Source organism: Schistocerca cancellata, chromosome 1 (assembly GCF_023864275.1).
Source record: "Schistocerca cancellata isolate TAMUIC-IGC-003103 chromosome 1, iqSchCanc2.1, whole genome shotgun sequence".
In the NCBI taxonomy this organism is placed as follows: Eukaryota; Metazoa; Arthropoda; class Insecta; order Orthoptera; family Acrididae; genus Schistocerca; species Schistocerca cancellata.
The window spans coordinates 219,109,795-220,263,227 of record NC_064626.1 but is presented as its reverse complement, the minus strand read 5'-3'; the positions used below and the strand labels follow the sequence as shown (position 1 = coordinate 220,263,227).

At 42.8% G+C, this 1,153,433-nt stretch overlaps 6 protein-coding genes, 2 non-coding genes and 2 pseudogenes across 14 annotated transcripts; 4 read left to right on the top strand and 6 right to left on the bottom strand.

Moving 5' to 3' along the window:
• Nucleotides 1–196,025: 196,025 nt before the first annotated feature.
• LOC126157726 (WD repeat-containing protein 82-like) lies at nucleotides 196,026–196,973 on the top strand. Its single transcript, XM_049916398.1, has one exon. The coding sequence runs from the start codon at nucleotides 196,026–196,028 to the stop codon at nucleotides 196,971–196,973; it is 948 nt and encodes a 315-aa protein (XP_049772355.1).
• Nucleotides 196,974–253,080: 56,107 nt separating this feature from the next.
• Nucleotides 253,081–302,142, top strand: LOC126169390 (probable maltase). Its single transcript, XM_049920637.1, has 10 exons — nucleotides 253,081–253,703; nucleotides 253,847–254,023; nucleotides 254,113–254,270; nucleotides 254,682–254,807; nucleotides 255,564–255,793; nucleotides 269,406–269,610; nucleotides 281,962–282,136; nucleotides 288,551–288,740; nucleotides 296,914–297,063; nucleotides 301,879–302,142. The coding sequence occupies exons 1-10, from the start codon at nucleotides 253,181–253,183 to the stop codon at nucleotides 301,955–301,957; spliced, it is 2,013 nt and encodes a 670-aa protein (XP_049776594.1). The 5' UTR covers nucleotides 253,081–253,180; the 3' UTR covers nucleotides 301,958–302,142.
• Nucleotides 302,143–316,589: 14,447 nt separating this feature from the next.
• LOC126157246 (uncharacterized) lies at nucleotides 316,590–320,806 on the bottom strand. 4 transcript variants are annotated; one of them, XM_049916379.1, is made up of 3 exons: nucleotides 319,217–319,833; nucleotides 317,926–317,973; nucleotides 316,590–317,841 (listed from the first exon to the last, which is right to left on the bottom strand). In XM_049916379.1, the coding sequence occupies exons 1-3, from the start codon at nucleotides 319,286–319,288 to the stop codon at nucleotides 317,320–317,322; spliced, it is 642 nt and encodes a 213-aa protein (XP_049772336.1). In that variant the 5' UTR covers nucleotides 319,289–319,833; the 3' UTR covers nucleotides 316,590–317,319. The 4 variants fall into 4 exon arrangements, with proteins under 4 accessions (XP_049772336.1, XP_049772344.1, XP_049772323.1 ...); XM_049916387.1 differs by lacking the exon at nucleotides 319,217–319,833 and adding an exon at nucleotides 319,852–320,317 and having other exon boundaries at nucleotides 316,591–317,841; XM_049916366.1 differs by lacking the exon at nucleotides 319,217–319,833 and adding an exon at nucleotides 320,379–320,806 and having other exon boundaries at nucleotides 316,594–317,841.
• Nucleotides 320,807–344,943: 24,137 nt separating this feature from the next.
• On the top strand, nucleotides 344,944–832,510 carry LOC126169332 (spastin). 2 transcript variants are annotated; one of them, XM_049920633.1, is made up of 9 exons: nucleotides 344,944–345,390; nucleotides 775,175–775,345; nucleotides 787,062–787,292; nucleotides 799,793–799,959; nucleotides 802,486–802,677; nucleotides 806,349–806,606; nucleotides 820,811–821,001; nucleotides 825,189–825,382; nucleotides 832,075–832,510. In XM_049920633.1, exons 1-9 carry the CDS (start codon nucleotides 344,961–344,963, stop codon nucleotides 832,236–832,238), a joined length of 1,998 nt encoding a protein of 665 aa, XP_049776590.1. In that variant the 5' UTR covers nucleotides 344,944–344,960; the 3' UTR covers nucleotides 832,239–832,510. The 2 variants fall into 2 exon arrangements, with proteins under 2 accessions (XP_049776590.1, XP_049776591.1); XM_049920634.1 differs by lacking the exon at nucleotides 787,062–787,292.
• Nucleotides 402,799–402,872, bottom strand: Trnat-ugu (transfer RNA threonine (anticodon UGU)). The gene has a single exon. It is a non-coding gene; the product is annotated as a tRNA-Thr (tRNA).
• LOC126095329 (5S ribosomal RNA) lies at nucleotides 507,326–507,443 on the top strand (annotated as a pseudogene).
• On the bottom strand, nucleotides 730,005–730,078 carry Trnat-ugu (transfer RNA threonine (anticodon UGU)). Its single transcript has one exon. It is a non-coding gene; the product is annotated as a tRNA-Thr (tRNA).
• On the bottom strand, nucleotides 832,196–894,674 carry LOC126169358 (mediator of RNA polymerase II transcription subunit 29). 3 transcript variants are annotated; one of them, XR_007535456.1, is made up of 6 exons: nucleotides 894,356–894,674; nucleotides 887,972–888,033; nucleotides 887,810–887,894; nucleotides 883,387–883,588; nucleotides 864,844–865,011; nucleotides 832,196–832,232 (listed from the first exon to the last, which is right to left on the bottom strand). XR_007535456.1 is itself a non-coding variant. In XM_049920636.1 (5 exons), the coding sequence occupies exons 1-5, from the start codon at nucleotides 894,536–894,538 to the stop codon at nucleotides 865,004–865,006; spliced, it is 540 nt and encodes a 179-aa protein (XP_049776593.1). In that variant the 5' UTR covers nucleotides 894,539–894,674; the 3' UTR covers nucleotides 863,783–865,003. The 3 variants fall into 3 exon arrangements, 2 of the variants coding, with proteins under 2 accessions (XP_049776593.1, XP_049776592.1); XM_049920636.1 differs by lacking the exon at nucleotides 832,196–832,232 and having other exon boundaries at nucleotides 863,783–865,011; XM_049920635.1 differs by lacking the exons at nucleotides 832,196–832,232; nucleotides 864,844–865,011 and having other exon boundaries at nucleotides 883,373–883,588.
• Nucleotides 894,675–904,731: 10,057 nt separating this feature from the next.
• Nucleotides 904,732–905,604, bottom strand: LOC126165449 (craniofacial development protein 2-like). The gene has a single exon (XM_049920322.1). The coding sequence runs from the start codon at nucleotides 905,602–905,604 to the stop codon at nucleotides 904,732–904,734; it is 873 nt and encodes a 290-aa protein (XP_049776279.1).
• Nucleotides 905,605–1,074,796: 169,192 nt separating this feature from the next.
• LOC126100427 (5S ribosomal RNA) lies at nucleotides 1,074,797–1,074,914 on the bottom strand (annotated as a pseudogene).
• Between the last annotated feature and the right edge of the window lie 78,519 nt (nucleotides 1,074,915–1,153,433).

Sequence of the window (1,153,433 nt, the reverse complement as noted above, 5' to 3'; positions counted from 1 at the left end):
GTTGCTACAGTCCTTATTCAGTGTTTGCTCCGTAAAAAAATGATATTGTGGCAGAAGAAAATGTCTCGTAGAAGTTGTGAAGAACAAAGACATGTACAGCAGCTTTTAGATGACGTTACGGACATAAGTGATGGATATTATAACTCAGACGAATTTTTACCAGAGGAGACCAGTAACGAAACCGGAAGTTCTGATGATATCACATTAGTGAAGGTAGGAAGAGTTTTATGTCCACATTCAGTCAAAGAACCAGGCTTCACAGCTGTAAAAACCAGGCAACAAAGCATCTCTTAACCGTGTTAGTGCCATAAGTACTGTAGTTGGTTCAGGTTCAATTGAAGTAAGTGTAATATCAGGAAGTTCTGAAGATGACACACTTAGAACAAATTCTAATGAGATTGTCTGGGGGCCAGTTACGTATTAAAATATGAAAAACTTTACATTTATTCATTCCAGTTCTGGTGTAAATGCTTCTGTTGCACTAATTCTCAAAGGCAAGACACCATACGTTTCTTGAAATATTTTGTAACTGATGACATTTTAGAATATGACTCAAAAACTAATTTGTACATGGGAGCAGCCAGACAGGTGTACAGTGTGCTAAGAAAAAATGAATGTATTTGGACGAGAGCAAGCTGCCAAGACATGCAAACAGACTGCATGGAAATGTAAGACTTGACTCATATTTTCGCGTAGTGTTTTTTCATAAAGCACAGTGCATACAGGTGTTAGAGAAAGTGGAATGACCCAAATTTTTGTTTCATTCTTTTGCAATTAGAGTTGAAGAATGTAAATAAAACTATGTATTACTGTGTAAGTAATATGTTAAACTAAATAATAAATAATAAAAAGAAAAGTCCAAAACGAGTGAGCTACATGAGTTATATCTCACGAATGCAAATGTCAATAACTACTCTTGAGCTCTTGAAAACCGTAGGCCACGAACAAGATTTGTTACTGGGGCCATGACCCACTGTAACACAGTCACAGCACTCTCCTGTGAGTTGAAACTACACCACGGAGCATTAAATGGAAAAAATGTCCGAGTTGTATTTACTTCAAGTGGCGCGAAGAGAATACTTCCTGTGAGTTATAATTGACTCACGTCGCAGGCAATGTGCTAGAGTTGGTAGTTTATGGTAAGTGAGATAAAACAAGGCAGATTTCAGTGACTGGAGCATGCGCTGTGCATGACTTAGTTTCTTTTTTGTGATTGTAAATGGCGACTCCTTGGTACTTCTACAAAATCCTTGAGTATATTCACGACAACCCAGTACAGTCTTGGCGAGTGATATTAGTGAGTACATTAATGTTGTATAACCTGTTGTCAAATAACGGTTTACAATCAATTTTTCTGCCGTTTATACCACAGCTCTAAAATTTCTCTTTCCGTTGAATGTGTGCTGCTACCCTCAAGATTTCTTCGAATCGCCCCTATGCAATATTGACGAAATGCTTGAAGCCTTGCGTGTCTTATTTACACCGATCCTCCAATGCAGAATAATAAGCTCCGCGGGTTTCTCTTCGTAAAAAAACTTTGTGCCAAACGCATGTCTTTTGCGTTTATCTTCAGCCAGAATCCAGTTTTTTTTCTGTAATGATAGTAACAGTAATAGTACAAGTGGATGTTTAGAGTCTGAAACTGTTCTCAATATTTTGCAACAGTTGACAATTGTTGTTAAGTCTACAGAACTCACAACACTTCAGATTGTCAATGGTTGTTGGAGTCGGTCTTCAGTGAGGACATACCTTAAGTCGGTACATGAGACAAGTGGGCAGAGGAGGCGAAACGTAAATTTTAGTACATATTCCCTTACATTATGAAATTTGTACCTGGTACAACTACACTAAAAGGCAACGTACAAGCTCTCCTTACAGTTTCTAATCGAAGAAGTTATCATAGCTCTACTCAATGTCTTAACTTCCTTGACTCTTCAACGTGCCACATTACACACTAGCCTTTTGGCTCTCCATTAGGCAGGTGTGAAAGTGCGCGTTTTAAATACTCGCTGAAACATTTGAAATTGGCGCGCATCTTAGCGCCTTTAGCTACAACGCTTTTCTCATAAGACACTGATACGGCTACACAGTGCATATAGTGAAATTGCAGGTTTCTGGAAAGAGTCAGTCGGAGAAATAATACAGTTGTAAGCTCCATGACGTTTATAGTTCTCATTTGTAACCGAGCAAGGAAATTCACTGTTACGTGCATCTTTGCGCATGTGCAGTATAAACAGATTGCAATATTTTTTTAAAAAAGTTTCTTTATTAGACTTCCTAAATGACTCATAAGCTCGACAAAATATCCTTAATATTAAAAAAACATTTATATGATTAAGACGACGACTCTCACGCTCAACAAAGAACAGCATGTTTTGCGATTATTGAGGATACCAAATATCGAAATAGAGGGACCGGTGCTTAGCCTTGTTAGTGTAGTTGAAAGATGGCGAAATTGACAGTTAGTAGACTTTCATATTATCGATATATAGGATATTCGATTATTTTATTGAGGATTATCCGATAGTGATTTTCCAATACATGAGGTACTTGTAGGCATTTTATTTCTCAAGAATTATATTTGGCTGGCGATTTCACAGACAGTAAATAAAAGTGGGCTGAAGGGCACCATGATCTTAACGCAGACTGTAATTATAAGATCCCGGAAGATGAGCACCAATGAGTCTTCGGCGGAGAAGCAGAGAAGATGGCGTCTGTCTCTCGACAGTACACTACACAGGCTCTGTAAAAGGCGCAGATATTAATGGCTCTGAGTCTCGGCAAAACACGGCAGACGAGGTGTGATGGTTCTAAAAGTGTATCTTACCCAAAAATATATATAGGGTGTACACAGTCCGGGAGCACTTTCAGTTGTTTATTGCACAATAACTAAATATTGTACAGAAATCATTTTGAAGAGCAACCCTGAAAGTTTTTTTCATTTTTTTAATGTATACCGCCACAGATAGCTTTGTAATTTGCCGATAGTCAGTGCTAGTCGCAAACATGGCGAGTTCCGGTGCGGAGCGAGCTTTCTGCGTGTTGGATTCGACGAATGGCCTCCCCGATCACCAGATCTCACTCCGTGTGACTTTTTTTCTGTGATTAAAGATCTGGTGTATGTACCGCCTCTACCACGTGATGTAGCAGAGCTCCGGGAGAGTACGAGAAGCGACTGCCACAGTCGACGATGCATTGCTTGGACGGGTATGGCACGAATTCGATTACCTTGCCGGGTCAGTCAAGGTTCGCATATAGAATGTTTAAAAAAAGACTTAAAGAGTTTCTCTTCAAAATCCAATATGTATATCTGTACAATGTTTAGTTCTTCTGCAATAAATAATTGAAAGTGTTCGTGGACTTAATGTACACCCTGTATATGACTGGCAAGGTATTTTTGGGTGGTGGGGGGCAGGGGGGGGGGGGAGAGGGGCAAGAAAGTTGCAGTCTCACACTTACAGAATCCTCAAACCTCGCTCCTTCGAGGCACCGACAGGTCATAGCTAAACACATTCCTTTCTTTAGCTGTAGGCCTCTAGGGGCGAAAATGCGAGAATTTCATTGGTCAGTCTGGCCTGAAGAGTAGTTTTGGAAAATTATTGATATGTGGAGCTCACTCCAGGAGAAATTCGTCATTGGATGACTGCTTGTGAGAAGGGGCGAATATTACGAGGGAAGGCAGGAGGAACTATGGTGACACTTCGTCGACTGCTAGTGAGAGAATCACTTCGGACTCTGCTTACAGAATTCGGTGTGAGTAGTCATTTCACTTTGCAGCTCGAACTGGAGCATGCTGTAAAGTTTGCATTAGATAGCCTTTCGGGACTCACAGGCACTGTCCGATACAATGTCTGCCGACAGCAGCACTGGCGGACAACACGATGACGCAGTAAAAAAAAGTGAGATAAACAACCGACTTCGGGGTGTATAGGTGGCATTGCACTCGGTAAACGTTAGTGTTAAAAGAGCAGGGGAAGATGCCCTACTGGCATGCATAGTTTTGCGAACTCAAAGTTTGGCAGTCGTTTTCGTCACATCACGGAAACGGATCAGTGTGCTAATAATACAGTAACCTAACTATCGGTTCTTGTCTTGAATCTCTACCAACCTTTGTTACCTGTAACTTATAGATTGGCGACTCCATAGAGTGCTGTGCGCACAACGACCATACACATGACGTCAGAAGCAAGGTCAGCGTTGGCCGTAATTTTGATGGTTTATTGACAGCAAAATCGATTTTCGATCACATAATGATCATCTTCAGTGTTGTAGTGTACAAATTAAAACTCATAGGCACTGGTGTCAAGTTATCAGTAACCAAAACTATGAAACGATCACAATTGTGATTCATGTATAAATAAAATAGTACTCTTGTAGAAAAACATTTTATGTCAAAAGCAATTGACACAGCCAATAAGCACTGTCCACAGATTAGACGATTACAACATTTACGTATTTACGATTTTTTGGGACATACAGTGCGATATTTTCTAGCTACCACCTTATCTCCATCTGACACTGTTTGTTCCTTTTCTTTACCAAGAACCTTTCTGATGATCGATCTCACTTACTAGTGAATTCGAGGTTTAAAGATTTAGAGAGATTTTATTGCGGTCAATAATTAACATCGTACTCAAAGTATATAAATTAAGACATGAGCATAAACAGTTTTTCTCATGCAATGTCAGATAATGGAGTCTAACTGGCTTCGTAAAGCGAATCAATGAATTGAGCGATAACTAACTCACTAACAAACAGGTCCTGGGTCTCAACAAGCAGACTGAGGAAGGTTTAGTTTGAAGGTACTAACAGTACGGTGCGGTTAACGGAAGTACTAGAAGTTGAAACCGCCAAATACCCACGTGTCTGTAGTTATGCGTTAAAGTATCTCATCCACGAAAGAAGCGGCTTACAAGGCACTTGTTCGACAAATTCTTGAGTATTGTTAATCAATCTGGGACACTTACCGGATACGATACTGCAGTACCTGTGTTATCCCGAATTACGGTGCATGTTCAAAGGAAATTTGCATCGTAATTCAGAACACAGGCACTGCAATAAGGTATTTATCCGCCGACACGGGGCAAGCGAATTTCAAGTAAAGTGTCTCCCCTGCACAAGATTGTAGACACATGGTCGACGACATGATGAAGTTTGGGTCTAGCCGTGAGTCGTACTCGGATAGCCAACTGGCGTTTTGTGCAGTGCGGAATAAGTAGAGATATTCGGTTGATGCTGTTTACACTCAATAGTTGAAGTTGTGCTGACTAAATCAAAATATGTAAATGATCGTTCAGGCGACATATTTAGCTGGGCTAGCAAATCCGCTTCAGACCTTTGCATAAAACACGAGAGCCAAAACCTGTTTCCGAAACTGTTTTCTTCTTTCGGAAGATGTGTCGCATGTGAACGTAGTGTGTGAAAGCGGCCGAAACCACGTTACAAGTAGCACTTTTTGTGGCGGAAGACGGTTTGGCAACGTCACTCAGGGAGCGATGTCTGTGTTATTGAAGATTGGAGCTGCACTTTTCCATATATGATTTCCAGAAGTCATAGGTGCTTCAAGCTGAAATAACAGCCATTCTGTATGTTCTTTTAGTGTGATTTCATTTTCTATTTTTGTTAAAAGTTAACAAATTTTGTGCAGAAACAGCTCAGACGAGGACCAACTCATTCTTTTATTAGCGCAACGAGAAGAGGGTGTTTGTTGCCTGTATGACATCAATATGAAGAGATAAAGCTTAGGGAATACCATAGACTGTGTACCGAACTGGTCTAATAAAGATTTTTTTTCAGGTACTTTCGTATCTCAAGAGAACGTTTTGAGATAATGACTTACTACTGTTGCCACTCAGATATGAAGTTCTATTTCATTATATAGTGTTCCAATATTCAGCATTCATCCTGTAAAATTTATAAATCATTCTTGCCAGTTTTTGTCTTTCCATAACTACAGACACAAGAAGTCACATTTTCAAGTAGAACCTTCTGCTGTTTACAAGATAGTAAAGCAAGTGTACATTAAAATTTGATATTATTTGAGCAGTGGCATCACTGAATCAGCTAAGCCTGTCGTAGCTACAGACATGTATCCTCAGCTATTTTCTCGTAAAGCAGTTAACTGCACAGTAAGCTGTCGCATTTTCAGAATGGGGCAATATCGTAGACGACTAGCAGCTTTACTTTTGAGTAACTGAACACCTTTGAAGGAAAGAGAACCAACCGACACCTCTGCGGAACTATATTCAATTTCTAATTTTTATTTTTGGGTTATCTGCACATAATTCAGAACGTAAACTCTTTAATGAATGCTAACTGCACAAATTTTTGGGAGCGTTAGCAAAAGTACGAGGATATTTCTTATAATATTGAGAATATTGCTTTACAGTGCACTAAACAAAAGGACTATATATATCTAAAAATTCAGATTTTTAAAACAATCTTTAACCAGTCTGGCAGTAAGAATGTAAACGCTCCCACGTTTATATTCGTAAAAAGTCCTTTGTTTATTAACATTATTGTGTTCGTTGCCTTCTCACTTGCAATGCGATGTCCGTTTATGCTACTGTTACGTCGTTTGGAAAGCGATGGTAAAGTGTGTCGTCGGTTTTGCATCACTTGACTCCTGCACAGACAAACAGTATCGTATGGATAGGGCTTTTTTTTTAGTCAATGAAGGTACATTAGCGCTTAGTGTGATATAGCAAATTAAAATAACAGCGTTAAGAGTAACCACTTTTTTCAAAGTACTGTGTGCTTAATCAAACAGTAAATCACAAAAATATCAGTGTGAGGAGATTACCACTAGTCGCAGGTGTTTATTAATAAATTTTACAGGAAAAACCAGCAGTAGCCGCTTATGCCTGTTAATGTATAACATAGTTGTTTTCTCGCCATGAAGGTTCTCCTTTGGGATGAGATTACAGAAAACCGAGTAATCAATGAAGAATGAATGAATAACATAAAAATAGAGGTTATCAATTCTTCGACAACTAGACAGCGACAGAGAAAATAAGTTCTTTGAGGACGGTATACTGACGGCAGTTGTCGGAAGTAAATTACTTTGCTGTACAGTGACTTCACATAAGAAACTGTGATGTTAATCCCCCGTTTCATCAATCTAGAATTGCGCGACGCTTTGTTCGTACTTTTTTCACAAGACAAACTGCAAAAATATTGAGTGTAACATCACTGTCTCTCCTGAGAAATAGTCGATATACCGATGCAGTAGTTACACTGCGGTAGCTTTGAGATTGTGTTACGTTTGATAATCTGCTGTGAAGCTGATAGTTCTCGCGTTCACCCATAGGTGGCAGGCCGACAGCAGATACCAAATCTTAGGGCACGCGAGCCTGCTGGCTATTGCTCTCCGCGCGTAGTAAGTCCAGTAATTCCATAATATGAGGTATCTGAAAGTATATGGAGTTCCGTCAATAATTAGGCTTCTACTATACAGTTACACATGTAGCAACTTTATCACTTTACATTATTTCTTAAGAAACTGTTTTTGCTTCATCTGCAAAATTTAACAAAATCGAGTTACAAGGATTTCACTGCCAGTCATCGCTGGGTTTATATAAAACTTCGGCGTGCTTCGTCCTAATATTGTTTTCCCGGTGCTCTCCCAGCAAAAGGTTTCTTCACTCGTTCAACAGACGTTTCCCTCCAGTTCCCAAGAGCCCACCCTACCTGGGAACGGGCCTCGCCTTAACGGTTTCTGTCCTTTGTCCGTGGCAAACACGGAGCTCCCCTTCTCCTGCCCTGTCCCAATACACTGCTTTAGCCCATCTCGCACAGGACCACTGCCCCTTGCGAATAGCCAGATCTACCCACTTTACGCTCAAGAGCAGTATTTGGTGTTGTGCTCCACAGTAGGTGCTCAAAACAACGGTCGACAACACAACAAAAAGAAAATATTACTTCCGGAAAACAGCAGTAAACGAAGAGAATATGGCAAAATAACCTCGTTTTCCAAGATCTCAGGAAAGTTTTACAAAGTTTGTCCGGAAATAAATGATGCTATAACATTATACACCACTGACAAAAATCAGATGCCATGCACCAATGAAACAACAAATGTAAGTGAAGTACAAAAAGTTTACTGCGAACACTGCTCTGCAGATTTCATAGGACAGACTGGTGGAAACTTTCAGCAATGCTTTCAGTAACGCATTTAAACAGAGCCACTTTAAAAATCATCTGTAGCACCACACACATATGGGACACAGTTTACGAAATGCATGAAACACACAAAAACCTCTATATCCTCCGTACCACAGTTAAGAGCAAACGGAGTTTCGCTAGAATTGAAAATTTATTCACGTAAAATCAAGATGATGAGTTTACCGACTTCGCAGATTCACTTACTAGATACATATCTCACTAAAATATATGCATAATGTGGTCTGAAATTAACAAGAATGCGTGTGCCATACACTAATATTTAATAGTCTAATATCATTCATAAGGTTATACTTCCAAACATAGCGAGTAGTTTTATCGAAGCATCTTTCTACGTATTTTTTGCTTGACGTTGTGGCGTATATATTGTGCTGTGAATGACAATACGTTATGTGATTCTATTTCTGGACTTCATTTACGCAGCTACCCAGGTAAGAAACGCTCCTACGTATCCAAAACAAATTTACTTGTAGTCATTAGACGAAATGTCATCGTGATCCCTACTGGAAAGATCCTTAGGGAACTATAGCGTAAGATCAGTCACTAACCCTGCTTCTTGGAATTTTATAGGTAAACTTTCGCGGTGTAATGCGTCTTTAGTTAACCGTCTGCCAGTACAGAATTTGCAGCATACCCATGACGCTCTCTCGTGAGCAAAATGAAACTGAGTATTCGTACATCACTTAGTGAATCCCCTGCTAGTCTTGTCTGGTAGTGTTCCCGCACACTTGAGCAATATGTCAGGATGGGTCACAAGAGTGTTTGGTAAGAAGCCTCCTTTGTAGATTGTTTTCTCAGTAACCTGTCAATGAACAGAAGTCTACTACCTGCTTTTCCTACGACTGAGTCCATACGATGATTTATTTCGTAATTACACAAATTTACACACAGGTATTTTATTAGATTTGACGGACTCTACTTAAATTTGTCCATGTTACATGAAATGTTTTGAGAACTGCGACTGTATTTTAATTCTGTGAAATAGCTAGCTATACCCAGCCACGCGTTACTGAGGCTGAGTATGGTAAACTGGAAAAGAGAGAAAAAGAAAGCACATATTTCTAATATGTTGGGGAATTAAATACACGTCCTAATCTCCTCCTCCCCGTACCTGCCCCCCCCCCTCTCTCTCTCTCTCTCTCTCTCTCTCTCTGCCCCCCCCTCTCTCTCTCTCCCTCTGCCCCCCCTCTCTCTCCCTCTCCCCCCTCTCTCTCCCTCTCCCCCCTCTCTCTCCCTCTCCCCCCTCTCTCTCCCTCTCCCCCCTCTCTCTCCCTCTCCCCCCTCTCTCTCCCTCTCCCCCCTCTCTCTCCCTCTCCCCCCTCTCTCTCCCTCTCCCCCCCCTCTCTCTCTCCCCCCTCCCCCTCTCTCTGTCCCCCTCCCCCTCCCCCCTCTCTCTGTCCCCCTCCCTCTCCCCCCTCTCTCTCCCCCTCCCTCCCCCCCCCCTCTCTCTCTCTCTCTCTCTCTCTCTCTCTCTCTCTCTCTCTCTCCCCCTCCCCCCTCCCACCCTCCCCCTCCCCCCCTCTCTCTCTCACTCTCTCTCCCCCTTCCCCCTCCGCCGTCCATACTCTACTCTCCCCCCCTCTCTGTCCATTTTCTTCCACCCCTTTCCATCTTCTCTCTCCCCCCCCTTCCATCTCTCACCTTGAGGACAGTCTTTTGTTACTGCAAATTCAGAGTCTATAGTATTATCCCAACCATAAGACGATAAGCTAGAAATACAACTTCCCTGTCTTTTGTGGAAACCGACTCATAGAAAGAAAACAAAACGTTGTGTATACAGGTGACACGTACGTAAGCATCCTGTCTGATCACCTGCACCCATTAATGTCCATTGTGCATTCCGACGGACTTGGGCAATTCTAGCAAGACAACACGACGCCCCACACGTCCAGAATTGCTACAAAGTGGCTCCAGGAACACTCTTTTGAGTTTAAACACTTTCGCTGGCCACTAAATTCCCCAGACATGTCCGTTATTGAACATGTCTAGGATGCCTTGCAACGTGCTATTCAGACGAAATCTCCACCCACTCGTAGTCTTACAGATATATGGACAACCCTGCAGGATTCATGATATCAATTCGCTCCAGCACTACTTTAAACATTAGTCGAGTCCATGCCACGTCGTGCTGCAACACTTCTGCGTGCTCGCAGGGACACAAGATATGAGGCACGTGTAGCAGTTTCTTTGGCTCTTCGTTGTGTACATGTGGGGGAACATTGTTTCTTAATGGGTGAAATGCCGCGCTATCGTAGTTAAAACTACCTGAGATAAAGGGAGCACACACTCACCTTTCGGATCTGCAGCTCTCGTCCTTTCCGCATTCACAGTTAAACTATGGATATTGCAAAAAGCGGAATCCATATCCTATAAAACCACACATTTTTTGCAGTAGAGCATTTTCTTTCTTATCAGTTTAACAGAAAACCTGTACATTTGTAGTTTAAAAGAATAGTGTCTGAATGTTAAGTAGAGTATCGTTTAAAATTAGAAATAAATCGGTCAAATACTTCTTGATATTTTTGGCAACGTTTCCCTTTTATATATTACATACTTGAAAAACCGCACGTATTCAAATGCAACGTTGTCAAAGTATCCAGTCAGTCGACTGTTTTGCAGGTATAAACATATGCAGGCTGAATTTTGATACATGACGATTTTTACTGCTTATCTTTTTACTAATGTTTTATTAGCAATTAGATAATTGAATATTAGTATGGCTAAAGCAGTAGAAATTATTTCACAAATGACCTACTCTAATTGTCTCTTGATATGGTAGTTAAAATATACTACTTTTGGAGTTTGTGAACGTTTTGGAGGATTGGAACATTTAAAATGATTTCCGATTTTAGCACCACTTATAAATCTTACAAGTATTTCACTTCATATTTGTGCTACTTTTTTAAGATAGAATTTCACTGTAGAGAACGGCATTTCCTGCACAAAAAAAGACTGATGTTACTATAAGTGTCTGTAAGGCCATCAACATACCACGCGAAGAGACCCAGCACACTTATTCGCACACTAAAATTGCTTCTACATTTGTCAGTGACGCTTCACACAACACAATTTGCCGCTTTCTCCCTACCAAGATATCCTCAGTCTGTTCACAAATTTAATTCCATGTATGCAGCTACTGTCATTACATGTTAAATGCAATTGTTTAAACTGTGTAATATTTTGAATTAAAATAAAATTTTAAAAACCAAAAAAGTTGTTGAATTCAGTTTCACTGTACTCGAGGTAACAAAGATTTTCCTCTGGTAATATAGTCGAAGCGTGTATCAATCTCTTTCTAAATATACTCAGATGTTGAGACATTCTCCTGTGTTCATGGAATGTATCTGGATCTGACTGAAAACTCCCATGCAGTGTATTAAACTCTCCAAACGATACAGAGCAAGGTGGACTCGCATAAGGGAGGTTCTCCATGATTTCCCCAAATCGCTTCAGGCAAATGCTGGGATGGTTCCTTTGAAAGGACACGGCCGAATTCCTTCCCCATTCTTCCCTAATCCTATGGGACCGATGACCTCGCTGTTTGGTCGCCTCTCCCAAATAAACCAACCAACCAACGAATCTCAAAACAATTCTCTCTCTGTTTCCTAGAGTGCTTGGAACTTTCCTTCCGCTGAAGAAGTACACTTTCAGAAAAGTATTCTCTTCCAATATGCAAGATCCCCTCACTTCTAAACTGATACTGTTATTAGCTTAGCCGCGAGTCTGTAGAGGGTGGTAAATGTGACGTACAGTATAAGTGGTCAACATTTCCACCCGGAATTTGCGAGTGTAAGTCGGACCTTCCTTGATCCGCCTTGGTGGGTCGTGTCGTCGGATTTCCTATCTGTGCGCGGTACAGCTCTCGTAAATGTCGTCCCGTGCAGATTCTTCATTGGCGCACTGGATGTCTCTGTCGGTGGAAGCTACTTATCTGAAATTGCTGCGAACAACTTTGGGGTATCTATTTACTCGAAATTAACATTCAGAATGCCGTAATATCACCTTTATTCCTGTCAGATCAATTCTGAAACACTCATGTCACAAACTACTCGTAACCGAGAGCATGGCTACCATCGAACAAGACAGGAAGAGCTCTTAACGTCGACTGCCGACTTTGTCGCGCAGTCCGTATCTCTTACTAGTTTCGTCACAGTTCGTGGATTTCCGATCAAGTTCGTACTTACTAAGATATGCATTTGTTAATGAACGGGTGTGAATTTTAACGAGGCAAAATTGTGATAAATAGTTTAACATCCAGAGGCTCCTCCTACTATTCATGTTGTCATAAATGTCTTTAATTATTAAGTATAAACAAATAAAATCGGTGACTTTGGCGCCAAGATGGCGGTACTTCCCGTCATGTTTATTTCCCAGGCTGACGCTTGCTGCTACGGTCCAGCGCCGAGCCCCACCCCACTACGCGCGACATATGGTCGCTTCGTCACCTAGCCAGCCAGCGTGGGAAATGCTCTCCGACTCATGGCCGGCTACGGACTACAGCACTTCCTAACTATCGTGAATACATCAATAAGAGACAATAATTTATTAAAACTGGTAAGAATGTCTTCCTCACATAAGAGGTACCTTACAAATATCAAATCGGTCAGCTGTACGTCCGACTCAATTGTTGTCCGATCTCTGCAGAACGCTACCACACACCGCTGAACAAATAACTTTGACTCAGGACACTACAGCATTGGCTCGTTTTGAGACCATGAAACGTCCTGCACGCTTCTCGCCACGGTGCGCTCAGGCCGTGGCCAGGGTTAAAGCCACTGCTCGCGGTAAACAAACTCCAGGTTCGAATCCGGTCTGGTACAGATTTTGTATTATGACTGCGTATCACTACATCCTAGGTTCAGTAAGTCTGAATCGTATGCACTGATACACGTACGTTGACGCTTCAGCCGCGCTGCTGGCGGCTGGTATATTGAATCTCGCTGCCCGCCGGGCGCCTTGCATTTAAGCTGCTTGTGGTGCCGGGACGGCGAAAAGGGAGAAACAAACTGCTCCGATTTTCAGTTGTTAAAACTCTTGTCAGTATGTAAGACCATGCCACGTCGTTTTATGAATTAATCTTCTCCTTAAACACACTGCTTTTCTTGTGAAACAAAGCCTATCTTCCGTTTCGCGCGTTTTTAGTTCCTAACGTTTGTCAATAGATTTTTGAAAAACAAAATATGCGCTTAAAAGTCTGATTTTTGTATACATGGTAGTACAGCGTTGTAGCTTCTTAGTAAACTTATCTTTTCATAATTCATATCAACCACTGTGAAATGACGCTATTTGCCAACCAATTTACGAATCTACATCTACACCATTCTCCGCAAGCCCCCTAATGGTGTGTGGCGGAGGGTACGTTTTGCACCATTGAGCCCTCCAAACCGTTCCACTCGCGAACAGTGCGTGGGAAGAATCATTATTGTTAAGCCTCTGTATTGGCTCTGATTTTTCGAATTTTCTCCTCATGGTCATTACGCAAGATATTTGAATTAAGAAGTAATAAGTCCGATTCTTCCCGGAAAGTGCTCTCTCGAAAATTCAATAGTAAATATCCCCGTGATGCACAACGCCTCTCTTGTAGCGTCTGCCAGTGGAGTTCGTAGAGCATCTCCGTAACGCTCTCGTGCCGACTAAAAGATACCGTGACGAAACGTGCCGCTCGTAATTGGATCTTCTCTATCTCTTGTATCAGTCATATGGGAACGAAGTTTTCCGCGACGGCACTTTATATATAACATTCTCGGTATTCTTGCCGCGTCAGTTCTGGATAAAATCTCGAGCTTTCGACGATTACCTCCATCGTCATCGTCAGGAGCTGACTGCCTTCAATGCTGCAGCAGTAGCCTTTTTATAGCCCGTGGACGGCTTCTGATTGGTCGGCTATGATTGGTCTGCGATTACGTACTGCTGTTTCAGACGGTGTCACTGTGTGCGCCGGTGGCGCCACCGCTTCCCTTGGAGCGTAAACCTTGGAAGGAACGTCTCTGCTGCTTCTCTGCATCAAGCGCTCGTTTCCATGCACACCTAAGATGAGATGGTATCCGCTATCCCGGTTAAAGTTCTTTTGGCTCATTCTTATTTCAACAGCCTCCTTAATAACACAATCACAGTACGTGGAGACATGGGACAGAATTTTTGTTTCATCGAACAATATTTTATGTTTGTTCGTGAGGCTGTGCTCCGCAGTTGCCGAGTCTTACAGTTCTATATTTCTAACACAGCGTTGGTGTTCTGCACAGCGGTCGGAAACGGTACGAATCGTCTGACCTATATAATTTATTCCACACTCACAGGGTATATTATAAACTCCAGGGACCCTGAGGCCGAGATTGTCCTTAACAGGGCGCATTATCTTAATTTTCTTAGGAGAACGAAAAATCGGTCTTATACCCCGTCTACGCAGGACTCTTCCTATTTTGCTGGAAATAGCGCCACAAAAAGGAAGATCCGCAATCGGTGTTTCATCCTGTGTGTGCAGCAATATACCGCGTGCACCGTAGCCATTCTTCCGAAACACGTACTTCAGATGGTTAATCTCGGACCTTAAGTGATCCTCGTCAGAAACAGTTTCTGCTCTATATACCAACGTGTTCAAAACGGCTCTCTTCTGAGCAGGATGATGTACATTCAGGTATAAATCGGTATGCGTCGGCTTACGGTATACAGAGTGGCCAAGACGCCCGTCCGCCTGTTGTTGTACTAAAACGTCTAAGAAAGGCAGTCGCCTTTCCTTCTCCATCTCGACAGTGAACTGAATGTTCGAATGTATGCTGTTCATGTGTTCCATGAATTGTTCGAGAGCTTCTGTGCCGTGTGGCCAGATCATAAATGTAACGTAGGGACCGCAGACAGATAAATAGTACTCAAGAATGGGTCGAACAAGCGCCTTATAAGCCACCCCCTTCGTGGATAAATTACATTTCCTTAAGATTCTTCCTATGAATCTGAGTCTGGCATCCGCTTTTCCCCGATTATTTGCTTTGTAAAGTCGCTCCGGACAGTTACTCCTAGATATTTTACAGCAGATACTGCTTCCACAGGTTTGTCGTCAATAGCGTAGCTATGCAGCAGTGCATTCCTTTCCTATGCGTGCGCAGCCTGTTACAGTTATTTACATTCAGGGTCAGCTGCCAGGGCCTGTACCATTCATCAATTCTCTGGCGGTCATTCTGGCAAATCGTTACTAATCTTTCGGTGTTGCTACTTCGTTATAGACACTCGCATTATCCGCGGACAGCCTTAAAGAGCATCCAACGATTTCTACTAGATCATCGCTATATATTGTAACGGCCCTGTCACGCTTCCTTAGGGCACACCAGAAATTACCTGTACAACTGTCGATTTTGTTCCTTTAAGAGCGATGTGACGAGTTCTGTCTGCAAGGAAGTCTCGAATCCAGTCACAAATCCGCTCCGATACTCGATAAGCTAGTATTTTTTTTTGCACTAAATGGCAGAGGGGGACGGTCTCAAATGCCTACCGGAAGTCAAGGGATACATCAACGTGAGCGCCATTGTCTACGGTGCTGTGGATCTCGTAGAGGAACAGAGCGAGCTAAGCTTCGCAGGATCTCTGTCTGCTGAATCCATGTTGATTTTTATAGATGAGATTTTCCTTCTCCAAGAACATCACAATTCTTGAGCATAAAACATGCCCCATAATTCTACAACAGATTGACGTCAACGATATAGGTCTACAAAGGTGTGCATCTGCCCTACAGCCCTTCTTAAAAACGGGAATGATCTGCACTTTCTTCCAGTCGCTAGGTACCCTTCGTTACTCTAGCGTTGCTCTAGCGACCTACGATAAATTACTGCTAGAAGAGGAGCAAGTTCTTTGGCATAATCTTTGTAGAATCTTGTAGGTATCTCATCTGATCTGACGTCTTTCCACTACTATGCACTTGTAGTTTTTCTATTCCCCTATCGCTTATCTCAATATCTGCCGTTTAGACGTTCCTACGACTGTTGTAAGGGGGAATCTTGTAGTGAGAAAGTTTGGCAGCGGGTAGTTTACTGTTAGATACTTCTTACCCCATATATTATTACGAGTGAAATGTAGTTAAAAGTACACAAAAGTTTGAGATGGTAGTGACACTAATGTTTCCATTCAAAAGTAAATGCGACTTTTACAGGGTGAAGAAAAATTCGCACATTCGGACTCCGCTGTGCCATGCCTCACATACTAGCGGTGCGAAAATGTCGTTCCCAAAATTCTGTCCTGTGCATATTTCCGGCAGTAAATGGACGTTAAAGACTGGCAATCTGGTAACACTGTAGTCACATGTACGGTAACTGTCACTGTCAGTAAACTGGAGTACTGCTGGATTAGCAAGCAGGAGTTAGTCTCGGTCCAGGCGTTTTTGTTTTTAATGGCAACTTAATTCTGCCATACGATACTGTAGTATAATCCGTATCTGAAGCCACACTTATCCGACATTTACGTAGTACAGTGTTTTGTAACGGCCAAGATAATGAAAACGCAGTCAAACAAGACATAATTGGACAGTTGAAACAAATGATACGTCATAGGGCAGAATAACTATTAGGACAATATCAATTTCTAGATGCTAAAGATGACCACACAGTTACACAACATCTACTACTCACTTTTACTACACGTAGTACATCCAGTCAGATGTAGCATTTTAGCAGCCAAAATAATAGTTTCCATATTAATGACCGCATGACGTTTACAAAAGGATACGTTGTCCTCAGAGTAGATGTTCCAAGCCACATTCCCTGCACGTCTAAACAGTGCACGACCCTCTGGATCATCAGCTCTGGACTCTTCGCAACATGGCTACATCCGCAGATGCACGAGTAGAACGCATTCGCGCTGTCATTTCTTCCACATGGGTCAGCGGAGTAGAATACACACGATTCTTCAAGTGTCCCCACAGGAAGAAATCCAGGGGATTTAGGACAGGTGAACGTGGAGACCATACAACTGGACCCTCTGTCCGAGCGATTTCCCCAGGAATGTTCTGTCTAAATACCGCCGTATATTAATGCAAAAGCGTGGAGATGCACCATCATGTTGGTATCATAACCTCTGCCGAACATGAAATGGAACATCTTCCAGTGCGTCAGGCAAATAGTTTGAGAGGAATGCATGGACCCTTCGTGCAGTCAACTGGTCAAGCAGCAAATAGGGATCCAAACTTCTGTCCCCAATATTCCGGCACTGACGTTGATGCATGAGCGAACTTTATATCCACGGTTGCGGGTGACGTGCGGGTCAATGTCAAACCAATGGTGCTTATTGAAGGCACCATCACAAGTGAACGCTGCTTCATCCGAACATATTACAGTGTTTATGAAGTCGTCGTTGGCTTCCTGTTGTTGTTGTTGTTGTTCACAGAACTGCATCCGCAGACGGCGGTCTGCAGGCTGCAGCCGGCCGCTGTGATCGAGCGGTTCTAGGCGCTTCTGTACGGAATCGCGCTGCTGTTACGGTCGCAGGTTTGAATCCTGCCTCGAGCATGGATGTGTGTGATGTCCTTAGATTAGTTAGGTTTAAGTACGCTACTGGCCATTAAAATTGCTACACCAAGAGGAAATGCAGATGATAAACGGGTATTCATTGGACAAATATATTATACTAGAACTGACATCTGATAACATTTTCACGCAATTTGGGTGCATAGATCCTGAGAAATCATTACCCAGAACAACCACCTCTGCCTGTAATAACAGCCTTGATACGCCTGGGCATTGAGTCAGACAGAGCTTGGATGGCGTGTACAGGTACAGCTGCCCATGCAGCTTCAACACGATACCACAGTTCATCAAGAGTAGTGACTGGCGTATTGCGACGAGCCAGTTGCTGAGCCACCATTGACCAAGCGTTTTCAATTGGGGTTAGATCTGGAGAATGTGCTGGCCAGGGCAGCAGTCGAATATTTTCTGTATCCAGAAGGGCCCGTACAGGACATGCAACATTGGTCGTGCATTATCCTGCTGAAATGTAGAGTTTCGCAGGGATCGAATGACGGGTACAGCCACGGGTCGTAACACATCTGAAATGTAACGTCCACTGTTCAAAGTGCCGTCAATGCGAACAAGAGGTGACCGACACGTGTAACCAATAGCAACCCATAACATCACGCCGGGTGATACGCCAGTGCGGCGATGACGAATACACGCTTCCAATGTGCGTTCACCGCGATGTCGCCAAACACGGATGCGACCATCATGATGCTGTAAACAGTACCTGGATTCATCCGAAAAAAATGACGTTTTGCCATTCGTGCACCCAGGTTCGTCGTTGAGTACTCCATCGCAGGCGCTTCTCTCTGTGGTACAGCGTCAAGGGTAACCGCAGCCACGGTCTCCGAGCTGATAGTCCATGCTGCTGCAAACGTCGTCGAACTGTTCGTCCAGACGGTTGTTGTCTTGCAAACGATCCCCATCTATTGACTCAGGACTCGAGACTTGGCTGCACGATCCGTTACAGCCATGCGGATAAGATGCCTGTCATCTCGACTGCTAGTGATACGAGGCCGTTGGGATCCAGCACGGCGTTGCGTATCACCCTCCTGAACCCAGAGATTCCATATTCTGCTAAGTCATTGGATCTCGACCAACGCGAGCAGCAATGTCACGATACGATAAACCGCAATCGCGATATGCTACAATCCGACCTTTATCAAAGTCGGAAACGTGATAGTACGCATTTCTCATCCTTACACGAGACATCACAACATTTCACCAGGCAACGCAGGTCAACTGCTGTTTGTGTATGAGAAATCGGTTGGAAACTTTCCTCATGTCAGCACGTTGTAGGTGTCGCCACCGTCGTCAACGTTGTGTGAATGCTCTGAAAAGTTAATCATTTGCATATCACAGCATCTTCTTCCTGTCGGGTAAATTTCGCGTCTGTAGCACGTCATCTTCGTGGTGTAGCGATTTTAATGGCCAGTAGTGTAGTTGTAAGTCTAGGGGCTGATGACCTCAGAAGTCACATAGTGCTTACAGCCATTTGAACCATTTTCAAGCTGCAGGTGCTGCGTAAAATAATAAAGGGATGCAGCCCACGCTCGTGCAGCACATGCGTTGCAAGACACGCAGTAACCTTGCTACGCTACATACACCTCGCCGTGGTTCTTGGCGTGTGACCTCCAGACCAGCTACCTCAGTCCCTAGAGTATGGCGAGTCCGTGGATGACCTCTGTCACGCGATGATCGAAGGACAGAACCTCTCTCCCGAAGGCGAAACTCCATACGACGAAACACAATTTTATCTGGATGACGTCGGCCAGGATATCTAGCAGCGTATTCAAGAGCGGCAACACCAGCCCGGTTATCAGACGCACCAAGGACCAGAAGCATATCCACGTATTCACCGCTCGTGTATGCCGTAAGTCTGCCATACTGTTTGAGAATAACACAAGAAGAAAATACGGTATTTGTACGAATGAACGTGGAGTCTAGCACAGGTGCATTACTCCGCTAGCAACTAGTCCCTGTCTGGTGAACAGCGCGATATTATAAACACGTATTAGTCTCAGCGGGCTGTTCCACCTCTTACAGTTTTTGTTCTGCATGATTCATCCCGATACTGCTAACTGTGCAATGTTCGTTTTCGAATTATGCTGTTTCCCTAACTGCAATTGACATGATGTTTCCACATTTCCAACGGTGGTGGTGGTGGTGGTGGTGGTGGTGGTGGTGGTGGTGGTGAAAGGGCAGATCTTGCTCAGAACAGATTTTCAACCTAAAGCCCATAATTCGTCACAGACTTACAAACTCCAAAAATATAGTTGTAACATTTATAGATTTTAAAAAGGCATTTGACTCGGTTGATAGGCAAATACTAGATAAAGTGATCAGAGAATTTGGCATCAAATCTAAATCAGCAAACCTTTTTCGTGAAATGCTCACAGACACCACATCAAAAGTAAAGTTCCGGGGTGAAATATCGAGGGCATTCAACATAAAAACAGGTGTAAGGCAAGGTGATGGCCTGTCTCCAGTCGTCTTTAACTGCTTACTAGAGAAAATAGTAAGAGAATGGAATCAAAAAACTAAAAGAACAGAGGCTATCACCAATCAGACTGGGAACTAAAAAAAAAGGTATTGAAATTCACTGTTTAGCATTTTCGGACGATTTTGCCATTCTTTTTGAAACCCTAACAAATGCTCGAATACAAATCAATCTCTTAGAAGAAATAGCCAACAAAGCAAGTTTAAGAATATCTGTAGAAAATTCTAGATATAAACGTCCGATTATACTGAACGAGTGTGTGCCACAATTTACATTGCAAAAAGCAAACAATTGTTTGTCGTTCACATCCTACAATTGGTAGAATGTATATTTTGTATTTGGAACTAGAAGGATAAATTAATCTGAGACTTTGCTGTGGATGGACTATAATAAAAGCTTCCAACATTGTACCTAATTCCTTTGTAGATGAAGATGAAAAACGGCAGATGCTACAAAATATAATTACATTTGCAGATGTTTCTATGTCTACGTTTGACTTACACGCTTTTGTAGTTCTGGGAAAGCGTAGTACAAAAAAGAGTAAATAATTACATGCTTCAGATCGACTCTATCTCTACTTTGAAAAAACTGTGCATAGCTCTTACGAATAGTAATTATTTTAAGAAATTAATGTATGAAACCAAGGCTAAGAGGAACTTCGTTTTTTGTCCTGATAGTAGAAATCGGTGAATTAAGTATCTGTTTAAAATTGTCACCCATAGCTGTGGTTATTGAATTTTCACTACTGTCTGCGTATAGGCCTCGAGAAACGGTCAACGCGGCACTGCTGGAGTGACCTTGGAGGAGCCAATCACAGCTCAAGCTTCAGGACGTACGGTAATTGTTATGCGCTTCCCGAACATGTTTACCTGGTAGCAGAACAAAATAATTTATTGTATTCTCTTCTTATCTGCAGTGTCTATCGTTCACATTTCACTTACTTGCAACGCTACACTCCATACAAATACAGAAAACACTTCGCAACACTCAAATTTATATTGCAAGTTAACAAATTTCTCCTTCAGAAATGCTTTGCTTGCTATTGCCAGTCTGCATTTTACATTATATCTATTTAATCGATCTGTTATTTTGCTGCACAAACTCCTCCCCTATTTAGAGTATTTTATTTCCTAATCTAATTCCCCCAGCATCCCTTGATTTCATTTGACTCCATTCCATTACCCTTGTTTTACTTTTGTTGTTTATAACTGCTCTTCAAGTATTCATTGTATTCAGCTGCTCTTAAGTCCTTTACTGTCTCTGACAGAAGCACAGTGTCGTCGGCAAACCTCAATATTTTTATTCATTTTACTGAACTTCAATTCCCTTTACAAACCTTTCTTTGGTTTTCCTCACGATTTGCTCAGTATACAGACTGAATAACATCTGGGATAGTCTACGACTCTCTCACTCCTTTTCGACAACTGCTTCCTGTCCATATCCTTCAACTGCAGTCTGGTTTCTGTTCAAGTTGTAACTAAGCTCTCTCCCCCATAATTTTATCTCTGCTACTTTCAAAATTTTAGGACGTATTCCAGTCATCGTCAGAAGCTTCACCTACAAATACAAATGCTATAAACTATGGTTTCTCTTCCTTTAACGTATCTTCTAATGGAACCCATACGGTCAGTATTGCCTACATTTTTCCGACAACCAAACTTCTACCAGCCTTCCCGTTTTTATGAAAACAATAGGTGGTCTCGCAAAAGACAGCGTCAAAGAGTGGAAACGGCTGCTTATACAGTTTCCGTTTTCTGACTTTCTCCGTTTTTAAGAAGAGAAACATCAGCAATGAGAACACAAGTGCATGGCAGCATAAAAAAGATGGTATATATACACTCCTGGAAATTGAAATAAGAACACCGTGAATTCATTGTCCCAGGAAGGGGAAACTTTATTGACACATTCCTGGGGTCAGATACATCACATGATCACACTGACAGAACCACAGGCACATAGACACAGGCAACAGAGCATGCACAATGTCGGCACTAGTACAGTGTATATCCACCTTTCGCAGCAATGCAGGCTGCTATTTCCCATGGAGACGATCGTAGAGATGCTGGATGTAGTCCTGTGGAACGGCTTGCCATGCCATTTCCACCTGGCGCCTCAGTTGGACCAGCGTTCGCGCTGGACGTGCAGACCGCGTGAGACGACGCTTCATCCAGTCCCAAACATGCTCAATGGGGGACAGATCCGGAGATCTTGCTGGCCAGGGTAGTTGACTTACACCTTCTAGAGCACGTTGGGTGGCACGGGATACATGCGGACGTGCATTGTCCTGTTGGAACAGCAAGTTCCCTTGCCGGTCTAGGAATAGTAGAACGATGGGTTCGATGACGGTTTGGATGTACCGTGCACTATTCAGTGTCCCCTCGACGATCACCAGTGGTGTACGGCCAGTGTAGGTGATCGCTCCCCACACCATGATGCCGGGTGTTGGCCCTGTGTGCCTCGGTCGTATGCAGTCCTGATTGTGGCGCTCACCTGCACGGCGCCAAACACGCATACGACCATCATTGGCACCAAGGCAGAAGCGACTCTCATCGCTGAAGACGACACGTCTCCATTCGTCCCTCCATTCACGCCTGTCGCGACACCACTGGAGGCGGGCTGCACGATGTTGGGGCGTGAGCGGAAGACGGCCTAACGGTGTGCGGGACCGTAGCCCAGCTTCATGGAGACGGTTGCGAATGGTCCTCGCCGATACCCCAGGAGCAACAGTGTCCCTAATTTGCTGGGAAGTGGCGGTGCGGTCCCCTACGGCACTGCGTAGGATCCTACGGTCTTGGCGTGCATCCGTGCGTCGCTGCGGTCCGGTCCCAGGTCGACGGGCACGTGCACCTTCCGCCGACCACTGGCGACAACATCGATGTACTGTGGAGACCTCACGCCCCACGTGTTGAGCAATTCGGCGGTACGTCCACCCGGCCTCCCGCATACCCACTATACGCCCTCGCTCAAAGTCCGTCAACTGCACATACGGTTCACGTCCACGCTGTCGCGGCATGCTACCAGTGTTAAAGACTGCGATGGAGCTCCGTATGCCACGGCAAACTGGCTGACACTGACGGCGGCGGTGCACAAATGCTGCGCAGCTAGCGCCATTCGACGGCCAACACCGCGGTTCCTGGTGTGTCCGCTGTGCCGTGCGTGTGATCATTGCTTGTACAGCCCTCTCGCAGTGTCCAGAGCAAGTATGGTGGGTCTGACACACCGGTGTCAATGTGTTCTTTTTTCCATTTCCAGGAGTGTATATACCATCAGTCCGCCTCACCATACCAGCAAGTCTATGGAATAACCGCAGGCATCTTCCATGAAGATATGGGACATGAATAATACGAATTGGGCTGGCACACGTGTTACCTTGCGCGTCTCTGGAAGATCGGAGTGATACGTACTGAATTTGCTCCACAGAAAAGCATGAACTGTGGAAAAAACGTAGAAATAAATTAACTACGTTCATTTCTTATTATGAATGACCAGTTAAAGTCAAAATGTGAATGTTAATTTACACTTCTAAATGATAGTATTGCCTCCAATGTAAAACTAATTAAGGATAAATAAGATAATCGATTTTCCCCCGCATTGTGCAAATAAATATGGTGCATCACTCTCCATGATCAAATGTTCATTAACTAGGAAATCTCATTCATTTATAGCTGGTCTTCCTAAATTATCGTTTGAATAATACAAAGTCATATATGGTAAGAGAACACAAGAACATCAAAACTCGTATTGAAGTGAAAGTGGAGAAATGCTAGGGCAACAAATTTGTTCAATTAGTTAAAGAGAAATTATACTCTTCACAAAAAATTGCGTTAATGGGCAAAGGATTTGTATTATGAACTAAAGCTATAAAGAACTCTAAGCCCGTTAGAACTTTACAGATTGATTACATCAGAAAATTCACAAGGTTATTTTGAGGTAAGATTTCTCAAAAACATTCTGAGCCATCACCGCTGGACACCAGTTGTAGTGTCAAGTGGCGCATTGACAAAGGAAATTCTCAGTCACAGGTGTGAACGAAAAATTCACGACTTGCGGCTGAGCAAAATGACTAAAAGCGAAGAACATACCATCGACATGTAGTGCTAACTTGATAGCCGCCTTAGCGAAGTAAGAACACACATTTCTTTTAAAGTGTACGGAGTTTTTATACATTACGATTTTATGAAATTGTTTTTTCGTGTTGAGCACAAATAGCCTATCATCAGCGGCCACGAGATGATACAGTCGTTATTTATTATTGCAACTGTAAAAAGAATATAAAAACATTGATGAATTTAATTTTCTGAATGTACATTCTTCTTGTTGTATCTAGTAACTACAGGTGGTCTGTTCCACAACTTACGAGTAACTACCTAATGATTGTAAAGTTTTCATATGTTTTCTGCCATTATAAATTTTTTACGCTTACTGTACTGGGACGAAGACGCATGAGCGCACTGCAAGAATAGTGGATAACATCCTCCGTATTTGAAGTAGTTTGTTGTGCTCTTGGTCGCTAGTCGGTCGTGCAGAGTTAGGGCATTCTTTGTAGACGCATAGTAGCGAGCAGATCCGATATTTATATATCTGGGAGAAATTATCTGGAGTACTTTTTATGGAGATGAAAATTCGTTTGTAAAGATTTCCTTGATTGGATCGCTGGATAAGATTTTTTGAGGAATATTTCAAGGTAACCAGTGCACACAAAAGAATGTTTGTCAGAATTATTAATTGAAGGAAATCTTTTCCCTTAGATAACTAACATTCATAAGGGTTAATTTGATATCTTCGTTTTCATTGTGCTTCAAAATAACGCAACTTCTTTAAATGTCTGTAATTTTTGTAATGAGTGATTGTTAGTCTTTTTTGACAACAATCTGAGTTTATTTTCTCAAGAACGCTTTTCTTTAACGTAAAACCCTCCTCTATCATTCTTAGTAAAGTTTTAAATACTTTGTCGTGTGTGCATTGCATCTTACGCCACATGCTGCTATAGATACTTCTGCCAAACAAAGAAAAGTTTAGTAGTGAGTAGATTTTTTTCCTTTAATTGCTGCAATTGCTGATTCCAGTTTGCTTTCGAAAACGTCAGCACACCAGACACAAAAATAACATGCTGAGCGAGAGTTAAGCTACTTTTCTTTCAGGGGAGATCTCACTTTGCATTATTATGAGCAAACAGTTCGTAAACAGAGTTTTCAGGTGTTGTGCTAAATAAGCAGATTTGTTTACAGTGAACAGCGTAGTTATATTCAACAGTTATTTTCTTCCGCGTTGAACAGATATTTCAAGTCAGATATGCGCTTCATGTTTCGTAACTTTCGTAAACTACTTCATTATTCAGTTTCAGTTAAATAGTTTTCACTCAGTACACAGTTTCTTTTGGGATTCAATTAGATTCATTTTCATTATCTCAAATTCAGCATTTCACTAAGATTAAAATTTCCGGAATCCAACAGAAGCTATTGAAGTTTGATTCGCTGAGTAACGAAACATCGGAGACAATCGCAAGGTTTTGTCTAGACAATTTAAGACAACTGCAAATTCCATTAGATAAATTAATCGTTTTCTTGTGGAGACAATACCAATACCAATAATAACCTTGGAGGGCTTCATCGACGCGGCCAGCAGAAAGTGTTTCGCCAAATTAAAGAATAAAAAGGAAAAAAAAATGTAGAAGGAATTGGATGACCCTGCCCATATTCTCCGCAATATTATATGAAACACCTACTTGAAATAATCGTCATGAAAATATTTAATTATTTTTCAATATAAACGGTAACAACAGAGAAACTGAAAGAGTTCTGCTTACACGTTAATGTCATTCATGAGGCTCTTTTGTCTCGCTCAAAAACAAAATGGCTACCGTTAATGCCCGCAGATGATTGAATTCTTAAGCCTTGGATTCTATTAAAAAATTTTTTACGTCAAAGACAGGCCACCTAAAATAATTTCAGATTTTTTTTTCAGTAGTCCGATCAGTGAAATTTACTTCATGTTTATGCAGTCAAACTCGGCTCTGTTTGACAAAAATATAAAAAGCATGGAGAAGAATAAAAGTGTCGATAATTGAAATAAGAAACATATTAATCGACACTCTAAGATGTCTGAATAAAAGAATGACTGCCAATTTTATTGGCATGCAAATCAAGATGATTGTAAACAAATTGAATAATGAGCGCTCTATCCAAGAAATAATTTGATTTCGAAATTTGAGGAGGAGACAATGGCTTCGTATGCCATAGCATTTGATTGCTTAGAGAAATGGCCTGATTTTTTTTTTAAATAAACATCAAGTATTTAACTGGATGACGTTGTCTGAAACCCAAGATAGGGCGATGATTGGAAACACTGTTACATACCAGACTATAAATGGTGTGAAGAGTCCAGGCGACAATTCCTTTCAGGAATACATGAACCTGAAGAGCTTTTTAGAAACAAGACTGTAAGTCTAAACACTCCGTGGAAGAAAGGTGGCTTTACTTTCTTAAGGGAACCGAAAATCCTGAACGCAAATGCCAACATTACGCGAGTGTTTGTTTTCTATTGCCGCACACAGCGCCACTGTGGAAAGAGAACTTGCGCAGTTTTCGGCGCATTGAACTGATGAAAGAAATCAACTGCTGCCAGGGACTGTGGGATCAATCTTACAGTGCAAGTTTAACTACAAGCTGACATGGATTGAGTTTCATAAATACCTAAATGGGAAAAAAGACTTGATGAAAAAGTGAAATCTTCCGAAAAATATGGTGTACCAACTACTTCTGCCTCAATACGTTCCGTGCAGTTGTGTTCTAAATAAAAAAATTACATTAAATTTTTTTACTTCATTTCTGCACCTCCATCTCAGAGAGCCCCGAAGACGTCCCAGCTAGATATGACAGTCCTGGTTTAATTTGAAATCGCGAAATCTGGCAATCCTATCTATATATTTCAGTCCGCAAAGTTCTGTGAACACTGGTTTTTCTGATTCCAGTCTCTCAGACCTTTTCGGGGATTGTGTGTACGGCTTAAACTCTGTATCATACTTTCGCTGTCTCTTGAACGTCTCATTCGCCCACTAGGTCCCTTCCTCACATCATGCTTCGTTCCATCAACTTCACACTTGTCACGGATTTCTGCAGTATTAAGCGTGAAAGCAGTGGTGTTCCAAATTCAACTTTGTAGCGCCGTCGAATCTCACTTACATTTTCTGTTTTCCTGTGTAACTTCAGCTTCCACTCCGTTCTTCAAACCACTGCTTTAATTAAAGAAAGGTTCGGTTTCAAAGACTTTATACATTAGTGTGGAACACCCTGTATGTGCGCTTCAGTGTGTAGAAACTGGTTTTACGTATACTGAACGGCAACGCTAAGATCACAACATACCGCCCACTTCAAAAGTTCGCCGGCGGAGACTGTTGTCGTATAAAACAAACTTATCTGTTTTCGTCTCGAAGTCCGTTGCGGCCGACGCCCACCCAAAGCTGTGTATACACTCTGGCGCCTACACAGCAGCGGCCTACAGCGGTGTTTGTGGACGTTTATGGTTGTTCGACACAACGGTGCGGGGGTGGCGGGCTGCGTTTACACTTCGCGAAGAGCAACCCGCAACAATTTCGCGAGACACGCCCTACGTAGTGTAAACGCACCTTAAGAACTGGAGTCGTCTTATACTGTACCCTAACGATTCGTAATTTGGTTTTCTCCAGAATTCGTCCTGCTGTTATCACTGGCTTGGGGGTGTCCCCTCCCCCATGGGAGGGTATAGGCCAGGTAGGCCCGGTCTTGGACACCGAGAAGAAATGGGGCTCTGGAAGATCTCCATCGGTACTTACCGGAAGTAAACTAGGATCACACACACACACACACACACACACACACACACACACACACACACACACACACACACACACACACACACAAAACAAAAATGATTTACTTGTAATCCGAGGACACTACGAAATCTAGGAGCACTGTCGTTGGCATAGTGTTTGGTTCATTGTTGTTCACTTGAAGGCAGGGTCGCCAACCGTAGGGGAAATCTTCAACGCTTAGCAGAGATTTTTGACCTTCACGGCCTAGCGGAGAAATTCTACAACTATTAAAAATGTATAGATAATTCAGTACTAAGTTAATTTTAATACTTTGGTGATATACAGATTTAACATGTACTGTGCTTGTTGCTTACAGTTTATTCTTTCGGAGATGGATCATCTGATGACATATGAGACGATAACATTTAAGATGTCACATACACTGAATAATACCGCCGACAATTGGCAGTCGACAGTAATGAACGAAACTATAAATTAAAGCGCCAGTTGACACACGAGATAATAAAAACATATTATTAAATCAATTCATTAGAACATGTCATGTGAACTGGACATGTGTGAACTGGATATGGCAACATTAAAGGTATAAGAGGGTACTAAATAATAACCGCTACATCTCGCTGCTCAACAACACAAAAGAAAACGGACTGATGGGCTGCACTTGCGCGAGATGAGAAAAAAATTGAGTAAACAATTATTATGTGAAAAATGGTTAAATAAAGTGATAACACAAAGCGAAATGCGTTATACAGTTCTAGGTGCAAAACGACTTCGTGAACCACTTCGGAAGCTTGAGACACAAGACAACCGTGAGAGCTACGGACCGTACAAGAAGTATTTGTCACATAAGAAGATAGTTTTTAATTCATACCAGTTAGTCAATGGATACTATTACTATTGCACTATTATTGTCATTAAAGTTGTACTTTATGAATTTGAACTTTAAAGCCAGATTAAGTATCCATACCTATTATAAACATGGATGTATGTACGTGCGTGCGTATGTTCCACATCTCGTAAACCACTGGATTGATTTCAGCCATACATGGTACTTAGTGTCAGGCAACAATCGTTGTGCAGGTAAGAATCACCTACCTGTCGTAGTTCACGATATATGGCGTCATAAACAATGATATGTGCGAAAAATTGCAGCATTGTGCATGGCGTTTCAATTTATTACTTCTTTGCTACTGACTATACTTGCAACATATTTTACAGACCGTATCTACATACGCCGCTGAATGTGCCTACAAAATTATAACATTGTGTGACTCCTACAGAGGCGGACAAAAGTATTCAGACACAGGACACATGCGTATCTCACGGTCAATTGTAACTGATGCATACAGGGAATGTGTATCTGCGTATGTGCCATAATGCAGGGAATTTCGAAAGAGATCGACTATGCGAATGTCACCGCACCCTCTAGCTGGAACAATTAGTTCTGTGTTACCATCGCATGCGTGTGTTACACTCGGGACAAAAGGAATCAGACACCGCCTCGTTTGACAAGTTAACCGCAGTCTGAAGGAACAACTCGGAGGCAGCAAGCAGTCAGTGTACGCAAGGCAGCTGTCTCGTACTACAGGAAAGCAAGGTCTCGCAAAAAAAGACCAACGTAGCGCCATGCCCCGTAAAGGTAGGCACCGAGCGAGGTGGCGCAGTGGTTAGCACACTGGACTCGCATTCGGGCGGACGATGGTTCAATCCCGTCTCCGGCCATCCTGATTTAGGTTTTCCATGATTTCCCTAAATCGTTTCAGGCAAATGCCGGGATGGTTCCTTTGAAAGGGCACGGCCGATTTCCTTCCCAATCCTTCCCTAACCCGAGCTTGCGCTCCGTCTCTAATGACCTCGTTGTCGACGGGACGTTAAACACTAACCACCACCACCGTAAAGGTAGGGAAACGGCAATGGAAGAGCGAAGGCTTATTGTGTGGCTGCGTAGTGAGAGAAAATCATATGCAGAAATCGGTAAGGTCGTCAACCGAAGACGAAAAGCTATATGTACAGGGTGTATACGGGCACAAGGAAAAAAAATTCCCGGATTATTCCCGGATTTCTCCCGGATATCCCGTTTAAAAAATACGCTTTTTCCCGGGCGAAAATACACTTTTTCTGTGCTAAGTGACAGTAGGTTTTCCGTAGATTTTCCCTCGGAACTGTAAAACTTATCAATTCTATGAATGGTTAACGTTTTATACAATCACGTAGAACTTACCGGAAAAAAAAAGAAAAGTTTTGGAGAGACTTTTAATTTAAAAAAAAGGAGAGAAGTGTTGGAAAGATTTGCAGCAACATATACGTTCCATATTTTCGTATTACGAAAGTATAAATTCGAATTACACCAAACACAGCGCGTTAGTTTGCGGAGCGTTGAAACCGAGGTTGCGATGTCCTTTTGTAAGCGAGTCATATCTCAAGCCACGAGATCTCGTCAGCCGTTGGCAGCAGCTATTCAGAGCATAGGACACGTGTTATAGTCAGCCAATAGCAAGATCACTGGTTAAATAGCGCGAACACGCAAGAGGAAAAGTTAACGGTTTACATTAATGTACACAGTACCGTATATCTACAAGAAAAGCTAAGCTTTCACATATAATATTAGTCTCTAAGATTAACATGCTACAACAGAAGCTAAGCTTTCACATGTAATATTGATCTTTTTTGCGTGTGTTATATTTTAAGATACATCACACAAATGTGCCAGTAAATTTAAAATTATGACATAAATGTCTCGGCTCGAAATTCTTGTAAGTGGCTGGTCCTCAAACTGTTCAGTTTCGAACGCTCTGTGATTTAGATATCCATCCCACTTTCTCACACGTAAAATAATTCATCTTGCGTAAAAAGAAATTTACTTTGAAAGTAACGCTTTTCTAACCACCGTTCGCAATACTATCCGAAGACTGTTAGAAATAGGTTCGATTTACGTTTCCAGAGAGCGCCAGAAAACAGGCATTATTGTGCGTGTGCAACTGCAGTGGTGCAGGAAGCCCGTATGTTCGTTTGTATAAAGCACTAAAAGAGCTTACATTACACCATAAAAGAAACAGGGCATCAGAGGGTGCTCCAAAGAGCATCGGAATTTCGTAAACCATACTAAAATGCATAATTCGGCTTGAAGTGTGAATTGGCTTTTTCCAGATTCACAATGAAGTAGGTCCCATTTGATATTAAGCTTTTCAGTGTGGTTTTTGGGATGTAAATTTTCTTGGAGTACCAATACTCTACGATCTCATTTTTGGTTCTTTATTATGGCATAATGCCATATATGGCAGAAGATGATAACGTGCACTTGAAATTCAGGGAAAAGTTGGAACTAGCCAATACTGTAGAATGAAACAATTCGTTTCAAATAAAATTATTGCCTCAGCGGAAAGATTAATAAAGCTAAATTTCTTTAGCAAATTTGCAAAAATAACTTCACTGTTCTGCAAGGCGATTAATGCTTGACTGCTACTAACTTGGAAATAAAATAAAATCAGAAAACTGAAATTAATAATATATTTCTGCCCTCCGTAATTATGTGAATGTATATTAATTCACTTGATAGCTCCGGCCACAGAAATCCGTTTTGTTTTCATTTGACTTGGGAGCTGTACACGAAGAGAAACAGTGAAATCACTTAACGTCAACACGTGTCACGTGGAGGTTAACCCCCTCCCAACTATGTGCAAGCGTGAATCTGGCAGCTAGGGCGCGCGAGAAAAATTTTTCTCGTTTGCATCTGGCTGCTTGCTGCTGCTACCGATACAGCTAACAGCCAAACTTCAAGTAGCGGCAGAAGGTACTGCTTATACGCGAGTCAAATGCGCATGCGCAACAGACCGCTGGCAATTGGTCAAACGAACCTAATGTGAACAGTTGTGACGTCATGCTCATAGCATGCAGTTTATTGTTACGAAGAATTACAGTCTGCGCCCTACGGCCTTTGACATATTTTTGCTATTTGCAAACGCTTGTGCGTGCACGGTTTTTTGTTGTTGTAAATTGCACATTTCCTTTGTCACTAAAGTTTTTTTTCCCCTCTCGTTTATATTTTATTGCTGCAGTATCATTCTCCAGCAGCAGGATACAATAACATTCTTTGCTAGAGAATCAATTCTGCAGCCAAAATTAAAAAAAATTTAACTGAAAGCTAAAACAATGAAAAATTGCCGGAATTCCGAAAAATTCCCGGGTTTTTCCCGGTTTTCTCCCGGATGAAAAAATTCCCGGGTTTTTCCCGGATTTCCCGGTTGTCCCGGGTCGTATACACCCTGTATGTAGTATCTTCCAGAAATGGAAAGAGGAAAAAACTCTCGTCAATCGCCCACGACAGGGATGGAACATCTAATGGTGAAAAGCGTCCCACGGACAACGACCCCTGCTTGCTATAGCTTCAGGACTGGCAGAAGGCGTTCGTACCGAAGTTAGTGTCAGAACAATGTGCAGATGCCTGAACAGTGCTAGGTACAATACCTGAGTGCCAAAGCGCAAACCGTCCCTCAGTAAGTGTAACGCAAAAAAGCGGATGGTTTTTGCAGAAAAATTTGTTGGCTAGGATGTGACCTTGTGGGGCAAGATTCTGTGAAGTGATGAATGCAAATTTACTTTGAGCCACGTGGATGGCCACAATTTAGTGTGGCGTCAAGTAAACACAGAGTGGGAGCCCAAAAGCATGCAAGCAATCATCAAACATGGAGGCGGCAGCGTGATGGTGCGGGGATGCATGTCTTCCAGAGATGTTGGCGAGCTTGTCTTTATTGAAAGCACCATGGACAAATTTGTCTATATATACTCAAACAAAATCTGACGAAAAGTGCTGTGAAGTTGGATCTTGGATGTGACTTTTATTTCCAACAAGACGATGATCTTAAGCATACGGCGGAAATTGTCGAACTGTGGATACTATAAAACACGCCTCATTACGCTACCGCAGTCTCCGGACCGCAATCCCATCAGAAAACATCTGGAATGATCTGAAAACGAGACTACACAAACGACATGTGAGCAGTTTGACGGACTTTCGTGCATTGATGGAAGAAGAACGGGCGAATATAGGTTCGGATATAACGAAAAAGGTTGTTTACTCCATGCCACAGAGACTGAGGGCTGTAATACAGAGAAAGGGACGCATCACCAAATACTGACTGCTGAGTGTCTGAATACATTTGTCCATTGTATATTTCGATATTTTTTACTTAAGGCGTGTTTTGTTACTTGTTGTTCTGCGTATATTCTATTGTATCCCGCCCGGAAGGCGGCGCGTGGGTCTGCTCCTGTAAACTGAAAGGTAGGCCGAATGTGGGAAGCGAGTAGGAGCAAATGTAGTAACAATCTCGGTACTGCTTTTAACGTAAAAGTAAATTTAATAGAGAATGTTAGTCAATGACATATACGTAACTTTTGGTTTAAGTCTGTCATGGCTAGCCGCCTATGAAGTAGAAGCCAAGTTGCTGGGTCGTCTGCTCTTGATCAAATGGGCTGAATCTCGTAGAGCTGCACAGCGCCGGCTAGAGGGCGCTGTCGTCGGTGTCAGTGTCGTAGTGCCAACCTAAGAACTTGTACTTACACTGTGGCATCGTAGCTATCGATACCATATATTCAGTTTGACAAATGTATTACTCATTTGTAAAGAATAAAATATAAGTATTGAGTTAAAAACACATTTAAGGTTTACTTCTCTGATTACTCCCAGTGTCTGAAGTATTTTGTCTGCCTCTGCAGAGCAGGAGATATGCCGTCATAAATAATAATTTGCGTGAAAAACTGCGTCATTATGAATGACGTTTTAATACATTTATTCCTTACCACTAAGACACTTCTACAGCCGAGTGCAGGAAATCCCTACATCTGGCCGCGCTTTTGACAGCTTTCAACACAGTCAAGTGCAAACGGCTGTAAACGAACACAATAACCGTCTACACAGCTATGAAGAAGCGTTGCTATAGAGACATTTACAAATGGCGTTGTAGCTCCAGGATATCTAACTAAAAACATTGATTATAAGCAAGCTACGAGTGAAATAAATATTACAGAGAATTTGTATTTTGCATACTATTTTGCTTAATTTGGATACTGTGCTTATACATTTGTATGTTACGCATATTTTCTTGTATGTTTCACAATTTCAACGATGTTTTCACAAATAGGTGAAAATAAATTTTTTCAGTATTACAACAAAAATTCATTTTTTTTTTTGTTTTCGTTTCTAAAAGATAATTGGCAAAATGGATACCTGGGGAACTGCTGAGTTTCTCAGTTAGTATAAGACTTTGCATAGGAATACAGAACACATTAATCTTATTTATGTCAATATAGGAGGAGCTCACTGTTACAGTTTATTATTACCTTAGTTTTCATGTATTTAAACCAAAGAAAGACAGGAGTATTTAGCAGTGGTTGATATAATATTCAGTTTGTTAGTTGCAGCTTATAAATTGTTTCATTTCAGTGCAGCATATTGTAGACACACACAAACTTAGTTTCGAGGATTCAACAACTGCAAAAATACTAACGTGTTGTTCTGTGTTGAATAAGTTACTGTGGAGGAACAAACATTGGAAATGCTGAGAGTCTGTAGGTAGAGGGACAAAGAGCAATTCAGGCTAGTTTGTGAAATTTTACAAAATGTATGTGAGTGATACCTACAAGAGTTTGCCAGTAAACATCAGTTTAGACAAGAACATGTCACTTGTGAATCCAACAATTGCCCTAGTCCTGATACGAAGTATGTGACATAATAGACCTCAATAAGAAGTATGAAACGAAGGTCGATGAACACGAAGCCGTAGAGAGTTACAAACTCGAGGTGTACTTTACTAATAACAGAAAAAAGACCTGCAGATCAAGCTCCATTGTTGTATTGCGTACCCAATTACTGAGGAACATGCCCTTAAGTTTGAAAAGTGTAAGTATCAGCCCTCTGACACAGTCGAACAGATGTCTGAATCTGAATATAGCGGTTGTAAATAAGAAAATTGAAATTGTCTTCGAATGGCTCAATAGTGTAGCTCACACCTTCATTACAGTCTTAAAATAACAAATTTCACAAAAGATTGCATTTTCTTAAATCTGATTCGTGACTGTCAGGTAAAGATAATAAAATGTTGTGTTGAACAAAATATATACAACAAATACTTATATCCAGAAAGTGGAAGATTTATCAGAATTCTAGTAGTCAATTTTATCCAACCTTCTATCCTCACCAAGGGCGAGAAGTTGGTCAGTCTAAATGTGTATGACACTAAGGAAGATAAAAATCCCAGAATATCCTAGAACTAAATTCAACTACCACAAGATGACCAAAATATTGCTCCATTTACAGGTTCACACATTTCACTGCCATTTTAAGAAACATTCAAACATTTCACACATAAAGCTAAAAAAAAATAAAAATAAAAAAATTCAACTTTCACGTATCTTCGCAGTTTCAGATCCATATAAAAAGGAAAGTACTGTCAAACTGCAATTACTAAGCTAACAGCGGCCTTGTGAATGATGCATGATCGTCAAGTTCATAACTGTCGTCCTAGGAGTGTCTGGCCATCAGATGGCCCGGCTAGACATATATGGAATATGCTTGTTTATAGTTTAAGGTCTTTATTTAGCCTATATATAGTCATCAAAAATGGAAAATTCAGTTGGAAATAATGTAACAGATTACTACCATCAAGCGAAACTTGTCGCGTTACAAAGTACAGAAGACAGTAAAACTATAGGAGGACTAGGGAAAAGATAGAAGGAAATATGAAGCCGCAATGAGCAACTGCCTAATCTTTTTGGCACAGGAGTTTTCCTCGGAATGCTATTTTGTCAAATAGTGACACTGTTGCAGAACTGCAGCTGTTCTATGATTCGGAATGTTTGTTGCGTACAGCAGTAACCAGAACAATTTGGCTGTGGTTCATTTTAATCAATTCCCAGTTCGCAATTTATATATTCCTCTTCAGACGGCTTGTATATTTCCTACAAAAATACGCGATATATTGGTGGACTGCCATGAAATAACAGCCTGGAACATTTATTTTCAGTTTTACTCCGACTTCATGTTTTCACATTTACGCAATGTTACTCACTATTATTCACGTTCTTTCGACACAAATTACACTGCCTGACAAAGAAGTGTAGCATCCAGAAGACACCGACGGATATAGAAATGATTACGCTGAGGTGACAAAACTCATGGGATAGCAATATGCACATAAACAAATGGTATAGCGTACACAAAGTATAAAAGGGCAGCGCATTGCCGGGGATGTCATTTGAACTCGGGCGATTTGTGTGGAAAAGTTTCCGACGTGATTATGGCCGCACGATGGGAATCAACATTTTTATCGCAAAACGGTAATTGGGGCTGGACGCATGGGGCATTCCGTTCCGGAAATCGTTAGAGGATTCATTATTACGAGGGGGGGGGGGGGGGGTTATGGGCGCTTTCAATATTTCGAGATTCAGTGTCAAGAGTATGCTGAGAGTACCAAATTTCAGGTACTACATCTCACCACGGACAACGCAGAGGCTGACGGCCTTCAATTAACGACCGAGAGCAGCGGCGTCTGCGTAGTGTTGTTGAGCCGTGGTAAAAAAAATTGCTGTTTTGAAAAGCGCGCTGCAGCGCGTTGTGTGAAAGAGTCGCCCTCCGTTTCTGGCGGTGGCGCCGTGTGGTAATCGCAGCTTTGGTGTCTCCCTCTGATGGGAAAGCGGAAAGGTTGTCTGTTCACGTGCATTTAAGGGGCGCTGTGAACTCTGTAGAGAGGGGAGTGAAGAGGTGGTCGGTGAGTCGAGGCGAGTCTAGTCAGTTGGTCAGCTGGCTAAGTGTGGGGCAGTCAGTGTCTGTCTGTCTGTCTGTCGACTGAGTGCGAGTATGTCTTGTCGTTTGGATCAAACTTTAAGTCAGAAAATGAGAGTCTTGCCACTCCGCCAGTAACAGAACTCAATTAGTGGTCGCCCGGTCGGGGCTGAGTTCCTGCATCTGAGTCTGCGCGTTAGGCCGCCAGTCTGCTCGAGTTGCTCGGAGAACGGTCATTGGCGGTTGGTTTGGTCGGCTGGTTGGTCGCGCACTGAGACACGAGATGACTTTGTAACCTCCCCCTCACTTATCGACCTTAATGACAGTGAAAAATCAAACCGCGTGTACCTAATGGAAATTTGGGGAAAGCAATCGTCACCGAAGTTAATCTGTCGGTAAAGAGGGAGGAAAGGGTTACATCTAAATGAAAGGAAAAATGCAAATGAAACTGGTGGAAATTAATTTTGAAAAGGGGTAAAGTTAATAAAGAAAGTAAATGTGCGGTCGTTACGTTAACAATTAATTGGCGTTAATTAGATATTTGAGATTTGGGGAAAATTACGGTCGCCAGTCCTATGGACAACTACTATAATAACTGAAAATGAAAGATTAATGCACATATAATTAGTACTAAAGGCGTGGCAACTGAAGGTTGACACATGCCGTGTGAGAACTGAATGTTTGTCAGAAGTAATAAATTTCGTTACACTCTGACTTAATTTAGCAAAAGAATTAATAAAACCGGAAAATTGAAAGTTAATTTAGTGACTGAAATTCACAGTGAACTTTGTTTCTGAAGCACAACGAAATTCAATAAAATAAGGTTAGTTTTGGGCTACCTCAACAATCATTTCAGAAGCTACTCGAATCTACGCAATTTAGAAATAAGACACTAACTTTGAACTTGAATTAAATGATTCTGAACAATCAACAATAGTAAAATTTAGTACGTACCAAGCTGAGCTGCAGTCACAGGTAAGCTAAAATATGGTAACAAAACCTGCACTCTTAATTAGTGCTTGTGTAACCTAAATATCGTAGCCAGCTATGAATACCTTAACTGAACTTTGAAATTAAAACAGTGAAATCGAATGATATTACTTTAATGCTGGCGTTTGCATTTCAACGACACTCGAGTTCATTTCGGAAAAGGAAGGGACCCTGCTTGGTAATGCAATTGGGACAATAAGCAACAAAGGTTTATGTTAAGTTGCTGTATTTTAGTGTTGCTAATTGAATAGTTTGAAAAGCTGAGGTCTGCCATACAGTTCTAAAACTTTACGTGCTTTCAGTCTTCCTTGTTGGTTGTTTGAAGGTTTGAAGTTGTCGATCGAGGAGGTGGCGACAGTCACTCTTGTCGGCCGTCGCTGTTGCAGAAGCTGGATGTTGGCGCGCCTTCTTCTCGACACGGTCACCAGGCGAAACGGGCTCTTGATGTGCGCCAGCTAATGCTTCTCGTCCGCAACGCCGTGTCAGTAACTATCGTAGCAAGTCGAGCGCAATTACATGCTGCCAAACCCCGAAAGCGCGGCAACTCGCGGGAGCGTCACACAATACACCTGCTCCACCGCCGTACTCCCGCCAGACTCTGCTCTGCCCGCGCTCCACGCCACAGAGTTAACACTACCAAAGATCCTAAACACTTTGGTTCTCCACACGGCCTATCGATGTAATCGTTCGATAGCATAGTTTTCCCTAGGCAAGACCCAGCGTAAAAATACAAATAGTATTTACAAAACAAGCCAATTATACATCGACATAAATGCATAAATATATTCATACAAATAGTAAAACAATTACAATATATAAAGACACAGAAATGTCATATCTTCAGGTAACAAAATAAGGAAAAAATTCATAGTACAATAGATGGAAATAGGAGAATATCCATTTCCGGCGTTACAACATGTCCGCCTTGAGCGTCGGTGCATGTGAGGTCCCCACGTGAGTCCAGTGGGCAGCGCCGTATAGAAAGGGGTAGTGGCTTCGCGGTTGACACGAGAGCAACAGGAGTGAAACCACGACATCGGGATGGCCGGGGCGAGCTGCTACGGGTGATCGGCGCGCCATCCTGCGTCCGTTGAAGCGGCTGCCAGTGGACGGTTCGGCAGAGCGTTGTGGGTGCTGCGCCAGGTCTTCGCCAGCAATGGCAGTTTATTAGTAATTAAGTGATTGGAGATATGTTGTTTCATTTACTTGTTAAATTCTACTTGTTTTTTTGGTGAGGTCACCAGCCGCTTTGTTTTGGGGTCGTCCCACCATTCTTCTCCGTTTGCCCACCCGCGGGAAGGTGCTTATTATGAATTGGGTGGTCCGTTTTTCCCTTGTGGAACTGGGAAGGTTTAGAGCAATCTGCGGTTCGGGTTGTTTAGTAAACCCCCCGTGTCAGTTGTCAATGCTAATAGACAAGAAACAATGCATGGAGTAACCATAGATATCAATGTGGGACGTACGACGAACATATCTATCAGGACAGTGCGGCGAAATTTGACGTTAATGGGCTAAGGCAGCAAACGACCGACGCGAGTGCCTTAGCTTACAGCCCGACATCGCCTGTAGCACCTCTCCGGGCACGCGACTGTATCGGCTGGAGCCTAGACGACTGGAAAACCGTGGGCTGGTCAGATGAGTCCCGATTTCTGTTGCTAAGAGCTCGTGGTTGTGACGCAGACCCCACGAAATTGTGGACCCAAGTTGTCGACTAGGCGCTGTGCAAGTTGGTGTGGGCTGTGTTTACATGGAATGTACTGAGTCTCCTGGATGTTCAGCTGCTTGGAGATAGCTGGACTTGCATCCTATCGAACATTTATGGAACATAATCGAGAGATCAGTTTGTGCACAACATCCTGCGCCGGCAACACTTTCGCAATGATGGAAGGCTGTAGACGCAGCACGGCTCAATATTTCTGCAGGGGACTTCCAACGACTTCTTGAGCCCAATCCGCGTCGAGTTTCTGCACTCCGGGCAAAACGAGGTCCGACGCGATATTAAGAGGCATCCCATTACTTTTGACACATCAGTACAGAGATGCAATTGTCTGACAGGTAGAACGACTACCAGAGGGCACTAGTGTGGGTCGTGTTTAGTGTTGTACCAGACCTGCTACATTACTTAACGGGCGTGACAGCGTCACGTGGTTGAGTCTTCACTGCGAAGGACATGGAGATGCCGTGAGCTCGTGTGCGACCACATTATCAGCACCAGTCAGTTTGAAGGGGCCACATTGTGAATCTGTGTGGTCGGCTTTTCGAATCGTGCAGTATCCACGTTTGTGGGCCTACTGGATGTGACACTGGCCCGATGATGAGTGGCATAGGAACTTAATGACAGAATCGTCGTCCAGGTTTCCGTTGACCACGTCTCACAACCACAAGCATAAGGGAGGATCGCCGCACTGTGTATCAAGCACTTTGTTATCCATTCACAACTGCGCCTACCACCCGAAAGGAAGTAATGATCTCCCAGCAAAGTTCTACTTCGGAGACCAGAGCCAAGTAGGTTAAACTATGGAGATGCTCTAACGCCGTAAATGTGCAGCCAGCGACTTTTCACTCCGCTATATTGTGGGGATCAAAGCATTGTGAGCAGCGTAGATGTATGGCTGGTTGTTCTTCGAAATTATAATGTAAATTTGCGAAATGATAGTTGCTTGTGTTGCCTACTGATGCACGGACTGAAGCGGTAAGTTAGCTGTTACTTTCTGCAGGTAAATACTTTAGCTAAAATTGTAGTTTTAGTTTAAATGTGGCCATTTCGTTTCGTTGTGTACACTCACTGGCTTCAAAGTTTTATGTTTATAATATGTTGATTCACGAACGACAGCGCAACGATAAGCGTCTCGATCAGGCCACTGCGTCGAAAACATGAGTAACAAACACTATGTTCTAATCTTCTGCAAAGCTGTTACGGATCTAACTTCGACGTCAAGTTTTCGCATCTCAATAGTTTTCATTCATGCAGAATGTAAGTTGCACTTATGATTGTAATGTTTCAGTGTATGATAACTATTTATTTAACAGAATTTGATGTTAGACTTGTTTTCGTTTGGTGCTGACCTCTGCGTCACAGCAGCTGTCCATGCATTATATATCTTACTTCAGCGTTTACCTGTGAGATAACACAGTGAGTTGTCCTTGTAATTTGGCAACAAATCATTACACAAAATTTTTGTCGCGTGAGTTCCTTATTTTGTTCATATATTGCGCTGTTTGCTAAGTGTTACGTCGGAATGTCTTTTTTTTTTTCTCATTTCGGGAACTGCTGTTCCTGAAAGTAGTAACAGTTTCTGTGCATCGGAAACATGAAATGTAACGCTAATACTTTATGCACCTGTTTGTTTTTGTAGTGTTCCCAAAATATATTCCCCTCAGTCCATCCATACCGTCTCTTGATACTGCCGTTCGTATGAGGGGAATGTGGAACATTGTGTGTTAACTACACATGCAGTATTAGGAGGAGTACCTTTCTTCAACAGACAAACTATCTCCTCAAACAGCGGAACAGTAATTTGAATGACGTGATAAAGGCGTTACAAAAGAACTACTAGATATATGAAGACACTACTTCACTGCTTAAGAGTGTGTCAGATGTAAATGAAAAGTGATTATCTCATTGTGCCAACACAAAATGTTCTGTATTTACTACGAATTATGGATCAGATTTGTGATCTTTTATGGTCTATTATGGCTCATGTAGTGAGATTGCTGAAAATGTTTGACCAAAGAAATAAATTAGACGCAAAACGTGAACGCATGGTCCTTGGAAGACAGTGAACTAGGTTTCTGATTAAGTACATTGGTCAGCAAGTTTTAAGTTTCTGGATTTTGAGAAAAGCCACAGGAATACTGTTTTGTTGTAAATAAAATGATTATGTAAGTGGATAACTTATTTGTTGTTGTTGAAATTCCCTTTATAGTAAATCACAACTGAATGAATGTGCAATAGTGATTGTAATGGTAAGTTAAAAATCATAACTGAAATATATATTCCTGATGGTGCAAGACTGTCAAACGAAATTGGTAGTGTATAGAATGATACAAATGTTCTGAGAAGGGGTGGGGGAATGCCTGAGAGAGGTAGAGGATCCATCTGACATTGAACGTACGTCTTCCACTTTAACAGGATTGCTGAAATGCACCTAAGCTTAATTTTCATGTGACGTTGTGTTCTTCCGACAAAAAAAGCATCATTTCAGTGCTGACATTCTTAAAATCGTTCTTTTTGTTAAAAAAACGATCAGAAAGCTCTTGTACCGCAGATTAATACAGCCAGTAGTTAGACTCCAAATAAAACGATCGGCTGTTTTGGCGCGATGTGCTTCATGCTCAGCTAATGAATTTCCCATCAACAAATTACACTGAAGACCCAAAGATCTGGTACACCTGCATAATATTCCCCCCGCGAGCACGCACAAGTACCGCAGCACGACGTGGTATGGACTCGACTAATGTCCGAAGTAGTACTGGAGCGAACTGACACCATGACTCCTGCAGGGCTGTCCATAAATCTGTAATAGTACGAAGGGGTGGAGATCTCTTCTGAATAGCACGTTGCAAGGCATCCCAGATATGCTCAACAATGGTCATGTCTGGGGAGTCTGGTGGCCACCGGAAGTGTTTAAACTCAGAAGAGTGTTCCTGGAGCCACTCTGTAGCAATTCTGGGTATGTGGAGTGTCGCATGACAATGCGAATTGCCCAAGTCCATCGGAATGCATAATGGACATGAATGGATGCAGGTGATCGAGCAGGATGCTTAGGTTCGTGTCACCTGTCGTATCAGGTGTCCCATATCATTCCAACTGCACACGCCCCACACCGTTACAGAGTCTCTACCAGCTTGAACCATCCCCTGCTGACATGCAGGATTCATGGACTCACGAGGTTGTCTCCATACCCGTACACGTTCCATCCGCTCGATACAATTTGAAACGAGACTCGTCCGACCAGGCAACATGTTTCTAGTCGTCAACAGTCCAATGTCGGTGCTGACAGACCCAGGCGAGGCGAAAAGCTTTGTGTCGTGCAGTCATCACGATTAGGCCTTCGGCTCCGAAAGCCCATATGGATGACATTTCGTTGAATGATTCGCATGTTGACACTTGTTGAAGGCCTAGCACAGAAAATCTGAAGCAGTTTGCGGAAGGGCTGCACTTCTGTCACATTGAACGTTTCCCTTCAGTTGTCGTTCAGTTCATGTAGGATCTGTATCCGGCCGCAACGATGTCGGAGATTTGATGTTTTGCCGGATTCCTGATATTCACGGCACGTTCGTGAAATGGTCGTACGGGGAAATCCCCACTTCATTGCTACGTCAGAGAGCTGTGTCCGATCGCTCATGCGCCGACTATAACACCACGTTCACACTCACTTAAATCTTGATAACCTCCCATTGTAGCAGCAGTAATCGATCTGACAGTTGTGCCACACACTCGTTGTCTTACACAGGCGTTGCCGACGGCAGCACCGTATACTGCCTGTTTACATATCTTTGGATTTGGAAATTTGTGGTAAGGTCTTATGGGACCAAACTACTGAGGTCATCGGTCCATAAGCTTAGGCACTACTTAGTCTAACTTTAATGTATGCAAAGGACAACACACACACCCATGCCCGAGGGAGGACTCGAAGCTCCGACGGGGGAGCCGCACGGACCGTGTCAAGGCGCCCAAGTATTTGAATAGGTATGCCAATACCAGTTTCTTTGGCATTTCAGTGTAAGTTCTTAACTGTATAGTTATGGTTCCTTCCACAAAAGTATGGCACATGTAAGTACATATTCATATGTCACATTCAGTTCATTGCCTTTAGGTAGAGAAGTTTCACGCAGGGCTTTAGTGGAGAATCCCATGCTTTGATCTCCGCAATGTGGCGCACTTCCACGCCCCGTGGCATCTCTCTTTATTCTAATCACGTTGACTAGGGTAGCCAGAGTAGGGGATTACCGTCCCATGCGAATGCGTGGTGCCGTGAACGGCAATGGTGTCGATTTGTGTTCAGCAAAGAATCACGTTTCTGCACTAACCCGGATAACCATTGTTACCGAGTATGGTGGTGACCTGTGGAGAGATCCTGGTCTACCAATGTTTTGGGGAGATACTACAATGTTATTCCCGGCGTTGTGATGTGTGGTGGCATCAGGTATGACTTCAGCATTGGTTGATGCCAAATGGTAGGTCATGGACGTGAGGGGTCCTCTTGTGTTACCTCTCATGCCACAGAATCGTGGTGCCATTTATGCCTTTACTAGAGACGGCAAGTTTCACCCAGGGCTTTAGTGGAGACTCTCATGCTTTGATCTCCGCAAGATGGCGCACTTCCACGCCCCATGGGCCATCTCTCTTTATTCCAATCACGTTGACTAGAGTAGCCAGAGTAGGGGATTACCGTCCCATGCATGCGTGGATTCCTTGAACGGGAATGGTGTCGCCCGTCAAGTGCCTCTATGAACTGTCTGTGTGATGTGGAGCTACTCCCGTGGCCAATAGGACATGAGTGGCACCAGCTCGGATGTCAAACTACGTCCCAGTGGCAGTATACAGAATATCAAGGGCCAGTTATAGCAGTTGTGGGCCAGCTTGCCTCAGGACGGGATACAATGCCTTTATGACATCCTTCCCAATTGACTGACTGCCTGCATCCAGGCCAGCGAGGGAGCAACGTCATACCGACATGTAGGCTCACGTGCTTAGTTCTTTGTCAGTTTGACTCGATGTTGTAATCACTGAAACAACATCGCATGCCCTCTCAACCCATCGAGTTTCATTTCGTTTCCTCTTCCCCTTATGGGTGTTCCAGTTTTTTTGTTTTTTTTCTTTTTTTTGTTCTCCGGCGTTGAATCTAGACGGATGTGCTTTGACTTATTTATATCACATGAAGACCACAAACGGATGAGCACTTAAGAAATGAACTGTGTAATAAATATGAAGTTAATACAGGGAAACTAGATACTACACTACTGGCCATTAAAATTGCTACACCAAGAAGAAATGCAGATGATAAACGGGTATTCATTGGACAACTATATTATACTAGAACTGACATTTTGACGCAATTTGGGTGCATAGATCCTCAGAAATCAGTCCCCACAATAAACACCTCTGGCCGTAATAAACGCCTTGATACGCCTGGGCATTGAATGAAACAGAGCTTGGATAGCGTGTACAGTTACAGCTGCCCATGCAGCTTCAACACGATACCACAGTTCATCAAGTGTAGTGACTGGCGTATTGTGACGAGCCAGTTGCTCAGCTACCATTGACCAGACGATTTCAACTGGTGAGAGATCTGGAGAATGTGCTGGCTTGGGCAGCGGTCGAACATTTTCTGTATCCCGAAAGGCCCGTACAGGACCTGCAACAAGCGGTCGTGCATTATCCTGCTGAAATGTAGGGTTTCGCAGGGATCGAATGAAGGGTAGAGCCACGGATGGTAACACATCTGAAATGTAACGTCCACTGTTCAAAGTGCCGTCAGTACGAACAAGAGGTGACCGAGACGTGTAACCAATGACACCCCATACCATCACGCCGGGTGATACGCCAGTATGGCGATGACGAATACACGCTTCCAATGTGCGTTCACCGCGATGTCGCCAAACACTGAAGCCACCATCATGATTCTGTGAACAGAACGTGTATTCATCCGAAAAAATGACGTTTTGCCATTCGTACACCCAGGTTCGTCGTTGAGTACACCATCGCAGGCGCTCCTGTCTGTGATGCAGCATGAAGGGCAACCACAGCCATGGTCTCCGAGCTGATAGTCCATGCTGTTGCAAACGTTGTCGAACTGTTCGTGCAGATGGTTGTTGTCTCTGCAAACGTCAGGGATCGAGACGTGGCTGCACGATCCGTTACAGCCATGCGGATAAGATGCCTCTCATCTCGACTGCTAGTGATACGAGGCCGTTGGGATCCAGCACGGCGTTCCGTATTACCCCCCTGAACCCAGCGATTCCATATTCTGCTAACAGTCATTGGATCTCGACCAACGCGAGCAGCAATGTCGCGATACGATAAACCGCAATCAAGATAGGCTATAATCCGACGTTTATCAAAGTCGGAAACGTGATGGTACGCATTTCTCCTCCTTACACGAGGCATCACAACAACGTTTCACTGGGCAACGCCGGTCAACTGTTGCTTGTCTATGAGGAATTGGTTGGAAACTTTCCTCATGTCAGCACGTTGTAGGTGTCGCTACCGGCGCCAACCTTGTGTGAAATGCTCTGAAAAGCTAATCATTTGCTTATCACAGCATCTTCTTCCTGTCGGTTAAATTTCGCGTCTGTAGCACGTCAGCTTCGTGGTGTAGCAATTTTAATGGTCAGTAGTGTATATTACATGAAGGCCACAAACGGATGAGCACTTAAGAAATGAACTGTGTAATAAAGATGAAATTAGTACAGAGAAACTAAATACTATATTCAGAAGAAAATTCCCAGTTCCCATAAAACAGTAAGTTCACAGCGTATACTACCAATACTAACTTACGGAAGGGAAGTATGAATTTTAAATGCCCAAATAGTTTGAAAACTAAGGGATGCCCAATGTGCACTGAAAAAGCTTCATGTTCTGTACCAAGAAGAAAGGAGCTGTAGACGTTTGTCTACAGCTCCTTTCTTCTTGGTACAGAACATGAAGCTTTTTCAGTGCACGTTGGGCATCCCTTGGCTTTAGTTAGCTGGTTTAGTTAGCTGGTGAGAGCAAGTATATGAGCGTAGGAGGTGACAGTGATTGTTACGAGCGCTAGAATGAAGAAGGGTTGGGCCTATAGCGAGACGAAATTATGGGGAATGAGCTTTGGAAATTCTGTATTAGACGCCTCATTATAAAAAAGACCAGTCGGACGACGTACTGTGAGTTGGAAGAAGACATGAAGAAGCAAGCAGGAAAGAATTGGAAATGTATGGAGTAGATGGAGGAGTCCAGCAGCGGGGGACGATAAATGGCTAATGATGATGATGCTGATGAATCAGAGTTATTTTGTACATTTCTATATTCTCTGTCTCGAGCGGTTGAGCAACTATATACGGCCTGCCTGCCATGAATATGAGCCTGTTGAGCAGGAAGCCTTGCCTTCTTGTCCCATAAACGGTCCCTTAGACAGGTACAGAGATATTTTATTTACTTCTGCAATAGCATGCAAACCATTTCTCTTTAGTCTTCGTACATCCATAGTTGAAATGGAGGACAGTGGGACGTCAGCTGGTATAAATTTATATTAAAAATGAAGAAATTCCTCCAGTTGTATTTAAGGTGTCGATTTTATTTTGGCAACTAGTTTCAACTTTGTAACAACGTCATCTTCAGGCCCATACACTTGTTGACGTCAACTGCGTGCGGCTGATACTAGAAGTCAGTGGTGTGATATGGACGTGCTCCGTGTGGAAGGTGGTTAGTAACCTTTTAACCTTTACTAACCACTGACTTCTAGTATCAGCCGCACGCAGTTGACGTCAATAAGTGTATGGGCCTGAAGATGACGTTGTTACAACGTTGAAACTAGTTGCCAAAATAAAATCGACACCTTAAATACAACTGGAGGAATTTCTTCATTTTTAACATAAATTTTAATACATATTTCTCTTTAGTTACATACATCTACTCAGTAGCCCGTTTACATAACTATAAGCAGAGGGAAAAAGCAGTTAATCACTTGGATTCAGTTAGATAGTGAGTCCACGAGGTTGTGCAGATCCGTCATATCCAGGTTAAGCCTCTCTCTGAGGATTTCATCGCGCAATCCCACCAAATTTTGGGGATACTAATTTCGGTGTTTTACCCCGTGTTTCAACATGTCCCACAGTTATTATATGACGTTCAAGTCAGGTGATTTTGCACGCCAGTCGAGGTGTAATAGTGTGAGGAAGCGTTGAAAAAACCAGTCACATTCTTCCAGTCCAATGAAATTTGATGTTGTCGTCTTGAAAAATAGGGTTTATCAATACCACACTCACCAGGCAGATCTTGACTGATCATTCATAATGTTTAAACGAACATACCGATTCATGTTACTGGTCACCTCAGTGAGGAGCCCAATTTATGATAAGGAAACAACCGAAAAACATCGCAGTCCCACCTCCAATTTGAACCTGACCTAGCACACATTCAGGAGATTAAATGCTTCATTTGGCCTTCGGTGCACTCGACAACGTCCTTTACTTGAATATAGGCAAAAACGTACTACGTCAGACCACATTACGATTCTCAAATCAGTTACTGTCCACATTCAATGATTTCAGTCCATTGAAGACGCGCAGCTTTATGTTCCTGTGAGAATAATTGCCTCTTGCGAGGTGACTGATCCAAATGAAGTTCCCGTCGCAATGATCTCTCGCTAACGTGTTTGGATGGAACTTCATTCACTGCCTATAGCAATTCCTGTCGGATTTGGAAGCGATTTTGATTTACGAATCGTGAAACACGTCTCCGGTCCCTCTGTCAGGATTCTTTCCGATCGCATTCTGACGCGTTTCGTGGCCACGTATTACACTACTGTTTGTAGAGACTTTGAACAGTCCACCAGGAAACAGCAACAAATCCAGCGACTTCACATATCGTATGGCCGTGGACACGACCAAAGACGGTTGCCCCTTTTTTTGCCACTCTGTCACGCCCTTACATTTACCTCTGTTCCCATACAATGTCATCTTGAAACATAAATGTCTCACTCGTCACTACTTTCTCATTCTCAAGTAGAGGCAGCGGTTGAGCACGTGACTCGTCCGCTGCGCCATCTGTAGGGGCTTGACTATTCATCTGTGCTTGCGCACTAAAATGACTAATTTTTTGTCCGTTGAGGTTAAATGTGAAAAATGCCCACTCTTACTGCAGAAGATAGAGTATAACCATTTGCTTTTATTGAAATATGTACGGTCGTTACATCCATCTCCCTTCATTTCTTCTTCTTCTTCTTCTTCAGTTATGTTACTAGGCAAGCAAGCTTAATGTGAAACGAATTGTGAATTTGTTTTCATATGACGGAGAAGTGGCGTCATGTCGTAAGACTAGAGGCTGTAAGCCATACGACTTTGTTTTTATGTGTCGTGTAGTCTCAAGGCTAGTTACGTAATCAAGTGCACTGCTCATACATGTCTGCATTTATAGAGTGTATATGCAGAGGAATACAGGCACCTTATAACAAATGAAGAAAAGGTCGCTCTCTCATATACAGTTTACAGAACAGCACATATTTCATATCTTGTTAGTGAAATATACAAGGAGTAAGACCACTGTAGGATTTTCAAAAAATAATTTTTATTGGCTTAAAAGATGCTTTGAGCCTTCTAAAACCTGAGACAAAAAGTCTAATCCCTTTTAAAAAAAAGCTGTTCTATGGAATACAGACCTCCTCGTCTAGCGCCTCGGATGACCCGAAATGGCCTGTCTGCGACACTCGATACCCTCCGTAATGTCTGGGTATAGTTAGAAGCATTTCAATACGTTATCTTGGCGCCAGCAAGCGTGAGAACGTGTACGAAGACGACAATTCTTACGCTTTGAATCTTGATTTTTGTGTGCTGTATTGACTTTTGATAGTTTATTTGTGATCTTATACTAAACAGTTTTGTCTTTCAAGTAAGAAGTAAGAAAGTGTACTCGGTCAGAAAAGGTACGAAAACGTCGTATACAACTTGGTGCCGAAGCAGTATGTCATCAAAGCGTCCAGAGAATGTATACGAGGCTGAGAGCAATTCGAAAGGAGTCAGCGTCTCTGCTAAAAAATTGACATGCAGTAATCAGGATTTTGATGTGAATTAAGGATTGAGCTATAGGATTATAATTTTTTGCCGTGTTCTCTATTACACTCCTGGAAATGGAAAAAAGAACACATTGACACCGGTGTGTCAGACCCACCATACATGCTCCGGACACTGCGAGAGGGCTGTACAAGCAATGATCACACGCACGGCACAGCGGACACACCAGGAACCGCGGTGTTGGCCGTCGAATGGCGCTAGCTGCGCAGCATTTGTGCACCGCCGCCGTCAGTGTCAGCCAGTTTGCCGTGGCATACGGAGCTCCATCGCAGTCTTTAACACTGGTAGCATGCCGCGACAGTGTGGACGTGAACCGTATGTGCAGTTGACGGACTTTGAGCGAGGGCGTATAGTGGGCATGCGGGAGGCCGGGTGGACGTACCGCCGAATTGCTCAACACGTGGGGCGTGAGGTCTCCACAGTACATCGACGTTGTCGCCAGTGGTCGGCGGAAGGTGCACGTGCCCGTCGACCTGGGACCGGACAGCAGCGACGCACGGATGCACGCCAAGACCGTAGGATCCTACGCAGTGCCGTAGGGGACCGCACCGCCACTTCCCAGCAAATTAGGGACACTGTTGCTCCTGGGGTATCGGCGAGGACCATTCGCAACCGTCTCCATGAAGCTGGGCTACGGTCCCGCACACCGTTAGGCCGTCTTCCGCTCACGCCCCAACATCGTGCAGCCCGCCTCCAGTGGTGTCGCGACAGGCGTGAATGGAGGGACGAATGGAGACGTGTCGTCTTCAGCGATGAGAGTCGCTTCTGCCTTGGTGCCAATGATGGTCGTATGCGTGTTTGGCGCCGTGCAGGTGAGCGCCACAATCAGGACTGCATACGACCGAGGCACACAGGGCCAACACCCGGCATCATGGTGTGGGGAGCGATCTCGTACACTGGCCGTACACCACTGGTGATCGTCGAGGGGACACTGAATAGTGCACGGTACATCCAAACTGTCATCGAACCCATCGTTCTACCATTCCTAGACCGGCAAGGGAACTTGCTGTTCCAACAGGACAATGCACGTCCGCATGTATCCCGTGCCACCCAACGTGCTCTAGGAGGTGTAAGTCAACTACCCTGGCCAGCAAGATCTCCGGATCTGTCCCCCATTGAGCATGTTTGGGACTGGATGAAGCGTCGTCTCACGCGGTCTGCACGTCCAGCACGAACGCTGGTCCAACTGAGGCGCCAGGTGGAAATGGCATGGCAAGCCGTTCCACAGGACTACATCCAGCATCTCTACGATCGTCTCCATGGGAGAATAGCAGCCTGCATTGCTGCGAAAGGTGGATATACACTGTACTAGTGCCGACATTGTGCATGCTCTGTTGCCTGTGTCTATGTGCCTGTGGTTCTGTCAGTGTGATCATGTGATGTATCTGACCCCAGGAATGTGTCAATAAAGTTTCCCCTTCCTGGGACAATGAATTCACGGTGTTCTTATTTCAATTTCCAGGAGTGTATTTCTCAAAATGTTGAATGGAAAATGTGTGCAGTGAAGATATCACGTTGCAAGAACGAAGTTCTCGACGCTTAGGCTTCACAATACTTATTGCTTGTTCGAACTGCCAAGACGTTGTTACACCAAGTACATGAAGTCAACCGTCGAATAGTTCTAGCAGTGCTAAAGGGAATTTTAAAGTTTTGTTCGTTCATGGATTTCCCATGACTGACTTTTCAACCATTCTTTGATAACGTAGTGCATGCGATTTTATAGCAATGGCAAAAATACGACAAGCCAGTTCTTCAATAGCAGATGAATGGTAAGAGTTTTCTAAATGTAGAATTTTTTCATTTGTTCATGTCTATAAGACTTTTCAAAACTTCAAACGGGTTTTTTCTCGGGATATGATGTTTCAAAACGGCACGAAACATAACTCGAACGATTTCAATCTTTTTATTTTAAAATTTAGCCACAACTATGAAACAACATTTCAAATTGATCCACGTCGGAGATTTTCGATTAGTTAATTTAAACAATATTAGTTAACAAATGACTGCCCTGTTTTAGTGGAAATCGAACAGTCGGTAATTACACAAAAATCAATATTTTAAAATCCCCTACTTTTGTCACTAGCTGTTTAGACTGCATAGATTGTTTTTCTTCCAGATTCAAATTGACACCATTTATAGTGCGTGTCACTGTTGGCCTCAAATTCAGCGTACCTCGGGAGAATTGTTGCAGTGTCGCTATTTTATAATATTTTCGGACAAACATTTATGAAATTACATTAACAGCAAATGAAATCTCACAAAGACCAAGCCTGGTGCCGGAAAAACGATGGAAGCACAGCATTCGTTGGATCAGGACAATGGAGCGTCGGGGAGAAGTGTGTAACATGGTGCCTAGGTACTAGTAGCTTCAAGATAAAAAAATTTCGTTATTGTTTTAAGCCATCATTCTTTTGACTACCACAAAGCAGTACTCACAGTACTCCATCATTTCTACGACCTACACGTGCTACTAGAGAGTGCATGACTGAGAGTATTTTGCAGGGGAGACTGGAAGCAGATTGAGGGGCGGGACAAGATGGCTAATCATTTAGTTAAATTCGCCATTAAAATCACCCAATCCAACCAATTTTTAAAGGCTCGACTCCCATGAATCAAACAGCAAGTTTTTCACGCATCTCAATGTTTTTGTTGTCATATCTCTTGAACTATGTGTCTTACAAAGGTACATTCAGTAGTACATACGGTCTGCGGAATTTGTTATTGATAGAGTGATTAGTAATGAAGTACACACTTGCCATTAAAATTGCTACACCAAGAAGAAATGCAGATGATAAACGGGTATTCCTTGGACAAATATATTATACTAGAACTGACATGTGATTACATTTTCACGCAGTTTGGGTGCGTAGTGAAACGTCCCCTTAGAAAAATTGTACATGACTGTGCTTAAACTGACACACAATATTTTTTAGCGCAACGCAATCTGACTTTCAATAATCCCTACAAGAGAATGGCCCTGACTAAATTAACCTATACGTTTCACAAATCACTTACCTCACAAAAATCTTCGTTACACTACTGCAATACAGCGAGCGCCAATACTGCTAGCTAAATAATTCAAACTACTGAAGGCACTAAATACTGATAGGCATAGTTAGCAAATGAAAGATTTTGATAAAGAACAAACAATGTATTTACCTTATAGTGTTCAAAAGTCATAATATATATAGCAGTTCATGACATCCATTCTTACAAATGTACTGTTTCTGATGGACACACGTCCAGATCATCCGCTCTCAAAAATTTGCCATCTCACGTCCCCACATCCACCACTGCTGGCGGCTCACCTCTGCGCAACGCTACGCGCTTTTAGCAGCCAACAGCCCAACACTACAATAGCCAACAACAATGTTAACCAGCCACAGACTGCACACAGCACAGCCAGTGATTTTCATGCAGAGCGCTACGTGGCGTTACCAATATGAAAACCTAAACAGCCTACTTACAATAGATCCTGAGAAATCAGTACCCAGAACAACCACCTCTGGCCGTAATAACGGCCTTGATACGCCTGGGCATTGAGTCAAACAGAGCTTGGATGGCGTGTACAGGTACAGCTGCCCATGTAGCTTCAACACGATACCACAGTTCATCAAGTGTAGTGACTGGCATATTGTGACGGGCCAGTTGCTCAGCCACCATTGACCAGACGTTTTCAATTGGTGAGAGATCTGGAGAATGTGCTGGCTAGGGCACATGTCACCGCGATGTCGCCAAACTCGGATGCGACCATCATGATGCTGTAAAAAGAACCTGGATTCATCAGAAAAAATGACGTTTTGCCATTCGTGCACCCAGGTTCGTCGTTGAGTACACCATCGCAGGCTCCTGTCTGTGATGCAGCGTCAAGGGTAACCGCAGCCTGCTAACAGTCATTGGATCTCGACCAACGCGAGCACCAGTGTCGCGATACGATAAACCGCAATCGTGATCAGCTACAATCCGACCTTTATCGAAGTCGGAAACGTGATGGGACGCATTTCTCCTCCTTACACGAGGCATCACATCATTTCACCAGGCAACGCCGGTCAACTGATGTTGGTGTATGTCGTATGAGAAATCGGTTGGAAACTTTCCTCATGTCAGCACATTGTAGGTGTCGCCACCGGCGCCAACCTTGTGTGAAAGCTCTGAAAAGCTAATCATTTGCATATCACAGCATCTTCTTCCTGTCGGTTAAATTCCGCGCCTGTAGCATGTCATCTTCGTGGTGTAGCAATTTTAATGGCCAGTAGTGTAATAAACTAAAACGCCATGCCAGATGCAACAGTTTTACTGCAGGAACAATGAAAACGTAGTGAGCGATATACTTTTTTCCTTCTTTAATTTTTTTGTGAGGGATGTTGAGGGAGGTGCGAAAGGCTTCAGCGAGAAAAAAGTTTCGAAGAGGTTGGAAATTATATGTAAACTGCAAAGCTCGTTGGAAAGCGCTGTGTTCTCTCGTCCTCAAATACTGGGTGAATACAGTGCAGGTAACTTCCGCACCTCATGTTACTCTGACTTAACATATACAGAGATTGGACTGTGTAAAAAATTGGACTGTAAAGAAACCGGGACTTGGTACGGCCGCTGATGACCGCGCAGTTGAGCGCCCGACAAATCAAACATTATTATATGGGGTTCAAATGTCTCTGAGCACTATGGGACTTAACTTCTAAGGTCATCAGTCCCCTAGAACTTAGAACTACTTAAACCTAACTAACCTAAGGACATCACACGCATCCATGCACACGCATCCATGCCCGAGGCAGGATTCGAACCTGCGACCGTAGCGGTAGAGCGGTTCCAGACTGTAGCGCCGAGAACCGCTCGGCCACCTCGGTCGGCCCAAACATTATCATCATCATTAATATACACAGATGATGTTCATTAACTCACCATCAAGTGACTACAATTACACAGCTTTACAACACACTCTTAGTGAAAGGGAGCAGGGACATGCCACATTTTCCAATCCAATCCGTCTCCCAGCAACACTAGACAGGTCACTGACAACATCACACTTACAAATTAAACAGGTCTCAGCCATATTTATTGAAACGTATTTTACATAAAAATTCATTTAACAAGTGCAAATAAGTATTCAGTAAACTGAAAATTACTCCACTATATAAACACAAGCTCAATGAAGCTATTTTGCCTACTCACAAAGGGGAACTGGACAGCATATGTTGGGAAGGTATAGTCTGTCTACATTGAAAAAAGGGCGGCACCCGTGGTATGAGAATTCACATTTCCTGGAAGAACGCTACAACTGAAAGCATGGCTTAGAATCAATTTCCCCTCAAGCAGTACAGAAGAGTGTGCAGAGATTTACATAGATTCTGTACGTATGCGTATCTTCTGTTAGTATCATTAGATACTACTACGAAAGAAGTAGCTTACAAAACGCTTGTTCGTCCGATTCTTGAGTATTGCTCATCAGTATGGGACCCTTACCAGGTTGGATTAATAGAAGAGATAGACATGATCCAGCGAAAAGCAGCGCGATTCGTCATGGGGACATTTAGTCAGCGCGAGAGCGTTACGGAGATGCTGAACAAGCTCCAGTGGCGGACACTTCAAGAAAGGCGTTACGCAATACGGAGAGGTTTATTATCGAAATTACGAGAGAGCACATTCCGGGAAGAGATGGGCAACATATTACTACCACCCACATATATCTCGCGTAATGATCACAACGAAAAGATCCGAGAAATTAGAGCAAATACGGAGACTTACAAGCAGTCGTTCTTCCCACGCACAATTCGTGAATGGAACAGGGAAGGGAGGATCAGATAGTGGTACAGTAAGTACCCTCCGCCACACACCGTAAGGTGGCTCGCGGAGTATAGATGTAGATGTAGATACTGAAATCTGCATTCCATATAGTGTCAATGTACTTTGTGGAAAATAATACTACTCGGGCATCTCTGCGCAGTGCGTTGGAAGTGATTCATAAGGCGCGCCGCGGAGGGTCAGGTAACTTGTGAAACACACTGTAGTTCTTTCTTGTGATGTAGTGGGGCGGATAGAGGGCCTGTAGTACAAACTCCTGTTAGCAGCTGGTTAACCTCTATTATCGGAATAGTGCGAGGAACGCGTTGTACCAACCCGGAATAGCGTCTAACCGGAGTATAAGATCTGGGTAACTTAACATGCGATTTCGGGCCCAGTTTCACTTGAGAATTAGTTTTGACGATGGCAAGAATAGTGATAGACTCAGACAGTGTCTACCGAATTTTGACAGAATTATTTGTCAGAATGACGAAGGAGAAGGAAGTCCCAATCACTTTGAAAAATATGAAGATTCCGGATTTATATCTAGATTTCGTCCGTTGAAGGAAGACGTAATTCGTCTTTTCGAGCTCGTCCATGTGAAACTGGAGGATGTGACTGACTGATGAGAATAGTTCTGTATTTCGAGCACATATTGTTTATCTGCAGTAATATGCATTTGATATCAGTACTTTGTGAATTATATACTCTCGTGTTATTTATATAAACTAGGTGCATAAAAACAATTCATGCCAAAATGGTCACGTTTATCAGCCCTGTGTTACAACTGCATTAGTATTGTAAAGAACTACGGTACTTGATTTTATCTAGCAGACAGAGCCAAAACAGACATAATCAAGTCTAAAAATGACACCAGTCCTGGGCGCTATTTGTATTAACGCCTTTTTCATTGATGTATTGGGCAACAAATTTATGATCATTAATGTGAAACAACTTTGATGGCACACTAATGTTCCGAGTTCACTCAGCCACATCTGTCTTCTTCTTCTTCTTCTTCTTTCTTGGCTCTACAGCTCATGATGAGCCTTGGCCTCTTCTACAATTTCCTTCCATCCCTCTGCGCAGTGCGTTGGAAGTGATTCATAAGGCCCATCTTCCTAAGATCTTCGATTATTCCATCTTCCCATCTTGCTCTTGGTCAACCACGTCCTCTCTGCCCTCCTGGCTTTCCTTGTAATATTCTTTTTGGTACTTCTGTATCATTCATGCGAGCCACATGTCCCGCCCACCTCAGTCTGGATGATTTCACTATCCTTCTGATGGGTTGGTCTTTGTATATGATATAAAACTCATGGTTGTATCTCCTCCTCCATCTTCCTCTTTCACAGATTGGGCCGATAATTCGTCTAAGTACCTTTCTTTCAAATGCATCCAGTGTTTCAATATCTTTAGTTGTTAATGTCCAGCCTTCAGAGGCATATGTAAGCACTGGTCGTATAAGTGATTTAACATAGTTAATTTCGTGGTGCGAGTCAGGAGCCCTAAGGATAGAAGTCTTGTTAAGGCAAAATAGGCTCTGTTGGCCAGAATTAATCTCTGCTTAATTTCATAGGAGGTATCATTTAGATGTGTAACTGTCGAGCCCAGATACTTGAAATGTTCAACTCTCTCAAATGTATAATTACCCACTGTTATTGCATTTGGCATATTTTCTCTATGTGCTTCTCCAGCTGTCATATATTTTGTTTTTTGTTCGTTAATAATTAACCCCATATTCCTACTGCTCTGTTCAAGAGCTGTAAATGTCTCTTCCATTGCTTTTTGGGTTCTTGCTATTATATATATGTCATCTGCGTAGGCCAGTATCTACACTGATTTATAGAAGATCGTTCCCCTATTCAGAAGGTTAGCATTTCTCATCACCTTCTCCAGGGCGGCATTAAAGAGAAGCCATGCCAATGCATCCCATTGTCGCACTCCATTTTTAATACTCAGTGTGTTGGACATCATTCCTCCTATTCTTACACTACCTTCTGTTTCGCTCATTGTCATTCTCACCAGCCTTACCAACTTTCTAGAGATTCCCAGTTCATCTAGAGCTTGATATAACTGCTCTCTATTTATGCTATCATAAGCTGCTTTGAAATCTATGAAGAGATGATGCGTGCCAACTCCGTATTCGTTTGTTTCTTCCAGGATTTGTCTTAAGGTGAATATCTGATCTATAGTTGACTTCCCAGGAAGGAATCCGCATTGGTACAGCCCTGTCTCCCTCTGTATGATCGGGAGTATTCTGTCGAATAGTATATTAGAGAGTATTTTATATCCCAAATTAAGTAGTGTGATCCCTCTGTAATTGCCACACTCCATCTTATCTCCTTTCTTATACATGGGACTTTGTTGGGGCATTTTCTCCTCTTCCCATTTTCAGAAGGCTTTGTTCCAGCTCTCTGCCTCCTTGCTTAAACAGTTCTGCTGGAATACCATCTGTCCCTGCCGCCTTGTTGTTTTTCAATTTCTTCATGGCAGTTTTCACTTCTTCTATATTTGGTGAGGTAGTGTTGTTTGGGTCCTCTTCTCCATTCGTGTCTGTTGGGTTCCCTGGTATAGTTATTCTAGAGTTGAGGAGACTATCAAAATACCTGCGCCATCTTTTGCATATTCCCTTCCCTTCACTTATTATATTCCCTGTATCATCTTTTATTAAGCTTGTTTTGCTTGGTAGCAAACACAGGTTTCTGTGCCACATTCACCTCTGTATAGAATTTTCTTATTTCATTTTTGCTTCTCATGAGCTCCATTTCATTGACACTTGCTTTCATCAATTCTCTCTTTTTCTTTGGTGAGTCCTCTTTTCAATCTTTGTATTCTTCTACTATCCTCCTCATACAGTGTGATCGCAGTGTCCTTCTGTATGCTTTGTTCTTTTCTTCAGTTACTATTTCGCATTTAGTATCAAACCATGATGGTCTTACTTGACTTGTCCCATTTCCAAGTGTCTCCCTTCCAGATGTCTCCACCGTCGTTTTTATCGCTTCCCACTGATCTTCAATATTGTTATATTCTCCAGCGTTTTCCAGAATCCGAGTTATCTTCTCCTGATACTGTTCTCTTGCTTCCAATGATTCTTAAGTTGTTATATTATATTTCTGTGCCCTGGGTGGTCTCCTTTCACTGCGTTAGATATCCTTGCCCTCACCTGTGCCCATACCAGAAAATATTCTGTATCTATGTTTGGGTCTCTGAGACTCCTCACGTCCAAGTTTCCATCCGGTGAGTTCCATGTTCCCTTATGAATTTCTTTATGTGGGAACAGTGTTGATCCTATTACCATATTTCTAGATGCTGCGAACAGTATAAGCCTTGATGACTAACTGAAAACCTCAGCTGCCGACAGGTGTTGTTGATATACCTCGATGTGGACAGCTGAAAATGTGTGCCCCGACCGGGACTCGAACCGGGATCTCCTGCTTACATGGCAGACGCTCTATCCATCTGAGCCACCGAGGACACAGATGAATAGCGCGACTGCAGGGACTCATCCCTTGCACGCTTCCTGTGAGACTCACATTCCCAACTGTCCACAATTCTACATATGTATTGTACCTTATAGACATTTGCCCACTCACTGGAAGCGTGCAAGGGATGAGTCCCTGCAGTCGCGCTATTCATCTGTGCCCTCGGTGGTTCAGATGGGCGCAGTCTGCCTTCGGCAGTGACACAGTGCGGACCGTGTTGCCTGCCGGCCGCGCTGTACTGCGCGCGCCTGTTTGTTTACGCCGGAGCAGCTTCGCGTGTGCGGTGTTGTGAGTCTAGAACGAGATGGCACACTCGTACAGAAAAACGACTTTGAAGTTCAGTTTTGCGAACGACTACACACGATCAAAGGCACACGAGATTGAACGTTTCTTCAGAGAAGAGGTAAAAATCGATCCACAGGAAATCGTGAGAATCAATTTATCGATCGTTTCTAGCGTCGTCTATGTCAAGCTTGTTGACGAGGCTGCTTGCGAAAGACTTCTACAACGATCACCGAACTGGTATCGTTTCTGTCATGCCGACGGGAATGTTGGTGCGGTAACAGTCGATCACGCGGGAATGGGGTTCCGCACTATACGAGTCTTCGAACTTCCGTTTGAGCTCCCGTCTGAACTTGTTACCGACGCCTTTCGACCATACGGTACAGTTCTATCCCATGTGGCCGAAAAATGGACGAGTTTTACCACGTACCCCGTTTTAAATGGGGTGAGACAAATACGGACTGAACTGCGAAAGCACGTCCCCTCTTATTTGTACATAGGAGGTTGTCGAGCGATTGTAATCTATGATGGGCAACCTCGCACTTGCTCGGGGTGCGGGAAAGAAGGTCACGTCCGCTCGGAATGCCTCCAGCGGCGTTTAGCGCAAACTCCACGGGATGACGTTCAGGCACCACAACAGATGACTGTCTTACCGTTGACCTTTGTGGAAGCCCTGAGAGGCGATGTGAGGGAGATTTCCGATGGGCACCAGCAGCTGCGCCCTATAGAGAACATGGACACCAACGGACTGGAACTCCGACCACCGGTTCCACCACAGCAGCCACAGGACACCACACAAGAGATGCAGCTGACGGCCGCTCCAGGCTCATCCGTGTTGGCTGCCAGTGCTTCCACCGAGAGCGTGATAGGCCAGCCCAAGACGGAGGATACGCAACCCAAACAGCCGATGCGGAAGCAAGGCAACGGAAACAGCGTTCGCCGAAGAGAAGAAAGAAGCGTCGACTGACTTCTGCTGACGATAGCCATAGTCCCGAGGGGACAGTGGATGACAACGACAGTATCGACCTGAGACCAGTGGATTCAACAGATACCGAGATGACGACGCAGGAATTACACAGCGACGATAACTTGAACTCTCCTTCTGTTGACCGGAAGGCAGAAGTGGAGATGACAACTGTCCATCAGAGCGGTGACGACGTTGCCTCCCATCCTTCGACCAGTTCCGGAAGTATGCTGGGGGACTGGGCGCAAGAAATGGACCAACAGGAACAGAATGAAAATACGAACGCGACGATTGAGGATAGTCCTGACCAAAGGCCGGGAGGGGTCGGGAAATGTTGAACAACTTAGTGTGGTGAGGAGCGCCGGGTGTGCAGATAGACGCTTAATGACACCGCCCTACAACTGATGAACACACGCCAGGCGTACCGCATTGCCACGATAAACATTAATGGCATTCGGACACCGCTCAAAATTTAAATGCCGAAAGATATGTTACGCGCTGCGGACGTGGATATTGTACTCCTACAAGAAGTGCGTTTCACATCGCCGCCAGAGTTCTACGGCTACGAGGCATATTATTCAGTGCACGATGAAACTGGATGCGGTGTGGCGATTCTCACCAGGGAAGGAATAGGACTGGAGGACGTCATGTCTCTCCCTTCGGCACGTGGCATAGCGATCACTGTCGACAGCGTTCGTTTCATCAATTTATACGCGCCATCTGGCTCCACAAAACGAAGAGAAAGGACGACCTTTTACACCGAAGAGCTAGCACCGTTGTTCGCTGGACGCTATGATAACTATATAGTGGGCGGCGACTTTAATTGTGTCGTCGACAAAAAGGACCAAGTACCTCATTATGTGCCATGCATGGAACCGCGTGCATTGATTACCGAAATGGCGCTTCTGGATACCTGGGAACTACAGCATGGTGACAGACCGGGTTATACGTTTGTAACGGGACATTCGGCGAGTAGACTTGATAGAGTGTATGTGACACGAGCTCTGCGGACGGCGATACTGGATGCCGAAATCTGGCCAGCGGCTTTTACGGATCATATGGCGTACGTCTGTATGATTTCACTAACGCGTCAGAAGATATGGCGGAGTAAGGGTCACTGGAAAATGAATTGTGCACTTTTACGTGACACTGAATGTCGCCGGACGATAGAGGCGGCCTGGGAGACCTGCGTTCGCCGCCAACGAGCATACACCTCGGTTCTCCAGTGGTGGATTAAATGCGCAAAACCAACGTTCCGGAGAACGTTGATACGATACGGGCAGGACAAATCGCAGTGGAACCGCACGACGGCTGATTTTTATTTTACAGCTCTGAGGGAGCTGATGACCCAACAACCATCGCCGGAAAGGCACACGGCCATGCGCAGGATAAATCCAAGTTATTACAGCTGACGAGACTAAGAATGGAAGGTATAATGGTCCGGGCGAGATTGGCGGACACAGTTGCTGCCGAAACCCCCTCCATGCACCACGTAGTACGTGAACGCCAACGACGACGCAGGACATTGATCGGGGAACTAATCTCTGAAACTGGCCAGCAAGTTGTGCACCAGCGTGATATAGCGCATGTGTTTACTGACTATTTCCGCCAGTTACATGGACTTGTACAAGTGAACCACGAGACACTACATGATGTCATCTCGGAAATGCCAGATAGAGGACCACCACTGGATACAGAGACTTTCATCACGGCGATAACAGAGGACGAGCTGACTGATGCAATTGCCAGGGGAGCTCCGAACAAGTCCCCAGGATAGGACGGCTTCCCAATTGAATTTTACTGTGCCTTTGCATATCTCATGGGACGGACCTGGATTCAGATGTACAACGAACTCCTGTTACCGCAGACTGAGATACCTGCCGAATTCACGGAGGGTATCATCATCCCAATACCCAAACCACGCGGTGGCAGAAGGCCAGGAGATTATAGACAACTCACTCTCTTGAACTGCGACTAGAAGATTTTCGCGCGCATCCTTGGGGCTCGCCTGCGATCTTCAATTTCTGATAGACTCCTCATAGCTCAAACTTGCCTCGGCGGTAAGAGTAACGTACCTACGGCTCTCGGTGACTACCGAGATATCATCGCATTAGCAGCGGCATGCCGAGTGCGTGGGGCACTCGTCGCTATTGACTTCGATCATGCGTTCGACAGAGTGGATCATACCTTTTTGCATGCGGTGAGGGGCAGATTGGGAATTCCACAGGCCTTCATTCTAGTGATCATGCGACTGTTACACAGCGTGTGATTAAAGGTCTCGGTGAATGGAAGGGGCACTGACTACATTGTTATTTCAAGGTCAGTTCGTCAAGGTTGCCCCCTTTCGATATTTTTGTATGCAATGGCTTTGGAACCCTGTCTATATGGTCTCCGAAGACGGTTGGAGGGAGTGCCGTTGCCACAACTGACCTTTCATTGCAGCGCTTATGCTGACGATGTGATGCTGGTGGCACGGACAGGCGAAGAAGTACGTACGGCGTTGGCATGATACAGCGATACGGGATGGCGGCAGGAAGCGTGCTTAATCTACAAAAATCACGCTGCATGAATATCGGTCGAGGATTACAACCGGGGGAGGAAGGCCCGCTCATGTTAGTTAAGACCATAAAATGCCTAGGTATTACGTTCCACACGGATGTGCAGCGGACAGCAGCGGATAACTACCGACGCATATTGAAGCTGATGCGGACAATGCTGCTGTTACAGAAATTAAGAGCGTTGGATATGATTCAGAGTGTGACCTATGTTAACGTATACCTAGCACCGAGACTCACTCACGTAGCGCATGTCCTGCCTTTACCGCGCACAATGGCATCACGGATACAAGCAACTTTCGGAACCTACGTGAGTGTGGGACACCTGTTTAAGATCCAATACACAACGCTTACGCTACCACCTGGAGAGGGTGGACGTAGTCTAGTGAACGTATATGAAAAGGCACGGGCGTTATTCGTCAGTACGATTTTCCGACAGTGGCGCGGTCAATTTCGCAATATCTCGGGTGCGTTGGCCGATGTACTAGCGCCCACTTCAATGCTGCCCCAAGTCAATGTGGGCCATATTTCACCGAAGCTGTCACATTTCAAGTCTTTTTTTTTTTTTTTTTTTTTTTTTTTTTTTTTTTTTTTTTTTTTTTTTTTGGAGCTTAGCTATGTCAGAGATTCCTTCCCAACAACACGACTACCGATGACGCGAGATGTATACCAACTCTTACTGCGCCGGTGTCCCAGGAATACCCTGGAAAAGAAGTACCCAGACAAGAACTGACGACATATATATCGCGTTATATGGAACGTTTACCTCCCAACGTCGGTACGCTCAACATGGTATGTGGTGGTAAATAGGAAGTTCGCAACGAATCAACGGCGGCACGCGATTCATTTGGCAGACACTCCACTATGTTTAGGCTGCGCAACAGTGGACACTGATGAACATCGTTTAGCATGTAGTGGGACGGCTCCAGTGTGGCACTTGGCACAACAGATATTGGCGTTCCTGTTACGCTCCGCCCCTCACACAATTTCGTCAGACACATTTTTGTTCCCCTAAGAATCTTATTTTCCGGTCCAAAAAAACCAATGCAGTGACATGGGTACGGGGAATGGTGGTGGGCTACGTCTATAACGAATCGGAAAAGGACAAAATTGATTTTTGGCATTTTCTCCTGGATGGACACACGAAGCTGCAACAGCATAAGAAATATGGGCAAGACTTCGCTAATTACTTGCGACTTACATTTACCGACCCGCCGGCCAGATGGGGTGTGACGGGTGAGAGATGAGATAGACGAAGAAGCCGAGATAGACACATTTCGAGAAGACGACCCAGTCTTACACCAACGTCTGGAGAACGAGTCGCTAGATGGCTCTCTTGCTCTATCGAACGTCGGGTCGTGAGCAGGTGTCGCCCCCGACACGAATTTCATTTCATTGCTACAGGAGCATGTTTCTTTTGCATTTGTACTATCCGCAATGTCTTCATGTCTTTCATTTGAGCATTTTCAGTTTTATTCATTTCCTTAATTAATTAATTTTCTAATTAGGCACTATTTGTCAACATATGGACATTGTAGACACTATTTATGCGGTAGTACAACAAAATGTATGTCAGCAAAGGTGGTAAGCCTGACATTGGAAATAAATAAATAAATTTAAAAAAAGTGGTAATCGTAATCGTAAAAGATGGATAGAGCGTCTGCCATGTAAGCAGGAGATCCCGGGTTCGAGTCCCGGTAGGGGCACACATTTTCAGCTGTCCACATCGAGGTATATCAACAACACCTGTCGGCAGCTGAGGTTTTCATTTAGTCATCATTTATTCCAGGGAAAAGCTGCACAGTCATCAACAGTAACTGTTCTTTCGACACGCCCGCATCTCGTGGTCGTGCGGTAGCGTTCTCGCTTCCCACGCCCGGGTTCGATTCCCGGCGGAGTCAGGGATTTTCTCTGCCTCGTGATGGCTGGGTGATGTGTGCTGTCCTTAGGTTAGTTAGGTTTAAGTAGTTCTAAGTTCTAGGGGACTGATGACCATAGCTGTTAAGTCCCATAGTGCTCAGAGCCATTTGAACCATTTTTTGTTCTTTCGACAACAAGTTACTGTCTTCGTATATACAGTATAAGCCTTGTTCCTTTGTCGTTACTTGTTGCGTGTTTGTTGTGGGGGCCAATTATTGGTCTATAAATCAGTTCTTTCCCCACCTGAGCGTTAAGGTCTCCAGCTATTATTTTAATATCATGCCCTGGGCACTCATCATATACTCTTTCCAAAGATTCATAGAATACTTCTTTCTCTTCTTCTTCCGATTCTTCTGTTGGTGCATGGGCATTAATGATGGATTAGTTAAAAAGAATTTCCCCTTTATCCTGAGTGTTGATAATCTTGGACTAATGGGTGTAAACCCTATTACCAAATGCTATAATTGGTGGTGTACAACAAATCCTGTCCCCAGCTGGTGATTTCTTTCACTACAGCTATAGAATATATTCGCCTCTTTCTTTTCTAAAACTCCACTCCCTGTCCATCTAATTTCTTGTAGTGCTACTATGCTTCAGACTCATTATTTGATCCAGCATTACTTTCAGTGCTCCTGGTCGATATAGGGATCTCACATTCCAAGTACCAATATATAGATCTGATCTACGCCTTATATTTCTCTTCTTCCTAATTTTCCCTCCTTCGTTTACTTGTATTCCATCCTCTTTGTCCTTTTCCATGCCAGGTCCGTCTTCCTTCATACGTCCGACTTTACTTTGTAGAAGTTTCGCAACAGTTGTTTTTTACAAAGCAGGCTGTCAACCCTGCGTCCAACCCCTACCAGGGGACGGGTGATTTTTAATCAGGGTTTTCTTCCCTTAACCTTTTGGAGAACCAACTCCCAACTGCAAGGCAGCAGTTATTGTTTTGCTAGTTTTGGTCCGCCCCAGGTATTTTATTTCCCCGGTGTCCACCATATCTGGTGAACATTCTCCAATCCGCCACCTGGGGAGGCGCCCGATGGGAGATTAGCAATTCCACACGGGTAGCCACATCCGTAGCGGAAAATATTGCTCGCTCCTCTGCCTTTGTGAGAACAACTTGCATATCTCTTAGTGAAAATGTTAGGACCACAGGTCCATTGCTGTTTCAGAGCAACGAAATTGGCTCTGAGCTAGCATTAGCCCCGTCAACATGTAAATTATTTGTGCTTTTTTTTAAAAAAAAAGTTGTTGAATATAGCTATTGTGTTCCTCAGTTATTAGTGCAACCCTTAATCACATCCGTATCTACTGTATCATAAAATAGTAGTTATCTGTGAGTTATAAGAGCACATGTAGTTCTCATTCTGCTAATAGAAATTTTTAGTTATTGAATCTACATAATCATAACAGTGGAAGGAATGGCTGTCAAGTTATGTTTTTAAATTTCTCTTTATCTGTCACATAAATTGTCTCATGCCATTCCTTTCTTTCTTTCAGAAACGAGTCTGTTGCACCAATGAACCAGCTACTTCTGGTGATTTACTTCTGTCCATAGGAGATTTCATTGTTACTAGCAAGGGAACAGAGAGGTGGATTATTAAAAGGATGTGTACGACACTGAACAACAAGCACAAGAAACAGTTTTGTTAACTATTTTAGTTCTCTGATGTAATTAAATGAAAATAAAATAAACGATGTAACCTCCCCACAAAAATGTAAGAGAAAAATGAGACAATACTTTAACCTCCCAGAGAAATTTTCTTATAATGACAATAATTTGAAATGTCAATTATAATCGTGCTAAGTGTAACCTCCCAAGAAAAATTTGAAAGACAATATTTAAATGTTAACGAGAATAGAACCTAGTCTAACCTACCAGCAAATAAAATAATTTATTGACAATGACAATTAAATGAGAACTAGCAATCTGACCCATGTGTAAGCTCCCCACAAAAATGTAAGTAAATTCAAAAAATGAATGAAATCTCAGTGACAATGAAAACACAAATAGATCGAAATGTCGATCTTTAGGCCCTGATTATACTCAAATTCTTACCTCAGTAATACTGCATCTGCTCTTATTTTTCGCCATAGCTTGGAGGAAATGCATCGCAAATATATTTTTTTTGAATTTAAGGGAAACTTTTCTTTAAGGAAATGCAAGGGAAATATTATCTCAAAAAAGGATTCTTTGTTAAAAATGGTTGCTTTAAAAACGAAATTATTATTGGGGCGATTTTTGAACAAATTAGTTACAGTTAATTTACATTACATTATCAGATGAGCGCAATGCTGCTTCATTACCTTATTTAACAATATACCTCGTCCTGAATCCGGACCATAGAGCCATGTCGACGCCCGCCGACTCGTCACACACAAAAGCTAACTCGCAACTGCATCTACCGACTCCCTACATGCAACTGCTAACTCGCAACAAAACGCTCTCGCGCGCTATTACTCTCTCGCAACTGAACTGACTACATGCTCTCTGGTCAGAGACAATGCCTCGCCATCGCCGCCACACAGCATACGTGTTTCAACGAATATTTTTATACGGAAATAATTTGTTTTAATTTTCCAATCCTAATTTTGAGGGTTATGGATTATGATCTTCTTTTTCGCCAGTACAGTTCTTCCTCCCTTCTCTGGTTCTACTTTTGTTCTCTGGTGCTACTTTTAAAGCATCACCATCTGCAGCTCTGCTAATTCTTTCACATTTGGGATTGGGTATTTTTATTTTGAAAACAAAATTGACAATTTTAAGCTGAGATCATTGTAGAAAAGGAGGAGGAACACTGTGTAGGCGTCACATCTCCACTCACTTCCCTTTTCCACCCCGATTAAACACAGCAGCTAGAGAAGACTGCACAATCTCAAATTATGGATGAAATAGTCACTGTTCCTCAAACATTTAGGGTGAGATACAACAAAAACAGCCTCAAGTTTGCACCTACGCCTTGGGTAGAACTCTACTCCAGCAGAATAAAAAAGACTATGGTTGCTTGTTCATTGCAAATTATTGCATCTTATTCTTCATATATGTCCCCAATACAGTTATTAATAATCTTCACATTATAGAAACAGGAGTTATATATGCCCAAGAACTGCTAAAATGGATGCATAACGATTGTTTAATAGTTCAGCGAAAGTACTTTCTGAAGAACGCCCATTGCTACTGTAATGAATTGCTCATTATAAGATGTAAATACGACAGCAAGCTAGTCAGCAATACCTCTCACAATTGTCAGTAAATCACCCATCTCCAAGGAGTTTTTTGGAGACTGAGAAGACCAGCTATTTCACAAAGCAGACCGAACTTCACAATTGCCACTATATTACACTACTGGCCATTAAAATTGCTACATCAACAAGAAATGCAGATGATAAACGGGTATTCATTGGATAAATATATTATACTAGAACTGACATGTGATTACATTTTCACGCAATTTGGGTGCATTGATCCTGAGAAATCAGTACCCAGAACAACCACCTCTGGCCATAATAACGGCCTTGATACCCCTGGGCATTGAGTCAATGAGAGCTTGGATGGCGTGTATAGGTAAAGCTGCCTATGCAGCTTCAACACGATACCACAGTTCATCAAGAGTAGTGACTGGCGTATTGTGACGAGCCAGTTGCTCGGCCACTATTGACCAGACGTTTTTAATTGGTGAGAGAACTGGAGAATGTGTTGGCCAGGGTAGCAGTCGAACATTTTCTGTATCCAGAAAGGCCCGTACAGGACCTGCAACATGCGGTCGTGCATTATCCTGCTGAAATGTAGGGATTCGCAGGGATCGAATGAAGGGTAGAGCCACGAGTCGTAACACATCTGAAATGTAACGTCCACTGTTCAAAGTGCCGTCAATGCGAACAAGAGGTGACCGAGACGTGGTACCTCATACCATCACGCCGGTTGATACGCCAGTATGGCGATGACGAATACACGCTTCAAATGTGCGTCCACCACGATGTCGCCAAACACGAATGCGACCATCATGATGCTGTAAACAGAACCTGAATTCATCCGAAAAAATGACGTTTTGCCATTATCTTTCAAACGTCCCTATCTGCTGACTCAGGGATCGAGATGTTGCTGCACGATCCGTTACAGCCATGCGGATAAGATGCCTGTCATCTCGACTGCTAGTGATACGAGGCATTCCGTATTACCCTCCTGAACCCACCGATTCCATATTCTGCTAACAGTCGTTGGATCTCGACCAACGCGAGCAGCAATGTCGCGATACGATAAAACGCAATCGCGATAGGCTACAGTCCGACATTTATCAAAGTCGGAAACGTGATGGTACGCATTTCTCCTCCTTACACGAGGCATCACAACAACGTTTCACCAGGCAACGCCGGTCAACTGCCGTTTGTGTATGAGAAATCGGTTGGAAACTTCCCTCATTGTCGTCACCGGCGCCAACGTTGTGTGAATGCTCTGAAAAGCTAATCATTTGCATATCACAGCATCTTCTTCCTGTCGGTTAAATTTCGCGTGTGTAACACGTCATCTTCGTGGTGTAGCAATTTTATTGGCCAGTAGTGTAGGTGCCTACTTACAATTCATCATGTACCATACAGCTACGTTTGATGGAATATTTTGTTGCCTAGGAATGTTACATCTGAATCGAACTGACTGTGCCATCCTTCTTTTGACAACCTTACCACATCGCGTATTTTATTGTACACAACTACAGTCCATGTGTGGGGCATCAAAAATTTGTAGCCTTTGCGACCTCTTCCGATCATAATATTTACGTATTTCTTTCTTCAACAAAAAAGGAAATGGTTCAAATGACTCTGAGCACTATGGGACTTAACTTCTGAGGTCATCAGTCCCCTAGAACTTAGAACTACTGAAACCTAACTAACCTAAGGACATCACACACATCCATGTCCGAGGCAGGATTCGAACCTGCGACCGTAGCGGTCGCGCGGTTTCAAGCTGTAGCTACTAGAACCGGTCGGCCACTCTGGCCGGCGAAAAAGGAAACATAGTGCGTTTTTTGTACGTGCTCTGTCGTTCTATGGGAATTTTCTTGTGAACTGAAACCTGTATACGTTTCCCCACGCTTTATTCGGAAATTTAGAAAGATCGTTTCCTGGTCAAACAACAAATACCTGATCCTTTAACTAATTTCAAGACAGATCGTTATGTTATTCATACAAGTACCTTACAAGCTTAGTTAAGTATTTTGCACTAACGTTTTCACTGCATGAGACCACATCAGTTTTCGTCTCTACTGCACTCTTAAACTCATCGACCAGCCTGTAAGTATCCTCAAGCGAATAGTTTTGCGATAAGGGACGCTGATCGCTCATGTTAGGCACGCTGTTTCTCCAGACGACGTCTAAATAAATATGAAATGATATATACGAAAATACCCAGCTTGCTCTTCAGTCGTTGCTCACCTAACTGGATGGGAATTCGAGGGCAACTAGCGGGGGATAAAATGGCGTCGTACAATATGCTCCAGGTTAACGTGTGGCTAACATATTACTCGATTAGCTATACCTGGATTTATCCTGAGACTGCACAACTGGCCCTTGTCCCAATCGCCTGTTCGGTTTACATATAAAGGAGGGAGTCGGAGGTGCGTTCCCTGACGCGGGTTTTGGGGCACTTGTGATGAACGACAGTTGTGAGGAGCGACATTTATGAGGAGACCCGGCTGAACAGGGACACCAAACAGGTAGCGCACCGTAGTCCTATACTGCTGTGGACACCAAACAGGTGGCTCACCGCAGTTCAGTATTACTGTTGTAAACACGTGGCAAACGCCAAAAGGCGTGCAAAAGAAACGGACACTTCAATTTCTTTTGGTTACACCGAAGAAGTAGGGCCGCTGTTCAGTCTAGGATACGACATCGTCACATCACTGCCGTCACACAGGAGTGCAAAACGATCGCTGCAACGCATCAGGCAAAGAGCATGTGATCTACACAAGATCCGACCGATGCTGCAGGAATATTTCTGCAAGAACATCATTTGCTAATGAATGATTGGAGCAAATATTTACTTGCAGATGACGAACAGGACCAAATTATAGGATATTGGTGTTCGCCAGCGAAAGGGGAAAATTCTGTTTAACAGATTGCAATTCGTTCTTTGTCGATGGAACGTTCAAAAGCTCCAGAAAGCAATTTGGACAGTTATTTATTGTTCATGCCGATATTTCTAGTTCTGAGGAGAAAACAAACACAGTTCCAACCGTGTACGCCTTGCTACCCAGTAAAAAGCGAGAAACGTACGGCCGCTTTTTCACAGCTGTTAAGACCAAATACCTGGATGGCATCCTATAGCTATGATGATGGATTTTGAAGTTGCAATCATCCAATCAGTAACACATTTGTTTCCTGATGCAAAGATTAATGGCTGCAACTACCATTTCAAACAGTGCTTGTGGAGGCAAGTGCAGAATTGCGGCCTTGTTGTTGCCTACAAGGAAAACGAAGAAATTCGTTTCCACATAAGATTGTGTTCCGCTTTGGCTCACATTCCCCTGGACATGTCAGATGATGGGTGGCTATGCATTCAGGGGAGCACGCCAGATAATGAAAAACGGCTGGATTTTTACGACTATTCTGTTGAACAACGGCTGGATAATGAAGACATGCCAAGGGATATATGGAACTGCGCAGGAAGGCGTCACCGCACCAACAGTGTTTCAGAAGGATGGAATCGGACGATAAATACATTAATTTCGAAGGTTCATCCAAACTTTTACTCCCTAGTAAAAATTCTCAGAGAGGACGCAGAATATCATGGGCACCAATTTGACCGACTAGTTTTAAATCTAGGTGGGAAAAGATGAAACAAGTCCGCAATTAAGGCAGATGAGATAGTTTCTAAGGCCCTTACAAGACTCCAAGTTGGCGGCAGTATAAAATCATTTCTTACTTGCGTGGCCAATGCACAGAAATTACAATGAAAAGGAAATGGCTGAAGCTACAGCAACACTTGTAAATATTGAAAAGGGGTTCAGTTCACGCCGATCGCCATATTGTAAAGATTGTAAATAAATATAATGAGGGACGAAGAGAGACTACCTCCTTGTGGTGTTCCCTAGAAACGTCACAAAGTCGGCTAAATGCCTCTTGCAAATGGTAAAAGATACACTAAAGAAGTCTGAAAAGTCATAGCTTTTCTAACAATCAGTATTATTGTGTAGAGAATGTTAGAAACAATGTCTGTTTGAGTGGACATTGAATACATCTTGCTTCAAGACATAAACTGCATTCCTTAACGCTAATTGCTAGCAGGACTCACATTAGACCTCAGTACACTTCCCTCCGTGGTATGGGAAAATTGATGTTTATTTCGAAATAATAAAGAAAAAAGTTTCTACCAAGAACCAAATTCTTTAGTTGGCTCCTCTTAATACATGGTAGAAGGTTGCCACTCCTATGATATCAGATTTTGGGTGAGGGTTTAAAAGATGGAAAACGTTTTCGGTTTCTATAGTTTCTGTAAAATACATCGTTAAATATGAGGTTGAGCGAAAATTATGCACCATGTAAGATTAATCACAACAAAAATTCCAATGAAAAAGGCCTTACGCATAACTGTGCTGCAACTAATGGTTGGTGGGGGCAAAATCAGATCCGATTTCTAATTTGACTAAGGCCACTGTTCCCTGCCCAAAAAAATTCTGAAATAATGTAACCTGGTTGCACTGGAGGAGTGTGAATGCTCCTCGGCAGCTGCCCGGGCCGGCACAAGCCGAGCGCTCAGTCACACCAAGCGGCAGCAGGTAGTGGCCGAGCAGGTAGTGGGGCAGCATTTGCAGCACACCCTGTGCCGGTCCATCAGCATACCGGATTCCAGTTTCTCACAACTGTAGCTTCTCACGTATTAGTACGGCTCTATTGCACTTAGATGAGACATACCCACTTAACACTTATTCTTAACCAACTTAATTTAACAATAAACATTAATCTTATACGATTAAAAGACTATCTTTAATAATCTGCGGTTTTTGCGCCCCCTGTAATGAGGAAACAATTAGTTCTAGAAAACACATGAATGGGACCATTTTTGTAGGATATCTAATGTAATTTAATTTTATACTGGGAAACATTTTCGCTAGTAGTCGCCGTTTTCAAGTTTTTCAAGAATAACATTAAAAGTGACCTTTAAACGTCCTCGCCCTTGCCCCTCGATCATGACGCTCACACGCCACAGGGAAGGAGGTGTGAAGTTGCTCATGACACTCCGCCCTACCACTGTACGAAAATATCCGACGACACGAATTTCATCACCTATTATAACTCTTTTGGTCGTCTATGACTCGGCTAGTAGAGCGAAATGAAGAACCGCGACATTCAAAAAATGGTGCTCCCACTAGCGAAATAAGTGTTGCAAATATCACACAATGCGGCATGAAAACTGCTCAGATTTTTTAAGAACATTTGACTGTAATTCTTCGTCATCATCATCATCATATTCAGTTTAAGATATTAGCCATGACGCCTGTTCTGTCTTTGTGGGTGAGCCTTATTCACGCCATCTCTATTCCTGGGCGGGACGACACCTTCGGATTCGTTTATAAAGCTGGCAAAATAGATATTATTGTACTAAAATAAAACTAATACAACTAGGCACAATATAATAAAAGGCTCTTCTATTAACACACAAACAAAAAATTACAAAATTAATTTATTAAAAAATGTTAAGCCTTAACATTGTCATGCTGCCCTGGTCTCTCGCACCGTTACTTGCCCCTGGCAAGAGACTAACGGAAAATGTCTGGATGCCTCTGTACGAACCCAAGTCTCGGACTGATCCCATGTTAGATATTCGAGAAATGCAACAAACCTGTTGCACAGTGTACACTGTTTCTATAACTTAACCCAAGTTTCTCGAGAGAATCACTTCTGTCTCATTGGTAACTAAGTTCCCAGAGCATCCCTGTTACACTTACGTATGGTTTACACAGACCTGTTAGGATCCTAGCATCGCGTGAGGAATCGCACGATGTATGCTGTCATTCACAGATACCTGGCAACACACCTGTCTTCGATTCGCCTTCCCTGCTACTGATCAGACGTGTTCATTTCATTTAACTTCGCTCGGCAAACCCTCGGCAAACAACTTTTAACAGCCTCTAGTGTTGACTGTAATCAGATGCTAGCGCCTGATTTCTCCTGTTTGCTGACACAGTTACGAAAATTGAGGTAACAATTGCCACCAACACACTTTATGGATATTGCTTCCAGCAAGCATTATAAAGCTACATAAATGCCGACTTTAAAATGCGCTCCAATGTTCTAAATTCATCGTAACCAAACAAATTATAGAAAAAAAAATTGTGAGCGATAACTATAACGTCATTCACAACATATCTGTAGTCAAAAATGGCTCTGAGCACTATGGGACTCAACATCTTAGGTCATAAGTCCCCTAGAACTTAGAACTACTTAAACCTAACTAACCTAAGGACATCACACACACCCATGCCCGAGGCAGGATTCGAACCTGCGACCGTAGCAGTCCCGCGGTTCCGGACTGCAGCGCCAGAACCGCTAGACCACCGCGGCCGGCATTTCTGTAGTCAAAGTAGATAAATAAATAAATAAATAAATATTTTGCCCATATTTTCCATCAGGAATAAAAATTAACATAAAATTTAACAAAGGCAAAATTTCCAATTGGAGTACCAAGAAGACAAAATGCAGCATACAGAGTTATCATGTTAACTTTAAGGAAAATATAAATGATTTTGGGTACAATACTATATATAAATCTACCGAACTACACACATTAATGACGCAAGAATGCCTTTGACAGCATTGGTGATAATCTATTTATCAAAGTGTAAACAAAGGCCAAAAATTAATGAAGAACTGCAAAGTTTCACTCACAACAGAAAACATGGAGAAAATATACTCAATGACAAAGCTCAGACAGTGGCAGTGGACTTTTTAGAAGCTTCTCAAGCATACTAGACGATACATAACAACTTTCACTGCACTCTAGTTTTTAGAAATAGAAATTATGAAAAACTGAACTCAATGGCCTAACCACCAAACCGATTCATTAACAAATAAATATGCTGGAGTCTACGTAATAAGTTTTCTTCGACAAGGCTAAATCCACCCGAAAATGTTCTAAAGGTGTATCTGACCGTATATACGCATCTTTTTCGTATCATTGATTCGCAGTTCAAGCAGGTAATGTTCTTTGATTTACAATCCACTGTAGTTCTACACATGTACGAGCTCTGGACTGTTTAGTTTTTTTTATTGTTTGAATCCTATCCAGTAATGTGAATTTGTGTTTAAACGAAGCCTGTGTTCAGTTATATATGTTGCGTGAAAGTAGTTTTCGGAATGTTTTTATACAATTAAATGAGTACGTTTTATTTCCCCCCCCCCCCCTCTCCTGCCTACGTGGGTGCCACAGACGCACAGCGTCTGAATGCCGTGGAGCAGAGCACCAGATTTCCTCGAGGGTGGCTCAGGCTTCTGGGAACTGTTAAAAGCTTAGAGAGCAGGCAACATAGCGCTGCTCTGAGGTTGACCTTGGTAGGGGGGCTGTGATAGGGGGGGGGGGGGGGGGAATGCACACAGTCAGGCAACACCAGCTTGTCCTCGCTATTCTCTGGCTTCGCCCCCTCCGACACCGAATACCTCGCTCTGGGTTTCTTTGAGCAGCGATCTCTGACTACAAACTGTCTCACCTGCCCGCACGCGCCATTGGCCATTGAACAGTTTGAAATCGTTGCATAATACGCAGCGCTAGTTCTTTAGTTTTCGTCGTACTTGGAGTGACCACGTGGCGCGCTATTTGACAACCAAGAAGTATCTTTATGCGCACAGAAGAAAAACTAATAGACAAAAGTCTTTTCTCATTCTGTACAAGATATTCACTACAATTATCAGCTGTAGAAGTGGGTTTAACTCAAGGGACCATTGACAAGTCGTAAATCAAGTTAGAGACGGAGCAACGAGTACAAATTGCCGTTTTGCTTCGAATACATAGATTTTGACGAAACTAGAGTTTCAGCAAAATCTGTAGTAACTGTCACTGAGAACAGGGCTGTTGTAGTGATGCGTGTGTGAAATTGCTCGGAGGGACAGGAAAACAAACAAATGGATCAGACAAATGATTGCAGTGAAAGACGTGATAACTGTAACGGGAATAAAATTAACGTGAACAAGACTTGTAGTCAGACAATTGGGTGTAGGTGGAACAGGGAGAGACACATAACAAAGAATTGAGGCAATGACCTAGTGTCGGGGAAGGGGGCGGGGGAACACATATGGCTGACGACCGTAACGTATGTCGAAGGGGTTTTTGTTCAGCAGTGTATGATATGGATGATTATGACGACGAAATGATTGTATTATAGTGAATTAATCACACTCACAACGTGTGTTATCATTATTTGTATCTCTACCGTTTCTCAGAAGGGGCAGCAGCAGCATCGCAGTTAATCTATTTACGCTTATTGTCTAACGTTCTTTCGTCCGTTTCTGAGTGTACGGTAACGAAGTTGAATCGACAATGACGTGGATGAAGGTGGGGAAAAACACAGGGTTCATAAAAGCTATCAAATGAACCACACCAGTGAAGCATCCATAAAACATGACATGTTGCCAAGGCCGATTTAGGGCCCAAGCAACACAAGCCGCCACTTGGAACGCCAAGTAGTGCAGGGTGCGAGAGGCGAACAACTGTATGATTTCTGAATGAGGACTTATCACAATTTCTTAGTAGCGGTCGCTTCGGGCGCCAACCTGAGAGGAGCGCCTGCGCTGTGAAAGATTCCTATACAGTGCGTACCACAATTAGTAGCGAAAACTGAAACAGGTAAAATAGCACGTTGGAAAAGGGAAGGAGGGGAGGGGAGGGTGGCAGAGAGAGCGCCTAACAATACGATGCCTGTGTGGAAAAATGGTCTCGAACGGGCACTGCATGTTGTCAACAGAAAAATAAAAATATTTTTACATATTAGACATGGAGTTTGGAAAAAGTATCCTATATTGTTACAGGAGATAGTTCTGGTCAAAACTGAACATAAAAATGCTATAAACATACGCGGTCTGTTCAAAAAATTCAGGAACAATCGTAATTTCGCGCCAATAGTGTGTTGGAGCAAAATGCGGTTAGGATCCCTGCACACGCCTGTGTTTAATCTGCAACTGCCGAAAGTCTCATTGTTGTATGTCTGTGCTGTATCAAGTAGAATGTTGTGTCGCGCAGTTCCGAATTTCGAGATGGCAGAGTTCGAGGAGCAACGCGTCTACATAAAATTTGGCTTGAAACTAAAAAAAATCTTTACAGAGACACACCAAACGACACAGGAAGCGTACGGTGATGAGTGCTTCAGTCGTAGTCGGTGTTACGAATGGTTAACACTGCTTAAAAATGGCCGGACAGAACTTAAAGGAGACCCTTCGACGTCTACCGACGACGCTCATGTCAGAAACAACGAAACTGAGCGTGCCAACCGAGGATTGACTGTCCGAGATATTGCAGAAGAATGTGACACTTGAATTGGATCATGTCATGAAATCCTGACACAGAATCTTGGAATGCAAACTGTTGCCGCCAAGTTCGTCCCATGGCTCAGGAGTCAAGGCCAGAAAGACCTTCGCCTGGTAATCTATGAAGAGCTTTTGGACCGCCTAAATGAGAATGAGATGTTCCTTAAGAGAATCATAACTGGTGATGAGACGTGGGTCTACGGTTATGATGTTGAGACCAAGGTTCAGTCTACGCAACGGGCTGGCAAAAGTTCCCTAAGACCAAAAAAAAGCTCGACAGATCTACATCTACATCTACATGATTACTCTGCAATTCCCATTTAAGTGCTTGGCGGAAGGTTCATCGAACCACAATCATACTATCTCTCTACCATTCCACTCCCGAACAGCGCACGGGAAAAACGAACACCTAAACCTTTCTGTTCAAGCTCTGATTTCTCTTATTTTATTTTGATGATCATTCCTACCTATGTAGGTTGGGCTCAACAAAATATTTTCGCATTCGGAAGAGGAAGTTGGTGACTGAAATTTCGTAAATAGATCTCGCCGCGACGAAAAACGTCTTTGCTTTAATGACTTCCATCCCAATTCGTGTATCATATCTGCCACACTCTCTCCCCTATTACGTGATAATACAAAACGAGCTGCCCTTTTTTGCACCCTTTCGATGTCCTCCGTCAATCCCACCTGGTAAGGATCCCACACCGCGCAGCAATATTCTAACAGAGGACGAACGAGTGTAGTGTAAGCTGTCTCTTTAGTGGACTTGTTGCATCTTCTAAGTGTCCTGTCAATGAAACGCAGCCTTTGGCTCGCCTTCCCCACAATATTATTATATGTGGTCTTTCCAACTGAAGTTGTTCGTAATTTTTACACCCAGGTACTTAGTTGAATTGACAGCCTTGAGAATTGTACTATTTATCGAGTAACCGAATTCCAACAGACTTCTTTTGGAACTCATGTGGATCACCTCACACTTTCCGTTATTTAGCGTCAACAGCCACCTGCCACACCATACAGCAATTTTTTCTAAATCGCTTTGCAACTGACAATGGTCTTCGGATGACCTTACTAGACGGTAAATTACAGCATTATCTGCGAACAACCTAAGAGAACTGCTCAGATTGTCACCCAGGTCATTTATATAGACCAGGAACAGCAGAGGTCCCAGGACGCTTCCCTGGGGAACACCCGATATCATTTCAGTTTTACTCGATGATTTACCGTCTATTACTACGAACTGCGACCTTCCTGACAGGAAATCACGAATCCAGTCGCACAACTGAGACGATACCCCGCAGCTTGATTAGAAGTCAAAACCATACCGATAGTTTTCTTTGACTTTAAAGGATTAGTTCTTTATGAATGCGTGCCATAGGAACAAAGTGTTAATCGATGGTACTATCGGGACGTATTGCGACGCCTTCGAGAAAAAGTGAGAAGGAAAAACAGGAAATGAGCGTTTGGCGTCATTGGCTGGAGGCCTCTTACGGGGCAGGTCCGGCCGCCTTGGTGCAGGTCTTATTACATTCGACGCCACATTGGGCAACCTGCACGCCGGATGGGGATGAAATGATGGTGAAACACAACACCCTGTCCCTGAGTGGAGAGAATCCCCGACCCAGCCGGAAATCGAACCCGGGCCCGTAGGACGGCAATCCGCCATTCTGACCACTTTTTTTTTGTTCGATATAATTTGTTGCGTTTGGTCTGGGCGGACGTCTCAAGACATCCGTTCAAGTTGATCGTTGATTCCTTGACTCAGTTTTTTTATATATTTTTTATTACAGAGAGCAAACAGCTCTCTGACAGAACAAGCTGGGCTACCGTGCCCGTATTTTTTTTTTTTTTTTTTTCGTTGTTGATCGTTGTATTTGGTCGTTGCGGACGTCACATGACATCTGTTCAAGTTCGTTGTTGATCCTTTCACTCAGTTTATTATTACAGGGGCCAACCAGCTCTCTGGCCGAACACGCTGAGCTACTGTGCCGGCTCCACTCAGCTGTCGGGGCGGACAGTGAGAAGGAAATGCGGCGAGACAATGCATGGCTCTTGCGTCACGATAATACACCCGCACATTCATCCCTGTTGGTGCGTGACTTTGTTAGTAGGCTGTTTAGGTTTTTATGTTGGTAAGTCCGCAGCTCGTGGTCGTGCGGTAGCGTTATCGCTTCCCGCGCCCGGGTTCCCGGGTTCGATTACCTGGCGGGGTCAGGGATTTTCTCTGCCTCGTGATGACTGGGTGTTGCGTGATGTCCTTAGGTTAGTTAGGTTTAAGTAGTTCTAAGTTCTAGGGGACTGATGACCATAGATGTTAAGTCCCATAGTGCTTAGAGCCATTTCAACCATTTTAGGTTGGTAACGTCACCTAGCGCTCGTGTGCATTTGATTTCTTTGTTATTGTAATTATGTAAAATTTTTTCAAATATGTATTGTCCACTGCCCAAAACAATTTGTAAAATTTTTGCGGGGAGCATGGGGGCTATGTAAGTAGGCTGTTTAGATTTTTATGTAGGTAACGTCACCTAGCGCTCTGTATGAAAATCACTGGATGTGCTGTATGTAGTCTAGAAGTGTGTCCATCAGAGACAGTAAATTTGTAAGACTGGATGCCATGAACTGATATATATATATATATATATATATATATATATATATATATATATATATATATATATATATATATATAATGACTTTTGAACACTGTTATGGTAAATACATTGTTTGTTCTCTATCAAAATTTGTCATTTGCTAACTATGCCTATCAGTAGTTAGTGCCTTCAGTAGTTAGAATCTTTTATTTAGCTGGCAGTAGTGGCGCTCGCTGTATTGCAGTAGTTCGAGTAACGAAGATTTTTGTGAGGTAAGTGATTTGTGAAAGGTATAGGTTAATGTTAGTCAGGGCCATTCTTTTGTAGGGATTATTGAAAGTCAGATTGCGTTGCGCTAAAAATATTGTGTGTCAGCTTAGTGTTGATCAGAATAGGTAAAGAGCGAAATGTCTGAGTACGTTCAGTTCTGCTCAGCTGTTTAAAAATCAAATAATGTAAGAGGTTTATCGGCACAGTCAAACATTAATTTTTCTAAGGGGACGTTTCAACTTTTGGACAAAACACGAAATCAATGTTCTGCCTCATCCTCTGTATTCAGCAGACCTGACACGTAAGGACTTTTTTTATTTCCAAAGTTGAAAACCCCGTTGAAAGAACGAAGATTTGCAACGATAGACGAGATAAAAGAAAATTCACAGGCGGCGCTTCTCATAAAACAGCAAGAGGGGTACCAAGAGTGCTTCCGGAAGTGAGAACGGTGTTGGGAGCGATGTATCAATTGTGGAGAGGAGTATTTAGGAGACCATGCACAATGGTAAGTCACGGACTGTGTGCGGCGAAGAACTTGCGAGTAACGAAAAGTTCCAGGCCGTAACGAAACGGTACTACGTGTCTCGTGGAATACTCGTTACCCGGTAACGAATACATCTGCATCTACATCCATATTCCGCAAGCCACCTGACAGTGTGTGGCGGAGGGTACCTTGAGTACCTCTATCGATTCTCCCTTCTATTACAGTCTCGTATTGTTCGTGGAAAGAAGGATTTTCGGTATGCCTGTGTGTGGGGTCGAATCTCTCTGATTTTATCCTCATGGTCTCTTCGCGAGATATACGTAGGGGGGAGCAATATACTGCTTGACTCCTCGGTGAAGGTTTGTTCTCGAAAGTTCAACAAAAGCCCGTACCGAGCTACTGAGCGTCTCTCCTGCAGAGTCTTCCACTGGACTTTATCTATCATCTCCGGAACGCTTTCGCGATGCTCTCCATTGGATCTTCTCTATCTCTTCTATCAACCCTATCTGGTACGGATCCCACACTGCTGAGCAGTATTCAAGCAGTGGGCGGATAAGCGTACTGCAACCTACTTTGTTTTTGGATTGCATTTCCTTAGGATTCTTCCAATGAATCTCAGTCTGGCATCTGCTTTACCGACGATCAACTTTATATGATCATTCCATTTTAAATCACTCCTAATGCGTACTCCCAGATAATTTATGGAATTAATTGCTTCCAGTTGCTGACCTGCTATATTGTAGCTAAATGATAAGGGATCTTTCTTTCTACGTATTCGCAGCACATTACACTCGTCTACATTGAGATTCAACTGCCATTCCCTGAACCATGCGTCAATTCGCAGCAGATCCTCCTGCAGTTCAGTACAATTTTCCATTCTTACAACCTCTCGATATACCACAGCATGTGAGTGGCGTTCCTCCTGTTGTGAAGCAGCGAGCGCGCGAGCCGCTGTGAGTCAGAACTAGCAGCTAGCTCTGTGAGATCGTAGGAGCGGAGCGGGCCGAGGGCTAACGAGCTCAATAGCTGGCGATTGACGCGGTCGGTTCGCCGCTGCGCTACCAGACACCGCTGTCTGGGCGAAGGACACCGCGGCGAGAGAGCCAGGGCACGGCAAACACTGCACGGCGCCGACTGCAAACTCGCTGAGCCTGGCAGCGCCGAGCAAACACACTCTATCACGAGTGTCTCGCGTCACAGTAGCTGACGATCCAATTGCGTGAATTCTCTGGTTTCTTCTTCGTTCAAATCTACTATACATCGTACGTATCGTACAGCATGCGTATCTAATATGTTCCAAAACGCTGCTCATAAAAACAGGATTTTCCGGTGCTCATACCTCGGTGATAAAAACGTAAGGTGTGGATGGTCCTTAGGCTAGGGACGATTTGTAGACCCAACAAGAGGATCGTCTTAGTCTCACTACCCTACAGTACAGGGTCGTAGTATGAATATTACACACTTCCTCCTGCTTAGACAAACTGGACAAAGATTGGTTCTTTTTGCATTTGATGTCGTCTATGGTGGGCTTGATGAGATTTACACTATGTGATTAAAAGTATCTGGACACCCACAAAATCATACGTTTTTCATATTAGGTGCATTGTGCTGCCACCTATTGCCAGTTACTCCATATCAGCGACCTCAGTAGTCATTAGACATCGTGAGAGAGCAGAATGGGGCGCTCCACAGAACTCACGGACTTCATGTGGTCAGGTGATTGGGTATCACTTGTATCATACGTCTGTAAGCGAGATTTCCACACTCCTAAACATCAAAATGGTTCAAATGGCTCTGAGCAGTATGGGACTTAACATCTCAGGTCATCAATCCCCTAGAACTTAGAACTACTTAAACCTAACTAACCTAAGGACATCACACACATCCATGCCCGAGGCAGGATTCGAACCTGCGACCGTAGCGGTCGCGCGGTTCCAGACTGAAGCGCCTAGAACCGCTCGGCCTCCCCGGCCGGCAATCCCTAGGTCCACTGTTTCCTATGTGATAGTGAAGCGGAAACGTGAAGGAGCACGTACAGCACAAAAGCGTACAAGCCGACCCCATCTGTTGACTGACAGAGACCACCGACAGGTGAAGATGGTCGTAATGCGTAATAGGCAGACATCTATCCAGACCATCACACAGGAATTCCAAACTGCATCAGAATCCACTGCAAGAACTATGACAAGCTGGAGGTGAGAAAACTTGGATTTCATGGTCGAGCGGCTGTTCATAAGCAACATATCACGCCGGTAAATGCCAAACGACGCCTCGCTTGGTGTCAGGAGCGTAGAAATTGAACGATTGAACAGTGGAAAAACGTTGTGTAGAGTAACGAATCACGGTACACAATGTGGCGTTCCGATGGCAGGTTGTGCTTATGGTGAATGCCCGGTGAACATCATCTGCCGGCGCGTGTAGTGCCAAGAGTAAAATTCGGAGGCTGTGGTGTTATGGTGTTGTGTTTTTCATGGAGGGGCACCCCTTGTTGTTTTGCGTGGCACTATCACAGTTCAGTCCTATACTCATGTTTCAAGCACCTTCTTGCTTCCCACTGTTGAAGAGCAATTCGGGGATGCCGACTGCATCTTTCAACACGATCGAGCACCTGTTCATAATGCACGGATTGTGGCGTAGTGGTTACACGACGATACCGTCCCTGTAATGGACTGGCCTGTAAAGAGTCCTGACCTGAATCCCATAGAACACCTTTGGGATGTCTTGGAACACCGAGTTCGTGCCTGGCCTCACCGACCGACATCGATAACTCTCCTCAGTGCAGCACTCCACGAAGAATGGACTGCCATTCCCTGAGAAGCCTTCCAGCACCTGATTGAACGTATGTCTGCGAGAGTGGAAACTGTCATCAAGGCTAAGTGTGGGCCAACACCATATTTAATTCCAGCATTACCGATGCAGGGCGCCACGAACTTGTAAGCCAGGTGTCCGGAAACTTTTGATCACATAGTGTATGGAGGCACCATTAGTTCATGGGGGGGTTCCTCGGAAAACGATAAGAAAGGATTTCTTTATTATTTATTGCCGGCACCGACGGACCAAAACTCAACAGAGGATTCAAAGACGACTATGCATACCAAAGAGTTGAAATTTTTACGATATATTCCTGTAATCCTGATCTCGAATAGCCTTGAAAATTTTCGACACTTTTTATCCGTTTCCGAGATACAGAGGTTCAAAGTTACTCTAATTGTACATGTAAAATCCGGTGTGAGGCGAAAACATAGTTTATAAAGTGACATAAGTCGGATAAATATGCTGTAAAGTGTCTCCGTTACCATCTTGGAACTCCTTGTTGTAGTAATGAACCAGATGCGATTTTTTTTTTCACGCAGAATCAGGTCTGAGGTGTAAAATTAATTTTGCCTTATTTCAATTTCACGTAAGTAATCGATCAAAATTTCACTGACCAATAGGGTTCATTTCATATGCTGCAGAAGGGAAAAGAAGGGAACCAGTGGTAAAACGCTTCTATTGGAGCACAAAAAATGCGAGTGTGTTCCTGTTTTTTAAAAGACTCTGAGTGAAAAGTGAGTTACCAACTGCCTCATACTACCGTCCTCATCTCCTCTAAAAAATTTGCCAAAAATTTTGGCTTGCGAATATATTAGCGCTTTTTTATGCTGAGGGAGAAGAGGACAGTGCCAGTGGCAAAGAGACTGAAAACTAATAAACACTTAAAGGTAGAAGACGGTGGTTGTGTTACAGAAAGAGGGAAGAAGGCAATGGCAGTGTGAGAGAAAGACTGGAACGCAGTGGCAGCGCAACATAGTTGACAGTGACAGAACAGTGCTAGGAAAAGAGTTGGGCTGAATGAGCGAGTAAGTGAGAGAGGGAAACTGGGAGTGGATGGGTATGTGCGATGTGCAGCTATCATCTTACGTGTATAAGTGAGTTACGGTTAGGGGAGCTTGTCGGAGATCGAAGTGAGTTGCGTGTTTAAGAAAAGCGCGAATATGGTTGCCCGCCAAAATTTTTGAGAAACATTTTAAAGATTGTGAGGAAGGTACGAGGGTAATCTCAAAAGCAAGGTCTCCTATTTTTTTGTAAGTAAACAGACCTGTTTATTTCTACAGTGGTTTACATCAGTTTACTGCTTGACCATTTAGCTATTTTTCGACGTAATCACCATTTCTGTCGATGCATTTTTGTAGACGCTGTGGCATTTTTTCTATGCCCACGTCATACCAGCGCGCCGCCATGCTGTTCAGAAAGTTATGAACCTCTTCTTTCACCTCGTCGTCGGAGTTGAATCGCTTTCCGGCCAAATGTTCTTTTAACCTAGGGAACAAGTGATAGTCACTGGGCGCCAAGTCAGGACTATCGGGTGGGTGAGTGGTTATGTTCCACTGAAACTGTTGCAGGAGAGCAGCGGTTCGCCGAGTGATGTGTGGGCGAGCGTTGTCATGGAGAATGTGTACGCCCTTGCTCAAAATTCCTCTTCTCTTGTTCAGAATTGCCCGTTTGAGTTTTTTCAGTCTCACAGTCACATTCTCCACTTGACCCGTGTATGTGTCGTGATATTGCTGTTCTCACTTCTTTTACAGCTCCACGTCAAATAAAAACAAAACAGATTTCTATGGCGGGGAGCCATCTAGTGAGTTAATATAAAAAACTACTCCCGAACTGGCCATGAAGGCCCAACGGTACTGACCGGCCGCCGTGTCATCATCAGCTCATAGGCGTCACTTAGATGCGGATATGGAGGGGCATGTGGTCAGCACACCGCTCTCCCGGCCGTATGTTAGTTTCTGAGACCGGAGCCGCTACTTCTCAACCAAGTAGCTCCTCAGTTTGCCTCACAAGGGCTGAGTGCACCCCGCTTGCCAACAGTGCTCTGCAGACCGGATGGTCAGTGAATTAATATTCATTCCCGTAATCATGGAAGACTAAAATAAGTTAGTAGTTTCAATATTCTGATTTTGTATTATCTCCACGTTATTAATAATCAACCATTAATTGTCTTAATGAAGTTATTTTTGTCGGTTTGGTAGAGAAATTTGCTTCTATTAATCTTTTCCGCCGAGAAAGTCAATTTATTTGAAACGAAGTGTTTCATTTCACACTATTGGCTAGTTTCGTTCAATTTCAAGACCACATTTTCATTTTCTGGCATGAATGTCATTATACCATAATAAGGAACCAAACAAGAGATAATACAGTATTGGTACTCCAAGACAGTTGGTGTCCTGAAAACCACATAGAAAATTCACACACTGCGCTTCGCGTGGTCAGCAAGAGGCGTACCAAGACTGCTTCCGAAAGTGGAAACGGTATTAGGAGCGGTGTATCAGTTGTGTTGGGGAATATTTCGAAGGAGATCGTGCACAATAAGAAAAAGGTAAGGGTAGAAAAATTTTGTGGACAGAATTCCGGCATTTTTTAAACAAACCGCGTATACTAGGGTAAAACCAAGAAGCCTCATGAAATGAGATGAGTACTTTAAATCAGTATTAGGGAAGGCTAATGAAGGACTTAAATTTGTTGGAAGAGTTCTGCGAAAATGCAATGTTTCTGTAAAGGAAATTAAGTAGGCATGACAACAGACATCAAACGATTTCAGAGACTCATTGGTAGGATCATAACAGACCGCTATGACTGATGCGATAATGTAACAAGAATTCTCAGGGAAAGTAAATGACAATCGTTGGAAGAAAGACGACATAGTTCTCATGAAACCATGTTGGATAAATTTAGAAAACCTGTATTCGAAAAGGGATGTGCTACCATTATGCTGCCACTATCGTTTATCTTACGAGGGGATAGTGAGAATAAGCTGAGACGTAACTGTTTAGTCACATGTCGCTAAGCGACAGTAAATAAATTCTTTACTTTTGTATTATCCTAAATTTTGTGGGTGGACTGGAATTTGAGGTTGCAAAATTTCCCATTGCTGGTGTAAGACGTGTATATTTCTACTGTCTATTGTCAAACCACAATTTATGAAAGGTGTTTATATTTTATGAATAGGATTAAGTAGGAATAATTAATACTTGTCATGTTGGAAATAATTGTGGCAGCAGGAAATGTATGCACAAAAGTATTGTTGGCAGGAGAGACCGCACATTGATATAATTTTAAAAAGGACGCGAGAGACCGCGTGTGGATACATCTTAAGAAAAGAGCGGGAAAGACCGCGCACTGATACATTTTCTAATGGTAGCAGGGATTGTCTGCACCAGAAAGCATTGTTGGCGAGAGAGACCGCACTTTAGCGTTCGTAGGAAGTCAGTAGTAAGCGAGATGTGAAGCGAGTCGGTAGCAGGTCTGAAGCGAGAGGTTGAGAGGAGCAGTGTGTCTGCCAGCCACAAGCTATGATTTACAAGAGATTATAAGCGGATTTACAGAGACATTAGCTAACTATTATCGTAAGAGGAACTAATATTATTGAATTATTTTTTTGAGAAACTCAAAACTATTGAAGGTATGTTTGCGCAATGCGAGTTGTAAGATTATTGTAAAAAGTAAGTCACATTTGAACGTTTGTAAAATCATTTCATTCAGAATATAATTAATTTTTGCCAGCAATATTGCATAACTGATTGTAATCCATCCCAAAAACCATCAACGTAAAACTTTGCAAAATTTTATTGTGTCAAGAAAAAGTTTAACTATGAATTACGTAACGTCAGTCAAATTAATTAAAGAATAATGCCAGCTTTGCTATTAAAGAATAACGTCAGCTTTGGTAATAAATACAGCCACTTATTATGACAGCCCACCAGCAGCTAATAAAGTATAGTAAAACAGAGTAAGTACATTCATGTCGCAGTTCGATACAGAGAGTCAGATGGCGATGCAATAACAGTAAAAAAAGGTAAGGAACAGTTTTGGGTTATTGCAGATAACGACTGAAGGCTACAACGACGACACATTCTATGTTTCGTCGAAATAATCAGAAAATCACTTTTAATAAGCAGCAATTAAATTTGTATGCGAAGATTGGGAAAGAGATTAAATTTCAAAGGGAAGATTTCATTTGTTATTATTAAGCAAGAGATAGAAATCCTAAGAGAAGGTTTCATAGGTTATTGTAGAAGGGAGGGTTGCGTAACAAAAGAGATATAGAGGAGGCGGGAAGGTTTCACTGGAATGTGGTGAGAGGGGTCAGCTGCAAGCTTTAGACTTTGGGTGGTTAAGTAGCGGATATTTGTGAGGCTTTCCCGAATTCCACCAATGACGGTGTAGTCGCGCGGGAAAGCTGCACGTAACGGTGATCCCAGGCCGGGGTACCGCAGAGCGGAAATGAGCTGCATTTCGTGCCCAGACAAATTTTCAGCCAATCAAGGTGAGTCTCTGGTAATTCGTAGAGGACAATGGGACAGCATACAGGCATGAAGTAGTTGAATAATGATAATTACAACCAACAGCTTTATTGTAACTCAACGTCGTTTATTCAAAACATACTACCGGTTTTGACGCCGAAAAGCATCTTCAGGCCTTTGCATATCTGCCATCAACGTATGAACCACAATGACAATGACCAACGGGGTCATGTTATGCCAGAGCGTGCATCCAACTAAGACGAGTACAGCGGGGCTAAAATCAACTGGATTCCGCAACTCCCACCAATGGTTAGACGACTTGACCATTGGTACGCTTGTGACTGGAAGTTACGGTTGGTCAGTTGATTGGTTTATTGGAAGGGACCAAACAGTGAGGTCATCGGTCCCATCGGATTAGGGAAGGATGGGGAAGGAAGTCGGCCGTGTCCTTTCAGAGGAACCATTCCGGCATTTGCCTGAAGTGATTTACGAAAATCACGGGAAACCTAAGTCAGGATGGTCCGACGCGGGTTTGAAGCGTCGTCCTCCCGAATGCGAGTGCAGTGCGCTAGCCGGTGCGCCACCTCGCTCGGTGGAAGTTACAGAATCCATCTGATTTTGGCCCCGCTACACTCGACTTTGTTGTTTACACATGTTGGCGTAACATGCTTTATAAGTTGTAATGTTTCCATTTGAAGACTCCGCTGGTCTTTGTCACTGGTTCAAATGGTTCAAATGACTGAGCACTATGGGACTTAACATCTATGGTCATCAGTCCCATAGAACTTAGAACTACTTAAACCTAACTAACGTAAGGACATCACACAACACCCAGTCATCACGAGGCAGAGAAAATCCCTGACCCCGCCGGGAATCGAACCCGGGATTTGTCACTGGGGTTCGCACTTTTATGGAGATTACGCTTGGGGCCTGAAGATGACGCTTTTCGGTGTCGAAACTGGTAGTATTTTTAGAATAAACGACGTTGGATTGCAGTACAACTGTTGGTTTTAATTATCATTATTGAAGTAAATCAAAGTGAGAGTCTGTCCAGTGTCAACTCAAGTCAGTTAACGGAAATACAACAAAGGCTAGCTGAGAAAATTCTACGGGCTTCCCCTTTATTTTGGAAAGTGCGGTTGTCACGGTGGCAAAACTTGCGAATTCTCCACTCCAACAGGTGCCGTTTGGGAGCGGTGTGGAACGTAGAGAGACGCTATACTTGGTGCTCGGGACCGCGTGTTGACGGTTTGTCGCAGAAATCCCGAGAAGTGTCCAGCCACAGCCTGGGGCTCCTTTGGCTGTTTTTTTTTTTTTTTTGTGTGTAAGTGCCACGTTTAGCGTTTGCGCTGGTTTTCCTCTGTGCAGCGCACAATTTGTGAATTTATTCCGCAGCATGAGTTTAGTACTGGGATCGTGAGTCGATATTCTCCAGTGTTCTTGCATTTGCGAGCTGTCCAGACTTCGAAAAGTCGTTTGACTTTTGAGCAGCAATCTTCGACTAGCATTCATATGCTTTTTTCGTATTTATACCGTGCCTTTAGTATTGATTTGAAGTTGTTCGCTCTATTAATTCAGGTTTTTTTTTTGTAATTTCGCACATGTTAATTTTTATCCTTGATACAGAGAATTGTAACTGTAGTTTACGTTAAGATGAGAAACATTTTTTAAGATCAATAAATGAATATTTAATTTTGAAGGTCTCAGCATCATAATTTTTGTCTTAAAAGTGTCTGATGAGGTGACCCTTTAATATTTTTAAATACCGTCAGCCGGTTCTGTATGACTGAATTGTGGTCTCGCTGTGTCGGCGCTCTAGTGTAAAACAGGTGCCGTTACCAGGAACATTTTTGATTATCCAGGAGAGTTAATTATTTCATTTCTTCTTTACGAATTTTTTTGTTTCGGCTGCATTTTGCACTGCGCAGTGTGAGTGATTATCATTGCCAAATTTATTTTGTTGTTTTGTAAACCCACAAGGTGTAAAATTTCCTTCTTGAGTTTATCGTGCTTTGAGTTTACAAGTGCGGCAGGCAGCTTGCACTAACTGCTGCTGAACTCGGGTCGCTTCAGACGCACCACCACAAATAATACGTGATTAAAACGTAAATACAGTGGAGTCCCGTTAATCCGAACTAACTGGGACCGGACCTTGTTCGGATTACCGATTTGTTCGGATTAGCCGGAATTACGGTGACGAGTTTCTAGAATGAGGGATACCAAGCACATAAGTAGGTTCACCATGGTAACAAATAGGAACAAGTGTGGGAACAATGCCTCACTCTCACTTCCTGCCCTTGTTGTTGTGCATTGTTGAGGCCTTTGTAGTGTCTGAAGTCAGTGCACTGTCAGTTGGCTCGCAAGGCGCTTGGTTATGTTAGTTATCGATCCTTGGCACGCTTAACAGTTGTATTTGTTCAGGTGTCATGGTGTACGTATTTTCGTCATAAGTAAACGGAAACTGCATACTTTAAAGCGGATAGAGAATGAAGAGAATGTATCTAAATTGGCAAAACTGGGTGTTGGAAAAGCAACCGTTTGTGATTGAAAGAAGAACCGAGAGAAGCTTGAACAGTCCTGTGCAACGTCTTCGGGAAAAAACACTCGAAATTTGGCAGACTTTTAAACAGTACCAGCACGATAAAGTGGATGAAGCTCTTTTCCTTTGGTTCAAATCGCTCTGAGCACTATGGGACTGAACTTCTGAGGTCATCAGTTCCCTAGAACTTAGAACTACTTAAACCTAACTAACCTAAGCCCGCATCTCGTGGTCGTGCGGTAGCGTTCTCGCTTCCCACGCCCGGGTTCCCGGGTTCGATTCCCGGCGGGGTCAGGGATTTTCTCTGCTTCGTGATGGCTGGGTGTTGTGTGCTGTCCTTAGGTTAGTTAGGTTTAAGTAGTTCTAAGTTCTAGGGGACTGATGACCATAGCTGTTAAGTCCCATGGTGCTCAGAGCTATTTGAACCATTTTTTAACTAACCTAAGGACATCACACACATCCATGCACGAGGCAGGATTCGAACCTGCGACTGTAGCGGTCGCGCGGTTCCAGACTGTAGCGCCTAGAACCGCTCGGCCACCCCGACCGGCTTTTCCCTTTGGTTTACGCAGGAAAGAGAAAGGGGAACTCCTTTGAGTGGAGCACTGGTTCAGAAGGCTGTTTACCTGAACAAGTTAATGAATGGTGATGAGTCTTTTAGTGCGAGTACGGGTTGCTTGGACAGATTCAAAAAACGTCATGCAATCTGTCAGCTAACAGTTACTGGAGAGAAGCTTTCTTCTGACCATGATGCAGTAAGGAATATGATAAGAGAGGGAAAGTATTCTCCCCAACAAATTTATAACGCTGACGAGACTGGCCTTAACTTTAGGGCATTGCCAACAAAAAGCCTGGCATCAAAAGCAGAAGACCTTGCTCCTGGTTTTAAAATGTGCAAAGATCGTGTGACTTCATTAGCGTGCAGCAACGCTGCTGGTAATGACAAGCTGCCTTTAATGCTGATCGGTAAATCTACTTGGCCCAGAGCTTTTAAAAACTGCAATATGAAGTCCCTGCCCGTATATTATCGCAACCAGGAAAAAGCATGAATGAATAGTAAGCTGTTCAAAGAATGGTTTCACGACCAGTTTGTTTCCTCTGTTCGACGGTTTTCAAAGGAAAATCACTTGTCTCCCCGTGCAATCATTCTGATTGATAAAGCGCCATCTTACCCCAGCACTGAGGAATTATGTGAAATTGTGTCAAAGTTTTTGGCGCCGAATGTCACGCCACTTTTACAGCCGATGGACCAGAGCGTACTGCAAACATTAAAACTGATGTACAGAAAACAGTTTTTAAGAATGCCGATCCAAGATGATAGCATTCCGTTAGTGGACAAAATAAAAAAGACCAATGTGAAGGATATTGTTTATTGGGCCGCTGAGGCATGGCAGAATATTTCTGAAAATACTCTGAGAAAATCGTGGAGAAAACTGTGGACATCTCTTGAATTTTAGGACGACCTAGTTGAAAATGAAGAGGAAAATCTACTACAAATGATACAGACAATCCCTGGATGTGAAGAAGCTAGTGAAGGAGACGTAGATGAGTGGATGGGAGCGGATGGAGCATGTGCGAAGAACCTTACTGATGCTGATTTAGTTGATGCTGTGACTCAAGTCCAGGAAGAAGTGGACAGCTGTGATGGAAGTGACAATGAGCCTGAAAGCGACAAAGGAGAGCTGGTGCCACATAGTGACGCAGCAGAAGCCCTTGACCTCGCGCTACGTTATTCGGAGCAACAGCCCACCGCTGCACCTGCTGATTTGATGATTATGAGACGATGGCGCAACTATGTCATATAACAGACTGTCTTCATTACGCCAAAAAATAATGGCTGAGTTATTGTCATCTAAAAAGTAGGGATATAATGTCCGCTGTATTTTAGTAAGTTTGACAGCTTTTCTTTCATTGTTATGCATTGATTAAACCTAATGTTTTTTTGCCTGTTTTTCTAATACATGTTTACTGTACTGTGTAAATTAAAATAGTGTGTATGTACAGTAGTTTACCGCACAGTTTTCCATACTCAGACTAAAATTTTCATGTTCGGATTAACCGAACGTTCGGACTACCGGGGTTCGGATTAGCGGCACTCTGCTGCATTACAAAACTGAGGGAGATTATCGTACGTACTGAGGCATTTGGACAGTCATTTTTCACTTGCTCAGTGCGCGAACAGAACAGGAAAGAAAATCGACGGCATTATGTACCTTCCGCCATGCACTGAACTGTGGCTTGCGGATTGGTTCGCTGTAACACATAACGCCATATGGCGCGAGACGGGAACACGCAATGGGCCCAGGAACGTTATCGAACGTGATCGTTTTGTTGCTGCAAGTGCTACGGTGCGGTTCGGCACAATTCTGCATCAGTGTACCGATCTCCAAATCTCTGAACACAGTAGACACACGGGTCAATGTTATTGTAGCACTATAGACCAGGGGTCTCCAAATTACGGCCCGCGGGCCGAAACCGGCCCGCGACGGCCGGCAAACCGGCCCGCGTTAGCTGGCCGGACATCCCCGGTATCCGGCCCGCCAAATATTTGACGTGGTACCTATACTGCCAACAAATGAGTTTCTAGGCGTATCGCGACCAATACACCGCGACATTGGCTCTGCTACTCGCTACAAGACTACATAACTAAACTTACTGTTGCACCGCTGGAAATAACAATGCGTTGACATACTCTACCTCTGTTACATCTTGCAGTAATAGTGTTGCTAACAATGATTTTGAGATTTCGTTAACTTTGCACGACGCTTTCGTGAAGAATGTGCAGTGACATACTTTTTTGACAGTGAAATTCGCCAGAATAAAATACGCCAGAATTTCGGTCAGGTACGTCCACCAATCAAAATTATGTAATTAAATAAAAATCGTAGTTCGTTTCAGTGCTAGCGATTCCCACAACCTTAGATTTTTTGCGATTTCATCTTTCCTTTAGCCTTACATTACGGTGATCATAGAGTGCTAGGGTGCTTTAATCCCACTAGGTAGATCTTGGCCCTTATGACTTCGTGGAGGAGTCAGTGTGGCCCTCGGACTAAAAGGTTTGGAGACCCCTGCTATAGACTTTCCCCATCTGCGTCTTTTCAGGGATGCATTCGGCCCTGACTTCATTTCTGTGGACGACAACGCGACCGTATCAAACAACTCTCTTGAAACGAGACGATATTCGGTGAATGGACTAGCCTGCCCGTTACCCTGACTTAAGTCCCATCGGGCACGCGTGGGATGGGCTGGAGAGACGTATTGCAGCGCGTCCTCACCCACCAACAACCATCCAGCAGTTGTCAACCACGCTGGTGGACGAATGGAATGCCGTACCACCAGAACTTCTTACCTACTTTGTGGCTTGCATAAGAACAGTTGCGGAGCACCACACACGTCCTGTGGTGATCCATGCCCCACGTGCTGCAACGTCCTGAGGATCATCATAAATCGCTGTGGTTTCAGTACAATTATTGTATTTAAATAAAAGTGTAATTTCTCACCGTTTCATTGCGTATTTCTTTCAGTTACCTTCTATATGGTACTGCAGCAGTTCTTTATATATTGGTCCAAGTTTCATAGAGCTACGTTACTTGACAATGAGAAATCATGCGGAAGTTACTTTCGTCCTTAAGTTTTGGAAATACGTGTATAGGGTGACTCAGGAGGAGAGGTACAAGCTCTGAGGGATGATATTACTGGTGATTCTGAATGAATAGCTCAAAATGAACATACGCTCTTTTCTTAACTGTATCCGACATACAGCTGTTTGAAAATCACGGGTGACAGTCGCTTGTCCTTCTTCGCCAGCACTCACATCTGGACGCAACCCCAGCGACATTAGGCTGCATACTGCTGTCTTTACTGCGCTACTGGCCATTAAAATTGCTACACCAAGAAGAAATGCAGACGCTAAACGGGTATTCGTTGGACAAATATACACTCCTGGAAACTGAAATAAGAACACCGTGAATTCATTGTCCCAGGAAGGGGAAACTTTATTGACACATTCCTGGGGTCAGATACATCACATGATCACACTGACAGAACCACAGGCACATAGACACAGGCAACAGAGCATGCACAATGTCGGCACTAGTACAGTGTATATCCACCTTTCGCAGCAATGCAGGCTGCTATTCTCCCATGGAGACGATCGTAGAGATGCTGGATGTAGTCCTGTGGAACGGCTTGCCATGCCATTTCCACCTGGCGCCTCAGTTGGACCAGCGTTCGTGCTGGACGTGCAGACCGCGTGAGACGACGCTTCATCCAGTCCCAAACATGCTCAATGGGGGACAGATCCGGAGATCTTGCTGGCCAGGGTAGTTGACTTACACCTTCTAGAGCACATTGGGTGGCACGGGATACATGCGGACGTGCATTGTCCTGTTGGAACAGCAAGTTCCCTTGCCGGTCTAGGAATGGTAGAACGATGGGTTCGATGACGGTTTGGATGTACCGTGCACTATTCAGTGTCCCCTCGACGATCACCAGTGGCGTACGGCCAGTGTAGGAGATCGCTCCCCACACCATGATGCCGGGTGTTGGCCCTGTGTGCCTCGGTCGTATGCAGTCCTGATTGTGGCGCTCACCTGCACGGCGCCAAACACGCATACGACCATCATTGGCACCAAGGCAGAAGCGACTCTCATCGCTGAAGACGACACGTCTCCATTCGTCCCTCCATTCACGCCTGTCGCGACACCACTGGAGGCGGGCTGCACGATGTTGGGGCGTGAGCGGAAGACGGCCTAACGGTGTGCGGGACCGTAGCCCAGCTTCATGGAGACGGTTGCGAATGGTCCTCGCCGATGCCCCAGGAGCAACAGTGTCCCTAATTTGCTGGGAAGTGGCGGTGCGGTCCCCTACGGCACTGCGTAGGATCCTACAGTCTTGGCGTGCATCCGTGCGTCGCTGCGGTCCGGTCCCAGGTCGACGGGCACGTGTACCTTCCGCCGACCACTGGCGACAACATCGATGTACTGTGGAGACCTCACGCCCCACGTGTTGAGCAATTCGGCGGTACGTCCACCCGGCCTCCCGCAAGCCCACTATACGCCCTCGCTCAAAGTCCGTCAACTGCACATACGGTTCACGTCCACGCTGTCGCGGCATGCTACCAGTGTTAAAGACTGCGATGGAGCTCCGTATGCCACGGCAAACTGGCTGACACTGACGGCGGCGGTGCACAAATGCTGCGCAGCTAGCGCCATTCGACGGCCAACACCGCGGTTCCTGGTGTGTCCGCTGTGCCGTGCGTGTGATCATTGCTTGTACAGCCCTCTCGCAGTGTCCGGAGCAAGTATGGTGGGTCTGACACACCGGTGTCAATGTGTTCTTTTTTCCGTTTCCAGGAGTGTATTATACTAGAACTGACATGTGATTACATTTTCACGCAATATTGGTGCATAGATACTGAGAAATCAGTACCCAGAACAACCACCTCTGGCCGTGATAACGGCATTGAGTCAAACAGAGATTGGATGGCGTGTACAGGTACAGCTGCACATACAGCTTCAACACGATACCACAGTTCATCAAGAGTAGTGACTGGCGTATTGTGACTAGCCAGTTGCTCCTACACCATTTAATAGACGTTTTCAATTGGTGACCGATCTGGAGAATGTGCTGGTCAGGGCAGCAGTCGAACATTTTCTGTATCCAGAAAGGCCCGTGCAGGACCTGCAACACGCGGTCATTATCCTACTGAAATATAGGGTTTCGCAGGGATCGAATGAAGGGTAGAGCCACTTCCCAGCAAATTAGGGACACTGTTGCTCCTGGGGTATCGGCGAGGACCATTCGCAACCGTCTCCATGAAGCTGGGCTACGGTCCCGCACACCGTTAGGCCGTCTTCCGCTCACGCCCCAACATCGTGCAGCCCGCCTCCAGTGGTGTCGCGACAGGCGTGAATGGAGGGACGAATGGAGACGTGTCGTCTTCAGCGATGAGAGTCGCTTCTGCCTTGGTGCCAATGATGGTCGTATGCGTGTTTGGCGCCGTGCAGGTGAGCGCCACAATCAGGACTGCATACGACCGAGGCACACAGGGCCAACACCCGGCATCATGGTGTGGGGAGCGATCTCCTACACTGGCCGTACACCACTGGTGATCGTCGAGGGGACACTGAATAGTGCACGGTACATCCAAACCGTCATCGAACCCATCGTTCTACCATTCCTAGACCGGCAAGGGAACTTGCTGTTCCAACAGGACAATGCACGTCCGCATGTATCCCGTGCCACCCAACGTGCTCTAGAAGGTGTAAGTCAACTACCCTGGCCAGCAAGATCTCCGGATCTGTCCCCCATTGAGCATGTTTGGGACTGGATGAAGCGTCGTCTCACGCGGTCTGCACGTCCAGCACGAACGCTGGTCCAACTGAGGCGCCAGGTGGAAATGGCATGGCAAGCCGTTCCACAGGACTACATCCAGCATCTCTACGATCGTCTCCATGGGAGAATAGCAGCCTGCATTGCTGCGAAAGGTGGATATACACTGTACTAGTGCCGACATCGTGCATGCTCTGTTGCCTGTGTCTATGTGCCTGTGGTTCTGTCAGTGTGATCATGTGATGTATCTGACCCCAGGAATGTGTCAATAAAGTTTCCCCTTCCTGGGACGATGAATTCACGGTGTTCTTATTTCAATTTCCAGGAGTGTATATAAATGAACTGGTAGAAAGCGTCGGATGCTCTTTAAGGCTACGCGCAGATGATGCAGTTGTTTATACTAAAGTAGCAACGCCAGAAGATAGTAAGAATTTGCAGAACGACCTGCAGAGAATTGATGAATCACGCAGACTCTGGCAGTTGACCCTGAACGTAAATAAATGTAACATACTGCGCATAAACAGGAAGAGTAATCCACTACTGTACGGCTACACCATTGATGAAAATTGCTGGGGCAGCGTCTGCCGTAAAATATCCAGCCGTAACTACCCAGAGCGGAAAAGCAGACACAAGACTCAGATTCATCGGAATAATCTTAAGGAAATGTAACTCATCCACGAAAGAAGTGGCTTATAAGGCGCTTGCTCGCCCGATTCTTGAGTATTGTTCATCTATCTGGTATCCCTATCAGGTAGGACTGATAGAGGAGATAGAGAAGATCCAACGAAGAGCGGCGCGTTTCGTCACGGGATCGTTTAGCTGGCGAGAGAGCGTTACGCAGATGCTAAACAAACTCCACTGGCAGACGTTACAAGAAAGACGTTGTGCATCACGGAGAGATTTATTATTGAAATTTCGGGACAGCACTTTTCAGGAGGAGTCAAACAACATATTACTTCCCCCTACATATATCTAGCGTATTGACTACGAGGAGAAAATTCGAGCAATTAGAGCCATACTGAGCCTTACCGAGAATCATTCTTCCTACGCACTATTCGCGAGTGGAACAGGGTTGGAGGAATCAGATAGTGGTACCGAAAGTACCCTCCGCCACATACCATTAGGTGGCTTGCGGAGTGTGATGTAGATGCAGATGTAGACTAGCTAAGGAAAAATACTTCTACATACACTCCTGGAAATGGAAAATAAGAACACATTGACACCGGTGTGTCAGACCCACCATACTTGCTCCGGACACTGCGAAAGGGCTGTACAAGCAATGATCACACGCACGACACAGCGGACACACCAGGAACCGCGGTGTTGGCCGTCGAATGGCGCTAGCTGCGCAGCATTTGTGCACCGCCGCCGTCAGTGTCAGCCAGTTTGCCGTGGCATACGGAGCTCCATCGCAGTCTTTAACACTGGTAGCATGCCGCGACAGCGTGGACGTGAACCGTATGTGCGGTTCACGGACTTTGAGCGAGGGCGTATAGTGGGCATGCGGGAGGCCGGGTGGACGTACCGCCGAATTGCTCAACACGTGGGGCATGAGGTCTCCACAGTACATCGATGTTGTCGCCAGTGGTCGGCGGAAGGTGCACGTGCCCGTCGACCTGGGACCGGACCGCAGCGACGCACGGATGCACGCCAAGACCGTAGGATCCTACGCAGTGCCGTAGGGGACCGCACCGCCACTTCCCAGCAAATTAGGGACACTGTTGCTCCTGGGGTATCGGCGAGGACCATTCGCAACGGTCCCGCACACCGTTAGGCCGTCTTCCGCTCACGCCCCAACATCGTGCAGCCCGCCTCCAGTGGTGTCGCGACAGGCGTGAATGGAGGGACGAATGGAGACGTGTCGTCTTCTGCGATGAGAGTCGCTTCTGCCTTGGTGCCAATGATGGTCGTATGCGTGTTTGGCGCCGTGCAGGTGAGCGCCACAATCAGGACTGCATGCGACCGAGGCACACAGGGCCAACACCCGGCATCATGGTGTGGGGAGCGATCTCCTACACTGGCCGTACACCACTGGTGATCGTCGAGGGGACACTGAATAGTGCACGGTACATCCAAACCGTCATCGAACCCATCGTTCTACCATTCCTAGACCGGCAAGGGAACTTGCTGTTCCAACAGGACAATGCACGTCCGCATGTATCCCGTGCCACCCAACGTGCTCTAGAAGGTGTAAGTCAACTACCCTGGCCAGCGAGATCTCCGGATCTGTCCCCCATTGAGAATGTTTGGGACTGGATGAAGCGTCGTCTCACGCGGTCTGCACGTCCAGCACGAACGCTGGCCCAACTGAGGCGCCAGGTGGAAATGGCATGGCAAGCCGTTCCACAGGACTACATCCAGCATCTCTACGATCGTCTCCATGGGAGAATAGCAGCCTGCATTGCTGCGAAAGGTGGATATACACTGTACTAGTGCCGACATTGTGCATGCTCTGTTGCCTGTGTCTATGTGCCTGTGGTTCTGTCAGTGTGATCATGTGATGTATCTGACCCCAGGAATGTGTCAATAAAGTTTCCCCTTCCTGGGACAATGAATTCACGGTGTTCTTATTTCAATTTCCAGGAGTGTACATACCTTTAAGATCCTGACGACTGTTAACTGATTCTTCTACCGTTTTGGGCAGAACGACGAAAGCACAATATTGTGTATGTTCTACAGTATTAATTTATTTCGTTAACCAGCTTTCGCCATCATCAGATTGCAATAGTTACAGCCTGATGGTGGCCTTGTCAGAGAACAACCGGTTAATGAAATAAATTAATACACACACAATATTGAGCTTTTCATTTATATTTCCTGAGATGTATTTTAAGTGTATGTTTCGGCCATTTGTGTTCTATTCTACAGTGATAAATCTACATTTACATACACACTCCGCACGCGGCTGTTGAGTGCATGACAAGGGCTGCTTCCTACCACTGACATTCATTCGCTTCCTCTTCCATTCGCAAATAAAGCGACGGCCGAAGATTTCATACAGTGGAGGAGATTAAACGGAATCGCTGAGTGTACTACTGCGTCTACACCTGCACTTACATACACTACCGGTCAAAAGTTTTTGATAATCAATGACAAAAACTATATGCTTTATTTTAACGTACAAACACCTTATACAAACTAAAGAGAACAACATGATAAGTATTTCCTCTCTTTATCATTAAGTACAATACAATATGACTTAGATTTTAGGCTATTCAAAGTACCCGCCATTTGCCCACAGAAAAGCTATACAAACTCTTTGCATCCTGGATATAAGATTTTGCTGCGTTTATGTAGATATTGCAGTCCAACACGTCTGTAAATTACCCCATATATCTTCAACATTAGATGACCTCAGTTTTCTAACTTCCTGTCAAGTTCATCCCCTAAGAGATCAATGGGATTTAAGTCGAGTGACTGACTTGGCCAAACCATATTCTTCAGTTCTCCACACTTCTCTTTTCTACAGACATATTAGTGATGACATAAAGCACAAGCTTTTCACAGCTCCCAGAAAACCTGAAAAGGGTTATATCTTTCCTACTTCCGAGCACAACAAGAGGGGACGGGTTGAACGCGGACAAGTGCACGATAATCGCTGTGAACAGAATGCATGGCTGGCGTTCTCACAAGTTAAAAAGGGACTTCTTTGCATTAACTGTTCAATTTTTGTGAGTAATAAAACGGTTGGAGGGAATAAATCCATTATCGCCGAGAAACTTGTGACTGAACCACTAACAAAGTTTGCCAAACTTACTGGTAAAGATGGTGACCTTGAGACTCACTCTCATCTCCAGTACCAAGTTGAAGCGTCAACAGATACACAATTTAGAAGCCTTTTTGGGATCATTATCCTGCTGCAGAACAAACCCACGACCGATAAGTCTTTTACAAAATGAAATTGCATTGTTGATCAGTATCCTGTAATATTCTTTCTTTTTTAACGTTCCGCTAGACCACCGGCGGCGGCCGGAGTGGCCGTGGGGTTCTAGGCTCTACAGTTTGAAACCGAGCGACTGCTTCGGTCGCAGGTTCGAATCCTGCCTCGGGCATGGATGTGTGTGATGTCTTTAGGTTAGTTAGGTTTAATTACTTCTAAGTTCTAGGCGACTGATGACCTCAGAAGTTAAGTCGCATAGTGCTCAGAGCCATTTGATCACCGGCTTTATCACCCGTAAAACGTCTCCACACCATGACCGAGACTCTACCATGCTCCACAAATTGGAGTCACACAATTACTCTTCATACGTTCTCTACGAAGTCGACGAACAAACATTCGACGATGGCTTCCACATATTTCAAACTCATATTCGTCCTTGACCTTGGACCATTGCTGCACGCTCCAGTTATTGGGTTACTGTATCCACTGTAATGTTCCCACCATATTATGTTTGCGTACAAACGGTTTCTTGACCGCTATGCAGCCCTTTAACCTTTGTTCATGAAGACGGGGTTGCACTGTTGAGACATAGGTTGGAACTGCTCGCGTACTGTTTACTTCTTTGCGAATTTCAGGCCCAGTAAAAGTGCTCTGTCATTTACTCTGTACACATATGAACTGATCTTCCCTGTGTGATGTTACTCGGAGTCTTCCAGGTCGCGAAACACTTGGTTGGCACCAGTTTGCTTGATCCGCTACAATGCTTACTGTTTTAGTTGGCAGAAGAGCCAACACCGTGTTACTAGAGGAGGCCGAAATACAAGCGTTTTAGCTCACGCAGGCTGGCGTGAGGTGGGAAGAACTATACTGACGTGAGGTCTGGAACATGACAAGGAATTAGAATTCAGAAAGCGGACGTAATTAGTTTGATACTTAACTTTAATCCATTAATGATGAACGTCGCTCTTGACGGTACATGATTCACAATATCAATATCAATAGTAACTGAATATGGCGCCTTGCTAGGTAGTAGCAAATGACGTAGCTGAAGGCTATGCTAAACTGTCGTCTCTGCAAATGAAAGCGTATGTAGACAGTGAACCATCGCTAGCAAAGTCGGCTGTACAACTGGGGCGAGTGCTAGGAAGTCTCTCTAGACCTGCCGTGTGGCGGCGCTCGGTCTGCAATCACTGATAGTGGCGACACGCGGGTTCGACGTATACTAACGGACCGCGGCCGATGTAAAGGCTACCAACTAGCAAGTGTGGTGTCTAGCGGTGACACCACACTTACACCACTGTAGTTTGGACTACGCCAACTTCTGTTGCTATTGCCGTACTACAGTAGTCATCCTGATGCAGAGCTATAATTGCAGCACGTTTTTCATTTTCAGTCTTATCCGAATTCGCTGTTTCTTTGCCAATTTTGGTGTTATTTTCTGCCAATTTTGGTATTACTTTTGCCTAATTCGGTTTTAGGGTTTAGTTTTTACCATCTCCGGTTCAACCTTTTTTTACCAGACTCGTTGTTACCTCTTTTTTGATAGATTCGGTCTTACATTTTTTGCCAAATTTCGTGTAACTTTTTAGCAAGTTAAGTCTTTTTTGCCAATGTATTTATTATTTTTTGCCAATTTCTGTGTTTTTATTACCAGATTTGATTTTTTTGGCAATGTTGGTGTTATTTTTGACGTCACATCGTAGTTCGTTATGAGAAAAATGAACTAATTTTAAGATTATACATGAACCTTACACCGTGAGGAAAAATGAAGGTAAAATGCAATTTCAAGTGTTCGGTTACGAGTACTGGTAAACCGTCATCCTCAGATTTATAACATATTTACGCTGAAAGCGACAAATTTCACGATATTTCGTAAAAATCGTCGATTTCGCTTTATTTCTCAAAAAACCGCCAATTAGTGCTATTTTTCGCGTTATCGTCTTCGTGAAATTTTCGTGTCCCTATCTACTGAGTATGACTAACATACGCCTCAGCAACATTCTAAGATCAGACTCTCAAATGATTTTTAAGCAATGTCCTTTGTAGATTGACCGCATTTTCCCAGTATTCTCTCAATGAAATGAAACATGCCATCTGCTTGGAATGAAGACGCTAAAGTAGGGGGTCAGTGATGCTGCTATTGCTTATAATGATGGCAACATTGGAAGGTTGAAAGTGCTACAGCATATGGGATTTAATCCAGGAGCAAACAGCATTAGAGAACTTGAACGGATGGGAAAGGTTCGAATTGATAAAGCAGAGTATGCAGCACACTTGGCCACTAAGGTGTCCAGAAAGAAGAAAAAACTTGCAAAACGATCAAGAGGATGCTGTACAGTATGGTGCAGGGTGCTTCTGAGTGACTACAGTCTTTTGAAACTTTGGAAGCTATTCCCGAAAATTTACATTTTCTGTTGCATTTTTCCCTAAATCACAGAAATCACTTCGAGTACAGTATTCAAATTTTCAGGGAGTAATAACATACATATCCTGAGTCTACTGAGCTAAAAGAAGAACATAATGTTATGTATAATTAAAATTATATAGGATAACGTACAAAAAAAAGTACACAAAATTTTAACTATGTAATTAAAAAAATTTATTTCCGCAAGCAGTGGCTGAAATGCAATTATTGTAGTTCAGTAGACTGAGAACATACAGTTTAATATCCTGTAAAAGTTTCATGTCAATGACTACAGTGGTTCCTAAAATACAAAGAAGCCAAGTCACTAAATTTAACATTGTCGGGATAGGGCGCTCCAACTGCGCTTAAACATAGTCGGGATTCCCGTGCTGGTGCAGATGTCTGCTGGAGTTAATAAAGGGAGAACTACAGCGGTTGTGACGAGGTAAAGACTTCAGACGTTCGTGCGACAGCTACATGTCATCTCTGGCCGCATTCTGGACACTAGTACGCGACCAGCAAATGAGGATGAATTTTTGACAATGCCAGCTACTCATGCTGGGGGAACGTCAGGAGAAGCCAGCAGGAAGTACAGTATGTCAACTGGAAGACGGGGAGTGCGGGGAGAGGAGGAAGCAAGCATCGGCTGGCGTGGGGCGACGAGCCGTTGAGGGGGGGGGGGGGGGGGACAAGGCACGCCTACCAGTTGCAGTGCTGGCACTACAAATTGCGCGTCATGCTTACACGAAAGCAGACGAAAGGCTTGGAAGTAAAACTCGCTTTAAATGTTGTTCGTAAACGAAACTGAAATCGTCATGTATGTATGTTTGTCTACTATGCGCCCACAAACCATTCATCCGATTGCAATGAAACTATTTGAATCTTCCAATGCTACGCATGCTTTGTCCTGTGTATGTAGCAGCTCTCACTGAATATTTGTAAATGGGGTGAAGCAATTTTTTCTGCTCCCTTTTCCTTTCGCAGCATTCAGTCATACGCGATATAATTTTGCGAGCATCGCTACGTAATACTGGTTTCCTTCTAACCGTAGGCCTACCGGTAGGGGTTGTTGGCGACTCCCGAGATGGGCCAGCAACTACCTCTTCACTCATTTTGATAATGTTTAGCACAACTGCACAATAAAAACACGCAGAACAGTACAGCGCAAAACAATAACGAAGCAGACGACAATGGCTACTTTGTACAACAGTGTCAGCTACGTAATGTTGGCAGCAGTCGAAACTGCGTGCCTACCGAAGCCTCCCGACGTTTACCGACTCTACCGATTCAGGACTAGGGAGAGGTCTGCCATCTAAAAGTTTACACGCTGTACGCCAAGTGCCCACAAAAGCTCCAACAGTTTAGTATTCTGCCATGTTCTTATTCTTCTTCTTCTTCTTATTATTATTATTACTTGCATAAGCACCCGTGTTAAACAGCTGTCACTTTCGTCTACGTCTGTATAAAGTGCATTTTATTTCCATTTTTTCCTTTTTCATCCTCATTTTGACTCTTCGTTACTATGATAGTCTGCGAAGTGTCAGAGTATTTTCATGCAAGCAGACATGTAATCGTAGTGGTCATCAGACAAAATGTGGCGTAATCACATTTTATGAGCCACAAAGTGGTTCGCTACTCCACGATTAACGTTCCGAAAGGTGTTCATATGTTTAAAAAGTTAAAAAAGGTCCTGCAAAGGAACCACTCTAAAATAAATCATTGTTAGTTATCTCGATAACAGTAGATAGCAGATGTACTTAAAACTTATGACACTTGAAAATAGCATCTTTGTATGAATAATAATAATTGGTTCAAATGGCTCTGAGCACTATGGGACTTAACTTTTGAGGTCATCAGTCCCCTAGAACTTAGAACTACCTAAACCTAACTAACCTACGGACATCACACACATCCATGCCCGAGGCAGGAATCGAACCTGCGGCCGTAGCGGTCGCCGGTTCCGGACTGTAGCGCCTTGAACCGCTCGGCCACTCCGGCCGGCGGATAATAATTACGCAGAAATTTCGTCAACGTCAAGAAAAATTAATATTACCGGACCGTCATAACTGAAAACGAGAATAGTGGAGCAAAGTCTCATAACATACTCGCCTATTGTTAAGTCAGGAACCAGAGACTCTAGCGTTAGCATAGCAGCTTCCAGCGGCGGCTTTGCTACACAAAGGACCCCTAAATCCAGTATAAGCCGCTGAGTACACAAACCACGATCCTAGCTTAAGCCGGGTGGCGGTTATTGGATTCCAGCGAGCTTGGCACTGCCTGCAGCAACGAAGATATATTAGAGGGCAAGCAAACACGTTAATCCCGCCCTGTTTGTAAATATACCTGTCCTCTCTTTGTTTAATTGCAGTCTTTCCGTTTTCTCTCTCTCTTCTCTCTTCTCCCGTGCTACTGCGTAACATTCTATGTCCCGTGTCTGGCAAGGTGGAGCATTTATCATTTCGTTATTATAGAAAGATCTAGAAGAAGTGCCGGACAGATTAAAACTGCTCGCCGGCTCGAAACCTCAATACTTGACGCATTAGGGAAGAAACCTTTAAACTAACACAAACACACATCATTACAAATACACTTCCCATGTCATGACAATCGTTTCTGGCGTTTCTTGTGTATATTTTCGTTGTTGTGGTGTACACTATAACGGTCAATTTCTTAAAACTTTTTCTTGAGGGGCAGGAACTCTGTTTTCGGTGGATGTAGTTACCCACATTCTACCTATGCCTCAAATGGATTTGTGACTTTTTTGTGTCACAAATAGTACTGTGGGGTCCAAAAAGAATACCTTTGTTTTAGTTATGAAAAGTAATTTATTTTATTTTGATCACAAATATTTATTCATAAATTTCATATTAGCATATTGTAATATTGTAACTTTATTTGGTATGCTGATAGCGTACTGATGGTCAATAAAAGCGGTTTAAAACTGTGAGCTGTCTGGGGAGATTAACCGTGGATTACTGGGCAACTGTTTCATCAGATATTTAGTCTAGGTTTACCAAGCAGACTAACATTAATGATAATCTTTTAATAGTCATACAAAACCGGTAATATATATATATATATAAAAAGGAGAATTTAAATAAAAGGAAAGAAATCAGTTTATATTTGGAAATTTATTTTAAGATTGTTCATTGAAATTTCAGCATATTATACGTGAGTTATAACTGAGCTGGTGCCTTATTTACGATTAAAAAAAAAAATGTGAGATTGTAATTTTTACGGAACACATAAAATATGGACCCAAGATTGGGAGACTGGATACAACACTGCATTCATAAAATAACACACGAAGAACATTGAAATATAAGCAAGAAGAAATTAACCACAACCAACAGATTCAGTTTTTACCCAAAGAAATTACGTTCATACCACAATCCTGTCCGTCATGTAATTACCACACACTGGTATACTAAATTCATATTAACTCTTTGTGAAGTCTTCGCAAAAAGAATAGCTGAGGGCTACTTTGATGATTACACCACATGCTTCACGTGGTCAACTTGGTTTACACAAAGCGTACAACTCCACAATAATTTTGGTAATTAAAATACATTAGATCGAAAAGCAATTGACAAAAGAAAAACCTTGAACTGGTTACTAACGTCTTACTATTAACCTGATAGGTCAAACAGTTATATAAGCACGTGGTAGTGGTCTCGCAAAGTACACCCCACGTGAGCTGAACATAAAGAAAAGTTGCTATATTGAAAATATAGTCAAGACGAGACGTTATAATCACACAAACATTCGCATTTAAGATTGATGAACTTAGTTAGAGTTACTGATCAACACGTGGTTCCACTTTACTCACAAAGTAGTAACAAAGCAACTACCGCAAAATAATCTGAATTTAACACGAGAATTACACTCCGCTGCACTTAAAGATAGCATTAGATATTTTAGAGCTAAACCTGAAATCAAGGTGATTAAATTTTCAGTTAGGCTGAACTTAAGAAATCCATTGTCCTACGGACTTAACAGACACGCGCTTAGTGCTTACCACTTCAGACGCTCGCCACGGCCACACTGCAACTCCCTACTGCCGAGCGTGCTTCCTGAGGGTGGCTCACAAAGACCAACGGAAGTGGCCAGAGGGGCAGCTTCCTATACCAACATGACAACGGACGGACAGGACCATACTAAGGATAGAAACCTCTTTGCTTTTAGGAAGCGTAGCTACCTGTTCCGACGTTGGTCCTACGGTTCTCTAGCAGACAGCCTTGCCTGCTACCCTCAAGCATGCAACTAGAAATACATATGCTCATTCATCCTCTCACACAAAAGGGAAGGGGGATGACAGTATCTTATCATATACAGTATATAAAAGAAAGCGGATGTAGGTTCCGTATGAGACTGTGTGACATGAATTACATATAAGAATTACATATAAACTGTGCTTTAAAGTGTAGTAGTGTGACAGATCGTTCTTGTTTATGTGTAAAAGTAACACGTTCCACTGCTCAGTCTCCTCCCAGATAGTCAGAAACGCCACAATAAATTTAGACGAGTAATTTATGCCGTAAATGACAACAGATTTAAGAAATTAAACATGAAAGGAATCCAACAGAGACCTTTCAATATATTAGAATGAGAAATATAAGTTTAACACAAAAAACTCAAAATAAATCACAGAAAGAAAACAAGTTTATGTAACGATTCATGGCAACGAAGTGAAATGAAACAAAGATCCGAAGTAGCTTGCTGTATTAGAAATAACGCGAAACAGTAATAGACTGTTGCAAGATAAATATAAAGGATGTGAAAAATTAGCAGCATTTAATGAACTGCGCATACGAATGGGCACACAGTTTTTACAAATGTTCAATATGCATCCAAGTTCTCCTCTCCACACTCTTTACTCATCACTGAGCGACAGATCTGTCAAAATTTCTTCTAACGTATCTCTGGTAAAAATTAAAAAAAGACAATCCCACGTTGCCAAAGGGTTGCATGGGTCTCCCAATCTGCTTGCAAGGCCTTTCAGTGCAGAAACTTCCATGAGCAAGTCGTGGGCTGGTGTTCTCAGACTCCTCTGAAGTTGCACAGCCGATCACTTAAATGTGTTTCTGCAATGGAAATTAGTTGCCTCCTCTCTGTATTCATTTCTCTCTTCATAATCCTATTCGCTTGAGTCACGGCTTTGTTCTGGGCAGTTTCATTTCCTGTATTGTAAGAAGGGTCATTTTCATCTCTGATATCATTTGCGTTTCTACCTTCATCTTATTCTAATGTTTTCTGACTAAATCACGAAAATTTGGATCAATAACTGACATAGGTTCATCAGAGCTCGATCCCGTAGTAACACTGAAAATGAACGTAAACATTAATTAAGCCAAAAATGACACTTAGTTCATAAATAAATTTTGAACACATGATAAACATAAACAGTTACGGTGTCGTGGGGTCAATATGGTACCACTCAAACGTTACAGCTATGTACTGGCGAAGCAGACGACTTGAGGAGCTTCTAGTTTGTCTGCAGGTCGCTTATCAATTTCCGACAAGGTACTGTATGTGGAGGCGACAACAACAGAGTGACGAGCAGAGGAAATGGCAGGTGTGTGCCGTTTCATTGGTATGAGAGAAGGACCACACAAGTCTGTTTGAGGATCGATACGTTTCGCCCTCTATGCTTCACTCTAATGAATCATGGTTAAGAAAAACAATACTATAATTAGTTTTTCCTATACAGCACGGGTGGGCAACCGACAATTGATTAAAAATCCAGCCAGTGAAGGAAATTCGTGGGAGGGAGTACGAGTCGCTTGCAATGTACTCCGCCCGTGATGCAATTCCGAATATTCGCCGTTCTATTGCTCGTATTACTCCACAACGGCTTCTCTATCACACTGCCGATCTAGACTTGTAAACTTTTTAATATGAACAATGAAACGATGGCTTAATTTATTAAGTGTCCAGAAACAGCCCATGTCGGTGTAATCTATCATCAATAGCATTTTTTGACAAATATTTAGAAAATGCTGCTATGGTGTTCGTGGATATTTGCACACTAAATTTCAAACACCCTAATGCCCTGTCTGTGGCAAAAAATCTCAGAATTACTCCTGGCTGCTTGTCGATTGGGATTGCCTGTCTGCAACCGTATTTTGTTTCTCTATTCTTTCTCTTATTGACATGGTAAATAAGTCTTGTATAGAATTACAACACCACTACCTTGAAATTAAAGATTGTTGTTGTTGTTGTTGTGGTCTTCAGTCCTGAGACTGGTTTGATGCAGCTCGCCATGCTACTCTATCCTGTGCAAGCTTCTTCATCTCCCAGTACCTACTGCAACCTACATCCTTCTGAATCTGCTGAGTGTATTATTCTCTTGGTCTCTCTCTACGATTTTTACCTTCCACGCTGCCCTCCAATGCTAAAATTGTGATCCCTCGATGCCTCAGAACATGTCCTACCAACCGATCCCTTCTTCTAGTCAAGTTGTGCCACAAACTTCTCTTCTCCCCAATCCTATTCAATACCTCCTCATTAGTTACGTGATCTACCCACCTTATCTTCAGCATTCTTCTGTAGCACCACATTTCGAAAGCTTCTATTCTCTTCTTGTCCAAACTAGTTATCGTCCATGTTTCACTTCCATACATGGCTACACTCCATACAAATACTTTCAGAAACGACTTCCTGACACTTAAATCTATACTCGATGTTAACAAATTCCTCTTCTTGAGAAACGCTTTCCTTGCCATTGCCAGTCTACATTTTATATCCTCTCTACTTCGACCATCATCGGTTATTTTACTCCCTAAATAGCAAAACTCCTTTACTACTTTAAGTGTCTCATTTCCTAATCTAATTCCCTCAGCATCACCTGACTTAATTTGACTACATTCCATTATCCTCGTTTTGCTTTTGTTGATGTTCATCTTATATCCTCCTTTCCAGACACTGTCCATTCCGTTCAACTGCTCTTCCAAGTCCTTTGCTGTCTCTGACAGAATTACAATGTCATCGGCGAACCTCAAAGTTTTTACTTCTTCTCCATGAATTTTAATACCTACTCCGAATTTTTCTTTTGTTTCCTTTACTGCTTGCTCAATATACAGATTGAATAACATCGGGGAGAGGCTACAACCCTGTCTCACTCCTTTCCCAACCACTTCTTCCCTTTCATGTCCCTCGACTCTTATAACTGCCATCTGGTTTCTGTACAAATTGTAAATAGCCTTTCGCTCCCTGTATTTTACCCCTGCCACCTTCAGAATTTGAAAGAGAGTATTCCAGTCAACATTGTCAAAAGCTTTCTCTAAGTCTACAAATGCTAGAAACGTAGGTTTGCCTTTTCTTAATCTTTCTTCCAAGATAAGTCGTAAGGTCAGTATTGCCTCACGTGTTCCAACATTTCTACGGAATCCAAACTGATCTTCCCCGAGGTCGGCTTCTACCAGTTTTTCCATTCGTCTGTAAAGAATTCGCGTTAGTATTTTGCAGCTGTGACTTATTAAACTGATTGTTCGGTAATTTTCACATCTGTCAACACCTGCTTTCTTTGGGATTGGAATTATTATATTCTTCTTGAAGTCTGAGGGTATTTCGCCTGTCTCATACATCGTGCTCACCAGATGGTAGAGTTTTGTCATGATTGGCTCTCCCGAGGCCATCAGTAGCTCTAATGGAATGTTGTCTACTCCCGGGGCCTTGTTTTGACTCAGGTCTTTCAGTGCTCTGTCAAACTCTTCACGCAGTATCTTATCTCCCATTTCATCTTCATCTACATCCTCTTCCATTTCCATAATATTGTCCTCAAGTACATCGCCCTTGTATAAACCCTCTATATACTCCTTCCACCTTTCTGCTTTCCCTTCTTTGCTTAGAACTGGGTTGCCATCTGAGCTCTTGATATTCATACAAGTGGTTCTCTTCTCTCCAAACGTCTCTTTAATTTTCCTGTAGGCAGTATCTATCTTACCCCTAGTGAGACAAGCCTCTACATCCTTACATTTGTCCTCTAGCCATCCCTGCTTAGCCATTTTGCACTTCCTGTCGATTTCATTTTTGAGACGTTTGTATTCCTTTTCGCCTGCTTCATTTACTGCATTTTTATATTTTCTCCTTTCATCAATTAAATTCAATATTTCTTCTGTTACCCAAGGATTTCTATTAGCCCGCGTCTTTTTACCTACTTGATCCTCTGCTGCCTTCACTACTTCATCCCTCAGAGTTACCCATTCTTCTTCTACTGTATTTCTTTCCCCCATTCCTGTCAATTGTTCCCTAATGCTCTCCCTGAAACTCTCTACAACCTCTGGTTCTTTCAGTTTATCCAGGTCCCATCTCCTTAAATTCCCACCTTTTTGCAGTTTCTTCAGTTTCAATCTGCAGTTCATAACCAATAGATTGTGGTCAGAATCTACATCTGCCCCAGGAAATGTCTTACAATTTAAAACCTGGTTCCTAAATCTCTGTCTTACCATTATATAATCTATCTGAAACCTGTCAGTATCTCCAGGGTTCTTCCATGTATACAGCCTCCTTTCATGATTCTTGAACCAAGTGTTAGCTATGATTAAGTTATGCTCTGTGCAAAATTCTACAAGGCGGCTTCCTCTTTCATTCCTTCCCCCCAATCCATATTCACCTACTATGTTTCCTTCTCTCCCTTTTCCTACTGACGAATTCCAGTCACCCATGACTATTAAATTTTCGTGTCCCTTCACTACCTGAATAATTTCTTTTATCTCGTCATACATTTCATCTATTTCTTCATCATCTGCAGAGCTACTTGGCATATAAACTTGTACTACTGTAGTAGGCATGGGCTTTGTGTCTATCTTGGCAACAATAATGCGTTCACTATGCTGTTTGTAGTAGCTTACCCGCACTCCTATTTTTTTATTCATTATTAAACCTACTCCTGCATTATCCCTACTTGATTTTGTATTTATAACCCTGTAATCACCTGACCAAAAGTCTTGTTCCTCCTGCCACCGAACTTCACTAATTCCCACTATATCTAACTTTAACCTATCCATCTCCCTTTTTAAATTTTCTAACCTACCTGCCCGATTATGGGATCTGACATTCCACGCTCCGATCCTTAGAACGCCAGTTTTCTTTCTCCTGATAACGACGTCCTCCTGAGTAGTCCCCGCCCGGAGATCCGAATGGGGGACTATTTTACCTCCGGAATATTTTACCCAAGAGGACACCATCATCATTTAATCACACAGTAGAGCTGCATGTCCTCGGGAAAAATTACGGCTGTAGTTTCCCCTTGCTTTCAGCCGTTCGCAGTACCAGCACAGCAAGGCCGTTTTGGTTAATGTTACAAGGCCAGATCAGTCAATCATCCATACTGTTGCCCCTGCAACTACTGAAAAGGCTGCTGCCCCTCTTCAGGAACCACATGTTTGTCTGGCCTCTCAACAGATACCCCTCCGTTGTGGTTGCACCTACGGTACGGCCATCTGTATCGCTGAGGCACGCAAGCCTCCCCACCAACGGCAAGGTCCATGGTTCATGGGGGGGAATTAAAGATTATTCGTAGTAAATTAGCTGCAACCAGTTACTTTTATAGACGTTTATTTTTCCATGATGACATTTCAAGATGCTTGGCATCCCATCTTCACATGTTTACGCTTATTTTCGTGTCGTAAAAGTTGTTTCTTTACTAAATGCGTAGCAGAATTTTGCAACGAAAGCTTTTAAGGCAACTGTTGTAAAACATCGCAACTAAAAAAACTGTTCATGGCTCTTAAATAAATGTGAACAGCTGAAGATGGGGTGAACGTTAAATGAACGTACTCTCAAAACAAGTGTTTCGAGGCATAATTTGTGGGCGTGGCGGGTCGGGAAAGGGACGCTGTTCATAACGGTGAGTTGCTCCCTGAACATAAACGTCACGGACGCTTCAGTTCTGGCTTTAGACGCTAAGAGCGCTGCTTTCCGGTCACGTGACGAGAATGCGAACCGCTAGCTTAGTAAGCATGACCCATAATCAGATTTGCGGATCACCAAAGATTCTTGCTCTTTAATGTGCTTTATTAATTTTCATGACACTAATAGTAAGATGCAACTAGAGAGTGAGATAACTGGAACAAAAAGAAACCTTGGTTTCATATTTTGTTGTTTCGTGGCTTAATATAGCAAAACTGCGAATAAAAATCTTAAAAATGGCCTTCGCAATTTCTGTTTTATAACAATTTGTGAGGATCAAATTCAGATTATATCAGTCATCTTCTGGAAGGATTTCATCTTCTTGTTGGTCGAATACCATGTGTAGTTCACTAGCATACATAAATGCGTATTATTTTTCATTCGCGGATGGAAGGTCTATTCTGAGAACAAAATATCTTCTGGAATGCATGTCTGTGTTGAAATATTCGTTATGACTGCAACTTCCTGTCTTGTCTATTGCCAAAGTTTTGTTTATTTGTGCGTAAAAGAGAAATTACATTGAGCGCACTTTTGGTGAAGGATAGACTCTTATTCCAAGCTTGCTGCCTGCCTACATCTTTCGAACTTATTACCCTGTGCCATAGAGATCTTCATATTAATCTGACTAATGCACTGCGAACATTCTGTGCCATCTTCATCCGGTTCCTTGCTTATATTCGGCTTCAGGTTTGCCTATACTCTGATGATGTAACATATTGCATAACTTATAATATATTCCGAACTACGGATTTTTCTATGTAACTGTACTCTATAAAAAATGTGGTAAAGCGACGAAAAAGACGCTTGATGTAGCCTGTATGAATTAACGTTTCTGACCATTGTGGTCCTCCGATCATGTAGCTAGTAAGATATTTTTCAAAAATGTCAGAGGTGACTAAAGATACTTCACATGAGAGAAGCTGTACATTTTGGGTGACTCATCGAAGACTGACTCATGGCCGATCTCAAAATATGCATCTGTCAGTACCTCTCTTCAACATTCTGAATTCCTCAGAAACTCTTCTGTACACACGTCTGGACAAACACTCCTACAGAAGGCGACATTGAGGAGAAGACTTACGAACTGTGTAGGCTTATGAGTTAAAAGGCAGGAGAGTTACGTGGGAAGACAAAAGCTACGAGGTGAATTGATAGTTCCGCATTAATAGGCAAACCGTACAAAAAATTTGTCACTCCGGCCAATGCCGTTTGACACACATGTAGCCTTGTCAATGGCATCAATTAAGAGAGGAACATAGACCACAAGATTTTTCAGGTACGTAGTATCCACCTGAAGCCTCGTGTTGATGATAAATCCTGTACAGTTATTAAATGGTGGGAATATCGACTGGTACGTTTTAGATTGTCCAAGACCAAACTGAAGAGATGTTGATCATTGCATTTTATCCAAGTGTAGCATCGTAGCTTATCGATACTGCTGGAGCCGGCGCCTTGATGAAGATTCCTGCCGGCGCAGCGAGCGGCGTTTTGAACATCGCCACCAACAGGGTGACCTAATCGTTAAAAAACTTCCAGGCCGCCGACCAGTGACTACCTCCAGGAGGGTATTACACTACTGGCCATTGAAATTGCTATACCAAGAAGAAATGCAGATGATAAACGGGTATTCATTGGACAAATATATTATACTAGAACTGACATGTAATTACATTTTCACGCAATTTGGGTGCATAGATCCTGAGAAATCAATACCCTGAACAACCACCTCTGGCCGTAATAACGGCGTTGATACGCCTGAGCGTTGAGTCGAACAGAGCTTGGATGGCGTGTTCAGGTACAGCTGCCCATGCAGCTTCAAGACGATACTACAGTTCATCAAGAGTAGTGACTGGCGTATTGTGACGAGCCAGTTGCTCCGCCACCATTGACCAGACGTTTTCAGTTGGTGAGAGATCTGGAGAATGTGCTGGCCAGGGCAGCAGTCGAACATTTTCTGTATCCAGAAAGGCCCGTACAGGACCTGCAACATGCGCTCGTGTGTTATCCTGCTGAAATGTAGGGTTCGCAGGCATCGAATGAAGGGTAGAGCCACGGATCGTAACACATCTGAAATGTAACGTCCACTGTTCAAAGTGCCGTTAATGCGAACAAGAGTTGATCGAGACGTGTAACCAATGGCACCCCACACTATCACGCTGGATGATACGCCAGTATGGCGATGACGAATACACGCTTCCAATGTGCGTTCACCGCGATGTCGCCAAACACGGATGCGACCATCATGATCCTGTAAACAGAACCTGGATTCATCCGAAAAATGACGTTTTGCCATTCGTGCACCCAGGTTCGTCGTCGAGTACACCATCGCAGGCGCTCCTGTCTGTGATGCAGCGTCTAGGATAACCGCAGCCACGGTCTCCGAGCTGATAGTCCATGCTGCTGAAAACGTCGTCGAACTGTTCGTACAGATGGTTGTAGTCTTGCAAACGTCCCCATCTGTTGACTCAGGGATCGAGACGTGGCTGCACGATCCGTTACAGTCTTGCGGATAACATGCCTGACATCTCGACTGCTAGTGATACGAGGCCGTTGGGATCCAGCACGGCGTTCCGTATTACCCTCCTGAACCCACCGATTCCATATTCTGCTAACAGTCATTGGATCTCGACCAACGCGAGCAGCCATGTCGCGATACGATAAACCGCAATTGCGATAGGCTATAATCCGACCTTTATCAAAGTCGGAAACGTGTTGGGACGCATTTCCCCTCCTTACACGATGCATCACAACAACGTTTCACCAGGCAACGACGGTCAACTGCTGTTTGTGTATTGGAAATCGGTTGGAAACTTTCTTCATGTCAGCACTTTTGTAGGTGTCGCCACCGGCGCCAACCTTGTGTGAATGCTCTGAAAAGCTAATCATTTGCATATCACATCATCTTCTTCCTGTCGGTTAAATTTCGCGTCTGTTGCACGTCATCGTCGTGGTGTAGCAATTTTAATGGCCAGTAGTGTATAAGCGGCGGGCACCTGGGCACCTTTTCTAGTTCGAAATTAGTTTCGTGTTGGTTGTTTGTGTCGAACGTTACACTGCGCTGTTGATAGCTATCTCTACAGACACATGGTGAGTGTACATAGACGCACTCCCTTGATGGGTTTCTGCTTACAGCTAACCGCTGTTGCCACTAGTTGCCAGCACTGCACTGGTTCTTCAGCAACAAGTTTAGTAAAATAAAACTGAGGTGACAAAAGTGATGCGATACCTCGTACGATCATGTCGGACCTCTTTTTGTCGGGCATAGTGCAGCATCTCAACGTGGCATGAAGTCAACAGATCGTTGGAAATCCGTGCTCCTTCTACAGCTGTCCATAACTGCGAAAGTGTTGCCGGTGCAGGATTTTGTGCACGAACTGACCTCTCAGTTATGTCCCATAAATGTTCGATGTATGGCGATGACGGTGGCCAAAGCATTTGCTCGAACTGTCCTGGTGACAGTTCCACCGTTGTTTGGAAACGTGGAGTCCATGAACGTCTGGAAATGGTCTCCAGGTAGCCGAACATAACTATTTCCAATCAATGATCGATTCAACTGCACCAGAGGACCCGGTCCATTCCGTGCAAACACAGCCCACATCATTATGGAGCCACTACCAGCTTCCACAGTGCCTTGTTGGCAATTCGCGTCCGTGACTTCGTGGATTCTGCGCCACATTCGAGTTCTACCACCTGTTATTACCGACTGAAATCGGGACTGATCTGACCAGGCGACATTTTTCCAATCGTCTATGGTCCAACCGACATGGTCACGAGTGCAGAAGAGGGGCCTGCAGGAGATGTGCTGTTAGCAAAGGCACTCGCGTCGATCGTCTGCCGCCACAGCCCATTAGCACCAAATTTCGCCCTGTCCTAAACGAACCGTTTGTCGTACGTTTCACATTGATTTCTCCTGTTATTTCACGCACTGTTGCTTGTCTGTTAGCACTGACAAAACTCTAATCATACGCCGCTGCTACCGACTGTTAAGTGAAGGACGTTGGCTACTGAGTTGTCTGTGGTGAGAGGTAACCCCTGAAATTTGGTGTTCTCGGCACGCTCTTGACACTGCGAATCTCTGAATATTGAATTCCCTAACGAGTTTGGAAATGGAAATCAGGGTTTGGCGTCATTGGCCGGGAATCCCCTTACAGGGCAGGTACGGCCGCCTTTCTGCAGCTCTTATTACATTCGACGCCACACTGGGCGACCTGCGCGCCGGATGAGGATGAAATGGTGATGGGAGACAACACAACACCCAGTCCCTGAGTGAAGAACATCCCCGACCCATCCGGGAATCGAACCCGGGCCCGTAGGACGGCAATCCGTCACGCTGATCACTCAGTTATCGGGGCGGACGATTTTGTAAATGAAATGTGCCAAGCATCTAGCTCTAACTACTATTCCGTGTTCGAAATCTGTTAATTCCCGTCGTGTGGACGTCCCGTCGGAAACTGTTTCACATGAATCACCTGAGTGCAAATGACAGCTCTGTCAATGCATTGCCCTTTTATATCTTGTGTACGCGATACTGTAGCCATCTGCATCAGTGCTTATACGAGGGCTATCCACAAAGTACATTATGTTTCGGAATTAAAAATAAATGAAGTATTGGAAATTTTTTTATTATATACAGATGAAAGCCACACTTAAATACTACTTTTCTACATAGTTGCCATTTAAATTAAGGCACTTATCGTAGCGATGGACGAGCTTGGAAATTCCTTCGCCGTAAAATTCGGCCCCCTGCGCCTTCAACCACGTGGTTAATCAGTTGTTGTTGTTGTTGTTGTGGTCTTCAGTCCTGAGACTGGTTTGATGCAGCTCTCCATGCTACTCTATCCTGTGCAAGCTTCTTCATCTACCAGTATCTACTGCAACCTACATCCTTCTGAATCTGCTTAGTGTATTCATCTCTTGGTCTCCCTCTACGATTTTTACCCTCCACACTGCCCTCCAATGCTAAATTTGTGATCCCTTGATGCCTCAAAACATGTCCTACCAACCGATCCCTTCTTCTAGTCAAGTTGTGCCACAAACTTCTCTTCTCCCCAATCCTATTCAATACCTCCTCATTAGTTACGTGATCTACCCACCTTATCTTCAGCATTCTTCTCTAGCACCACATTTCGAAAGCTTCTATTCTCTTCTTGTCCAAACTAGTTATCGTCCATGTTTCACTTCCATACATGGCTACACTCCATACAAATACTTTCAGAAACGACTTCCTGACACTTAAATCTATACTCGATGTTAACAAATTCCTCTTCTTGAGAAACGCTTTCCTTGCCATTGCCAGTCTACATTTTATATCCTCTCTACTTCGGCCATCATCGGTTACTTTACTCCCTAAATAGCAAAACTCCTTTACTACTTTAAGTGTCTCATTTCCTAATCTAATTCCCTCAGCATCACCCGACTTAATTTGACTACATTCCATTATCCTCGTTTTGCTTTTGTTGATGTTCATCTTATATCCTCCTTTCAAGACACTGTCCATTACGTTCAGCTGCTCTTCCAAGTCCTTTGCTGTCTCTGACAGAATTACAATGTCATCGGCGAACCTCAAAGTTTTTACTTCTTCTCCATGAATTTTAATACCTACTCCGAATTTTTCTTTTGTTTCCTTTACTGCTTGCTCAATATACAGATTGAATAACATCGGGGAGAGGCTACAACCCTGTCTTACTCCTTTCCCAACCACTGCTTCCCTTTCATGCCCCTCGACTCTTATAACTGCCATCTGGTTTCTGTGCAAACTGTAAATAGTCTTTCGCTCCCTGTATTTTACCCCTGCCACCTTCAGAATTTGAAAGAGAGTATTCCAATTAACATTGTCAAAAGCTTTCTCTAAGTGTACAAATGCTAGAAACGTAGGTTTGCCTTTTCTTAATCTTTCTTCCAAGATAAGTCGTAAGGTCAGTATTGCCTCACGTACTCCAACATTTCTACGGAATCCAAACTGATCTTCCCCGAGGTCGGCTTCTATCAGTTTTGCCATTCGTCTGTAAAGAATACGCGTTAGTATTTTGCAGCTGTGACTTATTAAACTGATTGTTCGGTAATTTTCACATCTGTCAACACCTGCTTTCTTTGGGATTGGAATTATTATATTCTTCTTGAAGTCTGAGGGTATTTCGCCTGTCTCATACATCGTGCTCACCAGATGGTAGAGTTTTGTCATGACTGGCTCTCCCGAGGGCATCAGTAGTTCAAATGGAATGTTGTCTACTCCCGGGGCCTTGTTTCGACTCAGGTCTTTCAGTGCTCTGTCAAACTCTTCACGCAGTATCTTATCTCCCATTTCGTCTTCATCTACATCCTCTTCCATTTCCATAATATTGTCCTCAAGTACATCGCCCTTGTTTAAACCCTCTATATACTCCTTCCACCTTTCTGCCTTCCCTTCTTTGCTTAGAACTGGGTTGCCATCTGAGCTCTTGATATTCATACAAGTGGTTCTCTTCTCTCCAAACGTCTCTTTAATTTTCCTGTAGGCAGTATCTATCTTACCCCTAGTGAGACAAGCCTCTACATCCTTACATTTGTCCTCTAGCCATCCCTGCTTAGCCATTTTGCACTTCCTGTCGATATCATTTTTGAGACGTCTGTATTCCTTTTTGCCTGCTTCATTTACTGCATTTTTGTATTTTCTCCTTTCATCAATTAAATTCAATATTTCTTCTGTTACCCAAGGATTTCTATTAGCCCTCGTCTTTTTACCTACTTGATCCTCTGCTGCCTTCACTACTTCATCCCTCAGAGCTACCCATTCTTCTTCTACTGTATTTCTTTCCCCCATTCCTGTCAATTGTTCCCTTATGCTCTCCCTGAAACTCTCTACAACCTCTGGTTCTTTCAGTTTATCCAGGTCCCATCTCCTTAAATTCCCACCTTTTTGCAGTTTCTTCAGTTTCAATCTGCAGTTCATAACCAATAGATTGTGGTCAGAATCCACATCTGCCCCAGGAAATGTCTTACAATTTAAAACCTGGTTCCTAAATCTCTGTCTTACCATTATATAATCTATCTGATAGCTACTAGTATCTCCAGGATTCTTCCAGGTATACAACCTTCTTTTATGATTCTTGAACCAAGTGTTGGCTATGATTAAGTTATGCTCTGTGCAAAATTCTACAAGGCGGCTTCCTCTTTCATTCCTTCCCCCCAATCCATATTCACCTACTATGTTTCCTTCTCTCCCTTTTCCTACTGACGAATTCCAGACACCCATGACTATTAAATTTTCGTCTCCTTTCACTACCTGAATAATTTCTTTTATCTCGTCATACATTTCATCTATTTCTTCATCATCTGCAGAGGTAGTTGGCATATAAACTTGTATTACTGTAGTAGGCATGGGCTTTGTGTCTACCTTGGCCACAATAATGCGTTCACTATGCTGTTTGTAGTAGCTAACCCGCACTCCTATTTTTTTATTCATTATTAAACCTACTCCTGCATTACCCCTATTTGATTTTGTATTTATAACCCTGTAATCACCTGACCAAAAGTCTTGTTCCTCCTGCCACCAAACTTCACTAATTCCCACTATATCTAACTTTAACCTATCCATTTCCCTTTTTAAATTTTCTAACCTACCTGCCCGATTAAGGGATCTGACATTCCACGCTCCGATCCTTAGAACGCCAGTTTTCTTTCTCCTGATAACGACATCCTCTTGAGTAGTCCCCGCCCGGAGATCCGAATGGGGGACTATTTTACCTCCGGAATATTTTACCCAAGAGGACGCCATCATCATTTAATCATACAGTAGAGCTGCATGTCCTCGGGAAAAATTACGGCTGTAGTTTCCCCTTGCTTTCAGCCGTTCGCAGTACCAGCACAGCAAGGCCGTTTTGGTTAATGTTACAAGGCCAGATCAGTCAATCATCCAGACTGTTGCCCCTACAACTACTGAAAAGGCTGCTGCCCCTCTTCAGGAACCACATGTTTGTCTGGCCTCTCAACAGATACCCCTCCGTTGTGGTTGCACCTACGGTACGGCCATCTGTATCGCTGAGGCACGCAAGCCCCCCCACCAGCGGCAAGGTCCATGGCTCATGGTGGGGGGGGGGGGGATCTTGCTGATTCACGACAACGCCCGGGCCCACACGGCAAATGCCACTCGTGAAGTTCTCGAATCTTTAAAGTGGGAGTTGTTTCCTCATCCGCCGTACAGTCCCGACCTGGCACCGAGCGACTTCCACTTATTCCCAGCAATGAAGAAGTGGTTGGCTATGTAGCATTTTGATGACGACGCACAGCTTCAAGAAGAGGTAACCACGTGGTTGAAGGCGCAGGTGGCCGAATTTTACGACGAAGGAATTTCGAAGCTCGTCCATCGCTACGATAAGTGCCTTAATTTAAATGGCAACTATGTAGAAAAGTAGTATTGAAGTGTGGCTTTCATCTGTATATAATAAAAAAAATTTCCAATACTTTATTTATTTATAATTCCAAAACGTAATGTACTTTGTGGATAGCCCTCGTAGCTATCATATGACTTTTGTCACCCCAGTGTATATTTATTCACAGGGAAATTAAAATTTTGCTTGTCTGTTCAAATTCCTTCGGCGACAGATCAATTTGGACACCTTCAACCGAGCGAGGTGGCACAGTGGTTAGCACTCGCATTCAGAAGGACGACAGTTCAATCCCACTTCCGGCCATTTTGATTTAGTTTTCCCGTGATTTCTCTAAATCGCTTTAGGCAAATGCCGGGATGGTTCCTTTGACAGGGCACGGCCGACTTCCTTCCCCATCCTTCCCTAATCCAACGAGAGACTGATGACCTCACTGTTTGGTCTCTTACCCCAAATCAACCCCCCCCCCCCCACCCCACCCACTTTCCACCCACTTACCACTAACAACGTGGATGCAACATTTGGTTCCTCGGAACATAACGATTGGCGACTCGCATCATAACAGTAAGGGACTATGATCAGGTGGGTTAGCGTGAGAGGTGGCATGAGCCCCCTCTCATATTTATATCTTACGATTTTCCTATCTAATTGCATGCAGTGAAAAGTCGCTATTCCTTCACACGCGAACTTCCCACGCAGCGTCTCTCGTCACCCGGGTGGTCCGGTGACAGGCGGGCTCTGCTGATCTGGAAAGCCTTAAGCCGATGGGTGTGAGGAAGTCGAGTGAATGCTTTGTAGACGCCGACATTGTCAAAAGACATGCCCGGAGGGGTCTGAAGTAGCAGCTGGGCTAGAGGTTCCGTTACTTCGCAGAAACTTAGCGAAAACACTTTCTGGCGGGCTACCAGCGAGGCGTGGGAATGACTTGTGTACCCAGGCAGTTGTGGCGGGCAAATTCCCGCGCTTTCTGCAAAATCGTAACTGTGATTGGCTTACTCAGGGCATAGCTCCGTGACGTAGCAAAATCGGCGCAGAAATTGGCGCCAAGAATCTCCATTGGTGGAATGGTACTGTTCCGGCAATGGAGTGGAATTTTCCGCCGGTTTTGGAATTGCTGATTGGAACGGTTAACCACGGCCACTGTCGTGGGGGCGGGAATGTTCTGTGTTCGGTTTTGTACGGGTGCTCTTGTGTGTAGTCGGCTCTCGCCTTTCGGTCGAGGACGTCGAAGCAACCAGCCATCGCCTCCGGTACGCCAGATCGTGTTCTGGCAGTTAAGAAGACAGTTTGGTAAGGTATGTCCGCAGCACCGGCAGACAGGGATTTTCCTAGGTGATAATCAGAGCTCAGCAGAGCGCGCCTGTTCGTCTTTTTCTAACTTTGTTCTGTCTTGTGTAGCAGCAATTAATGTTGGGTTGGCTATGTGTTTTCTCTAAGATTTGAGTTGCAAGGAATTGGCTGCACATACCACTTCGTCATAATTCTCACAATCTAGTTTAGGGACAACTTCACATTCACAGCGTTTGTTTGAGTATCCAATTTGAGCCAATTTGATGTATTGTAAATGTTTCATATGTTTTTGTTTATTATTTTGTGTTTAGTCTTAATAAATCATATTGTTATTTTGGACAGAACTTTCATTCTGTTAATCGGTAGAGCAACCCTATCATTCCTCACTATGTTAATGAAACCTTCGTTTATTTAACTTATTTATCAAATTAAATTATTGCAGGTGCCAAACTCTCTTCTACTCCACTGGCAGGGTTGATTAGAGTCAGTTCGCGTATTTTTTTTTATCCTTGTGCAACAGCAGAAGTCGGAGTTAGAATGGGGGGGGGGGGGCTTAGAGCATCATTTACATATGTAGATTCTAGAAGAATTTAGTGTTAAATACACTGCTTGCCCCGGCACCTCGCAAGCGCACCAGTCGAGATGCGATTCGGGTGCCTGAGTGTTCACCAAACCCGGAATAAAGGCAGTCCAGTGAACACAGGTGCTGCCATTTCGCGAGACAGAACACAGAATACTCTTCATGAAGATGTGGAAGAAACGGCAAGACTTGGTCGCTGGATATGTCGTAATAACGTCTTAGTTCATTTTCACGGTAACTTGCTAACTTGGTCCGAGAGACACGTCCGAAACATCACAGAACAACATCTGGCCTGAATTATACCCTCCACACACTATGAGTAGTGAACCACGTTCTACAGTCCGCTTCAGCACCGTATCGAGGGGATGGCGAGGAGAGCTCCCACCAAGGACGCGTCACAAAGGAGATACAGAAACCCATAAGAAAAAAAAGAGACAGTTTAAGAATGTACTGGGAAAGGTGCGTCAGTTCTCCTACCATTCACCTCCCTCCCTCCGCTCTTATTCAAGCCCATAAGAAAAAAAAAGAGACAGTTTAAGAATGAACTGGGAAAGGTGCGTCAGTTCTCCTCCCTCCCTCCGCTCTTATTCAAGCCCATAAGAAAAAAAAGAGACAGTTTAAGAATGAACTGGGAAAGGTGCGTTAGTTCTCCTACCATTCACCTCCCTCCCTCCGCTCTTATTCCTATCTTCTGCCCGTGAGAAGAGGCCTTTCACTGAATGCCGGACGTTTGCCACCCCGGACATTTGCCACACTTGCCCCTTCGCCAGGTAGCTTGAGTAGCGATCCCTCAGGACGCCCTTCCCCGCACTACCTCTGTCTGCTATCAAACCGCCGTCTCCACATCTTACTCGATACAACCAGTACGTAAGGGACCTTCTTCTTCGACATCTTGGCTAAATACAGAGCTTCTTTTCCGAAATCGAAATATTTATAACTTCTTGGAAACGAAAGCAATACCGACGATTATGTCAGTATGTAATTAGTTCTGCCAAGTATAAATATAGATTCCTCTGTCTGTACGGTAGCTTCCTCTCACGTTTACTGATTGCGATAAAAACAGTCCATCGGCATGGCAGCAACAAGAAAGGAACGATGAAACGAGAATGAAAATGTACACTAATCATTTCTTTTTTATCACTGCATTTGTGCCTACTTTAATTAGTACAACTGCATACCCAAAAGACAATAGGGAAAGAATAAATGGGTTTGTGAACGTTTGAAAAGAAGAACGACATACTCCATATTAATTTACTCTCTAAAAACGTTAGTTAATAAAGTGTAACGGGACAATGTTCAAAACATAACTGAAAACACGTTCACAAAATAGAGATAAGAACATCTATGATCGACATGTCATCTAAACTCGACTTACAATTTTAAAATGTTAGAAATAAGGAAATGAAGTAATACAGAATGCTACACTTGTAACGTACGTTGTTGTTCTACATTGTTTAGTTCTGGTATTTACAGGGTCACAGAGAAAGCATCTTATGTTCTGGGGCGAAAAACCGTAATTGTAATTATCTGCACTACAACAGAAACAAGAAAGACAACTTAAGAAAAAATAATGTAAGCTCACAATCGACTTTAAAGCAGATAGTACCTGTGACTTAGTATGGGCAGAGGTTATATTCGACAACCGGAATAAATTAATAACTGGCTCCTTTTACCGTCCCCGTCTCAGATGAAACAGTTGCTGAACAGTTCAAAGAAAAAGAAAACTTGAGTCTCGTCACAAATAGGTACCCTTCTCATACTATTATAGTTGGCAGTTACTTCAATCTACCTTCCGCATGTTGACAAAAATACATTTTGATACCCTATTGTAAATAGAAAACAACTTCCGTAATTGTTCTAAATGCTTTTTTTAATTATTTTTAACAAATAGTTGACGAGGACATTCAAATTGTTAATGGTTACGAAAACACACTTGACCTCTTAACCACAAATAATCCTGAGCATCACGACGGATACAGGGATTAGTGAACACGCAGTCGTAGAGAGGATCACTTCCGTAACAAAGAAATTCACCAAAACTAAACGCGAAATATATCTATTTATAAAAGCAGCTAAAAATTCGGGTGACGTCTTTCTAAGAGATAGTCTCCAATCCTTCCAAACTATGTAAATGAAGACCATATGTGGCTTAAGTTCAAAGAAATAGTATCAACAGCACTCGAGATACTCATACCAAATAAATTAATAAGAGACGGAACTGATCCCCCATGGTACTCAAAACACGACAGAAAGCTGTTGCAGGAGCACCGCAAAAGGCACGTATAATTTAGACGAACGCAAGATCTCCAAGATTAGTGAAGTTTTACTGAGGCTCGAAATTTGGTGCGGATTTCAATGCGAGATGCATTTAATAGTTTCCACAACGAAACTCGCTCTAGAAATGTGGTGGAAAATCCAAGGAGATACTGGTCCCATGTTAAGTAAACTAGCGGAAAGGCTCAGTAAGTACCTTTACTGCGCGACAGCGACGGTAATGTTACTGATGACAGTGCCACTAAAGTGGAGTTAGTAAATGCATTTTCCGAAATTCCTCCAACAAAGAAGACGAAGTAAATATTCCATAATTCGAAATGAGAACAGCTGCAAACATAATTTAGAAGTAGATACCCCTTGTGTTGCCAAGCAACTGAAATTACACTGTCAGTGACAGAGGAAATCTTTTCAAAAAGTCTCTAATGTATAAGAAAAGTAGGTCTAATACGTTTGTTTCTGATGTTCTTTAGTAACAATTAATTTTCAGTAGTAAGCTCCTTGCTTTTACTGACCTGTTTAAAGATAATCGACAATTTAGTAAGAAATTTTAATTTTTAAAGGACTACATCTAAATGTACTTAAGTAGATTTACATCTACTATAAATGTTTGCAGCTAAACTTAAATAAAAAATATTTGAGGTGCCAAAATTGTCAACCTTAGCGTCAGATCAGTTTTGGGATGTCAATTTTAGGTGCAATTCAGAGGTTCAGTTCCCATTTTCTTTTACGGAAGCGCATACTATCAGTTTAACAAACCATGATATTTTAGGTGATAGTTGCGATTCTGAACCTTCAGAAAATTATTTTAGCACTCACAATTATTTAATAGTATGGTCATAATATTGGAAGGTAGAAAAAAAGTTATCTTAACGTGACAACAATAGGGATACTTTGGTGAGGCTTGAAACACTTTTTAATTTTTACGTTAAGGACTGATTCGCGTCACACTTTGCACAGGCTTTGGATCTCGAAAATGATAAATGACCATCTACCATTCTGGCGTGTGTAAAATCAGCCTAAACACGCTGGACTAATGTACACTCTATTTACAATTACAACTTAATATTAGCTCTGATAATGCTGCTTGAATGTTTTAATAATTTTGTCTCAGTAACCTGCGAGGACTCAGTGGTCTTCATAGTTTTTAATACATTATTTTTAACGTATTTTAGTCCAGTTTCTGAATATGGGCAATGGCTTTCAAGCAAGGCCGAATGTTGCCAGTCTCTTCATAATTCTTTAAGATTCTATCTTGTCGTCCAGGTTCAAGTACTTCTTCTTCCTCTTCTTACCTTCAAGATTCATTTCCAATTTCATGTACATGCAGTTTGTGAGCTCTGCTTCCTTTTTCAAGCACTCCACCAAATAGTTGATTTTAGGATGAGGGTTTCCAATAATACTATTTATTTTGTTGTGCCACCCTTCAACAGCATTCGTCGTTCGGTGCCTTTTTCCGTACATTCCCACATTTATATTGCGATATCTTCATTCTCTAGCCAGTTATACACAAAGTAGTCCAAAAATTGAGAGAACCTTCCGTTATCAGGAGCTTCTGCATGAATCTCAATCCATCCATTGCTTACTTCCTCCGGTTTTACAACTGCCAGCGCTGCACACATGCTGACGTGAAGTCTTAAATCCTCGTTCTAGCGGTACTCCTCAGTTAGACCGAGAACTCGAATTCTTCTCTATAAACTCTTCTTCATATGGAAATAGAATCCATTCATTTCAGTTGTGGGGAAAACTTGACGAATGGCCGATATCGCAGCTGCCTCAAAGTCCACCTTTACTTGTTTAGGACACCACTGTTTTATCAGGACTGCCTGTTTTATCAGACGAAACAGACGAAGATATGTGTCTTTCTTCTTATTAGGGAGCAGTACAAATACAGTAGGAAGAATGTTTGTTCCTTTAATCGGGCCTCCTAAGTCTACGTGTATGGTGTGGTTCTGTGCAAACTGCTTGCTGCATCTCTTAAATGTTCCATCCATAAAAAAATGGGAACATGTTTTTAAACTTTCTTTTCCTTTGCTTCCACTAAAAATCATCATTCTCACCTCCAATCCATCGTCTTCCAGGAGAAAACTACTGCCATCTCCAATTTTTAATAGATCTTCATGAAGATCAGTTTCATAAGAGTTCTTAGGCTCTTATTGGTTCCGCCACTCTTGACTCCATCGACGATGCATGGTTCTCTTCATAGATTCTGAATTAGGCATCACTGTAACAAAGTCATAAACTTTATTATGTAGATTTCCCATTTTATCCGCGTATATCTGCGATAACTGTGTAGTTTCTTCTCGAGACCTTCTCTTCGCTCTTTCCACATGCTTTCTCACTTTCAGAGCTGCATCGTCAGGTAGTCCACAGAGATGTTCTAATACGCTCAACACTTCTCCGTTCCTCGAAAGCAGCTTTCCCTTGCAATGATCCGTTTTTCGGCGTAAGCACATCCATGTAACAACACCTTCTTTAGATTCCCTCTGTTTAAGATACGCATAACCTTTCTAATGATGATGATGATGATGTTTTGGTTTGTGGGGCGCTCAACTGCGTGGTTATCAGCGCCCGTACAATTATCCAATCTTTGCTCAGTCCAATTTCGCCACTTTCCTGGATGATGATGAAATGATGTGGACAACACAAACACCCAGTCATCTCGAGGCACTTTCTAATGAGCAGGAGGCCTGCCCTTGTTCGTTGTAATAACTTCCATACTGATGGTCGCGTTAGGAACTTCGAAAGCAAACTGGGCGGGCGGGTGAGGAGGAGGAGGTGGGGGGGGGGGGAGACAAGGGACCCAACCCTTCTGAGCCGTGGCAAATGTCCGGCGTGGCAACTGTCCGGACACCCTTTCACTCGGTCCCAGACAGAAAATGTAAGATTTTCTCTCACTTTCACTTCTAAACTGTCATTACATTAAAGACATGACTGTTACCGCCGGACATCTGTCGCTAACGTGGCGTAAAACGTGCGCTTGGTTCACACAGCTGCAGTCAAGGAGGTAGTAAGCAGGAAAGAGAAGGAGACATACAGCAGGAATCACCTAAATCTTGCATCGGGAATATTGCGGAAATGGCAAGTGCCGTTGATGTGCGGCTTTTACTGAATTGATTGGTAGTCGTGGGCTCGTACTACTAGCCAATAAACAGAGTGTAATAACACTTACAAAGTGTGTTTCTTGTGCAAACATACACTTTTTCAAATGGAAAGATGTCTGTTCACATTAACAAACTAAAAGTAGAGTAAATTAGAATGTCAGTGGTGTTTGTTGCAGGAGTCTAACGCGAGTCTTTTACGAGATATCGTATTGTGAAAATTTTCCATACTGACACTTGTTTGTGCCGTTGAACCTGCATAGTTGCTAGATACGGTGTCATGTTTGCCTACAGTGTGCTAGTGTGTTCCTTGAGTGCTTTGCGACTTGCTAGTCAATTGGTATGTGACAATCCAAGCGACAGGTTATGAATGGACGATCGGAATTACTAGTGCAGAAAGCCAACTTGTTTATTTTGTATGGGACGTGTAGGATGAATTTAGTTCGTTCTTGTACGGTGTATGCGGCAAGATATCCCAATAGACATCAACTATCTCGGCAATTATTTATCGCTTCTTCAACCAGTTTCGTGAAAGTTACACCTATTACGCCCAGACAAGGTAACAGAAGGAAACAAGTGATGACAGGAGCGGAAGAAAGTTTTTTTTTTTTTATGAGTCAGGCAAGCGTCCTAGGCATTATGCATAGAATAGGTTCCATCCCTATCACATCTCTCTCCGTCAAGAGCTGCATGGAAACGATTATGAGAATCGTGCTAACGTCTGTACCTGGACATCAAAACAGGATACTCCACATGCATCACGTATTTTTTTAGTGACACATTTACCAATTATGGTCAGGTAAATCTCCAAAATATGCACTATTGGTCTGTTGACTATTCTTGTTGGATTCGTCAGATGGAACGTCAGCCTCCTTTAACTGTAAACGTGTATTGCGGGATAGTTTTTCATAGACGAAACACTGGACAAACACAAGTACCGCAGCTCCTAACAGACCATCTTCCACAGATGCTATAAGACGTTCCTCCGCAGATATGGAGGAACCTATGGTACCAATATGGTGGCTGTCCAGTCCATACTGCACGACGTACTATCGCATGGCTTCACGGATTGTTTGTAAACCGTGAGATTGGACCTGTACCTTGGCCGGCTCGTTCTTTGGATTTGACGCCTGATCTTTGGATTTGACGCCTGTAGCCATTTTTCTGTATGAAAAGCTGGAAGACGCTGTCTACAAGGACATATAAACTACACCCGACAATTTGCAACGACGCATTACTGCTGCCTGCTCGTAATCTCCGCTGGAATGCTAGCACGTGCGCAGCAGTCGTTCCATACCAGACTGGAAGGGTGCACCGCCGCTGCCGGTGGTCATTTTGAACACAACCTGTGATGGTCGGTTGCCTCGTTAGTGGTCAGAATTCACGTAACTTGTGTGCGCAGTTCTGTTGTTGTTTAGTGTGTGCAACCGCAGGTATTCTTCAGGTGTCGGTGTGGGAACGTTCCAAAATACGAAATCTCGTAAATGACTCGCACTAGAATCCTACAACAAACAATAATGACATTCTGCTTTGCTGTAGTTTCAGTTTGTTAATGTCAACAGACATTGCTGCATTTAAAAAAGGTGTATGTTTGCACAAAATATACACTTTCTAATTGTTATTACAATCAATCGAGCCCCTGTCTACCAAACCGTTCTGAGAAAACCGTACTTGAATAGCACTTTCCATTTTCTCAATATTTGGGCTGAAAGTTTTGGGTGATTCATCCTGTATAATTCTTTTGTCCCTTCAGCGACTTATTTTGGTGCGGTCACGTTGTGGTTGATACGATCTGGTGTATAAATAAAAAGAAAAAGTTCAGCAGTAATTCTGCTCAGGCTGATTAATAATATTGCGTGAGTTTTTAATCGTTCTGCTTAAAGCAAGAAAATGAAAAGTAAAATTACAATAAAAATCAATTTTCTTGAAAGTCATATTTTCTCAGCTCTTAACTAGAGTCCCTTTTCTTTTATTTCCGGTTAGTAGTTTAGACACTATTAATAATTAGGAGCAAATAAAATCTAAGCTCTGTTTTACATCTTACTAAAACTAATGTACTGAAGCCGCCGTAACCAATAAGATATACCGTAGATTTCGCTTTACTTCACAACATTCTAGGTAATTTGTACTATTCGTAATTTATTAACTGCAGTGACATAATTTGTTGTGTGCAACATTTTTCATCAGTATACTACAGTGAAGTAATATCTTCCAATGATGCTCCACCTTTACTAAAAATCGCAAAATTATAAAATTTCATAACTCTGCACATAAAAATTTCTGGAAAGTTCGTTTTACAAAGGCGTGGGGAGGGGGAGCGCAGGTTTGGTGGTCCTGCCAGGGGCGTAGGATCACCTTGGTGGTTTGTGGTCTGCATTGCTACTAAGAAATCGGCAACCTCTTTCACGATGTGACACGTCCACACACCACGTCATTGCCAAGACGTAGGTCAGTAACGGAGGGTCACAAGACACCAGGGCCAGATTCTACACCATCAACAGACCTACAAAACGAATAGTGTGCTCTTTTAATGGGGAGTCTATTAATGTATGTTTAAATATGTGTCACAAACTTTAGTGATTTGTTCCCGAGGTCAGAACACTACAAAAAAGTTCATACGATATCCTTCGTTAGGCAGTTATTAAATGAAAGCCTTTTAGAGACTACTCATTGTGTAATTTACCACAAATGTGCATTTTTTCTCGCTTCCTTGCTTGCAGTGGGTTACGTCATTTGTTTTGTTTTGTTTTGTCTGACTGTCGCTTGTTCCGTCGTAGAGTGACTTCCATCACAACTCGTCACGACGATTTAATCAATGTCTGGAATTTAAATTTTTTTTAATATAGTGATATGGCTACCCCCCACCCCCGTCAGGCAGACCGTTCGCCGGGTGCCAGTCTTTCAATTTGACGCCACTTGGGCGACCTGCAGTCGATGAGGGTGATACGATGATGATGACAACACCCAGTCCCTGGCCAGAGAAAATTCCCCGACCCAGCCGGGAATCGAATCCGGGCCCAGAGGATTGACAATCCGTCACGCTGACCATTCAGCTACCGGGGGCGGACAATGTTTGAAATGACGCACTATAAATACTACCTTACAGATGGGGATGCGGATGGGGCACGTCAATTCTTTGTTGGACGTTACCCTGGGAGGTGCTTACCTTGTGCAGGAACGTTTGTGCGACTATAGGGACACTCACGAGACTCAGGCTCATATGAGAAGACAGTTGCAGATGGTGGAAAACCGCGCGATGTACGAACACTTGAGCTCGAAGAATGGGTTCTTCATACCATGAATGAAACTCCACTAAGTATTACAAACAGAGGTGTGAGAAAGGAAGACGTTATCACATGACGATCTGGAACATCTTTTGGGACATTTAAACGCTTGATACATTCGACTCCTGTACCCAAGATCGATGTTCTGAAGGAGCGTACCCAAAACGGATTTGACCAGACACGGAAAACACCAAGAGTTTTGCACAGTGCGCGGCACAGTCTGGTGTGCAGGTTCAGGGTGTACAACCAAGCAGAAGGTGGCCATTTCGAGCAATTATTGTAAATATAAACGTGTTTGGTAAACGTATGAGTTTTAGCCATGAATAATGAATCCTTTCATACCTCTCCAATGAAGGATTTTCGGGTCCATGCTCGTACGAATTATCTTTGCAATGTTTTGATATCAAGAACAAATCCCTAAAGTTTTTGATAGACGTTTCTGTATACCATATTTTGTCCGGTGAGCTTACTTCAGTTGATTGTCCGCCCCCGGTAGCTGAATGGTCAGCGTGACGGATTGTCAGTCCTCTGGTCCCGGGTTCTATTCCCGGCTGGGTCGAGGAATTTTCTCCACCCAGGGACTTGGTGTTGTGCTGTCCTCATCATCATCCTATCATCCTCATGACTGCAGGTCACCGAAGTGGCGTCAAATTGAAAGACCGGCACCCGGCGAACGGCCCTAGCCATACGATGAAATAAATGAAAAAAAATTCAGTTGATAAGTGGATCTGGGCTTGAGTGTGAGAGTGGCGAACAGTTTTAATCGGTCAGAGACCTTCATAGCAGCGCATAGTGCAGTGTACCAAAGAAACGCTCTTCAAGATTTCAGTAACTTACTGTCATGAGCAGATGAATCAAACAGACAACTGTTTCGTAAGAGAGAGAGAGAGAGAGAGAGAGAGAGCGCTCCGGGCAAGTCGAGTGGAATAATTGTCGCGTGACGTGGCGCGAATGTCTCCAGACCTGATGCCGGTACTCGACGGTGGAACGCAGGACATGCAAGACCGGCGTTATCACCTCGTGGGCATCTGACGTATCTACAGTAGCGCACGCAGTGGGCATTCCATCTGCTATCGCTTCAGTGGGAGCCCTGAGTATCTCGATTCCTGGAAATCCGCCGCTGACAGAGTCAACCACTGTGGAGAATAATGTGGTGATGACAGAGATCGTCGTTGGGTATCACAGATTATAACAGCGGATAGACGAGACACTGAAACAAATAATTCAGCGATTCAGTGCTGGACAACAACTGCTCAACCACCGACTCATCACAGAAAACACAAGCCACTACGTCTCATATGCAGCTCTGTTCACCGCACAGCAGGTGACGCAGAGGGTAGAAACGGTACAGGAACAATGTGATTGGGAAATGTTACATGGACGGATGAGAGTGGGGTACACTGCTGGCCATGAAAACTGCAACATCACAAAGGATAGCAATTAGCGAAGATGAATAAAATAATTTTGCTTATTAGCCCGTGTTACAACGAAAAACTAAAAACATCTAAAATACCGACATTTCGACCGTCTTGTACAACAGTCCTGTCCAAAGGCACTAACTAGTGGATTATGGAGATGGTCTTCCCCTGTATACTGTCTTATTTCGATTGTCAAGTGAACACCGATGTCACATTCTGGGATACCATGGACAACTCGAAATAAATATTCATCTTTTGGATCTGCAGCTCTTGTCTTTCTTTCCCTGTTTCCAGTTAAATTATTGGATATAGCTCCACCTTACACAACACAGATCAATGCAACATACACTCCTGGAAATTGAAATAAGAACACCGTGAATTCATTGTCCCAGGAAGGGGAAACTTTATTGACACATTCCTGGGGTCAGATACATCACATGATCACACTGACAGAACCACAGGCACATAGACACAGGCAACAGAGCATGCACAATGTCGGCACTAGTACGGTGTATATCCACCTTTCGCAGCAATGCAGGCTGCTATTCTCCCATGGAGACGATCGTAGAGATGCTGGATGTAGTCCTGTGGAACGGCTTGCCATGCCATTTCCACCTGGCGCCTCAGTTGGACCAGCGTTCGTGCTGGACGTGCAGACCGCGTGAGACGACGCTTCATCCAGTCCCAAACATGCTCAATGGGGGACAGATCCGGAGATCTTGCTGGCCAGGGTAGTTGACTTACACCTTCTAGAGCACGTTGGGTGGCACGGGAAACATGCGGACGTGCATTGTCCTGTTGGAACAGCAAGTTCCCTTGCCGGTCTAGGAATGGTAGAACGATGGGTTCGATGACGGTTTGGATGTACCGTGCACTATTCAGTGTCCCCTCGACGATCACGAGTGGTGTACAGCCAGTGTAGGAGATCGCTCCCCACACCATGATGCCGGGTGTTGGCCCTGTGTGCCTCGGTCGTATGCAGTCCTGATTGTGGCGCTCACCTGCACGGCGCCAAACACGCATACGACCATCATTGGCACCAAGGCAGAAGCGACTCTCATCGCTGAAGACGACACGTCTCCATTCGTCCCTCCATTCACGCCTGTCGCGACACCACTGGAGGCGGGCTGCACGATGTTGGGTCGTGAGCGGAAGACGGCCTAACGGTGTGCGGGACCGTAGCCCAGCTTCATGGAGACGGTTGCGAATGGTCCTCGCCGATACCCCAGGAGCAACAGTGTCCCTAATTTGCTGGGAAGTGGCGGTGCGGTCCCTTACGGCACTGCGTAGGATCCTACGGTCTTGGCGTGCATCCGTGCGTCGCTGCGGTCCGGTCCCAGGTCGACGGGCACGTGCACCTTCCGCCGACCACTGGCGACAACATCGATGTACTGTGGAGACCTCACGCCCCACGTGTTGAGCAATTCGGCGGTACGTCCACCCGGCCTCCCGCATGCCCACTATACGCCCTCGCTCAAAGTCCGTCAACTGCACATACGGTTCACGTCCACGCTGTCGCGGCATGCTACCAGTGTTAAAGACTGCGATGGAGCTCCGTATGCCACGGCAAACTGGCTGACACTGACGGCGGCGGTGCACAAATGCTGCGCAGCTAGCGCCATTCGACGGCCAACACCGCGGTTCCTGGTGTGTCCGCTGTGCCGTGCGTGTGATCATTGCTTGTACAGCCCTCTCGCAGTGTCCGGAGCAAGTATGGTGGGTCTGACACACCGGTGTCAATGTGTTATTTTTTCCATTTCCAGGAGTGTACAAACAATGACCACGCGAGATGCAACAGTGCAGCAAGAGACACACAAAGCAAAATGACACATATTCATCTACAATAACAAAACTTGTGCTGTACCTTTTGCATTTCTTGCTTTTATATTTTCCTTTTCTTTAAAGGCAAAGAGAAAAGGTGAAGCGGTAGCGAAACGTAGAGCCTGCGCCTACCGTCATGTATTTTTGATTTTCAAATGTTAAAAAACAAAAGCTGTTTTTTCTGTTCCTCGGTAAGAGGAAGGACTCGCTCTCTACTAATGAACGAAGGTAGACGCACGTTATTTTAGAGCGTAATCATAGGAAGCCAGTTTAGTTATATGGATAAGTGAAAAGTCTGTATTTTTATGTGCATCGAAGAAAAGAATTAGTATTATTTTAATAACTGAAAGATTGTATGAGTCGTTATTCCAAGTAGTACTGTAATAAGAAGAACTGAAGCCCACCTGTGTACTTCGGAGTACTCACGAAGGCCCGATTAAGGCAACATGGACACGGTCAAGATTTTGTAGGTGGATAAGGCGATCGGACGTAGTATTATTAATTGGTGAGCACAAATCTAGAACAAGAAAAAGAATATTTCGTCCATACAGAACTAATATGAACTAATATGAATCCATTTAAAGGCGTAGCACAGCTTATTGTGCTTGTCCGAGTGCCGAAAAATATAATCTCGTTAATTCCATATATATTAACATTTATTATTATTTTTTATTATATTATAAACTATCCACAGAATAGGCACCATATCGAAGAAGCAGAGACCTCAAATAGAATACAAGACAGACAACACAACACAGAAAAAAACTCAGGACACAAGAGACACTCGCAGATAAATTCAACAGCTCAGGAAAATGATAACTCACATGCAACACTTGCCAGTCAGTATACATAGGACAAACATGCAGGAAATTTAAAACAAGATACTGAAAACACCTCAGAGCCCTAAAAAACAACCCATAGCACAGTTGCTGACCACCTAATAGTCCATAACCACCACCCAACTACAATAGCAACAGATTTAAAAATACTGAAATGCAGCCACAGCCTATACCACAATCTAACAAGAGAAGAGAACTTTCACATACAGAAAGCAATAGCAGAAGGCATACAAGCTTTAAATGAGAACCACTCTATAAAGGCACATTCTCTAGTACATTAAAGGAACTTTACAGAAAAGGCAACACACACAGCTAAAGGAGCTTGCACACACACACACACACACACACACACAGAGAGAGAGAGAGAGAGAGAGAGAGAGAGAGAGAGAGAGAGAGAAAGTGAACCAAGTTTGGATTCAGCGCCAAATTCTCTCGGCAACATCGACATCGTAAGAGATTTGGGGATACACAGCGTGGGAAATATAGTAGACAAAGTCGTCATCTGTGGCAACAACAGTAACTGCTTTAACCTGGCTGGTCATCGGGCATCGAGTTGAATCGACCCCGGATGACAGGTGCGGCTACGTCATTCAATGCTGCTTCAGTTCTGTGCCACAGTTTATCAGTTGTAGTGTCTGGTGAATGGCGTGGTTATCTCGACAATTCAGGGCCAGATGTTTTCAGTAGTTGAGGGATGTGAGAAGCGTAGTGGCCTAGGCAATAGCGGAAATGTCTTCTTTATCGCGGTACGTCGGGGCAGCATGGGCAACACGCGGTCTTGCATTATCTTGTTGAAAGAGAACGTCACGGGTAGAGCCACTGACCTTAACAAGTCAGAAATGTAGCAACTGCTATACAAATTACCAGCACTCAAATCAGTGGTGACAGTGTTGTGTACACAGAATCACCCCCATACTCTCACACCAGGTGTGAGATCAGATAGCTAATAAGGAGATATTAAATCGAATCGTAGAGAAAAGAAATTATGGCATAACTTGACTAAGAAGACAGAGTCGGTTGTTAGGACACAATCTAAGACACCAATGAATAGACGGAAGTGGCTCTGAGCACTATGGGACTTAACAGCTATGGTCATCAGTCCCCTAGACCTTAGAACTACTTAAACCTAACTAACCTAAGGACATCACACAACACCCAGTCATCACGAGGCAGAGAAATTCCCTGACCCCGCCGGGAATCGAACCCGGGACCCCGGGCGTGGGAAGCGAGAACGCTACCGCACGACCACGAGCTGCGGACAATAGACGGAAGTGAGGAGGGTAAAAATGGTAAAGGGAGACCAAGGCTTGAAGAGTAGTTATGCAAAGACTTACAAAGGACAGAATTATGTGGAGAGCCGCATCAAAAGAGAGAACGAAGACCACCACCACAACAACAACGACAACAACAAATGATTAGTTACTCTGCTCTCTCTATATATAGGTTAGTTATAGTTTTGTTTGAGCTTGATGTTCTCAAATGAGATGATCAGTTTAATTTAATGGAAATTGGCAGTGTTGAAATTTTTCACCAAAAGGGCAACCATCGTCAGAGAGAGCAACACATCATTTAAACGGTGGGAATAAGGCGTTAATGACGTACCGCTATTGTGTGTGTTATGGCAACGTGGTATGTCCAGTAAAAAGTAATAGGTATGTTACTAACAAATACCCGAGCCAGTAAATATTATTTAGCGAGGTCAGTGTCTAACGGGATCTCCCACAGCATCACTGATCAGAGACGAACGACCGAATCATTCGCAATAATTTCTTGCACGTAATAATAGCAGGACACATTAAAATGATCGGCATCTAATCTTATGGCCACGATTTGGTAGGAGCAATGAGAAATTAATGTCTGAAAGCAATGCACGTTCCTCTATTAAGATGTCTCCACACTGACCTGCCCACTTCGCCGTCTCAGCCATGGCGATCTGAAAAGATGTCAGCTAGTACAGAAACATGTCAATATCCACGCTAGGAGAACTTATTGCTATGAATAACAACAGGATTTTTTTACATTTAAATCAGCGAACATCTATACAGTTACAATACGCGTCTGCTCACTAAGACAAACAGAGGAAGGAAACAGGAAAAATATGCAAAGCTATGCGCTTACCAAAAGGCAAAAGAAAAACTTCATGCATATGTATCGCTGATTTTCTGGAATATACTATTGCGATTAGTTTTCCATTATATGGTTCTTGACTTATAAAGATTTACGTAAGAATTTTAGCTATTCAAAAATAAACTAAAATAAAACGCTCAGCCTCGTGATGCCAATTGAGGAGCTGCTCGACCGAATAGTAGCGGCTTCGGTCAAGGATACCATCATAACGACCGGGAGAGCGGTGTGCTGACCCCACGCCCCTCCCGGAGGATGACACAGCGGTCGGACGGTCCCGGTAGGCCACTCGTGGCCTGAAGACGGAGTGCTTTTTTAGTGCACATACGAGCGAAAAACAGGTTCCTACTGAACATCCATCTGTAACAGTTTCTCTGTTTCTCTTCCATCCCTTTCAGACAAAGTGATAAAGAGGAATTTTGTCAATTTGTGCCAGTTTTTTGCTGCAAGAATTTTAGCAGTAGTATTTTTGCTATCTATTTCTTCTTACGGGGAATCTGTTTTTACAGTCAGTCTTTTTCTTGTAGGTCTCCTAGAGACAGTCAGATTATCTGCACCGTAAAAGTTCTTTACATTATTCCTTGCTTCTGCCATCAGTAATCAATTTTTCTCTCGGCGTAGAGGAATTTTCAACATGCTACAGTTTATATTAAAAGAATTTTGCGTCTATTACAAAGGGCGTTAAAAAAGTTTTGCACAGTCGTCTCTAATGAAATTTTTGCGAACATACTTGGAACATTTAGCTATAAGTTGGTATACAAAAGTATTTTCTTTTATTTACAGGTGAGCCATAATGGACCGTGAAGTAGATGTCAGGTTGCGACAACAGTCGGTGATGGAGTTCCTCTTCAGGACCGATGATGACTCTGCCACATCGGTTCACAGGAAGTTGCTTCCTGTTTATGGGCAGGACACAGTGGATCACAGCAGTATCCAGCAGTGGTAGCAGAGGTTTAAAGAGGGTGATTTCTCTCTACTGGACAATCCACGGTGCGGTAGACCATAGATGGCAGTGACTAATGTGAATAAGGAGACAATTGATCAAATCATCCAAAATGACAGATGCGTGACGATACGACAGCTTGCTGAAATGATTCGTTTGTCATTGGGTAGTGTGGTATCACTGGAACAGTCACTAGGGTACAGAAAAATCTGTGCACGTTGGGTGCCTAGATTATTGACAAGAGAAATGAAAACGATGGGGAAGAATGTGTGCAAGGGTCTCATGAAGACCTTTTCTGAAGAGTGGAAACAGTGTTTTGACGGCGTCATTAACCAGGATGGAACTTGATTGGTTTTGTCCGAACCTGAGAGCAAAACCCAATCCATGGAGTGGCGTCATTCGGGTACCCCTCGGAAGAAGAAACCAGGACTTTCACGAAGAGCAGACCGAGAGGTGATGGCCTCCTTGTCCTGGAATCGGTGTGGTGTCATTTTCATTGACTTTTTGGAACCTGGCTCCACAATTAATCAGGGCCGTTACTGTTATTGGACAAGCTGCGACGTGCCATCAAGATCCACAGACCACAGCTACAGCGTCAGCTCATCAGTGCCAAACCACATGCAGCCATTATGACGTAGGAGAAAATAAGGAAAATGGGTTGGAAAATTGTTCCTCATCCTTCCTACAGTCCGAACTTGGCTCCATGTGATTTTTATATCTTTGGTCGTCTGAAGGCCCACCTGCTCGGTAAAACATTTGATAGTGAGGAATACCTTATTTTCTGTGTCAAGCTATAGTGTAAAAGTCAATCCCCAGAATTTTACCGAAGTGCATTTACATCAGAGATAGAACTTTGGACCAGATGCGTCACAGCTGATGGAAGCTATATTGTGTAGGCTCAATGTACAGCTAAATATTCGTAGTATGTTCAAAAAAAATTTCATTCTCCTCCTGCAAAAAATAAAAATATTGGAGACGACTGTGCAAAACTTTTTCAACGCCCTTTGTATTTATTCACTTCTGGTCACACATTACATCTGCGCTCAATACATTCAGCATTCTCTGTTGATTTAGAAAAACGCACTTTCTCTGTGAAACTTGTTAAGTTCTTCCTGGACACTAACTGTTTAAATACTTTACAGAAATGGCGCAGGGTGACGTCTCGAAAACCACCGATATTTCGACGGGCGAATACCCCATCGTTTTCAAGGTACAAAAAAAGAAGAGTCTTGTTTGCCTGGCAATTTAAACGCGGCGCTAAGCCAGACAGGAAATCAAAAGACGTACAGAAAGAGAATGCACAACGCAAACAACTGAACTATCGCTACAACGCAACCAAGTATGATTAACGTTCGACATTATTGACAGTAAAGCTCTGTCCTCTTGTTGTTTGACCTGGCAGAGAACAGGAATCCAAACATAATTTAAACAAAAACCTCCCGTCTCTATAGGATATGTTAGTAATTTAATTTCAACAGCTTTCGTAATAACGCAATTTCAGTAAGTGGAAGTGCACGCCAGGATCTCTATGTTACTGTATTCCATCTGATGGACATTACCTAGGCAATGTTGTGCAATCGTATATTTCTGGGAAGTCGTAAGCGTGTGTGACACTTATGCTTCATACAACGAGCTTCCTCTCAGAGTATGCGGACACAATAGCGCCTTTCTTAGCAATCATACACAACCGCTCACTTGCGAAAGGTCTGTTCGGAAAGACTGGAAAGTAGCACAGGTCAAACCAATATTCAAGAAAGTAAATAGGAGTAACCCATTGAATTACAGACTGGAAAGTAGCACAGGTCAAACCAATATTCAAGAAAGGAAATAGGAGTAACCCATTGAATTACAGACCCGTATCACTGACCTCAATTTGCAGTAGGATTTTGGAGCATGTACTGTACTCGAACATTATGAATCACCTTGAAGAAAATGACTTATTGATACATAACGCGGATTCAGAAAATATCGTTCTTGTGCAACACAGCTAGCTCTTTATGAAGTAATGAGTGCTGTCGACATGGAATCTCAGATCGATTCCATATTCCTAGATTGGGAGAAGGCTTTTGATACCATTCCTCACAAGCGACTATTAATCAAATTGCGTGCATATGGAGTATCATCTCAGTTGTGTGACTGGATTGGTAATTTCCTCTCAGAGAGAGGCCACAGTACGTAGTGATAGACGTAAATCATCGACTAGTACAGAAGTGATATCTGGCGTTCCGCAAGGTAGTGTCATAGGCTCTCTGCTGTTCCTGATTGTAGGTGATAACCTGAGCAGCTCCCTTAGACTGTTTGCAGATGACCCTGTAATTTAGCGTCTAGTAAAATCATATGACGACCAATTCCAATTACAAAATGATCTAGAGAGCATTTCTTTATTGTGCGAAAAGTGGCAATTAGCACTAAACAAAGAAAAGTGCGAGATCATCCACATGGGTACTAGAAGAAATCCGATAAATTTTGGGTATACGATAAATCGCACAAATCTAAGGACTGTCAATTCAACTAAATACCTAGAAATTACAATTACGAGCAACTTAAATTGGAAAGACCACATAGATAATGCTGTGGGGAAGGCGAAACAAAGACTGCGCTTTGTTGGCAGAACACTTAGAAGACGCGACAAACTCACTAAAGAGACAGCCTACATTACACTTGTCCGTCCTCTGCTGGAATATTGCTGCGCGGTATGGGATCCATACCGGGTAGGATTGACGGAGGTGTAATGTCTCTTGCAGCGGTCTCTCCGCGATATTTTCAGAAATTTTATAAATTATATGTACTATCTCGAAATATCTCTTCTTATCTTACCGATTATCAATGCAAAGTAGTTTCAAGCCCAATTATTCCTTGGAGCGCCCATTTACTCCATGGAATAGCTTCTCTGCTATCTATGTTTTCTCTTATGAAAAGAATGAGGACTTCTTGCCGATTAGCCGTGAAAGGAGGATGTATATGTATGTATTGTTGGGCTAGTCGCCATCTTGATGAGATTCTGTATGAGAAGGAATTTAATACGTGAACTAAACTAAAGTAAGTGTGTTCGCGTATTATTTAACTTATTATTATTGACAGTGTCTGCTTACTACGCTGTGTTGCACGGGATCAGTGGGGAACGTCTGATTTACACTGGACGAATCTGCCGTTTTGTATGCTGAAGATATCCAGTTACTTCAAATAAATAGGCTAACACGGTCTTACCAGCAGATCTACGGTCTTCCCCATGTGATCACCGAAAGTTAATAATTATTACAAATGTTTCCAGGAGATCGACTGACAATTTTCGTCGCACCAAGACTTCGAAATTGCTTCACTGCCTTATGGAATTTAAGTTAAGCTCAATTTAATCAGGATAGAACAGTATTGAACTGTGTGAATGTGATAAGCCTGCTTTGTCAATGAAAATTCCCTTAATATACGCATGTTTTTACTATCCTGATCAGTGAAGCTAAATCAGGCCGGTGTGAGAGAGGTTTTTAAATTTTAGATTCCACAAAAATATATTAAAGAGGACATCGAAAAAGTGTAAAGAAGGGCAGCTCGTTTCATGTTATCGCTCAATAGGGGTGAGAGTGTCACTGATATGACACGCGAGTTGGGGTGGCAGTCACTGAAAGAAAGGCGGTTTTCTTTGCGGCGGGATCTATTTACAAAATTTCAATCACCAACTTTCTCTTCCAAATGCGTAAATATTTTGTGGACACCTACCTACGGAGGGAGAAATGATCATCAAAATAAGAGAAATCAGAGCTCGAACGGAAAGATTTAGGTCTTCCTTTTTCCCACGCGCCATTCTAGAGTGGAATGGCAGAGAAGTAATATGAAAATGGTTTGATGAACCCTCTGCCAGGCACTTGCAGAGTAACTATGTAGACGTAGATGTAGACCTCCAGCGTTCTAATAGCTTGACAGACGTACGACGTGGAACAACTAAAGGGATGCGGTAGGCACACGGCCTACTCAAAACAAGATCAACCTCGACATCTTTTTGCAAATACTGCCTGCACAAAGCAGAAACAGGAGCTGAAAATAACAAAAGGCTTAAATCATGTCTTCTGTTAACCTTGGGCAGAGAGCTGTAATTGCTGCAACAAGAAGAAAGGAAGTGTAGATTGCAAGATCTCGTCAACGATGAGATAATAAGAGGTGTGCTGTAGTTCGCTGAGGCTGACGGAAGATAGTACCGTTGCGGTTTTAAGGAATGTTAATGGCATTTGCCTGTGGTGATTTAGGGAAATCGGGATAGCCAAACGGAATTTTAATTCAGCTTCCTCCTAACAAAGTTTCAGTGACTTCATATCGGCACTGCGTAGTTGGGCGATACCAGACAGCAGTATGACATTTATCCGTATTGCAGCAGTCCACAGATACACCACAGAATTTTTCTCTTTGTGGAAACGATCGAAAAGCACACTAAATGAGCAACCGCTCGGCAGTCCAAACATTTTTCGAAGCGATAGCAAGTAACGCTTGAACGTTGCTGTAGGGAAGGCAATGCAAGGACAATGTGCGGCGTGCGAAGGACAAAATTTGCAGCGGAGTGAAAGTTCTCTCAGTGCCACAGAAAGCTGTCTGCAAACAAGAAAATGACCTTAAGTGTTCATTTCATATTAGTCACCTTGTCATTTAAGTCTGTGGAAACATAAAATAAAAAAATCCGGAAATCCCGATATCCCGGCAATCGAGAATCTCGACGATTTTTGTCTGTTTTCGATATTGATACTCGCAAGATATTGATCCCGGGATTTCCAAGACTTTAAAGATTTTGTTACTTTACGTTTAAATTTTTAGTTAATCTCGTGTTGGCAATTGTAATTTTTCATTTATTTTATTAATTTTGGTTTTATATTAACGTGCTACACAAACTGGCAATTGCGGATGCGTTGACCTCGTCTGCTCTCGTCCCTGTTGCGATTACTGGTAAGATATGACGGAAATCTCCAGAGAAGAAAACAGTGCAGGCCGCCATAGCGCTATTGTTGTTAGACGAATATCCAATTGTTCTATGGAACGTTTCAATGGAAATTTTATGGGATATCGGAATATCTTCTTAAACAATGGAAATGCAATGGTGCATCATTTACCTTTATTACTGCGGTGTGTAGTAAGCCTGCTAACTCTGTTCGCCAGACAAACATTCAAACAAATCGTATTAATGAGTTTTATTACAAAATGAAAATTACAATACGTAACTTTTGCAATTACACAGATCTGTCGCAAGCAAAGGGCGACATACAAAATAAGCAATCTTCTTCAGTATAGACAATTCCCAAGGCTTTGATACGTAGAGAGTACAAGCGAAGTAACTAGAGTTGACACTGCTATAGAACTCATTAATCTTGAAGATGCTATTGAACTGGGCTGTTACCAGTCGGTCGTGGCGCTATGTCCTCTTCACATAGGGCCGTTAGGTCCGGTCAGCGTGCGATTGGCTGACTTCTCACAGCTTTCTATTATCTATCGTTCCCGACTGGGTTGCCGGCGCTTGGCTTCATGCCGTTAACAATTACTGTGCTCTGAAACGTCACAGATGCTGTATGGGTCGTAGGCACAGACTGTCAGTGGGGTAGCTGGGAGGCCTTTTCGCCACTTACCATTAGGTGGGAAAGGCAGCGTTTACACAGTGTCAAGTGAATTCATTTCACTGTAGCTCAGCCAATTAGCACGAAATATTTGTGAATTATATACATAAACCTTCCTCTTGAATCAGTCTACCTATTACTAAAAGTCAGATCAAAAACCCTACAGTAGTTTCCGAGATTTTTGACAGATTAAAAATGTAATGTCAAAAAATGTTTTTTATGTGATATATAATTTTTCGGATTTTTTCCCTTTACTTGCGCTGTGAAGTTTATCTTTTTGCTAAATTTCATGACTAGGTCAACTGGAAGCAGCCTATACGTTCTGATAATTTTACGAATAACAAAAAACTGCCGCATTTTTTGATTACACTGAGTCGGAAGCTTATATTTTTTATACCGCTAAGGGACCGTAGACCTTCGTGTCTGACGCAAATTTCAACTTGATATCTGCACTCGTTCCTGACAAAAAGAGATCGTCACAGTCGGACAGACAGATAGACAGTGATCCTGTCATCTACATCTATGTCTGTGGGTACTCTACAAACATCGCTCAAGTGCCTAGCAGAGGGTTCATTGAACCACCTTCACAGTAATTCTCTATTATTCAACTCCCGAAAAATGCGCGGAAAAAACGAACACCTTTATCTTTCCGTGCGAGTTCTGATTTCCCTTATTTTATTACGATGATCGTTTCCCCCTATGTAGGTCGGCGTCAACAAAATACTTTCACATTCTGGGGAGAAGACTGGTCATTGAAATTTTGTGAGAGGATTCCGCCGAAACAAAACACGCTTTTGTTTTAAAGATGTCCACCCCAAATCCTGTATCATGTCAGTGACACTATTTCCCCTATTTCGCAATAATACAAAACGTGCTGCTCTTCCTTGAACTCTTTCGATGTACTCCGTTAATCCTCTCTGGTAATGGTCTGACACCGCTCAGCAGCACTCCAAAACAAGATGGACAAGCGCAGTGTAGGCAATCTCTTTAGTACATCTGTTACATTTTCTAAGTATTCTGCCAGTAAAACGCAGTTTTTGGTTTGTCTTTTTCTATGTGTAATTTCCAATTTAAGTTGTTCGTTATTGTAATTCTTATGTATTTATTTGAATTTATGGCCTTTAGATTTGACTGATTTGTCGTGAAACCGAAGTTTAACGGATTACTTTTAGCACTCATGTGGATGACCTCACGCTTTGCATTATTTAGGTTCAATTGCCAATTTTTGCACCATACAGATATCTTTTCTGAATCGTTTTGCAATTTGTTTTGATCTTTTGATGAGTTTACTAGGCAATAAACCACAGCATCATCTTTAAACAACCTAAGACGGCTACTCAGATTATCTCCTAAATCATTATACACGAGATGTGTGACTTTATATTTTTCTGAAAAAATATTTATTCATCAATATTCATATTGTTCCCTTCAAAGTAATCCCCCTCGGATACAATACACTTGTGCCAATGGTTCTTCCAATCCTCGAAGCACTTCTCATAAGCGCTTTTTGGTACAGCCTTGAGTACTTCCAGCGACGCAGATTTTATTTCCTCAGTCGTTGAAAGTCTTGGTCCTGTCAAAGGTCTCTTCAATTTTGGGAACGGGAAAAAGTCGCAGGGGGCCATATCCTGTGAATATGGTCGCAGAGGCATGATTGTCGCGTTGTTTTTGGCCAAAAAACCTCTCACAAGCAACGATGAATGAGCAGGCGCATTGTTGTGATGCAACAGCCATTAATTGTTTTTCCACAATTCGGACTTTTTTTGCTTATTTCTTTTCACAAATGGCGCACAACGTCAAGGTAATGCTCTTTATTGACAGTACGACTTTGAGGCAAAAATTCATGATGCACTAAGCCACGGTAACTGAAAAAAAAACAGTGAGCAAAACTTTGACATTTGATCGAACTTGGCGTTCTTTTTTCGGTCTTGGCTCTCCAGTTGGGCTTTCGTCATAACCGTAAACCCATGTTTCGTCACCAGTTATGACCCTTTTAAGCATATCACGATCATCATTGACATCATTCAAGAGCTCATGTGCATTGCTCATGCGTCGATTCTTTTGATCAAAACGGAAGTTTTGGTACAAACTTCTCTGACACACGCCTCATGCCCAAAACATCCGAAAAAATTGCGTGACACTAGCCGACCGATATGCCAGCATATTCAGCAACTTCTCTTACGGTAATCCGACGATTTTCCAAAACAATTTTCTTCACAGCTCCGAGGTTATCATCTGTTACTGATGTGGTGGGACGTCCAGACCGAGGTTCGTCATTGGTATCTTCTCGCCCGTGTTGGAAGAGCTTGTACCACTTGTAAACACATTTTTTTACTTAGAGCAGACTCACCGTGTGCCACTGTCAACATTTCAAGTGTTTTAGAGCACTTGATTCCATTTTTCACACAAAATTTTATGCAAATTATTTGCTCCATTTTTTAAAATAATCGAAACTCGCCGAACACACTAAAACACGTCTAACCTATCTGTCAAAAATAAACAACGTATGCTGTACACTTGAAATTGTGAACATATATTCGGGACATGTTTACCAACATAAAAAAAGATCGGTAATCGAATGTACGTTGCCGGCGCAACTTGAAAAGTGACCTTACTTTTTGAACAGCTCTCGTATATGAGGAACAGCACAGGGACTGTAACACTACCTTGGGGAACGCCAGGGATCACTTCTGTTTTACTCGAGGACTTTCCATCAATTATTACGAGCTACGACCTCTCTGACAGGAAATCACGTATCAAAAATGGTTCAAATGGCTCTGAGCACTATGGGACGTAACATCAGAGGTCATCAGTCCCCTAGAACTTAGAACTACTTAAACCTAACTAACCTAAGGACATCACATACATCCATGCCCGAGGCAGGATTCGAACCTGCGACTGTAGCAGTCGCCCAGTTCCGGACTGAAGCGCCTAGAACCGCTTGGCCACCACGGCCGGCAAATCACGTATCCAGTCTCATAATTGACACGATATTCCATAAGCACGCAATTTCAGTAGAAGCCGCTTATGTGGTAGTGTCAAAAGCCTTTTGGAAATCTAGAAGTACGGAATCAATTTGAAATCCCTTGCCAATAGCAACCAACACTTCGTGTGAGTAAAGAGCCAGTTGTATTTCACAAGAACGATGTTTTCTAAATCCGTGTTGCCTGTGTGTCAATAGACTGTTCTCTTCGAGATAATTCATAATGTTGGAACACAATAAGTTCCAAAATCTTCCTGCGTCAATGATATGCGCCTGTAATTTAGTGGATTACTCCTACTACCTTCTCTGAACATTGCTGTGACCTGTGCAACTTTCCAGTCTTTAGGTACGGATCTTTCGGCGAGCGAACGGTTGTATATCATTGTTACGTACCGAGCTATTGCATCAGCATACTCCGAAAGGAACCTAATTGGTATACAGTCTCGACCAGAAGACTTGCTTTTATTAAGTGATTTAAGTTGCTTCACTACTCCGAGGATATCCAGTTCTAAGTTACTCATGTTGGCAGATGTTCTTGATTCGAATTCTTGAATATTTGCTTCGTCTAATTTGTTGAAGAAAATTCGGAAGGTTTTGTTTAGTAACTCTGCTTTGGCAGCACTGTCGTCGATAGTATTTCCCTTGCTATCTGCCGGCCAGTGTGGCCGTGCGGTTCTAGGCGCTTCAGTCTGGAACCGCGTGACCGCTACGGTCGCAGGTTCGAATCCTGCCTCGGGCATGGATGTGTGTAATGTCCTTAGGTTAGTTAGGTTTAAGTAGTTCTAAGTTCTAGGGGACTAATGACCACAGATGTTAAGTCCCATAGTGCTCAGAGCCATTTGAACCATTTGAACCATTGCTATCTCGCAGAGAAGACATTGAGTGTGTCTTGCCGCTAGCATACTTTACGTACGACCAGAATCTGTTTGGATTTTCTGCCAGTTTCGAGACAAAGTTTCGTCGTGGAAACTATTATAAGCATCTCGCATTTAAGTCCGTGCAAAATTTCGAGCTTGTGTTAAAGATCGTCAATCTTGGAGATTTTGCATTCGTTTGAATCTGGCATGCTTTTTTCGTTGTTTTTGCAACGGTATTCTGACCCGTTTTGTTTACCGAGGGGGAAACAGCTCGGTCGTTTGTTCATTTATTTGGTATAAATCTAGCAATTGCTGTCAACTACTATTTATAACCCCATTACTACAGCTAAATGTCTTGAAGATACAGGAGGTAATTAAAATGCTTTAGTTATCACCCTGAAAAAATAAAGTTGGGAAATTATGTATTTATTTACTTCCAAGTACACGTCTGCAATCCTGGTACACATTGAAATCTGTGCGGCACAGTACCGCAGCACGACGCTAAACAAACCAAAACAAAATAGCGCAATCCACTGATAAAGTGGGGTATCGTGTGGTAATTCGTTTGCTGCGTTTGGAGGAGAACAACCCTGCAGTAATGCATGCTGATTTGCTGGAAGAATACTGCAACAGTGCATACTCAAATGGCACTGTGGTTAGGTGGCGCAGAGCTTCCCATTATGGTCAAACATGTCTGAATAATGAACAAAGTGACATAACATCTGTCTGTGAAGAACCTGGAATCACAAGAGCACTGGAAGACTGGCGTACCATAATCGAGGCGGTCGTGTAAACAGCGAATGTCAGTCACGGACCAGTTCTCAACATCTTGCAGGATATTTCAAACATTCGTTGTGATGTGTGGGTAGTAGAGGTGGCTAATGGAAACAGACATCTACGAAAAGATAACACATTAATAAGTTTATTTAAACTATATAAGTTAATAATCGAGATATACATAACTTTTTATAGTTGTAGATTCTTCTGTGGTGCTCAATTATACGCACACTAAGACAAAAAACCAAGCACCACGAAAGAATTATCCGAATGGGACGGAAACCGGTAGATGAGACATACATGTACAGACAAACAAATGATTACAATTTAAGAAAAACTGGATGATTTATTCAAGGGAAACAACTTCACAAATTAAGGAAGTTGCTCCACATCTGGCCCATATGTACGGAGTTATTCGGCTTAGCATTGATTGATTGACTTGTTAGATGCCCTCCTGAGGGATATCGTGCCAAATGCTGCCAACTGGAGCGTTACATCGTCAAAATTCCGAACTGATTGGACGGTTCTGTCCTTAATGCTCCAAACGTTCTCAATTGGGGAGAGACCTGGCGATCTTGCTGACGAAGGTAGGGTTTGGCAAGAACGAAGACAAGCAGTAGAAACGCACGCCCTGTGCGGGCAGCGTAACCCTGCTGAAACGTAAGACCAGGATCGCCCTCCATCAAAATGGTTCAAATGGTTCTGAGCACTATGGGACTCAACTGCTGAGGTCATTAGTCCCCTAGAACTTAGAACTAGTTAAACCTAACTAACCTAAGGACATCACAAACATCCATGCCCGAGGCAGGATTCGAACCTGCGACCGTAGCGGTCTTGCGGTTCCAGACTGCAGCGCCTTTAACCGCACGGCCACTTCGGCCGGCACCCTCCATCAAAAGCAACAAACGGGACGGAGAATGTCGTCGACGTACCGCTGTGCTGTAACAGTGCCGCAGGTGACAACCGGAGGGGTGTACTCCTGGTAGTCGGGCCATATGGGCGGGCGACAGTCGGGTTAGTATTCCACCGCTGTCGGGGCGTCTCTAGACACGTCTTTTTCCTGGAATCTCATTGACGAATCTCGCTCCGAATTGAGCCCCAATGACCACACTCATTCAGTGGTCCTCCAAAACAACTTACTCCTCTCGCTCGATCATGTTGTCATACCGACTGGTACGAGGCCGAGATTGTTTTGGCTTGGCCTTCCTTGAACTGTTGCACCCACGAACGCACGTTAGACACATCCAAGACACTGTCACCACATGTCTCATCCAGCTGGCGATGAATTTAAATCGGTATCAAACCACCCAAATGGACAAAACGAATAATTTCACGCTGTTCTTGTAATGGAAACGACGCCATTTTAAGTAATGAGAACAGTCCTCATTCTAGGCGCTAGAGGTTGCGTGCCGTACAGTGCTGCCATGTCTGTCACGCATTCACACAACGCATTTTTCTGTTTCCAGTCCTGAGAAAAAAAAATTGGAGGTGTTATAATTCGGATACAATTGGTATTGTTTTTGAGGACATCCAGTGCATTATTTTTCCATGATTCTTAGTAGCTGACTTTGTTTAAAATGAGCTTTACATGGAATCCACGCACAGTGTGCTTCGAAATGATTAACCCGATTTCACATGAGTGTATCTACTGTATGAATGAAGATAGAAACTTGCGGTAAACTGTAATTTATGCTTCTAAACTAAAGGTTCGCTGTTCATGTAGATGCCAGTAGGGGTATACCTGGTGCAGTTATCTCGCTTTTTTGTGTATTACCCAGTGCGTTGGGTTGTTTCACACTCCGCGTGAAGAGATCGAAAATTATATTTTTTTTAAAAGTGAGGCACCGCAGTATTAGCATGTAAGATCGTTTCTTAACAATGAGGTACCTCAATGATCGATTAGTCATTATGTATCTCTCGTGCACCATTAGCCTCCAACGTTGCCAAATCTCACTGTTTGTCATTTTTTCTGGTGTTTGTGAAAGACTCTGTCAATGTTGAAAGAAATATGTTATGGCCCCCTTTCCCATTACTCTGAATTATCATGTGTTGCTATCTTATTATAATCTCTCTAATATGTTTTTCTGTTATCTGATTAATTACTTGAAGAAAGAATAAGTTGGAGCAACTTTCTATTTCTTCTTGATATCGGCAGCCTCTCTCTTCACCTTTTCTTGAAAAATTACTGAAAAGATTCGATGCGTGGATGAGTGATTTTGAATGCACCGGTAATAGCAGTTTCGCTTATTCAGATAGTATCAGTTTCAGTCGGACTTTCCATACATGTCCAGTATTGCGGCTTGCTATTGATCCAGACTTTTCCCCATTTTTTTACACTGAAGAGCAAAAGAAAGTGGTACACCTACCTAATATCCTGTAGGGCCCCACGAGCACTCAGAAATGCCGCAGCAGGACGTGGCATTGACTCGACTAATGTCTGAAGTGGTGCTGGAGGGAACTGACACGTGGATCCTGCAGGGCTGCCCATAAATCAGTAAGAGTACGATGGGGTGGAGATCTTTTCTGAACTGCTCGTTGCAAGGCATCCCAGATATGCTCAATAATTTTCACGTCTGGGGAGTTTGGTGGCCAGAGGAAGTGTTTAAACTCAGAAGAGTGTTCCTGGAGCCACTCTGTAGCAGTTCTGAACGTGTGAGGTGTCGCATTGTCCTGCTGGAATTGCCCAATTCCGTCGGAACGTACAATGGACATGAATGGATGCAGGTGATCAGACAGACTGCTTAAGTACATGTCACCTGTCAGAATCGTATTTAGACGTATCAGGGGTCCCATATCACTCCAACTGCACACGCCTCACACTATTACAAAGCCTCCACCATCTTGAACAGTCCCCTGCTGCCATGTAGGGTCCATGGATTCATGAGGTTGTCTCCACACCTGTACATGTCCATCCGCTCGATACAATTTGCGAGTCTCGCGCGACCAGGCAACACGTTTCCACTCAACAGTGCAATGTCGATGTTTACGGACTCAGGCGAGTTGTAAAGCTTTGTGTCGTTCAGTCATCAAGGGTACACGAGTGCACCTTCGGATCCGAAAGCACATGTCGATGATGTTTCGTTCAATGGTTCGCACGCTGACGCTTGTTGATGGCCCAGCACTGAAATCTGCATCAATTTGCGGAAGGGTTGCCCTTCTGCCATGCTGAACAATTCTCTTCAGTCGTCGTTGGTCCCGTTCTTGCAGGATCTTTTTCCGGCCGCAGCGATGTCAGAGATTTGATGTTTTACCGGATTCCTGATATTCACAGTACACTTGTGAAATGGTCGTATGGGAAAATATTCACTTCATCGCTACCTAGGAGATGCTGTGTCCTATCGCTCGTGCGTCAACTATAACACCACATTCAAACTCATATAAATCTTGATAATCTGCCATTGTAGCAGTAGTAACCGATCTAACATCCGTGTCAGACTCTTGTCTTACATAGGTATTGCCGACCGCAGCGACGTATCTGCCTGTTTACATATCTCTGTATTTGAATACGAATGCTTATACGAGTTTGTTTGAGGCTTCAGTGTAGTTCGTGCCGGTGTGCGCACATTTGCCACGATTTTACCTGCTCCGAAGGGTTGGGTCCCTTGTCTCCCCCCCCCCCCCCCCCCCTCCTCCTCCTCATCGATTACTGAGCCTTTCCTCTGGTTTACTTAACATGGAACCAGAATCTCTGTGGATTTTCCGCCACATTTCTAGAGAGAGTTTCGTTGTGGAAACTATTAAATGCATCTCGCATTGAAATCCGAGCCTCAGTAAAACTTCACCAATCTTGGAGATTTTGCGTTCGTCTAAATTATACTTGCCTTTTTCGGTAATCCTGCAGCAGTTTTCTGTCGTGTTTTGTGTACCATGGGGTATCAGTTCCGTCTCCTATTAATTTATTTGGTATGAATCTCTCGAGTGCTGTTGATACTATTTCTTTGATATGGTCTTCACTTACATAGTTTGGAAGGATTGTAGACTGTCTCTTAGAGGGACATCAACCGAATTTTTAGTTGCTTTTATAAATAGACATATTTTGCGTTTAGTTTTGGTGAATTTCTTTGTTATGGAATTGAGCCTCGCTATGACTGTGTGTTCACTAATCCCTGTATCCGTCGTGATGCTCAGGATTATTTGTGGCTAAGAGGTCAAGTGTGTTTTCGTAACCATTTACAATTTGAATGGCCTCGTGAACTAAATTTTCAAAATAATTAAAAAAAAGAAAGCATTTAGAACAATTACGGAAGTTGTTTTCTATCTACAATAGGGTCTGAAAATGTATTTTTGTCAACATACGGAAGGTAGACTGAAGTCACTGCCAACTATAATCGTATGAATACGGTACCTATTTGTGATGAGACTCAAGTTTTCTTTGAACTGTTCAGCAACTGTTTCATCTGAGACCGGAGGCCGGTAAAAGGAGCCAGTTATTAATTTATTCCGGATGTCGAATATTACCTCTGCCCATACTACACTCCTGGAAATTGAAATAAGAACACCGTGAATTCATTGTCCCAGGAAGGGGAAACTTTATTGACACATTCCTGGGGTCAGATACATCACATGATCACACTGACAGAACCACAGGCACATAGACACAGGCAACAGAGCATGCACAATGTCGGCACTAGTACAGTGTATATCCACCTTTCGCAGCAATGCAGGCTGCTATTCTCCCATGGAGACGATCGTAGAGATGCTGGATGTAGTCCTGTGGAACGGCTTGCCATGCCATTTCCACCTGGCGCCTCAGTTGGACCAGCGTTCATGCTGGACGTGCAGACCGCGTGAGACGACGCTTCATCCAGTCCCAAACATGCTCAATGGGGGACAGATCCGGAGATCTTGCTGGCCAGGGTAGTTGACTTACACCTTCTAGAGCACGTTGGGTGGCACGGGATACATGCGGACGTGCATTGTCCTGTTGGAACAGCAAGTTCCCTTGCCGGTCTAGGAATGGTAGAACGATGGGTTCGATGACGGTTTGGATGTACCGTGCACTATTCAGTGTCCCCTCGACGATCACCAGTGGTGTACGGCCAGTGTAGGAGATCGCTCCCCACACCATGATGCCGGGTGTTGGCCCTGTGTGCCTCGGTCGTATGCAGTCCTGATTGTGGCGCTCACCTGCACGGCGCCAAACACGCATACGACCATCATTGGCACCAAGGCAGAAGCGACTCTCATCGGTGAAGACGACACGTCTCCATTCGTCCCTCCATTCACGCCTGTCGCGACACCACTGGAGGCGGGCTGCACGATGTTGGGGCGTGAGCGGAAGACGGCCTAACGGTGTGCGGGACCGTAGCCCAGCTTCATGGAGACGGTTGCGAATGGTCCTCGCCGATACCCCAGGAGCAACAGTGTCCCTAATTTGCTGGGAAGTGGCGGTGCGGTCCCCTACGGCACTGCGTAGGATCCTACGGTTTTGGCGTGCATCCGTGCGTCGCTGCGGTCCGGTCCCAGGTCGACGGGCACGTGCACCTTCCGCCGACCACTGGCGACAACATCGATGTACTGTGGAGACCTCACGCCCCACGTGTTGAGGAATTCGGCGGTACGTCCACCCGGCCTCCCGCATGCCCACTATACGCCCTCGCTCAAAGTCCGTCAACTGCACATACGGTTCACGTCCACGCTGTCGCGGCATGCTACCAGTGTTAAAGACTGCGATGGAGCTCCGTATGCCACGGCAAACTGGCTGACACTGACGGCGGCGGTGCACAAATGCTGCGCAGCTAGCGCCATTCGACGGCCAACACCGCGGTTCCTGGTGTGTCCGCTGTGCCGTGCGTGTGATCATTGCTTGTACAGCCCTCTCGCAGTGTCCGGAGCAAGTATGGTGGGTCTGACACACCGGTGTCAATGTGTTCTTTTTTCCATTTCCAGGAGTGTATTTGCTTCAATGTCGCTTGTGAGCTAGAACACACATTACATTATTTTTCCTTAAGTTGTGCTTCTTGTTTCTGTGTAGTGCAGATCACTACAATTACGGCTTTTCCCTCCAAAACCTAGGATTCTTTCTCTGTGACCCTCTAAATACCAGAGCTAAACAATGTAGAACAACAACGTACGTCACAAGCATAGCATTCTGTATTACTTCATTTCCTTATTTCTAGCATATTAAAATTGTACGTTGACTTTAGATGACTTGTCAGTCATAGATGTTCTTATCTCTATTTAGTGGACGTATTTGCAGTCATGTTTTGAACATTGTCCCACTCCACTTTATTAACTAATGTTTCGCCGCAAGGGGTATCGCATTTTAGATAGTAAATTAATATGGAGTATACCGTTCTTCTTTTCATACATTCACATACCCATTTCTTCTTTTCTTATTCTCTTTTGGGCATGCAGTTGTAGTAATTAAAGCAGGCACAAATGCGGTGATCAAAAAGAAATGATTAGCGTACATTCGCATTCTCTTTACATCGTTCCTTTCTTGTTGCTCCCATGGCAATGGACTGTTTGTATCGCAATCAGTAAGCGTGAAAGGAAGCTACCGTACAGACAGAGGGATCTATATTTATACTTAGCAGAACTAATTACATACTGACTTAATCGGCGGTATTGCTTTCGTTTCCCAAAAGTTATAAATATTTCGATTTCGGAAAAGAAGCTCTGTATTTGGCCAAGATGTCGAAGATGGCTCAAATGGCTCTGAGGACTATGGGACTCAACATCTTAGGTCATAAGTCCCCTAGAACTTAGAACTACTTAAACCTAACTAACCTAAGGACATCACACACACCCATGCCCGAGGCAGGATTCGAACCTGCGACCGTAGCAGTCCCGCGGTTCCAGACTGCAGCGCCAGAACCGCTAGACCACCGCGGCCGGCAGATGTCGAAGAAGAAGGTTCCTTACGTACTGGTTGTATCGAGTAAGATGTGGAGACGGCGGTTTGAAAGAGGACAGTAGTACGACGAAGGGCGTCCCTTACCTGAGGGATCGCTACTCAAGCTACCTGGCGAAGGGGCAAGTGTGGCAAATGTCCGGCGTGGCAAATGTCCGGCCTTCGTTCGTGCCATTGGCTAGTTCGAGCAACGGAAGTCATCCCCACCATACTGAAAAGGTGACCCGCCCGCCTTCAAGGGATCGTTGGCCGTTTTTTTAAGACGCAAGAGTATCTTGTGCCTGGCGCTGACTCTCAGGTATCACAGTTCTTCGGAAGATCGTTTCGATATAACTTCAGGTTGCCTTATGAAGATTAAATGTTGATTACAGCTAGGAAACAACTTCCTTTTCTCAACTACGTGCCCTGAGATGTTTCTGGTTTATATCGCAGTATTATTTGATTATTTCTCATCCAATGCATGGGCTTGTAATTGTGCTTTGTTTCTAGCACAGATCTGACAACCTGCCTCCAGCAAGTTCGTTTATTAGCTTTTGTGATTTCCCCTGAGCCTAATTATCAATATGTAGCAGTTCGCTAGGCATTAAATTCGTTGGAGTGAGTGACTGCAATGAAATTTTCGTAATATATGCAGATTCGTATGACTTGGGTGACGATCTCTGGTGCTTTGTCGAAACCGTGAAAAGTTCTTAACAGTTCAGTAATTGCTCTCAGCAGTTTATTAGTAGCATTCGTGTGTGTTATTTTTTGGTTTTGTCGCTGTTTCACATCCATTTTTCCCGTATTATGAGCTGGTCCAAATGTCGATCGACCACCATGTGCAACGAAAACCATGTTTTTTTTCTGTTGGACAGCAATTCCATTCGACAGAGCAAATTGTCCTGAATAAAACGAATTGCTGCATGTATGGAGGTGTTTTCAATACTCAGAACCTATGAAATTTAATAAATTTTTTTCCAGAAGGTTCTGAACTGAACTTTCGTCTAATGTTGCTTCCTCTCTTGCAGGTCATGAAGATTTCCTAGTCTGGGATCGTAGGCAGATGTTTTCTGTGACTCCTTTCGTTCGATTGATTACGTGAGCTGTGCGACAGAATTATTCTTCCGTTAGAGATTCCTGGAGTCCGTACGCTAATTCTCTCGTGGGATGTACCTGCTGACATTTATCCTCGAGTAGTAATTAACGACACCCAACATGTGTTGAGAGACCATTCACAATTCAAAAATCCATATCGTGTCAGGCGTGCCATTGGAGTAATCAAAATTTGACAGAAATAGACCTTCATTTACTCATATACATTGTTCTCCCCCCTCTCCCCCCTCCCCTATCTACCTCCCTTTATGGTTCTCCAAAAGATCATTAGTCGAAGTCTTGAAGAGATTACTTTTGTCAGACAGATTTTCGGAAAAAGTAGTACTGTTCCGATGTGCAATATAATAATCCCGTGGCATGGATCTTCACTGTGCAGTCGCAGCAAAGCCTTGACGATATCCATTACTCAATTCAAAAAGACATATTTTTCTAAACTTCTGGGCCAGTTAACAAAGTTTGCTACTGGATTTCGCGACATTGCACACAATGAGCCAGAACCATAAGAAGGAATATGAGTAATTACTCCCTTCCTTTTTGAGAAATTAGTTCATTTACGTAAGTCCATGCTATATGCCAAAAAGAGATAATTTAAAAGATTAAAGTAGTCGTAATAAGGAGGCAGAGTTTGCCCCTCTTAATTAATGAAGCTCGTAGGAAGAAAGACAATACAGCTCTTTTAGCGTGCCTCCCCTTCCAACGATTTTGGGTGAAGTGCAGCCGTTAATAGCAACAACAGGGAATGCATTACGCCAAGGCACACTTGCAAAAGTATGGGCCTACCTAAATATCGTCTGCATGTTTCTTCTGCGTCCGGTGGAGGCACATTGAACAGTTGTAAAAGGTAAACGAAAACGTCGAACCTAGGTGTAACTGTAAAAGATACCCAAGAAATTCGAGTCTTTGTAAGAGAGATACTCTTCTGAAATCGGATGATATTTTGAAGATAAAAACGTTTTAGTCCAATTCGTAAGTTAAAATTGACCCTAACCGCCGCCGCGACCGAACCCAGTTCCCTCTGAACAGCCATAGCGCACGGATCTCCGTGCCGGCACGTTCACAGGAGCTCAGTCCGTCAGTTCACCTGATGATGGCGACGTGTATGATCGCCGAAATATTGTGCCCGTTGGACACTGTAGACCGGCAGTACACCCGTGGATATTTTGATTCCTAACTTTCTATGTCTATTCATGCAGAAGATTTTGTTTTGTGAAATCTGCTGAATCTTTTCGAAGCGCCCTCCATAACCGACATCCTGTTAGCATATAGTAGGAACGTAAATGCATAAAAGCTTAAGGTTTAATGCTCAAACGAAAGGAAGTGATTACAGACAAATCAAAACCTCTAACGAGGCACTTTGTAAAGGAAATGGGCCAAAACCATCGTAAAAGTATTACCCCTTTATTCTTCTTAAACGGTTTAGGGAATACTATAGTGAGAAATGTTACCTATCAAATCATAATGACATACTGCATGGGGGCTTAATTATATATAATGCAAATAATTTTAATTTTTGTAGCTGTCTGTCCGGTTACGCAGTCTCGTAACCGGTTGGCCCTGACTAGTATTACTCCGCAATCTGACTGCATAGAATAACAACAAAGAATGAAAGAAAATTTCCGTTAACACAATTAATTAATTAAGTCCCCAGCAACTATAAAAGCTACGAAACAACAAAGCACAAGTGGAACTGTTCTGTGTGTGGAAGTGTGATTCAACGTACACATCTGGCACGGTTCTTCCTCAATACGACAAGATGCTTTAAACGCCATTTACAATGAAGTAATTAAAAAAAAACAGAAATACTATAATTGCACATAGAAACCAGAATTACACTCTAATACATGAACACAAGCCAGATGCTTTGTTGACTGAACCTGTAACCAAGAAGCATTGTTATTTAGGACATTTGACATAAAAAATAAAAAAATTCTTTACCTTCATATATATTGTCGAAAAATACACTCTGATCATTACAACATCCGCAATCGAACAGCATCGGCTGTGTAGCCCATCAGAACAACTGCACACAACATGCTCACAACTAGTCACGGCTACATCAGAACTCCTACTGCCCACGGCAACTTCTCAACAAGGACTCTCCACGACGACTTCTCAACAAGTACTCTCCACGACGACTTCTCAATAAGCACTGCCAGTGGAGGCGGCTGAATAATACTCTTTGGCGCAATCTCTGGCGCTGTGACTCAGTGTAGCCACCTTTCAATACAAAGTCTCGATATTGTTTATATATACTTTGTTAATTCTTTTATAAGATAAACGAAGATCTACTTCAATGTTGCTTGGTTGATTCGCGGCTGGGGACCAAACAGCGAGCTCATTAGTCGCATCGGATTAGCGAAGGATGGGGAAGTAAAACGGCCGTGCCCTTTCACAGGAACCATCCTGGCATTTGCCTGAAGTGATTTAGGGAAATCGCGGAAAACCTAAATCAGGATGGCCGGACGCGGGTTTGAACCGTCGTCCTCCCGAATGCGAGTCCAGTGTGCTAACCACTGCGCTTCCCCGCCCGGTCTGCTTCAGTGTTTAATTGATTTTGCTCTACTCTAGCAACGGACATATTAAGCATTATTTGCAGCGATGACAGCTTGCGTAAAATGCTTCTCGCAGACACCTCTTTGTCAAGTAAAGAAACAAAACGAGTCCCTAACATATGTAGCAGGCTGCTTGGTGACAACTTACGTTACGTGTTACGTAAACAAGCCAGTGAGAGAAAATAGAGTTCCCAATGGAACAAGATGACCTTTCTCGTTCTCCGGCGACAAGGCCGTCACTGCGAAGAATATCGCAAGCAGTTTCCTCTGATATTCTGTGCGCCGTCGCTGTCTGCAGAACCCGCTGAAACAACAGTTGCACTCATGTTCTCTTTTTTTACTCGCCGCGGTGAAGCTGCATTTACAATCTGTTCTGAAGAACTTTAAACGTATTTTTTTCTACAAGACTAATTGTGGTACCAGACCGACGGAATGAGCATGACCTACAACCGCATTCATATTCTTCAAACCACTGTGAGCTACATGGCGGAGGTATCTCCCATTTTACCACTTATTGGAGCTTCTTCCTGTGAAGCTGCATCTACAATCTGTTCTGAAGAACTTTAAACGTATATTTTTCTACAAGGCTAATTGTGGTACCAGACCGATGGAATGAACATGATCTACAACCACATTCAAATTCCTCAAACCACTGTGAGCTACATGGCGGAGGTATCTCCCACTTTACCACTTATTGGAGCTTCTTCCTGTTCCATCCTCACGAGGAAGAATAATTACTCTAATACTTCTGTGTACACTGTAATTTGTTTGATGTTATCTTCGCAGTCCCCACGGGAGCGATACGTAGACGGATTAGACTAGCTGAAAAACCCGACATTACACGGGTATTCATTTTACCAATTTTCTATTAGGCACGGAAACAGAAAATGAACTGTTTGTATTGTAACATCGACAAAATTTCGCTTCCACGTGTTCATGAAAACATCTTTGAAATTTTGAAACAGTCGTAGAAAGAAATACGCATAATGTACAAATGTAGAAGTACAGTATCGAATTTTTTTTGTAAACGTCTCTATGGCAACGCCTCTTCGTGGGTCTATAGACGGCTATTGTTCTCGCCTACAGCCGTTTGCTCTTCGCAGTTGAAAGCTATCAAAAGCCCTGCCAGATATCAGTGATTTCTCCATCTGGCTTGACTGCAGGAGTATCTTAGTAGTAAAGAATAAATGCACTTTCATGAAAACTTACGCATGATGCGACAGTTTTTCATGCAGCTTAGTGTTTAATAAGTCATATCTTTTGAATATGTGTCGTACAATGGTATATTTGTGTAGGTACATTCAGCAGCATATTTGGATATTGTCTGCGAAATATATTGCGAATATAGTCAGTAGCAAAGAAGTAATAAATTTAAACGTCATGCACACTGCAGCAGATTTCCACGCAGCTCAGTGTTCATGACATCATATCGCCTGATCAATGTGTGATTCCATGATATAATTTTGTAGGTGCATTTAGCGGCGTATGTGCATAGTGTCTGCGAAATTTATTGCGAAGAGAGTTAGTAATAAAGGAGTTATAAACTTAAACGTCATGCGTGATGCGGCAGTTTTTCACACGTCATTTTTTATGACGTCATATCTTTTGAATTATGATAGGTAGGTAGTTCTTAATACCACGGCGATTGTTGGATGACCGTAAGAGATATGTGTACCTAGTTTGGTTGACATCGATCCAGTGGTTTAGGAGGAGATGTGGAACATACGTAGATATTTATAAAATGAATGAATTCCCCATTTAACAATGTTTCTTAAACCTTTGTAAATATGCTTTCACGGCATCGCTTGTGTCTATCTTCAAGCGTCTGCCTGTACCCTGTGACAATTCCTGCTGTCCTTTTTTGTGTGCACACGTTCAATATTCTCTGTTAGGCCTGTTTGGTGTGGCTCCCACACACTTGCACAATGTTACAGGATAATTATCACACCTGCTTGTTCAGAGAAGCTATAGAATAGAAATACATAAACACGAGAATAGTTTCAACAATAAAGTAGAAAGTCTCAAGGTAAAAGAATCGTGGCTTCCCGTGCTCCAGCGAACGACCGTCGCAGGTGGCAAGAGAACCGCAACGGAAATGAACACGGAGAAGCCCTTTGACGTTCGCGCGCCAAGTACACTACTGGTCATTAAAATTGCTACAGCAATAAGAAATGCAGATGATAAACGCGTATCCATTGGACAAATATATTATACTAGAACTGACATGTGATTACATTTTCACAATTTGGGTGCATAGATCCTGCGAAATAAGTACCCAGCCTTGATACGCCTGGACATTGAGTCAAACAGAGCTTGGATGGCGTGTACAGGTACAGCTGCCCATGCAGCTTCAACACGATACCACAGCTCATCAAGAGTAGTGACTGGCGTATTGTGTGGCCATTTGCTCGGCCGCCATTGACCAGACATTTTCAGTTGGTGAGAGATCTGGAGAATGAGCTGGCCAGGGCAGCAGTCGAACATTTTCTGTATCCAGAAAGGCCCGTACAGGACCTGCAACATGCGGTCGAGCGTTATCCTGCTGAAATGTAGGGATTCGCAGGGATCGAATGAAGGGTAGAGCCACGGGTCGTAACACATCTGAAATGTAACGTCCACTGTTCAAAGTACCGTCAATACGAACAAGAGGTGACCAAGACGTGTAACCAATGGCACCCCATACCATCACGCCAGGTGATAACGCCAGTATGGCGATGACGAATACACGCTTCCAATGTGCGTTCACCGCGATGTCGCCAAACACGGATGTGACCATCATGATGCTGTAAGCAGATCCTGGATTCATCCGAAAAAATGACGTTTTGCCATTCGTGCACACAGGTTCGTCGTTGAGTACACCATCGCAACGCTCCTGTCTGTGATGCAGCGTCAAGGGTAAACGCAGCCACGGTCTCCGAGCTGATAGTCCATGCTGCTGAAAACGTCGGCGAACTGTCCGTGCAGATGGTCGTTGTCTTGCAAACGTCCCCATGTGTTGACTCAGGGATCGAGACGTGGCTGTACGATCCGTTACAGCCGTGCGGATAAGATGCCTGTCATCTCGACTGCTAGTGATACGAGGCCGTTGGGATCCAGCACGGCGTTCCGTATTACCCTCCTGAACCCACTGATTCCATATCCTGCTAACAGTCACTGGATCTCGACCAACGCGATCAGCAATGTCGCGATACGATAAACCGCAATCGCAATAGGCTACAATCCGACCTTTATCAAAGTCGGAAACGTGATGGTACGCATTTCTCCTCCTTACACGAGGCATCACAACTACGTTTCGCCATGCAACGCCGGTCAACTACTGTTTGTGTATGAGAAATCGGTTGGAAACTTTCCTTATGTGAGCACGCTGTAGGTGTCGCCACCGGCGCCAACCTTGTGTGAATACTCTCAAAAGCTAATCATTTGCATATCACAGCATCTTCTTCCTGTCCGTTAAATTTCGCGTATGTAGCATGTCATCTTCGTGGTGTACCAATTTCAATGGCTAGTAGTGTAGTTTGTGGCCGCGAGCATGCTCCTGTCCACCACCAGCAATGGAGGGTGAAGCTTTGACAATGCCTGCCACTCGTGCTGGCGAAACGCCAGAAAAACGCCGAAAAACCCGAGACAGAAGCCAAAGGGCAGTTTGTATTACAGGAATGGTCATAAGAATGTTTTGTAAAAAACCTCTTTTGTAGGCTGACTGTATTTTTCCACTGTTCTCGCAGTGAACCGTAATCAGACATTGCATTACTTACGACTTGGTTTATGTGACCATTCTATTTCATATCCCTACAAAATCTTACACCAAGCTATTTGTACGAATTTTCCAGTTAAATAAACCAGATGTAAAACTTTACCAAGTGACCAGACCAAAAATACTTCTAGTCAGTAAGCGTATTTGTAAGGGCGATCAAAAAGTTCCCATTTGAGGGCGTTGCTGCAGCGTATATGCAACATATGCGCGCAGTAAATTCGAAAATGTGATGAATGGCGAAGTTATCGCCAAATTTGTCCAAACACTACCAACGTGCTGTTATTCTTTTCTTGACTGCCGAAGAACAACACCGAAAGACATCAGTCGGAGAATCAGGAATGGAGCAGCATGTCTGTCGACAACCAGCTTTGTGGAATGGTGCGCCAAGTTCCGTGCTGATCGCGATTCGAGACGACAGTCGATCCGGGAGGCCAGTCTCAACTGGGGAACTCAAGAGGGAGACATTCGATCCCCGCCCTATAGCCCTGATCTCTCCCCATGCAAATATCACTTCGGTGCCTTAAAAAAGGTCGCGAAGAGTCGACAATTCCTGTCGGACGAGGATGTGGAGCAGGCAGTTACAAACTTTTTCACGCGGCAGTAAACGATGTCTTACCAAATGGTTATCTTCAATCTGGTGCGTTGATGGGATGATTGCCTCAGTGCTCACGCCGGTTTTGCCACATTGGCATACAGATTCTGGACTGTACGGTCTTCAAACGGAAACTTTTTGATCGTCCCTTGTTGTTGTTGTTGTGGTCTTCAGTCCTGAGACTGGTTTGATGCAGCTCTCCATGCTACTCTATCCTGTGCAAGCTTCTTCATCTCCCAGTATCTACTGCAACCTACATCCTTCTGAATCTGCTTAGTGTATTCATCTCTTGGTCTCCCTCTACGATTTTTACCCTCCACGCTGCCCTCCAATGCTAAATTTGTGATTCCTCGATGCCTCAGAACATGTCCTACCAACCGATCAATTCTTCTAGTCAAGTTGTGCCACAAACTTCTCTTCTCCCCAATCCTATTCAATACCTCCTCATTAGTTACGTGATCTACCCACCTTATCTTCAGCATTCTTCTGTAGCACCACATTTCGAAAGCTTCTATTCTCTTCTTGTCCAAACTAGTTATCGTCCATGTCTCACTTCCATACATGGCTACACTCCATACAAATACTTTCAGAAACGACTTCCTGACACCTAAATCTATATTCGATGTTAACAAATTTCTCTTCTTCAGAAACGCTTCCCTTGCCATTGCCAGTCTACATTTTATATCCTCTCTACTTCGACCATCATCGGTTATTTTACTCCCTAAATAGCAAAACTCCTTTACTACTTTAAGTGTTTCATTTCCTAATCTAATTCCCTCAGCATCACCCGACTTAATTTGACTACATTCCATTATCCTCGTTTTGCTTTTGTTGATGTTCATCTTATATCCTCCTTTCAAGACACTGTCCATTCTGTTCAACTGCTCTTCCAAGTCCTTTGCTGTCTCTGACAGAATTACAATGTCATCGGCGAACCTCAAAGTTTTTACTTCTTCTCCATGAATTTTAATACCTACTCCGAATTTTTCTTTTGTTTCCTTTACTGCTTGCTCAATATACAGATTGAATAACATCGGGGAGAGGCTACAACCCTGTCTCACTCCTTTCCCAACCACTGCTTCCCTTTCATGCCCCTCGACTCTTATAACTGCCATCTGGTTTCTGTACAAATTGTAAATAGCCTTTCGCTCCCTGTATTTTACCCCTGCCACCTTCAGAATTTGAAAGAGAGTATTCCAGTCAACATTGTCAAAAGCTTTCTCTAAGTCTACAAATGCTAGAAATGTAGGTTTGCCTTTTCTTAATCTTTCTTCCAAGATAAGTCGTAAGGTCAGTATTGCCTCACGTGTTCCAACATTTCTACGGAATCCAAACTGATCTTCCCCGAGGTCGGCTTCTACCAGTTTTTCCATTCGTCTGTAAAGAATTCGCATTAGTATTTTGCAGCTGTGACTTATTAAACTGATAGTTCGGTAACTTCCGCATCTGTCAACACCTGCTTTCTTTGGGATTGGAATTATTATATTCTTCTTAAAGTCTGAGGGTATTTCGCCTGTCTCATACATCGTGCTCACCAGATGGTAGAGTTTTGTCATGACTGGCTCTCCCGAGGCCATCAGTAGTTCTAATGGAATGTTGTCTACTCCCGGGGCCTTGTTTTGACTCAGGTCTTTCAGTGCTCTGTCAAACTCTTCACGCAGTATCTTATCTCCCATTTCATCTTCATCTACATCCTCTTCCATTTCCATTATATTGTCCTCAAGTACATCGCCCTTGTATAAACCCTCTATATACTCCTTCCACCTTTCTGCTTTCCCTTCTTTGCTTATAACTGGGTTGCCATCTGAGCTCTTTATATTCATACAAGTGGTTCTCTTCTCTCCAAAGGTCTCTCTAATTTTCCTGTAGGCAGTATCTATCTTACCCCTAGTGAGATAAGCCTCTACATCCTTACATTTGTCCTCTAGCCATCCCTGCTTAGCCATTTTGCACTTCCTGTTGATTTCATTTTTGAGACGTTTGTATTCCTTTTTGCCTGCTTCATTTACTGCATTTTTATATTTTCTCCTTTCATCAATTAAATTCAATATTTCTTCTGTTACCCAAGGATTTCTATTAGCCCGCGTCTTTTTACCTACTTGATCCTCTGCTGCCTTCACCACTTCATCCCTCAGAGCTACCCATTCTTCTTCTACTGTATTTCTTTCCCCCATTCCAGTCAATTGTTCCCTAATGCTCTCCCTGAAACTCTCTACAACCTCTGGTTCTTTCAGTTTATCCAGGTCCCATCTCCTTAAATTCCCACCTTTTTGCAGTTTCTTCAGTTTCAATCTGCAGTTCATAACCAATAGATTGTGGTCAGAATCTACATCTGCCCCAGGAAATGTCTTACAATTTAAAACCTGGTTCCTAAATCTCTGTCTTACCATTATATAATCTATCTGAAACCTGTCAGTATCTCCAGGCTTCTTCCATGTATACAGCCTCCTTTCATGATTCTTGAACCAAGTGTTAGCTATGATTAAGTTGATCGTCCCTTATAAATTCCTATTCAGTCCCTCACTGGCCATAATGGCACCGTAACATAGGGTGACAGAGAGATAGCAGAAATACTGAACTGACTATTCCGCCATTGTTTTATTGCGGAAGAACATGGTACAGTCCTTCCTTTCAATCATCATACGAACGCCGAACTGGCAGGCATTGAGATGTGATCGCGGAATAGAAAATCAACTAAAAACGCTCGGTAGCGGGAAGGCATTTGGACTGCATGAGATACCTGTGATGTTCTACAGACATTATACGAAAAAGCTTGCTCCCGTTCTAAAAGAAGTATATCGTAAGTCGCTGGAACAACGAAGGGTACCAAAAAATCCGGGTCTTTGCCTTTTCAAGAAGGATTGTCGGAAGACGCGCAAAGTTATAGGAGTATATCGTCGAAGTCAATCTGTCGTTGAATTATTGGTCAAGTTCAACATCTACATCTACATCTACATTTATACTCCGCAAGCCACCCAACGGTGTGTGGCGGAGGGCACTTTACATGCCACTGTCATTACCTCGCTTTCCTGTTCCAGTCGCGTATGGTTCGATGGAAAAACGACTGCCGGAAAGCCTCCGTGAGCGCTCAAATCTCTCTAATTTTACATTCGTGATCTCCTCGGGAGGTATAAGTAGGGGGAAGCAATATATTCGATACCTCATCCAGAAACGCACCCTCTCGAAACCCGGACAGCAAACTACACCGCGCCGGCCGTGGTGACAGAGCGGTTCTAGGCGCTACAGTCTGGTACCGCGCGACCGCTACGGTCGCAGGTTCGAATCCTGCCTCGGGCATGGATGTGTGTGATGTCCATAGGCTAGTTAGGTTTAAGTAGTTCTAAGTTCTAGGGGACTGATGACCTCCGAAGTTAGTCCCATAGTGCTCAGATCCATTTGAACCAAACTACACCGCAATGCAGAGCGCCCCTCTTCCAGAGTCGGCCACTTGAGTTTGATAAACATCTCCGTAACGCGATCACGCTTACCAAATAACCCTGTGACGAAACGCGCCGCTCTTCTTTGGATCTTCTCTATCTCCTCTGCCAACACGATCTGGTATGGATCCCACACTGATCAGCAATACTCTAGTATAGTTCGAACGAGTGTTTTGTAAGCCACCTCCTTTGTTGATGGGCTACATTTTCTAAGGACTCTCCCAATGAATCTCAATCTGGCACCCGCCTTACCAAGCATACTCCCAGATATTTTACAGAAGTAACTGCTACCAGTGTTTGTTCCGCTATCTTTTAATCATACAACAAAGGATCCTTCTTTCTATGTATTCGCAATACATTAGATTTGTCTATGTTAAGGGTCAATTGCCACTCCCTGCACCAAGTGCCTATCCACTGCAGATCTTCCTGCATTTCGCTACAGTTTTCTAATGCTGCAACTCCTCTGTATACTACAGCATCATCCGCGAAAAACCGCATGGAACTTCCTACACTATCTACTATGCTTCTGTGCTTATGCATTATGGCTTTTCTGGAGAACGAAAATCGCCTCTATAAAAACAAACATACGTTGCGTAAACAGAGATCTTGCGAACCACAGCTCACTCTGTTCGTCTATGATAACCAGTGTGCGGTAGACTATGGAGCCCAGATTGATCCCGTGTTCCTCGCTTCCGGAAGCCGTCCGATACTGGTCCGCTGTCGTTCAGTGAGAAAAACATTGGCTTACCGAGTATTGCATACATTTGTAACTTTCTAAGAAATAGAATCCAATACGTTGCTCTGTTCGGGATAAAATCTATAGCTGTAAAGGTGGCGCGAATGTTGGTAATGCAGGTAGGTGCGTGTATAGAAATGCCTGTTGTGACTTGGCAACACAGCCAAGTCACTATGCGAGGATGCCGAAACGCACGCGTTAAACTCACGCAGGCTGGCGTGAGGTCTGGAACAGGACAATGTAATTTAATGTAGCAAATAAAGTACGTTGCTGCTGGAATACTTAACTTTAATCCATAATTGGTGTACATCGCTCTTGATGATACATAAGTGCAATCTCAATATACACTGGTAATGGCGCCTTGCTAGGTCGTAGCAAATGACGTAGCTGAGGGCTATGCTAACTATAGTCTCGGCAAATGAGAGTGTATTTGTCAGTGTAGCATCGCTAGCAAGGTCGGCTGTACAACTGGGGCGAGTGCTAGGACGTCTCTCTAGACCTGCCGTGTGGCGGCGCTCGGTCTGCTATCACTGACAGTGGCGACACGCGGGTCCGACGTATACTAACGGACCGCGGCCGATTTAAAGGCTACCACCTAGCAAGTGTTGTGTCTGGCGGTGACACCACAATGCCCCCCTACTGGAATTCAGGAATGCATCGCGCGAGCGTTCACCGCTGTGCCATTTGTCTTTAGAAGTGTTCGACGTGTGGTCAGCGACTCGCGTGTGTTTCCGACTGCACCATGGAGGCCGGGAAGGAGGAATAATGAGGTGGAGTGCGGTTTTTGGCTGCGAGAGGAGTGTCAGGTAGTGAAATTCACGCCCGTATGTCTGCTGCGTATGGCGAACACAGTACCTCATGTGCGCGTTTATGAGTGGAATAAAAGATTTCGAGAAGTTTGGGTGTGATTGAAAGACAGTAGTCTGTCAGGACAGGCTCATCGTGTCATTAACATTATTTTCATTGCTCCGGAGGACAGTGGGAGATATTCGGTTCATGTTGGGCATCAGTCATGACAGAGCACCGGATGTTCCTGAAAATCTCTGCGCAGGGGGTTCCCCACAGCTCGACAGAGAAGCGGAAGTTGAGCAGAATGCCGACATCACTGCAGCTCCTGAAACGGAATCACGATGAACAATATCATTTCCTGTCGGTATTGTCGCGGGAGATGGTGTCATATTTTGAGTCAGAGAGCAAGCATCTTACCCACGAATGAAAGCACATGGATTCACTCCCACCGAAAAGTCGCAAGCCGCGCGCGCCAGCTCCTGGGAAAGTCATGATGGCCTTTTTCTTTGACTTCAAGGGCCCGCTGCTCATTAACACTCTGCAACATGGCGCCACAATTATCGCACAGCAGTACTGGACAGGATACAGTGCAAAAACTGAAGCGCGCCATCAACACTAAACACCCAGGAATGTTGATGAACGGCCTCATTCTGTTGCAGTATAATGCCCTCCAACGTGTTGCCAAGGTGGTTTCGACTACGCTGCGGAAGTTGCGCTGGGGAGCCCCTATACATTCTTCGTACAGTCCCACTCTCTGTGGCTGTATAGATTTTTTAAAGAAAGGTTTACATTTTCGATAGCACCCCCTCTCAAGTACAGTCCAGGCGAGATCACCTGCAGTGAGGGCCTAAAATAAATCCCCAGTGAATGTGCAATGATTAATTAAAATTATGGCCCTGACTAAAAAGTTCTGCATTTGTCTACGTTCAATGTAAGTTCGTGCGCACATGCGAAATGTAAAAGTCTCAATTGTCTAAGAATCATTATGAGTACCAAAGAGTAACTGTCTTACAGCCTTCGTAATCATTTTCTAGTAAAATCAACTGCTTCCGACAATGTTAACCGATAAATTAAAGTCACAGTTCTGATTCAACAGACAACCACGTCGAGCTACGTACGAGGGTAAGTCAATAATTATCCGCAAAGTAGTTATAAAATTTTATGGTAATCAAATAGGAAACTTACAAGCACATCAGTTTTCGACATAGTCACCTTGCGTTTCAACGCACTTGGTCCATCGTTGTACAAGCTTCCTGATGCCCTCATAAAGGAATTTTATCGGTTGAGCTGCGAGCCAGGAATGCACCACTTCTTTCACTGCTTCGTCCGAGGCAAATCGACGGCTCCTTAATGCCTGTTTGAGTGAACCAAACAAGTGATAGAAGGGGCAAAATCGGGACTATATGGAGGATGATCCAGGACTTCAAAGTTTAATGAAAGCGATGTTGGCCTGATATATTCGACGATGCCCTTTGGCCACACTGACTAAAGGATTCTTCTAAGAAATACCACATTAAGATGTATTTGTTCTCTGTTTTCTATGCAGATAACCTGAAGATGCCTAAAAAAGGCGAAACGCGTAGTTAAAAAATAAAAAACTAAAATTGCAACCAAGACTGTTTTTAACCAATACTCAAATTTGAGTTTCTGGAGCGTTTCAGCAGTGTGGGCAGCAGCATGCGGACAGGCATTGTCGTGCAACAACACAACACCTTTTGACAGCAATCCTCGGCGTTTGCTTAGAATTGCAGGCTTTAGCCTGACAGTAAGCATCTCACTGTAACGTACACTGTTTATTGTTGTGCCCCTTTCCCCGCAATGTTCCAGTACTGGACCTTGTGCGTCCCAAAAAACCGTAAGCATCAGTTTTCCTGCTGACGGTTGGGTCTTGAACTTTTTCTTGCACGGCGAATTTGGATTTTAACGGAAGAGAATCATTTCACGTGAACGCTCAATGGTTTCTTCATTTGTGGCGGTAAACGGTCGTCCGGCTCCTTCGTTGTGCGTAACAGGTGTGTGACCATTTCGGAATATTTCAATTCATTCGTAGACTCTCCGTTGTGACAAAACACTGTTCCCGCAGTGTAACGAAAGTCTTCGGTGAATTTAGGCCTTCAGACCTCAAAATAAGGGATCACTGAACGTTGCTTTTCTTTGGTGCAAATAGGCAGCGGAGCAGCCATGATTAACAGCACGGCAGCTATAACGAAACTAACCTAGTAGCTTGAAAATTGCAAAGATATAACAACAAATAAACAAAGCATGTGTCATCAACGTAAAGCGACAGTACTAGGAAAATAAACAAAAATATAACTAAATTGCGGATAATAATTGACTCACCTCGTAGAAAAATCAGTAAACTGATGTAGGTCAGGTTCGATATACTGTCCACAAAACAGTATAAGCAATGCGTCTCGCATATTCCTAGTTATCTTTCACGTAATTCAAGTAAATCAAAACATAAAACAATTTTATCAAAACTGGCCTAGCGCAAAATGAGTGATCCACGTAAATCTATCGAGAATACAATACATCGATTGACTGTGCGTAATTAGATCATTCTTTATGTTTCTTGTTCAGCAGCAATGGGATCCTGACATTCTTTGGCTCCGGTACTGTTGCTCTGCTGCCTTTGGTCATACAGGTGGGTGTGGCAGGTAATTTCTTCTTCGTCAGTACCTCTGGATACTGCATAGCTCGTTGCAGTAACAGCTTTCTGCAGCAATTTTTCACCAACATTAGCACAAATACATTCCCCACTTACAGTTCGCCCGGCCGCTCAGCAACATTGATCGATGAAATATGCTACCTTTACACTGAACACGAGGATTAATATTACATACTGTCGGTCGTGGCAGGTGAACCGTCTCAATTATCTAGTGGGTAACGCCGGATGATCGATGAGGCTTACGATGCTGTTGCTTAGATCAACTGTTTTCAACCTGGGGATAATTACTCCCCCGCTTCCGAGGGGTAAAATGTAATGTTCTGAGGGATAAAAATAAAAGGGCTCAATTGTGTTTCGGTCACGAAACTAAGTTATTTTGAACAGATTATTACTATTATAACTATTTTGTAAGAGTGTAATATTGAATGACCAACGGACTTGCCGCAGTGGTAACACCGGTTCTCGTCAGGTCAGCGAAGTGAAGCACTGCCAAGCTAGGCTAGCGCTTGGATGGGTGACCATCCAGTCTTCCGAGCGCTGTTGGCAAGCAGCGTGCACTCAGCACTTGTGAGGCAAACTGAGGAGCTACTTGTCGAGAAGTAGCGGCTCCGGTCTCGTAAACTGACATACGGCGGGAGAGCGGTGTGTTGACCACATGCTCCGTCATATCCGCATCCAGTGACGCCTGTCGGATAAGGATGACACGCCTGCCGTTTGGCCTTCATGGTCTGTTCGGACGGAGTTTAGTAATATTGATTACATAAGTTAGCGATAATTACTTTTTTTTTCAAAAGCTACCATTAACGTATGACATAGTGTTGTGGTGCTACAGCTTGTGAAACAAATGTATGAGCGTCTTCCTCACATAGTCCACCCACAAGAAACATACTTTGTAAGTGGAGCATTCTGGGTCGAGCTGCCGGAGTTGGAGGACATGTGTTCTTGAGGTGTGCTTGCTTGTGTGAATGAATGGTGTATGTTTCTCTTACTTGTCCTGACAAAGGCTGTGGCCGAAAGGTTATGTTTAAGTGTCTTTTAATTGTGCCTGTCGGCAACTTAACGTGTCATTTCGGGGTTGGGTTGGGTTGTTTGGGGGAAGAGACCAAACATCGAGGTCATCGGTCTCATCGGATTAGGGAAGGATGGGGAAGGAAGTCGGCCGTGCCCTTTCAAAGAAACCATCCCGGCATTTGCCTAGAGCGATTTAGGGAAATCACGGAAAGCCTAAATCAGGATGGCCGGACGCGGGATAACGTGTCATCTTTACGGTAAGTAGCAATATACCTTTCCCTACATTGTTGATATTCCAACATAGAATTCCCATTAGTATTAAATTAATCCATATTTGCCAACGTAAATGGCAGTGCTGAACATCATTATTCTTTGTGTTATAGATTGTGTGATTTAAGCTAAGTCCAAGTAAATGGTCCGTTATTCATTCCGAGAGCAAGCTGAGGTGGTTTTCATCCACAATGAAACACGTGGCAGCGGTCGAGAGGCCACGTGGATTCACAGAGATACTTACCCGGTGGACAGCATCACCCAAATCACGAAGCCTTTGTAACCATTTTTCGCCGTTTGTATGAGCATGGGACTACCCCAATACAAGTTCCACACACGTGGCCCGCCAGCATGCAGCAAGCCAAATGACGGCGTTGTGTACTCTGCATGAAAACCGACATTGTTCTTACCACCTACAACTTGTGCAACTGATATCCCTCCACGAGAAAGGTTTTGACGCTAATGACAATACACCATCGACATAATGGCATTGCATGTTTTTTGTATATATTATTACCACCAACTTTCAAATCGCGCAGTGATCACCATTCAAAGATAAGGGAAATTAGAGCCCGTACTGAGGCGTTCAGACAGTCGTTTTTCCCTCGCGCGATCCGCGAGTGCGACAAATGGGGGAAAATATGACTTTGGCGCGAATTGTGCCCTCCGCCACACACCGCTTGGTGGTTAGCGGAGTATATATGTAGATGTAGATGTAGAAGTTAAAGTTTCCAGACTACGCTTCAGTCTTTCTGGATACGTGAGACCATAAAGCCATTCTGGATATGTGAACATACAAAACAAGCGCCCCCATTCATCAGAGAACCCTCGTCAGTACTTTGAACATGCGTTGTATCTTGTTATGATTAGTATCTGATACTGAACCACGTGTATGACGCAACAGTTTTCACAGAAATTGCGTAGACACACAACGTAGTAAGACAGGTCTTCACAACATACGTGCTTGCGGAGCAAGCTGTGAGCAGCAAGGCGCGAGCACGGAGCAGCGCGAGCACGCTACCACCACTGCCGGACCAGAGCGGAGAGTGGGGAAAGTCACGTGGGGCACACAGCAGCTGCCGCCAGTCAATGTAAATCCGCGGCCACCTGCAGGGATATCACTCATGAATTATTACTGCGACAAATGAAACAAATAAAGGAGAATGTACACATGCCATATAATTTTATTAGCTTAGTGTATGCCTCTACATTCGATTTAATTTGTGAACTGTTACACAATAAAAGGTGTCACTGAAGTGTGGGATTCTCGGTTATCTTGTACTTTTTGCCCTTTACAATTGCGTCTATGTTCGGAGTAATTGTTCTTGTGCATTGTAGGCGCAGCGTGCAGTTTAAATTTCGATCAGACAATACGTTTCTCAGGCGCGTCTTGTTACATTTCATTGCAGAGAACAGTTGTTCACAAACATACGTGGAACCGAACATTGATATTATTGTAGCCGCCAGTTTGTGAAAACGAGGAAATCTATCCTGAGGGAAGTGTCTGTAGAATTCCAAAATGTTTTTCTTGTTCTGAAATTTGTCTCTGTATTCTCTGTCACACTGCAGGTCAATAATTTCTTGCTGCAGCTCAGGACGAATCTGTTAAATATTCGCTGAATATGGAGAGAACAGATCGAAATCACTGTCTAGTGCTGTCAGATCTTGAAAGCGCTGATCAACTAAACTATGTGAATAACGTTCACAGTCTTTGTGAACATCTTGCATGGATGATAATTTAGGAAAATGAGCTAGGTTTCCTGTTTCCAGCTGACTCACCCAAAGTGTCAATTTCATTTTAAAAGCTCGTATTCGATCTATGAAATGAGTAATTAGCAGTTCTTTACCTTGTAGTAAAATGTTCAAAGCATTCAGATGGCTAGTTAAATCTGCTAAGAACGCGAGATCACATTCAAACGTGCGCGCACATTTCCCCTCCCTCCCCTCCCTCCCTACTCCGCGACCTCGCACCTGTTCGCGAGCACGTGCCTGAAGCAGACGCGAGTACTCGCGCTCAAAACCGGCCAGTTGTTAAGCCCTGTAGTAAGATTTTTCGAAAGCCTATGTAGGCCTCATGGCCACTATATTGGTTTTGTCATGCTGCACTTATCTGGAGCCGTTTCATATTACGACGTTCTGCGCAGCAGCTGCGCTATTACGTGTGTCGGTATCTTGAACTCCAACTCCCAGTTCCGTGACCTATCTGCTGAGCCTCATTATCATATGTTTCGCTGTAGGTTTTACAGCACTGTATAGAATGACACGTACATGTTACTGTTTGTGCTAGTTAATTCTAACAGTTTCAACAAATGCTATGCTTATTGTTTACAGGTACTTTGTAGTGGTTCTCGTATGTTACTCAACGCATCTAACAGATCGAGGGAGTGTTCTCGTTTATCCCTCATGCTGAAGTAAGCACTTTTACTGATTGTCAACACTGTATGTGTTTTCGATCGATATCTTATGGCGTAACTGGATGCCTACTCGTAACTACATCTACATATTTAGCTACCGGCCGCTGTGGCCGAGCGGTTCTAGGCGCTTCAGTCCGGAACCGCGCTGCTGCTACGGTCACAGGTTCGAATCCTGCCTCGGGCATGAATGTGTGTGATGTCTTTAGGTTAGTTAGGTTTAAGTGGTTCTAAGTCTAGGAGACTGATGACCTCAGGATGTTAAGTCCCATAGTGCTTAAAGCCATTTGAACCATTTGACCATATTTAGCTGTTCTGTCTTGCCGGTAGTGCTCCTCTGGACATCAGACTGAAAATGATGGCAAAAAAAGAGAAAACGGAGTCATTAACCCCAGCGCAGCTGTACGCCCAGCTGCTAGCACATCAACGGCTTAAACCTAGCAAAAACTTTCTGTGTACCATACTGAGCTTGACCTTTACACCACAACGCACAAGACTGCTTCTGTGGAAAGAAAGAACCGTGCCCGTCATGACTGCCCAACGCATACAGAAGGACCCCTTCCGCGCAACACTGTAGAGTGAACGACACGGAAGTCTCACAACAGAATGCTACCTGATGTTGCAAGGTCCAAAGTAAACATGTGGACATAAAGACACCGTGTGACTGGACATCTGCATACTTCCACTCAACTCTTGCAGTGTGAGCTGCAGTCAGTTACATGCACTATGAAGGATCTACCCACGACTAACCCAGTTTGCTCCGGAGTGGGAAGGAGCACCTGGTCCCCGGCACCAGTCCGCCCGGCGGACTTGTGTCAACGTCCGGTGAGCCGGTCAGTCTGTGGATGGTTTTTAGGCGGTTTTCCATCTGCCTCGGCGAATGCGGGCTGGCTCCCCTTATTTCGCCTCAGCTACCCTATGTCGGCGATTGCTGCGCAAACAAGTTCTCCACGTACGCGTACTCCACCATTACTCTACCACCCAAACATAGGGGCTACACTCGCCTGGTGTGAGACGTTCCCTGGAGGGGTCCACCGGGGGCCGAACTGCACAATAACCCTGGGTTAGGTGTGGGGCGGCGGAGGGGTGAAGTGGACTGCGGTAGTCGTCGTGGGGTTGTGGACCACTGCGGCTGAGGTGGGCACGGAGCCGCTCCGTCGTTTCTAGGTCCCCGGTTAACATACAATACAATACAAACCCAGTTCGCAGTGGACGTGGCCAACTTTTGATCAAAGACAGCCGAATCCAAAACAGTAACAAATATATGAGTAATGTAATCTTCTTAGTAGAGAAGTTTATTTGCCTAAATCGCAGGCTTCTTGACATCTGAAAAAGTAATATAAAATTACAGTGTAATCGTTACAAAAAGAGGTTCTAATACATGTATTACATACCATCTACATACACAGACTACTGTGCCACTGTAGTGCACTGGCATTTAGTCCTGAACATATTTCTGAACAATTGTAACACAAGTAAAAACGGTTATGGAAAATCCAACGTCAAAGTTATATAATATACCCGAGATGAACGTAACACGTAGTGTTATACGACAGAACTGACTGTGGTCCTTTGATATAGAGCCGAAAGGAGGTTCTGAATCAGAAATTCAAACAGTTCGTCGACCGTGTAGGCTGCAGATTCCTCGATTTGTGCCGTGGGGTGGTAGGGTTTCAGGTTCCGCTTAATAGGCCACGGGTTCAGTACACACAGGAAGCGGCTACACTGTTAGCAGAGGCTGTGTGTAGGGAACTGGGTGGTTTTCTGGTTAAAGGGTCTCGGGAAAGAGCAAAAAGGGTTTCAGTCTGCAACAGTTCAGGTCTAACATCGAACAAGGGTTGACGTAGGAATCATATGTGTTATAGTAATAAACTGTCGTAGCAGTGCTCGGAAAGAAATAGAGCTCCAGACGCTAGTAGAGAGCGCTGAAACACAAATCGTTATAGGTACTGAAAGCTGGCTGAAATTGGGAATAAATTCAGCCGAAATTTTTGCAAAGCACCTGACGGTGTTTCAAAAGAATAGATCTAATATTTTTGGTGGTGGTGTGTTTGTTGCTGTTATAAGTAGCCTATCTTGTACCACAATTGAAGTATACAGGGTGATCCATTGATAGTGACCGGGCCAAATATCTCACGAAATAAGCATCAAACGAAAAAACTACAAAGAACGAAACTCGTCTATCTTGAAGGGGGAAACCAGATGGCGCTATGGTTGGCCCGCTAGATGGCGCTGCCACATGTCAAACGGATATCAACTACGTATTTTAAATAGGAACCCCCATTTTTTTTATTACATATTCGTGTAGTACGTAAAGAAATATGAATGTTTTAGTTGGACCACTTTTTTCGCTTTGTGATACATGGCGCTGTAATAGTCGCAAACGTATAAGTACGTGGTATCACGTAACATTCCGCCAGTTTGGATGGTATTTGCTTCGTGATACATTACCCGTGTTAAAATGGACCTTTTACCAATTGCGGAAAAGGTCGATATAGTGTTGATGTATGGCTATTGTGATCAAAATGCCCAACGGGTGTGTGCTATGTGTGCTCCTCGGTATCCTGGACGACATCGTCCAAGTGTCCGGACCGTTCGCCGGATAGTTACGTTATTTAAGGAATGTGAAACGTCAACCACGACCTGCAACAAATGATGATGCCCAAGTAGGTGTTTTAGCTGCTGTCGCGGCTAATCCGAACATCAGTAGCAGACAAATTGCGCGAGAATCGGGAATCTCAAAAAGGTCGGTGTTGTGAATGCTACATCAACATCGATTGCACCTGTACCATATTTCTATGCACCAGGAATTGCATGGCGACGACTTTGAACGTCGTGTACAGTTCTGCCACTGGGCACGAGAGAAATTACGTGACGATGGCAGATTTTTTGCACGCGTTCTATTTAGCGACGAAGCGTCATTCACCAACAGCGTTAACGTAAACCACCATAATATGCACAATTGGGCAACGGAAAATCCACGATGGCTGCGACAAGTGGAACATCAGCGACCTTGGCGGGTTAATGTAAGGTTAGGCATTATGGGAGGAAGGGTAATTGGCCCCCATTTTATCGATTGCAATTTAAATGGTGCAATGTATACTGATTTCCTACGTAATATTCTACCGATGTTACTGCAAGACGTTTCACTGCATAACAGAATGGCGATGTACTTCCAACATGATGGATGTCCGGCACATAGCTCACGTACGGTTGAAGCGGTATTGAATAGCATATTTCATGACAGGTGGATTGGTCGTCGAAGCACCATACTACCATGGCCCGCGTGTTCACCGGATCTGATGTCCCCGGATTTCTTTCTGTGGGGAAAGTTGAAGGATATTTGTTATCGTGATCCACCGATAACGCCTAACAGCATGCGTCAGCGCATTGTCAATTCATATGCGAACATTACGGAATGCGAACTACTCGCTGTTGAGAGAAATGTCGTTACACGTATTGTCAAATGCATTGAGGTTGATGGACATCATTTTGAGCATTATTTGCATTAATGTGGTATTTACAGGTAATCACGCTGTAACAGCATGCGTTCTCAGAAATGATAAGTTCACAAAGGTACATGTATCACAATGGAACAACCGAAATAAAATGTTCAAACGTACCTAAGTTCTGTATTTTAATTTAAAAACCTACCTGTTACCAACTGTTCTTCTAAAATTTTGAGCCATACGTTTGTGACTATTACAGCGCCATCTATCACAAAGCGAAAAAAGTGGTCCAACTAAAACATTCATATTTCTTTACGTACTACACGAATATGTAATAAAAATGAGAGTTCCTATTTAAAAAACGCAGTTGATATCCGTTTGACCTATGGAAGCGCCATCTAGCGGGCCAAGCATAGCGCCATCTGGTCCCCACCTTAAAGCTAGACAAGTTTCGTTCTTTGTAGTTTTTTCGTTTGACGCTTATTTCGTGAGATATTGGGCCCGGTCACGATGAATGGACCACCCTGTATAGCTTCTGTGAGTTAGAATGGATAGGAGTTGTATTTGACAACAAGAAGAAATTCACGAGCGGGTTTGAATAAGTACGCCAACCCATTTTTTATCCTCGGCCGATTTCGCTAGAAAAAAATGCTGATTTTGCTGTCGGACATCGTCGAATATCCCTACTTCAGCTCGTAAGTTTCATGAAGTTTCAGTAGGTGGTAGCATTATACGTAGCCTTCAAAATGGCGTCTATAATGGAGGTGCGATTCAAGCAGATAACTGTCATGAGTTTCTTTTGGCGGAAAACCAGAGTATCGCTGGTATTCATGGGCGCTTGGAGAATGTCTCCTTAGACCTGTTAGTGAACAAAAGTACGGTGAGTCGTTGGGCGAGGCGTCTGTCGTAATAGCATCAAGGTCGCGCAAACCCGTCCTATACCCAGCGTACCGCCCGGCCGCAGACGGTTGTGCTACTCTCAGGAAAGTGAAGAAATAACTACAATGTGTTCGTCACCACAGAAATGCAAACCAATTTCTCCTTCTCCATAACAATGGGAGGCCTCACACAAGTCTGTGCACCGTAGAGGAACTCAAAACTTCATCGGACTGTTCTTCACCATCCACCCTACAGCCCGGATCTCGCACCTTCCGACTTCCATCTGTTTTGCCCAATGGAGGATGCACTCTGCGGAAAGCAGTACGTAGATGATGGGGAGACTACTGATGCAGCAAGACGTTTGCTCTTATGTCGACCAGTAGAGCGGGAGAACGAAATTTTCACTCTACAGTGGAATGTGCAATGATATAAAACTTCTTGCCAGATTAGAATTGTGTGCCAGATCGAGACTCGACCTCGAGACCTTTGCCTTTCACGTGCAAGTGATCTACCGACTGAGCTATCTCACAGCTTTACTCCTGCCAGGACCTCGTCTCCTACCATCCAAACTTCGTAGAAACTCTCCTGCGAAACTTACAGAACTAACACTCCTGGAAGAAAGGATATTGCAGAGACATGGATTAGCCACAGCCTGGGGAAAGTTTCTAGAACGAAATTTCATATCAGTGCACACTCCCCTGCAGAGTGAAAATTTCATTCTGGGGACATCCCCCAGACTGTGGCTAAGTCATGTCTCGACAATACCCTTTCTTCCAGGAGTGCTAGTCTTCCAAATTTTGTAGGAAAGCTTCTGTGAAGTTTAGAAGGTAGGAGAAGACGTACTGGCGGAAATAAGGCTATGAGGACGGTTTGTGAGTCGTGCATGGATAACTCAGTTAGTCGAGCACTTGCTGTAAAAGGCAAAAGTCCCGAGTTCGAGTCTTGGTATGGCACACAGTCCTAATCTCCCAGGAAGTTCCAATAGAGTGGTACTATGCGGGTATAGAGCCCCTCCCAGTAGTGTGGCATAAGAGCGTCGCATTGAATGGAGATAGAATTGAAAAATAGGGCTTTGTAGCCAAAAGAGTGGGGAGTAATATGGTGTATTGGAATCCTGAAAATAAAACTGCTTTCAGGTAAAAAAAAGTATAGCATTATTTATCGAACGCATTTCGTAATTAGTTCCTTTTACCGAACTCCAGACTTAGATGATACAGTCGCTGAACAGTTCAAAGAAGACTTGAATCTCATTTCAAATAGACACCCCATTCATACAATTATACACTCCTGGAAATGGAAAAAAGAACACATTGACACCGGTGTGTCAGACCCACCATACTTGCTCCGGACACTGCGAGAGGGCTGTACAAGCAATGATCACACGCACGGCACAGCGGACACACCAGGAACCGCGGTGTTGGCCGTCGAATGGCGCTAGCTGCGCAGCATTTGTGCACCGCCGCCGTCAGTGTCAGCCAGTTTGCCGTGGCATACGGAGCTCCATCGCAGTCTTTAACACTGGTAGCATGCCGCGACAGCGTGGACGTGAACCGTATGTGCAGTTGACGGACTTTGAGCGAGGGCGTATAGTGGGCATGCGGGAGGCCGGGTGGACGTACCGCCGAATTGCTCAACACGTGGGGCGTGAGGTCTCCACAGTACATCGATGTTGTCGCCAGTGGTCGGCGGAAGGTGCACGTGCCCGTCGACCTGGGACCGGACCGCAGCGACGCACGGATGCACGCCAAGACCGTAGGATCCTACGCAGTGCCGTAGGGGACCGCACCGCCACATCCCAGCAAATTAGGGACACTGTTGCTCCTGGGGTATCGGCGAGGACCATTCGCAACCGTCTCCATGAAGCTGGGCTACGGTCCCGCACACCGTTAGGCCGTCTTCCGCTCACGCCCCAACATCGTGCAGCCCGCCTCCAGTGGTGTCGCGACAGGTGTGAATGGAGGGACGAATGGAGACGTGTCGTCTTCAGCGATGAGAGTCGCTTCTGCCTTGGTGCCAATGATGGTCGTATGCGTGTTTGGCGCCGTGCAGGTGAGCGCCACAATCAGGACTGCATACGACCGAGGCACACAGGGCCAACACCCGGCATCATGGTGTGGGGAGCGATCTCCTACACTGGCCGTACACCACTGGTGATCGTCGAGGGGACACTGAATAGTGCACGGTACATCCAAACCGACATCGAACCCATCGTTCTACCATTCCTAGACCGGCAAGGGAACTTGCTGTCCCAACAGGACAATGCACGTCCGCATGTATCCCGTGCCACCCAACGTGCTCTAGAAGGTGTAAGTCAACTACCCTGGCCAGCAAGATCTCCGGATCTGTCCCCCATTGAGCATGTTTGGGACTGGATGAAGCGTCGTCTCACGCGGTCTGCACGTCCAGCACGAACGCTGGTCCAGCTGAGGCGCCAGGTGGAAATGGCATGGCAAGCCGTTCCACAGGACTACATCCAGCATCTCTACGATCGTCTCCATGGGAGAATAGCAGCCTGCATTGCTGCGAAAGGTGGTTATACACTGTACTAGTGCCGACATTGTGCATGCTCTGTTGCCTGTGTCTATGTGCCTGTGGTTCTGTCAGTGTGATCATGTGATGTATCTGACCCCAGGAATGTGTCAATAAAGTTTCCCCTTCCTGGGACAATGAATTCACGGTGTTCTTATTTCAATTTCCAGGAGTGTATTTGGTGGCGCCTGGATTTGTTGGCGAAATTACACGTTTAATGTCGGTGGCGGGCATAAAGCATAGTCTGAAATCGTAGTAAATGCGTTCTCCGAAAATTATTTTGAACAGTTATTTCAGGAGCCCACTCAACACACGGGGTGTTCCAAAAAGTCTCTCCGCAGTGCCGTATGATTGTTAGCGCGCATGCCGTATGATTGTTCGCTGCCTGGGTTACTTCCCTTCAAGTGGACCCTCTCAACATTCCTCTGTTTCGTTTATCTCAGCAAGCGTCTGTAGTATCGTCCATGGGCGTACCCAGCAAGGGGCAGGGTGGGGGGGGGGGGCAGCTGCACCCCCCCCCCCCCGTAGAAGATATTCGCAGTTTTTTACTAGTTTACTGCTTTATTTAATAAGAAATGCTGCATATTTTCTCCGGTTGTACAAGTGCATTCTTTTATTTAAAATGTTTATTAAAAGCAGTTTTTCACTGGTTTACTGTTTCATTTAATAAGAAGTGCTGTATGTTGTCTCGAGTCCTTGTTTCCTGAGACTAGTATGACCTGCCCCCCCCCCCCCCCCCCTCCCTAGTTCAGATCCTGGGTACGCCCTTGGTATCGTCGGTGTGTGTCGTTACGAATTGGCGTGAACGTTTAGTTCCTTTGTTTGTTTGTTTCTTTTTTGTCACTGTTAAATGGCTAACCATTGAAGAACGTGTTTTTAGTCGAACAAGCGTTCAAAGTTGGCGGTTTCAGTTCGTCGAACATTTAATTTATTTTTCCCGGAGACAACACTCCCACATCGCGATACTGTACGAGATTTGATTAACAAATTTCGAAGTACAGGTTCAGTGACAGATGCACCGAGAAGTGGTTGTCCTAGCGTTTTGTCTGAGGATAAACTACTCGATATTTCCGGTAAAATGTCCATGAGTCCGAACAACTTAGTAAGAAAACTCGCCCAGGAAATCGATGTTAGTGTCGAAACGGCCCACACAGTTGTAAGGAAAAAAATTAGATCTTTTCCCATACAAAGTGACAGTCGTGCAGTAACTGAAAAATACTGATCATGGAAAGAGACTGCATTATTGTCGATGGTTCAAATACTTAGTTCAACAAAATGGAGGGGATACTCTTAATGAAACGTTTTTCACTGACGAGGCGTGGTTTCATTTATCCGGGTACTTGTATTTCACTGAGTTTCATTTCGGTATATTCACTGCAGCATACGGCACGCACGGCTGACAATCATACGGCACTGCGGGGGTACTTTTTGAACATCCCGCATAAATGGTTGAAAACATTCTCGACCTCTTAGCAACAAAGAATCCCAAGCAAATAGGAAACATTATGCCGGGTACAGGTATTAGTGGCCATAAGGACGCTGTAGCGAGACTGAATACCGCAACACGCAAAACAACCGAAAATAAACCCAAAATATATCGATTTTAAAAAGGCAGATAAAAATTTGTCTGACGTCCTTCTAGGAGACAGTGTCCATTCCTTTCGAACTAACTATATGAGCGTAGACCAGATGCGGCTTCAATTCAAGGAAATAGTATGACAATAGCAAGAGACGGAACTAACCCACGATTGTAGACAAAAGAGGCGAGAACACTGTTGCAGAAACAATGAAGAAAGCATGCCAAATGTAAAAGAACATAAAATCTCTAAGGTTAGCAACATATTGCAGAAGCTCGAAATTTAGGGCGATCTTCAATGCGAGATGCTTTTAATAGTTTCCACAACGAAACTCTGTTTCGAAATCAGAGAAAATCCAAAGAGCTTTTTGTTGTATGTGAAGTACACCAGCGGAAAGACACAATCAACAACTTCGCAACAGAGAAGGAAATTTTACCAATGACAGTGCCACCAAAGTGGAGTTACTAAATACAGTTTTCCAAAAGTTCTTCAGCGAAGAAGACGAAGTAAATATTCCCGACTTAGAATCAAGAACGACTGGCTACATAAGTAATAAAGTGAATAAAGGCATCTTAAATCACTTAATAAAGGGATGTCCCTCGGTTCAGATTGTATATCAATTAGATTCCTTTCAGAGTACACCGATGTAATAGCTCCGTACTTAACTCGCTGGACGAAAGATCGGTTCGTAAAATCTGGAAAGTTGCACAGATCGCACCTGTATTCAAGAAAGGAAGTAGGAGTAGTCCGATGAAACAGTGACCCGTATCATTGACGTTGATTTGCAATAGGATTTTGGAAAATATACTGTGTTCGAACATCATGAATTACCTCGAGGAAAACGATCTGTTGACACACAGTCATCATTTTCAGAAAATATCTTTCTTGTGAAACACAATTAGGTCTTTATTCTCACTAAGTAATGAGTGTTATCGACAGGGAATCTCAAATTGATTCTATATTTCAAGATTTTCGGAAGGATTTTATATCGTCTCTCACAAGCGGCTTATAATCAAGTTGTGTGCTTGTGGAGTATCGTCGTGTGCGACTGTATTCGTGATTTCTGTTGGGAATATCACCGTTCGTAATAACTGACGGAATGTCGTCGTGTAAAACATAAGTGACATCTGGCATTCCCCAAGGAAGTGTTATAGGCCCTCTGCTGTTCCTGATCTCTATAAACTATTTAGAAGACAATCTGAGCAGCTATTTTAGACTACTTGCAGATGATATCGTCAGTTACTGTCTAGTAAAGTCATCAGCTGGTTGAAGGCAATTGCAAAATGATTTGAGACAAGATATGTGTATGGAGCGAAAAGTGGCAATTGACCCTGAATAGCGAAAACTGTGAGATCATCTCGACGAGTACTAAAAGAAATCCGTTAAATTTATACTATTGGGTCCCTACCTGATTGGACTGAGAGAGGACATCGAAAAAGTTCAAAGAAGAGCAGCCCGTTTTGTATTATCCCGAAATAGGGGAGAGAGTGTCATGGGTATGATACGGGAGTTGGGGTGGCAATCATTTAAACAAAGGCGTTTTTCTTTGCGGAGATATCTTTTTTGAAATTTCAGTCTCCAGCGTTCTGCTCCGAATGCTCAAATATTTTGCTGGCGTGGACCTACATAGGGTGAAATGATCGCTGTAATAAAATACGAGAAATCTGGTCTCGCACGGAAAGTTTTAAGCGTTTCTCCAGCGCTTTTAGAGACTGGAACGATAGAGAAACTATGTGAAAATGCTTCGAAGAATCCTATGCTAGGCACTTAGTTGGAAATTGCAGAGTAATCATATAGATGCAGATGTAACGCATAAAGTCAAAACTATAGCCTTCGTGACGTTAATGTTTGTGGGGTAACGCACCGACATGATCGGCACCCCTTTCCCAACACGACACGCTAACAAATTGAACCTTAAAACACGTTTTTCTGAGAGTATATTCATTTCATGTTCCCCCTCCCCCCCCCCCCCCCCGCCACCAATCACTTCCGATGTGTACATTTATTTACGTGTCGCGAACACTGTTCACGATACGCAAATAAATGAAGAGATCTGAAGGTGGATTGCTGGTATCTTGCAAGGTCATCATGAAAAATTAACACCTATACAAGAAACTGATTGCAGATAACACAGCCGGCCGGTGTGGCCGTGCGGTTCTAAGCGCGTCAGTTTGGAACCGCGTGACCGCTACGGTCGCAGGTTCGAATCCTGCCTCGGGCATGGATGTGTGTGATGTCCTTAGGTTAGTTAGGTTTAAGTAGTTCTAAGTTCTAGGGGACTTATGACCTAAGATGTTGAGTCCCATAGTGCTCAGAGCCATTTGAACCATTTTGAACCAGATAACACAATATGAATTACCTCCAGTTTCAACAGTTGGAGTGTTGTAATTGCATCCACGATGGACAAGAATGATTTACTGATGTTAATACGACAAAGAACAGAAAAACAAAATACAGTAATGAGACAGGTAATCCCAGTTGACAAACAATTAGGAGTGAAGGCATAAGGGAATCAAAGGCATTAGCTACCAGTGAAATATTCCAATGTATATGAATTCCTAAGGGACTAAACTGCTGAGGTCATCGGTCCCTAGACTTACACACTACTTTAACTTATGGTAAGAACAACGCACACACACCATGCCCGTGGGAGGACTCGAACCTCCGGCAGGAGGGGCCGCGCAATCCGTGACATGAGGTGCCAGTGAGTATTGATTTATATGACAGCGGCAAGGTGAAAATTTACGCCGGACTGGGTTTCGAACCCAGATCAGCTGCTTACTAGGCAGATGTGCTGACCACTACACAAATTCTAATTCTTACGGGAATCGGCGGGAAACCGCGATAAGTGAGGCTAATGAGCAAGACCATTACATCAGTAGTGTATGGTGTAAGTTGACAATTTGGGTCTGTGGAAGGCGTGCTAGGATAGTCCGTGCGATTGTGCTGACTCTATATCCGGATAGTGTAGTGGTCGGCGAATCTGCCCAGGAGACCTGGATTCGAGTCCCAGTCTGGCACATATTTTCAACTTGCCCCATTGATATAGATCACTGCCCACTGCCAGCTTAAGTCTTTAATTGCCTTGTGTCTTGATCACAGCAGCTGCAGGACACGTCCGAAAGGACAGACACCACATATATACATCTGCCTAGCAAGCAGGAGACCTGGATTTGAATCCTGGTCTGGTGCAAATTTTCAACTTGCCACATTGACATAAATCGATGCCCACTTACAGCTAATGCCTTTAATTCCTTTGTATCTTGATTCATAGCTGCAGGATCAACATGGGGTCTGTTCTTTTGGACATGTTGAAAACAGTGAGCCCCACATATATACGTAATTAGGAGTAACTTTGCGAATTGCTTTCGCGGGCCAGATTGAAACAAATCGTGGTCCGGATCCGGCCCGGGGGCCGCTGGTTGCCCACCATTGGCTTCATCGGTTCATGTAATGTGTTAGGTGAATAGCTGAGCTGAGTCATCCTCTATATCATCAGTGACTTTCAATGTACAAACGACGATGATAAGTACACGCGTAATTCCTCTGAGCATGGGAGAAGACAGAGGAATAGCTTCTTTTTTTAAGAATACACCGCCATTTGACTGTATATTACTGTATTTTTCTTCTTTACAATCTATATTTCTGCTTTTACGCCATTATCGAGTACAATGCTAAAAGTTCTTAGACCATTAACATGTCGTATCTGGTAAAGTCAGCCCAAACCAGATAAACAAGACTACCACATGCATTTAAGATGAAACTATTCAAGTGATGTCAGAGAATGTAGACTCTAAAAGACCTGAAATAGTAAATGTATTTACTACGCAGACTGCTGAGAGTGGTAATCCAGCAATTGTCAATATTAAGACACATAAACGAATCCAGCTCCTACTGGATTGGACTATCCTCAACAACATCTCATTATGTCATCTTTAACTGTGACGTAATGGACTCAGGGAACCAATCGAGACTAACAACCTCTATACAAACAGTAAAGAAATTATGAATAGAAAATTTTCTAAAATTATTCCTCCCCTCCCCCCCCCCCCCCTTCCCATACCAGAGAACGACAATTTCAAAAGTCCTCAGACGCCGCAGCGTGAATGTGAACGGCAATGTGCTGTCGAGTGCATTTAGTATTGTGGACCATATGAATTTGAGTGCTATGTTAGAAGCTTTGCATGTACAACCAGCCTCACAGCGCCGCATCAGGCAGAACCGGTAGAGCCACATCAGTCCCTCTCCGCCACTATATCCAGTTTCACCTCAGCGGCGGTTAGGAGGACCTGCACGTCACAGGGACATGCATAACACATCCAGTGTAATACAGTGCCGTAAAAAAGCCCAAAGCTTTCCAGAGGCTGTTTTCTAACACAAAAATTTAGAATAGAGACGGAGCGTTAACGTGCTCTTACGCCATTCCAGAGCATTTACACTATCTGGTCAAAAAGTATTTTACAGCAGACCATTCTTCTCGTGACATTTAGTGGCCAGATGCTTTTGATGAGGCAGCGTATATTCATCCATCTTCTCTCTCTCTCTCTCTCTCTCTCTCTCTCTCTATATATATATATATATATATATATATATATATATATATATATATGCCTTATTAAGGCATATATATATATATGCCTTATTAAGGCAATTTTGAAGCTAGGCCAACGAAAACTGTTGTTTGGTTTCTCAATCAGATACAAAAAAAAACGTGTTTCCGCATTTTTAGAAATTTAACCTCATAGGGGTGAAATAATACGTGAAAGCTGTTTTTCGAAAGTATATCACTAATAAAGAACTACTCAAATATTTTAAAGCTATATCTATGAACAGTGGTATTTCAACTCTTGGTTACAAATAAAAAAATACGTGTATCTGTGTTTCTGGAAACGGAACCCCTAAGTGGGTGAAATAGGAGATGAGATTTTTATGAAAATATTTTATTACGAAAGCATTTTTAAAGTTAAATCTACGAAAATTTCTTCTCCGTTAGAAATAAAAAAGTACGTGTTTCACTGTTTTTGGAAATTCAACCCCTATGGTGGTGAAATGGGGGATGAAAATTTCTATGGCAGTCTTTCACTGTACAAGCATTCTTGAAGCTAAATCTATGAAAATTTGTATTAGGCTTTACTGCTAGAAATAACTCATGTACATATTACTGGTTCTGGAAATTCAACCCCTCAGGGGGTGAAATACAAAATGAAATATTTTATGTAAATATTTAATTGTGAAAGCATTTTTAAAGTTAAATCATTGAAAATTGATGTTTGACTTCTCGGTTGGAGATGAAAAACACGGGTTACACTGTTTTTTGGAAATTCAACACCTAAGCGGGTGAAATAGGGTCAGGCTGATTCACTGACTCATCGCCCAGCCCAAACTGCTAAGGACAGAAACTTGAAGTTTGGAGAGGTTGTGGATCTCATGCTTCAGACATCGCTTAAGAAGGGATTGTTGCTCTTAAGGGAATTTTGAAGCTAGAACTACGAAAACTGGTATTTGGTTTCTCACTCATAAAATAAAAGTCACGTGTTCTGAATTTTTAGAAATTCAACCACTAACGAAATAATATAGTGGGTGAAAGATTTTTGAAAATAATTACTTAAGAACTACTAAAGGATTTTTAAGGCTACTTCTGTGATAACTGGTATTTAGTAGTTAGAAATTAAAAAAAGAAAGAACTTATTGTTTCTGGAAATTAAGCCCCTAAATGAGTGCAACAGGTGATTAAAATTTTTAAGAAAACATTTCGTTACATTAAAAAAAAGTTAAAGCTAATATTATGAAAATTGGTATATAAATATAAAGAAATATTTCTTGGAAGATAAAAGTTGCTATGGAAATATCTCCACAAAAATGCAAATGGAACGATTAACGAAAACTTTGGACTCCAGTTACCAGAATAGATTTTTGGTCAGAAGTACATTCGGAAAAGATCATTCTTATATGGCCTTAATCAGCGTGAGAAGCTTATATGCTGCTGCAATTGGTGAACAACATAAAAATTCGTTTAATAAAAACGAAATAATAACGTTGAAGGGCATACAATCTATGCGAGAGAAGCAGCGGGCGCTAAACTAGTAACTTTATAAAGTGATGGTATTCACTCTAGCTGTTCCTCTCAGCTCTTAGCCCTGTTACTAGTACTTAGCGCCATGTCTAAAATGCGTTTTACTGTATAATTCTATCAGTCTAGTATTAATACTTCTTACCTTTTTATTTTCTTTATTTTCAGCTAATACAGACACTCACATTTTATCTGTTAATATTGCTACTAATGCACAGTACTTATAGTACTTAACTACCACTTAATCTTTATGACTTTACAGAGTGTTTGGAAATTTCCGTTACAAACTCCTAGGACTGGTAGAGGGGCGTGGGTACATTATATTTTGAATAGGAAACTACCGTTTCCGTTCCACGACGGTTTCAGTTCAGATGTGTAATGCGTTCACGAGTGCTGAGGGAACGAGATGTGTCATGGTATGAAAAACCATAGACAAAATGACATATACTACGTCAGATGGTCACCAGATGCATGCAGTGTTTAAATTACGACACGCATGTAGACACATATGCTGGCGCGAGTGCTGGCAGCTATGCTAGAAACTGAAGAGACACCAGGTGGGATAGAGAGTGTGCACCAGAATATGCTCCGTAAATACAATGTCGGTGACAAAGTTGGTGGTCGCTACATCGAGCCGTTGTTGTAATAATTCAGTACTGTTCTTTATGTCTAGTATACTGCGTTCTTTTTTTGTTTCGGTATAATGTAAACATGTAATTTTAAGTGTTATTACAAACAACTGCGCATAAGTAATAAATGGATGTTTTGATATGTTTCCTTTCGAATTGCTACCTAACAATTGCGCTGCATCACACCTAATTCAACTCCTCAAGCAGAAACGGATGAGCTAAACATCTGAGTTGAAATGGCACGTTTCCGAACGTGAGGTCCTATTCAGAATATTATGTACTCACTTCCCTGTGATGTCTGTGCCCACTAGTTGTTACCTGTCACTCTTGGCTCATCTATGTTGGTTTGTCTTAACTTAAGTTTTTGGAGCGAGCAGTGGCTCAGCCAATGAGAAGTGGTGGTGGTTGACTAGACAGCGTGTGCTGAGGTTTTGAAGACAAAGACTTCTATTCTGTCCTGGATTCCGTTCTGTTTAGTACATGTGTGTGGTTCTGTGTAGTAAGGGATGTGGCTGCTCTGAAGGACGCTGAGAAGGAAGGAGACTACACCAAGACTTGCTAATACTGTCTGTTTACGAGTGCCGAAAGTTAGGTAACATTTGCTGCAAATGCGAGCTTGCCAATCCATATTAAAGTGAGGGATTTCTGTCTGTACCAGTTTTGCGTCGTAACCGAACTGAGTAAGTGTGTTCTTCATTCACCTAACATTTCTTTGAATTGCCGTTGGTCTCAGAATATTTCGTAAATGAGGTCTTTGTGTTGCCATGTTATAGCCATCACATCATCCTTGTAGCAGTTGTCATGGTATTTCATGTAAATTTGCTGCATCTTTTGGATTTCAGTCATTGCCAAGTGATACGAAATCTCTTGCATTTATTCACACACTTTCCCATAATTAAATCAATATACAAGGTGGTCCATTGATCGTGACCGGGCCAAATATATCACGAAATAAGCGCCAAAAGAAACAACTACAAAGAACGAAACTCGTCTAGCTTGAAGAGGAAACCAGATGGCGCTATGGTTGGCCCGCTAGATGGCGCTGCCATAGGTCAAACGGATATCAATTGCGTTTATTTTTAATAGGAACCCCCATTTTTTATTAAATATTCGTGTAGTACGTAAAGAAATATTAATGTTTTAGTTGGACCACTTTTTTCACTTTGTGATAGATGGCGCTGTAATAGTCACAAACGTACGTGGTATCACGTAACATTCCGCCAGTGTGGACGGCATTTGCTACGTGATACATTACCCATGTTAAAATGGACCGTTTACCAATTGCGGAAATATTTTTTGATACGCTAAAGATGTTGATAATCAGTTTTCATCTTTCATGAATAGTAATTTTGGCCTCATAAAGTAGCGAACAGCGTATTATTGTGGTCTTATCAACCACTGAGATGAAGGTATGAAATAGGTTTTTATCCGATTGAAATTACGCATTTTTTATTTCTATATTAGCATTTCTAAATGACTTCTGCTACGCTTTATGTATGCTCAGCTAGTTCTTGATCAACAAAAATCAATGTGTACCTAAAAACATTTACAAATTAATAATGCTACAGTTGTAACTATTTTACAAACATTAAGTAGCCTTCAAGTCTCTTGATACACCTGAGCTACTCCAACTTGGATTCCATTGACTGCCATTCAAATTTTCATAAGAGCAATATACCATTGATTTATTTTCAGCCTCTGTGACACATTGAATTCCCAAGCGCAGCATAAAATCTCGGGTCTCGGGTCGGCTTAAACGAGTCATAGTTATCAGCAGGAAGAACTAATTTCAAATATATTTTTACTATCCTACGAAATTGTTTCATCACTGTGTTAAATATACGCACATAGACGTATGTATTCTCTGTTCCTGTAACTTGGATATTTTTGCATACATTTATATTTACAAGTATTAATGTACATGTAAGAGCCAGAGCATGAACGTATGTGCTCAAGTGCACGAGATATAGTCACCAGCTCTGCAGTGAATACACTGTGTGTGTGTGTGTGTGTGTGTGTGTGTGTGTATGTGTGTTGGGACTTAAGGGCGCTCAACGTCGAGGTCATCAGCGCCATTAAAGTATATTGTTATATTTGCCCCTCGTCATTCTAATAATCTTTGTGTATCATGTTAAATGATAGCGGGTGTTAGACTTTGGCATAGGACTGCCAACACAAAATATATATACTGCCTGACAAAAAAAGTGAAGCACCCAAAAGAAATGACCGGATGTCTTGTACACATCATTGGCAGCTATGTAAATTATTAGAGCAGAGCATGAGCTTTGTGAGGTAGAACTGCCACCAGAGTGTATGCCTTGTTGATGTTTAGTGTTGCCATCAGGCTTGGTAGGATATCTGAGGGATTTAATCATCTGGGTATATTGGGTGATCATTGTGAAGGGTGCAGGAATGCCACGTACTTGTGTGTGACAGCATTATCAGTACCTGACAGAGTTTGAAAGGGGCTAGTTCTTGGATGGGTCACCGTCTGGGTCTGCCGAGTTCTTTTGGTGAGTGGTGTGCACTCAGCCCTTGTAAGGCCAATTGAGGAGCTTCTTGATAGAGAAGTACCGGCACAATTACGATTTTTTTTTTAAATTCAGATTTGGGGAGCATTCGGATGTGACAACGGCCCAAGGACGGAGATCATGGAAACGTGAGGGCAGGTATACCCATCGTCAAGGTTCGACTTGACTGCTTCTACCAACACAACGGAGGATCACTTTATTCTGCACCAGACATATCGAACACCTACACATCTGCACTTGCCATCCGAGAACAGGTGATGACTCCCTGCGACATTCTGTATCATCCCGAACCACTGGTCGGAGATTAACGACAGTAAGGCTAGGGAATTGCCGCCTCATGCACAGGCTGCCGTTAACACAACACGAGCAGCTGCGTTTGCAGAGGTACTGTAACCAGAAAGCTGACGAATGCCGTCGGACTGTGTTCAGTGATGAATCGCAGTTCTGCATGATGACGATCTTAGGTGAGTACAACGGCGCATATTTCAATATCATGAAGAGGCACAGCTGTGCTACTCCTGAAGTCGTGGTGTGCAGAGACATCGGGTACGACTTCAGGTCACGGTTGGAAGTGACTGAAGGAACTCTGCTAGCACAACGCTATGTCACAGACACCCTGCATCCTCGTGTGTTACCTCTCATGCGACAGTACTGTGGTGCTATTTTTCAAGAAAATGGTCGGATGCATATGGCACATGTCTCAATTCACTGTCTACGTGCTATTGAGGAACTCCCGTGAGTAGCAAGATACCCAGATCTGTCCCCGACAGTACGTCTGTGGTATCATGTAAGACCCCAACTCCGTCACAGTGTCAGTACCTAGGACGTCAAGATCAACAACAGCTATTACAACAGTTGTGGTACAGCTTGCCTAAGGAAATGATACATCGGTTGTTGACACCCTTCCCGACCAAAGCAGTGCATGCATCCAAGCAAAAGAGGGTGGTTATTCGTAAATATGACTCGGTTTTGTAACAACTGCAATCAGACTGTGAAGTCTCACTTCGTTTCCTGTCCCCATTCTGGCAGTGTGTGTGATAAGAACTTCGTCACCGCTCTTTCAAAAAATTGTTATAAATCCCATATGTGTTTCAGCACAACAAAAAATATTTATTTTTCGATTACATACGCAGTTGAAGCACTTTTGCTCGAGTAACCTGCAAATCTATACAAACTTCAAAGTATCTGCTTCTCTCTATGACAAAGTTTACTCTAGCACGCATATTTCTTCAAATGGCGTTTACTCGTCACCCCCTACGACAATGCTGTAGGTAACTCCAGGCAGCACGCTCGCCGGAAGCTCTGATTTAGTCACGAGCTAACCGTATCCTCTAGGTAGTATAACTTATGTGTGTCCTTTGGTAGTCAGATCTGGAAGCTGGAGATATCTGTAGAGACTGAATAAGACTCCCTCACCGTTCTTTCCACCAACCTGTCGTCTTCTTAAGTTTTGTCCCCAGCGCAGAAGACAGCTCGTCGGTCGTGGGATCTTCTTCGGCAGAGGCTGCTGTGCTGCCAACTTGAACCTGTGATTATGCTTTTTATGGGATGCCACTTGCCCAGGTTAGTCTTCGTATCTACAGAGGGCAAGATCTGTAGTACTGACAATGATGGTATGCGACACTTCTCATTACTGTATCCTGTTTTGTTATATTTCAAATAATCACACATTTTATACTGTCTTTTACAACACTCGAATAGCTTTCTTAATTTAAATGTTGACGGTGTTGAGACAGCAACCAGCCACAAATTTATTTTTAGTTCCTTTATTCAAAAGGTACCATTTCCGGTTTCGAATCATTACGATTCATCGTCAGACGGCTTTCATGGTTTCATTACAACATGTGCTGCGTCTTTTACTGATTAGTTATCGTGACATGTCGGTTTGGAGTACTTGTTTTCATAGTTTTCGTGCAGCAGACAACGTTTGTAGTTTTCGCCGCATTCACATCATTGCATAAATAAACTTGCATATTCAGCGCTTCAGATTTGTCACTGAATGTATTTTCACCACATTTCTATCTTGTACACGTCAATTTGTATCATTGAGCACTTCAGCTTAGTCACAGAACAGACTTCTAACATGCACCGCGTATATTGATAGGTACACAGTGTTTACAAACATATGAATGTCAAAGATGCTTCTGAAATAAATAATTAAACGCACATGTTTAACTTGACGATGATTTCTATCAGAATATTTTAACGATCTGAAGATGACGATAAGCCGAAACCGGTCATAAAGTGTAAAGAAATCTATGTGATCAAGACGGACTTAATGAAAATAAAAGTGCAGTTGTATGAGTATCTGCAGACAAATAGTGTATTTCCAGAATGAACTTTCACTCAGCAATGGAGCTTGTGCTGATATGAAACTTCCTAGCTCGTTAAGGACCGACTGTATAGCGCAGTTGGCCTTAGATTTACACAGAAAATGACCTCAGATCCATCTGGAATCCAAAATCTGCGGTGTATAAACGCATGTATAAACGTTAATCTCAGACAATATCGCCGTGTACTAGAGTCATCTTTGACTGGCGAAATTCCAGTTCACAACGTGGTGATATTACATAGCAACGCTTTTGTTTTGCGCAAATATGCGTTGCAAAAGAATAAGTTGCTATTAACACGAATGTTTCCAGCAAATGCCACTCTCACACTGGTTAAGCTCGAAATATTTATTTCGATCTGCAAGGTTAGGTTAAGGAAATCATCGGCTATGTAAGTAATGGGTGGAGGTAATAACTGATCTCGTAACATTTCTTGGAGACGACTCGTAATTAATGTGGTTAGTTTAATCATTATCGACTATTAGTGGCAAAGCGAGAGAGGAAAATTCAGGGTATTTGCAGTGAAAAGGTAAGTACGTGAAATATGACAGCAGCCAATAACAACTGAACATCTCTGACAAATTTCTAAGTTCGAACAGCAGTAACTACATAATTCGTCTTAAATTGGACTAATATAACAACTACACCTAAGCTGATGCAGAAAACTATTAGAAAATCTACGTAAGTCTGTCAGCAAATACCAGGCGGTTGCTCAGCAATAATACAGAACTCGTGTTTTTGTTCAGTTGACAGTGGTATTATTTACGTACTACGGTGAAGTGGGGATAGGTGTTTTTATGAACATTGATCCTCTCTGATCGGCGTTTCTTCTTTGTTATCTCATAGTTGTGCTGCGGTGAAACTACGAAGCGTTGTTGGATTGTGCATATATTGTTTGATATTCAGTTAAGCTTGCTCTAAACATGAAGTTAGTTGACCACGTTGTTCGAAGTTTTAAGGTAGCGAAAGTATTCCGAGAGAATACAGATAAGATAAGTAGCATTGACTTTTCGTCGAGTGGAGACACATTGATTTCCTGCAGTGAGGATGATCAAATTGTGATATATGATTGTGAGAAGGGGACGCAGGTAAGGACAGTTAACAGCAAGAAATATGGAGTTGACCTCATACATTTTACGCATGCTAAAAACACAGCAATTCACAGTTCAACAAAAGTAGATGATACTATACGATATTTATCCCTTCATGACAATAAGTATATTCGTTACTTTCCGGGACATACGAAGAAAGTTGTCTCGCTATGCATATCCCCTGTGGAAGATACTTTCCTCTCAGGTTCGTTGGACAAAACATTGCGGTTGTGGGATCTTAGATCACCGAACTGCCAAGGACTTATGCATCTGACAGGAAGACCAGTTGCAGCATACGATCCTGAAGGACTCATCTTTGCAGCTGGAATAAACTCTGAACACATTAAACTGTACGATTTAAGATCATTCGATAAAGGGCCATTCATAACTTTTAAACTAAGCCAAGAAAAGGAGTGCGACTGGACTGGGCTAAAATTCAGTCGTGATGGGAAAACAATTTTAATATCTACAAATGGGTCAGTTATCCGACTGATTGATGCCTTCTACGGGACGCCGTTACAGACATTTACCGGTCATTTAAACAACAAAGGAATACCCATAGAAGCGTCTTACAGCCCAGACTCGCAATTTATTTTCAGTGGTTCGACGGATGGCAGAGTTCATGTGTGGAACACAGATACTGGGTATAAAGTTTGTGTCCTTAATGCAGATCACCCGGCTCCTGTCCAGTGCGTGCAATTCAACCCGAAGTACATGATGCTTGCTTCTGCGTGCACAAATATGGCATTTTGGCTTCCAACAATCGATGAAAATTCTTGAATTTGTTGTGCATAGTGCCTGTAAGAAGATAACGACGTGTGTATTAGGTGAAATTTGACTTGAGTACCCGGATACTTTCGAAGGGAAAGCTTTAGTAAAGTATGTCGAAATATTTTTGACAGTAAAATGACGGCGCTTTTCTGTGACGAAGACTTTTAGTGTTTAATTCCATGGAATTTTGTGTTTGAATCGAGGATAAATGTTTCTTAAGATTGTTATATGTATAAGAACGAAATTTTACATATGGCTTAATGTTGTAATGTGTAATAGGTTATGGCATTTTAAATTTGGAAATACTTTCATATACTTAACAGGGGGTACTCTATACACACCAGTAGCTGTGTTCATGTAGGACTCTCTGTCAGTTTTAATGATGGCACACTACTTAGCACAGGTTTCCTGGAACATGAATTTATGTGCTCTGCTCGTAAACACACGGAAAAAGATGTGGTTTTTCAATCCTAGTAGTAAATAGAGTACCACATTTAAACTGTGCTTCCAGATTACTTTCTAAGACTTGCACCTTTCAGAGCAGATGTAAAGATTTCATATGAAAGATGAATCAGAGTGCAGGATAAAACTATGATGTGAAACTACGTCCACACAGTGTGTTTTTGTCATGACTTAAGTTTGTGTTTAGTGGTGGCCAAATATGGAGTGCGTTGATGAATCTTAGAACAGGCGCAATATTATCTCAGTGTGGTACAATTATCCTCAAGCTGTTTTCAAGAGAAATGATATGATGTGCTGACTGCAAGATGCCACTTTCTGTGTGGATGTATGTGAGTGTGTGTGCTGTGCTCTTTTTAAATTCACAGTGCCCCTTTTGTAACTTTAAATGGAAAGCGCTACGACAGTTGTTAGCCTATTAATCAGCATAGAATAACGAAAACTCATTTGATTATCTAAGTAATGGCTTACATCGAGCAATTAGGCCTACCTCCAGGCAAATGCAAATTTCGGTGAGTAATTTGTGACTTCTCCTTGACTAATCTCTACATTTTAAATGACTGAGGACGCTAACTAGCAAGCAGTTAGGGCAGATGGTGAGCCAAATGGCTTAGGATGCTAGTTACCAAGCAGTTGGGGGAAGTGGTCAGCCACTCATTGATTTCAGACTTCTTTTTCCATGTCAACTGTAGCAAAATGGTCAGACACAAATCAAAATTCAAATGAATATTTTTGTGTCTGAACCAGTTCTTCCATCCTTGTGTTGCTTCATTAACAACAAATTCATTGGAAAAATGCTGCCATATTGTAGTACAGGATCTCTTTCCTTTCAGATTTATTTGTGTTGTAAATAGAACTTTAAATATTTTATTATTCTGTTGTCAAATGTTTCAGAAAGCGTTGTGAACATACAATGGTCCTCTGTATAAGATTTACATTTTGCTATGTTGCAGTGGCACTGTTTATATGAATTATTAAAATGATTGATACAGATTCTGCAGTGTCCACATTCAAGGAATGATTGACACAGATTCTGCAGTGTCCACATTCAAGGAAAAACTAAGTTATAACACACACATTTTTAAAACAATGTGATATGTCTTTCACCTCATAAGTACAAAACCTTAACCCTAAAGTTTGTAATATGTGCTTTCTGTTTATGTTGTAATTTTGTCTGTAATTTTGATGACACAGGAAAGTGGCATGATTCACATTTACTGTACCCAGAAGACAGTACCACAGTATGAATGTGTGTTGTACAAGATCTATTACAAGTGCACCATTGGAAATGTGTCTGTAGTTGTTACATTGCCATAACCACAGTGTCAACTTTCATTGCTTCAGATTTCTTTCTGTCACTGAGAGTTTCATTATTGTAAATTTTTTAAAGATCTAAATAACTTTTTGATAACCATCTTAGTATTCCCCTCCCTTCCATCCACCCCTCCCCTTCCCTCCCCCCACATACAAAAATCAAGGTTTGTTAGCTGTCTCTCTTGTGTTGAACTTTTATTACATTCTCTCTTTGTCTCAAGTTCTTGTCAAACCGTTTTGAACACGTCATACATTAATTGTAGATTTAGATGCTAGCTAGTGTGAAGTTAGTGCCTTAAAATTTTGTTATACATGAAAATACATGTATTGCTGCTTTACAATCCTCTTCTCATTATTGGCTGTTTTGTGTAGGGCAGAGATACAAAGAAGAGCCAACTGTTTTTCTCTCTATTCGTTATTTGAGAGCCTTTATACATGTCATATAGTAAGTAAACATGTAGATTATAATTTCATTTCATCAAACTTGTTGAAATGATCACAAAATACGCGAAGCCTTTAGGTCCATGGTGTTTTATTCCGCTATGATTTATTTTTTCTACGTTCGTGCTATGTACTGTGTACAGCCATGTATATCAGTGCTCTTTTGTTGCTGTTTTAAGGTAGTGGATGACAGGAAATCTGTGTCCTTCTTGTCATTTCTTTAAGTTGAAACTGTCTGAAAATGGTTAGAGAACTGAGCCAGTTCCACAGTTGTGTGCATAACATGAGAAGTAAAGTTTTTACCATGGTGTCTGCATATTGGACGAATTGTGTAGGGCAACATTTGGGTTATTTAGACCTCTTTAGAGTTAATTTAATATTAGTCAACATAAACAGCTCAGTGAAATAAAGATACACTTATTGGGCCTAATAAATCTATGACTATTACAAATCTAATTCCAGTCACAAGGATATTTTCTGACAATCATACTAAACTTAGTGGAGAGGATGAGCAATTGTGAAAAATTCAGTAATAATATAATGCACTAAACTCTCTCTCTTTGTGTGAATGTGTGTGTGTGTGTGTGTGCGCGCGCATGTGTGTGTGCATGTATTTGTGTTTGTTTTCTAGCTGTGTATAATACTTCAACAGCACTGACTTATTTGATATACTAGCTAGATATGTTAGATGGTTTCTGTAAAAACAAAAAGGTTCTGAGTTGTCCACATTCTTCATCCCTGTTGTCTATTATTCAGTTTTTGTCAGTACTGAGAAAAATAAATTAAGTAATTCCTGTACTGGAACAAAGTAATGTTGTCTTGTATATAAAATGCAAATATGAGACTTTTAGCTGTGATGTGATGAAATATTAGCATTTGTAGTGTACTCTAAATAATTTGAAGTATATGTATCATTATTAATGCGAATATAATTTTTCCAAGAATAGTTGTATATCTGTGGAAAATTGTAAAATTATCCCTAATTTTGCTGGCAGTAATTCATGTTTCATGAATATGACATTTAGGTAACATGGTGCTTATGTCCAATATTTTTATGTCCACCACTCTCTATATTTATGTTATATAGATTTGCACTTTGTAAGTGATATATTTGGCAGGAATGATACCACAAGTGTAATTTAGATATTGTAGCTTTTATATTTTCTTCTCTTGTTTCCCGTTTTGTGCCACAGTACCATGCATTTTTTTTGTTGCAATAGAGTCTAGTTTGAGTCGTTAAAGTAGATACTCATTAATAAGATGTGTTTGTATTTAACTGAGTCTGTTCATTCCTGTTCATTGTTTCTCATGCTACTTGATAGAACTGTGTGTAAGGATACACAGAATTATCCACATATAACATTGATGCCTATAACTATACTGTTATAGATTCACATTTAGTTTAGGGTAGAAGTAGCAGTGGTGACATGATTCAGCAAGGACCACAGGGTTATTTAAATATCTCAGTCATCCTTAAATCGCATATTTTAGTTATATAAAACATGTATATCATTTGGCAAATTAAATAATTTTACTGTCCATAATTTTATAATTTTCACATACTCATAACTGTACATTGTATATTCTTCCATTATTAAATTTATAGAACACATGTTATTTTGCAAATTTGTGTACAATGGATGTAAAATATTACAAACATAGTGCTGTTCTGCTTAGGTGTTGGTGGCATTTACTACTGATTTATTTAAATAGAAACAGCTACAAAACTGAAATAAATTCACAAAAGTCAGTTTGAAAACATGATTTTCATTGCATTTCTTTTAGTTTGTCTTTATTTTATCTGTTTACCTTCAGTGTTCCCATTCTTATTTCACTTTCCACAAGCATGCTCTATAGTTTTATTTTATATTCGCGCTCAGGGGCCTCTAATCTTGATGTTTCAATAGAGAACAATTTTTTGGGGGGGTGGGGGTGGGGGATGGGGCGACGCGATTCTGACACTACAGGTTATGTAACAGAATCCTGCCTTGCATGTTGTATGTCTGCCTGTAATCAGAGGTCACTTTCAATTAAAACTGCGCGATGTATTGCTGTCACAGTTCACTTTTACTATCGTTCTTCCCAGTTCAACGTAAACATTCTCGCCTTCGTCTCCATTTACAGTGTCATCAACCACATGAAAAATATGTTTATTTGGAGTTAGAGACATCTCTTCATTTGTCATTTACTGATGTGAATGAACTGCAACCTTCACTGTTATTTAAATCTCTATCAGAACAAAAAATGAACAACATCATAACGAATAAATTTGTAAGCTGCTATTTATGCAGCAAATTTGTTTCAAAAAATTTATCTGAGCGTATTAAAATGCATATAAACCATATCCCACAATTTCGGGCTGACAACGAGCATCGTCATCGTAGGGGCTGGAAATAGGAATAAAGTGTGTCTGCAGGGCTGCAACTAACTTCTGTCCATTTTCTGCAAAAACAGGCCTGACGCTACTCCCGACTCCAATTTTAAGCATTTCAATGAAAAATGTTGACGCTGTTTTTCCTCCATTTCACACAGCACATATTACTACGAAAAGATGAAATGTAATAACTGTAGAGGGCATCTTAACATTACACCTTATCATGCACGAATGCTTTCTCGCTCCTGTTCGTAAAATCATCAAGACACTTTTCCAGTCACAGTTAGCTCCTATGTTCAGAGAATTAAAGTCAACGGTAACTTCTTTCCACACTTTTTTTTCTTGGTAGTAGTAAATCGTGTCAGTGTTTTGTTTTTCCCTCCGTTGTGGCTTTATATTGACCATATGCGATTTTCAGAAAAAATCTTTTCATCTGGGGAAAAGTCTGAAGATCACATCTTTTTTCTGGCTACGTCCATCTTTACAACACGACAATTTCGATAATAGATACTGTGTATTTACGAAGTGGAATTAATATCTGAGGTCGAAGTGCAATTCTTCTTCTTTTGGATTTGCAGCTCTTGTATTTCTTCCGTGTTTGCACTTAAATTATTGGATTCAGATTTCGCCTTTTATATAAAACATAGTTTTTTCTTGTTACCCGAACATGTTTCAGCGCCTCTGTGTCATCATCAGTGGGTTTTGTTTATTGGACAATTGTAAAAGTGAACACATTTTAGGTTGTAACAGCTCTAACAAAATGAACTGAACCTAAAGACCGTTTTTATTCGTTTCTGTTGTTACCGTGACTATACATGATGTGGTCTTACAGGACCATATGTGTGCTGTCCTGCACTGATAGCTTGTCATTTGCAAACCAAACAATGTAAATGTGAATTTTATGAGCTAGGTAACGTATCCCTTGATTTTTTGAGTTTTATATTTGGCTCAAAGGTGCTACAACCCTCCTCTGCAACAATGAAAAAGTGTGGCGACATTACCCTCAGTTTTGGCGACGCTTTAAACAGCAAGGTGTCGACACATGCGAGAAAAAAGGTCACAGCTCACATGGTCATGTGAGGTGGAAGATAAATAAATGACGTCACATTGGCACAAAATTTCACCACAATTTTGCCCATTGCACCATGGACGTGTCACACGATGGAAGGGCGTCACGCCCCCTCTTATGAAAACTTGACCATATTTTGAAGCCTATGTGATGGAGGTCAGAAACGCGGGGCCCAGCTTTGAAATCACGCAGTTTTCTTATGGGTGGCTGAGAAAAATAATTGGAACACACTTCCGCTCAGAATCAACAGGAAAATGGCTCGGGGGTCAAGACAATGGACGTCAATGGAACCACCCCTTCCTTTGGGGCATTGATTTCCACAAATTTTGTAGTCGAAAACGACAGTTTGCAGTGCTATGAGGAGCAAGTTGATGTTCTTGTCACCTTTGACGCTGCTGACACACCTCGGATGATTCAAGCCCTAAGGATATTCTGAGCCTGCAGCTCCTTTCATTGTGATCACACCACTTTAGAATTTAGTGTGGCTGCAGTGTTTGCTCAGGTGTACAGGGTGGAACGACTAGGGACCATTCAAAAGCACTCGATGAAATGTGAATGTGATCCATTAGCAGTAAAGGATGCTTGTGTTTTTTCAGCCTTTCTGTTGCGCGCACTGATGTAACGTGATCACCAGGGGAGGGGGATGCATGCGACACAAGCATGAATAAAATGGCAAAGGGTCCCTCTAAGGTTCCTCCAGTTTGGCAACACTGTCGATGCCACCCGCACACCTTGAAGGATTCCTAGGTGCCTGGTGGCACGCATCCCCTTGACACCCTTCGGCTAACGCCCAAACCTCCAGGTGTCAGACCCTCAGATCGGTACCAAACGCTACGTTTCGATACAGTATCAAACAAAACACCGATTTCGTTTGTGCTGTGTGCTGTCGTCCAGTAGAAGATGCGTAAACAGTAATTAAAAGTAATACCAGAACTACAGAGCAAAGGCAAACCATATCTGTGGAGGCTGAATGCGAAGGTCTGTGGGAGGTGAGCTGGTAGAGCGTCAGACTGTTGTGCTAAAGGTCCCGAGTTCAAAAACTAATGATGGGGATTTTATTTAAACAGATTACACAAGAAACTTATATGGGAGAACATTTTTCTGCTACGTAAAAGGACGTTCCAGAGTTCACAGCAATGTTCTTTTGGCAGTCTGCTTTTGCTTCATTAGCTGAAAGTAGCGAACCTGTAATGTACATTTGTATAGGTAACATCACATCCATCTACACAAATGTACTCTATTGGTTTGCTACTTTCAACTAATGAAGTGTTAGCAGACTGCCACAAAAGCATTGCTACAAACACTGGAACGTCCTTTTACATGGCAGAAAAATGTTCTCTCATGTAACAATTTCATGTGTAATCTGTTTAAAAAAACCGCCATCAATGGGCTTCGAACTCGTGATCTTCAGTTCGACGATCTGACGCTATTCCAACCTTTTTTTTTGTATTTGGTCGTAGCGGACGTCACATGACAACCGTTGAAGTTCGTTGTTGATTCCTTCACTCAGTTCTTTATTACAGAGAGCAGATAGCTCTCTGACCAAACACGCTGAGCTACCAAGCTGAATAGCCAACTCACCTACCAGAGATCTGCACATTCGGAGATCACAGATACGGTTTCCCTATACTCCATAGTTCTGGTGTTACTTTTAATTACCGTTTACGTATCTTCTACTGGACGACAGCACACAGCACGAACTAAATCAGTGTTTTGGTTCATACTCCATCCACACACAATGTTTGGTACCGTTATGAGTGTCTGACATCTGAAGGTTTGGGTGTGAGTGGCACTACAATGCTACTCTAGCGCCTATTTGCGAGCATGCAGAATGTGATGAGTGCTCAACTGAGAGGGGAGGGGGGGGGGTGGTGGTAGAGGGACCCTTTGCCATTTTATTCACATGTGTCAATGACGCCGCAGGAGGGTGGAAAACCGGAGGGCTGAAAAAGCATATGGAATCTGTAAAAAAAATATTGTGAACAATTTTTTGTTGATATGGCTGTATGTTGCAGCACACTCACACTGTGCATACTCAATGGTGGGGAGATGTGACCTTCAACACGCTCCAGTCGCCTGCAAGCATTCATTCACGCGAAATAGTTTTTTCGAGGAATCCTGTCGAGTGAGTCGGAGAAAGCACAAAATGCAGCGAACATGACTGAACAGCAGTATGCCATCAAATTTTATGCTCCCACAGGGGGTACTTGTCCACAGCGGAGCTCCAACCTTTGCAGCATCTTTTCCCTTCTATGCTGCATGTCTCTCCTTTTTCCCATCCGTTGAGGAACATGTCTGGGGTGTTATTGGGAATGTTCCGCATTGTCCATCGCTGACATAAGATCAGTCTCACCTTTTTTTTCATTCCATTTACCTTTCTTTGTTTCCCTCCTCCTCTCGTTCCTCCACTTCGGTGTTTGAGGTTCCTCTTTTTCTTCTTCCTCCCTGTGCACTCCTGACGGTCAGCCCACGTGTCCAACGCATAACAGATGACTGGGTATCGCGTAATTCCCAGCTCTGGATCGAAAGGTAGGGTTTGCACATACCCTCTGGTACAGGCCAGGCCCAGGGAGAGATGATTGCCTGAGCTGCTACCTTCACAGATTGCCAATTGTTCCCTTTGTCAGGTGTTCAGGAGGTGTGACCTGAAGTGTGAACAATCACCTAAGGTGGGTGTGTACCCTTGTGAAGGGGGCCCCCAATTGGAAGGAGTATGCCAGCCAAGATGCTGACAATCATGAGGGATTTTCACACAGTGAGCCAATCATCATCACAATCAATGTCTATGAAACATAAACGGAATGAAGCTAACGATTCAAAGACCCTTCCAGCTGCACCACAGTTCCTCGTGGTTTCACGTACTGAAGACAGTCCTTTGCAGTGGTAAATTCGTTTAGTATTCAGAAAGGTGCTGATATAATTGTCGGCCCTGTGAAGTCTTGCTCTTGTTTATGGAGTGTTACTTTGCTTTTTGACACTACTTCTGATTCTCAAGCGCAAAAAATGCTTGCTGTCTTGCTTCTCCATGGCTGTCTTGTTCGCGTCAAGGCCCATAGAACACTGAATTCTTCCTGTGGCTGCTCGACGGTCTGACCAAGGCAGAAATCCAATCATAGCTCTCTGATCAGGGCATTCGGGAGGACTACGGTTCAATCCCGCGTTCGGCCATCCTGATTTAGGTTTTCCGTGATTTCCCTAAATCACTCCAGGCAAATGCCGGGATGGTTCCTCTGAAAGGGCACGGCCGACTTCCTTCCCTAATCCGATGAGACCGATGACCCCGCTGTCTGGTCTCCTTCCCCAAACCAACCAACCAACAATCTGATCAGGGTGTCATTGCCATCCATCAGGTGATGAAAAAGGTAAATTCCTCCTTAGTGCCCACCTGCACTCACCTCTGCTAGAGTAGTGCTTCTGTCCAAGATCAAATCAGGCTATGAAATTATCACAGTCTGACCATACATTACATACTCGATGCAATGCTACCAGTGTCATAATTTCAACCACACTAGAATGTATTGTCGACACCCAGCCAAACATGTAACCTGTGGTAGGAATGGGCACAAGGGTGATTGGCCACCTCCTTCTTCCCACTGTATCAACTGCAATGATGGCCATGCCGCCTCCTTTCGGGATTGTTTCATGTATCTTGATGAGCGGGCTGTCCAGGAAACCTGGGTAAAGGAAAAAGTGCCTTACCCAGTCACTCACAAGTTATTAGCTAGTTGCAAACCCTGTGTTCTCTCGTGTGGCATTTGCAGTTCTGTTCTTGCTACCTCTCGCTCTATGAAGACATGCGACCTCAAATTCAGCTCAGCCCAGTGCCCTGCAGCAGCGAGTCTTCACAGGCTGTCACTCAGCAGTCACTGACGTGACACCCCACCATTTCTTCCTCATCACTCTCTTCCAATGGAACGTTCGTGGCCTTCGGTCCCACGAAGAGGATTTATGGCAGTTTTTAGCATGACAGTGTCCCCTTGCACACTGCCTTCAGGAAACAAATTTGAGTCCTCACGACTGCTTTGAGATCTCACATTTCTTCCCGGTTCGTTTTGACCTTACCCCTGAGGTCGGCATTCCATCTCATGGGGGCGTCATGCTGCTCAAACGAGATTACGTTCATAGTCAACCCACATCCCTGGCTACCCATCTTCAAGCTATTGCAACTCGCCTTTTCCTTCCTCACCTGACTTTTTCCCTCTGTACTATTTGCGTCCCTCCATCATTCGATGTCACGAGGGCAGACTTCCTTCAGCTTACTGGGCAACTTCCTCCCCCATTTCTGCTACTCGGTGACTTTAATCTGCATCATCCCCTTTCGGGTTCTCCCAGAACCTGTCAGAAAGGTGCTCTCTTGGCTGATCCCCTTAATCGACTCAACCTCTTCTGCCTTAACACTGGTGCACCTACATTCCTTTCTGACTCCTTGCACACCTATACCCATTTGGACCTATCCTGCTACACTGCCCAGCTTACCCATCGTCTTTAGTGGTCCATTATTTCTGACACCTACTCGAGCGACCATTTCCCATATGCTATCCGTTTGCTGGCTCCTACCCCACCTGTGTGCACACCCAAACGGCAGCTTACTAAGGATGGCTGGCACCTTTGCTCCTCCCTGGCGACCTTCGAAGAACAAGAATTCCCCAGTTGTGATGACCATGTGGAATATCTCAGAAATGTTATACTTACTGCTGTAAAACGTTCCATTCCTCGCACTTCCTCTTTACCACGCTGCGTCCCAGTCCCTTGGTGGACTGAGGCATGCCGCGATGCAATTCGCGCGTGGAGACGTGCTCTCTGCGTTTGTGACCATCATCCTACAATGGCAAACTGCTTTCATTATAAACAGGTGTGTGTAAAGTGTCATCGCATTTTTTGAGATAGCAAAAAAGCTAGCTGGATTTCATTCACTAGTTCTTTTAACAATTCCATTCCTTCCACTGTCGTGTGGGCCAACCTCCTACGGCTCCCTGGGACCAAGATCCTTTCCCCAATGGCCTGACAGTAGCAGACAATGTCGTCGTGGACCCTGTTGCTATCTCCAACACCTTGGGCCGCCATTCTGCGGGAATTTCGAGCTCTTCCCACTATCATCCTGCCTTCCTCCATCGGAAATGAGCGGAGGAGGCTCGGGTGATACCCTTCTCTTCTCAGAATCGGATTGCTACAATGCCGCCTTTACTATGAGAGAGCTCGATCATGTCCTCAGTTCATACCGATCCTCTGCCCCAGGGCCAGACACTGTCCACATTCAGATGTTGCAGCACCTTTCTCTTGTTGGCAAGCACCTTCTGCTTAATACATACAACCGCATATGGGCAGAGGGCACGTTTGCCAGATATTGGCACCAAGCCACCATCATACCCATAACTAAGCCCAGGAAGGACAAAAAACTTCCATCTAGCTACCGCCCCATCTCTCTCACCAGCTGTGTTTGCAAGGAGGAACATATGATTCGCGCCCGACTGGTACGGTGGATCGAGTCTCGCAATTTACTAACGACTGCACAGTGTGGATTTCGAGTGCGCAGTTGACTATCTCGTTACTTTGTCCACCCATGTCATGAATGGTAAACTGCGGAAATCCCAGACTGTGGCTGTGTTTTCCGATTTGGGGAAGGTCTACAACACCTGCTGGAGAACTGGTATCCTCCATACTCTTTACACCAGGGGCTTCCGTGGCCACCTGTCCCATTTCCTTCAGGAATTTTGTAAAGACCACATTTTCAAGTTTCGTGTGGGTTCTGCCTTGTCGGACACCTTTATCCAGGAAACTGGTGTGCCTCGTCTCCGGTTCCATTTTTGTTGACGATTTTGCCATCTGTTGCAGTTCTCCACAGGCCTGTCTCAATGAGTGGTGTCTTCAGCGATGTCTTGATCGTCTCTGCTCCTGTATGAATTTCTAGCGGCGCAATTGGTTTCTCCCACCATCTTTACATCTTGGGTCTAGTGCTCTTCCGTTCGTTGAAACTACGAAATTCCTGGAGTTCATGCTTGATAGGAAACTCTCTTAGTCCTCCCATGTGCCTTACCTGCCAGCCCACTGTACGTGGTCCCTCAATGTCCTACGTGTTCTCAATGATACTTCCTGGGGTGCAGATCAAACCACCCTCCTCCGTTTGTACCGGTCCATTGTCCATTTGACTATGGGTGCTTTATTAATGTGTCTGCATGACCGTCCCTCTTACGCCATCTCAACACTATCCATCATCGCGGCATCCGTTTTGCCACTGGGGCCTTTTACACTAACCCAGGTGAGAGTCTGTTTGCTGAAGCTGCTGAACTACCACTGTCCTACCGCCGTGACTTTCTCCTCAGCAGGTATGCATGCCGTTTGTCTGACATGCGTGGCCACCCATCCTACGCCTCCTTCTTCGAAGATTCCTTTTATCGTCAGTACGGGGCATGTCCTTCTTCTCTGTTACCTCCTGGAGTCCGCTTTAGGCACTTGCTACGGTGGCTTAACTTCACACTACCTGCAACTTTCCCAGTGGGTGTGAACCCTTCACCACCTTGGCTTCGTAAAGTGGCCCACGTTAACCTTGGTCTTCATTCGCTTACTAAGGACACTACTCCAGCCTCGCTCTGTCGCCTTCACTTTCACGACCTTCGCATGGAAACTCTCGATAGCACCTTAGTGTACACTGATGGCTCTTATACTGACCATGGTGTCGGCTGATCCTTTGTCAATCGGGAAAATCGGGTACGGAGACGTTGGCCATGACTCGGAAAGTTTTCTAGTATGAAACTGTAGTTTTTAAGTGACACAAGCTCTTCAAAGATGGCCGAAGGACTGTGGAGAACAAGCCCCACACTGGAAGGCCATTGATGTGAAGAACCGATGACAACGTGAAATGTGTGTGTGTGAAGTGCTGAATTCAGACTGTCGGTTAAGTTTATGCAAGGTTGGAGATGCAATTGGCATTGATAAGATGACTGTGCACACCATTAGCACCGAAGATTTGGTGATGCAGAAGAGCTGCCCTAAACTCGTCTCGAATGGCTTGACAGATGACCTAAAGCAGAGGCGACTGCCTGCTTGCGAGTAATTTCTGCAATGCATTGAAGAAGACCCCGGCTTTCTGAACAGCAGAATCATGGGAAACGAAACTTGGATATTCGAATACGAACTAGAAACAAAGCTGCAAAGTTCGTAGTGCCACACTGCTACATCAGCTCGTCCAAACAGGCTCGAATGTGCAAATTCAGTCATCTTCCACTCAAAGGGGATTGTCCACTCGAATTTGTACCTGAAGGTCAGAAAATGTTGATTTTACCTAGAAGTGCTAAGAAGACTGAAGAGAAGTCTCAACGGGGTGAGGCCAGCCATCGCCGGAAGTTAGAAATTGAGTCACGACACTGCCCAGTCATACTTGCTCTAAGGTCGCTGACTACGTGACGACAAACGGCATCGCGGCGATTCCCCAACACCCTTACAGTTCCGACTGCACCAGCAGACTATTTCCTATTCCCAAAAGTGAAATCTTCCCTCAAAGGACACCACCAAAGGACCTTAAGTGTCATCAAAGAAGATTGCACCCATGCCCTTGAGGACCTTCTGGAATCCGCTTACCTGGGAGCCTTTGAGTCGTGGAAAAGGCGTTGGGAAACGTGTGTCGTCGCTCAAGGGCTGTGCTTTAATGAAGTTCGAGGCTTTGTAGAAATATCTCAAACAAATCTATTTTTCCGAAAATTTTCCCAATATTTTTTCATAAAAATGTATGTATCAACGCCCTAAGCAAAGGGGTGGTTTCATTCGCTCTCTTTATGCCACCCCCTGACGCCTTTTCGTTTCTATCCTGAGTAGCGGTGTGTCTGAAATTTTTTTCCTCTGCCACCCGTAAGAAAACCGCTTGATTTCAACGCTCGGCGTCCGAGTTCGGACCTCAATCGCAGAGGCGTCAAAAGAAGGGATGAAATGTGGGTAAGAGGGGCTGTGCAACCTTCCCATCTAGTAAAATTTCCACTGTGTCTTTAGACGGAATTGTGGTGAAATTTGGTGTCAGTGTGACATCATTAACTCACCTTATACCGCACATAAACTTCTGAGTTCAGGCCTTTTTTCGCATACGTCGACGTCTTGCTGTTTGAGATGTTGCCGAGGCCGAGGGGGACATTGCAGGGCGCCACGCTTTTGCGCCATTACAGAAGAAGGTTGTTGTTACCTTTGAGGCAAATTTCAAACTTCTGCGTCGCAATGGGAGACAATTACGGGGCTTCGAAAAAGCGACAGTTTAATTGTGTTGGACACTGCAGATGAGCACTGAAACTTGTTCGATGGATTCAAGTTAAGTGTTACACAATAGAGCTAATTCATAACCAGAGTTAAATTTCGTAATTAAGATGAAAATTGATCCCCAGTCAGCGATTTCTGTATAATCGACCCTACATCTGTGTGCCCTGCTGGGACTCGTACCTGGGACCTTTACCTTCGGTGGTTAAGTGCCGTACCGACTGCGCTGTCCAAGCACACCTCACAACCCCTCCTCACTGTTTCACTTTCATTAGTGTCTCTGCAAAGGGTCTAGGTTCGCATCCCTTCCTGGTATACAGTTTCAATGTGCCAGAAAGTTTCAGTTTATTTATTCTGGTGCTGGGTGCATGCAACTGCTGAAATTCGCTTCCTGTCACAACACACATATCGTCTTTTTTCGTTAAACCAGCATGGTATAGAGTGAGGCTATGTGTTTCTCATCTGTTTCTTGCTTACAATCAGCATTCGATGTCTGCATGCACTCCCCACAAGGATTTTTAACTTTGGCACTGATGCTGTAAACTAACAAAAGGGCCAAGAAACAATGTCACAGATAAAATTCGTGTGATACGTGCAGACAGGCAAGACATCTGTTTGTAAGCGAGAAGCAGAAGTTTGAAGTGGATAAAATGCATAGTGTATGGTGACTGAAAACGCATTTTACCATTTGCATACACAGTTACTATGAATCATATATTCATATCAATCAGTGTGAATTATACATTGCCATTTCATGCAGATTCTACTAGTTCAATGCAAATAACGAAACACCACTCAGCAATGCTGACATTGTTATTTATGTAAATGCGCATAACATGCAACTACAAAACTGATTTACGTTACCCTAGTCCTAGTTTCATTATTGACATTCGTCTTTTTCCGCACTTTTATGCATGATATCTTTCATAGTATTAATCGCACAATTCATAAAGGGAGTCTTCATTTGGCTGGTGGAATCACTTGTTTTGGCTTAACTTGTGCAGAAAACCATGAGTTGCGTTCGTTTTACAGCATGTCGGAGTTGGCATTTCGCCTGTATCCATTCTTCCGTCGTTGTGGCCTCGGTTGAGTACAAGTTTTTCCAGTTAGAACTGTGTTTTTTTATGAGTATTTGACGTGTGCTTTCGTGGTCCTTGGTGTTTGGCAGGAGCATCTGCATTCTAATGTCATCTATTTCTATAAAGAAGGTAAGCCAGTCTTGAAGGCTCTGTCTTTCCGTTGCCCAGGATTCGTTTGATATAGCGGGATTTGACTTTCTCCAATGTTACGAGGTCACTGACTTTTAGTATTTCCCAGGTTATATGAATTCCATGAGTTACTATTGGTGCTATGGCCGTTTTAAATAGTGTCATTGCCTTTTATATTGAGAGTTTCTGAAGCTGTTGACTGTTGTAAATTGCTTTTATTGCTGTTGTTGCTCTTTCATTACATGGGTATTGAATGACACCAAAGATGCTTGCAGAGTAACTCAGAGATATTTATGTTTTGCTACCACTTCCAGAGGTTTATTTTAAAGGGCAAGTATGTCTTTTGGTGTGAGTCTACCACCTTCTCTAAAAATCATCTGTTCGATTTTGCTGTGGTTTATTTGTAGGTAACTTTCCAGGGTCCATAATGTAAGTCTGATTAGCACCTTCTTCATTTTCTGTACGTATTATTACTCTGTCATCATATAGTATGAGTGTTGCTGAACTGTCAATAATGATAAGTGTGACGTCATCATGTTGAACAGTGTCAGAATGATCGGATGTCTTTGTAGTACTCCATTTGTTTGTGTTAAATTCTGCTGACATTGAAGTCTTTCAATAGGGTAATGTTTATTGGACGACCATTGTAATTGGCCAGTGGCCTCCGCCGAACGGCAGGTAGCGAGGGAGAATTATTCACCTGCTCCTTCCTCGCCGTTCGCAAGCATTCTTTTCAGCTGCCTACACCAGGGGTATCCAAATACGGCCTGTGGGCCGTATCCAACTCACGAAGGGATTGTGTTAACGGCCGGCGCTTGATCGAAATTTCTTTGGAAATTAGATAGATAGATATTCAGCGATCACAGGCCCTGCAGACCACGCGCTGCTTCCAAAGACTGCCTCCATTCCTTCCTGTTTTGTGCCCGGTTCCACCAAGCGTCTTCAATTCCCAGGTCTGCTAGGTCCTTCGCCAGGTCGTCCAACCAGCGCTGCCTTGGTCGACCAACGGGGCGTTTGGTTTCCCCGCTAGTGCCATCTTCGCCTGTCTTCCATCTGGCATACGGGCTACATGGCCCACCCATTGTATTCTTTTGCTCTTTATCTTCTGTAGGGTAGTTGGTTGTCGCATCAGATCGTAGATTTCCTCGTTTTTCCACCTCCTCCATTCTCCGTTATCTAAAACTGGTCCCCATATCTTCCTCATTACTCTTCTTTCAAATATTAATAGTTTGTTTGTCGCTTAGTCATACTTCATGTTTCTGAACCGTACATTACTGCTCAGCATATCAATGTGTTGTAGATTTTCATCTCAGTGTTCACTGAGATCGATTTAGAGCCGAGCGTCTCTCTGAGGGAATGCATGCATTTCGTTCCCACTGCTATTCTTTCCTTGATGTCCATTCTTATGTTGTTGTCCGTGGTAAACGAAGAACCCAAGTATTTGAACTGGTCTGATCTCTTGAACCTCTTGCCATCTATCTCAAGAAATTCTGCCTGCTCTTGTTCTCTTCCTAATTGCATGAACTCTGTTTTGTCTCGATTCACTTTGAGCCCTACCTTATGTGCATTATTGTCCATTTTCTGGTACATTTCTTTCAACTCGCACTTTGATTATTTCTTTGAAAGTAGCACGTGATTATTCCCACTCGTTCATCTAAGGGAGGTAGCTTTGAGTATTACCTTCATTAGTTCATAAATAACAGAGATGCCACCAGGAGCCCTCTGCCTACAGCTGACTGACATTCCGATCTTGTTTGCAGTGTTATTATTTCAAGTTTTCTTTCTTTCGAATACTTGGTAACATTTATCAAGCTTCTTTTCTTCGAAGACAGAAACTGAAATATTTCTGAATGAGAAAAATAATCTTTGGAAGTCTTGTTGGACAAAGGATGACTACGGATACTAGCTTTCTTGGCTGATGTTGCTCTTAATTTGAGTGAATTGAATGAAAACCTTAGCCGGCAGGTGTGGCCGAGCGGTTCTAGGCGCTACAGTCTGGAACCGCGCGACCGCTACGGTCGCAGGTTCGGATCCTGCCTCGGGCATGGATGTGAGTGATGTCCTTAGGTTAGTTAGGTTTAAGTAGTTCTATGTTCCAGGGGAGTGAGGACCTCAGAAGTCCCATAGTGCTCAGAGCCACTTGAACCATTTTTGAATGAAAACCTTAGAGGGGAGCACAGCATTACATGCGATCTTTGGACAAACGTTAAAGCTTTCAGATAAAAACTGTTACTTCATGAAGACAGACAGCCATGGTGTACGTCATTTGAAAAACCAGCCATGTTTATCAGTTGCAAAACACAAAGACCGTTGCGATGTTGCCATTTCTCGCTCAACAGCACAACATAAAAAGAGAAAACAAGAGAGAGAGAGATGGTTTGTGTGACTACAATTCTCTTGTGAAAATACACTAATGTTCAGAAAAAATAGAACACCTTGAACGACTAGAGATAGCACGTTCATATTCACAGGACTTGTACATTAGTATGTTCTGCAGAAATGATTAGCATTTTAACTACGTCGGCCAGCTTGTTCAAGGTCAACATCGATATCCCGGCAACACTACCTACCGGTAAAATATGCCCGCAGCTCTCGTTGTTGCCATAACCCGAAAGGTAATGGAGCAGTGTGAGTTGAGCTGACGTGCAGGATGCCTCGCAGACGTACGCACGGACCGTACCGTCAAATCAGTGAGTTTCAAGAGGGTGCATTATTGGCATGCGAGAAATATATGCACCCATCCGGGAAAATCTGATTGTTGTCAGCATCTCATTTAAAGTACCAGGGAAGCAGGTTGCTAGCCTTACTTGCCCCGAGTCCAATTGGGATTTACCCCTAACGATTGAGGGACTAACCGGTGGATTTGGTAGTCTTTGCCGTATGAGCACAAAGGTGACCACGACTCAGAATATATCCGAGATGCCCAGCCTTATTCCAAAGTAACTGATATCCCGACTGTCGGGACCACTTACTTGGCCACTCATACGTTGCCCGTGGTTCATGAACTAGGACATGACTACAGGAACCCACACCAAGGGGGCTATGCTCCAGACTGAACGCTGAAAGGCATAATCAGTCTTAAATGATGATGATGATGATGGTGATGATCCGGGAAAATGATGCTCGTGTGGGACGAAGTGTTTCGGCAGTGTAACGGGTGTGTGCAGAATGGTTCACGAAAGGCCGTAGAACACGGCGAGATGGGCCAGGTCGCATCACCCAGACCAATCCCCGAGATCGCCACCTCATCCGAATGGCACTGCAGGGCAGAAGTGCGTCCTCTTCAGAGGAACTGCATCAGATTGTGTTTTCGGACGAATGCAGGATCTATTTGTTTGAAAATGATGGCCGCATTTTGGTTCGCCGCAGACAGGGTGAGTGGGATCACAGTGACTATTCGCACAAGATACACAGTGCCAGCTCAAGGCATTTTGGTGTCGTGTGCTATTGGGTACAACCACAAATCAGAGTTGGTGCGTGTCCAGGGCACTGTGACCATTGTAACCCACGTGAATGACATCCTGCGACCCGTAGCGACACCCTTTCTGCACTACACCCTAGACACCATTTTTCAGCAAGACAATGCACAACCACGTGCTGCAGCACGAACACGTACGTTCTTGGTGTCACAGGATGTTAGCCTTTTGCCCCGACTCGCCAGATCACCAGACTTGACCCCAGACGAAAATGTGTGGGAAATAGTGAAATGACGGGTGCAGTTCTGTGACCCAATGCCAAACGCCGCAGATGAACTGTGGAACGAGGTGAATGCAGCATGGATGGCTATACCACAGGACGCCATTCGCACCTTACACGCGTCGATGCCTTCACGCAGGGACAAGTTATAAGGGCGATGGCTACTAGGCAACAGGACACATGCTGAACCGAGGTGGCTGAAATGCTTATCATTTCTGCAAAACATATTAATGTACATGTCCTGCGAATATGAACATCCTATCTCTAGTCTGCCGGCCGTTGTGGCCGAGCGGTTCTAGGCGCTTCAGTCCAGAACCATGCGGCTGCTACGGTCGCAGGTTCGAATCCTGCCTCGGGCGTGAATGTATGTGATGTCCTTAGGTTAGTTAGTTCTAAGTCTAGGGGACTGATGACCTCAGATGTTAAGTCCCATAGTGCAGAGAGCTATTTTATCTCTAGTCGTTCAACATGTTCTGTTTTGAACATGAGTGTACTACTGATGGCTGCATTTCTGCAATTGTGTTACCACAAATAAAAAGTAGTGTCTCTGTATTAATGGCATTCGGAACAGAAAATTCGTAATTGGCAGTTAGAACCAGTGCGTTAGAACGCTCTTAATAAATTACTTATTTTCTACTTTATCTGACTATTTGTTGCAGTGATGGTGAGGCCAGCGTAGTTCTGTAGTATCGGGATTACCTTCTCAACTTTCTTGGATGCAAATAAGTTATGTAAAAAAGAGAAAAAGAGATACTTCTTTTCTTGTTCTCGTGGTGAATGTGAGATTTGGCACATAGAACGTTGTCCACATCCACTCTTCATATGAGTATCAACCGAACTGCCAACTGTACGTTTACTACTGATCAAGGTATGATCATCTGGAGTATCTTCGTAAGCATGTACCTGATTCGATGAATATTTGATAGAATCCAGTACGTTATACCTGCTGCTAAATGTTCCACAGAAACGAAAGTAACATCGGCTGAGTCCCAAGGGGCGTAACAGGGCCATTTTTCTCAGCATACGCCCGAAAAATATATCAGAAAGGATCAGCGGTATTGTAAGATTGTTCGCTGACGAATTTGTTGTGTGCAGGAAAATGTGAACAAGATTTACACCTAGTACAGTGACAGGCAACTCCCATTAAGCGTGGATAAAAGTAAAATAATGCCCATAGTAAAGAACCCGATAGTGCCGATTATAAGATTACTGGTGAACATTTAGAGTTCGTCAGATAGTGTAAGTGTTCAGGGATAATACTAAAAGCGATATGAAATGAGACGAGCATGTAAAATCAGTATTAGGGAAAGCGAATTAAAGCCTTTGATTGAGAGTTCTGGAAATACAGTTGAGGGGCTGAGAGTACAAGTGGTGCAAGTAACATCACACAAAAAACTAATCTAATCTCGCATTTGTCGAGCTAAAGTGTGAATCTCTTCAGAGTAAAAGAAGTGCAAGCGATTTTCTACATAGTTCTGCGCTCTGTGATGATAAAGTTTAGGCTCTAGGCCAATGCCTGCATTTAGAATGCAACTAGTACAAGTGAAATGGCGGACAGAAGGAAAATTGCTGCAATCTTTAATGAAGCTTCAGATATGCATTTCTTAAAGTAGAGCAATAGCTTAATGTGTATGATTTTAAGACTACTTATAGTAATACTGAATGCATGTTTAAATACACTTTCTTTTGAAATAGTGGATGCATATGTTAACGTAAAATCAACATATGACACAAGAGATCACAAGGTCCTTGAACCTGTGCGTACGTATATGGAACGTGTTAATCCACAGAAACCCTTGAAGTGTGTATTTGTTCCCCTAGAGTGAATGGAAAAATTGAAGAAGATCAGCCGTAGTTTTCCGCAGTGGAAGTGAAAACAAAACTTTCATTCAGTTACAGCCATGGATGCCGTAGCAAAGGACAAAGTTGAATCAGCGAAGAAAATCGTCCCACAGTGCAGTTCAAGTATTCACTAAAACGTGATATTGAGTTTATTGAAGCGGATGTTAGCAGGCATAACACTGGTCGCCCATCAGTACCTCTTCTGCAGCCTTTGCAAGATGAGTGTGACATAACATTTGATAAGTGGAAAAAATCTGGAAATAATGATCTACGTCCCTCCAATTTATCATGGATTCTGTAACAATATATCTCATTCCCAGACAGCAGTTACCACGGATGTAAGAAGGAGGAGTGGAGAAATAAGAGGATATACTGAAAAAAGGGGGACGAGGAAGACTGAAAAATGGACGACACAATAGTGGAGCATCACGAGTGTTGCCCAGAAGAAACACAACAGAAGGATATGATTATGATTCTATAGACACTGACTGTGAGGGTATTGTAGAAAAGGCAACGACTAATCATTTGTTCGAGCCACACCAATAAATTTTCGTTTATGTAATTTTATTTTAGTTGCTATATACGTGTTGTTTTCAGGTTGTTTTATTACTTTTTCATTAATTACGCAATATTCTTGTTTTACAATAAGTATGTATTGTACTACAAGTACCATATCTGTTGTAGGAAAAAAAAATTCAAAATAAAGCACAGTAAAGGAAATGTTTTTGCACTTGTACCTGTTTTACTCCAGAAAGTTTTAAGATGCAAGGCACGTAACTATTTTTAATATCCTACAAAAAATAATGCAATAGCCTCACAATGTCGAACTATAGGCCTACCTATAGCTATACACAGACTAACTGACTAAGAGAAAAAAATCTAATGTTTCGATAGTAAGTCATGTAATTTATAAACAATCATTTAACTTTGGTTGTCATTTACTCAGTTTGCTTCAACAAGCGCTTGTCAATTCATCTGTGAGGGAATCGCATCGTCCTGACGCTACTGCCAGGAATTCTAGAGTATTGTTCCAGTTCTTGGCCGGCCGCTGTGGCCGAGCGGTTCTAGGCGCTTCAGTCCGGAACCGCGCTGCTACTACGGTCGCAGGTTCGAATCCTGCCTCGGGCATGGATGTGTGTGATGTCCTTAGGTTAGTTAGGTTTAAGTAGTTCTAAGTCTAGTGGACTGATGACCTCAGATGTTACGTCCCATAGTGCTTAGAGCCATTTGACCATCCAGTCCTTGGAGTCCGTGTCAAGTAGACACGAGAACAGATACCGACTGATTTCGGAAGATCGACGACAGGATCATGAAAGGTCTTTATTACCTATACGAAAGTGTAACAGAAATACTCGGAGAACTTAAATGGGAATCGTTGGCAGAAAGACGACGTTGAACTCGTGAAACCCTATTGTGTAAATTTGGAGAACAATGCAATAGAACAGAAAATGGATAATAATGGTTCGATGTTCCATCCGTCATGCACTGTACAGTGGCCTGCGCAGTATTTGTGTCTGTGTAGATAATGTTACGCCGTCCGGATAGCCGTTCGCGTTAAAGCGCCGTTTCCGCGACGGGGAGGTGCGCCAGCTCCGGATCGAATCCGCCCGGCGGGTTAAGGCCGAGGGCTGGGGCACCGGCCAGCCTGGATGTAGTTTTTAGGAGGTTTCCCAAATCTCACTAAGTGACTACTGGGCTGGTACCTAACCAACATCTCAGTTACACGATTGGCAAACACTTGGGAAACTGTCGTCCACCGCTCACTTTCAATGCGTAACACGACCTGCAGACATCTTAGGTATACGTTAGGGATGGGAAAAACCCCTACCGGTATTTCTGTTATGAATAACCGGTATTTTTCGATGTTTGATCTCGGTTGTAACAGACGTTTTTATATTTTGTACTAATAAACGAATAACAGCCGAAATGTCAATTAGCCATAGCAGCAGTGCTAAAATTTTTCGTTCTTTTTTGAATGAATCTTGTTTTTTAAAAAAGGAGTAATTTTTATTCGTAAAGTTAGAATTGGTTTGAAATATTCTGCTATAATAACAAATGGGACAGGGATCAGTGCTATTTTAGTAACAATGCCGACAGAAACGAACAACAAACACATGGCATAAGAATTGGTACAGCACTGCTGAGACAATGTTCCCGTTGCCGTGTGTCGTGGCTCAATGTACGCATGTACGTGCAGTATGCAAGACCCACCTGGTGTATGCGGTAGTTTCTCGCTGTCGTCGCTGGACATCCGTTGCACTGCAGAATGACCCTTCTCTGTTAAATATTTTTACGAAGTGGCATAGTGATGAAATACAATGCTTCATTTGCTTTAAAATATTAAAAATTTCCTACAATTCATATAAAATAATACAAGAGGAAATAAATTGAGGCAATAGTACTAAATTAAAAACTTAACAACAAATCATTCATAGTACAGTATACAGTAAAAATAGAAAGTAGATGATCTCCTGCCTGTGTCTACATAATACAAGGTGCATTCAAGTTCTAAGGCCTCCGATTTTTTTTTCTAATTAACTACTCACCCGAAATCGATGAAACTGGCGTTACTTCTCGACGTAATCGCCCTGTAGACGTACACATTTTTCACAACGCTGACGCCATGATTCCATGGCAGCGGCGAAGGCTTCTTTAGGAGTCTGTTTTGACCACTGGAAAATCGCTGAGGCAATAGCAGCACGGCTGGTGAATGTGCGGCCACGGAGAGTGTCTTTCATTGTTGGAAAAAGCCAAAAGTCACTAGGAGCCAGTCAGGTGAGTAGGGAGCATGAGGAATCACTTCAAAGTTGTTATCACGAAGAAACTGTTGCAATGGGTAAGGATTACGCCCTCGCTGTCCCAGAACATGGACACCATCATTTTTTCAGCACTGGCGGTTACCCGAAATTTTTTTGGTGGCGGTGAATCTGTGTGCTTCCATTGAGCTGACTGGCGCTTTGTTTCTGGATTGAAAAACGGCATCCACGTCTCATCCATTGTCACAACCGACGAAAAGAAAGTCCCATTCATGCTGTCGTTGCGCGTCAACATTGCTCGGCGACATGCCACACGGGCAGCCGTGTGGTCGTCCGTCAGCATTCGTGGCACCCACCTGGATGACACTTTTCGCATTATCAGGTCGTCATGCAGGAGTGTGTGCACAGAACCCACAGAAATGCCAACTCTGGAGGCGATCTGTTCAACAGTCGTTCGGCGATCCCCCAAAACAAATCTCTCCACTTTTTCGATCATGTCGTCAGACCGGCTTGTGTGAGCCCGAGGTTGTTTCGGTTTGTTGTCACACGATGTTCTGCCTTCATTAAACTGTCGCACCCATGAACGCACTTTCGACACATCCATAACTCCATCACCACATGTTTCCTTCAACTGTCGATGAGTTTCAATTGGTTTCACACCACGCAAATTCAGAAAATGAATGATTGCACGCTGTTCAAGTAAGGAAACCGTCGCCATTTTAAGTATTTAAAACAGTTCTCATTCTCGCTGCTGGCAGTAAAATTCCATCTGCCGTACGGTGCTGCCATCTCTTGGACGTATTGACAATGGACGCGGCTTCATTTTAAAACAATGCGCATGTTTCTATCTCTTTCCAGTCCGGAGAAAAGAAATCGGAGGCCTTAGAACTTGAATGCGCCTCGTATGCCTTCATGTGCTTGTAGCCATTGAACACGAACAAATTAACATGAAAAACTGAGTTCTTCAAGCTCAGTTTTCACTCTTTATCAAAGACCATTCTCTAACGCCCAAAGAGTGGTATGATCCCCAATTACATCATGAATTTTGAGCAGAATTTCAAAAAATTACAGTCGGTGTAGTAGTATACAGGTGATTTTCTGTACTAATCAACCACTTATCACTCTGCGAGAAAAGTAGTGAACGCTGGACCGACTGTTTTCTTTAACTTGCCGGTTTAATATTTTGGTCTCATGTTTCTTGACACTGAGAGTGTCAAAATTTTCAGTCTTCCTATTTCTACACTCATGCAGCAAATAACAAAAATAAAAAAACTGAAAGTAGGTTATTTTTTAAACCGATTATTTTCATAAATTGAATTGGCGTCCAAAACAACCGAAAACCGGTTGTTTCAGCGATAACTGTCATCCCTAATATACGTATTTTGTCCCGGGAGAGTGGTGTAACGGGATGGAGACAGAAAGGGCCTCCGGCCACCCGTTAAATTAACCATGCCAAATCCGTTAATAACCACGGCGAATCTGCGTCGATGCGGAACCTTCCTCGTGAATCACTCTATTTATTAGTGAGAAACGTATCAAAATACCTACAATAGTTCCTGAAGTTATCCTTATGTACAGGTAGAGAAACGCTGCGAGGTTTAAAATGGTTTAAATGGCGCTGAGCACTACGGGACTTAACTTCTGAGGTCATCAGTCCCCTAGAACTTAGAACTACTTAAACCTAACTAACCTAAGGACATCACACACATCCATGCCCGAGGCAGGATTCGAACCTGCGACCGTAGCGGTCGCGCGGATCCAGACTGTAGCGCCTAGAACCGCTCGGCCACTCCGGCCACGCTGCGAGGATCGTTAATTATCATATGTATACATATTTCTCCGTATAACTGTTTGCCAAGTGGTGTGTTGATGCTAAAACATATGTTTCTGCATGGAGCTCAATGCGACGTCAGTGACTGGAAACTTGATTCTTCCAGACGCTTGCAACGGAACTTGGTGCTGGACAAGGACGTGCAGCTAGATGCCCTTGGCCGCGCGTGAGCACTCGTGGAGGCCAGCATATTCAAGGAATTCCGTTTCCAGCAACGCGAGTACCTGTACTCCGGTTTCCTTTTCACGAAGGTGAGGTAATCGGCATGTCTTCGGAGAAATGCACTCTCCTCGTGACGTCAGTCCTTCTGTTAAATGTATGGTTGATGCATGGAAGTCGCCTGTTCGAAAATTAGATGCAATACGATTCCAGTCAACCTCATGGCTCGAAAGGCAAGAAGTGCAGGAGAGAAAGGAGGAGGGGGGGGGGATTCGAGACTGGGCCTATAAGAACCACACACGGTAACCTCCCGATGATCTGGGCTAATTCGAACCCGAGCCTACACGGATAACCCAGAAATGCAAATGCTTAACACGTGCGAGACTCTGCACAAATGGACCATAAGAACTCTGTAAGAACAAACTTCGCCACTAACTATGTATAAAAATCGATAACTAACTAAAAATTGCTTGTTTTTTGTGTATTGCAGTAAAATCAACAAAACAAAGCAGAACCTCACTCCTCGAAAACATTACATAAAAATGGCATAGTACAAAGAAATATACACATGAAAATAGAAATCATTTCCCGAAACCTGTCGTGTAAAATATGAATAAAAGAAAATCGTGACTGCTAGCAGAAAAGTTACTTATAAGCAAACCATTGTTTTCAGAGGCGCAGGCTTAAAAAACAAATCTATAATGGACAAAATCAGATCAAAGTACCAACGTTTCTGCCGGAAAACGCTCGCGCTGTCTACTGTTAGTATTAGCAAAACACGCTATATGACACATCTGAAAGTACTCTGCATTACTTACGCGTCACTCGCCGAAAACTGAAAACTTATTTACAGAAACTGCACTGAAGATGCGCCGTATTTCCTATCGTTTGCTTTTCCTCCACTGACCGAAAATAATGGCCCATCTTTCCATTCATTATTCTCCCCTACCAACGGCTCTTGTATTTCTGGAGAATCGTTGTATCGGCACAGTCCAATGAATTTTGTCTTACATTCTACAATGAAGCGGCAGAAAAACTGGTATAGGCACGCGTATTCAATTACAGAGATATGTAAACAGGCAGAACACGACGCTGCGGTCGGCAACATCTACATACGAAAACAACTGCCAGGCGCAATTTTTAGATCGGTTACTGCTGCTACAATGGCAGGTTAGCAAGATTTAAATGAGTTTGTACGTGGTTAACAAGATTTAAGTGATTTTGAACGTAATAGTCGGCGCACGACCATGGGACACAGTATCTCCTAGATACCGATGAATTGCAGATTTTGCCACACAATCGTTTCACGAGCGTTTCGTGAGTATCAGGAATCCGGTAAACATCAAATCACTGACATTGCTGCGGCCGGAAAAATGGTTCAATGGTTCAAATGGCTCTGAGTATTATCCGAGGTCATCAGTCCCCTAGAACTTAGAACTACTTAAACCTAACTAACCTAAGGACATCACACACATCCATGCCTGAGGCATGATTCGAACCTGCGACCGTAGCGGTCGCACGGTTCCAGACTGAAGCGCCTTTAACCGCGTGGCCACACTGGCCGGCGGCCGGAAAAAGATCGTGCATGAACGGGACTAACGATGACTGAAGAGCATAGTTCAACGTGTCAGAAGTTGAACCATTCCGCAAATTGCAGCAGATTTCAATGCTGGGCCATTAACAAGTGTCAGCATACAAACCATTGATCGAAACATCATCGATATGGGCTTTCGGAGACGAAGGCCCACTCGTGTACCCTTGATGACTGCACGACACAAAGTTTTACGCCTCGCCTAGGCCCGTCAACACCGATATTCGACTGTTGATGACTGTATACATGTTAACTGGACGGACGAGTCTCGCTTCGAATTGTATCGAGCGGATGGACGTGTACGGGTATGGAGACAAGCTCATGAATCCATGGACCCTGCGTGTCAGCAGGGGACTGTTCCAACTGGTGGAGGCTCTGTGACGGTGTACAGTTGGAGTGATGTGGGACCCCAAATACATCTAGATATGACTCTGACAGATAATACGTACGTAAGCACCCTGTTTGATCACCTGCATCCATTCAAGTCTATTGTGCATTCCGACGGACTTGGGCAAATCCAGCAGGACAGTGCGACACCTCACACGTCCAGAATTGCTACAGAGTGGTTCAAATGGCTCTGAGCACTATGCGACTAAATTTCTGAGGTCATCAGTCCCCTAGAACTTCGAACTACTTAAACCTAACTAACCTAAGAACACAACACACATCCATGCCCGAGGCAGGATTCGAACCTGCGACCGTAGCGGTCGCGCGGTTCCAGACTGTAGCGCCTAGAACCGCTCGGCCACAACGGCCGGCGCTACAGAGTGGCTCCAAGAACATTCTTCTGAGTTTGAATACTTCCGCTGGCAACCAAACTCTCCAGACATGAACATTATTGGGCATATCTGGAATGCCTTTCAACGTGCTCTTCAGAAGAGATCTCCGCCCCCTTGTACTCTTACGAGTTTATGGATAGCCCTGCAGGATTTATGGTATCAATTCCCTACAGCACTACTTCAGACATTAGTCGAGGCCATGCCACGTCATGTTGCGGCACTTACGCTTGCTCGTGGGGGCGCTGTACGATATTGGGCAGGTGTACCAGTTTCTTTGGCTCTTCAGTTATGTTACTGAAAGGCTGAAAACGTCTCTCGGTCTCAACTTCAAGTTGTCTATCTAACGGCTTCCAGGGGCAACAAAACATTTTATTTTCTGTATTTCATATAACTATTGACCAAATATTAAAATTTAAAACGCTGTCACAATCCACTCTTTAAGAGGTATAATCTTACGTTATAGGTTTAACACAATAAGTCCAGTATTAAATTATATCTTGAGGTAGCTATTATAGGATGATTCAAAAGCAAAGAACACATTTCAATTTTTGTTACAGACGAACAGCGAAATATAGTAACACATCGTGCACGTCACTGGATAGAGGAAGCTTCAAAGTTTTACTTTCGCAAAGGCATTATACCGTACATTCAACATGAACACCATGCGTTGCTCGCGAAACATAGAAACAGTGGTCTAGTTCGTTCCACACACGGATCAACAGGTCTCTGTTTACTGAATCGAGGGCTGCAACAATTCAATATCTCAGCTTATGAAGACTGGCTGTCATAGTGTGGGACAAAGATTCTGTCTTTTATGTACCCCTATAGAAAAAAATTGCAGGGTGTGAGTTTGGTGAACTAGAAGGCCAAAAGCAATGAACAAAATCTTGTTATCCACCTCTTCCAGTCCAACGTTGTGGGATGGTGTCGTTAAGGTTAGTGAGGCGGGACACCCTCATGCATAAAACTGAAACCATTGGAATGTTCGTGAAGTTGAGGAAACAACCAATTTTGCAGCACGTGCAGGTACGACATTTGTCACAGTTCCCTCCGCAAAAAGAAAGGCCCGTAAACTTTCTGATCAGAAACGACACAAAACACTTCCAGTTTCCGCAAGTCACTTCCATGTTCGTCTACGACAAGCGTGCAGCACATCCACCTGCGCCTCTCCCGCTGCTGCTCCGTACATTTCAATCATCACTGTATTTTCGTTTACTCACATGGAGACTACAATATTTTTTACATTTGGTCGACATCGTTGACTGTGCGACAGTGAAGTGCTGCGTGGGACAATTGGCGTGAATAACAAGGCGCATCTAAGTAGTTATAATACGTTGTAAACGTTAAGTATTGTTAAGGCAAAGCTGTCATTAACTCGAAGGTTGGTTTCAACTAGGGACGCAAACATCATTATGATAAACATCCATGTATCTACATATCGATGTTCTAAGAAAAATATCGATGTGAAAGGACCGATGTATCGAAAGCGATAATCTTACAAATCTTAAATGTGAGCAGTCTTTCTGACCGTAGTAGATTAGGTACCTTTGATGAAATGAAATCGAGTTATAGTTTTATATTTTTATTATTAACTTTTAAGAAATATATCTTTAAAATTTCTAGTAGTGAAACGAAAATAATGGCATTCCGAGGAAAATATGCAGTCAGATTAAAAATTGTTTTGCATAATTCAGCTTTGGGATAAGTCTCTCAAATCCATTATTTAAGCTGCGCTTTAAGTTTTGATTTTGACTCTGATATTGAAAATAAAATACACAAATTCCAAGCTGTCTGTGGTACTATCATCGGAACATTGGACCATAAAGTACAAAAAGAGACCATCATGAAATTTTATAAACTGACCTCGGTTCTTGTACACTCCTGGAAATGGAAAAAAGAACACATTGACACCGGTGTGTCAGACCCACCATACTTGCTCCGGACACTGCGAGAGGGCTGTACAAGCAATGATCACACGCACGGCACAGCGGACACACCAGGAACCGCGGTGTTGGCCGTCGAATGGCGCTAGCTGCGCAGCATTTGTGCACCGCCGCCGTCAGTGTCAGCCAGTTTGCCGTGGCATACGGAGCTCCATCGCAGTCTTTAACACTGGTAGCATGCCGCGACAGCGTGGACGTGAACCGTATGTGCAGTTGACGGACTTTGAGCGAGGGCGTATAGTGGGCATGCGGGAGGCCGGGTGGACGTACCGCCGAATTGCTCAACACGTGGGGCGTGAGGTCTCCACAGTACATCGATGTTGTCGCCAGTGGTCGGCGGAAGGTGCACGTGCCCGTCGACCTGGGACCGGACCGCAGCGACGCACGGATGCACGCCAAGACCGTAGGATCCTACGCAGTGCCGTAGGGGACCGCACCGCCACTTCCCAGCAAATTAGGGACACTGTTGCTCCTGGGGTATCGGCGAGGACCATTCGCAACCGTCTCCATGAAGCTGGGCTACGGTCCCGCACACCGTTAGGCCGTCTTCCGCTCGCGCCCCAACATCGTGCAGCCCGCCTCCAGTGGTGTCGCGACAGGTGTGAATGGAGGGACGAATGGAGACGTGTCGTCTTCAGCGATGAGAGTCGCTTCTGCCTTGGTGCCAATGATGGTCGTATGCGTGTTTGGCGCCGTGCAGGTGAGCGCCACAATCAGGACTGCATACGACCGAGGCACACAGGGCCAACACCCGGCATCATGGTGTGGGGAGCGATCTCCTACACTGGCCGTACACCACTGGTGATCGTCGAGGGGACACTGAATAGTGCACGGTACATCCAAACCGTCATCGAACCCATCGTTCTACCATTCCTAGACCGGCAAGGGAACTTGCTGTTCCAACAGGACAATGCACGTCCGCATGTATCCCGTGCCACCCAACGTGCTCTAGAAGGTGTAAGTCAACTACCCTGGCCAGCAAGATCTCCGGATCTGTCCCCCATTGAGCATGTTTGGGACTGGATGAAGCGTCGTCTCACGCGGTCTGCACGTCCAGCACGAACGCTGGTCCAACTGAGGCGCCAGGTGGAAATGGCATGGCAAGCCGTTCCACAGGACTACATCGAGCATCTCTAGGATCGTCTCCATGGGAGAATAGCAGCCTGCATTGCTGCGAAAGGTGGATATACACTGTACTAGTGCCGACATTGTGCATGCTCTGTTGCCTGTGTCTATGTGCCTGTGGTTCTGTCAGTGTGATCATGTGATGTATCTGACCCCAGGAATGTGTCAATAAAGTTTCCCCTTCCTGGGACAATGAATTCACGGTGTTCTTATTTCAATTTCCAGGAGTGTATTATCCTGTGGAATGGGAAGCTGGTGTCTGTTATTTCGGACACGTTCGGACATGTCCGAAAGAACAGATAACACGCATTCATATAAATGTTTCGCCTAGATGGGCAATGGATCCACCTTCTTCAGTGCAGACGCACCAGGACATCGGACCCCCTCGGGAATCTCAGAGTAGCGAGCATGGAGGGAACAAACAGGGACTGCGTGTAGGTGGTGCCCGGTGGGAATGTGAGCCGGCCGTGACTGTCTGCTCAGTCGCGATAACTCTGGCTCCCGTACGGCGCAGCGGTCAACATACCTGCCTACTAAGCAGGAGATCCCGCGTACGAATCCTGGTTCGATACACATTATCATTCGTCGCCGCTGATTCCGCGTGATGTCCCGATGCAGCTGACATCAGTAATCCCTTCCCTTTCCTTTCCTTTCTCCCTCCCCCCCTCTCCTCCCCCTCCACCTTCAGTTTACGTATAATGTATCAAAGCTCCGAATTGCGCGTGGTGTCTGTTCTTTCAGACATGTCAGAAAGAACAGACACCACACTTCCATATAATTCTTCTCAGTTACCTGGTGCGATAGTACGCTGTTACCTTCTTCCACCCTCTGTACTGCCATAAATGGAAGTGACCTACAGTTGAACATGGATTCAAACCATAGTCAATCTTGACTTTATGCAAGTTAACAAGATATTGCCGAATGTGGAAGTGGTGACAGAAAGAATCCTCGGATGGACTGGAAATGGAAACATTGACTTTACAGTCTAACACCCACGTGCCACCTGCTAGAAACTACAGGTGTTGGGCAAAGATATGGAAACACAAGTGAGAAATGCATACTTCAAAATAAATGTAGATGCTAACCAAGCCTGCAGGTTGTGCTGTTGTATTTGTCAATAAAATTCACTTGTGCAATGTCTTCAACACGTTATAATTGTCAGTCGGTCTCAGAACAGCGTTGTGTGTAGTTGTGAGTGCATTATGTCGGAGCTAAGTAAGTTCGAACGTGGGCAAATTGTTGGTGGTCGTATGGTAGTTGCTTCTGTAACCAAAGGAGCAAAAGTGTTTGGTGTTTCAAGAGGCAGCATATCGAAGATTCACACCGGATACAGGGAAAGCGGAAAAAACGTCACCTGCTATGTCAGAATGCAGACGAAAGTTTGTGTTGAGTGAAGACGACAGACGGTCACTGAAGAGGGGTGTGACGAAAAATAAGAAGACGACATCTGCAGAAGCAACTGCAGAGCCGGCCCTTGTGACCGAGCGGTTCTAGGCGCTTCAGTCCGGAACCGCGCGACAGCTACGGTCGCAGGTGCGAATCCTGCCTCGAGCATGGATGTGTGTGATGTCCTTAGGTTAGTTACGTTTAAGTAGTTCTAAGTTCTAGGGGAGTGATGACCTCAGATGTTAAGTCCCATTGTGCTCAGAGTGATTTAACATTTTTACCGCAACGGCAGAACTGAATGTCGCATCTGCGAATCCAGTCAGCACCGAAACAACACGAAGGGAACTCCATAGGCAGGAAACTGCATGGTGACCTGAAATTCAAGAGCCATCCAGTGTGGCCGAGCGGTTCTAGGCGCTTCAGTCTGGAACCGCGCGACCGCTACGGTTCGAATCCTGCCTCGGGCATGGATGTGTGTGATGTCCTTAGGTTAGTTAGGTTTAAGTAGTTCTAAGTTCTAGGGGACTAATGACCTCAGAAGTTAAGTCCCATAGTACTTAGAGCCACTTGAACCATTTTTTAGTTGCCAGCATTTCAGTAGGCTGAATACGATTTGTAAATGCTGCTTTCTGCGTCGCTGTTGGCTGAAAATAAAATGATAAAAGCTATGGCTGTGGGGTTAATTAAACTGTCTGCGCCAGATTCCCAATTAGCTGGAACACTTGGTCCGACGTGCTAGCCTGCTGTTGTCTCTACCAGTGTGGTACAGGACTCCGTTTTGTTTAGCAGGGGTTTGTGGCAGCTAAATAGAACTTTTTATGTGAGGTAACAGGGCAATACTACAGACCAGAAGAAGAGCACATCTGGTAAAAATTCGAACATGTGGCTCATAATCACAAGAAATTTGAGGTAGCCTGTTACATTCTAACAGCAGTTACTCCACACATAATGCAAAGTAACAACTTTACACGAACAACGTCTTACTACAAGTCAATACAAATTGATAAAACTAGCTGAATACTTGTTAATGGGTGTTAATAACGCTTTAAGAGGGAGAGAAAGCAAACTGAAAGCTACACTGAAAATAATTAATAACCAAGACATCTGCTCTGGCCGAAGCCTAGGCAGGGGCAGCATAAATTTACTTATCACGGAAGCGTGGATAGCATCATCACGCCTATTGATTAAGATGCTAGTGGAGGCATCACTAAGAAATCACGACCGAAATTATCACGATCCTTATTATTGAACAAAGGCAGTACCAACACGAGCTGCACGGTCCTTGGTGGCTACTGATTACAAGAAGTGTGCGGACAGACATGAAAATGTCACCATCGCACGTATTATTGCTGATCACAAAGTTGCTTCAGTTAAGAATTGTGACTGATTGGGGTTGCAAAATATCTCACTTCAGTTCTGACAGTTCGGACGCCACACCATAGTAGGTATCTGCCAGTCGGAGGAGGATCCCATGGTCAACTTAACAAGGGTGGCCGTTATGATTTGTTCTGAGCAGTGATACGAGGTGGAATCCAAAATTTTCGGGACTGGTGCTGCCATCTGGGAAGTAGGAGTAGTATATCTTTGCAACGCTAGGTGGCGAGAGCTGCATATCTGACGAGTCAGTGTGCGGAGTGGCATTCAGCTGGGAGGACATGTTGCGTGTCCACAGTGATTTCTGTAATACTGTGTGTTTGGTGTGTGGCGATTTTACGATGGATCCGCGACAAAACAGCGCGTGTATATCAAATTCTGTACGGATTTCGGGAAAGGTGCTACGAAGACCCTTGCAATGATTCAACAAGTGCCGGCCGGGGTGGCCGTGCGGTTCTAGGCGCTACAGTCTGGAGCCACGCGACCGCTACTGTCGCAAGTTCGAAACACGCCTCGGGCATGGATGTGCGTGATGTCATTAGGTTAGTTAGGTTTAAGTAGTTCTAAGTTCTAGGTGACTGATGACCTTATAAGTCCCATAGTGCTCAGAGCCATTCAACAAGTGTTTGGGGGACAGGGCATTAGCCGTACACTTGTGTTTGAGTGGCATGCTCGTTTCAGGGCCGGCCGTACAGACGTCGAAGATGATACTCACACTGGAAGTCCTGTTTGCTGCACAACACCAAAAATTGTTGCCAAACTTCAACAATTGGTTCGTGTGGATCGACATCGAACCATTCAAGACTTTGCGGATGAAGTGGGCATTAGTTATGGGACATGTCAACGAATGTTGAGTGATGAATTGGGCATGCAGCGTGTCGCAGCAAAATTTGTGCCAAGGATCTTGACTGCCGATCAGAAGGCACAGCGTGTTGAAGTGTGCATAGACCTTCATCAGACCGCATCTGATGATCCAACCTTCTTGCCACGGGTTATCATGGGCAACGAGAGCTAGATTTACGGTTATGACCCAGAGACAAAGCAACAATCGTCCCAGTCGAAGAACCCGGGCTCTCCAAGACCCAAAAAAAGCGAGACAGGTAAAGAGCAAAGTGAAGAGCATGATCATCGTTCTCTTTGATACCAAGGGAATTGTGCACAAAGAATTCGTCCCACCCAACCAAACAGTGAATTCCGTTTTGCGATGGCTCCGTGAAAACGAGCTGCGACGACGGCCCGAACTTTGAGTCAAGGGCATTGGCTGCTGCATCGTCATAACGCGTCCTGTGACACGTCCTTGCTCACCAGGACCTTTTTGGCAAAAAACAACCTGGCGGCTGTACCCCACCCACCTTACTCGCTAGATTTGACACCTTGCGACTTCGCGCTATTCCCAAAACTGAAACTCAGGTTGAAAGGCCGTCGGTTCGACACTCATCAAGACTCAGGATTCTAGAAGCATCGCTGGCGGTGATAAACACCCTCAAAGAACAGGACTTCCATGAAACGTTTGACCAGTGGCGGAAGCACTAGGACTGGTGTGTACATGCGCATGGGAACTACTTCAAGGGTAATGGTGACCGTTAGTCCAAAGGTAAGGTTTTCAACAGATGGCAGCACCAGTCCCGAAAATTTTGGATATCACCCCATAGAGTAAACTCTCAGATCAGAAGTTGAAGGGATTGAAGTGGAGGCAAATCCGTAAAGAGCGGGACGGTTTGGCATGCTTATATCTCGTAATGGCGGTGACTCGAAATTTAAAGTAGAAGTTTGAATGATATTTCAGCCATTTGACTGTACAAACTTCTTTGTTTTGCATTACTATCATGATTTCGGCCTTGCTGAGTATAATTACACTTCGTCAAGTGAAGTATCCCGCTATAAAACATGGCTGGAAAACATGTTTGCTACCTGTCTGCCATACATGTCGGTGATTTTGTGCTCATCCACACGCTGGAACACACAGTTGACGACGACTTCACTATTATTCTATCACAAGTGAGAAATTCAGATTTTTTGGGGAATGCTTGCTTGAAAATCAAGAGAGAAGTGTTCCATCACGAAAAATCGATTGAAATGAAAAGCAGAAATTTTCCCCTTTCTACATAAAAAACTAACTTCATTATCGGAATTGACACACTTTTGTTTATGTAAAAATGTTTTTGCAGCAACGAAATTGCAAGTTCCTGTATCTGGCACATTGTCGAAATGTCAACTGTGGCAACAGCACAGAGCAGTATGCAGTTTGGTGAAAGCGTGTGTACTGGCTTAGTCCTGTGAATTCAGAATGGAGAGATTAGTTCTATTACGCAATGCACATTATACTTTTTACAAGAGTTTGCATTAACATTAATGTAGTACATTTTCTCTATGTGTATTGCAAGCACCACATAGTGGAAGTGAAGCAAAAGGTATGATTTTTTTTCAAAGAAGTGAGTTGACTACTGTATTCACAAGACAACAGTCTTAGGTGTAAATTAGCGATCTTCATGAAGCTTGGTAGAATGTAGAGTAGTCAAAATAATGAAATATATGTTTTTCGTTTCTGTCAAACTTCTGTAAGGTAATTTATCATATTAGGTATAGGGGGAGTGTCTTCAAAACTATAATATATAAAAAATGTGTTTCATACAAAAGTTTTATGGGATTAAAATTCTTGAAAACTGTATAATGAACTTCTGTAATAATTTGAAATTCCCCAGACCATTGAATAACTTTGAAAAATAAAGCCTTTTGTTACAACATAAATTAATGAAGCTTTCACACATGTTTCTGAAATACCATTTTTGGGAAATAAGCTGTTCAGAATGAGCTTTTGAAGTATTTTCAGTGTACCTAGTTAAAAGATATAAATGTTCATTATTATTCTAATTATTTGTTTTACTTATTTTTATTTCACATTTTAAATTGTTATTTTATGTTTTAAAATATTTTTTGTTTTTTAGTTTACCATTTCACATATGTATAGTTTGTTAATTGAAAATACTAAGTAATTCATTATTATGATATTATGATACAGAATCATTACAATAATGATAATTTGTAAAGAAATGCTTAAAACATAACTATGCACATAAGATGCATGTAAAATGAATAAAATTTCCTCGCATAGTAGGTACAACAGACAACACAATACGATACAAAATTCTGTAGGAGTCGCAAATTGTGGCAGGCGATCCTATAAATATCATGATTTGTATCAGGACTTATTATGGACTACTGACTGCAGTTTGATTATATTGTTTGTCAAGTGGAGATTGATACCTCCAATGGCTGTCCTGTATTGTCAAGCATTTTGGGATCAGCAGATGGACAAGTTCCTTGTGCTCAGTTACGACACTCAAAACGATCGTTTCACACTGACCATCACAAGAATCTAACAATAATACAGATTTTCCTCTTGCACTTTATTACAAAAGTTGATTACACAGTTTTCAAGAATGTTAATTACATTTCAATTTTTATATGAAACACATATTTTATATGTCACGGTTTCGAAGTTATTTCCTCAAAAACTAATATGTCAAATTACCTTTCGAGATGTGATTCACTCCTTTAAAGTGAAAATGGGCAAAAACGAAAAAACAACCTGCCAAGTTTCATCTAGATCGTTCAGTTAGAATGTTCGCCTGTCAGTCAGAGAAGGGTTCACGACCAGTTTAAAAAAAAAGGTTTATGGATAATGACACTGGATAACGAATAACTAATACATTCTAGCAGGTATGTGTCTCGACAATACCGAATACAAACGATATAAAATTTAGTCGTTACTGTTACAGCCCCAATCCTGATCAATACAAGCAGCGACATCATGTAACGATAAAAGGCAGACCACAATGCTACCGCTGTCGTGTGTGGCAGTCATTTCTCCTTCTTGTACAAGGCATAAAACAATCTTCTCACAAACAACAAACAATCAAATGTGATTTCTGAATGAGAAACGCGCTGTATAATCTGTCCTTACATAAGGATGTAGGAGCTGTGACTCCTACTATGTTGTACAGTTATGTTGAAAAGCTAACTATCTGCATATCGTAGAATTCAATGCATAATGTTAATCTGACGTATTGTTGCACGCCAGATTCATAGTACTGTAATTTTTAGGGTTACCTGTTTACACCAGCGGACGTGTCATGACTTTTTGATAGATTCCAAAAGGATCCTACCCTAGCAGTGTTCAGCAGCTTTATATGCACGTCCAGAAGTGTGCTATTGTCAACGGTGGTTACTCTGAGGGATAGAAATGGTATTTTGTTTGTCCTGGGAATGTAAAGTGGATTTTGAAGTTGAGTGGTTCGTTACCCTGGACAGCGAGTGTTTCTCGAGAGACGAAGGACGAGTCGTGCCGCAGGGAAGCTTCCACGCGCTGTTAATCAGTGTTACAGAAACGTTCCTTGAGCATAGACGGGATTCCATCGATAGAAGAAGATGAGCATTTCGTAGAACGCTATTGAGGTAGCTCGTGAATACTTTAGGATTAAAGGAAAGCCGGCCGCGGTGGCCGAGCGGTTCTAGGCGCTTCAGTCCGGAACCGCGCGATTGCTACGGTCGCAGGTTCGAATCCTGCCTCGGACATGGATGTGTGTGATGTCCTTAGGTTGGTTAGGTTTAAGTAGTTCTAAGCTCTAGGGGACTGATGACCTCAGATGTTAAGTCCCATAGTGCTCAGAGCCATTTGAACCAATTAAAGGAAACCACTCATCAAAAAGCAGAAGCGTTGAATCGTCGATAGGTACACAAAAAGACGGAAAACTTGCTGGTTTTCAGAGGCATCCTTTGACGAGCTAGAGTATACAAACGCACAAACACTCTCACACACACGTATAAAGACGCCTGTGACCCTACGTGGTCTGACACCACACAAAAGTACACAAACACACACACAAACACACACATACACACACAATGTAGGAGCATAGAGATGCATATGCGTATTTGTGAATGAGTGTGAGTGTGTGTTTGTTTGTGTACTGTAGCTCGTCAAAGGATAACTCCAAAACCTAACAAGTTTTCCGTCTTTTGTGTGTGCCTATCGACGACTCAATGCTTTTGATTTTCGGTGCGTGGTCTCCTTTAATCCTAAAGTATTTAAATCGCACAAGGACTTTCCTGCAACATTTATTGAGATAATTTAGAGGATGTGCATCTGCAATAGCGTGTAAATTGATCCTGCTACTCGTTCAAAGGTTTTAACATTAGCCGCATTTGGACACTGTAATGTGTAAATGATAACACGTAAAATGTGTGGGATTCTAACTCGGATTTCCTGCTCTACACAAGCGGTCACCTTAACCGCTTCAACCATCCGAGCACGCTTCCCTGCCGACCCAAATTCCCAGCCAGCCTGTATCTCACTGCTGACGTAGTGACACCTAACCACGAACCCTTTACTCGCAGTCCCTGATTCCCGTAAAACATTTGGCATGATGTGCATCTGCACTGAAAGAAGCGATAGTTGGTCGTAGTCAACTTACATACACTGACGAATAAAAATCACAACACGAAGAATTAATCAATGTAGAGTAATGAAATTTCGGGAATATGTTTGTCTAGGTAATATATTTAAGTGATTAACATTGCAAGATCGTAGGTTAACGTAAGTGCGAGGCAAGTCAGTGCAAATGTAAAGTACTGGTACATTAATAACCTGTGCAACCGCCAGAATGTTGACTGAAAGCATTCAAAGGTGCATGCATTGTGTTGTACAGGTGCCGGATGTCAGTTTGTGGGCTGGAGTTCCATATCTGTTGCACTTGATCGGCCAATATAAGGACAGTTAATGCTTGTTGTGGATGATGCTGAAGTTGTAATCCGTTGATTACTCCACTGGAGACAGATCTAGCCAAGGCAACATGTCGAAACTCTGTACAGCATCCTGGAATACAACAGAGATTTGTGAGCGAGTGTTATCTTGTTGGAACACACAGGTTCTCTGCCCATCAGCTAAAAAGCTATCTTTGCTTGATAGTGACAAAGAAGACCTCGGACTACGGAAATCCGAGGTCTATCAGATATCCTGTCAATGTGGCAAAGTATATACGGTATAGGTCAGATAATGTATACTGTCGAAGAGAATTGCCGAGAATGCCAAAGGCACCCCATATTGCAGCAACCGAAAAAGTTGGCAGTCACGGAATGTTGCCTATCGGAATCATACGGAATGAATTACGATCGCACAAAGATTCTGACGCTGATGTCCAACTTCTGGGACTGTGTCATTGAAGAATCTATTGAGATTCGAGTAAAGGAACCGCTGATCAATCGTGACAGTAACTACATCCTTGGTAAGGCTTGGGAACCGGCATCTGGTCTAATTAAGAATGGGAAGGATATATTCCACAACGAACTGACGTCAGGGGCAGGTGGAGAAACAACAGAGGTGCTGCCAGCACGCAGTACTGAGCGCGAACCTAGGACGGAGTGTTGATGGATGAGTGGGGAGAAGGGGGGGGGGGGAATGAGGCTGTGCGCAGATAGCGTATAGAACGGCAGATCGGAGGACGAGGGAGGGGAGGAGAGATAAAAGTATCACACCAGTCCCCAAGCAGTCATGAGTTCAGTCCAAGCAGCCGTACAACCCACTGCTGCTGTTGCATGCTCTGTTGCTGAGACTGCTGAAAAAATGTGCTGTCGTGTCCTAACACAGAATAGAGGAAGACAGGGGATTTGAGATCAGTCTGCAATTTCCGAGAGGTGAGGAGCAAATGCGGAAAGACAAACTCACAGTGAAGGCAGGCTGATGATTTGGATTAGCGCCAGACACTTTCACAGGGCACCGACGACAGGCACCGATTCTAGGACTCGACAGGATTCTTGTAGCAGGAGACTCGTGGAATTCAAGGCTCTGATTAACATTATTTATTTGCGATCAGACTAAGTACTGCACTGCAGGCTAATTCTAAACATTAGAGAAAGCAAAAGAGGCACTTGGTTGCACATCAGAGGTCAGTGTCTGAAGCCACAGGGTGGGCGCTAACAGAAGTAGCGAACACTAGCAGCACGTAAAGTACAAACTTGGAGCAGCACACCAAGTGAGAAAAGAAGATATGCCAGAGGTTACTGAGGCTGGACACGAGCCACACGGAGTTGACTGCCCAGCGATCTCACCGAGAACTCTCTCTCAATGCAAAAACATGGGTTTTTAAAGAATTGGGCGATGCACTATTTTTCCCTTCACATAGTCGACCCACCACTCCACCGGCACTTACAAGCTCCGACCAATTTGACGAATCGTTCTGAACCTCAGGGACGCCTCTGGCCAACCACATTTAGAATTCTCCCTTACTCCTACTCAGCAGGTAGCAATGCTTCTTGATTTTACATTAACAAACTCCAAGTTTGGTATGAACAGCGTTCAGCTGAAAGCTGAACGTCACTGCCACTCCTATTACAGCCAGCAACATCAGTATTTTAAGTCACTTGGCCCCGCCCTGCGTCTTTCCTCGAGAAGAGGCTGCTGTAGTAGCACTCTAAGCTGTGTAAACCCACTGCCGTTGCAGTTCTCAGGAGCAACCATCAAGCTTGCTGCCTCTGCTAAGACGTGTCTTTTCGTGGCCATCTTCTACTGTGACGCCTTACATCAGCGTCTAGATGATGTATGCACTTACCAGTTAATTCTCTGAAGTGAAACTTTTCCTATGGGTCAACTGTCCTGAGAGTCTGCAATTTAAAGGGCTCTAGTGTTACTATTTAACTCCAGTAACCTAAATGCTACCACTTTTACTTGGTCTCTGCAATGTGTCTCTGATTTCCTACCTGGGAGTGCCCTTGATGGCTGCCAACAGCTTTAACAACGTTCAAGTCATTAAGTTGTCAACATATGACAGTGCTCCTGCTTTAGCGGTCGCAAAAACATCGTTAGTATCGTTCCTACGGCGCGAGAGAAATTCGTCGTTTTTGCATCGCAGCATAGGCAAAGGAAGATGAGCTGGACGAGGCAAACCCGAGTCAATGAAGGGGCCATAGATAATGCTCCTAACCGAGCTTGCCAATCGACCCAAGAAAACAGAATATCATCCTACGCCTGTCGATCCTCTGTGCATTCAGTACAGAGGCATAGGATGGACAGATTTGTATGACAAGATGGTCATCTCCTGCGAACTTGAAGGCAGCGTCAAGTCTGTTAAATCGCATGCTGCAATTAACTTTCAAGCAGTGGATGTGACCGACTTCCAGGCACTCAAGGGCATTTTGTCTGCCCATATGGAAACAGTGCCCATGAAGAAAAAGATGCCACCAAAGCAGCCACACAAGGCGACCAAGGCGCTTCTCCAGAGGCTGCATTGGATCTGCGGCAAAAGAGCAGTCCAGGAAGGGCTGTTAGGTGTTGTTTCCGGAGATGTAGCAATCAGCCTGCATAAATGGATAAATAAGAAGAGACCGCCATTGTTCATCGTCGCCATGCAAACAAACAGGCAACTCTAGCGAAATCTTTGTGCTATGGAAGCTCTTGGGTTTCCCTATCAAGTTCTCCCAATAGGCCTAGACCCTAATCCCCAGTACTCCGGCTGCCAGGATGAAGGCCATGTGGTGAAGCACTACTGTAACTTCACGAGGTGCACGAAATGCCTGGTTAGCATGACAATCACACCTGTGACAGGGGCAGAGATGAAACAATGATGATTGCCCGCAGTGAAGGGTCCCATGTTGCCACCTGGCGAGGCTCCCAGGCTTTCTCAAGCTACAGCCAGACGGAGGGCAGGATGGCGATCTCAACCACCCTGACGAAGGAGATGATATCAAATGAAGGACTCGAAGCTGGCGCAGCAAAGAGAAAATTTAGAGGCAGTTCTTCTGTCTGCGAATGGCTAGAGTACCCTGTCAACGGTGTTGTGGTTTGACCGCAAACTAGGGATGGGAAAAACCATCGGTTTATAACTGATACCAGTATTTTAGCTCTGAATAACCAGTATTTTTCAGCATTTGTTTGGGCTCGGTTATAACAGGTGTATAACTGAGTAAAAAACCGAAATTTCAGTTAGCCATAGCTTCAGTGCTAATTTTATCGTTTTTAAATAAACATTTTTACAAAAAACAGTAATTTTTATTTGTAAAATTTCCATTACTTTGAAACATTGCATTTTACCAGAAAATGAGAAAAGAGATGAGTGCTACTTCAATAACAATGCCAACAGAAACCAAGAATTGGTAAAGCATTGCTGAAGCAATACTGTACGTGTTACCACATGTCATGGCCTATTAGATTGTTCATGTGAGCATGCAGTGTGAAGATTTGCCCCATCTGGTCTATATGGTAGTTTCTCACTGTCATCATCAGATATCAGTTGTATTATAGAATGGCACCATTCCTAGTCTGTGTGCTTGCGTAGGCTCTAACCAGCAAACAGTGGTCAGCGAAGATCGATAGTAGGCGCTCGATCAAGCATGCCTATCACGAGAGAGGCCAGAGACAGGTTTGCAAGCAATGCGCCGCCAACGTCCTCTCGACTGCAAGTATTTAGGCGGCCGCCGCTGACCGGTGGGTCTCACCGTCAGTCACTAGCTCACTGATGGACTGACTCGACTCACTACTCCAAGCTGGCATCTGTCCTTTATTCACGGAGCAGCATAGTTCAGCACAGGATACGCCAGTACATAGCATCTATCTTTGTGTCGATAGCAAGATTACCGATATCGTCTTACAAGAGGACTATTCGTACTGAACTTGTACCACAACACATGGACTCTATTCAAGATAGATAGCTTCCTGATCTTGTAAATAAAAAACCGTGTTAATCCACGTGTGCATTTGTGTTGCAGAAAGAGGATAGAGGCGACCCATAACATCCTCTCCCTTGCCTCCCCGGTACAAGACTCTACAGTGGTGACCAGGATACTACGGTCTGGGAGTGTTTTGCGAAGTGCAGTACCAGTGATGTACGACGTTAAAACGGAAGGAGCCTGAACATACTTGCTACATCGTAGGAGGAGAAAACTTAAAACTTAACAATTCATTCATAGCTTACGTTAAAAATAGAAAGCAGCTGGTCTGCTGCCTGTGTCTGTGTAATATGCTCTATCTGCATGGAGCCCTTGAAAATGGACAAATTAACGAAAAAAATAGTTCTTCAACCTCAGTATTCTCCCTTTAGTACTAACTATTCATAATGCCCAAACAGTGCTACGATGCTCAATTACAACATGATTTTATAGCACAGTGTCAAAAAGAAAAGCCAGTATGATTATTTTTGTAGTATTCAATCACTTATGTTTTCCGAAAAAAGCTGTGAAGGTGGACAGACTACGTTTTCTTTTATGTGCCTATTTAATTTAATATTCTGATTGTATGTATCTTGAAAGTAAGAGAGGCAAAATTTTTTCAATCTCTGTTAGATTTCTGCGTTTATTACAGAAATACGAGGGCTGTTCAGAAAGTGAGCTCCGATTGATCGCGAAATGGGAACCACAGTGAAAATTAGAAATGTTTTATTTTTAACAGTTAGCTACACCATCCAGCTACTTCTCTACGTAGTTGCCGTTCTGACTAAGACATTTGTCGTAGCGTTGTACCAACTTTCCAATACCCTCATCATAAAAGACAGCCGCCAGTGCTTTCCGCCAATTCTCTACGCTGGCCTACAGCTCGTTTTCTGTGCCAAAATGTTGTATTCATAGCCAGCGGTTCATGTGAGCAGAAATGAAACGCAGGGGGAGTCAATTACGGGCTGTATTGTGGGTAGTCAAACATTTCCAATTGAAAACGATGCAGGAGCATCTTCATTGCCCCTTCAGAATGCGGCTGAGAATATTGCCTTGTAGAAGAAACTGCACGACAGTTATGTAATGTTGGCTGTATAGCTTCAGGCGAAATTTCTCACCAGGTCCTCGTACTTGGCGGGAGACACTATTCTCTAGACAACTTTACGCGATCACTGTGAGCTCAGAAATGAGAGGAGTGACGTGATGCTATCTAGGGTCATACTAGAGACACTGCCCAACACATCTGTGCAAAGCTTTATCGGATTATCATAGTCGTTTCCATTTCGCGATCAATCGGAGCTTACTTTCTGAACAGCCCTCGTAATAGGCACAAAAAACCTATAGTCAGTTATTTTAGAAACCGGTTGTTTTGAGCAGTTGTAACAGGTTTAACTGGCGTCGAGAAAAACCGATATAACCAAAAACCGGTTGTTTCAGAGATAACCGCCATCCCTACCGCAAACGGAAAGACGGAAAACGCTGCTCGCGTCCGCGAAAATGCAACAGAGGAACGACTTCACGCGCACCTCGCTGCGCGCATCCGTTGACGAGGTAACTGTGGCCTTCGAAGGAGTCAGGGCGGCAGAGAGGGTGCATTCAGGACCGTACGAACTGCAAAGACCAACGAACCTGCTGTCAGCTGCGGCAAACGTGTGCGGGACCTGTACACGACCTCCGTACTGAAGAACGAAAGGACCCGCTCCTACCACCGTCCCATCCATGGAACGCAAGACCGGAAACGACGCAAGGTTTTGCACTATCCGCACCACTCGTACCACCTCTAAGCAAGCGACCAACGAAAAGTCAAAACTGGAAGAGCAGTGGGAAAGCGCTACGTTTCAACAGCGCACTTGCAGAGTAAGTTAGTTTCCAGGTTGCAAACAGCTGATTTTTGTTGACCATCTGAGGCACTGCTGCTTCTTTGAAAATTTGAGTACTTACGTGTGAAAAAGTTTCCTCTAAAATTGCATTTATTGTGATGATTGTATTTGTTTGCGAAAATTATGAGTAATGTCTTTTTCGTATTGCTGTATAGTGAAATCTTTGTGAAAATTATGAGTAATTCTTTTTCGTATTGCTGTATAACGAAATCAGATAGCCTATGCATGTATGAAGTGAAATCTGGACTTACAGAATAGTTTTACCAGAAATATTTCGTGTACTTTACAGTGCATTGGTAAAAACAAACCCTATATCGTGAATGCTATCAAATGGGCGCCAAATAAATTAAACTACTGGCCATTAACATTGCTACACCAAGAAGAAATGCAGATGATAAACGGGTATTCATTGGACAAATATATTATACTAGAACTGACATGTGATTGTATTTTCACGCAATTTGGGTGCATAGATCCTGAGAAATCAGTACCCAGAACAACCACCTTTGGCAGTAATAATGGCCTTGATACTCCTGGGCATTGAGTCAAACAGAGCTGGATGGCGTGTACAGCTACAGCTGCTCATGCAGCTTCAACACGATACCACAGTTCATCAAGAGTAGTGACTGGCGTATTGTAACGAGCCAGTTGCTCGGCCACCATTGACCAGACGTTTTTCATCGGTGAGAGATCTGGAGAATGTGCTGGCCAGGGCAGCAGTCGAACATTTTCTGTATCCAGAAAGGCCCGTACAGGACCTGCAACATGCGTTCGTGCATTATCCTGCTGAAATGTAGGGACGAAACCTGTGGCAGAATACTTCAGCGGTGTGCAGACATTTGCCGCGCCGGACATTTGCCACACCGGACATTTGCCACGATTTGTCACTACAGTCACACCAACTCAAACAGTACATAACATCCAGTGGAGGCAGCGTGTCGTGATGGACGAAACCTGCTGCAGAATACTTCGGCGGTATGTGGACATTTGCCATGTCGGATATTTGCCACGCTGGACATTTGCCACGATTTGTCACTACAGTTACACCGACTCAAACAGTGCATAACATCCAGCGGAGGCAGCGTGTCATGATGGACGAAACCTGCGGCAGAATACTTCAGCGGTGTGCGGACATTTGCCACGCCAGATATTTGCCACGCCGGACATTTGCCACGATTTTACCTGCTCCGAAGGGTTGGGTCCCTTGTCTCCCCCCCCCCCCCCCTTATCCTCCTCACCTGCCACCCGACCCACAGTAAAGGTACTTACTGAGCCTTTCCACTGGTTTACTTAACATAGAACCAGACTCTCTTTGGATTTTCCACATGTCTAGAGAGAGTTCTGTTGTGGAAACTATTAAATGCATCTCGCATTGAAATCTGCACCAACTTTCGAGCCTCAGTAAAACTTCGCCAATCTTGGAGATTTTCGATGCCCATGCAGCAGCTTTCTGTCATGTTTTGTGTACCATGGGGGATCAGTTCTGTCTCTTATTAATTTATTTGGTATGAATCTCTCGAGTGCTGTCGATACTATTTCTTTGAACTTAAGCTACATATGGTCTTCACTTACATAGTCTGGAAGGATTGGAGATTGTCTCTTAGAAAGACGTCAACTGAATTTTTAGTTGCTTTTATAAATAGATATATTTCGTGTTTAGTTTTGGTGAATTTCTTTCCTACGGAATTGATCCTCGCTACGACTGTGTGTTCACTAATCCCTGTATCCGTCGTGATGCTCAGGATTATTTGTGACTAAGAGGTCAAGTGTGCTTTCGTAACCATTTACAATTTGAATGGCCTCGTGAACTAATTCTTCAAAATAATTTTAAAAAAGCATTTAGAACAATTACGGAAGTTGTTTTCTATCTACAATAGGGTCTGAAAATGTATTTCTATCAACATACGGAAGGTAGATTGAAGTCACTGCCAACTATAATTGTATGAGTAGAGTACCTATTTGTGACGAGACTCAAGTTTTCTTTTTCTTTGAACTGTTCCGCAACTGTTTCATCTGAGACGGGGGACAGTAAAAGGAGCCAGTTATTAATTTATTCCGGTTGTCGAATATAACCTCTGCCCATACTGTCACAGGAACTATCTGCTTCAATGTCGCTTGTGAGCTGGAACAAACATTACATTATTTTTCCTTAAGTTGTGCTTCTTGTTTCTGTTGTAGTGCAGATCATTACAATTACGGCTTTTCCCTCCAAAACCTAGAATGCTTTCTCTGTGATCCTGTATATACCAGAGCTAAACAGTGTAGAACAACAACCTACGTTACTAGCATAGCATTCTGTATTACTTCATTTCCTTATTTCTAACATTTTAAAATTGTATGTCGACTTTAGGTGACATGTCAATCATAGATATTCTTATCTCTATTTAGTGAACGTATTTTCAGTCATGTTTTGAACATTGTCCCGCTACACTTTATTAACTAATGTTTCAACGCAAGGGATATCGCATTTTAGAGAGTAAATTAATATGGAGTATGTCCTTCTTTTCAAACATTCACATACCCATTTCTTCTTTCCTTGTTGTCTTTTGGGCATGCAGTTGTAGTAATTAAAGTAGGCGCAAATGCAGTGATCAAAAAGAAATGATTAGCGTACATTCGCATTCTCTTTACATCGTTCCTTTCTTGTTGCTCCCATGGCGATGGACTGTTTCTATCACAATCAGTAAGCGTGAAAGGAAGCTACCGTACAGACAGAGGAATCTATATTTATACTTGGCAGAACTAATTACATATTGACATAATCGTCGGTATTGCTTTCGTTTCCCAAAAGTTAAAAATATTTCGATTTCGGAAAAGAAGCTCTGTATTTGGCCAAGATGTCGAAGAAGAAGGTCCCTTACGTAATGGTTGTATCGAGTAAGACGTGGAGGCGGCGGTTTGAAAGCGGACAGAAGTAGTACGAGGAAGGGCGTCCCTTACATGAGGGATCGCTACCTGCCGAAGGGGCAAGTGTGGCAAATGTCCGGCGTGGAAAATTCCGGCATTCACTTCGGCACGTCGAACAGTCGCCCGAGGTGCCGTCTCGGAGGGATGCCGACCCACGCCGACGGAGCTCCCCCACCAATCGGCCGCCAGCGAATACTGACAGAGCACAACAGAAAGGCCACCAAGTAGGCCAAGAAAATTACACTTCTGCCTTCCAAAACTTAGTGGAATTTTGGAAACTGTTTTAATCACTTAAGAAGGCCTCTGTTATGAATAATCAGAGTTTGCCACGATTTCTGAGCGGAGCTTTAGCCGTGATGAAAAGAAAACCACAATATTTTCGGACTTTTTGTGGTTTTCTCCAAATTCTTCCAAAACTAAGCAGTTAATCGAGAAAGCAAAGGCAGAGCATTAAATTCTGCATAGATTACCAAAACTTTGTATTTGATTATATTTTCCTGCAGAAAAGCTACGTCATAAAACGATAATTTTTCATACTTTTTTTTCGAAAAATACTCGTTTCGTCGCTATTAAGTATGCAGCATATGACACTTGGCCATTCTAACGCATAAATTCTTAGGAGAAAAGTTGCAGAGCAAACGAAAGTCAAGGAAAATGACAAAAAACCTAGCTGGCAAGTAAATAAAGCCGTTATTCAGTTATATGTAAATCTCAAACTACTTACTTCAGCTTTTTATTTTATATTCAATGACTTTTTCAAATACTCACTTTCTTTTATTTTTGTTACTGGTGTATAATCCCTGTCCTACACATTATCAAGATAACAGTTTCGAAAACTGTGAAACTAGCACAATCATAAAGGACAAAAGATTTGTTTACTGAGGTATTGGTGAAAAGAAATGTGTCAGGTCTATTGTTGTTTTATTAAGAACAAAGAAAGTAATTCAAACAAGTTGTTCCTGAGTTACATATGATTGTATAAAATTGTATTAAGGTAACACAATCATTACATACTTGGAGGATGAGGATCCAAACACCACAACGGTAATTCTTCCAGTTCTTCTGTATTCACATCCTTCGTGTGATCTCTTCTTCTGTCTTCCAAAATGACATTATCTATGTCGCAGTCATCAGTGTCAGTAACAGGGGCTTTCAGCTGAAACGTTGGTACAGGATTAGCCTTTGCATACTTTATACTTTGCAAATTGTAGTACACTTAATGCCGTTTTACCTTCAGGAACAACATCCATGGCGTCCTGTCCCACATGCGCAGTAAACAGTTTCCAAGAGTTCCACTGGTGCAGCTTGTACAGACAGTAGTAGAGTTGCAAAGGCCATATTTTGAAGTCTTCCAGCTCCATAATAGTAGGTTATTTTTCAAGCTTGCACTTAAAATACGTCTCACGGAATGCTGCCGGGCAGCTGCTTATGTAGGTGGCAAAAAGACGAGGTCGAATGATAACTTTGACATACATTTTTCAAAGATATGATAGCGAAGCACCTTTAATGGTTTCGTTTATCTTCGCAGCGTCATCAATCCCATCGGCGGTAATACTGGAATTGCTGAATATCGCCGGCCGAGGTGACCGAGCGGTTGCAGGCGCTACAGTCTGGAACCGCGCGACCGCTACGGTCGCAGGTTCGAATCCTGTCTCGGGCATGGATGTGTGTGATGTCCTTGGGTTAGTTAGGTTTAAGTAGTTCTAAGTTCTAGGGGACTGATGGCCTCAGAAGTCCCATAGTGATCAGAGCCATTTGAACCATTTTTTGCTGAATATCTCTGCTGCTCTGTAAATTGTTTTTCGTCCCCAATGCCTTGAAGAGCTGCAGTTTTCCTTTGCTGAGAAACGACGACGTTGTATAGCAACCGCTGAAGGCATGTAAGAACAGAATGTTACCTTTCGATACTTGAGGAAACTTGAAATTTAGGAGGCTGTAGGCAACGACGCGTTATCTGCCTTTTCCTGACCTCAGTAGAAAAATGTTGAGGGGCAGTGAGGCTACTTTTCCTCGTGCACATTAAGGTCTGTTCAGTTGTCATGTCAGACCAAATTCCTGCACAAAAGGACATGAGTGAACACTGGAAAAAAACATTCAGCTGAAAGTAAAAACTTGTTGTTGGTCCTTAACCATGTGATTTACATATAAATGAATAAGGCAAAATTAATTTCCAGCTAGATTTTTGTCACTTTTTTTTAACTTCGTGAAAATGCAGTTTGAAGTTGTACAATTTTTTCTGTTGCAAATTAGCCAACTGTCAGGTACTGCACATTTAATAGCGACAAACGAGTGTGTTTCGAAAAGTGTGAAAAATTATCGTTTTTGACTTAGCTTTTTATAGGAAAATTTAATGAAACAACAGAAGTTTGCTACTCAATCGATGCAGGATTTAATGCTGTACATTTTCGGTAAGCTCGTTTTTTTTTTCAGTTAAACGCTTGGTTTCGGAGAAATTTGGGAAAAAAAACGAGAAAAAGTCCGAGAATTTTGTGGTTTCTTTTTATCACTGCTGAAGCTCTACTCAGAAATCGAAGCAAACTCAGTTTATTCATAACAGAGGCCGGCTTCGCTGATTAAAATAGTTTCCAGGATTCCACTAATTTTTACTAGGTAACCCCCTTTTTGGAGCTAATTCTACTGGCCTAATATCAGGGCATAGAGCTGCCGCATCGATTCAAACTGTCATCTTTATCATGAACACGAGCAATGAAACTGACATCAGGCAATTGCGCGATATCTGCTACTAACATAACCCTATCCTTGCGTGAACTGTCACAGACGGCGAACAAATCCTCCTACACGCCCAGGCAGTAGCAGAGGGTTTTTCTTTCCACAGCGCTTGCCATGATACTTTTTTCCATCTATCCACTATCCTTAAAATTCTGTCTGCTATCCCTCGATGAACCCACATTAGTGGGTGATCTCACCGAGACCTACGGACAAAGTCACAGACCAGCATCCTGCAACTCTTCGATTGAAATACCAATTTTCAAAGGTGACAGAAGAACTTCTTGCGATGGTCACAACACTACTGTGGGCTTGGGGAGAGTCCTCTCTTTCCTTCTCTCCAAGCGATCAGTTCCTAAGAGCTCCTGATGATCAACGTGGTCGCTTTCCGGTAACTGTGCCTGTTCACCCGTGAACTGTTTCATCATGAAGTACGCTAGGAGAGGCTAAGGAATCACAAAGTGTTCTTCTACATCTACATCTACATTTATACTCCGCAAGCCACCCAACGGTGTGTGGCGGAGGGCACTTTACATGCCACAGTCATTACCTCCCTTTCCTGTTCCAGTCGCGTATGGTTCGCGGGAAGAACGACTGCCGGAAAGCCACCGTGCGCGCTCGAATCTCTCTACTTTTACATTCGTGATCTCCTCGGGAGGTATAAGTAGGGGGAAGCAATATATTCGATACCTCATCCAGAAGCGCACCCTCTCGAAACCTGGACAGCAAGCTACACCGCGATGCAGAGCGCCTCTCTTGCAGAGTCGGCCACTTGAGTTTGCTAAACATCTCTGTAACGCTAGTACACTTACCAAATAACGCTGTGACGAAACGCGTCGCTCTTGTTTGGATCTTCTCTATCTCTTCTGCCAACCCGACCTGGTACTGATCCCACACTGATGAGCAATACTCAAGTATAGGTCGAACGAGTGTTTTGTAAGCCACCTCCTTTGTTGATGGACTACATTTTCTAAGGACTCTCCCAATGTATCTCAACCTGGCACCCACCTTAGCAACAATTAATTTTATATGATCATTCCACTTCAAATCTTTCAGTACGCATACTCTCAGATATTTTACAGAGGTAACTGCTACCAGTATTTGTCCCGCTATTATATAATCATACAATAAAGGATCCTTCTTTCTATGTATTCGCAATACATTACATTTGTCTATGTTAGAGTCAGTTGCCACTCCCTGCACCAAGTGCCTATCCGCTGCAGATCTTCCTGCATTTCGCTGCTATTTTCTAATGCTGCAACTTCTCTGTATACTACAGCATCATCCGAGAAAAGCCACATGGAACTTCCGACACTATCTACTAGGTCATTTATATATATTGTGAAAAGCAATGATCCCGTAACACTCCCCTGTGGCACGCCAGAGGTTACTTTAACGTCTGTAGACGTCTCTCCGTTGAGAACAACATGCTGTGTTCTGTTTGCTAAAAACTCTTCAATCCAGCCACACAGCTGGTCTGATATTCCCTAGGCTCTTACTTTGTTTATCAGGCGACAGTGCGGAACTGTATTGAACGCCTTCCGAAAGTCAAGGAAATGGCATCTACCTGGGAGCCTGTATCTAATATTTTCTGGGTCTCATGAACAAATAAAGCGAGTTGGGTCTCACACGACCGCTGTTTCCGGAATCCATGTTGATTCTGGGTTTCCAGAAATGACAAGATACGCGAGCAAAAAATATGTTCTAAAATTCTACAACAGATCGATGTCAGAGATATAGGCCTATAGTTTTGCGCATCTGCTTGACAACCCTTCTTGAAGACTGGGACTACCTGTGCTCTTTTCCAATCATTTGGAACCTTCCGTTCCTCTAGAGACTTGCGGTACACGGCTGTTAGAAGGGGGAGGGGGGGGGCAAGTTCTTTCGCGTACTCTGTGTAGAATCGAATTGGTATCCCGTCAGGTCCAGTGGACTTTCCTCTGTTGAGTGATTTCAGTTGCTTTTCAATTCCTTGGACACTTATTTCGATGTCAGCCATTTTTTCGTTCGTGCGAGGGTTTAGAGAAGGAACTGCAGTGCGGTCTTCCTCTGTGAAACAGCTATGGAAAAAGGTGTTTAGTATGTGTAAAGGTGTTTACTTGTGTCTTATGCCTTCTGTGTTTCGTTATACCATTTGCTTTCTGAGCGTGTTTTACATTTTATAACAGTATGCATGTTATTTTAAATTGTTGGCAACCGCAGTCAAACTTCCACGATCCTGATGAAACGATCCGCAGTGGCTGCAAAATATTTTTATTGAAAAGTCACGACCGGTTTCGCGTCATTTGAAGACGCATCCTCAGGTGATAGAGATTCTAATTAACAACTCATATTGGAATGGCAACTGCCTTAGAGCCACTCACTATCATTCACGTCCAATTATGAAAACAAGAACGCTAAAAGTGATAGTCTATGGTTAAAATGCAGGGGACGGCATGGAACCGTACCATGAGCAGAAACGTGGCTGAGTGGTGGTAGGCAAGGTAGTTCCGAGCGTTCTGTACGTTTTACTGGTGGCGTCAGAGGCGACGGAAACGAAACCGCCGCTGTAGAAAGCCTGAAGTGTGTGGGGCGACTGAACATGAATTAAAATACTTAAAACATATGTAATTTTTATGGAATATTCCGTCGTTTCTTGAAGGAACAAAGACATATTAATAACTTGAAGGCACACAATAATATTTATTAAACAGCTCGTTATCAACTAGCTTTCGGCTTCTTAGGCCATCGCCAGTCAACTTAATATTAAACAGATAGATAGTTCGCACAACTTTAGCGAGAATTCGTAGCTGTATAAAGAACATTGTATACAGATATTGACACGTTATGACTATATCGATACAAAACACAAGCATAATGTATTACCTAAGGAGATTGTGAAAAAATAAATTTTGTATTACAGTGTATTCAAATATTAAAACTATAACACCTTTGTAGAGAATTACTAGACTGACTGAGCATGAAAGGAATTGGAGACTCTAAAAGAAAGATTCTACCTTTGCTGAACATGCTCTGATATTCATATATGATGTGAAATGTGATGTTCTCTATAAAGGCACTAAAGGCAGACGACTAACATTACTTGAAATTCTGGCCATTAATAAACACCAATCAAAGAATCCTAACCTAGTCCTTAATGACCAAACACAGTTCCATTACTCACCATTATTATAACAGCAGCAGCCAGTTATTATATCTCTCAACACTGCATATAACTTTCCACACCCACATTCCTTAGACTTCCCCCCCCCCCCCCCCCAATCAGTTTGTCGATATGACATAGCAGCCTGTGCCATTACTCACTTGCCTATACATTCATATAGTTTTAATATTTGAATATATCCTAATATAATATTTATTTGTTCGGAGTCTCTTTAGGTATTACGTTTCATATCGGTATAGTCATAAAATATCGCATGCCTTTGTACAACATCTTTGAACAGCTATGAATTCTCGCTGAAGTCGTGTGGTCTATCTGTTTAGTATTAAGTTATCTGATGATGGCCTAAGAAGCCGAAAGTCGGTTCATTACGAACCAGTACATAAATATTATCGTGTACCATTAATACTGTGTGTATAAGTTATTAAGATCATGTAACAGTATAGAACAAACTGAGTCCCATTTATAATACTGAAAGTGGATATTTAAATTGTAAAATATCAATAAAACCTGAGTGGTAATTCAAATTCCGTCTTTCACAGATATAAAACCATGTTAGTGGAAAGACGCAACAGGATAGTCTGAGAAGCTAAAGACCTATTATAATAAAATAATATAATAATAAAATTCTACTTGAACAGTCAAACTTCGCTAAAAGACCCTTGCGTAGCAGGTCTGTCTGCGCATTCAGGGTAGAATCAGGGGATCTTTTTAGAGCACGACAAATCTCAACCTCCTCTAAAACAAGTGTAGTGCCTTTGCTTTCGAAATGTGGTACGTGTATATTCTTTCGGATGTCTGTGATCAGGTGCGCAGTTTCGCGGAAATATTGTTATGATCCGAGAACAAACTGATTTCAGTAACGGTGTTACAAAAGGCTCATTCAAAACGCGCCAATGAAATCGGCTTACAGCAGAAATCAGTTTTGTTGTTCTGTTCTTGAAATGTTGTTCACCACTCTTACCCCAGACTGTACTGACTTTTTTTTTTTGAGAAATTTTTTATTTGTTAAGAAATGTTTAGAAATTGCAACCAGATACCTTCTAATCTGTTATTGTGCTGATACTGGATCATGTCATCAAAGCTTTTGGGCTGAAGGAATCGGTTTCACTTGGAGCCTTGTCTTCCCTACAAATCGCAAATGCCAACGCACGACAGAAGCAAGTACTGAACATATAGTGTAGCGTTTGCTGATTGTTACATGCTCTTAGAAATTGTTCTCTATTTTTTCGTATTCTCTCTATATTTTCGTATTCTTGCGCATATTTACAAGAGGAACAATTTTAAAATTGCAACGTGGACCTGAAGTTTAATTTCTCATAACTCTGGTCCATCATTGGCTTCCCAGTAAAAGTTAGTTGCTCCCCACCGCATACTATAATTGCAGTCACATACAACATTAAGCTTTAAAACACAAAACTTTGCATTATATATTCGTATCTTATTGTTAGAAATGTCTTGCGATACACAGTCCTTACACTGCCTTCTAAGGATTTATGCCACAACATGACGGAAAGTACGGACTTCTTCCATGAATATTCTTTGTCTATAACGTGAAACAATAAATTATTGCATCTAGTTAGGAGCAGCTACCGTTACGGCCATACGAGAAAAATTACACATTGCATTCTGAAACCACTTACATCCAGCTATTTTTTTTTTTTTTTTTTTTCTAGCGAAATGAATAGACTGGTCGTAACGAACAACAGGATTTCAGGATTGTGTCTGCTTGTTTCGCACATTAAATAAAGTATGTCTAATGAAATTTGTTATCGCTGTATGCTGCCCGCTGTGTACCTCGACTTATCATAACAAGACATTACGGCACAAATCAACAGTCAAGCAGTTAAATCGACTGGTAACCTAAAATTCCATTCATGAAATCTTACAGGATTTTTTTAACCGCTAATGCTACTCGAGAGATCTTGACGAGATAAGCAGAACAACTAATTGACATTGGATTAAAACCTTTAAAGCAGGATAGGTTAACAGATTCTAGTAATGCAGGACGTACTGTAGATGACCCGATAATTTGATGGACAGTGGGTCTAAGGATTTTATCGTCAACGTTAATAAAATTGCTGCCGTTTTCCGTCCGTGGTGTTGGCAACCCTACCCTGCTCTGTGACGTCAATAGCGGCCGTATTTCGTCAGATTCGAAGAGCAAGCCGTCTCAGTGATCCGGGGAGCGCAAGCCAAGGCGGTTGTGCGTTGACGCCGCAGTTGGTTATTGTGAATCTATAGTGGTGTGTTGAACAAAAATGGCAACTGAAATGGAATCTGCTTCTGATATGAATGATGCTGGCACCCAACTTTTGGAAGAAGAAAAACGTCCTACTGTTTTGCCTTTAGAAACAGCAAAAAAAGCGAAACCAGCTGGCGCTGAGCAAGACGATGGAGCGACGGAAAAGCTAGTCTCGAATGAAAAAATTAACTCCAATAAAGATGCTTCCGAAGTAAAGTTCTTGTCGGCAGATTCACAGAATGGAGACGCGAAGATTGACATTGAAAATCTAAAGCTAGCTTTCACTGGGATGACGAAGGAAGAGTTGATGAAATTTGCAAATGACCCTTTTTGGATCCGTTTGAGATGGCTGCTTTTCGTCCTGTTTTGGCTTTTATGGGTAGCTATGCTAGCAGGTGCGATTGCGATTATTGTGATGGCCCCGAAGTGTGCACCACCGGCTCCACTGAAATGGTGGGAAGAAGGCCCGCTGTATGAAATTTATGTCAGGTCATATAAAGACGGTGGCGTGGACCAGGATGGAATAGGGGACCTCAAAGGTAAGTAAAAAAATTGAAATAAATTCCTGAGGACTAACGACTTCTATTGCAGATCATATGTTAGAATAGGGGCGTGTCCCCACACTTTTAATGGTTGGATTTAGTAAAAGTTTGTGGCTAATGACACCTGTATCACATTGCAGGTGTGACTTCAGAAGTAAAGTACATTGACGAACTGGATAGCACAGGCATAATTTTATCATCTATTTTCAAGTCAGAAAATCAGGATCCAGATGCTGTTGAAAGTTTCACAGAAGTAGATCCAATATATGGGTCACTAGAAGATTTTAAAGAACTCCTATCAGCAGTTAAGAACAGGAGTGAGTACTGGATGTATGGTACATTTCTTTTATAATATAAAAGACTAATTTCATAATGTGGCACTCCACTGACTAATTGATTTTTTCAGGTTTACACTTGGTACTAAATTTTATACCGAATCACACCAGCAAGAAACATCCTTGGTTTATTGCATCAGAAAATGGTAGTGACATCTACAGTGATTATTATGTGTGGGCTCCAAGCAAAGGACAGAATGATGATGGAGAAATACCACCTAATAATTGGGTTAGTATCAGAAGTTGTCAATTGTTATCTAGTTGTGTACAAATGATTTAAGTGTGATTCATGGCTTTTTAAAATTTTATATTAGGTCCTTACCTGTAATATTTACATCCCTTTTACATTGCTGTTGGACATAAATTTGTACACTAGTTCTAGTTACTTCTAAGTAACTTACATTAACAGATGATCCTGTAATATTTTATTTTGATGTGTCCTAAAACTGAAATGTTTCACAGGATTCTTTGTGTGATGTGTAGCTACAAGCAGCACATAGTTTCAGATATTGCCATATAAACAAGGTTGAGATTTTTCTTATAGTGTACTATAAAAATTACTCTATAATACAGATAAAATGGTAGATCTCTTCTTAATGATATACTTTGTAGTAGTACAACAATATTTGCTTACGGGCAGGTCAGTGTTAATGGCGGATCAGCATGGGAGTGGAGCAGCAAACGAGGAATGTTTTACTTGCATCAGTTTGGTAAAGATGAGCCGGATCTAAACATGAGGAATCCGAAAGTTGTTGCTGAAATAAAGGTAAGGTCTAAATGGAGTAAAGTAGGCTATATTTTGTACAATACTAAAATACTTAAATTAGGCCTACACAACTTTACCTTCTTGCCTTGCTTAGGGCTCAGTACAAAATGTTTGCATTTGTGGGAGTGAGGGTGGCTAGTTTTTTAAAAAAGTTCTTTCATCAGTTAGATATGGTGAACAGGCAACACAGAAAATTGTCATGTGAAAGGTTTTATAAATAACACTTCAGTCATTCCCAAGGATGCTCATTATATTATTGTACAGATGTTTCTCAGCTGTAGTTGATATACATCTTCCTGCCTTTTTGTTCTACCTTTCTAAGCAGATAAGCCTCCCCCCCCCCCCCCCCCTCTCTCTCTCTCTCTCTCTCTCTCTCTCTCTCTCTCTCTCTCTCTCTCTCTCATGTGCTCCCATTTTGTTGTGTGTGATGAAGTTTTGTTCTTACTGTGTGATGATTCCTTCTGTTAATTTCCCCGTGCCTCCTATCCCTCCTCCATTTTCACTTTTATGCAAATACATCACCAATTTTATTTGGATCTCGCATTTTTTCAGTGTAGTTCCACTTTCACTTGTGTGTCATAACAGCTAAGGGTTGGTATCATTCTATAATTTGGATATTTGCTTGTAGCTGCTTATTTCTCTGCAACTTTTATCTTGCTGTTGATCTAAACTATGGTCCTCTTAATGATTGTTACTGATAGAACCACTATGAAAATTGTTACTCTGAAGCCCCTTGATTTGGGTTTTTTTTTCCAGAAAGTGCTGCAGTTCTGGTTGGAACTTGGTGTTAGTGGATTCCAGTTAGAAAATGTAGAGTTCCTGCTAGAAGATGAAGAGCTGAAAAATGAAACTCCATTACATGTCCCAAGTGATGCAACCCATTTAGACTGGGACTTCTACACACATCTCCATACAACTAATCTTCCTGGGATAGTAGATATACTCATTCAATGGAAGGAAGTCATTGCAAGTTATGGTGATGACAGGTATTTATTACTCTTGTTTTGATTTCTGTGCCCTTGTTCATTGTTAACCTGCTATAAGATTGTTCCCATTTTTACAGTTCTGCTGTTTACTTAGTTTCACTTTATGTATTTTTCTTTGAAAGTAGTAACATGTGGTGGTGGTGGTGGTAGTGGTGGTGGTGGTGGTGGTGGTGGTGGTGGTGGTGGTGGTGTATAAGGATTAATGTACAAAAGATGCCTGAGAATTGCAGTGAGCATGGCATAGTTGTTTTGCACCTCTATCTCAACCAATCATGTATCACAATTTTGTATGTGTCTCTGTGGCAACAGTTTATTTGCACTTCTAAAGACAAGTATGGTATTGTTTTTGCCCATAGCTGTTAGCACTTGATAGTTGAAAGCTGAAAATCTAGTTATAGGGGAACATTGGGCACTGAAACCTGAATTGTTAGTCTGTAGTGTTTGTTGCTGTATTTGAAAGTTGAGTTATCTTATTATATCCTTACTGAGTTTATTAGATCAGCAGTCCAAAACTGAAGCACCCCTTAGATGGTAGGTATAATATTCAGTATTATTGTTCGGAATATTGGACAGTAGATGCGTCTGGCATGGTAATTTATGTTTCGTTGCAAGCAGAAAAAAATGTGGTTGAAAAACTGGTTCAAGGAGCAACAAACATTACTCACGTAAACTTGAGAGAGTTAAAACTGAAGAAAGACTTTCATAATTTTTACACTGATCTGTAGTGTAGGCCTTATTCAATCTCACTTTGCCATATTTAATGCACTTCATGTCCCAAAACCTAAAACTACATGGGAAATTCAAAAAAATTATATTAGATAAGTCTCCATGTATTTTGTAAACTCTGAAAATGCAAAGGGGTCCAATACTTAACTTTTAGCAAAACATAAGTAATGAATGAATGAATAAAAAGGGCAATCTAATATACATTTTCTGAATTTCCCATGTAGTTATAGGTTTGAAACATGAAGTGCATTAAATATGGCAAAATGAGATTAAATAAGGCCTCCACTACAGATCAGTGTTTCACCTCAACAGAGATTTCAGGGGGAGTCCAATATCACACATAAGTTTGTGTTTGTTTGGTTTAAATATTCAATGTAATTTACCTATAATAAAATTTAGTTCTGGTGGCTCAATGGATCTGAAAACTTATCAACTCAGTCGTACCAAAAGTGGCAATTTGTCTCCCACTGATACTCGCCTGCACTAACCCCCTCCCTCACCTCCTTGCTGCCAGAGAAATTTCTGGAGACATATTTACACAGATGATTAAAGAAACAAAATACTTCCACAAAGTCAGCACTTTTCTATGGTGCCATAACTTGCTACTGCAGACTAATAGTGTGCCAAAGTCTTATATTGGGGTATACACACAAGAAAATATCTGTATATGCTTTTAACCTTGCATTAATCAGTTTTTAAAACATTGTCATTGTCAGCTGTATGTTACCATTCCTTGTATTTTCTGAGCAAAAAAATGTTGTACAATTCATTAACATTTTTGTTTGTATACTCATGTGCCCCAAACATCCCACAGTCCAAGCCAGGATTTATACATTATAATGTACTCTTAATGAGTGTGCACTTTCATCTTGTTTTGAACTCATTTTAAATGAAACAGCAGCAGCAAACACAAGTATCCAGCAGCTGTAGTGTGAAAGTGACTGCCAAGGATATCAATAATGTCCTCATTTGGCACATGATATTGGTATATCCTTTTCTCACACCAAGCAATTTTTTTCGGTTGCTTTGGCCATGAAACATGTAGCAGCAAAATTTGTTCCCGACTGTTGAATTTCAACCAGAAATGATGTCACATGGACATTGCTCACATATTGCTAGGTGAAGTCAACAATACAGAACTTCTAAAGCAGCTTACAACAGGTGATGAAACATTAGCATACAGGTATGACATGGAAACCAAGGCCCGCTTGTCCCAATGGAAACTGCTTGAAGAGCCAACACCGACAAATTTGATCACTTTCGAAGGTTATTCTCACTGGTTTTGTAGACTACATTGGGATAGTGCATCACGATTTCCTGCATTATGGTTGTACAGTCAATAAGGAATACTATCCCTGTAAGTTAGGTGCAATTTGTACGAAGCAATCCAAAGAAAACGACCATAACTGGGGCAAAACAACTCATTGAAACTGCATTGTGATAATGCTTCCACTCGCACCTTAATACTTGTTTGTGATTCTTTGGCAAAAAACAAAAGCCTTATTTTGCCTCGCTGAACATGCCGCCCTGCAACGTTCTATTTCAGAGGCTGAAGGGAACCAGGTAAGGATGTAATATTGACACCACTGATGAGATAAAAACAGAATTGCTGATTGAGTTAAGCACCATAATGAAAAGCGAGTTCCAGAAGTGGTTCCAAGATTGGAAAAAGTGCTGGCATGATCGCATATCTAAGGTGGATTACTTTGCAGGGGACAAAGTTGATGTTGACAAATAAATAGATTCTTTAAGATAAAAAAATTCCCATTACTTTGTGATCACATTTCGAATTTTTGTATTGATGGTTGGAAAAAATTAAGTGCTTACTATTACAACCACCTTAATGTAAAAGTTGCTATAGTGCAATACAACTTCATTTTCGGATAAAAACACTTAGTGTGCAGGGGGTAAAATACACGCAAATATGTAATGACAAATGTAACACTAGATTTTTTTATTTTCTGCTTTTTCTGTGTCTGTGTTTGTTATTGAGCTATATACTGCAGGACTCCATACGCAAGTAAACAGAAAGTAATGGAAAACGAAACTATCAGCTTCCATGCTAATGTGGGCCTTTGGATATGGAAAGATCACTCAATCATCTCAACCAAGACTTAAATTTCCCATTTATTTGCTTCTATCTTTCAATGTAACCTAGACCTCTGGGTACACTGCAGATCATCTCCATAATGTAGATTCTGTCTGAGGTGAAATCATTAATATTGCAACACAGATAGTGCAGAAGAGTTGTAAATATAGATCAGTAAAAGCAACACCTGTAAGTGCCAAAAACAGATAATTAAGGGCAATCCATGCAATAAGTCATTTGCATTTAAAATAAACGTATAGTGGACTGATGTGTGGAGTAGAGAGAGACAAAACGGGGAAACATTCCCACTAGCTTTACAGCTCTTGCTCTTTTCCAAGCAAAAGTAACCCCATTTACATACTGCAACCAAACATGATGCATGAACTATCTTTCTAGAATGTAGCTAATTTCCCTAAAACTTGTAACCTTTGTGTTTTACACACAAATTTTGAAATTTCAATAATGGCTGCAATGATTTAAAAAAATCTGAACACCATCTTCAATATAATCATGTTTCACAGTTATGATGTGTGAAACTCTGAAAGGAAAAAAGGGAGTAATTCTTTGTATACTGATACCAGCAAACCCGGCAATGCTAGGCTGGCCAGATGTCCTGGTGTCACAAGAAAAATCAGTCGGGATATGTAATTGCCCCAGTTTTAAACAAGAAACAAAATACATTCAGTAATATTTGTTCCTAGTTTCCTAGAAATAGAACATCATAAAAATATGAATATATTCATCGCATTTGGTGTAACTCTTCTTATGCCTAAAGAAAAGCAGGTATTATCTGCTCTCGCTTCTAACTTGCCAACCTGCCACTTGGCCCTCGAGACAAGTAAAAACAAAACCAAAGGATATATAAAAGAGCTTCAGTTAACTTAAACCATTTCTCATAACCGGGCTGTTGCCATATTAAAGTTAATTCGAAAAGAATGGGAGTGCCATGGCTTGTGTTAGCAATGCTTATTGAATATTGTTTGCCATGTACGCATCCTTGCCCTAACAGTCTGAAATCTTAAATTTTAGTACAAAGGGTATAACTTGTACCCGATTGCTGATTGGTAATCCTAAACACTAATTAGTATTACTAAACTGTACCTAAGTATCTAGTAAGTGATTGAACATTGCTAAAAATATAGCTAGGCTATTAGTGAAAAAGTACATATCAGTCTCTTTATTTCCCATGAAAATAATTTCATTTATGTGTAATGTACTTACATTGTCCTTTCTACAATGAAGAACCAAAAAAGTGGTAGGCCAACACTTGCATAATATCATGTAGGGCCCCCATGAGCACGCAGAAGTGCTGCAACACGACGTGGCGTGGACTCAACTAATGTCTGAAGTAGTGGTAGGCGGAACTGGCACCGTGAATCCCGCAGGGCTGTCCATAAATTCGTAAGATTACGAGGGTTTGGCGATCTGTTCTGAACAGCATGTTGCAAGACATCCCAGAGATGCTCAATATTGTTCATGTCTGGGGAGTTTGGTGGTGGCCAGTGGAAGTGTTTAAACTCAGAAGAGTGTTCCCCCAGCCACTCTGTAGCAATTCTAGATATGTGGGGTATCACATTGTTCTGCTGGAATTGCCAAAGGTTTTTGGAATGCACAATGGACATGAATGGATGCAGGTGACCAAACAGGATGCTTACATGTGTCACCTTTCAGGGTCATATCTAGACGTATCAAGGGACCCATAGCACACAAACTGCATATGCCCCAAACAATTACAGTCTCAATCAGCTTCAACAGTCCAGTGCTGACGTGCAGGGTCCATGGATTCATGAGGTTGCCTCCATACCTGTACAGGTCCAGCCACTCAATACAATTTGAATTGAGACTCATCCGACCAAGCATCATGCTTACAGTCAAATGTTGGAGGTGACGGGCCGAGTGAGGTGTAAAGCTTTGTTTCGTGCAGTCATCAAGGGTACTCGAGTGGGACTTCAGCTCTGAAAGCCCATATTCATGATATTTCGTTGATGTTTGCACGCTGACTTTTGTTGATGGCACAGCATTGAAATCTGCAGCAGTTTGCGGAATGGTTGCTCTTCTATCACACTGAGCAAGTCTCTTCAGTCGTCATTCGTTCCATTCCTGCTGGATCTCTTTCCGTCCCCAGCAATGTCGAAGCTCTGATGTTTTACTGGATTCCTGATGTTCACAGAACACTTATGAAATGGTCATACAGGAAAAAGTTGTCTTATGTAAGCATTGCCAACCACAGCGCCATATTCTGCCTGTTTACATATCTCTGTATTTGAATAAACACTAACAAGGAGAGAGGGGCTGGCCAGTACTTAGCTCAGTACAGCCGATAGATACACAAAACACAACAGAAAATTTACATATCCTAGCTTTCAGAACTTTGTTCCTTCGTCAGGGAGGAGAGAGGGGCAAAAAGGAGAAGAAGGGAAAGTGGATTCAGTTACTCACAACCCAGGTTATGAAGCAACAGGGGAAAGGTAAACAAGGAGGGTAGCAAAGATGGAGGCATGGGTGTCAGAGGGAAGCCAAAGATATTCTACTATAAGTACTGTGCCAGCTTCAAACCAAAGAGGATACATACAGAAGTAAAGAGGTATATAGTATAAACACAACTATGTAGGATGAAAAGATGTGTGAATGGCTAAAGAGAAAAGGGAAAGAGGAGAAGACTGAAGAGTAATGGGAGTGAGGTTGGTTAATGTAGGTTCAGTCCAGGGGGATGGCGGTACGAAAGGATGTGTTGGAGTGCAAGTGCCCATCTCCGCAGTTCCAAGGGACTGGTGTTGGGTGGGAGAAGCCAAATGGCACATACGGTGTAGCAGGTTCCTAGAATTATGCTGGAGGGCATGCTCCGCTACTGGTTATTGGACATCTCCTAGGCGGACAGTTCGTCTGTGCCCGTTCATGCCCTCAACCAGTTTAGTTGTCGTCATACCAATGTAAAAGGCTGTGCAGTGCAGGCATGTCAGCTGATAAATGACATGTCTTGTTTCACATGTGGCCCTGCCTTGAATTGTGTATGTTTTACCAGTAGCGGGGCTGGAATAGGTGGTTGTGGGGGGGGGGGGGGGGATGCATGGGGCAGGTTTTGCAGCAAGGTCGGTTAGAGGGGTAGGAACCGTTGGGTAGAGAAGGTGTTCTGGGAATATTGCAGGGTTTGACAAGGATGTTACAGAGGTTGGGGGGGGGGGGGGGACGAAAGGCAACTCTGTGTGGTGTTGGGAGAATATTGTCAAGGGATGATCTCATTTCAGGGCGTGACTTAAGAAAGTCACATCCCTGGCAGAGTAATTTGTTGATGTATTCGATGCCAGGATAATATTGGGTGACAAGGGGATGCTTCTGTGTGGTCTGGGGGTAGGAACATTGTTGTTGGACGGGGAGGAATGTATTGTTCGTGAGATCTGTTTGTGGACAAGGCCTGCAGGATAGTTGCGAGAGAGGAGAGCACTGGTCAGGTTATTGGTGTAATTATTGAGGGATTTGTCACTGGAGCAGATATATTTGCCACAAATACCTAGGCTGTAGGGAAGGGAGTGTTTGATGTGGAATGGATGGCAGCTATCAAAGTGAAGGTACTGTTGTTTGTTTGTGGGTTTGATGTGGACAGAGGTGTGGATGTGAGCTTCAACAAGATGGAGGTCAACATCCAGGAAGGTGGCTTGGGTTATGGAGAAGAACCAGGTGAAACTCAGATTCGAAAATGAGTTGAGGTCATGGAGGAAATTCAGGAGTCTTTCTTCACCATTAGTCCAGACCACAAAGATGTCATCTATAAACCTATACCAAGCCAGGGGAAGCAGCTGTTGGGTCTTCAGGAAAGCCTCTTCTATGCAGCCCATGAAGAGGCCCATGAAGAGGTTGGCATAGGACGGAGCCATCCTGGTTCCCATGGCCATTCCCCTGATCTGTTTGTAGGTCTGGCCTTCAAAAGTGAAGTAATTATGGGTGAGGATGAAGTTGGTAAGTGTGATAAGGAACGAGGTTTTTGGAAGATCTTCGTTGTGGGCATTGGGAGAGGTAGTGTTAAAGGGCAGAGAGACCATGGGTATGTGGGATGTTTGTGTAAAGGGATGTAGCATCTATGGTGACAGGAAAGGTTTCAGGTGGGAGGGGAGTGGGAATGGATTTGAGGTGTTCTAGGAAGTGGTTTGAGTCTTTGATGTAGGATGGGAGTCTGCGGGTGATAGGTTGGAGGTGTTCGTCTACCAGAGCTGAGATAAGTCCTGTTGGGGCTTTGAAGCCTGCCACAATGGGACGGCCAGGATGGTTCTCTTTGTGGATTTTGGGCAATAGATAGAAGGTAAGGGTACGTGGCTCAGTGGAGTGAGGAGGTCTGTGGAAGCCGTTGTGAGGCCTTGTGAGGGACCTTGGATTTTTAGGATTTTCTGCAGCTCAGTCTGCTTGGAGGGAATGGGATCCTGGGTAACAGCTTTGTAGGTTGAGGTGTCGGAGAGTTGACGCAGTCCTTCTGCCACATACTCCACACGGTCAAGTACCACAGTTGTGAAGCCTTCATCCACTGGGAGGATGACAATAGAGCAGTCTGTTTTCAGTTCCTTAATGGCGCTTGTTTCAACTGGAGTGATTTGGGGGTTGTCTGGATGATCTTCAAGAAGGACTGGGAGGCAACACTGGATGTGCGGAATTCCTCAAATGTCTGCAAGGGATGGTTTTGGGGGAGGGGAGGAGGATCCCTTTGAGAAGGCGGTCAGAACGGTTCTAGACAGGGTTCGACACTGGATATAGTATTTGGGGGCTGTGTTTGTTTGGTGAAATGATATTTCCAGTTGAGGTTCCGGGTGAATGAGAAGAGATCTTTAACCATGGCAGTGTGGTTGAATTTAGGCGTGGGGTTAAAGGTTAAGCCTTTTGATAGAACAGATGTCTCTGGAGGAGAGAGGGATCTGGATGAGAGGTTTAGAACTGAATTGGGACTGGTGATATGTGGCATTTGACTGTGGTTATAGTTGAGATTTGGTCTGTGTGGGGTATGTGCTGGGATTGGGAGATTGAGTAGGGTGGCTAGGCTAGGTTTGTTGGTTATGAGGGGGGGGGGGGGTTGTTGAAGGTGCTGTTGTAGTTGGCGTTTGTGAGGGATAGAGAGAGGGGCCCCACTTCTTATGTGTTGCACTAGTACTATGGATAGTTTTTTCAGGTGGTGTGTGGCATGGAACTAAAGTTTACAAGCTGGCTTCTAGGATGATGTTCCCGAGTGTGTTCTCCAAGCAGGGGTTTGAGAGGTGGAGGACTTTGAAGAGAGATAGGAGCTGTTGGGAGTGGTGGTTACACGAAGTAGTGTAGAGATTCAGGACAAGATGGGTAAGGGCTAAGAATTGAAGATTCTGGAAGTCCAGGAGAGACTGGTGGAAGGAGGGATAGCACCCAGAGATGGTAACTTTTAAGGTAAGTCCTTTAGGGGTAATTCCAAAGGTTAAACAGGACCAGAGGAAAAGTATGTGGGATTGCAGTTTGGCTACAGTGAATGCATGTTTCCAGAATGAATGTAAATAATGTGGTATAGGATTAGGGTACATACTGGGTAACTGGTGGGTAGGGGAATTAAATAAATAAAGTTAAAATAGTAATTATAAGAAGGAATAAACAAGGAGGGAAGGACGAGAAAGAAAATGTGTTGGTAATGTTCAATACCAAAGGAAGACCACTAAATAAGAAAAACACTTTACGGAAAACAGCGAATAATGAATGTTAAGACTATGGAATGTTGAATAAATAAAGAAAGAGAAGGGAAAAGTACGGATAAAGGTCGGCCAGACCAAGCAAGTATGTCCAGATCAAGGGAAACGAACACATATTGCTAAAAAAAAAAAGCGCGGGTGGCGCAAAAATGTCCCAAAAAATTTTTCCTGTGGCAGAGAAAGATAGCCAATGGCACAAAAAGATCGCCAGCAACACGAAATCGACGGAAATGGGCGATACTGGTAGGTGTGGAATATATATTTGAATATGCATGCCTATATCAGTTTCTTTGGCACTTAAGTTTAATTCGCAAAATAAAGATTTATTCGTGCTATGGGTATTTCACCTACTGCATTGGCATAGACCTATTGTCGATTTCAAAATATCACGATAACTGACAAAGTTAAGTGTAACTGTAGTACAGTGTCCTCTGAAATCTGGTCAGCCTAGGCAATGCTTCGCAATTACTAAGTGTGTATGGGAATTGGATATACATCCTAATCTGACTCCTTTTCCTTCCCTCTGTCAATTTCCTCCTTCCTCTCTGTCCACCTCCTCTTCCCCTCCCTCTGACTTTGAGCCTTTTTAATTGGTGTTGCAAAGGAAACCTTGGTCGGAAATTAAAGTCACTTAAAATGAGTAGGTAAATGGGTTGGGATCATTGGTACATGAGGTGTGATAGACATCCCCATCTGCTGGACCTGTGAGGAGAGCAGCTTCAGAGACAGTATTTTGCATGGTTTTAATCTGCAAGTGGGTAGGATTACAAAGTTTTGGATGATTTAGATTCCATAATGGTATTTTAGTCATAAATTGGTAAACTGTAAGTACAATTCCCTGTTGTCTGTTAAAATCAGTTTTTAGGAACAAAATGAAACAGCGTATTGTTGTGTACGCAAATGAGTAATGTGGTGGTAAACTTCTTGCACAAAGAATTGCAGTAATGATGATGATGATGATGATGATGATGATGATGATACGAAAGAGAGAGGTCGTTACTAACTATATTTTGCAAATATTGAGTCCCAGACAGGCATAACAAGACTGCTAAACAAATAAGCTTTCAGCCAAAAAGACTTCTTCGGAATTGGCTAATTATAGCTCGCCTAATATAAGCTTCTCTCTCTCTCTGTGTGTGTGTGTGTGTGTGTGTGTGTGTGTGTGTGTGTGTGTGTGTGTGTTTTGTCGCCGCTTGATAAGTAGATTTTTTTATCTATCGAATTCAATTATTTGTTTCAAAAATTGTTTTTATTGTTATGTTTTATACATTTTCTTTAATTTTAGACGTCACAAAACTATCCCATTGGCCTCAGTCCAGTTTATTCCTTCCTTTTCACTCCCCAAACTTGGGCTCTGGTATCCAGTTACCCTTATGACTGCCTGATGCTTTTGCTCGTCCATTTCCTACATAATTTCCCTAACCCCATTCCTCCTCTGTGGATCCCTGCTCAATCTATCTGCAACAGTTCAGAAAAGTATCCCTTTACCTGGCTAAAACTCAGCCTCATATCCTTTTCAGAAATGCTGCCTAAGCCATGGAATCCCTCCCTCCCCCCCCCCCTCCCCTCCTCTCCCCAGTGGCCTAACCATAATCTCTCTCCCCCCCCCCCCTCTCTCACTCACTCACTCACTCACTCACTCACTCACAAACACACACACACACACACACACACACACACACACACACACATATACCTTTTATATGGTACCCAAAATCCAACAATCCTGGACACCTCATTGTACATCTACATGGATACTCTGCAAATCACATTTAAGTGCCTGGCAGAGGGTTCATCAAACCACCTTCTCTATTATTCCAATCTTGTATACCGTGCTTCCATACGAGCTGATTTCCATTATTTTACCATTGTGATTGTTCCTCCCTATGTAGGTCAGTGTCAACAAAATATTTTTGCATTCGGAGCAGGAAGTTGGTGATTGGAATTTCATGAGAAGATTCCGTCATAATGAAAAACGCCTTTCTTGTAATGATTTCCAACCCGAATCCTGTATCATTTCTGTGACACTCGTCCCATATTTCGTGATAATACAAAACGTGTTACCTTTCTTTGAACTTTTTCGATGTAGTCAGTCAGTCCTTTCTGGTAAATGATTCCACACCACGCAGCAATATTATGAGAGAGGATGGACAAGCGTAGTATAGGCAGTCTCCATAGTAGATCTGTTACATTTTCCAAGTGTCCTGCCAATAAAACGCAATCTTTGGTTAGACTTCCCCACAACATTTTCTGTGTGTTCCTTCCAATTAAAGTAGTTCGTAATGGTAATACCTAGGTATTTAGTTGAATTCATGGCTTTTAGATTAGACTGATATATCGTGTAACCGAAGTTTGAGTTCCTTTTAGCCCTCATGTGGATGACCTCACACTTTCCGTTATTTAGGGTCAACTGCCACTTTTCGCACCATTCCGATATTTCTTCTAAATTGTTTTGCAGTATGTTTTGATCTTCTGATGACTTTATTAGTCGATAAACAAATCGTTTATGTAGGTAAGGAACTGCAAAGGGCCTATAACACTACCTTGGGGAATGCCAGAAATCACTTCTGTTTTACACAATGACTTTCTGCCAATAACTACAAACTCTGACCTCTCTGACATGAAATCACAAATCCAGTAACATAACTGAGATGATATTCCATAAGCACGCAATTTCACAACATGCTGCTTGTGTGGTACAGTGTCAAAAGCCTTCTGGAAATCCAGAAATATGGAATCAATCTGAAATCCTTTGTCGATAGCACTAAACACTTCATGTGAATAGAGCTAGTTGTGTTTCACAGGAACGATGTTTTCTAAACCCATGTTGACTGTGTCAGTAGACTGTTTTCTTCGAGGTAATTCATAATGTTCGAACACAAAATATGCTCTAAAATCCTGCTGCATATCGATGTTAACGATATGGGCCTGAAATTTAGTGGATTACTACTACTACTACTTCTACTACTACTACTACTACCTTTCTTGAATATTGGTGTTACCTGCGCAACTTTCCAGCCTTTGGGTATGGATCTTTCGTCGAGCAAACGGTTGTATATGATTGTTAAGTATGGAGCTAATGCATCGGCATACTCCGCAAGGAACCTAATTGGTATACAGTCTGGACCAGAAGACTTGCTTTTATTAAGTGATTTAAGTTGCTTCACTACTCCAAGGATATTTACTGCAGCTGACTATTGTGCTCCCGCTGAAAGAATTTCCACCTTGCTGACAAACACCCCCATTCAGTTACCCAAAACCTAGTCTTGCACTTCCTTCACCAACTCTCCATCATCCCCATCTCTTTGGTTTCTGGATCCCTACTCATAACTGTTGATGGCATGTCCTTATATGCACTCATGCCTCTGGCCTTTCGCTGTGAAACTGTAGCTCTCTGTGCCCTTTCAACTCCAGAGCCACTATTTCTTTCCTTATACACCTTAGTGACTATCTCCAGACACAAACTACTTTTTCTTTGAAAGGTAGGTATAGAAACAAACCCATAGCACAGCCATGGGCACCCACATGGCACCCTGTGTATGGGACATGTAAAGGTAACCTTCCTAGCCTTCCAAAAAATCCCAGCCAGTAGTCAGGCTCAGGTTCATTGATGCTATCTTTGTCTGTCATCTGGACTTGGAGCCAAGAGATCCTATCCTCATTCCTTCACAATTTCAACACCTCTTCCATTCTTTTCACCTGGTCCTCCTCAATCCAACGGGCCACCTTCCTGGATGGTGGCCTCACACAACTCAGTCCTCTGACCACCCCCCCTCTCCCCCCCCCCCCCACCCCCACCCCAGAGTCAGCTATAAAGGAGCTCTCTTGTACCAACCATTTTCACCATGGACTAGAATAACTGAATCATATCCTTTATCAGGGCTTTGATTGTCTCTCATCATGCCCTGATATGAGGGAAACCCTACCCAAAATCCTTCTCACCCCCTCCTAAAGTGGTGTTAGTTGCCCACCCAATCTGCACAACATCCTAGTCCTTCCCTAAACCTCTCCCATTCCCAACCCCTTGCCACAGAGATCATATCTCTGTGAAGACAGTCACAAGACCTGCACAACCCACTCACTCGAGCATTTCCTGTTCCACTCCTATCACAGACTTATCCATCCTACCCCATCAGAGACTGAACCACATGCAAAAGCAGCCATGCCATATTCCAACTCTGCTGCAAACGTTGCACGTCTCTTTAGGTCTGTATGACTATCATCCATTTGTCCACCAGGATGAATGGTCATCCACCAGACTGTTGCCAAGTCAAAACTGACCACCCTGTGGCACAATGGTAACTGAGCGTAACATGCTCCATTTCAATAGCTGCTTCACAAATTGGGCCATCTGGATCCTTCCTTCCACCACCAGCTTCTCTGAAGTACACAGAGTTCTCCATGGAAAAGATCATTTGCTCCCATAATCATCCTGGTCTCAATCTCCAGTAGCCCAGTGTCTCCAGCCCTTCCAGTCAACAGTTTCCCCTTCCTCCAACCTGTCACCCATAACTGGTTGCCCACTGTACAAATTCATCACTACAATTTGCCATCTGCACCTCTTAATTATGTTCAGTAGGTGACATATACTGTACCTGATTTTCCATTGGGTTATTGGACAAAGATTGAGTGTAACCATCTCAACATGGTTTCTTCATAAAGTGTGATATTGCCCCTCCCCTCTCTTGAACCCTATAATGTGGTGACACTGAAATATTACATAAAAAAGTACTAGATTTGTCATTGCCAATGTTCACTCTAGTATTAGTTCTTTTCTTCTCTTTACCTTGTAATTTTAGTTATCTGTAAATTCAGGAATGTTATATAAGAGGAAATTTGGGTGTTTTGATCACTGTTACGTGTATACACTATATGCCAAATTATGAAAGATACTGGGACTAGAGGAAGCCATAATGTAACCATTTAGAGCTTTCAATGGTAGCTTCCTGACTAATCTATGAATGCCACAGTAGTTCTGTAATTGATTTGTTGTCATTAATGAATTGACAGTAATCTTATTTAACTGTTGTTGTTGAGAATTTGTAATACAAAGTAGTGTATCACAGATCTGCATATCCAGTCTCTTTCAAACACAGTCTTTTAACAGGATTCTTATGGTCAAAGGAAATGCATCAAAGAATGCACTGCATCAATACGCTAAAAATAATGGCACAGATTTAGTGGATTTGGTACAGCCGACAGAAACTTTCACTCTTCTGAAGGAAGGATTTACTGCTGATGATTTGAATGACATTGTGAAGAAAGTTTTGGACAGCAGTAACACCGGAAATATCGGACGTCCTGTCTGGCAGGTACTGATAATTACTTTATAGATGTTTATTTTTTTCTCTGAAGTTAATAATCTGCAAGATATCTGCATGAATATAATAAAGCATAATATCTGTTTTTCTCAAGTCAAATACTGCTGGAGCTTTAATGTAATATTATCAAAGCATATGTGAAACATCATCTATGACATAGCTAATTGTAAGGTTTTTCTCATCTGTACTGCATGTTAAGAGAAATTGTTTCCCTTATGTTTCGTCATAACTCCTTGTGTGAAAGTGATCCCAAACTCAAAAGATGTGTCAGCAACAAGTTCTTTACTTGAGATAGTACTATAGGACAGGATACGCCCTTTCATTTCTTTGACTTGAAGTTACCAGTCAGCTATTGGAAGACCTACTGTTTCACATGAACTTAAATCCATTATGCTCCTTGGCATTTTTTACATGCACAATACGGCAAAAAATTCTGAAGTGACAGGAAAAATTAGAAAAAAATCATGTGGTATTACCAAATCTAAATTACTGTTAACCATATAGCCAATTCATAAAGAGCAAGGAAGTTTATTATAGGCAGAAATGTTAAAAATATTTACTGTCAAAAACAGTCTTGATCACAATTTATTTATTATGGTGACCAGTTTCGACCACTACTGTGGTCATTTTCAGACCCACGAGTAAGAACCTCCTTCTGGTGGTAAATCACCACCAGAAGGAGGTTCTTACTCGTTGGTCTGAAGATGACCTAGTAGTGGTCGAAACCGGTCACCGTAAAAAAATATTATGATCAAGACTGTTTTTGATAATAAATATTTGTAACACATTGATCACTGTTCACTCCCACAATGTGTTCAAAAGTGAGAAATGTTAAACCTTCCTTTTTTTTGTGGTGAAGGATGTGGGTGCTACTGTTCAGTGTGACAGTTGTCCGGAGGTGTCGTGTTTGTTTTATTGTTAAAGATCATTTGGTAATTTTCTGTTTGTGTGAAGGCCTCAATATTCATCTTGTATTTAAATCTTTTCTAAAGTGAGGTGATAACTGTCATTTAATTGGAACCTCACAATGGAACTGTCCAGTCACATGTCGAAACCTGCCCTGAAATTAGTTAATTTATTTATTTATTTGTTGTAAAAATTTGCCAAGATCATAGTTTGTCAGGCAGCTGGATAACTGTACACCCGTGCCATAGCTGTAGCAGACAATGCATGCACGACTTGGTGGACACATATCTTTGGTTGATAGTATGTCTGTAAGCAGATAACAAGGCAAAATGTGATCCTAATTATAAAGTGGATTTCAGTTTCTTTTAGCAGTTTTTGTCGAATAAAATCGTTCAGTTACAATTTGCTCTAATATGCTACTCATTAAATGTCAGTAGTAATTAGCAGTTGCCTTTGCATTATCACTAAATGTTAGCACATGGGACTCGCATTCGGGAGGCTGACGGTTCAAATCCCTGTCCCACCATGCAGATTTAAATTTTCTGTACTTTTCCTAAACTGCTCCAGGCAAATGCCAGGATGGTTCCATTGAAACAGGCACAGCTGATTTTTCTTCCCCATCCTTTTCTAATCTAAGCTTCTGATCAATCTGTAATGATCTTGTTGTTGACAGGAAATCAAACTCTAATCTTTCTTCCTTTAATTTTATTTCTGTTTTCATTGTATATGCTATTATGAAGCATCTGTCTTCGTGCAAGTCCCAAAGTTTCACAATAATCTGGGATCCAAGGTTTACAACCTTGCAAAGATGAAATACAAAGAAAGGTGGTATGCAATTGAAATTGCTTAATTTTTCGTAAGACTTATATATGTGTTATTTACTAGTTAATTTCTTGGACATTTATTCTAATGATGTCAACAATTTCATTAGAAATTGTAGAAATGTTAGAAGAAACAGGAAATAATTCAGATGATTCCATGAGTTGTGATCTCTATGATGATTGTTGTGCTAATTAAAGTCAGGAACAACAATACAGTACCTTCCTAGCCAAAGAAAACATGTACATTAATAACTTTCAGTGAGAAAAAAGATTGTAACTTTTTGGTTAAACGAAGGAGGGAGAAAGCACTTAAATGTGCAAAGTCAGTTACATTTCATAAAATCTGAATGTTTACATGAAGTAAAAATGTGCCACAATGAAACTTGAAAAAATGTGAAAGAGAAACCTATTCAAAAGCTTTAGGAGTGCTTGTGATAGTAAATGCACCGTAGCGAGGAAGGTCTAGGAGACACTAGGTGATCTGAATTGTATGTGAGATTACCATTTCCAGGCTTCCTTGACCTCGTTAAAGAGATTCAAGAAATTATCAAAAGTAAATGTCACTAGTAGGTGATAATACAGAGAAATTTGTAGCTGACGTAAAGATGAAGCTTCTTATCTCCTAAAAGCTGTGTATAAAGCCAGTCGGTCAGCTTTTGTGCAGTTCACACTTTTATGATTTCGAAATAAGTCAGCTGCCTTGCAGTCGAATCCTGTGACACACTGGTATACATGAACACCAGTGATAAACATCCCTGGATTACTGTTTCTGCAGCTCTCTCTCTCTCTCTCTCTCTCTCTCTCTCTCTCTCTCTCTCTCTCTCTCTCTCTCTCTCTCTCTCCAGGAACATCAAGGTAAATTAGGAGCAAAAATTAAAACAAAGAATGTTAATACTCGCAAAAATCTTGTAACTGATGCAGCAAAACCTGGAAAAATAGAAGAAAATGATTGTCAATGTTACATCCGAAAGTCTTCATAACATTTGCAGAAAATAGTCACTGCTTTTGGTGGATTCTTGGCCTGGACACACCATCACCTTTGTCCATAAGAGGACAATGAAAAGACCATTAATATAATATAATTTCCAATAGCTCTTTCTCATTTCAGTTTTATCAGCAGAACAGTATTGTTAGATTTTAGTCATTTCTGCTTTGTCAGTTTGCATCACCACATTTTATAAAATTGATAAAGTATGCCTAGTACACAGCACAATATGCGGAACAGTGCCCATTGTCATTCCTAACTTCATTCACGATCTGTCTAAATAAAACTGGTAGTTACTGTGAAGTGCCTGAATGCATTAAGTTTTCTTTTATCAGATGTGCCTGACATAAGGAAAATGTTTGTTTTTATCACTCAATAAACACTTAGCCTTTTTTTTGTGACTACTGGGAATAAACAAGAAACTTCTTCATTACTAGCAAAATATACATTAGTGCTACATGAACTGTTATGAAATATTTAATATCCACAACTTAGTCCTGATTGATGGAAGTCTTCTGTAATGGAACATCATACACTGCCTTGATTATCTTTCTTTCTTTCCCCTGCTATTCACATGTATAACAATTACATCTGCAGCAGTTTAGCTGTTGATATGAAGTGCAAGTTATTCTAAAAATTAATGATTTGAGACCTTTTCTGTATGGTTTAAGTGTCTAAAATCCACATGTGTGCACTTTGGACTTTACGCTACATGGGATATGCCCTCTTGTCATGCCTGCATCTGCTTATTCGCTGATTATGTCCTAGGCAGGAAGGGCTGTACAAACAATTGCTATAAGTGATCCTTCATGCGGCAAAAACGAGTAACTTTAATATCTTTCAAAAATATTTGCCATGCATCTTAACAGCTAAAATTTTAACACTGTATTTCTTTCAGTGCATTCGTCCCGCGTGAAAAATTTCTGGATAGGTTTAGACATATTGGATTGAACCATTCTCTTGTCAGACTTCAGCAGAAGATGCAGTAATCTGTATAAAGTGCTATCTGAAAAAAGCTGCACAGATATTCAGATCTTGATAAGATTTCAAACTTGTTGAAAGAGTTGCAACTTCCTTTAAATATACAGTAATTAAAAATTGTGCTCTTCACAAAATAGAAATCCTATGATGGCAGGATCATTGAGTCGCAGTTGGATATAGGCAACACATACGATGTCGTGCTGAAAAGTACTGCCTCCAAATTTTTTATTGAAAACTCATACAGTTTTTCAAATAAATGAGTTAACATATTTGCAGCCCTCTGCCACTCTGAATTGTAGCATATAACATGGCAATGCGTAATATGTGAAATAGCATCTACATCTACCTTTACACTCTGAAAACCACTGTGAGCTGCACGGCAGAGGGTACGTCCCACTGTACCAGTTATTAGGGTTTCTTACTGTTCCATTCACATATGAAGTGCAGGAATGATGATTGTTTGACTGTGTGTGTGTGTGTGTGTGTGTGTGTGTGTGTGTGTGTGTGTGTGTGTGCAGTAATAATTATAATCTCATTCTTCCACTCTATGTGCACGATATGTAGGGGATTTTAGTATATTCCTAGAGTCAGCATTTAAAGGTGGTTCTTGAATCTTTGTTAATAGACTTTCTTGGGATAGTTTATGTCTATCTCAAAGTGTCTTCCAGTTCAGTTCCTTCAGTATGTTGTGACACTCTCCCATGAGTTAAACAAACCTGTGACCATTCGTGCTGCCCTTCTCTATGTACGTTCAGTATCCCCTGTTAGTCCTATTTGGTACTGGTCCCACACGCTTGAGCAATATTCTAGGATAGATTGCACAAGTGATTTGTGCACTGATTGCACTTCTCCAGTATTCTACCAATAAATTGAAGTCTACCACCTGCTTAACCCATGACTGAGCCTGGGTGCTCATTCCATTTCATATCTCTACAGTGCGTTACATCCAGATATTTATGAGTTGACCAATTCCAACAGTGAGTTATTAATGTAATAATCATAGGATACCTTATATATATATATATATATATATATATATATATATATATATATTGTACAATTTTACATTTTTGACCGTCTAAAGCAAGTTGCCGGTCTTCGCACAACTTTCAGATCTTATCAAGATCTGACCAAGTATTTATGCAGCTTGTTTCAGATAGTACTTCATTATAGATAACTGCACAATCTGCAAAAATCCTGATGTTACTACTGATATTGTCTGCAAGGGTTACTTCTGATATTGGGATAAATGGAAGATCATTTGACAGTGTTCCACTAAGGTAGTCATTGAAGGCATCACACATTGCTCTCTTCACAGACAAACGTGTTTCATTCAGCATCTATCCATCTATAGCCCTATGCTTTGTTTCACACCTATTATGCAATAGTCGCTGTTTCTTTAAAAGTTTCTTTACAGTGCTGTATTCCATTAAGGTTTCCTCACATTATGGACTGTTCTACTGGATACATATCTATCCAGTGTGCATTCAGCTGTTCTTTCAAACTTGAGCCAGAGTTCCTCCATATGCTCCTGACCTTTGCTGAAATTTTCAAGTTCCTCATTGAGATATGACACTACTGATTTTTATGCAGGTTACTGAACACACGTTTCCCTGCTTGGTTTAGTTGATCTGTGTATGTTGGTAATCATTGTTGCCACAACGATGTCATGGTAAGTGATACCAGTTTCAATGTGGACATCCTCAAAGAGGTCAGGTCTATTTGTTGCTTTTAGATCCAATATGTTTCCATCATGAGTGACGTTCCAACCTACCTGTTATAGGTAGTTTTCAGAGAAGGCATGAAGTACTGTCTCACAGGATGTCCTACCATGCTCACCACTGATAAATTGTAATTTTCCCAATTAATTGTTGGATGAGTAAAGTCTCCACCAATGATTACAGTATGATTGGGGAACTTGCATACAAGTGAACTGAGGTTTTCTCTAAAGTTTTTGGTAATAGTGTTTCGAATTCAGTGTGTTCACCCACACATGGAACACCTCCATTCAACATGACAAAGCCAGACCACACATGAATGCTGTGACACCTGCAACAATCCAGCCAGCCTCTTGGGTTCACTGTCACTGATCACCTACCATAGAGTCCCAACTTGGTCTCATCTGATTTTTATCTGTTTCTAGAACATAAAGAACACATTCAGGGACTTCACTTTGATAGTGGTGAAGCAGTGTAGGCAGAGATGAGGTTGTGGAGTTGCCAAGATGACAGTTGAGAAATACGTAGACATGGACAAAAATGAAGTAAAATGTTAATGTTGATTTTATTTAAAAAGCTTTGAGCTTTCACATAAAAATTCAGACACAATACTTTTCAGCAAACCCTCATACAAATACCTGGATGTCCCTCATACAAATACCTGGATGTAACAATTTTTGGTGGCTCAGCAGGTCTAGTTAGAGATTTAGCAGGTGGAAAATTTCAGTTCATTTGTAGGATAAAGGAGATTGCTTACTAAACAATCATGCAACCCATCTGAGAATACTGATCAAATGTGTGGGACACATGTTAAATAGGATTAACAGATATCAATCATTTACAGAAAAGAGTTGGACAAATCTTCACAGATTTGATTGAGCCATGGAAGACACACTGAAATGTCAAAAAATCTGAATTGCAGACAGTTGAAGGTACGTAACTATTGTGTGAATCTCTTAGTTCAGGGAACAGTTACAAGAACGAAATCGGGGAATGTACTACAGCATCCTGTGCATCACTTCAGTAAGGACAGTGAAGACAGGATTAGAAGGCACTCCATATGCAAATGCAATGGGGAAAAACTGCAATGGTGGTACAGTGGGGGGAGGGGGGGGGGAGTATACTTGATCATGCACTTTAGTGGTTTGTAGAGTATAGATATAGATTTATTGGTCAGTAACACTTGTTAAGACTAAAATGTTAGAAAAATCAAACCTTGCACCTTTCATCAAAACAAAAAATTAAATATATCACTGGTAAAGACACATAATTGCCTATTTATAGTAAGTTAATGAACAAATTTATTAACATTTTTTTCTCATATTTTTGAGTGTGTCACTCATTTAAGTTGCTATAAGTTTGTGTTAGCTCCATGCTGCAATTACTAGTTGCAAGGCATTTCTTTCTATTGGACTTGCTCCTCTGTTACGGACTGTACAATAAATATAATAACCAATGTGTAGGGGCAGGAAAATTCTATGAAAATGATACCCATGAAATTAATGTTGTTTAGCAAAATAACACAAAATCTGATTTTCTGCCACTGTCACTGTGCTCCACATAACACACTTCCCCTTTCTTAACAACCACTGACTATACCCTGATGTGGACTGGCTCAAAATAGCCTGCACATCATTTCCAACAGTTTTTTTGTTTTAGTTTTAGGCTTCTGTAAGATGTGGCGAGGCCCTTTGCCATAGCCATAGCATTTAATTGTCACTAGTTGTTTCCAAATGTCCTTGTTTTACTTAGCTCATCCTGATATGGCTGAATATGGAATAGATTCAGTACTAATAACCTGGTCAATTTCCCCTCTCCAGAGACCATTAATACGAAATTGTAAAGGCATGTTGTCATGTATCCAACTAGAAAAAATGGCTCTGAGCACTATGGGACTTAACATCTGAGGTCATCAGTCCCCTAGAACTTAGAAACTACTTAAACCTAACCAACCTAAGGACATCACACACATCCATGCCCGAGGCAGGATTTGAACCTATGACCATAGCGGTCGCGCGGTTCCAGAGTGAAGCGCCACACCGGCTGGCTATCTAACTAGAGCTCCCTTCCTCTGATGACTAACACATGAAGGTAAATCATTAGCACATGCTTATGGATTGTAGTTTCTCAATAATACACAATTAATAACAAGTAAAACTTCAAAAACATAGTGTTCAGATCTTGATGCATCTGGCATTTAGAAAATTACCTGCAGCCAATCCAACAAGTGTTATGTAGGTTAAACAGTCAAAGATTTCAGAACTCTGTATAAAGAACACATGGACTGGATAAATGTAACAAGTCAGCAGTAGCAGCACACAATAGACGCAGGCCACCCTTTGAAAATCGATGACAACCTGGAAATTTTGCACAAAATCAGAAAAAGTAAAACAGTGGATGTCATGGAAAAAATGGAAATAATTTTTAATAATAATTAATATTCTTAACGTGATAATGGAATTCAAACACTCAGAAATCTTCAGCAGTCTTAAGCCAGTTCTAATGCTGTATATTTAATGTACCATTGCAAAATATCACTGTAAACTGCAATAGTCGATACTCGTGCACATGATGCAAGGCGACCAACCCACCAGGTTAGCCGAGAGCGCTAATGCGCTACTTCCTGGACTCGGATAGGCGAGCTGGCTCCGGATCGAATCTTCCCAGCGGATTAACGACGAGGGCCTGGATGTAGTTTTTAGGCATTTTTCCACATTCCACTAGGTGAATTCTGGGCTGGTCCCCACGTCCCGCCTCAGTATATGACTGTCATTTGAAACACGTTCGCACTATTTCATGATTTACACTAGATGCAGACAGCTAGGGTACACTGATTCCATGCTGGAAAGGGGGGGGGGGGGTCCGGGTTGGCGGCAGGAAGGGCATCCTGCCACCCCTTCTAATCAACCATGCCAAATCAGATTGTAACCATGCTGACCCTGCGAAAACTGGGGGACTGAGGCACAAGCGAAAGAATGCTGCAAGGAGACTATTTTGTATTAAGTATATAGTGTTTACATGCGTGTAGAAAAATTTGTGCAGTGAATTACACCAAAAAACAATTTCAAATTTAATAGTGCAGTCTTACACAGCAGCTCCATCAGTGTACGTATGCTGTAAACAGAGCTTTGTTATTCCAAAATCTTGAGAAAAACCATCATGTATATAAAAAGTATATTGCACAATTTTCACACCAAGTGGTGTAAAGCTATCTGCATCCCATACAGGATGAGGTGTCAATCATTATAGAAAACAAGAGGCAGATTCACACCAACAGAAGACATAAATTTCTCAGTAACTCGTTGCAGAAAATACAAACAAATAATAATATTCAGTATTCACAAATCACACATGTATGAAATATGAAAGAGATATTTAACATAAGAAAGTGTTTATCCTTTAACATAATTAAGAAATTAATTTCTCTTTGTCTCTTAAATTGGTAGAATCTGTTATAGCAGTTTTATCTCCCAATTAGATATTGTCTGTGAAGGGGCAGCAATTGTTTTCTGTATTTTGAGGCAGACCTAATGGGTCATTTTTGATAAATTCCACAGGTTATCCGTAGGGACAAAGTGAGAATGTCACTGCCCTACTATCATTTATTTTATCTCCACTTATTTGCACTGAGATGCCAACATGTGCTGAATAGTAAGGTTTTTTGGGAAATGACTTGCAACATTCTAAGTTTTATGGGCAATGTAGCTATAATGAGTAGCTGCACAGTGATACCTTCTCTCAACTGTTTCTCACACTCTCTAGTTTTCACTAGAAAAGGGACAACTGCAAAAAGTACAAACTAAACCAATACTACTTAGAGACAGCAGCTAGTGATGGAAGCAACAAAGTGAAAACAACAGATTGTCAGTTGTAGTTTTACTTATAGTTCATTCATTTCTTTCAAGTGAAACTAATGTGTGGGAGCAACCAAATGCAAATGGTAGACACTTTCTTCTTGAGTGAAACCAGTCTGTAGGTCTTCTGTCAGTGGAACCATGTACTGTTTGCCCTTCAAGCCGATACCATTCTTTAGTGCTGTATAGTAGCAATTCCATTAGCTATTGGTATACAACTGGGGTACATGTACCATAGAGGGTAGTTAGAAAAACAAAACACACACACACACACACACACACACACACACACACACACACAAATCACAGAGAGAGAGAGAGAGAGAGAGAGAGAGAGAGAGAGCAAGCATCTGTGGGGGTATGATATAAGCAAATTCATTTGATTATGTACTGAATATAATAATTGTTCTTGTCATCATTTAAAGCTGATTAATATATTGCTGTGAATTATGTTGTTCCAGGTGTAATTAAAATGTATCTAATTCAGCTGATGTATCAATGGGAGTATGAAGTTGATCAAAAAGCTTCCTTAGGAATATGTGAAAAAGAAAGGAACAGTGCCAAATTTTAGCGATGCATTTTACTGAAAAGCTGTGATGATGCCCCTTAATTAAAAATAATTTAATTTAGCTCTTGAACACTTACTCGGCCTTTTGTGTGTGTGTGTGTGTGTGTGTGTGTGTGTGTGTGTGTGTGTGTGTGTGTGTGTGTGTGTGGAGGGGGGAGAGGTAAATATTGTGCAGAAAATTGCCTTACCAGCAACATTCGCACAATTCATACCCGTGCGCACGAATCTGTTTTAGAGCCTTCGAAAACTATCACATATAGTATTTACCAGTCATGAAGAAGTACTATTCTCCTTCACACACTGATACTTGAATTTCACCATTAAGCCTATCTCTAGCCATCACTGTAAGCAGTACGTCGCCACATTTTCATCCCTCTGGACAGCTGGGAGTGACAATTGTAGTTGACCGGCCCCTGTTGCATTCAGTTCTGAGAAGAAGTATTTCATTGTTTTGGCATTGTGAAATCATTATTGCTGACTGCCCGCTGTTATTGCCTGTTGCCACTGCTATTGTCATTTGGATATTTGCTTTTTTATTTAGTTCCAATAAGTATCTTTCAGTTTAGTTATTGTCCATGTTTATAATTAGCATTTACTTAAGAAAGAACTTTGTCTCGATCAAAATGCTGACAAGTGTAAGAATAGAAAAGAGAATGTGACTGAATAACGATTTATCCTAAAGAGAAATTCAATGTGGTGTACAGTATCTGCAAGGGTGATTCACAGTATGAAAATACATTAATTACAGATCAAATAAAATTAATGGATGATGAAAAATATTTCTTGGGAGAAAAAAAAAATTGTGACAGGTGACAGTATATGTTTAAAAAGCAAGTGATTTAAATCACCAAACAATTAAGAAAGTTTATCTGATAATCTTTCTGTTCACCTCACTTGAGTGTTTACCAAAAGAGAACCATTGGTGATGGATGCAAACCAGTGGAAGAGAAAGACGGAGCTTCAATAAATTAAAATAAATAAGTTTTTTCAACAGGTCAAATGTGTTGCAAAATAATTTGTTTAAAAGTAAGAAATAACATTCAACACACATTTGAATGAAGCAAGAAATCTTGTACAGCAAATGAGGTGCCATTTGAGAATTTATAGTTCAGTGTGAAAGAATGCATGATCTCAGTCGGCACCTTATTTTCCTTAGATGGTTTTGAGCATCATTCTTACTTTTATACAAATGATTCCAAAAAAACATTTACCATCTTTCAAAACAAGTTTTGTGCTTTGAGTATTTATTCTCAGCTCATAAACACATACTGTAGATACACAAGCTAATGATCAAATTATGGAATCGACAACTTACACTGATGAAATGCTATGCATGTGGCAAACTTGTACCTCAGGCACACTCATACAGAATTTTGCAGTCCCGGAGCTACTCAGGGTGGCTTAAATATCATTCTGTGTTTAGGATGTTAGGTACAGATTACTCTAAAACACACACTAAAATAGTATAATTACATGTATGCCAAAAAATAAATTCTCAGAATAAGAAGAAACACCTAAATTCTTAACATACTATATATTTGAATTGATTGATTGATATGTAGTTGTTCAAAAAAAATGGTTCAAATGGCTCTGAGCACTATGGGACTTAACAGCTGTGGTCATCAGTCCCCTAGAACTTAGAACTACTTAAACCTAACTAACCTAAGGACATCACACACATCCATGCCCGAGGCAGGATTCGAACCTGCGACCGTAGCAGTCGCGCGGTTCCGGACTGAGCGCCTGACCCGCTAGACCACCGCGGCCGGCTGTAGTTGTTCACTTTGAGCAAAGCAATGAGTTTTTTTGAAGTGGAGTACTGAACATTACATGCCGATATAATGTGAAGGAATATTTCTCTCAGGTGTGCTGGTAAGTCTCTCTTGCTTGCTCATGTTAGTCTTCCTTCTGTTTCCTTTTATTCAAGAGTTCAAAATTTATTTAATACTTAACATTCTTGTAACAAGAATGCAGTTCTGACAACCTCAACTAGTTAAAGAGCAAGAGAATCAATATACAAATAAAGTTACACTTCATCATGAGTGCCACAGGAACCTAAATAGATTAGATAACTTAATAAAAAAAATAATTGTGACTAAAAGGGTTATTTATTATATTTCCTGTGCATCCAATAACCATGTATGCAATTGTGAATTATGGATTGTATTCTTTTGGAGGAAATTATTGGATTTTATTCCTTGTTACACACTGCTCTGTAGTCCACAAATTACTGTAGAATCTTTTAAATTTGCAAAATACTGCTTTCTTCAAAAGCTGTAATATATTGTTCCTGTAGCCTTTTTAGGCCAAAGACAAGGGTATTTACTTTTGAGTAAAGCCTAATAATTTTTCAAATTTTTTTCAGGCTATGAATATAATAGATGTTAGCAGGTGTTTCTTTGTTGTTGCAACTGAATTTTTTTTTTCTCTGCTCTCAGAAGCGGATTTTACATACCGTACTATTGATAACATTGTTTAAAATGTATGAAAATGAAAATTTCTTTGGCAGTTATCGGGTGGACACAGCGAACGTATTGCTACACGTGTTTCGAGAGAAGCTGTGGATGGCCTTACCATGATTGTTATGCTGTTGCCGGGAACACCAATTACCCTGTATGGAGATGAATTAGCAATTGAAGGAGCAAGTAACATATCAATGCCCTGGAACAACTCGTCACAAACCGGTAAAATTACAAATAATGTATATTTTTAATTTTATCATTGTGGTGTTTCATAATTAAATCCTTCCTTTGTATACAAAATAATACCCACAACAAATATTGTGAAATTCTGATTTGCTAGTTAAATTTCTAGTATCTGCATTGTTGTACATTACGTAAATGAAGGAAATGTTTAAAAAAAAAAAAATAGGAAATGTGAAAGTAGGTTGAGTTATGTGCTATCTTCTTAATCAGAAAGTTCTGAAACTCAGTCCCCACTAGTCAGTCTTACTTTATCATCTCATTTGGTAAGTGTCTCCTGACATGGGGTTCTGGGCAACTTTTCCGTAAGTCTCCTTATTTTCTAAAAGTTCCTTCTGCTTCAACCCTTCTGCTCATAAAGCTTGCACATTTCCTTAACTCTTACGTGTTCTCTCCTGCCATTGCTTGATGAGGAGATTTTTTTTATCCATCCAATTATATTTTCAAAAATTGATTACTTTTGCTGATAAACTGCACTTTTGGTTGAGTACACCAAGACAAAGTGACTGGGCTTCACAAAGCATTTGTTGAAGGGGGCTGGGCAAATACTGTGCTGAGTCTGTTCCACTGTGTGTGGTCAGTAGTGAACAAAGAACCGAAATCTGAACTGTAGTATCTTTACTTTTTTGTGGTTTTAGGGCGCACAACTTCAGTGGTCATTAGCGCCCTGACGATGTTAAGAATGCACCGTGAGGCACAAGTTTACAACAACTAAAAGGGAAAACACGATAAAAGACAGACTGACAGGCATAGGATTAATAAACAGCATCATCAAATGTCCTTAGTGAGGTTTGTCAAATTGATAAAACGAAGAACACGAGCAGCTGCTCGTGGGTCATCCGCTAAAATGGCATCTAAAGTACATGGCAGGTTAAGATCGAGACGCAGTGCGTTAAAATCCGGACACGACAGTAAAATGTGGTGGACCGTCAGCAATTGCCCACAATGGCAGAACGGCGCCGGCGCAGCCGTCAGCAGATGGCAATGGCTGAAACGGCAGTGTCCAATTCTTAACTGGGCCAAAACTACCTCCTCCCGCCGAGAAGGGCGTGAGGAGGACGTCCAAGCCACGGGAAGAGGTTTTAAGGCCCGAAGCTTGTTGTCCGTAAGTGCAGCCCAATCGGCATGCCACAGCGACACAATGCGCCGACAAATGACCCTGCTAAAATCGGACGAAGGGACACAACAAGAGGCTGTCCGAGGCTGGAGGACCGCAGCCTTGGCCGCGGCATCTGCAGATTCGTTCCCAGGGATACCGACATGGCCAGGGACCCACATAAAGCTAACCGGAGAACCGACGTCCACCAGCTGCCGAAGAGAGCGTTGGATCCGGTGCATGAAAGGGTGAACGGGATACGGATCACTGAGGCTCTGGATGGCGCTCAGGGAGTCGGAGCAGATGACATAAGCAGAATGTCGGTGGCGGCAGATGTACAGAACAGCCTGGTAGAGGGCAAAGAGCTCAGCTGTGAAGACCGAACAATGGCCATGGAGCCGGTATTTGAAACTTTGTGCCCCGACAATCAAATAACACCCGACCCCATCATTGGTCTTAGAGCCATCTGTATAAATGAAGGTCATGTTGATGAACTTCGAACGAAGTTCCAAAAAACGGGAGTGGTAGACCGAACCGGGGGTAACCTCTTTTGGGAGCGAGCTGAGGTCAAGGTGAACGCGGACCTGAGCCTGGAGTCAAGGTGGCGTGTGGCTCTCGCCCACTCGAAAGGTTGCAGGGAATGAAAAATTAAGGTGTTGAAGGAGGCGACGAAAGCGAACTCCAGGGGGTAGCAGGGCAGAGACATACATTCCGTATTAACGGTCGAGAGAGTCGTCAAAAAAGGAACGATAAGACGGATGGTCGGGCATTGACAGTAGCAGACAGGCATACTGACAAAGCAGTATATCGCGCCGGTAGGTGAGTGGCAATTCGCCAGCGTCAGCATGAAGACTCTCTACGGGACTAATATAAAATGCTCCGATGGCCTAAAAATTTGGTTGTCTCCACGATTGGGAGAGCAACGGGACCGAGTCGTAAGGACGGTGGGAGAAACTCTTTGTAGCGCCAGAAGTTAATACAGACCGTCTTCTCGGCAGAAAAACGGAAGCCATTGGCGACACTCCAGGAGTAAAGACGGTCAAGAGAACGCTGAAGACAGCGCTCCAGGACACGTGTACACTGCGCGCTGCAATAGATGGTAAAATCGTCCACGAAAAGGGAGCCTGATACATCAGCTGGGAGGCAATCCATTATTGGATTGATCGCGGGGAGCAACACTCGAAACTGAGCCCTGTGGCACCCCATTCTCCTGGCGAAAGGTGTCTGACACACAGCCGCGGTCGGGCACTTCCGCAAGAAGTTATTCATAATGAAGGTCGACAAGGTAACCAGATGGTCAACAGCAGAGCGGCGCCTACGAAATCCACATTGTACATTGGTAAGTAGGCGTCGAGACTCGAGCAGCCAAACCAATCGAGAGTTAACCATTCGCTCCATCACTTTACAGACACAGCTGGTAAGCGAGATAGGTCGATAACTGGAAGGCAAGTGCTTGTCCTTCCCCGGCTTAGGAATCGGGACAACAATAGACTCGCGCCAGCATGCGGGAACATGTCCCTCAATCCAGATGCGATTGTATGTACGAAGAAGAAAACCTTTACCTGCAGGAGAAAGGTTCTTCAGCATCTGAATATGAATAGAATCAGGCCCTGGAGCGGAGGACCGTGATCGGCCAAGTGCGTTTTCGAGTTCCCGCATGGTGAATGGGGCATTATAACTTTCACAATTCAAGGAGCGGAAGTTAGGTGGCCTAGCCTCCTCTGCCTGTTTGCGGGGGAGGAAGGCAGGGTGGTAATGAGCGGAGCTCGAAACCTCTGCGAAAAAGCGGCCGAAGGCATTGGAGACAGCCTCAGGGGCCACAAGGACGTCATTCGCGACCTTCAAGCCAGAAACTGGTGAGTGGACCTTAGTGCCAGATAGCCGGCGCAGGCTACCCCAGACAACAGAAGAAGGAGTAAAACTGTTGAAGGTGCTTGTGAAAGCAGCCCAGCTGGCTTTCTTGCTTTCTTTAATGATACGACGACACTGAGCACGTAATCGTTTATAATTGATACAATTCGCCACTGTAGGGTGGCGTTTAAAGGTGCGTAAAGCACGTCTACGAGCACGTAAAGCGTCTCTACATGCTACGGACCACCAGGGGACCGGTACGCGACGTGGAGAAGTAGGGTGAGGGATGGAATATTCAGCAGCAGCGAGAATGACTTCCGTAAGGTGTGCGACCTGACGATCGCAGCTTGTGAAGGTTTGATCCTGAAAGGTCGCCCTGGAAGAGAAGAGCCCCCAGTCTGCCTTGGAGATGGTCCAACTAGAGGAGCACGGAGAGGGAGTATGCTGCAGGAGATGGATAACACACGGGAAGTGGTCGCTCGAATATGTATCAGAAAGTGCATACCACTCAAACCGGCGTGCAAGTTGGGGAGTACATATAGAGAGGTCTAAATGGGAATAGGTGTGAGATGTGTCCGAAAGAAAAGTAGGGGCGCCAGTATTGAGGCAGACAAGATTGAGCTGGTTGAAAAGGTCTGCTAACAAGGAGCCCCTCGGGCAGGATGCTGGAGAGCCCCAAAGGGGATGGTGGGCATTGAAGTCTCCAGTTAACAAAATGGTGCAGGTAGCTGAGCAATAAGTTGCATCATGTCTGCCCTGGTAACGGCAGATGACGATGGAGTGTAAACGGTACAAATGGAAAACGTAAAAGTGGGGAGAGTAATGCAGATGGCAACTCCCTGCAGGCCGGTGTGCTACGTGATGGGATCGTAGTAAATATCATCCCGGACCAGCAACATAACCCCTCCATGAGCTGGGATACCTACCACAGGGGGTAGGTCAAAACGCACAGAGGTGTAGTGTGCCAAGGCAATTTGATCGCATGGGCGTAGCTTCGTTTCCTGGAGGGCTACGACGAGCGGACGGTGCAAGCGGAGCAGCAACTTCAAGTCTTCTCGGTTGGAGCGAATGCTGCGAATGTTCCAGTGAATAAGTGCCATCGTAAGAAAAGGAAGAAGAAAGAAGGGGTTACCTCGAAGGCCGCTGAGGGCCTGTCTTCGAGCGAGCACTGCCGCCGCTATCAGTAGGCGGACACTCATCGTCCATTGGGTCTATAGGTTCATCGGCCATCTTGGGAGGATGGCCGGGAGGGGGAGCTTCCTCCGCCGGTGAACGGCCAGATGTTCGGCTACCAGCGGTGCGGCCAGGCGAAACGGATGACGGCCTGGGGCGGCAACCGCTGGGTGGCGCAGGAGAAGAAATGCGCCGTGGCGGAGAAGGAGAACTGTGCTTCCTATGAGCTTTCTTGGAAGGACGTTTGGTGGAAGTACCGGTCGAAGGCTGGGAGGTCGAGGTACGTAGGAAGTCTGCACGGGATGGTTCCTTCTTGAAGGCCCGTGCATCTGACTTCGGGGTCTTCGTCTTAGCAGAAGATGATGAAGGGGCTGGTGTCTGTGGGGTGATGGGAGGAAGAGGAGACGTCGACCGCACGATCTTAGCACTGGCCGAACGGACGACCGTGGTGCTGAAGGTCAGATCGTATGTCTGGGTTGCCACCTCCCTGGTAGTCCGAGGAGAGGCGAGGACAGTACTGTATTTCCCCGCTGGGAGCAGCGCGGGCTTCCTACTAGCCAATAGCTTGCGAGCAGCCAAGGTGGACACTTTCTCTTTGACCCGAATTTCTTGGATACAGCGTTCTTCCTTATAGACAGGACAGTCGCGGGAGGATGCGGCATGGTCACCCTGACAGTTCACACAACGAGGAGACGGAGGTGGACAGTCACCCTCATGGGCATCCCTGCCACAAGTGACACATTTAGCCACATTGGAACAAGACTGTCGAGTGTGATTGAAACGCTGACACTGGTAGCAGCGCGTAGGTGTCGGGACATAGGGGCGAACAGAAATAACCTCGTAGCCAGCCTTGATGCGCGATGGCAGCTTAACACTATCGAAGGTCAAGAAAAGTGTCCGGGTCGGTACAAGGTCATTGTTGACCTTTTTCATGACCCTATGGACAGCCGTCACGCCCTGCTCAGCGAGGAAAGATTGAATCTCCTCGTCAGTCAATCCGTCGAGGGAGCTAGTATAGACTACACCACGAGACGAATTCAAAGTTCGGTGGGCCTCCACCCGGACAGGAAACGTGTACAGGAGTGTGGCCCGAAGCAGTTTTTGTGCCTGAAAGGCACTCTCAGTTTCTAGTAATAAGGTACCGTTACGCAACCTGGTACAAGATTTGACAGATCCGGCTATGGCATCTACGCCCTTCTGGATAACGAAAGGGTTGACAGAGGAAAAATCCTTTCCGTCCTCAGATCGAGAAACGACGAGGAACTGTGGGGCAGGCGGTAGTACTTTTGTCACTAGTGGCTGGTCACGTTTCCGTTTTTGGGCAGAAGTCGAGAGAGATGGAGTGGAATCCATTGCGGAGGAATCCCCCATGATTGCCAGCGTCTCCGATGGCGCGCTCCTTCCTTGTGGGGACCCTCTCAGAGGGCACTCCCGCCTTAGGTGAATGTTTACACCTCAGGTCACACCTCCCGAGAAACAGACGGAGGGACCAATCGGCATGGTCAGAAGGTATCAGCTCAGGCAATCACCCCTCCCCGGGCCTGGCCTTTACCAGGGGGTACGTGTGTGCCTTACATGTCTACCCAGGGCGGGGAATTACGCGTTACCCCGTCACCGGCTACGCGTGCGAACGCGTGGGTCGGCCTTCAGGCACGCACAGGGAGGAAGGAAGAAAAGGAAAAAGAAGAGAGAGAGGGAAAAAGAGGACAGACTGTCTCAAACGCCGAGGCGGAGACCAGAGAAGGCAAGGAGAAGAAGGCAATGAGAAGGCAAGGAGAAGTCGAGGGAAAGAGTAAGGAAGACAGTGAGGTGGAGAAGAGCAAAGAAAGAAACCAACCAAAGGAAGGAAGAAACGAGAAGTGAAAAACCAAAAAGACCACAATTATAGGTCGTGGAACCGTCCGTCTCCGGACGCAGGCGCTAACTACCCCCGTGAGGGGGATGGACTCCTTTTAGTCGCCTCTTAAGACAGGCAGGAATACCTCGGGCCTACTCTAATCCCCGGACCCGCAGGGGGGATCTTTACTTTGATAATATGACCAATGAAATTTTAGACAGGCATTATACACCACATGAAATGCCCATTGCAGTAATTGTAAAATATTTGTCTACTCTAAATATTGCAAAAGTAGCTCAAGTCAGTAGCAGCCAAAGACAATTTGCAAAAAACATTAAAAGCACTATGCTTTGTGCCATACAGTTCCGTTTGCAATGAAATTATTTAAATTGTTATTGCTGGATTGTTGTTAAATACATAAATACTTTCCTTCACACAGGTTCTTCACAGGCATCTTCTGCAGGTGATACTGGTAGCATTAGTTTTGATACCATTGCATCATCTCAGCTGACTGATAGAAGTCACTTGAACCTGTATAAAGACTTAGTGAAGCAGCGTGAGTCACCATCTATAATGTATGGCTCCTGTGACACATCAGTCATAAATGGCACAGTGTTTGTCATGACAAGGTATGTTAACTTATTTTCACCCTTCTGATCTGAAAAGTATTTATTTAACTTACACTATATTAACATAGGTGTTTCTTTTATTTGTTGCTGCATTAGGATACGGTACGTACTATAATTTTTGAAAGTTTATATTTGCTTTCACTTCATAAGATAAAGCTGCTCAAATTTTAAATCCCAGTTAAAGCAGGACCAAAATTATATTTAAATTGAAGAAGACAACTGTTTGGAGTTGTGTAAATGATATTACTTAGATATCTACTCATGTAGAGAAGACATTAAGTCGCAGACAGGCACAAAAATCCCTCTGTACCTTTTAGCTTTCAGTCCAGAGGCCTCTTCTGAACAACTTGCATGCAGATGACCACAGTCTCTGCCCGTTGTGGCCAGAGTCATCAGGTTTTGGGGACAAGGAGGCAGCTTCGGTCAGAGGGGGGGTTTAGTTGGGTGAGGTGGGGAAGGGGTAGTGTTGCTTCTCAGAGCACGCAGGGATGAAGTGGGACAGCATAGGGACTGCTAGGTACTTTCAGGAGGTTGGGGAGTGGATCAGAAAAGGAAGGGGAAAAGGACTAGCGGGTGCGTTGCTGGAATAGAAGGCTGTGTTCCGCTGGAATGGGAGCAGGAAAGGGGATAGGTAAGCAGAGGACAGGGACTAGCGAAGGTTGAAACCAGGGGGATTACAGGAATGTTGGATATATTGCAGTAGAATAATAATGACAATAAACAATATGTACAAAGAACTCAAAGAATCTAAAGGAATGACTTTTTCTCCTTAAAACAGTAATTACATCTCACAATTTAATAAATGGCTGGATCGAGAAATCGTTAAAGACAGTAACTAAACAAGACACAAAATTCTTGTGAATCCATTGACAACCAAGGGATAAACAACAGTCCTTAACTTGTGGGAAAGTGGGTTTATGTGCCATAATATTGGTATTAATTTTACAAATGATAGGTCCTTTAGTGCACTTGGTGGCTTTCTCTTTGTAATCGCCCATATTTTCACCCTTCTGCTTAGTATAACTTAAGATACCTGTAACATGAACCTGATAGCACAGGCCCGTCAGTGAATTAAGCCAATAGATAATTACTCCCTCTCATACCAAATTAACAACTTGAATAACTTCGACACTCCAAGAAAAAAGTAACTATTTGAACAGTGCAAATAAGAGCTTGACTTAATGAAACAGTTCTGGATTAACAGCAGTACTAACAGTTTAAGCCAGGTACTCATATTCAACATGCGCTCAGTATGTCAACAGCTAGTTAGCAAACACCTTAGTTCAAGAGAAACAACAGGGTCAGCCTTTTACTCATACTAGAATTATAAACAATTCAGTGATCATCCACACAACTAATCTCTACATAATGGTAGAGTAAAAGAAACTCTGATTAAAGCACAAAATATCTAAATACTTTAACCAAGCTGTAGTTCACACGTATGCTTCAGCCTTTTTGCCACCAAACTAAAAACAGTCACCACTGTTTGTGAATACCAGTGCAAATAGGTCCCTCAGACTCATAACCATTGACCAAGCTGGCTCCACACAATCACTATGGATGACACGTTCTATGCCAGAGTGTAAAATCTTAACCATTCAAAGGATTGATAAGTTTTACAGTTTTGAGGGAAAGTATACTGTTGCTTAACACAGAAAAAGTGTGTTTCAGCAGGGAAAGAGTGTATTTTTAACTAGGAAATCTGAGGACAGGATTTTTTTTTTCCTTGTCTGTGTATACAACCTGCAGTGGTTGTGTATGTGAGTTGTGCTTGTGTGAATGAGTTTTGTACTTCAGGAGGAGGCCTTTTCGCAGGCAGCTAAAATGTACAGCAGTCTTTCCATTGTGCAGGTCTATGAATCAATGTCTCCTCTATATGGTGTGTAGCAATCTATCCTTTTATGATGTAGTTGTTTTTCTTTTCTGTACTTTCCATTGTTTAATATGACTTAGTGTGCTAATGGAAACCAAACACAACTAAAATATTGCCCCCCAGGGGGTCCACAACTCTTTTGTGGATACGTGCGTAGCGAGCACGGGACCCCGAGCTAATGTGGCCTTCCTTCCTTTCCGGGCTGCATACCTTCCCTTTCCGCATCCTTCCCCATCCCTATCTTCGCCCCTCCTCCCCTCACCTCTGGCTCTTTCCTTCCCTTTCTCCCCATCTGGGAGTATGGTTTGTGCCTACGTCCGGAGACGGACGCTCGTAAATGTACTGCATTCTTCGCCTTCCTTGCTTTTGTCTTCTTCCTTCCTTTGTCCTTCTCTTTTCCTTACCTCTTCTGTTTCCCTTTTCTCCGCTGCGGCGTTTGAGACCTCTCTTCCTTCCTTTCCCTTTCTCTTTCTTCCTCCCTGTGCGTGTCTGAAGGCCGACCCACGCCCTTCGTGCGTAGCCGGTGACGGGGTAACGCGTAATTCCCCGCCCCGGGTAGACAGGTAGGACACGTACGTACCCCCTGGTAACGGCCAGGCCCAGGGAGGGGTGATTACCCGAGCTGATACCTTCCGAAAATGCCGATTGGTCCCTCCGTCCGTTTGTCGGGAGGTGTGACCTGAGGTGTGAACAATCACCTAAGGCGGGAGTGCCCTCAGAGAGGGCCCCCACAAGGGAGGAGCGCGCCATCGGAGACGCCGGTAATCATGGGGGATTCTTCCGCAATGGTTTCCTCACCTTCCACTAAGTCTGCTCACAAACGTCAGTATACTGAGTCTCAGCCACAGACGATTCTTCCATCGTTGCCACAGTTCCTTGTTGTTTCTCGGTCTGATGAAGGTCACGACTTCTCCACGGTCAACCCTTTCATTATTCAGAAAGGTGTCGACGCAATAGCAGGTCCTGTAAAGTCTTGTTCCAGATTACGGAATGGCACCCTGTTGTTAGAAACACACAGTGCCCTCCAGGCACAAAAATTGCTGCTTACTTCTCTGCTCCACACCTTCCCTGTCCGGGTGGAACCGCACCGTACCTTAAATTCCTCGCGTGGAGTCGTTTATACACGCTCCCTCGATGGATTGTCTGACGAAGAAATTCAGCACTATCTGTCTGACCAGGGCGTAACGGCAGTTCATAGAGTAATGAAACGGGTTGACACGAACATCATTCCAACCCGCACTGTCTTCTTGACATTTGACACAGTTCAACTCCCATCGCAAATCAAAGCAGGCTATGAGATAATTTCCGTTCGCCCTTACGTCCCAAACCCTACGCGTTGCTATCGATGTCAGCGGTTCAATCACACCAGCCAGTCCTGTTCCAATCCAGCCAAATGTGTTACGTGTGGCAAGGATGCCCATGAGGGTGCTTGTCCACCTCCATCCCCTCGCTGCATCAACTGTATGGGTGACCACGCTGCTTCCTCTCGAGATTGCCCCGTTTTTAAGGACGAGAAGCTCATCCAGGAAATAAGGGTGAAGGAAAAGGTGTCGACCTTTGCTGCTCGAAAATTATTCGCCAGTCGCAAGCCCACCGTGCCTCAGACAGGAAAATACAGCACTGTCCTTGCTTCTCCTCGGCCAACAAAGGAGGCGGCCACGCAGACTTGCGACCTCACCTTTAGTACCACGGTCGTCAGATCGGCCAGCGCAAAGATCGCTCGTTCAACCTCACCACTTTCGCCTGCCCACTCTGTGGCTCACCCTTCGTCGAGTTCTGCTACATCTCGAGCCCAAAAGTCGGACGCCAAGTCTTCGAAAAAAGAGCATACTCGTGAAGAGTTTTTACGTACCGCAACTTCACAACCATCGGTTCCTTCTTCATCTAAACCACATTCTTCCAAGAAGGCTACAAAGAAACCCAGTTCCTCTCCTTCTCCGCCAAGGCGTGCCCCCTCTACAGCACCACCTGGCGGAAATCGCCCTCGGCCATCTTCTGTGTCGCCGAGGCGCACTGCTGGTGGCCGGGACTGCTCCTGACCAACCTATGGATCAGGATCTTCTGCCTTCGGCTGAATGCCATTCCATGCTGTCGGTTGCTAGCTCCGAGCAGTCTCTGAGTTGACAGCAACTTTGGTCACATTCCTCCATTTTCCTTTCACCCCATGTCCATTATCCACTGGAATATCCGCGGCATTCGAGCCAATCGGGATGAATTGTCGGTCCTCTTACGCTCCTACTCGCCGGTCATCTTCTGTCTTCAGGAAACAAAGCTGCGTCCCCATGACCGCTTTGTTCTCCCTCACTTTCAGTCCGTCCGATATGACCTCCCCTCTGTTGAAGGCACTCCAGCCCATGGAGGACTCATGATTCTTCTCCATGATACTCTCCATTATCACCCAATCCCCTTAAACAGTTCCTTCCAAGCTGTCGCCGTCCGTCTTTCCCTTTCTGGATACATGTTCTCTCTTTGTACTGTATACATTCCATCATCCACACCAATGGCACGAGCTGATCTCCTTTATCTTCTTGGTCAGCTTCCACCCCCCTATTTGCTGGTTGGGGACTTCAATGCCCACCACCCGCTTTGGGGATCTCCTCATCCTTGTCCACGTGGCTCCATATTGCTAGACGTCTTCCACCAAGCGGATCTAGTTTGCCTCAACACTGGGGTCCCCACATTTTTGTCTGCCTCCACGACAACCTTATCTCATTTGGACCTTGCGGTCGGTACTGTTCCGCTAGCTCGGCGCTTCGAATGGTTCGCCCTTGATGATACACACTCGAGTGACCACTTTCCATGTGTCCTCAGACTGCAGCCTCAACTGCCATATATGCGCCCGCGACGCTGGAAGTTTGCCCAAGCCGATTGGACACTTTTTTCGTCTCTCGCGACATTCGATGACCGTCGCTTTCCCAGCGTCGACGATGAGGTCACACATATTACCGACGTTATCCTTACAGCTGCGGAACGTTCGATACCACGCACCTCCGAATTGCCCCGGCGCCCCCCAGTTCCTTGGTGGAACGAGGCATGCCGTGATGCAATACGTGAGCGGCGACGTGCTCTTCGCATTTTCCGTCACCATCCTACTTTGGCCAACTGTATCCGCTATAAACAGCTCCGTGCGCGATGCCGTCGCGTCATCCGCGATAGCAAGAAGGCAAGCTGGAAATTCTTTATTAGCTCATTTAACACCTTCACTCCCTCCTCGGAAGTTTGGAGTCGGCTTCGACGGTTCTCAGGCGCGCCTAGTTTCTCCCCGGTCTCTGGGCTCACTGTCGCGCATGATACCTTAGTGGACCCCGTCGCAATTTCTAACTCGTTGGGTCAGCACTTTGCTGAGATTTCGAGCTCTTCAAATTACCCACCAGCATTTCTCCCGAAGAAACGTGCAGCGGAAGTGCGACCTCTTGCTTTCTCCTCTCAAAATCACGAAAGCTACAATACTGTTTTCTCCATGCGGGAACTCCAACATGCCCTCTCATCTTCTCGCTCCTCCGCCCCGGGACCGGATGGTATCCATGTCCAAATGTTGCTGCATTTATCAACCGCTAGTCTGCGTTACCTCCTTCGCCTTTATAATCGAATTTGGACCGACAGTACCTTTCCCAAATGGTGGCGGGAAGCTATTGTCGTTCCCGTTCCGAAACCTGGAAAGGACAAACATCTCCCCTCTAGCTATTGCCCCATTTCTCTCACGAGTAGTGTCTGTAAGGTTTTGGAGCATATGGTGAATTACCGTTTAGCTTGGTGGCTAGAATCCCGCAGTCTTTTAACACCAGCCCAATGCGGATTTCGGAAGCATCGTTCTGCCGTTGACCATCTTGTTGCTCTCTCCACTTATATCATGAACAATTTTCTCCGGAAACGCCAAACGGTAGCAATATTTTTTGATCTGGAGAGAGCATACGATACCTGTTGGAGGACAGGCATCCTCCGCACACTGTTCTCTTGGGGCTTTCGAGGCCGGCTGCCCCTTTTTCTTCGCGAATTTATGGCAGAGCGCACTTTTAGGGTGCGGGTGAACACTACTCTCTCCCGTACTTTCTCCCAAGAAAACGGGGTACCCCAGGGATCTGTGCTGAGTGTTGTACTATTTGCCATCGCCATAAATCCAATAATGGATTGTCTCCCTCCTGATGTCTCGGGCTCCCTCTTTGTGGACGATTTTGCGATCTACTACAGCTCTCAACGGACCAGCCTTCTTGAACGACGTCTTCAAGGATGTCTCGATCGCCTCCACTCGTGGAGCATCGAAACTGGCTTCCGTTTCTCACCCAGTAAGACCGTTTGTGTCAATTTTTGGCGACGTAAGTAGTTTCTTCCGCCCTCCTTACATCTAGGTCCTGTCAACCTTCCGTTTTCAGACGTCGCTAAATTCTTGGGTCTTATGTTTGACAGAAAACTAAGCTGGTCCTCCCACGTTTCCTATCTTTCGGCTCGCTGTCTGCGATCACTTAACACCCTCCGTGTCCTGAATGGTACCTCCTGGGGAGCGGACCGAGTGGTCCTTCTCCGCCTCTATCGCGCCTTAGTGCGCTCGAAATTGGATTATGGAAGCATAGTCTACTCCTCTGCTCGGCCGTCTATTCTTCGGCGTCTCGACTCTATCCACCACCGTGGATTACGTTTAGTGTCTGGAGCTTTTTACACTAGCCCTGTGGAAAGCCTTTATGCTGAGACTGCTGAACCTCCGCTGTCCAATCGGCGGGCAGTACTCCTGAGTCGTTATGCTAGCCATCTGTCTTCCATGCCTACTAATCCAGCCCATGACCTTTTTTTCGACGCCTCCTTTGATGTAGGGTATGCAGGCCGCTCCTCTTCCCTACTACCCCCGGGAGTCCGCTTCCGTCAACTGCTCCATTCTCTTTCCTTCCGCTTTCCTAAAACCTTCTGGACAACTTGGGGTACAGCACCGCCTTGGCTCCGTCCTCGGATCTGCCAGCTCCGTGACCTTTGTCAATTTCCCAAGGATGGTACCCCTACACTTGTTTATCGTCGGGCATTTGCTGCTCTATGTGCAGCAATGACGGAGGCCACATTTATTTACACCGGCGGCTCGAAAACATCGTTAGGTGTAGGGAGTGCTTATATTGTTGGCGACACCCCAAATCAATTTCGGCTTCCCGACCAGTGTTCGGTTTATACTGCGGAGCTTTACGCTGTTCTCCAGGCTGTCCACTACATCCGCCGCCATCAGCGGATACAGTACGTAATCTGCTCAGATTCTCTCAGCTCTCTCCTCAGTCTCCAAGCTCTTTACCCTGTGCACCCTCTGGTCCACCGGATTCAGGACTGTCTGCGCTTGCTCCACCTGAGGGGCGTCTCGGTGGCGTTCCTCTGGCTCCCGGGACACGCTGGTATCTGTGGGAATGAGGCGGCTGATATAGCGGCCAAGGCCGCAGTCTCTCTTCCTCGGCCAGCTATTCGGTCGCTTCCCTTCACCGATCTACGGAGCGGTTTATGTCGCCAAGTTGCTCATTTATGGCATGCGCATTGGTCGGCACTTCCCTGTAATAAATTGCGGGAAGTGAAAGCCCTTCCTTGCGCTTGGACCTCTTCCTCCCGAACGCGTCGTCGGGAGGAGGTAATTTTAGCTAGACTCCGGATAGGGCACTGTCGTTTTAGCCATCGACATCTTTTAAGCGGCGATCCTCCCCCACTCTGTCCCCACTGCTCTCAGCTGTGGACGGTAAGACACCTTTTAATTGAATGCCCCTATTTTAATCTGTTACGCTCCCGTCTACAGCTATCGCCTGATCTATCGTCGATTTTAGCAGATGACACGCGCTCCGCCGACCGCGTTCTCCAGTTTATTAGTGACAGTGAAATGGCGTCAGTCATTTGAACCTTTTTTTGGGGACAATCACCCCCTTTCTGTAGTGGATTTTTAAGCATTCTTCTATTTTTAGTTTCTCAAATTTTCTGACTTTGTTCCCATTGCTGCTGGTTTTAAAATTCGGTTTTTTACTGTCTTAAGTCACGGGCTGGGCGCTAATGACCTTAGCAGTTTTGCGCCCTAAAACCCCAAAAAAAAAAAAAAAAAAAAAACTAAAATATTGCAAAGTTTGAGCTGGAGGAGAGGTATGAGCAGTGGAAGGGGGCAGTTAACAGCTTCACAACATTTCTGCCCATAGCAAAAGAATGTTTAAAAAAATATATGCTATGATTCTGAGTGTTCAAATGAAGTTACTGTAATTTGATACTGGTTGGTAGATTTATTTTTAACAAATGATTATGCAGTAATTAAACTGTTAACAGTATGCTTGATTTGTTTCTATGTTTTTGCTGTTTCAGAATTAAAAGTGGCAACCCGGGAATCTTGGTTGCCTTCAACCCCAGCAGTAACAATGTTACTGTCAATTTGAACAGTATTGATAACATATCAGAAGAATTGACTGTGCAGTTACAAAGCTCTAATTTTGTGCACGATACCGTCAGACTGAAGTAAGTAATGCCTTGTTATTATCTTAAAGTTATCATTTTTCTAATGAGGATATGTCTAGATGTAAATGTTCCTCCACTCACTGTAGGACTGCCTTATATTCGGATTAAAATAACATTGACTGCAGCTCCATTAGCCATCAGCTAGTAAGTTGTAAAATTTGAAATTTTCCTGGCGAATCAGCTGTTCAAAAAGATTTCAGGTTTGCAGCAGGTAGTTGTAAACTTCATTGCATGATATTTCGGCCGGACAACTGCCAGCCATCTTCAGGTGAGCCGAACAAGGACTGACAAAGAGTCCCAAAAAGTTGTTGCTGTGGCCAAAATTCGAAGTTTTGTCGTACTCTGTTGAATGTCCGTTGGAAATAAAATGTCCCACAACTGCAAACTGGGTTGTAGGAGGGGAGCGCGATGTTGATGTTCCATAAAACACTCTTCCACTGTACGCGTTGTCTGTCCTATATAGGCCATACCACATTGGCACGGTATTTTGTAAATTCCCGCCTTCCGCAGTAACAAATCATCCTTCACCGATCCCAGCAAATCCGAAATCTTAGAAGGTGGACTAAAAACCACTTTCACATGAAAATTGAGAATCCTCGCTATTTTGAAGGAGATATTTCCAACGAAGGGAAGAATAGCTAGGGACTTGGCTGGCGTGTTCTCCTCTTTATCCACTTCCCGGTTCCTGGCTCTAGTTGAGAAGGCCCTGCTAATTTGCTGGGTTGAGTATCCATTGTCTCTGAACACTGTCCTTAAATGTGCAAGTTCCTTAAGCAAATTCTCTTTATCCGACACCGTATGTGCCCTTTGCATAAGGCTTTTAAGTACACTCATGGTTTGGGGTGGGTGATGGAACCTTGAAGAATGCAAGTACAGATCAGTGTTAGTGGGCTTACGATAAACAGAATGTCCCACTGAGCCATCACTCTTCCATTTAACGAAAACATCCAGAAAAGGAAGGCAACTATCTTTCCCTGGTTCCATAGTAAATCGAATATTCTCATGGATTGAGTTAAGATGATGAAAAAACTCCACATTAACTTTTCTTCTCCATGGGGCCACACTATCAAAGTATCTTTGACATCTCCAAAAAACAGTTGGTTTACAAACTGCTGATTAAAGTGCTCTCTCTCCTCAAAATCTTCCATAAAAAGGTTAGCCATCAGAGGAGACAGAGGGCTGCCCATGGCGACACTGTCCGACTGTTCAAAATATTCCTTGTTAAACATAAAATAAGTTGAGGAAAGAGCATGCCAAAACAAAGCAGTGATGTCCGATTCATACTGTTCACCAATTAATGTCGAGAAATCCGCAAGAGGTTCTTCTGTGAAAAGGGAAACTACATCAAAACTCACTAAGAGATCCGAACTACTTACGTGGAGAGCCCCCAGTCTGTTGATAAAATCAGCAAAGTTCCGTATACAATGTGAACATTTGCCAACAAATGGTCTCAGCAAAGAAGCTAGATGTTTGGCTAAATCATATGTGGGTTCATCAATATTACTCACTACAGGCTGTAAAGGCAGACCTTCTTTATGTACTTTCGGAGAATATTCGATTTACCATGGAACTAGAGGAAGATGGTTGCCTTTCATTCCTGGCTGTTTTGGTTAAACGGAAGAGTGACAGCTCAGTGGGACATCCTGTTTATCATAAGCCCACTCACACTGATTTGTACTTGCATTCTTCAAGGTTCCATCACCCATCCCAAACCATGAGTGTACTTAAAACCCTTGTGCAAAGGGCACATATGGTGTCAGATGCAGAGAATTTACCAAAGGAACTTGCACATTTAAGGACAGTATTCAGAGACAATGGATACTCGACCCAGCAAATTAACAGGGCCTTCTCAACTAGAGCCAGGAACCGGGAAGCAGATAAAGAGAATGCGCCAGCCAAGTCCCTAGCTATTCTTCCCTTCGTTGGAAATATCTCCTTCAAAATAGCAAGGATTCTCAATAATTTTGATGTGAAAGTGGTTTTTCGTCCACCTTCTAAGATTTCGGATTTGCTGGGATCGGTGAAGGATGATTTGTTACTGCGGAAGGCAGGAATTTACAAAATACCTTGCCAGTGTGGTATGGGCTGTATAGGACAGGGAACGTGTACAGTGGAATAGTGTTGTACGGAACATAAACATTGCACTCGCCTACTACAACCCAGTAAGTCTGCAGTTGCAGAACATTGTATTTCTGACGGACATTCAACAGAGTACAACAAAACTTCAATTTCGGCCATGGCAACAACTTTTTGGGACTCCATTATCAAAGAATCCGTCAAAGTACGCATCACTGGAAATCTAATGAACCGAGACAGTGGTTACCAATTGAATAATGTGTGGAATCCCGTCATCTCTGAAATTGGCTTGAGACGAAGACGCCAGAAGACTTAGATAGCTGCAGCCAACGACAATATTGACAGCAGCTGAGTCGTGAAGTTCCACTAGCGAGGGTGCTGTCGCTGGGCAGTGTGGTCCTTCTGTCTCCATGACTGCAACTTATGTGCGTCAGTACCATCAGCGCATTATATAAAACGGAGTGGAGAACGTCTTCGTCAGTCCTCATTCGGCTCACCTGAAGATGGCTGGCAGTTGTCCAGCACGAAATATCGTGCAATGAAGTTTACAGTGACTGGCTACAAGCCCAAAATCTTTTTGAACAGCTAGTAAGTTATTTCTCAAGTGAGCTATGCTCACTGTGTTGCCTGTTCTTTTAGTTTCACCCAAAGACTGGTCAGGTGTGTCTAGTTTGACAATGGCCCCCACCTCAACCACTGCAATCTGTCAGTCGCAAAGTTATTTTATTCAAACTGTAATGAGTAACTTCTACATCCGAATGTTTGTAATTTATTGAAACTGAACTGACAGATGCGAATTACAACAAACTTGCAACATTTCCATATGATAGGGCCATTGTAGCAAGAACATCTTTATTTTAAAAGAATGAAAGTGTGAAAAAATGATAATTATAACCAACTCTAGAATACATTAGCTATAGTGCAATGGTTGCTGCAGTGTATAATTAAATGACAAGTGGGAATTTTAATAATCTCATAAAGAACGTTTGATACCATTTTTGCCTGTAGCTGTTATCAATAATATTCACTGTATACTAAGCAAACAAGTTAGACATTTAAATTCCATTTTATGCACTAGCACCGACTGTATGGTGTCCTGAGGTAGGCATGTTCCACAAAGATTATCGCAGGTATTTATCCAGGTTAAATAACGGCCCAAAAAAAAAAAAAAAAAAAAAAAAAACATGGTAATAATGTGTGGATTTGGCTGCATTGGTGTTTGTCTTCTATTAGATAAAACTTGTCATTAGGAGGAAGAATTGTTTGCAAATTAAATGTTGAGTTCACCTTCAGGCATAGATATTTTTTTTTTTTTTTTTTTTTTTTTTAATTAGTGCAGAATGCATTTCAAACCACATGGTGATGCTTAATCACAGCATATTCTTGCATTAGCCTTTTGGTAAATTTATTTTTAGGCTTTCTTAAAGCATTTGCTGTGGGTTCAGAGCTGTTTGTTTCAATTTATGTAAAGGCAACAAGAGCAGTTTAATGGACGTTTTGGTACAGGAGCAAAAGAGTAAAGGTAATTTCCAAAGTGAATTCTCTTTTTAAAAGTTGATGGCAACATAAGCTCTGAATCAAGAGTGACAGTATGTATCTGCAACAACTTGTTGCTACGTAAATCTGACATCTTTTCTCAGTATTGCTTGTTACTGTGAATATGTATATATAATCTCTAGCAAATAAGAGTGCACAAAAATTTAACTGTCAGTCTTTGCAGTAAGTGTTACATTCTGATATTCTTCTAACTTAATTTTAAATCCATGTGAAAAAACAGTAATTTATGAATATTTTTATGTCCGGTACAAAAATGACCAGAGAAGTTAATAATGTTTTGTGCTACAACTGAAGCAGCACACAAAAGTAGAACCCAGCATTTTAAATGTATAGTACAGTGTGTTTCCAAAAAAAAAGTGTATATTTATGAAACTTGGGAGACACATTTAAGAATTTCTCCCGTTTCAATTACAGATGTTCAATATGTTCTCCACTAGCGACACGAACAATATCACATCGATACTCGAATTCTTTATGGTAGAGTTAGTGCATAAATCATTATCCTGAATGAAACTGCACAGAAAGAGTCAAATCCGGTGATCGTAGAGGCCAGCTGAGAAGTACTAAGTCACCAGCTGTTTGATGACCAATCCTATGGCTCGGCAGTGTTTCATTCAGCTATTCATGCACATGACAACTCCAGTGAGGTTGTGCCCCAGTCTTGTTGAAAAATGAAGTTGTCCTTGTTCAGGCTAGGAAACGAAAAGTTTTGTAACATAGCAAGATACTGTTGACCGTTAACTGTGTGGAGTAGCTACTTTGCTACAGGTGGCAGTAACCAAGCAAACAGAAGTCAGTGACATCTAGTGGCAATGAATATAAACTAGACAATGTATTTGTTCCTCCAATAACCAAGCTGTGGTGCAGCAATCTAAGTTTTGCCAATACAATACTCTGTAATACATATATTCCTTTGGAAACACCCTGTCTATTAGTACACATTTTTTGTTTTGCTAAGATACACATGTACAGAACAGTAATTATTGTGATAAATTCTGCATTTTTTTGGTAGTACAATTCAAACAAATTAATTTAATGCCACAAAACTGGTTCCAAAGGACACTCCTGTGACTCTTTGTCCAACCCAGGTAATGTTCTAATATTGTGGTGGTTTCAAATGAAGTTGTGAAGAAACTTTCTGGAGTATCCTGATCAGCTAAATGAGATCTTTTTCTTTTTCAGGTCAAAGATAGATACTGATGAAGTTCCATTGCCTGCAAGAGCTGCATTGGTTCTCAGTTTTGTTCCAAAGCTGACCTAAATGCACACTGACAAGTCATTAAAACAGTGGATTTTAATTTATTTGTACGCTAGCATAGTATTTAAAATTTGACCTGCTCTCAGTATTTTAATAACTGTAACACACATGGTGAATGAATGATTTCATGTAGCCACTTGAGATTGTCCATAAACATTGGCATTTTTCAGCTTGGCAAACTAATACAAGACTGCAGTTGTTTTTTATTTCACAAATCACTTATGAAGTTGAGGCAAAGCAAGGTGGAATATGAAATAATAATGACGTCTAATTATTTTCCACATCCATCTTTTGACTAAGATAATGCCATTAGTGCAGGTTGCTGCAAACAAAACTTGATTTTAACAGGGCACTGTGAGGGGGTCCTCTGTTGGCTGTTGGAGATATCCATTCAGAGCTGTGGATCAAGGAGTTCCATTTACCATCAGTAGTGACAATGCATTGGCTGCATTAGTAATGAGTGCTTCCTTTCCTAATGTCTGGTCAGTTGTTGATGATGTGCATTTAGTGCACACTAGAACATTCACAGATTATGTCCTGTTCTGACTTTCAATTGTTTTGTGGGTGGGCACACTCAGGTAAACTGTAAATGAACAAAGGAGGCTTCTTTACCATGGCCCTGAGGCTGCAGAACATTGAAGCAGTTATTTCTGCAATCACCTCTGACTTTGGAACACAAGAATGCAGTTGATCGAAGCTTTCTGAGCATAAAGGTGCACTAGGATGCAGCTGATAAAGACTTTCTGATCATTCTGCAAGATGAATTGTCTGTGATGGGCAAGAACTCGGTGAAAGAGATTTTATTGCTGGGCAAAATACATGTGAAGAGTAGATTGAAAGTTGTATCATGACACACTGGTGTTATTCAGTGCTAAGGCACACTTTCATCTGTCTGACTGCATGAATAAACAAAACTTGTTGTACTGGTGTGCTAGAACATCACAAGAGGCCTCTGTGTAACAGCTGGGTGTGGATTGTGAAGAGTGTGAATCATTGGTCCTTTCTTTCCTGAAGAAAACACGTGGAGTAACTCGGCCATGTGCCAACATGATTGAGAACTTTCTTCCCCCAATATTGAACAAATTGATGTTGAGGCTGTATAGCATCAACAAGATGGGGTCACGACACACAGTGTGGACAGCAATGAGTGTTCGGTACGAAAAGTTCCCAGCACACCTGATCTTGAGGGGAGAATGGAACACCCACCCAATTTAGCTACTCGTTACTTTTTTCTGTAAGAGTATTCTAAAATCCAGCATTTATACCGATTGTCCAAAGATCCTTTACACTTGACGGTGTATTCAGCACCAGTCATGCGGAAACAGTAAGGAATTAAAATGATAAATATGAGTTTTTGTTTTATTGACATTTGACGTCAGCAGTTTCGGTTGCCATATCGGAATCCTACTTGATAATGCTGGATGGAATGCAAACTACTAAATGTGTAACGGTATGTGCTCATGCACAAACTTAACTCTTCTGGTGCTGTGGCTTTCTCTTTTTTTTTATGAGCAAGGGTCAAAGACTGGATCTGGAATGGATTCTTCTGTTGTGGAGTGCAACTGCAGATGAACACTGGAGACGAGGCCAAGAAATAAATTGATTGATTAAATAGATCACCAAATAAGTAAACTGATGATTGGTGAACAACATTTTAAAGGAAGAAAGAAATTGAAAACTTTCTTTTGATAGTATGGAGATAGGATCATAATGCCTCCTGTTTGAAAATATTTTGTAGTGCACTGCACCTGCAAAAATCCATCACTAAATGCCACCACTATACAATGAGTGGTTGTCTGTATCACTTTCATCCCATTTTGAACCTTGCGAAAGACATTCCTGCTGTGGAGTGTGAGTCACTGTCATTGCCGAAAGCACAGAACCTGCAGGTAATACAGTGGACAAAGTGTTGTGTGCAGACAAGCACCTTTAGATACACTAGTCAGAATATGACAGTATTGATAAGAAAGCATGATCTTCCTACCATAATATGATAAATGCTATTCACATATGGGTGTAAGGCTACCAACAGGTGCCTATCATAGCGTAGCCTTAAGGATATTAGCATAGCTTAAGCCATGGACATTTAGTGTGATGTGGATGATTAGCAATCTATCACATAATACCAAGCGATCTGGATTCCTTACTAATTAATATCATGTGGATGTGGATATATCAGAATTCAGGGTAAGGAGCCAGGGATGGAACAGTATCTCATCTGCTCTGACTTGTGACCTGCAGTCTGTACAACAAATGTATCCAGTATAAATAAATATAATTGTCTAAAATTAATTAGAGTAGACCAAAGGTAAAGCAAAGATGTGATATTCTGGCAGGTACCAGGACATGTGATACGGGGAAAAGATGTAGCAGATGAAGTAGCCTAGGAACCATGTAGAAGAGGAAATGGCATTTGGTGTGCTGTTATACCTCATTTGTGCATGACTATTGAGTGAACACATTTTTCTATTGATGGTCATTAAAAGTTAATGGGACTTACTGATAAAACTACTCCCAGGGAAGAGGGAGGATCACTAGTGAGTACAAACACACCAGAAATTCAGACAAGAAAGCAGGAGTAACAGGACACAAGTGTCTCAAATGTATTTTTTGCTATAAAGTGAGTGAGAGAGTCATTTCAAAAAGTTACTATATCTGGATAGGTTCAGAGGCATTTGATGGGAATCTGGGAGACCCCAAGGAACTCCTATTTTGCATAAATTGCTGTACTCATTGCTCAGTGTAGACCAAGGATCATCCTATTTGTACAGTTAAAATAGAAGTAAGATTTCAAATGAATAGAGTGTACCGAAATCCTCGATGTTTGTCTCTTCCCTCAATATCAACCATCAAAAGTAGTACATAGTGGTACACAGACACAAGGAAATACTACTAATTACAAAATAGTTACTGAAGTAATAAAAGTATCTTGCACAGAACATTCATCAAATTACAGCAGTATGTCACCACTTCAACTGTTCTCCAATAAAAGGAGAGTGTAGACTAAAGAACTGAGAATATGGAAGAAGAAATCTATATCGAGCAGATGCATCCCCGAAGTGGAGTTACGCACATGTGGTTTGGAAACATTGTCTCCTAGGACACTTTCCAACAGCCTGGACTTGCCATAAAGAATGGATAAAGACAAATCTTGCAGCTATAATACACTGATAAGCCAAAACAATATAACCAACTTCTTGATAGTGTGTCAGTTCACCCTTGGAACACAATACTGCAGCAATTCTGCGCAGCATGAATTCAGGTCTTTGGTAGGCTTCAGGAGGTCCGTGGCACCAGATGTCTGTGCACACAACACACACATTTCCTGTAAATTACAGGAGGATGGTTTTGGGGTGGCAGACATGGCATCTGACTGCATCCCCAATGTTGTGCCTTAGATTACTAACACACATCCCATGGAAGCCCAGGTGAATGTCCCACATTGTGTAATACTGTCCCCCACCAGCCTGGGTTTGTGACATGTTGCACATTTTGAGCAGCTTTTTGCCAGTACATAATCATGGACCTGATTTAACAAGAAACATGCCTCATCTGACCAGGCAACACATTTCCATTGATTCACAGTCCACTCTTGATAATCGTACGCCAACTGCAATCACAATTGCCTTTTTTTTTTTTTTTTTTTTTTTTTTTTTTTTTTTAAACATCACTGCTTCACGCAAATACACTCTTAGTGTTCCATAATGTGTACAAGATCCAGAGTGGAGAGGTTTTAATTACTAATTGAAGAATGAGGAAACGTGTAACCACTTTTTCTCCATGAAATATGATCTGTTCATGGCATGAACCATAACAAATAGATTGTGGCATACATGCTCAAGTACCAACAATCTTTTTTAATTGTAATAATAAAATCCCACTTCAGGAACAGTATCCTGATCCTTAAAGAGACATCATGACTTTTCTACTGCAACCTGCACAGATAGTCCCAAATTAAAGTTACCAGAGTGCAACCAGGTATAAAGACTTGAGCAAATTGTCAACCACTGTTTCAATATAGGTTCTCAAATCCATTAACATCCTGAGCCCCTACCAATGCGGATTCGAATGGTATCCCTCAAACCTCATTAATGTAATCTTACTAGTGATGACCTTAAAAGTGTTTCCTATGTTATCATTTGGCAGGTGTTTTTTCTCACTTGAAAAAGATGTACGTCACCATTTGAATATACTGCATCCTTTGTCAACTTTCAAATTTGGTTTGAGAAGATGTCTGCATATTCTTATTAAGTCCTTCCTTGGAAGAATTTTTTCTACTACCTAGTCAGTCATTCCCTAAGAGACTAGTTCATTCAGGAAAATCTGGTCCTCCAAGGCAATGTTCCAAGTATACTCAAATTTGCAAAACAGTGATCAACACAATTTCATCTCCATAAGGATTTCTTCTGCATACATGGGTTAAATACCACAAGTTTCTTTTTATTCTGTTAATTAGTGCTGTACTAAAACAGGTTTTAGACTGTCTACCTCAGGTTAAAATGTGAGCATGAAAGTACTACTGTCAAACATTTGTAGACCATCGATGTAACCAGTGCAACCCTAAAACTATTTGTATAGTAGTTACATTCTTTAATCTGACTTAAATCCATGTAACACACTTTGATATCACTGTTTATGTAGGTCAATAACGGGCCTGCCAAGCACCATACCTCGCGGGGCACTGTTTTTAATGTTTCCCCCCTTCTGAATTTGTCTTGCTCCTGCCGTAAAATTTAGTGATGTAACCCTCTGATTTCTATTGGTGAGATCCCATCCATTGAAGGGAAATGTCATAGCATTTTAATTCCTCCAGTAAAACTTCATGATCTATACAGCAAAGACAAGATCCTAAAAAATGCCAAAAGGGTTATTTTTACTATTTAGTTGTACCTGAACAAAGCTTGAGAGGTAATAGGGTCGTTTGTTCATACAGAAGCTGTAATCAAAACCTGTCTGATACCATAAAAGGCTATTCTTGGATAGCTGGGTCAATATTCCGTTTTAGGTTACCTTCTCAAAACTTATGAGAGCACATGAAAGGGATAAAGGAGATGATGAAGTTATCTAGAAGTACTATATTTTAAAAAAAAGGGAAAAAAATGTTCAGATATTCAGCCAGATCTTCGACGTGATTTGACAGTGGTTAAACGATGTGTAAAGCTGTTTAAATATTCATAAATAGACAACTGAGCACTTCACAAAATACAAAACAAACAAAAAAAATGTTATGCTTAAAATATAAACGAGTCACCATTTGAATTGGTCAGCCCATACAAATACATGGATTAGTGGGAATGGATATGAAATGATCACTTAAGACATTGGCTGTGACACACACAATGATGGATGTCAAATGTCAGGCCACGCCACAGCCTGAGAATCTGCGGTGGCCACTGCAGGCCTTGTGACAGTCCATGTGTTAAGCTCAATCAGAGGTAAAGTAGCTGGCACACTTTGGGTCACTGATAATATACTAGGAAAATATTGTCAAATTACATAAAGAAATCGCTTATAAAGCACTCACCTGGCCCATTGTATAATAGTGCTAAAGTGTGGAGGACCTATATCAGCCGCGCAGGATTAGCCGAGTGGTCTAAGGCGCTGCAGTCATGGACTGTGCAGCTGATCCTGGCAGAGGTTTGAGTCCTCCCTCGGGCATGGTGTGGGTGTGTGTGTGTGTGTGTGTGTGTGTGTGTGTGTGTGTGTGTGTGTGTTTGTCCTTAGGATAATTTAGGTTAAGTAGTGTGTAAGTTTAGGGACTGATGACCTTAGCAGTTGGTCCCATAAGATTTCACACACATTTGAACAACCTATATCAGAAAGAACTACTTTGTGATAGTGAGTGTATACAAAGACAGCTGGTCTCGGGTTTATTTGATTCGCAGCAAAGTGTAAAGAAAATTCTGGGACACCTAAACTGGGAGATAGTTATAAGATGTCATCTTAAGAGAGTCTATTTAAAAGTCTTAACCAGTATTAAGTGACAAATATTCTAAAGCCTCCTACATATTGCTTACATTAGGACTGAAGACGATAATAAGACTTATTGAGCACATACATAGCAGGATGTATACGTGGACAAGGAAAAAAAATTCCCGGTTAAAAATACACCTTCTCCCGGGTGAAAATACACTTTTTCCGTGTTTTATGACAGTATACTCTTCCTCGGCACTGTAAAACTCATCAACTGTTTGAATGTTTATGGTTTTATATACCGACGTAGAATTTCCCGGCACTTTAGAAAACGAAACTCTGGGGGAGAAAACATGTTTTGAAAGACCTTTGATGTCCAACAACACGTACGCTGCATATTTCCGTACTACGAAGGTATAAATTTGAATTCCACCAAACACAGCATGTCACTTTCCGAGCATTGAAATCGAAATTGCGATGCGCTTTTGAACACACAAATAAGAAAAGTTAATGGTTTAAATTAATATACATAGCATTCACATATAATAGTGGTCTCGAAGATTAATAAGCTGGAAGAGAAGCTAAGCTTCCACATATAATGTTGATCTTTTTTTTGCTCGTGTTACACTTTAAGATACATCACACAAATGTGCCAGTAAAATTTTTAATAACGACGTAAATGTCTGATCTTCTGGACTCGAAATTCTTCTAAATGGTCGTTCCCAAAGAGTTGATTTTTAAATGAGAGTCAAACGCTTTGTGATTTAATAAATTCATCGTTCATTCTCGCACATAGTTCATCTTGCATAAAAGGAAATTTGGTTTGAATGTAACGCTTTTCAAACCACCATTCGCAATATTTTCCTGCGACCTGTTAGAAATAGGTTCGTTTCAGCAGTTGGAAGAGAGCGCCAGATAATAGGTGTAACCGCGCTTACGCGGCTACGATGACTCAGGAAGCGCATATGTTCGTACTTGTAAAACATTAAAAGATCTTACATTATGTCATAAAAGAAACAAGGCATCATAGGATACTGAAAGAGCATCGGAATTTCGTGAACCATAATAAAATGCATCATTCGGCTTAAAATGCACATTCATATGCCCAGATTCGTATGTAAATTTTCTTGGAATACCAGTATTATCTTATGTTTGGTTCTTTATTATGGCATAATGCCAAAGTGCACTTGAAATGCAGCGAACAGTTGAAATTAGCCAATAATGTGAAATTAAACACTTCGTTTCAAATAAAGCAGAAAAGATTAATGAAACCCAAATCTCTTTAGCAAACCGACAAAAATAACTTCATTGTTCTGCAAGGCGATTAATGCTTGACTGTCAGGAAGGTGGAAATAAAATCTAAAACTAATAACATATTTTAGCCTTCCGTAATTATGCGAATGTATTTTAATTAATTTGATAACTGCCGGCCATAAAAATGCGTTTATCACTTAATGTGAGAGCAATAAACGAAGAGGAAACAACAAAATCACTGAACGTAAACACAAGTCACGTGGAGACGTCCCATCTCACCACCACAACTCAGACTGCTCTGGGCATCAGCGCCAGATTTACTAAGTTTCCGAACCGGGGCGATATTAAATAGTGGTGCCCAGCCATACTTCTGTAACCAGAAGCGAAAGAAGGTAAAACGCGTACGCGACTCAACTACGCATGCGCAAGAGCCCGCCCGCAACTGCTCAAACAAATCAAATTTAAACAGGTTGTCACGTCACGCTCATTGGAGGCAATTTGTTGTTATGTAGCATTATAGTCTTCCTAAAGCCTTTGACACACTTTGCAGTTGGCAGATGCTTGTATGAGCACTGTTTTGTTGTTGTATACAGCACATTTCCTTTGCAACTTAAGTTTTATTTTGCTTCTCGTTCACGTTTTGTTGCTGCAGCATTATTCTGCAATAGCGGGATACAGGAATATCCTTTGTTAGAGTATTGGTTCTTACCAATCAAAATCACAAAAATTTTCTGAAAACTAAAACAATGAAAAATGCCCGGAATTCTAAACAATTCCCGGGTTTTTCCCAGATCTCCCAGTTGTCCCGGGTCGTATACTCCCTGCATAGGCTTTTAAGCAGTCTGCCACCATTGGTGCAAAAGTTAGTGGATTAATAAAAAATGAGTTAAGATGGTGACTTTAATGCTTCAGTTGTTCTACATAGTCTCCCACACTCACCCACTTGAGTGCAATGCACAGAACATTCATACAACAATGTGAAACACTCAGAAAAGTCCTTTGGGATGTTGTTAAACTCGCACGTCACATTGGCCTGAATGCCCAGTTAAGTCGTCAGTGTGTTGACCCTTCATGTAAATTTCTGCACCTTTGTCATTTTAAGGTAGGATCTTATTGATAATACCAAGTCTGTGTCGAGAGTTAAAAGTGTGCGGGACAAACACTGCAAACATTTTTCTCCTCTTCGAAATATTCTGGTGAGTGTCTCTAACAGTTGATTTGGAAATTTTGTGATATGTGGCACAACAACATTGATTCACTGCAGCTGCATTGTCTCGTCACAACTTACTTGGCTGCTGTTAGTTCAAGCTGCCTCTATAGTCACTGCGCTGATGTCTCCTATACACCACGAATTAAATAAGTTTTGGAACTTTTGGGACTGGTAGGTATTCTTCGCACACTCCATACATGAACTACATGGGAAGAAATCCTAATATATGGTACTATGGGAAGTTCTCTATGCCATGCACTTTGTCTACACACATACTCAGCAAGCCATCATATGGTGCAGGGAGAGTGTTCCTTGTACTACTGTTAGTCGCTTCCTTTCTTATTCTACTTGCAATGGAGCAAGAGAGAAATTACTGTCTGTATACCTCCATACAAACCCTAATTGCTTTTGTCTTGCTTTCACTCATTTAGCAAGACGTACATTTGTGATCAGAGGCTTTCCCGGCATATGTGTTGCTTCCAGGGCTCTCAGGTGTCCAGCCAGATGCGATCGTTGAAGTCCCGCGATATTTCAGCGAATAACCTTTCTGCCATCAGGTAGTTCTGATGGAATGGTCTGTCTGCTCATTGTCAGTGTTATTTATGTCTGTCAGTCGGGCTTCGACTCCCTGCGCTGACAGTCCTATTGTGGTCGCTGACAATCCATTTGCGGGCGCCGACCCAGGTCTGTGCCCGCCCTGGCGTCGCACCAGTTGGAGGAAGATGCAGAATCCCGTGGAGTGTCCTCTGTGGCCATCATAGAAGGGTCTTGTGTCCACTTGTGGCATGACTCCTTGATGGATTTAAGTAATGGTTGCCATGCCTTGCTTGGTTGAAAACCTGTGTCTCGGTTTATGAGATTGTCCATTATGCGAATTTCAATAATTTCAATGGCCTCCTTGAAGATGCTGTCCCAGTAGAAACTGGTAGGGGCCAGAATCTTGGTCTCTTCGTATTTCGCGTTGTGTCCAGTTTCCAAGCAGTATTCTGCCTATGCCGATTTGGTGGGCTGGCCTAGGTGCGTGTGGCGTTGGTGTTCTTTGCGGCGGTCTTTGGCTGTTCGAATTGTTTGACTGATGTACGATTTGCCGCAACCACATGGAATATTATATACGCCCGCTTTCTTGAGGCCAAATGCAAAATACGAAGAGACTAAGATTCTGGCCCCTACAAGTTTCTACTGGGACAGTGTCTTCAAGGAGGCCATTGAAATTCCTGTAACAGACAATCTCATAAACCGAGACACATGTTTTCAACTAAGCAAGGCATGGCAACCATTACTTAACTCCATCAAGGAGTCACGCCACAAGCGGACACAAGACCCTTCAAAGACGGCCGCAGAGGACACTCCACGGGATTCTGCATCTTCCACCACCCAGCGCGACACTGGGGTGGGCGCAGACCTGGGTCGGCGGTCGCAATTGAAGCATTGGCGCTCACAAACTGAATGTCGGCGGACGCGACAGGAAGTTCGGCAGCCGCAATCAGACCATTGGCGCAGGGAATTGAAGTCCAACTGATGGACATACATAACACTGACAATGAGCAGACAGACCATTCCACCTGAACCACCTAATGAGGCGGAAAGGTTATTCGCCGAAATATCGTGGGACTTCAACGATCTCATCCGGCTGGACACCCGAGAGCCCCAAGATGTACATTGATGGTGGTAGAATCATTCTGTAATCGGTTAAAAATGCCAATTCTCTAAACTCGCTCAATAGCATTTCATGAAAGGAACGTCATTTCCATCCAGCGATTCCCATGGAACATTTCCAAAATATTTTCATATCGATTGAACATACCAGTAAGAAATCTAGCAGCATGTCTCCAACTTTCTACAATGTCTTTCCTACTCTGACTTGTTGAGAATCCCAAACACTCAAGTTGTGTTCAAGAATATGCAGTCTTCTTTATAGATAACTGCACTCTCATAAAATACTCCAAATAAACTGAAGTTGGCCATTCACCTTTCCTAAACACATCTTATGTGCTGTTTTTATTTTATATTGCTTTGCAACATTATTCCAAGGTAATTTATGTGACTGTACTGAAATATTCCAGGATTCTTTTTCCACTTATCTGCATTAGCCTACATTTTTCTACATTTAAAACAACCTGCCGTTCATCACACCAAACAGAAATCTTGTTTCCTCCTGTGGTCACTCAATAACAAAGCTATCCTGTACACTACAGCATCATCAGCAAACAGCTGCAGATTTCATTGGAAATTGCTGGGCTGATAGGCTGTGGTCGATGTGTAAAACCTTCTCCTAACACTTCATCTCCAACTGTGGGTGACATATTCAGAGGTAAAGTGACAAACTGTAACTAGATCTTGCGGGAGCACGGAATATACAGGGTGGTCCATTGATCGTGACCAGGCCAAATGTCTCACAAAATAAGCGTCAAACGAAAAAACTACAAAGAACGAAACTTGTCCAACTTGAAGTGGGAAACCAGATGGTGCTATGATTGGCCCGGTAGATGGCTTTGCCATAGGGCAAATGGATACCAACTAGGTTTTTTAAAATGGGAACCCCCATTTTTATTACATTTTCGTGTAGTACGTAAAGAAATATGAATGTTTTAGTTGGACCACTTTTTTCGCTTTGTGGTACATGGCACTGTTAATAGTCACAAACGTATAAGTACTTGGTATCACATAACATTCCGCCAGTGCTGATGGTATTTGCTTCATGATACATTACCCGTGTTAAAATGGACCGTTTACCAATTGTGGAAAAGGTCCATATGGTGTTGATGTATGGCAGTCAAATTGCGCTAGAATCGGGAATCTCGAAAACATCGGTGTTGAGAATGCTACATCTACATCGATTGACCCGTACCATGTTTCTATGCACCAAGAATTGCATGGCGACGACTTTGAACGTCGTGTAAAGTTCTGCCACTGGGCACAAGATAAATTACGGGACGATGACAGATTTTTTGCACGCGTTCTATTTAGCGAAGAAGCGTCATTCACCAACAGCGGTAACGTAAACCAGGATAATATGCACTATTGGGCAACGGAAAATCCACGATGGCTGCAACAAGTGGAACATCAGCGACCTAGGCGGGTTAATGTATGGTGTGGCATTATGGGAGGAAGGATAATTGGCCCCCATTTTATCAAAGGCAATCTAAATGGTGCAATGTATGCTGATTTCCTACGTAATGTTCTACCGATGTTACTACAAGATGTTTCACTGCATGGCAGAATGGCGATGTACTTCCAACATGATGGATGTCCGGCACATCACTCACGTGTGGTTGAAGTGGTATTGAATAGCACATTTCATGACAGGTAGATTGGCCTGCTTGTTTACCGAATCTGACGTCCCCACATTTCTTTCCGTGGGGAATGTAGAAGGATATTTGCTATTGTGATACACCGACAACACCTGTAACATGCATCAGCGCATTGTCAATGCAAGTGCGAACATTACAGAAGGTGAACTACTTGCTGTTGAGAGGAATGTCATTACACGTATTGCCAGATGCATTGAGGTTGACAGACATCATTTTGAGCATTTATTGCATTAATGTATTTACAGGTAATCACGCTGTAACAGCATGTGTTCTCAGAAATGATAAGTTCACTAAGGTACCTGTATCACATTGGAACTACCGAAATAAAATGTTCAAAACTGCCTATGTTCTGTATTTTAATTTAAAAAACCTACCTGTTACCAACTGTTCATCTAAAATTGTGAGCCATGTGTTTGTGACTATTACAGCGCCATCTATCACAAAGCGAAAAATGTGGTCCAACTAAAACATTCATATTTCTTTACATACTACATGAACATGTAATAAAAAATGGGGGTGCCCACTTAAAAAAACGCAGCTGATATCCGTTTGACCTATGGCAGTGCAATCTAGCGGGCCAACCATAGTGCCATCTGGTGTCCCTCTTCAAACTAGACAAGTTTTGTTCTTTGTAGTTTTTTAGTTTGACGCTTATTTCGTGAGATATTTGGCCTGGTCACGATCAATGGACCACTCTTTATATGTGGTGTAGGGGGCACCACATTCCATGACATTATCTCTATTAATGCCAGCATTCTTACTTGGAACAAATTGATTATCATTCTTAAAGTGCAACATTTACGTCCAAATTTTACCTTATGTCACACGTTCCTCTTTTCTGTTCAAACTATTGTGGTGTTTACAAATCTCTGTAGCTTCTCTATACATAAATACATGCATGCATGATAATGCTATGTTTTTGAGAATACACTGCTCTCACTGAATTTTACTTCATGAACACCCTCTTAGTAAATATGTTCCACTATAGCCGATTTATCCAGTACCAGTATGAGCCAGTCCACAACTACAAGGAATATTATCTACACTCACCGTTGCCAAAGGGTGTTTTACATCTTTTGCTAATGTTGAGCATTCTTTTATCGTGGTGGGGGGTCTGAAGGTAGTTTCCACACATACTTGCTCAACGCTTTCCCAATGCGCTGTATAATCGTACTAGCGAATGGAAGGAAAACTTTCCCTTTGCACAGCCATTATTCTTTATTGATTCTTATTTTGACAGTAGGGCACAGTGCTCGCCAGGCATCGACCAACGTTTGTCAGCCCAGAAGTTTCAAGTGAAGTCAGTACCAGCTGTGAAAGCTCACATTGTATGATTGGTCAAAAACTGCTGCTTGTCCTATCTGTCAGATCGTTTATGTGTGTGGAGTACAAGACTGATCCTATCACACTTCCCTGGGGTACTCCTGATGATATCCTAATTTGTGATGAACGCTTGACATCCAAGACAGTGTACTGGGTTCTAGCACTTAAGTCTTCAAGCCACTCACATATCTCAGAACTTATTCCATATGCTCTGACTTTTGTTACATCTGCAGTGGGGCACTGCGCAAAACCTCATCTGGAAATTTAGGAATTTGGATTCTACCTACTTTCCTTTATCATGGTCGCAGAACATCATGTGAGAAAAGGGAAATCAGAGTTCCACGCTAGTAATTCTAAATTCATGCTGATATGCAGAAAGAAACCTTATATTTGAACTTAGAACGTGCACAATAATTCTGCACAAAACTGACAGTGATATTGCTCCGTAATTTTACAGGTCTGTTCTTTTACCTTGCTATACATGGGAGACACTTGCACCTTTTTCCAGTTGCTTGGGACCCTGTGGTGCTGAACAGGATGATACAAACAAGTCAAGTAGGGGGCCAGTGTCAAAGTGTACTCTGTTTAAAATTGGGATTCCAACTCTTTTAATCACTCCTCAACATAAGCAATGCCTATTTCTATGTCCTCCATATGCGTGTCTGTGCAATGGTCAAACAATGGTGTGTCTACGATTGTTCTGCAGGAGCAGTTTTTAATGCTGAATTTAAAACTTCAGCTTTTCTTTTGCTGTCTTCTATTGTCACTCCAGACAGGTTGCCAACTCACTGACTTGCTTAGGGATTCTGCATAGGATCATAAATTTTTTGGTTTCTCAGAAAGATCTTTTGCGAACGCATCATGTTGGAAGTTATTGTATGGTTCATGTACCGATCTTTTATACACACAAATTTCTACTAACTTTTGCATGTCGGCATTTCTGTACTAGTTTTTTGCAAATAGAAAATGCAACTCTCATTTCCTTGGTATTTTCTGAATTTTGTTAGTAAGTCACAGTGGGTCTTTTCTGTGCTTAATCCACTTACTCAGCACATACTTCTCCAGAATGGACTTAAAATAGTTTATACTCTGTCCTCAATTTCAATACATCCATCATACTGAAACTCAATTATCTCCATTCAATCTAAGTAGGATGCTAACAACTGCTTAGTTGATCTTTCTACATAAAAACTCTCCTAGCCTTCTTGATGGATTTATTACTCTAGTAACCAATGCTGCTATGGTTTGCAGAATATGGACTTATGATGTAGATATAAGCATTATGAATAAGTTTTTGTTCTTTAGCAGTAAAATTGTTAAAGTCCTGAGATACGATGCAAAACATTGGCAATCACACTGGATTGTTTTGTATGGTGAGCAAACTAGCAGACAATGAAAAACATGATTGCATGCATGTTTACTCCAATCAGTGAACTGCAGGTCCAAACTTCATCATCAGACGATTTTCACTGGCTTCTCACTGCAATTAAGTCAAAGACTGCAAAGCTGGATACAAATTATTGACAAGTTATGTCAGCTAAAAAGTGAGTAACCTTTACATTCTGACAGCTAGCAATGAGACAATTTTGCTTGTCTCCGGTATTTATTTTGTATTCAACTGTTTCTACATCTAAGATAATTCCTGCTGTTTGCAGTGCCATAAATGAAGCTTTCATTAAGGTAAATATAAGAAATAATATCAATAAAAATTACGGATGTAATCTAAAAATTTATAAGACCTCTGTTATAGCAAATCAAAGATCCAGGTTCTGGCTCAGACAACCCAATCAGGGGCTACTAACTGCCATGTCATTCTCTGCCAGTGGTGTCATTTGGATGTAGTATGGAGGGTCATGGGGTCAGCACACTGCTCTCCCAGCTGCTGCTGGATTTCTTGACTTTGGAATCATTACTTATCAATCAAGTAACTCCTCAACTGGCATCACAAAGCTTAGTGCATTTTGTTCCTGTCCTCCCACCAAGGAAATATCCTTGGCAGTACTGGTGATCAGTCCCAGGTCTTCTGCAAAACAGCCAGATGCACCGAGTTGTGGAGGCACATCGTCTTACAGGGTATTTGATATCACAGTTTGTTAGATGGGTGGTAGCACAACGGAGGGAATGATTTTTATTCATTTCATTAGTATAATGAAGTCTCATAAAATGATAGCAAAAATGTGACATAATTACAAACACTTGAAAAATATGTCATGATAACGATCAGATCTTTAACATATTTTAATTTCGTATTAATCAATATTACCTGTTTACTCTCAAAGACATTTATTTTTCTGTCTTCTCTTAAATAAATTAAATATTAAGTATATGAAAATGTCTATAGTTGGAAATAAAAACTATAGCAAAAGTGTGTGTACCACAGTATCGGAATGTTTTGTATCGTTTGTGTCAATAGTTATGGCGGAAGAAGATGGAGAGGCCTGAATAATTTCAGTTTGCTGGTTTGTTGTGGTAGAGGGGCTGTCAAAATTGCCCATATCTGCCTGGAAGAACACTTCATGAATTTTAAACTGCACTATGTTCTGTACATGGTTATTGTAGGTTTTCAATTTAAATGCCACATAATCAGAAAATATGTCACGTGGTGACTTTTTTTCTTGTTTGTTGTTTGTAGCTTGTTTTTTGTTTCTGATGGTGTCAATTATATTTATGATCATGTTCAGATCAGCAGCAGCTTCATCATATGCATCTCCTTTTCTACACTTATTCTTCTTTCTTGGAGGTTCTTCTACATCCCCTACTTGTACTTCATCTGATGCAGGATATTCTGTTTGTAAGACAACGTCATTACTTGTTCCCTCATCTTCACACCCATCCAAACTTGTCACATCTATATCAACCTCTTCAACTGTGTTCTCCTGAGAATGAAAAGAAAAAAACAGGTTACAAAATCTGTGTCACTTAAAGCTAGAAGCATTATTTTCTACATAATATTAACATACCCATAATATGATGCAGCTGTGGCACCCCACAATTAGTGGATCGCTTTGCTAGAACATATTTAAGATTTGTAAAGAATTTAACTAGTCATTTATTTAGAGTAACATTAACAAAGATACCTTGTTGCTTCAGTTTCCCTAATATGCAAATAAACCACTAAAAATTGCACATGGCACTGCGGAACCTCCCAAAATGCCTTGGAGTTGTGACGGGAGGCACTGTGGAACAAATCTGTGCTATTATGAATTACGTTTTCCACAACTGTGCTATTACGGGTTGCCAGTGCTTTTTATCGTTTTCTGTACACAATTGTTGGTTTGAAAAAACTAATTTCAGATGGTAGGGATGAGAAACAAATCTTTTTGGAAACCCATAGTGTGCCACATTTTAGGTATATTATATGGAGGCCTGACTAAAAAGAAAAAGTAATTTACCAGATGTATTCATCAGCGAGCACTCATTTGATTTCTGCTAACATTTATCAACTCCATACCCAGGAGAACATCAGTGAAGTTGTGATGAGTGTGTGTTCAGCTATGGACTGAGAAGAGTGAGCACAGTGGTAGAGGAACATTTAGAAACAGTAGATGAAGAGATGGAAGATGAAGAAAATCTGGTTTCCAGTAGCTGTCAGGAAGGAAGATGCTCTAATGGATCATTCTTGCCTCCAAGATCTGTGCCTCACAGTCATGAAAAAATAAAAGCATTCACATCCCATTGTTCATGTAGAATAACTGTATTTTTAGAACTGAAGACCACAACCAGAGATGTTATTTGGTAAACTAACAATATGGGGTGCCCTTCCTAAACTATATGTATAAAAGGATTGACTACATTACCCTTCTCCAAAAAGCAAAGAAATGTTCTGTACTGGTTGGTGTCACACAGATGGCAATATGTACTAATACATACAAAGAAAATTATAATGTACATTGTTATAAAGACAACATTAGTACTTTGTAGGGATTCCACTTCTATGTAATGCTTCTGTTAACCTCTTTAGAATAGTGTTTAAGCTGTTTTGGCAGTCTCTGAGGTAATATTCTGCCATTCATGGTGTAGACAATATTTAACAGCAGTCTTACTTCATGTTTTCTGACCATTTGCACTTGTTTTCCAAAGATATTCAAATGGATTATGGTCTGCATTCTGTGCTGGAAATTTGAGAATATGAGGAGTATGGTACAACAACCACATATGCTGTATGCTTAGGGCAAGTGGCTTGCTGAAAGTAGAAATAAACCAAGGTACAACACTATTTTTGCAGATTTGCCGTTAGGACATCTACGTTACCTTCAACAAAAACAAGTTGTCCACCACCAGATGCAGCCATACATCCCCATACCGTAATTCCTCACCCACCATTCTTTGCTGTGTGTTGATTGTGTATGGGATCCTCCTCCACCACTCTTTACTGTGTGTTGATTGTGTGTGGGATCCAGCTCAGTATATGGTCGTCTTCCCACCAAAAGTCTGCCATCATTTATTGGTAAATGATGCAGACTTTGGTGTGGAGACAACCAAGTACTGAGCTGTAACCCAAACACATCCAATCCACAGTAACACACGATGACGGAGGGATATGTTATGGCTACATCTGATGAGTTGGCCAACTTGTTTTTGCTTAAGGTCACATAAATTGATATCAATATTTAAATATCCCAGCAAATCTACAAAAAAGTGTTGTTAGCTTGGACTTAGCCGCGCTTACTACTTTCAACAAGACACTGGCACTAAGCATACAGCTCGAATTTTTCGTCTATGGTTGTTGTACAGACCTTCCAGCTCAGAGAACAGACCTTGATCCACTTGAACATCTCTGTAATAAGCTAGAAAGACTGGTCAGAAAACATAACATACGAAGTATTGGCCGGCCTGAAATAACGTCGACATCACGAATGCAAGGTTATTTAATTGCAAAATATTACCTCCGAGACGCTAAACAGGTTTAATTCATTCCAAAGAGGATAATAAAAGTGATACATAAAGGAATAATACTTTCAGAGTACAAACATCGTCTTTATACTTTTCATGTGCGCTGTAATTTTCTTTGTATAATGAATACTTTTTTGCCCACTGTTTGACAATATTTAATTACTTGCTGTAGAAGGCTAATTTAGTTAATCCTTTTACATGTACAGATTAGGAAGGAAACCCCATACTGTTAGTTTGCCAAATAACATCTCTGGTTGTAAACTTTAGCTCTAAAAATAGTTATTCTAGGTGAACAACAGAGTATCAACATTTGTTTTTCACGACTGTATATCCTCGAAGAAATTTGCTGTGATAACTAATTCACATACTGCTTTAACTCGTACAATGGGCAGGTCAAATGACAATGGAAGTACTGCTGAGCATATACTCTGCTACTGACGTCTTAAATACATTTATAATTCTGTAATTTAAAAAAATAAATACTAGAGTACTGTTCGTACAGATTAATGAATTCTCTCACCTCTGAGCATCTGCCTTTTGTCCATCCAACTTTATCGAGGAGGAATGACATCGATTTGAAGGCAAACCACCCGGAACGGTACTTCTTGCCTGCAGGCATTCCCGAGGTTGTGGCCTCTTTCCTTCTTTCTCTCCTAAAGGAAGCAAGTAGGGAGTTAATTTTCTTCTTCACTTCCTCAGTTGGCACTTTCAGTGCTTCGGCAATTTCTTGCCAAGCTTCATTTTTTCTGGTGTGCATTTTAAATTCTGGATCTCTTGGATCCCACAGGCATCTGTGGTGTCTGTACTCTTCAATTAATAGCATTACATCGTCTTCTAACCACTCCATCGCTATCATCACTCACGTTCAATAACGAAAACAAAGGAACACCATAGCACGCGCGAAAAACAACAGACTGTGAATGTTGTCAGTGGAAGCCGCCCGAGCGCCGAAGTGGAGGGCGTGCAAACTTCCTGTTATGACTCGCCGAAAGACCGACAATTAGCCCTAACACGAGAGAGCACATCGAAATTCGAACCTAGCGCGCCCGAAACTCCGAATGCCGTTTGTTCCAGCTTGCCTATTGTTTACACGCAAGAGAATGCTCGTTCGCTCGCATGTAAATGAGACATCAGTCTGACGGAATGCCCGAACTTGTAATGTAACATTTCCATCTGCACTAATTCAGTTATCTGTGATATCTCATTCTGACAGCAAACATACTCGTAATAATGACACGTTTTGCTTAATTTCTGAGCGCATGGACGTATAGCACATCGTCACATACAAGTCATTCACTGTCCTGACTTTTGGCAACAAAGTATATTTTTGTATGCGAAATTTAGCCAGATCTGAAGCTCGATTGATAACTTACTTGCGGGCAAAATATAGCACGTTACTGAGGACAAACTTACAAAAACGCACATATAATTGCAGCTGTACTCCAGGGAATTTTGATAAGATTACTTTCCTCAGTATTGCATGTTAGTGACTTTTCTGGTCCACTGTTCATTCTTGGATTTTTGTAATTATTTACCACGCCTTCCGCCACTGACAAAATTTGTTAATGTGATAAATGCTGAGCCTCAATGTCGTCTGGACTTTACATTAAACTTTAGGTACCCCTACGACTGGCTAGGTCAGTCAGTTAAAAGGTCAAAGGCTGGAAGAAGGCAAAGGCATATAACTTGCAATGGGACTTCTCTTAAAGTACTAGGGCGCTAGAGCTATTTTGGTTGCGACTATAATTTAATCAAAGTCTCATCTTTTAAGATGATTCACACTAAAATAATTCAAGAGAAATATATAGTTTTTGCCAGACAATTCTTTCTACAGTTTGTAATGCAAGTAGCCTCTTACTAGAAGCTTTCTTATGCAGATGAAGACATCTACTAGTATAAGCAAAATCAAACTTTTTGTAAACACAAACAATGAAAACTACAGATTGGAATATCAACAATATAAGGAAAAAGATAAATTGCTACTGTTACACATTTAGCTTTCACCAAAATCCTTCTTCACAAAAGAAAAGACACACACTTCATGCACGCATGAGAAATGCTGGAGATGGCGGCCGTGTGTGTGTGTGTGTGTGTGTGTGTGTGTGTGTGTGTGTGTGTGTGTGTGCTAGTCAACATTTCACACTTTGAACTTCGAGTCAGATCTCTAAATGCCACAAATGGACTGTACACTTTTGTCACAGTGCCACAACAAAGCATAATTTCATTTGTAGTTTTCAAGGAACGTTGTGTACATGCAAATACACTATCCGCCACTGCCCAGCAACACTTTTAACTGTCGTCAGCAGCAGTGGGCATTAAAGCATTTTGTCTCTACTGGGAAATCACTCTCAGCTGTGACATGCACAGCTGTCAATTGATACGATAACACTGTAGAGTCATGTGATAAATGATAAAGAACAAGCTGCTTTAATCAGAATGTAGGTTTTGTCATACCATTCATAGAGGTGTGTTCTTTAAGCCAATATGAGAATCATTCCCATTTGTTGTACTTGATATCTCCTTCAATTTCACAACAGAGATTGTGGTCCAAACTTAACTATTGTATAATGAGAAGTGACAGCTTTTAAATAAATGATGAAAATATTTGCACGGAGCACTAACAGGAAACAGAATAGGCAATGAGTCAGTGCATCATGCTGTGAGCAGAATAAGAATCATTTAGTAAATTTGAAAATACTGAGGCCAGAAAAGCTGCGTTAGACATGCTGCTAAAAATAACTGATCCATTGTTTCATGTATTGTACTGGGTCGACAATGGGACAGTACTGATGGGCTTCTCATATAGTTTGCTGAAATTCAGTAGATGGTATTGTGTGCTTGTGGGAAACTGGATAGTCCTTCCACAGAATTGACCAACATGGATGTGAGGTGTTGGTGCTTGTGGTCCACTTGCTATTCGTCTTGGTTTCCAGCAACTGCAACATATAAATTCATGCCTGAGCCACTGCATCAGCATGCAGCAACTGCTGATTGGCAACTGCAGCACAAATTAGGAACAATGCTGGGCACAGAGTGTTGACTTCTCCATTAGGAACTGTTTGCTAGACATGGTCTGCAACCAACGGTACTATTCACTGTGCTTCTCCCCACAACACATCATACTGCAGCCACTGATGATATAATGAAGGACATATCTCGAGAGCTGAATAAAGTAAAGTAGTGTTTAGTGATGAGAGCAACTTCTGCTCAGCATCAGTGATGGTTGTTTATGACTACAGTGTCAGCTAAGAGTGAGTCAACTACTTACTTTTTTCAGGTGGCACCAGTCATTCCTGAGTCTGTGCGTCACAGTACAGGTAGTTACACTCTACCCTCTTTCCTGAGGAAACTTTGAATGGTGGAGCTTATGCTCCAGAGCTCCATCTATTCGACTCCACTGCCATTCTCACAACAGTGAGAAGTGTTCATGCATCCCAATAGCCTAAGGGGTGTTCATCAGTGTCCTTGGTCAGCATGGTCATTAGAGGTGTCCTCTATAGAGCATCTGCAGAACATGATGGAACAGGGTATGTTCTAATCTTCATCACTCTTGACCAAAGGCATAAGAATCTGTAAGCGGAAAATATGATGTCACCAAACACTTCTATGATCCAGCTATATCTCTTGATCACTGATGATATCAGTCAACACTTTTGTGGTACTCTCTAAACACAACTGGAAAAGTAGATTCTTGTTTGAGGAACCTTTATAAGATTTTGAAATTGTTGTCCAGTACAGTGGAATACAAATATGGGGATAATAAACTTAAATTATTATTTAAAGCACACACCTCTCTCTCTCTCTCTCTCTCTCTCTCTCTCTCTCTCTCTCTCTTTCCTTTTGTAATTTTTCTCATGTGAAGTGTATGATACTTGAATAAAACTTCATATTTTACCATAATTTTAGTTTGTTCATTTTTATTTCTACTAGTTTTTTTCCCTCAAATGATGTTCTTGCAGCATGATGTTTTATACCAAATCAATTCCACTAGGTGTCTGAATCATTTGACATCACTGATCCCTCCACTTAAAATGTTTTACCTTTCATTCACTACATCTGAAGGTTTGTATGAAATCTGTCATGCTATTTCAATGATTGCCACATAATGGTAACAAATTTTTGATCTCCTAATTGTTTATTTAATGATTCTTAACATACTTTGTATTTATTAACAGACTGCTTTTGATTTTGATGGGGTGGCTGTTCACTTTTAGGCAGCCTCATGGAATTTAAATTATTTGTGCTTTCAAGACCAAAGTTAGATTTCTAGTGCCTTCTATAGGGCTATTACAAATGACTGAAGCGATTTCATAAATTCACTGTAGCTCCATTCATTGACATATGGTCACGACACACTACAGATACGTAGAAAAACTCATAAAGTTTTGTTCGGCTGAAGCCGCACTTCAAGTTTCTGCCGCCAGAGCGCTCGAGAGTGCAGTGAGACAAAATGGCGACAGGAGCCAAGAAAGCGTATGTCGTGCTTGAAATGCACTCACATCAGCCAGTCATAACAGTGCAACGACACTTCAGGACGAAGTTCAACAAAGATCCACCAACTGCTAACTCCATTCGGCGACGGTATGCGCAGTTTAAAGCTTCTGGATGCCTCTGTAAGGGGAAATCAACGGGTCGGCCTGCAGTGAGCGAAGAAACGGTTGAACGCGTGCGGGCAAGTTTCACGCGTAGTCCGCGGAAGTCGACGAATAAAGCAAGCAGAGAGCTAAACTTACCACAGCCGACGGTTTGGAAAATCTTATGGAAAAGGCTAAAGCAGAAGCCTTACCGTTTACAATTGCTACAGGCCCTGACACCCGATGACAAAGTCAAACGATTTGAATTTTCGGCGTGGTTGCAACAGCTCATGGAAGAGGATGCGTTCAGTGCGAAACTTGTTTTCAGTGATGAAGCAACATTTTTTCTTAATGGTGAAGTGAACAGACACAATGTGCGAATCTGGGCGGTAGAGAATCCTCATGCATTCGTGCAGCAAATTCGCAATTCACCAAAAGTTAACGTGTTTTGTGCAATCTCACAGTTTAAAGTTTACGGCCCCTTTTTCTTCTGCGAAAAAAACATTACAGGACACATGTATCTGGACATGCTGGAAAATTGGCTCATGCCACAACTGGAGACTGACAGCGCCGACTTCATCTTTCAACAGGATGGTGCTCCACCGCACTTCCATCATGATGTTCGGCATTTCTTAAACAGGAGATTGGAAAACCAATGGATCGGTTGTGGTGGAGATCATGATCAGCAATTCATGTCATGGCCTCCACGCTCTCCCGACTTAACCCCATGCGATTTCTTTCTGTGGGGTTATGTGAAAGATTCAGTGTTTAAACCTCCTCTACCAAGAAACGTGCCAGAACTGCGAGCTCGCATCAACGATGCTTTCGAACTCATTGATGGGGACATGCTGCGCCGAGTGTGGGAGGAACTTGATTATCGGCTTGATGTCTGCCGAATCACTAAAGGGGCACATATCGAACATTTATGAATGCCTAACAAAACTTTTTGAGTTTTTGTATGTGTGGGCAAAGGATTGTGAAAATAACTCAAATAATAAAGTTATTGTAGAGCTGTGAAATCGCTTCAATCATTTGTAATAACCCTGTATATGTTTTTGTTGATCCAAAAGTCTTACTTCAGTCCAGTCATATGGTTCTAAGGTGAATGCTGCAACTTACAGCCTTCACTTTCTTTAATTATTTCTGTGGAATCAGCTTGAAATCCTAAGATTAACCACACATTTCTGTAATAGCATAGTGATATTGTAGATGACTGATGGGGAACAATAAAGGCAGTTTCAAAAAATATCGCTCTCTCTATTCTTAATAAAGAGCTTTCAAATATAGCATTTGCCCTTACTCTGTGTTATTAACTAAACTGGACTGTAACTGTGTTATTAACTAAACTGGACTGTAACAGAGAGTATTAGGTGTGTCATACAATTTTACCATTAGACAGATTAAGACTGATTCAACATCCTTGTTCTGACCGCGTTTATCCTATTACATTATATCAGGACTTAAATACTACATACCTACTGATTGGTGATAATTAAAGTGCAGCTACTCACAGAGATCCAGTGTAGCTGCAACTATCATATGACAGCGAAACTTTGCAGATTTTCTATGCGTTAAAGTGGACCAATTTATGCTGGGCAAAAAAATCATTCCAATTTTGTCCACCAGGTGCAAATTTGGCAATGTGAATGCAAGAAAGACGTATAGAAATGTTTCCATATTAGGACTAGGACATGGGCAGAAAACGTCAAACAAGTGAGAAAGGCATAATGTTGATTCTATTATTAACCACCACTTACATAATTTGTTCAGTACGAGCACCGGAGATGTCGACGAGATTCTGCACCCATAAAACGATGTGAGCAGCAGTTGCTCGCAGCAGTTGTGGTGGAATCTGAGCAATGTTTTCCTATATACTGACCTTCAGATCTGGTGGAAACCAAATGTGTCCCCAGTAAATGCATTCTTTCAGATTTTACCAGAGCCAAAAGCTTCATGTGTTCAGATCAGGTGATCTTCCAGGCCATGCATCTAGAAAATCTCTGGAGATAACAAGTTTGTGGAAGGTTGCGTTAATCAGATCTTTCATTGGGCAAACAACATGAGGTATTGCCTCATTTTGCAAGAAAACAGTGGTTTCTACACAGTTGCGCTCTTCAAAAGCAGAAATCGCATGCCGCATCTAGATAATGTGCAGATGTCATGGTACACCAGGGCCTGTGGTTGTAGTGTTTTCAAAGAACAACAGACCAACAATAAAGGTCGTTGTGAAACCACACCACACAGTCATATATGGCGAGTACAGAGACTCTTTGTGCACAACACGTGGTTGAATAGTCCAGCAAATTTGGCAGTTCTGTGCCTTCATTGCCTCCGAAGTGTAAAATGTGCCTTGTCACTCCATAGAATATCATCCAGCCCCATGTCATCAACTTCACTCCATGCCAGAAGCTGAAGAATAATTTCAGAACATTGGTGTGGATCGTGAGGTATCATTTGCAGCATGTCTAGATCTTGTATAGATATCAATGTAAAACAGACTGAAAACTTTCAGTACTGTTGACCAAGGAATGGAAAATTCTCGTGACATTGCACAAATGCTAGCACTACCCAGTACACATGCTTCCTGGTCAGTTCAGCAACTTCGTCAGTAACTTCCACTGAGATAGGATGCCTTCCTCTTCCAGATGCCACACCCGGCTCACATGTTTTCAAGTTTCCCTATCATAATCTTTAAACTGTTTAATGACATCGGGTCTCTCCTAAGATCTTCCAGTTGGTGATATTCTCTCAATGCAGCACTGTAATTGCTGATGCTTACATATAACAGTTTCGTTAACAATGTCCAGTCTCTCTTCTCGTAGCCATGCTGTTCACCCATGTTATGGCTTGCCAAATGACAGTGTGGGTGCCATACCATCATGCAGGCAGTGTACACTGCCAGATTTGCACATGCTGGCCAAAACTTGAACTAATTTTTTTTCAGCACAAATTGGTTACACATTAATGCATTAAAATATTACCAAGTTTATTCCCATACAACAATTATGGCCCGCATTGGATGCTGTGGGTAGCTATACTTTAATAACCATCTGGTACAATAAATGGACCACAAAAGATAACAGCATACGCTTTACAGGTACATAAGAGTGCATTATACAGGGTGAGGCAGCTAAGTCATAACACCCCTTGTACCTCCCCAACTGTAATAGATACATTGATGCCATTTGGACAGTGAATTGTAGGGACAGGGGCTACATGAATACATCACATTTCATGCATGTGCTATTTTTTATTACAGAGATATGAGGCCATCTTTGGTTTTTTCAATGGAACCCTATGTTAAATTTTAGCATAACATGATGGGCTTAAAAAGACTGTTTCAAATATGTGTATCATAATATTTAGGCGAATAGTTTTTGAGACACAGATATGTTCTCGTATTGTGTTCATCCATTGAAGTGGCATCCAATGCGACCTTTCCTGTTGTGCAGAGTCCATGATAAATGTTGTGAGTCTGTCCTTACACAAACACACCCATTTACTCAACAATAGTAATATATACTGCGGTATTTTGTGCAAAAGTTAACTGATGATGTCGCGCAAATATTATTCAGTTATTTGACAACTGTGATACCAAAATAGTAGACAACATATAGTTTTAGAATACTACAAGATGTTAATACATTTCAAGTAACAGAAATACAAATGTAAATGAGGAGGCCCTTACTGGTCACAACTGTTTTGCACGAATTTGTTTTTTATTTGCAAATATTTACTATTGATGACAATACAAAGCAAATACACACAAAGATGCAAAATACATACTGTACATGATACAAAACTCTACTGAAGCATGTGCTCAAAATGCTTCCCCTCTGTTGCGATGCACATTTTTAGTCACTGTTCGAATGATTTGTGAATGGCTGTGAGGTTGTCATGTGAGATATCAGCACACGCTTCGATGATACGTTGCTTCATATCATCTGGTGTATTTTGTATTCGAACATACACTTTATGTTTGATTGCTCCCCACAATAAAAAAATCAAGAGGGGTCAAATCAGGAGACCAGGCTGGCCACTTTACTTCAGCATGTCGTCCTATCTAACAATCTGGGAACTTTTCATTTAACAGCTCTGTAGCCACACGGGAAGAGTGAGCAAGACGGCCATCATGTTGGAACCACAAGCACTGACGCGTAGTTAGTGGTACTTCTTCCAGCAAAATGGGCGGCAGAACATTTCACGGGAACTGTGCATAGTTATTGCCATTTAGTATACCCGGAATGAAGTACGGCCCCACAATGACATTTCCGACAATGCTGCACCACACATTAACACTCCACGGTTGCTGATGCTGTAGCTGTCGAAGCCAATGAGGTTTCTCTATTGACCAGTAATGCATATTATACAAATTCACATTACTGTGGTTGGTGAAAGTCGCTTCATCAGTAAAAAGCACCTGTTGAAAAAATGTTGGATCATCTTGTAGGTGCTGCAGAGCAAACCGGCAAAATTCCTGGTGCCATTCAAAATCCACACCAGAGAGTGCTTCATGTAATGAGAGGTGAAATGGGTGAAATCTATGCCGCTGCTATATGTGTAGAACACTTCTCTGACTTATACCACATTCCGAGGCGATACGTCGTGACGAACCAGTAGGCTCATTATGCCCCAACACTAGAACGCCCTCTTCATGTACCTTGCCAGTTGCAGTTTTCTGCCTTGTCCTCTGTATAGCATTCCATGATCCCGATTCAAGTAGTTCCTTGCAAATACGTGCAAGAAGCTGGCACATAGGGCGCTCATGATCAAGATACAGCTCTCCATGTCCCTTTATTGCTCTAACAGCATTTCTTCTGCTTTCACCATACACTAGAATTATACCTAACTTTTCTCTGTTGGTGTACATGTCTGCTCCAAGAAATTGTGATGGAAATGCAATGTCTCATTACCCCAACAGCACATTTATACCCTTCTCTCCAGCTACCTCGTCCGTCACCTTGTGGCATTATCGAGAAGCAGGAAAACAACGCCTTCCCTGTTAAGTTCCTCAGTGGTCAACAGGAAAGGTTGCATTGGACAATGCCGCTTCAAAGGATGAACATGATACGAGAACATATCTGTGTCTCAAAAACTATTTGCCTAAATATTATGATATACACATATTTGAAACCATCTTTTTAAGCCCATCTTGTTGTGCTAAAATTTAACATAGGGATCCATTTTAAAAAAACAAAGATGACCCCATATCTCTGTAATAAAAAAATAGCACAAACATGAAATGTGTGTATTCAAGTAGCCCCTGTCCCTGCAATTCACTGTCCAAATGGCATCTTTGTATCTATTACGGTTGGGGAGATACAAGGGATGTTATGACTTAGCTGCCTCACCCTGTATATTTTATGTTGCAATTTAATATCTAACAATATTATGAAAAGGGAAGTTGGTACTCACTCCAACTGTCACAGTATGTTAATCATCCACGCTCCACATCACTGGACATTCAACTCGCAAAATCCCACATAAGAAGAGTCTGGGAGTGAGTGTGGCAGTACTTTCTGAATTTAGATGTAGCAGACCTGAAAAATCTTAAAAAGTGAGTACAAGAGAAACTTTACCAGAGACTTGGTCACAATGTTTTGAGGAAACCCATGTTAAGAGCACTGGGAAGATATTTACAGAGCAGAAAGTAATAATGAATAATTAAATCCTTTCTTAAATGTATTTCTTCACCCTTCTGTTTCCCATAGAAACAAACAAGAACACAACTGAAGAAAAGTGGAGACAATGGACAGGTGTACATAAAAGACCAGATGTAACCAATAGTGTAACTCCATTATCACAGGTATTGTAGGTACAGCTCAAATAAAAACCTTAAAAGTGCAATAAAATTACTAAAAGTGGTACTATCAGTTTCTTAGTTGACAGAAGTTATCTTTGTGTTGCAACAAATGACCAATGGTTGGCAGCCTCTTGTTGCAGCACAGGAAAGGAAGTAGTGTCAGTGCAAAGATGCAGTCACTGATTTGTCGACATGCACCGCATAGTAGCAGTGATCTGTGATTACCTCTTTTTTTTTTTTTTTTTGAGCAGTGGAGCTGTTGGACCTGTGGAAATGCATCACAGGATGAAGGCACAGTATATTATTTCATGTGAGTCGCTGCACCAAGTGCATGAGTTGTGGAAGATGCTCGGCACCTGAGCCAGGTACATCAACAGTGATGAACAAAACCAGTGCCACAGTGGAAGAGCTTGTGAAGGAAAACAGCCATATTACTGCAAACAAAAGAGCCACTCTTTTGGATACTGGTGTTGGTTCAGCACACGGTATTGCCCATGATGGGCTACAATTCAGTAAAGTGTCCTCAAGATGAGTGACATGTCAGCTGACTGCTGAATTAAGAGATTGTTGAATTAGTGTCCGAGAAGAACTTTTGGATCAATTCCAGGTTGAAGGTAATCTGATTTCTGGACAGAACTGCTACAGGAGATGAAACCTGAGTGAAATAGGACCAAACTGAAATGAAAAGATTGAGCAAGATGTGACACCATAACTCTTTGCCCAGAAAAAAAAGATTCACATTCAGCCATTGGGACAAAAAGTTAAGCTCATTCTCTTTTGGGATAAAAGATGGGGGTGAGGAGCCCTGGGGGAGGGGGAGTCCTAGACCTGGAGGTACAGAGTACTTCTAATATTTTGGAAGATAAATAGCAATGTGTAAGTAGTCTTAAAAAAAAGTTCCAGTTCCAAGGCTGTTAAAAACCTGCATAATACTGACATTTAAATCTTTTCTTGAAAGAAAAAACCGTGACAACACTATATTTTTTCCTTTCCCTGAGAGCTGGGGAGGGCAAGCATGGCACCTCCTTGCCCTGGAGCATGGTCACCCTTGCTTCTGACTGCAGCTGTTTTGTTGCAACACGACAATACTCATTCCCATACTGCCCATTCAGCCATAGTAATAATACTGGAGATGAAATATGACTGTTTCAAACACCCACCTTACTCATCAGCCTAGCCCCAGGTGACTTTTGTGAGTTGAGGTGGCTCAAAGAAGTGCTATGAGGCAAGCATTTCAGGAGTAATGAATAAGTGAAAACTGCATTGAACGAGTGGCTACATTTACACCCAAAAGAATACTTCTCATGAGGTATTCATGCATTTCTGAAACAGTGAAGCACATGCATTACACATCATGGGGATAAATTATGTATCTATAATTTTTATAGATTGCCTAATTTCCGTAATAATAAACAGTTAAAGTTTAATTTGAATAACTCTCTTACAAACATCCAGTCTGTTACATAAAAGGCAAAAGATATTTACCAAGCAAAAAGGGAAAAAATCAAGAAAAAAGCAAAACAACACAGAACATTTCAACAAAGCAAATGGAATTGTGATCTGAAATATCAGCAGTGGTAGAAGTGCTGACATGTGAAAATTATTTGCAGTCAGTTTCAAACACTATTCCCTCTCACTGATAGTAGACACTGCTTCTACCATCACACAATCAAATTGGATTTACTCTGACCCTGATTACACCATCAACAAAAATATTGTTTTCAGAAATATAAGTCCTAAGGAGATTTAAAAAATCACTTTCAATTTTTTTAAAAAAATTGTAATTCTTTGGCTAGTATGATAGTGTTTCTACCTGACAGACATGTCAGATCTATAGTTGAGATATCTTTAAATGCAAATTTTATCCAGTGTGTCATCAGCCAGTCCCTGATTCTCAGCCAAATCTATCAGAATGCTCAGTTAATCTTCCACAGAATCACCAACCAATTAGGATCTCAGTTAATCTTGGACAAACTAGTCACTCTTAATACAAGCATTGGAAATAAAGCAGAAACTGAACCTATGGATACTTTAAAAAGACTTACCTGCTTCAAGTGTAATGAATTTATTGGCCAATCATTTCAAAAGTGGAACTCTGGAAAACCAGTTCCCCAAGCAAGAATTTTGAATATGGGCATAAAAAATTCTACAGTGAAATGTTAAATCTCTCAATTCAAAAAGAGAACACTTTATGTGTGTTACATGACAAAAAATTTGCGTTGGCAGCAGTTTGCAAAATCAGGCTTACACTAGACGTGGATTATACAGGAAGAAGAAAAAATGCAGCACTTGGAGGTTGGTATGTGATTCCTTATTCCAGTTCAAGACAAAAGTGTATGTAGCAAAACATAGTCCCACCAATAGGTTTAATAGGAACGCAATTAAAAAAAAAAAAAAAGAGGCCATGGCAATGCTGTAACCGCATGCAGCGTGGTCAAGAATAGGTAGCATGAAATCTACACTATGCCAGAGGTGTCCCATTAGCTCAGAGAGACGAGGCAATGGTGTGGGGAATGGAGATACAGTCTCGCTGATGTTCATGGCAAACTGTTACCTCCCCCCCCCCCCCCCCCCGTCCCCTCCCCCCTCTCTGCAGCATCAAATTATATACAGTTCAATAATTCACACTCTCATTGTGCAGTATCTTGTGTATTTCTTTCTGTTACTGTTACCATTACTTAAACATTAAGACATAACATGAACTTCTTATGGATGTAAATGACTATTCATTTTGCCTATGACACAAGTACAGTCATTAGGAAATGATAGTGTGTATATAACAATGTCTGTATCCATTGGGGTACAAAAAATGAAATACAGTAGGTAGGCTACACTTGATTTCACATTATGCTGCACACAATAATTCCATTCTCTATGTTTGATGTCCATGCTTAACTTAACAGAGCTGGTACACATACGTACGAGCAACATTCACTTTAATGAAGATGTTCAAAGGGCCACCTTGCATTTGCAAACACTTCACCACTTGTTGGATCACACTTTGCTGGACCCTATGCATCTGCATCTATCATTGCATGCAGCATGCATGCAAGCTATTAGGTTGTGTATGTTCATTGGTGGAGTGCTATAACCTCGTTCACTTAAGTGTCTCAGTAAATATAAATCTAGTGGATAAAGGTCCAGGGAATGTGTAGGCCAGAACATTGGATTTCTGTACTCAATCTATTTCTATTGAAATGCTTCATTTAAATAGCTACACATATTCATTACAAAGTTTGGCAGTGTGCACCATGATGCTGAAACCATTGCTGTCATCAAAACTCCAAGTGAAATGTTTTCTAATGCGTCAGGCAATATATTGCAAAGAAACATAGGATGCAGGGGTGCATTCAACTTGTCTAGCAATAGGTAAGGGCATAAAGGCACTCCTTCCAAGATTCCAGCCCATAGGTTTATACCAAAGCATGCCAGAGAGCCACATTCATGGGTGACGTGTGGGTTGTGTTCCAAGCAATAATGGCTGTTGTGGAGGTTCAAAATATCTTCACAAGTGAAGCTGTATTCATCAGTCTGTATCACATTATTTATAAAATGTTCATTATATTCCACTTGAAGCAAATCTGTATTTGTCGAATGCAGTCTTCTAGCCGCTGGCGTTGAATTAACATGTGATGACATGGATGCAGTTCCTCATCATGCAACACTTCAGCAACTAGTCTTTAACACATCTGGAACTGACTTGCAATATTACAGGTACTTAGCTAAGGGGGGAGGACGACGGTTCAATCCCGCATCTGGCCATCCCGATTTAGGTTTTTTGTGATTTCCCTAAATCGCTCCAGGCAAATGCCGGGATGGTTCCTTTCAAAGGGCATGGCTGACTTCCTTCCCCATCCTTCCCTAATCCGATGAGACCGATGACCTTGCTATCTGGTCTCCTTCCCCAAAACAACCCAATCCAACTTAGCTAAGATAATTGGTGAATGGTTTCAAGAATCATGTCCTCTGTTTGTGGAGTTTGTCTAGTCCTTGGACAAACTCTGTCCATTACTTGTGGAAGGTGTTGCTCCAAGCATCAAAACCATTCTTATCAGGATGCCGTCTTTGAGGGTACCATGCAGCATATGCATGAGCAGCAGCAGCTAGGTTATCAGATGCACCCAGCAGCAAAGGTATATTGATGTATTCATTGTTTGTGTACTCCATCAGGAAGCAACCCTACATGAATTTGACAATTAGTTGTGATTGTGCACTGTGTGGTTAGTAAACACATGCATGTATTTTACTGGATCCCACTGCCATGTGATAGGCTATTGTCGTGTGACAAAATGACATCCTGCTTATAAACAATGAGAATTTGGGAATGGTCACCTAAAAAATAAAAAATTAGTCTGACAATGATTCATATATCCATGGCTGATGTGGGTTTGATGTCTCGTCAGTCTACTGAGTGAGCTGCAATGACTGGTAAGGTAGTGCGGGACGATATACATTCCTCTGTACATTCCAATGCACTGCACGATGTGACAATTTTGCCAGATCCTTGTTTTCATACATTTTCCAAAATGCTTCTGATCTGACTTTGCTAGATAACCTTTTGTCTTTAATCTGGATGAGAAATCACGAGCCGACCTCAAAGTGCGGCATTTTTTTCTTCACCCTGTATATTTAAACGAGATATGGTTATTTGGTCAGACAGAACGGATGGCAATTTCGTTCTTCTCATCTACAATTGGATCCAATAAAAGTCTGTGCAGTTACAGAATTTAAACTATGCTGAGGGGTGACAGCTAATATTAAAATAAGTAGAACTATTTTTCTCCCTGTATCAGTCTAAAGACCACTGCATAGCCACCAATACTGTGAAGGTTTATGTGTTTTAGTAAGTGTATTACCAAATCTAATGATAGATGCTCACGCTACAGTGTGGGGATGTGTAACTTCAGATAAAATTGGGTGCAGATGGATTAAAAACTGGTATTTCTTAACAATGGTTTCCCATCTTATACATCAGCTCCCTGGAGGAGAAGACTTGCCACAGATGTTCCCTTTGGATCTGGCTGTTTCAGTTTAGTATCATTTTGTGCAGTTATAAACAGTACTCTGGGATCAGATCACTGTGCTACAGATATTTTGTTAAAGCTAAAAACAGAAATTAGGGCCACTGTCTATACAAATACTATATGAAAAATTGACAGACCAGACAAGACAAAATACAAAAACATATAAGTAAATTAACTTGGAGTAATAGTATCTGACCAACAGCTGACAGCTCTCTACAGGTACATCACAAATGTTATCAACTATGCAGCAGAGGACTGTGCACTTAAACAAAAATCAGTCAAAGAAGTTAAAAAACCATGTTTTGTCTGATGGAATGAGGATCTACATTTATACTCTGCAAACCACTGGCAAATGTATGGCAGAAGGTATCTCCCATCGGATCACATATCAGAGCTTCTTCTCATTCTATTTGCATATGGAGTGTGACAATAATAATTGCTTAAAAATCTCTTTGCACTCTACAGATAATCTAGTCTTGCCTTCGCAATCCCTATAGGAGAGGTACATAGGGGATTGCAATACATTCCTAAATTACTTACTTAATCCTGATTCTTAAAACTTTTTAAGCAGGCTTTCACAGGATAAATGGAATATATTTACAAGCATCTTCTAGTTCAGGTTTTCCAACATCTAAGAGATACATACTATGTATCAGACAAACCTCTGACCATACATGCTGCCCTTCTTTGTAGACGTCCAAAGTCCTCTGATAGTCCTATTTAGTATGGGTCGTACACACATCCAAGGTGTGTCACACATGTATTTCATAAGCACTCTCCTTTATAAACTGGTTGCACTTCCCAGTATCCTATCAATGAACTGAAGTCGGCCACCTGCTTTACCTACAGCTAAGTCATGTGATCATTTCATTTCATATCCCTGCATGTTATAATACCCAGGTACTAGTATGAGTTGACTGATTCTAATTGTGACTTATTGATTCAGTAGTCATAGCACACAATGTTGCTTTTTCCCTTTCATTTTCTGATGTTCACACTTTCGCGTTTCTGAACATCTAAAGCAGGTTGCCAATCATTGCACCACTCTGCTATCTCATCAAGATCTGACTGAATATTCGAGCAGGATTTTTTTGGACAGTTTTTCATGGTAAATAACAGCATCATCTGCAAAAAGATGTGAGGTTATTATGAGTGCCATTGCAAAGGCCATGGCAACTATTTTTTGTCTCAAAAATGGTAACGAATTAAAAAATTCTGCAATATGCAAATGGAAGGTTAGTTAATTTGTAAAAATTACATGTAGGTAGATGGATGCACGCTGCCATAAAAATATAGCATGAGAAAAAAAGACGAAAAAAAGCTTGTTGTTGCAAATGTGTTTTACTGACAATTGCAAGAGGACACAATAGTAAATTACAAACTATGACCGTTCCATGGCATCAGGAGCCTCCCCAAGAAACCACAGTAACATGACACAATGCTAGATGGCAGTCCTTTCCAGGAGAACAAAGCATGAAGAGAGACAACAGTGTGAGTCAAGCAGCCATTCGGAATGGATGTTACCTGACTTGAACAGTGATGTTACAAAAAAAAAAAAAGTGCAGTTCATCATGAAAGGAATGTGCAACAATTCCATGAGGAGCTTGTGGAAACAGTAGGAAATGCTATACCATACCAAACAGTTGCTCAGTGAGCAGATGCATTCAAGCGTGGCAGAGCTGCAACAACTAATGTGCACCAATCCGGGCAGCCTGTCAGTGCGTGTATGATGTGTGCTCATACCCAGATCACCCAATGCTTGGAGAATGACAGAAGATGGACGCTGAAGGACTAAGTGGACACGTTATGAAACTTGTCCTGTGAGAATCGTTGCCATAAATGAATTTTGGGCGAGGGCCTATGAGCCAGAATTGAAATGCCAGTCCACGGAATGGCGTCATCCACGTTCACCACATAGGCAGAAATTTCATCACAATCCCTCTCCTGTCAATCTAATGGTTGTCATAGCCCATGACATTAAAAGAGTGATTTTGTACAATTTCGTTTCACGTGGGCAAACTGTTGATGCACTGCACTGCTGTTGCACCCTCTTGCAACGACACCCGCAACAGGCTATTTGGGAAAAATGTCCTGAATGTCTACAAATGCATTAATTCTTCAGGACAACATGAGAATCAATATGGCTGTGTTTGTGCAGAATCTGTTCATGTGATGGGGATAGGAAGTATTGGAGCATCCACGATATTTGCCAGACTTTTCAGTTTGCAGCTTTGACCTCATACCAAACTGAAAAAACCATTGTATGGAACATGCTTTTCAACACATGAAGATAATGCCAGAGCAATGACATGTGAGATTTGACAATTCACCTTCCACAATGTTGGTAGTGTGTGATGGATTCATTAGGAAACTATTTTGAGGGACTCTACGGTGTCATAGGTTCATGTTGCTGTCCTGTACTATTGTCTACTGTTGCAGTCAACAGTAAAGCATTTTTGAAATGACAGAATTTGTTTTGTCTTTTTTCTTGTGCTATATCTTTATGGTGGTGTGTGTGTTCATCCACCTCTCTACATGTAATCTTTGCAATGAACTAACCTTGCATTTCCATATTGTTTAATTTTTTATTTGCAAGGGTCGTAACATATTCTCTGGGCATGCCTTAAGTTACATCTACATCTCTCAATGACTTCCCATCAAAGATAATATGCTGTGTCCTCCTTCTCAAGAAACCCTCAATCCAGCCATAAATTTAATTTGATTCCCTACATGACCTTACTTTCATGAATAAGTATTGGTGTGGTAGTGAGTCATATATTTCAGAAATAACAAAACAAAATGCTGTATCTACTTTGACTGCCTTGATACAAGACTTTCTAGATGCCATGTCAAAAAGAATGAATTGGGTTCCTCATGACTGATGTTTCCAGAATCCATGCTTGTTGGCATTGAGGAGATCTTACTGTTCAGATATCTCATTAAATTTGAGTTCAGAACTGTATAACAAATGGATGTCAAAGATATGGATGCCACAGTTGTGATTGAGGAACAGAAAGCAGCACACACAGAAAACTGCCACCACTTGAACTTTACTTCTTATATGCAATATGAGCAAAAAGCTGTGAAACCAAAAGGTGCTCACGAAAGTGTATAAAATCAGCTGAATGAACTTTTGCAGTTCCCTAGACAAGCCAGTCTTTAATATGAAAATTTGGAAAGAAGGTTCCCAAATTCCTAAATTGGAATGGATACTATCACTCCTAGTAGCATACAATGCAAGCCTTTATCATCTCCTCTGTTACTATAGGTTCTTTGTCATGTCCTACTAGTGCCTATTAAGATGTCAGTTCTGTCTTGGATTTGCTTTTCTGACAGTGTTAGTTGTAATTTAACAGTGGCACACAGGAGTACGGTATATGATTACTGATGTATGGGTTCACTTAATGCGATAGGAAAGTGGCATGATTATGTTATGCCGAGCTGTCCTTGCAGTGACGGCAACATCACAGTACTGTTGCATCTGTACACAAATCTGTATTTTCTGTTTGATATTATGAGAATTGTGTATTACAGGTTTTTTCCACTGCTACAAAATAATTTTCACAAAACAACTGTAATTGAGGAAATAAACCAAATAAATCATAATTACATTATTATCCTGTAACAAGAAACTGGAGACCACAAGTCAATTACACCAAAATACTCAGAAAATATCCCTGAACAATCTTCATACTTCTGTCAGTGGAGATTGGGTTCACCCTACGTGGTAATCCCAGAGTTTAAAAACTTAAAAAGGTACACAGAATGCAGTTTCAGTGCATCAGAACATTGGTTAAGGCCATGAAATCCATTCCTGCCAAATTCCTATTAATGGAGGCATGTGATATGTCTTACACATTAAAAGAAATCAAACAATGGAAAATGCGGGATGCAATGTAGCAATATTATGAAAAGTAAAGTTGCCACTCACCATATAATGGAGATGCTGAATCGCAGGTAGGCACAACAAATGGGCTGTCACAAATAAAGCTTTTGGCCTGTACGCCATTCGTCAAAAATAAACGACAGACACACACTCATGCAAACACATATAACACATGCACGACTGCAGTCTCAGGCAACATCAAAAGAAAGATGCTTATGGCATGTTGCATTCTAAAACAACTTTCATATAATAATCACCTTGTCTACCAACTCTATCACTCTTTGCTGACAGTAAGAACACCAAACAAAATCTGAGATCTAATAATTTATGAAAACTGCAACAGTATACACTCTTATGTCTCTAGAACAAAACTAATGCCCATTTATGAATGCAACTATTTGCACCTTTGCAGCCTATAGCCTTTTCTGAATCTAATATCTGTAATGCTCATGACATCTTCAATTCCTGTGTCAATGATCTTCGTTGTTCAAAATGGGAACAGTCATGTCCTGAGCAAAACGAAGAAGCTAATGCACAGATGAAAGAGGCAGTCTCAAGAGTGGCCACCCTTAACATTGACCAACCACTCTCAGAATGTTAGAAGATAAACGTAACTGGTTCAGTTTGTACAAAGGTTGAGGCTATGCAAAAATACAGAACCAAGTTTCAGTGTAAAGCAATTACCACTACCATCTGCGTAAGACTTAACCAGGGCAGGTTGAAAACTTATTTACATCAACTTCATCTAATAGATTCCCCATTCTGTGATTGCACTTGTATCTCAAAAAATGGTTCAAATGACTCTGAGTACTATGGGACTTAACATCTGTGGTCATCAGTCCCCTAGAACTTAGAACTACTTAAACCTAACTAATGTAAGGACATCACGCACATCCATGCCCGAGGCAGGATTCGAACCTGCAACCGTAGCGGTCACGCGGTTCCAGACTGAAGCACCTAGAACCGCATGGCCACACCGGCTAGCACTTGTATCTCAGAAGACATTAGCCACATATTACTCTCATGTTCCAAATACAACGTGCTGTAAGAACTTTTCTTCAGAAGATGCTAAAGAATGACATTCTGCAATCAACCTCTATCAAAGCTCTCTGCAATATGTACAACCTTTGAGTATATGGTGTGACTGAAGAATTTATAATGACTTGTCAATTAATCTAACTCTTCTTCACATTTATGCTGTTCTGGCAGAATGTAAATGATTAACGTTTGTTACTTGTTAATGGAGCCCCCATCTAAAACCAAATAATTAATAAAGGAATTGTTCCAGACAATCTAAGCAATGGTTATACTGATAATTTTCACATTAAAAATTTAGTTTGAATAAACACTAATAGTATCAGTTCAGTTTTAACATCTGTTTCATTTCTTATGTGTACTTTGACTCATTCCACATCCCTGAAGATTCTCCACAGTGAATAAATGACTGAAGTTAACGCAGCTCTGAACTAAACCTTAGAACTAGTCATTATTCGTTGTCCCATAAGCTACTGAATCTGGTGACTTTTATATGTCTTTCAGCCTCTGTCAACAGAAAAGGAGATATTTGTTTTAGTACACAATTTGGCTGTAGCTTAATATTGGGCTACTCTTTCCACTTTAGAAGAAGTCATGCTAAAGGTAGATAATACTTTATAATAAAGTATATATATGTTCACTGATGGATTAAGCAGCTCAAGTTCCATATCTTCCATTTTCTCTGATTATGCTTTTGCAGTTCATTTTGTAAATGAATTCACTATGTGAAACATTACAATCTAGAAGATGAGCATGAAATATTAGTGTACAGAATTCATACACCACCATTTCCCTCATTCTTTGTTTCATACAGCAAATGGGATCACCCCTTACAATGTTCACATACAAGGAACTCTTCTCATTTTACAGTAGTATGAAGTAATAGTGCCCCTTTTCCACACTAAAGAACAGTGTAAGCTGAGAAAATAAGGATGGCTGCAGCCAATGTGCAGCTCTGTGCTAAAACACTTGGTAGTTTTTGAAGGTCAAGGTTAATTTGGAGAGTAAGTCCATGGGATGGGTAAGAAGATGTTAAAAATGAAACCTGTTAGAGAATTCTGTGATTATACACTACATTTTCTGGGTTGGAATATTCCACATTGAGTTAAACTTGGAATACCCTCCGTTTTTTTTCCAGTAAGTCCCTATGGCAGGAGTTGTATGAGTTCCATATTTTTCTTCTGTGTGAGCAAATTTCTCCACATCCACGAAAATGGAAGGAGAGCCTAAAGCTTTTTAGGGACAATAGATATATTGAACTTTATGTCACTGAGGACTTTCTTTTGTGGATCAATTTTATTTACCACATTCTTTCCTAAAATAATCCAAAGGAAAAATTGGGAGCACTTTTCAATAATTAAAATTTTATTGTATGTGCTAATATTACTCTGGATTAACCTCTTCGGTTCCCAGGTACCATATATGATACCTCACTTTCAATATTTTCCATATACTCAGAGCACGTATGTCTCAGGAACCAACAATGTCACAAGTGGTACTTCATGCAGAACTTGACTGATAATTGCTCCAAATGTTACCACTTTGCTGACAGATGTCAGCTCAGTGTAAAATGTAGCATGTGTGCTTCTGCCACGCTGCAAGGGGAAACGAAGGTACACAGAATGTTATTTCTTCAGTTTTGAAGCTAGGTGAAATTTTGGCTCTAATAAAGTAGATACCTCCAGAACTCTCTGATTTTGAGTTTGAAGATAGTGAAGACAAATTTGAAATAAACGTGAGATGTATTCAGGAAAATAGTAACGCTTCTTGGGAAACTCCAGATGCGAAACATCTTAGTCAGCTGCAGCAACATTTTAAACCACGAGGGAGAAGAAATGAATAGGCTTCTTGCAGGTAGTTTAGAACTCTTCCAACAATGCTTTTTGTTTTAATAATGATGAGCTACACTGTTGAGATAATAGACTGTAGAAATTAAGGATATTTTTTCTTTAACAGCTTTTCACAAACACAAGTTATTACACCACAGCCAATGTCTAATCGTAGCCTTTGGAGGCTATTTGAATACTTTTAAGACCATCTAAAAGACATTATTTTGTGAAAGTAGTGAGTTTGGTAATTTAAGGGTTGTAGAGCATCGAGGGAAATCATTTGATACCAATTTTGGTGGATAAATTCAATGCATGAGAATTCTCAAGGTAGCAGATATTTCCAGAAACAGGTTCTTCCTTCTTCAAGCCATACATTGACATATACACTCTGCAAACCACCATGAGGTGTATGGCAGAGGGTACATCCCATTGTACTGGTTATTAGGGTCTCTTTCAGTTTCACTCCCTCATGGAGTGCAGGAAGAATGACTGCTTAAATAGAATTTCTCAGGACAGTTTACATCTACCTTCAAGAGCCTTTCAGTTCAGTTCCTTCACTACCTCTGTGATGACTCTCCCACTGATTAAACAAACCTGTGAGCACTTATGCAGACTTTCTCTGTACACGTTCAATATCCCTTGATAGTCCTTATTGATAGGGGTCCAACACAATGAATAATATTCTAGAACCAGTCGCACAAGTGATTTGTAAGCAATATCCTTTGTAGACAGATTGCACTTCTCCAGTATTCTACCAATAAACTGAACTCTGTGACCTGCTTTACCCACTACTGAGCCTATGTTATCATTCCATTTTGCATCCCTACAAAGTGTTACATCCGGCTAGCCATATGAGTTGGCCAATTCCAACAGGAATCATTGATATTATAGTCATAGGATAATACATTTTTTCATTCTGTAAAGTGCACAATTTTACATTTCTAAAAATTTAATGCAAATTGCCAATCTTCAAGTAACTTTCAAATCTTATAGAGATCTGACTGAATATTTATGCAGCTTCTTCCAGATAGTATTCCATTTTAGATAATTGCATCATCTGGAATAAGTCTGATTTTACTATTAATGTTGTCTGCAAGGTCATTAATATACAATATGAACAGCAAGAGTCCAACACACTTCCCTGGGGCATACTCAAAGTTACTTCTGCATCTGACCATGACTCTCCATCTAAGATAACATGCTGTGTCCTCCCTACCAAGAGGTACTCTATCCAGTCATAAATTTCACTTGATATCCTGTATGATTGTACGTTTGACAATAAACGTAGGTGTGGCACAGTGTCAAATGCTTTTCAGAAATCAAGAAATAAGCATTTCAGCTTTTGCTTTGCTATGCTCAATTACAGTTCCTGTCTCATTCACTAGGGACTAGACACTAACTTTGGTGCCACTAACAGCCTTTACATACGACCAAAATTTCTTTGGGTTTTCTGAAACATAATTCGACAATATTCTGCTACAAAAGTCATCGAATGCATCACACATTGCTCCAAACACACTTCACTCAGTATCTCTCTATCCACAGCCCTAAGCTTTGTTTTACACCTGTTATGCAGCAATGCTGACTCTCATACGGATAGGCAATATGATTGTGTAATGTGAGACCTATGCTAAATATTATTTGAAACTCTTCTTTGAAGACCCCCACGACCTATCTACATTTGCAGTGATGAACAAGTTATCGCATGTCACCAGTGGGTTTCAGAAAAAAGGTGTTATGGACTACATCGTTTAGAGTGGATGTGACAGAACATCATCTTCATACAAAAGCTGATTCCCCAGTTCAGACGATTCAGCGGAATAGACTATTCAAATGGAAGCTGCACAAATGCCAAGACAGAGAACAGTGGCCCCAATACCACATATGGCTGCGAGAAAAGACTGCAATGCATTTGCTGCAGATATGTCAAAAAAGCAGAAAAACAGATCAAAGTGCTGACTCTCAGGCTGCAACTCAACTCACTGACATTTGTGAAATATTTCATTGTTTTAACAATGGTATAAATTGCTTCAGCAGATTTCACACGCAGCTGTAATTGTGCATATGTATAGCAACTGCATAGCTTAAGACCCGAAGTATCACATATGACACTTCCTATTAGGACCTTCTTGTCACAATTAAGTTTTTTTCTTTTTTAATACTGTACCTCATTTCTTGTATCTCTAAGACAAAAAAAAAAAGTTTTGTTTTCATGTCTACGTGTGTGCAGCTATTGGTGTGAAGAGGTTAATCAGTCATTATTTACGCAGTGTGTTGGTAGCAATTTTATTTTCTAATAAAGTTTTTTAACCCACGAAGCCGCAAAACAATCGAGACGGTAATTTGTGGTGAAATAATTCAACACAACACTATTTTGAAACCAACAATTTTTAAGGAACACGGGCGGGGTTACTGTGTGAATTTTCTGAATAGCTTTTGTGATGATTATCGTTTATTTACTTTCATTGTAAAGGACCGTACTGACACACAGGCAAAGAATAATCCGCTCAACCTCAATCATTGGAGTTGCATCACTAAATTGGTTGCATGTATCCCATTTCACAATGGAAGCCTCTGTTTTATAAGTTACGTAGAGTCAAAACAGACGTTCTCGCTTTTCCAACCCTCCCCCCTTCTCCTGCTCCCACAGATGCAATGGCAGTCAGAGATGTTCTTCAGGAAGCGTCCGAAAGGAATTTATTTGTCTCTTTGGCTAAGAATCTGAAAAAAAATGCATTTTCGCTTCTTTGTGTCGCTTGATAAATGTTTCTCGCACTACAAAATAATGTAAACAATTCACAACAATTTAATATCTGTGGTCACTGCCTTCTTGATGGGGTGAAGCAATTGTAATCATCTCGCGGGCAGTGATTTTTCGAATGCCGCTAAAAACGAATGGTTCGTCTGCCATGACGTCACATTGCAGCATGTCGTTTAGTGATGGCGGACGGATGCAGCGGAAAGGCGCATCTAAGTCCCCGAAAAAGTCGCGGAAAGTCGAGGAACGAACTGTGAAGCAAGACTATACATCTGTCCATAAAAGAAATTTATATTTTGTGTCTTTCCCTTTAATATTTTTATTCAACGTCGTCCGGTCGTTAATTTATCAGCTGTTCGTAATATTTAAGTACTTATATGTCAATACATCCAAACTAGTGCACCGTCCAAAGACAAATTCGAACTGCAAAGTAGAAATAGTTGTCGCGACAAGTGAAACAGAAGCACAAGACAACCCACAAGACATGTCGCAGCTTGCACATAAACATCCAACAGGACCGGGGCCCGGGCCAGGAGATCCTCTGTTAGCCAAGCAGAAGCATCATCATCGAAGAGCTTTCGAGTTCATCTCCAAAGCTCTGAAAATTGACGAGGAGAATGAAGGTAAGTGATAATTTTATAGCGTTTCTTAAAATCCCAGTATAGTGTCTAGTAATTTGCTCACTTTTGCCGCGAGTGTCAGAAAGTTAGGTTAAGTGTCGGTCAGTGTTTGTTTACGCTGAACATATGACAACTATAAACGTCATGCCATTTCTTATCACATGGCAATCCAGACAGCGTACCTTCTCGCCCCTATTTATGCATGTCGGATACGGAGGTGTTTCTATTTATCCAATATTTGGAGTATAATTGTTTAATCGCACTTCGGTGTAGTTTTTAACTTCAGACTTGCTTATCCTTGAATAACGTTAGACTTATGGCAAAATATTGCTGATAATTGTCAGTGGTGTTTTTGTGTTTATTTACCCTGTGACAATTTGTGTGCATGTTAAGGGATTCCGTGCGATGTTTTTGCGGAAAAGTATTTGCACGAACAAGTACTGTAATTTTATAACTATTTGGGATATATCAAGTGCTTTTAAACGCAGTTTTATTTAATTTGTTTGTAGAGCAATGTATGCCCAGAGAGAGGTTTATTATGGGGATTCTCAGTCCTGAATGAGACGCACATATATTTGACAATACAAGTTTCGTCGTACATTGTTGATAACTACTGTCTTTAATGCAATGAATACCATATAATTGACTGTAATAAACTTTTGGAATATATTCATACGGGCTACGAAGAGTAGCAAACGATTCGGATGTTTCTATTTAAGTTGTTTGTATGTGTACATAAAAACGTTGTAGTACTTTGACATTGTCAACGAACTATGCCAGCTCTTTCCGCAAATTTTCCTGTTTTTTAGCCCAAAAAGTAACTCAATTAGTCTGTAGATACAGAGCGGTGTATTATTTCCTTCGGGAGTTTGACTAACCACACTAAGGATTGTGTTTATATTATGTATTAACGTACATTGTACTGACAATGAGATTCTTTCCTTCTGTTAGTTACAGTCACTCATGGTAGTTCCAGGCCATTTTTGATCATCTTGGCGTTCGTCGTACTTCATCGTTTTTTTGCACGAAATGACACAAAGTAGGCACTGTAGAGTTGCGAATGACGGTTCAAAAACAATATTTCGAGAATATGGTAGCCTTGGTAGGATTAAAAAGACAGCCGCGACTGGAATATAAATTTCCACGCAGTCTGTTGCATTCAGATTTGAACAATCGTTAATTTTCAAATGATAAGAGCGTGAAGCAGTAAAATGTAACTGTGAACGGCGAGGAAGCATTTTCGTGTGAACCAGAACATAGATAGCGAGGCAATCCGCATTAAATGATTATCAAGAAGCTGTATTTACTTCTAAATGTTTATTTTACAGTTGACCAACAGCATTTTTTCCACAAATTGCTTTACTGGTATAGAGTACGTCAAAGGATACAGAACTCGGACGAGGGCTTTCCAGAATACTTGTCCAACGTCCGCCGCAACTGTCATCACAGTTTATCTCGTTTTCTACTTGTATCACACACTCACTTTCTTGAAGAACGCGTTGTTTGGAAATTCTGTTTTGAAAATCCAGTACTTGGGAGCTGTTTTTCATTGAGCCGCTATGAAGGCGTGCTTGGATCACGGACGCGAAAAGCAAACCGTATTGTTGCGCCAGTGCTAAGAGTGTGAGATTATACATAAAATTTATGACGCATCACACACATTCTGCGTTGGGAGACGACTTTGTATTGGCAGGTGCTTAAATGATACTTAAATGACAAGTGACATGTAGTTATAAATGTTTAAGTTAGTGTTTAGTCTAGGCCACAAACATCCTTTTTTAATTTCTCGTACTTCACTAATTAAGGAAGAAAATGTATTTGAGAGAAGACAGTTTTCATTTAAAATTACTTTGCCCGCGCCAAAGATTTCAGCGAGAATAGTAGAGGAAGAGGAATATTGTTAGGCATATGATATAGGTCTACGAATTGGCGAGACATTAAATATTTGGGTGATTTTTAATGCATAAATGGGAAATGAAGAGCAGAATTGAGTATTGGGGTCTTTATTATTCAGTGCAATAGCAGATGGCAACATCGTTTGATTCCCAAACTAGTCATAACAAGAAAACCAGTGGTTATCAGTCGAGGCTCGAATTTATTTTTGTTAAACCCGTTTCGTCGCTTAAATCATTCTCAATAGTTAGATCACTGCTTGCCTGTGGCTGTGTGAGTATGCAGAAGGACCTGTTTGAGAATGGATTTAAAGTGTAGCAGCTGGTTCAGCGACTACAATGTCCATGAGCTTTGATGGCCTCTATTGTCAAATTAAGTGTGCTCACTTGTGCCAACAATATGGCAAATTTAAAGGTGCAGGATCAGACGCAGTCGTTCATGGGTTAATTACGAAAATAAGCAACGTTTGTTGCAGTAGCATAATACTGTCACAGTGTCAAATCAAATTCGTCGTGCTTATGGAACTGAATATACGCACGACAGTCAAGGTAACACTGCGGTAAGACAAAATTAATTAGTGACTAATTTCCGCGCTGACGGTGTCGTCAGAATGGTAAATCAATGTGAATGTACTCGCATATTCTGGAGTACGGCGGTTCATATCTCTGTTCGACAGTTCAGATCTAGCTTTTCCGTGGTTTCCCCAAACCACTTAAGTAAAATGCGAAGTACTATCTGCTTTCTTCCCAATTGTAATTTGTTCTTAAACCTTGTCTTTCTGAAGTCTTCAAAATCGGAGTACATTAAGAGACTTTTTTGGCGATGATTAAATGAATATTTGCAATCCCAAAAGCCATATGGAGCAATTTTCCAAACCATTGCAGTTTGTAAGGCAATGCTTGCTGCGCCGTTCATTCTAACTCATTTGACAACTTCGTGAAAGAAGTTTCACCGAGATTTATGACACAGACAGTAGAGCTGTGCTACGGAGTTTACTATTAGTTGGCTAACAAATATTTTTTTTCTGAAAGAATATATGCCGGAACAAGTGACTTGTTTACACGTACTGCCCGCGCAGAACCAAATTGACACTGGTGAGGTGGCTGACGGGAGTAACTCTAAATGGGAAATGCCTTTACGATAGCCTCTATCAGCCACCGAGGTTTTGGTTTTAAGTAGTTCCTCGAAATTGGCGAAAGCAGAAGCAAAGATCATCTGCTTACTCTGTAAATGTCATGGCAAGTTTCCTTCGCTATCCTTGTTCAAACCCAGCTTGTCATCTATACGACCAGGCACGTTAATCTGACCACAGCTTATAAAGAATGTCGGGGGGGGGGGGGGGGGGGGTCTAACAGTACAGTTCTTGTAGGGATCGGAAAAACCTGGTTTCGGTTTTTTCAACGCCAGTTTAATCGGACTCTTAAAACCGCTCAAAATAACCGGTTCTTAAATAATGGATTTTCGGTATTTTATTCCTATGATTTCCTGTAATAACGTAGAAATCGAGCAAAGATTGGAAAATTTTGATTGCTTCAGTTTAAAGATAAACAGAATCACAATATTAAATAAAATAGGCGAATAAAAGAAAATTTAGTCCATCCACGGTTCGCTGATTTTTTCCGAAAAGTAATAAGCCCTTTTCAGATGAATCACGTTTTATGCCCCATCGGACGGATCGCCGTTATCGTGTACGACGTGAAACATCCGAAAGCGTATCCAGCAACAATCATCGGAAAGGTCCAGGATGGACTACATTTCCCTGAGTCATTTCGTCGTTCTTGAAGGCACCATAGCGTGACCAAAGTATGCAGCGCGGACAGATGAGAAGCGTGCAGGTAGAGTGGCAGTGAGGTTCTGGAAGGTACCAACAAGACGGTGGAGCCATGACGGCTCCGGCGTCGTGGCCAGCTGAGCAAGGTTTCTCGGTTGAGGGTTGTTGGGTTGTTTTTGGGGAAGAAGACCAGACAGCGAGGTCATCGGTCTCATCGGATTAGGGAAGGACGGGGAAGGAAGTCGGCCGTGCCCTTTGAAAGGGACCATCCCGGCATTTGCCTGGAGCGATTTTAGGGAAATCACAGAAAACCTAAATCAGGATGGCCGGACGCGGGATTGAACCGTCGTCCTCCCGAATGCGAGTCCAATGTCTACCCACTGCGCCACCTCGCTCGGTTCCTCAATTGAGGATCCATGGTGCGAAGAGCCCGATCGAAGTGGTCCCATAGATTTTCGATTGCGCTTAAACCCACGGGGGTTGGCCACAGGACTACGATAAGTTCATCTTGGTGCCCTTCGAATCACACATTTACACTGCAAGCTGTGTGACACGTTGCATTGTCCTGCTGGTCGATGCCATTGTGCCGAGGAAAAACAAACCGCACGTAGGAGTGCACACTGACCCCAAGGAAGGCTGCATGCTTACGTTGATCCATTATGCATTCCAGAATGACGATACCATTCAGGGAACGTTCTCCGGCCTGTATCCCTCTGACGATTGCTGCAGGGTTGTTTGCTTTCAGACTTTCACGCCGCAGACGCCAACGGTCATCTGTCCCATTGAGTATAAAACATGCTTCATATGAAAAGGCCACGTGACACCAGTGGACGTCCATTTGCGGTACTGATGTGCAAATTCCAGCCTTCGTCGCCAATGAATGGCAGTCAGTCAGCATGAGTGACGGAACCAGCTGCCTGTTTCGGAGACCCATCTGCGGCTACGTTCGCTAAGCGGTTATTGAGGAGACACTGATGGTAGCCTGGCGGTTCATCTTGACGGTCAGTTGCTCAACAGTTGCACGTTTATTCGCCAGTGCACATCTACGCAGCTGTCGTTCACCTCTGTCGTATATGGCTCTTGGTGCACCACATTTTCACCGGTTTTGGATTGCGCCATTTCGCCATACGAGCACAGTTTACAAACTTAAACGGTTCGGAAGTGCTTCAACTCTTGGCTCGAAAGCCAGTGATCGTGGTCTTTGGACATAGATAAATCGCTCCTTTTCCACATTAAGCTGCTTCCCAGCGACACTGTTAATGCAGCCACCTGCTGTCTGTCACATTAATGTGACTGGACCGTGTAGTTACTTCGAACAACGAATTGGGGGCAAAAAAGCAGGCCATTCTCGTTTTCAAAAAGGGTCGTCAGACATGGAAATACCTATGGGCTATCGTCGATGTTAGTTTGTGGCAAAATTGTGGGATGTTATATACTAAAGTGTCATGACTGTTTTGAAAAATGGAGACCCCTGTGAAAATAAACATGGCTTCCCCAAACATATATATTGCAAAACACAGTCCGCTCTGTTCGTCCACAGAACTCAGATGAGGATAGACATCGCTGCCCAGTTTGATACCGTATTCCTTGACTTTCGAAAGGGCCTTGATACAGTTCCACACTACCGTTCAACGAACAAAATACGAACTTACTGAATGTCGGGCCCAAGATGTGACAGGATGGGGGGGACTACTTTTCCGAATGAACTAGTCGTTCTTAATAGGACAAAATCAGCACATGTAAAGATAATTTCAGCAAGGGAGTGTTACAGGACCTTTACTGTTTAAAATTTGTATTAATGATGTAGTCAGTCGGTAGAGCACTTGCCCGCGAAAGGCAAAGGTCCCGAGTTCGAGTCTCGGTCCGGCATACAGTTTTAATCTGCCAGGAAGATTCAATGATGTAGTGACGAACTTGAGGAGCTTAGTGAGACTGTTACCAGATGGTGCAGTTGTCAATAAGAAGGTAGCAAAGCCAGAAGACTAGCGAATTACAGGAAGCTCTGCGGAGGATCGATGACTTGCAGGGACTGGCAGTTGACCCTGAATGTAAATGAATGTAAAGTATTGCACATGAATAGCCCAAGAGATCCGTTACTGTTATATTATGAAATGATTCAACTGTAAAATACCTAGAAGGAACCCCAAGGAGCGATAAAGGTTGAATTAGGCAAAGGATATTCCAAGCTGAGATTAATTGGAAGAATCTTAAGGAAATGTTATGCATCCATTAAAGAAATGCGCTACAAACAAATTGTAAGATTCTTACGTATTGTTCACAAAGCTGCGATCATTACCATGTTGCTTCAATAGAAGGAAGAGAAGATTCAGTGAAGGGCGGCACGTTTAGTCACGGGATCGTTCAGCAAGCGCGAGAGCGTTACAGAGATGATACAGTGAATTGGTTAGCCGACGATTATTTGTTATCCTCCCATAAATGACGTGGCAGACGCGTTATTTTGATATTCGAGACAGTGAAAAAAATGATTTTCAGTTGGAAAAAAAATGTATCTTGGAATTTAAAAAGCCCTTGAAACTTCTTGGCAGATTAAATCTTTAGTGCGGACCTAGACTCTAACTCGGTTTTAAACTGCCAGGAAGTTTCATATCAGCGCATACTCCACTGCAGAGTGGAAATATCATTCAGGAAATATCCCCCAGGCTGTGGCTAAGCCATGTCTTCGCAATATCCGTTCTGCCAGAAGTGCTAGTCCTGCAAGTTCGCACGAGAACTGTGAAATTCGGAAGGTAGGAGATAAGGTACTGGAGAGTCATATGCAACGAACGACAACGGATAAAATGTAAACCACTTGCCCGCGAAAGGCAAAGGTCCCGAGTTCGAGTCTCGGTCTGCACCTTGTTTTAATCTGTCAGGAAGTTTCGTATCAGCGTGCACTGCACAGCAGAATGAAAATTTCATTCTAAAATGCCATTGTTGATACCCTTGGTAATAGTGAATAAAATTTGTTGTTACTTACTTCCCTTGCATGGCTCTAAATGACTAATATCAAAGACCAAATAAATACAGAAAAGGAAAAGAAACACTTCGCAGAAAAATACTAGATCCGAGAAAGGCATATTGAAGGCTGATCGTTTTTTTAATTCACTATCCTGTTTGTGCCAAGAACAGCCGCTATCGCTACCATGAAATTAATTATTTTATATTTCTGAGCATTTAGAGCAAGTTCGCAATCTTGGCACTACTTCGAAATCCTGTGAAGATATGACTAAAAATTTATAACAAATTGCAATAGTTCACGACGTCGTCATAAGATCACGTGAGATGACTGTGTGAAATCTGACGAAGCGTAACAGGTGGGACGACGTTAACTGTACGGGTTTTGGTGTGTGGGCGCTGCTTTCCGTTACCTCATTGTTCTGGTGGTGGGACACGAACTACGAACGGACATCCGGACGGCGGCTTTTATTTTCCGTTTCTGGGTTGATGACCGCTAGCAAAATTTCACTCGAAATTCAGATAACACACATAATGCTTGTAACACACAGTAATTTTCCCTTGCTGCAGCCACAAATGGATTACTACAGGAAGTCACCAATATTAGTACAAATAACTCTCCATTCCACCACCATGCAGTATACTGTGACTTGCTTAGTTGTTGTTAGGCTTATCTCTGTGTACAGAACTACTGCAGCCTAAATTCATTTTAACTGTCTTACTGTGATCAATTTTTTTACTCCCAACACCTCCCTCCATTAAAAAATTCACGAATATTTACTGCCTTAGGATGTGTCAAATCAACTGAAACCTTCTTTGAGAGGTGTCATAAATTTCTTGTCTCTTTAATTCGATCCAATACTTCACTACTTATCCAATCCACACACGTAATCTTCAGCGTTATTTCAAAAGCTTCTATCCTCTTCTTTCATGAGCTGTTTGTCATCCGCATTTCACTTCAGTAAAAGCACTTTCACAAAAGAATTCCTAACACTTAAATCTGTATTCGATGTTAACAGATTTATCTTCTTCAGAAACTTTTTCTTGCTATTACCAGTTTACATTTTGTATGTTCTCTACTTCGGCCATCGTCAGTTATTTTGCTGCCCAAATAGCAAAAGCTATCTACTACTGTCTCGCTTCCTGATCTAATTCCCTCAACATCAACTAATTTAAGCCGAATACACTCCATTACCCTTGTTCTGGTTTTGTTGATGTTCGTCTTACACCATTATTTAAAGATACTGTCCGTTCTGTTCAGTTGCTCTTCTAGATCATTTGCTGTCTCTGACAGAATTGCAGTGTCTTTGACAAACCTCAAACTTTTTATTTCTCCTCCTTAGACTTCAATTCATGCTCCAGAATGTTCTTTGGTTTCCTTCGCTGCTTTTTCAGTGTATAGAGTGAACGACACCGGTGACAGGCTACAACAGTCTCACTCCCTTCTGAGCCACAGCTTTCTTTCATGCCCCAAGACTCTTGTAACCGCCGTCTGCCTTCCGTACAAGTTGTAAATAGCCTTTCACTACCTGTATTTGAGTCCTGCTAGCTTCAGAATTTCAAAGAACGCACTCCAGTCAACGTTGTCAAAGTTTTTCTCTAAGACTACAAATGCTATGTAAGCCTTTTACTACCATATTCTCTAAGAGAAGTCATTTGGTCTGAATTGCCTCGCGTGTTCCTACATTTCTCCGGAATCCTAACTGATCTTCCCCGGGACGGCTTCTACCATTTGCTGAATTCTTCTGTAAATCGTGTCAGTAATTTGCAACCATGGCTTATTAAACTGATAGTTCAGTTAAAAACTTAATGTTCGCATCTGCCTTCTTTGGAATAGGAAACGCTGTAGTCTTCTCGAAGTCTGAGGGTATTTCAGTTGTCTCGTAACAAGTGGAAAAGTTTTGTCAGTGTTGGTTCTCCCTTAGACCGTGATTATCAGGGAATGCAGTCTTATCCAGGTGTCTTATTTCAACTTATATCTCTCAGTCCTGTGTCAAATTCTTTTCGCGGTATCCTATCCCTCCCTCATCTGTTTCCTCTTCCTTTTTTCACCGTAAATAAATACGGGAGAAAACAGTCATTCCTGTGTTTTATTCCAATGATTATTGACGCCGATCAGTTCCTTCACAAATCTCTGATGAGACAGAGACAGTAAATTGCTGCGTAGCCTGCTACTCCGTAGCGCTTACTCCATCCTGCCAGTATATCGTGAAGTTCTCTTCCTGTAGGTACTCAGGTTTCCAGTCGATTAAGCAAGCTGAATGCGTTCTGTGTTCAGCTAGCAGATCTTCCTTCTGGAGCGTTAGGTCCTGCGGGAAGCTCCATTGTTGGTATTGTAGATAACGTCTTCGTTTCAGTAAGGTGCAAAGCACACAAATTGTTATACACTGAGCTGACAACTCATGGGATATCTCCCAGTATCGTGTCAGGCCACCTCTCTCCCGGCGTAGTGCAGCAGCGCGACGCGGCATGGAATCAAAACGTTGTTAGCAGTCCCCTGCGGAACTTCTGAATCATGCTGCCTCTATAGCCGTCAATAATTGCAAAAGTGTTACCGGTGCAGGATTTTGTGCGCGAACTGATCTCTCGATTATCTCCCATAAATGTTCGATGGGGTTCATGTCGTGCGATCAAGCTGACCAGATCATTCGCTGTAATTGTCCACAATGTTCTTCAAACCGATCGCGTACAATTGTGGGACTGGCGCATGTCACCCATAAAAAATTTCATCGTTCTTTGGGATCATGAAGTCTATGAATGGCTGCAGATGGTCTCCAGGTAACCGAACATAACGGTTTCCAGACAGTTATCCGTTCAGGCGGCCAAGAGGACTCAGTCCATTCCACGTAAACACAGCCCACATCATTATGGAACCACCACCATCTTGCACATTTACTTGTTGACAACTTCGGCACACTCGAACCCTACCATCAGCCCTTACCAACAGAATTCGGGACTCGTGTGACCAGGCCACGGTTTTCCAGTCGTCTATGGTCCAACCTCTATGGTCACGAGCCCAGGAGAGACGAGCAGATGTGCTATTAGCAAAGGCAGTCGCGTCGACCGTCTGCTGCCATAGCCCATTAACGCCAAATTTAGCCTCAGTGTCCTAATGGATATGTTCTTCGTACGTCTCACATTGATTTCTGTGGTTATTTCACACATTGTTGCTTATCTGTCAGCAGTGATAGCTCTACGCAGACGCCGCTGCTCTCGGTTGTTAAGTGAATTCGAAACTAAAATACTAGGTACCGACTTGACAGAAAATCCTAGGAAGTTCTGGTCTTACGTTAAATCAGTAAGTGGCTCGAAACAGCATGTCCAGACACTCGGGATGATGATGGCATTGAAACAGAGGATGACACGCGTAAAGCTGAAATACTAAACACCTTTTTCCAAAGCTATTTCACAGAGGAAGAGTGCACTGCAGTTCCTTCTCTAAATCTTCGCACAAACGAAAAAAATGGCTGACATCGAAATAAGTGTCCAAGGAATAGAAAAGCAACTGGAATCACTCAACAGAGGAAAGTCCACTGGACCTGACGGGATACCAATTCGATTCTACACAGAGTACGCGAAAGAACTTGCCTCCCTTCTAACAGCCGTGTACCGCAAGTCTCTAGAGGAACGGAAGGTTCCAAATGATTGGAAAAGAGCACAGGTAGTCCCAGTCTTCAAGAAGGGTCGTCGAGCAGATGCGCAAAGCTATAGACCTATATCTCTGACGTCGATCTGTTGTAGAATTTTAGAACATGTTTTTTGCTCGAGTATCATGTCGTTTTTGGACACTCAGAATCTACTATGTAGGAATCAACATGAATTCCGGAAACAGCGATCGTGAGAGACCCAACTCGCTTTATTTGTTCATGAGACCCAGAAAATATTAGATACAGGCTCCCAGGTAGATGCTATTTTTCTTGACTTCCGGAAGGCGTTCGATACAGTTCCGCACTGTCGCCTGATAAACAAAGTAAGAGTCTACGGAATATCAGACCAGCTGTGTGGCTGGATTGAAGAGTTTTTAGCAAACAGAACACAGCATGTTGTTATCAACGGAGAGACGTCTACAGACGTTAAAGTAACCTCTGGCGTGCCACAGGGGAGTGTTATGGGACCATTGCTTTTCACAATATATATAAATGACCTAGTAGATAGTGTCGGAAGTTCCATGCGGCTTTTCGCGGATGATGCTGTAGTATACAGAGAAGTTGCAGCATTAGGAAATTGTAGCGAAATCCAGGAAGATCTGCAGCGGATAGGCACTTGGTGCAGGAGTGGCAACTGACCCTTAACATAGACAAATGTAATGTATTGCGAATACATAGAAAGAAGGATCCTTTATTGTATGATTATATGATAGCGGAACAAACACTGGTAGCAGTTACTTCTGTAAAATATCTGGGAGTATGCGTGCGGAACGATTTGAAGTGGAATGATCATATAAAATTGTTTGTAAGGCGGGTACCTGGTTGAGATTCATTGGGAGAGTCCTTAGAAAATGTAGTCCATCAACAAAGGAGGTGGCTTACAAAACACTCGTTCGACCTATACTTGAGTATTGCTCATCAGTGTGGAATCGGTACCAGATCGGGTTGACGGAGGAGATAGAGAAGATCCAAAGAAGAGCGGCGCGTTTCGTCACAGGGTTATTTGGTAACCGTGATAGCGTTACGGAGATGTTTAACAAACTCAAGTGGCAGACTCTGCAAGAGAGGCGCTCTGCATCGCGGTGTAGCTTGCTCGCCAGGTTTCGAGAGGGTGCGTTTCTGGATGAGGTATCGAATATATTGCTTCCCCCTACTTATACCTTCTGAGGAGATCACGAATGTAAAATTAGAGCGCGCACGGTGGTTTTCCGGCAGTCGTTCTTCCCGCGAACCATACGCGACTGGAACAGGAAAGGGAGGTAATGACAGTGGCACGTAAAGTGCCCTCCGCCACACACCGTTGGGTGGCTTGCGGAGTATAAATGTAGATGTAGATGTAGAAGGCCGTCGACCACGGCGTTGTCCGTGGTGAGAGGTAATGCCTGAAATTGGGTGTTATCGGCACAATCCTGACACTGTGGATCTCGGAATATTGAATTTCCAAACTATTTCGCAAAATGTCATACACTTCAGTTACCATTCCGCGTTCAGCGTCTTTCAATCGCGCTGCTTGATCCCATCGGAAACCTTTTCATATGAATCATCTGAGTACAAGTGACAGCTCCGCCACTGCACTGCCATTTTATACCCCACGTAGCGATACTAAATCATCTGTATATGTGCATATTGCTATCTCATGACTTCTGTCGTATCAGTGGATTATTACGCGGGAACTTCGTTGCGCTAGCGCTGACATCTGGTTGTGATTCCACGAACTTTCCAAATAGCTCTCTCACTTGTCTTATTGTGTTAAACCTTTAACGTGAGATTATACCTCTTAATGAGTAGTTTGTCACAGTATTTCAGTTTTTTTTTAATTTGGTCAACAATTATATGAAATATTGAAAATAAAATTTTGGTTTACCTTTGAAGCCTTTAGTTTGGAAGCCCGACACGGGGACCGTGCATTGTGCGTTGGGTTAACCGTTTGGTTAATGTCCATTGGGCGGCAGGAAAGTCGGGTGTCTGAACAGTATATTGCCTCCTGTTTGCGGCCAAACACAGACGATGAAATTTTCGTCCTCTTAACAAGATTTGAGGCGGTTACCTCCTGAGTTGCGCGCCACCGCACAAGTACGTTATCAGCGTGTGCTACGGAAGCTGGTGGCATAGTGATAAGACTGTGGGTCTGATTTAAATTAGCGTTTACGGCGACAGGTACTGTCTATAAGCAACCGTCGCAGCGCTCTACTCTCCGGGACGATAGAAAATCACTATCTCTATCTCCTACAACAATTACGTAAATTTTCTGGAATTTACGTATATAAAAGATTTATATGGTGTCTTCCCCATGCTCCGTTTTACTTCCGTCGCAGATTGTAAGGTACAACTTTCCATAGGTACAGTGCTTTGCGTAGTGTCGCTGACAACACAGTGGACGTCGACACTGCTGGTCTCCGGTTGCTGTGTTGCTGTGTCGTGTGTACGCACACACTAACTCTTAGTGACAGTGCATATTATTTCCGTAAACCACGACTGTGCCACCGGAAAATAGTTATCATATGATGAAAAAGCAAAAATCGGCGCGTAGAACGAAATGACACTCTAATCTTCAACTAGCAAGAAGTTGAACCGTTCAAGTACAGTGATTTATAATTTCGTTAGATTTGGCGCACGAATAGGCAGATCGGAAAACAAGCGCTCGGTAGAAAATTATCTGAGACGTCGACACTATTACTTTGGCGCAAAGCAAGGGCCACAAACTGTGTTTCTTGGTAACTTGTTGCTGGTTTACGGTTTCCAGCAACTGCCAGACTTGTACGACAAATTTTGTCAAATGACAGGTATCTTGCATTCGAGAAACAACTGCAGAAACTTGTTCTAACACACAAATAGGCTAGATTGGAATTTGCCTAAAATATGTCATGGACTTGAGAATGGGATAAAATGACCTTCAATGATGAGAGGAAGTTCAGGTTAGATGATTTCAGTATTATTGGCATGAGCTCAGAACAGAGGAGCAGGTAAGAACGAGCAGAAATTTTGGTGGTGTAGGTGTTAAGACTTGGGCAGCCTTCTGCAGTAAAGGTAAACCAGGCATTGCTTGGAGGAACGGTAGAATGAACTCTTAATACGTACACAGAGATGTAAGATACAGAATGGGTTAGTATGTATGAGGACCTAGGGGACGAAAGTATGTTTCGACAAGATAATGCATCTGTTCATGTTTCTGTTACAACAGAAAAGTTATTTGAAGATAAATACATGTCTTGCTCTGGCTTGCACGTATGCTGGGTTCAACCACGTGGTAAACCTTTGGGGAATAAGAGCAAGGCGTGTTTATCGCAACGGAAGGCAATTTGAAGCAGTATGTGAGCCGAAGAGCGCTATACGAGAAAAGTGATCGCAATCGACGGAATGTTAAACTCGTCCTTCATTTGGTCTCGCTGTAGGTTCTAATTTGATGATTTATCCCATCAATCCACTTTGATAACCACCTATATAAACTATCAGTTTCATAAGTCACGGCTGCAAAATACTAACGCGAATTCTTTACAGACGAATGGAAAAACTGGTAGAAGCCGACCTCGGGGAAGATCAGTTTGCATTCCGTAGAAATATTTCAACATGTGAGGCAATACTGACCCTACGACTTACCTTAGAAAATAGATTAAGGAAAGGCAAACCTGCGTTTCTAGCATTTGTAGACTTGGAGAAAGCTATTGACAACGTTGATTGGAATACTCTTTCAAATTCTGAAGGTGACGGGGGTAAAATATAGGGAGCGAAAACTATTTACAATTTGTACAGAAACCAGATGGCAGTTATAAGAGTCGAGGGACATGGAAGGGAAGCAGTGGTTGGGAAGGGAGTGAGACAGGGCTGTAGCCTCTCCCCGATGTTATTCAATCTGTATATTGAGCAAGCAGTAAAGGAAACAAAAGAAAAAATTCGGAGTAGGTATTAAAATTCATGGAGAAGAAATAAAAACTTTGAGGTTCGCCGATGACTTTGTAATTCTGTTAGAGACAGCAAAGGACTTTGAAGAGCAGTTGAACGGAATGGACAGTATCTTGAAAGGAGGGTATAAAATGAACATCAACAAAAGCAAAACGAGGATAATGGAATGTAGTCGAATTAAGTCGGGTGATGTTGAGGGTATTAGATTAGGAAATGAGAGGCTTAAAGTAGTAAAGGAGTTTCGCTATTTGGGGAGAAAAATAACTGATGATGGTCGAACTAGGGAGGATATAAAATGTAGACTGGCAATGGCAAGGAAAACCCCCCCCCCTGCGGGTCCGGGGATTAGAATAGGCCCGAGGTATTCCTGCCTGTCGTAAGAGGCGACTAAAAGGAGTCCATCCCCCTCACGGGGGTAGTTAGCGCCTGCGTCCGGAGACGGACGATCTTCACGACCTATAATCGTGGTCTTTTTGGTTTTAAACTTCTCGTTTCTTCCTTCCTTTTGTTGGTCCCTTTCTTTGCTCTTCTCCACCTCACTGTCTTCCTTACTCTTTCCCTTGACTTCTCCTTGCCTTCTCATTGCCTTTTTCTCCTTGCCTTCTCATTGCCTTTTTCTCCTTGCCTTCTCATTGCCTTTTTCTCCTTGCCTTCTCCTTGCCTTCTCATTGCCTTTTTCTCCTTGCCTTCTCATTGCCTTTTTCTCCTTGCCTTCTCATTGCCTTTTTCTCCTTGCCTTCTCATTGCCTTTTTCTCCTTGCCTTCTCATTGCCTTTTTCTCCTTGCCTTCTCATTGCCTTCTTCTCCTTGCCTTCTCTGGTCTCCGCCTCGGCGTTTGAGACAGTCTGTCCTCTTTCTCCCTCTCTCTCTTCTTTTTCCTCTTCTTCCTTCCTCCCTGTGCGTGTCTGAAGGCCGACCCACGCGTTCGCACGCGTAGCCGGTGACGGGGTAACGCGTAAGTCCCCGCCCTGGGTAGACATGTAAGGCACGCGCGTACCCCCTGGTAAAGGCCAGGCCCGGGGAGGGGTGATTGCCTGAGCTGATACCTTCTGACCATGCCGATTGGTCCCTCCGTCTGTTTCTCGGGAGGTGTGACCTGAGGTGTAAACATTCACCTAAGGCGGGAGTGCCCTCTGAGAGGGTCCCCACAAGGAAGGAGCGCGCCATCGGAGACGCTGGCAATCATGGGGGATTCCTCCGCAATGGATTCTACTCCATCGCTTTCGACTTCGACCCAAAAACGGAAACGTGACCAGCCAACAGTGACAAAAGTACTACCGCCTGCCCCACAGTTCCTCGTAGTTTCTCGCACTGAGGACGGAAAGGATTTTTCCTCTGTCAACCCTTTTGTTATTCAGAAGGGCGTTGATGCCATAGCCGGATCTGTCAAATCTTGTACCAGGTTGCGTAACGGCACCTTATTACTAGAAACTGAGAATGCCTTTCAGGCACAAAAACTGCTTCGGGCCACACTCCTGTACACGTTCCCTGTCCGGGTGGAGGCCCACCGAACTTTGAATTCGTCTCGTGGTGTAGTGTATACTAGCTCCCTCGACGGATTGACTGACGAGGAGCTTCAATCTTTCCTCGCTGAGCAGGGCGTGACGGCTGTCCATCGGGTCATGAAAAAGGTCAACAACGACCTTGTACCGACCCGGACACTCTTCTTGACCTTCGATAGTGTTAAGCTGCCATCGCGCATCAAGGCGGGCTACGAGGTTATTTCTGTTCGCCCCTATGTCCCGACACCTACGCGCTGCTACCAGTGTCAGCGTTTCAATCACACTCGACAGTCTTGTTCCAATGCGGCTAAATGTGTCACTTGTGGCAGGGATGCCCATGAGGGTGACTGTCCACCTCCGTCTCCTCATTGTGTGAACTGTCAGGGTGACCATGCCGCATCCTCCCGCGACTGTCCTGTCTATAAGGACGAACGTTGCATCCAAGAAATTCGTGTCAAAGAGAAAGTGTCAACCTCGGCTGCTCGCAAGCTATTGGCTAGTAGGAAGCCCACGCTGCTCCCAGCGGGGAAATACAGTACTGTCCTCGCCTCTCCTCGGACTACCCGGGAGGTCGCAACCCAGACATGCGATCTGACCTTCAGCACCACGGTCGTCCGTTCGGCCAGTGCTAAGATCGCGCGGTCGACGTCTCCTCTTCCTCCCATCACACCACAGACACCAGCCACTTCCTCAGCTTCTGCTAAGTCGAAGACACCGAAGTCAGATGCACGGTCCTTCAAGAAGGAACCATCCCGTGCAGACTTCCTCCGTCCCTCGACCTCCCAGCCTTCGACCGATACTTCCACCAAACGTCCTTCCAAAAAGGCGCATAGGAAGCACAGTTCTCCTTCCCCGCCACGGCGCATCTCTTCTCCTGCGCCACCCAGCGGTTGCCGCCCCAGGCCGTCATCCGTTTCGCCTGGCCGCACCGCCGGTAGCCGTACATCTGGCCGTTCACCGGCGGAGGAAGCTCCCCCTCCCGGCCATCCTCCCGAGATGGCCGATGACCCTATAGACCCCATGGACGATGACTGTCCGCCTACTGATAGCGGCGGCAGTGCTCGCTCGAAGCCAGGCCCTAAGCGGCCTTCGAGGTGACCCCTTCTCTCATCTTCCTTTTCTTACGATGGCACTTATTCACTGGAATATTCGCAGCATTCGCTCCAACCGAGAGGACTTGAAGTTGCTGCTCCGCTTGCATCGTCCGCTCGTCGTAGCCCTCCAGGAAACGAAGCTACGCCCATGCGATCACATTGCCTTGGCACACTACACCTCTGTGCGTTTTGACCTACCCCCTGTGGTAGGAATCCCAGCACATGGAGGGGTTATGTTGCTGGTCCGGGATGATATTTACTACGATCCCATCACGTTGCACACCGGCCTGCAGGCAGTTGCCATCCGCATTACTCTCCCCACTTTTACGTTTTCCTTTTGTACCGTTTACACTCCATCGTCATCTGCCGTTACCAGGGCAGACATGATGCAACTTATTGCTCAGCTACCTGCACCGTTTTTGTTAACTGGAGACTTCAATGCCCACCATCCACTTTGGGGTTCTCCAGCCTCCTGCCCGAGGGGCTCCTTGTTAGCAGACCTTTTCAACCAGCTCAATCTTGTCTGCATTAATACTGGCGCCCCTACTTTTCTTTCGGACACATCTCATACCTATTCCCATTTAGACCTCTCTATATGTACTCCCCAACTTGCACGCCGGTTTGAGTGGTATGCACTTGCTGATACATATTCGAGCGACCACTTCCCGTGTGTTCTCCATCTCCTGCAGCATACTCCCTCTCCGTGCTCCTCTAGTTGGACCATCTCCAAGGCAGACTGGGGGCTCTTTTCTTCCAGGGCGAACTTTCAGGATCAAACCTTCACAAGCTGCGATCGTCAGGTCGCACACCTCACGGAAGTCATTCTCGCTGCTGCTGAATATTCCATCCCTCACCCTACTTCTTCTCCACGTCGCGTACCGGTCCCCTGGTGGACCGGAGCATGTAGAGACGCTTTACGTGCTCGTCGACGTGCTTTACGCACCTTTAAACGCCACCCTACAGTGGCGAATTGTATTAATTATAAACGATTACGTGCTCAGTGTCGTCTTATTATTAAAGAAAGCAAGAAAGCCAGCTGGGCTGCTTTCACAAGCACCTTCAACAGTTTTACTCCTTCTTCTGTTGTCTGGGGTAGCCTGCGCCGGCTATCTGGCACTAAGGTCCACTCCCCAGTTTCTGGCTTGAAGGTCGCGAATGAAGTCCTTGTGGCCCCTGAGGCTGTCTCCAATGCCTTCGGCCGCTTTTTCGCCGAGGTTTCGAGCTCCGCTCATTACCACCCTGCCTTCCTCCCCCGCAAACAGGCAGAGGAGGCTAGGCCACCTGACTTTTGCTCCTCGAATTGTGAAAGTTATAATGCCCCATTCACCATGCGGGAACTCGAAACCGCACTTGGCCGATCACGGTCCTCCGCTCCAGGGCCTGATTCTATTCATATTCAGATGCTGAAGAACCTTTCTCCTGCGGGTAAAGGTTTTCTTCTTCGTACATACAATCGCATCTGGATTGAGGGACATGTTCCCGCATGCTGGCGCGAGTCTATTGTTGTCCCGATTCCTAAGCCGGGGAAGGACAAGCACTTGCCTTCCAGTTATCGCCCTATCTCACTTACCAGCTGTGTCTGTAAAGTGATGGAGCGAATGGTTAACTCACGATTGGTTTGGCTGCTTGAGTCTCGACGCCTACTTACAAATGTACAATGTGGATTTCGTAGGCGCCGCTCTGCTGTTGACCATCTGGTTACCTTGTCGACCTTCATTATGAATAACTTCTTGCGGAAGCGCCCGACCGCGGCTGTGTTCTTTGATTTGGAGAAGGCTTACGACACCTGTTGGAGGGCGGGCATTCTCCGCACCATGCATACATGGGGCCTTCGCGGTCGCCTCCCTCTTTTTATTCGTTCCTTTTTAATGGATCGACAGTTCAGGGTACGTGTGGGTTCTGTCCTGTCCGACACCTTTCGCCAGGAGAATGGGGTGCCACAGGGCTCAGTTTTGAGCGTCGCTCTGTTCGCCATCGCGATCAATCCAATAATGGATTGCCTCCCAGCTGATGTATCAGGCTCCCTTTTTGTGGACGATTTTACCATCTATTGCAGCGCGCAGCGTACACGTGTCCTGGAGCGCTGTCTTCAGCGTTCTCTTGACCGTCTTTACTCCTGGAGTGTCGCCAATGGCTTCCGTTTTTCTGCCGAGAAGACGGTCTGTATTAACTTCTGGCGCTACAAAGAGTTTCTCCCACCGTCCTTACGACTTGGTCCCGTTGCTCTCCCAATCGTGGAGACAACCAAATTTTTAGGCCTTACCTTTGACAGGAAACTTAGCTGGTCTCCACATGTGTCATATTTGGCCGCCCGTTGTACCCGTTCTTTAAATGTCCTCCGTGTTCTCAGTGGTATGTCGTGGGGAGCGGATCGAACCGTCCTACTTCGTCTATATCGGTCGATCGTCCGCTCCAAGCTGGATTATGGGAGCTTTGTATACTCCTCTGCACGGCCATCCATCTTACGCCGCCTCAACTCCATACAACATCGGGGTTTACGACTTGCGATCGGAGCATTTTATACCAGTCCCGTAGAGAGTCTTCATGCTGACGCTGGCGAATTGCCGCTCACTTACCGGCGCGATATACTGCTTTGTCGGTATGCCTGTCGGCTACTGTCAATGCCCGACCATCCGTCTTATCGTTCCTTTTTTGACGACTCTCTCGACAGTCAATACGGGTTGTATGTCTCTGCCCTGCTACCCCCTGGAGTTCGCTTTCGTCGCCTCCTTCAACACCTTCATTTTTCACTCCCTGCAACCTTTCGAGTGGGCGAGAGCCACACGCCACCTTGGCTCCAGGCTCAGGTCCGCGTTCACCTTGACCTCAGCTCGCTCCCAAAAGAGGTCACCCCCAGTTCGGTCTACCACTCCCGTTTTTTGGAACTTCGTTCGAAGTTCATCACCATGACTTTCATTTATACAGATGGCTCTAAGACCAATGACGGGGTCGGGTGTTCCTTTATAGTCGGGGCACAAAGTTTCCAATACCGGCTCCATGACCATTGTTCGGTCTTCACAGCTGAGCTCTTTGCCCTCTACCAGGCTGTTCTTTACATCTGCCGCCACCGACATTCTGCTTATGTCATCTGCTCAGATTCCCTGAGCGCCATCCAGAGCCTCAGTGATCCGTACCCGGTTCACCCTTTCGTTCACCGGATCCAACGCTCTCTTCAGTGGCTGGTGGACGTCGGTCCGCCGGTTAGCTTTATGTGGGTTCCCGGCCATGTCGGTATCCCTGGGAACGAAGCTGCAGATGCCGCGGCCAAGGCTGCGGTCCTCCAGCCTCGGACAGCTTCTTGTTGTGTCCCTTCGTCCGATCTTAGCAGGGTCATTTGTCAGCGCGTTGTGTCGCTGTGGCATGCCGATTGGGCTGCACTTACCGACAACAAGCTTCGGGCCTTAAAACCTCTTCCCGTGGCTTGGACGTCCTCCTCACGCCCTTCTCGGCGGGAGGAGGTCGTTTTAGCAAGGTTAAGGATTGGACACTGCCGGTTCAGCCATCGCCATCTGCTGACGGCTGCGCCGGCGCCGTTCTGCCCATGTGGGCACTTGCTGACCGTTAGACACATTTTAATGTCCTGTCCCGATCTTAACCAACTGCGCCTCGATCTTAACCTGCCTAATACTTTCGATGCCGTTTTAGCGGATGACCCACGAGCAGCTGCTCGTGTTCTTTGTTTTATCAATTTGACACACCTTGCTAAGGACATTTGATGAAGTTTTTTAATCCTATGCCTGTCAGGCTGTCTTTTATTGTGTTTTTCCTTTTAGTTGTTGTTGTCAACTTGTGGCTCGCGGTGCATTTTTAGAGTAGTCAGGGCGCTAATGACCATTGAAGTTGTGCGCCCTAAAACCACAAAAAAAAAAAAAAAAAAAAAAAAAAAAGGAAAACCTTTCTGAAGAAGAGAAATTTATTAACATAGAGTATAGATTTAAGTGTCAGGAAGTCGTTTCTGAAAGTATTTGTGTGGAGTGTAACCATGTATGGAAGTGAAACATGGACGATAAATAGTTTGGACAAGAAGAGAATAGAAGCTTTAGAAATGTGGTGCTGAAGATTAGATTGGTAGATCACATAACTAATGAGGAGGTATTGAATAGAATTGGGGAGAAGAGGAATTTGTGGCACAACTTGACTAAAAGAAGGGATCGGTTGGTACGACACGTTCTGAGGCATCAAGGGATCACCAATTTAGTATTGGTGGGCAGCGTGGAGGGTAAAAATCGTAGAGGGAGACCAAGAGATGAATACACTAAGCAGATTCAGAAGGATGTAGGTTGCAGTAGGTACTGGGAGATGAAGAAGCTTGCACAGGATAGAGTAGCATGGAGAGCTGCATCAAACCAGTCTCAGGACTGACGACGACAACAGCAACCACCACCACCACCACACCACCACCTTTTTCACCATTTGGAGTTAATTGCGTAACTGACACTGAAATAATAAGATGGCTCTTGTGTTGATATGTGTTCTTGAGGGTTTGATTACGAAAAAAGCACCTCGCAGTACATGACCTCCTGAGCTTTCTAACTGCTGACGTGTGCCGTACACTCTGACTGGCTTTTCTTAGTATTTTTTTATGGGCTCACGTAGCACATTAGTTTATATTGATGCTTAGTGAAAACCTGCACACGCGGTAGTGTCATGGTCAGATGTAAGATAGAAAATTGCGACTTTTTTGGGGGGTGGGGTGGGGGGATGATACGTTGAACTGCCTACATTGGTGCCAATCTGTAGCGCCTGTAATTGGGAGTGTTTCCCCACTTCATTACGGGTCTTTTGTCTCCATGTCGTACAGGGGACAAGTTGTGGCCAGTAAAGCCAGTGAGGTAGTCGGCCATGTCATTCCCCCCTCCGGCCACTCAGCCGAGATTATGTGCTTTTATGATGCGCCCCAAGATAGAGCGCAGCCGTGTGCTGTATGGTTTCTTTCTCCGCTGGAAGGATCCAACAGTATTCGTGCTTGTGGTGTACATGTTTGTTATTGGTGTCTAAGTGGCTGGCTCATCTGTTCATTCTGTAACACATGAGTCAACCTCCATTCCTGGGATGTCATTTAGGTGTAGTAAGCCGGCTCTTCACATGCAAACATATTTTAAAGTAAATACTGTATTAACAATTTAGGATATTTGTGGCTATGAGGAAAGTGTACGTGTGAACGCGAGATAGTTTATAAGGGGGCCTGTTGACTTTCGTTAAAAAGTTTTGTACTAAAAGTTACGGAAATTCCTATTGCAACGTCATAGAGACTGGGCTATTCTAGTTAAGAGTATGCGTTATGTAGTGCGATACTGGTGGTGTGTAAGAGTTAGTTACGACTGTCGAAAGTAGGGGCTTTTGTTAAGAGGCCTTCCGTTACACTCACTTGGAAGGTACTATGTTCCTCATTCACCTGCTCCGTCCCACAACCTCCTTCCCCCAGTCCTCATCTAATTTTTGTAGTTTTTGTTGACTTTAGATATAAAAGGAACAACGCAATTGAAAACTCGATGTGTTGTGACAAGATCTTAAGAGATATCAAAGTATTTGGTAACTGAACCACGCAAGGTGATGAAAATTTTGACTTTTTTACATGACTCGTTAACAGTACAGCATGCATGAAGTGTTCTGAAACTTCACGACAGATTACAGCTGTTTGCCAAATCCCGACTCGAACGCACGAAGTTACGTTCAAGGACGATGCTTTGAAGATGCGTGTACACTAGCGAACCAGTTGGCCCATGTTCCGATTGGCTCGAAGGTGCGTATTACGAAGTCTGTTCAAAGGATTCCGGAACATTCGTAATTTCGCGCCAATGGTGTGTTTGAGAGAAATGCAGTTGGCATTCCAGCAAAAGCCTGTATTTAATGTGTAAATGCTGGAAATTTCATTGTCGTATGTCTGTTACTTATTGATTTCAAATCGATTCCGTATTTCTGGATTTCCGGGAGGCTTTTGACACTGTACCACACAAGCGGCTCGTAGTGAAATTGCGTGCTTATGGAATATCGTCTCAGTTATGTGACTGGATTTGTGATTTCCTGTCAGAGGGGTCACAGTTCGTAGTAATTGACGGAAAGTCATCGAGTAAAAGAGAAGTGATTTCTGGCGTTCTCCAAGGTAGTGTTATAGGCCCTTTGCTGTTCCTTATCTATACAAACTATTTGGGAGACAATCTGAGCAGCCGTCTTCGGTTGTTTGCAGATGACGCTGTCGTTTATCGACTGATAGTCATCAGAAGGTCAAAACAAACTGCAAAACGATTTAGAAAAGATATCTGAATGGTGCGAAAAGTGGCAGTTGACCCCAAATAACGAAAAGTGTGAGGTCATCCACACGAGTGCTAAAAGGAACTCAAACTTCGGTTACACGATAAATCAGTCTAATCTAAAAGCCATAAATTCAACTAAATACCTAGGTATTGCAATTACGAACAACTTAAATTGGAAGAAACACACAGAAAATGTTGTGGGGAAGGCTAACCAAAGACTGCGTTTTACTGGCAGGACACTTAGAAAATGTAACAGACCTACTAAGGAGCCTGCCACACTACGCTTGTCCGACCTCTTTTAGAATACTGCTGCGCTGTGTGGGACCCTCACCAGATAGGCCTGACGGAGTACATCGAAAAAGTTCAAAGAAAGGCAGCACGTTTTGTATTATCGCGAAATATGGGAGAGAGTGTCACTGAAATGATACAAGATTTGGGCTGATAATCATTAAAAGAAAGGCGTTTTTCGTTGCGACGGGATCTTCTCACGAAATTCCAATCACCAACTTTCTCCTCCGAATACGAAAATATTATGTTGACACCGGCCCACATAAGGAGGAACGATCACCACGATAAAATAAAGGAAATCAGAGCTCGTACGGAAAGATATAGGTGTTCATTTTTTCTGCGCACTATACGAGATTGGAATAATAGAGAATTGTGAAGGTGGTTCGATGAACCCTCTGCCAGGCACTTGAATGTGATTTGCAGAGTATCCATGTATATGTAGATGTTCAGTGCTGTGTTGCACAGAAAACGTTGGCTCACAGTTTGCGAATTTCGACATAAAAGAGTTAGAGGAGGAGGTAGAGGAGGAACGCGTTCGCATTGAATTCTGCATGAAACTCCAGAAAATCTTTACACAGTCACACCAAATGATGCAGGAAGCCTACGGTGTTGAGTGCTTAAGCCGTACTATATGTTATAGGAATGGTTCACGCTGTTTAGAAATGGCCGGACGGAAGTTAAAGATGACTTTCGTTCAGGACGCCCTTTGACGTCTATGGACGACGCTCATGTCAGGAACGTCAAAGAAACTGTTCCTGCCAATCGAAGACTGACTGTCCGAGAGAGAGCAGAAGAATGTAACATTTTTGTGGACCATGCCAGGAAATCCTGACACAGCATCTTGGAGTGCATCGTGTTGTCGCCAAGTTCGCCCCACGGCTCATGAGTCAAGACCAGAAAGACCTCCGCCTCGCAATCTGTGAAAAGCTCTTGGATTCCGCAAGTGAGATCGAAATGTCCCTCAAGAGAATCATAACTGGTGATGAGACACGAGTCTGCGTTTATGATGCTGAGATCAAGGTTCAGTCTTCACAATGGGTTGGGAAGCGTTCTCTAAGATCAGAAAGAATCCGTCAGGTCAAATGTCAAAGCCGTGCTGATAGTTTTCTTTCATTTTGAAGAATTAGTTCATCATGAATTCGTGACACAGGGACAAACTGTTAATCGATTGTACTATCGGGACGTATTGCGCGGCTAAGAGAAAATGGGGGAAGGAAACGGCCTGAAGTGTGGTGAGGCAATTCCTGCATGGCTCCTTGCATCACGACAACGCACCCGCATTTTCATCCCTGTTGGGGCCTGACTGCTGCACAAAAAGCTATCCAGACCTGACCCCTTTTATTTCCAAAGTTGAAAACCGCGTTGAAAGGACGAAGATTTGCAACGATAGACGAGATAGAAGAAAATTTGCAGACGGCGCTTCGCGCGATTCACAAAGAGGCATACCAAGACTGCTTACAAAAGAGGAAACGGCGTCGGGAGCGGTGTACCAATTGCGGAGGAGAGTATTTCGAAGGATACCATGCACTATAAGTAAAAAGTAAGCGCAGAAAAATTTTGTGGACAGTTTAAAGAAGACATATTTACGCCAGTGACTGTATCTCTTCATTTCACGATTGCCATTATCAAGTGAAGCTGAAATATATAGAATATTTTAAATTATTTAACAAAATTGTTGGGTATTTTGATATTCTGCCGATTACATATGAAAAAAATGCAATTGCGTAAGCATGTTACTTACATGTTATGGCTATTAGGCCATATCAACCTAAAATGAACTGACACATTTATATGTCGTTGTCATTACTATTAAATACATTGGTGACGCTGTTACATAGTGCGAGCGCACATAACCATATGTCCTACAACAACGTAGTCTGTAGACACTCATGTTCATTGGCCCATCACTAGTCATATAAGCACTAAACTACAGCGGCAGATTACTGTTTACGGGCTGCTGGTAGCCGTTTTGGCGCGTAAACGGAGTATAGATATTGTTTTGCTCTGTGTGGAGCGTCATTGCCATCCAGTGACTGTACTAGGAAGCATAGTGTGTGCCCTCGTTGTGCCACTAGAATATTTTCCGTAACCTACTTTTAATACATCGTACATAAACTACTTGGAGATTGATCACCGTTTTACTTACATAAAGGAATACATCGTTATTCATCGTTTTACGTAGATAAAGGATATACAAGGTTATATATACTTGCAGGTATTCTTCTGTTGCCCACTCATTACTGTTCAATTTGTATAGGTCATTTATTTTGTCGTGGTTTATTGTAATAACTTGGCATAACCAGAATCACAGGGGCGGTCACACACTTTCCAAATCAGCGGCACGCTCCCATAGGGTCACCCTCATTCAATTAAAATACAGCTGGCGTGACATTTCGCCAACTTTACATAAATAATCAGCACACGAATTGATCGTCGAGATGGCATACTAAAATGACATGACAAAGTAATAAGTATTTTCCATGTCAGTTGTATAAAATAGCGGTAATATCATGGCAAAATGATTTTTTTATTTAAAAAAAGTTGTATTAACTTAGCATAACCAGAACCACAGAGTTAATTATTTGTGGACAGTGTTTCCGAATTTTTTGAACAGACCTCGTATGCACCGTTAGATACCCAAAGTTAGAGCACTGCCCGCAAGCGGCAAGTTACGTCCCGTCCCGGTCCGAAACACTGTTCTGATCTATACGGAAGTTCCAGTTCTACGCGATCTCATGTCAATGGGATAGCGACAGCGCAGATTTACTCGATTGGTGTTTACATACTATTGTTTGACGTCCTTGACCGTAGTGTAAGGCCGCGCTTCTCAACCTTTATTTCCTTTGGTGCACGCCAAAGTACGTTACAAATTTTTGCGACACCTCTACATGTAATTTTCTTCGTAAATGCAAAAAAGGAAATGTACACATTTTTTATTGTGGAACTACTATGAGAAGTTCTACAACTTTATTACTCTAAGAAACTATTGCCGATAATTGTTCTGATATTTTATGCGTGGAAGATAAGAAACACACCAATGTGTCGCGACACAGCGATTTAACGCTGTATAAGGTATGCATCTTTTCTGCTAGGGTATGTACCTTTCATGCAAAAAGTCATTCTACACCACGAAACGCCACCGTCCGTCTGTCATTCCCACACCACCCCCCTTCGCCTCCTCCATAAAAAGTTTTATCGCCAGGAATTCTTTGACTTTCAGTAAGTACCCAAACTCTGAATTCGTCTTCAAATGGTCGTAAAACGTAAACGTACTGTGGTAGTTGGTTTGATACGCCATTTACTATAGGGCTAAGGAGCAGCAGATGGTAACCTGCGATATCGGTGCACGTGTCCACTGCAAACGGGGCCTTGGCCCAAGTTGTCCACTTATCCTAATGACCCGTGACGTCGTCTGCAAGTAAAGCGCTCCCAGCGGTGGGCAGCACTGCGCCTCCTCTGCCCTAGGGGCGTAGTCTGTTCAGGATTAAAAACGGCGCGCGTTACTCAACGTACTCCATGTTGAAACACGGTGGTTAGTGAAATAGCAGAAAGAATGTTTCAAAAACTACTAAAGTATTTTTAAAGCTGCATGTATGAAAACTGGTATCTGACTTCTCTGTTACAAATTTTAAAAAAATGGATTTCAGTGTTTCTGGAAATTCAACCCCTGGGGAAAAGTTTCATGAAAGCATATTCAAAGCTGAATCTCTGAAAGTTTGTTATTCGGCTTCTTTAGTAGAAATCTAAAAGTGTTTCGCTGTTTTTGGAAATTGAACTTCCAAGAGGTGAAATATGGGATGAAAAGTTTTAAGAAAATATTGCGTTATGTTAAAAGTTAAATCGATGAAAACTTATTTCATTTCTCCGTTAGGTGTAAAGAAATGTGTTAATAGGATGAAAATTTCTTTGGAAATACCACAACAAGAACGGGAAAGGCAGGATTAACAAAAATCATGGACTCCAGCCACCAGAATCGCTTTTTGTTATAAGTACGTTCGGAAAAGACCATTCTTCTATGGTCTTAATTAGCTGAAAAGTGTAGAATGTGTTGCGGTTTGTGAACAGTATAAGAACTGTTGAAACGAAATGAGGTTGAACGAAATAAATGCAAGAATGAAGCTCCCGTAGCCACCCGAACCGAAGATTATCTCGAAACTGGTTTGACTACGAAAGCTCTCCTTTCAATATTTTCAGGTTTGTAAATGTAGGAGGAGTAACTCCTACATATTAAAAATACGTGGAAGCACGGTAGGTGGTGGGTATTGAGGAAGCCATTGATAAACATTCTTTATGCGAAAAAATCTGTGTGCTAAATGAAACTGTGGAGCTGTTACAGAGTCAGAGGTATACATCCTCAAAAACTTTTCTGCGGAAAACGTTTTTAAACGGAGAAATAACGCCTAACAAAAAATTATCAAAAAGGTAACAGCGCTTCCATGTTGAAAGAGCCTTGGTACATGAGTCCTTTATGGGCTGACGCTGGAAACAAACCGATTGTGAATGTCGAAACGGTGAAAGCAGAATTATGCATTCGTTGTAATTTGAAGTTCGCAACATGCAACAACTTCACCAAAACATTGAGGGCAGCAAAAATTCGTTGAAAGCTTTAATTAGCAATAATAAATATAATTTTAGTGTTTTTTGAGGGATTTTTTTGTTTTCTCTCAGCTCAGCAAATCCTTTCGCTAGGCAGTGTTCCGTAATTTTGTTAGTTTGATCTGGTAATGCTAGTTGTGGCAAGGCAGTCTCAGTTGCCCGTGGGTACTGCAGCAACCTCATTTGACACGAGCAGTTGATAGAGACAAAACTATTCTTGTAAGAGCGTGCTATGTATGTTCAGTGCTATTCCTCGTAGCACAGCACCGGGGGGGGGGGGGGGGGGGGGGAGTACTTTATACCCGCCTTTTGAAAAAATTGCAATCTAATCAGTTACTTTATATTTTAAAATTTTGAAAAAATATTTGTTTATAATGAATTATTCTGCCAGATTAAATAAATGTTTTAAATTTTACACTTAAATTTAACGAAAAATTTAAGTCACAATAGTAGAGGGTACGTTCCCCATTGTATGTCAAATTCAAGGTTTCCAGGTTCAGAGCCTTACTTACAGATCAATGTCTCTTTGAAGCGCTAACGGCCTTGCCGCAGTGGTAACAACGGTTCCAGTCATATCACCGAAGTTAGGCGCTGTCGGGCTAGGCAAGCTCTTCGATGGGTGACCATCCGGTTTGCCGAGCGCTGTGGCAAGCGGGGTGCAATCAGCCATTGTTAGGCAAACTGAGTAGCTACTTTATTAACCGGCTGGTGTGGCCGAGCGGTTCTAGGCGCTTCATTCCTGCCTCGGACATGTATGTTTGTGTTGTCCTTAGGTTAGTTAGGTTTTTAAGTAGTTGGAAGTTCTAGGGGAGTGATGACCCCAGATGTTAAGTCCCATAGTGCTGAGAGCCATCTGAACCATTTTTGAGCTACTTGTTTGAGAAGCAGCGGCTCCGGCCTCGGAAACTGACCCACAGCCTTGAGAGCGGTGTGCTGACCACATGCCCCTCCATATCCGCATCCAGTGACGCCTGTGGGGTGAGGATGACACGGCGGCCGGTCGGTGCCGTTGGGCGTTCATAGCCTGTTCGGGAGGAGTTTAGTTTCAGTTTTTCACACACTACAGAGTAAACGTCAACATTAATGAGCTAAATTTCCTTTTTAAAATTTATTGCGGCAGTCAGAAATTCGGTAATATACGATATTGAAAGTGAGTTGATTGTGCTAAGTGCGTGCTGAAAGGTATTTTTAGGTTCTCGACTTAACTTACGCAGTAGTATCGCCTTAAAAAGTATGTTACTAATATAATTCACCAGCAATTTTCCTTTTACAATTTGTTTTCGTGTGGTCATAAATGCGCGTTATGAAAAACGCCTTAGTATTACTGGAGTTAATACTTTGAAATTGCTGGAGTGTTCGTCGTCGTTAACACCGCCCAATTCAGTGCCAGGCTTTGCTCTCCAGGCAAATTGCCCAACCACACCATCAGGTGTTTATAATTAATAATGGCTCGTACGCCAGTTGGTGGCGTGCTGTAGGATAGAAACGCCGGCGTTAATGACATCACCGTGTGCACACCTGCGCTCCACACGACACTCTCACTCCTTCGCTCCCTGCGGCGGCTTCCACGTGAGCATCGTGTGTTAATGAGAGCGCGTCGGCGGTAGGCTTCCCGGGAGGGCGGATCCGCAATTTGCGGAATTTGTTAGCCGCCCCCGGTGCGAAATCCCGCGTCGTATATCAGCGCGTGCGAACCTTTGTGCGGTCGCTGGAAATCTGCGTTGGGGCTGTGGTGTGGGAGCCGTTATTTCCGGGCCCTGCCGTGGTGGGCGCGCGCGCTGGCTAGCTAGTCGCTCGCTACCTCTGTGGTGGCCGCCGGCGGCGCATATGCACAGGGCGCCGCTCGCCGGAAATGGTGACCCGAAATTACCGAACGGAGAGCCCTGCGGCGGAGCGGAATAATTTGTGTGGCGTGGCCAGTTTCGCTGTCGAGAGGAGGCTACACGTATAGCATCCATTTAGATGCCCCTAATTGTATTACGAAACTACACTCCTGGAAATGTAAAAAAGAACACATTGACACCGGTGTGTCAGACCCACCATACTTGCTCCGGACACTGCGAGAGGGCTGTACAAGCAATGATCACACGCACGGCACAGCGGACACACCAGGAACCGCGGTGTTGGCCGTCGAATGGCGCTAGCTGCGCAGCATTTGTGCACCGCCGCCGTCAGTGTCAGCCAGTTTTCCGTGGCATACGGAGCTCCATCGCAGTCTTTAACACTGGTAGCATGCCGCGACAGCGTGGACGTGAACCGTATGTGCAGTTGACGGACTTTGAGCGAGGGCGTATAGTGGGCATGCGGGAGGCCGGGTGGACGTACCGCCGAATTGCTCAACACGTGGGGCGTGAGGTCTCCACAGTACATCGATGTTGTCGCCAGTGGTCGGCGGAAGGTGCACGTGCCCGTCGACCTGGGACCGGACCGCAGCGACGCACGGATGCACGCCGAGACCGTAGGATCCTACGCAGTGCCGTAGGGGACCGCACCGCCACTTCCCAGCAAATTAGGGACACTGTTGCTCCTGGGGTATCGGCGAGGACCATTCGCAACCGTCTCCATGAAGCTGGGCTACGGTCCCGCACACCGTTAGGCCGTCTTCCGCTCACGCCCCAACATCGTGCAGCCCGCCTCCAGTGGTGTCGCGACAGGCGTGAATGGAGGGACGAATGGAGACGTGTCGTCTTCAGCGATGAGAGTCGCTTCTGCCTTGGTGCCAATGATGATCGTATGCGTGTTTGGCGCCGTGCAGGTGAGCGCCACAATCAGGACTGCATACGACCGAGGCACACAGGGCCAACACCCGACATCATGGTGTGGGGAGCTATCTCCTACACTGGCCGTACACCACTGGTGATCGTCGAGGGGACACTGAATAGTGCACGGTACATCCAAACCGTCATCGAACCCATCGTTCTACCATTCCTAGACCGGCAAGGGAACTTGCTGTTCCAACAGGACAATGCACGTCCGCATGTATCCCGTGCCACCCAACGTGCTCTAGAAGGTGTAAGTCAACTACCCTGGCCAGCAAGATCTCCGGATCTGTCCCCCATTGAGCATGTTTGGGACTGGATGAAGCGTCGTCTCACGCGGTCTGCACGTCCAGCACGAACGCTGGTCCAACTGAGGCGCCAGGTGGAAATGGCATGGCAAGCCGTTCCACAGGACTACATCCAGCATCTCTACGATCGTCTCCATGGGAGAATAGCAGCCTGCATTGCTGCGAAAGGTGGATATACACTGTACTAGTGCAGACATTGTGCATGCTCTGTTGCCTGTGTCTATGTGCCTGTGGTTCTGTCAGTGTGATCATGTGATGTATGTGACCCCAGGAATGTGTCAATAAAGTTTCCCCTTCCTGGAACAATGAATTCACGGTGTTCTTATTTCAATTTCCAGGAGTGTATTTACATTAAGAAATGTTATCTGTGTAATTAACATCACGAGTCGTGATGCTGCTAGTCCATGTTCCAGTGCTTGTTTTAAATCCATTATTCAATTAACAGTTGTTTGGATGATAGCCGCCCGCTGTTGCCATGCTTTTCTAGGCGCTACAGTCTGGAACCACGCGACCGCCACGGTCGCAGGTTCGAATCCTGCCTTGGGCATGGATGTGTGTGATGTCCTTAGGTTAGTTAGGTTTCAGTAGTTCTAAGTTCTAGGGGACTGATGACCAAAAGAAATTAAGTCCCATAGTGCTCAGAGCCATTTGAACCATTTTGTTTGGATGATACACACTGAGGTGACAAAAGTCGTGGGATACCGATGTGCTCTTGTACAGATGGCTGTAGTACCGAGTACACGAGGTATAAAAGGGCAGTGCGTTGGCGGATCTGCTATTTGTGCTCAGGTGATTCAAATGAAACGGTTTCCGACGTGATTGTGGCCACCCGGCGGGAATTGAGACCTCAAACACGAAGAGGCAGTTGGAGCTAGAAGCATGGGACGTTCCGCATCGGAAAACGTAAGGGAATTCAATATTCCGAAATCCACAGGGTCAAGAGAGTGCCGACATCCCTCACTTAAGGGGTGGTTTACTATCTTTTGGTTCAAAAGATCGATTTTTAATTGCATTTTTGGATCCATATAAGTGTTTAGAATCCACCCCTGAAGCAGTTTTTTCCGAATACGGAACGGAAATGTTTGTTATTCGCAGTTGAACAAAAAAAAATGCACCTGCCTGAAATCGACCTTTTTCACACACAATTTTTTGTCTTTCTGAGGACGAGTTATTGTACCGGTGCTTAAGAGGAAACACACAAAGTTCAAATGAAAGTTTGAACGCGTGTTTGGAAGTTAGCCCCAAGCATTTGCATTCTGGTGCGAAGACAGTGGAGATTGCGACTTTCATGGCAGTGAGCAGCATCAGCGAAGGGTATTCAGCAATTCTGAAGACCATGACAACGATGGATGTCACCCTGGGACTCCATTCGACGCAGTTCGCCAAGCATTCGGACGACCACCGGATTCAAGCGGCCGAAAACCGCTTGTCACCGGCCCTACGAGCGGCTCTGGAGCAGCGCAGGATGGCCCAGATTGAGCAGAACGCCCTCTGAGGAAGAGGAAGGAATAGTTTATGGATCCGGAACAGCAGATTGAACATACGTTGCATAATATTGCATTTATATTTAGTCAAAACTTCAAATGCGTTTTTCTCGAAATGACGTTTTTTGTATCGCGCGGTATGGTAACTTCAAATCTGCTGAACAGCCCGATGGACATGATTCTTTGTTTCCGACGAAGCTAACTAAATTATCTAGGGATTGTCACTTTTATTCCGATCAATCAACTATAAATAGTTTTACTTGGCCGACGAAGTCGAAAAATCGATGAAAAAATCCCTATTTTTTTCAAATGGCTGCCATTTTGTTTCCTATGGTCCAAATAACTTAAACGACGTACAACTCCTAAAGAATCTTATATACTTCGCTAACGTTAACTCAATTTTGATTTCAGACGAGCCGGCTGACCTGTGACATTGCGCGCGTGGAGGTCTACATCGAAATTTTGTTTCGTTCCGACGGCGCTTACGCCTTTGCTCTTCGTCATTTGTGGTCGAAAAAATTCCAGTTTGTAGAGGAAAAAATCAATAAACATTTTGACCAAATTGGACATTGATATCTATAACACATCCCGAGAAAAAAATTCTCAAGGAACATGTTTTCGGGCCAAAGATAGTAAACCCCCTTAACGAACGAACGCAGCGGCTCTTCCGTAGAGTTGACAGGGCCAAGAGACAAGCAACTCTACGTGAAATAAGCGCAGAAATCTATGTGGGCCGTACGACGAACATATCCGTTAGGACAGTGCAGCGAAATTTGGCGTTAATGGGCAATGGCGAGTTTCTTTGCTAACAGCGCATTGCCTGTAGAGCTTCACCTTGGCTCGTGATCATGTCGGTTGTACTTTAGACGACTGGAAAACTGTGACCTGGTTATAAGAGTCTCCATATCAGTTGGTAAGAGGTGATGGTAGGGTTAAATTATGGCGCAGACCCCACGAAACTCTGGATCGAAGCTGTCAACAGGGCACTGTGCAAGCTGGTGGTGGCTCTATAATCTTGTAGGCTGCGTTTACATGCCGGCCGCGGTGGTCTCGCGGTTCTAGGCGCTCAGTCCGGAACCGCGCGACTGCTACGGCCGCAGGTTCGAATCCTGCCTCGGGCATGGATGTGTGTGATGTCCTTAGGTTAGTTAGGTTTAAGTAGTTCTAAGTTCTAGGGGACTGATGACCACAGATGTTAAGTCCCATAGTGCTCAGAGCCATTTTTGAGCTGCGTTTATATGGAATGGACTGGCTCCTCTGGTGCAGTTGAATCGATTATTGAATGGAAATGGGTATATTCGGCCACTTAAAAACCAAACAAGATCGAATTTTTATGGGTGACAATGCACCATGTCACCGGGCCACAAACGTTTGCGATGGTTTAAGGAACATTGTCAACAGTTAGAGTGAATGGTTTGGCCACCCAGATCGCCCGGCGTGAATCCCAGCGAATATTTATGTGACACAATTGAGAGCTCTGTTCGTCCACAAAGTGATGCACCGGCAACATGTTCGCAATTATGGACGGCTAGAGATGCAGCATGTCTCAGAATTTCTACTGGGGACTTGTAACGACTTTAGACCATGCGACATCGAGTAGCTGCACTATGCCGAGCAAATGAGGTCCAACATGATGTTAGCTGGTACCTCATTGTTTTTGTCACCTCAGTGTAGAGGGCGGTACGTTGCTTGTTGACATACCTGAAATTGCTACTTTATTATAGCGATGAGTGTCAGATATTCGTTAACTAAGTACTTGATTTTCAAACACATTTAAACAGCATCGACAAGGTACGATGTTAAGACACAGGTAAAAGGTTAAGCCTGTTCTCATTTCATAGCTTGAGGAAGACCCACAGTTCATTTAATCCTGTTCTGTGTTTCAAGAGTTTAACCGAACACTGCTGCTGCAAGAGAAGTATATTTTTTATTTTATGGAATTACTTTTACACTACGTAGAGAGAGGGAGAGGGGGGGGGGAGAGGGGAAGGGGGGAGGGAAGAAATAAAATTAAAAGGAAGCACCCAGAATGCATGGTCTGATGTCAATTTGAACAGATCTCACCATCGTAGGGTATATAAATCATTAAAGTTGCAGTTCTCTGTAACAGGAAGGGTGAGCACCAGTGTGTATTAGTGTTGTTAACAGACCTGGTAGGGTAAATAAGGTACTTCAACGGAATCGGATGTTCAGTGATAATGGAGGACGATACAGAAATGTCACGCTCTCATGCTAGACAGCGTTATCAACATCTGACAGAGTGGAAGAGGCCTCATTGTCAGGCTCCATTTAGCTATGTGGTCGAATCATACAAATCTAGATTTGTGAGGAATTTGGATGTGAGACTGGCCCGATGTTTAACTGGATGGGAATGTGACTGCAGACATACCCATCGCCCAGGTTCCGGTCGTCCACCACAGGGGAGCGTCGCCGTATTACGCAAATCCCTCTCCATGTGCGCCTTCCGTGCGAGAACAACAGACTGTGTATTCAGAGTCTTTCCGCACCGCTGGTCGGAGATACGAAGATCACCAGACAAGTTCTTCAAATACACTGAAAGAGCAGAGGAGCATTCCACTATCTCATCAATAAATTAAATACAAATGGTTTTTTTTACATGATCAAGAACTTTTAACAGCCAATAAACAATTATTACATCACTAACTACGCTAAATGCTAACATAACCACTCAGAATGTTAATGGTGAACAATAGGTAGCTGTGGTGTAGGGTAGCGTATACAGTGTGTAATTACATGTAAGGGTAAGGTCCTGGGTTCTATTCTCGGCTGGTGTTATATTTTTACTGACACAGTTACGATTCTGTATACTAAGTTTTATGTATACTGTTTACACTGCTTCGCTAAGTATATTTTTAAGGTCTTGCCAAAGAACTTGATCTTCACACCTATCCCAGTATATCACACACATTTAATTCCTAATAAATTACAATGAACCATGAAATTTTACAGATATTTTATTTTGCGAACATAATTCATCAGCAGTCACTGTTAAGGCCAAGCATTTCAATTACTCTAATAGTCTGTAAAAGTAAAGTTTACAAAATTTTTGAAAAGAAAGTTAAACGTTTTGTGTAATGATTTGCCTAAAAGTATGAAATAAAAAATATTAGGGAAACGTTTGGTGAACCTCAATTTCTGTTAATGATTTCGAGCTTCATTCAAAGGCACGTAGAACGTTTCTCTGATCTACTTATTTCTTTTACACAAATCATTTCATAAGATATTTGACTGATTTCTTCCATTTTTGAATTTAAAGTTTTATTCAGAAAGCATGATTTTACTGACTCCTCGTTTGCTTTCCTGATGTACTTGATTCGAAGGAAATCTTTTTGACGTTTAAATACCGTACCAGTGTATCTTTTTATGTGCAAAATAGCTAGGTCTTGAACAGATGACATTTTTGACACTTTGTTTACAGCAGCTTTTCGTAAAATATTTAAATTTTTCTTCAGCTTATTAATTAAGTTTTCGCTCATTACCCTGATGACTTTCAAGCAGTTAAATATTTTCATGCCAGACTAGACCTCATGTTGGTCACTTTGATACTCCGTTTACCTGTCTCTCTCCCTTTGTTCGGCTATGAAAATTTGGACAAAACATCGTGTAAGTTATAGGGAGTCTTGTTTTGGCTCTGCTCACGCGTTTACACAAACATATCGAGTGTTAATCATATGATAAAATAGTCCTTTGTGCGTGCTATCATTTCCAAAATTCATCGTTTCGATATCTTGAACTGTTTATGAGATACTTCGATTTTTACGACCACTTGATTCCCGAAGCGCAGGAAAGGTTCGGACGCGCCACGAGCGACCGGTCCGCGGAGATAACAACCAACATCTCAAGAATGAAAAGAGATATCATTCCGGTCTCAACTTTAAATACAATTTAGATATATTGGTTACATTTCATATGCCTTAAATGAACTATACGGAAAATCTACACAATGTGATTTTACCTCTGCAAATTCTTAAAAATTTTCGTGTAGCCATGCACTCAATTTCGTGCAGCACAGTAACTAAGACGAATAACGAAAATAAATTCTGATCTTTATCATTTAAGGATATCGAGCTATAGGTTGCGGAAGAATCAAATTTTTTTCACTGAATGGTTTTCTTAAAATCGGATGTTAAGTAATTCATAGCTGCCGTCGCGTCCGCTCCACTGCTTTGCTAAGAAGATACATGGCTGTCGTTCTGTGTCGCGCATGCTGCAACGACAAGATTCAAACACGTTCGAATTCAAACGTTGCCAGTTGCAGCAGGAGACAGGCAGCGACACAGATGTCGCTCACGTAGGAAACTTCCGTAACTACACCTGCGGTTGAGTTTTGTCGCCTGAAGCTGTTCCTCGTTGTCGCTCGCTTCTGTCGCTCACGTAAGACACGGCCTTAAGCCATGAATCGCGGTTCCCATGCCATCGTTGGCGAGTATGGCGGTGAGCTGGGGGCGGTCCCATTCTTCCAGTGTCTCGTAGAGGCCAGAAGTGTTTAATGCTGGCCTTACGGCATGGGAAGCCGTCGGTTGTAGCTCCAGGTCACGGCTGGTAGTGACCAGGAATTTCTAACGGCTCAACGGTACATAGCGGAGGTCCTGCAGCCTCACGTTACTTCTCATGCGACAGTATCGTGGCGCCATTTTTCAACAGGACAGTGCTCATCAATGCTCGGCACATACCACTAAAAACTGACGGTATGTGCTGAGGTACGATCGTGGCCAGCAAGATCCGCAGATCTGTCTCCGACAGAACACATAAGGGACCAGCTCGGAAGTAAGCTCTCTCCTTGTATCAGTATGCAGGATATCAAGGACCAGTTAGGGCAGTTGTGGGCTAGCTTGCCTCAGGAGAAGATACGGCTTCGACAGCCTTCCCAATCAACCCAGTACATGTACCCAGTGCAAGTGTTAGTAAAACGTCAAATAAGTGGGCTCCTAACGCCAAGTTCTTTGTAAATCTGATTCGATTTTATGATCACGAAATATCACGTGCTTAATATAACAAGTCGTCTGAACCCGTGAAGTTTCATTTCTTTTCCTCTTCCCCAAAAGGGCGTTTCACTTCTTTTGCCAAGCAGTTGATGTTCATCCTCATATGCGAGCATGTACATGTTGTAGGCCTACGTTTGCAGTATGTCATCCAAATATTTATCACTTTTTTATTGGTCGTTAATTTAAATTCTTAGCATACTTTTTTTATTATTAAAGTCGTCATACAATGCACTGCGCATGCAGTTTGTGGCGGCGTACAAATACGCTCCAATTTCTTTGCTCGCTAAAATCTTTCAAATATCACACGAGTTTCATAAAATGGAAATAATGATTTCTTCATTTATTTTTAGCGCTGGAATAATAATCAGAAATTTGTTGCAGAGAAGCATCTGTGCGGTACTAATTCTGAAAGAAAAATGGCCATTTACACGGTCACCGGAAATAGATTTATTTATGTAGGTCCTCCCAAGGAAAGGAAACTGTCAGAGGACAGCGCTGGGGGCGGAGGGGGGACGACATGATACGCCACTTGTGTGAAAAAATGTTCTCGAAGAAGCACTGTTGGTTGCGTGTCAGTCAGTTCAGAGGTCTGAGGGAGGCAAGGGTAAATGATGCTGTCAGATGGTTGTAATAAACGATTACTGTGCACGTCCCAATCTTTGGACTGATGACAGTTTTGCTTGCCTAATATTACCTTATACATTGGAGGTCGTTGTTCCTTAGAACTTATTACAGTTGTCTGAAGGAAAAAGAAAATCCTTACTTTGTCAGTTTGTTCATAGAATTCCGAAATATTCGCTATTATAAGGAAAGTTTGTCTTTACTTTCACGTACACCGCTACTTCCGCAATTAAGACCTGCACCAGTTGTGGCAGATACTTATATTGAATCTATTGTGCAGGAGTTACCATTTTATATTCCTCCGCCACCGTCCCCTCTTTAACTGGAAAATGCTGCGCGATACGATTGTAATTCAGATCGGCAACCGCCTTCGAGAAATGCTCGCAACTCACAAAGTTTCCCATTCTTCTTTGGCTGTCAAACTTTTGTTGAATTCAATTTACATTTCAGTAGACTTGCAATATTGGTTTATTTCACAAAGGATGCTGAAGGCGCAGATTGTAGCCGGCTCTGCAGATACGACGCATCTGGATGTAGAAAGAAGACCCATCATACGGGTGGGAAGAGTAAACACAAAAGAACTGCATGTTTTGCAGGCGATAAATGCAGTCTCTCTCTCTCTCTCTCTCTCTCTCTCTCTCTCTCTCTCTCTCTCTCTCTCTGTAAAACCGCTAATTTTGCAGGCGATACGTGCTTTCTCTCCCCCCCCCCCCCTCCCTTCTCCCTTCCTATCTCCAGTGGGAGACAGCAGAGCTTTCCGGAACATGTATTTAATTTTTGAAATTTGTCATTGGGGCCTCGACATCCATTTCAGTTCAGTTGAAACCAGCGCAGTACGTACGCGTTGTAGGTTGTCTGGTGAATTACTCTGCCAGTGAGTGAACTTCTTAGATAACATTGTTGGCGCCATAAATCTGTGTTTCGTATATACAGTTGCATCAGAGATAAGTTGAATACTCGCAGCTTGTTATTCTAGCGTCAGCTGTAGGTGGGATTGCAAGATCTGCGCGACGTTTGCGATAATTTTCTAGGTCGTCTCATGCGTATGAAGATAAAGGAGCCTGTTTTGTTCTATGTCGCGTGCATGTATTTTCGTTATATACCCTTTGCCTACGGAATTCATGTGTTAACATTACAGTCTGTTGAAATCGCACGAGTTAGTGAAATTTCCAGGCGGCGTGATGTTACAGATATGAGAATTAATGTGAATACTTTAAAGGAAGGAAAGTTTTCAGCAGTGTAGTAGTTAGAAAAATGACGGTGTCTGGATTCATTGATTACTTGTCGACACTGTAGTGTGAACCTATTAGGTCTGCAACTTTGCTTCCGCCGTTTTGCAATAGACGGCAGTAGCGGCAGGTGGGGTTCAGGTGGTTGGTCATAGGTGTAATACAATAAGCTTGGGCATCTGTAAACATAATACCATAAAAATATTAGTCGATTTGTATTGCATCATAAGGTTTTGATTAAGTACGTCAACTTAAGTACCCATTTCCCGCCATTTACGGGAAGTTTTAATTTTCTGCTTTAACATGAAGAAATCTGCGGCTGTGGCTATTAAAATGCTGTGTAAGACCAATGGTGATGGAACTATTAGTAGAAGAACGTCTTAAGAACGATGATTTTGATGTCGAAGACCGGCATGGCGGTGGAAGACAAAACGTTTTCGTAGCTACTGAAACAGACGAAGACAGTCACAGGACATCATTATCGAAAGGAATTGATGCGTTCGATCCCAGTACTGAAACACAAACGGCCAAAACACAGCGATAGGCACGTAAAGGTAATTTTGCAGCAGGTCAGTACTCGACCCCATGTCGCAAAACGCGTCAAAATATACATGGAAACGTTGAAATGAGAAGTCCTATCCCTCCCGCCGTATTCTCCATACGTTGTTCTCTCTGACTACCATCTTTTTCGATCAGTGGCATACAGTCTGGCTGACCAGCACTTCCGATCATATGAACAAGTACAAAATTGAATGGATTCATGGATCCTCACAAAAGACGCCCAATTCTTCCGCCACGGGATTCGTATGCTATCCGAAAGATGGGAGTATGTAGTGGCCAGCGATGGGCAATACTATGAATCATAAGCTTTTCACAAAAAGCTCCGAACTTCGAGAGAAAAAAAAAGGCGGAAGCAAAGTTGTAGACCTAGTATACACGAAGGCTGGAACTTTAATAGTGGCAACGATTTATTTACAGCCCTTACAAAATAGATACGTGTTTCAAAGTTTTACTGACCTTCAGAGCAGTCACCAGCATTGTGTATAACCCGTTGCCAGCGATGTGGAAGTCGTAGGCTACTCTTAGCAGTGCCAGTTGTGTTGACAGTTCGAGCGGCGCTGTCTATTGCTCGACGAATTTGTAGCAGTACTGAAGCGAATGCCGAGAAGTGTTTTCCTTCAGTTTAGAAATAGAGTTGAACGCACGAGGGCTTAAGCCAGGGGAGTGCTTTAAATGGTATAGCACTTAGGAGCCCCATCAGTCAAACAAGTCAGTAACAGCTTGCAGTGAACGTGCTTCAGCATTGTCCTACAAAATTATGGGCAGGTCCTGCAGAAAGTGTCGTCACTTCTGTGTCCATGCTGTTAATTTTTGGAACACAACCTACGACGAATTAGGTGCGACAGTAAGCTGATTGTTAGTCAAATCATAGGGCGCTGTATGGACACAGTACCAGCTTCCACGACGTGCAGTTCCGCAGTATGTTGCTTTACGTAGTAATTAATGTCTTTAGTCGGCAACGTTTAGACGAAGCCTCCCAGCCATGTGTTACAGAGTCGGTGCAGAGCCCAGAGACTATCCAGAGCGGCCTCCAAGGCGGTCTGGATTCCGTTCTGGATTCGGCCATTCTAATTTAGGTATACCGCGGTTTTCCTGAACAATGGCGAGCCACGCCCCGTTCTTTTTCGAGGCCGCCTCCCAATATAGCGCCGTCTCAAATCACCAAACTGTCTCACATCGTTGGATGCCATGATGAACAAGTAAAAAGAAGTATAAAACTATAAGCAAATCTCAGTTAATTGACGAGAGAGGTTGAGACATTCTGACAACGTCATGTTAGAAGCTTTGAGAAATTCTCAGAGGAACAATTCTGTACAGATAATTTTCAACAATGAAACTCGCTTCTTTCTCCAGTGCTAGGAGGGGCGATGCGGTTCTGGGTACTTCGGTTTCAGGACATAATACTGCGGGTATCATAAGAGGTTCGTCTTTTTCGTGGTTACAAATTAGTCATTGAGAGATGACAATTCTGTTGTTTTAAAATTTATTACATACTGACCCCACGACTTATCTTAGAAGATACATTAAGGAAAGGCAAACCTACGTTTCTAGCATTTGTAGACTTAGAGAAAGCTTTTGGCAATGTTGACTGGAATACTCTCTTTCAAATTCTAAAGGTGGCAGGGGTAAAATACAGGGAGCGAAAGGATATTTACAATTTGTACAGAAACCAGATGGCAGTTATAAGAGTCGAGGGGTATGAAAGGGAAGCAGTGGTTGGGAAGGGAGTGAGACAGGGTTGTAGCCTGTCCTCGATGTTATTCAATCTGTATATTGAGCAAGCAGTAAAGGAAACAAAAGAAAAATTTGGAGTAGGAATTAAAATTCACGGAGAAGAAATAAAAACTGAGATTTGCCGATAACATCGTAATTCTGTCAGAGACAGCAAAGGACTTGGAAGAGCAGTTGAACGGAATGGACAGTGTCTTGAAAGAAGGATATAAGATGAACATCAACAAAAGCAAAACGAGGATAATGGAATGTAGTCGAATTAAGTCGGATGATACTGCGGGAATTAGATTAGGAAATGAGACGCTTAAAGTAGTAAAGGAGTTTTGCTATTTGGGGAGCAAAATAACTGATGATGGTCGAAGTAGAGAGCATATAAAATGTACACTGGCAATGGCAAGGAAAGTGTTTCTGAAGAAGAGAAATTTGTTAACATCGAGTATAGATTTGTCAGGAAGTCGTTTCTGAAAGTATTTGTTTGGAGTGTAGCCATGTATGGAAGTGAAACGTGGACGATAAATAGTTTGGACAAGAAGAGAATAGAAGCTTTCGAAATGTGGTGCTACAGAAGAATGCTGAAGATTAGATGGGTAGATCACATAACTAATGAGGAGGTATTTAATGGAATTGGAGAGAAGAGAAATTTGTGGCACAACTTGACTAGAAGAAGGGATCGGATGGTAGGGCATATTTTGAGGCATCAAGTGATCACCAATTTAGTATTGGAGGGCAGCGTGGAGGGTAAAAATCGTAGAGGGAGACCAACAGATGAATATACTAAACAGATTCAGAAGGATGTAGGTTGCAGTAGGTACTGGGAGAAGAAGCTTGAACAGGATAGAGTAGCATGGAGAGCTGCATCGAACCAGTCTCTGGACTGAAGACCACAACAACAACATATTGTTAAAACAATGACAGCTCAAAAATTGTCAGAGTAATTCGTTTGCAGCAAATGTTTAATCCTCAAAATTTTCGTTGTATTATTCTTTACGATTTTCATAAGGGCGTAACTTAACAACACTGCCTTGAATCATTTCTTTCACCTTCGCTTCAGCGTTCAGGAAAGACAGTTCACAATTTCCAAAATGAGATTTGCACTCTGCAGCGGAGTGTGCGCTGCTATGAAACTTCCTGGCAGATTCAAACTGTGTGCCGGACCGAGACTCGAACTCGGGACCTTTGCGTTTCGCGGGGAAGTGCTCTACCATCTGAGCTACCCAATCACGACTCACGCCCCGTCCTCACAGCTTTACTTCTGCCAGTATCTCGTCTCCTACCTTCCAAACTTTACAGAAGCTCTCTCTCGCAGGAGGTAGTTTGGAAGGTAGGAGACGAGATACTGGCAGATGTAAAGCTGTGAGGACGGGGCGTGAGTCGTGCTTGGGTAGCTCAGATGGTAGAGCACTTGCCCGCCAAAGGCAAAGGTCCCGAGTTCGAGTCTCGGTCCGGCACACAGTTTTAATCTGACAGGAAGTTTCAGTTCACAATTTGTTTTGCAGAATGTTGTCGTGCTTTCGTTAAGAAAAACATATATGCCGTTCTCAACATGATCTAAAGGGCTCGTAAGTGGAAGAGATGCATCCTTAGGGATAACAGAGACTACAGTTGTTTATTTTTCATGTACATTTAGTTCTGAAAAAGATCACTTGTCCGCTCGATCCAAGATCAATAGAAGCTAACAGTTGTGCGTTCGTGAAGCACTTCCCAGGCTAAACTGCCCGCTTCTTCGATTACAGCTCGCAACTATTGCCTTAGAGAATGGAAGAAACTGTTAATAGTAAATGACATACAAAATTGGGCCATAAGTCATTGATGAAAGCTAGAAAAACAACCTAAAAGGCGAACACTATGCTAATTCTGTGGGTTAAGTAGTATCCTGCACTCTACGTGGTTTGATTGTGGTGAGTCCCCAAACCATCGGAAGGCTTTGACTTCGGTTGCCGCCGTCGAACCCCGTCATGAGGGTAACTGATTTTGGTGTGTGCTTTCGTCCAGCGCCGTAACTCTTGCGCTGGCCGCTTCATAGCTACCGGATTGATACAAATAACACAACCATTGTAACACGGTAAAATGTCCATGAAGTGATACTGACTGGCGCACCTGCGGATACACACACATCCCCACCACGCGGCACCCCCCAGTGAAGCGCCGGGGCCTTCATAAGCACGCACGCCGAACATCTCGGCACCACACCTCTTCGCAGCTTGTTCTGGCACAGTTGGCGATATGGTTGTTTCATCTCTCGTAGAGGGAAGATCGAAATAATTTTAATTTATTGTGAGCCTGCGAGAAGCACCCCAGTAGTGAGAGGCTAGGGAACTGACCCAAATCAAGCACCACAATAGTGAGACGCAAGGAGACTCAACGATATCAAACAGCCAGATGGGAACAGAAAGCCATACATCCACGTCTTTGTTCCTGAATCGCGCTAAACGTGGTTTCTAATCAGACATTGAAACTGCTAACCATGTTGTACTGTAAAATCAAATTTGTAACACTAAGAAAGATCCTTTATCATTTAGCTACAATATAGCAGGTCAGCAACTGGCAGCAGTTAATTCCATAAATTATTATCTGGGAGTAGGCATTAGGAGTGATCTAAAATGGTATGACCATATAAAATTAATCGTCGGTAAAGCAGATGTCAGACTGAGATTCATTGGAAGAATCGTAAGGAAATGCAGTCCGAAAACAAAGGAGTTAGGTTACAGTACACTTGTTCGCCCACTGCTTGAATACTGCTCACGGGTGTGGGATCCGTACCAGATAGGGTCGATAGAAGAGATAGAGAAGATCCAACGGAGAGCAGCGCGTTTCGTTACAGGATCATTTAGTAATCGCGAAAGCGTTACGGAGATGGTAGATAAAGTCCAGTGGAAGACTGTGCAAGAGAGACGTTCAGTAGCTCGGTACTGGCTTTTGTTGAAGTTCCGAGAACATTCCTTCACCGAGGAGTCAAGCAGTATATTGCTCCCTCCTACGTATGTCTCGTGAAGAGACCATGAGGATAAAATCAGAGAGATTAGAGCTCACACAGAGGCATACCGACAATCTTTCTTTCCAAGAACAATACGAGACTGGAATAGATGGGAGAACCGATAGAGGTACTCAAGGTACCCTCCGCCACACACCGTCAGGTGGCTTGCGGAATATAGATGTAGTGATGCCGCAGCCTTCGTTCATTGTAACGGAGAGATCAACCAGGCAATGGGCTAGAATGTCGCAATATACGTGAGGTAAAAGCTTCGGAGAATGCGCAGGTCACACGTCATTCCACCTTCCTTTTGGTCTAGTGTTATGGAAAAGTGCCAGTGTTTTTTTCTGTTGAAGGGAACTTGTCCGGAATGTTGGGCAACACTCCAGCGAGAAGTTTACGTGGGCATCGGCGACGCTGTGCTATGCTCCGCAATCTACATACGTTAGTTCACGTTAACTGCCGCTGGTCCCGTGTGATTCTGGCAACGACTAAGTGAATTTGAGTCTCGCTGTCTGAAATATGTTCCTGCTTCAGGACTTTTTGCACAGCTTTAAAACTCGTAGATTTACGGGACGGAGCTGTGGCAGGATTTATTTGCACTCGGGCGTAAACTAGGATAGTTTTAATGACGCGCCACTGTAAAACTGCGCGTTGTGTTCAAAATTGCTACGTTTCTATCAGAGTAGAAATAAGTACGTGAGGAAACAGTGTTTACAAATTGAGATTTATTGCTTTAGCAGTGGTTTAATACATTAGTGGATCTTCTAAGCTAGGGAATGCAGAACACTGGAGCATAGAGAATTAATCTCCAAAGGGCTGTGTTGATTATTCAATCGAAACTGATTTCGGAATAAAATTACAACGAAATGAATACCCTTAGCTGCGTACAGGCGTTGATATGTCATTGGGAACAGTTGGAAATGTGTGCCCGACCGGGACTCGAACCCGGCATCTCCTGCTTACATTGCAGACGCTCGAACCTGGGAGCTTTGCCTTGTGAGGGCAAATGCTCTCCCAACTGAGCTACCCGGACACGACTCATGAACCGTCCTCACAGCCTTACTTCCGCCAATACCTCATCTCCTACCTTTCAGACTTCACAGGAGTTCTCCTGCCTGTCAGTAGGTAGAGCACTTGCCCACGAAGGGCATAGGTCCCGAGTTCGAATCCTAGTTATAACCTGCCTGGAAGTTTTACAATGATTAATTCTGTAATACTTAACTGGAGTATGAAGATTATGTATGGCTATATAGACCATTGTTCACTGTCACTAATCTGTCCTTAATCAGTAGTCGTAGGTCTACTGAACGACGACTACAATCACTTGTATGCTCTCCAGTTTGGTTCCTCTTGGTGGTGACAGTGGAAGAGTCCTGTGTTGAGGCAGTGTCTGAATGATTGGTGAATGGAGCTGTGTGTCCACTTATATTTACGTTTAAAGGTGGGGTGTCCACTGTGAACTATTTGGGTAACATCAGGCAAATGCGTAACTTAAACTTGGAGATTCGACAGTTGTTTATGGTCAGCTTCAATCTTGGAAATGAGTTTTCCATTGCTGTTCATGATCATAAGTGACACTTCTTAGAGCGACGTCAGTATTAGGAAAACAGTCTCTGATGTTTTGTGTGTCCTGATTTGGATTAAATAAGGTATGCAAGGAATCTGTTTTCCGCATCATCGAGTCCATTTCAAACTGCCGAAATCCCGTTAAAGTCTTGACAGTTTTGCCAACCGAAGTGCTACATGTTTGATCCGGTGGCATTGAGCTCGAGGTTAGAGATGTGAATGTTGACTTAACTCGTATCAGGTGTTCATTAAAAAGTTAAGCAGAATGAGGCCGTATTAAAGAATGGCGTCTAGGACTTTAATGATTATAAGGTGTCGCGGACCACAGTATTAAAACACATTTTATTTACAATATTTCTGGTGCGGGATCTATACAGACTGCAGCGTAGATAGCCTGCACGTAAACGCAGCCCTGCTCTTAAATAAAGCTAAATTACATGCCCTTAATTCCTTTTCGAAGCACTGAAGCGTAAGTCGGCCGAATGCGGAGTCCGTTTTACGATGAAACTGCCTGCAGCTGCTGAGGCAGTGCCAAGATGACTCAAGCTGTGCACTGTAAACAGATAGAGCAACAAGACTCTTTTACGCCACTGTCAGCAGAGGTGGTAGAGGATGCTTACACAACTGCATTTTCAATAGTGAATGGAAAAGTACAGTGTGGGGTAGGAGTCAGTTTTTCATTAAGCTATGTACGCCTTTGTGCACGCGTTCCTTTCCTAATTAAGACTGTTTTATTCTTAGACGCGACCTCGTAGCCCTAGATCTTGATTATGCTGCGATTCTAACGTGCAATCTGGTGCAATAGGTATTTGTCGCAGACGAACGTGCTGATCGGAATCCTCTCCAGTCAACGAAACTAATGCTTGCTTCTCTCTCTCTCTCTCTCTCTCTCTCTCTCTCTCTCTCTCTCTCTCTCTCTCTCTCTATGATACTGCTGCCTTCCCCCCACCCCCCAATGAGTTAGTTCTCTCAAGTTACAGGAATTTGAAGGAGAAAGAAAATTATGTTCGCGGGGCAGTCAGAAAGCAGAAAGTAATGCCTCATATTTGTGTTCTCCTTAATTCAGTTACATTCATAATGAAGAATTAGGCCCACTTCCGCAACAGCTTCTTCTACAGCCCACCCCAATAGAGCATTCTAGATCATCAGCAAGTTTAGAAAATAGTCGACATTGTCGTCCATATAAGACAGCATACCTCTGTTAAATTCCTTACCGCTAAGGTGAAAAAGCCCATCCGCATTCATGAAAGGCTGAAGAAGGCATGGAGATACTACGGTCGACTTCAGTTTCGTTGGCCGATGGGTTTGTCGCTGTAGAAAATCTGAACGGCACTCAGTTGGCTGGTGCAACGCAGTGACGTCATACAACATCCAGCGTGTCGACCAGATCATCTGTGGCGATCACCGTCTAACAACATATGAATTATCGCCAGTGACGCACCGGTAAAGGCACTTTGATGGTCGTTATTGAAAAACTAGGCTTCTCAAAGATGTGTGAGCGCTGCGTTCCGAAAATGTTGGCCAACTAGAAAAGAGACGAGGAAAACAGTTGTACACAATCTGTTGCAGCGCTGCAGTATGGAGGAGGAGGACTTTTGGCGAAGACTGTGACTGAATACGAGACTGTCATCTTTTTGATCTTGAATCCGAGTGGGGTCGATGGGTACTGTACAGATATACAGGGTGATTCAAAAAGAAAGAACATATTTCAGTTGTTTATTATAGACAGACCATGAAAGATAGAAACGTATTGCGCATGTCAGTGGATGGAAGAATGTTCAAAATACACATTCGGTGTTCGCACAGACACTATACCATATACTCACAAGGGAACCTCCCCATCGCACCCCCCCCCCCCCCCCTCAGATTTAGTTGTAAGTTGGCACAGTGGATAGGCCTTGGAAATACTGAACACAGATCGATCGAGATAACAGGAAGATGTTGAGTCGAACTATGAAAAAAATAAGCAAAATATACAAACTGAGTAGTGCATACGCAAGATAGGCAACATCAAGGATAATGTGAACTCAGGAGCGCCGTGGTTAGCGTGAGCAGCTGCGTAACGAGAGGTCCTTGGTTCAAGTCTTCCCGCGAGTGAAAAGTTTATCTTCGCAAAGTTATGATCTGTCCGTTCGTTCATTGGCGTCTCTGTTCATTGTAATAAGTTTAGTGTCTGTGTTTTGCGACCGCACCGCAAAACTGCGCCATTAGTAGACGAAAGTACGTGCCTCTCCAATGGGAACCGAAAACATTTGATCGCAAGGTCATAGGTCAACCGATTCCTCCACAGGAAAACACGTCTGATATATTCTATACGACACTGGTGACGGCATGTGCGTCACATGACAGGAATATGTTGTCGACCCACCTAACTTGTACACTTGGCGATGGGTAAAAAGATTCTTCTACCTTGCCCGATTTAGGTTTTCTTGTGGATGTGATAATCACTCCCAAAAATGTGATGAAAACAGAAGAGTTTGTAACATAAACTGCAGCAAATGAATGCAACAGATTCACAGTCGCACAGTTTTCCCTGTGCTCTGTCAAAACATATGTTTTTAACGTTTTCAATTTTTTCCGTGTGTAGACCGTCAAATCCTGCATATGTCCAAGCAAATCTGAAGATGTCCTAGAATTTTGGAGAGCGAAGTTGTTTATATAAAAAAAATAAACTTTTCACTCGCGGGAAGACTTGAACCAAGGATCTCTCGTTCCGCAGCTGCTCACGCTAACCATTTTCTTTTTTTTTTAATCTCATTTTGTTCGTTTTTGTTCGTTGAATCTGATCAGGGCGGACGTCGTAAGACCTCCTTTTGAGTTCGTTGTTGTTCTATTAACTCAGTTTTTTTTTATTACAGAGGGCAGCTAACCCTCAGACCGAACACGCTGAGCTACCGTGCCGGCAGAACTTTAACCATTACGCTAATCCAGCTCATCAGCCATGGGACCACGGCGCTCTTGAGCTCACATTCTCCTTGATGTGGCCTATCTTGCACATGGACTACTCAGTTTGTATAGTTTGCTTATTTTTTTCATAGTTCCACACAACTTCTTCCTGTTTTCTCGATTGATCTGTGTTCAGTTTTTCAAGGCGTATCCACTGTGCCAACTTATAACTAAATCTGAGGGAAGTGCGATGGGGAGGTTCCCTTGTCAGAAAGAGCACCTTGCGTTGCTGAAGAGAGATTGAAGAGTAACCCATTTTACTGCACACCCGAATCAACAGGTCCGTGTGTATTGAACCGACAGCTGCAACAATTCCATTTCTCAGATTTTGAAAGATAGCTGCCATTGATGGGACGAAGACTGTCTTCCATGTACTACCACAGAAAAAACCGCAAGGTGTGATGTCTGATGAATTAGGAGGCCAAAAGCAACGAACAATATCTTGTTCACTTCCTCGAATCCAAAGTCGTGGGATGGTGGTGTTAATAAAAAACGCCGTACGGTGGAATTGAGGCGCGGCGTCGCCATACGTAAAAATGAAATCATTGGAATCTTCGTAAAGTTGAGGAAACAGCCAGTTTTGCAGAATGTCCAGACATGACGTTCGTGTCATAGAGAGCTCCATAACCTTTGTTGATAATAATGTCACAAAACACATTTAGTTTCGGTGGGTCATTTTCATGTTCGACGAAGACGCCGTGGTTTCATGACCCCAAATTCTTGCATTATGGCGGCTTACTTTACTCGATAGACGATCGTCGATTCATCCGAGAAGACGTGTCTTTCAGAAAAAGTGTCCTCTTTACTATCCTGGACAGCTGAAGTGCAAAATCCATACCTTCTGTTACGGTCACCGGGACGCAATTGCTGCAGTAGCTACAGCTTGTTAGGCTTCATACGCAGGCATCGTTTAAAACACGCCACACCGTTGTTTGAGGCTGTTGAAGATCCTAGCCTAACCGTCCTGTGGACTTCCGATGGCTCCATGTGAATGCATCTCGAATACGCTCGACATTTTAATTGGACGTGCGTGTTCGACCAGTGCTCTTAGCTTTGCTCATGCAGTCAACTTCAAAAAACTTTCTTATGCCGGAAGTAAATCTCCCGGATGGCTTCTTGTTGAACCGACGGCGGAATGCACGTTGCACTTGAACAATGGATTGACTTTTCGCAAAGTCCAACACACAAAATGATTTCTCTTGTGATGTAGTTCCCATGTTGCTACAAACAACACCGCAGTTGTCTCAAAACTTTGAACCGACCTCTGTCCAGTGACACACGCAATGTGTTTCTATTTTTTTATAGTTTGTTTGTAATAAACAATTGCAATCTGCTCTTTCTTTTTCAATCACGAGGTACACGATCTTGTTTCAAGGTGGGAAAAAGTGGACAAAGTTAGTGAATATATTGAAAAGTGACAAATTAATGTTGAATGTTGTAACTGTTATCGTGTGTACATGGTATTTACTTGTGCTGAAAAAAAATAATAAATAAAAAAATGGAGACTACTTTGACTGACTCTGAATTGGTAAGAGAACACTGCGCCGTGAAAAAGTTGCTTTGAATTGTCGCTACATACAATCCAAAAGTCTGAAATTGAATCCTCTGTGGGTGGTAGCATTCTTACTGTCAACTGTTACTTCTTTCATCTCTAGCATTGAATTCTGTGAAAAAGGCAATTTGCACCACTGTTAGGAGGTCTCGTTAAACCCTGTAACTGGCTGAATAAGTCAGTACAAATTTTAGGAGGCGGCTAAGGCTGCCGCTTCATATAGGACAATTTCCAGTAAAGAACGGAGATATTCAAACCGGGACAAATTTTATATTTTTTTACGTAATCGTGGGAGTTCTGTTGCTGGTGAAGATAACGCTTGAAGCAGCAATCACAAAAAAGGCGTACAGCTTCAGCGCCCAAGATGTGCGTTTTTGTTGACTGCTACAGTCTTCCCAAGGCTGAAGCAGTACAAACGCCTTGGAGTGGCCTGAAGTTGACGTTTATATTCTCATACAACTTGGCACTTTCCTATGTTTGCTATCCGGTTTGCGTAGCTCGGCGAAGGACAACTTGCACAACACCGGGTCCCAGTGTAAGCAGTTCTGACTCCAAGCTAGAGAGAGTTTCGGATGTTGTTAATGAACTATAGACTAAAGTTTAATCCATTTTTAACTGAAGGTACGTAAAGGACGCAAAAAATTAAATATGCAAAATTTTAATGTTGAGAGGCTATAACAAACACTTCATGCAACAAAACAATTACAGGTGCACTGTCCATGAAGCTTTTGATGCTTGTGATATTCGGAAAAGGTGTTCAGATTGCCGCATGATGAATATTGTTTTATAGACGTTGCTGAAAATTTCATCCGTTTATATTACTGCACAACTGGCGTATGTGTTAATGATGTCCGACACGCTCAAAACAACCAAGTGTTGCGCGAATGATGGGTGGAGCTTCAGCCAAACGGGGGAATATGTCTTAGTGTCTATCGATGTAACGAGCACCAAACTCTTCATCTCCCAACACAAAAAGAATTCCATAGGAGAGAGTTCGCGAGAAGGTGGTGGCCACAATACTAAACAACCCCTCCCAATCCGCAAATGGTGGAAACATTGTCTAAATGTTCTCCGAAATCAGCGGTGTCATTTGATGGGCCCCGTCATGCTGGAACTACACGATCCAGTTACATTGTGACCACCGCCTATGTTCGACGACAACGTGCAAGAACCACTCAGATGGCAGATGGTAGCACTAGCAGTGGAGGGGTGTATAAAGCGTGTCGAGGGGACGCGGACAACAGTGCAGTCATTGTCGTAATACGGAAACGAAGCGACTTGCCCGACGTCCAAATGGGCATGATCATTGGCTTTCAGTCAAAGGGTGGAAGCATTTCCGAAAAGACTAAGTTTGTTAACTGTCCTCGTGCCGGAGTGTTTAAAGTACATGGCAAATTGGCGCTATCGAAAACTGGTGCCGAGGCAATAGTGTGCACCACGGCCCATAGATGACGGGGGCAAATGCCGGCTGCAGAGACATAAGCGATACGCGCGAATAGACGTGCAGCTGTTGAGCAACTGACAGCCCAGATGAACCAAGCTGCTGACAGTGTCATGTCAACGAGCGTTCAGCGAACGTTGCTGCGTGTGGGCCTCCGTAGCAGGCACGTTGTTCGTGCACCAATACTGACTGCTGTGCATAGGCGACGAATTTCCACGTCAGTACCGCAGCTACAGGTCCACTGAGTGGCCTTTTCAGCTGAATCACGTTTCATGCTCCGTAGGACAGGAACGTCTGAAAGCAAACACCCTGCAACGGTCGTCGGAAGGGTTCACCCAGGAGGACGAAGCCTTGTGGTCTGGGAAATGTTTCCGTGGCATTCCCTGGTGACCTCGTCATTCTGGAAGGCACACTGGTATGCATCTGTCCTTGAGGACCACCCATTTTGCTGTTTGTTTTTCTTCAGCACTATGCCATCGACCAGCAAGACAATGCAACATGTCGCACGGGGCGCAGTGTCCGTGCGTGGTTTGAAGAGCACCGGGATGAGTTTACCTTACTCTCCTGGCCACCAAACTTCCCAGATTAAAACCCAGTCGAGAGTCTTGTTGCCCTTCACAGCAAGCCACGCTAGGCTTACATTTCAGCAAGATAATGCACACCTGCGAACGGCGAGAGTTTCTACTGCTTGTCTTCGTGCTTGCCAAACCCTACGTTGGCCAGCAAAGTCATCGAGTCTCCCTTTAATTGGGAACGTCTGAAGTATAATGGGCAGGCCCCTCCAACCAGCTCCGGATTTTGACGATCTAACGCGTCAGTTAGGCACAATTTGGCACGATATACTTCAGGAGGACAAAACTGAAATTCAAATGGCTCTAAGCACTATGGGACTTAACATCTGAGGCCATCAATCGCCTAGACTTAGGACTATTTATACCTAAATAACCTAAGAACATCACACACATCCATGCCCGCGGCAGGATTCGAACCTGCGACCGTAGCAGCAGAACGGTTCCGGGCTGAAGCGCCTAGAACCGCTCGGCCACAGCGGCCGGCTCAGGAGGACATCTAACAACTCTGTCAATCAATGCCTTGCCGAATAACTGCTTGCTTAAGTGCCAGAGGTGGACCAATGCGTTATTGACTTGTTCAGTCCGTGAAATTCTTTCTCTTGAATAAATCATCCAGTTTTTCTGAAGCTGTAATCATTTATATGACGGTAAATGTACGTTGCATTTATCAGTTTCTGTCGCTTCGGATATTTCCTTCGTGGTGCGTAGCTTTTTCGGGCCTTAGAGTGTTTGTGATTAACCGGAGGATAGTTATCCAAGTTTTCTTCCTCACCCATTTTTAAGATTATAGCAGCACTTAAGCATTTCTCCACTCTTCTGGATGGAAATAGATGTTCCACTTTCATTAGTTTCTTCTCATAGTTACTTGCTGATGGCCATACCGCTCACACAAGATGATTGGGCGATATAAATCCGCTCTTGAACTTAAGTCTCACGAAAAGAAAACTAGTGAAACCAACATCATTCATTGCTGTTTCGCGTATAAGTTGTAGAACGGTGTTGATAACCTGCTACATTGCTCTACAGTGCCAACAGATGAGATTTTCACTATTCAAGACATGGCGAAAGCATCACCTCCGTTTAGTATCGTCACTTCTGAAAATCGTCGTTTTGGAGTCTTTATTTGCCTCCAGAATATTTGTGGCGTCCCAATAATGTGGGCTACGAAAGGACTTTATGTGGAGGACATCAGCAACTGGGTAACATCTGCATGTACTTCTACATCTACATGGATACTCTGCAAATCACATTCAAGTGCCTGGCAGAGGGTTCATCTAACCACCTTCACAATTCTCTATTATTCCAATTTCGTATAGCGCGCGGAATGAATGAAAATCCTATATCTTTCCGTACGAGCTCTGATTTCCCTTATTTTATCGCGGTGATCGTTCCTCCCTATGGAGGTCGGTATAAACAAAATATTTTCGCATTCGGAGAAGAAAGCTTGTGATCGGAATTTCGTGACAAGATTCCGTCGCAACGAAAAACGCCTTTCCTTTAATGATTTCTAGCCCAAATCCTGTATCACTTCTGTGACACTCTCTCCTATATTTCGCGATAATAAAAAACGTGCTGCCCTTTGAATTTTTTCGATGTACTCCGTCAGTCCTATCTGGTAAGGATCCCACACCGCGCAGCAGTGTACTAAAAGAGGACGGACAAACGTAGTGTAGGCAGTCTCCTTAGTAGGTCTGTCACATTTTTTAAGTGTCCTGCCAGTAAAACGCAGTCATTGGTTAGCCTTCCCCACAAAATTTTCTGGTTCAAATGGTTCTGAGCACTATGGGACTCAACATCTTAGGTCATAAGTCCCCTAGAACTTAGAACTACTGAAGCCTAACTAACCTAAGGACATCACACACACCCATGCCCGAGGCAGGATTCGAACCTGCGACCGTAGCAGTCCCGCGGTTCCGGACTGCAGCGCCAGAACCGCTAGACCACAGTGGCCGGCAAAATTTTCTGTGTGTTCCTTCCAGTTTAAGTTGTTCGTAATTGTAATACCTAGGTATTTAGTTGAATTTACGGCTTTTAGATTAGACTGATTTATCGTGTAACCGAAGTTTGAGTTCCTTTTAGCACTCATGTGGATGACCTCACTCTTTTCGTTATTTAGGGTCAACTGCCACTTTTCCCACCATTCCGATATTGTTTATAAATCGTTTTGCAGTTTGTTTTGATCTTCTGATGACTTTTAGTCGATAAACGACAGCGTCATCTGCAAACAACCGAAGACGGCTGCTCAGATTGTCTCCAAAATCGTGTATATAGACGAGGAACAGCAAAGGGCCTATAACACTACCTTGGGGAACGCCAGAAATCACTTCTGTTTCACTCGATGATTCGTATATTCGAAGAGTAAGAATCCGATTCAGCGTGAATGACAATTTATTAACTGCACGACCAATTTCGGAACCGCTTCTTCAGGTCCTAACGATAAACTAAAAACAATAAAACACGCGTGGCTGTCGGTGACGTGCTCCGCTGGCTTTTCGTAGCTATCTCACACACAGAGCGACATGAGCTTCACTTTCCATACTGACTGATCCGACCGCCAAGCATTTACGATTTTTTTAAATTAACTGTTAGCTCCTTTGGATGGAGCTGTAATGCTCTGAAACCGGTGGTGCAGGTAATAAGTAAATTCTCCTCACAACTGGTGCGGACTCTTACTTTAAGAATCCAAAGCATAACGTGAGCACCCGAGAAACAGAAATTCAGCGCAATCCACTCCGATGATTCCCTTGTATGGCATTAATTTCTTAGACTTTATGGCCAACGATATATACGATAGAACTGGGAGTTGATGTGCACACCTTGGTAGGTATTGTTGCAAAGTTTCACTGAACGAGAGATAAATTACAGTCAACGGATCTGGTTCGCCAGTAAACAGGAATTTCATGGTTGAGCACGAGACAGGTGATAGTGCTCGAGAATATCTCCTCTTTTGAAGTAAAACTTCACGACTGCTGACAGGGGATCGTATCACGGGAAATGCGGCACCGGACACGGCACGCCACGGCACGGCAGGGCGTGTTGCCTGTCTCCCCCTCTTGCCATCCATTCGCTGCACGTCTCACGTGCGGAGACACAACACGGCGTATTGATCTGCGCACGCACGCACGCCACGCGGGGGCACGCACTGCCGCACCTGTTGGTCCCGCCACGATCGGAATCACGCGCTTGCCTGCAACAGCCCTACGACGATCGGGTGATAAATATCGTGTAGACGTAAACCTGTGTATCACACTCCACTAAAGCCAACATCTGTGGCCCCTGTATCATTATGTTGTCAAATTACACTATTGGCCATTAAAATTGCTACACCAAGAAGAAATGCAGATGATAAACAGGTATTCATTGGACAAATATATTATACTAGAACTGACACGTTATTACATTTTCACGCAATTTGGGTGCATAGATCCTGAGAAATCAGTACCCAGAACAACCACCTCTGGCCGTAATAACGGCCTTGATACGCCTGGCTATTGAGTCAAACAGAGCTTGGATGGCATGTACGGGTACAGCTGCCCATTCAGCTTCAACACGATACCACAGTTCATCAAGAGTAGTGACTGGCGTATTGTGACGAGCCAGTTGCTCGGCCACCATTAACCAGACGTTTTCAATTGGTGAGAGATCTGGAGAATGTGCTGCACATGGCAGCAGTCAAACATTTTCTTTATCCAGAAAGGCCCGTACAGGACCTGCAACATGCGGTCGTGCATGATCCTGCTGAAATGTAGGGTTTCGCGGGGATCGAATGAAGGTTAGAGCCACGGGTCGTAACACATCTGAAATGTAACGTCCACTGTTCAACGTGCCGTCAATGCGAACAAGAGGTGACCCCATACCATCACGCCGGGTGATACGCCAGTATGGCGATGACGAATACACGCTTCCAATGTGCGTTCACCGCGATGTCGCCAAACACGGATGCGACCATCATGATGCTGTAAACAGAACCTGGATTCATCCGAAAAAATGACGTTTTGCCATTCGTGCACTAAAGTTGGTCGTTGAGTACACCATCGCAGGCGCTCCTGTCTGTGATGCAGCGTCAAGGGTTACCGCAGCCGTGGTCTCGGAGCTGATAGTCCATGCTGCTGCAAACGTCGTCGAACTGTTCGTGTACATGGTTGTTGTCTTGCAAACGTCCCCATATGTGGATTCAGGGATCGAGACGTGGCTGCACGATCCGTTACAGCCATGTGGATAAGACGCCTGTAATCTCGCCTGCTAGTGATACCAGGCCGTTGGGATCCAGCACGGCGTTCTGTATTACCTTCCTGATCCCACAGATTCTATATTCTGCTAACACTAATTGGATCTCGACCAACGCGAGCAGCAATGTCGCGACACGATAAACCGCAATCGCGATAGGCTACAATGCGATCTTTATCAAAGTCGGAAACCTGATGGTACGCATTTCTCCTCCTGACACGAGGCATCACAACAACGTTTCACCAGGCAACGCCGGTCAACTTCTGTTTGTATATGAGAAATAGGTTGGAAACTTTCCTCATGTCAGCACGTTGTAGGTGTCGTCACCGGCGCCAACTTTGTGTGAATTCTCTGAAAGCTAATCATTTGCATGTCACTACATCTTCTATATATACGAAGACAGTAACTTGTTCTCGAAAGAAGTTAGTGTTGATGGCCGTGCTGCTTTTCCCTGGAATAAATTATGACTAACTGAAAACCTCAGCAGCCGACAGGTGTTGTTCATATACCTCGATGTGGACAGCTGAAAAAGTGTGCCCCGACCGGGACTCGAACCCGGGATCTCCTGCTTACATGGCAGACGCTCTATCCATCTGAGCCACCGAGGACACAGATGAATAGCGCGACTGCAGGGACTAATATCTTGCACGCTTCCCGTGAGACTCGCATTCCCAACTGTCCACAATTCTACATATGTAATGTACCTTATAGACATTTTCTCAACCATTCATTACTCGCGCACGCGTTTTCGATTCCCGTAAGATTTTGGGCAACCTGTGCGCATTCGCACAGACGAAGGTCACTGGCTGGGTAGCCTTTAACTATATATACGAAGACAGTAACTTGTTCTCGAAAGAACAGTTACTGTTGATGACCGTGCAACTCTTCCCTGGAATAAATAGTACAATAAGGTACAATACATATCTGGAATTGTGGACAGTTGAGAATGTGAGTCTCACGGGAGGCGTGGTAGGGATAAGTCCCTGCACACATTTTCAGCTGTACCCATCGAGGTATATCAACAACACCTGACGGCAGCGGAAGTTTTCAGTTAGTTATCATTTACAACATCTTCTTCCTGTCGGTCTGTAGCACGTCATCTTTGTGGTGTAGCAATTTTAATGGCCAGTAGTGTAGTTTCTTGCAAAGGTTCATATTTGTAACGCATTATTATTTGAGTATTAATGGAGACATTTCGGAATATTTAGTGTCTACATCTACGTGATTACAGTTCACAGTTAAATGCGTGGCAGAGGGTACTTTGAACCACCTTCAGACTATTTCTATACCATTCCACCCTCCAAGAGCGCCTGTGAAAAATGTAAACTTACAGATTCCTGTTCGAGCTCTGATGTCTCTGATTTTATTATTATGATCATTTTTCCCTATGTAGGTGGGCGTTAACAAAATAGTTTCGCTTTTGGAGGAGAACGTTGGAGACGATTTCCCGATAACATCTCGCCTAATGAAAACCCATTTGTTTAAATGACTGCTACTCCAACTCGATATCACATCTGTGACACACACTCCCATGTTTCACGATAAAACGAGCTGCCCTTCTTTGGACTTTCCTTATGCCCTCCGTCAGCGCCGGCCGGAGTGGCCGAGCGGTTCTAGGCGCTACAGTCTGGAACCGCGCGACCGCTACGGTCGCAGGTTCGAATCCTGCCGTGGGCATGGATGTGTGTGATGTCCTTAGGTTAGTTAGGTTTAAGTAGTTCTAAGTTTTAGGGGACTGATGACCTCAGAAGTTAAGACCCATAGTGCGCAGAGCCATTTTTTTGAACAGACTCCGATAGTACAGAGGCTTTGTCAGTTTGCCAGTGCAAGGAAGATTTTAATGATTCCGGTGTTAAAAAGACATTGCTGTGCTTAGCACTCATTTTCCCATGTCATTCTCAATGGAGAGAAGTCTTCCGAAGTAAGAGTGATTTCAGGTGTGCCGCAGGGGAGTGTCGTAGGACCGTTGCCATTATATATATATATATATATATATATATATATAAAACCTTGTGGATAACATCGGAAATTCACTGAGTCTTTTTGCGGATGATGCTGTAGTATATCGAGAGGTTGTAACAAATGGAAAATTGTACTGAAGTGCAGGAGGATCTGCAACAAATTGACGCATGGTGCAGGGAACGGCAATTGAATCTCAATATAGACAAGTGTAATGTGCTGCGAATACATAGAAAGAAAGATCCTTTATCATTTAGCTACAATATAGCAGGTCAGCAACTGGAAGCAGTTAATTGCGTAAATTATCTGGGAGTAGGCATTAGGAGTTCAAAAATGGTTCAAATGGCTCGGAGCACTATGGGACTTAACATCTTAGGTCATCAGTCCCCTAGAACTTAGAACTACTTAAACCTAACTAACCTAAGGACATCACACACATCCATGCCCGAGGCAGGATTCGAACCTGCGACCGTAGCAGTCCCGCGGTTCCGGACTGCAGCGCCTAGAACCGCAAGACCACCGCGGCCGGCCATTAGGAGTTATTTAAAATGGAATGACCATATAAAATTAATCGTCAGTAAAGCAGATGCCAGACTGGGATTCATTGGAAGAATCCTAAGGAAATGCAGTCCGAAAACAAAGGAAGTAGGTTACAGTGCACTTGTTCGCCCACTGCTTGAATACTGCTCACCGGTGTGGGATCCGTGCCTCTTTGATAGAAGAGATAGAGAAGATCCAACGGAGAGCAGCGCGCTTCGTTACAGGATCATTTAGTAATCGCGAAAGCGTTACGGAGATGATAAACTCCAGTGGAAGACTCTGCAGGAGAGAAGCTCAGTAGCTCGGTACAGGCTTTTGTTGAAATTTCGAGAACATACCTTCACCGAGGAGTCAAGCAGTATATTATATTGCTCCCTCCTACGTATATCTCGCGAAGAGACCATGAGGATAAAATCAGAGAGATTAGAGCCCACACAGATGCATACCGACAATCTTTCTTTCCATGAACAATACGAGACTGTAATAGAAGGGAGAACCGATAGAGGTACTCAAGGTACCCCCCGCCACACACCGTCAGGTGGCTTTCGAAGTATGGATGCAGATGTAGATAGCTGCAAGTATTAAAAAGCTTGAAACTCAGGGTTTGCTGTTGAATGAATCTGTTCAGATAATGAATAAAATTATTCTAGTTAACTCCTCATTACTAGAGGTATTACAAAGAAAAGGTATGAAAACATTTTATCCAGTAACCCAGGCTTTGAACCCTTGTGCCAAATTGATAGTTTTATTAATGGGACGAGTGAACTTCAACCAGAAACAATAAGTGCTAACATAGCACCCAAATTCAAATACTGCCCAGTTACCTCAGTTGATGTCGAACAGTCCTTTTCTGGTTACAAAAATGTTTGAGTGATCGAACGCACAATCATATAACCGAACATTTGGAACAGTACGAGGTCGTTTATGTTTACAATAGTAGGAAATTGTAAAATAAATTGTAATGATGCTTTGGCCCAATAGTATTTAATTAAAGTTAATGCTGTTCAAAAAACTGATGTTTATATGTTGTTTCTTAAATAAAATATTACAGAGTTTTCCAGCATGGCCCTGTACGAGCGATACATCTCGAAGCTTGTCCTGTACATATCGATTGTTACGCTGTGACTCACTCGCAACGGGAGGACGACAGTTCAATCCCGCGTGCGGCCATTCCGATTTAGGTTTTCCGTGATTTTCCTAAATGGCTCCAGGCAAATGCCGGGATGGTTCCTTTGAAAAGGCACGGCCGACTTCCTTCCCTAATCCGATGATCTCGCTGTATGGTCTCTTCCCCCCAAACAACCCAACCAACCCACTCGCAACGCATCTGTTTGTTACTGACAACAACAGCAAAGAAGGAACAATTCTTGAAACACGGTATGCGTCCTCATTTTGCAAATTTTTAGAAAATTATCCCAGAAAGGATCCTTTCCTAATATGTAGCAGAAAGTATTCAAAAAATGCTATCAACGTTCTGAATATACCGATTTTTCGCGTGGCCGGCGCTCTTCCTTTTAATTGACATACACAGGTTCGACTTCAAGATATAATGCATGGTAACTGCAATGTTCATTTATTATTTGAGCCTGCATATTTCGACACTTTTCCTGCATATTTTTTAAGGTTTTTATGATGCATATAATCCGATCTCTACTCATCACTGCATAGTTCAGTGTGTGTGTGTGTGTGTGTGTGTGTGTGTGTGTGTGTGTGTGTGTGTGCTGCAAGGTTGTCTAATGACCAGGAAGGCGCTTCGCGTGCCGCTCGTGTGGTTTGATGCTGTTTGGCCGCGGGCGTGGCGGAAACCGCTACGCTGGCTGCATCCTGTCCGCGGGCGGGGCCCCGTGTGCGCATTCATCAGAGACGCCGCAGGCTGGTTCCCATCTCGTGGCGCCAGGACAGCTTCCTGCGCGAAAGAGGAAACCTTCCTGTGCGGCCGCGATCCCGCTGACTGGTCGTGTGTGAAAGGGGGCGCGACGAGGCCGTCACGGGCGCTGCGTCTGTTCAGACCTTAGGCGCTCAGCTGCAGGAAGGAACGTTCCCCCCTCGTCGATATCTACACTACTGCCCATTATAATTGCTGCACCAAGAAGAAATGCAGATGATAAACGGGTATTCATTGGACAAATATATTGTACTAGAACTGACATGTGATTACATTCTCACGCAATTTGGGTGCATAGATCCTGAGAAATCAGTGCCCAGAATAACCACCTCTGGTGGTCTAGTGGTTCTAGGCGCGCAGTCCGGAACCGCGGGACTGCTACGGTCGCAGGTTCGAATCCTGCCTCGGGCATGGATGTGTATGATGATCTTAGGTTAGTTAGGTTTAAGTAGTTCTAAGTTCTAGGGGACTTATGACCACAGCAGTTGAGTCCCATAGTACTCAGAGCCATTTGAACCAACCACCTCTGGCCGTAATAACGGCCTTGATAGGCCTAGGCATTGAGTCAAACAGAGCTTGGATGGCGTGTACAGGTACAGCTGCCCATGCAGCTTCAACACGATACCACAGTTCATCAAGAGTAGTGACTGGCGTATTGTGATGAACCAGTTGCTCGGTCACCATTGACCAGACGTTTTCAATTGGTGAGAGGTCTGGAGAATGTGCTGAACAGGGCAGCAGTCGAACATTTTCTGTATCCAGAAAGGCCCGTACAGGACCTGCAACATGCGGTCGTGCATTATCCTGCTGAAATGTAGGGTTTCGCAGGGATCGAATGAGCCACGGGTCGTAACACATCTGAAATGTAACGTCCACTGTTCAAACTGTCGTCAATGCGAACAAGAGGTGACCGAGACGTGTAACCAATGGCACCCCATACCATCATGCCGAGTGATACGCCGGTATGGTGATGACGAATACACGCTTGCAATGTGCGTTCATCGCGATGTCGCCAAACACGGATGCGACAATCATGGTGCTCTAAACAGAACCTGGATTCATAAAAAAAAGACATTTTGCCATACGCGCACCCAGGTTCGTCGTTGAGTACACCATCGCAGGCGCACCTGTCTGTGATGCAGCGTCAAGGGTAACCGCAACCATGGTCTCCGAGCTGATAGTCCATGCTGCTGCAGACGTCGTCGAACTGTTCGTGCAGATGGTGGTTGTCTTGCAAACGTCCCCATCTGTTGACTCAGGGATCGAGACGTGGCTGCACGATCCGTTACAGCCATGCGGATAAGATGCCTGCCATCTCGCCTGCTAGTGATACCAGGCCGTTGGGATCCAGCACGGCGATCCGTATTACCCTCCTGAACCCACCGATTCCATATTCTGCTAACAGTCATTGGATCTCGACCAACGCGAGCGGCAATGTTGCGATACGATAAACCGTAATCGCGAATGGCTACAATCCGACCTTTATCAAAGTCGGAAACGTGATGGTCGCATTTCTCCTCCTTACAGGAGGCATCGCAACAACGTTTCACCAGGCAACGCCGGTCAACAGCTATTTGTGTATGAGAAATCGGTTGGAAACTTTCCTCATGTGAGCACGTTGTAGGTGTCGCCACCGGCACCAACCTTGTGTGAATGCTCTGAAAAGCTAATCATTTGCATATCACAGCAGCTTCTTCCTATCGGTTAAATTTCGCGTCTGTAGCCCATCTTTGTGGTGTAGCAGTTTTAATGGCCAGTAGTGTACGTTATTAGAGGGCTGCACTGGCTCAGTTGAAAAAGAATGGCGAAGCGAACTGAATCCCGACCCGTTGAAAGGAGCACTTGCACGAAGTGCTGTGCGGAAGTGACTGAGTACATATAATTATATGCGTGGTTGCTCGCAGTGCGACGGAGCTATTCCTCTTCTCTCTCTCTCTCTCTCTCTCTCTGCCTGCCTGCCTGCATCCCACGGACACTTACTGCGCAGCACTGCCGTGCAGCCGGCGTTGGTCGAGCACCGCGCTTCTCTCCAATTCGGTATCGTGACTTCGAGGTCAAGTGCAGGTTGACCACATGTACCTCTGCTGTAATTGCCGTAGTTGGCATGGGGCTTAGATCGCCACAGCAGCCCTACTGTCCTACTCGCATTGTATTGTACTGCATGGAAACTACCAAACGCGATTTTCTAGCTCTGTAGGCATATACGTGCGAATTTTGACAACCACTGTGAAGTGCGGGGCAGAGGGCACTTCCTATTGTGGTATATGTTAGGGTTCTTAAAGTGTGGAGCGTGGGAAGAATGACTGCGTAAATTGCTGTGCGTGCACAGTAATTTGCCTAATCTTGTCTTTACTGTACCTACGGAAGGCTACGTTGGAACATAGCCTTCCACAGCGGTGGGGTACAAGAAAGGTCGCCTGACTTGCCCTGGAATCTGGGATACAGAGTTCTTAGACATTACAGAATTCTCACACACTTCGTGAAATGAATGGACAACGATCAAATTCCCCGAGATAAGAGTTTATTGTGTCACTTATAATATTTAGGTCTTGTTACATGACACGTCTTAAAACTGAAATTCATTTATGTCAAACTAGCCTCTTCCCCACAGCTTGACAGGTGTACACGTTTGGCGCATATGTACCACAGATCTCCCTTCCCCTCTGTGTACTCCTCTTCCTCGCCACCCCACTACCCCATCTCACTGTCCACCTCCTCCTCCTACTTCAATCCGTCAATCTCCCCCCCTCCCCCCGTCCCCGGCCTGTATGTCTATATGCCCATCTCCTCCTCTCCCTCTCTGCAACTGTATCTCCCTTACACCTCTTCGTTTTCTACCTCCCCACTACCCCTCTACATCTCTGCCACTTGCATCTCCCCCTACGCCTTTCTCTCCGTGTCCATCTCCTCCATCCCATTCTCTCCCTTCATCAATCTTCTCCTCCTCATTTTCACTCTTACTGTCAATCTCCTCCTGCACCAATGTCCATCATTTTGTGCCCCTCCCCCATTCATCTGCTCATGCCCTCTCCACTTACACGTCATCCCCCCCACTATACCCTTTTCATCACCTCCTTTCTCCCCCCCCCTCTCCCGATCAATCTCTTCCTCCCTATCCATCTGATCCTCATCTATATCCCTCCTCTCCTCATCCTCCCTGTCTGTCCATCCACTCCTGCCACAGCTCCCTCACAACACGGCCATTTTATTGGGCAGTGTACACGTCAGGTTCTTGAATACAATTTTTTCACTTTCGTGTAGACTGTACAGCGAAGTAAATCGATAGGACAGGCTGATATTACACTTAACACAGCGTGCCTGTCGTGAAGGGCAGCCTATATATCGGGTTGTAAAAAGGTTTCTTCACCCTGACATGTAGGATGCCTGTCAAAGTGAGGCACATACTATTCCCACACAATCTGCCTGTCATACAGTGTTGCCTATATGTCAGGGACTGGGAAAGAAATACATTTTTGCACATATCTCTGCTCCTATTGGTGCTAGGAGGTTATAAATCCCACAGTGCTGACACTCGTGGAGCCTGCTGTTTCTATGGTGTATTTGGTTTAAATAGGTACAGGGGTTAGGAGGAGATCCTGGACACACACACACACACACACACACACACACACACACACACACACACACACACACACACACACACACACACACACACACCTACTTTTTGCAAAGTAGACTTTTGTGGGATAATTGGCCTCTGTTGTCAAGTGCATGCCATTCAAATTTTTCATTGTTTCTGTGACACTCTGACAAACCTGTGACCATTTGTGCTGCCCTTATATTTGTACATTCAATATCCCTGTTAGTATTATTTGGTATGGATATCCATACCCTTGAGCTATATTTTAAGATCTGATGCGCAAGTGTTCTGTCAACAGTCTCCTGCATGTGCAGTGACTTTTCACGAGCTAGTTTCAGTGCAGGACACACTTACCTGCAGAGAGGAAGTTTAATTCTGGAAACAGCTCCTGCCTGTGACTAGACCACTTCTCTGCGACATCCCTTTTCCCAGGAGTGTCATTTATTGTAAACGTGTACTCCACTGACAAAATTTCCCAGGTTATTCAGTTTCGTTTGTCAGGATTTCAGTGTAAATGACCCGTGGTCTCGTTGACTTGGTACTCCCTTGATTTTCTATTCTCGTTGATCTTTGCATGTGTATTGCACTGTATATACCTGCACAGGAATGTAAATCTCAACAGTATGTGAGTTTTCTATGGCAACAAACTTGTTCCATTCACTCCCAGTAGTTCGTGCTGGAACAGTAATGCCTATTTTGCTCTTCACCCTCAAGCTTGCCTCCAGTACTGCTTGGGGTTTGTTTTTCCACGTTGACAGTGATGACCAAGAGTTGGCCACAATGGGCCGCCTGTAGTGGGTTTATTGTATGCAGTGCAAGAGAGGCACAGGATTTTGTTATGAACTGTTACCGCAGTAACAGCAATCACAATACAGTACTTTCACATTTGTCTGGTCGTTGTTGTACTGTTACAGTACTTTGTGTTCTGTGAGGTATGTTTTGGTGATTCCATATTACAGACATTTTCAGTGTTGTGGAGGTATTATCACTGAAGCAATACTAAATGGGATTACACCATATAATTGTAATTAGATTATTATTTTGCAACGAGCCACCGGAGGTAACGGATCGTTTATATCAAAATAGTCAGAAAATAATCCTGAACTACCGCAGAAATTTTGTCACTGGAGCTCGAATTTACCCTGCGTATAAACACGGCACGTAGCAAATATTCAGGCATGAAAATATTTTGAATTCGATCCGGTTTCACTTTAAGTTGTTGTACCAAGAACTATTTAAACTGAGTATTTAAGTTACTGTAGCCTTATTGATACTTCTTGGAAGACATAAATTATAAACAGAACTCAGCCATTGAACATCCACTGCCTGTGTATTCTGTTTTATTGTTATTATTATTATTATTATTTATTAATAAAGTCTGCTTTGGTCTTTTTCTTAGGTTCGTCAATTTTTTATGAGAGGACTAGAAAACAATTTAGCTAGAGATAGTCTGTGACTTTAAATAATAGTTAACCAATAGTTAACTGATGTAACTAGTCAGAAAATTCAAGTGATTTTTACCTCATCTTTTATTATACACCTCGCATTGGCACACGTAGTATGTTGGTGCAAGTGTGTTACGTCCTTTCTCCTCTAATGGCTGATGGGAAGTTAATAAATAGTCTTCTTTCTCATGAGTAAGAAGACAGTTGCTAGAGGACAGTCAGAGATGTTTATTACGTAATATGGTCGGTGATCGGAACTAAATTTATCTTTAATTGTAAATTTACTATTCAAATGGGAAAATTATTCCGAGACCGTAATACGAAACAATCATCGCTCACGAAATTATATAAATTTATAAATTTCGTCACCATATAAAGGTCACCTCAAAGATTCTGTGTGTCTAATGGTCTTAAGCTCTCACTTATCCACGAGAAATTGGGTCAACCATGTCAAGCAAGATAACGAACATCATCTGAAGTGAAATGAGAAACTAATAAATAATTCAGTAGAGCTGGCATTTTTTTTAAAAAAAATTAAGAACAGCCTACAATGGTGACGCTTGGAGGGAGGGGGGGGCGAGAGAGAGAGAGAGAGAGAGAGAGAGAGAGAGAGAGAGAGAGAAGGTGGCAAGCGATTGCAATGCAAACAGCGAAAAACAGGTAAGTGCCCAAGGGGCTAGTGGGAAAGCTGCCTCGATATCGTGAGAAACGTAAATTATAAAATTGTTTGAAGTCGCTGAAGTGCGGGAAAGCAGCGTATTCCTGCGAATACCGTTGCCACCTTGAGAGTTTCTGAGAAATGGACAGAAAACTATCAATCTGTACTGATCTATAAAGACAAGTTGTAATTTAACGATGTTACCAATCATTTTGAAAAGTTCTTGATCGTTTTACTTCATATTTTTACACGATACTGTAATAAACGCTCGGACCGACATAGGCTACACATTTTAAAAATGTGTTATATATATATATATATATATATATATATATATATATATATATATATATATATATATATATATATATATATATATATATATATATAGGTTACATATTTTTAATATATGTGGTACATAGTGATAAAGTAGAAACCTTGTAAGTAAATACCAATATTTTCCTGTTTCCACACTATCACCAGTAAACTTTCAGATGGACGTAGGCTACATACTCTTTAAATATATGTGGTATATAAATGTATACGTAATACATAAAAGAGAAACGTTGTTTGTAAACGTCTCGAAGTTTCTTGGCCAATTTATTCGAAATTTTTTCTTGACGCTCCAATAAACACTCAGACGGACATTGACTGGATCTGGAGACATATATCCAACCGATGTCCGTAAAAGGCGAAATGTTGTTAGCAAAAATAACGAGAAGTTCTTGGCCACTTTACGTCAAATTGGTATACGATACTCTACTAACATTCAGATGGACTTCGGTAAATTACGTATATTTAACAACAGTATACAGACTTTCTCGCAATCAGTTTTAACTTAGATGTCAGGGCATTTAAACCATTAGACTGAGTGTTTTTTCCACATATAGATAACAAAATTTCTATCCCTCAGCTTTAAGAGGAAAAAGGAATGTTGTATTTATGGCTTATCGACTTTTAGAATGCTACTGTACTATGGAATCTGTATCACTAGAAACTTTGCAGTCCTACCCCTCCGCAGATAGAAACTATGAGAAATACAGTCATGGAAGCTACTGTCCCTACAGATCCACCAACTGGAGAGATCTCTACTATGCCCCTTATATTAGTGGTACCAATTTATCCATTTATTGGAAGTGAGTTAATTTCCCAATCGAGGTTTCATTTGCAGTAACAAGGCTTAAGGGCAGATAAAGCGGGAAGAAGAGATGGACAGAGAGAGGCTAGAAGGTAAGGAGGGCTAAGGAGATTGGGGGAGTAAGAGGAGGAGGGCATGGGCAGAGAGAAGGGGGAGTAGGATATTGAGACATATATATATATAATTCCCATATATAATTAGCAATTGCGAGCCAATGCTGGATTCACTAGTCTACTGTACACTGGAGAGCCAAAGTAACTGGTACACCTGCCTAACATCGTGTAGGGCCCTCGCGAGCACGCAGAAGTGCCGCAACACGACGTGGCATGGACTCGACTAATGTCTGAAGTATAGCTGGAGGGAATTGACACCATGAATCCTGCAGGGCTGACCATAAATCCGTAAGAGTACGAGGGGGTGGAGACATCTTCTGAATAGCACGTTAGAAGGCATCCCAGATATACGTCTGAGGAATTTTGGTGGCCAGCAGATGTTTTTAAACTCAGTGTTCCTGGAGCCACTCTGCAGCAATTCTGGACAAGGGGGAGGAGGGTGGGGGGCGCATTGTCCTGCTGGGATTTCCCAAGTCCGTTGGAATGGACATGAATAGATGCGTGTGTTCAGACAGGATGCTTACGTACGAGTCACCTACCAGAGTCGTATCAAGACGTGTCAGGGGTCCCACATCAGTCCAACTGCACACGCCCCACACCATTACAGAGTCTCCACCAGCTTGAATGGTACCCTGTTGACATGCAGGATCCATGGATTATGAGGTTGTCTTCATACAATTTGAAACGAGACTCGTACGACCAGACAGTATGTTTCCAGTCATCAGCAGTCCAATGTCAATGTTGACGGGCCCAGGCGATGTGTAAAGCTTTGTGTCGTGCAGTCATCAAGGGTACACGAATAGGCCTTCGGCTCCGAAAGCCCATATCGATGATGTTTCACTGAATGGTTCGCACACTGACACTTGTTGATAGCCCAGCATCTGCTGCAATTAGCGGAACGGTTAAACTTCTGTCACGTTGAACGATTCTCTTCAGTCGTTGTAAGCCTCGTCCTTGCAAGATGTTTTTCCGGCCGCAGCGTTGTCGGAGATTTGATGTTTTACCAAATTCCTGATATTTACGGTACATTCGTGAAATGGTCGTACGAGAAAATCCCCACTTCATCGCTACCCCGGAGATGCTGTGTACTATCACTCGTGCGCCGACTATAACACATCCTTGAAACTCACTGAAATCTTGATAACCTGCCACTGTAGCAACTGCGCCAGACAGTTGTCTTATACAGGCGTTGCGACTGCAGCGCCGTATTCTGCCTGTTTACGTATCTCTGAATACGCATTCCTGTACGAGTTTCTTTGGCGGTTCAGCGTAGAAGCTACACCTTCCAATTACTTGCCAACATAGTCGTTGCTCCGGTATAGCACATGTGTCGTAGCGTTGTACCAAAATTTCCAATACCCTCGTCATATAAGGCAGCCTCTTGTTCTTTCCAACAATTTTCGGTGCTGGACTGCAGCTCATTGTCTGTGCCAAAATGTTATTCTTCATAGCCAGCGGTTCTTGTGAGCAATGAAAACCAGAGAGAGCCATGTCCGGGCTGATCAAACGCTTCCCATCGAAAACTCTGCAGGAGCGTCTTCATTACCCCTGCACTGTGCGGTCGAGAATAGTCATGAAGAAGGAAATGCATGACAGTAATGTTTGTGGGGTTGCATGAAATAGGCGAAATCGCTCGGCAGGCACACATCGTTGGCGGGAGACAGTATTTTGTAGTCATGTTTACGCGCTCCCTGTGCGCTCAGAAATGAGAAAAGCGACGTGATGCTATCTTTGGACAAACTGGACACTACCCGCCACATCTGTACAAAACTCCATTGGACCGTGGTTTCCATTTCGCGACCGATCTTTCCTTACTTTCCTAACAAGCCTTTGGCGATCTTACGCCGAAGGTTTAACACAACAAGCAGCGAGTAAAATTCAAAAACTACACTCCTGGAAATGGAAAAAAGAACACATTGACACCGGTGTGTCAGACCCACCATACTTGCTCCAGACACTGCGAGAGGGCTGTACAAGCAATGATCACACGCACGGCACAGCGGACACACCAGGAACCACGGTGTTGGCCGTCGAATGGCGCTAGCTGCGCAGCATTTGTGCACCGCCGCCGTCAGTGTCAGCCAGTTTGCCGTGGCATACGGAGCTCCATCGCAGTCTTTAACACTGGTAGCATGCCGCGACAGCGTGTACGTGAACCGTATGTGCAGTTGACGGACTTTGAGCGAGGGCGTATAGTGGGCATGCGGGAGGCCGGGTAGACGTACCGCCGAATTGCTCAACACGTGGGGCGTGAGGTCTCCACAGTACATCGATGTTGTCGCCAGTGGTCGGCGGAAGGTGCACGTGCCCGTCGACCTGGGACCGGACCGCTGCGACGCACGGATGCACGCCAAGACCGTAGGATCCTACACAGTGCCGTAGGGGACCGCACCGCCACTTCCCAGCAAATTAGGGACACTGTTGCTCCTGGGGTATCGGCGAGGACCATTCGCAACCGTCTCCATGAAGCTGGGCTACGGTCCCGCACACCGTTAGGCCGTCTTCCGCTCACGCCCCAACATCGTGCAGCCCGCCTCCAGTGGTGTCGCGACAGGCGTGAATGGAGGGACGAATGGAGACGTGTCGTCTTCAGCGATGAGAGTCGCTTCTGCCTTGGTGCCAATGATGGTCGTATGCGTGTTTGGCGCCGTGCAGGTGAGCGCCACAATCAGGACTGCATACGACCGAGGCACACAGGGCCAACACCCGGCATCATGGTGTGGGGAGCGATCTCCTACACTGGCCGTACACCACTGGTGATCGTCGAGGGGACACTGAATAGTGCACGGTACATCCAAACCGTCATCGAACCCATCGTTCTACCATTCCTAGACCGGCAAGGGAACTTGCTGTTCCAACAGGACAATGCACGTCCGCATGTATCCCGTGCCACCCAACGTGCTCTAGAAGGTGTAAGTCAACTACCCTGGCCAGCAAGATCTCCGGATCTGTCCCCCATTGAGCATGTTTGGGACTGGATGAAGCGTCGTCTCACGCGGTCTGCACGTCCAGCACGAACGCTGGTCCAACTGAGGCGCCAGGTGGAAATGGCATGGCAAGCCGTGCCACAGGACTACATCCAGCATCTCTACGATCGTCTCCATGGGAGAATAGCAGCCTGCATTGCTGCGAAAGGTGGATATACACTGTACTAGTGCCGACATTGTGTATGCTCTGTTGCCTGTGTCTATGTGCCTGTGGTTCTGTCAGTGTGATCATGTGATGTATCTGACCCCAGGAATGTGTCAATAAAGTTTCCCCTTCCTGGGACAATGAATTCACGGTGTTCTTATTTCAATTTCCAGGAGTGTACTTCCAATAAACTTTGCATGTTTTTTCAAAACTTTTCGAAACATTTCTCGATGATAGCTGAACAAGTTAATGAAAGGAAAAAAAAAGATCGCTTGCTACATTTTTGCCGTTCATATAGTAAAACTTCGCCACCGGGATTGGTGTTTTAATTTATTCTCTTTACTGCAAACTCGAGACACATTTTGTAGACAGTATCAACATACACCACCGATTGCACATGCGAAATTATATCATTGCCTTATACGTAGTTCAGGAGATGTGATGTCGTACACATTGAGATGTGTGAAAAACTTTTTCTTAAAACGGAGGGCGAGTATCCCAGACTATACCCATCCAGTCTGAAGGTGTTTCATACATGGGAGTTTAATTAATTAGAATCGGTGCTGGGGTTACTGGTTATCTTTAATCAGATATTTAGGTTGTACGTGAAATTGCTCTCGTATTTAATTTTAATTTGGTTTTGGGGAAAAAAAGTTAGTTTCAATTTTTGCGTGCAGGAAACAGCTGGCGGTGCTGTTGGCCAGACTTGTCGGCAGCTGGTGTAAAATGAGACCGCTCCCGGTTTTTGCCGGGCTTTGCTCGAAATGCGCCACGTGCTCGCAGGGAATATGCGGGGGAGTGTTTCTGGCTGGGCCCCGGGCACTGTGTAATTACTGTGCGGTGGGGGGCGGCAGGGGGAGGAGTGATTTTGCGCCGGCTGGAAATGCACAGCGAAACGAGGCTGCTACCGCCTGTCCGTCACCTGCTACATTTCAAAATAGCGGCCTGAACGCTGTGGTAATCACCAGAGATGTGCTGCGAAGGCATTCCTTCTATGACCTGCTAAGAAGGGGATAGGCAAACAGAATGCTGCTGATCTCGGAACTAGCGATAGTACGAGTTCTTCTGGTGCACATCCGACACTAAGTTTTCGTCACGTGTGGACAGAAAGCATAGCGCACAGCTCTGTACAGCATCCCGTATGTATTTTATTCGGTTTTTCGTTGTCCTGTTGAGGCTAGGTTCTTGGTTCTGGAATGAGAAATTACACAATTGTCTGAATTTAAATTTTAAAAAATTCTCTAAAACGAAAATAATGAACGCGATAATGTAAGAATTGCCATAGTATTTGACATGGCGTTGAATTCTAATACGGGCTTGCTTTCCGATTTACTTAAATTTTTTACACGTTACGGCAATAAATCTGTAATAATATCTGGGTAGCAGAATAACAAAAGGATCTAGCTTTTTCCTCCAAGTACGAAATCTAATCTGGGACAAGGAAGTCCCTCAAAGAGCCAAACAGACCCTGTACAAAACTTACACCTCCTGCCAATCATGATGTATAGTCTAGAGGCCTGTCATAAATAAGAGGGAAGAGAGTCAAATACAAGCATGTGAAACGAAGTTCCTTAGGTCAGCTCTACAAAAACTAGGAGAGACAGAGTTAGGAATTATTATGTAAGGAGAGTCCTGCAGGTGACATTGACTACACAGGAGAGGATGAGTGCTATGGGATTGAAGTAGTTCGGTCATGTGAAGCGAATGCACCCGAGTCGGACTCGACGCCAGTATTAGGAGATGGAGGTACCAGGAATAAGACCAATTGGGCGGCCAAGAAAGAGATGGACAGAACAGGTTAAGGAAGATCTCAAGAGGAGTAACGTGGGATGTAGTGGAGAGGGAAAAGCTATACCAGGACAGAAACCAATGTAGGCATATCGTTCACAAAGTTCCTACCCGGCTCGCTGGAAGGAGATGATGATGATGATGATGATGATGATGATGATTGTAATAAAAATGTACACACATTAGTTAAACATTGTTAGCAAACAAGAAAGTTGTATGTATCGCTTATTTGTTTATGATTAGAATACTGCTACAGCATCCCTCAAGGTGAGAGAGAGAGGGTCATAGTGATGGGATGAAATGGGCAAAGAAAGGGACAGGAGGAGATGAAGATTAGGACGTATATCCAATTTCCATACATATTAGAAACTTGTGATTTCTTTTTTCTTTTTCATTTAAGCAACGGACCCACAGCAAAGCGTGGCTGGGTACAGCTGGAAGACAAATACAACAATACAGCTAAAGTCAGATGTCAGGGTTAAAAGACTGCAGCAGTGTACACAGACATCAGTGAGTGGTCGCATGCTTTTCGCTAAGACTAAAACATAATGCGCTGTGTAACATTTGGTAGCGCTAGACCCAGCCTACCGATTACAGTGCAAAGTCCACGGAACCAAATTACAAGGGGTTAGTAGATTGAAATATCTAGGATCAGTATATGGTGGGAGCTGTAAACGAGGAAGTTACCCATCGGCTAACCGTATTACCATTGAATAAATCGCGGACGCTCACTGGAATCTTGTATGCTAACTTTAGAAAAGTGGCTGTTTGAACCTAAGGCAAAGTATAAAAAGCCTTCATTAGGTCAACAGTGACAATGGCAGTGTGTTACGGCCTGGGAAGAAGACACATAATCAAAGAACCGCATTCAGTAGGGTTACGAATGTTTCGATTTTCGCGTGGAGTTACCGTTAATGACAGAATTGCATGTTCTTTTTTCTGTCAAATATTCACTAAGTGAACATTTCAGTAATTTTGAATGAGTTACAGGTTGTTAACCACAAGTTCCACGAGCGAGGACGTGGTATGGACAGCAGTGCTCGACATCACAGAAACTTCGACGCCGAATTCCGCAAAGTTTGCTCATTTACAGAGCAGATATAAAAGGCTAGGAATAGTCGTTAAATACGCACAGCGTTATTCACAAATATACCATATAATAGTCAAAATTGGCAAAGTAAACAAGCTTTCATATTGTAGTGTCAAAAAATGGTTCAAATGGCTCTGAGTACTATGAGACTTAACATCTGAGGTCATCAGTCCCCTAGAACTTAGAACTACTTAAACCTAACTAACCTAAGGACATCACACACATCCATGCCCGAGGCAGGATTCGAACCTGCGACCGTTGCGGCCGCGCGGTTCCAGACTGAAGCGCCTAGAACGGCTCGGCCACACGGCCGGCTATTGTAGTGTTACTGAGCCTTGTGCACTAAGAGTTTGACCAATAAAAACATAAAGTTAATGTCTGTGGCTGATTGTAGCTGCATGCATAAGCCGTCTGTAATGCCATTAAGTTTGATTTCCAAGTTTCGTGCATTAATTTATAATTTATGATAATCGCATTTTCCTGACATGTCCCAAAACGCGATTTACAGCGGTAGGAGCACATAAGGGACAGTTACAAGAAGACAGAATATATGCTGCGTCACCGGAATAAGGGAGAGAAGTCACGCGGATGTTGCCTCTGTGTGCCTGCCCCGGCCGCGCCACTGTACATTGATTTACCGAGGGGACTTATTCATTCCATTCTTTGTGTTTTCACGTAGCTGTCGAAGAATACCACTGCACTGTTTGAATGATGAAATTGTTTAGTTTTTAACAGTAACATCTCGGGGACGAGATGCTTCTTTCTTGACACAAGCTGTGTCAAAACAATCATTTTTCATCTATCTGTAGACCGTCCGTGCATTACTCAGTCGTTTTGCTGTGGTGTTTTCTTGCAATACAAGTGCTTCTTGCGTTTATCGTAAACTTTGTGTCTTAAGGTTACCAGTGAACTGATACTGAAAATCATCTGCAGTAGCCCAGCGGTAAGAGGCGCCTTGTCACGGTTCGCCTGGCTCCCCTCGTCCGTCCGTCCGGCCGGAGTGGCTGAGCGGTTCTAGGCGCTACAGTCAGGAACCGCGCGACCGCTACGGTCGCAGGTTCGAATCCTGCCTCGGGCATGGATGTGTGTGATTTCCCTAGGTTAGTTAGGTTTAAGTAGTTCTAAGTTCTAGGGGACTGATGACCTCAGATTAAGTCCCAAGTTCCATAGTGCTCAGAGCTATTTTCCCCTCGTCGGAGGTTCGAGTCCTCCCTCGGGCATGGGTGTGTGTGTTGTCCTTAGCGTAAGTTAGTTTAAGTTAGATTAAGTAGTGTGTAAGCTTACAAACCGATGACCTCAGCAGTTTGTAAAACAATAAACTGGTAGCCAAGATCGCAGTTCTTTTTATTATTATTCCATGATTACCGGTTTCGGCGAAACTAAAGCCGCCATCTTCGGATCTCAGGACACATACAGGTTACAACATCAAGGCAGACAATGGTGATGTTGTAACCTATATGTTTCCTAAGATCCGATGACGGCTGCTTTAGTTTTGCCGAAACCGGTAATCATGGAACAAAACAACTTCCTGCGATCTTGGCTACCGGTTTATTGTTTTACAGGCATCTAGATCGCTCCCACATGAGCACAATATGCTCCCTAGAAAACTCAGCAGTTTGGTCCCGTCAAGTCCTTATCACAAATTTCCAATTTTTCATTTGCAGTGATCATTTATTTTGATGTGGTGTGTCGTTGTAATGCATGGGTTATAATTATCATGAGGGACAGTTTGTAAGTAGTGCCTCACATGATTAAGAGTTCAGTGTTCCAAAGTTACCTTCTCGATTAGTAAGTCACTGCTGAATATTGTAGTGAAATCACAACCGTTTCTTACACTTATTGAAATACCCCTGGCTATTGTACAGTGGTCGAATTAATGTCTAGGTGAAACCCAGTGTTTCGTTTTCAGCTGCGGAGTATGTCTTCAAGGGGGGTTGTGGCTGTATCGAAGGTGTGATGCATACCCTGGTTCGCTGCTGACAGAAATAATATTAAGTTTCTGCGTGCTCCTGCACAGAGTCATGACGTCGCATGATTTGAAAACCACAGCGCAGTTGGCCGCTGTCGGATGCTGTACTAAGCTTTTGCTACCCCATGGCGGAAGACCAGTACTCATTTTCTTCCACAAATACAGTTCAGTTTCACACCTTCCATCTACCGATTACAAAATCTCTGTAGCCTCTATGTAAAGGCTTTCATAGGACCCACTTGTGGCGGCCAGTACTTCGAGTCTCGTAGACTCGAATCCGGTGGTCTCCCGGCTGCAAAGAACCGTTCCAGAACAGCTGATCTGTCTGTTTTTCCGTTTCTGCAGTCGCCCTTGTGTTCTTACAGTTGTTTTTCGATTGTTGTTTTAGTAGTACTGAATACCTCACCACAGCTACATGATGACATGTAAATTCCTTCTTTTTCCAGCGGTTAGCGAGCACCCTTGGCCGATTTCAGGTGTCTCGCATCTTTCGGGTGGGTTTGTAGATTACAGCGAAATTCCATTTCGTCAAGATGAATCTCGATGTACGTAACAGTCCGTGTGCATCGGTTTTCGGTGCACCGTTTGTTCAAACTAAGATATTGTTCCTTGGAGCCTAGCATATCCAAGAAATATAACCTGTCGTCTACCTCCTCCTCCTGCATAGTAAACTTAATCTTTCGCATTAATGTCATGTTAATGTAAACGACGTACTTCTCTACCAAGTCTCTATAACATCTCTCTGTATTCACGTAAGGGAAGCACCATAAATCGTGTTTCTTGTTCGCAGTTCCGAATGCCTATCCCTCGAATTTTTCCGTGAAGAAATTTTTCATCACTAGGCTGAATGGTATGTCTATAGCTACGCCGTCAGTCTCTTCGTAAGACCCCTCGTTCAATTCTATGTAAATGGTCACGGAGCTATGTTTCAACAGTTCTGCAGTATCACGACAGAAAAATTTGTCTGTTGTTTCTTTAACATAAACGTAACTCATCTTCTATGTTATTATCATTACTAAAGTACCTGGGGGCTGCACGTAACATTTGTCATTAGAGCTTTTTCCAAGATGAATTTTGACGTTAAAATCCATACATATTACACATCAAGTATAGATTTAAGTGTTAAGAGCCGGCCGGACTGGCCGAGCGACTCTAGGCGCTACAGTCTGGAGCCGCGCGACCGCCACGGTCGCAGGTTCGAAGCCTGCCTCGGGCATGGATGTGTGTGATGTTCTTAGGTTAGTTAGGTTTAAGTAGTTCTAAGTTCTAGGGGACTGATGACCTCAGAAGTTAAGTCCCATAGTGCTCAGAGCCATTAAGTGTTAAGAAGTTTTTTTCTGAAAGTATTTGTGTGGAGTGTAGCGATGTATGGAAATGAAACGTGGACGATAAACAGTGTGGACAAGAAGAGAACAGAAGCTTTCGAAACGTGGTGCTACAGAAGAACACTGAAGATTAGACGGATAGATCACGTAACAAATGAGGAGGTACTGAACAGAATTGGAGAGAAAGGGAATTTGTGGCACAACGTGACTAGAAGAAAGGTTCGGTTGTTAGGGCACATTCTGAGGCATCAAGGGATCACCAGTTTAGTATTTGGGGGGGAGGGGGGGGAGCGCGGAGGATAGAAATCGTAGAGGGAAACCAAAATATGAATATACTAAGCAGATTCAGAAGAATGTTGCAGTAGTTATTCGGAGATGAAGAGGCTTCTACAGTATAGAATAGCGTGGAGAGCTGCATCAAACCCGTGTATGGACCGAAGACCACAACAGACTACTTATCATAGTTCAGGAGAAACGGCATCATAGAGAGTGAGATGCGTGGAACAACTGCCGCATCGTGCATGACGTTCAAATTTATTACTTCGGTGCTACTGTTTCCCCAGTAAATTTCGCAGACAGTAACCACATATGCCGCTGAACGTACTGACACAAATATATCATTGTCCGACACACAATTCAAGAGATAAGACATCTTAAATGCTTAGATGTGTGATTGAAGTTGTGATACACTTATTATTTATTATTAAGACACTCCTACAGTCAAGTCAACTTAAGGAAATACCTGACACTGTTAGAGCTTTTGATGGCTTTCAACTGTGAAGCACAAATGGCTGTAGGCGAAAACAGTAGCCTTCTGTAGAGCCTGAAGAGGAGTTGCCACAGAGAATTCTACAAAATCACGTTGTAGGCACGCGAAACAATTGCTTCCAGTGTACAGCATCTGTCCGGTATCATCTCATGCCGATGCTGCTACATAATTTCAAAGGTCTTTTTACGAATACATGGAGATGAAGTTTCTTGGACATTGCGCTACAGTTAATTCTTTGTTCTTGTTTCTGATTGGAAACTGGCAAAATGGTTACCCGGGCAGTGCCGGGTTTCTCATCTGTAGTTCATTTAAAGTTACTTCATACTTGCGGTCTTTCACGTGCTGCTGTGTTGCCACATCGGCTGTTAATGTGTCAAGCGGAGCATGTTGGAAGTGGCCACCGCAAGGTATGTCGCAAATGCGAGATGCTCTGTAGTTTTAAGTGACGAATGACTGAACTGAGGCAGGAGACGCATTTTGTAGCCCTGAATTTAAACTCGTGTCCTAAGTTAACCACAACCTCGTCGTGTGTTTTGTATCAGAGAAAGCGGTGGTCAAGAAACTGCTGCGGAACTAAAATGACGATTTCTTTGTTCACGGCTATTAAAGCTAACCTTTACGAGCGTACCCAAGACAGAAAAAGTTCAGTTTCAAATCTAATTTAAGCGAACTGTAATTTCTCGCGGTCATTGATTACCTGAAATTATCCTCGCACAGGCTAAAAGAGCTGCCGCGTTACCAGCCGATGAGCAGTTCTCGCTGGCACCTGGTTGCAGATTACAGGCGACAAAGGCAGATTCCAGACGAAAAAAGAATGTTAGAGAAATAAGAGCAAATAAAAACTCGATACGATGATGAAAATGACGTGGCAATGAATTATAAACAAAAAACTACGTTTAAACCAGTAAATTGAATAAAAATGATTATCAAACTCATTTGATGAGATTTAGAAATTAAATAAAAAAAAGTTCGCGACCTTAGACGAGCTTCGGACCTATGACTTCCAACATAGCTGGTTAATGCACTAAGCAGTGCGCTGAAGTACGGCGCTCAGTCGACTTTTTTTTTACTATAATCACCCAGTCGCAGCGATAAATTGCAACCTTCAGTAATTCGTTTTCACGCAGTGTCGTGCGAAGCTTGCCTGACGTAAGCTGATCTCTGAGATTTTGATAACCCCATATGTGACGCTGCAACGCGTCTTGTGCGATAGTATTCCGTGGTATCTAGTTAGTGTGTGTGTGTGTGTGTGTGTGTGTGTGTGGTACGGTTATCACGTATTATGCAGTATGAAATAAAAGCGCTAGATCCATGATTTGGGATTCAAACAAATCAAGAAATAATGCCGGACAAGGAACTAGTAATGAACTATTCGATTCTTGTGACAGTTTGACAACGACGAACAGTTCGGGCATGACGCTGAGTGCTCTGATCGGAGGAAACTAGCTCCAACGCGGAAAATGTCGACTGTCAAGTAATTTTAATCAGACTTTCGTACCATATAAGATATTGAATAAAATAGCTTTTGCGCGATGTAAGAGCTATGTAAGAAATCACGGACAAGTTGATAGCTTTCAAGGACACTTACCAATGATTCATGTAAGTGATTCAGGTTAGTTTTCGGTAAATTCTAAAATAAAGTTTTCCTCTTTTGTGTTTACATTCAGTATCCAAGCGTAATGTTGTTGTTCCCCTAAGCTCGCCATACTGTTTATTATAGTGTCGTCTTGTTCAATGGATAACAGACTCCAGGAAATATACCAAAATTATACGAGGGTGAGTCAAATGAAAACTTTAAATATTTTTTTAAATATTATTTATTGTGGAGAAGTGGTACAAAGCTGTCTCACTTTTCAACATAATCTCCCCCACGCTGAATGCAAGTCCTCCAGCGCTTACAAAGTGCATAAAATCCTTTATAAATTCTTTTGGTAGTCTGCGTACCTCTTCATCAAAACGGAACTTCTTTCTTCCCATTGCGTCTTTGAGCCATCCAGACATAATGGAAATCACTTGGGGCAAGGTTTGGTGAGTATGGTGGATGAGGAAGACACTCAAAATGCAGGTCTCTGATTGTTGCAACTGTTGTACCGGCAGTGTGGGGCCTTGGATTGTCATGTTGCAAAAGAACACCTGCTGACAGCAATCCACGTCGCTTTGATTTGATTGCAGGCCGCAGATGATTTTTTTAGGTGAGCTGTGTATGATGCGCTGGTGACAGTGGTCCCTCGACACGTTTTTCGTCCCAAAAGAGTCAGCATAACCTTCCCTGCTGATGGTTCTTTTCGAAACTTCTTTGCTTTTGGTGATAAGGAATGGCGCCATTCCTTGCTTGCTCTCTTCGTTTCCGATTGGTGGAAATGAACCCAGTTTTCGTCCCCAGTAACGATTCTTGCAAGGAAGCCATCACCTTCTCGTTCAAAGCGCCGAAGAAGTTCTTCACAAGCGTAAACATGTCGTTCTCTCATTTCAGGAGTCAGCTGCCGTGGCACCCATCTTGCAGACATCTTGTGAAACTGGAGCACATCATGCACAATGCGGTGTGCTGATCCATGACTAATCTGTAAACATGCTCCAATGTCATTCAGTGTCACTCGGCGGTTTTCCTTCACTATAGCTTCAACTGCTGCAGTGTTCTCTGGAGTCACAACTCGTTGTGCCTGACCTGGACGAGGAGCATCTTCCACTGAAGTCACACCATTTGCGAACTTCCTACTCCATTCGTAGACTTGCTGCTATGACAAACATGTATCATCGTCCTGAACCTTCATTCGTCGATGAATTTCAATAGGTTTCACACCTTCACTACGCAAAACCCGAATAACAGAACGTTGTTCTTCCCTGGTGCAAGTCGCTAGTGGGGCGGCCATCTTTATACTGATGCTGCGACTGTATGTGTGCATCTGCACTATGCTGCCACCTACAGGCCATTCTGCATGCTGTTTGTAGCACGCTTACCAACTTACAGGATAACGGCGCGAAATTTCGATTTGTTATTACAAATTTAAGGTTTTCATTTGACTCACCCTCGTATGTTCCGGAGGACAGCAGGTAATAGCAGCATGTAAAGAATTCCGCTACGTCTGGTAAGTGTTGCAACTTTTGTGAAGGCGTACGAAGAAAAAGCAGCGAGTGTTATTAAAATCCTGCGGTCGGATTTGGAATTAAGCATTAGCGAATACGAATCGGAGCGACAGGCCATTTACTGCCGTCGCTGCCGTGTTGCAGCCTGGCTCGTAATGAACAGCGAGTCGATGAGATAGTCCGTGCCGATAGGCGGATTACGACCGGGGCCCGCGGAAACGGCTTAATGTCTGCTGAATTTCGGTGGAAACGATGTTCGCAACTCTGGGTTATAACAGTTTAATTCCTGCGGCCGTTTACATGAAGACGGGGAGAACATGTAATGAAAGTCTGTCGGGTCCGACTGGATCAATATGAGACTGAAGGTGAAGCTGTTACTTTGTTACCTGGCCAATGTCGTTTGCGGGGATGGGACACAGTGCCGCTACTGAAGTCATAAATTTGCTAACAGAGTATGGAATGAAATTTCCTGCCACATATGACTGTGCGGCCCCCCCCCACCCCCCACCCTTCCTTACTGTGCTCTGCAATATGATTATGAAGTTCCATACTCCGTGACAAAGCGTAGAGGAATAGTGTTTTTATTATTTTCAGAATACTCGCAAACTCCTAGAACTGCACTCGTAATTCTCTGTTAGAAAGAAGTAAAACAGAAGTAGTGACATCTGGCGCTCCCCAAGGAAATGTTATACACCTGTGGTGTCCCTGATGTACGTAAACGATTTAGAAGACAATCTTAGCAGCCCTCTCAGATTGTTTGCAGATTTTGCTGCCATATACTGTCGAGTAAAGTCATCAGAAGATCAAAACGAACTGCCAAATGATTTAGACAAGTTATCTGTAGGCTGCAAAATATGGCAATTGATTTTAGATAATGTACAATGTGAGGTCACCCTCGTGAGTACCAAAAGGAATCCATTAAATTTCGATTACATCGATAAATCACACAAATTTAAAGGCTGTCAATTCGACTAAATGCCTAGAAATTAAATGACGCACAACCTAAAACGGAACGATCACACAGATAATGTCGTGGGGAAGGGGCGCCAAATTGTTTTCCGCGAACACTGGCGTTCTGCCGGAAGTGAATAAATGCTCCGCAAAAAACTATTGATAACATGATTTTTTTCTTCCCTTCGACATTTCGACGATTTAAAATTTTACTATGATTTCTTCGTTATTAATTATGACTTAAAATTGAAGTAATCACTAAATAAAAGAAGTTTCCTTATTTTTGAAAATGTTACTAACACTCAAAATAAACAAGGTGTTACAGAAAAGTACCAGGATTCTCAGTGTTCCGCCAGAGGAAAAGTTTGGGAACCCCCGCGGTCTAGAGTATTGCAGTGCGGCATCGATCCTTACCAGGTAGGACTGATGGAAGACATTGAAAAAGTTCGGAGAACTTCAGCGCGTTTTGGGGAGTGCTTGTCACGGATATGATACGCGAGTTGGAGTGGCAATCATTAAACAAAGGCGTTTTTTTCGGTGCGTCGAGATTTTTTCACGAAATTTCACCCGCCAAATATCTCTTGCGAATGCGGAAACACGTCGTTGGCGCGCACCTACATTGGGAGAAATGATCATCTTGCGGGTGTAGAAGTGAGCTGATTCTCATTAACTCTCAGGGATATAAGTATTTTGAGTCAACTATTAAATTTTAGTTGCCTTGTCTCCTAGTACAACTCGAGGACTGTGCGTATTTAATAACGAGACGCAGTATAAAGAGTCTTCGATTTACTTGCGTCAGATGAATCTCAAAAATGTCCCGTAACACAGTGCAGTCTCATTACCCGAGTTCGACCATTTAACGAACAAAAGACTCGATAGGACGGTTAGGGTTTAACGTCCCGTCGACGACGCTGTCATTAGAGACGGTACACAAACTCCGATGTGGAAGAAAATCGGCCATGTCCTTTCGAAAGGAATCATTCCGACATTTTCTTAAGCAGTGTGGAGAAACCACAAGAAACCCAAATCTCCATCGTCGGGCGGGGATTTGAGCGGTAGACTCCCAGAATGCGACTCGTGTCTTTCCACTGCGCCAGCTCGTTCGATGTCACAGAGCGACTAGGAGACCGAATAATAAGCAACGAAGAACGCGGAGCCTGTCCGGATGTCCTCGATGAGAATTTCTAAGTAGTTTCTGAGTGATTCCTGACGAGTGCTGCTCTGTTTCTTAGTGTCCAGGCGTGATAATACCGAGAGTTGTAAAACTTTACCGTACCTTCAACTACTGATGCTTCTTATATTTTCAGTCGGTACTTCGCACCTAAACCTGTTTATATTACGTACTAAATTCGCCACGATATGCAGGTAGTAACCACGCCCCCTTGGAGTCACCAATCTGCTGACGGGTTTGATGCCGCCCAGCACGAATTCTTGTCTTGTGCCATCCTCTTCATCTCAGAGTAGCACTCGCACCTAACAGCCTCATTTAGTTGTTGGATATATACCAATCTCCGTCTTCCCCTATAGTTTTTACCCTCTACAGCTCCCTCTAATACCATGGAAGTTATTCCCTGGTGTCTCCCTGTCATCCCGTCCCATTCGTCTTGTCAATGTGCTCCATATGTTCCTTTGCACGCCGAATCTGCGGAGAACCACGTCATTTCTTGCCATCCCACCTAATTTTCAACATCCTTCTATATCACCACATCTCAAACGCTTTATCTTCTTTTCCGGTTTTCCCAAAGTCTACGACTGACTACCATACAGTGCTCTGGTCCCAACTTACATTAATATTGGAAATTTCCTCCTTCGATAAAGCACGTAGACTCGTTTCGACAAGGAATGTCCTGAATGAGATATTCACTCTGCAGCGGAATGTGCGCTGATATGAAACTTCCTTGCAGATTAAAACTGTGTGCCGGACCGAGACTCGAACTCGGGACCTTTGCCTTTGGCGGGCAAGTGCTCTACCATCTGAGCTACCCAAGCATGACTCACGCCCCGTCCTCACAGCTTTACTTCTGTCAGTACCTTGTCTCCTACCTTCCAAGCTTAACAGAAGCTCTCCTGCTTATTAGCGTTTTATGTATTTCTTACTTCGTCCGTCATGGATTATTTTGTTTCCAATGTAGCATAATTCCGTAACTTCGCCTATCTCTCGTGGTGCCCAATTTTGATAAATTTATCGCTAACCTCATTTCTGCTACTCTTCGTTACTTCAGCCTTTCTTCGGTTTTGTCTCGATCCGGATTTACTCATTGGACTCTTCATTCGCTCAACATAAGTCATCTTCACTTTCACTTATGATACCGATGTCATCAGTGAAACACACCTAGCGCGTGTAAATTCACGTTCACAACGAGAGAGAGAAAAAAAAACTTTGTGTGGAGTATAAAGGCTTCGTTCAAATGTACGGGGCGCGACCATTTTTGATGTCTAATTAAAGTGAGAATACTAAGGCCGATTTTCACCAGTCAGTCTCTAATGTCTTCGTCGCGATCAGTCGTTAAACCGAAATCTCCCTCCCCCCCCCCCCCCCTTCATTTTCAAGAAATGACCGACTAGGTCTGCTGCTCGTAGCGACCTTCCTTACCCAACCTCCGCCTGTCTCATCACACCTTCCTTCCTGCGGATGGTGTATCGTGTCGAAAGTTCTCTGGAGAAACCGACAATAAAAGCACTTTGATTCCAAAACTTGTAAGATTTTTCTTTTTATATGCCTTACTGACTACACAAGGATGTGATACGTTAGGAGCCTATCATAGCGTATCGTATACACAGAGCCTTTCTATAAGGTACGAAGGCGTCCTTATTCTAAGACTCACTAATTCACCCGTGTTGGTAAAAGTGAACTTGTTTTTCAAGAGTTTACAGCTTCTGCTTTACGAAAGTCACACAACTTTAAGGTGATATTTGTTGGCGAAATGGTCTGCCCTGCGCATCTAAATGTTTTATTTATTTATTTATTTATTTATTTATTTATTGTTCCGTGGGACCAAATTAAGGAGAAGTCTCCATGGTCATGGAACGAGTCAATACATGAAATTATAACACGATATTAAAAACAGATAAAATGAAATATAAAAAAAACATATTCAGGTGACAAGTCGTAAGTGTAAATGAAGAAAATCAACAATGTAACACTGGAATTTGCTTAATTTTTTAGCTCTTCCAGGAGCTCCTCGACAGAATAGAAGGAGTGAGCCATGAGGAAACTCTTCAGTTTAGACTTAAAAGAGTTTGGGCTACTGCTAAGTTTTTTGAGTTCTTGTGGTAGCTTATTGAAAATGGATGCAGCAGAATACTGCACTCCTTTCTGCACAAGAGTCAAGGAAGTGCATTCTACATGCAGATTTGATTTCTGCCTAGGATTAACTGAGTGAAAGCTGCTAACTCTTGGAAATAGGCTAACATTGCTAACAACAAACGACATTACAGAAAATATATACTGTGAGGGCAATGTCAGAATTCCCAAATTTTTGAATAGGGGTCGACAAGAGGTTCTCGAACTTCCACCACATATAGCTCGAACAGCCCGTTTTTGAGCCAAAAATACCCTTTTTGAATCAGAAGAATTACCCCAAAAAATAATACCATACGACATAAGCGTATGAAAATATGAGAAGTAGACTACTTTTCGTGTTGAAGTGTCACTTATTTCAGATACTGTTCTAATGGTAAATAAAGCAGCATTTAGCTTCTGAACAAGATCCTGGACATGGGCTTTCCACAACAGCTTACTATCTATCCGAACGCCTAGGAATTTGAACTGTTTCGTCTCGCTTATAATATGCCTATTCTGTCTGATCAAAATATCGGTTCTTGTTGAATTGTGAGTTAGAAACTGTAAAAACTGAGTCTTACTGTGATTTAGCATCAAATTATTTTCCACAAGCCACGAACTTATTTCATGAACTACATTATTTGTTACTGTTTCAATATTACACACAAGATCCTTCACTATCAAGCTGGTGTCATCAGCAAACAGAAATAGTTTTGAATCACCTGTAATACTAGAAGGCATATCATTTATATAAATAAGAAACAGCAGTGGCCCCAGCACCGACCCTTGGGGAACGCCCCACTTAACAGTGCCCCATTGGGACTGAACATCACTACCACTCTCAATATTGCGGGGACTTACCCTCTGCTTTTTGTTCTTAAAGTAAGAGGCGAACCAATTGTAAGCTACTCCCCTTACTCCATAATGGTCCAACTTCTGCAGTAATATTTTGTGGCAAACACAGTCAAAAGCCTTCGTTAAATCAAAGAAAACACCTAGCGTTCGCAACCTTTTATTTAATCCGTCCAAAACCTCACGGAGAAAAGAGAATATAGCATTTTCAGTTGTTAAACCATTTCTAAAACCAAACTGAACATTTGACAGCAAATTATGTGAATTTAAATGCTCCAGTAACCTTGTATATACAACCTTCTCGATAACTTTAGCAAACACCGATGGCATCACTGCGAAGATATGTACCCTGTGGCTAATAAACTGGTAATGGTAACTGGCCGCGCAGAATAAAGTGGCACTGGTGCAGAAATGCATTCTCGGTGTGAGAGCAGGGCATTTGCTTCCCGATGTCCCGGAGGAACGGCCGCCCCAGGTGGCTGTCGCCTAGAGCGTTCTCGTTGCTACCACTTTACTGCACATAGTAGCATCGCGGTCTTCGCGCACCGTAAGTACAGGAAAAGCCATTCATAATCAGGCACGAGTGATTACGTGCAGTGCCATGTAAGAAGGAGACGAGGAAGCAAAAATCTCATTAAAAACTGAGGTTATGAGGACTGCACGAACCACTACCTATATCAATCGCTTAGTTAAAAAGAAATCTTGTGGAATGAAAACCGCAAACAGCTGTGTGTAAGAGGCTTTTTTTGGGTCTACAACTGGTTTCGTAGCTGAAAGCCACATCTGCAGGTGGGTATATAAATTATGTCCTGTGAGACCGCACACAGAAAAATTAAAGAGGCTTTTCCAAATAACGGAAGCAGCTGGACGAATATCAAGAGCTTAGATGGAAAACCAGTCCGAAGAAAAAAAGGAAAGCTAAAAGAAGTATATAAAAGGTCTACATAAAGGGAATGAACTTCGAAGGCAATATTACAGAAATGGAAGAGGACGTAGATGAAAAAAGAGATGGGGGTATGATACTGCGGGAAGAATAGGTCGGAAAAAGGCCCCGGGAGTAGACTACATTCCGTCAGAATTATTGATAGCCTTGGGAGATCCAAGCATGACAAACTTATTCCATTTGACGTGCAAGATGTATGAGACCGGCAAAACACCCTCAGACTGCAAGAGCAATGTAATAATTCACTTCCAAAGAAATGCTGACAGGTGTGAATGTTGCCCAATTATCATTTTTAATAAGTTCTGGCTGCAATATACTGACACGAATTCTTCACATAAGAATGGTAAAAACTGGTAAACGCCGACCTCATAGAAGTTCAGTTTGGATTCCGTAGAAATGTTGGAACACGGCAGGCAATACTGTGATCCTACGACTTCTTTTTTAAGATAGGTTAAGGAAAGGTAAACCTACGTTTATGGCATTTGTTACTTAGAGAAAGCTTTGACAGTGACTGGAACACACTCTTTGAAATTCAGGGGTAAAATTCAGCGGGGGTAAAATTCCGGGTGGCTATTTGCAACTTTAATAGAAACCAGACGGTATTTATAAAGAGTCTAGGGCCGCGAAAGGGGAAACAGTGGTTGAGAAGGGAGTGAGAGATGGTTGTAGCCTATCTCCGATGTTATTCAGCAGATACATTGCGCAATCAGTAAAGGAAAAAAACTTACTTGGGAGTAGGAATTAAGTCAGTGAGAATACATAAAGGATTTGAGGTTTGCAGATGACACTGCAGTTCTGTAAGAGGCTGCAAAGGACTTGGAAGAGTAGTTGAATGGAATGGACACTGTCTTTAGAGGAGGATACAAGATGGACATCAACAAAAGCAGAACAAGAGTAATGAACTGTAACCGAATTAAATCAGACGATGCTGAGAGAATTAGAAAACCAAATAAGTTGGCCAAAGTTGAGAGGATATAAAATGTAGACTTGGCAAGAAAAGCGTTTCTTAAGAAGTAAACTGTGTTAACAGTGAATATAAATTCAAGAATTTGGTCTTTTCTGCAGGTATTTGTCTGGAGTGTAACCTTGTGTGGAAGTGAAATTTGGACGATAAGACCCTAAGACAAGAAGAGAATTGAGGCTTTTGAAATGTGATGCTACAGAAGAACGCTATATCGCGTAACTAATGAAGTGGTACTTGAATAGATAGGGGGAGAAAAGAAATTTGTGGCACAGTTTCTCTAAAATAAGAGATCGATTGATAGGACACATTCTGAGATATCAAAGAATCACCAATTTAGCATTGGAGGGCAGCGTGGGAGGCGAAAATTGTAGAGGAAGACCTAGAGATGGTTACAGTAAGGAGGTTCAAATGGTGTAGGGTGCAGTAGCTATTCAGAGATGAAGAGACCTCACAGTATAGAGTAGCTCTTGCACCAGTGTTTGAACTGAAGGCATCAACAACTACTACTACTATGATGTTGATGATGATGGCGGCGGCGACGACGACGACGACGACGACGACGACGATACACAAATGTGGAGGTTGGTAGAAGACCCAGCATTCAGTGTCCAAATAATAGTAATACGCCAAGTGAACGTACTTTCAAATTGTAAATAGGCGGAATTCATGAACAAGCTCTCGTCGCACCGTATGAGCCCTCACCAACACCATGTTTAGTTCTGAACAAACCTGAAGATGTGGCTTTAAGCTACGTAACCGGTTGTGTATCCAAATGAAATATCTTACAGCGATTTGCGGTTTTCATTCCACAAGATGCACTTCAGCAGCTGCGGTTGCCCTGAAAAAAAAAAGTTCTTATCAATAAAGGTAATAAACCATAGCTACCAGTACTTTACAAGGTTTCACTACTTTGCGAAGACCCAGGAGGAAAAGGAGCGGAGAATTTTATTTTTAGATATTATTTTGATCGTACAGTGCGTGATCGATCTTGTTTTGCTTTGGGTGGTCTTTTGTTTGTGCGGCCCTTGAAAGGTACTGTAGCGAGCAACAGTAGTGTTCGAAAGTCCATATTTGACAAATTATTGGTCTTTCTGACATAACCTGTTAATCCGATTATTCGCTGTAGCTTACAAGCTAAACGAACAAACATTTTGTGTATAGGCTCCAGGCTGTCGATCTGCACCGCCGCTACACCATGCGATTGTCGTTCAACAGCGGAGCCGTCGCCACTGTGGTTGTCCTCTGCACTACTGCGCCACCATTTATTTTGTGCGTTGTTCCCGCATACGCATTGAATCGGGAGTGAAATGCGTACGTTTTGGTAAAAAACTTCATTCATGTCGTCCAGCAGAGCGTACATCCTCTGGCGTAAGCGGAGCCTGTCTACGGTTTGGCACATTTCCTGTCTAATGCCCACGCGATTTTTCCCCTCCTGGTGTAGCCGCATATATTTCAGATTCTAGTTAGGAACATCAACTACATTAAATTCACTGAAGTAAAATCATCAGTTTACGCCCTTTTCTTTAATGTATTTGTAAGAGGAGGACTTAAGTCTGTGTGTCTCCCACAATCAGCTGATTTCAGCTCGTATGCCCATTTCGAAGTGATACTTACAGGTAAGTTAAAAAAAAGTATGTATTCTTCGCATAAAGACCATTTGACAAAATGTGGGCTAGACAGGTATTCGCATCCAGATTTCATGATTACCACGAGCAGTCGCCTTTATTACGTCGTGCACACGACCAGGAGAAAGAGGGGGAGGGGTTTGAAAAACTTTTGCGGAGCTACTCTTCTGCAGAACTTGGATTTCTTGGTGATATAAGCGGCTTGTGGAGGTTAGCATACAGGCACACTAAGCGTTTGCGTGCGGTAGTCGAAGACATGCGTTACTAGGAATTAGTTATGCCTATAGAGGTTGGGTTGGAAAGTGACAGTTGGAAGTAGTGAGCGAATGTGAAAGCAAATAAGTGCCGGAAGTGTTATTGGGCTCTGCAGAAATGTCAGCACATTTCATGTCTGCACAAATGTCACGCCGCACAGGTGGCAGGTGTAAACTCACCAGGGATCGGAGGCACTTAACCGGATAACTAACGGAACTAAATCGACAGATGTAAAGGTAATATCCATAGTAGTAGCACAGGGAAGTGTGATAGGACCGTTGCTGTTTATATAATCCGTAGTAGCACAGGGAAGTGTGATAGGACCGTTGCTGTTCACTATAGAGCCGGCTGGGTTGGCCGAGCGGTTCTAGGCGCTACAGTCTTGAACCGCGCGACCGCTACGGTTGCAGGTTCGAATCCTGCCTCGGGCATGGATGTGTGTGATGTCCTTAGGTTTGTTAGGTTGAAGTAGTTCTAAGTTCTAGGGGACGGATGACCTCAGAAGTTAAGTCCCATAGTGCTCGGAGCCATTTGACCTAGTAGAAAGCGTCGGATGCTCTTCAAGGCTACTCGCAGATGATGCAGTTGTTTCTACCAAAGTAGCAACGCCAGAAGATAGTAAGAATTTGCAGAACGACCTACAAAGAATTGACGAATGGTGCAGACTCTGGCAGTTAAATGTAACGTGTTGCGGATACATAGGAAAAGAAATCCACTGTGCCGTAAAATGCCTAGGCGTAACTATTCAGAGCGACTTAAGTGGAATGACTATGTAAAACTGCTAGTGGGAAAAGCAGACACAAAACTCAGGTTCATCGGAAGAATCTTAAGGAAATGTAACTCATACACGAAAGAAGTGGCTTATAAGGCGCTTGTTCGCCCGATTCTTGAGTATTGTTCATCTACCTGGGATCCCTATCAGGTAGGACTAATAGAGGAGACAGAGAAGATCCAACGAAGAGCGGCGCGTTTCATCACGGGATCGTTTAGCTGGCGAGAGAGCGTTACGGAGATGCTAAACAAACTCCACTGGCAGACGCTACAATAGAGACGTTGTGCATCACGGAGAGATTTACTATTGAAATTTCGGGACAGCACTTTTCACGAGGAGTCAGACAGTACATTACTTCCCCCCACATACATCACTTCCCCCCCACATACATCTCGCGTATTGACCACTAGGACAAAATTCGAGAAATTAGAGCAAATACAGAGGTTTACCGACAATAATTTTCCCACGCACTATTCGCGAGTAGAACAGGGTTGGAGGGAGTAGATAATAGCACCGAAAGTACCCTCCGCCACACACCATTAGGTGGCTTGCAGAGTATGATGGAGATAACGCAGCGAAGAAGAAATGTGGCATTGCGGGTATCCACCTCGGGTTGCGCTACGTATAGGATGGCTCTTCGTCTAACGATCAGAAGATACCTTCAGTACGAAATGTGGGACACAACGTCACGAATAACAAATGTAAGAGAGTTGGGAATCGTATAAGACTGTTCATAAACGAAATAGCATTTATGCATATGTGCTCTATATATTACAGTACTGCGCTAAAATTGGATTCGAAATTTTATCCAGGTGTTATACCCGACCGGAAATGAACTCGGAAAGAAATCCTTTTTTTATTGGCGGGTGGCGCGTAGGCTCTGTAGATCATTTTCAAAAAAGTAAAATCTCGGCTACATCTTACTGAACGGAATGGACAGTGTCTTCAAAGGAGGATATAAGATGAACATCAGCAAAAGCAAAACGAGGATAATGGAATGTAGTCGAATTAAATCGGGCGATGCTTCGGGAATTAGATTAGGAAATGAGACACTTAAAGTAGTAAAGGACTTTCGCTATTTGGGGAGCAAAATAACTGGTGGTGGTCGAAGTAGAGAGAATATAAAATGTGGACTGGCAATGGCAAGGAAAGCGTTTCTGAAGAAGAGAAATTTGTTAACATCGAGTATAGATTTAAGTGTCAGGAAGTCGTTTCTGAAAGTATTTGTATGGAGCGTAGCAATGTATGGAAGTGAACGTGGACGATAAATAGTTTGGACAAGAAGAGAATATATGCTTTCGAAATGTGGTGCTACAGAAGAATGCTGAAGAATAGATGAGTACATCACATAACTAATGAGGAGGTATTGAATAGAATTGGGGAACACACACACACACACACACACACACACACACACACACACACACACACACACACACACACACGACCATGCCGGAAGGAGGACTCGAATATTCACCGGGGAGAGCCGCGTGAACCGTGGGAAGGCGAATCGCGCGGGTACTCCTCGCGGCTCGCATTAAGTGCGCCTTTCTTTCGGTGATTTGACTGTAAAAAAATAAATCGTGGAGTCTGATTGTAGCTCTAACGACAATCTAGAGAAAGTAGAGTAGTAACACATCTGAAAAAATTAAAACTCAGAGTCTAGTCAAAATGTGGCTGGACATGAAATCGAAAACGTCATTAAACGATGCGATCTGTCTCTGGGAAAATGTTTTACTTAATGTAATTGTAAAATACAAATATCCTCGAGTGCTCTTATCAAACAGACTTCTTTCTGTACGTAGGTAAATTTGTCTCCTAAACGAGCCTCGCTGTCGGGTGGAAACTGTAACATGTTGATGTTCATTAACGCAAATTGCACCTTACGTCAGATACTGATCTCCTGTATTTTGATTCTTCCGTGATTTAACATTGATAACTAAATGATTAAATCATTTTTATTTATCTTCGATGTGCTACCTAAGTTGCTCCAAACAAAACATTTTTATTCGTTTTGTAAATAAAAACCGACTTCTCCTGCTGCAGTGCATTTTATTTGTTCCAGAGGCCTTTTGCTCTTTACTTTAAGGCATCTTCAGTGGAATAGGTCTTCGCGTTTATGGTTGGCATATGAGTTTTCTCTCGTCTGGTCACATGCTGGTGGTCGCACTGTAATTCCACTTACGAAATATAAGCATATTTTCATGTTACCAACTGTTTCCTTCACTATTTTCATATTGTTTGTCATTACTGTGGAGCCCTGTTAGTCTTCTGTCAAATAGCTGTAGATATTTTACCGAAAACAGTGATTTGAAGTCACTACCACCGTGTGTTCACTTTGTTTCATCCTCTTGCCAACCAAAAACGCGAAGAACTGTTCCGCCGAAGATACCTTCAAGTAAAAGCCGAAACGCATCTGGAACAAATAAAATATATTGCAGCAAGGAAAGGCTGTTTTTATTTACAAAACTAATATTTCTGTGCCTACTGCGGAGGCCGGCCGGAGTGGCCGAGCGGTTCTAGGCGCTACAGTTTGCAACCGCGCGATCGCTACGGTCGCAGGTTCGAATCCTGCCTCGGGCATGGATGTGTGTGATGTCCTTAGGTTAGTTAAGTTTAATTAGTTATAAGTTCAAGGGACTGATGACCTCAGAAGTTAAGTCCCACAGTACTCAGAGCCTTACTGCGGATGATGGGCACGTAAACAAACTTGTTAAAACATTTTTATTTAAGCCAGCGGTAATACGTTTGATTCACGTCCTCATTTCACTACACCCACAACGTAAAATTTACTATTACGAGTAACTCTCATGTAAAGTAAAGCTTTAAAGTTTAACGAAATAAACATTTTTAGCAACGGATTAACGATTAACGAAGTTGACTTTTTGATTAACGTTGCCCAGCTACGGTTTTACCGCTACTGTCATTGGTTTACCGCAGTGCTCAGAGACGGTTATTGAGAAACAAGGGCTTAGTCGGCGCGGTGCAGTAGAATGGCGAGATAGCGATGTTACCGGAAGGCTTAGCCGGTGAGCAGCGAGTATGAAAGGAAGGTGGACACAAAGCGTTCCCTCGGCCAGGCAGCAGCCCCCCACCCCCACCCCGGGTCGGCAAACAGCGCGGCTCGGCCCCACCCCAGCCCCGCATCGATCCCAGGCCCCTGGCGCCGGCGGCCCCCCGCTGCCGCTATTTGCACACTGGAATGCGCTTTGCCCCGGGCGCTGCCGGCGCAGCCCGCCTCCGCGGTTTCGTTCGGCCCAGATGGTCGCACCGCAATTTCTGTGATGAGCTTAACTTCATCACATCACGTGGCTCCCCAGCGGTTGACTGAACATGTTGATAAACACTCCCCCCCCCCCCCCCCCTCAGCCCGTCTCTCTCGCACGCCTCTAGAGTGCGCACTCAACTCAGCCCGTACCTGTGCAGATGGTGTGGCAGGGGAAGGAAAGACGATAGTGGTGGGGGCTGCCTTGTGAATGACCATTGCGCTGTAGGGGAAGTGCATGTTGACAGCAAAACCCTACACGCACACGTCTGTCTCGCATAACTTGGAAGTTGCAGCTGACGAGTCCGCAAAAGATCATACCAACGTTGTATGTAAGGAAAATTAAAGAGACCTTTGGAGAAAAGAGAACCACTTGTATGAATATCAAGAGCTCAGATGGAAAACCAGCTCTAAGCAAAGCAGGGAAAGCAGAAAGGTGGAAGGAGTATATAGAGGGTCTATACAAGGGCGATGTACTTCAGGACAATATTATGGATATGGAAGAGGATGTAGATGAAGATGAAATGGGAGATATGATACTGCGTGAAGAGTTCGTCAGAGCACTGAAAGACCTGAGACGAAACAAGGCCCCGGGAGTAGACAACATTCCATTAGAACTACTGACAGCCTTGGGAGAGCCAGTCCTGACGAAACTGGTGAGCTAGATGTATGAGACAGGCGAAATTCCCTCAGACTTCAAGAAGAACATAATAATTCCAATCCCAAAGAAAGCAGGTGTTGACAGATGTGAAAATTACCGAACTATCAGTTTAATAAGTCACGGCTGCAAAATACTAACGCAAATTCTTTACAGACGAATGGAAAAACTGGTAGAAGCCGACCTCTGGGAAGATCAGTTTGCATTCCGTAGAAATATTTCAACACGTGAGGCAATACTGACCCTACGACTCGTCTTAGAATATAGATTAAGGAAAGGCAAACCTACGTTTCTAGCTTTTGTGGACTTAGAGAAAGCTTTTGACAATGTTGACTGGAATACTCTCTTTCAAATTCTGAAGGTGGCAGGGATAAAATACAGGGAGCGAAAGGCTATTTACAATTTGTACAGAAACCAGATGGCAGTTATAAGAGTCGAGGGGCATGAAAGGGAGGCAGTGGTTGGGAAGGGAGTGAGACAGGGTGGTAGCCTCTCCCCGATGTTATTGAATCTGTATGTTGAGCAAGCAGTAAAGGAAACAAAAGAAAAATTCGGAGTAGGAATTAGAATCCATGGAGAAGAAATTAAAACTTTGAGGTTTGCCGATGACATTGTAATTCTGTCAGAGACAGCAAAGGACTTGGAAGAGCAGTTGAACGAAATGGACAGTGTCTTGAAAGGAGGGTATAAGATTAACATCAACAAAAGCAAAACGAGGATAATGGAATGTAGTCGAATTAAATTGGTTGATGCTGCGGGAATTAGATTAGGAAATGAGGGATTTAAAGTATTAAAGGAGTTTTGCTATTTGGGGAGCAAAATAACTGATGATGGTCGAAGTAGAGAGGATATAAAATGTAGACTGGCAGTGGCAAAGAAGGCGTTTCTGAAGAACAATTTGTTAACATCTAGTATAGATTTAAATGTCAGGAAGTCGTTTCTGAAAGTATTTGTATGGAGTGTAGCCATGTATGGAAGTGAAACATGGACGATAAATAGTTAGGACAAGAAGAGAATAGAAGCTTTCGAAATGTGGTGCTACATAAGATTGATGAAGATTAGATGGGTAGATCACATAACTAATGAGGAGGTATTGAATAGAATCGGGGAGGAGTTTGTGGCACAACTTGACTAGAAGAAGGGATCGGTTGGTAGGACGTGTTCTGAGGCATCAAGAGATCACCAATTTAGTATTGGAGGGCAGCGTGGAGGGTAAAAATCGTAGAGGGAGACCAAAAGATGAATACACTAAGCAGATTCAGAAGAATGTAGGTTGCAGTAGGCACTCGGAGATGAAGCAGCTTGCACAGGATAAAGTAGCATGTAAGGACGACCACTAATTTGACAAATAGTGACATCTACATAGATACTTCGCAAGCCTGTGTACGTTGAAAGTCAGTAGTTTCTCACTAAAGTTCCTAAAAAGAAATAGTTATATTAATAAAGGATCAACTAAAACTAACACGTTCGACCATGTGCTGCTAGAAGGAAAACATCACTAAACAAAAAGGGGTAAAAAGTGGCGTAGCAGCTACAGTTTACAACGGTACGGGTAGTGTTAAATGAAGCACATGTCAAACTTGAAAATTGGGTGTCAGTCGCCAGTCAACATGTTCGTCAATTCTACCCAAATATACACGGTCTCTCTCCTAAGACTTGTCACACACATGTTCTCTAGTCTTTTGGCAGATGTTTGCAATGTTTCTGCAACGTGTCCTTGGAGTAAGCGCAAATAAATACTGCTCATCACGTCTTTGATGCGGCACACACAGTCGACGGAATATGTCGGCTTGTTTCCCGTTCAAAACAAAATAATTTTCAGAGTGGAATTTTATGTACCCATTCGACAGAGCTGTCCCAAATGTGTCCAGTGTGATATTCGTTTTACAGATATGTATTAACGGGATCAGTGACGTGAAGAATAACTGTTACTCCAGCAGCGGCCGGACCCCCTGGCAGTTGCTGACTGCTGCCGCCAAGCGGAAGTGTGCTGCTGAGTCGCTCCTGGAGTAGCGGTTATTCTTCGTGTCACTGTTCCCTTTAATACACTACCGCCTGCACCAAGAAGACATGCAGATGATAAATGGGTGTTCATTGGACAAATATATTATACTAGAACTGAAATGGGATTACATTTAAACGCAATTTGGGTGCATAGATCCTGAGAAATCAGTACCCAGAACAACCGCCTCTGGCCGTAATAACGGCCTTGATACGCCTGGGCATTGAGTCAAACAGAGCTTGGATGGCGTGTACAGGTACAGCTGCCCATGCAGTTTCAACACGATACCACAGTTCATCAACAGTAGTGACTGGCGTATTGTGACAAGCCAGTTGTTCGGCCACCATTGACCAGACGTTTTCAATTGGTAAGAGATCTGGAGAATGTGCTGGCCAGGGCAGCAGTTGAACATTTTCTGTATCCAGAAAGGCTCGTACAAGACCTTCGACATGCGGTCGTGCATTATCCTCCTGAAATACAAGGTTTCGCAGTGATCGAATGAAGGGTAGAGCCGCGGATCGTAACATATCTGAAATGTAACGTCCACTGTTCAAAGTGCCGTCAATGCGAACAAGAGGTGGCAGAGACGTGTAACCAATGGCACCCCATACCATCACGCCGGGTGATACGCCAGTATGGCGATGTCGAATACACGCTTCCAACGTGCGTTCACCGCGATGTCGCCAAACACGGAAGGGAGCATCATGATGCTGTAAACAGAACCTGGATTCATCCAAAAAATTACGTTTTGTCATTCGTGCACCCAGGTTCGTCGCAGAGTACACCATCGCAGGCGCTCCTTTCTGTGATGCAGCGTCAAGGGTAACCGCGGCCATGGTCTCCGAGCTGATAGTCCATGCTGCTGCAAACGTCGTCGAACTGTTCGTGCAGATGGTTGTTGTTGCAAACGTCCCCATCTGTTGACTCAGGGATCGAGACGTGGCTGCACGATCCGTTACAGCCATGCGGTTGAGATGCCTGTCATCTCGACTGCTAGTGATACGAGGCCGTTGGGATCCAGCACGGCGTTCCATATTACCCTCCTGAACCCACCGATTCCGTATTCTGCTAACAGTCATTGGATCTCGACAAACGCGAGCAGCAATGTCGCGATATGATAAACCGCAATCGCGAATGGCTGCAATCCGACCTTTATCAAAGTCGGAAACGTGATGGTACGCTTTTCTCTTCCTTACACGAGGCATCGCAACAACGTTTCACCAGAGGCAATGCCAGGTCAAATGCTGTTTGTATATGAGAAATCGGTTGGAAACTTTCCTCATGTCAGCAAGTTGTAGGTGTCGCCACCGGCGCCAACCTTGTGTGAATGCTCTGAAAAGCTACTCATTTGTATATCACAGCATCGTTTTCCTGTCGGCTAAATTTGGCGTCTGTAGCATGACATCTTCTTGGTGTAGCAATTTTAATGGCCAGTAGTGTACATATCTAAAACGGAATATCGCACTAGAGACATTTGGGACAGCTCTGTCGAATGGGTACATAAAATTCCACTTCGAAAATTATTGTGTTTTAAACGGGAAACAAACCGACACATTCCGTCGACTGTGAGTGTCGCATCAAAGACGTGATGAGCAGCATTTATTTGCGCTTACTCCAAGTACACATTGCAGAAACGAAATTTCAAGTATCTACGGAAGCATCAGACACAAAGCGCCTGAGGACTTTCAGGAGAGACAGCCGGTATATTTTTTTCTCCTTTTTCTGCATCTTTTCTGAAATAGTATTCCTTTGGGAGATACATGTAGCAATTTCTTCTCTCTCTTTCTTTATTCTCTTTACTGTGCGGTTGGAATAGCTGGTGGTTCCGTGAGAGACGAAAATTCAGACGGCAACCAATTGTAATCTAAATGAGAGTAACCTCTGTCCGCTTTTCAATGAGTCTCTCTCTCTTTCTGAATTTTCGAACTCTTAACAACCGTGTAATATTTATCACGTCTAGATTTCATCCATATCCAGTTTCTCTGATTACTAGAGCTTCTCGATTCAGCATTTTTAATACTCGATTTCGTATTAATCATGATGTGACGATTCATTACTCGTGTACCGTTATTCGAGCAAATAACTTCCACCTTAAAAAAAATAATACTTTTATTACGTGTATGTGAGTAGGGCTATGTTTGAAACTCACCGTTTTGCATAAATTTAGATTTCATTTTCTTATTAACACATGCACAGAATGTACTATTGTGCGTATTTTACCGGACTGCTAATAAGAAGTATATTGCGGAGAACTGGGTAAGCCACAGTCACAGGGTGGACGATCGTGAGTCGTGTCAGGATAGCTCAGCTGGTAAGAACACGCCCACAAAAGTCAAGGTCCTGGTTTCTAGTCCCGTTGCAGTATTAGTAGGCCTGGATTGCACCATAAAGTTGTCAAAGTTTCCTAGCCGTTGCCTGTTTCTTCGAACATCCGTTCCATATCATAACGCTTCTTTTCGGGTTCTTAATTGCAGCATTCAATTTAGGTTGGTCTCCAATGAAACGGCGTGGTATGATACTGCGTCGTTAATAATGTAACGGAATTGGAAATATTGCCGTTGACTGACTGGTATATAGTTACAGCGTATCTAATATAGGTAGTTATGTTTTCCTATAAGTAGAATGCGTATATTGTCCAGTAAGATGCCTCTAGTTGATGTCTAGCACTACTATAATTATTGGGCAAAAAGATGTGGAAGTCTCGGGAACGGTGTTCAAAAGTTTGCCAGTTTTATCGACCTGTGTTTTTGAACTGTCTCAGCAAAAATTATTTACCAACTCTGCATTACACTAGTTTGCATCCCAAACAATCTTTTACTCGACTTATTTCTGTTTTTGTATTTCTTTGCAAATAACGCCGATACGTGACAGCAAGTGCATAATATTAGTACAAGAATCTTTTTTTGTCTGCCAAACTTTAAATTCCCATGCAGCAGTCAAACAGTGGCGTGGAGTGAGATAGTTAAATATTAACGCTTTTCCAAATTGTCTGTGGAAAGGTGGCTGGCTGAAAAAGCAATCTATTCACTTCCGCCAACAAATTGTTTTACCTTCGTTTTGGATGCCGGATCAAAGCTCCGTCTGCAGTGACATAATCTCCGAAAAGATATTGGAATTATGCTAAAACTTCAGTCTTCAGGCGCTTTCGGACTGAGTCAACAAGCACTGTACCGATCACAGTTTCAGCGTCTTCATACGCGGTACTTGGCTCAAATCTTTGCGTACGATCTGGAGAAGGTTACGAATCTTAATGGGATCATCCTCAATAGCGACGCCATTTGTAGAGAACTTTTTCTTCAACAGTAAAGTTCACCAGGTGTGTGAAACTTCGAATTTGGAGTGTTCATGCGACCTTTATCTAGTAATAAGTGTTCAATGCTACTTCGATCACTATGGACTTAGCTCAACTCAGTATACCGCAGAACAGAGATCCAGTTTCACAACTAACATAGGTTTTCAATTGATATTGTACGATCACGGAGAGCCCTGATGCATTCAAATTGGTAGTATTGGTCTGTGATGCGTTGGTTACGGACATCTGCCAGCGTCTATCTATAACGTGATTTGTCTTCAGATGGTTCATATGTCAGGCTGCACCAAAATTGTCACTTTTATTGCGAATTACCGAAGTATTTCAATTACGCTTTTCCAGTTCAGTTTTATAAAAGGTACACAATCACGACTCCACTGATTTAAATAAAAATGAAGTATTATTTTAAGCTTCGGGAATACCTTATTGCTTGCGAATATTCTAATTTCAAAAGAAATAAAAATAACATCCAGGTTAGGAACATGTTGTGCAAACGGCGTTCAAAAAGTTTTGCCTACTCGTCTCTAAAATTTTTTGGAGCAGGAGAATGAAATTTTTTGTGAACATGCTTGGAACATTTAGCTATACATTGAGCCTAGTCAGTGGAGCCTCCATCAGCTATGAAGCATCTGGCCCAACGTTCTTTCCATGACGTAAATGCACTTTCATAAAATTCTGGGGATTAAATTTTACACCATCGCTTGACACAGGAAATAAAGTATTTCTCATTATCAAATGTTTTACCGCGCACGTGGCCCTTCAGATGACCAAAGACGTAAAAATCAGACGGAGCCAAGTCAGGACTGTAGGGAGGATGAGAAATAATTTTCCAACCCATTTTCCTGATTTTCTCCTGCGTCATAAGGGCTCTATGGGGTTTGGCATTGTCATGGTGTAGTCTGATGAGCTGACCCTGCAGCTGTGGTCTGTGGGTCTTGATGGACGTCGCAGCGTGTCCAATGACAAATAGTAACGGTCCCGGTTAATTGTGGACCCAGGTTCCAAAAAGTCATTGCTCTCCTTATTCACATCACTCACTGCCGTCGATGGTCTACCGCATCGTGGATTGTCCAATAGAGAGAAATCACCTTCTTTAAACATCTGTAACTACCGCTGACTACTGCTGCGATCCACTGTGCCCTCCCCATAAACAGGGAGCTACTTGCTGTGAATCAATGTGCCAGAGTCATCGTCTGCCTTGAAGAGGAACTCCATCACCGATCGTTGTCGTAACCTGACAGCTAAACACGGTCCATTATGGCTCACCTGTAAACAAAAGAAAATACTTTTGTACACCAACTTATAGCTAAATGTTCCAAGTATGTTCACAAAAAATTTCATTCTCCTCCTGCAAAAAATAAAGTTAGAAACGACTGTGCAAAACGTTTTGAACGCCCTTTGTACTAATACGAGTAATATTCTGTCGTCAGATACGTTATTTTTATTTTCTAATTACTGTCCAACTCGTTTCTGAGGTAAAACAACTAAGGGTAATACTTAGGAAATGAAAATATTGGGGCTGAAAACAGAATATTAATAATAAAATATATCCGTAACATCAAAGTCACAGTCACATACAACCCACGACTTAATGTCCATTAGTAACCTAAAAATGAACTTAAATTGGCATGGCGTTACATTCAAGAAGGCCCATTTGCGAAGGAGGGAGAGATTTTCCTCAAAATTTTGAAGCACTGAGGATTAAATTTCGATGACTTCACATAGCTACTTACAAGCTACTACCCCTTCCATATTCTCGAAAATTTGAAGAAAACTGAGAAGAGGATCTTTCCCATTCTTTTGTAGAGATTTAGCGCCCGTGTTAGATTGTCATGAATACTACTGGAGCAAGGAAAGTGAAGGTGTCGTATCGTGACGGTTTCCCGATAAAGTAAACGTCCTGGATGTGCCTCGACACGTCATAACTTCAGTATTTTGCGGATAGCCGTATGGGATGCGGCATTTGGCGAAAGGTTTCTAGACACAGCTCATCGGCATTCAGGACGTATCCGAGCTGGGGGCTGCAGCGAGTGTGGCCGTGCCGTTGATTTCCCCCTTCTGGGAGAAAGTAGCGCGTAACCGATCGCTCCTGGGGGAGCGAAGTGGCCACCGGCTGGTCCCAGAGGAGCGATCCGGGCAGGCGTCGCAGGCGCAGGTAGCAGCCAGGCGACCCGCGAGCACTAAACACGGTTCTGTGGAGTCACAGGGTGGCCGGACTGGTTTACTCAGCCGCTTCAGCTAGACTAGGAAAGCAAAAGTACAATTATTACATTCTGTATGAAGATGGTATCTGATCTCGAAAGAACAGATACCATCGCCGGCCAGTGTGGCCACGCGGTTAAAGGCGCTTCAGTCTGGAACCGCGCGACCGTTACGGTCGCAGGTTCGAATCCTGCCTCGGGCATGGATGTGTGTGATGTCCTTACGTTAGTTAGGTTTAAGTAGTTCTAAGTTCTAGGGGACTCATGACCTCAGATGTTAAGTCCCATAGTGCTCAGAGCCATTTGAACCATTTTGAACAGATACCATCGATGACCGTGCGGCTTCTCTAGAATAAATGATAATTAATTGAAACCCGGATCTGCGGACAGGTGTTGTTGATATACCTCGATGGGGACAGCTGAAAATGTGCCCCGACAGGGCCTCGAACCCGGAATCTCCTGCTTACATGGCAGATGCTCTATGCATCTGAGCCACCGAGGACACAGATGAATAGCGCTATTCATCTGTGTCCTACTCCACACGTCTGAGTTCGGACCATGCCTGGAAAATAATTCAGGATTCTGATGCTTGGCTAGTAAGAGGAGGACACCATAAGTCTCGGCTGTCAGAGTTTTTATTCTCGATGGCAAGCGAGAGCAATCGAAAGGTGACGGATTTTTTCGGTTTGATGCGGATAGAGAATCGACAGGGTTAAATGTGATGATTTCCAGCCGAATGCCAATTATGTATTGGCGGGATGAGAAAAAGTTGAAAATTAAGAACTGGATTTGTTTCCTCTACAAGCAAAGACATAAGATTTCGCTGTCCTATAAATACTGAGAAACCGAGAGGGGTTGTTTTAAGGCTTTTAGGTGACTGTGTGTGTGTGTGTGTGTGTGTGTGTGTGTGTGTGTGTGTGTGTGTGTGTGTTGTTAGGGGGCTGGGGGTGTTACACTGGTCTATCACTAAGAAAATCAAGCTGTGTGTTGTTCTACAGACAGCGTCTCACTTGCTATGTCCCAGTGTGCCTATTGCAACAACATAGCTGCCCAGGGGTAACAGTTAACAGTGTGTGACAGCTAGATAGCTAGTCTAAAGATGTTCTAGTCTGAACCACTTATCCGTAGATTCTGATCTAATCAAGGTGTGAGACGTAATCTACGAAAACATCCTTTGAATTTTTTTTTCTACCTGTGTGACTGTACAGATCTCGACGGTAATTGTCTATCTGACTCTGTATGATTACATTTCGAATGAATTTCATGTTTCCAAGGTAGACGTACCTTATTCACAGTAAGTAATTTCTAGTTCGATCTGTAACATGAGTCTTCAATGCTGTCAACTCTTTTGTATAAACGCTCTCGAAAGTTATAATTCTCAAGTAGTTTGTATGTAATACTGTCCTGATTTTCCGGCCGCATTCAATATCTTCGCCCCAGTGTTCACCGTGGTGTGATCGCGTGAGGACTTGTTGGTAAGAGAGAAACTCTGAATATAGCAGTTGTAATGAAAATATGTTAGGAACTGTACTGTCATAATTCCAGAATTTGTGTACATGGTAAAAAATGTTGGATGCCATTACGTAGACGAATAATTTCAATGAAGGTCAGTACCAGCTTCGCGCACAGAGCAGTATACACAATTTCGAGGGAACGAAAGCAAAGCTTAGAAGACTACGGCAAGCTCTACCCAGCCGCAGAGTTGACCTAGTTCTTAACACTTTTGCGTACTAGCCTCACTCCATTATCGCATGACTTTCCTGTTCAAGTGGAATGACTGCCTTGGGACGTACTTCATTTTGAGAGAAATGGTTTAATTATATTTTCTGTACTGTTATCTAACGGAAATTGTTGTTTTAAATGAGTAATTTTCATGTCTTTTCTCCTTAAAATTGTTGCGAAGTGTGGCTAGTTCGTAAGGAAGATCGGGGCCATTAAAGATGAAGCACAATGTCGGATAGGCAGCATTTTCAAAGCCATTAGTGTCTAGGGAAACCGCTTAAAACGTAAATGTTAATGGCCGAACAGGGTTTAGAACCGCCGTCATTCAGAGTGCTCCACGCTACACGGTTTTAACTTTTATATGTTCTCATAGTGCACAGGATCCCTGGTATGTCATTCATGCCACTTACTTGGGAGATAACGTCAAGTACCCTCTTTGAGAAAGCGTAAGACGGAATCAAGGCGTTCGTGTACAACGTAACTGACGAGAAACGAAGGATCTCAGAAGCAAAGATAAGAGGCGAACTTTATGATATTCGGAGTATGTGAGCTGAGGAGTACTAATACTTTGATGAGTAGTAAGATAGCTAGACCAGCGTTATGTGCCTGTTCGACTCCGCTCATAAGAAGGTAAAAGCAGAACATATATCATAGACTATTATTTAGAGACTGTAACTTGCAGCAGTGAACTGTTTTTGTATCACAGTGCATAAGGAGGCTGTTGTAATATACTTTCGATGTGTGCGTAATTCTCTTACATAAAATATTTTCCCGTTTTGCAAGATACCCTTTCTTCATTCTTAATATTTACCAGGGGGTCGTACGAATTTCCTCTCAGCGGTTTGATTCATACTGATAGGATCTGTAGGACACGACTAGGACTTAATATCTAAACAGGGTCACGCAATTTGCAACCTTTTTCAAGAAAATAGTCACAAAACTTCAGGCTAGCTTATATACGTCGTACGGTCGCTGGAATTCAAGGAGTTGCTGCGTAACCAGTAAGCGGTTAGTTTCATAATCGCGGTATCTGTGGAACGAATCTAGCTTCCAGTACTTTTTTTTTCTTTCCCTGTAATACTAACAATAAATATGCACAGTACCCGACAGAATTATTTGACGATAGAGAACCGTTTTGGAATGTAAACCAAGTTTATTTTGCAATACACGTATTGCAAAAAAACACATGCAAAAAATTCGGCCTTTATTACATGCGTTGTATGTCGCAATAATTATTGGTTGCCATATTTCTAAGAACAGCATCAACCTGATTCGTGCAGTGCTCTATAGGTTACACATTATACTTTTCATAAATGTAGATAGAATAATATAAATAATATGGGTACACTGATGTAATTGAAAGTTGTCGTGTATCTTACTTTTGTACCCAATTTTGTTACGAAAAATTTGTTTCTCCTTCTTCCAAGAGAAGGATTTTCAAAATTACAAACAAATCATTAAATATTGATCAACTGCACAGTCACAATAAAACGTTTTTTAGAATTACGTGGAAATGAAAAAAATATGCACTGGCAGTGAGATACGATTCAGAATTCTCATAGCCCCGAGCGGTTCTAGGCGCTTCAGTCTGGAACCGAGCGACCGCTACGGTCGCAGGTTCGAATCCTGCCACCGACATGGATGTGTGTGATGTCCTTAGGTTACTTAGGTTTAAGTAGTTCTAAGTCTAGGGGACTGATGACCTCAGATGTTAAATCTCATAGTGCTCAGAGCCATTTGAGCCAGAATTCTCACGCTTATGAAAAATCGCTTACTTGATCGTGCGATCATACAAAGTACATAAGCACGCCTAAAATTTTCAAACTAGATTTTCTCAAAAACGGTTAAGAGTTGAGTCTTTCTGTTTCCTCGTGATGAAGTCGTAGGTCCTGTTCTGCACACACTATCAATATGAGTCAAATCGGTGACGGGAAATTCGTACGAGCCCCTTCTTAGCTACAATACTTCATTCAAATAATGATATACAGACGTACATAAAGCCCGGGAACACTTTGAATTACTTATTGCACAAGAACCAAACGTTGTACAGATATCATACATACGTCATTTTGAAGAGAAACCCTGAAAGGTCTTTTTTCCCATGTGTACCGCCACAGCGTAGCTTGGTAATACGCGAATAGTCAGCGCTAGTCGCAAACATGGCGAATTCAGGTGCGGAGCGAGCTTTCTGTGTGTTGGAGTTCGACAAAAACAAATGAAATGGCCTCTCCGATCATCAGATCTCACTCCGTGTGACTTTTTTCTGTGGGGACACATTTAAGATCTGGTGTATGTAGCGCCTCTACCACGTGATGTAGCAGAGCTCCGGGAGAGAATACGGGAAGCGACTGCCACATTCGACGATGCCATGCTGGGACGGGTACGGCAAGAATTCGATTACCGTATTGACATCTGCCGGGTCACTCATGGCTCGCATATCGAAAGTTTCTATGACATCTGTACAATGTTTAGTTCTTGTGCAATAAATATTTGAAAGTGTTCCCGGACTTTACGTTCACCCTGTATTTTCTGTAGCCCATTAATTACAAGAAAATTACGGATGTCTTCTATTCGTAATTACTTAGTCAGTTCTGTCTAAAGTAGCATAAAAGGATAAAAGGAATGGTTTGGGTGAAGTCCTCTAAGGCTGTAGTGTACATGAGCGTGAGATTGCCACCTCGTCACAATTTGGACTGTGCTGAATACGCTTGTGAACCTTTGCGTGCGAAAGTTTCCAAGGCCCCCTACATCGTTAAACTTGGCGGTAGGCAAGAAGCGGAAAATTGTTACTTGGAGGCATTCAAAAGAATAAAACGACATAGAGGACCTTGCTCACAGCTGCGACTGAACACTGGGTAACACGTAGACCTTAACATCATTTCTGCATTGTATCTAAGCTAAGTCATTGTTTCCTTAGTTGAGAAGGCAGTATAAACATGAAGCAGAACAAACGTGTTAAAGCAGCGTTTTTTCAAGCACGACATTGACTTTGTGGGGTACATTTTTAATGTTTGGCTCGTGGGCTCGTGAAACTGCTTCACAGTTAGAAAAGCTAAATTTGAAAGAGAGTTCCATAAATTCCTTCTGGGCGACTCATCGTAATCCAGAGAAGATTGTTTTATGTGTAACACTGTTGGTTATTATGTCTAAAACTACTGCACGTTTATTCCTCTAACCTAGGCGTCATGAAGGTCCAAAAACTGGAAATATTCTTTATTTAATTAAATTGCAATTTTTCCTAATTCTGTAAATATTTACTTTATATACTGGGTGATAAAAAAAGTCAGTAGAAATTTGAAAACTGAATAAATCACGGAATAATGTAGATAGAGAGGTACAAATTGACACACATGCTTGGAATGACATGGGGTTTTATTAGAACCAAAAAAAATACAAAAGTTCAAAAATGTCCGATAGATGGCGCTTCATCTGATCAGAATAGCAATAACTTGGGAGGCCAAGCATGACGAAAGTGGCGGCTGGGCACACGATCATCACCAAACGACGCGCGCAAGAGATCTTTCACGCGTCTAGCAATATGAGGAGGAGCGCCATCTTGCATAAACGTCGTACGTTCCAGCAGGTGTTCATGAAACAGGCTGGGGATGATGCGATTCTGTAACATATCGGCGTACCTCTCACCCATCACGGTAGCAGTTACTGACGTTTTGCTGCGCCCAGCGCCATCTGTCGGACATTTTGTGAATTTTATTTTTTTCTAATAAAACCCCATGTCATTCCAAGCATGTGAGTATTTTTACCACTCTGTCTACATTATTCCGTGGTTTATTAAGTTTTCAAATTTATACTGACTTTTTGATCACCCCATATGTATTACCTCTTTATTTTCATGTTTAAATGCCTCCCTAAAGCAGATGCGGCGCGTGAATGCCTAACTGCCACACTATTTTCAAACACAAAATCTTGCCTGCAATGTCTCGTTATTTAATTTTGACGCCGACTATTCCATAGCAACTCGTTTGTGTAATGTCCTTGAACATACACTCCTGGAAATTGAAATAAGAACACCGTGAATTCATTGTCCCAGGAAGGGGAAACTTTATTGACACATTCCTGGGGTCAGATACATCACATGATCACACTGACAGAACCACAGGCACATAGACACAGGCAACAGAGCATGCACAATGTCGGCACTAGTACAGTGTATATCCACCTTTCGCAGCAATGCAGGCTGCTATTCTCCCATGGAGACGATCGTAGAGATGCTGGATGTAGTCCTGTGGAACGGCTTGCCATGCCATTTCCACCTGGCGCCTCAGTTGGACCAGCGTTCGTGCTGGACGTGCAGACCGCGTGAGACGACGCTTCATCCAGTCCCAAACATGCTCAATGGGGGACAGATCCGGAGATCTTGCTGGCCAGGGTAGTTCTAGAGCACGTTGGGTGGCACGGGATACATGCGGACGTGCATTGTCCTGTTGGAACAGCAAGTTTCCTTGCCGGTCTAGGATTGGTAGAACGATGGGTTCGATGACGGTTTGGATGTACCGTGCACTATTCAGTGTCCCCTCGACGATCACCAGTGGTGTACGGCCAGTGTAGGAGATCGCTCCCCACACCATGATGCCGGGTGTTGGCCCTGTGTGCCTCGGTCGTATGCAGTCCTGATTGTGGCGCTCACCTGCACGGCGCCAAAGACGCATACGACCATCATTGGCACCAAGGCAGAAGCGACTCTCATCGCTGAAGACGACACGTCTCCATTCGTCCCTCCATTCACGCCTGTCGCGACACCACTGGAGGCGGGCTGCACGATGTTGGGGCGTGAGCGGAAGACGGCCTAACGGTGTGCGGGACCGTAGCCCATCTTCATGGAGACGGTTGCGAATGGTCCTCGCCGATACCCCAGGAGCAACAGTGTCCCTAATTTGCTGGGAAGTGGCGGTGCGGTCCCCTACGGCACTGCGTACGATCCTACGGTCTTGGCGTGCATCCGTGCGTCGCTGCGGTCCGGTCCCAGGTCGACGGGCACGTGCACCTTCCGCCGACCACTGGCGACAACATCGATGTACTGTGGAGACCTCACGCCCCACGTGTTGAGATATTCGGCGGTACGTCCACCCGGCCTCCCGCATGCCCACTATACGCCCTCGCTCAAAGTCCGTCCAACTGCACATACGGTTCACGTCCACGCTGTCGCGGCATGCTACCAGTGTTAAAGACTGCGATGGAGCTCCGTATGCCACGGCAAACTGGCTGACACTGACGGCGGCGGTGCACAAATGCTGCGCAGCTATCGCCATTCGACGGCCAACACCGCGGTTCCTGGTGTGTCCGCTGTGCCGTGCGTGTGATCATTGCTTGTACAGCCCTCTCGCAGTGTCCGGAGCAAGTATGGTGGGTCTGACACACCGGTGTCAATGTGTTCTTTTTTCCATTTCCAGGAGTGTATTAACCATACTATGAGCAGGGATTTATTGTAATCGATCTTTCTGTCGGTAGAAGTAGATTACTTAAGTCTACTTACGTTTTTGTTGGCTTGTCAGCTTTTTAGATTGGTGCGATGGACGCCATAATACGTTTTAAAGATGGAGTGGCAAGCAAATTGGAAACCATAAGCAGACAAGGCATCAAAAATTAGGACAACATGGAAAGTGGGCTGCTACGACTAGACAGGCAACGTGTCGCTGAAGCTGAAAAAGCCGCTAAAAGTCTGAGAAGGGAGGCCAGAATAACCAAGAAAACTAAGATAAAAAGGTTACTCAGTCAACAGATTACCTTACAATCACTGTTCATGTTTTGTTTTCGTTTCCCAAAGAAAATCGGTAAACTAAAGACCCTGCCCGCTCGTAATTCAGTAAGAGCGCAAATGAAGTAATACTTAGCGATGTAAACATGTAATCAAAATTATTTTCTCCCAGGTAGAAGTCGCACGCTCACAACGTTGGCGTGGTTCACGTTCATACATTGTAGTTTGTGTATCGCAATTTCCTTCTTTATGATATCAATTTTAGAAGTTAATTGTTCTTAGTACTGTAATTCTGACCTGTCGCGTGCTTCCACCGTGCTAAGGAGAGTTCCGAAGGTTAGGATCGAGTTTCAAAACCTTTTATACGGTGGTGTAGCTTTGGGTCCTAGGTGTCTAACACTGCAGCCATTCACCCTGATGAACGATGGTCTGCGGGTGATCGAAGGAAAGAAAAGAAAAGAAAAACAAATACGTTTCTTGTGGTTGACTAGAGCCTTGAAAATTGCATTGATTTGAAAGCGGCATTGTAGCGGAAGTTTGTCTGGTGAGTGGTATGCTGACAGTTGGGTGTATTTTTTCATGTTTATGGAAGCGACTGAATTTTTTGCCACGTCATTTTAATCATGCATTAACTTTTACGTTTGCCTTCATTTCTTACTTCCTATCATTTCTTTTTCATTTGGAATCTTTGTGCATGTGATTGTAAACAAATTAATTTATTTATCAATATTTCAACGTTTGAAGGTACCGACCTATCGAACATTATACGAAGGACGAAGTAATCTATTTATATTGGCTGTGCAGTGAGTCAAACATTTATCTTCCCTTACACGACGAAATACTTAAAACATAAATTCTCGCACCGTGGACAAAATAAAGAAGACGGAGTTTTAAACGAGGGTGTCATAAATAGAACAAAATTCAAGCAAAATGAGTGATACAATATAAATACCGAATAAAATAACGTGAACAAAAAGAAATCAAATCGAAGCTAGGAAAAAATTTTATTTAAATCAATTAATTAAACAGAAGTAATAATCGCCGTCGTTTCGATAAGAATGTAAAGAAACACAATCAGTGGGATTCGAATCCACAACCTTCAGCATATTAGACAAATAACTTAACCGTTGCGCTGCAACTCCGTTTTGAAGACACTAGTAGATCACAAATTTTGAATTTTTGTCGAATTTTCGCGAAACGAGGGTAAATGGGTGCAGGATGTGGCACCTGGGATCCTAACCTTCACCAAGGTATAGGTGGTTTTAAAAATCGATCCTATCCTTGGGGAAACTGTCCTTGTTAGTAGTCCATTAATATATTTGTTTTTCTTGCAATTTTGTCGTTAGATTAACTGAGGAAAAGGTAAATAGTCGTGCTATGATTACCAGAGCGTGTGCTCGAGATTTACGTCGTTGCACCAGAAGCAATGTTCTCCGTTGTTTGTGGGACGCGCAAAAGCGCACTGCGGAAACGTAAAAGCACTTGTTACAGACTTACGCGCAGCTTACACTCATTTTTTATGTTTACTGCATGCTAGTAAAGAATCTTAAGTTTTGCGTCGAACATTTTCGCTGTGTTACTACCTTTATTTGCTGTACAAGTACCAACAATGCTCCATTGTTTAAATACGTGTCAGCGCTCACATCGCGTTCATTTGAAGCATTTCTGGGCCGACAAGTTGCTTTCTGTATTTGTTCTGTATGTATCAATTCCTGCGCACCCTATAATAAGGCAGTGCTATCACGAATTTCGTCGTGTTCCATTGTTGCTTTAATATATTTATATATACTATATAAGTATATCGCTTTTTTTATCGAAATTTTCAAAATTGCATTCACTAACAATGAAAAATAGGAACGCTGTGGAATACAGTCGTTGAGGTAGCCTGTTGAATGAGATTATGATCCCCGGCGTTTGTTAATTACATATCGTTGTAGCCCACGATGCACTGTGTAATATGTCCAATGGCAGTATCAACAAGAAATTTTATTGATTCCCGTTAAGGCTGGCAGTTAAATTCTTACCTAAATGTTACTGTGAAATTGGAGTGCTATAAAATTTTCGTGATAATGGATTTTAAAGTGTATTAAAAGCTGGGTAGCAGACCAGTCCTTTGAATGAATACTTCTCCTCATTGCTTCCTAAGTAGTACGTTATTTACATAAATAGTAGTAACCGATTGTTTTGTTGATTGTGAATGTTTCCGTGATATTTTTCAACCTCCACCCGCTCTGCTCTTTACCCATTTCTTGTCCGTTATCACGATGACTGAACAAAAATACGACCCATTCTCGGACAAACTGATGCGTATTTCTAAATAACCGAAAATAATTAAAACTATTGGCATCCGGCGCAGAATGTTTGATCACTTTAAAGAACAATGGATGTTTAGCAGGAAAGGTTTAGTTAAAAATATTGAAGAATCCAGCGCTGTGAGTTCGTGAACCTTAGCAATAGCTGTTTATGCTCCGACTCCGTGCCATTCGCGGACTCGACGTCAAGAATAATTACAGCAAAATACGCAGTGCGACACAGGTGGTGGTCGGTTCAACGGACCTTGCTTCCTGCCATCGCCTGCCGGCGCCAGTCGATACTCCCGTTTCTCATACTGCGAATTACTGGTTTCTTTTGCGTGGTTGTACCTTCTTTTCTTACATGCAGAAAACGTCATTGATGAACATCAGCCAACATTTGCTATCTATTTTAGTTGGCTTATTGATTGTCGACTCCAATTGTTGCAGCTGTGTTGGGTTAAATCTTCCGATATTGATATTCCTATCTATTTGACAAGAACAGAATGGCATCTCTCTCGTCATGTGACGCCTAAAGAAAACTCTTCACGGAAAAAAACTGCGAGGAGACTTGGTAAGTTACACATCTCGTCCATCGCTAAGACCATTGCGTAAAAAGTGTGTTGCGTTGTCAGAAGAGATTCTGGATTTTCTGTAGACACAGTTCTGCCTCGGTACTGATAACATATACATAACAGTGTGGGAGTGAAATGGCGCAGCAACTGGAAACGTAATCACATGTTAGGGGACGTGGGATAGTTAAGATTCTTCTGGATAGGACGTCTAAATTCCATACAGGTTCACAGTCTAATTCGGGCCGTATATGGACCAAATGCTGTGTCGCCTCTTGCCGCAGCGAAATATTGGCAACAATTTGACGAAGAACAGATGTGGGTGATAGCGATTGCAAAGGAAAGACATAGACAGTGGCCGCAGACGAAAATCTTCAGGCGATTTGTAGGAATCGCTGATATTCGGATGACGACGTCGTTCACACTGCGGTTCTCCAATGGTTCAGTAGTCAAGTAGTGGGTTTCTGCTGTCGAGGAACTGAACGATTGGTAGAACGTTCAGACCGTAGTTTATGTAAACTTCCACCTCTACACCTACGTAGATACTCCGCAAGCCACCGAACAGTGCGTGGAGGAGGGTACCCTGTACCACTAATCATTTCCTTTCCTGTTCCATTCGCAAACAGAACGAGGGAAAAACTCCGTATGAGCCCTAATTTCTCGTATCTTACCTTCTTACCTTTGTGGCCCTCACGCGCAATGTACGTTGGCGAAGGTAGACTCGTTTGGCAGTCGGCTTCATATGTCGGTTCTCCAAACTTTCTCAATAATGTTTCTCGAAAAAGGACGTCGCCTTCCTTCCAAGGTTTCCCATTTCTGTTCCCAAAGCATCTCCGTAACACCACTTCTGTGTCTCCGTAACACGTGTTGTGCGAATCTTCCGATAACAAATCTAGCAGCCCGCGTATCAGTTGCTTCGATGTCTTCCTTCAATCCGACCTGGGACTGATCCCAAACACTAGAGCAGTACTCAAGAATAGGTCACACCGGCATCCTATATGTGGTCTTCGTTACAGGTGAACCACGTTCCCCTAAAATTCTTCCAATAAACCGAAGTCGACCATTCGCCTTCCCTACCACAACTCTCATACGCTAGGTTCATTTCACATCACTTTGCAACGTTAAGCCCAGATATTTAAACGGCTTGACTGTGTCAAGAGGACGCCAGTAATAATGTATCCAAACATTAAAAGTTTGATGTTTCTATTCATTCGCATTACCTTTTTTCTTTCCACTTGTAGGGCTACGTGCTATTCACATCAACTGAAAATTTTGTCTAAGTGGTTTTATATAGTCCTACAGTCACTCAACTTAGTCACCGTACCGTACACCAAAGACTGCTGCCCACCTCATCGCCAAATCATTTATGTATATACAGAACAGCGGCGGTCCTATCACACTTTCCCGAGACACTCCCTCCACGATTCCCTTGTCTCTGATGATCACTTGCCGTCTGGGACAGTACCGGGTTCTGTTACTTAAAGAGTCCGCAGCTCGTGGTCGTGCGGTAGCGTTCTCGCTTCCCGCGCCCGGGTTTCTGGGTTCGATTCCCGGCGGGGTCAGGGATTTTCTCTGCCTCGTTATGACTGGGTGTTGTGTGCTGTCCTTAGGTTAGTTAGGTTTCAGTAGTTATAAGTTCTAGGGGACTGATGACCATCGATGTTAAGTCCCATAGTGCTCAGAGCCATTTTTTGTTACTTAAGAAGTCTTCGAGCCACTCGCATATCTGTGAAGTTTTCATATGCTCGTACCTTCATTAAAAGCCTTCAACGGGACACCGTTTCAAATGCTTTCCGGAAATGTAGAATCTGCCTGTTGCCCTCCATCCATGGTTCGCAATATATCATGTGAAGTATTGCATCTATATTTCAGATAGTGTCAGATGTGTGTCTGTCTGAACTGTAGCGTAGCAGTCAATAAATTACTCGGCCTGCCATAATATTATTTGACTAAGTTCAGTTTTTGAAGTCGCCTTGTAACAGTGAAGTGATTGAGAATTGTGTAAGTATATTTAAAAACACTGTTTCCACTCAAAGGAAGTAAAATATCTCAAAGCGACATGTTAGTTTGTAATGGGTCGCGCTGTTAAATGTCGTAAATACTGTTCATTAAGAAATAAATACAGACCCACAAAAAGGGGCATGTAAGTGCACGGAACATGTCTAGAGTTATGTCACATCTGTTGATGTGATTATTTTAATGCAGATTTCCTGCAGTTTCTCCAAAACCATTCCTCGAGAGAACTGCTGCCATGCTTGGCACAAGGCCACGACCGGCGCAGTGCGTCCTTTTCAGTACTGACCTATCTCACCCTCCATGGTATTTTGAACCATCCATCACACGTTCCCCTACAGAGAGGGGTCCAATGCCCTGGGGCTGAAGCAATGCACGTCCCATCTCCTCCTCCCCCCACTACTCCATCCTTTATCCGGTGGCGGAGAGGCAAGGGAGGGGTGCCTCACAATAGATTTATTGCATTGGACTACCTGATACAGTGAGACCGTTACGGATAACGGTTATTTTAATCTCGTAACCAGGCAGGAGAGAAGCGAGAAACGCTCAGCAGAGTATTGCCACTCAGTGCACAGGTCCATTCTGGCACGTTTATAAGTAGTGCCGTTAATATTCTACATCTGCATATATACTCCGCTAGCCACCAAGCGGTGTGTGGTGGAGGGCACTATTGCCCCCCCCCCCCTCCCCGTCGGAGGTTAGAGTCCTCCCTCGGGTGTGTGTGTGTGTGTGTGTGTGTGTGTGTGTGTGTGTGTGTGTGTGTGTGTGTGTGTGGTGTCGTCCTTAGTAGAAGTTGATTAACTAGTGTGTAAGCTTAGGGACCGATGACCTGAGCAGTTTGGTCCCATAAGACGTTACCGCAAATTTTCCATCCAGTAACGCCAGCATCAGGCATGAAGTTTTAATTGTTTACCGCTTTACTACTATCATGGGCGTGCGAATATTCTAAGAATCGGCGGTAGCGGAAGTATTGGTTGTTCACAGTACTGCAGAATTTGCTGTCGAACTACTAATTTAAATATGCTCAACGAAATATTTATTTTTTGCGCTTGGCCACTTTCTGTTTGCAGTAGTTATTTAAAATCCCACCCCCGATTCAGTGTCGTGTCCCTCCCGCCGTAATTTGCACCCACTGGACGTACTCAACTGTTAACATTTTGCCCCTTGCATGTTCCGTCACCTTTTTCGACAACATTGTCGCTCCATTGCTTTTCTCGTCGTCAGGAAAGTTAATAGCGTTAACGTCGACCCTTCACGCTTGTCCGCTAAGGCAGTTTGCGTGATCACTTCAAATGCTTGACTTCGAGATAAGAACTGGCCCTACTTTCAGGTGTAATATGAGTGTTACTAGCGACGTGATGAAGTTAGTTCCCGGGTCTATGATTCGCTTTGTCAAGTAATACGTGGGGACAGTTGTCGAAGACAGAAAAAAATTGGGGGAGGGTTAGAGAGAGAGAGAGAGAGAGAGAGAGAGAGAGAGAGAGAGAGAGCGTTTTCGTTTCATGTCTATATTCCCTTCAATGTGGTGATAAGATTAGAATTTTATTTGTTGCGTTGTCAGATATATAAAGGATAACTAGATCACCTTTCAGCGTCAGTAGTCTGGACTGTAATGTATTCAGCATCGTTGAAGCAAACTGCAAACACAAAATACGCATCACAGAATCTGCATTTATCAGGACGCTGTAGATATTATCGTTTAGATGCTTTTTCGAAAATTGAAATCCATGAGTTGTGAAGTCCTTTGATGCGTAGTTGTATGCGAGTACATAATTCCGGTAATGTATGGACGTTCGGTACCCACAATTTGTTCCTCCCCTTTGCCGTTTGTCTTCTTCATCCCATAAAGTACAGTGCATCCACGGATGAAGGGGGGAGGGGGGGGGGGACCTGCCTGCCTGCCCTGAAATACTGCTGTGCGAGAGTGGTTTTTACGGAAGAGTGCATCCAGGAATCCGCGCGGCTGGCTGCAGCTCATGCAGCGGATTGTGGCCAGAGCCTGGTCTACTTTTGGCGCCGCGCGGTCGCGCCATCTCAAATATTAACCTCTGCCTCTGGCGGCAATCGATGCGACTTTCAGCGCCGCCAGCTGCGAGCTATCTCCGCTGCCACCGCGGTTACCTGTCCTCAGTCGAACAAAAGCTTGCGGAAGCCAAAGCCGCCTCGGGAGAGAGGGCTGGGGAAAGGTCCAACAAGTCGTAAAAACTCTGCGAAATGTACAGAAGCACAAAGCGCGGGAACGTTTGAGGGCTCTTTGTTTCACTGTGATTGTGAGACATTCTCCGGGCGTTACTCACGACCCTTAATTTGCTAACTGCTTTGTTCCTTTTCATACCTTCTTTTAATAAGTCATGTTTAAGTGGGAAGTTCGGGGACCCAGAAATAACTGTAGGCAGAGCAAGTTCTCGCATTCCTGGTAGGTTATCTTGTAATTTAGCTGCAGTACCCGGCCGGGGTGGCCGAGCGGTTTTAGGCGCTACAGTCTAGAACCGCGCGACCGCTACGGTCGGAGGTTCGAATCCTGCCTCGGGCATGGATGTGTGTGTTGTCCTTTGGTTAGTTGACCTCAGATGTCAAGTCCCATAATGCTTAGAGCCATTTGAACCATTAGCTGCGGTAAATAGTGGCGGGAAGCTCCTTTCACACGAGTGTTATACACTACTGGAAATTGAAATAAGAACACCGTGAATTCATTGTCCCAGGAAGGGGAAACTTTATTGACACATTCCTGGGATCAGATACATCACATGATCACACTGACGGAACCACAGGCACATAGACACAGGCAACAGAGCATGCACAATGTCGGCACTAGTACAGTGTATATCCACCTTTCGCAGCAATGCAGGCTGCTATTCTCCCATGGAGACGATCGTAGAGATGCTGGATGTAGTCCTGTGGAACGGCTTGCCATGCCATTTCCACCTGGCGCCTCAGTTGGACCAGCGTTCGTGCTGGACGTGCAGACCGCGTGAGACGACGCTTCATCCAGTCCCAAACATGCTCAATGGGGGACAGATCCGGAGATCTTGCTGGCCAGGGTAGTTGACTTACACCTTCTAGAGCACGTTGGGTGGCACGGGATACAAGCGGACGTGCATTGTCCTGTTGGAACAGCAAGTTCCCTTGCCGGTCTAGGAATGGTAGAACGATGGGTTCGATGACGGTTTGGATGTACCGTGCACTATTCAGTGTCCCCTCGACGATCACCAGTGGTGTACGGCCAGTGTAGGAGATCGCTCCCCACACCATGATGCCGGGTGTTGGCCCTGTGTGCCTCGGTCGTATGCAGTCCTGATTGTGGCGCTCACCTGCACGGCGCCAAACACGCATACGACCATCATTGGCACCAAGGCAGAAGCGACTCTCATCGCTGAAGACGACACGTCTCCATTCGTCCCTCCATTCACGCCTGTCGCGACACCACTGGAGGCGGGCTGCACGATGTTGGGGCGTGAGCGGAAGACGGCCTAACGGTGTGCGGGACCGTAGCCCAGCTTCATGGAGACGGTTGCGAATGGTCCTCGCCGATACCCCAGGAGCAACAGTGTCCCTAATTTGCTGGGAAGTGGCGGTGCGGTCCCCTACGGCACTGCGTAGGATCCTACGGTCTTGGCGTGCATCCGTGCGTCGCTGCGGTCCGGTCCCAGGTCGACGGGCACGTGCACCTTCCGCCGACCACTGGCGACAACATCGATGTACTGTGGAGACCTCACGCCCCACGTGTTGAGCAATTCGGCGGTACGTCCACCCGGCCTCCCGCATGCCCACTATACGCCCTCGCTCAAAGTCCGTCAACTGCACATACGGTTCACGTCCACGCTGTCGCGGCATGCTACCAGTGTTAAAGACTGCGATGGAGCTCCGTATGCCACGGCAAAGAGGCTGACACTGACGGCGGCGGTGCACAAATGCTGCGCAGCTAGCGCCATTCGACGGCCAACACCGCGGTTCCTGGTGTGTCCGCTGTGCCGTGCGTGTGATCATTGCTTGTACAGCCCTCTCGCAGTGTCCGGAGCAAGTATGGTGGGTCTGACACACCGGTGTCAATGTGTACTTTTTTTCCATTTCCAGGAGTGTATTAATAGCGTAAATGGAAAATGTTATTCCGCGATTCACCATCAGTTGTTTATCGTACTTTGTGGAAATGTACATTTCCACAAATTTCATTCAGAACTAATGTCTGTCAACGGTATGAGATATGACCTTGAAAATCATGAACGCACTTTTGTAATATTTGTGACATGAAAAAAAGCAGTCTCCGAATGTCATTCTGAAGAATTTCGTGCCGTGCCTGACATCAGGCATTCACCGACTCCCCAAGGTCTCATCCTAATTATTCTGACACACTTCCACTTTTAAGCAATTGGCCCCGCTGCCGTAACAAGTGTTGTTGTTGTTGTGGTCTTCAGCCCAGAGACTGGTTTGATGCAGCTCTCCATGCTACTCTATCCTGTGCAGGCTCCTTCATCTCCCAGTGCCTACTGCAACCTACATCCTTCTGATTCTGCATAGTGTATTCATCTCTTGGTCTCACTCTACGATTTTTACCCTCCACGTTGCCCTCCAATACTATATTGGTGATCCCTTGATGCCTCAGAATATGTCCTACCAACCGATCCCTTCTTCTAGTCAAGTTGTGCCACAAACTCCTCTTTTCCCCAATTCTATTCAATACCTCCTCATTAGTTAAGTGATCCATCCATCTAATCTTCAGCATTCTTCTGTAGCAACACATTTCGGAAGCTTCTTTTCTTGTCCAAACTATTTATCGTCCACTTTTCATTTACGTACATGGCTACACTCCATACAACTAATTTCAGAAACGTCTTCCTGACACTTAAATCTATAGTCGATGTTAACAAATTTCTCTTGTTCAGAAACGCTTTCCTTGCCATTGCCAGTCTACGTTTTTATATCCTCTCTACTTCGACCATCATCAGTTATTTTGCTCCCCAAACAGCAAAACTCATTTACTACTTCAAGCGTCTCATTTGCTAATCTAATTCCCGCAGCATCACCCGATTTAATTCGACTACATTCCATTATCCCTGTTTTGCTTTTGTATCCTTTCAAGACACTGTCCATTCCGTTTAAACTGCTTTTCCAGGTCCTTTGCTGTCTCTGACAGTATTACAATGTCATCGGCGAACCTCACAATTTTTATTTCTTCTCCATGGATTTTAATTCCTACTCCGAATTTTTCTTTTGTTTCCTTTACTGCTTGCTCAATATGCAGATTGAATGCAGTATAATAGCGCAAGTGAGCCGACCTGTAGAAGGGCATATGACGTCACGAACTATTTCGCAACAACCCCTAAGCTCTAGAGGCTGAAGGTGTAGGGTTAGATCCCCAGCATATGCAAAAATTTTAATTTTCATTTAATTAATGGAAATTTCGCAACAGTGTAGGCAATTGCACGAGTTACTCTCGGCCTTAGGTTTCAGTTCCAAGGCCCCCTATTCCACAGGTCCCTCGTCCTGAGGCCTTAGGTTCAAGCCGCCTACCGCATGGCCTAGGTTCAAGCCTCCTACATCCAGGCCCTAGGTTCGACCCCTGCATAAGTAGATATCGTAAATTTCACAACGACGCTTAGCCTCAGTTGCCACAAGTAACTATCATAATTTCTCGTAACAAAACGACATTATTGTCTCAATTTCACAACAGAGTTTAACCTTTATAACTCTGAGGCATGTAATAATAACGCTAAAGCTCGGGATTTCCGAAGTCACCTAAGACATCATTCTGGTGCGGAGAGGTATATAAATCCTGCAGTGAGACAATGTAGTTCATTTCAAAATGCTGCTGCGTAACAGTAGGAACATGCTAAAAGCGTATGGTTGCTAAGTATAAATGTCGGTTTAGCTTCAGTTAATGACTGCAAGGTAAAACTGAAAATTGGAAATGTTCGTCGTAATACGTAAGTGCAATTTACCGAGATGGAGTGCGTTCAATTGTGCGGGGAAATGAAGTACATCAGTAAGTTCATAACAGAGTATGCTCCATCCAGTCTTCCTCCAGATATCATCTTCGGCAAGGCGGCCACTATGATTGCCATCTAAGGACCTCCTATATTGAAGTTATCGTCAGAAGACCCATTGCTGTCTGTATAAAATTGAGAGATTTACGCTAATTTTTTTGTAACATTTACATGAAATTACAATATTTACTTGCAGCATTAGAGCAGAAGCATTGTTGTGAAAATTGTGATATTTACATATGGAGGGGTAGAACCCATGACCTGGAGGGCAGATGACCTGGGGTTAGGGGGTGTGACTCTAAGGCCTAAGAGGGGGCAGTGATTGGGGGGGGGGGGGAGAGACTGGGGCCTCGAACCTAAGACTTGGGAGCTGTGAAGCTGAGAATAACTCGCACAATTGCCAACATTAAAAATTTCTGTGAAATTTCAGTTAAATTACGTGAAAATTAAAATATTCTGACATGCTGGGGGGTATAACCCCGAACCTTCAGGTTCCAGAGCTTAAGTGTTGTTGCGAAACAGTTTGTGATGTCATATGCCATTGGCCGCTTTGGGCTACTTGCGCTATTACATTGCATAACACTTGTTATGGCAGTGAGAGGGGGAGGGCAATGGAAGTGGGTCAGGGTAATTAGGATGTGACTTTGGGGAGTGGGTGAATGACCTTTCCTCCTAATCACGCCGAGTCAGCTCAAGAGATCGATGGCAGGAGGCTGGTGTTAAAGTATAAGTCTTCCCATCGCATCCAGGACTTGATCTATGGTTGACGAATCACGGGATAGCTCATGCCAATCAAGAATCTGTACATTCCACAAGATGTGTGTGGTGTGAACTCGAGTGTTAGGTCTTGCATTATGCTTCTGAAATATGCCATTTTGTAACCTGGTCATGAAGGGTATGACAACAGGAATTCGAGCGGTATGTGTTAAGAGGATTACTACTTTCCGCGACCCACAACCAGGTGGTCTATGGACAAGTTAGATTCGATCTAACAGCCACAAACAGGAGTAATACTCGTCACTGAAAACCAGAGTGCCACTTAGTATCCGTTGAGAGATTTTATGGAACTTTGCACTGTTGTCTGTGCTGCGACTTCAGCGGTGAACTACAAATGGCAAGTCGAGGTATCAACCTAGTTTCCAGCAATCCATACATGACGGTTCTTGGAGACTCTCTACCTGTAACCTCTACCCGGTTTTCAGCTGTTATCATACGTCAATTCGTCGTGTTGGAGGCCTTCTGGAAGTGCATATTGTCCAATCTTCTCGCACTGCTGTCATCGTCACTACTCGTCCTGCAATCATAGAACTCAGTTAACTACGTGTCCTTATGATGCTCCCATGTGTCTCTCACTAGAGCTGCGACCTGTCTGAAGTTTCCGAAAGACAGCGATACGCTGCAAGTGCGCAGTGTTTCGGTTGTGTTGTTACCATGTCCACCTGAAAACTTCGATACTTCAGATGCATTGATTTGCTGTCATGTGTTGTAGAAATAGCGGTTTTCTGCACTAAAAATAAACTTCCATAAGGATGAAATCCTAGTCAACGTACCCCACAGGCATTAGAATACTGGGTTATCGGTTTGGTGCAATTCGGCCAAGGGGTTCTTGATATACGAGGACATTCAGTAAGTAATGCAACACATATTTTTTTCCGATCAATTTCGGTTGAAAAATTGCGGAATTGGTAGTGGGACATTGGAGAATATTCCCGCTCCTGCCGCTATAGTTTCATGTAGTTTAAATATGTGGCGACCGAGCGAGGTGGCGCAGTTGTTAGCAAACTGGACTCGCATTCGGGAGGACGACGGGTCAATCCCGCGTCCGGCCATCCTGATTTAGGTTTTCCGTGATTTCCCTAAATCGCTCCAGGCAATTACTGGGATGGTTCCATTGAAAGGGCACAGCCTACTTCCTTCCCTAATCCGATGAGACCGATGACCTCGCTGTTTGGTCTCTTCCCCCAAAAAACAACCCAATATGTGGCGGGCCATACGTAGCCTTCAAAATGGCGCCTGTGACGGAGGTGCGTTCCAAGCAGACTGCTCTCATTGAGTTTCTTTTGACGGAAAACCAGAGCATCGCAGGTATTCATAGGCGCTTGCAGTGTGTCTACGGAGACCCCGGCAGTCAACAAAAGCACGGTGAATAGTCGTGCGAGGCGTGTGTCTCCATTGCAAGAAGGTAGCGCAAATCTGTCAGATCTCCTGCGTGCCGGCCAGCCGGCCGCACACAGCTGTGACTCCTGCTATGTTAGAACGTGCGGACACTCTCATTCGAGGTGATTGATAGATTGCAGTAAAACATCTCGCTGCACAGCCTTACGCCTGGGTTACTAGTGCTGACACACCAATCGAATGTGTACGCCCTCCGGGTTCCTTGCCGCATAACGGAAGACTATAAAGAGCGTCGGAGGACCATGTGCGCGGAATAGCTTGCGCGTTACGAGGCTGATAGTGACATTTTTGTCGTATTTAGTCACAGACGATGAAACATGAGTTCATAACTTCGAAAGAAAAGGCAATCCGTAGAGTGGTACCATACGGACGTACAGGCCCTTGCAGTAAGGTGGCGAAAGGCCGTCGCATTGAACGGATATCATGTTGAAAATTGGGGTGTTATTACCATCTGTTGAGCAAGATGTATGAAACAGGCAAAATACCCTCAGACTTCAAGAAGAATATAATAATTCCAATCCCAAAGAAAGCAGGTGTGGACAGATGTGAAAATTACCGAACAATCAGTTTAATAAGCCACAGCTGCAAAATACTAACAAGAATTCTTTACAGACGAATGGAAAAACTAGTAGAAGCCGACCTCGGGGAAGATCAGTTTGGATTCCGTAGAAATACTGGAACACGTGAGGCAATACTGACCTTACGACTTATATTAGAAGAAAGATTAAGGAAAGGCAAACCTACGTTCCTAGCATTTGTAGACTTAGAGAAAGCTTTTGACAATGTTGACTGGAATACTCTCTTTCAAATTCTAAAGGTGGCAGGGGTAAAATACAGGGAGCGAAAGGCTATTTACAATTTGTATAGAAACCAGATGGCAGTTATAAGAGTCGAGGGGCATGAAAGAGAAGCAGTGGTTGGGAAGGGAGTAAGACAGGGTTGTAGCCTCTCCCCGATGCTATTCAATCTGTATATTGAGCAAGCAGTAAAGGAAACAAAAGAAAAATTCGGAGTAGGTATTAAAATCCATGGAGAAGATATAAAAACGTTGAGGTTCGCCGATGACATTGTAATTCTGTCAGAGACAGCAAAGGACTTGGAAGAGCAGTTGAACGGAATGGATAGTGTCTTGAAGGGAGGATATAAGATGAACATCAACAAAAGCAAAACGAGGATAATGGAATGTAGTCGATTTAAGTCGGGTGATGCTGAGGGAATTGGATTAGGAAATGAGACACTAAAAGTAGTAAAGGAGTTTTGCTATTTGGGGAGCAAAATAACTGATGCTGGTCGAAGTAGAGAGGATATAAAATGTAGACTGGCAATGGCAAGGAAAGCGTTTCTGAAGAAGAGAAATTTGTTAACATCGAGTATAGATTTAAGTGTCAGGAAGTCATTTCTGAAAGTATTTGTATGGAGTGTAGCCATGTATGGAAGCGAAACATGGACGGTAAATAGTTTGGACAAGAAGAGAATAGAAGCTTTCGAAATGTGGTGCTACGGAAGAATGCTGAAGATTAGATGGGTAGATCACATAACTAATGAGGAAGTATTGAATAGGATTGGGGAGAAGAGAAGTTTGTGGCACAACTGGACCAGAAGAAGGGATCGGTTGGTAGGACATGTTCTGAGGCATCAAGGGATCACCAATTTAGTTTTGGAGGGCAGCGTGGAGGGTAAAAATCGTAGGGGGAGACCAAGAGATGAATACACTAAGCAGATTCAGAAGGATGTAGGTTGCAGTAGGTACTGGGAGATGAAGAAGCTTGCACAGGATAGAGTAGCATGGAGAGCTGCATCAAACCAGTCTCAGGACTGAAGACCACAACAACAACAACATTACCAGAAGAACGGGGAATAACATAATGTATAGAATTATGAATGAAAGAAACTAGCTTTCAGAAAGCCTTGCATTGCATTGTATTGCATTGCATTGTATGGTAGTGGGGGTCTAGAAACGACGGTGAGGCTTAGTCCCCGCCGTAGCCCCCACTGGTTCACAACCCAACACGCTACAGCAGTCCACTCACCCCACCGCCGCCCCACACCGAACCCAGGGTTATTGTGCGGTTTGGCCCCCAATGGACTCCCCCGGGAACGTCTCACACCAGACGAGTGTAACCTCAATGTTTGCGTGGTAGGGTAATTATAGTGTACGCGTAAGTTTTGAAAGTGTTTGCGCAGCAATCGCCGACGTAGTGTAACTGACGCGGAATAAGGGGATCCAGCCCGCATTTGCTGAGACAGATGGAAAATCGCCTTAAAACCATCCACAGACTGTCCGCCCCCACCCCCCACCCCCCCGGACCTCGACACTAATGCGCCGGGGACCGGAACGCCTTCCCGCCCGGAAAGCAGTGCGTTAGACCGAACGGCTAACCGGGCGGGCTAAGTGTTGCATGCCCCTCGTAACACGTTAGCTTTCCGCCAGGACATGTCCGCGTGACTTGGTAATTTGATATTGAACCGCCAACGACATCGCCATTAAGAGAGTGACTTGAACACTGATTTAATTCTGGCCTCTCTGGAGTTCTAAAATGCTAATTTGATGAAAGGTATGCATTAGCAGGATCGGCAGTGTGCATCACCATTCGTATGGTATTCCTTCAGTGATCTGGTCTCCGGCAGAAAACGCGTGGATGTTGCTGCTATTTGAATTACGGGAGTCACCTAGTGAATGTTGGTGATTTGTCGAAAAATATGTGAAAGGTCACAGATTACTGACTGCCAAAAGTTCATCTAAAGCTATCATGGAAATTTGAGAGACCAACAATAACTGTGACGCTGCGGCTTGCTAGAGAGAGAGAGAGAGAGAGAGAGAGAGAGAGAGAGAGCAAGCTATGAGACTCCGTGAAGAAATAAATACGTGTTTTTTGTCGAAAATTGACTTAGATTTTGGCTGCGTAAAATAGGATTTAACTGTAACAAATTATAATAAAAAGCAATATCAACAGTGGCTGGTTGCTATTTTTACTTCTTTGTGAGACTTAACCAGCAAATATCAAAACAGTAGCTATCCAGCAATACACGGCACTGCCCGATTTGGTCACGTGTGTGCGTTTCTATGTGATAAATGAGTGTGCTACTTGGACACGTTTGCCGTTAAGAGCTTTATTAGCAAACAGCTTTTGGAGCATTGTGTTAACTGAGACGACTTAATCTGCGTCAGATTTCAGACGCCAAGGGCCATCAGAGATAGCTGCTGTCGCGTGGACGTCAATAAATGTGAGCAACAATAGATATCAAGGCTATTCGGCAAGGCATTGTAGCACGGAGCACTGGGCAGTAAGAAAGAAGGATCGTAAAAATGTAGCCGAAAAACTGACAGAAACGGTTGGGAGAGTAAAACAGGGTCTTTCGCCGATCCCATTCACTCTCGATCTATTCAGAGCAGCTATCTGTATTCATTCAGTTACTCATGCCAGACTCGTACTTAAGGACTATAGTACAGCAAGACATTAAGGAAAGTTTCCTTCTTGTAATACGCTGGAATGTATTGAAGAGTCATCAAGGCGTGGAAGACCGACCTTAAAGCAGAGTAGACTGGAGGTTCGACATTATCACGGGGAGTTATGCTAGTGACGTAGTCAAAGAGCTTGGCCTTAATTACCATGTCACCGTGATTAATTATCCCGAGAGAGAATTTATAATCCCACCTTTATCCTGTTGCGTAAAATTTACGAGCTTTGACGTACTTTAGTTGGCTTTAATCAACCAACTTCTTAATATTCATAACATTACTTTTGTCGTGTCCCGCGGCTGTATTCAGTATGACTGTCAGGTGTGTGTATGCTGTTGCGTTCGAATGTCCATCGTTCTAATCGTTCTAGTGCAAACAGTGCCATTGTGCACACGATGGTACGCCCTTGAGACACACACACACACACACACACACACACACACACACACACACACACAAATGTCATATTAACAAATGTAAATCTACCTGATGATGGAGGTTTAAACCTTTGAAACGCGTCGTGGAGATCAATAAACAGCGACTGGTAACAGTAAACTTGTTGTTTCATTTAATATCATTATATTATGTGGAACAAGTTTTTAATTATTTAGCGCTCGAATAGACCGGCCAATTTGAAGCAGACTTCGTACATAGGCTTTCCATAAGGAGGAGAAAAAAAACACTCGTGGGCAAAAGACTTCTTTACATAGCTGTTAGTGTTCGAGCTCAAGGGATCTTAGAGCAGTTTCAATCAAAGTTAGTAGTGTAGGTTTAAGGTACGTGTTAAGGCGGAAAGGGGTGAAGTGCAAAAAATAATCTGAAAGGAGCAATATTAGTGACAAATGCACCGGAGTCGATAGACTGATTACTAGTACCGATGAAATTTAAGCCAGTGGAACGAGAAGAACTTTTCAGAACTTTAGAGAAGCTAATACAAGCGACGAACAGCTCAAGTGTTGCTAACTGAAAGGTGGGTTCACACAAGATTGTATGTATTCTTGCTACTAAGAACGGATGAAGTTTTGCGGTGATAAAGTATTTTACTTTGCTTCTCGTTACTGTATGTCAAAAAATGTTTGATTTTGCACTGCAGTATAAACAGGTCTCATTCCTTTTCGTATGTAGTGGAAAATTGGGATAAACACCGCCAGCGTGCAAGGCACGGTAATCCACTAGTCGACTGTGAAAACCCTAATTTCCAACATAGATGATTGCAGTAACATTGCATGTTGCCCCTACATTGTAACCTCCACTATTCCTTCGTTGTTTCGCCATGCAAACTTTGAGGGGAAAAGTAATAGCTTTCGCTGACGACCTCAGGGTGAAGAAGTAAACTCTCGAGTGTTTCTATCACTGAGCCTTTGCTGATTGCGGTACGATCATTCTTCCAAAGGTGAAACTGTGAGCGAGCAGTCGTGAGAGGAAAATGCTGCGCTAATTGAAGAGGAAAATAAGCAGCAAATTGATGGAGAGAGTGAGAGTTGGCTGCAGTTAGGATCACGTGATCTGTAATGAGAAAAGTTTTTTAGATAGTTTCTCACGTGAAATGAGAACAGAATTTTGTTACACTGGTAATTGCACTTTCACGAGAAACTGAAATGTTAATCGGCGGAGATTTTAACGATCCATGGAGACCTTACAGTTGGGCATGATAGTTAAAAAATCTGTTCCAGATGAGGACGCGTCGTCTTAAACACTAGAAATAGACAAACATTCTTCCATGTTTGATTCAAACCATCCTCCTCTGTCACTGGTGTTTCCATGTAGGTTCTTTCGATCAGCGCTATCAATGATGATTGCATTACTTAAGGCAGCGTAAGCCACGGTCCCTCCCTTTACAGTCCGTTCTCCCAGGGACAGTACTTCCACATCCCCTCGGCAGAAATTCTGGAAATGGTTCTCGGAAATCATGCGTTGATATATCAGTAATGATGAAAATATGTGTTGGATCTAGAGACGTGCTCAGGCAGATCAAGAATCAACGCAACTGCTAGCGTTAAACGGAAACTTCAGGTCTGGATACACGTCTGACACAGATTTTGTGTTACGGCTACATTCTAGGTTCAGTAACTCTGAACCGTGTGCACTGATATCATTAAACCTCTGCATTTCCATTGATTGTATTATATTCAATCATTAATTTCATTTTATCGCATTTCTGTATTTGCTTAATGATGCCAAAATTGCTGATACTGATAATTTATCTCGTCTTCGCTCTCGTACTTTAGATTCTGTAACGACATCGAGATTGTACAGATCATTAAGTTAAAAGAAAATCCTTTTGGTATATGTTTTCTTCGAATGCAATATCTCTGTAAACAAAAGACTGGTAAAGCATATGAGTGGGTGAAGCCGTATCCAGAGTTAACGCCAGCCACGACGGAAGGAACTACCCAATGTTCTCCTGCCGCTGCCATAACTACAGAATTTCTTAGCGTATTGTAATAAGTAGTTGTGTATTTACGCCCGTGACAAGTAACAATTTTCGATTTAGATGCAGTTTGTGTTCTCATCTAGGACATTGATGGCTGTTTGCTGGCGTTAGACCAAGTGTTCAGAAGGCCTAAATATCGTACATAATACCGTCTTTGTTCATAAATACTTGCAAAGCACCTCTTGTCTTTTCGTATACAATTTTTTAAAAATTTGTTATTAGACTCTACGTTTAATACGCCGTGCACCTGCTTTGCTTGAATAGTCGTTTCTTTTCTGTTTCAGGTAATACACATGCAGACACCAAGTTGCTTAGTTTGTGACGGAAAGTTTTTTTTAAAAACAAAACCGTAAGTACTTAACATGTATGAAATTACACTCTTCATGTTTAACAATTAAACTATGCAAATCACTATGCACTGCGGATAGTAGGCTTTTTGTCTCAATACCCTACCTTCTTTTCATTATCATCGTTGTAATCATTTTAATTCGTCACCGTATGAAAGACACCCTCATGACTACATCCTGATTTCTAGGACGGCGACCCTTCGTTCTGTTAATACAGGTTTCTGATCCATTACGGTATTCATAAGCTCTCTCTCTCTCTCTCTCTCTCTCTCTCTTACCAAAATCTTAAAAGATTTCATTACTGGGAAGAATGATTCGCTGATATTAAACTCTGAAGAAAGTAGTCGCTGCAAGATAATACGTGAATGCAATGCTTCCAAGTAGTAAAGTCGGATATATAAAGTAAATAAAAAAAACTGTTTGGCTTCCCAGGGCAAAGAAAGGTCTTCTTTGCACCCCTCTCTCTCTCTCTCTTTATTTTTACACTCCAGTAAATTGAAATCGATGTCTCGCTCAAGGAAAATGTTCTCATTAGTGTAATCGTAATTCAGTTTCGCAGGTCAAACAATTTTGCAGATGGTGAGACAATTGAGGTGCAAGTCTGGCGCATACTTTTCCCTTCTGCTTCGGTCTCCACGTTGTCGTCCACGTTCACGTAACGCGGCTCTACAGCAGACAGTCAAATCATTTCTTTTTCGTTCCAATTCGATAATGAACACAGCAGGATTCTTTCGGCGAAGAAAACTTCCTTCAGTCGGACCAACTAAGTTATGCCCTCCTTACTGCGGTTCTTTTAAGTAATCATGCTTCTTAGTTAAGTCTTGCGCTTCTTATTCTATTGTGTGAGGGTCGTTAAATAAATCAGTTTTGTCTTTCCTACTACTGTTCTCACTTTCTTCTTGATTTATTTTTTCAACCCAGCGTCTGTGGTGTATGATAGTCCGTGTCATTTGGCTAGAAAGAGAATTTTATCTGCTCCTCTTGCAATTTTATCTCTGTCTAGAATTTTTCTCTGTTTTATGCATACTTCGAAAAAGCAATGAACTAATTAGGTTTAGCTGCAGTCCTTCCTTAAGCGGTTCTTAACACCATCGTACGTTTCTTGATCTCCCCATTCATTGCCGTCACTTATTTACTGTGGAGGTGTAGATCTTCATGGTTCAAACATCTTAATCAGTTTTACGATCTGGATGACTTTCTAAAGGTCTGCAGATTACACGAAAGTATCCTCATCTTTCATTATTTTTGAAGCTATTATTAGTGCCTTTACTCTTTTTGAATTTCTCACATTCGTCCACCAAGCGAGATGGTTTTGTGGTTTAGGTAATAATGAATTCGGAAGGAGAGAGGTTCAGATCCCCGCCCATCTATACACCTATGAGTTTTATACAAGAACTGTATTTGCAATTTAGTGAGAGTCCAGCTGCACAATGTATTGGCGACAATGAAAGTTGGGACCGGACCGGGACTCGAACCCGGATTTCCTGCTTTATGCGAGCGGTCGCCTTAACTTCTTTGCTATCTTATAGTCGCAGTTGTTCCTATTCCTTCAGACAAGCATTCATGCATGTATGTGCGGTATTTCACTCCTGAAGACAAGGGTGGGAGTTTAATCATACATCTGTACAAGAATCACAGTATGTATGCGAGTATAGGATGAAGACATAACGGTGACTTATGGAAATTGGGGTCTGTCTGGCGAGCTTGTTGGGATAGCTGAAGCTGCATGCATGCACACAGAAATGCTCTGGAACAATGGGCATTGCTTCGATCCTACTTCCTGAGTTGGACAGCAATGGTGACTGTGGATAAATTCCATTGCTGCATAAAGGGTGGGTGTTACTAACACACAATCTATAATTGTGTCAGTCTGCGAAAGAATTCATGAACACAGCATCGTGGTAAAAGCTGTATGTATTCTTGACTAGTGGCCCACCCCACCCCGGATTCACATGTGTTGCACTAAGTATCCACAGGTTGACACCTTTTCTGGCATATCTGTAATTTTCTTTTGGGCCATTGCGTAGAGTTAGAATAAAATTCAGAGAACAACGTCAAGTAACCAGCCACTTCAATAAACCTCAATCGATATCCCACCCAGTAAACGTTAAACCCTTACCAGTGATGTGTTTTTATCAACCTAATGTGTGGTAAGTTCTGCATCATGAGTTGTTTAGGAAGTCTTTCCCCGTCCTCCCAATAGCAGCAGCTCGCGCCAGCCTAGCGCTGCAGTTTGGAAGCGTATGTATGGATGATTCCGAGGAGTTCTGCCAGTCACCACTAGATCGCAATGACATCGTTTTCACAGCGCTGGGAGACATTAGTTCAACATAGTTCAGCCATTTTGCTCAAAATATTTGTAACTTATAAACATAACCCTTCGTCGTGAAACAGTGTCTGTTAGTATAAGGGGTGTTCAAAAAGAAACGAACCGGAGTCTGGAATGCGCACACCGGTGACAGGAGGGCAATATCGTGGAGTGTGTAAGGTGTGTGGTTCTGACCAGAGCATGGAAGTTCACAACCAGTCGCTAGAGGGCACGCGTGCACGTCACGTGACTATACAGAGCTAGCAGCAGCAGCAGCAACATGCATTAACAACGTTGCCTATCGCATTGCGAACATGTTTGTTCGCCAGAGAATATTGAAGCAGTATGATGGTCGAAGTAGAGAGGATATAAAATGTAGACTGGCAATGGCAAGGAAGGCGTTTCTGAAGAAAAATTTGTTACCATCGAGTATAGATTTAAATGTCAGGAAGTCGTTTCTGAAAGTATTTGTTTGGAGTGTAGCCATGTATGGAAGTAAAACGTGGACGATAAATAGTTTAGACAAGAAAAGAAAAAAAGCTTTCTAAATGTGGTGCTACAGAAGAGTGCTGAAGATTAGATGGGTAGATCACATAACTAATTGAGGAGGTATTGAATAGAATTGGGGAGAAGAGGAGCTTGTGGCACAACTTGACTAGAAGAAGGGGTCGGTTGGTAGGACATGTCCAGAGACATCAAGGGATCACAAATTTAGTATTGGAGGGCAGTGTGGAGGGTAAAAATCGTAGAGGGAGACCAAGAGATGAATACACTAAGCCGATTCAGAAGGATGTAGGCTGCAGTAGGTACTGGGAGATGAAGCAGCTTGCGCAGGATAGAGTAGTATTGAGAGCTGCATCGAACCAGCCTGAGGAATGAAGACCACAACAACAACAAACGACTTGATGTACAGAGAAGTCCCGGGAAATCGTGTAGAAAGGCAGCAGTGCAACTGGGAATATCCAGACGCTCCGTTCAACGCATTCTTAAAAGTGACCTCCATATGTACCCATACAAGATGACCTGTGTACAGAAGCTCACTGAAGAACACAAGCAGCAGAGACTGTTTGCTCAGTGGGCGGAGGATAGGGAAGAAACTCTCAACAACGTTTGGTTTTCAGACGAGGCGCATTTTCATTTAGACGGTGTGGTTAACAAAAAAAAAAAACAAAAAAAAATGTACGCCCTTGGTTCACTGAAAACCCACAAGTGCTTCACGAACGACAACATTATGCTCAGAGGATTACAGCGCGGGCAGCAATTTCCAGTCACGGACTTATTGGACACTTTTTCTTTGAAGAAACTGTGAACAGCGAGCGTTATTTGAGCATGCTTCGCAATAGCTTTATTCCACAGCTTCTTGCTACTGCCTTGCCCTTCAACACGCAGTGGTTCATGCAAGATGGAGCAAGGCCACATACAGCAAACACTATGTTGGAGTTTTTACACGAGCATTTCGACATGCGGATCATTTCACTCAGGTTTCCAGGTCGCTTCAATGGCGGATAAAATTGGCCCCCCAATAGTCCAGACCTCAATCCATGTGACTTTTTTTCTTTGGGGGCACCAGTGGAGCTCAGAAGACTTATTCTTCAAGCTTGCCGTGAAATTAGGGAAGACATATGCCGTAGGGTAACCACTAACTTCAGTGTTCGTTTGAAGGAAGTTAGGAAACGAAATGGTGGACATATTGAGCATGTGCTGAGTTAGAACAAATCTCCATGGACGGTTCTGCATTGTAGTGTATGTTCCTTTCAGATTGTATTGACAATAAAGTTTATATTCAAAAACAAAATTGTAACACATGTCGTGCGCCACACCGTATTTGAAGCTTGGAGGGTGACGTCGCAAGACGCCCATCTTTTGCACCATTACAGAGGAAGTTTGTAGGCATCTAGGAGACAAATTTCTGCGTCGGAGTCGATGACAGTTAAGTGATTTCGAAAAACTGGTACTTTAATTCTGTTGCACAGCGGGGTTAGGTAGCTTGTGCAGGTTTTTGAGTTTAACCGTGTCTCTCGAGTAAAAGCAAAACTGGCTAGCCTGATTTAGACCAATTGATATTGTAGCAGAGCAGAGAATTAATGTAGGTCAGCCAATATACGTTTTACGATTAAATAAATGTTCCGATCAGTGTGTCCCGTAATTTGTCACGCGCGCTGCACAACACCAAAAGTGCGAGGATTCTGACATCGCGCCGCGCGACGCCACGGAAGCTCTCAGGCGCACACTAAAGGAACGGTTCAGCGTGTTACAGAAGGAATTGTGATTGCAGTGTAAGGTTATATAAATATAGGGGGAATAATTAGAATGTGCCGCGTAGGACGGAACGTTCTACTTACTTTAATAATTCAGGCTAACGAAGAGAAATTTTCGGCAAATTATGGTACACTAAGCGACACGTTGTGTTATCGACCGAAATATTGAAACAGGTATGGTTTCTTTTAATGGAGAAATGTACATTTGCAGTGATATTCGAGAGCTCTTGAAAAGGAGAATGCAGAGTTATAACGCTTGTTAACATTGGCTTTGCACAAAAAGTAGCAAAGTGTAGTTTGTCAAACAGCGATACGAATTATAAATGTCGTGTTCCTAATTAGATTTTTATTGTTTCAAATGAAGTCTGGTCATAAGTAAACAACTTTATGATTACACGTGATAGAAAATAAAGCAGAATGTGATCACTTCTGAGTGCAAAAAATGTTGACGTTATAGCTCTTCTTCGAGCATCTCCAGTCCTCTCCATCAGTAAACTACGTAAGGGGCCCCCCAGCACTTCTTGGGCAAGTAGCGGAGTTGGGAGAGGTGGATTAGTGGATCCTCCACCATTTTATTTTCTAGGCTCAAATTTCACTGAGCACATTTTCTAGAATACCCGTGTAGACACTGTTCATCGCGGTTTCGCAGACACACAAGCCTAGAGTGCAATGGGAGCGCCATCTGACGGGGTATTATGTTCAAACACGCACTCGCGGTCACATACCTATTATACCCCGACTAGGTGACAAACGCGCCATTGCCCGGGTATTTACTCTGCCAGTTTTCCGTTAGAAAAGGAAACAAAACATGAACTGTATTTGTAGTGTAATGTCGAAAAAATTTCATTTCCATGTATTGGTGAAAAGACATTTGAAATTATGCAACAGTCGTACAAATAAATAATCCTAATATACGGACGTATAACTACAGTAACCAAATTTTGAAAAGAAATATGCAAAATACAAATTCTTTGTAATGTTTACTCAACTCTGATCTAGATTATAAACAGTATTTCTACTTAACATGTCAAGGCAGTTGGGCGCAGCTGCTTCACGTGCCCATAACGCGATTTTGTAAACGTATCTAAGACAATGACTCTTTATAGCTTATGCACTCCTGGAAATTGAAATAAGAACACCGTGAATTCATTGTCCCAGGAAGGGGAAACTTTATTGACACATTCCTGGGGTCAGATACGTCACATGATCACACTGACAGAACCACAGGCACATAGACACAGGGAACAGCGCATGCACAATGTCGGCACTAGTACAGTGTATATCCACCTTTCGCAGCAATGCAGGCTGCTATTCTCCCATGGAGACGATCGTAGAGATGCTGGATGTAGTCCTGTGGAACGGCTTGCCATGCCATTTCCACCTGGCGCCTCGGTTGGACCAGCGTTCGTGCTGGACGTGCAGACCGCGTGAGACGACGCTTCATCCAGTCCCAAACATGCTCAATGGAGGACAGATCCGGAGATCTTGCTGGGCAGGGTAGTTGACTTACACCTTCTAGAGCACGTTGGGTGGCACGGGATACATGCGGACGTGCATTGTCCTGTTGGAACAGCAAGTTCCCTTGCCGGTCTAGGAATGGTAGAACGATGGGTTCGATGACGGTTTGGATGTACCGTGCACTATTCAGTGTCCCCTCGACGATCACCAGTGGTGTACGGCCAGTGTAGGAGATCGCTCCCCACACCATGATGCCGGGTGTTGGCCCTGTGTGCCTCGGTCGTATGCAGTCCTGATTGTGGCGCTCACCTGCACGGCGCCAAACACGCATACGACCATCATTGGCACCAAGGAAGAAGCGACTCTCATCGCTGAAGACGACACGTCTCCATTCGTCCCTCCATTCACGCCTGTCGCGACACCACTGGAGGCGGGCTGCACGATGTTGGGGCGTGAGCGGAAGACGGCCTAACGGTGTGCGGGACCGTAGCCCAGCTTCATGGAGACGGTTGCGAATGGTCCTCGCCGATACCCCAGGAGCAACAGTGTCCCTAATTTGCTGGGAAGTGGCGGTGCGGTCCCCTACGGCACTGCGTAGGATCCTACGGTCTTGGCGTGCATCCGTGCGTCGCTGCGGTCCGGTCCCAGGTCGACGGGCACGTGCACCTTCCGCCGACCACTGGCGACAACATCGATGTACTGTGGAGACCTCACGCCCCACGTGTTGAGCAATTCGGCGGTACGTCCACCCGGCCTCCCGCATGCCCACTATACGCCCTCGCTCAACGTCCGTCAACTGCACATACGGTTCACGTCCACGCTGTCGCGGCATGCTACCAGTGTTAAAGACTGCGATGGAGCTCCGTATGCCACGGCAAACTGGCTGACACTGACGGCGGCGGTGCACAAATGCTGCGCAGCTATCGCTAATCGACGGCCAACACCGCGGTTCCTAGTGTGTCCGCTGTGCCGTGCGTGTGATCATTGCTTGTACAGCCCTCTCGCAGTGTCCGGAGCAAGTATGGTGGGTCTGACACACCGGTGTCAATGTGTTCTTTTTTCCATTTCCAGGAGTGTAGAAGGCTGTTGTTTTCGCCTACAGCCTTTTGGGCTTCGCAGTTCAAAGCTACCAAAATTGCTGCCAAGTGTCAGGGAATCCTTTAAGGTAACTCTAATGTAGACGTGACTTAGTAGTAAAGAATAAATCTATTAAAACTTCACGCGTGATGGCGGCACTTTCCCACGCGTCTGTGTGTTTGTGACGTCATATCTTCTGAAATAGGGGACACTGGGGCACAGTCAGTAATTGTTAATATGAAATTTTGGACTGCCATGATTCCGTCTAGTTCTGTACATGTAGCCTACACACCCTGAGCATTTAGAAGGCTGTGAAAACTAAATGGCTGATGATGCTGGAGTATTGAAATTGTGGCTCTTATATTTTACCAACTTCCTCTGCAAATTTTACCACGCCTTTAGTAAAGATTTGTACTTCTATCTGCAGTCTATCTGTGGATTTTTTATATTGTTGCTCACTGTGTCCCTTGCCAGTGCTCAGTTTTCCCCATGGTGGGGGTAGAGTGGGCATTTTCGCATTACTTTACTGTCAGTTATTCTGTTTGTGAAGTTTTTATCAGAGCAAAACATAGAAATAATATAGAAACTGTATGGTATATGCTTCCTACATCACAAAAAAGAATCTACAAATATTATCTAATTTCATCTCAAATTCTTCTAAAACAGGAAATGTGCCCACTATGCCCTAGTGCCCCCCTATCTGTCGTCCAATGATGTATTTTTGTCGGTACATTCAGCGGCATACGTGGGTAATGTCTGCGGAATACGTCGCGAATAGAGTTAGTAGCATAGAAGTAATAAATTCAAACGTCATGCGTGAATCGGCAGTTTTTCACGTATGTCAGTGTTTGTGACGTGTCTCCTGAACCACCGGCCTACGGTAAGTACAGACCTGAGCACCGGGTTCAAATGGTTCAAATGGCTCTGAGCACTATGGGACTTAACATCTATGGTCATCAGTCCCCTAGAACTTAGAACTACTTAAACCTAACTAACCTAAGGACAGCACACAACATCCAGCCATCACGAGGCAGAGAAAATCCCTGACCCCGCCGGGAATCGAACCCGGGAACCCGGGCGTGAGAAGCGAGAACGCTACCGCACGACCACGAGATGCGGGCTGAGCACAGGGGGTGTGATGTCGGCAGTGTAATGTTCGTGGTGAGAGAAATACTTACTAAAGCCGCAGGCATACATCTGTCTATCAAAGCCCTTTGGTCAATTCTTTGTCAGTGTAGTACGGAATCTCTTAGGAAAATTTTTGTTAAGTTAGGATGGAGCCATTGTTTATGTCGCTTCGCTTGCTTCAGTGCATTTAAGCTATAAAATGATGTAGAGGGTGGGGCAAGTAAAACTGGCCTGTAGAACTGTTCCAGCGTACAAAGAAACACGGCAGAGGGAAGGAAATACAGTACTAACGTGACCATAGCAGATGTTGAAAGTGACTACCATTCATCTCTTGTCACGTTGGGCCCTGGTCAGGAGTTTGCTGAAGACGGATCGAAGCTGGACTGCTGGAATTGCTGCAGTCTCATCCGAAATATTCTCCTACAAACTATTGAGTTGCGAGACACGTTACAATCGAGGGCTCCCCACACCAAGCAATTGCTCACTGACAGATCAGGTGGCCTGGGTGGCCAGTTACCGCCGCCACCAGACTGACCTCCACTAACAGCTCTGTCAGGCGTGAAGATTGTGTAAATGTGCTCAAAGGTTCGGCCGTTCCGCCCTGTTGGGACGTGGTTATATGCATACGCACACGTCCAATCATATTCACTCGTCCGGGCCACTTTTATTTGCCCCACTTCGTAATTTGGTGCGTGGCTACAACCACAGCGATTGTTGGAAAATACGAAAAAACGAAATTCTTCATACCACGAAGTACGCTGACTACAAAAACCGTAATAAGTGGTTGAAATCGCACAAAACATTAGCTGCAGCAATCAGCTGCATTCGAATTTGCTGCGCTGTCGATGGTATTAAGCGGACATATAAAAAGAAAGGATGTGAAACTAGATGGAGGTTTCTTCAGAGTGTACGTAAGTGAAATAAATGTTTATTTGTACTCCAAATAACTTTCATGAATTTCTCATTTGGGGATTTATGTAGTGGTTCACATGTTTCTGGAATAAAACTTAAAAGGGTACGATGTGGGATTAGAATACTATATTGAAAGCAGGAATTGGTCTCGCCTGTTACTAAACATCTTAAATCAGCCATGAGACCATCCTTAGCAGAAACAGAATTAATGAGTTAGAGTGAATACTGCACCAATTACGTATTTTTTCACGATGTGCACAATGCATTGCAAGAATTTATTTTTATGATTAAGTACAAATAGTTACATAGGTGTTCTGTGATGCTTCGGAAAATCGCTCAAAAAAATCTGTCCGGTTGCAGTTGGCCATAATAACATAACCGCGGGGCACACATACAAACACCGCATAAAATACGTCTGTGCATATTTCCTTACAATAATGAGAATAAATTCCCTAAAAGCATCATAAAAATCATTAAAATGCGTAACTAGTGCAGTGTTTCATTATTTAAATCAAGACTAACACAGCTGCAGGCTTTCCTAAAACAACGATCGTGGTGAATGAAATTAAGAAATAACATTTCTTAAATGAGTATCGTGTTTACAAAGATGAGGGGCGACTTTCATGAGGGTAGACTGAAATATTTGTTCGTCCCTTCTCAAATAATTTTCATTGTTCTCCACGTCCTCGCACTGTAGCTCACGAAGCAAATTTTGGAGAACACTTCGAGCTTCTCCACTCGCTATCAATGGATTCACCCACATTTCCGTTCCTCTCTTATCCGGCAGTGCGCTCGCCACCAACATACGAGGTTGTTAACAGTTAAGCATCCGCTCCCGAACAACTATGTCGAAAAATTTTATGATCGTGTGATAACTCTAGTGAAGTAGTTTGATCCAAGAAGTTTCACGCGTTTGTGTCTGCCAGCTGTTAACACTACATTGCTGACGTCATACAGACGTGCGCTTAGGCCTGTATTTATCGCAGGCCACGTCCAGAACTTTGTTTGGTATCATGACATAATTTTGTAGGTGCATTTAGCAGCATATGTGGATACTTTTTGCGAAATTTATTGCGAGCAAAGCTAGCAGCACAGAAGTACACCAATTTAAACGTCGTGTATGGCGCGGCAGTTTTTCAGGTATCTCATTATTTATGACTTCATATCACCTGAACTATAAGTAAATGGTTCTTAAATCCAAAGCGATTGTTGTCAGACTGCGAGGGATGTCTGTACAAAGTTTCGCTGAAATCCGCCGTCCAATCGTAGTTCTTTCTCGAGCACCACTCGCACGACGTGTTGCCTGTTATGTAGTACGTGTCGCACCTTGTGAAGCGTGGTCGGCTGCACGTCGGCGATATTGCATTCCGCCACTGCTGTCTGTTAATCAGGAAGGACTTCCAGTCGTAGTATACCAATAGGATTTCGCAGACTACACTATTTGATACTTCTTTCGACTATTGCTTATGCTAATAGTTTTTCTCTTATGGTATTCGCTCTGGACTGAATTTGCTTACCTACAAGGACCTTATTAACTGAAAATGCAGAACGTTATGACCACCCACCTACTACCGATATATACCCGTCCAGGCGATGGCAGCGTCAACTGTCGAGGAATGACTGCTAGTCAGACATATGCACGGTGCATGTATCAGTGAGCTTGTTATCCGTGTATACAGGGTGTTACAGAAAGGTACGGCCAAACTTTCAGGAAACATTCCTCACACACAAATAAAGAAAAGATGTTATGTGGACATGTGTCCGGAAACGCTTAATTTGCATGTTAGAGCTCATTTTAGTTTCGTCAGTATGTACTGTACTTCCTCGATTCACCGCCATGATTTCATACGGGATACTCTACCTGTGCTGCTAGAACATGTGCCTTTGCAATTACGACACATGTGGTTCAAGCACGACGGAGCTCCTGCACATTTCAGTCGAAGTGTTCGTACGCTTCTCAACAACAGATTCGGTGACCGATGGATTGGTAGAGGCCGACCAATTCCACTTTCTCGATCATGTCGTCAGACCGGCTTGGGCGAGCCCGAGGTTGTTTCGGTTTGTTGTCACACGATGTTCTGCCTTCATTAAACTGTCGCACCCACGAACGCACTTTCGACACATCCATAACTCCATCACCACATGTCTCCTTCAACTGTCGATCAATTTCAATTGGTTTTACACCACGCAAATTCAGAAAACGAATGATTGCACGCTGTTCAAGTAAGGAAAACGTCGCAATTTCAAGTATTTAAAATAGTTCTCATTCTCGCCGCTGGCGGTAAAATTCCATCTGCCGTACGGTGCTGCCATCTCTGGGACGTATTGACAATGAACGCGGCCTCATTTTAAAACAATGCGCATGTTTCTATCTCTTTCCAGTCCAGAGAAAAAAAATCGGAGGCCTTAGAACTTGAATGCACCTCGTACTGCGGGACAGAGACAAGCCGGCGTCGGCTCCATTATGCTCTGCGGAAAATTCACGAGGGCATCCATGGGTCCAATGGAGCTCGCGCAAGGAACCACGGCGGCAGGGAGTATCGTACACTAGTTGCAGAATACGTACATCCTTTCATGACCCCCGCGTCCGGCCATCCTGATTTAGGTTTTCCGTGATTTCCCTAAATCGCCCCAGGCAAATGCCGGGATGGTTCCTTTGAACGGGCACGTCCGAGTTCCTTCCCCGTCCTTCCCCAATCCGATGAGACCGATGACCTCGCTGTCTGGTCTCCTCCCCCAAACAATCCAATCCAATCCAATCCTTCCATGACGATCATGTTTCCCGACGGCAGTGGCTTTTGGCAGCAAGGTAATGCGCCATATCACAATGCCAAGAGTGTGATCGAATGGTTCGAGAAACACATTGGCGAGTTCCAGTTGATGTGCTGACCTCTCAAGTCGCCAGATCTGAAACCGGTCGAACACATATGGGATGTGACTGAACATGGCATTAGAGTTCATCGCCCCTGTCCCTGGAATTAACGGGAATTAGGTGACTTGTGTGAGCAATTCCCTCCAGCGATCTACCAAGGCCTGATTGCTTCCATGCGACAATGCACCGCCGTTGTTATCCGTGCCAAAGTTGGACATACCGGCTATTAGGTAGGTGGTCACAATGTCCTGGCTGATAAGAGTACGAGCCAGCAGTATATGTGGACTTATTCGTTACCGACTCACGTCGCTGCTGATTGATGCTGTACTGGAGAGACAGAGGGGAGGGGGGTCATTCACTGAGAAAGACTGCTCCGTTGCAAGCCTGCAGGCATTTCAGTTGCGTGAGGCGTGTACCCTTTCCTCCCTCCCTGGCATGTTGAGAACATGAGAACCTGCACAGGCCATGGGTGGAGCGCTGCTCGGATAAAAGGCTTCTGCTTCACACGCGATCGCCCTGGCAGGGAAGGGTGCGCTCCCCACGTAGCGGTTCGCACCGCCTGCTGGGGACACCCCTCCACGTGATGACAGCTGCCCGTTCCATAACACAGAAATTTCGTCTAGTCTCAAAGTTCAGCCGTTGTAACTGATTATACTGTACGACCCGCAGCGTTGTAAACGATTACATATTACTTTCCATCTTCCAAAATACACAGGTTAGACACGTTGATGCATCGTTTATGAACAGGTATCCATTTCTCCCTTTTTTTTTCAGAGAATGCTACCAGTTAAAATTGTTGCGTAAATTATTTAATATTGCAAGATGTCTCGACTCTGGGGTTTCTGATGTGGTGTTTTATGCATATATAAAGGGTAAACCAGAATTCCAATGTCAAACTTTGAGAGGTTTTGCAGAGTTACCTTCCGAGTACTTTGTTATAAGGCGCTCGTTACATATTTACTGCATTTCGTTTGGTTTCTTGCCCCAGTTACCTTTGCGTCTTGTCGTCGTGCTTGGGACTGGACTACAGGATTCAGGAAGAAAAGAAGTAGTCGGCTGACCTAAGTGAGAAGGAGAGGCCACAAACAAGTAACAGAGGGGCAGAAAGGAAGTTATTTTTCGTGTGTATTAGCCTGCAAACACACACAAAATGTAAGACAGCCTTTGCAAATCAGGGCATTACCAGTACACAAAACTGGACTGTTCATAGTAATCGCCTTTCCTCCACGGGATTATGAATTTATTAAATAAGAATATAAAGGACAAATAGAAGTTTCGTCGTCCAGCCGATGTGGGTTATTATTCGTAAAAGGCATGGGGAAACAGCCCTGAGAGAGAGGTGAAACACTGTTGTTCATGAAGGTGAATCAGATTAGAACGCAAAGGGCAACGTGTTCAGCAGTTGTCATCGAAATAGTGTGTGGTATGCAGCCGGCACGCAGAACGATCCGAAACCAAACAGCATTGAAGACAGCCTGCGTCGTAGTACGCTGGTGAGTGTTTCTGCGTTAGTTTCATTGAATGAATGGATGGTTTGGCTTCACACACATAAAAAAATTGTTCCTGCAGTCAGTCTTACAGGGAATGCTGCCTCGACCTCTCCTCCTTAATGTTGTGGAGTGGGGTGACTTCGACGCTCTTGGGTCGTTCTCTCTGGCGCCACGATCAATTCTGTCTTGGGTCGTTTCTGTAAACTATTGCTTGCGAGGTACAAACATTATATCGACTGTACCATCCGATGATCCTGTATTTCAGCAACGTATTAGTGCGTCAAGAATGCCGAACAGAATTGATTGTAAAAGGGAGATTTGCTTGTTTAGGTTTCCAATTCATTAAAACTCCACGCAGTCGATCCGTGATTGCGGTCATTGGATGCTTAACTCCCCTCCTATATGACTCTGTGATTGGATTTTGCATCAGTTGAATAATTCGGCACTCCTTCGTTGTAAAGGACGGCTTACTTTCCTATGCGTTGTGGCGTTTCTGCGGGGAGAAAAGTATAACCCATTTTGTAAAGCGTTTACTTAGTCTGTTCGTCTGCTGCGAACACACAGAAAGTGATGTTTACGTGCAAATTTGAATAACTCACATAAGATTCTGGGGTAAGCGGACGTAAATTGTAAGGGTACAGATATCGATATCGCTGCGAGATGATCCAGTTTCACCCTACCCATCTGTGCTGAATCCAAAATCACATGGGATGAGGAGATGCCCCGTCGCTAGCGAGTGGGGTTCGCTTTTGTCAAATAGCTAGTAATTTGCGAGATCAGCCCATGGAGTGAGCTAGAACGAATCGGGTCGCGATGCCTGGTGGCGCGAATAAGAGCACGAAGTATGTATTTCACGATGAATTTTGTGCAACGTAAAATTAGCTTTGTGTTATTTCGATCAAAATTTTATTGACCCACAACGTTCTCTTCATAAGAGTGAGAAGCCCTGCTGTAGGGGGGAGAAGAAGGGAACCAGCGGAAAATGCGAATATGCTTCTGCTTATTAAAAGACTGACTGAAAAGTGGGGTACTAGCTGCCTCATTCTGCCTTCCCCGGCACTTTATATATATATATATATATATATATATATATATATATATATATATATATATATATATATATATAATGAGGGTGCTCCCGCTCCAAAATCATGTGGGATGAGGAGGTGCCCCGTCGCTAGCGAGTGGGGTTGGTGTGCGGGAGCACCCCCAAACATTTTTCTAAAAATTTTGGCATGCGAACTTCTTCGCTCTTTCTTATGCTGATAGAGGAGGAGACAGTGGCAGAGGCAGCGAGAAAGAGACGGAAAAGTAAGTGCTGGCTGATAGTAGAGTGTGGTTGTCATATAGAAACTTCGAAGGAGACTGTGACAGTGTGAGAGAAAGAGTATTGTCACAGTGGCAGTGAAACATAGTTGACAGTGACAGAACAGTGCTAGGAAGAGAATGAAGGATACAATGCCAGTGGGAGGGGAATAGAAATAAGGAGAAGTGGAAGTGAATGAGAATGAGAGACAATCTATGATAATGACAACTAGGAAGAAAATGACAACTAGGAAGAAAGGTATAGTGACAGAGAGAAGAGACTGCAGCTGTGGGAGGGAATGAACGAGATAGTAGCAGTAAGAGAGAGAGGAGGAGTAGTGGTAGTAGGACAGAACGAAAGAGACTGTGAGACAGGAGGCAGTGACACGTAGAGAGACATAAAGAGATGATGACAGTGAGTTAGACTAAACAAGTGAGAATGGACAAGTGGAAGTGGATGGGTCCTAGCAATTTACAGCGATGGGCTAGTGGGCGTGATAGAGTTACAATTAGGGCAGCTTGCATGTTAAAATTAGTGCGAATATGCTCGATGCCAAAATATTTGGTAATTTTTTTAAAGGTGCCGGGAAAGGTATAATGAGGCAGCTGGTACACGACTTTTCAGTGTCATCCAAACAGGAACATATTTGCCCTTTTTGTGCAATGATAGGAGCATTTTTCCGGTAGTTATCATATGCTTGTATGTCCTTGCCATCAATATATTATGTGTGAGCTATTTTTCTTATTGGGTACTGAACACATTAAATTGTGCTAGAAATTTGAATTCTGTACTTCATAGTAGTTTTAAACTGATATATCAACGCTTTGAGTCCACACAGGCTACATCTAGACCACACAAAAATAATTCTCTCTCGCTTTCATTTTTGTGGACCGCTTCCAGCTTTCAGGATTCACTAATTGCTGAAACAATTTGTCGTCTGCGAAAGGCAGGGTCTGTGTGTAAACCTAGTTATTGGAAGAGATCTAAGAAGTCTATTGTAGGAAGGGTTACGTTACCTGACACTCACTTGTCTGGATTTCTTTATCTGGGGGCGTATGAAGCAGCTGGTGTATGAAACCGTTGTGGAAACAGAAGACATCCTCGTCACTAGAATTGCCGTCGCTGGTGCCATTGCGGACATTCCCAGATTCTTCGAACGGACGCAACAGTCAGTGGTCCGACGATGTAGCGTTCATAATCGCGCATTCGAGCAGTTCCTGTGATTTACGCTGCTGTAATTAGCACACCAAACAACATTCTGTGGAAATCGTTCCTAACGTCATAAATTGTCCTCAGGGACCATATATATCACAGCGAAATGTATTTGTTTTTGACGCGCTCTGCCTCCTGTATTAATTTGAACCAATAGTTTCGGAACACCGTGTATATACACTCCGGGTAGATTTTATAAGTATCGGTTGGTTCAAATGGCTCTGAGCACTATGGGACTCAACATCTTAGGTCATAAGTCCCCTAGAACTACTTAAACCTAACTAACCTAAGGACACAACACACATCCATGCCCGAGGCAGGATTCGAACCTGCGACCGTAGCGGTCCAGCGGTTCCGGACTGCAGCGCCAGAACCGCTAGACCACCGCGGCCGGCATCGGTTGGTCCTTCATTGACTTAGGTAGCGTGGAAGATAAGACCATGAAACACACACACACACACACACACACACACACACACACACACACACACACACACACATCGTAGGTCGTGCCTTTAGTTTCTTTAAGGAAATCCATTTTCCCGCATAGGTCTCTCTTAAATTTTTGAGTTAACACTTTGTCTCATAATTTAGGTACTAGTTAATTTCTTTCTCTTGGGTACTATCAAGCTACATCACAGTGTTATATGTATAGCGTGATGCATTCCACTCATCCGTATGGGAAAACGTGTGATGGCGTCCCTAATAAATGCTTCGCACAACCATAATAAATACGAGTACAGTTTCATTAGTGAAATACATGTATAAAAAGGAAAAAAAAAACGCAACCATTACGCAGCACATCAATATATGTTAGTGTAACTAATAATGTGAAAACGCACATGGCGTGTTTGTACGAAACTACACTCCTGGAAATTGAAATAAGAACACCGTGAATTCATTGTCCCAGGAAGGGGAAACTTTATTGACACATTCCTGGGGTCAGATACATCACATGATCACACTGACAGAACCACAGGCACATAGACACAGGCAACAGAGTATGCACAATGTCGGCACTAGTACAGTGTATATCCACCTTTCGCAGCAATGCAGACTGCTATTCTCCCATGGAGACGATCGTAGAGATGTTGGATGTAGTCCTGTGGAACGGCTTGCCATGCCATTTCAACCTGGCGCCTCAGTTGGACCAGCGTTCGTGCTGGACGTGCAGACCGCGTGAGACGACGCTTCATCCAGTCCCAAACATGCTCAATGGGGGACAGATCCGGAGATCTTGCTGGCCAGGGTAGTTGACTTACACCTTCTAGAGCACGTTGGGTGGCACGGGATACATGCAGACGTCTGTTGGAACAGCAAGTTCCCTTGCCGGTCTAGGAATGGTAGAACGATGGGTTCGATGACGGTTTGGATGTACCGTGCACTATTCAGTGTCCCATCGACGATCACCAGTGGTGTACGGCCAGTGTAGGAGATCGCTCCCCACACCATGATGCCGGGTGTTGGCCCTGTGTACCTCGGTCGTATGCAGTCCTGATTGTGGCGCTCACCTGCACGGCGCCAAACACGCATACGACCATCATTGGCATCAAGGCAGAAGTGACTCTCATCGCTGAAGACGACACGTCTCCATTCGTCCCTCCATTCACGCCTGTCGCGACACCGCTGGAGGCGGGCTGCACGATGTTGGGGCGTGAGCGGAAGACGGCCTAACGGTGTGCGGGACCGTAGCCGAGCTTCATGGAGACGGTTGCGAATGGTCCTCGCCGATACCCCAGGAGCAACAGTGTCCCTAATTTGCTGGGAAGTGGCGGTGCGGTCCCCTACGGCACTGCGTAGGATCCTACGGTCTTGGCGTGCATCCGTGCGTCGCTGCGGTCCGGTCCCAGGTCGACGGGCACGTGCACCTTCCGCCGACCACTGGCGACAACATCAATGTACTGTGGAGACCGCACGCCCCACGTGTTGAGCAATTCGGCGGTACGTCCACCCGGCCTCCCGCATGCCCACTATACGCCCTCGCTCAAAGTCCGTCAACTGCACATACGGTTCACGTCCACGCTGTCGCGGCATGCTACCAGTGTTAAAGACTGCGATGGAGCTCCGTATGCCACGGCAAACTGGCTGACACTGACGGCGGCGGTGCACAAATGCTGCGCAGCTAGCGCCATTCGACGGCCAACACCGCGGTTCCTGGTGTGTCCGCTGTGCCGTGCGTGTGATCAGTGCTTGTACAGCCCTCTCGCAGTGTCTGGAGCAAGTATGGTGGGTCTGACACACCGGTGTCAACGTGTTCTTTTTTCCATTTCCAGGAGTGTATTTGTTGGGGATCCTATCACATATTCCTTTCCAACCCCTCCCCCCCAACACACACACACACACACACACACACACACACACACACACACACACTCCCCAGGGATTTGTGGAATATATCGCGCTGTGTACATAGCAATTTTTACAGTGGTGTAGCATGAATGATAACGACCAAGGGGATAAAATTAACTAATTGCTAAATTATGAAGTAAAAGGTTTATTTCAAAGTAAAGCAACAGCCTGCGCAGGGAAATGTCTGCCCTCGGAAATCCACAGCGGCTGTTGGAATACAAAAGACTGTTCTTAGTTTCCATTTCTGCCGCCGGTAAGGATTCGTCTGACTACGTACGTCCGATAGTCAGCTTACTTATTTGTCCTGCGGCCTACACCCAAAAACTTGCTGGTTTGACCTTGAACATGTTACTGTTGTACCGCTAACAAGTGTGGTGCTACATATAATGTACCAAAATTTCTTAGATTACCGTTGGCTTCGCCTCTGTGCTGCTACACGAGTGCATGAGTAATAGGAGGTTTTATGTGCAGCAGAAGTTCTCTCTTTCGGAATGCATCAGTGTTATCAAGAAATAACGATTCCCAGATGTTGCCAGATGCCGTGGCAATGCAGAATTTGTTTGGAGAAACTGCCAGCAAAGCTCCCATCAAGCTTTTATTTTTAGTAATGACTGTGAAAAGGAAAATGGATCCATGCAGTTTCGATGAGTTACGGTTTTAATATCTGTAAGCTCTGCGCAGAAGGAGACGAATTTTTCCGGGAACTGTGGGACGATCGCCAGCACATGCTCATGTGTGACGTGGCAGCGTGATGAGTCGGCCCGGAAAGACCATCCTTTCCTGGAAGAGGTACGAACAGAATGGAAGAGGTGCGAAGAGAAGGAAAGAGGAGACTACGCCTTGAATGCCCCGTGTCTGCTCGCTCGCCAAGCCGCAGTATCGACCTCCTCCGACGTGTGTGTGTGTGTGTGTGTGTCCCACTGCTGCTGCCCAGACGCTCAGCTGTTCGTTAGCGGCCGCGCAAGCCCAGACTTGCCTCTGACTCACATGCACGGTCAACAGCTGTTCACAAGACACAGCGCCTAGGGTCAGGGTCGGGTGATTGCCCGATATTTCTGTATTCACTGCTGATAAAGTTATATTATTTTCGTTCTTCCACTCTCTGGTTGCGCATTATTTAACATCTCCAGACAAAATACTGGATGTTAGTTTCAAACCTCCCACATTTCAAAGGTCCAGGGCGGAAGAGAGAAAAGAAGAAAAAAAAAAAAAAATACAACTGAGATGTTCATGAAATTGCACCAAATACCGCGGAAGAGCATGTCAAAGAATTTATATTCCTGCGTCAGATGTGCCAACTATTGCTGCCGTTCTCTACCCTGGAGGCAACATGTATTACGCGGAAGCCGCCGCAGTTGAAAAAATGGTTCAAATGGCTCTGAGCACTATGGGACTCAACTGCTGTGGTCATCAGTCCCCTAGAACTTAGGACTACTTAAACCTAACTAACCTAAGGACATCACATACACCCATGCCCGAGGCAGGATTCGAACCTGCGACCGTAGCAACAGCGCGGCTCCGGACTGGAGCGCCTAGAACCGCACGGCCACCGCGGCCGGCGCCGCCGCAGTTAGAGAAGTAATCTGTTAATACCAGCATACAGCTTCGTCTACAGAATCCTCAGTAAAATACCGCGGATTCTGTAGACGAAGCTGTATGCTGATATTAACAGATTACCTGAATATTCTGTCCGCCTCCGTAGCGTAGCGGTAGCGTTACCGCCTACCACGCAGGGGGCCCGGGTACGATTCCCGGCAGGGGACTGGGTGTTGTGTGTCCATCATTTTCATCGTCATTGACTCGTAAGTCGCCGACGTGGCATCACCTAAAAAGGACTTACAATACGGCGGCCGAACTTCACCGAATGGGGCCTCCCGGCCAACAATGCCATAGGATCATTTCCATTTACCTAACTATACTAAAGAACCTCAAAAAACCGAAATGGAATAAAAGTGTGTCGCCTATAACTATAGTGTGCAGGAATAGTTAAAATTTGTTGTAGATTCCAGGGTACATTGGTATCTTCCGTAATGAAAGAGTAAACAGCGTAGTGAAGCGAGCAAAGAAATTAGGCGAAATCCTAAATAAGACTACCTTACCAAGAAATGCTGAGCCTAACCAATGAAAAAGCGAGAAGCGACTGACAGACGCAATAGGATTCGACCAAGATATCGAAATGAGTACAGTGTGGTAGCTGCAGGCTAAAGTAGCTTTATCCCAGGGCTTTGCTGATTGGGTTTGGAGCAGACGATACATAACGATTACAGCCACGCGCTTAAAATTTTTGCAAATTCTCATCCTACCTGTTCCGAATATGATTGAAGAAATGTCCACAGTCTGAGTTATGCAGTGAAGTAAAAATGGTTCAAATGGCTCTCAGCACTATGGGACTTAACATCTGAGGTCAACAGTCCCCTAGAACTTAAAACTACTTAAACCTGACTAACCTAAGGACATCACACACATCCGTGCCCGAGGCAGGATTCGAACCTGCGACCGTAGCGGTCTCGCGGTTCCAGACTGAAGCACTTACAACCGCTTGGCCACCACGGCCGGCGCAGTGAAGTAAGAGAAGAGAATCATCTATTGTTCTCGTGTGTCATACATAGTACTCAGAAATCCTTTATCACCGCATTGGTTAACAGCAAAGATTCCTCTTCCAGCGTTAGACGCAAAGGTCTTGTCACTGACCCCGATCACGTGGTCCTATCTAACAACTTTAAGAGCAAGAAATATGTTTTTTAGTATTTCGCATAATTACTAACCGAATCTGAAAATTTAAAATGCTGTATAATCTATTTATTACGTTAAAGGTTTACCAAAACAAGTAAAGTATTAAAGTTGAAAACTGTATATATGCTTTGACGCAGCGTAACTCACGACGCGTAAATTATCCAGAGTATATTCATCCACTATGTGAGAATGAGAGAACTAAATGACATCCAGCAAACATAACACACAATTTCAAACACTTTCGAAACTTTCTTGCTGACACCTCCCTCCCCCACCCCACACACACGCATTTAAATGATGAAAGGAAAAGTGTTCGTCGCTTACTACATTTTCACAGTTCAGGCAGCAAAACTTAAGATTGAGTCATGATCTTTTATTTTATTACTTCATTGCTACCAACTCCATTCGCCACACGTTTTGTAGACAGTATCCACATGTACCACTGAATGTACCTGCAAAATTATAATTGTATGACAGCTCACGAGAGACCAGTTTTGGTTTTGTCTTTTTCAGTAGTCTGTGGGCGAGTAAGCCGAAACTAATGCAACCAACACAATTAAAGTTTTGCGTCTTCAACCGTAAAGGCTTTACGCACTTAAAGCCGAGTGTTTAGCACACTAACTCCTTTGTTAAGAAATCAGACGTTCGAAGGTGTTTTGGAGATAAACAATTTTTTAAACATGGGGGTGGGGATTACTGGTCATTATTAGAAATCAGATGCACATGTCTGAAAAAGGCGTTTATAAAATGTGCTTGGTGCAAACCTAATATTTTTCATACTTCAATGAAAGACTGTTGGCAGACCCGATATTGCCGCGTGTTCATTTTGCCATTTTGACCTTTGACCGAGACGGTCGTCTTCCTTTCGTTTATTAACACATTATATGCATTCCTGAAATAGACTGGGTGTGAGATGATCCCAAACAGTTTCTGTACTCAGGGCACACCTGCCTTGTGTGTCTACAACGTGATTTTTTTTTTTAAACGTCTCTACGGCAACGGCTCTCAATAGCTCTATTGACGGCTACTGTTTCCGCCTACAGCCATTTGCGCTTCGCAGTTAAGAGCTGTCAGAAGCTCTGCCAAGCGTAAGGAATTTCCTTAAGTTGGCTCGTCTGTAAGGAGTATCTTAGCAATAAAAAATAAATGTATTCAAACGTCATACACGATGCACCATTTTCACACGCATCTCAGTGTTTATGAAGTCATTTCTTGAATATATGCCGTACAATGATACATTTGTATACATACATTCAGAAGCATATATGGCAGCTATCTTCGAAAAATATCTTGCTGTTTGACGTCACATTTCCTGAACTATGATAGGTAGGTGTTTGTTATCCCCACAGCGATTGTTGCCTGAAAGTAAGGGTTGTGTGTACCATGTTTGGTTGAATTCGGTCCAGTAGGTTAGGAGGAGTTGGGCAACAATACACACACACATTTGTGTAATAAGTGTGGATGGATACGATCCCAAGTACAATCGGCCAGTGAGTGACGACGAAGATTTAAACGTGTAGGCACTTCACTGCATTAAGTTTTTAACACGTGCACCGGTGCATCGACAAATAAACGTTTCCTCTCGCTTCTTTATTATACTAAAGAAGCGAGATGAAATGTTTGTCGATGCATCGGTGCACGTGCACGTGCCTGTTCGTCGATTTTCAACGTGCATATGACAGCATCCACAGGAATAGCCTATACAATGCAATGCGGGACTTCAGATCCCCGAGAAGCTAGTGAGAATCGTGCAAGCTTGTATGAATGGGTCAAAGGCAGTAGTACGTTTCCGAGAAGCCACATCAGAATCATTCGAGATTGAGACAGCCCTCAGACAAGGGGATGCTCTCTCAAGTGGGCTGGGATAGAGATGGACGGTAACTTCAGTTGTCTCGCGTATGCAAATGACATAGTACTATTAAGTGAATCAAAGCACGAGTTGAAAGAAATGTACCAGAAAATGGACAATAATGCACAGAAGGTAAGGCTCGAAGTGAATCGAGACAAAACAGAGTTCATGCAATTAGGAAGAAGACAAGAGCAGGTGGAATTTCTTGAGATAGATGGCAAGAGGTTCAAGAGAGTAGACCTGTTCAAATACTCAGGATCTTGGTTTACCACGGACAACAACATAAAAATGGACATCAAGGAAAGAATAGCAGTAGGAACGAAATGCGTGCATTCCCTCAGAGTGACGCTTGGTTCTAAATCGATCTCAGTGAACACTAAGGTGAAAATCTACAACACAGTGATATGCCCAGCCGTAATGTACGGTTCAGAAACATGGAGCATGACTAAGCGAGAAGGGAATAACTATTAATGTTTGAAAGAAGAGTAATGATGAAGATACGGGGACCAGTTTTAGATAACGGAGAATGGAGGAGGAGGAAAAACGAGGAAATCTACCTTCTGATGCGACAACCAACTGTCCTACAGAAGATAAAGAGCAAAATAATACAATGGGTGGGCCATATAGCCCGTATGCCAGATGGAAGACAGGCGAAGATGGCACTAGCGGGGAAACCAAACACCAAACACCAAACGCCCCATTGGACGACCAAGACAGCGCTGGATGGACGACCTGGCGAAGAGGACAGCCCTGGGAATTGAAGACGCCTGGAGGAGCCGGACACAAAACAGGAAGGAATGGAGGCAGTCTGTGGAAGCAGCGCGTGGTCTGCAGGGCCTGTGATCGCTGAATATCTGTCTATCTTTATTATACTTCGCCACGATGTGTAAATTTGTGTGGTTGCACCTTTTTGAAGAAATGACTCCTTATAGCGACACAAATGTCTTCTAGAAGATCAGAAGAAAATAAAGAGATCCTAACGCAGTAGGGACTGCACGCCGGCCGACGCTGTTATGATATTCAACAGGCTCTTGAAAATGTAAAACTCAGCTTCTCGAACGCACTCAAAAGTCGCATTGTACTAAAGCAAACATTTTTTACTTCTGCGTATGTACTACAATTGTGTGCAAGTGTTGTTCGTTGCGCGTATTTTTCCCTTGGGAGTGTCGGGCAGTTCTTGTTTCACTCTTGACCATTATTCACTAACCTGAATGTTATCATACATACTATTCCGCAACGACTGCGACATTTATGGTGAGGATTGGGTGAGAAAATAGGAAGAACAGTTATGAAAGCGGCAATCGAAACATTTTCTTTCTAGAAGATGTGAATAGTTCTGTTGTGTTCATCGTTTGCTACACTACAGGCCATTAAAATTGTTACGCCAAGAAGAAATGCAGATGATAAACGGGTAATCATTGGACAAATATATTATACTAGAACTGACATGAGATTACATCTTCACGCAATTTCGGTGCATAGATACCGAGAAATCAGTACCCAGTAAAACCACCTCTGGCCGTAATAACGACCTTGATATGCCAGGGCATTGAGTCAAACAGAGCTTGGATGGCGTGTACAGGTACAACTGTCCATGCAGCATCAACACGATATCACTGTTCATCAAGAGTAGTGACTGGCGTATTGTGACGAGCTAGTAGCTCGGCCACCATTGACCAGACGTTTTCAATTGGTGAGAGATCTGGAGAATGTGCTGGCCAGGACAGCAGTCGAACATTTTCTGTATGCAGAAAGGCCCGTACACGACCTGCAACATGCGGTCGTGCAAAGGGTAGAGCCACGGGTCGTAACACATCTGAAATGTAACGTCCACTGTTCAAAGTGCCGTCAATGCGAACAAGAGGTGACAGAGACGTGTAACCAATGGCACCCTATACCATCACGCCGCGTGATACGCCAGTGTAGCGATGACGAATACATGCTTCCAGTGTGCGTTCACCGCGATGTCGCCAAACACGGATGCGACCATCATGATGCTGTAAACAGAACCTGGATTCATCGGGAAAAAACGTTTTGCCATTCGTGCACCCAGGTTCGTCGTTGAGTACACCATCGCAGGCGCTCCTGTCTGTGATGCAGCGTCAAGGGTAACCGCAGCCGTGGTCTTCGAGCTGATAGTCCATGCTGCTGCAAACGTCGTCGAACTGTTCGTGCAGATGGTTGTTGTCTTGCAAACGTCCCCATCTGTTGACTCAGGGATCGAGACGTGGGTGCACGATCCGTTACAGCCATACGGATAAGGTGCCTGTCATCTCGACTGCTAGTGATACGAGGCCGTTGGATCGAGCACGGCGTTCCGTATTACCCTCCTGTACCCACCGATTCCATATTCTGCTTACAGTAATTGGATCTCGACCAACGCGAGCAGCAATGTCGCGATACGATAAACCGCAATCGCGATAGGCTACAATACGACCTTTATCGAAGTCGGAAATGTGAAACGTGATGGTACTCGTTTCTCCTCCTGACACGAGGCATCACAACAACGTTTCACCAGGCAACGCCGGTCAACAGCTATTTGTGTATGAGAAATCGGTTGGAAACTTTCTTCATGTCAGCACGTTGTGGATGTCGCCACTGGCGCCAACCTTGTGTGAATGCTCTGAAAAGCTAATCATTTGCATATCACGGCATCTTCTTCCTGTCGGTTAAATTTCGCGACTTCCCGAGCACGGGGTTCCGGGTTAGATTCCCGGCGGGGTCAGGGGTTTTCACCTGCCTCGAGATGACTGGGTGTTTGTGTTGTCCTCATCATTTCATCATCATCCAGGAAAGTGGCAAAATTGGACTGAGCAAAGATTGGATAATTGTACGGGCGCTGATAACCACGCAGTTGAGCGCCCCACAAACCAAACATCATCATCATCATCAAATTTCGCGACTGTAACACGTCATCTTCGTGGTGTAGCAAATTTAAAGTTTGAATACAAATAATTGTACGGGCAGAAAAGTTAGTAGTGTGGAATATTAGCCGGCCTCCTCCTAGCAAACAGATCTGTGTCCTCTGGAGACAACGAACTGTGTAAGCAGCAGTTCACTTAAGCAGTCTGTGTGTTGCCGGTAATGGGTTTCTGTCATGGTCGCTTTCGCGAGGTGTGAAATGCCAGAGAGAGCTAATATTCCCCGTTGAAGAAATGTGGCGGTCATTTAGCCGGCGTGGGCGGAGGATTAGTCGCGCCCCTGAGCCGCGGTCCACTGCCGAATCGGATTACGTCGCTAACGAGCAGCTCCAGTGGCCAATCTCGGCCCGCCGCCGGCTGCCCGAGTTTGCGTCCCCCATTAGTCCTGCTCCCTGAGGCACTCCTACCTATTGCACCCGTCCATATACTCCTCCCGGCGTTGAGCATATGCACTGTCTGTATTGCCAGACGATTAAAACAATCACACAGTCACAGTTGCAGGTTGCCTGTCTAAATACTTTCAGGAGGAACAAAAACATGATTTTTCAGTATATTATATGATTGGCGGAATTAAAAAATTTAAAAATGTGTCATCTACTCATCGGTAGGTATAATCTTCCGTTAAAAGTTTAACACGAGTGTTACAGTTAGAAACGTGATCAAAAAGTCAGTATAAATTTGAAAACTGTTTAAATCACTGAATAATATAGATAGAGAGGTACAAATTGACACACATGCTTGGAATGGAATGACATGGGGTTTTATTAGAACAAAAAAAAATACAAAAGTTCAAAAAATGTCCGCCAGATGGCACTTCATCTGATCAGAATAGCAATAATTTGCATAACAAAGTAAGACAAAGCAAAGATGAAGTTCGTTACAGGAAATGCTCAATATGTCCATCATTCCTCAACAATAGCTGTAGTCGAGGAATAATGTTCTGAACAGCACTGTAAAGTATGTCCGGAGTTAGGGTGAGGCATTGGCGTCGGATGTTGTCTTTTAGCATCCCTAGAGATGTCGGTCGATCACTATACACTTGCGACTTCAGGTAACCCCAAAGCCAATAATCGCACGGACTGAGGTCTGGAGACCTGAGAGGCCAAGCATGACGAAAGTGGCGGCTGAGCACACGATCATCACCAAACGACGCGCGCAAGGGATCTTTGACGCGTCTAGCAATATGGGGCGGAGCGCCATCGTGCATAAACACCGTACGTTCCAGCAGGTATTCATCAGCCAGGCTGGGGATGATGCGATTCTGTAACATATCGGCGTACCTCTCACCCGTCACGGTAGCAGTTACAAAACCAGAATCACGCATTTACTCGGAGAAAAAAGGCCCGATAACGGTAGATGTGGTAAATCCAACCCATACCGTGACCTTCTCGTCGTACAATGGAGTTTCCTCGACAGTTCTAGGATTTTAGGTAGCCCAAATTCTGCAGTTGTGGGCGTTGACAGACCCTCGGAGCGTGAAATGAGCTTCGTCGGTCCACAAAACGTTACTCAACCAATCGTAATCTTCCGCCATCTTTTGAAACGCCCACGCCGCAGATACCCTCCGCTTCACCAAATCACCAGGTAACAGTCCATGATGCCGATGGATTTTGTACGGATAGCATCGGAGGGTACGCTAAGTGCCAACCAAACAGTAGTGAATGGAATGCCGGTGCGACGTGCGGCTGCACGAGCGCTGACTTCCCCGTGCATAGACGAACCCGCTACAATCTCCATTTCTTCCTGAACTGTCTCAGCAGCATTACGCCTTGTGCTCGGTCGGCCACTACAGGTTCTATCGTCTAAACAACCCGTGGCTTCGAACTTAGAAATCATTCTCTCCACAGCTGCATTTGCCAACGGACCTTTTTATCCGTTCGAATCCACTTCCTATGGCGATCGGATCGTAACACTGAACTCGCACATTCCCCATTCTGATAATACAGCTTCACTAAAAGCGCCTTTTCCGGTAACGTTAACATGCTGCGGCTGCTGGCGCATCTGATTCTCTGTCTCTCATTACAACTCCTTTTATACACGATGGTCATGTGTAGTCCCTGACGTTTTGCTGTCCAGCGCCATCTGTCGAACATTTTGTGAACTTTGTTTTTTTTTTTTTTTTTTTTTTTGTTCTAATAGAACCCAATGCCATTCCAAGCATGTGTGACAATTTTTATCTCTCTATCTACATTATTACGTGGTTTAAGTTTTCAAATTTATATTGACTTTTTGATCACCCGGTATATACACGGTGGTCAGAAACAATCCGAAAAGCTTGTAAGGGTGTTGCTGGGTAGGTTGTGCTGAGAAATAATTGATAAGAAAAGAATTAGATACATTGCGTCGTTTCCGAGTTTATTACTATTGAAGCTAGTCAATCAGGCTGTTGCACACGCAAATTCAAGCGACCCGCCGTATACATTTAGTGTCAGTTGTTTTCATAGCGTAGATGATAGCGCACGAGACTGCTCAGCCTTTCGCTCGGGTTCGATCATTACAACCATCCACGTCCAATTTTTGTATCGCTCTCTTTTTTGGTTTTAAGAAAACAAAAGAGGAACACGTCTGGCGACACAATCACAGGCGGGCCGCTTGAATTTGCGCGCGCAGTGGACTGGATGGCTAATTTCAGCGCTAATTAACTCCGAAACGGCGCAGTGTGTCGAATGTTTTTCTTAACAGTTATTTCCCAGCACAGCCTAACCTCCAACTCAGTTACAAGCCTTACAGACCGTTTCTGACTACCCTGTGTGTGTCTCGAGGCAGCATAACCCACGGCACACGAATTATACAAACTATACTCACGTAGTATTTGAGAATTGAGAGCACTTAGCGACTTCCGACAAACTTTACACGGAATTTCAAATCTTTTGGAAAAACTTTTTCTGGCCGACACAATTCACAAAATAATGAAAGAAAAGCTGCTTACCGCCTACTAAATTTACGTTGTTCATGCAGTAAACTTCAGCCTCAGGAATGACGTTTTAGTTTATTGCTTGTTATGTTATGTAAACCGGGGACCTAGAAACGACGGAGAGGCTCCGTCCTCCCGCAGCCGCAGTGGTCCACAACCCCACGACTACCACAGTCCACTTCACCCCTCCGCCACCCCACACCGAACCCAGAGTTATTGTGCGGTTCGGCCCCCGCCCCAGGGAACGTCTCACACCGGACGAGTGTAACCCCTTTGTTTGCGTGGTAGAGTAATGGTGGTGTACGCGTACGTGAAGAACTTGTTTGCGCAACAATCGCCGACATAGTGTAGCTGAGGCGGAATAAGGGGAACCAGCCCGCATTTGCCGAGGCAGATGGAAAACCGCGTAAAAACCACTGACAGGCTGACCGGTTCACCGGACCTCGACACAAATCCGCCGGGCGGATTCGTGCCGGGGACCGGCGCTACTTCCCGCCCGGAAAGCCGTGCATTAGACCGCACGGCCAACCGGGCGGGCTAGTTTATTACTTAGTTACTGATAACAGTTCGCAACACATTTTCCAAATAGCATCCACTGAATCTACCTGCAGAATTTTACCGTTGTACAACACACAGTTCCGGACATGTGATGTCATAAACACTGCGAATTGTGACACGTCACACTAGCATTTCATAAAACAGAGTTTTTATACTCGTATATACGGGCGGCCGATTCCTTAAAGAACCGAGGTGAGAGGATTTCTGGTACGCACTAAGCTAGGCAATCATTCGTTTCGGCATAAATGAATTGGTATATCTTTATTGTATTTGCCTTTATCATCTGTCTCCCTTTTCCCCTTTCATGTTAATTGTCAAAAATATCTTCTTGTTTTTTCGTACGTGTACATCTACATCCGTACTTCGCAAGGCACCCTGTACTGCTTGGCGGCGGGTACCCTTTACCATTACTAGCCATTTTCTTTTCTGTTCCACTCACAAATAGACCGAGGGAAAACGACTGTCTATACGCCTCCGTACGAACCCTGATTTCTCTTGTCTTCGTGGTCCTTAACACTCGAACTGTACTCAACAATGTGTCGCGCTACTGTGCTATATGTAGCCTCCTATTCAGATGAACCACACGTTCCGAACATTGTTCCAATAAACCGAAATGGACCATTCTCCTTCCCTACCACAGTTCTTACACACTCATTCCATTTCATATTGCCCTGCAACGTTACGCCTTGATATTTGACGTGACTGTGTCAACCAGCACACTATTGCAGGAGTGTTTTTCGTACTTGTGTGCATTAACTTACATTTATCTACACTAACAAGGGGACGCTCCATACTGTAAATAACGGATTTTGGTGCGATTCAGATATGTTGTAGAGGCACATATCCTGGGTACCTGGCTATCCGGTTTTTTAGCGACGGACCTTGGTTTTTGAGAAGATCGATTTTGAAGTTCATTGCGCCCTTTGTATACCCCTAACATTACGTATATTCCGAGCAAGTCAGCGTAGCGCAGCGGTAAAGGTTCACGGCTACCGTGCTGGAGATACCGTGTTCGATTCTTGCTCGTGGTTTTTTTTTTCCAAAATCGACCGAATTTTTCCATTTTATTTCAAAGAATATCAGCAAACAGTGTAAGGTGTGCGAAATTATAAAGATATATTCAGTTATTAATTTTTTCTGTCATACAATATTACAAAATCTTACTTTTCATCGTCCACATTGCTCGATGTGCCAGAAAACAATATTGTGGGTGATACTTATCATAGAGACACCGAAGCACAAATTTTCGCAGCATCACGCGCATTTTATGAAAGCAGTCGTCTTGCAGGCGCACGGTTTCTTCATGAGCGATATCAGGAAACACAGTTCTTTTGCATTCAAACAGTTTTCTCTTCCATCCGCTAGTTTCGATGCGAAGCATGCGTGCCTAATCCTGCTTTCAAAATTAGGTGCGCCGAATTGATGTATGATTAGCGAATGTAATTTTATCGAATCTTCCATAGAAGCGATCTCTCTGTTGTCTTTCATCAAGTTGGGAGCATTCTGAATAATTTTCTTGAAGATTTTCACTTGTCGGTAAAAAATAAACATCGCAGGGCTGTCAATAAGGAGTGCACTTTGGTGGAACCACTTTTAGGGTGCAGGTGCTCGTTTTCCTTTCATGAGTGAATAGATGATCGCTATAATCGTGAACTTCCCTGATTTCGTGCAGGACACGGCTACATTTCTGTATTTCCCAGTTAATTCTTCTATTCGTTTTTTAACGTTAGGACCAAAATTTCCGGATGGTTCTTGCATACATAAAAAACATATGGAAGCAGGATTCGAACACGGTACCTCCAGCGCGGTAGCCGTGAACCTTTACCGCTGCGCTACGCTGACTTGCTCGGAATATATGTAATGTTACGGGTATGCAGAGCGCGCAATGAACTTCAAAATCGATTTCCTCAAAAACCAAGGCCCGTCGCTAGAAAACCGGATATGCAGGTACCCAGGGTAAGTGCCTCTACAACATATTTGAAGCGCTTCAAAATCCGTGATTTACAGTATAGAGGGTCCCCTTGTAAGGGTGCCATTCATCACACCAAGTAGAAAGAAATTTTATCTAAGTCGTCTTCTATTCTCCTACAGCTATTCAGTGACGACATGTTCCCGTACCTCTCAGGATCATTAGCAAGCAACTGTAGAATGTTTCTTTCCCTGTCCGCCGGACCATGTATCTATGTAGAAAACAACAGTAGTCCTGTGATACATCCCTGGGGCACTCCAGACGATACCCTTGCCTCTGATGAAGAGTTGCTATTGAGGACACCATAGTTTGATCTGTTACTTAAGTCTACCAGCCCGTCACATACCTCTGGAAACTATTCAAGAAAAACGCATTTGAAGGTCACTTCTGTACATTTTCCTTTTACAACTACAAAACTGTGGCCTCCAGTAATAACGCATCCCAGGACAAAATTTAACTGCATTAAATTTCCTACAAAATGGTCCTGTTAATTTTTTTCTGTAAGACTAATAGTTCGAATGTAGTGAGCGAGAGAATCTGAAAATCTTGAGCACGGTATTTGAAGGTGTTGTGGGTTGCATAAAACTCAGTAGTAGGGGAAGCTGAAATGCCATCTATATGACCTGTGGCTTGCTATACTATAATTCCATTCTATTAGTTCTTACCTCCATTTATGTTCGGACCTGTTTAACTGAAAATATCTGCTCAACAGTGCAAATGCTCATAGTGTGTGTGTGTGTGTGTGTGTGTGTGTGTGTGTGTGTGTGTGTCCTGCTTGTAAAGAAACTTCTTTTCACTAGCAGTTCTTGTTGTTACCAACAGTCATGTCCACTTTACTCTTTACCTTCAGAATGCATTCAGCTCTGCTCGACTCTGTTTCGGGTTTGTTTTTCCGGGGGTGTTGTTATAGTTACATGTTGACTGTGATACACAGCAGTGTAGACAAGATTTACTGATGAACCTTGCTAAAGTTGCAGGCGAAAAGAAATGTAATATGGTTGCAGTCAGCACAGTCACAGGGTACAAATGCGGTACCGCTCCTCCATTGCTTTCACTGAATCCATATAGGAGACTAATATCGGCCAACTCACGAGCGTTGAGCCTAGCCATACTGCTGTGCCTGGTTGTTAAAGTACAACAAACACTGCCAGAAAAGTAGACAAGAGACAAAATGGCTCTGAGCACTATGGGACTTAACATCTATGGTCATCAGTCCCCTAGAACTTAGAACTACTTAAACCTAACTAACCTAAGGACAGCACACAACACCCAGCCATCACGAGGCAGAGAAAATCTCTGACCCCGCCGGGAATCGAACCCGGGAACCCGGGCGTGGGAAGCGAGAACGCTACCGCACGACCACGAGATGCGGGCTAGACAAGAGACAGATCCGATCTTTACTGAATGCAAGCGTGAAGGCGAAGAGTAAAGTGAGAATTATTGTCACCACCGTTTACCGTAAGCCAACGGCCTTGCCGCAGTGGTAACACCAGTTCCCGTCAGATCACCGAAGTTAAGCGGTGCCGGGCTGGGCTAGCACTTGGATGGGTGACCATCCGGTCTGCCGAGCGCTGTTGGCAAGCGTGGTGCACTCAGCCCTTGTGAGGCAAACTGAGAACTGAGGAGTTACTTCATTGAAAAGCAGCGGCTCCGGTCTCGTAAACTGACATACGGCCGGGAGAGCGGTGTGCTGACCACATTCCCCTCCATATCCGCATCCAGAAACGCCTGTGCGCTGAGGATGACACGGCGGCTGGTCGGTACCATTGGGCCTTCCAAGGACTGTTCGTACGGAGTTTTTTTTTTTTTTTTTTTTTTTCAGTTACCATGAGGAATGAAACAAATTTATTTTCAAACAAGTCACACAAAGCATACCGTCCACATGTGAAATGCTATGTAGGTTTTGACCACTGCGCGAATTTCGTTAACTCTTTTGCAATCCTTTCCACATAGACCTGAGATATACATCTTTCTGTGGCTCCCTGCACAGTCCGCAATTTCACCCTTTGCAAACTTATTTAGTAGCATAATTTCGTAGAACGGGTGTGAGTTGAATCGGCAAGAATACGATGGTCAAAAACTTTATAGCACTAGCATTTTGGATGTGAAGAAAACGGGGTTTCCCACAAATGCCTTCAACCATCTTTCGATACGGCGGTCATTAAAGGGCTTAATGTCGCCTCGATTGTTTAATAGATGACAGACTTTTAAAATCTTAATAGTTTGATCCCATCATTGCGTTCTCATTCTTCACCGACGTATTAAACATCTTTTTTGATTTCCATAGTTCTACATTATGACCAGTTTCTACAATTTTTTTCCTACAAGATCTGAATCGACTGTATTTCCTCTATCATTAGTAACGAGCACAGTATTTATTGTACGTAAGATATAAATGAAAAACAAGACATTCCCGTGACGTCATTAAAACTTAAAACAACCCAAAGCATCGGCATCTGAAACATCATATCATCTGCCCCTCCTAAAAACCATGAGCTGTGTTTCTTTAGAGTTTCTAAAAAGTATGCAGTTTGTTTGTATGTGGATATGTTTCGTGGAATCCGTGCAGACCGAGATTGCCTGTGCAGCGTGTCTTTCGGCGTCCATTGTCAGCGAAAAACTCGTTTTGGTCCTCGTTAAAGGCAAGTGTTGTCCGTAATACGTCCCATATTCAAAGCGTAACCTCAAATTAGTCAGATGCTACATTCATTTAAAATTTATTGGCGGTTTGCTGTCAGTTATTTAACTATTAACAGAGCGGCTATTTGGCAGTAGTCGTAGCTAAAAAATTATCTGTTTCGAAACATTTTTTTTTCTTTTTCCGCTCCCGCTTTCGAAACACTGGAAATATACGGCATTCTTACTTGAGCAATAATCTTAGTATTTTGGAGGCTAAGCTGTAACTGCACCACACTTTTCGGTCACCTGCTTCATTTTTTCATCGTTGATGATTTTATCATAGTACTTTCTGTTCAGGAGTGTGGGAACGGTCTCTGTTACCCTTTCACCCAGTAAAACTGGAAAACTGCTTGTAATACATTCGTGATGTTTCAATACACTTCTTCTTTTGTCTTTTATTTCTTAATTTATTTTTTTATTTCTGAAAATGTCTCTGAGCACTATGGGACTTCACATCTGAGGTCATCAGTCTCCTAGAACTTAGAACTGCTTAAACCTAACTAACCTAAGGACATCACACACATCCATGCCCGAGGCAGGATTCGAACCTGCGACCGTAGCGGTTGCGCGGTTCCAGACTGTAGCGCCTAGAACCGCTCGTCCACCCCGGCCGGTTTGTAGTACAGACTGACTGGAATTTTCCCCGGGTGCAACTCGTTTTGGCGGCTGCTGTATATTCATATATTCTTCATTTCTGTCTGCTTTATACAGGAATTGTCGTAAATAATAACGAAAACTGCTACAAGCGAATGTATACCATAATAGGAACAAGGACATATGTATCCGCAAACGAGCTGTTTGCGAGATTATTGCGAATTACTGCGTACTAGCGACCACTGAAATATTGTCCTAGTTACTGCAGAAGTAATTGAAATTCAAACTGTTTGATTGAGTCTCCATTTAATTCGGCTCAAATTTCACAAATTGCCTGTGGTTGGGGAATGTGGATTGTGCCTGACGGGCGACACGCGCATGCTACTACTAAGTTAAGACGACATGTGACGCACAGTATGGTTCAAAGTGGTCGAACAGAGGCTGTACCTTGGACTCCTGGATCACCTGACCTAAAACCTTCGAATATTTCTGTCTGTGATCATCACAAAAAATGTGGTGCACAGCACTCCCGTCGATATAATTGAAGAACTGGTGCAACGAATTATGTTGTCTTGTCAAGCTTTTCGGGATAATCCGGCTGTTGCAAAGAATTCGTAACTCACTGCAGAGACAGCTCAGCAAATAGTAATGTGCAGAAGCAGTACTATATTTCTTCTTAAGGTTGGTCATGGGTAAAATTTGATGAAAATTAATCGAAAAGTTTCCATTTCATTTAAAATTAAATTAGGGGGATATTGTAGCTATATGTTAGCAACTATCTCCTTTCCGGTAGCTTGCTTTTGATATGTACTGGAACGTTTTTGCTTCTATGAGGGGCGTTCAATAAGTAATACAACAGTTTTTTCCGTCAGTTACACTACTGGCCATTAAAATTGCTACACGACGAAGATGACGTGCTACAGACGCGAAATTTAACCGACAGGAAGACGATGCTGTGATATGCAAATGAATGGCTTTTTAGAGCATTCACACAAGGTTGGCGCCGGTGGCAACACCTACATCGTGCTGACATGAGGAAAGTTTCCAACCGATTTCTCATACACAAATAGCAGTTGACCGGCGTTGCCTGGTGAAACGTTGTTGTGATGCCTTGTGTAAGGAGGAGAAATGCGTACCATCACGTTTCCGACTGTGATAAAGGTCTAAATGTACCCTATCACGGTTGCGGTTTATCGTATCGCGACATTGCTGCTCGCGTTGGTCGAGATCCAATGACTGTTAGCAGAATATGGAATCGGTGGGTTCAGGAGGGTAATACGGAACGCCGTGCTGGATCCCAACGGCCTCGAATCACTAGCAGTCGAGATGACAGGCATCTTATCCGCATGGCTGTAACGGATCATGCAGCCACGTCTCGATCCCTGAGTCAACAGTTGCGGACGTTTGCAAGACAACAACCATCTGCACGAACAGTTCGACGACGTTTGCAGCAGCGTGGACTATCAGCTCGGAGACCATGGTTGCGGTTACAGACAGGAGCGCCTGCGATGGTGTACTCACCGACGAACCTGGGTGCACCGATGGCAAAACGTCATTTTTTCGAATGAATCCAGGTTCTGTTTACAGCATCATGATGGTCGCATCCGTGTTTGGTGATATCGCGGTGAACGCACATTGGAAGCGTGTATTCGTCATCGCCATACTGGCGTATCACCCAGCGTGATAGTGTGGGATGCCATGGTTAAACGTCTCGGCCACCTCTTGTTGGCATTGGCGGCACTTTGAACAGTGGACGTTATATTTCGAATGTGTTACGACCCGTGGCTCTACCCTTCATTCGATCCCCGCGAAATCCTACATTTCAGCAGGATAATGCACGACCGCATGTTGCAGGTCCTGTACGGGTCTTTCTGGATACAGAAAATGTTCGGCTGCTGCCCTGGCCAGCACATTCTCCAGATGCGTGAAAATGTAATCACATGTCAGTTTTAGTATAATATATTTGTCCAATGAATACCCGTTTATCATCTGCATTCTTCTTGGTGTAGCAATTTTAATGGCCAGTAGTGTACATATTAGCAACTATCTCGTTTTCGATGGCCTGCTTGTGGACCCATATTTACTGGAACGTTTTTGCTTCTGCGAGGGGCGTTCAATAAGTGATACAACAGTTTTTCCGTCAATTAAAAAAATTCAGAATTTGTTGTGGGACGTCGTGGAATATTCGCACTTCAGCCTCCGTTGTTGAATGAACTTCCGATAGGTGGCGGCAATATACGTAACCTTCAGAAAGACGCCTGTAACGATGGTGCATTCCAAGCAGGAGCTGTCAGTGAGTTTCTTTTGGCGGAAAACCGGAGCAGTACAGATATTCACGGGCGCCTGCAGAATGCCTCCGGAGACCTGGCAGTGAACAAAAACACGCAGAGCCGTTGGACGAGACGTCTGTTACCGCAACAAGGTCGCGCAAACCTATTCGATCTCCTGTGCGCCAGCCGGCGACAGACAGCTGTGACTCCCGCAATGGTAGAACGTGAGGACACTCTCGTTCGAGGTAATCGATGGATTGCAAACAAACAATTCGCTGCTCAACTGGACGTCAGACAAGTCTGCGCATCCGAGAGGAGCTCACAAAACTTCATTGGCCTGTTCTTCCTTACCCACGCAGTAGCCCGGCTTTCGCACCTTCCTATTTCCCTTTGTTTGGCGCAATGAAGGGTGCATTCCGCGGGAAGCAGTACGTGGATGATGCGGAGGTTATTGATCTAGCAAGTAGCTGGCTCCGACGTTTACCAGTATAGTGGCATGCTGGCATATAATCTCTCCCAGTAACGTGGCGTAAGTCCGTCGCAGTGGACGGAGAGTGTGTTGAAAAATAAGGCTTTGTAGCCTTATAAAATCATGTATAAACCCAACAACTTTCAGAAAAAAGTTTCATTTCGTATTGAACGCTCCATGTATTAAAGGGGGGGGGGGGGGGGTAGGACGTCAAACGGGCCGTATTGGAGCACGAGAGGCACCACAGGACATTTTAATTTGCACTGTCTATACTTTTACAAATAAATTCATAAAACTTTGTCAGCATGACCAGGAAGAATTCAGAATTCACACTCATAGCAGGTACATTTTTCTTCATAAGTAAGAGAGATTCTTCGATGAATTTTGCACAGCATACAAACCGTACTTAAAGGTGTATGAAACTCTAGAATTTTCCAAATCTATTAAAAACTGTGGTAGAAATTGAGGTAATTAACTATAAAGTTTGTGTTTTTCCTAAACATGAAGTTTAAAATATAATATCTCATTCGTTTTTTCATAAATTAAATAAATTCTAGAGTTTCATACACCTCTAAGTATGGTTTGTATGCTGTGCAAAATTCATCGAAGAATCTCTCTAACTTATGAAGAAAAGTGTACCTGTAGCAACAAATGCAGCCATTAGTAAGTGAAACAATAAGGAAATTTCGCACGTAAAAAGAAAATTATTTTGTTATATTTTCGAACTTCCACTGCAATGAGTGTGAATCCTGAATCCTTCCTGGTGATGCCGACAAAGTTGCATGAACTTGTTTGTAAAAGTATAGACACTGTCAAATGTCCTGTGATGCCTCTCCTGCTCCAAGTCGGCCCGTTTGACGTCCTACGCCCCTTAACATACACCGTTACTGGCGTCGTACCTTTGTCTCGTTGTGTAAGAATTTGTAAGGAAAGAATCTACCCTTACAGTGCAACGCATGTTTCTCTTTTCTGGAATATTGTGTTTAAAAAATACTTCTTAGTGAAACTGGTTCACCTGCGACGTTTGCAGTGAAATGCTACCCTCTTTTTATACTGTTAAGTTCTTTTATTTGGTAACTATTGTGCAAATGAACACACGAATTAAATAAAAATTGCCAGATAAACATTTTCTTCGGATTAGGCTCGTTCAGTGGTGGATAGAAATTTACGCGTCGCGTCGGTTACCTTTACAGAATGGTTTGCTGCTGTCGATTCGAACGTAAGCATTTATTCGTGTTCGACACAGTGAACCAGTGGCCGACGTCGGAGACGGATGTATGACAGCGCAAGCAAGAAATCTGGAGCTACAGGATGCCGGTAGATGAAAGGCGGGCTCGCCGCTTTCAAGGCTTCGATCCCCTTCCACGTCCAGTTCGCTGTCTCTATCTGGGCCAGGGCCACGTTTACTGCTCCACTGTGTCAATGACTTATTTTAAGTTTACAGTAACAGCTGCACATGGTGCAACCATCATGTCTGATGACTGACTGCGACTGGACAGTGACATACGAGGGGCGTTGGAAATGGAAAAGTGCAAAAATAAAAACTACTTACGTGTTTGGGGTAAGCCTTTTTTTATTTTTCGACATAGTGTCCTTTTAGACTTCTACACTTCGTCCAACAGTGTTGTGATTTGTTGATCCCTCCCGAATAATAGGAATTGTCCAAGTCTGCAAAATAGCTATTAGTTACTGCAGTCACCTCCTCGTTTGAATAAAGCGTTTGTCCCAACAGCCATTTCTTCAAACTGGGGAACAAATAGTAGTCCGATGGAGCCAAGTCTGGAGAATAGGGGGGGGGGGGGACGTGAAACGTGTTGGAATCCTATTTCCATTAAATTTGCGACCACAACTGCTGAGATGTGTGCTGGTGCATTGTCGTGATGGAATAGGACTTTTTTGCGCTCCAATCGCCGTTTTTCTTGCAGCTCGGTTTTCAAACGGTCCAATAACGATGAATAATATGCACCTGTAATAGTTTTACTCTTGTCCAGATAGTTGATGAGGATTATCCCTTGCCGGCCGGGGTGGCCATGCGGCTCTAGGCGCTACAGTCTGGAACCGCGTGACCGCTACGGTCGCAGGTTCGAATCCTGCCTCGGGTATGGATGTGTGTGATGCCCTTAGGTTAGTTAGGTTTAAGTAGTTCTAAGTTCTAGGGGACTGATGACCTCAGATGTTAAGTCCCATAGTGCTCAGAGCCATTTGAGCAATTTTTTGCGTAATTCCTGAAGTACCTTATCGCTGCAAGACTAAGAAGAAAGGGATTATTCAGTACCCTCTAGACTACAGAAAGTGAAAGTTTGAGAGTAATGTAAAAACGCAAATTAATATCTAAAACAATCGTGCGTAACAATTAATTTTTCAAACACTTTTAATGACAGTCAGGCTTATGATACTTCAAGGTAAGAAAATTACACATTTAGGCGTGAAAAGCAAACAAAGATAGTCTTGTTCAGCGATAGGCAGTGTGTCCCAAGAGGAAAGGTCAATATTCTGGAATATGACAGGAAAGATCATTACAAGCAAAAAAGTTCAGTAAACATGGGACTTCAGTAATGGAGATGTTTTGACAGTAGCGAATATGAAGTGCTCCTAGCTCTCAAGGTATGCATTTTAAAGCCGACGATTAATAAAGTTTGTTTTGCCTCGAATGATCGTTCCTGTCTTATCCCTAAATATTGACAATTCCTCCTGGGACATGCTGTATGTTTTCGCATAATTGTACCCTCATAGGGCAACAACTGTCTAGCATTCACGAAGACGCTAGTATGAGAGAAAAATAGGGGCACCGTCTAACATTAACAATGCCAAATACTATAATAACCATGCCGGCCCTGTGTAGGTACGGTATGAACGCAAAACATGAAGAGTCTTACCCTTTTCCACAACAGAAATGTTATACCAAAATTTCTATTTAGAACTAATTTCCGTCTCAAAGTTTTTCAATTACAACCATTTAGACCTTGAAAGTGTAATAATACCTGCACGCAATAGATCAGGGTTAGTCAAACTTTTTTACCTACCACCAATTATTGTATCTCTGTTAGGAATAAAATTTTCTAACAGCCCACTGATTTACAGTAGTGGTTACTTAGAAAGTAGGATAGTAACTTTGGCGAGTTAAAGCATATAATAATTAATTACCAAATACTCAAGACTGAAATTTTATGAAAACCTAAGTAAAATTATTTTGAACCCTACCACGTACCACCCACCATGAAAGCTGGAACGCCCACTAGTGGGCGGTAGGGACCAGGTTGACTACCACTGCATCAGACTGTCTTTTGCTACTCCCAAATTAAAATAACCAACATCTACTTAATCGCTAGTCAGACACAACTTACCCAAGAATGGAAAACGTCAGACGTGTATCTACGAAATGTCGTAAAATTGTATTCGTTAATTTTTTTCTCTTTTTTGTTCAATTTTGTACCCCTATTTCCTTTCCTCCTGTATCTGTCTTTTCAGACTAAAGTATAATTAGAATCTTTCTGCGAAAGATTTTAATATTATTTTGACTTCATCTTTTCTTGAGAACTGTAAGGGTTTGTTAATACATCAACTAACGACTTAATGGCAAGGCTGGAATTTATTCATTTTAACACTTCTGCGACGATTGGTCGTAAAAGCGCTTCACCACCACTTTATCCCTAACAAATCGCTACTTTATCCCTAACAATTTAACATTCATGGAAATCTGTACCACTTAGGTGTTGGCACCTAACTAGCGTATTATTCCTATCTTGATTACGGAAGTGCGCGGATACTCGGAGTCAGCTTTCCACGAAGTGACTAACAGCATTGCAGGCTGTAATGTTTATCGGTTCCCTAATACTACAATGGAAATTGGAATTCGATAAAATAACCTTGTTTGAGAGCAAATATGGCTTGTTAACAACACGAATTTGCTGCTAATAATGTCGTGCATGTTATAATAACAAGTTTTCTCTTGAGTATCACAGCAATACTCAAAGCAACTCAGTAAAACCCTCATATACCACGAAGCAGAAATCACTTCCACTCGAAATGGTTCTGCGCAGGACCACTGCTGCGCGCCGGAACTAATCTGAACTAAACCCGATGGAAATAATATTCTCTCCACTGCAATAAAGTTACACTCCAGTTGCTACCAACATACAGTTGAGTTATGATCATTGGAGGTTTTAACAACCCAACATTCTTCTTATACAGTAACGTTGAACTAACAAATAACTTGAATTACTTTCATTACCAAATGGTAAACGAAAAGTATACGGCAGTGGCTCTAGAGACCCGCAGAAACTTGATTTAGATAACTTTTTTTCTAAACCAACCTGACGACCTTTCAATAGTAACCTGAAGCCAAAGTCACAGGCTTCTTTGTTTCGTGTTTTATCTATAAAGTGTTTTAATAACACGTGATTAAAAACACTTTATTTTAAACATTCCAACCCTGAGTAGTATTCTGCCAGAACACTCACAGAAAGATGAACAAAAAGTCTTTGCGAAAATAGTATTAACCGTTTTGACTGAGCCCTATCAAATTGACCTTTTATTGGTTATGTTATATGCATTAAATGCCATTAAACCTATAATTGCTTTGCATAAGGAAGGCGGCGTTCTTTCCAACTTCGTTTGAACCGTATGATTACGTAGCTTTTCAGTATTTCGTCTTATATTATCACGAAGAGAGTTCTTGTCGGTGAACTTCAGCGTAGCTTCTTCCACAGCCAGCCAACCTTTTGCTCGCTTGTATATTTCGACTTGCCATGATATCGCTTAACATAGGAATTGTAAAAGTTTTGATACAGATTCACGTTGAACACAACGTCGGCTTTATATGCGTTGCAGAATATCACGACTGATTCTGGCACGCAGTGATTTCGACCGGCGCAGCAGAGAACTCCCCGAATGAAATCTTAACACTTTCACGGAACTGCTTTCAGATCGGGGAATCTCGGGCGTGTATACTTGTAAAGTGTTCAATCAGAGGGGCCATAAAGATTGTTTTACACATTTAATAATGTCTATGCTCGGGATAATTATACAAAACAAAATGTTCTCCATAATAATAATAATAATAATAATAATAATGTTTATTCTCTGAATTAAAAAGTTTACTTGATATTCCCCACCCCCCTTCCGTTACCTTTTAAACGAGTTCCGTGAAATTTTGCTCCTCCCCCCCCACCATTTTGAACTCAACATAATTAATGGACGCCCCCTTAGGAGGCGCTTCTCAAGCCGACTTAACAAAACTGCGATTGGGCAACTCGACTGTGCCGAGATAGAAACCGTACTGGTCTCGGTCCGGTAATTTGACTAAGCGTAGATCAAAACCTTGCTGCCCTAAGACCCGTACTAAAGTTCAGGAACCATTAAAACTCGACAAACAAACAGTGCTTTATAGCAAGTAATTCGCTGCGTCCGACGCTACATGCTCTCTGCCGGAACAGAGTTTCAGCGCAGCTGTAATCAATCAGCACCAACAGCTCGCGGCTTCTCCCCCCCCCCTCCTCCTCCATTTCTTTACATCTATAGCAGTTTTGTACACTTACATCAAGAAATCACTAAGAAATTATATGAATCTTAAATCCATATTCTTATTCTTGTCTCCTTACAGTTGATCAGTAAATAAGATTGGGCGTGATCTGTTTCCTCTCCTCGTGACAAACGCTTTGTAAATTTTGGCACGTTACATGATCTTCAAAGTCCTTTGCCTTCTGTGACAGAGATATGTCATCAGCAAACCACAAGGTTTTTTATTTATTCTCCTTGAACTTCATAATACCTTATCCAAATTTCTCTTTGGTTTCCTTCAGAGCTTGCTCATTGTACACATTGAATAATACTGAGGAAGGCTTGCAACTCTGTTCTTAACTACAGCTTGCCTTACATGTCCTTAGACTTCCATATAACAGCAGTCTAGTTTTTGTCCAATTTGAGAATGAGATTCTGCTTCCTGTATTTTATTCCCGTCTACTTCAGAATGTCTGAGAGCGTATTCCAGCCAAAATTGTCAACAGCTTCCTGTAAATCTACTAACTCTATGTACGTATGTTTGCATATCTTCTAAGATAAGTCACAGAGTCTGGTGTGACCCTGCATTTCTCAGGAACCCGAATCGAGCTTCCCCGTGTTCGGCTTCTACCTTTTTTAAATTTTTTATTCTTCTATAAAGTAATTACCTGCCCTTATTCCGCAACTGCAGTAATTATTTGGAAACCAAATTGGTTTTTTATTACCACTACCTGTTTGCGCCGCCAACGCCATTTTGAAACGATTATGAGACTGCTTACCTCCACGACGAAAGCCTCATAACCACTTGAAAATAGCCTTGGTGGCGGAAACCGGTCGAGATATTAGAAAACAAAATTGCAACTGGCGCTGTTATTGGTTTGAGTGTCTTAAATATCTTTTCCGTCTTCCCCTCTTCTCGTAGTAGTGACCTGCCGCCTGAACTCTTTTCTCAAAAGGTTTCTTTAACTTCCTTACCGGCGGAATCTATATTCCAATAACCGTGCCTGCTTCTACAGCTCAAACTTTTACTCTAGTCTTCTCTGCTTTGCCATTTTACATTTTTTGTCACTCTCATGTTTGTTTGCATTTCATTTACTGCATTCTATAATTTTTATTCTTTCGTCAGTTCACCATCCCGCATGTTATCAAAAATTTCTACTAGCCTCTTGTATTTTTGATTGCTTGTCTGCTGCCTTCACTAATTTCGTATAGCGTAATATGTGGCAACGTAACAAACAAGGATTTCATTAATATCGGTGCTGCCACATTACATAATGTATAAAACAAACTGTTTCAAATACCCTGGAGAATGAACAATAAGGAATAAAAAGCAAAAGATAGCTTAGAAAATAGAATAGATAAAATGGAAAGGGAATTCTTTATGACAAATTATACAGAGTGCTCTAAAATTCCCCGAAAGTTCTAGGACCTGTAGAGGGGACTGAGTAGTTAATATTTTCAATTGAAACCCCCACCCGTCGACGATACAGAGCGTCAAAGTTATGTATGTATATACAGAGCGATTCCGTGTGATGTAACAAACATTCTACGATGACTGATAAGGATAAATGTTATCAATTTGAGGAAGGGGTCTCTGTACCGGAAACTAACAAGCCAAAAGTTAGAACCGAACATTGTTCTGATACCTGTGATAGTAGAATACATGTACCAGTACTGTTGTTGCCAAGATTGTAGGGTGGGCAGCTTTCAGAGGCGGTAGTATGGACCAAAACAAGAAAAAATGTCACAGTAGCGAAGATGAAAAAGTGTTAATAGTTCTTAAGGCATGCGTTTTAGAACCAATGTCTACTGGACGTTTTTCCCTTGTTTTGCCCCATACTACAACGTCTGAAGGCTTCATAGCTTAATTTTAAGCAACGACAGGAACAATACATGTATTCCACAGTCCAAGGTATCGGAGCGGTTTTCACTTGTGGCGTTCGGCTCGTTGGTTTCCGAACCAGCGAATCACCCTGATTAGCCAGAGCATAATGACAACCGATGTAAATCCGTCCAGGCGATAGTAGCGTCGAATAACTGCGTCAGACAACCGCACGGTGTATGTAGTATCAGTAAGCACGCTGTCCATAGGTTGTGATGGTCCAGACGCTCGACACGAGTATTTCGGAAACTGCACAATTGTCAGGCGTTCGAGCAGTGCTGTGGTGAGTATCTTAAACGCGTAGCGAAACCAAGGTGAAACCACGTCCAGAGGTCGTGCGATTCGGCGGCCACTCCGCAGTTACGGATGTCGGACGTCGTAGGCTGGATAGATTGGTAAAACAGGACAGGCGGCGAACTGTGGTGGAACTAGAATCAAACTTTAAGGTTGGGCAGAGTACAAGTGTGTCTTAACACACAGTACACTGAACACGTTAGGTGGGTCTCCGCAGCCGACGATCCATGGATATGCCAATATTAACGCCACGACATCTGCAACTGCAAGTGGAATGGGCACGAGATCGTCGGCACTGGACGTCGGCGTTGCGTGGTCTGATGAATCCCGACGCCTTCTTTATCGTGCTGCTGGGAGGGCGCGAATCCGTCGTCTTCCAGGGAAACAGCTCCTTGACACCTGCACAGCTAGAGGGAGTCAAGCTGCGGGCGGCTCCATTGCGCTCTGGGGAACATTCACGTGGCCAACCATGGGTCCAGTGGAGCTCGTGCAAGGCACCGTCACGGCCAACGAGTATCGTACACTGGTTGCAGACCCTTACACCCCTTCATGACGATCATGTTTGCCATAGGCAGTGGCATTTTTCAACAAGATAATGCGCCATCCGAGAACGCAAGGAGTGTGATGGAGTGGTTAGAGGAACACAGTGGCGAATTCTAATTGATATGTTGGCCTCGCAACTCGTCAGGTCTGAACCCGATCGAACATATCTGGAATGTGGTTGAACGTGGCGCCGTGCTCATCGCCCCCTCCCACCCCCCACCCTGGAATTTACGGGATTAGGTGTCTTGTATGTGCAAATGCGATGCCTTCTCCCTCCAGCGACCTACCAAAGCCTTACTAGTTCCATGTCACGAAGCGTCGCCGCTGTTATCCTCGCCTATTGTGGACATAGCAGCAATTAAATAGGCCGTCATAATGTTCTGGCTGATCAGTGTATATTTACAGGCGCTGGCGCATATGACTTTGACGCTCTGTAACATTGTTGGATGATGTTTCCAGACATGTGTGCAATTTAAATCATTGCCTACTCAATCCCCTCTACAAGCCCTAGAAGTTTGTAAGGGGAATTTTACAGCAACCTATGTAACAAAGATCTCTCTGTCTTAGGACACAAAACTAAGTCACTATCAAACTATGGTAGGACTTGAAACGTTTTACACAGCTGGTTCAAATGGCTCTGAGCACTATGGGACTTAACATCTGAGGTCATCACTCCCCTAGAACTTAGAACTACTTAAACCTAACTAACCTAAGGACACCACACACATCCATGCCCGAGGCAGGATTCGAACCTGCGACCGTAGCGGTCGCTCGGTTCCAGACTGTAGCGCCTAGAACCGCCCAGCCACCCCGGCCGCCCTATACAGCAGGAACGCTTAAACTAACAAAATTGGGGAATCTTTCTAAAAGCTGGAAAAACTTGAGAGAAGAGTTGTAAGGAAAGTACTGGGACCTAGAGCTCGATAAGTAATAGAACTGTTAAATACAAATTAAATATCAAACAGAGTTCTATTTGAAAATAGAAAAGCTAACTCGTGTAATGGGGAAAAGAAGAATACAGTTCTAAGGACAGGCATACCGAACAGGTAGTAATATACTAACCAAGCAAATCAACTTACTAAACAGCTACAAATCCAAATCCACGTGGTTCACTGAAAACGGCAAAGATATGAGGAACTCTGGAATTAGTCGGCATAATACACAAGAGAATACTCTTTAGAGAAGCAACACAACAGGCAGGATTTCAAAAAAGGAAGATGGTTGCAAAAGGAAGGAAGTGGACCTACAAAAAAAAAAGGAACGAGACACACTGTGGACGGAGGAAATCGGGGAGCAGCGAAATTTGAACACAAAGAAGCAAAGCCGAAGCTGATTTATCGTACCCTCCAAAAGGATTATACGAATAAATAAAGAGGTAAATAAATAAAAAATAAACCAATCAGCGCCACCTACGGGGTGTCTGAGAAAAGTAATGAGACTGGAAACATTGCTAAGATCTGGCAACACGTGTTCTACTTGAGCAGACCGGTGTGTTTATCCCTTCCAGATGATCAGCCCGAGTTTCAGCTACGTACATCCATCACGTGGTTTTTGAGAACGCTATCAGTGTAGTTGTGTTTTTGTTTTATGTTAAGAAAAGGGAACAGCGGCATTTAGAGCAACGTTATACAATCAAGTTTCGTATGAAACATGGGGAATTCGCAACTGTGTCCTTTGAAAAGTTGTAACGGGCCTATAGGGAATGTTCCTGACCAAGAGCACAAATTATTCGCTGGCACAATTCATTTTTGGAAGGCCGGTAACACGCTTAGGGAGACCTTCAACCTCAAAAGTTGACGAAAACGTCGAACGTGTGCGTGCTCTTTTTGAGATCAGAACGACCTTTAACAATAAGGGTGAGGGCTGACTTGTTAAACTCAAAACACTTTCACTGTACAACAAATTTTGCCGAAGATTTGCCCGCGCGAAAGATTTGTATCAAAATGACGCCGAAAAACATCACAACTAAGCAGAAGGACAATCGAAGATAAGCGTACGTTGATCGTCTTGAGAGGACTGCAAATGACCACGAATGGTTCAGTCGTGTCATCACAGATGATGAGACCCAGATTTTTTTTTCTACCGTCCTGAGACAAAGTAAGGAGTACACTTCGAACTGGATACCAAGTGTGATTCTTCAGTTTCTCCCGGCGTGTTTCTTGCTCGAACAGTCCACGGGTGTACACCCAGTCCTTATTGTCCAACGGGCACAATATTTCAGCAAAGAAAACGAACGGGCGACCAGGGCGGACGAGGCAATTACACCGACACCACCACACACGCTGACGCCAGCCTCTCAGCGACCGCCGACGCGCGGGCGCGGACCGCGGAGAGAACGCCTCGCAGCGGGAGGGGATTTAAGACTGCCGCCCGCCCTCAGGAGCTTCTCCACCTTCGCACGTACAGCTACCGCTGCGTATTTACGGAAGTGATCACGAAGAAGGAACTAACCTTGATAAACTCACACCCCATCTTCACGCCTTCACAGTGGGACGAATTAGTGGACGTTATAGACTTATTCATGAAGGAAGAGTTCCGGTCTGGTAGGAGGAAGCCGACACCTGAAGACCTGGAAGCCATTGCAGAAATCGAACGTAACCAGCGACAGTTCCAGTAATATAATGCGAGGCCATCACCAGTGTAGCGGGACCCCTGCAAACCCCACCGGCCCGTCATTTCGGCCGTTCGTTTTCCACTTCTCTCACTATCCCTCTCACTATCCTTTAATCTTTCTTTTATTTTAAAAAAAAAAACCAGCACACAAGTCATGCAGAAGAAACACCCGCCATGTTATCCCTTAGCATCACCCCACCATTTCAGAAGGAGAAGCGCATAAGCGCTAGAACTTCGTTTACTGAAGAGGGTCCATCCCTCAGCCCTGTGCGAAGTGAAGTGAAGGAGTTTAGTTCGTCAGCGCACCTGACGGTGGCGACATGTCTGATCGCCGAAATATTGTGCCCGTTGGACACCCGTGGACTGTTCGAGTGGATACCAAGTGTTTTACCAAGCCGCCCTTGAAAGACTCAGTAATAGGAAGAATCTAGTTAGAGCGGCAGATAAATGTATGCTGCATCGTGGCAACACCTCCTGACATGGCCACTTCCATCACTGAATTTCTGGCCTCAGAAGCCATTCCTGTTCTACAGCCTCCCCTATTCATTTGATCTGAGTCTCTGTGACTAAATTGTAAAACATATTAAAAGGGCGTCATTTTTGGACTCTTCATAACATTCAAAAGAATTTGACCGACGTGTTAAAGGCCCTACCAGTTGGAGCCTTTCAGCGCTGCTTCGAAGACTGGGGAGCGACGACTCCGCTGGTGTATAGCTGCCGAAGTGAACTATTTCGAAGGGGATAATTTATTTGTTTTAACCACTTGGGCAGATAAAACATCAGTCTCATTACTTCTCTCGTACACGTTGTACGTTCCAGGCTGAGTAGGTTGTTTGGTTCTGAGGAGTACGTTTAACATCCGTATTAGTAGAATGGGAAGTGAGTAGTGCTATGAGGAGCAAGTCACTGCTACTGTGTCGTTAGGGGGCCGCGCTTTGTTAGCGAGAGTGAAAAAGGCGCTGCGCAGCGCGCTCGTGCGATGTGCCATCTCGGGCCCGCTTTTGAGGAGCGGCACAAAGCGCGTCAGCCGGACAATGGCCCTCCAGTGCGCCGTGCCCGGGGCACGCACCGCTCTGTCTTGCCGACGACTGATGACCACCAAGTGGCGTCCGCCCGCAGCTCAGAGCTCTTTCTGCCCGAACCAGCTGCTGCAAGCGCGTGCCGGCCCTTGATCTGACTTCCGGTCAATGGGGGTTACCTGCAAACTCTAACAAGGGCAGTAAATTACACACGATTTCACGTAATACATCAGCTTACCGGCAAAATATTATGTACCAAACTCCAACGATCAAGCTGGACGCTTTGGAGTGCTGTAGGTGGCGTACTTGGCGATAATGTTATCCTCCACGTGGTTGGGCAAAAATATGTAGGCACCGAAAACACAACACATTACTGCTCTTAATACTGCGTAGGAAAACCGTTGCCATTGAAAATAGCTTCCAGTTGTCTCGGAACTGATAAACACAGCTCCTATATGGTCTTTGTGGTATCTGACGAGCGAGGTGCCAAGGCAAGATAGGGTACCCTTATCTACATCTACATAGATACAACGCAAGCCACCGTACGGTGCGTGGCGGAGGGTACCCTGTACCACTACTAGTCATTTCCTTCCCTGTTCCACTTGCAAATACCACACCTGGGTTCCCGGGTTCGATTCCCGGCGGGGTCAGGGATTTTCTCTGCCTCGTGATGGCTGGGTGCTGTGTGCTGTCCTTAGGTTAGTTAGGTTTAAGTAGTTCTAAGTTCTAGGGGACTGATGACCATAGATGTTAAGTCCCATAGTGCTCAGAGCCATTTGAACCATTTGAACCACTTGCAAATAGCAACAGGAGAAGAGACTATCTATATGTCTGTCTACGAGCCCTAATTTCTCGCCGCGCGGGGTAGCCGCGTGATTTGAGGAGTCTTGCCACTGTTTGGGCGGTTCCACCCGTCGGAGGTTAGAGTCCTCCCTCGGGCTTGGGTGTGTGTGTTGTCCTTAGTGTAAGTAAGTTTAAGTTGGATTAAGTAGTGTGTAAACCTAGGGACCGATGACCTAAGCAGTTTGGTCCGAGAGGAATTTACCACCTACCTACCTAATATCTCGTATCTTTCTTATCTTCGTGGTCTTTACATGCAATATATGTTGCGGCAGTAGAATCATTTGGCACTCAGCGTCAACTGCCGATCCTCTAAATTTTCTATATAATGTTCCTCGGAAAAAAGTCGCTTCCCTCCAGGTATTCCCATTTGAGTTCCAGAAGCATCTCTTTAACACTTACGTGTTGTTCGAACCGACCTGTAACAAATGTAGCGGCTCACCTCTGAATTATTCCCATGTCTTGCTTCAATCCCACTCGGTGCGGTTCCCAGACACCAGAGCAGTACTCAAGAATAGGTCGCAACAGCGTGCTGCATGCAGTCTCTTTTTATAGATGAATCACCCTTTCCTAAAATTCTCTCAATATACCGAAGTCGACCATTTGCCTTCTCTACCAAGTTCTCACATGCTCGTTCCATTTCATATCGCTTTGCAACGTTACGTCTAGATATTTAAACGATTTGACTGTGTCAAGCAGGACACGAGTAATACTGTATCTGAACATTACAGGTTTGTTCTTCCTACTCATCCGCATTAACTTTCATTTTTGTACATTCAGAGCTAGCTGCCATTCATGACACCAACTGGAAATGACGTCTGTCTTGTCTCGTCCTACAGTCACTCAACTTAGACACCCTACCGTACACCACGGCGTCGTCAGCAAATAACTGCAGATTGGTGCCCACCCTGCCCGCAATGTCATTTACGTATGTAGAGAAAACTGCTTACGAAGTCTTCGAGGCACTCGCATGTCTCCGAACTTATTCTGTAGGCTCGTGCCTTCGTTAACAGCCTGTAATAGGGCACCGTGTCAAATACTTTCCGGAAATCATCCATTGTTCGCAGTATAACGTGTGAGAAAAAAAAAGGGCAAGCTGAGATTAGCACGAGCGATGCTTTCTGTAAACATGCCGATTCGCGAACATAAGTTTCTCAGTCTCAAGAAAGTTTATTATATTCGAACTGAGAATATGTTCAAGGTTTCTGCAGCTAACCGAAGTTAGGGATATTGGTCTGTAATTTTGCAGGTATTGTAGATGGTGTACTTGGCGGTCATGTGATCGTCTACGGGACTGGACAAAAACATGGAAACATCGAAAACACATTACCGTTCTCAATACTGCGTAAAAAAACCGTCTACTTTGGAAACAGCTTCCATTCGTCTCGAAATGGATAAATACAGCTCCTACATGTTTTTCAAGCTAATGGCCTTGCCGCAATGGTATACCGGTTCCCATCAGACACCGAAGTTAAGCACTAGTCGGGCTGAGCTTGCACTAGCATGGGTGACCATCCGGTTCGCCGAACGCTGTTGGCAAGTAGGATGCAATCAGCCCTCGTGAGGCAAACTGAGGAGCTACTTGATTGAGAAGTTGCGGCTCCGGCCTCATAAACTGACATACGGCCGGGAGAGCGGTGTGCTGACCATATGCCCCTTCGTAACGCCTTTGGGCTGAAGATGACACGGCAGCCGGCCGGTACTGTTGGGCTGTTCGGGTGGAGTTAAGTTTATATGGTTTTCAAGGTATTCCTTGTGGTGTCGTCCGAAGCAGCACAAGCAGCAACGAATATGAGACGGTGGAGACGACACGCCTAGAAGTTTGCGTACTCCACGGCATCAGCTCGCTTACTCAAGTCTGAGCGCAGTGGCGCTCAGCCCAGTCAGTAATCATCACCGAAGAGGACAGTATCGTATCATGACGTCTCCGTAAAAGTGGTCATCAGGGTAAACTAATGGAGTAATGTTCAATAAATAATAAACACTCACGACATTCCTGTGGACATGGATTGTAACAAATTTAAATACTTAATCTCGTCCACCTTTTAATAAAGTGATCTAATATTTTACGTGTTACAGTATCAAAGCAGCCCCTCCAAGAGTAAAGCTAAGAACCCACCTGTGTGTAATTTCGTCCGGTACTATAATTTTATACAATTTTTCCTGTAAAATAGTCGCAAGTTTAGCTAACGACGATGACTGTGATGGCCAGAGCAGATGCGACACTTCATCCCGTGCTTACAAAACCAGTCGTGGACGATACGAGTTGTGTGAGCAGGGGCCCGGTCGTCTTGGAACACAGCTTCACAACTGAAGAGCAAAATATTGTACCCTGGGATGGCCCTCATCGGCCGAAATGGCCAGATAATTCTTGGCACTAAGGAGATCTTGTATAGTACCCGCGAACCACCACGTTATGGCTGCCCATACCATTATCGAACCTCCGCTTGTTTTACGCTTCCACGTAAACTTTTGACCAGGAGTTAGAAACATCGTGAAAAAAAAAAACATTCATCCAACCAAACGACTTTCTCCTCTCATTGCTCCCTAGTCCAGGTTTTATGCCTTCGGACCCATGTTTTTCTGCAATGGGCATTTGCATCACTAAGGAGTGGTTTTGGAATTCCGGGTCGCTCTGCAACTATCTGCTTATGGAACTCCCTTAGTGTTCTGCTGCTAACAAGGTTCGCGAGTGCGACATTCAGATCTCTAGTGACTTTTGCAGCTGTTGTCCTCTTACTTTTCGCCACAATCCTCTTCTATGACCGCCGTCACGATCACTCGGCACCCACTGTCGCCCGCGTTGTGACAGCTGTTGATGTTTTTCCGCTTTCCTTGTGTACGGTACAAATCTTTGATACGGTGCCGCTTGAAATACCAATCTCTTCATCTACCTTGGTTACGGAAACATCCACCATATTAGCACCAATAATTTTCTCACGTTCGAATTCACTTAGCTCCTACATAATGCGCTCACAACTATAGAGAACAGCGTTATGATCACGGGTGACACTTGCAGCGTGTTGAGAACGTCGTACAGCTGCCGTTCATGATCAAATACAACAGCTAAATGGTTCGAAGCACTATAGGTCTTGACGTCTGAGGTCATCAGTCCCCTAGACTACTTCTTCTTTTGCTACTGCCTTTATCCCGCAATGTGCGCAGGGTCGGCAAGGTTAAGGACGAAATTGGCAGGGTTAATGTTTAGGGGTGGCCAGATGCCCTTCCTGCCGCCACCCCATACCCCTCGGGACGGAAGTTGTGTACCCCAGCTGTCTGCGTCTAGTTTAAATCGTGAAATAGTGTGAATGTGTTACAAATGTCTGCGAGTCGTGTAACTGAGGCGGGACGTGGGGACCAGCCCGGTATTCACCTAGGATGTGGAAAACCGCCTAAAAACCACATCCAGGCTGGCCGGCACACCGGCCGTCGTTGTTAATCCGCCCAGGCCGGCGCGCCTACCCGAGTCCAGGAAGAAAGAAACCTAACTAACCTAAGGACATCACACACATCCATGCCCTAGCCAGGATTCGAACTTGCGACCGTAGCAGCAGCGCGGTTCTGAACTGAAGCGCCTAGAACCGGTCGGCCACAGCGGCCGGCGTTTATGCTAAATCAACATCCTCGTGTGGAAAGAATCGGCTTCTTACCTACGTGCAGGAGATCCTTGATTAATTAAGACATGGAAGGATATGGATAGGTGCTATAGTTCGACTAAAAATGGCTTACCTTTATATAGCGCTATTCTTAGAATATATCCCGACAGCAACCTTCATTGACAGTAAATCCATATCGAGCAACACAAAGTATATCAATAGAGAACTGAACCAGAGATGTTAAGTCTCCAAATAAAAACTTAGAAACCTACATTAATACTGGGCCGGAGACAGTGTGTGCATCAATAGTTTGCCATACTAGAGAAAAAGAGTACTGAACCCATGAGACCATGACCGAGATGACAGAGAGGCTGAACAAACGTAAACGTAAAACCCCTGGCGAGCCCATCGGTAGCGACCTCTTCCCCTACCACCATTGGCGTCATTAGATGCAGTATGAAGGGGCGTGAGGTAGGCATACCGTTCGAAAATGTTCAAATACATGTGAAATCTAATGGGACTTAACTGCTAAGGTCATGTCCCCAAGCTTACGCACTACCTAACCTAAATTATCCTAAGGACACACACACACACACACACACACACACACACACACACACACACACACACAGCTATGCCCGAGGGAGGACTCGAACCTACGCCGGCATACCGTTCAGTTTCCTGTGTAAGTCGCGGTGGGAACATCTCTCGTCTTGCATATTCCACAGTGACCTGTTCTTAATCGTCAGTCTAGTCCCATGTCACTGGGATCCGCCCGGTCGGCCAGCTGTGTATGACCGTACGCGGCCTACTTGTTCGTGTGCGGTTGAGGCGTACCAGTGCCGCTATGTGTCGTGAGATTAGTCGGCCGCGTGCGGTCGTATACGGCCGTCCAGCTAGTAGGACTAATAAGGTTCCAGTGGACGCTCAGCCTGAGATGGTGACAGCTGTGCTCCAGGCTTTAATGGCCTCAGAGACGCTGCGCTTATATGACCTTTCGACCTCAAAAAATACTGCCATTGCGAGGAGCAGACGACAAAGATTATCTGTAGTGGCATAGCGAACTGACCACGCCTTTTTCTTATTCATTTCTAATCGTGAAGACTGTTGTCCCTGCATCCGTGCCCTCCCACAGTGTGGAAAAGAAAGCGGTTGAAACTGTATATACTTTTTAATGCTTGCCGCCATTTTGAGAAATTTATCAACTTCTCTCTGGAATACGGTTATTCCACTGTCCTTCCTCTTCAAATTTTTGGTCAGAGGTTAATTTTTAGCTGAAATATTAAGGATATCGAAATAAAATTAATAGCTCCAAAACAGTTACCCGTGGGTTGCTCATTGTCAAAGGATCTCAGATGTGTAATTAGACGGACGAATTATTAATTTTAAATACTTCAGAAGCAAAAGAGACCACTCATTAATTGCTTCTTTCTTTTTTAGATGCCTTGAGCGGGTGCACTCGTACGTCGTGTCCAGGCACGTGACGATTCTGGGAAGTGTAGTCGCGTTATACAGTAGTACGCCAATGCAGTGAAGTGGTTTGTATGTGCCAGTCAGTTGTACGAGATCACATTAAGATGAGTAGACGTGGAAACATGAGAAAATGGAAGAAAAGAGCTAATTTCCCGATTTGTTCGTGTATAGACACTGTCCAACGTGACTACCGGAAATGGTGTACTAGTCACAGCCCTGTAACAGAGTGCAAGATCAGTGGTCGTAAAAAAAATCCCATGCGACAGAGACGGGAGACGAATGTCGCGGCGTGTCGGTGACAGTCAGAAGTGACTGCTCTCTGTAGATGCAGGTCCATCACAACCAGCCTGCGTGTGAACATCTGCGAAGGGAACTACATGCAATGAATATTTGGAGCCTGGTAACTGCCATGGGGCAATATTCAGAGTGGCACATAAAACTGCACTCTTCACTGGGTCAAACAGCGCAGAAAGTAGGCCGTAGTCGACTGGACGCGTGTAGTGCGGTCTGACTCGATTTTGTCTCAGTTCAAATGAAGCAAGGCGTCGACTGCAGCGATAGCCTAGTGAAGCGTTTATCCCATAGTATGCACAGTTTTTAGTTCAGCCCAGAGATGGTTCTGTGATGTTGTGGTAATGTTTTTCGCACCATGATTTGGGCCCAACCAAGTTATTTCTACGTTCTCGGTGGCAAGGTGTTTCCCTTTCTTCTTCACCGCAATGGCGAACGTGGAATCGATACTCCCCTTTTCAAATTTAAAAACAGCTGTGTTAACAGGGATGCATACGAAAACTCACGCACCCTATTAGACCTCGACTCAGCCGCTAAATCCACTCTTGCCATAATCCCATGAAAAATGTCTGGAATTATTTTTTTTTGGGGGGGGGGGGCAGCGGGTGAAATATAGCAATGAACCTCTCTTTCGTATCTCATCATCAATGAGTGGCTACAGCAGGATATGGCAAACCTGAAGAAGCTTGTGGCTAGATGTGGTGCTACATGGTATTCTCGTGGGGTGATAAAATTTTTAATCGGATGTGCTTAATAGTGCACATGATAGTGTACGTTGAAATTGTTGGCAAGAATATGTCCTGTGTGAAATGATGTGATGAATGTGGCGTGCGTTCTAAGATTCGGTGAAACTGCGGTGCAAGAGATTTTAATGTGCCTGGAGGATAGCTGGCTCATCCAGTATTATGAAAGTAATCAGCCAACCACTATTTTTGAACTTACTGTTTCGTGTCGTTTATAGTCTGGTATTCGTAATTTAATAGTAACAGTTTAAGAGACGTGATGCGTTAGCAGGCTTATCTGAGAAAGAGAGCGAGGGAACAAATATGATGTCATCTCTCTTTTCCGGCTTTTCTGCATTTTATACATTTTAACGACATCCATCTCATAAAGCAAATAAGTGCGGTGGTAATCGTGCTGAGCGCCTTAAGCTAATAAAACAAAAGCAGTAATGTTAATAACAAAGCTTATTAGTATCCAAAAACGAAACAAAATATCTTGACAATCTTTCCCCTATCTTACTAAATACATTTTTAAGAAGTAAATAGTTATTGGCTACCTCGAGGATTGCCAAGCTTGTAAAGATTATGAGTACATGTACTTTTAAACTGCTGGGTCATTGCTGTTTCATATATAGATAATCTGAAATTTGTAGTTATTGTTTTTCTTCTGTAGCGTCGTATTATGTTTCGCATCTGAAGTCGTTCTCAAACTACTGATATTGGGTGATGTTCAGAGCGCCCACTTCGCCGTAAATACAGGTGGTACAACAACTTCTTTGAAATGCGATTTTACACAATATTTACTATAGTTAGTAAATTTGTATCTTCTTCAGCTGTTTGCAATTACAGATCACTGGAAACTGGGACTGCTCAGATCCACATAACCTTGAGCACGCCGGCCGCTGTGGCCGAGCGGTTCTAGGCGCTTCAGTTTGGAACCGCGCTGCTGCTACGGTCGTAGGTTCGAATCCTACCTTGGGCATGGATGTGTGTGATGATGTCCTTAGGTTAGTTAGGTTTAAGTAGTTCTAAGTCTAGGGGACTGATGACCTCAGATGTTAAGTCCCATAGTGCTTAGAGCCATTTGAACCATTTTTGAACCTGGAGCACCTTCTCCTCCGCTTTCACAGATTGATATTTTCATATATACCACTAGGCTGAGATATTGGGAAGTGGCCCCTATCAACGGAGGCACTGTATGTCATAATCGGTCAATACACACTTGAGTAGGTTTTAAGAGGAATAATACTGTAAACTTGCTTAACAGAGCTCCCAGGTGGACTATCTTTTGTTTGTTCTCCACATATGGAAGTGTCTCCTTACGTGGGTTCCAGTGATGTGCTATAGTCGACCATATTGTTCACGGCGTGACTAATGTCGCTGATCCGTAGCTTTTCAGTATTTATCCATCGGACACAGCCTGAGGATCAGCATAACTAGCATGAAATTTTTCTGAAGACTCATGCTACTAAAGGAAAACAACAGAGTCGGAAAGACTAATGCAAGTATTTTTATATATTCCATTTAAACTTTGTCTGTATGCCGGTGAGGAGTCTAACATAAAATACATACGCTTGCCTTCGAAGCAGTTTATTTAATATTTGTTCATCAAACGACAGCAGAGTACGTAACTATTTGTCACACACCACACCAACAAACATATAACTTGGTTCAAATGGCTCTGAGCACTATGGGACTTAACTTCTGAGGTCATCAGTCCCATAGACTTACAACGACTTAAACCTAACTAACCTAAGGACATCACACACATCTACGCCCGAGGCCGGATTCGAACCTGCGACCGCAGCGGCAGCGCGGCTCCGGGCTGAAGCGCCTAGATACGCTCGGTCATAGCGGCCGGCGATACATACGTGAAACACGGAATATTTGTCAGAAATTGGTTATGGCGTGAATAAGAGAGTAATTCTATAATAGGATTGTTTCCGGTTTTTTTATCAACATACATGAGTACAGAAATTGCACATAACGAATCATCGTCGGTTTGGTATAAACTGCTGGATGCAGGCGTCGGGAATTCGTCTTTCCCCGTACGTCAAGTTAATCTGTCTACAGCTTTCGTCGGCCTATCTTCAATTAGGTCAACGATTCATTTCTTACTCACCTCTTGAAAACCAGCAAAAAATAAGTAATAGCGTCTCGAGCTTCACAAATGTCAGTTGCAGTTACAGTAAAAGGACTAAATCCGCTACGAGGCCTTTGAACAATGCTACGTCCTTTCGTGTTATTTGCGGTTTCATTGCAAAGAGAAAGTCAGTGACATTTTGTCAGAGAAACCGGCGAAACCGAAACAAAGGTGCCTTTCCGTGACATTTACATTAATATTTTTGTGTAGTTATTTTGCCTCTGTTTTTATAATTTCATCATCGAATGGAATTCGATAGATGGCTCACTCATATGAAACTGTGAGCTTGTGGCATATGTTTACTGTATCACCAAATATTTTAAATTTTTGTGTGGATGCAAGTAAATGCTACAGTAATGCAGATATTGAAGTAGGAGCGGCAGTATAAATTTGTCTAAATGCGTCCTGCTGCAACCGGTTGGCGATGCCATACTTACGCACAGTATTTCTGCCACAGATTGCGGGAGCGCTGGTGCTCCCCTGGACTCCAGCCTGACTCTACATGCTATTAGCCCTACGCCTCAATTTGTCCGTGGCCTTTTATAACACTTAGTAATATTGTCGATGAATTTTACTCCAATAAAGAGCGGTTTGTCAAAGACAATAGTCATGTTTAAAATATCTTGAATCTTACGTCGCTATCTGGATAAGTATCGCATTATTATTGTTTATCGGTAACAGTAGCAGAAATTGGACCCGAACTGTTCAGTTGAAACACACGAAAGCTCAGCTCTCTCTCTCTCTCCCTCCCCCTGTCTCTCCCTCCCCCTGTCTCTCCCTCCCCCTGTCTCTCCCTCCCCCTGTCTCTCCCTCCCCCTGTCTCTCCCTCCCCCTGTCTCTCCCTCCCCCTGTCTCTCCCTCCCCCTGTCTCTCCCTCCCCCTGTCTCTCCCTCCCCCTGTCTCTCCCTCCCCCTGTCTCTCCCTCCCCCTGTCTCTCCCTCCCCCTGTCTCTCCCTCCCCCTGTCTCTCCCTCCCCCTGTCTCTCCCTCCCCCTGTCTCTCCCTCCCCCTGTCTCTCCCTCCCCCTGTCTCTCCCTCCCCCTGTCTCTCCCTCCCCCTGTCTCTCCCTCCCCCTGTCTCTCCCTCCCCCTGTCTCTCCCTCCCCCTGTCTCTCCCTCCCCCTGTCTCTCCCTCCCCCTGTCTCTCCCTCCCCCTGTCTCTCCCTCCCCCTGTCTCTCCCTCCCCCTGTCTCTCCCTCCCCCTGTCTCTCCCTCCCCCTGTCTCTCCCTCCCCCTGTCTCTCCCTCCCCCTGTCTCTCCCTCCCCCTGTCTCTCCCTCCCCCTGTCTCTCCCTCCCCCTGTCTCTCCCTCCCCCTGTCTCTCCCTCCCCCTGTCTCTCCCTCCCCCTGTCTCTCCCTCCCCCTGTCTCTCCCTCCCCCTGTCTCTCCCTCCCCCTGTCTCTCCCTCCCCCTGTCTCTCCCTCCCCCTGTCTCTCCCTCCCCCTGTCTCTCCCTCCCCCTGTCTCTCCCTCCCCCTGTCTCTCCCTCCCCCTGTCTCTCCCTCCCCCTGTCTCTCCCTCCCCCTGTCTCTCCCTCCCCCTGTCTCTCCCTCCCCCTGTCTCTCCCTCCCCCTGTCTCTCCCTCCCCCTGTCTCTCCCTCCCCCTGTCTCTCCCTCCCCCTGTCTCTCCCTCCCCCTGTCTCTCCCTCCCCCTGTCTCTCCCTCCCCCTGTCTCTCCCTCCCCCTGTCTCTCCCTCCCCCTGTCTCTCCCTCCCCCTGTCTCTCCCTCCCCCTGTCTCTCCCTCCCCCTGTCTCTCCCTCCCCCTGTCTCTCCCTCCCCCTGTCTCTCCCTCCCCCTGTCTCTCCCTCCCCCTGTCTCTCCCTCCCCCTGTCTCTCCCTCCCCCTGTCTCTCCCTCCCCCTGTCTCTCCCTCCCCCTGTCTCTCCCTCCCCCTGTCTCTCCCTCCCCCTGTCTCTCCCTCCCCCTGTCTCTCCCTCCCCCTGTCTCTCCCTCCCCCTGTCTCTCCCTCCCCCTGTCTCTCCCTCCCCCTGTCTCTCCCTCCCCCTGTCTCTCCCTCCCCCTGTCTCTCCCTCCCCCTGTCTCTCCCTCCCCCTGTCTCTCCCTCCCCCTGTCTCTCCCTCCCCCTGTCTCTCCCTCCCCCTGTCTCTCCCTCCCCCTGTCTCTCCCTCCCCCTGTCTCTCCCTCCCCCTGTCTCTCCCTCCCCCTGTCTCTCCCTCCCCCTGTCTCTCCCTCCCCCTGTCTCTCCCTCCCCCTGTCTCTCCCTCCCCCTGTCTCTCCCTCCCCCTGTCTCTCCCTCCCCCTGTCTCTCCCTCCCCCTGTCTCTCCCTCCCCCTGTCTCTCCCTCCCCCTGTCTCTCCCTCCCCCTGTCTCTCCCTCCCCCTGTCTCTCCCTCCCCCTGTCTCTCCCTCCCCCTGTCTCTCCCTCCCCCTGTCTCTCCCTCCCCCTGTCTCTCCCTCCCCCTGTCTCTCCCTCCCCCTGTCTCTCCCTCCCCCTGTCTCTCCCTCCCCCTGTCTCTCCCTCACCCTGTCTCTCCCTCACCCTGTCTCTCCCTCACCCTGTCTCTCCCTCACCCTGTCTCTCCCTCACCCTGTCTCTCCCTCACCCTGTCTCTCCCTCACCCTGTCTCTCCCTCACCCTGTCTCTCCCTCACCCTGTCTCTCCCTCACCCTGTCTCTCCCTCACCCTGTCTCTCCCTCACCCTGTCTCTCCCTCACCCTGTCTCTCCCTCACCCTGTCTCTCCCTCACCCTGTCTCTCCCTCACCCTGTCTCTCCCTCACCCTGTCTCTCCCTCACCCTGTCTCTCCCTCACCCTGTCTCTCCCTCACCCTGTCTCTCCCTCACCCTGTCTCTCCCTCACCCTGTCTCTCCCTCACCCTGTCTCTCCCTCACCCTGTCTCTCCCTCACCCTGTCTCTCCCTCACCCTGTCTCTCCCTCACCCTGTCTCTCCCTCACCCTGTCTCTCCCTCACCCTGTCTCTCCCTCACCCTGTCTCTCCCTCACCCTGTCTCTCCCTCACCCTGTCTCTCCCTCACCCCGTCTCTCCCTCACCCCGTCTCTCCCTCACCCCGTCTCTCCCTCACCCTGTCTCTCCCTCACCCTGTCTCTCCCTCACCCTGTCTCTCCCTCACCCCGTCTCTCCCTCACCCCGTCTCTCCCTCACCCCGTCTCTCCCTCACCCCGTCTCTCCCTCACCCCGTCTCTCCCTCACCCCGTCTCTCCCTCACCCCGTCTCTCCCTCACCCCGTCTCTCCCTCACCCCGTCTCTCCCTCACCCCGTCTCTCCCTCACCCCGTCTCTCCCTCACCCCGTCTCTCCCTCACCCCGTCTCTCCCTCACCCCGTCTCTCCCTCACCCCGTCTCTCCCTCACCCCGTCTCTCCCTCACCCCGTCTCTCCCTCACCCCGTCTCTCCCTCACCCCGTCTCTCCCTCACCCCGTCTCTCCCTCACCCCGTCTCTCCCTCACCCCGTCTCTCCCTCACCCCGTCTCTCCCTCACCCCGTCTCTCCCTCACCCCGTCTCTCCCTCACCCCGTCTCTCCCTCACCCCGTCTCTCCCTCACCCCGTCTCTCCCTCACCCCGTCTCTCCCTCACCCCGTCTCTCCCTCACCCCGTCTCTCCCTCACCCCGTCTCTCCCTCACCCCGTCTCTCCCTCACCCCGTCTCTCCCTCACCCCGTCTCTCCCTCACCCCGTCTCTCCCTCACCCCGTCTCTCCCTCACCCCGTCTCTCCCTCACCCCGTCTCTCCCTCACCCCGTCTCTCCCTCACCCCGTCTCTCCCTCACCCCGTCTCTCCCTCACCCCGTCTCTCCCTCACCCCGTCTCTCCCTCACCCCGTCTCTCCCTCACCCCGTCTCTCCCTCACCCCGTCTCTCCCTCACCCCGTCTCTCCCTCACCCCGTCTCTCCCTCACCCCGTCTCTCCCTCACCCCGTCTCTCCCTCACCCCGTCTCTCCCTCACCCCGTCTCTCCCTCACCCCGTCTCTCCCTCACCCCGTCTCTCCCTCACCCCGTCTCTCCCTCACCCCGTCTCTCCCTCACCCCGTCTCTCCCTCACCCCGTCTCTCCCTCACCCCGTCTCTCCCTCACCCCGTCTCTCCCTCACCCCGTCTCTCCCTCACCCCGTCTCTCCCTCACCCCGTCTCTCCCTCACCCCGTCTCTCCCTCACCCCGTCTCTCCCTCACCCCGTCTCTCCCTCACCCCGTCTCTCCCTCACCCCGTCTCTCCCTCACCCCGTCTCTCCCTCACCCCGTCTCTCCCTCACCCCGTCTCTCCCTCACCCCGTCTCTCCCTCACCCCGTCTCTCCCTCACCCCGTCTCTCCCTCACCCCGTCTCTCCCTCACCCCGTCTCTCCCTCACCCCGTCTCTCCCTCACCCCGTCTCTCCCTCACCCCGTCTCTCCCTCACCCCGTCTCTCCCTCACCCCGTCTCTCCCTCACCCCGTCTCTCCCTCACCCCGTCTCTCCCTCACCCCGTCTCTCCCTCACCCCGTCTCTCCCTCACCCCGTCTCTCCCTCACCCCGTCTCTCCCTCACCCCGTCTCTCCCTCACCCCGTCTCTCCCTCACCCCGTCTCTCCCTCACCCCGTCTCTCCCTCACCCCGTCTCTCCCTCACCCCGTCTCTCCCTCACCCCGTCTCTCCCTCACCCCGTCTCTCCCTCACCCCGTCTCTCCCTCACCCCGTCTCTCCCTCACCCCGTCTCTCCCTCACCCCGTCTCTCCCTCACCCCGTCTCTCCCTCACCCCGTCTCTCCCTCACCCCGTCTCTCCCTCACCCCGTCTCTCCCTCACCCCGTCTCTCCCTCACCCCGTCTCTCCCTCACCCCGTCTCTCCCTCACCCCGTCTCTCCCTCACCCCGTCTCTCCCTCACCCCGTCTCTCTGTGTGTGTGTGTGTGTGTGTGTGTGTGTGTGTGTGTGTGTGTGTGTGTGTGTGTGTGTGTGTGTGTGAGAGAGAGAGAGAGAGAGAGAGAGAGAGAGAGAGAGAGAGAGCTGAAATTGACTCCATGTATTCCCTCTAATTGCTACACAAGGCGTCTTTTTTAGCATATGACGGAATCGTAATTGCATGCTATGTCATTATTCATCTGTTATGAGGGCTAGATCAAAAAGTTTTCGTTTGAGTGCGTTGTTGCAGCTTATTATCAACCCAGCGCGACTCCGATTTGCGTGGGGGTGGGGGTATACGACCATCGACATGCGGGCATGGAGTTAGTGTAGCCTTCGAACGGAAACTCTTGGATCGCCCCTTATATAAGAGAGGCAACGGCCTTGCTGCAGTGATAACACCGGTGCTCGTCAGATCACCGAAGTTACGCTCTGTCGGGCTTGACTACCACTTAGGTTGGTAACCGCCCTGTCCGCCGAGCGCTGTTGGCAAGCATTGTGCTTTCAGCCCTTGTGAAGGCAATTGAGGAGCTACTGGATTGGGAAGCGCCGGCTCCGGTCACGGAAGCTGACAAAGGTCGGGAGAGCGGTGTGCGGACCACCTGCGCCTCAATATCCGCATCCGGTGACGCCTGTTGGGTGAGGATTACACGGCGGTCGGTCGGTACTGTTGGGCATCAAAGGCCTGATCGGAGTTTAGTTTAGTACTTATATAAGGGAAGTGCTCACGCTGTGTCAGAGCTTTTGTTGTCCTGTATGACATCGACTGTATACCGGGTGATCAAAAGTCAGTACAAATTTGAAAACTGAATAAATCACGGAATAATGTAGATAGATAGGTACAAATTGACACACATGCTTGGAATGACATGGGGTTTTATTAGAACCAAAAAATTACAAAAGTTCAAAAAATGTCCGACAGATGGCGCTTCATCTGATCAGAATAGCAATAATTAGCATAACAAAGTAAGACAAAGCAAAGATGATGATCTTTACAGGAAATGCTCAATATGTCCACCATCATTCCTCAACAGTAGCTGTAGTCGAGGAATAATGTTGTGAACAGCACTGTAAAGCATGTCCGGAGTTATGGTGAGGCATTGGCGTGTCGGATGTTGTCTTTTAGCATCCCTAGAGTTGTCGATCACGATACACTTGCGACTTCAGGTAACCCCAAAGCCAATAATCGCATGGACTGAGGTCTGGGGACCTGGGAGGCCAAGCATGACGAAAGTGGCGGCTGAGCACACGATCATCACCAAACGACGCGCGTCTAGCAATATGGGGTGGAGCGCCATCCTGCATAAACATCGTACGTTCCAGCAGCTGTTTATCAGCCAAGCTGGGGGTGACGTGATTCTGTAACATATCGGCGTACCTCTCACCCGTCACGGTAGCCGTTACAAAACCAGAATCACGCATTTCCTCGAAGAAAAAAGGCCCGATAACGGTAGATGTGGTAAATCCAATCCATACCGTGACTTTCTCGTGGTGCAATGGAGTTTCCACGACAGTTCTAGGATTTTCGGTAGCCCAAATTCTGCAGTTGTGGGCGTTGACAGACCCTCGGAGCGTGAAATGAGCTTCGCCGGTCCACATCACGTTACTCAACCAATCGTAAACTTCCGCCATCTCTTGAAACGTCCACACCGCAAATGCCCTCTGCTTCACTAAATCGCCAGGTAACAGTTCATGATGCCGATGGATTTTGTACGGATAGCACGGAGGGTACGCCTAAGTGCCAACCAAACAGTAGTGTATGAAATGCCGGTGCGACGTGCGACTGCACAAGCGCTGACTTCCCCGTGCATAGACGAACCCGCTACAGTCTCAATTTCTTCCTGAACTGTCTCAGCAGCATTACACCTTGTGCTCGGTCGGCCACTACGGGGTCTGTCGTCTAAACAACCCGTGGCTTCGAACTTTGAAATCATTCTCGCCACAGCTGCATTTGTCAACGGACCTTTACTCGTTCGAATCCCCTTCCTATGGCGAAAGGATCGTAACGCTGAACTAGCACATTCCCCATTCTGATAATACAGCTTCACTAAAAGCGCCTTTTCAGGTAAAGTCAACAGGCTGCGACTGCTGGCGCATCTGATTCTCTCTCTCATTACAGCTCCTTTTATACACGAGTGTCACGCGCAGTCACCGAAGTTTTGCTGTCCAGCGCCATATGTCGGACATTTTGTGAACTTTTTTTGTGGTTCTAATAAAACCCCATGTCATTCCAAGCATGTGTGTCAAATGGCCCTGAGCACTATGGGACTCAACTGCTGAGGTCAGTAGTCCCCTAGAACTTAGAACTAGTTAAACCTAACTAACCTACGGACATCACAAAAATCCATGTCCGAATCAGGATTCGAACCTGCGACCGTAGCGGTCTTGCGGTTCCAGACTGCAGCGCCTTTAACCGCACGGCCACTTCGGCCGGCGCATGTGTGTCAATTTTATCTGCATTATTCCGTGGAGTATTAAGTTTTCAAATTTATACTGACTTTTCGATCACCCGGTATATGCGCGGCGGGCTGTTTATTATCTGCTCGGGCGATCTACTGTGAATGGGAGCTGAAAAGGATGACAACAGATACCTGGTTTTGTTGATACAAGGTACTCTGAAAATTTCGGTGAATTGTCTCTGAAAATTAAGGAAATAAGAGTTAGAAATAAAATTCATTTACTGGCTCCAAAGTAATCACTATTAGCTGCAACACACTTCTGATACCGGTTGTAAATCTTTTTGAAACTGCTAGCAAACCATTCTTGTAGAATCGCCCAAAGCGCCGCGGATAACCGCAACGTTCTCGACTTCCCCTCTCAACGCTAGGTGACTGTTCACCACCCTCCGTATTCTCCAAGTCCGGCGCCGGAAGACTTCTTTTTCAAGATTTTGAACATGGGTGAAACATCAACTGTTGAAATTCTTCACCGTAAATGACAGCCAAAACAGTTGCAGGATAAAGATTTATTAAAATTCTTGACCACGGTTTCGGTGTATATAAATATACCTTCATAAGAAGTAAAATATCTAAAATTACACCGTGAAATGGAGATTAATAAAACATTTGTGCCAAAGGCGTCGTCAGTAGTTAAAACATCATCTCCATACGTACAACATGATTATGGACAGAGGGTCGATGCGAACACAGCTTAGCATCAGTACTTAGTCTATGAACTATAGTTTTTCAACTACTGACGACGCCTTTGGCAGAAATGTTTTATTAATCTCCATTGCAGGATGTAATTTTAGATATTTTACTCCTGATGAAGGTATATTTATACCGAAACCGTGGTCAAGAATTTTAATAAATTTTTATCCTGCAACTGTTTTGGCTGTCATCATTTACCGTGAAGACTTCTTTTTATTTCTGAGCGTTAAATTAGCCCTGAAAGAGCTGTGTTTCGCAGATGTTGCGCGAGCTCTTCGGCAGATTCGATCAGACTAGCAGAAGGGCTGATAGTGAGGAATGTTGGCCGCAGTATTTACTTCTGAAAATGTCTTCACTACTTCTGAAGATATTCAACAACATCAGAGGAAATCCGACCGAAGAATTTCAACAGATACTGTTTTGAAGCTTTCCAGCGCTCATAAAATACTGAGAAGCAGTCTACAAAAGTCCCTATTCAAAATCAAGTCACCAGGTTATACCGGTACATGGTGTTCACTGCATCTGGTTCATAATTGAAGCACACTTCCAGCTGAATGAAATCGTGAATAAAAAAAAGCCGGAGATTTTGGGGATTCGAAAGTCCTCATTTGTGTGAAGCGAAACCACTGGACTGCGGTGTGGAGCAGACACATTATGGGCTCTTTTTAGGGTCCAATTTGTCGCACCCGTAGCACTTGTTGAAGAATCGGGCAGGCACATAGATTCATGGGAGATAGAGCCCGACCCAATTTACTGGCACGGGCGTTGATTGGCTTCGATATTTACCCGATCTGACTTCTTGAGACTATTTTTTGTGGACACATTGAAATATACGCTGGACGGGATTGAATAGTCAATCTGTGTGGCAACTGAATCCACCTTTTGCGTTGAGACACCACAAGACGTGGTGGTAAATTTCACTGTTGGAATGCAGCGCTCCTGGATACAGAAGAGCAGTTGCAGAGAACGACTTTTTTTTATGCTTGCTGATACGAGCTGCACTGCTTACGATACAGTATGTAAATCAGTAAGCAGCTGTTTCGAAACTCCTGTATAAAATTCTTACCGCTTTCGCAATATTCAAATCGTTTGTTGCATTCTTTTGTGAATCTTTCCATGTTATTTAATTTTAACATCACGAGGCATATATGTTTGTATAAAAAATTATTCGTTTACACTGATTCATTCATCGCGATTTTGAAATCTAGCAATAACGGCGTATTAATAGAAGCACTGGATGCAGTTAAGATTTTCCAACGGGTATGCAAAGCCCCTCGGAACATTAGTGAAGCATTTGCAGGGGGTGCTCTTAATTTTTAATTAAAGGCGGCAGCTGGGAATGCAAAGGGCTGTGACGATATTGAAATTTAATTGAAGCAGATAGCTGGACCACGGCACTTGCTATTATTTAATAAAGTCTTTTCTGTCGAGGGGTAAAAGAGTTTCTGGCAGATCCGATAGAAGGAAAGACGGCCAGAGTGCCGCTGATTATGTGCCCTTGAGACCAGCCTTTCCGCCGCGTGGCTGTACTTTTGTCGCAACATAACTGCCTCTCGACGAAACAGAAATCCCTCTCGGCACCCGCTCAGTTGCTTAGCTGTGTTCCCTGCTGAAGTTCAGTTGAATGAATTTCCAATGTGAAGCGAGCAATTGGCCAGGTGAAGTTGTAGCTCGTGTCACCATCCGAGCAACACAAACCAAATCGACGTTGTGCGCAAGAATCCCCTAGAAAGGGAAAAAATATGAGAAGTCCGTAATTATCCTTCTTTCACGTTCGCTATATTTAGCATACATGGTAACGAATCTGAAGCATGCTCACGTTTGTGCTCGAAGTTACTGACAAACCGCTGCGACCAGGTTCGTAGATATGTAGAGGAAGACCGTGGACACACTTATTAGTGAAAAAAAAAAAACACTAGACGTTGAGAACTATTTCCCATACGCCACATTAGGAGCGTTTGTCACCTTGTCACTGGAATTAAATACACTCTTCACTTATGGCAATGCCAGGCGCTGATCGTTAATACACCTTGTTGCAATTGGAAGTGCTTTTTCGAGATTTTTTTGTAGGCATCCCTTTTATAATAGGGTCATTCCGTGTCATATCAACACAATTTTGAACGAAAATTTACCTTGACCTCTTTAAATGCTCTTACGGAAATGATATACCTTTGTAGACGAATAAGTCTGGTCTATTGTGTGTATCCCCGCTTACATCTCGCAACTGGAGTGACGCAACGGCGGAACCCACCCGGCTGTTACTTAGCCACCATTATTTTTTATTATTATTCCGATCTGTGCACACTTTCCAGCAAACGGCCCCCCCCCCCCTCCCCGCAGCTCTCACGAAAAGAAAAAGATACATTGCGATAAAGCGTTTTTCTTTCAATACAGTGATTTAAAAGCCGGTATTTCGCTGGTTTTAACGAGGTAGTAACTGGAACATTTTATGGCTACTTACAAGTCTTCATCCTTCCAAAATACTAAAAGTACTGCATACGCCTGTTCTACCATCCCTCCCTATCAAACCCCCACCCCCGCCCCTTTACAAACTGTCGTATGGGCGCACTGTTTTCCAGGGGTACTCTTTTCGTGACCCATCGCAAAAACCTAAATCCTTCGATCACTTAGTATTTACGGTAGAGTCTGATCTTTTGTGACTGCAATAAAGTACGTAATTGTAACAATTTTGTACAGTCATGGAAATAAGTATTCATACAAACTACGATGGTGTGTTGGGATAGTAAATCCCTCACAGCGCCGATACGAATAAGTACGATGATTTAGCGTCAGATAACTATGTTCTTGGTAATGAAGCTTCCCGTATGCCATGAATCTATTGTGGGAAAATAAAATAAGTTACACTCCGCACGGTCTACGACAGGGCAAAATGTATTCATACAGCGGACTACTTTCAACCAAACAAACGGCTGACGCAGCCCCGGAGTGCATGCCACACTTGTGTAGTCGTGTGGCGGCCGTGAAGCAACAGCACGACGGACGTGGGTACCGTGGAACAGCAGAATGGGCCCCAAGGGGAAGGAAACGACCATTGAGGAACGAAACATCGTTGTCGCCCAATGTCTTCAACACAAGCCGTATGCCGGAATTGCGAACGTCATAGGACGAAGCCGAGCGACTGTGGAATATATCATTAAGCGACGTAAGGACAGACATGTAGTAATAAACAGTGAACGACACGGTCGTCCACAGAAGCTTACAACAAGAGAGCCCAGAATGCTACTAAGAATCATATGTACATGACCACTTCCGAAAGGACATCACTCCAAGGGCAGTTCGTACCATTCTCAATCGTTCGGGCTACAGAGCCAGAGTCCCGAGACGAAAGCAAAAAGAACAGGAAGTGGCGGATGGACTTCGCGGGACAGCATGTATCCAAGATAGCAGACTTCTGGGATACTGTATTGTTTAGTGATGAAAGCAAATTTAATATCGTGCACAATGATGGTAGGATCTTGGTCTGGAGAAGACCGAATACAGACCTCGAGCGAAACAACATTCAACCCACGGTGAAGCACGGAGGTGGTGCAGTGATGGTATGGGGCTGTATGTCAGCCTCCGGTGTCGGAAAATTAGTGTTTGTGGGAGGTACCATGGACAGATTTGTGTATATGAACATTCTCAAACAGAACTTACAACAGCGTGTTGACGTCTTGGGTCTTCCTAGAAATTATTACTTCCAACAGGACAATGATCCCAAACATACGGCGCAAGTTGTCCGGCTGTGGTTGCTCTACAACACTCCATACACTCTTAACACCAGCTCAGAGTCCGGACCTGAATCCCATCGAACACTTGAGGAGTGAGCTGGAAACACGACTGAGAAAACACGACATCCGTAGTAAGGCCAGTTTTGAAAGAGGCTCTCCTTCGAGAATGGGAAGGTATCACGTCAGAAACTACAAGAAAATTGGTCCATTCCATGCCACGGAGGTTGCGAGAAGTAATACATCGGAAGGGTATGCATACGAAGTATTAAACATGTTCTGGCTTTGTTAGAAGTGTCATTTTCTGTTGGTGTATGAATACTTAATTCCCAGCGCAATAGAGAACTTGGCAGACGTTTTTGCATTTTGTTTTGTAAAGGCTTGTTCATTTTCGTTCTATATACCAGCATAGCTGCATTGGCGACTGGCCAATATGTATAGTGCGTATCCAATTCGTGTTTTTGGTTGAGTATTGTCAATAACGGCAGTTTACTTTTCCACGCTCTAGTGTATGAATATTTATTTCCATTACTGTATATGGTTATGAGTCAGCGTGTCAACTGGGATTCCCTCACGGTGAATGCGGGTGAGAAATTTACTGCATTAGAACACTTATTTCCGCGACTGCTGTTTATTAACAAAGCAGCAGTGGCCAACTACCGTGGACTAAAAATTAACGCCTCGTAACGTACGCTCAGAGCAAAACTAAAGTGTACTTTCCGGATTCCTTCTCATAAACTGTAAGTAATAGTCCTTATTAATCGTTTGACTTTGTAGTAAGAATTCGTGGTACACTATGCCGCCAAGAGGTATACAGGGTGTTACAAAAAGGTACGGCCAAACTTTCAGGAAACATTCCTCACACACAAAGAAAGAAAATATGTTATGTGGACATGTGTCCGAAAACGCTTACTTTCCGTGTTAGAGCTCATTTTATTACTTCTCTTCAAATCACATTAATCATGGAATGGAAACACACAGCAACAGAACGTACCAGCGTGACTTCAAACACTTTGTTACAGGAAATGTTCAAAATGTCCTCCGTTAGCGAGGATACATGCATCCACCCTCCGTCGCATGGAATCCCTGATACGCTGACGCAGCCCTGGAGAATGGCGTATTGTATCACAGCCGTCCACAATACGAGCACGAAGAGTCTCTACATTTGGTACCGGGGTTGCGTAGACAAGAGCTTTCAAATGCCCCCATAAATGAAAGTCAAGAGGGTTGATGTCAGGAGAGCGTGGAGGCCATGGAATTGGTCCGCCTCCACCAATTCGTCGGTCACCGAATCTGTTGTTGAGAAGCGTACGAACACTTCGACTCGACTGAAATGTGCAGGAGCTCCGTCGTACATGAACCACATGTTGTGTCGTACTTGTAAAGGCACATGTTCTAGCAGCACAGGTAGAATATCCCGTATGAAATCATGATAACGTGCTCCATTGAGCGTAGGTGGAAGAACAAAGTAAAATGAGCTCTAACATGCAAATTAAGCGTTTCCGGACACATGTCCACATAACATCTTTTCTTTATTTGTGTGTGAGGAATGTTTTCTGAAAGTTTGGCCGTACCTTTTTGTAACACCCTGTATAATCAACATTGAGAGACTATCCATGCGTTGCAGAGCTAAGGCTAGCAGTAACAAACGACACTGTCCGCCACGTTTTGTAATGTCAGGTATACCAAACTATAACATACTTAATGCAACAGATGCCGGAAAACCATGTCTTTCTGGTAGAAATTCGGTCAAAAGATAAGTCATTGCAAATGTAAAATGCTGGTACATTAATAATCGGTGTAACCGCCAAAATGTTATGCAAACGTGCACGCACTGTATGGTACAGGTGCCGGATGTCAGTATGTGGGGTGGAGTCCCATGCCTGTTGCAGTTGGACGGTCAGTAGAGGGACGGTTAATGCTGACGTTGGAGTTTTCTTCCAATGATATCTCACATGTGCTCCATTCGAGATACACCTGGTGATCGATCAGACCGAGGCAAAGTGTCGGCACTTTAGAGCTTGTTAGGTTACAACAGCAGTATGTGGGCGAGCGTTATCTTGTTGGAAAACACCCCATGAAATGCTGTTCATGAATGGCATCACAAGAAGTCGAATCACCAGATTAACGTGCAGGGGTGCATGGAATAACCACAAAAGTGTTTTTGCTGTCATACGAAACCGCATCCCAGTTCATAACTGCAGGTACAGGTCCAGTGTGTGTAGCACGCGTACAAGTCGGTTACAGGCACTCATCTGGCCTCCCTGTAACCAACACACGGCCATCACTGGCACCGAGTCAGGGCAAGCTTTCGTCAGTAACCACAGCAGACCTCCATCCTGCGATCCAGTGAGCTCTCGCTTGACACCACAGAAGTCTCAAATGGCGGTGGTTTGCCGTCAGTGAAATGCACGCCACAGGGTGTCTGGCTCGCAGCTGTCCTTAAAATAACCGATTTGTAACAGTTCGTTGATGTCACTGTGGTGCCAACTGTTGCTCATATTGCTGTTGCAGATGAAGTACGAAGCGCCAGAGTCTTAAGCCCAATACGATGGTCTTCCCCCCTCTGTAGTGCCACGTGGCTGTCCAGAGCCCTATCATCTTGCGACAGTGCCTTCTCCTGACCACTACTACCAGAAATCTTGTACAGTGGCTACGTTTCTGCCAAGTCTTTCTGAAGTATCGCAGATGGAACATACAGCTTCTCGTACACCTATTATCCGAACTCGTTTAAATTGAGGTGTTCGTAATGGCGTCTTTGTTGCCTCGAAAGCATTCTTGACTATCATCATCTCACAACGTCCCGTCTCGAAGGCAACTAAAGCTGACGACCGTTACAGCGTGTATTCAATGTAAATCTGATTTGCTTCCTCATAAGTGGCGCTACTAGCGCCATTCTTGTGCAACTGGCACGAAATTTGAATTGACGTAATCTTCCAGATTTAGAAACACACAAACCGACTTTCATTTATAGCGCACAACTCCTCCTTGGCGTTCAGATTTTTTCCCGTCGGTATATACAGACAGTGGAAGTCAGAGGTAGATGGTGAGTGTGAAGTCTTCAGTACAAAGAGAGACTGGATACAAGGATTGAGACCAAAATTTTTGGTGAGGAATGCGGCAGGATAGAATTGAGGCAGTCTTTTGAACAGAACAACATATTCGCCTTTTTCGTGCTTCGACAGGAGCATTTTTCCACTGGTAATGTTGGAGTATGCGAGGTGTAACAAAAACGCATGACCAGACTTCCAGGAAACATTCTCACGCGTAGAGGAAGAGAATGTTAAGCTTAATTTTAATGTTAGAATTCAGTTTCAATGTCTCATCAATACATTTTAAAAAATTTTCACTTACAAAGAGCTCTTTCAATGAAAAAGAAAGTAATAAATGACCAAATTAGTATAATTAATATAAATAACAATTCACGGATAGCCGGCTGGTGTGGCCGAGCGGTTCTAGGCGTTTCAGTCTGGAACTGCGCGGCCGCTACGGTCGCAGGTTCGAATCCTGCCTCGGGCATGGATGTGTGTGATGTCCTTAGGTTAGTTGGGTTTAAGTAGTTCTAAGTTCTAGGGGACTGATGACCTCAGATGTTAAGCCCTATAGTGCTCAGAGCCATTTGAACTCACGGGTAGCCACTAAAACAACAAAAACATAATATTCTCATCGCAGACATTTCCATTAAAAAAAATCCCTCCACTACTATTCCCCCTTTTACCTCTGAGCATCTCTCACCACACATAATAACAGACGCACCAATATAACACTCGAAAGAATATAGAACTGCAAACCGACAGCTCAGCATGAACAAAAAACGGCCGAAAAACATAGAACGACAGTTGGCAACAATGTCAACAGTAAATACGTGCGACCAGTACGGATATTTTGAAAATCTTACAGCGAAAGAAAAATGTTGATGTGATTTGGTCGCAAACGTCGAAAATCGGACATCCTGGTGTACGCAGGGCTACACTTATGTGATAACATCACAAAAAATCGCAAATAGAATTAAACTGTAAATTAATCTTACAAAACTAGCTTTCCACAAAGTTATTTCTTACTTAAGACTAAGAGAATAACGAAGAACTTAGAGTGTTTGAAAAAGAATGACCTGATATTAAAACTCCATATTTATTGATAAAAGCATTCTACAAACACGGCATACCTGTCTGTCCACCGGCAGGAGCAGCACCAACATCTAGACGATAGCTAAATCCGTCGTAAACTTTACGCAAAGTATCTGCTTTTACAGAAGTCACGACGGCTGCTATTCTGTTCTTCACTTCTTCCATGTCACGAGGTAAATGGGAGATGAACACACTTTCCATCAGATATTTCCACAAAAGGGTGGGAGGGGGGGACGCATCGGGTCTTGTCTGCAGATCTTGGAGGCTAAGAATGCAGGGCAGACTGTAATTGAGTAACTGTTGCTGTACTTCGTTATACCCGTGTGGTGGAGTACCATCCTGCTGGAAAATGAAGTCATAGGAGTCCTCCTATAGTTGTGGAAAAAGCCAGTTCTTCAGCATTTGAACATACGTAGCTCATTCCACTCACTGTGTTTTACTCAAACAAGAAGGGATCGTACACTTCTTCATGAGAAATGGCAAGAAGAACTTTGACTTTAGGTGAGTCTCTTTCATGCTCAATGTGACGAAGGTTCTGGAGTGCCCTTATGCACACGTTATGTCGGCTCACTTCACCGCTAATATGAAATGTTGCTTAATCACTGGTTAACCGCGCTAAAAACCTACCGTGTTTCCTGTCCTCTAGCAAAGCATTGCTGAAGTCAAATCGTTTCCTTTTGTCACCAATCCGAAGGACTTGCACTAATAGCGCTGGCGACCGAGCGGTTCTAGGCGCTTAAGTCCGGAACCGCGTTGCCGCTACGGTCGCAGGTTCGAATCCTGCCTCGGGCGTGGATGTGTGTGATGTCCTTAGGTTAGTTAGGTTTAAGTAGTTCCAATTCTAGGTGACTGATGACCTCAGATGTTAAGTCCCATAGTGCTTCGAGCCATTTCAAGCATCTGATTTTGCACTAATAGTAGTCTGTATGGTTTATAGACCAAACGACGCTTTAACACTAGCCAGAGAATCGTATGAGGCATTGCCCAGTTTTCTGCATGCGCGGCGAGTAGACTTTTGTGGCGCTGAAACATTTGCCGAGTTGCTTTCACCATGTCATAAGAAGCGCGGGGTCGACCTGTTAAAGTACCTATGCGCCTCGCTATGTATAACGATCAGACAGATTAAGGGACGAAAGCCTTACCTGTGCGTGTGTGTATGCGCGTGTGTGTACTACTGAAACAGCTACCGCTGCTACATTCCTCCCTCCTGCAGCGGTCCGGCCCTCTGTGCTGAGCCCCCATTAGCCAGAGCGGGGGTATTCCGATGCGAGAGGCGGGAGGCCCGTCCCCGTCCTCCTCATTAATCGCAACCGACCGGGCGACCACCGCCGCTTGCGACTTCCGGATAATTAAACGCCACGATTTGTGCCTCTCCCGGCGGCCGAGTTCGCTTTGCGGACTAGGGAATCGCTTCGACGGCGACTCCATAAAACCTGGATTATCTGACGGCGCTTTCTGAAGATGAAGATGCTGGTCGTTAGCATTGACGCCCCGCGTTTCTATCGCTGCAGAGTTACTTATGCTTGGGAAGTAGGGCTGTGAAAGAGAGACCAAAATCAGATTCGCGTGTATTTTGTACTGACAAGCCGCATGACTTTAGCGGTTTACGCTTTTTTGCTAGTGCGTTTCGGTATTCTGCGTCGCTCTATACTGTTTTATCCAGGATACCTGTAGACAAAGGTAGTGTAAATGTGTGGCAATCGTAGGAAGATCAGTTTTTCATTAGTGAATGCTTTTAACTTACCTGGTCCCACCCTGAATATGATGACCTGTTCGTATCCACTTCTGCTTCAATTTATGACCCTTCGTTGACCATAGTTTACTTGCGTGCGTCGTTCGAAAAGTTAACAACAATTGTTTCGCCAGAAATTTTTAATCCCGTTTCATTTCAGTCAAGGTAATAAAGTAAAAGTATTTTGTAACATATTTTGGTATCTCGCCTCTTGTTCTTCGTAGTTGATGTTCAGACTGAAACATTTCTCTTATTGCTCCACAAACTGTCCTATGCATTCAGCAGACTCCGATTTTGAGCCGTCCACAAACGTTCTCTTTCAATTTGTTGTCGTTTCCGTAACACTTTCCGACAAAAAATCCTTCGATTTCGGAAAAAGAGTGTGATCACTCAGGGACAAGTCCGCGCTATAAGTGGATGTTAAACAAAAAGAATTGCCTCTTAAACTGCCAAAGCAAATCCTTCGTCAACACAGCAGAAAAGGGCGAGCATTGTCGTGAAGAAACAGAGCCGCTGGTCAACAATCCACACCGTTTGGGCTTTGAACGGCGCGACGCAGTTCGTCGGTCTGACAGTAGGTCGCTGCAATTATTCTCTCTACTGTAGGCATAAAATATTTGGAAATTTGTGGTAAGGTCTTAACGGGGCCAAACTGCTCAGGTCATCAGTCCCTAAGCCTACACACTACTTAATCAAACTAACTTATGGTATGGACAAAACACACACACACACACACACACACACACACACACACACACACGTCCGAGGGAGGACTCGAACCTCCTACGGGAGGAGCCCCGCGGACCCTGACAAGGCGCCTCAAACCGCGCGGCTGTCCAGCGCGTCACTGTAGGCATGCGGTCCATCTGTAGGACACCCTTTCGCTCCAGAAACACTGCGGCTATAACTTTTTTGGCGCTCACAGTTTTGTTTGGCTACTTTCAGTTTTTTTGGGAGTCGTGAATGATGCCAGCCATTCGTTGGCGTTTTGTTCCCGGACTTTCGTTAGGTGAAACCCCGTTCTCGTTACTAGTGACAGTGTGATGCAAAAACATCGCCAACCGTTCGCATAGAGTGTGAAATGTCAGTGCAACTCCCATTCGTTGCTTTTTGTGTTCAAGTATCAAAATTCCAGATACTTGGCACGCACTTTACTGTAGCCCTATTCACCACTAAAACCTATCGTATACAAGTCTGTACCAGCACCCCGAGCTTATAAGTACGGAACCGTCAACTTTTTCGTAATCCCTATTACACGATACACCTAACGTGTGCAAATCTCCATCCAGCGCCACAAGGGAACATACTCTGAACAGCAGGCTTGTTTACGTCGTTTAGTGTGAAAGTTGATATTTAGGTAAAGCTGCTATTTACTCAACCAACTTTCTCCTCCGAATGCTAAAATATTTTGACACAGACCTACATACGGAGAAACGATCACTACGATAAAATAATGTCCGGCCGGTGTGGCCGAGCGGTTCTAGGCACTTCAGTCTGGAACCGCGCGACCGCTACGGTCGCACGTTCGAATCCTGCATCGGGCATGGATGTGTGTGATGTCCTTAGGTTAGTTAGGTTTAAGTAGTTATAAGTTCTAGGGGACTGATGACCGCAGACGTTAAGTCCCATAGTGTTCAGAGCCATTTGAACCATTTTTTTGATAAAATAATGAAAATCAGAGCTCGTACGGAAAGATACAGGTGTTCGTTCTTTACTCGCGCTGTACGGGATTGGAATAATAGAGAATTGTGAAGGTCGTTCGATGAACCCTCTACCAGGCACTTAAATGTGATTTGCAGAATTTTCATGTACATGTTACACCTTCTGAGGTTTTCTAGTTTCATATTCATATTCAATAAGCAGTTAAAGCTCTCTTGTGAGCTGTCATGAATTTACGTTATGGTTACACGGAATTACGGACTTTTAGTGTTCGTTTTATGTCCTGCTGGTACAAGCAAAGGGTTGTCTTTGTTCACGTTTCTCGTCATTGTGGATGTGTAGGACGCAGCTGTCGAAGCAGCACTTTCTGTGACACTGGCCACCGTAATCGATACGAGAAAGGCAGGGCCACGTAATGCCAGGACTAGGAATTGGGTTCGATCCTGGCTGGGAAGAAGGGATTAAAGCAGGGACATATACGCCGTGTTAATGAAGGAGTTGAGGTCCGAAGATCTTCCTTTTTTATAAACTGCTGTCGCTTCTACATTACTGGCCATTAAAATTGCTACACCACGAAGATATGCCGTGATATGCAAATGATTAGCTTTTCAGAGCATTCACACAAGGTTGGCGCCGGTGGCGACACCTACAACGTGCTGACATGAGGAAGTTTCCAACCGATTTCTCATACACAAACAGCAGTTCACCGGCGTTGCCTGGTGAAACGTTGTTGTGATGCCTCGTGTAAGGAGGAGAAATGCGTACCGTCACGTTTCCGACTTCAATAAAGGTCGGATTGTAGCCTATCGCGATTGCGGTTTATCGTATCGCGACATTGCTGCTCGCGTTGGTGGATATCCAATGACTGTTAGCAGAATACGGAATCGGTGGGTTCAGGAGGGTAATACGGAACGCCGTGCTGGATCCCAACGGCCTCGTATCACTAGCATTCGATATGACAGGCATCTTACCCCCATGGATGTAACGGATCGTGCAGCCACGTCTCGATCCCTGAGTCAACAGATGGGGACGCTTACAAGACAACAACCATCTGCTCGATCAGTTGGACGACGTTTGCTGCAGCAAGGACTACCAGCTCGGAGACCGTGGCTGCGGTTACCCTTGACGCTGCATCACAGACAGGAACGCCTGCGATGGTGTACTCAACGACGAACCTTGGTGCACGAATGGCAAAACGTCATTTTTTCGGATGAATCCAGGTTCTGTTTACAGCATCATGATGGTCGCATCCGTATTTGTGCGACATCGCGGTGAACGCACATTGGAAGCGTGTATTCGTCATCGCCATACTGGCGTATCACCCGGCGTGATGGTATGGGGTGCCATTGGTTACACGCCTCGGTCATCTCTGTTCGCATTGACGGCACTTTGAACAGCGGACGTTACATTTCAGATGTGTTACGACCCGTGGCTTCACCCTTCATTCGATCCCTGCGAAACCCTACATTTCAGCAGGATAATGCACGACCGCATGTTGCAGGTTCTGTACGGGCCTTTCTGGATACAGAAAATGTAAGACTGATGCCCTGGCTAGCACATTCTCCAGATCTCTCATCAATTGAAAACGTCTGGTCAATGGTGGCCAAGCAACTGGCTCATTATACGCCAGTCCCTACTCTTGATGAACTGTGGTATCGTGTTGAAGGTGCATGGGCAGATGTGCCTGTACACGCCATCCAAGTTCTGTTTGACTCGATGCCCGGGCGTATCAAGCTCGTTATTACCGCCAGAGGTGGTTGCTCTGGGCACTGATTTCAGAGGATCTATGCACCCAAATTGCGTGAAAATGTAATCGCATGTCAGTTCTAGTATAATATATTTGTCCAATGAATACCCGTTTACCATCTGCATTTGTTCTTGGTGTAGCAATTTTAATGGCCAGTAGTGTACATGACGGGATTGGACGTGACTCAGCAATGAGGGACCTAGCAAAAGCTCGGTTTATTCACTCTCATCATGCCTGTGCCACTTCTCTCTCTCTTATCTTTTTTTCACAGTGGCATAATAGTGCGACCGCAGAGATGAAAACGGCTTTCACAGTCTTTACCGGTCGAACCGGTACAACATCTGTCCAGACTCTTGTGACTATTCTCTCAACAGTATCATTCCTGGCAAGCTGAAATAATACAAAAGATATAGTCAAATCAAACAAATGCGGTTCTTGCATCAGTTGAGGTGATGCGTGCACACATGGAAAGTAAAATTACGTCCACCTTTACATAAAAGGTATAAACTCAGAATTAAACACTTGTAGACGTACCTTTTTACGGTACAGAGTGTCTATACGATGATATGGACACTTTTCTTTGCCGTTTCCCTCAGTAAGCGCGCTGATATTTTCGTTGTTCATTTCTACTATAAGAAGCTGCCATTAGATATACGATTTTTCTAAATGGCAATACAAAAAGAGAATTTTCTTTTGTTGTATTACTGTATTTATAAAAAAATTACTGAAAAAGTGTAGAAAATCTCGTACAATAGGCAAAAGAGCCCTCGAAAGCTCACGTATTGCCTCATCTGCTGACCACAGGTGAAAACAATAACAAAGTTTGAAAATATGCGCATGCGCTTACACACCACCACCACTGCATATGCACGAATTCACGCAGAAGAGAACGGCTGCTATTTCTCCCCAGAGGATTAACTGTGTGCTAAAATTGTAACTTTAACAGTTCTCCCCTAAATGGCAGGCCGTCTGCAGCTGACTTTACACTTTAGGTGCGTCGTGTAATATTGGTTTGACAATATGGTAATGAGCTAATCCTGGAATTTCAAGAAAGTACAAGCTCAGTACACTACCAGAGGAGAATATATACTCTTCAGTTTTTCCCGCGAACCTTGATCTGAGTTTGTCAGTCACAACTAAAGGTCGGCCGGATAGTCCATCATGAATATTCTTTCGTTCGCCATTGAAAATGAGTCATTTTCTAACTGAGCTTAGTACATACATTTTCATAAACATAAGTTATATACGTGTAAATTTCGATAGGGCGGACCTTCTGTTACATTCAGAAACCGTGTTACACACGACGAACCTCATTCTTTCCGCGATCGTAAATTTCGTCACAAGCACAGACAAACAATAAGCTACCGTCCCTGCTCGCTATTAGCGCCGCACTGGCGCCAACGATTAGGAAGGTCTATGACCGGCGTCGGCGGCGGGTGTAAGGGGAGAATTGCGCTGATCTTCATATCAAAGCGTTCTGTACTTTTATAATGACAACCGTATTTTCCTTTCTTCGTTAAGCGAATTTGCACTACCCATTAAGAAACTTCACAGAGATATTGGTTATATGATCCCACATTAATATTATAAAAAATTAGTTTCCGCCTTAAGCAGCTAAATAGATATAATCTTAGTCGAGTCACTCGCATGATGATGATGATGATGATGATGATGATGATGATAACAGTAACACCCAGTCCCCGGACAGAGTAAATCCCCAACCCGGCCGGAAATCGAATCCGAGACCCGTGATTCAGGGACAGCAACGCTAGCCACAAGACCACGGGCTGCGGACTCGCATGACATTTGTCAAGTCGATATGATAATCATCACATCCATCATTTTCATTAGCGTTATACATCGTATCTAACAATTGGCCGTCTTCGTCCAGTCAGTCATTTTCTTGCCTAGGCATTAACGTGTGGATGTTCAGTGCAGGGCTTCCACGTCCAGTGTTTGCTTCCTGGGTGATTTCTGTTTTGTGGGCATTAGGTCGTGGTATAATGCATGTTACTGTGCGCTGCGTACCATTTCTTATTGCTGAAGATGTCCTCAGAAGCTGTAATGACGTACTTATTTAACTTTGAAACTCACTTTTGTGTAGTTACTTACAGAAACTTGGATTTGCTAACCTTCTTTATGTTCGAAAACTAACTTATTACGTCTCCATATAACATGTATCTCTTAAACACTGGAAGACTAAATGATACGCACAGAAGCAAGCCTTTGACCAGAGTCTAATTCCTATAAAACTGAAAGCAGCAAGTGCATCCTTGCGCTGTGTAATGCTAATTCTCCTGATACGTAGTGGGCGCCGCTTCAGTCCGGAACCGCGCGACTGCTACGGTCGCAGGTTCGAATCCTGCCTCGGGCATGGATGTGTGTGATGTCCTTAGGTTAGTTAGGTTTAAGTAGTTCTAAGTTCTAGGGGACTGATGACCTCAGAAGTTAAGTCCCATAGCGCTCAGAGCCATTTGAACCATTTTTAGTGGGCGTAATGAGTTTTACGTCGACGTGAAATGGTGATGCGAGAGAAATTAAAGTTCATTGATAGTCATTGAGCACTTGGTGGTTGTTTCTGTATGTCGAAGTTGTGTTGAAGTAATACCAATTTTCTGGTATTGAATTCTGACCTGATGCCTGAGGACTGTTGCAGGTCGTGTTACTTCTATTATTATAAATGTTTAAGTGAATGCAGATGTATTCTGTTCAACAAACTAAGGCTAAAATAGAACTATGTTATGTTAACATCTTAGTAAACAAATACGTTTCTAACGGTAACACGGTACTATATTATAACTAAGTTACAATACAAATTAAACTTACGTTGACGTAATAAAATCATCTGTTCCAGGTATATATGTTTGCGACATTGGAAAAATTTTTGACAATTTATTTCATATTATTACTCTCTGACATTTCAAGGTTTACGCGACGATACCTCCCGCAGGTGAGAGACGTGAAAAGATATACAGATAATTTCTTAGCCTATCCCGGCGATTCGTTGTTATCTCGTAGAACTTGGCGTAGTTTCAGTGGTGCGCTTCTTCCCAACGCTGTGTTGGGAAGACGTGGATCGCCGATAGTGTACCCAATTCTAGGTGATGACAAGGTATACAGATGCACTACGGCACTCAGATTTAGCTCCAAACCAGGTGAAATGGACTTGGTCTCCATGCCATGGAGCCATTTCATTGAATTGTGAAGCCACAGATGAGGATGTGTACCTGTGGCACAGAGCAAGGAATCTGTGTCCAGCGCTTCAGTCCATTGCCAGTTCGCCCCAAGCTACTTCTACTTGTGGTTACGGTCTCGCAGAACTACTTGTGCTGGGAGTCCCAAACTTTGGAAGTGTAGGGACGGTTGAGAATGCTAAAGGTATTATTTCAGGCGGTACAAGGTCTGGTTTGGGCAATGCGTGTTTGACAACTTAAGTTTCTCTTGGTGTGATTCACCTTCACGAGAGTTCTGCTGTACTTCAATAATATACTTTTATTGGATAATCGATTCAGCTAGAATGAGATTTTCACTCTGCAGCGGAGTGTGCGCTGATATGAAACTTCCTGGCAGATTAAAACTGTGTGCCCGACCGAGACTCGAACTCAGGACCTTTGCCTTTCGCGGGCAAGTGCTCTACCAACTGAGCTACCGAAGCACGACTCACGACCGGTACTCACAGCTTTACTTCTGCCAGTACCTCGTCTCCTACCTTCCAAACTTTACAGAAGCTCCCCTGCGAACCTTCCTCCTTCGCAGGAGAGCTTCTGTAAAGTTTGGAAGGTAGGAGACGAGGTACTGGCAGAAGTAAAGCTGTGAGTACCGGTCGTGAGTCGTGCTTCGGTAGCTCAGTTGGTAGAGCACTTGCCCGCGAAAGGCAAAGGTCCTGAGTTCGAGTCTCGGTCGGGCACACAGTTTTAATCTGCCAGGAAGTTTCAATCGATTCAGCTGTTTTATTGTTGGTATTTAATTAACATGATTGATTTAAAATTGTACAATTTTATTTCAGACTTATGGGAGTCGAGTTCAAACGAAACATTTAAAGTGATGCAAAACGAAACTACTCCGGAAATTAGTAGAATTACTGTAAACATAAAATACACCAGTGTTTGTCTTTGCCTACTGAGAAGAGCAAATTATGTGTTTCAAACGAAAACGCATATCGAGCTCTCCTGGACTTGGTAGACGGATGCAGTTAGACCGCAGTAAGCAATGTATCCAAGTGGATGGGTCGACAAAGACAATCCTATCTTTCTCTCCGTTTTATTACGGGTGGTGCAAGTTTAACTGTAATATATATTACCTTTGTAGCGCAAATGAGCGGTCCGTGAGGTAACGAACAGTCTTCCAGCGACCCAGATGGCCACTGGCTCAGTGCTAGCGTGTCGTCATCTAGCCGCTTCCTCTTGCCGCTCAAGTCTTTGCGATAAGGACACAGTGCGCGCCGGCCACGCCAAGATGAATGGCCAACTCCGCCGACGGTTCCGCCCGCTCGCGACGCAACCTGCAGCTCAGAACTCGAAGTAGTTGTCAAAGTAAAAGAGTCGGCGTTTTGTTCAATGTAACTGAGAAACCGAAACCGATTCACATTGTCTCTATATTTTACACGTATTACTTTTCAGCTAATACTGGCGTTTTGCAAATGATTGATTTAATAATTTGCAACCAAGGGTAATTTCATAAATTACTCTCACAGTCACTGTATGGAATATACCGTCATTTAACGTAGGGAGACACACCTCAGGAGCTGAACAATGTAACACCACCACACCGATGCTGCATAACCTGAACGTACTGTGGAAGAGCCTGGCAAAAAGTTCCGGTTAAAATCCCGTGCTAATATAACGCAAACCGTAGCTATATACAAAACTGTCGGTATAGTTCACTCCCGAATTTGATGCTAATAGTTCTCGAACATCTTTCCTGTAAGAACTATTACCTATTTGGTATTCGATACCAGAAGTTGTGAATGTCTGTTTCCAGCACCGTCCGCCAGTCTCAGAAACTCTGGATTTGGTTGTGCGTATTGAAAAAATGCTCTTCCAGGGATAAAAATTACACTGTGCAGAACTTTCACTGTCGCCGTAGAACCATGAAGGTTTGATGACCACTCAGTCTGACTTTTCGTACTGTTGCAATTTATCGAATCTTACAATTACCTCTCTCTCCTGGTTTCTGTGTTACCGGTGGCTGGAGTGTATGGGTGAGCGCCTGCAAAAAAGTCCGGTAAGTAGTTACTCTTAGCAATCCGGCTAATTGAGTGAAGAAGAACGAATAGGGCCGAGGTCCCCGTTGGGGCGAATAAAGGCACGAAGTACACGGCTACTTTGAATGATTCGTTCATTTTCGAAGTTACATATTTTCCAAAATGCACAAATATGATGGATGCATGAACAGAACCGTAAGCACAGCTTTTGCATCGTGCCCATTAGTCGGCGTTCAGAAAGCAGTGCCTTGACGAAATGGCGACAAAGCAAGAAAGAGTTTTTGTTTGTTGGAATGTGAGGGATGTTTGTTACCACAGTGCAGCGTGCATTCAGAAGGAATTATCGAAAAGAACCGACTTGTAAACACATCATTTTGAGTTGGTATCGACAGTAAATAGAAAAGTACCCGGTCGATCAAGAGTACCGGAGGCAACTGTGGAAAAATTGCGGTCCGCGCAAGCTACTGACCTGAAATACCAAAGCAAACTGTGTGCAAGATTTTGCTACGGCAGTTACATCTCCAACCATATCGTCTGCAGCCCGTGCAACAATTAAAACAGGAAGATCATGTTCGGCACCTTTTGCATCACAATGAAGGAAGCACTTAAGGTTGAACATTTCGAGTCGAAACTGAAAAAAAGGCGTTCCAGTTGTCCACAAAGATTAATCGCCACAATGTGAGTGCGTGCTACACTGTACTTCTTCATGAAATTGCGGTACATGGACCAGATTCACCGAAGGTTAATGTTTTCTTTGCACAAGCAGATCCGGTACGGGCCGTTTTTCTTCTGTGGCAAGACTATGACTGTTACTTCTTACCTTGATATGTTGCAATTGTGGTTGTTTCCGCAACTGACTGTCGATTCCGAGAATTTCATCTTTCAACGAGACGGGAGATCTCCCTCGTTGGACCATAGGTGCTCGTCGCTAGCTAAACGACGAACATCCGCATTGCTGCATTGGGCGCAGTGGTGTAGATGATCTGGCTCTGTTCCCTTGATTCCACAAGTAGCATGACTTAATGCTTTGTGACTTTAACCTTTGGGGGTACATTAAAGACCGCGTTTACGGAGCCCCACGGCTAAGAGCACTGGATTACTTCGGAGAACGCATCCTTGCTGCTGTGATGACCATTGACAGCATGTTGCTACATAAGGTATAAAACGAACTTCACTACCACTTGACGTGTGTCGTGTAGCCAGAGGGGCACTCATAGTCGATATTTTGAGTGCAAAATGCAAACTTGGTGCTCCCGGTTCTATTCGTGTATCAGTCGTATTTGTACTCATAATACTTTGGAAAACGCATACTTTGGGAAACGCATACTTTGGGAAACGCATACTTTGGGAAACGCATACTTTGGGAAACGCATACTTTGGGAAACGCATACTTTGGGAAACGCATACTTTGGGAAACGCATACTTTGGGAAACGCATACTTTGGGAAACGCATACTTTGGGAAACGCATACTTTGGGAAACGCATACTTTGGGAAACGCATACTTTGGGAAACGCATACTTTGGGAAACGCATACTTTGGGAAACGCATACTTTGGGAAACGCATACTTTGGGAAACGCATACTTTGGGAAACGCATACTTTGGAAAACGCATACTTTGGAAAACGCATACTTTGGAAAACGCATACTTTGGAAAACGCATACTTTGGAAAACGCATACTTTGGAAAACGCATACTTTGGAAAACGCATACTTTGGAAAACGCATACTTTGGAAAACGCATACTTTGGAAAACGCATACTTTGGAAAACGCATACTTTGGAAAACGCATACTTTGGAAAACGCATACTTTGGAAAACGCATACTTTGGAAAACGCATACTTTGGAAAACGCATACTTTGGAAAACGCATACTTTGGAAAACGCATACTTTGGAAAACGCATACTTTGGAAAACGCATACTTTGGAAAACGCATACTTTGGAAAACGCATACTTTGGAAAACGCATACTTTGGAAAACGCATACTTTGGAAAACGCATACTTTGGAAAACGCATACTTTGGAAAACGCATACTTTGGAAAACGCATACTTTGGAAAACGCATACTTTGGAAAACGCATACTTTGGAAAACGCATACTTTGGAAAACGCATACTTTGGAAACGAATGAATCATTTATAGTAGCCCCATAAACGCCCACCGGACGGAACTTTGAAGTACAATGGGTAACTACAGTGAAAATATGAACAGTGAGTGTTCATGGATCATAATAGATCGCCATAAGGACAGTTTCATGAGCTTAAAAAAGAATGAACCCTGCGTTAATTATAAACTGTTCAATTTCGAAGTCACTTTGTCAGCGTAGTGTGTTTATTTGAGTTACTTACATTGAAGAATGGAAGCAATCGACTGAGAGGACATGTGTCAGATAGGCACAAGGTTATGGACTTTATCACAGTGATACGTGTACTTTGGGAGTAAGTTGTCCGGGTATGCAGTCTACCCATAGTCTGATGCCGATTCAAATGGAGAGCTAACAGGTCGAGCAATGGAACATTCATTTGCAGTATATGATTATGATGCAGGTAATAGTACTGTCGGGCGACGGAGAAGAGAGCTTAAGCATCGGGAAGCGCAGAAACAGAGCATCGTGATCGGCCACACACAGCCTCATCCACCCAGCTCAGACCTGTCGCCCTCGCACTTCCGCCTGTTTGGGCTACTTAAGGATTCTGCACGTGAAGAGACACTTTGAAGATGAGAAGGGCGTAAATCATTCAGTGAGAACTTGGCTGCAAGCACAGAACAAGAGATTTTGCCAGCAGGAATACATGCTTTTACACAACCCTGGCATTGTCTTAAAGCTTCATGGAGACTGTATAAATATAATAATAATAGTTATTACCATTATGTGTCCTGTCCTAGGGCCGGTATTATAGTAGATGTAAAAGAAATATCGATTGATATCGTCACTAAACGCCAACTCTTAAGAATAAATACATCCTGAACGAAAGTAAATGAATTCAAAGCAGCCAACCAGTGGCAACGAAAGGTGGTTTTATCCAACCTTTTACCATGATTTTGATGTTTATAAACCCGTCTTCTTCAGAACGACATACAACAAAATTTCACATTGGAAGTTGAGATAACCAAGCGATCTGACAATGTTTTGACTATTTTCAGTTTGATGTCTATATATTTAGAAGCAGCCTGAGAAAAATATTGTATGACATAATGCACTGAACGACCGCCGTAGAGCATCTGATAACACATCCAGTTCGGTAGTCGAAATACTTCGGTCGATTAATAAGTATGAGTTCTACGAAGCGACCTCCTGCTCGCCCCTGTGACGCTACGTGGGGACCGGCGCCCTGTCGTGCCTAGTTGACCAACCGTGACCTGGGGCAGCGCTCCGGGTCGATATCGCCGCTCCACAAATCCCCTTGGCCAACGGCACATATATAGAATGCAACGAAGATGGAACATCAGCTCTATCTAGTTGTCAGTCTTCTCGTGTATAAGGATACGAAAAAGTAGACAACTGTAAACATCGCGGACTCCGAACTTGTTAAAATACACACATCCCTGTGTTACGTATCCAGGATTGCTGTTACAGACGGTCTACGGCAGGACCGGCCAAACGCTGCACAGTGTGCAGGCGTGCGGAAGTGCTGCACACGTGCGCACGAGTGCGACAGCGACATCTGTTATTAGACATGTGTCCTAAATGAACGGCGGCGGCTCCACTTCCCTGTTTATGTGGTACAAGCAAGAGCGCAACATACCCAGTCTCGTCTACCCCTGGTGACCGAAAGCTTAACAGAGAAGTACTGAGAAATGGCTGGTGCTGTGAAAAAGCAAAGGACGGGAGATCTATGTTCTCAGTCGTTTCGATCAAGCATCAGCGATGAAAATCTCCCGCAACTGCTTGCGTTTGTCAATGAGCCGTGGTTATGTGCCCGATATTAACTATATCATTTCTCATGACCAGTGATAAACGTGTTTGGATTTAGTCCTTTCATAATTAAAAATTATTGTTTACTAACTGTGCATTATTTCCTCATTCTGCTCCATGTTACATTATTATCAGGAAAATTGGTCATTAAACCGATTGTTGTATACTTACATTTAGGTTTTTTTTTTAAAAGGTGTGAAGGGCTACGCTCAGCTGAAGTCGATAAAACATAACATTCATCTAATTGTCGGTTATTGTGCAGATTTCAGACGGAACTGATGAAAGATGTAGCATTAATGGTACAGGTGATCATCGAGAGGTCTGCGGTTGTCATTCTGTTAAGAGGTCAGTGAGACAGAAATTATGTGGGTGTAACTGAGGGTACCGAGAATTAGTTATAGGAAACCTTGCATTGGTAATGTTATTTGAAATCATGACTAAGGTTCGTTGGAAGTCGCTAAGTGCTCTCTTTCTTAAATACTAGATCAAAAACATTACGCGTATTTACGTGCCGTCAGTCAAGCTGCCTTAATAAAAACCCATGGTTGTTAACTGTATTACTTGTCTTACTGTGTTAAACTGTTAACATAAAAGTAGACGCCACAATGAGTAGACAATATTTTAAATGTTTAATACGCGAAATAGCTTCCCATGGTTGGCTTGCAAGCTGTGGAAAGAGCACTAGAATGCGCCGGTACAGAGTATCCCAGCAAGTGCATAAAGCGACACCTGTGCGTAGAAACTTGCACTACATGAACGCTGACGGCTGCGGCGTGCACGCTGTGACCCGGAAGTTGCACATGTGCAAGAGCACCGCACGCGTGCAGAATTTCTGGCCGGCCCTGGTCTACGGGATGGCTTAAAAACCCATCGACCCTCCTGCACTGAACAGTTCCGTCATAATTTTACCGTCTAATCATACGAGCGTAAAAGACGCTGTTACTAATAGGCGCGATGTCTGGAAAGATACGAAGTTAACTACTGAAATTTTTGTTGCTTAGATCATCATTGGCAAATTGAGGCCCGTCGTCGGAGCTTTAAATAAAGTGCGCTACCGGTTTTGGCGTAGGATGTTGTTCACCTTTTATGCAAGGAATCAGCTATTTGCACTAGAATTTGCGTCACCTTTTAAAATCTTATTTTTCGTGCGTTCTTGCTACACTGTCGGTGGCGGAGGTAGACAAGAGGTAACGCTTCTACCTATGTACCGTTGGCCAAGGGGATTTGTGGAGCGGCGATATCGACCCGGAGCGCTGCCACAGGTCACGGTTGGTCAACTAGGCACGACAGGGCGCCGGTCCCCCGTAGCGTCACAGGGGCGAGCAGGAGGTCGCTTCGTAGAACTCAACGAAATTGTGCAAATTTACTTGTGCCGCCAGGAGGATGGTAATCCCAGAGGCGGGGTTCACGGGAGGCAGGCGTGTCTGGGATATTCTCTCAAAGAGCAGTGCCGGCACCACAGCTGCTGTATAGGAATAAAGTGCTGGTCTGCGCTAGTGTCGAGTTGATGTGTGCTGCTCGAGCTGCACCTGATGACAGACACTTCATTCTCTTTGAAAGCAGTCCATTAGGTTGGTGCATAAGTTCGTAGCGTTTTTGTTTTGCATGTTGGCATTCCAGTTGCTATGGGATAATTCATCGTTTGTCATTTTTTATTTGTAGTTCACTGTTGCCGTCTGAGTTTACATATTGTAAATTTATCTTTTGGAGATTGTGAGTGGAGCTGTGAACACTAGAAAATCGAGCGCCAAGTAGAGAAATCGGAACATTTCCGACATGATCTGTTTGAGTTCTGTAGAGGAGTGACAGCAGCGTAGGTAGCCAGAAGCATTTGCCATTGGACTTTCGCGTTTTAAGTGGATCCTTTTGACATTAGGAAGACCTTCGGGGTTTGACGAAGATCAGTTAACTCATTAATCAACATCGAAGCTCGTTTGTCTACTCGAGAGCTGGCAAATATATGTATGGGTACCACATGCTTTAAGGTAATATCACAAAACTCGATGATGACCGTATATGCATCTCTGCTTGCTCGTCATCAGTTGGCTGGTGAAAAACACCAACCATCCTATCCTGTATCGTTACTGATGGTGAGAAACTGTATCTTTATTCTCTCTCTGCGTCGAGTGTAATCCATGAAAGAGTGCAAACGTTTTTCGGATGTCTGAGAGTCGTGTAACTGAGGCGCAACGTCGTGACGAGCCTGGTATTCACCTAGCGGGATGTGGAAAACCGCCTAAAAACCACATCCAGGCTGGCGGGAACACCAGCCTTCGTAGTTAGTCCGCCAGGCGGATTCGATCCGGGGCCGGCGCGCCTACCCGAGTCCAGGAAGCAGCGTGTTAGCGCTCTCGGCTACCCTGGCGGGTAAACTGTATCTTTATGCTGACATAAGGAAAAGAAGGAAAGATTGAGCCAAAAAAAAAAGACATGCGCTGATTAACAAAAGATATTGTTATGCATATGGTGGAACGAGATTGGTGTGGTGTGTTGCGGATTGTTTCTCTTGGGTGTCACCATCACTGCTGATATTTGTTGTCAACAAATGAGACGTCTTCGCACACGCAATCCAATGACGTGATGTTGCTCCACGATAACGCTACTGTGAGACTAACAAGAAACATAATATATGAGTTGGGTTGGGAAGTCATTCGGAACGCACCTAAAAGTTCCTTATCTTGCACCCTCAGATTTTCACGTTTCCCGCTATCTATCGAACAACCTTGAAGGAACTCCCTTTCTGGATTCAAATGCGCTCCGTACATGGCTCGACGAGTTCTTCGCCTCAAAGCCACGTGATTTCTACAGTCGCTAAATCGGAACAGTTTTGGCAGACTGTTGTAAATAGTGAAGGAGAATATACTATTCACGACCTTAGTCTCTGTTATATGTATCTGTCGTGTTTATTAAATTTATGGACCAACGCTATGAACTTACGCAACAATACGAAAATAGATGACACGTACGTAATAAGTTGAGAGTGCAGAGAGAGTGTGTGTGTGGGGGGGGGGGGAGGGGGGGCACGTGTTTATCGCGCTGCAAGCACTTAATACGGTCCCAAACAGGTATGTCGAAGTTAAATGCCAGTGTACACGTCAGTAACAGATTATACGTCATTGTGAGTGTTAAATTTCCTACCTGCCATCAACTTGTTAATGAACTGTCTTGTGTTTCAACTGAAAGATGTGATTTTTGTAGCACAAAACAGGTTGTCACAGTTGTTAAAGTTTTTGTGTTTGCTTAGTAAAAGCGTACAAATCGTGGGCTGTCGATTATATTTTATCAAGTCTTGTCTTTGGTTTTCCCGTTCACCACGTACGCAGTACTTACAAGGGAACCTCCCCATCGCACCCCCCTCAGATTTAGTTATAAGTTGGCACAGTGGATAGGCCTTGAAAAACTGAACACAGATCAATCGAGAAAACAGGAAGAAGTTGTGTGGAACTAAGAAAAAAAAAGCGAAATATACAAACTGAGTAGTCCATGCGCAAGATACGCATCAGCAAGGATAGTGTGAGTTCAGGAGCACCGTTGTCCCGTGGTTAGCGTGAGCAGCTGCGGAACGAGAGGCCCTTGGTTCAAGTCTTCCCTCGAGTGAGAAGTTTAATCTTTTATTTTCAGACAATTATTATCTGTCCGTCCGTCCGATGCGAGGTAACTGCGCCGTAGTATGGGGACGCTACACCTAAACAAACATCCAAACACACGACGTCAGTCGACTACAGCGCTTTTTTGGGAATGATTATCACATCCACAAGAAAACCTAAATCGGGCAAGCTAGAAGAATCTTTTTACCCATTCGCCAAGTGTACAAAGTTAGGTGGGCCGACAACATATTCCTGTCATGCGACGCACATGCCGTCACCAGTGTCGTATAGAATATATCGGACGTGTTTTCCTGTGGAGAAATCGCTTGACCTATGACCTTGCGATCAAATGTTTTCGGATCCCATTGGAGAGGCACGTCCTTCCGTCTACTAATCGCACGGTTTTGCGGTGTGGTCGCAAAATACAGACACTAAACGTATTACAGTGAAAAGAGACGTCAATGAACGAACGGACAGATCATAACTTTGCGAAAATAAAGAAAATAAAATTTTCACTCGAGGGAAGACTTGATCTAAGAACCTCGCGTTCTGCAGCTGCTCACGATAACCACGGGGCTACTGAACTCATACCATCCATGATGTTGCTTATCTTACGCATGGACTATTCAGTTTGTATATTTTTCTTATTTTTTTCATAGTTCCACACAACTTCTTCCTGTTTTCTCGATTGATCTGTGTTCAGTTTCTCAAGGCCTATCCACTGTGCCAACTTATAACTAAATCTGAGGGGGGTGCGATGGGGAGCTTCCCTTGTTAGGTCAGAACAACAGTGGCTGTATCCTAGTAGACCATGTTTTTAACTTACACGGACTTGGCTCTCTATTACAGATGACGACAGGAAATTATTAGTGTGCTTACTATGCTGACTGTTGGAGGAAGATCTTAACATTTTATGCTGGTCAGTATTCCATTGGCAAAAGTCAGAGGTGGGCTAGAATTACAGACCATGGCGCGTCATACGATGATGCGTCATATCATAGCGCGTCGAATATCTTCTGTAGTTGCTGATATCCTGTAACATTCCAGTTTGTTTTTGCTCTGTTGCATCGGTTTTGCTACCCAGCACTCAGTTGCGCTCTTCTTTTTTTGCTACTCTCGCCTTTTCTTTCTTTCTTTCTTTCTTTCTTTCTTTCTTTCTTTTACTCCGTTAGAGGCGGACGTCACCGGTAAGAGATGAGAGAAGCAGCCCGTCAGTAAGCACCATCGCTCGTAGACGAACTTCCAGCAAAGAGATCCTGCTTTCCCTGGCAGACACAGTTGGTCCTCCGCGCGATGATCAATGGCTGTTGGTATGCTACGGCAGTTAGAGGGTGAATTTGTATTCCGCTGCCGTCCGGTACCAGGATGACGACGACCATTTTTGCAAGTCACGTCTGTAGAGGTGTTCGTTTCCCAGTTTTTGCTAGCCATATTTCTCGCAGACAGCTGGTGCTTCAGTAGAGGCAGTCGTTTGTACACTGGCGTCGTTCACATTTAGACTTCCCACAAAAATGAACAGTGTGTTCCAATTATTTTCCATTTGTCCCAGCTGCAGATATGATGAAATAACGAACACCAACTCTGGGGCGCTGCAGCGGCACATTTCGGTTTAACATTACATCTTTTGCCAATAATGGTTCTCAATTATGTAACATTGGCCCTATTTATTTTTTGTATTTGTGTTAAAAATTCAGCGCTCTATAGCTAATTCTGTTGATTCTTTGCCAGTTTCAATTGTTTTAAATTTTACTGCTCACGCAGAAATAAGGGACCAAACTGCTTAGGTCATCGGTCCCTAGACGTACATACTACTTAACCTATGATAAGAACAACACACACACGCACACACACACGCACGAGGGAGGACTAGAACCTCCGGTGGGAGCGGCCGCGCAGTCCGTGACATGACGCCTGAAACCACGCGGCGCAATCATACAAAATGCAGCTACTGCAAATTGTTCATGAAGGTGACATACAACAACGTGTGCAGTTCTGTAATCTCGTTCTTGGCAAGATGGAAGACGACAGTTTTCTTCAGTGTTTAGTGACGAAGCAACATTCCATTTAAATGGAAAAGTGAACCTTCATAATGTGAGCTTATGGAGTACGGAGCGACCACATGAAGTTGTACAACATGAGAGGAAGTCTCCAAAACTTAATGCGTTATGTGCAGGTGTACGATCCATTTTTCTTTGCCGTCAACACTGTTACGGGAAGCACACATCTCGGTATGCTCGAGAACTTCCTTTTCTCACAGTTGGAGATTGATTCGAATAACAATTACTAGCAGGATGGGGCACCGCCACACTGACATCTGGAAGTACGGGAATTTTTAAATCAAAGGATTACTGAGCGATGGATCGGTCGCACTGGAGCAAATGGTTCAACCTTACATTACTGGCCTCCAAAATCACCGTACCTGCCTGTATGTGATTATTGCTTGTGGGGATTTGTTTTATGTACCTTCGTCACCACCACCAACAACAACAACAACAACAATGAATGAACTGACACATCGCATAACAGCAGCTGTGTATGCTATAACTCCGGACATGCTCGCTGCAGTGTAGCAACAGTATGAATCCCGCAATGACATATCTCTTGGGGGGGGGGGTATTGAACGCCTATGAAAAGGTATGGAAAAAAAACTTTCCCGTTCATCAGAAAACAAAATTCATTGTATATATTTATTAGATTCAATATAGTCGAGCCAAATCTGATGATGCTTTTTGATACAGCCTGTATTATTTGCTCTTAAATATGTATCGCGTAAAGACACTGAAGTTAAAAATAGAGACTAAGAGACTAGAGCCCGTAGGGAGGATAAGCAGTAGTAGTCCTTTTCGCACTCTGTTCGTTACAGGAAGAGGAAAGGATTAAGTGACAGTTGTACTCGCTGTACCCTCCGCTAAACACCGTAAGGTGCCTTGCGGATTGTAGATGTGGAAGACGATTGCGGTCTAGTGATTCCTCTCGTCCTTACCGTCTTCAATTCCACATAGTAAGTCAAACGCTTGCCTTACGTTAAGGTGTAATCGATCTAAACACTTTGCCTTCACGCCGGAGCTCACACATTCAGGATCAACACACATTAAATTGTGCGTGTTTACTGACGGATTACCTAGCATTGTCCGGTTACTTACTCTCTTGATCCCGTCACTTATAAATGTCGATGGTCGTATACGTTTACAAGGAAGGCATGAGGAAATGATTTCTTACAGCTTATAGTTCTGGAAGGTACTGCGTACTTGAATTTGTTTCAAATATTCCAGGAGTGTTTCGGAGACTATTTGTGTTCTATTAGAGTAAATTCGGACCTAAATGTTATCGGTACGCTGACCATTGTTGGTACACTCAACACCAAAACTATGTATTCGGTACCCTATCGGTCGTGCATGGTTATTATTCCATACAGCGTCCATCCCGAACCAGAGGGCTGCTCGAACTGTCTCAACCCCTAAGAATTTGTTTCTGTGTAGTAAGTCCTGCATGTGCCAATAATGACATTCTTCTAGGCGTTCCAGTATTACCATACCAAACCCCAACCATTGGTATGCTAGGGAGAGATGTGTCCAAAGCTTGTGGAATTTTTCCTCCGAAATTGCAAATCGTACGTTAGCCAAATGAGTTTGCTCCAGGCGTCTCTCTCTCTCTCTCTCTCTCTCTCTCTCTCTCTCTCTCTCTCACACACACACACACACACACACACACACACACACACACACACACACACAGAGAGAGAGAGAGAGAGAGAGAGAGAGAGAGAGAGAGAGAGGGGGGGGGGACTAATTATACTTAAGTTTCAGAGATCTTCAACCTTCATTTCTTCCTCCGATGACATTTTGTGCACTTGGCACGGTCCTCGTCGTCAAGCGCTTACAAGGACCCTTCGGATCCTGAGCGAATGTTTAAACGGCCGTGACATGTCTAACGTTTTGAGCTGACCTTGTTGGTCGAACATGCAGTCCTTGCCCCAGTGGCGCGCAGTTGACACACAGATTCGCTTTCTGTCAGCTTGGGGGTGTGCGAAGAGCCTTTTGACACGACGACCTTGTCATTTTCGCAGTCGAAGCAGATATTCCGAGTGTGCTAGAGCGGATGGGTGAGTGAATGCAAACAGGTGTGGGCGTTGCGCCACGGCAGGGACCTCTCCCTGGAACTTGCCGCCGCAGCTCGGTCCACAGCGTGCGCGCGTGCTTTGGTAGCCTCGCGGACAAGCAAGGCAGGCGGCAAATATGAACAGGTATGGCGCGCCGCAAGGTGAAGCTCTTGCGGCAACAGCCCGCCTCTCCGGGCGGAGTTATGCAACGCCTTCATGGGTATTGTAATTCAGACCGCCATTTGAAAATAAAATATTTTTTATTATCAATAAGTAACAAATTCCAATAAGTTCACATAGCGGACAAAGCACCATACATGGAGGTGGTAGTAGTAGTAGTAGAAGAAGAAGAAGAAGAAGAAATAATATGCGCCTTCATTGGCCGACACAAGTTGTCTTTTCAGTGAACAAACTGAACTCTCACCCAAACCTCCAGATGTCAGACACTCAACCCGTGCCAAATGTTGTGTGTCGATAGAGTGTCAACCAAAACTCCAATTTGGATCGTGCTGAGTGCTGTCGTCCAATAGAAGGAGCGTAAACTGTAATTAAAAGGAACACCAGAACTACGGAATACAGGAGAAGCGTATTTGTGAGTTCTCAGTGTAAAGATTTGTGGTAGGTGAGTTGGTAGAGCGTCAAATCGTCGTACCAAAGGTCCCGATTTCGAAACCCACTACTGGCGATCTTTTTTGAGTTTACGCGTGCAATTGTTGTATGGGAAAATATTTTACTGACATGCAAGAGGACGTTTTGGAGTTTGTTGCAATACTCTTCTGGCGGCGTGCTTTAGATTCGTTAACTGAAAGTAGCAAAAATTTAGAGTACATTTGTATAGATAGATGTGGTGGTATTTATACAAATACACGCTATAGGTTTGCTACTCCCAAACAACGAAGCGAAAGCACGCTGCCAGAAGAACATTGCTACAAACTCCTAAATGTCCTCTTTCATGTCAGAAAAATATTCTCCCATACAACAATTTCATGCGTAAACTGCTGAAAAGCGGTACATGTAGCGGATTTCGAACTCGGGACCTTTGGTAAGATGACCTGACGCTCTACCATCTCACCTACCAGAGATCTATACATTCAGCGCTCACACACATGCTTTTGCTGTACTCCGTAGTTCTGGCGTTACTTTTATTTACCGTTTACGCATCTTCTGTCCGCCCCATTAGCTGAATGGTCAGCGCGTTGGATTCCCGGCTGGGGAGGGAGATTTTCTCCCCCTTCAGGGACTGGGTGTTGTGCTGTCTTCATCATCATTTCATCCCCATTGTCGACGCGCAGGCCGGCCGCGGTGGCCGTGCGGTTCTGGCGCTGCAGTCCGGAACCGCAGGACCGCTACGGTCGCAGGTTCGAATTCTGCCTCGGGCATGGGTGTGTGTGATGCCCTTAGGTTAGTTAGGTTTAAGTAGTTCTAAGTTCTAGGGGACTTATGAGCTAAGATGTTGAGTCCCATAGTGCTCAGAGCCATTTTTTTCGACGCGCAGGTCGCCCAATGTGGCGTCGCACTCAATAAGACCTGCACTTGCCGGCCGAACTTCCCGTCTGGGAACTCCCGGCCTCTGACGCCATACGATCATTTCCATTTTCTATTTTTTTTATATGCATTTTCCACTGGACGACATCACACAGCACGAACTAAATCGGAGTTAAGGTTGGTACTCTATCGACACACAACATTTGGTACTGATCTGAGTGTCTGACATCTTGAAGTTTGGATGTCAGAAACGAGAAATTCGTAGAAAACTTCATCGACTTTATATTCTAGAAAAATTAATGAGACGAGACCTCTCCATAAAATACGTCTTATGTAGCTGTTACCTCCTGCTGCTCTCGTATATCAGTAGTTTTGTTACGACGACTGACTGTGACTAAGCAAGCTAGTAATTTTACGAGATAGTGTATACAGGGTGGTCCATTGATAGTGACCGGATGAAATATCTCACGAAATAAGCATCAAACGAAAAAACCACAAACAACGAAACTCGTCTAAATTGAAGGGGGAAACCAGATGGCGCTATGGTTGGCCCGCTACATGGCGCTGCCATAGGTCAAACGGATATCAACTGCGTTTTGTAAATAGGAACCCCCATTTTTATTACATATTCGTGTAGTACGTAAAGAAACATGAACGTTTTAGTTGGACCACTTTTTTCGCTTTGTGATAGATGGCGCTGTAATAGGCCGCCTGACGTTCTGCACCCAGGGTCCGTCGGACGAGAGACACCTCTGACGTTTGTTGCATTCGAGTAACTTAACGCAGCCTGAGCTCTCTTAGAACTAAGCGTTAAATCAGACTTAACGTTTGCGAGGTTTATTGTAACAGTTTTAAATATAGTTTTCAGGCTTACCGTCCGATTTTGTTGTCGTATCTCCACCAAAACTCTCCAGCAATGCCAGGTGTTATATCAACTCAGTATCATAAGCCACGCGCAGAATGATATTGGATTTGCCCTGTCACGGGATAATCCACAAAGATTGAGTCGCCGACCATCGGGCCAGCGTATTCCACTCACATACAACGTAGTTAAAAATGTTAATAATACCCAAAAAGATATTGCTTTGTAACGTAACCTATGCTGCTTCTCTGGGTTGAAGCTATCTATACACCAAATTTCATCGGAGTCGGTTGATCTGTACAGTTGTGAAAATCCTGACAGACAGTTTCTTTCGCATTTATGTCAGTATGGGAACAGTGGGTGGTTGTTTACAGGCATTAACAAAAAAAAATTAGAGAAAATGTCTTTTTTGATTGTTCATTTATTTTAAACACTTCACTTTTTGTTTCTGTGACATATCTGAACGGAGCTAATTTTGTTCTACACTTTTTTGAGTGATCATTCTTCTGATTTGTTTGATGTGGTCCGCCGCGAATTCCTCTCCTGCGCCAACCTCTTAGTCTCTCAAGGAACCCCTTGAGTGCGAGGACGCAAAACGCCAATGATTTTTACGGCATTCGATGCTCCGCATATTGTCTACGATGCAGCTACAATATTGGCAACTAATGGAAACAGTTTGCGGAACTGGAGGTATCTAGTGGTGCGCGCAGCATGATGCTATGGAGCGTAGTTGAAATGCTTAGTAGACGAGTAACTCACAACAGTGCTACAGAACTAGTGGTCGTGATACAAAGTAGAGCAATGGCAACGATAAAAAAGCAAACATTGCGTTGTATCCATAAAAACAGTTGCCAAAGTTGAAATTTCGTCAGAAAGTTACCCAAGGAATTTTGCAGAGTGAGAAAGCGGCAGAAGAAATACACTATCGGCCATTAAAATTGCTACACCAAGAAGAAATGCAGACGATAAACGGGTATTCAGTGGACAAATATATTATACTAGAACTGACATGTGATTACATTTTCACGCAATTTGGGTGCATAGATCCTGAGAAATCAGTACCCAGAACAACCACCTCTGGCGGTAATAACGGCCGTGAAATGTCTGGGCATTCAGTCAAACAGAGCTTGGATGGCGTGTACATCCAGCTTCAACACGATACCAAAGTTCATCAAGAGTAGTGACTGGTGTATTGTGACGAGCCAGTTGCTCAGCCGCCATTGACCAGATGTTTTCAATTGGGGAGAGATCTGTAGAATGTGCTGGCCAGGGCAGTAGTCGAACATTTTCTGTATCCAGAAAGGCCCGTACAGGACCTGCAACATACGGTCGTGCATTATTCTGCTGAAATGTAGGGTTTCGCAGGGATCGAATGAAGGGTGGAGCCACGGGTCGTAACACATTTGAAATGTAAAGTCCACTGTTCAAAGAGCCATCAATGCGAACAAGAGGTGACGCAGACGTGTAACCAATGACATCCCATACCATCACGCCAGGTGATACGCCAGTATAGCGAAGACGAATACACGCTTCAAATGTGCGTTCACCGCGATGTCGCCAAACACGGATGCTACCATCATGATGCTGTAAACAGAACCTGGATTCATCCGAAAAATGACGTTTTGCGGTTCGTGCACCCAGGTTCGTCGTTGAGTGCACCATCGCAGGCGCAGGCGCTCCTGTCCGTGATGCAGCGTCAAGGGTAACCGCAGCCGTTAGTCTCCGAGCTGATAGTCCATGCTGCTGCAAACGTCGTCGAACAGTTCGTGCATATGGTTGTTGTCTTGCAAATGTCTCCATCTGTTGACTCAGGGATCGAGACGTGGCTGCACGATCCGTTATAGCCATGCGGATAAGATGCCTGTCATTTCACCTGCTAGTGAAACCAAGCCGTTGGGATCCAGCACGGCGTTCCGTATTACCCTCCTGAACCCACCGATTCCATATTCTGCTTACAGTCATTGGATATCTACCAACGCGAGCAGCAATGTCGCGATACGATAAAGCGCAATCGCGATAGGCTACAATCCGACCTTTATCAAAGTCGGAAACGTGATGGTACGCATTTCTCCTCCTCACGCGAGGCATCACAACGACGTTTCACCAGGCAACGCCGATCAACTGCTGTTTGTATGTGAGAAATCGGTTGGAAACTTTCCTCATGTCTGCACGTTGTAGGTGTCGCCACCGGCGCCAACCTTGTGTGAACGCTCTGAAGCTAATCATTTGCATATCACAGCATATTCTTCCTGTCGGTTAAATTTCGCGACTGTAACACGTCATCTTCGTGGTGTAGCAATTTTAATGGCCAGTAGTGTATTAGTGTTTCTGTAAGATGAGTCTGTGACATGGGTGGTGTCGTATACGCTCAACGTTGCGGACAGTATACGTAAGGAGTACGACGACGATGATGATGATGATGATGATGATGATGATGATGATACATGCCCAACAAGTGAAATTAATATTGAAAAAGGTGCCAAGCCATGTAGTTGAACATCTTTGTCGGACAATGAACCATAAATCCCGTCTCCAGTCAAACCTAATAAATGGCAGTCGTTTTCCAAGGGACAAGTACTAAACACAGTTACGTACATGGAAGATAATTCGCAGCATAGTAAAAAAATGTTCTTGTTTTTTTATTTTTTTTGTAAAACATTTTATCGCACTGCTGCTGCTCCTTAAAGGATGGCCATTTTCACGATAAGCTCCATGACAGACTGTTTCGCATTCAGTTGCATGCCATCACATTCCATCGGTTTTATCACACCGTTACACCAGTATTTTTCCTATCAAGACTGTGAACACAGCACTTTCAAATGAGCTTTGCTGAAGACTGAACTTGCGACCTCGCTTTTGAGGTGTTTTTTTTTTTTTTTTTTTTGTCTGTGTGGCACTTGCAGCCTACATCCTCAGCTACTTGCTGAATGCATTCCAACTATGCCTTCCACTACAGTTTTTACTCTCTACATCTCCCTCTCGTGGAAGTTATTCCCTGATGTCATAACACAAGTTCTATCATCCTGTCCCTATTTCTTGTCAGTGCCTTCCATATGTTCCTTTCTCAGTCAGTTCTGTGGAGAACCACCTCATTTCTTACGTTATCAGTCCACCAAATTCTCAACATCTTCTGTAGCACCACATCTCAAACGTTTCGATTCTCTTCTGTTCCGGTTTTCCCACTGTCCGTGACTCACTACCATAAATTGCTGTGCTCCAAACGTACATTCTCAGAAATTTCTTCCTCAAGTTAAGGCTTGAATTTGTTACTTTTCCTGGCCAGGAGAAGTGCCTGTGCTGGTCTGCTTTTTATTCTCACTTCTTCCGTCATGCGTAATTTTGCTTCTAAAGTAGGAAAATTCTTTCACTTCGACTCCTTCATGGTCCTCACGTTGATGTTAACTTTATCACTAATCTCACTGCTGTCATTCCGTATCACTTCTGTCTTTCTTCGGTTTGCGTTCAAGCCATATTTTGTGCTCAGCATAATGTTCATTTCATTCTGTATGACCTGTAATTCTTTCTCTTGCTTGAGCCTTTTTTCCCGCGGATACGCAGGGGCGGCATGGTTAATCGTATGTGGCAATGTTAGTGGAAGGGGTGATTGGATGCCCTTCCTGCCGCCACTCAGTACCCCCCGGGACGGAATTAGTGTATCCCAACTGTCTGCGACTAGTGTAATCCACGTAACTGAGGCGGGATTTGGGGACCAGCCCAGTATTCTCCTAGAGGAATGGGGAAAACCGCCTAAAAACCACATCTAGACTGGCCGGCACACCGGCCGTCGTCGTTAATCCGCCGGGCGGATTCGATCAGAGGCCGGCGCGCCTACCAGAGTCCAGGAAGCAGCGCGTTAGCGCTCTCGGCTAACCTGGCGGGTTACCTGTAATTCTTTCTCGCGTTCACTAATTATAACAACGTCGTCACCTAATCTTATCGTTCATATAATTTCAACTTTAATTTTAATTGCGCTCTTGAAAATTTCTTTTATTTCCGTCATTGTTTCTTCTATGTACAGACTGAACAGTAAGAGCAAAAGACTGCAACTACCTATTACACTATTTTTAATCAGATTACTTCGTTCTTGGTCTTCCTCCTATTGTTCCTACGTGGTTCGTATGCATATTGTATAGTACCAGCCTTTCCGTATAGCTTACACCTATGTTTCTCAGAATTTCAAACACCTTGCTCCATTTCACATTGTCGAAAGCTTTCTCCGGTTCTATACATTGAACAACAAAGTTGTAAGCTGCAGTATTTGTAATACTGACTCGTGCTGGCTGTATGATACGCATATAGTACTGTCATCGCTTGATGTTTACCTCCGCTTATTTTAAGCTATGTGATTTTTATCAGCAAGTAGCTTTCAAATAGTGTGTAACACGTATTAATTCCCACTGTGAAACATCATACGCTACGTTCTGTGACAGAGATCGTATTACAATCTATAGGCAGTATCCTCTTTGAAATGCACGTGTTACTAACACCGTTGTCACGGTTGACAGTACCGTTACGGATTTATTGCAAGACGCTAGCCGAGTGGATGTATGAATTTATGTGGATTCGTTTGTCTTGCATATGTGATGCAGTACATACATATGCCGGCATCCGAGCGGTGTTTTCTTTGAGATTTAGCTGTAAATGACGAAGACAACTGTAAAGTTGAAGTGCCACTCTGCGTGACTCTAATCATCTAGTGATTCTTTTGCTCCTAAACCATGCAACCGATCGAGGTGGCACATGCAACATGTGATATTAGAGTACAGAGCCTCATTCAGTCATTTGTATTCAGGTATTCCGTACTTTCCGAAATCACTTCTTCCAGTATGTGCTTTCCGAAATCACTTCTTCCAGTATTACGACTGCGTCTTAAGAAAGATTCCCGACCGCATCTTTGCCCAAATTTCCCAAAGTAATTCGTTGTCGGTAGGACAGTCTACAATTATTTTCATTTTCCGTACCGCTCACATAGTTCCGACTGTACTTTTTCTGCAGACGCAACAGTTTGCAGATGGCAGTACTACCTCGCCTATGTAGGAGTAATTACAGTGCTCCCACTAATGGGCTCGCCGTCGACATGATCCATTACGTGTGATTACGTTAAATCTTCCTTAATGAGACCCGCCGCCTGCGGGACGTTAACGACTAAGAGGGAGTGATATATTTGAACATCTCATTTCCTAGAGTGTCTGTGTGCTCTTCCTTCAGCCGTTGTCTACAGCAGGATCAGGATCAGGTTCTCAGGTTCTTGGAGGCGGCGGCTTTCTTCAGCGCGGCGCTGATGAGCCTGTATTTCCCTAATCCTTCTAAATGGGTTGTGGCCGCGAGCCTACATGGCTGCCTTACAGGGCCATGAATTTCCACATGACAGCCGGTGTTCCCACCATCGAGACAGACAAGTTTCTTAAAGTCCTGCCAGGTGGCAGCGCCTTACAGAAGCGCTTTAAGCAGAAATGGGAAGTGGTCAACGAGAAAGTCCACATTCTGGTCCTAATTCTGATTGGCTGGAATGTGTAGAGGTTAAATAATCCCGGGGAGCGGTCTGGAGATCATAAAGTCAAGTAGTCGGCCGTACGTTTAGGGTTGGTAATCCTTCGTGATCTCTAAAGCGCACACTCCACTGTAGAGTGAAAATTTAATTCTAGAAACATCCCCCAGGCTGTGGCTAAGCTATGTCTCCGCACTATCCTTTCTTCCAGGAGTGCTAGTTCTGCAAGGTTCGCAGGAGAGCTTCTGTGAAGTTTGGAAGGTGGGAGACGAGGTACTGGCGAAATTAAAGCTGTGAGGACGGGGCGTGAGTCGTGCTTGGGTAGCTCAGTTGGTAAAGCACTTTCCCGCGAAAGGCAAAGGTCCCGAGTTCGAGTGACGGTCCGGCACACAGTTTTAATTTGCCAGGAAGTTTCATATCAGCGCACACTCCGCTGCAGAGTGAAAATCTCATTCTTACGGGACTTAACTGCTAAGGTCATCAGTCCCTAAGCTTACACACTACTTAACCTAAATTATCCTAAGGGCAAACTCGCACACCCATGCCCGAGGGAGGACTCGAACCTCCGCCGGGACCAGCCGCACAGTCCATGACTGCAGCGCCTTAGACCGCTAGGCTAAACCCTCGCGACAGTTTTCAATTGGTGAGAGATCTGGAGAATGTGCTGGCCAGGGCGGCAGTCAAACATTTTCTGTATCGGCTACAATCCGACCTTTATCAGAGTCGGAAACGTGAAGGTACGCATTTCTCCTCCTTACACGAGGCATCTCAACAACGTTTCACCAGGCAACGCCGGTGAACTGCTGTTTGTGTATGAGAAATCGGTTGGAAACTTTCCTCATGTCAGCACGTTGTAGGTTTCGCTACCGCCGCCAACCTTGTGTGAATGCTCCGAAAAGCTAATCATTTGCATATCACAGCATCTTCTTTCTGTTGGTTAAATTTCGCGTCTGTAGCACGTCATCTTCGTGGTGTAGCAATTTTAATGGCCAGTAGTGTATGATGAACTGTGATCATTCCACCATCGTGCGACATTTCCTTGCAGTGGGGGAAGTTCATAAAGCGGGTGAATGACTGCCGCATACTCAAAGTGAAAATAAAAATTAGCTGTTGGCCATACGTGCACCTCCGCTCGTTCATCATCGATTGGTTCGTGAACAACATCGACCATTCATATCATGTATCGTTATTGGTGACGGGAAACGGTGTCTTTATGCTAACATAAGGAAAAGAAAGGAGTTGTTGAGCCAAAACACAGCAGCAACTCCCCATACAAAGACTTGCGCGTATCCACAAAAGATAAGGTTATGCATCTGGTGCATTAGCGACGGTGTGGTGTGCTATGAGTTGTTTCCTTGAGTTGCAATCAGAGAAGACTGCCGTTAAGTGATGCTACTCCACGATAAGGCCCTCCCGCATTATGCTACGGAGACAAGAGAACACCATACAGAAGTTGGTTTGGGAAGCTGTTCCGCACCCACCTTATTCACCTGATGTAGCGCCCTCAGATATTCACCTTTTCCGCTCTCTATCGAACAACCTTTAAGGATAAAAATACGCTCCTAACATAGCTCGATGTGTTCTTCGCCTCAAAACCACATGATTCGCGGGATCAAAAAGTTACCCCAGCGTTGACAGATTTTTCTAAATAGTGAAGGAGAATATTGTATTTATACTAAACTCTCTGTTAAATGTATCTGTTGTGTTTATTAAACTTACGGGAAAATGCTACGAACGTATGCACCAACCCAGTAATATCGTTTCTAACCGATGTGACGCGCCTCTTATGTAATCTGAAACCCCGATTCGTTAATGACTCGGTCCCACTTTGGAAATTATTTAGTTGGAAAGATTTTCGTAACTTTTTAACTGCTCAGGGGCAATGAACTGGCCAATCGGGCTGCCAAGGTAGCCTGCAGAGAGCAGGATGTGGTTCAGTGTCCTATTCCCTTGCAGTCTGTCATCTTTGCACTCCACAAGAAGTCATGGAGTTGTGGGATGAAGAATGGCTGGCGGTGACGGCCAATAAACTGCGGTTGGTGAAGTCAGCAACTCGGCCGTGGCGTTCCTCCAGCCGCTTGCTCAGGCGGGAAGAAGTGACCGTCACGCGTCTTCGCATCGGGCACTGTCCTCTCACACATAGCTTTCTATTACGGCGGGAGGATCCCCCATTTTGTGATGCTTGTGGTGTGCACATCTCTGTCCGCCACATTTTAACAGACTGCATTTTATACCGTGATGCAAAGGCAGAAGCACAAGTTGATGGGGACCTGCCGTGTATTTTAGCTAATGATGAGACGTGTGTGTCTAGGGTTTTAAAGTTTTGTGATGTGTCTGGACCCTGGCCTAAACTTTTAGGCTGGGTTTTAGTGTATTGCGAAGTGGCTGGCTACTCCCTTTTTTCCTTGCGGTCACCCAGCCATTTCCATCTGCTATATTGTTTTAGCTCCCTCTACCTCTTTCTTCCTGTGTTGTCCATGTCTTACTGCTGGCGGCATGCTTCGTCCCACGCTTCGGTGTGGGTAGGCACATATTTTTCCAAGATTGTTACCTGTGTTTTACGTTCTCTTTTATCTTACTGTTCTGAGTCTTTTCTTGACACCCGTCTTAATCTGTTACTGAGCGGGCGCTGAAGACCTTGCGTCGTGCGCACATACAACCCTCTCCATCCATCCATCCATCCATCACGCAATAACGGGCGTTACCGTTTCTCGGCGACTGTTGAGGATTAGCGAGCGTGAAATGTTTCGGTAAAAAGAGGCCTCGTAGCAGGGCGCGGACCCTTCAGCTAGCCAGTGGTGGTGTTCGGTAAAAGTGATGGACTTGGCTGAAGTTAATCGAAACAAATAAATGTCATTTGTTTCTGTGCAAATTTCAGTGTAGTGTTTTCGTGTGACTTTCTCTCTATTGGCTTCGAACTGCGTTTCTGTTCTGTGTTGTTGTTGTTGTTGTTGTTGTTAATATCGGTGTCGGTTGCTAGTAATGACTTGGAGGCTGTGTATTGAGCTGTTAGGTGGTGAACGTATTCCAAACCAGTGGACGGATCTCGAGGCTGTTCTGATAGTGGTTAGGTAGCTACAGCGCTCCTAATTATTGACTTTGGAGTTGTGTGTAGTTTAACCCTGTCCGCACTTCAAAGCGAGGCTGCCTACCCTTATTTAGACCGATTTGATAGCGCAGCATAACAGAGAATTAATTAGGGCCCGCTACTAAGCGTTTCTGGTTAACCGGCGTAGCAGTAAATCCCGGAATTTGGCCCTCGCGCCGCACGTTGCTAACAAGAAGACAGTACGAATTTCCCCTCGCCGATTTCAATAATAGTGAAAAGTGTGTACGGAAGACTAAGACTTAATCGTGGTGTAAACAAAAATACGCAACTCTCAACTGTTTTTGAGAAAATCGATAATGAAACTTTCAGGCTTGGTTATGCACTTTGTATGGTCACTTGCATTTAAGGAGTTCGCAACCGAGCGAGTAAGCACGTACTTACATAAGCGCGAGGTTTCTAGATCGAATCTTGCGTCTGGTACTCTCTTTTTGTAATTCTAGCAACAATTTTATTATTACTATGCAAATTATCTTTCAATAATGGTTCATTTATAATTTTCAAACTCTTTACAAAGAAAGAGGAGAAAGAAATTTTTTGTAAGTAGATTGGAAATAAAAACAAGCTGCTTGAGACGTTTAAATCAAATCAGTTTCCTCATTTCGTTTATATTATTGTATCTACATTTGTGACAAGTGTAATTCGCAACTGCGCTGCACGAATAATACAAACATCGAAAACAATAAGTATTGCGACATACAGCTCATGTTTATGAACGTGTGCGTGGTCTTTTTCATGGGCCTGTTGTAAAACACACTCGTTTTACATTCGTAAACGGTTCTCGGTCATCGCAAAATTCTGCGGCTTATCACGCATATCGATGCACATCAACGAATATTGGTGCAGACGACTGATGGTCTACAGTTGATTGAATTTTTGTGCAGTATTCTGTAGAAGCGATCTCTCTGTTCTGTTCGATGATGTAAGTGCAACTTTGTAGTCGTTTTATGAGGTACTTCACCTGGCTGCAAACATAAACATCGCAGAGCTGCAGCAGCGAATACCGGTACCTTTTGGAGTTAGTGCTGCACATTTGCTGACCCTCTACATCGTAAAAAGTTTCGTGTTAGCTACACGGGTTCGTTTGACCTCCCAACGAATCGAAGAGCAAAACAAATTGTTCTTCTCCCACGTATGGGTTCAAGGCGTCGATAAAAAAATTCTTGCCGCGCGAAATTACCCGAGCGGTCTTATGCGCTGCAGTCATGGACTGTGCGGCTGATCCCGGCGGAGGTTAAGTTACGTTGTGCAAGACGCGACAGTTGGCTGCGACTGCGACGCTGCCCCCTCCTCTTTTCCCACCCTAGCAGACGGCGACACGGCCGCAACACGACTGGAGTCGTCGCTGTTTCCCAAGCTCCGGTCGGCGGCGGCGGATTCAAATACATAAGAAAAATAAGAATTCCGATTTTCTTGCTGTAAAAAAATACTGTATGTTAATGCAACAAAGTTACATCGGCTCCCAGAGTTAGTTTTTCGATACAGATTCTCCTTTTACTTTAAAAAATTGAAAAGTATCTCTTCCGGTTTTGCGTGTTTTTTCGCTGTATATTACTTCTCTATCAATTGTGAGGAAAGTAAAAGGCACAAAAAATTGATGTTTGCGTATCTTACAGTTTAACATCACAGCTTGATAATGAGGTGTCTATTTTTCCGATATGCGTCACAGTTATTCCGATACTTAATTTAAAAGTAACCTACTGCATAAAATTTGAATTGTGTACAGTGAAAAATGTGGTCGCTGACTACTTTACGTATGGTTCACGTTAGGTCATACATCGTTGCCGATGAAAAGAAGCTAACATATCGAAATTATTTTTATAGTTGAGAACAGAATGATATCGATCTCCGTTTCCGAGATTTGGGCTCATATATCTCCGGGAGCGTCGCGACTAGCCGCCAGTTCTGTCGACGCGCAACGAGAATCGTGTGGTCATCACACGATAGAGAATGCATTTGTTTTGTTTCGCTGACACATTTGGACCTAATGAAACCATTTTATGTCATATATTTCTCCGGTATGAGTTACTAATATTTCTCCATATGCTCTTGATAATTTCATTTAAAATGCCACGAAATGTAGGTTTCTTAAAGCCAAGTGATCAAGCAGAACCCATTTTCTTGGTTTTGCTGAGGCTTCTGAACCTGTTCCAAGCTTTCTTTCTCGTTTATTTCTCTGATACGAGTCCCAAATATTCCTCCATCTGTTTTTGCACATTTAACCTAAAATTCCAATGAAAGACGAGTTTATTAACAATAAGCGCACGCTAGCGTCATTGCATCGTTTCAAGTTCTTGACAACAAGATAGGGTTACACCTTAAACATCTCTAGAATTTTCATTCTGAACGTCTACAGTATACACTGGCAGAAATAATGTCCGTGCTTGTTCACAAAATTTCCCCAAATTATACTTGTCAGTTTCTCCCATGCAGAAATTTTTGGAACAAGCTAAGGCAACTTTCATAGCTGACTGACTCTTTATTCCCATCCAAATGAACTTCCATATTCTTATATTCTGACAGCATACATCGTTATGGATGACATTAACATTTAATCTTGCCTAGCTGCACTCAAAAGATGACTCCAGGATTTACAAAAGACGAATTTCAATTGTGAACTGTGTCAGACCAGAAGGGCCTTGTAAAACTGTAGTGCACTTTTGGCACAAGTTTTTTGAGCACCATCTTCTACCAATGAATTGAAGTGAATGTGACAAATTACTTATTGCAGCATACTGTTTGCGCAATCTGTTGAGAAACGCCTTCCTCAAAAACGAACATCTATTGATTACAGAAAGCTGTACAACAATCTGGTGGTGGTTTTTCACAACTAGAAGGTATCATCAAGACACCAATCTACCGTTTACTTTCAAAGTGAAGGTATTGTAAAATGTAACTTTCTCGTTGTACTTTAGATTGTTCATTTTATAATGTACTTGCCGCTTTCAATTTTTATCGTCACAAAAAAGAGTAATGCGAAAATTGACCTTAAAGTTCATTTTCATCATTCTAATTCTACATCTGCATGGATTATACTGATTTTCATAACAGCCTGAAAAATTTGCATTAATGGGAAAATATTATATATTTCACTCACCTGCCAGTTTCAACTGTGCACAAATTTCTTCCCAAATTCTGTCTCTGAACATAGTGTCTCCATATGTAGGGTTCTTCAAATCGTAAAGGCAAGGATGTTGCGAGACCAGCTCACAGAGCATCACATCCTGTGAGTGGCTCATTTCAGTTTTCCTTGAGTGGCTCGACATCTATCTGGCAGCCGTGCGTCTTTGTCTCGTCCGACTTCCGTCGCAACACTGCTCACTGGTGCAGTGATGCGGCAGCTGCCGCAACAGTAGCGCGTCGCATCCCAAACTCGAAATGCGCATGCGCCAGCAGGCAACTTCTGACGTCACGTAGCGACCCCTCGCAGTTGCTAGTGTGCGTCGCGTCTTGGACAACGTACCTTATTAGAGTCCTCCCTCGGGCATGGGTGTGTGTGTTTGTCCTTAGGATAATTTAGGTTAAGTAGTGTGTAAGCTTAGGGACTGATGACCTTAGTAGTTAAGTCCCATAAGATTTCACACACATTCGAACATTTTTTGAAAAAATTCTTAATGCTGTTGCTCGAGGACGTTTTGCCCAGTGTAGTGCAGCAGTTCGACCTGCTGTGGACTCAGTAAATCGTTGAAGCCCCTGCAGATATATTGAACGTTTGTAGCCTATATTGCGTAAGTCTTGCCGATGCAGGATTTTGTGCACGAACTGCCCTTTCGATTATGTCCCATGAATGCTCGACGGAATTCATGTCGAGGTGTCTTGGTGGCCAAGTCATTCGCTCGAATTGTCCACAATCTTCTTCAAACCAGCCGCGAACAATTGTGGCCCTGTGATATGGCGCACTGTCATTCATTAAATTTCCATAGTTGAACTGCTGCAGATGATTCCCAAGTAGCCGAACACAACCATTTCCAGTCAGTGATCGGTTCAGTTGGACCAGAGGACTCAGTTCATATAATGGAAACTTAGCCTACAGTATTATGAAGGCCACCACCAGCTTGCACGGTGCCTTGTGCACAATCTGGGTCCATGGCTTCGTGGGGTCTGCCCGACACTTGAACCCCACCACCAGCTCTTATCAACCGAAATTGGTACTCATATGACCAAGCCGTGGTTTTCTAGCCGTCAAGGGTCCGACCGTTTAGGTCACGAGCCTAGGAGAGGCGCTGCAGGCGATGTCGTGCTGTTAGCAAAGGCACTCGCGTCTGTCTGCTAACGGATACGTTCGTCGACCGTGCCACATTAATTTATGCGGCGATTTCATGTAGTGTTTCTTGTCTGTTAGCACTGACGACTCTACGCAAGCGCCGCTTCTCTCGGTCGTTAAGTGAAGGCAGTCGGCCATCCCTCCGTGGTGACGGATGATGCCTGGAATTTGATGTTCTCGGCACACTCTTCACACGGTGGGTCTCTGAATATTGAATTCCCTAACGATTTCCTAAATGGAGTGTTCCATGTGTCTAGCTCCAACTACCGTAGTGCGTTCAGAGACTGTTAATTCATGCCGTGCGGCCATAATCAAGTCAGAAACCTTGTCACATGTCTCACCTGAGTAGAAATGGTAGTTGCACCGGTACTCCGTTGTTTACGCGATACCACCGCTATCTGTATATGTGCATATCGCTGTTCCATGGCAGTGTACAGCCCTAGCACTTACGAAACTTAAGTGCTTACTCGTGCAGCTGCGGACTCGTCCCTAGAATGTTAGCTGTCATACAAGGTAACTTTAAAAAAAAAAGTCTTCTGGCTGGTTTGATGCGGCCTGCCACGAATCTCTCTCCTGTGTCAACCTCTTCATCTCAGATTAGCACTTGCAATCTACGTCCTCAATTGAATCGGTTATTATAAAAATGTTATAAAGTCCATAAAACATGATTTTGAGATATTCAAAGAAAACTGTTTTATGCGGGAGTACTTGGACTTTTATACTCTGACATACCTGGAAACCATTAAATCTAAATCTTCAAATCATCAATTTTTACTTTCACCTTCTTCAAATTATTTTTTTTTAAATCTTTGACTCATGACCTTTTTGAAACAAATTAAAACAAATAATAATACAACTATAGAATTCCGAGAATTTATTAATAAACACAAGTTACAAATAGTATTTTAACATAATCATAATTTCAGATAAGCATTGTTGCAACATTTTCTGTAGGTTTCATACATTTTCATCATCTTCAGCTGTTGTAGGCCAAGTGAATAAATCAATATAAAAGTTTTTGTGCTCCTCTGGGATGGAGTGTTCAAGTTTTTTTTATATCGTTTATCTTAACTTTGTTTACAGGACATTTCACTCCGTGTGCTAAGGTTGTTGGGAGTCTGATATTTGCTAGGGGTTTTAAAAGTCTGAAAGAGTTTTGAGTCAGTCCATCAATGAATGATCGGGCTACTAATACCCCTGGGTTTTGGATGTCATACTCAAACATATTGTACTGTGAAACACTGACGGTGGTTCTCATGGAACTGTTTTTTCCCATTGTTTCTAAACTCTGGGAATTGCATTTAAAACTACCAGTACTCATAGTTCTTAACAATGTTGTTATCCTCAAGCTAGTTGACAATGAAAGAGTTCTTTTTGTTGGCAGAATGAATAATAAGTTCAATATATTCTTTCACAGTGTAAACACTATCAGTATGTAGTAACTTTCTTCTTATACCCCCAAACAACCTATCACAAGGTAGGAGACTGCCCCTGGATAGGAAAGCATTGAATTTTTTTTTTCAAACATACTAGTTGCAGGAATGTTTTGTCTTTTGTAGTTACTGTATGCTTCTCCTCATAATCTAGCCTTGTTCATTATGATGTGTGTGTATTCATCATAATGCCGTATGCCTTTCGTCTTTCGACGGCTGTTACCGTCTTCATTTGAGTCCATGCTCTCTTTTTTGATTAAATTGCCACTACTAATGAAAGATTAGACAACAACCACACAAGATTTGTCTTTCAATGTGGTGCCAACAGCAGATCATCAAATCGGTACTGGTATGTAGGGACATAAACCGTAGGCTACGTCCGGTGATTTAAAAAATATTACATAAAATTAAGAAGAAGATGTAGTATGAAAACGTGATGAGTCCTGGACGCACGACATTTTCATACCAGTTATAAATTTTGGCAACGAATTTCTTGGCTTTAAAGGCAGAAACTCATGACGTTATCAACACAGATAATGCGTCTACAGATGGAGAACGCAAAAGTACTGAAATCTGAATTTGTGAAAAATTGGACTCGTGACTTTTTCATAATAACTGATTCAATTGCATACATGCCTAAAATTTTCAGCCTCGATTTTCTTGAAAACGGTTGAGAGTTGGGTCTTCCTGTTTACATTATGATCAAGTCGTAGTAGTGCCCTATACCCCCTGTCAATGTGAACCAAATCGATGAGGGGAAGTTAGTATGGTCCCCTTATAAGAGCGCATGGTTTCTAGCCGCGGACGCGAGTGTGACTTGGGTCGGCACTACGCAAGCTCCGAGGTACGGACGAAAGGAGCGACAAGCTGGTAAGTGGACGGTCGTCAGCTGCTGAAAGCGACTGTGCGTTGAAGTAGATTTCTAATCATTAATGCGTGTCGTCGCGTGCTGGAAAAAGCGTTTACTCCCCTTGAGCGCTGAGGCTTGATAGTGGCACCCGCTGCGTCCAGAGAAACACTCGGTGATCTGATTTCTCATCACGAGTAGATAGTTTGGCAGCGCGGTGACCACGTCGTGCGTGGAGACCTGGATAGCCGCTGGAACATGCCACGTTGCGACTCCATGTCGGTCATACCGAGGAAATCTGCCAGCATTTCGATTAGGAGAAATTCAGTGCATTGTACGAGGGGCTTCATATAAAGCGTTCGGACATAAAAAAATATATTCGTCAAAAAAATTTATTAAAAGGGCACCTTCTAAACACTGAGCTGCACTGGAAATATTTGCAAAACCGGTATTAGAGTATAGAACACACCGTCAGTGGAAACTGATACAAAGGGCAAACAGTTGAGTTGTTATATATACAGTCGTGTTGTAGAAACTGATGTACGTAAAGTTGTTTATCCGTCTGTATCAGATGCCACTGACAATGTGTTACAGGCCTGACTACAGATTTGGCAAATAAACATTTCAATTGCAGCTCATGGTGTTCAGAAGTTGTTCTTTAATAAGTATCTTTAAGGTGTAGAGCATCAAACATTCGAGATTTGCACGTTAGAAAAATATTTTTGTTGTTGTTCTTGTTGTCTTCAGTCCAGAAGCTGGTTTGATGCAGCTCTCCATGCTACTCTATCCTGTGCAAGCTTCTTCATCTCCCAGTACTACTGCAACCTACATCCTTCTGAATCTGTGTAGTGTATTCATCTCTTGGTCTCCCTCTACGATTTTTACCCTCCACGCTGCCCTCCAATACTAAATTGGTGATACCTTGATGCCGCAGATTATGCCCTACCAACCGATCCCTTCTTCCAGTCAAGTTGTGCCACAATTTCTCTTCTCTCCAATTCTATTCAGTACCTCCTCATTATTTATGTGATCTAACCATCTAATCTTCAGCACTCTTCTGTAGCACGACATTTAGAAAGCTTTTATTCTCTTCTTGTCCAAACTATTTATCGTCCATGTTTCACTTCCATACGTGGCTACACTCCATACAAATACTTTCAGAAACGACTTCCTGACACTTAAATCTATACTTGATGTTAACAAATTTCTCTTCTTTAGAAACGCTTTCCTTGCCTTTGCCAGTCTACATTTTATATCCTCCCTACTTCGATCATCATCAGTTATTTTGCTCCCCAAACAGAAAAACTCATTTACTACCTTAAGCGTCTCATTTCCTAATCTAATTCCCGCAGCATCACCTGATTTAATCTGACTACATTCCATTATCCTCGTTTTTTTTGTTGATGATCATCTTATATCGTTCTTTCAAGACACGGTCCATTTCGTTCAGCTGCTCTTCCAGACCCTCTGCTGTCTCTGACAGAATTACAATGTTATCGGCGAACCTCAGTTTTTATTTCTTCTCCGTGGATGTTAATTCCAATTTCGAATTTTTCTTTAGTTTCCTTTACTGCTTGCTCAACATGCAGATTGAATAACATCGGGGATAAGCTACAACCCTGTCTCACTCCCTTCCCACCCACTGCTTCCCTTTCATGCCCCTCGACTCTTATAACTGCCATTTGGTTTCTGTACAAACTGTAAATAGCTTTTCGCTCCCTATATTTTACTCCTGGCCTAAACTATTCACATTTCGACCTTCTTAGTCCTCCTGCCAGTTTCCCGATGTTCCCCGTGTGAAGTCATCCAGACGTTGTCTCTGGGCCATGTTGTTGTGAAGAACACCGCCACAGTTCACAGTAACTTCTCGCTGATTGGCACAACTGCGTCGTGTTGTGGGGCCAGCTCCATCAGGGGCTACAGTCGTGCTGAGCTCACGCCATTTGACGCCCAGATTTCGTGCTCAACTGAAGATCGTACTGGGTCATTATCAAGAGACAATAGAACGCAAAACAAAGTAACTGACCAAGTTACTACAGCTAACAAAGGAAAGGTGTGATTCCTTTCCATTGAATTTCCAGAAGGCTTTTGATATCGTTCCTCACAAGCAGCTTGTAATCACAGTCCTTTGACTGGATTCATGATTTTCTGTGAGAGTAATCACAGTTCGTTATAATTGACGGGAAGCCATCTAATAAACCAAAGTGGTATCTGAGGTTGTCTAATGTCATGGGGAAAGTGAACCAAAGACTGTACCTTCTTGGCAGACAGACATACTATGCAACAAATCTACTAGACTGCTCAAAAAGATTTCGGGCTTGCAGCCGGTCGTCGTAAACTTCATTGCACGATATTTCGGCTGGGCAACTGCCAGCTATCTTCAGGTGAGCCGAACGAGGACTGACGAAGACGTTCTCCTCTCCGTCTTATATAGTGTGCTCATAGTACTGCGTTGCAGTCGCGGAGACAGAAGGGCCACACCGCCCAGCGACAGCGCCCTCACTGGTGGAACTGCAATACTCAGCTGCCGTCGGTATTGTCGATAGCTGCGGCCAGCTCGTGTATTTATACGTGGATGACCGTCGTCATCACGTCACTGAACTTACGCTTCACGGCTATAATAAACTGCTGAAACATAAAATTCATACAAACATGTAATCAAGGATACAGGACAGGTATGTCTAAATAACATTAACTCACAATATGTGAATATTATGATAATTATAACATTGAATTGAAGACTACTGCAGTAAATATCTTGCATGTTAAGCGTACGAAGAAAGGAAGACGAGTCGGAAGGACTCGAATTTTTGGTTATTTGTCTTACCAGAAAAGACGATGAAATTCTATCGAAGGTACACAATTTGTTTTCGGTGAAGTGAATGTATACAAAGTTGATCTTCTACATTCATCATGATAATGTGTCGTGTTTGTGCTGTTTTCATATTTTTGTCCACCGCCAGTACGTACGTACTAGAAACTGTTTCGTTGTCACTATTCCCTCTTCCAGTTAATGTTGATTTTTCGCCACCCACTGGTAAGTCAGTGGTTTAGGTAATTGAATGCCTGTGTTGTCATTTGTCTATTACTTTCCTTTGCCGGCCGGTGTGGCCGTGCGGTTCTAGGCGCTTCAGTCTGGAACCGCGTGACCGCTACGGTCGCAGGTTCGAATCCTGCCTCGGACATGGATGTGTGTAATGTACTTAGGTTAGTTAGGTTTCAGTAGTTCTAAGTTCTAGGGGACTGATGACCACAGATGTTAAGTCCCATAGTGCTCAGAGCTATTTGAACCATTTGAACCAACTTTCCTTTCCAAAAAAAAAATGGTTTAGTTAAGTTTATATAATTTATGTGAGACGGCGTTTGATGCGAGGCAAACAGTTGTACTGATGTGTTCGTTTTCGTTCTGTTCCAGGTAATATACACATACGAAAACCCCACACACAGTTTGCTGTGCCTAGGACTGTACATTTAGCGTGGTAAGTACTGAGCATTAATGAAACTAGTAAAAACGCCACACTTAGTGCACCAGCGGAAGGAGGAAAAACAGAATTGAGCGAAACCTTTGTGCGTTATAGCTAAGAGAAGATTTTAGACGTAGACCATTCATTCATTCAAAGAGAATTTTGCTGTAGGTACCACAGTTACGATAAATTGAACAGTTCAACAGAAGTCGTTGCAAATGGATCCTGCCCCTTCTCTGCTGTCAGTTTGTAGATAATGACGTCAGGCGCGATCTATATCCTCCATGGTCCCATTCCAGATCTGTTTTACAAATGTTCCTACTCCCATATTCCGCATGGGAATATTAGAATCAGATAGCCTAATGGTTGAGGGAACTTTTGACGATAACCAGGTTGAAGGCCCCCGTCTGATACGAATTTTCAGTTTGTCACTATATATTCAACGGTAGATGAGCCTAAAAATAAAATATACAACCCCTACAAAACACACAAATCGCGTTCAGAAGAACGTAAAGTTTACAATACAAAAAGAACAAGAAAATACACTCAACTTTCTGGACATATGCATAAGAAAAGACAATCAAAAATTCATATATGATTTATACAGAAAATCCACAAGAAGTGACACAATCATAAATGCAATCTCAAATCACCCGCAGAATCAGATACGTTTTAAACAGGCTAAACACTCTTGAACCTAATAGAGCTATTCATTATAAAACAAATAACATTAAAACTGTACACAAAGAAACACTGGTAGACAAACTAAACAGAAAAATAAAAACACAATGAAAAAAGTAACCAAACTACATCAGTACACACAACCATAAAAAAGTTATTCCGTCACCTAACATAACAAATTCACTCATAAAATATGTAACATTCAAAAAACAACACGTAAACATTGCTTACAAAACAACTCAATGCAAAAGCAAATCCCAAAACTGAACTCAAAACCAGACAGATACCAACAATGTGATATCTATAACCTCAGTTGCAGAGACCGTGAGAAAATATACATTGAGATGATTGGCAGGACAGTTGACACAAGATACAAAGAACACATCAGACCATTGAAATACTGTACAAACCATTCAACATTTGCAGACCATCTTAATCAGGAACATCACAGACCGAGTACCAGCGAAAAAATGTGAACATCATAAAAATCACCAGTAAAGACAGACGCCTCCTCACTTTTCTAGGAAATTTCTTTATACACAAAGCCTTAACACAAAATGAGCAGCTGCTTAAAGACCAAATAAATATTGCAAACCAGACACTATATAAAATAATTGAAGAAATCACGTGCAAAGGAAAAGGACCTTTTCAATCCGTCACCCCCTCTCATTCAGTTTCTGCACCCCCCCCCCATTTCATTTCATTTCACTTCTTGCCCTCACCATTTTCATCCAATTCACTATCCATCACGCTACTATGCATTTACGTCCGTCGACTCAGCTCTCACTCGCCCACGTACTCACATAAAGAACCTCAGTCTCTATTGCTTCATACCTCCTACTCAGTCTGTTCAGGGTTACAATTACTGAATTCTATGAAGTAAAATCGTCATAACTTCTGAACGGTTGCGTTAGGACGTTCAAACTGCACGCTTGGCCGCGGGCATGATGGGAATTAGTATGCGCATGGGCACGCGCCTTTTTGTTGTTGGCCCACTTTCATTTGGAAAGCGGAAGTTGCGCATTTGGGGAACTGAGAATCCGCATTTCGCGATCGAGGATTCTCTTCACCCTCAACAGGTGACACTGTGATATGCAGTTTCCAGTCACGGAATAATCGGTGCGATATTCCTCGATGGCACAGTGACTACCGAACGGTACGTGAAGATGTTGGAAGATGATTACATTCCCATTATCCAAGGTGACCCTGATTTCGATAAGATATGGTTCAAGCTAGACGGAGCTCGACCCCATCGAAGCAGGCGAGTGATGTCCTGGAGGAACACTTTGGGGACCGCATTCTGCCTCTGGGGTACCCAGAGACCACTGGCATATTATTAGCCGCCATATTCTCCGGATCTGAATACACGCGACATCTTTTTGTGGGGCTATATTAAAGACAAGGTGTACAGCAATGACCCAAAAACCATTGCAGAGCTGAAAACAGCCATTCAGGTGGTCATCGACAGCATCGACGTTCAGACACTTAAGCGGGTCATGCAGAATTTCGTTGTTCGTCTGCGCCATATGAACAACATTGGTGGAAGGCGTATCGAACATGTCATAACATAAATCCGAATATCCGTAGTGACGTTTACAAGTTGAATAAAATGCGCGCACACCGTAGTTTGTAACTAATTTACGTTTTTTCGTATAGTTGAATAATTGTCGCCCTGTAAATACACAATTACATAGGATAACACACATATAACGAACTGCAGGGAAAGAAAAAAAATATTGATCAAAGAACTACTAGTAGCAATGTTGGCAACACTACAAAACACAATACACACACGAGAGTAAACAGTGAACATTGGTGTACTAAACTGTGCTGTGTGAGGGGGAAAAAAAAAAAAAGGCGTTGTTCTGCAGGTCAGCCCAGTTATCAGCGCGTAACGAAGAAAGAAACCAAAGATGTGCCAGCAGACGGAATTTCCTGATGTAGGCGGAAAACCAAGTACAAATTACCCTCAGTAAAAACCAACAATTTGTTAAAGAACTGTTTTTTTGATGTAGAAAACAAATCAAATTGTAAATATCTTTAATTACAGACGACGACGACGACTGATGATGCCTTATTTCAATAAAGCGAAACACATCTGGTGAGAAAAAACATTCATTTTGTTGTAGTTGTCACGACGGAACAAAAGCACCCCACGTATAAAGAAAACACACAGAGAAGTAGGGGGATGGATCACGACTTAAAAGGAGCCAGGTACGTAATACGGTAAAATAGAAGTGGGCCGTTGTTTACAGTGGAGTGTAGAGCAGCCTTGTTGGAGCCGTACACGGGCAAAAAGCGCGCGGCCAGACGGCAGGCGGCGGCTGACCTAGACTCTGCAGCCGACATTGGCGGTTGCCCTGACCGGCGCAGCATGGCGGCACGCGGACGTGACCCAGGTACGGCGGCGGCCACACTCGCTCATTAAACCGCGCGCTTCCCGCCGACACGGGCTCCTCATTAAACTCGCTGCGCTGCGCAGTGCCGCCGATGTAGGTCGATCACTGCGCTCGCTATCGTGCCCATCTCGAAATGGCTATTGTGCCTGAGATTGGTGTGCTCCAGTGCAGGCGGACGGCGCGTTCAACTACAGTAATTGCCGTGGTTACTGTGAGGCTTAGATCGCTACTGCCGCCGTATTGTCCTGATCGTAAAGCACTGTACCACGTGGAAACTGTCACACGTTTCGCCGTTTTTTCTGTTCAAAAGCTACGTACTCACTCGGCGAACCACTAACAAGGGAACCTCCCCATCGCACCCTCCTCAGATTTAGTTATAAGTTGGCACAGTGGATAGGCCTTGAAAAACTGAACACAGGTCAGTCGAGAAAACAGGAAGAAGTTGTGTGGAACTATGAAAAAAAAAAAGCAAAAATATACAAACTGAGTAGTCCATGCTCAAGATAGGCAACATAAAGGATAGGGTGGTTAGCGTGAGCAGCTGCGTAACGAGAGGCCCTTGGTTCAAGTCTTCCCTCGAGTGAAAAGTTTACTTTCTTTGTTTTCGCAAAGTTATGATCTGTCCGTTCGTTCATTGACGTCTCTGTTCACTGTAATAAGTTTAGTGTCTGTGTTTTGCGACCGCACCGCAAAACCGTGCGATTAGTAGACGAAAGGATGTGCCTCTCCAATGGGAACCGAAAACATTTGATCGCAAGGTCATAGGTCAACCTATTCCTGCACAGGAAAACACGTCTGATATAAAACTTCCTGGCAAATTAAAACTGTGTGCCGGACCGAGACTCGAACTCGGGACCTTTGCCTATTTCATTCTAGAGACGTGTGATATATTCTGTACAACACTGGTGACGGCATGTGCGTCACATGACAGGAATATGTTGTCGACTCACCTAACTTGCACACTTGGCGAATGGGTAAAAAGATTCTTCTACCTTCCCCGATTTAGGTTTTCTTGTTTAGGTGTAGCGTCCACATACTACGACGCAGTTACCTCGCATCGGGCGGACGGATAATTATTGTCTGAAAATAAAAAATTAAACTTTTCACTCGAGGGAAGACTTGAACCAAGGACCTCTCGTTCCGCACCTGCTCACACTAACCACGCTAACGCTCCTGAGCTCACACTATCCTTGATGTTGCCTATCTTGCGCATGGACTACTCAGTTTGTATATTTTGCTTATTTTTTTCATAGTTCCACACAACTTCTTCCTGTTTTCTTGATTGATCTGTGTTCAGTTTTTCAAGGCCTATCCACTGTGCCAACTTATAACTAAATCTGAGGGGGGTGCGATGGGGAGGTTCTCTTGTAAGAAGTGCGTAGCAAAGACTACGTAAAATTGTACAACACGTTAGGGTTTCGTCCCGTTCCATTCGCGTCCCAAGAACGGGGACAATGACAGCTTAATTGGTTCTGTACGTGCTGTAATGTAAGAGTTTGTATATTCCTAGATTCCCCACTTACAATTGGTTCTTGAAATTTTATAACTAGTAGACTTGTGTCTTCAGGAGTTACAGCCAATTCAGATTTGTCAGCATTTCCATGACAACCTTCCATGAATCAAACAAACCTGTGACTACAGTTGTAAAACTACTGTAGGCTACTGTAAAATACCATAAATAAGCGCAGACTATGGTAGTTTACATAGTAGCTTTGGTCGTTTTTAAGGTCGTACCCGCGTTACCTGTACGTTAGGTGTGTTGCATACCTGTCTGGCGTTACCTCACAACGAATGCTTTCTTTATGCATGCAGTCAGTGTCTTACTAGGTTCCCATAAAAACCAGAAGCGATGATTTGTGGAGAAACTGAGGATATATAGAAGGGCCAGGTAACCTAAAAAACATTCTTGTTCTACATAGTTTTTCTCTTGTCTGTTACTGAAAAATAAACGGTAATTATAGCAAAATTAAACTTGTCAATGTTTATTTCAGGTTTTATTCGCACATTGTCGATTTATAACGTGAAATAGAGGGATTATGCAGTAAAAATAAAGAAAACAGGAGATTGATCATATAGTGCTGGAAAACGCAATTTCCTAGACAAAAAGGTAAAATAAAAAATCGCAAAACCAAAATATATCAATCACTTCCATACTTCGTCGAACTGATGTAAAACAAGTTTCTGTCATTCACAAACAAATTTCGCATTTGTCAATCACAGCAGGAAACTCTTCTCTTGGATCACAATGAAGACAGTTCTATTCAGCAAAAAATAACTACAGTGTGTATATATATATATATATATATATATATATATATATATATATATATTATATTTCTGCATGTAAACTATACTTGCATCAAAACGATATGCTTTGGGTTACATAGAAGTTCACAAGTTAAGTGACCTACAATACACAGTGAGCTAACACTGAAAATGTGTGCTTTTAATAATGTTCAAAATAAGCAAAAAACGAACAGAAGTCGTCGTCTCCCCGTTTTTCTCTTACACATTCATTTAACTTTCTTTCTCTACCAGTGTTACCAGTACTACAGGTAATCCTACCATTAATTAGGTCGTTCATGTAGTGTACCAAAACTACAGTTCCGTAATTTCGGAAGAGTGCAATTCCGCTTCTGATCACCTATTCTCTGTACACATTCAGTGTACCCTCTTAGTCCAATTTCGTATAGGACCCACACACTTGGGCAATATTCTAGGACAAGACACCCAAGAGATTTTTAAACGGTTTCCTTTGGTTATTGACTACATTTTTCCAGTGTCCTGCCAGTGGATTGTAGTCTGCTACGTGCTTCACCCACGTGATCATTCCTGCTCAAATATCTCTGCCTCGTGGTGACTTGGTGTTGTGTGATGACCTTCGGTTAGTTAGGTTTAAGTAGTTCTAAGTTCTAGGGGACTGATGACCATAGATGTTAAGTCCCATAGTGCTCAGAGCCATTTGAACATTCCTGTTCATATACCTACAGATGGTTGCTGCCATGTATTTGTACGAGTTGTATGATTCTAATGGTGACTTACTAAATGTTTAGTTATTGTACACGCATTTTCTCTGTTACGAGAAACCAGGACTTCAGTCGCCTACACCTATTGACATAAATCAATGGTAAAGTTTGAAAATTTGTGCCGAACCCGGACTTTATCTCGGATACTCTGTTTCTCTAGAACGGTTGTCTTCACCGCCTTGGCCATCTTGATACGCTTTCCGTCCAACCCAAATTCTCAACCTGTCGCGCAAGTAGCGCCCCCTTCCGTTATCCGCAGAGCTCGTAGTATTCGCTGAGTCCCGCATGGCTTCGGAAGATACGGTGCATTCGCGCTGAAAGTACCTGGAGCCATCCTTGCTCATACTGTATGTGTATGTGATGTTTGTGTTCTGCCGAACAGAACGGATACTACATATCGCTGTAGATGTAGAGAGGATTTTGGTTCCAGCACGATGGAGCCCCAGCTGACTTCAGTCGAGAAGCCAGCAGCGGATAGGACTGACATGTGCCGGACACGTGCCGGACACGTGCGACGTCATTTCTGACGTCATTTGTCTTTACATTCCTTTTCAGTTTCCTGTGATTCACACTGCTGTACAAGCTAGCGCTGTAATGTGTCATTACCGCATACACATTCCTATACGAAATGTACTTAAATCCCGTCTACTTGCCATTATATTTTTGACATATAGTTTAGGACCACCCTACCTGCAGTCTTTCGTTTTGTAAAGTGCACAGTTTTACATTTCTGGACATTAAAGCAAGTTGACAACCATCACAGCACTTCGAAATCTTCCCAAGCACTGACTGGATATTTTCCAGATAGCATTTCGTTTTGGATAACCGTATCATCGACAAATCGTATGTCGTACAGCAAAGTATTCAAGACAGCTTCGGTGATATTTGTGGCGTATGGTACATGTAGAATTGAAGCTATGTCGAAGGGAGGTGAGCCATTGCATTGGTAGCTCAGCTGGTAAGACCATTATCTGCAAAGGCAAAGGTCTGAGCTATTCACGGTCCAGCACACAGTTTTGTCAGGTATTTTCAAAAACCTTTACCTTTTTTCTATCTTCTCCATTCTACGAAGTTCCACGAAGTTTCGTGTTTCCGTGTTGAACAAACCGGACGTTCTGAGAAGAATAAGTCATTTAGGAACGATTGAAAGCCACAAAGAAAACATCAACAAAAAAATTACGATCCAAAATAGTGAAATAAAGTACTAACGTAATTGACAGCCACTTTTGTGGTAAGCAGTTAACAAACAGTTGGCATGATGTACCTGTGCAGTCAAGTGAATGATCACGAAATAGGAGTGTCAGAGCCCTATGAACGAAAGAGAAATCTGTTGGGAAACCAGTATGAAACAAGCAAGGGAAAGTTGAGAGTTGAAAGGAATGAACAGAGGGGTTGTATAAGGGAAATTAACTTCGATGCAGTATTATAGAAAGGGAAGAGGAAATAGATGATCATATCGGAGATACGATAGACACGGCCAGAATAATTCGACAGAGCGCTGATAGTCGTACGTAAGTCGAAACAAGGCCACCGGAATAGACAATATTCCGTCACAACTACTGATATCCTTGTAAGAGTCAGCAATGACAAAACTATTCCACCTGCTGTGCAAGATGTTTGGGACAGGCGAAACACCGGCAAATTGCAGGAAGAATGTAATAATTCCACTCATAGATTCATGCAGGAGGGAAAATTATATATCTGATGACTGAAGTCACGGGTAGATTGCGTGAATATTTAAAGAATTGGAAAAATTAATATGCAGTTTTTAATAAAATCAGTTTTTTCGGTATTCTGCACCGCCTATGTGCTGCTGACCTGCAGGAGCATTGGATAGAGGGCAAAGTAATTTTAATATCTGCCAATCATATTGTTTAACAAAGTCACAAGATGACGCTTCTCATGAAAGAAATGAGACGTTTCTTTCAGAACAACTTAGCCAACGCATTGCCATAGGATTGTTTCTAAGAGGTGCCATCATGGGACAGCTGACTCTAATGCCAGCGGGTCTTCCCCCACCACTGCGCCTAAAAATGCGGGAGTGGTCAACGCAGCCTCAACAGTAAAGTTGGCTATAGATACTACGTTTTAATGGTGTAGACACGTCATTGTATCTCCACGGAGGCAATAAAACCACGGAGACACGTTCTGCGCGCCCATTGTTATGCTGGGTGTCGATTGTTTCGTTTGGTTGTTAAATAGTTAGAAAGAATTATTGCGGAAGTTGCCGCAGTTTTTGCGTATTATGTGCTAGAAAGAATTATTGCGGAAGTTGCCGCAGTTTTTGCGTATTATGTGCTGACCTCGATTACGTTGTTCGTAGAAGCACAGTGATAAAAAGTCCGGTCGTGCCGCGAGAGATTGCTTGCGTCCACAGCGATGGCAGTAATTACTCACGCACGCAGTTTTCTCTAGGAGCTGAATGCACAGCACACAACGATGGTGCTTGGGTAGGAGTTGCCGCTCTTTGTACTAGAATCTCGTATCTCTCATAGCCAAAAATATCTCCTATCTTCTTTTCAGTGCGGTTTCCAACATTGTTTGTTAGTTCTCTCTGGGCACTGGGTGAAAGTTTATTTCTGGTCTAATATTTTTCTCTTGTTGCTTCTAATTTCCGTACGAGTAATCCGGATTTGTTGTTCTGCGTAGTTTCATCCTGTGAAGGCTACCTCACATTCTATTGTGTTTCAATTGGTCAGCCGGCCGGAGTGGCCGAACGGTTCTAGGCGCTACCTTTACGGTCGCAGAATTTAATCCTGCCTCGGGCATGGATGTGTGTGATGTCCTTAGGTTAGTTAGGTTTAAGTAGTTCTAAGTTCTGGGGGACTGATGACCTCAGAAGTTAGGTCCCATAGTGCTCAGAGCCATTTGAACCATCAATTGGTAAGTATTCAGGGTGAGCATGAATAAAGCCGACAAACTGCAGGAACAGAATCTTGAGTGGAAATGGAGGAGAAATGGTACTGTGAACACATGTCTGGAAATGCATCGTTGCAACGGTAGATGACGCTGGCGCTGGCGAATGAAAGTCCCTCGGACGACGTACCGTGTGTTCCTAATGTGTTGCAGGCTGTGAGATCGACGCAGTATACTGTAAGCGGCACAGTGGCCTGGTATTCATGTCGGGAACAAGCCAAGGTGGTAGAACGAGATTTCCACTCTGCAGCGGAGTGTGCGCTGATATGAAACTTCCTGGCAGATTAAAACTGTGTGCCGGACCGAGACTCGAAGTCGAGACCTCTGCCTTTCGCGGGCAAGTGCTCTGTCGTCTGGGCTACCCAAGCACGACTCACGCCCCTTCCTCACAGCTTCACTTCTGCCAGTACCTCGTCTCCTACCTTCCAAACTTTACAGAAGCTCTCCTGCGAACCTTGCAGAACTAACACTCCTGAAAGGAAGGATATTGCGGAGACATGGCTTAGCCACAGCTGGGGGATGTTTCCAGAATGAGATTTTCACTCTGCAGCGGAGTGTGCGCAGGAGAGCTTCTCTAAAATTTGGAAGGTAGGAGACGACGTACTGGCAGAAGTAAAGCTGTGAGGACGGGGCGTGAGTCGTGCTTGGGTAACTCAGATGGTAGAGCACTTGCCCGCGAAAGGCAAAGGTCCCGAGTTCGAGTCTCGGTCCGGCACAGTTTTAATCTGCCAGGAAGTTTCAAGCCAAGGTGGTGTTTGTGTACGGCCAAGTAGATGGAAACGGTCGACAGGCAGCACGGCTATACCAAATAAAGTACCCTCACAGACACCAAACATATCACACAATATTTCAAACCCGTTTTGGGCGTTTGTGTGATCACAGTATCCTTTCAGACAGACGAACGTTCAAGGAGCCGGCGAACTGTGCGTAGACTAGATTTTGAGGACCAGGTTCTACAGAATATTGGGACGAACCTTGTAACAAGCTCCAATTGGCCCGTCAACGTACGCCAAAGTGCGATTATGTGTATACTGCATGACAACCGCTACTATCCCTGTCATCTACAACTAAAGCAAGGATTATCAACAGCGTATTTCCCTTTACGGGTAAAAATTTTGTCGATGGTTTTTGCACCAGAACATCACAATTAAGGGATTTCTGTGATCAGTCCTCTTTACCGATGAAGCTGTCTTTACCAGAACTGGCATCATCAATCTGCATAATCGTCATGTGTGGGCTACAGGCAATCCTCGGGGAATGGTTCAGCATCGTTTCAGCATCAATGGGTAGGCAGGGATTCTTGACGACCACCTGTTGTTATTCCACAACGCCTCGACGGAGGAGCGTACCTGTACTTCCTGGGGAATATTTTGCCTGCTCTGCTTAAAAGTGTGCCTTTGGCAATACGTGATATGTGGTTTCTCCCTAACGGAATACCGACCCACTTCCGCAGTACAGTTCGCTGAACCTCAGTATCTTCCACGGACGTTGGATAGGACGCACAGGCCCTGTAGTATGGCTTGCTAGATCAACAGACTTCACCCATTGGAGTTTTTCGTCTGGTGGCATCTGAAAAGCGCTGTGTATGCTGAACCGGTTCCTGACGTGCGGACGCTTCAAAAGCGTGTTTGCGACGCCTGTGACGCCATTCGGAGAGAGAGAGAGACCAGAACGTGCGAAAGAGCGCGACAATTGATGGTGCGACTTGTGAACGCAGTGGAGGCCACTTTGAGCGTCTGTTGTGATATGGATGCGATGCAGCTCTGTACTGTGACCGGCAACGATTTGTTGTCGTTTCAAGCACACCTTCCATTTCCGGACACATGTTCATAACACCTTTTTTCCTCGTGTTCCAGTCGGCAATCTGTCCCTGCAGTTTATCGGTTTTGTTAATGTCACCCTGTATATTCAGTTGCTTTTCTGCTTCATTTTATGGCCATCCATGTGACCCTTATTCTGTAACTTCATACGTGTAAAGTACCTGCTGTAGGATCGATCTCTGATACAGGCAAGGAGACAGAAAGCTAAATTTTATTTGGAAACGGAGAAGAAGTGACAGAAAGAGCTGCAGGTTTATTAAGTCTGTATTTGCCTCATCAGCGATGCAGGTCTAAGCGTACGACGGACTTTCCAGGCAACGTTTCGAGGCCTTCCTGGGGTAGATATGCTTGCTTTTTGTTTTCTGCAGTCTTATGCAGATTGGCTCGCCTTCCATTATCCAATTATAGTAAGATGTATGTACGTATGTATGTATGTAAGTATGTTGGCTATTGTCGTCGGAGGTCAGCTGAGTTTACTGAAAAGCCAGACTTTGGAGTGACTGCCGGAGTTATTCCAATAAAGTCATTGGGAAACAATAAAGCGAGAAGTCCTCCCAGGAGGCAGCAGTTACGGACAGGTGCTATTAGTGGGGAAAAAAGAATGACAAATGTGAATGCCCGCGTTTAAAGCAAAAGCTCCCCCTCCACCGATCTCCCCCTCTCTCTCTCTCTCTCTCTCTCTCTCTCTCTCTCTCTCTCTCTCTCTCGATGACTCACAAATGTCTGCATGAATGAATCTTCATCGCATCACTAAACGTTCTTTTACGCCCGTGTCTTCACATTTGGAGTTTGTAATCTAAATATATCAACAGCGATGGCTCCGCTTGCCATGCGTTTCTATTTCCTGTATTTCTCTGCGTGCCTGCCTGCTGTACTGCAGTAGTTGACATCTCACACCGACAGGAAAAAAAAACTTTACCATTTCTTGCTAGCGGCTTGGTGTTAATCGTTCTCGGAAAATCGACTGAACTGAAAGTTTTGTAAAATTCAGGTAGTGATTCATTGGTATTTAAAGAATATCATCATCTTGATGAGTGGGATAAATGAAGCGGCTGTTTTTATTGCAGTTATGGATATTACGCGTTTTCTATCCTTTTCGCGTCCACGCAGCTAGACAGCTCGCTCCTCTTATTTTTTCAAATCGAAATTATCTTATGATCCTGACATGTGTCGGCTGCAATCAATAGTGTTGTCTAATCGATCGAAACAGCAAAAACACTAGGAAAGGAGCGCAAAGGATTTACTGTCGCGAAACTTGACTGATAGCCTCAAGTCCGTTCCTCCATCAGGGGTGATGGTATAAGTATAAAATTTGAAACATCCCACATTCTGACAAAATAAGCCATCTTTTGTGTCACCTTTCTTGCCACGGCTCTTTCCATTAAACGTGCCAAATAAAATTTGATGTTTTTGCTCTGCATTTTGTGCCGATCATTGTGAAACATATGTATTGTGAGTATATGGTGTCTCCGAGCCTGAATAAAAATGAAGCTAACGTTACGCATATCAGGTCGGTTGTTATGAGTGAAATATTTCATTTCTCGGAACACGCACAAGAAGGTATGAAACTAAATTAATGCTGTTAAGTGTCCTGTAGCCATTTGATCTGGGCGTACAGTGGCTGTAAGTTCTATTACTGCTGTTGCCAACTGCGGGTAGGTACTGATTTAACGCTTCGTTGCATAATTACGCGGAAGGCGGACCAGGACTGTCACAGTGTCCGCAGTAAGTGGCTTACCGAAACTTCTTTCTCTGTAACATTTCGCTTTTAAGTTCGTTCATAATTTTCTTTAATGGATCTTAATATTTCGCTTGGAATCTGCTCGCATACAACCATTACTTTTTGCAGCATATGCAGTGGATGTAGGACGCTTATACAGAACGCGGACAAATTTTTGCGTTGAACATTGATACGATCCAATGCTCAAGCCAGGAGCTATTACAACTAGCCTTTTATCAACAGACACCCAAAATTACGGTAAAAATATGTGCTTGGAAGGGAGTGGAATTTGCTGTCACATCTGTCTCATGCATATGTCGTGCCGTCGTGTGATGCACTCCTCTTCTGAAAAACCGTATCCAAGCTAGTATCTTAAAAACTTACGTCACAGTTTAAACGAGAACAAAAATAGTCACGAAACGTAACAGTGTTAAATGAATAGTGAATGTATAGGGTACAGAAATACATCGGCAGAAACACACAGATGACGAATTAGTGTTGATAAATAAAGCTAGGAAGAATACTTCATGTTTTCTGGGAGTTTTTCCGAGTATGGACGCAGGTGTAAAGATTGTTTTCCGAAAGACCGGGTGGAAATAGGAGCTATTATATTCTTAGAATGATTTACTTTTTTTTATATTTCCCATATATGACATGGTTTTCTGATTACAAATAAAATGTTAAGCAGTGATTAGCTGAAAGAGGTTTTAGCATGACACGGAAAAAGACAATTGATATAGGTTTGATTTGTCTTGCCACGAAGCAAAGCAAAACATGATTTCAGCGTGGAAATACATCTCTACTTGGGTGCGTTGTACGTACAATGGTAACAACCTGAGAATGTTAAAATCTTATGCCTTGTAAGAAACTAAACTGCAAAACCTGCCGTTTATCCAGTGTACCCGTAACTGAGCCATCCTAACATGCGTCACAAACTGATTCAAATCTTCACACAGATTTATCTTCATACTCGTTCCACAGGCTGTGTTCGTAAGATGGCTTAAAGGAAAAATCAGACTAATCCCAGGGAAACCTGTTACTTTACATTCCATATCAGTGACGTACTGAGCTTAACTGAATTCGGTTTTGTGTATATGCACTGTAGCGTAATCTCGCTCCGATGGCAAAACAACTGTGAGGTATATTACAGACAGGTGAACATGAGTCGTGCGCCAAGTCTCGAGGTGTAGCCTTGACCGACCTAGCCAAAAGGACATAACCACAGGAAGGCCGCATTGGCCATCTGTCAATCTGACAACAGTTGACGGACGTCTAGAATTCTTAAAAGTTTGGGATGATAAGGTAAAACAGCTGTCAAATTACGACGATAGACAAATGTCAACATGCTTTCAACTCAGGAGGCTGTGTGTAATTAAAAAAAAAAACATTATTTTGTTTTTGTCGAAATAATACAGAGCTTCAGCGACGTACTGCTGCAGGGCGCAAAGAGTTATTTCGCCGCCGAAATCAGTTATTTTGTGACGAATTGTGAAATAATTAGCCATTTGTCGGTGTAGGATCTTACTAGATCAGCACACAAGTGATTCTGTCTGAGGCCCAGTATTGCTACTTCAGAAGATTTTACACTAAATCGAGAAAATATAACTGTAATTTAGCTAGTGTGTGTTAACACTAATATGTTGAAGGCAGTTAATCAGGTAGTAACATGATTTTCCCTTTTTATAGAGTGAGTTAAGTGAGACGAGAAGAAGGCAGTATTGGCTGTAGAATATCTGCACATACTTCCTCTGGACATGGACAATCTCACCGTCCTGTTATGCTGAAACTGAATGAGATGTTGACAGTAGTATTAGTAGTAGTAGTAGTAGTAGTAGTAGTAGTAGTACGAATACGGGTTTGTCCCGTGCGCAGGCTCCTCATCTCTGTGTAAATATTTACTTAAGTTTCAACTTGCTTGTTGTTGTTGTCTTCAGTCCAGAGACTGGTTTGATGCAGCTCTCTATGCTACTCTATCCTGTGCAAGCTTCATCATCTCCCAGTAACTACTGCAACCTACATCCTTCTGAATCTGCTGAGTGTATTCATCTCTTGGTCTCCCTCTAGGATTTTTACCCTCTACGCTTCCCTCCAATACTAAATTGGTGATCCCTTGATGCCTCAGACCATGTCCTACCAACCGATTCCTTCTTCTGGTCAAGTTGTGCCACAAACTACTCCTCCCCAATTCTATTCAATACCTCCTCATTAGTTATGTGATCTACCCATCTGATCTTCAGCATTCTTCTGTAGCACCACATTTCGAAAGCTTCTATTCTCTTCTTGTCTAAACTATTTATCGTCCATGTTTCACTTCCATACATGGCTACACTACATACAAATACATTGAAAAAAGACTTCCTGACACTTAAATCTATACTCGATGTCAACAAATTTCTCTTCTTCAGAAACGTTTGCCTTGCCATTGCCAGTCTACATTTTATATCCTCTCTATGGCTCTGAGCACTATGGGACTTATGACCTAAGATGTTAAGTCCCCCAGAAGTTAGAACTACTTAAACCTAACTAACCTAAGGACATCACACACACCCATGCCCGAGGCAGGATTCGAACTTGCGACCGTAGCAGTCCCGCGGTTCCGGACTGCAGCGCTAGAACAGCACGGCCACCGCGGCCGGCCCTCTCTACTTCGACCGTTATCAGTTATTTTGCTCCCCAAATAGCAAAACTCCTTTACTACTTTAAGAGTCTCATTTCCTAATCTAATTCCCTCAGCATAACCCGATTTAATTCGACTACATTCCATTATCCTCGTTTTGCTTTTGTTGATACCCTCCTATCAAGACACTATCCATTCCGTTCAACTTGCTTAATGTAGTCAAATCTTACACTCTGCAGTTCTTACTCCTAATACTCCCTTCAAGTATCAAATTATTCCTTGAAGGTTTAGGATGTGTCTTTATCAACTGATCCCTTCATCTAGTCAAATCACGTCATAAATTTGTTTCTTCCCCAATTCGATACAGTATTATCTGCTCCTCAGCTATTGCGATCTACTCATACTTCTGTAGCATCATATTTCAAAAACTTCTATTCTCTGCTTGTCTGAACTGTTAATCTTTGCCGGCCGAAGTGGCCGAGCGCTTCTAGGCGCTACAGTCTGGAACCGCGAGACCGCTACCGTCGCAGATTCGAATCCTGCCTCGGGCATGGATATGTGTGATGTCCTTAGGTTAGTTAGGTTTAAGTAGTTCTAAGTTCCAGGGGACTGACGACCTCAGAAGTCAAGTCCCATAGTGCTCAGAGCCATTTGAACCATTTTTTGTCAATCTCTGGCGTTTCACTACCGTACAAGGTTACACTGCATACAAATACCTTCAGGAAAGACTTCTCAATTCATATTCGATATCTTTTTCGGAATTAGTTTTCTTGCTATTGTCAGTCCGTTTGTTATATCCATCCATCACCATAAGTTATTTTCTCGCCCAGTATCTCATTTCCTAATCTAATTCCCACACCATCAGTTAGCAACGGTACGAGGGTTGCAGTATTTAGTTGCGGGACATCCTGTAATATTCCCGCTTCAGCTCCTATAGTTTTATGAAGTTACAATAGCTCCGCCACTATACGTACTCCAAAACAGCCTTTGTAACGGAGGTGCGTTCAAAATAGAGATGTCATTGTGTTCTTTTGGCGGAAAACCAGAGCATTGCAGATATTCATAGGCGCTTGCAGAAGGTATACGGAGACCTGTCAGTGAACAAGAGCACGGTGAGTGGTTGGACGATGTGTCTGTCATCATCGCAGCAAAGTCGCACAAACCTGTCCAATCTCTGACGTGCCAGCCGGCTGCACACAGATGTGACTCCTGCAGTGTTGGAACGTGCGGACACTCTCATCACAATCAAGCTACTCGCTGCTTTGCCATGGCACGAAAGTCTGCGCACCAGAGAGGAGCTCTCAAAACTGCGTTGGACCGTTCTTCCTCATCCACCCTGCAGCTCGGATTTTGCACCTTCCGACTTTCATCTGTTTATTCCAGTGAAAGATACACCCCGCAGGACGCAGTATGTGTCTGTCATGGGGATGTTATTGATGCAACAAGACGTTGGCTCCTACATCGACCCGTAGGCTTGTACCTTGCGGCCATACAGGTCCGTCCAGTAAGGCGGCGTAAAACGCCGTCGCATTGAACGGGATTGAAAATAGGATTTTGTAGCCAAAAAGAGCGGGGAATAATATAGTATATTGTAATTCTGAATAAAGCCAACCTGCTTTCATGAAAAAAATGTATTACTTACTGAACGCCCCTCGTCCATTACTCATGTTTTACTTTTATTATTATGTTGATCTTGTAACTTCTTTTCAAGGCGATGTACATTCCGTTATATTGTTCTTCCGTATCCTTTCCCGCCTCTAATGGAATAAACAGGCCACGGGCAAACTTTAGAAAATTTTTATTTCTTCTCCTAAAATTTCATTTAATTTCCAGATTTCTCTTCTGTATCCTTTATTGCTTGGTCAGCATGTAGACACAACAGGACCGTTAGAATAGTGCTCACACACTGTGCTGTAAGTTATTGCCTGCCTGTCTTGCTCATCGAGTCTTATGTCTGTGCAGTGTTGCTTGTGTACAATTTATAATCTTCTTCGTCTCCTGTTTTATTCGTGATAATTTCAGAATTTCAACGAGTTTATTCCCGTCAATATTGTGAGAAACGGATTGTAGCTCTTCCTTCACCTTTCATAAAATATTCGATACAAAAGAATCGTCATCGTATCGTCGCTAAGTATAATTTCATTTGTGTCACACATAATTTACGTAAATTTCTTGAGCACTTTCATTCAGCTGCTGTGTGACACCTGTCTGTCTGCAGAGTTCCTTTGCCCTCATAAATGCGTTTGCTAGTGGGTTGGAAATTATTCCTGTATGCAGTATATGTGACGTTCCTTTACACTCGTGGATGATGTTAAGATACTTGGGGTTACTGGGATTCCTTAAAGAGAGTATTTGAGAATTCCGTGCTGTAATTGCAGGAGATGCTCAAGACATCAAACGACACTTGGTGCTATGTACGCTTGAAGTTTCCCCTCAGTGAATATGAAAGCGCAACCTACTTGTATACAGATTCGTTTTCTAGACTTTGGAGGAGTCTTTCACATCGCTGACTGCATATCTTAGGAATGCCGGCTTCATAAAAGGTCTTGCAAACGGGAGAGCGAATCTGAACTATTAACGAAGGATAACTAGAAAGTTTTTTGCCACCATGCTGAAATGAATAGAAGCCTTATGTATGATAACTTTATACCTTGCCGACACGCGAAAAGCGTACTTAAACTAATACGTATGAATCTACGACGTTTGATGAAAATACCATGGAAGGCCGTTTACTTAGAAAATGAACGGCAACTCTGTGTTGTGTTATAAATGCGAATGGAGTTTTAATCCGAGCAACGAAATTAGCTCGGCGATAAGAACGTAGTAGTAGAGAAAAATGAGATACGGCCATAGAGAAACCTTTTTTAAAGAATTTTGATGTATTTATTTTTAGTTTAGTGGGACCTATAGTTTTACTGAAGACTGAAGACTGTTGTATCGTGTTATTTGGTAGAGGCAGCTTTTGTGATTTCAGGGGTCAAGTATCAACTATTATATCAAAGTTAGTACGTGCTATCTCCTGATTGACCTCGTATTTTATTCCGACCATTAACGCGATATTCAACTTGGAAGATACTTACCACATATGAGTCAAAGTTAAAACTGCAGGTCCTGGTAAGTTACCTGGGTCTTGTGGTTGGATAAAGTGAAGAATGTATCATAGGACAGTTGTGTTCTAACCAACCTTAGGCCTGCTAACGGCTTCGCAGGCAGTACGCACATGTTTGTTTGAGAACCATCTAGATTACTTAACGGTTAAATCGGCCACAGTTTTAGGTGGCCTAAGGGATTGCTCAGGCAACAATTTCATTGTCAATATTTTATATAATTATTCATCAAATTTAAAAATTCAAAATTCTGTCATAATTTTCTCATAAAGAGATATTATCTTACGTTAAAGGATTGACACAATAAGTATTTAAGATAGAAACTGTGTATATGTCTTCTGACAACGTAACTAAAGGCACGAAAATTACGCAAGTGTAGTTATCCAATATTTGAGAAAGTGAGCTCTCACCAACTTCCAGCTAACATCATGTATAATTTCGAATGTTTTGTAAACGTTCTTCGCCTGTAGCCCCAAAAAATAGTGAAAGGAGTATAGGTTATCGCTTACTAAATGTTCGTCGTTCATGGGGTAAAAATTCACCATGAAGGTTGACTTTCAATTTACTACTACCAATTTTGCGGGCAGTATCATTGTACGACGCCCGTTTTGAGAAAAACTCACTTTCAACAAAAATGTAAATAGTTCTCAGTATCTGTTGTACAAATGTTTATAGAACTGTTCTTTAAACAAATTTCTGTGGTAGTCTTCATTTGGTTTTGTCTCCCGCACTAGTCTAGAGGGGCGATTAATCCGGAACGAATGACTAACATAATAACTAAAATAAATTTTTTCACTTTACAGCGGAGTTTGGTTCAAATGTCTCTGAGCACTATGGGACTTAACATCTGTGGTCATCAGCCCCCTAGAACTTAGAACTACTTAAACCTAACTAACCTAAGGACATCACAAACATCCATGCCCGAGGCAGGATTCGAACCTGCGACCGGAGCGGTCACGCGGTTCCACACTGAAGCGCCTAGACCGCACGTACAGCGGAGTTTGCATTGATATGAAACTTCCTGGCTTATTAAAACTGTGTGTCCTCCCGAGATTCGAACCCGGGATCTTTGCCTTTCGTGGGCGAGTGCATTACCGACTGAGCTACCCAAGCACGACTCACGACTCATTCTCACAAATTGACTTCCACCAGTACCTAATCTCCTACCTTCCTAACTTCAGAGAAGCTCTCCCGCGAAACTTACTGCACTAGCACTTCTGGAAGAAAGATTGTTGCAAAGACATGGCTTAACCATGTTTCCACAATGAAATTTTCTCCCTGTGAAAAGCAGAGGTCCCGAGTTAGTCTCGGTCCGGTTCACAGTTTTAATCTAACATAATTACGGTTTTGCATCTTCAGCTATAAAGGTTTTACATGCGGAACGTCCGATATTTAACAGTATCAGTTGTAAAGTAATCAGACTTTTGATCCATTTTATACATGAGAGGTCAACGCTTTAAAGAATTGAGGGTGGAAGGGGGAGGAGGGGTTGCTGTTACTGCCCTAGTAGATTTGGTTTTATTGCAAGTAGCATGACCTCGCAGTCCTCTGCGCTTCCTGTGTGATGAACATCTACTGTAGACAATAGCCCTCTGAGAAGCCGTTTTGTGAAATTAATACTGTAAATGCATTCTATTGTAGGTAGACTGTATCTGTGTATCTTACACCGAACAAATAAAGCAATAACAGATTTAGTATGGTCAAGCTGTAGAGCGCCCAAGTCACCTGCCACGACAACGCACAATTACTTGAGTCCTTTGACATTAACATAGCGTAGATTTAATCAGGAAGGTGTGATATTCGCTATTTTTGACTTCATTAAAACAGCAAATACGAATAGTTAATACTTTCAGCCAGAAGGCAAATACTTGTTTATAAATAATGATTAATGTATAATGAGGCGTCGCATGGCGACGGTGGAATTTTCTAAATAATGTAATTCGTCGTCTTTGGGCGGCAATATAAACAGAAAAATACGGATAGATATGCGATCCTTCACTATTTTGTTCGCTGGAGAACAAATGAAGCCTAGAGCGCTAAAAAGACTTGTACTGTTTTTCTCGAGTAAGACGGACGCAGATTTGTGGTAGTCTGATCTAATTTTTACTAAATGTATATAAACGTGTTATGTCTAAGTTTGAGTGAAGTGTAAAGAACTGTTATAACTTACCGTGACGACGCACGAGCGACTCAAAGAAGACAATGGCTATATAAAAGAGCGCTCAATGGACATGATACGGACATAAAAATCTACCGTCATTGTAGTATTAAGCTTAAGGTACGATATATGTTTTAGGCGACGCCTCATTATACATTAATCATTATTTATAAACAAGTATTTGCCTTCTGGCTGAAAGTATTAACTACTCGTATTTGCTGTTTTAATGAAGTCAAAAATAGCGAATATCACATTGCCTCCCATGAGGAGAGAGGGAATGCCGAAGGATTACCTCGATCCTCATGTCCTCATGAGATATTCGCTATTTTTGACTTCATCTTATATACTATATAAAATTTAAAAAAAAATATTCTGCGTTAAATGCGTACTCGTTAAGTAGTTGATATGCTGCGTGGCAGTAGAAAATGATCTTGGGTGCACTAAAGAATAAATGCAACGAGTGTTGCGAAACCTGTAGTTTTCATAATGAGGAGATGAGCCCTTAATAGAAAGTTTGAAAGAATGTTTTTAGGTTCACTAATGAAAGTAAACCTTGAGATGTAAAGCGTCCATTCATAAAGCAGTTGTTCACTGGACTTAACAAAAGGAGTGACCATTAATTGTAAATATTAGCTCGTAAGTGATCTTTTGTAAATAGTAGAATATAAGTCTTTCTGTACCAATGGAGGAAACCTGCAAAATTGATTGTTTTGTAAATGAACTCTATCGGCGAAGGAACTAAGCACGAATGCTGTGTGAAGATGCACACTAAAGTGCGACGTGCATAATAAGAATAACTGTTCACTGTATATTAGGGGTAGTGTCGTACTGCAAGTGTAAAAAGAAGTCAAGGCTACGACAACAGGTGCAACGCAAAGTTCAGTGTTGTTCTAAGTGCAGCGACAGCTAAAACATTCGTCGTCACTTACCTGTGAGCCTCATGGGAGGCAGTTGACAGAGAAGTATGGAGGCAGCTTCTGTGTCCGGCTCCTCCGATGGAAAACGCGCGCGAGGTGTTTGTATCGATGCACTCGTGTGATACGAAGTTCACAAAAAAAAGGAGCAATCGACGACCAGCAGCTCTGTTACAGCCTGAGCGCGAACGGATACTGAGTATTGGAGCTCACGCAACACTGTGCAGCCGCTGTGAGTGGCTGACGTGTGGGTGACGAAACGATTCAAACTTCAAACTGCTAACCGCCATTACTTCCATCGTACATACTGGAGGAAAGACATTTGTACACTTGTGTGACTACATTTTCATACGTAAATTAAGCAATTCTCTTGAATTGAAGTTAAGATGAGTGAGAAGTAGATTGTTAGATTACTCAGGCCTTGAAGCCATTAATACTGGCACTCCTGAACACTGCTAAAATGAATTATAATCCTGTCTCTTGATGGACAAAGAAAATGAATGTGCACTATAGGAAGACCCTAAACTCCAGACCAGTCCCAATCCTTAACAAATGTATCCAATAGGTTGTAAGTTATACTAATAATTTTCCACTTCTTCTGTTTCATATTGTAAATAAAAACCCGGGAAGCCACTTGAATTCCTGGCACCACAGTGGAAAGGACAGATGTACTGCATGATGAACGCCGTAGACAGCTAACACAGAAAGTGAAAGCATCACGAAGTGTAGTGCTACGTTATTAAACTGTAATTTAACCACAATGAGTCAACAGATGCTCGAACATTGTCCACTCTAGTTTAGTGAAAATAAGCACTCACTGTACTCATGTATTAGTTGTTAAGCTCAAGAGAAAGTAATTTCTGAATTCTATCCCCTGAAGTGCGAAATGAACGTTCACTTATTGTTATAAGCAAATATGGACCAAACTTAAATATGCACATAAATGTTAATCTTGGTATTATGGAATGAAGTGACTGATGAACAAAGAATGAAAAACTTTATTTTGAAAAATGATAAATATCTGATATGTTTATAAATGTAATTTCAATTTATGTACTTTGTACGCCAGTAACATTATGTAAATGTCACACCAAAAATCACGAATATCTCATGAGGACATGAGGATCGGGGTAATCCTTCGGCATTCCCTCTCTCCTCATGGGAGGCAATGTGACATTCGCTATTTTTGACTTCATTAAAACAGCAAATACGAGTAGTTAATACTTTCAGCCAGAAGGCAAATACTTGTTTATAAATAATGATTAATGTATAATGAGGCGTCGCATGGCGACGGTGGAATTTTCTAAATAATGTAATTCGTCGTCTTTGGGCGGCAATATAAACAGAAAAATACGGATAGATATGCGATCCTTCACTATTTTGTTCGCTGGAGAACAAATGAAGCCTTGAGCCCTAAAAAGACTTGTACCGTTTTTCTCAAGTAAGACGGACGCAGATTTGTGGCAGTCTGATCTAATTTTTACCAAATGTATATAAACGTGTTATGTCTAAGTTTGAGTGAAGTGTAAAGAACTGTTATAACTTACCGTGACGACGCACGAGCGACTCAAAGAAGACAATGGCTATATAAAAGAGCGCTCAATGGACGTGATACGGACATAAAAATCTACCGTCATTGTAGTATTAAGCTTAAGGTACGATATATGTTTTAGTTGTAATAAATATTTGTTCTGGGAATACTGAATCATTTAGCAGTGCTCATTTCTATTATCTCCTCAGTATTATTTTCATTTTAATTATGCATTTTGCTAATATTACAGACACCAAGATCAGCAGTCCAATGTGCGTGTTACATTGATAAAAAGAAAACTGTTTTATCGTCTTCTTGCATCAGCTTTAATATTGAATTTCCCTTTTGTGTGATGTTACAGTTGTTTTTGCGCCCTTAAGAACTTTCTGGTCCCTTAGGAAATTGTTTTGTCATAACAATAACTTCACAGCCGGGTATGATCGTATCTACGATCATGAAGTAATTAGAAAGACGATAACGCAACTTCTTAATCAATAGCACGCTAGTTGTGACTGCCTCAAGCCACGCGTAACTGCAAGTAAAAACTATTCACATCTCATAATGCAATATTTTATGACAATGGTCAATCCATGATTCTTACGCCAATTGTGATTGATAAAACAGTTAGTTAAATCTCAATTTCCAACTTTCCATTGAATAACAACATCACTTTTATTTTGTAACATCACAAAGGCCAACCAGCAAAGACATATTTACGAATTGTTTTACAATCTCGAAGTAGGTGGACATTTTTGCAAGCCGTAGACATTCAAAGCAGAAAAGCACGCACAGAGGCCCCGAAGACGTAGACAGACATTTCCGTAGCATTTGGTTCCATACTGACCACAAGTGCTGTTACCTGGAACCAAACTAACAATGATGTTTGCGCTACGAAATAAATCAGTGGCTGTAAACGCCGTTCTCATTACAAATTCATATTGAATTGCGCATCCACTGCAACTGAGTTCAATTAAAGATCTACACTTCCGACCATTGATATTGAACACCATGGAGGCGGATTAAAGTCAAATTTGCATGAAATGTTGAACAGGGCGGGCCAGAAGTAACGATCGGGAATGTTTAATGCTGTTGTATTCAAACATAAAGCAAAATGAAAGGGAAACATGTACATGAAACTAGCAGAAATAGTATTTAACAGAAAAAGATACAGGCAAGAATGAAATACCACAGAAATAAATGTTCTTACAAACGTCTTACGTATTTCAAACTCTCTGTATGCTGACCATCATTCTCGGCGAAGAGTTGGAGGTCGTTGATTGTCTTTCACCCAGATATAAACATTTCGTGATCAGAACTAAGATACGCAAATCGAGAACTAAGATACACAACACGTTCATCTGTCATCACAATCTTAAGGTAAGCCGTTAATATTGGAAAAGCTGCAGGTAACTTTTAACACGAATCAGTTCACTTCATTGATGCCGTCGGGTCGAAATGAACGGTAACCGTCTTTCTTCATCCAATGACGCATGGTGGTTGTTGGCATGGTCATCTCCGCCGACGGCTTCCCTGTTGATTTTGCTGACGAACGAGGCAATGATGCATTTAACCGTTCCGTGGCTTCGTTAACGTTGTCAAGTTTCTTGGGTTTTTCATTGCGTGGTGCATCTGTCACAGATCCAGTTGAAAAGGCTTTTCTTTCCAATATCCGAAGATTGAGTCACCGTTAGGGCTTCTTTCTTGAAGCGATTAAAAAAGGTTTTGCATGATTTTACCATATCTCTCTCCCGTTCATTTCTTTCCATGCGCCCATACGCTAAGAACAGGTTCTTCAGTTGAGAATCTGCTTGTATCTGCCACTAAATACGAATGTTTACAATGGTATCGCCTTTGTGGAATGGTTCAAATGGCTCTGAGCACTATGCGACTTAACTGCTGAGGTCATCAGTCCCCTAGAACTTAAAACTACTGAAACCTAACTAACCTAAGGACATCACACACATCCATGCCCGAGGCAGGATTCGAACCTGCGACCGTAGCGGTCATGCGGTTCCAAACTGAAGCGCCTAGAAGCGCTCGGCCACACTGGCCGGCGCGCCTTGGTGGAAAAGCAGAGCACGATCACATGGGGTAGTATTCGCTAGAACCACAAGAAAAACAACACAATCACGTGCTGTATTTTTATAAAGTGGCTCTTGCATTGTTGTAATTTGGCGCATAGCAGTTATCGCGTTTATTGCTGTAATTTGAGTGACCTCTACCAGAAGACAGACGTGCCACGGGTAGGGAACTATTTTCAACCCAGAATACATTGAATGATTCATGTAACTGCGAAACTGTACGTTAAGTTACTTGAATACTTTCCGGTCCTGACTTCTGGCCTGCCCTTTCCATGCTTGAATATGCAAATGACAAGCATTTAAACACTAAGTAGTTAGGAGCAACTTTATCTACATTCTGTATATAATCATTGATTAGACACAGGGATTCTTGGAAATGAGTCCTGACCTATGTTTTATTTGCAATAGTTAGCTACACCTCACAGCTGCTTTTCTACATAGCCGCTGCTCCGAGTTAGGCATTTGTCGTAGCATTGTACCAACTTTCTAATACCCTCGTCGTATAAGACAACCGCCTGTGCTTTGTGCCAATTCCCTACGCTCGTTGCCTGTGACAAAATGTGATCCTCATAGCAAGCGGCTCATTTGAGCAGAGCCGAAACTCAGGAAGACCAAATTACGGGCTGTATTGTCGATGATCAAACACTTCCCATCGAAAACGCTGCAGGAGGATCTCGTATATTCCCCATGCAGAGTGCGGCCGAGACTTGTCATGAAGAACGAAACGCATGACAGTTACGTAATGTGGGCTGCAGGACATCAGGCGAAATCTCTCACCAGGTCCTCATACTTGACATTATTTTCTAGGCATCTTTGCGTGTTCACTATGCTCTCAGAATTGAAAGGAGCGACAGGCATACTAGAGACTCTACCAGACACATCTGTGTAAAACGTCATCCGATTTTCACAGTTATTTCCATTTCGCCACCGATCGGAACTTACTTTCCGAACAGCCGTCGTAGTGGTACTGCCAGGCGCGAAAGAACCCGTAACGGTGTGGATGACAGCCCATCCTTTTTCGTCCTTTGCTTGATCGTGTTTGCAAACTGCGTTTGTTGTATAAAAAGTGGAGTAGCATAAGTAATGTAATGTTTTCAACTCTCATAACAGGAACAGATTTTCCGCTCATGTTTTTATGTCTTTGTTGTGCGCTATCACCGTTCAAATTTCACTAACCACGTACAGATTACAATTTCTGTTGCGCTGACATAAAAGCGACAGTCTTTCAATGGTTAACTCACAACCTGTGCTAACGATTTGCGTACAGGCCGACGAACCGGATCGTTCTAAACAGTCGACATATTTTTCCATACAATTTTGAATAGAAATATAATAATCTCCCAATTCGCTAGACGGAAACATCTGAACATCTTTGCATGAGTTCGCCCTTTTCCTTTTGGGAAACTTTAAAACCTCGTGTAAGTTCGTCTCTGCTTGAGCGCGGATGGATGAGGCCGTGGTTTTGACTCAATTTCTCCTCCTCCTCCTCCTCCTCCTCCTCCTCTTCCCCCCCCCCCCCCCCCCCGGTTCTCTCGTCGTCGACGGGGTGTTAAATGCTGATGTTCCTTCCTTCCTTCCTTGTCCTGGGTTCTCCACCTGTTGTTACGTTTGCCGAGCTGTGCTCGGTCTTCCCGAGCTGAAAGGTAATCCGCGAGGTATTGTCAGCAGAAATTAGTACGGCGCGGCGGCCGCAGAGTCAGCGCAGACAGGGTCCCATTAAACGGTCGCGCCGCGCCGAGTCTGCCCCACTCGACTCCATTCTACTGTGCGTCGCCAGCGCCGGCAGCAGCAGCGGGCGACAAGTGGCGACGCGCTGCAGCCGCGGGCCCCGGCCGCCGGCGCCGAATTGAATTTCCGGCCGCGGCGCCTGCTCAGCTGGCCGCTAATAATTGCGCTAATTGCCGCGCGCCGCGGGTCGATCGCGTCGCCAGGGGGCCGGCGCGCTTACGGACACTCTACTGTCCCGCAGGCGCCGGTCACTCGTAAGTAATACAGATATTCGTCCCCTGATTCTTCATCAAAGTGGCAAACCTGAAAGGAGTGACGCCTATAAGAGGCTGTTTTCTAAGTGTGTAAGATATATCTGCCTAATCTTTTACGGAACACTGCCATGGTTACGATTTGTCATTCACACACTACAGGTTTTAACCAACGCACCCCGTAGTCTCGCAGCGTGTCCCAAACGGTACTTGGTCGGGAGCGTAACTTGCTGGACAACCCGGTCAGGTCTACTCGTGTCCATGGCCCGTTGCTTCCCCTAGTCCGCCGAGTTGGTTTCTCGCCCAGCCAGTCTGTATAGTGTTGTCAGGTGTCCACCTTTAGCCGGACATGTACTGGTTTTTACGATCGTGCCCGGCCAAATATATATAAGCATAAATGTCCGGCCTGTCGGCGTTTGTTAGGCTTTTCAGCGACGAAATAGAAAACGCACAACTAAGGCTCGTTCCAAGTGAGGTTGCCGGGTTCAAGAATAGAAAAGCCGAATCGGATCTATGTTTAACCGTAAATATTGCCCTAAAACAGGGGCGGGCAAACGTTGCACGCGGCTCATGAGCGCACAGCGCTGCAAGTGTGCTGCTCGCGTGCAATCGTCGACTGGGGCAGTGGTGACAGCCGGCAGGTTGCGGCAGTGTAGTACCAGGCTAAAAGCTGCGGACGTTGATGCGTAGCGACCACTACGTAGTCAACGTTGTATTTCAAGAACCGGAAAATGCAGAGTGAAACAAGGAAACGGAGAAGTGGAGATTTGCTATGTTTTAAAAAGGAATGGGAGAATCATTTTTTCTTTGTGCAAAAAACGTGAAAATTCAAAATGTTTAATATGTGGCAGTATTCTCGCTGGTCAGCGGAAGTTTAGTATTGAAGGCCATTATAACAAATTTCACAAGGATGAGTACAATTTATTGTCGGATTCTGAGCGGATGGGGAAATTGACTGAGCTTCAGAAGAGCGATCTGACGATACTAGATGAATCTGTCGTAGTTGCTGTGGTCACGAGAGATCTGCGATTTCCTTTCGTCATGTCTCTCATGTAACTGATTTAACATTTTATGGAGCACCGTTTTCAGTTTTTCAGGACGACAACAATAATAGCCCAGCGGTACGAGCTTAATATAGCGAGAGCTGGAAAACCATTTGCTGAATTAGTAAGTGTCGGTTAATAGCAAACATCAGTGATGAAAATTTAAGTAACTGCTTGCATTTGTCTGTATGTAGAAATTTTGTTCCACTCCACCTGTGATAATTAAATAAAACGTATCGTAGGTAATAGGTACTCTTTCAAAACAAGACATCTTTCAAGCACTCCTACTAACCTTATTTTGTTCCACCCCACCTGTGATAATTAAATAAAACGTATCTTAGGTAATAGGTACTCTTTCAAACCACGATATCTTTCAAGCACTACTACTACTACTACTACTAAACTTATTCCTACATTCAGTAAAGCAAGCTAGGAAACAAAACGCATTGCAGAGGAAGGAGCGGACAGAAGGTATGGTGGGGAGGGGAGATAAGCGGGTGACCAGCTTGCCCCTGTGTGCACGCAGAACACCTGTTAACTGCACGCGTGCAAGTGCACCGCACACGTGCAGGATTCCTGCCCGCCCCTGCCCTAAAAGCTGCACTACCTACTTTAAATAGCAAGTTGTGTATTTTAAATAGTTTGTCAGTTATCAGTTACAGCTAGCTTTTTGCTAGAGATACCTTCAACTGGCTTAAAATAATCGCTGAACAGCTGAATAACGTGGCAGTAATGATAGCAGAGCAGCGCAGACTGCCTGTGGTTCGCACTTGCGTGTCCCAACACGGGTAAGAGCGACGCGCGAGCGCGAAGAAGGGGCGGGTTGGCATCGGCTAATCGCCACATTCTACTTCGCCTCGATCACCGTGCGCACAGCGTGATTATGCCATTGTGTGTTGAGCTAGTTCGGCCTACGAAGAAAAACATAGGACACTGACATAAGACTAGCATTGTTTGGTTCAGCTATACATCCACTTCCTTTTTCCTCAACACATTTATTCCTCGCGCGTTCGTCATTGTTTAGGGACGGGCGTTAGTAGTGGATTTTCTGTTTCATCGCTTAAAAGTCTAACAAAAGCCGAACAGGCCGGACTTGTATGTACTTGGCCGGAAACGACTGTAGAAAGCCTTACAGTTGGCAAACCTAGTTCCAAACTATTAACGAACGTGCGACGAATATACCATTAGGATATATAGACACTTCTACCAACGCTATTCTTATGTCTTTCTCCTACGTTTTTCTTTGTAGACTGAACGAGCCTAATGCACATGACAACCACGATACGCGAAGAGCAACCGAGGCAAAGTACAACGTGGCGCTTCGCTGGTACAGAGATTATCCAACCAAGAGCGTCATGAAATTATTTAAAAAAAAAAGTTCTTCATAAATTAGATTCATATGAGTAGTGTGAATATTTAGCTTTACTAAAGATTATTTCTTTACAATTGAAAGCCCGCATCTCGTGGTCATGCGGTAGCGTTCTCGCTTCCCACGCCCGGGTTCCCGGGTTCGATTCCCGGCGGGGTCAGGGATTTTCTCTGCCTCGTGATGGCTGGGTGTTGTATGCTGTCCTTAGTTAGGTTTAAGTAGTTCTATGTTCTAGGGGACTGATGACCGTAGATGTTAAGTCCCATAGTGCTCAGAGCCATACAATTGAAAGACGTAAGTTTGGGAAAATCTTTCGCCTTCCATACCAGGAGAATAGATAATTGTTTATGTTCCATTTAATGAAGAACTTTTAGTTTGATATAAGATAAACTTCTGAAGAAGAATGAACAACTAAGAAGACAGAGCACTTAGTTGCTATTACGATTGTCAGATTATAAGGCTGTTTACTGATTGTTTTAGTTCAAGCACGTTTATGGTTGATCTCGCTAAACACTGACCAATCAGTTATTAATAATCGATAGAGAATAACGAATTGACTATCTCTGTTTAAAATAGGTAGTCCAGTTTTTAGGAGAAAATATCCTGTTAAATATAAAGTTGCGACCGGTTTTTCTATTTTTCTACCCGGTAACGCTAAGTCTGCACGTCTGTTGAATTCCGTTCCGCAAAACCGTGTATTTTGCCTCCATTACTGTCATTCCGATTAACTCAACGATTTCAATAAATTTTTGGAGCCTGCGTGCCTCATCGTACCGCCAGTTTATCGGTTCAGGCTGACGTCCAGCCGGTTTTGGTGTCCACATAGCTTTTGTTATACTTAGAATTGTGTGTGTCACAGCAGTTGCATAATATCGTTAGTCTGGATAGATTCTTCTAATTGTAGTCTTAATTTCCAGATAGCCCAAATCAAGCACATATTGACGGGAGTCAATAGGATGGAATTGGTGATAATCAGAATATTACAATGCATTGATGCTTAGTAGGCTTCATGTGGGACACGACGTTATACTTTCTCCCCATAACCTTAGCAATGCCAACGCATTTTCCATAACGCACATTACCGTGGGCAGAGGAAGTACTAATGCCCACGCTTTAAAAATAAAAAAACATTAAAAATATGATATTTTTTGTCGACAGTGACATCTACTATTAAGACTGAAAAATTTGAAACCTTTATGGAATCTGGTAGAAAAATTCATTATATACATTTTTTTTCGAAGTTATAAAATATAAAGTAATTGACTGGACTATAATGTTCTTACGTTGTGGACATAAAACACACTTTGTTATTGCGAGGGTTAAAGCGCTCTGATACGAACGGGAAAAGTCGCCACAGACTGCTTGTCAGTAAACTATTGTGCCCACAGTGCTAAAAATGCCAAGTGCTAAAAGGAAATCAGCAGTTCTTGCTTTCTTTGTGGCAGTTGCATTATGTGCCGTGGCCGTGAACAAACGAAAAGAAGAAACAATTAATTATGGGGGAATAAAGCGGATGAGCAGATGGGAACCAATGACAAGCTTGACATGTATTTCTCGTCAGTACTGTGAACACAGTTTTTATTTTCTTTTATTTCCTCCACTGTTGTCTGCGTCATTCAGTTTTTTACCGTACAGTTTATTTCGTTTAATGATGCATCACGTTTGTTTCTGTTGTGATACTCTTCACTTCCGGTATCAAAAAGATACGTCTTCAGATCACATACTACCAGTTACAACACTCAAGTGTTCTTTGCATCAGGTTGCCACATTGTCTTGTTTCCTCTCGAAAGGACTTTGAGACGACCACGGGACCTATGAAGTGGAGACCTACGAGTACAAACGTGTTGAAGGCACACGCGTTAGTAAGTGCGTCACAGCCAGACTTAACGAATTTTCCCTCGTATGAAGAGAAACAATTACTAAATGACGGCGTCTAGTACACTGAAGTGAAGCAATATTTAGTTTTTTTGATTCTAACATGTATGTCATGCAGTGATGCATGAACCTTGTACTGGTAACGAGATAAAAAGTACGCGAAGATAACACTATTAGAATATTATAAAAGGACATGTACGAGTGTGAAAAGCTCTCTTGCACTCTTTTATTAGGTCTTGGATGGAATTAGGTATTTGTCGGTAAGCTGTAGTAGTAAAATTGAGCTGTATTTAGGTGTGTAGACTGAATGTCCATAAAAACCGTAAAAAATATTTTGTGGCATTAAGACTATGTCATTTGAAGAACCACTTTCATTCGATGCTAGTGAGACAACTAAATACGGAAGCTTTTTGTCTGGGTCGTGGTTATTTCAAAAGCCATTTTGCGCTTAATTACTGTTTATTCAAATTCATACATTCATTAGAACCTGCAGTCATTTATTTTTCTCGAAGTCCATAAATGAAAGTAACAGTATTATCATCATTCGCAACTTTTACGAAAGTAACTGAGGTCCAACAAAACATGAAGGAAACACTTATCCTATAACGTTACCGGCAAAGATAATTTTCAGAAAAATTCTACGTAACATTTGAGGCTCTTGATTATCAGAGGTTCAAATGGTGCAAATGGCTCTGAGCACTATGGGACTTAACAGCGGTGGTCATCAGTCCCCTAGAACTTAGAACTACTTAAACCTAACTAACCTAAGGACATCACACACATCTATGCCCGAGGCAGGATTCGAACCTGCGACCGTAGCAGTCGCGCGGTTCCGGACTGCGCGCCTAGAACCGCGAGACCACCGCGGCCGGCGATTATCAGAGGCAGAATATAAAGTCAATTTCACGCTATCACAGGCGGTAATGTTATAAGTAAGTAACTGCTTCGGCTTTATCGGTAGAACATCGTATGCCCTTTCAGACACGAACATGCTGTAGACTTCAATTTCGTGCAACAATAAGCAGCAGGGTGGAGGTGGCGAGTTGAGGCAGTCTGCGCAACTACGCGGACTCTTGTTGTGCGCCAAAACTAACGTGTAAATAAGCATTTACTACCCGTGGTATACGCTGCAGTTTTGATAGGTTTTGAATATGTTGTAATGTACAGCAAAATAAGAGAAATATTTTTTTATACATGCCCATAAGGCCGTTAGGTGCGCAAAAAAATCCCTTGAAAAAAAAAGTAAGTTTAATATTTATGAATGAATGATGTTGAGATGGTAACAAATATTTAAAAAAAATACTTCGAATAAAATTTCTATGCTTTTTAATGTACTTTCGATCGGTGCACCCATATTTGTCGAAAAATTTATTTTTTTCCGTAATGTCCATAAATTTGTAATCATCATAACTTAAAGATGTAATTCCTGTAGGTAAAGCTTTTTATTTAAGATAAAAGATATGAAGTTCTGCCCACCGTGTTAACACCATATTCGTATAAGTGGCGATACCCTCGGGAGATTGGATTAGTCGGTTATCTCACAATAAGTGAAACACTCAGACTTGCGTTCGTGTAGCTGACGTGGCGTAGAGAATAGTTTCATACAGTTGTTCCATTTGTCTAATCGACTGAATCAAATAAACAATCGAGTGGCCAGTGGGTTCTTAAAACCAGTCAGTTGTCCCATCACTACGCAAAAGTAACCAATGAAACGAGGAAAAACGTCTAAAAATTTCCCATTATTCTTCGTATGACAGTCCTAGCTGTCACAAAAAGTATAACTGTTGCTGACAGTAGAATACTAATGGATACAGAAGAAAACATCAAAGTAATATCTCCTTGCCTGTATTCACAAGATTAACCGTCAAATGACCCCTTTTAGTTCACTTACGTAGAACGAAAATTCGATGACAGCAATTTTCATCAACGAAAGAACCTGTTGAACCATTAGAAAACTGTTGTTTGAGGTACCAACAATAGAACGAAAAAGTGCATGTAGAAATGCTTCGAATGCATACAGAAGTGTATCATTTTAAAGGCAAATGTTTTGAGAGACAGTGAGAGATTTAAAAACGTTTTTTCATTACTCTTGTAAAAATGTGAAAAAGCAATCCACGTACTGTGTAGTTCACCCGTTGGTCTTGCGGAATTGCTTTCTTTGGTTCATTTTTCATAAATTAGTTGTCTACACATCACTATTCATAAACTTAGCGCTTTAGTGCTTTATTATAAAGCCTTTTTAATACGAAAGTTCTGAGTACGGTGAAAAATTTTCACTTACTGTTAGTGTCAGTATGTTTAAATCACCTCTAGCGTTAGATTTTAAAGGAACTATTTATTGTTCACTTGATACATCGTGTTTCTTGTTGCTGCAGTTAATGGCTAAGCAGTATTCCTCAGCAGAATTTCTTCTGCCATACTAATTGGAAATTCCAGAGAAACGGCATCGTCAACATATGAAGGGTTGGTGGCGAGCGGGGGGGGGGAGATTATGACTCGACGGGATGCCCAATGTTGAAACGTTGAGTCACCATTGTGTGAACCAAATTTACAGATAATGTGTTTGCACATGTTGCCGGCCGGGGTGGCCGAGCGTGTTCTAGTCGCTACAGTTTGGATCCACGCGACCGCTACTGTCGCAGGTTCGAATCCTGCCTCGCGCATGGATGTATTTGATGTCCTTAGGGCTTAGTTAGGTTTAAGTAGTTCTAAGTTCTAGGGGACTGATGACCTCAGATGTTAAGTCCCATAGTGCTCAGAGCCATTTGAACCATTTGCACATGTTGGTACATCTGGACCAGAAGTGATCTTCTACAAATACTTAAACACGATACGGTACCGATTTTGCCTGTGTAATTTGGCGTGATCAAGAAGCAGATCAAAAGTCACACGAGTAGATTCAGGTAGCCTGGTTCTGTGCGGACTGTCACTAAAGCAGTTTTGTTAGACTGCAAATGGAAGTAGCGTAGCAATATGTACGTTTCTGCACCTACAGCTTTTTTTAAGCACAGTAATAAATATGTACTGCGTTGTAACATTTTGGCATGGCTCACTTTTATTGGATTCACATTTGTGCACTACATTGAGATACCAGAGCTAGTCACGACTAGGACGAAGGACTACAAAACATCAGTAGGAATCCTTGGTTGTGTGTAAATTGCATCTGTTTATCTTCAGTCTTGGTTATTATGCAAACTTTATTAACGTACAAATACAGCGTTAGGAAGTCTGTCTTCCTACTTCTTGCCATCGTATCGGTGCCTTGCTCAGTCCCAAGCTGGTTAGCTCCACATATGAAGTCGCCAGCCTGTACTTGTTACTTACGCTTCTTACTACGGTTACAAGTGACAATGCGCGCGCACTGTTGGCTCGAAATGACCCTCCAAAGTCACACTGAACAGCCTACAGAAGCGGCGTAGTCCCGTTCACGAGTGAAAACACAGCGCTTTTTACGGAACTGCTTATAGAATTCAACTTGTATTTTACCTCGATAACACAAGTAGCTTTATATGGCGATATCCTGTGGTCAAAACAATGTTGAGAAGAGAGATTTGCGGTATAAAAAGTGCAAATACATTTGTTGGACGGTGCTTCACGCTCGGTACGTTTTTGTAGGTGGCAGCTCTTCATTTGTCCGTGGTTTTATTAGCTATTCTGTTGACCACCTCGTGTGGTTCAATGCGCAGCGCGCATGCTTGCGGGAGAAAGAGATGAGAGAGACCTGTATCTAATCCGCGCGGCAAATTATCGAACTTACCAAGTATCGGGCCAATTTCGCGACTGGATTAAAGACTTCCGTTCACAGAGAACTCAAAACGTCGCTCTTAACGGAACAAAATCTACAGATGTAATTTTCAGAGTACCCCAAGGAGGTGTGATGGTTCCGTCGCTGTTCACAGTGTATATACAAGATCTAGTAGAAAGTGTAGGAAACTCTTTAAGATTGTTAGCGGAAGATGTGGTTTTTTGGAAGAAAGTAGCAGCGCTAGAAGACAGTATATATTTGCGGAATGACCTGCAGAGAATTGATGAATGGTGCAGGCGCTGGTAGTTAACCCCGAACGTAAATAAACGTAACACATTGCGCATTCACGGGAAAAGAAACCCGCAACTGTACAACTACATTAGTCATGACAAATTGCTGAAAACAGTAACTATCACAAAATATTTAGGGGCATGTATCCAAAGCGACCTTAAGTGGAATGACCATGTAAAACACATGCTAGTCAGATTCATAGGAAGAGTCTTAAGAAAATATAATTCAGCCAGAAAAAGTGGCTTACAAGGCTCTTGTTCGACAGATTCTTGAGTATTGTTAATGTACACTGAAGCGCCAAAGAAACTGGTATAGGCATACGTTTTCAAATACAAAGATACGTAAACAGGCAGAAAACGGCGATGCGGGCGGGAACGCCTATACAGGGTGTTACAAAAAGGTACGGCCAAACTTTCAGGAAACATTCCTCACATACAAATAAAGAAAAGATGTAATGTGGACATGTGTCCGGAAACGCTTAATTTCCATGTTAGAGCTCATTTTAGTTTCGTCAGTATGTACTGTACTTCCTCGATTCACCGCCAGTTGGCCCAATTGAAGGAAGGTAATGTTGACTTCGGTGCTTGTGTTAACATGCGACTCATTGCTCTACAGTACTAGCATCAACCACATCAGTACGTAGCATCAACAGGTTAGTGTCCATCGCGAACGTGGTTTTGCAGTCAGTGCAATGTTTACAAGTGCGGAGTTGGCAGATGCCCATTTGATGTATGCATTAGCATGGGGCAATAGCCGTGGCGCGGTACGTTTGTATCGGACAGATTTCCAGAACGAAGGTGTCCCGACAGGAAGACGTTCGAAGCAATTGATCGACGTCTTAGGGAGCACGGAACATTCCAGCCTGTGACTCGCGACTGGGGAAGACCTAGAACGACGAGGACACCTGCAACGGACGAGGCAATTCTTCGTGCAGTTGACGATAACCCTAATGTCAGCGTCAGAGAAGTTGCTGCTGTACAAGGTAACGTTGACCACGTCACTGAATGGAGAGTGCTGCGGGAGAACCAGTTGTTTCCATACCATGTACAGCGTGTGCAGGCACTATCGGCAGCTGATTGGCCTCCACGGGTACACTTCTGCGAATGGTTCATCCAACAATGTGTCAATCCTCATTTCAGTTCAAATGTTCTCTTTACGGATGAGGCTTCATTCCAACGTGATCAAACTGTAAATTTTCACAATCAACATGTCTGGGCTGACGAGAATCCGCACGCAATTGTGCAATCACGTCATCAACACAGATTTTCTGTGAACGTTTGGGCAGGCATTGTTGGTGATGTCTTGATTGGGCCCCATGTTCTTCCACCTACACTCAATGGAGTACGTTATCATGATTTCATACCTGTGCTGCTAGAACATGTGCCTTTACAAGTACGACACAACATGTGGTTCATGCACGATGGAGCTCCTGCACATTTCAGTCGAAGTGTTCGTACGCTTCTCAACAACAGATTCGGTGACCGATGGATTGGTAGAGGCGGACCAATTCCATGGCCTCCACGCTCTCCTGACCTCAACCCTCTTGACTTCCATTTATGGGGACATTTGAAAGCTCTTGTCTACGCAACCCCGGTACCAAATGTAGAGACTCGTATTGTGGACGGCTGTGATACAATACGCCATTCTCCAGGCCTGCATCAGCGTATCAGGGATTCCATGCGACGGAGGGTGGATGCATGTATCCTCGCTAACGGAGGACATTTTGAACATTTCCTGTAAAAAAGTGTTTGAAGTCACGCTGGTACGTTCTGTTGCTACATCTACATTTATACTCCGCAAGCCACCCAACGGTGTGTGGCGGAGGGCACTTTACGTGCCACTGTCATTACCTCCCTTTCCTGTTCCAGTCGCGTATGGTTCGCCGGAAGAACGACTGTCTGAAAGCCTCCGTGCGTGCTCTAATCTCTCTGATTTTACATTCGTGATCTCCTCGGGAGGTATAAGTAGGGAGAAGCAATATATTAGATACCTCATCCAGAAACGCACCCTCTCGAAACCTGGCGAGCAAGCTACACCGCGATGCAGAGCGCCTCTCTTGCAGAGACTGCCACTTGAGTTTGTTAAACATCTCCGTAACGCTGTCACGGTTACCAAATATCCCTGTGACGAAACGCGCCGCTCTTCTTTGGATCTTCTCTATCTGTGTGTTTCCATTCCATGATTAATGTGATTTGAAGAGAAGTAATAAAATGAGCTCTAACATGGAAAGCCCACATAACATATTTTCTTTCTTTGTGTGTGAGGAATGTTTCCTGAAAGTTTGGCCGTACCTTTTTGTAACACCCTGTATAAGACAACAAGTGTCCGGCGCAGTTGTTAGATCCGTTAATGCTGCTACAGTGGCACGTTATCAAGGTTTAAGTAAGTTCGAACGTGGTGTTATAGTTGGCGCTCGAGCGATGGGGGACATCATCTCGGAAGTACCGATGAAGTGGGGAAGTTCCCTTACGACCATTTCACGAGTGTACCGTGAATATCAGGAATCCGGTAAAAAATCAAATCTCAGACATCTCTGCGGTCGGAAAACGATCTGCAAGAACAGAACCAACGACGACTGGAGAGAATCGTTAAAGTGCAATCCTTCTGCGACGAAACATCGTCGATATTGGTTTCCGGAGCCGAAGACCCACTCGTGTATACTTGATGACTGCACGAAATAAAGTTATACGCTTCGCCTGGGCCCGTCAACACCGACATTGGACTGTTGATGACTGGAAACATGTTGCCTGGTCGGACGAGTGTCGTTTCAAATTGTATCGAGTGGACAGACGTGTACGGATATCGAGACAACCTCATGAATCCATGGACCCTGCATGTCACCGGGAGACTGTTCAACCCGGTGCAGGCTCTGTAATGGTATGGGGCATGTGCAGTTGGAGTGATATGGGACACCTGATACGTCTAGATACGACTCTGACAGGTGACAAGTAGGTAAGCATCCTGTCTGATCAGCTGCATCCATTAAAGTCCATTGTGCGGACTTGGGTCATTCCAGCAGAAAAATGCGACTCCACACGCCCAGAATTGCTACAGATTGGCTCCAGGAACACACTTCCGAGTTTAAACATTTCCGCTGCCGCCAAACTCCTTAGACATGAACATTGTTTAGCGTTACTGGGATGCCTTGCAACGTGCTGTTCAGATCTCCACCCCCTCGTACTCTTACAGATTTATGCACACCCCTGCAGGATTCATGGTGTCGAGTCCCTCCAGCACTATTTGGGACATGAGTCGAGTCCATGCCACGCCGTGTTGCGGCATTTCTGCGTGCTCGCTTGGGTCCTACTCGATATTAGGCAGGTGTACCAGTTTCTTTGGCTCTTCAGTGTATCTATTGCCGGCCGGTGTGGCCGAGCGGTTCTAGACGCTTCAGTCTGGAACCGCGCGACCGCTACTGTCGCAGGTTCGAATCCTGCCTCGGGCATGGATCTGTGTGATGTCCTTAGTTTAGTTAGGTTTAAGTAGTTCTAAGTTCTAGGGACTGGTGACCTCAGATGTTAAGTCCCATAGTGCTCAGAGCTATTTGAACCATTTTGAGTGCATCTACTATAGCGGATATCTACGGAGAAAGGAGCGGCAACCCCTCGAGCAGTTCGGAGATGCGTATAGTCTACGTAACCCCTGCACACCTCAGCATCACGAGCTGTCCATGTCGCATACACACCGGACAGCGGTACCAGCGCTGTCAGAGGCCGCCGCTTCCGAGGGACCTATTCACGTCCGCAGAACTCATGACAAGATAATAGTATCAGGAGTATTGTGCCGCTGGCAGCTATAAAGGCCTGCGCAAGGACTAAACTAGCCAGTTGTTCCGGCTTGGAGAGCCTCTCCGGGCGGCTGTTACTCAGACCAAATTAAGGATAGACCTGTCTGTAACTATGTTGCATATTCTTGAAACGTGAATTCCTTCCTTGCCCGTGTATTTTCCTACGAACCTCCTATTGCCGTTACTAGAAACAGTCGGACGACTTAAGATAGCTGCACTGTCAATCCTCTGTACCAGTGATTTATTCGAAACTTGATCATTGTTTTCCTACAACGAAAAGCGACACCTTTCGTCACAAGGTCGGTTAGTTGTCGCGATAGCCTTAGAAATGCTCAACAAACTCGAGTGGCAGACGCGGCAAGAGAGGCGTTGTGCATCACGGATAAGTTAGTGTTGAAAGTTGGAGAGAGTACTTTCCGGGACGAATCGGATAACGTAATTCCTCCCACATACATCTCGCGAAATGATCTCGACGAGTAAAGTCGAGACATTAGAGTTGAAACAGAGGCTTGCAACATTTCTTCCCACGCGCTATTCGTGACTCGAACACGGAACGAGGGATTGGTTATTGGTACAAGATTTATCATTCGCTACACACCGCCAGGTGGCTTGCTAAGTATTGATGCTGATGTAGACTAAGCAGACTGACACACACACACACACACACACACACACACACACACACACACACACACATATACACATACACATACACTCACCAGCAAATGCTGGGCTGTTCTTCTCCAGTGTCCACCTCAGAAAATACGATGCACAACAACCAGTTAAAATACGGTAACACGTACAACTATGTTCACACGATTTCCCTCCTTCGGGTTAACTATAAAGACAGGAAGGGATCTGGCATTCAAGTTAACACTTTTGAGACGGACCCCGAGTCTTGAGGCATGATGTTTTAATTATAATACATGTTGCAGACGGTTTCCACACATACAACTGAAGGTACTAGCGAAATTACGTCATTGTATGACGCATTGTTTTATTTTCTCCAGTAAACCATTATCTGTTCACCTCGAAGCAATTTTCCCTCGCAATATCTCGTGTTGGTGTCGGGAGATGTGTTGTAATGAAACCGTTTACCCCGAAATTAGTTTAACCCATCGATTGTCAAACTTTTTTCTCAAGAGCCAATCCTGACCTTGTCGGGAGCCATCTCGGGCCGCACATGGTTCAAATGGCTCTAAGCACTATGGGACATAACATCTGACGTCATCAGTCCCCTGAACTTAAAACTACTTAAACCTAACTAACCTAAGGACATTACACACATCGATGCCCGAGGCAGGATTCGAACTCGCGACCGTAGCAGCAGCGCGGTTCCGGACGAAGCGCCTAGAACCGCTCGGCCACACTGGCCGGCGCCATGGTAAGGAAATGATAAGGTGGCTGAATGTTAAAAGTTGACACCATTCGGAACTCTTCTCGTCGACTGTGATCTGTTTCACATTGCTGCCAACCTCTGCGATCTAACAATTGTGACACTAGAGTTGCATGCTGAAGTATTGTTTGTTTTACTATGTGTGCAAATTACTTCGATTGATAACAGTATTGGTACTTCCATTTAAATTCACTATTGCATAAACTACGGAGGAAAACAGATTGGAATACACACAACAAATAATTGAGAACGTAGGTTGCATGTGCTACTCTGTGATGAAAAGATTGGCACAGGAGAGGAATTTGTGGTGGGCGCCATCAAACCTTGTCAGAAGACTGATGACACAAAAAAATTGAGTATGAGACACCATCACAAAAGTTCTGTAAATGATCTAAATGCAAATTTTTCTCCAGTCACTGCGTTATATTACAACACAATTAATTCAGTGTTCCTTGTTGCAAATAAGTACCGCATTTGAAGATGACCATCTCTGCCTTGCGCTGTCCCTACACTATCTTATTTCACAGTCAAAATTTATACAAGAGCACCTGATCAACGTGTCGTGCTCGTCCGTGTGTTGTCAGAATTGGAAGACAAACAATAAAACTTCCTCTCTCACACACCCTCTAATCCCACTGTGACGGCGCTACTTAACTCTCTTCCCCTTAAGATAAGCTTACTAAGCTCATGGCCGAATTCACAAGCGTCAATTAAAATTGAGTAGTTGTTGTGGTCTTCAGTCCTGAGACTGGTTTGATGCAGCTCTCCATGCTACTCTATCCTGTGCAAGCTTCTTCATCTCCCAGTACCTACTGCAGCCTACATCCTTCTGAATCTGCTTAGTGTATTCACCTCTTGGCCTCCCTCTTCGATTTTTACCCTCCACGCTGCCCTCCAATACTAAATTGGTGATCCCTCGATGTCTCAGAACATGTCCTACCAATCGATCCCTTCTTCTAGTCAAGTTGTGCCACAAACTCCTCTTCCCCCCCCCCCCCCAATTCTATTCAGTACCACCTCATTAGTTATGTGATCTACCCATCTAATCTTCAGCATTCTCCTGTAGCACCACATTTCGAAAGCTTCTATTCTCTTCTTGTCCAAACTATGTATCGTTCACGTTTCACTTCCATACATGGCTACACTGCGTACTTTCAGAAACGACTTCCTGACATTTAAGTCTATACTAGATGTTAACAAATTTTTCTTCTCCAGTAACGCTTTCCTTGCCATTGCCAGTCTACATTTTATATCCTCTCTACTTCGACCATGACCAGTTATTTTGCTCTCCAAATAGCAAAAGTCCTTTACTACTTTAAGTGTCTCATTTCCTAATTCAATTCCCTCAGCATCACCCGACTTAATTCGACTACATTCCATTATCCTCGTTTTGATTTTGTTGATGTTCATCTTATATCCTCCTCTCAAGCCACTGTCCATTCCATTCAACTGCTCTTCCAAGTCCTTTGCTGTCTCTGACAGAATTACAATGTCATCGGCGAACCTCAAAGTTTTTATTTCTTCTCCATGGATTTTAATACCTACTCCATCTTTTCTTTTGTTTCCTTTATTGCATGCTCAATATACAGATTGAATAACATCGGGGACAGGCTACATCCCTGTCTCACTCCCTTCCCAACCACTGCTTCCCTTTCATACCCCTCGACTCTTATAACTGCCATCTGGTTTCTGTACAAATTGTAAATAGCCTTTCGCTCCCTGTATTTTACCCTTGCCGCCTTCAGAATTTGAGAGTATTCCAGTCAACATTGTCTAAAGCTTTCTCTAAGTCTACAAGTGCTAGAAACGTAGGTTAGCCTTTCCTTAATCTTTCTCCTAAGATAAGATTAAAATTAAGCAAATATTTAAATGTTACTGTATCTGTATAAATTTTTGTTCGTTACCAGGCAGGAAAGCTGGTCTCTTCGGAAGCTCATAACGTTAGTTTAAGGTTTTGAGCTCGCTGTTAGGTGCTACATGCATATTATAATAAAACGAGACTGAGCACGGCAGGCCGCAGGAATGCTTTATTTTGGCCGCAGTTTGACGACCACTGCTTTAAAAGAGATCGTAGCCGCTTGCCTTCCAGATCCCTGTACCACATACGTCATATGTCCCACCCCCCCCTGCCCCCTCCCTTCTTCCGCGCCATTCATCTGTGTAGCGTACGAGATTTTTTGCTTGACTGCAAGTGCGCAGGCTTGTCGCGTGCCCTATTTGACACTAAACTGAGTGCAGAAGCGGGAACACCACACGTTGGGTCGCTAGCACCGCTGAGCTCGGCCCTGCTTGAGATGATGGCACGGGGACCGGGATGGCCTCTCGAGGAACGCTTTCTCGCCTCGGGAGTGGAGTGCTGTTGCAGCACACGTCTCGTGGGCGGCCCACTACTGCGCAAGCGCCGACACGCGGCAGCGCAGGGCAGGGTTGGGTTGGGCTGTGCAGGGCAGAGCGGAGCCCCCCGTGCTAGCCGCCGGGTTACACACGGCCAACTGGTTTATCGACCCACCTGTTGGCGGCGCGGGCGACTTGACGTCTGGACCGCGCTGAACCAGCCTTCTTGAAACCCGGCATGTTGGCCGTTTCTTGCTGCTTCGCCACAGGACAGTTTACTGCAACTGTTTTCCACGGCCGTAGTCGTCTGCGTGCGCAGTACGCGAACGGCTGCTCGCGAAGATTCACCTGTGGACGGCTTCGTCAAACCCTACCTGAAACAGCGAAGGAATCTGTGATGTCTACATCTACATCTACATCTATACTCCGCGAGCCACCTTACGGTGTGTGGCGGAGGGTACTTATTGTACCACTATCTGATCCCCCCTTCCCTGTTCCATTCACGAATTGTGCGTGGGAAGAACGACTGCTTGTAAGTCTCCGTATTTGCTCTAATTTCTCGGATCTTTTCGTTGTGATCATTACGCGAGATATATGTGGGCGGTAGTAATATGTTGCCCATCTCTTCCCGGAATGTGCTCTCTCGTAATTTCGATAATAAACCTCTCCGTATTGCGTAACACCTTTCTTGAAGTGTCCGCCACTGGAGCTTGTTCAGCATCTCCGTAACGCTCTCGCGCTGACTAAATGTCCCCATGACGAATCGCGCTGCTTTTCGCTGGATCATGTCTATCTCTTCTATTAATCCAACCTGGTAAGGGTCCCATACTGATGAGCAATACTCAAGAATCGGACGAACAAGCGTTTTGTAAGCTACTTCTTTCGTCGATGAGTCACATTTTCTTAGAATTCTTCCTATGAATCTCAACCTGGCGCCTGCTTTTCCCACTATTTGTTTTATGTGATCATTCCACTTCAGATCGCTCCGGATAGTAACTCCTAAGTATTTTACGGTCGTTACCGCTTCCAATGATTTACCACCTATGGCATAATCGTACTGGAATGGATTTCTGCCCCTATGTATGCGCATTATATTACATTTATCTACGTTTAGGGAAAGCTGCCAGCTGTCGCACCATGCATTAATCCTCTGCAGGTCTTCCTGGAGTACGTACGAGTCTTCTGATGTTGCTACTTTCTTGTAGACAACCGTGTCATCTGCAAATAGCCTCACGGAGCTACCGATGTTGTCAACTAAGTCATTTATGTATATTGTAAACAATAAAGGTCCTATCACGCTTCCCTGCGGTACTCCCGAAATTACCTCTACATCTGCAGATTTTGAACCGTTAAGAATGACATGTTGTGTTCTTTCTTCTAGGAAATCCTGAATCCAATCACAAACCTGGTCCGATATTCCGTAAGCTCGTATTTTTTTCACTAAACGTAAGTGCGGAACCGTATCAAATGCCTTCCTGAAGTCCAGGAATACGGCATCAATCTGCTCGCCAGTGTCTACGGCACTGTGAATTTCTTGGGCAAATAGGGCGAGCTGAGTTTCACATGATCTCTGTTTGCGGAATCCATGTTGGTTATGATGAAGGAGATTTGTATTATCTAAGAACGTCATAATACGAGAACACAAAACATGTTCCATTATTCTACAACAGATTGACGTACGCGAAATAGGCCTATAATTATTCGCATCTGATTTATGACCCTTCTTGAAAATGGGAACGACCTGCGCTTTCTTCCAGTCGCTAGGTACTTTACGTTCTTCCAGCGATCTACGATAAATTGCTGATAGAAAGGGGGCAAGTTCTTTAGCATAATCACTGTAGAATCTTAAGGGTATCTCGTCTGGTCCGGATGCTTTTCCGCTACTGAGTGATAGCAGTTGTTTTTCAATTCCGATATCGTTTATTTCAATATTTTCCATTTTGGCGTCCGTGCGACGGCTGAAGTCAGGGACCGTGTTACGATTTTCCGCAGTGAAACAGTTTCGGAACACTGTATTCAGTATTTCTGCCTTTCTTCGGTCGTCCTCTGTTTCGGTGCCATCGTGGTCAACGAGTGACTGAATAGGGGATTTAGATCCGCTTACCGATTTTACATATGACCAAAACTTTTTAGGGTTCTTGTTTAGATTGTTTGCCAATGTTTTTTGTTCGAATTCGTTGAATGCTTCTCTCATTTCTCTCTTTACGCTCTTTTTCGCTTCGTTCAGCTTTTCCTTATCAGCTATGATTCGACTACTCTTAAACCTATGATGAAGCTTTCTTTGTTTCCGTAGTACCTTTCGTACATGATTGTTATACCACGGTGGCTCTTTCCCCTCGCTTTGGACCTTAGTCGGTACGAACTTATCTAAGGCGTACTGGACGATGTTTCTGAATTTTTTCCATCTTTGTTCCACATCCTCTTCCTCAGAAATGAACGTTTGATGGTGGTCACTCAGATATTCTGCGATTTGTGCCCTATCACTCTTGTTAAGCAAATATATTTTCCTTCCTTTCTTGGCATTTCTTATTACACTTGTAGTCATTGATGCAACCACTGACTTATGATCACTGATACCCTCTTCTACATTCACGGAGTCGAAAAGTTCCGGTCTATTTGTTGCTATGAGGTCTAAAACGTTAGCTTCACGAGTTGGTTCTCTAACTATCTGCTCGAAGTAATTCTCGGACAAGGCAGTCAGGATAATGTCACAAGAGTCTCTGTCCCTGGCTCCAGTTCTGATTGTGTGACTATCCCATTCTATACCTGGTAGATTGAAGTCTCCCCCTATTACAATAGTATGATCACGAAACTTCTTCACGACGTTCTGCAGGTTCTCTCTGAGGCGCTCAACTACTACGGTTGCTGATGCAGGTGGTCTATAGAAGCATCCGACTATCATATCTGACCCACCTTTGATACTTAGCTTAACCCAGATTATTTCACATTCGCATTCGCTAATAACCTCACTGGATATTATTGAATTCTTTACTGCTATAAATACTCCTCCACCATTGGCGTTTATCCTATCCTTGCGGTATATATTCCATTCTGTGTCTAGGATTTCGTTACTGTTCACTTCCGGTTTTAACCAACTTTCCGTTCCTAATACTATATGCGCACTATTTCCTTCAATAAGAGATACTAATGTCGAGTGTAAACAGAGAGAAAATACTAAAACTGTAAGAGTACCATATGCTTCGCTGCCTTCCTCTTACCAGGACCGTTATTTGTTGTGAGATTCAAAGTTAATGGAGAAATTTGCGAATTCTGTTTTCTTTCTTTGCTGTTCAGAGCTCAGACTACTAAGTGCAACTTAAAATAAATAGTTATATACATTTTCGTGTTTTGTACCTCAATTTCAAGTGCGTATTCAGTCGATTTTCCACTTCCTGCGTTTTGAAATGTTCCCGCTACCTTGGGAAGCATTCCAATTACTATCGATGTTAAGGATTGCATCGAATAGTAATATCGACACTTAACGAATTAAGCACACTGTTCTTTGTTGCTGGTTAAGGAATACTTAACCTAAATTGCTTTGGATGTAGGTTTCTCCAATAGGAAAGAGAATCCTTGAAATTACTGCAGCTAGTGTTCCTATATGTGTATGTTGCAGTAATAAACTGCAGAATTATTGAGTCATCGATGTTCATTCACGAAAAAAACAAAACTCTCTCATTGTCCAATCGTTCCATACTCACCCGTCACGTGCATTCAGCTGCCGTTAGAAAAATGGCTCTGAGCACTATGGGACTTAACGTCTGTGGTCTTCAGTCCCCTAGAACTTAGAACTACTTAAACCTAACTAACCTAAGGACATCACACAACACCCAGTCATCACGAGGCAGAGAAAATCCCTGACCCCGCCGGGAATCGAACCTGGGAACCCGGGCGCGGGAAGCGAGAACGCTACCGCACGACCACGAGCTGCGGACTGCCGTTAGAACTTCCCTCCAAAACCCATCTCCTCCAAAGAACAAACAATTTACAAAAACATAAACATCTCTGGAAATGGAACATTAATGATTTAACCACTAGAATTAATATCGATAATTCTGTCACAATAGAAAATGCATAAGATTTGATTCACAATTGGCATAAAACAAAGTAGACACAAAGATCTGCACATAGTAAAATGCGTAATTAAGATCTGCACATAATTTGCATAAAAACGAAAGTAGACACTAATATCTGCACATAGTAATGGGGAAGGTGGTTCCATTTCAGTTACCAGCCAAGTTAACAGTGGAAAGAAAGTAATAACAACGATAACCTCAAAGATCAGCTCTTGAGTTCTTAACTCCTTTGGCCCTTCTCCATAGAAGTTTTTCCCTTTCTTTCACGGGAGCACTTTTATATGGACGAATGAGTGAAAGTGGACAATTCATTGGATGGACCTTCAGTTATATCTTTTCTCACTACACGGCCCAAGCACGTAAATTCCTATTCTGTTACAATACGGACCTCTTTCCAGTTATTCACATTGAGGACTATCTATTATCTAGGTTCGCGCAAGGAGGTGCTTCGGTACCTGCTCCACGTCGCCGCTGCTGTTTATAGTTGCCAAGATGAACCGGGGCGCATGCATTCATACGCGGGGTCCACAACCCATGTTGCGCGCGTGGAACACCACTGCCAACCTTCAAAGTTGGCTTCCAGCTTCTCGCAGCCGATGTGCGATGGATTGAGTCGATCCTGAAGCGGGAGATTAGCAAGGGATCGGATTTTGTCAATTATATTCCTCTCAAGGTAGTTTTAAACCGGCTGAGGTGGCGAAGTTATTGCCACATTGGACCCGCATTCGGCAGGACAACGGTTCCTATTTCCGTCCGGCCATCCAGGTTTAGATTTTCCATATTTCCCTAAACAGCTCGAGGCAAATGCCGGGACGATTCTTTTGAAATATTCCAAGCTTGTGCTCCGTCTCTAATGACCTCGATTTCGACCGCACTTTAAACTGTAATCTTCCTCACTTCCTGAAAGTTTTAAGACATCTCCAGTTTGCATAAATATACGAGATGCTCGATGACTTTCATAACATGAAATCTAACGAGGCAGTCAAAGATGACAGAAGGTGCATTAATCGGAGAGCCGTTCAACAATATGCCATTCAGATTTTTGGTGCAACACAAACTAATCGGCCTCCTTCGGCCATGCGTTCTGTTTCGTGCGGCGTTTATCTAGTGATTCTGAATCGGAACAGGAGAAGTCTTCGTCACTTGTAGTTTGCTGGCGAGGGGAGGAAAGGCATTAGGTGATCATCTGTCCAAGGTGAAATTCCAAAACTTTCCTCAGTGTTTGAGTGAGGGCATGGCAGGTATGGAAAGTGGTGCGTCGAGTGACTAGAAATGTTAAGCTATCGCCGTCCATCTTGGTGGAATTCGAGCAGGCTATTTTCCAAGCCTGGATTCCACTTTTTCCACAAACGCTATTAACTGTTAATTTATAAAACTTACTTTACGGTTTGTTGATTTACAGTATAGCATTTGATATTCAATAATTCTTTCAAATTGACTTTACATTAGTTTTTAATGTTTATTTGCATTATCAATAGCAAAACGGAAGTGTTTTCTGCATGCTCCGCGTGTTCCTTCCTTTTTTCAGTTAGCGATTTGGACTAAATGCGTGGAGGATACGTACCGGTTGTTCCTGGGGTACTATTATCCGGCTAGCCAAGAGCCTTTGCTAATGTTCTTGAGGGACTGCTGGGTCAGATTGCTTGACTCCTGTTGTGTGACTTCATCACTGTGTAGCGGTCGTAACTGGAATGAACTGTTGGAAAGTAGAGCGTTTTGTTTATTACAAGTGATCACGCAGCGAAAGAAAGGGAGAGGGTGGAAGCCACTGCAGACCACACCCTGCGTCTAGGGACATGAAAGGTGCCGCTGGGGTTTACTCCCTCATACCACCACCTCTGTTCCATTGCTCTGAACAACATAGCTGACCGGCTTAGAATTCAAGCCACACACTTGCGCATAGGCTATTTTTGCTGACGATGTAGGAAGTTTCTTCTACGGGTTCCATTTGAACAGGTCACCGCCGGTTCTGGTCACGAATTACTAGAATTTATTGCTCTGTCACGGATATAGGAAAGTATTGTCTTTTAATGCATGCATTAACACTACCTCCTCTGCTGTTAATAAATACACTACTGGCCATTAAAATTGATACACCACGAAGATGATGTGCTACAGACGCGAAATTTGACCGACAGGAAGAAGATGATGTGATATGCAAATGATTAACTTTTCAGAGAATTCACACAAGGTTGGTGCTGGTGGCGATACCTGCAACGTGCTGACATGAGGAAAGTATCCAACCGATTTCTCATACACAAACGGCAGTTGACCGGCGTTGCCTGGTGAAACATTGTTGCCGGCCGCGATGGTCTCGCGGTTCTAGGCGCGCAGTCCGGAACCGCGCGACTGCTACGGTCGCAGGTTCGAATCGTGCCTCGGGCATGGATGTGTGTGATGTCCTTAGGTTAGTTAGGTTTAAGTAGTTCTAAGTTTTAGGGGACTGATGACCACAGCTGTTAAGTCCCATAGTGCTCAGAACCATTTTTTTTGAAACATTGTTGTGATGCCTCGTGTAAGGAGGAGAAATGCGTACCATCACGTTGCCGACTTTGATAAAGGTCGGATTGCAGCCTATCGCGATTGCGGTTTATCTTGTCGCGACATTGCTGCTCGCGTTGGTCGAGATCTAATGACTGTTAGCAGAATATGGAATCGGTGGTTTCAGGAGGGTAATACGGAACGCCGTGCTGGATCCCAACGGCAGTCGAGATAACAGGCATCCTATCCGCATGGGTGTAACGGATCGTGCAGCCACGTCTCGATCCCTGTGTCAACAGATGGGGACGTTTGTAAGACGACAACCATCTGCACGAACAGTTCGATGACGTTTGCAGCAGAATGGACTATCAGCTCGGAGACCGCGGCTGCGGTTACACTTGACGCCGCATCACAGACAGGAGCGCCTGCGATTGTGTACTCAACGACGAACCTGAGTGCGCGTCATTTTTCGGATGAGTCCAGGATCCGTTTACAGCATCATGATGGTCGCATCCGTGTTTGGTGACATCGCGGTGAACGCACATTGGAAGCGTGTATTCGTCATCGCCATACTGGCGTACCACCCGGCGTGATGGTATGGGCTGCCATTGGTTACACGTCTCGGCCACCTCTTGTTCGCACTGACGGCACTTTGAACAGTGGACGTTACATTTCAGATGTGTTACGACCCGTGGCTCTACCCTTCATTCGATCCCGGCGAAACCCTACATTTCAGCAGGCTAATGCACGTCCGCATGTTGCAGGTCCTGTACGGGCCTTTCTGGATACAGAAAATGTTCGACTGCTATCCTGGCCAGCACATTCCCAGATCTCTCGCCAATTGAAAACGTCTGGTCAATGGTGGCCGAGCAACTGGCTCGTCACAATACGCCAGTCAGTACTCTTGACGAACTGTGGTATCGTTTTGAAGCTGCATGGGCAGCTGTACCTGTACACGCCATCCAAGCTTTGTTTGACTCAATGCCCAGGAGTATGAAGGCCGTTATTACGCCCAGAGGTGGTTGTTGTGGGTACTGATTTCTCAGGATCTATGCACCCAAATTGCGTGAAAATGTAATCACATGTCAGTTCTAGTACAATATATTTGTCCAACGAATACCCGTTTATCATCTGCATTTCTTCTTGGTGTAGCAATTTTAATGGCCAGTAGTGTAGTTTACTTTCTGCTAAAGGCTAAGTTCGTGGAACATCCTCAGGTGACAGATACCTAGAAGTTTGCTGAGTGCTTTGGTGCACATAAAGACAGACAACAGAAGCATAGGATCTTCCAGACTGCTTTGATGCATTGGTGCACATGAAAACATATAACAGTAGCATGCAGTTTTATGCTAGGTTACATGATAGAACACTGACGAGTACAAATACCGCTGCAGCATAAAGAAGGGCTAAGCCTAAGGTAGCGTGTTACACCTCGTACTGTCCACAAGCAAGTGTCGTACAAAACTTAAAGAGTTCGTGTACGTAGCGGAAAGCACACACAGGCGAAACTGTTTTCATGTGTACGAAAATACTTTGCAACCTGATGGTGTCCAATAAACATAACCTATAATGGAAATAAAAGCATTTCTTAACAGTAGCTGATAAGCTGTAGTTTACACATACATTAAAGAGTTAACAGCTGTGGCAGCGCATGCATAACATTATTAAATATTTGAAATGTATTCGCAGTTTGCGAATATGAATAACTAACAGCTGTTTAAGGAAACGGCGGCAGTGAAAATTTTGGCAGGACCGGACTCGAACCCAGATTTCCCGCTTCATGCAAGCGGTCGCCTTTTCTTTGTCCCTGCACGAATCACGCCAGACCCAGACGTCCCATATGTATCATAACCTGTACTTGTACACTTGTTATGTAATTCCCGTACAGATGATGACATTTTAATTGAAAGGCGATGACCTGGCATCGGCGGGTAAATACGATATTGCAGTGCCTAGGCATGTACGTCCGAAGGAACATCGCATCGTTGTTCTTAACGACACAGGCAGTGGAATATAGTAATTATTTAATACTGTTCGCAGTCGTCAGCGATAAGATTTTTGTGGTGTATTGATCAGTGAAAGATACAACGAATCTGTAGTCGATTTTAGATGATTTTTTTCCCCTCAAAAATATTAGAAGCGAACTAAGTAGACATCGTCCAAGAGAGTCTTAAGACTTCAGTGTAAACTTTTCCGACTATGCTTCTTAATCTTTTCACTGCATCAGTGAAACTAAATGCTCATGAATGAAGTGAGTAAGCCGGCCGATGTGGCCGAGCGGTTCTAGGCGCTTCAGTCTGGAACCGCGCGACTGCTACAGTAACAGGTACAAATCCTGCCTCGGGCATGGATGTGTGTGATGTCCTTAGGTTAGTTAGGTTTAAGTAGTTCTAAGTTCTAGGGGACTGTTGACCTCAGATGTTAAGTCCCATAGTGTTCAGAGCTATTTTAGAAGGGAGTAAAGTGGATTAAAATTGTTCCATTCTGTTACAGAGGACGTGGTGTCTTGAAACAACAATATATGAACTCAATTTCATACTAGATCTGCGGAGGAATACTTTGTTCAGCAATAGCAATAGAGACGCGAACATTAACTTCGAACTTACCAGGTCCGATTTAAAAAAAAAAAAAAATTACACAGGCTTGTTTAATTTCGTGGGCTGGTTTGTTTTGTTGTGCTCCTATTCTTGCCCATTTATAAGTTTGGTACTGACGAGTGATTCGAACGTAGAGTTTCTCTTTTGATATACTACACCGTTGAAAGGTAAGAGTATAGTAAGTTCTTGCCATCTAATATGGCCAAAAAGGAATAATACTAAATTTTGCATGAAGCATTCCTGCGGAACGCCCGTAGGTATGTCAACAGCATTCACGGTAAGCCTACACCTTTTTGGCAATTTGTAGCTTGTTCGTGAAATTATAGCCTGGCCAAAACCATTAGAATTAACCAGCATCTACTAAATTCTCTCTACAAATCCTTGAAGTCTGTAATAGGAATAGAGAAACACCCTGCGTAAATTTAATTAAATGTCCAGCAAAGTCAGTGTGACATTTGCTCCTGGAAATGTACCTAGTGAGACCGGTACAACAAACCAAGAAGTCACGCCATGGAGTAAATAACCATTTCACCGCCGAATGAACTCATTACAGCGTCTCCTAAATTGTTTCCTGAGACCGAGGTAGTTTCCGGTTGTAGTTGGCCGGATAATTAAAGGTTCTGCGTTTGGTAATCGGGCGACTTTCACTGGTAGTGTAAACAAGTCGCGTCTGTTAATTAGAGACTAGTACGCTGCGCTCCGTTCCTACAGAGTTGGGAAATTTCGCGAAGTTGGTTGTCGTAGTTTGCGTGTTTCTGCGAGCAGAACTCTCCCCACAATGTACGCTTTTGCGAAATAACGCTTTTATGACCCGTAAACCTGCACTGTGTTAACTTCAGTTAGATGGAATACGTAAAGGCCATGTTGCCTCCCCATTGAAGCAAAGTTGGACAATACTTCGCAGCGTCTTATTTATTTACAACAGTGGCGTAAACGAGGAAAGTATACGATGAGCTATTTTGTCAAATACTGACAGTATCGGAAAACTGCGTCAGTTATTTGATATGGAATGTTGATAGCATACAGCAGTGACCAACCACAATTTGGATTTGGTTTGCTTAATAGAAAAAGCTCCACCACAGATTCGAATTTATACGTTCATCAGACGGCTTACTCGATTTATTAAAGCACTTGGGCGTTGCATTAAAGGTCCATTGCCGTGAAATGACCGCCTGAAACATTTTTTTTAGCATCTTTGCGAACGATTATTCATGCTTTCGCTCACACTTGCTGTTATACTCGTTACTACTCACCTACAGATAATTTTATACAAGGTCTACGAAATAAAACATGATTACTTTTTAGCTATCATTGCCAGTGGCGAAACTATGCACTACGTGTACCACGTTCAGCGACCTCCGCAAATAGAAGCTTACCACAAATAAAGTTTTCTCGTCCTCCATATAATGGAAAAAGTATTTGCAGGCATTCTTGCAAAGCGAGACAAGGATGTGGATTTCTATCACGCACACTTCTCTTTGTTAGATTGACGACACTGTTAGTGGGAAACAAAAGTTAAGCCGAGACATTAAAATAACACCAGATAAATGGTTAATCACCCTCACGTTCGCTGACGGCCAAATGATTTTACAAGAGAGCGAGGGCTATCTGCAAAGAACGGGTAGATACGCAAAGACTAAAGTTTTTGACATTTCTTACAAACATACAGAGATTGTGGGTTTTGAAGGAAAAGACCATGTACTTTCCAAATGGTCATGTTTTTAGGAAAAGTTTTGCATGTTAATCTCTTCGGTTGCGACATAAGCTGTCAGATTGGAGACGACATAAAATATAAGTTAAATAAATGTTGGTGCAGTACACAGAAAACTCGGTAATTTCCAAGAATGATTGCCTCTCGAACTCGCGGGGCCAAACGGTACATATCGAGCGTTCGATCCTAAATCGATCTCGCAACTGTGGTGGCGAGAGTTATGATCAATTATTTTTGATCGTCATTTTTATCTGTTTTCCGTCGTTCCCTTAGTTCCTGTAAGTTACACACCTCCGCGAATTAATGGCAAGAAGGGAATTGTTCCCGTAGACTACTCATCACATAAACTTTCACATGACGACAACACCGACAGGTAAGGTAAGTCGTCTCCTTTGTAATTACAAGTATTTTTGTAACGCTCTTCTTTTGTCTTTGCTGTAGTGACCACCGTAAACAAACTCATAACGCCCATCACCTGAGTCGCGTGATCGGATTTAGGATCGCATGTTCGAAATGTATCGTTTGGACCCCGCGACTTCGAGAGGCAATCATTCTTGGAAATTACCGAAAACTGAGTGCAGGAAGAAACAAAAATAAAATTTTATCAACATTCGTGGACATTACGAAACCAGGACGAAACACGTGCACAAATCACTGAAGTGAAGTCTACAAAGTGGTCAGACACAAGTCCGAAAAGCTTTTAAGGGTGTTACAGGGTGGGTTGTACCTAGAAATAATTTTTAAGGAAAGATTTCGATGCGCTCCGCCGTTTTCGAGGTAATTAGCACTGAAGTTAGCCAATCAGGCCGTTGTGGACGCAAATTAAGCGGCGCGCCGGAATCGTTGTCGCCTATCATGTTCTTCGTTTGGTTTCCTAAAACCGAACAAGAAAGCGACATAAAAATTAAACTTTGGACGGTAGTAAGGATCGAACCAGGGCCAAAGGCTGAGCGGTCTCGTGCGATGTCGTCTACGCCATGAGAACAACTGACACTAGTTGTATCTGGCGGGCGCCCAGCGGTCTGATTGGCTAACTTCATCGCTAACTAACTCGGAAGCGGCACAACGCGTCGAAATGTTTTCTTGGCGGTTGTTTCTCAGCACAACCTACCCTGCAACACCCTTACAAGCCTTTCAGACTGTTTTCTGACCACCAAGGCGCACGAAAGGTAGCAGCTTGAGGGATCAGATAAGGAAAGACACATCGGAGTTGAGTTGAAAGTTTATTATATTAACCTACTAGAAAAGAGTAAAATGGCTAGAACTTACCAACAACATGCCAGACGGAAGATTAATAAAACAAGTATTGAACCTCAATCCATAAGGAAGGTAGCTGTACGTGGTACGGCGAAAGAAGAGTCCTGGCAGTTGAGTGAATGCTTCGCGTCATCCACAACAAATCGCGTAACGCGATTTTGTACACGTATCTATGGCAGCGCCTCGGTGTTATAGCAACTCTATTGACCACTACTGTTACCAGTCACGTAGCTTCCGTACTGTCGGCAGCATTTTACTCTTCGCAGTTGAAAGCTGGCAGGGCTCTTCTTTAGCCGTACGAAATATAGACAGAGATCGGAACAGGCGAGGAGCCTATTCCTTGAGGTGAAAAAGAAAAAGAGGAGGAAGAAAAAGATGCCACATTGGTAGTATCGGGACTGTAACATTATGAGACAGTCAAATTCTTTTGAAATGAAAACTTCACTGACACCGAAATGCGTCGCTCTGTAACCGTAAAGTTGGGGCTGCCTCACACTGCTGTGTGTGTGTGTGTGTGTGTGTGTGTGTGTGTGTGTGTGCGTGTGCGCTGTGCTGTGTTCGCTCTTAACAGTTCGACTCCACGTGTATCGTCCGTGTGTGTGTTTTGTTTATCCAGTCCCGGGCTTGGGCGTCGAGGACGCCGGACGCTTTGGAGCCAGTTGCCATATGTGACAACGGTCACCTCTGGAACTGGTCTCGCCATATTAGCTAGGAGCGGCACGGTTGAGAGTCAGCTAGCGCGGCACGGCTTCTCCAGAAGTCCGTCGAGCTAGGTGGCATACTGAGTAAGACACTGGACTCGTATTCTGGAAGAGCATTGTTCTAACCCTGTCCTGCTTTCATAATGCTTGTTTACTTGGTTCCCATGTATCACACCACGCATCTGCCTAGGTGATTCATTCATGAAAGCTACGACGGGTTTTACACTCTAAAGATTTAGACGTCAGTGGCATCTTGGCGTATCGCGTACATTCCTTTCTGTTTCACAAAACATTTGCAACCTACAGGATCAGCCATACGTACATCCCTTAATAGGGCAACGCATCCCGAAACATATCTTGCACCATCTCCACGAACTTTGCAACAATTGCGGCGTACCTTTGAAATACAGTTAGCACACATCCATGGAGGTGGTTCGCTGCTTTATCAGCAACATCTATGCGAAACTTAATGGTTGTATGTGTGGTTATACTTATTACGAACTTTCGACTCCAGCGTAATTGTTCTACCTGCCTCCTTAACAGGCACTACAGATAGGTGCTCAACCATGCGGTACCGAGTCCGAATGCTGACGTTGGTAATAGTTTTCATTACTAGAATTACATCGGTAAGTAGAGGAGATATGCTTGATCATCTGATTGTGAGCGTCGGTAGACCTGAATGAAATTTAAAACCTCTCCACAGGTTATTAGGGTCGAAGGCATAATATACTTCTTAAATCTATATTATCGTTCCGCAGTTCAAACTAAGTGCGTGGGATAAACAGCACCTAAATACTTGTATTTCCACGATAGTTATTACTTTTTCTTGTTTTATCACGTTCGTCCATCTCCTGTAAGTGGCAGGAAACAATTCGGATGTAACTCCCTGTTCTAGATGAATCGTTACCTATGCATCAGCAAAACAAACGCAACAATGCACAAGCAGTCGTGATTTTCGTATGGGAAAACTTGATTTAGTTTGTTTCATGTTCTCAGTTTCATTATAGGAATTATACAAAACTATTACACGTAGAGTTTAAAGACAGAAAAAAGTCACAGTCTGTTTCTTCCACTAACGTGCCCATAAGAGATCTTGAATTCGACGGAATGTTTTAACAGGAAAAGAACCTTTACGCCCGCGTAGTTGCTTCACATCCCACGATATATAAAAAACATTCAAGGCTTTTTTCTTTCTGAAAAAAAAGAAGCGAGGCGGAAATTGGAAAATGGCACTCACAATTCATGCGCATTGGACTGCGCAGAAAACCGGTACATGCCAGACATTCTGGTATCTTCGGTATGAAATACACGAAGCTATTCGCAGCGGATCTACAGGTATCCGGAGTAGCTATGTCTGCTCACAATTGAATTCCTCTGAACTGACACGTAATATGCTGGGTTATTAGAGTACAATGGCACAAAAATAAGCTGATTTATTTTTCGCTTGAAATGCAGTACACACGTAAACAGCAGTGCTTCGTGTGATGTAATGTGGTAGACAGAAGTTGGAATTGCCTGCTCGTTCTCCATTTTGCAGACTTATAAAGGAGAGAAGTGCCACAATCTAGCGACCTGCCTTCCCCCACGATTCTAACCTCCATTTCGCGTTTCCTTCCTGTATCATCCCAGAACACAATTTATCCCTTAATAAGGCTCTACTGCTGTTGCATGTAGTACATAGCTTGAATACCTGTTTTAAAACATGTTATTCAATAATGTACATTACTGTTTTTAATAATCAGCAATTTTCCGCCACCTGCAACGCGTGAATTGTTAGTCCTAGAGGAAAAATTAGTAGGACCTTTTTGTAGGAATTAAAATTCATTTAATTCTATACCGGGAAATGTTTTCACAAGAGGCTGTGTTTTTTAAATGGTCAAGAAACACCTGAAAGGGTGACCTCTAAACGCCTCCACATTCTCACGCTCACAGACCACCGGTCTAGCATGTTCTACTTTACTCTCCCCTCTACAACAGTACAAAAATTTGCGGCTACTCGAGTTTTTAACCTAATTTTTCTTCGTTGAATGGTTGAGAAGCTGTTATGTGGGCATCGGCTCGGTGACAGTGAATTCTGTATTGTCACTTTTTTTATAGAATTTATTTGTAATTTGTATCTGTAAAATTTCTGATTCATAATTTTGTTTCTGTTTTGCAAAATTTGTAGTTTGGAACTTGCAGATGTTAGTTTGCTACACGACAAATAAAGAACTGGCACAGCAATGAAATGTTTCACAAAAATAACTGGTATTACGTGACATCTTCAGGTCATGGTGAGAAACGGTGGTAAGTTCGATGTTACATGTTAGTTGAAAGTGCGGTTAGTTATATATAACATAGAAATATGCCGCAATGTCTCATCGTGATCTGAAGACGGCGCATGACGGCTTCAAATGTTCATTCCTATGAAATGACTCTTTGTTACAGTAAATAAACATTTAAAAATTCTGCCAGTCGATTTTTGTCTCCACTACGATAAGATGAGACGATACACCATTTGGCTACTGCTATGGAGCGTGAAACTGAATTCGAATTTTTGTATGTTTTCGGTACCACTGCTGTCCATTTTCAATGAAGATTATTATTTTCATCAGCACCTCGACAGCTGCATGAAACTCTGTATTACAGTCCAGTACAACTTACTGGCTATCAGCCGTTTTCAAGGGGATTCAGTGGAAACAAGTCAGTTCAACTCTACTCAGTCATCTACCGCTATGCCAACGCCCTACACACTTACGGTTATCTTGGCTCGGTACCCAAGTGTGTTTCTTGAGGGAAGTCATTTGCCTGAGTAGGCTGTTGTTTTATTTTGAAATAAACACTTTCTCTAGTCGCTGAATTATGAAATAATTTCGCCTCCTTGGGCATTGTCAAACATCATCAGAGTAAAAATAGTAATGCATAGAGCGTAATGTGTTCCACATATCCTTGTGGAGAAAGTAACATACAGTAGCGTTCCTAATAAGATTTTCGCACAGCCATAGAAGTTATGGGCTCAACTATCTAAGACGTAAAATCCATGTGTGGAACGAAAAAAGATGCAAACATTATGAGTATTTTGTCACTGTGCCTGCATACAACATAACAAAAATGTTAGTGTAACGGGGTGTATACGCCCCAGGACAACGAGGGAATCTGGGAAAAACATCGGAAATTTTTTCATCTGGGAAAATTATGGGAATTTTTTGAATTCGGGGAATTTTTCATTGTTTTAGTTTACAGTTAAATTTTTGTAATTTTGACTGGTAAGAACTGATACTCTTAAGTATTGTTCTTTAGGACGATACTGCAGCAATGAAACATAAACGAGAGAATAACATCAATGTAAATCTATAGTTGCAAAGGAAATACGCCGTTTACAACAACAAAACACAGCGCATGCACAATAGTCTGCAGACAACAAAATGTGTCAAAGGCTTTAGGTCGAAGACAGTGCAATGCTTCATAACAATAAACTGCTGTCATTGAGCGTGACGCCATAACTTTATATTTCTAAAGGGCATGGTTGACCCATCGCTTCATACATCGCGTGTGTTCGGGCATCGCAGCGATCGGTTGCTCATCGAAGATCGCGTGGGAATTCCGCAATCTCTGATGGATCGCATGCAGTTCGTGCACGCAATTTGGCTACCTGGCTGGTTAGTAGAGGTGCGTGGCAAAATGACAGTGACCTGTTCCTCCGCTTATTAAGCGTGGTTATGCAATTTTTCGTTTCGCTTTGCCAACATTGAGTAAGAAATTTACGTTAGAATTTAAAGTTATCCAGGAACTACGAAGTACTCTGAGAAGTGAAGTGAAAGCCGAAGTTGCCATTTATATTAAGAAGTAATACAATATATGCCCTCCGATTTTGCAGTGATTTAACATTTCGATGCTTGTGCTATAGAAGTAGACTTGATGGAAAGTTCATAGTCGTGATACAATGTGTTCCCTCATAATTTTGAGAGTTAATTGTGAAATAATTATATGCATTATTAAAGTTGAACTTCTAAAGAGAGTGACATAAGCACCTACTGTAATGTCAAGAGGATATTTTAATTTAAATGTTCAGGACAAATCTGTTGCGCAGTTACACTAAAATCCCTTGTAATTTCATACAAAATAACTCTTCCTCATACAGTTTATAAACAGAGTATCGATAATCAGTAGTGCTGCCATTGACATAATCTCTATAGATCCATCGAGTAAATACTTCCAGTTGAATTATAAGGCTAATGAATAAAAAAATATAGAGGACTAATAAACGCAAAACGAACTGTATTGGCACACTGGAAAGATGTACACATACCATTTGGCGTCAGTGAAAAATGTAATATATTCCGTAAAGCAACTTACAGTCGCCAAGAAAAGCGTTTCAAAACAAGTTTACGAAATTACGTTCATTTATAATAAATTTACACAGTGGCAGTCATAATACTGATTGAAATTACTTGGCAAATCGCTCGTGCGTGGGGGTTTCAAGGCGAGCGACCGATTACAGGCGATGTCGCATTCGACGGATCGCCGCGATCCGCCGCTCATGTGTGTGTGTGTGTGTGGGGGGGGGGGGGCTTAACAGGTCGCGGGAATTATATTGTGAATGGTGGTTTTGGAAGCGTTACTTTTAAACTAAATTTCCGTTTGCGCAAGATGAATTATGTTACGCATAACGGAGCGTTTGACTCTCATTGAAACTTAACACTTCGAGAATTAACAACATACAAAAATTTCGGATCCAGAAGACCAGCCATTTATGCTATTATTTAAAATTTGACAGGCACGCTTGTGTTTGATGCATCTTAAAGGCTAACACACGCAAAAAGAATGGATCACATGGCTCTAAGCACTATGGGACTTAACATCTGAGATCATCAGTCCCCTAGACTTAGAACTACTTAAACCTAACTAACCTAAGGACATCACACACATCCATGCCCGAGGCAGGATTCGAACCTGTGACCGTAGCAGTAGCGCGGTTTCGGACTGAAGCGCCTAGAACCTCTCGGTCACAACGGGCGGCACGCTAAAAGAGACCTATATTTATGCAAAAGCTTAGCTTTTCTTGAAGCTGTACTGTACATGTATTAATTTAAAGCATGAACGTTTCCTGTTTTTGTGTTCGCGTTGTTTAACAGTGAATTTACTCGGCTGATAGTCATGTGTCCTATGCTCGAATATTTGCTGTAATTGGCTGGCAGGCTCATGTGGCAAGATCTGTGAGTGACTGGCAAAAGCGCATTGCAATCTCGATATCAGTACTTCGGAGGCTACCGTGCCGTATTTGGTGGGATTCGTATTTATGCTTTCGTAATAAAAAATATAGTGTTCATGTTGCCACACATTGAAGGTCTTTCCAAAATGCGTTGTTTTTTTGGTGGGTTACATCTCCTGAAGTCCCGGACAGTCGACACCGGTGTCCTTTACCATGGAAAGGATTGATAAGTTCTACAGCTCTGAGGGAAGGTGTACTGTCATGTAACACGGAAAAATGTACTTTCCCTCTGGAAAAGTGTATTTTCACCCGGGAAAGTGTACTTTTAACTGGAAAATACGGGAATTTTTTCCTTCTTGTCCTCGTATACACCTTGTGTAATTTAAATACAATTTTCAGTAACTCCTAAATGGTGTGTTTCTGTTATAATAATTACACTAACGTATTGTAATGTATAGTATGCTGGCACAGTGACATAATTCGCGTGAGGGTTGCATTTTGTTCCATTTTACTTTCGACTGAACGTCTGAGGTAGTTGCAGTAGCGCCCGACATTTTATACGAGATTAAGATCGGAGTATTCGCAGCGTACTTATCCTGAAGATGTAGACTTAATGATTGCACTTCGTTAAAGTCCGCGCAGAATATGGTGGCCGATGAGCTGTGAGAGTTCATTCATTTCTTCGGAAGGGCAGGCCATCACTGCTCGGTTGGCGACATGCTGCCGAGGACAGAGTCTAGGTGCATGCCCTGCAGTATTTCTCAAACTATTTACAGAAACTATCCGGTAAAAAAAAGTCAGCGTCATCATGACATGCCTATCATTCAGTTACTGTCATAGTTATTCAGATATTTGCAATCAAGTAACCCACTACGCGAAGTTCGAAGAATTTAGTAATGGAAAAATAGGGTCCCTATGATATTGGTTCAGAGCACTATGGGACTTAACATGCGAGGTCACCAGTCCCCTAGACTTAGAACTACTTAAATCTGACTAACCTAAGGGGATCACACACATCCATGCCCGACGCAGGATTCGAACCTGCGACCGTAGCGGTCGCGCGGTTCCGGACTGAAGCGCCTAGAACCGCTCGGCCATCGCGGCCGGCTATGATTTTGCGTTTGTGCATATTACATATGTGGCTGCGTATGAAATTTAATTGATATGTTAAATTTTTCCGTAGACTTGGGTGTTCTCCATCTGTCACCAATCTCGAGAAAACTGATTTGCCGCGCAGTATTAGCCGAGCGGTCTGGAGCGCTGCAGTCATAGACGGTGCGGCTGCTCCCGGCGGAGGTTCGAGTCCTCCCTGGGGCATGGGCGTGTGTGTTTGTCCTTAGGATAATTTAGGTTAAGTAGCGTGTAAGCTTAGGGACTGATGACCTTAGCAGTAAAGTCCCATAAGATATCACACACATTTTGAACAAAACTGATTTTATGTCGCACAGTCATTTGCGACTGCGCGTGCCAGACATAAATCCTGATAGAAATATCCATAACGTTGCTCATATTTCATCAGAGGTTTCAGATTTGGAAACGAGGTTTTGCAAATGATAGCACACAGAGAGCAGAGAGTGTTACCATATGGTTATTATTCATTATTCCTTGTCTACCGTGTTATTCCGTTAACTACAGACTTTTCGATGAAAGGATGTAATTTTTAAGGGCTATACATAGCTGGTGAAACGAGAAGTCCTGAGGGTTTTAGAACAACGTAAGTGAAGACATTCGACGTTTATTTTTGTACTGAGGATGTGTTTTTTTTATGAGCTTCTTACCTTACTTTTCCTGAGTCACTCACTTAATAAACTACTGTTTCAGAATTCTCTCACGATTGCGTCTGCACATGTTAGCGAAGTGACATTGTGTACACTCTGCTGTGATTTGGCAAAAGAAGCAAGTTTCAATGGGCAACAAGAGAAATCCAGGTCTAAAATAGGCGAAAATAAATAGCTGCTTTTGGTGGATTCTCAACAGAATTGTTTTTAGATGCTAACCAAAGCAGAGGTGACAATAGATCTTTATGGATGGTCTCCATGCAGGTCTGTGCGTGGAGTGAATCCACTTAATATATACAGAAAATACGAACGTATGCTTCAGTTTAGAACGGCACTTCCCCTCCATCGCCGGCCTACAACCCCCACCTCTACCGCTCTCTGCAAGCTTGCCCTGGCGACTGCGCGTCTACCGGCCACGCTGTTCTGAGCGTAATCGACCAGTAATATTGAAATAAACACCTTGGTCCATGTTCGTGGCTATTTGAATATGGCGAAATTCGAAGAAGTTTGTAATGAAAAATAGGGGTCGATTTTGCGTTTGAGCATATTACATAATATGTTGCTGCATATGAAATTTAATTAATATGTTGAATTTCACTTTAGACTTTGGGGGACTTCTCGATCTGTCACCAGTCTCGAGAAACTGATCTTTTGTGGCACAAAAAACACCCCCGAAAATCAGACTCACATTCGGCCTGAACTGCATCATCCAAACATTGCGGCCGGTTGTGCAGTCGACCCCTTGCATCACTGGAACAAGGCCGTATCTCGAGTCCTCGGACCACTCAACTCGCTTCCAGTCAGAGTCTCAAGTCTCTGTGTTTGGCCAATTGAAGGCGTGCAGCTTCTATGTGCTGTCACGGTAAATGGACTTTTGCGAGGTATCCGAATTCGAGTGACTAATGCGTGCAGTTTCCTTCGCAATGTTCGCTCGGCAGCTGTGTGGCTGAAATAGAAATGAATTCTGCGACTGCAGCAATTACTGTCTGTTTAGGCAGCAATTACTGTCTGCTTAGAAACAGATTGTCATCGATTATGTGCGACAGTCGTCTCCGGTTCCTGTCGATTAGAATCTTTTTTAGAATCTTTTTACGACCGCTGTTATGCCATGGTGTTGTGGCCGTGAGCGGTACACTACACCATTCGTTATAGATACGTTGAACAGCGCACGTTGGTACACCAAGAAATCTGACAGTTTCATTCAGGGTGTAGTCTTGGGCATGTTTAGATATGGGAGCTCCTTGCCATTGTTTAACACCGCCTCAAACCATTTTATTGCCCTGATAGCAAAAAACCCATTGGCACATACAGACCGCTTCAGTGTCACAACTTCCAACATCAGTGGAGGGCCATCGCTTGGTGGCAATTCTACATTATCTACAGCGACCAGTATTCTCTTTTAAGGGGCACCAAATACACTCTTAAGCCTCGGATGCACCACCCAAGATTTATCTGAATGGAACGGAAATCGGTCTTCAGCCTGGAACCTCATCGACTGGAGTAGGATTGAATGCTGAGCCCCACTTCGTATCTAACCCCAATGACCAAGAAAACGTATGTGGAGGCTCCCCGGATAGCAGTGGCATACCATTGTGATTGTCGCCCGCCATACGCACCGACAACCGGAACTGGTGGTGTGGAGTGCAATTTCATTTCTCTACAGAACCACTTTGGTTGTCATCCGTGATCCCCTTACAGTACAGCGATACGTCGACGATATTCTACGTCCCGTTTTGTCGCCTTTCATGACAAGCCATCCTAGGCTTACATTTCAGCAAGATAATGCCCGCCGGTACCAGGCGATAATTTAAGATGCTTGTCTTGGTGCTTGCCAAACTCTACTGTGGCCAGTGAGATCACAGGCTCTTTCCGTATCTGAGAACGTTTGGTACATTATAGCTAGGGCGTTCCAAATAACTGGGGATCATGGCGATTTAATGCACCAGTCGGACAGAATTTGGCACTAAATCCCTCAGGAGAACATTAAACAACTCTGTCAATCATTGCCAAGCCAAATAACTGCTTGCATAAGGGCCAAAGGAAACCAACGCAAAGTGAACTTGCTCAATTTATGAAGCTCTTCCTCGTGGATAAATCACCCATTTTTTCTGAATTTGTAATCGTTTGTTTGCCTGGACATTTACGTCGCATTTACAGATTTCCGTCCCAGTAGGGTAAATACTTCGTGGATGAGTGTGTTTCGTCGTGTGAGCTTATGGAATACCTGTGATAACGAGATGTACTACTACTACCACTACTACTACTACTACTACTACTACTACTATATTAGACTCTTGCTAAACCGGCTACTACTCGCACATATGGGTGCCGGATTAGCGGAAGTGCCGGATTGCTGAGAGTATTTAAAATCTAGTATAAACACAAAGTGATTTTAGTTTATTAGATCAAATGATACATTTATTTTTACAGAAAACAGTTCGTGAGTGTGTACATGCATATTAGTATCACTCGACATTCACTATGAAACATGTCTCAAAATTTTAGTTGTCACCATGGTGATACGCGACGGCTGTACGCTTTATCACAGTACGGCTTTACAAGCATTTCATAGGTCCTGCCACGTTTTTGATTTTTGAATGATGTACTCCAGGAAGACGTCTCCAGCTTCAGCACCATCAGTCTGAGATATCCTCCTCTTATGTCCTCATCTTCTTAAGTTTCATCATTACTGTTCCGTGAACTTATGATTACCTCTTTTCTGCTGAAATTTGGTCATAAATAGTTGCTAGCAACAATGGTTTTCTGCGAAGAGCCTCAGTTCAGTTTATATTTAATTTCGAGTTTTTTCTTGAGGTCTAGCATAACGTGTTTCCCTTTAGAAACCATGATAATGATCCGTAAGGAGAGCCACAATTTCAAAGTGTACAGGAATGTTGAACATTGTCATTAACTAACAACATTTTTGCAGACGAAATTGCATTATTGTAGGCGTCATTTCAGGCTGAACGACTAGAAGCTGGAAGTGTGCCGGATTACTGAGAAAACGGACTACGAGGTGTACTACGACTACACCACTTCTAGGGTCTTGTGCATGCCACACAACAGTTGTCATTGTCACGTAGCATTGCATGTCAAGGCAGAGCTTGTATGTTGTTTCTCTAAATAAATTGTTTGAACAAGCCTGTACTTAATTATTACGCTTATATATCAATAACAGCTGCTGCAATAATCGTTGAAAGATGAAGTTCGCCCGTGTTGCTAAAGAAAACTATATAAAACTCACTTCACGGAACTTCGTGTAGGGTCCAGTGTCGTTCCATTAGGTATTTTTTTACCGCGGTAATTTTCCTGTCAGACGTTAATAGCTGTACGTTTCACGTAACTACTATGTTGAAGCACTTGGACCCTCTGGCATGGGGATAGAATTCCGTGTAACCTTGAAACAGCGGTGAACACGAACCCTCCGTGTTGAAGCTAATTACATTACCCGGAGTGCGCCTCGTTTTGGTGCAACATCGACTCGCAACTAGCCCTGATTAAAGCAGTTTTCGTCAGTATACGATTGAGCGGCTTATCTGCTGATTTGATCGTACCTCGACGATTACCGCGCAAACTTGTAATTACAGCGCTGACGATAGTAGTCGCTAAGCTGTAGCTACCAGTAATATCAACTCACGTTTAGCATCAGTGTGCAATTGTTATTGCCAGTAATATGTGTATGTACATGTGTTTTTTTATAGCCTTTAGTCAATCTTCATAAGTGCGATGGCCCCATTGTGTAATGTGGAAAGCGTACGAAGTTTGAAGAAGAAAGTCGGTGATGGGCTACTGCGAACCTTTTGAGGTACAGAAGAAAGGAAATGTTAGCGACAGCCCCGGACATTTGCACAAGCCCCGCCCATTCCCCCCCCCCCCCGTGCTGTTAATACTTCTTAGCAGTTTGTGTAATACTGTCAAAATGAAACATAGAAATGCACTCTCAATAAAGTTGTCATTCACACTGTACCTAATCTTGACTGTTGTGGCCAACTGCTGTCAAAACTGATATCTAACAGACATTAAAGTACGATTAGATGTGTTGGCATGACACTGACGAAATTATGTAAATACTCCTATGTTTAACAATAGGCAGCTCTAAAGCTCTCAAACACTGAAGAACTCAAAGTAATCTTTATTGTGCAGTCATATCCCAATAAAACTATTACAGCAAATCGGTTTTCAGCGGTTATGGCGCCTTGGGATGGTTCAATGGCTCTGAGCACTATGGGACTTAACATCTGAGGTCATCAGTCCCCTACAGCTTAGAACTACTTAAACCTAACTAACCTAAGGACATCACACACATCCATGCCCGAGGCAGGATTCGAACCTGCGACCGTAGCAGTCGCGGGGTTTCGGACTTGAAGCGCCTAGAACCGCGCGGCCACCGCGGCCGGCTGCCTTGGGATGGACTGACCTTACATTCACCACTTGTAACCTAGATGGAACATGAGCTCCACGATGTGAATACAAGGGCGGACTGTCTGAATATAGCACAACTGTCAAAGCTGATCGTAGCTGTCAGTTTTTTCCCGACTTTGTCTGCAGATAGCAGCAGCTAATTTAGTTATTAAAAACAATACTAAGTGCTCATAGGGACAATTTGAACGAAGAAGTTGGGCTTCAGCACATGTTCCAAGATGATCCGGAGCGAAATTTTCACCAAGATCCTGCATAACAGTACTCAACAGACAGCTTAAATTTACACTGACTTTACACTGACATGAAGAACTGAAGGTGTTGCAGAGTTTTAAGGTCCTGTCTACGTGCTGGTGATTAGAGACGAAGCGCAGCGACATGCTCCCGAATTATCTGAATTGGTAACAAGTTAATCATTTGCATTTACCGTGGATCATAAATTTGGAAATTTGTGGTAAGGACTGTGGGACCAAACTGCTGAGGTCATTGGTCCCTTATGCTACTGACTGGAAAGTTTTTTATATTATTCTTGAGCTACCTTTATTCATTCATTCATTCATTCATTTTTACATGCAGTGATGTACGCTTCTCTCTCTCTCTCTCTCTCTCTCTCTCTAACAACGATGGGGAAGTTGTTTAGTTCCTTGACGATAGAAATCCGCATTGGTTCTCCTGTCATGAGGACAAGCTCCGGGTTATTAAGCCTCTCCCAGCGGCTTGGACGACCTCCTCCCGCTCCTCCCTCACCCCGTGAGGAGATCATTTTAGCTAGATTGCGTAGCGGGCACTGTCGTTGTAGCCATCGCTATTTAAGTGCTGCTCCCCCATCACTTTGTACTCATTGCACTCAACCTTTGACGGTCCCCCATTTCGTGACGGAATGCCCTTTTTTTAACCACTTACTTCTCGTTTATGTTTGCCGTCTGAGTTATCGGCCGTTTTAGCGAACGACCCGCGGGCTGTCGACCGCATTTTATTTTTTATCCGTCGTAGCAATATGGCGAAAGCCATTTAATTTCTACTTCATGACCTCCGTTCCTCTGTGGCGTATCTTATAGACATTCTCCAGGCTCCTGTGTTCAGCTGCTTTCTCTTCCGTCGATTGGGATTAACGTGTAGGGGTTTTTAACTCCTCCCTGTCTTCGTATTCTACAGTTCTGACGTGGGCGCGTATGGACTAGTTGTTTTTGCGCCTTAAAACAAACGTCCTCATCGTTGGGAAACCAAAGATTCCTGCGAATCAGTTCCTCGATTGCCCGGACGTTGTAGTATGTGTTTGATGTCGATGGCCTTTATTTCCGATCATCACGCACGCCTGTGCAGCCTTCGTCAAATCATTAGCATAGTTTCACTACGGTTCGTCCTGACATTGCATGTAGAACAGACACCCAAAGACATCATGCTCATCTACTGTTGTCTAATATGATACTTGTCCGGTGTTAAATGATGGTAGCACTAAAAGAATGGGACGCTTGTGAGAATAGGATTTGATGCTTCACTGAAAACCAATAGAATAAAAGAGCCACATGAAGACCGAAAAGAGCGTGTGCATGGCTGAAGATGCAATTTGCTACAAACTTTGAACGTACTATAACACAATTACTTGTGGTATAAAGGTTTTCAAAGTGCATTACTGTAAAATTTATTTTTATTTTTGTGAAATAAAAATTGCTACGTATCAATGGTTTTCTCTATTACTACGCCATTTTTACGTAACGTTTTTGATGTGTGAGTTTCTATGTCTTGTTAACTACAGTGCAATACATATAAAACACGCAATTTTTAGCTGTCGATTTTTATGTGTAGTTAGTGGCGAAAACATAAGTTTTCTTATGGTCCATTTATGCAGTCTCACACATGTTAAACATTACACTCAATTTTCTGTGCACAGTATACGTCGAGAATAACTTACATAAACACAGTTACAAAGATGTTCTTAGACGTAGGACGTACAGATAATGTTACAGGTCTTCCACAAAGTATGACGTGTTTTGTACAGAGGATATTTATCTTAAGTCAGGATCGTAATTTGCTTATATCTCTCTTATAATGGTGCTAATTTCTGAGTGTTGAAATGGTTCAAATAGCTCTGAGCACTATGGGACTTAACATCTGAGGTCACTAGTCTTCTAGAATTTCGAACTACTTAAACCTAACTAACCTAAGGACCCAGAATGAGATTTTCACTCTGCAGCGGAGTGTGCGCTGATCTGAAACTTCCTGGCAGATTAAAACTGTGTGCCGGACCGAGACTCGAACTCGGGACCTTTGCCTATCGCGGGCAAGTGCTCTACCAACTGAGCTACCCAAGCACGACTCACGCCCTGTCCTCACAGCTTTACTTCTGCCAGTACCTCGTCTCCTACCTTCCAAACTTAACAGAAGCTCTCCTGCGAACCTTCTTAACCTAAGGACATCACACATCCCTTCCCGAGGCAGGATTCGAACCTTCGACCGTAGGGGTCGCGCGGCTCCAGACTGAAGCGCCTAGAACCGCTCGGCCACACCGGCCAGCTTCTGTGTGTTACTATTTTTGAGTATACTGTCAAAGCACCTGAAGTACACTCCTGGAAATGGAAAAAAGAACACATTGACACCGGTGTGTCAGACCCACCATACTTGCTCCGGACACTGCGAGAGGGCTGTCCAAGCAATGATCACACGCACGGCACAGCGGACACACCAGGAACTGCGGTGTTGGCCGTCGAATGGCGCTAGCTGCGCAGCATTTGTGCACCGCCGCCGTCAGTGTCAGCCAGTTTGCCGTTGCATACGGAGCTCCATCGCAGTCTTTAACACTGGTAGCATGCCGCGACAGCGTGGACGTGAACCGTATGTGCAGTTGACGGACTTTGAGCGAGGGCGTATAGTGGGCATGCGGGAGGCCGGGTGGACGTACCGTCGAATTGCTCAACACGTGGGGCGTGAGGTCTCCACAGTACATCGATGTTGTCGCCAGTGGTCGGCGGAAGGTGCACGTGCCCGTCGACCTGGGACCGGACCGCAGCGACGCACGGATGCACGCCAAGGCCGTAGGATCCTACGCAGTGCCGTAGGGGACCGCACCGCCACTTCCCAGCAAATTAGGGACACTGTTGCTCCTGGGGTATCGGCGAGGACCATTCGCAACCGTCTCCATGAAGCTGGGCTACGGTCCCACACACCGTTAGGCCGTCTTCCGCTCACGTCCCAACATCGTGCAGCCCGCCTCCAGTGGTGTCGCGACAGGCGTGAATGGAGGGACGAATGGAGACGTGTCGTCTTCAGCGATGAGAGTCGCTTCTGCCTTGGTGCCATTGATGGTCGTATGCGTGTTTGGCGCCGTGCAGGTGAGCGCCACAATCAGGACTGCATACGACCGAGGCACACAGGGCCAACACCCGGCATCATGGTGTGGGGAGCGATCTCCTACACTGGCCGTACACCACTGGTGATCGTCGAGGGGACACTGAATAGTGCACGGTACATCCAAACCGTCATCGAACCCATCGTTCTACCATTCCTAGACCGGCAAGGGAACTTGCTGTTCCAACAGGACAATGCACGTCCGCATGTATCCCGTGCCACCCAACGTGCTCTAGAAGGTGTAAGTCAACTACCCTGGCCAGCAAGATATCCGGATCTGTCCCCCATTGAGCATGTTTGGGACTGGATGAAGCGTCGTCTCACGCGGTCTGCACGTCCAGCACGAACGCTGGTCCAACTGAGGCGCCAGGTGGAAATGGCATGGCAAGCCGTTCCACAGGACTACATCCAGCATCTCTACGATCGTCTCCATGGGAGAATAGCAGCCTGCATTGCTGCGAAAGGTGGATATACACTGTACTAGTGCCGACATTGTGCATGCTCTGTTGCCTGTGTCTATGTGCCTGTGGTTCTGTCAGTGTGATCATGTGATGTATCTGACCCCAGGAATGTGTCAATAAAGTTATCCCTTCCTGGGACAATGAATTCACGGTGTTCTTATTCCAATTTCCAGGAGTGTAGTAAACTGATCCACTTTAAATTTTTTCGTTGATAATTTTATCTTCATATTTTCTGTGATATGAATTTATCTCTAGTTATTCTAAAAAAATCCATTTTGTGTCCTCCATTTTTTCAATTGAGTATTATGCATGTGTGTGGCAATTGCTGATATCGTCTGCCTGTTACACGTGTAGGCGTTAATGTGTTCTGCATACCTGGTGTTGGAATTTCGACCTGTTTTTTCTGTGTAGAACATAGATAAAATCAGTTGCTACGTATCATGAAATAAATTTAAATATATTGTTGCGGAAGTTATAAGGCTGATTTTAAGATAACTGGTACATATATTAGTTAATATAATTATTAAGAACAACCTAACAGATTTTGAAAGTAATAAGTTTAGTAACCTTTGAGAAAATGCCCCTCGTGTGATATTCTGTGTTCTAAAAGTATCCAGCAACATCCTGATCAAATTATTGGTATAATAATCGAAGAAAAAAATTCAGATTATACCCAATAACATAACGACAAGAAGTTCAAATTTTGATTCAGTTATTTCTGAAACAGTAAAAGTTACAATCATCTGGTGGTGCAGTTTTTCTTGTTACGTCCGTGCTTGCTACGAAAATGGGATGAGAAGTTCCGCCTTATGCAACCCACCTTTTTTCTGTTTTGTTTCACCCATACATGTTTCAGCACTTTTGTGTCATCATCAGTGGGCTTAATTTTTATTTTTAACTTACGTGATGCTATTGTCCATTTACTTTGGTAGCTGTTCTGCTACACAATATACATCTTGTCAAAGTTTTGAAGTTTGGTGCGTTCTCCTGTGTTGCTGGAGAAGTAAATAGGCTTACTTTGTGACCTAAGGTCGCTTGGCACTCACTTTTTCGATTTCTCAAAACATAGGTGGAGTTTTCGCTGCAACGCACCAAAACTTCAAAACTAAGAGGCTTTTTTTTTTAAGTAAGTACCGTTTTGAAATTTAAAAAAAAACGTGCTAAGATATCTTAATTTTATTTTTACATGAAAGCCTGTACCTTAATCTACGCACTGACGCCATTACAGCCAGATTGTTATGTTTACGTTATGTACTGAATGTTTAAGATGCCTCCGATAATCGTGAGTCCCGCGGACTGTGAAGTACGGGCTGTTACAAGATTTCTTAGTGCTAAAGGCCTAAAAGCGATCGATATTCATCGTGAGATCTGTGCAGTTTACGGAGAAAACAGTATGACTGATGGAATGGTAAGAAAGTGGGTGAGAGCATTTAAAGATGGCCGCACAGATGTGCATAATGAACAACGGAGTGGGTGTCCTTCGGGCGTTAATGAAAGTTTGGTGCAGGAAGTGGACAATAAAGTGAGGGAAAACAGACGCTTTACGATTTCCTACCAATCATGCACCGCGTAGCGTACCTCTTCATCAGAACGGAACTTCTTTCCTCCCATTGCGTCTTTGAGTGGTCCAAACATAAGGAAATAATTTGGGGCAAGGTCTGGTATGGTGGATGAGGAAGACACTCAAAATGCAGGTCTGTGATAGTTGCAACTGTTGTACGGGCAGTGTGGGGCCCTGCATTGTCATGTTGCAAAAGGACCCCTGCTGACAGCACTCCACGTCGCTTTGATTTGATTGCAGGCCGCAGATGATTTTTTAGGAGATCTGTGTATGATGCACTGGTGACAGTGGCCCCTCTAGGCACTTAATGCTCCAAAATGACGCCTTTTTCGTCCCAAAAGAGAGTCAGCATAACCTTCTCTGCTGATGGTTCTGTTCGAAACTTCTTTGGTGTTGGTGATGAGGAATGGCGCCATTCCTTGCTCGCTCTCTTCGTTCCCGGCTGGTGGAGGTGAACCCAGGTTTCGTCCCCAGTAACGATTCTTGCAAGGAAGCCATCACCTTCTCGTTCAAAGCGCGGAAGAAGCTCTTCACAAGCATCAACACGTCGTTCTCTCGTTTCAGGAGTCCGCTGCCGTGGCACCCATCTTGCAGACACTTTGTGAAACTAGAGCACATCACGCACAATGTGGTGTGCTGACCCATGACTAATCTGTAAACATGCTGCAATTTCATTCAGTGTCACTCGGCGGTTTTTCTTCACTATGGCTTCAACTGCTGCAATGTTCTGTGGAGTCACAACTCGTTGTGCCTGACCTGGACGAGGAGCATCTTCCACTAAAGTCACACCATTTGCGAACTTCCTACTCAATTCGTAGACTTGCTGCTGTGAACCTTCATTCGTCAATGAATTTCAATAGGTTCCACATCTTCACTACGCAAAAACCGAATAACAGAACGCTGTTCTTACCTGGTGCAAGTCGCAAGTGGGGCGGCCATCTTTATACTGATACTGCGGCGGTATGTGTGCACCTGCACTATGCTGCCACCTATAGGCAATTCTGCACGCTGTTTGTAGCACGCTTACCAATTTACAGGTAACGGCGCGAAATTTCGATTTGTTATTACAAATTTAAGGTTTTCATTTGACTCACCCTCGTATATAGGCCGGTATTACACTATCAAATTTCTTCGTCAAAGATTTGATCAAAGATGTGATCAAATATTCCGTCAAATATATTTGACAATGATCTTTCACGTAGCGCTAGAAGGGGTATTACACTGTCATCATATTTTTCGTCAAAGTTCAAGATGAGTGACAACAGCAACTTGTTATTAACCGCAGCAGTTGCATGTACCACAATTGCAATGTGTGCACATGCGGGGGAAAAGAGGAAACATACCTGGGTGAAGCCGTGGGTTTTATGACGACGCGACAAAAGCATTCAACAAAACTTGTTACATAAGCTTATAGTGGAGGACGTCAAGTCGTACATCAATTACTTACGAATGGATGAGAATACATTTCTGTATGTGCTCAATGAAGTGTATCACCATATCACAAAGCACAAAATTCACTTAAGAACTGCTGCATCTGCAGAAGGCAGGCTCACTGTAACACTCAGATTCCTTGCTACAGGAAAGGGTTGGGGTAGGTTAGGCCAGGTCTCCAATCTTCGTAATCTATTTTTAGTATTCAGCGTGCCTCACGTTGTAAAGCGCCTCATCAGCTTCATACATATCTATTAATTTTGTAGTTGTCGGCAAACACCAATTGTATTTACCCGCAATGTTTATAAAAACACTACAGACGACAGAATGCAGTGATGCTAGCGCTCCATGTGGTAACATGTCACATTGCGGTAGACAGAAGACAAGCGACTTATTTGATCAAATCTACAGCAAGACCCTAGATTTGATCAAATATTGGACGGCATTTGACAAAGTTCCCTATTACACCACCAAAGATATTTGATAGACTAATACCGGCCATACCTACGTATTTCCTCATATGACCACGCTTAAGGGGAAAGGAACAGTAATAGCAGCCTCCCCGCGACAGAGAGACTGGTGAAGTCCTGCAGGCGAGGGTAATGAAGCGCGACCGCGCTGCTGCAGTCAACAATGGTGGACCAGGCCCCCAAACCCGCGCCAATTAGCGGCCGGTCGTTAGCGAGCCGCCCTCTCTGACACCGGGGCTGACGGGCTGCCGCACACGCTCACGCCTCATCACCAAAGCCGTGGCCGCGGCCGCACAAAAGCCCCGCCCACACAACGCACTATTCACCACTGCAGAATGCCAGCTGGGAGTCGCGAGCCGGAAAACTGACGGCCAATTACCTCGCATGCTAAGGCCCGAGTTCCAGGCACAGCTGGAACAAAAATTACACGGCCGGCGTGATTACAGCTGCGGCAGAGGTTTTGAATAGCACCAGTCTACGCTTAGTGGCAGACGTCATGGGATACCTCCTAATATTGTGTCTGACCTCCAACCTTGACCTTGTGCAACAGCTCGGCGTGGCGTGAACTCAACAAGCCTTTGGAAGTCTCGTACAGAAATACTGAGCCTCTACAGACGCCCATAATTGCGAAAGTGTCCTTGGTGTGGGATTTTGTGCATGAACTGGCCTCTCGATTATGTCTCAAACGTTCGATGGGATTCATGTCGGGCGATCTGGGTGGCCAAATAATTCGCCCGAATTGTCCAGAATGTTATTCAAACCAATTGCAAACAACTGTGGCCCAGTGACATGTTTGGGAACATGAATTCCAAGAATGGTTGCAAATGGCCTCCAAGTAGACGAACATAACAATTTCCATTAAGTGATCGGTTCAGTTGGACCAGCCCGCCCCACCATGGAGACACCACCAGTTTGCACAGTGCCTTCTCGACAACTTGGGTCCATGGTTTTGTGGGGTCTGCGACACACACGAACTCTAACAGCGGCTCTAACCAACTGAATTCGGGACTCATCTGACCAGTCGTCTAATGTAGTGGTTCTCAAACTTTTTCCTCTACGCCCCTTTTCATGTGAAAAAATACGAGGCGTGTTTTTTAAGTTAAGTACCGTTTTGAAATTATAAAAAGACGTGCTAAGATATCTCAATAATTTTTACATGAAAGCCTGTACCTTAATCTAACTTTCTACGTAATTTCCGTCAATATTGAGGTACTTGTCATCATGTTGTACCAGTTTTTGAATACCCTCCTCATAGAAGTCTGCCGCCTGACTTGTTAGCCACTACATCACCACTGTTTCGACTTCGTCACCGTCTTGAAGACGCTGACCGCCAAGTGCAGGAACAGATGGTAGTCACTGGGCGCAAGATTGGGGCTGTACGGCGGATGATCTAGAGTTTATCATCGAAAAGATGTGATGAGATATTTGGTCTGATTCGCCACATGCGGACGGGCATTGTCTTGCAGCAAAAAGACGCCCTTGCTCAACTTCCACGGACTGTTGCTTTGATTCTGGTGTGACGTAGGCCACCCATGTTTCATCGCCCGTAACAGTTTGGCTTAAGAAATCATCACCGTCGTAGTGGTACCACTCAAGGAAAGTCAATGCACTGTCTAAACGTTTGGTTTTGTGCACATCCGTCTACATTTTCGGTACCCAACGTGCGCACAATTTTCGGTAATTCAAGTGCTCGGTCACAATGCCATACAAAACACTACAAGAACCATTAGGAAAGTCATCCCCCAAGGAGGAAATCGTGAAGCGTCTGTATTCTCTCACCTTATTGTCCACTTCCTGCACCAAAGTTTCATTAACGACCGAAGGACGCTCACTCCGTTGTTCATCATGCACATTTGTGCGGCCATCTTTATATGCTCTCACCCACTTTCTTACCATTCCATCACTCAATGTTTTCTTCGTAAACTCCACAGATCTCACGATGAATATTGATCGCTATTAGGCCTTTAGCACTAAGAAAACTTATAACAGCCCGTACTTCACAGTCGGCGGGACTCACGATTATCGGAGGCATCTTAAACACTCAGTACACAACGTAAACAAGGAAGAATCAGACTGCAATGGCGTCAGTGTGTAGATTAAGGTACAGGCTTTCATGTAAAAATAAAATTATTGAGATATCTTAGCACGTCTTTTTTATTTCAAAACGGTACTTATTTAAAAAAACACGCCTCGTAATATGAAGTCGCTCCAGGCTATTTTATTAATTAAATTAGTCATTTATTTATATTTTATTTGCCTTATTCTCAGTTTTACCAAATTCAATGTAGAAACTTGAGAACTTTTAACATTGCAGCGCGTCAGCAATCGTGAATAATTTAATGTTTATAAAGAATCCGCCTCGATTGCAAATAGAAACCGGATGTTGACCTAGGTTTTGGCGCGGATAACCATGCCTTCTTCGGAACACACTAAAACTACAAACTGCCTAAAGAGACATGGTCCAACATTAATACGGAACACCCAAAAGGACAAAAGACTCACATAAAATGTAAAATAAACAGTACATGTGTACCATGTCAATAGCTGTACTTATTGACATGATACACACGTACCGTTTTCAAGAGTGTTAAAAATTTAAATTACGAAGTTCATTGTGATAGATGAGCTTGCTTTGATGTCACCGTTCCTCAAGTTACGGTATATTAGCAGAAACAGCCACATGAACGTCTTTGTTTACATTTCGCTTTGAACGGTAGTTCTACATCGTAGTTATCATTGCTGAAAAGCCAGTCTCGCGCAAGTATTTTGTTGCAAAACGAATCTGGATCTGCACTAAATTTTGGCTCAGCGTTGGGAATTCCATTCTAATATGTATCTAAAACTCCAGCACAGACGGTTCATTAAATTTACTCTTCAGTGAAGTATCGCAAGTGAGAACAATAAGTTGTTCTTACTCTTTTATATTTAGATATGATGGTCGAGGTGCATTCTTGAACGGATTTTTAATCCAATTAAATTTATCAAAATCATCGCTGAAATATTTTCTTCGCGAACTGTTAGTGTTCGATGATGATGATGATGATGATGATGATGATGATGATGATGATGGCAGACTTTTTTTCCTGTACAAATATCTGATTCTGTTTGTTAACGCTGGAGTAGGCGACGTACCTAGCATGCTAGTTTCCATTCGGTTTTGCTACAGTTCTAAATTTCCTTACGAATTCCAAGATAGATAATTAATGTTCCAGCGTCTCACATTTGCAATGGTTTATCTCGTGCTTATATTAACGTGTGATGTTGCAGTGTTAATCTCCGATTACCTTCATGTGAAGTGCTGAGAATGTTTAGTTTCTCAATAGAAAATCGCCGTTGCTGAAATGGTCAGCCAGAGAGCGACTTTCCTCCTTTAAGAAATAATAATTCATTCTTGAGTTCAAACATTCTTTTTAGTACTTTACCTCTCAAGCATTATTAAAAAAGTGCTGTTGAGTGTGTTCAGCACCTATTTCCTAACATAGGGCTTAAAAAGCCTTGAATTTATAAATGTTCCCTTAATAAGGTTCATTGTTTCTATAACCGTTTGCAGCACTTCATGAAGAGGTGGCTTAAGTTCTTTAGTGACGTACCATGCAGTTAATCCATACTGCATCAAGAGCTGTAGCTTTAACTTTCACTTATGGGTCAGTCGCTTCGTCCACTTAAAACGCAAAACAGTGGTCGGGAAATTCATCGATTAAGTACTCTGGTAAATCGTCGGAAATGTCTAAAATTCTTCTACGTCCTGTGTGATTAGAGATAGTAATACTGTCCAGTTGTTTAGCAATTGAGTCGACAAACGTTGTGCATACTAATCAACCACTGTTGGTAAAACCAGAGTTCATGTAACAGTGTGTGGTTTCTTGTATGTAGCAACCCTATGCTAAATCTGGTAACAGGCAAAACTGGCATTAGAAGTCAGATCCGTCGTTTTAGCGAAGTTCTTCTAGGTAGGCAATAAAATAATTTTTTCCCGCTAATTCAGGATGTTTAATTTCATTGAGATCTTTTTTAGCTTTTTAGGCTTCACTCTTATCAGGAACTAGAACGGTTAAACAAATTACAGACTGCGAACGTTCTTCACCATGGATTGTAGTTTTCGCGAAGCCAAGCAACAAATAGTTCTCATCATATCTACTCATTTTTGCCTTTGAGGTATCTGCCTCCCCTCCGCCAGTTGATGAATCACTGGGGTCTTCATGCTGTCACTAAAGAGGGACCGCATCATTCTGCAGGTCCGTCTTCCACGTGAAGTCAGAAAAGACTGTGAAGGGGCGTTGAGATACACGAGGTAGCCCTTGCACTAGGCGTGGTAGATACGGGAACGGTCTCGCTGCAGCCTACAATAGGCGAGTCCGCCGACAGCCGACATTGCACAGCTCGCCCGATCATTCGAACATTGCTGAAAATATGAAACTTCCTGGCAGATTAAAACTGTGTGCCGGACCGAGACTCGAACTTCGGACCTTTGCCTTTCGCGGGCAAGTGCTCTTCCATCTGAGCTACCCAAGCACGACTCACGATCCGCCCTCATAGCTTGACTTCCGCCAATACCTCGTCTCCTACCTTCCAAATTTCACTCAGGTTTCATTGTTGTCGACCGCGTCAGACGTAACAGCGACGTCGGGGCGATATTCAGTCTAGATCAGCGCCATCTTTTTTTAGAAGGAAAAGAAGCTTTAGGCGATGTCGCGCTGTTAGCAATGCCACTCGCGTCGGTCCTCTGCTGCCATAGCCCATTAAAGCCAAATTTTGCCGCACTGGTGCTAACGGATACTACGCTCGTCCTACGTCCCATATTGATTTCTGCGGTTATTTCGCGCGGCGTTGCTTGTCTGTTAGCACTGACAACTCTACGGAAACGCCACTGCTCTCGATCGTTAGGTGAGGGCTGTCGACCATTGCGTTGTCCGTTGGTGAGAGGTAATGCCGGAAATGTGGTATTCCCGGCATCTCTTGACGCTGTGGATCTCGGAATATAGAATTGCCTAACGATTTTCGAAATGAAATGTTCAATGCGTCTTGCTCTAACTAACATTTCACATTTAAAGTCTTTTAATTCCCATCTTACGGCCATAATCACGACGGGAAACTTTTCACATGAATCACGCGAGTACAAATGACAGCTCCCCGAATGCGCTGCTCTTGTATTCTTTGTGTATGCGATACCACCGCCATCTCTGTATGTGCCTATCGCTATTCGATAATTTCTGTTACCTTAGTGTACAAGCTGGTGTTCCCTGGGAGGACAAAGGAAGGAAGAATTTCGCGTCCCGTCAATTTTGAGGCCAATAGACGCGGAGCACTAACTTAATTGTGTAGAGAATTTTTGTGTGAGTAGTCTTATAGCTAGCTTGATGGGGTCCGCCGCGACGACTTCATCTCAGAGAAGCACTTGCACCAAACTTTCTCACTTAGTTGCTACATACATCCCAATCTCTGTCTGCCCTAACCGTTTTTCTCTCTATAGATCCCTCTTGTACCATGGAAATTATTCCCTATGTAGTTAGTTCATATATGTGTGATAATGGCGCCTGAAAGAACGTAAACTACTGTAGGGGTTTTTCTGTAGTCTCTCAAACTCGATGGACAACTTCCATGCAACATTAAGATTACGGCACTGTCTCGGTTAAGGCGGCAGTTGCACTTCGTCATCTCTACTCTCTCACTAATAAAGGTAGAATTGCCTTGCTGCCAGCCTGTTCCATCGTGCCTCCCCAAAAAATGTGACACTTGTCACCGAAATAGGTTAGAGTGTAATCACCCTATGTGTGAGCCTCAGTGGAAACTTTCATGTAAAATGCGGTATAACATAAATCGCAATAATAATATAATAATAATAATTCCCGTGGAGGCCCGGGAAAAGAATAGCCCTCCGGTATGTTCTGCCAGTCGTAAAACACGACGAAAAGAACAAACCACTAATAGGGCTAATCCCCCTTTTAGTGTGATTAGTTGGTTCAGGACAGAACTAAAGAAGCCTTGGACAAGCGCCGTCATGGTCGGGGACGACGCTTGAACCCTATGCCTGCCCACAATGGTAACGACACTTCTAGCCAACTGGAAAATGATTTAAATCCAAATAGAGGTGTTTTGCAGGATATGCTTCCTGCAACCACCCTAGAAGGAAAACAAAGACAGAGGATGAGATGGTCAGATGAAGTTAATCGACACCTCATGTTCTGTTATTACCAAGCAACAAACCTAGGAACCAACACAACTGGATACAGATCACAAGTATACACAACATTTATTACCAGATTCCCAGAATTAAAATTTTTAACAGAACAACGACTAGCTGATCAGATCCGTGTAATAATCAAAAATAACAGGATACCTCAGTCAGAATTAGAAAACATTAAACAACAAGTACAACAAATACTGGAACAAAATAATGTGCAATCAGAAGAAGAAGAAAATACAGTAATGCACTCAAACATCCCAGAGCAAACAAACAAAGGACAACACGCATCAATTAAACAATCAGAGGAGAACGAAATCTTAAGACAGCCACCAGAACAAGCACAAATTTAACACGAAGTGACACACGTGTTAGATACAGAAGAAAAATTTCAGCTGATATATATAGAATACAAAGACACAAATACAGACATGAGACCATTCTTGCATAGACCGCCAAATAACCCATAAGTCGAAAGAACAATAAAAACTATCAACACAATCATACACAACAAAATAAATGAAAACACAACTATGGAAGAGTTACAACTACTGGTTTATATAGGAGCACTCGCTACACTAAATATACACACTAGGCAGAGATCAGAACTAACCAACACACAGAAGAAACCCACAAAACCAGCATGGCAACACAGGCTACAGATCAGAATAGAAAAACTGAGAAAAGACATCGGACAGCTAACACAATTTATAAGAAATGAAATGTCAGAAAAAAAAACGAAAAAGGTTAGGTAAAATCTCACAACAAGAAGCGATAGAGCAATTAGATGAAAAGAAGCAGAAATTACAAGCATTGGCCAAACGACTTAGAAGATACAAAAAAGTGAAAATAGAAGGAAACAAAACCAAACATTCAACACAAACCAAATGAAATTTGGCCAGACAATAGATAACACACACATTAAAATAGACAATCCACCAAACATAACAGACATGGAACACTTCTGGAGCAACATATGGTCAAACCCGGTACAACATAACAGGCATGCACGGTGGATAGAAGCAGAAGCAGACACATACAAGATGACACCACAAATGCCTGAAGTGATAATTTTGCAACATGAAGTCACCCAAGCAATTAATTCTACTCACAATTGGAAAGCCCCTGGAAAAGATAAAGTAGGAAATTTCTGGCTAAAGTAGTTCACCTCAACATATTCACATCTAATTAAATTATTTAACAGTTACATTGCAGACCCATACACATTCCCTGATACACTTACACATGGAATAACTTATCTGAAACCTAAAGATCAAGCAGACACGGCAAACCCAGCTAAATATCGCCCTATAACATGCCTACCAACAATATATAAAATATTAACTTCAGTCATTACACAGAAATTGACACATACAACACAGAACAAAATTATAAATGAAGAACAAAAAGGCTGTTGCAAAGGAGCACGAGGATGTAAAGAGCAACTGATAATAGATGCAGAGGTGACATATCAAGCTAAAACTAAACAAAGGTCGCTACACTACGCATACATTGATTACCAAAAAGCTTTTGATAGTGTACCCCACTCATGGTTACTACAAATATTGGAAATATACAAAGTAGATCCTAAATTGATACAGTTGCTAAACATAGTAATGAAAAATTGGAAAACCACACTTAATATCCAAACAAATTCAAATAATATCACATCACAGCCAATACAGATTAAGAGTGGAATATACCAAGGAGACTCATTAAGTCCTTTCTGGTTCTGTCTTGCTCTGAACCCACAATCCAACATGCTAAATAATACAAATTATGGATACAATATTACTGCAACATACCCACACAAAATCACACATTTGCTATACATGGATGATCTAAAACTACTGGCAGCAACAAATCAACAACTCAGCCAATTACTAAAGATAACAGAAGTATTCAGCAATGATAATAATACAAATATTAAAGAAGAACTAAAAGAAAAATATAGACAAAGACTAACAAAAATACTGAAAACAGAATTGACAGCAAGAAACAAGACAAAAGCTATAAATACTTATGCTATACCGATATTGACCTACTCATTTGGAATAGTGAAATGGAGTAACACAGACCTAGAAGCACTCAATACACTTACACGATCACAATGCCACAAATATAGAATACATCACATGCATTCAGCAACAGAAAGATTCACATTAAGCAGAAATGAAGGAGGAAGGGGATTTATCGACATAAAAAAACGTACAGGTAGACAATTTAAGAAAATTCTTTATAGAACGAGCAGAAACTAGCAAAATACGCAAAGCAATCACTCGTATAAATACATCGGCTACACCATTGCAATTTCATAACCACTTCTACAACCCTTTAGATCGCATAACAACAACAGATACGAAGAAAGTAAATTGGAAAAAGAAAACACTACATGGCAAGCACCCGTATCATCTAACACAGCCACACATCGATCAAGACGCATTCAACACATGGCTAAGAAAAGGCAATCTATACAATGAGACGGAAGTATTCATGATTGCAATACAGGATCAAACAATAAACACCAGATATTACAGCAAGCATATTATTAAAGATCCCAATAGCACAACAGATAAATGCAGACTTTGCAAACAACAAATAGAAACAGTAGATCACATCCCAAGCGGATGTACAATACTAGCAAATACAGAATACCCCAGAAGACATGACAATGTAGCAAAAATAATACATCAACAGCTTGCCTTACAACATAAACTTATAAAACAACACGTTCCCACATATAAGTATGCACCACAAAATGTACTGGAGAATGATGAATACAAATTATACTGGAACAGAACCATTATAACATATAAAACAACACCACATAACAAACCTGACATCATACTCACCAATAAAAAGAAGAAATTAACACAACTAATTTATATATCCATACCCAATATAACAAATATACAGAAGAAAACAGGAGAAAAAATTGAAAAATACATCCAACTGGCTGAGGAAGTAAAGGACATGTGGCATCAGGATAAAGTTGACATTATACCAATTATACTATCAACTACAGGAGCCATACCAAACAATATCCACCAGTACATCAATGCAATACAGCTACATCCAAACTTATATATACAACTACAGACATCCGTAATTATTGATACATGTTCAATTACCCGAAAGTTCCTAAATGCAATATATCATATACCGTACAGTTAAAAGGAAGTCACGCTTGATCAAGGTCCGCGTCACTTTCCATTTTTGACCAGACATAACGTCTGAGAAAAGAAAGATATAATAATAATAATAATAATAATAATAATAATAATAATAATAATAATAATAATAATAATGGAACTATGTAGCCACAGACTTGGACACTGCTAACACTAATGAAAAGTTATCGTTCCTAACAGAAAGGTGTATTTGTGTCGCAAGTCAAATTCCGATTCCACGTGTTGCGTAGGAAGCAGTCAAAACAGCTGTAACCGTTGATTCTGCGAGGGTAATACAAAAGTAAGATCTCCTATTTTTGTATAAGTACATAGACCTGTCTCATTCTACAATGGTTTACATCAGTTTACAGCTTGAACATTTAGCTATTTTTCGACGTAATCACCATTTCTGTCGATGCGTTTTTGTAGACGCTGTGGCAGTTTTTGTATGCCCACGTCATACCAGCTCGCCGCCATGCTGTTCAGAAGATTATGAACTGGCGTGATTGTTGCTTGGTGTCAGTTGTAAAGTGGTATGTCCAGGTTTCGTCAGCCGTGACAGTTGAGTCCAGAAAGTTGTCCTGTTCGGCTGCAAGGCGGCGAAGAAATGTGCGGGAAGCATCAACTCGTTGCCGCATGTGGTCCTCAGTCAGCATACGTGGCACCCATCTTGCGCACTCCTTCCGGTAGTTCAATGTCTCCGTTAAAATTCTGAGAGCGGTGCTTCGGGAAACCTAAGGAACCAACGTGCAGAGATCATCCAGTGTGATCCGCCGATCTTCACGCATGCTTTGCTCAACCTTCAACACTGTCTCCTCATAAATTGACGGTCTCCTGCTCATTTGTTCGTCGTGAATTTCGGTCCGACCAGCTGCAAACTCTCTACACCACTTACGAACATTTTTGACATCCATGCACGCCTCACCATACACTTCCGTCAGTTGGCGATGGCTTTCAATCGGCGCAGTGCCCTTTGCGTGTTCAATAACCGAATAAGTGCGCGCAATTCGCACTTGGCGGTAACATCCAACAGGAGCTCCATTCTCAACGGCTACCAAGCCAAGACTGAGCGCCTCACCGCGGCGTGCGAATGTTTGCACACAGCGCGTGAAGCACTCTTCATAACAGTGTGACCAACTGCCACATAAACAGAGTTCTGTTCTTACAAAACAGTAGGAGCCTTTACTTTTGGGATTACCCTCGTAAAGAAGTCCAAAGCCAAACCCTTAAGGGGCTCCGGAACGCCCTATACTTGCAATGTTAAAATAACGCTTATAAATTACGTCTTTCCTCACAAAGTATTTGAGGTAGGAAGTTGAACTTTTTACAGATTATTTATTGGAATATGGGCTACAACTTAACACAGGGATTTTACAAAATTTTAGTTCAGTTTTTAAAGATGATTTTTTCAATTTTAATGAAAATTCACACCATTTTTTTTTGCAATTTTTTGTTTATATATTCAAAATATACAGTTTTTTGGAAAAAGGCTGTGTTAAATTATGCAGAAGGTACTGTGTAACATTTACTGAAAGTTTGAAACAAAAAGGTTGGAAGATTCTTAGAAAACATGTAATTAGTATGAGTAAATAAAAGTTTTGGGAATCGAGCGACAAAGATTGGATTAACTTTTTAGTGCATTCCAGGTCCATAGGATGGATTATCTTCATCCTCTGCAAACTCCTCCTCCAGCTTCCTCTTGTTCCTCCTCCAGTTTACTCTTGCTTGTATTTCTAGACTCTTTACAGCCCTGTCTGCAGCCCGAAGGCGTTCCTTGTCTAAAGCAAGCATCGCTCGTACCATGTTAGAACCTATCTTCATTCTCATATTTCTAAATACCTTGCACCTTACAATGTTGCCGTCATTGAAAGTCGCAACAGCATCATACACACCAAAGTGAAGTCTTTCTATTCCAACAAATACAGTCTTGGGGATTCTCGACCATATAACACTATTTACACTTTCATTGGGGTTTTGAGTTTTTCCGTGAATACACTTTTTCAACAGTTCAGGTGCTAACCATCACAGGTTAGCCACAACACATACTTTATCTCACATCACTAAAATGTACCTGATGAACACGGACGTTAATAATAACACCATTTGACAGCAGTTTAACAGCGCCACAGTGGGTCACGCCCATGTAGAACACATTTAAAAAAAAATTTAAAAATAGTTGTAGTCTTCGGAATTGAATAAATTATATATCTATTAAAAGGTAATAGTCTGCAGATTCAGAAAACGCAAAAAAGTAAAAATTGAACTTTTCATGATTTTGAGCCTTTCCGGAGCCCCTTAAAGGAAAGCTAGCGGGGAAACGGTGCACCTGTGACAACTGAGTCACGTAAGAAAAGCGTTTCTTTTTACCACCTTTAATAACTCTACAAATTTACATTCGTAGTTTTCTTATACACTGTACACGTCGTTCGAAATTATGCAGGAGGAAAAGGTTGCTTGGAGTTGAGAAGCAGAAGGGGCGTAAGTCAAGAGACTACCTTCATCTAGCAAGTGGATGGTGCTGTTGGTATTTTTCATTATAACGCTGATACGCATTCTTATGTTTTCGCGGTGTGTTTGTAACTTGGAGAATTCTTGTGAGTTTGCCAGGGGTATGTTGTGTAAGTTCTCCACGATATTTCGGCAAAAAGATTTGTTGCCACCTTCAGGTGGTCGCTGATTAGTGCTGTTCTCCTGGGATCTGTGTTCTGTATACGTTGGCCGTTTCCCCTTAAACACTCCGGTTTTGTCGCTCTCTATGCGGTGGTGGTGGTGGTGGTGGTGGTGGTGGTGGTGGTGGTGGTGGTGGTGGTGGTTTGGCGACGGCCGGCTGCGAACAGGGGTCTCCAGTCTTCGCACTATCGCCATCGGGTGTGGACCTCACTGCACGACTGCACGGGACTCTTCGCTTTTTCTCCATTCAATGCAGGGTTCCAGGCCTGGCTCAGGTGTAGGCAGCTATAGTTGTTAACAACATCGTCTTGTGCCCTAATTACAGTTGTGTCTTTAATCACGCAATTCTAGAAGAGGATTGCCTAAGGATTGTTGCTTTATTGTAATCTATTGTACGGCCAGTCTCTATACTATAGTAGTACTGATTTGGTGGGCTGGCGTAATACAGCGTGGCCTCTATGGTGTCTGCACCTCTTATTCTATGAAGCGTACAGTTTCCTCAACGTATGCCTTGCCTCACTGGTGGGGCATTTGGTGGACCCGTGGTTTGCGAAGGATGTGCCAAGTATTGGGAAGATCCTATGGGGGTCATGGTATGTGTACGTGACAGTAACACTATAAACTTCCAGCACTAGTAAACATACGTAACTTAAGGTTTTCCCTCTTTCACACAGTCATAGGGAGTACACGGAAACCCGCCAGGGTAGCCGAGAGCGCTAACAAGCTGCTTCCTGGACTCGGGTAGGCGCGCCGGCCCCGGATCGAATCCGCCTGGCGGATTAACGACAAGGGCCGGTGTGCCGGCCAGCCTAGATATGGTTTTTAGGCGGTTTTCCACATCCCGCTAGGTGAATACCGGTCTGGTCCCCACGTTCTGCCTCAGTTACACGCGGTGCAGACATTTGAAGCACGTCCATACTATTTCACGATTTACACTAGACGCAGACAGCTGGGGTACACTAATTCCGTCCTGGGGGGGGGGGGGGGGAGTACGGGGTGGCGGCAGGAAGGGCATCTCGCCATCCCTCAAACTAACATTGCCGAACCCGTTTTGTAACCGACCCTGCGATCTATACGGGACTATGGCGTAAGCGAAAGCGAAAGAATATAGGGAGTACACGGAAAACTTCCTCAGTCCCAAATACGTATTTCCTTGCGATGCGCTGTGCTTTTGAGTTCCGGTGTGTACCATTTTCACGTACAATTTGCCTATTTACTACATGCTTGGGCCGCGTTCCTACAAGGATCCTTGCGCGCATTGCCGCACCCAGGGAGCTTCGCGCGTGAACAGATGTTAATGTAATCGCTGCTGAGCGGACATTGAGAAGTAGCAGCGCGCCCGCTTTGTAGCCGCTACGCTAGTGTGTGACGTGAGCGCTGCGGCGCATGCAGGTGTATCGTGTCAGCCGGCAGTAACGCGAGCCGCAGCCGTAGCGGACACGCGAGAAACCCGCATGCCTCCCCGTCGCCTTGCTTCACTCCTTAGCGGCCTCTAAACTTTTGCCAGAGGATGGCGCCTCACCCAACACACCTGTTCCTCATCAGCAACTAATCCATCTCAGTATTCAAATTCTTAACCATTCGTGATCGTGAACGCAAATCTATCCATTGTGTTTTAACAAGGACGAAAATTGCTCTTTTGTGATTTCGAGTTTCACCATTTATTTTTTTAGCCAAATTCTTAAAAGTGAAGTGGGCATTCCCAATCGCGAACAATTATGGCCCGGTTACATGGCGCATTGTCATCCATAAAAATTCCGTCGTTGTTGTTTAGGAACTTGAAGTCTCTGAATGGCTGCAAATGGATTACAAGTAGCCGAACAAAATCATGCCCAGTCAGTGATCGTTTGAGTTAGGCCAGAGGACCCAGTCCATTCCATGAAAAAAATTGTTCAAATGGCTTTGAGCACTATGGGACTGAACTGCTGAGGCCATAAGTCCCCTAGAACTTAGAACTACTTAAACCTAACTAACCTAAGCACATCACACACATCCATGCCCGAGGCAGGATTCGAACCTGGGACCGTAGCGGTCGCGCGGTTCCAGACTGTAGCGCCCAGAACCGCTCGGCCACTCCGGCCGGCCATTCCATGAAAACACAGACCATACCATTATGGAGGCGCCACCAATTTGCACAGTGCCTTCACACTCGAACCCCACCATCAGCTCGCACCAACTGAAATCGGAACTCAATGGACCAGGCACGGTTTTCCAGTCGTGTAGGATCCAACCGACATGGTCACGAGCCGTGGTGAGGCGCTGCTGGTGATGTCGTGCTGTTAGGAAAAACACTCGCGTCGGTCGCTTGCTGTCATAGCCCATTAAAGCCAAATTTCGCCTTACTGCCCTATTGGATACGTTGGTCGTACGTCCCACATTGATTTCTGCACTTATTTTACCCAGTGTTGCTCGTCTGCTAACGCTGAGAAGTCTGCGCAAACGCAGCTGTTCTCGGTCGTTAAGTGAAGGCCGTCGGCCACTGCGTTGTCCGTCCATCGTGAGAATTAGTACCTGAAATTTGGTTTTCTCGGCACACACATGACACTGTGGATTCAGAATATTGAATTTGTTAGAGATTTCCGAAATGGAATGCTCCATGCGTCTAGCTCCAACTACCGTTCATGCGTTCAAAGTCTGTTAACTGCCGTCGTGCGGCCATAATGACGTCGGAAACCTCACATGGTTCACCTGAGCACAAATGACAGCTCCGCCAATGCGCCGCCATTGTATACCTCGTGCAGGCGATACTACCGCCATCTGTATATGTGCGTATCGCTATACCGTGAGTTTTGTCACCTCAATGTACGTACTTCCACTGTCGTCTGCCGCAGAGCTCCTGCCTAGAAAAATACTGTACGAGAGTCATTCAGTAAAAACTCACCCACCATTTTTTCTCGTAAGAGTTAGAATTTGGTGACAATATTAAGTCAACATTTTTTCCCCAAATGTTTCCCTTCATAGTGTCCATCTTCTGTGGCCTTATGCCAACCTTATGTAAAAGTATATTTTCACTGCATGACTCTTGCTCTTAACATTTTGAAAGCTTGTCCCACGTAGAGAATCATTAAGCAACACAAACAGATGGAAGTCGAGGGCGCCAAGTCTAGGCCGTGGCGTGGATAAGGCAATAATATCCAACCGAATTTGACGTTGCGTGACCGGGTTGTTAGACTAGTCGTGCTAGACCGAACACGTCGGAAAGTGTTCTTGAGTTGCTTCTTGGTCTTCACCAATGCCTTGGAATTGTTTGACCCTTTCGGCAACAAATACAACAGACTGACACCACCCCTACCCCAAAATACTGTCATCAAGACTTTGCCTGCTGAGTGAGTTGCCTTGAATTTTTTATTTTTTGGCGATTGCGGATGGCGCCGTTTACTGACAGTGGTTTTGTTTTCGGCGTAAAGTGATGCAGCCAAGTTTCGCGGTATCTAACGACCCGTGACAGAAAGGCATGTATTGACCTTAAACTGCCCCCACACTTGAGGTGTGTAAGGATTCAGATATCGATAGTATATTTTAGGGCTCGACTCTACCTTTGCACTTCCTTGCTACAGCGCCTGGGGATCGTTTGGTACGAAGGAGTGAAAATTGAGCATCAGCAAGCCTGCCGGGCGGATCCCGGGAGCTCGTGCTCCATGCATCGCACGTAGGAGTGAAGTGTTCTGTTGAGACATTTTGTGGTAAGTTCCTACGGGACCAAACTGCTGAGGCCATCGATCCCTAGGCTTACACACTACGTAATCTAACTGTAACTTACGCTAAGGAACCTTCGATGGGGGGAACCGCGCGAACCGTGGCAAGAAGCCGAAGACCGCGCGGCTACCCCGCGCGGCGTGGAAAGATTAAACTGAAAGTTGCATCAGAGTTAAAAAAAAAAAAAAGCACACAAATCGAACATGTATGTGTGTGAGCAATGTGAGATTTTGAAGCTCAGATTTGAATTTCGTGTCGAGGGAATTGTTACGTGATGAAAAGGCGATCTTACAGAAATTAACCAGCATTGGTAAACTCATACAGGCTCGTGATAAATGAGTTACTTCACTTGTAGAGAGAGTGCAGTCAGAACCAGTAGGAAGAGTGATTTGAATTTAAAGCGGAATGAAACTGTGTCGTTCAAAATTTTTCCCGTGTTACAATCTCTTCATTATTTCCAGTATTTTGGAAGGGACAGAATCATAGAATAGCGTGGGGAATAGATGGGACATGCTTCTTAGGTCCACCGTCAGAACTTTATTTATTGGCGCCTGTACCTTGGGAGTAAGCTACCCCACTATATCTGGCTACTTTTTGATGCCTAATTTTTCTATCCCGGCAGACAGCAGCAAGTATTAACTGTATTCACTAAAGCAATAAAATAGAGCGCCGGCTTACACGTGAAACAGCTTTTCTTTGAATTTAGTAGTCTGGTCTGAGATTCGGTAAAACCTATCGTGACCAAATTTTTTAGTATCCAAGAATATCAATCATTGCACACGCACTTCTCTTGTCACGGAAGCCAGCTTTTGAGTCGTGACATGCCTGTCTGCACTAATAATGGCATCTGCGCGATCCACCAGTGTTTGAGACGACGTCCCGAACGTCGCCGGTCATGGAACTCATTTTACAAACTTTCTGACGCGTTAACTCTCTGTAGCCAACGCCCAGTACTACTACTATCAACTACGTCACTACTGTAAACTGCACACAGAATTTATGGATGTTTACCACGCTTCCATTTTCGTCAAGCAAACATTCAATTACAGCATGTTGTTTCTAACAACTATTTGCGTATACCCCACGTCTATGGTTCTCTACGACTCCGCCATATGCTGCAAATTAGATTTATATATTAATACCTTCAGCTGCTGACGGGCGTTGATATATATCAACGGGGACAGGTGACAATGTGTGCCCCGACCGGGACTCGAACTCGGGATCTCCTGCTTACATGGCAGACGCTCTATCCATCTGAGCCAACGAGGTCACAGAGGATAGTGCGACTGCAGGGACTATCTCGCGCACGCCTCCCGCGAGACCCACATTCTCACCTTATATGTCCTCATACTACATTCGTAGTGTCCCTACCCAACACACTCATTACTCGTGGAAGACATTCTTACCAAGTCCCGTAAGAGTTCGGGTAATAGGTGTGCATCCGCACAGAAGAGGAAGGTCATGGCCGGTATTGCCAGAACTATATACTTATATGGATATGGTGTCTGTTCTTTCGGACTTGTCCGAAAGAACAGACGCCATATACATATAAGTATATATGCTGGAAAGTTTCGAAGCCGCGTGCACGTGCATAAACAGCGTCCTGTTTGAAACACCTAAAAGGAAGTTTTCCTGGGTATACAGGGTTGTCTAGAAAGATCTTACCACTTGTATGGGATTGACAAAAATGGTTCAAATGCCTCTAAGCACTATGGGACTTAACATCTGAGGTCATCAGTCCCCTTAGAACTACTTAAACCTAACTAACCTAAGGACATCACATACAGCCATGCCCGAGGCAGGATTCGAACCTGCGACCATAGCAGCAGCGCGGTTCTGGACTGAAGCGCCTAGAACCGCAAGGTCACAGCGGGCGGCATGGGATTGACTGTTTAGTTTATTCTCTTTATTATTTGTTATTTTATTTTAACACAAAAATACACACTATGTACACAAACCCAAAGGAAGCTAGTACACTTTTTTGATCTGTAGTCCTGCGTTGTCAGTGCATATCTAAAGTCTTTCCGTCGTACAGGCCATAGCTCGTTCCTATAGAGCGGACAAATTTTGTTATTCGTTTTTTTAAGGTCATTTATATCAGTAGGTCTTATAGCATACACGCGTTCTTTCACCATTTTCCACAGCCAGAAATCACATGGGCCAAATCGGATGACAGCGTTGGCTATGCCAAAGGCCCACCTATTCCAATTCAGCGTCTACCAAATGTTTCATCCAGATGGTATCGAACCTTTAAAGAACCATGTGATGGTGCACCACGTTTTTGGAATAACCTGGTGTTACGATACGGAAGGTTACCAACTGCAAAATTAAACATACCTAGGTAAGAATCTCCCGTTACAGCCCTAGTAATAATAGAACAAAATAAATAAAAATAATAACAAAAAGATGGATTAGGTGCTCCAAACTTCGAAATAACGCTTAGTTCATGGGGACGGTCTGTACTCCAAAAGACGCAATTGTGCTTATTCATGTTGCCGCTGATACGAAATGCGGCAACAACACAACAATAGGGTCTATGTGCGTCGTTTCTAGAAACAGTTCTGCAGCTCGTACACTAGCAATTTTATCAGCGTCAAATAGAGCTTGTATCATTTGAATGTAGTACGGCTTCATTCCTAGGTCGAGGCGGAGAATTCTTAAGATGCTTCATACATGTCGCCATCATCAGGTATGATCGCCGAAATACTGTGCCCGTTGGACACTGTAGACCGGCAGTACACCCGTGGATATTTTGATTATTTGAACCATGTTGCAGCAATTCCTGTTACACGGTATAATTCTAATTTACTTGGAAGGATATTGTAATTTACACAGTCAAATGCCTTAGGTACATCACAAATATCCCGGTAGCCTGAAATTAATTGTCTAATGGAAATAAGTACATTTTCGTTTCTGGACGAGCAGGGTTCAAAACCGCTTATTTGTAGCCAGAGTTACTTTTTCTGTGATTTTCTTGACACAGTTCGATTTTTTCCCGATTCTCAGCCAATCCGAACCATTCTTTTAATGTCTTCGTTGTGGACAGGATGTTATAGACTAATCTCTGACATTACTTCTCAAAGTAAATCGAAAAAAAGGAACAAAAATTCACAAACATATTTTAATCGCAATTTCCCCCACTACTATTCGCAGAAAAGCAATAAGCATTAGTTGTTAACTTTACATCTATCTCTAAAACTTTCGAAGCGAACTTTTAAAAGAATCAATATTTACGTGACTCAGAGTATGAGTACATCAGTTTCCTTAGACCAGCAAATGGAACAGTTTGATCTCCTGTACACAGCTACACGCATCTCAGTTTTAAATTATGTAAATTTTCAGCAGTTTCCTGCACTTCACGATCCGCCTTTGCTGCTGACGGCGTACGCCCTTAAAGACCGTGTCTCCCTCCACTCATAAATAAAGAGCGTAGACGTATTACACATAATCAATTATATCTGCAACTTATCAAAGCTATGAGAAAACGTATTTACATATACGAGGGTAATACCAAAAGTAAGGTCTCCTTTTTTTTTATAACTACATAGACCTGTTTATTTTTACAATGGTTTACATCAGTTTACAGCTTGAACATTTAGCTATTTTTCTACTTATCACCATTTCTGTCGATTCATTTTTGTAGACGCCGTAGCAGTTTCTGTATGCCCAAGTCATACCAGCTCGCCGCTTTGGCGAAGAAGGATGCCGCCACTGGCGTGATTGTTGCCTGGTCTCAGGTGTAAAGTGGTATGCCCAGGTTTCGTCACCCGTGGCAATTGAATCCAGAAAGTTGTCCTGTTCGGCTGCAAGGCGGTGAAGAAATAAGCGGGAAGCATCAACTCGTTGACACATGTGGTCCTCAGTCAGCATGCGTGGCACCCATCTTGCGCACAGCTTCCGGTAGTTTAATGTTTCCGTTAAAATTCTGTGAGCGGTGCTTCGGGAAACCTCAGGAACCAACGTGCAGAAATCATCCAGGGTGATCCGCCGATCATCACGCATGCTTTTATCAACCTTCAGCACTGTCTTCTCAGCAATTGACGGTCTCCCGGTCCTTTGTTCGTCGTGAATTTCGGTCCGACCAGCTGCAAACTTCTACATCATTTACAAACATTTTTGACGTCCATGCGCGACTCACTATACACGTCAATTGGCGATGGATTTCAATCGGCGCAGTGCCCTTGGCGCAATTCGCACTTGGCGGTAACATCCAGCGGGAGCTCCATTCTCAACGTCTGCCAAGCCAAGACTGAGCGCCTAAGCGCGGCGTGCGCATGTTAACACACAGCGCGTGAAGCACTCTCCGTAACAGTGTGACCAACTGCCACACAAACAAGTTCTGTACTTATAAAAAAATAGGAGACCTTACTTTTGGGACTACCCTCGTATTATGATTATTTTATTACTATGAAGACAACCACCACCACCGCTGTTTTTCGTTTTGTATACATCATTACTTTTTTCTTTAAACATTTACTTCAGATTACAATTAAATGTGTCCGCAGTTGCGATGGCTGCTGAAATTATACCTGTGTGAAATTATTAATATTGCCGAATTTCGCGTCACCAAATTTCAGAAGTGTGAGCATTTTCTCGAAGTAAGAAAGCTGACGAAATGTGATACTAGCCGCGGGCTAAGTAATCTTGAAGCACAACAGTTGCAAAGAAAACACCAGTTACCTACAAAAATTAGAATTACTTGTTTTACATTGAGCTTAAAATGGCTTGTGTAAACCTGATCATACAGCCAACTCATAATCTTAAATACGTTTTTTGGATGACGTTACATTCGTAACACAGATGTGACCTTTGTTTTGTTTGTTACTCTTAAGAGTGGAGTCCCTAACGGCGCAATTCAAAACCCACATTCATGGCCAAGGCAGGACAAGAAACGAGCGACTTCTGGGTAGCGATGTACATACTAAGCTTTGGCAAGGCAGAAAAACAAAAGGAGCAGCACTTTAGAAAGTAGTGGTGTCCGGAAGCAATCTTGAACAATCAAATAGTATTCATCATAATCCGACCAAAATTTCTACCGAAGTTAAACTGGGCTTACGCTCGTAACAATAAAAACACCAATACTGCCTATTGAGGTAAACGACCATTTAAATTTAGACAAATTACTCATGCCTCGAGAATTTGAAGTAGACAAAGGGACACTAATTTATAGTCTTCAGTAATCGAATAGTAATTAACTTAATTTTAAATTTTGGTTGTTTTCGTCACCGCCGCGTAGGATTAGCCGAGCGGTCTAAGGCGCTGCAGTCATCGACTGTGCGGCTGGTACCGGCGGAGGTTCGAGTCCTCCCTCGGGCATGGGTGTGTGTGTTTGTCCTTAGGATAATTTAGGTGAAGTAGAGAGTAAGCATAGAGACTGATGACCTTAGCAGTTGGGTCCTATAAGATTTCACACACATTTTTTTGTTTTGTTTTCTTTCTGAATAGAAAATAGTTAAATGAGACGTAACCTATAGTTGCATTGTAGTTGTTTGCTACATGTAAACACTGACTTAATAAAACGGGCTAATACAGTAGACTTAATAAGTCGACGTTTGATCGTGTGATCTGTCTGTTCATAAAGTATGGGAACCGTGGCTTACGGCAGCAGTAACTTATCATATGATAAGCTTCAGCTTTCATTTCTCCGATAGGCGAAGTTTGCGTTATTGTGGTTTCGAACTTTTATCCAATTTACTGGATCTAGTCGTAGAACGACGTTTTCTTAAATTGAGTTGCTTCTGAATAACAAATTTTCCATTTACTGTGTTGTTTTTTGCGTTACTAGCGCGACATTCTAGAAGTCAGGGCTGCTATCTCATTCTTTCCGTTACGCTACTGAACTTTCGCGGGCGCTGTGTGGAGAGAAATCCAATACTTGAGTGGTTCGCGACGGGTTGGTGGCGCAGCTGCGGTGGGACGTGAGTAGCGATTGAGACTGGATCCGGAGACCACAACTTAGCGACGTAACGCCGTCCGTTCCAAAGACAAACAAAGATCTCGATACGGATGGCTTTCAGGGGGCGCCTGGCTCTTATTTCTGGCCGTTAGGCGGAGGAGATTTCCGCTGTGTGGCCGCTGGGCCTGGCTAACACACCAGGGTCCCAGGAGACAAGCAGTATCGGAAAATAGCTTGTTGACGGAATTGGAAACGACGTTGCTAGACATGTTTCACTTCTCTTGAAGTATCACACAAATCCTCCCGTTGCATCTGTAATTCAATACTGTATAAGGTAAGATATTTCATCATCAATAACAATACAGTACGGGGGAAAGGTAACAGGTAAAACTGATGGTTCAGAATTACTGTGTATGCTTATTGGTCAGAACATTAATTGGAAATAGTATATTATACACTATCGAAGCAAAAGTATCAGGAACTGAGCAAGGTGACACAGTGGGTAGCACAAAGGATTCACATTCGGAAGGACGACGGTCCGGCCATGCAGATTTAGGTTTTCCGTGATTGCCCTAAATCGCCCCAGGCAATTGCCAGGATGTTTCCGTTGGAAGGAGACGGTCGATATCCTTCCAAAGCGAAATAAAAAGGTTGTGATCCATCTCTAATGACCTAGTTGTCGACGGGACTTAAAACCCCAATCTTTCTTCCTTCAAAAGTATCCGAACACACATTAGTGGAGATTTATATGGAGTGTGTCCACCCTCCGCCTTTATGACGGCTTAAACTCAGCCGGGGACACTCTGTGAGGGATCTGAATGTGACAGCTCTTTCTTCTTGTAGACACGAAACGAGAGGAGGTCGTGATGTTAGTCGCTGGGATCTGGCTCATCCCAGAGCCGTCCTATTGGGTTCAGATTGGCTTTCTGGACAGGCCAGTCCGTTTCAGTAATGTTATTGCCCTCAATACAGTTGGCTCACAGGTGCTACTTTATGGCAGTGTGCATTGTCATGCTGATAGAAATAATTACCGCTTTAGAACTGTTCCTCTGCTGCATGCTCTACACAGTGCTATAAAATGTGTTCATATCCGTCTGTATTTAGCGTATTGTTACGCGCAATAAAGGGACCACATCGAAACCACGAAAAACAGCCCCGTACCGTAACACCACCTCCTCCCTATTTCACTGTTGGCTCTACACATAATGGCAGATAACGTTCTCCAGGCATTCGCCGAACCCTCCCACTGGATTGCCACAGGATATACCTTGATTCATCACTCCAAATCATACACTTCGTCATCCACGGCCCAGTGGCGTCGCTCTTTGGACCACCTGAAGCGTCGCTTAGCAGTAACTGCAGAATCTTCCGCTGATTTCGTGCCATTTCTTACAACCACCTTCCAAAGTCACTCAGCTCTCTTGTCCCACCCATTACGTTGCAACTGCTTCTATACTGACAACACAATACTCCCTGGCTCCTTTTATACTGACGATTCCGCTTCTTGTGAAATCTAGTGGCTAATTTCGACATCACGTAGAAGCGCCAGCGTAGCTTTGAACATATAATGTATTTGCTCAAGCACTTGAGTACAGCAAAATTTGCTGTACCAGTAACCGCTGATTTTACTACTAGAAAAATCAGAAGACTAGCTTAGTATGGATACTTCCATTCACTGATGCAAATGCAATTACTTTCTGGAGCAATTAGACTCGTAAACACAAAGTATTCATCATGCACAAACTTCCTGTGAGGATAATACAGTAATCAGCCAAAACATTATGACCACTTCCCACAGCGAGTCTGGATGCCGCCTGATGGTGTTGCGGGAACGTGTCGAGGTAAGGAAAGTGTATAAGCGGAGCATAGGCGAATGGTGAGTCATTTCAGCGACGATACGACCCGCAAAAGGAAGGATCTGCAGACATAGGAGTTTTTGACGAAGGGCAGAGTTTGTGCCGCTTCGTCTGGGAACGAGCGTCTCGGAGACAGCGAATTAGTTGGTTGTTTGCGTGGTACTCTGGTGAGCATCTGTGGAGTGTGGTTGAATGACGGTGAAACCACGGGTAGGCGACAGGGTTTTGGAAGTCTCCGCCTTATAGAACGTAGGGCTCGGAGGCTTGTCCACTCTGTAAAGTAGAATAGGCGGTGATCGGCGGCAGGTCTGACAGTTCTGGTGTGGGTGTCAGTGTTTCGGAGCACCTTATTGACCAGGGCACTCTGTAGCAGACCATCGATCCAACGACATCCTCAAATAAAATTGCAGTGGGTTCGAGATAATAAAGATTGGCCCTTGGATGAGTGGAAACGACTCGCATGGTCGGATGATTCAAATGGCTCTGAGCACTATGGGACTTAACATCGGAGGTCATCAGTCCCCTAGACTTAGAACTGGTTAAACCTAACTAACCTAAGGACATCACACAGATCGATGCTCGAGGTAGGATTCGAACCTGCGATCGTAGCAGCAGCGCGGTTCGGGACAGAAGCGCCTACAAACGCCAAGCTACAACGGTCGGCTGGTCGGATGAATCGCGTTTCTTGTTGCACCAGGTAGATTGTCGTCCAGATACGCCGTCAGCTAGGCGAACAGCTACTCGAAACATGCACCAAGTTTCGGACGCAGGCTGGCGGGGGCAGTACAACGTTACATGTGACATTCACCTTAACTCTCATGGCATCTGGGTCAGTTATCAAAGCCGCCACGGCACTTCTAGGCGGCGTGAATATTATTGCGCACCGCCTGCAACCATTCATGGCTCATGTCTTCGCTGACAGTGGCTTCTTCTAACAGGATTACTGCCTGTGTCACAAGGCTAAAATAATGATAAAGTAGTTTGAGGGGCATGATAGACATTTCAGGTTGATGTCTTGGCTAGCTAATTTGCTTAATACGAACCCAGTGGAACACATTTGGGCGGTATGGGTCGTCAGCTCACAGATCATTGGCAGGTATAAGGGCCGTTCAAAAAGGAACGAATCGTAGTCTTGGAATGCGCTAACCGGTGATAAGAGGGTAATATCGTGGCGTGTGTAACGAGGTGCGGTTGCGACCAGAGCGTCGAAGTTCACAGCCCGTTGCTAGAGGGCGCGCGTGCACGTTACGTGACTACACAGCAGCATGCATCTGTGAACAATACCGACCACTCCTATCCTGTAACGTTGGTGGCGAGAAATGGTGTCTTCACGCTAACATGCATAAAAGAATGGTTGAGCCCCAACGAAACAGCAACTCCCCGTGAAAAGACCTACGCGCATCCACAAAATATAGTGTTATGCATCTCGTGGAACGTTGTGGTGTACTACGAATTGTTTCTCCGAAGTGTAACCATCAGTGCTGACATTTGTTGTCTACAATTGAGACGTCTTCCGGAGAACGACGACCAAGAAGATCGAGTGAAGTGATGCTACTCCACGATAACACCCGCCCGTATTTTGCTAGACTGACAAAAAACACTACATTTTCCACTCTCTAACGAACAACCTTCAAACAACTTCCTTTCAGGATGAAAATGCGCTCCGAACATGGCTCGACGAGTTCTTCGCCTCAAAACGGCGTAATTTCTACAGTCGTGGTATCGAAAAGTTAACCCAGCGTTGGCAGACTGTTACCAATAATCAAGAAAAATATATTATCGATCACTAAAGTCTCTGTTATGTCTTGTGTTTATTAAACTTCCCGAAAAACACTACGAACTCTTGCAGCAACCCAATACATAGCCTACTAATAACAATCTCACAATACATTTTCTCTCTAACGATGCTTGTTTAGAATCACGCACAGTTTGCAAATATAGTAGCATTCATCACTAGTATCGAAGATGTTCTCCCCTGTCAACAAGTTAATTTGGTCCTTGCACGGAAAGGAACAAAGTGTGCAGGTATAAAAATTTTTGACCACTCCCAGCATGAATTAAACGTGCTGGCAAATAATTAAGGTTTTAAAAACTAATTGAAATAATTTACGCTTGACAGTTTGAAGTGCCGAGTAAATAAAAAATGCATTTTCTTTTATGGAGAATTTTTTATGGGTATCTTTGGTAGGAATAAGAATGAAATAGCATTAAGTGATGTATTTTGTCTGTAGTTGTAATCATAGTGAATACATATGACATTTACATCGACATATACAGGCTGCTCGAAAAGTCTTTCCCTGAGTAGGTAAATTGATAACTCAGGCTAGAAGTAAGATAAAAATATGGAACTGGTGTCTAATTGTTTACAAACTATCAAAGTTTTTTTCACACATCAGTAAACTTCCAGATGAGCACCCTTGGTAGCAGGTAGCACATCTAGGCAATATTCAATTTCCGTGTACACATTAGCCGACATCACTGGAGGGATCGATTCGACGACTGTGGTTATCCGTTGCCGCAGGGTTTCAAGATTTGGTACACGTGTTCGGTAGACCTCGTCCTTCACATAACCCCATAAAAAGAAGTCTAATGGGGTTATGTCTGGAGAGCGTGGAGGCCAAACCGTTGGCCCATCACGACCAATCCATCGCCCAGGAAAGGTCATATCGAGATAGGCACGGACGTCGAAACCCCAATGAGGCGGTGCACCGTCTTGCTGAAATAAGACATCGGGATGATACTGAAGCAGCTGAGGAGCAGCATACAGTTGCAACATGTCCAGATACACTGCAGATGTGAAGGTAGCCTCAGCAAAGAAGAATGGCCCGATAATTCGATCGTGCTATAGCGCGCACCAAACATTCACCTTTGGACTACCTCTGGTGCACTCCATGACCTCGCCAGGGGGTTGTGAACCCCAAATGCGCACATTATGGCGATTCACTACTCCACTGACAAAAAAGGTTGCTTCGTCGGTAAAGGAAATTCGTCTGAGATAACCATCATCGACCTCAATGCGTGATAGCATTTCGACCGCAAGGTCATATCGACGTGTACTGTCATTGGGCAACAAGGCCTGAATGATTTGCACTTACTCGCATTCGGGAGGACGACGGTTCAATCCCGCGTGGCCATCCTGATTTAAGTTTTCCGTGATTTCCCTAAATCGATCCAGGCAAATGCCGGGATGGTACCTTTGAAAGGGCACGGCCGACTTCCTTCCCTCATCCGATGAGACCGGTGACCTCGCTGTTTGGTCTCTTCCCCCCCAAACAAACAACAACAACAACAACAACAATTTGCACTTCCTATGCACGAAACAATAAACGTTTGTGTAAAATTTCATGGCATGGCATCTGTAATTCACGTGAGGCCCTGCGCACCGATTTCTTCGGACTTCGCTGAAAAGACTGCCTTACAGCTTACACCTGTCTGCTGAGGTTCTTGGTCGACCAGACCTCGGAAGGTCAGCAACCTATCCTGTGCTCTTGAATTTCTCATACCAGGCTTTAATGCTCTTGAAATCAGGTGGATTCCTTCCAAATGTTGTCTGGAAGTGTCTCTGCACTGTGGTTGGTGATCATGTCTCATGGTACCACAGGACACACTGTGCCTTATCCTGATTGGTTAACATGGCTTCTTGGGCACTGCACCACATCCACTACTTACGTACTGCAAACCTACAACAGAAAAAACTTTGATAGTTGTAAACAATTCGAAACAAGTTTCATATTTGCCCTTACTTCTATCCGGAGTTATCAATTTATGTAATCAGGGAAAGTCTTTTCGGAGAACCCTGTACATTAGCCCTCGTAATCGCGGATGGGGAACGTACTCACGTTAACGGCAGCGTCAGAGCCAGCGTGACGATTAATGATTTTCAATCGTTATCTTGCACTAAATCAGCTTTGATTTATTGCTGGATTGTGGGCTCTTGATTACTCGCTACTTCCTTGTGATTCTGGACAAGTGAAATTCACATCTTAATAAGTACTACCGCCAAAGATAATTTTCATAGGCAATATTGCGTTGTTCGTTAATAATGGCACTATTTTGTGCAAATATTATGGATGGGTAATAAGCTATTCTCACTTTAAACAGGAACTTTATAACCTGCTTCTGTTGATAGTCGCAATAACATAGAAATAGGATTACCAGTGGATCAAAGGAAAGATAGTAAAATGTTTATCATAACACAGTTGGCCATTACAATAACAAGCGGTATATTTGTTAAAACAAGTAATTGAGGATTATAATTTCGAATTGACTTTAATTCGGTTGACATTAAACCACATAGTCTCTCTGGCCTATTCTAAGAAAGGGCAGGAAGAAAGGAAACAAAGCTGCAGTGGAAAATGATCATACAGGTAACAGAGACGAAGAAATAGATTGTGATGGTTTCACTCACGGAATTTGGATGATCGAACCGTGGACCGAATGCGCAACTATTAAATTCCCAACAAGCACCCGCAGATTTGAGGAATTCCTCTGAATTCATACCAGCATCGGTAAACACAGCAAATCAGGACACACTTCGTCAACGATCTACAGATCTATGATTATGAAAGTATAAGCTTACGATGTACCTAATAGCATTACTCATAAATCATTCAATGTCTTTTCGTTTAGGTACTTATTTGCTTCACAACTTACTTACAGAAAAACGCCAGTAACAATGACAGGCACAAGGATGACAGATATTCAGATAATTACTCTTAGAACAACGAGGACACTTCTTAAAAACCAAAATTGCAGACAGAGTGCCACATTTTTGTTTCGGTGTACAATCTTTTAAATTCACAGAAGTTTGCTAAAAATCTATATGTGAAGTTATTGGCAGCGTGCGTTGTTCAAAATAGACGCCGCAATTTAACTCTCTGAATATATCAGTTTCTGAATGGACGGTCTCTATGTAATAGGGATACAAGTAGTCAGAGTTCGTTGCAGATTGAAATTTTAAAAGAATTGAACGGTCAGAGTGTAGCCATTTTTTCACAGACATGACTCCACGGAATATGTAAAAAAGTAAACTAACGTAGCGGATAACTTTTATAATTTTAAAGCGCTTTCTCGCATTGAGTTGAGACGATTTTATGGTCGTTACGTGTCCCAAGTTTTCATGTCTTTACGTTAATTATACATTTGTGCTCGTTTGATGTAATTTACGAGGCTAATGGAAGGCAGATGAAATCAAAAAATAAAATAAAAAAGGTTTTTGCCGGTTTGTTTGTTGCATAATCATCAATCATAGTCCGCCTGCTTAGCTGGGTGGTAACGTGCTTTCGTACCAAGCAGCGGGCCCGGGTTCGATTGGAGATTTTCTCCGTTCGTAGACTGGGTGTTGTGTTGTCCTCATTTCGACGTCATGACCGGCGCGCAGGTCGCCCAGTGTGGCGTCGACTGAAACAAGACTTGCACTTGGCGGCCCAGCTTCCCCGGACGGGGCCTCGCGGCCAACGATGCCACATTGTTTCAATCAATCATAAACTTTTTTTTGGGTCCCGTCCCTCAATAGGTTAAAACGGAACTCTTTCGGGATCACATTTGTCTGTCTGTTAAAAACCCTTTTTCTCAGGAAATGGTAGACGTGCCAAGTTGAAAATTATGGCACATGTTAAAGTTTACAGTCCCTCGGCAATGTAAAAAATTGAAGCTCCTAAGACAGTGCAATCAAAAGATACGGCCATTTCTGTCACATGTGTTGACAGTATCAAATCCACTTATCGAACCCTACAGCGTACTTCCCGTTGGCGTAGAATCATGAAATTTAGCAAGAATCAAGTTTCCACATTGCAAGTAAAGGGAAAAAATCCGGTAAGTGTTAACATGTAATAACGTCAGGCGAAAAAATGTCATTTTGTTATGACTTCAAACTTGAATTAAAACATTCTCGAAAGCAGTGAAATTTCCGGGACCCATGTCGTGCCAGTATCAATTACGATAATAGGCAAAAATCTAGAGAATGGATAAACTGAACTGTCTGTGTGTATAATTGTGTATGGAACCCCGAGAATGCGTGTTCTACTTGCACCTGCCCGTTTTTTGTACCAATAACGGCCTTATATTTACATAAAGTCGATATACATAAAGTCGACATTTCATTGCTGTTTATTTTCCCTCCCATAAGCTTAAAAACACGCACAGCGCCGCTAATACAGGTCCCAAAATTTTTGGCTTATTCATATAATTTGTAACATTTGTAGGTGCCGGATTATGGACACCGATCACCCCCCCCCCCCACACACACACACACACATTTTTTACTATATACTTTTTCTGAGGACAAAGTCTTCGACGACATGATACGAGCGGAATTCGATTAAATAGGTGTAAGAGAACAGTACCGATACATGTTTTGTATTACAGCAGAAGCGTATGTCTTCCGTTTACTGACAATTCGCGATCGTTCCTCAGCATTGCACAGCAGTTTCAATCTTCGATGAAATTCGTAATTCATGATGCAGAATTTGTCTTGACAACTGTACATCAGTCATTGTGTCGTGTTCAGTTTGCAGCTGGTGATTGGATCACACAATTCTGGAGAGGGGTTTGTTAAGATCGTGAAAATAAACAGTGGACGTTCAGTGGAAAACTCAGGATTATGTGCTGACTCGACAGCCGATAGAATGTGTTGAAAGGTTGAGATAGGCGCCTCGCGTAGGCAGTCGCCTCGTATATCGGGTTTCGGCGGTCTGAGGCAGGTTGTAGAAACGGCGGGCCGCGTTACCCGACTCTCGACAGCGCGGCGCGGCGTGCTCGTGAGGAAAGCCGATGATACCGCCGGGAAATCCGCTGACCTGGAAATGGGCTCCCCAGCCAGAGATGCGCCGCCTAGAGCCGAGGTCTGGAGGATATAGGCTCGAGGTGACACACCTCTGCTAGGGGGCGTAACTCCCGCACCGAACTACAGCAGCAGAGAGAACCCCTCAGTACATACTGTGATCTGGTGCTGCGTCTACATCTGTTCTCTGCAAACTACTGTGAAGTACCTGGCAGAGGGTACTTACTATTGTATCACTTGTTAGGGCTTCTGCTCGTTCCAATTGTTCGTGGAGCACGGGAAGAATGATTGCTTACAGGCTTTTTTGCAAGCCATAATTAGTCTGATCTTGTCTTTGTGATCGCTACAGGAGGGATAATAGGGTAGCTGTAGTATACTCGTAGATGTCTCAATTAAAGATCGTTCTTGAAACTTTGTAAATAGTTTCCATCTGTTTTAGAGCGTGATCCAATTCACTTTTTCCCATATCTCCATGATTTTCTCCCATGGGTCAAACAAACTTTTGTCTGCTCGTGCTCCCCTTTCTTTTGTAAGTGTTCAACATCCATTCTCCTGTTCGTACAGGTCACTCACACTTCAGCTGTTAAATCCAGCCTAGTCGTCAAATACGAGGGTTTGTCAATTATTATCCGCAAAATAGTTATAGAATTTTATGGTAATCGAATAGGAAACTTACAAGAACATCATTTTAAAAAAAAATGGTTCAAATGGCTCTTAGCACTATGGGACTCAACACCTTAGGTCATAAGTCCCCTAGAACTTAGAACTACTTAAACCTAACTAACCTAAGGACATCACACACACCCATGCCCGAGGCAGAATTCGAACCTGCGACCGTAGCAGTCCCGCGGTTCCGGACTGCAGCGCCAGAACCGCTAGACCACCGCGGCCGGCATCATTTTTCAACACAGTCTCCTTGCGTTTCAATGCACTTGGTCCATCGTTGTACAAGCTTCCTGATGCCCTCATAAAAGAAGGTTCTCGGCTGAGCTGCGAGCCAGGAATGCACCGCCTCTTTCACTGCTTCGTTCAAGGCAATGCCTGTTTCAGTGGACCAACCAAGTCATAGAAGGTGGCAAGATCGGGACTATATGGAGAATGATCCAGTACTTCAAATTTGAGTTTCTGGAGCGTTTCAGCAGTGTGGGCAGCAGTATGCGGACGGGCATTGTCGTGCAACAAAACACCTTTACACAGCAATCCTCTACGTTTGCTTCGAATTGCAGGCTTTAGCCTGGCAGTGAGCATCTCACTGTAACGTATGCTGTTTATTGTTGTGCCCCTTTCTCCATAATGTTCCAGTACAGGACCTTGTGCGTCCCATAAAACCGTAAGCACCAGTTTTCCTGCACGGCGAATTTGGACCTTGCCATTCCATACTCTGCTGTTTACTCTCCGGCTCGTAATGATGGATCCATGTTTGGTCATGAGTAATGATCCTGCCCAAGAAGTTGTCCCCTTCATTACTGTAGCGATCCAAGTGTTTTTTGCTGATGTCCAAGCGCGATTGCTTATGCAACTTTGAGTTGTTTTGGGACCCATCTTCCACAAACTTTATGAAACCAAAGTCTGTTGTGGATGATTTCGTAGGCAGAACCGTGACTAATTTGCAAACGATGTGCCACTTCAATAGTCTAGAATCACGTCACGTGAGCGCCCAATGGTTTCTTCATTTGTGGCGGTAAACGGTCGTCCGGCTCCTTCATCGTTCGTAGCACTTGCGCGACCATTTCGGAATTTTGCAATCCATTCGTAGACATTCCGTTTGGCAAAAGACTGTACCCGTACTATACCAAAAGTCTTCGATGAATTTCGGCCCCTGATACGCCTTCCGACCACAAAAAACGGATCACTGAACGTTGCTCTTCTTTGGTGCAAGGACAGCGGAACAGCAATGATAAACAGCACGGAACCGATAACGAAACTAACCTAGCAGCTTGAAAATTGCTAAGATATAGCACCACATAAATAAAGCATGCATCATCGACGTAAACGACAGTACTACCAAAATAAACGAAAATATAACTAAATTGCGAATAATAATTGACTTAGTCTCGGATTATGTCTCTATGGTCGTTGTCAGATATGTTGAGTCTAGGAATCCTACGTTCTCGTTTCGCTAGACAAACAATTCAAACAAATCATACTGATGAGTTTTAGTACAAAAAAGTAAATGACAATACTTAATTTTGACAATTAGACTGATGTGTCGCAAGAAAAGGGCGACATACAAAATAAGCAGTCTCTTCAGTATAACAATTGTCAAGCCTGTGTTACATAGAGTGTACAAGCGAAGTAACGAGCGTTGACGCTTCTATCCATGTCGCTAGTCTTGAAGCGGCTATTCAACTGGGGAGTCACCAGTCGGTCGCGGCGCCTAAGTGCTCTTCACATAGGGGCCGCTGCTGTCGCGTTGTCGTCCTGGAGAGGGGTCGGTCAGCGTGCGATTGGCTGACGTCTTCTCACAGCCACCTCTTTTCTATCGTTCCCGACTGGCGTGCCGGCGCTTGACTGTACGCCGTAACGTGAGCAACATTTCATGACTGGTCCCACGAGATTTTTGTAAGGAATGTCTCAGTCGTCAGGGCGATTTTGGCTGATAGATATACCGATTCTGGACTGTACGGCCTTCGGACGGAAACTTTTTGGTTGCCCTTTATAGTTAATGAAGAAGCTAAGAGCTTTTTGCATCACTAAGTGTGGTAAGTTGCGGTTGATCTTTTAATATCTATAAACTCGCCCAAAGCCAGATCATTGCAAAACATATGTCGTCTCCTTAAACATTATAAATATTAATACAACGTAGCCTGCTGCTGAGTTTAGTTTTCAGTTAAAACCAGGACTACGAAAGGGAGAAGCATCAACTGTTTGACTGTCGGCATTGCTGTATCTCGTAAAAATTACAATGATATAATGGTAAAATAGTTACTCATCCAATAATCTAGAACCTAGATATAACAAGATTCTGTTAACTATTACATGTAGAAAATGTTTAGTTATCTCCAATAACAACTCTGACCCTAATTCATCAACAGTCTGAACATCATCGCTGATTACTACACGATCTCACATTGAAATTAAGTCCTTCAGACAAACAATAATAAAATCAACCTAGCGCTCGTAATTACTTCGAAAAATAGTTAAGTCCGTTGAACATTATTATTATTAATAATAACAAATCACTAATTGTCTTTCAAGTACGACTTCTGTCCGTTGTTTATCAAAGTCAGTTTGTATCGATCACTAGGAAGACTCTTTCGGTTTGCTGCTGAAATAGAAGTACGTAAAACAGTTAAACATGTATTTTCATTGAACCCAAGTTTCACATCTTTCATAATTCTTATCAATCAGCTAGCCCATCATTCATATACAATGAATAGCTGTAAGAGTATGCTCGCTAATACCATAGATCAGCAAAGTAATCAATATTGTCATCCGCTATTACTATCAGTCTGAACATTGATCTGCATAAGAGTACGTTCAGCAAGGTAGCAAAGGAAACGAAGAAAACGAAGAAATGAAAAATAAACGCATTATAACAGTTTATTATATGCTAACACGGCTACTGTCGTTACGCTAACATTCTATCATAGAACTCGGGCCTCTCTGTGGTACTTCTTTACCTGCTCTTATCACATTTGAAAACAGTCATTATCTTGGTATCTAAATTACTCAAAACGTTCTTGTAATTACTTATGTATGTCGCAAGATATGCTACGAACATATATAATAGTTTTTCAAATTACATAAGTAAGATCTGAAATAGAAACAATCTTTGAAATGGTATTCTTTATAAGCTAATCCTCTATGTGCGGTTTTCTTTCCTCTCTAATATTAAAGAGGTGGAATTCATAAAGAACAATATTGCACAGGTTTTTTCCATCTTAGATCCCGCTGATAATAGATACTCACTTATCCTATGTGTAGATAGGGGCATTAGGTCGATAAATTTTTAGTTTTTCATTTTTCGTAACATCTGCTGCCTCTGTATACTTGGATATAACCCTACTCTGACCTGGAAGTTTTTCCTTCAGTGATGCCAGTAATGTTCCGCTTTAACAACGAGCCAACAGAAAAATATTTGCGAAACCACTGTGGTTAGTGTACTGCTAGAGTGCACTGTGACTGTCATTTGACGTAAGACACATAAACAAAAACGAATCCGCTTGTTAATCATGCAGTAACTGTCAGGACACCAACAATGATAACAATTTTACTTGAATGTTACTCTACGGAAAACAAAGATACGGTATCCGCTCTGAAAAATGTGCAAACGAGACAAGTTTACGTTTATAGTATCGATTTATCGAGATGAACTGTAGAGATCGCAGTCTTTGTCAAGTTTTATGTGAACAGATAGCTGGCTTCCGGTTTATCATCATATACTGAATCTCCCCCCCCCCCTCCTCTCTCTCTCTCTCTCTCTCTCTCTCTCTCTCTCTTCATGCTGACGCTGGCGAATTGCCACTCACCTACCGTCGCGATATACTGCTTTGTCGGTATGCCTGTCGGCTACTGTCAATGCCCGACCATCCGTCTTATCGTTCCTTTTTTGACGACTCTCTCGACCGTCAATACGGGTTGTATGTCTCTGCCCTGCTACCCCCTGGAGTTCGCTTTCGTCGCCTCCTTCAACACCTTAATTTTTCACTCCCTGCAACCTTTCGAGTGGGCGAGAGCCACACGCCACCTTGGCTCCAGGCTCAGGTCCGCGTTCACCTTGACCTCAGCTCGCTCCCAAAAGAGGTTACCCCCGGTTCGGTCTATCACTCCCGTTTTTTGGAACTTCGTTCGAAGTTCATCAACATGACTTTCATTTATACAGATGGCTCTAAGACCAATGACGGGGTCGGGTGTTCCTTTATTGTCGGGGCACAAAGTTTCAAATACCGGCTCCATGGCCATTGTTCGGTCTTCACGGTTGAGCTCTTTGCCCTCTACCAGGCTGTTCTTTACATCTGCCGCCACCGACATTCTGCTTATGTCATCTGCTCCGACTCCCTGAGCGCCATCCAGAGCCTCAGTGATCCGTACCCGGTTCACCCTTTCGTACACCGGATCCAACGCTCTCTTCAGCAGCTGGTGGACGTCGGTTCTCCGGTTAGCTTTATGTGGGTTCCTGGCCATGTCGGTATCCCTGGGAACGAAGCTGCAGATGCCGCGGCCAAGGCTGCGGTCCTCCAGCCTCGGACAGCTTCTTGTTATGTCCCTTCGACCGATTTTAGCAGGGTCATTTGTCGGCGCATTTTATCGCTGTGGCATGCCGATTGGGCTGCACTTACAGACAACAAGCTTCGGGCCTTAAAACCTCTTCCCGTGGCTTGGACGTCGTCCTCACGCCCTTCTCGGCGGGAGGAGGTAGTGTTGGCCCGGTTAAGAATTGGACACTGCCGGTTCAGCCATCGCCATCTGCTGACGGCTGCGCCGGCGCCGTTCTGCCCATGTGGGCACTTGCTGACGGTTCGACACATTTTAATGTCCTGTCCAAATTTTAGCACACTGCGTCTAGATCTTAACCTGCCAAGTACTTTCGATGCCATTTTAGCGGATGACCCACGAGCAGTTGCTCGTGTTCTTCGTTTTATCAATTTGACAAACCTCTCTAAGGACATTTGATGATGCTGTTTTTTAATCCTATGCCTGTGAGTCTGTCTTTTATCGTGTTTTCCCTTTTAGTTGTTATTGTCAACATGTGCCTCGCGTTGCATTCTTAGAGTAGTCAGGGCGCTAATGACCATTGAAGTTGTGCGCCCTAAAACCACGAAAAAAAAATCTCTCTCTCTCTCTCTCTCTCTCTCTCTCTCTCTCTCTCTCTCTCTCTGTGTCTGCACTGTGTGTGTGTGTGTGTGTGTGTGTGTGTGTGTGTGTGTGTGTGTGTGTGTGTGTGTGAATAACAGCCCCGAAGATGAAATACGCTACAAGATACCTAAACTATATATTAAGTAAAGGGGCTGTTCCATTATTTGGTTGTACGTCTTACTATGTCAAGTGATTCCGGGCAGAATGGTTATTTTTCTAATGATAAATAAGTGCTCACCAAAATAGTCATTGTATCCTAAAACATCTGATTGTGTAAGACGAGTAAATAAGATGGGATCAATGGCTTCACTTCGTCCTGATTAGATAATATAAAAAAGGTAACCTACCAGTTTCAATTTTCGGCTTGGAGTGTCTCCTTATGCAACCGCACAATAATGAGCATCTACACGTACATAGGCAGTCTCCAGTACATAACATGATGGTGTGACTTGTGAAGTGCACAATACATAAAAGTATTTTTTAGCTATGTGAATCAACCGAAGTGCTGAAGCTGGCTGCTTTATTAACCCGAACTTCATAAAGTGCGTGTAAACTCTGGTATAGGCCAATCTCGGAGAGAAATTACCCCGGGGACGTAATAAACTTCTGCGGTATGCAACTGCTTGCTAAATCCTTGTGCAATATTCATCTGCACGCCCGATACCATATTGACTAAACACTTTCCCCTCATCCTTTATGCCTATATGCCACTTCAGTCTCATTTCATCATATATTAAGACAAAATAAATTGCAATTTAACATTACATACTTACAAATTTACCTTCCAGAAACGCTGTTGGAAGAGCAGGTGCGGAAGTGTCTCCGTCGATATACACGAAAAATGAATGTAGACGGAAAAAATCTTTCAAAATTTTTGTTTGCTTTTATATTTATTCTGAATTTCAGCGCTGTTAAGGAAGAGCGGGATTGAAATCCTCGTCCACCCATCGTCCTGTAAGTATTCGTAAACATCCCAGTCGAATGCCATGATGGCTCTTTGGGGAAGATCTCGGCCAGTTTTCTTCCAGTTTCTTATCAATCTTGAGTTTCTATCTCTTCTCAAATTATTGGACTGTCATCGTAATGTTAACATTCATGTTCTTGCCAGGACAAAGACTGGTTTTAGCAATAGCTCTATGTTGGGAACAGACTGTAATGTCTTGAAGATGACTTTCGTTCTTACAAACTTTGATTTTTTTAAAAGTCGCTTGAATATCTCTAGTTTCTAGTAACTGTGAAATGAAACTGTTTTGACACCGCTCTCGGCGGATAATAAGTGTGTCTATAAACTTCAAAGTGGCACGCCATTCTAACGACCCAACAACAGCTTGGAAATATCCCTATTCAATATGTTTTTATTCCACCAATTTATTTTGAAATTTACAAAAGATTTACTCCACTCAACTTGGGTCATGTAGATATCTTAGTCTGGTGGCGCAAAAAAAAAAAAGCCCTCTTTACAAAAATGTTTTCGGCACCATAAGAAGGTGGGATGTTCATCGGAACACACTCTTTGCAATACTAAGTTGTGAGGGATAAAATACGGGGAACGAAAGGTGGTTAGATACTACTTGTGCTGAAAGCAGACTGTGAATGGAAGAGTTGAGAGAATGAGAAGTAGGCAGTAGTTTGGAGGGGAGCACGTCAATGTTGTAGTCTATCCCCAATGTTGTTCATTCAGTAAACTGAGCAAACCATAAAGGAAAACAATGAGAAATTTGGAAAGGGGAATTGCAGTTTAGAGAGAAGAAATAAAAACTTCGAGGATTTCCAGTGACATTGGAATACTGCCAGAGAAGGCAAAGGACTTGGGAGAGCAGTTGATTGGAATGGATAGTGTCTTGAAGAGAGGTTGTAAGATCAGTGGCAACAAAAATAAAACAGAGGTAGTAGAAAGTAGTCGAATCAGAGCAGGCAATGTGTTGTTTCATAGTAATGTCTGATTGAGACCAAGTTGTTTCGCGGGAGACTGGCTGTAGCAGTGGGGAGGCATCCGTGTTCGTATACCTTTTGGTGAATAATTATCAAATGAACATAATCGTCCAGAAATACTTCACATCAGCCATTCCCACACAATATTACATCCCAGCCTACGCCTGTATTTCCCGATTTGAAGACGAGGCACACTGGGAGGAAGGTTACTTGCCATTTGCAAGTATCTGCAGTCCACAAGGCTTTTATCGACTTCTGTAGTCAGCAGAGTATTATCATAGAACACAGTCGAAAGAAACATTTTTTATTAAGTCCGCTGCAAAACCAATAAATAATTTCGTCGGCTCAGAGGCGAAGTGCACCATTGTTTGATGGGACTCTAGAATCTTCCAACTCATCAGTCATCACCGTGCCCACAGATAACTTCATATGCGACACGTCACACGTGGACGTGTAGCCCTAATTAGGATGGCACTTAGCACAAAGCATATATCTCCCAAGATTACCAACATTTATCAGTTAATTGATGGCAATATGATGCTGGCACTCCTAACATCTGAGTACCCCAATCATTTTTCATTTTTTAATATAAAAAGATGTTGAAATGCAGTAGAAATATTTATTATGTAAAGAGTCTAAATTTGTTCTCTCTCCCCCACCCCCCACCCCCTTCCCTCTTGCCATTTGTCTTTGTAGAAAAAGTTTAGATGAGCGTCCTTAGGCAATGTTTGTGTAAGAGCTACATGTACGTCGGCGTCTCACGGTTGCCAAAGGGGTTTTCTTTCCACATACAAAATAGCGATATGTAGCGTCTGCTCCAAAAGTCAGCTTTCTGCATCCAATTGACAGTGATGCCTTTAGCTAAAAATTCTTCCACCTCGTGAAAACATTTGTGCGAGCGGTCTCTGCAGGATATCGTAAAAACTGTCCCGTAACATACCGTGTGTGCGGACGGCCTTTGTGGACAAAGAACGTGCAACGCGGCCTTCATCCAACTGCAACCAAAAAGTCGCATTGCGGACGTGTTATCACTTCGTTGCGGTGCGCCAGCGGGCAACCAACCTTGGTGAAACAATCTCCCCCCTTAGCAAGCCACTGATTGCTCGGTCGCTTTTTTAATTACGGCTGTGACGGCGACGCTGAGGTGTCGGGCGGCTCTGCTGAGTGGCGTCTCCTCTCGTGTTAAACAGACGCTCGCCCTCTTTCACGGCGTCCTCGAGACTCGGGCGATAGCCGTTTGGCTGAGTGCCTCTAGTGAGTGTGGCTGGCGCCCCACTCGTAGCCCCTGCACTAGAGATACGCAGACCCGCGCAGCACACAGCAAGAGGGCAGATCCTGTCCTCTCCTCCACTGCACTCCGCGCCCGCTGCCTTCCGTCCTTGCTTCCGCTTTGTCCCGCCGAGCGCGGTTCACGTTGCTATTGTGCTGCGGTGGCTCTCACAGAAAAAAAGACGTACTAGAGAAACTCGCTGAAAATAAAAGACCTTGTCACATTCCCTTTTGTTACGACGACGGGGCAATAAAGAGCACCAATGAAAATTGTATTAGCGTGGGCATACTACTTGCTATGGAATGATTTTAAGTAGTTGACGTTTTACAGCTTAAGTGATAGATTTTGCCGCATCCAGTACACTACTTGATGCCCAGAATTCTACTGTGATTACGACTTCCGCTGCGTAAAACATTGTGTCTTCAAGTAGGAACCTTTCCAATGGCAACATTTTTTCTGTTTCAAGAAAAATGGGGCCGGCCGGAGTGGCCGAGCGGTTCTAGGCGCTACAGTCTGGAACCGCGCGACCGCTACGGTCGCAGGTTCGAATCCTGCCTCGGGCATGGATGTGTGTGATGTCCTTAGGTTAGTTAGGTTTAAGTAGTTCTAAGTTCTAGGGGACTGATGACCTCAGAAGTTGCGCGCGCGCAACGGATGGCCATGAGTTAAACGCTCGCGTACTTGGAATTTCTCCTCAGGCCCACATGCAGTACGAAGTTTAGGAGTTGGTTGTAAGCCAGTAGAACATAGGAAGGGATGATGGACGATGCAATTAAATCAGGGGAAACACTGAAACTAATTTTAATTGATACGCTTCGAAAATTAAAGTACGTGGCGATTTAGTAGAAGGCAGTGGAAACGCTATCCTCGCTGCCTCTTTGGAAGATCTGTGTAGCATTGCATTCTGTGTCTGTTGATTTCCGCGATGCTCTTAAATCACTTGTGGGGCATTTATTTATCAACCATATCTAAAACAGCTTCTAAAGTCTGATTACTTCAGTAAAGTGTTAAGCTATGTTTTCAAGCATCTCAATGTTTATGACATCATATCTCCTGAACTATTTGTCGTACAAAGATTTAATTGTGCTGGTACATTCAGTGGTATATGTGGATACTGTCTGCAAAATGGGTTGCGAATAGAATTAGTAGTAAAGAAGTAATAAATTAAAATGTCATGCATGATACGTAATCCATGTAAGGTCCCTCTCAGAGCTTTGGGCAACTATTGTTGTTGTTGTGGTCGTCAGTCCTGAGGCTGGTTTGATGCAGCTTTCCATGCTACTCTATCCTGTGCAAGCTTCATCTCCCAGTACCTACTGCAACCTACATCCTTCTGAATCTGTTTAGTGTATTCATCTCTTAGTCTCCCTCTAAGATTGTTCCCCTCCACGCTGCCCTCCAATACTAAATTGGTGATCCCTTGATACCTCAGAACATGTCCTACCAACCGATCCCTTCTTCTGGTCAAGTTGTGCCACAAACTTCTCTTCTCCCCAATCCTATTCAATACCTCCTCATCAGTTATATGATCTACCCATCTGATCTTCAGCATTCTTTTGTAGCACCACATTTCGAAAGCTTCTATTCTCTTCTTGTCCAAACTAGTTATCGTCCATGTTCCACTTCCATACATGGCTACGCTCCATACAAATACTTTCAGAAACGACTTCCTGACACTTAAATCTGTACTCGATGTTAACAAATTTCACTTCTTCAGAAACGCTTTCCTTGCCTTTGCCCGTCTACATTTTATATCCTCTCTACTTCGACCATCATCAGTTATTTTTCTCCCCAAATAGCAAAACTCCTTTACTACTTTAAGTGTCTGATTTCCTAATCTAATTCCCTCAGCATCACCAGACTTAATTCGACTACATTCCATTATCTTTGTTTTGCTTTTGTTGATGTTTATCTTATACCCTCCTTTCAAGACACTGCCCATTCCGCTCAGCTGCTCTTCCAAGTCCTTTGCTGACAGAATTACCTCATCGGCGAACCTCAAAGTTTTTATTTCTTCTCCAAGGATGTTAATTCCTACTCTGAATTTTTCTTTTATTTCCTTCACTGCTTGCACAATATACAGACTGAATAACATAGGGTATAGGCTACACCCCTGTCTCACTCCCTTCTCAACCACTGCTTCCCTTTCATGCCCCTCGACTCTTATAAATGCCATCTGGTTTCTGTACAAATTGTAAATAGCCTTTCACTCCCTGTATTTTACCCCTGCCATCTTCAGAATTTGGAAGAGAGTATTCCAGTCAACATTGTCAAAAGCTTTCTCTAAGTCTACAAATGCTAGAAACGTAGGTTTGCCTTTCCTTAATCTAGCTTCCAAGATAAATCGTAGGGTCAGTATTGCCTCACGTGTTCCAATATTTCTACGGAATCCAAACTGACCTTCCCCGAGGTCGGCTTCTACCAGTTTTTCCATTCGTCGGTAAAGAATTCGCGTTAGTATTTTGCATCCATGACTTATTAAACTGATTGTTCGGTAATTTACGCATCTGTCAGCACCTGCTTTCTTTGAGATTGGAATTATTATATTCTTCTTGAAGTCTGAGGGTATTTCGCCTGTCTCATACATCTTGCTCACCAGATGGTACAGTTTCGTCAGGACTGGCTCTCCCAAGGCCGTCAGTAATTCTAATGGTATGTTGTCTACTCCAGGGGCCTTGTTTCGACTCAGGTCTTTCAGTGCTCTGTCAAACTCTTCACGCAGTATCATATCTCCCATTTCATATTCATCTACATCCTCTTCCATTTCTATAATATTGTCCTCAAGTACATTGCCCTTGTATAGACCCTCTATCTACTCCTTCCACCTTCCTGCTTTCCCTTCTTTGCTTAGAACTGGGTTTCCGTCTGAGCTATTGATATTTATACAAGTGGTTTTCTTTTCTCCAAAGGTCTCTTTAATTTTCCTGTAGGCAGTATCTATCTTGTCCCAAGTGAGATGAGGCTCTACATTTTTACGTTTGTCCTCTAGCCATCCCTGCTTAGCCATTTTGTACTTTCTGTCGATCTCATATTTGAGACGTTTGTATTCCTTTTTGCCTGCTTCATTTACTGCAGTTTTATATTTTCTCCTTTAATCAATTAAATTCAATATTTCTTCTGTTACCCAAGGATTTCTACTAGCCCTCGTCTTTTTACCTTCTTGATCCTCTGCTGCCTTCACTACTTCATCCATCAGAGCTACCCACTCTTCTTCTACTGTATTTCTTACCCCCCATTCCTGTCAATTGTTCCCTTATGCTCTCCCTGAAACTCTGTACAACCTCTGGTTCTTTCAGTTTGTCCAGGTCCCATATCCTTAAATTCACAGCTTTTTGCAGTTTCTTCAGTTTTAATCTACAGTTCATGGCCAATAGATTGTGGTCAGAGTCCAAATCTGCCCCTGGAAATGTCTTACAGTTGGGCAACTATTAACAAGCGGAATTATACTATAAAAAATACCGGTGACGAGTAGCCAAGAGTTCCACGATATTTGTGGACCAGGATGTACCTTATTCCTGTTATACTTACCAAAGTGTCTCCAATATTTCTTCGTGTAATTAGCAGTGTAGTTACAGAGGTTTTCGATGTTTATGCGTTTATTCTGGTTTTAGTACTTACTCCTTCATAAATGGTTCAGAAACGACGCTTTAGGAAGGTTGTTTCATTATCGGAAACAACGAAATTAACAGGAGATATCAAAATGGGAAGCGTGGAAGTAACAACTCTCCGGCATATAAGCCAATGAAAAGGTTGATACATAACTCGCTACGTTAATGTGCTGAATTAGTTTCCCAAACAAAATTTGTACAGTGGGTCTAAGATGTCTTCGTATACTTGACCAGCTATTTTACGACATTTTGACAAGATGCTTCGCGTCTTCAGAGCGAACTGGCCAACAACATTGTTCCATCATGTGGGGTTGCATAGAACGACGTCGTTACGGGTAGCTGACTCAGCCAGTGTACGCAGTTTGTAACTGCAATACTTCTCTTGCCATGATTAACCGTATTATGCCTCTTGATGGGTAGTTTCGTACAGCATTTCAGTTCTGTCAGTAATTATGTGAAGAACCGAAAAAAACTAACGTTTGTTGCCCCTGTAAGCCGTTAGGCAGGAATCTGCAACTGGGAACGGGTAACCACGCAAGTGATTTAGCCGTTTAGTGATAATTTTAGATGCGACGACATTGCCTTCGCAAATACACTGAAGTTATACGAGTCGTGAATAGCGGTATGAAGGTATACAGATGACGGTATAGTATCGCGTATGCAAGGTATGAAAGGCATTACATTGTCGGAGCTGTCATTTCTATTCAGATGAATCATGTGAAAAGATTTCCGACGTGATTACGGTCTCACGACGGGAATTAAGACTTGGAACGCGAAATGGTAGTTCAAGCTAGATCCATGAGAGATCCCATTTCGGAAATCACAAGGAAATTAGATATTCCGTGATCCGCAGTGTCAAGAGTATGCAGAGAATACCAAATTCAGGCATTACCTCTCACCTCGGTAAACACAGTGGCCGACGGCCTTAACTCAAAGATCGATAGCAGCGATGTTTGCATAGAGATGGCTCTGGTAACAGACAAGCAACACTGCGTGAAATAACACCAGAAATAAATGCGTCGCGTACGACGAACGTATCAGTGAGGACGACGTGGCGAAATTTGGCGTTAATCGGCTGTGGCAGAAGACGAACAACGAGTGTCCTTTGCTAACAGCACGACATCGCCTACAGCGCCTCTCCTGGGCTCGTGACCATATCGGTTGGACGCTAGACGACTGGAAAACTGTGCCTGGTCAGATAAGCCCCGATTTCAGTTGTTAAGGGCTGACGGTAGGTTTCTAGTGTGACGCAGACTCCTCGAAACCATAGACCCAGTGAGTGTGGCCTGTGTTTACATGACTGGCCCATTGACTGGAAATGGTTATGTTCGGCTTCTAGGAGGCCATTCGCAGCTATTCATGAACACCATTGTTCCCAAACAACGATGGAATTTTTGTGGGTGACAGTGATCCAGTTCACCGGACACAGTTCTTTGCTATTCGTTTGGAAAACATCCTGTACAGTTCGAGCGAATGATTCGGCCACTCATATCGCCCGACTTGCATCCTATCGAACATTTTTTGGGACATAAGTGACAGGTCAGTTCGTGCACCGGCAACACTTTCGCAGTTATGGGTGGCTATTGAGGCAGCATGACTCACAAAGGAAACTCCCCATCGCCCCCCCCCCCCCCCCCCCCTCAGATTTAGTGGTAAGATGGCCCAGTGGATATCCCGTAAAAAAGCTGAACACAGATAAAGCATGAAAACAGGAAGAATGTGTACTGAACTGTGGGAAAAAAGACAAAATAGAGATAGTGAAGGGTACAAGAACAATAAGTACAATATAGAGCCGCCCAAACCAGCAACGCCAACGTGGTTAAGTGGCGAGTCGTGTTCAAAACTCCCTCACGCCATTTTTTTTTCACAACTTTATGAACAGTTCTTCCGAAATGTTTGTCCCTTTCTGTAGTCCTGGCAGTTGTCATACTAAACTTCGGTTATAGAATTGAGTCATGTGGCAAGAAAACGTTACGGTCGCAAGTAAATGTCCTGGATAGTGAGAGCAGGCGAGATACCACATACTTTCAAAACGTAACACAACTTAAAAATCGTTAAAAACATAAGTTTTCACAGACCACAGAGAGATTGTAATTGTGAAACTGTCGCGTTCATTTGTTGCAGCTTATGTGGCAAACTACTGTGTGTTCATCATTTCCTTGGGAGTGATCACATTCACATTCATACGAACACCTGAATCGGGCAAAGAGGCACATCTCGCTCACCAGGCGTACAAACTAGGTGCCTCGATAAGAGATTCCTATCATACGACGCACGTACTGTCACTAATTCCGCGTACGACATACTAGGCGTGTTTGCCGGTGGAGAATTCGGTTGACTTCTCGCCTTGTCATCAAACGTTTGCGGTTCCCACTCAAAAGCCACTTCCTTTCGGCTGCTATTAGAGTAGCTGTGCAAAATCAACTGTCCTTACACCTTTCTGTTGTAAACGGACGTTACCCCACGACACAGACACAAATTGGAATACAACGAACAGCAAATAATAATAATATCGCCCCATAACATGCCTACCAACAATATACAAAATATTCACTTCAGTCATTACACAGAAATTAATGACACATAAAACACAGAACAAAATTATAAAGGAAGAATATTTTAAAAGGCTGTTGCAAAAGAGCACGAGGATGTAAAGAGCAACTGATAATAGATGCAGAGGTGACATATCAAGCTAAAACTAAACAAAGGTCGCTACACTACGCATACATTGATTACCAAAAAGCTTTTGATAGTGTACCCCACTCATGGTTACTACAAATATTGGAAATATACAAAGTAGATCCTAAATTGATACAGTTCCTAAACATAGTAATGAAAAATTGGACAACCACACTTACTATCCAAACAAATTCAAATAACATCACATCACAGCCAATACAGATTAAGCGTGGAATATACCAAGGAGACTCATTAAGTCCTTTCTGGTTCTGCCTTGCTCTGAACCCACTATCCAACATGCTAAATAATGCAAATTATGGATACAATATTACTGGAACATACCCACACAAAATCACACATTTGCTATACATGGATGATCTAAAACTACTGGCAGCAACAAATCAACAACTCAACCAATTACTAAATATAACAGAAGTATTCAGCAATGATATAAATATGGCTTTTGGAACAGACAAATGTAAGAAAAATAGCATTGTCAAGGGAAAACACACTAAACAAGAAGATCACATATTGGATAACCACAGCGACTGCATAGAAGCGATGGAAAAAACAGATGCCTATAAATATCTAGGATACAGACAAAAAATAGGAATAGATAATACAAATATTAAAGAAGAACTAAAAGAAAAATATAGACAAAGACTAACAAAAATACTGAAAACAGAATTGACAGCAAGAAACAAGACAAAAGCTGTAAATACTTATGCTATACCAATGTTGACCTACTCATTTGGAGTAGTGAAATGGAGTAACACAGATCTAGAAGCACTCAATACACTTACACGATCACAATGCCACAAATATAGAATACGTCACATACATTCAGCAACAGAAAGATTCACATTAAGCAGAAATGAAGGAGGAAGGGGATTTATCGACATAAAAAAAACTACAGGTAGACAATTTAAGAAAGTTCATTATAGAACGAGCAGAAACTAGCAAAATATGCAAAGCAATCACTCATATAAATACATCGGCTACACCATTGCAATTTCATAACCACTTCTACAACCCTTTAGATCACATAACATCAACAGATACGAAGAAAGTAAATTGGAAAAAGAAAACACTACATGGCAAGCACCCGTATCATCTAACACAGCCACACATAGATCAAGAGGCATCCAACACATGGCTAAGAAAAGGCAATATATACAGTGAGACGGAAGGATTCATGATTGCAATACAGGATCAAACAATAAACACCAGATATTACAGCAAGCATATTATTAAAGATCCCAATACCACAACAGATAAATGCAGACTTTGCAAACAACAAATAGAAACAGTAGATCACATCACAAGTGGATGTACAATATTAGCAAATACAGAATACCCCAGAAGACATGACAATGTAACAAAAATAATACATCAACAACTAGCCATACAACATAAACTAATAAAACACCACGTTCCCACATACAAGTATGCACCACAAAATGTACTGGAGAATGATGAATACAAATTATACTGGAACAGAACCATTATAACAGATAAAACAACACCACATAACAAACCTGACATCATACTCACCAATAAAAAGATGAAATTAACACAACTAATCGAAATATCCATACCCGATACAACAAATATACAGAAGAAAACAGGGGAAAAAATTGAAAAATACATCCAACTGGCTGAGGAATTCAAGGACATGTGGCATCAGGATAAAGTTGACATTATACCAATTATACTCGTACTATCTACTACAGGAGTCATACCACACAATATCCACCAGTACATCAACGCAATACAGTTACATCCAAACTTATATATACAACTACAGAAATTTGTAATTGATGCATGTTCAATTACCCGAAAGTTCCTAAATGCAATGTAACATATACCGTACAGTTAAAAGGAAGTCACGCTTGATCAAGGTCCGCGTCATTTTCCATTTTTAACCAGAAATAACGTCTGAGAAAAGGATAATAATAATAATGATAATGATGATGATGATGATGATGATGATGATGATGATGATGATGATGATGATGATGATGATGATGATGGCGATGATGATGATGATGATGATGGCGATGATGATGATGATGATGATGGTGGCGATGATGGTGGCGATGATGATGGCGATGGTGGGTGATGATGGTAATGGTTGATGGTGATGGTCATGAGGGAAGTTTGACAAGGCTCACCCATTTGGCAGTCCAAAACCATGACCACTTAACCAGAACGGCGTTACTGTTCCAGGCTTCTCTATTTTGCACTTCTTGTTCTTGGAGTGTCCACTGTTTCAATTTTGCTTTTTTTTCCACAGTACAGTAGAGCACACCTTCTTCCTTATTCCTACTTTCATGCTTGATCAGTGTTCAGTTTTTGACAGGCTAGCCACTGGGCCCTCTGATGGGGAGTTTCCCTTTCTGTAGGGGACCTCCAACGACTTGTCGAGTCCGTGCCACGTCGAGTTGCTGCACTAAGCTGGGCAAACATCAGGTCCGACACAATATTAGGAGGTATGACTTTGACTGAGTTACATCGTTGCATATGGCAGAACTGATTTGATGTCTTCAAGACCTGACTATCGACTCACAGCAGGGCCAGTTTAAGACAATTTGGAATAAAAATTTCTAATAACATATTTTCGTTCAGTGTAAATGTGTGGGAGGTTGCGAGGTCCATGACAGCGTAGGACACACAAAGTGTTCTATACTGATGAACTGTTTCTGCTTTAGGAAGTTGATTCCGAGGCTTACACGGCCACAATAATGATTGCGAAGCGTTGCTCTTGTGTATCCTGATGGAAAATGTTGTTGTAAAGAGCGAGACGGGAGCGAGGGATTTTTCCTTTAGGAGGGAGTAGCAGTAATGTGTTAGGTCCCTCCCTACCTGGGTGCGGCGGCTCTCCTAGGGGAGCGACCGGGCCGTGGCTGATTCAATAAGCGGCCCTACGCCGACAGGAGCCGTGAATTATGCATGCACGCACCGCCTGCTGTTTGTGCGCGCGCCGCCTCTACACCTGTTGTCGGAAGCACGCGGTGCTCAATGCTACGACCCTCTTGTGCCCCAGCGGTCCCTACCCATTGCTGCTACCAACCTAACATCCGCCACGCCCACATGCGACACAACCTGGTGCAAACTCCCCATCTTACATGTTAGGCCAGAAACGATTTTGATACCCCGAGCAGTCATTGGTTTTTCGAACGTCACGTATTTTACACGAATACTCTGTGTAAATCCGCTCTTCTGATGCAAAGCGATATTATCAGTGCCTTCGTAATGTTTCTAATAGAGATTATTCAATAAGAGATTAGGCGTGATCACTAGCTGAACATTGTAACACTCAGACGTTTTGGAGAGATTTAATGACTACAATCCCTCCGAATGTATGACACGCTCCTATTTCTGTGCACAGAATTAGGGAATATTTGATCATCTGCCATAGATTACGTAGAAGAGCTTTTGCCAGTAACAGTGTGAACCGAAGTTTGGGCTGTTGACAGTCGAGGGGATCAGGAGAAATGTGGTACAAGTAATATTTCCCAGAAAAGTGAGATAAGTGCATCTTCGATGGTTGGGACTTAAATGGCAACTATTTGTTCACAACCGATACAAAAGAGTTACATGTTTGCACCTGTTACTGTCCTTCAGAGTAGTCACCAGCGTTGTGTAGGACGCGTTGCCAGCGATGTGGAAGGCGTAGTACACCGTTAGCAGAGCCTGTTCTGTTGGTGCGAATAGGGCGCCCTACTGCCTGTCGAATCTCTGGAACAGTTCTGAAGCGAATGCCACGAAGTCGTTTCTTAATTTTCGGAATCAAATCAAGCTTCACGATGGGTTCTGCATGACGTGACGGAAATGCAGAAATGGATGCTTTACGACGCTGCTCAGACGCACTTGGAGCGCTATGAGCGCGAAGGAGAGGCTTTCTTACCCATATCGTAACACTGGATGAGACATGGGCCACATCGTACGAGCCATAACTGAAACGCCAATCCAACGAATGGCGTCATTATGGGTCGCCGCGAAAGTCGAAAGTGCGTCAGAGCCCCAGTATGGTGAAGGTTATGGTCATTCTCGTGTACGACTATCATGGTGTTATCCTAACGCATTACGTTCCTCCACGGCAGACCATCAATGCACAGTATTACTGTTCGTTTTAGGAGCATCACCTGCGAGCAGCTTTGCGAAAGAAGCGGCGACATTTTCTGCACAACCCACCCGTCATTTTGCACGACAATGCGCGGGAGCATACAGCGCAAGCTGTGGCTGCTCTGTTCTGTCGATGGGACTGGGAAGTACCATAACATCCACCATACTCCTAAGATTTAAGTCCTTGTGACTTTGATTTGATTCCGAAGATGAAGGAACCACTTCGTGGCATTCGCTTCAGTACTGTTCCAGAGATTCGACAGGCAGCAGACCGCTCCATTCGCACCATCAACAGAAAAGGCTCTGCTAACGGTATACGACGCCTTCCACATCGCTGGCAACGGGTTCTACGCAACGCTGGTGACTACTTTGCAGGACAGTAACAGGTGCAAACATGCAACAGTTTTGTATCGGTTATGAATAAATAGTTGCCACTCCTTAAGTTCCAACCCTCGTAAAATACGGTGAAACGTGTGAAATTGTTGTGGACACAAGAGCAGTATCACTCTATGGTGCTCCATGGTGAACAAAAGAAAACTAGCTACAATATTTCGGTAAAAGCTACGTTCATGTAGGCTTTTACAAACTATGGCTATGTTGTATATTGTCCAAATAATCTATTTATCATTCATGAGAATAGGGAATTCACCCAGGTTGCGAAACATTTTCAGTAATGGGATAATGCATGAAACGTTATTCTTTCTTGTGTTGTTTCACTATTGTAAGCCACAAAAGGCATGGTGTCCATGCGGCAGGATATAAATGTTTTTTTATAGCTCTAAATAACAATTTTGTTGTAACTAAATTGACAACAACCAATAATAAAGTATTATAGAGAAAATAAAAATCACATTCTCCTTAATTCACAATATCTTGTAAGCAAAGGGATACAAGAACATCCAGACTTTTACGAATTGTGGTATCAAACTGATACTTAAATTGTCCTGTTATTCCAGCATGCGAGCATAAAATGTTAAAAACTATTTCTATGTCTTAATATACAGAGAAATAGTTTGAAATTGCATTTTTCAAACCTAAGTTACTTCTGTAACCTTGTGAACTTCAGTTTTCTCAAAACCACAAGAAGTGTATTTAAATCTCTTTGGTTCTGACCCGTCATTTATTATTATAATTTAATTTACACTTGAATGCGGCATTTTCATAATTATTAAGGCACTGGGAGCGCCAGCCGCAAGAACGAAGTTGGACTGCCAGAATCATTTACTTTGGCAAATAAAACTATTTTGACAAACATAAATATATGGGAACATAGCTACAAGTAATTGACAAATGTCTATTACAGACTCTAGATCTCTTTCTGTTACTACCAATCAAATAAAGTACCGGGAAGCTATAATTACAGTGAAGTTACTCACTGAGATCCAATGTGGGCTGTAATTATCGTATGGCAGCGAAACTTGACGCTGGGGGGGAAAAAAATCGGCCGGCCAGGGAGGCCGAGCGGTTCTAGGCGCTACAGTCTGGAACCGCACGACCGCTACGGTCGCAGGTTCGAATCCTGCCTCGGGCATGGATGTTTGTGATGCCCTTAGGTTAGTTAGGTTTAAGTAGTTCTAAGTTCTAGGGGACTGATGACCTTAGAAGTTAAGTCCCATAGTGCTCAGAGCCCTTTTGAAAAAAATCGTTCCAGTTTTGACCACCAGGGGCAAATCTGGCACTCTACACTGTTTACATGACGGTATGACATCCACGCTGTCATTTGACAAGCCGTAACGTGAGTGAACAATATGGCTATCGAGACGGGAGACCGTGCATTGTTTGTCAAACTTCTGTGTGTACGGCAGCAACTACAGAGCCGCTCTGAGAGGTGGCCCGATGTCATTAAATGGTTTAATGGAGATGGTAATGAAATAATGAAATTCGAACACACGGTTGAGGTTGGTGTGGCAGCTGTAGGAGTTAGTGACAAGGCTGCTGCTGTAACTGACCCTGCAGCAAGTGCCTCGGGTAGTGTCATGAGCCTTGACCACCACTTCAGGTGTCGCTGTATGATGGTACAACATGAAATGTGTGGTTTTCATGAGCAATAAAAAGGGCGGAAATGATGTTTACGTTCTCTATTCCAATTTTCTGTAGAGGTTCCGGAACTCTCGGAACCGAGGTGATGCAAAACTCTTTTTGATGTGTGTATTTTGACCAGCGAACTTAGTGTGAGGCAGGCAAAGCTATACCGCAAGTCAGTATCTTCGCATCAGTGAGTGCCCTACAGTCCTGAGCTGCCTAGTGTCCGATGAACCTATGTCGCCATACAGTCGGCGAGATACCATTGCGCTTTGTGCAGTCCACTACACATTTGCGAAAACTATCTGCGCCAGTACAGCAAAAAACCGTTCGCTACCTTGTATTTCTACTTCTGTCTCTGAACGTAAGTATTAGTAGTGTTCTTTGTGTTTTGTAGTTTCGTCTGTAGTTCTCCAAACAGAAATGAAATCACCTTCATGATGGAAACAGTCTCATACAGTACACATTTCTTCATGAAAAGTACAAGTCAGCCAGACAAGCACGACATAAAGATATCTATTGTATTAATTGGTGATAAAGATACTAGTGTCGTAAGGTGTTACAAATATTTGCAAAGATATTCCTTGCCGGCCGGAGTGGCCGAGCGGTTCTAGGCGCTACAGTCTGGAACTGCGCGACCGCTACGATCGCAGGTTCGAATCCTGCCTTGGGCATGGATGTGTGTGATGTCCTTAGGTTAGTTAGGTTTAAGTAGTTCTAAGTTCTAGGGGACTGATGACCTCAGCAGTAAAGTCCCATAGTGCTCAGAGTCATTTGAACCAAAGATATTCCTTTATATGTGTGTTCCGAAGAACAGAGACCACATACATAATAAAGGCAACGACGACCAGTGATCCCTTCGGTGCTGATGCATACCAAGGTCGAACTTTTATGGGAATCGGCGAGATGCCGCGAGTAATGAAGCTAATAAGCAGGGGCGCTGTATCAATAGTGTGGGGTATAAGTTGAGAATTATGGTGCGCTAGGCTAGTCCGTGTGGTTCAGGCGACCACTGTATCTAGATGGTGTAGTGGGCAGCGCACCTGTCTAGTAAGCAGGAGACCCCTGTTTGAATCCTGGTCCGGCAAAAATTTTCAACTTGCTGCATTGATATAAATCAATGACCACTTACAGGTAATGTCTTTAATTCTTTACTGTTTATATTTCTTTACTTCTTCTTATGGCGTAAAAGAGGCGATACCTCTGTTGCTTGTTGTTGCTGCCTTTGCTTCTTACAAATACTAACATCGAATTTTTTGAACCGTGACGAATTCAAAAGACAGGAATCGTTAAATTATGTACAATCAGAGGATTGTCTTCGTATTTCATGTACTGAATAGAAGCAAACATCAAAGACTTACCGGGAATGAAATAATACCAAGTACTCATAAGTGATCTCAGAAATTGAAAATAGAAAAGAATCTGTAATTGTTGGATAGAAAAGAATCTGTAATTGTTGGAGTAAGCAGAGAAACATGTGTCTGAAAAGTATACTTTACTAAGTGTAAATTATGCTAACTTATTCTTGTGTAAGGCTACATTATTGTTAAAGCAAGGAGTATTAATGTTGGAATGAAAATAGTGAACTGAACTGTTATGTTGTACGTCGGAATTCTTTTTCAGGATGCTGTGCCATGGGAGCACCATTTACTGTATTGAAGATTCCGTGCACAATGCGACTGAGTCAATATCGGTGTGCTTTTGTGCGGGTTTCCACACCCCTCCTTCCATTGTGCTCGCTAGCTGATCGATGCAGCCGCATCATGTCTCTTCTCCACCCCTCCCCCCACGTCAAGGAGCTGGGGATGAACGTTGCTTGTCCGCGGGGGCGGTTGGTGTTTCTGATAAGGAAAAACTCTTCAACCGAGAGAAACAACTTCAGTCTTTCCTCGAGGTCAGCCCTCCCCTTGTATCCAATATAGGAGCATAGCATGCAGTTCCTCCTCCTCAGGTCTAAAAATTGCGGAACACTGGAAAACCGTCCAGAGTACTCGCTCGGTTAGTAGCATTTTAGGCCACTTTTTTTATTTTATTTCGTGCTGTGGCATTTGGAATACAAGGCACCCACCGCTGCCGCAACTGAAATATCTTTATTAACGCATTCGAATTTTGAAATATGCTATTTCACGTTCAGGCGTAAACGCTCTATTACAATATTTACCACATGGCACAAATCAGCTGTCCACAACTGTTGGCCACTCGCTCCATAAGTAAATCAGCTGCGGTCTTGTCCTTCCCGCTAAAGTATTTATCGTGTTTCAGTCCACTTCTCTCCGCGGAATAACTTACCTTGCAGCGAAGATAACAAATCTTGATTTTATAATGTTGCTATCCACAGTATAAATATTCATTGAAAAAAAAGAAATAAAAAATAAAAAACCTCACTTAATCCTGTATTTTTAGGTGCGCGTATTACACTGAAATTGCGAAATTTAACAATCGCCACGTGCGTTGACAGGCGTACATTACATTTCTAGCTTTAATATTTTTCGCAATTCCCTGTATTGTACTCTTCAACATGATATTCAGTTTAACAAAACGTTTTCATTTATTACTTACGTCAGCAAATATTTCTTTCGTGTAGGTGTTGTAAAATCAGACACTTTTTCGATGTAACGTTTTTCCCACACCGACTAAACAGCTATGAGCAAGACCAACCGTCGTAAGACAGGCGTTGAGATTTCGCGTCCACAGCCACGTAAATATTTGTTTTGTAAACAGTTAACCGGAATTGGTTACATTACTAGAAAAGTAGTTGAAGTTACTTCGTTACTGCCGGCCGGGGTGGCCTAGCGGTTCTAGGCGCAACGGTCTGGAGCCGCGCGTCCGCTACGATCGCAGGTTCGAATCCGGCCTCCGGCATGGATGTGTGTGATGTCCTTAGGTTAGTTAGGTTTAAGTAGTTCTAAGTTCTAAGGGACTGATGGCCTCAGCAGTTAAGTCCCTTAGTGGTCAGAGCCATTTGAACCATTTACTTCGTTACTTTAGGAAGATTTTTAGTAGTATCTCACAAACATTTATATTTCTTTTCGTAACTGATAATATTGCAATACCGTATAAATCCGACATTTTCTTACACAGATGCGATTTTTTTTGCATCAGTTACACATTTCTCGCCCAACTTCCCTGCTTATATTTTAAATTTTTGTGGTAAGGTCTTACGGGACCAAACTGCTCAGGTCGTCGGTCCCTGCTCATATTGGGCTTAAAGTAGATATCCACATGGATTCATTAAGTATCACAGTACACTTCAGTTCAGCCATGTTTCTTTCAACAAATATTTTACATAATCACGGATTTACTATGCACAGAACAATATAGTATCTGCGTACAACCGTCATCCAAGATAACAAATTTGCGCAGTGACGCATAGAACTTCCAAATTAAGCGAATAATATCTCGTTTATATCCAGTTACGTCAACTTTCTACCAGTCAGCATATTGAAAAATTGTGATTGAGATTACGAGAAATGCTGGTATTGTATTCTCCATTACATCATGATATCAAATACTATACTATTCCCTTGTGAACTAAGTTACGTTTAAATATCTGTCACTTACCCAAAATGAAAAGCGTTTTACTGTACGTTGTTCTTGTGTGTCCGTTGGGTTAGGTTAGGTTGGGTTGATTTGGGGGAAGATACCACTGCGCCACCTCGCACGGTTTATGTCGGACACGAATTCGTTTCTTCACGAAGTGTTTTGATTGACGAGGAAATTTCTTAAATTTCTGGAGATTGTATGTAGCCAGAACACTTTGTGAAAAACAGACTTTTGCCAGGCAAAAAGAACTCCGCATAAATAAAGGCTTTTCATTTTAGATACGTGATTGATATTTAAACCTAATTTAGTTAACAAGGGCAAAATATACTGATACTATAGTTCATTAAAGTGTACAATACCAGCGTTTCTCGTAATCTCAAGCGCTGAATTGTTGGAAGAATAATATTTCAATGCGCTGATTGGTGGAAAGTTGACCTAATTGGATGTAAAGGAGAGATTATTTGTATATTTTGTAAGTCCTGTTCGTGATTGAGAAGTCCAAGCAAACAACGAAGTTAAATTTTTTCAGTTCCTCAGTATGTACCTATGATGCCGTAAGAGATTTGCCTAATAAAACATGAGCGTCAGTTATTCGAGAAAACTTTACAAAAAAATCAGGACACCTATCCGATGAAAGCTAAAGACCTCTTGATTTGCTGTCGCAACACACATCGACTATAATGGCAGCGTGTGCTTCGTAGCATACTCACAAAGATGATGAGTTTTCTCCCTAAATACGGGTATTCTGCGGGCGAACGGGAAACTGAATACGTGCTCATTTACGCATGGTACTATAGTAATAGTGTCTGTGCCGATTTCTACATTTATATCTACACCGAGATAGCAAAAGTCAAGGGATACCTCCTACTATCGTATCGGGCCTTCTTTTGCCCGGTGTATTGCAGTAACTCTACGTGGCGTGGACTCAAGTCATTTGAAGTCCCCCGCAAAAATATTGAGTTATGCTGCCTGTATAGCCTGTCCAGTACGTCCCATAAATGTTCGGTGGGATTCATGCCGGGCGATGTGGGTGGACAAATCATTCGCTCCAATTGTACAGAGTGTTCTTCAAACTAATCTCGAATAATTGTGGCCCGTTAACACGGCGCATTGTCATCTATAAAAATTCTATCGTTGTTTGGGAACATGAAGTTCATGAAGGCTGCAAATCTTCTTCTAGTAGCCGAAATTAATCAGTTTGTAAGTGATCAGTTCAGTTGGACCAGAGGACGCAATCCATTCCATGTAAACGTAGCCCACATAATTATGGAGGCAGTACCAGGTCGCACCTTGCGTTGTCGACAACTTGGATCCATTGCTGTTGTGTGGGACACACTCGAACCATAGCATCAGCTCTTACCAAATGAAACCGGTTTTCCAGTGTCTAGGGTCCAGCCGACAAGCTCACGAGCCTAGGAGAGCTGCCGCAGGCGATGTGCTGTTAGCGAAGGCACCCGCGTCGATCTACTGCCTAGCCCGTTAACGCCGGATTTCGCCGCACTGTCCGAACGGATACGTTGGTCACAGGTCCCACATTGATTTCTGTGGTTATTTCACCCAATGTTGCTTATCTGTTAGCACTGTCATCTCTACGGAAACGCCGCTGCTCTTAGTTGTTTATCCCTTCGGCTACTGCCTTGTATGTGGTGGGACGTAATGCTTGAAATTTGGTGTTCTCGGCGCATTCTTGACATTCTGACACCCTGGATCTCAGAATGTTGAATTCTGGATCTCAAATTGTTGAATCCCCTAACTACCTGGTGATCAAACAGTCAGTATAAATTTGAAAACTTAATAAACCGCGGAATAATGTAGATAGAGAAGTAGAAATTGACACACATGCTTGGAATGACATGCGGTTTTATTAGGGGAAAAAAAGTATTGCTAGACACGTGAAAGATCTCTTGCGCGCGTCGTTTGGTGGTGATCGTGTGCTCAGCCGCCACTTTCGTCATGCTTCGCCTCCCAGATCCCCAGACCTCAGTCCGTGCGATTATTGGCTTTGGGGTTACCTGAAGTCGCAAGTGTATCGTGATCGCCCGACATCTCTAGGGATGCTGAAAGACAACATCCGACGCCAATGCCTCACCATAACTCCGGACATGCTTTACAGTGCTGTTCACAACATTATTCCTCGACTACAGCTATTGATGAGGAATGATAGTGGACATATTGAGCATTTCCTGTAAAGAACATCATCTTTGCTTTTTTTTTTTTACTTTGTTGTGCTAATTATTGCTTAATTACTGCTTTTCTGAGCAGATGAAGCGCCATCTGTCGGACATTTTTTGAACTTTTGATTTTTTTGGTTCTAATAAATCCCAATGTCATTCCAAGTAAATGTGTCAATTTGTACCTCTCTATCTACATTATTCCGTGATTTATTCAGGTTTCAAATTTATACTGACTTTTTGATCACCCAGTATATCCGAAATAGAATGCCCCATGTGTCTAGCTCCAACTACCACTGCACTTTGGAAGTCTGTTAATTCCGTCGTGCGGCCATTATCACGTCGGAAAACTTTCCACGCGAATCACGGAGTACAAATGACAGCTCCGCCAGTGCACTGCCTTGTTATACTTTGTATACGCGATACTAACGCTGTATGTCTCTGTCGCTGTCCCTTTACTTTTGTCCTCTCAGTGTATATTTATTTACGTTCGAGAGTGAGCTGCCGATCCATGCACCAGTCATAGAGTCTGTGCAGGTCTTACTGCATTCCTTTGCAGTTTCTTCGGTTTTTTAACTTTCCTGCAGACAAAATTAAACAAGAGACCGAAACTCAAGATAGTGTCATAGGCCCTCTGCTGTTCCTGATGTATATAAATGATATAGGTGATAATCTGAGCAGCCTACTTAGATTGTTTGCAGATGACGCTGTAATTTACCGTCTAGCAAAATCATCAGACGATCAATTCCAATTACAAAATGATCTAGAGAGAATTTCTGTATGGTGCGAAAAGTGGCGATTGATACTAAAAAAGTACGTCATCCACATGGATACTCAAAGAAATCCGATAAGTTTAGGGTATACGATAATCGCACAAATCTAAGGGCTGTCAATTCGACTTAATACCGAGGAATTACAAGGAACTTAAATTGGAAAGACCAGATAGATAGTATTGTTGGGAAGGCGAAACAAAGACTGCACTTTGTTGGCAGAACACTTAGATGCGACAAACCCACTAAAGAGACAGCCTACATTACACTTGTCCGTCCTCTGCTGGAATATTGTTGCGTGTTGTGGGATCCTTACCAGATAGGATCGACGGAGGACATCGAAAAAGTGCAAAGAAGGGCAGCTCGTTTCGTGTTATCACGCAATAGGGGTGACAGTGTCACTGATATGATACGCGAATTGGGGTGGCAGTCACTGAAGCAAAGGCGGTTGTCTTTGCGGGGAGATCTATTTACGAAATTTCAATCGCCCAGTTTCTCTTCCGAATGTGAAAATAGTTTGTTCATACCCACCTACGTAAGGAGAAATGATCATTATACAATAAGAGAAATCAGATCTCGAACGGAATGATTTTGGTGTTCTTTATTCCACACTTCATTCGAGATTGGAATGGTAGAGAGGGTAGTATGAAAATGGTTCGATGAACCCTCTGCCAGGCACTTAAGTATGAATTGCAGAGTAACCATGTAGATGTAGAAAATTGGAATAGTACACTACTGGCCATTAAAATTGCTACACCACGAAGATGACGTGCTACACACGCGAAATTTAACCGACAGGAAGAAGATGCTGTGATATGCAAATGATTAGCTTTTCAGCGCATTCACACAAGGTTGGCGCCGGTGGCGACGCCTACAACTTGCTGACATGAGGAAAGTTTCCAACCGATTTCTCAACGCAAACAGCAGTTGACCGGCGTTGCCTGGTGAAACGTTGTTGTGATGCCTCGTGTAAGGAGGAGAAATGCGTACCATCACGTTTCCGACTTTGATAAAGGTCGGATTGTATCCTATCGCGATTGCGGTTTATCGTATCGCGACATTGCTGCTCGCGTTGGTCGAGATTCAACAACTGTTAGCAGAATATGGAATCGGTGGGTTCATGAGGGTAATAAGGAACGCCGTGCTGGATTCCAACGGCCTCGTATCACTAACAGTCGAGTTGACAGGCATCTTATCCGCATGGCTGTAACGGATCGTGCAGCCACGTCTCGATCCCGGAGTCAGCAGATGGGGACGTTTGCAAGACAACAACCATCTGCACGAACAGTTCGACAACGTTTGCAACAGTATGGACTATCAGCTCGGAGACCATGGCTGCGGTTACCCTTGACGCTGCATCACAGACAGGAGCGCCTGCGATGCTGTACTCAACGACGAACCTGGGTGCACGAATGGCAAAACGTCATTTTTTCGGATGAATCCTGGTTCTGTTTACAGCACAACGATGGTCGCATCCGTGTTTGATGACATCGCGGTGATCGCACATTGGAAGCGTGTATTTGTCATCGCCATACTGGCGTATCATCCGGCGTGATGGTATGGGGTGCCATTGGTTACACGTCTCGGTCACCTCTTGTTCGCATTGACGGCACTTTGAACAGTGGACGTTACATTTCAGATGTGTTACGACCCGTGGCTCTACCCTTCATTCGATCCCTGCCAAACCCTACATTTGAGCAGGATAGTGCACGACCGCATATTGCAGGTCCTGTACGGGCCTTTCTGAATACAGAAAATGTTCGACTGCTGTCCTCGCCAGCACATTCTCCAGACCTCTCACCAATTGAAAACGTCTGGTCAATGGTGACCAAGCACCTGGCTCGTCACAATACGCCAGTCACTACTCTTGATGAACTGTGGTATCGTGTTGAAGCTGCATGGGCAGCTGTACCTGTACACGCCATCCAAGCTGTGTTGGACTCAATGCCCAGGCGTACCAAGGCCGTTATTACGGCCAGAGGTGGTTGTTCTGGATACTGATTTCTCAGGATCTGTGCACCCAAATTGCGTGAAAATGTAATCACATGTCACATAATATATTTGTCCCGTGAATACCCGTTTATCATCTGCGTTTCTTGTTGGTGTAGCAATTTTAATGGCCAGTAGTGTAAGAGAAATCAGAGCTCGAACGGAAAGATTTAGGTGTTCCTTTTTCCCACGCGGCATTCGAGAGTGGAATGGTAAAGTAGTAGTAGGAAAATGGTTCGATGAACCCTCTGCCAGGCACTTAATTGTGAATTCCAGAGTAACCATGTAGTTGTAGATGTAGAAAATTAGAATAGTATATTATTGATGGAAGTAGTTGCGGTGTCGTGAGCTACTTTATAGCCGATATAAGTGAGAAATTACTCCATCAAGTTAAGTAACTGGAGCTTTTTTCGACGCTTATCTGCACGCAGAATAAAGAGTGCTCCCCGAGCTGGTGTATAATATACCCGCCGCCGTAGCCTCGCAGTCGCTTCTTGGCTGGCGTAATGAGGCGGCGCCAGCTCCTTGGGACGCCAGTGTGTTGCGGGGAAGTTGAAGGGCTCTACAGACTCGAAGGGGTTTTCTCATGCGAGCCCTGCTAGCTCCGTTCTCAACTAAGGGGATAAGTCGTCCCACAGAAGTACCTTTAGTTTCGAGCAGCTGCCCCAAGTTTGCAACACAGTAGATCCATTCGCGAGTGAATGGGGCTGAGGAACTTACGCTCTTGCCAGTTTCTAGGTTACTTCTTTACTCTAAACGACACAAAAAACTTCTGCGTAACTCCGTCTTTCGAACGGGCAAATTTTAGTTGAGAATAAGATATTTTTAATTGTAAGATAAATCTTATTTGTTGTTTAGTCTCAGTTACACATACATGTGTTTCGATCACTCACAATAATCTTCAGATCTAAAACAAAGTAGAGTTAAATATGTACCAGAAATGCTCTTCAAGCTTTCCCGGCGGATATCGTGTAAATAGTCTTCACGGGTTTGCCGCCGGATCAAATGGTTCAAATGGCTCTGAGCACTATGAGACTTAACTTCTAAGGTCATCAGTCCTCTAGAACTTAGAACTGCTTAAACCTAACTAACCTAAGGACATCACACACATCCATGCCCGAGGCAGGATTCGAACCTGCGACCGTAGCGGTCGCGCGGTTCCAGACTGTAGCGCCTAGAACCGCTCGGCCACATCGGCCGGCACTGCCGGATCACGTTGTGGAATTCGCACAACATGATCGGCGCCAAACCCGTGAAGACTAAATACGACCATCTAATATTTTACGATGATACGTAGGAACATTTGAAGGTATAAAACCATAGTGCCTTACTCTGCAAGTATTAAAAATAGCATAAAATTTTTTTCGTTAAAATATTGAACTATAGGCCGAGAACAATGGATCCATAAGTAGTAAAAGACATAAAGATCGTAAAACTTAAGAGGTGGAATTATGTACAGGATCTAGACCTGCATGAGTGTCATTAAATATTTTAAAAATTTAAAAACGTAGTAAAGAGTATGAAACAATAAATTATAAAAGTGAAACTGGTATTTTAACAGAAGGTTTTTTTTACATAGTTGATATTTTTTTGTATAAGACCCTCCCTTTTCGAACCCATAGCGTTCCTCCCACTATCCCCCTTCCCCTGCCTTCTTTCCTCGCTCAATTTTATAATTTTACTATTTTATGCCACATAAATTTGACGTATCCTTTTTCTACAGTATTAGTACTTTAACGAGAATTTTTACGTAATTATATGGTCTGGAATTTCGGCAAAACCCCTACTTGAAACTCAGGACATCCCCATCACCCCTCACTCCCCTCTTCCCTAATCAGCGTCACTTCATTTCCCTTTCCCCTCCCTTCGCCACTTCTCCTTACCTCCTACATATATCTATTTAAAACATGGACCACAATTGCAAAAACAGTACTCTAATATACGATTGTGTGTAGACAAGACTGGTTGCCTATGAAATTACTTACGTAAATTTTACATTTATGTACAATTCCTTTTTTCTACTTATTGTAAATATTAGATGGTACGTATTTAGTTTTACTTCGTTTTGGGTCTGAAGATGATCCTGAGTGATCGAAACATGTAATCCAATTAAAAAATGTGCAACGAAGACCGAACAGTGAATGAGAATTACCTTATATCAATACAGTTACTGGGTTTCACAAGACAAATATGTCGGCTATAGTTCGTTGATTGTACTGCATTTGCAAATGCCACTTCCTACTGTACTACTCCTTCACGTTTCTAATACTTTCACGCAACTGTTGCTTTAGTATGTGGGTACTAGGGGGCAAGAAATATTTGATTTACAGTATTTCATGTAGTTTCTGATCGAATATAATCTTCCGTTAAAGGTTTGACCTACTAAGTTAGTAATTAAAGTTAGAAACTGTCTATGCCTTGAGCAAGCGTAAGTTACGCGACTGAAATTACACAAACTTTGTTCATCCAGCATTTGAGGGATGAGGACACTTAGTCAATTTCAACAAGCTTTACACATAATTTCAGAGTTTTTCGAAAAATTTTTCGCTGACATCGGCACACAAAATAATGAAAGAAAAAGCTTATCGCTTAATAATTCTCATTTAAAGGAAAAGTTTGTCGCATTTTATTACTTAATAATGCTTATTTCATTAGTCTATGAATGAATAATCTGAGACTAATAAGATCAACGTATTAAGGTTTTGAGTTTCCAAGGCTACATATGCTGAAGGTCGAATATTAAACATATTAACTTATTTTTATTGGCAAATGGTTTTTCACGATGCCATGAAATACCATTGTTACACAGAATGACATCTTTTTGAGGATCAAAAATGAATCCGAAGCGCGTATAGTGCTTTGAGCAACCACACGTGGATTTAATTTTCTGTAGAATTTCAAATGGGAAGTTTCATTCATAACCCATATCGGGGAAAATATTTTCATTCTTTGCCGTTTTGTTTACGTACGAGGCTTTGACAAACGACCACGGCGCTGTTAAGGTGAGGTATTACTGTTTTAAAATTTGTTAAGTGGCAATTTAACATGGAAAAATGGAACTTCCACGTGAAAGTTTTTCACGTAAGACTTCGATCATCGTGACGTTGTAACTCAACATTGCGACAGATCTCGTCGTCCGATCCTCTGAACGATTTATAGCAATTTGTTTGCAATGAGCAATCGATGAAATCAGGATAAACGACTGCGAACTACTCACCATTTGTCATGACAGTATCAGCTACCACACAACAGGTCTGCAGAAGGTGTTGGTGAGTTCTGTTGGAAGATGGTGGGTTTCGGTGAATCAGAAGCCGCTCCGAAGCTGTACAAACCCTTTCTTGCATCCAGTAGTTTGTAGTATAGCTCAGACTGACATCAGGTGGTGCTGGAAGGCTGGACTCGACCCACGGACCCTGACAGCTAAGCGCCGTAGTAGGACGCAGGCTGCTGTTTTACTTTACGCGATCCACGCGTAGGGATGGCGGTTATCGCTGTAACAACCGGCTTTCGATTATAATGTGTTTTTTTTTCGACGTCAGTTTAACCTTACTGTTAAAATCGCTCAAAATAACCGGTTTCTGAAATAACAGATATTCGGTTATTTATTCCTATTGTTTCCTGTGAGAAGGTTAGAAACCGAACAAAAATTGAAACATTTGACTGTGTCCGTTTCAAGGTACGTAAAATCAGAATATTAAATTAATAGACCAATAAAAGAAAACTTAGTCCGTCCACTGTTCCCTGCTTTTCTTGAAAAGTGACAAGTGCTTGAATACTACAAAAAATCGCCGGTGTTCTCCTATTGATTCTAATTTTTTGGAACACTTCAAAAATCGGGTTGTAATCAGGAATCTTACTACTGTTTGGGCACTACGAAAGGTCGATGGTAAAGGGTGAAAACTGTGGTTGAATGACATTGTCTTTCATGTTAGTTTGTCCATTTTCAAGGACTAAAAGCAGATAAACGCATATTAAATGATGATTAATTGAAACCCTCAGCTGCCGACAGGTGGTGTTGTTATACGTCGATGGGGAAGCTGAAAATGTGTGCCCCGACCGGGACTCGAACCCGGGATCTCCTGCTTACATGGCAGACGCTCTATCCATCTGAGCCACCGAGGACACAGATGAATAGCGCGACTGCAGGGACTTATCCATTGCACGCTTCCCGTGAGACCCACGGGAATCGTCACCTCAGTGAGCGCGAGTAATGAGTAGATGGGCAAATATCTATTAGGAACATTACGTATGTAGATTGTGGACAGCTGGAAATGTGGGTCTCGCGGGAAGCGTGCAAGAGATAAGTCCCTGCAGTCGCGCTATTCACCTCGGTTGCTCAGATTGAACCGGCACGGTAGCTCAGCGTATTCGGCCAGAGGGTTAGCTGCCCTCTGCAATAAAAAAAACTGAGTTCACCGATCAACAACGAACTAAAACGGATGTCTTACGACGTCCGCCCCGAACAGATACAACGAACAAAAGAGCCGGCACGGTAGCTCAGCGTGTTCGGTCAGAGAGCTGGTTGGCCTCTGTAATAAAATACTGAGTAGAAAGATCAACAAAACGAACTTGACCGGATGTCATGTGACATCCGCAACGACCAAACACATCGTTCAACAACGAACAAAATGGAAAAAAAAGATCATGTGCCATGTAAGCAGGAGATCCCGGGTTCGAGTCGTGGTCGGGGCACACATTTTCAACTGTCCCCATCCAGGTATATCAACAACACCTGTCGGCAGTTGAGGGTTTCAATTAATTATCATTTATTCTAGAGAAGCTGTACGGTCATCAATGGTATCTGTTCTTTCGAGAACAGTTACTGTCTTCATATAAACGCATGTTATGTACACACAGGAACCAAGTCATTTACTTTCTACTTTTATTGAGTGTGAATGAATTGTTATTAAGTTTTTAATTTGTAACTGTTACCATAATTTCGTTCCTCTTCTATTATTTCATAAAAATGGCAGGTAAATTTTTAATCTTGTAAGGAAATGAAGTTTTGTACTTCATTGCTACGTCACTTGGTAAAAATATTTATAAACTAGGGTTGGTGCCATTCTGCAATACAACGGATGTTCGGTGACGACAGCGAGAAGCTAGCGTGTAGACCACGTGGGGGCAGAGGCTTCTGTACCGCAGATTCCAGGAGGTGGTCCTCCCTTGCGGACGCCTATGCCCGTGAGCGTCGTGACGCAACGTTGGCTCAGCGTATCGCCGTAAGCGGGTTTGCTTTGCGGCATCGAGCTCATCTGTCTAGGTTCGAGTCGTTGCAGACCAAACCATTGGGGTAGCCGCTCGGTCTACGGCGTCTTGTCACGGTCCGCGCGGCTTCCCCCCGTCGGAGGTTCGAGTCCTCCCTCGGGCGCATATATATTCGTGTGCGTCGTCCTTAGCATAAGTTAGTTTGTTAGATTAAGTAGTGCGTAAGCTTAGGGACCGGTGACCTCAGTAGTTTGGTCCATACGTCCTTACCACAAATTTCCAGTTTTTCCAAACCATTGATTATTTGCCGGAGGAAACATCGACTCATCTATCATCGCCAGTTTTCACCTGATTTATCGCCTAACGACGCCTTTTTGTTGCCTTACGTCAAATAAAAATGCGTGGATAGCGATTTTCACAATCTCGCCTCGAGAGGCTGTGCAATCTTCCCAGAACTTTTTAAGGCACGATCATCAGAGCGGAAACAAAGTTTCTGGAGTAGACTCGAAAACATGCTAAGTGTGTACAACAGTTTTAAGGCGAATATTTTGGAAAGCAATTTTTATGATTTGTATTGATAAAAAAGGCTTTGTTTGTTCTTAACCTTAGGAGGCATTGGGCATTCCTAGTATAAGCATGGATTTTTCGTTTAAAATTAGTCAATTTCTCCGAAATTTTCAAGTGTACCTTGTAGACAAGCGGCGATACTAGCCACAGAACTTCCCTGTGCAGTGGGCAAAACAAAAACATCTCAGGGGCAACGACGACGGGAGAACGGAGAAAGGTCTTCCCTAAAACGATGCGAAATGATCGCAGTTTCCAATCCGAAGTATCAGTGCCGTTCCTATCAAGTTTAATAAGCGTCAATTGGAGACTAAACGAGAGCAGTAAGGGGCAAAGTTCCACAACGGGATCAAAGTTGGAGGGCTGCTCCTTACCCTTTCCCGCAGTTTATTACCCCGCACTCTGGAAAGGCGATACGTCTGCAGCCGTCTCCCCCACCCTTCCATCACGACCAACCTTCCGCAGCTCGTAAACGCGAGCGAGCTAAACTACTTCGCAGACCCACCTCTACGACAAACAAATAAAAATAATGAGACTGCCAGAAAATGACTCGTGCACTAACCATTAATCCCTCGAACGGTATTTTGCGGAAACGAGATTCTCTCCGCGTAAGGTAGTTTCGGAAATAATTTCTGCGACATTGTTAGAGCAGACTATGTTTTTCATAAATTATATTGAAATTCTTTAATCTTTTGATAGTACTTAATGAACTAATAACTAAATCTGGTGTGGCATGAAATAGGAAGTGCTACAAGAACCTGTAAACTTTTTTTATGTGCAGTGTCGTCATAATACAAATGATGTTGAAACTTCTCAATTAAATGAATTTTTTACTTAAATTACAGTAAGTGAGACGGTGAAACTTCTACATTATTTAATTCTGAAACTGCTGAGTGAAACTGAACATAACGAGCCTACATTCTTTCTACTTATTTTTATCATTTCAACACTCACAAAATTATTCCTGACAAATGCAGCTCAAACGCAATCTGACTGCTCAAATAATTAACACAGAAGAATGGCCCTGAATAAGAAGAAATCCTAACAATAACCCATACATTTCATAAGTGACTTACCTCACAGAAAATCTTCATTACACGAACTACAGCAAGGCAGCAAACACCAATAAAACCAGCTAAATAAAAGATTCCAACTACTGTAGGCTCTAACTACTGAAAGGCGTGTGGTTAGCAAAGGAAAGATTTTGTTGCAGAGCAAACAATGTATTTAGCAGATATTAGCTTAATCATGTGACTACCATTTCAGCCGGCCGGAGTAGTGGCCGAGTGGTTCTAGGCGCTACAGTCTGGAACCGCGCGACCGCCACGGTCGCAGGTTCGAATCCTGGCTCGGGCATGGATGTGTGTGTGATATCCTTAGGTTAGTTAGGTTTAAGTAGTTCTGATGTCATCAGTCCCCCAAAACTTAAAAGTTAATTCCGATAGTGCTCAGAGCCAACCAGTTAAAAATAGATATATATAATCATCAGTAATAAATCTCCACGACGGATACACAATCAGACCGTTCACTCGCGCTAACATTGCAAAAATCCATCACTGCTCACTACTCACTCCCAACTTCCATCACTACTGGCTGTTCACCTCCAACTGCGAGTCCAACCTGCCACAGTCTCTCTTATAGAGTGCACACAGCGCTGTCAGTTATTAATGCAGAACGCTATATAGGGCTGCCAACATACTGTAATAACACATAAAACAGCCTACTTACTATGTCACAATTAGCGTAATGGATAACATCAGTCTGTGCTTTACAGAGATCATATTACCGCTGAACTAATCACAAACACTGTGCGAAATTTGACATAGAACTCTTTCACTGTTAAGTTTTTTATTGCAGGAGAAACAAGTAATTTGCCCGAGGATTGTTGAAGAAGAGTGCTGCAGTCTTCACTAAAATCACAGCCTCTACTGTCACTGGTACAGACTCGGAAAGATGTTGACTGTACTTGTTTTCAATGTATTATGCTCAATTGCAGCTCCAAGTTTTAGGGAAACATAATGATTTCGCATGTATTCTGAGCCCATAAGAGTGGTCTTGGCGACCTACGGTCTGATCGCTGCTGCCTCTGGATCACGGGGTCCCGGGTTCGATTCTCGGCCGGGTTGGGGATTTTCTCTTCCCGGGGACTGGGTGTCTGTGGTGTCATCATCGTCATCCGTGACAGAGAATAGATTGGACTATGTACAAAATTGGGGCTTTGTACGGGCGCTGATGACCGCGCAGTTGAGCGCCCCACAAACCAACCATCATCACGATTTCAGAGCGCGTACTTCGTGCACGACCATTGTCCATGGACCTTCGAATTTTATCTGTAGCTACCCACCACTCTGCTACGAAACCAGTGGTTAATAACGAGATTCACTCGCGGATCACTGAACGAAATGTTTTTTCTCTTGGATAACACTCAATTAAGCAAAAACATCCCCGATTTTGAAGTCAGAAATTCAGAAAGGCTTCCTTTCGACCACTCCACTTATTCTGTAAATAAGTTCCTCGCAGTAATTTCGAAATTTTGCTTTCATTTGTTATTTCTTTATATATATATATATATATATATATATATATATATATAGGCTACTATCGCTAACGTTCTATTTTTAAACATTTTACAGTATCTGTGGAAAATAATGGAGAGAGGGGAAACTGGAGGAGGACAGTTTCTTGCGACTGTGCGGTTGTACAGATACTCACAAATAACTTTCGTGTAGTATTTATGCGACCAGCATACATTACTTTAACTACAGCATATAACTGTAAAGGACGCTGCTGCCCACTGAAAATACGAACAAACGGGGAGCCACAGTAGTCAGCGACACTAGATATCCGTTTCAGAAAAGAGGATTTCCAGTAGCGACATGAACATCCTGATTAAGGTTTCCCATGGTTTCCCTAAATAACTTCTGGACGACTAGCCCGGAGGTTCCCTAAAAGAGGGCGCGTCCATCCCAGTTACGTTGAGCTAATGATGTCTCCCACTAACGTCCTTTTCGTAATAATGATTCAGTACTGGGAACCCGACAACACGATCATTAACACCAGCACTAATTTAAAGGCCCATTGTAAATTGAAACTGACGATAAAGCAGAATTATTATTAAATTGTAAGAATTAATAGGAAAGTTTATGTGAACGTGTTGTAAATAGTACGGCAAAATTTGGTAAGTGTTTGATACATTCCGCAACGCCACGCGACATATATGGCAAATATCCGCACTGATTAGCAAACTGCTGCCTTCTTCCAATCTACGGCGTACTCGTTGGAGTAATCCATGCGTCGGATGGTAGTGTCTAACAGCAGCGAAGTCACTGCATGCAAAGGGAAGTCGCAATTTTGCACGTTAGGTAGCAAATCATTCCACATTGATCTATCGAATTCAGAGAGCATAATTATATTCCTAGAACAGGCGGGCAACACTATACTTATCTCGCGAAATGATTAGAGAAATTAGAACCCCTACGGAAGATTTTCGACTGCCATTTTTTTCGTTCGGGAATGGAATAGGGAAGGGTTTAATACGATAGTTGTACCAGATATACCTTCCGCCACACACTGTTAAGTGGCTTTCGGTGTATATGCCTACGTATTAATGTAGATGTAACATAAGTCACTATATTTAATATTATATTAACTCTTTGTACGTTAAAGGAAACGTAACATGACACGGCCGTAGTCTGATATTGTCCTTCCCATGTGCTCTTCAGTACGTAAGTCAGATTAGCCAAGTAGTGCCTCCACTTAGATCGTATTGGAATGTACCAGTCAGCGTCAGATACCACTTTGAAACCTCACAAAACCTTTCTCTGACGGGGCAGCTCCCTGTCTAGGAGTACAATCTGTTAGATATGTTCGCCATGCCACGCCTATCCCAGCAGGCGGTGCCCACAGGGGTGGAGCAAGTCGAAGGGGGGGTCACGTTACTTAGTGGTTACCCCCTGGCGCGGTGGTCGACAAGTTTTAATTAGGGCTAACTCTCTCTCTCTCTCCCCAGGCCACACAGCGAGGGGGGGGGGGGAGATCGACCGGCGGTCGCCAACCCTTGATACCCGAGCAACATCGCCAATGAGTTGGAAAATCGAACAACAGTTTCTTCTGTCTCAGCCACTAACTCGCACTGATTTACGGCGCGCGGACAGAAACCTTGCTCTCGTTTCTTACTCCCCTGTTGCCCGAAACGGTCGTACGAAAACCGAGTACTCTAAATCACAGATTTATCGTTGGGCTTCTTATACACTACTAAGCCAAAACCACTGGCAACTAGTACATTGGCAGTACCCGAACACATGTTGCACTCATTCGGTAAAGATGCACGCCGTTGACTGACTGAATGTGAACTGCTTTAGCAAGTTCTCGTTGCAAGTGATTTTACCATTCGGTCTGTGAGTATTACATCACGCAGATGTTTGCGCAGTGTAGAAACGAGCACGCAGCTACCGGGGGCGGACATAGTTTCTTGTTATTATGGATGAGTGCGAAAGCTGCTTCTGAATAAGAGAAACACACAGTCAGCGAATTATTGGAGTAGTGTTAGATATGTTTTCGTGTTCTGTTATTTTAAAATTTACCTTTTTTGTTTTTTCTAATGCTTTGATTAAAATTTCATTGTTTATTTTTCATTTTACTACTAAATAACTCTATATAACGTTACAAATCAACAGTTTTTGAATAAACCCTGAATTGAACATTGGCAATTTAAATTTTGGTGTAAGTACTGTTTATTTTCAAGTAACAGACAGACCTAGGTTTTTCAGGAGACACCAAATGAAGTCGGTTTTGCTACGTGTGGCACTGTCTGTCATCAATTTTAATGCATGCATACATACATAATTTCAGTAATAACTAGAGTTGTGATCCACCGGAACTATGATTCAGTAGTTTTGGTGCAGTACATAAATGACGCAGTAAATGGTAGACTTACCGATAGTATTAGTAGGAAAAGAACAATGAACTTGTTAGAGAAAATGGGAGCAAACTACTTTTTTTTGTTTGTTTTGCACATAATTAGAACCACACATCATTGAACGTTAGTACATTGTGTATTTTAAATCCTCACAAAATATAAGTAATAAAAATTAGCGTAACTTTTGCGATCTTATGTAACCAAAGCAATTACTTTTGATGCAAGTACAGCTTATATGCACAAACATAAAAAATATTTATAATTATTATTGTTTCTTTGTACTCAATAGAACATTCATCATCATGATAAAAGATAATAGTTTCTTGTATGATAATGTCGTGTGACGAGGGCCTCTCGTCGGGTAGACCGATCGCCTGGTGCAAGTCTTTAGATTTGACGCCGCTTCGGCGACTTGCGCGTCGATGGGGATGAAATGATGATGATCAGGACAACACAACACCCAGTCCCTGAGCGGAGAAAATCCCCGACCCAGCCGGGAATCGAACCCGGACCCTTAGGATTGAAATTCCGTCGCGCTGACCACGCAGCTACCGGGGGCGGACATAGTTTCTTGTTATTATGGATGAGTGCGAAAGCTGCTTCTGAATAACAGAAACACACAGTCAGCGAATTATTGGAGTAGTGTTAGATATGTTTTCGTGTTCTGTTATTTTAAAATTTACCTTTTTTGTTTTTTCTAATGCTTTGATTAAAGTTTCATTGTTTATTTTTCATTTTACTACTAAATAACTCTATATAACGTTACAAATCAACAGTTTTTGAATAAACCCTGAATTGAACATTGGCAATTTAAATTTTGGTGTAAGTACTGTTTATTTTCAAGTAACAGACAGGGAGATAACAATGTAGAACAAAAATTTTGTGTGGGTTACACAACCCTTCATATATCCTCACTCAGCTTCTAGATGGTTCACCACTTACCGGTTTGTAGTGGAATCTAGTAAGACACTGAACGCTTTCGTGAACAAGCGATCTAGCCGAGCGGTCTCAGGCGCTGCAGTCATGGACTGTGCGGCTGGTCCCGGCGGAGGTTAGAGTCCTCCCTCGGGCATGGGTGTGTGTGTGTTTGTCCTAGGATAATTTAGGCTAAGTAGTGTGAAAGCTTAGGGACTGATGACCTTAGCAGTTAAGACCCATAAGATTTCACACACATTTGAACATTTTTGAACAAGCGTTCGAAATGAGGTAATGCCAGGTAGGTATGCAACACACCTAATACATACGTAACGCTGTTACGACCTTAAGTGACCGATAGGTACGCAACGCAATGTATAGGTAACGCAGTTACGACCTTAATTGACCAAGGCTACTGGGAAAACTACCTTCGTTTACGCTTACTTTTGATAGTCTACTGTAGTGCACGAAAAAGGAAAGCCCGTAGGAGATGCATTCCGAATGAATCTATTTACGCTAGTGAATTTGACGTGGAATTATAGCTACGGTGAAAACCAACATTAGTCACAAAAATAGAAAGATCGGCTGAGGATCGAACCCCCCCTCCCCATCCACACGCTATTTGGTTCAAGTTGTCGGGTACTGAAATAACTCAGTGTTATTGGTCACGTATAAAGGATGTTGTCGTTGTATATGATTACTTGTTTGTGCAGCTTAATCCTCCTTGTGCTAATTTAGTTTCAAGCGGACGAGATGTTCAAATAGCGGACTACAGTGTCGATGTCCCTCATAGAGACATGCTGGCATGTGCATGTAACTGCCACACCACCTGCTGGCCAGACAAAGAGCTGTGCTTACGATGCAATTACCTGCGCCATTAGGTTGCGTGTACAGGGTCGATAGGTCGCGAAATTACCTGGCGTGCTTCCGATAGTATTCGCCCTTTTGTTGCTTCACGTTGGTACGCTGCCGTGGCTTGCACGAGTAGTGCGATTATTTCACATGTCGCTTATCCTGTTCGTCCTTCGTCCTAGGTGTTTTCCACGCTCAAAACCGGCATTGTCTTCCCAATCATTGATTCCATTTATTCGTTGAGTGTCTGCATGTAGTCGGGCTTGTGTCGTAAATCCCAGTAGCCGTTTCATTAGTGCCCGGCTTACTTTGAATTGTGCCCAGTGAGGCAGCAGCGTTAATCGTATTAGTAGACGGGTAATCGTGTGACTCTCTTTCGAATCCGTGTCGTGTAGCATATGCGATCTGGCATAAAAGTCTGACGCGCTTTGCATTCGTTGCTTAATTCTTCATCGCGCCGCAAAGTTTGATACTTGTTGCAACTGACAACAGTTCTTCGGTCATTTGACCTCTGTTACATTCCGCAAATATATGGCGGAGCAGCAGTAATGTCTACGTTTGAAGAGATTAGTTTCCCTTCAAAATTTGGAAATAACCTTTTTACGTTTCAGTATTCACTGAGCAACTTATCGCCTGGCCTCCAGATCAGAGCACGTGTGACTTCAATTCGTTACTTCAAAGCCAAACTCGACGCACTTCGCCGTGAAGAAACATTTCGACCATAGCGAGCTTGAGAGATGTAGTAGTCATCAATACATCAGAGAAGATCCACAGAAACATTTGTGAACAGCCTAAACCATTAACCATGAAGTACACGAAGTGGTCTATGACACCACGGATAATATTTTCACGTTAAGCAAATGTCTGACAGTTGTTTCGAAGAAGCTACTTTGTCAGTACCTTTAAGCGATCATAATAGGAATCGTTTGGTATAGTGTGCGAGGTATTTTGACAAGAGAATTTCCGGTTACCTGACAGCAAACAGTTTTAGGGTATCACGGACCAGCCGCGTACTTTGGAGTCACTTTCTTGTTAGCTCCGCATAGGTTACTCCCTGCGTGTATGTATACAGTAGTGGATTGTCTAGTGTTCAAACAGACGTTTTCTTGCTTGGTACCTTGTTTCAGTATTTTGTAAGTCTTGTTACTACATCATAGCATATTCTTACAACGCAGAAGAGGAGAGAGATGCCGCTATTATTTTCAACACAAATAAGAAAGAACAATTGAGAAGTAGATAATTCTGGAGGCAACTTTCTTTTGCGCTTCTGAAATACCATCGTCAACAAGGGCAATGTAAAAAAACTTTGCCCAACAGGTTCTGAAGTGGAATCAACGGTGAGCTCACGACGGTGCGTGGACGACAAAATCGAAAACAGAAAAACCAGATATGTCTTTAAAAACATCAAGAAATAATTAGCATTGAACATTCTGTTACCGTGCGAGGTGGCGCAGTGGTTAGATACTGGACTCGCATTCGGGAGGACGACGGTTCAATCCCGCGTCCGGCCATCCTGATTTAGGTTTTCCGAGATTTCCCTAAATCGCTCCAGGCAAATGCCGGGATGGTTCCTTTCAAAGGGCACGGCCAACTTCCTTCCCCGTCCTTCCCTAATCCGATGAGACCGATGACCTCGCTGTCTGGTCTCCTTCCCCAAACAATCCAACCCAACCAACACCAAGACTTTATCGACAAAAAGCCCCACTAAATACGTGTATTACTGTGATAGCAGCTCTTATTTATGTAACTCGATTTTGTGTAAACATTTTTGACCAAAACAAAATTTTTCGTTTAAATGGATATATTAAAGTGATAATCACTTCACTTACCAACACTTCCCTCTGCAACAGTGGTTCCCAACCTTTCCTAGACCACTATCCCTGAGTGCAATTAGACGTTAGCTAGCACACCCGCCCCATGCTCCCCCCACCCACTCCATCTGTTGCCCCCCCCCCCCTCACATTATCACCAACCTTAGCACCTAACTGTAGAATGAAAGACTTTTCTTGGAACACTTTTATTTGTAAAACGGTGAAAGAATAATAATATTGTGTGTGTGTGTGTGTGTGTGTGTGTGTGTGTGTGTGTGTGTGTGTGTGTGTGTGTGTGTGTTAAAATAAATGACTAAGGAATTCATGATACATCGGAAGTACTAACCGCAGCTCCTCCTCAGTTATGAAAGCTAACTACCCACAGTTATGGTAGACACTTCTCACAAAACATACTCCTCTGCATTACTCCTCTCGATTGCGGCACTTCCTTGACCTGCACACAGCAACCCCATTTAAAATCAACCAAGTTCAAATGTGTGCAGTATACTTACTGATCGTAAATTACTTGATTACTGCAATCCTTACTCCTGAGCTGGCAGAAATTGGAAGACTTCAGACTGTTAATGCTTTGTGTCTGACCACAGACACTAATGATATAGTATGTACAGCACTGTAGAAGCCATTACATAGTTACTGCTGTGTCGTGCTGTCAATTAATTCATTTATCTGTTCTGAAGCGAGTAATGAAGCAATTTCTGGACTACTGGCAGTTACTATCTACAACTTGGAAATGATGTTGTCTTGAGATATTTAAAATTTGTTATCTATTTGTCTCACTTCTATCATCAGCGATGTACGGGACAAAGCACAACACGTGTGTGTATTGGGTGGACTATGCGAGGAACCTCTAACCTCCTCCACATTAATGCTACGATTTGAGAAAAAGTAATTGTTTGTGACTTATGTAATCAATATTAGTATCACAAAATTGTTGTAATAGTGACGATCTTTTGAAAATAATTTAGTTTCATGGCTGAAACAGAATCGAATCTTTTAGTTTTTACCCCTCAGGCGGTAAGTACCCCAGATTGTGAACCACTGCTCTACAACGTGTACAACAACGCAAATTAAAAGCAGTGGAAACTTTAAGGGTCTGTGAGGCCAGCTGCATGTACTGAGTTGAGATTCCAGGCGCGTGCGCACAGCCAGTTAGTAATATTGAGAGGAAGGTACATATCCTGCATTTTCCCAAAGTATTTTTTTATCTCATACTTTGCCCCCTAATTTGGAAATTTTTCTGCCACCCGTTGTAATAGTAGTAGTGATAGCGAACATTTGACAACTGATAGAAAATAACTTTATACCATTTTAGGACGAATGGTTTTTGTGCGTAAAATGGAAAGAAGATGGAAATTATGGGCCGTGCCCCTTTCAGAGGAACCATGCTGACATTCGCCTGAAGCGATTTAAGGAAGTCAGAAAATCTAGATCTGAATGGCGGCATGGGGATATGAACCATCATCTTCCAGAATAAGAATTCAGTATCTTACCACCGCTCCAACTGGTTCGGTTTGCTAGGTGTACAAGGCTGTGTTTAAAAGATACCATCAGTGCTACTAATATGCACACGCTAAAAGTGAAGTTTACTTTTTTTTTTTTTTTTTCCTCCGTCCAGGGCCTCGTGTGTCTTTGTGCGAGGTTTTATTATTCTGTGAATGTTACATGCCACCAGACTTTTTTCCCCTATTTACTGCGGCTATAACACTTAAGAGAAATCTCGTTAACAGTATATAGGAGTCTCCCTTTACTGTTGCCCAGCTAAGACATTTTCCGTGGCCCTTCTTTCCTCACACTGTGGGCAATGATTAGTGTGTGGGAGTAAATATAACGTTCCATCGTTTTAAGCACCTCCAATAGGACTTGTCTTACACCAGCATTACTACTTCTTCTGCTTTTAGGCCTCATTGGGCCACTTCAATCATTTTATGGCATCTTCTTCAATATACTTAAATGGATATGGTGTCTGTTCTTTCGGACATGTCCGAAAGAACAGACACCATATCCATATAAGTATGTAGTTCTGGCGATACCGGCCATGACCTCCTCCTGCTGTGCGGATGCACACATATTCCCCGAACTCTTACGGGACTTGGAAGAATGTCTTGCACGAGTAATGAGTGTGTTGGGGTGGGACACCACGAATGTAGTATGAGGACATACAAAGTGAGAATGTGAGTCTAGCTGGAGGCGTGCGCGAGATAGTCCCTGCAGTCGCACTATCATCTGTGCCCTCGGTGGTTCAGATGGACGCCGGCACGGTAGCTCAGCGTGTTAGGTCAGAGGGTTTAGCTGTCCTCTGTAAAAAAAAAAAAAAAAAAAAAAAAAAAACTGAGTTAATGGATCAACAACGAACTTAAACGGATGTCTTACGACGTCCGCCCCGAGCAGATGCGACGAACAAAAGTGAACAAAAAGAGATTTAAAAAAAATAAAAAAAAGATGGATAGAGCGTCTTCCATGTAAGCAGGAGATCCCGGGTTAGAGTCCCGGTCGGGGCACACGTTTTCATCTGTCCCTGTTGATCTATATCAACGCCTGTGCGCAGCTGACGGTATTAATATAATTCTAATTTCTTCTTCAATAGGTTTTACTCCCGAGCTGCCCAGTGTCTTTTCGTTTTTTCTAATCTTTTTTGTTGTTCCTCATCTTTAAATGCCCTTTTTATTGTTGGTCGTTCGTCTATTTTAGGTATAAATCTTATTTTTGTGTTTTTCAGTTTCTTCAGATTTTGTATGCGTTTTCCAAGTCGTCCAGGATTGATTCTAGCTCTTTCATACCATTCCTGAGTTCAGTTATCCATCCGATTTGTTTATCTATAATTTCTATACAGTTTTTCTTCGTAATTGGTTTCTGATGTGCCCATAATCCTTTTCTGTATAGTAATGGGCTCCAGACATCTTCGTTTGGCACTATCCGTTATTGCCCATCTTCTTGATATTTCTTGTTTATTGCATATTCTATATATTCTTCTCTCTACTTGTAGGATTTCGTCGATTCTTTTCTTCTGGGTCACCTCTAGTTGAATCACCGTCTTGTAATGTTTAAGTTTAATTTTGACTGGTAGTCATTTTTGTTTGTAGACCATGTTCATTTTTCAACTTTTTTAATTTTGTTAGCTCTTTCTTGCCGTGGAGTTTACTAGTCCAAGTTGTATGTTATAATTTTTCATAGGTGTTCAAATTGTTTCGCTGTTTTTACTTTCTTATTTTTACTGTTCTTATAAATTGCATGGACTTTATTGCTATTTTGAAAACGAATTGCACACACTGTCCCACTTTGGAATTCACCTCTAAATATTGGGGGAGTCGGAAATAAATAAGTATTTACCTATGTATAGTTGCCTACGTGACGCTACTCAACCAAGCTACTCACATTTATAATTAAACCCTTTGCAATAGTTTTTGCGGTCGCAGGCGATACAGATTGTTTACTTTAGCTTCTGTAAACGTTAAACAAGTGTCAGAGTTAATAACTCACAAACCTTGGGTTAGGTTCACACGTCTTGGATTTTCAAAATGCAAGTACAACAATCTGAAGTTACAATGTGTATAACAGTAACGTGCATTGTGTGACAGTTGTAGACAGGGAAATTAGAAGAATGCGAATGTAGTCCTATAGGGAGATATTTAAAAATATATTCGAAGAGTGAAATGAAAAAGGCACTAAAAGAAAAGACAAGCCTAGTTCAGAAGGCTCTTTTATCAGAAGAGGGAGGTATTAATTCGGGTTAATTATTCCAAGATGCCTTAGACTGACTCTGGAAGCAGCAGTATGGAGAGGAAAAATACCGACTCAGACGAAGATAAGAATATGTAAGATACACACAAGTAAAAGTAAGGCATGGCTAATAGTGTAGTCGATTTGAGTCAGCTGATGTTGAGGGAATTACATTAGAAAGTGACTCTGGGATTGGTAGACGAGTTTTGTTATTGGGACGGTAAAAGAGCTGACGACAGGAAAAACTGGGAGGAGAAAAGCACTTTTCCTTAAAAATGCAAATATGTAACACATAAAATAACATTAAATGTTTGGAAGTGTCTTCGGATAATATCTGCTTGGAGTGGGTCCTGCTTTCAAGCGAAACAATGACGATAAGCAGTATAGACAAGAAAATGTGACCTATTGAAACTGAGAAGAGCTGTCGTCGTCATTCTTGTCGTGGTCAACAGTCCGAAGACTGTTTTCCTGCGGCTCTCAATGCTGGTCTATTCTGTACAAACGTCTTCATCTCTGAAAAACTACCGCAACCTACATCGATTTGAACCTGCTTATTGTGCTCAGGCCATGGTCCCCCCCCCCTCCCCCCCCAAACATACACATTGCCCTCCATTACGTAATTGACTATTCCATGATTCTTCAGGATGTGTCCTTGGCTTAGTCTAGTTATGCTATAATTTTTTTTCGCCAATTCCATTCAGCACCTCGTTATTCGTTACCTGATCCATCAACTTATAACCCTCTGTAAAAGAAGGAATCGATTGAGGTAGCAAGGCCTCGTAAATTTATTAATGGCGGGAAACGTGGGAGTTAAAATTATGGATGGTTTAAACTGTTGTAAGTTGCAGTCATCATGCACATACAGTGGTCAGAATAAATATTCCATATTGTCTAAACTTCAAGAGTGGACGTTGTGATCCAGAAACACATTATCATATCAATACACTAGTTTGTTTGGAATGTAATTCTGGGGGAAACAGTACGCGTCCCTACAGTGAGGGGCAGTATGTGCAGTCTATGGCAATTGTGTCACCTGTAAACGTTGCATTGCTTGTGCTGTGTATCATCACGGAAGCTGTGTGCTTCAGTATGGTTTGGACAATAACGTACGATCAGAGGCTCCGTATAGTCGCTCCAATGGCGCAACGAATGAGACAGGCGGACGTCGCAGTGAATGTCGCTGTGAGCCGCAGTAATGTCTGTAGAACCTGGAACAAGTTTCTAGCGACATGATCAGGTGTGCAGGACCAATGTCTGCGTGTAAGAGCAAATAGACACCCGCAACATAACGTGACAGGTCTACTGCGGCAGTTCCAAACAGCTACAGGTATGCAGCTGTCAACACAAATGATACGAAATACGCTCCATAAGCAGGAATTACGTGCCAGAAGACGTCTCAGAGCTCATCCCCGAAATAGTGCTCGGAGAGTGGCTCGTGTCATATCGACACGAAACCACTCTTTGTGGGCTGGGCAGCAGTGGGAAACAACACTCTTTTCTGATGAGATCCGTATCAGTCCCCACCCTACTGATATTCTTGTGTGGAGGCAACGAGGCCAACGTTCACATCCCAAATGTATCGTAGACCGCCACCCTTATCGAGGCGTTTGTCATGTTTTGCGGTGAAACCATGTATGGCCTCGTTGACACCCCTTCTGCCAATACATGGGGAGATCGACATTCTTGCTCACATTCTGGCTCCGTTTGGTGAGCATATTGAAGTAGTATTTACGCTGATGGTCGACAGTGCACGCCCTTATCGTCACAACCTTTTTGATGATGTTTGGTTTGTGGGACGCTCAACTGCGCAGTTATCAGCGTCCGTACAAAGTCCCAAGTTTTTCACAGTCCATTTAATTTTCACAATACAATCTAGTCACAAATGGTGGTGGTGGTGGTGGTGGTGGTGGTGGTGGTGATAACACAAACACCCAGTCCCCGGGCAGAGAAAATCCCCAACTCGGTCAGTAATCTAACCCAGGACCCCATGATCCAGAGGCAGCAACGGTAGCCCTTAGACCACGAGCTGCGGACATCACAATCTTGTGAATACCTTCCTAGTGAAGCATAGAAACAATCGGATGGAGTAGCCCCCATACTTTTCATATGTCAGTTGCAATGAAAATGTATGGACAATGCTAAAACGAGCGGTTGACAATCGTCCTGTCCCACAAGAAACCACACACAGACCGCTGTAGAGGGATGAAATAATGTCCGAAACGCTTACCTTGACAAGGAGTATGCCTAACCGCATTGGAAAGGGTCTCCAGTTACGAGGAGAGCCAATTGATTCGTAAGCAATTTGGTATGCATGATGACAGCGAGAAGAAGCTGTAGTGTCTGCAGTGGGATCATTCGTAAAGTGGTTGTTGTTTTTTGTGTTTACCGAGTGGAAATGTGTTTACCTTATTTTCGTTTTATTGTGGCTGCATACAGGATGCTGATTCTTCTGGAAAACGAGATTTCTCAGGCAATTACATATTACCTGAAAAATGGGGAAGATCTCAGGAAATTTCAAAAATATCTTAGGGAATTCTGCATATTTAACCTTTCACTGAATTTGAATTTTATTGAGTTTTATTAATTACAAATTTTAAATACTTAATATTTCAAAGTGTGTTGATTATATTAATATTATTCCATCTAAATTATCGATGTTTAAAAACTGCACTAAAACTGCTGCTTATGGCTGGTATATAGCTCAGCTGAGAGGGAAGGAAACACAGTATTGTGGTATACCCCCTGCTCATCATTATTGTGGTATACCCCCCCTGCTCATCATTATTGTGGTATACCCCCCCCCCTGCTCATCGTTATTGTGGTATACCCCCCCCCTGCTCATCGTTGGCTCAAATGGCTCTGAGCACTATGGGACTCAACATCTTAGGTCATAAGTCCCCTAGAACTTAGAATTACTTAAACCTAACTAACCTAAAGACATCACACACACCCATACCCGAGGCAGGATTCGAACCTGCGACCGTAGCAGTCCCACGGTTCCGGACTGCAGCGCCAGAACCGCTAGACCACCGCGGCCGGCTGCTCATCGTTATTGTGGTATACCCCCCCTGCTCATCGTTATTGTGGTATACCCCCCCTGCTCATAATTATTGTGGTATACCCCCCCTGCTCATAATTATTGTGGTATACCCCCCCTGCTCATAATTATTGTGGTATACCCCCCCCCCTGCTCATCATTATTGTGGTATACCCCCCTGCTCATCATTATTGTGGTATACCCCCCTGCTCATCATTATTGTGGTATACCCCCCTGCTCATCATTATTGTGGTATACCCCCCTGCTCATCATTATTGTGGTATACCCCCCTGCTCATCATTATTGTGGTATACCCCCCTGCTCATCATTATTGTGGTATACCCCCCTGCTCATCATTATTGTGGTATACCCCCCTGCTCATCATTATTGTGGTATACCCCCCTGCTCATCATTATTGTGGTATACCCCCCTGCTCATCATTATTGTGGTATACCCCCCTGCTCATCATTATTGTGGTATACCCCCCCTGCTCATCATTATTGTGGTATACCCCCCCTGCTCATCATTATTGTGGTATACCCCCCTGCTCATCATTATTGTGGTATACCCCCCTGCTCATCATTATTGTGGTATACCCCCCTGCTCATCATTATTGTGGTATACCCCCCCTGCTCATCATTATTGTGGTATACTCCCCCTGCTCATCATTATTGTGGTATACCCCCCCTGCTCATCATTATTGTGGTATACCCCCCCTGCTCATCATTATTGTGGTATACCCCCCTGCTCATCATTATTGTGGTATACCCCCCCTGCTCATCATTATTGTGGTATACCCCCCCTGCTCATCATTATTGTGGTATACCCCCCCTGCTCATCATTATTGTGGTATACCCCCCCTGCTCATCATTATTGTGGTATACCCCCCCTGCTCATCATTATTGTGGTATACCCCCCCTGCTCATCATTATTGTGGTATACCCCCCCCTGCTCATCATTATTGTGGTATACCCCCCCTGCTCATCATTATTGTGGTATACCCCCCCTGCTCATCATTATTGTGGTATACCCCCCCTGCTCATCATTAATTTATTAGGGGACACCATCTTCCCCTTACACCTGGAATTCTCGTAATTTTTTTTTCCGTGTTTGAGCAGCCACCCAGTTGTCTGACAGAACAAACCCAGTTTTGTTTCCATTTATGTCCAATATTTACAATAATGAACATACAAGACTTATTTTGACCACCGTTTGAAAAGATCAGCATTGGGGGCTGCAACATACCAGTCTTCGGACTAAAGATTACAACAGTGACGGTGAAAAATGAATGTATTTGTTATAGATGAAGAGGTTGTCTTAGGAGAAGGAAAGTCAGATAACAGTTGGAAACCAGTAGTAATACTCCGGAATGTGCACACTCTGCAGCTGCAAGTAATTGGTTGCACAGCAACTGCAGGACTGTAGAAAGAAATGGGTCATTCGGCGGGAACGAAGTGGAGGCGCGCACGGTCGAAAGTACCCCGTCGCGCTGGCAGATGGGCGCGTCGCCAAATGTTAGCGGACTCGAGAAGCGCGGAACTTGCACTCCCCCGGCGACGAGGGGCTCGGGTTTCGGCGCGGCCGTTGTCCCGGCAACTGCAGATCGATCCTGGCTGGCGGCCGACGGGCGTAGCGTCAAGTCGCGTCGCGCCGCGCCACGGACACGTGACCGCGCCACCTGCTCCTTGTCTGGGACGGGGGGAGCCTTTGTCTCGGCAAATTGCTACTCCCTCTACCCGGACACGGCTGAGCAACTTACTTAACATTGCTCCCTTCCTTAGAATAGCCATATACACATAGGGGTGGAACAGACATATGGAAACACCGCGAGAAATTCATGCTTGAACATAAATACAGCTGCTAGCGAAGCCTGCGGCTTGTGCTGTTGTATTTAATCGCGAACGTCACCTGTGCAATGTCCTCAGTACGTTGCAAGTGTTAGTCGCGAACAGAACAGTGTCATGTGTAATTCTGAGTCCATTATGCCAGAGCTCAGTGGTTTTTTTAAAGTCAGTACCGCTATTAGACTGTTGTTTATTTTCAGTGTTACATTTACACTTACACTATCATGATTTCGGCTTCAAAGTGCCATTATCAAGTGTTTTAAGTGTTCTACAATGCCGAAGATGGCATACTCTCGTATTTAAAATACAGTCAAGATGGTATACTCAGTGTTGAAACAAAGCAGTAGACTTATATCGACGCTTAGACAATGTGTCTAATAGTGTATTTTAAATACGAGTGTGTGCCATCTTAGGCACTGTATAACACTTAAAACACTTGATAATGCCACTTTGAAGCCGAAATCGTGATAGTGTAAGTGTATATGTAACACTGCAAATAAACAGTCTAAAGGCGGTACTGACTTTAAAGAAATATATTTTGATTGTGGCCCCGCGCTATGAAAAAAATTATTAAGAACTCAGTGGATTCGAACGTGGACAAATTATTGGTGCTCGTATAGTAGGTGCTTCCGTAACCAAGTTAGTCCATATGTTTGGTGTTTCCAAGAGGCGCCTTACCGCAGATTTATACCGCATGCAGGGAAAGCGGATAAAGAACTTCCGCCAAGTCACAACGCGGACGAAGGCGTGTTGAGTGGTCCGTGACAGACGGACATTCAAGCGGGTTGTGACGAAAAACAGGACAACAGATGCAGAATGCACTGCAGAATGCACTGCAGAAGCGAGTGTCGTACTCGCGAAGCGTGTCATCACCAAATCGAACACGAAGGGAGCTCCGTAAGGAAGGAATTGCAGGGAAAGATGGAATTCCAAAACCACTCATCAGGGATGCAAATTCTTGTATTTGGAAAATGTGGTGCCGAAGCCATAAAGTCTGGACTGTGAAGCAGTGTAAGAATTATTTTATCCATTTTTGGTTGGAGAACACCGCAGCCGTTTTCGTAAATTACGCTGTAGGAAACACTGCAACAAGCCACAAATTCTTTTGAAATGTTTTTTATTGTACCATCACTAGTTTCGGACCTGAGCCCATCGTCAAATGGTAGCGTTGACTTGTTTGCGACTTTTACATTTGTGTCCTCAAATGCATAGCTCACAAAAGATTTTACATTGGCGTTCTAAATGATGATAAAGTTTTTGTGCTTACATAGTTTTGCGCTTATATATGCTCTATACATTGTACTTACTTCCTGAAAAAACCTCCTTTACGCATATAAGAAAAACAGGATGTTCAGTGTAAAGAAATGTGTCGACCATCTTGTGTTAGTTCAATTCATGATGGTTACATCTCGGGGAGGCAATTCGTAGTACACGACTTCGTCGCTGTTGCACCAGACGAATAAATTTGTGGATACGCGTAGGGCTTTATACTGGGAGTTGCTGCTTTGTCTGGGCTATTTTCATTGTGTTAGCATAACGACACAATTTCTCATCGCCAGTAACGACCCAATATAGGAATAGTCGGTGTTACTTACGAAGCAATGATGACGAGTAAGCGGAGGTGCACACATGGCCACCCGCAGATATTTGTGTGTGTGTGTGTGTGTGTGTGTGTGTGTGTGTGTGTGTGTGTGTGTGTGTGTGTGAGAGAGAGAGAGAGAGAGAGAGAGAGAGAGAGAGAGAGAGAGAGATTGATTGATTTTGGGTTGGGTTAGTGCATGCGGTACCCATACACCCGATTTTTGAACCTCTCCCATTGTATGTAAATGTGACACGATAGTGAAATGATCACAGTTCATCACATTTGCGATTTCTCTAGTACACTGACGTGGATCATTGTGGATTAATGCGCTTAAACGATCTGTATCAAACTCTGAAGGTCTTCCTGAACGAGGAATCACTAATACCAAAACGATCCTCCATAAAAGGAGAAAAGCATTTTCTTGCCGTCCTCTGTCTCGTAGCATTACCCCATACATGGCGCAAATGTTTCTGGCTACCTGCTCTTCTCCTCTATTAAATTCAAACCTATAAGTCGGTAATGTTCCTATTTCTCCACTCAGCTTTCCATTTCCTAGCGTCCACAGTGCCACTCTGTCTCCAAATGATAAAATGACCTAATCTGCTAATCTCAAGAGCTTTGAAACTGTATTAGGCCAATTTTCAGAGCTTCTACGATGCACGATGAAGGTTGTCGAAAGACACTACAGAGATACCGTACGCGAATTTCAGACTTCTTACCTGATTTTGTACGAATCAGAGACTTCATAGTATTTAAGAGTTAAATATTGAAGAAAAAATTCAAAAGAAGCGATCTTCCGAAGCTTATACACATCAAAGTAATACGTAATTATGGTTAGGTCCTTTGCCGATGCGAAGTATTTGGATAATAAACGAAAGTGAGTTCAGTAGTTTTCTAGATAGCTACACAGACGTCATGAAAGTCGTGGATAGCGACAACCACACACACAGATTACGGTAGTATCGTGTACACAAGATATAAAAGGGCACTGTATTAGCTGCTGTCATTTGTACTCCGGTGGTTCATGCCATAAAGTTTCCGACCTCATGATGACCGAACGACGGGAATTACAAACTTAGAACGCGGAATGGTAGTTGCAGCTAGACGCATGGGACATTCCATTTCGGCAGTCATTAGGGCATTCAATATTCCGAGGCCTACAGTGCCTAGTGTGTGCCGAGAATACCAAATTCCTGGCATTACCTCTCACCACGGACGACGCAGTGGTCGACGACCTTCACTTGACGACGACAGCAGAGGTATTTGCGCAGTTTTCAGTGCTAACAGACAAGGGACATTGTATGAAGTAACAAAAATCTATTTGGGACGTACGACGAACGTATCCTTTAGGACAGCGCGGCTTAATTTGGCGTTAATGGGCTATGTCAGCAGACGACCGACAAGAGTCCCTTTGCTAATAGCATAACATAGCCTGCAGCGCCTCTCCTGAGCTCGTGGTCATATCGGTTGGACCCTAGACTACTGTAATACTGTGGCATGGTCAGATGATTCACGATTCCAGTTGGTAAAAGCTAATGGTAGCGTTAGAGTATGGTGCAGACCCCACGAAGCCATGGACCCAAGTCGTCAGCAAGGACTGTGCAAGCTGGTGGTGGCTTCATAATGGTGTTGGCTGGGTTTACATGGAATGGATGGGTCCTCTGGTCCATCCGAACCGATCTTTCAGTGGAAATGGTTATGTTCAGCTACTTTGAAACCATTTGCATTCATGGCCTTCACGCTCTCAAACATGTCACAGGGCCACAATTTTCGCTATTGGTTTGAATAACATTCTGGACGATTCGAGCGAATGATTTGGCCGCTCAGATCGTGCAACATGAGCCCCATCGAACATTTGTGGGATATAATCGAGAAGTCAGTCTGTGCACAAAATCATGCAACACTTTCGCAATTATGGACCGCTATAGAGGCAGCATGCCTCAGTATTTCTGCAGGGGACTCCCAAGGACTTGTTGAGTCCATCCTACGGCGAGTTGCTACACTACGCCGCACGAGAGGAGCTCCGACACGACATTAGGAGCTACCCCCTGACTTTTGTTACCTTAGTGTACTGTCCTAAGCTTAAACTGTTTCCGAACGGGGAATTTTTTAACCCCTCCCCCCTATTAAAATTGTTACATGCTTAGAGAAAGTGATTCAAGTGGCTCTGAGCACTATAGGACTTAACATCTGAGGTCATCAGTCCCCTAGAACTTAAAACTACTTAAACCTAACTAACCTAAGGACATCACACACATCCATGCCCGAGGCAGGATTCGAACCTGTGACCGTAGTGGTTGCACGGTTCCAGACTGAAGCGCCTAGAACCGCTCGGCCACAACGGCCGATGCTTAGAGAAACACCAGGGATGTATGCCAAAAGCGAATAATTTTTTACGAGATTTTGTTGGAGGTAGGGTAGAGACTTCTCGGCCGCCTCTTCTTTTGGCAAGACGGCACTGATCAGAGGTGGTTTAGGGAAGTGACGGAAAATCTAAATCTGGATGGCCGGACGTGGATATTAAACGGCATCGTCCCGAATGAGAATGCCCTGCGCCACTTCGCTCGTCGCCTGCGATGGAGAATGCTTTGCACGGCCTGGCTATAGCAACCTCGTGTCTCTGTAAATACTAGCTTCAACTTAGTGATGAGATTATCGCTGAAACAAGCGGTTTTCGGTTACGTCTGGTTTTTCAACGCCAGTTTTTCTGGAGTGTTAAAACTGCTTAAAATAACCGGTTTTTTAAATAACCGAATTTCGCTGTTTCATTGCCCTTTTTTAAAAGAAAGTTTATTTAAAAAAAATTACCACTGCCGCAATGGCTAATTGATATTTCGGTTTTAAAATCCGATTATTAATAAAAAATAAAAAAATTGTTATAACAGTGACCAAATAAATACTGAAAAATGCCAGTTATTCTGGAATAAAATACCGATATGTTTTAACCGGTCGTATTTTTTCCGTCCCTGCTTCAACTCCCACCTTTCGTCTTTCTCAGGCTGTGATAGCTGCGTTGCCGGGTCACGTACTCTGAGCGGTGGAAGAGTATGATTTGACTTCACTTCGAAAGTCGACGTGCATACGTAGACGCACTCGATTTGTTTATTTATTTACAGAAATGTTGTAGTGGACAAAGAAGATAACAATGAATTTCGTAAATGCGATGCGTCTACGCCCAGAGCTTGTAACATGCCATTCTCTAGCCGCCTAAGTGTGCTAGCTCTGTTCGTTATTGCAGTTGCCTGGGCCAGTATCTGGCTGGGTGGTATCTCTTTAGCTTCGAACTGGTGGGCCTGTCTTTCCCTAATCCTCCGTGGGTTGTGGTTGGAGCCTACACCGCTGTTTAAGCAGGAGCAAGAAATGGCCAATGAGACTGGCTACATTCAACTCCTGATTTTGATTGGCTGGGAGGCCTATAAGTTAAATAATTTCTTGGAGATGTTGAGAATCTCGAGAAATTTGGCAGTTGGCCGGCAGCCCTCTGGGGTATATCAGGAGTCCCCAGTGGGTGATTCTTACACGTCAACAAAGTTACTGAGTGCAGTACAGAAGACTGAGACAATCCGAAGTGTGTGCCTGAGCATAGGCGTGGTTTTTTTCGTTGGCACTTCCTGATTTTCGTGCCAAATGTTTCGAATTAGTGAGCGTGGATTTGTTCGGTAACAAGAGAGACATCAGCAGAGTATGTAATCATTATCTAACTAGAAGTGATGTTGGATAAAAGGGACGTACCTTGGTAGGGTTAATTCATGCCACTAAATTTCATTTGTTTCCGTGCGAATTTGAGAGTGATGTTTTTATGTAACTCTATCGATATTCACTTTGAACTACATTCCTGTTTATCTGGTGATGAGAGTTGGTAGGAGCCATTTGGAGGAGGTATAGGTCTGTTAGTGGTGAACGTATTCCAGCCCTGGGTTGGATCTCGGAATCTTACCTGAAAGTAGCTATATAGTTACAAGGATCATAATTAATGAGTTTGGAGAAGTATAACCCTGTTTCGGAGGTCAAAGCACGGATGACAACCGTTCTTTAGGTTGGTTTTTATGTATTTAAAAGGTTTCCGATTAAATGAGAGCAGTGCGTCGCGCAATTTGTATGGCGCACCAAACATCGCCAGGAGTCTGTGTGTTCTGGCCACGACTGTGATTTCGCGCGTCGCCACGAAAACTTCGAGGACGTACGAAAGAAATGTTTCACATTATTGGACGCAGGAAATGTGTATAAAGACAGCAAAGTGAGGAAGGATATGCTCGCCGCTGTCAGCTTGTAAGGTTATAATCTGCAGCAGTTAGCCATAATTATGTTCTGTACAGGTTCCTAAGCCTTCTAAATGTTTTGTAAGCTCCATCACACGTGTTACCATGCTGAAAACCAACCACTTACGGACTGTCGTTCTTTTGTTATGGTCTTCATCTGAAAGTTGCGCTACTTCTCATGTCTCATAGATGTATAGCTCTGATGAAATTCGTAGTACTCTCACTGTTCTGGTAAACCAAAATAAAATGCTGACATAAACATTTATTTCAAACTAACCTTAATTAATTACTTGAGTCCTTCTGCCAAAACTTTGCAAACTTTCAGTACCAAGATGCATAGCGACGCCAAATGTATTTGAAAAAGGTACATAAAACTTCCGTATGAATCATTAGTTGCCAAAATTCGAAGGGTGATAGCTAGTATTGTTGTAAATGGGAAACAGTGCCCCACATTTGTATTGGTCTTACTAATTCTCAGATCAATTCCTTATATGTTATATTCAAAAACGCGTTTACACATTCTGCTGCTGAAATTCTGGAAAGCGCAAAGGAACGCATCTGCCAAGGGCAAGTTCTTTTTCCTGCTAAAGCGGGAGAGCCGCACTCAGTTTAGTTAATTTACTTTCGTCCATTCAGCGACAATGCAATGGGACGGAATAATACTGCCGCAGACATTACCAGGCAGCTGCAACCCGTGGTTGCAGTGAGTATGGCCGGCAGTGGTGCCAGGCAATATTGTGAGGCCATATTTTTTGTCGGTAATATTTCGGAGAGCTCGTACGTTGGGTGTTTAGTCACTTCCTAGTTTTAAATGTCCATGTTAATGAATATTTGGACGCGGAACAAGTTGTAGACGGTTCTCAGGAGCAAGAGAATGTGTACTTCACTACAGTTCAACATATGCTCCTGCATTGCCGACGAGACAACGTAAAGGAATAGGAATGTTATCAGTTGATTTCTGCAGAAAAGACATAGGTATATTTCCGAGGACAACTATGATCCTCTCCTCGAACTCCTCCTTATTGCCTGGGTTTGTTCGGTACACCCTTTCCGTGGCCAACCGCACACGAACAGATGACAACGTGTGAAGTCGGTACTTCACGGAGGCCATTGATGGGGTCCTCGCCGTCCAAGTCAACGTCCTGGAAAGTGTTCGTTCAGTCAGTCACGAACGATGCCGGGAAAGTGAGGTAGTGCTACGTCTTGCTGAAAAAGAACATCGGCAGCACTGTTCCAATGTGATACCTGTGGTCACACACAATCATTCAGCAGCCGGCCGGAGTGGCCGTGCGGTTCTAGGCGCCTGCAGTCTGGAGCCGAGCGACCGCTACGGTCGCAGGTTCGAATCCTGCCTCGGGCATGGACGTGTGTGATGTCCTTAGGTTAGTTAGGTTTAATTAGTTCTAAGTTCTAGGCGACTGATGACCTCAGAAGTTAAGTCGCATAGTGCTCAGAGCCATTGAGCCAGTCATTCAGCATCTGAAGATACCAGTCGCTTTCCACGTTGTCTCGCAGTGTGAATGGATCAGTGAGACGATCCGCGGTCACACTGTCGGTTTTGGTTGACTTTGTGATTTTGCAATAGCCATTACTGGAATCTGCCCAATAATAGCAGTTGTGTTGGTTGACGAATCGGCAATTGTGTCGATTGACGAATACCTCAACGTGAAACACCGCCTCATTGGTCCAAATAATATTCTTGAACAAATCCGTCCAATCGTTATGCCATGACAGCATAATTTCCCCATACTTCATCCGCCTGTCACAATCCTCCAACGATAACTCCTGCACGTAATGGGGCTTCCAGGGTTTCCAGAGCAGGTCTTTTTTTTAACACAACACGCACTGTGTCCCTGTTGACTCCGCTCTCACGAGCTGCCTGGCAGGTTGCTTTACCAGAATTGCTCGTGAGGAGATCTCTCACTGCCGGTGCATTTTCTGGAGATCGCGCCACAGAAGGTCGTCGTTCTCTTGGTATATTCACAACTGATCAAGTTGTCTTTAGATTGGTGTCACAATTCCTAGTGGTTTTAGTATCAAGTATGGCATGAGGGAACTGAACGCCTCGCCACCATCGCTGAACAAGGGCTAAAGATCGCCAGACTTCGGGCGCGCTCTTGTGAAGTTGTATTTTGTCCCATCTCTTCTGTAAGAAGAGGCTAAGGACGGTCCAGGTATTCTCAGGGGTCCTGAAAACACAAGAACATCCATTAATAAGTATCAACAATCGCAAAATTTACGGGCATTTACCACCATTCTGTGAAAACGACATATTTTTAATTTCAAATTTCTTTGCCTCAAAGCACTTAAAATAGTTTAAACAGCAAAAACGTTCGCATGTTATTTGGCATTTACAATTAGAAAAAAAGAGACACAAAGCTTAAAGTGAAGATGGAAGATGCTTAAAGCAAAAAGGCGCCTTAGCAGTATTGTTTCATACATTTCTTTGTACTCTCGAGTAAATCAATATTTTCCGCAGTTTGGACGACACTTTTCCTATCATTTCAGTTTCCATACCTTCCTTGTGTTCGTTGTCAAGAACTAACCCTATGGATTTGGCTTTGGTTGTTAATAAGCAGTAGTCTCGGTACAGGAATGATAAGCGAGGGATTGTGCATATGTCTTGTCACTGGCATTTAGCTGGGACATGAAAGCCGTAAAAATGGCTAAGTCTGGAAAGTAGACTGGACCTCCGCAGATTGTCTGAAGCACTGACCGTATCATTTGTTGTTCACGACAGATATATAGCAGCAGTCGGCCTGATTCTGACGTGAGCTATCTGGACACGGGGCACCGAATTAAGGTTTAGATAGAGAAAGACGAATTGTGCGCCAGCGCGGCACGCTGATACCTGTAGCGCTCCGTGGCCAGTCGGCGTACACGTTCCTCGTGGCGCCGCACGGCGGCGAAGAAAGGAACTTCGATGTCAACAGATGCCAAAAGTCAAATGTCCTCTACTACGGGAGCATGACGCATAAGACGACATTGGGAACGATCATTATTTTGAAAATTAAATTCAAAATGTTGATACGAGTGTTTAAATCAAGCGTCTACTCAGTGATGGTGAAACCATATAGTTCCTATTCTGTAAGATGCGCGGCTGCTACATGTAATGACAACCATACGTAAGGAGCAGACGTAATACCACGCAAGAAGATTGAGTGTAAAACAAAATGTTGATCAGAAATTTACCTTAAACTGGAAATAGAAAGCTTCCAGCTCTGATCCTCGCGTCGTCGTTGGGGGATTCGCATCTACACTGGCCGAGTACCTCGTCTTGGATGAAACAGAGGTGTAATTCGAAAATTTCAACCCAGTTTCACAATCGGAAAAGATAATAATTTATTCTAACTTGGAAAAACTTTTCATCTCATTGCTTTCCAGCAGCATATATCCGACAAGAGGAAAGGATGACATTTTCGCACTAAGGACCGACGCAAACTCAAAGCGTACGTATTTTCTGAAAACAGAAGGTGGTTGTTCTGCGTGGTTAAGATCGTGAGACTTGTTTCGCCGACAATGGCTGAAGCCGCCATCATAATTTTCTAGCAGATCGCGAAAACGGTTATCCAGCTCACCAGCGCATAGATCAGTGCGGTTAACCGCCTGAAAAACAAATTGAAGTCGACCAGCAGAACCGATTCGGAACAGTATGGGGTTTAATCAAGACGGCAATCGCCTGCGTGATTCGGCTGTTATGATAAGTTACTGAATAGCCACCTCTGCGAGATTCCAGCTTTCTTACAGGGAAAAAAGACACAAAATATGCTTTGGTTAGTGTCCAAAAAGAATTCCACCGAAAAGGCAACTATTTATTTTCGCCTGGCTTGTTAACCATTTATAACTTTCAGAGAAGTGTCGCGAGTGGCGAATTTTGAGTAAAACCTACACATTTCTTCTGTTTCCATGTTAAAATTTGCTGCTTCTGCCAAAACACGGCACAGTTTACTCAGTATCACCTCACTAATATGTGTGCACATGCAGTTGAGAGAGAATTCTGAAACACTGGACTATTAAGTGAGTAACTGAGGAAATTCAACATCAGTAGCTTATGAAAAAGCACGTCCTCGATACAAAATGAGCGTGTAAAGTCTTCACTTATGTTGTTCAAAAACCCACAGCATTTTTCCTTTCACCAGCTATTGATGGCCCTTAAAAATTAGTCTTTCGTCGAAAAAGTCTGTAGTTGGAGGAATAATACGGTGAATAGTGAAGTTTTGCATAATAACCACACAGAAAAATATACTCTCCTCTTCGCGTCCTGTAATTTGCCAAAACCTGATTTCGATATCTCAAACCGTTTATGAAACATGAGGAATGTTCGCAATAACATTACACTACTGACCATTAAAATTGCTACACCACGAAGATGACGTGCTACAGACGCGAAATTTAACCGACAGGAAGATGATGCTGTGATATGCAAATGATTAGCTTTTCAGAGCATTCGCCGTAGGCGACACCTACAACGTGCTGACACGAGTTTCCAACCGATTTCTCATACACAAACAGCAGTTAACCGGCGTTGCCTGGAGAAACGTTGTTGTGATGCCTCGTGTAAGGATAAGAAATGCGTACCATCACGTTTCCGACTTTGATAAAGGTCGGATTGTAGCCTATCGCGATTGTGGTTTATCGTATCGCGACATTGCTGCTCTCGTTGGAATCGGTGGGTTCAGGAGGGTAATACGGAACACGCCGTGCCGGATCCCAACGGCCTCGTATCACTAGCAGTCGAGATGACAGGCATCTTATCCGCATGGTTGTAAAGGATCGTGCAGCCACGTCTCGATCCCTGAGTCAACAGATGGGGACGTATGCAAGACCACAACCATCTGCACGAACACTTCGACGACGTTTGCAGCAGCATGGACTATGAGCTCGGAGACCATGGCTGCAGTTACCCTTGACTCTGCATCACAGATGAGAGCGCCTGCGATGGTGTACTCGACGACGAACCTGGGTGCACGAATGACAGTCATTTTTTCGGATGAATCCCGGTTCTGTTTACTTCATCATGATGGTCGCATCCGTGTTTGGCGACATCGCGGTGAACGCACATTGGAAGCGTGTATTCGTCATCGCCATACCGGCGTATCACCCGGCGTGATCATATGGGGTGCCATTGGTTACACGTCTCGGTCACTTCTTGTTCGCATTGACGGCACTTTGAACACTGGACGTTACATTTCAGGCGTGTTACGACCCGTCGCTCTACCCTTTATTCGATCCCTGCGAAACCCTACATTTCAGCAAGATAATGCACGACCGCATGTTGCAGGTCCTGTATGGGCCTTTCTGGATACAGAAAATGTTCGACTGCTGCCCTGGCAAGCACATTCTCCAGATCTCTCACCAACTGAAAACGTGTGGCCAATGGTGGCCGAGCAACTGGCTCGTCACAGTACGAGAATAACACAATTGATGAACTGTGTTATCGTGTTGAAGCTGCATGGCCAGGTGTACCTGTACGCGCCATCCAAGCTCTGTTTGACTTCTCAGAATGTATGCACCCAAATTGCGTGAAAATGTAATCACATATCAGTTCCAGTATAATATATTTGTCCAATGAATACCCGCTTATCATCTGCATTTCTTCTTGGTGTAGCAATTTAGTGGCCAGTAGTGTATGTAACTTGCACCAAATGCAAAATCATAGAGACGCCTGGTTTAGTTGCAAACTTTTTCGAATTTCGCGCAGTGTTAAATATCACTGTAACTATGACCGTTAACGAAATGCTGGGCAGATCATAATGAATCAGACATATAAAACTAAAAGTAAAGCGAAAATGATTTTTTTAACCGAATAGTTCCTGTAAATCGTCTGAGAAAGATGCAGGGCGTGCACCTTGATTCTGACACCGTCGACCGGCCAGGTGGCAGACAATGTTGGCCTCCTTTCCGAGCAAACGAATGAACTCGCCCAGCGCTTTGGACGAAAATCGGTCACTGCGCAACGGCCACCGTATACTGCGCGGACTGTACACTACGGCAGTATCTTCAAAAACTGGAGGATATTTGATAGTAATTGGTATCGTGAGAAAACCAAACACGAGAGATCTTAACAAGGGATTACTTTCATAGGAGAGTGTAAGTGGATAGCCCTGTTCGTTACCAACATTCGTTCCCACCTCCATGTTAGAGTATAATGACTTTTCTGGAGACTAGAAATCTACTCCGTAGGAATCAGCATGGGTTTCGAAGAAGACGATCGTGTGAAATCCAGCTCGCGCTATTCGTCCACGAGACTCAGAGGGCCATAGACACGGGTTCCCAGGTAGATGCCGTGTTTCTTGACTGCACAAGGCGTTCGATACAGTTCACCCACAGTCGTTTAATGAACAAAGTAAGAGCGTATGGACTGTCAGATTAATTGTGTGATTGAAGAGTTCCTGGATAACAGAACGCAGCATGTCATTCTCAACGGAGGGAAGTCTTCCGAAGTAAGAGTGATTTCAGGTGTGCCGCAGGTGAGTGTCGTAGGACCGTTTCTGTTCACAATATACATAAATGACCTTGTGGATGACATCGAAAGTTCACTGAGGCTTTTTGCGGATGATGCTGTGGTATATCGAGAGGTTGTAACAATGGAAAATTGTACTGAAATGCAGGAGGATATGCAGCGAATTGACGCATGGTGCAGGGAATGGCAATTGAATCTCAATGTAGACAAGTGTAATGTGTTGCGAATACATAGAAAGAAAGATCCCTTACCATTTAGCTACAATATAGCAGGTCTGGAAGCAGTTAATTCCATAAATTATCTGGGAGTAGGCATTAGGAGTGATTTTAAAATGGAGTGATCATATAAAGCTGATCGTCGGTAAAGCAGATGCCAGACTGAGATTCATTGGAAGAATCCTAAGGAAATACAATCCGAAAACAAAGGAAGTAGGTTACAGTACGCTTGTTCGCCCACTGCTTGAATACTGCTCAGTAGTGTGGGACCCGTACCAGATAGGGTTGATAGAAGAGATAGAGAAGATCCAACGGAGAGCAGCGCACTTCGTTACAGGATCATTTAGTAATCGCGAAAGCGTTACGGAGATGATAGATAAACTCCAGTGGAAGACTCTGCAGGAGAGACGCTCAGTAGCTCGGTACGGGCTTTTGTTGAAGTTTCGAGAACATACCTTCACCGAGAAGTCATGCAGTATATTGCTCCCTCCTACGTATATCTCGCGAGGAGACCATGAGGATAAAATCAGAGGGATTAGAGCCCACACAGAGGCATACCGACAATCCTTTCCACTAGCAATACGATACTGGAATAGAAGGGAGAACCGACAGAGGTAGTCAAGGTACCCTCCGCCACACACCGTCAGGTGGCTTGCGGAGTATGGATGTAGATGTGACAGGGCCTTCCATGTTCGTATGCAATGTCCGGAGCGTTTCGTGCAATGTTTCCGCTTCGGCGGAACCGCACAGCTGCAGCTACAGTAGTTCCGGGGCAGTGCGAGATCTGACATTCGATACCGCAGCCAGCCACCTGATACGAGCCGCCTCGATCTCGAGAGTGGTCGCTGGCAGGGCCGCACACAGCCTGGGCTACCGTGGCATTGCCACGGGCGCCCGAAGACGAGGTGCCTAAATCGCTCGAAAAAGAAAAATTAAGGTAAAAATAGTAAAATCGGCCAGTCAAATAATATCTTTAGTCAAATAATATCTTTCCCGTATAAAAATATTTTAGCGCCCGCTGCTTCGCTAGCGTACACTGTCTGGTCTGCACAGATTTTTATGTTGTTCACAGATTGCAATATCAAACTTTTCACACTAATTACGGCCTTACAAACAGGGTGTTTTCCGAATGTACTTCTGACCAAAAAGCGATTTTTGCCGCTATGCTCGGAGGCTTCGTTAATCCTGTCTTTTGAATTCGTGTGGTGGTGTTTCCATTAAGACTTTCATCCCCTGACACACATTTATTTAGAAGTCAGATACCAAATTTCATAGATTTTACCTTTAAATATAACAAAATATTTTCATAAAGTTTTTCGTCTCCTATGTCATCCTGTGGGTTAAATTAAAAAACTCGTGTTTTTTATTTCTAACAAAGAATCGAAATAAAATTTTGAGAGATTTAGTTTTAAAAATACTTCCATAATGAAATCTTACCCTAAACAAATTCATCCCATATTTCACCCCCCTGGGAGTTGAATTTTCAAAAACACTGAATCACATATTTTTATTTCTAACCGAGAAGATGCAGCTTTAAAATATGCTTTAGTAGTTCTTTATTAAAGATTTATTTTCAAAATAAACTTTCACCCACTCTTTCATCCCCATACAGGTTAAACTTCCAAACAATGTTAAAAACACTTATTTCTTCATTTCTAACCGAGAAACAAAACACCAGTTTTAGTAGTTCTAGCGTCAAAATTACCTCAATAGCGACATATATTCAAAAAGCCTTCCATCCTCAGTGTCACTCTCTTAGGGGGTGGATTGGAAAAATTCCTTCTTAAATGATACCCACAGTATATATGTTTAATGCGCCAAAGGACTCATAAACTAAACGAACGTAACGCAGAGTGTTAAATATCACAAAAATGTCATATGTAATTAAATCTGAAATGATTTAAATTTATTGATTCGTTAAATGAAGATACTCTTTGCACACGTTATTGAAAGCTAAGTGGGCAGCGACAGGAAACAAGTGACTATAGTGAACGATTAGTAAGTTGTCAGTTCATGGGGACACACATTCCGTGGGAAGTCACGTACGAAAGATACTGCTGCAAATTACTTACCACCGAACTGAACACAACATTAAACAATGACGGCTACAGTGTAGTAATAATACGATATCATTTGATCGCCAAAGTTGCCAGCGAGAAGAATCAACATAACAGCAGCTCGAATTCTAGCTACTTCTACCGATTCAGTACTAGGAATACGAGAAGCCAAGAAAATACTGGTGCACTACACTGGGATTGATGAGAATTGCAGTGGCACAAAGACGAAAGCTAATCCACATCATTTAATTATACATCAGCAGAAGCAAAAAATTCAAGTAATCATTAGAACTTACTATAGAAATGTATTATTTCGTATTATGTGTGCATGGAAAACGTGTATTTCAAGACACCACCGTGATACACTCGACTTGCCGAGCGGTGGCTAACGAGCGAATAGAGAGATCAGTTTACATGGAAGCTTCTCCTAGAGAATGTATAATTTCTAGTGTTCCGATTTTCCCAAAATTACAAGATCTAGAAAATTCATACTCCTCGAAGGTTATCTGCCTCAGACAAACGTTGATATACAGACTGGGTGACTGGTTTACAAACCCAGATTACCGTTAAATATACATGGACGTGAGAATTTGTTATGCGTCCACAGAAACGTATAGTCTATTTGAAGCCTGAGTTTTGTGCGCCACTTTTTGGCGGAACTCAGATGTATATTGATGACTTACCTTTTGCTCTGTGGTTGCTTCGTATTTCACGGTGTTCTTAAGATTTTGCTGACGGGAGACGAATACATTCATGCTGATGGACTGTCGCTCTCAAAACTGATGCTGAACAACGGCGTTGGCAACTCGAGATAGAGAGATCCGTGTAGTGTTGAGGACTGCATCACGTGAGGACAAGTTGTTGAATCTCAAGGAAATAGGAAGAAAGCAAAGACCGCAGAATTAAGGAAACAATCCAGCGATAATAATAGGAGCGTAACGACACTGGGACGACCAGTGCACGAGGATAAAGTGCTGCTGGAATTATAAAAAGAATTGGCCAGGTGGGAGTAGAATTTTCGCACTGGGGGTTCTGTGCGAGCTGTATATGTTAACTGTTCATCTATTCCGGGAATCGAGGGTTGCTACGATTTTTGCCTGTTATCGACAATGGTACTGGCAAGATATTGGTCTCAGGGATGTTGTAATTTCAAATTCGAAGTCTCATGAAAAAGGCAAAAGGTATAACTACAAATTAAAATTTTTAGGATTTTTTCCTGTACTTGCAAAGTGAAAACGTGCTTCTTGCCAAATTTCATGATTCTAGACGAACGGTTTTCATGAGTGATGAATTTGCAAACATCAAAATATGTGGCATAAACGACCGGATCTTTTGATTGCTTTGACTTAGAAGTTTCACTTTTCTACATCGCCAAGGGTCCATAGACAATATGTGACATAAATTTCAACTTTATACACTCACCCGTTTGTCAGAAAAAGGGTTTTGAACAGCGAGACAGACAGATGGACAACTTCTTGTTGTGGTCTTCAGTCCGAAGACTGGTTTGATGCAGCTATCCACGGTACTCTATCCTGTACGAGCATCTTTATCTCTGAATAACGGCTGAAACCTACATCCTGCTGAATCTGCTTACTGGATTCATCTCTGCGTCTCCCCCTACGATTTTTACCCCCCCCCCCCTTCCCACCAGTACTTAATTCATGATCTTCGAATGTGTCCTACCAACCGACCCCTTATTTTCGTTAAGGTGTGTCACAAACTTCTTGTCTCCGAAATTTTATCCAGTAGCTCCTCATTAGTTATGTGACCTACCCACCTATCTTAAACATTCTCTGTCGCAACACATTAAAAAAAAAACCTTTTATTCTCTCTTTGTCTAAACTGTTCAGACTTCCTAATACTTTTGCTGTGACAGAGCGGTTCTAGAGGCTACAGTCTGGAACCGCGCGACCACTACAGTCGCAGGTTAGAATCTTGCCTCGGGTATGGATGTGTGTGATGTCCTTAGGTTAGTTAGGTTTAAGTAGTTCTAAGTTCTAGGGGACTGATGACCTCAGAAGTAAAGTCCCATAGTGCTCAGAGCAATTTGAACTTAAATCTGTATTCTATGTTAACAAATTTATCTTCTTCAGAAATGCTTTTCTTGGCATTGCCATTCTACAGCCATCGTCAGTTATTTTGCTGCCCAAATAGCAAACTACTTTAAATGTCTCATTTCCTAATCTAATTCCCTCAGCATTTGACTACATTCCATTATCCTTGTTTTGCTTTTAGTGACAGTCATCTTATATCCTCCTTTCAAGACGCTGACCATTCTGTTCAACTGCTCTTTCAGATCCCTTGCTGTCTCTGTCAGAACTAAAACTCCATCGGCAAAACTCAAAGTTTTTATTTGCTCTCCTTGAACTTTAATTCCTACTCCAAATCTGTCTTTGGTTTCATTTACAGACAACTAAGTGATCCTATTGCGGTTCGGTTTTTACGATTGTGGTTTTTGGGGGGGATTAAGTACGAAGGGAAAATGGAAAATTTGGTAAAATTTTACAATCAGGAGAAAGATTGTTTTGAAAATCGTTCAGTTGTAAAAATACGCTGTCGCAGGTCAAAGATCAGTCTGTATTAGGACATAACAATGAGTTAATTGAGTATACCCAACGAAAGGGACTAAATGTGAGTGTTTCGGCTAGAGCTAAGTCGGAGAATCAGTTGTAAGTGACGTATAGAATGGTGCGCAAAAGCGAATCAACTTGCAATTTAAATTTATTCCTTAAAGGTGCTGTAGAGACTGAAAGACTAACCAAGAAACTGGCCTGTGTTTTGAAACGGTTGAGAACATGTACAGATTTTTTTTTTTGCTTACAGCACCCTTGGTGGTATGGTTTTCTTGTTCCCTGAGTTGATCTAAGATAACACACAATCCAATGTGTTAGGCTGGCACATACACGCCTGGAAATGGAAAAAAGAACACATTGACACCGGTGTGTCAGACCCACCATACTTGCTCCGGACACTGCGAGAGGGCTGTACAAGCAATGATCACACGCACGGCACAGCGGACACACCAGGAACCGCGGTGTTGGCCGTCGAATGGCGCTAGCTGCGCAGCATTTGTGCACCGCCGCCGTCAGTGTCAGCCAGTTTGCCGTGGCATACGGAGCTCCATCGCAGTCTTTAACACTGGTAGCATGCCGCGACAGCGTGGACGTGAACCGTATGTGCAGTTGACGGACTTTGAGCGAGGGCGTATAGTGGGCATGCGGGAGGCCGGGTGGACGTACCGCCGAATTGCTCAACACGTGGGGCGTGAGGTCTCCACAGTACATCGATGTTGTCGCCAGTGGTCGGCGGAAGGTGCACGTGCCCGTCGACCTGGGACCGGACCGCAGCGACGCACGGATGCACGCCAAGACCGTAGGATCCTACGCAGTGCCGTAGGGGACCGCACCGCCACTTCCCAGCAAATTAGGGACACTGTTGCTCCTGGGGTATCGGCGAGGACCATTCGCAACCGCCATCATGAAGCTGGGCTACGGTCCCGCACACCGTTAGGCAGTCTTCCGCTCACGCCCCAACATCGTGCAGCCCGCCTCCAGTGGTGTCGCGACAGGCGTGAATGGAGGGACGAATGGAGACGTGTCCTCTTCAGCGATGAGAGTCGCTTCTGCTTTGGTGCCAATGATGGTCGTATGCGTGTTTGGCGCCGTGCAGGTGAGCGCCACAATCAGGACTGCATACGACCGAGGCACACAGGGCCAACACCCGGCATCATGGTGTGGGGAGCGATCTCCTACACTGGCCGTACACCACTGGCGATCGTCGAGGGGACACTGAATAGTGCACGGTACATCCAAACCGTCATCGAACCCATCGTTCTACCATTCCTAGACCGGCAAGGGAACTTGCTGTTCCAACAGGACAATGCACGTCCGCATGTATCCCGTGCCACCCAACGTGCTCTAGAAGGTGTAAGTCAACTACCCTGGCCAGCAAGATCTCCGGATCTGTCCCCCATTGAGCATGTTTGGGACTGGATGAAGCGTCGTCTCACGCGGTCTGCACGTCCAGCACGAACGCTGGTCCAACTGAGGCGCCAGGTGGAAATGGCATGGCAAGCCGTTCCACAGGACTACATCCAGCATCTCTACGATCGTCTCCATGGGAGAATAGCAGCGTGCATTGCTGCGAAAGGTGGATATACACTGTACTAGTGCCGACATTGTGCATGCTCTGTTGCCTGTGTCTATGTGCCTGTGGTTCTGTCAGTGTGATCATGTGATGTATCTGACCCCAGGAATGTGTCAATAAAGTTTCCCCTTCCTGGGACAATGAATTCACGGTGTTCTTATTTCAATTTCCAGGAGTGTAAAAACCATCTATACACTTAAGAGATTCATTGATATTCTTAAGGCTCTGACAAACATTTTTAAGGATAAGAAATATAATAAACAGTGTGTGGCAATAGGTCTTTCAATAGGGCCTTCTCCTTTTTGAGATTCGATATAATCTATTAGAAAGAAGTAATACACCACCTAAGGCCTTGCAGTCCGAGATTATGGACATTTGCAGCTGCATATGGCTTTTTTAGGCATGGCTTTGACAGAAACAAAGATGGAAAATTGGGGTTTAACGTAGCACTGCCGACAAGGTCATTAGAGACGTGTGCCAACTTGGATAGGAAAAGGATGGGTTAAGGAAATCGCCTGTATGGTTTCCAAAGCACTATCTCAGAAGTTACCCCACACCCAATTTTGGTGGAAATCTCAGAAGATCCCAGTCTAGATGATTGGATGGATGGATGGATGGATGGAGATTCCAATTGCTGTCATCTGGGATGTGAAACCAGTGTCTTACCACTGTGACATACCACTCGGTTGCTCTTAGAAGAAACTAGCATCTAAGGATAGTGCAAAAAAGTACTTGACAAGGCTGCCAACATCTGTGAAAGATGAGCCTTTGAGTGCAAATAGCCTAACCAAGTAATTAAAGCAGTAGAGAAGCACTTTGACGAGCTTTGTGAGGACGAGCTGACAGAGCCCGTAATGGGATGTAAATTACTAGTAACACATTATTTATGAAATGTGGGGTAACATTTATTTGCAAACACAGAAGAACCAAAGAAACTGGTACATCTGCCAAATATCGTATAGGGCTCTTGCGAGCACGCAAAACTGCCGCAGCGCGACGTGGCATGGATTTGACTAATGTCTGAAGTAGTGCTGGAGGGAATTGACACAGTGAATCCTGTCCATAAATTCGAAAGGGTACGCAGGGGTGGAGGTCACTTCTGAATAGCACGTTGTAAGGCATCCCAGATATGCTCAATAATGTTTATGTCTGGGAGTTTGGTGGCCAGCATAAGTGTTTAAATTCAGAAGAGTGTTCTGGAGCCACTTTGTACCAATTCTGGATGTGTGGAGTATCACATTGCCCTGCTGGAATTGCCAAAGTCCATCAGAATTTGCAATGGACACGAATGGATGCATGTGATCAGATGGGATGCTACAAAGTGTCACCTATCAGAATCGTATCTAGACGTATCAGGGGTCCCATATGAATCCAACTGCACACGCCCCAAACCATTACAGAGCCTTAACCAGCTTGAACAGTCACCTGGTGACACTCAGGGTCCATGGATCATGAGGTTGTCTCCATACCCATATGTGTCCATCCGCTCAACACAATTTGAGGTTGTCTCCATACCCATACGTGTCCATCCGCTCAACACAATTTGAAATGAGACTCGTCTGACCAGAAAACATGGTCCCAGTCATCAACAGTCCAATGTCAGTGTTGACGGACCCAGGCGAAGCGTACATCTTTGTGTTGTGCAGTCATCAAGGGTTCACAAGTTGGCCTTCACCTCTAAAAGCTCATATCGATGATGTTTTGTTGAATGATTCATACACTGACACTTGTTGATGGCCCAGCATTGAAATCTGCAACAGTTTGCAGAAGGGATCCACTTCTGTCAAGTTGAACAATTCAGAATTGAAATCTGCAGCAGTTTGCGGAAGAGATCCTCTTCTGTCAAGTTGAACAATTCTCTTCAGTCATCATCGGTCCCTTCTTGCAGGATCTTTTTCCATCTGCAGAGATGTCGGAGATTTGATGTTGTACCGGATTCCTGATATTAACGGTACACTCATGAAATGGTCGTATGGGAAACTCCCCAATTCATTGCTATCTTGGAGGTGCTGTGTCCCATCGTTCATGCGCTGACTGTAATACCACATTCAAACTCGCTTAAATCTTGACAACCTGCCATTGTAGTAGGAGTAACCGATTTAACAACTGCGCCCCCCCCCCCCCCCCCGCCGCCCCCCCATTAATACACACTCACCTGGAAATAGATTAGGTAGAAAGCTGAACAAAGGGTAGCGGTTTGAAGGGCAGAGGGGAAAAAAGTGCCAAGGCAAGAGCCAAGGGAAAAAAACCTCTGTGATAGTTGGGTTGGGTTTTAAGAGCAGTAGTGGTTTTCTTGCAGTCTACGACAGGTCATGCAAGCGTAGGCTTTGTTAGTAATGGGTATTATGCAAACGGATACCTTCATGATTATGCAGTAGTGTTATTCTGTGACTGCTGTTCGGTGCCGGTGTTGGCTTCTTGGTCAGTGTCGGCATACCTGAAGCAGTTAGGTTCATTGTCGTTTAATGTCCGATAGGTCACAGATATCGGATTTGCAGTGTAGGGTAGTGTTGGCAGTTCGTTTGTGTGTTAGTGTGCGAGCTTGTCTGTTTTCATGCTGTAGCCTGTTTGTCGGCTTTAATAGCAGCTGACATGTTTAGTCAATGTTGCTGATATGCAGGGGCTTGCCTATGTTGTCGCTTGTGGGTATATGTTAGCTTGCCATAGGTAGTTATGCACTAGCTAGTAGAGTCTGTGCCAGACATAGTCGTCTTATATAGGCATTGTCGACCGCAGTGTTGTATTCTGCCATTTATGTATCTATGTATGTGAATATGCATGCCTATACCAGTTTCTTTGCTGCTTCAATGTAAATACCTGGTTTCAAGGAATCAAGTAGCAATATAAACTTCTCTCATACCTGCCACCTGTGTTGAAGATTTTAAAAATGAAGTACTCAAGTTTTCTCACCAGCTTTATTTAAAGCCATCTTGATGTCTTTAACAGGATCTATGGCTGGTGCAAAAGCTGAGTGTTCTTTTTATAAGCTAAAAATATTTTTAAAAAAATTATTTACATTCACCAGTGAGTAAGGAATGGTTGTCTAGTTTGGAAATACTCTCTGTAGGATAAATGTGCTGTGAATGATTACAGACTTGTTTAATTGGCAAGAGAGTGTAACACAAATGTTGGAAAGTGTTAACTGGCATAATTCGAAGCAGTATACCATGTTGTTGTTGTTGTTGTTGTTGTTGTTGTTGTTGTTGTGGTCTTCAGCCCTGAGACTGGTTTGATGCAGCTCTCCATGCTACTCTATCCTGTGCAAGCTTCTTCATCTCCCAGTACCTACTGCAACCTACATCCTTCTGAATCTGCTTGGTGTATTCATCTCTTGGTCTCCCTCTACGATTTTTACCCCCCACGCTGCCCTCCAGTACTAAACTGGTGAACCCTTGATGCCTCAGAACGTGTCCTACCAACCGATCCCTTCTTCTAGTCAAGTTGTGCCACAAACTTCTCTTCTCCCCAATCCTATTCAACTCCTCCTCATTAGTTATGTGATCTACCCATGTAATCTTGAGCATTCTTCTGTAGCACCACATTTCAAAAGCTTCTATTCTCTTCGTGTCTAAACTATTTATCGTCCATGTCTCACTTCCATACATGGCTACACTCCGTACAAATACTTTCAGAAACGACTTTCTGACACTTGCGCATCAATACTCGATGTTAACAAACTTCTCTTCTTCAGAAACGCTTTCCTTCCCATTGCCAGTCCACATTTTATACCCTCTCTACTTCGACCATCATCAGTTATTTTGCTCCCCAAATAGCAAAACTCCTTTACTACTTTAAGTGTCTCATTTCCTAATCTAAAACCCTCAGCATCACCCGACTTAATTCGACTAAATTCCATTATCCTCGTTTCGCTTTTGTTGATGTTCATCTTATATCTTCCTTTCAAGACACTATCCATTCCGTTCAGCTGCTCTTCCAAGTCCTTTGCTGTCTCTGACAGAATTACAATGTCATCGGCGAACCTCAAAGTCTTTACTACTTCTCCATGGATTTTAATACCTACTCCGAATGTTTCTTTTGTTTCCTTCACTGCTTGCCCAATATACAGATTAAATAACATCGGGGAGAGGCTACAACCCTGTCTCACTCCCTTCCCAACCACTGCTCCCCTTTCATGCCATATGTCTATATAAAACATGCTCTGAAAACTAACTCATCTTTCAGTGTAGAAACGAAAAATGTTCTTCAGCCCACTATATGATATCCCATAGAGATCGTGCAAATAAAGTTATGGAAGACTGAATTGCACTCGGGGTGCAAAAGCATTCAGATTATGTACAAAAAATTAAAGAGCACTGTCATTGAGTTTTTTTTATAAAATAATGGTCCATTTTGCACCTACAAGAATGAAGGAAAGCCCATTTAGGTAATATAAGAATTTGGATCATTGAGCAAATATTGTTTATTGGCAGTTTACTGTTTTACATAGACACTGAAACTCAAGTACTTCTTGGAAACCATCTATTAAGTATTGGTTTGTCTTCCAATACTGTATTAGATATTACTTGACTTTCTGTGACATTATTCTGGTTTTTAATTAATCAGTTTTTTATGTTTTATTTCTGAACATAAGACTGCCATACTAGGTAAATAATGATTATCGTAAGAAATAATTCGATTTGTATTTAATCACAATGTACCTTGGATAGTGTGAAGTATTTATTATGTGCAATGATGTAATTCAAATAGCTGTTTCACATAAGGATAAAGTGGGGAAACACTGTGAATATTATATTTTGCTTCAACAAAGTATTTAAAATAAAATAGTGCATTTTCTTAAGCTTTTCTTTCGTATACCAGAATTTTGGTTTACGTCTGTGCTCCCGAGCTCTCACGACTGTACTTATGGCCCTGATTGTGGAATGAGTGGTTTTGTGACAAGAAAATCTACTGGGATCCACATGAGTTACGGTACTGAGAGGTTCCCGTTGTAGCTTTACTTCCCAAAGCAAAAAGTCAACTCATACTTTACAGAAAACATTTCACTGAAAAAAGAGAAAAAAAATTAAACTGAGAAGTTAAATGGAATGTAAAGAAGTTGGACTCGGATGTTAAATAGAGCATTAGCAGTTTGATTGGCTTCATCATCAGTAGAACTGATGTACAATTTTTGAAGTAATTGTAAGAATGAAGGGAAAGGCAGGTAATATAAAATATGTAAAAAGAGCCAAGAGGAAACCAATGCCTGGATTTAAAGGGAGTTAGGAAGGTTGCAGTCTTTTTTCTTTTCTGTTCGACCTGTACTTCAAAGAAGCAGTGACAGAAAGAAAAGAATGGTTGGGGACTAGAATTAAAATTAAAGATGAAATAATATCAGTGATAAGGTTACCTATGGCATTGCTGTCATCAGTGAAAATGAGGAAGAATTACAGAAACTGTTGAATGTAATCAGCAATTTGCTGAGCACAGAGTAAGGATTGATATTAAAGTAAAGAAAGAAAATAATGAGAAGTAGTGCAAATGAGATATGTATCAACTTTAATATTAGAATTTGACCTTGAAGCAGGCTAAGCAAGAGGACATTTTCTGCCTGGACTGTTACTAAATGTATTTATTCAACATGATCATGTCTGTCTGTTTATTATGCCATTCTCAAGTGATAAGTGTAATACACTCTGTTCTCAAAATATTGAAAAAATTGTTTTCAAAAGATCACTAACAGCCCATTGGGAGAAATATTGTCCCAAATAATTGCAAGACTGAATGCAAGTAAACATAGTGGAGAAATTCTAGTCATAGACTAGCACTCATACTTAATGTATTCATTTATTTGTTTGCAATATTCAAAGTTCTATCTTTCCCTACAGTTTTTACCCTCTACAGCGCCCTCTAATAGCGTGAATGTTAGTCCTTGTTGTCTTGACACTCATCATATCTCCTGTCCCTTTTTCTCATGTTTTTCACATATTCTTTTCACAGCCAATTCTGCGGAGAACCCCATCTCTTATCTTGCTAGTCAGCTTAATTTTCTGCATCTCTTTGTTACACCACATCTCAAATACTTTGTGTTTCCTCTTTTCTGGTTTTCCCACAACCCATGAAACACTTCCAATCGTGAATCACTGTCCTAAATCATAATAAATTAAGACCATAAATTCCAGTATATTGTGCTTCACTAGTTTATGTCCTTTCTCAGTACATATGAACCGTAACTTTCCTGTCTCAGAAATTCCCACTGTATTTTTGAGTGCAGAATTGTCAGCAAAACAGCTGTAAACAAAGAACTACCAACTAAAGGTTCATACAGAGAGACGAATAGTAATGACTGAAATCTTCAAATACCAAAGGAAGCACAGGAATGTCTTGTTACAGTGTTTGAAAATGTACTATTCAAATGAGTAGAGGCCTGCCTATGATGTGATAGGTACCACACATCAGGCACTAGCCAGTTTAGGACTATGCCGGTGCTTTTGTTTCTGTAATTTTCTAACAGCTCATTGTTCAGTGCACCATCCACATTGAGACAATACACAGATTTGGTCCATATATTTCACCTCTCTTTGACAAATATGGTTTCTACATTCAAGAATTTGTCAAATGAAACATTCTCAGAAACACACTTACAAATTCACCCATACCATACTATTGTGATGCCTCAAATAGCCATTAATGATCATATACTAAAATAAAGAGACTATATTTAGACATAAAATGCTCAATAGAATAATTTCTTAGGAGGCTTGGTTTGGCATGTATTGAACTTGGAACAATCTCTCCTTGCACTGACGTGAAGACTAAGCCAGCCTCTTTAGCAGAATTTTTCTGCTGTCCCGTGGAAATATATTCTGCGGTAATGCAGCTAATGGAAATATTGTGTGAAGCATACAACTGCATGTTTTTCTGGTTCCTTTTCAGAGACATTGGAGTTCTCACACTCACGTAAAAGTTACTGCTTAGTGGGACTAAGAAAAATTGAAATGAAATTTATGGAGTAACAATACGAGATAAAAATATGATTTCTGCATAGATCTTACCTTATAATCTTGGTCCAGAATTAGGCTCTGTTCCAGTACAAATGATTCGAGCAGGCTGCCAGCAGGCATTAACAAAGAAATATGTCTCCATCACCTCTTATCATGGGATATTTAAGTTAATGTCAGTACCATTGAGCCTTTATGGCAGAAAATACACATCTGAAAGACACTACTTGGATTTGAATGGCCATGTCAAGTAAATTGTTTTTTCTGTAGTAAAGAATATGTAACATAAATGAGTAATATGCACAGTAATTCCTTTCCATTTGCTGTAAGAAGTGAACTAAGACTTCATTTAGTGAAATTGTTTTAGACAGTGGTTGTTACACAAAGCACTGCATTTGAAATTAACAAATTGTGAAAACACTTGAGCGTTGTAAGATAATAAACACCCTCGATAATTTGAGAGTAGTGTTCATAGGAATATAAACTTTCAGGTTTTAATATGAATTCAATTTCAGTTGTATGTGCCTGTTGAATACTTCCAGTTGTTGCATGTGAATGAATTTAACGTATTGGAAGAGCGTAATGTGGTATTATGAATATTGTGTAAATAGTATATGCCCACGTCCACATTTTTTACCACATTTTTTACATTCATGTTTCTCATGTTCTAGGTCAGAAGGAGGTAGCAATCGAGCTGTACAAGAAGGGCATATCGGAGTTGGAGAAAGGGATAGCAGTAGACTGTCTTGGAGGGAAAGGTGAAGTGTGGGAACGAGCACAGAGACTTCATGAAAAAATGAAGACCAACTTGGCTATGGCCAAAGATCGTCTTGATTTCCTGGGTATGTTTACAAACAAATGTTATGTGATGTATATAACTGTGAAGTGACAAGTACTCAGTCCTTAAGAATTGTGTGTCGTATACTGTTCCTGTCCATAGTGGATTCTTTAAAAGTAGTTTTCATTTAAAATTTTGAAAACGTTGTTACATAAAACTAATGTTTTCTCACTATCAGTGATTTTTATAACACAGTAGTGAGAAAATAAACAAACTCATTAAAATGGTTTTTTGTTGTCTTTGTCAAATTTTGGCACCAAAAGGACTTATTTTTGATGTTGTATAGCCTTGCCAGTCCTGGACCAGTGTTGATTTGTCTTGTCCACTTTGTGATAGCCATATTTTGTTGTATCTGTTCATCCATAATATTTAACTATTTGTTTCATGAAGTTCATCTTTTTAAATTGACAGTATAACATGCTTGTATTATTGTCTCCTGGTTGGTTCTTTGTTTGAACGGGTTCTCCCTGAATATCACTTGCAGAATTTTCATAAAGTTTCTTTGTTCTCTGTTTCTTAAACTGATGAACAGAAAGCCAGATGTGAAAATGACCTTTATGCACTACATTTTACTTACAATTTTTGTACCTAAATTATTTTTTTGTCCCCAACCCCCACCCTTTTCTTTAAACTGCATCTCTGGAATCATTTCATACGTTATTTACATTGTCTACCCTATAATATGATTTTACCATCTTTTTTTTGTGTGTGTGTGTTGCCCACCTTTTGTTGTAGGCATTGGAATGTCTCATTTTAAGATTTTTTAAAGTAAATCCCAGTGACCAAAGGTTTGTGCAGTTTCTTTTAACAGAGCAGTCTGTACAGGAAACCTAGCCAAACTGGGCTATCAGGAGTAATCTATTAATATTTTATTGAACATCTAATTTTTTTTCATGTTTCAAGCTGCAACCAAGCTATCAATCCATGTTTCCAGTGGCATACATTCCTGATGGAGCCTGTAAGCATTAGTATCATGCCACATTCCCTGTTGTGTGCTGAATGAACTAGTAGCATGCCATCACTGTGTTGGATCGGCCAGCCACACGTGTCCATAGGTCACCCATAGGAGGCATGAGAGGGGGGGGGGTCACATGTTGGATACTGCTGGCCATGCTTCAGGGAGTAGAGGACAGTTTTCACATTTTAGAAAGTGACTAAACCTAAGCAGTCCAGCTTTCAGACCAGGCAGACACATTATCGCCATCTCCTCCTGTTTCTACTCTCCTTGATTGGCCACCAGCTGGCTCAAACCACTTACTCTTTCTCTTCATGTATTCAGCTACCACCAAGATGGCAGATGCCCCCAAATTCTGGCCTCGACAAACCGTTACGTAAGCCATAATTTCAGAATATGATCAAAGTTTACCCAATTACATCATCCCCCCCACTCTCTCCTCTAGAGACCTTCTCTCCCATCTTCATCAGGCTAAACTTCTTATGCCTGTGCAAATATGCTTTTGGATTCTCTGGATGGCTGATCATAAGTACAATCGATACAATATCTGTGATTTTTTGTTGTTTTCCTAATGTGATGAAAGAGTAATCCAGTTTTTTTTCTATAATGGGGGAATCTTTGTGGTTTCTAGATGTTGCATAATAGGCTATTTTCCTGTTTTAAAATTATGGTTCAGATTGTTGTTTTTTGGAGTGATTATAATCAACTCACATTTACGGTCAAAATTCTCACAAAATATTCTGTGTTTTTATGTAATTAAAGCTTTAAAAAATCATTAAATATCAAGATCTGGTCACATGATAGAAAACACTGTTATTGGCTGAAGCACGTTACTGGCAGGTGACAGCACAGACTAGGAGTTAAGTTGAAGCTATACGTATGTTATTAGGAATGTTAGCTGAAGTTACTAGGTTTTTATGTACTACTTCTGCAAATAGTTTAGCTATTTAGTGAGGAAGAAGCATTTATAGCTTTTAAGTAACAACAGAAAAAAATTTTGTGTTCACTGATAGTGGAAACCTTAAGAAAATTGATGCATTTATGCTCCACTCGTATAGAGCAGCAATATGTGCAAGGATGGACATTATTTTCCCTTCTGCTTGCAACATCATTTAAATTTGCTCAAAACTAAGGAATTGTGGAACTTTTGCAAATGGATCCATATCTTATATCTAGATACTGGACTATGGCATGAAACATGACTCAAAACACAATAAAATTATTCTTGTCAAATCTTAGTGCTGGTTTCCACTATTCAAGATACTTAGCAGAGGTATGGCCAGAAGCACACTCACAGTGGAGCAATGAGTAGTGAATGTGACTTGTGAAAAGAAGACCACGGTTCTAATCCTGGAAGGGTTTTAAATTTTCAAAAGTTTTATGTGAAATATGAAAATTTGTACAGAAACCAGATGGCAGTTATACGAGTCGAGGGCCATGAAAGGGGAGAAGTGATTGGGGAGGGAGTGAGACAGGGTTGTAGCCTCTCCCCAATGTTATTCAATCTGTATATTGAGCAAGCAGTGAAGGAAACAAAAGAAAAATTTGGAGTAGTTATTAAAATCCATGGAGAAGAAATAAAAACTTTGAGGTTCGCCGATGACATTATAATTCTGTCAGAGACAGCAAAGGACTTGGAAGAGCAGTTGAACGGAATGGATAGTGTCATGAAAGGAGGGTATAAGATGAACATCAACAAAAGCAAAATGAGGATAATGGAATGTAGTGAATTAAGTTGAGTGATGCTGAGGGAATTAGATTAGGAAATGAGACACTTAAAGTAGTAAATGAGTTTTGCTATTTGAAGAGCAAAATAACTGATGATGGTCAAAGTAGAGATGATATAAAATGTATACTGGCAATGGCAAGGAAAGCATTTCTGAAGAAGAGAAATTTGTTAACATAGAGTATTGATTTAAGTGTCAGGAAGTCGTTTCTGAAAGTATTTGTATGGAGTGTAGCCATGTATGGAAGTTGAAACATGGTCGATAAATAGTTTGGACGAGAAGAGAATAGAAGCTTTCAAAATGTGGTGTTACAGAAGAATGCTGAAGATTAGATGGGTAGATCACATAACTAATGGGGAGGTATTGAATAGAATTGGGGAGAAGAGAAGTTTGTGGCACAACTTGACAAGAAGAAGGGACAGGTTGGTAGGACATGTGTTGAGGCATCAAGGGATCAGAAATTTAGCATTGGAGGGCATCGTGGAGGGTAAAAATCATAGAGGGAGACCAAGAGATGAATACACTAAGCAGATTCAGAAAGATGTAGGTTGCAGTAGGTACTGAGAGATGAAGAAGCTTGCACAGGATGGAGTAGCGTGGAGAACTGCATCAAACCAGTCTCAGGACTGAAGACAACAACAACAACAACAATAACATGAAAATAGCATAGCAAGAACTCATTGTAGCAGTTGTTTCGATGGTGGGATGTCTTGTATATAGCTTCACATTAATCTTAGTCTGAGAAATGGACAACAAGATAAATGCATCTACTTTCATAAATAAAAAGCACCAATTTGCTTTTGTTCTACAAATATCGTAATGTTGTTGCACCAAGAACCGATGGAAGATTCTGTTAACATGCATCTACTTTGCTTACAAACAATTACCCCTTTTTTAGAAAGAATTTCTACTAGTGAACGTATCATCACACTCCCACAGTATAATGAAGTTTTGCGTGATAACGATTTGTATACTGTGCAACATGCAGGTAACACAAGCATACGGGATGTGTTGTTTGTGAGTGTAAACTAAAGTCAGTGTGTGAAGCAGACATAACTTCATCTTGTGTTAGATTATGAAACTTACAAAGCTTAAACAATAAGGATCTTAGCTGGGCAGTTTGAAGATAAAAAACATTGTTTCTAATAAAGTAAAAAGTGTGTGATCACAATAACTAGAAAATCGCCTTGAGTTTTATGTGTGTGTGAACCGCTGTTGCAAATGTAAGCGCATGTAAATGCCAAAGAAAACACAGTAATACGGTGTTTCTAATAGGTGTGCTAAAGTTTTGTAATTGTGATTTGGTTTTCATATAAAAGGACTGTAGATTTGTTTTATAAATGAGTTAAAATATTATTGCAGACTAGATTTAAACAAGCTACCTATGGATTTCATCTTTCAGTATTCAACAATCCACCACTCAATCAACAGAGCTACCTGTGGTGTGCAAGGAATTGGGTGTAACGATAATTTTTACAGAGAGTTTAATTTCATCGACTGACACAACCCATCTTTGTAATAGTGGAAAAACATATCTCAGAGATCAATTAATGTAAACTTAAGAGCGAAAGACATTTCTAGTCAAGTAAGGGAACTTGGGCATTGACATGGTGGCATTTTGCTGGTACAGTGTAACCAATTTTTACTCGCCTTCACATTCTCGTAAACACACAAAAACAATTATTCAAGAGTTTGTATGGATTTATTGGTACAGTGTGGTACTACATGACTCAAATGGAGCATTTTAGTGGGCATTCAAATTATTTGAATTTCATATCTGTTTTTATAAAAGAGTACTGAAATTTAAGAAGGAAAAAGCATGTTATGAGCATAAAATAACATAATTAATGATTTAAGACTATTTCCAGAACAGTCAAATAAACGAGTCAGCTTATTTCATTTAATTAGAGTAGCTTAGTATAATTTTGTTTTCATAATGTTTTATTTCTTTCCTTATTTCTTCAGAATCCTCAGAGTTGTTTGTGATTTTTGGTTAGGATGTTAGGTTTGTTTCTTCAAATTCTTCTGGCAATAAACAGTGTTAACTCTGAGGAAGTTAGAGTTTCTTTTTGAGAGCCCCCTACATTTTTCTCCCCATACTGAAACAAAATTTTCAGTTTTTATTGTTTCTTTTCCCCCTCAGAGTCAAGAGTCTTGACTTAAAAAGAAATTGTCGAGTTTGTTTGGAAATGTAATTATTATATATTTTTATTAGTCTGTAGACTACACTGTTTGCAAGAGAGATCCTTCAAAAATGTGCAAATATATATTTATAAACAAAAAAGATAATTTTAAGTTAATATATGCTATAATGTCTGTATTTTCAGTTATACTCTCCAAAGTACCTCTGTACAGAGTACTCGGATGTGTAGAAAGGGAGGCTGTCAATTGAAAATCAAATTGTGAGATTGTCTACATCACTATTCAGACTCATCAACATTTTAGGTACCTTTTCTTTCCCCCATCCCAACCCCTCCCTCATCCATCCAAAATTATATCACCCCTATGTATCTCAGCTCCCCCATACTGTCTGGCAGTTTATTTAAAAATATTTTCTAGTACATGGAAAGATTTGGGTATAATAGTTGAGGGGATAATACTGCAGTATAATAGAAATGATGACAATGACAACAACAAAATTACTTATTGTACAGCTACTCTGTGCACCAGCAAATTGTAACTTCTGTTGTCACATTTAGTTTTTGTCTCAGATGACCTACCAGCATTCTGCTAATCACTATAAGTAGTGTTTATAATTTAATAATATGTCTGACAGTTTTTGCTGCTCACTTATATTCAGCATCTAACCATGTAGTTGTCTTACAGTTACAGGCAACATAGCAAATATTTATGGAATTTTGTTGTGAATACATTAAGTGATAATACATTATTACAGTGTATACTGTTATATATAAACCTTTTAAATTGTTCAGCATTGAATTAATATTGTCACTGGTACAATTAATATGCATAAAAAAAGGCATGAATTATTTTCTTGACGAAATAAGTCAATGTTTGGCATACCTGTATGTTCTAGAAGAAGAAGATGAGAATTATGACCACCCTGCAAGTTGGTGCACTACAAGAAAGGTCAAGTATGGGCAGTTGTGTAACATATCATTGGGTGTTGCCCATAGGGCTCTGTTTAGTTTAGGAAATGACCAGATAGATTAGTATAGTAAGTGGAATAGCTGATGATTTTTCAGGCATAACAACATTTCAACTGCTTAGTGATTAGTTTGCATAAGTGATGGTGTTTCAAGCTTTCTAGTTTAATACTTGCTTTTGTTGTTCATACTTTCCCCATTCCTGACATGCAATACACAGAGAATATGGTGTTTCAGTTCAGTTATAATCAGTTAATAATGTTTTAATCTGTGTTATAATATTTCTTTCAGAATGTTGTGATGAAATGCATTTTTACATTCTTTATAGAGGTAAGTGGGTGACATTTGTAATGCAATTGGGTACTGTATGATTCTCAAAGAATTTAGCAGTTTCCTAGAAAGCCATGTTATTTTAGTCTCAATTCAGTTGGCTTATACCACACAATGCAAGTTTCAGTGATAAATCGGGATGCATGGAACAGCATGCATACCTAATATGTTAAAAAATGCGACGTATAAAAATGCATTTTTCTGGGGCTCATACTTCGGGTTCTGTTGGTGATAAGAAGGTAGGGTCTTGTGTTTTGGATAGCCTTTGGGCTAGGGACCATTTGTATAACCAACAGAAGGATCATCTTTGTGTAACTACCCTACATCACAGTGTCAAAGTATGAATATTGCACACTTCCCCTAGCTTAGGTGAATCGAGCAAATCAGTTGGTTCTTTTTGTGTCTGATGTGGTCTTTGGGGCACCATTAGTTCACGGCCAGTTCATTGGAAAATCCCAAGAAAGAGTTTTTTACTACGTTTTCGCCTTCACCAGCGGGCAAAAAACACAGCCGACAAGTCCAAGACTGCTGTGCAGCAGATGGCCAAATTTTTTGTGATATATTCTTGAGAGCCCAGCCTTGAACAGTCTTGAAAATTTTCTTTTATATCTTTACCCATTTCCAAGATACAGAGGTTCGAATTTACCCTACTTGTACATATAAAATGTTCACTTAAAATCCGGTGTTGGGCAAAAATGTAGCTACAGACTGATGTAGCACAGAGAAATCATCCAGGTACCCCATGCTGTAGTATGAAGCACATACAATTTTTTTGTCATTTTGTTATTATTATTGTTGTTGTTGTTTTAGCATATGAAATCCAGTCTGAGAATAAAATTAATTTTGAGTTATTTCAATGTCACATATGTAAACTGCTAAATTTTAGTGATCAATGCAGTTTTTTTCATTATGAGTTACCTGCCTATCTGCAGCAAGGAAAACAAGGGAACTACCAAAAAATGCTCCTATTGAGCACAAAAAATGTGAATATGTTCCTGTTTATTAAAGAAGAAGGGGAAAAAAAATCCCTCGACTGAAAAGTGGGGTGCCAGCTGCCTCATTGTACCTAACTCAACACCTTTAAAAATTTGCCCTAAAATTTTGGCATGCAAACATATTCACACTTTTTTATGCCAAGAGAGTGGCAGTGGCAAAGGGACAGGAATTTAATAAATACTGGAATATAGTAGACAATGGTTGTTTTATAGAAAGAATGAAGGAGACAATGAAAGTGTGAGAAAAAGAGATGGACACAGTGGCAGTGGAGCATAGTTCACAGTGAGAGAACAATGCTAGGAAAAGTGAGAAAGAAACATTGCCAGGGGGAGGGAAGAAAGAGAAAGTTGAAGTGGGTGAAGCAAGTGATAATGAGATACAGAGTGTATGACAATGACAATGAAGAAAAGAAATATAGTGACATTGAGGAGAGAAAGCAGCATTGGGAAGGGACGAATGACATAGGAGTAAGAGAGAACAAGAGGGAGATAGTGACAGTGAGAGATAGTAGAACAGATGTAGGGGACTGGGGCTATGACATGGGAGACAGTTACAGAGATATATAGAGAGATAATAACAATGAGTTCAGCTGAATGAGTAAATGAGAAGGGTAATTGGGAGTGGATGGGAGTGGGAGACTTACCAGTGGATGTGAATGAATTATAGTTATGGGAGCTTGTGGAAGCTTGAGGTGAGTTTCATGTTTAAAAAAGTGTGAATATGTTCGCATGCCAAATTTTTTCGGAGAAATTTTAAGGGTGCTGAGGAAAGTAGGATGAGATAGCTAGTATACCACTTTTCAGTCAGTCTTTTAAATCATCATCATCATCATCATCATCATGATCAGCCAGTTCATCATTAAATGATGTGGCCTCTTCAAGTCGTGGATTCAGGTAGGCTTTCAGCAGTCCTCTCCAAGTGGAATGGTCTTGGGCAGTTCTCTGCCAGGTGCTACCAGCGATCTTCTTGATACCTTTGTCCCATCTGTCTGGTGGTCTTCCTCTAGGCCTCCGATGCTCTCTCGGACTCCACTCCACTACTAGCTTCGTCCATCTGCTGTCTTTTCTTCTCACGATGTGGCCGGTACACTGCCATTTCAAGGAGCCTACTGTCTCTAAGATGTCCTAAATCTTCATCACAGACCAGATGTCATCTGCCCTTTTCCTATCCTTTTTTGTATAGCCCAGCATTGATCTTTCCATGGCTCTCTGTGCTGTCCTAAGTTTCCCGTTTGTAAATGAGTTCAGTGTCCGTGTCATGTAAACATACGTCAGCACAGGAAGAATGCATTGATCAAATACCGTTTTCTTCAGATTTACTGGCATTTTTTATCTGACTACTGTTGAATTCCTCCCAAATGCTTGTCAGCCAAGCTTGATGAGCCGATAGATTTCTGGCCTTACATCTCCCTTCATATTTATAATCTGGCCAAGGTTGATATATTCACTGACTTCTTCTAATGGACTGTCCTTGACTTTCACATCTTTTAAATAAACAGGAACATACTCACATTTTTTTGTGCTTCGGCAGCAACATTTTCCCGCAGGTTCTTTTAGACTCTCATCTTAGTTTGAATACCATTATAGAAGAGAAAATTTTCAGAATCATATGTTATAAAAATTTTTCAATCAGCTTTTATTTGTTAAATGGTTTTGTGTAGCTTTCAATGTTGCAGTATTTCATTATTTCCCATGTAAGCACTTATTTGACTCTTTGCTCTGTTCTCATCATTGAGCCAGAATTGGAAGACTATGGTCAATCGATGTAAATTACTATCACTCTTTGCAGTTGACCACTTAGCAGTAGTTTAACACTAAAGCAGTTACAATGTCATTTCTAGTTCTTTTAGGGGGGAAAAATATCAGTACTGAAGGAATATAAGCCATTATGAGGCTCTGTCAATTTGTATACAAACCTGATCAATGATAGCTTGAAAATTTTCGTGTATTTGTCAGTTCTTCAGTCTTCAGTTATTTTGCAGGAGCTGTGAATGTATTGCAGAAAATTTATCGGTATTCTGATGACAACACAACATCAATAAAAATGGACATATTCTGTTTTTTTTTCTCTTTGTTACACTCATTGTAGGGTGGATGGAGGTTCATGACTCTATTGCCTGAACTTCCTTTTCAGAGAGGCAAAGAAAGGGTGTGTTGTTAGTCAAAACAGAAGATGCATTACCATTAATGTATGTATGCTATAGTTTGTTACCCAGAATTCGTATAGATCAGTGAAAAATCTTGAGGCTTCCGGATTGTATATTTTTATCTGTTAAGGAGTCTTGACAGGTCTCTCTTTGGGCACATGTGTATACATTATGTATGAGAGTGCTTTATGTTCTGCTGTAATCCCAAGTTGCAGATCATTCATATAAAGTACCTTCCAATGATTTTTATTTTAATAACCTTGCCAAGCATGCAGAGTGAAGTTAGAGTGTATCTACAATGAAGGAAATTAAAAAGAAAGCGGAAAAGAATTACTTTGTATAACACCAAAAAAGAGGTGGTGCATTTCATCTGTTGGATGAGAGATATGTCATACAAAAAGTGGAAAAGATTGTTAACTGAAAAATAGCTAAAGATGTTTCCTTTTATAAATTAAGAATCTGTATGAAGTTTCTTTCTGTAACTGAAATCACTTGCTGTGAAAAAATTACTTTGTGCTGACATCTTGGGTTGTCGGGTGTTCTGCCGGATATCAGCGTCGTACTTGCACGATATTTCGGTCATGTAGCTCGTGGCCTTCATCAGGTGAGACCTGAGACTGCTCCTCGAGTGGACCTGGTCCAGTATTTATGCCTATGGCCTTCCCCCTCCACCAACGGCTGCAGGCGCTTCCTCTGTGGTCCGCGCCCATTCCCTGCGATCTGCTGGAGCGTTGCTGCTCCGTTTTCCGTCCACTGCGGTTCTAGGTGTTCCCTCTGCGGTCCGCGCCCACCAAACCCGCTCCTGGGGGTCTGGGGTACCAAGCATTCCCCCTGCAGTTCGCGCCCGCTCACCACGACCTGTTGGAGCGTTGCCGCTCCATTTTTCGTCCGCTGTGGCTCTGGATGTTCCCTCTACCAGTCCCACTTCTGGGTGTACCATCTTCGGTCTGTGCCCCTGGCAGTCCGTCAGGGGCTCGTTTTCCATCTCCATGTCTCTGGTTCTTCTGTTTGTGTACTGTTGCAGCTGGCCCCGTTGCTCCTTTAACAACCGCAGCGGACGGAAAACGGAGCAGCAACGCTCCAGCAGGTCGCAGGGATGGGCGCGGACCACAGAGGAAGCGCCTGCAGCCGTTGGTGGAGGGGGAAGGCCAGAGGCATAAATACTGGACCAGGTCCACTCGAGGAGCAGTCTCAGGTCTCACCTGATGAAGGCCACGAGCTACATGACCGAAATATCGTGCAAGTACGACGCTGATATCCAGCAGAACACCCGACAACCCAAGATGTCATTAGATCGCTGGGAAAGCCTGAAGAGTTACTTTGTGCTGTTTGATTTCGAAGCATCGCCCTCTAAAGTTTTCAAACTGTTGAGAGCTGCCTGACCAAATGTTGTTTTTATATTCTGTGCAAAGATGCGTCTGATGCAGCTCTCCATGCCAGGCCATCTCTTACTGTGTCCAGCATCCACTTACCAGCAAGGCTGACTGCCATGTGGAGAACCGAGGATGAATTCCCAGTACTTTAAGGAGCTAGTTGACTGAGTAGTAATGGCCCTGGTCACAAAAACTGACAGTAGCCAGGAGGGTGGTGTGCTGACCCCCTTGCCCCTCCATACCGCATCCAATGACACCATTGGCAGAGGATGACGTGGCATTTGATCAATATTGCTGGACCTGCCAGGGTCTGTGAACAGTTTGTGGTTATAGCCACTGAAACCACTTGTGCAATCAAACCTGGGTCTCCCTCAACAATCCCCCCCCCCCCCCCCCCCCAATCCTTCCCTCAGTACCAATATTGACTAGGCATTAAATAATGAATCTGTAATGATATTCTGTTATGAATATGGCCATGCTTGATGCATGTTCATCATTTTTAGATATTAACTTCACCAAAATACTTCTTCGCATACAGTAGTAATTCATTTCAATGTTTCATCTGCAGAATACATGGCACCTGTGTTAGTCAGTCAGCTAATTCCATTACCCTTGTAATAATTCCCATTGCAGATAAGATAGATTTTTATGTAAAACACTTTACCCAATTGCTATAGGCAGGTGCATATAATTAGGCTATGCAGATTACACAGAAATAATAGGTGACAATTTTTTAAAATTTACTCCAACATTTTCATCATGATGCAAATTTTCTGTAATGTATCTCGTCTGTGGTCATTCGTAAGTATTAATGAGGAAAAATGAGGTGTGTTTTTACTTTTTTAGGTTTGCTAGTTAAATTTTTCTCTCCGTTTTATTTATGCATGCCATTTTTATTTATTACCATAACTTTACATACAGTGTCGATAATAACACTTTTTGATGTCACCAAACTCTTTTATTATCTTATTATTCTTATCACTAATAAATTATGTTATCATCTTAATTTTTTGTATTTCTTTATTTGCTGTTTGCATGTTTACAATAACATTTCAGTTTAAGTTTGATTTTCATTTGTCTTTTTAGTTGGGCTGGTACATCTGAAACAACTGGCAGTAACGCCAGCCACCACAGCTACCGAGAGGCCAGGTCGCAGTCCCCGAACACGGTTGGCCTCCCATCCTCCTACCACAGCTTTGGCCACTCCTGCCCTAGAGCCTCTTCTCAATGGAGGCCCTGGCATTGCCACAAGAGTCAAGCCCCCCATCGCCAGTCCCTCGCTGCCTCCCTCTTCTGGCAAGCCTGCCCCCTCTGAAGGTACACATCTGACTGAGGCAGAGCACAGTTTTACCAGGACGACACCTCACACTAGTGGAAATGTATAACCATGCTTAATATGCTTGTGCCACTAACTCCTGCATAGCCTTTCGTACAGCAAAATTCATTTAAGTAATACCCTAAAGTTGTTGCTGGGCTGTAAATAGTCACTTCAATGCAGCTGAGTCTGATGTGTCATTTGATATTACACAAATTAAAATGATACATTAGAACTTATTTGAGATGGCACTGTGCTTGTCAGATACTCCAGTATAATTAGACAGTGATGTAGCAAGGCAATACTGAATCTGGTTGGCAGCTGTCTTTTCCACCATTTTTGAATGCCCAAATCCTTTTTTATAATTTTTACTTTCATAATTTAATGTTGTGTAATAAAGTTCATTTTGTTTTTATTTTGGCATGTATTTATCTTCACATATGTGGCTAATAGTAATTTACAACAAAGTTGCATCAGTTGAGAATTGAGGATGAAATATAATACGCACATTAGGATATATCAATACATCACCAAACAGAAGAGGTGCAGACAAACTGACAGACGCATAGAAAGAAGGAATGTTGAATAACTTAGCTTTTTGATAGGCTCCTTCTGCAGAGAGTGACACCCCCCCTCTTGCTGTCTACTGGATATGCATCTCTCTCTCTCTCTCTCTCTCTCTCTCTCTCTCTCTCTCTCTCTCTCTCTGATAAAACGAAAAATAATTTTGTTACGGGGAAACAAACTGATATTTTCTGTTGAAACTGGGTGTCCCATGAAAGATGTGATGAAATACCAGAAAAATGCATCTGACGACTTGTAGGAGGGGCCCTCAGTATAGCCAGCCGCGGTGGTCTAGCGGTTCTAGGCGCTCATTCCAGAACCGCGCGACTGCTACGGTCGCAGGTTCGAATCCTGCCTCGGGCATGGATGTGTGTGATGTCCTTAGGTTAGTTAGGTTTAAGTAGTTCTAAGTTCTAGGGGACTGATGACCACGGATGTTGAGTCCCATAGTGCTCAGAGCCATTTGAACCAGCCTTCAGTATATATAGTACTCAGAAGAAGTCTTTGTTTCAAAGCTAGGCAATTTGTTTCTTTCTATGTACCTGTCCACTGCTCGGTGCCTTCTCTGTTTTGTGACCAATGATTTATCCTCATATATGTACTGTAACCAATGACGTATTTTGATGCATAAAGTTTCACAGTTTGCATGTATGAAACTTTGTTACCACTATACTTCTTTTTATAGGTGTTGATATTACTAATTATTTATTAATTTTTATTACTGTTGCTGTTAACTGCTATAAAACCATACCCTTCATGTAACTCAATATTTGTCACAGACAGAAATGCACTGAAAACAGTGCTTACTTATATTTTGTTGTAAAAACAGTCTTAGGTTTCAGATTTATAATTTATTACGTGTTTCACCTGGGCAGAGTTTCATTAGATAATCTGAAAGTGCACAGGGACAAAGTTATAAATACTATCGAGACAATGTAGCAGATAAATTCAGAAAAGAGAAAAAGTATAAAATCTTTGGTATTCACATTAAAATATGTGCCCCTCCCCCCCCCCCCCCCCTCCATACAAGGCAGTGTCGCTGCTCCTTCTACTCTTGTAGGTGACACACAAATAATGTAGACGTAGCTGTGTTGACTAAGCAGAAGGAAGGAGAGGGCACTGCACAGTGTTGCATGATAAGCAGAGTTATTGATTATGGTGGAACAGAGAGGAAAAAAAAAAGAACATAGTCAAACTAGCATACATCCAAATACCGTAAAACTGGGTAACCAAATATCATAAACTATATGAATGTAATAAATCTAAATAAAAGAAACAAGTTGTACAGCAGATATAGTGAACTGAAAAGGGTGAATGGCGGGACAATATTATCAATATTGAGATATGGAAAAGTACAAATAGAGAGAGAATGTAGTCAAACTGTATTCAAGGAAAAGTAAAGATTCGCTAAAACAAGGTAAACAGAAGACTCAAAACTTACATATTAGGGATGGTATATCCACCATTGTTTTGCCCCTCTCATTTCTTTCTTTCTCCTCTACATCACAGCTTTGAATTTTACCATTCTATTTCTCTTCCTCTAACCTATCTACCTCTTCTATATCTCTTTCACCCCATTCTATCGTCTTATGTCTCTGCTCGATGAGAATAATTCACAAGCTGCAAGAACATAATGAGAAAATTCCCAACTAGCAATAGGACTGACATTCATAAAAGAAAAATATGTTTAATTTCATACACATAGTCATTACTATTATTATTATTATTATTATTATTATTATTGATTGATTGATTGATTGATTGTTATAATTATTTTTTTAATTGTTATAATTACCATTGTACTACTGTTATAATCTCTATTTTTTATCTCTTATTTTTTTTTTCTTTAACATTAATACTGTATAACACGTTATAAGTCCTTAATGTTCTGTAGAAACTATTATTCGTTCAATTTGAGTATGCCTGGTTAGGTGTAAGAGAGGGCCTGAAGGCCCTAATCTTGCCAGGTAAAATAAATGCATAAATAAAATAAAATAAATAAATAAAATAAATAAAAGAAAGTAAGGGCATTTGAAAGAAGGGAATCATCTAATGGTAAAAACTAGACTCTGAAAGGTGGAGCACAGTTGTAATGTTCTAAATATATAAAATATATGTAAGTAGATTGCTGTACCAGTCCGCCACCATGTATAATGTTGGCATTAATTTCAAAGTGACAGATGCACCACACATTAATTTTAACATGAGTACCCAAGATATCATACTTCATCTCTTTTCTGGATTTAAGCTGTTACATAGTCTTGGTCATATGGAATATGACCATGCCAGTTATTTATAACTTTGTCCTCCCTGTGTACTGACAGATTATCTGATGAAGCCCTACCTGGGCAAAAAGCATAATAAATAAAGTACAAATCTGCAACACACGACTGTTTTTACAATCAGCTTATAAGAAGGTTGTTGTACCAATCTGTCACCATGGAACAGAATAGTCTTTATGCTTAAATATAGGCTTTGGCAAGTGTTCTTTCATCAGTAATTGGAGAAGAAAGGAAAGGGAAAGATTTTTCAATATTTATACTTTCCTCCATGTTAAGTTCACTTGGGCAATATATTCCTCCACTGCATTATATAATGCAGACATTTTATCTTTCACTTTATAGCATCTCCTGATTTCTCTATACCTACATCTAGAGCTACTCTTCGCAAGCCACCTTATCGTATGGTGGAGAGTACTTTGTGTACCGCTTCTGCAGGTAGTTTTTTCTGTTTCGCCACTCTCCCATCAAAGGATGTAGAGTTGCAGAACAGGAAACGTCAAGTGAGATGACCAGGTTAAAAAAAGATATTCACAAATTGACTTGGCATCATCACAATGGTAAGATGTGTTGCAACAAGGCTGTCCGTGAATTAACTTACCATAATGTTTGTCTTCCAAATTCCCATTCAGCTGGTCCTGTTATGAGTGAATGTGCTATTCTTTAATGAACATTAAATTTGAAAATAGTGAGCTTGGTTCAACGTTGCCACATTGTGTGGTCAGTTGTGATAGATACAACCAGTCAGAATAATCATAAACATGCATTCTATTGTTCATTGGTTCATTTTGTCACCTTGAATCTATCACCAGATAATTCTTCTCAATTGATAATACCACATGCAGACTTGATTGAGCATTGAAACACACTCTTAAAAGGAATATGGCAAACTGTTAATTTTTAGTCCTCAAGTTAGTTGTTAGATAGCATTAATTTAAGTAACAAAATCTTTGAATAGGTATTGGCTAGTTCAGATATGGTAGGCACCCAATGTTGATAGTGAATAAGCTGAAATGCATATCTAAGGTACAGAGAGAAAACTGCTAATCTAAAATATCACATTGCTATTCATAATGTGCAGCTTAAAATAAAGCAAAGAAATAGATATTTGGGAAATGTTTTTCTTTTTTAATTGGATTGGGGTGAGTAGATTTGGCTGATGTTGAATCCACAGCTTGTTATTTAATAGTCATCACTTCGTTGATGTAGCTAGCTGTGCTAGCTGGAGCTCTATTCAGCATGAGAGTGTAAAAACTCATGTTAAGTATAGCATCAGAGTTGTGTCTGGGAGAAATTATAATTTTGATTGAGTGCCCGTATCACACTCCTTGGAGAAGTCTGCTGCACGTACCATGCCATTCAGATGGCACTGGATGTAGACTTTGATTGACTTTTTAACCTGCAAAAGCAAGCTTTGCTTTCAGAACATTGTAGTTGTACTGAATTGTCCAGTCACCATAATCTTCCAAACTTTATTAAAATTCATAACTCAGGCTTTAATTTATTTCACAGGTACCCAAACTTCCATTTTGCTGCAGTCCTTTACCAATTCGTAGTCATTATGCACACAGTTTTGGTGTGTCAGTTAGTATGCAGTGTTCTGATAAATACATGTCCATCACAGATTTATGTGCTAGTATCCTTATTCATAACTGACCACTGTCTATCATTCTTTCTCTCAGGTCAGGAAAAATATTTCCTGTACATTTTATAAATTTCCCTAGCATTAATAATTTTATGTGAATGGCTTAACTTCTGAACTACTGGTTATGCTACTACTAAATGAAACACTTGAAAATGTTGCATTAGTTAGTTGGTGACATGGGTGCCAGGTGAATACGACAGAGCTATGTTTAATACTTCAAGATCGGATTACCAAGGAGTGTCCCTTCTTGGCAAATCCAGGATGTTTATTTGTGTGTTTACTAGACGTATATAAGCATGTTTGTTTTGTGTGTCTCTATGTTTGGGTTAAATTTTTTTGTTTACCCTACATGTTTACTTCAATTTGCCAAACCTAAACACACCACTTACTAATGTTTCTGAAGGCTGCGGAAACATTCCCTGACTCTTTAACTTAATTATCTAATGCGGGTTTTGTGTTGATGCTTTTCGTGAAAAAGCTGATTCAAATCATGGTGGTGCAAGAAATAGTGATCAGCTGTCTTCTGCAAACAAGGCGTGAAGAGATGGTGGTGACGAGTCAGTCCTTAATCGCTTAACTGTGAACCAACATCTTGGATTCAGTCCTAAACTTGTCAACTGTCTGTTATTGATTGAGAGTACAAGACTCTTCTGGTGATCAGTTATCTTTTAGAGGGGGCATAAAGCCTGGCTGTCCTTTCAGTTTTGCTAGAGAACTGTGTGATGAGAATAGCTTTTTCCCCCTCTTCCAGTCATTATTAGACTTGTCTATAACAGCATAGAGTAAAGCTAAACTGTAAAAGAACTTCTCATGTGTGCTGCGTGTAGGTCATTCTTTTTATAGCTGTGTCAGGGGACTTGAACTTCTTTATATGGTTGTTCAAAAGTAACTGTGACATTCACTTTTTTAATACCATGTAGGGAGGCAGAGTGAATCTTTAGTTGGATAACAGTTACTTGACCATTAAGGGTTTAATTTTCAATGGGATTCCAGCAGAACTGGAAAATCTGAAAGACAAATCTCAGATTTTAAAATTGAGAGGGAGAATTAATGTCCTATACATACCTTCAGAAAGTAACTGACGGTCATGTGGTTGCTGCCCTCATTCTTACACAGCCATGTTGTGGCATCTCCAGTGCTCAGTCAGTAACTGTATAAGACAATGTTTCTGTCTTGCAACAGCGAGATCGACTTCAACATCACAATAGTCATGTTCCACACTATGTTCAGCTGCATCTTATTAAAACACATTTTCATCTATATAGTGTCATTGTTGTTATTAGGCTATCCCAAATCTGTTAGTCTTCGTGATCATAGAGGTGTCATTGAATGCCATTTTATATCCATTTTCAAATGCATGTTTACCTACCACAAATTTCTCTGGGTAGCTTAGTTGCAGGCACCTCTGCTGTCGTGAAGTCTAATATTTTCGTGGATAACATAATTAAAGAAGCTATAGAGACAAAAACTATGAAAGCTGCAAATCACTTTCATTCTTAATAGTGCTGAACGCACTGTGGAACGTGACCATATTGAGATTAAAGCTGGTGCAGCACATGAGTGAGGGAAACATTGCCTTATGTGTTGGTGAATTGAGTCCTGGTGATGTCATAGCCAGTCCCACAGCAATCGGCCAAAAGCTCTTGGATGTGTAACCAGTTGATGTGTCTGGAAGACCGAGGAGATTTTATTCACTTGTTGTCTTCTTAAAAAGGATCTACACTGAGGTGAGAAAAGTCATGGGGATAGCAATATGTGCATATACAGATAATGGTAGTATCACGTAAAAAAAGTAATAAAAGAGCAGTGCATTGGTGGAACTGTTGTTTACACTCGGGTGCCTCATGTGAAAGGATTTGTGACGTGATCATGACTGCGCAACAGGAATTAATAGATTTTGAACACAAAATGGTAGCTGGAGCTTGATGCATGGGACATTTCATTTCTGATATTTAGGGAATTCAACATTCCAAGATCAACAGTGTGACGAGTGTGCCGAGAATACCAAATTTCAGGCATTACGTCTCACCATGGACAGTGCAGTGGCTGACGGCCTTCACTTGTGACAGAGAGCAACAGCATTTGTGTAGAGTTGTCAGTGCTAATAGACAAGCAAAACTGCATGAAATAACTGCAGAAATGAATGTGGTGCATACAGTGAATGTATCAGTTATGACAGTGTGATGAAATTTGGCATTAATGGGCTATGGCAGCAGATAACCCAACGCGGGTGCCTTTGCTAACGGCATGACATTGCCTCTCCGGTTTCTGTGACCATATCGGATGGACCCTAGATGACTGGAAAATTGTGGCCTAGGGTTGGACGAGTCCAGATTTCATTTAGTAAGAGCTGATAGGTTTAGTGTGTGGTGCAGACCTCATGAAGCCAAGGACATAAGTTGTCAACAGGGCAGTGTGAAAGCTGGTGGTGTGGTATGGTCTTTTTGTTTACATCAAATAGACTGCGTCCTTTGGCCTAATTGACCCGATCATTGACTGTAAATGTTTATGTTCAGCTAGTTGTTCCCAAACAACAATGGAATTTTTAAGGACAACAATGCATCATGTCACTGGGCCACAACTGCTTGCGATTGATTTGAAAGACATTCTGGACAATTTGGGCGAATGAGTTGACCATCCAGATCGCCTAAAATGAATTCTATCAAACATTTATGAGACACAATCGAGAGACCAGTTCATACACAAAATCCTGCACCAGCAACACTTTTACAATTATGGACAGCTATAGACGAAGCAAGCCTCATTATTTCTGCAGCAGACCGCCAACAACATCTACATCTACATCTACATTTATACTCCGCAAGCCACCCAACGGTGTGTGGCGGAGGGCACTTTATGTGCCACTGTCATTACCTCCCTTTCCTGTTCCAGTCGCGTATGGTTCGCGGGAAGAACGACTGTCTGAAAGCCTCTGTGCGTGCTCTAATCTCTCTAATTTTACATTCGTGATCTCCTCGGGAGGTATAAGTAGGGGGAAGCAATATATTCGATACCTCATCCAGAAACGCACCCTCTCGAAACCTGGCGAGCAAGCTACACCGCGATGCAGAGCGCCTCTCTTGCAGAGTCTGCCACTTGAGTTTGTTAAACATCTCCGTAACGCTATCACGGTTACCAAATAACCCTGTGACGAAACGCGCCGCTCTTCTTTGGATCTTCTCTATCTCCTCCGTCAACCCGATCTGGTGCGGATCCCACACTGATGAGCAATACTCAAGTATAGGTCGAACGAGTGTTTTGTAAGCCACCTCCTTTGTTGATGGACTACATTTTCTAAGGACTCTCCCAATGAATCTCAACCTGGTACCCGCCTTACCAACAATTAATTTTATATGATCATTCCACTTCAAATCGTTCCGCACGCATACTCCCAGATATTTTACAGAAGTAACTGCTACCAGTGTTTGTTCCGCTATCATATAATCATACAATAAAGGATCCTTCTTTCTATGTATTCTCAATACATTACATTTGTCTATGTTAAGGGTCAGTTGCCACTCCCTGCACCAAGTGCCTATCCGCTGCAGATCTTCCTGCATTTCACTACAATTTTCTAATCCTGCAACTTCTCTGTATACTACAGCATCATCCGCGAAAAGCCGCATGGAACTTCCGACACTATCTACTAGGTCATTTATATATATTGTGAAAAGCAATGGTCCCATAACACTCCCCTGTGGCACGCCAGAGGTTACTTTAACGTCTGTAGACGTCTCTCCGTTGATAACAACATGCTGTGTTCTGTTTGCTAAAAACTCTTCAATCCAGCCACACAGCTGGTCTGATATTCCGTAGGCTCTTACTTTGTTTATCAGGCGACAGTGCGGAACTGTATCGAACGCCTTCCGGAAGTCAAGAAAAATAGCATCTACCTGGGAGCCTGTATCTAATATTTTCTGGGTCTCATGAACAAATAGAGCGAGTTGGGTCTCACACGATCGCTGTTTCCGTGTGTTGAATTGTTGCCATGTTGAGCTGCTGCACTACACTGGGCAAAACAAGGTCCGACACTATGTTAGGGGCTGTTCCGTGACTTTTGTCACCTCAGTGTACAATCAGAAAAATGTGTGTCTAATAATGCATCTTTGGAATACATCAAATATAACCTTCCTGTAATTTAGACAAGGGCTAAGTATTGGAAAATGAAATCTGATCCCTTAATTTTGCGGAAAGGTATACTAAGGAATGTATATTGAAGGGAAGCTGGCAGACATGGAAGATCAAAACACAAGAAGGCAGCAATAGGAAATTTGTCGAAACATGAACTCGGGAATTGGTAATGCAAAAAAATTGAGTTGTGGTTCATTGTCTGATTCCAAAAAGAGACTCACAATAAGTATACATAATTCCATCTAGTGTTTCAAGCTTCAACAATGTCAGCTTATTTAGAATAAGTGAAATTATTGTATTGTTCTGGCATTTTGTTCCTGTTAGCAACAAAGGTGAAATAGTAGTATTTCATTGCAGTCTTCCCTGCACCACCACCCCCACCCCCGTACCTCCCACCAGCAAAGAAAAATAAAAAATCCAAATGTGAATTTGATTTGGAATGTGGTGATTATTCTCATTCTGTTACTATGAGCTGTTATTTGTTCAGTTAATTCAGACGCTAAAGGAATTCTCTTGAAGATGAAAAATGTTTCTGCCACAAACAGTGACTGCCCCCTTCAGGAACCTATTAGTGTTTGAAGAGGACATCTGCATTATCTTGCACCACTTGCGAATTTTTGGGACTGGCTTTCCCCAAAGATACAGGGTAGTTATAATTAAACTTTTCCTATTTAATACTTTATAATATGGAAAATAATTACCGTACATGTACCAAACTTGGTAGCATTAATGTGCAGATTATGATTTGCATGATTTCCAAGCGCCACAGCGTCACCGTCAAGTTCCAACTATGGCCACCAGGTGCCGTGATCAGTCATTGTGATTCTAAGTTTCACACATCTGACCAGTTGCAGTGCACTTGTTGACATGTCAACATGAGCTTGGACAAAAGAAGCGGGGCATTATTGGTGAAGCTCTATTATCAAAACGACAGTAATGCTGCAGATGCAATTCGAGAGTATTGTCAAGGATTACAGAAGGGTCCTCTTTCTCCACCCTCTGTGTGAAACATGATGAAGTAGTTCGAATCAAATGGAGAATTGGGCTTCGCTCTGGGAAGAGGCTGACTACCAGTTGCACCACAGGTGGTTGATGAAATCGCTGTTGCTATGGCACACAATGCTGTGTGCAATTCCCGATTGTCAGACAATGAATATACTGTGTCACACCAGTTGAACATCCTGTGGTACACTGAATGGAAGGTGCTTCAAACCATTCTCAAATGGTATCCGTACAAGATCCATATCATACAGCAGATTGCAACACACAACGCACAATGATGTGTTGACTTCACTCTCCGCATTCTCGCAAGGATTGAAGTTGACGACTATCCTATGAACAGACAGAGCTAATTTTTCTCTGACAGGTGAGGCGGAACACACAGACTTGCTGAGTTTGGGTATCCTCACCTCCAGTCACTGTGCATGGAGATACTCTGTATGGTGAACATGTCACCGTATGTTGTGACTTCACGTTCACGTTCAACATTAACCCATTCTTTTTTTAACAGGTTGGTGCTCAAGGACCACAGATGTGCAGTGTGACTGGCCAGTGTTACTGTGATGTGCTTCACCAGCGTGTCATACCCACCCTACAGGAGACAGACACATTGAGCTCAACAGTTTTCATGCAGGTTGGGACCCCATAGCACATCGCTCGTGAAGTTCACTTTTGAAAAAGATTGAATTATTGGCCGATCGTTTCCAAATACGGCTAGCACGATCACGTGATCTCTCTCCCTGTGATTTCTGGGTGGGGCTACCTGAAGGACAGGTTTTACCAGGGGAACATTCACACATGTACTGATCTGAAACTGAGCATATCAAGAGGGGTAGCCAGCATATCTACGGACAATGTTTCCTTCTGCTGTGAGGAATGCAATCTTGCACTTTCCGACTCTTCTGGACACTGATGGGTGCCATATTGTGCTCCATTTTTTAGCAGGAGTGGTACCGGTATTTAATAGTATGAGCACCATAGTAGCAGATTAAAAGTGTTTCAATTGAATTGATTCTGCCTTATTTCTCTTCCTCATGTCCTCGACATTGATGCTACCAAGTTTGGTACTTGTATGGTAATTATTTTCTGCATGATAATGTGTTAAATAGGGAAAGTTTAATTGTAATCACCTGGTATTATGCACATTACCAATATCTCAGAAAGATAACACACACTCAACAGATACTTGATTTTTATTTGTACTGCCTAAATTTGTTGTTCACCATTGTGCTTGGTGTTTTAATTTAGCTATGGCAATATAACTTGGAGACCTATGACTGGATCTTTTCAAGAAATGCTTGCTAAACATTGGTGAAAGAAACAGAAAGTACAGGCAATGCAATGATACACTCATCCTACAGATAGACCACAATTACTTGGAGAGGGTAGGAGTAAAATAGCAGATTGAGATGCTGAAACATGACTATCAAAGCTTTTCATAAGAATAGATGAGAAACGACTGAACACTGTATTATCTGGTGCAGTTATTTGTGTTAGGTGGTTGTTAATCTTATGCAAACAAATATTGTTAAGCAGCTTTGGATACTGTAATAGCACAATATAGGTACGCTACTATTGTTTATAATTGAGTTTGTATGGTAACTCTCTGCCTTTGAAGTGCATATAATGTTAGGAAGTGGAAGGGAACAAAATTTAAAGAACACATCATAGGACTACAGTTATAAAAAAGGGCATTTGTGGATAAATTTTGCTGCTGTCTGAACTGTAAACAGAGCAGAGGATGGGAAAAGGTGAAAGTAGCTATCTAAACTTGAACACTGAGCAAGTGGAATGATTGCCTTCACATATTGGGCTTAATTCAAAAGCTGTGAACAGCTATTTTTTTGTGCCAGACTGAGGCAATATGTGGGAGCCACATCACTTGCTCCTTGTGACTACTGTTACAATAAAATGAGTGGTTCCAACACCTCCTATGAGGTACCTCAGGTAAAGTTAAAAATTGGTCACCATCTACATACTTGCAAATTGCAATTATGTTAACATTAGCGACACTCAACTTGCTGTTTGTGAGGTTTGGTTGATACATCATCATGGTCATGGCAAATTTGTTAGAGCAATTGAAACACTTCACCTTGTAGTCAGTCTATCCAGAATTTTACCAAGCTTGATATCCTCTTTGATGAGAAAACGAATAATAATGCTTTGTGCAACAGGTGGCTGCACTTTGTACTCGTTTTTTTCTTTTCTTTTAAGAAACATTTGCTAGAGAATGAAACTAATGCTTGCCAGTTCCATATTTATCACATACCCACGTCTGATGCATATCTACAGTGAGCACCCCCACACCATTATTGGCTCTTTCCATATCCATAGCATGCAGTTCTGGTCTAAATTCGAATGATATTTGTATGCTGTTACTTTGTTTATCATATCTTTGTAGCAAAATGTGCTTTCAGTGAAAATAAGATTTTGTGTTGACAATTTTTGTGTTAAAGATTTGTGTAAATGACTTATTGAATTGGGTTAACTGAAGTAGAATTAAAATGAGGTAAGACAGCAACAGTTCCAATGCTACAAGCTTCTCACCACCACTCTTCTTTTTCTGGTTATCTGTTTTTAAGTCAATGAGTAATTACTGGTATTTAGATTGTCATCTTCAAAAGTCTGATGGATGTTACCCCAGCCCCCTCCAACTTCAGTTTTATTGAGATTTGATTTGTTGCTAGCTGCTATTTTGCACCTAAATCATTAAAAATGGGTGTATTGAATGAGTTTTGAAATCGATGATTTTGTCATTCATATTTTTATAGTAATTTTATTTTGTATTTGTTTTATATTCAAGTTAACAATTTATAATGAAAGACAAGAGGAAGAAATGAAGTAATAGATATTGCTACTCAAGAAAGCTTACACTGTGTTACAGCTCTTGGGCGGAAGCTCACCATACCTGCACGGAGGACAATTGGGTCTTCGGCTAGTAAGAGTCAGACGTTACCCAGAAGTATGGGGTCACGTTCACAGACATCATTAGGTTCATCAAGACCTGGGAAGCCTCAATCCACACCACCTGTTGTCAAAAGACAACTTTCAGTAAGTATACAAATTAAAGAAATAAATTGCTTTATATTCCGTTGAATTTGGTTCTTAATTGTGACTTTATGTTGTATGGCCAACAGCAAAGTGAAACATTGTGGATCAGCTTTTTTTCTGTCTATGCTATGCTGATAACTGTGACCAGTTATTTATTTACATGTATGATGGATTATAATTGTGGTCTTCTGCTGAGATGTGGAATGACTCAGTCAGTTTAAAACTATAACTACAACTATAACAAATGGAAATTGAAATTCTTCTATAGTGTACGAGGAGTTGTCAGGCAGAAACAATTTCAGTTTGTGTTGTTAGTTATATGCCAGATCGGGACTCAGAACCAGGAGGACAGAGATGTCAGTGGTCTGGGCAATGTGCTTAGATGGCTCAGTTCTTAGAGCACAGGTCTATAAAAGGCATGTGTTTGAGTTTGAGCTCTGATCTGGATATCTGCCAGGACTTTTATTACAGCTTGCAGTCTGCTACAGAGTGAAACCTTCATTTTGGTGAAACCAGTAGATACATCTGATGTGTCTTTCAGCAGTGCAATAGCTGCTTCACTTGTGCAAGTATCAATTGTGCCTCACCTTGTTTGAATATATTTATACAAATTTTGCTTTCATGAAAATGCTTACCATAATATACGGGAAGATTTTCTTCAACATCAGCACCTGGGCTTCAGAGGACACAGATTCTTAATCAGTGTGCACCACAAGTGGTGTAGAAATTGTAACTTTGAATTGATTAACATGGCACTGCAGTCGATCATTCAAAAAGTGCGTTTTAATGGCTTCATAAAGGAAGCGAACATTCAAACAACCTATCTGATACAGTCAGTTGACTATTGTCACATCTTAAGCAGATGTCTACAAGATGATTGTGGGTGATCACCACATAACATTCTTACAGTCTGTTTTTGAGCAACAAAGTCTTCTTTCTTAAATATAAGTTACCCGAGAACATTATTCCGTACGACATTATCGAATGAAAATATGCATAACATTTCAACTTACTGATTTCTCTCTTCCCAAGCTTTGCAGTGAGCAAATGTGGTTGAACTAAGTTTCCACTGTATTTATTATATCCTCTCCAAGTGCTGCACTTCTCATTGCTGTAGTACTCCTAGATGTGCAGAATTGAATATGTTGATGACTGGGTGTTGTGTGATGTCCTTAGGTTAGTTAGATTTAAGTAGTTCTAAGTTCTAGGGGACTGATGACCATAGATGTTAAGTCCCATAGTGCTCAGAGCCATTTGAACCATTTGAATTGAATACGTCGTGTGTTTTTGAAGCTAAGGGCGAGACGATTCACAAAAAAACCACCAGTGAAGATCTTTGTATACCATTTCTTCTGTTTCTTTATGTAGCCTTGGATTGATTACAACAGTAGTGTCATCTGTAAAAAGAACTAATTCTGCTTGTTGTATGTTAGACAATAGATCATTTACATACATGAGGAACAATAGTGTAACTGAGATTGAGCCTTGGGAGCTCCATACGTGATAGCTCCCCATTCAGAATTATGTCCCCAGAGTATATTGGTTGTATTATTAAATACAACCTTCTGCATTCTTTTTGTTGGATATAACATTACCCATCTGTTGGCTGTATCATCAGTCCCATAATACACTGATTTGTATACGAGAATAGTGTGATTTGCTCAGTCATATGCCTTATGCAGTCACACAAAATACCAACTGGTTCTATTTTATTATTTAATTCTTGTAAAATTTAGTAGTGTACTTGTAAATGACATTCTCAGTAGTGCAGCTGTATTGAAATAATAAATCACCTTCTCAAAAGTTTTGGAGAATATCAGCAAAGACATCTCTTTTATGACATTTCTTAATCTTTCCAGATGTGTGTTGTGTTTTTTTTATACAAATATATGTAACCATTTTCAATAAATACTAGGAACATTTGGCTTTTTATGGACTAAAATAAATAATTTTGAAATCTTCACTGTTGTAATAAATCAACTAATAATTTAATAATTACCATGCGAAATAACAATATTAACATTCAGTTATAAAGTAGAATATAACTAACCAACAACTTCCGTGAATTCTGGTGGTCTCAGACTGCTGTGCACTGCTACATTCACTTGTTCGTATTTTTACAGTGATGCTCAACAGTTGGGAGTGCTTGTGCATGATGAAACGATTGAACATTCACAGATTGTATATGACATTTCCATTGAGGAAAAATATTTCTGTTGCAGCTAAATATTAATGTACACAATTGTAGCCAGAGGGTCTGAACGTGTTAAAGAGGAGTTTAACACTGGCATATTTAAGTCTTTCTAGAAAAATGCCTTTAGTTCATGATGCACAACGTATCTCAGATAAGACTTAACTTATTATATGGGAACAAATCTTTAGTATTGTATTGGAAACACCATAAAAACTAAATGAGCTTTTATCTTTGAGACAATGTATAATTTTCTTAATTTCAGTAAAAGAAGTTGGTGTTACATTCATATGATTGAATTTTATGAGGATGTTCTTTCATTGTTTGAAATATAGGGTCCAAGTAGCTCTCCAGTGCGACGATATAGTGGAAGTGGTAGTGGCCCATCAGGTGGAAAGAGCACTCCATCACGTAAAACACCACCCCAATCCCTGAAGGGTGTTGACCCTAAATTAGCACAGATAGTGCTTGATGAAATTTTAGAAGGTGGTACATCCGTCCAGTGGGAAGATATTGCTGGTCAAGAGGTAAGACAAATGTTCTGAACCAAAATTTCCTTTTTTTAAAAATTATGTACCGGTACATAAGAAATTGTGTCTTCAGGAAGTGTGTCTTTTATCTTTTTTTTTTATTGACGAGTTGTTTTGTTGGATGTTTAAATTGTGATAAAGAATGATGATTAAAAATTTCAGTCAAACTTTTGTAGCCTGAATTTTTTTCTTTGTGTCTCATTTCTTTTTTTCTTTCTTTTTTTGTAATTTTAGTATGTTGGAAATTGTTTTGTTATAAAAAAACAATGTAAACTGTAATTTTTCAACCCTTTTGAATTTAAACCAATTTCTGAATGTGTGATAGAAACATCTCGGGGAAAGAATTAATCCAGGAGGTGTCCTGAAAAGATGATCCCCTATCACTTTAGGCAATGCAGTTTGTTCTGCAGATTCTAATGAGCCCAAATCTACATGCAGAAGTGATTCTGGGCATTCTGAAAACCCCATCAAAATTCGGACCCAAAAAGGAATCCCTTCTTGGAACTCTGAACACACATTCCTTTTTAAAAACTGGAAAAAGAAAACAACTGTCAAAAGCTTTAGATGAACAAACAATATCTGTTTTGCCATTACAGGAAATACTGTTCCCAGATGACAATACTGTGGAATACAAGAATCATCACATCTTTAAAGGTAAACTAGTAAATAGTTACCAACAATGTGTTCCACATCTAGGAATGGCATTTGCCATAAGTTGTTAAATGATGGACTCAGTGACAAATTTTTATCCTCTGTCAGAGAGACTGGCACTTCTATTATATCAGTGTGGAAACAAAAATTACATGCTGATTAACTGCCATGCTCCCATAAATAAAGACAATAAAAAGAATCCAGATAAAGTGGAATATTTTTGGGAAACCTTACAAACTGAAGTATCCAAAATCCCAAATGAAAACGGAAAAATATTATTTGGAGAGTTTAAAGCTCAAATCAGGAAAGGGAAAGAATTTTGAAAAGTTGTGAGGCTACCCAGCACACAAAAGAACCAACAGAAATAGTGAACTTAAAACTGACATCCACATATTCCAGTAAGTTCCCCAGGAAAGAAAAAAAGCTTGGAGATCACCAGATACAGATTTAGGAGAGCTGCAAATTGATCATGGTAGAATTTCAAATAGGAACATTAAAGAAATGGTGTACATCAAGGGGAAGAAAGGAGAAAATATTGAAACTGACTACTACTTGACGACAGTTAAGTTAAAATTGATACCCAAATGCAAGTATAGGAGCCAGAGAAATAAAATATTTAAAACTGACAAAAAGAAATTACGTATTTTCCATGACAAATTAAACAACTTCCAAACTATAGATGGGAAATATGACAGTGCCAGAATAATAGATGCTGCCATGTAAAAACCCCAATGGAAAAGAACAAGAAACATGGGTGGTAGACTGAAGACTGTAAAGATAGAGAGCATGGAAAAGACGGCATTCCATAAAGAAATAAGTTCATTATTTGGAATTCATAAACCAAAGCAATCAAATGACAAAGATTTGGGATCTGCTAAGAGAAATTTTGAAAATTATCTTCTACATGATATTCAGGGCAACTTAAAAAGAAAAACAACACAAGAAATTTTAAAAACTAAATTAGTGAAGTATGGATTGTTAAGACTTATCTTAAAAAAAAAGAAAGAAAGCAGCTAACTTGGCATTAATAATACAGAAAACTGCGGATTATTAGCTGAGAAGATTAAGAAACTCCTCTATTGCAAGAAACCATTGATACCTTTTGACAAAATAGAATCTGAAAATGTTTTTTCTAAATTCAAAACCACCAGATAATACAGAAATTCAGAATATAATTAAAGCACTGAAAAGTAACAAGGCTTCTGGAAACGATTCAGTTGTAATGGAAATAGGCCGGCCGAAGTGGCCGTGCGGTTAAAGGCGCTGCAGTCTGGAACCGCAAGGCCGCTACGGTCGCAGGTTCGAATCCTGCCTCGGGCATGGATGTTTGTGATGTCCTTAGGTTACTTAGGTTTAACTAGTTCTAAGTTCTAGGGGACTAATGACCTCAGCAGTTGAGTCCCATAGTGCTCAGAGCCATTTAGTTGTAATGGAAATGTGAAAAAATGTCAGCGATTACATGATTTTAAGTTTTTCAAAGATTAGGGAAACTGAGAATATTCCAGAAGAATGAAAAAATGCAGTCTTACTTCCTTTACACAAGAAAGGAAATACGCTAGATGTAGACACTTACGGAGGAACCTCTTTAGTGGCTGTTGCATATAAAATCTTCTCCAAGACCCATCAAATCATTTGGAAGAGCAATCATGCAATCAGCTCAGTGTATAACAAGGGAGGGCTAGAAAGGATCAGTCTTGCATGGAATGAATTATGGATTTGAAAGTGATTGTAAGGAATTATTGTCAAAGAAACAAAAATCTTTTCATAACCTTGGTAGACTTCAAGAAAGCCTAAGACTGTGTAGGCAAAGAGACATTCTATACGTTGGAAGAATTTGGTAAAGACAGAGGAACTGTGGAGATAGTTAAAGAAACATTGACAAAAACAAAAGTGTAAAATAAAATTCCTTGGGAAAATTTGAAACAAAAACTGGTGTAAAGCAAGCTGAGGCCTCTCATCATTGTTATTCAATTATGTTTTGGAAAAGGTAATAAGGGAATGGAATCTTAAGACATAAGTAAAAAGTAATTCAGAAAATCAAATTGGGATCCAGTAACTTAAATGTCAAACTCAACTTCCAACCTTTGCCGGTGATTTAGCAATATTTTCCAAAAACTGTGATAGCAACTCGGCAAATAAACCATTTTGAAAGAAATGGCAGAACTTTAATTCCTAAGCACCAGATATGGTAGAATCAACAGAGTGAATATTTTTATGTATTTAGGGGAAATAATGCAGACAAATGGTCTAGGTAAAGAAGCAAACAGAAACAGTGTCCAGAAAATGGAAATGTCTCATCAATTAGCAAAGGACATTACAATAAAAAAATCACTCTTAGTAAAACAAAAATCTAACCCTACGACACTGCCTTTATGCAGTGGAATGTTCAGTCCTCAGCAAAAAGGGAGAAACCTAGGAGTTGGAGAAAAAGGAAATACGTGGTCCGAGCAAAGTTTGCAGTATGTGAATGAGAAGAAGTAGTGAAGAAACCTACTCTCACTATCTGCTGCTGTCGGGGGAAAAAGGAGAATTTCATTTGATGATATTTCGGTTCAAATGAACCCGGAAAGGTAGTTACAAAAGCAGCAATTCTAGAGAGTCCAAGTTTCTCAAAAAAGGATTAGGAAGTTAAGGTATCTCCAGAAAAAGCTCAGAAAGCACATCAGGGTATGGACAGATGAAAGCAGAAAAGAACACAAGAGAGAGAATGAAGAAATACTGGAAAGATGGAAATTACTTCACAAAGTCCCTAGATGGCCAAAAGTGAAGAAGAAGAAGAAGAAGAAGAAGAAGAAGGAGAAGAAGAGAAGAAGAAGAAGAATGTTAAATAGGCATTTTGTATGTCTTCATTGCATACTTTGCTCTTGTCAATACTTTGTGTTTTTCTCAGCAGAGAGTAAAATATATTTCTGGATTGAGACAGTTTACAGTCATATTTTTGCTCAATAAATTGCATGTGGCAAGTTTATATTATCATAGATTTTCAAAATAACACTTTTTTTCTGCATTGTCAACAGGTGGCAAAGCAGGCTTTGCAAGAAATGGTCATTCTTCCCTCATTGAGGCCAGAATTGTTCACTGGACTGCGCACTCCAGCTCGAGGTCTGTTGTTATTTGGGCCTCCAGGCAATGGGAAAACACTTCTAGCTCGAGCTGTTGCCAATGAATGCAGTGCAACATTTTTCAGCATCAGTGCTGCAAGCCTCACTTCTAAATACGTTGGAGAAGGAGAAAAGCTAGTGCGAGCCTTGTTTGCTGTAGCAAGAGAGCTTCAGGTATAAAGATCAAAATATTCCTGCTTCAGATTAAATTACAAAATGTAATGCTGTATTTTGATACTTCTGTGACACTGTTTTATATATAAGACTGTCGGTTCTGGAATTAGGTTAACTACTTAATACTTATCATGAATCTATTGTTGGGCTGTTGTACACTTTGAAGTGAGCTTTATCAGAAGTTACAAAAAATTCAGTGGTACTCACTGTACTTGAGAAGTACTCAGTGAAAGATCAACTTAAAATTAACTTAGAATTCCACCTTCTTTAGAATTTGAAGATTATTGTACATAATTTCTTTCTCTAACTGTGCCTAGCTCTTTTCTTTACCCATTATCGACAAATATGAATGCAGTTGTTTACTAAATTGCTTGTTACAATCTGTTGGACTCACCCTGATAATGAACAGTGTGGATGCTATTCACATTATCAGTTCATTCTCCCTCATACACCAGACTGTTTGATGTTTTGCTGTGCAGGCTTAAGGATATTTAGCAATGATCTCATGGTTTATGGTAGGCGTATCATTTGCTTAACTTCTCCCAGCAGGTAACACTGCAGTTTCACCGTTGTGTTAATATTAGAATACAAATAAGAGCTCCAAACTGAATGGTACTTAGTATTTAAGTTTTAAATATTTGTGTAGAAATCTATTAAACGGAATCACTATTGTCTCTCAAAACTTTATCCTCTCCAACATTGTTTTGTTACTGGTCAATTTGCAACAGAAATTCTTTTATAATACTATATTAAATACCTTTTTCAAAGCTCTTTGCAGCACTTACTTCAGACATAGACTTCTAGCTCAGTTCATTAGCTAATGGGAGATCTTTGTCACCGTTCGATTTGTTGGTCATATTGAAGTTGTACAAGCCAAAATATGCATGATGCTGTGGTCTATCAATTAATTCACAACTGATTATGTAGTTATTACCACAGAACAATTCCAAAGTGGTACCACAATGGACATCTCATAGAGACTTTCCAAAAAGTCCCCTTGATGAATGTGGAAAGTGGTAGCATCTGCCATCGTTAAACCAAAATAAGTCTTCCAGAATACCAAAATTGTTGGGAACTTGGAGTAAAGCAGTAGGTAATTTTAAATATGATAGTATTTAATGATGTCAAAAAATGTAGTTTATTAAAGGCTACACAAAATACTAAGTAAGTCAATAATCGTCCTAATATAGCAAATGTAGAAATGCTGTGTGCTTTGAACAATAAATTCACTTTGTGTGAAAAACCACTATCATCATCATCATCATCATCATCATCATCACCACCACGACCACCACCACCACCACCACCTTTTCTAGTGCAGTACCAGTAAATAGATGGTCAGTTAGAAAGGCCATCACATTTTAAAAATGTTTTAAACAGCTATATCTTATCTGCCAGTCCAGATTTCTAGGAAATTCAACAGTGGGAAATAGTATCAACAAAAAAGATGTACTTTTATAATGAAGCCACTGAACATGATTATTTGAATAACACACAGAACAGCTTTCAGCAGTGCTTGACTGCATTTGTGCTTTTTGGTACAATTTTGTAGACAAGAACTGCCTTTAACCTGCAGTAATTCCCCCCCCCCCCCAAAAGTTTTTAGTTTGTATTGCCAGATTTAAATAATCTATGATTTGCACTTCTTCCTTTCTTTTCTAAAGTATTTTAAGATTTTGGTATGTTCTAATAGAATATGTTGTTGTTGAATAGACAAAACTCCACCAACATCCCAGGATTATGAAGTAGAAAGTCACCACTGTGTAAAGATTTTCCACTTTTGTTTCATAGCAAGGATTCAGTTGATATAACCACTTCAATATGTTGAGATATAACTGCTTTGATTCTAGTATTAATTTTGGTGTTCGGTGATCTGTCTCAGTAATCACATAACCAAATGATATGAGTTTTCTGTTTGTAAATGCTAAGAGGCTCTTTGGAAGCCTGTACTCATAATTGTGAATTTTTGGCTTCTACTTTTCTACTGTTAGATGATAGTTTCTCGTGTGTAGTACGAGCACATTTTTATAATTTACTGACAAGCCTGCTCCAATAATCTGACACTTAAATGATGCGGAGACAGACTCTTGAGAATATTGGCAACGTTACTTGTATGGCACATAATCCTGCTTTCGGTTGCCATGACCCCATGAGTTTCAGCAAAGATTGCTGTTGACTCTCTAAAGGAAATAAACAGCCACCTGGCTAATGGGTCAGCAGTTCGTATATTGTTACTGAAACCTCCCTATGCTGATTATTTTTCTTTATTTATTTTTATTCATCCAAGGATTATTTCACAATGATACATGAATTGTGTTGGTAATACAATAACAATCAATAGCTCTAAACATAAACAGAATACATGAATTTTCTCTAAAGGATAGGTAGTTGGCTGTGGCCTTGATGAAGGAACCACTGAAGTGATTTAGGAGGGCAATGGAATACCCAAATCAGGATGGCCGGACAGAGCAAACCTCGTCCTCCTGAATATGAGGTCATTATCTTAACAGCTGCAGTGCTACATGTGATTGGTCTCTATTATGCAATTGCCACATGTGATTGGTCTCTATTATATGATGTTCTTTGATTTACAAACAGTTTACTTCAGATGACTTGTAATGTAAAACATAGTTGCTGTCCATCTGAAAAACTGAGTCTGTCCCCCCCCACCCCCCACCCCAATCCTCCCTTCATAATTAGTGAGATGAGATGTTGAAGTCAGGAGAATGACAAGACATTACTGACATGGACTTCAGAACGTAACGTGATTTTCTTGTAACTGCAGTAAACGGTGATCATGTATTGAAATGTAACAAGGTGTTGCAATTAACCCTTTCATTATTATCCACTACTCTGATTCCTCAAAGTAATCTTTAACTGTGTAGTACGCACTACTTACTAATAAAGTTTTAGTTGCCTTTTTCAACAGATTTAGTTTAGCAATCAGTTTCATTTCCACAGACAGTCAATTACAGAATTTTATTACGTGTTAGAAAATGCTGTTGTGAGTCTTCAGTATGTTTGTCTTGGTAAATGTAAGCCCAAACTCTCTCGTCTTCCATGGTCATGTGTAGAACTGTTACTGAAATACTTATACTGTAGTGTGATTAAAATTACTTGATAGTTGACATCTCTCACTTACTGCTACAGTGTTGCCACATCCACTGCTGGCAACTGCTTGGTTACAGGTGGAGCATTGTTAGAAGCGGCCACCAAGGTATAGGAGCTGCTCTGTCGACAGCTGACTTTAAGTGACCAATGACTAAACTGTGGCAGACGATGTGTTTTAAAGCTACGAAATTAAACTCGTGTCCTATCCTAACCACAACTTTGTGATGTGTGGTGTATCTGTGAGAATATGGCAATCAAAAGTCTACAGCGCAACTAAAATCATGATTGCTGTGTTTACACCATTTAAGGCTAAACTCTACAAGCAAATGCAAAACACAAAAATTTTATAATATATTCATTTGCATAGCCATCTCCCACAGCAGTAAAATAACTGTACTTTCTCAATGTCATTTGGTTACCTGAAACTATATCCACACTGGCTACACAGGATGCCACGTTATTAACTGATGAGCGCTCATGGTTGACATTTGGTTGCAGATTATAGGTGACACAAGCAGATTCCAAATGAAAAAAAAAATGATAAGAAGAAAAATAAGAGAAAATAAAGTCAATATGAGGATGAAAATGATGTGGGAAAGTATTAGAAATGAAATAAAATAAAATAAAATAAATATTTATGTCAGTTGATTGAAGAAAAATAATAATCAAAGTCTTTCAATTAATTAAAATTAAAAAAAAATAAAAATCCACTGACTCTGACAAGATTCAAACCTATGACCTTACACAAGCCAGGTTTAAATGCTCTTAAATAGGCTATGCCATAACTCTTCAGAAAGTAATTGTAGAATTCAAAAATTTAACTTCACGCAATGTCTTGCGAAGCTCGTCTAACATATGCTGACCTCTGTGATCACAATAACTGTATATGTGATGCCGAATCACATAATGTGTGGAAGGGTCCAGTAGTGTTTGGTTAGTGCTGTGTATGACGTCTTTGTATTTTGTTAGCTTTGTGTGTGTGTGTGTGTGTGTGTGTGTGTGTGTGTGTGTGTGTGTGTTGTGAAATAAGAAATATATTGGTCAGACCAAGAGTATTTGGGATCCAAAAACATTAAGAAAAAGGCCGGAATAGAAATCTGAAGTGAACTGACTAATTGTTGTGGCAGTTTGGCAACAGCAAGTTGTTCAGATGTGTAGTTGAGCACTCTCATTGGAAGAAACCAGCTACAACACGTGAAGTGTCAATTATCAAGTAATTTTAATCAAAGTAGAGTAATGTTTTAAAAAAAGATGTTACTTACCAAACGGGAAAGCGCTGGTAGATAGACACAATGAAAACCACACAAACACACACACAAATATCAAGCTTTTGCAACCAATGGTTGCTTCATCAGGAAAGAGGGAAGGAGAGGGAAAGACGAAATGATGTGGGTTTTAAGGGAGAGGGTAAGGAGTCATTCCAATCCCGGGAGCAGAAAGACTTACCTTAGGGGGGAAAAAAGGACAGGTATACACTCGCGCGCGCGCACACACACATATCCATCCGCACATATACAGACACAAGCAGACATTTGTAAAGGCAAAGAGTTTGGGCAGAGATGTCAGTCGAGGCGGAAGTACAGAGGCAAAGATGTTGTTGAATGACAGGTGAGGTATGAGCGGCGGCCACTTGAAATTAGCGGAGGTTGAGGCCTGGTGGGTAATGAGAAGAGAGGATATATTGAAGGGCAAGTTCCCATCTCCGGAGTTCTGACAGGTTGGTGTTAGTGGGAAGTATCCAGATAACTCGGGCGGTGTAACACTGTGCCAAGATGTGCTGGCTGTGCACCAAGGCATGTTTAGCCACAGGGTGATCCTCATTACCAACAAACACTGTCTGCCTGTGTCCATTCATGCGAATGGACAGTTTGTTGCTGGTCATTCCCACATAGAAAGCTTCACAGTATAGGCAGGTCAGTTGGTAAATCACGTGGGTGCTTTCACACGTGGCTCTGCCTTTGATCGTGTACACCTTCTGGGTTACAGGACTGGAGTAGGTGGTGGTGGTGGTGGTGGTGGTGGTGGTGGTGGTGGTGGTGGGGGAGGGGGGGTGCATGGGACAGGTTTTACGCCGGGGGTGGTTACAAGGGTAGGAGCCAGAGGGTAGGGAAGGTGGTTTGGGGATTTCATAATGTTTTCCTTGATATGCATCACACTTTGGTAGATACATTCACTTGGTACAGTAAATATGCCCTGTTTTTTAAAACAGTTCTGGAGTCCACCCAAGATCATCCTGCAGACATTTATTTAAGGATCTAGGGATATTCACAGTAGCTTCTCAGTATATATACTCTATTATGAAATTTGTTATTAACAACCAAACCCAATTCAAAAGTAATAGCAGTGTGCATAACTACAATACTAGGAGAAAGGATGATCTTCACTATTCAAGATTAAATCTAACTTTGGCACAGAAAGGGGTGAATTATACTGGCACTAAAGTCTTTGGTCACTTACCAAATAGTATCAAAAGTCTGACAGATAACCAACAAGTATTTAAGAAGAAATTAAAAGAATTTCTGAATGACAACTCCTTCTACTCCATAGAGGAATTTTTAGATATAAATTAAAAAAAATAATCAAAAAATAAAATAAAAATAAAAAAAAACACAAAAAATGAAAAAGTTGTTATATTAACTTAAGTATGTTGTTAAATTAATTTAATTATGTCATGTATTGGAAAATTTGACACGTTCCACATCATTACGAAATATCGTATTCATGATCCATGGAACTTGTTAATCTAATCTAATGAGCCTGACTACTACTTAGAATTGTCATTCTTACGGCCATGTCTTGTTGTTTAAAAACTGTATACATGTTTTGCGCCTTCAGTTCCCAGAAAAGAAACCCTTAGCTAAGAAGTGAGTATACATAATAATAGTACATCACAACAAGACAATGGCTGCTATGAACTGATGATTAAACCCGGAGAGCATAATGTGCTAATGGGATATTTTCTGCCAGTATCTTTGTGTGTTCATTCCATGTTAACCAACAATCAGTATTCATCCTTAAAAACTTTGTGCTTGTTATGCAGTCTAGACTTATCCTATATGCTTACTGCAGCAGTTGTTTTCCCTCTTTACGTTGATGTGCTTACTGTTTGTTTTCCTTGTGTTCAGAGTTAATTTATTATGTACTACCCAGTCATAAACATACTTGCAGATTTGTATTTTCTAATTTTTTGGTGTTTTATCAGTGACTATGATGTTGCTGTCATCAGCAAAGAGAACTTTTTCTCCGTACTTATACTGTCTGGAAAGTCATTGGTATACGTTGAGAACAGAATTGGACCCAATACACTATTCTGAGGAACACTGATGTTTGTCTTTCTTGCTTGACAGTTGCTTTACTAAAAATTTAACATCAGTAGATATGTGAACTATCTCTATCGTGTGCATCCTGTTGTTTAGATAAGAGTGAAACCACTTGGTCTTTATTCCTCCTACACCTAGTGCTTCTGGCTTCTTAAGCAGTATGTATAGGTAAACGGTGTCAAGAACCTTGGGCAAGTCTAAGAATGTGCTTGTAACACAGTCTTTCTTGTCAAGAACTTGAAGAGCAACTCCTGTAAACTCTATAATGACCGATATTGTACCTCCCCACAACAGAAATCAAACTGTACTTCATTAAAAAGGTTATATTTATTAATGCAACTCATTAGTCTGTCATTTATGATGGACTCAATTATTTTTGAGAATGAAGACAGTTGTGAAACTGACCTTTAATCCTCAATATTTTCTGCACTGCCTTTATTTAGTAAAGGCACAACTTGTGCATGCTTTAGATACTATGGAAAAATAACTGAAGTGAATGGCACAATTATTATGTTTGTTAATGACGGCTTGTATGCTGTCTGTGCACCCTTTCAGAATAGACTGGAACCTCATCTATGCCTGCTGACTTCTTATTTTTTTGTGACAAATAAATAAAAACACCTATTTTTTTATTTTTGTATGTCTTGCTGAACCCAAGCTCTTTTGTGGGGAAACATTATAATTGCACTCACTATGTAATAGATTGTGGGCACTACATGTGTTTCTGGAAGATTTTGCTGCAACTTCTCCACAATACAAGAGAGAGGCATTTACAAAATTAGCTAATTCCTGAGAATTTCCTGTTGTTATGCTCCCATATTTGATTTCTATGTTATTATATATCTGTCTATCTTTTTCCAACTTATCATTTTATGACATCCCAAACTTCTTCGGTTTTATTTTCTGGAATATATATTATTTTATCATTAAATGATTTTTTTGCAGCAAGGTGCACCGTCATCTATATGTTTATACCTGTGATAGTAATTTAGGAACTTTGAAGTGGTGTGTTGCTGGGATGACTTTCTAATACCAGTAGCTACCCATTTACTTTCCTTTCTTGCTGCTGCTGTAGATGGTGACTATTTTTGAAAAGTCCCTTCAAAAATTATTTTAAACCATGTGTAGTATTTAAAGGACTTAGCATCTACGTTGTTTCCCTACACACTTCATCCAAGTTTTGATTTGCCAGTACCCTAGAAAAAGTATGAATTTTCCATTCTCAGAACATCCATTTTTAGGCCTGCATTCTGCTAGTTCTACAAAGCCCTTTTTGGCTTTGTTATGTGACAGTACTGAGCAGAAAAGCTAATTTATATTATAAATGCTTTACCATTTTCCATGCCAGTATCTGTAAGTAAATTATCTAAAATTGATGGTGAATTTTTTGATACCCTTGTAGCAGTGTTTATCATTTGTGCCACACCAAAAGTGTTTGAAATGTTTAGAAACTTATTATTCATTTCACACTCAACACCTTTGTTAATTTTCATGTTCCCACATACTATTATGTTAGTTTTGGAAGCTGAGACTTTTCCAGGACTTCAGTTAATTTGTTACAAAAATTGTGTACATTACCTCAGCTGCAAATCCAAAATGTTGATCGATACTAATTGTTACCAGATCATCTCTAGCACTAAAATATGTGCCACCTCTGATATAAATAAGTCATACCCCACACTTAAAGGTAGTTCTACAACATTCATATGATGATAGCACTATATGCTGCAATTCGTTATGTCTTCACAATGCTCTGCCACAGTGCTCACGGTTCTTTTGTGAATTAATGCTTGGCGCTCACACTACCCCAAGTTCTTGCAGCCCATTATTCCTTCCCAGGCCACATTTCCTTCACCGCTCCCACCCCATCCTAACTCCTTCCCCACTCCACCTCCTTCCCCTCTCTGTGTTCTGATTTATGTTGACCTCGCTATTGACCCTGTATTCCTTGCAATTTTGTTCCTCCTGCCTATTCTCTTTCATCTTTTTTGGCGTTTTGGTCCCCCTTTGGGGTTTGACTCCCACTTCTAAATGTTCTGTAATTAGTGTCAGCCATTTGTGGAAGAACTCTATCCCTAGCATCTATGGCATGGATTCCTTCCCTACCCCCCTTCCATCCCCACTGTAGCTCCCCACCACCGCTCTAGGTCCCCAGCACATGTAGCCAGTCTGTGTGGTGGAGCTGTTATGTACCCATATGACTAAGCACCCTGACAACACAGGAATTGCACTACTGATACCTGAGCTGTTTCCTCCCCATGTATGCTAAGGAGTGGGTGCTTGTCATTCTGAAGCATTGGAACTCCCAGCAATGGCCACCATGCCAGACAGTCGTTTCTATGGCTTGCTGGTGCCCATGGGGGAACCCCTGATCAGAGAAGGTAGTGTTAGGGCAGATGCTTGGCACATGAAGTGTATCACACTGCAAAAATCTGGCTGTTCCCAAATGGCTGGCTCTTTGATGGTAACATATCATTGAATGCTACTTTGTATGACCCTACTGCCTTCTCTTTCCTGGCTAAACACTGGGAGCAGGGCCAGGCTTGATGTCTTCAGATGAAACACTTTCCCTGCTACCTGGTCTGTACTAGCACAGATGGGGACACCCACTGCCACAAAACCATTGTTTTTTTGTGGAGAATGTCAAGGTCAAGTCTGATAAAGTGCAGTCTCTCTTTAAGATGTGGTTGGGCTCCCTGTTGATCAAAGCTTCTTCTGCTGCCCCATCTTCAGTCCTTCATCCTTGTGATCACCTTGGAGATGTCCCAGTGTCTTATTACCCCTCACCAGTCTCTGAATATGGTCCAAAGAGTGATTTTTTTTTATATGGACCTCACTCTGCAAACTGTTGAAGAACTCCAGGCTAATCTGGAGTGATGTGGCATTAATTTTGTTTAACATATACAAAAGAGTCATGAAGACAACTACACTGATACTGGTGCCTTTACCCTGGCTTTCTCGGGGGATACACTGGTTGTGTGTTACCGATGTCTTCCCACCATATAGCGGACCCTCTGTGTGGTGACTGGCCACTCAATCCATGAGGGAAGCCCCTGTGTTCCGCCACCTGTGTGTGTCAACTGTCATGACAGCCACTGTGCACACTTGCCAGGTTCCCCAATTTATATGAAAGAAAACAAGATCCAAGAGTAAAAGTCCCTAGATAGTCTGTCTTACGCTGAGGCTTGCCAAAAATATGACTGTCTGCACATAGTGTAGATTTCTTCAACTTTTGCCTCTGTTACATCCTTTGCACTTCCTACTGCTCCCTAACCCCGGCCCCATTCCCCTCTCATATCCCCCTCACCTGCAGTTCCCATGCCCTCCCCCGCCAGGTGCCGCTACCCTCCTTGGCCGAAGAAGTGCTAAGTGCCCTCCTTCTTTGGCACCTGCCAGTGATGCCCCCCCCCCCCCTCCTCCTCCTCCTCCTCCTACCCTCCCGGCATCTCTCAGGCGGGACGCCAGCTCCCACAACTCAATCACAGGTCGTTTGCTCTCTTACAGGTCCAGATCTTTCAGAAGACTGCTCTCCCTCTGTGTCCTGCCCTCCTCGACCTCTGAAAGGGAAGAAGAAGAAGTCAGAGGACAAGGCCCCCCTGGTGCCCCTGGGGGTCCAATCTGTCCCTTTGCAAACAATGTCTGACATCTTATTTATGGATGTCACCCCATCCTCATCGGTGACGACCACTGACTCGGTGACATGACCTCCCCTCAGCTTGTTTATGTCTAACCTGGACTTCTGCCGCATGATAATACAACAGTTTGTTTCCTCTTATTCTGCATTCTGTTTTGTTCGTAAAAAACACAGTTCTGTGATGACCATTCTCCGCTCGGGCTACTGGATGTTATGTCTGAACTTTGCCAGCCATGGGATAGCACACCTGTGACTGGATCCCCCTTCGTACCAACCTGGAACAATAGCGGTATGAGTGCAAATGATACCATCAGTCACCATTTGCCATGTCTGCCTCCCTCTAGGTAGGCCACTTCCTTATGTTTAGCTGCATACCTTAATTCAGCAACTCCTGCCCCAAAACCTCCTCCTTGGTGACTTCAGTGCACACCATTGCTGTGTGGGAGAGTCACTTCAGCAGCTTGGAGTCTTCCAATTGCCAACTTTTTACAGTCTTCGATTTGTACCTCCTCAATGACAGTTCCCCTACCCACTTCAGTGCCACTCGTGGCACCTTTCCTGCTATCGATCTCATGATCTCCTCTGCTCTCAAGGCTTCCCTATGTTTGTCAGCCTATCGTGATCTTTGCGACAGCGACCACTTTCCGGTTATTCTGTAATTTCCCTGCTGCCTCCAGGCAGACAGTCCCACCCCCTTTGGGCATTCTGCAGAGCCAATTGGGCTTTATGTATATCTGCTGTGCACTTAAACACGTCTCTCTCAGTCTGTATTGATAAGGTCATGCAAGATGTCTCTGCCACTCTTCTTCATGCCACTGAGTTTGCTGTCCACCTATCCCCAGGTCATTGACCGGTACTATGGTGGACCAAGGACGCAGCAGACACTATCCAGGATTGCCAACCATTGCTGCAGTGATTTAAACGACACCCTTAACAGACCAACCTTATCACTCTTAAGTGTCTCCGTGCTAAGGCTTACTGCCTTATTAAGCAGATTAAAAGGAACACTGGGAGCGCTATGCTTCCTCCTTGGGGGTGTATGCCTCTTCATTGCAGATTTGGTCAAAGTTCGATAGCCTTCTGGGCTGCCAGCAACAATCAGCTGACCAGGGTCTTATCCTACAGGGTGCTCTGGATATTGATCCATTGGTCCTTGCAGAACACCTCGCGACACACTTTGATTGGCATCCTCTTCCTATACTACTACCTTCCTTCAGCAGAAACAATGAGTTGATGAAACCCCTCTCTGTTTCAACCCCCACCAAGCTGAATCCTATAATGAAACCTTCAATGAATGGGAATTCTTGCAGGGTCTTACGTCTTCACATGACACTGTTCCAGGCCCAGATTTCATCCACGACCAGATGATCCGACACTTGGTTGTTACCCAGAGGCAACATCTACTCGGGATCGTCATCGGCATTTGGCTCACATGTGCTTTCCCCTCTCAATTGTGAGACAGCATGGTTATCACCGTCCTTAAGCCCAGGAAGAACCGAATGCCTGATTGCCTGACCTACACGAGAGGATGGTTAGCTTCCGATTATGTAGGGTACTAGAATCTCAGGGCCCTTTGTCCCTGTATTAGTGTGGCTTCTGGGAATGACGATCTCCAAGTGACCATTTACTCAAACTGGAAACAGCAATCTGATAGGTTATTACTAACCACAAGCACCTTGCTGCAGTCTTCTTTGACCTACATAAGGCATATGACGTGGCCTGGAATTGTCACATTGTAGTTAACCACCATGATTGGGCTTTCAAGGCCCCCTTCCAATTGTTATCTGTGCGTTTTTATCCGACCAGCTCTTCTGGGTATGAGTTGGCATTTCTCTCAGCACCTTTCGGATCCAGTGCAATAAACCACAGGGTTCTGTGTTAAGTGTCACACTCTTCCTCATCACCTCAAAGGGCTTTTAACCTCTGTTGGACCTCTGGTTACCCTGGCATTGTATGTCGATGATCTTTGCATCTGGTGCAGCTCCCACTTGGTAGCATCTGCTGAATGCCAGCTCCAAGGCACCATCCGATGAGCCTCGGCGTGTGCCCCCTCCCATAGCTTCCAGTTCTCTCTCTCCAAAACGTGTGGTATGCATTTTTGCTGTCGACCTGATCCAGAATTTTATTTGTTCTACCGCAGGCCCATATCTTGTGCCTTATTTTTGATAAAAAGCTGACTTGGCTGCCCCATATTTGCCACTTGAAGACTGCACAGAAGCTTAATGTTCTGTGGTCCACACATCTTGGCGTGCAGACCTTGCTGCTCTTCTCTATCTTTATCATGCTTCAGGTTTGTCCAGACCAGAGTATCATGTAGTGTGTTCACAGCAGAGCTGTTAGCCATTAACAGAGCCCTCCATTTTGTTACTCAGCCTCCCTCCATCATGTTTTAATGTGTACCGACTCAATAAGCAGCTTGCAGGCTATAGACCGATGATACTCTCGCCACCCTTTGGTCTCTGCTATCCCTGACCTTCTCTCTTCCCTCAGCCATGCCGCCAGCTCCATTGCCTTCCTCTGGGTTCTGAGTCATTGAGCATCCCCAGGAATAAACTAGCTGACTGTTTGGCTACAGAGGCAGATACCTACCCCCATTCCATTTCATGATTCTAGCTGCAGATATGTGGATGCACATCAAATCTGTCTTTGTCCAAAAGTGAAATGGCATCTGATGCACTTCTGTTCTCAGTAATAAACTCCGCACAATCAAGGAGACTACTGCAGTTTGGTGCTCTTCCTTCCACTCTGCTCAGAAAAAGTCCTCTGTCTTACGTTGTCTACACATCAGTCATGTTAGGTGACTCACCTGTTGTTCTCTGTCCCATAATGAGCCACCCTCACTGTGTGGCTGTGGAGCCAGACCGATGGTATCCTATATATTGATGGAATGTCCCCTTCTTTTGGCCCTTTGTACTAAGTATAGCCTTCCAGATTCCTTGTCTTTAGTATTTGCAGGCCGTGTCCTCAGTTTCCTCTGTGAAAGAGGGTTTTATTTCAGTTATAATGTTTTGCTTTACTCCAGCAGCAGGGGCAGGGAGGTTGTGATTGGAACCTCTCTTCGTGTTTTCTGGGACTGGGACCCATGACCACTCCTCTGTCCAAAGACTGCTCTTTTATCCCTCTGTTTTTCCAGTTTTTAGATTTTGCCTACCGTTTTATGCCTTCTATAGTTTGACCCCTCTGACTGGATCTGCCCACTTTTAGCGGACACTCTATCTTATGCAAGTAAAATTTGTATCACGGGACTGACAACCTTGCCATTTAGTCCCATAACCCCCTTCAATCAATCAGTCAGTTTTCACAAGCACTCTGTAATGCATAGCACCTCACTGTTCAAATACGGTAATTCAATGTCAGTCTGGTGTACTTTATTTTTAATGGACTACACATTTTGAGGAATAACAGATAATTCTAAGCAAATTTCCATCAGAGTTTGTGCACTCTGATGTCAATCACTCAATATTCTGTGCACACAATGAAGAAATCTCCAAACTGGTTGAGATACTTTAAATGGAGGGGAACCTGTTGTCACCATTGAACCTGAAAAAGGTATAGTTCTCCTACCCATGAAAACAGATATTTGACCTTGTGTAACTGTTACCTTGCTTCATGGATCTGGAATTCCAACTATCTGTGATTGTGTGTTGCTATTTAAGATGATTGTTCTTCGTTGGTACTGATTTGAGTTCTGGTTATTTGCTACAGTAGTAATATGTGCTTTTTCGGTCATTGACTTAGTGGATTTGGTTCCCATTTGCTACATGATTCATAGCAGTGACCTGCTTAGATAGACAAAATCAATGGCATAAAACGTTGAAGACAATATTGTGAACTTGCAGTGTTATTATGTTACTGCATTAGTCCATACAATTTCTTCAGCCTAGTCAAACTTTTAAGCACAGTTGGTATTCAAAGATGTGCATACCTCCATGTATAGAAAGCAAGTTAGGTTTGATTTTATTCTTGAGTACTGTGAGCACAGAACTCAAATTGAGTAAAAGATAAGTTTTTGCTTTGTGGTCTGTTCGAAATATCTGAGCTTCTGTTTCCACCTCATGTATTTTCATAGATCTTGCATCCTGAATTGTAGGAATGTTTGCTTTTATAATTACATTGGTTGATTGCTGTATTGTTCACAGCCCTCTATTATTTTTGTGGATGAGGTGGACTCACTTCTGTCTGAACGCCGGGAGAATGAGCATGAAGCTAGCCGGAGATTAAAGACAGAGTTCTTAGTGGAATTTGATGGGCTGCCATCCAATCCTGAAGAAAGGGTTCTCGTTATGGCAGCCACCAATAGACCACAAGAGCTGGATGAAGCAGCTTTAAGGTAAATTCATTTAAACCTATTAGTCATATAATTTTATGTGTCAAAGCATTTCAGTAGTTGTATACAAGGGACTCTCATAAGACCATTCTATGCATATTTGATGATTAAGAAAGTGATTGCAATAAACATTATGTAGAATTATGTGGAATGATGTATTTTGGAAGAGATTCTTAAATGATGTAAGTGTTGAACTGAGATCTTGTACACAGTGACAAGGTCCTACGGCCATGACAACCTGCTGTTAAACTTCATAATTTTTTGAGTGGAGTATTAGCAACAAAACTTTAGCATCAAAGGCATTTGTGAAGATACACAATTGGCAATAGCTTAAAACACCATATGTGGTATGAGAACACAAAAATGGAAATAATGTATGTGAGATGCAAAGGGCACATTGATGTGTGAGGGGTTGGGCGGGGGGTGGGGGGTGGGGGTGCGGGAGGAAAGGGGTGTGGGTGTGAGCAGTAGTATTAGTAGAAATGAGAAACTGAAAACACCAGTAGCTGACAGTATAATGGTCTGGGAGATAAGACACACAGCTTACTGGATGTCTGTTCAAAAAAGGTACAGTTACATAGTGCAGTAGTTATCAGAATACCACCAGATTAAGACTTGTATCGGGAATTAGGATGAACATAATTTGTTGTTGTTATGCTTGTAATTAAAAAAGTAAGTTCACTCATCTGTTTGCTTCATCTGCTTCAGGAACTGGCAAATGAGCCAGATGCGTAGTCATCGTTCTTGGTATGTACATAAAGACTATCTGTGGAAGGTATGACAAGGCTGTCTATGGATCATAAATTACCTGTTTAGACATCACATACCTGCTATGACAGCTGAGAATTAACCAGTTTGGCAATTGTACTTTCCGAACGTTTAATGAAGAGAGAAATTCTGGAAACAGTCCTAAAAGATGTTGTCTGTAGGCATTGCAATCTAATTTGCGCTTAAACTTGTGGATCTGTTCACAAAACCCTTGGTATATGTGGAAGCAATCAATGCAGCACTCAACACTTAGATTTGCAAATCCAAATTTAATGCTATACTTGACAGTTTATTTATATGGTGTCTAACGAGCATAACTGCCTTTTTCTCCATTTTTTTTTTTTCATGCCTCGCTGTAGTTGAGTTGTTCTCTGTTGTGTATCTCATAGTATTCTCACACCTTTTGATATCCTCTCATAAACATATCTGACTAGTTTTTTTAGTTCACTTAATTTTATCTAACTTACATCATCATTTAGTTTTGGATCTTTTCCCTTCATCAGATCTCTGGTGTTCTCTGAATTTTTTTCCTCTTTGTTCGTCATTGGCCGTGCAAAAGCTCAAGCTGTTTACAGTATAAATTTGTAAAAGCCTGATTTCTCATTAAGTTGATAGTTGCAGCATTTGCTAGAACTTCAACACATTTGTTAATTTTAATTGGTATTCATTCTCTTGTACCGCAATTTTGTAGATAACTGGAACTGGATTCATGCCAAATGAGGTTTTTTTAAACTTATTATGGTAATCTCCCACTGGGATGTAGGCTTCCCAGGTCTGCAAAAGAACCACATGTATGGAATGATGAATATAGCGTGTCCTGAAAAAAAGTATTTCCTGCCGGAAGTTTGTTCACTTCAGAGTACATACTCTGTGCATAATTTTTCTGAATGCAGATCGTCTTCATTTCTTTGTACCTCTGATACTCCAACAATTTTCCACTTACTATTATTTAGTTCTGCTTTCAGTTCCAGTAACAAATCTACAGTACTAAGCATTCTATATGGGGTTTGGAAGAAGCATGTAAATGTTCATCATGATATTTGGTTTTAACCAAACTGAATTTACCAAGATATGGGTGCAGAAGTACCATACCCAGTGTGATTAATGCACAGCCAATGTTATTACAGTCCACTACTTCCAATATGCTTTAACCCAATTAGAGATACAGACATTCCAGAAACTCCAGCAAAGCATTAGAGCATCAGACAACCCTATCCATGACACACTAGCCTGTCGGGCCCAGGATTTAGTGACACATTTGCCTCAGCTAAATCATGGCAGCATGGGGCCCATATTAGTTTATGCTTATATGCAATTGTTTCAAAATGTAAAAGGCAGATATCCACACAACCAGTTGAGATTGAGCTTGTGTTAGCAGTGGGTCAATATTAGTCAGTTTGTTTTGTGTTATAGAAAGTATGCAGATGTCTACCATGTGGACTGCAGAGCTGCCTGTGTCTGTTCACAAAACTGAAGTCCCCTTGGATTGCAGTTACTTGCATGATGGTGTGAAGAGTTAAGGTGTGCAGGATGGGACATGAAAGTGATGGCACATTGTGGGACACACTTCATCTTGTTCATCTGCTGAGGTCTGTCCTCCTTAGAAGGGCCTACCTAAATCTTCCCCATTCTGATGTAGCTACAGCTTCATGAGATTATACAAACCTCTCTACGTACAAATCTAGTGCTGTGATAAACTGAAGTCCACTGGAGAGGTATATGTGAAGACACAGTACTTGATGTTTGTTGGATGAAGGATAATAAAATTTCTAGTACAGTTTTCCCTATATGAACAGTTTGCTGCAAACTTGACACTGCTCTATCAAATAGCTTTTTGCATGAGAACAGGGTATCTCTTGAGGGTGTAGAATAGTGTTAAAGCTACAGTAAGTAACCTAGGTGAAAACTTTTCATTTGTGCACAACTTCTGAATTACCTGTTTTCAATCTCCAGCCTCTGTGTTGAAGAGAGAGCAACAGTTTGCAGCAAAGATCAGTATAGATATTTACTTCTCAGCTTGAATATTTCTTTGATAGTAAATTAACATAGATGTCCCATCTGAAATAAAATAAAAGATGTCTAAGCACAGAACATCCTAAAGTGTCATACAAAAAGAGTGAATAGGGGTTGACTACTTCACTTACTGCACTGAATGTAGTTTTGCATTGTACAGATCAACAAAGCAGATTTGCTTAAAGTTGTCAAATGCTGTGTTCAGTGAGAGGATTAGTGTGGTGACTACTGCTTACTGAAATACCTTGCAAAAGTTTGTGCTCATGGTACGGTAGGCTCTGAGGGTCCACATTATTGCCATGGAAGTTGACATTTTGTGTTATCCGTGCGTCTCATGAGTGGCTATACACGTACAACAAAATCATTTTATTACGTGAGCTTGGAAAAGTATCATCTGCTTGTGTGGCAGAGGTAAGATTTTCATTTGTCAAAAGAGGAAATCAACACCTAGGTTCAAATTGGTTTTACAGGGAAGAAGAGAGAATACACCATATGAATTGAAAAGGTGTTTTTAATAATAAAATTATATCATTGTATGAAATTTATGTTTTTGTTCTATTAGTTGAATACAAGGGGTATACCCTTTGACGGTAACCTATTTTCACTAAGCTAGTCCCCATTTTTTTTATGTTCCATAAGCATCTACCATGCATGATGGGGAACCTTTCTGTTACCCAGAAGACACTTGGCAGATTAGAAAACACTAAATTGAGAATTCTTGCATCTGATAGCCTTCTTCGATGAACAATCTTTTAGCCACAGAGACAAAATTAATTATAAGACTTGGAGAATCAATGATGTAGAATTACTTCCTATATTAAGAGGACCTCATACTTCCCAATATATGAGTTAAGAATTTATTTCCTAACAAAGAACTAGTTCTTAGATGTGCAGATCCTGCAGTCAGTTTCAGCTGATGACACTGTGTTGTGTATGCTCTTGAAAGCTGGATTACACTGTACCATGAATGCTGTTGCTAAACCACACATAAATGAGAAATACTTTTATAGTTTTCACAGAGTTACTATGTGAAGCTGCAGCTAATATGTTCCTACCATGTAATTAAAATTTTATCATATAGACAGCATTTTTTTTTTTTTACTGTGCTGGTTTATAGATGAGTCAGAGTAAGGTGATCCCTGACAATTGCAGTGGGCTGTGTGCAGCAGCTTTCCAGGCCTACATCAGCCAATAATGTAATGTGATTTTATAAATGTTTCTATGACAACGCCTCAATGCTGTCACAGCTTTGTAGACAGTTACTGATTTTTGCCTGCAACTGTCAGTGCTTCGCAGTTGAAAGTTGGCAACAGTGCTGTGAGCTGCCGGGGATCATCTTATGCAGTCTCGACTATAGATGTAGTGCTTTCATAACATTGTAATGTAAACAACAGAGTGTAATGTTCCAGACGTTTTACGAAGCGCATCTACGTGTGCCTGCCGGATCAGGAGACACGTGTCGTATTGCTGCGGAGGTTGCTTAGTAAGCACGGCAATCCACTGCGTGACGATGAGCTGCAACGATTGGCTACTATGACTGATGGCTATTCTGGAAGTGACCTTACTGGATTAGCAAAGGATGCTGCCCTTGGTCCAATAAGAGGTACAAATGTTATTACAACCGTTACAGTGCATATACACACAGAAAGTCATTAAATTTATTCATACATCATAATTTTTGTAAATATTATCTTTAGTATCCTGTGAGTGGATCAAGGTGAGAGCTGACACTGTTTCACAGTTGTGAAGTTGCCCATCCAACTCGTAAGCTTGGTGCCTCAGAATACAAGTTGGATATTATCAGAAAAGAAACTTGGTGGAAAAGGACAAAGAACTCTGATAAATAACTGAGAGTGAAAAATTATGTAGAATAAGAAATTACTATTGAATCCCACAAAGTACTTACTGCAGTTGTGCATGTAACCTGTGCAGCTAAGTGCCATGAGAATATAAGTCCCGCACCTGCTGCAGAGTAATACAGCTCCAGCTTCTAGAAGCTTCTCTGTTGCCAGTCACTTAGCCATACTACCATGACCCCGAAAGCACATTCTCTCCCACTACATAGCATCCCAGCTGCTGTTAAGTTACTCTTTGAAGCACACACATTGTGCAGTGTTACAACTCCAACTACTTGCTCTTAATACTCGTGCAACTGATTCATGACATCTCCCTACCCGAGGGAAAATTTTGTGGTCTTTGTCCTTGGAGGCTGCAGAATTTTTCTGTCAGTTACATTACTATGCTCCTCATGAATTTGTTTCTTTTTTTTTCCTCATTGAAATTAAGTACTCCATGTTTTCTTATTCTTAGTTCATGGTGTGCGAAATGTTCAATTAGACTTTGGGATTTTTCTATTTTATCCATGCATCATCGTAATGCCTGTTCCACACTAACATACTCTAAAACACTCATACTGAGTAGAATGAATTTTCTCTGACAGAATTCTACAGCGCTTGCAACTTGTACATCAGTGTCTTCGAATTTATTGTTTGAGCCTACTAATTTAAAATAACTTAAGATTTCTCATGTCACATTATAAAGACCTACATTCTCCACATTGTTTTAGTGTAATCCTGTGGATGATTGGAATTTCATAAGTTGTAGATCCAGATGATGTAGCACTGTTTGAACTGAAGTAAACCCAAATGTTAACATGGTAATTTGCATTACCATATGTGTTGTCACCATACTGTAACCAAAACAAACCTTCCAGGCTATTGGCGTGTACCATCATCCAATTATTCCCTTTTAAATATCCTTTGGTGTGTTGCAGTATACAGGTCTTGTCATGAACTTTTTCTCCCTGTTGGAACTCATTTGGAAGTTGGTTCTTATCATAGCTTTCCTTATTCTATGATTCAGACTGAGCACGAAAAGTTCTTGCACATTGGTGGAGAGGTCTCATTTGATCTTTCAAGTCGAGCACATAATCACAAATACAACTGCGGGTGTCTTTTTAAGATTCACAGTTTGTCACACACACTCTCAAAGAACAGCTCATGAGATGTTGGAATCGAAGTATCTAAATCAATCTGTGCACTGTCTATGTGATGCCAGTGTTCCAGTAACGGTTCTGTGTGTTTTTTCTTATGGTCTGTTAGTCTGCAGATGGTAGCTAGTTATATGAATTTTCTCTATATGTAGTGTGGATGGTATGCCAAATTTTAAAATAATATTTTCTTCCAGCACTGTTGGTACCATTTCAGCGTCTTAAGGGAAAATTATATGTTTGTCTAAGATAATGCATAATGTCTATATCACATCTTTGAAAAACATGTTCAGGAGTTGCCATTTTTTTGTGTAGTCATTGTAATTTTACTTGTGTAATTTTATTCTTTTGACAGATTTTGACCAATGCTGGTGAATATACTGTTGTATTTCAGCTTTCATGCCTTCCAAAATGTAATATTTCTTTATTTCTAGCACATGTTCTCCCTGTTCCTTGATGACCACCAATTGTTGAATCATGAACTGCTTCTGCTTTTTCTTTTGCCTTTGCTCTGCTTCTGTGCATGGTTGTTACTAGGGTTTGGCATGGTTAATTTAAGGGGTGGCTGGATGCCCTTCCTGTTGTCACCCCATTACACCCCTGGGAGGGAATACACATATCCCAAGTGTGTACAGTGTAATTGTGTGAAAGAGTGTGAAAATTTTCTGATTTTTTTGTAAATAGTGTAACTGAGGTGGGAATTATGTACCACTCCAGTAGTCACCTAGTCAGATATGGGAAACTACCTAAAAACCATTTCCAGGCTGGCCGGCACATTGACCTTCATTGTTAATCCACTGGGCCGATTTAATTTGGGGTTGGCTCAGCTCTCCATCCAGGATTACATGTTTTAACACATAGACTCAAGCTAGCAGCTGGTTGCTGCACAGATGTGCATCCTGTTACTGCCCGTGCATCATGATCATGCAAATGGCCTAGGGAACTTGCTCTCCCACATCTTATCTCCCTTTTTCCAGTTGGTTTATTATCTCTGTCACATACAACATCAGGAGTGACTTAAATGAATCCATTTACCCTGGCTACCGTAGCTGTTTTGGCTCTCTCTCTATCGGGACTTCTTCCTTCGTGTCTTTTTCCGCTGTTCTTCATTTCATTAGTCGTATTCTGAGATTTCTTATTCTAGAGAAAGCACCTGAAACTTGATTTTTGAGTATCTGATCTGAGATATGACTTACCCAACTGGTTTGTGGTCTGTGCATACTGTGAAATTCCAGCCAAACAAATACAATCAGGAATGTTAGACTAGCCAGCAGATAGTAAGAATTTCTCATTCTGCATTTTCTGGCCCGATTAATGTGACCATCTGTCAAAAACCTGAATAACCACCTTTTGCAGCATGGACTGTTGTGAGATGTGCAGGTAGAGAGTCAATGAGGTTCTGGCAAAAACCAAGAGGGATGTGGAGCCATGCAGAGTCCAGTTCCATGGCCAACTATGCTAGGTTTCTCACTTGAGGATCCATGGCAGAACAGCTTAATCGAGGTGGCCCCATAGATTCTTGATAGGGTTTAAATCCAGGAAGTGTGGTGGCTAGGGAAGTACAGTAAGGTCATCTGGTGCTCTTTGAACCATTCACATACGCTGCAGGCTGTGCAACATGTTGCATTGTCCTGCTGGTAGATGCCGTCTTGCCAAGGAAAAGCACAATGCATGCAGGGGTGGATGTGGTCTCAGAGGATAGATACTCCTGGAATCCTGTCAAGGACTTGAAGAATCCACGTCGGGCAGAATCTCTTACTCGGTTTGAAAAGTGGAATAACTTGCTATTAAAGAGGTGGTTATAATTTTTGGCTCATCAGTGTATGTCATGCATATTTCCATTATCACATTTATTTCTTCATTATCAACATGTTTGACTCTGAGGTGGTCGTTTAACTTACTGGCCCTGGATTTTCTCTTTCTGTACTGTCATCACTTGTTCCACTTCAGACACCTTTGTGAGTGGCGCTACTTCTGCTATCAGCACTTGACACTTAATCACTATACTTTCTTCTGTTATATTTAACACACTCGTTTTACTGGTGCCATTTTTTAGCACTAGCAGTGCTTTGGGTACATAATTTCCTGGTCTTAGTTCCTGTTTTGTAGTGATACCTTTCAACACTTTTCTTACATTTACACACACTCAAAAGTTTGTTCCTCTCTGAAACCCATTATCAGTCCTTGCTCTCTTCCTATTTAGTCTCCCTTGGTATTCCTCACACTACGATATTTCCATGGCTTCACAGCTCCAATGGCAACCAAATTAACATTGTCTGCCTGTGGCTCCTACCGCCATTGAACTGGCTCTTGTTTTTTCACAGCTCCTACCTCTTCCACATTAACATTTCACTTCTCAGCAACTACTGCTGCACTTTCACTAAAATCTTTTTTTATGAAATTCTCTTTCTGGGCGCTATTGTTACCATCCTGTGTGTAACTCAATTTGCTTCCCATGAATCCATAAGCTTTTTGCACCATAATCTATCACGACATTCTATTTAGTTAGAAATCTCTTTGTAATGGACTCTCAAACGACAGATCTACCTCTGCCCCAATAATATGAACTCTGTGCTTCTCTCCTTGCTACCTGCAGTTCAGTATCTACAGCACCTTCCATCTTAGCAACAGTATTAATGATTGCTGTTGCCCTAAAACCTTCATGTGGACCACACATCCAAATGTTCCACAAAACTTTTTTTTTAAAACTTGACTTATTAGTATTCCACTATCTATCAGAAACCTGATAGGATTCAATTTTCTATTTCTGCACTACAATTCTATTGTTCTTGTTCATGCAGTCAACAAGATATATTTTGCCCAACAAGGCACGATGCGACTACCCCATTACGCTCCCTTTCAGTTTTATGGCCTCTTATATTTCTTTTTTGCCGACAACCCACACTCGTTACATTGTCTTGCATAGTGGCCCCTCTTATTAAACATAAAACACGCACTTATGTGTCTTGACTCTGAGCACAGTGTGCTGCTCCCCAACAAAGTAGGTTGTGAGAATTTTACTGGTATTAGAAAATCTGTTTCATTGTACCATCCTTCACATTCTCGTTCTATCCATCTGCATTTTCTCATTCTTATTTTGATAGCCCATCCATTTTTTTTTCCAGGCACTGCTTCAAGACCCTGTTCCCATCAACATGTATGACAGTCACCACTACATGCCCTAGCTTTCCACAGATATAACATGTTTGGCCTTTAGGCCATTTATAAAGTCTCACATTGATGCACCTCCCATGTGATCACATGTTGTCCTTCTGTGTTGGCTCTTTCTAGAAGCTTCTGTTATCAGTCGCGTAGCCATGCTACCCTGACAACAAAAACACAGTCTCTCCTGCATCCTAGTGTCCCTGCTGACATTGTCACTCTTACAGGTGCACATATTGTGCAGTTTTACAATTTCAGCTACTTGCTCTTAATACCTAAGGACTCATTCACTACAGCATGATGTATATGAAGTTTCTGGAGAATTGCAAATTGTGTCTTGTCAGTTACCAAGAAACATTCTTCTGGTTATAAACTTGTGTTTGGCAAGGTTTCATAAAAGGCTTTGTGTGCGTTGTGATTCATTTTTCTACGTAATTGTTAAGAAAATGAGAGAGGAGTGCCTCTCTCTAAATACTTAAATCTCGCAACACTATGGGGTAGCGTTACTTTGTGCCCAACTTTTGAAAATATTATAATCTAGTCAGGTACTTTATATTTTAAAATGTTGAGAAAAAATATTTGTTGTTTTCAGTGAATTACTCTACCAGATTCCATAAGTTTAAATTTTTTAGCTAAACGTAACCACTTTTCCCAGTCCATGTCGCATTCAATATTTTCAGGTTCAGGACATTATTTATACATTAACATATCTGTTAAAAATCAGACAATGGAAACTCCAGGTAGGAATATCAACAGTGTAGGAAAAGACAGATTGCTACTTATCGCAAAGAAGATATGTGAAGTTGCAGACAGGCACACTGTCTTTTTTAATTGTGCCTGCCTGCAGCTTGACATGTCTCCTTTATAGTAAGTAGCAGTCTGTCTTTTGCTGTATTGTTGATATCTTTAAAAAGTATGTTCTGAGTAAATGTAAGCAAGAATTAACGAAATTTGCATTTTTAAAATTTTTTTGGTGGTGGTCATAGTACTACACGTTATTGAAAGTGTGATGATATTGCCAAGTGTGTGCTAAAAGATATTTTCATGTTCTGGACCATATTTACACATCACAACCGTCTTAAAAAGTATGTTGTTTATATAAGTTGACAACAATTAATGAATTTGTGGTGAGCGTAAACTGTGCATTATTGAAAATGAAAATGTGTTGGTATTGCGAGGGTTAATGTCTGGGGTGTTAATTCCCGTTACAGTCTTTTTACATTGAAATTTCATTCAAATACCAACACAAATCCTGTCTGCTTACAAAACAAGAACACCATCTTGCTGTGCTATTGTTCTCTTCCTAACCTAGAGCCACATTTGTTTTTATATAATCTGCAAATAATCTTCTTCCCTCCATTTGTGAATAAAGAATGTCTTGTTCTTTCTTTGGTATATATTTTTTGGTAGTCGTATCCACATGAAAGTTGACAAGATCTGTATTTTATTAGGTTACATTCATTTTAGATATCCTCAGTCTTATAATATTTTCTGGCTGGTTCCTCTGTAATCAGTACTGAAATGTGCAATGTGTGCATATTTATTTCTTGTCTAATTATTGTAAGATCAATAATATGTTTCATCATTTATCAGTTTAAATGAAAATAAAGAATAGCAGTTAGGATTTACAAAATTTTGAATAATTTTTTTTTCCAACCATATGATGTATATTTATTTATGCATCCAAAATGAGATTTTCACTCTGCAGTGGAGTGTGTGCTGATATGAAACTTCCTGGGAGATTAAAGCTATGCCAGACTGTGACTCAAACTCAGGACCTTTGCCTTTTGCAGGCAAGTGCTCTACCGATTGAGCTACCCAAGTACGACTCATGACCCATCCTCACAGCTTTACTTGCCAGTACTGGCCTGCTGCGAAAAGTAAGTCCTGAGTTCGAGTCTCTGTCTAGCATACTGTTTTAATCTGCCAGGAAGTTTCACTGGATGTGTATCTTACAGATTGTGCAATTTTGTTATGGGACTATAAAAGATTAAATTAGATAACAGAATGAAAGTTATCCAAAGTGCCAAAATGTAGTAACTACAATGCTGCCCAAATGTTGGAAGAATTCTTACAACTACTTATGAGGAATGAATTGTGTTAACTTAGAAAAATAACTAAATTGTGCAATACCTTTATTTCAGAACTTAACCCTGAGCAAGTCCGGTGTATGGACCCTAACAGTGTACGGAACATAAATTTTCAAGACTTTGTTGACTCTCTGAAGAGGATTCGACGCAGTGTTTCTCCTTTGAGTTTGTCAGCTTACGAACGATGGAATGCTGAGTACGGTGATGTTAGTCTGTAACAGATATATGCAATAAATGTAACATAGCTTGCTTTGAATGTCACTTGGGATTTTAAGAAATCTTGATTATGCTGAAAGATGTACAGGTGCATCACTGAAAGCAAGTACACATTCACATCAAAGAGTTCCATATGTCCATTCGTATATTGTTGTTGCTGCTATTAACTTAAATGTGAATGGTATGAAAAATGAGAATTGTTAAGAATACACTGTTTTGTATTAAAAACTATTTGAAATAGTGAGAACTTGCCTGTTTTGTGATTATCTTTTTTTTTTAAAAAAAGTGTAGATTTAAGTTTACAGTGAAGACATTCATTTATAAATCCGTTGTACATACCTATTCATTTGTATATTTCATTGTTTGTGTTTTATTGTTGCCCAAGTGGAATAGCATATTTCTGAGTGGTGAAAAAGTTACATGATGACCTGATAGTTGATTCTATAATATACTCAGTTTTTATGTACAGTATCAGTACACACTTAAAACAAGTAACACTTAAGATTTCATTTACATCTCAGTTCTGAGTACTGTGATCTTGAATGTAAGTCTGATAATTTTTATTTCTATAACGTTGCCAGTGCTGCAGTTTAAAACGCAATCCTTCCCAAGTCACATCAAAATTTTGTCATGTGACTGAAAAATGCTTTGGACATAACTGAAGGATAAGAGAGTGTCTTATAAATTAACAGCATAATGTCTTAAATAACTTCTTTGTTTTACAGAAGTCTAATAAGTTATAGCAATAGCAGCTGAAATGTGAGGCCTTGATTATACAATGACAAAATGTTAACTTTTAATGTTGTTACAAATATAGACTGTGATTTTTGAATTCTAAATTTATGCACAAATTAATGTAATTTGTGTTAGTTGCAGTTTACTTAGTGTACAATTTTAGTTAGCTAGGTAATAGAAAATCAGAGTTTTAGTCATTAATAACTTACTAGGCAAATATAATCTTTTTATGTAGTTTTATATTTTTATGTTGTGTTTTGCAGTGATTACTACTAAATTTATCACTTGCTGTCCAAATTGTTTTGGTAACTGTAACAGCGTTACATAATACTGAGTACAAATGTCCCCCATTTCCACTGTGAGAAACTACTGTTGCGCTGTCCATACAAAGCACCAAGTGTTCAATAACATATTTCCATATAATCATAATATTTTGGTGTAAATCACTTTGTCAGTCTTTCTCTCCCTCATATTGGTACTTTACAATTTTGTTTCTGCTGTTTCCATTGCTTTTTTAATACAGTAAAACAAATGGAACTAACGGACTGAGGAACTGTGTAGTTTTAGTGGTTATACTTATTGGAAAGAGTTCAGTTGAGGAAATTATTCATTGTTCTGACACTGATTAAACTAACCAGCCCTTTATGCCCCCCCTCCAACCCCCCACCCCCTTACAGAAATGTATATTGTGGAGATGTTAACAGACATAAAAGTAATCACTAAATAATGTTTATAGATGTAATTATTCTGTCAGTTGGAGATGATTGAGTCTTTCTGTCACTGATTGGTTAAATTGCAACTTATGTACATATGAGAACCTAATCCTTTGTCTTTCTGTACTGATGGAAGTAGTAGTTCACCACATTTCATGATATGTTAAGTGAAGGACTGACTAATTCAACCTCCTGCACACACCATGCTAACAAAAAAATTCAGTGGTTGTCAAAATGAAAAGTTCAACTTCATTAGAATTTTGTAGTACTTGTTTGTTTGTTAAGAGTGAGTCTGTAACTAAACATATTATGACAGATGTTGAGAACTGTAAGTGTTACTGTTCTTTTGCAGTCAAGTTCACATCTCACACTGTTTCATTCTTTTACTGTGGTGTAATTGAACACAATTCACTTGCTCAATATATTAAATGTAGAATAGTGGTGCTTAAATAACTGAAGTGAAATAATGTCAAATACTTCAATTAAAGTTGCATAGTTTTTCTATTGCAAGAAAATTGATAAAACATTAATTACTTCGATACATAGAATATACTTATGGATGTGACATTTACCTAAAAATGTGCAAGGAGATGCTGTATGGAATCATTTGTCATGCAGCCACTTCTTAAAATTTTTTGAAGTTCCAACTCTTAAAGTTACAGTGCAAGCCTCTTATGATGCTTATGGTGTACTCCCTTCATAAAATTCTGAGGTTGATGGAGAAAGATAAAATAAATTGAAGCATATGTAAGATGATAATTAAACAAGAACTAATGGAATGAACCAGTACTTGGTTGAATATGTTCGTTAGATGTTTCAGTAAAAGACACAAATTTTTACGGGTACTTAAGACACTTTCACTTTGCATGTATTGCTAAATAATTTCCATGTATTCTCACAACTCTGTGATGCTGTGGTGCGCAACTACTAGACGCGCTATGCAGCCATATATAACAAAATTGCCTGGGCCTGAAATTCTAGTTTTTTTGTTTCAAGGAAGACCTTTCTTTTGCAGTTTCACTATGCACAATGTCCGTCTTTGTGATGTTTCTCACATAAGTGATAATTCTTCTGCTGCCAAAGAATTTGTAAGGCAATTGCATATTTGTTTAAAAATCTTCTGTATTGTCTGGTAATGATCTCAGACAAATCAGAAATATCCAACAATAGGTCTAAAAAGATTTGTAGAGCTTAATTTTTTTTATGCAACACAATGAATGAAAGGAAACATAAAATTTGAGAAACTTAAGATTGGGATGGTTGTGCAATAAGGGAAAAAAGCAAAATCAGCCATTATGATATGCAGTGCACATGATATGCAGTGCACAGAGTTGCTAAGTGAGCCAAAGCTTTTCTCGTTTAGAACATGTTCTTAGATAAGAGTTGGGCATTGTTTTTACCCCACAGGTGAAAGGAAGATAAGTGACATGAAAAGTCAAGTCATTAGCAAGTTATGTGCTTGCAACTGTGAAATTTGTTACTATCATATGTCTTTATTATGTTCTTTTCATCTGTAACTTTAGCTGTTCCATCCTGTAGCTATTTTTCTTCAGTGATGTAAAATGTCTTAAATTTTAATGTGTTTGTTAATACCAACCCTCACATAAAGCTCTCTGACTAAGAAATGAGAAGAGTCATAACATTGTTGTATGGATACTGTGAAGCTAAGTACTAACCTCAGTCTAATGTGCTCAATCTTTCTTCCAAATTGTTATGTAATGTACAGACTTCCCTCATTTGATCAGAATTGAAAGATAACATACACCTGGATAGAAATACACCTTACAGTGGAGAAACGAAAGTTAAATTAGTGAGCTTTTTTATGGCATAATATTTTAGTCAGTAGTAGTCAGGCATTTTTAAATGATTTTGTCACTGATGTTAACAGTGGATTCTGTATGCTCAGTCAAGAATCTATTCTCAAGGCTTTAATGGATGTCATACACATGCATATAGTTTATAACTGTATTTTGATGTCAATGGTGGATGTGATGTGCTGCAATTCAGCGTGTAAATATGTATTGTAATCATTTAACATTATTTTCACATGTTCTCCAGATGCATAAAAATGGAAAAAAAATAATTTGCTGTTTACAAAGAAAAATGTGTGTTTGTTCCTGTTTGCCCATTTGATGCTAATATTGTCTTAAGTATTTATATCATACAAGTATACATGACTTTATTGTTGAAAACCAAACAAAAAATTATAAATTCATTTTAATCAAGTTAGAAAATAATATGTCGTATTACTCTATTTTAAAATCACTCTGGTACTTTTCAATTTGGTCCTCTTCAATGCTGGGTAAGTCCATCATGACATATAAGGTAATACACAGCTACATAAGTTTAAGGTAATCCAGTTAAATGTAGAGGTTTTGGGAGAGTAGGACCCTGGTTTAGCTGAAAATGACAGAAAGTCATAAAGATTTCATAAATTAATGAAATACTTCAGGAGCAAAGACTTATAGGATCTACGAAAGACAAAGATTTCCTTTCTGATAAAAGAAAAATTCAGCAGCTTTCCGTTGTCATTATAAAGCCCGAACAGAAATTCAAATCCACCGATAAGTTATGCCTAAATATAGAAAGTTTAAGGAAAATGTGGTATGACAAAGCGGTGTTTTAGTGAAGGGTTTTATTTTAAGAGATTTTCCTTAAAATTTTTACATTTTGGCATAGCCTTTCTGCAGGGTGTGAATTTGTTGACTGTTCTATTGTTTAATAGCACCAGAAGATAATCACTGAGGCAGCCTGCAGCTTACACCAGTCATAGTTTGGTTGTGCCCAAATATAGTGCAATGAAATCTGCATTTTATATGTAATTAATACAACCAGTGAGGCATCCGAAATACTGGAAAAACCTGCTGCAAATGGACAAACTTGTGATCCTGAAATTTTGACTGAAAGTCTGGAGGATCACATGCTAGGTAAGGATTTTTAGCAAGTATTTAGGAAAGGCTCAGTGGGTAGTAAAGGTAAACAACAGCACAGCAGTGCTATTGGTTAACATTCATCAGTTTCATTAATATCTTGTTTTGTTCAGGAACATGCTGATTAGCATTATAAATTAAATGCAATTTCACAGTGAGGTTCTATTTACAGGATGAATCCATACTCCATCACTGAGGTAGAGGGTTTGGGAAAGGAGGACCCTGATGTACCTGGCAAATGAGTCATAAAAGATGTTGTAAATTAATTAAATACTTCCAGGAGGGAAGATTTTAATGGCGTTACAGATCCTGTGAATGACTCGGATTTCCTCCCCTGGTATCTGGCACTCCTTACAGAGTAATTGCGTATTGTTAGATTTCCTGGCCTTTATGACGCTGTGAAGCCAACTACACCGTGTTACTTTGCATATGAGGGTTGTTGCATTACTCTGTGTTTCGTGTTGTATTGGGGATTGCATATTAATAAAGTCTTTTTCACTGTTGTGAAGGTATTTTCACATTAATAAACATAATTCAGGTAAAACATCCAATCGTGATGTCGTTTGTAATGAGCCCCTGAGACCAAGAGCCCCTTATACCAAAATTCTCAGAACTACTTCAGAATTTTTGTCAGTTGAGTTTGTCATGTTCGTTTATGACAGACTTAACCTCCTTGCTTAGTTATTGTTGTATGGAAATGTAATAGTGCTGCTTTACTTGTCTTCAATAATATAGGAACGTATTTATGAAAGAAGCAGAGACGCCGAGTTGAAATAGGCACAACAAAAAGACTGTCACAAAGTTTTTGGCCAGTAGGGCCTCCGTCAAAAATATACACTCACAAACTCTCTCTCTCTCTCTCTCTCTCTCTCTCTCTCTCTCTCTCTCTCTCTCTCTCTCTCTCTAGCACAAATGCAACTCGCACACACGACTGCAGTCTCAGACAAATGAAGCCGCACATTGCATCCTGGACTTTATTTTCCATAAACACATACAATTGAAATGGATATGAAATTTTTTTTTAAATCTCTATGCAGACATATGTCAAAAGAATGAATAAATGTGAATGATACTTCATTAACATTTCATTTGTTTGAGTAAACATCATAACTGTAGCCAACAAATACATACTGTCAAAGGACTTCAGGCTTATCCAAAATAGGCCTTTGGTGCTAAGAGCACCTATATTTGTGCCTGTGCAGGTATTTAAACTGAGGGAAGCTACTAAGAACATTGTGAAGACATGCACTGTCCCTCAGCACGGTTTTCAACATGCAAATCAAATAATGAATCTGCACAATATTTATGCTTTCCTCTGTTATTAGTCATTTAAAGTTTTTTACCTGCAAGTATCATTGCCTGGTAAGAATACATAAGGATTCACATAATTCCTTTGGAGTGGTATCTAACACCAAAAGTTTGGGTTCACCCTGTATATATATGGACACGACTGGCTTAATCTTAAATGCATATTTAGTTATTGGGTCTGTTGCTGGGGTGTGAATTGCGAAGCAAAAATGACTTCAGTTTCTTTTTAAAACAATGGTTTAAAATTGAAACAGTTTCAGAGTATTAATGTTGTGATGGAATGAGATTTTCCAGGTGTTTTGTAGCCAAAATTTTTAGAAACAAATCATGTAATTGATTGAGGATGAAATCTTGTACAAATTTTGAATATAAAGGAGCAAGCTCTATTAGCAGAAGCCCTGTTCATTTGTTACCTAGGACGCCATCCAGAACTTAAAAGTTTCCTTATTATAAGAGGACTTATTAAGGAGCAAGTCTTGTTTTGTATGTTTTTTTATTTGTCTGAGGTATTCAGGGTGGGCTCCATGCTGTCCCAAGAAAATTAAAGCTGTGCTTGGTGTCCTGATCTGCAAAGAAATCAGAGGTGGCAAAGACTTTTCTGAAAAAGCCACGGGGTCAAGGAATACCAATGACCATAAGACTATAACAATAATGATACTTAACATCTGATCAACTTTTATAATTAAATACACAATAAAAGCCTTCCTATAAATCAGATTTAATATGTACAACAGGAAGACTCTCAGAATTATAGTTTTTGGCCATTAAGGCCTTCGTCAACAATACACACACACTCACACTTACACTCATGCTCATGCAAATGTGACTCGCACACACGACTGCAGTCTGTCGTGCCCGTCTTGTGACTCAGCATCTCCACTATATAGTGAGTAGCAACTGTCCTTCTCATAACATTGTTATATTCCATCCTGAATTTTCCATTGTTAGAATTAATATGTTCTGGTTTTGGTAGAAGTTGAACTCTTCTACAGAATTATCAACGAGTCAGGGGTTCACAGACTTCTTGCAGCTGAAGACCAGCTTCAAGGTAATTTATAAGTTAACTAGACCCTCACTTGCGGCAACCCTAGTGTGCGATCAACTGGCAGAAGTTTAAACAATACTGGTACATCAAACGAAAAACTGATAGCAAGATTTAGCATCAATGAGGAAGATTTAGGCATCAAAAGAACAGTACTATTACTGTAAGTCATAATGAACCAGGCAGGACTTAAATAGTTCAGGCTCTCAAGAAGTATTGATTTTAAAGAAGTAAGTGATAGTACTGGCATTACTATTCAGTGCCCAAGACAAACAAATGTATGGTGCTGAAACATAAGGAAGCTGTGCAACCAAAGGCACAAAAAGTGAAATACAACAAATTTGAGTAATATATACTTTCAAGCTGACTTTTTCATGTACTGTGATTTCTGTTCGTAAATAACTCTTCTTATAGCAACATCATTGGAATTTTGTTTCTAATGAACTAAGCAGCCATGGAATTATGAGATGACATTGTATAACCAGGGTTCACTTTATCAAAAGTAAAAACAGAATTTGAACCACAATGAGTAATACATATTCGGAGTGTTTATATTGAGAAGTTCAACCGAGTTAGCAAGTGGCAATCAAGAACTTTGGCTACATCTACCAAGATACAATGGAAGCACCCTTGATGAACAACCCTATGTATCGTTTAGAGAATAGGTCTGCAGCTGTCCGTACATATTACCATCTCATGTCCTGCAAGTAGGTATTTAAATTTCTTAGAGTTGAAGACCAGCAATGAGGTAATTTATAAATTAACTGAACTCCCACAATGTGTTATGCAGTTTTTAGCTTTTTAAAAATAGTTTCTAGATGAGATTCCATGGTGTATATCTGTTCAGTATACTTATACATTAACTGATCCTTCTGTCGCTTCATGGTTGAAAGCTCATAATTGTAAATGAAAAGCACAATACTGTGTATTAACCAGTTTTTGGGTCAAAAGGCCATCATCAGTATTTAAGTCTGGGATGCAGCAGCAAAAAAAGTTAAAATTACAGCTTAATCTTTGTGTTTCACTTTAGGTGAATGTTATCCTTTTTGGTGTAATTCTGCCCACACTAAACTATTGGATATTGCTCTTAATGAGTCATGCAGACTAATTACTCGATGTCTGAAACTTACACTGTGTGGTAAACTCTACCATTTAGCTGGAATTGCCCCTCCAGACATCAGGCATGAGATAGCTGCATGCAGAGATAGGTATAAGTCATCTACATCCAATAAACACCTGTTATATGACCACACCAATCTCCTCCTTCACAACTGATGGCCATTAAAAGTTTAATGGAAACAACAGATAAATGATGTGTTCCTGATTATGTATGTGGAAGATGAGGTCTGAATACCACTGGATGACACCACTGGAAAATACAGGTGCTGGTTTTACTCAAGAAAGGCCCATGTGAAGAAAACTAAACAGGCTCAGAACTTGGGTCACAAGGACAAAAGACAATATGTAGAAATGGGATTATCTCACATTATCAGTTCAGCACATTTCTTTCAGTGGTGGAATCACACAGGTTTTTGGGGGTGGTTTTCGATGCCTGGTTGACTTGGCTGCCTCATATCCGGCAGCTCAAACAGGCGTGTTGGCGGCATCTCAATGCTCTGCGATGCTTGAGCCACACCCGCTGGGGCGCCGACCTATCTACCCTGTTACGGCTCTACCAGGCGTTAATTCAGTCTCACCTGGATTATGGGAGCCTGGCTTATGGCTCAGCATCCCCATCTGCGTTGCGGGTGCTGGACCCAATCCTCCATAGCGGCATATGCCTTGCCACTGGTGCTTTCCGCACCAGCCCTATGGACAGCATACTAGTGGAGGCAGGAGTCCCTCCGCTGCGGTTACGACGCCAACAATTACTGGCTGCTTATGCTGCCCATGTTTTTAGCTTTCCCGGGCGTCCAAATTACCGTGTCCTGTTCCCGCAGTCAGTCGTCCATCTGCCAGACCGTCGGCCCCGGTCGGGTTGTCCGATCGCCGTATGCGTCAAGGAGCTTGGCACAGGGAGCTTGGCACAGGGCCCGAAGGACTCAGTCCCTCCAGAGGCCTTCTGCTACCGCTTTTATTCCATCCTGGCCACGTATCAGGGTTCTGGCATTGTTTACACTGACGGCTCGATGGTTGCTGGTCAAGTCGGTTATGCGCTAACTCTAGGGGACCATTCCGAACAACGTTCCTTGCCGGCTGGCTGCAGTGTTTACACTGCTGAGCTGGTCGCCATCTTTCGTGCCCTAGAGTATATCCGCTCCTGCTCAGGTGAGTCCTTCGTTATCTGTAGCGATTCCCTGAGCGGTTTACGAGCTCTCGACCAGTGTTTCCCTCATTCCTGTCTGGTGATGGCTATCCAGTAGTCCTTGCATACTCTTGCACGTCGCGGCCGCTCTGTGGTCCTTGTGTGGACCCCAGGCCACGTTGGGATACCCGGCAATGAGAATGTTGACCGCCTGGCAAAAGAGGCCACCAGTAAACCACCTCTGGAGATTGGCCTCCCGGCGACTGATTTGCGGACACTATTACGCCGCAAAGTTTTCGATTTCTGGGACACTGAATGGCGCAACCTGCCTGTGCCAAACAAACTCCGTCGTATCAAGGAGACGACAACTGTTGGCGGTCATCCGTGCGAGCCACCCGCAGGGACTCCGTCGTCCTTTGTCCGCTCCGCATTGGCCACACCCGACTGACGCACAGTTATTTACTGTGTCGTGAGGATCCACCTCTTTGTCGTTGTGGGGCGTCCTTGACGGTGGTCCATATTCTGTTGGAGTGCGCCCTTTTAACTGTGCTCGGGCAGACTTTTGCGCTGCCTGATACGCTCCCTGCGCTTTTAACTGACGACTCTGCCATAGCGGACTTAGTTTTGCGTTTTATTCGGGCAGGGGGATTTTATCGCTTAATGTAAATGTGTGTGTTTTTTGTGTTGATTCTGGGCTATGGCCTATGATTTTAGTCTGCTTTTTTAATGCGTTTCTCGGTGGTTGCCTTTTCCCTTTTTTTCTCTATGGTTGGCCAACCACCGTCACACTCGGTGTGATTTTAATTTGTTTTGTCTGTTCTTTGTCGGGGTATTTCTTGTCATGTGTCGTCTGCTGTCTTTCCTGTTGTTCGTTTTTATTCTCTTTGGGTGGTTTTAATTTTTTTTTTGGAAAAAGGGACCGATGACCGTCACAGTCTGGTCCCTTTAATTCCACAAACCAACCAAGTTCAGCACACTCCAGAGCAAATATATCAATGTAGAATATGTCCTGCAAGATGCACCATTGATGACCTGATTACTGCATTGTGATTGCCAAATACTGGGTTAAAGCTGCTTAGATTGTCGTCTGTGTCTTCATTTCTTTTGTTTAAACAATGAAAAGTCCAGGTTGAGATAGGAACAGTATTCTGCATTCTGACTGCAGTGGCCAGAGATAGCAGTCATGTGTGCATGAAATGTTCCTGCTTCGTATGTGAAGAAGGCTTTGGCCAAAAGCTCATTGTGTAACACTTTTTTTCATTTTGCCTGTCTGCAACTTAATGTGTTTTCTTTTGTTTAACATTCTTTTAATGTATATTAATGTAAAATTAGCAATTGCTTTATAATTGTTGTTATGTATATATCTTGAATGCTGAAGTTTGATGCTTTGATAAATGAATGAATAAATAGATAAATAAATAAATCAGTGTTTAAAATTTGACAACCATACATACAGACTTTAAAGCTGAAATTGGTTAACAGAATAAATAGATACTGTAGAACATATAAAGTATTGTGCTTTTGATTTATAACCTTCAGCATATTTGTGTGCAACGAATAATTCCAAGTAGCACTGAGCGAATGCACTCAGTAAGCTAGCACTCTTAAATTGCTGACTGCTGCACACATGGTGACGGGCATTTCACTGCCAGGCCGGGCCAGGCCAGAAAAGGCCATAGCATACCAGTTGGTACACAACATACCAGTTGGTACACAATATCAGTCGTAAGCTCTGTTGTGACCGGTGGCAGCCTTATCATAATTAATGTGATAATCTTTCCATCACCAAAATAGGTAGTTAGTTAAGAAGCAAATGTTACTGGATCTTAGTATTCCCATTCAATTTAGTGATATTTTGAACACATCAGTATTTTGTTTCAGCGTTGCCCTGTGATTATTGATGATTACATCCTACACTGAGTAGAAATGAATGAAATGTATTTTGCACAAGTGATACAAAAGTTGTTAAGATTCTGTAAGTAAGAGGGGTTAGACCCATAGATTAACATTACTTTCATAACAGTTGAATTTCACCTTGAGCAACTTGTGACTTTGTTCAGAACAAAAGTGAAAAAAGAATTTATATTATGTATAATTAAATTCAGATAAACAATAATACCTGGTCATTTGTTAGATGAATAATGTGACTGTGTATCTATAACACCTACTTTAAAGCAGTGAAACACTCATACATAACTTCAATTCGCTATCAGCAGTAATTTTTCACAGATAAATAACACTTCAAAACTAGATGGCACACCCAGAAGAAAGGGTCAATATTCAGGGATATGACAGGAACAATCATTCAAAGCAGCTATGAGCACGTGTTCGTCTTCGATGCTGTGAAATGCTTCTCTTATACTGAACAAGTGCACATAAACTCTCAGAGGTATGCATTTTAGAGTCCATTCTTCAATGTTCCTGTCATATCCCTGTATATTGATCATTCCTTCTGGGATACCCTGTATACAGAATGCTTTTACTCACTGAAAATCTTAAATATTGAGTTTGATTAAAATGAACACATCTGGGACAATTCTGAATCTCAGGTTTCGTGATCGAGGGCTCGTAGACAGATAAGTACGCCCCTTCACAATTCCAAGTTCAAATCAAAATAAGATGTGTAATGTAGTGTCAGCTTGTGATTGTTGGCAGTTTACAGATGTGTAATGTAGCGTCATCTTGTGATTCTTGGCACTTTACAGACCAGTATTCAACATCCTTGAGGATGGCTGTTCCAGTGTGCAGATGCTGAGGTGATCACTAAATATAATTAATATCTGCCAACTGGTAGTGAAACCAATTTATTTCATTAGTTGTTTTGATGCTTCCACATAAAGTATTGTTGTTACATTATATATTTTTATTTAACTTTCTGGTCAACTGAAGTAACTGCATAACCCAAACAAAGCCAGTTGCACCTGGCTGACTGACAGCTATTCTTGTAGATGTACTGCTGGCTTTCACAACTGCGACACAAAGGAGGAGAGAAAACGATGAAACTTTACTTGTTGTATCATTATACACCAGTTTTTTGTGCTCTCTCTCTCTCTCTCTCTCTCTCTCTCTCTCTCTTTCTTCTTCTTCTTCTTCTTCTTCTTCTTCTTCTTCCTTTTTTTTATTTTTTTTTATTTTACAGAAAGTCGTATTTCCTGTCCTGTTTTGTGTCTCTGGTTGGTGTCTTGATCACCTGCTTGTTCAGTGCACTGTTTCCACTTTACTTGTTGTTCATATGCAGTAAAATAGGTAGAATACTTTAGTATTTTCTACGTGATTTAAGGGCTGTGATCAAAAAGTAATATGAAGTTTTTTAATTTTGCAGGCTTTATACATCTGATTTTCAAAAGTTTTTATCATGTTGTTGGCACACTTGTTTCTGATGTATGTTTGCATTTTCAGCTGTTTTGAATATTTAGTCTATTTATTGTTGACAGTCAAAGATTACATGTGTTTGAGTGCTCGGCAAATTTATACTGTTGGAAAAGGTGGCTCAAAGAATTTGCATTAAGTATTGCTTGAAAAGTGGAATTAAGTGCAGGACCCATTTGAGATATTGATTGTGCTTTTTGGTGAATCTATTATGAGTAAGACAAGAGTTTTCGAGTGGTATAAATGTTTCATAGAGGGTCGAGAGGTGATGACGACTGTCCCTGATGCCCTAGCACATTAGTTACTTACGACAATGTGGAAAATATCAGAATCACCATCAGAGAGGTTGCTGATCATGTTGGAATATCATTTGGCTCAGGCCAAGCAGTTTTTTCAGATGTTTTGGACATGAAATGTGTAGCTTCAAAGTTTATTCCGAAACCATTGAATTTTGACCAAAAACGACATTGAGTAGACATCGCTCAGAAATAACAGAATGATGCCAAAGGAGGTTCTATAACATGTGACGAAACGTGTGTTTGGGTATGACGTTGAAACCATGGTTGGTGTCTTGATCAACTGCTTGTTCAGTGCACTGTTTCCACTGTATCCTAATGGAAACTGCCTGAAGAGCCACAACCGTAAAAAATTCAAGTTCGGTAACTTGTGAAGGTCCTTCTCACTGTTTTTGTCAATTACAATGGGATAATGCATCACGAATTCCTGGCTTATGGTCGTATGGTCAAAGAGCTGTCTGAATTAAAAGGCCAGAACTGCTTCAAAATCACTCATGGAAACTGCATCCCGATAATGCTCTTGCCCACACATCAATGCTTGTTTGAGATTTTTTGGCAAAATGCAAAACCGTTATCTTGGCTCACTCACTATGTTCACCGGACGTGGTCTCCTCTGACTTCTTTCTATTCCTGAGGCTGATCAGAACCATGAAAGCATATCATTTTGCATCCGTTGATGAGATAAAAACAGAATCGCAGAAGGAACTGAACACCATAATGAAAAGTGAGTTCCAGAAGTGCTTCCAAGATTGGATAAAGCACTGGCACAAACATGATCTGAGAGAAATTACATTGAAGGAGACAAAGTTGGAGTTGATGAGTAAATAAAGATTCTTTAAGAGAAACAAAAAACCCTATTACTTTTTGAGCACCCCTCATTGAATGTGTGAAAAGTTAGTACACAGATCTGTGGCAGCAACTAATGGCTTGAAGTCTTCTTAAGTAATAGAATCCAGTATGGTGTCCTTGATGGCAAGTGTTTCATCAGAGACAAGGTATCACCAGCAGTGCCCCAGGTAAGTGTTACAGGACCAGTCTTGTTCTCAATATACATAAATGAATATATGGATAGTGTGAGCAGCAATCTGTGGCTGTTCACTGGTTGATGAGTGTCTGGATTTTATGTAATATTAAATTGAGTAATATGTACATAAATACATAAGCAAAATTGGTGAAATATGAAACGAAGCAATTACATGCAAAATTCAAAATTTTATTTTTATTTGTTTTATTTTTTTGCTAGAAAAGATATTTGACTAGCCTACCTATGACATTAGATATTTAATTCTTAATCAGTTCATATTTGTTACAAGATACTGAAGTACTGGCGTCTCCTATTCCAGCACTTAAGTCACATTGGAATGCAATGCACAGTTAATTATAATATACATGCTTTTCCAAATGTTCTTTCTGTAAATAAAGAAACATCACTCAACTTTGTAAGAAGTCATTGGTGCAAATTTATACAGAGGTGATGTGCTAGGGATAATATTCTCAGTGGGTTCGAGAATTTCGTCATTAAATAAGCAAGACAAAATAACAAGATTTGAGTACTAAGATTCTTATTCAGCACAGATCCCAGTGTGCTGGAAACTACAGCACCTTCTTCATCTTGTACAATACTGATCTCCCGATCTGCATTTTTCATTATTCCCACAGCCTTTTGGAGAGAGATACTTGAGATTGCAGTTTTTTGATAATGTCGGGAAGCCAGCTGAAGTGACTAGCAGTGTATGAAACTGAACTGAGCACTTTAGAACTGTTGAATGCTGACAAGGATTCACTCACAGTCACTGCACAATCAAAAGAAAAGCCCTCCTTCACTGACTTCACAACTTTAAAGTGCTTACTGTAGAAAATTGCAGTGGCTCCAGAGGCTGAGGTAAATCAGGTAGCTGATACTGTTGCTTACAGCACTGTACACAGTAAGGACATTTCAGAAAAAAACATCTTCACTGCTGATATCATTGTATTTATTTCTTTGAATTGATGTCTGTCCCTGCCACTCATTGCAATGTGTTAGCTCAAAATGGTTCAAATGGCTCTGAGCACTATGGGACTCAACATCTTAGGTCATAAGTCCCCTAGAACTTAGAACTACTTAAACCTAACTAACCTAAGGACATCACACACACCCATGCCCGAGGCAGGATTCGAACCTGCGACCGTAGCAGTCCCGCGGTTCAGGACTGCAGCGCCAGAACCGCTATGTGTTAGCTAAACATGTAACATGCACTAAGTTTGTATAAAATACATTAAGTGATTTCTTTGCTATCAACATGTATGGAGCTGCATTTGTGTACATCAGTAGGACCCTCTCTTCTTTTATGCCATCTGGCCATAGTTCCTAAAGTCCATCATCGATGAATCTACCAAATGTTGAACTGTTTGTTGCCTCCAAAAGTTTACAATACATTAGAGTTCAGATGCAGTCGTAAGAGTCCAACTTGCCACAGTTAGATTAGCGATGAAACAGCCTGCAGCATCCATTGTCTCGTGATCAGAAATCCATGTAAGTGATTTGCCAATGTCAGCCCTAATTTTCTCTAAAATATCAACATAGCAAGAATCCACGTAATTCACCTGAGTGGACTCTTCAGGAATTTTGAGGCTGCAGTATTCCTGTAAGAAATATTTAAGTTCAGGTCCTGAAGTCTGTCCGAGACAGACACATTTACTGCAGCTGTGTAAGAACAACTGTTTCTTTGAAGAAATCTGTTGTTTATTCCTAATATGTTGATTGCTTCGTAAACATTCAATTTAAGATTTCACAGTACACCCTACATGTTTATCACAAGTTTGGCAAATGGCTATTTTACTGTTTGTGGTTGAAGAACTGGCAGTAGAAATCCATGTTTTCAGCTTTGATGACAAACTGTTGCCATGGTTAACTTAAATGCAATTGACAGTTATACATTGTGAAGCATTTGAGAATAAAAAAGAAAAGGGTTTAAAATGATCATTGTTGTCCACATCAAACTCGCGTAATTTATATTTGAGTGTAATGGGGTTCAGGAGAGTATGACACACATAGCAAAAAAGGGGGGAAAATTTCTGTGTAACAAAAAGTAAAATTAAATTAAAAAATGAAATTTACGTAGTATAGTGTGAAATATGTATCATACCTCAAAATATGTAATTTAAAACTTTGAATAAGGTTTTTTTTTCAGCGTAATTTATCAATATTTTAGTTTTTCTTATAACTACACATAAAGGAATAGAATATGTAACTACATAAAATCCAGGCTTTACTGATGGCACTGTGATGTATGGGAAGATGTCCACGTTGAGTGACTGTAGGAGGGGACAAAATTATTCGGACAAAATTTCTAGTTGTTGGGATGACTGGCATCTTGCTCTAAATGTAGAAAAATGTAACTTAATGCAGATGAGTAGGAAAAACAATCCCATAATGTTTGAATAAAGTATTAGTAGTCTGTCTGACACACTCAAGTCGATTAAATATATGGGTGCAATGTTGCACAGTGATATGAAATGGAACAAGCATGAAAGGTTGGTAGTAGGAAAGGCAAATGGACAACTTTGATTTATTGGGATTATAGCTCATCTGTAAGGGAGACTATGTATAGAAAACTAGTGTGACATGTTCTTGAGTACTGCTTAAGAGGTCTGGGTAAAGGAAGACATCAAAGCAATTCAGAGGCAAGCGGTTAATTTCATTACTGTTAAGTTTGATCGACATGTTAGTATTATGGAGGTGCTTCGTGAACTTGAACGGGAATCCCTGGAGGGAAGATGACTTTCTTTTCATCAACAACTATTCAGAAAATGTAGAAAACTGGCATTTGAAGCTGACTGCAGAACAGTTCTATGGCTGCCAACATATATTGTGTATAAAGCCCAAGAAGATAAGATATGAGAAATTAGGGCTCTTATGGATTCACAATAAGTCATTTTTCCCTTGTTCTGTTTGTGATTATAACAGGAAAAGAAACAGCAAGTAGTGGTACGAGGTACCCTCATCCATGCACTGTACAATGGGTTGTAGAGTATGTACATAGATGTAGAACAAACTAGGCACAAAGTCAGACTAAGCTTGGGTGACGGATAGGGGTTTGTCAGTCCATATTTTCTCATGCCATATCATCAACTGTAAGTAGCTGGCAAGATGTGCATGCCAATTTCTCGGCATCTTATGACCAGATGTTTTAAATGGGAGTGAGATATGGAGAACATGTTGGCTAGGACGATATTAAAAAATCCTCTGTATCGAAGTAGGTCAGGACAGCATGGCAACATCTGGTTTCGTATTATCTAGTTGAAAGATAATGTCATCGAGACCTTGAAGATTGGGTGCAGCCACCATCCTTAACACGTGAGAAATGTAACAACTACAGTTCAAATTACCGGCTATGTGAACAAGAAGTGAACATGGTGTGTACCCAAGAGCACACCATACAATCACATAAGCAGCTGGGTCCATATCACAATGACTAATGCAATCTGGCAACATTTGTTCCCCTTGCAAACTCTATACACACTGACACATCCATCATGATGCTTTGTGCGGAACCAGGACTCGTCCAAAAATATGATGTGGTGCCACCTTTCTAGTGTTCTTGTTAGGCACACTAATTGGAGTGCCTCTTTCTGCTGCTACATCGAGGGAAGCCACAACAAAGTAATCTGTGCTGATAGTTTGTGTTGTTCTAGACATTGTTGCATTATCTGGTAGCTAATGTTCTGTATGACTTTTTACACAATAGTAAGGAGAGGTCAACTAGGAGAGTGGTGCAGCAGCTGTCGTCGCAAGAAAGCTGGACAGGAGAAGAAAAGATTACTGAACAAGTTAAAACAACAAACAGAAGATTTACTAACTTGTATTTCTTCAAATGTATGAAGACTCATTACAAATAATGCAACAAGAAATAGAGTTCAGCTCATACAATAGCAACAACAATAATACTGAAGCCGTGATTACGTGCCATCTGCGTGGCGTCCCGCAGCAAAATAACTCCAAGCAAGTGTCGGCTGAGAGGCTGCCGCTGACTGTTCTATATTGTTATGGCACAGGGCACTTGAAGTACAGAGTTGCAGAAGGCGTGGGGCTCAGTGGATGCGCACCACGGGGTTGCAGGGTTCCGCACTACTGCTATTGGAGTTGGACGGAAACTTGTTATTCCGTTGTCAACTTGATATGCCAGTTACATGGTATCGATACATGATACCGCACTGAGAACCCAATTTCTTGATTCAAGGTATATGGCATGGTTTTACAATTCTGCACAGTGAACAATATGTCTGTCCTGTATGGCACGACTATAGCCCTCCTAACCCATCAATTCCGTAACTGCACAACAATTGTGGTATCCAGATCAGTGCGAGCAGCACCATTGCACAATGATGATAGCAATTTCGATAGGCCATGATACAGCTTTCATTGGATTCTGACAGATGCTGGTAGAAATTTCCATCATTAAAACAAGAACAGTTAAAATTCATATGCAGTTTATGAATGAGAAACCTGCTGCATAATCTTTCCTTAAATACAGAATGTAGACAATAATACTCCTGAAATGCCCATAATTTGATTTTCCAGGAATCCCAATCTGACATTCATTGCATGCCACCTTCATGTTTGAGAAACTTAAATGGCCAGAAATGTAGATGTAACCTCAATACCCATCAGTAAAGCTCTAAGTAAGGGGTATACTGACGCTTCACTTCGGTAAATGACTATTGAAATGAATGGTGGTAGTATCCTTGTTGATCTGAGCTTCAGTGACTGAGAAACTGTCCATCAGTTCAGTTGTAGACGACTGTTTTCCTTGCATACGGGCAGTCTAATGTTAATGTAATTTTTATAAAGTTTATTTAGTCAATGCTCACATAAATTAATGCCTCTACCAGTTTACTCAGTATAAACAGGGCCAGTTTAAGACACAAGCAATACAAGCCGCTGCTTTGGGCACCAACTGAGAGGGGTGCCAGAAGCACCACAACTAAGATTTCTATTCAGCATGTGTCACAATTAGTAGCAGCCACTTGGGGTGCCAAGCTGAAAGGGCCACCCAAATGCAAGATTTGTACTCAGTGTGTATACAAATTAGTAGCAAAAATGGACAAGGATGTGTGTGGTAAAATGATCTCAAACTGGCTGTGATTGTATATATTCCATAATGACTTTTTGGCTGAAGGCTGTATCAGAAGTATTTATGGGTTTTTGATAATAACTAGCCAGCTGAAACCAATACAACCATTAAACAATGCCTGTAAGAACTGAGTGAAACAAACTTTTTGTTAGAAGTAACGTGCCAACTGATTCTTTCTGCTAACAACAGGGCTAATGGGACAATGTAATTTATGTTCCATCATGTACCAAAGCAATCATCATTCAACAATAATAATCACTTCATACTTTTAATACTTCACGTACCACTTTTCTACTGATATCCAACATGGCAAAGAAAGAAGCACGAGAATACATTCATAAGCAGTCTGTGGCACATAATATTGTAGTCTTACTTTTCTAATGTTTATGATCAACTGCTGTTGTACACAGGACTTGTTTAAGACCACAAGATGCCTCAGGTACATTTTTAAATTTATTTTACTATCATACAAATGCGAAGATAATGTCTAACACAATTTTATTTGATTAACTGAAGCAGCAGCTTGCCTCATACATGTAATGAATTTCTTCATCATAACAGTGACATGAAATTTTTAGACCATAACATACTTAGCTCTTGTACACACTGAAACTGACGAAGTGCCCAGTGCATTCCATTGGTAGGGAAGAGCAAAGTAACCACTGCTGCATGTTTTGTACATGGCTTGGCATGTAGAAAACCCTGTTGCCTGCCATTGCAAACCCAACCTGTATGCAGCATACTCATATAAATTTCAGTTATCACATCGAAATAATCAAGTTGTGCTTGTGAACTGGTTATGGTGTTAGTTTTTCTCTAAATCTTCACCCATCAAAGTGACACATTTTTCCCAGCAATGCATGACTTGGCAGAATCTGTATTTTGAATTTGTAGATAATGTTTCACCGCCTACCATGCTATGGTTTCTTAATTTCTCCTAATTTTATATCCTCAGCACTAAATTTCAGCTAGTTTTGTTTATGCTTGATGTTGATCTTTCCCCAATACATTTTTTACCCTTTCTGCACACAGCACTTGCATCTGTCACATATGTGACTTGACAAAGTAAAGACTATACTGAAAGAACTTAAGTCAATACATCAATTTGTCAGAAGGCGGAAGAGGTGAATTGGATAAAGTTTTTTTTTTTTAATATATGTTTTAAAATAAGTGCACTTGGCACATACTACTTTTTAGGCCAAAAATGCTATTTGTGCAAGCAGAGGAACAAAACGCAGCAGACATCCACCACAGGATAAATCTAGAATATGGTTACTACTTTGAGTGTGGTGCTGGAAATTTAGTGGACATTGAATGTATGCCATGAACACCATACAGAATTCAGTGGAATGTGGGTCAAGTTGTGCGAGATGAGCACAGGAAAATGATTCTGAAGTCACAAATGATACATGGAAATTTCTAACACTCTTTGGCGTTGTTACAGTGTCTCAGATATTGGAAGCTTTGTGTATGGTGGGTACATTTTAATGAGGTCACATTAATATTTCTGCTGCATGTGGAGAAAGAAGGTGGGGACTTTAAGCATAAGTGCCATATGATTAAACATCAATTTACACCCTACAGAAACAAAATGGCATTACTACAAAGGAGAAACAACCACACAACCCAAACACATTTAATATTCAATCTCACTGCAACAAAAAGTTTATAGCTTCTGCTGTTTGGGGCAATGTCGTCTTACTCAATTTCTTGCACCTAAGACTTCTTGTGATATTACATTTTGCTACTCTGAGATTGTCGCAGGCTGCACCAAACCATAAGGATGCTGACTAGAAGAAAAATGTGAGGCATTATCAAGGCTATGAATTACATCCAAAACAGAGAGACATGCTGCCTCAGGTATATCTCTGCTATGTGACAATATCCAATTGTGTCCTGTCAACTCTACAATTCAAATTAGAGAAGACCCTACAGTCTGAATTTCATGCCCTTTTTTGGAGATAAGGAACTGGCTAAGAGGATGACATTTAATTTCAGATAAGAAGCCTAGGAAACTGACAACATGACACCACAGGCAGGCAGCAGATATTCTTGTACAGGGGAACAAGAAACAAAGTACACTGTTCTGTCTCAACAGCCATGGAGATTTTGTTGAGAAACACTCAATGTAGCATATGCACCTAAATCTTTCTGATATTCAACTTGTTTCAATTCCTGGCTGTCACGGACGATGGGGGAAGGCAACACTTATGTCAACCGCTTGTAACCTGCTATCTGAATACAGAACTGCGAAGTACCAGCAGATTCCTGTCATGTGCCATGTTGTAGAAAGGAAAAACATTTCAATTGATCTATGAGCGATTATAACCCTTGTATCATGGGCTATAGCACTGACTGAACCAGGGAATTATTAGATCAGCAAGAGATTGCAATACTTCATTATGAGATGTCTACCATATTTACTCGAATCTAAGCTGCACTTTTTTTCCGGTTTTTGTAATCCAAAAAACCGCCTGCGGCTTAGAATCGAGTGCAAAGTAAGCGAAAGTTCTGAAAAATGTTGGTAGGTGCCGCCACAACTAACTTCTGCCGTCGAATATACGTAGCGCTACACAGGCATGCTTTGCAGGCACAAAGATAAATACTGGCGCCCAGCATTTCAATGTACTACGAAAATCCGACTGGAAAGACTGTTTGGGATGTTTGTCAGTATGGCCAACTCTATGTTCTGAACTTTTTCCTACCTGTGAGAAGAGATGGTTGCTAATAGAAACTTTTATGAACTGTGAATCACATGCAGTATTCTCATCGTAAGAATAATATGAATATAAACATTTTGCATGTATTCTTTCGTGTTTGCTACTATTTCATTTAAATCCTGTCTGCCTAATAAACTACGAAACTAGTGTGAGACAACAGCAAACTCGGAAGAATATACATATCATGTCATGTTTATATTCGTATTATTCTTATGCCTAATAGTGATACAGTCAGAAATGAAGCATGGCAAATGACTACCGTATTTACTCGAATCTAAGCTGCACTTTTTTTCCGGTTTTTGTAATCCAAAAAACCGCCTGCGGCTTAGAATCGAGTGCAAAGCAAGCGGAAGTTCTGAAAAATGTTGGTAGGTGCCGCCACAACTAACTTCTGCCGTCGAATATATGTAGCGCTACACAAGGCATCCTTTGTAGGCACAAAGATAAATACTGGCGCCAAAACCTCTGCGGCAGTAAATAAAATTAAAAAAAAATTGGAAGACGAGCATTTTTCTCCGCCCGAGTTTCGACCATTGCATTTTCGTACATTATCCAACGAAGTAAATACAAATTCCGTATTGTTCATCTTCGAATTTCAATGTACTACGAAAATCCGACTGGTAATACTGGGGTTTTTGTCAATATGGCCAACTCTACGTTCTGAATTTTTTCCTACCTATTAGAAGAGATGGTTGCTAATAGTAACCTGATGAAATGTGAATCACAAGCAGTATTCTCTTCACCATTCACAATAAGAATAATACGAATATAAACATTTTGCCATGTGTTCTTCCGTGTTTGTTGCTATCTCATTTAAATCCTGTCTGCCTAATAAACTACGAAACTAGAGTGAGACAACAGCAAACGCGGAAGAATACACTTATCGTGTCATGTTTATATTCGTATTATTCTTAGCCTAATAGTGATACAGTCAGAAATGAAGCACAGCAACTGACTAGATTTTTAAATCTAAGATGACTAATTTCTGTGCAGAATTTGATGTACTAAAGAAGCGGCCGCAAAGATTTTCAAACGGAGAAAAATTTTCGCCTAACTCTCGTTCAGAACATGTTCTATCATACGCAGCCTATTATTTGGTTCTTGTTGATCATTCTCAAAGCAGCAGTGTAAGTAACAACAAATAGCAGTCTCTTGACATTGCTTCGCTAATGAGACGATTCGCCTCTTTTTAGTTGTAAGCGGCGGTAGCGCGCACAAAAGCAAGCCATGCCGCGAACGGCGACAGGCCGTAAACACGCACTATCAGGATGCGACAAACAATGCATGACACAGTACAGCGATGCATTTTCAGCTTAGAGTGACGTAAACACCTATAACAGAGAAAACGGCACTTATCAGATCAAACAAAATAAGCAATCGATTCAAACCAGACGAAGCGCGTGAAAAAGGAAGCGTACCCGTATAAATACGGACGGAGCGCCTGACGCATAGCAATGGCTACCAGGTAAAGCTTACGACTCGAACCAAACTACTGTAGCTGTATCGTCATTCATTCGACCTAAATTGTGTCTCATATTACAATGGACCAACGTTGTTTCGATTTGGAGGTGCGGCCTAAAACTTTTCTCTCCCCTTGAATTTCGAGTCTCAAATTTCAGGTGCGGCTTAGATTTGGGAAATCTTTTTTTCCTTTGTTTCGAGTCTCATTTTTCAGGTGCGGCTTAGATTCGAGTGCGGCTTAGATTTGGGTAAATACGGTAACTTTTTAAATCTAAGATGACTCTTATTTCTGTGCACAAAGATTTTCAAACTGAGAAAAATTTTAGCTAAACTCTTGTTCAGAACATCTTCTATCATACGCAGTCTATTATTTGGTTCTTGTTGATCATTATCAAAGAAAGCAGCAGTGTAAGTAACAACTAATAGTGTCTTGCCATTATTTCACTAATGAGACAATTCCTCTCTTTTTTTTTTTTTTTTTTAATTGTAAGCGGCGGTAGCGCGCACAGAAGCAAGCCATGCCGCGAGCGGCGACAGTTCGTAAACACACAGTATCAGAATGCGACAAACAATGCATGACACAGTACAATAATGCATTTTCAGCTTAGAGTGATGTAAACACCTATAACAAAGAAAATGGCACTTGTCAGATCAAAGAAAAATAAGCAATCTATTCAAACCAGACGAAGCACGTGAAAAAGGAAGGGTACCCGTATAAATACGGACGGAGCGCCTGACGCATAGCAATGGCAACCTGGTAAAGCTTAACTGCTAAGCTTACGACTCGAACCAAACTACTGTACTGTATCGTTATTCATTCGACCTAAATTGTGTCTCATTTTACAATGGACCAAATTTGTTTCAATTTGGAGGTACTGCCTAAAACTTTTCTCTCCCTTTGAATTTCGAGTCTCAAATTTCAGGTGGTGCTTAGATTCGGGAAATTTTTTTTTTCCTTGATTTCAAGTCTCATTTTTCAGGTGCGGCTTAGATTTGAGCGCGGTTTAGATTCGAGTACATACGGTATATAAGCAGAATAATTGCTTCCTTTAAATAATCTACGAACTTTACAATCTGTCTCATGGATTTGTTCCTGCAAATGGCAACAGGAAATTTATAGACTTGATAACTGGCGATATCCTGCAGGAAACTGACAAGCATTGTAACACTATTCCTGAAATTCATTATCTTCCATCTTGTACATGTGTTTTCAAAATAATGACCTGCAGCACCCATAAGTACACACAATTTCCCTGAAAACTTAAATTTAATGCTCTGTGGAAGGAAATACATCGTCACATATGCAGTATTGAAGACCTCCCTCAAAGAAGGTTGTATATCAGATTTTTGACAAAGCCGGGTTTTCAATGGAATAAAGTGGTACGCAACATGAGATAAGCTACCATAAAAACAGATATCATTTTTTCTGTTTACAAGATTAGCTATTTGTAGTTGTAAAGTTGACTATCCAGCAAGAATGATAGATATTAATGAATGTGATGGAAGTGGATGATGTACTTTTCACTCCAAAGGATACTGTATCATTAAAAGCATAGAAAGGAAAATAGGTCCATCAGATTGGAAGCAGAATGCCAAGAAAAGTACGGGGAATGGAAAATCTTAGGTTTCTGCAACTGGTAAAAATTGCCTAAAAAAGAAAAAGCTACATTAAAAGTGATACATACATGAACATTGTATATAATGTTAATGTAAAAATTGTTCACTGGAATAAGTTGCTTGGTCTGGCCACTGATTTGGGCAAAACAACAACTCGACAATAATACTTTTGTTCAACTACCTGGTTTTGACAGAGTTTTTTTTACAACAGTTGAACATAAGTTTATTCTTTGGAGGCATAGGTTTCTGTCTTGGGATCATACTTTTGCATTAATTGGAAAAAAAGAAGAGTAGAGATGTCGTGGCTACATACAGGGTGTTTCAAAAATGACCGGTATATTTGAAACGGCAATAAAAACTAAACGAGCAGCGATAGAAATATACCGTTTGTTGCAATATGCTTGGGACAACAGTACATTTTCAGGCAGACAAACTTTCGAAATTACAGTAGTTACAATTTTCAACAACAGATGGCGCTGCGGTCTGGGAAACTCTATAGTACGATATTTTCCACATATCCACCATGCGTAGCAATAATATGGTGTAGTCTCTGAATGAAATTACCCGAAACCTTTGACAACGTGTCTGGCGGAATGGCTTCACATGCAGATGAGATGTACTGCTGCAGCTGTTCAATTGTTTCTCGATTCTGGCGGTACACATGGTCTTTCAAGTGTCCCCACAGAAAGAAGTCACAGGGGTTCATGTCTGGCGAATAGGGAGGCCAATCCACGCCGCCTCCTGTATGTTTCGGATAGCTCAAAGCAATCACACGATCATCGAAATATTCATTCAGGAAATTAAAGACGTCGGCCGTGCGATGTGGCCAGGCACCATCTTGCATAAACCACGAGGTGTTCGCAGTGTCATCTAAGGCAGTTTCTACCGCCACAAATTTACGAAGAATGTCCAGATAGCGTGATGCAGTAATCGTTTCGGATCTGAAAAATGGGCCAATGATTCCTTTGGAAGAAATGGCGGCCCAGACCAGTACTTTTTGAGGATGCAGGGACGATGGGACTGCAACATGGGGCTTTTCGGTTCCCCATATGCGCCAGTTCTGTTTATTAACGAAGCCGTACAGGTAAAAATAAGCTTCGTCAGTAAACCAAATGCTGCCCACATGCATATCGCCGTCATCAATCCTGTGCACTATATCGTTAGCGAATGTCTCTCGTGCAGCAATGGTAGCGGCGCAGAGGGGTTGCCGCGTTTGAATTTTGTATGGATAGAGGTGTAAACTCTGGCGCATGAGACGATACGTGGACGTTGGCGTCATTTGGACCGCAGCTGCAACACGGCGAACGGAAACCCGAGGCCGCTGTTGGATCACCTGCTGCACTAGCTGCGCGTTGCCCTCTGTGGTTGCCGTACGCGGTTGCTCTACCTTTCCAGCACGTTCATCCGTCACGTTCCCAGTCCGTTGAAATTTTTCAAACAGATCCTTTATTGTATCGCTTTTCGGTCCTTTGGTTACATTAAACCTCCGTTGAAAACTTCGTCTTGTTGCAACAACACTGTGTTCTAGGCAGTGGAATTCCAACACCAGAAAAATCCTCTGTTCTAAGGAATAAACCATGTTGTTTACAGCACACTTGCACGTTGTGAACAGCACACGCTTACAGCAGAAAGACGACGTACAGAATGGTGCACCCACAGACTGCGTTGTCTTCTATATCTTTCACATCACTTGCAGCGCCATCTGTTGTTGAAAATTGTAACTACTGTAATTTCGAAAGTTTGTCCGCCTGAAAATGTACTGTTGTCCCAAGCATATTGCAACAAATGGTGTATTTCTATTGCTGCTCGTTTAATTTTTATTGCCGTTTCAAATATACCGGTCATTCTTGAAACACCCTGTATGAATGGAAGTATGTAATATCTAACACTTGTTTAAGTCCACCTTTCATTACAATGGAAATGAGACAGAATGACTGTTGCTGTCAATGTTCTTGAAGGAATTATGGTATTTGATCCAAACTTGAAAACAAGTAGTTACTTGCTTGTTAATCATGCAGATACATATTTTAACGGTTTTTGTGATAATATGTACTATATAAGTGATGTATTAGTGGTTCCTTCATTCACCTCTGCCTTCTTGTGTTGTGACCTGATATTTGTGAGTGTTTCGTATCGAGCAACTTAACCTCTTGCCTGTGTTTACATTCCGCGCTGACCAGTTGCAGCTGTAGCGGCGCATTGAAAGCTAAGTACTAATTAATTGTTTGTGCATTGTGGTTTATTTAGGAACTTTAGTAGTCTTCAACAGGTGTTCTTGGTGTTTTCTGGTGAAATAATTTCAGAAGAACCTTTTGGAAACTGTTTACAGCTTCGTGTGTCATTAGACATTTGATTCTCTTCCTGTATTAGTCTTTTGTTATATTCACATTTGTTGTTTCTTAATACTGTTAATAATAGTAGTTACTTCCCTTGTAGAGTAAGTTTGTGATTATTGTAGTCAGGTTTTTAGCATCTTCTTATTGTAGTAGTGGAACTTAGAAAAAGTAAAATTTTACCACGAGTGAGAAGTGTGGCCTTTGCCGTAGGTTCGTGAGTAGTGGATTGCGGTGTGAGACTTGTTCGAAGTATTTTCACTGGGGGGAATGCAGTGGGGAAGCCAGTGGGCATTCTGGTGAGATCCTCTCCTGGAGCTGCAGGTTATGTAGCAAGAGTAAATTGATAGAGGAGCAGGAGCGTAAGATCTGTGCCCTTCAGGTGCAGTTGAAAAACGCACAGGAGGAGCTAGATAGGATGAGGAGGGAGAAGGGGGTTGGAAAATGGGAGCTGGCTGTTGGCAAGAGATCTGCTAGGAGAAGAAGATTTTCAGATAGTTTTACTATTGGTGTTTACAATAGATATGACCAACTGTCAGAGTCTAGTGGAGAGGAATCTCTAGTAGCTGTAGATGTAGGAAGTATGCAGCAGACCTCAGTAGTTACGGTGGCTAGAACAGTTGCGAAGTCAAAGAGGAAGAAGGAGGTTCTGCTGTTAGGTAGTTCTCATGGCAGAGGTGTAGGCCAGCAGTTGCAGGAAGTGCTGGGGAGTGAGTACCAGGTCACCAGCATTGTGAAGCCTAATGCAGGGTTGGCTCAGGTGACTGTTAACATAGGGGGGTTATGTAGGGATTTTACTAAAGAGGATCAGGTAGTGATTGTGGGTGGGGCTGGTAATAGTATTGATAGGGATGGGGAGTATAACATAGATGGTGACCTGGAAAAGATAGCCACTCAGACTGGCAACACGAATGTGCATTTCGTGGAACTGTTTCAGCGTCACCATCGGCCTCATCTTAATACAGCCGTCAGGTGTAATAACATGAGACTTGGGGGTGCGCTGATGACAGAAAGCATGGGTCACATTTCAGTGGTGTCGGTGGGGTCTATCAGCAGGACGGGTTTCACTAGACACGGCCTGCACCTCAACAGGTATGGAAAGGGGAGGTTGGCAAAGCTTATAGGTGACAGCATAGGTGGGGTTGGTGGGATCACTCATGGGAAAATTCCTGCAGTAATGGGTGTTAGAGCTGCACCTTTTTTTAGATTGAAGTCAGCTGATAGGTATTCCTGCTTAAGGGAAGTCTCTCTAACAAGGGAATCACTTTTGACAAAGCTTAGGTATCAGAGTAATGAGGGAATTAGTATATTTCATCAAAATATACAAGGTATTAGAGATAAAGTTAGTGAACTGCTTATAGATGTTGACTCTGAAATTATTGGTATATCTGAACACTTCTTAAATAAGGAGATAATTCAGAGGCTTCCTCTACCAGGATACAGGTTGGCTGGCTGCTTTTCGAGGAGCTCTTTGCGGTGTGGGGGAGTAGCCATGTATGTGAAAAACGGCATCGCATTTGAGTCAACTGATGTTTCAAAGTACTGCACTGAAAAGGTGTTTGAATGTTGTGCAGGTGTGGTTAAATTTAATGGAGCTAAACTTGTAACTGTTGCTATTTATAGATCCCCAGACTCCGATTTCACAGCATTTTTGCTAAAGCTAGAGGAGGTTCTTGGTTCACTTTATAGGAAATACAAAAAGTCAGTTATATGTGGTGACTTCAATATTAATTGTATAAGTGATTGTGCAAGGAAGAGGATGCTGGTAGACATTTTTAATTCATATAATCTTATGCAAACCGTATTCTTTCCAACGAGAGTGCAAGGGAACAGTAGAACAACCATAGACAACATTTTTGTTCATTCCTCATTACTAGAAGGGCATTCTGTTAGCAAAAAGGTGAATGGCCTTTCAGATCATGATGCGCAAATTTTAACTTTAAAAGATTTTTATGCTTCAACACATGTTAAATATAGTCATCAGCTGTTCAGGAAAGCTGATCCGGTTGCTGTAGAGACCTTTGTAAACCTTATAAAGGAACAAGAGTGGCAAGATGTTTATAGCGCTGATACAGTAGACGATAAATATAATGCTTTTCTCAAGCTCTTTGAAAGTTGCTTTCCGTTACAACGTTTAAAACAGGGTACTAGCACAAACAGGCAGCCTGTGTGGCTGACTAGAGGGATAACAATATCTTGTAGAACAAAGTGGCAATTATATCAAAACGTTAGAAACAGTCAAAATCTACATGCAGCAGCCCATTACAAACAGTAGTGTAAGGTGCTTAAAAATGTTATTAGGAAGGTAAAAAGTATGTGGTATGCAGATAGAATAGCTAAGTCTCAGGATAAAATTAAAACCATATGGTCAGTCGTAAAGGAAGTTGCTGGTCTGCAGAGACAGGTCGAGAATATAGAATCAGTGCGTAGTGGGAATGTCCGTGTTACTGATAAGTCGCATATATGTACAGTATTTAATAATCACTTTCTGAATATAGCAGGTGAACTAGATAGAAACCTAGTCCCAACAGGGAATCATATAGCGCTCTTAGAAAAAAGTGTTCCGAGACTGTTACCTGAAATGCTCCTCCATGATACTGACAGGAGGGAGATTGAGTTAATAATTAAATCACTAAAGACCAAGAACTCTCATGGATATGACAGGGTATCTAGCAGAATACTGAAGTATTGTTCTATGTATGTTAGCCCAGTACTTAGCCATATCTGTAACTTTTCCTTTAGGAGTGGTCGGTCTCCTGACCGATTAAAATACTCGGTAGTGAAGCCACTTTATAAAAAGGGAGACATTGATAATGTTGACAATTTTAGACCTATTTCTATGCCATCAGTGTTTGCTGAAGTTATCGAGAAGGTTGTATATACAAGGTTACTGGAGCATTTAAATTCACATAATTTGCTGTCAAATGTTCAGTTTGGTTTTAGAAATGGTTTAACAACTGAAAATGCTATATTCACTTTTCTCTGTGAGGTTTTGGACGGATTAAATAAAAGGTTGCAAACGCTAGGTGTTTTCTTTGATTTAACGAAGGCTTTTGACTGTGTTGACCACAAAATATTACTGCAGAAGTTGGACCATTATGGAGTAAGGGGAGTAGCTTACAATTGGTTCGCCTCTTACTTTAAGAACAGAAAGCAGAGGGTAATTCTCCGCAATATTGAGAGTGGTAGTGATGTTCAGTCCCAATGGGGCACTGTTAAGTGGGGCGTTCCCCAAGGGTCGGTGCTGGGGCCACTGCTGTTTCTTATTTATATAAATGATATGCCTTCTAGTATTACAGGTGATTCAAAAATGTTTCTGTTTGCTGATGACACCAGCTTGATAGTGAAGGATCTCGTGTGTAATATTGAAACAGTAACAAATAATGTAGTTCATGAAATAAGTTCGTGGCTTGTGGAAAATAATTTGATGCTAAATCACAGTAAGACTCAGTTTTTACAGTTTCTAACTCTCAATTCAACAAGAAACGATATTTTGATCTGACAGAATGGGCATATTATAAGTGAGACGGAACAGTTCAAATTCCTAGGCGTTCGGATAGATAGTAAGCTGTTGTGGAAAGCCCATGTCCAGGATCTTGTTCAAAAGCTAAATGCTGCTTTGTTTACCATTAGAACAGTATCTGAAATAAGTGACACTTCAACACGAAAAGTAGTCTACTTCGCATATTTTCATACGCTTATGTCGTATGGTATTATTTTTTGGGGTAATTCTTCTGATTCAAAAAGGGTATTTTTGGCTCAAAAACGGGCTGTTCGAGCTATATGTGGTGTAAGTTCGAGAACATCTTGTCGACCCCTATTCAAAAATCTGGGAATTCTGACATTGCCCTCACAGTATATATTTTCTTTAATGTCGTTTGTTGTTAGCAATATTAGCTTATTCCCAAGAGTTAGCAGCTTTCACTCAGTTAATACTAGGCAGAAATCAAATCTGCATGTAGAATGCACTTCCTTGACTCTTGTGCAGAAAGGAGTGCAGTATTCTGCTGCATCCATTTTCAATAAGCTACCACATGAACTCAAAAATCTTAGCAGTAGCCCAAACTCTTTTAAGTCTAAACTGAAGAGTTTCCTCATGGCTCACTCCTATTCTGTCGAGGAGCTCCTGGAAGAGCTAAAAAATTAAGCAATTTCCAGTGTTACATTGTTGATTGTCTTCATTTAAACTTACGACTTGTCACCTGAATATGTTTTTTTTATATTTCATTTTATCTGTTTCTAATATCGTGTTATAATTTCATGTATTGACTCGTTCCATGACCATGGAGACTTCTCCTTAATTTGGTCCCACGGAACAATAAATAAATAAATAAATGTCATCAGGTCTTGTCTAAAGACAGAAGAGAAATTCAGCTTAAAGTTAACATCCCTATACCTGTTATTATGTTTCCTTTATTGCATAAAGAGCTTCTTCTTCATCCTCTAGTGGCAGACAAAATGAGACACTTGAATATGTGTGATTATCTTGATGTACAATACAGGGAATTTTATGTGAACTTACCTTCTTAGTGAACAGTAAAACTATTTTCTCCTCTGTTCACTTTTTTCTTTGATATTGTTTCTTGTCCTTTACAGAACTAGTTTTATTTTCAACTTGGGTATTAATTAAATAAATACTCTGTACTTTTTGTATGTCAGATAATATATTTTGTTAATACTTTCCACTATTTTGATTTTCTGTTACATTGACAAAAATTCTTTTTTTATATACAACATTATTTCATGATGTACTTATACAGAATATGCATTGCTCTTACACAGAAAGCTACAAAAAATTAAGATAACTTTCTAAATATTGCAAAATATGCTAAATACATGTTGCTGTTCTGTAACACATACTGCATCACTTGAACATACATAATAAAATGTATAAATAAATAATATCAAAGGAAAACAACCATTATTTTTACTTTCTGGAAAATTATGAAATTGCGATATACAACCTTCTTTAATGGAGGTCTTCCTACGTCTATAAAAGTGAGTGCCAACTTAACACAAGTACACAACGCATCCTTTCAAGAAGCAAGTATGTAAAATTGTGCATTGAGGTGTAGGTGGTGTTGAACATTTTAACATCAGTTTAGGCTTAATAATTACCAGTTGGTTATAATTAAAGTGGAACTACTCGCAGGGATCCAGTGTGGGCTGCAATTATTGTATAACAGTGGAACTTGGCAGATATTCTAATGCATTAATGTGGAACCCATTTACAATCGAGGAAAAAAAATTCCCAGTTTTGGCCACCACGTGAAAATCTGATGCTGTGAATGCAAGAAATACATACAGAAACATTACCATATATAAGAGATTAGGAACAGGATGTGAGCAGAAAAGGTTACACATGTGAGAAAGATAATGTTTATTTGATTATTAACCACCACTTATACAGTTTGTTCAATACGAGCACTTGAGATGTTGATGAGGTTGTTTATAGTGCCAGATTTGTACCAGGTGGCCAAAACCGGAACTAACTTTTTTCTCGTGTACATCAGTTCTACATTAACACATTACAATATCTATCAAGTTTTGCTGTCACTTTGAGTAGCTTCACTTTAATTACAACCACCGAGTACTTGTTTGTCCATATGTAATATTTATCAGTAGTGGCATACCTGATCAAATGAAATCAACTTTATTTGGGAAGTATCTGCAGTCTCTCAATTTTATAAATAATACCTATTTTAAAATTTGGCAAATATATTACCTAATTTATTGGCTTCTGCTGTATCTCATTTTGTTGCTCAGTATTGCAACAGGTATAAATGAAGTAATGCAGAACCAATATCTGGATCTCACAAGATCTTTGAAATTATACAACAGAATTATCACCATTTTCTGCAACAGTCTTGAAACAGTTATCTTCTTCAGAAATCTGGAACATACAATGTAACAGGCTAATGTGAGCGTACAACTGAAAATTATTTTCTTTTGCAGTCTAATGACATTTCATGGCTGCCATTTAGTTGGGTAAGATACAAAGTAAGAGGATCTTTAGCCAGCACACTTAGAAAGCTAAAAATGGATTTGATATCCAGTTTAGGTAGAGATCACTGGCTGCTACCATTATGTGGTATAAACTTGCCAAATCATGAACGTAGTGTTTGATCCCAAACAATTATAACAGAAACTGCTATGACTGACATCTCTTTTACATATTTGTCTTGAGAGACCTTAATATAACAAAGTGAGGCATTAGCACTATTACCCTACCTATTACATTACATCAAAAGTTCTATGGTTTCCAGCTGCATCAGGTCATTAAAATTACATGAGCTTTCTGCCAAGCACTTCTTGTCCATGGTCAAGTGATATGACTGCCAGAGGGCTGCTGATATGCCTCTTATATACATCAGCTCCTCACTGTGACATCACTGGTGCTTACAGCATCTCCATATATACTTTGACATGGTGTTCGGTGTGCTTGCTTCAACTGCGTGATTGCTGGATGCCATGCTGTGCTGAGCTGCGGGCCACAGTCTCTATTTAGGGTGTGGCCTGCAGCTCAGCGCAGCATGGGACCCAGCAACTGCGTGGCTGAAGCAGGCACAATGAACACTGAGCCAACATATGCCCATATAAGGAGATGCCGTGAGCACCACTGACATCACAACCGGCACTTACTTTATATAAGGGACATGCTAGCCACCCACTGCAGTTATATCACTTGACCATGGCCAAGGAGTGCTCGGCCAAAAGCTCATGTAATTTAAATCACTTGATGCAGATGGAAACCCAAGAACTTTTTATTCAATCCTACCGTGGCAATACTCTGCTTTCTTACAGTCTATTACATGTTTATGAAATGTGGAATGGTTTTGCTAACACAGTATATAAAGCTGAGTATGTTAAGCAATACATTTTTGCATGGCTTGTTGACAGTATATATGTGTTAAGTACATTGCCTGACGTAAAAAGTGAAGCATTTAGGAGGGGCGATTAAATGAAATGAAACTTTATTTGTTGAGAGGATATGTGATGTTATTTCAGTGATTACAAAATCGAGCCAAATTTACAAAGAATTTGGCAGTATAAACCCACTTATCAGTATGTTGTTGCGCCTTTCCTGGCCTGGATGCATGCACAGGTTTGGTTGGGAAGGGTGTCATAATGCCGTTGTCTCCTGTTCTGAAGCAAGCTGGTCCAGAGCTGTTATAAATGGTCCTTTATATTCTGGATACTGGCACTGGGGCAGAGTTGACATCTGAGCTGGTCACACACACACACACGATCTGTTGGGGAGCAGATCTAGGGATCTTGCTGGCCATGGGAATGCCTCAACATCATACAGACAGTACATACAGACACATACTATGAGTGAATGAGTACGTCTTGTTGAAAAATGGCACCGTGATACTATTGCATGAGATGTAACATATGAGAACACAGGATGTTTGTGAGGTACCATTGTGCTGCCTGATTTCCCTCAACAATTACCAACCATGACATGAAATCGTGAACTCATACCCAATGGTTTCACAAAACCTAATGTCAGGAGTAACATCGCTGTCTCTCTCCAAAATGTTGGAAGAATGGGATATCTCCACAGATCACTGCCGTACTTGCCGATGATGGTCATCTGGGGTAGTGCACAACCACGACTTATCGCTGAAAACAATGCCACTCATCAGCAAGTCCTGTTTCCTGATCGTAGCACCACTCCAAATGCAGCTGTTGGTGGTGTATGTTAATGACAATTTATGCATGGGATGGTAATTCTCTAGTCTGGCTGCTGCTTGTCTCCAACAAACAGTGTGGTATGACACAGAATGGTGTGAGATGACACAGAAAGTGGCAGTGTGTCCACTACTTACTCTGGGATGGCAGGCATATATGTGAAGGGGGTTGCAATGTGTGTGGTGCACAATAGGGTGGTCCTCTGTTGTGGCAGTCAGAACCTTGATGATGAGTATGCCTGCTCTTGCATTTCCATGCAGTCAAAAATAGGGCCACTTTCACACTGGAATGCCCCACAAATCAGAATGTGACATGATTCAACCAGCCGGTCAAATTAAGACCCACAATTGGGCCTCTTTCAAAATCTGTCACATGCTGACACCGCAGTCTCATACATCATCTCCTTGTCCTTCACAGTGATCACTCCACAAATGATGCTTTTCACATCCTTTACATACCCTACCAGGTATGATAACAACACAAAACACTAACAACTGTAAAACACTCTGGTTGCCATTGTACTTGTCTTTTACATACATACTAGTGATGTGTAATTGCATAAAATTACATTGACACCCAACAACATCTTCTGGATGCTTCACTTTTTTTGTCAGGCAATGTATAATCAAAATATTTCAAGAAAAAAGTGGCATGTGCTAATGTTCTTGTGACTGACTTCCAAATAACAGACCAGTAATTCACAACGCAGACCTATTGCACTACACTATGCAGCAGTTTTTTCAAGCATTCTATCTGTTTCTGTCTACTATTTCTGTGTTCTGTATGTCATACATTTTGAACTGGGATTTTACAACTACTGCCATAATCATACTGTTAATGACTTAAACTCTAACAGATCTGGTGTAAAATAATGTTTAGAGAACATAAAATTTGCAAAACTTTTTTGCTTGTTATCAGTAATAATGGCAGCAGGATAAAAGTGTTGCACAACTTTCTTTTGATGATGTTAACTGATTATTTTTATAACACAGCAGTTTTTATTGTTAGTGAGGACAAAAAGTAGCAGGTCAATCCTGCCACACCCACTGTCTGACTAGGTCCAGAAAGTGAGGTTTTGGACTATTCAAGGAATAAATTTGCTTGTTATCAGTAATAATGGCAGATTGCTTGTTATCAGTAATAATGGCAGCAGGATAAAAGTGTTGCACAACTTGCTTGTTATCAGTAATAATGGCAGCAGGATAAAAGTGTTGCACAACTTTCTTTTGATGATGTTAACTGATTATTTTTATAACACAGCAGTTTTTATTGTTAGTGAGGACAAAAAGTAGCAGGTCAATCCTGCCACACCCACTGTCTGACTAGGTCCAGAAAGTGAGGTTTTGGACTATTCAAGGAATAAAGGAAAAAACAGAGACCCAAGCTTTTGTCAATGAATTTTTGACTATTTTATAAAAAACAATGCTTACATTTACATCAGTGTCAACCAATTGTGTTGTCTGCATTTACAGTAGAGGGTTGGTGAGCCAGCCATCCTGGCTGTGATGTTAGGCAGTTTCCCTCACCTAACCAGTAGCGTATTTACATATAGGCCCACTAGGCATGGGCCTAGGGGTGGCACCTTAAGGGGGGGCGGCATTTTTTGCTCTGTATTCATTTTAACTTTTGACATTTTAAAATAATAGCACTAACAAACAACAAAATTTTTTAATATTGTTAAATAACTTGCTAGTTTCAATAAGCCTTAAGAACGAAATTCGACAATACAATTTTGGAAATATACATAGTTTACTTGGCAACTGAATGGAAATTTAACATTGGGTTTCTTCATGATTGTTGCAAACATTTTGAAATACGCTGTCAGGATGGCAATCTACAATACAATATTTGAAATGTTATTATTCCGAGATTGTTGTTGGCTTCTACTTAACCCTACCATATTTTCCCAGTGAAAATACCAGGACCCCTGAAAAGCTGTGATAAACTAATCAGCAGTTTCTTAAGTACAGTAACATGTGTGGGCCTCAGTATGTAAAACCTGACTCTACTTAAATTTGTTGTAGAAATTATGGGGAAGTATAAATTCAACCCTCCATTACTGTAATTAATGTGAAAGCTCTGTGGTCTTCAACATCTGAGCTTTCATTTAATGACACCTGCTTAACAAAACATGTTGATACTGAGAATGTTTTACATTTTTGAACACGTTTATATGGGAAAAAACCCATAAGCAGAATGTCTAATAATGTGTGAAATACAATTCACAACAGTTTAAAAATTTTATTTATTTATTTACTTAGTTATTTTCTGGCAAAAGAAAAGAACAACAACCAACTTCCCTTCTCTCATTTATTGTGCTGGGCCTGCACAATATCAAAGTTTCCACTCTGTGCAATTGAATAGTATGTGGCATTGAAAATTTCATATTCAATTTCTTAAATAAGCTTTTTTTCTTTGAGGGAATGTTATTTTTATTTTATGTTGGAAGAAAAGGTCCATTCGCATGTAGACATAACAGCAGTGTTCACACAAATGACAACAAACCATATCAACTGCCAAGAAGACTACTTAAACTTTGTAGTCTGTCTTCTCTGCCCACAGAAACCACTAAAATGTTATAGGAATAAGTAGGATAAGAGTTGATACAGCACACCTCACTGGAAGAAATTGCAAAAATTATTTGCTTTTTAAATTAGAAAGACAGTGTTAAGAATATTCAGAACATATTTGCGTCCAGCTAAAATTCTGGCGACATGGGAAACAAAAGCCAGAATATGGACTGTCCCGTTTTCTTTACGAGACAAATTCCAGCCGGCAGGTGTGCTTCTATTGTTCACTGACAACAGAGAAACAGGTGACAATGAAATCAAATTATTCTGCATTGTCGTTCTTTCATAGCACAGTTACGTCGAGTAATCCGAGCTGGTCAGTTCATCGCTCCATGTTTAAAAGAAAAATCTTTGTGCTCGTGTGCCGTGTTTAAAGTAAAAAGCTTTGTGTTCATGTGCGGTGTAGTATATTGGAACTGGATACAGTCTTTCTTTCGTTCCTTTTACAATTTTTTTCCTTTTGTTTTGACTGTTGGTTGACAATTTTGTAAGTGCCTTAACATGAGTGACAGTGAAAAAAGCAAACGTGCAAAATTAAGTGGGGCGGCATTTCGGAAACTATCAAAGGAAAGGTGAGAACAAGAAGCCAATGTTCTAAAAACACTTGGCAGAGTAGATAAATTTTTTGCAAAAAATGTCATTGGTTCGACTTCGAGTTCAAGTAGTATGTATGATATTTCTGGCACTTCAGCTGTTGTAAAAGAAGTAAATACAGACAAAATAAAAGTTAAAAATGAAGAAATGCAAATTGTTTCTGATTTAGAGTTTCACAAAAACTAAGTGTTGAGTCAGACATTACAAAAATAAATAATCTCGTTAGTATATGATCCTGCAGAACGGTGTGTCAATGAATCAACAATCGACGTTCTCTTACAATGTGGCATTAATCAAAACTGTAATGGTGATTTTTTAAATTCAAGATCAAAAGGTGATAAAACCAGATATTTGTGCAAAAATGTATTTTACCGTAAACTTGTAAATGGTGAATCAACTTTGCGTGATTTTCTAGTATACTCCTGCAGCACCGGTTCTGTTTTTTGTGCACCATGTAAATTGTTCAGAGGTAACTCCAAGATTGCTACTACTGGTACTGCAGATTGGAAAAATATTTCTAATATTTTATCTCATTATGATAATTCACTTGAACACAAAAATTCTGAGTTATCACTCTTAACAAGAAAAAAGTCACTTGGAACAGTAGATAACCGTCACGTGTTGAGACAGAAAAAAATGTACTGGCACAGTGTGTTGAAAAGGGTGTTTGCAGTATTGAAGAAGTTAAGAAGTCGTGGACCTCTCCTACGTGGACATGTTGAACGATTCCATTCATTACATAATGGTCAATTTACGATGTCTCTTGAACTTATAGCTGAGTTTCGTCCCTTTCTCGCAGTGCACATAGAACGATATGGAAATTCAGGACAAGGACATACAAGTTATCTTTCTTCAACAATCTGTGATGAAATAATAGAGCTTCTTTCTGAATGATTAAAAGGATTATCATAAGTGAAATAAAACAGTCCAAATATTTCTCTGTAATAGTAGATTCTACTGCAGTCATTTCACATATTGATCAATTATCTTTCATGTTAAGATATGTGAATGAGAATGGTGAACTTGTTGAACGTTTCCTTCTGTTTTTACCAAACCCAGAACACAAGTCCGAAAAGTTAGCTGTGGCCATATTAAAAGTCCTGTCTACAAATTCCATTGATATTACTAACTGTAGAGGCCAGTCATATGACAACACAAGCGATATGTCAGGAACCTACACTGGTTTGCAGGTACGCATTAAAGAACGAAATCCGAAAGCGCATTATATGCCTTGTGCAGCACATTCTTTGAATTTAGTCGGCACTAGTGCTGCAAGCTGTTGTCGGGAAGCATGTTCATTTTTCAATGTAGTGCAAAACCTTTACAATTTTTTCTCTGCTTCTACACAGTGCTGGGATAAACTTCTTTCTTTCAAGAAACCAGGAAGCAAAATGGTAAAAAGTTTATCAAAAACACATTGGTCAGCAAGAGAGGAAGGGTGTGTAAGTCTATATGAAAACTGGATGGGCATTATCAATGCCCTCGCACATATTGTAAATAATACGTTTGAAAAACCACTTGTGCGATATGAGGCTTCAGCTTTATGGTAACTCAGCAGATTAGAAACAGTATTCATGACAACAGTTTGGAAGGACATACTCCAGAGATTTAATAGTGTAAATCTGAAATTGCGAAGTGCGAATATTGATACTAAACTAGCGCATGAATTATATGACTCACTTATAGGATTTATTGCATCTATTCATGGCATGTTCAACTATTATGAAAATAAATCCATGGAGATTGTGACTGATATAGACTATGAATACACCTATAAAAGATCACGAAAAGGCAAACTTCATGATGACGAAGAAGTGGACTCTGAAGAAGTTTTTCTGACTGGAATGGAAAAATTTAAGAGTCGAAACATTTCTCCAAGTACTCGACAACTTGTATGCCGAATTAATGAGGAAGAAGGAAAGCTTTAGAACACTATTGGACTCTTTCGCAGTTTTCAGTAAACTTACGAACAGTTCTCCTGATATTGCTGAATGTGCAGCAAAACTCCAAGTGTCATATGACAGATTTAGAGCCTTCCTTCCCTAGTGAATGTGTACATTTCGCGGAACTTTTGAAATCTTATGAGGTTAGTAATATACCAGTCGAAATGAGTATATTTTTACAAAAACAAAGGTTACAGTCTGTTTTTCTGAATGTTGACATTGCTCTTAGAATATTTCTATGTATGGCAATTACAAATTGTTCAGCAAAACACTTGTCTCTGTCTCTTAAAAGACTGAAATCATACGTTGTCTGAGGAGAGATTGAATGCCTTGTCCATTCTTCACATCAAAGCTGACCTCCAGCTGATAACCTTCTGAACTACGAAGAAAACCAATAGATCAGTGACTGAAGGAGATGCCGTACCACAAGAAATGTAGCAACAGGCCGCATTCCAAATTTAGGAGGCTCTTATGTGCTATAGGATATCCTCGTGTGCGTGAGGCATCTTACTTTCAAACACTTGCCAACAATAGTTGCCTCCACTGGTGTGCTTATCTCGATAGTGAAGGAGAGTTGGCCATTAAGTGAACTACTGCAAGTGGCCGATAGAGCACATACCCTGTGCAACTCACATGCTGTGTTGGCCGCTGCCGAATCCCACCGAACACGGCTGAATCTGGCTGACACAGTGGCCTTGGTCAGCGTTGCCAGACATGAATGAAGATCTCTGATCCCACACGCACAATTTTGTCACACGATGCTGACCCCAAGATGTTTAAAAAATAAAAATGATTATTGCTATTTCCAAAAGCGTTTTGCTCTCAAGCTACCAAGTGCAGGACACCATGTTTGTACCCAAAAGCCTCTCACGGCCTGGCTTAGGCACAGCCGACTGTGAGGACCACCATCTGCTCCTAAACTCACAGAAGAGCAAGACACGCCTGTTTCAGTACGAGCCAATACTATGCAGATTGACTTCAACAGCTGTCAGACACACGGCTTCACAAAGGCTGTTCTTCCCTGATGGCTCTACAGGATGAACATTTTTAGTTGACACCAGATCAGAAGTCAGCATCCTCCCTGTTACTTCCTTCCCTTCCGACAATGCACAAACGAGGTTCAATTGGAAGCAGTCAACAACTCAGCCATTCAACATATGGATGAAAAACACTGGCGACTGACATTGGACTCGCAGAGAAATGTAGGCGTACCTCGGTGCTGGTCGTCATCGACCAACCTATACTGCATGTTGATTTCCAGAAGAAACACACATTGGCCATGGAATTACACAACACATGCCTCATCCATTCCACCAACAGCAGCATTATCCACAGAGTACAGGGAACAGCTAACATCTCACACCTGCCCGAACTCAGTGCACCTACCTTGAAGGGTGACAGAAGCTGGTGGGAGCATTGTCACAGCAACCTGCAAGTGACCATTCATAGTTTGGAGGAGGAGACTGATGCAAAAAGGAGGATCTCCAACAAGTTACGTACAGAAAATGAAAGGCTGAAGACTGCACACGCACACTGGAGGAGTCTGACCGGCAGACAGCTCAACTGATGTTAAAACAGCTGATGGTGCAGCAACAGTCCCTCCAGCACTTTCCCTGTTGTGGTAGCACCTGAGCTGAGCCACAGTGGTACAGACCAAAAAGAGGCATAGTTAGGCACTAGACAGTGCACCGCATTCAAACACCAGGCACACTGGTCTCCCATGTTCACAGACTTGCACTTGATTGCCTACGTGAAATGGAGGACGTTTTCGACAAGAGGTTGCAAGGAGGTATCACTTGACCATACATGGTCCCCCCTGCAACACCACGTCTGTAGGAAAAATGGTTTGTGGCATTCGTGTGGTGACTATCGGGCACTGAACACCCGAACTCTTCTGGACAGATATCCCATGCCATACATACAAGACTTCACTCATTTGCTGGTCAGGGTGACCATATTGAATGTGTCGGATTGCCGTAAGGTTTACAAACAGATTCTCACGGTCAAATCAGACATACCTAAAATGGCAGTGACAGTCCCATTTGGGCTGTTTGAATTTTTGGTAATGCCATTTGGACTCAAAAATGCTGCTGAAACTTCGCACACATTTTTGGACATTGTAACGAGAGAGTTACCTTATCGTTTTGCGTACCTAGATTATATTTTGGTGTAATGGAACTTTGCTTACTATCAGTCTTACTATGTGTACCAAGAGCGAATTAGTAGTGCTTGGCCTTACATTAATTTCAGTCACAAACTACTGAATATTAATTTCTATCTGGAACTATGGCTTATATTAATTTTCATCAATAACTATTATTATTTATTTTTGTGGACTAATAGATGAAACTGTCTGTTGTTACAGAAGTTTATCTGTGTTCAATAAATGTTGTTGCATCTAAAGTGAGGATTACAACAGTTTTAGGTAGCATAATGACAGTAAGGAAGAGTTTCTGAGGTGGAGAGAACTCAAAAACCAATAAACAAGAACCAAGAGCCAAGAAAAAAGAAAGAAGAGCAAAGATATGATACATAACTTCCCAAACTACGTTTTGTTCTCTTATTCATCTACACAATCTTGGCGTCATTAGTACCATTTTTGATCTGCAATGCAAACAAAGAGATTTTGCAGGGCTGTCTGTATCTGACTGTGGCAACCCTTAGATACACATCAACCCTAGCAGTCCCGCACATTCCTAGATCGCTATGTCCATCTGCTAAGGCAGTGAGTTTTTTCTTCATGTAATGACTTCTGCTACATGCTGTTGATTCTGTCGTGTGACTGTATACCAGGATACTATGGTTGCTGGCTACTGTTTCAAAGAAGGTAGCTTGGGTTCCAGCACGGCTTCCTGCCAACCTAGCTTCACACTCAGTCTGGCTCATCTTCTAATGGCGTCAACATTGGTTTGGTCCTGCACCTGCGCTGTGATGGATACAGCATATGGCGACATGCTTGATGTCGAGACACTCAACGTTAAAAATTCACGCACATTGTGTCCACATCTGCCTTGGAGCCCAGTGACTTACTGACAATTCTCACTGCAAACATTCTGACAGGCATGCGTTTTGTGCCCACGTGGGTACTATCCGAGTCTGCCTGTCACCACTGTTAACATGTGTGTGGTGGCTGTGTCACCTTCGTTCCTGATCTTGCGTGTCAATATTTCCTGTGAGACAAAATTAATCCCACACCTCATGCCAGTAGAAACTGATTATTGTGTTGGTGGATAATCTGGGATGAGGTGGCAACTTCTTGCAGTGACTCCCACTCTTACCACACGCTCCTTTATTTTCCTTAAAAATTAGCAAGTGACTTTCTCCAAGGACAGTTAATTTTTTTTACACTAATTTATATTCCTTTTGTGTGGCAATTCAGTGTTAAAAAGTGTCATTTTTTTCTAACCATGGTAGGCACTGTTCCTACAGCACTTAACATGCCACATCTCGCTACCAAGTATTCAGTTTAGTAAATCAGGTAGGGAAACATTCCTACGAAGACCCAAGCTGATTCAGATCAGCCAGTGTCTACATGAACTTTTACACGAAAATTTCAATGGGTGCACGTTCTATTAGATGATAGCACTTAGCACTTACATACAACTGCCACCAGAATATTCTGCATAGGTGACATGAGTCTTGCTTGGGCCAGAGCCAGAGTTTGATAGTAATTTCCATAACTGATGCTGCTACTAAAGTAGTGACCAACCATATTCCTGGTATACCACCTAGCTAGCACGGTTGAAAGAGCATGTAACAGTAGTCAAAGAAACTTTGACACGTTTCAATCACACAATAGCTAGCCTTGCATGTAATGAGGGAATAATTAACAGAAATGTAAAAAAGGTTCATAGATACATGAAAGACTAGGTAAGAGCTCTAATCACAAGAGACAGCACCCAACTACGATCACTACCATTAACAAACAGTAATACTTTTAGTATCAATATTTACAGGTTTAGAAAGAGAATATCAATTGTTAATTTCTGTCATAGTAAATGCACAGAAAGAAACACTGTTAAGAAAATTTAGAGAACTGGCATTTGAAACCGACTGCAGAATGATCCTACTGCTGCAAACATACAGTTCACGTAAGGCCCAATCCAGTAGATACAGTTAAACACTTAATTCAGGATGACATTAAAGATAAGAAGTTCCCAATGCTCTTGCAGAATGGAGAGGATATCAATTATTGTACATAATTGATGTTGATGTGTTTATGTTGGGCCATATATTGAACTATGTATTAAATGTCCCATTAGCTGCAAACAAACTGCTTAATTTGTACAGAGTATCACCCCTAACTTCTGAAACTGATGGAAGTTAAAAATTATTCATGTTGCAATGTAACCAAGCCAATGACACATTAGGAATCCTACATCATCAATGGCATCGATCTCTTTGTTCACATAAAGAATAATTCATACAAAAGTGTGTCCACAAAAATCAATTATTTCATACCAAAGTTTGTAAATTCAGTTCTATTAATATTACTAAATATGTACCAGCAATTGTCTCTGACAACAAAGACATAAACTCTTTACTTTGTAAAGTACCTCTATTCTTCTTCATTGTGCAGAGACATGGCAGCAAGTGGTGTTTTCAAGAAACACTGTTAAGAAAATTTAGAGAACTGGCATTTGAAACGGACTGCAGAATGATCCTACTGCTGCAAACATACAGTTCACGTAAGGCCCACAAAGATACGAGAAATTAGGGCTCATACAGAAGCATACAGACAGTCATTTTTCCCTCGCTCTATCTGCAATTGGAACAGGAAAGGAAATGATTAGTAGTGGTACAGGATACACTCCCCCACGCACCATACGGTGGCTTCTGGAGTATGGATGTAGCCATAAATGTAGATGTAAATTAAGCTGGATCGTTTTGTGCGGCTGCAGAAAGCAAATATATTTTTTTGTTTTATTTCTTCCAATTGCGGTGCCACAACACACGAAATGTTGCAGAATACAAACATTTAAAAGTCCAGATACTATACTTCATTTAATATTTTGAGTGTGACCCAATTTTTACAACAATTCCATCAGTTAATTTTCTCCATACCAGAAGAAAACTTGCAGACATTATCATGCCTCCACGGAAGACAACGAAGCCAACATCAAGATCATCAGCTAAGCAAAACTTCATAATTTCATACTTGGATATGCCCTTTGATGCAACTCACTCCAATAATGACTTTTGGCCAGTCTGAGAACAAGTCATTGATTCTACAGCACAGAAGAGGCATATTACAACACATGGCTGGATTTAGGGGAGGGCAAACCAGGGCTGCAGGCCTGGGACCTCCACAAGAGAGAGGCCCCCCACAACCCACAAATGAACTAATGATACCAAACAATATACCAAATTATATTTGGGTAAAAAAAATCTTAGTTCATTTGTCCTACATCACTGCATTAATACTGCACCTGCTTGACTGATTATTATATTAAATGAAATTTGTTTCAATTACATTTCCATTTTATAGTTTATAATAAGCATGAGCAAGTGAGATGGGGGCCAGATCAGGTGAAAAAACAATTTAATCATACTTCTCTAACTACTCCATAAGTCTTTAGTATTTCAAGCAGCCCTGATAAGCATGTACCACCTTCCACTGACATTTTCGCGAGTATCCCAGTGGAAAGTTGGGGCAATACTCTACTCCCATCTCTGGTGATGAATCCTGATATCATATTTAAAATCTGACTTTGAAAATACAGGGTCTGTCTGTAAGAGCGTGCAAAATGTAGGAGGACATGGAGAATGCTCCAATGAACAATTTGAGGTAGGGAACCTGGGGTCAGAGAAGCCAGCTTAAGGAGATACGGAAGTAAACTTCTCTAACACTTTGTCTAGCATCATCACTGTTTTTGCAGCTTATTTACAACTAAGATGTGTGCAAGTTTACACATACCATGCTGTTTATTTACATGCACAGTCTTCACTTCCTGTAAGGAAACAAGGAGGACGAGCTGATTACTAGGAAGTCATGATGCAGGTTTTGTTTTCTTTATTTGTCCATAAGATGGCTCTGTTGTATCATATTTACATTGTCCCACAACAGAATGCACTATGAATCAATGACAGACCCATTCGTTACTGAGTGCTATTCAGAGACATACAGTACAGTACGATGGAGCAGTACTGGTACAATTTGACGGAACTCAATGACATGCCCCTTGTGTATGGGGAAGTACGTTGCAACGCTCTCACTGCTTGGAAGGCTGTACAGGGAACGATTTCCTAGCAGGCATCATCCATCATGATGTGTGTTTATTTCTCTTGATCAATGAATGTGGGAGACTGGTTCATTGGCAAGAAGAAATGAGGGACCTGGCAACATGAAGACCACTCGCATAACCCAATTTTGAGGAGGAGGTGCTGGAACGTTTTGCAGCAGACCCCACTACAAATACTCATCGCATTGCACGTGAAATGGGTGCTGCACATACTAGCCTGCAGCGAGTATGTCGTGAACAACAATTACACCCATGACACCCACAACAAGCCCATGTGATGCTTGTGACTGACTTTGCACCAAGGCCGCATTGTATCAGTGATTGCTGCAAGAATAGATTGATCAACCAGATTTCTTCCAAATCGTGCTGTTTATTGACGAGGCCTCATCTGATAGTATGGTATTTCGAACAGCTTTGTGTAGGATGAAAAAAACCCTCATGCTCTAGTACAGTCACTTACTCAAGTACATTTTGCTGTGAATATCTGGGCCAGCAATGTGGGCGACAATCTCAATGGGCAATATCTTCTACTTGGCCATCTGAATGGCCACCTGTACTTGAGATTCATTAGTTGTTGGCGAATGTAGCCCTGGCTGTTTGTGAGAGGATGTGGATGCAACATGACGGTGCACCACCTCACTTCAGTGTGGATATCTGAAACCATTTCAATCCTGTATTTCCTGGTCACTGAACTGGAAGGGGAAGTCCTATTCCACAGCCTGCAAGGTCACCTGACCAGAATCCCCTTGATTATTTCCTATGGGGATTTCTAAAGTCACTTTTGTATGAGAGCCCAGTGGATATGGAGAAGGAATTAGTTGCCAGAATTGCAGCTGCCTTTGATGTGATTTGAAACACACCAGGGATATCCGTCAGGGTGCGTCAGACTCTTGTTCACCAATGCCATGTTCCCACTGAGGTTTATGGCCGTCAGTTTCACCACATTTTGTAAGATACGGTATGAATGGTACATTCATGGTGTCAGTTGTGTCAATGATAGTATTTGCAGTTAACTGTAACAACTGTAAATTAAAAAGTAAACAGTACTGTGATTTTACTCCTATTATCTCCTTAAGCTGGCTTGTTCGACCCCAGGTTCACTACCTCAAATTATTCAGTGGAGCATACTCTATGTCCTATTAAATTTTTGCATGCTTTTGTGGAAACACTCTGCATAATGTAACAGGATAGTTAAAAAAGTCTACTCATCAAGTAGCGGCAGAACACAAACACAAAAAGGTGCTGCCACTTGGTGATGAGAAGATTTTTTAATCTATCTAGTTACAATAAATTTTCAAAAACTGAAAATCAAATTCTGCCTTGTAATACAAACCTATCATACAGTACAGAGCAATACGTAAATATAAAGATGGAATCATGTTAGCAAATAAAACACAATCAACTACAATGTGTCATTCTGACAATGGTACGTTGAGCACAATAGATTGGTTGGTCCTGTTGCGAGATGGTATTGTGCATCAAAGGAAAGTAGCCTATTGAAAACTATCCAGCTTAAAAGTAAAAGAAGAACTTTATTATGTTGTGGATCAAGAGACCTAGACCAGTTCCAGGGCTAACAGCTAAGATCAAATCAGAGAGCTGCTAATTCTATGACCAGCTGTCTGCTGTTTGATTGAGGAGAGAACTGTTCATTTTCATGCCAGTTAAATCCTCACCATAGTAACTGGGAAACAAATCCTGATATCACAGAATATTTAGAAACCTGTCTTACCCTTTCTAACCCACACCTAAAGGGTAGGACCTGTCTGTTTCCAACATACATCCACAGTAGAGGACCATTCCTACGTATATGTAGGGATGTGTTCTTTTTAGCAAGTAAAAGATAAAAAATTAAAGAGTATTGTTTTGACAGTGGTATGCCACAAGCACCATGTACTGATTGGTCCTGTTGCCAGAGGAGGAAATAGTGCATCACCAGAAGTTGCCTATTCCAAATCATCCAACATGCAAGTGGAAGAACAGTCTCAAGAAGACCTTTAGAGGCCTATTGCAATTGCAGTTGCAGTGTTGAGGTTGGTTTGATTTGGTGGAAGAGATCAAACAGCGGTCTCATTCAATCTCTGCCTGCTCGGTGCAGGGTTGAGTGGCAACACAAATAAAGTTCTACAATTGATTCTTGGCTCACAGACACATAGTGAAATTGTCAGATTAGAATGTGAGGATCTTGCAGAAAAAGGTACCAAGACAAATGCCACTTCAGACCCGAGCAAATCCCTGTCTAACAGGCGTCCAATATAAAACTTAAAATCAGAACAAAAAGAGGTAGTGGACAAACAGCAGCCATACAGGGCCAGTGGTATTGCATTGGTTCAGTGATAGTGTCAAGGAAGTCCCACAGTTAATTCTTGGCTGATTCTCATCTAGCACAGAGGTCAAAACAGAAGATCAGAAAAGACTGGGTCATCAGGTTCAAAATGATCCAATGGTGACCCATGGATTCAGAAAATCTAAGACAATCAAGAGGTTACTTTGGTCAAAACTAAATGAAAATAGCATTTCTCATATTGAGCCGCGATAGGCTCAATAAAAAGATTTACACAATCATAGCTTTCGGCCATTAAGGCCTTTGTCAGCAGTACACACACACGTACCAGCAGTACACACACACACACACACACACACACACACACACACACACACACACACACACACACAAGTGGAACTTGCACACACATCTGCAGTCTCAGAGAGCTGAAACTACAGTTCTCTGAGACTGCAGATGTGTGTGCAAGTTGCACTTACGTGTGTGTGTGTGTGTGTGTGTGTGTACTGCTGGTACGTGTGTGTGTACTGCTGACAAAGGCCTTAATGGCCGAAAGCTATGATTGTGTGAATCTTTTTATTGTGCCTATCGTGGCTCAGCATCTCCGCTATATGGTGAGTAGCAACTTTCCTTCTCTCATATTGTTACATTCCATCCTGGATTTTCCATTGTTTGATTTCTCATATTGGGGAGATAAACTATGGAGGCACTGCCTGATGAGTGTGATCCTCCCCCCCCCCCCCCCCTCCCTTTACCCCTACACACACACAATATGAATGTAGAAACATGTCTGGCTGACAAATAGAAAACAAATATTTTGTTTACTTGTTGCAGATCTGGAAGATCTTTCTTTTGCAAAAAATTAAAAATGAAGCCAACAGACTATAGAAGTTCTGTTTTTTCTTGTTATCACCTATACACTACACTGAAGAACCAAAGAAACTGTTACATCTGCCAGATATTGTGTAGGGCCCCTGCAAGCACGCAGAAGTGGCGCAATACAATATGGTATGGACTCGACTAACGTCTGAAGTAGTGCTGCAGGGAACTGATACCATGAATCCTGCAGGGCTGTCTATAAATGCGTAAGAGTACAAGGGGGTGATCTCTTCTGAGCAGCACATTGCAAGGCATCCCTGATATGCTCAATAATGTTCATGTCTGGGGAGTTTAGTGCCCAGCGGAAGTGTTTAAACTTGGAGAAGTGTTCCTGGAGCCACCCTGTAGCAAATCTAGGCGTATGGGTGTCGCATTGTCCTGCTGGAATTGCCAAGTCCATCGGAATGGACAATGGATATGAATGGATGCACGTGATCAGACAGAATGCTTACGTACATGTCACCTGTCACACCAACTGCACACGCCCCACACCATTACAGAACTTCCACCAGTTTCAACAATCCCCTGCTGATATGTGGTCCCATGGATTCCTGAGACTGTCTTTATAAACATACATGTCTATCCACTCGTTACAATTTGAAACGAGACTTGTCTGACCAGGCAACATGTTTCCAGCCATCAACAATCCAATGTCAGTATTGAAGGGCTCAGATGAGGCTTAAAGGCTTGTGTCCTGCAGTCATCAAGGGTACATGACTGGGCGTTTGTCTCTGAGGCCCCAAAAGTCCATATTGATGATGTTTCATTGAATGGTTCGCACGCTGACACTTGTTGATGGCCCACCGTTTAAATTTGCAGCAATTTGCAGAAGGGTTGCGCTTCTGTTATGTTGAACAACTTTCTTCAGTCGTCACTGGTCCCATTCTTGTAGATTTTTTCCCATCTGCAGCGATGGTGGAGATTTGATGCTTTACCGGACCACTAGTACTTATGGTACAATCGTGAAATGGTCGTAGAGGAAAATCCCCACTTCACCACTACCCCAGAGATGCTGTGCCCCATTGCTCATGTGTCGACTGTACCACCACATTCAAACTCACTTAAATCTTGATAACCTGCCATTGTAGCAGCAGTAACTGATCTAACAACTGCACCAGACACTTATTGTCTTACATAGGCGTTCCCGATTGCAGCACCTTATTCTTCCTGTTTGAATATGCATGCCAATACCACTTTCTTTGGCACTTCAGTGTAGTATCTAATACGCACAGTGTCTATATCAAGTCTGTCACAGTACTGCAGTTTAAATATTTCACAAAACTAGTTGATTACAGATAAAATTTAGAGTGACTTGTCTCCAATTTTAGAAAATTTGTAGTTTACACACAATAACTATGTGCTGGTCTGATGATCTCTCGTGACATGTGAGCAGTGTATGACTCTTCTGTTTTCTGTATCTTATAGAGAAACAGTAGCAGATGCAATGATACTTGTATTTCTATTTTTTAGTTTCAGGATATCAATTTTCACCATTTAAAAGAATAATTATGCATTTGTACTTTAGAAATGTGTCATTGCATTTCAAATAAATTATTATTTACTTACATATCTAAAAGAGATAATTAATAAAATTCAAATTAAGCAAGTTAATAGATGCTCAAGAAGATTAACCACAGCGTTTCAGTCTGCTGTTAACTTGGGCATCTTTCCTGCATCCTGTGTCTATTGGTCCAGAATTTGTATTGCTTTCCTTCCCATCCATTCCGTAACATTTTAGCTTACTTTTCCCATTCCAGATATTTCCTTTTTACTGACAAACTGGCCTACATTACACACTACTGCACCTATGTAGCCACTCCCATTACACTTCATTATTGAACACTTAATTGTAACACAATTGTCAAGTTTACCAGTCACTCTATGATATTAATTACTGTGAAGGTAAAAGTCCTGTAACACTTCTAAAAAATAAACTAAATGGCTTCCTGTTCTCAATAAGGAAAAATAGCAAATAATTCAAATTGGAATGTCAAAACATAGATAAAATTGCATCATATTTCTGATGCAGCAAGGAAAATAATTAGTTTCACTCTCCCATACCAAGATTCTGTGCAGCAGCCAGAAGAACATCATGGATTTCCTTTGTATAGGCAACTTGAGCTCGCACGGTTGCCAGATACTGTGGATACGTTAGGGAGCCAACATCCTGTGCTGGCAAAGGCTCTGTTCGTGCCGTAGCCACTGGTAAGGGAAGGTATCGCTGGCTACTGGACAGCTGGTTTAGGCATTCTATTGATGTCTTCTGTCAAACATAAACGTTAATGTCTTTTTTTTGCTAAAATTGAACAATGCATTCATTAGTCACTTTATCCATAATTTTCCTTCTCACAACATTTAAATAAAGTTAATGCAATAGAGGGATACATTCCACGTGGGAAAAATATATCCAAATACAAAGAAGCTGTAACTTACCAAACGAAAGTGTTGGTATGTTGATAGAGACCACACACACACACACACACACACACACACACACACACACACACACACAGAGGCAGACCCCCTAAGGTAAGTCCTTCCGCTCCCGGGATTGAAATGACTCCTTACCTTCTCCCTTAAAACCCACATCCTTTCGTCTTTCCCTCTCCTTCCCTCTTTCCTGATGAAGCAACCTTGGGTTGTGAAAGCTTGAAATTTGTGTGTGTGTTTTTTATTGTTTTCATTGTCTCTATCAACATACCAACGCTTTTGTTTGGTAAGTTACAGCTTCTTTGTTTTTAGATACATTTAAATAAAGTTATATTTAATTTGTTAAAAAGATCAACATGCAATAAGTAATATAAGGTACGTACTGAATATGAAAAAACTGGAAAAAAGGCTCCACAGTCAATAGTACAAGCAGCACCAAGGACTGTATGTGTGAAAAATTAACCTACTTTACTACATACAGAAACAAGTTATATGAGTCATGCCCTATTCTGCCAGCTCTGTCCTTTGTATACATACTATCATAGCTGCTTAGGGAATCTTCTGGTGCAGCACATAATTAGATACGAATCGCGTAAGTATTTCTGTATGTGAGAAGTTGGAAATGTATGATTCTTATGCTTGTTTCTACTGCTGATCAGTGCCTTTTTCCCTATGTTCACAATTGCTAGCTACCTCACTTACCTTATTTTCTCGTGTCACATGTAGTGAACATAATTTGGAATGATACCATTCCATTTATGACACAATTTATTTCACATATTCTACAGCTTGCATGCCACCAGCAAGGAGCTGGGCAAGCTTGGTCACAGGTGGGCAGGGGTGAGCAAAGAGCTGACGTGAGGGCAGTCTAGCAAATGGGTCATATTCTATGTGATACTATTGAATACACGTGGGCAGGGCTGTGCTGCCTGTGATTGAGCCACCTGGAAGATAGCCTATACCGGCCGCATCCAACTGAGGGTGAGCTGAGGGGTGCCCCCACTCTAGGAGGTATCACTGGAACACCCTCCTCAGTTTTGAGAATGTTTAACATATAGTGATATGATGTGTGATCAAAAAGTAATGAGAATTTTTGTTTTTCTTAGAGAGTTTTTATTCATCGATCAACATCAACTTTGTACGCTTCAAAATAATACCCCTCAGATACAATAAACGTGTGCCAGGACTTTTTCCAATGTTGGAAGCACTTTTGGAACTCATTTTTTGTATGGCGTTCAGCTCCTTCAACAACCGTTTTTATCTCATCAGTGATGGCAAAACGTCCTTTGAAGGTTCTTTTCAGCCTCAGTAACAGAAAGAAGTCGCAGGGGGCTGAGTCCAGTGAATAAGGTGACTGAGGCACATAAAAGTTTTGTTTTTTGCCAAAAAATCATTGGGATGTGAACAGGAGCATTATTGTAACACAATTTCCACAAGTGGTTTTGCCACAGTTTTGGTCATTTTCTACAGGTTGCTTCATGCAACTGGTGCATAACTTCTAGGTAGCATTTCTTATTGACTGTATAAGCATAAGGCAGGAACTCATTGTGCATACCCCATTGTAAGTGAAGAAAACAGTGAGAAGAACCTTCACATGTGATCGAACTTATTGACCCCCCCCCCCCCCCCCCGGCTCTTCTGGTTGTTTCCATTGGGACGAGTGGGCCTATGTTTCATAATGTTATAATCATTTTTAGAAGTTCTGGATCATTGTTGATTTTATTCAGTAATTCTTGAGCAATGTCCACACTATGTCATTTTTTGGCCAAAAGTCAACAATATTGGAGAAAAGTACACGTTTCATGCCCAAGACATCTGAAAAAATTGCTTGGCATGACCCAAAGGATATGCCAACATCATTAGTAACCTCTCAACCTCTCTGATGGTGATTCAGTAATTTCCCAGAACCATTCTCTCTCCTTCTTCCACACTGTAATCAGTAATTGTTGTGCTAGGGCCTCCAGGGCAGTCACTGTCTTCCGCACGCTCTTGACCCTCTTTGAAACAACTCTTGTCTTACTCATAGTAAATTCGTCAAAAGCCCCAGCCAACATTTCAAATGCATTGCTGCACTTTATTCCATTTGTCAAGTAAAATTTAATGCAAATTCTTTGATCCATCTTTTTTGAAAGTAATAATTTGCTGAGTATAATCTCTTCATCTGCCAACAATAAACTATTTAAAACAGCTGGAACATGGGAACCAACACAATATTGTTTTTTAAACTGGATGTATAAAGCCCATTAAATTAAAAAAATTCCTGTTATATTTTGATCACGTTTCTTACATAAAGGGCCATCACATGAAAATGAGACAGATGGAAATAGGTTAGTAAACTGTTTATTATTTCAAACGTAATTGTTAATATATTTAGCTCACTGTGCAACAAGATGGAACCAAGACTGTACCCATGTGTACACCTCTTCATCCTAAGCAAATCAACGGCCATGAATATCTTTCTTCAGGGCTCCGAAAATATGAAAATTGCATGGGAAGAGACTGGGACTGTGTGGAGGATGTGTAATGGCTTCCCAACAAAACTACTGCAATATAGTTGAAACAATCTTGGCAATACATGGGCCTGTCTACATTTGTGGCTACCAATTTGCTTCAGACTCCCAAGCCCTCACCACAGTGATCAGATCCCTGTACATGAACCATGTGCATGACCTGTCCAATCCAGCCACTCAACACTTCCTAGATCAGTTCCATCACAGGCTTATCATACCCCACCAGGGGCAGGGCCACCTGTGAAAGCTCACATTCCATATATCAACTCTGTTGCAGTAACTCCATGGCTTTTCATGTAAGTACAACAACAAATCCGCTGTCCACAAGAATGAATGGCCACTACCAAACTATGGCCAAGAACAAAGTTGAACACTCAGAAGCGTAATAAGCAATTACTGGTAGGTGCAACATGTTCGATTTCAAAGACTGCTTCACATCAAGGGCCACCTGGCTCCTTTCCTGTGGTACCAGGTTTTACGTGCTGCGTTGATGGGAGTTGAGCATGCAGCATGACAGTTTTAGACTATTAGCAGCAAATACTGTGAATTTGTAAATTTATTTTGCAAGATTAAAAAAGGGTTGTAACCTGTGTAACGGGCATAATTTTAGAAATGAAGGCACAGCAGAAGTACCTATCAGATAACATCACAGTGTGCTCTAGAAATGAATATTACATATTTCTTTTCCCTGTTGGCAAAACAAGTTAAAGGTAACAGAGAGCCAGTAATGTTGGAGGAACAGATGTTATGATGTGACAGTAACAACAGAACAACAAAATTTCTGCTAAATTAGTGGATCGTAGTGATAAATTGGATTATACACTACCCAACCAGTTTCGGTTGTTATGAATCAGTAACCCCCGTCCTCCATTAATGGTTTTGTGTACTATCAACTTTCTATGGCACTTAGATACTACAGTAAATTCTGATGAGTTACACAAGCCTTTGTGTCTAAAATAACTCCTAGTTCACATGTACACTGTGTACACCAATTTAGGCCTGTAAATACTGTGGGGTCACACTCCAATATTGGAAACTAAAGACAAACATGATGTGTCACAAGTAATATTTGATATTCTGTTTGTGTGCCTGCCTCACACAAAAATATAAAGACACTTAACACCTTCACCACAATTGGTATGTGTTGTATTTAGTTGTCTAACTGAGATATTCACTAGAGTTTCAATTTGCCCTCCCTGACAGTATTTTAATTGTTGATTTAACTTATCCTTTATAAATTACAAAATCTTATCAATTCAGAAAGGGATCTTCAAATTCAAAAATCAAATATAGCAGGAGAAAAAAAGGTGAAAGCATTCAGAACTGAAGGTTCCTCAATCCTCCAAAGATTGGAAACAGTTGAGGAAAACAATGCTGAATCTGGACTGTTGTACAAGAGTGATGTGGTGAGAGAGGAGGAGAAAACAAATATGTGCTACAAGTCTATCTCAAACCAAATTCACTGATATATTAGAAAACTTTCAACATTAAAGAAACAAAACATTATATCTTTTAACTAATTAGTCACATAATAACAAACATACCAAGTGGAGTTCCATCTGATCACATATGGAATAAAATTCTTCTATACTCTTATCAAATCTTGGGGGCTGAACATCCACAGCTTTCCTGAAAGGATACAATATATTACAAAAATGTGTTAACACTACTAATAATAATTCTTTATTATTATATTCTATACTTACTGTGGCCCAACATCCACCAAATAATTCTGATGAAGAATTTGTGCTGCACTCTTTATTGTGAGCTGTGATAAACAGAAAAAAAAAAAATCAGATGATTATGACTCTTGCCATATGAAGCAATAACTGATTTTAACATTTTAATGAAAGCAGTTGATTTTGCAAGTTCTACTAAGCAGTATCTATCTACATAAGCTACACACCTTTCAACTGATATTTTACTGCTTCAGATGATTGTTTGGGAAATTATAAATAGTAGAACATGTCATGGTGCAAGAAATGAGACACACCGTGAATTAGCAATCCATAAATTTTTATGAATGATGCTGAAACAGTTTTAGTGTATAAGACCAGGAGATAAATACTATGCAGATATGAACCTTTGAGAACGACACACAGGAGTCATGTCAGTTTAACAACACTAATAAAATTTGTTTCTTTATGGACAAAACATAGTCACCAGTCACAACACCAGACATTATGTATGCCCTTATCAATTTAGAATGGTGAGGGGAGGTGCTTATCAATTATGTGAACTTGAACAACTCACTAAATAGTGGAGAGACTCAGTTGTAAATAGACACATAGCAAGATTGAGAATATTTTTAGTTTGGGGTCCTGTGGAATGAAAACTTGGAGGACTAACACAAGAAAGTAACCCATACTTTTCCTGCACTCTAAAAATCAGTGGACGGTATAACAAAACTGTCACCAACTATTCTTCCCAATGTAACTGCTCTTCTAAGTGCACTACCCAAATAATTAACAGAAGAACTGATGTAGGGATTAGTACAGTGAACGAGTGTTACTAGCATCGACAATACAGTCAGTTGGTAGGGTAATATCCACAAAATCTGGAGAATGCAGAATGATTTACATCCTTCTACAGTGAATCTGTGTAACATCTTCTCAGTTATCATGCAGCATTGGGTTGAGTAATATATTTTAGGAATCAACAGCTACTACCACTAAAAAGCAAACTGCTTACTAATAGGATTTGTTTAGTGTCTTCATTTTATGGGGGAGTTTGCTGGAAAACTAGGCATATGACAGGAGGTACTATGACTCCAAAAAAGCAACTTATAACAGGAGGCAGAGGGGTTGGCATCATGCTTGGCAATTCAGTTCCCACATATTTTGTTTCCAGTGACGATGGTGTTTATAACAGACAGGAGTGCAGACAAAAGTGATAGTATTTTCATCGTCCTGACACATCTTCAAAATGTGGTAGATTTTATCTATATCAAGTGCCATGAGTCACTAATGAAGAGACATTATAATGTACCTCTCTGGAAATAAATTTCTGAGAACAGCTGCAAGTAAAGGAAGTCTTGCTGAAAAAGATGACCAGAAAACTATGAAACACACAAAGTAAAGAGTGTAACACTGCATCAATGACAAGGTCATTTGATACTGAAAATTAACTATGGAAGAAAACTAGCCACAGACTACTCAGGCACTTAGCAAAATCTGTTTACATTGGAGACATATTGCTATATACACTGCTCTGCCCAGTACTGCTACTTATACACAAATGTGCAAAAAGGCCCTTAGATATTACTTCATGCCAGGCTGTGGCAATGAAGTGTTATTTCAGACTGACTACAAATCAGTTGTGTGTGACAAATCTGCATGTATCACTCTTACAAGGAAATGATGCCTCTGCTAAAAATCATGCTCCACTTCAACAACCATTATTGAGATACAGTTAGGACTATCAGACGCGGGGATTTCAAGCTAGAAGATGCCCTACATCAAGGCACATGCCTCATCTGTTACAGACTACCCTACAGCTGCTGTCACCGTGATGCTCAGAAAAGACAGGCTTGTCTCCCATCTAAAAGGCGGGAAAATTTTTGTACTCTTGAGCAGACATTTTAGGGCATCCGACATACGAAAATGACTGATCTCTCACTGCCTCAGAGTGTACCTTATGAGAATATGACATTAAGTGCTGAAATGAGTTTTACAACACTGTCATGATTTGCAATTGCTGTTTCTTTTTAATTTTGTTAATTATTTTTCAGAAACCGCGTCATACAACCACTTACGACCACAGGAAAGTGCAAGTACTGCCATCTATGTAACAAAAGTAAAAAGTAAACCTGTAGTGACATGGTAGTTCAGTCTGACATGTCAGATGGTTCATTTCATTATTACAGCAAGAAGGGGTGTTACTTTGGAACATTGCCCACTGCAAACAACAGTGAGGGCATTGGAACATTCAGTCTTTGCTGTGAGACGTAAGACCTTGAAGATCAGATGTGCAGTGATCGATCACAGCTGATGATCACTATCTGCAAATTACTGCTGGCAGTTAACCAAAGGAGAATGGAACAGAACTATATGCTACTGTTTTACAGTCAACTGGGAAGGCTGTGTCTGGTCTCTCGAACCAACAACATACAAGACCAGCACCATTTTGTATGAAAAATGTGGAAAACCAGAACTGTAACTTCGATAAGTGCCAACAGGTTCTCTTCACCAGCAACTGTAGGATTTGCCTAACACCTGATGATCACAGCAGAGGACCACGGAGATGCTGAGGTACTAATGTGTGTCTCATAGGGTAATCAGAGATGTGAATCCATCATGTTAAGAAATGGTCTTACTTGTGGATGCTGGACACTGAACAGTATTGAGGGCACTTTAAAGGCTGCTCCATGTCTGCATTAAATTTACTGTGGAGGTAGAAAAGGATCAACAGCTGCTCTTTCTAGATGTGGTGGTTATGATGAATGGTGAGAATCTGCCCCACAGAATGTATTGAAAACTGACGCACATGGGCCAATACCTGCACAAACTTTCAAATCATCAGCCACGTAAGAAATGAGGTATGATTAACACACCTATAACGTGTGTAAAATGAGCAGGAAAGCCACAGCACACCTGGAATTCGTTCTAAAGACCAATGGGTACTCCACCAGTCGCATATGAAGTGTCATGAAATCTAACATACAGTGAAGTGACACATTAGAAGAAATGTGGAGTGTGACCTTTCAGCTATACATCCCACAGGTGACAGACCTCACACTGTGTGCAAGTGGAAAATTTTATGTTGGAATGATCAGATAATCCATCAAACATAAAAGATATTGCAGACAAGGACAGGTGGAGAAATTGGGTCAATGGAAGCATCTGATTCCACCCATTGGCTTTGACCCGTAATGTAATGGTGGAAAACCACTGAGACATCACTAGGGCGCAGAGTTTTTGAGCTGGTTGCGTTTGTAGATGCCATGCTGATTCTGATGGTGCCCTCTGGTGGTGCATGAGTACATGTTGAGTTTAGTGTGTCATACTGGGTTCCCTCGAGTTTTGGTTGTGATTGTATTAACATGGTTTTGAGTTTACATAGTTGGTGAGTAACGTGGGTTGTGGAAGTGTTTTCAGTGAGTTATTAAGGTTTTTTTGTTTATATGTTCGGCCTTTTTGTTAGGTCTAAATAGTTTGGTGTCTAATTTGTTTTACTGCTTTTTTGTTACGTATGGATACGACAGTGAAGTTCACAAGTGTATCATTAAGTTTTGAGATAGGTGGTGATATGATGTCTCTCACAAATTTTCTGCAGATGTTTGGTCTCATGTTAGGTGTCACATTTGTGTCAACAACATGAGAATGACAAGAGTTTGAGCAGCTTGGACCAGGGACGCGTATATGTGGCGCTGTTTTGCGATAATATCTGGTGGGCGATAAGATGTGGTATGTGAATCACGAAATCTGGGTTGGCCACAAGGAATATTGTCTAGCTCACTTATTATTTTTGTTTTCAGTCCTCTGTAAGTTTTTGTGCGTAAGTGATTGGTGTGAGTGAGAGAACTGTTTTGAATTGGTTTTATTTTTGTGAAGAGATTTGTTCAGATTATGCCGAGTATAGGGGGAAGTTGGGTGGGCTGGGGATGGTTGCTGAAATTGATGAGTTACAGTTTGGTAAGAGGAAGTAAGGGAGGGGCAGAGCTTTGGTTTGTAGATATGGGAGGCGGTTATTTCAAGGAGTGGGGTGTACTGATTGAGTGACATTATTGTGAAATTTTTATTTTTTTCTGCATTTGTTGGCAGGTGTATGTAGTGATATTATTGTTGCCATTTTGTATACACTGGAAGTAGTCATTTCCATCATGTTAATGATGTATGGCTCAAAGCAGATGAGTCGAATCAGACGCTTCTTTAATGCCGTGAAATCAGACATGGCAGAAAATGCGCAATGGGAGGCAGACCACATAATGAAACTCACTGACATGTATGTTCTAGTTATGGAGAAGAACTAGAATGCCTCTTTGTTCAAGGACACCAGAGAAAATTGTAACTGTGATAATAATGTTAACAAGGAAAAAGAAAGCCTCAATGTAAATGGATCCTGGATTTCTGTGCTGAAGCAAGTGGCCATTTCATGTAACAAGGAGAACCACAGTGTGACCCGGGAAAGGCCAGCAGGCATTGATGCGACAGTTAGATATAATCTCCAACTGTGGGCTCAACTTCAGTCCACTACCAGCAACAGGGAGTGAATCTTTGATACTGGCAGCCACTCATGCTGGCAAAACCTCAGAAAAATCAAAAAACGTTGACTGAAAATCCTAAGACAAATGCCAACAGGCAATACATCATGTGGTCCCGAAAGCCTCTGCAGCTTTGTAAGAGCACATATTTCTGGAATTATTTTCCATTCTTCCCTGAAATGCAACAAACTAGAAAGAGGTTTGTCTGGCAGGTTCAGTCTTTCACTGGCACTTAAACCACTCTGTCTTAATAACACCTGATGTAATATGTTTCTTGTTTACAACAGTGAACGTACAAAAACAATTGGTAAAGAGTAGGTAAAGAAAGTGGCTGCATTTTTGGACTTGGTATGCCTATGAGGGCATACAGAGCATATGAAAAAAATGGTGTATTACACAGATCGTACACCTGGCAGTTTGATTCAAATAGTTGTTTTGCAATGTTTCTCTAGGATCTTATAAAGAATGAACACGAAGAGAATTCCATTTCAAAAAGGGTGTAGAGGTGATGGGAGAGAAACATACTGGTTAAAGACCATCTCTGTACAATGCATGAAGTACAAAGGTTTCTGCTAATACTGTGCTTCTATTGCCCAAAACAATGGCTTTAAGCAGAATCCACACACAAATAATTCCATGACTGCCCTGAGCAAAGAAATACCCTTCTAACTGTAGCAGATTAAGAATTGTGGGTTCTCATTTAGATAAAACAACAAACTGTACACTTCTGTATGAAACAGAATTTGGATTATGTAGGATGGGTATTATGCAGGAACGACACACTGCAATTTCTACTAAGCAAACAAAACTGATACAATGAACCACAACAGAAAAAGAAAACTGTAGGTTGAGTAAGAATGTCTGTTTGCATGTACTAAAATTTAATTTATCCAATTTACACCATGACTAAATGAATGAAACCTAAAATCTACAGATATGTTGTTTTGATCAAAAGTACAGTATTGTATTTCAAGGTATCTTTCAATATACGAATTACTTGTTAGTTCTGTAACACCCTACATACCTTCACATTTTATGAAAAAAAAAATAAATAAAAAAAAAAAATGAGATGCCCACTTATGGAATTCATATTTGATACAGCTACCTGTAAGTGAAATTATATGAACACTGACATGCTCATATCTTTGGCACTACCTGCAAATTAATAAAGCATTAAGGGTAAGTATTGTAATCCCCCTCCCAAAAAGCTCAAGAATTTGAGAATCACCTAACAAAAATAGTGTTTATTGTATGAAACATGATGTGATAAGAACGAATTCAGCACCTTAAGAAGTAAGCAAAGGTACTTATAATCAATTATAGCACAGATAAAAAGAGTTTGGCAGTAAAAAAGGATTACACGCACTCCTTGTAGATTCTACCAATTTTCATAATACAATACATAAACTTTAAGATGTTCCAAAGGCAAATCGATTTTCATCCACACTGCAGTGTTGACAGTATGGGTGTCCTTTTTGTACATATAACAGTACAAAATGCAAGTGCTGATCTCGAGAAGCCATGTCATATTATAGTGCTCCATATGATTTTTCATAATTTAGATGTTCGTAATCTAACAGCAGCTACGTTAATTGCATATTCCGGCTGAAACGAATCCCTGTAACATATACTTGTGACTGCGATGTAATACTTTTTGCTACTTTATATCATAGTAAATAATGACAGTTTCACTAGTAACACAAGTACGTTAGAAAAAGTTCCGGCTAGAAGTGATTTTGAATTTTTACATTCATCATTTAGCGCACAATTATATTTATCTGTGCGGTTACAATACCTCCACAACATAATTATAATATTAAAACATAATAAGCTTTACACGAAAGGGAAAACGTCTGAAAGAGTCTGTAACTATATACAGTTGCCTTACCGAAAGTGAATCTCTTAGAGGACCGATTAACATTTTCACTTTGGAAATATTATCTAGCCTTTCCTGGGGTTGTGTCAGAGATTGGGGTATTTGCTGTACTACTTGTGGATTCCCAGGCTGCTGTGGTCCCATCTGAGACATAGCTCCAGGCATCTGTGGTTGCATTGGTTGCATAGGCTGCATTTCTATTTTGAAAATATTTACTAATGTTTAGCAAGACTTCCTTTCTCAATATCTGTAGTATTACTAGTGGCAACAGCTGAACATCCACATTCACCGCTCTGAAAAACGAAAACAAACACACCAAAGATATTGTTAGAAATTATAACCAGTGATCACTGCTTATAATGGACGATAACAAAGATGATTTTGTTCGACCCAAAACAAGGACGTTCACCCAAACACGATATCTTGTTCTCGAACATGATTCCGTGAAAGAATATTTCGATAGCATTTCTTGTCTGCTCCATTCACTTTGAGAATTTTGCACTCATTTTAAGTAAACTTAAAAATGTAAGTTCCATTCGTAATTCCTTATAGATGAATTTACGGTATTTCGCAGCACAGAGAGAGTTTACTTTTAATTTTTGGTCAAGTGTGAGAGGAAAATAAAAGAGAGAACACCTGTTAATGGAAATAATTCTGATGATGTTGAGTCCTGTTTCTGGAACAGCACAACTATCTAACGACAAAGCTATCCAATACGAGTTGTAATGAGTAAAAGTAAATTATAACTACGGATTTGTATCAGAAGTCACTCAGGTGCAGATGGTTGTTGCTACTCTTATTAGTTAGAGTGTAGGATGTTTTTATAGTATTTTATTTTATCTGAATCTGAGAAGAATACTATAAAACAAAAATGCCATTTGACAGTATTATTAACACATTCACAGCAAAAACATTTTAGTGAAATTCAGCTTTGTCCTTTCCACTTACAAAAATAATGTAGTAATTGTGGTCGATTCATTTGTCCTTAGCTTATTTTTCACTTCAGTACGAAACACATTATGCCAGTAGAACAAAATCTGGATACAATATGAAAGATAAGTCACAGAAGTGTAAATCAGGCTCATTCTAATTACTAAAAAGAATTAATTTTTACACAAATAAGTACGATAGCTGGAATAAAATAACTTAGTGATTGACAGGTTGCAGTCCTGGTGTACAATTTTGCCAATGTGCTGCCAATCACACTTACCAAGACCCTACATGTTCCCCCAAAATAGGCAACACACGAACGATTTGCTGGCTGCTGGTCCCTACCACTTGAGTTGCTGAAACGTCAATCAGCAAGCTATCTAAATGAAGTATAATAACCATAATCAAAAACATACCACCATATAGACATCGACACAAGCACATAAATACATTTTTGCGCTTAAGACACATTACATAAAATCTAGCGTAAATGTGGAATAACTTAGGTTACTAATTTTTGAAACTGATAGATAGCAAAAGACAATGGCCAATTAAAGCAGCTTTTCTTCGAACTATATGTTTGTAATCAAGCTGATACCTGTCACTGCTCTTCCTCTTTAAATGCACTTTAAACTGGATGGCAGTTTCTATTGCTACTTTAAACTTATAGACGTGACTGAAACCAGTAGGAATAGTCTCGCACAGAAACAAAAAGCCTGAGTAGTTATTTTGATAAGGAAATTATTTTTTTGTAATTTTCTGTAAGAAGTGTGATACACAAAATACACAAAATACATTTATAGGGATGTGTCAATTAAATGAAGTCTTTTGTGTAGGCCTATGGAACTATTTCTTTCGTTTTACATTATGGTTATTTATCTCCCTGTTTAAAAAAGCAGCACAACAAGTAGATAATATATTTCATTATGTAAATAATCTTTTGCAGAAATCTCTCACTGGTTCATTTGGAATGTTCCTAATCACACTCGGCTGTATCTTCAACAATTTTTTATTTGTTCTTATTCTTAAGAAGCTTTTATCATCATCAAAACACAAGAATTTTTAACAGTTTAACTCAGTTATATATAAATAAATCTCCAGTTTTAATGCAGATGCTATTTGAGTTCCCTATTTGATTGTTTTGCATTTACGCTTTTCTTTAACATGTATACATGATTGTATTATTTTCACTGAAGTATGTATTTGCACAATTTATATTTCGAAAATTCTCTCTTTAATATATTTAGTTGGATCAGTGTTTACTACACAGAGTGCCACCTGTGTACAGTATTACATGGTTTGTAATTGCAGGAGGCATATCATTTACTTATGAGATCAGCAGAAGTGTCCTCACAACTGATCCATTTGCAACACTGTGCTTCTCTAGGTTAAAATTAGAGCACTCACTCATGGCTGTATTGTAAATATTATTCTTTATCTATAAACACTGCTCTATTTTTCACATATGGTTTTACAATGTCAGCAGGTTTGTATCTCATAGTATTGTTCCAAGCTGTTGTAAAAAGTTGTTATGAAATGAACATTCAAACACCTTAACAAGACCCAGAAATAATGTTGCTACTGTATAATCTATAATGTTTGTTATTGTTGTGTTGATAGAAGTGGACTTCTACAGCCATTCTGTGCCTTAAAACAGACTGACACTTCAATATATGTTTTTTCACCAGCTGAGGGAGACTTTCAAGCTGTTTCCCATTAGTACTAGTGCTGTGCTTGAGAAAGACCTGAACTGCTTGAGTAGTTTTCATCACAGCTCGAGAAATCTCAGCTTCTGCTTAATTTTTCAATGACTCCACGATCTAGGAACTTCTGTTGATACCATCCTTATGATTTGACTTAGGCCCAATTGTACAAACGTTGCTGAATTTGACATTAGTTCAGAAACTGAACTCTCTTCAGGGCTCCGCTCTCTTGTATAACACTCACCTTGGATCCACCAAAGGAAGTTCAGTGTTGATCTAAGACAGCAAGAAACTTGCTTGGCAACACCACAGAAATTGGGCATTGACACGGTTATCATGCTTCGAATGCAGACATTAATTGTACATCGTAGGTACCCAGTATGTATTATCGACAGTGTCGTATTTTGAAGATGGAGGACAGTAAACAGAAAAAGAACCAATCTTTGAAATTCTCCTCATACAAACTAGAGTTTTATACTGTAAATTGTATTGAGCCAATATAATGACACATTAAAAAATCGATGAATTTACTACAACCAACAAGAAAAAGATGTAACTCTATTTTTGTAAATACATTGTTAATAAATTCCGCACTCATTGCACTGTAACTCCTGTTAGCTTCATTTTCAGTTGGTTTTGAACTTTCTTTATAGCAAGATTTTTTTCCCAAGGTTATGTGGGATGCGTTAACACATTTTAACTCACTTTGGTTGAGCTTAGAATCTGAGATTGCTTGCACGTTTAATGAAAATCATCAGTCAAGATTCTTAAATATCTTTGCACTTTTGCCACCAGGAGATATAATAGGGACATAGGTACAGTTCACAGTGCCCAAATACCAGGAAAATGTGATATTTGATAAAATCCACACTGCATTTTCGTCACGTTATTTTCTTCTATAGGTATTTCGATGAATACTTTCTTCAGTTAGGCAATGCAGTTAGGTGCTGTGAGGACAACTCTGCAAGCTGTTGCTACATATGTTTGAAGAAATCGTCAATCACCATCTGAAAGCTTTCTGTAGCACAAAATCTGGGGGTAAAAGTAACATGCATATTAGAGTCAGTGGCTGGTTTCTTTTCATGGTTTCAGCAGATTTGTATTCTTGTAACTTTAGTTATAAAGGCTGCATAGTATTTTTTTTCAAGCTTAGATAATTTATCACTTAATGTCAAGAATTAGTTCGCCCTTTGTCCTCTTCAGCAGACACATTGGAATACTCAGACATCTGCGAGGTAAATGAAAGAAAGCAGTATCCTGTAATTCACATCATGTAAGTTTCTTGCACAGAGAATGCTGCCCAGCACAATGGCCCCAAACACTCGGAAAACGGAAAGAGTGATGTTGTATCAAAATGTATCATTGTTACAATTATCTTTATGACCCATAGAGCAGAGAAAGTTGTATCAAATGGAAAAAAATTCCTAGTATTGACCTGGATTTGAACATGAGTACCTTTATAATACAAGAGACCAAAATGCAAGTTTTTTTATCTCATTTTGTTCGTTTTCGTTCGTTGTATCTACCCGGGGTGGACGTCGAAAGACACCCATTTCAGTTGATTATTGGTCCATTAACTCAGTTTTTGCACATAATGAATGACAACTTGCTGAACAAACTTACATATACTTTCTTATTTCTCCTTCATTCATCAGTGCTCGTGCAGTTACCATAGCAGTTTAGTCACTTGTTCGATATTTCAAAAATTAATAAGCATTGTGTGGTTATTGCTATTAAAGCCAAGAGAGCATATTAATAACAGACTTCAATCATTATTGGCGATTGTCAGAATCAACATAATAATTCTTCACAGCAAATATTTCGAATTTTCCTTCCTTACTCTGCTGCTGAGTGTCTGTAAAATGCCTCGAAATTAATCACATGATTTGAGAGACGTCTCTATGAATTTATTGTGAGATAAATTGTTATCTGCACTCATTATGTATATAGCCGATAAGTTCTCTAACCTATCTTTATAGATAAAAGAAAATATTCCACACTTCAGCAGTGTGAGAATGGTGTAGCTACACATTTATGCGTTAATAACGACTTCTTCAGTATATCCATTTGTATTTATGCACAACAAAAGCGTTATTCTGTAGTGCCACTACATTGTAAACTGACGATTACGTTTAAACCTGACTTCGATCCGTGAATTTTCGCCATTTGAATTTGATCCTGCTTCACTGTGATGTAATCTGGGATTAACTTTTGTACAATGCAAGTTTCTGAGTTAAGCTAGATCTGAGGTCATTTCCTGTGTTAATGCAGTGTTCTAATATACTATAGATTGTAACAATAAAAATAGCTGTGAGAAACAGACTGCAGTAACTAATAAGTAAATAAAATAGTGCAGTCACAGCTTAGTACAATACTCAAAGTTTTCGCTATCCCTATGATCCAGTGACATCCATTGGCACTATCTCCACGATGGGTCTTGTCAGTTTAATTGATTCTCATGCTAGTAATTCCAGTCAGCTTGAAATGATTTATTTCATTTATTAGGCACTTAATACTTGATTAACTTACTTTCTTGTTTCATCTGAATTTTATAGTCTTAAAAGCTGGTAAAATTTTGGCATGTTATTTTGAGACGTAAACAGGGACTGAAATGCTCATTTGCAATATCCTTGGCAAATCATCACAGTCAAATACTGTGCAGCTTGAGAGTCAAGTAACATTTTTTTAGGATAACATTTTCGCCTTTGATGGTTAGCTTTACTTAGTTATCACCACAAATGTTTATATATACATACATGCTGGCACTGTGTGAGAACTCTTATTGGAAATTTGTTCAAATACAACAAGAGTTTGTATGATGGTGGCATTTGATGCTATTTCCTCCTGTGTTTCATGTCATTGTTAAGTTTTAAGCAGAGTTACAGCTCGTTGTTGTGCCTAGTTTCTTGCATATCTGATTCATTCACACTGTGTGATTCAAATTTTGCATCATAATTCAAGCAGACTCAATACTGTATTGCGCACTATGGCACCATGGCATATCAGGAAATCTTGAGCGCATTTGATCGTGAGTACCATTTGTCCAGCCCTACTTTGAGACTACTACTTACAAAGAATAGTGAGTACGAACAACATGATTCTTACCAATCATCTGAAGCTTCAGTGTAGTACAACAGTTTTGAGGGTCTTGTCCTTTTGGAAAAATACCATACCTCAGAATCAGTTCTAAGACAAATGTGAAGCTCAGAAGCAAGTAGTATGGTATGCTGGGTTAGAATACTAAGAGCACAACAGACTGAAGGAGATAATTATGTTTGTGAGGTAGTGAGTGCATACCACATCAACTGAAAATCAGTAATAACAATAATTTCTTTGTTTTTCATGTGGTTTCGTTTCATTCATTCTCCATCTATAAAATTGTGCCATTTTCATTTCAGATAGCATAAAATTTGTACTCTTTGTCTTTTTAATATCAGGAGATAAATTATTGGAGTTTTCAATCTGTGAACAACATTTAATAATGCAATTTTATTTTTGTGAAACATTTAGCCCCTGTATGGCTTCTGCTTAAACCAATGCCCACACATAGACTATCAGTTGCGAATAACCCCCATTGGCCTTTTATATTTCCCACACATCTTCAGAGATGTTCCTATAGTTAGCCTATTCCATGACAAGCTATTCTTGGCTTTATCTGGTGGTTAAACAACTGCTTTTAATAAGATACTCTTCAGTGCAGCACAGTGCTAAGACAGTAATTTTTTAACAAGAATGCATCTGAATTTTTTGTGCAGTACCAAAACAACTGTACCACTGTGTTGCACTGAAGATTATCGTATATGAGCCAGTTGTTTAACCACCAGATAAAGTCAGGAATAGCTTGTCATGGAATAGGCTAACTATAGGATGACTGTATGTACTGTGTGACACCATTTTATTGCCCAATTACTTATTACTGTATAGCATTCCTACTCCAAGAGGCCTGTGATATACTGTCAAAGATCTTTGATAGATGTATCACAAGAGATGGGACCACATTCTAACTTTTATAAAAGACGTATTAAAAGTACTCTAGTACACCAGAAAAGATTCATAAAACGTTTTCTATATTAGATATTTGATTGAATTGTAATATGGGCCTTAGCTTTGTCCATAGTAGTCAAACTTCGGGAGTATTTTTACATTTGAAAGTTACAGTATTTAATTGAATTTGCTGTAACTTGAAGAAACATTTATAAATATGACTGAGAAGCATTCAAAATGACAGAATTACACTGTGGGACTAATGGAAATCGTGGTATGCCTCAAGAACATAGTCATATCTACCATAGCGAAAATGATTAATGAGAAATTTTTACCAAACTTGAAATGTTATGCCCAGCAAAGCTAATAGAGGTTGCAAACTGGTGGTAGTCCATATGTGGAGCATAAATTGCATATAATGTATAGCAGAGAATGGCAGATGATGAAGTTTTAAGGTAAGTAAACATGCATTGTGTGGCATGATGCTACAGCTTCTGTAATTATTATAATTCTGCATAACACGATAATATACTGAAATAGTAATTACTTTGATAAAAAGTAATTATGTGTTATAGATGGCACTTACGAGTTATATGATATTGTCCTGCAGTCTCTGACAACATAGAGATCAGTGAGCAAAATATATAGCTTTTAATTTTGGGATACTGGTCACTGGTTAACTTGTTGTATTGCTGTAGACTAAAATCATTGAATGATTAAATAATGGAGGTAGTAATGGCTGGCTTAAAGGAAGAAAACATATAAAATCTCTGCTTCTGTTTGTATACCTACGCTACATCCATTTTTGGAGTTCATTCACCTATACCGATCGAATTTTTATTATATGGTTGCTATTAATAATTATATCGAGACATATGTATATGGACAAGAGTAACAGATGACATTATGTGCAGTGAACAACCACTATTATTTTTAAATTTCTGAGGTAGAACTACATTTTGTCACCGCATAACCATAAACAAGTGCAAATCCTAAATCTTAGCACTGAAAGCACTTTTATTACGAACAGCCAGAAGAGAACTGAACTCCTGGATGGAGAGTGCTGTTATTTATACAAACACTGAACATAAGAAATTTCTGGAATCTCCCAGAATAGATAATATTAAATAACACTAACTGCTGGTTCTCGGGTTTGAATTTGCAGCCTGCAGCAAGCCAGTCACTGCCTTTAACTGAAACACCACACTACCTACATCATGGCTTGCGACATTTCTCTCTCTCCTGAAGAAATTGCAATCCACTGTTTCAAAAAACTCTCATTGGAGCTGACTACACCCCCCTGGCTCTACCCCTGTCAATAGTCCACTGTATAGCAGCACTTGCAGATCCTCATGCTCTGGTCACGTTGTCACATCCTCTTCACTATGACGAGCATCAAAGGTAGCCCTTTCCATTGATGCTTCCCGATTATAGTGTGGGTTGTCAGTTTTATTGACGAGATGCCCCAATCATCGATCTGCGCCTTATTGTAGTAGGGCTTCATAAGAATAATATGGAGAACTTCTCAGCACCTTCGTCTTCTTGGTGAAGGGTCATAATGCTACTGGACTTTGTGTGTTAAGTCTGATAAATGATGAAGGATATATGTGTTGCAAAATAGCGATTTAGTAAGTTTCCTGATACTCCCACTTTCTGCATGGATGTAAAAAATTATGCCAAGTCTCTCATGCTGAATCTCACTGGCCATTGCTTACGGAAATCTCCGTCTTTCTCTGTATGTGAGTCAGCTGTCTTGCTTCTTCAGTCCTGGTGATTAGGTGCTTCATGTAATCATATTGAGTATGCTCCAATTGAAACAGGAGAAGTATATTCATTACCGAGGTCCAAAGTTCAAAGTTACAATCTTAATGCACGTACAATCTTAATGCACGTAAAATATGCACATAATATCTTGCCTGAGACGTAAATGAAGTTTTAACTGACGCAGTGGACACATGACAAGAGTTCTAGTGTGATCACAAGGGTTCTGTGGCAAACTACGTTTTTAGTCAGCATTTTTCACAAATATAGCAATCTGATGTGCAGTCTCTGTATAGTGTGCATCTCACACCTATACAGATATCCTGAAGTGGCAATGAAGTGACAAAAAGGGCTAAAAAGTTTGTAAACCTGTCTGAAAAGAACTTGAAATGACTGCCAAAAATACATAAAAATGTGAAAGACTACAAATTCAGTAACATATTTTTAACAGCATGTTTGCTATTTTAAGATACAAGTCACAAGTCAGACATTTACTATTAATTGCGATCGTTGAGCAAAGTATCCAGAAAAAATATCAAGTAAACGATTTTTTATTAACCTTATATTATGTGTATTTATTTGTTGTTTATATGTGTCAAAGTAGATAAATGTGTCGAATTACATAAATAAATGTCAAAAACACTTGTTTTTGTAGATAAAGCTGCCTTTTCTTGCTGCAACTTAATTTATTTTTCCCAGACACGTTTCGCCTTTTTCTGGCTCTCAGGCATCTTCTGTGGGATATACAACGAAACAGTTTTGTTATTTTTAGATTATCAAACAGTTCAGGTTTTTTTATGTAAATAAGTAATTATTTACAGTTTGGTGTGATCTGTATTTCCTCTCATCTGGTCTGGAGGTCGCACTAGCACTTCATTACCGAAAAATAAGCACAGTTTTATATATATAGATCTATAAAGCATAGATACAATTCCCTGTTCCACTCATAACACTTCTCCATTATTTGCCGTAAGCTAAAGATCTGGTCCTGACAACCTCTAAGAGGCCTAAACCCAGACTGATTTTCGTCCAATTGGTCCTCAACTAATACTCTTACTTTCATTTCAACAATATCTGAGAAGATTTTACCCACAACGCTGATTAAAGAGATACCTCTGTAGTTGTTACAATCTTTTCTGTTTCCGTGTTTAAAGATTGGTGTGATTACTGCTTTTGTCCAGTCTGATGGAACCTGTCCTGACTCCCAGGCCATTTCAATTATCCTGTGTAGCCATTTAAGACCTGACATTCCACTGTATTTGATGAGTTCCGACTTAATGTCATCCACCCCAGCTGCTTTATTGCACTGTAACCTACTGACCATTTTCTCCACTTCCTCAAATGTGATCCCATTTCCAGCATCATTCCTATCCCATTCTACCTCGAAATCTAAAACATTACTGATCGCATTTTCACCTACATTGAGCAACTCTTCAAAATATTCCCTCCATCTGCCCAAGGCATCCACAGGATTCACCAGCAGTTTTCCTGACCTGTTCAAAATACTTGTCATTTCCTTCTTACCTCCCTTTCGAAGACTGCTAATTACACTCCAGAATGGTTTTCCAGCAGCTTGACCCATAGTCTCCAACCTGTTTCCAAAGTTTTCCCAAGATTTCTTCTTGGATGCTGCAATTATGTTTGGCTTTGTTTCTCTCTTTGACATAACTTTCTATGTCTACCTGAGGTCTAGTATGCAGCCATTTTTGATACGCCTGCTTTTTCCTTTTACAGGCTGCCTTGACTGTGTCATTCCACCAAGCTGTTTGCTTCATCCTACTTTTACACACTACTGTTCCAAGACATTCTTTAGCCACTTCTAGCACTGTGTCCCTGTTTCTTGTCCATTCCTTTTCCAATGACTGTGATTGACTACATTCAACAAACTGGTACCTTTCTGAGATCGCTGTTATGTACTTGTGCCTGATTTCCTTATCCTGAAGTTTCTCCACTCTTATCCTCCTACATATGGACCTGACCTCCTGCACTTTCGGCCTCACAATCCCAATTTCACTGCAGATTAAATAACGATCCCCTGAATACACGTCTGTCCCTCACAGCCTTCCTGAATTCCTGATCTGTTATTAAATAGTCAATGACAGATCTGGTTCCCCTGCCTTCCCAAGTATACCGGTAAATGTTCTTTTGTTTAAAAAAGGAGTTTGTGATTACTAAGCCCATACTGGCACAGAAATCCAAGAGTTGTTTCCTGTTCCTGTTGGCCTCCATATCCTCTCCAAATTTACCCATAACCTTTTCATACCCTTCAGTTCGATTTCCAATCCTGGCGTTAAAATCACCCATGAGCAGAACACTGTCCTTGTCCTTTACTGTAACAACTACATCACTGAGTGCCTCATAAAAACTATCCATCTTATCTTGATCTGTCCCTTCACAATGTGAATATACTGACACAATCCTAATTTTCTTGCTAGACACTTTCAAATCTATCCACATCAGTCGTTCATTTACATACCTTATTGCAACTACGTTGGGTTCCATTTCTTTCCTGATGTAAAGCCCTACACCCCATTGTGCTATTCCTGCTTTGACTCCTGACAGGTAGACCTTGTATTCTCCCACTTCCTCTTCTTTCTCACCCCTTACCCGAATATCACTAGCAGCTAAAATGTCCAGCCCCATCTTACTTGCAGCCTCTGCCAGCTCTACCTTCTTCCCAGAGTAGCCCCCATTGATATTAATAGCTCCCCATCTCATTACCATTTGTTTGCCAAGTTGTTTCTTAGGAGTCCCTGGTTTGTCAGTTAGAGGTGGGACTCCGTCACCTCCAAAGGTCCAAGGCATTTTGCTCTGATTGTTGCCAGCATCATATTTAAAGTACCAGGGAAGCAGGTTGCTAGCCTTACTTGCCCTGGGTCCCATTGGGTTTTACCCCTAACGGCTGAGGGACTAACTGGTGGATTTGGTAGTCTTTGCCATATGACCACGACTCAGAGTATGTCCGAGATGCCCAGCCTTATTCCAAAGTAACTGGTATACCAACTGTCGGGACCACTTACTTGGCCACTCATACGTTGCCTGTGGTTCATGAACTAGGACATGACTACAGGAACCCACACCATGAACCACATCAGTAATGTTATACAAAATATTTCCCTCTAGCTCGCTAATTTTTTAAACAAATTACAATTACTTACATGATTGAGTTTCTTGAGTAAGGGTTCCATTTATACAGTAAAAAAATTTTTTAATAAAATTTAAGTTTAGTTTGAAATAGCAAAACTCCAGCTCATGTTACAGATATCCTGAGGCGTTTTTCCTTGATATTTCTTTCTTGCTTCTTATTTTCACACTCCAGTTTTTTTCTGATGCTGCTGATGCATCACTTTTTTCTGTGATACTGTTGCCATGCCATCTTCTTCTGCTTGTAGTCTGATGAGCTGCTAAAGTAGCTGGCAGAGTTCTGATGTTCTCAAAGAATGCAGGACAGCAGATGATTTAGTAATATCTGTCGAAACCATTAGCTAAAGAACCAGCTTTGCCTGTATGGGCTAGCAAAAACCGTTTACAGATCGTACATATTGTTGATATTTTGAGTGACAAAGTTGATTCAAGAACAAAAAAAGAGACATCTGTTAACAGTTTCCTGAACTAGCACTGTGTGACAAGTTTATCTTTTGTGGAACATAGACAGAGAAAACTGGTTTGATAGTTAGAAGCACAACACATAAGTACTGGGAAGCGTGATGAGCAAGCTCAGACAGCTCTGAGACTGCCTAGAGGCAGGAGTTATGCAATAGCTTCTGACTGCTAGCACACAGTAACAGCTAAACAGAGTGAGTTTTGTTTACTTATCAGCAAAATCTAACCGATTTTAAAATTTCAAGAAGAAAGCATCATCTGCATGAAGAGTACTATTGAGTCAGATAATAATAAATAAAATCGAATTCCACCTAGCAATTGACAAGCTAAATTTTTCCTGTATATTTCTTAAAACGCCTTGTGAGAGAAATGTAACAATTCCATATTTTTTAGATATTTTCATAATTAAAAAATTTTCACTTAATATCCTGTGTTGTGAAAATTTTTTAATTATGAAAATATCTAAAAAAACTATGGAATTGTTACATTTCCCTCACAAGGTGTTTTAAGAAATATACAGGACAAATTTAGACCACGCCTTCTACAGTAGTACAAATTTATATGCCAACTAACTCTGCAGATGATGAAGAAATTGATGAAATGTATGATGAGATAAAAGAAATTATTCAGGTAGTGAAGGGAGACGAAAATTTAATAGTCATGGTTGACTGGAATTCGAGAGTAGGAAAAGGAAGAGAAGGAAACGCAGTAGGTGAATATGGATTGGGGGTAAGAAATGAAAGAGGAAGCCGCCTGGTAGAATTTTGTACAGAGCATAACTTAATCATAGCTAACACTTGGTTCAAGAATCATGAAAGAAGGTTGTATACATGGAAGAACCCTGGAGATACTAAAAGGTTTCAGATAGATTATATAATGGTAAGACAGAGATTTAGGAACCAGATTTTAAATTATAAGACATTTCCAGGGGCAGATGTGGACTCTGACCACAATATATTGGTTATGAACTGTAGATTAAAACTGAAGAAACTGCAAAAAGGTAGGAATTTAAGGAGATGGGACCTGGATAAACTGAAAGAGCCAGTCCTGACAAAACTCTACCATCTGGTGAGCAAGATGTATGAGACAATCGAAATACCCTCAGACTTCAAGAAGAATATAATAATTCCAATCCCAAAGAAAGCACATGCTGACAGATGTGAAAATTACCGAACTATCAGTTTAATAAGTCACAGCTGCAAAATACTAACGCGAATTCTTTATAGACGAATGGAAAAACTGGTAGAAGCCAACCTCGGGGAAGATCAGTTTGGATTCTGTAGAAATGTTGGAATGCGTGAGGCAATACTGACCTAACGGCTTATCTTAGAAGAAAGATTAAGGAAAGGCAAACCTACCTTTTTAGCATTTGTAGACTTAGAGAAAGCTTTTGACACTGTTGACTGGAATACTCTCTTTCAAATTCTGAAGGTGGCAGTGATAAAATACAGGGAGCGAAAGGCTATTTACAATTTGTACAGAAACCAGATAGCAGTTATAAGAGTCGAGGAACATGAGGGGGAGCAGTGGTTGGGAAGGAAGTGAGACAGGGTTGTAGCCTCTCCCCAATGTTGTTCAATCTGTATATTGAGCAAGCAGTAAAGGAAACAAAAGAAAAGTTCGGAGTAGGTATTAAAATCCATGGAGAAGAAATAAAAACTTTGATTTTGCTGATGACGTTGTAATTCTGTCAGAGACAGCAAAGGACTTGGAAGAGCAGTTGAAGGGAGTGGACAGTTTCTTGAAAGGAGGATATAAGATGAACATCGACAAAAGCAAAACGAGGATAATGGAATGTCGTCGAATTAAATCAGGTGATGCTAAGGGAATTAGATTAAGAAATGAGTCACTTAAAGAAGTGAAGGAGTTTTGCTATTTGGGGAGCAAAATAACTGATGATGGTCGAAGTAGAGAGGATTTAAGATGTAGACTGGCACTGGCAAGGAAAGCGTTTCTGAAGAAGAGAAATTTGTTGACATCGAGTATTGATTTAAGTGTCAGGAAGTCGTTCTGAAAGTATTTGTATGGAGTGTAGCCATGTATGGAAGTGAAACATGGACGATAAATAGTTTAGACAAGAAGAGAATAGAAGCTTTTGAAATGTGGTGCTACAGAAGAGTGCTGAAGATTAGATGGGTAGATCACATAACTAATGAGGAGGTATTGCATAGAATTGGGGAGAAGAGGAGTTTGTGGCACAACTTGAGTAGAAGAAGGGATCGGTTGGTAGGACATGTTCTGAGGCATCAAAGGATCACCAATTTGGTACTGGAGGGCAGTGTGGAGGGTAAAAATCGTAGAGGGAGACCGAGATGAATACACTAAGCAGATTCAGAAGGATGTAGGCTGCAGTAGGTACTGGGAGATGAAGAAGCTTGCACAGGATAGAGTAGCATGGAGTGCTGCATCAAACCAGTCTCAGGACTGAAGACCACAACAACAACAACATCCTGTGCTGAACATCATATTTCACATTTTTCTTTCCATACATGATAACATATGCTATAGTGTCTGTAAGAATTTTATCATTAAAGGTTCCACAAAGTTTCATCTCTCTTTTTTTTAATGGCAGCTACGTTCTTTCTTCGAGACATAGTTATGACATAAGTTGGACAACTTGTTATAGAATTATAAAGATTCATATCAACATTGCCTTTGAGTTGTTTAACCAGTTTAATATCTAAAAAAGATTTTTAACCCCTCAAATAATTATTTGATGGACCTAAGTTCCACATTCCTTAAGGAAAAACTTAAAGTCATCTATTCTTCATATGAAGTGTGTGTAGCTTAAAATGATCAAATAATGATGAATCAGACAATTGATTACTTTTTTGATTTGCCTGAAATGTAGTGAATATGAAGTAATGCATATCAAATTCTACAGTTTGTAATTCATAAGAAGATATCAGAATTTGTGGATTTTTCAGAATATTATCTCATTGTTCAAACTCATAACTAGGTTTGTGTTGAACTGTAGGTACACGAATTTTCATAGATTCTACAACAATTCTACCTTCATTTGGAAGTGATCTTTTATTTCAATTCCAGCATCTTGTAATAAGCCCAATCCAGCACTTGAAAACCATGTAAAAATCACAGGAAGATCTCCCTCCTATATGATCTTTTTATGATATTTCAAAATTCCACCAAGCTTTCCAAGCACATAATTTTTGCTCTTAATTATTCATTGTTAAGAATATTTCCTTCTCTGCTTATTTTACCAGCAAGAAAAGAAGTTGGTCTCATCAAAACTGATACTGAAATAAAAAGATGTTCAGTTTTAGATAAAACATTATCTCCTTTCTGTATGGTTGTAAAATCAAATAGTTTTGCCACATAATTACCAAGTAATTTTTTATTGTATTTTTCATCATATGTTGGGTAATCTGATCCTTTGGTTTTAACAATCATAAAGCTCATGTACAATTGGGCATAATTAAGATGATCCTATTGATCACCAATATGGATGTTAATTTCACTAACCTTGTGAGGAACACTAAGGTTATTTTTACTTTTCTCATTCACAGGAAATGAGTAAAACTGATAGCTTTCACTCTTGTTCATTTAATAAGGATATATTTTATTAAGCCATTTCCAAAATAACTGTCACACTAGCGCCATTGAAGTCAATCACATGTCTGTTTTCATCAGTTTAGTTATTTCTAAATCACGAATTTTGTTGTGAACTGGAATATGTATGGGATAATGTGGTTAATGAATTAGTGGTCCACCAGATTCAGCATTAGTCTTGAATGAAGCAATAATATTAGTTTCTTTATGAAAGCGATCAATATGCTTCAAGAACGTTCTATCAGCTTTACTAAAATTCATAGTTATTAATTCAGGTGGAATAGTTTTAGGAACATTATTAGCAACTATCTTTTCATTAGCAAGAATAATTTGGCCACTAAATCCAAGGACACTTCCAATACTATCATTTATATCAATATACAATTTAACATCACCTTCAATAATAACTAATTTAAAATTTCACCTAATTTGATGGAATATTTGGTTTTTCTGAGAGAGTAAATTTTTCTAACCTTTTAAAAGTGTATTGACTAACAGGACTTTCTATTGTCTCGCCATCACAATATAATTTATTATTTTTCAATCAAATATTTGGAGTTAAAAATGTTGTACAGAAGCCAACTAGTGCTACATTACTATAGCCATATGATGATGGTACAGTCAATCTTTTTCTGAGAACAGATGAGTTACTGCTCAACTGCAATAGGTAACTCATTTTTTACTAATAAAAATACAAATTAAATGACAACTTATTTGGAATCAAAAATAAGAATTCCAGAGAAGAAATAAAAAATAAACATGGAAAGCTCTTGCCTAATTCTGTTCAACATGCAATAATAGGACCAAGCAGACGAGTAAAAACACCATTAATTACTGACAATTATATTCGAGCTTCAGTACACTTGAATTTGAATAAAATCAATCAGTTATAAGTTTATTCTACAAGTTCAGATAAGCTAAAATATCAAGAGTTTATAAAAATGTATAAGAAAGAGGAACACAAAAATAATGCGAAGATTACTACCTTGATTGAAAATGATGATGAAATCATACTACTGCATTAATGTCATTATAAGTGGAACCTAAATATCTTTGAACCAAGTACCTAAATTTAACTGATAGTTTTTATAGTTAATGAATAAAGATATATTCACTGAAGATGCTTCTGAAGAGCAAGCAACATTAGATATGTTTGGGATTGCCACAATTTATAAAGAAATAAAATTTAATAGGAGAAAGTATTTTGTACTCATATTTTTAAGCAAGAGGGCTATTGTGTTGTATTTCAGAATATTTTAGACTGTAATATTTTTATGGCTACTAAAGTCTGTGATTTTGGTAGTCCAGTTCATGGTTCCTTGGAAACCCTCATAATTAGAGACACAAAATATCTGGTGCCATGTGTGTTTTGTTTACTTATACAAGGCCTAAAAAGTCAGAGCCAAAGAATTAAGACATGGAGCATATTCTAAAATGAGAAAACAGAAAGTTACTGATCTTATCAACAATTACTACAATAACATCAATGTCCACCCCTGGTAGCTGAGTGGTCAGCATGACGGAATGTGATACCTAACACCCCAGGTTCGATTCCCGGCTGGGTCAGAGGTTTTCTCCACTCAGGGATTGGGTGTTGTGTTGTCCTTATTATCATCATTTCATCGCCATCGACATGCAAGTCGCTGAAGTGGCGTCAACTCGAAAGTCTTGCACCACGTGTACGGTCTATCCGATGGGAGGCCCTGGCCACACAGCATTTTACTAACAACAACTACTGATGAATTCTACTGTACAAGAAATAAAACATGATACAAAGGAACCAGGAATTTAGGATACTGCAAGGAAACAACAAGTTATTGGTCTCATTAACAATAAAGTCAATAGCAACAGCAGCAGCAGCATCAACAACGATAACAGCAACAATAAGGTGAATGAACTAAAAGCTAAAGAACAACAGCTTTTTCAAATGATTCATATTATGTGTGAAAATTTAAATTTTGGGGAATTATATGAATTGTATTTAACAAATGAAGCATATTGGTGTATAGCTGTTGATTACATTAAAAAGAGAAATCTATTTGATGACTTTTGTTGGAATCACTTAATATGAAGATCTTACAAATTACCTGAAAACTTCATGAACGAATTTCAAGTAGATTTGAAATACATTCAAGACATGGTAATTTGTCTAAAAATTTTATAACAGACTGTCAAGATGAAACAGACTGGAATAATATATCAAAAATTATTTGAACATTTTGTTAGAGAATTTCAAGATATATTAAATGAGATAATATATGAAGCTGTAATTGTCTGAGGATTTTGTAAGGGGATTTGAAGACAGTACTGGGTCATATTGACAAAAAATATCTGAAAACTTTATAAGAAGATTTCAAGAAAAAAATAGTTTGGAGTGATGTATCAAGTGATCAAAAATTACCTGAAGAAATTGTGAAAGAGTTTCAAGAGAAAATACACTGGGATCAGATATTAGTTGTCAACAATTACCAGAAGATTTTATGAGTCGCTTTCAAGACAAATTGGAATGGCATACTATATAAATGTTCCTAAACATTATCTGAAGCTTTTATGATGGAGTTTCAAGATAAATTAACTTTTGAGGATATCAAGCATTGTCTGAAGATTTTATAGTACAATTTAAAGATGAAGTTTACTGGGATATCATATTCAAATGTCAAAATTTATCAGCATCATTCATTCAAAAAATAATAATGCCTTATGAAATAATGGAACAGCTTGAAGGTGGCGACTGTTCTATTTGTTTAATCGATGAAAATGTTCAATTTGTGAAAACGAATTGTAATCATACATTTCATAAAGAATGCATTGGTAAATGGTTAAAATAACATTCTTCTTTTCCAATGTACAGAAAAGATAATAACGGAATATAATGCTCAAACTACATTTCTACAGTAACTCAATCTAATGAAAAGTAATAATATTAATCAGTCATTCAAAATACGGAAATAATTGCGACAGCAAGCAATTCATATATTTCCTCTCATCCTCTGGTACAAGTTGATTGCGTTCTGATCATAATAATGTATTAAACGTTCTTCAGAATCTGGATGTACACTTCTAATGTTACTCAGTTGTTCTTGTAGATATGACAGTCACCATCGAACAATCTTAATAGGATGAAGGTTGATTTTTGTCTAATTTACAACATGAGGTAATAGTCCACCTATTTCTCCATTTCTTTCACATATTATTCCCATCACACTGTGAATATATCTCTTTAGTCTTGTACACTTTGATATTCGGTTTTGTTAAAATTTTCCTAGTGAGTTATTCTCTCTTTCCAGAATGAAATTTTCACTCTGCAGCGGAGTGTGCGCTGATATGAAACTTCCTGGCAGATTAAAACTGTGCCCGATCGAGACTAGAACTCAGGACCTTTGCCTTTGGCGGGCAAGTGCTCTACCATCTGAGCTACCGAAGCACGACTCACGCCCGGTCCTCACAGCTTTACTTCTGCCAGTATCTCGTCTCCTACCTTCCAAACTTTACAGAAGCTCTCCTGCGAACCTTGCAGAACCGTGCTTTGGTAGCTCAGATGGTAGAGCACTTGCCCACGAAAGGCAAAGGTCCCGAGTTTAAGTCTCGGTCGGGCACACAGTTTTAATCTGCCAGGAAGTTTCTTATTCTCTCTTTCTTTTCATATTTTCCATGTTTTCGAACTGATGGTAAAACTTCTCCATTACCCAATTTCATGAGTTTTCAGCCAGTTTAATTTTTTATTTTAAAATTATAGAATATAGACCTGATTCATTAGCAAATACTGGGTTTGGTTACATATTTGAAGGAATAAGCGAATCGTTTTCCTGAATGTCATTGCATGTTTTTCCATGTTTTCTTCTAACATGGCCATGAATAGCTTTTTTGAGGGTTGGTGAAATCCGATATTTCACCAGCAGCTTTAACTTTGAATCGCGGATTATTCTTTTCATCAATTATCACAAACACTTCTTTATTATTACATGAAAGCTTGTAGTTGATGAAGTGTCTACTGAAGCAGCCTCTGGGCTGTGCCAGATCTATGATCAAAAACTATTTTAATTCCATCATATAATATTTTAAGTGTAAGTAAACGAAGGTTGTTCTACTATCATTGTTTGTGAAAATAGTAGCAGCAGTGCCAGATGAGAAGAGTAAAGGAATAAAATATTTAAATGATATTGGTTACTTGGGTATTCCATCAACAGGTGAAGCAACTAAAGTGAGTGATGGTGTATTCTGAGAAAAATTAAGATAATTCCTATTAACATGTAATCTTTAGCTGAATGGTGAGTTAAGTGAAGAGATTTTAAATTTTATGAACAGGTCTAGATGTGGTATACATTAAGGAATTCTAGAACCAGTATGTGTAAACAGAATAGAAAAATATGAAATGACCCTACAAAGGAGCAAATAAAAAAGCATTCCAAGTAATAGAGCCAGTGTTTGGTATACGCAAAAAATGTATTGACACTCAGTTTGTTTGTGATAGCAATAATACTGATATTTTAATTACAAGTAAAAGGTGACTACAGAGAAATGGAATATATGCGAACTAATGTTCAAGAGATCCAGATGGAAAACATAAATGTTATATTATGTGATACTTTTTTTAAAAAAAAATATGAATAATGATCCAACAGAAATACATTTGGATAGAAATGACGTATGTTACTTGGAGATTCATAGGAATTTGCCAAACCACAAAACAAATCTATTTTAAGTTTTAGTACATGGAATTGGTCATACATTAGAGTTGCAACATTCAGATGTTTATGGAGGAATAATATATCCCTACTATAATGCTTCAAGATGATATCAATGCTATTCAAATCTTGTATTTTGAAAAAAATTTCAAAAACACAGCCATTTATGCCAAAAAGAATACCAGTTGTTCCATTATGTCACGTTAAGAAGCTCAATCACTTATTATTCATGAGTGGAATTTTATATTTTTTTATCAGAAGTTGTTATGGACAGGTAATGTTATGAAATCACAATTAATAACTAATTAACGTTTTTACCACAATATGTACAGAAGATAGATGGAACATACCAAAGACCAAGTGACAAAGATGTGTTATTTGTTGGCAATATGATATATATGACACATTTATATTCATCACAATTAATCTCAGAATATTCAAAGCCACCATCTAGTACAGGATTACGTAAATACCTTGTATTAAATGGTACAGTAAACACATATCAGGTAGAACATACATATTCTTTAATGATTTTCCTATGCAGTGATGGGTGGATGTACTTTTTAAAACAATATGCACGGCACTATAAACAGACGATTTTCTGGATTGCCTACAGGAATACATTCTGTGGTCAGATAAATTAATGGGGTGTTGTATTTTTCAAAGATAGTACATTTTATGAATACTGTGTGTTTACATTGGTTATATGTTGAATGGCTTACTGTGGACCATACTGAGGTCTGAACTGTGTGTTGTTCCTCCATTTAAGTATAGCGAAGTGTAACGTAAACAAGAGTGTACTTTCACTGTAATCTTTTAGTGAAGCATTTCCAAGACAGTTTAGTGCAGTTAATCTAATTTACTTTTTCACTGTAATCATTTTACTTAAGTATTTGTAAAACATTAATGTTCTGGTGGGGTTGTTAGTTAACCCACCCTAAGATTTTTTATGGGAAATTCTGCTAAAGTTAGAATGTACTTTTCCACAGTAGTTGTTATGGGCAGCCTGGTAAACCAAGTTTGACATCTGGGAATTGGTTGGTTAGCTATTGGAAATAGTGGAGTTTACATTAGTAAGAGTGGCCTGATCTGTTACTTATGGCTAGTGTCTTATTGCAAAACATATTAAAAATCAGCGAGTTTGAATGTTATTCCATTTCGCATTAGTGTGTAATGACTTTTCCTGACCCATAATTATTACAAGTAACTGCTTGCCAATTAATTTTGGGAGCACATAAGCCTTATTGGTTTTCTAATTTCTGTAATCAGACTACTACCCAGTCGTTCAGTGCTTTGTTGCTTGTCACCATATTCACAGATTGGGTAGGTGTTTGTTTTTATTTACTTATGTTTGGCTCTTAAATGGTGATATAATGAAATATATGCTGTCCTCTGTAAAGTACTGCACTGTTACTAATTTTCTAAGGTTAGTTCTTAGTATGTTGTAATTCACATTGTATAGGACCTGCCCCATTCAACAGCACACTCGTGGGTGGTGAGTTCACACTGACATCCTGTCCATCAGGTTTTCCTGCCTTTTGTTGGACTGAATTGTATCTGTATAGCTCCTTCTGGTTCTGAGCTTATTTCACCACTGGATGTATTGCATTGCTTGTGTTACTGTTGTTATCAAATTGGCTGCAACCTTTTAAGATATATTTAAAAGACAATTAAAAGATTTTGTAAATATTAAGATTTTGATTTCAATATGTGGTTTGACTGATTTCAGATACCTGTCAATGGTTAACAAATTACTTAGTTTCTTAATTGTTTAAAAGATGTTTTGCTGATATCAATTGCTAATCTCATTTCCTTATTAATATTTGACAAACTGTTTAATTTCTTATTTGTATTGAAAGGCAATTTTTTTCTGACTCATAAGGATGTTGGCTTTTATTTAAATAAAAGATTATGCATGTTTTCAAAAGCGAACTATGCTTTCTTGCTTTATGGCCCAGGCCTACCACACAACAGCGTATTAAGCTGCTTTAGGGTACCTACACAGAGTTCAATGAACTTGCAAAAAAGTAGTTAGAGGTGGCATAGCTGATTTATCTTTATCTGCTATTGATTTGCAATGTACACTCCTGGAAATGGAAAAAAGAACACATTGACACCGGTGTGTCAGACCCACCATACTTGCTCCGGACACTGCGAGAGGGCTGTACAAGCAATGATCACACGCACGGCACAGCGGACACACCAGGAACCGCGGTGTTGGCCGTCGAATGGCGCTAGCTGCGCAGCATTTGTGCACCGCCGCCGTCAGTGTCAGCCAGTTTGCCGTGGCATACGGAGCTCCATCGCAGTCTTTAACACTGGTAGCATGCCGCGACAGCGTGGACGTGAACCGTATGTGCAGTTGACGGACTTTGAGCGAGGGCGTATAGTGGGCATGCGGGAGGCCGGGTGGACGTACCGCCGAATTGCTCAACACGTGGGGCGTGAGGTCTCCACAGTACATCGATGTTGTCGCCAGTGGTCGGCGGAAGGTGCACGTGCCCGTCGACCTGCGACCGGACCGCAGCGACGCACGGATGCACGCCAAGACTGTAGGATCCTACGCAGTGCCGTAGGGGACCGCACCGCCACTTCCCAGCAAATTAGGGACACTGTTGCTCCTGGGGTATCGGCGAGGACCATTCGCAACCGTCTCCATGAAGCTGGGCTACGGTCCCGCACACCGTTAGGCCGTCTTCCGCTCACGCCCCAACATCGTGCAGCCCGCCTCCAGTGGTGTCGCGACAGGCGTGAATGGAGGGACGAATGGAGACGTGTCGTCTTCAGCGATGAGAGTCGCTTCTGCCTTGGTGCCAATGATGGTCGTATGCGTGTTTGGCGCCGTGCAGGTGAGCGCCACAATCAGGACTGCATACGACCGAGGCACACAGGGCCAACACCCGGCATCATGGTGTGGGGAGCGATCTCCTACACTGGCCATACACCACCGGTGATCGTCGATGGGACACTGAATAGTGCACGGTACATCCAAACCGTCATTGAACCCATCGTTCTACCATTCCTAGACCGGCAAGGGAACTTGCTGTTCCAACAGGACAATGCACGTCCGCATGTATCCCGTGCCACCCAACGTGCTCTAGAAGGTGTAAGTCAACTACCCTGGCCAGCAAGATCTCCGGATCTGTCCCCCATTGAGCATGTTTGGGACTGGATGAAGCATCGTCTCACGCGGTCTGCACGTCCAACACGAACGCTGGTCCAACTGAGGCGCCAGGTGGAAATGGCATGGCAAGCCGTTCCACAGGACTACATCCAGCATCTCTACGATCGTCTCCATGGGAGAAGAGCAGCCTGCATTGCTGCGAAAGGTGGATATACACTGTACTAGTGCCGACATTGTGCATGCTCTGTTGCCTGTGTCTATGTGCCTGTGGTTCTGTCAGTGTGATCATGTGATGTATCTGACCCCAGGAATGTGTCAATAAAGTTTCCCCTTCCTGGGACAATTAATTCACGGTGTTCTTATTTCAATTTCCAGGAGTGTATCATCAGCATTGGTTCTTGAGGTAGTTAATATATTAAAAGGTGCATTGCAAAAGTTAGAAAATTTTAGTAGTGATGTGTCAAACTGTATCAAATCTAAAAGTATAAATATCGCAAATCTAACATGTCAGTTGATAATTTTATTTCACAGAAATACATAAAATGCGTCGACAGAAATGGTGATTATGTCGATAAATAGCTAAATGTTCAAGCTGTAAACTGATGTAAACCATTGTGGAAACAAACAGGTCTATGTACCTTACTTTTGGAATTACCCTTGTAATTCAGGTTTATTTCATATCATTTCTGCTATGTCTTCAACAGTATAAACCCTTACAGGTTTTTCATTGTTGTTTTATTAGTTGTTCATTTATAAATCATAAAATTCAAATTTAATTAATAAAATTTTTTTACTGTCTAAATGGAGCCCCTGATGAAGAACATCAATTATCATTATATTCAAACTTGTTTAAAAAATTAGCGAGTTAGAGGTAAATGTTGCATATAACAGTATTGGATGTGAATGTATCAATACTAGGTATGGAGAAATACTTATATGGAACTTAATAATGAGTTTAATCTTCTTTTAACAGATAGATATTTCAAAGTACAAGGGCAGTTCAATAAGTAATGCAACACATTTTTTTCTGAAACAGGGGTTTTTTATTCAGCATGGAAATACACCAGGTTATTCCCCAATCTTTTAGCTACACAACACAATTTTTCAACGTAATCTCCATTCAATGCTACGGCCTTACGCCACCTTGAAATGAGGGTCTGTATGCCTGCACGGTACCATTCCACTGGTCGATGTCGGAGCCAACGTCGTACTGCATCAATAACTTCTTCATCATCCGCGTAGTGCCTCCCACGGATTGCGTCCTTCATTGGGCCAAACATATGGAAATCCGACGGTGCGAGATCGGGGCTGTAGGGTGTATGAGGAAGAACAGTCCACTGAAGTTTTGTGAGCTCCTCTCGGGTGCGAAGACTTGTGTGAGGTCTTGCCTTGTCATGAAGAAGGAGAAGTTAGTTCAGATTTTTGTGCCTACGAACACGCTGAAGTCGTTTCTTCAATTTCTGAAGAGTAGCACGAGTGTGTTCGCACGCTCCGCCATTGCAGGAGTCACAGCTGTGCACGGCCGGCCCGCACGCGGGAGATCAGACAGTCCTGCTTGACCTTGCGGCGATGATGACACACGCTTTGCCCAACGACTCACCGTCCGCTGCCAGATCACCGTAGACATTCTGCAAGCGCCTATGAATATCTGAGATGCCCTGGTTTTCCGCCAAAAGAAACTCGATCACTGCCCATTGTTTGCAACGCACATCCGTTACAGACGCCATTTTAACAGCTCCGTACAGCGCTGCCACCTGTCGGAAGTCAATGAAACTATACGAGACGTAGTGGGAATGTTTGAAAATATTCCACAAGAAATTTCCGGTTTTTTAAACCAAAATTGGCCGAGAAAAAAATGTGTTGCATTACTTATTGAACTGCCATCGTACTAACTAACTGTAAATTTCAGTTTTTTGAAAGTGGACAGATTAAATTAAGATAAAATGGAAAGAAGAAATTGAAAAACAATACTAATGAATTTCATAACTCCAATTTTCTATTTTGTTGTAGCTCTTAATCACTGCTGTGATGCACCTTGGTCATTATTTTTACCCTGAGAGATGATAACGTTTTTCTCCCCCAAGAGCACTCAACTGTCCAGTTACTACTAATAAAATATCAAAATATATAAATGAAATAGAAAATGTAAAATTATATACAAATACCTGAAGTGGTTCATTTCCCTACTCATTTACTTATTTATTTTTCTTAGTGTTGAGGTGAATGATTTGAAAGAAAGTAGAATCCTTTTGTAGGTTCTGGGTTACTTCTTGTATAGAAAAGATGACATAAATCACGAAATTATGAGGGATTTTGTGATTTATGAGATTTTTTTCATAGATTAAAATGAGCTAGAATCTACAAAGAGATTCTATTCACTACCACTTTCACATAACTGGTTGAAGAAATTGATACATAATTGCTGAGATGGTTGACATCTATTGACCTGTCTTGCCCCATAAACCATACATCAATGAACTGCATTTTTCTTGCTCTCCCCACAGACAATGCTCATGTTCACATTTTCTGCATCGGTAAATCCCATTGTCCACTCAGGACCTGCTCCTTAGATCGTCACACACTAATTGACTAGCAAGTCGCAATGCACTCAAGGAACACCCAGGCAAAATGTAAGCAGATATAACATCATATCTTGCAACTACGCAGGGTGACTGCCACAAACAAGTCTCAGCCTGGAAAATTTTCAAAATATAATATCTCGTAAACGACTCGCACTTGAATCCTGCAACAAAACACCACTAACATCTCAGTTTACACTTTTTTGTGTTTATTAATGTCAATAGGCATTGTTCCATTTAAAAAGGGTGTGTTTGCTCAAAAATATACTTTTTAAGTAAGTACTGGGAGATGAAGAAGCTTGCACAGGATAGAGTAGCATGGAGAGCTGCATCAAACCAGTCTAAGGACTGAAGACCACAACAACAACAACAACAACAACAAAGTATTGTTACAATCTGTTTATTGGGTAACGATACAAGCCCCTGACTACCAACCCATTCTGTAAAAACTGCACATCAATAGTAGAAGGCGAATAAGTCCCTCTTTAAAAGATTCTGACAGAAAAGTTGGTAACCAGCTGCCTCAGTCGTCATTCCTCTCCAGAACTTTTGGCATGCAAACATATTCGCGCTTTTTTGTGCTGAAAGAGAGTAGCAGACAGACAAGGATGGTGGAAGGGAGAGGAGACAGTGCCAATGTGAGAAAAAGAGAGAGGAAACAGTGATGGTGGTAGAGGAAAAGTGGTAGTGAAAGAGAAAGAGATATGTCAAAGAACAGTAGTGGGAGCCAGAGTGAGAGCAGATATTGATGAACAGTGCGAGTGGGAGTAGCAGAGAAAGAGAAATGGATGGAGATAAAAAAAGTGTGAATAAAAGAATGAGGAGGTAGTGGGAATAAAATGTATAGATGAAAGGAGAATGTACTAGGCTTAGAGGTGTCTGAATCCTTGCAGAACGATGACCTTTACCGCATGGGAATGGGGAAATGCGCATTTTGGACCGAAATTTTAATCACATGGCTATAGGAGAAAAATATGGTGGATCTCTCAGAAATTTTGAATTGCCAAATAATGGTGGAGACTGTGGCAATAGGAAAGAAAGAAAAAGAGACAGTGTACCTGACAGAGGAGATAGGAGCAATGTCATATACTGTACTGTAAATCAATGGGAGAGAAAGAAGATAATGGGAGAGAGACATACACTCCTGGAAATTGAAATAAGAACACCATGAATTCATTGTCCCAGGAAGGGGAAACTTTATTGACACATTCCTGGGGTCAGATACATCACATGATCACACTGACAGAACCACAGGCACATAGACACAGGCAACAGAGCATGCACAATGTCAGCACTAGTACAGTGTATATCCACCTTTCGCAGCAATGCAGGCTGCTATTCTCCCATGGAGACGATCGTAGAGATGCTGGATGTAGTCCTGTGGAACGGCTTGCCATGCCATTTCCACCTGGCGCCTCAGTTGGACCAGCGTTCGTGCTGGACGTGCAGACCGCGTGAGACGACGCTTCATCCAGTCCCAAACATGCTCAATGGGGGACAGATCCGGAGATCTTGCTGGCCAGGGTAGTTGACTTACACCTTCTAGAGCGCGTTGGGTGGCACGGGATACATGCGGACGTGCATTGTCCTGTTGGAACAGCAAGTTCCCTTGCCGGTCTAGGAATGGTAGAACGATGGATTCGATGACGGTTTGGATGTACCGTGCACTATTCAGTGTCCCCTCGACGATCACCAGTGGTGTACGGCCAGTGTAGGAGATCGCTCCCCACACCATGATGCCGGGTGTTGGCCCTGTGTGCCTCGGTCGTATGCAGTCCTGATTGTGGCGCTCACCTGCACGGCGCCAAGCTCGCATACGACCATCATTGGCACCAAGGCAGAAGCGACTCTCATCGCTGAAGACGACACGTCTCCATTCGTCCCTCCATTCACGCCTGTCGCGACACCACTGGAGGCGGGCTGCACGATGTTGGGGCGTGAGCGGAAGACGGCCTAACGGTGTGCGGGACCGTAGCCCAGCTTCATGGAGACGGTTGCGAATGGTCCTCGCCGATACCCCAGGAGCAACAGTGTCCCTAATTTGCTGGGAAGTGGCGGTGCGGTCCCCTACGGCACTGCGTAGGATCCTACGGTCTTGGCGTGCATCCGTGCGTCGCTGCGGTCCGGTCCCAGGTCGACGGGCACGTGCGCCTTCCGCCGACCACTGGCGACAACATCGATGTACTGTGGAGACCTCACGCCCCACGTGTTGAGCAATTCGGCGGTACGTCCACCCGGCCTCCCGCATGCCCACTATACGCCCTCGCTCAAAGTCCGTCAACTGCACATACGGTTCACGTCCACGCTGTCGCGGCATGCTACCAGTGTTAAAGACTGCGATGGAGCTCCGTATGCCACGGCAAACTGGCTGACACTGACAGCGGCGGTGCACAAATGCTGCGCAGCTAGCGCCATTCGACGGCCAACACCGCGGTTCCTGGTGTGTCCGCTGTGCCGTGCGTGTGATCATTGCTTGTACAGCCCTCTCGCAGTGTCCGGAGCAAGTATGGTGGGTCTGACACACCGGTGTCAATGTGTTCTTTTTTCCGTTTCCAGGAGTGTATATAGACAATGGCAGTGAGAGGGAAATGCTGAGTATGGAAGCTTAAGCACAAAGAGAGACTGAGTGAAAGAATTCAGAATTTTCTTTCCGTGTTAAAAGAGTACGAATATGTCCGTATGCCAAAATGTTTGGTGAGAAATGCCAAATGAGGTTTGAGACAGCTGGTTCTCCGCTTTTCTGTCAGAGTGTTTTGAAGAGGAGCATAATCGCCTTTTTTGTATCCAGAGAAGAGTGTTTTTCGCTGATACTGTATGCTACAGTCGTGTCATAGTAGTTAGTGCTTCAAGCTCTCTCTGTTAGGGAGGTCATAGCTATTTATACTTCTTACAATTTTCAGGGAGAGAGCTCTATCGAGAGTACCTCTACTTGAAAAGTCTTTCTAAACTTCTGAGAAACATACCTCGCCACCTTAATATTTATGAACGTGTGTAGACGGACAGAGGGTGAAAGAACAAGCTCTTTTTAAGAAAAAAAGAAAAAAAAAGATAAGGAGATGAGGCACTGGCGGAAGTACAGCTGTGAGGACGGGTCGCGAGTCGTGCCTGGGGAGCTCGGTAGGTAGTGAATTTGCTAGAGAAAGACAAAGGTCCCGAGTTCAAATCTCGGTGCGACACACAGTTCTAATTTGTCAGGAAGTTTCATTACAGCGCACGCTCTGCTGCTGAGTGAAAAATTTCATTCTGAGTACTGTAGGTAGCATTTAGAATGTGTACACCTTTGCACATCTGTAAAATGAAAATCTGTTACTGGGTAACATTCAGTACTGTGTTGTTCCAGCCTGTGTATTGTAACTTACTTGTATACTCCTTGGCGTGTTGTCCACAAAGTGGTCCATAGCCTCTCAAAATATTCCTGTTCTTCGATTGTGTTCTTCCTGTGGTCATTCAGTATGTGAGAAGGATTCCTGTGACAATTCAATGGAAGTTTTGACTGTTCTGAGCATGCTCACTCTGGTTCATGTCAGGTGACATCGCAGTCTATACAATTTGTTTTTCTATCGAAGGAACGTATTCACGAGATTGGAGCAACGTGCTCTAGGATTAACGTCCTGACAGATGAACATAAGGTCGAAATTATGACGGTAAGAGTGGACAATAGGCTGAAGAATAATATCCCGAAGGCTTCGTCCTGTTTATTCACGTATGAAGCACACGGAGAATGGCTGTATAATGCCTCTGTGCACGCTCTAATCAAGCTAATCCTGTCCTCACGATCCATATGGGCCGATACGTAGGGCGTTGTACTATATTACAACATTCATCATTTAAAGTTGGTTCTTGAAATTTTTTAATTAGGCTTTCTCGGGATACTTTCCGTCCTTCTTCAAGCGTCTGGCAGCTCAGTTTGTTTAGAATCTCTGTCATGGTCTCCCACACCCCCAACGAACATGCGGCCCAGAAATACTGCATCTACCTGATTGTCTCGATCAGGATGTGATATGAGAAAAGTGTAAGTTCGGTTTCACAAGACCGACGTTTACGCAGTCCATGCTGGTTGGCATAGAGGAGGTCATTCTGTCCGAGATATCTCCCTGCTGAAACTGGAAATGCATGCCTGAGTTGGCTATTGGTATCTGGCAGCTTCCACGTTCTTCTAAGATGACATTCATTTGTCTGACAAATCCGAAACGCTGTGGTGAAGAGAACATGATCGAAATTCCCTTTCTGGTGTTCCCTTGCCCATGGTGTATTACTCGTTTGAGGAAGTTCCAATGATAATATTGCTATTTTTACGTATGTGTACCGAACGATAACTGAGAAGAGACCAGGAGTTCTGCATATTCCTGTTATCATCGTTTTCTGCTCTAGGGCTGTTTCAGAACGGTAATGAGTGCTTACGCCGGAACTGTGGCCGAAATACAAAGGGCGATCAAAAAGTTTCTCTTGAGGGCCTTGCTGCAGCGTGTACACAATGTAATGCGTCTCCGATACCGGTATACAGGGTGGTCCATTGATAGTGACCGAAATAAGCATCAAACGAAAAAAGTACAAAGAACGAAACTCGCCTAGCTTGAAGGGGGAAACCAGATGGCGCTATGGTTGGCCCGCTAGATGGCGCTGCCATAGGTCAAATGGATATCAACTGCGTTTTTTAAAATAGGAACCCCCATTGTTTATTACATATTCGTGTAGTACGTAAAGAAATATGAATGTTTCGGTTGGACAACTTTTTTCGCTTTGTGATAGATGGCGCTGTAATAGTCACAAACGTGTAAGTACGTAGTATCACGTAACATTCCGCCAGTGTGGACGGTATTTACTTCGAGAGACATTACCCGTGTTAAAATGGACCGTTTACCAATTGCGTAAAAGGTCGATATTGTGTTGATGTATGGCTATTGTGTTCAAAATGCCCAACGGGCGGGTGCTATGTATGCTGCTCGGTATCCTGAACGATATCATCCATGTGTCCGGACCGTTCGCCGGATAGTTACGTTATTTAAGGAAACAGGAAGCGTTCAGTCACATGTGAAACGTCAACCACGACCTGCAACAAATGATGATGCCCAAGTAGGTGTTTAGCTGCTGTCGCGGCTACTCCGCACATCAGTAGCAGACAAATCGCGCGAGAACCGGGAATCTCAAAAACGTCAGTGTTGAGGTTGCTACATCAACATCGATGGCACCCGTACCATATTTCTATGCACCAGGCATTGCATGGCGACGACAATGAACGTCGTGTACACTTCTGCCATTGGGCACAAGAGAAATTACGGGACGATGACAGATTTTTTGCACGCGTTCTGTTTAGCGACGAAGCGTCATTCACCAACAGCGGTAACATAAACCGGCATAATATGCACTACTGGACAATGGAAAATCCACGATGGCTGCGACAAGTGGAACATCAGCGATCTTTGCGGGTTAATGTATGGTGCGGCATAATGGGAGGAAGGATAATTGGCCCCGATTTTATCGATGGCAATCTAAATGGTGCAATGTATGATGATTTCCTACGTAATTTTCTACGATGTTACTACAAGATGTTTCACTGCATGACAGAATGGCGATTTGCTTCTAACATGATGGATGTCCGGCACATAACTCGCGTGCGGTTGAAGCGGTATTGAATAGCATATTTCATGACAGGTGGATTGGTCGTCGAAGCACCATGCCATGGCCCTCACGTTCACCGGACTGACGTTCGCGGATTTGTTTCTGTGGGGAAAGTTGAAGGATATTTGTTATCGTGATCCACCGACAACGCCTGACAACATGCGTCAGCGCATTGTCAATGCATGTGCGAACATTACGGAAGGTGAACTACTCTTTGTTGAGAGGAATGTCGTTACACGTCTTGCCAAATGCATTGAGGTTGACGGACATCATTTTGAGCATTTATTGCATTAATGTGGTATTTACAGGTAATCACGCTGTAACAGCATGCGTTCTCAGAAACGATAAGTTCACAAAGGCACATGTATTACATTGGAACAACGGAAATAAAATGTTCAAACGTACCCACGTCCTGTATTTTAATTTAAAGAAACCTACCTGTTATCAACTGTTCGTCTAAAATTGTGAGCCATATGTTTGTGACTACTATAGCGCCATCTATCACAAAGCCAAAAAAACAACAAAAAATCTTACGATTAAACATTTTCTGGCTTAGTAAATACAACTCTAAGGGACGTTTAGTTGAAACATTCAGGGATTTCGGAAACTACACATATTAAAAAAAAGTTTTGCATCACCTTGGTTCCGAAAGTTCCGGAACATGTACAGAAAATTGGAATAGAGATGATCATATACATCATTTCCGCCCTTTTTATTGTTCATGAAAACCACACATTATATATTGGACCACCATACAGCGAGACCTTCAGAGGTGGTGGTCCAGATTACTATACACACCGGTACCTCTAATATCCAGCAGCGCATCCTCTTGTATTTATGCAAAAAATGGTTCAAATGGCTCTGAGCACTGTGGGACTTAACATCTGAGGTCATCAGTCCCCTAGAACTTAGAACTGTTTAAACCTAACTAACCTAAGGACATCACTCACATCCATGCCGGAGGCAGGATTCGAACCTGCGACCGTAGCGGTCGCTGCGGTTCCAGACTGAAGCGCCTAGAACCGCTCGGTCGTAACGGCCGGCTATTGATGCATGCCTGGTTTCGCCGTGGCATACTATCCACAAGTTCATTAAGGCACTGATGGTCCAGATTGTGCCACTCCTCAACGGCGATTCGGCGTAGATCCTTCAGAGTGGTTGGTGGGTCACGTTGTCCATAAACAGCCCCTTTTCAATCTATACCAGGTTCATGTCTGGAGAACACGGTGGTCACTCTAGGCGAGCAATGTCGTTATCCTGAAGGAAGTCATTCATAAGATGTGCACGATGGGTGCGCGAATTGTCGTCCATGAAGATGAGTGCGACGCCAATATGCTGCCGATATGGTTGCTCTATTGGTCGGAAGATGGCGTTCACGAATCGTACAGCCGTTACGGTGCCTTCCATGACCACCAGCGGCGTACGTCGGCCCCACATAATACCACCCCAAAACAGCAGGGAACCTCCACCTTGCTGCACTCGCTGGACAGTGTGTCTAAGACGTTCAGCCTGACCGGATTGCCTCCAAACAGTCGCCGACGATTGTCTGGTTGAAGGCATATGCGACACTCATCTATGAAGAGAAGCCGGCCGTGGTGGCCGAGCGGTTCTAGGCGCTACAGTCTGGAACCGCGCGACCGCTACGGTCGCAGGTTCGAATCCTGCCTCGGTCATGGGTGTGTGTGATGTCCTTAGGTTAGTTAGGTTTAAGTAGTTCTAAGTTCCAGGGGACTCATGACCTCAGAAGTTAAGTCCCATAGTGCTCAGAGCCATTTTTGATGAAGAGAACGTGATGCCAATCCTGAGGAGTCCATTCAACACGTTGTTGGACCCATCTGTACCGCGGTGCACGGTGACGTGATTGCAAAGATGGTCTTCGCCATGGACGTCAGGAGTGAAGCTGCTCATCATGCAGCCTATTGCGCAGTTTGAGTCGCAACACGACGTCCTGTGGCTGTACGAAAAGCATTATTCAACACTGTGGCGTTGCTGTCAGGGTGTATCCGAACCATAATCCGTAGGAAGCGGGCATCCACTGCAGTAATAACTCTTGGGCGGACTGAGCGAGGCATGTCATCGACAGTTCCTGTCTCTCTGTATCTTCTTGTCCGAACAACATCGCTTTGGTTCACTTCGAGACGCCTGTACACTTCCCTTGTTCAGAGCCTTTCCTGGCACAAAGTAAGAATGCGGACGCTTTCGAACCACGGTACTGACCATTTAGGCATGGTTGAACTACAGACAACACGAACCGTGTACCTCCTTGCTGGTGGAATGACTGCAACCTATCGGCTGTCGGACCCCCTCCATCTAATAGGTGCTGCTCATGCATGGTTGTTTACGTCTTGGGGCGGGTTTAGTGACATCTCTGAACAGTCAAAGGGACTGTGTCTGTGATACAATATCCGCTGTCAATGTCTATCTTCAGGAGTTCTGGGAACCGGGGTGATGCAAAACTTTTTTTGATGTGTGTATTACATAATATTTTCGTAGGTGTAGCTGACATCTTTGGATCTCAGTTTACAGTGTGACACTAATTTTTTGGTGCTAATTCCGCAGGAGAACTTGCGTGAAGTGTGCAAAGTTGGAAAGAGGTACTGTGGAAATAGAGCTGTGAGGACAGCTTGTGGGGCGTGACTGGAGAGGCCGGTCGGTAGGGCACTTGCCTGCTAATGACAAAGGTACCAGGTTCGAATCACGGTCCGGCACACAGTTCTTATCTGCCAGGAAGTTTGACTGAAGCGTATAGTGCAGAGGTTTGACTTCCCACTGAACCATATATTAGGATAGTTTCCAGTTCCGTTCGTGTATGGAGCATGGGAAGATTGCTTAAATTCCTGAGTGCGCCCAGTAGTGAATCTGATCTTGGCTTTGCGGTCCCTGCGGTATTGTTCCTAGGAGGCACAAGTATATTATTACGTTCGTCACTTAACGCCGTTTCTTCAAACTTTATAAGAAGGCTTTCATGGTAGTTGGCGTCTATACGTATGCAATCGTTTGCCGGCTCAGGTTTTTCAGCATTACCGTTGTGTCGATAGGTGAAGGAGGTGGCACAGACACTTCAGCATTAATCATATGAAATGATAATTAAATGGACATCCTAGCTGCAAACAGGCGTTGATATACTTCATTGGAGACGTGTTGAACGCCTGTTTGCAGCTAGGGTGTCCATTTAATTATCATTTCATTCTAGCAAAGCTGCATGGTCATCAACGGTGACTGTTCTTTTGGGAACAGACACTACCGTCATATATAATTAATTAAATGGTTAGCCGCGCGGGATTAGCCGAACGGTCTGGGGCGCTGCAGTCATGGACTGTGCGGCTTGTCCCTGCGGAGTTTCGAGTCCTCCCTCGGGCATGGGTGTGTGTATTTGTCCTTAGGATAATTTAGGTTAAGTAGTGTGTAAGCTTAGAGACTGATGACCTTAGCAGTTAAGTCCCATAAGATTTCACACACATTTGAACATTTTGAATTAAATGGTGAAACAACAGCTTATTTATTTACGCTACTTACAATATATACAGATGAATAACATAAATACATAACTTTGTTGTCCTTGGGTGTAGCTGTTCCAACCTGTCACTTTCTATTAGTCCAGTGTTCAATCGCTTTCTGTTAACAGATTAGCAGCGTTGTGCTAGATCCATCTATTCTCAATAGTAGTCTTCAAAGGTCTGGGGCAGAGCCACTGGTCACTAGAATGACAGGCCTTACCTAGGCCTGAGATGGCGCAGGATAAACACTTGTGTGCTATTCCTCCTTGTCTTCACTGTTTAATTTGTTGTGGCCTCTCTTGAAGAATCGGGATTGGCTGATCTGAAATCAGAATTAAACAGAACAAATGATGATGAGCCTCCAATTAGGTTCTGATCGTTCTCTTTTTCTTTCTCATCTTCTTTGACGTCCTGCGATCGGCTGCTAGGAAGGCTCGTCTGTGGTCGTGGTTTCTTCTTCTTCTCAGAATGTGTTGCAGAGGAACTCCTTCTCAGAAAGTCTCATTTGCAATGCCAACGACGTAGTCCCACTGTGCCAGGGTAGAAACTGCCCTGGCGTTGCTTAACTTGATGGGCTGCAGGGAGAGGAAATTGAGAAGTGTCTCTTGCTGCTCAGGGGTGAAGGGATAGGAACGATGAAGTTGATCGGGAAGGTGAAAGGGTAGGGAGTGAGTAAATGGTAACAGGCTCCGTCCTGCAGGGATGGAAGCAGTCTTGTCGAGCGACGGTACAACGTCGCCTGTGCCTGGATGAGGGAGGCAGGCGGGCAGTGGCGCTACAATTCGCGCCCTGGGGAGCGACGACGGGCGCGCAGTCGCTGTCGCAATAACTTGGTTCAAATGGCCCTGAGCATTATGGGATTTAACATCTGAGGTCATGAGTCCCCTAGACCTTTTTTTTTTTTTGGTCATCAGTCTACTGACTGGTTTGATGCGTCCCGCCACGAATTCCTTTCCTGTGCTAACCTCTTCATCTCAGAGTAGCACTTGCAACCTACGTCCTCAATTATTTGCTTGACGTATTCCAATCTCTGTTTTCCTCTACAGTTTTTGCCCTCTACAGCTTCCTCTAGTACCGTGTAAGTCATTCCCTCATGTCTTAGCAGATGTCCTATCATCCTGTCCCTTCTCCTTATCAGTGTTTTCCACATATTCCTTTCCTCTCCGATTCTGCGTAGAACCTCCTCATTCCTTACCTTATCAGTCCACCTAATTTTCAACATTCGTCTATAGCACCACATCTCAAATGCTTCGATTCTCTCCTGTTCCGGTTTTCCCACAGTCCATGTTTCATTACCATACAATGCGGTACTCCAGACGTACATCCTCAGAAATTACTTCCTCAAATTAAGGCCGGTATTTGATATTAGTAGACTTCTCTTGGCCAGAAATGCCTTTTTTGCCATAGCGAGTCTGCTTTTGATGTCCTCCTTGTTCCGTCCGTCATTGGTTATTTTACTGCCTAGGTAGCAGAATTCCTTAACTTCATTGACTTCGTGACCATCAATCCTGATGTTAAGTTTCTCGCTGTTCTCATTTCTACTACTTCTCATTACCTTCGTCTTTCTCCGATTTACTCTAAAACCATACTGTGTACTCATTAGACTGTTCATTCCGTTCATTAGACTGTTCATTTAATACTTCTTCACTTTCACTCAGGATAACAATGTCATCAGCGAATCGTATCATTGATATCCTTTCACCTTGCATTTTAATTCCACACCTGAACCTTTCTTTTATTTCCATCATTGCTTCCTCGATGTACAGATTGAAGAGTAGGGGCGAAAGGCTACAGCCTTGTCTTACACCCTTCTTAATACGAGCACTTCGTTCTTGATCGTCCACTCTTATTATTTCCTCTTGGTTGTTGTACATATTGTATATGACCCGTCTCTCCCTATAGCTTACCCCTACTTTTTTCAGAATCTCGAACAGCTTGCACCATTTTATATTGTCGAACGCTTTTTCCAGGTCGACAAATCTTATGAAAGTGTCTTGATTTTTCTTTAGCCTTGCTTCCATTATTAGCCGTAACGTCAGAATCGCCTCTCTCGTCCCTTTACTTTTCCTAAAGCCAAACTGATCGTCACCTAGCGCATTCTCAACTTTCTTTTCCATTCTTCTGTATATTATTCTTGTAAGCAGCTTCGATGCATGAGCTGTTAAGCTGACTGTACGATAATTCTCGCACTTGTCAGTTCTTTCCGTCTTCGGAATTGTGTGGATGATGCTTTTCCGAAAGTCAGATGGTATCTCGCCAGGCTCACATATTCTACACACCAACGTGAATAGTCGTTTTGTTGCCACTTCCCCCAATGATTTTAGAAATTCTGATGGAATGTTATCTATCCCTTCTGCCTTATTTGACCGTAAGTCCTCCAAAGCTCTTTTAAATTCCGATTCTAACACTGGATCCCCTATTTCTTCTAAACCGACTCCTGTTTCTGCTTCTATCACATCAGACAAATCTCCACCCTCATAGAGGCTTTCAATGTATTCTTTCCACCTATCTGCTCTCTCCTCTGCATTTAACAGTGGAATTCCCGTTGCACTCTTAATGTTACCACCGTTGCTTTTAATGTCACCAAAGGTTAGACCTACTTAAACCTAATTTACCTAAGGACATCACACACATCCGCATCTGAGGCAGGATTCGATCCTGTGACGGTAGCAGTCGCGCCGTTCCGGACTGAAGCGCCTAGAACCGCTCGGCCACAACGGCCGGCTTCGCAATAACTGTCATGCATTCCTTGCTCGGCATGTGTGCAGGTTAAACATTAAAACGTCATTCCTGCTGAACCTTTCGGTGCGGAGATATGTTTTACCTGACTTGCCGGATTGGCCTCAGGTAATGTGGAGATGACTGTCCTCATGATGCTGCAGAGAAAATTATTCTCACAGCAATATTGGCGTATGGTGATATAGAGGTGATTCTGCAGAAAAAATGATTCTCGCAGCAGTTCAAGCCCTACGTACAGTCTGCCTGAGTTGTAGTTGGTGGCCCAGTTCCATGATGAGCCTATTGGGGGATTGACTTAACTTTTTGTAGAGGGCACGTGCACTCCGCTGGATTCTGTCACGCAAAAGAATTCTAGGGTCTTCTGAGCAGCAGATGAGTTAAATATTGCCTAGGGAGGTGCAGAGTGAGTTTCACAGCCCGGGTCTACACTCTGTTTATGAGTCAGCGGCCTTCGCCCCCACCACGCCCCCGTACTGTTGCACTGGTCTGATCAGTGTTAGGTAGAGCGTAATGCCGTGGTGCGGAGGCAGCGATGACTAAGGATTAAGTAGCAGATAGATAGCGCGACTGCTCTGCTGACGTCACGAATATGTGGGGCCCAGATGGCCTTTGCTCGAGAACCATCCCAAAGTACATCGCGATCTTTGAACGACGACCAAATGCCTCGGCCAATGGCCTTTTGCGAAGTCACTGGCCCCTGGGCATGGATGGCGTCAGGACGGCCCCGCAGCCAAAACTTTTAATACTGCAACTCTGAGTCGGAGAGTGCGTAGTTATGTTGAAAGCCTGCAGCTGGGGGCTCGTCCGGGATTTGTGCCCTGCAAAGTGTTAATTCCTTTGCTCTCTTTTATCCAGCATACTATGCAAAGTGTAAAAACCTTTGAAAAACCAGTAGAGATTTCTGTAGAGTGAACCTCTCGCAAAACATAGCGTGAGACCAGTCTTTTTTTTTTCTCAAGTAGCTTTTTTAGAGGAAGTGAAATTATGCAGTAATTTTCACAACTAACACATGCTATCGATAGAGGTCCTACTCTATCACGTTAAAGGCAATTTGCAGAGTCTAAATAAGTTGAGTGCAGGGAACAGTAGCGGTTAGCGTGTTTATCGGACAGCTGTATCGGATATGGTTGGACCACCGGTAACGGGCGGCAACTACGGTTACATCAGTCGACATCTCCAGAGGCGGACGCAGCTCAACAGCAGTACGATGGCAGCTTCTTCGAGTACTCCAGGGCAGACTTCAATGTCGACTTCCACTACAACCGACGGCATCACCATGGTAGAGGAAACCATCTCAGATCAGATAAGTGCCTGCACAGAGAGATAGTGTATGTTTCTGAATTTCAAGGTCCACTTATAGATCTCGCGAATATAGAACTGTAACCTAGTATGTGTAATTCTGAAAACGGAAGTGAGCCGGTTAGTCTGAAATCAGAGGCCGAAAGTGTAGCTAATAGGAATTCAGGCAAGGGGAATGAATGTGGGGGAAATATGATGTCTCAGCAAATGATCCAGGGAATGAGGGAATGGCAAACAATACCAGAGCAGTTCGAACAGATATGGGTACATTGCGAACAGGTATGGGCACATTGCAAACAGTTACGGATACAATTCGGACTGATATGGGTACAATGCGAACTGAAATAGGTTGCGCTGTGAAAGAGGAAGTTGAATTGGAGCAGTCGTTTCTTCTTATGCTTCGTCTTCTTCTTCTCCTGGGTCACCTCTACGGCTTTCTGAATCCCTGCAGAGGCCAGGGAGGCGTCCGACTGCGTGGCGGCATCCGCCTACGTACTCAGCTCCTCTCACAGGCCATGCAGCTGGTGGTGAACTTCGTCGACTTCTCCCTTCACAGCAGCCTTCTCTGCCGCCATGGCTGCTTTGAGGGAGGTCACTGCATCGTTGGTGGCAGCAAGCAACATGACGCGCATGTCAACTGTGTCGGGGCCCTCCTGACGCCATCCATGCGCCGGCCGGGGTGGACGAGCGGTTCTAGGCGCTACAGTCTGGAACCGCGCGACCGCTACGGTTGCAGGTTCGAATCCTGCCTCGGGCATGGATGTGTGTCATGTCCTTTTTAGGTTTAAGTAGTTCTAGGTTTTAGGGGACTGATGACCTCAGAAGTTAAGTCCCATAGTGCTCAGAGCCATTTGAACCATTTTAGCCATCCATGCCCAGGGGCCAGGGACTTCGCAAAAGGCCATTTGCAGAGCCGCTTGGTCGTCGTTCAAAGATCGCGAAGTAGTTCGGGGTGGTTCTCGACCAAAGGCCATCTGGGCCCCACATATTCGCCCTCTTCGTTGGGAGGGGGGAGGACGGGGGGGGGGGGAACAGTTGATGTGTATGGTGTACCAATGTATGCAAAACTCTAATTTGGGTGGGACGAATTGATGTTATGATGAACGGTATATACCGACTGCCAGAATCGGACGTTCCGTGCTAAGAACGCATCTCTGTGTCTTACCGTACCAAAGATTTTGTTTTAGGGACTCTTTGTGAAGGAAATGGAGAGATCGGACGTGTGGGAGGAAGAGTGAGATTCTATTGTTGTGCAACGCCATTACAGTATATAGTAAATGTTCAAATAATTTCTTGCACAAATCGAATAACTAACATCAAGTATTCAAAGTGTGTATATCTCCATACCGAAATTAGTTAATTATCACGGTACAGATATTACGAGACGTAGGTCGCTCGGAGGTGAAGTTTGGAACGAAAGCACACTTAAAGAATATTTATTAATAATAATAAATAAAAAAGAATATGTTTAATTAACTAACCAATAATGATATAATACATTGAATGTGTCTTGTTCAGTATCGCTGGCGGCGGCCTCACCTTCGCGGCTCCAACTCTTGATGTAGCTGCATCCACGGTAATTAACGGTATATGCGCCGCCGCAGTTGGCCCACGTCGACGTTTTCTTGGGAATTCTAAGAAATCTCCAGGAAGAACCAGTTCCTTCTGTATCCAAAGTTACGTATAATGGGCAGTCCAAATGTTTCTGTTCGAAGGCTGTACAGTCCAGAATTGTTATGCCATTCAGGCAAAATCGCCGTGAGCATTGCGGCAATCATCTCACCAGCACACCAGTTTGAAGGTACCCGTGTGGTAAAACACCTTGTCCTGTTGCATAAAGAAGTCCGTAACTACCTGCTGCACATCTTCTCCCGACTGGAATCGTCGGTCCTTCAACGCCTTTTTTAAGGGACCGAACGCGTGATAATCGCATGGGGAGAGATCAGGACTATGAGAGATCTTGTACAGTGAGTCACACACGCTGGCGTAACTTCTGCCTTACGACATTTATAATATTGGGACGTGTGTGATCATGAAGTACGAGCTGCATTCAAGTTCTAAGGCATCCGAATTTTTTCTCCGGACTGGAAAGAGATAGAAACATGCGCATTGTTTTAAAATGAGGCTGCATTCATTGCCAATACGTCCCAGAGATGGCAGCACCGTACGGCAGATGGAATTTTACCGCCAGCGGCGAGAATGAGAACTGTTTTAAATACTTAAAATGGCGACGTTTTCCTTACTTGAACAGCGTGCAACCACTCGTTTTCTGAATTTGCGTGGTGTGAAACCAATTGAAATTCATCGACAGTTGAAGGAGACATGTGGTGATGGAGTTATGGATGTGTCGATAGTGCGTTCGTGGGTGTGACAGTTTAATGAAGGCAGAACATCGTGTGACAACAAACCGAAACAACCTCAGGCTCGCACAAGCCGGTCAGACGACATGACCGAGAAAGTGGAGAGAATAGTTTTGGGGGATCGCCGAATGACTGTTGAACAGATCGCCTCCAGAGTTGGCATTTCTGTGGGTTCTGTGCACACAATCCTGCATGACGACCTGAAAATGCGAAAAGTGTCATCGAGGTGGGTGCCACGAATGCTGACGGACGACCACATGGCTGCCCGTGTGGCATGTTGCCAAGCAATGTTGACGCGCAACGACAGCATGAATGGGACTTTTTTTTCGTCGGTTGTGACAATGGATGAGACGTGGATGCCATTTTTCAATCCAGCAACAAAGCGCCAGTCAGCTCAATGGAAGCACACAGATTCACCGCCACCAAAAAATTTCGGGTAACTGCCAGTGCTGAAAAAATGATGGTGTCCATGTTCTGGGACAGCGAGGGCGTAATCCTTACCCATTGCGTTCCAAAGAGCACTACGGTAACAGGTGCATCCTACGAAAATGTTTTGAAGAACAAATTCCTTCCTGCACTGCAACAAAACCGTCCGGGAAGGGCTGCGCGTGTGCTGTTTCACCAAGACAACGCACCCGCACATCGAGCTAACGTTACGCAACAGTTTCTTCGTGATAACAACTTTGAATTGATTCCTCATGCTCCCTACTCACCTGACCTGGCTCCTACGACATGATCGAGAAAGTGGTGAGAGTTGACTTTTGGCTTTTTCCAACAATGAAAGACACTCTCCGTGGCCGCACATTCACCAGCCGTGCTGCTATTGCCTCAGCGATTTTACAGTGGTCAAAACAGACTCCTAAAGGAGCCTTCGCCGCTGCCATGGAATCATGGCGTCAGCGTTGTGAAAAATGTGTACGTCTGCAGGGCGATTACGTCGAGAAGTAACGCCAGTTTCATCGATTTCGGGTGAGTAGTTAATTAGAAAAAAAATCGGAGGCCTTAGAACTTGAATGCACCTCATAGCAACACGGAACTTGGCGCACCATTCCACAACCATGGTTTTCGACAGACATGCTGCGCTGAACTCATCCTTCTTTTTCCAGTGGATATATACTGGTGTTTACCCTTCAGCAGCCAAGAAAATACTTCAAACACACCACGACTTCTCGGTAATACCTGGTCACGTGACCGGGCTTCTGCTAGTGGTAGCACTGCTACCTGCTGTTGTCACAGACCTCGTTGCCAACCAACTCGGATTTCTGAATAACCAGGTCCTCCATGATATGTGGGGCTTTCCCTTGACTTTGCCTCCCTTTCCGTGTCGAGACATGTCTGGATGTGTAGGCGAGCGAGACGAGCGACAGCTCCGCTGTGATGCGCAGCAAGTCGATCAGCGGAAGGGACTACTTCCTGGGGCGGAGCCCGGGTTGCAGCGACTTCAAAAGGCGCGCGCAGGGTAACATGTGGTCGCAGTGAATTAAAAATTACACGTCGTCGTCATATAGCGTGAGTGTGGGCGACAACGTGGGGGAGCTCTGTGGAGTGGTACATCTGAAGGAGCTTTTCACAGCGCGATGGCAGAAGGCGGCAACCAACGCGTCGCGAAATTCACTTAGCACATCACTGCACCACCGGGAACGTCTGCCAAAATACCGCAGGTAGGACCTTTATCCAGAGGCAGAGGAGAGGGCATCATTGTACCTGCTGAAGACGAAAATGGCTGAACAGCTGATGCAGGCTCAGTGTCTGGGACTGAGGTTGCTGAGGAAGCGATGGGCACAAGCTGCGGCAGCGACCTGCGTAGGCCTGCAGTGAAGTTTTCTGGGTTGCAGGCAGCGTTTCTGAAACATGAAAATCTAATGGAGGACCACAATAATCACGAAAACATAACTGGTTTTGGTGCCATCAATGGCTGCTTGATTTACAGCTCGCCCAGTCGTCTATGTTATGCTGCCACATTCCCAGTTGCGAGGCTCATTATATACACGATGGAAAACTTTGTCCTTCGTGTAGAAATTGGTTGCATAGCTGGCATCTGAAGGAGGATGTCGAGGATGAAATAGATGCAACGAAGTGCAGTGTTGACAACCTAGTAATAATTCTGCTAACGAAGCGTCGTAAAAACGCAGTGTGCAATAGGTGGCGAGAAACAATAAGTGGTTCATATGGCTCTAAGAACTATGGGACTTAACATCTGAGGTCATCAGTCCCCTAGATTTAGAACTACTTAAACCTAACTAACCTAAAGACGCCACACACATCCATGCCCGAGGCAGGATCCGAACCTGCGACCGTAACAGCCGCGTGGTTCCGGACTGAAGCGCCCAGAACCGCTCGGCCAAAGCGGCTGGCGAGAAATAACAACTAAGCACTTTCCCTTGAGTGAGAAACACGCAGATTGCACATCTGAGCCTCGAAAATGTCAACGTAACATTCGCCTTCACTGTCCGACTGAGGAGAGAACGGAGCTGTTCGAAGGTGTTTAACTCCATTTTGTTGGCAAAATTATTGAACTCCAAAAAAGGAAACTGCAGACCACTGTCCAAGACGATTGCTTGCCGCAAGATGGTATGCAAAAGACAGAAACGAATGCCAGATACGTGTCCATTGGTCATCGGGGTTCATTTCGATGTGGAACTCATCACTGAAGATATTCTACCCCAGTCAATGAGATTGCAGGCCGAAGACGTGTCTGGGGACACTCCGGACAGCTGTACGATACCGACCTAAGTGTCGACCGCCATACGACCTGACAACTAGGAGTGATTATCTGTGGTGCGATTTCTTTTCATAGCAGGACTCCTTCGGTTGTCATCCGCGACTCTCTTACAGCACATCGGTGTGTCAACGATATTCTACGCTACATATTGTTGCCCTTCATGGCAAGTCAGCTTGGGCTTACATTTCAGCTTGTCTTCGTGGTTGCCAAACCCAACCTTGGCGAGCAAGGTCCCCAGATTTCTCCCCAGTTCAGATCGCTTGGAAGATTATGGGCAGGGACGTCCAATCATCTCAGGATTTTGCTGATCTAACGCTCTAATTGGACAAAATGTGGCACTATATCCTTTTAGAGGGCATCCAACAACTCTATCAAGCAGTACCAAGTCGAATAACTCCTTGCACATAGGCTAGAGGTCAACCAACGCGTTACTGAGTTTAAGATGCTAAATCATCTATTTTTTCTGAAATTGTTATTCATATGTTTGTCTGTACATATACATCACCGATTTACGTCCCATTCGGATCATCCCTTCATGATGCATCGTTCTCTCTCTCTCTCTCTTTTTTTTAGTGTATCTGGATTGCAAAGTGCAATCCGGAGAACAGAGATACTTCCGCCGTTGTATGCTGTGAGGTGCAAGCATGATTTTTGTAGCTGAGGACATCCCGATTCCTCATACGTACTCTGATTAATTATTGCCAGTGAAGTATTGAAAAAAAAATGGTTCAAATGGCTCTAAGCACTATGGGACTTAACATCTGAGGTCATCAGTCCCCTAGAATTACTTAAACCTAACTAACCTAAGGACATCACACACATCCATGCCCGAGGCACGATTCGAACCTGCGAACGTAGCAGCAGCGCCGTTCCGGACTGAAGCGCCTAGAACCACTCAGACACAACGGCCTGCTCAGTGAAGTATCCATATCTAACTTACTCGGTGCATTTCGATTGCAAATCTGTGCCGCGCGGGATTAGCCGAGCGGTCTCAGGCGCTGCAGTCATGGACTGTGCGGCTGGTCCCGGCGGAGGTTCGAGTCCTCCCTCGGGCATGGGTGTGTGTGTTTGTCCTTACGATAGTTTAGGTTAAGTAGTGTTAAAGCTTAGGGACTGATGACCTTAGCAGTTAAGTCCCACAAGATTTCACACACATTTAAACATTTTGCAAATCTGTAGAGATATAAACGGTTCGTGATTATTTCCCTGAGTATCACAGTCAACTCTACTTTCGGAAGAATTTGTTAGATTTGTGAGTGACAGAGCGTTTAGCTGCTCATTTATTCGAGGAGGGCGGATCTGATTGAGCTAAATTTGCACTTAGCGTATAGCTTTGCGGCTCTTGCGCTTGCGTCTACACTTTATGTGAATATTTCCTGGAGGAGCAGACGAAGATTCTGAATGTGAGATCATATTGATTTACATTTTCTCAGCCGGCCTGTGTGGTCGAGCGGTTGTAGGTGCTTCAGTCTGGAACCGCGCGACCGCTACGGTCGCAGGTTCGAATCCTACCTCGGGCTTGGATGTGTGTGATGTCCTTAGGTTAGTTAGGTTTAAGTAATTCTAGGGGACTGATGACCTCAGATGTTAAGTCCCATAGTCCTCGGAGCCATTTGAACCATCTGACAAGGGAACATCCCCATCGCACCCCCCTCAGATTTAGTTATAAGATGGCACAGTGGATAGGCCTTGAAAAACTGAACACAGATCGATCGAGAAAACAGGAAGAAGTTGTGTGGAACTATGATAAAATAAGCAGAATATACAAACTAGGTCGTCCATGCATAAGATAGGCAGTATTAAGGGGAACGTGAGACGAAGAGCGCCGTGGTCCCGTGGTTTGCGTGAACACCTGCGGAACGAGAGGTCCTTGGTTAAATTCTTCCCTTGACCGAAAATTTTAACTTTTTATTTTCAGTTTATGTGAAAAACTCTTATGTTATCATAACTTTTTTTGGAGTGATTATTACATCCACAAGAAAACCTAAATCGGGCAAGGTAGAAGAAACTTTTCACCCATTCGCCAAGTGTACTAGTTAGGTGGGTCGACAACATATTCCTGTCATGTGACGTACATCCTGTCACCAGTGTCGTATACAAAATATCAGACGTGTTTTCCTGTGGAGGAATCGGTTGACCTATGACCTTGCGATCAAATGTTTTCGGTTCCCATTGGAGAGGCACGTCCTTTCGTCAACTAATCACACGGTTTTGCGGTGCGGTCGCAAAACACAGACACTAAACTTATTACAGTGAACAGAGACGTCAATGAACGAACGGACAGATCATAACTTTGCGAAAATAAAGAAAGCAAAATTTTCAGTGGAGGGCAGATTTGTACCAAGGACCTCTCGTTCCGCAGGTGTTCACGCAAACCACGGGACCACGGCGCTCTTCGTCTCACGTTGCCCTTAATACTGCCTATCTTATGCATGGACGACCCAGTTTGTATATTTTGCTTATTTTTTCATAGTTCCACACAACTTCTTCCTGTTTTCTCTATTGATCTGTGTTCAGTTTTTCAAGGCCTATCTACTGTGCCAACTTATAACTAAATCTGAGGGGGGTGCGATGGGGATGTTCCCTTGTGAGCATTTTCTCAAATATTACTTTTGGTGTAGGACAGAGTTTACCTTGGGAATGGTTGAAATGGCTCTGAGCACTATGGGACTTAACTGCTGTGGTCATCAGTCCCCTAGAACTTAGAACTACTTAAACCAAGTTAACCTAAGGACATCACACACATCCATGTCCGAGGCAGCATTCGAACCTGCGACCGTAGCGGTCGCGCGGTTCCAGACTGTAGCGCCTAGAACCGCTGGGCCACTCCGGCCGGTCCTTGGGACTCTTTTGCAGGCTCACTTGCTGTGTGTGTCGTGACTGGTGGCAGTATCAACAAGAGCCACGCGTGACTGGGCCCACGTAGAGATATCCGCTGTCAGCTGTGCAACAAGAGGCACATTACATCGAGGTAACAAAAGTCATAGGTTAGCGATATGCACATATACGGATTGTGGTAGTATCGAGTGCACGAGGCCTAAAAGGGCAGTGCAATGGCGGAGCTGTCATTTGTACTCGGGTGATTCCTGTGAAAAGGTCTCCGCTTGATTATGGCCGCACGACGGGAATTGAAAAGACTTTGACCGCGGAAAGAGTGTTGGAGCTAGACGCATGGAAGATTTCGTTCCGGAAATCGTTGGGGAATTCAGTGTTCCAAGATCCACAGTACAAGAGTGTGCCGAAATACCACATTTCAGGCATTATATCTCACCAGAGACAACGCCGTGCCCGAAGGCCTTCACTTAACGACCGAGAGCAGCACTGTTTGCGTAGAGTTGTCAGTGCTAACAGACAAGCAACATTGTGTGTAATAACCGTTGAAATTAATGTGGGACGTACAACTAATGTACCCGTTAGAACAATGAGACGAAATTTGGCGTTAATGGGTTATATGGTAGCAGACGACCGACAGGAGTGCTTTTGCTAACAGCACGGCATCGCCTGCACCGCCTCTCCTGGGCACGTGGCCATATCGGTTGGACCACAGACGACGGGAAAACCGTGGCATGATCACATGACTTCCGATTTCAGAGCTGATGGTAGGGTTCGAGTGTGGAGCAAACCCCACGAAGCGATGAACCCGTTTCCAATGAGGCGTTGTGGAAGCTAGTGGTGGCTCCATAAGAGAGTAGGTTGTGTTTACATGGAATGGGCTGGGTCCTCTGTATAAGTGAACAGATCTTTGACTGGAAATGGTTACGTTCGACTACTAGGAGACCATTAGCACCCATTCATTGACTTCGTGTTCCCAAACAACGGTGGAATTTTTGTCGATGACAATGCGCCATGTCACTGGGCCACAATTGTTTGTGATTGGTTTGAAGAACGTTCTGGACAATTCGAGCTAATGATTTAGCCACCCATTTCATCCAACATGAATACCATCGAACATTTAAGGGACATTATCGAGAGGTCAGTTGGGGCACACAATCGTGCACCGGCAACACTTTCGCAATTATGGACGGCTATACAGGCAGATCGGCTCGTTATTTCTGCAAGGGATTTCCATCGACTTGTTGAGGGGAGGCTTGCGTGCCTCAGCGATACAGATGGCAGTACCGTATGTGCAACCACAACGGAGGGGTATCTGTAGAGAGGCCAGACAAACGTGTGGTTCCTGAAGAGGGGCAGCAGCCTTTTCAGTAGTTGCAGGGGCAACAGTCTGGATGATTGACTGATCTGGCCTTGTAACACTAACCAAAACGGCCTTGCTGTGCTGGTACTGCGAACGGCTGAAAGCAAGGGGAAACTACAGCCGTAATTTTTCCCGAGGGCATGCAGCTTTACTGTATGGTTAAATGATAATGGCGTCCTCTTGGGTAAAATATTCCGGAGGTAAAATAGCCCCCCATTCGGATCTCCGGGCGGGGACTACTCAAGAGGACGTCGTTATCAGGAGAAAGAAAACTGGCGTTCTACGAATCGGAGCGTGGAATGTCAGATCCCTTAATCGGGCAGGTAGGTTAGAATATTTAAAAAGGGAAATGGATAGGTGAATGTTAGATATAGTGGGAATTAGTGAAGTTCGGTGGCAGGAGGAACAAGACTTTCGGTCACGTGAATACAGGGTTATAAATACAAAATCAAACAGAGGTAATGCAGGAGTAGGTTTAATAATGAATAAAAAAATAGGAGTGCAGGTAAGCTACTACAAACAGCATAGTGAACGTATTATTGTGGCCAAGATAGACACGAAGCCCATGCCTACTACATTAGTACAAGCTTATATGCCAACTAGCTCTGCAGAGGATGAAAATATTGATGAAATGTATGATGAGATAAAAGAAATTATTCAGGTAGTGAAGGGAGACGAAAATTTAATAGTCATGGGTGACTGGAATTCGAGAGTAGGGAAAGGGAGAGAAGGAAACGTAGTAGGTGAATATGGATTGGTGGTAAGAAACGAAAGAGGAAGCCGCCTGGTAGAATTTTGCACAGAGCACAACTTAATCATAGCTAACACTTGGTTCAAGAATCATAAAAGAAGATTGTATACATGGAAGAAGCCTGGAGATACTGACAGGTTTCAGATAGATTATATAATGGTAAGACAGAGATTTAGGAACCAGGTTTTAAATTGTAAGACATTTCCAGGGGCAGATGTGGACTCTGACCACAATCTATTCGTTATGAACTGTAGATTAAAACTGAAGAAACTGCAAAAAGGTGGGAATTTAAGAAGATGGGACCTGGATAAACTGACTAAACCAGAGGTTGTACAGAGTTTCAGGGAGAGCATAGGGGAACAATTGACAGGAATGGGGGAAAGAAGTACAGTAGAAGAAGAATGGGTAGCTTTGAGGGATGAAGTAGTGAAGGCAGCAGAGGATCAAGTAGGTAAAAAGACGAGGGCTAGTAGAAATCCTTGGGCAACAGAAGAAATATTGAATTTAATTGATGAAAGGAGAAAATATAAAAATACAGTAAATGAAACAGGAAAAAGGAATACAAACGTCTCAAAAATGAGATCGACAGGAAGTCCAAAACGGCTAAGCAGGGATGGCTAGAGGACAAATGTAAGGATGTAGAGGCTTATCGCACTAGGGGCAAAATAGATACTGCCTACAGGAAAATTAAAGAGACCTTTGGAGAAAAGAGAGCCACTTGTATGAATATCAAGAGCTCAGATGGAAACCCAGTTTTAAGCAAAGAACGGAAAGCAGAAAGGTGGAAGGCGTATATAGAGGGTATATACAAGGGCGATGTACTTGAGGACAATATTATAGAAATGGAAGAGGATGTAGACGAAGATGAAATGGGAGATACGATACTGCGCGAAGAGTTTGACAGAGCACTGAAAGACCTGAGTCGAAACAAGGCCCCGGGAGTAGACAACATTCCATTAGAACTACTGACGGCCTTGGGAGAGCCAGTCCTGACAAAACTCTACCATCTGGTGAGCAAGATGTATGATATAGGCGAAATACCCTCAGGCTTCAAGAAGAATATAATAATTCCAATCCCAAAGAAAGCAGGTGTTGACAGATGCGAAAATTACAGAACTATCAATTTAATAAGTCACAGCTGCAAAATACTAACGCGAATTCTTTACAGACGAATGGAAAAACTGGTAGAAGCCGACCTCGGGGAAGATCAGTTTGGATTCCGTAGAAATGTTGGAACATGTGAGTCAATACTGACCTAACGACTTATCTTACAAGAAAGTGTAAGTAAAGGCAAACCTACGTTTCTAGCATTTGTAGACTTGGAGAAAGCTTTTGACAATGTAGATTGGAATACTCTCTTTCAAATTCTAAAGGTGGCAGGGGTAAAATACATGGAGCGAAAGGCTATTTAGAATTTGTACAGGAACCAGATGGCAGTTATAAGAGTCGAGGGGCATGAAAGGGAAGCAGTGGTTGGGAAGGGAGTGAGACAGGATTGTAGCCTATCCCCGATGTTATTCAATCTGTCTATTGAGCAAGCAGGAAAGGAAACAAAAGAAAAATTCGGAGTAGGTATTAAAATCCATGGAGAAGAAATAAAAACTTTGAGATTCGCTGATGACATTGTAATTCTGTCAGAGACAGCAAAAGTCTTTGAAGAGCAGTTGAACGGAATGGACAGTGTCTTGAAAGGAGGATATAAGATGAACATCAACGAAAGCAAAATGAGGATAATGGAATGTAGTCGAATTAAGTCTGATGATGCTGAGGGAATTAGATTAGGAAATGAGACACTTAAAGGAGTAAATGAGTTTTGCTATTTGGGGAGCAAAATAAAAAGTAGAGAGAATATAAAATGTAGACTGGCAATGGCAAGGAAAGCGTTTCTGAAGAAGAGAAATTTGTTAACATCGAGTATAGATTTAAGTGTCAGGAAGTCGTTTCTGAAAGTATTTGTATGGAGTGTAGCCATGTATGGAAGTGAAAAATGGTCGATAAATAGTTTGGACAAGAAGAGAAAAGAAGCTTTCGAAATGTGGTGCTACAGAAGAATGCTGAGGATTAGATGGGTAGATCACATAACTAATGAGGAGGTATTGAATAGAATTGGGGAGAAGAGGAGTTTGTGGCACAACTTGACTAGAAGAAGGGATCGGTTGGTAGGACATGTTCTGAGGCATCAAGGGATCACAAATTTAGCATTGGAGGGCAGTGTGGAGGGTAAAAATCGTAGAGGGGGACCAAGAGATGAATACACTAAACAGATTCAGAAGGATGTAGGTAGCAGTAAGTACTGGGAGAAGAAGAAGCTTGCACAGGATAGAGTAGTATGGAGAGCTGCATCAAACCAGTCTCTGGACTGAAGACCACAACAACGACAGCAACAACAACAACAACAACAACAACAAGAAGCATTGTCATCTTGAAATTTACAATTTCACATCATGCACTTAAGATCAATGATCAATTCCTCGCAAGTCTGATTACTATGAGGGCTTGTACGAAACATCAGAAACGAGTAACAGCTACGTGATTTGGGCGTCAAAAATTCGTATAATTTCCGGACGAGTTCATCGCACGGTAGGACGTAGGGCACAGCTCGCGTCACAAACTAAAAATAGACGTTCCATTCCAAAGAAAAAGGAAGGAGTCGTGAGTCACCTGTGAGTTAGTAGGTTGCGTAGTGTTTTTCTAGCTAGGCTTTGTATTTCGTGTGCCATCTTACTTTTCATCAAAGGAACGGAACCTGGCCTCCAGAATACTGTGCTTCGGTCATATTCTGCTGCAGGGCTTACTGCGCATCTAGCGGTCTGGCTATTGCCGTTGATAATGTTTGAATTTGTTGGCTCTGAAACCGAAGAAGTGCAGTCAGTGGTTGCTCTTCTGTAGTTGCCACTTCATACACAAAAATGATTTTCAATATACACTCTTAGACTAAAAAAAAAGGGCTCACCGCGAAGTAACTTCGCAAATTGATCACAGCCGCGCGGCCTCAGGCGCGTTGTCATGTTTCGCGCTGCTTTCCCGGTCGGAGGTTCGAGTCCTCCCTCGGGCATGTGTGTGTGTGTGTGTTGTCCTTAGCGTAAGTTAGTTTAAGTTAGATTAAGTAGTTTGTAAGTCTAGCGACCGATGACCTCAGCAGTTTGGTCCAACAGGAACTGATCACAAATTGATATTCATTCAGGTACCGACAGAAAATGCAAAACTGTGAAGTTTGGCGGGCGATGTATGAATGTGCGACAATGCAGCGCGCTTTAGCCGCCCAACTGGCAGAGATAGTAAACAGGAGACACATAGATACCAGGGCATAAAGTCTTTGCGATTTCGTTCGGTTCACTCAATTCGACAGTAACTATTCCTCATAGACAATCTCGTGAACAATACATGCAGATGTTAGCATTTGAGAGAGGACTTGTAATTGGGCTCAAAGAAGTCGGTTGGAGTAATCGGCGAATCGCTCGATATTTGAAAATTTGAATAACAGCGATGCCACTGATCGACGATGTTGGGAGGAGTGGGTGAATCAAATGGTTCAAATGGTTCAAATGGCTCTGAGCACTATGGGACTCAACATCTTAGGTCATAAGTCCCCTAGACCTTAGAACTACTTGAACCTAACTAACCTAAGGACAGCACACACACCCATGCCCGAGGCAGGATTCGAAACTGCGACCGTAGCAGTCCCGCGGTTCCGGACTGCAGCGCCAGAACCGCTAGACCACCGCGGCCGGCTGTGGGTGAATCATGGCCGAACACATCAAGAAGGAAGCCGTCGACCTAGAGAGAGACGACAAAACGTGAGGACCGAGCAATCATCAGGGAGGCACCCAGAGCCCCCCATCCACCAGTATCATCGATCCGACGTGGCTCAAATGGCTCTGAGCACTATGGGACTCAACATCTTAGGTCATAAGTCCCCTAGAACTTAGAACTACTTAAACCTAACTAACCTAAGGACATCACACACATCCATGCCCGAGGCAGGATTCGAACCTGCGACCGTAGCAGTCCCGCAGTTACGGACTGCAGCGCTCCGACGTGCGACTGGTGCTTCAGCGATCACAAGGACCATTAACACATGGCTCACAGAAAGAGAACTGAGGTCAGGGCGCCCCTTGCGCCGACTACCATTAATCTATGTACACCAACAAGCCCGTTGGCAGTGGTGTCTGGCAAATTCGGCCTGGAATCTCATTGACTGGAGACTGTCTTCTGTGATGAACCCCGCTTTGAACTGAGCCGTGATGATCAGCGAAGAAGTGTGTTTAGACGCCCCGGACAGCAGTCGTATACCAAGCTGACTGAAGCCCGCCATACGCCTCGACAGCTAGGAGTCATGCTCTCGAGTCTTTTTCATTTCATAACAGGACCACTTTGGTTGTCATCCGCGGCACCTTTGTAGCACAACATTACGGCGGCGATATTCTATGCCCCGTTTTGTTTCCGTTCATGGCAAGCCAGTCTGGGCTTACATTTCAGCAAGACCATGGCCGCCCACACACACACAGAGTGTTAATCGGAGGTGAGGGTATTATCTGGAGTGCCCCAGGGAAGTGTGGTAGATCTGCTGTTGTTTTCTATCTACATAAATGATCTTTTGAATAGGGTGGATAGCAATATGCGGCTGTTTGCTGATGATGCTGTGGTGTACGGGAAGGTGTCGTCGTTGAGTGACTGTAGGAGGATACAAGATGACTTGGACAGGATTTGTGATTGGTGCAAAGAATGACAGCTAACTCTAAATATTGATAAATGTAAATTAATGCAGGTGAATAGGAAAAAGAATCCCGTAATGTTTGAATACTCCATTAGTAGTGTAGCGCTTGTCACAGTCACGTCGGTTAAAGATTTGGGCGTAACATTGCAGAGCGATATGAAGTGGGACAAGCATGCAATAGCAGTTGTTGGGAAGGCCGATGGTCGTCTTCGGTTCATTGGTAGAATTTTGGGAAGATGTGGTTCATCTGTAAAGGAGACCGCTTATAAAACACTAATACGACCTATTCTTGAGTACTGCTCGAGCGTTTGGGATCCCTATCAGGTCGGATTGAGGGAGAACATAGAAGCAATTCAGCGGCGGTCTGCTAGATTTGTTACTGCTAGGTTTGATCATCACGCTAGTGTTACGGAAATGCTTGAGGAACTCGGGTGGGAGTCTCTGGAGGAAAGGAGGTGTTCTTTTCGTGAATTGATACTGAGGAAATTTAGAGAACCAGCATTTGAAGCTGACTGCAGTACACTTTTATTGCCGCCAACTTATATTTCGCGGAAAGACCACAAAGATAAGAGAGATTAGGGCTCGTACAGAGGCTTATAGGCAGTCATTTTTCCCTCGTTCTGTTTGGGAGTGGAACAGGGAGAGAAGATGCTAGTTGTGGAACGAGGTACCCTCCGCCACGCACCGTATGGTGGATTGCGGAGTATGTATGTAGATGTAGATGTAGAGTTTTTACTGCTTGTCTTCGTGCTTGCTAAATCCTACCTTGGCCATCAAGGCCGCCGGATATCTCTCCAATTGAGAACTTACGGAATATTACGGTCAGGGTGGTCCACCCATCACTAGAGTTTGACAATCTAATGCGCCAACTGGACAGAATATCCCTCAGTAGGACATCAAACAACTCTGTCAATGGATGCCAACATGAATAACTGTTTGCATAAGGGTCAGAAGTGGACCAACTCCATTTGTGAAGTTCTTTTTCTTGAATAAATAATTCATTTTGTCTGAAACTGTAATCATATGTTTCTTTGTACTTGTATATCACATCTATCGACTTTCGTTCCATTTGGATTATTCCTTCATGGTGTTTCATTGTGTAGAGTGTATAAGGAAAAGAATTAGTACAGTTCAAAATTGTGACACTGCTGGAAAACTTTTTCATTAGGTTGATGTCTAGTCGTGCTCCATTGAATCCTCGGCCATCCCCGTCTTGTCGTGAGAAATGTGTGTTTTGTCCGAAGGTGGACGAGGTGGCAGAGACAATTCAACATTATTAAATTGTTAAAACATAAGTACGTTTGTTTACATTATTTACAATACATACTCATGAATAAGCTAAATACAGACACAACAACCTCGTTTATCCAGAATAAGTGCGAAAATCCGGATACTTCAGAAATACTCTACTAAACGCAAGAATACAAATCCTTTGTTTTGGCACTAACTAAAAACACTTGTTTCGCAATTAAGGTATTAGTATTTGCATAGAGTGTTAAAGAATCTATTTTTTAATTTTCTCTTAAGAAATAATCAGTAGTTTACTTAGAGGAAATTGTATCGAAGAAAGCCACAAAAATAAAAGTGTCTGCACATGCGACAACGCCCTCATGTCAAGTAGACAGCTCAGTTAAAAATAGAAATTTGTTCTCACTTGTTTGTGTTTTATGACTTTTTCTTCTCTAATGTCTTAGTGATACAAGGTTATAACCGAAGTAATTACATGGCACGACTCAAAATCCAAATGAGAGTTTTAACAAGTTTGTGTGGGAACGGATACCAAAAATTGTTCTAGCAGGACAAAATACTTTGAAAATAGGTGTTCTGGATTCTCTGCTACGTTTCAGTGATGGTGCAGTATCAAGGTTTAAGGTTACGGAATTGATGGGAGTGCCTGGTGGACTATATATATGCAAAGAACTTTCATTTCCACTGACCGCAGGGGACTCTTCGAAGCAGTCACGCACCAAAGTAGTAAGCATAGGAATAAGTAGTCTCAGAAAGAAATAGGAGGGAGAACACCAGAAACGAGATGAATATGGACCTGGGATGCGTTAGCGTTGTGCAGAGCAGGTAGAGGAACAAGCTTTAATTTCAACTTGAGTTAGCCGGAAGTTCACTTTTTTATGTTCTCGTACACGGTAGTTAAAAATTATTAACAATACAGGGCTCAAATTTTGTGTACTGTCTTAAAATATAGTTAATTAAAAAGTGGATTATTCTTATGCCTTAATTTTGAAAATTACAAACTTTTTTAAAGAAAAACTGTAAGTTAAATTTTTGACAATCATTATTAAAAAATTTTAATTTATTAAAGTAACGTCTTCTTAAAAGTCTACTTTAGTATAATGGTGTAAAGAACTTCCAGAAAAAAATCAAGCTTCTACTTTGGTTTTATTTCGAGACGCTGTACATAAATAATTAACATGCTTCATTCCACTTCCAACACAAAATACACTTTGGGAAAAAGTATGAGACCAAAAGTCGTGCTTCATATATCAAAGTGTTCCCAAAATATCTATTAAAACGTGGTAGGCTTTACGAAGGCTTAGCGTCTGAGCTGTACTATCTAGAAAACTCACAAAATTTTCAAGATTTCCGACTGTGTTCACGAACCAGTCCCCTTAAACTCTATAGTTACTGTAGTCTACTCCGCGCGACCGCTTCGATCGCGGGTTCGAATCCTGCCTCGGGCATGTGTGTGATGTCCTTAGGTTAGTTAGCTGTAAGTAGTTCTAAGTTCTAGGGGACTGATGACCTCAGAAGTTAAGTCCCATAGTGCTCAGAGCCATTTTAACCATTTTTTTGTAGTCTACTCACCTTTAGTGGGTGTTCTAGGTAAATCATTAGCCTCCGAATGAGGCGTAGTTTCTTCCACGTGAAACATCACTATTGTCGTCCATTTCACCACCAACGTCGTTCTCAGTAGTAAAACAGGAGGCGATACAAATTTCGTCACCGATCATCATGTCCGCCCCTGGTACTGAGTGGTTGCCGGCACGGTAGCTCAGCGTGTTCTGTCAGAGAGTTAGCTACTCTCTGTAACAAAAGACTGAGTGAATGGATCAACGTAGAACCTAAACGAGTGTCCTCGGACGTCCGCCCTGAACAAATTCAACGAATAATATAGATCAAAATGAGATTAAAAAAAAAAGTGGTCAGCGCGACGGAATGTCATATCTAATGGCCCGGGTTCGATTCCCGGATGGGTCGGAGATTTTCCCCGCTCAGAGACTGTATGTTATGTTGTCCTTATCATCATCATTTCATCCCCATCGACACGCAAGTCGCCGAAGTGGCGTCATCTCGAAAGACTTGCACCAGGCGAACGGTCTACCCGACGGGAGGCCCTAGTTTTACCGATCATCATGCCGTAACCAGCATCACTGTCATTATGCGATCAGGCATCTATGTCACTATCATCCACATCCGAACAACCGGCAGTGTTTGCTGACATATCAAGGAATTCAGAGGTGTTGTCAACTTCACAAACTTCAGCAGTACAGTTATCGATTTCAATACATAAATCATAAATCACACCAACTTCTCATTCTTCTTCAACGATTTTAGCCAGTGCCGTTTTCTGTATACATTTTTAATGTTCTCCATCAGTTGTACAAGAGCGTGAGAGCGTCAGGTTAAGATGGAAGAAATTCACTATGATGTAGTCACGAGCTGCTCCACTCCCAGATGTGACGGTGCATTGTCAGTAAACGATATGGCCTTTGGCAGAAGACCTTCTCACACTTGTCAGAAAATCATCATGAAACCAGTTTTTAAAAATGCCACTGTCCATCCATGCATTATTTTGTAATTTGTGGACAACTCGTAAACAGGACTAATTAACATGTTTCAGAGCGCCCGGACATTTTCATTTTCTTATCAACAGGAAAGGGGAATTTTATCTTCTGGATGCATTGCTGCAAGCCTTAATTATAACTCGATCTTTAGACCTTTTAGAACCCCCTACAAAGCAAGAGGTGAGTCAGGAAAAAGAAATCAGGATATTGGGGAAATTCCTTTAAAAGTAAATAATGCAGTGATCAAAGACAGGTCGCAAATTGTAGACAGTTTTAAAAAGTTTGTCTCGGTAAGTAACAGATAATTTGCCTGATCACTTAAGGCGGCTAGTCAAGAAAAGCAAACAAAAACAGCCGGCCGGAGTGGCCGAGCGGTTCTAGGCGCTACAGTCTGGAACCGAGTTGCCGCTACGGTCGCAGGTTCGAATCCTGTCTAGGGCATGGATGTGTGTGATGTCCTTAGGTTAGTTAGGTTTAAGTAGTTCTAAGTTCTAGGGGGCTGATGACCTCAGAAGTTAAGTCCCCTAGTGCTCAGAGCCAGTGGAACCATTTTGATACAAAAACAATTTAGATTAATTTCAACACTCACTTTTTTGGTTTTTGTCATCTGTGTTTTGGTCGACTTGCGGGACATATGGAGATCAACTGCTACTGATGCCAATCATAGCAGTTGATTTTCTATGGCAAAACTCGACTACACAGTGGCGTGCGAAATAATGGTTGAAATTGCGAGCGGCGAAACCGCGAGTGGCGGGGACGAAAAGAGCGATTGATCACTGGCGATCTTGCTGCCCAGGTATTCAGCGGTATGTCGCTCGTGTGTTTGAGTATGCTGTCATGTGACAGTGACATCACCGCGCGACTGCTACGGTCGCAGGTTCGAATCCTGCCTCGGGCGTGGATGTGTGTGATGTCCTTAGTTTAGTTAGGTTTAAGTAGTTCTAAGTTGTAGGGGGCTGATGACCTCAGAAGTTAAGTCCCATAGTGCTCAGAGCCATTTGAACCATTTTTGACAGTGACTTCAGCAAACAGTGACTGGGGCCAGTGAGATACACAGGCCCTGTGGCATGCATCGTAGCATGTGACACTAAAGTTTTACGAGCTGCAGCGACCATCTCAGTTTAATAATTGTAGCTGTGCAGTTAAATGCACTCACTCTCTTGATAACACATGACGGAGTTAAAGACTTTAGTGGATATCACTTCACTGACATACTGATTTCCCGTCTGGTCCCGAACGTAGCCGACGGTGTGCGATGTATGTCGGGCAAGGCAACTAGTGTGACGTCACGAGTTCGTTCCAAAAAAAGGGGGGGGGAAGGCCGTCCATATTTCCCGTGGGTCCCGACAGCGGCGAGAGATATGTGAATGCTGCTCACGATCTGCACCGAACATTTCACGCTCGAGAAATTCTCGGTGCGCTCGAGTCGCTACGTCTCGATTTTAAACGCCGCCCCCCCCCCTCCCCTCTGTCCCCCCCCCCCCCCCCCCACACACACACGAGCGACAGACGCCAGCGATCCGTCACAAGCGATGTACTACGGTTGGTTGCTCACCTCGACGCCGCCTTACTCGTGCGATTTGCCAAGCAATTTCGACCGGTATTACGAACGCCACTGTACCGAGAAATTCCGCTATGGAAAAAGAACAGCTATGTTTAGCAGCAGTACCGGATGATCTCCACACCCCCGAGAATATTTTTAAAAAAATTAATAGAAATGGGAATTATAATTTACTAAGCTTGTTTTGAAACGCTTTTCTTTGGAACTGTAGGTCACTTTACAGAACATATTACAGTCTTCACTGATGCCAACTGAGTTGTGTATATCTTTCCAGTGTTCTAAAATAATCCGTTTTTCATTTATTAGTTCACGACTCCTTTTTTCTTCATTAGTTTTCTAGTTTAACTGAAGATATTCACATGGTTTGTTTTGCATTCTCGGTGCTTATATTGAAATGTTGTCAATAGCAGTGCTGGTGATTACTGTAGGTTTTGTTATAAATTGCATGAAGGAAAGAAAGACTATATGAAATGAATGAGCGCCTTGAGTATAACTATATAATGGATTTTTTCTGAGTATTTAAATTGAAATGTTCACTTGATATTACAGTACGTCTATGTGTTTGGAAATTAAACCTTTAATAATGCCATTAGTTATTCCATTAATAACTAAAAATCATCAGATGGAGCCTGTGTATCGTGACTGTTACTGTGAACTTCCCATCAGTTCTACTTCTACAGCACAAGCTCCAAAATGCTACTCACTTCAAAACTGGGATGTGTATTTTGTATTACTTCTAATATAAATGGCAACGTCAGCCTCAACTTCACTTCCCAGAGAGGTTCGTGGTTCCTGCATTACTAGAAATTCTAGTTCTCAGTCAATGTGGACAGAGCGAAACGAAAATAGACAAGCGACTTGCAGCCAGGCAGCCATATTGGGGCACATCTCATTCGATTCATCAGTTTGCATGAGAATTTCAAGCGATCAGCGATCGATCGGTGCAATCTGCAATTTGCTCCTCACTATCTGGCGACTGATCGCTGCGATCCGCCGCGCGTATGTGATTCCCTTTACACTTCTTGGAGGGTGATGTGAGAGAGGGGGCGTTCGTCGTCTCCACTGTCGGTTAGAGAACCGTCTCCAGCAGCCTGTCGTCCTTCGCATGCAGGACTTGTCGCTCTCCTCTCGCAATACGCTATTCTGTCCCTCCGTCAGGCGCTTCTGTCTCATACAATTTCTCACACAAGCAGACGCGTCGCCGATGTATCTGCAATTACTCGTATTGTAGAGCTCCCAGACGTCCGTTCTTTGAATGTGTTTGTCGCGTGTTCTGTCTTCTTGATGGTGTATCGCCTACAAGTGTCCACTGCTATAATTTTCTAGCAGAATCGATTCAGTACCACTTACAAGAGAAGTTCTCATAAAACACGGCTCCTGTTAATGACTTCTCAAAACAAAGCAATGCTGTATCCCAGTGCAGATATGTGTAAACATAACCTACGAGTATAACAGGCGCCGCATTATTTCGTTGCTCTCTGTGCCAATTTGCCGTTTTGTCTACTGAATTTGTTGTGAAATATGAAGCAGATTAAAATAAACGAAATTCCCTCATTTATTCTTACTACTACCTAAGGTCCTAAGACTGGTCCGACGCAGCTCTCCACGCAAGCCTATCCTGTTCAAACCTCTTCATCTCTGCATAACTACTGCAGCCTACACCTGTGTAATCTCGCTTGCCATAGTCAATAGTCAAGCATAGGACTTGCACTACAACAGTCCTCCCCCCATCCTCGCCCCCTCCTCCTCACGTGTATACCACTCCCTCCCTCCTTTATCAAACTGACGATTCCTTTATGCCTCAAGACGTTTCCTATTAAGTGATCCTTTCTTTTAGTCCAGTAGTGCCACAAATTTCTTTGTTCCCCACTTCAATCCAATAACACTTCACTAGTTATGCGATTTACCCATCTAACCTCCTAACTTGACTAGAAGAAGGGATCGATTGGTAGGACACGTTCTGAGATATCGAGGGATCACCAATTTAGTATTGGGGAGCAGCGTGGAGGGTAAAAATCGAAGAGGGAGGCCAAGAGGTGAATACACTAGGCAGATTCAGAAGGATGTAGGCTGCAGTAGGTACTGGGAGATGAAGAAGCTTGCACAGGATAGAGTAGCATGGAGAGCTGCATCAAACCAGTTTCAGGACTGAAGACCACAACAACAACAACCTCCAGCATTCTTCTCTAACACGACAAATCAAAAGTCCTATTCTCTTCTTGTCTGAACCGTGTATCATCCATGTTTCACTACCATACAGGGCCACAATCAACACAAATACTTTCACAAAAGGCTTCCTAACACTTAACTTTATCTTCGATAAGAACATAAGCTAGATTAATGAAATTTGCGCAAATGCTGGGACGTGACTCCGGGTCTTCTGGTTATGAGGCAGATCTGTTGTCCACTACACCACTACACCAATCCTAGCTAGCACCGCTGCACGGACTGCCCTAGTCCAATGCCCTCCCTAACACACATCTAGCCTATCATGGCTGCTGATTCCGCATGATGTCCGAAATAAATGACACCACACATTCGTATATAATAACCGAAGGTCGCAGGAAAATCCACTCGAGATAGTGGAAACCAATTTCCAAGTTCGTTTTTCGATCAGTGTTTGGTGTGGCACGATCGATAACATGGCGATAGACCCAGTCATTCAAGAAGAGCGAATGATGAGACGTAATTACTTGCATTTTTTTTGGAAAAACCATTTGTTGAACACCTTGTCGACGTTACTTTGATCACGCAACCTGCAATGCGCTTCCTGTATGACAGAAGTAGTCTGTCGCTCCCAGTTCTGGCGGAGATAACGATCTAGTCGCGTCTGTTGCAGGTTACACAGCTGATGTCGCGTTAGACACCTGGGCTCCTTGTACTGAAGGTAATCCTTCCACTACCCTCCCACTGCGGAACCACCGGAAGTTGACCAAAGTCACAAAGGGGAATGCCCCACATAGCTTAGGAAATTGATGATAATGATGTTCGGTTTTTGGGGCGCTCAACTGCGCGGTCACCAGCGCCCGTACGAAGTCCCAATTTCTAGGCAGTCCAATTTTTTACACATTTCAGTCTAGATGATCAAATGAAAAGGGCAACACAAACACGCAGTCCCCGGGCAAAGAAAAATCCCCAACCCGGCTGGGAATAGAACCCGGGACCCCATTTAGTCAATTGAGTTATCAGTATTGGTCACGTGATATAAAATTGGTGGGAAGCCCTCCGCTCTCTCTCTCAGCCAATGGTAGCACAATAAAATGGTGGAAACCCAATGAACCAATAGGAAACGAGCTCTCCTCTCTAGCTCAATTACCTCTTCATTTAAGATCTGAGCACCATCATGGAGAGGCTCATGCTTTTTTTATAAACAATACCAAATAAAGTACTAGATTATCAACATTTGTCTATCTGTATACACTCATGCTCATTAATTGAGGAAAACTGCAGAATGTGGTGCCACACAACGTGGCACTACACAAAACTGGCGCTAATATCATAGGTACATATGGAACACACGCGACACAGATCTGTAATAAGTCCATGGTATTGGTGATAAGTTGAGAAAACCGTCTCGAAACACACGTGCTACAAAATGCCACTGTTTCCTGCGCATATACCCCGACATCAAAATGAGATATGATCACCATGCATACGTACACAGGCCGCACAACGGGTTGGCATACTCTGGATCAGGTCGTCGAGCAGCTGCTGGGATATAGCCTCCCATTCCTGCACCAGTGCCTCTCGGAGCTCCTGAAGTGACGTAGGGGTTTGAAGACGTACAGCGATGCGTCGACCTAGAGCATCCCAGACGTGCTCGATGGGGTTTAGGTCTGGAGGACAGGCAGGCCACTCCATTCGCCTGATATCTTCTGTTTCAAGGTACTCCTCCACGAAGGCAGCTCGGTGGGGCCGTGTGTTATCATCTATCAGGAGGAAGGTGGGAGCCACTGCACCCCTGAAAGGCGGCCATACTGGTGCAAAATGACGTCCCGATACACCTGACCTGTTACAGTTCCTCTGTCAAAGACATGCAGGGGTGTACGTGCACCGATCATAATACCACACCACACCATCAAACCTCGACCTCCATACAGGTCCCTTTCAAGGACATTGAGGGGTTGGTATCTGGTTCCTGGTTCACGCCAGATGAAAACCCGGCGAGAATCACTGTTCAGACTATACCTAGACTCGTCCGTGAACATAACCTGGGACCACTGTTCCAAGGACCATGTACTGTGTTCTTGACACCAGGCTTTACGGGCTTTCGTGTGACCAGGGGTCAATGGAACGCACCTTGTAGGTCTCCAGGCGAATAAACCATGTCTGTTCAGTCGTCTGTAGACTGTGTGTCTGGAGACAGCTGTTCCAGTGGCTGCGGTAAGGTCCCGAGCAAGACTACCTGCAGTACTCCGTGGCCGCCTGCGGACACTGATGCTGAGATATCGGTCCTCTTGTGGTGTTGTACACTGTGGACATCCCGTACTGTAGCGCCTGGACACGTTTCCTGTCCGCTGGAATCGTTGCCATAATCTTGAGATCATACTTTGTGGCACACGGAGGGCCCGTGCTACGAACCTGCTGCTGTGTTTGACCAGCCTCCAGTCGCCCTAGTTTTCTACCCTTCATAACGTCATCAATATGTGTTCTTTGAGCCATTTTCAACGCACAGTCACCATTAGCACGGCTGAAAACGTCTGCACACTTACTCGCTGCACCGTACTCTGACATGCACCAACGCACCTCTGCGTATGTGTTCTGCTGCCAGCGCCACCGTGGGACGACCGCAGGTCAAATGCACCGCATGGTCATACCCTGAGGTGATTTAAACCTGCAAAACGCCCACCAGAGCGTTGTTTCACCTTGTATGAGCATTATCCTTAATGCATGATACCTCAACTATTACACGAGCCTAGTCAGTTGTACTCTGTAGTGGAAGGGTTTGTAAATGAACTGACGGAAAAAACGCAACACAAAAGGTAATTAACGTAGAGTAACGAAATTTTGGGAACGAATTTGTCTTGGAAACAAATTTATATGACTAAAACTGCAAGGTCACAGGTTACTGTAAGTGCGAGATAAGCTATTGCAAATATGCAATTCTGGTACATTAATAACCAGTGTAACCACCAGAATGTTGACTGCAACTATGCAAACGTACGTGCATTGCGATGTACAGGAGCCAGATTTCAGTTTATGGGATGGCGTTCCATGCCTGTTCCACTAGGTCGGGGGACGATTGATCCTGGTTGTGGATGACACTGATTTGTCGTCTGATGATGAACCATGTCCCACGAGACAGATGTAGTGATCGAGAAGGCCAAGGCAACATGTTGACACCCTGTAGAACATGATGGGCTACAACAGCGGTATGAGGTGAACGTTATCCTACTGGAAAACACGGCCTGGAATGCTACTCATGAGCCAGCCGCTGTGGCTGAGCGATTCTAGGCACTTCAGTCCGGAACTGCGCTGCTGCTATGGTCGCAGGTTGGAATCCTGCCTCGGGCATGGATGTGTGTGATGTCCATAGGTTTAAGTAGTTCTAAGTCTAGGGGACTGATAACCTCAGATGTTAAGTCCCATGGTGCTTGGAGCCATTTGATTTTGAATGCTGTTCATGAATGGCAGCACAGCCGTTCGAATCATCAGACTGACGTACAGTTTTGCGGTCAATGTGCGTGAGATAACGACGGGAGTGCTCTTGCTGTCATACGAAATCGCACTCCAGACCATAACTCCAGGTGTAGGTCCAGTGTGCTCAGCATGCAGAAAGGTTGGTTGCAGGCCTTCAACTGGACTCCTTTTAACCAACATACGGCCATCACTGGCACCGAGTCAGAACCAGAATTCACCACGAAACACGACAGACCTCCACCCTGCCCTCCATTGAGCTCTCGCTTGACACTACTGAGTTCGCAAATGGCGGTGGGGTGAGGTCAGAGCGTCTGGATTGGAGTTGTCGTTGAAGTAAGCTACACTCCTGGAAATTGAAATAAGAACACCGTGAATTCATTGTCCCAGGAAGGGGAAACTTTATTGACACATTCCTGGGGTCAGATACATCACATGATCACACTGACAGAACCACAGGCACATAGACACAGGCAACAGAGCATGCACAATGTCGGCACTAGTACAGTGTATATCCACCTTTCGCAGCAATGCAGGCTGCTATTCTCCCATGGATACGATCGTAGAGATGCTGGATGTAGTCCTGTGGAACGGCTTGCCATGCCATTTCCACCTGGCGCCTCAGTTGGACCAGCGTTCGTGCTGGACGTGCAGACCGCGTGAGACGACGCTTCATCCAGTCCCAAACATGCTCAATGGGGGACAGATCCGGAGATCTTGCTGGCCAGGGTAGTTGACTTACACCTTCTAGAGCACGTTGGGTGGCACGGGATACATGCGGACGTGCATTGTCCTGTTGGAACAGCAAGTTCCCTTGCCGGTCTAGGAATGGTAGAACGATGGGTTCGATGACGGTTTGGATGTACCGTGCACTATTCAGTGTCCCCTCGACGATCACCAGTGGTGTACGGCCAGTGTAGGAGATCGCTCCCCACACCATGATGCCGGGTGTTGGCCCTGTGTGCCTCGGTCGTATGCAGTCCTGATTGTGGCGCTCACCTGCTCGGCGCCAAACACGCACACGACCATCATTGGCACCAAGGCAGAAGCGACTCTCATCGCTGAAGACGACACGTCTCCATTCGTCCCTCCATTCACGCCTGTCGCGACACCACTGGAGGCGGGCTGCACGATGTTGGGGCGTGAGCGGAAGACGGCCTAACGGTGTGCGGGACCGTAGCCCAGCTTCATGGAGACGGTTGCGAATGGTCCTCGCCGACACCCCAGGAGCAACAGTGTCCCTAATTTGCTGGGAAGTGGCGGTGCGGTCCCCTACGGCACTGCGTAGGATCCTACGGTCTTGGCGTGCATCCGTGCGTCGCTGCGGTCCGGTCCCAGGTCGACGGGCACGTGCACCTTCCGCCGACCACTGGCGACAACATCGATGTACTGTGGAGACCTCACGCCCCATGTGTTGAGCAATTCGGCGGTACGTCCACTCGGCCTCCCGCATGCCCACTATACGCCCTCGCTCAAAGTCAACTGCACATACGGTTCACGTCCACGCTGTCGCGGCATGCTACCAGTGTTAAAGACTGCGATGGAGCTCCGTATGCCACGGCAAACTGGCTGACACTGACGGCGGCGGTGCACAAATGCTGCGCAGCTAGCGCCATTCGACGGCCAACACCGCGGTTCCTGGTGTGTCCGCTGTGCCGTGCGTGTGATCATTGCTTGTACAGCCCTCTCGCAGTGTCCGGAGCAAGTATGGTGGGTCTGACACACCGGTGTCAATGTGTTCTTTTTTCCATTTCCAGGAGTGTATTTGTAACAGTTCGTTGTGTCACTCTGGTGCCAACTGCTGCTCAGATTACTGCTGCAGAGCCATATGCGAACACTATGGTCTTACCTCGCGGTAGTGCCACATGCAGTCCGGAGCCCGGTCTTCTTGTGACCGTACATTCCTGTCAGCAATCACATACAGTGGTTACACCCCTGCCAAGTCTTTCTGCAATATCACAGAAGGAACTTACAGCGTCTCGTAGCCCAAATACAAGAGTTCGTTCAAATTCAGTGTGGTGTTGATAATGGCGGCTTTGTCGCCTTAAAGGCATTCTTGACTAACATCGACTCACCACGTCCAATTTAGAAGGTAACTAACGCTCACTACCGTTACAGCTTGTGTTTACAGCAAACCTGATTTGCATCCTCATAGTGATGCTACTAGCTCCACCCTTATGGGGCTGGCGCGGAATCTGAATAATCTTTCAGATGTAGAAACACGTCTACCAACTTTCGTTCATGTCGCACAACTCCTTCTTGGTGTTGTGATGTTTCTTCCCGTCAGTGTAATAACAATGATATACTTTTTTAAATTTATTATTAACTATTCCTTTTTTGCAATACAATTTTGCAACCATTTTTGTTGTTATCAATGTTTTTCTTTTACTTATAAAATTACTTGTTTCTCACAACTTTTTTCCATAGCTGTTTTTTCCTTATATACAATAATTTGCGAAGCTAACTTTTTACATTTTTGTTGATGTATTTGTACAGCTATTTTTTCTTTGGAATTATTTTTTCTGATGTATTATGACTAACAGATACATCTATTTACAGTAAAGCTAGAAGAATCTGTACACTACGTTTCCCATATAATTATTACTTTCAATGCATACAGAATTTACATTTCTTTCATTATATCACGTATTTAGTTCGTTTCTATTAACAAGGTACATAAAGTATTTACATTTCTTTCATTACGTCGAGCATTTAATCAATGACTTCTGAGCATGTATTTCTCCCTGTGCAATACATTCATAAGAAAAGGGGAGTAGCTCACCAGGTGAAGAAACAACCACACACATACACTCGTACACGTAAATATGCACACGATATTTTACTAGCACACGTAATGTGCAGACGTGTACATGGTACACACAATAATTATACAGTATACGCACACATGGTGTGCAGTGAGACGTTCATACTCTCTCTCTCTCTCTCTCTCTCTCTCTCTCTCTCACACACACACACACACACACACACACACAGCCGGCCGGTGTGGCCGAGCGGTTCTAGGCGCTTCGTCTGGAACCGCGCGACTGCTACGGTTGCAGGTTCGAATCCTGCCTCGGGCATTAATGTGTGTGATGTCCTTTAGGTTTAAGTAATTCTAAGTTCTAGGGGACTGATGACCTCAGATGTTAAGTCTCATAGTGTTCAGAGCGATTTGAACCATTTGAACACACACACACACACACACACACACACACACACACACACACACACACACACACACACACACACAACTATGACAGACGGGTCATCCACCTATTCCTCACACACTCGCACATTTTCAGATAAATAGACAGCCACACAGTCAATCACTCCAATGAACCGTGTGAGTCTCGGAGGGTTCCGATCCCATCCCCACGGATGGATCGTTTGTCTTCACGATGGGACAGCCCTACTTTCAGCTGGAGTGCAGTGTGTACCTCATGGCCTCTCGATCGAAAAATTACCTGGCGCATCGTATGTGATGTTGCGCCAGTGCCCTCAAGGAGGCACATCTTGTAATCTTCAATAGAGCCTTTGAGGCCGCATGATGCACAGCCTAGGCCCGCCTCTGGATAGCAGCTGCGTCTATATGGTATGCACACAACCGGTGTACAGTGATCTAGGTTGTCCTAACTGCACAATCTGTGCGAACCATTCGCCTTGTCTTTCATCAGGCCGATTACCTCCTCGTTTTGAAATATTATTTCAACAGGATTATCGGCCGCATATCTAGACTTGTGGAATTCTTCGTCATTGGTTACTTCATACGAATCGCAGCCTTTCACTCAGTAGATGACACTCTCTGTATCCGTATAAAGTAACCTGAGATCAGCGAATTTCGGCTTCACAAAGGCATAATGAAATCGATACATGTGAAGTTTGGAGAGGTCCAGAACACACAAGCCGTTAGACATTTCTGGAACTGCACTGAAACCTTAGCCATCTCCACAGCGATTATTCAGATGGTGGTTCATCTGAAATTTGGCCTGGCAACGTAATCTCTTGCGCCATAACTCCCATCCCACTGGTAAACAAAATTACACTACTGGCCATTAAAACTGCTACACCACGAAAATGACGTGCTACAGACGCGAAATTTAACCGACAGGAAGAAGATGCTGTGATATCCAAATGAGTAGTTTTTCAGGGCATACACACAAGGTTGGCGCCGGTGGCGACACCTACAGCATGCTGACATGAGGAAAGTTTCCAACCGATTTCTCATACGCAAACAGCAGTTGACCGGCGTTGCCTGGTGAAACGTTGTTGTGATGCCTCGTGTAAGGAGGAGAAATGCGTACCATCACGTTTCCGACTTTGATAAAAGTCGGATTGTAGCCTATCGCGATAGCAGTTTATCGTATCGCGACAGTGCTGCTCGCGTTGGTCCAAATTCAATGACTGTTAGCAGAATATGGCATCGGTGGGTTCAGGAGGGTAATACGGAACGCCGTGCTGGATCCCAATGGCCTCGTGTCACTAGCAGTCGAGATGACAGGCATCTTATCAGCATGACTGTAACAGTTCGTGCAGCCACGTCTCGATCCCTGAGTCAACAGATGGGGACGTTTGCAAGACAACAACCATCTGCACGAACAGTTCGACGACGTTTGCAGCAGCATGGACTATCAGCTCGGAGACCATGACTGCAGTTACCCTTGACGCTGCATCACAGACAGGAGCACCTGCGATGGTGTGCTCAACGAAGAACCTGGGTGCACGAGTGGCAAAACGTCATGAATACAGGTTCTGTTTACAACATCACGATGGTGGCATCGGTGTTTGGCGACTTCGCGGTGAACGCACATTGAAAGCGTGTATTCGTCATCGCCATACTGGCGTATCACCCGGCGTGATGGTATGGGGCGGCACTGATTACACGTCTCGGTCACCTCTTGTTCGCATTGACGGCACTTTGAACAGTGGACGTAGCATTTCAGATGTGTTACGACCCGTGGCTCTACCCTTCATTCGATCCCTGCGAAACCCTACATTTCAGGAGGATAATGGACGACCGCATGTTGCAGGTCCTGTATGGGCCTTTCTGGATACAGAAAATGTTCGACCGCTGCCCTGGGCAGCACATTCTCCAGATCTCTCACCAATTGAAAACGTCTGGTCAATGGTGGCCGAGCAAGTGGCTCTTCACAATACGCCAGTCATTACTCTTGATGAACTGTGGTATCGTGTTGAAGCTGCATGGGCAGCTGTACCTGTACACGCCATCCAAGCTCTGTTTGACTCAATGCCCAGGCGTATCAAGGGCGTTATTACGGCCAGAGGTGGTTGTTCTGGGTACTGATTTCTCAGGATCTATGCACCCAAATTGCGTGAAAATGTAATCAGATGTCAGTTCTAGTATAATATATTTGTCCAATGAATACCCGTTTATCATATGCTTTTCTTCTTTATGTAGCAATTTTAATGGCCAGTAGTGTAATTCCGCTGTACTCTCTAACATTTGCCATGATTTTTCCGAAAACTGAATTGTTCATTAACTCGTAGAAATCTTTTTTAAAATCTCACGTCGTGAGAATCCTCTGTTCGGTGTCTAAGTCAATGTACTCCTTCAACCAGGGACGCTGCTTGTAGGGGATTCCGCAGGCGATTCTTACGAATTCCATCCCCAACCTAAGACATTGTTGGAAATTTCTATAGTGGCTGATATGACATTGTTTATCCTCCGGAGTTTTCAACAACTTTGGGATGGAACTATTCCGCAGGATAGGCGATCAGGACATAGAGGCAAGTCTCTGTGCTCATCAAGCGAATGGGAGGGGTTTCCCGGCTCCACCTGCAGAACATATCCATCACGAGCATATTCAGTCTTATGTTTGATCTTTTCCTACAAACTGGCGATTTCGTCCTCAGGCAGCCATCGGAGCCCGCCAAATGATGGACTGTGTTGCATGGCTTGCCCACAGACGTTTATAGTCAGGTAAAGGACGTGATTTAAATCATCAGATGGCCTGTACTCCTCCTCACTCATTGGCGGGTTATTTGCCTTGGCGTACCTACCCCACACTGACAAAGTCCCCACGAATCCTACATTCAAAGAAGAGCAACGTCTCAACATTGGTCAACAGTTCGATGTTGTCTTGTGTCTTCCTTAACACTGTGTCCTACGAAAGTCCCGGTGCGGCGAAAAAGAAGGCAGGATCCAAATAGTAAGTAGCCACACACTCAGGAACTTCTCGAATATGTTCGTAGGTGTACATCTGTACTCATATGTAATCTGGCATATTCACCTAAATCAGGGATGCCTTAGGTAAAGGCACGTCATTGTTATTGTAGATACTTACCAGCGCCCGTTTATGCGAAAAACTCGTCAAACACACTAATGAAGCGCTTGATCCTGTTTTATTAGCAGAATGGGGATATGATAGAATATTCAAAACGAGATCCCTGTTTTAACGACAAATCCATTACTGTGACAGGTGCTCGAAAACTTTTGACCGTTTGTGTATTTTTACTTGGTTGTGACTTGTTGCAGTGCAGCTGAAAGAGAGATTCTGAAGAACATAGCCGAAACCGATAATTCTGTTAAAAAAAAAGCCTTCCAATGAAGACAGTTAAATAAAAATTGAATCCTCTGCAACGTGCTCGCCACAAAGTTCCTAAGGTGTTGTTGTGGTTGGGCATATCATTCCTGCCGGCCGTATTGGCCGAGCGGTTCTAGCGGCTTCATTCTGGAACCGTGCGACTGCTACGGTCGCAGGTTCGAATCCTGCCTCGGTCATGGATGAGTGTGATGTCCTTAGGTTAGTTAGGTAAAAGTAGTTCTAAGTTCTAGGGGACTGATGACCTCAGATGGTTAGTCCCATAGTGCTCAGAGCCATTTGAACCATTTGAACTGTATCATTCCGCCACCAGTGCGGTTGACAACTGGCGGATGGTCGTTGGAGCATACGGACGTGCTGCAATACGTCTGCATAATGCATCCCAAACGTGCTCGATGTGATTTAAGTCACGGGAACTGGCAGATCGCCGAATATCCTCTCGTTCCAAGAGCTGCTCCACCTGCCGTCGCACGTTGTCGACCGAATGCACCCCTGAAAAGACGCATATTGGGAAGGACTGCAGCGTCATAGTAACGTTGATCACTGAGTGTACGGTGTTCAAAGATTTGGAAGTCAGTACACCGACGCGACTTTACATCTCCTCACACCACAACTCATGTTGTTGTTGTTGTCTTCAGTCCTGAGACTGGTTTGATGCAGCTCTCCATGCTACTCTATCCTGTGCAAGCCTCTTCATCTCCCAGTACCTACTGCAGCCTACATTCTTCTGAATCTGCTTCGTGTATTCATCTCTTGGTCTCCCTATACGATTGTTACCCTCCACGCTGCTCTCCAGTACTAAATTGGTGATCCCTTGATGCCTCAGAACATGTCCTACCAACCGATCTCTTCTTCTAGTCAAGTTGTGTCACAAACTCCTCTTCTCCCCAATTCTATTCAGTACCTCATTAATTATGTGATCTACCCATCTAATCTTCAGCATTCTTCTGTAGCACCACATTTTGAAAGCTTCTATTCTCTTCTTGTCTAAACTATTTATCGTCCATGTTTCACTTCCATACATGGCTGCACTCCATACAAATTCTTTCAGAAAAGACTTCCTGACACTTAATTCTATACTCGATGTAAACAAATTTCTCTTCTTCAGAAACGCTTTCCTTGCCAGTGCCAGTCTAGATTTTGTATCTTCTCTACTTCGACCATCATCAGTTATTTTGCTCCCCAAGTAGCAAAACTCCTTTACTACGTTAAGTGTCTCATTTCCTAATCTGGTTCCCTCAGCATCACCCGATTTAATTCGATTACATTCCATTATCCTTGTTTTGCTTTTGTTGATGTTCATCTTATACCCTCCTTTCAAGACACTGTCCATTCCGTTCAACTGTTCTTCCAAGTCCTTCCATAACTCATGGATCACCAAAACGATGATGTACGACAATGCTGGACACTCCCTCACACGGTGAGATCTGTGCAGTTGGAGGATCTCTTTCCGGAGGAATTTCGGCTAATGGACTCGTTCTACGCGTTCCCCCGACTTAAATCGAATCGAGCATGTGTAGGCTGCGTTGAGGAGACACACAGCAGCACGTCCGCATGTACCAACAGCCATCCAGCAAGTGTCAGCCGCTGGATGGAGGAACGGAACGTCTTACTACAAGAACTCCTTATCTAACGTGTACCCAGCAAGGGGCTATGTTGCAGAGTATGCACTGCACACATTGTATCTATCAAAACATGCGATGCATGTTAGAAATGTATTCTGAGACAAATCTAAAGTGCTCAATGATACAAATTTATGTGTACAACGATAAGAATGTGGTACAAACTACGAACATCATTTGTTGGACGAAAACTATGAAAACAAATACTCCACGATTTCACGACAACTAATCAATAAAAAACGCACCACATGTTCTAATGAAAGCATGAAAGCCGTCTGACGTTGAATTGTGTAAAGAATGAGCCAGACAGTAGGGGATTTTACTTTATTATATGAGCTTCCAAACGGTAACTTTATTTTTCCATTGTGGCCAAGCCACGGCCGGCAGTGTTAGCTGCCTGTAAATTCTTTCATCCCACAGTCTAGTAACTGGAAGTCAGCACCGAGGAAGGGCACCTGGATCATGCGCCTCCCTCATGTGCTTACGAGGTAACGACATTCCATGCGTCGCTTACAGACAACGCTCTGGAAAGTTCCATTGCCGCCCCCTCGGGTTTCTCGGTCCCGACCAATCAGGGCGGAGGAAGCCACGTGGTGCGTCGAATACACCCGGCCGCCCGTCGCCGGGCCCGCTCTCTTGTCTTCTTGTGCTCTTGGACGCGCGCCCTGTAGCAGTGAACATCTTCCGCTTCTCCCGGCGCTGCGGCGCTGGGGACTTCGTTTTCGCAGCCGGCATGCCGCTCGGACTGGCCCGATTGGTAGACGCCAACTTTCGTTAGCCTCGCGAACTATGTTTCGCCAAACGTTACGCTCTGGCTCACCCTCACCTCCCTAGGCCTGGCTATGTGACCCATTTTTAACATGCTTTCGCTAATAAATGGCCTTTGTCTAAATATTATCCTATTCATTCCATAATGTCCATCGCCTGCCCATACTCCCACCCTGTACAATTGTAATGATTCGAAACCGGTAATAGTACCTTTTGAATAAAGGAACTTAAAATAAATTTGTGGCTGGTTGCTGTCGCAACACCATCAACATTTGTTTTCAAATAACAGGCACAGTCTCCAACCATGTCAACATGTGACAAAATTGGATCCCTATTTAGCCATGACCAGTTGTTGGCCTTGATTGAGCTCAGTTGTTATTTTGTTAATTAGTAAGAGAGCCATGCTGCGGCTCACGTTGGTGCGGTTGCTAGGTTGGCATCGTTTGGTTGGTATAGTTACGATTGTTGTCTTCTTCTTGTCTTCATTGGCACCACTCCGTTTGCAAGTGAAAGAAACACTTGGCTGCCTGCGCCCTGAATGAAGGGTAAAGGTAGATTGGAGAATGAGTGATTCTTAGTGGTTTGCCAAAATACGGCACTCGCATTTATATTCCGCTTGCTGATTAAAATGGTTTATCATTCTTCATGGAAATTTTCAGAATAAATGAAAAACACGAATCTTATTAAGTAAGGTCCTCTTTAACAAATCAGACGCCGTCTTTTACAAAATCCTCACTACGTCCTTATACACGTGTAGAGTTTGATTGCGCTCCAGTTATGAGAATATTGGAATGTGCGCTATTAGTAATTCCCCTCCCTATTTCTGGGACGTAAGAACTACATTTCTGCCGCTCTGGCCAGGTCTTTAGTTCGTTTTGAGGTGTAACAAAGTCGTATGTTTGTCACGTATTGCGGCGCAGTAATGCTTTCGATTGTCAGTTCCGAGCAAACGTAAACGGATGCCGACAACGGAGTAGTAACGCGTACTCTACCAGGGGTACGAGTACAGTGTGATTTACGAAACTGTTCACGTCCGTTAACAAATAAAAAATCCGCGCGTTGCTGTTGTTTTAGCTTCTCTGTCGAACATAGATCTCTTAATTCCAAAAGCCCTGTCGCTAATAATCGTGGTGTCCCAAAAATTAGCACTCGTCCACTCCTGATCACTTTCTCAGCTCAAATCCAGACTGAAAAAAGGGTGAATGGAGATTGGAGAATGAGTGATTCTTAGTGGTTTACGAAAATACGGCACTCTTAAGTAAGGAGTTTATATTCCGCTTGGTGAAAAGTCTCAGGTCATTGTCGAATAAAATAGTTTATCGTCCTTCATGGAAATTTTCAGATTAAATGAAAAACGTGAATCTTATTAAGTAAGGTCTACTTTAACAAATCGGACGCCGTCTTTTACAAAATCCTCACTACGTCCTTGTACACGTGTGGAGTTTGATTGCGCTCCAGTGATATATTATGTCGTGTGACGAGGGCCTCCCGTCGGGTAGATCGCTCGCCTGGTGCAAGTCTTTCGATTTGACTTAGGCGTCGATGGGGATGAAATGATGATGATTAGGACAACACAACACCCAGTCCCTGAGCGGAGGAAATCTCCGACCCAACCGGGAATCGAACCCGGGCCCTTAGGATTGACAGTCTGTCACGCTGACCACTCGGCTACCGGGGGACGGACGCTCCAGTGATAAGAATACTGGAATGTACGCTATCAGTAATTCTCCTCCCTATTTCTGGGACGTAAGCACGATATTTCTACCGCTCTGGACAGGTCTTCCGTTAGCCTTGAGGTGTAACAAAGTCGTATGTTTGTCATGTACTGCGGCACAGCAGTGCAGCAGTGCTTTCGATTGTCAGTTCCGAGCAAACGTAAACGGATGCCGACGACGGAGTAGGAACGCGTACTCTACCAGGGGTACGAGTACAGTGTGATTTACGAAAATGTTCACGTCTGTTTAAGGAGAGCCCAAATTTTTTTTTTTTTTTTGCTACCGAAAATTAATTGGAACATTCCTCTTTAATGTAAACTTTGAATTATTGTTCTACTCACCCTAGAAGTGGAGTTATTACCATTTTCCCCCACGCCTGCAGAGGAACTGGGCGGACGCTGAATGCATCTAACACCCTCTCGTGACTTCCTGGCGAACTGCTTGGGATTTTCTCGGCCTGTTACACATACAGCACCTTATGTTACGCATACAGCGAGTGTGCAAGGGTTGGCTACCTTGTTTTCTGTGACAAATAAAGCGCTAAGAGCGCGGAACATCGTCTCTTTGCTGTTTACCGTTCCGAATTAGTTCAGTGTTGCGCCTGTTGTTGGTAATATTATAGTTCTTGTGTAAAGCGTTGTTCTGGTTACGATGCCGCGTTTTAGTAACCGTGTATATAAGAAGAGGAAGAACGTAGGGAAAAGAAAATTAACACTAATACCAAGTTGCTATACTACAATTACTGAAACAGTGCGTTCTTCTGCTAAGCAACACATGGCCGGCCATAGCCCTGTGACATCTTCTAGCAAATACTACCTTGGGGATGGTGACTCCAAAGGTTTCAAGACTATAGAGGAACTGAAACCACATGGAAATGAATTTGTAGTTGAAAAGTTGGAATGCACTGGGAATGTGTAAAAGCGTATGGGTGCACAGCTTTGAAGGCTCAAACAAACTTAGGGTTCAAGTAAGCTCAGTGATGGAAAGACAATAGGAGGGAGAGGCAGGCTTACTGATGAGGTGATTGAACGTCTACAGAGATACTATGGGTATGCTATAAGGCAAAATACTAGTAATGTTAGTGACATGCGAAAAGCAGTGTGGGCATTGTTCCTTCATACTGCCTCTTCCAATGAATACCCTCAACACAGCCTGTGCCCAAAAGATTCCTGGTGCAAATATAATGCAAAAAAGGACTATGATCACAAACATGGTTTGCCAGCAGCTGTGATAAATGCAATAAAACCAATTTTTCATGACTTAGCACAGCCAGAATTGTTACACAGATGTCTACACTGAAAGACGCAGAATCCTAATGAGAGAGTAAACAATTTGATTTGGAAAGTGATTCCTAAAAGGGTGTTTGTAAGCATAAAAACACTGAACTTTGGCATGCAATAGCAACCTACAACCAAGGGAACAGTGTGAAGTTCTGAAGGCATTAGGATATACAGCTGGGGTGAACACTGTACGGGCACTAAGAAATATTGACAGAGAAAGGATAAGAGGAGAAGAAAGAAGAGAAAGGCATATGAAGTATGATGGAACAACAGACCAGAAAAGAAGACAGAAGAGGAAGCTTTTGGAGGATGAAGAAGAAGACCCTGATAATCCATCCTATAGTGCAGGAATGTATTGAGAAACGTTGATAGCCATTTCCCGTAAATTAGAATTTTTCGAATATAAGGAACATTTTCTCGAAATCCACTCAAGCTAGAGAGATGAAATTTTTATACAGCACTCCTAGTCGTCAAACTTACATTGTAACACAGCCATTTGGGAATATGTTCAGTAGTTTCATTTCAGTTTAATTATAAAGCAATTATTTGTAAAAAAATTTGGGTCATTAATAAAAAAAATAATTGGAAGGAAACTAGAAAAGATACTCCAAAATACCTCTGTTATAACTGCAATACTGAACCACTCTATATGTAAAAAAAAAATTCAAATTTTTCTATTTGGTAGTTTATTCACAAATGTTCCTCAAACTTAGTGATTTTAACATGGGCAGCATAGGCACCTCCGGCTCCCTTTAACAAATAAAAAATCCGCGCGTTGCGGTCAGCCTGTGGAGCCTGCAACCCGCGCTGCGCCGCAGCTGGGCCGTGCCGAGGCCGGCAGCGACCGCGCAGGAAAGTTCTGGAAGGGCGCAGAGTGGTGGGGGCGGGCCGCAGTGGTTGCAGCAGCGGCAGGGGCGGCGGCAGGGGGTGGGTGGTGGAGGCAGCCGGCGCGGCAGGGGACGCGTATCGACCCGGCTTGGCGCGGCGCCCCGGCAGCTGCCCGCACCCCCACCTCCAACCCCGGACGCCCCGAGCGGGCTAACGCTTTGCACCGTGCGCGGCACCGCAGCGGGCGCGGCAACTTGTCAAAAGGCGCCGACCGGTCATCCGGCACACGGATTTATGTTACACCGCCTGTCCAGAAATTCGTGGCGCACCACATCGCAGGCGCCCTGCAAGCGTACTACACGCTCGGATATGCCAATGATTAGCAGTTCAGTGCAACCGCGAGAAGTATGCAGGAATAACACCACCTGCGGGTACATATGTACAGTGGAGTGAGCACTCGGGTTTGTAGAACGAGAACTCTGTCCGCAACAGATGTTGCAGCTCCAGTCACGTGATTTTCGGATCGCGTATTTCAGCCCGTATAACACTTTGAAGATTATTACTTCGCTGCTACAGATAGATCATCTTCAGAAGTATCTTGAAACTTTCTGTTTCTCAGACATCTTAACAATTTCACACAAGGCAGTGAAGTTGGCTTAAAGATGTGAAGAGCAATGGTACTGTGCTTTCCCACCATAGTATCAGAGCTCAGATTCCACTTTATTTACGATTTTTCGGTAATGGGATAATAAGTAACAGCCAAAAACATTTTTTTCAAAAAAATGGTTCAAATGGCTGAGCACTATGGGACTTAACATCTATGGTCATCAGTCCCCTAGAACTTAGAACTACTTAAACCTAACTAACCTGAGGACATCACACACTTCCATGCCCGAGGCAGGATTCGAACCTGCGACTGTAGCAGCAGCGCTGTTCCGGACTGAAGCGCTTAGAACCACTCGGCCACAGCGGCCGGCCAAACATTTTTTTCTTACGTTTATTGTTGTACAAAGTCTCTGTTCTAATTAATTACGTTATAATGAGAGTGTATAGAAACTGTCTCATGGAGAAATACTTAGATACACACAAGGATTTGAGAATATGCATAAATTTTAGAAAATTAAACAAGATTGCCATGTATAAATTTTATCTGCACATCAACGTAATACCAACACACATACAGTGATTGACAGTTTACTCAAATACACTTGTCTCGCAAACACACGGCCATAAAATCGCAGAAATTTTCTCTGCAGTTCAGGATCTTATACTACTGTGCCTTGAAACTTTGTGTTTCTCAGACATCTCAACAATTTCATACAAGGCAGTGAAGTTGGCTTAAAGATATGAAGAGCAATGGTATTGCGCTTTTCCGCCCTAGTATCAGAGCTCAAATTCCACTTTATTTACGATTTTTCGGTAATGGGATAAGAAGTGACTGCGAAAAACATTTTTTTCAGATGGTTCAAACGGCTCTAAACACTGTGGGACTTAACATCTGAGGTCATCAGGTCCCTACACCTAACTAACCTAAGGACAACGCACACATCCATGCCCGAGACAGGATTCGAACCTGCGACCGTAGCAGCAGCGCTGCTCAGAACTGAAGCGCCTAGAACCGCTCGGTCATAGCGGCCGGCCAAACATTTTTTTCTTACGTTTATTGTTGCACAAAGTCATATTGTCGAATCTCTGTTCTAATTAATTGCGTTACAATGAGAGTGTATAGAAACTGTCTCATGCATAAGTACCTAGATACACACAAAGATTTGAGAATATGCATAAATTTTAGGAAATTAAATAAGATTATTATGTATAAATTTTATTTGCACATCAACGTAATACCAACACGCATACAGTGATTGGCAGTTTACTCAGATACACTTCCCTCCTAAACACACGGCTATAAAATCGCAGAAATTTTCTCTGCAATACAAGATCTTAAAATACCGTGCCTGAATATTTTTCGACATATACAGTGCCTTATATGAATATGACATTTACAATTATACATTTTCAATACATACGTATGAAAACTAGCTGGTCCTCCCCCACACGCTGCCTTTTACATCTGTAGCAATGAGACAGTGCAAAATAGCTGTTATTAAAGCCCAAACGTGCAGAAACATCTATAAAACAAGACGAATGCGTGTAATATTCAAGTTTCGCTGTTACCACAAATAGTAAGCTAGCAGCGTAGTCCCAAAATCACGTGACTAGCCCGGTTTGATGTTGATAAAATGTGCAGTAGGTAATGCTCACTTCATAGCTATGTACTGTATACTCTATGGCAATACTGTACAAGGTAAGAAGTTGTTTAACGTTGTTACCAAATATCTCAAAAAGCAATTGATCGATTTCAGTCACGTTTTCAAACGATACTCTGGTATATATCGGACGGACATACGTTTTTAAAAATGTATGTAATACATAAATATCTATACAAGGCAGTCAGAAAAAGTGTGAAAAGCTTCTAATGGTTTTCATTGTAAATTGTGCTGAGAAATAATTGTAAAGAAAACAGTTTGATACATTGCGCCGTTTCCGAGTTAATTTTACAATCAGTGTCCGTTGTTCGCACAGTTTGGATGATAGCACATGAGACTGCTCAACCTTTGATTCATGTTTGATCCTTACTACCGTGCCCAGTTCTTGTAACCCTTCTCGTTCAGATTTAGGAAACCAAACTAAGGATATGTTTGGCGACCCGCTTGAATTTACGAGTGCAACCGCCTGATTGGCTAACTTCGTCGCTAATTAACTCGGAAACGACGCAACGTATCAAATTTTTTTCTTAACAATTATTTCTCAGCACAACCTGTCCTGCAACTCCCTTACACCCTTTTGAGACTGTTTCTGACCACCCTGTATATGTAATATATGAAGGGGAAACGTTGTTTCCAAAAGTCTCGAAAATTTCTTGAGCGATTTACTTCAAATTTTTACACGAAACTTTCCTAAACATTCGGATGGACGCAGCCTGCTTATATTTTTACAATATATAGCATATAAATAATACATGTTATTACCAAAGACTCGAAAAGATGTAGACTGATGTACTTGAAATTTTTAAATGCTACTCTAATAAACATAATATGTAATAGGGGCACGTTGTTACAAAAGACTCCAAAATATCTTGGATGATTTACGTCATTTTAACTACGATATCAGGGCATTTAAACCATTATTTTTCTTAACAATAATTTCTCAACATAGCCTACCCTGCAACACCCTTACAAACTTTTCACACTCTTTCTGACCACCCTGTATATATAAATATATCATTCCGAAAAACTTAACCACCACTATGATCTTTTCACAGACAAAGGATCACAAAAATTTTCATGCTCCGAATCTATAGTAAGTTTATTTTATCCATTCGGCGCTTAATCGTCTTTTCTCTACCCTAATACATATTGCTGCTATTTGGGTATGTTCATAATTTTGTTTATATTTACTCACTACTTTCATTATAACTCTTTTGTTATTCTACTACTTGTAGTGACATAATTTGTTTTTAAAATTATCTGCAGTGTTATCATCCATCGTTCGTAAGAGGCTGGGAGAATAAACTTCTAGTTTGTGATGAGGATCAAACTGAAGTGACAGATTTGCATCATGTAACACAGACATGCACTAAGTTCAAGGAAGCACAAGAAATGCTGTACAGGAAACTGATCTGGTTGCAAGGCGTTTTCCACTGCATACCAGTGGTACTTCCTTAATCTATCGATTCGATTTAAGTATGGACAATTCGGTTGCATAATACTTACAGATACTGATAATCAGATTTAAACTTGGTGCTACAAATCCACGTGAATCGAGTTTCTTTATGGAGACAGCCCCGTTAGAATAACGTATTGTACTTTTGTGTGCATATGTATTGTAACTAAGACATATATTTGCGTATGAAGACTCAATTAATTGTTCCTTCGTACAATTTTTAAATTACGATCTGTTATGTGGATACGAAGACTCAGACTGTGTTCCATAAGAACAGATTTGTACATTATGTAATCTCCTTCGTATACTGGCTATCCCCAACGCTAAGCTTACTCTGTCATTTAACTCAAAAGTTTTTCTGTTAACTTTGTAGTTATAGTTATTGTTGGCTGTATAGCCAGTGTTATCTAAAGTTAAAATAAATAAATAAATAAACTGTAGTGCTACACCATATAATCACGTAGGAGCGCTAAAGACCTTGTTGTCTCGTGCTCCTAACAACAATACTACGAGGGGCACTTCAGAAATAATGTACAGGTAGATATTACTGTGGACTGTTTGATGCAACAACAATGAAGATTACGTCATATGTAGTTGCAAGCTTGAGGAAGAAGCACATGTTTTTGCTTTTTCGCTGTGTACTCTAACAAAAGGTCGGCGAGACGTAAAATGAACCCTGCAGGTATTTCAAGTACTGTGACTGTTCAAGACAAGAGGTCGTACATCAAGATCGAAACTTTCGCGGCTAAAGCCCGACAGAAATCCACAGTGCGTTAAGTGAAATTTGTGTTGAGTTTGCAGTGGACCGTAGTAGAGTTAACCGTTGGCTTAATCGTCTTCGTGGTGGCCACATGGGCATAGACGATAATCAAAGACCCGAACGGCTACAGACATCAGCAGATGAACGATGTGTGAAACTTGTGGCAGATATCTTTGAAGAAGATCGCAGATCTGAAGCCAAGGGAATTGCCCCAACATCAGTATTCCGTATTCTGACAAATGATTTGAAGAAGAGAAAAATTTCTGCGAGATAGGTTCCACACTATTTGACTGCTGAAGAGAAGCAGAAAAGGTTGGACATTGCAGTCTTGCTTAATCAACGATTCGATCGTCAAGGTGAAGGAGTCTTGTGTCGAATTGTCGCTATTTGTGAAGTGTGGGGTAGAGACTTTGAACCGGAATTGAAATCACAGTCCAATAAATGGGGAGCTACTGGAGAGCTACAGACTTGGTACGTCCCAAAAAAAAAAAAAAAAAAAAAAAAAAAAAAAAAAAAAAAAAAATATATATATATATATATATATATAAAATTTTAATTAAAATTATATATATATATATATATTTTATTTTATTTTATTTTTTTTTTTGGGACGTACCAAGTCTGTAGCTCTCCAGTAGCTCCCCATTTATTGGACTGTGATTTCAATTCCGGTTCAAAGTCTCTACCCCACACTTCACAAATAGCGACAATTCGACACAAGACTCCTTCACCTTGACGATCGAATCGTTGATTAAGCAAGACTGCAATGTCCAACCTTTTCTGCTTCTCTTCAGCAGTCAAATAGTGTGGAACCTATCTCGCAGAAATCCTGTGGAAGCTTCTTCATCTCCCAGTACCTACTGCAACCTACATCCTTCTGAATCTGCTTAGTTTATTCATCTCTTGGTCTCCCTCTACGATTTTCACCCTCCACGCTGCCCTCCAATACTAAACTGCTGATCTCTTGATGCCTCAGAACATGTCCTACCAACCGATCCCTTCTTCTAGTCAAGTTGTGCCACAAACTTCTCTTCTCCCCAGTCCAATCTTCAGCATTCTTCTGTAGCACCATATTTCGAAAGCTTCTATTCTCTTCTTGTCCAGACTATTTATCGTCCATGTTTCACTTCCATACATGCCTACACTCCATACAAATACTTTCAGAAACGACTTCCTGACACATAAACCTATACTCGATGTTAACAAATTTCTCTTCTTCAGAAATACTTTCCTTGCCATTGCCAGTCTACATTTTATATCCTCTCTACTTCGACCATCATCAGTTATTTTGCTCCCCAAATAGCAAAACTCCTTTACTACTTTAAGTGTCTCATTTCCTAATCTAATACCCTCAACATCACCCGACTTAATTCGACTACATTCCATTATCCTCGTTTTGCTTTTGTTGATGTTCATCTTATATCCTACCTTCAAGACACTATCCATTCCGTTCAGCTGCTCTTCCAGGTCCTTTGCTGTCCTTGACAGAATTACAATGTCATCGGCGAACCTTAAAGTTTTTATTTCTTCTCCATGAATTTTAATACCTACTCCGAATTTTTCTTTTGTTTCCTTTACTGCTTGCTCAATATACAGATTGAACAACATCGGGGAGAGGCTACAACCCTGTCTCACTCCCTTCCCAACCACTGCTTCCCTTTGATGTCCCTCAACTCTTATAACTGCCATCTGGTTCCTGTACAAATTGTAAATAGTTTTTCGCTCCATGTATTTTACCCCTGCCACCTTCAGAATTTGAAAGAGAGTATTCCAGTCAACATTGTCAAATTTTTCTCTAAGTCTACAAATGCTAGAAACGTAGGTTCGCCTTTCCTTAATCTAGCTTCTAAGATAAGTCGTAGGGTCAGTATTGCCTCACGTGTTCCAGTATTTCTACGGAATCCAAACTGATCTTCCCCGAGGTCGGCTTCTACTAGTTTTTCCATTCGTCTGTAAAGAATTCGTGTTAGTATTTTGCAGCCGTGACTTATTAAACTGATAGTTCGGTAATTTTACACCTGTCAACACCTGCTTTCTTTGGGATTGGAATTATTATATTCTTCTTAAAGTCTGAGGGTACTTCGCCTGTCTCCTACATCTTGCTCACCAGATGTTAGAGTTTTGTCAGGACTGGCTCTCCCAGGGCTGTGAGTAGTTCTAATGGAATGTTGTCTACTCCCGGAGCTTTGTTGCGACTCAGGTCTTTCAGCGCTCTGTCAAACTCTTCACGCAGTATCATATCTAAAATTTCATCTTCATCTACATCCTCTTCCATTTCCATAATATTCTCCTCAAGAACATCGCCCTTGTATAGACCCTCTATATACTCCTTCCACCTTTCTGCTTTCCCTTCTTTGCTTAGACCTGGGTTTCCATCTATCGTACCTCCATGCAAAACCTCCGCAGAAAAATGCACAAAACCCGACCTCAGTTGCCCGATGCTGGGCCGCTCATTCTCCACGACATTGCGTTCCCGCATATCGGCAGTGTTGTAGCCCAAAAACTGAGCAAATACGGATGGGAAGTGTTTCAGCATCCTCCCTACAACCCCGACATGAATCCACAAAATTTCGACTTGTTCCCGAAGTTAGAAAAATCGTGTGCATGGACATCGTTATCTTTCTCTGGGAGAACTTACTACCACCGCTGCCCGGGCCATTCGTTAGGTGAACAGATATCGTGTCCTGGGTGGAATAACAGAACTTCCGAGACTTTGGGATTCAGCAGAGAGACTATACTGAAGGACTGTAAAGAGATATTGAAAAAAAGTGTGAGTAAAGGGAATTAGTTTGCATTATTTATGAAATGTCCCTCGTACTACAACAACAACAAATCTGCTACAAGAAGTACACTGTGCTTTTAAACAATACTTTCCCCTTACTTTACAAGTTCTGCTTTGGTAGGACGCAATTACTTGGAGGCTATTAATTAGTGTATCTCCTACCAAGCTGGTTGAACATCTCCATTGGTTGCATATGGATACCTCTACGTAGATTAATTAACTAACGTATGTTTCTCAGTATTATTTGTAAACAAAACGTCAGAAAGTACAGGAGTGATATCATAGTAGATGTGCCGTGCACTGTCACTATTGCACAAAATGAATATCCGATTTACGTGTGGTTACTTTCCATCTCGCTTGTTCTTTGACAGTTATGCAGAGTATAATAACGCCGCTGTTTACCTGATCGTAACAGCACGGTGGCACGCCATGGCAGATCAATACTACACGCCTGTGTTGCTATTTATGGATGTAACATTCGCTATGATCCACTGAAAACTGGGGCTTCTCACGAAATCAGTTCGTCGTAATAAATTAGTAACTGTAAAACCAAATGGTCACGAATCCACACCAGTACCGGCGTACTTTAGCTGATGGAAAGGTGGTGCTGAAAAGTAATCCTCTTTGTGGAATATTATAAGCAACTAACGTGTGTTACAACCTGTTGCGAGTTATTCTTTCGTTGAGTCACCCGTTTCAAGCTGTTTAGCTCATCGTCAGGCATCAAGAGAGAAAGGAATCTCTTCGGAACTTGTTTTATGCTTTGTTCGTCGTAATCTAAAGAAACGTCCGCTCAACATCCTTAGTGATGGGTCGTCGGGCAGAGTGAATCTGCACCAGATGTAGGGCCTGCTTATTTGGCAGCTACTTCATTATTACTCTTGCATGAATGACACAATGAGGCACATTAAAGCGCTGAAGATGTTCGCTGTTTTTGCCAGTCAAATGGCTCTGAGCACTATGGGACTTAACTTCTGAGGTCATCAGTCACCTAGGACTTAGAACTACTTAAACCTAACTAACCTAGGGACATTACACACATCCATGCCCGAGGCAGGATTCGAACCTGCGACCGCAGCGGTCGCGCGGTTCCAGATGTAGCGCCTAGAACCGCTCGGCCACTCCGGCCGGTTTTGCCAGTCACCGCCTTCAATGTTTAACTCATGAAATCTCACTGGTCAGTCACTTTCTCTGTCATGCCTGTCGTGCTCATGAAGTCTTGTCTTTAGTATGTGCTATGGAAATGTACGAAGTTGCTTTTGTAGTGCAAGGTAGGCGCGTAGAACCGTTAAAAAGTACTGAGAAACAGATTGTACCTCCTGTGTAACGAGTGGTATTTAGAAGAAAGAAGTCCATCGTTACCGTTACCCAGATTTAAGAGATAACATCTGAGTACGCTTGAGTTAATGTGTCGAGAGCGCCAGGAGCGCGTAAAGAAAAGCAGAACACAGACAAATTGCCTTCTCCTTGGAAGAGGAGGAGAGTCTTCGGAAAAGTTTTATGCGGTCAAATGTACGTCCAAGACAAGTGGATGGCTTCATTGATGCGGTTATTGATCGGTTCCTCTTCAATGTAGTAATGACAACTCCAGTAGTGAGGTGGATTTCCCGAATATCTACACTCCTAGAAATGGAAAAAGAACACATTGACACCGGTGTGTCAGACCCACCATACTTGCTCCGGACACTGCGAGAGGGCTGTACAAGCAATGATCACACGCACGGCACAGCGGACACACCAGGAACCGCGGTGTTGGCCGTCGAATGGCGCTAGCTGCGCAGCATTTCTGCACCGCCGCCGTCAGTGTCAGCCAGTTTGCCGTGGCATACGGAGCTCCATCGCAGTCTTTAACACTGGTAGCATGCCGCGACAGCGTGGACGTGAACCGTATGTGCAGTTGACGGACTTTGAGCGAGGGCGTATAGTGGGCATGCGGGAGGCCGGATGGACGTACCGCCGAATTGCTCAACACGTGGGGCGTGAGGTCTCCACAGTACATCGATGTTGTCGCCAGTGGTCGGCGGAAGGTGCACGTGCCCGTCGACCTGGGACCGGACCGCAGCGACGCACGGATGCACGCCAAGACCGTAGGATCCTACGCAGTGCCGTAGGGGACCGCACCGCCACTTCCCAGCAAATTAGGGACACTGTTGCTCCTGGGGTATCGGCGAGGACCATTCGCAACCGTCTCCATGAAGCTGGGCTACGGTCCCGCACACCGTTAGGCCGTCTTCCGCTCACGCCCCAACATCGTGCAGCCCGCCTCCAGTGGTGTCGCGACAGGCGTGAATGGAGGGACGAATGGAGACGTGTCGTCTTCAGCGATGAGAGTCGCTTCTGCCTTGGTGCCAATGATGGTAGTATGCGTGTTTGGCGCCGTGCAGGTGAGCGCCACTATCAGGACTGCATACGATCGAGGCACACAGGGCCAACACCCGGCATCATGGTGTGGGGAGCGATCTCCTACACTGGCCGTATACCACTGGTGATCGTCGAGGGGACACTGAATAGTGCACGGTACATCCAAACCGTCATCGAACCCATCGTTCTACCATTCCTAGACCGGCAAGGGAACTTGCTGTTCCAACAGGACAATGCACGTCCGCATGTATCCCGTGCCACCCAACGTGCTCTAGAAGGCGTAAGTCAACTACCCTGGCCAGCAAGATCTCCGGATCTGTCCCCCATTGAGCATGTTTGGGGCTGGATGAAGCGTCGTCTCATGCGGTCTGCACGTCCAGCACGAACGCTGGTCCAACTGAGGCGCCAGGTGGAAATGGCATGGCAAGCCGTTCCACAGGACTACATCCAGCATCTCTACGACCGTCTCCATGGGAGAATAGCAGCCTGCATTGCTGCGAAAGGTGGATATACACTGTACTAGTGCCGACATTGTGCATGCTCTGTTGCCTGTGTCTATGTGCCTGTGGTTCTGTCAGTGTGATCATGTGATGTATCTGACCCCAGGAATGTGTCAATAAAGTTTCCCCTTCCTGGGACAATGAATTCACGGTGTTCTTATTTCAATTTCCAGGAGTGTATATTACTGAACGGCTGAGTGCATTACGTCATACCGTATCTCGCCATATGACAGCTTTGTCGAACGTTACGCTTCCCACACCATCACGTCTGCACTACCAATACGATCATGTTCAACAATTCTCGTGGGTCAAAAAATGGCTCTGAGCACTATGGGACTTAACTTCTGAGGTCATCAGTCCCCTAGAACTTAGAACTACTTAAACCTAAGGACATTACACACATCCATGCACGAGGCAGGATTCGAACCTGCGACCGTAGCGGTCGCGCGGTTCCAGACTGTAGCGCCTAGAACCGCTCGGCCACACCGTCCGGCAATTCTCGTGGGTGCATTACATGTTTCCACCTCTCGCCTTATTAGGGTACATCCAGAATTGTCGAATATGATCGTTTTGGTGATCGCAGTGTTAAGCTGTGCGGAGGCATAATGCTGCATGGGCGAACTGATCTCCAAACCAGTGAACACAGTATGCTCAGGAGTCAATGTTATTGAGACACTGTACTCCTTCGACATGTGCGTCTTTTCAGGGGTGTATTCGGTCTTGACTTCATATTTAGGTATGAAAGTGGGCGACCGCATGGAATAAAGAAGGTGCAGGAGCTTTTTGAACTACAGGACATTCGGTGAATGGACTGCCCTGCCCATTCCCCCGACTTAAATCCTATCGAGCACATTTTGGATGCCTTGAGAAGACGCATTGCTGCAAATCCAAATTCAACAATGACCATCCTACACTTGTCAAAAGTTCTGATGAAGGAATGGATCGCCGTCTCACAAGGCCTCGCTATCAAATCCGTTATAAACAAACATGTATTGTAAACCGCCTCCTCTTAAGTATAAGCAGCACCCTGAACTGAAATATTTTATAAGCATAAATCAAGAAAGGCCGCCGGGGTGGCCGAGCGGTTCTAGGCGCTACAATCTGGAACCGAGCGACCGTTACGGTCGCAGGTTCGAATCCTACCTCGGGCATGGATGTGTGTGATGTCCTTAGGTTAGTTAGGTTTAAGTAGTTGTAAGTTCTAGGGGACTGATGACCTTTGAAGTTAAGTCCCATAGTGCTCAGAGCCATTTGAACATAAATCAAGAAAATTATAACTCTAGAAAGATTTTCTGATAACGGATACAGATAAACAAATAAATTAAGTAGAGTAAGTCTTATATTATCAGTCACGGAGTAGGTTCCTCTGAATGGAATGAGATACCGCCAAATTTCAGGGTTTAAAGACCTTAACTAACAGCATCCTGGGAAGAATAATTAACATTTAAAATAATAGGGTATCTAACGCCAGTTTATTATTTACATTTCGTAGATTCATAAAAAGAACCATAAAAAATTTTCACCCGCGCCGCGTGGCTTCAGATACAAATTTGTGTATGCGAGATACCACGCGCGCGTACCGGTCAGCTGCACCAACCCTCAACCAATCTTTACCCACTGTATGCACCTGTGAGTCGCGCATGTGTAGAAGTATCGTGAATGACAACACATAACACATGAAATGTGAATATTTTAATTATCTGCTGAAAACAGGCATAAATCACGATACTTGTTTGGGAAGACTAATAAACATTCGATGTGTAATACATCGTATGCAGTGACTGTTAATCATCCTTTGAAGATGGGCGTAGTACTCGATACTAGTTCGGTTCGGCAATATTCGAATATTACGCAGGACCAGTCGATGTTATTATACTGAAAATGACCTGCAGTTTCCAGTAGCTTGTTGAGACTAGTCGCAATGGAATGGCTCCAACAAAAATAGACTAATACTGTCGCCTATAGGACCGTATGAGGTAAGTATTGTTCAGAAACCTTTCTTTCTCACATACGTGATTCTTCGTGGACAACATATTGTCTCATTTCTGTGTTAGTGTTAAACAGAGAGACGCAGTTCCATGTGGGATAAATTCATTCTGGCTGAACCCAAACACATTACACATATAGGCAATGTAAACTTGGCTGCAGTTCTGTCAGTGCCTGGGACTGCTTCTCTTGCTAAGTGGTCTGCCCAATCCATGAAAACACGTTACTTTTCAGAGCGACCTGCTATTACCCTGCTGGAGTTCTGACATGTGACAAGTTAACGCCCCTTCGTTATATTGGTTTGATGCACAGATTCGTAGCGTTTTTCCGAAAGTTCAAAAACACAACAGATACACATAACAGAGATTTTAGTCATGAATAATACATTGCTGATCATTTCCTATATTACGAGGATTGGAACTTGAATAATGTCAACTATTTACACACAACCGATACAAAAGAGTTACATGTTTGCACCTGTTGTTATCCTTAAAGCAGTCACCAGCGTTGTGTAGTACCCGTTGCCAGCGATTGTACAGGGTGATTCAAAAAGAATACCACAACTTTAGGAATTTAAAACTCTGCAACGACAAAAGGCACAGCTAAGCACTATCTGTCGGCGAATTAAGGGAGCTATAAAGTTTCATTTAGTTGTACATTTGTTCGCTTGAGGCGCTGTTGACTAGGCGTCAGCGTCAGTTGATGCTAAGATGGCGACCGCTCAACAGAAAGCTTTTTGTGTTATTGAGTACGGCAGAAGTGAACCGTCACAATGTCTGTATACGGGGCACTGAGAATCCGCGGGAAACAACTCAGTATGAACGTGACTCGCCTAAGGTGAACGTTTTCTGTGCCATTTCAGCCAATAAGGTTTTTGGTCCCTTTTTCTTTGAAGGTGCTACTGTAACTGGACTACAGTATCTGGAGATGTTAGAGAATTGGCTGTTCCCTCAGCTCGAACAAGAAGCACAACAATTCATATTTCAGCAGGATGGAGCGCCACCACATTGGCACTTATCTGTCCGTAACTACCTGAACGTCAACTACCCGAGGCGATGGATCGGCCGCCAGGCAGCCCGTGACAGAGCACTTCATCACTGGCCTCTAAGAAGCCCTGATCTTACCCCCTGCGATTTTTTCTTATGGGGGTATGTTAAGGATATGGTGTTTCGGCCACCTCTCCCAGTCACCATTGATGATTTGAAACGAGAAATAACAGCAGCTATCCAAACTGTTACGCCTGATATGCTACAGAGAGTGTGGAACGAGTTGGAGTATCGGGTTGATATTGCTCGAGTGTCTGGAGGGGGCCATATTGAACATCTCTGAACTTGTTTTTGAGTGAAAAAAAACCTTTTTAAATACTCTTTGTAATGATGTATAACAGAAGGTTATATTATGTTTCTTTCATTAAATACACATTTTTAAAGTTGTGGTATTCGTTTTGAATCACCCTGTATATTCTTCTTCACTATTTACAATAGACTGCCAACGCTGGGATAACTTTTAGATTCCGCGACTCTAGAAATCACGTGGTTTTGAGGCGAAGAACTCGTCTAGCTATGCTCAGAGCGCATTTTCATCCTGAAAAGAAGTTTCTTGAAGCAGGTTCGGTAGAGAGCGGAGAAGGTGAAAATCTGAGGGCGCAAGACTGGGTGGGTGCGGAATGACTTCCCAACCCAACTCTAGCAGATTCCGGGTGGGCATTACCGCATCACTTCACGCAGTCTTTCTAGTCATTGTTCTTGGCTTACGTCTGCAAGACGTCTCAATTGTTGACAAAAAATGCCAGCAGTGATGGTTACATCTCGGCGATGCAGTTCATAGTACACCACACCATCGCTGATCCACCAGACGCGAAAGTACCTTTTGTGGAATCGCTCAAGTCTTTGTATGGGGAGTTGCTGCTCTGTTTGGGCTTAATCATTCCTTTCATGTCCCTATGTTAACACAAAGACACAACTATTCGTAACTAGTAAAGATACAGGATAGGAATGGTTGGTGTTGTTCACGAGGCTACTGGTGACGAGCAAACAGAGATGCACCCATTGACTTCTGTGATTTTGGCCTAGAGCACGCAGTACACAACAACCCACCTTTTGAACCTTCTCCTTTGCGTGCAAATGTCTCACGATGGTGGAATGCTCACACTTCATCACGTTTTCCAGTTTTCGAGTGCACTGATGTGGATAACTGTGGATTAACGCGTTTGAAAGCTCTTCATCAAACCCCGAAGGTCTTCCTGAACATGATGAGTCACTAATGTCGAAACGATCCTCCTTAAAACGAGAAAGCCGTTTTCTTGCCGTGTTCTGTCCAATGGCATTATTCTCACACACGATGAAAACGTTTCTGGCTGCCTACGTTGCTATCACCCCTCCACTGAACTCGATTTCTCCACTTGGTACTCTATTTTCTTGCGTCCACAGCTCCATTGACTGTCTCGAAATGACAAAATGACAAAATGTAAACTCAAATAGCAACAGTGAGCTACAAATAAAAAATGACAGTCGATAAACAACCCCATAGCATCCGGAATACCAACATGCAAAACAAGAACACTACGAACTTATGCACCAACCTAATATATGGGTTGTAGCGACCGGTCTGTTCAGAGCCGCTACGCTACACGATGGGTGAGAGAGATGGTGTGGGAGAGTGCTGATTTGTGCGGGAGCGCAGAGTCAAACAATGGCAGCATTAACAACCGTAGGTCTCCAGCAGCACTGATCAGCGCAATGGCCATCCTCTAGGCCGTCGAGTGAGTGCGCAAGTGCAGCCAGTTGCAGAATGCACTGATGCCCCGACAGAGCCTGTGACGTCCGTTGCCCTGTATCGTTGGCGGCTGCTACCAGTGTGCCATGTTGCCCAAGGGCAGGCGAAGAAACGAGCATGGCCCAATCGAGAGCCACGGAGTTCGGCCGGCTATGCACCCATGGTAACACATGTCTTGCACTTTGATGCGATAGCCGACACCAATTGCTCGATGTTGAGCAGGATGGCCTCGGTCACCAACCAGGGGTCAACCAGAGCGATGGCCTATGACGCCCACGTGGCTAGGAGGCCGCGAGGGTGGGATTGCCCCAGACAGTTTGCAGCGTGTCGGCTGAGGTATCTCAGAAAGCAGAGGCTGGCCGCACACCAGCGTCTTGCATTGATAAAGATTCCAAGTCCAGTAGGTACTAAGCCACAGGTGTGGAGCACCTCTGGCCGGAACTTGACAAGTTGATCAGAGGGCATGCCGCTAGCCAGTCGCGGTTTCTCTGAAACTCGACAGACCATCTTTCTCTCCTGTTCAAGGTTCAGACAGAACGGCGGCACAACTGAACACCCTGAGTCTCTAGGCTGGATTATTTACACACTTATTGCTACATACACTTCTGACTGGGGGAAGGGGGAGGGGGCGGAGGGCGGGTGGGGGAAGGGCACGAAGGGTTTTGTTCCACATTATTCGTCCTGTCAGTTTTTCCTGCCTCGTTACAGGGCTCCGCATCCAGCAGAGGTTGCGGTGTTTGATTTTTCGGCAGCATGGATATGCACCGAGTTACAAGATGCTACTTCTCTCTTGGGCACAATGTGCCGTGGCGTAGGCTGTTCAACGCTTCGCCCCTGGCATCGTCGCAGACCCGGACGGCTGGAGTGTGTAAAGTACGAGGTGCGACAATAAAGTAATGAGACTGATATGAAAAAAAAAGTTGCTTACCGTTTTAGTCAAGTTTAGTGTTGTCTCCTTCAAAGTAGTTCCCTTTTGATTGCACGCACTTTTTCCAGCGCTTCTGCCATTGATGGTAACATTTCTGGAACTCGTCTTTTGTAATATCCTCGTCACAGCTTTTTGGGCATTTGTGTTGTTTGAAACTGGTGTCCCTTGACCGCCGTTTTGAGTTTTGGAAATAGAAAAAAGTCGCATGGAGCGATATCTGGTGAATAAGGTGGCTGTAGTAGTACTGAAATTTGTTTTGAGGTTAAAAATTGCTGTACTGACAGAGCAGTATGAGATGGCGCATTATCGTGATGCAGAATCCAATTATCAGTAACGTTGGCACGGACACGAAGAACTGTTTCACGAAGTCTTTCTAAAATTTCTCTGTAGTAATATTTGTTAACAGTTTGTCTAGGAGGCACCCACTCTTTACGAACAATTCCCTTGGAATCAAAGAAGCACACAAGCATGCATTTTACTTTTGACTTTCACATGCGAGCTTTTTTTTTGGTCTGGGTGATCCCTCTGAGCACCATAGCGAACTTTGGCGTTTTGTCTCTGGATCGAACTGAAAAAACCAACTTTCTTCACCAGTAATAACATGGCTCAACAATTCTGGATTTATTTCCGTTTGTTCTAACAGATCGGCTGCCACATTTTTCTGTGTTTCTCGCTGTTGTGGTGTGAGATTTTTGGGACAATTTTTCCACAAATCTTTCTCATACCAGATCTTCAGTTGTTATTGGACGAACCGTTTCTCGATTGATGTTCAGTTCTTCTGCAATCATTTTCACGGGTAATCTACGATCAGATCGTACGAGTTCACGCAACCTGGCCAAGCTGACATCCGTCCATGATGTTGATGGTCGTCCACTGCGGTCTTCATCTTCAACATTCGTTCTGCCTTCACTTTACGCCAACGAAAAACTTGAGCTATTGACATAACCTCCTCTCCAAAAGCATTCTGAAGCTTACCCCGTAAGTTGTCGTCGCGTTTTCATCCAATTTGACGCAAAAAGAAATGGCATACCGTTGCGCAATATTATGCGGTTCCATTTCCGTGACGAGAGACACAAACACGTGTTAACTTATTACAGCACAACTCATGACAGAGCAGTTGCATCGATGTGACGCTTGGACTAGAAGCAGCTTATAGACCAAGGTCAAAGATATTGTGCCTACGCAAGCCACATCTTGCAAAGTAAATCAGTGTCATTACTTTATTGTCGCATCTCGTATGTCAGCAGGAGTACTACCCAGAGGTCTGCTTGATTAGCATATTGGGCAGAACTGGCCTCCACTGCCTGGCAGCGGCCGAAACAAAACTTTAAAAAAGTTGGAATTCGCACACAAAACATATTCGGGGTGCAGCAGTCGTGAAGCTAATAACTTTTCTCTTGCAGCAAGTCAGGTGATCCGAGAAGATTTCATCCAGTCACGAAGACAGTGAAAAATAAGCTACGAATAAAAACAAATTATTAGAAGCGCGTGCTGGAGTTTATACTGTAACGGTCCAGTTACATATACATTTTCTTACGCCCGGTAATACATTAACTTCAAATACAGAGCTAGTAAAATGAATATTAAAGTGTTGCTGAGTGATGGGAAAAGGACAACAATAGGGAAAAATCATTTTGTACACGATTCTGATAAACATAATTCCATGTAATCTGCAAAAGACGTCCGAGCCACCATTCAGCTTGGGGCACTGGGGAATGCACTAGCCGAAAGAATTACACGATTGTGATGGAGGCTCTGAACAATGGTCTAAGGGACAAGACATCCACAACTCGTCTTCGTCTCGTAAGAAACAAGAAGAGCATGAGGTTGTATTTGTCAGTTACTGTTTGGATTCGTTCTGGACAGTCTGTTATAGAATTGCGCCAGAGTCATTGTACCTATTATCTACACTCCTGGAAATAGAAATAAAAAGACCGTGAATTCGTTGTCCCAGAAAGGGGAAACTTTATTGACACATTCCTGGGGTCAGATACATCACATGATCACACTGACAGAACCACAGGCACATAGACACAGGCAACAGAGCATGCACAATGTCGGCACTAGTACAGTGTATATCCACCTTTCGCAGCAATGCAGGCTACTATTCTCCCATGGAGACGATCGTAGAGATGCTGGATGTAGTCCTGTGGAACGGCTTGCCATGCCATTTCCACCTGGCGCCTCAGTTGGACCAGCGTTCGTGCTGGACGTGCAGACCGCGTGAGACGACGCTTCATCCAGTCCCAAACATGCTCAATGGGGGACAGATCCGGAGATCTTGCTGGCCAGGGTAGTTGACTTACACCTTCTAGAGCACGTTGGGTGGCACGGGATACATGCGGACGTGCATTGTCCTGTTGGAACAGCAAGTTCCCTTGCCGGTCTAGGAATGGTAGAACGATGGGTTCGATGACGGTTTGGATGTACCGTGCACTATTCAGTGTCCCCTCGACGATCACCAGTGGTGTATGGCCAGTGTAGGAGATCGCTCCCCACACCATGATGCCGGGTGTTGGCCCTGTGTGCCTCGGTCGTATGCAGTCCTGATTGTGGCGCTCACCTGCACGGCGCCAAACACGCATACGACCATCATTGGCACCAAGGCAGAAGCGACTCTCATCGCTGAAGACGACACGTCTCCATTCGTCCCTCCATTCACGCCTGTCGCGACACCACTGGAGGCGGGCTGCACGATGTTGGGGCGTGAGCGGAAGACGGCCTAACGGTGTGCGGGACCGTAGGCCAGCTTCATGGAGACGGTTGCGAATGGTCCTCGCCGATACCCCAGGAGCAACAGTGTCCCTAATTTGCTGGGAAGTGGCGGTGCGGTCCCCTACGGCACTGCGTAGGATCCTACGGTCTTGGCGTGCATCCGTGCGTCGCTGCGGTCCGGTCCCAGGTCGACGGGCACGTGCACCTTCCGCCGACCACTGGCGACAACATCGATGTACTGTGGAGACCTCACGCCCCACGTGTTGAGCAATTCGGCGGTACGTCCACCCGGCCTCCCGCATGCCCACTATACGCCCTCGCTCAAAGTCCGTCAACTGCACATACGGTTCACGTCCACGCTGTCGCGGCATGCTACCAGTGTTAAAGACTGCGATGGAGCTCCGTATGCCACGGCAAACTGGCTGACACTGACGGCGGCGGTGCACAAATGCTGCGCAGCTAGAGCCATTCGACGGCCAACACCGCGGTTCCTGGTGTGTCCGCTGTGCCGTGCGTGTGATCATTGCTTGTACAGCCCTCTCGCAGTGTCCGGAGCAAGTATGGTGGGTCTGACACACCGGTGTCAATGTGTTCTTTTTTCCATTTCCAGAAGTGTATATTGTTTTAGAGGTTGTTTGAAAGTTACTTCTATGAGGAGTAGTGCCTGTATTTATTATTCGAAGAATGTACGAGGATTGGAAATTAAATAGTGGCAACTATTTATTCAATACCGGTACAAGAGAGTTACATGTTTGCAACTGTTACTGTCCTTCAAGGTAATCATCAGCGTTATGTAGAACCCGTTGCCAGTGATGCGGAAGGCTTACAAGGGGAGGCCACTAATTGTGAAACTCAGATTCGATTCATACTGCGCATAATAAAAGCTCATGGCCAGAGTTGTAATGTGGCAAAGCACCAAGATGCACTTCTCAGCCGTTATCAAGAAAATCGACAGTTAAAAGAAACCGTTGCGGTGAAATACTCTCTACGTTTAATAGTTTTTCTACGGCGTCGTGGCGCAGTGGTTGTTCGGTCAGAGAGCTGGTTGGCCTCTGTAATAAAAAAACTGAGTGAAACAATCAAGAAACGAACTTGACCGGATGTCTTGTGACGTCCGCAACGAACAGACACAACGATCAACAACGAACAAAATGGAAAAAAAAAGGTAGAAAAAAAAAGCGGTAAGCCCTCGGGTTAGTAATCGAAAGGTCGCCGGATCGAATCCCGCGGCATGCAACTTTTTTTTTATTATTAGTTTTTTGTAATTCACACACACATACACACACACACACACACACACACACATATATATATATATATATATATATATATATATATATATATATATATATAAACTATTAATGAATTGCTTATGCATGTTGGTGAAGGCGGATCGCTCTCCAATTGTACCGCCTCCATTTTTCCGTTTGTTTAACGGGGTGTATCAAAGCTCTCACGTCCGCACTGATTTTCGACGATGTTATAAGTTGCGCTAGGGACCGCATCTACCTTCTTTCGAAGTTAGCAGGCAACTACGCTGTTATGCGGCGGCTCGTTTCGACCCATTCAACATCTGTCCATCAAGTGTAACGAGCGAGTAACGGATTTTATATTTCATACCTACCACAGCAAATTTGTGTTCGTGGGGTCTCTATTCTAATTCGAACGTTTGACTTACGCTATACGTCTTCGTTTCGGAATATTGTTTCTACGTCTTCCGTTAACTATACGGGGTAAACATTATGAAGACAATTAATTACATTTGTGAAATACAACTTTGTTTGCGGAAAACATAATGATGTTCGAAGTCGCCAGTTTTTCCACGACAAACGAATTTCAACAACTTATTATATGCATAATTGTTGCAACTGATTGCCGGGAATTATAGATATATGTGTATATATATATATATATATATATATATATATATATATATATATATATATATATATATATATATATATATATATATACATTTGAATTACAAAAAAAAAAAGGTTGCATGGCTCGAGATTCGATCCGGCGACTTTCGGATTACAAACCCGAGTGCTTACCGCTGCGCCACGACGCTGTTGAAAGTTATTAATCGTAGAGAGTATTTACCGCAACGGTTTTTTTCAACTGTCGATTTTCTCGACAACGGCTGAGAAGTGCATCTTGGTGCTTTGGCACATTACAACTCTGGCCATGAGCTTTTATTATGCGCAGTATGAAACGAATCTGAATTTCACAATTGGCGGCCTCCCCTTGTTAGTATACCGCGAATGGAGCGGCCTTCTGCCTGTCGAATCTCTGGAACAGTTCTGAAGCGAATGCCACGAAGTGGTTCCTTCATCTTCGGAATCAAATCAAAGTCAAAAGGACTTAATTCCGGGGAGTATGGTGGATGGTACAGTACTTCCTAGTCCCATCGACCGAATAGAGCAGCCACAGCTTGCGCTGTATGCGCCCGCGCGTTGTCGTGCAAAATGAAAGATGGGTTGCGCAGGACGTGTGGTCGTTTCCTTCGCAAAGCTGGTCGCAGGTGATGCTCCAGTAAAAGACCGGTAATACTGTGCATTGACGGTCTGCCGTGGAGAAACTTAATGCGTTAGGATAACGCCATGACAGTCGTGCACGAAAATCACCATAAACTTTAGACCGCTCCATTCGTACCACCAACAGAACAGGCTCTGCTCACGGTATACTCCGTCTTCCACGTCGCTGGCAACAGGTTCTACACAACGCTGGTGACTACTCTGAAGGACAGTAACAGGTGCAAACATGTAACTCTTTTGTGTCGGTTGTGAATAAACAGTTGCCGCTATTTAAGTTCCAGTCCCCGTATATTGAAATTTTAATTAGCGAATAATGCTTTAATAGTATGTAGTGAACGGAAATGACAATATTCTCGGTTTTTTTTCCAGTAATTTTACGCAATGTACAGTTCTTTTAAATCGCTGCTTGAAGATGAGAGAAATATTTACCCTTTGTTGCTCCATTTGGTAATCTTTGGTTTTGTTAGCGGCACCCATAGGGGCGAAACTTTATTGAATGCTGTCAGATCCGAATTCTTGGGTCACAGTTACGATTCTTGTACTGGCAAGTCAAATATATGTCGGGGTTATTGTGGTGGTTCATCCGAGCGAAATTGCTGAACTTTAGCTCTCGGGATTGAATAATAGCTAATTAAACGCAAAAATCAGTTTTATGAACGGGGGCCGCCACATCATCCAACGACTACTTGGATAAAATGATGTATTGACTGCGGAGATTGCCATGTTGACTAATTACCGTCTTTGATTTGTTTGCGACAACAAGCATAAAATAATTTCAAAATGCAGTTACCATTTTCGACCAGTCAGAGGCACTCATAGACTGTTTACATACACAAAAGACGATCCGACGAGAGCCATTATAGGATTTATATAGTCTGTCAAGTGACTAAAAAGAATAAAATTGTATCTAAATGCACTTTTTGGAAGCAGTGACGTAAAGTGTAAGTAGGCTGTTTAGGTTTTCTTATTGGTAACGCCACGTAGCGCTCTGTATGAAAAATCACTGGCTGTGCTGTGTGCAGTCTGTGGCTAGTTTGCATTGTTGTCTGCCATTGTAGTGTTGGGCAGATGGATGTGAACAGCGCGTAGCGTTGAGCAGTTGGAGGTGAGCCGCCAGCAGTAGTGGATGTGGGGAGAGAAATGGCGGAATTTTGAAATTTGTACGACTGGATGTCATGAACTGCTGTATATATTATGACTTTTGATGACTATTAAGGTAAATACATTGTTTGTTCTCTATTAAAATCTTTCATTTGCTAACTATGCCTATCAGTAGTTAGTGCCTTCCGTAGTTTGAATCTTTCATTTAGCTGGCAGTAGTGGCGCTCGCTGTATTGCAGTAGTTCGAGTAACAAAGATTTTTGTGAGGTAAGTGATTTGTGAAATGTTCAGGTTAATGTTAGTCAGGGCCGTTCTTTTGTAGGGATTTTTGAAAGTCAGATTGCGTTGCGCTAAAAATATTGTATGTCAGTTTAAGCACAGTCATGTATAATTTGTCTAAGGGGACGTTTCAAAATTACCCATTGCATAGTCAACATACAAAAAATTGTGGAAACACCACAAGCACAGCATATTCCCATGGCGAATACGGTCTAGGGTAAAAAACGTTGACACTAGATAAATACAGATCGTGTGTGGTTTTCGAGGGAATCGTATACCATTCTTCACGCAAAATAGCAACAAATTCAGGTAACGACGTTAGAAGTGCATAGCGATCACGCATCCTTCTCTCCAAAGTAGACTTCAGAGGTTCAATAATATTGAGATCTGATGATTGTGGTGGGCAGGATACATGTGACAAATCATCCTTGACACCCGAAACCAGACCTGCACAATGCGAGCTCTATGAGCAGGAGCCCTGTCGTCTTGCGAAACAACATCATATTTGGGGAACAAAGACTGTACCATGGGACGGACCCGATCAGCCATAATGGTCACATAACCCTTGCCAGTAACGGTACCTTTGAGAATAACCATGGGGTAATACCACAATATGGTTGTCCAAATCATCATGTTTCACTCTTGCAACGTAATCTCGGTCGGCAGCAGGAAACCAGTGTGGAAAAAAAAAAAAAAAAATCCGACCACATGAATTTCTTCCATTTCTTCACCGCCCAGGTTGTATGGCTTCAGCACAAAGTTTTCTTCTTACGGGCATCTGCATCTCTAATGAGTGCTTTTGAAATTCCAGTTCCTGCCCAATTTTCTACTTCTGGAGCTCCCTTCGTGTTGTTTTCGCGCTGACAGAGTTCGCGAGTGTGACATTGAGTTTTTCGGTGACTTTTTCAGCTGTCGTCCTCTTATTTTACGTCACAGTCTTCAATGACCGCCCGTCACGAACACTCAACACACATTCACGTCCTCGTTGTGACTTATCGGATAATGCATCTCCACTTTCTTTGTATACGATAAAAATCTTAAGTGGTAAAAAGCGCTGAAACTGTGGTTGTTGGTGTGGCAGTTGGCGTGGCAGCGGCACTGGTATACTAAAGTCGTCTCTGGAAATAATGGCTCTTGGAAAACAAAATTATCCAAAATTAATCTATGATGGAATCTTGGTATATCAAGAAAGTGGTTACCGCAAGTGGCGTGGTAGCAATATATTAACTCCATCTTATTGGATACGTCAAGAGCCCCATTTCTCATACTGCAATGTATGACTACAGCACTACGACCATGACGGTAACTAAGACAAGAATTTTTTTATTGAACCTAAGAGGATAGGATTGTTAATGATTGTTACATTCAATTTCTCATGTGTTCATTTTCTGAAAAGGAATAGCGACTTTAGGAGTTCTGTTTCAGGTTATTTCACTGTAATTTCCAAAAAGGATACCCTCATTTCTTTGTCAATAGTTTTAAATGATTTTAGGTATATTCAAATTATCAAAATGTCGTTAGAAAATGTTACAAAATCACGACAATACAAGATTGTCGTAATTTAGTGAAATTTAGGAAAGCCAGTACAAACAGCTTCAAAGTTATAGGAATATTAAACATAAAAACAGAGGCCGCTTTGCTAAAGTATTTGCTAAGAATACCCTTGAGATTATTTTCACTTATTTCAAGTCATAAAATTCTCATTTCTTAATAACAGTCATATTTGAAGGTGGTAGCCATTGTGCTACGTCATAATCTCACAGATTACATCCATCTTGATTCCAAGTAAGACAATTCAGACAAATTTTATTGAAGTTAATTCAGTATGTACCGAAGTAAAATAATTTCATAAACAGTAAAACAAAGTAAAATTGCTCCTTCACATCTGGCGACTGCAAACCTTCGTGGAAATAATATTTTTTACAGTGGGAATGTCGTAAGGTAAGATAAGAATCAGTCTATAATTCAGTGCTTAGCTGTGGATAAAACTATAAGGACGGCAGTGAGGTGATTCTACAGTGTGTTTCCCTTCGCTGTGAGTCGAAATAAGTGCAAATTGAGCCCCGCTATCCCCATAAGCATAATAAATTAGCAGCCTTAAAATTACATTATGTTAGGTTACGCTTCGTCACAAATAATTAAACATCATTTAACTCAGTATAAAATGCAGAGTGCAGAGTAAATGCCGCTACTCAACTGAGCGGTAAAAGCTTTCTTCGCTGGGAGAGGGGAGTCGTTTTTTGCTGGTATTGCGGAGGATACGGGATCGGCCCGCTAGCAGCTTGGTTGCCACAGAAAGGGCCCAGGGTCAGAAATTTTCGGTCGACGAATCAAGTATTCTCCAGTGAAGTAAACCGTTATTATGGATGTATCAAACATTAAAGAGTGAACACAGATTTCATATAAGGTAAAAATTGCGATTTTAGTAGTTAAAAAGAAATACTTTCCCTGCTATGAAAATTTTTAAAAAGTCCGATTAAACGTGATTCGTGTACTCATAATTTAATATGCGAATCGGTCACACGTTGCAATCGGTGGGTCCGGTTACAGGCTTTTCACGAATGATGCAGTCGTATTCGGAGACGTCGCGACGTTAGAAAATTGTAGCGGAATGCAAGAGGACTTGCAGAGGACCGACACTTGGTGCATGGAGTGGCAGTTGACCCTCAACATGAAAAAGTGTAGCGAACTGCGAATACACAGACAGAAAGACCTCTTACTGCACGATTACGAAATTGCAGAGCAATCACTGGAAGCACATAAAATATCTATGAGTATGCGCACGGAAGATCTGAAGTGGAACAATCACATGAAATTAATCGCGAGTAAGCCAGATGCCAGACTGAGATTCATTGGAAGAATACTCAGGAAACGTAGTCCTCCAACAAAGGGAGAAGCTTACAAAACACTCGTTCGACCAATACTAGATTATTGCTCGTCAGTCTGGGATCCGTACTGGATAGGACTGATAGAAGAAATAGAGAAGATACAAAGAAGAGCAGCACATTTCGTTACAGGTTCATTTAGTAAACACGAAAACGTCACGGAGATACTCAGTCAACTACAGTGGCAGATGCTGCAGGAGAGGCCGTCTCCATCACTCCTAGAAGAGTTAATCTGTATATTGTTTCCTCCCTCGTATATCTCGCGAAAAGACCATAAGATAAAATAAGAGGGATTCGCATCCACACGGAGGATAACCAGCTATCATTCTTCCCGCGAACCACATGCGACAGGAACAGAAGAAGGGGGAAGTCACACTGGTACACGAAATACTCTCCGTCACACAACATAGGCTGGCTTGCAGAGTGTTGTTGTAGATGTAGATGTGTGTGTATAATTTTAGTCCCTGTTTTGTCATTACATAGATATTTACTTGGTATTTTCTAGAGATTCTGTAACGGTTCATTTTTTTCCTCCTTTTCTTTATCTGTAGACAGTCTGATGACTACCCCGGCTGGTTGAGATCGGTTAGCTGCATTTTGAAGTTATTTTGTGGTTATTGTCGCAAGAAAATAAGCGAAGAAGGAGCAAAATAAATAAATAAATTTTTTCTACGAAATACTACGAAAAATTGAATAAAAATATTCCATGTGCTGTAATGACATTATGTGCCGCAGTTTCACGTTGCGGGTCAGGTGGCCTAATTGGAAATGAGTGACTAATGTTATTACAACACGCGGACCTCAATTTTACAACCGAGGTGTGAAATGGATTGCTCGTTCACGTGTTAAATTATCATTTTCGTTTTAGCCCTTCCATTTATTTAGCGTGCGAGGAGACGTATGAAACTACCACTGCTCACTCACTATTAGGCGTTCGATCGGAAGAGCAACACAACAGGTAGGTTCCAGTAATGGTCGTTTCACATAACATGTGGAGGCACGAATGCCGACTCCTGGAACGATAAATTCGGGCGAGGAGAGTCATAAAGCGATGGACTGTTTATTCATGATAAGAGAAATTTGAGGCTAATTTCCCAAAGGCTACAAGTTTCTGTAATGTAAGTTTTGTAGTTAAAATAATGGAAGTGAATGATGATGAAAGACTGGTTCCCACTAAGATACATGTAAGAAAGTGCTGCATCTTATCGCCACTATTTTTTTAACATGTATATCGAAGAGGCACTGAAATACGTTTCTATAAAATCAGGACAAAAAGAAAAGTGCTTATGAAACAGATTTAGCCTGCATAGAGCTCTTTTGGCCCAAAGTAAAGAAGAATAGGGAAATTGAAGAGTGGAATTCGCATTATAAAATGAAATGGCTCTGAACACTATGGGACTCAACATCTTAGGTCATAAGTCCCCTAGAGCTTAGAACTACTTAAACCTAACTAAGCTAACGACATCACACACACCCATGCCCGAGGCAGGATTCGAACCTGCGACCGTAGCAATCCCGCGGTTCCGGACTGCAGTGCCAGAACCACTAGACCGCCGCGGCCGGCAATTCGCATTATATTTGACGTACAGTATGAGTTAAATACAAACAAAGTTAAGACAAAAGTGATGAAGTAGCAAGAAGAAAAAACTTTTTAATCTTCAGTACTGAGGCAGACAGAGCGGTACAATAGTTGAAGAATCTCCTATCTATGACGCTAGATTACACTAGATGAGCCAAAAACAGGAGACTTGATTAGTAGAATGGATCTAGCGGAGGAAACTATGTCTACTGGCATCAAATACACAACTGGCCATTAAAATTGCTACAACACGAAGATAACGTGATACAGACGCGAAATTTAACCGACGGGAAGAAGATGCTGTGATATCCAAATGATTACCTTTTCAGAGCATTCACACAAGGTTGGCACCGGTGGTGACACCGACAACGTGCTGACATGAGAAAAGTTTCCAACCGATTTCTCATACACAAACAGCAGTTGACCGGCGTTGCCTGGTGAGACGTTGTTGCGATGCCTCGAGTAAGGAGGAGAAATGCGAACCATCACGTTTCCGACTTTGATAAAGGTCGGATTGTAGCCTATCGCGATTGCGGTTTATTGTATCGCGACATTGCTGCTCGCGTTGGTCGAGTTCCAATGACTGTTAGCAGAATATGGCATCGGTGGGTTCAGGAGGGTAATACGGAACGCCGTGCTGGATCCCAACGGCGTCGTATTACTAGCAGTCGAGATGACAGGCACCTTATCCGTATCGCTGTAACGGATCGTGCAGCCACGTCTCGATCCCTGAGTCAACAGATGGGGACGTTTGCAAGACGACAACCATCTGCACGAACAGTTCGACGACGTTTGCAGGAGCATGGAGTATCAGCTCGGAGACCATGGCTGCGGTTAACCTTGACGCTGCATCACACACAGGAGCGCCTGCCATGGTGTACTCAACGACGAACCCGGGTGCACGAATGGTAAAACGTCAATTTTTTCCGATGAATCCAGGTTCTGTTTACAGCATCGTGATGGTCGCATTCGTGTTTGGCGACATCGCGGTGAACGCACATTGGAAGCGTGTATCGTCGTCGCCATACTGGCGTATCACCCGGCGTGATTGTATGGGGTGCCGTTGGTTACACGTCTCGGTCAACTCTTGTTCGCATTGACGGCACTTCGAACAGTGGACGTTACGTTTCAGATGTGTTACGACCCGTGGCTCTACCCCTCATTCGATCCCTGCGAAACCCTACATTTCAGCAGGATAATGCACGACCGCATGTTGCAGGTCCTGTACGGGCGTTTCTGGATACAGAAAATGTTCGACTACTTCCCTGGCCAGCACATTCTCCAGATCTCTCACCAATTGAAAACGTCTGGTCAATGGTGGCCGAGCAACTGGCTCGTCACAATACGCCAGTCTCTACTCCTGATGAACTGTGGTATCGTGTTGAAGCTGCATGGGCAGCTGTACCTGTACACGCCATCCAAGCTCTGTTTGACTCAATGCCCAGGCGTATCAAGGCCGTTATTACAGCCAGAGGTGGTTGTTCTGGGTACTGTTTTCTCAGGATCGATGCACCCAAACTGCGTGAAGATATAATCACATGTCAGTTCTAGTATAATATATCTATCCAATGAATACCCGTTTATCATCTGCATGTATTCTTGGTGTAGCAATTTTAATGGTCAATAGTGTATTACTTACTTTATTTTTCGCGATCAGTCCCAGAGGACCGCGCGCTGGTACAAGGTTCCTCCTCCACTGGGTTCTGTTTTGTGCCTCCTGGTGCCAATCATTCTCTATTCCAATCTGCAGCAGGTCCTCATGAATTCCATTCCTTAATCTCTTCTTTGCTCTTCCTAGTGGGCGTCTTCCACAGGGAGTATAATCCACAGCTTTCGAAGGCCATCGGCATTTATCCATCCGACTGACATGTCCTGCCCGTACAAGGCGCTTGGTTCTCATCAGTTCTACAATGTTTGGTCTATTGTACATTTCGTCTAGTTCACAATTATGTCTGATCCTCCATTCTCCAGTGGTCTCATCTTGTACCGGAGCAAAGATCTTCCTTAAGACTTTCCGCTAAAAAAAAAAAAAAAAAAAAAAAAAAAAAAAAAAAAAAAAAAAAAAAAAAAGATTGTTCAAGTCTTTTTTCTGGACACCACAACCATACAGTACTACGGGTTGAATCATTGTTTTATACAGAGTTTGAAATTCCTCGAGAGACCACGCGATGCCAGAAGTTGACTGTGACTAAAATATGATCGGTGGCGGTTTAGATCCACGCTTTGATTTTTGCTTGACATGCTGCGTCTTCTGTAAAGATTACCCCCAGATATTTAAATTCACGAACCGTTTTGTAGGCTCGGTTTCCGAATATCAAAGGCTGAAGTGGGTCTCTTGAATAAGCATGGGCCCTGCTCATCACCAGATATTCCGTCTTTGATTCATTCACAAGGAGTCCAATTTTACTTGCTTCCGCATCCACGCTTTCACTCATCCGAATTATTTCCTCCTTAGATCTGGACAACAGGGCCACATCAAACGCGAGATGTGTGATTTTCTCACTCGCTACCTTTTACGAGAGACTTGTCTCATTATCTTTTCAAGTGTCAAGTTGAACAATACCGGTTAAATACCATCTCCTTATCTCAATCCAGTGTTTATGTTAAAGCTCTTCGTGAGTTGGTTCCCGAGCTTCACTTTGCTTTTGAATCAGTGAGACACATTCCAACTAGGTTCAAATGGTTCAAATGGCTCTGAGCACTATGGGACTTAACATCTATGGTCATCAGTCCCCTAGAACTTAGAACTACTTAAACCTAACTAACCCAAGGACAGCACACAACACCCAGTCATCACGAGGCAGAGAAAATCCCTGACCCCGCCGGGAATCGAACCCGGGAACCCGGGCGTGGGAAGCGAGCACGCTACCGCACGACCACGAGATGCGGACTCCAACTAGGCTGACGAGTTTCTTAAGTATTCCAAACTCCGTTGGCAGTTACTCAGGCTCTCCCGGTGGATGAAGTCGTACGCCTTCTTAAAATCTAGGAAGAGTGAGCTGTGCTTCAACTCGTGTTTGTGCCGTTGACAGGTTGGCGTCGTGTATTCGGATTGTGATCTCTCGTTTTCTTAGTCCGATAACTGGCGCCACTACGTTTGCTCGCTTTATCTGTCCGTGAGTGGCAGCAGGGGCGTTTATCGATAGCGAGTAGTGTGGAGCGACCTCTAATATTTCCGGGTGGTCGTGTGTCGGAGTTCAGTTGGTACGGAGTAGCAGTGAGGTCCGACAGCGCCAGTACTCGCCGAAGGAGTCGGCGATATATGCACTGCCCGATCGAAGGATGTGGTCGCGAGAGTGCACGACCACGTCGAGGTCCGGATTCAGCGAGTTTAAGTTGAATGGATCGTTATATTCGAGTAGCGCAACTTTCACTTGTGTGTGTGTCCGTCCGTCGAAGTGACCTCATGCCATCAAGCTGTCAGTTGGCGGGTTTTATACTCCGACGTTTCCCTTGCCTGACTTGACTGGCAACGACCGATGGTTGGTAGTTCGGTCGGTCGTCTCAGTGGACGATGTGTATCTGGTCTTTCGGCCGTTTCCGTGTTCTTAGCGTTCATGTCTACGTGCAATTCGTCTTGCTGCTGTATAGTGACTGTTTTAGCCATTGTCTTTTGCGGTTCATTGTATATCTAGTCAGATTTTGAATAGGCAGTTTGCTATTAACCCTGTCTGCGTACTAGGATTTGATGGAGCCAACTTGTGTAATTAAATGCTTGTCATTTGACGATGTTAACTGTTATTCTATCGTAGTATTGGTTATGGCATCTTCGGTGGATTTTGCGAGTGGGCTGGTCGGCGTTTAAGCTGCCCTAGTTTGAGTTGTCACCCTGTTAAGTGAGTATAGCTCTTGGCTGCCTGTCTCACCGCTTACCCAGCTATAGGGACTTTTTTTCTCAGGTCGATCCTACGAGCACTGTCTGTGGATCACTCCCTTCTTTATTTGGTCTGATTGTGTCAATTGTTTAAATTATTCCTATTGCTTGTGGCCTTCAGCTGACAAATAATTTGAATTCTTTCTTAGTAAGACCTTCAGCCATCAATGTAGCTTGTGTTACAGTCAATTTTTTAAAATGATTCTTTAAAAAATTATCTTGATATTTTTAACGTGTAATTGTCTTCCTCATTTGTGATTCAGGCTTTCAGCCGTTAATTGTTCTAAAGTATTGCTTGTGGCCCTCAGTTGACAAATAATTTTGAATTCTCTCTTAATAAGGCCTTCAGCCGTCAGTGTAGCTTGTGTTACAGTCATTTTTTTTCTAAACGATTGTTTTAAAAAGTTATTTCCTTAAATAAAGTGTATGTGTTTACTGTGCAACCAACGGTAACTGATTAGGCCCCGTCCACATCTTTTCCTGCTTTCCCCAAGTCTCACGTTTCACAGCACATGAAGATCTTCGCCATACTGCCACAACTTTTCGGTGAGTTGTCGCAGCACAAAGATGTTGTCGACAGTTGAACGCCCTTTCTGAATCCCCCCTGATATTCACCAGTCACTTCTTCTGCAAATGGCTGTATTCTATCCAGTATATAGTTTAAGTTCTTGTAGCAGATATTCAGTAGGGCGATTGTTCTATAGTTAGTGCAGTTCAGCTGTCTTGTGTATAGGACATATGACAGCTGTCTTCCAATCTTCTGGGATCTCCTCCAAAATCCAGATCCCCATGAGTAATTGGTGAATTTTCTTGCTGAGTCCCTCCCCTCCAGCTTGAATGATTTCTGGCTGGATACTATCTTCTCCTGGGCTTTTGTTCTTCTTTAGCTTCATTATCTGATTCTTTATTTCCTCCAGTGTGGGTGGAGGATAGTCTAAATCTGCAATGTCAGGAAACTGAAATTCAAACAGATCTTTAGCTTCATCACAGTTGAGGAGTTCTCTGAAGTATTGTTTCCACCTTTCTGCAATGTCAAGCTCACTGGTGAGTATGCTTCCTTTATTGTCCTTGATGAATTTTTGTGGCTTTGGTATCACTTTTTGAAGAATTTTACTTTCTGGTACATCTTTCGTGCCTCTTTCCCCAAGAAATCTTGTTGAGCCTCATCTATCTGTCCTTTAACGTACATTCTCTTTGCTCTTCTCAGGGTTGCTTGAGTAGTTCTCTGAACTTCTTCGGACTGTGCTTTGCCTTGTGCAAAATCAGCCCCTTGTAATCAGCTCTCCTTGGCTTCTCTTCTCTTGGCTAATGCCTTAATGCATTCATCCCCAAACCAAATCTTTTTGCCTCTGATCCACTTCTAGATGACTACATCCACCACCTCATTTACACCATCCTTAACTTCTTTCCACATTTCATCTGGGTTCTCTTGTGAAACGTCTTCCTGCAGATTTTCAAAGTGGTTGCTGAGCTGGAGCCGAAATTCTTCTTTCTTTGTGTTATCTTTCGACGCATCGATATAGTAGTGTACAACTTTTGTAAGGTTGTTATAACTTTGGCTTTGGGTTGTGCTTTTAGCCAGCTGTTTATGAAGAAATGATCACTTCCACACTCTGTACCCCTTGCTGTCTTTACATCCCTCACCCAGTTCAAATGGCTCTGAGGACTATGCGACTTAACTTCTAAGGCATCAGTCGCCTAGAACTTAGAACTAATTAAACCTAACTAACCTAAGGACATCACACACATCCATGCCCGAGGCAGGATTCGAACCTGCGACCGTAGCAGTCGCGCGGTTCCAGACTGTAGCGCCTTTGACCGCTTGGCCACTATGGCCGGCCCTCACCCAGTTCTTTGCTTTGAAATCTATTGCAATGTGGTCTATCTGATTAACTGTTTTACCATCTGGCGATACACAAGTTCCTTTCTGTATATCCTTCCGTTGGATATTTGTGCTGGTTATGAATATCCCTTTGGATGCTGCAAAGGTTATGAATCTGATGCAATTGTCATTGCAAGGTGGCAGAATAAATGGGCAGATTCGCACCTTACATGAGAGCTTTATACATCGCAAGAAGAATGTGAATATGACACCTAACGTAATTCAGCGGTTATTGGCCTATCAATATGTAATGGTGACAGTCAATCAACAGTAATTAATACTCCGTTTCTATACAATGCATGTCTTTGAGTGGAAGGTGGGACAGGCAACACGAGTCGTTTCTAGTTTGAAAAGCCAGGCAGACAATGGAGTAGCGAAGGTGCGCTGCAGGGGTTACGACGGAAACCACTTAAAGGGGTGGCAGGAGGAAGGTCAGCGACACCGACCAGGTGATTCAGGAGGGAGGAACGTGTGTGGCGACACATCTGCACAAGGGACAGAGAAAAAGCTTTAGAAAGCTGCATTTCGGAGTTCCAATGGGATATGAACAAAAACTAGTAACGCATTTCGATCACGTGTCCAGAGAGAGTGACGCATGGAAAGGTCAATGTACTTCAAACGTCTAGAATGGGCACAAAACGCCCCAATGGCGGAAACGCACTAGGAAGGAGAAAAATACTGAAGTTTCGACGCAGTTTGATAGAAGGGACATTGCAATTGGTAGAGAGAGTTTCCACAAAATAAGAGGAACGCTCCTATTGGTCGAAAAAGGCCTTGACGTGAAGAACGAATGGACCCAAGTGGGGGGAGGAAGTTCTGCCTTGAGTAGGACAAGAGAGAATTTTTTGGGGACTCTTCTCTGAACTGGAGTCAAGTGCAGAACGGAGTGCTTATCATTCTGTACGACACAGAGAGGAAACTGGTGTGGACACAGCCACTGCGTTCACAGCGGTTGCAATCCAGCTAGAGATTAACTGAGCAACGTTTAGCTCCAACTGTGGGGAAACGAACCAGCTAAATTAGTTAATTGTTCTTGCGAGAACTGAGAGGGCACTATAATATGCACGCTGCCCCAACTGTGTGCGTGTATATTGCCACATACTAAGACTAGGGCTGAGTACATGTTTTCTCGCATAACGAGAAACAAAGGGAAAGTTTCTGCTGGAAAGTTCAGCAAAGGCCAGATTAGTTTAGTAGGAATTTCAGTGGGAGGGAGCGGCCTTGCAGTCGGCAGCTCGTCGCAGCTTAAGGTAAATACCGCGTGCAGAGGCGTAGACTTGGTTGGTTCACCAGCTTGCGTCCACTGTAAACTCGAGTGGCCTTGAGTAATCTTGCGCTTAAATTTGTCACATAACTAACTGTGGTGTCACCGCCAGACACCACACTTGCTAGGTGGTAGCCTTTAAATCGGCCGCGGTCCGTTAGTATACGTCGGACCCGCGTGTCGCCACTATCAGTGATTGCAGACCGAGCGCCGCCACACGGCAGGTCTAGAGAGACTTCCTAGCACTCGCCCCTGTGGTACAACCGACTTTGCTAGCGATGGTTCACTGACAAAATACGCTCTCATTTGCCGAGACGATAGTTAGCATAGCCTTCAGCTACGTCATTTGCTACGACCTAGCGAGGCGCCATTACCAATTACGATTGATACAGTAATCACGTACCGTCAAGAGCGACGCTCATCATTTATGGATTAAAGTTAAGTATTCCAGCAGCTACGTACGTTTTTTGCTAAAGTCTAATTTCCTTGACCTGTTCCAGACCTCACGCCAGCCTGCGTGAGCTAAAACGCGTGCCTTTCGGCTTCCTCTCAAAACCGGTGTTGGCTCTCCTGCCAACCCACAACACTAACCGTTCACCGTAGATTTGATTGTCATCCTAAATAGCACCGAACTTTGAACCGGAATCGGAAGATTTTCTTAGTACTGACCAACATCATAACGTATGTGTAGGAGCAGTTTTGTAAAGAAACTTCCAATTAAACTTTCATATTATTGTGCTTAGGATTAATGTTCTTTCAGAGAGTTAAAATTTAATAGTGTTGTGTATAGGATTATTTCACTTTTTTATGTTGGCGAGAATGACTGGGTGTTGCGTGCTGTCCTTAGGTTAGTTAGGTTTAAGTAGTTCTAAGTTCTAGGGGACTGATGACCATAGATGTTAAGTCCCATAGTGCTCAGAGCCATTTGAACCAATTTTTATGTTGGCGAGATGCGTTATCCATTGTGCTGTTTTTATGTCATCGAGTTGAAAACTGTGTAAAAGCTGTAGTTTTTGTGCTAAAATTTGCGACATTAAACTTGTCATTTCAACCTACACAGTTGTTGCCAATTCTAGAATAAGCACACAATTTACACCGTTGTTGACTGGAATACATTCTCTCTTCCAACTTTAGCATTCATGTCACCCAGTAGGACTTTACAGTTATTATTTGGGACGGCATCTATTCCGCGCAGAATTCATCCTTCATTTGGGATGTACTCTCTTCTGCGGGTGTATGGTAATTCACAACCGATATTTTACATCTCTCTACGTCTATTGTTAAAATTGCTGTTCTAGGGCTCACAGCGTCAAACCGAGACAAATTAGCAGCCAGAGCCTTACTCACACAAAATGCCATGCCCAGTTTGTGTCCTGTCTCACAGCCTCCATAAAAGATTGCGTACTTCTCCATATCTAGGGTACCAGTGTCCTCCCAGCGGACTTCCTGCAAAGCGACAAGATCCATCTGGCACGAAGAAGCACTCCATTTGCGTCAGTGTGAAACTGGTGGAGAACACGCCAGAAATTTTTGAAATTTGGTGCCATACAATGATTTAAAAAAAATTATCGGGTGTGTTCTCCCCATATCATAATCCTTTGGCTGATTGTTGTTGCCTTAGGGCCTAAAAGACTGAGAAAGCATGTGCCCTATGGGTGGCATATGCAATGTATCACGCTATTGCTTTGTAGGTTTTAAGATACCTGTGCACACGGAGGTATAGTCAAACAGTGAAGCTGTGACCAAGTTTATGCATCTAGAGAGCACATCACGTCTGCTGCAGAACTCTTACGTCAACATTTTGAGGCGAACGTTTCAAATACAGACAAAAGACAGTTGTGAGCTGGTGACTTTATATCGACATCATACTTTGAAGAGTTTCGACTTGGCTTAGTGAGTACTTAGTGGTGCTTCAAGCACATTCAGTATTCTCACAGGAAGCGAGCGTACTACTCGACATTAGAAAACTCATTTACTACATCTTCACGCCTTGCAACTTAAGACAGGGCACACAGCCGCTAGGTTGCGATTGTCTTTAGTTTCCCCTGCATGCTGTAAATTCTCTGTTCAAATGCAGAAGAGGGAACGAGGCGGTGCAAATGGCTCTAAGCACTATGAGACATAATATCTGAGGTCATCAGTCCCCTAGAACTTAGAACTACTTAAACCTAACTAACCTAAGGACATCACACTCATCCATGCCCGAGGCAGGATTCGAACCTGCGACCGTAGCAGCAGAATGGTTCGGGAGTGAAGCGCCTAGAACCGCTCGGTAACATCGGCCGGCGAGGCGGTGCAGTGCTAAGAAACTTAAGGGTGCATGTGTTTGTTTGTAAGCAGCAATCACTCTCAGAGGTGTAATCTGCTCGCCCTAATATTATAGTGATAAACAAAAAAATTATAAAGATCATGAAAGGACTAGCAACACAAACTGACTCGTAGTATTGTCTCAAAAAGTAGGTACATAGCACACACTTCCATATAATTGAGGACAACGGGTTACATAGGACCTGCATGTTTCAGTATAGAATACGTATTCCTCTTCCGTAGCCTAAACCAGAGAAGGTAATGACGTTGGACGTTGGGGTATGGAGCGAGGCTGACGTTCTAACTCGTTCCAAAGGTATCCCATTGGGTTCAGGTCGAGACTCTGCGTGGGCCACTCCGACTCAGAGATGTTGTTCTCCACAAATCATTGTTTCACTTAGTAACATTCTCCAGGCATTCGTCGAAGCCCAACCCAAATCCTTCCGTCAGATTGCCACAGTCTGGAACGTGATTAATGACTCAGGATCACTCGTTTCTAAGCATCTATTGTCGGGTGGCGTCACTCGTTACAACACCTCAAGCGTCGCTTAACATTGACTACTTATGTGTGACTTGTGAAGAGCTGCTCCATCGTTAACCCCATTATTTTTCATTCCCTATACACAGTCATTGTCCTAACAGGACTACTGGTAGCACTTTGGAGCATACAAGTAATTTCTTTCGCTAGCTTCTTGCGGCTTTTACAACCAGGCAATGCACTACAGTCCCTGCCAGTCAGTACGGGTTTAGCTGTGGTTGTTCCTTCTTCCACAATCACATCACCAACAGTCGACCTGGGCAGTGGTAGAAGCGTTGAAATGTCCTTCATGAATTTATTACGCATGTCACACCCAACCACTAGGTACTGAGCCCATCCGGCCGACTCAGTCTGCTGTTACTCCTTCGTAAGACTCTCTGCCTCATTTTATGGAGAAAGTAGGTCAAAACCGAGTACTTTAGCTTTGAGTTTCAATGATCAGTGACTTGGCAAATTGAGGTTACTCAGGTCTCTTTTATAGAGTGTTACAGGTGTAAGTGCAAATATTTTTATTGGTTACAGTGGACAGGGTACAGGACAACATTACATCAGTATTTACTTTATCTGAAGATTAATAATATACCTATTAGGATTAGTAGTTTTTTGGTCTGTTAATATCTCAAAGCGCATGTGGTAAGAGTGAGCCATTAATGCTGGGCAGCGGGTCAGACGTTGAAGAGTGGGCGCATGGACGCAAAATGGTAAGTCTATACTGACAGGCATGTCCACTTACAATTAGTGGTGCAGTTATGACCAGGTAGTAAATTACGTGATCTGTTTGCAGAAGCACTATTAGAAGCAGAGAAGAAACAACTAACACGCTGAAGTGGGCACATGTTAAGGTACCAGTAATTTAAACCTATACTCCTAACACCCTGGATGTTGACCAACGTCATACTAGTCCGATTTCAGCTTAAAATAAACCATATCAGCATATAAAACAATAACCTCGTTAGATGCAAAACATCCAGCTTCGCCATGCTTGTGGGATAGAATGGGATACCCATTTAAATGAATGGAGGAAACTTAAGAACAGGAAAAAAGTTTTATCCTACGCAAAAAATTCATTAAAATATATAGAAATCCTTAAAAATCTCTTTTAAGTGCCAAAACTGCTTCTCGACGAAGAACTTCAGATTCTCAAAATATTACAATAACATAGGCAGATTTCTAAGTAACTGATACCAAAAAAAAAAAAAAAAATAAAAATACACCATATTTTCTTAACTACAGAAATCTCAGACGAAGTAGTTGTTCCTTCCTCAGTATAGTTACATTGTACGTGGGCCCAGCCATGACAAGACAGTGGATCCACCCACCCTTCGATAATGAGACTTAATATAGCTTTCTACAAATTATGCATGCTTCGTCTGGGTCTTTTTCGCCCGATGAAGTCGGAGAATCTTCCAATTTGTTTGAGCCAGTCTAATCTTCCCAAACGTCTTTTCTGCTTCTTCACCTTCTTTATGGCTTGGCCCTTTTGATCCTCCCTATAATAAGTTTTCGTTTTTTGTTTTTCTTTTCTTCTTTGTCATTCCTGTTTTTTTCCTCAGCTTCAAAATTATTTTGTTTGTGGAGGAGGTCAATAATACGGTTTTGACCTTTTTCCATTGATGATTTTTCTTCAACCATTGAAAAAAGCATTAGAAACTTTGGTGACACGAAGAAAGACGACCATATATCAGAACTTGTAGCAATCGCAACCGATCTGTTCGATATCATTTCCAAAGTCCCAGGAACAGCTACCAGTTTATCTTGTGGTTGTAGAAATTTTTCGGTTGTAGAAGACTGATAAACTTTATCTTGGAGCACACTGGCGTCAGGGCCACCATCATGAAATGTCTCTGCTCCTGATATTTCCTCTAGTGGTGCTTTGCCTTATGATCCTCTTTTTTCCCTTAAAAGTGCGGTGCAAAATCGGGTTGGCCCAGTTTTACCCCACCTACTACACTAGGTTTTGCTCCGTAGTGCCAAACTGAGGAAAACTTGGCGCTGGAAAGTTAACATTCACATTATGTACATCACATAAACATCGAAACGCATTGAAAACATGATTAATCGAAATAATTATCTTCTATTTCTTATCAGGTAATACACTCCTGGAAATGGAAAAAAGAACACATTGACACCGGTGTGTCAGACCCACCACACTTGCTCCGGACACTGCGAGAGGGCTGTACAAGCAATGATCACACGCACGGCACAGCGGACACACCAGGAACCGCGGTGTTGGCCGCCGAATGGCGCTAGCTGCGCAGCATTTGTGCACCGCCGCCGTCAGTGTCAGCCAGTTTGCCGTGGCATACGGAGCTCCATCGCAGTCTTTAACACTGGTAGCATGCCGCGACAGCGTGGACGTGAACCGTATGTGCAGTTGACGGACTTTGAGCGAGGGCGTATAGTGGGCATGCGGGAGGCCGGGTGGACGTACCGCCGAATTGCTCAACACGTGGAGCGTGAGGTCTCCACAGTACATCGATGTTGTCGCCAGTAGTCGGCGGAAGGTGCACGTGCCCGTCGACCTGGGACCGGACCGCAGCGACGCACGGATGCACGCCAATTCCGTAGGATCCTACGCAGTGCCGTAGGGGACCGCACCGCCACTTCCCAGCAAATTAGGGACACTGTTGCTCCTGGGGTATCGGCGAGGACCATTCGCAACCGTCTCCATGAAGCTGGGCTACGGTCACGCACACCGTTAGGCCGTCTTCCGCTCACGCCCCAACATCGTGCAGCCCGCCTCCAGTGGTGTCGCGACAGGCGTGAATGGAGGGACGAATGGAGACGTGTCGTCTTCAGCGATGAGAGTCGCTTCTGCCTTGGTGCCAATGATGGTCGTATGCGTGTTTGGCGCCGTGCAGGTGAGCGCCACAATCAGGACTGCATACGACCGAGGCACACAGGGCCAACACCCGGCATCATGGTGTGGGGAGCGATCTCCTACACTGGCCGTACACCACTGGTGATCGTCGAGGGGACACTGAATAGTGCACGGTACATCCAAACCGTCGTCGAACCCATCGTTCTACCATTCCTAGACCGGCAAGGGAACTTGCTGTTCCAACAGGACAATGCACGTCCGCATGTATCCCGTGCCACCCAACGTGCTCTAGAAGGTGTAAGTCAACTACCCTGGCCAGCAAGATCTCCGGATCTGTCCCCCATTGAGCATGTTTGGGACTGGATGAAGCGTCGTCTCACGCGGTCTGCATGTCCAGCACGAACGCTGGTCCAACTGAGGCGCCAGGTGGAAATGGCATGGCAAGCCGTTCCACAGGACTACATCCAGCATCTCTACGATCGTCTCCATGGGAGAATAGCAGCCTGCATTGCTGCGAAAGGTGGATATACACTGTACTAGTGCCGACATTGTGCATGCTGTGTTGCCTGTGTCTATGTGCCTGTGGTTCTGTCAGTGTGATCATGTGATGTATCTGACCCCAGGAATGTGTCAATAAAGTTTCCCCTTCCTGGGACAATGAATTCACGGTGTTCTTATTTCAATTTCCAGGAGTGTATTTCTCTTCAAAGCACTGCTCAAAGAAGCGCCAACATAGCAGGAAATGTCAACAAAAACATTATAGAATATTAGAAGGAAAAGGAACAGGCATCCTCTAATGACAGTTCTCAACAACCCCCAAAAATGGCGGCTGCTAGCAGTTCTGGGCGTTATCAAACCAACGTCAGCACCAGTCACGGAGATCTAGAGGTGCCTGGCTTGACCTGCATACACAGCTTTACCCAACTTTCCTCTACCTGTAATCTCCCCACGGAAAATTACCCTCTACCACGCAACAATTAATCATTGTCAATCAAACCCTCCACATTTATTTACTTTGGAAAAGTATCTGATCTGATTTTCTAGTAACATATGCGGCGACAGCTCGTCGACGCCAAAGTATTTTCTAGTACGTTTATTCTTTGGAATAACAGAGATACATGTATGTATTCTCCATGGTTGTTAGACTGGTAACTAGGACAGCTTCGGAAGTATCTGTTGAAAGATTGACGGGTTTCTAAAAGAGACATAGTTGCTTTTCTTCTCGCTAAAGCGAGCTATTAACATTTGTGCCACTAGCGGGTTATTTGAAGAGAGAGAAAGACTGTAAACGGAAAATAATTAAGACTTGGAACCAACAGAAATCTGGACATGTAATAGAGATGGATTGAATATACAATTTCCTTCATTAATAACGTTTGTGACCCTTTTATTCTGGAATGAATGAACGAATGAGTTCTTTGTCTGAATCATTGATGATCGCGTTGGCCCTGTAATTAGTGGGGAAGTTTCAGCTGTGTCGAAGAGAGCCTGCAATCACCGAGTCTATGTTAAATCGTCCAAAAAGGCTTCGTACACATCTGGAATTCGAAATCTTTCGTGAAAGGAACGAATTGTTCAAACGATTGATTTTCCCAACTGAATGCAGCGCTTAGTAGTAATAATTAAATGTAAAGATCTTTTACAGCAAGCCAGCCGCTGAATACTAAGACGAAGGGCTCCACCAGAGATTCTATTTGGCTGATTTCACGTAATGAAATATTATATCAAAACGGTACATAGATAAAGGAGAGAGAGAGAGAGAGAGCGAATGAAAATTAGAGAAAATACTAATAATCCTCCATTAGTCTAATTTTTCGCCTGTCTTATCACGTATCAGCCTAATGACAAAACGGGAGGCCCTTACTTTACTGTATAGATTTATGTGTGAAAGTGAAGGCATCTTAAAGGCAACAGATACACTTCTATACAGACAAGACATTACACAAAGTTAGCGGCAAGCTGCATGCATTCATCATTCAGCATCTATTCTTCTTACATTAATACATTATATACCGTTAGTCTCCCTCTGGTGACATCTATTGGTCAATTGAGCATTCTCGCGTACTGAGATATTTAAATAGAAGTTTCTCAATTAAGTGACACAACAAAGCATTGAGTAATTAAAAATCTCGACGAGGAAATAATTTCCAGTGGCGATTGTGTAAGGTTTCTTTCAAAAGGCACTGAGCCCTACAAACCAGCTGACCAGTGTGATATTTTGTTTTTTAATTACCTTAGAGTCAATATCGTCTAAAATGATTGTATAGGGGGTTGTATCAAGCCAGTGAGCATGTTGGCTGACGTCATTGTTCAGTAATCATATCCGATCAATCTAGAGGAATTCTTACGCATGAAATTACGAATGGTGAAGTAAATGATCGGTAAATGAATCTCACGGTGGCTCTGGCTTCAGTTAACAAAAGAACACGAATAGCGTTCGATCGTTTCATCATCGAATAATCCGCTTCAGCTCCTGACAAATTGTCAAAACTCAAATAAATTTATTTACATAACATGAAGATAAGGTAGATAAATTAAAAGTGATTAACACTAATATGTCCAATGAACGACGTTTTATTGGCCAGTTAGCTCTGCAGCCCATACGTAATGGAAATGTCTTTGGAACTTGTAACTACAAATAGCCCGGACCTCATCGACAATGTCAGTATAGAAAAGGGGATTAGTGATCATGATGTCATTACAGCAACTATGATTACGAAAGTTAATCAGTCAGAAAGGCTAGGAGTGTTTCTGCTAGATAGAGCAGTTAATCAGTTGTTTGTCTCTCACTTAGTGAATTGACATCACATAGTTCCAGTAATGTAGAGGATTTATGGACAAAGTTTAAGCAGATTGTAAATCGTGGTCTGGAGAGTTATGTACCTAGTAAGTGGATAAACGATGGAAAACATCCGCGACGGTCTGATAACGAAATTCGGAAGATGCTGAGGTAGCATAGGCTGTTGCACTCTCGGTTCAAAAGAGAACGCAGAAATGACGACAAGCGAAGGTTAGCAGAGATTCTTGCGTCTGTGGGAAGATGTATACGCGAAGCATACAACTATCACCATCACACCTTAGCAAAAGATCTGGCAGAGAACTCGATAAAATTCTGGTCCTACGTAAAATTGCTAAGCGGATCTAATGCTTCCATTCAGACCCTTGTTGATCAGTCTGGTGTTGCAGCTGAAGATAGCAAAAGGGAAACCGAAGTTTTAAATTTCTCGTTCAAGAAATCTCTCACACAAGAGAATCGTGCAAATATACTGTCATTTGACCATCGGAAGGACTCTCGCATGGACGACATAGTAATAAGCATATCTGGCGTAGAGAAACAACTGAAAGATTCGAAAGCAAATAATCACCAGGTTCGGATGGAATCCCAACTCGGTTTTACAAAGAGCACTCTACAGCATTGGTCCCTTACCTAGCATGCATTTATCGTGAATCTCTCGCCCAGCAAAAAGTCCCAAGTGACTGGAAAAAAGCACAGGTGACTCCACTGTATAAAAAACGGTAAAAGAACGGACCCGCAAAATTACAGACCGATGTATGTAACTTCTGTTTGCTGCAGAATCCTCGAACATATTCTCAGTTCGAATATAATAAACTTTCTTGAGACTGAGAAGCTTATGTCCACGAATCAGCATGGTTTTAAACGCATGGCTCGTGCGAAACTCAGCTTACCTTTTCGTCACATGATATACTGCGAACTATGGACGAAGGGCAACGGGTAGATTCCATATTTCTAGATTTCCGGAGCCGGCCGGTGTGACCGAGCGGTTCTAGGAGCTTCAGTCGGGAACCGCGCGACTGCTACGGTCGCAGCTTCGAATCGTGCCTCGGGCATGGATGTGTGTGATGTCCTTAGGTTAGTTAGGTTTAAGTAGTTCTAAGTTCTAGGGGACTGATGACCTCAGATGATAAGTCCCATAATGCTCAGAGCCATTTGAACCATTTAGATTTCCGGAAAGCATTTGACATGGTACCGGACTGAAGACTGCTAACCAAGATACGAGCAAAAGTTCACGGATATGTGAGTGGCTCGAAGTCTTCTTAAGTAACAGAACCCAGTTTGTTGTCCTTGACGGCGAGTGTTCATCAGAGGCAAGAGTATCGTCAGAAGTATTCACGGAAGTGTAATGGGACCGATGTTGTTCCGTATACAAACAAATGATTTGGCTGACGGGATGGCCAGAAATCTGTGGTTGTTTGCTGATGATACTGTAGTGTACTGTAAGGCGTCGAAGTTGAGTGACTGTAGGAAGATACAAGATGACTTAGATAAATAGCAGCTAGCTCTAAACGTGGGAAAATGTACGTTAATGCGAATGAGTAGGAAGAACAAACCTGTAATGTTAGGCTACAGTATTACTAGTGTCCTGCTTAACACAGTCAAGTACAGGGTTATTACAAATGATTGAAGCGATTTCACAGCCCTACAATAACTTTATTATTGCAGATATTTTCACAATGCTTTGCACACACATACAAAAACTCAAAAAGTTTTTTTAGCCATTCACAAATGTTCGATATGTGCCCCTTTAGTGATTCGGCAGACATCAAGCCGATAATCAAGTTCCTCTCACACTCGGCGCAGCATGTCCCCATCAATGAGTTCAAAAGCATTGTTGATGCGAGCTCGCAGTTCTGGCACGTTTCTTGGTAGAGGAGGTTTAAACACTGAATCTTTCACATCACTATGCGTGAAACTTGCCCGCACGCGTTCAACCGTTTCTTCGCTCACTGCAGGCCGACCCGTTGATTTCCCCTTACAGAGGCACCCAGAAGCTTTAAATTGCGCATACCATCGCCGAATGGAGTTATCAGTTGGTGGATCTTTGTTGAACTTCGTCCTGAAGTGTCGTTGCACTGTTATGACTGACTGATGTGAGTGCATTTCAAGCACGACATACGCTTTCTCGGCTCCTGTCGCCATTTTGTCTCACTGCGCTCTCGAGCGCTCTGGCGGCAGAAACCTGAAGTGCGGCTTCAGTCGAACCAAACTTTATGAGTTTTTCTACATATCTGTAGTGTGTCGTGACCATATGTCAATGAATGGAGCTACAGTGAATTTATGAAATCGCTTCAATCATTTGTAATAGCCCTGTAGTTTAAATATCTGGACGTAACGTTGCAAAACGATATTAAATGGAACGAGCATGTGAGAACTGCGGTAGAAGAGACGAATGGTGGGCTTTATTGGGAGAATTTTAGGAGTGGTTTACCTGTAAAGGAGACCGCATGTAGGAGACTGGGGTGACCTATTCTTGAGTACTACTCGAGTGTTTGGGATCCGTATCAGATCGGACTGCGGGAAGACATCGAAGCAATTCAGAAGCGGGCTGCTAGATTTGCTACCGATAGGTTCGAAAGGTGTAAGTGTTACGGAGATGCTTTGGAAACTCAGATGCAGGGAAAACGACGTTGTTTTCGAGAAACAGTATTTAGAGAACCGGCATTTGAAGCTAACTGTCGAACGATTCTACTGTCGCCAACATACATTGCGCATAAGGACCAGGAAGATAAGATATGAGAAATTAGAGCTCATACAGTTGTTTTTCAGTCACTCTGTTTGCCAGTGGAACAGGAAAGGAAATGACTTGTAGTAAGTGGTACAGGGTACCCTCTGCCACGCATCGTATCATAGCTTGCGGATTATCTATGTAGCTGTGGATTTAGAACAACAGTTTGTAAACTTACATCCTACCTCGAAGAGGTCACATCGGCGAAAAATACGAATGTAAAAGTAAGAAAAATGAAGATCTAGCTTCTCATTTGTTGGCTGAGATATGACATTAGCGTTTAATAGAATTCCAGAAACTTGGCTGTGAATCAAAATGCTGTCTGCGATTACAGGAAAAAGAGTTCTACATGTACATGGATACTCTACAAATCGCATCTAAGTGCCTGACAGAGGGTTCATCGAACCACCTTTACAATTCTCTATTATTCCAATCTCGTATAGCGCGCGGAAAGAATGAAAACCTATATCTTTCCGTACGAGCTCTGATTTCCCTTATTTTATCGTAGTGATCGTTCCTCCCTATGAAGGTCAGAGCCAACAAAATATTTTCGCATTCGGAGGAGAAAGTTGGTGACTGGAATTTCGTGAGAAGATTCCGTCGCAACGAAAAACGCCTTTCTTTCAAAGACTTCCAGCCCAAATCCTGTATCATTTCTGTGACACTCTCTCCCATATTTCGCGATAATACAAAACGTGCTGCCTTTCTTTGAACTTTTTCGATGTACTCCGTCAGTCCTATCTGGTAAGGATCCCACACCGCGCAGCAGTATTCTAAAAGAGGACGGACAAGCGTAGTGTAGGCAGTCTCCTTAGTAGGTCTGTTACATTTTCTAAGCGTTCTGCCAATAAAACGCAGCCTTTGGTTAGCCTTCCCCACAACATTTTCTATATGTCCTTTCCAATTGAAGTTGTTCGTATTTGTATACCTAGGTATTTTGTCGAATTTACGGCTTTTAGATTAGACCGATTTATCGTGTAACCGAAGTTTAATGAGTTCCTTTTAGCACTCATGTGGATGACCGCCCACTTTTCGTTATTTAGGGTCAACTGCCACTTTTCGCACCATTCAGATATTTCTTCTAAATCGTTTTTCAGTTTGTTTTGATCTTCTGATGACTTTATTAGTCGATAAACGACAGCGTCAACTGCTAACAACCGAAAACGGCTGCTCAGATTGACTCCCAAATCGTTTATATAGATAAGGAACAGCAAAGGGTCTATAACACTACCTTGGGGAACGCCTGAAATCACTTCTGTTTTACTCGATGACTAACCGTTAATTACTACGAACTGTGACATCTCTGACAGAAAATCGCAAATCCAGTCACATAACTGAGACAATATTCCATAAGCACGCAATTTCACTACGAGCCGCTTGTGTGGTACAGTGTCAAACGCCTTCCGGAAATCCAGGAATACGAATCGATCTGAAATCCCATGTCAATATCACTCAGCACTTCATGTTCGATGATCTCTTAGGAAAACAGAAATATCTTACAAATTACACTCATAAAATCATTGTCCTTGTTTTACCCACTGCATACCTTTTAATATCATTCAGGAAAAATAATGCTGTAATATTTTTGACTAGTTAGTTTATACATTAAATTATCACCATTTTGCTGTGTACCTTATTACCTATTTCATCTGTTGAAAATATGTTTTACATAAAATTGTGTTATATAATAATGCTATGGCTGAAGAGTGGCAAGTTGGCCGCTGCCAACCAGGCCCTGGTGGGGGGAACGTAAATGCCTGGTAAATAGTCAGAAAGAAAGGAAGCCGGAACGCAGCAGGTGCTTACGTGGGAGGTGACCAGATGGCAACAGACGGTGGCACCCTGCCAGCGGAGCCGCATCTGCAGGGCACAGGTCTGACTGCTGCCTCGGGGATCGATAAGGCGGCTGTGTGTTAGTGCGGGGACCTCCGGCAATAAACAAGAGAACCAACGACTTCTCTCGGCGGCGTTCTGTAAGCCGAGGCCACACTCGGCTCTCCCCGAGGCTTTCGATGGCTGTGGAGGTCACAGGACGCACACACGCCCACTGGGAGCGGTGAGGGGGATTTCCGTGAGAGCAGTGCGCTCCAAATCATTAGAGGTGCCGACGAACTCAGCGTCTACTTGCCTAACTGAAGAGTGTTACTTCGCAATTCTACGAGGTGCATTCAAGTTCTAAGGCCTCCGATTTTTTTTCTCTGGACTGGAAAGAGATAGAAACATGCGCATTGTTTTAAAATGAGGCCGCGTTCATTGTCAATACGTCCCAGAGATGGCAGCACCGTACGGCAGATGGAATTTTACCGCCAGCGGCGAGAATGAGAACTGTTTTAAATACTTAAAATGGCGACGTTTTCCTTACTTGAACAGCGTGCAATCATTCGTTTTCTGAATTTGCGTGGTGTGAAACCAATTGAAATTCATCGACAGTTGAAGGAGACATGTGGTGATGATGGAGTTATGGATGAGTCGAAAGTATGTTCGTGGGTGCAACAGTTTAATGAAGGCAGAACATCGTGTGACAACAAACCGAAACAACCTCGGGCTCGCACAAGCCGGTCTGACGACATGATCGAGAAACTGGAGAGAATTGTTTTGGGGAATCGCCGAATGACTGTTGAACAGATCGCCTCCAGAGTTGGCATTTCTGTGGGTTCTGTGCACACAATCCTGCATGACGACCTGAAAATGCGAAAAGTGTCATCCAGGTGGGTGCCACGAATGCTGACGGACGACCACGTGGCTGCCCATGTGGCATGTTGCCAAGCAATGTTGACGCGCAATGACAGCATGAATGGGACTTTCTTTTCGTCGGTTGTGACAATGGATGAGACGTGGATGCCATTTTTCAATCCAGAAACAAAGCACCAGTCAGCTCAATGGAAGCACACAGATTCACTGCCACCAAAAAAATTTCGGGTAACTGCCAGTGCTGAAAAAATGATGGTGCCCATGTTCTGGGACAGTGAGGGCGTAATCCTTACCCATTGCGTTCCAAAGGGCACTACGGTAACAGGTGCATCCTACGAAAATGTTTTGAAGAACAAATTCCTTCCTGCACTGCAACAAAAACGTCCGGGAAGGGCTGCGCATGTGCTGTTTCACCAAGACAACGCACCCGCACATCGAGCTAACGTTACGCAACAGTTTCTTCGTGATAACAACTTTGAAGTGATTCCTCATGCTCCCTACTCACCTGACCTGGCCCCTAGTGACTTCTGGCTTTTTCCAACAATGAAAGACACTTTCCGTGGCCGCACATTCACCAGCCGTCCTGCTATTGCCTCAGCGATTTTCCAGTGGTCAAAACAGACTGCTAAAGAAGCCTTCGCCACTGCCATGGAATCATGGCGTCAGCGTTGTGAAAAATGTCTACGTCTGCAGGGCGATTACGTCGAGAAGTAACGCCAGTTTCATCGATTTCGGGTGAGTAGTTAATTAGAAAAAAAATCGGAGGCCTTAGAACTTGAATGCACCTCGTACTTCTCTCCGGTTACACTAGTTTACAAGACATTATCATACAAGCTCCTAAAACCAGGCAGGTTATGTGGTGTTACAGGGTCCCATTATATTTTAATTCGGTGTGACTCCATCTAGTCTGGAAGGGAACTATCCCTCGGTAGAATGGTACTGATGCAATTTTGTTAAGGGATTGTTAAACAGCTACTGATGTGATAGACATCATGTTAGATACTTTGCAGGAGAAAGATAAATTTAGTGTTGTTCACATGAAAAAAGAAGACTTTGTTGTTAGTTGTTGTGGTCTTCAGTCCGAGGAATGGTTCGACGTTCTCCATGCTACTCTATCCTGTACAAGCCTCTTTATCTCCAAATAGTTACTGCAACCTACAGCCTTCTGAATCTGCTTACTATATTCATCTCTTGATCTCCCTCTACGATTTTACCCCCTTCCCTCCCCCACTCTTCCCTCCAGTACTAAAGCCTCAGAATAGGCCCTATCAACCGATCCCGTCTTCTAGTCAGGTTGTGCCATAAATATCTTCCCTCCGCAGTTCTGTTCATTACCTCTTCATCAGTTACGTTAATCTTCAGCTCTCTCCTGTGTTACCACATTTCAAAAGCTTCTATTCTCTTCTCATCTAAAATGTTTATCGTCGATGTTTAACGCTTTTGAAACAAGATTCAAAGAACACCTTGATGCCCTACGTCTGAAAAACCTAAGCAAATCTGCTTTTGCCACCCATCTTGCAGAAAACAATCATACAGTTGAGAATAAAGAAAACAATCTGCAGATATTACACCTCAAAGACAAGGGTTTCATATTGAATCTCTTAGAGGAGATTGAGATTCATGCACATAAAAACAGGTTCCCTGATCTCATTCTGAATTAACAGAGTCAGTTAACAACCCCTTCCTAAATAACTTTGAAGAAGCTTTCACTTTTTTAAAATAACTTAAGCCTAATATTCCATTAAAAACATTCAGTATACAGGCCCCCAAAAACTGCTTATATGTCATTGAAACATTGCATAATGAAAACATGTGCATTGCTTATCATGTCATATATTAGAATTTATCTCCTAAAATTGTAACAACTAATTAGTAACACACAGTATTTCTGTACTACATATAATGTTTGTAATCTTTTTTGTATGTAATTTTATTTATTCCGTTTTAGATTAATCTCATACAATAGCAAAGAGACATTTTACTGTACCCATATCGACTATACAGCAACTGTAAGTTAACATCGTTATGACTGTAAGCTCTTTGCAAATATTGTTCTCGTTTGTAATATGAAGCTGGGCCACGTTTTGTAAACGTTATTCGTGTGTGCTGCGTGTGTAATTAAGATGATGAGGTTGAAAGTGACGTCCATTGACTGGAATAGCACTCACATAGTGCATATTGAAAAGTGTATTAAGCTTGCGCTCGAAAACATAAACGCACGAATATTTCGTCAGGCAGAACTACATAGCTCGTAAGTACAATAACCTGCACGTTTACTAAGTTTAAAACAGAAAACTATCTCATGAGCAATTAGATTTTGTAAAAGAAGTAAATCTTTTGTAAAAATACCATTACCGATATGACAACAAAATATTTCTTTTCTTTCCCAGTGCAGCAAACGAATAACAAAAACAAAACTAGGTCCATCTTAGAATGCTTGTAACTGCCATCTGAAGATGGATTTGTAAAGAAAAATTCGAAACCGGTCATGGTCTGTAGATAATAAACCTTTTTAAACCATACATGTGGCTGGTAGCTGTTTTTTATAAATTATAAACCTTAGTACAACAGCCACGTTTCTCAACATGTCGACTTTCGACATAATAAAATTAAATCTATGTTCGACGTTAACATATTTCTCTCTTTTAGAAACGCTTTTCTTGCCACTCTCAGTTCACATTTTATATCCTCTTTACTTCGGCCTTCATCAGTTATTCTGTTGCCCAAATAGCAAAATTCATCTATAGCTGTAAGTGTCTCGTTTCCTAATCTAATTCCCTCAGCATACCTAATTTAATTCTACTACATTCCATTATTCTTGTGTTGGGTTGGGTTGTTTGGGGGAGGAGACCAAACAGCGAGGTCATCGGTCTCATCGGATTAGGGAAGAACGGGGAAGGAAGTCGGTCTCATCGGATTAGGGGGCCGTCCGCGGTGGCCGAGCGGCTGTAGGCGCTTCAGTCCGGAACCGTGCGACTGCTACGGTCGCAGATTCGAATCCTGTCTCAGGCATGGACGTGTGTGATGTCCTTAGGTTAGTTAGGTTTAAATAATTCTAAGTTCTAGGGGACTGATGACCTCAGATGATAAGCGCCATAGTGGTCAAAGCCATATGAACAATTTTTTTCATAGGATTAGGGAAGGACGGGGAAGGAAGTCGGCCGTGGCCTTCCAAAGAAACCATCCCGGAATTTGCCTGGAGCGATTTAGGGAAATCGCGGAAAACCTAAATCAGGATGGCCGGACGCGGGATTAAACCATCGTCTTCCCGAGTGAGAGTCCAGTGTGCTAACCACTGCGCCACCTCGCTCGGTCATTATTCTTGTTTTGCTTTTGTTGATGTTCATCTTATATCCTCCTTTCAAGACACTGTCCATTTCGATCATCTGCTGTGAAAGTCCTTTTGCTGTCTCTGACAAAATTACAGCGTCATCGCCAAACATCAAAGTTTATATTTCTTCTTCTTGAACTTTAATTTCTACTCCAAATTTTTCTTTTGCTTCCTTTACTTCTTGCTCAATACACCCATTGAATAATACCTGTGATAGGCTACAACCCTGTCTCACTCTGTTCTCCACCACTGCTTCCGATTCATGCCTCTTGACTCTTCTAATTGCCGTCTGGTTTCTGTACAAGTTGTAAATAGTCTTTCGCTCCCTGTATTTGACTCCTGATACCTCCAGGAATTCAAGGAGAGCACTCCAGTCAACATTGTCAAACACTTTCTCTATGTCTCCAAATACTACAAACATAGGTTTGCCTTTCCTTAACAAATCTCCAAAGCGAGGTCGTAGGGTCAGTATGATCTTACGAGTTCTCACATTTCTCAGGAATCCAAACAGATCTACACGGAGTTCAGCTTCTACCAGTTTTTCTACTCTACTGTACAGAATTCGTATTGCGACCATGATATTTTGACCTGAAAGTTCGGTAATATTCACAAATGTCAGCATCTGCTTCCTTTCGAATTGAAATTACTGTATTGGCTCTGAGCACTATGCGACTTAACTTCTGAGGTCATCAGTCGCCTAGAACTTAGAACTAATTAAACCTAACTATCCTAAGGACATCACACACAGCCATGCCCGAGGCAGGATTCGAACCTGCGACCGGAGCGGTCGCTCGGTTCCAGACTGTAGCGCCTAGAACCGCACGGCCACTCCGGCCGGCGAAATTACTGTATTCTTCGTGAAGTATGAGGGTATATCAGCTGTCTCAAACACCTTGCACGCAAGATGGAAGAATTTTTTCATGGCTGGCTTTCCCAACGATATCAGTAGTCTGATGGAATATCTACTATTCTCGGGCCCTTGTTTCGACTTGATCTTTCAGTGCGCTGTCAAATTCTTCTCGCAGTATCGTGCCTCCCATTTCCTTTTCATCCACTTCCTCTTCCGTTTCTAAAATATTACGCTCAAGAGGATATCCCTTGCATAGACCCTCTATACACTCTTTTTACCTTTTCTTTGCTTGGGACTAGTTTTCCACCTCAGCTGCTTCTCTATTCTCCAACGAGATTATTATTTTTCCTGTAGGCAGATCCATTTTTCTCCTAGCGATATATGCTTCTAAATCCTGCATTTGTCCTCTAGCCAGACTTACTTAGCCATTTTGCACTTGCTGTCAATCTCATTTTTTAGACGTTTCTATTCCTGCTTCATTTACTGCACTTTCATATTTTCTCCTTTAATCCATCTAACTCAATATCTCTTGCGTTATCCAAGGATTTCTACTAGGCCCTGTCGTTTTACCTATTTGATCCTCTGCCATCTATACTATCTCATCTCTCAAAGCTACCCATTCGTTTTCTTCTGCATTCCTTTGCCCTGTTTTTGGCTGCGCGGGGTAGGCCGAGGTTCGAGTCCTCCCTCGGGCATGGGTGTGGGTGTTGTCCATAGCGTTCGTTAGTTTAAGTTAGATTAAGTAGTGTGTAGGCTTAGGGACCGATGACCCAAGCAGTTTTGTCCCATAAGTCGTTACCACAAATTTTTTCTCTGTTTTTGTCAGTTGTTACCTGGTCTACTCTCTGAAACTCTCAACCACCTCTGATTCCTTGAACTTGTCCAGGTCCCCCATCTCCTTAATTTCCTACCTTTTTGGAATTTCTTCAATTTTAATCTATAGTTTATAACAAATAAACTGTAGTCAGACACCACATCTGTCCCTGGAAATGTATTACAATTTAAAATCTGGTTACGAATCTCTGTCTTACCATGATAAAATCAGTCTGAAACCTTCTGATGACTCCAGGTCTCTTCCACATATACAGCCTTCTTTCACGATTCTTAAACCAAGTATGATTACATTATGCTCTGTGCAAAATTTTACCAGGTGGAGTCCTCTTTCATTCCTTTCCCCCAGTCCATATTTACCTACTGTTTTTCCTTCTCCTCCTTTTCCTAAAATAGAATTCCAGTCCCCCTTCACTATTAGATTTTCGTCTCCCTTGACTATATGAATAACTTCTTTTACCTCATCATACCTTTCTTCAATCTTTTCATCATCAGCGGGGCTAGTTGGCATATGTACTACTATGGTGGGCGTGGGCTTCGTGTCTATCTTGGCTACGTTAATGCATTCACTATGTTGTTCATAGTAGCTTACACGCATTTGTGTTTTCTTATTCGTTATTAAACCTACTCCTGTATTATCCCTATCTGATTTTGAGTATACAAATCTGTATTCATCTGACCAGAAGTTCTGTTCCTCCTGCTACCGAACTTCACTAATTCAAACTACATCTAAACCTATCCATCCCCCTTCTTAAAATTTCTAACCTACCTGCCCGATTGAGGGATCTAGCATTCCACACTCCGATCCGTAGAACCTCAGTTTTGTTTCTCCTAATGACGACGCCCTCCTGAGTATTCCGTGCTTAGAGATCCGCTGGTCATAGGGGCTGAATTCTAAGCGGTAGTCATCACGGAAGACATTTCTACTCCACCCAATGAGATTGCAGGCCGAAAACGTGTCTGGAACTGCTCCGGACAGCAGTGCTATACGAACCTGACTGTCACTCGCCGTCGGACCCGGCAACCAGGAACAATGGTCTGGGGTACCATTTCTTTTCATAGCAGGACCACTTTGGTTGTCATCCACAGCACCCTAACAGCACATCGGTACGCAGGCGGTACTCTATGCCCCATATTGTTGCTCTTTATGGTAAGCCATCCTGGGCTTACAGTTCAGCAAGATTACTCGCGCACGGCGAGAGATTCTATTGCTTGTCTTCGTGCTCGCCAAACCCTAACTTGGCCAGCAAGGTTGCCGGATCTCTCCACAATTAAGAACGTTTGGAGCACTATGGGCGGGGGCCTCCAACCAGTTCGGGATTTTGACGATACAGCGCACGATTGGGCAGAATTTGGCAAGAAATCCCTCAGGAGGACACACAACAATTCTGTCTGAAATAATTGTGATCATTTGTTTCTCTATACATTTAAGTAGGCTGTTTAGGTTCTTATATTGGTAACGCCACATAGCGCTCTGAAAATCACTGGCTGTGCTGCGTGCAGTCTGTGGCTGGTTTGCATTGTTGTTGGAAATTGTAGTGTTGGGCAGCTGGATGTTAACAGCGCGTAGCGTTGCGCAGTTGGAGGTGAGACGCCAGCAGTGGTGGATGTGGGGAGAGAAATGGCGGAGTTTTGAAATTTGGATGGCATGAACTGCTATATATATTATGACTATTAAGGTAAATACATTGTTTGTTCTCTATTAAAATCTTTCATTTGCTAACTATGCCTATCAGTAGTTAGTGCCTTCCGTAGTTTGAATTTTTTATTTAGCTGGCAGTAGTGGCGCTCGCTGTATTGCAGTAGTTCGAGTAACGAAGATTTTTGTGAGGTAAGTGATTTGCGAAACGTATAGGTTAATTTAGTCAGGGCCATTCTCTTGTAGGGATTACTGAAAGTCGAATTGCGTTGCGCTAAAAAAAAAAAAAAAATATTGTTTGTCAGTTTAAGCACAGTCAGTGATTTTCAGAGCGGTATGTGGCGTTACCAATATAAGAACCTAAACAGCCTACTTACAACATGTATATACGGCTGCAAAATACTAAAACGAATTCTTTACAGACGAATGGAAAAACTGGAAGAAGCCGACCTCGGGGAAGATCAGTTTGGATTACGTAGAAATGTTCGAACACGTGATGCAGTACTGACCCTACGACTTATCTTAGAAAATAGATTAAGGAAAGGCAAACCTACGTTTCTAGCATTTGTAGATTTAGAGAAAGCTTTTGACAATGTTGACTGTAATACTCTCTTTCAAATTCTGAAGGTGGCTGGGGTAAAATACAGGGAGCGAAAGGCTATTTACAATTTGTACAGAAACCAGATGGCAGTTAAAAGAGTCGAGGGGCATGAAAGGGAAGCAATGGTTGGGAAGGGAGTGAGACAGGGTTGTAGCCTCTCCCCGATGTTATTCAATCTGTATATTGAGCAAGCACTAAAGGAAACAAAAGAAAAATTCGGAGTAGGAATTAAAATCCTTGGAAAAGAAATAAAAACTTTGAGGTTTGCCGATGACATGGTAATTCTGCCAGAGACAGCAAAGGACCTGGAAGAGCAGTTGAACAGAATGGGCAGTCTCTTGAAAGGAGGATATAAGATGAACATCAACAAAAGCACAATGAGGATATTGGAATGTAGTCGAATTAAATCGGGTGATGCTGAGGGTATTAGATTAGGAAATGAGACGCTTAAAGTAGTAAAGGAGGTTTGCTATTTGAGGAGCAAAATGACTGATGATGGTCGAAGTAGAGAGGATATGAAATGTCGACTGGCAATGGCAAGGAATGCGTTTCTGAAGAAGAAAAATTTGTTAACATCGAGTTTAGATTTAAATGTCAGGAAGTCCTTTCTGAAAGTGTTTGTGTGGAGTGTAGCCATCCATGTATGGAAGTGAAACGTGGACGACATATAGTTTAGACAAAAAGAGAAGGGAAGCTTTCGAAATGTGGTGCTACAGAAGAATGCTGAAGATTAGATGGGTAGATCACGTAACTAATGAGGAGGTAATGAATGGAATTGGGGAGAAGAGACGTTTGTGGCACAGCTTGACTAGAAGAAGGCGTCGGTTGGTAGGACATATTCTGAGGCATCAAGGGATCACCAATTTAGTATTGGACGGTAGCGCGGAGGCTAAAAATCGTAGAGGGAGACCAAGAGATGAATACACTAAACAGATTCAGAAGGATGTAGGTTGCAGTAGGTACTGGGAGATGAAGAAGCTTGCACAGGATAGAGTAGCATGGAGAGCTGCAGCAAACCAGTGTCTGGAGTGAAGACCATAACAACAACACATGTATATGACATCAACCGACTTCCATCCCATTCGGAAAATTCTCTCGTGGTGCGTCGTTTTTTTGTTCTTTTTTGTTGTAGAGTGTACAAATAGTCTGTTACGAGCTAGAACGTGTCATGAACCAGAGAAAATCAAAACGAACAAAAGATACATACACTGGCACTCCAAGAAACAAGTTTGATTGACGAAAATGCAATGGATTTTAGGAACTAGAGACTTTTCAAAAGTAAAACTGACAAACCCATACTGAATACACGGCATTTTCAGGTTCAATTTTGCAGCTAAGAAATACAAAATCACTTCCATAACAAATGTAAAGTCTATAAACAATAGACTAATCACAATCGTCCTGAAGTGTGGAAATGAAACATATATATTAATCTGCGCACGCATGCCAATCAACAGTGGAAATAAAACTGTTCGCGAAAAGGTCGACAAATTATGGGGAACACTGTAAGAAATAGTAGCTAAAATTATACAATATTCTGTCAGAAACATGATAGGTGATTTCAATGAATAGCTAGACAAAGAAAGAATGTACAGGAAAACACCTGGAAAATTACCAGCACAAAAATGGACCAACCAAAGTGGACGAAGATTAGTTGAACTCAGCAGGATTTCGACCTTAAAATGGTGTCAACACACTCAAAAAGGAACCATAAAAAAGATGAGATAGATGAATTCAAAAAACATACAAATTATGAGCGTCCAAGTAAGGAAATGTGCAAACATAGACTCAGACCATTAGCTGACCAGAATGATACTAGGTTTAAATCTCAGAGTTCGACCAAAAAGAAAACAAAAATTCCCAAAACAGGATCCAACCATCTTTCATGGAACACTCTTTCATGGAACACTCAAATGGTTCAAATGGCTCTGAGCACTATGGGTCTTGACATCGGAGGTCATCAGCCCCTAGAACTTAGAACTACTTAAACCTGACTATCCTAAGGACATCACACACATCCATGCCCGAGGACGATTAGAAACTGCGACCGTAGCGGTCGCGCGGTTCCAGACTGAAGCGCCTAGAACCGCTCGGCCACACGGCCGGCTTTCACGGAAGAACTAGAGAAAAAGTAGGTCAGCAATTGAAAACAACTCAAAAGCAAATTGATCCAAACAGCACAAACACTATCTCTTCTGCAGAAAAGGACGAAACACCATTGTTGGAATGAAGAACGTGAGTACGCAATTAAATCTCTAAAGGATGCGTACAACAATTGCAACAGCAATAAGACAGAAGACAACTGCAAAATAGTTTTAGCAGTAAGGAAAAAGATAGCTAGGTTAATCAGAAAGATCGGAAGGAAATAGGAAAAGGATCAACTAGTTCAAATCGAAAAATTTCGAAGACCTCAAAGCAAGAAATTTCTATAAGGACTTCAAGACTAAGTCCATAGCGTATCAATAACAAAATTTCTGCTTCAAGAAAGAAAATTGTCAGCTGCCTCTAAGCATTTAAGAAAATTACATGGACTTTCAGATGTTTCAAAGAACTACTTAACTGCCCGGAATTAACGTAAAGATTACCACCACAAGAACCTGAAGAAACTAATCAAAATTAATTACCGCTAGATTAAGAAGAAACTGGCAGACAGATAAAAATATTCAAAACCAGTAAAGCATCTGCGGAAGATGGAATCATAATAGAAATTGTCGAATCTGGAGGCTCAGAGCCCACATAAGAAATCATCAAAGTCACGCGAGACATATAGCAAATAGAACGAATTTCAGCAGATTGGAAAAATATGTTAATTCACCCATTACATAAGAACGGGAAACATGACAGATCCAAATAACTATAGGAATTCTTTTGCGAATATCAGTTGCATATAACAGACTTCCCAGGGTCTTCTCGATAGAGCACATAAACAACTAGAACGAAAACCTGGATAATAAAAGACAGGTTTCAGACCAGACCGTTTATATCCAGAGCAATTCTTTACACTAAAGGTAATTCTAAGACATCAGAGATATGGTAGCAAAAACTTTGTCTGCATATTTGTCGATTTCAAAAAAGCTTATGACTCAGTTGACCACAAATCACTCTTCCAAATATTAAAAGAACAAGGTCTAGATCTAAAAACACTTGCAATCGTAAGGCAGACGCTGACGGATACAAAGTCCAAAGTCAAATTTATGAGAGAACTCTCAGATCCGTTCGACATCAGAACGGGAGTAAGACAAGGAGTTGGGCTGTCTTCATCACTTTTCAGCCGTGTCCTTGAGAAACTGATACAAAAATGGTGCAAACAGAAATCAGTTCTCAAAATTGGCCAGCCATCCACTTTAGGTAGAGGCAAGTTATCTATAGATTGTCGAGCACTTGCAGACGATTTAGCAGTATTAACTCGCGACGTTTCATCAGTCCAATATCAGATTGAACTCTTGAAAGAAACTGCAAAAAATGTCGGTCTCCAGATATTTTTTGACAGGACAGAGTATATGACAGACAAAAAACTCCAAAATTCATGGAGACGAAATTTGTCAGAATTAAACGAGTTCCGCAATTTAAGTATTTCGGTGAAACCATTCAGGAAAATTGAATTGAAACAAAAGTAAACGAAATTAGATTCTAAAAGATGGAAAGTACATAACAATTTATCCAAAGCATTTACAACAAGAGATGTATCTCGAAGGACGCAAAATTAAGATATTACATTACAGTAATTAAATCAGAATGTCTTTATGGACCAGGCACACTAATTCTGGCTAGAAAACCAGACACTGAAAACATTGCGAAAAATGAACGCAAAATCTTAAAAAAAACCGGAGCTCAAAACTTATAGCTGAACAATACCGACTTAGAAGCACTCAGGTAATGAAACAATAGACAAATAACCTTAATGACATCAGAAAACGCAAGTTAAGATTTCATGGATACATGAAAAGGATAAACTCACACAGACTTACAAAACCAATAGTCGGTTTTTATGACGACAGGAACAAAACCAAGATGGACATGATGAAATGGCTTGGCAAGATAAAAACCGATCTGAAATTGGTAGAAACTACTCCAGAAGATATCCAAAAGCACGATTTCTTCAGATCCACGTTTTATTAAAGGCTAGTTGAGCAAGAGGAAAAGCCAAAGTAGAAGACTGGGACAACACCGTCGGAAGAGAGAAAGTAAGCCAATAGGAAGAGACTGAAAGAAATATGGGCACGCTGGAAGGCAAATGCTCATCTCTAAGTACTTTGTGTAGTTCTAATAGTCTTATTCGCAAATTATAATAATAAATAAGTCGCACGCTGCATCCATTTGACAACAGTATTTCACCAAGCTGAGCGTCAAGCCAGTCACTAGGTGCCACCATGCAACAAAACCATTTAGATCCGATCCAAGGAAGAATTGGTGCGGACTAGATTTAGGTACATTTGCATCAAATCTTGACGTTTACCGTGACGCCAGTTGCAAGTTGCCAGTTTGTGTGATGTAGTTGCAGTTAGGAGATTCCCTGGTGCAGGACGGAGCAACGTCGCATTGGCGTCTGCTCAACAATGAGCTGGCTCAACCACGGATGGGCCGGAAACGGCTTGCGCATCTTGCATTCCACCATTGGACTCCCAAGTCATCTGATATGGCAGTACCAGTATGTGATTTCTTGTCTGTGAGCATCTTCTTGGAAAGCCACATAGCAACCGCAGTGAACTCAATAACTCTAGACATCCTCGCAAAAAATAAGGGGCAAGTTTGACTGTCGTGTGAGGCAGCGTCCAGTGGATGGAACATTAAACATTTGTGATAGGTAAATGAAAACTTTGATGCTAACGCTAATGTAAAAAGAATCCCAGTGTTGTACGTAAGTCAAAAATAAAGTTCCATTTTCTGGCCCTAGATGAGCTCGATTCTTTCTGTAAAGGCGGTGTCTGTCTGAATATGGTTTCCATTGTGTCAAAGGTACGATATATTGTTATTCTTTTGTTGAGCCCTGCCTTCAAGAACTGTAGTGGGCTGCAATTTATGTTCTATTTTGTTATCATTTCTATGTTGTCAAGAAGAATATTTTAATTTTAATAAATGCCTTGTAAAACAGGCCACACCTGCACAAACCATAGCCTGAACCCCACTTGGGAAAATAAAGTAGCATGAACAGTAAGAGTCTTGAAAATGGCAGGGAAAATTACAAGCTGTGTTTAACACAGGATGCTTTTATTACACAATCATTTTTCCAGAAACAGTCATACAAGATATGCAGATTCATAATGAAAGGCCTATTTGATCAGAATATTTAACTGATGTTGAGTAATATGATAAACAGCTGCATTAGTGATTGCTGGTAACTGACCAATGTAAACTTACTCTTTACTTACGCTTAATTCGGTTTTTCGTACTTTGTAGAAGCGAGTGAATGTGGAATGCAACCAAGATGGTACAGTGGCAGTTGACTGCTATACTTAAAACCGATTCACGGATGGCCTCCCAAGGGAGAGGTGGGTGTCGGTAGCCCATGACCAGGAAGTTCTTTGTGGCGTCTCCCTGGGTCACCTAAGGCTTCAGGGACATACAGAGGATTTCCTGTGGTGTGGTGCGAGCTTCCACCGCTGATATTTTACAACCCAGAAATAGAGAAATGTTTTAACTAAAACTACTGTTGTGCGCAGAAGTAAAAAGTAGATTTTTTTTTCTCCACACTGCACTGGACTCTACAGATAAGCATCTTGAAAATGGGACAGGGACCTGCAGTTTTGGGCTTCTGAAGATATGGTACATCACTGGATGTGTTGGCTCCACAAAAAACGAATGTCTAAGTGGTATAAGAGTTTCTGGCATTGGCTCGCTTAAATAAACTACACGTTAGACAGAGAAGTTCGGCTGTGCCAACAAAGACCACCTCACTGGTCGCAGAAAGAGATAAAATGAAGCGATATTTCTGTGTAAGATGGTGGGACGAACATTATTGTTTAACCAAATGGAGAAGAGCCCAAGGAAGGAGACTAGTATGTTCTAAGGAGCATTTTTATCAGTTTCTTTCCATTCGGCACTGGACATTACAGATAAATATCTTGAAAATGGAAAGGGGACCTGCCGATTTGGGCATCTGAAGATTTGATACACCACTGGATGTGTTGACTCCACAAAAAAACAATATTTACGTGGCATAAGAACTGCTGGGATTGGCTCACTTAAATAAACTACAAGTTAGATAAAGAAGTTCGGCTTTGCCAACAAAGACCACGTTATTGGTTACAGAAGGAGACAGTGAGAAAGTGAAGCGAATTTTTTCTGTGTAAGTTGTTGCGACGAACATTATCGTTTAACGAAATAGAGGAAAGCCCGGGGAAGGAGACTAGTGTGTTCTAAGGAGCATTTTTATCAGTTGACACTCAGAAAATGTAGAGCTCGGGCAATCTGAATTCAGTAAGAGCCGCTAAATGCGACGACGCAAGGTTTCCTTATAGTAAACTTTTGAGCACAAATCCTTTCATTTTCATTGTCAACTACATCCGAGACTCTGCCTTCCACTTGATCGCCACCCAGTGCTGCCAGAAGATCTGACGTATTGAGGGACTTAGAGAAATGTTGCGGAGATTTGCACTTTGCCATTGGCAAAGTGGTTGGTTCTGTCAATGCCTGATTTTGCAGCCATTTCAGCCTCCAACTACAATACTATAACGAGATCGAGCTGCAACTGTGGAACAAGGTGCAGGGAAGCTAAAGACATTTTATAACATTTTGATCACTTCAAACTTCACTTTGAAGACTTGTACTCCGAATTAATGAACAGTCTGCTTTCAACTCCAATCACAAGAGTAGCGTATTTTCATCTGTAGTATTATCTGTTTTCAGTTAACATCACGACAACCACTGTGTACTTTGGAGTTGCAATTAATTCAAATTCACGAATATTAGTATCTTTCCCCTTTACCCCTATATCAGATATGTCAAGGCCTTATTATATTAATGTTGCCACTGTTCGTCATTTGTTTTGTCAATAATTTTATCAGACTAAATCAAAGTAATTGTGATTTGTGTCTCATTTAGTAGTCATAAATTTCCTCATTCACTATCTTGCAGGTGAAGGTTTCTGACTACAATATACACCAATGAAGAGAAGGTAGAAATGCTACTCATGTGTGTGTGTATGTAAGTTATCAGAACAATAATGACCTGTACAAATTTTCCTTGTGTTTCCATTGGTGTACTCTCGATTCCAGCAAGTGGACGAGTTACGGTACCCAAATACCTGTTACGGCCGTCCGCTACGGCCGAGCGGTTCTAGGTGCTTCAGTCCGGAACCGCGCGACTGCTACGGTCGGAGGTTCGAATCCTGCCTCGGGCATGGATGTGTGTGATGTCCATAGGTTTGTTAGGTTTAAGTAGTTCTAAGTTCTAAGGGACTGATGACCTCAGATGTTAAGTCCCATAGTACTCAGAGCCATTTCAACCATTTGAATTATCTTGTAGGCACCCTAATTTTTGCTACGGCTGCCAGGCTTACAATTCACTTAAATACAGATCACTTTGGACTGTCCAGTTTCTTGTCTGAGAGCTTACTCATGTGGGTAGGCTTGCGGCCGGACAAGCTGCTGAAAACTTTCCAATCTAGTAAAGTCGAACAGTCACAGGCTGACCATTTCCTACTGCCAACTAAAGCTATATCCTTTATGAGCTTTTAGGTAGAACCGGCAAATCACTGAGTATGGCGAGACAAAAAGGGCAAGACGCTCCTCTAGGAAAAAATAAGAGTGGCTGACTTCCTCAGAGGTAGAGGGAAATGACTGAAAGTCACAGCATATCACTCATTTACCGGAGGTGTATGCATTCCGCTTTTAACCTGCCCATGCTTGCCTGTTAGCCAGGCAGGCAAGCTGCCACACTTTGTCAGCAGTACGGTCAGGCTGCCTTACTCTCATGAAAGCCAAGCTGTGCCCAGCTCAAGCTGTGCCCAACTCAAGCTGTGCCCAACTCAAGCTGTGCGCAGCTCAAGCAGACTATGGAATCTTGCTTGCCTGCCCGTCTTCCCGCTGTGCTACGCTACGTAGCTGTTTACTTTGCACGCTTTCATTGCAGTCTTATGAGCAGGGTTCGGAAGTTGACGTAAAGTCTTTTTAACCGAGTATCACAGGACGAGGCTCAGTGAAATATACAGGGTGTATCAAAAAGAATCATCCGATTTGGCACGCCTATATTTCTGAAACGAGTAAACATATACAATTTATTTTGTTTTTTGATGAACGGGAAAATCGAAAAGTTTTTTCATATCTTTTTATACGTGTTCGTTATGCCCCCTTGAGGTGCACGGCAGATGTCAGTGCGGTATTCAAATTGTTCCCACACTGCAGCAAGCATGTCTTGAGTTACAGTTTCCAGAGCTGCTGTTATGCAATGTCTCAGTTAGTTCATTGTTGATGGTGAAGTGTTGGCAGAAGAGCCAACACTGTGTTGTTAGCGTAGGCCGAAATGCACGCGTTTAATTACACGCTGACTGGCGTGAGGTCTGTAACAGGTCAGAGAAATAAGACTAGCAAAACAAGAGTAACTGGTAGAATACTTAACTTTAATCCACAATTGTAGAACATCTCTCTTGATGATACATAATTTGAATCTCAATATAAAATGGTAATGGCGCCTTGCTAGGTCGTAGCAAATGACGTAGCTGAAGGCTATGCTAACTATCGTCTCGGCAAATGAGAGCGTAGATGTCAGTGATCCATCTCTGGCTAAGTCGGCTGTACAACTGGGGCGAGTCCTAGTACGTCTCTCTAGACCTGCCGTGTGGCGGCGCTCGGTCTGCCATCACTGACAGTGGCGAGACGCGGGTTCGTCGTATACTAGCGGACCGCGGCCGATTTAAAGGCTACCACCTAGCAAGTGTGGTGTCTGGCTGTGACACCACAGATGGTAATGGAGGCACATAAACAGAGTCTTTTATAAACACCCACAAGAAATAATCACGTACAGCCAGGTCCGATGACCTTGTAGGCCAGTAAAGAAAGGCTTAATCATTTGGTCCAGTGCGACCGATTCATCGTTCAGTAATCCTCTGATTTAAAAATTTCCGCACTCCAGATGCCAGTGTGGCGATGCGCCATTCTGTTGGCAAATGAAGTCATTCGAATCAGTCTCCAACTGTGGGAAAAGAAAGTTCTCAAGCATATCGAGATATGTGCTTCCTGTAACAGCGTTCTCGACAAAGAAAAATGGACCACACACCTTTTCCCGTGAAACTGCACAGAACACATTAAATTTTGGAGAGTCCCTCTCATGTCGTATATCTTCATATGGTTATCCCGTACCCCATATTCTCACATTATGACGGTTCGCCTTTCCATTCAGATGGAATGTTGCCTCGTCACTAAAGTGTGGAAGAAAACTGTCATCCTCCATCTTGAAAAGAACGAAATTACAGAACTCCACTCGTTGTTTGTCACCTTCACGAAGAGCTTGCAGTAGCTGAATTCTGTATGGTTTCATGTGTAAACGTCCACACAACACACGCCAGACGGACATTGGGGGCATGTTGAGCTGTCGAGCTGCACGGCTAGTGGATTTCTGCGGACTCCTAGTGAAACTATGGCGGACGCGTTCGACGTCTGTGTCAGACACTCGGGGACGGCCCGGCGACCTGCCTTTACACAAAAAACCTGTTTCTCGGAATTGTTCATGCCATCGTCTAATGCTCTATGCTGTAGGAGGATCCAAACCATACCTAGTACGAAAGTCACGCTGAACAATTATTGCTGACCCGCACTGCGCAAAACGTAGAACACAAATCGCTTTCTGTTATCCCGACAACATTTTTGCTAGAAATGAAGTGGGTGCACACCGCTGGAACCATGTTTTTGTTGTGGTCTTCAGTCCTGACACTGGTTTGATGCAGCTCTCCATGCTAATCTATCCTGTGCAAGCTCCTTCATCTCCCAGTACCTACTGCAACCTACATCCTTCTGAATGTGCTTAGTGTATTCATCTCTTGGTCTCCCTCCACGAATTTTACCCTCCACACTGCCCTCCAACGCTAAATTTGTGATCCCTTGATGCCTCAGGACATGTCCTACCAACCGGTCCCTTCTTCTAGTCAAGTTGTGCCACAAACGTCTCTTCTCCCCAATCCTATTCAATACCTCCTCATTAGTTACGTGATCTACCCACCTAATCTTCAACATTCTTCTGTAGCACCACATTTCGAAAGCTTCTATTCTCTTCTTGTCCAAACTGTTTATCGTCCATGTTTCACTTCCATACATGTCTACACTCCATACAAATGCTTTCAGAAACGACTTCCTGACACTTAAATCTATACTCGACGTTAACAAATTTCTCTTCTTCAGAAACGCTTTCCTTGCCATTGCCGGTCTACATTTTATATCCTCTCTACTTCGACAATCATCAGTTATTTTGCTCCCCAAATAGCAAAACTCCTTTACTACTTTAAGTGTCTAATTTCCTAATCTAATTCCCTCAGCATCACCCGACTTAATTCGACTACATTCCATTATCCTCGTTTTGCTTTTGTTGATGTTCATCTTATATCCTCCTTTCAAGACACTGTCCATTCCGTTCAACTGCTCTTCCAAGTCCTTTGCTGTCTCTGACAGAATTACAATGTCATCGGCAAACCTCAAAGTTTTTATTTCTTCTCCCTGGATTTTAATACTACTCCAAATTTTTCTTTTGTTTCCTTTACTGCTTGCTCAATATATAGATTGAATAACATCGGGGAGAGGCTACAACCCTGTCTCACTCCCTTCCCAACCACTGCTTCCGTTTCATGCCCCTCGACTCTTATAACTGCCATCTGGTTTCTGTACAAATTGTAAATAGCCTTTCGCTCCATGGAACCATGTAAAGCTCGAGAATTTCCTCTTTCCAACAGTAAGTTGTTCACGCACATATCTCAAATAACATAATAGTTATGATTTTTCAAACCGGATGACCCTTTTTGATACACCCTGTATATTTATTATGTATCATTTTAGGACGGGAAATAATGGATTTTATTTGTCTTTTTTTCTTTTCTTGCATTTTCCTGTCTTATTTATTTATTTCATTATGAATGGGTTCCCTGCAACATAATCCTCTTTCGATTAGTGCTGGCTGTTCTCAATCCAAACTATCATCTGGTCACCTCTAACACATGTTTTATGTAGTAAGTAGAACCATCTTTAAAGTCGATATCCTTTGCACCAAAGAATCTGAAGATGTCTATTATATTGCAACGCCAACTAAAGTAAGGTTTTCTAAGTCTAGTTTATGTAGCTTTTGTGTGTTCTACCCAAATATGACCCCAGTTATATCAATTTTACTTACTTTTTCCCGCATGTGTATTGCGTGCTCGGTGAATTCATTCCGAGCGGCCAAGAAAGTTCATTCTACATTCCCCAAATGCATTTAAGCGAGCACGACTTTCGTTTCCATAATATGTGAATCTAAAAAGTACATATCTGGAAGAAGAAACTTTTCTTTCATACTAAGCTTTCTGCCCACTACGTTGCATACCACCAGAATGTGGTTTTTAATATACACGGATCCATATTTTTTTCCTATTTCAGTGAATTATTGCCCTAAATTTAGAGAGCCGATATACTGTTAAACGGTCTCAAGTTATTAGCACACATTTTCACACATTTGTCAGCCACTAAGTCTTGTCCCCAAAATATTTATGGAGTAAGGAAAGTGCTGGGCAAAAATTTACGAGTATGTCGTAACATAATCGAGTTTCCAGAACGAGTGTTTAGATACTTTTTACACAGCTTGCATTGCGAAACACCTACCACTTATCTAAAGCTGCATCATAAACGCGCGACAACTTTTTGCCTACTGGACTTGCTCTTTGTTTCGTGAGTAGTATATATTTCCCATTTGTTAATTTCTCCTAAATCTCCTTTAAGTTTGATCTGTTCATTTTTCTGCTCCCACCGTTATGATAAATGATCTGCAGTGTAATTACCGGTGGAAACATGTAACTGGCTAGTCACGCTGGATTGATGGCGCAACTTGGTGTCAGTTGTAGTAGGCGGAACAGGTCCCGTGAAGCTTGCCAAGCCTGTAGAAACCCAACCTGGCCCGCCGAAAGCACTGTGTTTCAGTACACATGTACTCTTGTGCCTCCGTTGGGCAGGTTGAGCTGCTTTAACGGTTGCGGCAAAGATAGGGGCAGACAGGCTGGAAGAGGAATTTGTACACCTCTGTCATTTACACGCTCACTTAGCCGTAGACTGCTGAACTGTTTTCATTATTGAAGATATTACTGAAATACTGATAATGCAGAATGCACACTTTGATTTTATATCGTACACATCATGACACTGTCAAAGTTGTAAGTGGTTGTTCCTATTATGGTTCTTAAAAAAACTGCACAACACATATGGGTCTTAATTTTTCCGACGAATGATTTTCGAATTACACTACTGGCCATTAAAAATGCTGCACCACGAAGATGACGTGCTACAGACGCGAAATTTAGCCGACAAGAAGAAGATGCTGTGATATGCAAATGATTAGCTTTTCAGAGCATTCACACAAGTTTGGCGCAGGTGGCGACACCTACTACATACTGACATGAGGAAAGTTTCCAACCGATTTCTCATACACAAACAGCAGTTGACCGTCGTTACCTGGTGAAACGTTGTTGTGATGCCTCATGTAAGGAGGAGAAATGCGTACCATCACGTTTCCGACTTTGATAAAGGTCGGATTGTACCCTACCGCGATTGCGGTTTACCATATCGCGACATTGCTGCTCGCGTTGGTCGAGATCCAATGAGTGTTAGCAGAATATGGAATCGGTGGGTTCAGGAGGGTAATACGGAACGCCGTGCTGGATCCCAACGGCCTCGTATCACTAGCAGTAGACATGACAGGCATCTTATCCGCATGGCTGTAACGGATCGTGCAGCCACGTCTCGATCCCTGAGTCGACAGATGGGGACGTTTGCAAGACAACTACCATCTACACGAACAGTTCGACGACGTTTGCAGCAGCATGGACTATCAGCTCGGAGACCATGACTGCAGTTACCCTTGACACTGCATCACAGACAGGAGCGCCTGCGATGGTGTACTCAACGAAGAACCTGGGTGCACGAATGGCAAAACGTCATTTTTTTAATGAATCCGGGTTCTGTTACAGCATCATGATGGTCGCATCCGTGTTTGGCGACATCGCGGTGAACGCACATTGGAAGCGTGTATTCGTCATCGCCATACTAGCGTATCACCCGGCGTGATAGTATGGGGTGCTATTGGCTACACGTCTCCGTCACCTCTTGTTCGCATTGACGGCACTTTGAACAATGGACGTTACATTTCAGATGTGTTACGACGCGTGGCTCTACCCTTCATTCGATCCCTGCGAAACCCTACATTTCAGCAGGATAAAGCACGGCCGCATGTTGCAGGTCCAGTACGGGCCTTTCTGGATACAGAAAATGTTCGACTGCTGCCCTGTCCAGCACATTCTCCAGATCTCTCACCAATTGAAAACGTGTGATCAATGGTAGCCGACCAACTGGCTCGTCACAATACGCCAGTCACTACTCTTGAACTGTGGTATCGTGTTGAAGCTGCACGGACAGCTGTAGCTGTACACGCCATCCAAGCTCTGTTGACTCAATGCCCAGGCGTATCAAGGCCGTTATTACGGCCAGAGGTGGTCGTTCTGGGTACTGATTTCTCAGGATCTATGCACGCAAATTGCATGAAAATGTAATCACATGTCAGTTCTAGTATAATATATTTGTCCAATGAATACCCGTTTATCATTTGCATTTCTTCTTGGTGTAGCAATTATAATGGCCAGTAGTGTATGTATAAATTTCAGTTTCTTAAAAGATATCTTGCAGCAATGTACTATGGACTGATCTAAGCAAATTATTATTATTGTATGAAAATGACCACTCGACACAAACGAGACTCAGTACAGTAGTAAAACACCAGGGGCCCAGCAGCAGTCTTATTTGTCTCTAGCAGACAGTTGAGACAAGAAAGTCGATAGTGAAAAACGGGCTTAATTTCCCCTTACGTTTGAAAGCACGAACGGTCTGCGAGGTTTATTGGTAGCGCTGTCACTGGGGCGAGGCTAGGATGCGAGGTGGGGGAATGTGGATGTGGCGAGGGAGGGTGTCACGTTTTGCTACTGCCTCCAGGCCCTCCCAACACAACTTGCCATCACATTTATTTTTAGCGAGCCGCAAAGACTTACGATTTTAGTAACAGCAACAATAAAATGTAGGATTTCCGTTTCGCATTTATCTTGACCACACCAAATAACTTTTTGTTTAGAAGCAACATAGAAAAAGGAACGAAGAAGAGCCACTGTTTTTTAGCTACCAGGGAGATATTAACTTTTTATTGCTCACACACAGGAATATTATGAAGAAAAGATATTTTGCTACTTAGGTTAGATTTATATGGTCAAGTGAACAACTGTACATGCATCTGAGTTTTTATAACATTTATTTTTTCCAAATACAGCATGCTGCTTGTAAGCAACATTTTCTGTAAAAGGTGGCATGAGTGCTATAATATGAAATATCACAGTGTTGTTCCTGTGGATGAAAAGATGGTTGCATTTTGACTTATTTCAAGTGAAATGTCTTAAAACAATCTCTCTTTGCAATAACGCACTGAATGCTTCCACATTTTTGCGTCAAATATCCCTGAGGACAATGCCGACATCATCTCTTTGGCCCACACTCTGGGCAGTGACCAATACTGTCATATTGTACCTCATTCACTGACACAAGAGCTCCCGTTTTATTCTTCTTACGGGCTCTTGTGCATCCTACCCACCTACACTTTCTGTAACATCTGGCAGCATTCCTTCGCCTATACAAGAATAATATCGTACTCAATGACTTACATATCGGTACTTACAAATATAACTGGAACCCCATTTATCTTCACCCACTGAATGCAGTGCCTGTCTTGTTACTGCGTTTGTGCTGCAGTCCGGAACCGCGGGACTGCTACGGTCGCAGGTTCGAATCCTGCCTCGGGCATGGGTGTGTGTGATGTCCTTAGGTTAGTTAGGTTTAAGTAGCTCTAAGTTGTAGGGGACTTATGACCTAAGATGTTGAGTCCCATAGTGCTCAGAGCCATTTGAACCATTTTTTGCGTTTGTGCTGTTATTGTGCATTTCACTGGCAGCGTCGAAGTTACAACGATTCGAATGGATGGAAGGAAGAAAGGAAAATTAGTGTTCGATGTCCCGTCGACATCGAGATCATTATGGACGGCGCATGAGCTCAGAATGTGTCAAGGATTGGAAAGAAATCTATCCCGGAATTTTTCTGGAGTGGTTTCAGGAAACCACAGAAAACCTTAAAGATGGACGCGGATTTGAACGGTCATCCTCCCGAATGCAACTCCAGTGTTCTAACCACTGCCCCACCTCGCTCGGTCACGATTCGGTTGTTAGTGACAGAAAATCGTCGATTCTTCATCAGACTCCGCTTCAGAATCTGGAATATCCAGGAAGCTACTACCGCGAACCGTCTGTGGTCCATATTTTAAATCTTCGTTACTACTGTAGTCAACGATCTACGGTACAAGGGCCTTCTAGCGGTAAACTAATGCTGGTCCTTTATTTCATCCATAAAATGTGTTTGCTTCGATCTTCAGCATCCTGTAAATGAGATTTCATGACAGTACTACAAACATTACACAAGTTCGTTATAGGGGCAATGTTGCCTGAAGCCAATACTCTCATCTCGTTTGGTTTTCATGAGCTTCAGATATGAATTCGCTAACACATCTGTGTAATACCTCACCTTCAAGACTTTCTATTTCCGTTTATATACAGTTTTCGTTGTAGAAAATACAACAGCGCCAGAAGCTTGAAACAAACTGCTTCTTCGGTAGCCGATGGTAACATAACCTAGCACGACATGTACCAAAGATAGACACTATTCAGAAACTTCGCGCCAGAAAGAACGGAACATCTTTGGGTCAGAGATTCTAAACGTTGCTTGTAAACATCATTGCCCAACCAAGGACAAAACCTAGAAAATGTCGAGGACACACAGTTCAATCTCGGTGTTGCTTGAGAGCAACATTGCCCAAAAAGGACTAACTAGCACGATAGGCTTCTTTGTAATTTTATTCGTTATAAAGATCTGAACAGAAGTATATATTTTTAAATAACATACTAACACTTAGTCATAATTATTTTTCTCGTCGCATAATTGTGACTTTCTCATTGTTGAAACAATTTTCATACACGTTTACCTATTTACATACTTGTTTATGCATAGTGTAGACGTTTTCTCTGTAAAACGTAAATACCTTTTTGCCTGCAGATATTAATTCACCTCTCTTGTAGTAAAACCCAAGTAGGAAAAATAGCGGTACCTCGTGCAAACTTTTCAAAATATCACGGAACATGCGAAAACATTCTCGGACCTGGTCCAAAGCTGCTAAATACATAAATAAAACAAAGCAAATAATCCAGTAAAGATTACGAAGACATGAAAGCACAAAATCAATTTCTGTAACAGAAATGATGAGGGCCAGAACAGATTAACTTCCGCCACAGTACTCTGTTTCTGCCGATGTGCAATATGCAACATATTCGGAAATTTAGAACTCCACACTCGATGCACTCTATTACGGGGTGAAACTCATAGGAAGACTTCCACGGTCCTGATTTGCTGCAAGTTTATCAATCCATCATCGCGGTTCCTTATTGGATGATTTATATTCTTCTGTATCTGTTTTACCCTTTTTAAGAACAGTAGTTGGTTTCATCTCATTACTTTATGATTAAGGTTTCTTGTGTTTATCGCACTCTCTGAGTTTTCAGTGTAAATATGTTGCTCACATTTTGCTTGATTTTGATTCTATATTTATTTTTGTTTCGTTTAAAGATGAAGCTGGTTGCGTTGCATCATGTTACTGCTTACATACACCTGTGTGAACTGCTCGATTTAATTCGGTTGGAAGTGTACTGCTTTTCTTCTACTTCATTTTTGATTTAAATAATGAAAAATTGCACCAGTTACCCGCCATAAACTGCCAAACGGCGGGTCATGGCCCATCGAACATAGGCCGGTGTGAGGTGGAGCGTACACCATTAAGTTAAGTACTGTTTGTACTGTTTGTGTTTTCCTTTTTTCGTTTATAAATGTATAGCCATGGTGTTCTTTTAATCATTGACAAAGGTCTTCTTAGGCACTTGTGGGTTTTATTATTCTGAAGAAGGTGTAGTTATCTACGCCGAAACCTGGTTAACACTAGGTGCTTTTTTCGCAATCGAGGCGGGTTTCTAGTTTTTTAAGCTTTTGATGCCGATCCTCACAAGCGACTATTAATCAAATTGCGTGCTTATGGAGTATCGTCTCAGTTGTGTGACTGGATTCGTGATTTCCTCTCAGGGAGGTCACAGTTCGTTGTGATAGACGGTAAATCATCAAGTAGAACAGAAATGATATCTGGCGTTCCGCAAGGTAGTGTCATAAGCCCTCTGCTGTTCCTGATTTACATAAATGATCTAGGTGATAATCTGAGCAGCCCCCTTAGATTGTTTGCAGATGATGCTGTAATTTACCGTCTGGTAAAATCATCAGACGATCAATTCCAACTACAAAATGATCTAGAGAGAATTTCTGTATGGTGCGAAAAGTGGCAATTGGCACTAAACAAAGAAAAGTGCGAGCTCATCCACGTGGCTACTAAAAGAAATCCGATAAATTTTGGGTACACGATAAATCGCGCAAATCTAAGGGCTGTCAATTCGACTAAAGACCTATGAATTACAATAACGAACAACTTAAATTGGAAAGACCACATAGATAATATTGTGGGGAAGGCGAAACAAAGACTGCGCTTTGTTGGCAGAACACTTAGAACCTGCGACAAACCCACTAAAGAGACAGGCTACATTACACTTGTCCGTCCTCTGCTGGAATATTGCTGCGCGGTATGGGATCCTTACCAGGTAGGATTGACGGAGGACATCGAAAAAGTGCAAAGAAGGGCAGCTCGTTTCGTGTTATCGCGCAATAGGGGTGAGAGTGTCACTGACATGATACGCGAGATGGGGTGGCAGTCACTGAAACAAAGGCGGTTTTCTTTGCGGTGAGATCTATTTACGAAATTTCAGTCGCCAACTTTCTCTTCTGAATGGGAATGTTGACACCCACCTACGTAAGGAGAAATGATCGTCATTATAAAATAAGAGAAATCAGAGCTCGAACGGAAAGATTTTGGTGTTCCTTTTTCCCACGCGCCATTCGAGAGTAGAATGGTAGACAAGTAGTATGAAAACGGTTCGATGAACCCTCTGCCAGGCACTTAAGTGAGAATTGCAGAGTAACCATGTAGATGTAGATGTACTTGAAGGACAGTTCCGAGCGAGACGCCTAGTAGCGGGCTTTCTACTGATCGCAAACCACCGCCACTTGTGTCTTCAGTGGCGTGAAGCAAGAGCTCGTTGGAGGGGAGGGTGGAGGTCTCTAGTGTTTCCTGATGAAAGCTGCTTCAGCCTTCGTGCTAGTGATGGCCATGTGTTGGTTAGAAGGAACCCATTTGAGGGCCTGCAACAAACTTTTTGCATGCTAGACTCACTGGACCTACACTTGGAGTTACGGTCTGGTATGCAATATCGCATGACAGCAAGAGCACTGTCGTGGTTATCACACGCGCCCTGACTTCAAGTTTGTACATAAATTTGGTGATTGTTCTGGCATTCATGAACAGCATTCCACGGTGTATCTTCCAACAGGATAACGCTCTCCGAGATACAGCTGCTGTAACCGAACACGTTGTACCATGTGTTGACATGTTGTCTTGGCCTGCTCGATCACCAGATCGGTCTCCAACCGAGCATATATGGGACATCATCGAAAGACAACTTCAACTTAATCCACAAACAGCACTAACCGTCCCTGTGTTGACCGACCAAATGCAAAAACAAGCATGGAACTCCAGCACACAAACTGACATCTGGCACCTGTTCAACACAGTGTATGTATGTTTGCATGCTTGCATTCAACATTCTGGGGTAACACCGATTATTAATGTACCAGCATTTCACATTTGCAATGAGTTGTCGCGAGCTTACATCCCATGTGATCTTGCAGCGTTAACTACTTAAATATGTTACCTAGACAAATGTATTCCCGAAATTTCTTTGCTGTACACTATTTTTTTTTTGATATTGCGATTTTTTTCCATATTATCGAAAATGTAGTTTGTCAGTTTTAGCATCACATTTATGTGTCGATGGTGAAACGTATTATTATCTTTACGACGTTGCTCATCGAGCCATATACGTCATCTCGCATTTCTAGCTGCTTCTCTCACACAAATAATGACAAAAATTCAGAAATTCAGGGTCGCCACCAGCCCAAGCCCTTCTTAAACATTTAGAGAAAAACGGAGCGGGAAAATTATTAGTTTAATTACTTTAATAATTTAATTACAAGTACGCAAATTTCTTTAACCAGCCAGATAAATAGCACTCCATGTCGTGCATGATGCAACGTGATTAATTCAGGATTGGAAATCGGAGTAAGGGGGTAAGATCGACGCCAAAGAATTTATCTTTCACGTAGATTATTTATTGTAACTAAATATTTGGTTGCACATGCTAACTACACATAACTGGTGCCTGACTCTCAATTTTTAAGTAAGAAATATGTGAGAATGAAACAGAGCACAGTTTAACTACAGCAAGAAGAAACACAGAAGACGGGGTTGGGAGACAATTATACTATCATCTCCTTTGCATTAATACTATAAAAATATCTAAGTGAAAATTGCATTACGATTCTACGCATGCACTATTCTGGACAGAGTTTTAACCAATACACAAGGCTGTGCGATAATTATTTAACATCCTAACTGCGTCTGCTGCTTGCAAACGGCCGAACTAGAGCACGTGGTGCATTCTGACTCAAACTGTTGTGCTGCTTTGTAGAGAATGCACGAAAGAACAGATATTCTTGCAGAAATTGTAGCTCATTAAACAAGCAAACTGTTAAAAATAAAGCGTATTGCGGTGCCGTGGTGGACCAAAAGGGTCATTGATTACCAAACACGTGGCACAAAATCGACACACAAAGACAAAAGCAATTTGCACAAAATATAAGATTAAAAAAGATTAAAAAAACTCGCTTCACACGCTTCAGTTAAGCTGAAGTTCTTAAGTATTTCACCAGTTAAACATAACGAAGTCCTAACTAAGCCTGATTGGTATCACCTGAAACCCCCCTCGAAGAATGCCCCTTTCTCTTTCCAGATTACCTAGCTCCCCATGACTGGGTGTTGTGTGATGTCCCTAGGTTAGTTAGGTTTAAGTAGTTCTAAGTTCTAGAGGACTGATGACCATAGATGTTAAGTGCCATAGTGCTCAGAGCCATTTGAACCATTTTGAACCTAGCTCCCCGTACAACGGAAGCTACCAGAGGGGTAGCCCTCCGTCACCAATTTCACACACAAAAACAGCCTTCGACACAGCCTTCGACTAAGATGGGTAAACCTCTCTGTTCAGGTATTGGAAAGCTAAGTTGGTCATCCTGTGTTCTCCTTCGAACGAGAAGCAACATCGTCTGGTCCCAGCAGACGGTGACCAACTCAGCGTTTCCCACAAAACAAAACCGAAACCCCACATTAAAACACACATATAATATTCAATAGGCCTTATCTGAGTGCTCAGTCTTTCTGGAAGAGTTCACGAATTGAGCTAAAATCAGGTAGTAAAGCTAATAAGTTATACTGAATTCGACAAGCGTCTTATGAAACGACTTCACAGAGACGTTTCAATGGTTAAAGAAAGTTTCAGTTTGAAACTTGAAAAAAATACTAAAAGTAAATTAATAACGTTTGTCATAAAATGAAGACATGGAACTGTTGAACAGTGTCTTGTGAATGAACCTAAAAAATCTGGAATGTGAAAATCGAGGTCTGAGTACCAAAATTTGGTTTTCAATAACAGCATTAAAATTCAAAAACAAATGATGTTCCGGACTTCAAAGCATGCATATTTCTACATACAGGGTGTTTCAAAAATGACCGGTATATTTGAAACGGCAATAAAAACTAAACGAGCAGCGATAGAAATACACCGTTTGTTGCAATATGCTTGGGACAACAGTACATTTTCAGGCGGACAAACTTTCGAAATTACAGTAGTTACAATTTTCAACAACAGATGGCGCTGCAAGTGATGTGAAAGATATAGAAGACAACGCAGTCTGTGGGTGCGCCATTCTGTACGTCGTCTTTCTGCTGTAAGCGTGTGCTGTTCACAACGTGCAAGTGTGCTGTGGACAACATGGTTTATTCCTTAGAACAGAGGATTTTTCTGGTGTTGGAATTCCACCGCCTAGAACACAGTGTTGTTGCAACAAGAAGAAGTTTTCAACGGAGGTTTAATGTAACCAAAGGACCGAAAAGCGATACCATAAAGGATCTGTTTGAAAAATTTCAACGGACTGGAAACGTGACGGATGAACGTGCTGGAAAGGTAGGGCGACCGCGTACGGCAACCACAGAGGGCAACGCGCAGCTAGTGCAGCAGGTGATCCAACAGCGGCCTCGGGTTTCCGTTCGCCGTGTTGCAGCTGCGGTCCAAATGACGCCAACGTCCACGTATCGTCTCATGCGCCAGAGTTTACACCTCTATCCATACAAAATTCAAACGCGGCAACCCCTCAGCGCCGCTACCTTTGCTGCACGAGAGACATTCGCTAACGATATAGTGCACATGATTGATGACGGCGATATGCACGTGGGCAGCATTTGGTTTACTGACGAAGCTTATTTTTACCTGGACGGCTTCGTCAATAAACAGAACTGGCGCATATGGGGAACCGAAAAGCCCCATGTTGCAGTCCCATCGTCCCTGCATCCTCAAAAAGTACTGGTGTGGGCCGCCATTTCTTCCAAAGGAATCATTGGCCCATTTTTCAGATCCGAAACGATTACTGCATTACGCTATCTGGACATTCTTCGTGAATTTGTGGCGGTACAAACTGCCTTAGACGACACTGCGAACACCTCGTGGTTTATGCAAGATGGTGCCCGGCCACATCGCACGGCCGACGTCTTTAATTTCCTGAATGAATATTTCGATGATCGTGTGATTGCTTTGGGCTATCCGAAACATACAGGAGGCGGCGTGGATTGGCCTCCCTATTCGCCAGACATGAACCCCTGTGACTTCTTTCTGTGGGGACACTTGAAAGACCAGGTGTACCTCCAGAATCCAGAAACAATTGAACAGCTGAAGCAGTACATCTCATCTGCATGTGAAGCCATTCCGCCAGACACGTTGTCAAAGGTTTCGGGTAATTTCATTCAGAGACTACGCCATATTATTGCTACGCATGGTGGATATGTGGAAAATATCGTACTATAGAGTTTCCCAGACTGCAGCGCCATCTGTTGTTGACAATTGTAACTACTGTAATTTCGAAAGTTTGCCTGCATGAAAATGTACTGTTGTCCCAAGCATATTGCAACAAACGGTGTATTTCTATCGCTGCTCGTTTAGTTTGTATTGCCGTTTCAAATATACCGGTCATTTTTGAAACACCCTGTATATACATTGTAGATTCGATTTTAAAGTTAAATTTAAATTGGCAAAGTAGAAGAGAAGTTAAATTTTTGAGTGTAGTGTGCGTAAGACCAGCTAACAGTTAACGCAGATTATTCAGAGAGACAGCGTCCTCGCAGAGTTTTTCCGTTGCCGATGGGACAGGAGAGGCGGCCAGGAGCTTAAAGGTGCTGCCTCGAGAGCATCACGTCCGCCAGAAGGCTGTGGCGGCGTCTGTGGGCCGGTGGAAGATTGCCAAGTAGGTGGCGGGCAGAAGGACGGCAACAGGTGCGCGTCCCGTGGCGTGCAAACAAGGCAGCCGTGGCGAGAGGGCCGACGGTCACTGGCTGAAGGGAGGGGGCTAAGCGCGGGACCAGCTGCCTCGTCAGCGCCTCTGCTCAATGGGCACCCACTTCTGGAGTCCTCTGTCTTCCTTCGCGTCAGAGCCAGACGGCATAGTGGCGATGCAGCAGTACACTACTGGCCATTAAAATTGCTACACCAAGAAGAAAGGCAAATGATAAACGGGTATTCATTAGACAAATATACTAGAACTGACATGTGATTACATTTCCACGCAATTTGCGTGCATAGATCCTGGGAAATCAGTACCCAGAACAACCACCTCTCGCCGTAATAACGGCCATGATACGCCTGGGCATTGAGTTAACAGAGCTTGGATGGCGTGTACAGCTACAGCTGTCCGTGCAGCTTCAACACGATACCACAGTTCAAGAGTAGTGACTGGCGTATTGTGACGAGCCAGTTGGTCGGCCACCATTGATCACACGTTTTCAATTGGTGAGAGATCTGGAGAATGTGCTGGCCAGGGTAGCAGACGAACATTTTCTGTATCCGGAAAGGCCCGTATAGGACATGCAACATACAGTCGTGCATTATCCTGTTGAAATGTAGGGTTTCGCAGGGATCGAATGAAGGGTAGAGCCACGGGTCCTAACACATCTGAAATGTAACGTCCACTGTTCAAAGTGCCGTCAATGCGAACAAGAGGTGACCGAGACGTGTAACCAATGGCACCCCATACCATCACGACAGGTGATACGCCAGGATGGCAATGACGAATACACGCTTCCAACGTGCGTTCACCGCGATGTCGCCAAACACGGATACCACCATCATGATGCTGTAAACAGAACCTGGATTCATCCGAAAAAATGACGTTTTGCCATTCGTGCACCCAGGTTCGTAGTTGAGTACACCATCGCAGGCGCTCCTGTGTGTGATGCAGCGTCAAGGGTAACCGCAGCCATGGTCTCCGAGCTGATAGTCCATGCTGCTGCAAACGTCGTCGAACTGTTCGTGCAGATGGTTGTTGTCTTGCAAACGTCCCCATCTGTTGACTCAGGGATCGAGACGTGGCTGCACGATCCTTTACAGCAACGTGAATAAGATGCCTGTCACCACGACTGCTAGTGGTACTAGGCCGTTGGAATCCAGCACGGCGTTTCGTATTACCCTCGTGAACCCACCGATTCCGTATTCTGCTAACAGTCATTGGATCTCGACCAACGCAAGCAGCAATGTCGCGATACGAGAAACCGCAATCGCGATAGGCTACAATCCGATCAAAGTCAAAAACGTGATGATATGCATTTCTCCTCCTTACACGAGGCATCACAACAACGTTTCACCAAGCAACGCCGGTCAACTGCTGTTTGTGTATGAGAAATCGGTTGGAAACTTCCCTCGTGTCACTACGTTGTAGGTATCGCCACCGGCGCCAACCTTGTGTGAATGCTCTGAAAAACTAATAATTTGTATATCAAAGCATCTTCTTCCCGTCAGTTAAATTTCGCGTCTGTAGCACATCATCTTCGTGGCGTAGCAATTTTATTGGCCAGTAGTGTATGAAAATACACTCTTATACGATCTGTTAAACAATTTAAATTATCTGGAAGCACTTCGATAATTTCCTCGCGGATTTAAACAGTAAGTAAGCTTTGGTCAGGATTCTTGATATCGTGTGATGTTCTTGAACCACGCAGCAGTTGATCTTAAGATTGCGCCCTGAAATGGCGCAGTGGTTTGAGGCGTGACTTTTATGGAGTACAGTTGTTATGGCCATGTAGACCATTAGACCTGTTAAATCACGGATTTTTTTGAAACTTAGATGTGTTATAGAGGCATCTCTCCTGAATACATGGCTAGCAGCTTTCATGCGAGGGTTCCTAGTTTCCGAGAGTACCTAGATAACTGAACGCAGCATGTCGTTCTCAATGGAGAGAAGGCTTCCGAAGTAAGAGTGATTTCAGGTGTGCCGCAGGGGAGTGTCGTAGGACCGTTGTTATTCACAATATACGCAAATGACCTTGTGGATACATCGGAAGTTCTCTGAGGCTTTTTGCGGATGATGCTGTAATATATCGAGAAGTTGTAACAATGGAAAATTGTACTGAAATGCAGGAGGATCTGCAACGAATTGACGCATGGTGCAGGGAATGGCAATTGAATCTCAATGTAGACAAGTGTAATGTGATGCGAATACATAGAAAGAAAGATCCTTTATCATTTAGATACAATATAGCAGATCAGCAACTGGAAGCAGTTAATTCCATAAATTATCTGGGTGTAGACATTAGGAGTGATTTAAAATGGAATGATCATATAAAGTTGATCGTAGGTAAAGCAGATGCCAGACTGGGATTCATTGGAAGAATCCTAAGGAAATGCAATCCGGAAACAAAGGAAGTAGTTTACAGTACACTTGTTCGCCCACTGCTTGAATACTGCTCACCGGAGTGGGATCTGTACCAAATAGGGTTGATAGAAGAGATAGAGAAGATCCAGCGGAGAGCAGCGCGCTTCGTTGCAGGATCATTTAGTAATCGTTAAAGCGTTACGGAGATGATAGATAAACTCCAGTGGAAGACTCTGCAGGAGAGACGCTCAGTAGCTCGGTACGGGCTTTTGTTGAAGTTTCGAGAACATACCTTCACCGAGGAGTCAAGCAGTATATCGCTCCCTCCTACGTATATCTCGCGAAGAGACCATGAGGATAAAATCAGAGAGATTAGAGCCCACACAGAGGCATACCGACAGTCTTTCTTTCCAAGATCAATACGAGACTGGAATAGAAGGGAGAACCGAGAGAGGTACTCAAAGTACCCTCCGCCACACACCGTCAGGTGGCTTGCGGAGTATGGATGTAGATGTAGATGTGGAACCTCCTGTATCCGCAACGTTAGTCATATTTCAACCACACGACCGCAGCGCAGTGGCTCAGTTTCACAGCCACCACGATGGTGGTTCTAGATACACATCTACATACATACATCTCACGCCACCGCACATTGCGTGACAGAGGCTACGGATTCCCATTACAAGTAATTTCCCTCCCTGTTCAGTCGAAAACAGAGTGACGGGAAAACGATATATAGCCCTAATTTCTCATACGGGCCCTAATTTCTCTTATCTTATATTCGTCGTCTTTAGCGATATGTATAAGGGACAATCAAGAAGTTTCCGTTTGAGGGCGTTGCTGCAGTGCATATGCAACGTAGCGTAACTCCGATGCGGTTATACAGGGTGGTCCATTGATAGTGACCGGGCCAAATTTCTCACGAAATAAGCATCAAACGACAAAACTACAAAGAACGAAACTCGTCTAGCTTGAAGGGGTAAACCAGATGGCGCTATGGTTGGCCCGCTAGATGGCGCTGCCATAGGTCAAACGGATATCAACTGCGTTTTTATAAAATAGGAACCCCCATTTTTCATTACATATTCGTGTAGTTCGTAAAGAAATATTAATGTTTTAGTTGGACCACTTTTTTCGCTTTGTGATAGATGGCGCCGTAATAGTCACAAACGAATAAGTTCGTGGTATCACGTAACATTCCGCCAGTGCGGACGGTATATGCTTCGTGATACATCACCCGTGTTAAAATGGACCTTTTACCAGTTGCGGAAAAGGTCGATATCGTGATGATGTATGGCTATTGTGATCAAAATGCCCAACGGGCGTGTGCTATGTATGCTGCTCGGTATCCTGGACGTCATCCAAGTGTCCGGACCGTTCGCCGGATAGTTACGTTATTTAAGGAAGCACGAAGTGTTCAGCCACATGTGAAACGTCAGCCACGACCTGCAACAAATGATGATGCCCAAGTAGGTGTTTTAGCTGCTGTTGTGGCTAATCCGCACATCAGTAGCAGACAAATTGCGCGAGAATCGGGAATCTCAAAAACGTCGGTGTTGAGAATGCTACATCAACATCGATTGCACCCGTACCATATTTCTATGCACCTGGAATTGCATGGCGACGACTTTGAACGCCGTGTACAGTTCTGCCACTGGGCACAAGAGAAATTACGGGATGATGACAGATTTTTTGCACGAGTTCTGTTTAGTGACGAAGCTTCATTCACCAACAGCGTTAACGTGAAACGGCATAATATGCTCTACTGGGCAACGGAAAATCCACGATGTCTGCTACAAGTGGAACATCAGTGACCTTGGCGGGTTAATGTATGGTGCGGCACAGTGGGAGGAAGGATAATTGGCTCCCATTTTAGCAATGGCAATCTAAATGTTGCAATGTATACTGATTTACTACGATATGTTCTACCGATGTTACTACAAGATGTTTGACTGCATGACAGATTGGCGATGTACTTCCAACATGATGGATGGCCGGCACATAGCTCGAGTGCGGTTGAAGCGGTATTGAATAGCGTATTTCATGACAGGTGGATTGTTCGTCAAAACGCCATACCATGGCCCGTACGTTCACCGGATCTGACATCCCCGGATTTCTTTCTGTGGGAAAAGTTGAAGGATATATGCTATCGTGATCCACCGACAACGCCTGACAACTTGCGTAAGCACATTGTCAATGGTTCAAGTGGCTCTGAGCACTATGCGACTTAACTTCTGAGGTCATCAGTCGCCTAGAACTTAGAACTAATTAAACCTAACTAATCTAAGGACATCACACACATCCATGCCCGAGGCAGGACTCGAACCTGCGACCGTAGCGGTCACTCGATTCTAGACTGTAACGCCTAGAACCGCACGGCCACTACGGCCGGCCATTGTCAATGCATTTGCGAACATTACGGAAGGCGAACTACTCGTTGTTGGAAGAAATGTCGTTACACGTATTGCCAAATGCATTTAGGTTGACGGACATCGTTTTGAGCATTTATTGCATTAATGTGGTATTTACAGGTAATCATGCTGTAAGAGCATGCGTTCTCAGAAGTTATAAATTCGCAACGGTACATGTATCACATTGGAACAAGCGAAATAAAATGCTCAAACGTACCTACGTTCTGTATTTTAATTTAAATACCTACCTGTTACCAACTGTTCGTCTAAAATTGTCAGTCATATGTTTGTGACTATAACAGCGCCATCTATCACAAAGCGAAAAAAGTAGTCCAACTAAAACATTCATATTTCTTTACGTACTACACGAATATGTAATAAAAAATGGGGGTTTCTATTTAAAAAAAACGCAGTTGATATCCGTTTGACCCATGGCAGCGTCATCTAGCGGGCCAATCATAGCGTCATCTGGTTTCCTCCTTCAAGCTAGACAAGTTTCATTCTTTGTAGTTTTTTCGTTTGACGCTTCTATCGTGAGACATTTGGTCCGGTCACGATCAATGGACCACCCTGTATATATATTGTTTTGTTCAACTTCAAGTATCTTTAAATCTTTGACGCTCCTTATGCCAAGTTTATTTTATTATATTTTTTTAATGGTTGTCTCGAAGTATAGCAATTACCACAGCAACAGCGTCTTCGTTGTCCAACATTCCAAACCAGAGTAATTATTGCACAATATTAGTGCATAGTCTAGGGAGAACTCGAATAGTATTGCACAATCTAATTGTGCAATAATATTGGGCCGGCCGGAGTGGCCGTGCGGTTCTAGGCGCTACAGTCCGGAACAGCGTGGCCGCTACGGTCGCAGGTTCGAATCCTGCCTCGGGCATGGATGTGTGTGGTGTCCTTAGGTTAGTTAGGTTTAAGTAGTTCTAAGTTCTAGGGGACTGATGACCACAGCAGTTAAGTCCCATAGTGCTCAGAACCATTTTTTGAATAATATTGGGGCCGCTACATGAGTTTCATTCTACTCTGCTTACAACGAGTGGGACTCAGCACAGTGGCTGTACATTCCCTCTCAGATCTGTGTGTCTCTCCATCGCTCTATAACGATATGATGCATCATTAATCGATGTTTACTATTGATGTTTTGATAGTGTTAAAATATTTTCTGGGTCATTGCGTTGAGAGTGTGAAAGATACTTTTTGGCTTGTCTTTGGTATTTCTATGGATTGCATTACGAGCATACTAGATTTTTAAATGTTTTAATGTAAGCGTCACCTCCTAGCGAGAGTTTAATAAATCATTAACTGAAATAAGGTGCGATGCATGTGTCATTACTTTTACTTATAATAACATCAGTGCTTGGTAATGTCATTCACTGTTTCTTCAGGTGCGTTTTGACGGTTATCCCAACGTTTTCATTTTACAGAATTTCAAAAAATACTATTTTGAGAAACCTTTATATGTAAATGAGTATCGAAATTTGCCACTGAGCTTAGTGCTCCTTTGATGCAGCTGTTTGATTATAAAAGTACCATAAAAAATTGTCCAGAAGACTCTTACGTTCCTCTGACGAGCACGTGAAAGGCGCGTGTTTTGTTGTCTTATTGCCATCAGGCCCTGGTGGCTGTTCACGTAATTGCGGCGTGCAGCGCAGGTGAACGCACCAGCGGCAGAGGTAGCAGTGAGGCGACCGACGACGGATGACGTGGAAGAGAGTGCAAAAACAAATTAGCACTCGCGGGAGAACATCCAGGGTGCAAGAAAGGCGCGATTATTGCAAGTAAAATAATGAAACAGCTACCCGCGGACCAGTCACATTAACGTGACCACCACCTGCGGGCCGCACGGGATTAGCCGAGCGGTCTGAGGCGCTGCAGTCATGGACTGGGCGGCTGGTCCCAGCGGAGATTCGAGTCCTCCCTCCGGCATGGGTGTGTGTGTTTGTCCTTAGGATAATTTAGATTAAGTAGTGTTGTAATGTCCCCACAGAAAATACCCTCTACCACGCACCAATTAATCATTTTCAATCAAACCATCCACATTCATTCACTTTGGAAAGTTATCTGATCTCATTTTCTCGTAATATATGCGGCGACAGCACGACGACGCCAAAGTATTTTCTAGTGCGTTTATTCTTTAAAATAACAGAGATGCATATATGCATTCTCCATGGTTGTTAAGAGGGGTAACTAGAGCAGCTTCTGGAGTATCTGTTGAGGGATTGACGTGTTTCTGAGAGATACATATTCTGATTTTCTTCTCGCTAAAGCGAGCCAATTAACATTTGAGCCGATAGCGGTTTGTTTGAGGAGAAAGAGACTGTAAAAGGAAAATAATTAAGGCGTGGAGTCACCGGAGATCTGGATATGTAATGGAGATGGATTTAATACACAATTTCCTCCATAAATAAGGTTTGTGACTTGTTTGTTCTGGAGTGAATGAACGAATGAGTTTTTTCTGAATCATTTAATGATCACGTTGGCCCTGTAATTAGTGGGGAAGTTTCAGCTGTGTCGAAGAGAGCCTGCAATCACTGAGTCTGTGTTAAATCGTCCAAAAAGGCTTCGTACACATCTGGAATTCGCAATCTTTCGTAAAAGGAACAAATTGTCCAAACGATTGATTCTCCCGACTGACTGCAGTGTTTAACAGTAATAATAAATCTAAAGATCTCTTACAGCAAGCCAGCCGCTGATTACCAAGACGAAGGACTCCACCAAAGATCCTATTTGGCTGATTTCACGTAATGAAATATTATATTAAAAACTGTACATAGATAAAGGAGAGAAAGAGAGAGAGCGAGTGAAAATAGAGATAATACTAATAATCCTCCATTAGTCTAATTTTTCGCCTGTCTTATCACGGATCAGCCAAGAACGGGGAGAGCCTTACTTTACTGTATAGATTTATGTGTGAAGGTGAAGGGATCTTAAAGACAACAGATACACGTCTATACAGACAAGACATTACACAGAGGTAGCGGCTAGCTGCATTCATCATCTATTCTTAGATAAAGAGAGGGCAACTTATTATCAGAACATTTAAAAAAGGTTAGTGTGTAAGCTTAGGGACTGATGACTTTACCAGTTAAGTCCCATAGGATTTCACACACATTTGAACATTTGAACCACCTGTGTCCGATGTCAGCATACATAAGGACGCACAGGTGGTAGGTGGCAGCTCCAGAAGTAGACAGTAGATAAAGTGTTTCCTGCAGACAGCGAAAAAAACAGTGTAGTCGTTGCCGTAATGCGGAAACGGAACGATTTATCTTACGTCCAAAAGAGCAGAGGTTGGAGAATTTCCGAAACGGCTGAGCTTGTAAACTGTTCACGTGCCGCTGTGGTTCAAGAATACCGTGCATGGAAAAATGGTACTATCCAAAATCGGTGCCGAGGTAACTGTGGGCGCCACGGGCCGTTGATAACAGGGGTGATCAACGGTCCTGGAGATGCGCACGGGCGAACCGACGTGCAACTACTGGGCAGCTGACAGCCCAGATGAACCAAAGGGGATACCTACAGCCGGCCGCTGTGGCCGCTCTGTTTTAGGCGCTTCAGTCGGGAATCGCGCGGCTGCTACGGTCGCAGGTTCAAATCCTGCCTCGGGCATGGATGTGTGTGATGTCCTAAGGTTAGTTAGGTTTAATTAGTTCTAAGTCTAGGAGACTGATGACCTCCGATGTTAAGTCCCATAGTGCTTAGACCCATTTGAACCATTTTTGAGCTCCACATTCCTTCCGGTACCTTCCAGAAACTCTATGACACTCTGCCTGCACGCCTCGCAGCGGCTCGTGCTGTAGAAGGTGGTTACCCAAGCATTTGGCAAGTGATCACATTAATGTGACTGTATTGGTCTGCTTGAAACCGACAAAAAAAAATGAAAAATAATAATTTACGACTCAAAATGATTACTTTTAGATTTATTCTTTCATTTAATCATTTTATCTCAAAAGGCACTACGTAAGTAGCGACGGATTCAAGCATGTATTGTCGTCATCTTGATGGTAAAAAGCATCACATTATTGTTATGCTCTGGAAACCGTCTCTTCAGACACAGAAGGATCACGAGACTCTTTTAACACAAAGACAGCGTGTAGAAATACCGCATGTCAGAGACCTCAGGCAATTAACTAAGCACAAGATTCACACAGTAGAAGAGGCCGCGCCCAGAATCGTGGTGATTTCTTTTTCTGTAGGGTAATATTTCTGACCGGATTAGCGGTCATTTGTATAGGCATTTGCAGAAGATTTTAATTGGGTTGAAATTAATGCTCAGCTAGTGGTACCATTTGTATATGTACAGTTTGATTTTTTCGTGCAAACACAGTTATACTCGTTTGCACTTTACGTACAAAAAGAATCACTCTTAAATAATGCGGACTGAAACAAAATTCATGGTTCACATTTGGTCCAGCGGTGTATCGGACCTTGGCCTATGGCAAATTTTAAACTTTTGAAAAAAAAAAATCTTGCTTCGCTTAGATTCTACGTCCAAAAACCACGTTCTTCTGGAAGGATTTTTGAACGCACTACTTCTATACTTTAAACTTGTACGAATCGGTTGTAACTTTTCACGAAGGTAGGTAAACGGATAAAGTCAAAATGACAACATTATTAGCCAATAATTTTTATCCTTGTCTGAAACGATGGTTTAACGTCGAGCTAAATACAGTACGTAAAATTCCTTCTTACTTGAATTGAATGCACGGAAACGCATTTTTACGATAAGACTGAAACGTGGCTCTCAAAATTCTAGCTTCATTCGGGTTTTACGTGCAAAATAGTTTGTTTTCTTGTGTATTTTTTGTGTTAGAGTTGGTTCTGCTTGTCAGCCTCAATACGGTTTTCACACAGTTACTCGCCCTGATCAAGGTAGTGGCTGCTCAATAAGCTTTCCCGCCTCATTTACACTTTATGCTGACAGGAAGAAAACTAAGACAAAATATTTAGACGAAACATGCACAAAACCACGCTTATAATATAGAAAAAATGTCGGGTACTGCGTCTCTGAGATTTCTGTCATATTTTTCAGCGCTCCTATGAGGGAGTTGCCCATACTCCCACGCAACACCATATTCTATCGCCGTTGCCCCAAATCCCTTTCCGAAATTAATGTTTAAAATCTTAAAGCTTTATGTTGAAAGACCCTCTGAAACATTTTTATAACGATTGATATTAAGTAGAAAATTGTAACGGTGACTCAAGACAACAGACTGTTGCCAGTCACAACTTATCTCAGTACATCAGCGACTTACATAATTTCATAGCAAAGCAAATCTCACTATGTTCACAACACAGCACAACAGTGTTCTAATTTGAGAAAATACATGTACTTATAGTACGTATAGGCTTTTGACATTTTTTATTCTGGTGGAGGTAATCCGAGGCAAAGTCCCAGAATACGTCAATTCCCAAGCACTGCTTTCACTAGGTGAGAAGAGAAAGGAAACAGATGTACAAGGTTTTCCCCCATCGATCATATTAGCGGCAAGCAGAACTGACTGTTGACCCGACTCTTTCAAAAACGTAAGAAAGTTGTTGGCTCTGAGCACTATGGGACTTAACAGCTATGGTCATCAGTCCCCTAGAACTTAGAACTACTTAAACCTAACTAACCTAAGGACATCACACAACATCCAGTCATCACGAAGCAGAGAAAATCCCTGACCCCGCCGGGAATCGAACTCGGGAACCCGGGCGTGGGAAGCGAGAACGCTACCGCACGACCACGAGCTGCGGACTAAGAAGGTTGTTCAATACAACATGTCACCCCAATGTTTTGGCTACAAAACCATATTTTTCATTATAATTCAATGCGACGGCCTTACGCCACCTAACTGGGAAAGAGAATAGGAGAGGTATGCGAAAATTGGACATGGAACGGTAGTAAGGATCGAAACCGAGCCAATGAAAACAACTGACAGTGTATCTGGCGGGCCGCTTCAATTTGCGAGCGATTTCCTAATTGACTAATTCGACGCTAATTAACTCGGAAACGGTGGAACTGTCGAATTTCTTTCTAACAATTATTTCTCAGCGCAGCCTACCTTGCAACACCCTTACAAGCTTTTCAGGCTGTTTCTGATGCCCCTGTGTATTACTGCGCAATTCATGGACGCTTCAGTGTTCAAGCCATAGTTTCTATTGGTAATTACTGTCGATATTAGAGACTGGTAGAGGGGTGGGGAGGAGGGTGCCCTACAGGTTCGCCCCACGCTACATTAACTGCTCTGCTCTTCTCTAACTTGCGTCCCGTTCGGCAATTCCTTTAACATTCCGAATATGGTACTTGATGACAGCCTTCGTAGAATATGATTGCCTCGACTAACGACTGTAATTTCACCTGAGTGTTGTTAATCTGGCGCGAAAAGAATTGTGGACGGAGAGCGCAATTACTGACTCAGCATCCAATTTCCAACCAACGTCAAAGACAATGGAATGCTCCAGGCGCCGTGACTTGCATACTGAGCTGGCTGGTGTATCTAAAGTTAAAGAGGATCCATACATCTGCTTCTACTTACGTATTTAGCAAGTTACTGTATGTTCCATTTCCGCGTGCTACTTGCAAATGGAGAAAGTGAAGAAAACTCAATGGGTTGGCGGAAGAAAGTGCTAGTCCTTAGCTTAGGGAGAATTAGTCTGATCGCTGTCTGTCGTGGTTTCAGCAGCACTACATACTAGTAACGAATAGTTCTATTTGAACTCCTAGAAACCGTTTGCCTGCTGTATACATTGTTTCCCTTACAGTATTGATATTCTTGTCTTTTGATGAAAAAATGCATTGCCATGGTCTCAGCTTGGCAGAGACATTGAAATCTTGTAATCGAGTAAATACATGGACGTTTTGCGATGATGTTAATGACAACAGTGATCCATTTGTGATGACAGTGGTGCAGAACCTGATAACACACAAGGAAATTAATCAGATTTTCAAAACGCCTAAGTGTGGCTTATCATTCTACTGCCACCATCATAGCCTCAAAAATATTATTTGATCCATTATAAATGGTTTTTTGATAGAGTATATGCTAAAATTTTAGGCAATTCTTTAATGTTGGTAGTATACGACACAAACTTAATGTATCAATGAACGCCTGCAAGGTCATTATAGTCAATGGTTCATTTTACCTTGTAGCAATAATCATATCTATGACAACAATATTAGATGGTTAGCATTATTTTGGCCGTAACATTAAACATGTGGGTTAGCACTATTTTTTCGTGTTTTATTTCTCTACAAACGTCTACATCTACATCTACGTCTGCATCTACATCCATACTCCGCAAGTCACCTAACGGTGTGTGGCGGCGGGTACCTTGAGTACCTCTATCGGTTCTCCCTTCTATTCCAGTCTCGTATTGTTCGTGGAAAGAAAGATTGTCGGTATGCCTCTGTGTGGGCTCTAATCTCTCTGATTTTATCCTCATGGTCTCTTCGTGAGATATACGTAGGAGGGAGCAATATACTGCTTGACTCCTCGGTGAAGGTATGTTCTCGAATCTTCAACAAAAGCCCGTACCGATCTACTGAGCAGAGTCTTCCACTGGAGTTTATCTATCATCTCCGTAACGCTTTCGCGATTACTAAATGATCCTGTAACGAAGCGCGCTACTCTCCGTTGGATCTTCTCCATCTCTTCTATCAACCCTATCTGGTACTGATCCCACAGCGGTGAGCAGTATTCAAGCAGTGGGTGAACAAGTGTACTGTAACTTACTCCTTTGTTTTCGGACTGCATTTCCTTAGGATTCTTCCAATGAATCTGTTTTACCGACGATTAATTTTGTATGATCATTCCATTTTAAATCACTCCTAATGCCTACTCCAAGATAGTCTGCGTGTGTTTTCAAGGTCTACTTTTTTTGCAAGGTCCGATCGGTCATGAAATTAAATCACGGTGAAAATCCGATGAAACTTTGTGCAAATATGTTGCGCAGTGTCTCTAGTATATCCATCGATAGCGTCACGTCACATTTGTCACTTCTGAGAGCGCAGCAAGCGCATGTAGAAACCTAAAACAGTACAGTCTCCCACCAAATGTGAAGTGCGTGCTACCATTCGATTTTTACAAGATGAGGGGTGCAATGAAGCCGAAATTCTTCGACGAATAAGTAATGTATACGGTGAAACTTTCGAGTGACAACAATGTGCTGCAATGATGCTGGAACTTCAAAGCAGGACGTATTGACGCTCATGTTGCAGGCGGTCAGGGAAGGAAGCGATTGTCAGCCGATGATCTTGTTCAGCGAGAGTGTCAGGCGATTCGTGAAAATCGTCGGTTCACAATTTCTGTAAGCAATTCGTTCCCCGAAATTTCAAGGCCAAATCTTTGTACTATCGGGAGTGAAAGAGTACCGGAAACTCTGTGCGAGATGGGTTCCCAAGATGCTGTCCGACCATCAGAAAAAACAGCGAATGGGCGCCGTCTTAATATTTCTCCAGCGCTACCATGATGAAGGAGAAGATTTTTTCAACAAACCTGTCACAGGGGACGAGACGTAGATCCAAAATTAAGAGAGAAAAGAGCAATCCAAACAGTGGATTCATTTTCATTCCCCAAGTAAACCAAAGAAGTGCAAGTGAACCTTCTCCGTTGAAAAGTATATGTTTACTGTGTACTGGGATCGAAAGAGGTTTTTGTTCGTCGAATTCGTGAAACACGGAACGACCATCACTGCAGCCTCATACAACAATTCAGAGCAAGTAAAGAGAAATGTCACTGGGCAACGGCCTTCTTCATGACAATGCTCGGCCGGACACTGCAGCTGTACCAAAGACGCCCCTGATGCGTCTTCGTTGGGAAGAGCTTGATCACTCACCATACAGCCGGACATGATTCAATATGAATTATGTCTCATTTTTAATTTTCGCTGTGATTTCCGTTTTGTGACCGATCGAACCTTGTATTTTCAGGAAGGGACACGATCTCCGTTCAGTAAAAGAGAAATAGGAAGCAGACGACAGTGTAAAGAAAAGTCAAACGTCAAGTTAATGCAGAGTTTTCAAATGCTTCATTATGAAAGAGTTCGAAAAGTAATTTCTGTCACCTTGTAGGTAGCAACAAAATGCACGTGGACCACATCCTACTAACAAAAAAGGAGTTACTTGCTACATACCACCTACAAATCATTACTATTTTGAAAGATTTCAAATAAATAACGAAGAATATGAAAACACAAAAGTGCTTTATTGACGTTGTCACAAAACCCACTAATTTCTTCGCGAGTGTTTTATACGTATTGAATTGCAGTTTATTTATGTGAGACGCTTTGATCCTCTAGTATTCTGTATTCTGATGCAAAAGAAAGCGAACACGAAAATTCAGAAACACTTGGTGCACCAATTCAGTCACTACAGAAAACTTGTCGCTGTTAGTTCATGAATGTTATTGCAGTAGTTTTCTTTCTTTCTTATGTTCAGCGTCTTTAGTAGTCTAGTCTCTGATGTAATATAGTGAAAGTCACATATTTGCTCTCAAAACTTCTGCGGATACTTTTTGATAAGGTCAGGACTAACTTACAGAAGTAGCGACAATGTTAGGAGGAAACAATTTTCTAGGACTTACTAACAGTTTTTTTAACCATGCTGTAGGTAACATAGAACAAAGAAATTGAAACAACTCGTAGAAAACGCTACAAATAAATGCAAAATGATTACGATTCACAATTTTAACCAAACATATAACACGCAATAATTCAGAACTATGCTCTCGTGGGTAATACCACGCCTCTGAATTGCTTCTACGTCTTCCCAAACATGGGAACAGATTTCAAAAATGGATCACGCAGGCGTTCTGTAAGAGGTCAGTTTCATAGGTACAAACAGACCATGTAAATTTTCTTTGCCTTTCTCACTTCTTGGGGTTATCCCATTTTGCTAGAAGTGCATTAGATCAGCATTCGCTGATCCTCTCTTTGGTGCTGTTTCCTATAGGGGGATGCTCTTCCTGACAACACAATGCCGTCTTTATACACACATAAAAAAAGTTTAGCATCACCCCGGTTCCCAGAACTCCTGAAGACTGACATTGACTGTGGATACTGTGTCACAGACACGGTCCCTCTGACTGTTGAGAGATGTCACTAAACGCGCCCAAAGATGTAAACAACCATGCATGAGCAGCGCCTACTACACGGAGGGTGTTCCACAACCGATCAGTTCCAGTCATTCCACCAGGAAGGAGGTACACGGCTCGTATTGTCTGTAGTTCAACCATGCCTAGATCGTCAATACCGCGGTTCGATCGCGTCCGCATTGTTAGTTTGTGCCAGGAAGGGCTCTCAAAGCAATGTTGTTCGAATATGGAGGAGATACAGAGAGATAGGAACTGTAGATGACATGCCTCGCTCAGACCGCCTAAGGGCTACTACTGCAGTGGATGACCGCTACCTACGGATTATGGCTCGGAGAAACCCTGACAGCAACGCCACCCTGTTAAATAATGGTTGAAATAGCTCTGAGCACTATGGGACAACATCCGAGGGCATCAGTCCCATAGAAATTACAACTACTTAAACCTAACTAACCTAAGTGCATCACACACATCCATGCCCGAGGCAGGATTCGAACCTGCAACCGTAGCAGTCGCGCGGTTCCGGACTGAAGCGCCTAGAACCGCTCGGCCACCGCGGCCGGCGAATAATGCTTTACGTGCAGCCACATGACGTCGTGTTATGACTCAAACTGTGCACAGTAGGCTGCATGATGTGCAACTTCACTCCCGACGTCCAAGGCGAGGTCCATCTTCGCAACCGCGACACCATGCAGCGCGGTACAGATAGGCTCAACAGCATTCCGAATGGACCATGACGTTCTCTTCAGCGATGAATGTCACATATGCCTTCAACAAGACAATCGTCGGAGACGTGTTTGGAGGCAACCCGGTCAGGCTGAACGCCTTAGACACACTGTCCAGAGAGTGCAGCAAGGTGGAGGTTCCCTGCTGTTTTGGGGTGGCATTAGGTGGGGCCGACGTACGCCGCTGCTGGTCATGGAAGGTGCCGTAACGGCTGTACGATACGTGAATGACATCCTCCGAACGATAGTGCAACCATGTCGGCAGCATATTGGCGAGGCTTTCGTCTTCATGGACGACAATTCGCGCATCATCGTGCACATCTTGTGAATGACTTCCTTCAGTATAACTACATGGCTCGACTAGACAGCTTGTTCTCGAGACATGAACCCTATTGCACATTCCTGGGATAGATTGAAAAAGGCTGTTTATGGACGACGCGACCCACCAACCACTCTGAGGAACCTATGCCAAATCGACGTTGAGGAGTGGGACAATCTGGAGCAACAGTGCCTTGATGAGCTTGTGGATAGTATGCCAGGACGAATACTGGCATGCATGAATGCAAGAGGATGTGCTAATGTTTGTGTGTGTGTTTGTGTGAATTCCTAAGGGACCAAACTGCTGAGGTCATCGGTCCCTAGACTTACACACTACTTAAACTAACTGATGTTAAGATCAACATACACATCCATACCCGAGGGAGGACTCGAACCTCCGGCGGGAGGGGTCGTGCAATCCGCGATATGTCGCCTCAAACCGCGCGACCACTCCGCACAGATAGGACGTGTTACTGGGCGCTGGAGGTACTGTTGTGTACAGCAATATGGACCATCACCTCTGAGAGGTTTCGCTGTAAGGTGGTACAACATGCAATGTATGGTTTTCATGAGCAATAAGAAGGGTGGAAATGATGTTGATCCCTATTCCAATTTTCTGTACAGCTTCCGGAACTCTCGGAACCGAGGTGATGCAAAACTTTTTTAGATGTGTGTATAATGGGAAGAATTCCATCTGCTTCATTTGCATACAAAACTTTAAATTCTGTTGTTTGTTCATCCTTATTTCATGGCGCTCTGTATCTACTGTGTGTGTAGAAAAATTGTTATGCAAAATATAATACACCAACACACATCCACCCATCCATCCACCCTCCCACCCACTTACTCACTCGCAGAACTTCTTACCCACTTACACACACACACACACACACACACACACAAACACACTCTAAGAGAGAGAGGGAGACACACACACACACACACACACACACACACAGAGAGAGAGAGAGAGAGAGAATATTCGTTCGTTCGTATTGGGACAGCACTACTGATTGACGGGAATTGTTGTTTCTTATCAAGATTAAACTGTACCTCCTAATTACATTACCAATCTGTAAATATAAATTAACATGTTATTCTGCTCATATTGTATGAGCACTCACAACATAACGGTTTATACAGTCCTGCATCGCAGCAATAGTTGTAGGGCAAAGTTCATTTCAGTCCATTTTGTTAGTACAGGTTGCCTACGTCAGGGGCAGGTATGCATTAAGGGGCAAACCTATTGTTCTCCTTTGATTGACAGGTACTTAATTTATTGTTCTGCTAAAAAGGATCCTTCCTTTTGATTGACAGGCACTTAACCTATTGTTCCCATACCCCCTCCTCCCCTCCCCGCAATCCCCCTCCCCACTCACTGCTACAGGTACACTTTCAGGTCTGAGTTATTGGAATAGTAGTCTATGGAATATTGTTTACACACTTTAGACATGGTGTGGAATATTGTTTATTTAAACAATTTAGGGGAATCAAGGCAGTGTATGGAATATGTGGAAATTGGTGGAGACAAAGGATCTCATAACAGGAAATTCAAGGGTATATTGTTTATTTATAAAAAATTCTGTTTGTGGGGTTGAATATCTCTTGCTCATCATTCTCTGCTGTTTGGAAAAATGTAGGTCTTGTAAGAAGCAATTACATGGGGCAAACATGCTACATAACCTAATATTTGGCACTGTAATCTGGGTGTCTTAACCTAATGTTTGGGCATTTGTCAGCACTTAACCTATTGTTCTGTTAAGTGGTTTTCCATGACACCACAATTTCTTTAAACTATTGTATCGCCTTTGATACCAAATTAAGTAATTAGTTATGTTCTCCCACCATTTCCTGGTAAACTTTTCGGATTTCACATGCTTTTGAACGCCATTTCTGGTGCATCCTTCTTTGTCACCCACCCTCTTAAACTATTGTACTGCATTTTATATAAAAATTATGCAAATTAACCTAGTGTTCTGCACATAACCTGCTATTCTGCTCCATGTCACCCACAAACGCACACCCTCCCCTTAACTATTGTACTGCTAAAACCATGCTGCTATCAAAAATTTATTCAAATTAATCAAATCGGTATTCTTCACATGTATGGGGTAGTTTCTGTTAATTCGCAGCATCCTCTTGGTCGGTGAAATCGATCGAATATAGTTTAAACAAAGGATCGATAATAAAAAACACATCCGGCCACCTGACGGCCAATGATGCTGGAGTCGGGATGCATCGGCGCGCCCCGCGAAGTGGTGACGCGGCGACGCGGCCGTCAGCTGCCTAGTGATGCACAGGTGACCATTCAGGTCCCGCATGCATGAGGTGGCAGCATCCCTTTCATACTTGACACCTGAGAAATTCCTGTCGAAATACGTGTTCACCTAGGCACCATTGCTGGCGCGATGACACATAGATGCGGTGTGGGTCCAGCACTGAGAGATGTTCCCTTGCTTCCCAGAATAGCACAGGGTGCATTGTTCCTAGCGATCCTAATGGGACAGCCCTTTCATCACTGACTTTACCCATCAAACTGCTGCTGCTGCCAGTGTGGGAGCACCGTTCACCATGGATTTCTGTAGATGAGACTTTCAATGCCAAAATTAGTATGTACAGTTTGCTACATTGCACTGACAGTTAAACCCCAAAAAAGTTCTCAGACATCATCAAATACAAACAAGACTCACAAGAATATTGGGAGCCAGGAACATATTTACCAGTGTAACTACAATTAAATATTATGATTGCTGCTAGAGCCTGACATCGATCGATGTATAGGTAATGTCTCCTCTTGATGGCTGTGGTTCTGGAATGAATTTCAGTATCTACAGTCCACATAATTTTCCACATAAAAATCTCTCTCATACCTTTTCAGTTATCAATGTGCTGAATCTATACATCCCTCACGATAGGACACACACTCATCTTCTCTGATCACACCACAATATAAGCCACAGTAACTTCACTCTGCAACGTATATGCATTTCAGACAAACAGTGCAGTTATCTTTTATATCTGTACAGTGCCCGAAAAAATTATGGTATGCTACATTCACACCGACTATATGTCTCGATTCTTGTCAGTCCAAGGAAATCATCTGTTTGTAAGATGATTTCGTCTCTCTTTCTAAGACACAGTGGTAGCACTCGCAAGAAAAACTTATGAGACATGTCCACCCATCGCTGATTTTAGATCAGTATTATTTTGTATCGCCAGCAATCAGTTACTGACGAAGTATTACACTTAGTAGTAGGGGGTGTGTGATAGGTTCACATTGAGCATCAGTATGTGTTTGTGTTCCAACATGTGCAAAGGAAATGACTATGTCCAGTCATAACGAAGGTGTGGATTTGGCGTAAAGTACTGATAGCAAGGGGAAGAGTATGTCAAGCAATAAGAATGGTACCGATATTTCTATTTTCAGAGGGATAAGTGTCAGCAGGGTGTATTTCCGATACTTCGCTCATTGTTGAATGTCGTTCAACGGAGAATGCAATCGTAACATTTAGTTGTAAGTACAGGGATAAAATATATATGAGGCCAGTTTTTTCCCTAGAACGATTCTGCCTATGTGTGCTTGGCATGTAGCGCCAGTGACCTGTGGTGGGAATGATTCATGTTTCCTATTAACGGTAGAAATGTAGCTGACTTAACCGTGTTGTCCTCTAGATGGCTGAATAGCGAACTAATACTTAGTATGTGTTGGATAACTTTCATGATCGTGTGGAAATTTGAGAAGATTCAATATGGATGTGTGTTTGTGGTGGACCATTATTCCCTCCCATGTAAATTGTTCGGTTGACTGCTTTTGCACATTTCGCGCCTTGAGGGAACATCGACTGTGGTGTGTGCATCGAGCAGGTGAAAAAAGTGTGGAAGAAACGTTTGCTGGTTCTCTAGACATGAGGAACACCTTAGTTGACTTTGTAAATTATAGGGATGATTTGGAATCTGTTACATCACCAACATCAGCATTCGCGAGTGGGAATATCAGTTTCCTCTATTTTTTTTTTTTCGAGTTCTCATGTAAAGGTCTTCACAGATGGGATAAGTTTCTAGTTACTCAGTGGTTTGCAGCACACTCCACCTTGCTAAAGTTTCAGGTTTGTAGAGAAATAATTTCCAGTCTATATCTTCGGAATTATTTTTTGTGAGCAATTGGTAGGATACTGCTGTGTGACTGATATCGAGAAGTACTGTGAAAATGGTATAATGTTACGGCAAACCATGCAAAAATACATGTATTCTTGTAATCCTAGAGTCTGGAGATGGATGTAGAAAAGCAAGCAAGCAAGCAGGTCTGGACCAGAAACAGTAACGCATTTGTGCTGAGAGGAAACGATCCCGAATTTGTAGAACAGTTCTGAGAGTGACTTTGGTCTGCTGAGGTCGCTCTGGTCATGCGTCAGGAGTGGATGACTTGTGACCGTCGGATGCGGGAAAATATCTAGTGCTGCATATGTATGAGTGTCTGGTGGTCACTCAGTATGACTGATGTAAAAGGGGTAATTTTTATATGGTGCAGGATACGAATTGTACGTTTACTATATAGATACGATATGTGGTGATATACAGCTGTGTTGCAAATCAATTTCACACTCTAATATTCAAGCTCCTGTCCTCTGTGGCAGAGCAGTGTAATTGAGTAAGAGTTTTTCCGTATTTGACTATCTGTGGTCCAATTTGCAAGGTTTCATTGCTGGTGCACATGCTGCTGCTTGAACTTAAAGGTACTATGGCTTATGTTCTGAAATGCATTAGTGACAAGTAATCAAACTACTATTCATGTAAAAACAAAATGATTATGCATGTCTAGTTGTAATGGAAGGATAGATTGGACATGGTAAATTGTGATTTCAATGCATTGAGGAGTTTATCTGAACATAACTGGTGATAGATTCATTTCGTAAATGGCTGTGCAATATAGCAATGCACGTGTTCAACAGGACGGCCAATACAGCTGTAGCAATATGTCCTCTCATCAGCGCCCCTTAGCGTACCATCGCATTTTCCTTGTTGTTCTATTGATAGTGATGTTGGTTACAGTACACCAACCCATGTCGGTGATGTCTTTCCAAGTATTATGTCCGCATGTGTGGTACTAATTATCACACATAGTGCTGGATGCCTGTCCTTCATAGCACTTGTTTGAGAGAATCTTGGCAGGACGCAGCACCTTCAAGAAGCATTGGTTCAAAGACTTCGTCAGATAATTTCCTAGGTCTGAGGAGAATCGAGACATATAGCCGGTGTGAGTGTAGGCTTACCATAATTTTTTCAGGCACTGGACAGACATAAAAGATAACTGCACTGGTTAAGTGCCTGTCAATCAAAAGGAAGGATCCTTTTAGCAGAACAATAGGTTAAGTAGCTGTCAATCAAAGGAAAACAAAAGGGTTGCCCCTGAGTGCATACCTGCCCCTGATGTAGGCAACCCGCACTAACAAAATGGACTGAAACGAACATTGCCCTCCTACTAGCAACTACGAGTACCAACACCACCTTTACACAATAGTACCACCACGGAAATAAAACTGAGGATCTGTTAGATGACGATCATTTTGGCTGTACAAATGGTAAAGGCGTCAGAAAGGCAATTCTAGCATAGTGTTTGATACTGCAAGCAAGAACACATGAAGAATCGAGATACTTTCCTGGGGTCCCTGTAAAAAGCATTCGACAATGTAAAAGAGTGGAAGATGTTAAAAATTCTCGGGAAAATAAATTAAGTTATAATAAAAGACGGATGATATACAATATATTCAAGGATCAGGAGTGAACAACAAGAATGGATGACCAAGAGCCATGCACTCGTTTTAAAAATCTCTAAACAGTCAAAGGGACTGTGTCTGTGATACAATATCCACAGTCAATGTCTATCTTCAGGAGTACTGGGAACCAGGGTGATGCAAAACTTTTTTGGTGTGTGAATAAATATGTAAGTTAGATAAATGCCAAGTAATAATGGATCACGGTGGTACTATTGAAGAAGGATGCAATGCTGTTGATATTTCTGGCGCCAAGCAACTGTATATGCTATCTGCCACACCCACAACACACTATGTAAACTTACTATAGTCACCTGCACTAATAACACATGTAACATAATATTCAAATTTCACGTAGAAAATATCAGAAGTGACGTTGCTAATTAGGCTGTTGAATCTGTTTCATATCCCATTAAGCATTTCTGTACGAATCAGCATTTACTGGGCCGTTGAAAAGTTTGAAGACGGTCAGGGTATTCCCACGTGTCACTTGTCTGCATCTGTTCTAGATAATAGCTTTTCATAACTACATTAACATTCACCTTCTGTTTTTCATACGTTCACTGGTTTTAATTTAGAAATTTGCATTCTGCTACCGAACTCTGTCAAGGTGTGATTAGATGGGCCATATTTTATGGCAATATTTTCTCGCAGCAGCTTTGTCGTTAACACTGCTGCAATGTCTCTGCGATAGGTGACAATTTTGCTTATGGCTTGGCATTATTTCTGACGTTGCAGGCAGTTGCTGCTGACATATTGCTGAGGGGTTGCTGGTGTTATCCATCAAGGGTGGAGAATATTTCATATTGCAGGGCAACATCTCTCTGTCTCCTTGTATGTTAATGCTCTCCTCTTGTTCTCATCTTTGTTCCCTATTTCTCTCGATGACAGCACTGCAGACACGAGTCTTTTCTGCTTTGTTCGAAAGTTCGCACACTTACATGTAGGCACATGTTCTGTAGGTGTTTGTTGTCGTGAATTCATGAATACAGCAATGGAGAAGTGATCAGACGAGAAAACAATGAATACTTTAAATATGATTCATCTACGACCAGAAGTATAGTACGCTGAAATTAATTCATGCAACGATTGCTACCTCAAAAAAAAGGTAAATAAAAAAAAATGTTGGCAAGCTGTTGCCGATTGGCTCGGAATCACACTTGATGAAGCACAAAAAAAAGTCCGTATATTTCGAGCCTGTGTCAAATCTGTGGCAAAAAGTTGTAACGAAGAGTGGAAGCACAGACGGCTCTTCACCCACATGGTTTGCATTTGATTGCAGAAGTTTCATACTATCTTGAGACGTAGCTGAAGCATGAATTGATGTAAAATAAAAATAAATACTTATTGTTATTTCAAACTTCCCTTAATGAAATCTTTGAGTCATAGCAAAGCATTGCATACTTCTGGCACCATGACGCCTTTAGTTGAATTGTGAATTTTAGAGGGGTATATTAAACTTGTGTAGCAACGGCCTTGCCGCAGTGGATACACCGGTTGCCGTCAGATCACCGAAGTTAAGCGATGTCGGGCGTGACCGGGTCTTGGATGGGTGACCATCTGAGCCGCCATGCGCTGTGGCCATTTTTCGGGGTGCACACAGCCTCGTGATGCCAATTGAGGAGCTACTTGACCGAATAATAGCGGCTCCGGTGAAGAAAAAAAAAAAAAAAAACAGGAGAGCGGTGTGCAGACCACACGCCCCTCCTATCCGCATCCTCATCTGAGGATGACACGGCGGTCGGATGGTCCCGATGGGCCACTTGTGGCCTGGTGACGGAGTGTGCATGTTAAACTTGTCTACCAATCTCCAGCAGCTAAAAAGGGAAGGACAATCGCCAATTGTGCTGTAACCGGTATACTCTCTCTCATATTTGTGTCGGTTTCAGCAACTATCGGACCAATTGCTTGCACGATATATTCAAATCGTGTTTCGATATTCTGGAAAAGGTATGTATCAGTTCACTAGTTAAATTACCTAAAGCATTCCACATAGCCCGATTTCGTGCATTCTTTCCAACTTTAGTCCTTGTGTGAGTGATGTGCTGGGTGTGGTTATAGTTAAATTTTCGCTACTTGGGAGGACCGCCCTGAAAAAGAGTGATCATAGGGCAATGAAACTTTTCAAGGACTTTCGGAAGAGAAGTAACGAAAAAACTATTGAAAAAGACACCTTTTAATTTCCTCATTGCGGGGTAGCGTTTGTTAAATGCGTACCACGTGCGTTCCAGGTTACAAACGTTGCTCAGTGTGACGACCGTCTGCATACACGACAGCCTGGAACCGCACTACGGACACCATTTCACAATTCTGCGCGGCACTTTTCGAAAGGTGGACCACGCAATGTTCAGATGTCGTGACACAGCACATGCATGCACTACTTGAAGAACGCACATTGTGTCCAGCATTCTCAACCATGGCAAAAATAACAATATGTGGCGCAATCGGCGGTTTGTCTCTCCCAGCAGCAATTCCCAAACCACCTGTTAACCATGTTCTTTACCGCCGGTGCGGAAAATGGACCTCTCCGTATTCCTTCAATGCTCCGATGCTAGCGAAGAGCAGCAACACTATTGCTGTTGTTTCGATAAAACAGCTTCACGAGTAAGGCCCTGCTTATCTTGTCCAGTTCTATGCTGACCCTCTTTCACTGTAACGTGCACTGAAGCTTGTGCTTCGACATTATGTCGTTGCCGAACCAGTACTGGCCATAACGGCAAGTCATGACAGTAACACTACAAACAACACAAATCCTGCAGTGCAGGGTCTGAGAATCATGCCTATTAAGTTGGCGACGCATATGGTAAATACTTTGTGACCTACACTGGCTCAAGTAGCGAAAGTTTAATTATAAAAGCACTCTATCTTCAGACCACAAGTGGCAGATCGGGACCATCCGACCGCCGTGTCATCCTCACGGAGGATGCTGCTAGGAGGGGCGTGTGGCCAGCACACCGCTCTCGCCGGCCGCGGTGGTCTAGCGGTTCTAGGTGCTCAGTCCGGCACCGCGCGACTGCTACGGTCGCAGGTTCGAATCCTGCCTCCGGCTTGGATGTGTGTGGTGTCCTTAGGTTAGTTAGGTTTAAGTAGTTCTAAGTTCTAGGGGACTGATGACCACAGATGTTATGTCCCATAGTGCTCAGAGCCATTTGAACCATTTTTGAACACTGCTCTCCCAGTCGTTATGATAGTTTTCTTTGACCGGAGCCGCTACTATTCGGTCGAGTAGCTCCGCAATTGGCATCACGAGGCTGAGTGCAGCTCGAAAAATGGCAACAGCGCATGACGGCCCGGATGGTCACCCATGCAAGTGCTGGCCACGCCCGACAGCGCTTAACTTCAGTGATCTGACGGGAACCGGTTTATGCACTGCGGCAAGACCGTTGCCGAAGTTTGATTATAACCACCACGCAAATGCAGTAGCGCCGTATTCATTGCCACTTTTTATGGCAATAATGTAGCCTCTTGTAAACATTTCTGGTGATGGACAGCATTGTCAGGATATTTTGTCGACAATATTAAATTTTTATGAGCCATGTTAACGTATCTTTAGAAGAATCACCTGAATCAATAGCGCAACTACATAAAAAGTAGTCGCAGCTGCGAATATGGACAACTATCATCCGTATATGACGACAATGGAAATTTATGCTGGACCGCGACTCGAACCCGCATTTCACGCTTATCGCAAGTGGTCACCTCCTCTTAGGCTATTCGAGCATGCTTCACGACCAGACACAAACTTCCATACGTTGTCATCCACGTGTCTAGAGCCTGCTTTTTTTTTCTTTATTGTGATTTTAAAACCCGTAGAACAGGTAGGCTGGCAGCAGCACAATACGCCGCTCTTCAGCCAAAGATAGTACAATGATATAAACAATGAAGACACATGAGTTGGAACAAAACGGCGGGGAAAAAACAGTAGACACATAAACATAAAAAAACATGAAGCCGTTCACACTCGATGACAATCCACAGTACAAACTGTTGACACGAAGCACAAACACTGAAGATGTCGATGGCACTGGTGAACGATGGAGTGTGACGGTGAACACTGAACACTAAACACGACGGCACACACGAGACACTGATGGCGATGATCTCCGGTGCGCGAATGTCCACTTAGCGTGTGCGAGTCCGGGGACCTGAAAAGAGGGGAATAAAGATGAGGTGGGGGAGAGGGGAGAACAAGGATGCCAATGGCTGAGGAGATGGGGGGAGGAGGAGAGGGACAGGGGAGGGGAAGCCCGGGGGAGGAGTGGGGAGAAATGGAGGAGGGAGGGAAGAGGTAGAGTAGGGAGGGAGGGTGCCCAAAGGAGCAAACACAGGAAGAGGGTGGGAGGATCAAAGTTGGTAGGAGGGGTAGAAGGAGGGGAGGAGGACATCATCAGGGAGAGGGAGCTGGCGGAAGCCACCTTGGGAGAGGGTAAGGAGGGTGGAGAGATGGAGACCGGGTGGGACGTGGGAATACAGGCGTGGCAGTGGGTGGGGGTGGGAGAGGATGGGCGAGACAAGTGGGTGAGGAGGATCGAGCTTGCGGGAGGTGTACAGGATCTGTATCCTTTCAAGGAGAAGGAAGAGGTGGGGGAAGGGGATGAGATAGTACAGAATCCGCGTGGGGGAGGGGAGACGGATGCGATAGGCGAGGCGGAGAGCATGGCGTTCAAGGATTTGAAGGGATTTATAAAAGGTAGGAGGGGCGGAGATCCAGGCCGGATGGGCGTAACAAAGGATAGGGCAGATAAGGGATTTATAGGCATGGAGGATGGTGGAGGGGTCCGGACCCCACGTACGGCCAGAAAGGATCTTGAGGGGACGGAGTCGGGAGCGTGCCTTGGCTTGGATTGTCCGGAGATGGGGGGGTCCAGGAGAGGCGACGGTCGAGGGTGACGCCAAGGAACTTAAGGGTGGGGGTGAGGGCGATAGGACGGCCATAGATGGTGAGATAGAAATCAAGGAGGCGGAAGGAAGGGGTGGTTTTGTCTACAATGATCGCCTGTCTAGAGCCTGCACTCGTACATCCGTTATGTACAGGGTGGTCCATTGATAGTGACCGGGCCAAATATCTCACGAAATAAGCATCAAACGAAAAAACTACAAAGAACGAAACTCATCTAGCTTGAAGGGAGAAATCAGATGGCGCTATGGTTGGCCCGCTAGATGGCACTGCAATAGGTCAAAAGGATATCAACTGCGTTTTTTGAATAGGAACCTCCATATTTTATTACAGATTCGAGTAGTACGTAAAGAAATATGAATGTTTTAATTGGACCACTTTTTTCGCTTTGTGATAGATGGCGCTGTAATAGTCACAATTGTATAACTACGTGGTATCACGTAACATTCCGCCAGTGCGGACGGTATTCGCTTCGTGATACATTACCCGTGTTAAAATGGACCGTTTACCAATTGCGGAAAAGGTCGATATCATGTTGATGTATGGCTATTGTGATCAAAATGCCCAACGGGCGTGTGCTATGTATGTTGCTCGGTATCCTGGACGACATCATCCGAATGTCCGGACCGTTCGTCGGATAGTTACATTATTTAAGGAAACAGGAAGTGTTCAGCCACATGTGAAACGTCAACCATGACCTGCAACAAATGATGATGCCCAAGTAGCTGTTTTAGCTGCTGTCGCGGCTAATCCGCACATCAGTAGCAGACAAATTGCGCGAGAATCGGGAATCTCAAAAACGTCGGTGTTGAAAATGCTACATCAACATCGATTGCACCCGTACCATATTTCTACGCACCAGGAATTGTATGGCGACGACTTTGAACATCGTGTACAGTTCTGCCGCTGGGCACAAGAGAAATTACGGGACGATGACAGATTTTTTGCACACGTTCTATTTGGCGACGAAGCGTCATTCACCAACAGCGGTAACGTAAACCGGCATAATATGCACTATTGGGCAACGGAAAAATCCACGATGGCTGCGACAAGTGGAACATCAGTGACCTTGGCGGGTTAATGTATGGTGCGGCATTATGGGAGAAAGAATAATTCTCCCCCAGTTTATCGATGGCAATCGAAATGGTGCCATGTATGCCGATTTCCTACGTCATGTTCTACCGATGTTACTACAAGATGTTTCACTGCATGACAGATTGGCGATGTACTTCCAACATGAGAGATGTCCGGCACGCAGCTCGCGTGCTGTTGAAGCGGTATTGAATAGCGTATTTCATGACACGTGGATTGGTCGTCGAAGCACCATACCGTGGCCCGCACGTTCACCGGATCTGACGTCCCCGGATTTCTTTCTGTGGAAAAAGTTGAAGGATATTTGCCATCGTGATCCACCGACAACGCCTGACAACATGCGTCAGCGCATTGCCAATGCATGTGCGAACATTACGGAAGGCGAACTACTTTCTGTTGAGAGGAATGTCGCTACACGTATTGCCAAATGAGGTTGACGGACATCATTTTGAGCATTTATTGCATTAATCTGGTATTTACAGGTAATCACGCTGTAACAGCATGCGTTCTTAGAAATGATAAGTTCACAAAGGTACATATATCACATTGGAACAACCGAAATAAAATGTTCAAACGTACCTACGTTCTGTATTTTAATTTAAAAAACCTACCTCTTACCAAGTGTTCGTCTAAAATTGCGAGCCATATGTTTGTGACTATTACAGCGCCATCTGTCACAAAGCGAAAAAAGTGGTCCAACTAAAACAGTCATATTTCTTTAATACAGAAATATGTAATAAAAATGGGGGTTCCTATTTAAAAATACGCAATTGATATCCTTTTTACCTATGGCAGCGCCATCTAGCTGGTCAACAATAGCGCCATCTGGTTTCCCCCTTCAATCTAGACAAGTTTTGTTCTTTATAGTTTTTTCGTTTGACACTTATTTCGTGAGATATTTGGCCCGGTCACGATCGATGGATCACCCAGTATATATTTACGAACAGGGGAGACATTTCAATTGAAAGTCGCTTGCCCGGTGTGGGAGGATAAATACGATACTGCCGTGCCTGAGTTGTTTAGACGTGCGTGATGGTCGTCCATATTTGCAACTGCGAACACATCTCATATATTTCACAACGGCTGTAGTCGCCGCAGTACCCTTTTCCTTCGGACATGCATGCATGTCTGAAGAATGATTGCATCTTACTTCTGAACATCACATGCACTGCAGTATCGTGTATAACGAACAAGTGGTGAACCGATCTCCCCTGCAGCCATTACTTTATTTTGGCATAACTCCTTTCGAAATTGTTGAGACCAATGGCCATATTCCGGCCGCCGCAGTTACTGTTGGTTGAAGACAGCCCGACCACTGTTTACGTTGTCAGCGCGCCAGGAGCACATATGCTCGTTGCTGGCTTACGCAAACTTCTCCGGTTTTTGTCTTTGAAATATTGCTTCCTCTCTAAGAGCTTACGTGACTAACTGCTACACAAACCGCACGCTACGTTCAGTACATCAACATGATTCTGTGCGCTGCGTCTGAAAACAGCACGTGACTCGCAGGAGGCGGGATTCCCTACTTGACTCTCTGATTAATAACGCCAGCTCCGTGTTAATTTCCATTTTTCTGCATAAGGTAGCAACAAATTTTATCATCAGTTTTATGAATTTGTTGCTACCTGTTTTATGAATTTGAACGTCACCAACTCAAACTATAGCGTACTAAATGTGCATCAATTTAAGAATTTGAGAAAATATAAAATATAATAGTAAAATAATAATAACCCCTAAATTGTAGCTGAAGAGAGGTAGTAGTAGCTTAATCAGAGGAAATCATATAGCACAGATTATTCCATGCCAAAGTCCTGTTATCCAGACTGCTCATTTGTCTTGTTATACTTTAAGTTTCCGGGAAGTTTCGTTTCATTTGTATACGTCCTCTGTAATGACAGTATCGACAAACGCCAGTATATCCCGAAATGTTAATTGGTGAATTTTTCTATATGGATTTATTCAGCAAATACACTGAAACAACAAAATAAATAAATAATTAACAGACAAAAGTAAAATTATAATTTCCTTTGTCTTTCGCTGGAGAATCAACTAATTTGGTCATATAAGAATACTTACATACTTCGTAAGTGACAGCAAAATGCATCGTTTTTTGTATTGTACCAACTGACGACATTTCATTCACGCCTGTGAAAGCTATTATTAAATTAATTTTATCTGCACTGTCTCTGTGAGAACAGAATACAGGAAGCCGAATAATATTTTTTGTCTCTGAAAACTGGGTCTTGAACTTTCTAAATAGGTTATCAATCTGACATGAGGCGCCTTTCTTCGACAATCTGTTGAGATAGTTCAGAACGTTTGACATGCTCCCGCAAGTCAAATAGACCTGTGACCATTCGCGCTGTCCTTCTTTGTAAATAGTTGACATTTTGTGTAGGCACATCCTAACACAGACACGACAAGCAAGCAACATTCCCTCAGTGGTCGTTAAACAAAGTAAACTCTTTCAAACATTCCAGTGCTCCAATATTCCCTTAATGAACTAACGCTCCTCAGTTGCTTCACGTTATACTGAACCAATGCCATCGTTCCATTTTGTAGCCATATTAATACGTTATTTCACATACTTGCATGACATGACAGACTCACATAGGTACTCATCAATTGCGTAGTACAAGATCACAAAATGAAGGGGAGGGGGGCGTTGTCTTACTTTTTTGTGAATCTTTCGTAATCACAACCATACAACCCATTACATTATAACATTCACCAGTAACTGTATAGTATAAGTAAAAAAAAAAGTCCAAACGGCTCTGAGCACTATGGGACTTAACATCTTAGGTCATCAGTCCCCTAGAACTTAGCACTACTTAAACCTAACTAACCTAAGGACATCACACACATACATGCCCGAGGCAGGATTCGAACCTGCGACCGTAGCAGCCTCGCGGTTCCGGACTGCAGCGCCTAGAACCGCACGGCCACCAAGGCCGGCTAGTTTAAGTCCACAACCTAATAATACACTCCCAGAAAAAAAAAGAATGACGCACTACGAAGGAATTTTCCGAAAGGGGACGGAAATTGGTAGATGTGAGGTACATCTAGAGACAAATAAATGATTAGTATTTCAGAAAATCTGGATGATTTATTCACGAGAGAGATTTCACAAATTGAGTAAGTCAATAACGCGTTGGTATACCTCTAGCCCTTATGCAAACAGTTGTTGGATATCTTCCTGAGGGATATCGTACCAAATTTTATCGGATTGGTGCGTTAGATCGTCCATATCGCGAGCTGGTTGGAGGGCCCACAATGCTCCAAACGTTCTCAACTGGGGAGAGATCTGGTGACCTTGCTGCCAAGGTATGGTTTGACAAGCACGAAGGCAAGCAGTAGAAACTCTCACCGTGTGTGGGAGGATACTATCTTGGTGAAATGTAAGCCCAGGTTGGCTTGTCATGAAGGGCAACAAAATGGCGCGTAGAATATCATCGACGTACCACTGTGCTGTAATAGTGCCGCGAATGACAACCAAAGGGGTCCTGCTATGGAAAGAAACGGCACCGCAGACCATCACTCCTGGATGTTGGGCCAGGTCAGTTCGGGATCCCACCACTGTCTGGGTCGTCTTCAGATGCATCATCGCTGGTCACTGGGGCTCAGTTCGAAGCGGGATTCATCACTGCAGACAATTCTACTCCAGTCAATGTGATTCCAGCCTGAAGTTTTTCTGGAGACACCCCGAGCACCGGTGTATTACCAACCTGACCGTTGCCCGCCCGACAACCAGGAGTAGTGGTCTCCCCTTTGATTACCATCCATGGCATAGGATTAAAATATAAATTTGTAAGGTGAAATGTTAAAATTTATTTGTAGCTCTTTTTATGAATCTGTGAAATTTAAATTATAAACTCTTCACAGCATAGCGGTACATCGGCGATATTCTAACCCCATTTCGTTGTCATTCATGGCGAGCAATGGTAGCCTTACTTTTCGGCAAGATGATGCCCGCCCCCACGGCGAGAGTTTCTATTGATTATCTTCGTACTTGCCAAACCCCACCTTGCCCAGCAGTATCACCGGATCTCTCGTCAGACGAGAACAGTTTGAGTGTTATAGGCAGGACCCTCCGACCAGCGCGGGAATTGGATGATGCAACACGCCAATTTGATAGAATTTGGTAAGATATCCCTCAGGGGGACACCCAACAACTCTGTCAATCAATGCCAAGCCGAATAACTGCTTGAATGATTGCCAGAAGTGGACCAACACGTTACTTTCTTGCTCAATTTGTGAAGCTCTTTCTCTTGAATAAATCATCCAGTTTTTCTGAAACTGTAATTATTTGTTTATCTGTATATGTGCATCACTTCTACTGATTTCCGTCCCATTTAGATAATTCTTCCTTCATAATGTGTCGTTTTATATTTTGTATTTATTTTGTCTTAGAGTGTATTAACATTTCCTTTTCTGCAATGCAGGTATTTTTTCAGTCCTCACTCAAGTGACCTCGGTGGGCCGTTGTAGAACATTTGATTCATTTCATCCAAATCCTAGCGATCTGGGAGTGGGCAATGGAACTGTCAATTGGGAACGTTTAGAAGAGGGTTGTCAGTGAGGAATAGGCCTCATGACCAACTTAACCTCTGGAAACCTTTATTGTAACCAAAGGACAGACGCTATCTTTTCTTTAGATCTAGGATAGTACATCCCAAAGAATAATTTGCAAGGAACTTCCCAGTAGATTAATACTGTCTGCCAGACGGGACTCAAACTGCGAATTTTGCCTTTAGCAAGAGAAATGCTCTTACCGACTAAGCTACAATGGTGTGCTGATATGTCCTTGGCTTTATGAAGAAATAAAGCTGCTATGGGCTGGAAAATGTTATTTACTGAACGTATTCCCCCTAGGACTCAACATATTTATGGCATCTTAGTTCCAGCTGCTTTAACCCATCTAGAAAAATCGATTGTGCTGCTTACCACTCATTCGAGCCCTTTCTGCCTGGCTCAGTATTCAGAAATCATCTTCCTTTGAGATGTTTCTTGAGGTCATGGAACAGACGATATGAGAATGCCAAGTCAGATTAATAGGGTGGATGTCTGAGGCTTTTAAAGTGAAGATATGCCAGTTTTTACTGTTCAGTGGTCGCCTTGTGAGGAGGGGTATTCTCTTGCAGAAGTTTCTTCTCCTCAGCCTTACCCGAAGTTTGAAGCGAGTTTTTCAATATATTATTTGCCATGATGGTTTCACCATGTTGTAAATAGTCAATAAGTAGGATTCCATCTTCATCCCAAGAGACACATACGAGCAACTGCTGATCTTCGTGTTTTGAACTTGTTTAGACGTGGAGAACCACTGTGCCTCCATTCTTTGGGCTGCTCTTTAGTCTCTGGATCATAAGTGCATATCCATGTTTCATACATGGTAACGAGTCCATACAAAAGTCCCACAGGTTCCCTGCGAAATTGGACCAAACTGGGCTGTGAAGTAACCACCCATTCACGCTTTTGGACTACGTTAAGACATTTGGTAACACATTTGGCTCAGAGCTTTCTCATGTCCAAAATCTCAAGGCTAATGTGATCTACACGTTCTGGGGGTATGTCCAGGGTCTCTGCTATCTCTTTAGCAGTTATCCTCCATTCATCCAGGACCAAGAACGAACAGCAGCCATATTTCTGGACCTGTGACAAGAGTTGATCTCCTACGACGGTCTTCACTTCCGATGTTGAAAAGCCTTGTTTGAAATGCAGCAACTCAATTATTGATAATTGGCTAGGAAGGGCAGCTGCCACGCAATGTACCAGGCATATCATCATAAATTTGTTCGGCCATGTTCCCCTTTAAGAGAAAGACAGTAAATCACAGCACGACTTTCTTTCCCTGAGCGTTCTTTATTTTCTTACGCCATGTTCGCTTCAAACCAGAAAAAAAATCTACGTTACATACACTGTCCAGTCACATTAAAGTGACCACCTATCAAAAGCCTGAATAACAACCTTTTGCAGCGTGAGCTGGCAGGAAGAGAGTCAACGATGTGGAGCCATGTTGATTATAGCGCCACAGCCAGCTGTGCATGGTTTCTCGATTGAGGATCCATGACGCGATCAGCCGAACTGAGGTGCTCCCACAGATTCTCGATGGTGAGTGTTCATCGGAGGTGAGGGTATCATCTGGATTGCCCCAGGGAAGTGTGGTAGGTCCGCTGTTGTTTTCTATCTACATAAATCATCTTTTGGATAGGGTGGATAGCAATGTGGGGGTGTTTGCTGATGATGCTGTGGTGTACAGGAAAGTGTCGTCGTTGAGTGACTGTAAGAGGATATAAGATGACTTCGACAGGATTTGTGATTGGTGTAAAGAATAGCAGCTAACTCTAAATATAGATAAATATAGATGAATCGGATAAAGAATCCTGTAATGTTTGAATACTCCATTAGTAGTGTAGCGCTTGACACAGTCACGTCGATTAAATATTTGGGCGTAACATTGCAGAGCGATATGAAGTGGGACAAGCATGTAATGGCAGTTGTGGGGAAGGCGGATAGTCGTCTTCGGTCCATTGGTAGAATTTTGGGAAGATGTGGTTCGTCTGTAAAGGAGACCACTTATAAAACACTAATACGACCTATTCTTGAGTACTGCTCGAGCGTTTGGGATCCCTATCAGGTCGGATTGAGGGAGGACATAGAAGCAATTCGGAGGCGGGCTGATAGATTTGTTACTGGTAGGTTTGATCATCACGCGAGTGTTACGGAAATGCTTCAGGAACTCGGGTGGGAGTCTCTAGAGGAAAGGAGGCGTTCTTTTCGTGAACCGCTACTGAGGATATTTAGAGAACCAGCATTTGAGGCTGACTGCAGTACAATTTTACTGCCACCAACTTACATTTCGCGGAAGACCACAAAGACAAGACAAGAGAGATTAGGGCTCGTACAGAGGCATATAGGCAGTCATTTTTCCCTCGTTCTGTTTGGGAGTGGAACAAAGAGAGAAGATGCTAGTTGTGGTATGAGGTACCCTCCGCCACGCACCGTATGGTGGATTGCGGAGTATGTATGTAGATGTAAATGTAGGTTTGAATGTGGGGAGTTTGGTGGCCAGAGTAGCACATCCTGGTGCTCGGCGAATCATTGAAGCATACTGCGAGCTGTGTGACACATTGTATGATCCTGCAGGTGGATGCTATCATTCCGAGGAAAAAATGTGCAATTAGGGGTCGACATAGTCCTCAAGAATAGTTGCATACGTGTGCCTTCCTGAACGACGAGATCATCCAGGAAATGCCATTAAATTTCCGCAGACCATAACGCTCCCTTCTCTAGCATGGACCCTTCCAGTGATTGTTGCAGGGCCACAACCACCAACGGCCATCAGTCTAACAGGTGATAAAACGTGATTTTCTGGAAAGGTCACCTGTCACCAGTCAGTGGATGTCCAATTGCGGTTTTAGCGTGGAAAATCCAGCCTTCGTCGCCGATGAACACCAGTCAGCATGGGAGCATGAATCAGGCTCCTACTACAGATGCGGCAACATTTGCTGAATGATTCTTGAGGAGACACTGTTGTTAGTCCCTTGGTTCGTATGGGCAGTCAGTTTCTCAACAGTTGCATGTGTATTCGTCCATATACATTTCTGCAGACGTTTTTACCACTGTAATCTGTTGTGCACCATAGTTGCCTCGGCACTGGTATTGGATAGCGCCATTTTGCCATGCCATACATGATGGCATGCGATCAGTTTACAAACTTTGCTGTTTCGGAAATGCTTTCACTCTTGGCCGTAAACCCAATGATCACACTCTTTTGGACAAAGATAAATCGCCTCATTTCCCTATTACGACAACGACTACACTATTTTCCGCATCCTCCGACACGCTTTATGCGAGGGTAACTCCAAAAGAAATGCACACCATTTTTTTAAAAATCCGTCTTTAATACAAAAATGGTTCAAATGGCTCTGAGCACTATGGGACTCAACATCTTAGGTCATAAGTCCCCTAGAACTTAGAACTACTTAAACCTAACTAACCTAAGGACATCACACACACCTATGCCCGAGGCAGGATTCGAACCTGCGACCGTAGCAGCCTCGCGGTTCCGGACTGCAGCGCCAGAACCGCACGGCCACCGCGGCCGGCCATCTTTAATTCTACATGTTTGAAAGTTTTACAGTGTGTAGATACATCCCTTAGGAACAATATTTTCATTTCTCCACACAATTTCCATCCCTCTCAACTGCCTTACTCCATCTTGGAACCAGCGCCTGTATACCAGCACGGTAAAATTCTGGACCAACCTGTTGGAGCCACTGTTTGGAAGTGTGCACAAGGCAGTCATCATCTTCAAACCTTGTTCCACGAAGACAGTCTTTCAGTTTCCCAAAGAGATGGTAGTCACATGGAGCCAGGTCAGGACTGTAAGGCGGGTGTTTCAGTGTTGTCCATCCGAGTTTTGTGATCGCTTCCTTGGTTTTTTGACTGACATGTGACCGTGCATTGTCGTGCAACGGCAAAACATCCTGCTTTTGCCGATGTGGTCGAACACGACTCAGTCGAGCTTTAAGTGTCTTCAGTGTCGTCACATATGCATCAGAATTTATGGTGGTTCCATTTGGCATGATGTCCACAAGCAAGAGTCCTTCGGAATCGAAAAACACTGTAGCCATAACTTTTCCAGCAGAAGGTGTGGTTTTGAATTTTTTTTTTCTTGAGTGAATTTGCATGATGCCAATCCATTGATTGCCTCTTCGTCTCTGGTGAAAAGTGATGGAGCCATGTTTCATCACCTGTCACAATTCTTCCAAGAAACTCATCTCCACCATTCTCGTACTGTTCCAAAAGTTGGCTGCATGCTGTTTTCCTTGTTTCATTGTGAGCCACTGTTAACATCCTGGGAACCGACCTGGCACAAACCTTTTTTAACGGCAACATTTTCAGTATTCTGCAAGCACTTCCTTCCCGTATCCCAACGTAGCGTGACAATTCGTTCACGGTGATGCGTCTGTCAGCAGTCACCAATTCGTTAACTCTCTGCACATTGTCCGGAGTGTGTGCAGTACGAGGCCTGCCGCTGCGAGGACAATACTTAATATTGCCGTGCCCGCTTTCATCACGTAACCTGCTTGCCCACCGACTAACTGTACTGCGATCGACAGCAGCATCTCCATACATCTTTTTCAACCTCTTGTGGATGTTTCCCACTGTCTCGTTTTCACAGCACAGGAATTCTATGACAGCACGTTGCTTCTGACGAACATCAAGTGTAGCAGCCATCTTGAAGACATGCTGTGGCGGCGCCACTCACGGGAACAGGTTGAACTAAGTTAGAAAACAAGTGGGAAGAATGTTTCTACACACTGTAAAACTTTCACACATGCAGGATGAAAACTGTATTTTTACAAAAATAGTGTGCATTTCCTATGGAGTGACCTCCGTATACACCCCCCCCCCCTCAATTGCTAGTACTGCCAGCTGCCGTCTGTGAGTGGACATCAACCATAGGTGGTGGTCACATTAGTATGACTAGACCATGTATAATGTAAAATACAAGGTTTAATGCTGAAACATCAGAATTAATCTACATCAGTCTTAACTAGGAAAAGCCACACCCTCTTATCCAGGGACCACATATGACTCTTCTTTTTTAAATATTTTACCAGTTTCTCTATCTTACTTTGCCGACCCCACGAAAGTACATTTACAAGCCTTACTGGACTAGCACACCTGGAAGAAATTGTATTGTGGAGAAAAGGCGTAACCACATCCTAGGAACAGTTTGCAGAACGATTTGTTTATTCTGCAGTAAACTGGCTGCTGTTATGAAAGCTTCTGAAGCCTTTGTTCCAGGAGTTTTGCAAACTATGTGGGTGAACTTCTGTAGCCTGAAAGACAGCACGGAGGTACTGGCGCAAATGAAGCTCTGAGGGCCGAGGGTCAGTCGTGTCCATTTACACTGTCTGACCAAAAGTATCTGCACACCTATTAATCAAACTTTGCCTTTATGACAACTTGAGCTCTGCTGGGGGACACTATCAGTGAGGTGTCTGAATGGCTCTGGAGGAATGGCAACTCACTCGTCCTCAAGAGCCGAAACCAAAGACGGTAGTTACACTAGTGGCCTTTAAAATTGCTACACCAAGAAGAAATGCAGATGATAAACGGGTATTCATTGGACAAATATATTATACTAGAATTGACATATGATTACATTTTCACGCAATTTGGGTGCATAGATCGTGATAAATCAGTACCCAGAGCAACCAGCTCTGGCCGTAATAACGGCCTTGATACACCTGGGTATTGAGTCAAACAGAGCTCGGATGGCGTGCACAGGTACAGCTTCAACACGATAGTTCATCAAGAGTAGTGACTGGCGTATAGTGACGAGCCAGTTGCTCGGCCACCATTGACCAGACGTTTTCAATTGGTGAGAGATCTGGAGAATGTGCTGGCCAGGGCAGCAGTCGAACATTTTCTGTATCCAGAAAGGCCCGTACAGGACCTGCAACATGCGGTCGTGCATTATCCTGCTGAAATGTAGGGTTTCGCAGGGACTGAATGAAGGGTAGAGCCACGGGTCGTAATACATCTGAAATGTAACGGCCACTGTTAAAAGTGCCGTCAATGCGAACAAGAGGTGACCGAGACGTGCAACCAATGGCACCCCAGACCATCACGCCGGGTGATACGCCAGTATGGCGATGACGAATACACACTTCCAATGTGCGTTCACCGCGATGTCGCCAAACACCGATGCGACCATCATGATGCTGTAAACAGAACCTGGAATGACGTTTTGCCATTCGTGCACCCAGGTTCGTCGTTGAGTACTCCATCGCTGGCGTTCCTGTGTGTAATGCAGCGTCAAGGGTAACCGCAGCCATGGTCTCCGAGCTGATAGTCCATGCTACTGCAAACGTCGTCGAACTGTTCGTGCAGATGGTTGTTGCTTTGCAAACGTCCCCATGTGTTGACTTAGGGACCGAGACGTGGCTGCACGATCCGTTACAGCCATGCGGATGAGATGCCTGTCATCTCGACTGCTAGTGATACGAGGCCGTTGGGATCCAACACGGCGCTCCGTATTACCCTCGTGAACCCACCGATTCCATATTCTGCTAACAGTCATTGGATCTCGACCAACGCGAGCAGCAATATCGCGGCACGATAAACCGCAATCGCTATAGGCTACAATCCGACCTTTATTAAAGTCGGAAACTTGATGGTACGCCTTTCTCCTCCTTACACGAGACATCACAACAACGTTTCACCAGGCAACGCCGGTCAACTGCTGCTTGTGTATGAGAAATCGGTTGGAAACTTTCCTCATGTCACCACGTTGTAGCTGTCGCCACTGGCGCCAACCTTGTGTGAATGCTCTGAAAAGCTAATCATTTGCATATCACAGCATCTTCTTCCTGTCGGTTAAATTTCCCGTCTGTAGCACGTCATCTTCGTGGTGTAGCAATTTTAATGGCCAATAGAGTATGTTGGACCCAAGGAGCTGGAACGAAGTCGACCTTATAAATCATCCAAAGGTGTACCATCATGTGCAGGTTGGAACTCTGGGAAGACCAGTCCATTTCACTGAACGTTATTGTCTACAAACAAGTGTTTCATAGACGATACTTCGTGGAAGAGTGAATCGTGATACTAATAGAGACAATCATCATCTCCGAACTGTTCCTCTTCTATATGCAGTACGCAGTGCTGTTAATTGTTTTCATATCGATCTGCATTTAGCGTTTTCTTAATCACAATATTGGTGCCAGACCTTAACCACGAAAGACACCCTGGTACCGAAAGAACTCGTCTGCCATACTTCACTGTTGGCATTACGCATGATGGCAGGTAACGTTCTCCAGGTATTCACGAAGCCCAAACCCTTCCCTTGGACGGCTGCAGGTTGTAGCGCGATTTGTCAGTACAACTCACTCGTTTCCAGTCATCCACTGTCCACTCGCATGCGCCGTTACACCATCTCATGCTTCCCTTAAAAGGCATTCAAAAAGAAACTAGCCGGAGGCATAATTACAGAAACCAGTACCTGTATGTTAGATGTATTGACCCTGGCTGTCGAGACACTTGTCCCACTGTGACACAAGTCGGCGAATGACTGTCTCATAAAATTTCCGGGGCTGCGAGTTAATTAGTTCCGCACATACAGCTGCACGTAGTCGTCCGAGGTGAATCAATCGTTTGCCCCTCAGAGCCTTTTGAAAGGGACCACACCGTGGTTAAGGTCGACAAAAAATCGATTTTCGGTTTTCATCATATTTCGATAGATTAAGATTTTATTTAAGTACTCTGAAAAGGATTTTGCTGAAAAAAATTTTTTTCAAGCATTTAAAGAACATTTTTCTACCACGTGTGTTTATGTGCCATGCCCACTTTTCTGTCAACCCACCCACTGTCAACTCTAAGCCATATGGAGATGCCATTATTAGCAAAACAGAATGTGTAGGCCATGTTCAAAAACATTTGGGAACAATGCTGAGAAAACTAACTGTTGATGTGAGAGGAAAAAATTTGAAGATGTATATTTGTTGACCAGACAGGGTTAGTTAACTAAAACTGAAGAAGAAAGGTTGCAGGTATACTATGTGTTGTGTACATAGTTCCACGTAGTCAGCGCGTACACAACTTTCCCAATAGAGCGCGCCCCGTTAAGCACGACAGCGCAGGCGCAGCGCTCGTCCGTCTCCGCACTACGAGATGGCGCTGTCTAAGAGACGGACCAAATTCTGCTTCCGCCGATCCACGTATTAATAGGTAACGCTGCCAATGAGATTGCTGCTAACGTAGAACCTTTTCTCCTCGCGGATCACACTCGCCCAATGATACATGAACGCGCGAGGTATTATAACAAGTGTACAGACCTCCGATTAGTTAGTCTGCATTTGTCTGCATCAGTCTGCATTAGACTGTAGTCAAATTTCAGTCCGCGCCTAATAAGATTATCAAATTCCTGTACATAGCCATGAAGAGAAATGAATAGACACTTTGTCAAGTATAAGAGATATGTGAGAATAAGATTAATGTACCAAGACCAAAGGAACTTCAGATTGTCAATTGTAAATAGCATCCAGAACCAAGTTAAGTTATTTTTACGCTTGTTATTATTTTAATAAATGTGTGTGAAAATTAATCAAGTTCTGTTTAAAGTTGGTCACCGTCAATCTGCTACTCTAAGCGTGCAAGTGGCATTTCTATCGTCTGACCTAACGCCAGAAGATAAACACGCCACGATAAGACCACGAGACATATTGCTGACACTCGCCAACTTCGTTAGAGCGACAAGTCAAATAACCTGATGGTGTGTGTACCGAAGGTCTTACAGTACGCACATCACACTATGGGCAGGCAATTAGGAGAAATAAAGGAAATTTGGAGGCAATGAAGAGAGATGTGTGGGCCATATTCTTCCGTAAGTCCCCTACTGATGATAAGCCACGTCATGGATTGTGTCCATCACGATGTGCAAATATAATAGGGCTCAGGCAATTGGAGAACCTTATTCTCAACAGCATTTTCTTCCTGCTGCTGTTATTATAGCAATTAAACCTATTTTCAGATACTTGGCTCATCCTGACCTTCTAAGGAAATGTCTGCATGGGTAGACACAGAACCCAAATGAATTTTTCAACAGCATAATTTGGAACTGCCTTCCTAAAACTGTATTTGTAGGCACGCATACAATGAAACTAGGAGTTCATGATGCTTTTATTACCTTCAATTGTGGTAATATTGGAAAGTGTTGGGTACTGGAAAAGCTGGGAATTAATCCTTTTTTAAAAATGATCACTGGGCTGCAACATTGCGGTAAAATGAGGATAGCCGATGCAGATAGATCTGCATCTAATGTGGCCAAGAAAGCAAGACAAACATCCAGGAAGGCGAAAAAGAAGCTAGAAGACCTGCTAAAAGCCAAAGAAGGGCCATCATATGCAGCAGGACATTTTAATTAACTGTAAGTAACACATTTCAAAAGTTTTTTCTTTAAAGTCAATTTCCTGCAAACTAAAATTTTCAATACATATGCCCCATTATAACAGAAACTATCATATATAAATGAATGAAATTTTCAGAGACTCTGCATAACATAAAAAGCCGTCTCTGGTACTACCTTCCGATTAGGAAGTTCACAACAAATATTTTCTGCAGAAAAACTTAATTTTTTTGTTAATAAATTTAAAAAATTATTTCTTAAAAACTATAAAATGGATAAAGCGGATTTTAGTACAGTTGATTCTATTAGCATCATGTAACATACAGTAAAAATATTAAGGTCCTGCATCAAATAGTTTTTTTCAGAAATGGGTCAAATACTTGCCTAAATTAACATGGGTTAGATAGGGACGGTGTGGTCCCCTTATGGGGACCAAAAATGGGGTAATCACAGGGAGAGAGGTCCGTACTGTATGGAGGGTGGCGGAGAACCTCCCATCTGAATTTCTGCAGGAGTGACGCGACTATGTTGGCTTTGCATTGTCGTGGAGGAGAATGACCCTAATGGTCGTTTTGACTTGATCGCTTGGCGAAGGGTGGTCAAGGTTTGCGAGTAACGCTGTGCATTCACAGTTGTCCCGTGCTGCAGGAAGTGAATCAGAAGAGGGCCATCTTGGTCAAAGAAGAACGTCAGCATAACCTTTCCTCCACTCGTGTGGACGACGACGTCCAGCTATACGTGCGGACGAAGTCCAGCTGTACGTGCGGAACTGGCTAACATCGCAGTCCCGAGAATTTTGTGAGACAGCCGTTCACCGCCTTGTCACAGTGGGACAAGTGCCTCAATAGTCAGTGTCAGTACTTCTAACATACAGGTACTGGTTTCTGTAATTATGCCTCCGGCTCGTTTCTTTTTGAACGCCCTTTGTTTATGAGGTTTAGCTGTGGTTGATCCGCTTTACAATCACATTGCCAACAGCCGACTTGTGCAGCTCTAGAAAGGCTGGAAAGCCCCTGATGGATTTATAACTCAGGTAACATATATGATTAGTCCACGTTCGAAGTTACTGAGCTGTCCTGACTGACCCATTCTGCTGTTATCGTTTCTTTACTCACAGCTGCACTCTCCCCTCTGCGCTCACCCCTCATATACTGGTGGGTCTCTGTTGTGACATCCAGTGATCAGTTCTGCATTACATAGAGATATCCAGATACTTTTGATCAGATATTGCCGGAGTAAGACATGGACTGTCAGTGAACAATTATCTGCTTGCCATTCGTGAGACAGGTTAAGAATTACAAATGACGATGGAGAGTTCGCATTCACGCCAGTAATATAATCAATCACCTGATGGAACGTGGCAGCTGGGAATGTCGTTGAAATTACAAAGGAAACAAATTTAAAACGGAGACTGTTCTCAGAATACGTGTGTGAGTGAAAGGTGTTGCAGTATTTTTCGTGTATTTTTTGATTTTTTAGAAGTGCTACCGAAGAATATGATTTTTTTTTTACGATTCACGTCTAATTTTTTGTGATACAACTTAATTTTAAAAAATTTGGGCAAATCACTTTCTGTTACAACAATTTTCAACAAATTATTGTTATCACTAACGTAAGTATCGCATGACTCCCTTTCAATACACATGAAATTGTTATTTTAGATGAAAACATCTATGGCAATTTAATTTCTCTGATTTACAACAAAAGCAGTTCAAACAATATATCACCATATTATTGAGAAAATGTTGAGTAAGAAGAAGTTAAAGTAAATCATGTTGTTAAATATACATGGTGAAGCGAAATTAGCACACTCAGGCTTCGCAGCGCAACTCCTCACATGCCAGCGATAAAAAAAAAAGTCTTTCACAAAATTTCCTCCGACGAATACATCCGGCAGAAAATGGACAATAAAGAGTGCCAATCTGGCAACACTGTAACCACATGTATGGTAAGTACCTCTGTCAGCACACAGTCCTTGTGCTGTACAGTTGGTGCAGTGGGTAGAGTCTTGGGTTAGCATGCAGCACTTCGACGGTTCGATCATGGGTTGAGGCCTATGTAGTGCAGGTGGTACAGTATCTGGCATCTTATTCGTCAACAGCGGGTTCTCTTGAAAACACTTGCACTTACATAGTACAATCGTAGGAATGGAACATTGGTCAACTTTGAATGAAGCCCTTTTCATGTCATGGAATTTCATAGTTACCTCATCCACTAGATGCGAAACTTGTTTTCTTTGTATCCTCCTCCAATGGTCCCAGGGATTAGCAGCAACTATTATTCTTGCCTCATTCAGGTCCATACATTTCGTTAGGGCCTTACGTTACAAATAGGACTACCAATGTGCTTTGCAAATAATGTCCAAACTAGGTTACTATTTGTATGTGTTATCACCATGGTCCAAAGCATTTCAACACTGAGTCTGGTAAGTGCAGGCTTTTTAGTATGTATTTCAAGGCGCTATTATTATTATTGTATCGATAGGATTTTGGAAACATCACATCTATTACCGTTAGGGACACAGTGTAATTTGAGGCATTACATTTCACAATTAGCGATGTCGGTATGAATAATGCAGAACAATATGTCAGAGGGGTAATGCGAATTACATGGAACAGGCGCATCTGTAGCATCTCGAAACTGATATTGTTTTTGTAGTAATTCTTTCCTGTGAGATGTCATTTGCTTCAACTGACTATTTGTCTAACCATGTATTTGTTACACTTAGAGTTACAAAATGTTGTAAATTTAGGATACATGTGACCTAAGAAACAGTGTATTTTACAGTATGAAATGTCAGAATGAAATTAGCAAATAAAAAAATTGCGCCCTAACTCAACTGCATAGCACAACTATCAGCTGCTAACAAAGGTACTTAGCATACATGTGATTACAGTGTTGCCAGATTGCCACTCATTAACGTTCAGTTTCTGCCGGATGCACTCGCCGGACGAAATTTTGCGACAGACATTATTTTATCGCAGGCATATGAGGAGTCGTGCTGTGAAGCCCGAGTGCGTGAATTTCGCTTCACCCTGTATACGCTGTCATGAAGAAAAATTAGTACACACTTTTAGAGGTTTCCAGGCAATGGCCTTGCCGCAGTGGATACACCGGTTCCCGTCAGATTACCGCAGTTAAGCGCTGTGAGGCGTGGCCGGCGCTTGGATTGGTGACCGTCCAGGCCACCATGCGCTGTTGCCATATTTCGGGGTGCACTCAGCCTCGTGATGTCAATTGAGGAGTTACTCGACCGAATAGTAGCGGTTCAGGTCAAAGTAAACCATCATAACGACCGGGAAAGTGCTGTTACTCGACCGAATAGTAGCGGTTCAGGTCAAAGTAAACCATCATAACGACCGGGAAAGTGCTGTGCTGACCACAAGCCCCTCCTATCCGCATCCTCAACTGAGGATGACACGGCGGTCGGATGGTCCTGGTGGGCCGCTTGTAGCCTGAAGGCGGAGTGCTTTTTAGAGGTTTCCAGTTCACTCGAGATTTTTTGTTACAACTGTGCGTGTGAAGTACGTGAAATGATTTCTTTTACAGATCAGTAGCACAAGCTGTTCTGAGGTACCAGGTAATGACCCACGCAAAAATACCCATGTTAATATGCAGTGGAGCCTCCACAGGTGGCGGTGACCCTGGTGTCCAGTCGATCGTAAAGACGGCGAATATTGTTGTGGGATATGTTACACCATGCGTACGGAATAGCAGGTTCGAATCCTGACTCGGGCATGGATGTGTGTGATGTCGTTAGTTAGGTTTAAGTAGTTCTAAGTTCTAGGGGACTGATGACCTCAGAAGTTAAGTCCCATAGTGCTCAGAGCCATTTGAACCATTTTTGTTCAGCTTTGCATCAGTATTTGTATAATGTTGTATTTTATTTTATTCCAACTGAATAAAGAATTTTTAGTTAAAAAGATAGTTCAGACGATGACAGCATTGCCCGAAGCGACTCGTGTTCGAGTCCCAGTTTCGCACACCATTTTGATTTGTCAGTAAAGAACGAACTATTCATTCTGGAAGGCCTCGTACGTTTATGTGTATCTCTTAGTGTGTGTAACAGTATAAAGCCAATGCCTTGCTAGACACGTGCTCGGCGTGGCAGTTTCGTGCCTTGTTCACGAAACGCAAGTGCCGGCTGTGAACCGCGTGAGAAGTTGTTTGCGGGCGAGGTGGCTGCGGAAGTGAAGTTATGCGCGAGGGCGTATGTACGCCCGCGTCTTCAGCCGCTCCTGACCTCACCTGCTGTATGTGTTACATTATGCAACAAGGCGCGCGTTGCGAAACAGCGCCACGTTCCACTTACACCTGTGCTAACGCCGGCAGTTAGGAGGGGGCTATTTCCTGGCGCCCAACTACCACTGGCGAGCGAGCAGCGGCTCCCCCCCGCCACATTAAAGCAGAACGCGCCACCGGTGAGTTGTCTCCGTGAGAAATCTCCCACTGTTTTCTGGTTTCTCACACCGTCTGCTGCAACTCTATCGCCCGTACATTTAATTCTTCTTGGTTCTTCATGAAGTGTAAATCAGCGCGGCGTCACACCATTACACCTAATTGTGCATCAGAGAACTTCAATAATCCTCTTTCTCTCTCTCTCTTTTTCCCGACTACTGTCTTACTTGTTGTTTAAGTTTAAGAAAACCTTGTATTGGGTGCGACTGGTTTCGTCTTTACCAACAGTAAAAGTGCCGGTGCCACTACTGTTGTTCTTTTCTTTTTTCCCGTCTTTTGTTTTCGTTGACTAGTTTGATGCGATCTGTCACTACTTCCTGCATCTACCTCTTTACTCAGAAAGCCACTTTGCAGAGTTTAGTGGAGGGTCCTTGGTACCACTGTTACTTCCCCGTTTCCTGGCAGTTTCCGGGAATAGTTCGCAAGAAGAATGATTGCCGGTAAGCCTACGTGAGGCCTCGAATGTCTCTTATTTTATCTTCAACACCTTTCCGCGAAATATACGTAGTGTAACGTTGCTTCCTTTGGACGCAAAAATGAAAATATAAAATAGTACCCGAAATCCAATAAAAGTCCCAGAATCCAAGATCCAAATTTTAAGTCCCACTGGAATAGCATCACTTGAACAGTAGGAAGTATATATAGAAAAGAAATCCAGTATAAGGTGACAATGTTTTGTAAAGGGAAAGAAAAGAAACAGAATCCATTAGTTTCAAATTAAAATAACAGTAGATAGCAAAGTAGTGTAGTTATGGATCACGGAATAGAACGAGTGAACTCAAAGAATACTCTTTCTGAGTACTCTTTGAGGACACTGCGTAATGCAGAAGAAAAAGTCATACATTGTTAATGTGCTGCTAGCGCTTGCTGCATCAGGTCGTATCTCAAAGTGTGCTCATGTACGTAGGCGCGACAAGATTGTTTTTGTGCATTTTTGGAAATTTTGCGATCTGCTAGGAATCATTAAACTTGAAATAGGTAGATCAGTAACCTTGAATACGTCATTACGTAAAGCGAAGGGAGGAAAAGATCCGAACCTGTCTTAAATTATCATACAGGGAAGACTGAACTTTACCCCAAACTAATAGACTGTTAGCAATTTACCGACATAGGAAGTGAACATTCGTATTGAATTGTGAGCAATTACTGGAGAGATGAATGATATACCGGTACACGTCCTTATAGACACAGAAGCTACCACTAATGTGAAGTCGTTTGCTCTATTTAAATGTATTAATAGAACAGAAAGAGTACCTACCTTTCCGGTAGGGACAGAGACTCTTGTGACATTATCCTGACTGCCTTGTCCGAGAATTACTTCGAGCAGATAGTTAGAGAACCAACTCGTGAAGCTAACGTTTTAGACCTCATAGCAACAAATAGACCGGAACTTTTCGACTCCGTGAATGTAGAAGAGGGTATCAGTGATCATAAGTCAGTGGTTGCATCAATGACTACAAGTGTAATAAGAAATGCCAAGAAAGGAAGGAAAATATATTTGCTTAACAAGAGTGATAGGGCACAAATCGCAGAATATCTGAGTGACCACCATCAAACGTTCATTTCTGAGGAAGAGGATGTGGAACAAAAATGGAAAAAATTCAGAAACATCGTCCAGTACGCCTTAGATAAGTTCGTACCGACTAAGGTCCAAAGCGAGGGGAAAGATCCACCGTGGTATAACAATCATGTACGAAAGGTACTACGGAAACAAAGAAAGCTTCATCATAGGTTTAAGAGTAGTCGAATCATAGCTGATAAGGAAAAGCTGAACGAAGCGAAAAAGAGCGTAAAGAGAGCAATGAGAGAAGCATTCAACGAATTCGAACATAAAACATTGGCAAACAATCTAAACAAGAACCCTAAAAAGTTTTGGTCATATGTAAAATCGGTAAGCGGATCTAAATCCCCTATTCAGTCACTCGTTGACCACGATGGCACCGAAACAGAGGACGACCGAAGAAAGGCAGAAATACTGAATTCAGTGTTCCGAAACTGTTTCACTGCGGAAAATCGTAACACGGTCCCTGACTTCAGCCGTCGCACGGACGCCAAAATGGAAAATATTGAAATAAACGATATCGGAATTGAAAAACAACTGCTATCACTTAGTAGCGGAAAAGCATCCGGACCAGACGAGATACCCTTAAGATTCTACAGTGATTATGCTAAAGAACTTGCCCCCTTTCTATCAGCAATTTATCGTAGATCGCTGGAAGAACGTAAAGTACCTAGCGACTGGAAGAAAGCGCAGGTCGTTCCCATTTTCAAGAAGGGTCATAAATCAGATGCGAATAATTATAGGCCTATTTCGCTTACGTCAATCTGTTGTAGAATAATGGAACATGTTTTGTGTTCTCGTATTATGACGTTCTTAGATAATACAAATCTCCTTCATCATAACCAACATGGATTCCGCAAACAGAGATCATGTGAAACTCAGCTCGCCCTATTTGCCCAAGAAATTCACAGTGCCGTAGACACTGGCGAGCAGATTGATGCCGTATTCCTGGACTTCAGGAAGGCATTTGATACGGTTCCGCACTTACGTTTAATGAAAAAAATACGAGCTTACGGAATATCGGACCAGGTTTGTGATTGGATTCAGGATTTCCTAGAAGAAAGAACACAACATGTCATTCTTAACGGTTCAAAATCTGCAGATGTAGAGGTAATTTCGGGAGTACCGCAAGGAAGCGTGATAGGACCTTTATTGTTTACAATATACATAAATGACTTAGTTGACAACATCAGTAGCTCCGTGAGGCTATTTGCAGATGACACGGTTGTCTACAAGAAAGTAGCAACATCAGAAGACTCGTACGTACTCCAGGAAGACCTGCAGAGGATTAATGCATGGTGCGACAGCTGGCAGCTTTCCCTAAACGTAGATAAATGTAATATAATGCGCATACATAGGGGCAGAAATCCATTCCAGTACGATTATGCCGTAGGTGGTAAATCATTGAAAGCGGTAACGACCGTAAAATACTTAGGAGTTACTATCCGGAGCGATCTGAAGTGGAATGATCACATAAAACAAATAGTGGGAAAAGCAGGCGCCAGGTTGAGATTCATAGGAAGAATTCTAAGAAAATGTGACTCATCGACGAAAGAAGTAGCTTACAAAACGCTTGTTCGTCCGATTCTTGAGTATTGCTCATCAGTATGGGACCCTTACCAGGTTGGATTAATAGAAGAGATAGACATGATCCAGCGAAAAGCAGCGCGATTCGTCATGGGGACATTTAGTCAGCGCGAGAGCGTTACGGAGATGCTGAACAAGCTCCAGTGGCGGACACTTCAAGAAAGGCGTTACGCAATACGGAGAGGTTTATTATCGAAATTACGAGAGAGCACATTCCGGGAAGAGATGGGCAACATATTACTACCGCCCACATATATCTCGCGTAATGATCACAACGAAAAGATCCGAGAAATTAGAGCAAATACGGAGACTTACAAGCAGTCGTTCTTCCCACGCACAATTCGTGAATGGAACAGGGAAGGGGGGATCAGATAGTGGTACAATAAGTACCCTCCGCCACACACCGTAAGGTGGCACGCGGAGTATAGATGTAGATGTAGATGTAGATGTAACAGGGTGTACCATTTCCGGAGCTTTCGGCACACGTATTCAACCACTAAAGCTCAAGTGCAGCCGAAATTAATCATACAGGAGGAAAAACTTAAGTGCACGTACCTGGTAGTTAAAAATTTATCTGTACCATGCAACTGGGGATGGGATTATTTGGTCGAAAACCGGGCAGTAATCGACTTACAGAAAGGGTTATGTATTTTAAATACAGTCAACGGGATCATTGAATTGTCTTTGTTGAGGGAAACAAGGATTCTCGACAAATACTGTCGGAATCTGCAGGTGTTATGTAATTATAATAATGTAATGTCAACCGACACGATTAGTTTGCCTGTAGTCGATTCCAATTCAGAGGCTCTGAGCACTATGGGACTTAACATCTATGGTCATCAGTCCCCTAGAACCTAGAACTACTTAAACCTAACTAACCTAAGGACATCACACAACACCCAGTCATCACGAGGCAGAGAAAATCCCTGACCCCGCCGGGAATCGAACTCCAATTCAGATCTCGAGCAAGTTATCAAGGACAAAATAGCCGAGTCTGAATATTTGTCAAATGCACAGAGACATGAACTATCGAAATTACTGAGTACGCACCAATTTGTAGCAACAATCCTGGTGTCATTAAAGGATTTAAGTATAAGATGCGTGTGCCGCCTCACTAAACAGATTGCAAAACAACGTACTCGATACCCTGGTGTAAACGAGAATCCGTTAGACTAGAAATTCAGAGAATGTTGGAATGGGACATAATAGAACCGCCCGACTCCGAGTATAGCAGTCCACTTCTAGCAGTTGGAACGGCTAACGGTGATATAAGGGTTGTGCTTGACGCCAGAAACATCAATAAAATTTTAATACCGATTCGGAGGAGACCAGAGAACTTAGACGAACTACTACAGTCATTCTTTGGCGTAAAATATTTGACCTCCATTGACCTCCGTAGCTCCTATAATTTTAAATATGTACTAGCATTTTACGATCTGCTTGCTAAGCACGTAAAAGTGTATCCATTAAAATCTGTAAGGGTAAAGTCGATGTTAAAGATATTGACACAGAAATACATAGTTCAAGTGGGAAAACCGAAAGCCTTGTTAACGGACAATGCTTCGTAATTTTCGTGTAGATCCTGGAAAGCGTGTCTGCGCGGAGAAAGCATTGGTCATATTCAGATTTCTCGTTTCAGTCCGAAAAGTAGTCCCATTGAACGCGTATTTAGAGGACTAAATCGATTCATGAGAACCTACGCGCTGCTCTTCTTTGGATCTTCTCTATTTCCTCTATGAATCCTGTCCGGTACAGATTCCATACTGACGAGTAGTACTGAAGTATTGGTCGAAGCAACGTTTTGTAAGCTACCTCCTTTATTGATGGACTATATTTCCCGAGAAGTCATCCAATGGCTCTCTGTCTCGAATCTGCCTTTCCTGCGACAGCTGTTTTATGTCGTGCTTCCTCTATAAATCGATCCGTACACGTACTCCTAGATTTGTACTCTTACAATAGAGAGTCTTCAGTCTATGTATCCGCAAAACATTTCATTTGGTTTATCTTAAGGATCAGCTCTCACACCTGCACTGTGCCTCTGTAGGTCTTCCTGGATTTCTCTACAATTTTATAGCATTGCGACTTCTTTGTATACAACAGCATCATCCGCATAGAGGACGGCGCGGCGTGGCCGCGCGGTCTGGGGCGTCCTGCACGATTCGAGCGGCTCCCCCCGTCGGAGGTTCGAGACCTCCCTCGGTCATGGGTGTGTGTGTTGTCCTCAGCGTAAGTTAGTTTAAGTTAAATTAAGTAGTGTGTAAGCTTAGGGACCGATGACCTCAGCAATTTGGTCCCTACAACAAATTTCCAATTTTCCGCGTAGAGCATAATGGAACTTCTAACCTTATCTGCTAGGTCATTTATACGAGGGCAGTTCAATAAGTAATGCAACACTTTTTTTTCTCGGCCAATTTTGGTTGAAAAAAACCGGAAATTTCTTGTGGAATATTTTCAAACATTCCCGCTTCGTCTCGTATAGTTTCATTGACTTCCGACAGGTGGCAGCGCTGTACGGAGCTGTTAAAATGGCGTCTGTAACGGATGTGCGTTGCAAACAACGGGCAGTGATCGAATTTCTTTTGGCGGAAAACCAGGGCATCTCAGATATTCATAGGCGCTTGCAGAATGTCTACGGTGATCTGGCAGTGGACAAAAGCACAGTGAGTCGTTGGGCAAAGCGTGTGTCATCATCGCCGCAAGGTCAAGCAAGACTGTCTGATCTCCCGCCGTGCACAGCTGTGACTCCTGCAATGGCGGAGCGTGCGAACACACTCGTTCGAGATGATCGACGGATCACCATCAAACAACTCAGGGCTCAACTTGACATCTCTGTTGGTAGTGCTGTCACAATTGTTCACCAGTTGGGATATTCAAAGGTTTGTTCCCACTGGGCCCCTCGTTGTCTAACTGAACACCATAAAGAGCAAAGGAGAACCACCTGTTCGGAATTGCTTGCTCGTCATGTGGCTGAGGGTGACAATTTCTTGTCAAAGATTGTTACAGGCGATGAAACATGGGTTCATCACTTCGAACCTGAAACAAAACGGCAATCAATGGAGTGGCGCCACACCCACTCCCCTACCAAGAAAAAGTTTAAAGCCATACCCTCAGCCGGTAAAGTCATGGTTACAGTCTTCTGGGACGCTGAAGGGGTTATTCTGTTCGATGCCCTTCCCCATGGTCAAACGATCAACTCTGAAGTGTATTGTGCTACTCTTCAGAAATTGAAGAAACGACTTCAGTGTGTTCGTAGGCACAAAAATCTGAACGAACTTCTCCTTCTTCATGACAAATCAAGCCCTCACACAAGTCTTCGCACCCGAGAGGAGCTCACAAAACTTCAGTGGACTGTTCTTCCTCATGCACCCTACAGCGCCGATCTCGCACCGTCGGATTTCCATATGTTTGGCCCAATGAAGGACGCAATCCGTGGGAGGCACTACGCGGATGATGAAGAAGTTATTGATGCAGTACGACGTTGGCTCCGACATCGACCAGTGGAATGGTACCGTGCAGGCATACAGACCCTCATTTCAAGGTGGCGTAAGGCCGTAGCATTGAATGGAGATTACGTTGAAAAATAGTGTTGTGTAGCTAAAAGATTGGGGAATAACCTGGTGTATTTCAATGCTGAATAAAACAACCCCTGTTTCAGAAAAAAATGTGTTGCATTACTTATTGAACTGCCCTCGTATATACTGTGAAATGTAAGGAACCGGTTGGCACTCCCTTGGGGTCCACCCGACGTTATTTTTTCGTCTGAATGCTTCTCTCCATTGAAAATAACACTCTGTGTTCTGTTTGTTAGAAACTCTCCAGTCCAATCACACTGTTGGTCTGTATTCCGTTCGCTCGTATTTTGTACAGTAGTTCGCAGTGCCAACCGAAGATATCACAGTAAAATTCGACCTTAATTCTTCCTTACAACTGGAAACATTCCAGTTTCCGTCTTTCCCTACAGTTTTTACGCTATACGGGCCGGCCGTTGTGGCCGAGCGGTTCTAGGTGCTTCAGTCTGGGATCGCGCGACCGCTACGGTCGCAGGTTCGAATCCTGCCTCGGGCTTGGATGTGTGTTATGTCCCTAGGTTAGTAAGGTTTAAGTTCAAAAATGGTTCTGAGCACTATGCGACTTAACTTCTGAGGTCATCAGTCGCCTAGAACTTAGAACTAATTAAACCTAACTAACCTAAGGACATCACACACATCCATGCCCGAGGCAGGATTCGAACCTGCGACCGTAGCGGTCACGCGGTTTAAGTTCAAAAATGGTTCTGAGCACTATGCGACTTAACTTCTCAGGTCATCAGTCGCCTAGAACTTAGAACTAATTAAACCTAACTAACCTAAGGACATCACACATATCCATGCCCGAGGCAGGATTCGAACCTGCGACCGTAGCGGTCACGCGGTTCCAGACTGAAGCGCCTAGAACCGCACGGCCACACCGGCCGGCTAGGTTTAAGTAGTTCTAAGTTCTAGGGGACTGATGACCTCAGATGTTAGTGCTCATAGCCATTTCAACCATTTTTTTTTTTACACTCTACTTTTTCCTCTTGCACTATGGAAGTCATTCCTTGACGTCTCAATACGAGACCTATCATACCATTTCTTCTTGTAATAATTAGTGGTTTCCACATATTCCTTTCCAGTTCGATTCTGCTGAGAACCACCTCATTTCTTATCCTATCAATCTACTTTATTCTCAGCATTCGCCGGTAACATTCGTATAAATCGCTTTAATTCTATTGTTTCCCGGTTTTCCCACAGTCCAAGATTCACACCCATTCAATATCGTGCTCCAAACCTATATAATCAGAATTGTTTTCATCAAAATAAAGGCTATGTTTAATTCTCGCAAGACTTTTTATAGCGAGAAATGTCTCTTTGCTTGTGCTAGTCTGCTACATGTGTCTTAGTTTGCTTAGTTTGGCGGCGAATGACGAAATACTTCAGAGATTTCACAGTAAATGGCGCTGAGCGCACTTACTGGCAATCAGTATCCATTAATGATCTGGCGTTTTTCAATGTCTATTTTTTTTTTGCCGGTGTGGGATGCGAGTTCTGTTTTCGAAGATATTTTCTTGAGGGTGTAGGAGGGGGGGGGGGGGGGAGGCAGCTGATATTTCTTGCCCTCACTGGATGCGTCCTTACCGCCTTTCTTCAATCCGTCGAACGTAATTTTCTTCGAGAAGGCAGGGGATACCTACCCAGAACTTTGCAAAGGGAGGTGAAATGGAGCGAGGACGTAAGGTCGCTTGTAGGGAAAGTGAATGGTCGACTACCGCTTACTGCGGGAATTCTAGGAAAGCGTAGCTCATCTGTATAGAAGACCAGGTAGCGAACACTTGTGCAACCCATTCTTGAGTGCTGCTCTAGTGCTCGGGGTCCCCATCAGGTCGGATTAAAAGAAGATGCGAAACTCAAATGAGAATTCCTGAACTGAAGAAGAAGTGCTTTTTGTGAAACATTACTGAGAAAGTCCAGAGAATAGGTATTTGCGACAGAGTTTAGATCAATCCTACTACTACCAACATAACTACATCTCACGTAAGAAACGCAAAGACAAATCAGGGCTCATATGGAAGCTCATAGACATTCGTTTTTCCCTCGCACCATTTGCCATTGGAACAAGAAGAGGAACGACTAGGACAAGGACCCTCGCCACACACCATATAATGGCTTGCGGAATATGTGTGTAGATGTAGATGTAGACGATTGTGCAAGCTCCCTCGTAAACTAAAAGCTAAATATCTTTCATAGGAGCTGTGTAATTAAACTGACGCTGCAAGGAAAAGATAACCAGTGCTTGTATTAACTTTGCGACTATACGCGTAAGACTTCCTCGTTGCCCAGTCTGCCGGCCGGTGTGGCCTTGCGGTTCTAGGCGCTTCAGTCTGGAACCGCGTGACCGCTACGATCGCAGGTTCGAATCCTGCCTTGGACATGGATGTGTGTGATGTCCTTAGGTTAGTAAGGTTTAAGTAGTTCTAAGTTCTAGGGGACTGATGACCACAGATGTTAAGTCCCATAGTGCTCAGAGCCTTTTGAACCAAGTTGCTCAGTCTAACAAACACAATTCCGTATACTGCTGGTAACCGAGAGCATGACTCACAATGTGTTCAGACCAGGAGTGCATCCTAACGCCGACTGACTTACCTGACGTCCAACAAGAACCACTACCAGACATGCTACGACATTGGAAGGATGCGAGTCGGTGTAGTCTCCATGTAATTTCTTCATCATCATCATCATCATTTAAGGCTGATTATGTCTTTCAGCGTTCAGTCTGGAGCATAGCCCCCCTTATAAAATTCCTCCATGACCCCCTATTCAGTGCTAACATTGGTGCCTCTTCTGATGTTAAACCAAATATTTCAAAATCATTCTTAACCGAATCCAGGTACCTTCTCCTCGGTCTGCCCCGACTCCTCCTACCCTCTACTGCTGAATCCATGAGTCTCTTGGGTAACCTTGCTTCTCCCATGCGTGTAACATGACCCCACCATCTAAGCCTGTTCGCCCTGACTGCTACGTCTATAGAGTTCATTCCCAGTTTTTCTTTGATTTCCTCATTGTGGACACCCTCCTGCCATTGTTCCCATCTACTAGTACCTGCAATCATCCTAGCTACTTTCATATCCGTAACCTCAACCTTGTTGATAAGGTAACCTGAATCCACCCAGATTTCGCTCCCATACAACAAAGTTGGTCGAAAGATTGAACGGTGCACAGATAGCTTAGTCTTGGTACTGACTTCCTTCTTGTAGAAGAGAGTAGATCGTAGCTGAGCGCTCACTGCATTAGCTTTGCTACACCTCGCTTCCAGTTCTTTCACTATGTTGCCGTCCTGTGAGAATATGCATCCTAAGTACTTGAAACCGTCCACCTGTTCTAACTTTGTTCCTCCTATTTGGCACTCAATCCGTTTATACTTCTTTCCCACTGACATTACTTTCGTTTTGGAGATGCTAATCTTCATACCATAGTCCTTACATTTCAGATCTAGCTCTGAAATATTACTTTGCAAACTTTCAATCGAATCTGCCATCACAACTAAGTCATCCGCATATGCAAGACTGCTTATTTTGTGTTCACATATCTTAATCTCACCCAGCCAGTCTATTGTAATGTAATTTGTTTCTTATTTAAATTAGTTTACTGCAAAGCGTAATAATAGTTAAGAAGCTTTAGTGACTCTGAGCTGCCCCTTGCATGTATAACGTTAAAAGTGTATTCTGACAGTCAATGTTTGATGCAGAGAAATTAGATGTTTCGCACCTGAATGTCGGGCTGCCCCCGGAGTCTAGAACTGCACACCGCTACGTACGCTCTCAGGCAACACATGGCGCGAATGGAGTTGGCAGATTCAATTATAGAAATGCCGTACTTGGCCGTTTTATTTAGACCAACATTTTGGCCTACAAGCCAGACTACCTGTTTTAAACCCAAAGACATCTAGCTGGTTGGCTCAAATGGCTCTGAGCACTATGGGAGTCAGTCCCCTAGAACTTAGAACTACTTAAACCTAACTAACCTAAGGACAGCACACAACACCCAGCCATCACGAGGCACAGAAAATCCCTGACCCCACCGGGAATCGAACCCGGGAACCCGGGCGTGGGAAGCGAGAACGCTACCGCACGACCACGAGATGCGGTCATCTAGCTGGTTGGTTCTAGTTATTTATTAGTAATCACTTACAACAAAAAGATCAGCCTTAGACGTGCATTTAAACTAAAAAAACAACCAGTAAACGGCCTTATACGAGGGTTGGAACTTTATTAGGGGAAACTATTTATTTACAGCTCGTACAAAATAGATACATGTTTCAAAGTTTTAACGACCTAGCATTTTGCTTAAGTTTTACTGACCTAAAATTTTGCTTAAGTTTTACTGACCTAGCATTTTGTATAACCCGTTACCAGCGATGTGGAAGTCGTAGGATACTCTTAGCAGTGCCAGTTGTGTTGACAGTTCGAGCGGCGTGGTCTATTGCCCGAAGAATTTGTAGCAGTTCTGAAGCGAATGGGCCGCTACGGTCGCAGGTTCGAATCCTGCGTCGGGCATGGATGTCTGTGATGTCCTTAGGTTAGTTAGGTTTAAGTAGTTCTGAGTTCTAGGGGACTGATGACCTCAGAAGTTAAGTCCCATTTTTTGAAGCGAATGCCATGAAGTGTTTCCTTCAGTTTAGAAACTGAGTTGAACTTATGGGGAATTAAGTCAGGGGAATGCAGTAGGTGGTATAACACTTAGCAGCCCCATAAGTCAAACAAAACAGTAACAACTTGCACTGTACGTGCTTCAGTATTGTCCTGCAAAATGATGGTCAGGTCCTGCAGAAAGTGTCATCATTTCTGTCTCTAAGCTGGTCGTAGGTTGTGTTCCAAAAATGAACAGCGCAGCGTGATCGCAAAACAGGATGCTAAGTCAGATCAATTTTCTCGAGATTGCTGATAGAGACCACCCAAGTCTAAAGAAAAGTTCAGTACGTTAGCTACATTTCATACCCAGGAACTTGTTATGTAATATGCACCAAATCATAGCGACCCCTATTTTACATTAGAAACTTTTTCGAATTACACGCAGTACCTTACTTTCATGTAAATATCATAGTAACTATGACCATTAACGAAATGATGGGCACATCATAATAAACGTGGCATATAAAGCTAAAAGTAAAGCAAAAATAATTTTTTTGCCGAATAGTGCAGTAAAATCATTAGCGAAAGATTGCAGGGCGTGCACCTCGCGGCCGGCCGCTGGTGGCCGTGCGGTTCTAGGCGCGTCAGTCTGGAACCGCGTGACCGCTACGGTCGCAGGTTCGAATCCTGCCTCGGGCATGGATGTTTGTGATGTCCTTAGGTTAGTTAGGTTTAAGTAGTTCTAAGTTCTAGGCGACTGATGACCTGAGATGTTCAGTCCCATAGTGCTCAGAGCCATTTTTTGCCCGAACACCGGTTTGGCAATTAAATATTTTTACATGCGCATCATGGTGTACAGCAAAATGTCTGTTAAAAAGTACTTACATGCTGCGGAGAATCAGGCTTACAAGTGCTAAAATAAATTTGCCATCTACGCTTGAAGTTGTACACCAACTTCAATCTATTAGGTTACGGAGACTCCAGAAGAAATGGTTTTAGATGGGACAACGGTCACATCAGTAGTATGGCTGCGCCACGGAACGTCCGCTGAGAGGCAAGGACCACAAGAGGAAAATGCGCAGGCGAAAAATGAGTATCGAAGTCCTTCAGAGAAAACTTCAGCCGTAGCATGGTAAGCGTGGTTAAGTGGGCCAATGTTGGCAGTTGAGGCTATAACGTCGGCGCCAGCTGACACGCATACAAGCTGCTGCTACTTCCCTCTTTGTGCGTACAGTAGTTTTACAGCGGCTCATTCTCCTGTTTTCGAGACCAGCGCACTGCAGGCAGGCAGGTAAGCAGGCAGGTGCAAAATTCCTGAGCGTTTCTTGCCTTGTAGACCACAGCCATGCGTGACGTGTGCTTCGTACCGCCGGGATGGAGAAGACACGGCTGGTATCCAGTGACTCGCTGTCCGAGATGTCTCAAAATGGTTCAAATGGCTCTGAGCACTATGGGACTTAACTTCTGATGTCATCAGTCCCCTGGAACTTAGAACTACTTAAACCTAACTAACCTAAGGACGGTTGCGCAGTTCTAGACTGTAACGCCTAGAACCGCTCGGCCACTGCGGCCGGCGTCTGAGATGTCTCACTGGATTCTAGCCATGAAGGTGATCGAGGACCGGCAGCACTGAAGAGGAAGATCTGTAGGTATCCGGGCTCGAATCTATTTCTGGAATGGTATTTGACCTCTCGCAATAGTTCCGTAGTCAGATAGAAAGACCATGCGTTGGCATAAACGTGGTCGCTCCTATGTTGATTTGGCTGAAGATGGTGTATTTCGGTTCTCTAAAGGAGTTGAAATGGAATCGTCACGAATCTCTAAAACATGTTTCTAAACAGTCACTCTGAGGAACTGTCAGAACCTACGGCAAACACGGTTATCCATGAGACCCCAGCCGGCCGGAGTGCCCTTGCGGTTCTAGGCGCTACAGTCTGGAGCCGAGTGACCGCTACGGTCGCAGGTTCGAATCCTGCCTCGGGCATGGATGTGTGTAATGTCCTTAGGTTCGTTAGGTTTAAGTAGTTCTGAGTTCTGGGCGACTGATGACCTCAGAGGTTAAGTCGCATAATGCTCAGAGCCATTTGAAACATTTTTTTGAGACCCCCAACTCCTCCGCATCAATCTCCCCCTGGAAGTAAATTACGTAACTGATTAACTTTTTTCTGACTGGGTTTCACAATCGTGTAATGTTTTAAAAAGGTTTCATAGTTGCCTTTGACCATCTAAATTACTTGTTCATAAAATCCACTACTGTTATTTCGACTGCGTAGCAATTGTCAAGTATAGTGCTGAGAAAACTGTGCTTCATGAATATAACATACTACAAAATTTTAAATTTTTAAAAATTTTAAAATGTACTGAAGCACAGTTTGTGCAGTACTTCTCTTAATAATAATGACCACATGGCCAAAAACGTAACAGTTGGTTTTATGAATAGATTGTTTTTACAGTCAAACGTTGCCATGTTGTCATTTAAAAAAACTGTATATCATTTTACTAACAGAAGATGATTTTATTAATAAGAAGACATCGTTTCAGGATGAATTTAGTGTGGGTACAAAATAACTTATCTCCTACCTGTAGTGATAAGGTAGTAGGGGAGGGGATAACAGCCATGGTGAGGGTTTCGTTGTACACGGGAGGGCACTACCCGTGGTTTAGGACAAGTGCAGTTCGACAACTAAGGCATTCTCACAAATCTAAATCTCACAGATACGAATAAATATTTGACACAAATACATATTTACATGATAAAAGTTTGTTATTTGCATGAGCTACAATGAGATGTTGTCCTTTTGAAAGAAACACTTTTCCTCCTTCCCTTGATCCATCTGACCATTATTTGGGTCTAGTGTGAAAACTATGAATATACGTTTTATTCACATACAGGATATTCAGCTGCCCTTACCTAAGGGTTTTATGCAACCCTTAATGTCTTCAAAGACGACGTGCACAATCTTCTTTTTCTCCCACTCAATATGCGCAAAATGTAAGTTGCATAGAAAAAATGAAAAGGACCTTTTTATAGGAAATTTTGTATTGGGCACGTTTTCGCTAGAGGCCACAATTCTCAAATTATTCACGAAAAACGTACAAAAGTGGCTTTCAAAAGCTATGTCGAATGTCCGCCCCCGGTAGCTCAGTGGTGCCGGCACGTTATCTCAGCGTGTTCGGTCAGAGGGTTTAGCTACCCTCTGTAATAAAAAAAACTGAGTGAACGGATCAACGAACAACCTGACCGAGTTTCATCGGACGTCCGCCACGAACAGAGTCAACGAACAATTTAGAACAAAATGAGATTAAAAAAAAAAAGAAGTGGTCAGCGCGGCAGAATGTCAATCCCAAGGGCCCGGGTTCGATTCCCGGCTGGATCAGAGATTTTCTCTGCTCAGGGCCTAGGTATTGTGTTGTCCTAATCATCATTTCATCCCCATAGACGCGCAAGTCGCCGAAGTGGCGTCAAAGCGAAAGACTTGCGCCAGGCGAACGGTCTACCCGACGGGAGGCCCTCGTCACGCGAAAAAAAAGTCGATTAACTCGAAAACCGGGGCCTCCAGCAAAAACGTAACCTAGTACAAAAACTATATTTAATTTCGTACAGAAAGGTCCTGTTCATTTTTTTTCCTGTAGGACTAATAGTTTGCGTGTAGCGAGCGAGAGAACGTGAAAATCTCGCACGTGGTATTTGAAGGCATTTTGGATTGCATAAAACCCATAGGTAAAGGCAGCTGAATCATCCTGGGTATGATAGATCTTCCTTGTAATAGCAGTATATCAAGATACTGCCTAGCACACCTTCTAGCCCACTTCGTTTACGTGTGTAATATCACAAACCATACTCCTTTACCTTTGATGTCATCCTCATGATCTCACACGCCACGCCCATTTTTCAGTGACAGCATCAAGATGGAGGAGATGGGAAACTTAAAGATCGCTGGTCGTAGGAAATTTTAAAATCGGAGATGGCGATGGGGTAAATTTAAAAAAATTCAAGATGGCACTGTCGGCAAATGTTTTTCAGCCAATCACAGCGCAAGATGGCGTTGGTGGGAAATTTTTTTACAGCCAATCACAATGCAGCCTCTTCAGTACTCATTTCGTGTTTCCTAACCCCACTAATGTTTGTACCAAATACTTTACTGCCTCATTATCACTCAGTTTCATGTACCTCTGTTTAAGACAAATATTGCGCTGCCTACTGCCTAGTCATCAGTAAATTTTATCTCTCTCATTGTAAAATATTACAGAGACAATGGGCAAGGCAAAAATCTGAAACAAAAAATGAACTGTAGTTGTGTCGGCGTAAATCCCTTAAAGTTTCCGTGAGCTGGGCGCAGCTGCTCTGCACACCTAACTCACCCATTTGGTCGTAGCTCTATAGAGGGCTTCTGTTTCTTTGCGCAGCCGTTTGCGTTTCATAGCCGAAAGCTGGCAGCGATGCCGCGAGCTGTCAGGGATCTTCTTGTGCTGTCTCGACTATAGATATAAAATTTATTATAAAAGAAGTTGCCTCGCGCTTGAGGTTCGTATAAAGTCAATTATTCATACATTATGGGACTCGAGATTCTTAACGATATTTGGCTGTTGTCGACATTAATACCGGCAAGTTGTCAGTGCTGGTTTGCTTTGGTTTATCGTCAAAACTGAGTGCAACTTACAGCATATTACGTACCTCGCAATCATCATCATTTAACACATATTCCCAGTAATTATCAGTGCTAAGTTATTTTGCTGCCGCGCTGCAGCAAAATAAGCGGTTCGAGTCCTCCATTGGGAATGGGTGTGTGTGTTGTCAATAGCGTACGTTAGTTTAAGTTAGATTAAGTACTGTGTAAGATTAGGGACCAATAAGATCTTATCACAAATTTAAAAAAAATTTATTTTGCTGATTTGCATTTCAAACACACACACGCACACACACACACACACACACACACACACTGCTGCAATCTCTAAGCATAGCATATTTCATCGGCTCGACAAGCCAGGACCAGTTGAGGCTTGTTCCAACATACAAACCGAGCGAGGTGGCGCAGTGGTTAGACACTGGACTCGCATTCGGGAGGACGACGGTTCAATCCCACGTCCGGCCATCCTGATTTAGGTTTTCCGTGATTTCCCTAAATCACACCAGGCCAATGCCGGGATGGTTCCTCTGAAAGGGCACGGCCGACTTCCTTCCCCATCCTTCCCTAATAATCCGATGAGACCGATGACCTCGCTGTCTGGTCTCCTTCCCCAAACAACCCAACCCAATCCAACCTACAACTTCACCACTGCCGGTGCCCAATTGGCCTGTTTATCATATTAAGTCGACCCAAGAGTCAAATGCATTGAATGTCACAGCAGTAAAGGGCTTGCCAGAGCAAGCAAAATGCTCAGTCAGTGAATTAAGTGTGGTTTATGCAGGCCGAAAGGAATTGGTATGGCCGCGCGGAGTGGCCGCTTGGTTTAAGGCGCCATGCCACGGATTGCGCGACCCCTTCCGTCGGAGGTTCGAGTCCTCCCTTGTTGTTCTTTGCGCAAGTTAGTTTAAGTAGTGTGTCAGTTTATGGACTGATGACCTCAGCAGTTTAGTCCCTTAGCAACTCACACACATTTGAAAATTTGATTCGGTATATTTGTCATATTTAGCGAAGCGGAGAGTCAAATGCCTTGATCTCCATCACCTATCTACAATCGCTATTGTGGAGCACTTACATATTTTAAATTGGGGTTTTAATAACAGCATTCGCTTTATTTTCAACAGGCATTGTAAATTTCAATAGGAAGTTGAAATGCAAGCACTTGAAGTGCGTCCTCTCGTGATATTCTCTGTAAGCTCTTGATGTGACAACGTATGCTACATGCTCCCTCATTGGTTCTTTATCAGCAGCACTGCATCTTGCTAGTCATTGTCTCTGGTATTCTCTGTGTAATGCCTGGGTGTCTTTGCAAAAAGAATTGTATCCACTTCTTTCCATGTTTCCCATCTTCGAATAGAGTATTCAGCTTAATCTTAGTAATTTGTTAGTAGACACTATTGTTTGTGGACACTGTCATTTAGCTGACTTCTACTAACAGAGGATCCATTCTTTTGACACTTCAAGATCCACTTCGCTAACAGAGCATCAAATCCTTCATCCATTTTAAAGGAAGGGGCCATCTGTCTTTTAACTGGAGCCTTTCCAGAGTTTCTGTAATTAGAGTAGTTCAGGAAATAGTTTACTGCACTTTCCATGGGTATCCCAATTTTTACAGCTTCGAAACATTGAAGCATCTGATTTTGTTTGGTCTTCAAAATCTTCTTTTCTCTTTTTTTCCTCGTGTCAGTTAGAATTCGAAAACTGAGACAAAATAATTTGTCAAGCAGGGAAGGCAGTGATAGTTGACAGTTCCAAACAAATATGTATTCATATTCATGTAGGACACGTTCTGAGGCATCAAGGGATCACAAATTTAGTATTGGAGGGCAGTGTGGAGGGTAAAAATCGTAGAGGGAGACCAAGAGATGAATACACTAAGCAGACTCAGAAGGATGTAGGCTGCAGGTACGTACTGGGAGATGAAGAAGCTTGCACAGAATAGAGTAGCGTGGAGAGCTGCATCAAACCAGTCTCAGGACTGAAGACCACAACAACAAAACAACAACTCAAACAGGATGTACCATAACCTAACAGTAGGTGGCAGCTACTGGAACTCAAATAGCAGCATTCTAACAACAGGATGCACATCAGGTAATGGAGCTTAAAACCGTTTAGTATGAAAAGAAGCTAACAGTACAGTACGTGCACGGGGTGTCACCTACAGGATGTTAAATAGTATTCTATAACCAGAAGTTGGTAGGAGGAAGGGGGGGGGAGGTGTCAGTTGCTGGTGGTGTCAGCTACTCAGGGTTTGGGCTATCTAGGGTATCAGTCACTCGGATTTTTAGCTACTGGAGGGTCAGTTACTCGGGTTTTCAGCTGCAGGAGTTTCAGCTACAGGAGTTTCAGCTACAGGTGGTTTCAGCTAGTGGGGGTGTCAGCTACTGGTAATGTCAGCTACTGGTGTTTCAGCTACAGGGGGAGGGGGGGGGGGGGTCAGCCACTGGGCGTGTCAGCTATTACAAAGGATGTCAGGTACTAGGATTAAAAAATGGCCAAAGGGTCAAACAGTAATTAGTTAAATAGTATTGTATCACAAGAAGCTGACGGTGTGTATGTGCAATGGGTACTGGCTACTGGATTTAAGGGCCGTAAGGTCGCTTAAATTTATCGACAACTGAAGAGTTTGTTAGGTTATGTGATGATGTACTATCACCTAGTGAAATCATTTAGGTCCGCAGCTCGTGGTCGTGCGGTAGCGTTCTCGCTTCCCACGCCCGGCTTCCCGGGTTCGATTCCCGGCGGGGTCAGGGATTTTCTCTGCCTCGTGATGACTGGGTGTTGCGTGATGTCCTTAGGTTAGTTAGGTTTAAGTAGTTCTGAGTTCTAGGGGACTGATGACCATCGATGTTAAGTCCCATAGTGCTCAGAGCCATTTGAACCATTTTTTTAAATCATTTAAGCCATAAATGAAGAGGTAATGAAATCATTCAGATGTGGTAGTCCGTGCTAGAAATACCTATTGCATGAGGTTAGTGTCATGCACATGCTGCCAACATTGTACTATTATTATTATGTGACCTTTGTATACGGCTGTTTGTTTACGTTTTGTTAAATCACGTGTACTTATTTATTGGTAACAGAAATGGTGAATATCGTAATATATCAAAGGAGGAAAATAATTACTTACCACACATAATTACCACAAAGATCTAACTACTATTACCAAACTAGTAATAGGAGTTTTATATGTTGACGAATATCTAGACAAAGGGTAACACCACAGGGCTAATGTATGTAACTGTGTAATCAAATACGTTCATTAATGGAAGACCATGTGTTCTGCGCATTACGCATCCTGATTCAGTCTTTAGCGCATACATTTTACCTCATAGACCGACGAATTCCGTAACAGAGTCACCATTCATCTCCTCTTTAGATAAGCCAACTTTGTTTTTCTTTACACGAGGAATGTTACAGCTGCCATTTATGAGAAAACCTGAAGTATGAACCCACCTGATATCCTCGCAACACAGTTTTACAGTCTGTAAGTTGCGACTTCTAGAGGTGCGTGCACACTACTCGTACTCGCCAGGCCCACAGTCAGGAGACTCGTCCGACTCACGCTTCAGATGCTTCTGTCTTCGTCCACAATGTACCCCAGTTGCTCGCCACACTTTGACTCGTGACGATCCGTTCGGTACTTGCAGTCGTGGCTAGTGCCAGCTCCCTAATTTAAAAACGTACAAAGGGATTATAGCAAGTGCAGTATGCATGTGATGCGCTTATTACCTGCGGAACAAGACATAAGAAAACGCAACAAAAGGCAAGAAAACGCAGGTGGTCGATGGTCACAGTTTTCAGAAGCACAGAAAGATATAGTGGGAGAAATTTGACGGATGACTTGGCTATTAAGTTTGTTAATAGGGCTTTTTGTTGTTTTCCCAAAATATATATTTTTATTTCGATGTCGATTGTCTTCCCCACCTGATATTTGCAGTGCAGAAATTCAAACGTTTTGAAAGCGAACCAGTGTGGAGAGTCAGACTTCTTAGGCTTATGTTTCTTCTAAAAGATTTTACTATAAGTATCTAATAAACTGGTCTTTTTTTTTTTAATTCGGCCGCATCCACTCAGAATTTTGTCGCCATGGAATTCCACACTTTTCACTCTATTTGGATTTTATTTCACCCCAGAACACAGGCTATTATTCAGAAACCGAAGAGCCAAAGAAACAGCTGAACCGACTTAATATCGTGTAGCCCCCCCCCCCCCCCCCCCCCCGAGCACTCAGAAGTGCCGCAACGAGTCGTGGAAAGGACTCGACTATTGTCTGAAGTAGTGCTGGAGGGAACTGACACCATGAATCATGCAGGGATGTACATAAATCCGTAAGAGTACGAAGAGGTGGAGATCTCTTCTGAACAGCACGTTGCAAGCCATCCCAGATATACTCAATAATATTCATGTCCGGGGGGGGGGGGGGTTTGGTGGCCATTGGAAGTGTTTAAACTCAGAATGGTATTCTTGGAGCTACTCTGTAGCAATTCTGGACGTGTGGGGTGTCGCATTGTCCTGTTGGAATTTCCCAAGTCCGTCGGAATGCACAATGGACGTGACTGGATGCAGGTGATCAGACAGGATGCTTACGTACGTGTCACCTGTCAGAGTCGTATCTATACTTACCAGATGTCCCATAACTTCAACCGCACACGCCCCACACCATTACATAGCCTCCACTTGCTTGAACAGTTCCCTGCTGACATGCAGTGTCCATGGATTCATGAGGTTGTCTCAATACCCGTACACGTCCATCCGCTCGATATAATTCGAAGCGTTACTCGTCCAAACGAGCAACATATTTCCAGTCATCAACAGTCCAATGTTGGTGTTGATGGGCCTAGGCGAGGCGTAAAGCTTTGTGTTGTGCAGTCATCAAGGGTAGACGTGTGTGCCTTCGGCTCCAAAAGCCTGTATCGATGACGTTTCATTGAATGGTTCGCAAGCTGACACTTGTTGATGGCTCAGCACTGAAATCTGCAGCAATCTGCGGAACAGTTGCGCTTCTCTCACGTTGAACGATTCTCTTTAGCCGTCGTTGGTCCAGATCTTGCAGGATCTTTTTCCGGCAGCAGCGATGTCGGACATTTGACATTTTACCTGATTCCTGATATTCACGGCACACTCGTGAAATGGTCGTACGGGAAAATCCCCACCATCGCTGCCTCGGAGATGCTGTGTCCCATCGTTCGTCCGCTGTTCAGACTCACTTAAATCTTGATACCCTGCCAATGTAGCAGCAGTAACTGATCTAACTGAAACGCCCCCTAAACCCGCTGGGCAGAACAGGTAATTAGGGTTGTGGAAAGAGCCAAATAAGGTTGGGGTCAGTTTCATCTCCTAATTGTAATTTATTCTAATTTAATAACACATTTACAACGAAAGCGACACATACCCGAGCCTTTGCCAAATGCAACTCTTTCACGCCTAAAGGCTTCCAAACAAGAATTCGTAAAAATCAACAAGATAAAAATGCAGTTAAAATAGCAAATAAAATAATTAAAAAAACATATATCACAGCTAGGTGGAAAGCCTCAAGGCAAAGTAGATGGAACAAACATGTTAAGGTGCTACACAATTGGCTGAAGGCCACAATTAAATTTCAAAATTTTAAAATATATTACCATAATCTTCTAAAGGCAGAAGGCCGCAATGTTTAAGGTTGAAAGATAATTTTAAGAATAAAGTTGCAAGGCTGAAACCCACAATTACTTTTCCAAGTTAAAAAAAATAATAACCATAAGTCTTAACTTTTAAACAGCTGGAAACAGATAATTAAACAATGGTTGGAAAGGCAATAAAGACAACGGTTCTCAGAAGCCTCCAGGGAGGTCGGTCTGCTGTCGTTCACTTAGGTGAGACAGGTGGTGAGCTCAACAACACTTGATCTGTCGGAACCCAACCAGGGGACAGTAACGGACCCACCGACACAATGACTTGCTTGCCATCAATCAGTACATGAGAACTAAAAAACAAAACTTTTGTATTTCCGTCCTTTTAGCAGGACGTCTCTGGGACGATGGCCGTTTACTATCTTGACAAAAACTAAAAACATCTACAACCGTCAACCGTCCTTATGACTTTATTTAATTTGGCGCTACCAAATGACAGTTGATGGTTGGAGTGACAGTTTCAGATTATCTGCTAATCCAGTAAGGCTAGCAACTGATGGGTTATGCATGGGAATCGTATCCACCTGTACTGTATCAAAACAGCCTGAAGATGACGCAATGAAACGTCGTAATTGGTCGCGACAAAATAAAATAAAACCATAAGGACGGCTTATCAGACACAAAAGGTTATGAACGTGATAATCCACAATGATGTATGTATTAGCTGTCAAAATTACACACCATGTTGGACAGCGACAACAGGTGAGGAGAGGATGCTGTCTGAAATTACATTGCCGGCCGGGGTGGCCGAGCGGTTCTAGGCGCTACAGTCTGGAACCGCGCGACCGCTACGGTCGCAGGTTCGAATCCTGCCTCGGGCATGAGCGTGTGTGATGTCCTTAGGTTAGTTAGGTTTAAGTAGTTCTAAGTTCTAGGGGACTGATGACCTCAGAAGTTAAGTCCCATAGTGCTCAGAGCCATTTGAACCATTTTTGAAATTACATTAGTGGCCAGGGCAGGTAACCGGAACACTAATGGCTACAAGGCAGAAAGCTCCGCTGGTACACTTGAATTTGAAATACGGTAATATGGTTAGCTTCACCCAAAATGAACACTGCCTGAATTTACATCAGTGGGCCAGGGCAGGTAACCAGAACACTAACGTCCACAAGGCAGAAAATTCCGCTGGTGTACTCGAATTGTAATCAACCAATATAGTTAATTGCACCGCATGGCGACTAAATTTCAGCAATAGATGCACTCGGTGTTGCTCACAGGAAAACCTCCCCAACAGCGAACCACCGAAACGTACCACGACAACATGAATAGGCGTGGCTTGGGTAGTTGAAACCACTACTCAACTTTGACGTCCTGGGTCTGCGAACCACGAAGCTTGTAGCTATCAGACAGCTCCACACACGCTCCGACACTGCGCAGGGACCGCCAGCGGACCCAGCCTGGTCTACAATAACTGACCGCCTCCCTGCCAGTATACCGACAACATTTAAAAGAAGATGTCGGTGGAAATGACACCAACTACACACACAATTTGACAAACACTTGCATGACGACGTGAACGACACTCAGCAGTGGCTGTACAATCACGAAGACAAATCGGGAGTTGATACACACACACAGGGAATCAGCGATCATAAAGCGGTTACGGCATCGATGATTTCAGACGTAAATAGAAATATTAAAAAGGGTAGAAAGATTTTTCTGTTTAGAAAAAGTGACAAAAAGCAGATTTCAGAGTACCTGTTGGCTCAACACATAAGTTTTGTCTCAAGTACAGATAGTGTTGAGGATCAGTGGACAAAGTTCAAAACCATCGTACGTTATGCGTTAGATGAGTATGTGCCAAGCAACATCGTAAGAGATGGAAAAGAGCCACCGTGGTACAACAACCGAGTTAGAAAACTGCTGCGGAAGCAAAGGGAACTTCACAGCAAACATAAACATAGCCAAAGCCTTGCAGACAAACAAAAATTACGCGAAGCGAAATGTAGTATGAGGAGGGCTATGCGAGAGGCGTTCAATGAATTCGAAAGTAAAGTTCTATGTACTGACTTGGCAGAAAATCCTAAGAAATTTTGGTCTTATGTCAAAGCGGTAGGTGGATCAAAACAAAATGTCCAGACACTCTGTGACCAAAATGGTACTGAAACAGAGGATGACAGACTAAAGGCCGAAATACTAAATGTCTTTTTCCAAAGTTGTTTCACAGAGGAAGACTGCACTGTAGTTCCTTCTCTAGATTGTCGCACAGATGGTAGATATCGAAATAGACGACAGAGGGATAGAGAAACAATTAAAATCGCTCAAAAGAGGAAAGGCCTCTGGACCTGATGGGATACCAGTTCGATTTTACACAGAGTACGCGAAGGAACTTGCCCCCCTTCTTGCAGCGGTGTTCCGTAGGTCTCTAGAAGAGCGTAGCGTTCCAAAGGATTGGAAAAGGGCACAGGTCATCCCCGTTTTCAAGAAGGGACGTCGAACAGATGTGCGGAACTATAGACCTATATCTCTAACGTCGATCAGTTGTAGAATTTTGGAACACGTATTGTGTTCGAGTATAATGACTTTTCTGGAGACTAAAAATCTACTCTGTAGGAATCAGCATGGGTTTCGAAAAAGACGGTCATGTGAAACCCAGCTCGCGCTTTTCGTCCACGAGACTCAGAGGGCCATAGACACGGGTTCACAGGTAGATGCCGTGTTTCTTGACTTCCGCAAGGCGTTCGATACAGTTCCCCACAGTCGTTTAATGAACAAAGTAAGAGCATATGGACTATCAGACCAATTGTGTGATTGGATTGAGGAGTTCCTAGATAACAGGACGCAGCATGTCATTTTCAATGGAGAGAAGTTTTCCGAAGTAAGAGTGATTTCAGGTGTGCCGCAGGGGAGTGTCATAGGACCGTTGCTATTCACAATATACATAAATGACCTGGTGGGTGACATCGGAAGTTCACTGAGGCTTTTTGCAGATGATGCTGTGGTGTATCGAGAGGTTGTAACAATGGAAAATTGTACTGAAATGCAGGAGGATGTGTAGCGAATTGACGCATGGTGCAGGGAATGGCAATTGAATCTCAATGTAGACAAGTGTAATGTGCTGCGAATACACAGAAAGATAGATCCTTTATCATTTAGTTACAAAATAGCAGGTCAGCAACTGGAAGCAGTTAATTCCATAAATGATCTGGGAGTAGGCATTAGGAGTGATTTAAAATGGAATGATCATATAAAGTTGATCGTCGGTAAATCAGATGCCAGACTGAGATTCGATGGAAGAATCCTAAGGAAATGCAATCCGAAAGCAAAGGAAGTAGGTTACAGTACACTTGTTCGCCCACAGCTTGAATGCTGCTCAGCAGTGTGGGATCCGTACCAGATAGGGTTGATAGAAGAGATAGAGAAGATAGAACGGAGAGCAGCGGATCATTTAGTAATCGCGAAAGCGTTACGGAGATGATAGATAAACTCCAGTGGAAGACTCTGCAGGAGAGACGCTCAGTAGCTCGGTACGGGCTTTTGTCAAAGTTTCGAGAACATACCTTCACCGAAGAGTCAAGCAGTATATTGCTCCCTCCTACGTATATCTCGCGAAGAGACCATGAGGATAAAATCAGAGAGATTAGAGCCCACGCAGAGGCATACCTACAATCCTTCTTTCCACGAACAATACGAGACTGGAATAGAAGGGAGAACCGATAGAGGTACTCAAGGTACCCCCCGCCACACACCGTCAGGTGGCTTGCGGAGTATGGATGTAGATGTAGATGTAGATGTAGATGTAGATGTAGCCAACCCATAAACGACCGGCGAGCCAATTCACGTCGTCCAGTAGGACGACCGACCGACGTTCCACCAAGCCGTGGCCCGGCTCAAGTGATGAGTGGCGGCAATGGTCGGGCGAGCCATGTCGACGCAGACCTCACTGCTGCTCCAACCCGACCGCACTAGTGCCGCATTGCAGCTCCCCGACTGGCAGGTCTGGACTGCTCTCCGCACGCGTTCCAGCTGACTAGCAGCCCGAACTCGCGACCGGAACTCGCTCACGACAGGCAACGACCGGGAAGTAATAGTAGTCGAGATAAGATACTACGAGAGGGGATACATCGATACGCGCTACTAGCGCTGGTCACGGTTTGGCAAAGCAGCAACTGAGTAATAGTAGTAATTTAAGTTAACGTAGTGAGGTGGAAGTAGATTAAAAATAGGGTGTAAAATATATAATGGAAGGAAGACGAGCCACGCACGGCTCCCTAACAACTGCACCAGACACTTATCTTATACGAGCGTTGCCGACTGCAGCGCAGTATTCTACCTGTTTGCATATCTCTGTATTTGAATATGCGTGCCGGTACCAGTTTCTTTGGCGCTACATTGTAAATGTTTGTTAATTCAATAGTAAAACCTTCAGTCCACTCCATTTTAAAAGAAAAACCGATGTTTGCAACACAGAAAAAAAAAACCAAGACGAACTGACGAGTGCAGCGAGCCGACTGATCAAGGCTTGTTGCCGTCCACAAAACTCACTCAGCTCGCCGCGCATCCCTTTGATGTGCTGACGACAGTCGGAGCCAGACAAGCCATAGGCTCGGGCGAGTCGCAAGCCCGTCTCGCGCACAGACCTCGCAGCCCACCTCCGTCCACATTACTAGCAAGACTTGTGACTCTCACGAGCACACTAGATCCCGTGAGTAGTGCGGACGCACCTTGAAATAACGTTGCTATTTTTTGCTGTTGGCTTATAAAACACTATTACCACGCTTGTTCAATTCAATACCAAAGAAATGTTCGTTGAAAATAACGTTCCTATAAAAGTCTGGTGTTGCAGTCAGTGCAACTGGTCCGTATCTATCTTCCCAAGATAGCACTATGTAGTTTTTGTGTCTTATATTTCGTTTACCTGGCATAGTTTTACTAGACACACAACTGTTCATAAATTTGGAAAAAATCTTTTTTTCTGCTAAAGCGTTTCTTATTAGATGATAAACTGAGCACTGAGCACTGTTGCATGAGGTCATTGCTGTGTGCTCAACTGATTTAGCGGTAGACCAGGTGTGTACTTTTTGTGGGGCCCGCCAAGATAGAATTTTTATGTAACAATTTGTACCCGTTCTGAAACGCAATGTTAACTAACGTGTGGTGTGCGTACTGTAAGACCTTCGGTACACACACCATCAGATTATTTGACTTGTCGCTCTAACAAAGTAGGCAAGTGTCAGCAATATGTCTCGTGGTCTGATCGTGGCGTGTTTATCTTCTGCCGTTAGGTCAGACGATACAAAAGCCACTTGCACGCTTAGAGTACCAGATAGACGGTGACCAACTTTAAACAGAACTTGATTAATTTTCACACACATTTATTAAAATAATAACAAGCATAAACTTTACATAACTTGATTCTGGATGCTATTTACAATTGACGATCTGAAGTTCCTTTGGTCTTGGTACGTTAATCTTATTCTCACATATCTCTGATACTTGACAAAGTGTCTATACATTTATCTTCATGGCTATGTACAGGAATATGATAATCTTATTAGGCGCAGACTGAAACTTGACTGTAGACTGGTACAGACTAATGCAGACTGGTACAGACTGGTGCAGACAAATGCAGACTGACTAATCGGAGGTCTGTACACTCGTTATAGTATCTCGTGCGTTCAGGTATCACTGCGCGAGTGTGATCTGCGAGGAGAAAAGGTTCTACGTTAGCAGCAATCTCATTGGCTGCGTTACATATTAATTCGCGGATCGGCGGAAGCAGAATTTGGTCCGTCTCTAAGGCAGCGCCATCTCGTAGTGCGGAGACGGACGAGCGCTGCGCCTGCACTGTTGTGCTTAGCGGGGCATGCTCTAGTGGGAAAGTTGTGTACGCGCTGACTACGCGGAAGTATGTACTGCATAATGCATGCAATCATTTTTAAAGGTGCGGCCCTCCGTTAACCTCTGCTTCTACAAAGTGGACGCCGAGCCAAAACTATTGCCAACCTCTGCTGTAGCCTACTGTAATGCGGAAATACGTATACATGTTACAATATACATTTGCGCTCTACACGTTTTGTTCTGAACAAAGTATTTGTCATAGCATTAAATCACTGTCTAACATACTCTGTGCACACACATATAATTCATTCCAAGTCCTGTGTGATTTCTATAGTGAAACAGCACAAGCTAGGTTTATCACCACAGTATGAGAAACCTTCTATACTTCGAATAAGGTGAATACGTTAGCTTGGCGCCACTACCGTGTCAGAAACGATGGTGACTGATTTTATTGTGAGGGTGAGTGAATCCTGTGCCTAATTATTCATTAATCTGAGGAGGTACCAGGGATCGAACCCAAGTTCTGCTGCACCAAAGGCAGTGACGCTAACCAATCGGTAATGGAGGTGGTCGATCTTACTGTGTTGGTGTGAAAATCTAACTGAAACATGATGTTCACTAATTTTGCTCTGTGTGTGAGTGTGTGCGTGAGCTCTCGCGCTTAATAACGCTAATTTCCACGTTCTAGGTGAAGACATTTATGTAATTGTTTCGGAAATACTGTAGCGCTTTTTGTTGCTGTTCTGATCATGACAATGCAGTACATTGATTAGGCAGAATTTTAGTTGCTTATGTATATTAAGTAATTAGTAGAGACGTGCATGAGAGAGATGATGGGTAGAGAGAAGACGCAGAATAGCAGGAATTTAGGTTCTTACTTATTTGTGTGTGTGTGTGTGTGATGAGTAGCATTAGTTTACACAATTCTGGTGAAGAAGCGTAAGTATTTGTTTGGAAATATTCCTGTAATGTCAAAAATGGTTCAAATGGCTCTGAGCACTATGGGACTTAACAGCTGTGGTCATCAGTCCCCTAGAACTTACAACTACTCAAACCTAACTAACCTAAGGACACCACACACATCCATGCCCGAGGCAGGATTCGAACCTGCGACCGTAGCAGTCGCGCGGTTCCGGACTGAGCGCCTAGAACCGCGGGACGACCGCGGCCGGCCCTGTAATGTCAATACTTTTTTTGAATGTGGTGTGTGTTAAGGTGAAGAAACTTGTGGAAATGCTGGAGTGTAAATGGACAGTTTTGAATATTATAGGCTTCGGCAAAAAATATTCTGCACTGTGACTGGCTGTAAAAAATTTGCTGCCAGCAGCATTTTGTACTGTGACTGGCAGACAAATATTTCCCCACAGCGCCATCTTGCATTTGTTAAATTAACCGCCATCTGTATCTTGGATTTTTAAAATTTCTGCGATCCACCAAATCTCGGACAGTTGACAGTTTCGTTCTCAGCCTACGTACGTTAATAAAGCATCATCCCAAACAGCGAGCAAATCACTGGCCAAATTATGGCTTGCCTTCTCGTGTGCAAACTTCATTTACTCTTCCAAAATATAGCATACACCATAAACACTGCACTCTGGTGGCTCATCTAACTAGAGAAGGAACACACCCTTCACAGGATAGGGTAAAACGTGGCGTCAACGGTTGGAAGTTGCTGACAAGGATAATATGCTGCACAGCCCCAACAAGGATATTAGAACATCACTGAGACTGCCTCAGCGGGGAAATACGGAAGAAATGTTGAATCAGCTCGCAAAGGATGTGCCCTACATTAAGAAACCTCCTGCGGAAGTTTTGTTTCTATTACCACATCCTGTTCCTGTTACCATTTCGACCGCCGATTCCCTAATGAAACATTTCGGCCTCGTCCGCTGGAAAACGGCTTACATTGCCGACATAGGTTAGCTGTCGTCTGCACCTCAGAACGTCAAAGTGTCTCTCCTCTCGTTTCCAGTACCTCGGTTCATTATCAGCGGGATCGCTCAGCTATATCTGCGTAGCTATTTGTACTTTTTTTGTTGCGAAGAATGAGAAGAGGTAACTGGGTGTTGCAGATTATCATCACAATTCCTCATACTAGGAACGGATTTTCGTATGGTGTGTACATTGATGGCTTTCGCACCGCATGAATAAAAAAATGTCGCAATACAAGACTGATAATCGTATAACGCGATCCCTTATTTCTTTCTTTTAATCTTCTGAAAGCTATCAATTCTTAATACTCGTATACCATACCCGATTTCGTCCATATGCTATGACGCGTATACCAGTCTTTGTTGCAGGTTTAGATTATAACTTCTCCTGGAAGCTAACTTGTCCCTACCTCTGGTAAACGTTTTCTACACAGGATATATAATAATTAATAGCGAAAACTGAAATGAATGACAATATATGATAATAGAAGCAAACACATTCCAGTAATCTGGGTCTGCAAACGTGACGTAAATACTGCCAATGCATAGTTACGAGCTGACGTCAGTATGAAATGTTGTCCTAGTTGGCGCAGATGTGTTTAATATGTAAACTTTTCGATCAAGTCTCCTCCATTTGTTGTAATAAATAGCGTTATTGACAGTGGCTTGATACTGTTTTTTACTTTTCGCAATAATTAACTCGTATCTTTGAGGAACCATGGTCTCACCGTGTCAATTTTCAGGAAAATAATAACAAATACTTTAGTACTGCTTTTACCATACGTTACTATGAAGCAATTCACTCTCACATATGTGATTCGGAAACCTGATACTTCCAGTATCTCTCAGGAATCCATATCTTTCGTATAATAGTCCTTATAATAGGTTTAGAAAACATTTATTACTAATTTTCTTATTGAACGGTTTCGCTCTTCTAACGAAAAAGAGCATCATTAGAATATACACTGTCAAAGATACAAATTGAGATAATACGTAAAACCTACACTGACGTTCGTGGAGTACATATTCTACTTCCATTATGGTGACTCACGTTTAAAGTTGCCTAACAGCATTAAAGACTTCCTTTAAAGTTGGCAGAGCGCTATAGATTAATCTAGCTGTACTATAGTAAATTTATGTGTTATCGGTAGTTTTGAATGCATTTTTGTAAAGAGATTTTTAAATGTGTATTTTTATGATGTATTTTGAAAGGTATTTTAATTTTTACAGATGTAGTCGTATTTTTTTAAATATAAGCAGATATGTAGGGATGTGAGATGTCTAGACGCACGTAAAAGAGGCGATTAAAATGTAAATTTCGTTTTCTGTAGTTGTAAATTATTTCTGGATACAATGCACCATTGACAAGTACTGTTGTACAGTCCATTTCATCTGTTGCGATGTCAATGTCATTATTTATTACTGTACTTTAAACATAAGTTTAAGTACTATAGTACAGCCAGTTTAATCCTTAATGCTGTCAGTCAACTTTAAACGTACGTCACTGGGAGTAGAATATTTACTTTACGGAGTACCAAAGTAAGTTTTCCGTGTTATCTCGACATGTAGCTTTTATAGTGTATGTTCTGATTATGCTCGTTTTCATTTTAAGGGTGAAACCGGTTGCTAAAAAAATAAAAGTGCAACTTGTGGCTGCTTTAAAAAACTTAATTTTAACAGTCGCTCCGCCTGCAGGCACTGCCTCCTTTTGCTAATATTTATTACGTAGCAGTGGTCTCATGTCTTACAGGACAGTGACTATACTGGTCACAACAATTATAGGATGAGGAAGTAACAAAACTTAGAGGAAGTGTATTTTTATAACATCCTCGCCAGGGCGACTAGCGTGGCCTGGAGTGAAATCGCTCAGTATTCCTGGAAGAAGATAACAACGCAGTTTGCCACACTTGTACACGCCAGTTAGGCATCTGACTGCTTAACTAAAGGATTTCGAACAACCGTCGGCGTTCGGTACTAGTGTCGATCTCTACAGGAATAAAAGTGGTGCGATTCTTCAACATCATGTACGGTAACGAAATCACGAGTCAATAGCAGAAATTTTTCTTCTTTGGGATATTTGTCATGAGACAGGTGCCCTATCGCTTCTTTCATCAGCTAATAACTTCGTGCATTTTTAATATCATCACGTATTACATATCTTTTTCTTCCTCGTCTCTCTTCTTCTCCTTTTCTCTTTCTTTGTCTTACCTCCAATCTTTCCTTAATTGACTCTTTGCAGCAAGCAATTTTTTCCCAGTCAGCATGTTTCCTTAATTTTAATTTTCCGTTAGTTTTCTTTTCCTTGTAATTCATAGAATTACATTTTCATTCGCCATTCTGTCCGTCCATTCCTTTTTAAGCATTTTTCTACAAAGCCATACATAAAAGCCATCAAAATATTTTTCTTTTAATTTTTTACTGTCCATGATTCACTGTCATACAGTTCTACACTCCAGACGAAATACGTGACGAACCACTTTCTTAGTTCCATCAGTTTTCTTCTGGCTGACAAAAAAAAATTTAAGCTTTTCAAAAGCTCTTTTTTCCACAGATATTCTAATTATATTCACTTTCTGTCACCAAACTTCGTAAACACCCAAAAGTTTTTAATTGTTCCGAGATCTATACTCCCAGTTATTAGTACGTAATCTTCATGTTTGCTGATTCTCATCACTTTGGTCTTTCCTACAATTACCAATGCCTGAGCATCTGCTTACTTAATTGTTGTTATACTTTTTCAAAAATGGTACTGAGCACTATGGGACTTAACATCTGAGGTCATCAGTCACCTAGAACTTGGATCTACTTAAACGTAACTAACCTAAGGACATCACACACATCCATGTCCCAGGCAGGATTCGAACCTGCGACCGTAGCAGCCGCGCGGTTCCAGACTGTAGCGCCTAGAACCGCTCGGCCACACCGGCCGGCTATCCTTTCTCCTCTTATTGTTATGCTTCTTGCTATTTCTAACGCTTTCTCTGTTAACTGTTCAGCATAACTATTGAAATGCGATGGTGACAATCAACAACCTTATTTAACACTTCGCCAATACCTCTGTCATCCATTTCTCCATCCCCAGCGCGTACTACCACTCTTTGTCTTGTGTAAATCTCCTTTATCAGTCTTCTGTTCTCCCAGTCCACACCAACACCTTTGAAAGTCTTCAGGACGACACTCCAGTGAGCTCGCTCAAACGCCTTTCCACACTCAACAAAACAGATCTACATATTTCAGATAACTTCTAGCATTTTTAGTACATTGCACCATAGTTAGTCGGAGCGTTAAGCCTAGCCCAAAATGTGATGTACCACTTGTCAGCAACAAGTATTGAAAGGGAAAGGATATCAGGACACCAGGACACGTTCGTAGACGAGTAAATAAAAACGAAGATTAGATCGCAGAGCCTTTTCTTTTTTTTTTTTTTTTAAAAAAAAGAAGGGTGGTTCGACTAATTATTCGTGCAGTGTCACTACTCGAAGCGTTTACTCTGGCGAGTTATTTTCGACATATCTTCATTTAGCGTGTCCACTGGACTTGTTACAAGATGTGCATCTTCAGGTTTTGGCGGCGCAAAGACTGTTCCATTAAGTTTCGGGTGTGCAGCCGCAAGAAATCTCCTTCTTATTCTAATATTGCGGCTGTATAACGTCCAGCCATCTTCAGAGTGAGCCGCAAGACTGCCGCTCCAGTGCTCGCTTCGTACCTTTATATATATGTTGTAGAAAGGAACTAATTTCGCGGGGACGGCGTTTTTGTCGCTTGAAGGACACACACAACTGCATATGTTTTCTAGAGATTTATGTGATGACGCGTGATAACTGAATCGGTCGTCTCTAAAACGTTTCTTTCCCAGATGTTTTGATAAAAGTATTTTATTTCGGTTTCTGATTCTTCAAGAGCAGATCCATTATATTACGCTAAAGAGGCCTCTCTCCACTAGCTGTTGCTGACACAGGAAGCTAAAGATATTTTCATTCGTTCTCTTGGAGAAGGGGTAGCTTCGTAGCGAACCTGGGATAATTCTCATTTATTGTCTCTTCTCAGTTGCACGTTTTTAATTAGGTTACATGTTTCGACCACTCTGGATCATCTTCAGATCTAAGTATTGCATCAGAAACCCATCTTGTCTACTCAAAACCACGTCTCAGAGTACTGATTCTGAGCAGACAAGCCGGCCGATGTGGCCGAGCGCTTCTAGGCGCTTCAGTCTGGAACCGCATGACTGCTACGCTCGTAGGTTCGAATCCTGCCTGGGGCATGGATGTGTGTGATGTCCTTAGGTTAGTTAGTTTTAAGTAGTTCCAAGTTCTAGGGGACTGATGACCTCAGATGTTAAGTCCCATAGTGCTCAGAGCCATTTGAACCATTTTTGAGCAGACAAGACGGATTACTGACGCAACTTCTTAGACCTGAATACGAGTCAGAGTGATCGAAACATATTCTAAGTAAAACTGTGCAGCCAAGACAGAACAATAAATGAGAATTATTTTAATTATGTAAACAGTTGCTGAATCTCTCAAGACGATTATGTCGACGATGGTGAATAGTAAGGAAACGTCTTTACAAACTGTGGTAAGAACAGCAACTTTACAGTCCATATGGTAGACACGGAGGAAATTTCAGATTCTAGGAGGTGGTGGCCGAATTTCTATGAAGAACGTGGACTCTCGAGGAAGAGAAGTTGGGTCCTGCTAATTACTTAGCATTTCAATATAACTCAAATAATTCGAAAATGCTAACTTTCTTTGATATCATTATGCAGTTCTAATCCACACTTCAGACTTACGTTTGCCAATAACAAAAACAATCTTACTTTCCTCCGCGTTCAGCGTATAAGAAACATAATAAAACAGATGACGTCAAGAAGATTATGAAATCCAAGTGTGTACATTTTGGTATTCCATGATGTTGGCGTAAACCTCACCGCACGTAATAATAATAGCAACACGATGTCAACAGTTGGGTACCCTGGATCACTATCCCTACCTTTTGTTAGACTCTATATCTAGCAGTATACAATTTCACTTCACGCGCTTTGGAGGAGGAGGAGGAGGAAATTAGTGTTTAACGTCCCGTCGACAACGAGGTCATTAGAGACGGAGCGCAAGCTCGGGTGAGGGAAGGATGGGGAAGGAAATCGGCCGTGCCCTTTCAAAGGAACCATCCCGGCATTTGCCTGAGGCGATTTAGGGAAATCACGGAAAACCTAAATCAGGACGGCCGGAGACGGGATTGAACCGTCGTCCTCCCGAATGCGAGTCCAGACGCGCTTTGGTACCTCCCCGTAACAGGTGTCAGTAATTTCGGGACAGCTGTCGCTCTCGTAGTTCGCGTGACCGTCTCGGGAACAGCTGCAACAGTTGACACACTTAGTCATTATTACGCTGACCTCTTGCAAAGTTCACATGTTATCGCCAGTGTGTCTGCAAAGTATTTCCTCTCTGGGGGACAAAATAGAATTTTAGTCGTCGCTTAGTATGTCAATTGTCTAAGGGCCAAAACTGGAAGGAAGCTCTTGTTCGGTTTTTCTTATTTCTATCGTTCAGCCATCTTGATGTCACTGGAGCACTGTACGGCGGTGGAGTTCGATTGAAGATACGAATTTCGAATCCAGGTTGTCGAAGAAATTTTTACCGTCAGAACTTAACTCAGCGATAAGGGAGAGGCAGTTGTTTTTAATCACCAGATTGTGCTCCGATGTCTTGCATTAAATTCAGACCTTCTTGACAGTGTTTTGTTGTTGTTTTTATCTTCAGTCCGAAGACTGGTACGACGGGCTTCCCCAAGGTAGTCTATATTGAGCAAGTTCCTTCATCTCTACGTTATTACTGAAACCATATGAACACACATACTATAGTTAAGCGTTGATCTCCGTATACAAATTTTACTGCTCACTCGTGCCCCGTAAACAAAATGTCCATTTCTTGATGCTTCAGCATGTGTAAGACTTACTGTCAACCAGTCCCTTCGTTTAGCTAAGTTCTGTCACATATTTATTTTCTTGTCGATTCGGTTCAGTACCTCTGCATTATCTCAAAAATGGTTCAAATGGCTCTGAGCACTAAGGTGCTTAACATCTGAGGTCATCAGTCCCCTAGAACTTAGAAGTACTTAAACCTAACTAACCTAAGGACATCACACTTATCCATGCCCGAGGCAGGATTCGAACCTGCGACCGTAGCAGTCGCGCGGTTCCGGACTGAAACGTCTAGAACCGCTCGGCCACAGCGGCTGGCTCTGCATTAGCTAACGGATCTATCCATCTAATCATCACCGTTTTTCTGTAGTACTGCATTGCAAAATATGTTTTCATTTCTCAACAGTTTAACATACATTTTTTACTTCCACATCAAATACTTTCAGAAAAGAATTCCTAAAAACTTAAATTTATTTCGACATTAACGTACGCTGGCGGAAAGAAACGTAACACAAGAAAAGTTAATGCAGAGCAATGAAATTTCGGGAATACATTTCCCTAAGTAACATTTTTAAGTCATTAACACCGCAAGATCACAGATTAATGTAAGAGCGAGACTAGCCATTGAAAATGTGAAACGCTGGTACATTAAAAACGGTTTAACCGTCAGAACGTTGAATACGGGCATGCAAACATGCATGAGTTGTGTGGTGCAGGGGCTATATGTCCCGGCGGAGGTTCGAGTCCTCCCTGGGTTATGGCTGTGTGTATTTGTCCTTAGGATAATTTAGGTTAAGTAGTGTGTAAGCTTAGGGACTTAGGGACTTAGCAGTTAAGTCCCATAAGGTTTCACACACATTTGAACATTTTTTGAGCTATATGTCAGTTTGTAGGATGGAGTTCCACACCTGTTGTACTTAGTCAAGACATGGACGGTTAATGCTGTTGGAGAATGAAGCTGGAGTTGTTGCCCGATGATGTCCCTATGTTCTCGATTGGAGACGGATCTGGTGATTGAGGCAACCAAGGCAACATATCGACACTCTGTACAACATTTTGGTTTACAGCGGTGGTACTTGCGCGAGCGTTATCCTGTTGGAAAACATCCCCTGCAGTCCTTTCCGTGAATGCCAACACAAAAGGGCGAATCAGCAGACTGACGTACAAATTGGCAGTCAGGGAGCTTGCGGTAGCCACGAGAATGCTCCTGTTGTCGTACAAAATCGCTCACCAGACCATAACTCCAGTTGTGGGTTCAGAGTGTTTAGCATGCAGAAGGTTGGTTGCAGCCCTCTGAGCAACAGACTCCCGTCACTGTCACCGAGGCAGAACCAGCTTTCATCAGAAGACACAACTGACCTCCATCCTACCCTCCAATGAGCTCTCGCTTGACACCACTGAAGTCCCAAATGGCGATGGTTTGGGGTCAGTGGCATAAGCGCTACAGGGTATCAGGCTCGGAGCTGTCCCTAAATCAGCCAATTTGTAATAGTTCGTTGTGTCACAGTGGTGTCAACTGCAGCTCAGACTGCTGCTGCGAGATGTAGTACGATGCGCCAGAGTCGTACGGTGGACACGATGGTCTTCCCTCTCGATAGTTTCCCGTGGCCGTCCGGAGCCCGGTCTCCTTGCGAGCGTAAATTCTCCTGACCACCGCTACAAGCAGCCACGTACAGTGGCTACATTCCTACCCAGTCTTTCTGCAGTATTGCAGAAGCAATATCCGGCATCTCTTAGCTCTATTACACGGCCTCGCCAAACTCAGTGAGGCTTTGATAATGGTGTCTTTGTCACCTCAAAGGAGGTCTTGACTAACATCAACTCACCACGTCTAATGTGAAAGGTAACTAACGCCGAGGACCATTACAGCGTGTATTTAAAGCAAATGTCTTTTCCATCCTCATATTGGTATTACTAGTGCCACTCTTACGACAAGACATCTTCCACATGTACACTACTGGCCTATAAAATTGCTACACCAAGAAGAAATGCAGATGATAAACGGGTATTCATTGGGCAAATACATTATACTAGAACTGACATGTGATTACATTTTCACGCAATTTGGGTGCATAGATCCTGAGAAATCAGTACCCAGAACAACCACCTCTGGCCGTAATAACGGCCTTGATACGCCTGGGCATTGAGTCAAACAGAGCTTGGACGGCGTGTACAGATACAGCTGCCCATGCAGCTTCAACACGATACCACAGTTCATCAAGAGTAGTGACTAGAGTATTGTGTCGAGTCAGTTCCTCGGCCACCATTGACTAGACTTTTCATTTGGTGAGAGATCTGGAGAATGTGCTGGCCAGGGCAGCAGTTGAACATTTTCTGTGTCCAGAAACGCCCGTACAGGACCTGCAACATGCGGTCGTGCATTATTCTGCTGAAATGTAGGGTTTCGCATGGATCGAATGAAGGGTAGAGCCACGGGTCGTAACACATCTGAAATGTAACGTCCACTGTTCAAAGTGCCGTCAATGCGAACAAGAGGTGACCGAGACGTGTAACCAATGGCACCCCATACCATCACGCCGGTGATACGCCAGTATGGCGATGACGAATACACACTTCCAACGTGCGTTCACCACGATGTCACCAAACACGGATGCGACCATCATGATGCTGTAAACAGAACCTGGATTCATCCGAACAAATGACGTTTTGCCATTCGTGCACCCAGGTTCGTCGTTGAGTACACCATTGCAGGCGCTCCTGTCTGTGATGCGGCGTCAAGGGTAACCGCAGCCATGGTCTCCGAGCTGATAGTCCATGTTGCTGCAAACGTAGTCGAACTGTTCGTGCAGATGGCTGGACGTCTTGCAAACGTCCCCATCTGTAGACTCAGGGATCGAGACGTGGCTGCACGATCCGTTACAGCCATGCGGATAAGATGCCTGTCATCTCGACTGCTAGTGGTACGAGGCCGTTGGGATCCAACACGGCGCTCCGTATTACCCTCCTGAACCCACCGATTTCATATTCTGCTAACAGTCATTGGATCTCGACCAACGCGAACAGCAATGTCGCGATACGATAAACCGCAATCGCGATAGGCTACAAGCCGACCTTTATCAAACTCGGAAACGTGATGGTACGAATTTTCTCCTCCTTATACGAGGCATCACAACAAAGTTTCACCAGGCAACGCCGGTCAAGTGCTGTTTGTGTATGAGAAATCGGTTGGAAACTTTCCTGATGTCAGCATGTTGTAGGTCTCGCCACCGGCGCCAACCTTGTGTGAATGCTCTGAAAAGCTAATCATTTGCATATCACAGCATCTTCTTCCTGTCGGTTAAATTTCGCGTCTGTAGCACATCATCTTCGTGGTGCAGCAATTGTTATGGCCAGTAGTGTAGAAACACACCTATCAACTTTCTTTTGTCCCGCTCAACTCCTTCTTGATGTTGCGAATTCTTTTTTTCCTCAGTGTATTGATCTTTTACAGACAAACTTTTGTTGCTACTGCCAACATACATCTACCAACCGAGCGAGGTGGCGCAGTGGTTAGCACACTGGACTCGAATTCGGGATTTAGTTTTTCCGTGATTTCCCATCAGGCAGATGCTGGAATTGTTCCTTTGAAAGGGCACGGCCGATTTCCTTCCTCATCCTTTCCCTATTCCATGGGACCGATGACCTCGCTGTTTGATCCCCTCCCCCGAACCAACGAAGCAACACGTATCGTCTTTACACAGATCATACGCAGCTATTTTATTGCCAAAACATGAAAATTCTGACGCCTCTTTTAGATTTTAGTGTCTCGTTCTCTAATGTGATTCCCTTATCATCACCTGATCCGTTTCCGTTCATCGACAAACATAAACGTCTTTAATTTTTTTTTTCTACCAGATCTTTAACTCCTTGTGTTTTCTTGGTGTACTTTATTGCTTCTCCATGCTACAGACTGGTAACATCACGAAGAGTCTGCAACCATTGTCAATTATTGAAACGCTTACATGTCATTCGGTAATTATAAATGCAGATTGGTTTCTGTACAAGTTGCAGATAACCTTTCGCTCCTTTTAATTTATTCCCGCTACCTTCAGAATTTGAAAAGAGCCATTGTCAAAATTTTACAATCATTGGTTTGTCTCCTCCTTTGGTGTCTCTTCCATGATGAGTCATAGGGACAGTATTACCTCGCAAGTTCATTTTCCTGGTATCAAAGTGACCTTCATCAAGGTCAGCTTTTACTAGTCTTTCCATTCTTCTGTAAATAATTCGTGTTTGTATTTTGGAACTAATTGGAATTACTACATTCTCCCGAGTATCTTTTTTTGACTTACATCTTTCAGTGCTCTGTCGAATTCTTTACCCAAGTATCAGATTACCCATCTTGTCTGCGGCTTGTTGCTCTTCACTTTCAATAATATTGTCTAGAAGTTCGTATAGTTCTTCTAGTTATACCTTCCACCTTACAGTCTTCTCTTCTTTGCTTAATATTGGCAGACCACCTGAAGTTTTGATATTCATAAAGCTTCTTCTTTTTTGTCCAATCATTTAACTGCCGCCGGCCGCGGTGGTCTAGCGGTTCTAGGCGCTCAGTCCGGACCCGCGCGACTGCTACGGTCGCAGGTTCGAATCCTGCCTCGGGCATGGATGTGTGTGATGTTCTTAGGTTAGTTAGGTTTAATTAGTTCTAAGTTCTAGGCGACTGATGACCTCAGAAGTTAATTCGCATAGTGCTCGGAGCCATTTGAACCATTTAACTGCCCTGTTGGTGGCAAACATATTTTCCACAGTGATACATGTTTCTTCAGTTTCATATTTCTACTCTAACAATTCCGGTTTGTCATTTTGCATTTTATGTGTGTCTCTCATTTTAGAGCCTGTATTCCCTTTGTCTGCTTGAGTTGCTACATTTTTATATTTTTTATTTTTTCTGTTAAATTCAATGCATCTTATGATATCCAAAGATTTCTATTGAGTCTTGTCTTTTTACCTAATAGGTCTTCTGCTGCTTTCACTATTTCGTCTCTAAAAACTTCCAGTTCGTCTGCTACTGTACGCCTAATACCTGTTTAAGTCAATAGTTGTCTAATGCTCCTGTTGAAACACTCAACAAACAGTGGTTATAAAATTTCAATCTCCTTAATCTACTTACTTTCTGAAATTGTTTCATCTATCAATTGTAGTTCATAACCAATAAACTGTGGACAAAGTCCGTATACACCTCTGAAAATATTTCGCCGTTTGAAAACTGGATCCTAATCCTCTGTCTTATAATTAATAATGTATCTGAAACCTTCCGATGTCTCCATATCCCTTCCACGCACAAAATCTTCTTTCATGATTTTTAGCTCAAGTATTATTAATATAAATAATTAACGTGTGCTATGTAAAATTCTATAAGGCGTCTTTCTCTTTCATTCATTTAGCCGCGTGCGAGTTCCGCTATTTTTCCACCTTTCTTTTTTCTAATAGCGAATTCTCTTCCGCATTACAATTACATTTTTGTTTTCCTTAACGATCTGATGTGAAAATTACCGAGCTATCAGTTTAATAAGTCACGGCTGCAAAATACTAACGAGAATTCTTTACAGACGAGTGGAAAAACTGGTAGAAGCCGACCTCGGGGAAGATCAGTTTGGATTCCGTAGAAATGTTGGAACACGTGACGCAATACTGACTCTACGACTTATCTTAGAAGATAGATTAAGGAAAGGCAAACCCACGTTTCTAGCATTTGTAGACTTAGAGAAAGCTTTTGACAATGTTGACTGGAATACTCTCTTTCAAATTCTGAAGGCGTCAGGGGTGAAATATAGAGAGCGAAAGGCTATTTACAATTTGTACAGAAACCAGATGACAGTTATAAGAGTCGATGGGCATGAAAGGGAAGCAGTGGTTGGGAAGGGAGTGAGACAAAGTTGTAGCCTATCCCCGATGTTATTCAATATTTATACTGAGCAAGCAGTAAAGGAAACGAAAGAAAAATTCGGAGTAGGAATTAAAATCCATGGAGAAGAAATAAAAACTTTGAGGTTCGCCGATGACATTGTAATTCTGTCAGAGACAGCAAGGGACCTGGAAGAGCAGCTGAATGGTGTCTTGAAGGGAGGATATAAGATGAACATCAACAAAAGCAAAACGAGGATATTGGAATGTAGTCGAATTAAGTCGGGTGAAGCTGACGGAATTAAAGTAGTAAATGAGTTTTGCTATTTGGGGGGGGGGGGGGGGGAGGCAAAATAACTGATGATGGTCGAAGAAGTAGAGATGATATAAAATGTAGACTGGAAATGACAAGGAAAGCGTTCCTGAAGAAGAGATACTTGTTAACATCGAGTATAGATTTAAGTGTCAGGAAGTCGTTTCTGAAAGTATTTGTATGGAGTGTAGCCATGTATGGAAGTGAAACATAGACGATAAATAGTTTGGACAAGAAGAGAATAGAAGCTTTCGAAATGTGATGCTACAGAAGAATGCTGAAGATTAGATGGTTAGATCAAATAATTAATGAGGAAGTATGGAACAGAATTGGAGAGAAAAGAAATTTGTGTCACAACTTGACTAGCAGAAGGGATCGGTTGGTAGGACGTATTCTGAGGCATCAAGGGATCACCAATAGTAGAGGAAGACCAAGAGATGAATACACTGAGCAGATTCAGAAGGATGTAGGTTGCCGTAGGTACTGGGAGATGAAGAAGCTTGCACAGGATAGAGTAGCATGGAGAGCTGCATCAAACCAGTCTCTGGACTGAAGACCACAACAACAACAACAACATAACGATCTGAATAACTTCTTTTACCTCCGACGTAGTTTCAGCCTCTTCATTATCTTCGGAGCTAGTAGTCATATATACTTTTACAACTGTGGTGAATGTTGGCTTTGTGTCTGCACTGGAAGCGAGAACGGGTTCACTACGCTCTTTACAGTAGCTCTTCTGCGTACTTATTTTCTTATTCATTATTACACCTATGCTCGCATTGAACACTATTTGATTTTGTGTAGATAATACCGTACTCAACTGGGAGAAGCCCTGTTAATTAACTAATTATTAGTACATCTAACACTGAACTGTCGTTTCCCCTTTTTAAATTCTCTTTTCTATTTAGCAGACTGACGGACATAATATTCGACGTTCCGAGCCATAGAACACCAGATATGTTTTTCCTGATGATGTCATCCTGCTGAGTAGCTTCTGCTCTCCCGAATATTTTATGCAAGAGGATGCCATCATTCTTAAACTATACAGTAGAACTGCATGTTCTCGGGAAATATAACTGCTGTTGCATTCCCTTGCTTGCAGCTGTTCGCAGTACCATCATAGCAAGGCCATATTGTATAATGCTACATGGCCAGGATCCACATGTTACTCTGGCCTTTCCACAGATACACCTTTCATGCTGTTGCACCTATGCCACAGCTGTCTGTGTCACTGAAGCACGAAAACCATGGCACTGTGCTGACGTCCATGGTCTGTTGAAGAAACAAATACGTATACAGGGTGAGACATCCACCATTACCGCTGGATATATTTCGTAAACCACATCAAATACTGACGAATCGATTCCACAGACCGAACGTGAGGAGAGTGGCTAGTGTAATTGGTTAATACAAACCGTAAAAAAATGCACGGAAGTACGTTTTTTTAACACAAACCTACGTTTTTTTTAAATGGAACCCCGTTAGTTTTGTTAGCACATCTGAACATATAAACAAATACGTAATCAGTGCCGTTTGTTGCATTGTAAAATATTAATTACATCCGGAGATATTGTAAGCTAAATTTGACGCTTGAGTACCACTCCTCCGCGGTTCGATCGTGTGTATCGGAGAGCACCGAATTACGTAGGGATCCAAAGGGAACGGTGATGGACCTTAGGTACAGAAGAGACTGGAACAGCACATTACGTCCACATGCTAACACCTTTTTATTGGTCTTTTTCACTGACGCACATGTACATTACCATGAGGGGTGAGGTACACGTACACACGTGGTTTCCGTTTTCAATTACGGAGTGGAATAGAGTGTGTCCCGACATGTCAGATGTTCAATGTGGTGGCCATCATTTGCTGCACACAATTGCAATCACTGGCGTAATGAATGTCGTACACGCCGCAGTACATCAGGTGTAATGTCGCCGCAGGCTGCCACAGTACGTTGTTTCATATCCTCTGGGGTTGTAGGCACATCACGGTACACAGTCTCCTTTAACGTACCCCACAGAAAGAAGTCCAGAGGTGGAAGATCAGGAGAACGGGCTGGCCAATTTATGCGTCCTCCACGTCCTATGAAACGCCCGTCGAACATCCTGCCAAGGGTCAGCCTAGTGTTAATTGCGGAATGTGCAGGTGCACCATCATGCTGATACCACATACGTCGACGCGTTTCCAGTGGGACATTTTCGAGCAACGTTCTACATCTACATCTACATCCATACTCCGGAAGCCACCTGACGGTGTGTGGCGGAGGGTACCTTGAGTACCTCTATCGGTTCTCCCTTCTATTCCAGTCTCGTATTGTTCGTGGAAAGAAGGATTGTCGGTATGCCTCTGTGTGGGCTCTAATCTCTCTGATTTTATTCTCATGGTCTCTTCGCGAGATATACGTAGGAGGGAGCAATATACTGCTTGACTCTTCGGTGAAGGTATGTTCTCGAAACTTTGACAAAACCCCGTACCGAGCTACTGAGCGTCTCTCCTGCAGAGCCTTCCACTGGAGTTTATCTATCATCTCCGTAACGCTTTCGCGATTACTAAATGATCCTGTAACGAAGCGCGCTGCTCTCCGTTGGATCTTCTCTATATCTTCTATCAACCCTATCTGGTACGGGTCCCACACTGCTGAGCAGTATTCAAGCAGTGGGCGAACAAGCGTACTGTAACCTACTTCCTTTGTTTTCGGATTGCATTTCCTTAGGATTCTTCCAATGAATCTCAGTCTGGCATCTGCTTTACCGACGATCAACATTATATGATCATTCCATTTTAAATCACTCCTAATGCGTACTCCCAAATAATTTATGGTATTAACTGCTTCCAGTTGCTGACCTGCTATTTTGTAGCTAAATGATAAAGCATCTATCTTTCTGTGTATTCGCAGCACATTACACTTGTCTACATTGAGATTCAATTGCCATTCCCTGCACCCTGCGTCAATTCGCTGCAGATCCTCCAGCATTTCAGTACAAGTTTCCATTGTTACAACCTCTCGATACACCACAGCATCATCTGCAAAAACCCTCAGTGAACTTCCGATGTCATCCACCAGGTCATTTATGTATATTGTGAATAGCAATGGTCCTATGACACTCCCCTGCGGCACACCTGAAATCACTCTTACTTCGGAGGACTTCTCTCCATTGAGAATGACATGCTGCGTCCTGTTATCTAGGAACTCCTCAATCCAATCACACAATTGGTCTGATAGTCCATATGCTCTTACTTTGTTCATTAAACGACTGTGGGGAACTGTATCGAACGCCTTGCGGAAGTCAAGAAACACGGCATCTACCTGTGAACCCGTGTCTATGGCCCTCTGAGTCTCGTGGACGAATAGCGCGAGCTGGGTTTCACACGACCGTCTTTTTCGAAACCCATGCTGATTCCTACAGAGTAGATTTCTAGTCTCCAGAAAAGTCATTATACTCGAACACAATACGTGTTCCAAAATTCTGCAACTGATCGACGTTAGAGATATAGGTCTATAGTTCTGCACATCTGTTCGACGTCCCTTCTTGAAAACGGGGATGACCTGTGCCCTTTTCCAATCCTTTGGAACGCTACGCTCTTCTAGAGACCTATGGTACACCGCTGCAAGAAGGGGGGCAAGTTCCTTCGCGTACTCTGCGTAAAATCGAACTGGTATCCCATCAGGTCCAGAGGCCTTTCCTCTTTTGAGCGATTTTAATTGTTTCTCTATCCCTCTGTCGTCTATTTCGATATCTACCATTTTGTCATCTGTGCGACAATCTAGACAAGGAACTACAGTGCAATCTTCCTCTGTGAAACAATTTTGGAAAAAGACATTTAGTATTTCGGCGTTTAGTCCGTCATCCTCTGTTTCAGTACCATTTTGGTCACAGAGTGTCTGGACATTTTGTTTTGATCCACCTACCGCTTTGACATAAGACCAAAATTTCTTAGGATTTTCTGCCAAGTCAGTACATAGAACTTTACTTTCGAATTCATTGAACGCCTCTCGCATAGCCCTCCTCACACTACATTTCGCTTCGCGTAATTTTTGTTTGTCTGCAAGGCTTTGGCTATGTTTATGTTTGCTGTGAAGTTCCCTTTGCTTCCGCAGCAGTTTTCTAACTCGGTTGTTGTACCACGGTGGCTCTTTTCCATCTCTTACGATCTTGCTTGGCACATACTCATCCAACGCATTATGTACGACGGTTTTGAACTTTGTCCACTGATCCCGAAACTATCTGTACTTGAGACAAAACTTTTGTGTTGAGCCAACAGGTGCTCTGAAATCTGCTTTTTGTCACTTTTTCGGAACAGAAAAATGTTCCTACCCTTTTTAATATTCCTATTTACGGCTGAACGTTGGCAGATCATTCTGTAAAAACGCGATGTATGTTGCAGCTGTTTGTTACAACACGCAACTGAACGTCGGAGGTTTCAAGCGTCAACTTTAGGTTACAATATCTCCGGATGTAATTAACATTTTACAATGCAACAAACGGCACTGATCACGTATTTGTTTATATGTTCAGATGTGCTAACAAAACTAACTTGGTTCTATTTAAAAAAACGTAGGTTTGTGTTAAAAAACATACTTCCGTGCATTTTTGTATGGTTTGTATTAAACAATTACACTAGCCCCTCTCCTCACGTTCGGTCTGTGGAATCGGTTTGTCAGTATTTGATGTGGTTTACGAAATAAATCCAGCGGTAGCGTTAGTATACAGGTTGCCCCAGAAATGTTGCCACGAACTTCCAGGAGTTGTAGAGGGTATCTTGAGGAACAAATCGACGATAGGAATACGTGTCCGGAAACGTGATCCAACGATGCTACAGAGAGTCGAAATCATATGTTCCGATGCCTACCACTAGCTCACCTCTTCGAAAACAAACGTGGCTTTGTACGCCGATGCACTGTAGGCGGAACTGTTCGCAATGTTGTTTGTTACTCAGTGAGCGTGACTGATTGCACGATCGCCAGAAGACAGGGCTAGCTACTGCGTAGACAGGCCTCGTCTCCTATGTATGCGATGCTCTGTTGCCTCGGTGGATGAGGGTTTTAGACACGGATTTTTTCTCATGTATACCGAGAAACATTATAGATTTTAGAGGGTTCTAGGAGAAAAGTAAACTGCGGATGGAAATGCGTGCCCAAACTACTCTACTGGCGATCGTGGCCGTCAGTAACGATCACTGAATAGCAAACAAAATTGCGAGACGTTCCGCCTACGGTCCATCAGCGTACAAAGTCACGGAGGTTGCTGATGCGGTGGTCTAGTGGCGGGCGACGGCGCCTGTAACTTGGATGTTCTGTAGCGTTATTGTTTGACTTTTCTGGACACGGGTTCCTGGTCCTCGATTTTTTCCTCAAGACACCCTCTACGACCCATCGAAGTTCGTGGTAACATTTCTGGGACAACCTGTATATATTTCCTAAACTCAAGTACTACCTAGACAAAGAGAATTGAGGTTGACCTTCTTACTGAGAAACGTACTGGTGTGGTATGTTTGAGGGCGTTATACGTGAGGCAGCGGAGGAGGTCCGCCGTTTTTGCATTCTGATGGAGCCCACGTCTGCTGGAAACTGGTTTTGATTCCTTTGCATCGAGGTAGTGTCTTACACCCAAGGTCACACTTTTTCGAGTATGTCCAGCAGCAATCGGGTAGGAAATTCTCAGCAGGTCCATTAAAATTTGTTAGCGTTATTATTCGTTGCTGCATTCCTTTTGCAGCTCATTGTAAAAGTGTTCTGCTCCTGGTCAGCTGTTCAGGTGTGCACTTTCCATCCGCCTAACTGTTCAGCGAATCATTCTTTCTGTTCGCTCTTAGGTGCTAAGTGTAAACGCCACTTCACTTGCTCTCTTAGTTTACTTAGTTTACTTCCTTTGAATCTTGCAGTGCCTTTATTATTACTGATGTTAACACTGTATTCATTTCCGTTTCAGTTACGGTTTTCTACATTTATTCTTCATTTCTAGTTTGCTTCCAGATGTTTCCTAGTACTACACTGAAGACTCTGTTAACCTAAAACGCGTATGCGGCAGATGTTACTGTTTTGCCAGTACCATCATAGTCGACCGTCCAGTTTTTATAAATCTTCTTCTGTAATTATGAGTGCAGTATTTTATTTATTTTGGGGAAAACAGCGTTCTGTGAACGAAGAAAAGAGACTGGCATGTTACATACTTCTTTTTATTTTACATACACTAACATAATATCACAAAAATCATTCTCAGGTTCTGTATGTCATGGGCGGCATTTGGTAAACAAAGGGTCCACGAGATTTGTCGAGTATGACAATCTGAATTTTAATGTCAAGAGGTCAACGTATGTTTAAAATAAATTATGATTGTTACTACACAAAGTGTTTCAAAAAAATTCATCCGATTTCACGAGACTATGTATCTTCTTCACGATGAAGATAATCACCTTTCGTAAATTTTAAGATTTACTTAGGACAACGAAGTTGTTATTTTGAAAAGAAGCATCCCATTTTATATCTTTTACATGCACACACATACAAACGTGTTGTGTTTTCTACAATTACATTTCGGATCAGAACGGGGTAGCGACAAGAAGGTCATATGGCCAACTCTTAATCCGTTCCTAACCATGTCAACCGTGCGCTGATGCGGGACAAAGGCACAAGGAAAATAATAATAAGAAGAGGTTCGTCGCTCTTACAGGGTGTTTCAAAAATGACCGGTATATTTGAAACGGCAATAAAAACTAAACGAACAGCGATAGAAATACACCGTTCGTTGCAATATGCTTGGGACAACAGTACATTTTCAGGCAGACAAACTTTCGAAATTACAGTAGTTACAATTTTCAACAACAGATGGCGCTGCGGTCTGGGAAACTCTATAGTACGATATTTTCCACATATCCACCATGTGTAGCAATAATATGGCGTAGTCTCTGAATGAAATTACCCGAAACCTTTGACAACGTGTCTGGCGGAATGGCTTCACATGCAAATGAGATGTACTGCTTCAGCTGTTCAGTTGTTTCTGGATTCTGGCGGTACACCTGGTCTTTCAAGTGTCCCCACAGAAAGAAGTCACAGGGGTTCATGTCTGGTGAATAGGGAGGCCAATCCACGCCGCCTCCTGTGTGTTTCGGATAGCCCAAAGCAATCACACGATCATCGAAATATTCATTCAGGAAATTAAAGACGTCGGCCGTGCGATGTGGCCGGGCACCATCTTGGATAAACCACGAGGTGTTCGCAGTGTCGTCTAAGGCAGATTGTACCGCCACAAATTCACGAAGAATGTCCAGATAGCGTGATGTAGTAATCGTTTCGGATCTGAAAAATGGGCCAATGATTCCTTTGGAAGAAATGGCGGCCCAGACCAGTACTTTTTGAGGATGCAGGGACGATGGGACTGCAACATGGGGCTTTTCGGTTCCCCATATGCGCCAGTTCTGTTTATTGACGAAGCCGTCCAGGTAAAAATAAGCTTCGTCAGTAAACCAAATGCTGCCCACATGCATATCGCCGTCATCAATCCTGTGCACTATATCGTTAGCGAATGTCTCTCGTGCAGCAATGGTAGCGGCGCTGAGGGGTTGCCGCGTTTGAATTTTGTATGGATAGAGGTGTAAACTCTGGCGCATGAGACGATACGTGGACGTTGGCGTCATTTGGACCGCAGCTGCAACACGGCGAACGGAAACCCGAGGCCGCTGTTGGATCACCTGCTGCACTAGCTGCGCGTTGCCCTCTGTGGTTGCCGTACGCGATCGCCCTACCTTTCCAGCACGTTCATCCGTCACGTTTCCAGTCCGCTGAAATTTTTCAAACAGATCCTTTATTGCATCGCTTTTCGGTCCTTTGGTTACATTAAACCTCCGTTGAAAACTTCGTCTTGTTGCAACAACACTGTGTTCTAGGCGGTGGAATTCCAACACCAGAAAAATCCTCTGTTCTAAGGAATAAACCATGTTGTCTACAGCACACTTGCACGTTGTGAACAGCACACGCTTACAGCAGAAAGACGACGTACAGAATGGCGCACCCACAGACTGCGTTGTCTTCTATATCTTTCACATCACTTGCAGCGCCATCTGTTGTTGAAAATTGTAACTACTGTAATTTCGAAAGTTTGTCCGCCTGAAAATGTACTGTTGTCCCAAGCATATTGCAACAAACGGTGTATTTCTATCGCTGCTCTTTTAGTTTTTATTGCCGTTTCAAATATACCGGTCGTTTTTGAAACACCCTGTACAAGTGGTATCATCCCAGCACGGAGTGACAGTTGAGCTCATGTTGTCTTACTTATACGTTTATCTCTGGGCCTAAGCATAATCGAGAAAGTGGCAAGTTATTGCAATACTCTGCTGCCTTCCCCATTAAAATGATACCAGTAACGATCGAGGTAATTTAACATCCAAGAAATTATCTTTTGAGGGCTCTGATTTTTTTAAAATATTGACATTCCTTTCTCCTCTCGTTTCCGCAGTTAAGCTCATCGGTTCATTGCTTTGCCGGTTCGTTTTGTGTTTTTATCTTCGCTGGAGTCCACAATATTCTATATTGTACGTCAACTAATTTTTAATGAGGAATTCAGTTTGCATTCATGACGGATTTCTTTACTCTAAAAAAACTATAAAAACTACGAACGATTATGTTTGAAAAGCGGGTGATATATGGTCGAAAGGGCAACGCTAGCAATTTAAGAGAAAATAAATCGACCCACAGATGACCGCGGCAGATACGAGAAATTACATCATTGAGTATAAATGCTTAACGGAGTACTGGCACGCAATTTTCTACTAAGTTTCCTCGCGGTTCCTCGCGGCAGAAGCATAATCGAGCACGAGAGGGACTCTCCAAACTTTCATGTGTTTGCGTTATTTCTGGAGAAAATATTTACGGCCTGGTCATTTTTTGCGGAAAAGACGGTTACAGGAATCGCGTACCGGGATATATATACAAATATCCCGCTACGTGATCGTATATATATGACACATGTTTGCACACGTATTTCATGTATATCTGTAACGAAGTTCGCCGTGCAGTTTCATCTGAACCCTGAAGAAACTTGTAATTCTCTGTGGGCAAGAAGTATGCAGATAGTCGTGGACTATGGTTCAACTTTTAAGGTTTGAAAATGTGGACAATCGCTTTTTAAACTTGTCATTTCATCTTTTTTAAATTTCTGCAAGAGTCTTGATTTAGACGAAGAGTCTAGGAGCTTCGAAAGTAACATGTAATTCAACTTGGAAACAATAGTCCAAACACGACCGAGCTCTTCTTCGTGAAACATTGTTTGAAGGTTCAGTATTATATGACTTCTTATTCCTGCTAAAAGCCACATCTTGATGGTTGAATAACACTTAGGCGGTTTCTTGTTGTACTGATTTTTATTTTTATGAACTAGTTTTCTGCTTATTAGGCCATCTTCAGATAACTACTGGCTATTGTTTACAAGGAGCTTGTGTTCTAACGAACCAAACATTCTGGACTAAGATACAACGCACGTACATACGTTCTTTAGTTGTAGTATTGTCTTTGGAATTGTCAAACGGGTCTTTTGACTTTTTGTTCTGTAAAACTGTTCTTTAACATAATAAATCACATTTTATGGTTTGTCAGTACCATGTATGACAACAATTAGAATTATTTAGAATATACACTATTACAAAATTACAGTGTTTTGGTATTTGTTGTGAACAGTTACAATGTACACTAATTGTTGGTTGTACAACAGCGATGTTTTCTTTGGGGGTTACATTTTGTTATTAGAAAAATTGTGCATTAATACACACCAAATATTACATTGTTACAGTTGAGTTACAGTTACGAATGTAAACACAAAGGGATATTACATTATATTGGGGTGTGAATTTGTTTAGTATTGGGACACTTTGTGGTTAGTAGCAGATTTACTTCATTGCGTAAAGTTTAAGAGTGGTGATGTGCTCAGTTGCAATTGGTCATTTAGGACCACCTGGAGAGTTAGGCCTACGTGTTTGTTAATTTTAAGTGCTTCTAGTAGGCTGAGTTTTCTGCCTTTGTTGGCTATATGTAGCGCTTCTGTGTGTGTTAGATATTTGTGTCCTTCTTTGAGCACATGTTCAGCAAAGGTGGAGTCTGATTCACAGCTGCATTCATGTTCAGTCAGCCTTGTTGATATGTCCCGGCACGTTTGACCAATGTTTATTACAGTCAGTGCAGGTTATTTTGTAGACCCCACTGTTGCTTCGTTTATGTGTTTAGTCCTTGCTGATGAATAGGAGATTAGCTATAGTGCCTCTTACATAAAATGATGTTTTATAGTTTTGGGATTTCAGTGTTTTGACTAGTTTGTCTGATAGCTTACCTAGATAAACCTGAATTAGTTGACAAAATTCTGCACAAGAAAGATAGAAGGAAAATCTTGTCCTACATTTATGCCCCCTCTGCAATAAGAACCACACCAAAAACCAACTGGTGTACTATTCCATATTGAGTTTCGGGCAATATGTGGCATAAGTTTATGAACCCTTGTCAACTTCTGTTCACGAGTCTGGGTGTTCTGATATTGGCCCCTCAATACATATATTCCTTACTGCCATTTATTGTTAAAAATATTAGCTTATTCCCGAAAATAAGCAGCTTTCACTCAGTTAACACTCGTCGGAAATCAAACCTGCATTTGGGTCGGACTTCCTTAACTCTTGTTCAGAAAGGTGTGCAGTATACTGCTGCATCCATTTTCCGTAAGTTACCACAAGAATTCAAAAATCTTAGCAGTAATCCACGCGCATTCAGATCGAAACTGAAGAGTTTTCTCATGGGTCACTCTTATTCTGCCGAGGAGTTCCTTGAAAAATTAAGCTGATTCTTGTTGTATTGTTGATTGCGTTTACTTAAGGTTATGGATTGACTTTTTTCGGCTTCATAAACATTTTATTTTTATCTATTATTACTTTTACATCTTAATTTCATGTACTGACACATTCCATGAGCTTGGAGATTTGCTCCTCAGTTTGGTCCTATGGAACTTGACGTGTAAATAAATAAATAAATGAAATTTAGTGGTAAAGAAGTAACAAATTAAAACGTCATGCCTGAATTTTAAGTTTTACTGCGTACCATTAAAAAAATGGCTCTGAGCATTATGGAACTTAACATCTGAGGTCATCAGTCCTCTAGACTTACAACTACGTAAACCTAACTAACGTAAGGACATTACACACATCCGTGCCCGAGGCAGGATTCGGACCTGCGACCATAGCAGTCGCGTGGTTCTGGACAGAAGCGCCTAGAACCGCTCGGCCACCGCGGCCGGCGTACCATTTTAAGCAGGACCTAGTTTTTTCATGTATCTAAATGTCCATAATATCATGTCTCCTGAACTATGTGTCGTACAATGATATAATTTTGTAGATACATTTACTGGGCTATGTTGATACTATCTGCAAACTGTATTGTGAATAGAGTTGCAGTAAAGAAGCACTAAATTAAAATGTAGTCCTTGATGCTGAAGATTTACTCATGAACAGCGACAAACCTTTTTCCTTTCATTGTAATATGCCCTACCAACTTTCACAATATGGGACACTTTTCAGCCAATGTGAACAAGTGTACTGATCTCAGAATGTATGCGTTTACGGACTCATGTTTATTGGACATTTTTGCCTTGATTTGCTGTGCACTACCGATTCTCCAAATATTCAACACTTTTTTTTAACACCCTGTAAGCATATATACTTACGTTAGTGACTATATTATTTCCGAAAACTATCTGCTAAGCTTTTTCCCATCAAGTTTCTGCATTTTCGTTCGTTTTATTTCGTTCACTTTTGAAGAATTGCCGTACTAAAGAGTCGATAATTTAGTTTAATAAATTATCTTTGACTGTTACCGATCTATTACCAAAAAAGGTCTGTTATCACGTCCAAGCCAAGAGCAAAGTTCTCTCTGCTGAAGAATGAATCTAAAGCATTAGAACGACAATAAATTACAGTTGATAGCGCTGGGATAATGCTCCCATAGTGCACTGAGATCCCAGAGGAGTATAGGGCACCCCTAGAAGCACACGTCGATGGAATGTCGTTCTAGCTATATGGTCAAGTATCAAAGTTACGTCGAGTGCAATTAGATCATGCGCCCGTGCTGAGACCCCAGCTGTTTGTGATTTGAAGCTAACGCAAATGGAATGGCACGGCAGCGTTAGTCGCAAACGCCAGAGCAGCTAGAAGTTCGTATACAAGCCAATCCTGCTAGACCGGAGTCTCACATGTCGTCACAAATAACTGAAGAACACTACTTCATAATAGGTGACTTCAAAGGAAAAATTTCGTGAGATTTCCTGGAATTATTTTAATGGTACTGGATTTACGTATGATTCCGTCATAGATCGTTACAGCCAGGTATTAACATGCATGGTTGAAATCTCTGGATCCTATGAAGAGCGTAGGGAGAGTCACCAGAAACACTAAAATTCTGACTCTGTACGGAAAAGTCTTAATCAAAAGATTTTCTTTGAAATATTCGAGAAAAGCTGTATGTGTATCCTTCGGTTACTAGCAGGGGATATATGACGACGTAACGGTCCCTTTCCGTCCCTACCGGTGAGCATCAAAGCCTTCTGTAAATTCATTTTCTGGGTAATCATGAAGACGATACTAATATCAACTGCCGTATCAATCCCTCCATTTGCTCTGACTCGTTTAAATAACTGAAGTAGTTGCTTCATTATCAAGTGGAGACCAGTTGCCTACAGAAAAAAAGCTGCAAGTATTGTGTACAGGTCTGTTTCCTGAATAGTTTTCGGTTATTTTCTACACGTAAGCACGTAATAAAATTAAAAAAGAAAAGAAAATTAGAGAGGATGTATTACAACCGGTTACCAGTGTAACATTATGTGTGTCCATCGGCCGAATTTAACTGAATAAGTTCTCCAGAGAATGAAAGACTGAGTGAAATTGCAAACTGTGCGGTTGGTCACGGCGGAGGTTTGAGTCCTCCCTCGGGCATGGGTGTGTGTGTCGTCCTTAGGATAATTTAGGTTTAGTGTGTAAGCTTAGGGACTGATGACCTTAGCAGTTAAGTCCCATAAGATTTCACACACATTCTAACATTTGAACTTTTTTTTTTAAATTGTAAAAGTCGCGAGGTATGACGTGACCTGTTCTGGCTTAGAGCGCCAAAGACTACTATTGTGATCCGATATACTCAAAAGCCCTCAAATACATTTTTTTAAGCCCGACTGCGGTGAAAGAAAATATGAGATACAATCTGAAAACAAAAAGTGTACTAAATCCTAATCCAGTTATGTTTTGTCTGTTATCTGTAAATGCTCGTTATTACAGTTCATTGTAATTTATAATTAAAAATGTGTAATGTGAATAGTTTCGATGTGAAACGTCTCAATATATCAAGAAGTATGACATATAAAAAAAGCAATGGATATTTGCTTGTTTCTGAGGAATTGTAATTATTAGCACAAAAGCTGGTTTATGTGGCATTTTCAGCCACGATAATGTGTGCAAAAAATGTTTAAAGTAAGTTTCTCTGTAGCTTATTAAAAATTAATTCTAAACTGAATGCAGTTATTTGACTTGTTATTTAAATAGGATTCACCAGTCAATTTCTCATGCCCTATGTTCATAAATGTTTAATTGTCATTTCATTACAAATGTTCACAGAAATTATCGACGGCTCCACAGGACGAAGGAACTTGAAAGAAGTTGTCGTAATCAGGAAACTACTATTTGTTACTGAATGATAATTCGCTGTACTTTATTTCCAAACGTAGGTCCCTTCGGTAATCTTGTTGAAATCCAGGCTCAGAAGCTATCCGGCGAAAATTTGATTACAATCCCCGTTTTTGCTTTCCAGAAAAGTGTATCAAAATTTTTGATCGCTTCTTTCAAGTATCCGATACGACATTGCACGGAACAAGGTGCGCTTATGTTGAAATCCGGCGTACTGGCACGAGGCTAAAATACATCATATAAAACATCAGGTACCATAGTTAACAGCAAAATACTCTATCCATTTCCCCCATTCAAAATATTTATAATAATATATCAACTAGTACAGGTAGGTGATGATATATGAGTCTTCTGTTTTTCTCTTCGGATAAGGTTTAGTACATACTGCTGGGGCAATATCATTGATAAAGCTTGACATTCTCGTAATAAGTATCGTTGTTGTTTCGAGTGCAAAGATCGAATAGCGCGAGTGTCGATCCGAACTGGCGGTAACCGGAGCTGGCTACTGAACTTCGCAACCTGAGCCCCGTGCCTGTAGCCGTGAGACCAGTTCTGGGCTAAATACTGTCTCCGTGGGTATGGCGAAGTTCCGACACACTCAAACTGGAGACCATATACCAAAAAGGAGTTTTTTCAAATTTATTTGACTTCGGCACAGTAGTCAAGCCACTGTCGCAGTAAAATACAGAAAGTTTACATAACTAGTTTCGGTGAAGCTCTGTCACCATTATCAAAGGTGACAAATATGAAATAAGTCAGCTATTAATTATGAGAACCTGAAATGTGTGTAACATCTAACCACAACACCTTTGTAATAGGAAACAATAAAGTAAATGTATCGTATTAAATGAAATCTCATTATGCAGTAATAGTAAAGAAGCAACATTATTGCCATTGATCGCTGTGAAGCTGTTATCTACATAGAACATTAAAATCTTAACGTCGTATATGTTGGATTAGGGTCGGCGTTGTCCAACTACTTGCATAACGAACCTGACAAGTGAAAATCTTGTCTTACTAATCTTAGCAATTCTGCTGTTATTTTGGAACATACACGGCTCGAGTATCAAAGTGAAGACCTCGAAGGTGTTCTTTACCCTTTTAAAACAGATAAAAATCGGATGACGTCAAGTCGGGACTGTGTGGAGGGTGATCGGATACAGAGAACCCAAGGTGTCGGATTGCAAGAGCGATCGCGTGTGGTCTGGCATTGTGATTCTGAAGGAAAGGATGCTCTGTGTGTGGACGAACTCTTCGAATTCTAAACTCGATCACAGCACGAAGTTTGTCACGCACCAACATAGCCTCGTTAGTCACCGCCGTGTAACTCACTACAATTCGGAGCCCTCTGGCGGTAGACGGCTGAAGTACAGGGTGTTTCAAAAATGACCGGTATATTTGAAACGGCAATAAAAACTAAATGAGCAGCGATAGCAATACACCGTTTGTTGCAATATGCTTGGGACAACAGTACATTTTCAGGCAGACAAACTTTCGAAATTACAGTAGTTACAATTTTCAACAACAGATGGCGCTGTGGTCTGGGAAACTCTATAGTACGATATTTTCCACAGATCCACCATGCGTAGCAATAATATGGCGTAGTCTCTGAATGAAATTACCCGAAACTTTTGACACCGTGTCTGGCGGAATGGCTTCACATGCAGATGAGATGTACTGCTTCAGCTGTTCAATTGTTTCTGGATTCTGGCGGTACACCTGGTCTTTCAAGTGTCCCCACAGAAAGAAGTCACAGGGGTTCATGTCTGGCGAATAGGGAGGCCAATCCACGCCGCCTCCTGTATGTTTCGGATAGCCCAAAGCAATCACACGATCATCGAAATATTTATTCAGAAAATTAAAGACGTCGGCCGTGCGATGTGGCCGGGCACCATCTTGCATAAACCACGAGGTGTTCGCAGTGTCGTCTAAGGCAGTTTGTACCGCCACAAATTCACGAAGAATGTCCAGATAGCGTGATGCAGTAATCGTTTCGGATCTGAAAAATGGGCCAATGATTCCTTTGGAAGAAATGGCGGCCCAGACCAGTACTTTTTGAGGATGCAGGGACGATGGGACTGCAACATGGGGCTTTTTGGTTCCCCATATGCGCCAGTTCTGTTTATTGACGAAGCCGTCCAGGTAAAAATAAGCTTCGTCAGTAAACCAAATGCTGCCCACATGCATATCGCCGTCATCAATCCTGTGCACTATATCGTTAGCGAATGTGTCTCGTGCAGCAATGGTAGCGGCGCTGAGGGGTTGCCGCGTTTGAATTTTGTATGGATAGAGGTGTAAGCTCTGGCGCATGAGACGATACGTGGATGTTGGCGTCACTTGGACCGTAGCTGCAACATGGCGAACGGAAACCCGAGGCCGCTGTTGGATCACCTGCTGCACTAGCTGCGCGTTGCCCTCTGTGTTTGCCGTACGCGGTCGCCCTACCTTTCCAGCACGTTCATCC

Excerpts from the sequence above, each read along its gene's own strand:
- LOC126157726 (XM_049916398.1), top strand. The coding sequence starts at position 196,026 with ATGAAGTTAGTTGACCACGTTGTTCGAAGTTTTAAGGTAGCGAAAGTA.
- LOC126169390 (XM_049920637.1), top strand. The coding sequence starts at position 253,181 with ATGGCAACTGAAATGGAATCTGCTTCTGATATGAATGATGCTGGCACC. Across the intron at positions 269,611-281,961 it reads TCGGACGTCCTGTCTGGCAG|TTATCGGGTGGACACAGCGA; the intron begins GTACTGATAATT and ends TTTCTTTGGCAG. Across the intron at positions 297,064-301,878 it reads CACGATACCGTCAGACTGAA|GTCAAAGATAGATACTGATG; the intron begins GTAAGTAATGCC and ends TTTCTTTTTCAG.
- LOC126157246 (XM_049916366.1), bottom strand. The coding sequence starts at position 320,714 with ATGATAGCGATGGAGTGGTTAGAAGACGATGTAATGCTATTAATTGAA. Across the intron at positions 317,974-320,378 it reads CAAAAGGCAGATGCTCAGAG|CAAAGCGATCCACTAATTGT; the intron begins GTGAGAGAATTC and ends AATATGTTCTAG. Across the intron at positions 317,842-317,925 it reads ACAGCTGCATCATATTATGG|GAGAACACAGTTGAAGAGGT; the intron begins GTATGTTAATAT and ends TTTCATTCTCAG.
- LOC126169332 (XM_049920633.1), top strand. The coding sequence starts at position 344,961 with ATGCAGCGGAAAGGCGCATCTAAGTCCCCGAAAAAGTCGCGGAAAGTC. Across the intron at positions 787,293-799,792 it reads CAAGCCTGCCCCCTCTGAAG|CTCTTGGGCGGAAGCTCACC; the intron begins GTACACATCTGA and ends ACTGTGTTACAG. Across the intron at positions 806,607-820,810 it reads CTGTAGCAAGAGAGCTTCAG|CCCTCTATTATTTTTGTGGA; the intron begins GTATAAAGATCA and ends TATTGTTCACAG.
- LOC126169358 (XM_049920635.1), bottom strand. The coding sequence starts at position 894,538 with ATGCAGCCTATGCAACCAATGCAACCACAGATGCCTGGAGCTATGTCT. Across the intron at positions 888,034-894,355 it reads CTCTAAGAGATTCACTTTCG|CTCACAATAAAGAGTGCAGC; the intron begins GTAAGGCAACTG and ends TGTTTATCACAG. Across the intron at positions 887,895-887,971 it reads TTGGTGGATGTTGGGCCACA|GAAAGCTGTGGATGTTCAGC; the intron begins GTAAGTATAGAA and ends GTATCCTTTCAG.
- LOC126165449 (XM_049920322.1), bottom strand. The coding sequence starts at position 905,604 with ATGGGACCCAGGGCAAGTAAGGCTAGCAACCTGCTTCCCTGGTACTTT.